The following is a 1,117,891-nucleotide window of genomic DNA, read 5'->3' as shown; positions in this document are numbered from 1 at the left end:
CTGATGTGCCATCAATTAACACAAGACGAGTAGTGAACGAAACTGGGGCTTTAATAAGCTAAACAGAAAGCCTCCTGGCCACTGATCCCGAACTGGGGCAGGGCCGGAGGTCAGCCACCTTTACACCGAGCCCGAGGGGAGGCGGACCCATCAGGCAGTGGTTTACCACAATACGTGTAATACAGTAACAGTTTACCACAATACATATAATACACTAACAGTGGTTTACCACACTCACCCCCTGTTAAAAAAAAGAGTCCAGCGGGGGTGAAGTGGACTTAAAGGTCGATTCTGTCGGGGGCTTTGACCTTCCGCCGTGATCGCCTCAGTCCCGTCTGTGGTGTGGGCACTGGTGTTGAGGCCTACGTGTCCGGGAGCGTGTCGTCTTCTCCTTCACCCAGGAGTTGAGTCGGTGGAGGGGGGGTGGGGGCCGCGTAGCGGCGGGGGTGATGGTGGTGGTCGCCGGTGGCCTGCAGGTGTCAAATCTTGAGGTAGCCGGGTAGTGGTGGAGGGAGACGGTGTAGGGTCGGGGGTGGTGGTGATGGTCGCTGGGGAACTTGCAGGTGCCAAATCCCGGAGGGACACTGTCCTGCTGCCCGTCATGATGTACCACATAGGCATATTGTGGGTTGGCATGGAGGAGCAAGACCTTCTCGACAAGAGGATCCGATTTATGACTCCTCGCATGCTTCCGGAGGAGGACAGGCCCTGGGACTGTCAGCCAGGAGGGGAGCGAGACCCCTTAGGTGGACTTCCTAGGGAAGACAAACATACGTTTGTGAGGGGTCTCATTGGTGGTAGTGCACAGGAGCGACCGGATGGAGTGGAGCCCATTGGGAAGGACCTCCTGCCAGCGGGCGACTGGGAGACTTCTAGACCGTAGGGCCAGAAGGATGGCCTTCCAGACCGTCACGTTCTCGCTCTCCACCTCTTTATGCATGTAGGTGGGGAAACCGAACAAGGTGAAGAGACTGTGCAGGGTCTTGATGACGGCAGCAGAGGTCATGTCAGGGCATGGGATGGCAAAGGGGAATCATGAGTACTCATCAACAACGTTGAATCAGTACACATTACGGTCAGTGGAGGGGAGGGGCCCTTTGAAGTCGATGCTGAGGCGCTCAAAGGGGCGGGAAGCCTTTACCAGTTGTGTAGTGTCGGGCCAAGAGAAGTGCGGTTTGCACTCCGCGCAGACCTGGCAGTCCCTGGTCATGGCCCTGACCTCCTTGATGGAGTAAGGCAGGTTGCGGGCCTTGATAAAATGAAAAAAAGCGGGGAAACCAAATAAGGTGAAGATGCTGTGCAGTGTTTTATCATGGTGGCCGAGGTCATGTCGGGACAGGAAACGGCGAATGGGAAGCAGGAGAACTCGTCGATGACGGTTAGGAGTAAGTATTGCAGTTGATGGACGAGAGGGGGCCTTTGAAGTCCATGCTTATGATGTGTTAGGCAGGTTGGTTTGACGTTGACTGCAACTGGATGCAGGGAAGCTAGAAACAAACATCTGACACCGGAGATGATCCAACACTGTTTTATTTAACTATGAACTGCTGTACATGTTCAGCTGTGGATTGACACTCTACTAATCCTACTGATGACCTCTTACTGGCTCGACCAGACTTACTAGCTACCACATGGAAATAGTGCCCACTAACTTGTGCACTCTGACTGTCTCAGTAGCTGCGTCCCGAGAGAACGGGAGTCTTAATGCCCTGTGGGATTTATAGTGGTGGTGTCCTGTCTGGTGATTGGTTGTTCTGTGTTGTGTGTTCATTCGTCATCCTGTGTGTCAATCACTGCTTGTCTGCATCTCATATACATGAATAGATATTATGACATCTCCCCTTTTTTAAAAATAAGTTTTGGAACGTGAAAGTATATACATGCCAGACTATGTACAAGTGTTGAGTTAACGAACATATGTACATGGGAAGGTGTCTATCGTGCAGATACAGAGCAAACTGAACAAAATTTACAAGACTAAAGTCTATAGATTCAGTTTTTGAGGCGGGCGACGAATTCTTCTCGATCGCCGCAGAGGTGGAGCAGGAGACCACGGCACTTGAACAGGCGGGATTGCTGGCATTGCGGCGATGTCGTGGACAGGTGGGGCCACTGGCAGATCAGTGGCCTCGTGGCAGGAGATGTCCGGAGGAGGCATGATAACCGGTGGAGCAATGCGGTTAGGCGGTGGGCGGGGAACTCTCCGCAGCGCCCTCCTGCTGCGCTGGAGAATGGAGCCGTCAGCCATTTGAACAATGAAAGACCTTGGGGCGGCCTTCCGGATAACAACAGCTGGGGCCTGTGGTGAATGTGTAACCACTATAATTCACACTGTACATTACTATGTCCCTGTGGGCTCCATCTGTGAGCCGTTGCGTGGCCCTGCCCACAGGGGGAGATGTGGAGCATGTACAGGGCTCTGCGCATGCCTCTGCCCCCTTCAGGAAGTATAAGTGCTGCGGTCCTGCGAGTCCGCCCTAAGTTCAGCATAGTCGCAGGCAGGCTCAGTTGTAAGCCGATTAAAGCCACAGTTTACTCCAACTCGTGTCTCAGAGTGAATTGATGGTCGCATCAATTTAATCGACTTAAATAACTACTATGGAATCAGCCCTCAAACCTGACCGACTGGAACTTGATCAACAGGCCGCAGAGGCAAAGGAAATTTTTTTGCTTTGGCTTCGGTGCTTCAAGGCCTACCTGGCTGCATCAACTACCTCCTCTGTTACAGAAGAACAGAAACTCAGTCTTCTCCATGCACGGGTGAGCCATCGTATTTCTACTCAACTTAATGAAGCTGACTCTTATACTGAGGCCCTCGCGATACTCGACCGCTTGTACGTGCGGCCCGTGAATGAAGTCTACGCGCAACACATCTTCACAACTCGTCGGCAGTGCCCTGGGGAGTCGCTAGATGACTATCTGCTCGACCTCAAAGCCCTAGCACGCGACTATAACTTCCAGGCCGTGACCGCCGCCCAGCACATGGAACTCGCCATCCAAGACGTGTACGTTGCAGGGGTCTGATCCAATTATTTGCGGCAGCGTCTTCTCGAGAAAGGGGCCCAGGACCTGGAGGACACATGGAGGTCCAAAGCCTAACTGCGGTCCCGGCCGATCACGTGACCCCATCGTGGACCCCCGACCAAAGGTTTCCCCAGGCCTGCGCTGCGTGGCCACCCGCCCACCACGGAGGACTATCGTGCCATTTTTGCGGCCAGTCCCAACACCCCCGACAGCAATGCCCGGCCCACAATGCGAGCTGCAGCAGCTGCGGGCGAATAGGGCACTTTGTTAAGGTCTGCCTGCCTAAATCCAAAATCTTGAACCCTAACTCGAACACTCGCTCCTCCAACTCCCAGGCCCGCAGACCCCGCATTGTGACAGTGTGTCTGCCGACTCCGCCTTCACACAACATGTGCGACTCACGGGGCCGCCCTCTTGGCAATCCTCCCCCACGCGGCCGGCCATGTGCGATCCATGGGGGCTGCCATCTTGGGCGCCATCTTCCTCGCCGCTCGCCACGTGTGATCAATGGGGGTGGCCATCTTGGACGCCATCTTCCTCGCTGCCCGCCACATGTGATCAACGGGGGCCGCCATCTTGGCCATCACCCGCTACGCCACTCGAAGATTACGACCTTCGCGGACAGTCATCATGCTCCAGCATCGCCGATCACGCCACCGACTACCCGCAGCTCAGCGCAGTCACCTTGGACCAGTCACGGCTCAAGCACTTCAAGAGCTCCATGATGGCCGTCCGGATCAACGGATGTGTGACACCGTACCTGTTCGACTCTGGGAGCACTGAGAGCTTCGTTCACCCGGATCTGGTAAGGCGCTGCTCGCTCCCGATATTCCTGACACAGCAAACAATCTCCCTCGCCTCGGGGTCGAACTCAGTTCATATACAGGGGCGCACTACTGCGACTCTGACAATACAGGGCGTCGATTACACTAATTTCCAATTGTATGTACTCCCAGACCTCTGCGCCCCTCTCCTGCTGGGACTGGATTTCCAGTGCCACCTCAGGAGCCTAACACTCAGCTTTGGCGGACCCATTCCCCCACTCACTATATGTAGTCTAGCAACTCTGAAAATCGACCCCTCTCCACTCTTCGCTAATCTCACTGCCAACTGCAAACCAGTGGCCACTCGCAGCAGGAGGTATAGTCTGCAGGACAGGGTGGTTTATCAGATCCAAAGTCCGGCGTCTTTTGCGTGAAGGAGTCATAGAGGCCAGTAATAGCCCCTGGAGAGCTCAGGTGGTGGTTGTCAAAACCGGGGAAAAGTTCCGGATGGTGGTTGATTACAGCCAGACCATTAACCGGTTCACGCACCTTGATGCGTACCCCCTTCCCAGATTGCAGACATGGTAAATCATTTCTCCCAGTACCGCATATTCTCCACGGTGGATCTGAAGTCTGCATACCACCAGCTCCCAATCCGCCCGGACGACCGCCACTACATGGCATTCGAGGTAGACGGCCGCCTTTTCCATTTCCTCCGGGTTCCCTTTGGTGTCACAAACGGGGTTCGGTGTTCCAACAAGCAATGGACCGAATGGTGGACCAATACGGGCTGCGGGTCACGTTTCCAACCTTGGATAACGTCACCATCTGCGGCCATGACCAGCAGGACCATGACGCCAACCTCCACCGATTTCTCCAAACCACCCAAAAACTCAATCTCACCTATAATAAGGAGAAATGTGTTTTCCGCACTACCAGGCTAGCCATCCTCGGCTACGTCGTGGAAAGCGGGGTCCTAGGACCCGACCCTGACCGCATGTGCCCCTCTTACAACTCCCTCTCCCTCACTGTCCCAAGGCCCTCAGAGGTGCCTCGGGTTTTTTCATACTAGTGGGTCTCCCAGTAGGCGGACAAAGCCTACCCACTATTTAAGGCCACACTCTTCCCACTGTCAGCCGAGGCTCGCCAGGCCTTCAACTGCATTAAGGCGGACATCGCCAAAGCCGCTATGCTGGCGGTAGATGAGTGTGTCCCATTCCAGGTGGAGAGCGACGCATCAGAGGTCACTCTCGCTGCCACCCTTAACCAGGCAGGCAGGCCGGTAGCGTTCTTTTCCCGAACCCTCTCTGCTTCGGAACTCCGACACTCCTCAGTCAAAAAGGAAGCCCAAGCCATTGTGGAAGCCGTACAGCACTGGAGGCACTACCTCGCTGGTAGGAGGTTTACCCTCATCACCGACCAAAGATCGGTTGCCTTTATGTTTGACAACACGCAGCGGGGCAAAATCAAGAATGACAAAATTTTGCGGTGGAGGATTGAACTCTCCACCTATAATTACGATATAGTATATCGTCCTGGGAAGCTCAATGAGCCCCCAGATGCCCTGTCCCGCGGCACATGCGCCAGCGCGCAAGATGACCGACTACAGGTTATCCACAATGACCTCTGCCATCCGGGGATCACCCGGCACGGCTATTACATCAAGGCCCGCAACTTGCCCTTCTCCACCGAGGAGGTTAAAGCCGTCACCAGGAATTGCCCGATCTGCGCGGAGTGTAAACCGCACTTCTATAGACCAGACAAGGCCCACCTGGTAAAGGCATCCCGGCCCTTTGAACGTCTGAGTATTGATTTTAAAGGGCCCCTCCCTTCGAACAACCGTAACATCTACTTTCTCAATATTATAGACGAGTTCTCCTGTTTCCCTTTTGCCATCCCATGCCCCAATATGACCACCCCCACGGTTATCAGCCCTGCACAGCGTCTTCACCCTGTTCGGTTTCCCCAGCTATGTCCACAGTGACAGGGGTTTGTCCTTCATGAGCGACGTACTGCGTCAGTACCTGCTCGGCAAGGGCATCGCCTCGAGCAGGACTACCAGCTATAACCCCAGGGGGAACGGGCAGGTGGAGAGGGAGAACGCGACGGTCTGGAAGACCGTCCTACTGACCCTACGGTCCATGAATCTCCTGACCTCCCACTGGCAGGAGGTCCTCCCCGACGCGCCCCATGCAATTAGGTTCCTTCTTTGTACGGCCACAAATCAGACTCCTCCTGATCGCTTATTTGTCTTCTCTAGGAGAACTATCATGGGAGCCTCGCTTCCATCCTGGTTGAGGACACCGGGCCCTGTCCTCCTTCGGAACCATGTCCGGACACGTAAGACCGACCCCCTGGTAGAGAGGGTCCAGCTCCTGCACTCGAACCCCCACTACGTGTATGTTGAATGGGGACTGGAGGTGATGTGTCTGAAGTTGTAGGATCGTGCAAAATCAGACCACTCCTGGATGTAGAAACATGGACCGTTATCACTCATTACTGTGAGTGGTATCCCGTGCCTGGCAAACGTCTCTTTTCAGGCTTTGATGACGGACCTAGACGTGAGGTCCGGCAATTTCATCACTTCCGGGTAACTGGAGAAGTAGTCGACCAAGAGCACGTAATCACGCCCATTGGCGTGAAAGAGGTCTATCCCCACTTTAGACCACGGAGAGGTCACAATCTCATGCTGTTGCAGTGTTTCCTTGGGCTGAGCCGGTTGAAACTTCTGGCAGGTTGGGCAGTTGAGGACCGTGTCGGCAATGTGCTGGTTGATGCCCGGCCAATAAACCGCCTCCCGAGGTGATCATCGTGGATCTGCCCGAGCACCATAGCTCGCATGCTTTGAGGAATGACGATCCTATCCAGTTTAAGAAGGATTCCCTCAATGACCATTAACTTGTCCTTAACGTTAAAGAACTTTTGCCAGCCATGGGTGAGGTGTTGCATCATGCGCTGCAGTAAAGGATCCTTGGCAGTGTCTTCACCTATTTGGACCACTCATTCATCAGTGGCTGGTAGGTTGCTGGCACACAAATAAACCTGTGCCTCTATGTGGCAGATGAAGTCGCCCTGTTCACACGGCGTGGTGATGGACCGGGATAGTGCATCCGCGATGATCAGCTCCTTGCCCGGTGTGTAGATGAGTTCTAAGTCATATCGGCGGAGATGAAGAAGAATTCGCTGTAGCCGAGGTGTCATATCATTTAGATCCTTCTGGATTATGTGGACTAAAGGCCTATGGTCTGTTTCCACCGTGAACTTCGGCAGGCCGAAACTTGACTATTCCTGTTAGGAGACTCAAGCACTCCTTCTCAATCTGGGCATACCGTTGCTCGGTCGGCGTCATGGCTCTGGAGGCGTATGCCACTGGAGCCCAGGACGAGGAGTCGTCTCGCTGGAGGAGCATCACCTCAATGCCATCCTGGCTAGCATCAGTAGATATCTTGGTGTCCTTGGTTGGGTCAAAGAACGCCAGTACTGGGGCTGTGGTGAGATTCGCCTTTAGCTTGAGCCACTCCTTTTAATGGGCGGGCAGCCACTGGAACACTGTTGACTTCTTTACGAGATGCTGGAGGGCTGTGATGTGGGCTGCCAAATTGGGAATAAATTTCCCGAGATAATTTACCATCTCGAGGAAGCGGAGGACCGCTTTCTTGTCTTCCGGGGTCGCCAGCACCTTGTCAGCATCAGGTTGCACACCCTGCTGTGAAATGTGGTCACCCAGAAACGTGATAGCAGATTGACCAAATGAGCATTTGGCCCTGTTGAGCTGGAGGCCATTTTCATGAATCCACTGGAAGACCTGTCTGAGGCTGGCAATGTGATCCTCGGGCGTTGTGGACCAGATGATCACGTCGTCCACATAGACTCGCACCCCCTCGCTGCCCTCCACCATTTGCTCCATGATGCGATGAAATACTTCGGAAGCTGATATGATACCGAAGGGCATGCAGTTGTAGCAATAGCAGCTGAATGGAGTGGTAAACTTACACAGCTTTCGACTGGACGCATCCAGCTGTATTTGCCAGAAGCCACAGGAGGCGTCCAGCTTGGTGATGAATTTGGCATGAGCCATCTCACTGGTTAACTCTTCACGCTTCTGGATCGGGTAGCGCTCTCGCATGATGTTGCGATTCAGGTCTTTGGGATCAATGCAAATGCGGGGTTCACCAGAGGGGTTTTTTACGCAGACCATGGAGCTGACCCAGTCTGTTGATTCCGTGCCCTTTGAGATGATGCCCTGGTCTTGGAGGTCTTATAGCTGCTTTTTCAGACAATCCTTGAGAGGAGCCGGCACCTGGCGTGGTGAATGGATCACTGGGGTGGCGTTCGGCTTGAGTAAAAGTTTGCAGCGATATGTGGTATTGTGTGAGAATGTTATCTATCGCGGCCTGGAGATTCACATCGGGCGAGGCAGTCGCCGGTGTCGAGGACATGGTGTGGACGCGCTGGACCAGATTCAGGAGCTTGCAGGCGCGAGCACCGAGCTGGGACGCCCCGTCAGGCCGGACGATCTCGAATCGTAATGTTGCCTTGATTGCCTAGTGAGATACCCCTAGCTGACATGATCCACTGGCAGCTATGGCATTGCCATTGTACTCAAGGAGTTGGCAGGCTGGTGGAAGAATGCTTGGTTGGTCACGGATGCTGTCGAGATCTGACTGTGATATGAGGTTCGTAGACGCGCCTGTGTCCAGTTTAAATCGGATGCGAGCCTGGTTGACTGTGAGGACAGCACACCACTCGTCGTCGGGATCCACGCTGAGGATCGAAAGGCGGGTTGCAGGTGCAGTGGAGACCAGCTCACATGTGGTTATGATGCCCACCCGATATGGAGACTCGAGGCAGTCAGCATCGGGATCCGTTAGGCTGTCGAGATCAGAATCCTGCATGCCTTGTTGTACCGAACGGACACTTCTGTGCTGTGTCTGGGATCGCTGGCTAATAATCGGTGGAGCAGACCTGCAGCAGGCCGCGTAATGCCCAGGCTTCCCACACTGTCGGCATCGCCTTCCTTTGGCTGGACATTGCCGCTTTAAATGGGCGGTGCCACAATTCAGACATGTCATAACGCTGACGTCAGCACGTTCCGTGCGCCAACACGCATGTGCAGTGCGGTCGGCCAAAGTACGCACCTGCGCATTAGGGTTTTCGGCCTCGTCGTCCAACCGTTCGTGGCGCCCATGCGTCGGGACCCAGGAAATTCACGCAAAATGGCCACTCTCCTCGATACTCAGGCCTTGCATTTTTGCAATGGCCTGCAACCGTTCTGCCTCATGGGAGACCGGCTTTGCAGTTTCTGCCGCCCTGATGTGGGAGTAGCGATTCTTGGCATGCTCATGGACTACGCACGTCTCGATAGCGACGGAGAGGGTGAGCTGTTTGAGTTTGAGGAGCAGCTGCTGCAGGGAATTGGAGTGGACCCTGAAAACAATCTGATCCCGGATCATGGAAGCAGCCGTCGAGCCATAATTACATGACTGCGCCAGGATGCGGAGATGGGTCAGGAAGGACTGAATAGGTTCATCCTTATCCTGAAGCCTCTGTTGGAAGATGTACCGTTCAAAGCTCTCATTCACTTCAATGTCGCAGTGGCTGAAAATTTTAGCAGAACTGTTTTGAACTTCGTCTTGTCTTCACCATCGGCAAACGTAAGCGAGTTGTAGATATGGATGGGGTGATCCCCCGCGGTCGAGAGAAATAGCGCAATCTTCCTTGCATCCGATGCTGCCTCGTGGTCGGAGGCCTCGATATACAGGAGGAACTTTTGCTTGAAGGTTTTCGAATTGGTGGTGAGGTTGCCGGAGATGCGGAGCTGCGGAGGAGGCTGGATGTTTTCCATTTCTCTGGATGGACGCTTGCTAGTCATTGCAGATTCACTCGAGGTAGGTTCGGCAGGATTAATAGCACTCTGGTACCATGATGTGTTAGGCAGGTTGGTTCGACGTTGACTGCATCTGGATGCAGGGAAGCTAGAAATAAACATCTGACACCGCCTGGCACATGTACCTCGGGATAGGACATCTGGGGGCTCGTTGAGTTTACCAGGGCGATACAAAATCTCGTAGTTGTAGGTGGAGAGCCCGATCCTCCACCTCAAGATTTTATCGTTCTTGATCTTGCCCTGTTGTGTGTTGTTAAACATAAAGGCTACCGACCGTTGGTCAGTGAGGAGAGTGAATCTCCTGCCGACCAGGTAATGCCTCCAATGTCGTACAGCTTCAACGATGGCTTGGACCTCTTTTTCGATGGAGGAGTGCCGAATTTCGGATGCATGAAGGGTCCAGGAAAAGAATGCCAGGGGCCTGCCTGCCTGATTGAGCGTGGCGGCTAGAGCGACGTCTGAATCGTCGCTCTCCACTTGAAAGGGCAATGTCTCGTCTATTGTGTGCATCGCGGCCTTGGCAATGTCGGCTCTAATACGGTTGAAGGCCTGTTGAGCCTCGCCCGTCAGGGGAAAAAGGGAGGACTGGATGAGTGGGCGGGTCTTGTCCGCATAGTGTGGGACCCACAGGACGCAGTAAGAAAAGAACCCCAGGGAGCGCTTGAGGGCCTTGGGGCAGTGAGGAAGTGGGATCTCCATTAGGGGGCGCTTACGGTTGGGATCGGGCCCCAGAACTCCGTTCTGGACCACATAGCCGAGGATGGCTAAGCGGTTCGTGCTAAATACGCACTTCTCCTTGTTATAGGTGAGGTTTAGGAGAGAGACGGTGTGGAGAAATTTGGCAAGATTGGCATCGTGGTCCTGCTGATCGTGACCGCAGATGGTGATATTATCTAGGTACAGGAAAGTGGCCCGCAGCCCGTACCGGTCGACCATTCGGTCCATCTCCCATTGGAAGACTGAGACCCCATTGGTGATGCTGAAGGCAACCCTGAGAAAATGGTAGACAGCGCCGGCCCTAGGGTTGCTGGTGCCCCGGGCAAGCTGAACTTCGGCGCCCTTGGGGGGGGGGGCGAGGGGGGGGGGGGGGGGGGCGCGGGGGGGGCGGACCCGAAGGGGGGCGGGGGGCGGACCCGAGGGCGGGGCAGGGGGGGCGGACCCGAAGGGGGGGCGGACCCGAGGGCGGGGCGGGGGGGCGGACCCGAGGGGGGGGGGCGGACCCGAGCGGGGGGCGGGGGGGGACCGAAGGGGGGGGGGCGGGGGGGGCGGACCGAGCGGGGGGGGGGGCGGACCGAGCGGGGGGGGGCGGACCAAACCGGGGGGGCCACCCTGGGGGAGGGCGGCCACCACGCATGCGCTGGTTGGCACCGGCCCAACTGCGCATGCGCGGGATCCGGGTCTCTGGCGCCCCCTAGCACATGGCGTCCCGGGCGACTGCCCGAGTTGCCGGTGCCTTGAGCCGACCCTGATGGTAGAGGCGGCCATCTGCCTCGAAGGCAGTGTATGGGCAGTCCGCTTTACGGATGGGGAGCTGGTGGTAGGCAGATTTGAGGTCCACAGTTGAGAAGACCCAGTACTGTGTAATCTGATTGACCATATCAGATATGCGAGGGAGGGGGTACGCGTCGAGCTGCGTGCACCGATTGATTGTCTGGCTGTAGTCCACGACCATCCTGTGTTTCTCCCCAAATTTCACCACTACCACTTGGGCTCTCCAGGGGCTGTTGCTGGACTCGATAATGCCTTCCCGAAGCAGTCTCTGGACTTCGGACCTGGTGAAGGTCCTGTTCTGGGCGCTGTACCGTCTGCTCCTGGTGGTGATGGGTTTGCAATCCGGAGTTAAGTTTTCAAATAGGGAAGGTGGGTCGACCTTTAGGGTCGCGAGGCCACACACAGTAAGGGGTGGTAGGGGCCCGCCGAATTTCAGTGTTAGGCTCTGGAGGTTACACTGGAAGTCCAGGCCAAGTAGCAGGGCAGCGCAGAGGTTGGGAAGGACATATAGGCGGGAGCCGCTGAATTCTACACCCTGGACCATTAGCGTGACTATACAGTACCCCCGGATCGCCACAGAATGGGACCCGGAGGCCTGGGAAAATTCTCTGATTGGCGGGGTGTTCCGCGAGGGAGCAGCACCTTACCGTATCTGGATGGATGAAGCTTTTGGTGCTCCCAGAGTCCAGCAGGCAGGAGATCTCGTGCCCATCGATCTTCACTCTTGTCGAAGGCGATGGCTAAATTGTGCGGACGAGACTGGTCAATCGTGACCGAGGCGAGTCGCGGCTGGTTGTCGTTGGTGTCGAACGATGGGGTGCCCAGGGGGCACGGGTCCTGTAACGATGGTGGCGCCCATGTGACGTGGGGGAGACAAGATGGCTTGGACCTGCATCATGGAATTCTGCAGGTGCTTTGGCCGCATTTGGTCTAGTGTAATCGCTCCCAGTTGCGGGTAGTACGAGTCCTCAGCCGAATCAGAATCACAAAATGGCCGCCGACGTCGGTCACACGTGTCGGATCGGGAAGATGGCCGCCGCCAAGCTGGCCGCCCCATGACTCGCACAAGGCCGATGACGCGTCAGAAGGGGTCATGTCCGGTCGGTGCGCAGCCGCGTTGCGAGGCCTGCAGGCCTGTGAGCTGGATTTTCGGGCCTGATGATCTTTTTCTTTCTGGGCTTTGGGCCTGGCCAGGCAGACCCTCGCGAAATGCCCCTTCTTCCCTCAGTCGCTGCAGATGGTGGAGCGGGTTGGGCAGCATGGACGTGGGTGCTGGCCCTGCACACAGAAATAGCACAGTGTGCCCCCCGGTCTGGGTGGGTCACCGTGCGGCGCAGGCCCGTAGCGTGGCCGAGTCTGGGGAAGTCTAATGGGGGCTCGCAGGGTCCGCGGTGTATGTGCCTACATTGTGGCGGGCCACTTCCAGCGAGGTGGCGAGCGTTACTGTGTCCTGAAGGTCATTTGCTCCATTTCCTTTTTTTTTAATAATTTTTATTGGAATTTTAAAAAAAATATATAGCAACAGAACAGTAATAATAATAATAAACACCCCCCAGCACCCATAACAACGCATGTAATGAACCCCCCCCCCCCCCAAACCCAATAAACAACAAAATAAATTAACAATAAGCAAATTAACTTAAAAATACCCCCCTGAGACCCCCCCCCCTCCCCCTCAGGTTGCTGCTGCTGCTGACCTAGTTCCTTATCGTTGAGCCAGAAAGTCGAGGAAAGGCTGCCACCTCCTAAAAAACCCTTGTACTGACTCCCTCAGGGCGAATTTGACCCTCTCCAGCTTAATGAATCCCGCCATGTCATTGATCCAGGTCTCCACGCTCGGAGGTCTCGCATCTTTCCATTGCAGCAAGATCCTCCGCCGGGCTACTAGGGACGCAAAGGACAAAACATTGGCCTCTTTCGCCTCCTGCACTCCCGGCTCCACCCCAACCCCAAATATCGCAAGTCCCCAGCCTGGCTTGACCCTGGACCCTACCACCCTGGACACCGTCCTCGCCACCCCCTGCCAGAATTCCCCCAGTGCCGGGCATGCCCAAAACATATGGTCATGGTTCGCTGGGCTCCCCGAACACCTAATGCACCTGTCCTCACCCCCAAAAAACCTGCTCATCCTCGTCCCGGACATATGAGCCCTGTGCAGTACCTTGAACTGGATGAGGCTAAGCCTCGCACATGAAGAGGAGGAGTTCACCCTCTCCAGGGCGTCCGCCCATGTCCCCTCCTCAATCTGCTCCCCCAGCTCCACTTCCCACTTAGCCTTCAGCTCCTCTACCGATGCCTCCTCCACCTCCTGCATCACCTGGTAGATGTCAGACACCTTCCCATCCCCGACCCACAGCCCCGAAAGCACCCTATCCCTTACCCCCCGCGGGGGCAGCGAAGGGAACCCCTCCACCTGCCGCCTAGCAAACGCCTTGACCTGAAGGTACCTGAAAATATTCCCCGGGGAAGCTCAAACTTCTCCTCCAGCTCACCCAGGCTCGCAAACCTCCCGTCAATGAACAGGTCTTCCAACTTCCTACTGCCCGCCCTGTGCCACCCCAGGAACCCGCCATCCATGTTCCCTGGGACAAACCGGTGGTTCCCCCACAGCGGGGCCTCCCCCGAGCCCCCCACTTCCCCCCTGTGTCGCCTCCACTGCCCCCAAATTTTGAGGGTAGCCGCCACCACCGGGCTCGTAGTGTACCTCGTTGGAGGGAGCGGCAACGGCACCGTTACCAGTGTCTTCAGGCACGTGCCTCCACAGGACGCCATCTCCATTCGTTTCCATGCTGCCCCCTCCCCATCCATTACCCACTTACGTACCATCAAGACGTTAGCCGCCCAATAGTACCCAGAGAGGTTGGGCAACGCCAGCCCCCCTCTATCCCTGCCCCGTTCCAAAAAGACCCTCCTCACCCTTGGAGTCCCGTGCGCCCAAACAAATCCCAGAATGCTGCTGTTCATCCTCCTAAAATAGGCACTCGGAATGAAAATGGGGAGGCACTGAAACAAAAACAAAAACCTCGGGAGCACCACCCGCCAACGACAGCGGCAGCATGTCCCACCTTTTAAACTCCTCCTCCATCTGCTCCACCAACCTAGTAAAATTAAGTTTATGCAAAGTCCCCCAACTCCTAGCCACCTGAACCCCCAGGTACCTAAAACTCCTCACTGCCCTCTTTAGCGGGAGCCTACCAATCCCCTCCTCCTGATCTCCCGGGTGTACCACAAACAGCTCACTCTTGCCCAGGTTCAATTTATAGCCCGAGAAACTCCCAAACTCACCAAGAATCTCCATCGCCTCCAGCATTCCCCCCACCGGGTCTGCTACATACAACAGCAAGTCGTCCGCATACAGCAACACTCGGTGCTCCTCCCCACCCCGCACCAGACCCCTCCACCTCCCCGACTCACTGAGAGCCATGGTAAGAGGCTCAATTGCCTACCCAAAAAGCAAGGGGGACAGGGGGCACCCCTGCCTCGTCCCACGGTGGAGCCTGAAGTACTCGGACCTCCTCCCATTTGTCGCTACACTCACCATCGGGGCCTCGTACAGCAACCTCACCCATTTAATAAACCCCTCCCCAAACCCGAACCTCTCTAACACCTCCCACAAGTACCCCCACTCAACCCTATCAAAGGCCTTCTCCGCATCCAATGCCACCACAATCTCCGCCTCTCCTTCTGCTGCCAGCATCATTATCACATTTAGCAGCCTTCGCACGTTAGTGTTCAGCTGCCTCCCCTTCACAAAACCCGTCTGATCTTCATGTATCACCCCCGGCACACAATCCTCTATTCTAGTGGCCAAGATCTTCGCCAGCAATTTGGCGTCCACATTCAACAGTGAAATTGGCCTATATGATCCACACTGCAAGGGGTTCTTATCTCGCTTCAGGATCAGGGAAATCAGCGCCTGTGACATCGTCGGGGGGCAACAACCCCCCCCCTCCCACACCTTGTTAAACGTCCGAACCAACAGGGGGCCCAACAGGTCCACGTATTTCTTATAAAATTCAACCGGGAACCCATCCGGTCCCGGCGCCTTCCCCGACTGCATGTGACCAATCCCACTGACCAGCTCCTCCAACTCGATCGGCGCCCCCAGTCCCTCCGCCTGCTCCTCCTGCACACTTGGAAATCGCCTGTCCAAAAAGCTCTCCATTCCCCCTCCCACCAGCGGCGGCTCCGACCAGTACAGTTCCCTATAGAAGTCCCTAAAGACCCCATTGACCTCTGCCCCCTGCTGCACCACATTCCCACCCCTATCCTTCACTCCACCAATCTCCCTAGCCGTGTCCCGCTTGCGAAGCTGATGTGCCAGCATCCTGCTCACATTCTCTCCATATTCATAGACCGCTCCCTGCGCCTTCCTCCACTGTGTCTCCGCCTTTCTGGTGGTCAATAAATCAAACTTGGCCTGCAGACTACGCCGCTCCCCCAGCAATCCCCCCTCCGGGGCCTCCGCGTACCTCCTATCCACACTCAACAGCTCCTCCACCAGTCTCTCCCTCTCCCTCCTCTCCCCCCTCTCCCCATGGGCTCGGATGGAGATCAGCTCCCCCCTAATCACTGCTTTCAGAGCCTCCCACACCATCCCCACCTGGACCTCCCCAGTATCATTGACCTCGAGGTACCTCTCGATACATCCCCGGACCCTCCTACACACCTCCTCATTAGCCAACAACCCCACGTCCAGACGCCAAAGCGGGTGCTGGTCCCGCACCTCCCCCATCTCCAGATCCACCCAATGTGGAGCATGGTCCAAAATCGCTATAGCCGAATATTCGGCCTCCTCCACCCTTGGGACCAGTCCCCTACTCAGGACAAAGAAATCAATACGGGAATAAACCCTGTGCACGTGGGAGAAAAAAGAGCACTCCCGAGCTCTCGGCCTCCCAAACCTCCAGGGATCCACCCCTCCCATCTGGTCCATAAACCCCCTCCACACCTTGGCCGTCGCCGTCCTCCTGCCTGTCCTTGAACTAGAACGATCCAGTAGGGGATCCAGCACCGTATTGAAGTCCCCTCTCCATGATCAGGCCCCCCACCTCCAGGCCAGGAATGTGGCCCAACATACGCCTCATGAAACCAGCATCATCCCAATTTGGGGCGTACACATTTACCAACACCACCGTCTCCCCCTGCAGCTTGCCGCTCACCATCACATATCTGCCGCCACTATCAGCCACCACCTCAGACGCCTCAAACGCCACCCCCTTCCCCACCAGGATCGCCACCCCCTGGTTCTTCGCGTCGAGCCCTGAATGGAAAACCTGCCCCACCCACCCCTTCCTCAGACGAACCTGGTCCGCCACCTTCAGGTGAGTCTCCTGGAGCATGGCCACGTCCGCCTTCAGCCCCTTCAGATGCGAAAACACCCGGGCCCGCTTAACCAGCCCATTCAACCCCCTCATGTTCCACATGATCAGCCGGATCAGGGGGCATCCCCCGTCGACTAGCCATAGCCCATCGACTGCTCGCCCCTGGCCAGCACCCTTTCGGCCCGTTTCCCACGGCGATAGAACCTCACCCCGACCCCCCCCGACCCACACCAGCTCCTCCCTGGCCAATCCAGCAGCAACCCGGTATACCCCCCCCCCCCCCCCCCCCCCCCCCGGGCTAGGACCCCTCCTTGCCGCGACGCTCCCTCCATCGTACTCCCGTGAGCCAGCTGACTTCTGCAGCTCCCGCCCTAACTCTGACCCCTCCCGATATGGGGTCACCCCTCCCTCCCGCATCAGCTCCTTGGCACCGCTTCAACGCGGGAAAACGGATCTGATAGCCACGCCCCTTGCCTCCAGCTCCACCCCTCTCGTCCCGCAGCGCGGGAAACCAGAGGAAAGCCCGCGCTTTCCCACTGCCCCACCTCACCCCCTCAACGCAACTCCCAAATAGCAGTCCCACCCCATTCACCAACCCCGTACAAACAAATACAAATCAACCACAGACTCCCAACACCCCCCTTAAGACACAAAACCATAACCAACATCATCCGAAAGCGAGAGAGAAAAAAAAACAAACAGAATAACCAGCAACAGGATAAACAATGATACAGAAAACTCCCACAGCCCCCAATCCCTAGTTCGAGTCCAACTTTTCAGCCTGCACAAAGGCCCACGCCTCCTCCGGGGACTCAAAATAGTAATGCCGGTCCTTGTAGGTGACCCACAGGCGCGCAGGCGGCAACATGCCGAACTTCACCTGCTTGCCGTGGAGCACCACCTTTGTCCGGTTGAACCCGGCCCTCCGCATAGCCACCTCCGCACACCAGTCCTGGTAGACGCGCACTACCGAATTCTCCCACTTGCTGCTCCTCACCTTCTTGGCCCATCGGAGAACACACTCCCGGTCACTGAACCGGTGGAACCGCACCAGCACCGCCCGCGGGGGTTCATTCGCCTTAGGCCGCCTGGCCAGTACTCTGTGGGCCCCCTCCAGCTCCAGGGGAAGATGGAAGGATCCTGCCCCCACCAATGAGTTGAGCATCACGGCCACATAGGCCGGCAGGTCCGACCCCTCCAGCCCCTCTGCAAGGCCCAGGATCCGCAAGTTCTTCCTCCTGGATCGAAACTCCATCTCCTTGAAACGATCTTGCCACTTTTTGTGGAGCGTCTCGTGCATCTCCACCTTCCCCACGAGGGCCGAGACCTCATCCTCGCGCTCAGAGGCCTGCTGCTGCAACTCAAGTATCGCTGCACCCTGAGTTGTCTGGGTCTCCAGCAGCTTACTTGTCGTTACCTTCAGGGATTCCAGCAACTCCCCTTTCAGCTCCGTAAAATAGCGCAGAAGGGCCGCCTGCTGCTCCTCCGCCCACTGCCTCCACTCCTCAGGAGCTCCACCGGCCGCCATTTTGTCCACCTTCCCCCGCTTTTCCAGGGGAGCTGCTGCCGTTTTTCTCCTCGCCCCACTCCGGGTCCGCACCATAAATCCCGGGGGGTTTTGCTCCATACCCCTTTATCCACCGGGAATCATCAAATCAGCGCTGTTTGGGGCCCTTAAAAGAGCCCACAAGTCCTATTAAAGCAGGAGCTGCCGAACGTGCAGCTTAGCTCCATTTTCGAGGAGACGATGCCGGATGTAGGTCGAACGGATGCCGGACACGAAAGCATCTCTGATGCGCAGGTTCATATGGACTTCCGCCGTCACATCCTGATGATTGCAGTTCCTGGCGAGCGCGGTGAGTTTTTCTGCGAATTTGTCTAGCGTTTCCCCTGAGCACCGCTGGCGGGTAGGCAGCAGATGCCGGGCATGTACCTCGTTTATGGGTTTGACGAACCGCTTGCGTAGGATCTCGACCGCTTCGTCATATGTAATCGCCTTCTCAATCGAGGCAGAGAGTCTGTGACTCACCCGGGCGTCAAGTAGGCGCAGCCTACGTGGTCCTGGGATGGGGGTCTCTGAGGAGTCCAGGTAGGCCTCGAAGCAGCGGAGCCAGTACTTAAAAATTTCAGCGGCCTCCGATGTCCGTGCTTCCAGGTTGAGTTTCTCTGGTTTGAGACCTGCGTCCATCCTAACGTAGTTTAGCTTATTAAATTGTAGTGCCCTCAATAACGACGCAAGAGAGTAGAACGGTAAAGAAGGCTTTAATAAGCTAAGAACTAGCCTGATGCCGAGACGGGTGCTTATTGGTGCCGCCTATAGGGCAGCCCCTTATATACAGCTCCCTGGTGGGCGGAGCCGGAAGCGGAATCCCCCAGGGGACCTGATAAAGGCCCTGTCTGGGGTACTGTCTCGTCTGCTCCACGTGGCGACAGGCTTACAGTCCGGGGTGAGGTTCGCGAAGAGCGAGGGTGGGGCGACCTTAAGTGTCGCGAGGCTACAGACGGCGAGGGGGGGCAGGGGTCCACCAAACTTTAAGGTAAGGCTTTGGAGGTAGCACTGAAAGTCGAGCCCCAGTAATGGGGCAGCGCAGAGATGGGGGAGAATGTAGAGCTTAAAGTTAGTGTACCCAACGCCCTGTACCGAAAGGGTCACGACACAGTACACCCGGATTTCTACGGAATGTGATCCGGAAGCCAGGGAGATTTTCTGGGTCACGGGTAAAATTGGGAGGGAACAGCGCCTTACCGTATCTGGGTGGATAAAGCTGTCTGTGCTGCCGGAGTCGAAGAGGCAGATCGTCTCGTGCCCGTTGATTCGGACGGTCATCGTGGATTTCGTGAGCTGATGAGGTCGAGACTGGTCGAGTGTGATGGAGGCGAGCTTTGGAAGGTGGTGGGTGGGCCGGTCGGAGGTAGCGGTGGCCAGCATACGACCGGGTGAGCAGGGGTCCCGGTAGGCGGCAGAGTGGTTCCAAGATGGCAGCCCCCATGGGTCGCGCGTGGCGGGTGAAATCAAAGATGGCGCCGAAGATGGTGGCCCCCATGGGTCGCACATGGCGGGTGGCAGCGAAGATGGTGGCGAAGATGGCTGCCCCCATGGGTCGCACATGGCGGGTGGCATCGAAGATGGCGGCACCCACGGGTCGCAAATGGCGGGTGGCGCGGCAGATGGGGGCAGGCCAGACAGACAACATGCAGCGCTGCTGGGCCTAGGATCTTTAGGGACAGGTCGGGCCTGGCAGACTTTGGCAAAATGACCCTTCCTACCACACCTGTTGTAAATCGCGTTCCTTGCAGGGCAGCGTTGTCTGGGGTGCTTACCCTGGCTGAAAAAGTAGCATTTCAGGCTTCCGGCGTTGATGGGCTGCTGCGCAGCACAGGCTTGCGCCGCACTTGAGTCGGGTGGTGGCGCGCCCACGACGTCCACGAGGGTGCCGCGTGGTCGGAGGTGTAGGCCTCCATGTTCTGGAAAGCCACTTCCAGCGAGTTTGAGAGCTGGACTGTCTCTGGGAGGCCAAGTTTACCCCCTTCCAGCAAGCGCTGGCAGATGTAGTTGGATTTAATGCCCACGACATAGGCATCCCTGATCAGCAGCTCTGTGTTGGACAGCCGATACCGCCTGGCAAGTACAGTTCCATCTGAGTACCTGCAAGGCACGCAGGAATTCGGCTTGTGATTCTTTGGGGCGTTGTCGCCTCGTGGCAAGGAGGTGCCTTCCTTAACCTCGTTTACTGCCTTTACGTACTGTCCCTTCAGCAGCATTATCGCCTCTGTATACGAGGGGGAGTCTCTGATAAGAAGGAAAACTTGCGGGCTCACCCCGTGTGTTGAGTATTTGAAGCTTTTGGAGGTCAGTGACATCGTCGGTGGAGGATCCGAGGTAAGCTTCGAAGCAGCTTAGCCAGTGCTCGAATATCGCAGTGGCGTCGGCTGCTTGTGGGTCCAGCTCCAGGCGATCAGGCTTGAGAGATGAATTCATCTTAAAAGTTTAGCTTATTTAATTGATGTTCCATCAATTAGCTCAAGACGAGTAGTGAACAAAACTGAAGCTTTAATAAGCTAAACAGAAAGCCTCCTGGCCACTGATCCCGAACTGGGGCAGAACCAGAGGTTAGCCACCTTTATACCGAGCCCGAGGGGAGGCGGAGCCATCAAGGAGTGGTTTACCACAATACATGTAATACAGTAAGTTTACCACAATACATATAATACCCTAATAGTGGTTTACCACACCAACCCAAGTATCTTGTTCAAATAGAAAGGGTGTTGAATTGTGGACAACTACTGCAAAACGGTCACTTGTACTATGAATGTTCCAGTGACATGAAGGAGACATGTACATACTGACCATTTGGCTTCAAAGCCGTCACACTCATGCCAGAAGACCTTATGAGCCAAAAATAAACTCCTGAAGTATAAACACAAAATGGACACTTTCCTGTAAAACAAAATAGAGTTGAGAGGTCAGGTGACCTTTTCTTTACTGCCAAAACACATGAGACTGCAAAGACCCTGAGTTAATCTCCACATCGAGACAAGTCTCGATGAAGTCATTAAAATGCAAAGTCCTTTTTTTTAAGAAGTCATCAATAAGTCATCAACCCTTCCCATGGTTAATGGCTGCACTTCTCTGACTAATTAAAAGACTGTTTTCACACTACTGTTTTCACTATCTGATCAAGATAATGAGGGTAATCTTCAACTTCATCACATGGGTGATAATCTAGCACAGTTAATCACCCATCCTTTGTAGAAGACCTGAATTCAACAGTAAAAATTAGTAGGGTTCAACATTGGCTGGGGAATCTGCTCGTACGTTTTCCATACAAGCAGCAAACTTGAAAATGTAACATCATTTTATTCGTACCTAGCAAAGTATTGAACATGTTATGGTTAAATTGCAATTCTGAACTCACCCTGAATCTCGTAACATCAGAACAGGAGTAGGCAATTTTTTGATTTGATTTTGATTTGATTTGATTTATTATTGTCACATGTATTAATATACAGTGAAAAGTATTGTTTCTTACATGTTGTACAAACAATGCATACCGTACATAGGGAAGGAAGGAGAGACTGCAGAATATAACGTTACCGTTATAGCAAGGTGTAGAGAAAAGATCAACTTAATACGAGGTAGGTCCATTCAAAAGTCTGATGGCAGCAGGGAAGAAGCTGTTCTTGAGTCGGTTGGTACGTGAGCTCAAACTTTGGTATCTTCTTCCTGACAGAAGAAGGTGAAAGAGAGAATGTCCGGGGTGCGTGGGGTCCTTAATTATGCCGGCTGCCTTTCGGAGGCAGTGGGAATTATAGATAGAGTCAATGGATGGGAGGCTGGTTTGCATGATGGACTGGTCTACATTCACGACCTTTTGTAGTTTCCTGCGGTCTTGGGCAGAACAAGCTCTATACCAAGCTGTGATACAACCAGAAAGAATGCTTTCTATGGTGCATCTGTAGAAGTTGGTGAGGGTCGTAGCTGACGTGCCAAATTTCCTTAGTCTTCTGAGAAAGTAGAGTCGTTGATGGGCTTTCGTAACTATAGACCCTTTCTACTTCGTTCTCACTGATATAGACAGGGGCATGTTCTCCACTACGCTTCCTGACGTCGATGACAATCTCCTTCGTTCTGTTGACATTGAGGGAGAGATTATTGTCTTCGCACCAGTTCACTAGATTCTCTATCTCATTCCTGTACTCTGTCTCGTCATTGTTTGAAATCTGACCCACTACGGTGGTGTCATCAGCAAATTTGAAAATCGAGTTGGATGGGGAATTTGGCCACACAGTCATAGGTGTATAAGGTGTTTAGTAGGGGGCTGAGTACACAGCCTTGTGGGGCACCGGTGTTGAGGATGATCATGGAGGAGGTGTTGTTGCCTATCTTTACTGATTGTGGCCTGTAGGTTAGAAAGTTCAGGATCCAGTCGCAAAGGGAGGAGCCGAGGCCAAGGCCACGGAGTTTGGAGATGTGTTTTGTAGGAATGATGGTGTTGAAGGCTGAGCCGTAGTCGATAAATAGGAGTCTGACATAGGTGTCTTTGTTATCTAGGTGTTCCTGGGTTGAGTGCAGGGCCAGGGAGATGGCGTCTGCTGTGGACCTGTTGCAGCGGTAGGCGAATTGTAGTGGATCAAGGCAATCTGGGAGGCTGGAGTTGATTTGTGCCATGACTAACCTTTCAAAGTACTTCATGATGATGGATGTCAGAGCCACTGGACGATAGTCATTAAGGCACGCTGCTTGACTTTGGTACAGGGATGATTGTCGTCTTCTTGAAGCAGATGGGGACCTCAGATTGTTGTAAAGAGAGGTTGAAGATTCTGCGAATACCCCCGCCAGCTGATCCGCACAAGACCTGAGTGCTCATCTGGGTACCCCATCTGGGCCATTGGCTTTCCGTGGGTTGACCTTCGAGAAGACTGCTCTGACGTCTGCAGTGGTGATCTCAGATACAAGTTCATCCACGGCTTCTGGGGTGGAGGGCTCGCTCTCGCTGACCACTTGCTCAAAGTGGGCATAGAATGCATTGAGCTCATTAGGGAGGGGTGCGTTGCAGCCGACGATTTTACATGCCTTCACCTTGTAGCCCGTTATGTCTTGCAGAGATTGCCATAGACGGCGGGAATCCGTGTGGCTAGCCTGGAACTCAAGCTTGGTCCGGTACTGTCTTTTGACATCTTTGATGGATTTCTTTAGATCATATCTGGCTTTCTTGTAGAGGTCAGGGTCGCCTGACTTGAACGCCTCAGACCTAGACTTCAGCAAGCAGTGGATATCCCTGTTCATCCAGGTTTTCCGTTAGAACCATTCAACCGTTAGAACCTGTTCCACCATTCAAAGGAATCATAACGGATCTGTATCTAAAATCCATCCAACTGCGTTGGTTCCATGTATTTTTAGACCCTTGGCTGGCAAAAATCATTTCATCTCAAATTAAAAATTATTAATTGAGCAAGCATCTACTGCTTTTTGGGGGAGAGATTTCCACACCTGCACCATCATTTGGGTGGCGAAGTGTTTCCTAACTTCTCCCCTGAATATCCTGGCTAAGATAAGCACTCCCTTATCTTTGAATCCAACAGTGGGTAAAGGCTTTTCTCTATCTACTCTCTCAATTCCTATTGATAACATGAATGTCCTTGCAATATTATCATTAATTATTTACCTGAATAACACAGTAAGGAATAAATTAATAATATGAATTTCAAAGGTTAAGCCCTGAGTTAATCTCCACATCTAGACAAGTCTCGATGAAGTCATTAAAATGCACAACCACATATTGGTACCAATGATATAGGCAGTGAAAGGGATGAGGTCCTGAAAGCAGAATTTCGGGAGAGTGGTGAATGTATAGTACTAGTAATTCACCAGAGTATTAGTATCATGTTCTGCCATTGTGTTACAGCTATGTTATGTTGTTGACCTTGTGGGCTCATCCTGTGGGCCATTGTGTGGCTTCACCCACAGTGGGATATGTTGGGGCATGTATGGGCTCCACCCATGGCTCCTCCCCTTGAAAGGAAGTATAAAGAGCAGTTGACCTGTAGGCGGGTCACAGTATTGTACCAGTCGCAGGCAGGCACTGTTCTAAGCTGATTAAAACCTCGGTTTGCTTCTACTCGTGTCTTTGAGTGAATTGATGGTCGCATCAGGAAGCTAGGAAGTAGATTGAAAAACAGGACTCAGAAAGTAGTAACCTTTGAATTACCTCTGGTGCCATGTGCCAGTGAGTATGGAAATAGGAGGTTAGTCCAGATGAATGTGTAGCTGGAGAAATGGTGCAGGAGGGAGTACTTTAGATTTTTGGGACATTGGGACCATTTTTGGGGGTGGTGGACAGCATGGACGGATTGCACCTGAACCAAAATGGGACCAGTGTCCTTGCAGGGAGGTTTGCTATTGCTGTTGGGGAGGATTTAAACTAAATTTGCAGGGGCCTGGGACCCTGAGAGAAGTTTCAGCAGGAATAGATGCACAGCCAAATTTAGAGGAGCCATCACGTGAGTCAGCAAGGCATAGAATATTAAGACCAGTTAAGTCACCATGGAGTTCGGCAATATTGGATGGTATTTCTTTTAATGCAAGGAGTCTGACAAGCAAGGCTGATGAATTAAGGGCACAAATTAAAACATGGGGATATGATGCTATTACTGTCACCGAGACATGATTGAGAGTGGGGCAGGATTGGCAGCTCAATATTCAGGATACAGAATCTGCTGAGATAGGGAAGGAGGTAAAATAGGAGGGGGTATCGCATCTTAATCAGTGAATCAATTACAGCAGTAAGGAGGGATGACATCTTACAAGGCCCTTCAACTGTGAAAATATGGTAGAACTTAAAAACCCAAAAAGGAATAATCACATTGGTGGGAATGTTCTAACCCCAAATAGTCCAGGAGAAATATAGAAGAGCAGATACGTAGGTCAATTTCAGAGAAGTGTAAAAGTAATAGAGCAGTGATGGTGGGGGATTTCAACTTCCCCAATATTAACTGGGGAAGCCAAAGTGTGAAAGGTTTAGAGGGAGAGGAATTAATCAAATGCATCCAGGAGAACTTTTTAAACGTGTAAGTAGAAGAGCCTACAAGAGAGCTGCGGTCCTGGACTTAATTTTTGGTAACGAAGCTGGGCGGTTTGAAGTGTCAGTGGGGGAACATTTTACTGATAGTGACCATAAGTCTGTTAGATTCAAGATTGTTATGGAAAAGGACAACGATGGGCCTGAGATCAAAGTTCTAAACTGGAGGAAGGCCAATTTTAATAATATCAGATATGATTTGGTCAGAGTGGACAAGGACGCTTTTAGGTAATGCTGTGACAGAACAGTGGCATGCATTCAAGAAGGAAATAGAGAGAGTGCAGGGCCAACATGTTCCAATCAAGAAAAAGGGTAGGACCAACAAATCCAGTGAACCCTGATGTAAAGGAATTATACAGTATTGGATAAGGAGAAAGAGGGAGACTTATGGCAGATATCGAGAGCTCATAACAGTAGAAGCTCCAGAGGTATATGGAATGTGCATGAAGGAACTTAAAATGGAAATTGGAAGAGCAAAAACGCGGACATGAAAGGATACTGGCATGTAAAATAAAGGAAAATCTTAAGTTGTTTTACAAGTACATTAATACCCTTAATGTACTTGTAAAACTAGGGAACTAAAGGATAACTAGGGAAAGAGTTGGGTCCATTAAGGACCACAGTGATAATTTGTTTGTGGAGTTAGAGGATGTGGGTACGGTTCTAAATTAATACTTTGTTTCAGTGTTCACGTGTGAGAGGGACAGTATGGGTGCAGAAATCAGGGAAAAGAACTGTAATAAAATTAAAGAGATTAACATAGACAGAGAGGAGGTTCTGAGTGGCCTGGCAGGTTTCACAGTCAATACATATCCAGGGCCAGATGCAATGTATTCCAGGTTACTGAGTGATGCAAGGGAGGAAATAGCAGGGATGCTGGCAAAAGGGCAGCACGGTGGCCTAGTGGTTAGCACAACCGCCTCACGGCGCTGAGGTCCCAGGTTCGATCCCGGCTCTGGGTCACTGTCCGTGTGGAGTTTGCACATTCTCCCCGTGTCTGCGTGGGTTTCGCCCCCACAACCCAAAAATGTGCAGAGTAGGTGGATTGGCCACGCTAAATTGCCCCTTAATTGGAAAAAATAATTGGCTAATCTAAATTTAAAAAAAAAAAAAGGAATGCTGGCAATAATTTTCGATTCCTCTCTGGCCACAGGAGAGGTGCCGGAGGACTGGAGGATAGCCAATGTGGTATTATTATTCAAGGAGGGAGGAAGGGATAAACCAGGAAACTACAGGCAAACTATTGGAAGCAATTCTGAAAGCCGGAATTAATCTGCATTTGGAGAGGCAGGGATTAATCAAGAACAGTCAGCATTGTTATGGTAAGGGGAGGTCATGTCTGATCAACTTGATTGAATTTTTCAGGTGACCAGGTGTGTAGATGAGGGAAATACTTTTGACGTAGTCTACTTGGACTCCAGCAAAGCTTTTGATAAGGTCCCAAATGAGAGACTGATAGCCAAAGTGAGAGCCCATGGAATCCAAGGAAATTTGGCAAATTGGATCCAAAATTGGCTGAGTGGCAGGAAGCAGAGGGTGATGGGAAAGGGTGTTTTCCTGACCGAAAGTCTGCGTCCAGTGGGGGCCCGCACACATCAGTGTCGGGCGCTTGCTATTTGCGCTTTATGTAAATGATTATATCTGAATGTAGGAGAGTTGATCAGTAAGTTTGCAAATGTTACAAAAATTGGTGGGGTGATAAAAAGTGAGGAGGATAGTCTTCAATTACAGGAGGATATAGATGGGCTGGTCAGATGGGCTGAACAATGGCAAATGGAATTCAATTGGATAAGTGTGAGGCCATGCACTTGGGCAGGACAAACAAGACAAAGGAATGCATGATAAACAGCAAGACCCTGGGAAGCACTGAGGATCAGAGGGTTCTACGTCTGCATGTACACCGGTCCCTTAAGGTAGCAGAGCAGGTGGATATAATGGTTAAGAAGACATATGGAGAAGGCGGCATGGTGGCACAGTGGTTAGCATGGTGCCGAGGACTCCGGGTTCGATCCCGGCGCCTCATTACTGTCCATGTGGAGGTTGCACATACTTCCCGTGTCTGCATAGGTCTCACCCTCACAATCCAAAGATGTGAAGGTAGGTGGATTGACCACGATAAATTGCCCCTTAATTGGAAAAAAAAGGAATTGGGCACTTTAAATTTTAAAAAAGAAGGCATATGGGATACTTACCTTTAATAGCCGAGGCATAGAGTTTAAGAGCAGGGACTTGTACCAGCTGGAACTGTGTAAAATGTTGGTTGGGGCACAGTTCGAGTATTGTGTGCAGTTCTGTAATTCACATTATAGGGAGGATGTGATAGCACTGGAAAGGGTGCAGAGGAGATTTACCAGGATGTTGCCTGGGCTGGAGAGTGTTAGTTATGAAGAGAGATTAGATAGATTAGATTGTTTTCCTTGGAACAGAAGAGACATGATTGAGATGTATAACATTATGAGGCACATAGAGTAGACAGGAACAAATATTTCTCCTTGGTGGAGGGGTCAATGACCAGGGTGCATAGATTTAAGGTAAGGTCCTTATTAGCGCTGTATGATTCTTTGACTCTATAACTCTAATACAGTACTCCTTCACTCACCCCCACTTAGCCTAACAATTGCACACAGATTAACACAGATGGCAAAATACATTTGAAGCTACAATGTTCTCATTGACACACAAAGTCCCTGTGATTCATACACAATGCCTATGGTCAAATCCACATTACACTCTGAAACCCTAAGTGAATGTTTGTGGGTGTCTCCTTTGAATCCACCCAGATGATTGTCACATAAAAATTTCAAAGCTAGGGCGGCAGGGTGGCACAGTAGCATTGCTGCTTCATGGTGCCGAGGACCTGGTTCGATCCTGGCACCGGGTCACTGTCCGTGTGGAGTTTGCACATTCTCCCCATGTCTGCGTCGGTCTCACCCTCACAACCCAAAGATATGCAGAGTAGGTGGATTGGCCATGCTAGATTGCCCTTTAATTGGAAAAATAAATTTTAAAAATTCCAAACCCGACTTCCAAAAACACACTTTACAATCTTTTCTCAGAACCAAGCTTTCCATTAACGGTTTGCATTCTGAAATCTAGTCTACCCTTTACAAAATTTGTTTGTGAACAGAGCTTCCATCTCACTTGTACCAGCGAATCCAATCCAGGATTTAAACCAACCCTTCAGGATTCCTTTGTCTCGACTAACTTCCCAACTGTTACACAAACTCTGATATCCAGCTAATACTGTCTTCCCAATTACTTTAAAATTTGATTAGCCAACTGGAGTAAGACATTCCAAACTTTAGGATTACTTTAGAAACCTTTAGGATTACTTTAGAAACCTTGAGGACTACTTTAGAAACCTATTTTCTTTCTTTCCCATTCCTTCTCAGCTTTGTCTGTGGTGCCCAAGAACAGTATCCTGTTTCCAGGTTTCCAGAACCATTCCTTCTGGAGCTAGGCCCCTTCAAAAATGAATCTCGGGAGATAGTTATGGCAAACAAGGAAACGGCAGAGGAGTTAAACAGATATTTTGCATCAGTTTTTACGATGAAAGATACTTTGTACAACCCATTAATACTAAAGAATACGGGGGAGGAATTAAATACCATCACCATCACTAGAGAAATAATATTAGACAAACTAATGGAGCTAAAGGCAGATTTGTTCCCGAGTCCTGGAGGTTTGCTTCCTAGGACCCTAAAAGAAATAGCTACACTGATAGTAGATGCATTTGTCGTCATTTTCCAAAATTCCTTGGATTCTGGAGAAGCAGGGTGGCACAGTAGTTTGCGCTGCTGCCTCCCAGCATCAGGGATGTCTGCAAGGCTTCAATTCCATCCTTGGGTGACTGTCTGTGTGAAGTTTGCACGTTCCCCCTATGCCTTCATGGGTTTCCTTTGAATGCTCTGGTTTCCCCCCACAGTCCAAAGATGTGCAGGTTAGGTAGGTTGGCCATGATAAAATTGAACCATGGCTTAGGTGGGGACAGGGATAGGGCAAGGGAGTGGGCCGAGGGAGGATGCCCTTTGAGAGGGTCGGTGCAGACTAGATGGGCCAATGGCCTGCTTCTGCACTGTAGGGATTTAATAATTCCATAGTTCTAAGTACCGGTGGATTGGAAAACTGCCAATATGACACCCCTATTCAAAAAAGGGAGGAAGTCTCAACCGGAGTGAATAGTGGGGAATCAGTAGATGGACCAGGAGATGAACCAGCATTTGGACTTCTCGAAGGTGTTTGACCACAGTGTTCAAAAAAGTACCTCACAAAAGGTTAAGTCAAAAGATAAGAACCCATGGTGTTGGAGGTAGTATATTGGCATGGATAAAGAATTGGTTAATGGGCAGGAACAAGAGTGGGAATAAGGGGTTCTTTTTCAGGTTGATGACCTATAACCACTGGGGTTCCACAGGGATCAGTGCTGGGACCATAATTGTTTACTATATCTATTCATGACTTGGAGAACTAGATGAATATACTGGAGGCAAATTTGCAGATGACACAAAAATAGGCGGCAAGGCAAGCATGGTAGCACAGTGGTGCGCCCTGTTGCTTCACAGTACCAGAGACCTGGGTTTGATCCCCATCTTGGGTCACTGTCTGTGTAGAGTCTGCATGTTCTCTTAGTGTCTACGTGGGTTTCCTCCGGGTGCTCTGGTTTCCTCGCACAAGTCCCGAAAGACATGCTTGTTAGGTGAATTAGACATTCTGAATTCTCCCTCAGTGTCCCCAAACAGGTGCCGTACTGTGACCACGAGGGGATTTTCATAGTAACTTCATTGCAGTGTTAATGCAAACCTACTTGTGACACTAATAAAGATTATTATTAAGTTTCAAGAGGAATACAAACAGTTTGCAAACAAATTTTGAAAGATCAAATAGTGGGCAAATAGTCAGCAAATGGAGTATAATGTGGGAAAATGTGAAGTTGTTCGTTTTGGAAGGGAGAACAAAAGAGCAGAGTTTTATTTAAATTGAGAAAAACTGCAAAAAGCTGCAACACAATCTGGTCCCGAATCATGGAAGATTCTACCACAGGAAAATTAAAGGTTTTAGCTTTTAACTTAAAATCGTAATGAAATGATCTATGGACCCTCCTGTCTTCTGTCAACATGATCTAAACACATGAATTTCATTCTTTCTGGGGTTGCAACGGGCATCAAATTTTCGAATTACTTAGTTAAATTTTTTACTATCGTCAACATTTGCAAATTTAAACATATTAAACACAGCATTTGCTTCGGGCCCTGCCGCTGTTAGGAGCATCGCTACCTTATGTGAATCTGATTTATCTTCTAAATTTACTGTAGTAAGAAACAGATTAAATTGTTGTTTAAATACTGGCCAGTTGCTGTCCACATTACCATGAAAGCTGAGACTCTTTGGTGGCTTCAATGACCCCATGCTGTTAATTCTGCAGACTGTAAAATCTTCAAATCTCTGTGGCACGTTCTCTCAGTGTTTAATACCATCCAACCCTGGCACCATGTAATGTTCTTGTCTGATGGCCTGATTTATTGCAAGAACACTTGTAGCTCACGCTCTAAATGATTTATTAACATTAACTATGGGTAAACTATATACAACTATATACATTTATTGCCCATTCCTAAGGGAATTTAAGAGTCAACCACATCACTGTGGGTCTGGAGTCACATGTGGGCCAGACCAGGTAAGGCCGACAGATTTCCTTCTCTAAAGGGCATTGGTGAAACAGATGCGTTTTTGCGACTATCGGCAATGATTTCATGGTCATCTTTAGATTTTTAATTCCAGATTTTTTATTGAATTCAAATTTCACCATCTGCCATGGCGTGATTTGAACCTGTGTCCCCAGAGCATGACTCTGGGTCTCTGGGTCCAGCAATAATGCCAGTACGCCACTGCCTCCCCATCAAATCAAATTCTCTTCTGCAATTTTCACAAGAAAGTTGAATCTTTGTATCATCTACAGGAAAAGACAAGTATTACTGGGGGAGATCAGCGTCACTATAGTAACACCGTTAAGAAGAAACAATTTACTAAGCAAACTTGCTGGACCTACGTAAGGGTGTTATTCCCCATCACTCAGGACCTAGGCTTGGCTCCGGGGATTTGCATTTGCTAAATTAATAATAATAGGTGTTACTATGCACCTTTTTAAAAGATTCAAATATTACAATCACCTGTCTTGCCTTCACCTGTAATAAAGTGTGATTTTGGGCTGCATGTTTAAATCATTTTGTTTCATCATTGACAGGACATCTTTCTGCAACTCCGACAATAAAGAAATTGAAATGATAAATAATTGCTTTGTTTGGTCGTTTTGGAGCCAAATGTCTTTTTCATTCCCTGATCTTGCAATGGTTTCTATTCCCATTCCTGCACCATTGCGTCTGGAGACCTCCACAAATCTATCCTTGGTCCCCTCTTAGTTCTCATCGACCTGCTGCCCCCCAGTGACATCATCCAAAAACAATGTCAGTTTACAGGATTATGCTGTCGACAGCCAACTCTACTTCACCACATTTTCTCTCAACTTCTTCTCTGACTATAGACTGTTACTACTTGTCCAACATCCAGTACTTGATGGGCAGAAATTTTCTCCAGATGAATCTCCAGTGGGCAGCACAGTAGTACAGTGGTTAGCACAGTGGCTTCACAGCTCCAGGGTCCCAGGTTCGATTCCCGGCTTGGGTCACTGTCTGCGCGGAGACTGTATGTTCTCCCCATGACTGCGTGGGTTTCTTCCAGGTGCTCTGGTTTCCTCCCACAGTCCAAAGATGTGCAGGTTAGGTGGATAAATTGCCCTTAGTGTCCAAAAAGGTTAGTTGGGGTTACTGGGTTATGGGGATAGGGTGGAGGCATAGGCTTAGGTAGGGTGCTCTTTCCAAGGGCTGGTGCAGACTCGATGGGCTGAATGGCCTCCTTCTGCACTGTATATTCTATGATTCTATGAAAACAATGGATTGATAACAGTAAAATCATGCACAAGCAACCTCTCTTTTCCAGCTCGCCAATCAGTCTGAGGTCAGCTGATTTTAACATACACTTATATATTAGTGAGACTCCTAGTGGTGAGTCGGTGAATTACAACACGACCATGATACTGTATCACTGCAATATTCAGTTAACTTTGGACATAGGTTCAAGTTCAGAAACATAAGAGGACTCTTCTGGGCCTTTGCTTTTTCTTTGCTTTCTGTAATAGTTGTTTGTCGCCAGTAGCTGTGTTGCAGCTGGATGGTCACAGACAGGGACCTCTTTGGAAATTCGGATGCCTCTCAAGCCAAAAGTTGTTACTATTAATGAATCTGTTTTATTTTACGTGATTTGCTTTCTCAGGAACATTGTAACTTTGATGAATAAATATTGGACTCTTCCTGAATATCATTGTTTGACAAACGTGCCAGGTATGGAGGGTTGAGAATCTTGAGATGAATTTTCCCACTGTTCAAGGTAACCTTGAAGTTTGGCCTGAATCCAGCAGCTTTACTACATACAGTGTTAATGTCTGTCAGAGCTGTAAAGAAAATGGTGTTATTTCCCCCATTTTTTTTAAATTGGGAAAAGGGCTTTAAGTTTTATGTCATGTACTGCTGAAGATCTCTAGGGAAATACATCTATAGTAAAGTCAATTCTAGTACTACGTGAGAAATGTCCACAACAAGATATGTATTGCTTCTGCATGCGTAAAGAAAGCAGAATGGCAGTAATGCGATGAACAATCATCTGTAGATCACACAGTGTACAAGTAAACCTATTCTGAGATCTCCTTGACTTTAATACCAAAGGACATGTGAAATAGATGAAGCTAAGTTTATCTGATCTCTTGAGTTTTATAAATAATAGCTTTTCTTACGTCTTGGTGTTTAATAGTTTTGAAATGGAGAGCCGCATCTTACAATGTATTTGAATTTCTAAAATTATATATGAAATGTAGAAAATACGAAGCACAGTAATTCTATCGCAAAGATACCATTATGTATATTTTTTTAACCAGAGGATGGAAGACTGAAAATTTATAGTTCTGAATGTCACATACTCTGATTAGTATAATGATGATTTATAAGGTCATTTTCTGAATATTGCAATGATTTCCAGAATGCCAACATTGCATCAGCCTTGTACCTTACTGTCAGACAGGCACTTTACGGTGTCAGAATTGGCTGAAAGCATTTATTATAATTTGTATTGTAAACTGAAATAATCATTCACATGAAATATGCAGAGGTGATTGCAGTTATGACTGATGAATGTATTACTTTTTTGGCACTGTTGACATGCATCACGTCTTTATGATAAAAAAAGTGATTGTAAAACAATGCTGTGGGCGCGATTCTCCGCTCCCACGCCGGGTGGGAGAATCGCGGAGGGCCGCTCTAGCACCCCACGTGATTCTCCCACCCCCCCCAAAATGCCATTTTTCACAGCGACCCGCGATTCTCCGGCCCGGATGGGCTGAGCGGCCTGCTGTTCCCGACCGGTTCACGCCAGCGGCAACCACACCTGGTCGCTGCCGGCGTGAACATGGCTCCAAAGGCTCTGTTTGGGGCCTGTGGGGAGCGGAGAGGGGAGTGAGCACCATGGCCGTGCTTGGGAGGGGACTGGCCCCCGATCGGTGCCCACCGATCGTCGGGCCGGCGTCTCAAAGGGACGCACTCTTTCCCCTCTGCCGCCCCACAAGATCAAGCCGCCACGTCTTGCGGGGCAGCGGAGGGGAAGACGGCAACCGCGCATGTGCGGGTTGCTGCCGGCCAACCTGCGCATGCGCGGCTGACGTCATTAGGCAACGCCGCCGTGTCATTCTCGGCGCGCCGGGCATTGACGCCAGCGACAAGGCCCGGCGGCCGAGATTTACGGCACGGCCCTCCTAGCCCCCTCGGGGGGGGGGGGGGGGGGGGGGAGGGGGGGAGAGAATAGGGGGCGAGGAGCGGCCTCCGAGGCCGTCGTGAACCACTCCGGGTTTCACAACGGCGTCGGGCCTTGCGGAGAATTCCGCCCTGTGCCTTTGGGTGCTTTAAGGTTGAAGATGAGGCTGGAGAACTTACAAACCATGGGATTTGTGCAATAATTGCTCTCTTTCCACTCCCTCAAACAATTCATTGTTCACTGTGTGTTTTATCTGAATCTAAATATATATTGAGGTTTGTTTCATAGCTGAGATATTATTCATGGCTGCAAAGAGCATGTTGCATATTGCTAGAACTGAAACTGATACTTTGGGGTTAATTTTCTCTTCAGATATGTTATAATCCAGGATAATGTTGGATGAGTTACCCATTGAACAACACGTGCATTTTTTTTTTCTAATCCAGAATCACCCATTTTAAGCAATCAACAGAATTACTCCCTTTGCTTACCTATTTCTTCAGCTGTGAATTTTGTGCAACAAAATGCTCCAGTAAATTATATCTAAAGTTTTGTGTGCTTGAGTCTGAATTGTTTGTATCCTTTAACTGTATCATTGCAATAGTATGTGTGATCGAAATAGCAGATGGCCTCATTGAGTGAATCAGAAAAGGATTGTGTGAAATTCAGGGCTGGTTTGTTCAATTGTTCAGTGAAGACACTGAAGCAATGAACTATACCTTGTCTGGTATGTCTAAATTGACATTATTCACTCGACAGATTCAATTTCAAGTTTAAATTACTATAGTAAGTAGGATGAGTGGAGGCATTAATTTAATTCAAAATCAATTAAGAAAATAATTAATTAATTACTTAATTAAGATACAATAAGGCTGGCAGGGCTGGTAATGTGCTGCAACTGCAGGACGTGAGAGCTCCTAAATGCCAGTGTGAACAAGAGCAAATATGACTGCAGTAAGTGTCTGTCACTTGAGGAGCTTTGGCTCAGTGTCATTAAGCTGGAGGCCTATCTGCGGACACTGCAACACATCAGGGTGGGGAAATGTTATCTGGACAGCTGTTCCATAAGGCATTCATGCCTCTCAGGATAGGACCTGCTGCTGTTGTCAGTGGTCAGGGACAGAAGTGTGCGACAGCAAGTGAGACAGGTAAGGGGATCAAGAAGGTACAAGTGGAGGAAGCTCAGCTCTTAGAATTGTCCAACAGGTTTGAAGTGCTTGCAACCTGTTGTGATGAAAAATAATACTTTTCAATATTGTCCCAGTATCACGGTGGTATTCTATGATTGTGTGTGTGTGTCCCCGTATGGGTGAGGCTACTATAATTAAACTGAAGAGAGTTAGACTCAAGGATAAAAACATCAGAAAGAGGTGAGGTGTTAAAGCAAGTATTTTGAAGTGGGGGTTGTCATAATAGCCACTCATGTAGATAATGAGATGCAGACAGGCAGTGATTGACACACAGGATGACAAATGAACACAGAACAAAGAACAACCAATCACCAGACAGGACACCACCACTATAAAGCCCACAGGGCATTAAGACTCCCGCTCTTTCGGGGCCCAGATACTGAGACAGTCAGAGTGCACAAGTTAATGGGCACTATTGCCATGTGGTAGCTGGTAAGTCTGGTTGAGCCAGTAAGAGGTCATCAGTAGGATTAGTAGAGTGTCAACCCACAGCTGAACATGTACAGCAGTTCATAGTTAAATAAAACAGTGTTGGATCATCTCCGGTGTCAGACGTTTGTTTCTAGCTTCCCTGCATCCAGTTGCAGTCGACGTTGAACCAACCTGCCTAACACATCAGAGGTGAGCAGGCCTAAGATTGGGATATGAGAGGAGGCATGAATGGAAATTTGCATTAGGAAGATAAGGAGGGTGACTTGAAGTATAAGTATTGTATTTCAAAAGGGAATTGTGCAATTGGCAAAGGTTGTAAATTTGATTTGATTTGATTTATTATTGTCACATGTATTAGTATACAGTGAAAAGTATTGTTTCTTGCATGCTGTACAAACAATGCATACCGTACGTAGGGAAGGAAGGAGAGACTGCAGAATATAATGTTACAGTTGTGGCAAGGTGTAGAGAAAAGATTAACTTAATACGAGGTAGGTCCATTCAAAAGGAAGAAAGTGGAAGAGAGTATGTCCGGGGTGCGTGGGGTCCTTAATTATGCTGGCTGCCTTTCTGAGGCAGCGGAAATTCTAGATAGAGTCAATGGATGGGAGGCTGGTTTGCGTGATGGACTATGAATGAATAAAACAATGTATTAAGTTTATTTGTTCCTTAAAGTAGTAGCCATAAAAAACTAAAGCTCTGTGTATTCTGGGAAAGACAACCTCCAATGGGGTATAAAAACAATGGGCAGGATTTTCCGTTGGCTGACGCCGGAATTGGGAAATGCAATTGGGCGGGGATCGGTTTCCGACACTGAAATTGTAGCGGCTGCTGATTTTATGCCAAATTGCAATTATCTGTCGCCTCGACAATGCGTTCCAGAATGCACCTACAGTGAACACCATTTGCATGTCATTAGCGGGCCCAACCCAGTATTCTCCACCTTCAATGAGCCGAATTCCCAATGGTGAGGTTCACTTGTGCTTTTAAACATCGTAAAACCGACATCTTGGTTGATGAGAGAGAAAGAGGAGTTAGGACACAGAGAGGCACAAATGTGGGCTGCCATTCCTGACAGTGACTGGGCTGCCTGGGATGGTTGTGGTGGTGGTGGTGACGGGTATCAAGCCATGTGGCTGGGGTAATTCCCCATTGCCTGGGGCGGTGTCCTGGCATGAACTGCCATTGCAACACAGCTATCTTGCTGCACACCCAATTACCACCCACCTTGTGCTGGTTCTGCAGAGTGACACCACCGTATGGGTGCCCCACCCCACCACCCCCGCACCCAACCCCCACCTTTCAACCCTTCCTTCGCCATACCACCCCTCCTGGACGGCACCTGCCGGTGGGGCATCATGTGGCCCATCGAAGGGCAACGCCCACAGTAGCCCCTATGTGGGTGCTGGCCAGTAGCTGCGGAGCGTAACGCTGGCAAGATCAGGGTCAACCAACGGTTCTCTTGGCAGCAGCAACAGGCATTAGGGGCAGAGTCCCCATGGTACCGGGCACCAATGGGGCCAGGAGTGCGGGAATTGGGGGGGGGGGGGGGGGGGAACATGCGGAGGCAGAGCTTGCAGTGCCAACCAGGGGCACTGCATAGCCCAGTGGACCTAGTTGGGAATGGCTGTATGCACCACGCCAACAGGTTCGCCTTTCACCCCCCTGCAGACAATGGATATTGGAATTCAACCAGCAATGGCGGCCTTCCTGCTATTTGCCGAAGCCCTGGGGATGCCCTGCGACTGTACAAGCTGGAGCTGAGGAGTGTGCTCCACAGGAACAGGTAGCAGCCACGCATGTTGGAGAGTGGGATGCTCAACAGGCCGAGGAACAGGAGGTGCAAAGGAGGCGCCGCATGAGGCCTCACGTTTACTGCCAGCGCCTGTCATTCGAGGACTTGCCAGACTGGGCATGCCGAAGATTCCGGCTGACCAGGGAGGAGGGCGATATATCTGCCAGATCATGGTGCACCTGGTACCGCGGGAGAGGACACCCGCTCCCAATGGCCGTCAAGGTGCCTGTCACCCTGAGCTTTTAAGCCACGGGCATCTTCCAGGCACCGAGTGGGGACCTGTCCGAGATCTCACAGAGCTTGGTGCACAGGAGCATCCATGCCATCACGGAGGCCCTATATCCCCAGTCGGCACAATGAATCAACTTCAATGTGGACCGAGCTCACCAGGATGCCCGGGCAGCAGGGTTCTCTGCCATCGGTGACTTAACCTGGGTCCATGGGGTGATCGACGGGATGCATGTCCTCCAAAGAGCACCTACAGATGACAGACCATTCTGCACAAGCCAAAAGGGGTCCCACCCGATGAACGTGCAGCTGATATGTGACCATCAGATGCGCATCATCCACGTCTGCGCCCAATATCCGGGCAGTGTGCATTATGTCTTCATTCTGGCACACTTGACAATTCCTGACATATTTGAGGTTCCACGCCGACTGGGGGGTTGGCTCCTGAGTGACAGGGGTTATCCAGTGCGGTCATGCTGATGAAGCCTCTTTGGAGGCCACAGACTGATGCCAAGACCCACCACAACGATGTCCATGCAGTGACCAGGGGTGTGATCGAGTGGTGCTTCGGCATCCCAAATATACGGTTAAGGTGCCTGGAATGCACTGGAGGGGCCCTCCAGTGAGAGGGTCGCACACATTGTAGTTGCGTTCTGCATCCTCCACAATTCTGCTCAGCAGAGGAACAATGTGCTGGAGGATGAGGATGAATGTCAGGCCTCCAACGAGGAGGATGCAGGGGAGAGTGAGGATGGGCAGGATGTAGGGCCCAAGTAAGCATGGGAGGCCGCACAACCTGTGCGCCAGGGCCAACACACATAGGACTCTCTGATCGCCTCCAGGTTCACTGACTGGGACTCTCTGATCGCCTCCAAGTTCACCGACTTGGGTGGGGGGGGGGGAGACTGGCTAGGGACACTGACACCACATCCCACCCCCACTCCACCCCTCCCCGGCCACCCCCTAGCCTGTAACCCCGTCTGTGATGCATACCTGCCGCACCACGAGAGTGGGCCCAGGGTTGACAATAACCACGGTTCTGGTCCATGGGATGGAGGATGATGACAACCCGCTCTGCAACGAGTTCTGGTGCTCCACATCATCTGACAACGTCTGACTCCTGCCCATGGTGGCATTTTCCACCATCCACCTGGGTGATCCCATTGAATCCCTGGGGTGACGGTGATGGGGATGGTCGAGGGGGGGGCGGGGGCAGCCCAGCCACAATGTCTGCCCATTACCCACCACCCCCACCCGTGCCTGATGTGCCAGGGACAGGAGGGGGGGGGGGTGGAGGGAGTCCGAGCTGCTGCTATGTTCTGGCACCTCCCCTGCGGGAGTCACTGGCACGGGCCCCTTCACCTCCTCCTCCCTCGGGGTGTCTGTTGGCCCCTGGGTTACTCCAATGGGATGGGGGTGTGAGTGGACCTATCCCCTGAGGATCCCCTGCCATGTGGTGCTGTAAGTCCTGGAGGCCTGCTCTGGTCTTGACCAGAGTCTGCATTCTCGCGGCCATGGAGCACAGGGAGCGGACCATCTCTGACAGGAACTGCGCTACATCACACTGCGGCTGAGAGATCACCTTCTGGGTCTGTGTCACATCAGCCAGTGACTGCACCATCTCCTTCTGGGACTGGGCCACCTCCCCCTGTACCTGCACCATGTCAGCCAGTGCCTGGGCAATGGCCCTGTCATTCCCAGCCATGGCCTGCTGTGACTGGGCCATGCTCAGCAGCGCCACTGTGATGTCCAGCTGGCTCTGGCACATGGCTGCCTCTGAGATGGGAGCCCTATCCTGGGCCTCGGCCAGCGTCTGCATAGAATGCCTCAGGCCTTGGTCATGCTGATCCATAATCAAAGCCCTCGCCCCCCCCCCCCCCCCCCCCCCCCCCCCCCCCCCCCCACAATGCCTCCATTGTAGATGTCATCCATGCAGTGTTGGCCTGGGTGGCATGCATAGCCGGCACCACCTCCTGCTCCTGCACAGGTTTGGGCTCCTCCAACTGCACCTGAAGGTGCTGGATGCTCGCCGACAATCCCTCATGTAGTCCCTCAACAGCAGGTCCTGCAAGAACACGACAAGGAGCATGATTAGACTGCGGGCCAGGGGGGAGTGTGCGTGGTGGGGGCGACAGTTGTGTGTGGGTGAGGGCCAAGGTGAGGGTGAGAGTGAGGGGGTGACGGTAAAAGTGGGGGTGGGGGTGAGGGTGAGAGTGAGGGTGGTGTGGGGCTGAGGGAGTGGTGTTGGGGGGAGAGTTGACACATGTGACATGGGAACCGCAGCTCAGTGGGGTCCTTCACCCGCAGACACCAGACATGTAAACTTTCCAGGAATTGACTGATTTAGTAAAAGTGTACTATGACCCGAAGCTATCTCTGATCCTGCGAAGGTACTGGTTTTTCTCAGCATTCCGAGACACGGGGGAGTCAGTCATTAATTTTTTAACATGATTAAGAAGATTATCAAAGGCTTGCGAATTTGGCCTGCCAACACTTCTTGCCCATACCTAGTTGCCCTTCAGAAGATGGTAGTGAACTCCCATAGTGTACTGTGGGTGGCCGGGGATTGATTCGGGGGCCTTGGAGAATGTGACACCATTTAAAAATGGCATCCCATTCTCTCACTGCACTGGGGAGTTCCGGTGTGTGGCACTCCCCAGTGGACAAAATGTGGCTATGTGTGGCCTTGGCTGTGCATTCCCCGCTGAAGCCCCTTATACAACGTGAGTTGCATTGTATAGCCATGTGTTTCTGCAAGCACCGGGGAACACACAGATAAACACACTTGCTATGGTACTTTGTTCCCATTTAGTTGAATTGAGCCCATAATATTTCCCAGTTTGCTGATGACACAAACCTTGGTGGGAATGTGAGTAGTGAGGAGGATGCAGAGATGCTTCAATAGGATTTAGATAGGCTGAGTAAGTGGGCAACAACTTTGCAGATGGAATATAATGTGGAAAATAGAAGTTTACGCACTTTGGTCGGAAAAACAGAAATGTAGAGTGTCATAATATATACCAGTATATCATGGTGCAGACACACACTGATGGATACACACAGGGACCAATCAACATGTACAAACACCGCAGCCAATCACCAGCTAGAATACACACACTATAAAGGCAGAGGGCACCATGGTTCCCGCTCATTCTGGGTGCTGCCTCTGAGTGTAACAAGAACTCATCCAGCCCAGCACAGACTTACAAGTGCTGAGAGAATCAACTGGTTCGGACAAGGCTTAGGTCTCTAGTTTAAGTTTGCATCATTTAGACCCATAGTCATTGTGTGTTAGTTAGTTAGAAGTAGTTAATAAAATTGAGTTGAACCTTCATCAGTGTTGGAAGTGCCTGTTCATCTCTCAAGTCTACACTAGCCAACACTTCATAGAGTATTTCTTAAATTGGAGAGATTGGATTGGGGAGTATTGATGTCCAAAGGAACCTAGGTGTTCACGTTCAAAAGTAAATGAAAGCTAACATACAGGCATAACAAGCAATTAGAATGGCAAATGGTAAGTTAGACAAGGGGATTTGAGTATGAGTGCAAGGATGTTGTGCTGCAATTGTATAGATCTTTGGTGAGACCACACGTGGAGTATTCATAGAATCACAGAATCTCGTCAGTGCAGAAAGAGACAATTTGGCCCTTCGATTCTGCACTGACCCTCAGAAAGAACACCCTATCTCAGCCACTCAACCACCCTATCCCTGCAACTCCACCCAACCTGCACATCTTTGGACACTAACGGGCAATTTATCATGGACAATCCTCCTAACCTGTATATCTTTGGATTACAGGAAGAAACTGGAGCACCCGGAGGAAAATCACACAGACATGGGGAGAAAATACAGACTCCATACAGACAGTCACCCAAGGCTGGAATTGAACCAGGATCCCTGGCACTGTGAGGCAGCAGTAACCACCATACTGCACCATGCAGCTAAATTCCATAGAGTCATAAACGGCAACTGAAAGAAGTGATCAATTAATCTGGTATCATGTGCCGTTTTGGTCTCCTTATCTATGGCCATAAATGGGAGTGCAAGAAAGGTTCACCAGACTAATCTGGGATGGCAGGATTCTCTATGAGGAGAGGTTGAAGAGACTGGACCTGTATTCTCAAGAGTTTAGTAGAATGACGGGTGATCTAATTGAAGCACACACAATTCTCACTGGGTAGTTGCAGGAAAGATGTTGCCCCTGGTTGGGGGTCTAGAACTGGAGACACAGTCTTAGATTAAGAGTTTGGACCAAGATTAGGAGAAATTCGTTCAGTCAGAGGGTGTTGAATCTTTGGAATTCTCTACCTTTGGGAACTGTGTATGTTCAAAGTAGTTGAAAGACTTTTGGATACCAATGACATCATGGGATATGGGGATAATGCTGGAAGATGGTGTTGAGGTTAAAGATCAGCCATGACCTAGTTAAATGGTAATGCATGTTCGAAGGACCGAATGGCCTCTGCCTGCTTCTATATTCCTAATTTATACATGGCAATTATTTAACTTATTGAGCAAATTACTTCAGCACTCACCTATGTTAGTTTCAAGATGCATAAAACACTGGCTTGTCTGATAATTCCAGAAATATTTGATGAAGAAATGCTTAAAAAGCTAGCATTGTCAGACATGAAGGAAATTATTTCAAAAACAGAATCGATGAAGAAGTTTTCATCAACAAACCCTTTCTGCAGAAAACTAAGCATCAAACTGATGGTGAGAAAGAGGGTGAAATTAAAGTAACCAAATTAGTGTTCTCAAGAGTTTAGTAGAATGACGGGTGACCTAATTGAAGCATACAAAATTCATACGAGAAGGATAATAAAAAGAATCACACATTCATACAGTATCTCTCACATGGTTGGGATATCTCAAAGTAATTCCAGCCAATTACTTACTTTTGAAATGCGTTCTCTGTTGATTTATACAGTAATTGGAGTAGCCAATTTACATAGAGCAAAGTCCATTAACAGGACCTGAAATAAGTGATCAACTAATTGTGTGGCATGTCTCACAGCGCCAGGGACCCAGGTTCAATTCTGGCCTTGGCTGAATGTCTGTGTTGAGTTTGCACGTTCTCCCCATGTCTGCGTGGGTTTCCTCCGAGTGCTCCGGTTTCTCCCAAAGTCCAAAGATCCAAAGGTGGATTGGCCATTCAAAATTGTCCCTTAGTGTCCAAAATTTAGGAGGGGTTATGGGGTTACAGGGAAAGGACGTGGAGTAGGCCTAGGTAGGGTGCTCTATCAGATGGTTGATGTAGACTCGATAGGCTGAATGGCCATATTCTGCACTGTAGGGATTCTATGATTCTAATCTGTTTTTTATGATGTTGGTTGAGAAATATACATTGGTCAGGATATTGGGAAAGCACCTGCTCTTCTTCAGCTCTTTAAAGATAACCTGGAACGGTGGACTGATCCCGATCTGAACGGTTAGAACTCCAACAATGTCTATCCCCCATCACCCCACAGTCTTGTACTGAACAGTCAGCATCAACTATCCCTCATGGGACTCAAACCCTGAATCATCTGAGTGCATCAGTACTGAAACAAACTGGCAATTATCTCATCACAGCTTTTGTGCTATACTTACATCATATAATTGGCATTTGCCAATTATTGTATTTCATTTTTACGATGTTTGAAAGTGAAGTTATTTGTGGCTTTAATTTCTCAACGTTCTCAATTTCTAACAGGATCAGGCAGCATCCTGCCAAATGCTGTTGAGTCTAGTTAGCAGATAACTGCTGTTGGGGAAACTGATCGGCTGTCGGAGACATTCCTGAGAGGGCAAAGTACATAAATTATATAGTTTCTATACCAATATGAGCAAAAGAGCACTATACCAATATGAGCACTTATGGAAGCTCCTACTGAAAAAAGAGAGTACGGAATCCTGAAAATATACATGTTAAATAACTTGTTTGCCGTTTGTAGTCAAATGCATTTGAGTTTCACTAATTAGGTATGGTAAATAGCTGAAGTCTCGTAGAGAAAGAGAATTATTTTAAATACATAACAAAAACAGAACATGTTGGACAATCTCAGCAAGTCTGATAGCATTTGATTGATTGATTGATTGATCTGATTTATTGTCACAAGTGCCGAAGTACAGTGAAAAGTTTTTTCTGTCCAAGGGAAAGTACACAGTACATACACAGTAGTCAAAAAGAATAATCAACAGAGAACATTGATAAATGGTACATCGACAAACAGTGATTGGTTACAGTGCAGAACAAGGGGCCAAACAAAGCAAATAGATGAGAAAGGGCAGCATAGGGCGTCGTGAATAGTGTTCTTACGGGAAACAGATCAGTCCGAGGGGGTATCGTTGAGGAGTCTTGGAGCTGTTTCAGGTCTAGACATCTCATTGTCAACGCTAAAATAATTTTCTTTACGCCTCTCGTTTTGAACTCCTCTGTGGCCTCTAAAATTGCCTTTTTTTTAAATGGGCCATGATCCCTGGCCTTACCACCAAGATGATCCATTGGTAGAGATTAGAAAAATAAATGCTAGATATCTAAAATTAAAACAGAAAATCATGCATATGCTAGTCAGTCAACATCTAGTTAGGGTGGCACGGTGGTGCAATGCTTAGCACTGCTACCTTACAGCACCAGAGGCCAGGTTCAATCCTGGCCTTGAGTGACTGTGTGGAGTTTGCACTTTGTCCCCACGTCTGCGTGGGTTTCCTCTGGATGCTCCGGTTTCCTCCCACAGTGCAAAGATGTGCAGGTTAGGTGGATTGATGATGCTGAATTGTCCCTTAGTGTTCAATAAAGGTAAGGTGGAGTAATGGGTTCTTCCTGATGATTTCCTTAGTTTTGCTGTTATCATTTTTGATCCACGGATGCTTAATGTGACATACAAGCAGCAGAGAGAATGAAGAGTTCAAGAAGTTGCAACATGGTATCTGATGCTAGTTTCGAATAGGAGAACCCAGACTTTATGGCACCTGAGAGATAGGACTTGGTTTGATGGGTTGGCTGGTGGTATTTGAATTGGCCAAAAGGCCATATTCTGCCCAGTAACAGGTGGTGATTGGGTCCTACTCGAGTGGAATAATTTTTAGAGACCCAAGGACCTCAGTTTGTATCCTGGACATTCTGGGGAAGAACCTGCTGTCTTCTTTCTCTCTCTTTTCAGAAAGGCTGTTAGTTGCTGTATTTCTGAAATTGCAGAGACCTGTGAATCTACAGAGAAAACTATTACAGATTGGAAAGGAGAAATCTCTATCTACAGTGTGCGAAAGACACCCATCTTAAAAAAAACCCTGTTATATTTTCCTTTTACTTATTATTCACTCCTCTCTTCCCATCTGTTTGTCGTGTGTGTATGTAGAGGGTGGGGCGTGCAAGTTAAAGTGGGGGATTAGGTATTAGTTCATAGTTAACCAATTTCTTATAGTTGTTATTAATAAAACGTAATTGCGTTTAAATTTACAAACCTGGTGATTGTAATTGTTGGGCAGCCAATGGCCAAAGACTTCAGGTATTTTTCAAAGAATTATTTGTTAATTCAATTGTGTTGTGACTCTGGGCCAAGCACGGTCACACAGTGGTTAGTACAGTTGCTTCACAGCTCCAGGGTCCCAGGTTCAATTCCCGAAGGCCTGAGTGGCCTCCTTCTGCACTGTAAATTCTATGAAGCGGGGCTGGAATTGACCGCTGCCTAGCCCGGGGTGTTGTAACAACAGGTTAAGGATTGGCCATGCTAAATTTCCCCACAGTATCTAAAAAGGGTTAGGTGGGTTTATGGGGATTGGATGGGGTGCTCCTTCGGAGGGTCAGTGTAGACTCCATAGGCCAAATGGTCACCTTCTAGGGATTCTATGATCTGAAAGGGAAAAATGAATTAATGTTTCAGATTAGACTCTTGTTCAGACCCAAAAATAACTTATTCACTCTGTCTTGCATTTTAACCATTCCTTTAAAGACCAGTGCTCAACAAACTATACTTATCATTATGTTGACATTTGAAATACATTTTCACAGTATTCCTCAAAAGGATACATAGCTGATCTGTGACCAGCCCCAATTCTGATTTCAGTCGCTGTCCTGGTCCTTGGCTTCCTGTCACAGTAGTCCTCAAATTGCGACACATATGCAGTCACTGATTACTTCTCACTTGCGGTGCAGGGAAAGATAATTACAGAGCTCGTGTGTGACATATGTCTGACAGAAGCAGCTATGAGAAGTGACTTTTGTGAGTAATAGAACTGCCATTGTAGTCTGCATTGTTTGATCTGTTTGTCTGGAGTAGATAGCACATCAGTGATTGGTCACCAAACTGTTTTCTGCATTTGCCTGTAAGTAAGTTTCTCGTCTTTACCTGTTGCGGGAAAAAGACGGGCAGGGCTATAATCAGAGGGGATTCAATCGTAAGGGGAGTAGACAGGCGTTTCTGTGGTCGAAAACGAGACTGCCGAATGGTATGTTGCCTCCCGGGTGCATGGGTCAGGCATGTCTCAGATCGGCTGCAGGACATACTGAAGGGGGAGGGTGAACAGCCAGTTGTCGTGGTGCATATAGGCACCAATGATATAGGTACAAAATGGGATGAGGCCCTACAAACAGAATTTAGGGAGTTAGGAGATAAGTTTAAAAAGTAGGACCTCAAAGGTAGTAATCTCAGGATTGCTACCAGTGCCACGAAACAGTAACAATAGTCAGAATGAATACGTGGCTTGAGAGATGGTGCAGGAGGGAAGGGTTCAGATTTTTGGGACATTGGAACAGGTTCTGGGGGCGGTGGGACCATTACAAATCGGATGGTCTACACCTGGGCAGGACTGGGACCAATGTCCTCGGGGGTGCTTTTGCTAACACTGTTGGGGAGGTTTTAAACTAATGTGGTGGGGGATGGGAAACAGATTAGGAAATTAGAGGTCAGTAAAGCAACTAAAGCCAGTAAGGTACTGGATAATAAACTCAATGTGACTAAGGGGAAGAGTAGACAGGGAAGAGATGATGATCGCAAAGGGACAGGTGATCTGAGGTGCATTTGTTTTAATGCGAGAAGTGTAACAGGTAAGGCAGATGAACTTAGGGCTTGGGTTAGTACCTGGGGATATGATGTTATTGGTATTACTGAGACTTGGTTGAGGGATGGGCAAGACTGGCAACTAAATATCCCAGGGTATAGATGCTTCAGGAGGGATAGAGAGGGAGGTAAAAGGGGTGGAGGAGTTGCATTACTGGTCAGAGATGATATCACAGCTGTGATTAAGGAGGGCACGATGGAGGATTCGAGCACTGAGGCAATATGGATAGAGCTAAGAAATAGGAAGGGTGCAGTAACATTGTTGGGACTTTACTATAGGCCTCCCAAAAGCGAGCGTGAAGTAGACAAATATGTAGACAGATTATAGAACAATGTAGGAGCAATAGGATGGTTGTGATGGGAGATTTTAACTTCTTCAATATTGAATGGGACTCATGTAGTGTTGGAGGCGTAGATGGAGCAGAATTTGCCAGGAGCATCCAGGAGAGTTTTTTAGAGCAGTATGTAAATAGTCCAACTCGGGAAGGGGCCATACTGGACCTGGTATTGGGGAATGATCCCGGTCAGGTGGTTGACGTTTCAGTCAGCGATTACTTTCGGAATAGCGATCACAATGCCATAAGTTTTAGAATACTCATGGACAAAGACGAGAGTGGTCCTAAAGGAAGAGTGCTAAATTGGGGAAAGGCCAAATATCACAAAATTCGGCAGGAGCTCGGGAATGTGGATTGGGAGCAGCTGTTTAAGGGTAAATCCACATTTGAAATGTGGGAGTCTTTTAAGGAAAGATTAGAGTGTAGGGCAGGTATGTTCCTGTGAAAATGAGAGATAGAAATGGCAAGATTAGGGAACCATGGATGATGGGTGCAATTGTGAGACTAGCTAAGATGAAAAAGGAAGCATATGTAAGATCGAGGCGACGCAAAACTGATGAAGCTTTGGAGGAATATCAGGAAAGTTGGACAAACCTCAAACGCGCAATAAAGAGGGCTAAAAGGGGTCATGAAATATCTTTGGCTAACAGGGTTAAGGAAAATCCCAAAGCTTTTTATTTGTATATAAGGAGCAAGAGGGTAACTAGAGAAAGGATTGGCCCACTCAAAGACAAAAGAGGGAATTTATGCGTGGAGTCAGAGGAAATGAGTGAGCTTCTTAATGAGTACTTTGCATCGGTATTCGGACATGATGGATGTTGAGGCTAGGAATGGATGTTTAAATACTCTAGGTCATGTCGGCATAAGGAAGGGGGAAGTTTTGGATATTCTAAAAGGCATGAAGATGGACAAGTCCCCAGGACCGGACGGAATCTATCCCAGGTTACTGAGGGGAGCGAGGGACGAAATAGCTGGGGCCTTAACAGATATCTTTGAAGCATCCTTGAGCACGGGTGAGGTCCCGGAGGACTGGAGAATTGCATATGTTGTCCCTTTGTTTAAGAAGGGTAGCAGGGATAATCCAGGGAATTATAGACGTGTGAGCTTGATGTCAGTGGTAGGCAAACTGTTGGAGAAGATACTGAGGGATAGGATCTATTCACATTTGGAAGAAAATAGACTTATCAGTGATAGGCAGCTTGGTTTTGTGCAGGGAAGGTCATGTCTTACAAACCTAATAGAATTCTTTGAGGAAGTGACAAAGTTAATTGATGAGGGAAGGGCTGTAGATGTCGTATACATGGACTTCAGTAAAGCATTTGGTAAAGTTTCCCATGGCAGGTTGATGGAAAAAGTGAAGTCGTATGGGGTTCAGGGTGTACTAGCTAGATGGATAAAGAACTGGCTGGGCAACAGGAGACAGAGAGTAGTGGTGGAAGGGAGTGTCTCAAAATGGAGAAAGGTGACGAGTGGTGTTCCACAGGGATCCGTGCTCGGACCACTGTTGTTTGTGATATACCTAAATGATCTGGACGAAGATATAAGTGGTCTGATGAGCAAGTTTGCAGATGATACTAAGATTGGTGGAGTTGCAGATAGCGAGACGGACTGTCAGAGAATACAGCAAAATATAGATAGATTGGAGAGTTGAGCTGAGAAATGGCAGATGGAGTTCAATCCAGGCAAATGCGAGGTGATGCATTTTGGAAGATCTAACTCAAGAGCAGACTATATGGTCAATGGAAGAGTCCTGGGTAAAATTGATGTACAGAGAGATCTGGGAGTTCAGGTCCATTGTACCCTGAAGGTGGCAACGCAGGTCGATAGAGTGGTCAAGAAGGCATACAGCATGCTTGCCTTCATCGGACGGGGTATTGAGTACAGGAGTCGGCAGGTCATGTTACAGTTGTATCGGACTTTGGTTAGGCCACATTTGGAATACTGCTTGCAGTTCTGGTCGCCACATTACCAGAAGGGTATGGATGCTTTAGAGAGGGTGCAGAGGAGGTTCACCAGGATGTTGCCTGGTATGGAGGGTGCTAGCTATGAAGAAAGGTTGAGTAGATTAGGATTATTTTCATTGGAAAGACGGAGGTTGAGGGGAGACCTGATTGAGGTCTACAAAATTATGAGAGGTATGAACAGGGTGGATAGCAACAAGCTTTTCCCAAGAGTGGGGGTGTCAGTTACAAGGGGTCACGATTTCAAGGTGAGAGGGGGAAAGTTTAAGGGAGATGTGCGTGGAAAGTTTTTACGCAGAGGGTGGTGGGTGCCTGGAATGCTTTGCCAGCGGGCACGATAGCATCATTTAAGATGCATCTGGACAGAAATATGAACGGGTGGGGAACAGAGGGAAGTAGATCCTTGGAAAATAGGCAACAGGTTTAGATAAAGGATCTGGATCGGCACAGGCTGGGAGGGCCGGAGGGCCTGTTCTTGTGCTGTAATTTTTTTTTGTTCTTGTTTCTAGGAGGTTGGGCTTGTGACGTTATTCTTGTGCTGCTCAAATGTTCAGTTTGGATTGCACAAATTTTCATTACTCCACATGTTATTTTAATTGATGATGTTGTTAGGAAACAGATAGTTTTAGGTTATTTTGCATTTGTGGGTATTAGGAATAAACTTTAAGTTTAAGTTTAGTTTATATTCTTTTGTTGTGGGTCAAAAGGGTGAAACCTGGGTCTAGTTTCATTTTGCAGTGGAGACAGCAGGTCTGGAGCTGTTAGTATACGTGCCTTTTTAATGAGGTTTTACAACTCTCTAAGGGTAGTTAAAGCAAACACCGGTCAGAAAAAGTGGGCTGTTGCCTAGCAACAGAAGGGAACAGAAAGCAGTTTGAGGTTCAGTTGGTGATTATGCTCGAAGGTCAAGGGAGCAGTTTAAATCTCTCTAATTGGACATCCTAGCAGGTTGCTAAGGAAAATATCTCTAACAATCTTGGATGGGTTGCTCTAAAATTAAAGTAGCCGTGAATGTTGAGTGAGTTCTGGATCTCAAGGGAGGTATCGTGTTGTCAGCAATCTACTGGGAGAGGGAACTGCAGGGAGCAAGTTCTAAAAGAAAAGAAGAAAGATCCCAAGAAGACTTTAAGTTTAAATCAAACGAAAAGAACAAGAAACTGAAAAGGTCCCGTTAAGTGAAGTTAAGAGTGAGCAGCAGAGGAGTGAACTCCAAGAATTAAAGAGAGAAAGCTGTAAGAGGAAAACTTCAACCAAGTCTGCATTGAGAAACCACAAGATCAGAGGAGACAGCCAAATGTTGATGGGGCAGCACGGTGGCACTGTGGTTAGCACTACTGCCTCACAGCTCCACGATCCGGCTTCAATTCCAGACTCGGGAGACTGTCTGTGTGGAGTTTGCACTTTCTCCCCATGTCAGTGTGGATTTCCTCCGGGTGCTCTGGATTCCTCCCAGAGTCCAAAGATGTGCAGGTTAGGTGGAATGGCCATGCTAAATTGCCCCTTAGTGTCCAAAAGGTTAAGTGGGGTTACTGGGTTACGGAGATAGGGTGGAGGCATGGGCTTAAGTAAGGAGATATTTCCAAGGCTGGTGCAGACTCGATGGGCCGAATGGCCTCCCTCTGCACTGTAAATCCTACGATTTTATGACTCCTTACTGTGGGCCTGTGAAACAATAGTGTTCTGTTGACACGGCACAGTATCTGAGAGATGGCAAGGAAGGAAAAGCTTGAATGCATGTGGCGATCCAGGGGAGAGGAACATCAAAAGGAGAAGTTGAAACCCTGGAGGTGGATCCTTGTTGAAGATGTTCAGGTTTTGGAGGACATTCCAAGGTGAGCTCTTTGAGGGTAGTGATCGGAAACCTGTTTGCTCACAGTGTGACAAGCATCAAGAGAGAGTTATTGATCCATACCATAGGTGTCTTACGGCAGCACAGTGATTAGTACTGCTGTCTCACAACGCCGGGGATCTGGGTTCAATTCCGGCCTTGGGTGACTGTGTGGGTGTCCTCCAGTTTCCTCCCACAGACCAAAGATTTGCAGGTTAGGTGAATTGGCCATTGTAATTGTCTAAGGATGTGTAGGTTAGAAATATTGAAGTATGATTTGGAATTTATCGATTATATTCAAATTCACTACCTATGAAACTGAACTGATTTGTTTTTGTTCATTGGAAAAGACTGAAACAATTGAGCAACTCTGAGCCAATATCAATTACAATGGATTTCACAGCAAAGAATTGAACAGATTTCAGAGTCTCCTTGAAAGGGCAAGTACACACATCTCCCAAATGATTTTCTTAAGTAGATTGCAAAACGTAAGCTGTAATTTGGATTTTGCTAAATGGCTAAAATAATCAGAGGTGAAACATTTCTTCTCATGAACATGAAAAATAATGTAATGAATAAATTAATGTAATAAATTAGGAAATTAATTAGCCTGGCCTACAATGTTCTGTTCATAGAATCCCTACAGTGCAGAAGGAAGTCATTCGGCCCATCAAGTCTGCACCAACATCCAAAAGAGCATCCTACCTAGGCCCACTCCCCTGCCCTATCCTCGTAACCCTAGTTAACCTGGACATCTTTGGACACTGTGGGGCAATTTAGCATGACCAATCCACCTAAGCTGCACATCATTGACTATGGGAGGAAACCGGGTCACCCAGAGGAAACCCACACAGACACTGGGAGAATGTGCAAGCTCCACATGGACATTCACCCAATGTTGGAATTGAACCCAAATCTCTGGCACTTGAGACAACTGTGTCACCTGGCCATTAAGTATAGGTCGTTATAACTGGCCAATTAGGTCAAACTCTCACTGTACCAATTTCAATCCTGACGTCAGTGAGCTTAAAACAAGTGCTCTTGAGCGCAGAATGGCCCACCGCAACTTTGGGATTCCTGCACTAAAGTGTATGAAATTGTTGGACTTCTCACCAGTGTAATAATGGGGAGTGTTGACTGAGTCACGGGGTCTAGTTCCTACAGAACATACTTCTGCTGCCATCGGTTTGACCACCTGTTGTCATGCCAATGTTGACTTTCTCCTTCCTCCTCTTGTTCCCTAGCCTCCAGAAAGACCTCACGGTCATTTTCGGAGAATTGAAATGTTGACCTGCTCTGACTGCCAGGTCTCTGCCTTTCCTTCTGATGCCCATCCATTTTTTCATTGAAACAACAGTCGGAGTAATGGTTATCTTGATGAATTTAAATAGGGCCCACTCTTGCAGATTCCAGCCTCCATCCCACAGACTGGGCACAAATTAGCTGTCCAACCTACCCTGCAGCCAATCAGCAGTCTGCCTCCAAAAAAATAGCAGCCTTTGACTAATTCTCTTTTGTGTCAGCATCTGGACATGGAAACAATCCTTATGTTAATTCCTCAAGTCCAGAGGGAAAATCCTGCCCCAAGTCCCATTGCTTATCTGAGGAATCACAAATGGTACAAAACAGCCATCGGTGAGTATACCCACTTCTGATCTTATGATGGAAGGAAAGTCACTGATGAAGGAACTGAAGATCCAGCCTATGGCACAGACCTGAGGAATTTCCATAATAATGTCCTGGTGATGAGATGATTGGATTCCAAAAACGACAACTGTCTTCCTTTAGTTATGCTCTGTGTGAATTTAATCAGTGCAGAGTTATTTCGCTGATGGTGTTTGGCTTCAATTTTATTAGGGCCACTTGATGCCACATTTGGTCAAAGGTTGTCTTAATTTCAAGGGCAATCACTTTCACCTCACCTCTGGAATTTAGCTCTTCCATCCATGAGTATTCATGGCTAAACCCAAACTAAACAGTGACTATGTACACCTTGGTAATACTGTCAACGGTACCTTCCATCACTTTACTGATGATGAAGAGCAGGCTGATGACTGGCCAGATAGGATTTATGCTGATTTCTGTGGACAGGGCATGATTGGGCAATTTTCAGGTAGATGCTGGATATTGTTGCTCCTCCTGAACGAGGGTCACAACTGAAACGTCATGCAAACTACTTAACCAGGTATTCTTGAATCAACTTTTCTTCATTTGGATCAAATGTGTCACACAGACTCTTATGCAGTTAATTATTGTCACAAAGACTAATATTTAACCCTCAGTAAAACCATCACACAGAATAATACTCAATAATTGTCACACAGAGTTTAACTCAATAAGTGATAATTGTTACTCAACTCATGAATCAAACTCAAACTCCACCCTATGCAGAACAACTGGCCAGGCTCTCCTCAAAGTCACTGAGTCCCTGGCTCGGGGTAATCTGTAATGGTTGTTCCCACCATCATTTTTGCTGATGAAGCTTCAAATCCCTACTTCTTTATATGACTTCTTCCATCTTCTTGAAGATTCAATTATGTCAGTTTTACCACCTTCTGGTTGTTGAGGTTGTGTTTCACTGATCCAGTAAACATGATCCATTTGATCAGGCGGAGCCCAGCAAATGCTGATCTTTGCTCAGACCATAGCAATTGCTCATGTCTTATGGCCTGCTATTCTTCACACTTGTTCATCTCTCATCCTACCTTCTCCTTGTGTCTGCATGGATCTCTCCCTCACAACCCTAGGCCCCAACTGGGGCTGTTTAGCACAGTGCTAAATCGCTGGCTTTGAAAGCAGACCAAGCAGGCCAGCAGCATGGTTCGATTCCTGTAACAGCCTCCCTGAACAGGTGCCAGAATTTGGCAACTAGGAGCTTTTCACAGTAACTTCATTTGAAGCCTACTTGTGACAATAAGTCATTTTCATTTCATTTCAAGATGTGCAGGGTAAGTGGATTGGCCACGCTAAATTGCCCCTTAATTGGAAAAAAAAGAATTGGGTACTCTAAATTTTTTTTTAACATCTCTCATCTTGCCTCCGCCTTTGTTCCCAGACCTTCTTCCTTGAGCTGATAACTAACTCCTCATGAGGCCAGGGGCCTCTTGCTGTCCTGCATCCTGTTGTAGAAATTGCATTCCCAGGACGTCCCCAGAAAGTATCTGTGATTTCTTTAGTATGTTTGTAACTTGGCTATATTTCCCGCTAGGGTGAGGTCTACAGTAGCTGTACTGGAACAGTTTGGCTAGATGCGTGGATGTTTTGGAGCACATGTCTTCAGAACTACAGATGGGATGTACTTTGTTATATCCAGTATGCCCAGCCATTATTCAATATCAACATTTCAATTAAAGATGCAGAAGACTGGCTTTGTGATGGTGGGGACCTCTGGGCGAGGCTCAGGTGGATCATCCACTCTTCACTTCAGGCTGAAGATAATTGAGAATGCTTCAGCCACTTGCTTTGCTCATCTGTGATAGACTCTGCCATTATTGATGATTCAAATACTCTTGGAACCTCCTTCTCCCATTAGTTATTTAATTGTCGACCACGACTAGATGTCTGGACAGCAGAGTTTGGATCTGATCCTTTAATTGTGTGATCGCTTGGTTCTGTCTATAGCATGCTGTTCTGCAGTCCAGCATTCATTTAATCCTGTGTTGCAGCTTAATCAAATCGGCACCTCACTTTCACGTGGACCTTTACATCCCTTGGCATTCCCTTGCACACTTCTCATTGAGCCAGGTTTGGTCGATAGCTTGATGGCAAATATTATGGCTGGGAAATTCTGCCTCCATTTGTGGCTAGCGGCATGGCGGGCATCAGCGGAAAATCTTGCGAGATCGCAAAAATCAGTTTTATGCCGTCATAAAACCAGTATGCGATCCCCCCCCCTCCCATCAATGGGGATTCGGGTTTGTGTTTCGCACTGCTGTGTTTTGGGAACATCACTTTCATAGATGTGATGAGACCATCAATTCACACGACATGTGGTTAGAAGTGAACAGTGGTTTTAATCGTCTTACAACAGAGCCTGCCTGTGACAAGATGAACTCCAGATGAACTGGTAGGCAGGCTCTCAGCATCAACCTTTATACTTCCGGTTAGGGGCAGGAGCCGTGGGTGGACCAAGGGTGGAGCCCAGTACAAACTCATGTACACTCCCAGTGCATCTCCCCCTAGTGGCAGAGCAGCACAACTGCTCGTGTGCCGAGCTTACAGAGACATAGTACAACATGTGTAATACAGTGTGAATTACGCTACTGTCATTCACCACATTCACCCCCTGTAAAAAATCAAGTCCGGCGGGGGTGGTGGCTTACAGATTGAGTCTGTCCGGTGGCCGAGTTGTCCGCTGTGATCGGCGGAGCACCGGGGTTGCAGCCCCTTCTGGTGGCTGGATGAGCACCATCGATTGGGGTACAATGGCGGACTCCGGGAGGCGATTCCGCCCGAGCTTTGTACCCGGCTGGTTCGACTGGGGACTGGGGGCGCTGGGAGCTAGCTGGCGTGGACGCGCAAAAAGAATGTAGCGAACTGGTAGGTGCGGGGGTATGGGGAGCGAGTTGTGTGGGATGTAGTGTGAGGGGTACCTCGGCAGTGGTAGTGGGGGGGGGTTGAATCCTGCAGGTGCTAGGTCCCGGAGGGATACAGTGTCCTGACGGCTGTCAGGGAACTCTACGAAGGTGTACTGGGGGTTCGAATGTAGTAGGAGCACTTTCTCTACGAGTGGGTCAGTTTTGTACGCCCTGACGTGCTTCCAGAGGAGTATTGGGCCCGGTGTCTTCAACCATGCTGGGAGCGAATCCCCCGTAGTAGTGCCCCTGGAAAAACTAAAGAGCCGCTCGTGAGGGGTCTGGTTGGTAGTGGTACATAAGAGGGACCTAATAGCGTGGAGCGCGTCGGGGAGGACTTCTTGCCAATGGGAGATCGGGAGATTCCTGGACCGGAGGGTCAGTAGGACGGTCTTCCAGACCGTCGCATTCTCCCTCTCCACCTGCCCGTTCCCCCTGGGGTTATAGCTGGTAGTCCTGCTTGAGGCGATGCCCTTGCCGAGCAGGTACTGACGCAGCTCGTCGCTCATAAAGGATGAGCCTCGGTCGCTGTGGACATAGCTGGGGAAACCAAACAGGGTGAAGATACTATGCAGGGCCCTAATGACTGTGTGGGAGGTCATATTGGGGCACGGGATAGCAAAGGGAAAATGGGAGAACTCGTCTATGATGTTCAGGAAATACACCTTCCTGTTAGTCAAGGGGAGTGGCCCTTTGAAATCGATAGCGAGGCGCTCAAAGGGCCTAGAAGCCTTGACCAGGTGGGCCCTGTCTGGTCTGTAGAAGTGCGGTTTGCACTCCGCGCAGATCGGGCAATCCTGGTGATGGCTTTTACCTTCTCGGTGGAGAAAGGCAGATTTCGGGCTTTAATGTAGTGGGCGAGCCGGGTGACCCCCGGGTGGCAAAGGTCATTGTGGATGGCTTTTAAGCGGTCGCTCTGTGCGCTGGCACACGTCCCGCGGGACAGGGCACCTGGGGGCTCGTTGAGCTTCCCCGGTCGATACATAATATCGTATTTGTAGGTGGAGAGTTCGATCCTCCACCTCAGAATTTTGTCATTTTTAATTTTGCCCCTTTGTGAGTTGTCAAACATGAAGGCAACCGATCTTTGGTCGGTGATGAGGGTGAACCCTCTACCTGCGAGGTAGTGCCTCCAGTAACGAATAGCCTCCACAATGGCTTGTGCTTCCTTTTCGACTGAGGAGTGTCGAAGTTCCGAAGCGGAGAGGGTTCGGGAGAAAAATGCGACTGGTCTCTCTGCCTGATTTAGTGTGGCTGCAAGAGCTACCTCTGAGGCATCGCTCTCAACCTGGAAAGGGACGGATTCATCCACCGCCCGCATGGCAGCCTTGGCGATTTCCTCCTTGATGCAGTTGAAGGCCTGGCGAGCCTCAGATGACAGGGGAAAAAGTGTGGCCTTAAAAAGTGGGCGGGCTTTGTCCGCATATTGAGGGACCCACTAAGCATAATACGAAAAGAATCCCAAGCACCGTTTGAGGGCCTTGGGACAATGAGGGAGGAAACCGCAGCACCCAGAGGAAACCCACACAGACACGGGGAGAACGTGCAGACTCCGCACAGGCAGTGATTCAAGCGGGAATCGAACTTGGGACCCTGGAGCTGTGAAGCAACTATGCTAACCACTGTGCTACTGTGCTCGCCTGGGCCTCATGGGGCCTGAATTCATTGCTGTCTGCATTATTGCATACAAACAGGTGAGAAGAAGAAGATAGTGACTGAAGAGCCTGGCTTGCCAAAGGGAAGAGCGAAACCCTCAAGACCGAGGTCCAGCAGGGCCCCTTCCAGATGCCATAAAATGTCATGTGTAGGCATCTTGCTAGAACCAGCGTGTACAGACTGCCTTATCTGCAGATGAGTGATAACCAGTGTCTCTGATGCTTCTCCATGTCCATGGATTTGGTAACTCACATTCGCCACATTCTGCAGGAATTGTCACCACATGGACTTGGAGGATATCCATTGCCAGTCGCTGTGAAAGTGACAGCTGCATTCAAATGTTCTGACAGTGGCACCTTCCAGGGCTCCCCTGTGGGATGTCTTAAGCACACACATGCATACATGAGGTCATAGACACCCTTTTTGATAATGACATCAACTTTGATAGAAATGAAGCATCGACTGCACTCACGTGGCTCTCAAAGCTCCCTGGCAACAGCTAGTGGAATACATCAACAGGAAAGGCTTCGACTCACTCAATGTACAGCTGTTGCGCAATGAGAAATAATAGGTCCTGCAGGTTTCAGTCAATGATTCGTACATGTTGATTTGATTGCAGATCCAGGATCTCTTTGAGTGAACACACAGGATCCAGGTTGCTCCTCGGGGACAAATGATATCCGCAAAGGATGTGATTAACGACGCCCATGCTGTGGTCTCAGATTCCTGCTGAGAAAAGGTACAATGAGACTCATGTCGCTCCCCAGACATTGGTGGGGCACACCATAGGAATGCTGAGTATGTGATTCTGATAGGTAACACTCCAGTACACTCCCAGAGAATGGCACAGATCATTGTGGCTTGCTGTGCGCTACACAGCCTAGCACAGCAAAGCGGGGAGGAATTGCCAGATGACAAGATGGCGGAGTTACAAGTCTTACCCAATGAGGAGGACCTCGAATAGGATGGGAGCGATCGGAAGAGCCCATAGCGCAGAAGAGATGAGGCGGGTATGGGAAGGCCTCGTTTTCCAGGAGGAGGATGGCAAGTTGGAGTGAGCATCCTCTTGGATAAGTGCCCTACATGAGGGGCTAACATGAACAGCAGCTTTGCTATTCTTATCTTTTCAGCTGGACACTTCAAAATGAGAGCGAGTCATTCCACAACAGGCTCACATTGCTGTGACCCTTTGAAGATTAATGAAGCCTGAGATGAGGTGCTGATGGGTGAGTCTTGAGTCAAGGATGTTCTGCAGGTCTCAATACATATGCAGATAAGTCAGTCCTCCCTGTCACCTTCTTCTCAATCCTATTGACATCTGACATTCTTTCTCCGGGACAGTGGCCTGCATTTTCCCTCACCTTTCTATGGAGATGGAGCATCTGAGAATGATAACAATCAAACAATTCCATGCTGGACATTGACAAGTCTCCTTTTCAATGCAGAACTTGTTCCCTTATGGCCAACCCTGGACCTGGCAATATGGAAAATCTAAGACAATGAAGACCTCAAGGTCATATGTCATTTCAAATATAGAGCAAACTTCAGCTTCGAAAGACCTCGGGCAGGATTTACCGGTTGTTCATGCCAGCGTGAATCCCGGCAAAGAGGGGTGCTGTCAATGGGAAATCCCGTTTACAATGGTGGGGCAGGTAGATCTTCCTAGCGGGCCACCTCCCCCACTGAAAAACACGCAGAGGGGTAGTCAATAAATTCCGCTTCTCATTTCTCTCATTAACATTATCTGAAGCTATGACGTGCAATTTGAGAGCAGGATCAAAGGATCCATGGTACCTCACTTGTGACCATTTGGCATTAGCATGAGTGACCAGGGCCAGTATTCAGGTGAGGGGATACACAGGGCTGCATTAATTCATTGAATCGTGAATCTTGTGGCCACAATACAGACAACTACATGGCGAGAGACATTCAGGCCTGTAGGTTCGAGAACCAAGACATTAGTTTGGTTGAGTGGGCCAAATTGTCATTGACTTAAGGTGGCAAGGTGCTTGCACTTATTAGTCAATGTAATGATCCCATGCCAACTCTATATCTAGGTCCCACCGAGGTGCCTATCTCTGCACTGGTGCAGGGTATGGGTGAGCACTGATGGATCTTCTGTGCTCTCCTCCGCACCCTCGGGGCCAAGCTGGGATTTGACCCATTCAGGAAATTGAGCGCTTGTCTAGGAGAGAAAGTGGAGATTAGTAGTGCAAGGTGGCTGAGTAACACACAGAATAGTGCACTCACTGTAGTGTTTTTTAAAAAATAAATTTAGAGTACCCAATTATTTTTTCCAATTAAGGGGCAATTTAGCATGGCCAATCCACCTAACCTGCACATCTTTGGGTTGTGGGGGCGAAACCCACGCAGACACGGGGAGAATGTGCAAACTCCACACAGACAGTGACCCAGGGCCGGAATTCGAACCCGGGTCCTCAGCGCAATAGGCAGCAATGCTAACCACTGTGCCACCGTGCTGTCCTCACTGTAGTGTTGAGAGAAATAATCTGTTGGAGGAACCTCACTTGGGTGCTTGCCGCCAACCTCATCATTGACGCAGGAAAGTACCGCGTCGTTATCAACAAGCCCATTGCCTCTATTCTCCTATTATGTTAGGATCTTTGATGTTAGGCGTTCACATGGTCTGTAACCTTTTCCTTTTATTGTGGGCCAGCTTGTCCTGCATAAAAGAGAACCACACATGCCAGGGCAGATGAGAAGGATTCCCTGGAATCAAGGACAGAATGAGGATGACATTAACAGAGGGGATGAGTCAAGATGGAGATGTGAGTATGTGGGAGAGAGTGTGAGGATGTCCATTGAGTTGGCCATGAGTGAGATCCCTGTGTATGTGAGTAGGGCTGGTGAGTGTGTGAGTTGAGAGTGAAGAGATAATTGACTTAGCTTGGTGGAATGGATGAGATCATTCATCCTCTTTCTGTACTGGATAGCTGACCTCCTCTGGGCTATATGAGCCCTTACCACTGCTGCCACCACTCCCACTAGAGTGGTGGTGTTAGTTGACATCCTGCAGCTAGAGCAGGGGGAAAAACATTGTGCAGGCCTCCAGGTGCTCGAGGGAGACATCACTGTCCTTTGGGGCAGCAATCCTCTTGGCTTTGGTGAAGCAGTCCTTGGCTACATTGACTAAGATAGGTGTATGCTGGTGCATTTTAAATGTGGGTTCAGAGTGGGGAAGAGGGTAAGGTCATGATGTTGTGGGCAAATTCCAGGCCGCCTGCCTATGATCCGGCATGTTTGCCATACGTGCATAATTAATGAGACAGGAAGGAGACAGAAGGGCACGAAAACCAACCATTGCAGCTGGCAGGGAAAACTCCGATTTTCACACGCGCAATTCAGGAACAGGTCCTTAGTTCACTGTCTATTGATGCTTCATCCTGAGCCATTCTCTTATCAGTTTTTGCCAATGCTTGTTTGTCATTGCCTTCTACTGTCAGGGATAGGGTGCAGAGGAGGGTCCCAAGTCTGCTTTGGACGGGAATTGAATCTGTACTATTGGAGTTTTTCCAAACTCTATGCTAGCCACCTAGCCAACTGGGTTAACCATCACTTAATGGTAAAGTTAGAGTGAGGGATATGCACACCAATTATAGATTGCGGTGAAGGACAATTTTGCAGCTGCTGATGGTCCACAGTGCCTTATGTATGCCAGTTTTGAGCTGTTTGGTCTGTTCTGAATCTATTCCATTTAGCATGCTGGTCATGCCGGATAGCATTGTGGGAGATATCCTTAGCATGAAAACAGGACTTTGTTTTCAGAAAAAATGAGGTGATCACTGCTACTGATGCTGTGGTGCACAGGTGTATCATGAACATGATTTGAATGCAGATGAATGTTTCTAACAACATATCACAAAACCTTTAGAAATGACAAGAAAATGTAATTAGAGGTTCTCAAATTAGTCATTGTAAATTTGGTCAAACGGAGGTCCTAATCAACTTAGGTAAAAAGCTGAGACATTGAGAGAAAGACATAAATTATTAGGAATTGTCAAAGACAGAAAGAAAGAGGTTAATATGGAGTTATGCAAATAAAGAATGCAAGAAACTTGTTTAACTTGTTTAGAGAGAAAGCAGAGATCTTCCAAAAAGGAAAAGAAAATTAAGGTAGCATAGGACTGTCTTTTAATAGTGCTTCAGCTGAGGCATTGGGGGTAAAAAAATAGGCTAGATATTTGAGAGTGCCAAATTTTTGAATGCTTAAAGGTAGTAGGAGGGGGAGGTGTCAGAGGGGAAGGAGGGTTTGAAGGTTAAGTGCGCTGTGCTAGAATGGTATGGTCTGAGGCTCTCATGCGCTGTGCTAGAATGGTATGGACTGAGGTTCTCATGATTGTGGGTTTCCAACCTCATTGTCATAGAGTCACTACCTGTTGGGAGGAGGTGAGGAGAAAAACTGGGTCAATATTAGGGCTGCGGTGGCCTCAAGTACATGTGATCAGGAAAGGATGGGGGTAGTGATGAGATACCGTGGATGGGGCAGGATTCTGTGATCAGGATTGGGAGACCCGCAATCCACTATTGGGGGGCAGAATTGGAGTCCTGTATTTTGCAGTTGGGAACAGGTACTCAATCATGGATTGGGGCCAGGTGGGTCTGCGATTGGGGGTCAACGTGGATGGAGGTTCAGAGTTTAGAGGCAGAAATCGGAAGAGGGATAGGATTGGAGCAGCAGTCGTTGGGTACTTTAATCATCAGACCTTACTATGTTGACCATCCTGATATCTTAAGGTAGGAATTTGTCTTGAGCAAAGCAGCTGGTACTCCATCTCTCATTATAGACAACACTTGACTGGGCAGCACAGTGGCACAGTGGTTAGCACTGCTGCATCATGGCGCTGAAGTCCCAGGTTCGATCCGGCTCTGGGTCACTGTCTGTGTGGAATTTGTACATTCTCACTGTGTTTGCATGGGTCTTGCCCTCACAACCCAAAGATGCACAGGCTAGGTGGATGGGCCATGCTAAATTGCCCCTTAATTGGAAAAAAATAATTGGGTATTCTAATTTGTTTTAAAAATAGACAACACTTGATATTCAGTTCCATTATCTGTTTACACCAAGCGACCAGTTTTATATCACTACCTGAGATAAATTTCTACCCCGATGATCTTTTCTGCTGGTCCCACAGTGATCGTTATAGTGCCATTCAACCGCTTCAAGCATTAAAATCATTGCACATTATATGATAAAAATCCACAAAAGAAAAACAAACTTATAGTTTGTTGACCACATTGACATTTGTTTGGATACAGATTATTTTCTTGGTTGAGGACATGATGATTCTCAAGAGGATGAAATTAATGAGAAATACTTTCATGCATTATTTCATTGCACATTATATGATAAAAATCCACAAAAGAAAAACAAACTTATAGTTTGTTGACCACATTGACATTTGTTTGGATACAGATTATTTTCTTGGTTGAGGACATGATGATTCTCAAGAGGATGAAATTAATGAGAAATACTTTCATGCATTATTTCAAATTACTTACAGCTGTGAATTTATTATAAATATCCAAGAAAGGAGCTCTCAAACACATTACAAATTTAATCTTGATTCAACACTGCAATCATTTGCACTGAAATAAATATCACACCAATTAGGAAAATATATTTTATCTTTTGCTAACTACATGCTAACATGTAGTTGAAAGTTTTCATGCTGCAGATCTGTATCCAAGCCCCTGCCAAAATGGTCAATAAACTAGAAGTTCCTTTTTCCTTTGTTTGAATGCTGACCAAGTGACGCTATATGTTGAAAACATTACACTAATTATTGGTTTTATTGCCTACTACTTCCCAGTTATAGAATTCACACTGGAGGCAATGGGAAAATGTATCACAAGAAGTGTAATTAAAAGGAAACACGCGCTTCATTCTGCATATCAGTAATTACAGAAGGAAAGTGAGTATGAAAGTTATCATCTGCAAAACATGCTTCTAATTGATTTGTTATAATGGTTAATGTGTTATGACATTCTGGTACAGTATCATTCCTATTTAATCACAACTAGGCACATTGAAAGTATTGCAATCATAGGGAGCCATTGGACATCCTTTTTGGTCTCGAGGGGGATATAAACTAGGCACTGTAGGAATAACCACATTTTGATATGCATGACCATCTATTACTTATCCATCGGTTTGAATTAAAAAGATGAAACATTGGTTTGTCCAGTTTTGACCTTGGGTACGGTAAAATAAATTAATTGTACTTAAAATGGTGAAATAATTTGCTGCAATAATTGTTATAGACATATATAAACATAAGAGGAAAGAATATGTTATATAAATGCACATTATTTGGGCAATACGAGAGAGAAACAATACAATTGGACCCTTGTTTCCTGTAACTTGATTTTGTTAATTAACACAGTGAGGTAGATTTAAAATATTTACTGTTTGGTGGAAATCTATCACCACACAGCAACTTTTTCTGATGAAATGATTAAAATTGTATGAACAACCTTGGGGGAATGAAATAAAAGGGTGAATGTCCCAATGTATCTTGTAGCACTGAATGTAAAAACTGGGTGGCTAACCCTAATGACCTGCCAATTCACAGCCCAAGAGTTAAAATTCAGTCACAAGAACAATATTGGGCCAGACTTGGTGTTCATCAGAGAAAGAATGACATTTGGCATCCATTACGCTTACACCTGGCCCCGGGCCTTTCACAGTTTTGTGTGGCCACTTATGGTAATGGGTTGAAGGGTTATAGAGAACGGGCAAGGCGGTGGAGTTGAGGCCATGATGAGATCAGCTATGATCGTATTGAACGGTGGAGCAGGCTCAAGAGGCTAAATTGCCTAATCCTGTTCCTAGTTCTGATGTTCTGAGAAAGAACTAGTCTGTCTGATTTCACCATCCAGCTCTTGGTCTGTAGCTCTGTCGGTAACAGCATCTCGAGCATAAATCTGGTGTCCTTGATTAATAAGGGGATTACTTTTTAATATAAATATTTTTATTCTCCTCCTTTTTCACATTTTCATCATATTTACTACAACAAATAATTAACAATAACAACAAATACAATGCAATTCTCTAGCCAATAATTCCCTCATCTCATCCACCCTCAAACAGCTCCCAACATTTCGAATACAAAACACCAATGAAAAAGAATCATCATTAATTGATACATTCCAACCCTCGCCAAACCCCCCATAATGTTTGATGTCACCCAATTCATGAAAATGCATGATGAACAAGACCCATGAGTTGTAGAATCCTTCCATCCACCCCACAACTCAAACTTTATTTTCTCGAACGTTAAGAATTCCAGCAGATCCCCACCCCCGCCACACTGAGGCACAGGGCAGAGAAACAGCCCTCCACCCCAACAGAACCCGCCTTTGGGTAATCAGCGAGGCGAAGGCTCCGTACCCGCTTCCAAGCCCAGCTGATCCGATACCCCGAATATGGCCTCTAGGGGACCTGATTCAAGTCTCACAATCACCACCTTTGAGATTACCCTAAAGGCCTCCCTCCAATAACCCTCCAGTTTTGGGCAGGACCAAAACAGATGAACGTGATTTGCAGGGCCCCCCCCCCCCCCAATAGCGTTCACAATCATCCTCCATCCCCTCAAAGGCAGCTCATCCTCGCTCTTGTGAGGTGCGCCCGATACACCACTTTCAACAGTATCAGCCCCAACCTTGTGAATGAAGTTGACGCATTCACCCTCCGTAGCACTTCACACCACAACCCCTCCTCCATGCCCTCTCCCACATCTTCCTCCCACTTTACCTTAATCCCATCCAGTTATACCTTATCTTCTCACAGAATGCAACTAAATTGCATTCCAACATCTCATCTAGTAACCTTTGCCATTTCACCCTCTCCTCCTTATCCACCTTTGCCTTAAACAACATCACCTCCCCCCTCACCACTGCCTCCAAAGCTTCCCACACCACCACCTGCGGGACCTCACCCGTACAATTAAACCGCACGTATTCCTCAATCATTTTTCCAATCTTATCACAAAACCCTCAGTCCCCCAACAGTCCCACATCCAATCTCTACCCCCGCCTCTACACTATTCCCTTCTCCATCACCATATCAACCCAGTGTGGCGCATGATCCGATATTGCAATTGCCGAATATTCCGACCCCTTGATTCCGGCCGACAGTGACTTCCCCGCCACAAAAAAATCTAGCCACGAATAGGCCTTATGAACTGAAGAGAAGAAAGAATACTCCCGCTCCTCCGGGTGCAAGAACCTCCAAGGGTCCACTCCTCCCATTTCCACCATTAGCTCAGCCAATGCCTTCGCTCCCCCTGACTGGGTAAGCGATTGTGGTCATGACATGTTCAACTTTGGCTCCTTTTATAATGGCGATGATTACAACTATCACTGATTGTCAAAAGCTTGTTTTATTTTTAAGACAGTCCCTAACTTAATGGGATTCAGGTTTCTTGGAATGAGTGTGTCTTCAGGTTTCCAGGAAATTTGCAGTGACCTTAGGTTGCTAGGGAATGAAAGTCAGAAAGCAGACAGCCATGAAATAATCTCAGCAGTTCAGGTGGACTGTGAGGAGAAGAAAGTTGTGACGCAGCTGGGAAAAAGGACCTAAAGGGCTGTGTCCATGAGTAGAGTTGAGAGAGATCTGAAAAAGTGTGCCCTTTTAGTGGAAATTATACATGTGGTATACAAGTGGAACAAAGCTGCTGTCACATGGGATTTAGTGACTGAATCCTTGAAGTAAAGGAACTGGAACCCTATCTGATGAAGACAGAGTTGTGAAGGACTTTGGAGCTGATATTGTTGCCATGAATGCTGAATGGATTATCAGAGAAACCCATCTTTGTTATATCCACTATTGACTCCAATTTGCCTGTTAGTTCATGTTTAATATATGTTGAATTTGGTTTAATCATTACAGTAAAAGTTCCAATGGATCATTTTGTAAATTCACTTCTTTTAAATTGTTAGTCTCCATGGAGATCTAACAGAGGGAAAGGTGACATTTAGAGAGAAAACAATAAAGCCAGAAAGAGAAAGTGAAACAAAAGGTTTTGGCTGGTATTTCCTGGCCATTCACACCGATGAGATCTTCCGGTCCCCCCCCCCCCCCCCCCCCCCCCCCCGCGCAATGGTGCACCCCCGCCACAGGTTTCCAAACGACAGGCGGAAAATCCTGCCCTTTATTTGAAAAAATATTTTAAGATCACTAACAATAATAATTGGGGAGATGGTGGATTGTGGTAATGTAACTGGACTAGTAATCCAGAGAGCCAGTCTAATGGTCTGAGGACATGGATTCAAATCCCACCATGGCAACTGGTGGAATTTAAATTCAATTAGTAAAAATTCTGGAATTGAAAGCTGATCTTAGTAATGGTGATGATTGCAACTATCATTGAGTGTCATAAAAATCCATCTGGTTCATTAAGGTGCTTTAGAGAAGGAAATCTGCTGTCCTTACCTGACCTGGCCCACACGTGACTCCAGTCCCACATCAATGGGGTTGACTCTTAACTGTCCCCTGAAATGGCCTAGCAAGCCAACAAGTTCAAGGGCACTTAAGGATGGGCAACAAATCTCCTAGCCAATGATCCCATCAAAGAGCAAATTAAATTAAAATCTGAAGGAATGAAATGTTATGGTTGTAAAAAGAAATTTCAGTGCCAGAGAGGATGTTTGGCAGCAATTAAGACTTATCACATTGTTAAAAATGTAGTTGCATTTAAGTGCACAAATGTTAACTTTTTCTATTTGGTTAGTATGTAGTGAGGATGTACCCGATTTCATGCCCTGTATCTACTTCAATGCCTGGTATCTCGACAAGATATCATGAGGCACAGATGTGGAGGAACAGGACAAATTGGACAGCAGCTTCCTCACTTCCACATTTCACTCAGCCTGTGTGGATAATGGAAGTATCTATCGGATTCACTGCTTAAAAAGGGTGAGTGCTGATACCCTCGATGTTAGTATTACTGCAAAATCTGGGCCATTAAGTAAGGTGTTATTCCACATTTTATTCTTTTTATTGCTTACTAAAGTACCTCAGACATGTTTATCTTTGTAGCTGCAACCTATTTGTACATTGAATTTGAAGAATTGTAACTTGGTATCATCAAAGAGAATGATTACAGTGACCCATTGGAGTATGTAATTAATAGCACTTGCCTTCACTGATTAGTGCTGGAGGGCAATGTTTAGTCACATATCATGTACCATGAGACAATAACTCAATGATCCATTATCCTGTGTGACCATCTAATTCTCATAATCCATCCAAGAACACAATTCTTCATCATTGCCCAGAGGGATGAATAGCAATGTAGGTGATATGCAGCCTGCTGTAAGGGTGACTTTTAGGCATGAATGAACTAAATTAGTAAAAAGCAGTATTAATCAATCCACTAGCAGCATAGCATTTTAACTTCTTTAATGACACAACCCATTCTTTATACACAGTATTTCGATAACATTCCAAGACGAAGTATTTGGTTTTCAGTGCTTAGTTGATTATCGTAAGAGGATGAATGACCATAACAATTGCACATTCAGCCAAATGAATCTAAGACAGACCATTCTGATCGAACATAATACCATTATCGTATTGACCTTTCTTTTAAATAAATGGAGTAATATCTGCACCATGGAGGAGAATTTCAACATAGTTGTGTGATTTTTGGTCAAGAAATCAATGCAGGGAGATCGATTTCGGACACAATCTCCTACGAAGAATCTGCTCTGGAAGTGTGCTGGCTGCCAAACTGGTATCTACAGCTCACCAACTTAATGTTTCAAGACAGGGCTTGGAAAAGGGTGAAACCCATTTCACACATGTTGAACGTCCAGCCCTAATTATTCAGAATGAAAAGTTTATGGCCACAGCTGGTACTTTATTTTGGCATTAAAGACTTGCAAGAAAACATATTTTTCCACCAGTTTTCTAAGAATTTTAATTGCTTTTGCAGCAAGGGATAATATCATAATATCCCGTACCAGCTGAGATTAGTCATGAAGGCACTGCCTTCTCAACCTTGCCTCTCACCTGAGGTGTGATGATCCTCAGATTAAATTGCCACCAGTCAGCTCTCTCCCTCACAGGGGAAAGCAGCCTATGGCCACCTGGGACTATGGCGATTTAACTATGATATAAATCTTTCTTCTTCAGTTCTCTACCCAAAAACAAATTTGACTCACCGAGCTGCCACCTCCACCAAAGGTAGGGCAACCCTTGTTGTTTTTATCCAAAAGTGGTATTCGAGAGATGTTGGTTGCTTAATTGGAATATATATGTCTATATAGAGGCAGAGTTAGAAAACAAGAAAATATTGCAATTGTTACATGTAAGCTATTTGTTTGTTGCTAATGTGCCTAATTCTGTGTTTTAAATTGAAGTTTGTTTTACCATAAAAACTGTCTGCTGCCCAGTATTATCACTCCTGTGGTGGAGTAACATTTCCTCACAGTTTTCCAAAGTAAAGAGTTAGGTTCTAGTCTGTATCCATAATACCAATAACACCAATATCCATCCGTAATTTTCCTTGAGAAGGTCGTGGTGAGTCATCTTCTGAAATTGCTGCAGTTTGTGTATTGAAGGCACTCTTACGATGTTAGTAGGCAGCAGGGAAATTAGTGATTTTTGACTGAGTTATGATAGAGGAAATTATGATATGTATCAGATTAAGGATGGTGTGTAATTTGGAGTAGAACATGATGGTCCAGTTGATTTTCTGATCAATGGTGACCCCCAGGATATTGTTGGTGGAAAAATAGGTAAAGTAATGCCACTGAAGTTTCATGGGGAGGTGATTGCTCTCTCTTGTTAGAGACGATCATTGCCTAACAGTTGTATGATATGAATGGCCCTTGAAACTTGAAACTTGGTCAGGTTTTACTGCGTGTGGACACGGATTGCTTGGTTTTCTGAGGAATTGTGAATAGAACTGAACACTGTACAATCAGCCCCACTTTTAACCTTGTGATTAGTTAATTGATGAAGCAGCTGTAGATAGTTGGATCATGGACTCCAACAAACACTTGGTGCTTGGTATGACTTCAACGCAGTTTTTACCCCTATTTAGTGCTGGAACTGAAATAAATGACCAATCATACTTTCTCAGTTATATAGACTAGAAAACTCTCGTGTTCAGTTTTGAGCTCAGTTAACTGATTTCAGCAACGTAAGTGGTATATAATGGAACCGTGAAGGGGTTTGGTGCTGTGGCACTGGAAGCTATGAATGCTTTTCCATCATTGGGGTGAACTCTCTGCCGGTAAAATTATCTGTTCCATCGTCAGTGCACCCCCATCTGCGGGCTTCCCAGCAGCGTGGGGGGTGTCTACAATGGGAAATCCCAGTGGCGGGAATGGAGAATCCCATTGCCAGCGATGGCGCGCCGCCAAGGAACACGCGGCTGGGTGGCAGAGAATTCACCCAACAGATGAAAAACTTAGACTAAGATTTTCTCTTGGTACTTTTATTCCTCAAGGTTACATTCAGGCATAACTTTTAAAAAATCCTATTTGAGTCAATCTCAAAGGGACAAAATCTCAGTAGTTGAGTATTACGATATTTAACATTGACATAGCATTGTAACACTGCATCCATGGCACAGAATGAGTCAGAATTCTGAACGAAGAGTTAAGAAGAAAGGGAATATATTATTTTGTAATTGAACATTATTTTTCCGGCGTTTGACTGTAATTTCAGCTGAAAATGTCTATAACTCATTCGTTCCCTGAATTGAATGATCAATGTTTAGCAACAGGGGCCGGATTCTGTGATCCTGAAGCTAAGTGTTGACGCCGTCGGAAATGCCGTCCCGTTTCTCGACAGCGTCAACACCACCTCTGGATCAGCAATTCTGGCCCCTACAGGGGGCCAGCACGGTACCGGAACGATACACGCTGCTCCAACTACTGATCCTGGTGTGAACTGGGCACCGCAGGGTCCGCGCATGCGCAGTGACACCAGCACCAACATGCGGAGTGGCTCCCTTCTCCGCGCCGGCCCCGATGCAACATGGCGCAGGGCTACAGGGGCCGGCGCGGAAGAAAGAAGGCTCCCAGCCAGAGATGCTGGCCCACCGATCGGTGGGATCCGATTGCGGGCCAGGCCACATCGGAGCCCCCCCCCCCCCCCCCCGGGTTCAGACCCCCCTCCCCCACACACACAGGCTGCCCTCGGACCCGTCCACACTGAGGTCCCGCCGGCTGAGAGCAGGTGTGAACAGCGCCGGCGGGACTCGTTTTTTTTACGACGGCCACTCGGCCCTTCCCGGGTCGAGAATCGAGCTTCAATCATTTTTTCAGCACCTCAGCATTTGAACGGTAATGACATAATAGAATATAAACTGTTGTTTTTCATGAACTTCCACATTTCCTGCTACTAGTGTTCTTTCTGCCTACAAGCAGCTGTTTTAATTTTTTTACATGGTATATCCCTTTATTTCCCTCATTGATGTGTTCTTCAGCCTTTGCTTCTTCATTTATCACCCTCTGACAGAAAGGTACAATTTCTGCATTAGGAAGGTCATCACCTTCCTTTTCATTGTAGTTGTTCTGCTCCAAATGAGCAAGGTGTGCTTGTTGCTACAGGCCCAATATTAATCGTTGTGATATGTTGCTCAGGGGGGATTTTTCATTAAAGCCCCAGAGGGTAACAATGTAGAGAAAAAGAGAGCGAGCCTTTGCAATTTAATGCAGGTGCCATAGAGTGAACATGATTTTAACAATGTCAGGGTCCTTCCTGATTATTCCCTTTTTTTCCCTTTCTTCATTTTTGCTGTTATCATTGTGATCCATGGATGATTAATGGACACATATCTTTAAGTCAAGCAGCAGAGAGAATGATGAATTCAAGAAGTTGCAACATAATATATGGTGCTGCTAGCTTTGTACAGCAAGACCCAGATTTTCGGTATCCGAGAGATGGGGTCGCATTTGGTTTGATTGATTGGCTGGTGGCCAATGAATTGACCAAAAGGTTGTATTCTTCCCGGTAACAGGTGGTGATTGGGTCATTCCTGAGTGGAATAATTTTCAGAGACCCAAGGCGGTCAGTTTGAATCCTGAACACTCTGGGGAAAGAACGTTCTCTCTCCTCTCTTCTCTCTCCAGAAAGGCTGTGATTTCTGAAACTACAGTGACCTGAATGAATCTACAGTGAAACCATTACAGGCTGCAACAGAGAGCTGGATCTGAAAGCTTGCATAAAGGACAGTTGGATTAAAGACAACCATCTGAAGCAAAGACTCCTTTTACTTTTACTTGTCATTTTTTACACCCCTCCCCTCTGTGTTTATCTGTCTTATGTGCGTGTGTGTAGAGGGTGGAGGTAGTTTAAAGTGGGTAATTAGGATTTAGATAACAGTTAATCAGCTATGTTTGCTGCATATTTCAATACAGTTCTGTTATAAATAAACAGTAATTGTGTTTGCATTTACAAACCTGGGGCAATATTCTCAGACCCCCCGCCTGGTCGGAGAATTGCCTGGGGGCGGCGTGAATCCCGCCCCCGCCAGCTGCTGAATTCTCTGGCACCGGAGATTTGGTGGGGGCATGAATCGCGCCGCGCCGGTCGGCAGCCTCCCCCCGGCGATTCTCTGGCCTGCGATGCGCCGAGTTCCTGCCTGTTTTTGCCGGGTCCCGCCGGCGTAAATTAAGGTAGGTCCCTACCGGCAGGACCCAGCTCTGTGGCCGGCCTCCGGGTTCCTCGGGGGGGCACGGGGCGATCTGGCCCCGGGGGGGTGCCCCCACGGTGGCCTGGCCCGTGGTCGGGGCCCACCAATCCGCGGGCGGGCCTGTGCCGTGGGGGCATTCTATTCCTATGCGCCGGCCGCGTAAGCCTTCGCAATGGCCAGTGCGAAGGTGAACCCCCCTGCGCATGCGCGGAGATGACGTCAGCGGACGCTGACACTCTCGCGCATTCGCGGACCCACGCCGGCCGGCGGAGTCCCTTCGGCCACGGCTGGCGTGGCGCCAAAGGCCTTCCACACCGGCCGGCAGGGCGCAACCACTCCGGCACCGTCCTAGTCCCTGAAGGTGCAGTGGATTCCGTACCTTTGGGGCGGCCCGACGCCAGTGTGGTTCCCGTCACTCCACTGCGTCGTTTCTGCCCGCCCCGACAATTCCCGGAGAATCCCGCCCCTGGTGATTGTAATTATTGGGTAGGCAAGGGTCAAAGACTTCAGGTATTTTTCTCAGAATTATTGATTAATTCACTTATGTTGTGACTCTGAATCAAGTGGGGCTAGAATTGACCGCACACTAACCCAGAGTGTCATAACAACACCTTTGCCTCTGAAACCAGGGACTGAAGTGAATTCACTTCCAGGAGACTGACTGGGAGGTGACAGGAGGATGGGTGTTGTATAATCGGGCAGGAAAGTGCAAGGTGGAGACCCCGACCATCCCTTCCTGATCATCCCTCACCTCTCCATGATTTAGTTTAGGGTAGGGAGAAATGAGGATGGCCCTCCCGCTTCTATGACAATTGAAACCCTTAAGTATTTATCTAGCTGTGGGTAGGTGCAATGTTAAGTGGGCAATCTGCCAAATGAAGTCTGGCAGATACGCCTGCAGCCTGATTTGGGGGTGTCTTATCCAATTGGATGTGCCCTATGGAGAGACTCATGGATGGCAATGGCTGCCCATGTGGGAAGATCCCCTCCTGCCCTTTAAATTGAATGTCCTCCCCAACTAAGCTGGGGCCTCTCTGACTGGTTCCTTCAACTCAGTCCACCTACCTTACCTACATGGGTCCAGCAATGAACTTCAAGCCTTGGCATCCTGTAGTATTGACAATGGCCAGTGCTCCAGGTTGGCGCTGTCGGTACTGGAGAGTGCCAACCTCTGATTGGCTGGTAGCTCTCACTGGAGATACATCCGCCCTGAAGCTGCCAAGAACCCCATTGCCAACCAGCTAAATGCTTTACTGGCGTTTGGGGGAGCCTGGAATCAATGTGGGTGTGTTACCATGGGCTCTGCAACTCCAAGAAGACCAGGTTTAACAGCACGTAATAAATTTTTAAACGAGGCTTGGGGTTTGCGCTAAATCCGAGAGGGACACGGCCTAATCTCGCTGATAGCTCCTGCTCTTCAGAGATCGGAGCACCATTTTTGAAGGGCTCTCCAATCTCAGAATACTGTTGCAGCCCCTCCTTTGATTGCTGGCACAGCCCCCTTCCTGCAGTCACTGGCAAGGCCCCCTCACATTAATTGCTGGCAAGGGCCTACCCACTCAGCCCACCGTCAGCCCTCCTCAGTCCCCTACTTCAGGACTCATCCCTCTGTCCACCCATCCTAATCCCCCCTCCCCTCCCCCTTCAGGCAATGCCAACCTGGCACCTTGCATTCCAAGTGGCAACAAGGAGGTTATTACCCTTCTGATACTTGCTTCCAGGATGCTGAGGGGTTCTTCCAGGGGAGATGGAGGTCCAAGGGGGGCTTAAGCAGAGCTGGGGTAATTCAGGTTGGAATAGGAGTCGTTTGGCTGGTCTTCCTATCAGCAGCCTTTAAAGTCTTTAAATTCTCTCCCAGTAGGTCAAAATGAAAGTTCTGTGAGAATAACGTGAAAGTCTTCCCATTTGTAACCTTAAAATCTTTAAACTGTCCCTTAGCATGTCAAAATGAAAGATCTGTGATATGAAGGTAAAAGGGCTTCCCTTTAATGTGGTGGAAACCTTTGAAGTGGATTTTTCAGTCAATTTCATTACCCTTTTACTTTTTCAAGCCTTTGTGCATACTTAGCAGCCTAAAAGCATTGAAGTGTATTACTTACATTCAATCTCACAGACCATTGTCTTTTAAAATGCAAGTGATTGAAAGGCCTCAGCAGAATGTCTGCTTGTTATTTGCTGGTGGACTGGATTCTCCGCTGACAATCGGACTATCCACCAGAGACTCCCATTGAAATGAACCGCTATGTTTATAAACATCTAGGAGCTTTCACATCTCTTTTTCTCAGAAAAAAGTACATGAGCTAGCAATCATAGCTAGATGTTTATAAACATTGTGGTTAGTTTCACAGCAGAGTACTTGAGATCCATTTAATCGTGAAGGGGAATAAATTAAACAATCCAGTCATCTGCCTGTCTGGAAGCTGTCAATTACAGGCTACGAAAAGCCTGTGGGGGGTACCGTGTTATGGGGAGGTACTGTGATATGGGAGGTTCCCTGTTTTTGGGGTTCTCTATAATCAGGGAGGGGGCTCCCTGTTAAGGGGGGTCTCTGGTGGGGGTCTGATGGGAGTCACTTGTGGAAGACTCTGGTGGGAAAGTCTGATGGGAGTCTCTGATGGGGTCTTTGGAAGCGGGGGACTGATGAGGTCTCCGATGGAGAGGAATCTGTTGGGGTCCCTGCTGGCGGTCTCTGGTGGGGGGGGTCTGATGGGGTCTCTGGTGGAGGGTGGTCTGTTGGGGTCTCTGGTGGGGGTCTGATGAGTGTCCTTGGTGCATGGCTCTGGTGGGTGGGTCTGATGGGAGTCTCTGGTGGAGAGATCTGATGGGGGTCTCTGCTGGGTTTCTGTGGTCTGTGGTGGGGGTCTCTGGTGGGGACCTTTGAAGGGGGTGTCTGATGGGCATTCTCTGGTGATGGTCTCTGGTGAGGGGTTTGATGAGTGTCTCGGGTGGGGCTCTCTGGTTCAGGGGTCCGGAGGAAGTCTGTGGTGGGGGGAATCTGATGGGGGTCTTCAATGGAAGTCTCTGGTGGGAGTCTCCTAATGGGGTCTCTGGTGGGTGGGGGAGGGGTCTGATGGGGGTCTCTGATGGGGTTGGTGAGGCAGGGTGACCCAGAAATCCCCTTGGTTGAGGGGGTGGAAGGATGCCTCTACTCATTGGGGGGAGGGCAGGATTTGCATTGTGGGGGAGGGGGGCTAGCAGCCTGACCTCGCTACAGGGTTGCGTGCTCAAAATGGCAGATGGATAGCGAGATTCATTATGGAATCCCTTGCAATCTCCACCATGCATAAATTTCCATTGCTGGGGACACTGAATCATTTCTGAGCGCTTCTTCCAGCGCCAGCGCATAACAGAAGCAAATCAGCTCCAGCGGGAGAACATAGGGCTGGATTCTCCGCATCCCGACGCCAAACTTGCATCCGGCGCCAGGGCAGAGAATCCCTTTCCCCACATGAAATCGGGACCGGCAGCGGTTCCCCGATTCTCCAGGTCCCGAAAAGCCGCTTCCCCTACCTGCGGCCATTGCTGGAGACCTGCCCGCAATTCTATGCCCCTGACCGACCGAAGTCCCTACGCTGTGGATCTAACATGGCCCTGCTAGTCGGGATACTAGCGTGTCCTCGGCCGTCCTGGTCGGGGGTGGGCCGATCGGAAGGAAGGGGCCGGGCAATTTTTGGGCGGGCGGTCCGGGTCAGGCGGGCGGCCATTTGGGATCGGGGGCACTATGTTTAAGGTCCTGCTCCGCAGTCTGAGTCAGCCATGGAGCACTGTACGGCTGCTGTAGGCTGAGGCCATGTGCATGCGCAGCCTCTGACCCGGAATTGATCCATCTCTGCAGCAAAAGCCGCTAGTTTCATGCTCGCCCCCTGCAGGGCTGGGAATATGTGGTCCTCTCACGCCAGTTTTTCTGGCATGAAAGTCCACAGTTTTTACAACGGCGTGGGGGACATAGTCCCAAAAACAGAGAATCCAGCCCATGGACCCCCGAACGGAGAATCCTATCCATTATGTAAAAAATGTAGGAACATGACAAACAACAGAGAACTACTGGTACAGATAATCGGAAACTATACACAATGGCAATATTCAAATAACACATCTGGACATGTATGAAATTTGTAGGAAGATGGAGGAAAGTCATAATTGACTGATCGTTGCTCAAGCCATGTTGCAATATTACAAGCTCAAAACTGGTCATTATTGCAGAACAGACAAATGCAAATAAATTAATGACTAAAACTGCTTGATTTATTCAGTCATGTCACATGCTTACTTTTCACAGATCCAAATTTTAGTCTCTTGCAATTACTGGTTATTCCCATATGTGAATTTAAAACATACACAGAGGCCTTGTTTCATGATCAGCATGGAGATAAGTGCAATGCAGTAACGTTGTGGTTTTTAACTGAAAAGTCTATTGAATCTAGATTTTTTTCCACCATGCTACCAACACCGCAGTCCTAAATAACTAACGGACAACAGAAATGTCAAGGCTATACAAATATAACTTATTACTCAAGGCTCTCAATGCTGATATGTGCAAGATTGAATCCCCTTGAAACAACCAAGCACAAAACATTTATAATTTTTGAAAGAAAACAAATGGCTAGTGTTCACCTCAAGTTGGGAGAGAAACAGAAGAAGAGGGACATGACAACGACAATGACGATTACTTGGAGTGTGAACTATTTACAGGGTGCAGTACGGGAACTCACCAAGACGTGGTTGGCAGCACCTCTCGGTTCCACAGCCTCCACCACCGAGAAGCAGCAGGAAACACCATTAACTGAATATTTCTCTCCAATCCACACACCATCCTGACTTCAATATATACCACTATTCCTTCAACGGCGTTGGATCAAATCCTGAAACTGCTGACCTAACAGCATCATGGAAGTACCTTCACCACATGGACTGCAACAGTTCAAGAAGGCAGCTCGCCACCACCTTATCAAGGGCAATTAGGGATAGGCAATACATGCTGGCCTGGCCAGTAACACACACCAAGAACAAATAGAAAAAAGATTTTAAGTTGAATATTAACGACATATATTTATCTCTACCCTTTTCCTCCTTTTATTTGGCTTCTTGGAAATCTGGAGCATGCGAAAAGTTCACACGTAACTGATATATAATGCTTCCCCTGTAGTAATCATGTATTTTATGCCAGCTACGTCTCAAGGACATGAATAACATAATTACTTTGCTGAAATATGCTGCTTGATAACAGTGTTATTGAAAACTATCAGAGAAACACTGAAATACACACAATGTATCACTATAAATGTAAACTAGAACTAACACATAAAAGTCCAAGGAGAGCCAGCAAGAATGAAGTATCAAATCCTCTTCGCCTTCACCTTTTGTCTTATATCACTATCCCCGAGTTATCGAAAATATCTAATGCATAAATAATATCATTGCTGTGTTAGCACACAAGGCTTCCCTATGATAACATTCATAATGCTCGGGTATACATTTCAATATCCATGTAAATTGTACCCAGCGCAAAATAACAACACAAGTCATGCCACGTAACAAATTACTAAAAGATTAAAAAACAAAACCTTTAAGACCACAAAATTATCTCAATATCAGATTTAGAACTTAGAACAGTACAGCACAGAACAGGCCCTTCGGCCCTCGATGTTGTGCCGAGCAATGATCACCCTGCTTAAACGTAACCCGTATAACCCGTATAACCCAACAATCCCCCCCATTAACCTTACACTACGGGCAATTTAGCATGGCCAATCCACCTAACCCGCACATCTTTGGACTGTGGGAGGAAACCGGAGCACCCGGAGGAAACCCACGCACACACAGGGAGGACGTGCAGACTCCACACAGACAGTGACCCAGCCGGGAATCGAACCTGGGACCCTGGAGCTGTGAAGCATTGATGCTAACCACCATGCTACCGTGAGGCCCCAAAATGTAATTCAAATTTCACCATCTGCAGTGGCAGGATTTGAACCTGGGTCCCTAGAGTATTACTCTGGGTCTCTGGTTTACTAGTCCAGTGACAATACCACTACACCACTGTCTCCCCTTATTCCAGGGTACAACCCACCAAAGCCAATTGAAATATTTTAAAACCAAAAAGCTTAAATTTTTCTGGCAAAGGCAGCATTGTATCCTCCCTATTGTTTTTCTAGTTCTTCCCTTTTGTATCAAGTAAGTTTTGCAGATGCACCAAAATATAAATGGTTGCCTTATCCTTTTGGGTTTAGATTCAACTGATATTTCTTGCTGAAACAGTAAAGAATGGAATCAAGTTTCTCTTCTCCCACCTGAACACATATTTTCAAGGATCTGGAATGCAACAATTTTCAGTCTTACCAGTCTTACATCCAGAAATATTACATAGACTAAAGTACCACACAGTCACCTATAGTCCAAAGATGTGCAGGTTAGGTGGATTGGCCATGATAAATTGCCCTTAGTGTCCAAAATTGCCCTTAGTGTTGGGTGGGGTTACTGGGTTATAGGGATTGGGTGGAGGTGTTAACCTTGGGTAGGGTGCTCTTTCCAGGAGCCAGTGCAGACTCGATGGGCCGAATGGCCTCCTTCTGCACTGTAAATTCTATGTAAATCTATGTAAACTTGACCGACTCAACCAATTGAATTCAGATCAAGATTAGATTCTGAAGTTATCGTTTTTGTACAAGTATTTCATGTGATGTGAGCATTGCCACTAAGGCCAGAATTTGTTGCCCATCCCTAATTGCCCTTCATTGCAGAGTTGAATACACCTCTTTCCAATATCAGTATTTAGTATTAGGAAGAAAATGGTTCTGGGGAAATTAATGGAGTTGACGGCTAACAAATCACCGGGGCCTGATAATCGACATCCCAGAGGATTAAAGGAAGTGTTCTGGAAGTACTGGATGCATTGGTGGTCAACTTTTCACATTCAATAGACTCTGGAGCAGTTCATACAGATTGAAGGGTGGCAAATTTAATCCACTATTTAGAAAGGGAGGGGGAGAAAAAAGGGATAATTACAGACCAGTTAGCCTAACATCATTAGTGGGGAAGACGCTTGAGTCTATTATAAATTAGGTGATAACAGTACATTTTAAAAGCATTAACAGGATTGGACAGAGCCAGCATGGCCTAATGAAAGGCAGATCATGCTTACCAAATCTACTGGAGTTTTTTGAGGATGTACCTAGTAGAATAGATAAGGGAGAACCAGTGGGTGTGGTGTATTTGAAGAAGGCTTTTGATAACGTTCCTCATAAGAGGTTAGTGGGCAAGATAGAATAGGGAATAATATAGTTTTTATTCCCCAGTATATTCAACAGATGCAAATTCCTCCAACTTACACTCAGAAATTAAGAATTTTGCAGAAAGGTTTTTGGCTCTGCCATTATAAAGCGACACAATTCAGAAGATTTACTGCTGACCTGACTACTCATTTTTCAAAAGTACTTAAACATTGCCATTGTTATGATCTCTATAGATACCAATAGCATTGAAATAGAGAAATTCTAATTTCCAGTTAACAGCTGAAAGAATGAAACATCAAGATGTCATATTTTAAACTTTTTACTGTAACAAATGACAAAAAGCACTAATGAATAAACACCTTTTTAAAAAGATAACTAATAATTTAAACAACAGAGAAGAACATTCATCTTTTATACATCATACATCACACCCTCCACAGAATTACAGTCCTTCTAACAAGCAGTCCACGGTTGCTCTCAGCATCCGTTAGTTCCCATTTCACTGTTTTGCAGAGTAGCAACTTTGTGTGACCATCTCCAGGCACTTTCCTTAGTTTTCTGAAGTTTCTGAAATCCACCAACAACACCAAAGCATGTTCTGATTATTCTTCAACCCCTTCATCATGCCAAGGTCAGCTTTCTGGAATCCTTAGGTGGCTGCAGGATAAGTCTCACCTGACTAGCGACCATATCTGGACGTGGAAGCATTTATTTCACTGACCACACAGAACATCTGATGGCTGTGATAGTGACTGATTTGTAGGGAAGCCTATAACCCGATCTCAAAATGGCTTCTTCTGCCTTTTTCCCCGTGGCAATGTGAAAAACATTCATCTTGTATCTAGGTAGAAATGCTACCTAACTATTCTTGATCTCAACTCACTTTCATCTTAGAAGTTAATGGACAGTTCACAGCACATGCTTAACCTGGAATCAGCACATTTATGTGACTTTGGGAGACTCAGGGCAGTATTTTATACTTCTTCTGTGATGACACTGCCACCTTCTTGCCTCAACCCTGATGGAGTCCATGGTGGGACGGCCCATGGATGGTATTTCTGCCCCACTACCGATTGAGGCCTGCCCACAAAGGCCTCATCCTGCTTCCACTGATATGATCCTGCATCATGAAAGAGCACAACAAGCAAAACCCTGCGAGTTGCTCATGTTATCTTGGAGGGGTCCTCCATTGAGGGTCCTGGCATCAGGAGTGGGAGTTGCTGACATAAACTTGGCACTTGCTGCTGACCCCCTACATACCCATCCCAAATGCTGCATACCCCCAAAAACTCTCCTCTTATCATTAACCCCTGGCCTGAGTGACTCTGATTGATCTGCAGTTCTCTGTGGGCGGGACTTCCCATCCTTTTCCCTACCCCAGGGTCCAGATCATCTAGAAGACAAGTAGATGGCCTGCCAATTACATAATTGGTTCATAAATTGGCGGGCTTTTCCAAAAGGAAGCAACAGCTGGTGGGCAAGACCCTCCATCGCCTTCATAAACTATACACTCAGAGTCGACTCATTGTAAACCCAGAAACTGCTGCATTAAGCCTAAATACTTGCATTTTTTTCTCTGTAAAACAATCTAAGCCTTCCTTTCATCTCTGACCAGCAAACCACCCAGGCTTACTGTCAGCCAAACTGCAGACCAGGTCACATAACACCCCATTTATCCTAAATTTAAAGCTACAGTCCCAAAATGTTAGAAACTTAATTGTAGCGCCATTTGTCATCTGTTTTATCAATAAAAACATCCTTCATAAGTTTTCTGTTATTCACATCTTACATTGTAATCTCGAGTGTGATGCTTAATTAGTTAAATATGCAGAAGCAGAGATAGGTTTGTCAATATTTTTGGCATCTAATTTTGTCTGTCAGAACATAAACACGTGCAGAGAACTGGCTGTCCTTTGCAACTGTGACCTTGTTAGGATTTTGTGAGCAGTATCACTTTAACAATGGCATCTGATGACAGGAGATGCAACACGTTTCAAGGACAAGCACCAAGGTCCTTTGGCAATCAACCCTATCTTGCTAAGTCTTTCTTTTATCCATTTTTCTAATTTAAAGTCAGTGCTGGGCATCTAACTGTAACACCAATACTAACACGCTCAGCATCTTCAAATTTAGCTGGCCGTGTAGAATTTGAGGATTAAAAGATTCGCAGGCAGATTTAATTATATAATTTCTAATTATTTCATGCTTAACTCTGTTTTCACCCCTATTGATCTTCCAGAAAATACCATTCCCAAGCCTCCACCATTCTGAAGCATTTCCAAGGGGACTCATGAGAATGCCTGAGGATTATTTTCCCAGTGATTCTCCTCTCTACCTTTAGAGTAACCCTGAACTTGGCTGTATAGGGTGGAGGGGAGGGGAGATGGACTGGTGGAATTGGGGGGGGGGGGGGGGGGTGAGCGGAGGTGCAGTTTTGTGTTGGGTTTATTTTGTGTTGTAATGTTTTTTAATTGTTAAAATGTTAAAAATTTGAATGAAAATTCTTTAATAAAAAAATGAACTTGGCTGAACATTTTCCCCACCACAGTAGACTTAGATCAGGAAAACTGAATAAAAGATGAAAACAGTGCTGCATAATTCCATGGCACAGCTTAGCTACCAATTGTCAGTCTATTAGATTTGATCTAAATAACATAAGAGGATATCCCATGCCTAGTCAGTAGCAGCATGCCCTTCACCCAAGAATATTGCCCCCTCGTGAGCTCATGGCTGGAATTCTCCGGCCATCATTTCCTGCCGGCAGTGCACCCTCACCCGTGGGCTTCCCGGTGGCGTGGAGTGGTTTCAATGGGAATCCAAGTGGCGGAAGTACAGAATCCTGCCTCCAGTCAATGGTGTGTCGCCGAGAAGGAAGTGGCTAGGGGACCAGAGAATCTAGCCCATGAAATATGTTGGTAAAATACTTAGATTTCTGTTCCATAATTTGTGAAATATTTGTGAGAGAAATAAGTCTGAATGACTGCAAATGTACAGTAGACATGAGTGCTTTAACATTCCCCCTGGTTCCATCACTGTAAGATGTTAATGTAATTCCCAGGATAATACTGAAGCACTCAGGAGCAAAGCTTGGGCCCAGAAGAATGCAATAATATAAGTAGACATTTTCTTATGAAGGCCATCACAGCTTAACCTTGCTGCTATTGAGCTAGGTCTTTTGAAAATATCAGACGGCGCTCCTGATCTTGATTGGTACAGTGTGTGCATATCTGACATCCAGGTGAGGCCAGGATCAGGTCCAGATATCCCATTGACAAAGGGTCACCTGGACTGGAAACATTAGCTCTTTTCTCTCCCTTCAGATGCTGCCAGACCGGCTGAGATTTTCCAGCATTTTCTCTTTGGTTTCAGATTCCAGTGTCTGCAGTAATTTGCTTTAATCCCGATATGGTGGCTGGCCTGTATGAACTGAGAGTGACTGATTGTTAAATCATTTCTGTAATCATTCTTTCATATATGAATAAAGGACGCTTTGGTGATGTGACGGTGTGTTAGTAACCATAGAACCTCACTCTAGGATAACTTAGCACCTACAGGGGAGAAAGGGAAGAAATTGAGGGGGAATAATTAATATTTGTAAATAGGATTGTTTGAATCAAAAGAGCCGAAATGGTGTGCGTGGGGTATAGTGTAGCCAGCTTTTTGACATCAAGTAAAAGATAAGGAACTCATATGCTCATGAATTCAATTTATATGAACTTTGTGTAATTTTGTACGTTGTTGGGCCTGCTGATTATGAATACCAGTGCTTCCGGGGAATCATTTTACAAGTCTCGCATCTGTCAGGTCATCGAGTAAGATAGGAAAAAGGTTAGATAGAGCATTGGAAAACCCTTGCGGCAGGCGGGGCAGAATAATCCAGCCCTATGTGTCTTACTATGGTGATGGCATTTTAGACAGGAACAGCTGAATCGTGACAATGATTTTCTCTTCTGCTAATAAAATTAATTAATTTAAATAAATACATATAATTAAATTAACATAAAGGAGTACAGTAAAGTCTGATGTAGATATTTCAGGTGCAATGAAGGTAAAGTCAGGCTGAAAATCACTGACACCGCATTTAGTCCAGAGTAGTACGAGTTAAATGTGCTGATACAACCTGTGTCTTGCGTCCTTCATAATTTTATTCATTAACTCACATAAAATTCTGAATCAGCATAATGTGATACAAGGCATGCCAGTAAGATGTTCAGCAACTGAGCAGAGATCAGAAGAAGATTACTAAAATCAAACTGGGAGGTCCTTGCACAGCCATTTCACCAAAAACAGCTGTCTTTGATAGGAAACCTGCATAAAGTATCCAAGGTCCGTACTACACTTCACTTTATAATCAATAAGGACGAAGGATTTACCTGGCAAATTGATCTTCGGGACATTTTAAATTTAGATGCATAATCTCTGTTCATGAACTAGAGATTATTACAGAGCTGTGCTTCATCTCACATAAGGAATTAATATTGCATGAAGGTCAATAGATGCTATCCATTTTCCAGAGATTACTACAGCCCTATCTTTAATTTAAACTGATCTGTTCAACTATTCGAAAGGGCGTTCTGTGTTTGATTTTGTTTCTGAAACCATCCACCAATGTAGTCTGTTATTTCTTTCAAAATATTTGAGATTTTGTGGCAGGAAATGTACGTGCCAAAAATCTATGGTCAGCACTGGTTCAATATTGTTCTGACACTGGGAGGACACTGGGGAACAACAAGTACAACAATAACTGCTTTGTCTTGTTAAGGTCTAGCCTTTTGAGTGATTTACTTGCTTTAATATTGCTACAAGTATATGGGGAAGAGGTCATCCTGTCATTAGTTTCCATTTTAATAATAAAACTTGCAAAGAAACATTGCCACTCTGCAAACAAATAACACAAAAGTTTTTTTAAAAGGTATCTATCAACACATAACATGACAATGTCATTAATATAATGAAACTAATGCTCTTTTACCTGTATATTATCTGCTCATTTGGCATCAGACTTTTCCCTGTTTTCATTCAATTATGATGTGATCAAATGAATTTATAGTTTGCTCGTAAAAGATCAGGTTAACGTACTTCGATTCTTGAAGCATTTCAGAATTAATCTTAAAAGAATGTGGTACTCTGTGAAACCTGAAGCAATTGCTGCATGAGTTAAAATGCAATTGCTCAAGAAAAATAATCAAGGTGCATAGCTCATGTAGCAAGCATCATTATATCTTTCTAACAAAGAACAATATGTTACCTTTGTACTACACTTCAGCCTATATTAATAACCAAAATAATGAGTGCCATTACTAAAGTAAACATTAATCTATTCTATTCAAAAGTCCGAGCCATCAAATGCCAAGAACACAAAAGCATTTTCTTTTTTTAAATTACACAGTATACTTCAGAAAGCAGATTGAAGTGGGGCAGGTGGCAGTTTGTGCTTGTGTAATTAACCTTTCATTGCTGGAAACTGGGTTAAATAGAATGAATACATATGGTATGAAGATTCTTTCTCGAATATGACACAACTTTGGGCGCTTCTAATCCAGTTGCTAATCAACAGAAACTGCAGTATTGTTACCACCCATTCTGGGGATGAGTAAATTTAAATCACATTCAACCTCCTGCCATAGACAACTCAAATAAACATGATTCTTGCATCCTTTCCAGCACCTTTGGCATTTACAGTAATTTTGTTTGAAGCTGACAAATGTCCCTGCAAAAATAAGGCCTGATAAATAAAGGACCAAAAATTAATCCCAAATGACAGCTATTGCAATTTCACTGTGCATCCTGAGTTTTGTCCTTGATAGTTTTTGATAATGATCACTCCTTACCAATTTGAAGCATCTTAAGGTGTCACGGTTAATTCTGTTAATTTGGTTGTCGTTTTATGTCTACTGCGCAGTTAAAGCATTTAAGAAGAATACAAATTGATTTTATAGTTTGCTTGAAAGACATCAAAATAATTGGCTGGGCATTTGACTGTATTGTGCTGGCGTAAGAAACAATGTAATAATGTTTTATGCTTGCTGTTTGTTTTCCGGTTATGCAAGGAGGCTACACGTCTCAAACTGATTTTTAAAAAGAATTATGTGTATTTTTGCATACTAGTAGCGAGCTTTGCATAATTTACTTCTCTAAAATATTGTATCTTATCAAACTATTTGATAGCTTAATAATTATCAACATTCTCAGATTATTCTATTGTCTATTATTCCATGTCATTTACCATCAATAAAGCTATCAAGATATCAAGTTGCTTCTCCATGTGTGCCTTTAATAATAAGCCATGTCAATCAGCAAATAGCATAAATAAAGTGCATATCATTTTTATTGTTTCCTTGCATTGTTCCAGCCAACATCTGGATAAAAATGGCTAAAATTCACTTCCTAGCTGGGAGCTAAGTAGTCAGCTGCTGGGCTACTATATTGAGCAGGGTTTTAACCATAGTGCACCATTCTTGACAGCAGAACAGGAAGTGGGAGTCTCTTCCCCTTCCTGCATTTTGATCGTTCCTGCACAATTCCAATTCAAATTTAAAGTGCCGGCAGAGTGCACGGAGCCACACGTGATCATGCAGCACATGCCTTTTCTCATTATTCATTACATTACGATATGAAGCCACTGAATTTATATTTTGCCAGTGAAAGACCGGGGGCGGGATTCTCCAATAATGGAGCTATGTCCCCACTCCAGCGTGAAAGCGCGGGTGAATCACTCTGCACTTTCCTGAAGAAAGGTCTTAGAACTAAATGTACTGGCATGCCTCATGGTCAGCACCCATTGATGGTTACAGGGATCTTAAGGACATTTCTTTATTGTGGATAAAATAGTTTGTTCACTCACTCTTTATTGAATGTTCACATTAGTATCCATTGTTGCTATTCTGTGGGACATGGCTGAACCTGCTGGCTTAGCTCGATCGCCCTTCTTTGCATGGTACAGAAGATTGCCTGAGACTACTCTCAGCAGGGATAATTGAAATGCTGCAGGGGAACTCAAAGCCCTGTAAGTACTCTGTCAGCCAACACCCTGAGGTGGACCCATGTAGACCCTTCATTTTCTTACCTTGACTGACCATCCCCACCACCATACCCAGAATGTCAGGCACTTCCCACTTCGCATCTCATTGACCCAAACGGTACCCCTTGTCCTCCCCTCGACGCTTCCATATCCGCAACCTCACTTCACCCCCTGACCACTGACTCGCGCTTGCCCCATCCAAGCTTCCATTCTCTTGCTCCACTCCCTTGTGCCACAGAGCTCAACATCGAAAATGACTGATGTGGAAATGCCGGCGTTGGACTAGGGTGGGCACAGTAAGAAGTCTTACAATACCAGGTCAAAGTTCAACAGGTTAGTTTCGAATCACTAGCTTTCGGAGCACTGCACCTTCCTCAGGTGAATGAAGAGGTAGGTTCCAGAAACACATTTATAGACAAAGTCAAAGATGCAAGACGATACTTTGAATACGCGTCTTTGAAGGTAATTAAGTCTTTACAGGTCCAGATGGAGCAACTGAGAAGATGACTGAGTTTAGGCACAATTGCACAAAGATGACTGTTGCATGCCATTTTTCAAAGATTGTGAACCGGGTGTCATGAGATTCTCATGCCTCGCTGACTTTATCATGAAGGTAGAATGTAATTACAAGAAGTTAGAATATAAAAAGTATTCATGGCATGCTGATGTATTACAAATAGGAAACCACATGGGATGATATGAGGCCCGACCAGCCACAAACACGTTGCTGAATTAATCTCTAAATTTAAATCTGCCATTGAGAAAGGAAAATTTTGGCTCCCATTTAAGTCACCCTGCCCGTCATGTTTCCCGCTCTTGCAGGCCTCATCAAATTGCCCCCAATTGTATGGGTTTTTGTATTTTTGAAGTAGTACAGGGCCATCTCCAATCCATTGAGTAAGTCATTATCCATTTTCCACTCCAGGCCTCTGCTTCTCTGTCTGAATCAATAGTAAAAGGCTCTGGGAACCTTTTATCCCTCTTCAGAAGAATGCTGCTTTTAATTTTGTTCAGTGTTTGATTTTGTTCATGAATTCATTGCACTGTATCCTGGTCGAAGCAGGATAATAGCAGTACAAGATACAAAATAAAAGTCGACAGTATTTCTCCCTCTTGTTAGGAAACAAGATTTCCTCTCTTGTGATGAAGTATTTCCTCTAGTTCACTGTTTGGTGCAGCCAAGGTCAGGCCCCCAAACTCGGCGATTCCATGTCACAGACTACAGGAGACTCAGCACGCTACAGTATAGCACATCACAAAAACTAATCTCAGGTTTTTGAAAGTAGCAGAAACAAATTGTACTTCCAGCACTGTTTCATGAATTATTTTACCAGGGCCTAAAATGTTTTCAAGAGTGAAGTGACAAGGAGTGATGCTGTACGGATCAGATACATAGAATGCAGCTGCAGAGGTCTCTCTGCTGGTGAGGCATGTCTATTTGCTTGGTACCGGGATGCAGCAACCTATGAGGGACATAATGATGTACAAGGGGTCACTTTGTAAAGGTGCATTCTTGCTAAGGGAGCCACAAGAGAATGCAGGCCAGTGACAGGATTATATGGAAGAAGCAATTTTCCAGCTCAGCCATTCTCCCTCACATTGGGATCTGTGCTTTTCCAAATTACAATCTAAACATTTTACTGAATCTGGAATTTCAAATCAGAGCAAGGCTACTTCAAAGCCACTTCCAAAACTAAGAATGATGACTGCTGCCACTTTTATTACTCATCATAGATTACTTCAAATTGTAGAAAAATTCCAGGCCATTTAATTGAATTTTCAGGGTCATAGGCTATATTTGTCACAGTCAAGAACCTTAGCTTGACATTTAGGTTTCTTCTCATTGACTGGTTTAGAAACTTCAAACATGAAAAATACCCATGCCAACGTCACACTTAAAAACATCGGACTCCTTTGTTTCTGAATTATTATTTCCCTTTGTAGGTTACCATATTACAGGAGATGAAAGAAATATAACCCGATGCAAAAGTCAGTCTCTTTTTGAAAGTGCTATTTGAGTATCTATATGAATAATGAGCAAGATTCCAAAATGACGTCAGCCAAAGCAAAGCAAATAAGAACGATCAATTCTTGTAGCAGTCCAGAAAATATTTGAAAATTGTTCTGTCGAGTAAGGGAAATAAACACATTAAAATGTATAGGTTATTTGTGGAACCTAATGTGATACCTCATTTGACACTTGCGTTGCTCTGCATAAACTGAACCAATTGCATGAACCCATTAACTTTTGGAAGATCTGTCAAATCCTGAACATAACAGCATTTTGCATAACTAATAATAAGTGTAATTTGCTGAAAAAAAGAGCCATATTGCCCAAACCTTTCATCTTGCACTGATCAGGACAAATGCAAGAATGCTAAATTTCAGACAATCACAACTATAAGGGTCCATCCTGTTTATTCCCTTATTTTCCCTTTCTTTTATATTGCTATTATTATTTTGATCCATGGATGATTATTTGACTCATCTTTTTAATGCAAGAAGCCTTTATCTTCAATTTAAGAAGGAAGAATCTGAAGGCTGTGCTGGTAAACAGAAGCTGCAGACTGGCCAGCATCAGTGACCGAGAGATGGGTTGGGACACAATTTGGTTGCTTGGCTGGTGGCCAATGAATTGACCCAAAAGCATGTGCTCTGCCAGGTAACAGGTGGTGATTGGATGTGATCCCGCTGGAATACCTTTCAGAGTCCAAGGTTTGGGTTTGGTTTCAGGTTTGATTCTGGAAGCACAGTGAATGTCCAGTCAGCTCTCTCCAGAAAGATCCAGCTAACTCACTCCAGAAGCCTACATTGAGGGCTGACTCTCTCTCCAGAAAGCCTCTGGGTGCTGTTTTCCTGGAACTACAGATGCCTGAAGACATACCATAAACTGAAAGCACAGTTTGAGAAATAAGGGGCGGGATTCTCCGACGCCCTTCTGGGTCAGAGATTCCCGCCCCCGCCGGCCTCCGAATTCTCCAACCCCCCAAAAGTCAGTGAGGTGTGAATTGCGCCGCCTGCCTCGGAGAATGGCAGGGACTGGTGCGACGCTATGGACCCCGGGGTTGCCCGAATTCTCCCGTCCGGATGGGCCGAAGTCCCACCGATGTGACCATGGGTCACGTCGGCGTAAATCGAATCACCTTATATAACGGCGTCAACCAGTGCTGATGGTTGATGCCGGACAGCGCGGAGGTAGGTCATGGTGTGGGGTGGCTGCTGGAGAAGTGACGGCGTGGCCACAGTTGGTGTGGAGGTGGGGGTGGTGGTGGGGGGTGGGGTGGGGTGTGAGGGGGGTGGAGGGGGTGTGAGGGGGTGTGAGGGGGGTGGAGGGGGGAGGGGTGGGTGGAGGGGGAGAGGTGGGTGAAGGGGGGGAGAGGGCGAGTGCCGGGGAGGGGGTAGAGTGCCAGGGTGAGGGGGTGAGTGCTGCGGAGTGGGGAGAGTGCCAGGGAGGGGGAGAGTGCAGGGGTGAGGGGGCCAGTGGTGGGGAGGGGGAGAGCGCCGGGTAGGGGAAGAGTGCCGTGGTGAGGGGGCGCGTGTCGGGGAGGGGGGAGAGTGCCAGGGTGAGGGGACGTGTGCCGGGGCGAGTGGGTGAGTGCCGGGGAGGGGGCAGCGTGCCGGGGAGGGAGGAGAGTGCCAGGGAGGGGGAGAGTGGCGGGGAGTGGGGAGAGCGCCGGGTAGGGGGGAGGGTGCCGGGGTGAGGGGGCGTGTGCCAGGGAGGGGGGAGAGTGCCAGGGTGAGGGGACGAGTACCGGGGTGAGTGGGTGAGTGCTGGGGAGGGGAGAGAGTGCCGGGGAGGGGGCAGAGTGCTGTGGTGAGGGGGCCCGTGCCGGGGAGGGAGGAGAGTGCCAGGGTGAGGGGCAAGGGGCAGGAAGGGGGGAGAGTGCTGGGGTGAGGGGAGAGTGCCGGGGTGAGGGGGCGAGTGGCGGGAAGGGGGGAAGAGTGCTGGGGTGAGGGGAGAGTGCCGGGGTGAGGGGGCGAGTGGCGGGGAAAGGAGAGAGTGCTGGGGTGAGGGAGAGGGCGAGGGAGGTCGTCCGCCTGGCCAGGTGCCAGCTTCCAAAAGACGTGACCTGGCTGCGGGGGTGGGTGTACGGGGAATGATGCCATGTCGTCGTTTCCCCCCCCCCCAACCCCCCCACCCCCTGCAGGCCGTTATGTTTGCTGATCAGCCAGCGATGTTGGCCGCCGTGGCGGCAGCCGCACTTCTACATGTTGCCCTGGGGGAGGAGGAGGAGGAACGTGGCAGGGAGGCGGCGGAGGCTGCAGCAGAGGAGCATGCTGCAGAGGGGCAGGTGGCAGCCGCCCATGCCGGAGGGCCGCCCGCCTGACAGGTCAAGGAGGAGGGGGAGGAGGAGGAGGGGGAGGAGGAGGAGGTGGTGGCGCCACGGCGATGGAGGCGCCCGAGGAGGCCCCGTATGTACCGGCCCCGCTCATCGTACCAGGACCTCACGGACCAGGAATGCAGGAGGAGACTCCGGATGAGCCGAGAAACCGTGGCACACATCTGCCACCTGATGGCACACCTGGCACTGCGTGGCACTGGGGGTGGACACCCTCTCTCCGTGTCTGTCAAGGTTACAGTGGCCTGAACTTTTATGCCACGGTGTCATTCCAGGCGCCGAGTGGGGACCTGTCCGGCATCTCGCAGACATCGGTGCACCGGTGCATCCTGGCAGTTTCAGACGCCCAATATGCCATTGCAGACCGCTACATCCAGTTCCCTGTGGACCGGGCCAGCCACGATGCCCAGGCAGCGGGCTTCGCTGCCGTGGCAGGGTTTCCCATGGTCCAGGGCGCGATCGATGGGATGCACGTCGCAGTGCGGCCACCTGCAGATAACAGGTCCATGTTCACCAATAGGAAGGGGACCCCCGGCTGAGGGGCTGGTTGCTGGGCGACAGGGGTTACCCGTTGCAGTGGTGGCTGATTACACCCATACGGAGGCCACAGAGTGACGCGGAGAACGGCTACAATGATGCCCATGCAGCGGCCAGGGGTGTGATAGAGAGGTACTTTGGGCTGCTATAAATGCGTTTCAGGTGCCTGGGCCACTCTGGAGGGGCCCTCCAGTACCCACCAGATAGGGTTGGCCACATCGTAGTGGTGTGCTGCGTCCTGCACAACATAGCCCAGCAGAGGGGCGATGTGCCACAGGCAGAGGAGGGAGAAGGGGAAGAACAGCAAGACAAGGCGCAGTCCTTCCCAGATGAGGAGGATGGGGGCAATGGTCAGGACAGATGAGCTGGATATGGATGGGCGGTTGCCCACCGTTACCAGCTGGGCCAGTGGGCACGGGATAGGTTGATAGCCACCCAGATCACTGACTAGGGGGGGCGTGGGAATCGCTGAGTATGGGCACTGACCGCACACTACACCAGCCGACCATCCTCACCCCCCCCCCACCTACCTACCACCAACACACTCACCCCCCCACCCACCCATCACCAACACCCTCACCCCCCCACCCACCAATACCCACACCTCCCACCCACCCACCACCAACCACCCCAACCCGCATGCACATTCACCCCTGCATTGCACACTACCCCTCCATTGCAGATCCATCTGCGGCACAACGGGCCGGGCTCACACGGTCGCCAGTGGAAGCGTGTCTATTGCAGACCATGGAGGATGATGACAACCTGCTCTGCAATGAGCTCTTGGCTCTACATCGATGGACAATGTCTGACCCATGGCCACAGTGCCACCCTCCACCCGGACCATCCCTGCATGCGGCCGTGACGTGACACTGCAGCGCACGGTCCCGTCCTCTGCCCGGGGGGATGGCGAGGGTGACCCGGGGGGAGGGGGGGGGGGCAAACTCACCTGGGGCCGACGTAATACCACCCCTCACACACACTGGCGCTCAATGCACACGACACCTCCGCACGCTTCGGACAGAGCACAAAGGCAGCTTCTGTAAGTGTGAAAGTGATTTTAATAACAAACAGTCCATACACGTACCCTGGCCCCTATAACTCGCCTGTGCCCTGCACCCGTGCCAACTTACTAAGTGTCTAATTGTTTGCCCTTACGGGCCCGTTGACTACGTCTAGGTGGTTCCCCAGACGGTACAGCAGAACTGAAGGTGCACTCCTGTGATTCCTGCCCTGTGACTTGGGATCCCTTTTGCGGCCGTTTGCTGGGGCGGCCCGACCTAGATGAGCCGGGCTGCAGCTCGGGCGACTGGGATGGCGAGCTGCCAGCCTGCCCTGCCCATTGCCCACCAGATGAACCTGGGATGGAAGGGAGGGAGTCCGAGGTGTCGTGGTGCTCCGGGGCTTTCCCGACAGGGTGACCCGGAACGGGCCCCAGCACCTCCTCCTCCCTCGGGGTGCCTGATGGCCCCGGGCTGCTACATGGGTTGGGGATGCAAACGGACCGACCATCCGACGCCCCCCCCCCCAACACCTGGCGCTGCCAGTCCTGGAGGCCCGTCCTCGTATCGACAAGGGTCTGCACGTTTGCAGCCATGGAGCTCAGGGAGTTGGCCATCCCTGTCTGTGTCTGGGCGACGCCAACCAGCACCTGGGCAATGGCGCCGATGCCCTCAGCGATGGCCTGCTGAGACTGGGCCACTGCCTGCAGTGACCGGGCCATGGCCTGCTGAGACTGGGCCACGGCATTGAGCGCCTCTGCGATCTGCCGCTGGCTCTGGCTCATGGCTTCCTGTGAGAGGGCAGCCATGTCCTGGGCCACAGACGCTGCCTGCACGGAAAGCCCCTGCTCCCCATGTCTACCCTTGTGGTTTCGGCCTGGGTGGCACGCATGACCGGCACCACTCCCAGCTCCTGGACGCGGGTGCACTCCTCCACCTCGGAGGATGTTGGAGATAGCAGTGCTGTTGTGTCGTGATCATCGTCCGACCCAGAGTTCATGGTCCCCTGGGGTGGTGGTTCTGCCCACCCGTCCACTGTGTGTCAGTGTCCTGTGTGTCGGTGTCATGTGTGTCGGTGTCCCAGGTAGAGCTGTCCTGGGTAGTGGTGTCCTGGGTAATGGTGTCCTGGGTAATGGTGTCCTGGGTAATGGTGTCCAGGGTAGTGGTGTCCTGGGTAGTGGTGTCCTGGGCAGTGGTGTCCTGGGTAGTGGTGCCCTGGGTAGTGGTGTCCTGGGCAGTGGTGTCCTGGGTAGTGGTGTCCTGGGTAGTAGTGTCCTGGGTAGTGGTGTCCTGGGTAATGGTGTCCTGGGTAATGGTGTCCAGGGTAGTGGTGTCCTGGGTAGTGGTGTCCTGGGCAGTGGTGTCCTGGGTAGTGGTGTCCTGGGCAGTGGTGTCCTGGGTAGGGGTGTCCTGGGTAGTGGTGTCCTGGGTAGGGGTGTCCTGGGTAGTGGTGTCCTGGGTAGGGGTGTCCTGGGCAGTGGTGTTCTGGGTAGGGGTGTCCTGGGCAGTGGTGTCCTGGGTAGGGCTGTCCTGGGCAGTGGTGTCCTGGGTAGGGGTGTCCTGGGTAGGGCTGTCCTGGGTAGGGCTGTCCTGGGTAGGGCTGTCCTGGGCAGTGGTGTCCTGGGTAGTGGTGTCCTGGGTAGGGCTGTCTTGGGCAGTGGTGTCCTGGGCAGTGGTGTCCTGGGCAGTGGTGTCCTGGGTAGGGCTGTCCTAGGTAGGGGTGTCCTGGGTAGGGCTGTCCTGGGTAGGGCTGTCCTGGGTAGGGGTGTCCTGGGTATGGCTGTCCTGGGCAGTGGTGTCCTGGGTAGGGCTGTCCTAGGTAGGGGTGTCCTGGGTAGGGCTGTCCTGGGTAGGGCTGTTCTGGGAAGGGCTGTCCTGGGTAGTGGTGTCCTGGGCAGTGGTGTCCTGGGTAGGGCTGTCCTGGGTAGGGGTGTCCTGGGTAGGGGTGTCCTGGGTAGGGGTCTCCTGGGTAGGGCTGTCCTGGGTAGGGGTCTCCTGGGAAGGGCTGTCCTGGGTAGGGGTGTCCTGGGTAGGGCTGTCCTGGGCAGTGGTGTCCTGGGTAGTGGTGTCCTGGGTAGGGCTGTCCTGGGTAATGGTGTCCTGGGTAATGGTGTCCAGGGTAGTGTTGTCCTGGGTAGTGGTGTCCTGGGCAGTGGTGTCCTGGGTAGTGGTGTCCTGGGCAGTGGTGTCCTGGGTAGGGGTGTCCTGGGTAGTGGTGTCCTGGGTAGGGGTGTCCTGGGTAGTGGTGTCCTGGGTAGGGGTGTCCTGGGCAGTGGTGTCCTGGGTAGGGGTGTCCTGGGCAGTGGTGTCCTGGGTAGGGCTGTCCTGGGCAGTGGTGTCCTGGGTAGGGGTGTCTTGGGTAGGGCTGTCCTGGGTAGGGCTGTCCTGGGTAGGGCTGTCCTGGGCAGTGGTGTCCTGGGTAGTGGTGTCCTGGGTAGGGCTGTCCTGGGCAGTGGTGTCCTGGGCAGTGGTGTCCTGGGCAGTGGTGTCCTGGGTAGGGCTGTCCTAGGTAGGGGTGTCCTGGGTAGGGCTGTCCTGGGTAGGGCTGTCCTGGGTAGGGGTGTCCTGGGTATGGCTGTCCTGGGCAGTGGTGTCCTGGGTAGGGCTGTCCTAGGTAGGGGTGTCCTGGGTAGGGCTGTCCTGGGTAGGGCTGTTCTGGGAAGGGCTGTCCTGGGTAGTGGTGTCCTGGGCAGTGGTGTCCTGGGTAGGGGTGTCCTGGGTAGGGCTGTCCTGGGTAGGGGTGTCCTGGGTAGGGGTCTCCTGGGTAGGGCTGTCCTGGGTAGGGGTCTCCTGGGAAGGGCTGTCCTGGGTAGGGGTGTCCTGGGTAGGGCTGTCCTGGGTAGGGCTGTCCTGGGTAGGGGTCTCCTGGGAAGGGCTGTCCTGGGTAGGGCTGTCCTGGGTAGGGCTGTCCTGGGTAGGGCTGTCCTGGGTAGGGGTGTCCTGGGTAGGGGTGTACTGGCTCGGCTGCAACGGGGACCTGTGGCTGCCCCCCTCGTTGCTGGGTGTCACACGTCTGCATTGCCGCACTCGCACGAGACGGGGGCGCCGTCTCCATGTTGCTCCGGGCCTGTACCTGTCTCGTGGCCGCCCTGGGGCATCCTGCGGGCGGTCGGCATCCACGGGGACGGGTGCCTCGACGTTTGGTCCTGCAATACACAATACAGCAGCATGGTTAGACACACAGGTGGGGGAGGGGGAAATGGGGGAGGGGGGGTATGGGGGAAGGGGGATATGGGGGAAGGGGGATACGGGGGATATGGGGGAAGGAGGATATGGGGGATATGGAGAAAGGGGGATACGGGGGATATGGGGGAAGGGGGATATAGAGGAATGGGGATACGGGGCAGGGGGATACGGGGGAGGGGGATATGGGTGATATGGCGAGGGGGATATGGGGGAGGGGTGATATGGGGAAGGGGGATATGGGGGCTATGGGGGAGGGGGTTATAGGGGAGGGGGATATGGGGGGAATGGGGACGGACCATGGGCGGTCTCACTTGGTGGTGTGCCCCTGACCTCTGCATCAGCAACCTCCCGGCCCTCGGGTTCACCTGCCAGTTCCAGGGCCCTCTCCTCATGAACGGTGAGTGGTCTCTCATCAGCTGGGCCCCCCCGGTCCTCTCACGCTCCCTGGTGCTGTGTGCACGCTTCTCCTGTGGGGGGCGGGGGGGGGGGGGGGGGGGGGGGGGTGGGTGGTGCGGGTGGGCGGCAGGGATAAAGGGCAACAATGTTAGGCAGGGATATACATGCAGGCCCGCGATTGTGCGTATATTGGCAGAGGTGCGCAGCACATTAGGGTTAGGGTTAGTTGCACCTGGGGGTGTGCTTCACATTGTGGGGGGGGGGGGGGGGGTTACTCAACCTGGCTGCCCTGACAAGGTCATTCCCCTTCTTGTGGCACTGTGCGCCTGTCCTTGGTGTCACAGCCACAGCGCTGACGGCCTCTGCCACCTCCCTCCAGAGGCGCCGGCTGAGGCGTGGGGCAACCCTGCAGCTGTGTCCGGGGTACAGGGCCTCCCTCCTCTGCTCTACTGCATCCAGGAGCGCCTCGATGTCGCGCTCCTGGAATCTTGGAGCTGCGCGGTGGGCGGCCACCTTGTTGGGACTCCGGGGGGGACGTCTTTTGTGCTGTGATGCTGCGCGTCTGCGGTGGGTGACGGGTGACACCATCACGAATGGTGTCACGCTGCTACTAGCTCATTCCGGGCCGGAGAATTTGCGCCGTTTGGTGGTCCCGATGCCGGAGTGATCTGCGCCGTTTTTGGCGCTGGGTTCCGGCGATTGTGCCGATTACTGGAGAATCCCGTCCAAGGTGTGTCTCCAGGGAAAGCGGTGAGTAATCCATTTCTAACCTACAGAGTACCTGACTGAAAGAATCTACAAAGAAGGTTATTACAGGCTGTAAACCAAAGACTTTAATCTGCCGGTTTGCTGTCAGGAAAGGTGAGTTAAAGGCCATCATCTGAAACAAAGACTCTTTCTTACCTCCACATATGGTTTTTTTTTATCCCTTTCCACCCTCTGTGTTTGTTTGCCTTGTGGGTGTGAGTGTGTGTGTATAAAGGGTGGGGACAAGTTAAAGTGGGTATTAGGTATTAGATTCTCATTAACCCGTTGTATTTACTGCATATTACATTGTAGTTCTTGTTATAAAGAAACTGTAATTGTGTTTACATTTACAAACCTCGTTAGTATAGTGGATAGTATCCCATCTGTCACATGGGAGACCGGGGTTCAATTTCCCGGCAGGGCGTTTTGTAGTTATCCAGAAGCTCCACTGACAGATTTTTATGGGCGGCACGGGTCGTCTCCCTGTCTGGGTCGAAAAATGCCAAGACGGGTACAGTGGTGAGCTTGGCTTTCAGCTCCAACCACTCTACCTGATGTGCTGCCTTCCACTCAAAGGCAGTGAACTTTTTCACCAGGTTTCGTAGGGAGGTGGTGTGTGAGGCCATATTTGGGATGAACTTGCCCAGAAAGTTGACCATGCCCAGGAAGCGCAACATCGCCTTCTTGACTTCAGGCACCTTCATGGCTTTGATGGCCTTGATCATGTCTGTGTTTGGGCGCTCGCCCTGCTGAGAGATCTGGTCACCTTGGAATTTGAGTATCGACATGCCAAAGCAACGTTTGTACCTATTCAGCTTCAGACCATTGTCATGGACACAGCGGAATACCTGCTGGAGACGGGAAACATGCTCTTCAGGGGTCGTGGAGCATATGATGATGTCGTCCACATACACACGAACCCCTTCAATGCCCTCCATCATCTGCTCCATGATGCGAAGGAAGATCTCCGATGCTGAGACAATGCCAAACGGCATGCGATTATAGCCGTACCTGCCAAACGGTGTGTTGGACTCATCCAGCTGGATTTGTCAAAATCTATGTGACGCATCTAACTTGGTGAAAAAACATGCGTGTGCCATCTCACTGGTGCGTTCCTCCTGCTTCTGGATGGGGTAGTGTTCACGCATTATATTCTAATTGAAATCCTTGGGATCAATGCAGAAATTGACAGATTGTACAACGCACAAGCAGGAGAGAATAGATCAATAGGATTACCTTAAAGATTAAAATACGAGTTCTGTTACTTAACCTCTTTTTCATGTGAAATGTACACCAGACTAGATGGAGATTTAAAAAAAGAGGATTTGAGAGGATTATCTTAATGTACTAAAAGGTTAATTAACTTGTACTGGAATGAAAGACATCCAGTCAAGGTGTAAAAGACGGAAAAGCTGGAAGACAATCTTATATGAATAGCTTCGCAGGTGAGGAACTTCATGATTTGAGACAGACAGTCTTCTCTTGCTGGCTGACTGTGTCGAAGTTATTTGCTTATGTCATAATATCCACTCATGTGGACTCAGGGGCTGGTTTAGCTCACTCGGTTAAATCGCTGGCTTTTAAAGCAGACCAAGCAGGCCAGCAGCACGGTTCGATTCCCGTACCAGCCTCCCCAGACAGGTGCCGGAATGTGGCGACTAGGGGCTTTTCACAGTAACTTTGTTGAAGCCTACTTGTGACAATAAGTGATTTTCATTTTCATGTATATAATGAGATGCAGGCAGGCAGTGATTGACACATAGGATGACCAGTAAGTATACAACACAATACAGCCAATCACCAGACAGGACACTACCACTATAAAGCCAAGGGCACTAGGTTTCCCGCTCTCTCGGGACCCAGCTACTGAGACATTCAGAGTCAGCTAGCAAGTGCAAGCACCATGCGGTAGCTAGTAAGTCTGGTCAGGGTACTACAAGGTCACCAGTCAGATCAGTATAGTGTTGACCCACAGCTGAATATGTATAGTAGTTCTATAGTTGATTAAAACAGTGTTGGATCTTCTCCTGTGTTAGACGTCTGTTTCTAACTTCCCTGCATCGAGTGCAGTCCACATTAAACCAACCTGCCTAACACATCAGCTTACATTCTTATTTTCTCATAATAACTGCTTCATCAAATGTTGGAGTTATTTTGTTATTACTTCTTTATGATTTTTTCCAATTAAGGACAATTTAGGATGGGCAATTTCCCTGCACATCTTTGGGCTGTGGGAGTGAGACCCATGCAGGTGCAGGGAGAATGTGCACACCTCACACGGGCAGTTACCCAGGGCTGGGATCGAACTGGGTACTCAGCGCCATGATGCAGCAGTGCTAACCACTGCGCCACCTTGCCGTCCCCTTTATTTTGTTATTACAACGTAGCCTGCACAAGTCCAACGTTTGCCTTGCTTCAAGTTGCAAGGAGCAATCCACTTCTTCATTTTGTAACTAGCCCTGTGCTTTGCAGCAATTAAAATGGATTCTCTGCCCCGTGATGCCGACAACACAATTGCGATTGGGTGGAGAATTGGGTATCCGGCTGAAATCCAGGTTCACAGGTGCTTAACTGACCGCCACGCTCCAGTTCCCTGCTGGCGGCAGGATCGGGATTTGGAAGGATGTTAATGGACACATTAACCTGAAGACACTGGCATGACCGGCTTCTCAGAGATTGGAATGCCCTATTTAAAGGGCACCCTGATCTCAGACTAATGCTCCACACCCCCTCCCCGCCTTCCCACTGGCAAAGATGTCCCCCTTTTTTTCAGAAAAGATTCCCCCCCCTCGAAATTGTAGGTGACAGGCGTCTCCCCTCCAATCACCAGTACCAGCTCCCTCATCACGGCGAGCAACACCTCACTGTGGAGTTACCAAATGCCCTCCCCTTAATGCCGTCCCTCGCCCCTTAATGCCCTCTTTAGGCCCCATCCATTTCAGGCCAAACGCCTTCAGGCCCTTCCCCCTTCAGGCCCTGGCCCTTGGCTCTGCAACCTGGCAGTGCAAACCTGGTGCCAGAGGGGCACTGCCCTGCAAGGACCTACCCGGTGGCTACAATGATCTCTGAACCCACCCAGCGTGGTCATCATGACTGGTTTACATTTGTGGAGATCAGGGCCGTGTTTCTCCGATCCCGCGCCAGATCGGAGAATCGGCAGGGTGGTGGGGTTCACGAATCCCGCCATGCCACTCCAACGCCGGGCTGCCAACTCTCAGGTCACCGTGGCGCCGGTCAGGGGCCGTTGAAAGCGCCTCCTACCCCCCGGTGATGGTCCGTGTTTGATGGGACGAGTGGTCGCCGAGTTCCTCCAGTCCCACCGGCATCGTTTGCACATGGTCCTACCTGGCAGGACTTCGGTGTTCTGGCTGTGGGGGCCATCCTGGTGGGTTGGCGGGAGGAGCCGATTCCAGCGGGGGGGCTTCCACAGTGGCCAGGCCCGCCATCGGGGCCAACCGATCAGCGGGAAAGCTCATTCTGGGGGGGGGGGGACCTATATGCCTCCGCGTCGGGTTCCTGTAGGGCTCCGACATATTGCCCAGGGACCGTCGCGGAGACAGCCATGGTGCGCATGCGCGGACCTGCGCTGGCCGTGGCGGGCCATCTTTCGGCGCCGGAGCAGCGGGCAGCACTCCGCCGCTGTTCTTTCCCCTGAGGAAGGGGTGAATGCCTGGACCTGGAGGCCCATTGACACCAGTGCAGCTCGCACCAGTTTTGAAGCCGGCGTCAACACTTGGCCGGCATTTTGGAGAATCCTGGCCCAGTCGTGATTCGCACCAGCTTCACTTAGTGTCGCCGGGTGGGGGAATTGCAAGAGCTGGGAGAATCTGGCTTTGAACAGATCCTGCACACTTAATGGGGATTTAAAAATGTTAATCTGGTTCATGCCCAGCGAGAGGGTGAAATAGATCATGCCAGCTGGAGAGGGCCGGAAGCATCGGAAACTGTTTGCTGCCCGGCGCAAATCCCTTTTCAGGCCTCTCCCAGAAATCTCCCAACTTATCTAGATTTGGCTGGGTTCAACGCAGCTGGAGAATTGCTCCCAATTGATCCGTAACTGACTAAAGATAGATAACATTCATAACAAAACAGATGAATTGACAGCACAAATCCTGGAATGGGGATGTGGTTATCTTTGTGGAAAGGTTGGACAGGCGAGATCTGTATGCATTGGAGTTTAGAAGGATGAGAGGTGATCTTATTGAAACATATAAGATCCTGAGGGGACTTGGCAGGGTGGATGTTGAAAGGATGTTTTCCCCTTGTGGGAGAGTCTTGAACCAGGGGACATAATTTAACAGTGTCATATTAATATCTTTAAATATGGACTGGGACAGCCATTCACAGTCTTTGATTTAAGATGGAGATGAGAAGAACTTTTTTCTCTGAGAGTCGTGAATCTTTAGAAGTCTTTTACCCAGAGAGTGGTGGATTCAGGGTCAATGAACATTTTAAAGGCAGAGGTAGATAGATTCTTGACGAACAAGGGAATCAAAGGTTATTGGGGTACATGAAATGTGGAGTTTTGGCGCAATCTGATCAGCAGTGATCTTATTCAATGACAGAGCAGGCTTGAGGGGCTAAATAACATAGTCCTGCTCCATACTCATACATTTTGTATGTATTTCAGTATGAAAACAAATATTTCTATTCGATAACTACTTGGAGCTGTCAATAAAACTGTTCACTTAACATGCGTTCCACTGTAATAATGTTAGGTTTTAAAATCAGTCATGCAGCACAAATCCTAGAATGATAACCCTCAGGTTTATGTTAACAGACTGAATGAAAGTACTGATTTTTTTCAGGTTTCGCGATCAAAGGCGCTCAGTATTTGATTGAGGGACTGGAGGTTTGGAAGGGAGTGGCCTCTGAGAGTCACCTCCGCCCTTGCTTCGGACTTCCCTGCTGCCTCTCAGTGCGAACCCCACCCCCTGGAAATCCCTAATCGCCCCTCCCTCGGTCTCTGGTTGGATGACAGCTTTCAGCAGCAAGATTCCACCCCAGGATTCCAAAAGAAGGCCCGCTGCTGGCCTTGCCCCTGCCTCATTGGCATATGTGGTTCAACCGGCTTTCTGGAAAAGAGGAAGCATGGGTATCTTGCTGGCAGGCGAGACCCTCCCCCGCCTCCAATGCTTCAACAAGATTCTGACCCAAAATTGCTCCCACACCCCATCACCTGTGCTGTGAATGTACAGAGGATAAAAAACTGGTGGAAGCTGAATTAGTTGAGATTGCTTACTGAGAAAAAGGCAAAGGGAGCCTATGGCCAGTTTCAATGCTAAGATGAACAAAATAAGCAAAAGATTGTCTGATTTATTATTTATTATTTTCTTATTCGAAAGATGTGTGAAAATAACCAAAGTAAATTATACTTTTTTAATCAAAATTTCCACCTAGTAAGTTGATTTGCTGTCTGTAAAATAAAGCAGTGCAGTAAGTCATACTTGGTGCTGGGATTCTCTGAAAACGCGGCTAAGTGTTGATGCCAGTGAAAACACCGTAGTGTTTCATGCCAGTGTCAATGGGCCTCTTGGCCCAGCGATTCTGTTGCCCACAGGGGGCCAGCATGGCGTTGGAGTGCTCTGCGCTACTCCAACTGCCGCACGCGGCCCTGCACTATTCGCCGCTGGTCTGAGCATGTGCGCGGCGGCCAGCCATGGGTCTGTGCATGCGCACGCCGGCTGCTTGCGCGCCAGTGCCGTGCAACATGCTGGAGCCACATAGCGGGCCGACACGGAAGGAGGTAGCTCCCCCCGGATCGCGTGCGCCCACCGATTGGTGGCACCCGATCACGGGCCTGGCCGTCATGGAGCCCCCCCCCCCCCCCTAGGATGGCCACAGCGGCGGCGGGTCCGAGCTCCCGCTGTGTGGAACCATGTTAGATCCACGCCGGTGGGAACTCAGCCGGTTGACCGCGGCAAATCGCAGTGGGGGCCTCTTTCATTGGCCCCGACCGGCGTTGCGTCAACCGCGTGTTTATGGCTGGCGGTGATTCTCCGATTGGTCGCGAATCGAATCCCGGCGTTGGACCAGCGTTGCGGCCCGTCTCGGCGTCATCTGCAATTCTCCGAGCCGGCACGGGTTCGGAGAATTCAGGCCTGGATCTTTTCTTACTGAAGTATTTCATAGAATTTACAGTTCAGAAGGAGGCCATTCAGCCCATCGAGTCTGCTCCGGCTCTTGGAAAGAGCACCCTACCCAAGTCCACACTTCCACCCTGTCCCCATAACCCAGCAACACCACCCAACACTAAGGGTAATTTTGGACACTAAGGGCAATTTAGTATGGCCAATCCACCTAACCTAATATGATTAGGTCTTGGCAGTATAGGCATAATCCTGAAGATGAGACATGATGACTTGAGAGAGCAGTACTGCTGAATCTAAGACCAATTCTGAGACAAAGGTGAAAATTGTATCAGGGCTTGAAATTCAGTAACTAGGTGGATCCTTTCATCATCACACAAAAATAAACCGCATTTGTGTTTTCTCAAAATTGTAGTAACAGAGTAGTAACGACAGTAATATCTTTTTTTTAAACCAGCAGCTGGGTGATTTATATATAATGCGTTGATCAGACAGAAATGCAAAGAAGCTGCACAGGTAATAGCAGCTTAAATTGTGAGAAAATGTGATTGAAAAGTCTTGTTGTTTTATATGTGAATTCAATTCAATATAGTTCAGTAAGTGTGTCTATTATAATGACAGACAATAACACCTCAGTGGACAACAACAAAGACAGCACCAAATGGAGGACGCTGTGAATCTTCCCACACTGCTAGGTTTCCACAAAAACAGTCATCTGCAAGGTTACACAGAGCAATAAAGACGCTTTCTGCCAGACTTAAAATCAAATAATTGACTGTTTTGAAAGTCAACTGAACCATCAGGATTCCTTGGGCCAATTTAGTTGTGATGAAGCACCTAATTTCAGAGTCCAGAGTACACCTTTATCTCTCACATGGCAAAAGGCATTTGCCATTACAGTGCTGATTTGTTTTACACTACTATGGCTCACGGTTTATTACACCCCGAGGAGCAAATAGCACCACCTTTTTGCAGAATTAGCAGATGCAGTACTTTAGATTTTGGAACGTGAAGTCCATATGTCCATGTTTTTGACAGACTTTTGAGCCTTTTTATAGCCAAATAAGAAATCATTTTCATTCAGTCTATCTCATCGCAGTGCTTGGAGAAACATTAAGTTTAAAGGCTACTGTCGTTCGGTCCCATTTGTTAACCGTTTTAGCCAGGATGTGTACAAATCGCACCTATTTTTCACGAGAAAGTTGGTCAATTTGCCAAACAGTGCGATTTCTGAATTCGGCAGCTGATTTGATTCTGTGCAGTTCAGCTGGATTTGGCAGAAGCAATAATGCTGAAACTAACAGCACGGACTGTGATCAAAGAGCAAATCAGTCAGAAACTACTGTCATCTGTGCAAAACTCAGGGCATTGGTGTCTGAGTTGATCTGCTTGTGGAGATGCTTCTTTAAACCAGTATCCTGCTGAGAGTTTTAGCATTGAAACGTTTGGAATATGTGAAGATACAAAGCTGATCCAATAAACAGAGCAGAGAAAGTTAGGGGTTATCCATTCTAGTGTAAGCAAATTTTTGCTCCCTGGCACTAAACATTAACTTTTAGAAGTACAAAATCTCATTCTTTCAGATTTTAATTATTATTGGAGGTTGTTAAAAATTAAGAAGTGAGTAACTTATTTTACATTTTCTTTCTAATCTCTTTATCTCTCTCAATCCCACCTTCTTTCTATCTCCTTTTGCTTTCTGTTATAATTTAACATCGAATTAAATATTCTGAGTTATAGTTACCGGTTAGGGCCTGTGAGAGCGAAGTTGACTTGTGTATATCCTTTCCTATTGGGGTATATGATAGTGCCCTGTGGTCGGGTCGCTACCTGGCCAGCCTGCATAGCTTTCTTCATTGGTATTATTGACTACGCAAACAAATTTCACCACATGCATGCCTCAGTAAGTGTTATTAAAGCCAATTAAGTTAAGGATATACTGTGTTGTTTGCCCTGTTCACAAGGAGCCAAGTACCCTATCGAAGCTGCTGTGCTATTTTTGATTTATAGTAATCACAAAGTCCAGTGCAAAAACCCACAAAAGGGCTGTGAGCAAATATAAGCGTAATCAATGGCTAGCACCGCTTTTGTTCGCCACTGATTACGAAATCCATGTCAGTATGTGCAGCAATATTCTCTTTTTGATCTCCACACGTGTAATATTTTTTGATGTCTGACTAATGTATCGTTTTTTTTCACTCCACAGATGATGTGACACTGTCAGTGGTGATATGGTGTCTCAGTGATGAGGAGCCTGAGACTTTTATATTGAAGTGTGACCCCTTTATTACTGTTCTTTAACTATTTACAGATCTCAGGTTACTCTCTTGTATGGTCCTGCTCACTATTCAGGCTGCCTGCTTCTGGAGTCTATTACCATGTGACCTCTACACATCATCCCATGGGTGGTGCTATTCTCCCATCCTACTTTAACCCTTGCTGTCTGAGCACCTTTACATGACAAGCACAGAGAAAATCATACAACACTATTTGAATTACAGAAACGACCATTCAATGCCGAAGAAGCCTCACAAACACGGCCATTAATTTGCCGGGTAATATCACAGGTGTATCACCAAATCATAGGCAATCCTATGCTCCATTACTTGTTTTGAAGTTCTTTTCCATCTAAACAGCAATAGAATTCATTACAGATGAGCTAAGGTTCAGGGTAGGCCATACTACAGAAGGCTTTACATGGAAAAGAGAAGCAGGAGGAGGCCATTTGGTCCTTTCAGCCTGATCCGCCATTCATTATGAACATGGCTGATCAGAAGAAGGACAGCACGGCGGCGCAGTGGGTAGCACTGCTGCCTCACGGTGCTGAGAACCTGGGTTCGATCCTGGCCCCGGTCGCTGTCTGTGTGGAGTTTGCACTTTCTCCCTATGTCTGTGTGGGTCTCACCCCCACAACCCAAAGACGGCAGGGTTGGTGCTGAAATTGCCCCTTAATTGAAATCAAAAAGTATATTTATAAAAATGGCTAATTGGAAGGACAAGGGGGATGATCCAGGACAGGAACTGCGGGACGAATGGAAAAGAATATCCCAACATGGGGAGAAAGGGACACAGTGGCAGGTCAAGTGAAAAGGATGCAATGACAGCAAGGAAATAGTGACAAAGGTGCTGTAGCATTTTTTTTGCACTACCTCTTTCTGGTTTCTTGTCTTTATTCAACTGCGTTTGCACATTTGCTGGACTCTGTGACATTCCAATAATAGCAAGACGTTTTTCTCTTTTCTTATAGCAGTAATAATTACAGACATTCATCTTTTCCAGTTCAATTTTCAATTCCCTCATGTGGACATCCTGGAGAGTTCACGGTTAACAGTCAAACCCCTTGGAGCAATAAGTTTTCCAATATAAATGAGAAACATTTTAACAAAATACAGGTATAACGAGTCAATTAACCCTTTATCTCCTTTTCCCAAACACTGAAGTTCTAATCTTTTTTGGTGACAGTGGTTATATTTATGCAAGGTGGATAAGACCTAACATATGTTAAATCGGAGATGGTAATATCAAAGAATGACAGGACTATTATTACACACTGGTTAGAGGTGTGGGGCTAGATTCTCTGCCCTGCCGCGCCACATTTGAGTTTCACCCCGCAGGTGGGATGCTCCATTATGCCCGCTGGTCAATGGTGTTTCCCATTGTGGGGCAGCCCCACGCCGTCGGGAAACCCTGGGTTGCCGGCGAAAGGGAGCATCCTGATGGCGGAGAATTCAGCCCATGATCTCCAGTTAGACACTTTCTGGTCTGCCCCAGGTACTGTAGCATCAGCCATTGCAATATGTAAAACCTCTACAAATCCCCATGTTCAGAGAATCCCTTCTTATACTTTCTTTACACAACAGTGGGCATGATTTAGCCACTGTGTTGTGCCCAGTGCCGATCCAGGCATCAGGGCGTGCTCGATAAATCCTGTGAATGCCCCAAATCGTGCTGGATACTGGGCCAATCGCAAGTCCCCTTACTCCGCAATTTGCCCTTGCTGGGCACGATCCAGATCGGCATATTTAAATAGGGCTTTGGGCTCATTTGATAACCTGGAAGCCACTTTCACCCGGCACCCGGGAGTCAACGGTCGCAACTGCGAGACCTCGACCGGAGCCATTTAGCACTGGTTTCCACAAATGTGGACCAGGCATGATGACACCTAGGGGAACTCCCATCATTAGAGACATCGGGGTGGTCAGGAATGGAATACTCTGGCAGTTCCGCTGGCAACCAGGCATCGTAGCACTGCCAGCCTGTGAGCCAGGGTGGCACTGCCAGGGTGCCAGAGGCATTGCTAGGCTGAAAAAGAGCAGAACTGACAAAGGGTAGGATGCAAATACCGCGGACATCATCGCACAAAGGAAAAGGAGGATTTCCCAGCATGGGGATAGCAGTGTTTTACCTGCAAAAAGCTGAAGCATTTTGCACTCAAATGTTTGGCTAGAAAGAAGCAAAACAAGCCTTTACAGATGGTCACTGGGGTGGTGTCAGCACTATAGATGTACACTATACAACATACAACAGGTTGGTCCTGTCAAAGCTAGAGGTGATGAACGGTTTGTGATTGTCCCAAAGACCGCGGAAGGAGAGTGTCAAATAATAACTGTCAGATAGACAGTGGTGCTTCATGCAACACCATGACCTTCACAGACCTACGTGGAGTGAGTCAACACGGTGAACGAGAGGCGAGGCCCTCAAAAGTCAGGAAGAGGCTATATAATGAAGCAATACTCATACTGAAAGGACAAATTAGTTGGAGAGCCTAGACTTCTAGATCATAGGTGGTGTACACTCATCTCAGCTGAATCCAGTGTAAAGCCCCAAATGTGCCAACGGGTATTCGTAACATGTCACAGGACACAAAACCATTGACTGCCAAACGGATCCTCGAGAAGTGCAAAGATATGTTTACAGGGTTGGATGTCCACCAGGGGAATATCATGTAGACGTAGGTGAGAGCGCAAAACCAATTCAGCATCTGCTGAGAAAAGTTCCAACTGCCCTCAAGTCCAGCCTGAAGGACAAGATAGAAGAGCTGGAAAGAGGGGATTAATCAAAATATGATAAATCTCACAATCTGGGCGGCATAGTGGCACAGTGGTTAGCAATGCTGCCTCACAGCTCCAGGAGCCTGGGTTCAATTCTGGCCTCGGGTAACTGTTTGTGTGGAGTTTGCACTTTCTCCCCGTGTGTGCGTGCGTTTCCTCCGGGTGCTCCGGTTTCCTCTCACACTCCAAAGATGTGCAGGTTAGGTGGATTGGCCATGCTAAATTGCTCCTTAGTGTCCAAAAGGTTAGGTGGGGGTTACTGGATTACGGGGATAGGGTGGAGGTGTGGGCTTAAGTAGGGTGCTCTTTCCAATGGCCAGTGCCGACTCGATGGGCCGAATGGCCTCCTTCTGCACTGTAAATTCTATGGATTAGCAGCATGGCAGCAGCGAAAAAACTTGGTAGGCTACGAGTATACTTAGACCCAAAGGATCTAAATAAAACACTGAAGATATCTCACTACTCATGCAACCATCGGCGGAATTTCACCACAACTTGCCACGGCAAAGATCTTTACTACCCCAAATGCGACGGATGCTTACTGGCAAGTGAAGCTGGATGAAAGCCGCAACTTTCCAACTACATTCTGCATGTCATTCGGGAGATCATAGATCATAGAATTTACAGTGTAGAAGGAGGCCATTCAGCCCATCGAGTCTGCACCGGCTCTTGGAAAGAGCACCCTACCCAAGTTCAACACCTCCACCCTATCCCAATAACCCAGTAACCCCACCCAACACTAAGGGCAATTTATCATGGCCAATCCACCTTACCTGCACATCTTTGGACTGTGGGAGGAAACCGGAGCACCCGGAGGAAACCCCCGCACACACGGGGAGGATGTGCAGACTCCGCACAGACAGTGACCTAAGCCGGAATCGAACCTGGGACCCTGGAGCTGTGAAGCCATTGTGCTATCCACAATGCTACCGTGCTGCCCAGATACAGAAGGTATGTGTGTGTTTGGCATTTCCACAGCTCCAGAAGAATATCAACACACACAACATGATGTCAGTGATCTTCCCAGTGTTAAAGGCACAGTGGATGATCTAGTCTACAGATATGGAGCTACAGTGGAAGAAACCATAGATGATCAGAAGTTAATATGACTGTGAGCGAGACATCACCAGGTGACCCTGAAACTGACAAGAAAAAAATGCAACTGAATATGCCTGAAGTCAAATCGGCAGGTTAAGAACTGACAGCAAAATGTCTTCATCTGGATTTTGACAGGGCGAGAGCTATTGTAGCGATGCAGCGACCAGTAGATGTGGAAGCAATGTTATAATATGTTGGATTTGTGAATTGCTTAGGAAAACCTTTGCCCAATATGTCGTCGAAGTGTGAGCCATTACGCAAACTCACTGCCCAGGATTAGCAGTGGTATTGGGAAAAAGATCTCCTTTGACATTCAATAGAATTACCATTGCTGAATCTCCTGTTATCAAAATCCTAGAGCGTATCATTCACCAGAAACTTAACCGGACTAGACGTACAGTGGTGACAAGAGCTGGTCAGAGACTAGTAATCCAAGGCAAGTAACTCACCTCCTAATTTCCAGAACCTATCCATCATCTATAAGGCACAAGTCAGAGGTGTGATGAAATACACTGGATGAGTGTAGCTGCAACAATGCTCAAGAAACACAACACCACCCAGGACAAAGCAACTCACTTGATTGACACCCCTTCTACCAACATTCACTCCCTCCACAACCGATGAGCAGGGGCATCTACAAGATGTACTGTAGGAATTCACCAAGGCTCCTTTGGCAGCATCTTCCAAACCCACCACCACTGCCAACTAGAAAGATAAGGGCAGCCACACATGGTGTGCTGAAATCTGACATTATTGTTAAGATTTCTGAAGTTTATTGTGTTATTCTGTGAAGCAGGCTTGTGTTCTGTGTGTGAACATAATTTAATTAAGCTGGGGAATCATTGACGACACGGTTTGCACATTTTCCCCATTTACTCACTCTTCCTCCACTCCCCCACTCCCCTCCCCCAAAGCAAATTGCTCATAGTAGCACATTGGTTATCACTGTTGCTTTACAGCACCAGGGTCCCAGGTTCTATTCCCGGTCACTGCCTGTGTGGAGTCTGCACGTTCTCCCCGTGTCTGCGTGTGTTTCCTCCGGGTGCTCCGGTTTCCTCCCACAAGTCCTGAAAGACGTGCTGTTAGGAGATTTGGACATTCTGAATTCTCCCTCCGTGTACCCGAACAGGCACCGGAATGTGGCGACCAGGGGGTTTTCACAGTAACTTCATTGCTGTGTTAATGTAAGCCTACTTGTGACAATAAAGATTATTATTATTTTACATTGATTAGAACATAGAACTGTACAGCACAGTACGATTCAATAAAAACATCCTGTGAGAAAACACTGCAATCATTGAACTCGAAAGATAACTTGCCTTCTGACAGAGAAAAGTGCTTGTCTATGAAAATATATTATAGTAATAACATTAGCCATGAGTGATTGATGTGTAACTTTAGAGGCTAGGTTAATAAACATAGCCATAGTGTGGAAAGATAATGGCTAAATTAAGCCTGCTCCTCAAATTGGCTAAGAACAGTTACATCAATGAGACTTCTTTGAGGGAATTAGTTTTAGAGTAAACGACTGCAACTATTTATGACTTGGCTTTCTTCAACAGACTTTGGAATGGATACATTATATGGCCTTACTGGTGCCGTGTATCTTTAGTGTAGGTTAAGTATGGGTCGCATTCACCATCCATTCATGCTGGTAGGTTTCTCTGGTCCCGCTCCAGTGAATGGAGTTCTGGCTGAGCGGCAAATGCTCCGTTCTTGCTTGCAGCGAGGCGGGATGAAGCAAGATCGGAGAACCCTGGCCATCATGTTGAAAGAAGCAAACTGCAGTGCTAGTATTAGTGCTAGTATAACTGAAGTATTAGTCCATGACTTCCATGTATCGGTGGGAAGCCATGGCTCCCTGAGGTAGAAAAGTGCTCACATGCCAGCGCTCAAAAATAACGATGAACTTTGTGACTCCAGAAATAGCCTCGGGCCTGCGTAGGGGCAGGGGGGAGAGGAGGGGGAAGTGGAGGAGGCCTCAATTTATCTCTCTTCAACCCTCACAAAATATTAGACAGGTTTTGTCATATTATTATAATATGATAGCTTGTGCTTATTTACTGTACAAGACACAAGGGATTGGGTAAACAGATTGTGGATTCATTTATTATGTCCAGACACAAGAGACCAGTTGTACATACGTATACAGCTCAAAGCCGTCAGAGCTGTTTGTGGGTGCGTGTGTGTTGCGTTCAAAGCAAAAGTGATAATAACAATGGATCACATGATGCATTTCCTTCTTGTGATGTCATATCCCTTAAAGGCATATTACAATTGGCAACTCCCCTCATGCATTCTCCAGGATGTCCATCCAGGCTGTTTTCTTCCAAAACACACTGACTTCATCTCTATTCCTAACCCCATGTACTACTTCTGTTCTGCCCGCTCCCATCCCTCCGAAGTGCTACACTTGGCCTTCTGCTTTTTCCACTTCTCAATACACTGCTTGAAGCTTCTTCCCTCTGCCCCCATAAAGATAGTCTTGTTTCTGCCCTCTAGCCTCCCCCTAGCATCTCACCCAACCCAAGTTGTGCTATGCATAAAAACAATTGAAACCATTGCACATTGCGAGCAGATTTGCTGAATGGCTCCGGTCATTGTATACTTTGGCATCAAATTTATTTCTCAGTGCTACAGGCGAGAATGACCCCACTATCAAACGGGACTCTTGTTTTTAAGGCCTCGGCGAGGACCGCCCTGTTGAGGTAGCAATGAACTCATTTCCTGCAGGAAGAGATTGGAGCCCCATTTTTAAATGCCACCCCGAAATCTCAACCTCCTACGGGCACCCCACCCTGGCCTCCAGAAACCCTGCCCCACTCAGCGCCCCAACTTAACTCTTAGCGGGTCCTCGAGCCCCCTTCACCCCACCTCTTAAGGACAGGGCACCCCCATGATCAATCCTTGGCATCAGGGCACCTTGGCACTGCCAGCTTGGCACCTTGGCAGTGTCCCTGTCAGCCTGGCAGTGCCACCCAGGCATGCAGGCAGTTCCAGGATGGCACTGCCAGGGTGCTCAGATGACTGTGCCAAGGAGATAATGCCAAGATGCTCATGTGCCAGTCGGAGTGCCAGGGTACCACCATGCCCAGAGCCAGCAACCCATGGGCCTCCAATGGCCTGGGAGACCCCCGCAGGTGCCATTACGCCTGGTCCACGTTTGTGTGGACCAGTGTTAAATAGTGCCAAGGCGAGATCCCCAAGGCACAGGCGTTCGTTCCCAGGCTCGGGAGAATTGGGCGTAGACATATATAAATGAGCCTAATGGATCAGTTATATATGTTAATCTGGGTCTGCCCAGCGATGGCGAGATCCAGATTGCGAGGTCCTGGAAGATCTCGTTAGATCACGTAAGGTGTTTCAAGCATCGCAAATCTCATGAGAATTAATGCTGCATCACTGAATCGGGTGTGACGAGTCTGTTTGATCGCTTCCACTGTCTGTTTGCCTGTCTGAATCCAGGTAGTAGCGATATATGAATCATCTCTAGTGCCCTAGAGTAATGCAGAAAATACACTTGATTAAATCCCAGAACCCAGTTTAGCAAAACTCCTTGAGAAATAATTTGTATGCAGTTGCTGCATCATTTTGTCTTGTTCCAGCTTGAACACTTCATTTAGCACTTGGACAATGAGGAATAATCCAAACATGGTCGGTTACAAGTTGGCCAAAGGACCTTATGAACATTGACTCACATTGCTCAGATTTTGTTAGCTACACAATAAGTAGGTTAATTTAAAGCAGTTTCCTGTGATCACTGAACATCGTTCAACAGCTGAGAAATGTGAAAGGACGACAACTGAGGGTTGTTTGGTTCAGAGCAATCTATCTGTTGTCTCTTTTGTGCTTAAAATTGTAGTTTCCCTCAGAGCAATGCTTGAAAGTGATTAAGGCATAAAATGAGGAAATATATTAAATTAACCATTCCAGGACAAAATATGTAACATATTTCGATAAACACATAACTTCATCTGGTACTCTAAATAAAGCTCAGTTTTGGAAAACTGTAATCTTTATTTAAAGACCCGAGCAGTCACAGACAGAGTTATTTGAGATGTTGGGAGCTTCATGACAATTTTCTCAAGAATCTGGGGCGGGATTCTCCCGTACCCGGTGGGGCGTGGGGTCCCGGCGTGACGGAGTGGCGTGAACCACTCCGGCGTCGGCCCGCCCCAAAGGTGCGGAATCCTCCGCACCTTCAGGGGTTAGGCTGGTGCCAGAGTGCTTTGCGTCCGTCCGGCTGGCGTGGAAGGCCTTTGGCGCCACACCAGCTGGGGCCGAAGGGACTCCGCCGGCCGACGAGTGCCCGCGCATGCGCGGGTGCGTCAGTGGCTGCATGCGCAGGGCGGGGGTCACCTACGCTTCAGCCATCATGGAGGCTGACACAGCTGACGCGTAGTAAAAGAATGCCCCCACGGCACAGGCCTGCCCGCCGATCAGTGGGCCCCGATCGCGGGCCTGGCCACCGTAGGGGCACCCCCCCCCAAGGGCCAGATCGCACCGCGCCCCCTCAGGAAACCGGAGCCCGCCCACGCCGCCAGGTCCCGCCAGTAAGGGACCTAGTCTGATCCACGCCGGCTGGACCGACAAACAACCAGCGGGACTTCAGCCCATCGCGGGCCAGAGACTTCGGGCAGCCCCGGGGCCCATTGAGTCGCGCCGGTCCCCGCTATTCTCTGGGGCGGGCGGTGCGACTCACGCCTCGCCAATTTTTGGAGGGCCGGAGAATTCGGCGGCCAGCGGGGGTGGGATTCACGCCGACCCCCGGCAATTCTCCGACTCGGCGGGGCGTCGGAGAATCCTGCCCCTGATTCTGAGCTGTTCACTGAGTTACTATTTTTGAACAACTCCAGTAATTTGCTAAACACACATTTCCACGGTTATCTCACAAATATAATTACCGTGTATTTATCAGATAATATAATGTGGCACAAAAATACCCAGTTCATTCTCCAGGAAATCACTGTTGGAAACAACCAATAATGCAGTAGTACCAGTCATTGATCCTTCTCCCTTCAATTCTACGCGCGCTCCGTGCATGCACATATTCACTTACTTACTCAAAGAAATAAGAAAAATCAAAATTGAACGCTCCTTTTAACGTAAAAATATTAACATAACTCATTAATTATTTAATAATTATTATTAAAATAACTAATAAGCTGAATATGAATTGATTTGGGGCAGGAGGATGTAGGAGTTGCTATTAATTGAGGCATCTCAGATTTAAAGGGTTCCTGCTCTCGAACGTTCCTTGGGAAATTGTGCTCTAAGGAGGCCAGTACTGCTTCTGCTTACTGCTGTGATACTGATCGTTAATTTTGGGAATGTATCTGAGGCCCTGCAAAACACCTCCAGGACTGATTCTTATATTCCCAGGAGGGTTTATATTGACTGAAAGTATGGCAGAAGTCCCAGTGCTGAAAATATCAGTCAAGGATGCATTATTTTAATGCTGTTGCTGCTCTGATATCCCACAGCGATGTATAGCATTTTCTGGATGATTTTTCTTCATTCTGATCTAAACCTTGGATGTCACCTCCTCCACTTAGAACTCCCTCCCTTACAATAATTTCTCCCTCTTCTCTAACACTCCCCGGGATCAGCAAAATGCTGCTCTCAATTCTATCTTCTAACTGGAATGGGTCCACTGGTGTATATGCCAAATGTTTAAACTGTGATCTGAAAAAGGAGAAGGTGCAGTGTCATGGGGAGAAGACAAGGAATGCCACTAGGTGGTGTGCCGCAAGGATCTATTTTGGGGCCACTGCTGTTTGTCATTTTTATAAATGACCTGGAAGAGGGTGTAGAAGGATGGGTTAGTAAATTTGCAGATGACACGAAGGTCGGTGGAGTTGTGGATAGTGCTGAAGGATGTTATAGGATACAGAGGGACATAGATAAGCTGCAGAGCTGGGCTGAGAGGTGGCAGATGGAGTTTAATGCGGAAAAGTGTGAGGTGGTTCACTTTGGAAGGAGTAAAAGGAATGCAGAGTACTGGGCTAATGGCAAGATTCTTGGTAGTGTAGGTGAACAGAGAGATCTCGGCATCCAGGTACATAAATCCCTGAAAGTTGCCACCCAGGTTAATATGGCTGTTAAGAAGGCATATGGTGTGCTAGTCTTTATCAGTAGGGGGATTTAGTTTCGGAGCCACAAGGTCATGCTGCAGCTGTACATAACTCTGGTGCGGCCGCTCCTGGAGTACTGCGTGCAGTTCTGGTCACCACATTATAGGAAGGATGTGGAAGCTTTGGAAAGGGTACAGAGGAGATTTACTAGGATGTTGCCTGGTATGGAGGGAAGGTCTTACGAGGAAAGGCTCAGGGACTTGAGGTTATTTTCGTTAAAGAGGAGAAGGCTGAGAGGTGACTTAATAGAGATAGTCAGAGGATTAGATAGGGTGGACAGTGAGAGTCTCTTTCCTCGGATGGTGATGACCAACACGAGGGGACATAGCTTTAAATTGAGGGGTAGTAGATATAGGACAGATATCAGAGGCAGTTTCTTTACTCAGAGAGTAGTAGGGGTGTGGAACGCCCTGCCTGCAACAGTAGTAGACTTGCCAACTTTAAGGGCATTTAAGTGGTCACTGGATAGACATATGGATGAAAATGGAATAGTGTAGGTCAGATAGGCTTCAGATGGTTTCACAGGTCGACGCAACATCGAGGGCCGAAGGGCCCGTACTGCGCTCTAATGTTCTATGTCCTATGTTCTATGTGAGTTGCTCATTCAAAGAGTCAATGCAGGCACGATGAGCGAATTAGCCTTTGCTGCACTGAAACAATCCTGTGATTTATTGAAACGACCCAGTCAAGGGGACTTGGGATGGCACCAGTGATGGGTATAACGAGCACCATGCCTTTACCAACAAGCCTATTAAGGAGGCTCAATAACAGGCTTATGACTCATTGTCAATCATTTATACATTGAGCGGAGTTTTTCAAAAAATGGGCAAGTGTCAGTTTCAGTCAGAAAACCGTGTGTTCTTCCCCAGAGAAACAGGCAGGTTTCCCAAAGAGATGATCCCACGGTTTGTTGTACACGGAGGCAAAGACTCCACGAGAGGCCAGGCTGACAGGATAGAACTCACTTTATTCCACACTAGTCACAATAATCACTTCTCTACTTACTCCACTCCACTCCCCACAGTAATAAATTTACTATTGGTCGAAATGCGAAGCTAAATTGGTGTCTTTTAGCAATACTACATTCAAGGTACAGCAGTAGGGTGAATATTCTATTGGTGAAAAACCTACTAAGAACTTACTATTTAACTGCAAGCAATAGCACTAGAATCTGAGTTACATATCAGACTGGGATGTCTGCATTTCACTCAGACTTTTGGATGCCCAATGTGGTAATCAAAGGTCCCTACAAAGATGGTGAGAAGTGCAAACTTGGCCTGGACACAGTATTATGTTACCACCACACACACATCACAGATATGGGACATGGAAGAGTGTAACATTTTAATTTGCATTGTATGAATACTGGTCTGAATTTTAACCCATAACAAGCAGTTTTCATGTTTAAAATAATTTGTATAATGATTTAGAACTCCAGGTTCAAGTGGCAATAGGGATGATATCAGGCGGATGATATTATTCACCACCAAAAATGCCCACCAGTCAAATTTAAAGGGAAATGGGTAAGGGTGACATTAAACATTTTTTTAAGCTTCTGGAAAGCATTAAAAGGTATTTCAACACATCAACAAACTTTTAAAAGTCTGAAGGGATCAGGGGTTAAGTAGCAGGTCAGGATGCAAGGAACCTGTCAATGCAGACATGTTCGTTTAACCAGTTAGTTTAACACCTGTTTTGGGGAAATTGTTAGAATTCATTATTAAGGACGCAATAACAGGACATTTGGAAAGTCAAAATACAATCCATCTGAGTCAGCGTGGTTTTGTGTTTGACTAATTTTCTAGAGTTCTTCGAAGATGTAACAAGCCAAGTGGATAATGGGGATCCTATAGGTGTAGCGTATCTGGACTTCGAGAAGGCATTTGATAAGGTGCCGCACAAAAGATTAATACACAAGTTAAGATCAGATGGAATTAGGGGTAATATATTAGCTTGGATAGAAGACTAGCTAACTGGCAGAAAGTAGAGAATCAGGATAAATGAGTCTTTTTCTGGCTGGCAAGATGTAACTAGTGGGATGCCACAGCGTTTGGCCCTTGGGTACCAACTATTTATTTTATACATATCAATGGCTTGGATGGAAGGATAGAAGGTACTATAGCCAAATTTGAAGACTACATTAAAATAGGTGGGATAGTAATTTGCAATGAGGAAATAAGAAATTAACAAAAGAATATAGATAGGTTAGGTGAGTGGGCCAAATGGAACTTTGGCCTTTATAGCTAAAAGAATAGAGTATAAAAGTTAGGAAATGTTGCTACAACTGCACAAGGCATTAATGAGACAGTACCTGCTCTATTGTGCACATTTCTGGTCCCCTTATTTGAGGAGGGATATAGTTGCATAAGAGGAAGTTCAGAGGAGGCTCACTAGATTGATTACTGAGATGAGGGGTTTGTCTTATGAGGAGAGATTGAACAGTCTAGGCCTCTGCTCCCTCGCGTTCAGGAGAATAAGAGGAGATCTAATTGAGGTATCTAACATGATTAAAAGGTTGACAAAGTGGATGTATAGCGGATGATTCCCCTTGTGGGGTGATTTAGAATGCAAGGTCATAGTTTTTGAATAAGGGATAGAGATGAGGAGAAATTACTTCTCCCAAATGATTGTGAATCTGTGGAATTCACTACCCCAGAGAGCGGTGGATGTCAGGACATTGAGTAAATTTAAGGAGCAGATAGACGGGTTTTTAATTAGTAATGGTTTTAAGGGTCATGGAGAACGGGCAGGACGGAAGAGTTGAGGCTGAGATGAGATCAGCCATGATCGTATTGAATGGTGGATCAGGCTTGAAGGGCTGAATTGCCTGTTCCTGCTCCTAGTTCTTCTGTTTACATGTTATTATGGTCTCGTGTTCCTATGTGTCTTTAGCCATGTGATGTCACAACCTTTTCTTTAATGGCTGCTTTGGTGGATCTGCACGAGATGCTTATGAGGAAGGTTTTCATCCGTGTCACTCTGCAGCATCATCCCAAAAGGTCAACATTGCATAATAGTTGCCCCACATTAAAGGAAGCTAATTCTTTGCCACACAAAATTTATTGCCCAATTCTATACTTCCTTCAATGAACTGCTTTGTCGCAGCTCACCAGATAACATCCCATTCATTTTCACCACTGGCCGTTTCTGCAATTTGGAGATTTCTGCTTGCACTGCTTTTCTGGAAGAAGTTCTAAAACATATTCTTAGATTATTACATTATCTGGTGATGTACACTTCACTGATTTTCAATTTCAATCATGACTTTTCCATGATTCTGGAAGACCTCATAAGCAGGGAGTATAATGTGATGACTGTGCATTATAAGCAGAACAAGCAATTTGGAGGGATAAGCATCTCTTGCAAAACATCTCACACAATGTAATTAACCTAAGGTGACAGGAAAATAAAATGCTATGTGTTCTTGACTCGTTTATATAAAAACCTGACACGAGATGGGACTGGGGATGTAAAGGTTAGACCATCAGAGAGAAAATTAATGGAGATGATGGAGTACTGTAACTTCAGAAGAATTGACAACAAGGAGCAAATGACAACAAGTTAACTCTGCTGTATTTTCCTTCTGTTATATAGTTATAAAGTGCTGGATTTTCATGTTAAGGTGGGTATGGAAGTGGGGACCTTTTTCATGTTAAGGTGGGTATGGAAGTGGGGACCTTCTATGGCTTTGCATGTCCACTTGGGAAAAATTGCCTCAAAGGGCTTCAGAAACAGTTCATGGGTGACCACAGGAGCTGCTGAGTGCCAAGGAAGGCTGGGCAAAAAGCCTGACTTGGTTCTCCAGGACTTCATACCGGTTGTTTTGTCAATAGGTGCTCTGGCCATCGATACTGCCCCCCCCCCCCCCCCCCCCCGCCTCACCCACTCCCCATGCGCCAACTCACATCCATGGCCTTTATTGCCTCTATGTCAACTGAGTGCCAACTTGTGCCAATCCATGTCGGCTCACCCACAAATCTTTGCCCTTACTTCCCACATGCCAACATATACAATATCCACTCGGGGCATACATTAGGAGCAATGCTGAAATGATACAAAATTCTCTAAGCATCTATTACAGACTCCACTATATTGAAAACATTTTCATTCATGAAAGCCAATTCAAGGGCAGCACGGTGGCGCAGTGGTTAGCACAGCTACTTCATGGCGCTGAGCTCTGGGTCACTGTCCATGTGGAGTTTACACATTCTCCCCGTGTTTGCATGGGTTTCGCCTCCACAACCCAAAGATGCGCAGGATAGGTAGATTGGCCACGTTAAATTGCCCCTTAATTGGAAAAAATTAATTGGCTACTTTAAAGTTATAAACAAAATGAAAGCCAATTCAATAAATTTAAATCCCCTCATGTACTTAATTCCTCATAAAACAAGGATTTGTATTCCTAACCTCACATTAAAAACCTCTAATAGTTTCTTAAAATCTTAGAGACGCTTATCACCCAAGAACAGACCTTCCCACTCCCCAACTGTGATAATGACAAGTTGTGGAAGCATTTTTTTTTCTTTCAAGGGATGTTGGCATCACTGGAAAAGCCAGCATTTATTGCCCATTCCCATTTACTATTGAACTGAATGACTTGCTAGGATATTTTAGAGGGCAGTTAAGAGTCAACCACATTGCTGTGCATCTGGAGTCTGTAAGGGTCCTTCCTGTTGATTCCCTTATGTCCCCTTTCTTTATTTTTTCCATTAACATTTTTGATCCATGGATGATTAATGGACATGTATCTTTAAGTCAAGCAGCAGAGAGAATGTGGAATTCAAGAAGTTGCAGCACAATATATGCTGCTGCTAGCTTTGGACAGCAAAACTCAGACTCTGTGGCACCCGGGATGTGGAGTGAGACTTGGTTCAATTGGTTGGATGGTGGCCAATGAAATGGCCAAAATGCAGTATTCTGCCCAGTAACAGGTGGTGATTGGATGTTGCCTGAGTGGGATGATTTCTAGAGACCTAAGGAAAGCAGAGTTGAAACCTGGACACACATAGAAAAGGACCTGCTCTCTTTCCCTTGTGTTATCTCCAGAAATGCTGTGAGCTGCTGCATTTCAGAAACTGCAGAGACGTGAATCCACAGTGAAAACCATTACAGACTGGAAAGCAGAAATCTCGACCTGATAGCCTGATTTGAAGTACAGTGTGCTAGACACAACCATCTGAAACAAAGAATTTATCCCTTTCATTATTATTTTTACACCCCTCTTCTCCCCTCTATGTTTGTCTGTCTTGTATGTGTGTAGAGGGTAGGCAAGTTAAAGTGGGGGAATAGGAATTATATAATTGTTAACCAGTTGTATTTGCTGCATACTTCTTGTTATAAATAAAAAGTAATTGTGTTCCAATTTTCAAACATGGTGACTGTAATTATTGGGCAGCCAAGGGCCAAAGACTGTGGGCATTTTTCTTAGAATTATTGGTTAATTCACTTGTGTTGTGACTCTGGATCAAGTGGGGCTGGAATTGACCATGCCCTAACCCAGGGTGTCGTAACAAGTCACATATAAGCCTGACTAGTTAAGAATGGCAAATATAATTCAATGGAGGAAAATAGTGAACTGGTCATGTTTTTACAACAATTGATGATCGATTCATGGTTATTATTTTTGAGATTAGATTTATAGTCCAGATTGTTATTAATTAAATAAATCCCATCAGCTGCCGTGGCAGAATTTGAACCCCTGTCCCCAGAGTTATAGCCCGAGCCTCTGAATTGCTAGTCCATTGACATACCGCTAAATCACCCAATCTACTGAATTATGCTGTAATAATGTTATAATTACAGAAGTTAGGATGTCAATAAACATCTATTGCAACTGTTAAGAACTGAATTCTTCATTCTTGGGGACACAGGCACGCAGATGATTTTTTAAAATTTAAAGGGCAGGGGATTTAAATAACTTGACAACTTGGCAGCTCGACATACCTTTAGGCATTTGGTAGTACAGAGGTTGAATTTTGCTTAAAAAAAGGCATTTTGTCAGAACTTTTCATTTTGCACTCACCAGGACAATCATAAGAATCTTGCGATTGTCCTGATGAGTGCAAGATGAAAGGTTTTGACGAAATGTATTTTTTCAGCAATACTTTATGTATTTTATCTGCCCTTCATGAGCATTTATGTCTCCACTATCAAGTCATGAAACATACATTGCAGGTTGAGTTCATTCCTGGAGTGGACATCAGGCCTACTTGTCATGTGCACTGAGTTTAAATGGCCCTGCTTATTTTGTGTGTTTCATACTTACCCTTCACCCTACCTGTAAAAATGGTGTGTGCCAAAAATGGGGGTAGGACTTCTGGATCCGGGTCCTGTCCGCCATTTTTAAAGGTCTCTGGTATCTCCCCAACTTGTCATAAATCTAGCCCCAAGAGCCTAACATACTGCAACCAGTTTCTCATTTCAAAATTTTCCTTGAGGCAATGGAATGGATTTCTAGACATAAGCAAATGCCAGATGTAAATGATTTAAGAAAATTCAGGCACAGTGTGTTACCCAAATTCCCTTGCACATTTAGGGACATTGAATGATCCCTGATCCGAACACATGATTATATAAATGACATTTATATCTGCTATATATGTCCACTCATTATATTGGGTGCACCACCAGTCTAAAGAGCTGGACACACAATATTCTATCGTTATACTGGTTCAAAGCAAGTATAAAATTCAATCCAGAATTTTAGGATGAATAGGAAGCAAAGTCATTTTTCTGAAATTTCATTGCACTTTTTGGTGTAATTTTTAAGATTTATCCTGTTGCACTTTACTTTGAGTGAATTTTTAGAGGATCAAATTAAAAATTGGAAATCTCCCACCATTACATATTTGCAAACATGCTGGGCTGAATCTGTATGGATGATAGTTAACAGGGTTGTAATTACTTTTCATGTTTAAAGATGGAATATTTGTTTTGAATCAAAGCTTTCCTTGAACCTTATTTGTTTGAAGTAAATTTTCACTTGTCTCTGCCTATTTTTACATTTTGACATATGTCACTGAGATGAGCAGCGAATTCAGGTGGAAATAGGCTTTGGCAATATTATCACACACATGGGAGGTATTTAGATATAACTTCTCCATTATGCCTTTGAGGATATTCCATCCCATTTTATTTCTACTTTGTGATTTAAAAACTAAATATTTTAATTCTTTCATGGGATGTGGGTGTCACTGGCTCAGCCAACATTTGTTCCCCATCCCTAATTGCCCTTGAGAAGCCACCTTCCTGAACTACTGTAGTCCATTTGGTGCAGATACACCCACAGTGCTTTAGGAAGGAAGTTCCAGGATCTAGGCCCAGTGAAGGGATGGCTATATAGTGCCAAGTCAGGATGATGTGTGGCTTGATTGAGAACTGGAAATTAGTGGTGTTCCTAAATGACTGCTGCCCTTGTCCTTCTATCTGGTAGAGGTTGCAGGTTTGGAAGGTACTGTTGAAGGATCATCAGTGAATTTCTACAGTACATCTTGTATATGGTGCACGCTGCTGCCTCTGAGCACCAATAGTAGAGGGAGTGAATATTAGGTTGGTGGATAGGGTGTCGATCAAGTGGATTACTTTGTCCTAGATGATGCTGCTTGTCTTGCATGTGGTTGGAGACACACTTATCAAAGCAAGTGGAGAACATTACATCAGCTCTTGACCTGCTGCTTGTAGGGATGGCACTGTGGCCCATTGGTTTGCACTACTGCCTCACAGTGTCAGATACCCAGGATCGACTCCCACCTTGGGTGACTGTCTGTGGAGTTTGCACGTTCTCCCCATGTCTGCGTGGGTTTTCTCCCACAGTCCAAAGATGTGCAGGTTAAGTGGATTGCCTTTTAGGGTGAGGTTACAGGGCAAGGGATTGGGCCTAGGTAGGGTGGTCTTTAAGAGGGTCAGTGTAGACTCAATGGGCCAAATGGCCTCTTTCAGTACTGTAGGGACTCTACTCTATGATTCTAGATGATGGATAGGATTTAGGGAGTCAGGAGGTGACTACACACCACAAAATTTTCAGTCTCTGACCTGCTCTTGCAGCCACTGTATTTATATGGCTGCTCCAGTTCAGGTCTGCTCAATGGTAACCTCCAAAGGGTTGATATTGGATTAGATTCTCTCTTATTGGAGATGGTCATTGTCTGGCACTTTTGTGGCATGAATGTTACTTGTCAATTATCAGCCCAAGCCCAAGTTGTCTAGGTCTTGCTGCATATAGATACAGACTGCTTCAGTATCTGAAGAGTTGCTAATGGTACTGATCACAGTGCAATTTTTAGCAAGCTTCTGCAGTTCTGACCTTATGATGGAGGAAATTGTTGAAGCAGCTGAAGGTGGTCGAGCCTATATTTGCGTATCCATTGTTGTGATTTTTCAATAAACCCACTTCATACCATGAATCTGACCAGCAAACTATACCTCATAATAAGAAAGTTATAACGTCACACTTGTAATTAAATTATCTATAAAGTTCATTTATGTTCTACAAGTACAATCTGCTTATCTCCAAATCCATCCACTTAATAAGGAGTATGCCTTGTCAGACTTATATACTGCCTACTTTTAGTATAATGCCCTTCAACTATAAGAGCTAATACATAATAAACCTCATCCTTAATTACATGGCATTTTGCATTTTGTGCAACAGTTTTTATTCTGACTCATCACGAGATGTAAAAAACATTGGAATTAGCAGGCTCTCCAAGTTAATCTGTCTTCATTTGCAAGTAATCATAGTTAATATGTACCTTGCTTTCACTAGGTCTAATTCTAGACAGGAGACCGTATTACACCATACCTAATAATTTTCCTTAACCAACTGAATTAATCTATTTGTCAGCTTAATTTTTTATTGTTTCCCTTTTTATTGGTCACAATTTTCATTTTCTCATTTATTATTTAGGAGTTCTTCAAAATAATTTATTGGGCACAACATTAAGGATTCCGTAGCTGTGTAATGACCATTTCCTTGGAATCGTCAAGGATTGATCTTCAGATCCCATATTGTTTATTTGTGAAATCAAATCTCTAAAAGCAGCATATTACGTTTGTGCCCAATGCTCATCTCATGGGATGGTTCACTCGAAGCTTGATCATGTGTAGCTTGTGTAATTTTCACTGGGAACTCAAAACTCTCCCAAGACTGCAGAGCAATAAATCAATAATAGAATTTTAAAATGCATTATCTGTACTATCACAATTTAGCCATCTATCCTAATTGGTGCGCTAACAGTGAGTATCAGCGATAAAGGATTCCACTCACTACATTTGATGGAAGAGAAAGTACATAATTATTTTCAAACCATCTGAGCATATATACACATTTAATGCAATTGCTCTGCAATTTTCATTTAAATCAAATAATGAACCAGCGTTTGAAAAGTAAGAAGTCTTTTCTAATTTAGGAAAGCTATTCTGATAAATGACACTGAAACTATAATGGAACTGGGAAATCACTATATTTATTTCATACGTTATTCTAAAATAGCTGAAGTTAAAAAGCAAAGCTATTTTTTATGTTGTTTACTCAGTTTCAAAATGGATGCTTGGGAGAAATTGCTTGTGAGAGGAGGTTAGATTTATTGATCTGAAAATTAGACTGGGTAAGGGAACGCTGTTCTGGTTATGAAGTTACAAAGGCAAAGACCTCAACAGGCCCTTAGAACGCAGACAAAGTGTGAACATTGGCTTCTCAGCATTCCACATAATTGTTAGCTTGATTTTGTCTTTAATCAAGGGGGACTGACAAGTCTATTCAAAGCATATATGAGCTATATATGGTTTTATTCACCTGCTCACCTGAGGTCAGAGCTTATTGGATCATCTGAGTACAAGATCATTTACATTTTTCTGATGCACTTCTGATGGTATTTGGGCTGCTGCAATGTGACCTACAATAAGGTGACAGAATGAAAGGTCACCTTGGTTGTGTCAGTCATCCCTCCTCCCCTGCTGCCTCAGCAGCGCGAGATACCAAGAATGCAATGACACTTGTGATAACTGATCTGCCCAAATGTCAATGATGTCTGATGATGTTTTCCCATTATTACCAGACGGAGGTGAAATACTCGGCTGATTTTTCACCACAACAGATTTGATCTTCCACTGACTTGGGGAATACTGACAAGATTTTTCATTTCAAACAAAGTAACAACAATGGGATCGACTAGGGAAGTGAGGAAAATAATTTGAACATTCTGTGAAAGTGAGTGGAAAGAAGGTCGGCTGCATTAAAATATTGGCTGCTGACTCAATCCAACTCTGCTTTGGACTGATGATGTAGACTAAGTTCACCTTATTGTATACTACATTGACCATCACTTCTGGTGGAAACTTGGAGAGAGAAACAGAGTTAAAATTTCAGGCCAATTATCTTTCATTAATCCGGAAAATTATGTAATTTCTCTGATGCTACTTGAACAGTTGCATATTTCAAGTTTTCTGTTTTTTTTCAGAATTCCAGCACATGCAGTATTTTACTGTGAGATATATATGACATTGACTATACACCTGACCAAAGGTGAGAAATTCACGTTGCTGATACACAGCTTGAAATGCTTCCATTCAAATAGGTGACAGACATGTCATACAAGCATATTTAGCATTCATCTGTTAATTTCAAGCAGAATGTGATTTTCTAAGTGACATGTTTTCTCATCCGATCAGAATTTAATTGGAAAATAAGAATAAAATACAATCACGTTTTTTTAATGCACAATGACAAAATTATGTATTGAGCAGAGCCAGCTTTAGGGAGATGGTATACTGGGCCAACTTGTACATTGCCACCCTTTCTTCCGGTTGATAGAACATAGAACATACAGTGCAGAAGGAGGCCATTCGGCCCATCGAGTCTGCACCGACCCACTTAAGCCCTCACTTCCAACCTATCCGCATAACACAATAACCCCTCCTAACCTTTTTTGGTCACTAAGGGCAATTTATCATGGCCAATCCACCTAACCTGCACGTCTTTGGACTGTGGGAGGAAACCGGAGCACCTGGAGGAAGCCCACGCAGACACGGGGAGAACGTGTCGACACTGCACAGACAGTGACCCAGCCGGGAATCGAACCTGGGACCCTAGCGCTGTGAAGCCACAGTGCTAATCACTTGTGCTACCGTGCTGCCCGCTTGTACCGTTGAAGCATGTATTTTCAAAAGTTCCTGAAATAAAGCTGTAATCTCAAAAACTTGTAATCATTTATTTTTAATAAACTATATGGGCGCTATTCTCTGGCCTCGTTGCTCTCTCACTCAAGCGGTGAATAACGGGAGAGGCCAAAAATAGATCCGCATCAGGTGCCAAACACTTTGCAATGCAACCAGCCCACTCCTGTAAGTGAAATCAGGATCTCGACGTAGCATGGTGAGAAACCAATTATCACCACTCAGGCCCAATTTCCATACAATTAGTGAGAGCCACCCCATATCCAATATCCTCCTGTCATTCACGGGCCTCCCCACGAAGTGGTCATGCTGGCGTCGATCAGTACTCCTTTTGAAAAATGTGAACCTGCCAGAAGAGCTGTTGGGACTCGGGAAGGTGAATAACCATCTTTGCACACAGGAAAAGAGCCCAGGAGCACTGGGATTGCCGCCCCTGTGCTTGACAGGAGTTAGGGGATACTTGTCTGGGGGTGGGAACCCTCCGCAAGGGTGGGTCGCCATAGGAGGCTGGGGGAAAGGCGCTTGGGGGAGGAAAACTGGGGGGCAACCGCTCGCGGCACCATCATGCCAACCCCTGGATCGTGGTTACCCATTCCGGGAGCAACCGTTGTCTCTGCCTATCTGCCCAATGACCCCCGCCGACTGCCGAGGCATCTGGCCACACGGCTGAAGGCTATTGCTGATAGGGAATTGGCAATCGGGGTTAAGTGGGCACTTCACACAACCCAAGTGGATTCCCGTTGGTAGGCAGGTCATGAAGCACATGGGAGTCATTGCCCAGCATCCCAATAAGACCATGATGCCTGGACACTGTGCCTGAACACTGCGGGGCCAACGCCACACACGCACCAGCCAACATCCGAACACCCAGGGGATGGAACTTAGCTCCGGGGACATGTCCACGGCTGGAAGGTGGGAGGGTGCCATAGAGAGGGGGAGATTCCTGGAGAGATGGGCCAAGGGTTCAGAGGTCGGCCAACATTGCGTACGAAAATGACAGAGGCATCATACTGGTTGTGCAATGTGTTTACTGTCTCCCAATGGTGCCACCCACCCCCCAACCATCACCCCCCCTCCTTCCCCCCCTCCCCCAGTGCCCTCAATGATCCTCAATATGCTTTTCGCTCCTAGTTCCACCGCTACATCTAGGTGTTTCCCAAGGATGCACAGGTTCCCCGAGTGGAGCCCGATGGTGCCTCACCTCTGTGGCGTCCGCCAGTCTCCACGTGGGAGACCGACCTGCCTCAGCCACCCCAATCACCTCCAGGGCACGCTCCTCAAAGGAGGTAAGGATTCTTAAGTCTGGCACCCCTCCACCAGTCTGGGCCCTCTCCCGAAGATTATGGGAGAGTTTTTCCTGAGGAGACACAGATGGGGCATCGTTAGCCAGGCGCATGGTTCACAGTGGTGGGAAGGGGTGTGTGAAGGGAGAATGGAGGGGGGGGGGGGCGGCTGAAGGGGGAGGGGATGGAGGGAGGGTTGGTATATACTCACCCGTGCTGTCTGGTGTAGGTCATTGACATTTTTTCGGCACTGGAGGACAGTCCTCCTTGTCACGCTCCCCGAGCTCACATCTGCCGCTACCTCATTCCAGTCAGCACTGGCTGGCCTATGGCTCATCCTCCGGGACCCTCGAGGGAGCAGGGCATCACTCCTCGCCTCCACGGCTCTGTATGCGAGGAGCGGGGATTTCATTGTTTTCCCTCCGATCTGAGAGAAGCAGGGGGAACACATACGTGGCTTTTTCAGAATAGTGTCTTTCCCAATGATGCAGGGTGCCGTAGACACACAACTGGCTTTGCTGGCTCTGCATCTCATCTCAATGTTCAGAATCAATGGGTATCATTTGTTTAATGTGCAGCTGGTGTGTGAGCACATTATGCTGGTGAATGTCCTGGCAGCAGTGATCATTGCTTCATTCTGTGCCAGCCTGCTGCTCCAGGGACCTCAGAAATGGCTGCTCATTGCCAAGGACTATCTGTTCTCCATCTACCACCAATTATAAAATCATTTCCCTTCGCAACTCCACATGGGGCCACACTGCCATGTGTAAGGAGGAAAGGAGAATCATTGAGTAGCCCATCGGATGCTGAAGCAACTGTTCCACTGCCATTACTCACTTGAGTGGGTGCTCCAATTCATGGTGGTCATCCTCCACAACCTGGTCATCAGAAGAGTCCAGCAAGCATTTCAGGAGGAGGCAGAAGATGCTGACAGCTGATACATCCAAGTTCCAAACAGGCAGTTAATGAAAGCTTCAGCAGACCCTGGATGGCTTGAATGGAACACGAGACTCTGATGTCCAGTGGTTCCCCACTTTAGCTTCCCTCTGTCACTGACCAGCATGGCATCCTCTTGGTCATAATCCTGAAATAACAGCCACTGCAAAGCAACCATTCTGTACCAACTTTATCCGACAAAACATCCAATATTCCAAACAATTTCAACTGAAGAAATTCCTCCTCATCTCAGTTTTAAAGGATCGTTCCTTCAATCTGAGGCTGTGCAGTCGAATTCTAGTTTATCCTACTAGTGGGAACATCCAATCCACATCCACTCTATCTAGGCCTCTCAGTATCCTGTAAGTCTCAATACGATCTCCTCCTTATCCATCTAAACTCCAACAAGTACAGACCCAGCATCCTCAACCGCTCCTCCTATGACAAACATTTTATTCCAAGGATTAATATTCCAAGGACCCTCTTCTGGACCATTTTCAAGGCCAGCACATCCTACCTTATATATGGTAGCATACTCCAATTGGTATCTGACCAGAGCCTTATACAGCCTCAGAAATACAACCCTGCTCTTGTACTCTAGCCATCGCGACATGAATGTGAACATTGCATTTGCCTTCCTAACTGCCGGCTGAACCTGCACGTTAACCTTAAGATAATCTTGATTTAGCACTCCTAAGTCCTCTGTACTTTTGATTTCCAAAGCCCTTTCCCATTTAGAAAATAGTCTATGCCTCCATTCTTCCTACCGAAGTGCATAACCGCACACTTTTCCACATTGTATTGCATCTGCCACTTCTTTGCCTACTCTCTGAGCCTGTCCAAGTCCTCCTGTAGCCTCCCCGCTTCCTTAACAATACCTATCCCTCTGGTGACAGAGACAAGGTGAGAGCCATAAGAGAACCTAAGCACCGAAGCACGTGGTAGAATTAAAGTCCTTCCAATGGATGGTAAACTATTATGGTTTTATTCCAAATCTCACAATGACATTGGTGCCATTGCATATGCCCTTCAGGAAATAAATAGCATTGGTATTGGAAGAAGACACAGGAGCAAGCCTTTCAACATGTTAAGCAGGTCTTGTAATCGTCAAGCTGACTGGATCATTGTGACCTGAGAAAATCTATCATGCTGACGTGCGATGCTTTGTCTTATGGGATTGGGGCAGTTCTATCACATTCAATGGAAGACTCCTCAGAGAGTCCAATTGCCTTCTCCTCAAGAACGTCATCTGATGCTGAGTATAAATCTGTGCAAACTGAGAAGGAAGGCCTTGCCTTGTTCTACAGCTTCAAGAAATTCCACCAGTGTGTTTACGACTGGTATATAGACTCATAACGTCTATGTTTCGTGCTGGCGTACAGAGATTGTAAGCCTCCAGTAAGCTAATGTGAACTATCTCTCTGACGTGTATTGCAGAATCCAGCGCAGATTCAAAATCTGGAGACAGTCAATATGTCTGACTGCTGAGAAAGTGAATCAAATACCCATTCTTGAAAGTCTACAGACAAAGGATATCGTATGAAATGATGTCAGAGGAGATGTGTGCCATGAAATATTGAAGAAAGATGGGTGGCATGGTGGTTATAGGCAGCACTGTGGCACAGTGGTTAGCACTGCTGCCTCACAGCACAAGGGACGAGGGTTCAATTCCAGCCTTGGGTGACTCTGTGTGAAGTTTAAACGTCCTCCCCGTGCCTTCTGCGTTTCCTCCAGGTTCTCCGGTTTCCTCCCACTGTTGAAAGATCTGTAGGGTAGGTGGCTTGGCCATGTTAAATTGTCCCTTAGTGTCCAAAAATGTGCAGGTTAGGTGGCGCTATGGGATAGGGGTGTGGGCCTAGGTGGGATGCTCTTTCAGCGGTTCAGTGCAGACTCAATGGGACAAATGGCCTTCTTCTGCACTGTAGGGATGCTATGATACAAGACCTGAAGCCAAACTCTATAACTGCCACACTGCCTTAACAGTGAAGATGAAACTCACACGGAAGATAATTTGCCCCTAGAAATGGAGGATCTGGAAGAGGGCAATATGGAGCCTGATGCAACATACCTCCTGGTGGAAGTGTGTAAGCCCAGGTTCCAGGTGATTCAAGGGCAGTTCGAGATCGCCTGGCAACTGTTGCTTTTGGACATTGAACTCTCGATTCCTCCACTCTCTCCCCTCCCCTCAACCTCCCCTTCCCCCTCCCTTCCCTCACCCTCCTTGACCCTCCTCCCCTCCCTTGCATTGCCTGCCTCATCTCCCTGCCCTATTTACAAAAATACAAAGAAACTTAGTGTTAAAATTAAAAAAAAATCTTATTGATTGTTTATTGCAAGAAATTTTAAAAGTTGAGGTAGTTATTAAACAAAGTGTCATACAGCAGCTGAAATGTTAACGATGTATCAAAGTTTTGTATTTATAACATATTTCTTAATAAATGTTTTCCATTAAACCGTACAAACTTCTGCAAACTTCTTATTCAAACATCAAAACACCTTTAAATATTGGATAATTATAACATAATAACATATTTGAAATAAACAAAACAGAAAAATACTCATGATAAACGCCAGTCAATCAGATGTTTCAAAACACGTTTTACATCAAGTTGGCGGTCAGCTGCACAGAACATGTAAAAAAGGAACATATGGAAGAAAAGGTGGAACGCCAGGCTGCTCTTGTCAGTGAATGCTTCTGGGAATTATGGGCCTGTTTTGACCGCAGAAAGAAATGGAATTGTCATGTACGGAGACAGCTGAAAGCTTGTGCCCTGGGAGATTTTTTTCCATTATAACACTTATGACCACGTCAGTATCATCACCAAGGTAACAGCATTTAATGGCACCTCAGAACATTAGCAAGGAGACTGTCTTATTTACACTGGATTGGCTACTACATGTTTGACACCCTCAGAAAGTTAGCAAACAGACATCATTGTGTGCTGTTAAGATTGCATTTGTCACATCAAAAACAGAGTAGGCAGAAATGTTACAGTCAGGAACTAGGATTTTACGTTTTCGCAATTGCATTAACAATTAAGATATAGACACGCCCTCCAAAAGTAAGGTAAAGTTGCCATAGTTCCAGATGACCATAGGCTGCTTTCCCCTTTGAGGGGGCGAGCTGACTGGTGATGGTTTAACCGGACGAACATCACACCTCAGGCGAGGGGCAAGGTTGAGAAGGCGCGGCCTTCATGCCCTGTATCCAACTCATCATCCATGAAGTTCTGAATTCTCTTCTTCACGACTAAATTTTGAGTTACCACATTCTAAACTAAAACGTATGAATACTTTTAAGTATGCCACAGGTAAAGTTAGATAATGATATATTGCTGATTTATATAGTAGTTTCATAGATTTAAAACAAATAATAAAACTTATACAATACTGCATGAGCAGAAATTTCTCCTAATTAAATGCTGACAGGACTGATACCATTGACATTTTCCGCTGCCACAACCTCATTTTCCTACTTACCAGCTCTACCCCTTTTCCTGGAAGTAATATGAGGCTGAACAAGATTGGTTACAACCTTGTGTCATATTTGATGCCAAGATAAGACCGCTTTTGTAAGGAGCAATGGAAGAAGTCCACACCGGGGGCTGTAGAGAAAACAAAACTTATTTTTTTAACACGTTAACTATTATGTACAGCTCCAATAGTTCCCTACTGGGTCTTCTCTATTAGGTGCCAGACTGGCTGACTCTATTTGTATTAAGGTCCATGAACTGACAGTACATCTCGCTATCTTAGTAACCTGCACCAGTCACACAACCTTTTGGGATATCTGTTCTCCTCTAATCCTGGCCTTTTGAACACTTCAGATTTTTATCATCCATTAGTGGCTAGGCTCCCAGCTGCCTCGGCCCCAAGTTCTGGAACAACCTCGCTTTACCACTTCTCCACTTCGCCTTAAGCTTGACACAAACTTAAAACCTGTCTTTTTGGCCAAGGTGTTCATCATCTACTCTAATATCCCCCTATAACGCCCCATTTCAAATGTTTTTTTAATGCTCGTGTGAAATGCCGTGGTACACTTTATCAGGTTAAAGGTGCTATACAAATGCATGTTGTTGTTATACTTTGCTGTCCACCTTCAGTTGGAACCGTCTCTCACATATCTTTCCTCTGTTTCTCACTTTCTCTTCAGAATTTTTAAAAAATGAGGTTTGCTTCTTCTGTCACTGACAATCTCCACGACTGCCTCTCTTGTTTTGTACCTTTTCACCGCTGAATCTGAGCTTCTCTGCCTCTCTTTGCTCCCTTGCTCTTTCACTAATGTTAACTTCACCTCTGAAATAGGTCATTATCCCTGCAGATCTGAGCCAGGTTCCCTCTGCCATCCAGCAAATAAGATTGAGTAATGCATGACAAGTCATTAAACAGGATCAGAGCACACAACACATTGCACAGGCATCAAGTGAAATATTAGTTGCCATGAGCATATTGATTCTGTGCTTCATACCTGCCTAAATATAGATATATCTTGCTGGAAAGAATAATTCTTCAGATAAGCCTTGTTTATCTATGCCATTGTAACACTGACCAGCATCGATTGTAATGATGCATTTCTTTAGCTTTTGATAAATTTCCTGCAGCTGAGATTTGTGTTGAGTGAAGATCGTCACTATCAACACTGGCACGTATTGATTGGCTAAAGTCAATCCACTGAGTATAGATCTAAACTGTGCCTGATTATATATGAGGGCTGGCTTCAAATGGATGAAAATCAGGCTATGCTTTAATTCTTCAAAGTTCTGAAAACAAAAACATTGGTGAATTCATTATATAAAAGTTCAGGAAGCCCAAGAAGGTAAATTCAAAAGAAGTTTGATTCGACCACAAAAGTAAAGGCCACACCACGTCTTGCAGTCCCAACGTCCCAATCGGGACCCCTGTTCATGCCAGTCCAAGTCTGGGCCAGCTTTTATGAAGCGATCTTTACGAGCCCCAGCTCATGGGTCTCTGGCCACCAACGGGAGAGCTCGTATTTCATGAGTCCCACGGGCAGATCCATCGGGGTGTCCCCGTGGGTCTCGTGGAGGTTATTCTATATTATGACATTTAAATTTATTTTTAGTGTGGGTGCACTGTCTCCGAGAGTGTGTAAGGACAGCCAGTCACGGAAAGGAAGCATGAATTAAAGTATTACTGTTGAGGGCTGATTTCAGAATTTGACTAGTTAGTTTTCATATCTCACTATTCCTTTTGAATGTTTCTATTTTTAGCACCAGGAATCTTTATCCTGTCATTTAATTATTCCTGGGCTTGCTACTGCAGTCATGAAGAAAAGTACATGGCTAAATTTGAAAGCTAACCAGACCGAGTGGCAGCAGCAAGTATAAAGCAAAACATAGTCAGCAATAAAAAGACTAATGAAGCTGTGAATGGCTGGTTAGACATTGAAGAAACATCAACCGTCAAGCTCCTGTCATATTATAGAATTGCAGAATGGTTACAGCACACCAATGAGGCCATTGGCCCATCGTATCTGCACTGGATCTCCAAAGAAGCCACTACCCCACTTTCTCCTTGTAGCCCTGCACATCCTTCCATTTCAGATAATAATCTAATTTCCTCTTGAATGCCTTGATTAAACCTGCCTATACAACATTCTCTAGCAGCGCATTCCAGAACCCAAATACTCACCTTTGTTATGATCCCAGTTGATGATTTAACTTGACGGGAAGATCTCCGAATGCAATCCTGGCTCAAAAGATGGTAATTTTTATTAATTTTTTTATAAAACATGGAAAAACAAAGTCACAGGGCGGAATTCTCCGCTCCCGGGAAAAATCGGGAGGGCCGTCGTGAAACTCGGCCGAGTTTCACGACGGCCTCGGAGGCCGCTCCTCGCCCCCTATTCTCCCCTCCCGGCAGGGCTAGGAGCAGCGCTCCGTAAATCACAGCCGTGGGGGCGTCGCGCCGAGAATGACGTGGCCAGCGCGCCTAATGACGTCAGCCGCGCATGCGCAGGTTGGCCGGCTCCAACCCGCGCATGCGTGGCTGGCGTCATGACGCTGACGGCACGAACCCGCGCATGCGCGGTGGCCGTCTTTCCCCTCAGCCGCCCCACAAGCCGTGGCGGTTTGATCTTGCGAAGCGGCGGAGGGGAAATAGTGCGTCTGATTTGGACGCCGGCCCGACGATCGGTGGGCACCGATCGCGGGCCTGTCCCCTCCCGAGCACAGTCGTGGTGCTCTTTCCTTTCTAGGCCACCTACAAGCCCCAAACGGGCTTCTGACTCCCGTTTCACGATGGCAGCGACCAGGTGTGTTTGTCGCCATCGTGAAACAGCCGCGAACGGCAGGCCGCTCGGCCCATCCGGGTCGGAGAATCGGCGTTCGCCGTGAAAAACGGTGAGCGTCGATCCTTCCGAGCCGGGGGGGGGGAGAGAATCGTGGGGGGCGTGAATTTTGTCGCGGGGCCCTCCCGCGATTCTCTCACGCTGCGTGGGGAGTGGAGAATCGCGCCCACAGAACTGCTAATTAGTTTTAACAAGAAAAAGCATTTATTAATAATGAAAAAAATTGGATTATAGTACAATACTCCTTTACTCCCCATTAACTTAACAATTATACACAAGTTTTAGGATTAACATGGACTAAAATTTAAATCTTAAACCTAAAATCTTAAATCTTAAAGTCTCTTTAAGCAAGTTTGTGGGCAAATACACTCTCCACTCTGAACCCCAAGTGAATGTTTGTGGAAGTCTCCTCTGAATTCTCCCAGATAATTGTCATTTGAGAGTAACCAAACTCCACTCACAAAACACACTTGAAAATCCTCTCTCATAAGTATGCTTTCCCTCAGCAGTTTGGATTCTGAAATCCAGACCAGGTTTTCCAAATTACACGCTTAAACAAAGCTTCCACTCCATTTTTAACAGTGAATCCAGTCCAGGATTTTATGCTAACACCTTTAGGATTTATTTGTCTTGACTGCTATGAAAACTACTCACAATTACTTTAATACTTGATTCCCAGACTTTATTAAAACAATATCAAAATGTTCCATTTACCATTGAAGTCTGTTGTCCCGCTTTTAATCTCGTTACTGTAATTGTTTCTTTAACTCAGAACATTTTCTTTACTCTTCCTTGAATTCTTCTAAACAATACCCTGGTCTCTGTACTCTTAATTTCAGTCATCTTAAGAAATTCTTTCTGTCCCAATTCCCTGGTTATGTGGACTGTGACCTGTACTTTAGGAAATCTGCCTCTTTGCAGCTCCTGTCCTGTCTAGTCCTCTTTCTGACAGAGTTAAGAGATGTTCACTCCCGGAGTTCCTGCATCCAACTGCCCACAAGTTAAGCTAAACTAAAATTTAAAAGCTTCTCTATCTTACAAAACCCCAGTTTTGCAACACCCACATGCTTATGTCTTTTACTTATTCTTTGTGCTGTAGCCCTCTCTGAGCACAATAGAAACACAATTGGAAATTAACGAAACACTACACATACAAACACCTTTGTCCATCATGAATCTAACTACAGGTTTTACCTTCCAGGCACAGAAACATTAAGGCATGGTGCCCAGAAATGGGCATAAAAGTCCAGCTGAAGCTGAACCGTTGCCCTATTTATGTTGTGGAGATGCTGGCATTGGACTGGGATGGGCACAGTAAGATGTCTTACAACACCAGGTTAAAGTCCAACAGGTGATCACCAAACTAGTGATTCAAAACAAACCAGTTGGACTTTAACCTGGGTGTTGTAAGACTTCTTACTGTGTCCACCCCAGTCCACGCCAGTATCTCCACTACATAGTAATAAAGCCTAGGATACTGTATGCTTTATTAATCACTCCCTCTAGCTTCCTCACAGTTTTCAAGACTTCTAAGATTTGTATCATCCACAAATTTTGAAATTAGATACCAAGGTCTAATATATATCAGGAAGAGCAGGGGTCCTGACACTGCCCCCTGGGGAATTTTACTCTCAACCTCCCTCCAGTCTGAAAAACACCCATTAACCATTATTCTGTTTCCTGCTACTTAGCCAATTCTGGAGGTTGCGATTTAACGGAAAAACGTCTAAGTGTCATTTTGTGCTCGATTGGCAGGGTGTTCCTCAACGAGATTGTGGCCAATATTTAACAGCACTTAATGCCAGAAATTATACCCAAGAGTTTCTTGCCATCACTGGCTATCTCGCATGTGAGACACCAGACTCACACCTCAGCGTCTCCCCGCTAACAAGGGAAGGCTGCCCCCACCACTCACTCCAGTGAACACACAAACATGGCAGCGCGCAGGCCTGTATCACACTTTGGGGATGCTGACCTCACAAGGATTCTCAACCCTGTGGATGCGGGATAGGACATCCTGTTCTCCCAAGGGGACCAGAGGGCCAACAGCAGGGACACCAATACCGCCTGGGAGTCAGTAACGGTGGCTGTCAGTGAGGGTAGAATGACCAGGAGGACTGCTGTCCAATGTAGGAAGCAGACCAATGACCTCCACCCAGCTGCAAGGGGAAGTTACCATCTCGCTCCGGGCATCAGTTCCATCTGCCCCCTCTTGAATTCTCACAACCCCCACACAGATCGCTGGCTGACACCTCACACCCTCTCCATATCTGACCACAGCACCCACTGGCACCCATCAGCACAACCCTTCCATGTCCATTTGCGATGCCCACACATATAAACTGATATAGACACACCTGATCGAACAAGCGTGCAGTTCATAAACCCCTTTATTTGCTGTCCCCGCTCAATGACCACGTGTCCATTCTCTTGCAGGACTCCATCTGATGGGGCCGGGCCATCGGTGTGGTTCCCCCAGTGCCACCCAAGAGACCACCTCGGAGGAGAGCTCCAAGGAGACTAACATTGAGGCATCACAGGTATCACTCCCACATTCCACCAGCACAGAGACACACACCTCAGTGGGCAACATTAGTGGACAGACATCTGGGCACAATCTGGTGGGTGTCTGATGCACATCAGGTGGAGGCAGGAATATCCAAGGGAGACAGCAGTCAGAGGTCTGCTGGATTCCAGGACTCTGCTGTGCCCGGGCAGATACCAAGCTGCAGGACAAGGTTAAGCCAGACCTCTGACTGCTGGCTCCCTTGGGTAATTTTTTCTGACACGAATAATTAACTTGAGACAGGTCATGTGGGTGAAGGGACAATGGATCCACACCTCTGCGACATAACCTTGCTGTCGGTGAGTGTTCTCTCCTCGGTTAACTCCGCAATCTCTGGGACCCATCCATCATAGGGAATGAAGACACAGATCTCTAGTTCTCCACCCATACCTCCCCCCCAGCCTTGGCACTTTCCAGCTTATTATGAGCTATCTTCTGCTGCGGGGACAGCAAAGAAAGGGGTTTATGAACAGCACGCTTGATCAATCAGGGGTGTCTATAGCAGTATATAGCTGATTCTAGGACACGACCATGGGATTCAGGAGGGGATGTCAGTGGCATTCCAGCGAGTGCACGCTGATTGGAGGAGTCCCAAAGACTAGTGGTGTGGGAGGTGATGCCGACAATGCGTGGCACCGAGTCCAACACTGCCAGGGCAGCGACCGCAGTGGAAAGCCTGGAGAACGAGATCAGCATCTTGAGTGGTAGTGTGCAGGGCATAACTCAGTCTGTGACAAGCTTGGCTGAGGGCCTCAACGTCATGTCCCAGTCACTGAGGGACGTGTCCCAGATGCAGGTGGACATTGCTGAGGCACTGCAGTGCATGGCCCAGTCACTGAGCACCATCGCTGATGGTGTTGATACCATGGTACAGACAATGGGGAGACACCAGGGCTGGCAGAGCCAAATGACGCAGAGGCTTCTGGAGCACAATCCAGCTGCCCCTCCATCCCATGGAGACCCCAAGGCCCAACTAACACCGTGAGGGAGTTGGAAATGCTGGAGGCCAACCCAGAACCTGCCAGCAAGGAGATGACGGTTGTCTCAAGCTCTTCCGAATGCCCCCCTCGTGTCACCAGCGCATCTCAAGGTCAACGAGCAGAGTGAGGCAATACTAGTGGCATTGGTAAGTTGGCTGGGGCCCTCCGGCTCCAGGTCCTCTAGAGAATGACTACCAAGGGCATCAAAGACTACAGGGAATGAAAAGCAGCAGACTGCCTCCAACTCTGATGCACATCCTGGGGACACGCCTAAATGTAACATTAGTCCATGTAAGATTTAAAAGATTGAAGATCACCGAGTGGATAATAGGGGAGGGGGGATTCACAATTTGTAGCTAGGGGGAATGGAAATGTCCAATGTTCACTATTAAAACATGTTGCACCTGATGCCTGTGAAGCTTCTGTAGCCATTAATCTTCACAGCGGGCCTGCCTCCAGCCCCACCACCCGTTGCCCTCCGCACACCCCAAATCCCCCCCCCCTCCCCGCCCCAGCACCCCCCCCCCCCCCCCCCCCCCAGCACAGTGGTCCAAGATCAAACACCCCCATTATAGACCTCGTTCAGCAGATGGGTGTGAGCACTGTCAGCAGCAAGATAGGAGTCAGATTTTGGCATAAACGGAGCAGCACCAGAGCTTGCCTCACAGCGAGTGATCATTACTCTCCTGCCTTGTATATTGACCTCCTGTCAGTGCTGACACAGGACTGGGGTGATGTTACACAGATCCTGGGAGGGGGGGAACAATGTAGTCGGGGGTGGGAAGTTTGGGGAATTAGGGGGGTGGGGAGAGGAATAAGGGGAAAACAGTTAAGAATGGAAATGGGGGAAGGAAGGGAATGGGGAAAAGGAGGGGAATGGGGAGAAGGCAGAAAATGGGAGAAGGAGAGAGGGAGCTGACGGACAATGTCCTATGAGAAGCAGGCGAGGATGAGGGCCTCCCTGGTTTATCAGGCATGCTGAGCTCTTGCTGTTGCCTGTTGTAGCCACCTAAAATGGACGCTGAGCTACAAAGTAAGCCAAGCGCTAAGACTGCAGGGAAACAGGCAGTTTAGCCAAAACAGCAGTCTGCAAAGACAGCATTTTGCATTCTGCAAGTAGCAGAAACCAGTTTGGGCTCAGGTGAGAAGACCTTAGTTAGGTGCAAATGGCAAAATGCTTTGCATGCTAACGAGGCAATCAGACCTGAACACCCACACAATAGAAACATTTGATTCTGAATGGACACATTTGAATCAAGGCCCAGACATCGAGGCACCAGAAACCTCCAAACAAAAGGGCATAAGAAACGCCCCCCCCATCACGGAGACCCCCTCGCATTGGGGAATTAAAACAGTATCGATGAGGAATTGACCCAATAGATAACCAAAGGTTAAAGCCCGCCCAAGAAGAGGGAAGGACATTGGGATCCCTATAAAAGACAGGGACCTCGTGTTGTCCGGTCTGTTGTTTGTGCTCCGGCTTAACTTCGATCAAGATCTGTTGTTTCGTGCTCCGGCCCTGACCAAGAACTTGAAGCTGTATCCTGACTCCAGCCGTTGAGCACCAGCCGCCGAACCGTAAGTGCCAGTACAACGCTCGCTACGCGAACTAAGCCCGCTAGAACCCCCAGTGACCAGAACGCTTGCTGAAGGTTGCAGCCCAAGACCAGGACGAAGGCCTCGCTCCCTGACCTTGCCTGTTCCTGTTAGATAAGTATTCTGATTACTTTAGTTTAGTCATAGCTTAGTCTCTTAGTGTGTGCATGAGTATTTATTATAACTGTATAATAAATATTATCGTTTGGACCTTACTAATCGGTGTATCGTCTTTATTACTTTGAACTTGACCTTGGAATACTCGTGACGGTGTCTATACGGCACCTGGCGACTCCTAAGCTGAATAAATACATAGAACAGAGCCTAGTGGTGTTAAGCACTTGGAAGTTAATACACCCCAATAAACGCGTTTTACACTCATAGCAAAACGTGCAACACTGTCCTCCATCCTCCTGCTGCTCCAGGGGCTCATCTACCATCCCCTCCTGGTCTGGCTCCTCCTCCTCAGACAAAGCCGCATGTCCCTCCTCCTCTAAAATGTCACTCCGCTGCTCTGCCATGTTGTGGAGAGCACAGCAGACCACCACAAAGTGGGAGACCCTCTGAGTGGTTGTTCTGAAGTGCAGCCCAGAGTGGTCCAGACATCAGAAATGCATTTTGGGCAGTCTAATGCATTGCTCAGTAACAGCACATGTGGGAACATGGGCCTCGTTATATCGGGTCTCCGCCTCAGTCTCTGGCTTCTGTGTCATCAGTAAGGACCTCAGGGTGTACCCCTTATCCCAAAGAGCCAATCGGTCATCCTGGAGTGGTCATCAAAGATGCCGGGAATCTCTGAATGCCCCAGGATGTAGCTGTCATGCGTTCAAAGTGTAAATATTTATTTTGTTTTTACCATTTGAAGTTGATAGTTCTATTGATATAAACGATTAAGCATTTTCTGCAACACTTCTATGAAGTATGTGGCGTATATTAAATGTATTTAATCTTATTTAAGGAGTCATAGTTAGTGAACAAGTCTGATTTCAGTCTTGCGGCACAGTCAGATGAAGGAGGGTTACTCATGTGGCCCACTCATGAACCTAAGTTGCCAATCACTGCTGTACAGTAACCCAGACATTTGCTTACTTCAAGATAAATTCTTAACAATGCTTAGAATTCCAATGTATCCTAACAGTACACTGCCACTACACTCAGGAAAAATCTTCCAGTCCCCCCCGGCAGTGGGAAGTTTGGCAAACAGGGGAACTTAATTTAGCGTGAGGCCAAAAATCCATTTCCTGATGGCGGAATGAACTGCTGGATTTCTGTTCTCTGGACTTTAAAGGCAGGTAAAGCCTCCCAATGAATAATGTTGGGAAACACTTTTGCATGCATTAGTATGTCATGCATGATCATTAAAAGGCCACCGTGCTGGAATTATGTTCCAAATTATGTTTTGCTCCAAACACCAAATATAGCCAACTCACTATTACTTTGCTCTACAAATGGCAGAATGGTTGAAACCAATCAATCTTATGTTATCTGCATATATTTAAAGCCTGCTAGTTTTTTGCTGAGTGGGTGGTTAAATATTTGCAACTGACAATTTTTATCATGCATTATCTAAGAATAACTTTGCCAGCCGTCTCTTGAAGATTTTATCAAGGTTTGGGTGTGTTGACACATTCCTATATTCGGCTCTAGAAAACTAACCTGCTCCCCCATCGCCCCCCCCCCCCCACCCCCACCCCCTCCCATCACCCTAAACAGTGTGAGTTAAAATCATATAGACTGCTACAAAAAAAGTACCAACTTCAACAAATGCAACTTTGAGAACATTTTATAAAATGAAAGACACTGAATAAATTCCAATGCAACTTATTCACCTTGAGGATTGCAGGTACTGCTGCCTTCAGTCTGAGAGACATCTCAAAGGAACTCCATGTAATTTAGATTATATTCATAATTTTCATTTGTGTGTCTTCCAAAGCAGTGTTTTTATCTATTTTAACCAAGCTCCTGAGATCTTCTGCTTTGTACTGTTCTTCCACAAAGTAATCTAACAAGGGACTTAATACTTAAAGCGAATAGTATCTGATCTGCACCACCATCTCAATCTTTTTAATTAGCTTCGCTAACAGAATTAATCAGAGCCTTAAATACAGGGCTCACTGGATTTAAAAGTCCTATCTATTCAGAAATACAATTATGCTAACAAACTCAATTACATGCCTCAGCTGTTTTTCAAATTACAGCCTCAAATTAAAGTCTGACCAGATTTTGTTTTTTTGTGAAGTGAAATCATGACAGATTTTTTGAAAGCTTGAAGTAAAGTTTGCCACATATTTGATAGTCTGGGCAGAAACAGTGCTTGTATTGCCGTAGTATTTCAATAAATACTGCAGCATAAAAGAAAATGTGTGATGATTCAAGAAACAGAATGGCTCTCAGCATTTCACTTTTCCAGCAACCAATGCAAAAGACCAAGGAGTGAAATTGTAATTGATGCTGTTGGTAAAAATATGACATCTCGGCACAAAGTTACACATATACGTTGGAATGAAAAGAAGACCCCAGTCATTTTTCTTCAATAAAAAATACAACGCAAAATATACTTTTCAAATTCTGACAATAATGTAATAATATTCCAGTCACTTCTGAAACCAATTTTATCTCATTCTTTTGACAGCACTGGTTTTTGTTTGGATAGAATTCCAGGGCTCTCTTCCAAACAGTCAATTTTCAGATGTCATCCTGGAAATGAAGGCCAGCAGTTTATTCAACCATAAAGAGCGCGACAGTTGGGCCAAATGCTGCCTTTGCACAATGCGCAGGCACATTGATCCTTTCATCTCCCTAGACAATGGTGCTAAGGCCGAGGGAAACGCCCAAAATAAGTGCCAAGGCTGAGATCTTCTCATTCAGCACATATTAAGCTCTAAATCTGGATGCATTTTGCATGGTTCCAGATCACTGTAGCTTCCAAACTAATTTTGGTCATAAGTTGGAATTTTCTTTCCAATTACAGTTTTGTGTTCCGCCCAGCTTTAGGAATTGTTGCAACCCCCACGGAGGCCATGGGTTGTTGACCGTCCAAGTCCCTGTGACAGCCACAGAATACAAACTTCCCCGGTAATGGGGCGGGGCTTTCCCCTTAACAAGGGAGCCCTCATAGTATCAAAACCCCGACCTGAGTGCAGGTCGAGGAGGGAGACCCTTCGGGGAGTGGAGAGTTATTGTGTATTTTAAATAAATCTATGTTGTTACGTCCAGCTAACCGTTCCGTGTGTATACACTGCGCGGATTCTACATGAATATTACGTTTCACGTTCATTTTTGATGTTGGTATCAAGCATTGTGAATGGCAATGAAAGGTCCAAAGAACTAACAATGTTGGAGTCTTCAAAAATGTATCCAAATTCTTTTTACTATAACAAAGACATGTGGCGTTATCATATTAAAGGTTTACTGAGGCCTGCACAGCATGTAGCGATAAATGGTGGGAGTTCCTTGTTGCGTCCAGGTAAAAGTAACTTCAGAGTGGACCTTGCAAACTAACTTTGTCACTGCAAAAAGTTTCAGAGAACTGTACTTGCATTTTAACAGTTACCATGACAAAAGAAATGATCGAACTATGTATATTGTAGGGGTGAAGCTCATTTCATGTTACTCAGATTAGGTTTAGATTTATTGTCACATGTATCGAGGTACAGTGAAAAGTATTGTTCTGTGTACGATCCAGGCAGATCGTTCCATACACAAATACACAGAACACACTATAAATAGACAATGATATACATAAACAGAGTTATCAGATGCAGCATTTGGAATATGGTGCTACAACTGTAAAGAAGATGCATAGAAATATCAGTTCAGTCCATAAGAGGGCCATTCAGGAATCTGGTAACAGCTTTTTAAAATCTATTGGTGCGTGTTCTCAAACTTTTGTATCTTCTGCCCGATGGAAGATGTTGGAAGAGAGAATAACTCAGGTGGGAGGGGTCTTTGATCATGCTGCCCACTTTCCCAAGGCAACAGGAGGTGTAGGCATAGGCGGAGTCAATGGGGGGAGGGGGTGTGGGCTTGCATGATGGACTGGGCTGTGTTCACAATTCTCTACAGTTTCTTAAGGTCTTGGACTGAGCAGTAGCCATACCAAGTTGTGATGCAGCCAGGTAGGATGCCGAATTTCCTTAATTTCTTGAGGAAGTAAATGTGCCGTTGTGCTTTTTTGGTTGCAGCGTTGACGAGGGTGTGGTGGTATGATTTACATAGCTGTCTGCCATTGGTGCAGAACACTGGCTTACCATTGGCCCTGGTCGGTCATGTGCCTCTCGACCGATTGGTTAAGACCTGTCATGTGACGGCTCCCCGATTGGTCGAGAGGCTGAGTTAACCCCGCCTCCAGAGCGAGGTATAAATACCCAGAATACCCGGCGGTCGTCCATTTACTGTAGTCGACCGCAGGGCTAACTTCTACCTGATTAAAGCCTTCCTTTTGTACAGCAACTCGCCTCGCGTTCGATTGATGGTTCATCAGTGGGTGCGCCAGGACTGATTGTTGGTGATGTTTATACCTAGGAATTTGAAGCTGTCAACCATCTCCACCTTGGCACCATTGATACAGCCAGGGGTACGTGCGACATTCACTTCCTGAAGTTATTAGGTTCTTTATCACCCTCCTGTAACCTGACTCGTCGTTGTTTGAGATTTGACCCGCTACGGTTGTGATATCAGTAAACCTGTAGTTGGAGGTGGAGTTGAATTTTGCCACACAGTCATGTGTGTATAAGGAGTATAGTAGGGGGTTAAGTATGCAGCCTTGCGACTTACGGTGGCGGCGATGTTCGAGTGAGCCGCACATTCGGCGGGCTCTCACTCCGGCGGGGCTTAGCAGCTGATTCCCCGCGATAGCGGGACCACGGGGGCGGCAAAAAGGCTGCCGTGAAGGAAGAGGAGAGCGGGCTGCAGCGGAGGGAAGCGTGGGAGGCCAGCAGGTAGGAGAAGAAAGAGAGAGAGAGAGACGGAGACAAGGAGGAAACTGACCTGAAGGGTAAGATGGCGGACCCACGGACATTCCTTCCTCCAGGACAAGGAAAAAAAGTTTGGAGTTGCTGAGGAAGGACAGCTTGGACCCACTTCAGATGCCCAGGAGGTAAAATGTAAGGAGCTGGGCGAAGGAAGGCGGCAGCGAAGGTGCTGAGGAGCGGGCTGCGGCACATGGAACAGCGGGATTCCAGAAGGCATAAGAAGAAGGAGAAAAAGGGACAGAGACAAGGACCTGAAGAAAATTACCTGGGACCTAAGATGGCGGACACACGGACCCCGGACTCAGCAATCCAGCAGGCGCTGGATAACATGCTCCAGGTAATGAAGTCCAGTTTTGAAGCGCTGAAGCAGGACAGCTTGGACCCAATCCAGAAAGTGGTGGATCAGCTGAACCAGAGGCTGGACGCCCAGGATGTTAAAGTTAAGGAGCTGGGAGAGGCGGTGGAGGAGCAGGCGGATGCGCAAACGGTTGCAGCGCTAGAAGTTGACGTCCTGAAAGAGCGCCAGAGAAGACTGCAGGACAGAGTGGAGGAGCTGGAGAATAGAGTCCGCAGGAACAATCTGAGGATGGTCGGCCTCCCAGAGGGGGCTGAGGGAGCTGATGCTGCAGCGTTTGTAGCAGACCTGCTGAAGCAGCTGATGGGGGCCGAAGCCTTTCCACGACCGCTGGAGCTGGAGGGGGCACACAGAGTGCAGGCAAGGCAGGGGCGGCCGGGCGGACCCCCCCCCCCCCCGCCCGCTGGTGATTAGGTTCCACATGTTCGTGGACAAGGAGCGGGTGCTGCAGTGGGCAAAGAGCGCCAGGAGCAGCACGTGGAACAACAGTGTTCTCCGCATTTATCAGGACCTAAGCCAGGAGGTGGCTCGGCGGCGAGCAGCCTTTAAGAATGTCAAGGAGGTGCTGTTCAATAAGCACGTGAAGTTTGGTCTGCTGTTCCCAGCTCGGCTATGGGTCACGCACCAGGGTCAACACCACTACTTCTCCGAGCCCGAAGAAGCGATGGATTTTGTGAGGGACCTGGGGCTGGTCCCGAAAGGAGGCCCCAAGGACGCGAGTTAGGGCCCGAGGATTTTTTTTTTTTTTTTTTTTTTTAAATACTTTTTATTGAAGAAATTTTTCAGAGTACAAACATTTTAACCCCCCCTACATTTGAATTATATCAAAACAAAGTCAAACCCCCCTACTTAACAAGAATCCCCCCACCCCCTACCCGCGCGCCCCCCCCGCCTCCCCCCCCCCGCCGACGAACCGGCCGCCCGACCATCTTGTCATTTCTGGCAGTGTCCTCGGGCAGGCCTTGCCCGTGACACCACCGATACCGTGTTTCCTTCGTTGCTATCCCCCCTCCCCCGCCCCCCCTCCCCTCCCCCACACCCTCCCCCCCCCTCCCTCCCGCCCTCCCCTCCCCTCCCGGGTTGCTGCTGTCACAACCTCAGTTTCTATCTCTGATCTAAGAGGTCCAGGAAGGGTTGCCATCGCCTGAAAAACCCCTGCACCGACCCTCTCAGGGCGAATTTGATTCTTTCCAATTGGATGAAGTTTGCCATGTCGTTTAACCAGGTGTTAACACTTGGAGGCCTTGCGTCCCTCCACTGAATCAAGATCCTCCTCCGAGCCACCAAGGACGCAAAGGCTAATATTCCAGCCTCCCTCGCCTCCTGTACCCCCGGCTCCACCCCAACCCCGAAGATCGCAAGTCCCCATCCTGGCTTGACCCTGGACCCCACCACTCTCGACACCGTCCCTGCCACCCCCTTCCAGAACTCCTCCAGTGCCGGACATGCCCAAAACATGTGTGCATGATTCGCAGGGCTTCCCGAACATCTGACACACCTGTCTTCACCCCCGAAAAACCGACTCATCCTTGTCCCCGTCATGTGGGCTCTATGCAGTACCTTAAATTGAATGAGACTCAGTCTCGCACATGACGACGACGAGTTGACCCTCTCTAGGGCGTCTGCCCATGTCCCATCCTCTATCTGCTCCCCCAGCTCTACCTCCCACTTGTCTTTCAACTCCACTACTGGTACCTCCTCCACCTCCTGCATAATCTTATAAATGTCCGAGATCTTCCCCTCCCCGACCCAGGCCCCTGATAGCACCCTATCACTCGCCCCCCTGTCGGGAAGCACGGGAAACCCCTCTACCTGTCGTCTGGCAAATGCCTTCACTTGGAATTACCTGAACGTGTTCCCCGGGGGGAGCCCGAATTTCTCCTCCAGCTCTCCCAAGCTCGCAAACCTCCCCTCTATAAACAAGTCCTTCAGTTGCCTAATGCCCACCCTCTGCCAGCTCAGAAATCCCCCTCCTGTATTTCCCGGTGCAAATCTGTGGTTCCTTCTTAGTGGTGCCCTTATCAAACCCCCCACTTCCCCCCTGTGTCGCCTCCACTGCCCCCAGATCTTGAGGGTGGCCGCCACCACCGGGCTCGTGGTATACCTCGTGGGAGGGAGCGGCCATGGTGCCGTTACCAGTGCCCCTAAGCTTATGTTGCCACAGGACGCCCTCTCCATGCGCTTCCAAGCTGCCCCCTCCCCTTCCATCATCCACTTTCGTACCATCGATGCATTTGCCGCCCAGTAATACCCTGAAAGATTGGGTAACGCCAGCCCTCCACTATCCCTACTCCGCTCCAAAAAGACCCTTCTAACTCTAGGGGTGCCATGTGCCCACACGTACCCAATGATACTACTCGTGGGCCCGAGGATTTCTGTGGGAAGGAACGCCGAATGTGCCTGGACTGCTGCTCAACGGTTTGCTGGGCCAAAGGGGCCAAGCGGAACATTTGAGACTCTTTCCTTTGTTTATGGACATTTATATGCTTTTTCTCTTTTTTCTGTGTTTTTATTTTCCTGTTTGGGCTGGTTTGTGCTTTTTGTGCAGCTCGCGGAAGACACTGGAGCCGGCTTGCCCCAGTGGGTGGGGAGGAGGACGGGGAAACAATGGGAATGAGACAGGAAGGCGCCGGAGTGTTGAGTCACCGGGCTAGCAGATTGGCTAGTCAAGGGAGTCAGATGGGGGGGGGAAGTTACAGCCAGTAGATGGCAGGGGTGGGGGTATCGGGGGATGGGGTTAGGGGAGGGGGGGATTGTTCTGCACTGGAAAGGAGGTCGAGGGTGGAGGCAGCCAAAGGGCGGGCCAGGAATGGCACGACGCACGGGCCAGGGGCCGGCCCGAGAAAGGCTATGGCTGACCGGCGGGGTGGAGGGGGTGGGATGTGCCCCCCGACCAGGCTGATCACCTGGAACGTCAAGGGTGTTCGCGCACTTGCGGGCCCTGAGGGCAGACGTAATTATGTTGCAGGAGACACATCTGAAAGTGTCGGACCAGACCAGGCTAAGGAAGGGCTGGATTAGCCAGGTCTTCCACTCGGACTTGGACTCGAAGTCCAGAGGGGTGGCAATCATGATCAATAAGCGCGTGCAATTTGAGGCAGAGGGCATATCCGCAGACAGGGGGGGGCAGATACCTGATGGTACGGGGCAGACTGGAGAGGAGAAGAGTGGTGCTGGTGAATATATATGCCCCGAACTGGGATGACGTGGACTTCATTAAAAGAGTGCTGGGGAAGATCCCGGACCTGGATTCTCGCAGGATAATAATGGGAGGGGACTTTAACATGGTCCTTAACCCGACTTTGGATCGGTCATGTCCCAGAAGGGGTAGACTCTCAGCAATGGCAAGGGAGCTGAAAGGGTTTATGGAGCAAATGGGGGCAGTGGACCCCTGGAGAGATAGACAGCCAACAGGAATGGGCTACTCGTTTTACTCGCACGTCCATAAAGTATATTCCAGGATAGATTTCTTTGTACTAAGCAGGGACTGTATGGGGGAGGTAAAGAACACGGAATACTCAGCAATTACCATTTCAGACCATGCCCCGCATTGGGTGGACCTGCAGTTCGGGGGAGCGAGCTATCAACGCCCGCAATGGAGGCTAGATGTGGGACTGCTGTCGGAGGAGGGGATCTGCGAGAGGCTTCGGAAATGTATAAAAAATTACCTGCAGGTGAATGACACGGGGGAGGTCTCAGCGGCGACCTTGTGGGAGGCGCTAAAGGCAGTAGTGCGGGGGGAGCTGATTTCAATTGGGGCCCACAGAGCCAAGGCAGACCGGGCAGAGATGGATAGATTGGTCAGGGAAATGGGTCAGATAGATGAAGAGCACACGGAGTCCCTGGGGGAGATTTTACTCAGGGAGAGGCAGAGACTACAGGCGGAACTGGGGGCACTATCCACGAGCAGGGCCGTGGAACAGCTTAGGAAGGCGAGGGGAGTGGTGTACGAGCATGGGGAAAAGGCTAGCAGACTGTTAGCGCAGCAACTCAGGAGGTGGGAGGCGGCCAGGGAAATAGGTAGAGTGAGGGACGAGGGGGGGGCGCAAAGTGGAGGACCCGGCAGAATTGAATAGGGTATTCCGGGACTTCTATCGTAAGCTGTATACTTCGGAGCCACCGGAAGAACCGGAGGGGATGAAAAGGTTTCTGGACGGGTTAACATTCCCAACAGTTGGTGGGGGGCGAGTGGAAGAGCTGGGAGCCCCGATTAGAGTAGAGGAGGTATTGGGGGGCCTTAACGCAATGCAGTCGGGGAAGTCCCCGGGGCCGGATGGATACCCAGTAGAGTTTTATAGGAAGTTCTCTGAGCTGGTGGGCCCGGTCTTGGCGAGGGTTTTCAATGAGGCAAGGGACAGAGGGACCCTGCCGCCGACAATGTCACAAGCCACCATATCTCTGATATTGAAGCGGGGTAAAGACCAGGAGGCGTGCGGGTCCTACAGGCCAATCTTCCTGATTAATGTAGACGCCAAGCTCCTGGCAAAGGTACTGGCGGGTAGAATGGAGGACTGTGTACCGGAGGTGATTGGGGAGGATCAAACGGGGTTCGTGAAAGGTAGGAAGCTGGCGGCCAATCTGAGGAGATTGCTCAATGTTATAATGATGCCCCCGGCGGGTAGAGAGGTGGAGGTAGTGGTGGCAATGGACGCCGAGAAGGCCTTTGACCGGGTGGAGTGGGACTATCTATGGGAGGTGCTCGGACGGTTTGGGTTCGGGGAGGGATTGGTGGATTGGATCAAATTATTATATCAGGCCCCGAGGGCCAGCGTCAGGACCAACAGAGAAGTGTCGGAGTACTTTAGGTTGTACCGAGGGACCAGACAGGGCTGCCCGCTCTCCCTGCTGCTGTTTGCGCTGGCCATAGAGCCGCTGGCGATTGCGCTGAGAGCCGCAGAGGGTTGGAAGGGGATGGTGAGGAGCGGGGTTGAACACAGGGTTTCTCTTTATGCAGACGACCTGCTCCTGTACGTGTCGGACCCAGTGGCCGGGATGGGAACTATACTGGGAATGCTGAGGAAGTTCGGCCAGTTCTCAGGATACAAATTAAATACGGTCAAGAGTGAAATGTTTGTGGTCCAGGCAGGGGGCTCCTCAGTGTGTGACAAAATCTGACTCTTGTCTTTTAGGTAACAGAACACTGTCTGCCTTGATGATCCCCGGTTGTCCATCTCACAGCGAGTCGTCATCTTCCTCCATCCGACAGACAAGTCCCGCTGATACTGCCAACCCAGGCCCAACACCCTGTTGTGATGATGAGATGACCCTCGGAGGGGGGAGATGGAGCTGTTGTCATGGGAAGGGGTGAAAGTCAAAGGGGAAGTTGGAGTGACAGGTTAAGGGGAAGGTGGGGTGAAAGACTAAGGGGAATGTGAGGGAGAGGGCCAGGGTGATGGAGGGGTGATCGTGATGAAGCTGCCGGTCTTTTGGCCTTCGAGGCGGCAAATCGGGAGCTAATCAGGTTCTATGGCCCTGAAGGACTTGATCCATGACCAGTCGGTCCAATTCCGGCTTCTCGCTTAGCTCATCCTGGACACCGTCCTCGTCCTCCTTGTCTGACGAGACCTGTCGTTATTCCCCCTCCTCTAGAATGTCGCCCCCTTACTGCATGATGTTGTGCAGGATGCAGCTGGCCACCATGATGCACGAGGCCCCCCTGCGAGCCATAATAGAGAGCCCCACCAGACCAGACAAGGCAGCGGATGTGCACCATTAGAAGCCCTATGCACCGCTCGATGACACTCCTGGTTGCTGAGTGAGCATTTAAATCACCTCACCACTGGGGCGTCAGCCATGACCTTATTGGGTAGGCCTTGTCACCCACTAGCCAACCCCTCACACGAGGGAGTGCTTCAAAGGTGCCAGGAAGCACCGAGTGCAGCAGGGCATAAGTGTCGTGCCCGCTGCCTGGGTATTGTGCATAGACGGGCACGATGTGCAGCTGGTGATTGCACCAGCTGCATGTTCAGAGAGTGAAACCACTTCCTGTCAATGGAGGGCACCTACTGTCAAGCCAGTGCTCTGAGGGTGGCATGCGTGTCATCAATAACTCCCTGGACCCAGGGCATGCCAATGAAGGCAGCAAATCCAGCAACCCAGGCATCCTGATCGACCTGGTTCAGGTTGAAATTGATGTAGATAGACTTCCGGTGATGACAATGTGCTGAGCAGTCACACGTTAGGTCGCTCTCCACCCATGGGCCACTTTACAACGATAATTCACCAAAAAGACGCAGCAATTCATTCTCCAACTTTAATAAGACAGAGGAAGGAAGAAAGTCAAGGAAATATAGAAATATAAGGAAAAATGCCTGGAAGATGCCAAACCAGAGCCAGAACAGAGACCAGGAGTAGAAGGGGCCAGGGACGACCACTCTCGGATGAACCAACCAGCGCACGAGGCGGCGGAGCGCATGTTTCGCGGAAACAAAAGGAGCAAGGCAGACATGAACAAACCCCACTGAGGAAGCACTAACAGGAGGTAAAGGCGGAGGTAAAAGTGGACATTGAGGCCGCAGTGAAGGCCGCGGTGGTGGAGACCCTGGCCCAAATACAGCTCGCCCTGAGCAGAGCGGAGAAGAGGCTGGAAGCCCAAGAGGCGACCATCAAAGACATGGAAAAGTGGGGGGGGGGGGGGGGGGGGGGGGGGGACACAATGAGGATGGGGGAGCAAACGGGGATAGGAGCTGGGGGAAGGGGGGCAAAAGAGGGGAACACGGGACAGAGGAGATAAGGAGGGAGGAAGGGAGAAGCCGGGGGGTGGGGAGAACAGAGGGAAGGGGGTAAAAATAGGACTAGAGCGAGAGCAGCAATAAGGCTACAAAGGGCTGCATCCAGGGGCAAAGAAGCATGGCAAGTAACCACCCAGTACTGTCTCTGGGCGATGGGAGACCCCGGAGTGCAGGGGCCTACCCACGTGGCGGATGCACAGTTGGTGGCCATGTTGGCTGCCCCCTGGACAAAGGGAAACCCCGGAGTGCAGGCACCTGACCGCAAGGGGAGAGCAGTGACAATGGCCATCTTGGACAGGCCCCTAACAAAGGGAAACCCCGGAGTGAGGCAATGACCAAGGTGGTGGTGATGAGGGTGGAGCCATGCCCGAAAGCGACGGTCTTCGGGATATCAGACCAGCCAGATCCCTTCATGGAGAGGAGTGCGGACGCCCTTGCCTTTGCCTCTCTGATCGCCCGTCATAGAATCCTGCATGGCTAGTGGTCTGCAGCACCACCTAAAGCTGCAGACTGGCTATCCAATCTATCGGAATTTCTCCACATGGAGAAAATAAAATTCGCCATCCGGGGGTTAGAAGATGGCTTCTTCAGAACATGGGAGCCATTCACCCAACTGGTCCGGGACCTGTTTGTGGCCAATGAACAAACAAATAAATAATCAAGTAACCAAGAGCCAGGGGAAAGTAGCCAAACGTGAGAACAAAGAAGGAAGGAGGGAAAGACCTGGGGGGGTAGGGGTGGGGGGGGCGAGCGGGGGGGAATAGTGCAAGAGGAGGTAGCCAAACACAACAGGAAAGAAAGGGGAGCTGCAGGAGAGAGAGAGTGGTGGGGGGGGGGGGGGGGGGGGGGGAAATCGATCAGGGAAGGGGAGGAGGGAAGAAATAAGGACAGGGGGCAAACACAAAGTGGAAGGAAGGACGGACGACCGAAGCGGAGGCAAACACAAAACAACAGCGAAAATTCACCAGGAGAAGCAAGCAACATGCCCCCCCCCCCCCCACCCACCCCCCTCAATCCAGATCTATTTTGTGTTGCTGGTGTTGCATGTACTCTCTTTGCTAAAAAAAAGCAGAAGAAAAAAAACCGGAGCATGTATAATGTAATGGTCTCTCCAGTGCTTCTATGTATATATACCTCCCCAGTGTTTACTTTCCCACCCCTTGGTTTTTTATTTATGTGTTTTTAAAATTTATACAGTGTTTTTGTTATCCTCTTTTTTTTCCCTCTTTGTATACACCTGTAAATATACCATGTGCAAAATAACCAATAAAAAACATTAAAAAAAAAGAAATTGATGTAGATAGCTGCCCGGGCACAGGTAGCACATGGTGTCCTTGATGAGGTGGAGTTGATGGCAGCACACGCAATCCGGCAGCTCCTTGAAGGATGAGCGCCGATGGTAGAAATGCGGCCTGATATGGCGCCGTCTTCGTACTTCCTTCATTGTGTGGTAGATTAGACAGCCAGAATCTGAGCTTCACCAGCTGGCCCCTGCTGTTCTGGCGCAGTCTCCTGCCGTGCAGGGTCTTTCCTGGGCTGACCCTGGTGCTGTCGCCACCGTGCATCCATGATGGCAACATGGCCACGGAGATGGTTAGAATGGCAGTCTGAGTTCCAAATTCCATGTCTGTGCAGGACAGGAGGGAGAGACAGACACTGCCACCAAGGCGATGCCTCCCTTAACCATCCAACCCCCCCAAATTACATGGCCTTCCTGAGTTTGATTGCTCAGCTGCCCTCACCATTGCCCACACTAGTTCCAGAACTCCAGGCAGACATAAAACAACAAGCTGGAAAACAATGAAAATGGTACTCACTTCCTTGTTCCCCTCAAAGGCCATTGTGCCAGGACATTGTAAATACTTGCACCAAATCATACGCCACCTTGCTGGGATGGGTGAAGCTAATGGTGGGGGGCTGGGGGGCGGGGGGGAGAGGTTTGGAGGTTCGGGTGACCAACCGAATGCATATGAGCAGTTTGCATGTTCCCTTCGGCGCAGGATGGGAAACGCACTTTGGCCAGCGTAGCGGGACCAGAGACTAGCGACATGTCTGCCACCGGGCGCTGATTCCGTTTTTGGGCTGATGTGGGTTTTTCTCGGGTTTCCCAATTTCAGCGGCGGGATGGAGAATCCTATTCTCTGTTAGGAGCACATTTTCAACTTGCTGGCTGTATATATTTGGAAAGGCAGAAGGGCATTGAACAAATGGCAGCAATTATCCCTTGATATACTCCCTCTGCTGGGTGTACATGGAGCTACGTTATCAGGTTTTAAACCTGACAAAACCGAAAGCCACAAAAGCATCACATTCACATCGTAAAATACTAACTAATGCTTACTTTAGCTTTCATAGAATCATAGAGTACGTACAGTGCAGAAGGAGGCCATTCAGCCCATCGAGTCTGCACCGGCCCTTTCTGTACCTCGGTGCACTCCCCTGCCCCATCCTCATAATCCCACCCATCCTTTCTGATACCAAGGGGCAATTTAGCATTGCACATCTAACCTGCACATCTTTGGACTGTGGGACAAAACAGGAACACCCTGGCATGGGGAGAAAGTGCAAGCTCTACTCAGACAGTCACCCAAGGTTGGAATTGAACCCGAGTCCCTGACGCTGTGAGGCAGCTGTGCTAATCACTATGTCACCCCATGTTCCAAGTGATCAATGTTTACAAATAGGTTGCTCACGATAGTTCGAAGTCAGAATGTAAGCCTAATTGTGACACTAATAAAGATTATTATCTTACTATCATTGCTCGAATTGGGATTTTTGGAAAGCTGATTGAAATAATGCAGGACATTTTATTTGTCTGTGAATAATGATTAGATAAACAAACTGTCCTTCAAATTAAATGTTCCAGTTGTTTTATATGACAAGAAAAACCATTGTTCTTTTCACGGTTTAGCAAAGTTATTTAATGTCTTCTATCCAATAAATGTTTTACAAGCTACCTTCCAATTTGTTTTATTACACTAACATCTCAAACCCGAAAGCGATTTCAGGGAAATGATTGCTTTTGATTAAATCAATTCATTGCATTGTACAGTCCAAATCTTCCAACAGCCAGTCACTCGCCATCCCAGAGTGAACTGAATGGCGCTGATGGCAGATCCTCAACATAATCAGTGTTTAAGTCATATGCGTTCTCCATTAGCTTTTCACACGAGATCTACACTGAGAAACACCACTGTTGGATCAGTTAACAATCATGTCTGCAATGACACTGACCCGACAGCATGAATCACCAAGGTTGCATTTTACTCCAAGAAAGCAAACCAAACATGTTCTGCTCTGATGTGACTTGCAGCAATTTTAAATTACAGCTGCAAAGACACCTGCTCCAAGCCACTTTAAATATGCAGATCAGCACCTGATGATGTAATTGGGATCTGATCTGCCATTTTAACTCTGAAGCATGAGTGGGGAATCAATGCTGGTTTCCCAGCCAGGAACAACAGCCAAAACCAGAACAGGGGCAGTAAAAGTATATTTTAAAGATTATGCTTCACCTTTGCAGACCATGAGGAGCAGAATACTCCTCCATGTTCCAGAAGGAAACTTTGGGCCCCCCCTTGGTAATTGGAGACCTACCAGGGAGTCTCTTCCCCTTGGTTTTTGGTAGTGTTTCCAGCTGCCTGATTTTAACAGCTGGGCTGCCATTTCCCATTAATTTTTTGGCTGTTTTAGTTGAAAAATTGGCAAGTGACATGTTAATGAGACCCGGCCATTAACAAAGCATCTCTTTTAACATTCCCAAAATGGAGCATCTGCTCCCTATTTTGCTTCCCTACCTGGAGTTAAATTCGAGCCCAGTCCAATGGCACTTGGTGCTGTTATTTGATGATACATTATGCATTGTGATGCTTCTAAGCACATACAATTCTTCTGAAAGTAGAATGTGTTGAAATCCATCCATAGTTGCAGGATATGTGTGTTTAACAGATTTACTTGTAATTTGACTGCCAGTGTGAAGCAAAATATCACACTAGCTGCTGCCAGTCTGAAGTCATACAAATATTCTTTTTGATGTGACAGAAAGTGCAGTGACTAAAATTTATTCAGCAGTTCTAATCTGTACTGAAATTGCACTGACCCAGATTCCTTTGCTTGTAATCTAAAACTGAATTGTACTTTGCCAGGCCGCAAAGGTGATACTGCTATCACTTCACAGCTAATATTGCTCCCACTAATACAAATGTTATAAAAGTGGCAATGCTCAACTTTAACCATTTAGGACTCCTGACATTATATTTACTTTTTATCTTTCCAACTGTCACTTTCATTGCCCTTTATCTTGATTGTTGTAAACATATGGCGAGCTGGGACTCACCTAATTCGGAGATTTGCATGTTTTAAAGCATCTGGTATCTTCCAAAGCCTGTATCCCAACAATAGGGCTTACAGTGGCCAAATATTTTGCATATGAAAATGCGCAACAACCTTCAGTGGCCTTTTATCTAGTGTCATTGAAACAATGAGGAGCCCAGTAAGCTACTAATAGAGGGGCAATGGAGATGTTTAGGAAGGAAATTTCAGAGTGTGGGCTGCTGAAAATGCACTAGTCAATATCATTGCCAGGCGAGGGAGAGACTAGAATAGTGTAATAGGGTCTTCAACATCTATCTGAGCGGGAAGACAGGCTCTCTGATTAACATCTATTTAAGAATCTGAAAGACAGCACTCCCTCAGTACACTGGAATGCTAGCCTGAATTATTATGTGCTTAATTTCCCAGATGCAATTTGAACCCCCAATCTCTGACTGAGAGTTAGTGCTACCACTGGGGTCCAGCCGAATCTCAATGAGCCCATTGAGACAGATGGAAAGATTTCATTGTCTGCCCCAGATCGGATGTCCATTCAAGATATTTAAATTAGTCACATAATGTCGCGTTCAGACCACAAGGGGTCTTCTTCCTCTGCTGTGTTGCCCTTAAAGGGACAATCAACTCATACACCCACCTTGGTGACAATATCATTTTGTTATGAATACAAGATTTTATAAAATTGTTGTGTTTTGAAACATTGCTCGTATGGGGGCCCAGTTGGTTGGGCAACTGGTTCATGGTGCAGAGTGAGGCCAACAACATGGGTTATCCCCCTTGTCCCTTGCAAGAGGTGTAGTGATTCTCAGATTAAATCACCATCTTTCAGCTCTCTTCCTCAAAGGGGAAAGCAGCCTATGGTCATCTGGGACTATGGTGACTTTTCAATTTTTTTTTTTTTTTAAATTTAGGGTACCCAATTATATTTTCCAATTAAGGGGCAATTTAGCATGGCCAATCCGCCTACCCTGCACATCTTTGGGTTGTGGGGGTGAAACCCACGCAAACACGGGGAGAATGTGCAAACTCCACACGGACAGTGACCCAGGGCCGGGATTCGAACCCGGGTCCTCAGCGCCGTAGGCAGCAATGCTAACCACTGTGCCACCGTGCTGCCCGTGACTTTTCAATTTAAGATAAAATGGAACAGTGTAGAGAATCATATAATCTGTTCAGAATTCTACCTGACAACCAGCCTTTGTTACCATCAAGTTAGGAGGGTCTAGATTTGAGACTTGCAGAGTAAAGTGCAATTATCCCACACCTGAAACCAGAGGCAGGAGAAGGTGGGCAGACTTTCTGTCTGAGGTTTCAGACTAAGCGGTGTCACAAAGAGTGGATTAGTGTGTTCAGCAGGGAGGAGTGTGCTGCCTTTCTGTGGACTATCAGTCAGAATGCAGAGGGAACATCATCTCTGGTCAAAGAGAGGCACCCCATGGTAATCTAAAGATCCCGAAAGATTCATTCCTGGCTTGGCCCAGGGAAGTAAGAAGTCTTACAACACCAGGTTAAAGTCCAAAATGTTTGTTTCAAACACTAGCTTACGGAGCACTGCTCCTTCCTCGGGTGAGGAAGGTGAGGAGGATTCCTTCACCTGAGGAAGAAGCAGTGCTCCGAAAGCTAGTGTTTGAAACAAACATGTTGGACTTTAACCTGGTGTTGTAAGATTTCTTACTGTGCTCACCCCAGTCCAACGCCGGCATCTCCACATCATGGCCCAGGGAAGGAATCATTGGGTGTAGGCCTTAATGTTAGTAATTGGTTTGGGACTTCTGTGGAATTTTGAAGAAGCGTCTTTTGATAGTTACTTAATGTTGCAACTCAACTCATAGAATCATAGAATTTACAGTGCAATTTCCAGTGAATTTACAGAACTGGGCGGGATTTACTGACCAACCCATCACGGCGGCAGAGACAGCCCGCCAGCGGGACTTACCAGCCCCGCCGGGATTTACCAGCCCCGCCGTGATCAATGAGATTGCCTGGAAACCCATGTGCCGGCATGGGACCAGAATATCCCGCTTGCATGAACAGCCGTTAGATCATGCCCAACAAAACAGGGTGAATCGAACCCTTGGAAGCTGGGAGTGTTGGACTGGTGCCTGCGATTCTTCAGCGAGCAGGCAGTGCAGTATAATGGTGGCATGGGATTTTGGTTGTTTTAAAGGAGGGAAAACATTTCTGCAATTTTATGTATTAGTTGCCTACTAGGTAATGTTTAGTCAATGTTGCTTTAGTTTAGCCAATGTTGCTTTAGTTTATGACAGTTAAAGTTTTAATACTTGAAAATCGTGTTATGTGATTCCTTTAGGTTGGTCACTGGGAATTGAAATACCTTTTTAAAAGTTACTAATCTCTCTGGAGATAGTGAAAAAATGATGAGCATTTTCAAAGCCTGGGTTACGACCCACGGGTGGGTTACAGGTTGCGTGCCCGCTCATCGGTGCGCAGTGCGGTCACATTTTTTTAATAGGTCGCGGCCTTTTTGAAGGCCGCTTGTATCCGGCACTGTTAAAATCCGTCTGCCGCGCACAAATTTGCGCAATTGCGAGAGCCGTGACAGGCGGAGAGGCTTAAAGGAAGTGAGAGAGAGAGAAAGAGTTAAAGAGGCAGAGTGGTTTAAGGAAGATTGGCAGCACAGACTGCTGGTGTAGAGTGCCGAGACATCCATTGTGACGAGGAATGTTCCTGGTTCAACTGGTCCATGGGTGCTGAGTTTCTGTAGGAAGTCCGTCATGTCGCGACAGAAGCTGGATGTACCTTGTGCGATGGGTTTCAAGATGCCCTCGATGTGGTCAGAGAGGTTCTCACACAGGGCTTGAGACAATTCACACCTCTTTAACCTGTGATTATCCCTCTCCCTGGATCTGTAATGATTTGATTACCTGCAAATGCTCGCATTCCAAGCATTGTCCAGCATCTCTGACTTTGTCTATATAAATGTTTCTGGAACATACCTCGCCATTCACCTGAGGAAGGAGCTGCGCTCCGAAAGCTCGTGTTTGAAACAAACCTGTTGGACTTTGACCTGGTGTTGTAAGACTTCTTACTGTACCTGAAGGGAGGCAGAAAGCAGGTCATGCCCCCCGAACTTTGACATCACATGCTTTGGGCTCGATTGCGATTCCTCCATTTTTGTCAGCAGTAAACAAGGTAAGAGAAAATGGTGGGCCCCGAAGGTCGGCCGGCGTGGGCCGCGAAGGTCGGCCGGCGTGGGTCCCGAAGGTTGGCCGGTTGGTAAAAATGGGTCCCCGGGAAAAAAGTTTGAAAAACATTGAGCTACTGGACCATGTGGTCACATTGCCGAAACAGGAAATGCTTACAGGAGTGTTCACCACCGCTGAGACCAGGAGAATATCGAAGATAGGCTTGAGATTTGTAACACACACAATTTCAAACAAAATAGTGCTTCCATCAGTTTGCAATGAAATTGAATCTCTACCTAATAATTTCCTTCCAAAACTATGACAGTAGCATCATTGCCGTGTTCTCATTCTCATTTATTCGACATGTGTTCCATAAGTCAGTAATGATGCATTAGATGACATTCAGAAAGGGTTACAGAAGCCAAACAGTATTAGATAAAAATTACAATGGAGAAGTTATTTGGATTCTATTTATTTTCATCAGCTAAAGATCAGTCTCTGAGATGTCATTCTGCGTTGGTCGATATTGTGCTTTTGTATTCTGGAAGATGCGTGCAATTCTGTGCAGCTGATGGGTATAAATCAATAGGTGCGTGTCGCCTGGTCAACATATCCAAAATTTAGTAGTTTTATTTCCTTTTCATCTCATGCGGCAATAAATTCAAATATTCACAAAAATATGAATAAATCCGTAGATAGTAAATCTGTTTTTTAAAAAATATACACAGCAGTAGTTTAATTCGCCTGAATTTTGTGCCTCTGTTTTTTTAAAGATGTATTGGATTGTTGCTAAAGTGATTTAGTGCTGAATATTGAGCATATATTGTTCAAACTAATATCGAAACATGACTAAGTTCCGAATTATACAATGCATTTAATATGGTAGTCAAATATAAGCCTTAATTCAGTGGGAGCACTATGATTTCTGGGTAGAAGATTATTTCAATTTCTAGTCTAGATATTTGAGAAAATAACCGAGGTTGATAGTTGTATACGGTACTGAGGGAGTCCTTCACTGTTGGAGGTTACAGACCATCAGTTGAGCTGTTAAACCAGGGGTGGGCAAACTTTTCCGTGCAAGGGCCACATTCAGAAATTCACAATTTTAAAGGGCCGCATAGTATATTAATTAATAGTCCCGGTTGTAACCAATTAGCGTGCGGCATATACCTCAGCGCTTCCCCCGGCGGCATCCTGCCTTTAGCCCTCTTTTTCTCTACTTTTCAAAAATGGCGCTTCACCCGGTTATGATTCTGGGCGCCTCATATAGAACATAGAACAGTACAGCACAGAACAGGCCCTTCGGCCCTCGATGTTGTGCCGAGCAATGATCACCCTACTCAAGTCAACGTATCCACCCTATACCAGTAACTCAACAGCCCCCCCCCCCCATTAACCTTATAAAAAAAAAAATTTTAATTAAAAATTAAAAAAAAATTTTTTTTAAATTTTTTAATGACTTGACCTTGGTGGGCCGCGGCCCGCGGGTCGTAGTTTGCCCACCCCTGTGTTAAACTATGCCTGCTCTCTCAGGTGTGCATAAAACATTACCTTAATATTTCAAAGAGGAGGGGAATTTCCTCCAGTGTCCAGACCTATATATATTCCTGTAAAAGAAACTAAAAAAACCATAATCTGTCCATTTACATCACTGATGTTTGTGGGAGCTTGCTGTGTACAAATCAGCTGCTACATTTCCTATATTACAACAGTGACTACACTTCAAAACTACTTCATTCCCTTGCAAGTGCTTTGGGACAACCTGAAGTCCTGCAAAATACATACAAGTCCTTTTATCCCCAAAACACCCCCATTGGAGCACAATAGGACACAAATGAACACTGAGCCCAAGATTGAAGTACCGGGACAGGTAAATAAAAGCATGGTCAAAAACTACGATTAAGGGATGGTTTCAAATGAGGGGGAATGAGTTGGAGAACACAGGTTAGCGAAGAAATTAAAGAGCTCAGGGCTTAGTAAACTGAAGGCAGAGTCTCCAATAGTGAAATAAAGGGAATGGGGGATGCATAGGAGTCCAGAGTTGGAGAGATGTTGATTACATGGAGAATTATAGGACTGGAGGAGGTTACAGAGACAGGGAAGAGTAATGTATTGAAGAGATTTGTACATGAGAATTTTATAATTGAGTCAATGTAGATTAGTGAGTGTAGGGGCAATAAGTGAGTGCGACAAAGATGTGTAAACTGACAGTCTTTGGATGAATGTTGCCATGTCCAGAAAGTGTTCCAGAAATTAGGTTTTCTCTATTTAAATTATCAAGCTTCTTGGCATCATCGAAATTTACAGCATGGGAGGAGGCTGTTTGGCCAATCACCTCCATGTCAGCAAACAAGTAGTCATCCAGCCAAATCCCACTTTTCCAGCTCTTGGTCCATAGCCTTGTAGGTTATCTCAAGTGCAATGAATTATCTTGGTGGTTTTGTGATCTAGAAGGGGGACTGATCCCATGCCAGGGCAGGGCAAGGTTTTCTTTGTGGGACATGGAGGAGTATGCCTAGCCCGAGAGGAAAGTCTAAAATGGATGCTTAGCACCTGGCCTTTTTTGGGCTTTCCCAACTTGGTGAGCCCAGTAGGAAACTCACCATGGCTTCATGCTCAGGCTACTGAAGTCAAAATTATAGTTGGGTGGGTCTCAGTGATATAATCAGCACCTCTTGTACACACGTAAGAAATATTCAGCCAGCTTTGGGTGAATTTCCTTGTCACTTTCAAATAATCATTGAAAACTATTAGGTTTTGAGAGACTGAACACCTCCAGTTCCTTCCTCCTGGTGCCAATCCTGTAAACGTGGATAAAGTGCCAATTTTTGTTTTTTTATAGGTATATGTGAAATTGTATTTACACACTTGCGACTAACTGTACTTGCTATATTAAGGAACGGACTGTGATTTTAAACTATTTTGAAACAATTTGTGGGCATTTGGTCTGAGTACTGCAATTCCAACTTGGATCATTAAATTTTAATAACACGTCCTGCTGTTTTGAGGTGATATCAGATCCATAGGTTACAGTTCTATGATATTTCTTCACGGTCTGTAAATCTGAATATTGGCACGTGCTAGGTAATATTGCATTTCTGCTGACCTCGGATGTGACTTTTATACCAGTGTGCCCACTATAACAAAGCTGTCAGCAACAGGGACCGATAATTCTTAATGCCTCTTTTACTCCAGTAGCTCGCAACCCGGTCATGAATAAGAAATGGACAGCGAACATAGATGAAAGCTCTGTGCAGTTCAGATATTGTGCAGAGCTAACAGATAAATCTTTTGACCAGTAAAACTGAATAATGTGCTCATGTATATGGCAATGCTTATTTGATGTACTGTAATTAAAATTGTATTCAGCCAATGTGCCGAATGAAAATTGATTATAATTACAGGCTTGATTGCAAAATGCAACAATGACAACATTATCTGTGCTGTTGGACAACAGCTTGCAAGAAAATTAAGTGCACTTGTCATGATAAACAAATGTAGTTTATTATAATCTTATTTCATGCTCTCACATGTTGTGCTGTGAAGAGCTATGGTTACCTATTAGTGAATGGGAGCAGGAACATTTTCCTGTTCAAATTATTTACTTGCTATTCATCTGTTTCATGTCACAGATGAAGACAATAGCTGCTTCATTTCATTTCTTTCACAAACGCTGGCAATGATTTTCACATAATTAATGGACACATTCAAGTTTTGAAACAACGATGGTTCATCCTCAATGACGTGAAACATTTCGGGCCACTATATTTGCTGTTTGAAGTTTTCAACATTTAAACACACTTTTACACTTAGGAGTAGAGCCATATTCAGTTTTAGCTGAAAGCTTGGACTCTTCTTTGATCATAAGTTCATGCTGCCCACTCAGTTCAGAGATAGATGATTGCATATTATAGAATGATTGATATCTTTGAAACCAGGAGTAGTCTGTACCAGCCATGAGCAGATCAGAGCCTGGGGTAGTATGATGATTGCCTCACCTCCTGACTTGCTAAGGTCTGTCCACTATCTGCAATGAACAAATCAGGTATGTGATGGAATACTCTGCACTTGCCTAGATGGGTGCATCTCCAACAAAATGCAAGAAGCTTGACACTGTTGAGGGTAACACAACTTATTTGATCAGCTCTTCCAGTAATTCAAACATTCAATTTCTTCAGTATTGGTGAAGAGTGGCAGCACAGACTGCTGCCATAAATGATGCACTGCAGCCGCTCGCCAAGGCTCCTTCGCCAGCACCTTCTAAAACCGTGGCCGCTACAAGAACAAGGTAGCAGCTGTATGGGAATGCTGCCACCTGTATTTCCTCTCCAAGTCACATATCTATGTCACTATTGGATCTATGTCACTTGTCCTTCGCTGTTGTTGGATCAGAACCTGAAACATCCTTGTAGCTACACCATGTGGACTACAGCAGTTCAAGAAGACAGCTCCCACTATTTTCTCAGGGCAATTATGGACGGGACCATAAATGCTCGCCATGCCAGCAACATTCACTCCCATCAATGAAGAAGAAACAGTCACATTAGTGTCATTCTGCAACTCGTCTTGGTCAATCATTTTTCATTAATACACATTCTGATACTGCACATTTCCTCGACCTGGGGAGCCATGTCTCATCTAAGGCTAATAGCAATATGGAGATGCAACATTGTCTCCAAACCATGAGTGCTGCCTCCGGACACATGAGGACAAGAGTCTTGGATGACTGCCAATATCAATAGCCTCATGTACAAGCATCTTCCTAACTCTTCTGTACGGCTCTGAAATTTGGACTATGTACAGACGGCAACTCTGGGCACTGGAGAGGTACCATCGATGCTGTCTGAACTAGATTCTCTTCATCAGCTGGGAGGACAGACATACTCACATCAGGATCCATGAAGGAATCAAGAGCACCAGCATTGAGGCCATGATCATCCAAAATTAACTCCACCGGACTGCCCATGTGCTCAGGATGCCATAGTGCTGACTACCAAAGCAAATCTTCCTTGCCCAACCTAAGGAAGGTTTCCAAACAGGAGGACAAAGGAAATGCTCCAAAGACAGCCTGAAGGCTTACCTCAAGAAATGCATTGTAGACATCAATGCCTGAACGATCCTTGCTCAGAAGAGACCTTCTTGGAGGAACCTCCTGTTTGAAGGAACATAATTCTTCAAGAACACGATAGTGCAAGTGGCTTCACAGCGCCAGGATCCCAGGTTCGATTCCCCGCTGGGTCACTGTCTGTGCGGAATCTGCACGTTCCCCCCGTGTCTGCGTGGGTTTCCTCTGGGTGCTCCGGTTTCCTCCCACAGTCTAAAGATGTGCAGGTTAGGTGGATTGGCCATGCTAAATTGCCCTTAGTGTCCAAAACAAAAAGGTTAGGATGGGTTATTGGGTTACTGTGATAGGGTGGAAGTGAGGGCTTAAGTGGGTCGGTGCGGACTCGATGGGCCGAATGGCCTCCTTCTGCACCGTATGTCCTATGTTCCACACCCGAGGGCAAGAGAAGGCCCAGAAAGAGGAGCTTGAGAAAGGAATACCAGCGATGTTGAGTCCAAGGCCCAATCCCACTTCCCAGAAACACCTGCCAAGTGTGCGTCCGAAAATGCAGCTCTAGGATAAGGCTCATCAGCCATGCAAGGACCCACAGAACCCATGATCAGTAACAATCATACTTTTTAAAAATAAATTTAGCGTATCCAAATATTTGTTTCCAATTAAGGGGCAATTCAGCGTGGCCGATCCACCTAACCTGCACATCTTTGGGTTGTGAGGGTGAAACCCACGCAGACACGGGGAGAACGTGCAAACTCCACACGGACAGTGACCCAGGGCCGGGATTCGAACCCGGGTCCTCAGCGCTGTAGGCAGCAATGCTAACCACTGTGTCACCGTGTAATAATCATACTCGCTAGCGACTGACCATATTTGCATTGGCTTGGTGCCATTTATGCCAGTTTGTGTGCGATTTAATAGAAAAGAAAAACAGGGTGCCGTTATGGCTGCGTTTAGCAGGGTGTTTCTTGCCGCCCACAGGCCTGACACCGTGGCAGTGCCAAGATGCAAGGCTGGCAGTGCCAAGGTGCCGGGGTGCCATCGGAGATGCCAGGGTACCAGCCTACCCAGAGCCATCCAGGGGCCTCCGATCGCCTGAGCCCCCCCCGCCCAAAGTGTTAAATAGCGCCATGGCGAGGTATCCCAGGTGTGGGCATTTAATCCCGAGCCTTGGGATACTCTGGCACAGACATATATTTAAGTGAAATATGGTGTTCTTTATGGTTGACACTGGGTCCTGCAGCATTATTGTGGTTTTTAACTGTTGAGAATTGTGCTGCAAGGGTTAATGTGGGACAGGAGAATAGTACTGAACACCGGATGATGCAGAGTACCTGACAGTAGAGTCATGGAGACAGCACCCCAAACAGTTAACGGTTAATCAATAAATGGTTAATGTTCGACCATACCGACCTCTTAGTGAGACACTAGACAACCGTACAACATGGCGGCAGTGAAGGGTGAACGCTGAAATCCCAGAAAAATTGGAGGTGGAACTCAGAATCTCGAGGCATGAAAAACTAAAGAGACTGCCACCTCACCTATCGGAAGCGCATCTAAATTGAAAACACAGTTACAGTGCACCTAAAAACAAGCTGGTTCGCAGACTGAAGGACTCCACCAGGGCATGTTGAGGTCCATTGCCAGACCTGACCTAATGCAGAGTCAAGGGACCTGGCTGGATAAAAAAAGACGAGCAACATTTATAAAAATGGAATAAGGCTGAAAGGCAGCAGAAGAATCCACTGTGCAGATTAAAAAGAAGAACCTGAGTGACTGCAGGATTGCGGGAACTGGCCAAATGACTAAAAAGAGTGAGCAAAATATGGAAAAAGGCATACATTACATTTTAGAATATGCAGCAATCGGGATTAACATTAGCATTTCAGAGCATAGCTCTTGGAAAGCTGCAGCAGTGAGTCCGCAGCTGGCACCGGAACACATGGGCCGGGATTCTCCGAAATCGCAGGCAAGTGTTGACGGCGGCATAAACAACGGAGTGGTGTACGCCGGCGTCAATGGGCCTCCTGGCCCACCAATTCACCGCTGTTCAGGAGGCTAGCACAGCGCCGGAGATGGTGTCGAAAGGACCACATATGAACCACTTGGCATGTCAAGCGCGGAGAATCGCCGAGGGGGCGCTTTCAATGACACCCGACCGACGCCTCGGCGACCGCGATTGGGGAAAACAGGCCGGGTAGCCGGGGTGACCCACACACAGGGCTGGGGCGGTGTCCAGGCACGGACCGCCATTACCAAGGCAGCCATCTTGCTGTGCACCCCACTAACCCCCCCCCCCCACCCTGGTTTACAGAGTGACACAGGCCATATGGATGCCCCCACACCCCCAGCCTGCTGCCACCCGCCAGCAGCCTACCCAGGGCAACACCCACAGTAGCCCATACGGGTGCCGAGGTGCTTACCCCTGGCGGGGGCAGTGCCAGCCAATGGTATCCCTGACATCAGGGATAAGCACCAGATTCAGAGGTCCCCAAGGTGCCTGGTGTGTGGATGGCGAGGTAGGAGGTGCACACAGCATGTAGCCCAGTGGTTGGGAACGAGAGTGTGGTGGTCCTTGCATTGTTCTCCAAGATAGCTAAATGTTGTAGTGTTTACAAAGAACATCAAGCTACGTATTTAAAACAAAGTAGTTTATTTTACACTACTTTAAAAGGTCTGCACACTCTCTACTAAGTCACAGCTAACAAAGTAACAGTATTGAATCTATGTTATAGTAATCTATTATGTCTCTAATACAACCAACACTCAAACTCAATCTCGCACTATCCTTCTGCATAAGCTTCTCCCAGAATGCTTAGAGACACAGCCTTTTAGAAAACTACTCAGTGATGCCATCTAGTGTTGAGATACATGAGCATCATCTTTATCATAGAATTTACAGTGCAGAAGGAGGCCATTCGGCCCATCGAGTTTGCACAGGCTCTTGGAAAGAGCACACTACCCAAGGTCAACACCTCCACCCTATCCCCATAACCCAGTAACCCGACCCAACACTAAGGGCAATTTTGGACACTAAGGGCAATTTATTATGGCCAATCCACCTAACCTGCATATCTTTGAACTGTGGGAGGAAACCGGAGCACCCAGAGGAAACCCACGCACACGCGGGGAGGATGTGCAGACTCCGCACAGACATTGACCCAAGCCGGAATCGAACCTGGGACCCTGGAGCTGTGAAGCAATTGTGCTATCCACAACGCTACCATGCTGCCGTCTTGTTAACCCTTTACTCTCCTTAGATTATACATATCATTACATCCACCGTTGTTTTTTTTTAGATGTTTGTACAGTACAAACAGGAAAATATAAGTAACGATATTACATGATACAATAATATGTATGCCAAAAGTTAACAAGTGAGTTAAAATTTGTTTAAAAATTCATTTGTTTTTCTTTGCAAATTAAGTCTTTCAGGTTTCTTTCTAATTCTGGATGATCTCCTCAATCCTGTCAATTGAGTTGCAGATTTTTCTGGAAGTCATCTTGTTGATTATCAGGTCCTGTTGTAGTATGTAATAAATTACCATCAAACGGAAGACATGGAAACAAAGTTTGAGAAGACTTGACTTTCAAAAGAGCACGTTGATAGCATGTTGGTTTCTTCTAAGAACAGAACCATCAGTCGCATTAACAATGTACGAGTGAGGTGCTGCTTGGCGTATGGTCTTAGCTAAATCAGACCATCCTCCAGTAGGAATCAGAATTTTCACTAGATCATCTGGATCAAGTGGTTCCATAGATTTGGCATGTGCATTGTAGTATTTCTCCTGAATGTGCTTTTGATGCTGCATTTTCTCTATGACTTGCTGAAGATCAGGATCAGCTAGTTGTAAACATGGAAGAGTTGGACGCAATTGAGCAGGAGATAAATCAGTTGAGAGAGGAGTAGTCCTATAATTCAGTAAAGCTAAGAACATATCTGAGCCAGAGTCAGGTGCTTTCTCAAAAAGTTGTTTGACAATGTGAACGCTTTTTCAACCTTGCCATTAGATTGCGGATAAAGAGGACCAGACGTGATATGAGTGAAATTATAGTTACGAGCAAATTCTGACCAATCAGTACTATCAAAGCAAGGTCCATTGTCTGTCATTACTCTGAAAGGTATCCCCTGACAAGCAAATATTTCTTCAGTCGCTTTGATCACGGAATTCAAAATAGAATCAGCCAATTTCAATACTTCCGGGTTGTTTGAAAAATGATCGATACATAATCACGACCATAAAAACGAAGAAGATCAATACCAACATTCGACCACGGAGTCTTCTCGAGATCGTGAGTCGTGAGTTTCTCTTTCCACTGTATCGACTGATTTTGCTGGCATGTCTCACGTTTCTAGCACAAAATTGGTTATGTCAGTATTTATTCCAGGCCAATATACTGCTTGTCTCGCTTGACATTGACAGTTTTTTCTACCGATATGGCCTTCATGAACCTTCTGGAGGATCATGTGTCTTCGTGTTGTGGGAATGGTCGCCTGTGACGTGGCAACCCTGCCTTGGGCCTCGGCCCAGAATGCCCCAGGCCGCGGACATGCTGATCCATAGCCAAAACCGTCACCCCCAATGTCTCCACCATGGCCGCCAACCGTGCAGTTTCGGCCTGGGTGGCACCCATTTTCAGCACCACCTTCTGCTGCTGCATGTGGTTGGATTCCTCCAACTGCGCCTGCAGGTGCTGGATGCTCACTGACAACCCCTCATGTAGTCCCTGGCTCTTGGACTGCATCTCCACTATGGATGGGACTGTTTGTTCCAGAAGTTCACTGTCGTGTTAATCACCGTGGGGTAACATGGACTGCAACTGGATGCAGTTGTACTTGAAAGTAGATTCCAAACTTTGATATTAGTTCAATACGCTTTATTGAACTTGTTAAGCAGTGCACACAGTTCGCTGTGGGTTTGACACTCTACTAATCTAAGCGTGCTTACTATAACTAACTGGACCAGACTAGCTCCGAGCCACGTGTCGAAGGTTATATACACCCTGACTGTCACTACAGTTGTCACCAGTGGAAAGAGACAGAGTATTGATGCCTTGTGTGTTTTCTAGTGTTTTGCCTGGTGATTGGTTGTGTTCTGTCCTATGTGTTGATTGGCTGTACTGGGTGTCTGTCACTGCCTGTCTGTATCTCATTATGTGCATGAGTGCATATCATGACACTCGCGACACGTCTGGATGGCAGCTAGACCCTGGTATCGTACTGCCCTTCGACCGTCCACCCCCTCAGGTGCTCCTACCTCCACCTACTGTACTGGGCCAACTGTGTGATACGCACCAGATAGTGTCCCAGGAGCCTCTTCACTAAGGTGCCCACCGAGGTGAGTGTCTCTGGGATAGAACAAAGAGCAACGCAGCACAGGATCATGCCCTTCGGCCCCCCAAACCTGTACTGGCCATGATACCACCCTTGGCCAAAGCCCTCAGCACTCCTAGTGCCGTATCTATCTGTACCCATCATCTCTATGTATTTGTCAAGATTCCTTTTGAACGTCTTTAATGCATCTGCTTCCACAACATCCCCTGGCAACGCGTTCCAGGCACGCATCATCCTCTGTGTAAAAAGAAACCTGCCAGCACATCTGCTCTAAACTTTGCCCAAGGACCTTAAACCTATGCCCGCTAGTGACTGAGCTCTCCACCCTGGGAAAGAGTGCCTGCCCATCCACTCTATCCATGCCCCTCATAATCTTGTATGCCTCTATCAGGTCACCCCCTCATCCTCTGTTGTTCTAATGAAAGCAGTCCGAGTCCGAAAGCACCCTCCAGACCAGACAACATCCTGGTAAACCTCCTCTGCACCCTTTCCAAAGCTTCCACATCCTTCTGGATGTATGGTGACCAGAATTGTGCCCAATATTCCAAGTGCGGCCTGACCAAGATTCTATACAACTGTAGCATGACTTGTCAGTTTTTATACTCTATGCCCGGTCCGAAGAAGGCAAGCATTCCATATGCTTTCTTGACAACTTGTCCATTTGTGTTGCCACTTTCAAAGAACTGTGGACCTGCATGCCCAGATCTCTCTGTCTTACTATATTCCTAAGTGTCTTACCATTTACAGTATATTTTCCCCTAAGTTACACCTACCAAAATGCATTACCTTACATTTGTCTGGATTAAACTCCATTTGCCATTTCTCTACCCAAGTCTCCAACCTATCTATGTCCTATTGTATCCTCTGACAATCCTCAACACTATCTGCCATGCCACCAAGCGTGGTGTCATCCGCGAACTTCCTAATCAGGTCAGCTACATTTTCCTCCAAATCGTTCATGTATACTAGAAATAACAGAGGCCCAAACACAGATACCTGTGGAACACCACTAGTCGCAACCTTCCATTCAGAAGGTTGCTACCCCTTTGCCTTCTGTGACACACCCCCAACACAAAAATCATCTTCCACAAAGTCCTTGGGCTGGATTCTCCGATTCTGGGGCTACGTCTCCACGCCGGCTCTACTTTACTGTACATGCAGACATTCCTTATGCAAGTTGATATAAACAAGTTAATTATCGAAACAAAATTGTCTGTCCAAGTCCCACTCCAGGACTTGAGCTCATAATCTCCACTGACACTCCAGTGCAATACTGAGAGTGAGTTGCCCTGTTGGAAGTGCTGATTTTTGAGTAAAGATTTAACTGAGGTTCTGTGGTAAACACCACTGGTAACACACTACGGCTATTACGGTACTGCCACTGTACTACAGGTAACATGGTAAATCCCAGCCTGCTGGCTCCTCCCAGAAGGCGACGTATAAAAATGTCTGCTCTCCTGCGCTGCTCCCATTCTGGTTCCAGCTGCAGGAGGCTCAACATCTTGTGCAATAAAGCCTCAATTTTCATCTTGTGGTTATTGATGGTACATCAATTTATTGCACAAGATTTTTAGAGATGAACGTCTTAATCAAGCCTGGAGCTGAACCCTCATGCAGCCGACGTCACGTCCACCTTCGAGCACTGGCTAGCCTGCTTTGAAGGATACCTCAGAACAGCCACTGAAGCACTTTCAGAACCGCAGAAGCTCCAGATCCTCTACTCACGGGTGAGCCCACAAGATTTTCCCCTCATCCGGGACCCGCCCACCTACACAGAAGCAATGACGCTACTAAAAAGACAGTACATCAAGGCTGTGAATCAGGAGTACGCCAGGCACCTCCTGGCCACGAGATGGCAACTCCTGGGGGAGTCTCAGGACGATTTCTTGCAGGCTCTATGGATACTCGGTAGGAACTGTAATTGCCAGGCAGTGTCTGCAGTCCAGCATACCGAACTACTAATCAGAGACGCTTATGTCACGGGCATTAAGTCTAATTACATTTGCCAGTGGTTATTGGAAGGGGGTAGGCTCGACATTACAGAGACTGTGTAGCTTGCCAACTCCCTAGAAGTGGCCTCCCGCAATCTGGTGGCCTACACCTCCGATCACGCGGCACCCTCGTGGGCATTGTGGGCCCCACCATCTGCCGACTCGAGTACATCGCAAGCCTGTGCCGCGAGGCAGCCAGCCAACTCCAGAGGGCCCAAATGTTATTTCTGTGGCCAGAGCAAACAATCCAGGCAGCGCTGCCCGGCGCGGAGCATGACCTGCAACAGGAAAGAAGGGCCACTTTGTCTCCGTTTGCCAGGCCCGATCGGTCGCTGCCGTTTCCAGGCCCAGCAGCGTCCGCCCCCTCACTAGATCCACTACTGGGTGACGAAGGAGAGTACAACACGCTCCCAGAGTCATAGAAGTCCACATCGGCGCCCAAATCACCCCCAGGACTGAGGCGATCACGGCGGAGGGTCAAGGCCCCCGACAGACTCAATCTGTAACATTGTTTTCACCCCCGCTGGACTTTTTTTAAAAACAGGGGGTGAATGTGGCAAACACCACTGGTTACACACTGCGCGTATTACGGTACTGCCACTGTACTACAGATAACACGGTAAATCCCAGCCTGCTGGCTCCTCCCAGCAGGCGCTGTATAAAAGTGTGTGCTCTCCTGCGCTGCTCCCATTCTGGTTCCAGCTGTAGGAGGCTCAATATCTTGTGCAATAAAGCCTCAATATTTTCACCATTTTCATCTCGTGGTTATTAATGGAACATCAGGTTCCTTTAGGCATCTCTGGTGGATATAAGGGTTCCTATGCCGCTATTCAGAAAAAGTGCAGGGGGGTCTTTCCCTTAACCAACACTGCTAACATTCATTAATTGGTCATTTATCTCGCTGCTGTTTGTGGGATCTTGCATGTAAATTGGCTGCTATTTTTCGCTCGGTGACAGCACTGGCCAATTTCATTTGCTCTGAAGTGCTTTGGGCCATTCTATGGTGATGATACATTCCTTCTCATCCTTTCTTCTTTCAAAGGTTCTGTAGACTGACATTTGCAAATCTGTCTCTCCTATTCTTGGGCTGATCCTTTGTTATGAACGTCAAGAAAAATAGGAAATGACCTACTTTCTTATTTTTTTATACCTTTTGACATTTTAAAGTTTGATATGTGAAGTGTGATGAATGTCTTCTAGACCCAAGACTTGTTTATATATTTTAGGTAATTGTAGAGACAGTATTTTCTTCTCTACCTGAAAGCATGACTGCACATAAAATATCATCTTGCTTGGAGCAAGATTTATTTCTCATTTTGTTTGCTTCCTTTTTGGTGTCTATGCAGGCTGTTAGAAAATTCATTTTTTTCCCATCAAGGTAGAGCTCCAGCTGAAAATAACAATGGTAATTGAAGCTACTGTAAGGGAAAGGGTTATTCAGGATGTCCTGAAGCCTGCTCATGTTGCAGTTCGATTGATTTGTCCTTATGTTGTAATAGTAGCGTCATGAGAATGTCACTTTAAGAAATGTCTGTCTGGCTCATGTTACTGCAGTGATGTCAGGTGGAGCTGAGCTCTGGCTTTGCTTTTTAGTTTCACTTTGAGAAAAGCTTGGGTGTGTCTGTGTTTTTTGGGTTTCGTTTTTTCAGTGTTGGAGCTGAAGCCAGACAAAGCAGGTGTACTGCTGTTCTCTCTGCCTTGAAAAACTATCTCTTGATCATTTGGTGAATTCAGAATTATAAATGTTCTCAGTAGTGAATGTAAACCTGATGTGCTTCTGTTAAAAGGTGTTTCTTTTGACTTCCGGATGTTGTTTGGGAAGTTATTAAGGATTACTTTAGTGTTGTGTTCTTTGGAGGTTGTATTTGAATTGATGGTTGCTAAGATGCTCATTGTATATTTTAAAAAGGTTAACTTGAGTTCATAGAATAAACATTCTTTTGCTTTAAAAAAATATTTTTCCATTTCTGCTGTACCACACCACAATCTATGAAATGTTGTGGGTCAGGTGAACTCCATGATACACTTTGAGGTTCTCTAAACCCTGACCCATAACAGTAGTAACCTTTAGCCTGTTAAACAAATTTAAGTTAATTTAAAGTGCCGCTAGGTCATCGAACCACAACTGACCTGAAAGCAATGGTCAGTTCAGTCACTCGAGTAAATGTAATTAAATGACACTCCAGTGCATACTGATTTACCAGAGAAAAAATTAAGAGCAAGAAAAATAGTACTGCAAACAAAAACATCTGATATGTACATCATCCTTTTTTAATTGAGGTTTAGGTAGAAGCAGGATTTTGACTGGTATTGAATCCAAAACAGATTTATAATTCAAATTTCACTTGGTGGAATTGTGATCATAATTAACAGGAGATATTGATGTACTGGTGTGTGGGGGGGGGGGGGGGGGGGGGGGTGAGCTTGTTAAGTAAGAATGATTGCAATTATTGATGAAGGATAAATCAGTTAACTTTATATGGAATTTAATTTTAAGTGGTCTCCAACTGTAATGCAGAATTGTGGGGATTGGTTTGGAAGAAGTAAAAGAAATATAAAAATTGGCATCTGCGATTATTTTCATTCATAAAGTCTCAGATACTCAGCTCAAAAATGTAACCCATTTAGAGTCCCTCAACAAAAATGGCTGGTTTTGGTGTTCTAGAATTCCCAAGATTCTCTGTTAATTGAAAGGTAGAAAACAACTGAAAGGAGGGGAAAGAAAAAATGGAACAATGGCCACTTAATTCACATTGATGACCGGAAAAATGCTAAAATCTATTCTAAAGTATGTTATAACGCGCGACAACTAGGAGGGTGGATAAGAGAGAACAGTGGGTGTAGTGTATTGTATTTTCAAAAAGCAATCAATAATATACAGTGCAAGAGATTATTATACAAAATTAGGGCTCACAGTATTGTGTATGATTTGAGATTATTGTCACGTGTAGCGAGGTACAGTGAAAAGTATTGTTCTGCATACAGTCCAGACAGATCATTCCATATATGAAAAAACATAGGACATATGATAAATACGCAATGTAAATACATAGACACAGATACCAGGTGAAGCATACGGACTGTAGTACTACTCAGTAGAGAAGATGTCTGGAGAGATCAGTTCAGTCCATAAGAGGGTCATTCAGGTCTGGTAACCGCAGGGAAGAAGCTGTTTTTGAACCTGTTAGTGCGTGTTCTTAGACTTTTGTATCTCCTGCCTGATGGAAGAGGTTGGAAGAGAGAATAACCCCGAGTGGGAGGGGTCTTTGATTATGCTGCCCGCTTTCTCAAGGCAGTGGGAGGTGTTGACAGAGTCGATGGGTGGGAGGCAGGTTTTCATGTGATGGACTTGGCTCTGTTCACAACTCTCTGTAGTTCCTTAGGGTCTTGTGCCGAGCAGTTGCCATACCAGGCTGAGATGCAGCCGGACAGGGGGCTGGATTCTCTGCCCCGCCGCGCCACTTTTCTGTCCCGATCCGCTGGTGGAATTCTCCGTTATGCCAGCCGATCAATGGGGTTTCCCATTATGGGGAAGCCCCATGCCATCAGGAAACCCCCGGGCACCAGCAAAAGGGTGCATCTATAAAAAATGGTAAGAGGTAAAAATTGGTAAGGATGGTGTGGTGTAACATATTAACAAGGATTAAGGATTGGTTATCGGTCAGGAAATCCTGTAGGAATACACAGGCCATCTTCAGTTTGGAAGACTGATACTGGTCAAGTGCTGCAAGGATCAGTGCCTGGCCCTCGGCTATTTTCAACCTATATTAATAACTTTGTCCAGAGATCTGAGAGGAATACATACAATTTTGCAGGGAAGTAAGCATTGATGAGGATGCAAAGAGGTTTTAGCAGATATTGTGAGTTAGCAAGAGTTATAAAATCAAGAACAGGGCAGGTGAAATATAATGTAGATGAGTCTGAAGTTATACACTTTAGTATCCTCCTCCTCCATCAGTTACTTTGCTTGAAGAGGTGATGGCGACCATAGGCTTCCATTAGGCTGGTCCACAATTCTGCTTTGCAAAGTATTGCAGTGGTTTGCTAGTGTCTTCTGCAATAAAGTTGACCAGGAAACTCTCCTGCTCTTTACCACCTGCCATCAGGCTTATTGGAAGGATTTATAGACCTAAATTGACCTGTACATTCATGTTACATGCGCACCTTCCATGGTGAGCAAGTCCTGAAGTGAGACTTGAGCCCAGAGATCCTGGCCCAGTAGTCACGATGCTACAAGACCGCCCTGTCGCACTTTGGAATGAAATATAGAAAAGACGAATAGTGTTTAAATAGTGAGAAACTACAAAGTGTTGGTATTCAGAGGGATCTAGGTATCCTTGTACACAGATCACAGAGTTAACATACAGGTGCAGCAAGTAATTGGGAAACAAGTGGTATCTTAATGTCGTGGACAATGTTTGTGTGTTTATCATTGTTCATGATCAAAGTACTTTTGATATGTTTGACATTCGTGTGTATTCTTGCCCTCCAGTGTGGTTTGTCCAAATTTAAATAATTCTCAGCAGCTAGCTTGGTGAGTTTAAAAACAAAGAGGATTATTTATTATCACACTCTTGCCCTGGAGATTTTGAAACACACTATCATACACATAAAGAATAGAGTTTGATGAGGCAAGAACAATATGAAAACAAGTTGAATGGTTCCAGGCTCTCTCGTAGGCCTTATAGTTTCTTTACTGAATTGGTGCTGGAGTGAAGGCTGGATAAAAACCAAGGATACCCAGTAAGCGGCAATGTGTCTTGTAGTTGAATTGCCAGGAGGTTCTCTCTGGTAAACGTGAAGGCAGAACAGGCTGGGGGAGGAGGGGGGGGGGGGGGGGGGGGGGGGGGCGGATTCCTTCTCTGTCTTTCAATGTACAGCTGTTTTACCTTGGTTGCATTGTCTTGCAGCTGGTTTAATGGCGTTTCACATCGTCTCTTAGGTGGAATCGCTCCTCTAATCAGAATAGCTTCTACAGGAACTTTTAAAAGTAGGAATGACCATGCTGCCTTAACCATGTGACATCCCACCGGCACCAGCTTCACACCCTCTCTCGGAGCCTGGCACCAGCACAGGCTCTAACATGTTGTCGGGCATTAGGTTGTTGGCTCCACGGTATGGCACAATGGTGAGGGCATTTCACATATGAGGAGATGGCAGAAAGATCCCAGGGTGCCCACCGTGGGAGCACTGCCGGAGACCTGGACCATACTGAGTCCAAGGCAGATGATGAGCCTCTGGAGTTGTCCATCAGTTGGCAAATGCTCCATGTCCAGCGGGGGAGGGGAGGGGGATTCATGGAGTTCTGGCGGAGATCCATGAGGATCTGTGTACCATGATGTCTGTCATGGCGGAGTCCATACAGAGCATGAGCACTGTGTTGACCCTTAACCCCGAGTGCACAGCCTTCTCAATGGAGAGAGTGACGAATCTCATGAAGAGGCAGCTCCAGGAACAGAATTAAGAGTTCCTGGGGTTGCATCTGATCTGCAAGCCCTCTCACAGGCTATGACCTCAAGGGGTCACTGCCAGTGTGAGAGATGGACAGCACACCTAGTCTGTCTGCAAAGTGCCATTCATCAATGGTGACCAGGAAAGCACCTTGAGCACAACAGCGGGGTGACCTTACTTTTGTTCATTATTTTAAAGTTTATGTTAGGGTTGGCAACTTTTTCTGTTCTTTTTCTGACCATATGAAGTATCATAAACATTTGTTTTACTTTAATGGACTGAATTGCAAAGGAGACAGTGCCATTAGCTCAAGGACGTATCAATGCTTTGAATGCATAGCTGAAGGTTCGTATGATCAAGGCATCCCTGTCCTGCTTCCAATGGATCTCCCCCTTGCCAGAGCCAGATTGTGCAGGGCTATGCCATGGCTATGAATGATACATGTTCTGGAGGATGCTTCAATACTCCCCCGGATCAGTCCAGGCATCTGAAGAGGATGTTCAGTAGCCTGATGGTCTTCTCCACCAATGCCCTTGTGATGACATGACTGCTGTTTTGTCTCTCATTGGCCCCAGCTCTTGGGTGCTGGGGCGGTGTTATGAGCCACCATTTCAAGGGAAAGCCCTCGTTAACCAGCAGCCATCTATCCAATCATGCAGGAACCATAAACAGCCTTTGTATGTCAGTGCTTCAAGATATAGGCATCATGTGAATTCCCAGGATAACATTGTTCTCAGAATGTGGTTCCACTGAAGCAAAATGGAAAAATATTGGGCAATATAGAACATAGAACATAGAACATAGAACAGTACAGCACAGAACAGGCCCTTCGGCCCTCGATGTTGTGCCGAGCAATGATCACCCTACTTAAACCCACGTAACCCATATACCCGTAAACCAACAATCCCCCCATTAACCTTACACTACGGGCAATTTAGCATGGCCAATCCACCTAACCCGCACATCTTTGGACTGTGGGAGGAAACCGGAGCACCCGGAGGAAACCCACGCACACACAGGGAGGACTTGCAGACTCCACACAGACAGTGACCCAGCCGGGAATCGAACCTGGGACCCTGGAGCTGTGAAGCATTGATGCTAACCACCATGCTACCGTGAGGCCCCTTTTTTTTAGACAATCAACTATATTTAGAACATAGAACAGTACAGAACAGAACAGGCCCTTCGGCCCTCAATGTTGTGCCGAGCCATGATCACCCTACTCAAACCCACATATCCACCCTATACCCGTAACCCAACAACCCCCCCCTCAACCTTACTTTTTTTATTAGGACACTACGGGCAATTTAGCATGGCCAATCCACCTAACCTTCACATCTTTGGACTGTGGGAGGAAACCGGAGCACCCGGAGGAAACCCACGCACACAGGGGGAGGACGTGCAGACTCCACACAGACAGTGACCCAGCCGGGAATCGAACCTGGGACCCTGGAGCTGTGAAGCATTTATGCTAACCACCATGCTACCCTGCTGCCCCAATATATTCCCATTATTTCTCAGTGTTTCACTTTCAATGCAGAACTCTCCAGCTAAACAGCCAAGATTCTATGGCACTTTCTGCCCAGAGAATTTGGGGATGTGGTTTCCACCATCATCAGGCAGAGGGTGAGTCCTGATCGAGCCAGAAACGCCAACTCCACTGAAATCAGGGCGCCATCTTTCAAGGGTTGTGTTAGAATGAAACTCTTCCCACCATGCCCCGGGGTATTACCTCCGCCCTCCAGCCACCCAACAAGTAGACAGGCAGTTCTCCAACTACCTCCAAGTGTCCACGGTCCTGTGTCTCTCTAGTGACACAGTGACAGCAATTAGTGAAGGCACAGGTCCGAAAATCACCTCCAACTCCATGGGCGATGGCTTTGAAAGTCACAGTGGCCTGCAACCTCTATGCATTAGGTTATTTTCAGGGCTTAGTGGGGGATATGTGCAGTGTGTCTCAATCAGCTGCATCATTGTTTTGGACTTTATTTGACTTTCCTCCAGGTCCCACAAGAAACATTTAGACTTCTCCAGCCGAGGGCTTCCCACCACCCCTGCTTCCTTGATTGCAAATCCTTCTCAAACACATGCCCAGAAAACCTCCTGCCTGCTGCAACCAATTCTTTGGCCACTTACTGGTCGTTCCCATCTGCTGCTTTAGGCAATTTCCGTAGACCTTGCTCGGCCTATGCTGATGAGGTCCAGGAATTAAAATCTCTTGCTGCCAGAAGACCTGGAAAATCTGGGTCTAGTGGTCACAAGTATAACTTCACATTGATTGATTGAGTAGAAGCCACTTAAAGAAAGTTCCCAGTTCACCTGTTGGATTCGTGAGGGAGTGCAATCTATTACAAATTGTGAAGCCTCTGTCTCTCTCTGTCTGGCCAGCCTCGTCTGCACAGTAGTGGATGAACATGTGAAAGTGTGGACTTTTAAAGATGGTATCAGTTACCAGCTTGAAGCAGCTGATTGAGACACACTGCACATATCCCCCACTAAGCTCTGAAAAGAACCAAATGCATAGAGGTTGCAGGCCACTGTGACTTTCAAAGCCATCGCCCATGCAGTTGGAGGTGATTTTAGGACCTGTGCTATCACTTATTGCTGTCACTGTGTCACTAGAGAGACACAGGACCGTGGACACTTGGAGGTAGTTGGAGAACTGCCTGTCTGCTTGTTGGGTGGCTGGAGGGCGAGAGGTAATACCCCGGGGCATGGTGGGAAGAGTTTCATTCTAACGCAGCCCTTGAAAGATGGCGCCCTGATTTCAGTGGAGTTGGCGTTTCTGACTCGATCAGTTACCCACTGCCCACTGCCTGATGATGGTGGAAACCACATCCCCAAATTCTCTGGGCAGAAAGTGCCATAGAATCTCGGCTGTTCAGCTGGAGAGTTTTGCACTGAAAGTGAAACACTGAGAAATAATGGGAATATATTGCCCAATATTTTTCCATTTTGCTTCAGTAGAACCACATTCTGAGAACAATTTCTTATAAATTGCACAGCCAGAAACTCTTGGAAAAACTATCATGTTACAGCTTCATATCATTATTCCTTAAATCTGTGCCCTTATCCAATCTCATACTACCATCTAGTGGCCTGTAATCTCCAACAGGAAAGGCACTGCTCTCAGGGCTTCCATTCAGCCTCTTTATTGCAAGAAATCTTTAGTGTAATTTTAACCACGCTGTTTGATGCAAAAGTGGGAAGATAAAACTTCCCAGGCGATTTAGCAGTTGAGCTCCCACTCAAAGGCTCCGATTGTAACTGGTCCTTTTGATGAGAAGAACAAGCTTTTTAAAATTTGGACAGTTCTGAATGAGCCAGACACAGGCTGTGGGATGTGGTATTTCTGCGACACACACCAGATACAAGCAAGATCTTTTTCTTAAATTAGCCAGTCAGACTGTGATAATGGTATTGCAGCCTTACTGCTATTTTAACCTGAGGCCTGTGTGAGGATGGTATTCTTTTTTTAAATCAATTTAGAATACCCAATTCATTTTTGTCCAATTAAGGGGCAATTTAGCGTGGCCAATCCACCTACCCTGCACATCTTTGGGTTGTGGGGGCAAAACCCACGCAAACACGGGGCGAATGTGAAAATGCTACACGGACAGTGACCCAGAGCTGGGATCGAACCTGGGACCTCAGCGCCGTGAGGCAGCAGGGCTAACCCTCTGCATCACCATGTTGCCCGTGAGGATGGTATTCTGAGAAGAGGAGTCAGAAGACGTTGAAATAGCGAAGTACTTTTGTTTTGGACTTTATTTGACTTTCCTCCAGGTCCCACAAGAAACGTTTAGACTTCTCCAGCCGAGGGCTTCCCACCACCCCTGCTTCCTTGATTGCAAATCCTTCTCAAACACATGCCCAGAAAACCTCCTGCCTGCTGCAACCAATTCTTTGGCCACTTACTGGTCGTTCCCATCTGCTGCTTCTGGCAATTTCCGTAGACCTTGCTCGGCCTATGCTGATGAGGTCCAGGAATTAAAATCTCTTGCTGCCAAAATCGTGATGCTTTATTACCTGGCTCATTCTCTCTCCCATCATCTCACTATTCCCAAACCCAAGTACCTGTTACACACAACGCTCCTGCTCGGGAGTTCAAATCAGGCTCTGAGTTTAGTTTCTGGGAAACCAGTGCCATTACTGTAGATGGTTATGAATGATGGAAATGCATTCTTCATAACTTATGAATTATAGATTTCTTCATTGCATTTTTATTTAATTGAAATTTATTGGAAAGGGCTGCCTACCACTAAAGGTTGTCATGTAATTTTCACCGCAGTATATGAAAGTGATGGTTCCCATTTAAATTGCTGTATGTTTTACATATATATACGTTTTTATAATCAGAGCACAAAAGTAATGTCATGTTCAATCACATTTGTCATGACTTACAAATAATGACTTGAGCTCGACATTTTATTTACAGGGAATTGTCCCACAGATGGTGATTATTTATGTGTACACTTCTCCAAAATATATATTTTTTATAATCATGCATTGGGACATAGGCGATGCAGGAAAGGTCAGCATTTCTTACCCATCCCAAATCGCCCTTGGGCAAGTGGTGCGGAGCTGCCTTCTTGAACCACTGCAGTTTAGGTAGGAACATCCACAGTTGTGTGAGGGAGGGAGTGCCAGGGTTTTGATCCAGTTACAGTGATAGAAGGATGATCTATTTCCAAGCCAGAATGGTGTGTGGTTTGGAGGGGAACTTGCAAGTGGTAATGTTCCCATGCACCTGCTGCCCTTGTCCTTCTAGGTGTTAGACGTCACAGTCAATCGGTCCCATTGACCGATCCTTGGTGAGTTTCCCCAACTACTCTTGTAGATGGTACACATAGGGCGCGATTCTCCGCTCCCACGCCGGGTGGGAGAATCGCTGGAGGGCTGCTCTGGCACCCCCCCGCGATTCTCCCCCCCCCCCCCCCACAAAATGGCGTGTCGCGTTCACGGCGGCCCCCGATTCTCCGACCCGGATGGGCCGAGCGGCCGGCCATTCCCGACCGGTTCATGCCGGCGGCAACCACACCTGGTCGCTGCCGGCGTGAACATGGCGGCAGCAGCTGTTTTGCGGCTTGTGGGGGGCGGAGAGGGGAGTGAGCACCACGACCGTGCTCGGGAGGGGACTGGCCCGCGACCGGTGCCCACCGATTGTCGGGCCGGCGTCTCAACGGGACGCACTCTTTCCCCTCCGCCGCCCCGTAAGATCAAGCCGCTACGTCTTGCGGGGCAGCGGAGGGGAAGACGGCAACCGCGCATGCGCGGGTTTGAGCCGTCATCCGTCGTGACGTCAGCCGCGCATGCGCGGGTTGGAGCCGGCCAACCTGCGCATGTGCGGCTGACGTCATTAGGCGCGCCGGCCGTGTCATTCTCGGCGCGCCGGGCCTTGCGCCAGCAACAAAGCCCCGCGGCCGAGATTCACGGCACGGTCCTCCTATAGAGAATAGGGGGCCAGGAGCGGCCTCCGACGCCGTCGTGAACCTCTCCGGGTTTCACGACGGCATCGGGCCTTGCGGAGAATTCCGCCCATAGTGTGTCAGAGGTGGAGGCAGTGAATGATTAAGATGGTGGGTGGGGTGCCGTACAAGGGGTTTTCTTTATCTTATTTAGTGTCGAGCTTCTTGAGTGTTGTTGAAGCTGCACTCATCCTGGCAAGTGGAGAGAGCAAAATAGGAGCAGAAGGCCATTCGACCCATCGAGCCTGCTCTGCCATTTAAATGATCATGGCTGCTCTGTTTGTGTTAAGAGTTCGACATTTCCATCTACCCCCAATAACCTTTGATTCCCTTGCCTAGCAAGAATCTGTCTCCCTCTGCCTTAATATTCAGTGATCCCATCCCCACCGCTTTCTGAGGCAGAGAGTTCCAAAGTTGCACAACCCTCTGAGAGAAATGATGTGTACTCACCTCTGTCTTATTAGAGCAACCATCATTTTGAATCAATTTCCTTCATCCTGGACTCACCCACAAGAGGAATCATTCTTTCCACATCCACCTTGTCAAGACCATTCAGGATCTTCCATACTTCTATACAAGTCACCTCTCCTGGAATACGTCCTGTATACAGTCGACAAGCTTTTGTGAGTCTGAAGGTGAGTTACATGCCTCAGAATTTTCAACCCTGACTTGCTCATGTAGCCACAGTATTTATATAATAATAGTAATCACTTATTGTCACAAGTAGGCTTCAATGAAGTTACTGTGTAAAGCCCCGACTCGCCATATTCCAGCGCCTGTTCGGGGAGGCCGGTACGAGAATTGAACCCACACTGCTGCCTTGCTCTGCATTACAAGCCAGCTATTTAGCCTACTATGCTAAACCAGCCCAGGTAGTTCAGTTCTGTTTCTGTTCAATGGTAATTCCCAGGATGTAGATGGTGGGGAATTCAGCAATGATAATATAGTTGAATGTCAAGGGCAGATAGTTATTTTCTCTTTTGATGGTCATGGCCCAGCACTTGTGTGGTGCAAATGTTACTTGCCACTTATCAGCCCAAGCCTGGATATCGTCCACGTCTTGCTGCATATGGACATGGGCTGCTTCAGTATCTGAGGAGTCGCGAATGGTGCTAAACATTGTGAAATCATCAGTGAACATTTCCACTTCTCACCTGATGATGGAAGGAAGGTCACTGATGAAGCAGTTGAAGATAGTTGGGCCAGGGACACTATCCTGAGGAACTCATGCAATGAATGTGCTGCATGCACATTACATGAAGTGTTACAAAGGAACACTGCAATCACCAGTGAATAACCCCACTCTGACCTTAAGATCGAACAAAAGTCATTGAAGTATTGCAAGGTGTTTAGGCATCAATATTACTCTCAAGAATACCAACACAGATGTTCTGCAGCTGTGATGGCTGTTTTTCAACAACCTAACTATCTTCCTTTGTGCAAGGAAACAAGTTTTCCCCTGACTCATTCACTTCAATATTATTGGAACTCGCGGTCAAATGCTGCCTAGATGTCAAGGATGGTTGCAGGTAGGGCAGTGAATGTTGTCTATATGGACTTCAGTAAGGCCTTTGACAAGGACCCTCATGGCAAACTGGTACAAAAGGTGAATTCACACGGGATCAGGGGTGAGCTGGCAAGATGGATACAGAACTGGCTAGGTCATAGAAGGCAGAGAGTAGCAATGGAAGGGTGCTTTTCTGATTGGAGGGCTGTGACTAGTGGTTTTCCGCAGGGATCAGTGCTGGGACCTTTGCTGTTCGTAGTATATATAAATGATTTGGAGGAAAATGTAACTGGTCTGATTAGTAAGTTTGTGGACGACACAAAGGTTGGCGGAATTGCAGATAGTGATGAGGACTGTCAGAGGATACAGCAGGATTTAGATTGTTTGGAGACTTGGGCGGAGAGATAGCAGATGGAGTTTAATCCAGACAAAGGTGAGGTAATGCGTTTTGGAAGATCTAATGCAGGTAGGGAATATACAGTGAATGGTAGAACCCTCAAGAGTATAGAAAGTCAGAGAGATCTTGGTGTACAGGTCCACAGGTCACTGAAAGGGGCAACACAGGTGGAGAAGATAGTCAAGAAGACATACGGCATGCTTGCCTTCATTGGCCAGGACATTGAGTATAAAAATTGGCAAGTTATGTTGCAGCTGTATAGAACCTTAGTTAGGCCACACTTGGAGTATAGTGTTCAATTCTGGTCGCCACACTACCAGAAGGATGTGGAGGCTTTAGAGAGGGTGCAGAAGAGATTTACCTGGATGTTGCCTGGTATGGAGGGCATTAGCTCTGAGGAGAGGTTTAATACACTCGGTTTGTTCTCACTGGAACGACAGAGGTTGAGGGGCGACCTGATAGAGGTCTACAAAATTATGAGGGGCATAGAAGGATGGATAGTCAGAGGCTTTTTCCCAGGGTAGAGTGGTCAATTACTAGGGGGCATAGGTTTAAGGTGCGAGGGGCAAGGTCTAGAGGAGATGTACGAGGTAAGTTTTTTACACAGAGGGTAGTGGGTGCCTGGAACTCGCTGCCGGAGGAGGTGGTGGAAGCAGGGACGATAGTGACATTTAAGGGGCATCTTGACAAATACATGAATAGGATGGGAATAGAGGCTACGGATCGCGGAAGTGTAGAAGATTTTAGTTTAGATGGGCAGCATGGTCGGCAAAGGATTGGAGGGCCGAAGGGCTTGTCCCTGTGCTGCACTTTTCTTTGTTCTTAGTTAACGTTTACCACATAGCATTGCACAAACAGGTCATTAGGGCCAACTAGTGTTCCAGTGTTCATGCCCCACTCGAGCCTCTATCCATATTTTCTCATCTAAATCCACCATCGTCACCATCTTCCTGATGTTTTTGTTTAGTTTCCCCTGAATGTATCAATATTATTCACTTCAACCACTTCCTATGAATTCCACATTTTCATCACTGTTTGGACAATGATGTTTTTTCTGTATTCAATTCTCTTCTTTTGTCCATGTTTAGATCAAGGTTGTAATGAGGTCTGGAGCAGAATGGTCTTAATGGAATCCAAACTGAACATTAGTAATGGGCGTGACCAAGCCTCAACGAGCCTAAGTCAGTTTTAAACCCACTTAGACATGTTCACCCGGGTCTACCAGGCTCCCGGCATCTAACAGCCTCCTCAGGGAGTCCCCAGCCAGGCACCGTTCAGTACTGGGCCACACAAACATGGACCAGGCAGAACAGCACCCGAAGGGAAGGGGGAGGTCTCCCAGGCCATCAGAGGCCCCTGGATGGTCAAGAACTGGGCAGGGTGGCCACCTGACCCACCCCCTGAAACGTGGGCGTGTGGAGGGTGACATTGCTCATGGGTGGGGTTGTAGAGGACCCGCCAGCCCTCTTAAGGATCTGAGCACCCTGTCAAAATGGTGGCCTGACTTCTGCAGAGTTGGTCTGACCAGCGGGCGCAGCTCCACAGTGATGAAAATAATTCTAAGTGTGGGCCGAAACTAAGTGCGGTTAGATAGCGGTGAGGAACTTGCCGACAGAGTCGGCAGGAAACTCACAGCAAACCCTGCTGCAAATGGCAATTAGAAACATTTCTGTTAGATAGTGCCCATAGTCTCATAGGAACATAATAAATTGAAGCAGGGGAAGACCATATGCTCATCGAGTCTCCTCCTCCATTCTATACCATCATGGCTGATCGTCGGCTTGAACTCCACTTTCCTCCACTTGTCACTTTATCCCTTGATTTCCTGTCAGAAGAAAGATCAGTCTATTTTGGCCTTAAACACCTTCAACAATGAAGCATCCACAACTCTTGGGGATAGAGGGTTCCAAAGATTCACAATGTTTTGATTGAAGAAATTTCTCCTCACCTCAGTCCTAAATGATTGCCACATTATTTGGAGTCTGCGTCCCATGTTCTAGATTTCCCAGTCAGGGAAACAATCTCTGGGTGCAATTTAACTAAATGAGAACAAAGTCCCACAGCAAACGCGTTTTGCCTTGTGTTTCCAGGCGCTCGCGGCACCATGAAACACAAGGTTATAAAACACGACTTGCATTTGATAAGGAGCCTCGACGGGGAATGCATGGCGAAGGCCACACATATGCTCTGTTTTGTTCACTGAGGAGCTCTACTCGCCGGAACTTCTCAGTGTTGGGAGAGATCGGGACGCCATTTTTAAATGATGTCCTGATCTCTGAGGCCCCCCCCAAGCCCCATCACACTATGGGAGGGTCCCTGGTCCCTCCCCAACACCCAGACAGGGCACCCCCAGCATGAACACCCATGGAAAAATGCTGGCTTGGCACCTTGGCAGTGGCAATCTGGCACCCTGGCAGTACAGCTGCCAGCTGGAAGTGCCACTTGGGCACCTTGGCAGTGCCAGGCTGGCACCCATGTGGCACTGTTGGGTTGTGCCAGTAATGCCAGGCCCTGCCCAAATAAGCATGCAGCTGGGGGTCTCCGATTCCCTTTGCGAACCAGGTAGATTCTAGGAGCGGAGTCTCCCCGCTTCTAACCTCCCTGCTGCGCCACGGCGAGCTGCTTTTCAGGCACGACGTGGCTATTAAATTGCGCCATCTATGTCTACAGAGATCATAGGAAATAGGAGTGGGAGTAGGCGGTTGTAGTAAAAATATGAAACCACTCCAATCTGTAGATTTCACTAACAGTAACTTTTATGTGCAAACATGCTTGGGAGACACAACCTGCTCCTACACAGTGTCTGCCTGACACAAAAGGTTTCTTTACTTATTTATATCTTTTGGTTATCACTCTTACACTATAAAATCCTAATAAGCAGAACTATACATGTTGCAGCTGTCCCGTTTATCTATGTGAAGGCTGAAGTCTGTGCAATGTCCAAGGTTCTGGGGGTGAGGGTGAAGCCATGCCCAATAATGGCAATCTTCGGGGTATTGGAGCATCCGGAACTACACACAAGGAAGGGGGCCAACACCCTTCCTTTCACTTCCCTAATCCTCCGCTGGAGAATCCTGCTCTGCTGGTGATCGGCAGCACCACCCACAGCTGCAGACTGGCTCGCTGACCTTTCGGAATTTCTCCACCTGGAGAAGATTAAGTACACCACCCGAGGGTCAGAGGAAGGCTTCCTGGATACTTGGGGGCAGTTTGTCGGCCTGTTCCCAAACCTGTTCGAGGCCAGCAACAAGGAGTAGGTTAAGAATAAAAAACCAAGATGGATGAGGAACCAAAGGACTGCGCAACCCAGGAAGGGTGGGGGGAGATGGAAGGAAGGTGGGGAATCCACAAGAGAAGAAGAAAAAAGGGGGCTATACACCCCTCTTTCCCAGAAAATAAAGCAAAACACAGCTGTCAGGAGTGGGGGGGGGGGGGGGGGGAAGAGAGATGAGGGGGGGGGGGGGGCAATGGGGAGGGGGGAGGAACTATAGACCGATCTAGAGGGCGGCAAAATGTATATAGGGTCAATTAAACAAAGGACAAAATAACCTCTCTATACAATAAAGTAAATTAGCGTGGGTAAGAAAAATGTGTGGTACATATACAACTGTTTATAAGTATGAGAAATGCCAATAAAAAGATTTTTTTTAAAAACATCAACTATGCACAACATTTTATTTGCGAAAACCACCCAAGACAAAATAAATTGTCAAGAAAAAGTAGCAGAATCGTCATGGGAGAACAAGATGAAACACTTTGCCAAGATCAAGAAATTCTGGCAAAAAATCATATCAGATACGAAAAGTGAATTCCTGCCACCATCTTCGCACAGACAGTACTGTCTCCCACACTGTCTCCTAAACTTGAGATAATGTGGAGGAGACATGTGGATTGACCTTTGCCGACAAGAAGCAATCCGCCAGAGGCAAAACCAACACAGATTCTAAATCCAGCTATGCCAAGTGACGTCCTGGACTTTCTCGAGAAACTGACACCAACTGAACCAATTGGGGAAACAGCACCTCGATTGTGAAGCAAATGTCATAATATACACCAGTATATCATGGTGCAGACACACACTGATTGACACACAGCAAGACCAATCAACACACACAACACCGCAGCCAATCACCAGTTAGAGCACACTCACTATAAAGATAGAGGGCATCAGTTTTCCCGCTCATTCGGGATGCAGCCTCTCAGAAGGACAGAGCTCACAGCTTGCAGCACAGATCTTCACCATGTGCTGAGTGCATAGTCTGGTTAGGATAGGCATAGGTCTTTAGTTTAATCTAACACAGTGTTGACCCACAGTGAAAGTATGTTCAACAGTTTCTAGCTTAATAAAATAGTGTTGTACTATTTCAAGTGTTGGTAGGCTGTATGTGTTACTGCTGAGGTAAACGCAGTCTCCACGGATCCAGAGTACCCAACACATCAGCAAACACCGAGTCAACCTCGGATCACTGCGTCGACTCCGGTTAAGATAACCACCGATGATGCTCCCACCATACCAAAGACACCAGAGGTTGCAGCAAGTACTGAAAAGTAGACACCTGTGTTTTGCCACCAACCACACAGAGAACGACGAACTTCGGAACATCTAACGTACTGACTCTTGTCAATTGACTGATGTCTTCGTTACAGGTATGTCTCCCGATGGGACACACCTGGAAGAAATCCTCAGGAGGTTTAAACAGGCTGGCATATGTTTAAAACACGAGAAATGTATGTTTCAAGCTGATGAGGTTACGTGCCTTGGGTTCAAAGTGGATTCAAAGGGATTGCACCCTCTCAAAGACAAGATGAAAACTATTCAGGGAGTGTCTGCACCTAAGAATGCTACAGAATTGAAGTCCTTCCTAGGAATGGCTAATTACTATGGAAGATTCCTGCCGAACGTATCAACAATTTACACCAGCACTTTAAAAAAACATCAGCGATGAAAGTGGAGAGACATAAAACATCAATGATGGAAGTGGGCAGACATGCAGAAAGAAGGGTTCGCAGAAGTCAAACAGGCTTTACAGTCGTCAAATTTGGTTGTGCACTTCAACTCAAGCAACCTATTAATAGTCACTTATGACACTTCGCCATATGGAGTTGGAGCAATTCTGTCCCATTGAATGACAGATGGAGTGGAGAGGCCAATTGCATTTGCTTCACGGATCTATTCAGGCACTGAGAAATAGTCCCCACAAATCGCGAAAGAAAGCAATCATTGATATGGTGAAGAAATTTCACCAGTATATCCACGGCCAGCACGCCACCATCGTGTCAGTCCATAAGCCATTTGTTGATGCTTTTCCGAGAGGATAAGCTAATGCCACCTATTGTCTTGGACAGGGTACAGTGATAGGGCCTCACTTTTGGCAGCATGCAGTTATATTTTTCAGCATAGGTTGGGAACACGGATCTCACATGCAGATGCATTTAGCCAATATTCTCTCCTTCTGCCACAGGCCATACCGTTACTGCCTGTTCCGCAGGAGAGAATATTGACTTGGCATTTTTTGGATACCCTGCCTGTCTCAGCAGCCCACATTAAGTTGTGGACAGATAGAGATCCATTGCTTTTGAAGGTCAAGAAAATAATCATGACGGGGTGGCACTTTGACAAGGCAGGGCAAATGAAGCCATCTTTGTAATGCGAAGATGGGTGTTATGGGTGTTATTGTGGAAGGCCGGTGTCATCGTACCACCCCACAGCGATGGCCACTGCTCCAAGAGTTGCACCATGTCCATTCTTTTTTTAATTAATAAATTTAGAGCACCCAATTGTTTTTTTTTTCAATTAAGGGCCAATTTAGCATGGCCAATCCACCTAACCAGCACATCTTTGGGTTTTGGGGGTGAAACCCACACAGACACAGGGAGAATGTGCAAACTCCACGCGGACAGTGACCCACGGCTGGGATTCTAACCCAGGTCCTCAGCGCTGTAGTCTCAGTGCTAACCACTGTGCCATGCAGAATGTCCATCATGGCCGGAGCAGGATGAACGTCTTGCCCAGAAGCCAAGACTAGTGGCCCCGCAATGCCAGGGAAATTGAACAATGGTTTGGAAGTGTGAGATTTGTCAGACACGGCAAGCATTACCACGACCAGCGAACTTGTATCTTTGGGAGTGGCTGGGTTGTCCATCGTCGTGGCTACACATAGATTTTGCTGCGCATTTTTGGGGGCACATGTTCCTGATCCTAGTAGATGATCATTCCAAGTGTTTGGACATTTAGCTCAAGAGATTCACCACAGCTACATTTACTATTCACTGGTTGAGACAGATCTTTGCAATTCTTGGCCTTCCCGATCCATGGTCTTCTTGAATGTTGGTATCAGACAATAGAATGGCATTCAAGGCTAACGAATTTCAAACTTTTATCAAGTCTCATGGCACTTGTCATATTAGGTCGGCCCCCTACCATCCTGCCTCGAATGGATGGCGGAGCCAGCTGTGCCGACATTCAAGGCTTCCAAGAAGAAGTAGGCTCATAGGTGATTGCCATTGCAATTGGCCAGTTTTTTGCTTGTCTGACAACACCACAGCACATGTCACCACTAATGGGTCGGCGCCTGCGCACCCGTTTACCCTTTGAGTTCCCAAATTTACCGGGGAGGGTGGAGGCTAGGTAAGCCTCTCAGAAAGAGTACCATGACTCTCAGAAAAAAGACAGTTCACTTAATGTTGCCAACTTCATTTTGGCAAGGAATTTTGGTGGTGGACCTGCCTGGGTGTCAGAGGGAGTTGTGGAGAAGAGGGCCAGTCTCATGTGGTGGAGGCACAGGGTTGTCCAGTAAAGAAGGATGTTGATGACTTGCACAATAGAGTAGAACAAACTCCAGGAGACAAACAAGTGTGTCCCGTATGAAGCTCTCATGTACCCACCCCTGAAGCAGAGATTTCTTCGTCCTCGGTGTGTCCACGGCAGCCCCTGGCATTGGTGGCTGAGGCAAAAGAAGAGCTGGCAAAGGCTTAGCTCCAGAGGTGGTCAGCACATCCACTACATGAGGAAACCCATGTCGTTGACTGCTCAAGAACCCCTGACCCAGTTTCCGTGTTCCACAAGGACCCGGAAGTCTCCGGACATACTGAGGTTATGAATTGTCTTTCCAAGTGTGCCTATCTGTTAACTATTTTTTTCTTTTTGTTTTATCATAGGTAGTGTCAGGAGTAATGAGGCAGGGAAGGAGTGAGGTGATGTTGCCCCTTTGATGAGCAATCCTTCGCAGATTGTGTGGCAGTAGGAGCCATTGGAACGCGAGCGCGGAACCCGGGGCTGGAGGGTGGCTGTCGGAACCAGGACGTTGTTAGGAGTAGAACGTATTTGGTGTGCTGCTGAAACCCTTGATCAATAAATCCTTTAATTCATTACTTGCCACACCGAGTCGCCTCGAGTTATTGCACACTTAATACCGTGTTACCGCACGTGTTTTCTCACTGCCCCGGAAACTAGGAAACGTTCAATATCATTTTACTGCACTCGCCACCTCACAACACCAGAAATCAGGAAACGGTTCAAACCATTTTACTGCACTGAGTTTCTTTACACCGGAAGCTAGGTATGGTCAATACGAATTTACTGCATCGGATTTAAACATCTGATATGCCTGTAAATAAAACTCAAGACAAGGTTAACTTAAAGAAACCTTAACGTATAAAAACCAAAACATTAATAATGCAGATCTATGAACATCCACATGAAACAAAAAGCAATACACAGATTCTCACAGCTCATGGCTGGGATTTCCGAGCCTGCGCCGGGTCGGAGAATCGCCGGGGTGGTGGGGGGGGGGGGGGGGGGGGGGGGGCGCGGGCGCGAGAATCCCACCACACTTTTCTGACGCCACGGCGCCAATTCTCCGGCAACCAGAGAATCAGCGGCAATTGTGCCTGTTGTGTTATGCTGCGTCAGATAACACAGGCTGCTACTTGATGCAGTCTTAAATAAAGGCTGCTCCAGACTCTGAAATGAGTTCAACGTGTTTATTGAACTATTAACACAGTTCTCAAATGAGTTCGACTCTCTGCTAATCTAACTGTAGTAACTCAGTATAACTGTATCAGCTTGCTCTAAGCCACGTGCTGGGGTGTGATGCTGCTGATCAACCCTGTCTAACTCTCTAGATGTCTGTCTGTGGAAAGAGGCAGGGTGTGAGTGCCTCATCCCTTTTATAGTGTTTATGCCATGTCCCCTTGTGGTGATGCCACCTCTGAGTGTCCTGACTGCCCATTGGTTGTGTCCTATTCTGAGTGTTCATTGGTTGCATGTTTGCATATCATGACATCTCCCCCCTTTTTTTCTTTGTTTTTTTTAGATGTATATACATGTGAATGTGTCTGTCTAATGTGACTGTCTGAGGAATACAGAACAGAACAAACAAAACAAATGCTCATAAATCCAGTCTCTGAGGCTAGCGTCTGATCCTCGTCGACCGCCGGAGAGGTGGTGGAGGGGATGACAGTGTCTTGACAGGCGAGTGGGAGGCACGACTAGTGGCCTCGTGGTTCAAGGTGTTTGGAGGTGGCAATTCAACATGTGGAAATGGAGGGGAAAGTGGTTGTGGGCGAGCAACTTTTCACAGTGCCCTTCAATTCCTTTGCACAATGGAGCCATCAGCCATACGTATGACATAGGATCTGGGTGCGGCCTGTCGAACGACAGCTGGAGCAGACCACCCACCATCCGGTATCTTGATCCTGACCGTGTCTGTCGGGGACAGCACGTCGAGATCGGTGGCATGTGCGTCATAGCCCTGCTTCTGGCTGTCGCGAAGCTGCTGCATCTTCTGCAGCACCGGGAGGTGTTCAAGGTTGGGCAGGTCTATGGCTGGAAGCGTCGTCCACAAGTCCCTGTAAATCAGCAGTTGAGCTGGCGACATGCCAGTGGACAAGGGAGTTGCCCGGTACGCAAGTAGCGCAAGGTGTATGTTGGAAGCAGAGTCCGAGGCCTTGCGGATGAGCTGCTTAACGATGTGCGTCCCTTTTTCGACTTTGCCATTGGACTGCGGATAGTGCGGACTGAAGGTGACATGCCTGAAATTGTAGCTCTTGGCAAACGTGGACCATTCTCGACTGTGGAAGCACGGGCCATTGTCGCTCATGACGATGTTAGGGATGCCATGCTGTGAGAATGTCTCTTTACACGCTTTGATGATGGTCCGTGAGGTGAGGTCAGGCAGCTTCAGCACCTCAGGATAAAGTAATCGATGATTAAGATATAGTCGCGACCATTCGCGTAGAATAGGTCAATGCCAACCTTGGACCACGGAGAGGTCTCTAGGTCATGTGGTTGGAGCGTCTCCTTGCTCTGTGCTGGTTGGAACCTCGGACAGGTTTCGCAGTTCAGCACCATGTCCGTGATGTCCTGGTTGATGCCGGGCTAGTGAACAGCTTGCCCGGCCCTGCGTCTACACTTTTCTACGTCCAGGTGTCCCTCATGAATCTGCCGCAGCACCATGCTCTGGAAACGTAGCGGGATGACTATCCTGTCCAGCTTGAGCAGGATGCTGTCGATCAGCGTCAGGTCGTCCTTGACTTTGTAGAATTGAGGGCATTGCCCTTTCTGCCAGCCATTGCTGAGATTGTGGATGACTCGCTGCAACAGGGGGTCTTTTGCCGTCTCTTCTCGGATGAGAATGATCTTCACATCTGTTGCCGGGAGAGTGCTTGCACACAGTTGTACCTGCAATTCAATGTGCTGGATGATCTCCAGTGGTTCACTGGGTGAGTTGACGGAGCCGGACAATACATCGGCGATGATGAGCTCCTTGCCAGGTGTGTACACCAAATTGAAATCATACCTCCGGAGTTTGAGCAGAATTCTCTGCAAACGAGGTGTCATGTCGTTCAGGTCCTTTTGGATGATGTGGCCCAGAGGCCTATGATCCGTCTCAACAGTAAATGTTGGCAAGCCGTAGGCATAATCATGAAATTTGAGGATGTCGGTGAGAAGACCAAAACAGTCCTTCTCAATCTGCGCATATCTGGTCTCAGTGGGTGTCATTGCCCGTGATGTGTATGCTGCTGGTACCCAGGATGACGTGTCATCTCTTTGAAGCAACACCGCCCCAATGCCATCCTGACTCGCATCTGTGGATGTCTTGGTCTCTCGGTCTGGGTCAAAGAATGCAAGGACGGGTGCAGTGGTGAGCTTAGCTTTCAGCTCCAGCCATTCTGTTGGTGCCCCGCCTTCCACTCAAAGCCGGTTGATTTTTTCACCAGGTTGCGTAGGGCCGTGGTGTGTGTGGCCAAATTCGGGATGAAGTTGCCAAGGAAATTGACCATTCCCAGGAAGCACAGTACTGCCTTCTTGTCCTCGGGGACTTTCATTGCCTCGATGGCTTTAATTTTGTCTGTGTCCGGGCGCACACCATGTTGCGGAATCTATTGCCCAGGAACTTCAGCGTGGATGTCCCAAAACAGCACTTGGACCTGTTTAGCTTGAGGCCATGTTCATGTATACGTCGGAATACTTTCTTGAGTCGCAACACATGTTCCTCTGGGGTTGTGGACCAGATTATGATATCGTCAACGTAGACACAAACCCCTTCTATTCCCTCCATCATCTGTTCCATGATGCGATGGAAAATCTCTGATGCCGAGATGATGCCAAATGACATTCGGTTGTAGCAGAATCTGCCAAAAGGCGTGTTGAAGGTGCAGAACCTTCTGCTGCATTCTTCAAGTTGGATTTGCCAAAATCCTTGGGATGCGTCCAATTTTGTGAAGAAGCGCGCATGTGCCATCTCACTCGTGATTTCTTCCCTCTTCGGGATGGGGTAATGTTCCCGCATAATGTTTTTGTTTGGATCCTTGGGGCCAATGCAGATGCGTAGGTCCCCCGAAGGCTTTTTTACGTACACCATCAAGCTGACCCAGTCGGTTGGTTCAGTGACCTTGGAGATTATGCCTTTTGTTGTAGACTCGTGAGCTCTGCCTTCAGGCGCTCTCTCAGTGGAGCAGGGACACGTCGTGGTGCGTGGACCACTGGCTTGGCATCAGGCTTCAGTAGAATCTTGTACTCGTACGACAGCGTGTCCATCTCGCTAAATACATCTGGGTACTGGGTTAGGATGTTGTCGATGCTGGCCTGAAGAACCGAATGGGACTGCGTCGTGGTGTAGACTTTGAATGAGGTTCAGTTGCTTGCAGGCGTGTGCACCTAGCAGGGACGCCCTGTCTGGTTTAACAATCTCGAAGCGTAAGCTTGCTTGTGTGTGTCGGCTGGACACCTGCAGATGGCAGGACCCCAGTGCCTTGATTGCGTTTCCATTGTAGTCCAGGAGTTTGCAGGCAGCTGGAAGGATTGTGGGGGGGGCTTCTTGATTCTTTTGAAGTCCACCTGAGAAATCAGGTTGGCGGAGGCACCTGTGTCCAGTTTGAACTGGATGGGGCAGTGGTTGACCTTCATCACTGCGTGCCATTCGTCCCCAGAATCCACGGCCAGGATTGATTGGACTCACAATGTGTCCGGTGTGGCGTATTGACACTTCGTAATAATGCCCACTTGGTAAGTGCTGTCCAGGTATTCATCATCTGGATCCATTGCACTGCCTGGATCAGAGTCATGCATTCGGTGTTGCACACTTCTGATGCGCCGCTGTCGGAATTGGGAGCGCTGGCTCCCTGGTCGTGCAGATCTGCACAGGGCTGCATAGTGTTTTGGTTTCCCCCAGTTTAAACAGTTTAAACAGTTTTTTTAAAAATGGGCGGTGCCGCAGTTTGCACATGTCATGCGTCATGGCACTCAGTGCGTCGTTGCACATGCGCGGTGCGGTTCTCAGACGTCTGTACCTGCGTAGTGCGGTTTTCAGCCTTTTCGTGTTCCCGATCGCATTGCGCATGCGTCGGGTCCTGGGAAGAGTGCGCAAATTGGCTGCTTTCGTCAACGTGGAGGCGCTGCTTCCGGGAGATGGCCTGAACACTCTCCACCTCTTGGGAGGCTTGTTTTTCACTTTCTGCCATTTTGTACTGTGAATTGCAATTTTTAGGGTGCTTATGCACAGTACACGTTTCAATCGCGACTGTCAAGGTCATGTGCTTGATTTTCAACAATTGCTCTCGCAGAGGATCAGAGTGGACTCCAAAAACGATTTGGTCTCTGATCATGGAATCAGTGATATCACCGAAGTTGCAGGATTGCGCTAGCAGTTAGCTAGATAGGAGTTGTAGGATTTGTCTTTACCTTGCATCCACTGCTTGAAGATGTAGCGCTCGAAGATTTTGTTGGTGTCTACCTCGCAGTGGTTGTCGAATTTGTCCAGGATGGTTTGGTACTTTGTTTTGTCCTGCCCTTCGGAAAAGTAAAAGGAGTTGAAGATCTCTATCCCATGGTCACCCACAGTGGTGAGTACAAGAGCATCTTCCGAGCATCGGTCACGCCATTGAGGTCGGAAGCTTCCACGTTTAGTTGAAATTTCTGCTTGAATGATCGCCAGTTGGCACTAAGATTGCCAATGATTTATACTTTACAAGTTAGTTATTTCTTTTTGTTTTTTCACACAGCATCTGAGCTATTCTTAGGGCCAATGAATTTAGTTTCTTACTTCCTTCTACCTATCTTAACCTTGGTTGTGATGAGGTGGGATTTAGAAAAATGGATTGTTTTACACTTTGGTCATTAGACAAAGCAACTGGTATAGAATGCCCCTGAACGGGGAACACACCTCATCTAACTGCTGCCACTAACCCTTGCCATTTTCCCAATTCCTCTTTTAACTCCAATATCTGAAACTTACACACGGAGTGGTCAGCTTCTCTGTGCGGCTGCTTAACTGCTTCCCTTAAAGCTCTTCTGGCATCACACAGCTCCTGTGTGAGCCTCTCATTTGTCCTGTTACTTTCTGTGAGCTCTTACCTGAGTTGCTGTATCTCCACCAAGGCAGTTCCTGTATGCAATCTGGATATACTCTGCTGTTGCAATATTGTAGTTAGCTGCTCAGCTCCTCACCCTAAAATATGAACCTGCCTCTAAAATAGCTGTCTCCTGATCTTTCTACTGCAATTGCTTTCACAAATTTTCCATCTCCTCCAAACCTCATTGACTTTCTGAACATGGTAATAGGCTCCATAAGCCAAAAGGCCCATTGACTTTTCAGCTCTTAACCTCTTTGCTCCATCTGTCTCTGTACTACGCTCAGACTTATATACTAGCTTGAATTGTCAAATCAACCCACTTGCTCCCCAATTCAAATGCTGACTGCCCAATCTAATGTCTGTCTTCAGCTGTCAGCATCGATCCAGTGCCAGTGGGTGATAGTGTGAGGATCCTGCCAACTACGCTAAATTGTTGTGGTAAAATATCGAAACCATGCAATCTTCTCTGTGACTTCTTCAAAAAGATCTGAGCTATTTCTCTGTAAATGTTAGTGTTAACTTATTTGGTATTGTACATAAAGCCCAGGATGCATCAGCCAGCTAAATACTCACTCCTTCCACCACGGAAGCACAGCAACAGCAATGCATACCACACAAACTGGTCAAGCCTTCTTCAATTGCACCCTCAAACCCATAATCTCTAAAACCTAGAATGGTAAGGCTCGTAACTTATCGGAGCACCACCGCTTGCATGTTCCCCTCTAAGTAACACACCATCTTGACTTGGAACTATATCATCCTTTATTCTACTCCACGTCAAAAATTTTGGAACTCATTTCCTAAGATTATTATTGGTGCCCAAAGTTTTGGATGTCTCAAGAAATGTCTTCAGAATGTGCAATTGCTTTATGATATAACAACTGTCTGAAATGGGAGATCTGAAACAGATACCTTCAAAATTCAGATGTGGGTCAAGCAAAGGCTATGTGAATGCCCCATAATGTTTCTAATCAACCTGACAGTGGATAATCACCTCATCAAAGATTCTGATGTCTGCATAAAATACCATCTGGATAGAAAATTCTTTAACGTTCAGTCACTTCAATGCCAAAGCTAAACTGACCACGATGAATATACATGATCTACAGTTTGCAGGTGACTACATTGTCATTACCCACTCTGCACCAGAGGTGAAAGCCACCCTCAATCTCTTCACCTCCATATACCAGAGACTCTGCCTCATCTTCAATGTTGCCAACACAAAACCTGTATATCATTCCACGCTTAGACAGTCAAATATTCTGCTCCTATATATTTTGAAGGAGAGACTGTTGAATGTGGTAAGCACCTCTCATACATTTGTAGCCACCTCTCTCAATCAGCCACCATTGATGAGGAGGTCCTACAATGGAACAGCTGTGCCAGTTCAGTCCTCTACAAACCAGAGTGAGTGTTGGACAACAAACACCCCACAACTCAACAAAAGTCCCACTGTACAGGGCAGTTGTCATCGCCACAGTAGTCCAGTACTGCAGTGGGACCTGCACTGTGTCATACGAACAGATTAGAGTTCGAGAGAAATTCCATCCACAGTGATCCTGCTGTATCCTCAATGGGAGGACCATCAAACAAATGCTAGTGTCCTTCTTGGAAGCCAACTCCCCAAGCATTTGGGCAAGGCAAAATCAACATCAATGGACCGGGCGTTATTCAGATGAATGAAAACAGTACCGGGTTTTCTCAACTGTCAATGACCACCTTTCCAATGAACAGAAAGGAAATGCTTCAAAGCCACTTTGGAACTCTATTTGAAGTGTGGCAGCAATGACGTTAATGACTAAGAGAAACTTGCTACTGATCGATGATCGGTAAAATAGTGACAACTCGTCAGTCAGTAGAGCTGTGTCAAGCTTTGAGTCCAAACACCTTAATGATGAGGCAGTATGAAGAGAAGGAAAGAAGGAGGAAGCAAGTTCTGCCCTCTGGATCTCACAACTCGATGGGACATCCTCCAAAGATCTGGGGGTCGGGAATTGTCTGTTCAGTCAGGCCATGGCGGAATCTCTGAGCAGATGTCACCCTCGACTGGAGTGACTACCAGATGGACTGCAGAGTTTAGAGAAGCTAACTCACCACCAATTCCTCAAAGACAATTAGCCACGGGCACCACATTCTGACCTTTCTAGCAATGCTCACATCCCAAATAGTAAATTAAAAAATGTTGCATAAAGTGGTTGATGCACGAACTTGACAGTAGATGGCAGTAATAATTCAGTTTCAGTTTGGCAATACAATTTTATCATTCAATGTAGTTAGTCCTACAAATAACAATAAATAACAATATATAATCTGTAATAATATGCATGCCATTTAAGTGAATCAGATTTGATTTGGGTAAAAAATTAAACTACAGTATAGATTAAGTTAAACATGAAATATCTTGTATTGTATCTATAGCATAACATTCTAACATCTCAATTGCCAACCTTATCTTTCGAACCAAGCCCTTGAACATTATTGTTGTGTTAATGTAGCTCTTGAATCTCTGCTATCTATTTTAATTGCATGTTTAGGTGTTGTAGCAATGCAGCTAAACTACAGCCCTTGGGGTAATGCCTGTCAACATTTCCATTTTGTTATTTCATGGCACTGTTTCTAACTTGTGTGATATTTTATTCTAATTTTTAACCCTTGATGCAATTCTGGCTGAAGAAAAAAGGATTGGGTGACTCTGGGACTGGTGTGTGTAAATTTTGGTGATGCACATGCAGTAGCCGCATAAAACCTTTGTTTTGCTGTAGAAAATCCCACAAAATGGGTCCCAGTGGGCATACGTATGGAAAAATGGTTCATATGAGATTGAGAATTGGAATGGGATGCTGAAATGCAGATTACAATCAGCTTAAATGAAAGGTTTTTCCATACAGAAACGGATGGAGGAAATTGCAGAGAGCAGCCCAGCCTGCTTTCCGGCTTCCCAGGCCGTGTATTAAAGGACAACCACAAGGAATGGACAGTGCAGTGGCACAGTGGTTAGCACTGCTGCCTCACAATGGAAGGGACCTGGGTTCGATTCCAGCCTTGGGTGACTGCCTGTGTGGAATTTTCACTTTCTCCCAGTGTCTGCGTGGGTTTCCTCCGGGTGCTGCGGTTTCCTCCCACAGTCCGAAGATATGCAGGTTTGGTGCGATTACGGTGATAGGGCAGGGGAGTGAGTCATGGCCGAATGCTCTTTCAGAGGATCGGTGCAGACTAGATGGACCGAATGTCCTCCTTCTCCACTGTAATCCACTGTAATCTACGATTAGTTCAGAGGGAGAGGTGCTTGTAGGAGGACCAGGTGCGAGAAGGAAAGGGCATGATCTGATTTGCTGACAAATGCCACATAACCCATGTGGTGGTTTGGCCAGAGTACACAGTGGAAGGTACAGTCAAGGGAGACTTCGATAACTGGCAAAGATTTGGTGCCACCCAACAGTTGCATTTAAGTCAAAGCTAAATGTTTATAGAAGGAATTAAAGCAAGGGATTTGTTCACTAGTGACCGGGAAATCACAGAGACAGTAACATTTGTTAATCTGCTGCCCAGAGCCTGGAGGGGTGATGAATTGGCTGAAAGAAGGTGAATGAGATTAGTGAATTGGTATGATGATAGGCCCACTGCTGAAAGGGTGGCCAAGAGTTTATTCAAATGGGATTCAACCCTGCTACAGGGGAGAAGGGAGTATGTATGTTAACCTCCATGAATCACCGCCTTCAGGAAAAGAGGAACTAAAGCAGAAGAGGGATGAGAGAGGGGAAAATAGTCAGGACATTTCACAGTTTAGAATATTCCTAGGTCACAAAGTGTTCATACTCAACTTGACTATTGGTGTCGGCAGAGCAGTCTGTATCAGCGCTGGTCCCCAGCCGGATACATGTGGCGGGTGAACAGAAGGAAGGGTAACTGGTTGTTTAAAAAAACCCTGCCACATTTGAAAAGGATGGTTATAAAGTTAACCAGCATTATGGTGACTCCATGTAACCTTAGGAAAGCCAAAAGAGGAATCAACCAATTGTGAGGTGTTATATTGATGCTGAAAATCACCCACTACAAAGCAACTCCTGTTGTTTTGAGCAGAGTCTCCTATTGTCTCCTAGGATATTTCACTGAAGTAATTTGGGTTAAAATTGCCCTTAAGGTCCAAATTGCCCTTAGTGTTAAGTGGGGTTACTGAGTTATGGGGGTAGGGTGGAGGTATGGGGTTGGGTAGGGTGCTCTTTCCAAAAGCCGGTGCAGACTCGATGGGCCGAAAGGCCTCCTTCTGCACTGTAAATTCTATGAAGAAAGCAAAAGATTCCACAGGCAATTGTAAAGGAACTGCCAAGGAAGTCTCTCATGTATTCTGGCCAGCAACATCACCAACAAGATAGAGTAACTGATTATTCACACGATATCTCTGTTTAAATCGGCTGCTGCATTTACGCACATTAACAGTCATGGCACTTCAATAAGCATTTTGGGATGTCACAAGAGTCATGACATTAACATATAATAGAAGCAAATTACTTTAGTGCCTGTTGATCTGTCACAGCAACAAGATGTCAGCATGCTTCAGATGTATCGTATAACTGCACCTTTATTAATAGTAAGATACCTGTGTCATTTGCAATGCTTTGAATGTAACACTGCAGCTAACAAAAATACTATTTAAGTTGATTATTCTGTGTATGAATACAACACGTATCACAATGAACTAGAACAACCATGCAACTGTGTTTATTGGATTTCTTTTTCAATACAGTACACTAATCAATTTGCCTTAAGTTTGTTCTTTGTTATAGACGTTTGTTTAAGTGCCCTGCTCACTGTTTCTGATATGCTTACAATTTCATCTAGTTGAAATTCACAGTAATCTTATTTCCTGCCTGTTTCATTATGGATGCAATTCATTTGTGCTACTGCGAAGCATGAAGAGTACCAACAGCCTCCAGTGTAGTTATCATCAAGTATATGCATCCCTCTATTTGGGGGAGGTGGTGGTGCAGTGTTATTGTCACTGGACTAGTAATTCAGAGATGCAGGGTAATGGTCTGGGGATTCAAATCAAACCATTCAATTCAATAACAATCTGGAATTAAGGGTAGGAATTTAGCCTTAACACTCACTCACCCGCTAACTCTCAAACTCCCACTGCCATTTAACACTCAATTGAGTGTTGATTGGCCACCCTTGGAAGGAGGCCCCAATGTGATTTGCCAACAGCTCTTCAAAGAAACCTGGTACAGGGGCTAGGAGCGGTATTACAGCCATAAGCAGTACTGCAGCGCTTTGCCTCTGAGGAGCCGGTCTTGCTGGTGAGTTCACCTCCCCACTGCTGAAAAGATTTCTAAGTGTGGGTTAGACCAGGAGAAACCCTCAAAGGCCTCAAAGACCAAAAAAGATGACTAAGTATGGGTGAATACCGGAGCGGATCTCACCCAAAAAGCCAAACCCGCCCAAAATGATACTTAGAAATGTTTTGGTTGGATTCCGCTCTTAGTCTCCTTTTTTTTCCAATTACTGGGCAATTTTAGCATGGCCAATCCACCAACCCTGCACAACTTTGGATTGTGGGGGTGAAACCCATGCAGGCACTGGGAGAATGTGCAAACCTCACATAGGGGTCAGGATTAAACCCAGGTCCTCAGCACCGTGAAGCGGCAGTGCGAACTGCGCCACCGTGCCGCCCTTGTCTCCTTATTTATGGAAGCATGTAAATGCATTAAGAGCAGTTCAGAGAAGTTTTACTAGACTAACACCCGGAATGGGCAGGTTGTCTTATTAGGAAAGGTTGGAGGGGCAGGTTGAGTTATTGAGAAAGATTGGAGAAGTTAGGTTTGTATCCACTAGAATTTAGAAGACTAAGAGGCGACTTGATTGAAACCTTTAAGATCCTGAGGGGTCCTGCCAGAGTGGAAGTGGAAAGGATATTTCCTCTTACGCGAGAATCTAGAACTAAGGGTCACTTTAAAAATAAGAATCGCCCATTTAAGCCGCAGATGAGGAAAAATATTTTCTCCCAGAGGGTCGTGAGTCTTTGGAACTCTCTCCCTCAAAAGGCAGTGCATATTTTTAAAGCAGAGATAGGTATATTCTTGGCTAACAAAGAGATGAAAGATTATCGGGGATAGGCAGGAATGTGGGTTTGAAATTGCAATCAAATCAGCCTTGATCTATTTGAATGGCAGAGAAGGCTTGAGGGGCCGAGTGGCCTACTCTCCCTAATTCATATGTTCTTTACAGAACAAGTCACATTTTGCACTGATACCTATAGGGAGAATGAGGTGACCAGACGCAGGAGTTGGAGAGTATTGAAATTTGATGTTGTCAACATGATGGTGAGCCCAATGGTAATTTCTGGGGGGTTTTCTCCCTCTGTTATCAAATGGCTCCCGATGTCTCCTGTCTCTGCTCGACCACCTTGGACCCAGAAATAAAAGTGCATTTAAAAAGCTGTAAAAACTTCGCTAACATCAAGGCTCCCGATGTCTCCAGCCTCTGCTCGAACATCCTGGACTCCGATGGCTCCTGCCCCTCTGTTACCCAATTAACCTCTCTTGTCCTCTTTTTATTTCTCTTTCCAGATTTGATTTGACATTGAATTGAGCCAGTTTTGTTTATCCCTACTTTGCTGTCTTTGCACTGTTTATTTCAGAATCCTTCAGGCTGATTGGTTAAGGGAGATACTTTTGTTTGCCCGGTTCACTCAAGTCTCAAATGCCCTATTTCTCTTGCTGTGACTGCCTCACATGTATGCATGACAGGCGTGTGCACGGCAGCCATGCACCCTAGAAGCGCACGGCGTTGAAACTCTTGCCCACTTTTTTTGACCGATTGAGTGAAGCACTGCACTGGACCTACTCAATGCAACTTAACGGGACAGCACAAACTTGGTCAACTTCGCCCAATGTTTGCTAAGTTTTTACACCTTTTATATGCACTTTTATTTCTGGGTCCAGGATGGTCGAGCAGAGGCAGGAGATATCGGGTGCCATTTGTTTGGTCGGTTAATGGTTTATATTTTTAGTGTTTAGCATTTATAAATATGTTTAAAATGCAAATAAAGCAAAAGGAAGATATATCCAAAGATGTGCAGGTTAGGTGGATTGGCCATGATAAATTGCCCTCAGTGACCAAAAAGGTTAGGAGGGGTTGTTGGGTTGCGGGGGTGTGGTGGAGGTGAGAGCTTAAGTGGGTCGGTGGAGGTTCGAAGGGCTGAATGGCCTCCTTCTGTGCTATATGTTCTATATATTTTTTAAACTTTGGTTTGTCATGAAGATGTTAATTCCATTAAAAAGGTACTTTTCTGTATAAAGTGAGTTTGGGGTCACAGAAAGTGAAAGAAAGAATTTTTTTAGCTTTGGTTTGTCATGGGGATGTTATTCCATTAAACAAATTATAATGGATAGAATGCGGTCATCACTCACTAAGTGTATGATTGGCCACTTACGATACTCTGTGTTACTGGTCACTGGTTCTGTGGGTCATTGCTTGGGTGCATCTTTAATCACTCACTTGACAGCAGTTTCCAAAAAGTGGGATCAGTCCTTGAACGCTAGGTTGCAGAAATTCCTTTCACAGGCTCCTTCTCCGGGCCTCCTCTTGCCATTGGGTGGTCTCTAAGAATTGTGTCCCGAGGTTCCTCCAGGTAGTTCTCTTCTGAGCAAAGTTCTCCTAGGATTTGACGTCAATGCACAATTTCTTGAGGTAAGGCTTCAAGGTGTCTTTGAAGAGCTTCCTTTGTCCTTCTCATTTTCAAGATCCTTCCTTGAGCTGGGTGTGGAAAATTTGCTTTGACAGGTGGGACTCTAACATCCTAAGCATATTGGCGGCCCAATGGAGTTGGTTTCGGATGGTCATGGCCTTGATACTGGTGCTATTAATTCCTTCAAGAATGCTAATTTCAGCACGCCAGCTAATTCAGAGCTAAAGTACATTTGGATTTTGCAATGTAATATAATAATCTTTATTGTCACAAGTAGGCTTACATTAACACTGCAATTAAGTTGCTGTGAAAAACCCCTAGTTGCCACACTCCAGTACCTGTTCGGGTACACAGAGGGAGAATTCAGAATGTCCAAATTACCTATTAGCACGTCTTTCAGGACTTGTGGGAGGAAACCGGAGCACCTGAAGGAAACCCGCACAGACACAGGGAGAACGTCCAGACTCCACACAGACAGTGACCCAAGCTGGGAATCGAACTTGGGACTCTGGCACTGTGAGCCATAGTGCTAACCACTATGCTATCATGCTGTCCACGTATTTTATGCTGTGTTGTTTTAAGAGTTTACCTGATGTACTGTTCATCCTTACAAGCCTCGATGATTACTCAAATGCTTTAACGGAATTGAATGCCTTAGTTGACGTATGGTAGGTTTTGCAGAATCCAGTGCAGATTCAAAATCAGTAGTCATGCTTCACCTCCATTGGGGCATCACACTTATAGCTTTGCTTCTTAAAGTCCTTGGACTTCTTTTGAGGCTTCAACATAGGCGCAGAGATCATGAGAGAAGAGTCAGGTATCATCTCCGCCTGCCGAAGGGGTGAATCAAATACCCACCTCTGAGAGCGTACAGGCAAAGAACATTATATGAAGTTATATCAGAGGAGGTGTGTACCAGGAGACTGCGCTGCAACAAGGAAGCAATGGGACACCTTTGTGAACTGTTGAAGGAAGACCTGAGGCTGAATTCCAACTGCTACACTGCCCTAACGGTGGAAATGAAACTCACAGCACTGAATTTATTTTGCATCCGGGTCCTTTCAACATGGCATTAGTAACAAATGTAACATTTCACAGAATGCTGCAGGACCTGCATTCACCAGGTAATTAATGCAATGTATCCAAAGGCTTTGGAGCTTATTATCTTTCGTATATTCCATGTGAAGATGAAGGAGAGGTTCATCGCATTCTACAGGATTGCTGGCTTCCCAAACGTAATCGAGGCTGTCGATGCAACACATATTGCTTTGAAGGCACCAAGAAATAGCATTGTTTCATTCATCAACAGGTAGGGGTTCCATTCTTTAAATGTGATGATAGTGTGTGATGCACAAATGAGGATCCTCACTGTAAATGCAAACAACCGGGGAAGTGCCCATGACTTATTTGTCCTTGAAAGCTCAATGTTACACTGGTCCATGACAACACCACCAGAAATTAAAGGATGGTTACTGGGCGATAACAGATACCCATTGAGAACATGGCTTAAGACACCATTTCGGGGGACCAACAATGAAGCACGGGAACGATACATACGTACGCATGTAGCAAATCAGATAATGGACGGGACAATTGGGCTTTGAAATCACATTTTCGATGTCTGGACAGGGTCAGGGACACGTTACAGTATACACCAGAAATAGTCTCAAAGATTGTTGTAGTGTGTTGTGCATTGCACAACTTTGCCAGTCAGCATGGACTGACCATTCATCCGGAAGTTGTCTTGCCACCATAAATGGACAAGGAAGGTAATATGGAGCCTGGTGCATGAAAATCTCCTTGTACAGATGTGCATGTCCTGGCTCCAGGTGACCCGATGGCCATTTGAGATCACCTGGCAGCTGCTGCTTTCAGACATTGAGCTTGTAAAGTTAACAATTGATATGCCAAAACCCGTAACTTCCGGCTAACGGTGGAAAGCCGGGTGGTGTTGTCATGGACCAGTGTAACATTGAGCTTTCAAGGACAAATAAGTCATGGGCACTTCCCCGGTTGTTTGCATTTACAGTGAGGATCCTCATTTGGGCATCACACACTATCATCACATTTAAAGAATGGAACCCCTACCTGTTGATGAATGAAACAATGCTATTTCTTGGTGCCTTCAAAGCAATATGTGTTGCATCGACAGCCTCGATTACGTTTGGGAAACCAGCAATCCTGTAGAATGCGATGAACCTCTCCTTCATCTTCACATGGAATATGCTAAAGATAATAAGCTCCGAAGCCTTTGGATACATTGCATTAATTACCTGGTGAATGCAGGTCCTAGCAGCATTCTGTGAAATGTTACATTTGTTACTAATGCCATGTTGAAAGGACCCGGATGCAAAAGAAATTCAGTGCTGTGAGTTTAACAACTTGCACTTGCAACAGCTTACCACACAAAATATGGAAAAAACCTAAACATGCCGGTACGATCTACTTAACAGCAAACACCATAGGATGCCCAGCTATAGCAAGGTATGGCTCATCACTGTTGTATTTAGTTTTAATGTACAGTGTTGTAGCAAATGTACTTTATTTACTGAATTAAAATATTATAATGTGGATAAAAATAAAGTTTGGTCTAATCTAATCAATGTTTGATTCCCATTGCTACTGGCAACAGTAGTTCATTTTCTAAACTGGTACTATAATCATTCAGCTTTCCCAACTCTCCAGTAAGATGACAATGACTCTTTAATATACTAATGGTCTCTCATTAAACCATAATTTAAAAGCAATTAATGCAGTTTCAAGGGAAATTAAAAATGATGCAGAGTAATAATCCATTAACATGTATAATAAGAATAAACAGTAAACTGTAGAAAATATATGTTTGGTTTATTTTGGAGCTATTTTGTAATGTGACAGTGAGATCTTCTGTCCTACGATGTGGCTTCAAGCCCTCCTCCCCTGAGCTGTCAGCAAGGGTATCAGCTACCAGCAAAAGCAGCCTGCCTCGCTGGTGCCTTAGGGAGATATTCGCTGCAAAGATTCTATGGCAATTCAGAATACACAATGTTTTGCCGCCTGATGTTGGACTTGGCTCAGTTGGTAACTTTCTTGTGTGTGAGTCAGATGGTTGTGGATTCAAGTCCTACTCCAGAATCTGAGCACAAAAAGCTCGTCTGATCTGTGGTACTGAAGGAGTGCTGCACTGTCAGAGGCGTTGTCATTTGGATGAGACATTAAACCTTGTATATTAAGAGCGCCTTTAAATCCTTCTTTGTCCCCAATTTATACTATGAATATAAATGCTAAAACTTTCCTATACTATGCATTTATTTTGGTTTTAAAAAACGTGCTTCACTGAAAAATAGTTTGCATATTCTGTCTGATTAATTTAATGCAACACTGCATGACTTTACAAGATGGCAAAACATTGACAATAGTCGTTTTAAAAAATAATGAAAAGATCTGTCTCACATCTACGAAGCACACAAAAGGCAAACATGTGAGAATAGAACCCATCATCTGTTCTCCCTGCAAACATCTTCATTTCACCAATCTTTGACTTATTTATCCCTCATTCAAATGTGTATAGTGTTCCTGTTCCTCACTGTTTTTTAAAAAATTTATTTTTAAAAAAATTTAGATTACCCAATTATTTTTTCCAATTAAGGGGGCAATTTAGCGTGGCCAATCCACCTACTCTGCACATTTTTGGGTTGTGGGGGCGAAACCCACGCAGACACGGGGAGAATGTGCAAACTCCACACGGACAGTGACCCAGAGCCGGGATCGAACCTGTGACCTCAGCGCCGTGAGGCGGTTGTGCTAACCACTAGGCCACCGTGCTGCCCTCTGTTCCTCACTGTTAAAGTCGGCTGAATGGAAATCAATCGAACAAGTTGCTCCGTGGATAGAGATCCGACTGAGACTGAAATGGTGCGGGTTTGAAGCAGAAAGTAAGCATATATTATCATTGGCTGTTGTCATTACTGGCTTTTGAAGGTGAAAAAACTGCTTTGACAAAGGCTCGGTTACACCAGTTACATTTGGTTAAGAATTGGTTATCCACCAGCTAAGATATAAAAAAACAGCTGCACTAAAGGAATCTCGAAAGCAGAACATTTCACTGCTGAGAGCACGCTACCAATCCGTCTTGCTTCACAAGTGAGGAAGACTCATAACTCACAAGTGCCTCCGGCAGAAGAGATTTATGATTTTTTTTCGCATGAGTGGACTTAAGTGCAGACATCACTGTCAAAGTTAAGATATTCTCTTTATTCTATATGAGAGGACTCTTGCTGGAAAGTTGGTTGGCCTTCGGCTTGATTCCAGAGTGCACTGCTGCGTAATAACTCACACCTGTATTACAGTTGTATCTTCACTACTGTCAATAATTCATCACCCTGATGATTCAGGAAAGGATTGATTTTTGCAAGCATCTTACATTTCTTTCTTCATCATCCAAAGTCTCCACCATTGAATAGAACGTCATGGTTGTAAAATTTTATCAGGCACATGGCCTTGGAACTGAGCTGGACAAGGGCAAAGCTTCTGGTCCACAGTCCTATCTTTCTATGATATATTTGCGTGGATAAACAAGCAGCTGTTGATAGAAACCGATTAGAAAGACCAAGCTGCTCTGGACCACTTGGCACCCAATGGGCATGACTCGTGTTGTCCAAACTTTTTTTATCTTAGAAACCTGAATGTGTATTGCAATTAAGTAGATTATTTGCTTTAAGTGCTTCAGTTTGAAATATTCACTATTCCACTTGTCATGTGAGAGCACCTTTAAGAAATGGGTGTTCATAAATGGGTGTGTATATAAATATATGCAGTGAGAGTACCTTTAAGAAATGGGTGTTTACTGCTGCAGTGATGTCAGAGAGTAGGTGGAGCTGGGCTGTCTGTCAGCTTTTTACTTTCGTTTTTGAGCAGGCTGCAGGGTGTGTTTTAGTTTAGTTTTCAGTGTTGGAGCTGAAGCCAGACCAAGCAGGTGTACTGCTGTTCTCTCTGCCATCAAAAGACTATCTCTTGTTCATTTGGTGAATTCAGAATTATAAATGTTTTCAGTCGTGACTTTAACCTGATGTGCTTCTGATAAAGTTGTTTTTAAGTCGTATAGATGTTAAAAAGGAAAGCTTAAAGTTTTACTTAGTGTTGTCGTCTTTGGGGATTGTATTTGAATTAATGGTTGCTAAGATGTTCACTGTATGTATTAAAAAGGTTAACTTGAGTTCATAGAATAAACATTGTTTTGCTTTAAAAAATACTTTTCCATTTCTGCTGTACCACACTATAGAGTGGGCCATGTGCTCCCCATTCCACAATCCATTAAAAGTTGTAGGTCAGGTGAACTCCATGATACGTTTTGGGGTTCTCTAAACCTTGGCCCATAATACACTGAGCATTTAAGGAGTCTTGTTTCTCGCTACTGTAATGTTCATGGAACTGTTGTTGAAGTTCCATTCCACACAAGCTTGATACCAATGCACGGTCTGTTTACAAATGGCTAAAAGTGACTCTCGCAGCATGACTTTCCTTTTAAACTGTAAATCCTGCTCAAACTAATTTAAACGGTTCCTGAACCTGCCTGTATGACACAGCCAGACTAATATGTCATTGAAATGACATCTGTTCTGAAGGTCCTTAGTTTAATAACTGTGCAGCACCTTCAATGTGTCCCTTTCACATTGGTGTTTCAATAACCTTTACAAGCCAATGGCGTTGATGACACCATAAACTACATTTTTTTAAAATAATAAAATATTTAGTAACTTATGACAAGTCTCCTTCTGTTAACAAGCTTATTGAGTTTGATCAGCACAGGCACTGCTGTTCTTGTACCTGTCAGATAATTTTTATACTTGGCAATATACACCACTGCCCTCTATGTGCAGATTCATACTGGTGTGCAGTCAACCTGCCACCTTAGCCAAAATTGTTCTTCATGTGTGACTTTTTTTTTTATAAATTTAGATTACCCAATTATTTTTTCCAATTAAGGGGCAATTTAGCGTGTCCAATCCACCTACTCTGCACATTTTTGGGTTGTGGGGGCGAAACCCACGCAGACACGGGGAGAATGTGCAAACTCCACACGGACAGTGACCCAGAGCCGGGATCGAACCTGGGACCTCAGCGCCGTGAGGCGGTTGTGCTAACCACTAGGCCACCGTGCTGCCCTTCATGTGTGACTTAAGATGGCAAGTGTATACAAGCTTCTCACCCATGGGAGAAGAGGATTAACTTCAAACTCACAAGGTGCTAAATTGACTTCTTACCTTCTACCTGTCATGACGATGTGACATATGTATGTGGGTTATTAATCTTTCATTTTATCAGCTGGTTAAATAAATACTCAACTTCTTCAAACTAACTTTTTAAAGCAAGCAAAGACACTGACTTAAGATGGCTGTCACGGGTCAACTGAGAGGTTTTGGACTGTAGGTTGGTCGGTTTTTGAAAGGTACCATAAGATCATAAGACATGGGAGCAGAATTAGATCACGTGGCCCATCGAGTCTGCTCAGCCATTCATACATGGCTGACATTTTTCTCATCCCCATTCTCCTGCCTTGTCCCCTGATCCCCTTATTATTCCAATGTGGATTACAGTTAGGACATGTAAAGGCAAACCTCCTATGGAATTTCACACCTGCTGACGTCAATAATTATTTCAAAGATGAACAGAAACTTCGCGCTCACCATTTTAATTTCTATAATGCTACTGTTCAGGCAGGGACAAAAAGCTGAGCACAACAATGGTGACATAGAAGGTGTTGATATGTTCTTCCTAGCTCATCACAGGGAAAATTGGGTTATTCAGAAGTTATGGTTGTGACATTGATGGAACTAATCCATCGGCTGTAACACAACAGCTAAGGTCTGTCCAGGCATGAACTAATCAATTACCTTCTGTGAAATATTCATCATTATGGGGAGAGGAAACATATAACCTGGGGAGAGTAACCATGTGACCATAATCATTGTCTTTTACAGCAACACCCTGGATGCTTATGGCAGAGAAGTAGTCATCTGCAAATAGAGCAGAAACACCATCATTCTCTTCCTGCTCTTCTCAAGAAGTTTGAAGAACACTTCAAAATCCCGAAGCAGCATTCCCAGAGGAAAGCCAGGACCACCATTAGAAAAACTGCCTCAGCCACGGCCAACAGCAAAGAAGTCATACACCGTGAACACTCTATTTTTCTCCTTTTATCAAATCAAAATTTGGCGTGTGGGTGTGTTGTGAAGGTTGGCACATGAGTTTATATTTTTTAACATCTTTATATCTTGGGTAGATTTTTGGCACAATCAAAGTTCACCCTGTGCATTTAGACACAAGAATGCCTGACAGATTAAATTATTTGCAATTATCATGTACATGGTTAAGTACAGATAAATGTTTTTAAAATGTGTTACAGTCCATCAAGGAGTGCAAAGGAAAGGTAGGGTCCTGACACCAGTCCTCACCTGGTCGTGAGACACCCTATAAACATTGGATAATCAGGATCACCCTGGCTGGTCATCGTTCCCTGTCCATGAATCCTGAGGCACTGAGGCCACTTGTTGCCTTCCTCTTGTGAACAGCTAATTTGACACAAACAAGGAGTGAACCTTGGGCCTCCAGTCCATGTGGCACAGCCATGTACTGCCTTTGACCTGCCAAACTATTGGAAGAAATAACAAAACTGACATGAGCTCATCTAGAAACATAGAAAATAGGAGCAGAAATAGGCCGTTCGGCCCTGTGTGCCTGCTCTGTATTCAATGTTTTTATTGGTTTTCACAATTTTTATGTTACATATTTTAGTTTCTATGGTTAATTTACAGGTTTCATAGCCACACATAATGTTTGGAAAGGCAACAAAAGGAAAGACAGATGTTACACGACAAATATAGACACAAGTATAATGTGAGAACATACAAACAGACACAGATCACTATATATATTTACAATTACTTATTTCTCCCCCTTCTGTAGCCATGGGCCCATATGGTTGTTCTGCCTTGGCTACCCTTCCTAATGCTGGCCCCAGTGTGAGTTCCCCATGTGTTGCTGATCCCACTGGGTCTCTGCTTGCCCTCTGGCCCCATCCCCTGCAGTTGTGCCTGCAGCTATTTTCCCCCGGGCCTTTGTTCCCTCTCCCCTCCCTTTCCCCCTACTCCCTCCCCCCTTCCTTCATGCTCAATGTCTCTACTGTGCCTTTCTCCCGCGTAACTTATCTTTCCCCACGACAGGCATATCTAGTCTGTCGAGGAACTGTTTCAACCCTGAGTCCCCATCAGGGGCTCAGATGTGTACAGCCACCGTACAAAGCCTCAAAAGCTCTGTTAATTTTTACCAGCTCAGCTACTAGTCAGCTGTTGTCCCTGACCTGCGCTAAAATTTCTCTGGTAGCTGGCCGCTTCCTCAGCTGGTGAGCCAACAGGCAGCTGTCTTTGTCTCCATGTTTGTATAAAGTTCCCGGTGTTTGGCGGAGTTGGTGTATTGCTTTCCTCGCGGAGAGCAGATCAATGTCCATTTTTAACTTTATTCGCCCTGCCAGTAGTTCAACAGTTTGGGACACAGAGTACCGTCGGTCCACCTCCAGTATAGAGTTGACCTGTTGCTTCCTAGCTGCCCTCTCTTCCCTGCCTCTGCGCACTTTGTGCACGATAATTTTGCCTCTAATCACTGCCTTCAGCGCATCCCAGAACATGGGGGGTGAGACCTCCCCATTCTGCTTGTTGGTAACGTATCTGTCCATGGATTGTGATATCTTTTTGAAAAATGCCTTATTGGCAACGAGAGTAATGTTCAACCTCCATGGAGGCTGCATCGAGTCCAGCCTGTCTCCATCCTCACGCCCACAGAGGTCAGAGATTACGATTGATCATAGAATTTACAGTGCAGAAGGAGGCCCATCAAGTCTGCACCAGCACTTGGAAAGAGCACCCTTCCCAAGTCCACACCTCCACCCTATCCCCATAACCTAGTAACTCAATACTAAGAGCAATTTTGGACACTAAGGGCAATTTAACATGGCCAATCCACATAGCCTGCACATCTTTGGACTGTGAGAGGAAACCGGAGCACCCAGAGGAAACCCACACACACACGGGGAGAACATGCAGACTCCACACAGACAGTGATCCAAGCCGGGAATTGAACTTGGGACACTGGAGCTGTGAAGCAATTATGATAACCACTATGCTACTGTGCTGCCTAAAGTAGTATAGCAAAGTATACCTCTCCTACCACCCCTGGAGGCACCACTTTCCCAGCTATAAATAAGTCAATCCTAGTGTAGACCCTGCATACCTGGGAGAAGAAGGAGAACATTGTCCCAGTCTGTTGGGGCATCTGGCTCAGCGATGGTTTTGTTGCTCTTCCCAGCCCGTGTTTGTGGATGTATTCGTCCATGTCCGCCGGTGCAGTGAAATAATATTCCCTGCCCTGGAAACTCACCCAGAGTATTCCAAATTTTACATTGTTCTTGTTGAACTCTGCACAGCGCTTGGTTAGGTCTGCCCCAATGTCTTGGTACACCTGGATTGTGAGTCCCTGCCAGTTGCAGGAGTTTGTCCGCCTGGCCCAGTTCAAGATTCTTTCCTGGTTCTGGTACCGGTGCTGCTTTGCAATGATGGCCCTCAGCTGTTTGCCAGCTTTGGGCTTTGGCCGTAGTGTCCTGTGGACACTGTCTATTTCTGGGAGTTTTGGGAAGCTGCCTCCTCCCACCAGGTTAGCCAGCATTTGGGCCATGTGCGCCGTGGGGTTCCTGCTCTCGGTTACCTCTGGTAGGTCCACTATGCGGAGGTTCTGGTGGCAACTGATTTTCCTTGTCCTCGGCTATGCCCTTTAGTGTCCCTTATGTTATGGGCCAGGGTTTAGAAAATTCCAAAGTATATCATGGAGTTCACCTGACCTACAACTGTTTATTATTTTAGTTCTGATATGCACAAGGATTTGCCTTTCAGGTGTTATAAGTGCCTTAAGCACTTTCAATCAAAAACAAGCTTTATTCTATGAATTGAGTTAACATTTTTATAAACACACACAGTAAGCATCGTTATCAACGGCAAGCATAGATACCCCACACAGCTGCAGTAATCTATGTATCACCATTAATAAATTTCCCCTTGTAACTGTTCCAATTTAATAACAAGATCCCATAAACCAGAAATCCCTTTTCAAAGGTGTGGCCCAACACACGGCACTCTTACTATCTTTAAGACTTGGTATGGATACACCTGTTTCCTTTCCAAAACAGCAGGTTTGATTTCCTTCCAGAAAACAGTTATCACTTTTAAGTTATCAAGTAATCTGGAAACGGCTTTTAAACTGAAAATAGAGAGACACTTCTTTCCAACCTGTGCAATAAAAAAACAGGCCAAACTCAAATCGAAAGTAAAACCCAGAGCCACAGCCCAGCTCTACCCACACAATGACATCACTGAAGCCTTGTGATAAGACAAAAACATTTCTTAAAGGGACACTCCCATGACATTTATACCTCCCCCAACCTTGCTACTTCTGTTTCTAATGTGATGGTCTGGTCGCTCTGATCGGTCAAAGCTTTGTCCAACTCCTTGATTGCAGTGTCCTACATCTCCAGCCCCATCTCTGCCTTTTCTAGGGCCACCTGTAGGTGGATCAGTGCCTCCGCCATAGCCACTTTCACCGTTGCCCTCATGTCAACCATTATGGCCTCCTTGAATTCCTGGAGCACCTGCGTGAGGAATTCCCTCCGTCTGCTGATTGGAGTGTGGGGGAGCTTTGCGTGCAGCCTGGCGGCGCACCTCCCCTGGCTGGGGCATTGCTGTCCCTCATGCTCGCCATGCCTGATTCAGGAAGAGAGCCATCTTTCGTGCGTCTGCTCAGCACATCCCCATCACCAGAAGTAACCTGTTCTGTTATTCATTATGATCATGGCTAATCATCCAACTCAGTAATCTGTTCCCGTTTACCCCCACATGAATCGATGGATTTGTTTATTGTCATATGTACCAAGGTACAGCGAAAAGTATTATTCTGCATACAGTTCAGACAGATCATTCCATACATGAAAAGAAAATACATAATAGGGTAAACATAAAATACACAATGAAATACATAGATACAGGCATTGGGTGAAGCATACAGGAGTGTAGTATTATTCAGTAGAGAAGATGTTGAAGAGATCAGATTAGTCCATGAGAGGGATGTTTAGGAGTCTGGTGACAGCGGGGAAGAAGCTGTTTTTGAATCTGTTAGTGCGTGTTCTTAGACTTTTGTCTCTCCTGCCCAATGGAAGAAATTGGAAGAGTCAATAAGCCGGGTGGGATGGGTCTTTGGAATCGGACCATGGAGTAGGCCTAGACAGGCCTCTTTGTGGATTCTTCTTCCTTCCATCCACCGATAAGTTGGGGCGCTGGGGGCAGCACAGTGGCGCAGTGGGTTAGCACTGCCGCCTCACGGCGCCGAGGTCCCAGGTTCAATCCCGGCTCTGGGTCACTGTCCATGTGGAGTTTGCACATTCTTCCTGTCTTTGCGTGGGTTTCGCCCCCACAACCCAAAAGATGTGCAAGCTAGGTAGATTGGCCACGCTAAATTGCCCCTTAATTGGGAAAAAAAATGAATTGGGTGCTCTAAATTTATTTATAAAAAAATGAAAAACAAAGTTGGGGCGCTGGACGGGCCTCTCTGGGTTGGGTCGCTGGGTGAGCATCTCCAGGTTGGTCGGGCCGGGTCTCGTAGTCCGGGGCTGGATCGGGCAGTCCGGGGGCTGACGTCGGTTCTCAGGCCGGGTTGGTCAGGTCGGGTCCTACGCAAGGTTGGGGTTGGACATCCGGGTTGGGCCTCTTCAACACCCATGTCGGGTTGTTCGTGGAGTACTGCCAGGTTGGGCGGGGTCATCTGATCCAGTCCACAGACGTCTGAGGACCTTCAAACCTGCAAGAGAAAATAAAAGAGAAAGGTTAGTGATGGTGTTCGTGTTAGAATTAAGACATTACTACATTTATAGGAGATGTAGGAAGATGATATGTGTGAGAGAGCTTGCAGAGAGTCACCACGCTCTGGCGTCAACTTGCATTTTCCATCCATTGATCCCTTTAGCACCAAGATTCTTGAAAACATACAGGGCGAAATTCTCCGCCCCCCACGACGGGTGGGAGAATAGCGGGAGGGCCTTCCCGACATCTTTGCCGCCCTCCCGCTATTCTCCCCCCCCCCCGCCGAAGTCCCGACCCGAATCGCTGCCGCCGTTTTTTTACGGCCGGCAGCGATTCTCAGCTGTTAGATGGGCCGAAGTCCCAGCCCTTTCCGCCATTTTTACGAACGGCAAACACACCTGATCTTGCCGTTCGTAAAACCGGCGTCACAAACTCGCTATTAATAACCATGGCACCGATTGGCACGGCCGTACCACGGCCGAGCCAAGGGTGCCATGGGCCCGCGATCGGTAGGCACCGATCGCGGGCAGCGGGCCCGCTGCCCGCGCACTACTTGTCCTTCCGCCGCCCCGCAGTATCCATTCGCGGGGCGGCTGAGGGGCAACCCGGCCCGCGCATGCGCGGGTTTCGCGCAAAAACGCGATGACGTCACCCACGCATGCGCTGGTTGGAGTCTTCCAAACTGCGCATGCGCGGCTGACGTCATATGACGCGTCAGCCGGCGCTAACTCCGGCAAGCGGGCTTAACGATTTTCGTTAAGCCCGTCTTGCCGGAGCCTACGGCGTCGGGCTGCTAGCCCCGACCGGGGACCAGAATCGGTCCCCCGTCGGGAAGGGGCGCGCTGCCGTAAAACCCGCCCGGGTTTTACGGCAGCTTTACGATTTCTCCCGTTTTGGGAGAATCTCGCCCACAATGCTTTGACCTCAACTGCTTTCTGTTATAATAATTTCAGAGGCTCATATTTCTGCTCATCTCAGCTCTAAATGGTTTATCCTGTATCCGCAGACTGTGACCCCTGGTTATGACGCCCCCCCCCCCCCCCCCCCCCCATCTTTCCTGATTCAACCTTGTTAATTCCTGTTAGAATTTTATAGGTTTCTATGAGCACGCCCCCCCCCCCCACCCCCCACCCCCCCACTTTCCGGGCCGCCCCCCGCATTCTTCAAAATTCGAGCGAACATAATCCTAACCGACTCAATCACTCCTCATACCTCAGTCTTGCCAGCTAAGGAATCAGTCTGGTAAACTTACTCTGCACCCGCTCTCGAGCGAGAACACCTTTCATCATATAAGGAGACCAAAACTGCACACAATATTCCAGGTGTGGCCTCGCCAAAGCCCTGTATAATTGCAGCAAGACATCCCTACTCCTGTACTCGAATCGTCTCGCTATGAAGGCCAACATACCATTTGCCTTCTTTACCGCCTGCTGAACCTGCATGCTTACTTTCAACAACTCATGTACAAGGACACCTAGGTCTCATTGCACATTTCCCTCTCAATCCGTAGCAATTCAGAAAATAGTATGCCTTCTTGTTTTTGCTACCTCACGTTGACCTGCATTATACAAAGTCTGATGTCCTTTTGCCCCCTCACTCAAATTGTTCAAATCACACTGAAGCATCTCTGCATCCTCCTCACAGCTCATCCTCCCACCCAGCTTTGTGTCACCTGCAAATCTGGATACTACATTTAGTTCCCTCATCTAAATCATTCATTTTTATTGTGAATATCTGGGGTCTTGCACATTAATCTCTTATGCAGGACTCTGTAAGAAGCCTTCTGAAAGTCCAAATCAACCATATCCATTTGTTCCCCATCGTCAACTCTACTCATTATATCCTTGAATAATTCCAGTAGATTTGTCAAGAATGATTCCCCTTTCCTAAATCCATGCTGCCTCTGCACAATCCTCACATCGGTTTCCAAGTGCTCTGCTATTAAATCTTTTAAATTGAGGACAGCATGGTGGTACAGTGGTTAGCACTGCTGCCTCAGGGAGCCAAGGTCCCAGGTTCGACCCCAGCTCTGGGTGACTGTCCATGTGGAGTTTGCACATTCTCCCCGTGTTTGCGTGTGTTTCACCCCCGCAACTCAAAGATGTGCATGGTAGTTGGATTGGCCATGCTAAATTGCTCCTTTATTGGAAAAATGAATTGGGTACTCTTAAATTTAAAACAAAAAATCTTTTAAATTGGACTCTTGTAATTTCCCCAGAGCAGAGCTTCTGATTGGCTGTTCCGGGGAGATTTGCATACGTGCAGTGCGGTCAGCGTAAGTTGAAGGTGTACCTGCGCAAGTGACCCGAGGAGTTCGAGTGAAGGAAAGCATCCAGCAGAGGGAAGCAGAGCAGAGCTTCTGATTGGCTGTTCCGGGGAGATTTGCATATGTGCAGTGCGATCAGCGTAAGTTGAAGGTGTACCTGCGCAAGTGACCCGAGGAGTTTGAGTGAAGGCAAGCATCCAGCAGAGGGCAGCAGAGCAGAGCTTCTGATTGGCTGTTCCAGGGAGATTTGCATATGTGCAGTATGGTCAGCGTAAGTTGAAGGTGGTTTGTGAAGGGGCTGTTCTCGAGTGACAGCTTTACCCGAAACACTACTTACGTAGTGTCTCCCACCCATCCTCCTCTAACCAAAAAAAAAGTTCTGTCCGTCGGATTGCTAAACTAACAAGTTTTCTTTTTTAGTTTTTAGTCTTCAGTAGTTGGGAAGTTAGTTCAGTGGGAATGGAGGCTAGGGCAGTTGAATGTTCCTCCTGCAGAATGTGGGAGGAAAGGGTCACCTCGAGTGTCCCTGCTGACTACATCTGCGGGAAGTTCACCCAACTCCAGCTCCTCGAGAACCGCGTTAGGGACCTGGAGCTGGAGCTGGATGAACTTCGGATCATTCGGGAGGCGGAGGGAGTTATTGAGAGGAGTTATAGGGAGGTAGTCACACCTCAGGTAAAAGAAGAAGGTAGATGGGTTACCGTCAGGGGAGGGAGAGGGAACTGGCAGGCAGTGCAGGGATCCCCTGTGGTCGTTCCCCTCCATAACAAGTATACCGTTTTGGATACTGTTGCGGGGGACGACTTACCAGGGGTAAGCAATGGGGCGCAGGTCTCTGGCACAGAGTCTGTCCCTGATGCTCAGAAGGGAAGGGAGAAGAGGAACAGAGCACTTGTCATTGGGGACTCCATAGTTAGAGGAACAGACAGGAGGTTCTGGGGTAACAAAAGAGACTCACGGTTGGTGTGTTGCGTCCCAGGTGCCAGGGTTCGTGATGTCTCTGATCGTGTTTTTGGGATCCTTAAGGGGGAGGGGGAGTAGCCCCAAGTCATGGTCCACATAGGTACCAACGACCTAGGTAGGAAGAGAGATGGGGATTTGAGAAAGAAATTCAGGGAGCTAGGGTGGAAGCTGAGAGCTAGAACAAACAGAGTTGTTATCTCTGGGTTGTTACCCGTGCCACGTGCTAGCGAAGTGAGAAATAAGGAGAGAGAGGAGTTGAACACGTGGCTACAGGGATGGTGCAGGAGGGAGGGTTTTGGTTTCCTGCATAATTGGGGCTCATTCTGGGGTAGGTGGGACCTCTACAAACAGGATGGTCTTCACCTGAACCAGAGGGGTACCAATATCCTGGGGGGGAGATTTGCTAGTGCTCTTCGGGGGGGTTTAAACTAATTCAGCAGGGGGATGGGAACCTAAATTGTAGTCCCAGTGTACAGGATGTTGAGAGTAGTGAGGTCAGGGATAGGGTTAAAAGTTCGAAAGAGGGAACCGGCAAGCAGGACACTGGTTTGAAGTGTGTCTACTTCAACGCCAGGAGCATCCAGAATAAGGTGGGTGAGCTTGCAGCATGGGTTGGTACCTGGGATCTCGATGTTGTGGTGATTTCGGAGACATGGGTAGAGCAGGGACAGGAATGGGTGTTGCAGGTTCCCGGATTTAGATGTTTCTGTAAGAACAGAGAAGATGGTAAAAGAGGGGGGGTGTGGCATTGTTAATCAAGGAAAGTATTACGGTGGTAGAAAGGACCTTTGAGGACTCGTCTACTGAGGCAGTATGGGCCGAGGTGAGGAACAGGAGAGGAGAGGTCACCCTGTTGGGAGTTGTCTATAGACCCCCGAATAGTTCCAGAGATGTAGAGGAAAGAATTGCAAAGATGATTCTCGACAGGAGCGAGAGTAACAGGGTAGTTGTTATGGGGGACTTTAACTTTCCAAATATTGACTGGAAATACTATAGTTCGAGTACTATAGATGGGTCAGTTTTTGTGCAGTGTGTGCAGGAGGGTTTTCTGACACAGTATGTAGACAGGCCAACAAGGGGCGAGGCCACATTGGATTTGGTACTGGGAAATGAACCCGGCCAGGTGTTAGATTTAGATGTAGGTGAGCACTTTGGTGATAGTGATCACAATTCGGTTATGTTTACTTTAGCAATGGGCAGGGATAGTATATACCGCAAGGCAAGAATTATAGCTGGGAGAAAGGCAATTATGATGCTATTCGGCAAGATTTAGGATGTATAGGATGGGGAAGGAAACTGCAGGGGATGGGTACAATCGAAATGTGGAGCTTTTTCAAGGAACAGCTACTGCGTGTCCTTGATAAGTATGTACCTGTCAGGCAGGGAGGAAGTTGTCGAGCAAGGGAACCGTGGTTTACTAATGAAGTTGAAGCACTTGTCAAGAGGAAGAAGAAGGCTTATGTTTGGATGACACATGAAGGCTCAGTTAGGGCACTTGATAGTTACAAGTTAGCCAGGAAGGACCTAAAGGGAGAGTTAAGAAGAGCGAGGAGAGGACACAAAAAGTCATTGGTGGATAGGATCAAGGAAAATCCTAAGGCTTTCTATAGGTATATCAGGAACAAAACAATGACTAGAGTAAGATTAGGGCCAATCAAGGATAGTAGTGGAAAGTTGTGTGTGGAATCAGAGGCGATAGGGGAAGCATTAAATGGGTATTTTTCTTCAGTGTTTACACTGAAGAAAGACAATGTTGTCGAGGAGAATACTCAGGTTCAGTCGACCAGGCTAGATGGAATTGAGGTTCACAAGGAGGAGGTGTTAGCAATTTTGGAAAGTGTAAAAATAGATAAGTCCCCTGGGCCAGATGGGATTTATCCTAGGATTCTCTGGGAAGCCAGGGAGGAGATTGCAGAGCCTTTGTCCTTGATCGTTATGTCGTCTTTGTCGACAGGAATAGTGCCGGAAGACTGGAGGATAGCAAATGTTGTCCCCTTCTTCAAGAAGGGGAGTAGAGACAACCCTGGTAATTATAGACCTGTGAGCCTTACTTCGGTTGTGGGTAAAATGTTGGAAAAGATTGTAAGAGATAGGGTTTATAATCATCTTGAAAAGAACAAGTTGATTAGCGATAGTCAACACGGTTTTGTGAAGGGTAGATCATGCCTCACAAACCTTATTGAGTTTTTTGAGAAGGTGACAAAACAGGTGGATGAGGGTAAAGCGGTTGATGTGGTGTATATGGATTTCAGTAAGGCATTTGATAAGGTTCCACACGGTAGGCTATTGCAGAAAATAAGGAAGTATGGGATTGAAGGTGATTTAGCAGTTTGGATCAGTAATTGGCTAGCTGAAAGAAGACAGAGGGTGGTGGTTGATGGCAAATGTTCATCCTGGAGTTCAGTTACTAGTGGTGTACCACAAGGATTAATGCGGAAAAGTGTGAGGTGGTTCACTTTGGAAGGAGTAACAGGAATGCAGAGTACTGGGCTAAAGGCAAGATTCTTGGTAGTGTAGATGAACAGAGAGATCTCGGCATCCAGGTACATAAATCCCTGAAAGTTGCCACCCAGGTTAATAGGGCTGTTAAGAAGGCATATGGTGTGCTAGCCTTTATCAGTAGGGGGATTGAGTTTCGGAGCCACAAGGTCATGCTGCAGCTGTACATAACTCTGGCGCGGCCGCTCCTGGAGTACTGCGTGCAGTTCTGGTCACCACATTATAGGAAGGATGTGGAAGCTTTGGAAAGAGTTCAGAGGAGATTTACTAGGATGTTGCCTGATATGGAGGGAAGGTCTTGCGAGGAAAGGCTCAGGGACTTGAGGTTCTTTTCGTTAGACAGGAGAAGGCTGCGAGGTGACTTAATAGAGACATATAAGATAGTCAGAGGGTTAGATAGGGTGGACAGTGAGAGTCTCTTTCCTCGGATGGTGATGACCAACACGAGGGGACTTAGCTTTAAATTGAGGGGTAGTAGATATAGGACAGATGTCAGAGGCAGTTTCTTTACTCAGAGAGTAGTAGGGGTGTGGAACTCCCTGCCTGCAACAGTAGTAGACTCGCCAACTTTAAGGGCATTTAAGTGGTCACTGGATAGACATATGGATGAAAATGGAATAGTGTAGATCAGATAGGCTTCAGATGGTTTCACAGGTCGGCGCAACATCGAGGGCCGAAGGGCCTGTACTGCGCTGTAATGTTCTATGTTCTAATGTTCTATGTACTGACGTCAGGCTGACTGGTCTATAATTTCCTGTTTTCTCTATACCTCCCTTTTTATGATAATAATCTTTATTAGTGTCACAAATAGGCTTACATTAACACTGCAATTAAGTTACTGTGAAAATCCCCTAGTCGCCACACGCCGGCGCCTGTTCGGGTACACGGAGGGGGAATTCAGAATGTGCAATTCACCTAACAAGCACGGATTTTGGGACTTTTAAAGAGTGGGGTTACTTTTAGCTGGCTACCTGCCAATCTTTAGGAACTGTTCCAGTATCTACAAATCTTGTAAGGTGACCACCAATGCATCCACTATTTCTAGGCCACTTCCTTAATTGCTCTGGGATGTAGATTATCAGGCCCTCGGGATTTATTGGCCTTCAATCCCATCAATTTCCCCAACACCATTTCCCTACTATTAGTGATTTTCTCCCTCTCTCTAAACCCTGTGATTTCCTGGTATGTTATTTGTGTCCTCCGTTGAGATGAGAGAACCAAAGTATGTATTTAGTTGGTCAGCCATTTCTTTGTTCCCCATTATAAATTCCCCTGCTTCTGACTGAAGAAATTTGCCTTCACCAGGATTTTTCCCTTCACTTACCAAGGGAAAGTAGAGATAGTATTAGATTAAAAGAGGATGCATATAAATTATCAAGAAAAATCAATAGACCTGAGGATTGGGAATTTAAAATTCAGCAAAGGCAGACCAAGAGATTTTTTAAGGAGGAGAAAATACAATATGAAAGCAAGCTAGTGGGGAACATATAAACTGGCTGTAAAAGTTTATATAGGTATGTAAAGAGAAAAAAGATTGATAAAAATGAATGGTGGCCCCTCAAAGTCAGAAACGGGGGAATTCATAACCGGGAAAAAAGAAATGGCTGAGGAACTAAATTTGTACTTTATTTGTGTCTTCCTTTAAGAAGACAGATGCAATATATCGGAAGTCCTAAGAAACACAATTTTAGTAAGGAGCTGAAGAAAATTCGAATTAGTAGCTTTTAGGGAAATTCATGGGATTGAAGGTGGATATATTTCCAGAACGTGATAATCTTTATCCCAGAGTATTTAAGGAAGTAGCCCTGGAAATAGTAAATCAATTGGCAGTCATTTTCCAAAATTCTTTGGACTCTGGAATGGTTCCTGCAAATTGGAGGGTAGCTAATGTAACCCAGTTATTCAAAAAGGGAGGTAGAGAGAAAACAGGGAACTATAAACTAGTGGGCCTAACATTGGTAGTAAGGAAGTTGTTGGAGTCCATTATCAAGGATTTCATAGCAGAGCAGTCAGTGACAAGTGGGCTGCCGCAGGGATCTGTGCTAGGACCCCAACCGTTCACATTGTATATTAATAATTTGGAAGAGGGAACTAAATGTGGTAAATCCAAATTTGCAGATGATAAAAAGTTGCAAAGGGGTTGAACTGTGAGGAGTTTGCAGTGATGCTTCAGCAGGATTTGGACAGGCTGAGTGAGTGGTCATATGCATGGTAGATGTAGTATAATTGCGTTGGATTTGGTTATTGTCCCGTGTAGCAAGATGCAGTGAAATGTATTTTTCAGCGTGCAGCTCAAACAGATCATTTGGTACGTGAAAAAAAATGTAATGGGGCAACACAAGGTACATGCGGATAAATGTGAGATTATCCACTTTGCCGGCACAAATAGGAAGGCAGATTATTATTTGAATGGGTGCAAATTGAGGGAGGTGGATACTCAGCGAGACCTTGGTGTCCACGTGCATCAGTCGCTGAAAGTAAGCGTGCAGGTACAACAGGCCGTAAAGAAGGCAAATGGTATATTGGCGTTCATAGGAAGAGGATTTGAGTATAGGAATAGGGGGATGCGATTCTCTGACCCCCCATGCCGGGTGGGAGAATCGCGGGAGTGCCGGGCGATTCTCGCCACATCGCCTTGGCACCCGCACGTGATTCTCCCACCCCCCCCAAAACGGCGTGCCACGTTTCACGACAGGCCGCTCGGAGAATCGCCGCTCGCCGTTTCTAACAGGCGAGCGGCGATTCTCTGGCCCGGATGGGCTGAGCGGCCTGCCTAATCCGACAGGTTCACGCCGGCGCCAACCACACCTGGTCGCTGCCGGCGTGAACAGCGCGTGAACGCTGCGTGTGCGGCCTGTGGGGGGGGGGGAGGAAGGATCAGCACCAGGGGGTGCTCAGTAGGGGTCTGGCCCGCGATCGGTGCCCAACGATCGGCGGGCCGGCGTCTCTAAAGGACGCACTCTATTTCCTCCCCGCCCCGCAAGATCAATCCTCCATGTTTTGCGGGGCACCCGCGGGGAGGACGGCAACCGCACATGCGCGGGTTGGCGCCTGCCAACCTGCGCCTGTGCGGGTGACGTCATTTAAGCGCCGCCGGCCGCGTCATTTATGCGCCGCTGCTTTGACGCGGTGCCAAGCCCCGGCGCGCAAAATTGACGCGGCGCCGCTCCTATCCCCCTGGGGGTGGGAGAATAGAGGTCGAGGAGCGGCCTCCGACGCCGGAGTGAAACACTCCGGTTTTCACTCCGGCGTCGGCACTTAGGGCGCGATTCTCCGCTGCCCACGACGGGTCGGAGAATAGCGGGAGGGCCGTCCCGACATTTTTCCCGCCCTCCCGCTATTCTCCCCCCCCCCCCCCCCCACGACCGCCCCACGACACGAATCGCTGCTCGCCGTTTTTTACGGCGAACAGCGATTCTCCCCTGGCCGATGGGCCGCGTTCCCAGGCCTTTACAGCCGTTTTCACGAACGCAAACACAACTGCTCTCACTGTTCGTGAAAACGGCCGCAAAGTGCCGGCCCGGACAACCATGGCACCGATTGGCACGGCTGCACCACGGCCGTGCCAAGGGTGGCATGGGCCCGCGATCGGTGGGCACCGATCGTGCGCAGCGGGTCCGATACCCGCGCACTTTTTGTTCCTCCGCCGCCCCGCAGGATCAGTCCGCGGGGCGGTTGAGGGGCATGACGGCCCGCGCATGCACGGGTTTGACGCATATGCGTGATGATGTCATCCGCGCATGCGCGGGTTGGAGCCGTCCAACCCGCGCATGCGCGGCTGACATCATCGTGCGCGTCAGCCGCCGTGACGCTTGGCACGCGGGCTTAGCGACGGTCGCTAAGCCTGCGATGCCGTGCTTCACGGGGCCCCGCTGCTAGTCCCACCCGGGGGGGAGAATCGGGTCCCAGGAGGGGTCGCGGAGGCTGCCGTGAAACACGGCCAGTTTCACGGCAGCCTTTACGACTCGCCGCATTTGCGGAGAATCGTTCCCTCTGTCTCCCGTTGGGAGAATTCTGCCCGGGATATTTTACTGCAATTGTATAGGGCATTGGTGAGGCCATATCTGGAGTAATGTGTGCTGCTTTGGTGTCCTTATGAATGAAATGAAATGAAAATCGTTTATTGTCACAAGTAGGCTTCAAATGAAGTTACTGTGAAAAGCCCCTAGTTGCCACATTCCGGCGCCTGTTCGGGGAGGCTGGTACAGGAATTGATCCGTGCTGCTGGCCTGCCTTGGTCTGCTTTAAAAGCCAGCTATTTAGCCCAGTGTGCTAAACCATCCCCAGAAAGGATCTGAGAAAGGATGATCTTGCTATGGAGGGAGTGCAACAAAGGTTTACCAGGCTGATTCCTGGGGATGGCAGGACTATCATATGAGGAGAGACTAAATCAGTTAGGATTATATTCATTGGAGTTGAGGAGAGTGAATGGGGGTCTCATAGAAACTTAGAACATTCTAACAGGATTAGACAGTGTAGACTCAGAATGAATGTTCCTGATGGTGGGGAGTCAGAACTAGAGGTCATAGTTTGAGGATAAGGGGTAAACCTTTTAGGACTGACGCGAGAAGAAAATTCTTCACCCAGAGAGTGATGAATCTGTGGAATCCAGTACCACAAAAAGTAGTTGAGGATAACATTGTGTAATTTCAAGAAGGAATTAGATAAAGTCCTTGGGGCTAAAGGGAGCAAGGGATATGGGGGGAAGGCGGGATCGGGTATTGATGAGCAGCCATGATCATAATGAATGACGATCAGGCTTGAAGGGCCAAATGGCCTCCTCCTGCTGCTATTGTCTATGTATGTTTCTATGGAAAAGCTTTTCAGTTTTTATGTTCAATAGAAGCTTATTCTCAAACTTTATTTTCCCCTTCTTGATCAATCCCTTTGTCCTCGTTTGCTGAATTCTAAACTGCTCCCAATCCTCAGGTCTGCTATTTGTTCTGTCCAATTTTTAGGCCACTGCCTTGGATCTAATACTGTCTCTAATTTCTCTTATAAGCCATAGTTTGGCCACCTTTCACCTTTTATATTTGCGCCAGTCAGGAATGAACAATTGTTACAGTTCACCCATTCTCTCTTTGAATGTTTGCCATTGCCTATCCATTACCATCTCTTTAAGTGTTCCCCAGTCCATCATAGCTGATTTGTGCCTCATACCATTGTAGGTTCCTTTATTTAGATTCAGGATTCTAGTCTCAGAATCAATTATGTCACACTCCAACGTGATGAAGAATTCTATCATATTATGGTTTATCAGCCCCAAGGGGTCTTGCACAATTTGATTGCCAATTATTCCTTTATCATTAGACAATACCCAGTCTAGGATGGTCTGTTTTGTAATTGGTTCCTCAATGTATTAGGCCAGAAATCCACCCTGTACAAACTCCAGGAATTCTTTCTCTATGATATTGTTACAAATATGCAGATTATGTGCAAATCTATAAGCAAATTAAAGTCATCACCACAGTGTGGGGGACTATATTCAACCCCACTTCATGTCTTTTGCCTCTTGGTTTTTCTCAGCTCCACCATACAGATTCCACATCGTTGGAGCTATTGTGTTAATTTCCTGTTTAACCCAGCAATACAACCCTGGATGATACGTCGTTTATACATGTTATCCCTGGGCATTGGAAATGTTCCTGGCCTCCCACATAGAGCAGGAGGAGCACACCATAACTTTGAGCCCTCCTGCCATGATTTGCCCATTTAAATTACACCTTTTGGAAGATACTTAAAATCAAATAATATCAATTAATTTAGGGCCCTTTGTCCCTGGTCCTTGTTACGACAGAATATAGCCCTTACAAATTACAGACCTCAAAATATAGACCATACAAACGATACGCGATGCAAGTAGTAAATACTTACCTGACCGTGATCATCCAGTCAGCTGTTTCCACTTGCACTGCACCACTTTTGAATCCTGATGTCACCTCAGGAGCTCAAAATTCCAAGCTAGCACACCACTCTCAGTCTTGCCCTTTCTCGCGCTCTTTTTTTTCACCAGCTCTGCTCTCAGTTTCTCTCTTTCTTGTGCTCTATATCCTGCCTCCGCTCCGGTCTCGCTCTTTCTCGTGTATGTTAGCTCCCAGGCTCTGCTCTCAGTCTCACTCTTTCTTGTGCTCTTTTACCTCCCCAGCTCTGTTTTTAGTCTCGCTCATTCTTGTGCTCTTTTATTTCCTGGCTCTGCTATCAGCCTCGATCTTCCTCGCGCTCTTTTACCTCCCCAGTACTTCCTCTTATTTGGCATCTTATTTAGGGTATTCAAACAACAACTTTCATCTTTATACACTTCAGGAATATTATCAAACTAAATTTGACACCCATCTACAGAAGAAAATATTAGATTTGTCAAAACATTTGGCATTAAAGGGTGCCTTAAATGAGGACAGAGGAGTGGAGAAAATGATAAGTTTCAGGAGGGAATTACAGAGTTTGCTGCCTAGATAGCTGACAGTTGAAGTTATAAAGATAGGGAGGGGACAAGCCATGGAGGTATTTAAACACAAGGGTGAGAATTTTATAATGAAGGCATTTCTGAACCATGAGCTGATGTCAGTCCGTGAGCACAGAAATGATTGGTGAATGAGACTGGGTGTACATTAGGAAATGAGCATCAGCACATGTTCGGTGAGCTCAAATGTATAGAAGGTGCAAAATGTGAGGTCAACTGGAAGAGCACTAGAAGAGCCAGATCTAAAGGACATGCATGAGAATTTCAGCAACAGAACAGCTGAGGTAGGGGTGGCAACGAATGATGTTATGGTGATGGAGGTAGGCGGCCTTGGTGATGGAGATGATATGGACTCAGAAGATCGGCCATACCTCTTTATCGCTCGCTCATCATTAAAGGCGCTCCTTAATACCTTCCTCTGGTGGGTGCACCAGAGAGAACAAGAGGCCCATATATTTTGGAACTGTTTTATTTGTCGCCCTTTGCATCAACAAGTCCACGGGTGGATTAATGCACAGATTATGAGCATCAATTCACACTGGGCTTATTTATAAAAAACTTTGTGTTTTGCAGTCACCACAAATCAATGGTCCTGAATACAGCCGACAAACAATTATCAATTCGGGTTATTTTTGTAGCCCCTTGGCTTTATATCGGCCATATTACCAGTTGTACCTTGGATGTAGGGTACCATGCTGCAATAAAGCCTGTAGAAGGAGCTCTTATACTGAAAACAAACCTTTCATTATCAAGAGAAATGGTCATCATTTAATCTGGGAAATACAGCTGAAGCATCTGGCACAAATTGTGTCCAAAAAACTAAATTGTTTTAATCTATGCTCACAATCATTTGAAAGAAGCTATTAAGATAAATAAGACTTCTTCCTTCTTTTCAGCTACTAACCTGCAGATAGATAGAATTGTGTCAATTTAAATCAGCATATGTGGTAGGGAGAGAGACTTTTTTTAACAATTTGTTTTTTATTAGCACTCCCTACAGTTGGTGGGTGAAGAAAGATTATTTGGTTATCCTGTTTTTCATGTTCTGGATCCATATTCCAGAGCCACGTAATTTTCTTTCCTTTGTCCTTCGGCATTAACGGCCTACTCACTTATACCATTGAATTAGGAATTTATCTTAAACTCTTGTATTCTTTAGAGATAATTCTCTAACTTCAAAATTCCCGTCAGGGCCTTTATCTGCCTGTTGCACTCTCCAGAAATTTAGGCGTGCAACTGTGGTAATTGTCCTTTTAGGGCAACACAGCAGAAAAGGATCATCTGGCCTTGGGACCAATTTGGACTCGGAGTCGGTAATCACCAAAGGGGGTGGTGTCCTCTTTTGAACAAGGTCCAGTTTAGCTCAGTGAGCTAGACAGCTGGTTTGTAATGCAGAACAAGGCCAGCAGCGCGGGTTCAATTCCCATACCGGCTTACCCAAACAGGCGCTGGAATGTGGCGACCAGGGGCTTTTCAGAGTAACTTCATACTTATGACGATAAAAGATTATTATTATGTAAGGAGCAAGCTGCAGCCATGAGATTGCTGAACAATTCTTATTAATAAATCCTTATTGTGTTCGTTAATGAAGTCAGTAAAAATGCAACTTTACATGTAGCGACAAGGATGAATTTTCCTAACACAGCCTCTGGGCCAGATACCTGTGTTAATGAGAGTCTGAAAGAAAAAGAGTGAATCGACCCATTTGAGATATTGTAAGATTACCAGTCCCTGAAGGTCAGATGCAGAAGAAACGTAAATTGTCCTGGTTAGCAAGAAACGTATGCAAAAAAAAGAGAAAATAACCCTGCAAGCAACAGCTGTGGCTTTAGGTTTGAAAAAAAGAACTTAATAAACAAAAAATTTGCTGCAATTGTTTTTGCTCTAAGTAATAAAACTCCAGTGAACTGCAGCCAGGTCTCCCAAAGCATGGGAAAATCAAGAAGTTGAACCTGACAAGCTCCCGATGTACAGGGTCGGCAGAGAGCCTGCAGGGATTTTGTGGCAGAAATCGATGCATTAATGGACTTCAAGCAAAAGAAGAGAAATTCTTGACCTTTTAAAAAAGAAGACAAGTTAACAGTTTTAAAAACAACAGCCCCATTGGACTTCGAGTGTGAATGAAGTGGACAACAGCCGTCACATCAAAAAAAACAAAGAACAAAAAGGACTTTCTAAATGGCCAGGTGCTGAATTGAAATACGAGAAGAAACGTTATCACGTGACCTAAGTATCAGAAACAGACTACTGAGATCATTCCTTCAGATATGACAGACCAAGATTGTGAAAAAACTGTCAAGACATAAGACTTTTAGGGCAGCAAGGTGGCGCAGTGGTTGGCACTGCTGCATCATTATGCCGAGGTCCCAGGTTCAATCCCAGCTCTGGGTCACTGTCCGTGTGGAGTTTGCATATTCTCCCCGTGTCTGCGTGGGTTTCACCCCAACAACACAAAGATGTGCAGGGTAGGTGGATAGGCTACACTAAATTGCCCCTTAATTGGAAAAAATAAATTGGATACTCTAAATTTATTAAAAGAAAAGACGTAAGACTTTCGGGCAGCACGGTCGTGCAATGCTTAGCACTGTTGCCTCACTCCAACGATGACCCGGGTTTAATCCCAGCTCTGGGTCACTATCCGGGTGGAGTTTGCACATTATCCCTATGTCTGCGTGGGTCTCACCCCCACAACCCAAAATGATGTCAGGGTAGATGGATTGGTCACCATAAATTGCCCCTTAATTGGGAAAACAAAATTGGATACTTTAAATTTATTCTAAAAAGGACATAAGACTTTGTTGTATTCATAGATTCAGGAGGAGGCCATACATCCCATCGAGTCTGCACAGACCCTCCGAAAGAGCACTCTACCTGGCAACATTCCCCCACCCTATCGCTGTAACCCCGTGCATTGTTCATGGCCAATCCACCTAACCTGCACGTCAGTGGACACTAAGGGACAATTTAGCATTGCCAATCCACTAACCTGAATATCTTTGGTCTGTGGAAGGAAACAGGAGGACCCGGAGAAAGCCCCCACAGACAGGGGGAGAACGTGCAAACGCCACACAGACAGTCACTCAAGTCCAGAGTCGAATCTGGGTGTCAGGCGGCAGTGCTAACCATTGTCTCACCACACATGCATTATAATGTAAGATGCCCAGCAGAGCAAAGGACAATATGGGACTGGACAGTAGCACTGTCCTCAGCATAATGCATATAGTCACATGGTTAGAGAACCATCTAGGACAGAACTCGGTAAACAGCAAGCCTGTATGGCACAGTTCAATGCCAGACCATATTGGGAACTGCACATAGTTAATGCCAACCAATAAAAGTGTTTATGTTTAAACACACAGGACTTGGGCTGGATTCTCTGCCACCTACCACCGGTATCAGAATTCCTAATGCAGCAGAGAATCCAGTGTCAGGGAACAAAACAGTTACGAAATGAACGATTTGCCGCCTATTAATGTGTAGGGCACTGGATTCTCCACACCGCCATGATGCTCCAGCCCTCTGGGCTGGGATTCATGTGGGCACAGATCGGTACAAGTATTCGCCAACATGGCCCTGATGCAGTGGACCTCACGGTGAGTGAAGGGGGTAAGTATTTAGGGTAAGTGCCCCCAATGTTCATCAGAGGGACCCTCCCCCCCCCCCCCCCACCACCCACAATGCAAATTCTGTCCACCCCACGGCCCAAGGCTCCCCCATCAGCCACTCCACCAGAAATCCCTTCCACAGACCTCCTCCAGAGACTCCCACCAGAGACCACCATCAGACCCATGGGGGGGGGGGGGGGGGGGGGGGGGGGGGGGGGTGTAGGATTTGTGTTGTGAGAGGAGGGGGAATCAGCCGCCAGACTATGCTATCGGAGCACCTGCTCAAAATGCCAGCCTGCTAGGAGGATTCACGGCGGAATCCCTTTCAATCCCTGCCATATATAAATATGCATGGTAAGGGACACTGAATCGCTTCTGGGCTCAGCGCTCCCGGCTTCCGAATCAGAAGCGATTCAGCTTCGGCAGGAGAACATCATCTCCCAAACAGAAAATCCAGCCTCTTATCAATGGACCATCACCACTGCGACATAAAACACCGTATAATATGAAACTTTAGCAGTGAATTTAGTTAGAACCCCGGAATTATTGTCTCTAAGATGGGACTCCTGTTGTACCAAGTGGATGTGGAGGGCATGGACCACTTGAGGGATAGAGAGACACTCCAACAGTCAGCATTGCCATCAAGAAATGTTTTTGAACCCGTAAGCATCAAAGTACTTGATTGACCTGCTATGGACATAGAATAGACAGTACAGAAGGAGGCCATTCGGCCCACCACTTAAGCCCTCACTCCCACTCTATCCCGGTAACCCAATAAACACTCCTAACCGTTTTTTTTCCTTTGTTTAAAAAAATCAGAGGCTCAAAAATCTAAAGTCAGTCATACGTGGAGGTGTATACTTGGTAATGGGGGGGGGGGGGCATGGTGGCACAATGGTTAGCACTGCTACCTCACAGTGCCAGACCACCCGCAGGAAGCCCACACAGACAGGGGGAGAATGACAGTCACCTGAGGGTTGGAATTGAATCCGGGTCCAAGGCACTGTGAGGCAGCAGTGCTAACCATTGCGCCACCGTACCCCTGCCACGTATGACTTACTTTATATTTTTGCGCCTCTGATTTTTTTAAACAAAGAATTTCTTTGTATAGGTTCTATTAACTCTTTTCATGAGAATAAAAAGTTTGATCCTGGAATCTTAAATATAATTGTACATTCAAACCAACAAGAATGACCCCATTCTGCACCTCCTCAACCAAACCGTCCAGTGTGGCATTGAAAAATATTAATGCCCATTCTTTGCCATGGTATGCCAGACTTGTTTCATTCTTAGCTCAGAATCAGTGGTACACTGACTTCTAGAACCTGCTTCAATCACAATGTACCGCCACTTAAAGAGATTCAGGCTGGCTTTAAGTGATATGGGTGGGCTTTCACTGATGCTAGTTGTGTTTGGGGTGTGGATGGGGTTCTTTGAGTCTTGTCTATTCTCCAAGACTAGGCCACTTAAGACTGTAGTTTGTTAAATCCATGACTATTTATTTGCAGCTCTTATATACAGATTGGGAACTCTGCATGAGATTTGAACTTCTCCTCCCTCCAGATCTTTGTTACTCAATTATGTGTTGTTACATAGTTATGACATCAGCATCAGGTGCTTCTGACGTTAATCCTTTCCTCAATATCTTCCCCCATGTCTTTACCCCAATTCTATACATTCTCTCCCCCCCCCCCCCCCCCCCCCAGTCTCAAACTTCAGAGCATCAGTCTCTGAGGTGCCTTGACCAATCTACTTGACCTTGTACTGATCTCTTGAGCACTTTCGTCACTCTCTCTTCTGTCAGTATGAGTGTCCTTCTCCTGGGTGGCTGTAGAGCTTTATCCTGATTCTTGTTCCTTGTCTCCATTTGGATCTGAGTAGTTAGCCCAAGTTCCTATTGGCTTTCTTTCCAAGGAATTTAAGGCATGGCAGTTTCTCCTTATAGTTCCCTGGTCTGACTTAATCCTGTTTGATCTTGGTTGTGGAGTTCTTTAATGAGTATACGCTCTTCTGTTGGTGTATGTTGTAACCTGCACCAATCCTATTGGGTTGGGACAATTGGTCACCCCATGGATCTTGGGGAAATTTGAGCTCCCCTGATAATGGGGCGAGGCAATCATTAATCTTTCCTGTTGAATAAATAGAGCCGGCTAGTTAGGTACCAGCTGGGGAGAAGACCAGGAGCAAACTACTTGTGCTGTGTAAATATTAGTGTCAATAAAGTTGTTTCGTTTAACTCACAAACTCATGTCGGACTCTTTGTGGCCTTCACAAAAGTCGCATACCCATAATCTCTCCCTGGGCTTCATCACTGATAAGTCTCATGCTCTGTGCTTGAAACTAAAGTTACGAGCTTGTTTGTTTTTCTGTTCTATGTGCTGCCAAAGTATTGGATTGGTAGGAATATGGTTTAGCCATCCTTCCAGACAATATTTTCTTATCTGGACAGTTTTGTTATCTTTCTGCAATGCGTGCTTTATCTCCTGCAACTTCTCTGCAGTAGCCAATGGGTGTTGAGTAATGACAGAGATGAATATGCTTCCTCCACCTGGATGAAATGCAAATCCTCTAAATTAGTTCCTTCACCTGGTGGAATCTTCAGTATTGCATCTGCTGTTGTCTGTTCTGTTACTTCCCTTCAACATGCTCTGTTATGGAGTCATATATTATAGGCCTTGATCTAAACCATTGGATTCTAGGTGGCCTCTTTACAATCTTTTTCACGCTCAAAAGCGTGACTAGCACTAGTGGTTTACTATGTTTCAATTTTGAACTGCAATCCCAGCACATAGTCTGGGAATTTCTTGAACAGCCACATCGCAGCCAATGTTTCCTTTTTTAAAATATTTTTATTCTCCTTTTTCACATTTTCTCCCAAATTTACACCCAACAATAAACAATAATCAGTAATGAATGTAATGTCAATCCCCATATCAATAACAACGATCTCATCCTCCCACCAAACCCCAAACAACAGCCCGCGTGTTAACATAAACAAATAACAAAGAGGAATCAGGAATCACCCATAGTCACCATTAACACATCCAGTCCCTCTCCCCCCAACCTCTCAGTGCCCCCCCCCCCCCCACCATGTTCGATGTGATCCAATTCTCGAAAGTGCATAATGAATAATGCCCATGAATTGTAGAACCCCTCCAACCTTCCCCTCAGTTCAAATTTGACCTTTTCAAGCGTCAAGAATTCCAACAGGTCCCCCCGCCATGCCAGGGCACAGGGTGGAGCGGTTGATCTCCACCCTAACAGGATCCGCCTTCAGGGGATCAACGAGGCGAAGACTACAACATTTGCCTCAGTGCCCATTTCCAACCCTGGCTGGTCTAACACCCTGAATATGGCTGCCCGAGGGCCCGGGTCCAACTTCACGTGCACACTTTAGAGATTACCCTAAAAAACTCCTTCCAGTAATCCTCCAGCTTTGGACAGGACCAAAACATATGAATGTGGTTTGCGGGTACCCCCCCCCCCCCCTCCCCCACAACGTTCACACACATCTTCTACCCCCTCAAAGAGCCGGCTCATCCTTGCCCTTGTGAGTTTTGCTCGATACACCACCTTCAGCTGTATCAGCCCCAACCTCGCACACGAGGTGGAGGCATTCAGCCTCCGCAGCACCTCACACCAGAACCCCTCCTCCATACCCTCTCCCAACTCTTCCTCCCACTTTGCCTTGATCTCTTCTAGCGGCACCGTCTCTGCCTCCAAAATAGCCCCGTAAACCGCCGATACTACCCCCTTCTCCAGTCCCCCTGTCGTCAGCACCTCCTCCAGAAATGTGGAAGTCAGCTCTACTTAGAAGCTCTGTATCTCCTTTCTGGCAAAAGTCTTGAACCTGCATGTATCTAAATATTTCGAAAGAGAAAATGCTGGAACATCTCAGCAGGTCTGGCAGCCATCTGTAGGGAAATATCTAAATATTTCCTCCTGCTCCAACCCATACTTTGATCCCAGCTCCTTCAAACCCGCAAAACGATCCCCAAGAAACAAATCTTTCAGTGTCCTAATTCCTTTCTCCTCCCATCTCTGAAAATTTCCTTCCCACTTCCCTGGCTCAAATCTGGGGTTCCTCCGATTCGGCATTTCCCTTGACTCTGCCCCTAACCTGAAGTGCTGTTGGAACTGCCTCCAAATTCTCAACGAAGCTATTACTACCGGGCTCCCTGAATATCTCTCCGGGGCCGTTGGGAGCGGTGCTGTCGCTAGTGCCTTCAATCCTGACCCCCTACCCAAACTCTCCTCCATTCTGACCCATTGGGAGTCAACCCCTCCTACCCAGCTCCATACCTTCCCACATTTGCTGCCCAGTAATAATACATCAGGTTCGGAAGTCCCAAACTCCCTTCCTGCCATCTTCTCTGTAGTAGAACCTTTTTAATTCTGGCCACCTTCCTTCCCCATATGAACGAGGTAATCATCCTTTCAATCTCTCTAAAAAACGCCTTTGGCAGGAAAATCGGCAGGCATTGAAATATAAACAGGAATTACGGCAGCACATTAATTTTAGCCAATGTTTCCTTCTCAATTGTAGTGTATCTTTTCTCTGTATCTGTGAGTGAGCTTGAGGCATAACCAACTGGTCTATGTTTACCATCTCCCTGCACTTGATATAATACTGCACCCAGACCTGTAGATGCATTTGCTGCTATGTGCCAAAATTTCAGAGGAAATTCAAAGATTTTGGACTTTCTCGAAAGAACTTTGCTGGTCCATATTGCCAGCACCACTGTTGACCCTGTCTCAACAGCTGTCTGAAACGCTCTGCCAAATTTGGTAGGAATTTGTCTACTTTGTAGGCCACGCTGGCGAATCTCTGAAGCTCAGTAATGTTCTTGATTTATGGAAACTCTCTGATCAACTTTGTTACTTGTAGGTCGACAGTTATCCCAGATGCTTGTACAATGTGACCTAGAAATTTAATCATGGATTTAGCAAGTTCACATTTTAAATTTAATGTTAAGCCTGCATCCCGTAAGACTTGCAGATTGCTCTTACTCTAAGGTTATGTTTTTCTCTCATGGAGCCATGTATGAGTATGTTGTCCATATGGCATATTATTCCTTCCATGTCTTCTAAAGTTTCAGACAATGTTCTCTGAAATATTTCAGGAGTGGATGCAATTCTGAATGTTAATCTATGAAAGTAATAATAACCAAATGGTGTTATAAAAGTGGTCAGCTATCTGGATTCTTTGTTCAGAGGCAAAATCTGCAGTTTACATCCAATTTGGTGAATACAGTATTCTTGGCTAGTTTGGCAAAACTCTCATCCACTGAGGCCATTGGGTGGATTTCACGCTCCACTGAGTTGTTTAGTTGAATTCAATTCACACACATTCTAATTGAGCCATTTGACCTTGAGATTGTGACTATTCCTGAGCATCATTTTGTTGGGATATAACATCTTGCTACTGCATTTTCCCATTTTTACCCTTGACTGGATGAGGGGCTTTCCTTGGTATAAAGAAGCAAATTGGTTCCGCTTCAGCTCTTATGGCATTATGATATTCGGTCTTCAGTTTTCCCATGCATGTCCATCAGGAACTTCATCAACTTTATTGATTAGCTTCAATCTTAGGCATGCTTAGTAAAGAAGGTTCTTGATTTTGGATGTCACACAGAGGTTTCTCAAACGTTGTACTTCAATTTTACCATGTGTTGGCCCATAACTTTGTGTAGTTGTGTAGCCCCACCTAGATCGCGTACCTTGACAGATGAAGGCTGCAGTACCATATGCTTTAGCCATTTTAATTCAGATAAGACAGAAACTGCTGCTCCTGTGTCTAATTTTAAACGCTGTGGGGTATCCATCTGCTTCAAAATAAATACTCCACTACTTATTTTCTGCTTCATTTATTTTGTCTAGAAATCTTATTTCCTTTCACTGTGGTTCTTTCATTTCTTGTATGTAATTTGACTTTAATATTTCCTTGGTTTTGCAGGTTGTCAGCATTTTAGATTGCAGATGGTTTTACAATATTGTATTTTGCCACAATTGTTGATCCCTGCTTCCCTGTTGGGCATTATTCCCACTTGTGGAAGATTTTCCCAGTGCACCTAGAGCATTTAAAGATGGCGGTTGATGACTGTTTTTTCCCTTTTCTTTGTAGGCTTCTGCTTTAGTGCACTTCCTACTTGTCGCCTACATACTGGACAGCCTCACTTTTTTTTCTAAGGGGCCTCACCTCCACAAACAAATGCTCTATTTTGTTTTCTGAGCTCAGTTTGCCTTGAAATTGTGTACTGCCTTGACTAGAGTTCAATCCTCTCTTGTCTGTAAGAGACCTGATGGAGCATCATGCAAGACCCCAAATACTATTTGATCACTAATCAGTTCATCCCTCAATATTCTGTTGCCTCAAATTTTGCCAACCTGTACAGATCATTGATGAACTAATCCATGCTCTTACTTGGCCTTTTCTCTTGCTTGTTAAATTTTCTCCTTTCTATGATTAAATTTTTGCAAACACTGAAATATGAATCAAATGGTTACAAGACTTTTTCATAAAACGTCGAGGTCTCGTGCATTCCTTGTCTTGCTGTTACACCATCAACAGCAGCTCCAACTGCATAAAGTAATGTACTGACCTGAACCTTTGTTCTTGTTTGTACAAAGCAGAATTACTTCTATATCTGGAAAACCTTTCTCCAGTTGTCCAAGTGCTGAGCCTGTTGTGAGCCTTTAGTGATCCAGAACAATTCTGGTAGTGGAAGTGTTGATTCAATAATTGTACCACGTTCTGCAATGGTTACTGCTTCACAGGTGTTGCTGATTGATTCTGATCTGCTGTCCAAACTCAGGATCTGTGTCTCAGCTTGCAACTGCTGTACATGTGATATTCTGACGTTTTGGTGAGTTTTGAATCTGTTTCTTTCGTCCTTTTAAGGATATCTTGACTTGCCAGGTCTGTAAATGCTCCTTGGAGTTTTTTCTGGGTCATATGTTTGCTATCCATTACCATTATGTTTTATCATGAGTTCAGGTCTATACAGGATTAGTTGAGGTTTTTCTATTCTTTCAAAGTAAGCTGCCTGAGACTGTAGTTTTCCAAAACCATAATTCTTTATTTAAAGCTACGAGGTACATCTTAGGACCTCTGCAGAATATTGAAATTTCTCCTTCTTTCAGATCTCTATTACTCAATCAAGTGTTGTTACATCATCATTACATCAGTAGCATGGGGGATGATTTCGCTCAGTGGGCTAGACAGCTGCTTTATGATGCAGAACAAGGCTAGGATTATGGTTCGATTCCCATGCTGGGTGAGGTTATTCATGAAGGCCTGCCTTCTCAATCTCGCCTGAAGTGTAGTGATCCTCTGGTTAATCCACCACCAGTCAGTTCTCCCCTTCAAAGGGGAAAGCAGCCTATGGTCATCTGGGACTATGGCGACTTTACCTTACCTTACATGTGTTTCTGATGTTATGTCTTTACTCTACGCAAGCCTCTCACCACTACGGGTCATGTGATTAGCACTGACAACCAAGATCATAGTAAAAACAGGTACCATGGAGTTAGCATGCTAGGTGCATCAGAAGCAATGGACATGGACTAATAGTGCATTATGATCCCTCTGCCCATTTTCAATGGGTTATTTTGATGCTGTGGACATAAAGTCGGGATTATAAATATTATGGGTGGGATTCTCCGACCATGCCTGCCCGGCAACTGGAAATTCCCACCTGAGGATCTTTGGTCCGCATCTCATCCATGGCGATCTTGCGGCGGGCATGGCTGAAGAATTGGATGTTGCATTCCTCTCAACATCCATGTACAACACCATCATTGGTACCTATGGAAAAAAAAAGAGACAAAAACTTGATGGTCCTTTTGCATACTTTTAAGAAACAGGTGTAGTTTTAAGTAAGTTGTATTTTTATTTGTGTGTTGGGCATAACCTACAGCTAACTTTAAGTCTCAGTATCATTTTTAATAGTTGCCTGTAAATCTATTGGTTTGTTCAGGTGCCTGCACTTAAATTAGATTTTTGCAACACTTTTTAAAATAAATTTAGATTACCCAATTATTATTTTTTTCCAATGAATGGGCCATTTAGTGTGGCCAATCTACCTAACCTGCATATCTTTGGATTGTGGGGTGGAAAACCCATGCAGACATGTGGAGAATGTGCAAATTGCACATGGACAGTGACCCAGGGCCAGGATTCGAACGGAGTCCTCAGCGCCTGTAGAGATCTACCATGCGGATTTAGTGGCACTTGCGAACACTAAAACTCAGTAGAAATTTGAGTTAAAACTTCTCAGGTGCAAATAAGAATCTGTTTTATTTGTCTCTATTGATTACAATTGAGAGTCATTTAAAGTCTGATTCTCTAATAAGTCCAACTAGCAGAGGATTCACAGAGAGGCAATCTGTAGACAATTCAACTTTCAAACAATCACAGAAATGATTTTCTTGTTTCGGCAAACAGCTTGCAGTAACTTCAAAAGTCAAAGTCAGAAAATGAAATATGAAAGACAGAGAGACAGCGAATAGTTAAGTCAAAGTATAGATTGATTCATGAAGTAAAAAATGGCCAAAGAGGCATCACGGTTATACCAAATCATATCAGGATTTAGCCATCTGTCTACACCCCAATATAATTCTAATTGGTATGGATTAACATCAAATAAGTTTGATTCGACGATCAGCTGTCTGTCATTAATCAGCAACATTAACTTAAAATGTATTCTTGTATGAGCTATGGAATGCGATTTGGCTTCCTTATCGCATACAGCTTGAACCAGTTTCTTGCTGACTTGCTTGTTAGGACAATGGTCTCTATGCTATTGCCATGGAGCTTGTCTTGTCTTTGGGTTACTTTATCTTGTTAGCTGCATAGGAATGTAATTTTTAATCTATAGTGCTGTGTTTTGTTGAAGCTATGTTTTGAAATGCTGAATGTGTGCTTCGAAATGACCTGAGATTATGAGTGAGTTTTAAAATGGTATTTAATAGACTAGGGGCTTAATGCTAAATAGCTATCTTTTACCTATCACTTTTACCCATAGAAAATAGCTGGCCTCTACAGCGCCACAATCCCAGTGCTATCCACTGCACCACATACCACCCTAGATTTTTTGCAACACTAACACAAACATAGAGTATTTTTTTTAAAACTGGGCTGTTGCCTAGCAACAGAGGACAATACAGAAAAGCCTGAGCAGTTAATTCAGTTGAGAGAATGTGAGTACAGTTGGAAGCAGTATTCCACAGACATTGCCAGCACAAGTAGTATAATGGGAAAGAAGTGGCTTAGCGATATTGTCACTGGACTAGTAATCCAAAGCCCTAGGCAATGCTCTGGGGACAAGTGTTCGAATCCCACCATGGCAGATGATGAACATTCGAGGTGGATCCTTGGCAAGGACAACTGATAGAAAGAGTAAATTGAGGAAAAATTCCAAGGCTTTGTTCTTGAGAGTGGAGATTGGAAGACAGAGTTTCAGTGAGGAACACCCATGGGTACTTGACGAGAAATCCAGTGAATTTATTTGGGTGACATCTGCCATTTGGTTTCAGAGTGTGGAGTGTCTGACTACAGTTTTCCTAGTGGTTTACTAGAACTGTGTACTTACTGAAAATATTAGAGTATAACGTAGATTTTGTAACCTGTTACCTTTACAGATCCGTATGTACCTGTAAAGGTATAGTTGGGGCAGTGTATTATTGGTGAATCAGAATAGTTCATATTTTCTTGCTTAAGAAATGTTTTATTCTTTTGTCAAAAGTACATCAGCTCACTCCTGTGACTCTGTTCAATAGCCACTTTCCATGTACCTAAACAAAAAATAAAATGTAGTATCCATCAAGCCAGGTTTTGAGATCTGACTTGTCCGGAGACCTACGCAATGCTCTGAGGACTCGGGTTTGAATCCCACTGTGGTGATATGCATCACTGTAAATACACAAGGGGTTAATGTAAATACATGTAGACTAGCTAGACACTAGAGGGCGCACCAGAGACACGACACACAAACACTCAACCAATAGGTCAGTTAGATAGGACACGACCAATGGGCATTCACGATACACACAGAGGTGACACTACCACAGGGGGGCATTACACCAACCCATATATAAAGGACACAGCACACATGATCTTTCTCTTTCCAGTGGAGACACTCAGTGAGTAGAGACACAGGATTGATTCAATATCACACCCACCACGTGGATTGTTGCAGACTGGTTTGTCAGTCTGAGTAGCTATAGAAGGATCAACAGTAGAGGCGAACCTAAGTAAGAGAATTGTAAATAGTTCAATAAACATGTTGAAGTTATCTCCACGTCTGAACCTTCCTTTGTCAGAGTGAACATCAAGGAAGCCGCTTATGCTACGCCAAGAGCATAACAAGACACCCACCAGGGAAGATCAGCTGGAATTGTAACATTTATGAATGTCAATGGTAGTAGCACTGCCAGAAAAGCAAAATTCTTCAAGCAGTATGACCAGAACAAATTCCTCAAATGACTCTGCAACATGCCAAATTAGAAGCAGAAAATGTTTCCATCATTGTATCGCAGAAAGTATTAAATCTCAAATTTCCAAATAAATATCATTGAAACAAGATTGCCCTGGAGTTGGAAGAATTCCTGGTCCCACCACTTATTCCCATCTGACAGTTTATAGACTGCATAAAAGAAAAGAGGATTTCTGTTAAATGGACTTTTAGTAATTTAGTCATGTAACTGGAGGGGGCCTCACTCACAACGGCAAATTCGTAATGCGGAGCAACGCCATCAGCGTGGGTTCCAATTCCCGCCCTTCTCAACCTTGCCCCTCGCCTGAGATGTCGTGACCCTCAGGTCAAATCACCAGCAGTCAGCTCTCAAAGGGGAGAGCCGCTTCTGACCCTCTAGGACTGTGGCGACATTTACATTTTACTAGTCACAGGATCTTTTCTTTGAATACCAAATAGTTTTAGTGATACTTTAGACTGTAGGGATGCATTTAATATGAATGTCACAACTTGAAGAAAAGAGGTGAAAAAGAAGAGCAGCAGGAGTTGTGCCTCATTCCAACAGCACAGCTCTTGAATGGCAATTTTTGTGAAGTTTGTGTAGCTGGATTCAGTGCGTTGCAGGATAACTCAAAAGTAAAGCTGCATTCAGCAAAACTCTCATTTACTGCTGACCCCTAATTGCCACTGATCAAGTTGAGACGAGCAGCCTTCTTGAACTGCTGCAGTTTGTGCGGTGGGTACACCCACAGTGTTGTGGAGAGGGAGTGCCAGGATTTTGACCTGGCAAAAGTGAAGGAACAGTGATATAATTCCACGTCAGGATGGTGAATGATCTGGAGGAGAACTTGCAGGTGGTGACATTGATATACTTGAGTATGAAAATAATCCATATACTGTAGACTGCTCTGATTTACTCCAAGAATAACAGTGAGGTCACTACAGTTTTAATTTATATTCCTTTAACAGGGTCACAGGTCACTTTTTTTCTGGTATGCGTGAACCTTTAATTTCGAGACGAAAGCCTGATGGTTTATTTATATTCTATTGATAGAGAGCTGTGAAGCTGCCGGGTAAAACAGAATAACTGATGCATTTTAATCTTCAACTCGGAACCAAGATTTACAGATCAACAAAACACATTGTTCGCATACATATATTGGTATGATAGATTAGCACGAGTTAAATCATGTATTTCGCCGCAAGGACTTTTTAAAATATAGTTAGCAGTTCTCCATCAATTTTTTTAAATTTGGAAATGCGGACATTGACCAAGATCTTGCTACATCTAGTTAATTATCACGCAGAGTGTGAGAGTCTTACATTTGTTTCATTATATTTGTTCCATCTATGTGGATTGAATTTCAATGAAATTGGTTCAACTTTAAAGTCAGATGTGCAAGCTTTAATTGAGATCAGCAGGGAATTTGGAATCAGTCTGGAAGAACTCCAATTGTGTAAACAGTGCTAATAGGAGATGCTGACATTAAGTACTAAATGCTGACAAATCATCAGGGAGTCCTTCCACATCCCACAAAGCATGTCAAATAATTTGAAGTGAGAATGATTAAGGCAAAGCAATGTCTGCAGGTTCCTCTCTCCATATCTCGTGAAGGAGGAGATCCTGTGTAGGGCAGAGGGGCAGATTAAGTGAAAATAGGGAATTGCAGAATTCAAAGGAAATGATTTTTGTCTCTTTACCAGCCAATTTTCCCTGTCTGCTGGCTTATTTGGTATCATCTGAAATTCAAAGTAGAAAGAGCCTTCTTCCTGAGCCTGACATGTGCAATCAGCTACTCAATGGCAGTATCTGAAAGTTGAGATACCCTGGTCAATGTCATGGGGCGACTTGCTCCAGACGCATGCTCTTCACACACCATCAATGAAATTCCAACTCCTCTCCAAGAACATTAAAGAAGCCACCCCCAACGGACAAGCCCTCCATATACACAGGATCTGCTCGGGCGAGGAGGAACGTGACAGAAACCACAGACGCTGAAAGATGCCCTTGTATGAATGGGATATGGCGCTCGACCATTCGATGTACCACTGCGAAAAACAGCACTGACCACCTCAGAAGACAAAATGGGACACAACCGACAGAGCACCCTTCGTCGTCTAGGGCTTCCCTGGAGCGGAGAAACTACAACATCTTCTTCGGAATCTTCAACATGTCACTGATGGCGACAATCATCTCACCAAGGCCATCCCCACATCTCCACTGCCTGCTGTCAAACAACTGCCTATCATCAAACAGACCATTTTCCGCAGCAAACTGCTGGCCTTGAGCAGAACAGCGACCATGAAATCACATGACACAGCCACGACAACCTTTGCAAAACATGCCGGATCATCTGGATGGGCACTACCACCATACGTAAAAACACCACCTGCCAGGTACATGGTACATACTCGTACAACTCGGCCAATGCTGTCTACCTCATACACTGCAAGAAAGGATGTCCCGAGGCGTGGCACATCGGCAAAATCATGCAGATAGAAAACAACAGATGAACGAATACAGCACAACAATCGCCAGGCAGGAGTGTTCTCTTCCAGTAAGGGGACACTTCAGCAATCAAGGATATTCAGCCTCCAACCTTCAGATAAACATTCTTCAAGGTGACTTTCAAGACACATGACGATGCAGAATCGCAGAGCAGAAACCGTTAGCCAAATTCCATTCACATGAGGATGGCCTCAACCGGGATCTCGGGTTCATGTCACATTACATGTAACCCCCACCATATTGCCCGGGTTTGCAGAATCTTACTAACTGTCCTGGCTTGAGACAATTCAGTCCTTGGTTACCTGTCATTATCCCTCACTCCACTCACGCTGTTTGTTCCTGTAAAGGCACACATTCCAACCATTCTTCACATTTCAATCTGTAACTATCTTGCAATTAGGGCAGCACGGTAGCATGGTGGTTAGCATAAATGCTTCACAGCTCCAGGGTCCAAGGTTCAGTTCCTGGCTAGGTCACTGTCTGTGCGGAGTCTGCACGTCCTCCACATGTGTGCGTGGGTTTCCTCCGGGTGCTCCGGTTTCCTCCCACAGTCCAAAAATGTGCGGGTTAGGTGGATTGGCCATGCTAAATTGCCCGTAGTGTCCTAAAAAGTAAGGTTGGGGGGGGGGTTGTTGGGTTACGGGTATAGGGTGGATACGTGGGTTTGAGTAGGGTGATCATTGTTCGGCACAACATCGAGGGCCGAAGGGCCTGTTCTGTGCTGTACTGTTCTATGTTCTATAATAATTGTGTCTCTGCCTATATGTGCCATGATGTGGAGATGCCGGCGTTGGACTGGGGTGAGCACAGTAAGAAGTCTTACAACACCATTTCACTTTGCAATGTTAGTCCCAACTCCCACTGTTCATTTTCTGATTTAAAGAAAATAAAACATCCAATATATATATTTTTAATGATCTTTATTGTCACAAGTAGGCTTACAATGAACACTGCAATGAAGTTACTGTGAAAAGCCCCGAGTCGCCACATTCCGGCCCCTGTTCGGGTACACAGAGGAAGAATTCAGAATGTCCAATTCACCTAACAAGCACGTCTTTCGGGACTTATGGGAGGAAACCAGAGCACCCGGAGGAAACCCACGCGGACACAGGGAGAACGCGCAGACTCCGCACAGACAGTGACCCAAGCCGTGAATCGAACCTGGGATCCTGGCGCTGTGAAGCCATAGTGCTAAGCACTATGCTACCGTGCTGCCTGTGCTATATATAACACTACCATGCTATATATTGGCTGATATATAAATATTCTCAAACACTGCTAAATAAATACATAAATTGACAAGTATAATGAGTGCTATTTTTATTTTAACCTCTCATTGCAACTCTGTAGATTACTGTCAGGAAATTGCCTTTTAATGATTATCTTTGCACTGAGGTAGTTGTCTATAATACAGGTATATCCTGTCCACAGGAAGTAGAATAAATCCAATGCAGATAATTACCGATCCATCAGTCTACTCGCAATCATCAACAGAACGCAGGAAGGTGTCATGAACAAGGCCATCAAGCAATACTTGTGAATAGTAATTTGCTCACCAATGTTCTGTTTGGATTCTGCCAGGGACTCTTGCTTCCTCATATCATTACAGCCTTGGTCCAAGCACGGACAAAGAAGCAAAGAAGCTACCTTTGACATTAAGGTAGCATTCAACCAAATGGCCCTTTTGATAAAGTGGTCCCAGTAAAACTGATGTCAAAAGGCATCAGGGAGAAAAGCCTGCACGGGATGGAACCAGGGGCAGCACAATAGCATGGTGGTTAGCATAAATGCTTCACAGCTCCAGGGTCCCAGGTTCGATTCCCGGCTGGGTCACTGTCTGTGCGGAGTCTGCACGTCCTCCCCGTGTGTGCGTGGGTTTCCTCCGGGTGCTCCGGTTTCCTCCCACAGTCCAAAGATGTGCGGGTTAGGTGGATTGGCCATGCTAAATTTCCCGTAGTGTCCTAAAAAGTAAGGTTAAGGGGGGGGTTGTTGGGTTACGGGTATAGGGTGGATACGTGGCTTTGAGTAGGGTGATCATTGCTCGGCACAACATTGAGGGCCGAAGGGCCTGTTCTGTGCTGTACAGTTCTATGTTCTATGTTCTATATTGAGCACAAAGGACGATAGCGAGTTATCTGCTGGAGTGGCTACAGAATGTGACATCTACAAGATGCACTGAAGCAACTCACCAAACATTCTTGTGCAGCAGCACTCAAAATGGATCAAAATCCTGGAAACTCGTCGTTAACATTGCTGTGGATGTACCTACAACAAGCAGACTGCAGTGGTTCACCACCAAGATCTCGAGATCAATTCATAAAGGAGGAGAAATGTTGGCATTGCCAATGATGTCACATCCCGTGAACAAATTTTTAAAAACACCTCCTCTGACACATATATGAAGGGATGCAAAAAGGTGGGAACGCCATCACCTTGAAGTTTCCCTCCCAGCACACATCATCTAACTATATAGCCGTTCCTTTATTGTTGCCAGTTCAAATAATGGAATTCCCGGAGTGTGGCGACACCACACAGACTGCAGCAGATCAAGAAGGTGGCTCATTACACCTTCTCAAGGGCATTTCTAGGAGGGCAAATAAATGTTGGCCCAGCCGGTGATGCCCACATCCTGGGAATGAGTAAATGAAAATGAAAAATACAGTTTCTGCAGAATGCACACATAAAATTTCTATTTGTGCATTTGAACAGACTCATTTGGAAGTGATTCATATTATTTACTGGAACCACGGTTCCGTTCTGTTCATCACCTGAGGAAGGAGCTGCGCTCTGAAAGCTAGTGACCCCCAACCAAGCCCACCCACCCTGGAAGAGTTGTCCGCTCCCTCCAGTGCCCTTGAGCTGTATGTCTGATAATGGAAATGGCTACTTATCTCCTTAGTTCCCCATCGCAGCAATTGCACCTGCTTCATATTTATAAAAAGGAGTACTAAACGACACCCATGTAATTTCTCACCGAGGAGCTGGTTAATTCAAATTAATGCAAATTAATGTTTTGATCACCATATTTGAGAGGGATCCGGTACTCACCATCGGTAGCAGGTCATGAGATGGCAAACTGAATCATTCCCGGCGCGAATCTCAATTTTGGCCTTTCCCACTATTTAACTGGCGCACGCAGATCCGCGCTGGGCGCAATGCAATTGTTAAATCACGCCCTAGATAAAGTTGGGCGGGGGGGGGGGGGGGGGGGGGGGGGGGGGGGAGGAGAGACTACATTCCTTTGTTCATCAAAATTGCCGTTCCCCTAACTTTGTCATTAAGGTTTGGAATGAAACACCTGGCTGACCCAAGCTTTATGTAATCTGAGATGATCATTAACACAAAGGAATGCAATATCGGCATTAAGGTTTTTGAGATGTGAAAACACTTTGGACTGCTTACCTGGTCCATTCACCCCCTTACATTCCACGGAACTAGTCTAACTGAGAGCCCCGTACCACCCTGGCCACCTGTGCTTGTCATGCGTGTAGGAAGGCTTTACAAACAGATCAGTGAAAAGAAAGGAAAAGAAAACCAGGCCGAGAGGATCCATTACACAGTGAGATTGGCGAAATACAAAAAGATCCTTGATTCCTGCCAGCATAAAAAATCCTTCCCACTCCCCTCCCTCCTCAGAACAATCCTTCCCTCCCAAATTGCTGAAACAAAGACCAAACGCTGTGATAATAAACCTTGAACTAAATAAAGCAGGATATCAAATCCTAAATTTGCCATTATAAACACAACAAATAGCAAGTCAAGCAGGTCATTGACTAAATAACCTCATTGGAAGGGTGTGCCCCTGACATATGAACTACACTGTGTAATATGCCATTGAAAAGTTGTTTAAGGTCAGTAATTAAAATAGGTTATACGTAACCTAGGTTATACGTGACTTAACTCAGGATAGCCAAAAATTTTGACCATATCTGAAAGAATCAGCCAAGGTATCCTCAGGAGGATGAGGGCATGAAGCAATAAACTGCCATGAAAATATAGGTTGTAAGAGACTGATGCTGTCTTTCCTCATAACCAGATAATGGTTCAATATGAGGAACTAATCTGCAGATCCACAGTCAACACATCCTTCTTAGGGACCCTGAGTGTAGATAACAATGACCAGGTATTGAAAGTGCATCGTTACCAGTCAATACCTCCATAAAATCTACCAAGGCAAAATAGTTACCCAGTCAGGTATTAAGTATGGGCCGCTGAAGGAAAGAATCTTATTCATCTGGCACGCTGAAGAAGTAATCTTCGCTATTAAGTGTGATGCGGGACAGGCAGGGTGAATCAACCCAAAGTTTACTCCTTTGTTCCACAGCCTGGACTTGACGTTGTTAAATGCTGCTCCCCCCCTTGCCAGATCTGCTCTCATGACTCGGTAAATCCTAGTTGGGTGCACTTGATAAGTGACATGGCGGTGCTCCCTTGCCCACCAAAGAACGAGCTCCTTTTCTTTGTATCGATGGAACCATACCTCAATAGCTCGCCGGGAGTAACCAGGGCGAGGCTTCGGTCTACAGGTTCAGTGGGATCTGTCTGGCTCTGGGGGTTTGGGGAACAATTCCCTACCCACTACCTTTTTGAATAATCCGACATGAACTGCAATAGGGCTGAGCTCTCTGTCCCCTCTGATAGGCCAACATGTTTTGATCGTCTTGACCTGTTTTCCAAGTCATCGACTTTGACCCATAGTGATACTTCTCTTTAGTCAGCTTGGATTAAATATTAACTCTTTATTGTGAGATCAGTGACCGGAGACTATGTTCGGACATATGTCAAATTATCCTTAGCTCTTTCCAAAAGCAGGAAGAAAAATGGACCAGACCAGGAACATATTCTGAAGCTGGATATTTTCCAACCTAGATTGTCCAGCCACCAGAACCTGAAGTGGGTGCCGCGCCTGTATGTCAGATGGTGGGACCTTAGGTGAGATATTACCTGTCGCAGTCTATTGAGAGGTCACTGCTGGGACCAGAGTCCAATTGAGGATTGCAGCCTATCTCTGAGATGTTGGCTCAATCAGAGAGTTGGCAGCTCAGCTGTGCCACCAATAAACAATACAAGAAGAGGGTGCCTGGATGCTGAGGTGCCCATCAAGGTAAGTTTGATCCTGGCAATCCGAGGATTCTAGTCGTTCCACCAGGGGTTATGTAAATGTAAATAATCTTTATTGACACAAGTAGGCTTACATTAACACCGCAATGAAGTTACTGTGAAAAGCCCCTAGTCGCCACATTCCGGCGTCTGTTCAGGTAGACAAAGGACGAATTCAGAATTCTCAGCTGGTACGGGAATTGAAACCGCGCTGCTGGCCTTGTTCTGCATCACAAACCAGCTGTCCAGCCCACTGGGAATTCAGTGGGAGGCTGCCGTGCAGGGACGGGAATTGACCATTAATTACCCAATTAATTGGTTGCCAGCCTCGGCCTCGCTACTGCAGCTCCGGGCCCTGAGAATATTCCACAGCAGCAGGAACACATCAGGCTCCAGTCCTGATGCCTTCCAACACCATTTACCCAAATTATTGCACCGTATAAACTTCAGAGAGAGCTTGACAGGGTCAGTGCAGAAAGGATGTTTCCCCTAGTGGGGGAACATAGAAGTGGGTCACACAGTTTGAAATAAAGGACTGGATTGTGCGTTTCAGAAACTAAGTGTTGACGCTGGGACTGAATCGCTGGTGTTCTACAACAGCAAAATTGACGCTGTTCCCAGACCAATTCATCAACCATTAATGAGCTAGCACTGACACCACGTGGAACACGACCAATTCCAATGAAAAATGGTGTCTGATGCGCCGGAGTCGGGATTGACACTCGAGAGACTGACAAGCTGCAGCCAGATATAAGCACTCCACTCCCCGCACAGACCATCCCAGCCAACAAGATGGCAGCAAGGAGAGCGGTACCGCGGTTCACAACGCGGAACTCGAGACCCTGTTGCACACCGTGGAGGAGAGGCTGGCCATCCTGGAGCCCAGGCTGGGGAGGAGGTTGTCACCCGTTGCTGTGCTCTGGGCCTGGGTGGGAGAGGTCATGAGTGCTGTGGGCAACACTGCCAAGACTGGCCAGCGGTGCTGTAAAATACTGCACATCCTCCTCAGGGCAGCCAGGGTGAGTAGGCAGCACTGTGCCCCGGCACTGACCCCCAACCCACACACTTGTAAACCCCCCCCCCCTTCCCCCTCCCACCCAGGTGGCTGCCGAATTCCCATCCTGCACCATCTGTCAGCAGCCATACCGGAGGCCATGGCCAGGTGCCCTGGCCACAAAGGCCAGAAGCTACCCACCCCCCATGCCGCATGCGTCCGACTGTCTAACACTTTGCATTTTCTGTTCCCCGCCTTCCACCCCCCCATCCCCCAGCACACAGGAGAAGTCGGCCCACAACCGCTGTGAGAGGGAGAAAACCGGAGGGGCAACCAATGGACCTGCGGCTCCTCACTGCAGCTGAGCAGCGGGCACCAGACCTGATTAACAAACCATGGGAGAGGGAGGGCAGTCACCGAGCCGGAGGTCGGCAGTAGAAAAGCAAATGAGACCCCACTGAGTTGCGGTTCCCCATGGCACGTGTATCACCACCCCCACCTCCACACCCACCCCACACTGCCCCGTCCACCACCTCCACACCCACCCCACACTGCCTCCTCCACCACCACCGCACCCACCCCCACATTGCCCCCTTCACCACCGCCACACCCACCCCCACATTGCCCCCTTTACCACCACCACACCCACCCCCACATTGCCCCCTTCACCACCACCGCACCCACCCCCACATTGCCCCCTTCACCACCACCACACCCACCCCACACTGCCCCCTCCACCACCTCCACACCCACCCCACACTGCCTCCTCCACCACCACCGCACCCACCCCCACATTGCCCCCTTCACCACCACCGCACCCACCCCCACATTGCCCCCTTTACCACCACCACACCCACCCCCACATTGCCCCCTTCACCACCATCGCACCCACCCCCACATTGCCCCCTTCACCACCACCACACCCACCCCACACTGCCCCCTCCACCACCTCCACACCCACCCCACACTGCCTCCTCCACCACCACCGCACCCACCCCCACATTGCCCCCTTCACCACCACCACACCCACCCCCACATTGCCCCCTTCACCACCACCACCACCCGCCACCACAGCCCGCAGTCCAATCATGCGTCATGTCTTCTGTCTTGCAAGACCTCCTGCCGATGAGATGGGCCTTTCTGGTTGCCCTTGCCCCCTCCCTCCAAGCCCTAACACAATCCCAGGAGGAGAGCAGCAAGGAGGAAGAAGACACAGACATCGATGGGAGTCTTTGACCCGCAGAGGAGACACCCCTGGAACACCAGTCCGGGGCCAACACTGATTTTCCGTCACAGTTGTCTCCAACACCTTCCACCATCCCAGAGACACTCACCTCAGTTGGGCAGAATAGGGCCTCACCACGCCAGGGAGGGTGTTCTTAGGAGGGGCGGTTGGCCGGGGGGGGGGGGGGGGGGGGGGGGGGGGGGGGGGGCGGTTGGTGGGATGTTCGTGCCATTGGCCAAACCCCTAGTCAGTGAACCTGGAGGTGATTAGAGTGTCCCGTGTTCGTTGGCTCAGGCACACACGTTGTGCTGTCTACCATGCCTGCCCAGGCCCCACGTCCTGCCTATCCACGCCCTCACCAATGTCGGACGAGGCCTGGCGTTCATTCCCCTCCTCCAGCACATCGCCCCTCTGCTACGCGATTTTGTGAAGGACGCAGCAGGCCATTCCGGACAGGTCCCTACTTGGCGCCTGGAAGGACCCTGTGGTGTAAAAGTTTAGGGTCACCGTTACCTTGATGGCCCCTGGGAGCGAGTATCCTCCCCCATACCCCCGTGGTGCCAGGTGTGCCATGATCTGGTAGATATGTTGCACTCTCCCCCTGCTCAGCCGGAGTCTTCAATGCCATGCCCGGTCCAGCAGATCCTCGAATGGTACACATAAGGCCTCAGACTGCCCGTTCTTTGCACCTCCTCCTCCTTGGCCTGTTGGGCGACCGGATCCCCATCCTCACCGACTGCCTCCGGTTCCACTGGGGCAGGGTCAACTGCTGTAGGGTCCCCGTTGAACAGCTCCTGCTCATACAGCCTCAATGCATCCCTCAGGGCTGCGGCAACGAGACTGAAGGCCACCATTCTTGGTTGAATTCTGCAGTCCATTGTCTGCAGGGGTGAAAGTCAGACATATTAGTATGGTGCATACCCCCGTGTCCAACCAGGTCCACCAGGCTACATTGAGGCTCTGGTTTGCCCTCTGCACCTGCCCCCTCATTTCCCCTCCCCTATCCCCACACCCACTACCAGCTGTTCCCCCTGGCACTGTGCCCAACGCATCCCTGGTCCCGTCAGTGGCCAGCATCGTGGGAGCCTCTTGCCCTGATGCCCATTCCTGCTGCCAGGGGTACGGTTGGCTGGCGGTACACATGCCAGCGGTTTTGCTCCCACCCCCTATCCGGTGCCCTCCTGCAGGGTCTACTGTGGCTGCTGCCCTTACAGCCCCACCGGTGGTTGAAGGTCATTTGAGGGGGGGGGAATAGGGTTGGTGGGGTGGGGTCTGTGGGTGATGGCTGGCGGCACTCTGCACAACCAGGGGCCATGTCTAGTAGTGAAATGGGCAGCACGGTGGTGCAGTGGATGCACTGCTGCCTCACGGCGCCGAGGTCCCAGGTTCAATCCCGGCTCTGGGTCACTGTCCGTGTGGAGTTTGCACATTCTCCCCGTGTTTGCGTGGATTTCACCCCCACAACCCAAAGATGTGCAGGGTAGGTGGATTGGCCACGCTAAATTGCCTCTTAATTGGAAAAATGAATTGGGTGACATGGTAGCACAAGTGGCTAGCACTGTGGCTTCACAGCACCAGGGTCCCAGGATCGTTCCCCGCTAGGTCACTGTCTGTGCGGAGTCTGTCCGTTTTCCCCGTGTCTGTGTGGGTTTCCTCTGGGTGCTCCGGTTTTCTCCTACAGTCCAAAGATGGGCAGGTTAGGTGGATTGGCCATGCTAATTTGCCCTTTGTGTCCAAAATGTTAGGAGGGGTTTTTAGGTTACGGGATAGGGTGGAAGTGAGGGCTTAAGTGGGTCAGTGCATAGGCCAAATGGCCTCATTCTGCACTGTATGTTCTATAGGTACTCTAAATTTATAGAGATGGCTGCCATGTAGGCCGCTGCAAAGGCAGTCCATGCCTGGACACCCCGGTCACTTGCGGGTCTCCCTGACCTCACAGCCCATACCTTGGTCACCCCATCACCTGTCAATTCTGCCAGTGGCAGGACTGACTGCCCACGTTCGCGCCTCTGGATGTCCTCTTTCCTCTTTCTCCCTCATCAGCCACAGCGCCTGTCCCCCGATTTGTGAATCTCGCCATCAGGAATTCCTCACGGTGGAGGCGGAGCATCAAGAAAAGCCCAGGAATACCGAGTCAAGCCCGCTAATGATATGCAAATTGTATTTACTGTATGTGTAGTGTAGAAAGCATTGACGCCGCTGTTGAGGCACCAGAACATGGCATTCTGGCGTGCATCCGCTGCCCGCCACGATTTTGGCATCACGACCAATTCCTCACCCAATTGCGGTTTGCGATTCCTGCGTCGGCCGACGGTGAATCCCGGCCACAGTGTCTCCCATTTAAGAATGAAATTAGGAGAGTCTTTTCTCTCTGAGTCATTAATCTTTGCAATTCATTTCCACAGAGAGCAGTGGAATATATTCAAGGCAGAGTTAGATAGATTTTTGATCAATAAGGGCACCAAGGGTTATGGTGGGAAGGTTCAGAGAGGCAAGTGGAGTTGTGACCACAATCAGATCACAATTATTCAATGGTGAACCAGGCTTGAAGGACCAAATGTTCTACTCCTGCTCCTATTGTCATGTGAGAGTACCTTTAAGAAATGGGTGTTTAAGAAATGTACCTCTAAGAAATGGTATTATCAGTGATGTCAGGGTGTGGGTGGAGCTGGGCTGTCTGTCAGCTTTTTAATTTTGTTTTAGACTGTTTGCAGCAGGGTATGTTTTAGTTTTGTTTTCGGTGTTGGAGCTGAAGCCAGACCAAGCAGGTGTACTGCTGTTCTCTCTGCCGTGAAAAATCTATCGCTTGATCATTTGGTGAATTCAGAATTATAAATGTTCTCAGTAGTAAATGTAAACCTAATGTGCTTCTGTTAAAAGGTGTTTCTTAAGTCTTCTGGATGTTAAAAGGACAGTTTACGGATTACTTAGTGTTGTATTCTTTGGGGGTTGCATTTGAATTAATGGTTGCCAAGATGTTCACTGAACATCGTTTTAAAAGAGCGTCATAGCCGAAGGCTTGGTGGGGATCTATTTAAATATGTCCCAGCATTGCCAAGGTTTAACGAGAAGGAAGTGGAAGCATTTTTCAATTCATTTGAGAAGGTAGCAAAACAAATGAAATGGCCACAGGACATGTGGGTATTACTGATTCAAACAAAGCTGATAGGTCGGGCGAGTGAAGTGTTTTCATCAGTACCGGAGGAGGTATCTGAGACGTATGAGGAGGTGAAAAAATCCATCTTAGGTGTATATGAACTAGTGCCTGAAGCCTACAGATAAAGGTTTAGAAATTTAAGGAAATAATTTGCTCAAGCATACATGGAGTTTGAAAGGATCAAAGAGTAATTTTGATAGGTGGATAAGGGCTTTGAAAATTGACCAAACGTATGAAGCTCTCAGAGAAATTATACTTTTGGAGGAGTTTTAAAATTCATTTCCTGATGTAGTGAGAACTCATGTGGAAGAGCAGAGGGTTAAAACTGTGAGATTAGCAGCAGAAATAGCAGATGATTATGAATTAGTTCATAAATCAAAGCTTGGTTTCCAACACCAGTTTCAGCCTGTGAGCGATAGAAACTGGGGACATGAGAAATACTCAGGTGGTAAAGGTAAAGGTGATCTAATGGGAGATAATAAGAAGAGTATACCTCAGATTAAAAAAGAAATCCAGGAGGGTGGAAGAGACATGAAAAGTTTCAAATGTTTTCACTGTAATAAACTAGGCCATGTAAAGTTACAGTGTTGGTGGTTGAAGAAAAGCCCTGGGAAGGCTGATATGGTAAAACAGGATAAGACAGTGGGGTTTGTTAAAGTGGTAAAGGAAAGCCCAAGTGAAGCGAAGGAGGTGCAAACGATTGTACAGCCTGATCAAGAGGTGATTGATAAGAAGGTGCCAGATCTCTTTAAAGAATTTACTTGTGTGGGTAAAGTTTATTCATGTGTATCAGGAGGAGGAGGTAAAGAAGTCACAATTTTAAGAGATATGGGAGCTAGTCAATCTTTAATGGTGAGAGATGAGGAGTTATGTAGTTTGGGAAGAATGTTGCCGGAAAAGGTGGTAATATGTGGAATTCAGGGTGAGAGGAGTAGAGTTCCATTATATAAGATAAGGTTGGAAAGTCCAGTGAAGAGTTGTGAAGTGGTAGTAGGAGTAATAGAGAAACGATCTTGTCCAGGAATACAGTTTATCTTGGGTAATGATATAGCTGGATCGCAGGTGGGAGTGATGCCTACTGTGGTTGATACTGTGGAGTACTGGACAGCCTTCTTCGAGGCTATGTCCAAAGTGGTGGGGGTGAGGGTGGAGCCATGCCCGATAGTGGCGGTCTTCGGGGTTTCAGACCAGCCAGATCTATTCCTGGGGAGGAGGGCGGACGCCCTTGCCTTTGCCTCCCTGATCGCCCGCCGTAGAATCCTGTTTGGCTGGCGGTCAGCAGCACCGCCCAGAGCTGCAGACTGGCTGTCCGACCTCTCGGAATCTCTCCAAATGGAGAAAATCAAATTCGCCATCAGAGGGTCAGACGACGGCTTCCACAGAACGTGGGAGCCATTCATGCAATTGTTCCGGGACCTGTTTGTGGCCAACGAACAAGAGGAAGAATAGTCGGGTGGCCAAGAATCAGGGGAAAATGGACGGGAATCGGGGGAAGGTAGCCGGGGGGGGGGGGGGGTTCGTTATGGGGGTTTGATGGCAAGCTAAGGCCCAAAACCAAACTATAAATAAATGCCTATAAACATGTGCCTCGGCCATATTGGGGAAAGTAAAATATGTATGCCGGCTAAAGGGGGCGGCCACAATTGTTATTATGAAGATGCTTGCCTGTAAATATACATGTTAATTTTTGCATGTGTTTTTTTTTCTCTAATAATTTGTAATATGTGGTATATAAAATATGAAAACTCAATAAAAAAACATTTAAAAAAAAAATGGCAAGAAGCTCTTTACACTTAATTTGCATTCATTTGAATCTCATTAGTGAGATTGAAGTTGAATGCAGCGGCCTCCCAGGAATCACCTGACTCCCCAGCGAGACGCCACATTGGCACATTTAGTACTCCTTCACAAGAATGGGAAGCTTGTGCAATGGCTACCGAAGTGAAGAGGTGAGTAGCCGTCTCCATTTACCAGCATGCAACTCAAGGGCATCGGAGTTGTTTCCCAGTGCTCGAAGGGTGACTATTCAGGGGGGTTTGGCTTGTTTGGGGGGTGCTGGAGGGGTTTAGGACTGGGGTTGTCCCAGGGCAGGAGGAGGAATGAGCGACTTTGCATCTGTGAGGCCTCCAAGCCATATTTAAATATTGTGGAGACCCATAACAACGGCAATCACAGCTGCAGCCTGTCTGTCCTACTAAACACTTCCAGGACTGAGCCCTGCTGCAGCTTCTCTCCTGAAATTCAATTTCACTCCCTTTTACTGTGAGCAGCCTCCAGCTTCACATCTGAGGGTGATTTCAGATGGCGGATTAGCCTTGTTAGTTAAGATAACACTTCAAGCCCCTGAACTCTCAAATGTCTCCTCGAAGGAACAGATGCCAAGTCTGAGAAGATGATTAGTGGACTGGGTGTCCTGTGACCTTTGATGCCTGAACTCTAGGAACATCAGCACTATAGACACAGCTTCCTACAATCAAACAGTGAAAAGCAGTGCTTCACACTGAGGACCCTCGTTGCTAATGAGCAAGTGTTTTGATGAGCAGAGGACAGGTGAGCACGGACTTCCTACTGTTGCTGGCTGAGGTTTGGTTCCAGGGGTTCCTGATCTGGCCGGGAGGGAGTGAGTTTGCAGAGCACAACTGGCTCGTTGGATGGCACTCTGAGAGAGAGGAGGCGGGACAGGTAAGGGTGAGGGAGGCTTGGGGGATTTAGGAATCCTGGGATGGAATCCCTAATGGACTGTCGGTCTCTCTCCTTTCGCGATTCCTTAAATACAAATATGTTTGCTGGTGTGGATCCCTGGAAGGCTGTCCTCGCTCTGCTTGAGACAACCAAGGCGGGCAGATGCTGAAGATGGCAGCAAGGCCTTTGCAGGCTGGAGGCGGCACCACATGTGCAGGGTGGCCACCATACTCCCTAAAGACGGGGCCATCCATTAGGCTAAGGAGGGGGCCAGAAAGGGAGGCCAGCGATGTGCCAAGGTGTATAGGAGTCGTTGATCCTTTCATAAGCTGATGGACAGCATATGACACAGAGGACTGCATTGCAATAGGGAGACAGTGCAGCACAGCATCCCAATAAGGAGGTGGACACCTGCTCCCGGTAGCTGTGAAGGTCACTACAGCACTAAATCTTTACGCAATCAGGTCATTCCAGGGGTTGTGTGGGGACCTGCGTGGCATTTCGCAATCTTCAGCCCACAGGTGTATCTGGGAGGTGGTGGATGCTCTGAATGCGCGGGTATCTGACTATATCACCTTCAGCCTGGACCAGACCCACCAAGACGTCCGGGCTGCAGGATTCGCCACCATCGCCAGGATGTCCCTAGTCCAGGCGGAGATCGATGGCAAGCATATTACCCTGTGTGCACTGGGGCATCGGGGGTCCGCTACATTAACACTCCCTGAATGTTCAGACCGTGTGCGACCACCGCTTCATAATCATGCACATGTGCTCGCTATCCTGGGAGCACGCAAGACAGCTACATCCCGGGGCACAAGTCCTGGATGACGGGTTAGCTTGTGGCTAACACAGGATACCCGCTGAGGTCATGGCTGATGGTGTTGGTTCAGAGGCCTGAGATTGAAGCGGAGACCCGTTATAATGAGGTCCACGCTGCTACCATTGCTGCCATTGAGTGGTGCACTGGGCTGCTCACAATGCAGTTCCGATGCCTGGACCGCTCTAATGGGGCTCTACAGTACACCGCCCAGAAGGCCTCCTGCTTTGTGGTGGTTTGCTGTTCCTTCCACAATCTGGCACAAGTGTCTGGAGGGGGGATTCCGAAGGACTGGAGACTGCCTTAGTCTACTTGGTGGAAGACGCTGGGTTGGCCTCCAGCACTTCCTCCTCCCTGAGGGTGGCCGTAGACCCCTGGGTGACTCGATGAGATGGAGGAGCAGCTGGAGTCAACTCTAAAAGCCTCTCAGTCATTCGGCACTGCCAACTCTGGAGGCTCCACATTGTTTACACCATGGTCTTGGTGCCCTCAGCGATGGTCTTCAGTGACTGGGCCATGCTCTGGATTTCCTTGGCAATGTCCACCTGCATTTGAGTCACATCCCTCAGTGACTGGGACATGATGTTGAGGCCCTCAGCCTTGGTAGTCACAGACTGATCAATGCCTTGGACACCACCACTCAAGGTGCGGACGTGTGCTCCAGATTTTCCACTGCGGTTGCCACCTTAGCAGTGTTGGCTGGGTACCATGCACTGCCAGCACCATCTCCTGTGCCTGAAGGCTTTGGGGCTCTTCCAATCAGCAATGGCGTCACTAGAATGTCACTAACACGTCCTCCTGAATGTTACAGCTTTGTCCTATCATCTGCAACAGCTCCAGTAGAATCTTGTCCAGAGGTTGACACCTGGTGGGCGTAGTCGAGTCCTGTGGTCTAGCAGAACACCAACTGTTGTCTCCCTTGGATATTCCTGCCTCCACTTGATGTGCATCAGCAACTGTGTAGTGCTCACCAGATAGTGCCCCTGAAGCCGGTCCACTAACGCTGCCCACCGAGGTGTGTGTCTCTGCACTGGTGGAAGGTAAAGTGATAACTGTGACCCATCGCCGGTGTCTCCTCGGAACTCTCCTGCAAGGTGATCTCTTGGGTGGCAGGGGGCATAAACTCCAGATAGCCCGGCCTCATCAGATGGTGATCCTGCAAGATAATGGCCATGTGATCAATGAAAGGGAAGGATACTTTTGTGGGACATCAACAAGTTACTTGAGAACGTCATCTGGATGAAAGGGCAATGGATCCTCACCTCTCTGGCACAAGCTGACCTCGCATTCGGTCCCTGCTCTCTCCTCGGAAAACCCTTCGATCGCCAGTGCATGCTCTTCATAGGGGATGAGGACTCGGATCTCTGGGACTTCTCCCCCGTCTTCACCCTTTCTCTCTTATTATGAGCTATCTTCCTCTGCGGGGACAAAGAGAGGACTCTGTGAGCCACAAGCTTGATGGGTAAGGGGGCCTATAGCAGGAGGCATGTGTCGGCACTGCACCAGGACATAAAGGGGTTGTGCCGGTGGGTGCCAGGATGATCTGAGGAACAAGCTTGAAGATTGGATATTGGGAGGGTGCGCTGTGTCGTCCAGTGGATTGCGGGGGAGTTTGGGATATTGAGTGGTGGCAGGCAGCATTGATGCCATGAGAGAGGTGGTAATTTACCCTTGCAGCTCGTTGGAGGTCGTTCGTCTTCTGCCGACATTGGACAGTGGTCCTCCTGGTCATGCTGCCCGCACTCACTGCAGCTGCCACTACCTCCCAGACAGTATTGGTGGCCCTGTTGCTGGCCCTGCTGCTGGACCTCTGACCCCCTCTGGGGAACATGCTGCCCTGCCTCCTATCCACAGCTTTGAGAAGCCTGGCCAGGCCGGCATCGCCAAAGCGAGGATTGGTCTCCGAGCTGGAATCCTCGTATCCTAACTGGGAATGAGCTGTGAGGGAACATTTAAAAGCAGCTTGTTAACAGCGAGCAGCTGAGGCGCGAATCAGACGAATCATGCGACGAGGGAGCCAGTCATGATGAGATTAAATGAAAATTTTAATGAAAATGATTCACATGGAGGCTCATTTTTTTGAGCTAGGTGGAGGTGAATACAGGCCACGATCTTCCCAATGCAGCCGACATAAAGCACCGTGCCAAACCTGCGCAAAATGACACTTCAAAATGTTTTGGTTGAATTGGACATAGAACATACAGTGCAGAAAGAGGCCATTTGGCCCATCGAGTCTGCAACGACCCACTTAAGCCCTGACTTCCACCCTATCCCCATAACCCAATAACCCCTCCTCACCTTTTTGGGCACTAAGGGAAATTTAGCATGGCCAATCCACCTAACCTGCACGTCTTTGGACTGTGGGACGAAACCGGAGCACCTGGAGGAAACCCACGCACACACGGGGAGAATGTGCAGACTCTGTCAAACAGTGACCCTGTGGGTAATCAAACCTGGGACCCTTGCGCTGTGAAGCCACAGTGCTGTCCACTGTGTTACCATGCTGCCCCAATCCCCATTGGACCTGTCAGCTTGGTTAGCACTGCTGCTTCACAGCGCCAGGGACCCAGGTTCGATTCCCGGCTTGGGTCACTGTCTGTGCGGGTCTGCACATTCTCCCTGTGTCTGTGTGGGTTTCCTCCGGGCGCTCTGGTTACCTCCCACAAAGTCCCGAAAGACGTGCTTGTTAGGTGAATTGGATATTCTGAATTCTCCCCCTGTGTACCCAGAGTGTGGCGACTAGGGGATTTTCACAGTAACTTCATTGCTGTGTTAATATAATCGTACTTGTGAGACTCATAAAGATTATTATTATTATTGTATTTGAAGTCCCAATGTCTCCCAGCAGGCTCTATCCTCCCTGTTCCCTCAAAGTGAATTGTCCAGTGTCTTTTAAACTCAATCTGCTGAGCATACTTGAATGGACTTCCAGCTGCAAGGCACCCATAATGGACTTTTTGCCACTCAGACAAGCCTGAAAAGCTAGTATGGCAAGATCAAATTTCTAAAATGGGTTATGATGATATTTCAGGAATGTAACCCCGCCTCAGAATGAATGGCACACACCTAAAATATTCATCCACGCACACTAGAGATGCTGTTGGTTGTGTTACGTAGTTCAATATTTTTATGTTTTTATTTCATGTATCCTTTGACTTTGCTTCTGACCAAGTATCTTGACACAAAGGGCCCAATAACAATTTGTATATCTATTGTGGGTTTTATGCAGAAAATGTTCCACAGTGCTTGACAGAGGATAAAGGCATATGATCCAAGACATAGAGCAAGCAATTGCAATGCTGACTAAAAACATGTTTGAAGCGAAATCTTTTGTAAGGTGTAGCGTGAAATGGAGAGGCAGAGGAGGGGGTTCCGCTCCCCTAACCACGATCTGATTCTGCAGCCAATTATGCAAATTTGTCAGCCTTGCCATGAAAATAATTAGCTTTACCAAAAATGCTGTCGAAAGCTCGTTTTTAAAAGCCTGTCTGCCTAAAAGTTAGATAAAAAATTATGCAAATCCTCTGCAGTTTGTCACACTTACCATTGAGACTGCTTCAACTTAATGACTTTATGTATAGAATGACACCGAACGTCAATACTGTCCTGAAGCGCGAAGTTCCGCTTGCTTCTCCTCCTGGCTGAATTAATTCTGTTTGTAGGAAAGGTCAAGACATGGGTTTCAATTGATCTACAATCCAAAGCAATGACATTATTGTTAAGAAAAGACATGGCAAAAACAGCTTGAAGAACAAATTAGCCGAGGGGTGCCATGTTGTGCAGATTGTAAACTGATGGCCTTGTAACCAGAGGATTATGAGTTTGATAGCTATATACAAATCCAGGTAGTAGTCAGAGGGCTTTGTCAGTTCTTCTCAGCCAAGCTGTTTCTTTGAACTCTGTAAGGAGAAAAGCTTAGAGAGGGAAAGATCTGCCTGTCACAGTTTGATTGAGCACTATCTCTGTTTGCTGATTGTGGTGTTGTCCTAATGACAGCTGTGAAGAAGTGTAGAGCCATGCCCTCGCAGTTTTGTGGAATGTTTTAATATTAAACAGCATGCAAAAGTACAATGTCAGGCTCTAAAACAAAAATGATCCTTAAAACCTTTATTGACTGCTGGACGAAATGACCAATTTCTGACTTTCAGATTGGAAGATCCAAAATGTTACAAACAATGATCTTATTCCTAACATCCATGATGCTTTGAATTTCGGAAGATAGCCAAACCAAACGTTGTTATGGCCAGTATTTGACAAGTAAATTTGAAAGGTTCCAGTCACATGGAAAGGTGCACAGATTTGAATAGAAAGGAAAGGAGCAGATTTTAGAGTGTTTACTTCGGGAGCGATCAAATGGCTCGTCACGCCCAATTCGGTGATGCACTGAGGGCGTTAAATTTCACAAGAGGCCTCTCGCGATTTTGCGACACTCAGAATGCCTCACGAGATCTCGTTGGACGCCGCGAATTGTATCTCGCCCTCACTGTTGGTAACTTATTCGCCCCAGGCCCAGGAATGAACGCCTGCATCTGGGACACCTTAGCAGAGGGATTGAATTTAAGAGCCGTGAGGTGATGATGCAGCTGTACAAAACCTTGGTCAGGCCACATTTGGAGTACTGTGTGCAGTTCTGGTCACCTCATTTTAGGAAGGATGTGGAAGCTTTGGAAAAGGTGCAAAGGAGATTTACCAGGATGTTGCCTGGAATGGAGAGTAGGTCATACGAGGAAAGATTGAGGGTGTTAGGCCTTTTCTCATTAGAACGGAGAAGGATGAGGGGCGACTTGATAGAGGTTTATAAGATGATCAGGGGAATAGATAGAGTAGACAGTCAGAGACTTTTTCCCCGGGTGGAACACACCATTACAAGGGGACATAAATTTAAGATAAATGGTGGAAGATATAGAGGGGATGTCAGAGGTAGGTTCTTTACCCAGAGAGTAGTGGGGGCATGGAATGCACTGCCTGTGGTAGTAGTTGAGTCGGAAAATTTATGGACCTTCAAGCAGCTATTGGATAGGTACTTGGATTAGGGTAGAATAAGGGAGTGTAGGTTAACTTCTTAAGGGCAGCACGGTAGCATTGTGGATAGCACAATTGCTTCACAGCTCCAGGGTCCCAAGTTCGATTTCGACTTGGGTCACTGTCTGTGTGGAGTCTGCACATCCTCCCCGTGACTGCGTGGGTTTCCTCCGGGTACTCCGGTTTCCTCCCACAGTCCAAAGATGTGCAGGTTGGGTGGATTGGCCATGACAAATTGTCCAAAATTCTATGATTAACCTAGGACAAAAGTTCGGCGCAACATCGTGGGCCGAAGGGCCTGTTCTGTGCTGTATTTCTCTATAACCTTGCAATGACGCCATTTAGCACTGGTCCACACAGACATAGGCCAGGCGTAATGGCACCTGGCGGGGGGCTCTCCCAGGCCATTGGAGGTCTGCGCATGGTCAGGCTCTGGGCCAGGAGGTATCCTAGCACTCCTGCCACCCAGGCACCTTGGCACTGCCAGTCCGGCATCTTAGCACTGCCATCCTGACACTCTGGCACCTTGGCAGTGCCACCTGGATTGCCCAGTCAAGGCCAAAAAGAAAACTGAGTCCCGTTCATTAGCGGCGTTGTTCTCAGCATTGGCGCCAAGAAACACCCTGCTATATGCACCCAAAAGGGGACTCTGTTTTTGCACGTTAAATCAGGCCCTATATCACAATGAAGCTTGTCGGGTAATATGAGGAGGACAGCACTGTTTTGGCCTCATCTCTCTCATTATATTACAGAATATTAATGAAGAAAAATATGATAAGGTATTTCTCTTATCCTCATCTTCAACCAAATTTGATTGACTACTGTCTCCAAATATTCACAATTATAAATATTTTCTCCTCATTTTCTTTATTCTCCTTGTCTTCTTCCGGTTTTTTGCACTTTACTTCGGATCACCACAGTGCTGATTGATGTCCTTTCTCCATCTCATCCTGCTGTCAGTCACTCATTCCACTTCCCATCCCATTGTGCTTGAAGCTCACATCATTGCATCTTTCCATCTGATCTTAGAAATTCCTCCTCTCCATCTTCCTGGCAGTCTTAACTCCATCTCTAGCCTCACCATATTTCCTCTCCCTTACACAGTAGATGACCACATCTAGCGGGATTTCTGGTCTGCCAGCTGTGTGTTTCTCGGCCGTGCTGTTCACTGGTGGCGGATTCTATTTTACCACCGATTTGTCAATGGGATTTCCCATTGTGACCACCCCATGCCATCGCGAGATGCATTGGCGGGGGGGGGGGGGGGGGGGGGGGGGGGGGGGGGGGGGGGGGGGGGTGGTGCTCTTCCGGCGGGAAAACTGAATCGCAATGACCAGAGGATTCCGGCCATCATTTCAATCGCATCTCAGCTACTTTCTTCGATGCTCTCATGATCTTCCCGAAACCCCCGCTGTGCTGGTTCTTGATATTGTCCTTGCTTGTTACTCCACGCATCCATCTTTGAATCTGTATCTCACTAGTATCAAGTCACTGTTCCTCTCTTCTTGGTGGTATCCATGTTTATGCGCTAAATAATAAAGCCAGTCTCACAACTCTCTTGTAGATTCTTCATATTAGTTTCAGTGACACCATCCTATCACATAACATTCCACTGCGACCAACCAGAACCAACCGTTGCTTAGTTTCCATTTCTGTACCTCTATCTTCTGCTATCACTGACCCTAGTACTTAAAATACTCCCTGCTTTCTCTTGATCTCATTTCTCCAAGTCTTCATGCACAATCAAAGATTAAGAAAAATTGTGGAAATACTCAATTATAAACTGAGGAGCTAAAAATGAAATATAAATGTAGAAACAATTAGTTTTAGTTTTCTGTCAATCTTTGGGATGAATGTAATCTGAATGTAAAGAATAAGAGCAACATTTAATTTAGATTTGTTTCATATGTGCAAAAACGAAATGAGTAATACTGAGCCTTTCCTACATCGTAGAGATATTTAAAAACTTTCCTGTGCTGGTATACTCATGGTTTCATTAATATTCTACCATGATATACACTCCTATCCAGCATGGAGCTCCAGATCTTTTCTCTGAATTTAACTTGTTATCATAGATTCTCTACAGTGCAGAAGGAGGCAATTCAGCCCATTGAGATCAGCCATGATTAGGGCGGCACAATGGTGCAGTGGTTAGCGCTGCTGCTGCTGGGCACCAAGGATCCGGGTTCAATCCCGACCCCAGGTCACTGTCCGTGAGGAGTTTGCACATTCTCCCCGTAACTGCCTTGGTCTCATCCCCACAACCCAAAGATGTGCAGGGTAGGTGGATTGGACATGCTAAATTGTCCCTTAATTTGAATAGTTTCAATTTTTAAAAGAGATCAGCCATGATCACAATGAATGGCGAAGCAGGCTCACAGGGCCGAATGGCCTCCTCCTGCTTCTATTTTCTATATACGTTTCTATATATATATGAGTTTGCACCGGCCCTCCGAAGGAGCACCTTACCTAGGCCCACTCCCCCACCTTAACCCCACAATGTCACCTAACTTTTGGACACTGAGAGGAAATTTAGCATGGCCAAGCCACCTAACCTGCACATCTGTGGACTATGGGAGGAAACGGGAACACCTGGAGGAAGCCCACACAGGCACGGGTTGAATGTAAAAACTCCACACTGTCGCCCAAGGTCGGAATTGAACCCGGGTCACTGGCGCTGTGAGGCAGCAGTCCTAACCACTGTCAACAACCGTGCCGTTGTTAATATTTTCTTTCACATGGTGCAGAATGTGCACTCTGAACATTAATGGAGCTTGGACCTCATGTTTACCTTCTGCTTCAGCAAGCACTCATCATTCTGTCGGCAAATATCTGCTTGCAGTGTGTTTCTGATATAATTTTACCCCATGCATTTCAGTTTATCCATTGCAGTAGATTCCTTCCCAAAGTCAGCTCCAGTAAGAATGTGAAAAGATAGGTCACAGAAATGTACCCGCGATGAAATCTGGCGAAATCCAGCGCCTTTGTACTGGACTGCAGACTGTGCAACCTGCACAAAGACCCTGTGGTCTCTGCTAAAAGCAACAATTGCATTTATATAGTCCCTTAAATGTAGTAAACCATCTGTTGTACCTTTAAAGCCTCTGATACGTTCGACCAGTTGAACAAAGCACAAAACTGATTCACAGTTTAACGCAGTTTTATTCACAATTCTATTTCTCAAGAAAATATGACTCAGACTCACAGCTGAGCTTTGGGTTTGACCTGCACTTAGTAAAAGAGGCTGGCAGGCTACGATCATTCGATGTGGATGTCTTCTCTGGGTTTCAAACCAGCGTCCTTTCTTCTTGCGATGGTTGTGCCTGGGGAGCTCCCAGGTTATCTCTCACGATCTGTTCAATGCTGCTTTCTTTATCCTGGTAAATTTGGATTGAGTCATATGTATATGCCCACCACTGGCCATTGTCCAAGCCAGACCCCAACTGGTTAATGGGAAAGACAGGATAGTTCAGTTTATTGATGGTGGTTCAATCAAGACCCATTGTCCACTGAAGCTCCCCTTATCTGACCAGCCATCAGCTCATTAAGGAGTCTGATGGCTTCTTTAGTCTGTTCTTCATCCTGCTGCAAAGTTGATCCCCTGTGTCTGAAAGTTTGTTACATATTCATAGTCTTTGGAGTGGATAATCACAAAGTCCATATAACAATAACAGATTTATGCCTTGACTTGGGTTCTTTTGCAGCTGGCCAATATCGATTACAGCCAGCATCTCATGGGACAGTTTCTGTTCCTGGCCTATGTGTATCTTCTCGGCCTGTTTTCAGTACCATGCATCCCAAGGTGCTGGCACTTCCCACAGGTTTTGTGCTCACATAATAATGCATTAGTCAAGTTTCAGTTGCCTAGATACTGCATTAAATTATCTATCTAGAGGGCTTTGTTGTCTAGAAATTGGAACATTGTTGCTGAAAGCACTTAGACAGAAGTCTTTTGTCTGCCATTTTAGTTGAAATGTTAATCTATTAAAAATAAATGGATTAATACCTGCATTTTCTTTAACATTAAATATGAATGCTCTATGGTCCTGGGATTACTAATGCAAGAGATGTACAAAATGATATAAAGGACCCTTGCAGCAGCTTTAATGATGCTTGGCTAATTGCTCGGTTATACTTGTCACAGCATTTGTTTTGTTAATTGTGTAACAATTTGTGTAAAATCTGATTATATTTTTATTAATTGTCCAGTGCAACACCTTTCGGTTTAAGCATTTGTGCCCCATGTTAAAAAGGCATCAATATGACGCATAAATGTCAGGCCATGTTTGTAACCCTTGTAACATGTTTCCACCCACATTATCTGCCAACCCAATACTTATCCTAGGTTAGCTGGTTTTTCAAACTGTCAGGCAATAAAGATAAATTATAAATGGGATCCATATAGCAATCTGTTACTTTGTTAATACAATTAAAAAAACATTATGCAACAGAGCTCAATTTCAACAGCAGATTGCTTAGGCCTACCCACAGATATGACCTTAGCTTCCAGATACAATATCTGGCATTCTACAGCCCAGCAATGAAATGAGAAAATGGAAATGAAATTCACTTATTGTCACAAGTAGGCTTCAAATGAAGTTACTGTGAAAAGCCCCTAGTCGCCACATTCCGGCACCTGTTCGGGGAGGCTGGTACGGGAATTGAACCCGCACTGCTGGCCTTGGTCTGCTTTACAAGCCAGCTCTTTAACCCACTGTGCTAAACCAGCTAAATCAGTATCTTATTGCAAATGTGTTTGGGAACGAGGAAGACTGCAGCTGTGAGACTGATGGCACAGAATTGTAATTGCCATGGAGAAGCAGGCTGTGGTGGGGTGTGGAGACCAGGGACTGAGTGGGACTGGGATGGAGAAAAAGCCCCAAAGTGTGGTGTCAGGTGACAAACACTATGTGATCCTGCCCACCCTTGGGTTTAACTCAGGTGAATTTACAGGCAAGTGGGAAAACCCTGCGGAGCTTTCGGGTAAGTAATTAGAATATTTAAAGAGGGAATTAACTAAGAATTTAACCCAAATTCCTAACATCCAGTGGTCATGTTTTATTTGTTGTGTGAAGCTTGAGTAGAACAGGGAGATTTTCTCCGTTGAAACCGAAATACTGGGAAGGCTTCAGACAGTGAAGTTGAATATCGTAGGGTATTGTAGGTTGACCTTTATTGAAAGAGACATGCAGCATAAAAGTAGGGAAGTCTTGCTCCATCCACACATAATTCATCTTTATTGTCACAAGTAGGCTTACATTAACATTGTAATGAAGTTACTGTGAAGCCCCTAGTCGCCACATTCCGGCACCTGTTCGGGTACACAGAGGGAAAATTCAGAATTCTCAGCTGGTACGGGAATTGAACCCGCGCTGCTGGCCTTGTTCTACATCACAAACCAGCTGTCTAGCCCACTGAGCTAAACCAGCCCACATGGTGTTACTGATTCTGCCCTTACTAAACAAGAGATCTACTTTTATGGCAGGCAGTTGGAGAAGGTTCATTGGATTGATTCCTGGGATGAAGGGGTTATCTTGTGAGGAAAGGTGATCATATTGAAATGTATAAGATTCTTAGGGGGCTTGACAGCATTGATGATGCAAGGATGTTTCCTTCATGGGAATCAAGAACTAAGGGGCACAGCTTCAAAATAAGGGCGACGATTTAGCTCTGCACTAACCATGACCGTAAATCCCATAATGGCCACTAAATCTTGCGAGAGGCCAAAAACAGGATTTGTGCTGGTGAGATTTCCAAATGCGATCTACCCAGCGCCACTCTGATAACACGATCAGATTCACCCCCAGAAAGGGAGTGAGCCTGAGTAGCACATATTATAATATATTTTAATATCATTAGCGGGCTTAACGCAACTGCTTTCACCCTCAAAGGACAGTCCCATCCTGTCAGCTGGCATGAATCACTATTGGTTTTCAAAAATCAGTTTTTCTAAAACAAGTCATGATGATCACGCCAATGACACACAGGTCAGTATAGCCTCTGGGTGGTGAGGAACATGCACAGGCAGTGTATTGCCAGGTTGGCAGTACCAGGGCCGGGCCCTCTGGGGAGCCCCATTGGGGGTTTCCCCTTATGTATGGTGGAGGCCACCCCAATGCCTGTGAGGGGGTGCATCCCGATACCTGTGAGGTGGTGGTTGGCCAATACTTGTGAGGGGCGATGCCCTGATTACCTAGGGGAGAGAGGCGATAGCTGTGAGGGTGGGAGTGTCCTGATGCCTGGGGGGAAGTCGTCCAGATGCTTTTGAAGTGAAGGGGGTTGCCCTACTGGTTGTATGGTGTTGGGGGGATACCCCAGTCCTTGCTTGTTGGCGGGTAGGTGTGCCCTAGTGCCAGCGTGGTGGGGATAGGGTACTTGCATGATGGTGAGGGGGAGGGGTGCTGTGCTGCTTGCATGGTGGGGGGGTGCCAGGTGCCACTCCTATCCTTGTGGGTTGTGGTGGGTGAGGTGCCCTGGTGCTTGTGTGGTGGGGTCAGTGTGCCCTGACATATGCGTGATGGAAGGTGTGCCTCATTCCTTGTGGGGTGGGTGGGGTCGATCCAAAGCTTGTGGAGGGGTCCTCACTGTCTGTGGAGGGGTGGGAACAGTATATTTTCAGCGCCGTTAAAGATGGTGCCCCGATCTCTGTGGAGGCGGCCTTGCCAGAGTGATGATGCAAACCAGGCCCCCAGAGTATATGTGTGCTGAATGCCAGAAAATCAGGAGTGAATCCTCGACTGTGCATCTAGAAACATAAGAACATAAGAACTAGGAGCAGGAGTAGGCCATCTGGCCCCTCGAGCCTGCTCCGCCATTCAATTAGATCATGGCTGATCTTTTGTGGACTCAGCTCCACTTTCCGGCCGAACACCATAACCCTTAATTCCTTTATTCTTCAGAAAACCATCTTTCTTTATCTTAAAAACATTTAATGAAGGAGCCTCAACTGCTTCACCGGACAAGGAATTCCATACATTCACAACTATGTGGATGAAGAGGCTATGCCCCCTAGTTCTGCTTTTGCCCGCCAGTGGAAACAACCTGCCCGCATCTATCCTATCTATTCCCTTCATAATTTGATATGTTTCTATAAGATCCCCCCTCATCCTTCTAAATTCCAATGAGTACAGTCCCAGTCTGCTCAGCCTTTCCTCGTAATCCAACCCCTTCAGCTCTGGGATTAACCGAGTGAATCTCCTCTGCACACCCTCCAGTGCCAATACGTCCTTTCTCAGGTAAGGAGACCAAAACTGAACACAATACTCCAGGTGTGGCCTCACTAATACCTTATACAATTGCAGCATCAGGACACTCTTGAATCAGGCATCAGGACACTCCCACCCTTACAGCATACAATTACCTCCGTAGTCTTAAACTCCATCCCTCTAGCAATGAAGGACAAAATTCCATTTGCCTTCGTAATCACCTGTTGCACCTGTAAACCAACTTTTTGCGACTCATGCACTAGCAGACCCAGGTTTCTCTGCACGGCAGCATGTTTTAATATTTTATCATTTAAATAATAATCCCTTTTGCTGTTATTCCTACCAAAATGGATAACCTCACATTTGTCAACATTGTATTCCATCTGCCAGACCCTAGCCCATTCACTTAACCTATCCAAATCCCTCTGCAGACTTCCAGTATCCTCTGCACTTTTCGCTTTACCACTCATCTTAGTGTTGTCTGCAAACTTGGACACATTGCCCTTGGTCCCCAACTCCAAATCATCAATGTAAATTGTGAACAATTGTGGGCCCAACACGGATCCCTGAGGGACACCACTAGCTACTGATTGCCAACCAGAGAAACACCCATTTATCCCAACTCTTTGCTTTCTATTAATTAACCAATCCTCTATCTATGCTACTACTTTACCCTTAATGCCATGCATCTTTATCTTATGCAGCAGCCTTTTGTGTGGCAGCTTGTCATAGGCTTCTGGAAATCCAGATATACCACATCCATTGGCTCCCCATTATCTACCGCACTGGTAATGTCCTCAAAGAATTCCACTAAATTAGTTAGCCACGATCTGCCCTTTATGAACCCAAGCTGCGTCTGCCCAATGGGGCAATTTCCATCCAGATGCCTCGCTATTTCTTCCTTGATGATAGATTTCAGCATCTTCCCTAGTACCGAAATTAAGCTAACTGGCCTATAATTACCCGCTTTCTGCCTACCTCCTTTTTTAAACAGTGGTGCCACATTTGCTAATTTCCAATCCAACGGAACCACCCCAGAGTCTAGTGAATTTTGGTAAATTATCACTAGTGCATTTGCAATTTCCCTAGCCATCTCTTTTAGCACTCTGGGATGCATTCCATCAGGGCCAGGAGACTTGTCTACCTTTAGCCCCATTAGCTTGCCCATCACTACCTCCTTAGTGATAACAATCATCTCAAGGTCCTGTCATAGCCTCATTTCTATCAGTCACTGGCATGTTATTTGTGTCTTCCATTGTGAAGACCAACCCAAAAAACCTGTTCAGTTCCTCAGCCATTTCCTCATCTCCCATTATTAAATCTTCCTTCTCATCCTGGTAGCATGGTGGTTAGCATCAATGCTTCACAGCTCCAGGGTCCCAGGTTCGATTCCCGGCTGGGTCACTGTCTGTGTGGAGTCTGCACGTCCTCCCCGTGTGTGCGTGGGTTTCCTCCGGGTGCTCCGGTTTCCTCCCACAGTCCAAAGATGTGCGGGTTAGGTGGATTGGCCATGCTAAATTGCCCGTAGTGTAAGGTTAATGGGGGGATTGTTGGGTTACAGGTATACGGGTTACGTGGGTTAAGTGGGGTGAGCATTGCTCGGCACAACATCGAGGGCCGAAGGGCCTGTTCTGTGCTGTACTGTTCTATGTTCTATGTTCTATCCTCCAAAGGACCAATATTTACCTTAGCCACTCTTTTTTGTTTTATATATTTGTAGAAACTTTTACTATCTGTTTTTATATTCTGAGCAAGTTCACTCTCATAATCTATCTTACTCTTCTTCATGGCTTTTTTAGTAGCTTTCTGTTGCCCCCTAAAGATTTTCCAGTCCTCTAGTCTCCCACTAATCTTTACCAATTTGTATGCTCTCCCTTATTTCCTTCGATATCCACGGTCGATTTTTCCTCTTTCTACCGTCCTTCCTTTTTGTTGGTAAAGAGACACATCGCTTTTCAGTGTGAATCCAACACTCTGACAAATTTTGAAAATTCCGCCCAAGGTGTCTCCTGTTTAAGAAGGAAATGAGGAGGAATTTACTCAGTGAGTTATGGAGTTGTGAAGGCTGGGTCATTAGAGATATTCAAGGCTGGGATGAAATTTGTTTGAAATATAGGCAAGTTGAAGGTCATGCGCAACAAAGGGGGCAGTGAAGTTGAGGCAAAGATCAGCCATGATCTTGTTGAATGCCAGAGCAGGTTCAAGGGGCAGTTGAGGTCAACCCTCCTCCTATTTCTTAGTTTCTTGCATTATCTTAAAATTCTATCCATGTTTCGAAGGGTTAAGGATGTGAATGATATACCATCAATTACCACGAGACGAGAATGGTGAAACAATCAAGGCTTTATTGCACAAGATGTTGGGCCTCCCGCAGCTGGAAACAGAATGGAAGCAGCGCAGGAGAGCATACACTTTTATACGCCGCCTGCTGGGCGGAGCCAGCAGGCAGGGATTTACTGTCGTACGTGTAATATACGGGCAGTGCCGTAATACATACAATATATCACGAGTGGTGTTTACCACATTCACCCCTGTTAAAAAAGAGCCCGGAGTCACTGTCCGTGTGGAGTTTGCACATTCTCCCCATGTCTACGTGGGTTTCACCCCCACAACCCAAAAATGTGCAGAGTAGGTAGATTGGCCACACTAAATTGCCCCCTAATTGGAAAAAATAATTGGGTAATCTAAATTTTTTTTAAAAAGAGCCCGGCGGGAGTGACGAAGACATTACAAATTAAGTCTGTTGGGGGCTTTGACCCTCTGCCGCGATTGCCTCAGTCCTGGTGGTGATGTGGGCGCCGACGTGATCACCTGCAACTCCGGGAGTGTTTTGTCCTCGTCTTCGTCTCCCCTGAGTGGATCCAGCGGAAGGACGGATCCTGCTGGGGTGGGGGCTGCGGTGAGGTTCGCTGGAGGGAGGGTGAGTGGCACAGGGGTGAATGAGGCAACCGAGGGGGGGGTGTGGGAGGTGCGGTGTGAGGTCGGGGGTCGTGGGTGAGGACCCAGCGGGTGCCAGGTCCCGGAAGCAGACTGTGTCTTGGCGCTGGTCGGGGTGTGCCACGTAGGCATACTGCGGGTTTGCATGTAGGAGGTGGACTTTCTCGACCAAGGGGTCCGATTTATGGCTCCGCACATGCTTCCGAAGGAGGACGGGTCCAGGAACTGTCAGCCATGTTCAGAGCGAGACCCCGGAGGTGGACTTCCTGGGGAAGGCAAACACACGTTCATGAGGGGTCTCATTAGTGGCGGTGCAGAGGAGCGACCGGATGGAGTGCAGCGCGTCGGGGTAGACCTCCTGCCAGCGGGAGACCAGGAGATTTTTAGACCATAGGGCCAGCAGAACGGCCTTCCAGACTATCCCGTTCTCCCTCCCCACCTGCCCGTTTCCCCGGGGGTTGTAGCTGGTCGTCCTGCTCGAGGCGATGCCCTTGCTGAGCAGGAACTGACGCAGCTCATCGCTCATGAAAGAGGATCCTCGATCGCTGTGGATGTAGGTGGAGAAACCGAACAGAGTGAAGATGCTGTGCAGGGATTTGATTACGTGGCAGAAGTCATGTCGGGGCACGGGATGGCGAAAGGGAACCGGGAGTACTCATCAATCACGTTGAGGAAGTGCACGTTGCGGTCGGTGGAGAGGAGGGGCCCTTTGAAGTCCATGCTGAGGCGTTCAAAGGGGCGGAAGGCCTTCACCAGGTGCGCTCTATCTGGCTAAAAGAAGTGCGGCTTGCACTCTGCGTGACGGTCCTGACCTCCTCAATGGAGTAGGGCAGGTTGCGGGCCTTGACAAAATGGAAGAACCGGGTGACCCCTAGGTGGCAGAGGTCATAGTGGAGAGCCCGGAGTCGGTCCACTTGTGCGCTGGCACATGTACCACGGGATAGGGCATTAGGTGGCTCGTTGAGTTTCCCCGGATGATGCAAGGTCTCATAGTCATAGGTGGAGAGCTCAATCCTCCACCTCAAGCTCTTGTCATTTTTGATCTTGCCCCGCTGTGTATTATTAAACATGAAGGCAACCGACCATTGGTCAGTGAGGAGAGTGAATATCCTGCCGGCCAGGTAATGCCTCCAATGCCACACAGCTTCCACAATGGTTGGGCCTCCTTTTCGACAGAGGAGTGCCGAATCTCAGAAACATGGAGGGTGCGGGAAAAGAAGGTCACGGGTCTGCCCGCCTGGTTGAGCGTGGCGGCCAGAGCCACATCCGATGCTTCGCTCTCCACCTGAAAGGGGAGGGACTCGTCGACCGCATGCATCATGGCCTTGGCGATGTCCGCCTTGATGTGGTTGAAGGCATGGCGGGCCTCAGCCGTCAGGGGAAAAACTGTGGACTTGATGAGTGGGACCATGTCAGATATGCGTGGGAGGGGGTACGCGTTGAGCTGCGTGTACCAGTTGATGGTCTGACTGTAGTTAATGATCATCCTGTGCTTCTCCTCCTTCTTCACTACCACTACTTGAGCTCTCCAGGGGCTGTTGCTGGCCTCAATAATCCCCTCCCGCAGAAGCCGTTGGACCTGATGAAGGTCCTGTCCTGGGCACTGTACCGTCTGCACCTAGTCGCGATGGGGTTGCAGTCTGGTGTGAGGTTCGCAAACAGTGAAGGTGGATTGACCTTAAGGGTGAGGGAGGGCAGGGGTCCGCCGAATTTCAAAGTAAGGCTTTGGAGATGGCACTGGAAATCAAGGCCTAGTAGCAGGGCAGCGCAGAGGTGGGGGAGGACATAGAGCCTGAAGTTGCTGAACTCTACGCTCTGAACAGTGAGGGTCGCGACACAGTACCCCCGGATTTCAACGGAATGGGATCCGGAGGTCAGGGAGATTTTCTGGGTGATGGGGTGTATCAGGAGGGAGCAGCGTCTTACCGTAGTGGGGTGGATGAAACTCTCTGTGCTCCCGGAGTCAAAAAGGCAGGTCATCTCGTGCCCGTTGATCTTCACCGTCATCGTAGCGGTCACGAGGTTGTTGGGCCGAGACTCATCTAGGGTGATGGAGGCGAGCTGCAGAAGATGTTGGGAGGTCCAGGGCTGATCACCAGTGGTGGAGGTAGCAGTAGGCGGCAAACGGCCAGATGTGCAGGGATCTTGAGGCGTGGTCCAAAAGGGCAGCTGGTGGGGCCCACAATGCCCACGAGGGTGCCGCGCGGTCGAGGGTGTAGGACTCCAGATTACGGGAGGCCACTTCTAGTGAATTGGCAAGCTGCCTAGTCTCCGCAAGATCGCGCGTACCCCTTCCAATAGTCGCTGGCAGACGTACGTAGACTTCATGCCCGTGACATAAGCGTCTCTGATTAATAGTTCGGAGTGTTGGACTGCCGAAACTGCCTGGCAGTCACAGTTCCTACCGAGGATCTGTAGGGCCCGCAAGAAATCGTCCAGAGTCTCCCCGGGGAGTTGCCGTCTCATGGCCAGGAGGTGCCTGGTGTACACTTGATTCACCGGTTTAACATAATGTCCCTTTAGCGTCATTGCTTCAGAGTAGGTGGGCACATCCCTGATGAGGGAAAAATTTCAGGGTTCACCCGCGAGTGGAGGACTTGGAGCTTCTGTGGGTACGAGAGTTCTTCAGTGGCTGCTCTGAGATAGCCTTTGAAGCAGGCTGGCCAGTGTGTCAAAAGTGGACGTGGCATTGGCTGCCTGAGGGCTCAGCTGCAGGTGATCAGGCTTGATTAGGAAGTCCATCGTTTTAAAATGTTGTGCAATAAATCAATGTACCGTCAATTACCAAGAGACGAGAATGGTGAAACAATCGAGGCTTTATTGCCCAAGATGTTGTGCCTCCTGCAGCTGGAACCAGACTGGAAGCAGCCCAGGAGAGTATACACTTCTATACAGTGCCTGATGGGCGGAGCCAGCAGGCAGGGATTTACCGTTGTACCGGTAATATATGGGCAGTGCCGTAATACGTACAATATATCACTAGTGGTGTTTAACACAGTGAAATCCGATGTTGATATTTTCCCCATAAAAGGCTCGACATGTACTGTTCTGATGTGATGATGTTCACTTTTTAAGAAATAAATTTAGAGTACCCAATTCCGTTTTATTCCAATTAAGGATCAATTTAACATTGTCAATCCAGCTACCCTGCACACCTTTGGGTTGTGGGGGTGAGATCCAAGCAGACACGGGAAGAATGTGAAAACTCCACATGGACAGTGACCCAGGGCCAGGATTGAATCCGGGTCCTCAGCACCGTGAGGGAGCTGTGCTAACCACTGCGCTGCCGTGCCACCCCTCGATTATTCTCACTTAAAAACAATTCTGTAAAACAATCAGCCGAAAGGTGACGGGTGAAAACAAGGCAGTGAAATTCTGCTTCTCTCTTTACACGGATGCTGCCTAACATGCTGAGATTTGCTGAGAAATGCAGTTGAATAATAAACCGACAAACAAGGGTTAACAATTCATAGACAGCTTTTTTAAAAAAAAAGTCACATTTTCTTCTTGAGCCTTTTTTTCTTCAATGTGTGCTATAAAATCATGCAACTCCTGTAACCTTTTAAAGACAGAGGTGGCCATGTGACATCTAAATCAATTCCAATTTGTCCACATTCATTCATACCTACTCCACACAGTTTTCATGTGTCAGCAGTTACCAGGCAGAAATAATGAGAAGTTACAGAAATTTTTTTCAGAATTGACCAGGTTTTAAGAAAATTAAATTACATTCTTTGTTTGAAATCTGGAACAGAAGAACAATATATAAGACTGCTGGGGTAGAAACTGAACGAGCAAGGGCAGTTTGACATTTAAAGATTTAAAGCTTTCTGCTTCAGAGTATTTAACTATGGAAAATAATTGCCCAATTTTCCTTTGGGGTTTCAGCAAACGCTCCCCCTATCAGTTAGATCTACCCTTGCAATTTGATGTTGACAATATTTTGCGTAGAAACAATTTATTAACAATTAAAAATCGAGGAGTGGCACAGTAGCGCAGTGGTTAGCACAGCTCCCTCACGGTGCTGAGGACCCGGATTCAATCCTGGCCCTGGGTCACTGTCCGTGTGGAGTTTTCACATTCTCCCCGTGTCTGCTTGGATCTCACCCCCACAACCCAAAGATGTGCAGGGTAGGTGGATTGACGAAGTTAAATGAAATGAAAATGAGAATCGCTTATTGTCACGAGTAACAATTTAAAAAACAATTATTTCTATCTTTCTTATCTCTCAATCTAATCCATCTTTCCCTCTGTAGAATCATAGAATCCCGAATATGGAGAAAACGGCCACTTGGGCCATCGAATATGCTCCAACCCTCTGAAAGAGCAACCTACTTAGGCCCACTTTGCCACCCTATCCCTGTAACCCCACCTAACCTGCACGTCTTTGGACACTAAGGGGCAATGTGGCATAGCCAATCCACCTAACCTGCTCATCTTTGGATGGTGGGAGAAAATCGGAGCACCCGGAGGAAACACACCCAGACACGAGCCGAATGTGCAAACTCCACACAGGCAGTGACCCAAGGTCAAAATTGAACCCGGGTCCCTGGCACTGTGAGGCAGTAGTGCTAATCACCGTGCCGCCTCTCTTTATTTCTCTTTCAGTTTCTGATTTGAATTTGAATTTACCCACTCTGCATACCTTTGTCAGCCCTGCGCTGTTAATTTCACAGTGCTTTGATCTGATTAGTAAAGGAGATAAACAGTTTCTTGCCTTGTTCACTCAGATGCCAATTGCCTCTGGTGGGTACTGTACCACTTCCATCATGTGCATCTAGCCATGGAAAGTTCACCTAAGAGTGGGCATCATATGATGGCCTGCAATGGCAATGTTTGGGTCATTACATCCAGTTCTTTTTGAATGACCAGTCATGAACATGAACTTGTTGAATGATTTTATACATTCTCGTCATGGATGTCTGCAATAATGGTGGTCTTTTATTGAATTGTTCTCTTGTAACCACTCAGCAGCAGCAGGGTTTACTCCCGGTAGTCTGTGGTATGAAAAACTAATCAAAGTCAAATTTAATTTTTCGCGATAATGTTGCTTAGCTCAACTTATATTTTATCTAAATGTATTAGCACCACAGAACAACTGGAAATTCACCTACAAATGTTCCCCAGCCGCCTAATCTCATTTCAAATAGACTGTCTGTTTTCTGTTGGGTTGAAACACAGATTAACTTATTCATTCTAAGAGGCATGATAAAAATATTTAATACCACTACATGCGGATAAACAATAATACTGCACGGATTAGAACAACATCACTTTTCCCTCGTGGGTTGCCACCTGTGTGCTTCAGATTGCATGCGGAACATTGGGAATATTCCAATCAAGGGGAAATTACATCACTGAAAAAGAGCAGGTGCGTTATTACAGTACAAGATAGCCACAGCTCCTGGGCAATCATGGCACAATGCTAACGGTGGTGTGGGAATATTTTTCCTGCTTTCTCTTGCTCTCATTGTTAACATTTTCTTGTCCGGCTTCTGACGACCTGCATTTGCTTTCTTCTTTCCCTCCTTGTCCCTCTCTGCAGTGTTGGAGTTTGGGGGGAATACCTATCACCAGCTCCTCTCAGGGGTCCAGAGAGGCCCGGGTCGCTTCCAGCTTTTTTCGGTGAAAAAGAAAAATAGGGCACCAAGAAAAAGTGAGAAATAATTTGGATATTTGTTTTATTGAACAAATGCTTTTCTAGCTTTTCTCTATGCAAATGCACTAATTATTGAGGAAAAATCTAGCTTCTGTGCAATGTCACAGTTGATATTCAAACCCTCTTAACCCATAGTTAAACGGTGATAGTTCTTTACCTCCTTCAACACGTTCAAAGTGCATTCACCTGAAGCCAATGATGCAGACAAACTGACAAAAATACACAAAGCAATTGTGATATTAAGAAATGCCCCAGAGAGTCAAAGTTTGAAAATTTCTTGAAATCTTGCAATTTCTTGCAATCCAGAGTGTCTAAATTCGAGATCCCCTTTGAGCTTGCGGTCCAGACCAAGTGGCCCTCCGGCCACCTCCCCCTCCCCCCCCCTTCTGGCCTTGACTGTCACTACAAAATGGCAAGCATGAGACGCGACAAACTGCAGATTTTAACGCACACTTTTGGCCGAGTAATTGCATTGAGTAATTTCAGTGGCAGTCCGATTTTCTAATTACTCAGGTCAGCATCGCAATAAGAAAACAGAAAACGCAATTTTTTGGTGACCATTTCAACAATACTATTTAAATGAGTAAGATTTTTAAAAATATTACAGTGCCCAATATTTTTTTCCAATAAAGGGGCAATTTAGTGTGGCCAATCCATCTACTCTGCACATCTTTGGGTTGTGGGGGTGAGACCCACACAGACACGGGGAGAATGTGCAAACTCCACATGGGCAGTGACCAGGGCTGGGATCGAACCTGGATCCTCAGCGGCATGAGGCAGCAGTGCTAACCACTGCGCCACTGTGCTGCCCCCAAGTAAGAACAATAAGGACGTAAAAGATCACCAAGGGTTGTTGTATTCATTCTCCTAAGAATGAAGACCAAACTTACTGCTTTGATAAGGTAGCTTGGTGTTCCCAACTAGCTGAGGATTTAGTGCAGCAGTTTGGACCATAATTTGCTCAGGACATCTTATGGTACCTGCCATTAGGGACAGCTCAGTCTTAACATCTTTTGTTTGACAACTTACTGAAAGTGTGAGCTGGCAATAGTACAGCAAGGAAAGCAAAGCATTTGCACATGAGTGAACAGGCCTTGTAACTGCATACCTCCTTAACCAATGAGACTGATGGATTGTGAAACTAACAGTGCAAGTTCAACTGAATGTAATGACAAATCAGATCCAGAAAGAAAAAGAAAAAGGTGTAACAAAAGATTGAATTAAGAGAGAACAAAAGACAGAAAGGAGAATTGTTTTCAAAAGAAAATTTGAATTATATTTTTCAAGATATCCAACACCAAGTAACACCCGAGGCCAGGAGACTTTACACTCCCAATGGTTAATTTTGAGTGACTGGGAGCTTGAATGACAATAGTTAATATTTATTACATTGTCAAAGTACACTGAAATGACTAACTTTCCAAATGACTAATTTAACATGTATCCACCAAATAAAGGCAATAGTGTCACACTGTTAAATGCATTTCAATGCTGCGGAAGCCACCATGCTGCTATTTTTTATTTTTGGTACTTGGGATGTCCCAGTGGACATGCAAGTGCACTCACAGTGTTAGGGAGGGCCAGTCTTTTGACCCAATGACAGTGAAAGAACCATGATACTTTTCCAAGTTAGGATGATGTGTGGCTTGGAGGGGAACTTGGAAGTGCTGAGGTTTCTGTGCATCTGCTGTCCTTGCCCTTTTTGGTGGTGAAGGTCATTGGTTTGGAAGCTGCATAGGAGGATTGGGAAGTTGCTGCAGTACATCTTGCAGATAGTACACACTTCTAGCACTGTGTGCCAATGGGGGAAGGAACAAATGTTTAAGGTGGTGGATGGGGTGCCAATTAAGCGGACTTCTTTGTCCTGAATGGTGTCAGGTTTCTTGAATGTTGTTGGAGCAGCACTTATCCAATAAGTGCAGTGTGTTCCACCACACTCCTGACTTGTGCCTTGTTGATTTGGACAGAGTTTGGGGAGTCAGGAGGTGGGCTACTCACCACAGACTACCCAACTTCTGACCTGCTCTTGTAGCCACAGTATCTATATGGCTGGAACAGTTCAGTTCCTGGTCAATGGTAACCCTCAGGATGTTGATAGGGGATTCAGTGATGGTAATGCCATTAAATGTCACGAGAGATGGTTAGAGTCTCCCTTGTTGAAGATGGTCATTGCCTGGCACTTGTGTGGCAGGAATGTTATTTGCTACTTGAGATGGCATGGATGGACCGTGAAGGGTATGGATGGGAGAGCTGTGGGATGTGAGGAATGAACACGAGAAGGCCTATCAGCTTCTGAAAGAATTGGATGAAGTCCTAGTGGAGCAAGCTTGCCTTGGCACTCAGCCACACCCATGGCTGCCTAAGATCTGCTTCTGGGGTCGATAGACCTGACTCCATCCTGCCCCCACCTCTCCAGAGTGGAAATTGGATCTAAAGGGGGCATTTAAACTGAGGCAGGGTCTGCCTTTGTCGAGAGATTTTGCGACTTGAGCTATTTGCCTCAGTAACAAACATCTGCGTGTCAGAGCACCAGACAAAGTATTAATAAAAATGCTCAAATGGTGCAATTCTTGATCAGTGAATGGACAATACTTACCCAGCAGCTATCTGAACAACTAGTCATCTACTTTCATATAGTCTAGTGTAGAAGTCAATATTTTTCCCGCTTCTGGGCTGTGGTAGAAAGATTCAACAATGCTCGTTCAGAAAACATAACAAGATTTTATTTTCAAACAGACTGCAGTTTATGGCTGAAAGTTGAGGTCAGAGAGCAGAGAGTGTCTCTGCTGATTCCTACTCAAGTCCGCGCCTTCACAGAGAATCAGCTTAGCATTTATACATTATCAGAATCAGGATTACATGACTACAATTATGTCAGGAATTCAATCAGAAGTACAAACATAAGCAATATCATAAAATAGGCATCACCTTGCTGACCTTTCAGGACTCTATGTCTCATACCATTATCTTGTCCCTTGATCGCATGTTTAAGAATCGGAGGAGACTTGTTCCGACCCCACCTTGTCGTATTTAGACTGCTTTGGGTTATGACGAGTTAGTCTTATCAGAATTTACGGAGCTCAGGCACTTCGGAACAGCTTGACCTTGTCTGATCTTATTCGTGCTCTAGGTCATGCGAAGTCAGTTTTTCTTACATTGTACCCAGCAGTTGACCAGTTTTCCCATCATGCCATTATTTACTTCATACAACATCACATTCCCTCCTTTTGTCATATCATGACAACTAGCTAAATAGGTATATCCATGACTCGATTGAAAATGTATTTACACAAGCAGCCAAGCAATCCTATCCCTAGTAGCATTAGTAGTAGTAGAATGAAGGCCTTAAAGATCCAGTCAAATAATCCATGACCCAACCACCCTAGCCAACCCGGCGGGTTATAGTCATGAAATTCACTGCCAATCTCTTGAATTTGAGCAGCCTGTCTCTTAATATGGTCGGCCAGGTTAGTGATATTTTCAGTGCCATCTGGAATATAAGTACAGCACTCCTGACCTACGATAGCGCACGTTCCTCTCTGCGAGGCGAACAGATAATCCAAAGCCAGTCGATTTTGTAATGCCACGGTCCGGACAGCCACTAGCTCAACTGAGACCTCGGCCAGTGCCTGTCCAGTTTCCCTGGCTTCTGTTGCCGTTACGTTTGCCAGATGTTCCAATGCTGAGGCCATGTTGATCAGTTCGTTGGATGCCTTGCCCGTTCCGTACAAGGGAAAGGCCATCATAAAGAACGTTTTAGAAATAGTCCTTTTTGCTCGCGAGGGGGAGTGCTTAAGGGTGGGTAGGTGACGCATTTGAGGTACAACATATCCCAAAAAGCAGGATCCTGTCCAATCAATGGGGAGCCACGGATATGCTTTAGTGCCGCATATGAAATAGGTTCCATTATAGGCCATAAAATCATCAGCTAATGTCATCCAGGGGATTGGGGATGTCTGTCCCCATGAGCTGTTAGAGGTTGTATTCCATACCCTGGACCAATCACAGTTAAACATGCCCTTGTTGGATATGCCTGGTTCCGGTCCTTGCCAGTCAACTGTAAGGTTGCACCTACTTTTCCCCATTAAATTTCCTTTCCCTGATTTATTAAAACATATGGAACCTTGAACATTATACGAGTGGGCAGTGAGGGAGGGTAGAGTCAAGGCATGATTATAGGTAGGTTGATACGAAGCTGAAATTTTAGTCATGTCATAGCCAGCAGATCTCCATATTTCCATATCCCCCCTATCTCCCCTGCTCCCTGTTTGATTTTGTCGTAAAATCCATTCAACTGTCTCTGCGGTATGAAAGGGGAGGGATTGGAGAGGTATTCCTTCCCTCGAATGGACGGGGATGTGGGTACAAACCCAACACTTGCTTACATTCAATTTTTCGGCATAAAGATATAACATATGTAAATAGGTATTGGAAGGCAGGTCTCATTTAGTTCGTTTTTTTACTACCGAGTGGCCATTAAGGCTAAATAGTCCAGAGAGTCCAAAAATTATACTGAAGGTCTTCATCCTGTGTTCTTGTCTGGGTTGGAGACTATCTTCTTGCAATCGGATAGATGTATCCAACTTGAACGTCCTTCAAGCTTGACCGAAGTTGGTGTCATCAGTAGTACGAGGAAGGGTCCGCTCCAGCGTTGTCCTAGTTTCTTTCTGTCCCAGTTTTTCACCAACACGTGGTCTCTGGGTTTGATCACTGGATATCGAGGGACGGCTGTCCCTGCCGTTACTGGGAGATGTGCCTGTTTTACCTGTGAGTGGAGAAACGTCAGAGAAAGTGTTAATTGCTTCAAATAGTTCTGCATTTGTTTCCCCATCACATGGAGGTCTACTCCCTCTAGGGGTTTTTCATAGGCATCCCAGGGAGTCCTCATTGGCCGACCATAGACTATCTCTGCAGCTGACTGTCCGGCCCACGAATGGGGAGTCACTCGCATGTGAAACAGTGCCAAGGGTAATACCTTTAGCCAATTTAACCCAGTTTCTTCAGTTAATTTAGATAATTTTTCTTTTAAAGTCCCGTTGGCTCTTTCCACAATTCCTGCTGCCTGCGGGTGATACGCGCAGTGCAGTTGCTGTTTAATTACGAGTGCTTCGCACAATTCAGTATTGATCCGAGCTACAAAATGTGGTCCATTGTCTGAGCTCACCATTTTGGGTACCCCAAAACGAGGAATGACTTCCGTTAACAACAACTTCACCACCGTATGTGCCGTACAATTAGTGGTGGGGAAGGCTTCAATCCATTTACTAAACACATCAATTATTACTAAACAATATTTATAGCACTGTGCTTTTGGCAATTCGATAAAATCAAGCTGAAAACAAGCAAAAGGGCCATTTGGCAAGGGAGTGGTTCCTGGAGGACATTTAATACCTTTACCCTTATTATGTTTCATGCAAATGATGCACTGATCCAGCCGCGTTTGCGCTGCTGTATTCAAATCTGGGTGCCACCAAGTTTTTAGGAGTAGCTGTACCATTCCCTCCTTGCCAAGATGGGTACAAGAATGCAAATAATCAATAAGTACCGGCAATAAAGAATTCAGAATACAAACTTGACCAACGGGAGTAAGCCAGAGGTCTCGTGTCAAGGAGTGCGAACACCTCATTGACTTCCATAGTGCTTGCTCAGAATCAGAGGCGTCCCTCTGTAAATTTTGAACCTCAGTTATCTCTGGCATGCCCTTCGTCTTTAATGCAGGTACCTGATTTAAAGCCTGATTAGCCCCATTGGGAACAATTAAAGAGGTTGATGAAGCTACAGCTTTAGCAGCCGAATCAGCACGGGCATTCCCTAATTGAACAGGAGTGTCCCCCTTTGTGTGCACAGCACATTTAATAATTGCCAATTGATGGGGAAGCTGAATAGCATCGAGGCGATTTTAAACCCAAATTGCGTTTTGAATGGGAGCCCCCGCAGAGGTGAGGAAGCCTCGTTGTTGCCAGAGGCGACCAAAATCGTGGGTCACGCCAAAGGCATACCTAGAATCAGTGTAAATGTTTACACTTTTGTCAGTGGCCAAAATACATGCTCGAGTAAGGGCGAATAGCTCGGCTTTTTGTGCAGAGACAGGGGTCTGGAAGGCTGCTGCTTCCTGCACGTCAGTGTCGGTTACCATGGCATACCCCGACTGTGGGATGCCAGTGAGCGAAATGGAGGAACTGCCATCAACATAAAAAATTAGATCTGGATTATCAATAGGCCGGTCCGTTAAATCCAGGCAAGGCGCGGTAAGGAAGTGATTCCGAAGCAAACAATCGTGTGGTGGGTCCTCAAGGTTATCGGGGGGCTGTTCGAGGAACACAGCAGGATTTAAGGTAGAACAGTAATGAAAAGAGAGGTAGGGGTTTTGCAATAATGAAACCTCATAGCGGCTCAAGCGCGCTTGAGTCAGATGCTGGGTTTGCTGAGACGTTAGGAGAGCCACAATCGAGTGCGAGGTATGCACTTGTACTGGCTGGTGAAGGATCAGATTAGAGGCTGCCTGTGCTAACAAATGGACAGCCATAAGAATTTGGGTGCAGGGAGGTAGACCGCAAGCTACAGGATCCAATTTCGTAGAATAATAGGCGACCGGGCCTGGTGTTCTTGTGTAAGAACACCAGTGACACATTCATCAAGAACATTAACGTACAACTAAAAGGGTCTGTCATACATAGGTTGTCCTAGCGCTGGGGCGGTAGCCAGGGCGTTTTTCAGAGTAACGAAAGATTGCTTTGCTGAATCAGGTAGTTCAAACTTGAGAGGAGCATTTTGAGAGGAGTACGGAGTTAAATCTTTAGTATGTACAGTAACATTCAGAATCCATTGTCTGCAAAAGTTCACTAATCCTAAAAAGGCTCGCACCTGCTTGGGCGATGTAGGAAATGGGGTCTGCAATATAGGAGTAATGCGTTCCTGAGTAAGGGAGCGATCCGTAGCACTTATTAGGACACCCAAAAATTTGACCTGCCATTGGCCTTTATGAACTTTAGCAGGCGGGGTCACATATCCACGAATGGAGACGGATGAGCAGGTAAACGGTGTCACGCTGGTTAGCGATGAAATCAGGGCTGACAAGGAGTAAGTCGTCAACATATTGGATGATGGTGGAGCCACCAGGAGGTGACAATGTCGTTAACTGGGAGTGCAATGCCTGTGAGAAAAGGGATGGAGAATGAATGAAGCCTTGTGGGAGCCTGGTCCAAATGTACTGGTTGCCCTTAAATGTAAAGGCAAACAAGTATTGCGATTCAGGGGCGAGGGGTATGGATCGGGGTGTTACAGGGTGATTGGCATGGTATCAAAATTCCCCATTGAAGGAACGATTGAATCATGACCGAGACTCCTTCTTCAGCCTTGAGGCGCAAGGAATACTGTGAAATCGAGGGCAAGGGCATGTGAGGTTTAACTTTAATAACAACGGGAGGGACATTAGTGAGACCAACTTCGTGTTTGGAGGCCGCCCATAAAGCTGCGGGTAGTTCAGAAGTCATAGATTGGACTGAACGATGGTGGTGCAGTGTGCCAATGAGGACAAATGGGTGTTGAAAATATTCTAAAGTGCCTGCGGGTAGGGTTTGACTTCCATTAAAGAAAGGATCAGCTTGTCCTCGTAGTGCAGCTGCCAGAAATCCCAAGGACTTGGCACTGTAGCCTTCATTGACAGAAAGGGTCACGTGGGGTGATACAAGTCTCAACTGATGCCAGAGACCGTGGGGTAAATCGACAAGAAAGGCAGACCCTTCTTTTACCTTAGCGAGGCCAACAAAGGAAACAGATTGTAGAGAACCAAGGGCGTCTTGGTAAATGCTCTCCAAATCAGGCGAGCATCCTGTATGATTGTAGCAAAGAGTGACCTGTGGATCGGGAATATCTAAGGGAGGTGAAAAGTGTGAGGGATCAAAATCAATCGAACACCACTGTGGAGTAGTGAAAAGGGGAATATTTCGAAGCTGGGCCTGCGGGATAGCTGATATAGTAATGCTGTTATCAAGGCAAACAATTTCCACCTGTAAGGGACACAGCAAATCACATCTGGCCAGATTGACACTGAGGACGCGCGTAACCGCCTTCTATGTAAATCATAGCTGTGGGCTCGTCAGAGTGGCCTGTTGAGAGGACCGGAAAGTTTGATTGGGCTAGTCAGTAGGGGTTGGAGGCAGTGAAGGGTGTCTGCCGATGGGGTTGTCATCGGGGTGATGGGCAATCCCTAGCGTAGTGGCCTGGCCGTTGGCAGTTGAAGCAAGTGACATTGTATTTATAAATTGTATGCATGCTCATACCAAGCCGTGCAATGGGTCACTATATTCTCTCATCTGGACTCTATCAGGTGTTTTAATAGCTGTGCCCAAGGGTCATTAATCTTTTGTAAGACTTCCTGCAGTTTTTAGACTTTTTTTGTACTCTAAGGGTTAACGTTCAGCTGCAAGTATAGAACACAGACACAGAGCGATCAGGCGCAGGCTCAGAAGTTATTACATTTTGCAGCTGGTGAGCTCGTATTTGAGACAGTTCTATAAACATTCCATTATCAATGCGATGTATTACCGCTCCTAATTTGCAGAGTGTCTGTCTGCCTAATAGGGTCAGGTGTCGCTAGTTGCGGTACATACTTCCTGGGAGGGGGCTATGAATAGCACACATTTTAAGTCAATTTCCAATGATTGATTTTGTAGGCATTGGCTATTCTTAGAGACATATATTTTTTCTTTGTCAATTCAGAAGAGGTCAAATGTCTGCTGAAATGGTTAATGTTTCCTGCAGAATCTAAGGAGCGGAGAACTTGGCGTGATGCCATTTACGTCGTTTCACGTAATCTAAAAACTTATTCATGTTCAATTACTTTTATTCGTAAAGGCACTGTAGAAGGCACTTTCTTTCTTTTAAACTGATATAGTGTGAACTAAACAGCTTTGAAGAAATAAAGCTTGGGAACATTTGCAAGAGGAAATATGAATGTTTTACCCTTGGATTAAAAACATAAGAACATAAGCACTAGGAGCAGGAGTAGGCCATCTGGCCCCTCGAGCCTGCTCCGCCATTCAATTAGATCATGGCTGATCTTTTGTGGACTCAGCTCCACTTTCCGGCCCGAACACCATAACCCTTAATCCCTTTATTCTTCAAAAAACTATCTATCTTTACCTTAAAAACATGTAATGAAGGAGCCTCAACTGCTTCACTGGGCAAGGAATTCCATAGATTCACAACCCTTTGGGTGAAGAAGTTCTTCCTAAACTCAGTCCTAAATCTACTTCCCCTTATTTTGAGGCTATGTCCCCTAGTTCTGCTGTCACCCGCCAGTGGAAACAACCTGCCCGCATCTATCCTGTCTATTCCCTTCATAATTTTAAATGTTTCTATAAGATCCCCCCTAATCCTTCTAAATTCCAATGAGTACAGTCCCAGTCTACTCAACCTCTCCTCATAATCCAACCCCTTCAGCTCTGGGATTAACCTAGTGAATCTCCTCTGCACACCCTCCAGCGCCAGTACGTCCTTTCTCAAGTAAGGAGACCAAAACTGAACACAATACTTCAGGTGTGGCCTCACTAACACCTTATACAATTGCAACATAACCTCCCTAGTCTTAAACTCCATCCCTCTAGCAATGAAGGACAAAATTCCATTTGCCTTCTTAATCACCTGTTGCACCTGTAAACCAACCTTCTGTGACTCATGCACTAGCACACCCAAGTCTCTCTGAACAGCGGCATGCTTTAATATTTTATCATTTAAATAATAATCCCGTTTGCTGTTATTCCTACCAAAATGGATAACCTCACATTTGTCAACATTGTATTCCATCTGCCAGACCCTAGCCCATTCACTTAACCTATCCAAATCCCTCTGCAGACTTCCAGTATCCTCTGTACTTTTCGCTTTACCACTCATCTTAGTGTCATCTGCAAACTTGGACACATTGCCCTTGGTCCCCAACTCCAAATCATCTATGTAAATTGTGAACAATTGTGGGCCCAACACGGATCCCTGAGGGACACCACTAGCTACTGATTGCCAACCAGAGAAACACCCATTAATCCCAACTCTTTGCTTTCTATTAATTAACCAATCCTCTATCCATGCTACTACTTTACCCTTAATGCCATGCATCTTTATCTTATGCAGCAACCTTTTGTGTGGCACCTTGTCAAAGGCTTTCTGGAAATCCAGATATACCACATCCATCGGCTCCCCGTTATCTACTGCACTGGTAATGTTCTCAAAAAATTCCACTAAATTAGTTAGGCATGACCTGCCCTTTATGAACCCATGCTGCGTCTGCCCAATGGGACAATTTCTATCCAGATGCCTCGCAATTAATTCCTTGATGATAGATTCCAGCATCTTCCCTACTACCGAAGTTAAGCTCACTGGCCTATAATTTCCTGCTTTCTGCCTACCTCCTTTTTTAAACAGTGGCATCACGTTTGCTAATTTCCAATCCACCGGGACCACTCCAGAGTCTAGTGAATTTAAGTAAATTATCACTAGTGCATCTGCAATTTCCCTAGCCATCTCTTTTAGCACTCTGGGATGCATTCCATCAGGGCCAGGAGACTTGTCTACCTTTAGCCCCATTAGCTTGCCCATCACTACCTCCTTAGTGATAACAATCCTCTCAAGGTCCTCACCTGTCATAGCCTAATTTCTATCAGTCGCTGGCATGTTATTTGTGTCTTCCACTGTGAAGACCGACCCAAAAAACCTGTTCAGTTCCTCAGCCATTTCTTCATTTCCCATTATTAAAACTCCCTTCTCATCCTTTAAAGGACCAATATTTACCTTAGCCACTCTTTATTGTTTTATATATTTGTAAAACTTTTACTGTCTTTTTTTATATTCTGAGCAAGTTTACTCTCATACTCTACCTTACTCTTCTTTATAGCTTTTTTAGTAGCTTTCTGTTGCCCCCTAAAGATTTCCCAGTCCTCTAATCTCCCAGCAATCTTTGCCACTTTATATGCTTTTTCCTTCAATCTGATACTCTCCCTTATTTCCTTAGATATCCACGGTCGATTTTCCCTCTTTCTACCGTCCTTCCTTTTTGTTGGTATAAACCTTTGCTGAGCACTGTGAAAAATCGCTTGGAAGGTTCTCCACTGTTCCTCAACTGTTCCACCATAAAGTCTTAGCTCCCAGTCTACCTTAGCTAGTTCTTCTCTCATCCCCTTGTGCTCTCCTTTGATTAAACACAAAACACTAGTATTTGATTTTACTTTCTCACCCTCCATCTGTATTTTAAATTCCACCATATTGTGATCGCTCCTTCTGAGAGGATCCCTAACTATGAGATCACGAATCAATCCTGTCTCATTACACAAGACAAGATCTAGGACCGCTTGTTCCCTCGTAGGTTCCATTACATACTGTTCTAGGAAACTATCGCGGATGCATTCTATAAACTCCTCCTCAAGGTTGCCTTGACCGACCTGGTTAAACCAATCGACATGTAGATTAAAATCCCCCATGATAACTGCTGTACCATTTCTACATGCATCAGTTATTTCTTTGTTTATTGCCTGCCCCACCATAACATTACTATTTGGTGGCCGATAGACTACTCCTATCAGTGACTTTTTCGCCTTACTATTCCTAATTTCCACCCAAATGGATTCAACCTTATCCTCCATAGCACCGATGTCATCCCTTACTATTGCCCGGATGTCATCCTTAAATAACAGAGCAACACCACCTCCCTTACCATCCACTCTGTCCTTCCGAATAGTTTGATACCCTCGGATATTTAACTCCCAGTCGTGACCATCCTTTAACCATGTTTCAGTAATGGCCACTAAAACAATTCAAGTACGCATTTTGTTGTCCTTCAGAAGAATCAATTATTATCATAATAAGGCCAGGACAACATAGAATCATAGAATTTACAGTGCAGAAGGAGGCCATTCGGCCCATCGAGTCTGCACCAGCTCCTGGAAAGAGCACCCCACCCAAGGTCAACACCTCCACCCTATCCCCATAACCCAGAAAACCCCATCCAACACTAAGGGCAATTTTGGACACTAAGGGCAATTTATCATGGCCAATCCACCTAACCTGCACATCTTTGGACTGTGGGAGGAAACCGAAGCACCCAGAGGAAACCCACGCACACACGGGGAGGATGTGCAGACTCCGCACAGACAGTGACCCAAGCCAGAATCGAACCTAGAACCCTGGAGCTGTGAAGCCATTGTGCTGACCTACTTAATTTTGCTCAAAAGCAGTGTTAAAATATAGTTAATATTCCCAGCATGCTTCTAAATTGGTAACTCATTAACTTCCCTTCCACAATTCCCTTCTTGTGGATCTTTTGATCAACACCTTTTAGTAAATGATCATGTCCTCCGTAGAGAAGGGTGGTTTAAAATGTATGGAGAACGGACGTATGACAGTTCCCTGTGTGTTATGAGCCTGGCAGCAAGAAGGCAAGGTGGCTAGGGCTGTTCTCCCGTGTCAATACAAAAAATATCTTGCACAACATCACAAGGGAGAGGCTGGACTTGGGGCAGTTGCACTGATAGAGCGGGGAGTCCGGGACACAGGGGAGGTCTAGGGGTCAACTCTTCCTCCTCTTCCGTATCGCCTGAATAGGGAAACATCGGCATGCCAGAGCAACTGGGAGGATCCTCCTTTCGTTTAATCTTATGGATATCGTTTAACCTTCCTGCCTGGTGATAGGAGGTTTCTTATTGCCAAATTGCTGTTTATTGTTTTGATGGACTGTTTTTAACATTCTGAAATTAAAGCTTTCCATTTGAAGCCGACGTTTCTCTGCCAAATAATTTTCTCAGCAACAATGCAATTATCGTAGTTCCAAGTTCCCCCTAGTGGCCAAATATCATTACCCAATTTATGGTTCAGTGCTGCAGATAATCTCAAGAAATTACGTTCTTGAGAAGGGTTTTGGGAACACTTAAAAAATAGAGGGGAATTGCCCCCGGTTTTGTCTAAACTCTGTCCCATAATGCCAGTAAAATGTGCCCCTGGCAACAAAAATGATCAAAAAAAAATCCTTGGTACCAAATCAAATTGCAGGGTCCCTGACCCAAACTTATTCACAGGGTCCCTAACCCAAACTTAATCACAGGGTTCCTGACCCAAACTTAATCACAGGGCCCCTGACCCAAACTTATTCACAGGGTCCCTGACCCAAACTTATTCACAGGGTCCCTGACCCAAACTTATTCACAGGGTTCCTGACCCAAACCTATTCACAGGGTCCCTGACCCAAACATATTCACAGGGTTCCTGACCCAAACTTATTCACAGGGTCCCTGACCCAAACTTATTCACAGGGTCCCTGACCCAAACTTATTCACAGGGTCCCTAACCCAAACTTATTGACAGGGTCCCTAACCCAAACTGAATCACAGGGTCCCTAACCCAAACTTATTCACAGGGTCAATGACCCAAACTTATTCACAGGGTCCCTAACCCAAACTTAATCACAGGGTCCCTGACCCAAACTTATTCACAGGGTCCCTGACCCAAACTTATTCACAGGGTCCCTGACCCAAACTTATTCACAGGGTCCCTAACCCAAACTTATTCACAGGGTCCCTGACCCAAACTTATTGACAGGGTCCCTAACCCAAACTGAATCACAGGGTCCCTGACCCAAACTTATTCACAGGGTCCCTAACCCAAACTTATTCACAGGGTCCCTGACCCAAAATTAATCACAGGGTCGCTAACCCAAACTTATTCACAGGGTCCCTGACCCAAACTTATTCACAGGGTCCCTGACCCAAACTTAATCACAGGGTTCCTGACCCAAACTTAATCACAGGGCCCCTGACCCAAACTTATTCACAGGGTCCCTGACCCAAACTTATTCACAGGGTCCCTGACCCAAACTTATTCACAGGGTCCCTAACCCAAACTTAATCACAGGGTTCCTGACCCAAACTTAATCACAGGGCCCCTGACCCAAACTTATTCACAGGGTCCCTGACCCAAACTTATTCACAGGGTCCCTGACCCAAACTTATTCACAGGGTTCCTGACCCAAACCTATTCACAGGGTCCCTGACCCAAACATATTCACAGGGTTCCTGACCCAAACTTATTCACAGGGTCCCTGACCCAAACTTATTCACAGGGTCCCTGACCCAAACTTATTCACAGGGTCCCTAACCCAAACTTATTGACAGGGTCCCTAACCCAAACTGAATCACAGGGTCCCTAACCCAAACTTATTCACAGGGTCAATGACCCAAACTTATTCACAGGGTCCCTAACCCAAACTTAATCACAGGGTCCCTGACCCAAACTTATTCACAGGGTCCCTGACCCAAACTTATTCACAGGGTCCCTGACCCAAACTTATTCACAGGGTCCCTAACCCAAACTTATTCACAGGGTCCCTGACCCAAACTTATTGACAGGGTCCCTAACCCAAACTGAATCACAGGGTCCCTGACCCAAACTTATTCACAGGGTCCCTAACCCAAACTTATTCACAGGGTCCCTGACCCAAAATTAATCACAGGGTCGCTAACCCAAACTTATTCACAGGGTCCCTGACCCAAACTTATTCACAGGGTCCCTGACCCAAACTTATTCACAGGGTCCCTGACCCAAACTTATTGATAGGGTCCCTGACCCAAACTTAATCACAGGGTCCCTAACCCAAACTTATTGATAGGGTCCCTGACCCAAACTTAATCACAGGGTCCCTAACCCAAACTTATTGATAGGGTCCCTGACCCAAACTTAATCACAGGGTCCCTAACCCAAACTTAATCACAGGGTCCCTGACCCAAACTTAATCACAGGGTCCCTAACCCAAACTTATTGATAGGGTCCCTGACCCAAACTTAATCACAGGGTCCCTAACCCAAACTTAATCACAGGGTCCCTGACCCAAACTTATTCACAGGGTCCCTAACCCAAACCTATTCACAGGGTCCCTGACCCAAACTTAATCACAGGGTCCCTGACCCAAACTTATTCACAGGGTCCCTGACCCAAACTTAATCACAGGGTCCCTAACCCAAACTTATTCACAGGGTTCCTGACCCAAACTTATTCACAGGGTCCCTGACCCAAACTTATTCACAGGGTCCCTGACCCAAACTTATTCACAGGGTCCCTGACCCAAACTTATTCACAGGGTCCCTGACCCAAACATAATCACAGGGTCCCTAACCCAAACTTATTCACAGGGTCCCTGACCCAAACATAATCACAGGGTCCCTAACCCAAACATAATCACAGGGTCCCTGACCCAAATTTATTCACAGGGTCCCTGACCCAAACATATTCACAGGGTCCCTGACCCAAACCTATTCACAGGGTCCCTAACCCAAACCTATTCACAGGGTCCCTAACCCAAACCTATTCACAGGGTCCCTAACCCAAACCTATTCACAGGGTCCCTAACCCAAACCTATTCACAGGGTCCCTAACCCAAACTTATTCACGGGGTCCCTAACCCAAACTTATTCACGGGGTCCCTAACCCAAACTTATTCACAGGGTTCCTAACCCAAACTTATTCACAGGGTTCCTGACCCAAACTTATTCACAGGGTCCCTAACCCAAACTTATTCACAGGGTCCCTAACCCAAACTTATTCACAGGGTCCCTGACCCAAACTTATTCACAGGGTCCCTAACCCAAACTTATTCACAGGGTCCCTGACCCAAACATATTCACAGGGTCCCTGACCCAAACCTATTCACAGGGTCCCTAACCCAAACCTATTCACAGGGTTCCTAACCCAAACTTATTCACAGGGTTCCTGACCCAAACTTATTCACAGGGTCCCTAACCCAAACTTATTCACAGGGTTCCTGACCCAAACTTATTTAAAGGGTTCCTGACCCAAACTTATTCACAGGGTCCCTAACCCAAACTTATTCACAGGGTTCCTGACCCAAACTTATTCACAGGGTTCCTGACCCAAACTTATTCACAGGGTCCCTAACCCAAACTTATTCACAGGGTCCCTAACCCAAACTTATTCACAGGGTCCCTGACCCAAACATAATCACAGGGTCCCTGACCCAAACTTATTCACAGGGTCCCTGACCCAAACTTATTCACAGGGACCCTGACCCAAACTTATTCACAGGGTCCCTAACCCAAACTTATTCCCAGGGTCCCTAACCCAAACTTATTCACAGGGTCCCTGACCCAAACTTAAGCCTGTATAAACCTGATCCAGATTGAAAATGCGATCAAGAGGTCCCTGACCTGAGGCTAATCACAATCGGGTCCCTGACCCTAAACACTCTACTCACAGTCAAATTTAGATTCGAGAACCGTCACCTGTTAGTTTCCTCCTTCAGGGACGAGGGGCCGCACCACAGATCAGAGAGAGAGAGGGAGACCAAGGTGAATCATACCTTGTGCCGGCGTCCGTCTCTTCCCTCCGGGTCGTGGCTCAATCACTTCTTCAGTCCCCCATGGAATTCACTCAGGGTATTGGCTTTTGCTTCGCAGCGCCAAATGTAGAAGTCAATATTTTTCCCGCTTCTGGACTGTGGTAGAAAGATTCAACAACGCTCGTTAAGAAAATATAACAAGATTTTATTTTCAAAAAGACTGCAGTTTATGGCTGAAAGTTGAGGTCGGAGAGCAGAGAGTGTCTCTGCTGATTCCTACTCAAGTCCGCGCCTTCACAGAGAATCAGCTCAGCATTTATATCTTATCAGAATCAGGATTACGTGACTACAGTTAGGTCAGGAATTCAATCAGAAGTACAAACATAAGCAATATCATAAAATAGGCGTCACCTTGCTGACCTTTCAGGACTCTATGTCTTTTACCATTATCTTGTCCCTTGATCGCATGTTTAAGAATCGGAGGAGACTTGTTCCGACCCTATCTTGTCGTATTTAGACTGCTTTGGGTTATGACGAGTTAGTCTTATCAGAATTTACGGAGCTCAGGCATTTCGGAACAGCTTGACCTTCTCTGATCTTATTCAGGCTCTAGGTCATGCGAAGTCAGTTTTTCTTACATTGTACCCAGCAGTTGACCAGTTTTCCCATCATGCCATTATTTACTTTGTACAACATCACACTAGCCCTGCCTAGATTGTCTGGGAAATCATATGTACAATAATATTAGGCGCACAATGAAGAATTTCATTGGTCATGCATGACTTTAATCTTCACTGAGGAGAAGGTCTTTCACGCAGATGTTCATATGCAGCACAGAACATAAAACAGAGAAATATATATTTTCCAGGAGGCAACAATGGTTTAGATCTGAAAGCTGCCAGTGGTAATAATTGAAACGGTAACCTTCTATAGCACTGACAACCATAATTTGTTGAAAAGACATGCAGCAATGTGTTTTCCATCAGATCAGTATGTGACAAAATAGGCTTTCACTACAATTCTTTTCACTACGAATATTTGAAAATATTATAGACAACTTTGGTTGGAAGTAACTTCTGTTGTTGTTGGGTCTTGCTTTCTGCTTCGGTGAATAGAAATTGCACCATTATTAAGAGATTAGGTTCGGGTTTTTAGCAAATTTCAATTGTCTAAAAACATTCCGATGTGCTGCAGTTCATTTAAGTGCTAAGAGAGTTGGAGACTTCAGGTGAACAAAGTATAGCGACCTCAAAATATGGGCAAAATAATCTTTGTGCGGGATGTTAGTATGGGGATGAAGTGAGGCCTCGCACAGTTAGCAAACTGACTTCTTTTTTCAACATTTTTTCAGGATTTCTTATTTTTCTGTTGCTCCCTCAGTGTACGGGGGATATTTGTAGACTTCTAAAAGTACTATTTTCAGTGCATTTACATATATTGTTCTAAAAGTGCACTTTGCTCAACAGACCTCAACCAATGTTAGGGGCAGCACGGTAGCATGGTGGTTAGCATAAATGCTTCACAGCTCCAGGGTCCCAGTTTCGATTCCCGGCTGGGTCACTGTCTGTGCGGAGTCTGCACGTCCTCCCCGTGTGTGCGTGGGTTTCCTCCGGGTGCTCCGGTTTCCTCCCACAGTCCAAAGATGTGCGGGTTAGGTGGATTGGCCATGCTAAATTGCCCGTAGTGTCCCAAAAAGTAAGGTTAAGGGGGGGTTGTTGGGTTACAGGTATAGGGTGGATACGTGGGTTTGAGTAGGGTGATCATTGCTCGGCACAACATCGAGGGCCGAAGGGCCTGTTCTGTGCTGTACTGTTCTATGTTCTATGTTCTAATGTACCGATACTGAATATTGGCCTGGATTTTACAAAAGGAAGAACAATTAAGCCATTTACACCCAATGTTATTGAAGGATAATCAGACCTCAAAGTAACCACACAGATACAGTTAAACCTGGAAATCAGGAAGCTGCTGATCGGATTGCCCTGCTCCTTCAGAAGCTTTGTTGTTATAGTATCTTCCAAAATACACCATATTGAAATATAGCGAATGCTTGACGTTGCCGTATTTACTCACCAGGGTTTGTCTATTCATGTGCAAGTAAATTTCCAATCATGTCATGAATTTCAATTACTGCTGTGCAACCTCTCTGGCATTAAAAATGAACTTAACCAAGTGTTGAGTCTTATTCCTTCAGACTGATTTTTATTGTTGCCAATTTAAAAAAATTAAAAATATTAAATAAAAATGTTACTTTTTTGCTTGTCTCGTCTGCCTCTTTTCTCTCTCTCTCTCTCTCTCTCTCTCTCAATCGCATCTTCTTGTCACTCACTTTATTCTGCTTTTTATACATGATTTGGCATTGAATTAAGTATTCTAATTTATCCAATATGCTGTGAAGTATAATTTTCACACAGTCAGAATCTTAATGACTATGGAGACATGTCTGTTACCCAAGCAGCAGCAAAGCAGGAGGGACATGGCAGAAATGCGGGAGTGATGCCAACGTGACGCTGAAGATACCACTATCCAGCGGCTGGAGTATACAGGCCGCATACCAACCAGCTGCAAATGTCTGAGGTCCAGTGCCACAGGCCTTCCATGCGCACAGTGACATTTGCAGCAACGGCTGAGTTCCCCCACATACAGGGTGCTATGGATTGCACGCGTCTGGCCATCAGGGTGCCAGTAGGAGAGATGGGTGTTTTTCATCAACGGGAAATGAGTACCACTCGATGAATGTGCAGAGTGTCTGTGATCACAGGACGTAGATTCTCCAAGTCTGTTATACTGGGAGATCACATGATTCATATATATTGGGCGCGAATTAGCGAAGGTGCATGCCTGAAGAGTGTGCCTGTACTCTAGAAGCATCAGCACCACAGAGGCAGCTGCCAACAGTCAAACACTAAAGAGCAGGGCTTCACTACTGAGTATCTTATCGTGACCAAAGGGTAAGTGTGTGGGTGAGCGGAGGGCAGAAGAGCATGGTCTCCCTTACAGCCTGGCACTCTGAGAGAAGGCAGGACAGGTAAGGGCGCAGGAGGCTTGGATTTGAGGGTTCTGTGATGGAAGACCTAACTAATTAGTGGTCTCTCTCCTTCTCAAATTCCATCCAGATATAACAATGTTTGCTGGAGTTGATCCCGTGGGGCTGCTCTTGCATTGCTTGTGGCAGCCGAGGTGAGCAGACGCCACAGAAGGCAGCGGCGACAATTCAGGCTGGAGGTGGAATCCCATGCGTGGACATGGCACCTCGTGGAGGAGGAGGACACCCGCTCCCGGTGGCCGTGAAGTTCACTGCACCTCTAAACCTTTACGCCACCAGGTCATTTCAGGGCTTGAACGGGGACCTGTGTGGCATCTCACAATCTTCTGCCTACATGTGCATTTGGAAGGTGACGGATACTCTGTATGCCCGGGCATCAGACTATATCACCTATAATTCGAGCTGGACCAGGCCCACCAAGATGCCCGGGCTGCAGGATTTGCTGCCAACTCCGTGATGCCCCAGGTCCATGGCACACATGTCGCCCTGAGAGCACCAGGGCATCAGAGAGTGTCCTATATTAACAGGAAAGGGTTCCACTCCCTGAATGTTCAGATCGCCTGCCACCTCAGAATCATGCACATGTTTTCCTGTTACCCTGGGAGCGTACCTGACTTTACAGCCTGGACACAGATATAGGCAGTGCCTTCGAGGACTACCCGAGGATGACGGGTTGGCTCGTTGGGGATACGGTTAATGACGCCAATGCGGAAGCTTTGGACTGAGGCAGAGACCCATCATAATGAGGCCTAAGTTGCCTCTTGTGCTGCCATTGAGTGGTGTATCAAGCTGCTCAAGCTGCAGTTCTGATGCCTAGAGTGCTCTGGTAGTGCCTTGAGTCCTACACAATCTGGCACAGCAGCGAGGCAACATGCTGAAGGTCGAGGAGGAGCAGGAGGCAGAGGTAAATGCAGCCTCATCTGAGGAGGAGGATGAGGGGAATGAGGTGGTCCCAGAGGGTCTGGAGACAAGCCTGAGGAGGAGCCAGAGGATGGAGGACAGGCAGTGGCATGGGTCTGACATGCTAGGAGCACCATGTCGGCCCTCATCGTCTCCAGAGTCTCCTTGGACGAGGCTGTCAATCAACGGTTGAGGACTCTGGGTCTGTACTCGTTGGAGTTTAGAAGGATGAGGGGGGATCTTATTGAAACTTACCGGATACTGCAAGGCCTGGATAGAGTGGACGTGGAGAGGATGTTTCCACTTGTCGGAGAAACTAGAACCAGAGGACACCATCTCAGACTAAAGGGACGATCCTTTAAAACAGAGATGAGGAGGAATTTCTTCAGCCAGAGGGTGATGAATCTGTGGAACTCTTTGCTGCAGAAGGCTGTGGAGGCCAAATCACTGAGTATCTTTAAGACAGAGATAGATAGGTTCTTGATTAATAAGGGGATCAGGGGTTATGGGGAGAAAGCAGGAGAATGGTGATGAAGGGAAATTTGAAGGGTGGCAAGCAGAACTGATGCCAGGAGAGAGGTGATAAACTACCCATGCAGCTCGCTGGAGGTCATTGGTCCGATGACATTGGTCTTATGACATTGGACTGCAGTCTTCCTGCCGGCACTGACAGCTGTTGCCACTGCCTCCCGGGCGACATTGCTGATCCTGCTGCTGGTCCACCAACACCCTCCGGGGAACAGGGTGCCCCTCCTCTTACCCATGCTTCGAGAAGCCTTGTGAGGCCTGCATCCCTAAAGTGACGGGCAGGTCTGCATGCTGCCATGCCTGACTGGGAGTGTGTGGTGAGGAAGCACGAAGAAGCAGCTCTCCATTGTTAATGGCAATCAGCTGAGGTGCGAGACAGGCACATTTTACGGTGAGGGAGCCAGTAATGTCGAGAATCTTGCGGGGAGTCATTTTTGGCACTAAGTGCCATTGAAGATGGGCATGATGTCGTCAAGGTGGCTGTCACGAAACAACCCGCCAAAAGTACACAAAACCGCATGTTTCCAGTCAGTCGCGTCCCACGTGGCACTCGCAGGTACCAAGCCTGTCAGTAGCTCCTGCAAGATTGAATGAATGGCTCCTGCATGACAAGGGCCTTGAAGAGATATCTGATGACCCCACTTCATAATGCAAGAATTGAAACAGAGGAGAGATGCAACAGGAGTCACGCCTCCACAAGAGTGATGGTGGAAAGGGCTTTGGTTGGGCACTTTAGTAAAAGAGGCTCCTGGGGCACTATCTGGTGTGTACCACACACATTCTTGGGTACAGCAGGTGGAGGTAGGAACTCCCGAGGGGGTGACAATCGGAGGGCGGGCAGACCTCTGGTACAAACTGCCATCCAGATGGATTTTGGGCATCTGGAACGGACAGTGCTATCAATCGTGGAGATGCAGTTGCACAGCCAGGGACTAGATGAGGGATTGTCGGCGAGCATCCAGCACCTGCAGGTGCAGTTGGAGGAGTCCAGCTGTGTGTAGGAGCAGGAGGTGGTGTCGGCCATGCATTCCACCCAGGTCACCACTGCACGGGTAGCATCCATGGTGGAAGCCTTGGGGGCAAGGTTTTTGACCATGGGTCAAGATGTTCAATGCCTGGGGCATCTTTTGCAGGCGGTGGCTGAGGCTCAATACAGAGCAATCACAGGCAGCTATATCCTAGAGCCACCTGGACATTGCAGCGGAGCTCCCGAGTGTGGCCCAGACACAGCGGGCCATGGCTGAAAGCGTCAGTGGAATTGCCCTGGCACTGGCCGACAAGGCACAGACACAGAAAGTGGTGGCCCAGCCCCGGCTGATGTGGCCCAGTCCCAGAGGGAGACAGCGCAGTCACTGGATGATGTGGCACAGACCCAGAAGGTGGTGGCCCAGTCGCAGTGTGATGTGGCGCAATCCAGACGAAGGTGGTTCACTCCCTGTGCTTCATAGCTGCGAGTATTCAGACCCTGGTCGAGACGAGAGCGGGCCTCCAGCACTGGCAGCACCAGGTGGCGGGTGGGCCTCTGGGGTTAGCGCTGCTCGCACTCCCATCCCATGGAGTAGCCCAGGGGCCATCAGGCATCCCAAGGGTGGCAGATGCGATAGGGCCCATGCCAATGACTCCCGCACGGGAGGTGCTGGACACCACAACATCTCAGACTCCACCTCTCCTGTCCCTGGGCATCACATGGGCAGCGGGCAGAATACGGCAGCACCACATCACCGGGGACACCCCAGAGCAGCCGGACCCATTCAGGCTCGGTCGCCCCAGAAGACGGGCGGAGCAGGGGACTCAAGTCACAGGGCGGGAATCACAGCAGGCCGCCTCCACTTCTAATGTACTATCTGGGATTCCACCTAGTTGTAGCATTAAGGCCGATAAGGCCAGCAAAGTAGACACCAGTTAAGTTGGCATGGGTGTAGGGCACAGTATAGAATAAGGGACTAGGGCACAAACTTGTATGTATTTGTTCACATTAAACACCTGTGCACAACGTCAGAAGGGTGTGAGGGGTGGGCTAGTCTGGTCCAGGCTGGCCGCAAAAGAGGCGCTGGGGGCTTGAGAGGCGGTAAGGACGGATTTTATGGGTGGGATTGGCTCGAGGATTGGTACTCACCGCTCAGCGCTTCGGTGTCCTACCCCCATTGCCACCCCGTTCCCCCCCCCGCCCCACCACTGCCACTCCAGGGGTTCAGTGGGACCAAGTGATGGTATGGCCAGCTCGCCTGCAGGGATCACCCAGGGGGACGGTGAAAAGTGCTACCATGGGCAGGAATCAGAAGTTGTCAAACAATGTGGAGATCATCACAGAGCGGGTTGTCATCATCCTCCATCCCATGGATCAGACCCCTGTTATTACCAACCCAGGGCCCCACCCCATGGTGAGGCAGGTAGGTATCACAGAGGAGGTTGCAAGTGGGTGGAGTGGTGAGAGGGGTGGAGAGTGTGGTGGTGCATGTGGGATGTGATGTCCTGCCCCGATTGGTGAACTTGGAGGCGATTGGAGCATTGGTCCAGGCACACATGCTGTGCCACCTCCCATGCTTGTCCAGGCCCCATGTGTGGGCTGAGATGCAGGGGTGGTGGGTGGGGACACACCTATGGCGGGTGGCACTTTGCAGAACCACGGGCCATGGTGGGTGGTCAGTGGGGTGTGCAGCAAGATGGCTGCCTTGCAAGCTGCGGCAATGTAGTCCATGCCTGGACTTCATCCCAGTCCCATGGGGGTCACCCCAGCCCCGCTGGCCATCCCCTGGTCAACCTCCACCGCACTCCCCGTGCCCTGGCAGGGCTCGACCCGCAGCCAGCCGAGTTAGTGTCAGGACGGGCTGCCCACGAGCACGCCTCTGCATGTCCTACCTCCTCTGTCTCCCTCATCAGCCCCAGCAGGAATTCCCCCCCGTGGAGGTGGAGGTTCGCGAAGGCCACAGAGAATACCAGGATAGGCCTGCTAAAGATATGCAAATGGTGTTTACTGTATGTGCGGAGTGGCGTACATTACGCTGCATTTGAGGCACAGGAAAATTGCGATTTAGCATGAACCTGGTGCCGGCCATGATTTCGGTGTCAAGATCAATTCTCCGCCCAATTGCCTTTCCCGAATTCGGCATCCACCCAAGATTTACGTGATTTCACATTAACATAAAAAGAGCATAGAAATATTCCAAACCTAACAGAAACCTCAAAACAAAAAATGCAAATAATGTCACCTGTGACATGTCCTTGCTTAAGGTGCCTTAAGTTTATGCCTCTGAGTGGTGAGTCTTTGTGCCCCCGCCCCACCTGGGACAGCTTACTTTCTGATAAGAGGATCCTGTGAAGCCTCCCGTTCTTGCAGCACACATAGCTGGAATCTGCACTCTTCCCGTCATCCCAGATCCACATCTCAGCAAGCCCCCCATGAGCAAGCTGGCCAGTGGCACCAGCTCCAGAGCATCGCTCTTGCTCCTGGTGAGGACCAGCAGATTGTGGACTCCCCCACCAGTTCAGCAGAGCTCTGTAGTGTTGTGCCTTGTCCTCTCCTGACAGGGGCCAATAGCAAATTTCATTCATGTTCCATCTTCCTTGAGGTCCGTTCCAGATGATGGGTCATTTCACTGTGGCACACCTCCCCCCTCTAATGCACTGTGGTCTCTTGTGCTAACAGACCAGCTTTGGCAGGGAAGGCTTTAGTGCTATCCTTCAGCTACAAGACCTCTCACAAAGATGATACAATTATAATAGTTGAATTGAATAAAGTGGATTCGAACAACATAACACTCAGCTTAACACATCAAATCATTGTGCCTACAATGATTTCTTCATTCGAGCTGCGTTGTGATGCTGTCCCTTCACTGCCTCTATACTGGTGGCAACTGCTAACTTTGTGCACCACTGGTGTGGATGACCTTGGTGGCCATCCTCTGGTCGCCTAAGTCCGTGATGGCCCCAGCATTTTGAGAGAATGCTGCCTAATTGTCATTGCTTCACCAGTTCCCTTAGTCTTGCAAAGACAATGAGACAATTATTTTTTAAATAAATTTAGAGTACCCAATTATTTTTTTCCAATTAAAGAGCAATTTGGCGTGGCCAATCTATCTAGCCTGCATATCTTTGGGTTGTGGGGGCGAAACCCACGCAAACACAGGGAGAATGTGCACACTCCACACGGACAGTGACCCAGAGCCGGGATTGAACCTGGGGCCTCGGCGCCATGAGGCAGCTAACCATCTGCTCCATCGTGCTGCCCCCAATGAGATAATGATAAGTTCCCCATCTGGAGGGATAGCCCCCTTCGGGTGGTTTCCAGACGCTCTGTTGCTTCTCTCCTCTGCCTCATGCAGTTCCTCCCATGGCATTCAACATTTCCGATCCTCATGTCCGAGCTCCTGAAAGCCAGGCAGGGTGTTGAGGCTCCTTGAGTTGTTATTGTGAATGCACATGAACTATTCATCCATTCCTTTGGTTAACATGTCTGGCACATGTCTGGCACACAGCACATGAAGGTGCACCATCAAGAGTTTGAATCCTCATTCATCATGCTTGTAGCTCGGAGAAGGTTGTTGTGTCTTTTGAGGCACAGTAGCCTCGCACAATGGATATCTGCACAGCTCCTGACCTCCTCTGCCACATACCTCCATCCAGGCTTGTTTGGTCAGGCGTGTATATCTCCTCTTCCCATCCTATGGGAGGAGTACCTTTTGTCATAGTCAGGAGGGAGACATGTAGGCAGTCGTCACCAAATGTTGAGGTCATCGGTGTTCATACCTCTGCCATTACTCCAGGTCGGCAGACATATTGCCTTCTCACGATCTGTCCTGTTGTGTGAAGAAGCTGAGACAGTCGACCGTCATGGTGAGCACCTCAGCTCCCATGGCGAGTGTACAGACCAACAATACCAACTCCCAATACTTCCAGCTGCACAGGGGCACCAGACAAGGATGCCCACTGTCCCCGCTGCTGTTCGCACTAGCAATTGAACCGCTAGCAATCGCGCTCAGGGCAGCAAAAAATTGGAGGGGGATCCGAAGGGGAGGTAGAGAGCACAGAGTCTCACTCTATGCGGATGATCTGCTCCTCTATATCTCGGACCCACAAAGCAGCATGGACAGAATCATCGCGCTCCTGAAAGAGTTTGAAGCCTTCTCGGGCTACAAACTCAACATGAGCAAAAGTGAGATCTTCCCAGTACACCCGCAAGGGGGGGGGGGGGGGGGGGGGCAGCACTAAAGGGGCTGCCGTTCAATCAAGCCCGACATAAATTCCGCTACCTGGGGATCCAAATAGCCCATGACTGGAAAGGGAGCCACAAATGGAACCTCACCAGCCTGACGGAGGAAGTTAAAAAGGACCTGCAAAGATGGAACACACTCCCGCTCTCCCTCGCGGGGAGAGTTCAGACGATCAAAATGAACGTACTGCCCAGGTTCCTCTTCCTGTTTAGATCCATTCCGATCTACATCCCCAAGGCCTTTTTCAAAGCGCTGGACAAACTCATCATGGCGTTCGTATGGGGGGGTAAAAATGCTAGGATCCCAAAGAAGGTCTTACAAAAAACAAAAACCAGGGGAGGGCTAGCCCTCCCGAATCTACAATTCTACCACTGGGCAGCAACAGCCGAGCGAGTAAGGGGATGGATCCAGGAGCCAGAAGCTGAGTGGGTGCGTGCGGAGGAGGCCTCCTGCATGGGAACCTCCCTCCGGGCCCTCGCCACGGCAGCACTCCCATCCCCACCCAAAAAACACTCCAGCAGCCCAGTGGTGACAGCCACCCTCCAATCCTGGAACCAACTGCGGCAGCAACTTGGCCTGACCAAAATGTCGAACAGGGCTCCCATCTGCAACAACCATAGGTTCACACCAGCACTGACTGACGCCACCTTCAAAAGGTGGAGGCAGGACGGGGGGACACTGACAGTCAGGGACCTATACACGGACGACAGGATCGCAACACTGGACGAACTGACAGAGAAATTTCAGCTAGCTGGGGGGAACGAGCTACGGTACCTGCAGCTCAAAAACTTCCTACGAAAGGAGACAAGGACGTACCCACAACCGCCACGACAGACACTACTGGAAGACCTACTGGACGCAAGTATCCTAGAGAAAGGGAACTGTAGTGACATGTATGACCGACTGGTAGATAGGGACGACACCGTACTGGACGCAACAAGAAGGAAATGGGAGGACGACCTGGGGATTGAGATAGGGTGGGGACTCTGGAGCGAAGCACTGCATAGGGTCAACTCCACCTCCACGTGTGCAAGGCTCAGCCTGACGCAACTAAAAGTGGTACATAGAGCCCACTTAACAAGAACCCGTATGAGTAGGTTCTTCCCGGAGGTGGAAGACAGATGTGAACGGTGCCAAAGAGGCCCGGCCAACCACGCCCACATGTTCTGGTCTTGCCCCAGACTCGTGGAGTACTGGACAGCCTTCTTCGAGGTTATGTCCAAAGTGGTGGGAGTGAGGGTGGAGCCATGCCCGATAGTGGCGGTCTTCGGGGTTTCCAGAACAGCCAGATCTATTCCTGGGGAGGAGGGCGGACGCCCTTGCCTTTGCCTCCCTGATCGCCCGCCGTAGAATCCTGTTTGGCTGGCGGTCAGCAGCACCGCCCAGAGCTGCGGACTGGCTGTCCGACCTCTCGGAATCTCTCCAAATGGAGAAAATCAAATTTGCCATCCGAGGGTCGGACGACGGCTTCCACAGAACGTGGGAGCCATTCATGCAACTGTTCCGGGACCTATTTGTGGCCAATGTACAAGAGGAAGAATAGTCGGGGGAAGGTAGCGGGAGGGGGGGGGGGGGCTACAGGTTCGGTATGGGGGTTCGATGGCTAGCTAAGGCCCAAAACCAAACTAAATAAACATGTTGAGGGGGGGGGGGGGGGGGGGGGGGCGGGCGCAGTTACTACTACGAAGATGCTTACCTGTAAATATGTATGTTAATTTTTGCGTGTTTGTTTGTTTTTTTTTTTGTTTTTTTTCTCTCCTAACAATTTGTAATTTGTTCAATATAAAATATGAAAACTGAATAAAAACATTTATAAAAAAAATGGTGAGCACCTCAGGAAGACTGGGGCTGGTAAGGATGGCATTGGCCCCTCTGTCAGGCTCTTCACTGCGTGCTGACCTCTTAATGCATCCTCTCCGTTGCCCCGGTGTATAACACTGACAGCCCTACAATCACCTGAGAGTGGCTGCTTCTGGCTGTGCACCCACTCCTGTTGCCACCTGACAACCCACCCCACGTTTATTTGCCGCAAGTCCTGCTGATCGACCACTAATTGCCTCACCAACATTTAATCAGAGTGGAACCACAGGACTGGACAGGAGCAGCACGCCACATACTTCCACGTCTGCTGCCATCACCCCTCCGCCTCACATGGAATTCTAACGTGTGTGGTTCAGTAAGGATTCTTCAGTCTGATTGGCTGAGGAGGCACACCATTCCTTGCCTTGTTCACACAGGTCCTGGATCCCCATGCTGTTTACCTCACTAATACCCACACATTCCATTGTAAAAGCTCACAGGAAGTCCGTGGACAATTCGTGTAAGTTTAATGAACAGCAAGAGATATGAGTTTACCACTGACCACAAAATGCAGGTCATTATCATTGATTGATTGATTGATTGATTGATTGATTGAGCAATGTTTCTGAGTAAGTTATCATAAGTAACCTGTATTTTCAATTCTCTATCCTGATTCAGCTGATGCCCTTCAAGGTTAGAACCATATAATATCTACAGTGCAGAAGGAGGCCATTTGGCCCATTGAGCCTGAATTCACCTTCTGAAAGAGCACTCTATCTAGTTCCATTCCCCCACCCTATCCCTGTCGCCCCAGCTAACCTGCACATCTTTGGGCCGTGGGAGGAAGCCCACGCAGACACAGGGAGAATGTACAAACTCCACACAGACAGTCACCAAAGGCTGGAAATGAACCCGGGTCCCTGGCGCTGTGAGGTAACAGTGCTAACTATACCAGTGTGCCGCCCCTTGAAGCAAGGACCCCAAAATTGATTTTAGATCTAAGAAAGGGAACAAAACAAATTACCCACCTTTCCATCTCCTGACTGCTTGTCCATTGATACTTGCTGGAAAACCTGTTGATGATGCCTGTGTGGTAAAACAGCTGTGCCATCAATATTCACTGCCTATGGTCAGACATCATGACGGGGCAAAGGGGTAAAGGCACTGGGAGGTTGTTTGGATTTAGCCTTTCCATGTTCAGGATAGAAGGGAACCAAACTGCAGGGGGAAAATTAATGTTGTTCTGTATTAATCACCCCCCCCCCCCTTCCCCAGCACCCCTGCCCCACCCCTGGCCCTTCCCCCACACTGACATCACGACCACCAGGACATCTATTCCTGCCCACACCCCGCCACTCCCAACATTCGGAATTATGCCCCAGTATACTTTATTATTCTAAATGTTGGTGTGAAGGCTTCACCATTTCTGTGAATTGATAAATTATTCCTTAATTAACAAGCCCTAGCTGGGCCTGTCTGCGACCACAGAATGAGATATTTTTGTTTCTTGTCAGAAAAGTGGAAATGGATGGACATATTCTGGTGCTCTGTCTCAGCAGTACGACTGCTGCTGTTTAATTTTTGACGATTATTACTCACAGAAGACCAGTTTTAGTGCAAACCGACATGATTAAATATTGAAAAGGTCCGGGTCACACACTGGAACCTATTTATTATACACTGCAGACATTTCTGCAGGTTGGTAATACAGTTCCAAATGCTTTTAGCTTCAACGTAGGAATCTAACAGACAATCCATATTCCTGACCAAAATATTCAGACTTCAATACAAACAATTCACATTTATTAAAGAAAGTAATAAAATCAGGCACCGAAAATGTTGTGGCCTCTCTGCCATAAAGAAATGTGCATCACTATGAGCAGAGTAATGTGCTAACAATGCTTCTCTGGTTCTGTGCTTTGTCTGTGCTCTGGATGTTTCATTTATTAACTGAACAATTGATCCATTCATCTTTAAGGAGGGTTCAGTGACCAGGAATAGAAACCCGAGCTGCTTTATTTTCTCATCCATTCACTTCAGTGTGAATACCACCCTTCTGGAGAATGGCGTCCATGGACCCTGCATTGGGAGAAACAATTGTTCCACCAATATTGAAGTGCTTAATAATGTTCTCCCAATATTGGAGCAGTGGGCACAAAGTCGGAAGAGTCTACTAAATGAAATAACTTTCTGAACAAGGTGGCAATGAGAATTTAATGAGCGTGGGCTGTCACTGCGAGGGGTGAGGACGGTGCTAAGTGCTTTAGGTCAAGGGGCAACAATAAGTAGATAAATAATTGGAGTAGTTAATTGGATCTAAAGGGATTTTGATTAAGAAAAATGATTGGGTTACGTGGGACAAGGTGGATGATTGCTTTTCAACAGAGCTGGGACCAATACCCTTGCAGGGAGGTTAAGTAGTACCGAGGCAAAGTTATTAAACTAATTTGGCAGGGAAATGCATTCCAGAATGAAAATTAAATAATTGAATAAAGCAATAGAGAGGTCATTCACACTGTAGTAAAGACTCATTCAGAAGTAGGAGAGATCAGATAGAAGGTAAATGCAAAGCAGCCTAAAATGAGTACATATAGGCTAGTACATGGTAAATGAGGTTGGTTAGAGACAGCCACAAGTTATTCATTGGATTGCTATCTGAAAAGAAAGAATGTACATGGTTACGGGATAAGGCAGGGGGATGGGATTAGTTAGCATGTTCTTTCAGTGAGCCAATGCAGACTTGATGGGCTGAGTGGCCTCCTTCTGCACTGCAAAGATTCTGTGAAGTCACCAAGGGTCTATGACATAGCGGTAAAACAGACACCTGGCTCAAAGAAAGAGAAGACTACAAGGTATTCCAGCAAGATCAGGTATCACAAAAATGGGATTAAAGGGACAGTGTGGATACAAAGTCGGCTTAGGGACTGAAAGCAGAGAGTTGCGGTGAACGGAGTGTATTGTTTAACTGCCCTGATTAATGCAAGATGAAAACTTTTGGTAGTACTTATCTTTTTCCAGCAAAACTCAAGTATAGAGTGGTTGTCCCCAGGCATCACTATTGGAACCACTTTTCTTTTTAATATGCTTAATGAGCTGGTGAACAGAGCATTATTACAAACCGTGGAGGTAATATAGAACTCAGAAATGAGTAAATAGGGAAGACAGTGATAGGTTTCAGGAGGGGGCGGACAGGCTGGTAAAATGGGCAGACATTGGCAGATTGAATTAAATACAAGAGAAGTATACCTATGCTATTGGTAAGATGAATGAGGAGAAGCATTTTTCCCTCAATGGTAAACAAATAACTTTCACCACTCACCTTGTGTGCATCCATTACTATGCATGTCAATGGAGCACCCTCTGTAAGGCATCTGTCGCATTTGTGAGCAGGTCAAGCACTTCAATCAGAGGAAAGAAAAATCTTCACTGAACACACTGTGGGCAAAAGTCTCCATTTGGAAGACGGTGGATGGAATCCTCCATCCTGGGAGGCCCAGAATGCGATCTCCAATGGGATGGAGAATCGGGCGTTGGGGGTAAATCAGGATTGGCACTGGGCACCGAGCTGAATGCGATGCTCTGACCCCCCTGCTGGCGCCGTGAATAAGGTTCATGATGCACGCTGGTGGGGGATGTAAATAAGTGCAAATGTGTCTTAATGACCCACTTGCATCTATTAAGCAAGCCCGGCGCCCTATGCTCTGGCCTCTCCCACTTTTCTCCAGAACCCCTGTCGTAGGACCACCTGCAGGGATCCCTGTAATTGGAGGACACCTTACAGGGACCCCTGTAAAAGAGGGACCACCCGCAGGGACCCATGTAATAGGGGGAACCCCACCGAGACCCCTGTAATAGGGGAACTCCCTACAGGGACCCCTGTAATAGGAGAACCCCCCCCCCCCCCCCAGACCACTCTCAAACAGACCCTCACCCAGCAAAGAGACCACTGCCTGGAAGCCAGAGAGCAGTCCACACAGAGTCAGTGAGAGGTATCACAGCTGTACCACTTACCTCATAGCTCCCTGTTACAGTGATATCATAGTTCTGTTGTAATTCACCGACTAACCAGTAGGAGTCCCATTAGTATATAAGTGAATGTTAGAGTCAGGTGACCTCAGACTAACCAGGGAGCTGGGAGAGAGGTTGCTTGTGCATGTTCATACTGTTATTCACCTGTTATTTTATATACATTTGACCCACAGTTAATGTTAATAAATTGTTTATAGCTTTAGCTACAAGTGTTCTTGTAATATAAACCAGGTCATCCGACAAGATCATTACATTGTATCAGGGGTGGGGTTGGATGGTATTAAACACTGAGAATGCCTGCCATGAGGTCCGCAGAGATCTGAAGACTTTTCAGACTGCAAAAGCTTTTTTTTAAATTTAGAGTACCCAATTCATTTTTTTCAATTGAGGGGCAATTTAGCGTGGCCAATTCAACTAGCCTGCACATCTTTTGGGTTGTGGGGGCGAAACCCACGCAAATACGGGGAGAATGTGCAAACTCCACACAGTGACCCAGAGCTGGGATTGAACCTGGGACCTCGGCACCGTGAGGCAGCAGGGCAAACCCACTGGACTGCAAGAATTAACATGGAGTCATTAAAGTCACCAATAAGTCTCAACTTTCATGGTAATATGGACAGCAACTAGTGTGTGTTTAAGCAACAATTTAATCTTACTGTAGTAAATTTAGGAGATCAATCAGATTCTTGCAAGGTAGCAATACTCTGAACAGCAGCAGGGCCCAAAGCAATTGTTGCGTTTAATACGTTTAAATTTGCAAACGATGAAGACAATAATAATTTTAACAAAATAAAATAAAGTTTTGACAAACATTGAATGCTCAGAAAGAATTACATTCATGAATGCTATGTGTGTAGATCACATTTACAGAAGACACAAGAGTCCATAGATCATTTCCTCATTGATTAAATTTAAAAACTAAAACCTGCAATTATTCTGCGGTGGAATCTTTCATGATTCAGGACCATAGAGTCATAGATGTTTACAGCATGGAAACAGGCCCTTCGGCCCAGCTTGTCCATGCCACACAGTTTCTGTAACTAAGCTAGTCCCACTTGCCCACATTTGGCCCATATCCCTCTATACCCACCTTGCCCATGTAACTGTTTAACTGATTTTTAAAGGAAAAAATTGTACCCACCTCTACCACTGCCTCTGGCAGCTCATTACAGATGCTGACCACCCTCTGTGTGAAAAAGATTCCCCTCTAGTCTCTTTTGTATCTCTCACCTCTCACCTTAAATCTATGCCCTCTAGTTCTAGACTCCTCTATCTTTGGGAAAAGATGTTGACTATCTACCTTATCTATGCTCCTTATTATTTTGTAGACCTCTATAAGATCACCCCTAAGCCTCCTACGCTCCAGGGAAAAAAGTCCCGGCCTATCCAGCCTCTCCTTATAACTCAGGCCATCAAGTCCTGGTAACATCCTTGTAAATCTCTTCTGCATTCTTTCTAGTCTAACAATATCCTTCCTATATAGGGTGACCAGAACTGAACACAGTCTTCCATGTGCGGTCTTACCAATGTCTTGTACAACTTAAGCAAGACGTCCCAACTCCTGTATTCAATATTCTGACCAATGAAACTAAGCATGCCGAATGCCTTCTTCACCACCCTGTCCACCTGTGACTCCACCTTCAAGGAGCTATGAACCTGTACCCCTAGGTCTCTTTGTTCTGTAACTCTCCCCAACTCTCTACCATTAACCGAGTAGGTCCTGCCCTGATTTGATCGACCATATTGCATCACCTCACATTTATCCAAATTAATCTCCATCTGCCATTCACTGGCCCACTGGCCCAATTTGTGTTTAGTGTGAATGAAAATAAGCTGAGGGAATGGTTGCTGAGGGAATAGGAGCTGTCTTTGGAACAAATAGTTAAGATTTGTCAGACTCGGGCAGCACGGTGGCACAGTGGTAGCACTGCAGCCTCACGGCGCCGAGGTCCCAGGTTTGATCCTGGCTCTGGGTCACTGTCCATGTGGACTTTGCACATTCTCCCCGTGTTTGCGTGGATTTCACCCCCACAACGCAAAAAAAAGTGTGCGCTCTAGGTGGATTGAACATGCTAAATTGCCCCTTAATTGGAAAAATGAATTGGGTACTCTAAATTTTTTTAAAAAGAAGAAAAAAAAAGATTTGTCAGACTCAGGGTCAGCCACAGTGGCGCTGTGGTTAGCACTACTGCCTCACGGCGCCGAGGTCCCAGGTTCGATCCCCACTCTGGGTCACTGTCCAGGTGGAGTTTGCACATTCGCCCCGTGTTTGTGTGGGTTTCACCCCCACAACCCAGAGATGTGCAGGGTAGGTGGATTGGCCATGCTAAATTGCCCCTTATTTGGAATAAAAATGAATTGGGTACTCTAAATTAAAAAAAAAAAGATTAGTTAGACTCATGAACTAGCAACAGAGCATTCTAAAATGTTTCTCAGGAATGGCGATGTCTTCTCAGAGGAAAGCACTCCGGTTGCCACACTTTTGCCAAAAAGGCAGAAAGCTTCTAAAAAAAGGTGGGAAAGTTCCTGCAGCTCCTCGCAAACCAACAAAACAGGTTAAAGATCAGGACAACGTATTTCTGTGTAAAAGATGTGGTCAAAGGCACAAATTAAGGCAGTGTCCAGCAATTGGCAAGTTTTCTTCCAGGTGCAAAGTATTGTTATTCTTTTTTTAAAATTTAGAGTACTCAATTATTTTTTTTTCCAATTAAGGGGCAATTTAATGTGGCCAATCCACCTGCCGTGCACATCTTTGGGTTGTGGGGGTGAAACCTATGTAAACACGGGGAGAATGTGCAAACTCCACACAGACAGTGACCCAGGGCCGGAATTTGAACCCGGATCCTCAGCGCCATAGGCAGCAATGCTAACCACTGTGCCACGTGCCGCCCTCAAAATTGTTATTCTAAGCTCACCCCATATCAGTCAGCACAGTGGAAGACACAGTCTCCAGTGATGAAACAGCATTGTTTGCTGGAGTAATAATAGATAAGAATAATATTTTGGGAGATATCAAAAAAATTCTCCAGCACTTAAAAAAAATGCAAACTGTTGCACCATTTAATAAAATGCGGATGATGAGGACAAATGGCTGTTACTTCTTGGAGTGAATGATACAGTAGTTCGATTGAAGTTAGGCACTGGTGCCAAAGCCAATGAATCAGCATGTCTGATTTAAAAAATCTAAAATTCAGCCGATTAGAAGAAATCACAAAATATCTCTGAGAGTTTATAATGGCTCAAGCATTAAATGTCATAGTGCTTGTGACCTGAGTGTGGTGATGAAGAACACAGTTTATTCCGTCCCATTCTATATTGTATCCGAGGGCTTGGATTCATTATTAGGTGTTCAGTCCTGTGAAGAATTAGGTGCAGTGCAGTTGGTATATGGCATCCACAAAGGATTGGATCAACTCCAACGATTCTGAGAACATTATCAGCAAATTCAGCGATGTGTTACTGATTTTAGTGCACTACCATTCGCCAACAAGGTACAATTTAAAGAAAATGCAATACCTAAAACACCGATACAAACTATTAGTAGTTTGTATCGATTCGAAATTGCCGAAGGTGGAGATCTGCATGTCAATATCATTTCTACCCTACCACCTGTATCAGATACGAAACAATAACTTATCAAGAAGATAGAAGAACCTACCAATGGGGTAAATTCCATGGTATGTGTGAACTAAAAAATGGTGATGCTCGAATAGGCATGGATCCCAAAGATCTTAACGAAAAAGGCGTACATATTATAAAACAATCATTACAGAAAGCAATGGACAGCCATTCTGATCTATATCTTGGAAAATCACATTACAAAGCATTGCCATTTTCACATGGTAAATCTCCAGCAGAGTTATTCATGAATAGAAGATTGCATTCCACACTTCCATACTTGGAAAATAAGGAGAAGAATGTAGTGGTACTGCAGGAACGTAAAACATTAAAGCAAAGTAAAACCAGTTCTATGATAGAGTGTCTAGAACTTTACCACCTCTGAGTATTGATGACATTGTGAAAATAGAAGACTCAGGCAATTTATTGAAAAGCCATTGTACTTGATTAAGTAGCACCTAGTTCCTGCAATGTACAGACTGAGGAAGGGTTGGTTCTAAGAAGAAATCATAGTGTGCTCTTGAAAACCAGAGAAGGCTCGAACAAAAACGTGATGGATGATGAATCTATGTCAGAATCAACATCAGCTGCAGAGTCAGATAGTTCAGCAGTTCCTGAGCATGAGAATGTCATGGAGAACATTGAATCTACAAGTTCTGAGCAGCAAGGTCAAACTTTGTGAAGATCAACCGGAGTCAAAAGAAAACCAGACCAACTCAATTTGTAGATTTAGACTATTTGTACATACTATGCTTGCTGTTCATTTGTTAATCCTGTTTTAAAAATGTTAAAGAAAAAAACTAATACTGTTAGACTCACAGGCTAATGATATCACATGTAATATAGAACATAGAACATAGAACAGTACAGCACAGAACAGGCCCTTCAGCCCTCTATGTTGTGCCGAGCAATGATCACCCTACTCAAGTCCACGTATCCACCCTATACTCTTAACCCAACAACCCCCAACCCCCCCCCAACCTTACTTTTTAGGACGCTACGGGCAATTTAGCATGGCCAATCCACGTAACCCGCACATCTTTGGACTGTGGGAGGAAACCGGAGCACCCGGAGGAAACCCACGCACACACGGGGAGGACGTGCAGACTCCACACAGACAGTGACCCAGCCGGGAATCGAACCTGGGACCCTGGAGCTGTGAAGCATTTATGCTAACCACCATGCTACCGTGCTGATATATACTGCGTATATACTGATGATAATGTATTAATTTATGCCTTCAAAGGAAAAGGGGTGTAGTGATATCATGGTGGTGTTGTAATTCACCGACTGACCACTAGAAGTCTTGCTAGTATATAAGTGAATGTTAGATTCAGGTGACCTCAGACTGACAAGGAGCTGGGAAGGAAGTTGCTTGTGCATGTTTATACTGTTATTCATTTGTTGTTTTGTATATATTTGACCCACAGATAATATTAATAAATTGTTTACAGCATTAGCTACAAATGTTCTTGTAATATAAATCAGGCCATCCGACAAGAACATTACACGTGTCCGTTCATCAAATGAGAGCAGCTGTGATCTGCGTCTGGTTCCCACAGATCATAGAATGATAGAATTCTTGCAGTGCAGAAAGAGGCCATTCAGCCCATCGAGTCTGCACCAATCCTTTGAAAGAGCATCCTACCTGGCCTCCCTCCCTTATCCCCTTAACCCCACCTAACTGGCAGTTTTTTGGGCTGTGGGAGGAAATCGGAGCACCTGGAGGAAACTGACGTAGGCACTGTGAGAATGTGCAAACTCCCCACAGATAGCCACCCAAGGTAGGAATTGAACCCAGTTCAATGGCACTGTGAGGCAGCAATATTAACCATTGTGCCACTGTGCAGACCCGTTATTCCCTTCAAGCCATTATCTGTGAGCCATTCATAGCTTTCCAGTAGTGTTCTATGTTCGACACATCTACAAGCCAACTGCAGCCTTGATTCATTCACCTCCTTTTATGGTTCAGTAGTCAAAGTGGTGAAACCCCAATGTGTGTAAACACTAACCACATCAAAGGGAGATAAGTCCATTCAAAGCACAAAGTGCATTCCAATCATTCAAGTATATGATTTCATGGCATTTAACTCGGGGTCCCCGATGTGGCAGAGAACTCACCCCAGGTCTCTTTCCTGGGCATCTGTGGGGGGTTTCCTTTAATTAGCGGGTATCTGGGGGGGGGTCCCTTTAGTTAGGGGGTCTCTGGCAGAGTTTCCATAATTAGGGGGTCCCTGTTGGGGGGGGGGGTCTCCCTAATTAGGGGTCCCTGTGGAGGGTCTCCCTATTTAGGTGTTCATGTGTGGGTTTTCCCTATTTAGGGTTCCGTGGAGCGGTCTCCCATTTTAGGGGATTTCTGGAGGGTTTCCTTATTGAGGGGGGTCCCTGGACAGATCTCCCGTTTTACGGGGTCTCTGGGGGTGTCTTGTAGAGGAGGGGCAGCAGGTTGTGGATTATGGAGGGAGAGGGTCCCCGGATGGATTTGGGGTTAACCCCCTTGAGCCACTGCAAGGACCACCACGTCAGGTTCACATTTGGTGATATCTGTAGTAATTCCCGCCCATGTGATTCACAGCCCAGAGGACAGAAGAATCACGAGGGCACAGAGCTTCTGGTACTGGGCCCACTGAGTGCATGCGAATAGGCCATTAGGATCTATTTGAATTCATTTTGTTAAATTATTTTTATTGGCATTTTTCCAATTTTTACAGTATAACAGTTTAACATATAGAGCACCCCTGATATTTACACAGAAGAATATGTCTTATTTACAAATTTTATATTAATTCCTCCTTTCTGCCCCCCCCCCCCCTTACGGCTCCATCGCCACTGCCCCCCCCCCCCCCCCCCCCCGCCCCTATCCTAGTCTGGCTCCTTCCTGCTACCACCTTTCGCCCTGGGTGTCGTATTGCTGTACTCTGCACCTCTCTTATGCCGTTCCTATTGTTGTCCCTGCCCCCCCCCCCACCCAGCTCTCTCTGCTACAACCCTGGGTTCTCTCCATGTCTTCCCTTCCCTCCCCCCTCTTCTCCGCTCCATTATATGTACGCCTGTCTGCTCTCCTCAGTCCTCTCAGTCCTCCCCTCACCCCTTTCTTCCTCGTCACTATTGTCTTCAAACAGACCCTGGAACAGGCGGCTGAACTGCCCGCGCGCTTTGAAGAAGCCCTCATCCAGGCCTCGGATGGTGTACTTGATCTTCTCCAGCTGGAGAGATTCCGACAGGTCTTCCAGCCATTCTTCAGCTGTGGGTGCTATTGCTGATCACCAGTCAGACTTCCCTGGTGTGCGATTAAGGAACCAATCGCTAGGGTGTCGGACCCCTTCCCCATATGTAGTTCTGACTGGTCCGATACCCTAAAGACTGCCACTCTCACTCCCAGAACCTTGGACATTGTCTCGAAGAAGACTATCCAGAAACCAACAAGTCTGGACAGGCCCACAGCATGTGGACGTGGTTGGCCGGGCCATGCTGCCACGGTTCACATTTATTCTCGACCTTCGGGAATAACCTGTTCATTTGGACCTACTTAGTTCATCACTCCAGAGTCCCCAACCCACTCTTGTCCCAGGTTCATCCTCCCACTTCTGTCTAGCCACCTCCAGTGGTGCCCTTGCCCTTTCCAGAAGTCATCCCCAGAGGTCCTCACAGTTCCCCCTCTCCTTACTGTCCTTATTTATTAGCTCTTCCAGTAAGCTGGCTCGGAGCCCGAGGGTGCCTGGACATCTCCTTGCAGAGAAAGTGTTTGATTTGATGGTGCCAGACTTCCTGTCCTGTCTGTAGCTCCAGTTCTTCTGTTAGTTTGTCTAGAATCATAGAATTTACAGTGCAGAAGGAGGCCATTCGGCCCATCGAGCCTGTACTGGCCCTTGGAAAGAACACCCTACTTAAGCCCACACCTACACCCTATCCCTATCTCCCAGTGACTCAACCCAAGGGGTCGCAAGTCTGCCCCCTATGTAAAAGGCCATGACCGCTAGCACCCTCCCGTCCTGTCTCCATTTTTGAAGGTGACGTCGAGCATGGCTGGCGGGGTGGGGGGGGGGGGGGGGGGGGGGGGGAGCGACACGGTGGCGCAGTGGTTAGCACTGCTGCCTATGGCGCTGAGGACCCGGGTTTGATCCCGGCCCCGGGTCACTGTCTGTGTGGAGTTTGTGCATCCTCCCCGTGTCTGTGTGGGTTTCACCCCCACAACCCAAAGATATGCAGGTTGGGTAGATTGGCCACGCTAAATTGCCCCTTAATTGGAAAAAAATAATTGGGTTCTCTAAATTTTTTTTTTAAAGAGCGTGACTGGCGGGAACGTGTGGTTACCGTACATTGGGGGCCATGAAAGACATCCCGGTTAAACCGAAGTGCTGCCTTATTGGTTCCTTGTCCTTACTGTGGCTCTCACCACTGGGCAGGAAGTGTATTTTGCCAGAGGCTGCCTTGGGGAGGGTCCAGAGGTTTGTTCCTTTGTAGGAAGACTCCTCCTCCATGTGGAGCCAAGTCCACGAGAGCATGGCACAGGTGCCGCACTGTCTCCTTGTTGTGGTGTCCGTCATCTGTTCAAACGATCAGCGACATCTGAACACCTTGGGCCATTGCAGGACTCCCCCTCTGGGTCCTTCCTTGGCCTGATGGGCTGTGGGGTCCTCAGGGTATGGGGCAGACCCCTCCCTCCCCATCCCTTGCCCCCGATGAGTAATACTGGAAATATCAATTAAATCTATATCCCTGTCTGTGCATTAAAATTAAAACTGGAAAATGCAGATGAGCTTAAGGGAGGGAGATGAAAGAGACAACCAAGTCAATTAGAAAAAGTATGTTGATTTTAAAATATTTTTCAAATCTGCAATATTAGTTTTTATCTGAGGAAATGAGACACTAATGTTATAAAATTAATTTTTCAGGGACCGAGAGTTTGTACATCAATAATTATCAGTTAATACAGCATTAAAAATTGAATGTCCAACCCATAACCTTTCAGCCATCTTCAATGCAAAACTAACAGGGAACGATATTAGCTTCACAGTGATTTCAATGTCAAGTCTATCAGTGAGGAATGCAACAGTGCATAATGTGGAGGAGCAGTATATCACTGACAGCAACCTGCATTCCCATATTTAATTGTGCACATGCCAATGCCAGAACTTGCTGTCAGATTTACCCTGTAATAATGGTGAGCACTGATAGCCTCATTGTTATTCGTGCAGACGAATTCAGACCATTATGAAGTAACGAGGGAGTGTCTAAATAGAGAGCCCTGGGGATGTATGCACATACATTTTTGAAGGTACATTACTGTGTTTTAAAAAAACATACACGTTTTGTTCAGTGTAACAACAAGTAAGCTTTGCTAAACTTTTGCCAAAAACTGGATAGTCCTCAACTGGAATATTATGTTCAATTCTGACTTCTGCGCTGTAGGAGGATGGCAGGGTCTTGATGAAGTACGCAAAAGCTTTCCTGTGAAAGTAGTAAAGACTACTGTCAAGAGACTTGAGAAGTTGGAATGTTCTCCTCAGAGCAGAAAGATGGCAAAATGAAGATGTGATAGAGGTGTTCAGAATTTTGAGTAGGTCTGGAGAGTAACTAAGAAGAAACTATTTATCTGTTGGGTCGCGGATGGCTGGTCAGGTCCACGCATGTTGTACGACGCGACCCCTGCAGGTAGTCGCCATGGGCATGAGGGGCCAGGGACAAGGCCGTTATCCGGCTGATTCTGGCACGGGAGCCGGGACTTCCACCCGGTCCCGGAATCGGTCAGGATTCGCTGCAGATTTCTAGGTCGTAAAACGCGTGGGAATTCTCCATTTGAGCCGGCACTTGGCCGCTGAAACGGAGAATCCAGCCCACAATGTTTTGGCCTTAACTGCTTTCTAAGGTAGCGAATTCCACAGGCTGACCACTCTCTGGATGAAGACATTTCTGCTCATCTCTATCCTAAATTGTCTTCCCCGTATCCTTAGATTGAATATTTACCACCAGTCTGTGATCATTTCTTTGCCATGCTGGGGACTGGTTGTCTGCTTTTCCAATTAATTAAATCAGAAATTCACATTTTGAGTCTTATGGGGAAATGCAGCGATTGATGAGAAGCTACATGCAGCATGGAAAAGTTGGCTGCTCTTATTTGCGTAAAGCATGGAGTCCCATGAATATATAGACAATTGTAAGATTTTTCCCCCCTTATTTTAATTAAACTGAAAATAAGTAGGCAGAGAAATTTGAATTGCACTGAAACAGGCAGCACATCAGCAAAGCAACTGTTCTTTAGGGCCCTAATTCAGCACCAGGCTCGTTGAATGAAAGCATGAGCTGACAGTGCATGCCAGTCAGAGTCGATGATTCTGTCCAGCCCTGAAGCTGAGCCAGGTGGATCCGAGGTGGAAGGTGAAGCAGAGCAGAGTGAGCAGATGCCCACAGTATATTTGTAAAGCCAGGAGAAAGGCTCTCGCTAGGAAAATGATTTGTATCGTAAAGCATCCTTATGCCTGTTTCAAGTCTATGACAGCTTGCCTATTTATAGGTTTTCTGCTGAACCTTGTTCAATTTCAGATAGCCAGACAACGAACCTATTTTTTTGTCCAGCTTTTGTTCACAGAAACACACATTACAAAATGCACCTCCACATTCTACAACCATGTTTTCAGTCTGCTCCTTTATACTCTTTATAAAAGAATATTAAAATAAATGGGCTAATTGGATGTCCAATCTCTCTACACACTGCATCCCCCACCAGGATGGTCTGAGGGCTCTCTGCTTCTTTCTTGAATAGAGACCCAAACAATATCTGTGCAATACTGTTCCCATCCGCCTGCCTGAACTTGTCCCCTCACTAAACAATTTCTCCTTTAACTTGTCTCACTTCCTCCAAATAAAACGTTTCGCTATGGGTACCCCATGGGCCCCAGTAATGCCTGTCTTTTTGTGGGGTATGTGGAATACTATTTGTTCCCGTACTGTTCAGGGTCCCTCCCAGATCTCTTTCCCCATTACAGCAATGGCTGTATTGGTGCTGCTTCATGCTCTTGTCTGGACCTGGACAGATTAATCAATTTTCCTTCAAATTTCACCCCTCTCCCAGCCTCACATGGTCAATCGTCAACATTTCCCTCCCTTCCTTGACTGTCCCCATTTCTGGTGATTGACTGACCACAAATACAAGCTCAGCAACTTACCACAGCATCTTTGACAGCACCTCCCAAACCTGTGACCATCAAGAAGGACAAAGGCGACAGATGCATGTGAACACCATCACCTGCAAATTCCCCTCCCAAGTCAGAGTGTCATAATTTGGAAATATATTGGCATTCGTTCAATGTTGCAGGGACAAAATCCTGAAACTCCCTCCCTAACAGCTCTGTGGGTATACCTGCATCAATCAAGTGGGCTGCTTTGTCCTTGATGTTGTCGAGCTTCTTGAGTGTTGTTGGAGCTACACTCATCCCGGCAAGTGGAGAAGAGAATATTCCACCACACTCCTGACTTGTAACTTATAGATGATGGACAGGCTTTGGGTACTCAGCATGTGAGTTATGTGCCACAGGATTGCAAACCTTTGACCTGCTCTTGTAGCCACAGTATTTATATACATACAGCATAGAACGTAGAACATACAGGGGAGAAGGAGGCCATTCGGCCCATCAAGTCTGCACCGACCCACTTAAGTCCTCACTTCCACCCTATCCCCGTAACCCAATAATCCCTCCTAACCTTTTTGGACACTACGGGCAATTTAGCATGGCCAATCCACCTAACCTGCACGTCTTTGGACTGTAGGAGGAAACCGGAGCACCCGGAGGAAACCCACGCAGACACAGGGAGAACGTGCAAACTCTGCACAGACAGCGACCCAGCGGGGAATCGAACCTGGGACCCTGGCACTGTGAAGCCACAGTGCTAACCACTTGTGCTACCATGCTGCCCAATATGGCTGGTCCAGTTCAGTTTCTGGTCAATGGTAATCCCCAGGGTGTTGATAGTGGGGGATTCAGTGAGGTTACTGCCATTGAAGGGCTGAGGGAGATGGTTAGATTCTCTCTCATTGGACATGACCATTGCCTGACAACTGTACGACACGAATGTTACTTGCCACTTGTCAGCCCAACCTTGGGTATTGAATATTCAAACTACAACACTATAAGTTCCATGTTAGAATTCTGGAATCATAGAATTAACATTGTGGAAGGAGGCCATTCAGCCCACTGAGTTTACTGACCCTAGTAAAGAGCAACCCACTTCAGCCTACAACTCCACCCTAACCCCGTAACCCAGGACCACCAACAAACTTTTTGGACACCAAGGGCAATTTAGCATGGCCAATCCATCTAACCTTCACATCTTTGGACTATGCGAGGAAACCGGAGCACCCGGCGGAAACCCACGCAGACACGGGGAGAAAGGCCAAACTTCACACAGTCACCCAAGGCCGGAATTGAACCTGGGTCCCGGGACCTGTGAGGCAAAAATGCTGACCACTCTGCCACCATGCCACCCAAGTTGAGTAGCAGCCTTGTTGAACACAACAGACTATCGTTGGTGACATCCTTTACTGACAGTCAGTTTTACTAACCATGAGGATAAGATTGTCAAACAACATCCTAACTATGTAAGCCTAAACTTGGTGCCAAAGTTGCTAAAACTAACTGGCATTAAAGCGACAACAAAACAAGATGAGACACTGCAACCATTATGACAGCTCTGGAATCACAGAACTGGAAGGACATGATTGAGAGAGAATTCGCAAACAAAATCGTTCACACACAAGGGGCGAAATTCTCCAACCCCCAGCAGGGTCGGAGAATTGCCCGGGGCCGCCGAAAATCCCTCCCCCGCCATGTCCAGAATTTTCCCACCAGCAAAACGTCGGCGTGCCGCCAATCCCGCCACCCGCCTCGGAGAATGGCGGGGGCCGGCGGGAAGCTACGGGTTCTGTGCTGCCGTTATTCTCCGGCCCACGATGGGCTGAAGTCCCGCCGCTGGGAGGCCTCTCCCGCTGCCGAGGTTTGAACCACCCCCGGTGGCGGCGGGATCGGTGGCGCGAGCGGGCCCCCGGGGTCCTGGGGGGGGGCGCGGGCCGATCGGACCCCAGGGGGTGCCCCACGGTGGCCAGGCCCGCGATCTGGACCCACCGATCGGGGGGGGCGGGCCAGTGCCATGGGGGAACTCTTTCTCTTCCACCGCCACCACGGCCTACACCATGGCGGAAGCGGAAGGGAATCCCCCAGTGCGCATGCACCGGTGGTGACGTCAGCGGCATCCACCGCTGACGTCACCACCGGCGCATGCGCGAACCGGCGAAGGCCTTTCGGCCAGCCCTGGCGCCGGGCGTCAAAGGCCGTTGGTGCCGGTTTTGGCGCCAGTCGGGGTGGTGCCAACCGCTCCGGCGCGGGTCTAGCCCCCAAAGGTGCGGAGAATTCCACACCTTTGGGGAGGCCCAACGCCGGAGTGGTTGGCGCCACTCCGCTACGCCGGGACCCCCCGCCCCGCCGGGTAGGGGAGAATCCCGCCCAAGATCTGCACAATGTTCAAAATGAGCTTATTATTGCAACCACATCTGAGCTTGTGTAACGCATAAGCTGGATCATTTTGCCCTCATTGAGAGAATGTGTTGTCGATGTAGCACGGGAAGGCCACCAGAATTGTGAAACGAAACAACTCCTTCAGGAAAAGGTACGGTCACAGGAACTGACCGCAAGGTAAATGGAGCACCAAATCATCAGCGTTTGCCATGCCAAGCAACCACAATGTCAAATCTTCATCATCCCTTCAAAATGTCTGAACCACTTCCAGGATTTAAGGTTAGCATTGATTTCACCCATTGGCCCATTGGTGAACAGCTGATGTTGTCACTGACAATCGTAGTAAATTCCCAGCTGCTGGAATAGCTACATCTGCCTCAATGAATGCAGTCATCCCAAACTTGAGCAGATTTCCACTTGTTTGGAATCTGTCAAACGTTGAGAATGGGCCCCCATTCAATGGCAATGAGTTCAGTAAATTGTAAGCAACAAGGGCTTCACTCATCAACAAATACCACACTGTTAGCCAAGAGCTCATTGAAAAGTCAAGAAATATGGACACATCTTGAAAAAATGTACTCTGTGCAGCTGCGGCTAAGATAGGTTGTGGAAGCAAGAGCTGTATCTCTTTCTTCGCCATCACAGAGTGGCTCCTCATTTGACTATTGGAAAGTCTCCAGATACATTCTTCTTTGCAAATCTTATGCATACATTTCTTCCTGAGCTATCCACGCACGTGAATGCAATCGAGAACAGAAGGATCAAATAAATGTAAAAACAGAGCAAAACAGGAAATTTAGGGCTACACCATTAATGCCATGGGATAAGGCCGGGATTCTCCATTGCAGAGTCTAAGTGCTCCCGTCAGCGGAGAATCAGGACTGTGTCCTGCTGACACTAGGAGTGTCATGGGTGAGATTCTCATGGTTTTATTATGCAAAAATATCGGCAAACACGTTGGCTTCCTTGCATTTTCTGGGGTTGGGCCGCCATTTTGAATGGCTGCTCCGATCCCAGCATCCATGGACAGGCCTCCTTCTCCCCACAGTGCAAATGTTGATACCTCCCCCCGCCCCCCCCAAATAACAAGGGGAGTACCCCCAACCCCTCATCAGGGAGGGGCATCTTCCCCATTATGTGAATAACGGGTCACCACGCCCACACCATGCACACATGAGGGTGAGCCAGCCACTTCACCCAACCTCCTCAGCTGCCCCCTCAACCCCCCCAGTCTCACTCCCCAGCCCTCCTCAGCTCCCCAGCCCTGTCTTCAGCCACAACCCTCTTCAGCTATCCCATCTTGCAGCACCACCTTCAGCCAACTCCCAGGCCCCTCCCCCTTCAGTTCTGTGGTTAGGAAAGAGAAAGTGAAACCACTTAGTTGCTTGGAAGTGGTCAGCAGCTGTCAATCATGACAAGAATGTTTACAAACATTGCAGTTCGGATCAACGGAGGATACCTATGATGCATTCAAGTGTGAAGGGAAAGATAAATAAACAAACCTGACAGCTATGTTTAAATCATTAAGCTGTCAATCAAAGGCAAGTTAAAGGAACTGCACTGTCAAAGGATCTCTGGTGATTTCAAGCCTTTTCAAGTGTTGTGGACTTTCCAGGAAGGCTCTGACACTTCAAAAGGCAGCAGTTTTAAAAGCATAAGGCTGAGGGAGCAGATGTGAGGAAAGAGAAAGTGTTCCTAGCTTGATTCTTCACCAAACTATCTGGTCTGTCATCAGCTGCCAGGCAGGGCAGTTCAGAGTGAGAAGGCCACTTCAGAGTCTAAACAGGTCAGACCAGGATGAAGACCTTGAGCAGAATGCTACCTGAGGTCACCATGTTACGAGTGACCTTCTGGTTTCCAAGGGCTGGAAGGAGCAGTCCAGACATAGGACACCCATCCGGGAATTGTCCCGGAGTCAACCCCTTACCCATAGCCTGAGGCCACCCAACCCCTAAGACCCTTGGGGGATCCTCCCGCTGCAGCCTGGCAGTGGCAGGGGAGCTCATGAGGAATAGGCTGATGCCCTTGACCCTTCTAGGGGTCCATCATGCCACGACTTCCCTTGGCAGATTTTGCACCAAAGTCCACCCAGTGGAGTTCCCGCTGTGGGAATTGGAACATAACGAGGGGAGGGAGGGTGTAGATTCTGGCTTTTCGCCTGTCAATTGCATCAATGCAAATCAGCCTTTTACATGTTCCCGCCTGCGTAGGGCAGGAAGTCCGCTGTAGCCAGCAGGGAGGGTGCGAAGACTGGCGATAGGCCTGCTGCCCGGCGCCAATCCCGTTTTTGGCCCGAAGCGGGATTCTCTGCCCGATTGGGATTCCTAGTCATAGCAGCGGGGAACAGGTAATCCCACCCAGCATGTTTGTAGAAAAAAAGGTTATGTTGGAAAGCAAACAACTCCCTATGACATCCAGCCAATTGTCACTGCTAGTGCATCCAAATCATCACTCAAAATGCAGCATTCTTCAAATCACTGCAATCCTTATTCTGGGCATTGGATCCACACTAGGTTTCAACATTTCAGATGAAGAATTAATTAACTGAGACTTACAAATGACGTCAGACAAGATCCTACCCATGAGAGAAAATGTCCACCGTACTGAAGTGATTATATTACAAAGGAAACTTATTTTCAGTCGGTGAACAAATCTTTGACCTCTTTGTACACCTGACTGAGTGCATTGTTAAAAGAAAAGTTAGCCTATGTAATGGTGTTATATGTTAACTTGAATGTGCATGCTTTTTTATAGTTTATTGTTTATACTTTGGGAAACTAATCTTTGAAACACACTATGCCTCTCATTTGCCAAGGAGGGGAAGGACCTTGTGCATTGAAAATAGCATTGTGCACTTTCCCTTATCAATGCTATCATACATACAGATATGCTGGCAGAGGGAGTCAAGCGGCAGGATTCTCCGTTCCTGAGACTAAGTGCTGAGTGTTGATGCCGGCGCAGGATTCGTGGGGTTCCACAACAGCAAAACTGGTGCTGCACCTGCACCGATTCAGCTACTTTAAAAAAATATAAATTTAGAGTATCCAATTATGGGGCAATTTTAGCGTGGCCAATCCACCTATCCTGCACATCTTTGGATTGTGGGGGCAAAACCCATGCAAATGCGGGAAGAATGTGCAAACTTCACACGGACAGTGACCCAGAGCTGGGATCGAACCTGGGACTTCGGCGGCGTGAGGCAGAAGTGCTAACCACTGCACCATTGTGCTGCCCGATTCAGCTACATTTAAGGGGCTAGCATTGGTGCCATGTGGAACACAATTAATTCCAATGAGAAATGGTGCCGAATTCACCAGGCCCAGGTTTGACACTCAGTAGGCTGACACGCTGCAGCCGCAGATACACACTTCAATCCCCATACACACCATCAAGATGGTGGCCAGGACACTGGCCCCAAGATCCGCCGCCGCTGAGGGCCTCCTGGACACTCTCTCCTCCCCCCCCCCCCCCCCCCCCCCCACCACCCCACCCAGAAGGCTGCTCATAACCGCTGGGAGCAGGAGAAAACTGGAGAGGGACTGCCAGACTGCAGCCCATCACTGTGGCAGACCAGAGGGCACTGGACGTGGTTGGCGGCCTGGAGGAAAGGGAGGTTGCCTGGCTGGAGGTCGGCTGGGGGCAAGGTTGTGAGGCCCTGCTTAGTTGTGGTTCCCCATGACACGTGGGTCAATCCCACCCACAACCCCAACCCCAACACCACCCCCATACCAGCCTCACGTCCAACACCACCCCCACACCACCTTCACCCCCCACCACTCCCTGGCCCACAGCCCAATCATGCATGTTGTCTTGTGCGTTGCAGGACCTGCTGGTGATGGTTCCATCAAGTGTCCCCTGCCACCAGCCAGTGCCGCAGCCAGAGCCTCCCCCCCCCCCCCCCCCCCCCCCCATGATCCAAGCAGTGATGAGAGAGCATCCCTCATCCTGAGACTCAGGACGCCCCGGAGCTCGAGTTCAATGTTGACACAGATTTGCCATCACAGCTGTCTCCAACACCCTCCACCAGCCCAGAGACACCCACTTCGAGTGGGCACTTTAGTGAAGAGGCTCCAGGGACACATCTGGTGCGCACCACACACACATGCTCTGGTACATCAGGTAGAGGTCAGAACTCCCGAGGAGGCGGATGGTCAGAGGGCAGGCTGACCCCAGGAACTAGCTGCCAGCCAGACGAGTTTCGGGCTTCTGGAACGGACAGTGCGATCGATTGGGGAGATGCAGTTGTAAAGCCAGGGATTAAATGAGGTGTTCATACAATTATAGAATTTACAGTGCAGAAGGAGGCCATCCGGCCCATCGAGTTTGCACCGGCCCTTGGGAAAAGCATCCCACTTAAGCCCACACCTCCAACCCATCCCCGCAACCCAGTAACCCCACTTAACCTAACGTTTTTTGGACACTAAGGGCAATTTTAGCATGGCCAAGCCACCTAACCTGCACATTTTTGGATTGTGGGTGGAAACCGGATCACCCAGAGGAAACCCACGCAGACAAGGGAGGAACGTGCCGATTCCGCACAGACAGTGACCCAAGCCAGGAATCGAACCTCGGACCCTGGAGCTGTGAAGCAATAATGCTAACCACTGTGCCACCATGCTGCCCAGTTGTTGCCGAGCATCCAGCATCTGCAGGTGCAGTTGGAGGAGTCCAACTGTCTGCAGCAGCAGGAGGTGGTACCGACCATGCATGTCACTCAGGCCAACACCGTTTGGGTGGTGTCTTCAGTGGAGGCATTGGGGGCAAGGGTTGCGGCTATGGATTACATGTCCAAGGCCTGGGGCATTCTGTGCAGATGCTGGCCGAGGCCCAGGACAGGGTTGCCAATGATAGGCGACCATGTCCCAGAGCCACCTAGACATTGCAGCAGCACTCCTGAACATGGCTCAGTCACGACGGGCCACTGAGAGTGTTGGCAGCATTGCCCAGGCACTGGCCGACGTGGTGCACACAAAGGGAGGTGGCCCAGTCCCAGAGGGAGATGGCACAGTCACTGGCTGGTGTGGCACAGACCCAGAAGGTGGTGGCATAGTCAATGGGTGATGTGGCGCAGTCCCAGATGGAGATAGTCCACTCCCTGTGCTCCATGGCCACGAGCATGCAGACCCTGGTCGAGACCAGAGCGGGCCTCCAGGACTGGCAGCGTCACCTGGCAGGAGAGCCTCAAGGGACAGCTCGGCTCATACCTCCGTCCTATGGAGTAGCCCGGGAGCCATTGGACACCCCGCAGGAGCAGGAGGTGATGGGGCCCATGTCGGTGACTCTCGCAGGGGAGGTGCTGAAACACCACAGCACCTCGGATTCCCTCCCCTTCCTGTCCCTGGCGAATCTGATGGGCAGCGGGCAGAACAAGGCTGCACCATGGCACCTCTGACACCCGTGCAGCAGCTGGGCCCATCCAGGCCCGGTCGCAGAGAGGGTTATCATCATCCATCCCATGGGCGAGACCCGCTATTACTGCCAACACAGGGCCCACACCGTGTAGTACAGCCCACAGCAGGTATGCAGGTATGTATCATGAAGCAGGTTGCAGGCGGGTGGGAGGGTTATGGCCGTGGAGGGGGGAGGAGGGTCGTTGAGGCTGGATGCGGTGTCCATGCCCCTGGCCAGTTTCCCCCCCTCCAGATGGTGAACCTGGAGGTTATCAGACCATGCCGTGCCTGTTGGCCCTGGCACACACGTAATGCCTGCCTGGGCACCATGTCCTGCACACCCTCGGCCTCCCCCACATCCACCTCGTCAGACAAGGTCTGGCATTCTGCCTTGTGGGGAAATATTAAAACCAAGTTTTGAAAATATTGTAACTGTGGGAAAGTCAAATAATGAATTAGTTGGGTTGTACATGAAATAGAAACTTGTATTGTTCTGTGTCAAGGTCAGATTATACATTTGCAGTTTGGCAGTGATAAAAGTGAAATATTACACCAACCTTTCAGGATCCAGACTGCAAATGTGCACACCAGCGTGAGTGATGGTATGGTGCACCATTCAGGAGTCACAATTCAACAGTTGCAAGTCAATTAGACGCAGAGAGGAGAGGTACCAGAACGTGCAGGTAAAAAGCTGTTGATGCACGTGGTGCTCTATCTCTCTCTCTATTCTTTTTTTCTCTTTCCATTGTTCTCTTTCTCTTGCCCTGCTGGGCTTTTGTTTGTATTTGAAAATCTACTAGCCAATAAACTCAATCTCAAACTGTCACTGGACCTCGTCTCTTTTTTAAAAAGTATTTTTATTCTCCTTTTTCCCATTTTCTCCCACTATAGTGTCAATCCCCATATCAACAACAACGATCCCATACTCCCACCAAACCCCAAACAACAGCCCGCATGTTAACATAAACAAATAACAAAGAGGAATCAGGAATCACCCGTCGTCACCATTAGCACATACCGTCCCCCTCCCCCCAACCCCTCCCCAACTAATGTTCAATGTTATCCAGTTCTTGAAAGTGAATAATGAATAACACCCATGAATTGTAGAACCCCTCCATCCTTCCCCTCAGTTCAAACTTAACCTTCTCAAGAGTTAAGAATTGCAACAGGTCCTCCCTCCACACCAGGGCACAGGGTGGAGAGGTTGCTCTCCATCCCAACAGGATCCGCCGTTGGGTGATCAATGAGGCGAAGGCTGCAACATTTGCCTCCGCGCCCATTTCTAACCCCAGCTGATCGGACACCCCGAATATGGCTTCCTGAGGGCCCGGGTCCAGTTTCACGTGCACCACTTTAGAAATTCCCTAAAAACCTCTTTCCAGTAATCCTCCAGCTTTGGACAGGACCAAAACATATGAACATGATTAGTGCCCCCCCCCCCCCCCCCCACCCCTCCCACAACGTTCACACACATCTTCTACCCCCTCAAAGAGCCGGCTCATCCTCGCCCTTGTGAGGTGTGCTCTATATACCACCTCGCGCACGAGGTGGAGCCGTTCACTCTCCGGAGCACCTCACACTAGAACACCTCCTCCATACCCTCTCCCAACTCTTCCTCCCACTTTGCTTTGATCCCTTCCAGTGGTGCCTTCTCCTCTTCCAAAATAGCCCCGTAAACCATCGATACTACCCCCTTCTCCAGTCCCCCTGTCGTCAGCACCTCCTCCAGCAATGTGGAGGCCAGCTCCACCGGGAAGCTCTGTATCACCTTCCTGGCAGAATCTCGGACCTGCATGTATCTAAACATTTCCCCCTGCTCCAGCCCATACTTCACTCCCAGTTCCTTCAATCCTGCAAACCAACCCCCGAGAAACAAATCTTTTAGTGTCTTAATCCCCTTCTCCTCCTACTTCCGAAAATTTCCGTCCCACTTCCCTGGCTCAGAGCTGTGGTTCCCCCGTATCAGCATTTCCCTTGACCCTGCCCCCAACCAGAAGTGTTGGCAAAACTGCCTCCAAATTCTCAATGAAGCTATTATTACCGGACTTCCTGTGTATTTCCCCAGGGCCATCGGGAGCGGCGCTGTTGCTAGTGCTTTCAATCCCGACCCCCAGCACAAACTCTCCTCCATTCTGACCCACTGGGAATCAACCCCCCGATCCAGCTCTGCACCTTCTCCACTTTTGCCGCCCGGTAATAATGCATCAGGTTCGGAAGACCCAAACCCCCTGCCTGCCTTCCCCTCTGTAGCACCACCTTTCTCACTCTGGCTACCTTCCCTCCACATATCAATGAGATAATCATTCCTTCAATCTCTCTGAAAATGCCTTTGGCAGGAAAATCGGTAGGCATTGGAAAATAAACAGAAATCGCTGCGACACGATCATTTTAACCCCCTGTAACCGACCCGCCAGTGACAGAGGGAGACCATCTCACCTTGCTAGATCAGTTTTCACTCTCCCCACCAAATTAGAAATGTTGTACCTATGGAGCCCCCCCCCCCCCCCCCCCCCCCCACACACCTGAGAAACCTGCACTCCCAGGTATCTAAAGTGAGTCCCTGCCCGACGGAATGGCATCCCCCGGCTGCGACATCACAAACTACTCACTCTTGTCTAGTTTTAATTAGTATGGCCCTTGTCACTTCTTAGAAAATAAGAGTTCCTTCAATTTGGCGCTGCGAGAAGGATCACTCGAGGGAAAAGAAACCAGAGATCTGGAGATCGGACCTATATCGGGCCTGTAAAGTGGTATGTGCACCTCTTAATTTTAAAACGTCTTTGGCCGTGGTTTAGACTCGGTAACCCTCTTTCGCGACCTCGAACTTCTCTGGTTTAGTAGTCGGCTCAAGTCTCGAACAGATATCTGGATTTCGGAGGTATACAGGATAGATATACCGGCTGTGCTGAAAAGCCTCACAACTTGAGTCCAAACAAAAATAATTGGTATTATGGCAGAGGAAAAAGGGACAAACAGTTGCCTACCACACTCAAAGGTGACAAACCCTGGTGGACGTTTCCATAGATAAGATCCTTCAGCAATTAAAAGAGTATATAGAGTAGCAGTTTGACTTATCCAAAACCTGTACTGAGATTGAGGAAAAGTCTGGTACCTCCAAAGAATAATGGTCCTTGGAAGATACCAAAAGGATCTGGGGGAAAAATGACTCATATGAAAGAAAAGGAATTAACCTGACGGTCCCTCACGTTATGGGCCAGGTTCAACAGTGAAACATAATTGCAAGTTAATCCCAACATGACCGAGCACTGACCACTGCGAAAGAACAGCTGAAGGCAGTAGGCGAACAGCTAAAAAAGGAGAAATCTAAATCGAAAAAGTTAGAAGCCGAAGTAGCAGAATGGTAACAGAACAACACAGTAGCACAAGTGGATAGCACTGTGCTTCACAGCGCCAGGGTCCCAGGTTCGATTCCCTGTTGGGTCACTGTCTGTGTGGAGTCTGCACGTTCTCCCCGTGTCTGCGTGGGATTTCTCCGGGTGCTCTGGTTTCCTCCCACAGCCCAAAGACATGCAAGATTAGGTGGATTGGCCATGATAAATTGCCCATAGTGACCAAAAAGGTTCGGAGGGGTTATTGGATTATGGGGATGGGGTGGAACTGAGGGCTTAAGTGGGTCGGTGCAGACTCGATGGGCCGAATGGCCTCCTTCTGCACTGTATGTTCTATGTTGTATGTTCTAACCAGGGCTGGATTCCCCGCACCCTGATACCAAAATCGCATTTGGCGACGGGGCGGCGAATCCAGATTCCTGCATGAAATCGGGACCGGCGCCGGTTCAGCAATTTCCCTGGCCCCAAAAAGCGGCGTACTAAGGGAGTATGCCATGCAGAGTATCCACCATCTGAGGCCATTGCTAGAGGCCCACCCCGCTATTCTCCGCCCCCGAATGGCTGAATTCCCGACGGCGTGGATCTAATCTAGTCCTTCGGTTCAGGATACTGACGAGATACAGTCGGGGGCGGGACGATCGGAGGGCAGGGGGGACTTAATTTGCGCCCCCCCCCCCCCCCACACAATGTTTACACACATCTTCTTCCCCCTCAAAGAGCCGGCTCATCCTCACCCTCGTGAGGTGTGCTCTGTATACCACCTTCAGCTGTATCAGCCCCAACCTCGTGCACGAGGTGGAGGCATTCACTCTCCGGAGCACCTCATACCATATCCTTTCCCAACTCTTCCTCCCACTTTGCTTTGAGCCCTTTCAGTGGTGCCTTCTCCTTTTCCAAAATAGCCCCGTAAACCGCCGACACTACCCACTTCTCCAGTTCCCCTGAGGTCAGCACCTCCTCCAGCAATGTGGAGGCCGGCTCCACCGGGTAGCTCTGTATCTCCTTCCTGGCATGCATTGGAAAATAAACAGAAATCGCGGCAACACGTTCATTTTAACCGCCTGTACCCGACCCACCCATGACAGAGGGAGACCATCCCACCTTGCCAGATCAGCTTTCACTCTCTCCACCAAACTAGAAATGTTGTACCTACGGAAACCACCCCCCCAACGCCTGAGCAACCTGCACCCCTTTTCACATTTTCTCCCAAATTTGTACCCACCAACAATAAACAATAAGCAGTAATCAATATAATGTCAATCCCCATATCAACAACAACAATCCCATCCTTCCACCAACCCCCAAACACCTGCCTGATGTTAACATAAACAAATAACAAAGAGGAATCAGGAATCACCCAGTCACCATTAATACATACAGTCCCCCTCCCCCCAAGGAACTTAAGTCCGAAATCAAAGAACTTAAGAAGCAATTGCACGAAGAATCAGTAACACCATCAAAAAGGTCAGGGACACCCCTCAGACTCCACATGAGTAAATTGTCCCATTTGTATCCTTGCCTCGAACAAGTAGAAGTGGAACAGAGAAAACGCAATTACGCAAAGCCAGTCTAGAAACCGCTTCTGAGTTCTCTAGCACTCTAGCGGAGAAAGTAGTTCTTCAGAGCAGGAAACCCCCTCGGCGTGGCTCAATCCTCGGAAGGAAAATACAGATTAAATTTAAGTCAGAACAAACTACTGATGCGGGGTAATGAAAACATGGGATCAGTTAGAACATTTAAAGGGCATTTATAATCTCCACCCGGGACCGGGATACAGATCCTGACGGTAATGGTACCTAGGCGAGGCAGGAATAAATTAAATAAAGAGGTTAGAGTCGCCCCTGGGGACGAGGAGCACCAATTGGGATAGGATGGGCTTCGATCAAGTGCTGGCTCTTTCTAGTGCAAGTCCAGCAAAAACGGACTGGGGAAAGATCGCGGCTTGCCAGCAAAAAGGGGCGGAGGAAGTATTAGAGTACGACGAGCAATTCCAACCTGTCTGGTTGGAACACTCGGGAATGAACGATAAGGGATCCGAAGATATGGACGACAGCACTTTCGGGCCTATGAAAGCTGCCTTCACCACTGGATTAAAGCTAGAATTGGAAAAGATGCTGAAGGTCACTCTGCCCAGGTGGGAGGCCCAGGAAACCACCTTTGCAGTATCAGTGGATCGGTGTGAACCAATTAGACCGGGATAGGGGAGCTAAACTCCAAACTATGCAGGCAGATGGAAAGCCAAGGATCCTAGCAATAACAACACCCAAGAAACACGACCTGGAAAATGTGATCGCTGCAGAAAATAAGGCCACTGGGAAAGGAGTGCAAAGAAAAATGACAACAAAAAAGACGTCAGGGAAACAGCCCGTCACACAAATCAAGCATACCCTCTGGTGGAGATGACCTGGTGCAGAGATTCAAGCAACTTACACCACGGCAACAGAAGAAGTTGCTGGAGGTTGCAAAAATACCAGGGGAGCCCACCCTCGATCTCCCAGCACCTCTCCTAACACTGATCGAACAGCGAGGAGATGGATTGTATATCACTATGAGGGTGGCGATCAAGATTTCGACTGTGTCTTGGATACAGAGACCGAATTAACATGTCTGCCCCGTGACACAAAAACTCTTTACCTCTAGATGACAAGGTCCGAATTGCCCACGGGGCTGGGGGCCAGGTTTTGGTAATCAGAAGAACTCAACCTATACACATTGGACTTGGCCCACACAAATTGACCACACTAATCTGGTTAGGCCCTGTGGGACAAGCCCTTCTGGGCAAGAATGTCCTGATTCAATTGAATTCCTTGTTGCATTTTGAAGACGGCAGGGTAACATGGTCTATCAGAAGCCTGAAGAAGAAGAAGGTGGAAGAACACCAAATATGGGCCAAAGATTAGAATGACTGCGGCCTACTCCAGTTGGAACCGTCATCATTTGCTGGGATTGCCCTACCATGCACCAAACAATACCCTATCAACTCAACCTACATTGCTGGCACCTTGCCACTTAACAACGAGAGGAGCTAGGTGTGCTGGGAAAATAAATAGTTCATCTAACAGCCCCCTATGGCCAGTATGGAAACCCAATGGAACTTGGCGTCTGACCATCAATTATAGGAAGGCCAATCTGTGTATTGATCAAACAGCACTTTTGGTAGCCGATGCTTCCACCATTTTTAATGCTGCAATGCCGGAACATAAATGTTTCTTGGTAATAGATATGGCAAATGGATTTTGGTTGGTGCCATTGGCACCTGTGGTTCCCCTTTACCATCCAACAGCACACGACTGACACAGGGTTTTCACAACAGCCCTATGCTATTTCACATTGCCTCACAAAACCATTTGAGAGAGTTACCTACCATGCATTCCACGGTTATCGAGTACGTGAACGATATTCTGTCGGCATCCAACATGAAAGAACAACACAAGCAAGGCTTAAATACCAAGCTGGAGCAGCACCAACTGAGAGGACACAAAGCCAGCATTGCCAAAGCACAAATTGCCCAACAAGAGATTGTGCACATGGGACAAAAGATTTTGGAAGGAAAGAGAGAACTTACCCAGGATAGGACAACAGCCATAAGAGCTGTCAAACAGCCCACTACTATACAAGAACTCAGGCCTTTTTTCGGTTTGGGTAACTTTAACTGGAATTGGATAGAATCCTATACACAGCTGGCTCAGCCATAAAGGGGAAGCGAAAATCCATAGAAGCCATTGCCCTCGCGGGAGAAGAACTGGAGGGCTTTGCAAATCGAAAGAAGGCCTTGTGTCCGGCATCAGCCCTAGGAATCCCTGAGAATGGGAAGCCATTTACCTTGTTTATGCATGAGAAAGAAGGATACATAACAACAATACTGCCGCAAGGACATGGGAACCAGCAAAGACCCATTGGGTACCATTCGGGTGAACTGGATGAGGTGGCCCTCAGATGGGGAAGTTACCTGAGAGCCATGGAAGCCATGTGTCAGGCTGTAATGGCCACTTTGAAAGTCCGTTTGAAATCATAACAGGGAGACCTGTGCCTCTGCCCAGGAACCACTGATTTGTGAAAAGCCGATTGTCCCTGATGAGTAATATCTTATTCGAATATTGTCAGAATCTAACAAATGCTATTAGTTCTGCTTCTCAACAGTATCGGTAGCCTGGGGAGACCCACCAGGAGGAGGACACGACATTGTCCCTGGAGTTTGGGTTTACGTAAAGAAAGTACATAAAGAACATCTGGATGCTAAGTGGGAAGGACCCTATCAAGTGCCACTGACCACCCAAGCAGCTCTTAAAGTTCAGGGGAACAAAGCTTCGGTTCACGCAACTCACATTAAACTAGCACACTGTGATCAAAACTCCTATCTTTTAAAAGGACAATTCATATTTGGCAACATGTTTAACCATACTGTTGTATCCTCCACCTCCAGCACGTCACCTGGTCGGCGCAACGTCGAAGGCCGAAGGGCCCGCACTGCGCTGTAGTGTTCTATCTATATATCACCACTCTGCTGCGCGAAGTTGTAGCAGGTTGCACGATGCGGGCAACCCTATCAGCGTCGTACTGGAGGGCCGCTCCAGAGCACTCCAGGAACCTGAATCCCATCCTCAGGAGGCCAAAGCACCGCTTGATCACACGCCTGGTTGCTGCATGGGCGACATTACAGCGGGTCTCCTTGTCTGTCTGTGCCCTCCAGTTAGGCGTCATGAACCACGACCACAGTGGATAGCCCCTGTCGCCCAGGAGCCAATTCCCCCAGCCGGGCGGGTGGGGGGGGGGAGACTTGGCGCCTGGATGGACCCTGTGGCATGAACGTTTAGGGCGGCGGTCACCTTGATGGCCACCAGGAGTGGGTGCCCTACCCCATACCCCCGCAGTGCCAGGTGCACTATGATCTGGCAGATATGTCGCACTGTTCCCCTGCTCAACCGGAGACTTAGACGGCATGCCTGGTCCAGCAGCTCCTTGAATGACATGCGCTGCTCCAATGACAGGAGACCTTATGCAGCACCTCCATCGCACCTTCTCCTCCTCGGTCTGTTGAACGGCGGTTCTCTATCATGGATGGCTGCCCTCTGTTCCTCTAGGGGCATTCTCCGCTGCTGCACGCTTCTCTGCTGCAGCTTCCTCCTCCTCAAACAGCGCCAGCTCATACAGCCGCAGAGCAACTCCCATGGCTGTGGCAACAAGCAGGAAGGCCACCATCGCTGCTTGATTTCCAATATCCATTGTCTTCAGGGGGTGAAAGGCCGACATGTTAGCATGGTACATACCCCTGTGCCCAACCAGGACTATTGGATTACATGGTGGCCCCGGTTGGCTCTATGGGCTCTGCCCCCACATGTTCCCCTCCCATCTCTGCACCCTAGACCTGTTGTTGCCCGGCATTGTGGGGACCAATGGCCCTGGCGCCCATCCCTGATGCCAGAGGTACATTCGGGTGGCACTGCCGTTACTGGTGATACGCTCCACGGCCCCCGTCCGGCATCCCCAAAAGGGTTACAGTGGGTGTTGCCCTTGAGTGGGCTGTGTGATGCCCTGCCTGCGTTTGGCGGCTGGATGAGTGATGGTGGAGGGTGGGGTCCGGGGATGGGGGCAAATAAACGGTCGGTGTCACTCTGCAGAACCAGGGGCCAAGATGGTTGGTCAGTGGGTGCACAGCAAGATGGCTGCCTTGCAGGCAGCAGCAATGGCAGTCCGTGCCTGGACACGGCACTGCTCCAGTCCCTTTGGGGGACACCCCAGTCACATGTCCCATTCCCTGGTCATCCCCTCCTCCCCCATATCCCCACCCCCCCGGCCCTGGCAGGGCCCCCGCCACCCCAGCCAGCCCGGCACGTCTCCAACTCGGCAGCCCATGGTCGCTCTTTTCCGTATCCTATCTCCTCCATCTCCCTCATGAGCCACATTTAAAAGCACAAGTGAACCGCACCGCTGGGAAGTCGGCCATCGGAGGCAGAGAATCGTGTAGGCCACAGATGATATTCGGTTAGGCCCGTTAATAATATGCAAATGATATTTACTGTACATGCGTTCCGGACCGCATTGACGCTGCTGTCGAGGTGATGGGGAATTTTGATTTGGCATCAAATCAGCGCCTGCCGCAATTTCGGCATCAGGACTGATTCTCTGTCCAATTGCATTTCCTGATTTTAGTGTCAGCCCAGGGAGAATCCCGCCCTTGAGGAAGGATAAAATAACCTAGGTTTTAACAGCACATGCAGTTGTGATTGTGAATGCTTCTTACCGAAACATACTCCTTCTTCCCAAGAACCTCACACCTGGATTCTCCCCAGCACTGCCAAGTTTCCGACATCTACCATAAACAAAGTAAAGGCAATAGGGGCAGGTTGCTCTCCAGAACTTTGCTACCTTGATTTTCAACATGAAATCAAATGGCTTGTCTAGCACTCCCACTTACATTCCACACTGAAGAGCTCATCTGAGAAAATTAGGTTACTCAACGCACTCCTACAGACACAGCTGAAGGCGTGGAGAAAAGGCTGCTTCATGACAATGCAATCCACATATTTGCACAGATACTAATAGATACGTTTACAACTAGCATAGGCAGAACTGGTTCATGCCAACAAAATAATATGATCCAATGTCGATCTGTTGGCAAGTATTGGAGAAACATTTCCAATATGTGACACTAATCTGTTTTACAATGATTTAAGTTCCAAAGTGATGAATTTGAAGACCTTTCAAAGAACCTGCACAGAGAGATTTTGCCTGCTGATGACATTTGCAAAACAGCTTGCACTCGAGTATTGGCCGACTCTGGATGGGTGGACTGAGTTGGCTGTAGCCACAGCCAAATATGAACAAATTTCCCTGAACATGACAGAAATAAATGACTCATTTCTAAGAATTAGTCCTAAATCTATCCCAAACTCGTCAATGCAAAATGATAGGAATTCACAATGGGTTCTGCTGGGTCAGTGCAAAAAAAAATGAAAAACTGTTTACAAATAATCTATTTAGTTTTATATTTAATTATGATTTGTTTAATCACTTAACTTCAGTTACTTTTATTACATATATGTTGCACAATGTTTTATATCTGTTGTCTATTTGCATTTCTGCAAACTCTTCCTGTTGGCACCCTGCCTTTTATAGAAGGTAGCTGTTTTGTTAAAAAAAAATATTGACCAACTTCTGTAGAATTCATGTAACTTGAGGCCAGTAAATTATTAACCACTAACATTTTACTGAGCGCAGTGTTTCTGACCGCGGATGCTTCAAATTCATTTTGCTCAGTGTAAGTATGGACATAGCTTTGAACTAATTTAATTTGAGGATTATATCCAGCAAAGCTGAAGAATAAAATTGTTCTGGCAATACAGCAAGCAATTTTGAAAATAGATTCTACATATTAAGCAAAGATCTGCCACTCTCTTAAAGAAGAATTGTTCTTGGCTGGCTTACCATATGTTGTAAAGAAAAGCATCTTGTTTTCTTTCAATCAATTCTTGTTCCGATTTAATTGACTTCAGGACATATTTTATTCCACATAAAACATGGGATATGGGCTGCCCTCACCACTACCACCTGCTTTCCACGCACCTGTTTTAATCAAAGATTATCCCATTCTGGGGTTATGTCCACACGCTGGCGTGGGAATGGTGGCATTCTACGCCAGAGAAAATGGCGTAAAATGGCCACCAATTTCCCGTTTTGCTGGGGGCTGGCATGCCGGTAGTGTAGAGCACCTGGCTTCAGCTGCCGATACGGCCCGGAGAATTGCCTGAACCGTGGCCGCGCATGTGCACGGCAGCGGCCTGCAGCAGCCTCGCCGTGCTACGTGGCGGAGGCCGCCATGGACCCGGCCCGCGAAATAGTGCCCCCCAATTTGGCAGGCTCACATACCCCAGATCACCCCCACTCCCCACAGTGCCCCCAGCCCTTAACAAAGTCCCCTCATGCCCGCGGATCAGCCCTCCCCCGAGTTGCCAACGGATGAGACCATACACGACCGACGCCGTCGGGAACTCGGCGGGTCGGGGGCGTAGCATTAGGGGACGGAGCATGGAGGGGGCGGGCCTCAGGCAATGTTCTGAGGCTGTCGATACGTGGGCCACTTTGGTGGGGGTGGAGCATCGCAAAACCGGCACCACCCCTGATTTGGTCAGAAACTGTGATTCTCGGCCAATCACCGAATGCGATTTCAGTGTCTGGTGACCTGAGAATCCAGACCTTGATTTTTAGGTGGCGAAGACGGCCGACAGCCAGTTGGCCCATAATCATCGCAAAGGAATCATTGCCAATCTGTGCCCATTTCACATTCAGCTGTCATTTATTTAGCCCCCAACTGTGGAACCCTTCAAAGAATATTGAAGTGTGACTTCTTTGTTACAAGGACTATGCATTCCACACGTATTTAAGAACACTATCTCTATGAGCCCACGATGCCTGAACGGCACTGGCAAAATGAGGACTATGGAATCATCTGGAACATCACTAAGCATGCCTTTAGGCCTTTTCGAGTCACAGTTCAAGTAACTGGATGGGTCTGGGGTAACCTACGATATGCATCATTGTAGTGTTCTGCTTGTGCAATGTAGTAACGCAGAGACTATTACATTTGAAGGCAGAAGAACAGCAACAGTTGGTGAGGAACCCATGGATGAAGGTGGGCTCAAGTAGATGGAGAGCTGGCACGACGCATTGCAGCCAGAGATACCAGGGATCAGTTGGGAGCCTGTCGAGTGCTTCCAGTGACTTACTCATTTCTCTCCCCGAGAATGTATATAAAGCTACTCCTTTAATTCAGCAGTAAAGAACATTCACACTTTTTATATGAATGACATGCTGCCAATATAGACTAACATGTTGAAATGCATAGACTCGTAACACTCAAGGGCCAATAAAAGGTGATTAATTTAATGCTAAACACAATAATTGCCTTCAATTCAATCCTCACCCAAGTGTCAGCCCTTCCCTAAAAGAGTCAATTATTCCTGCCAAATGCTTCCCAGTGGTTTCAGCAAAGTTGGTGAACGGCTGCCATTCCCCTGACTGAATCACAGAATCAGTGCAGAAGGAGGCCATTGCACCGACCCTCTGAAAGAGAGCCCGAACCAGGCTCCTGCATTATTCCTGTAATCCCACCTAACCCACACATCCCTGGACACTAAAGGGTAATTTAGCATGGCCAATTCACCTAACCAACACATCTTTGGACCGTGGGAGGAAACCGGAGCACCCGAAGGAAACCCACGCAGACACGGAGAAACTCCACACTGTCACCCGAGAAACTCTTTAGCTACTTATGGCTAGTGACTCCTGGGAGATCAAGTCTTGGCTTCTGACTGCTGGGGACAGAGAGTGGAGGCCCAGGGGAACACGATAATGGAGCTGGGGAAAGCTTCGACGTACCAGAGTAACCGAATTATCACCCTGGAGGCCGAAATAAAGAGGTTGGTGGCGACTCAGGGGAACCTGAAGGGGAAGGTGGAGGATCAGGAAAACTGGTTGAGAAACCAGAATATCAGGATAGTGGGCCTGCCAGAAGAGATCGAGGACAGGGACCCAACCGATAACGTGGTCCAGATGTTGGGGAATCTAGTGGGAAGAGACAGTTCCCCCAAGCAGCCGGAGATCTACAGGGCCCACAGATTGCTCCAGATAAAACCCAAGGTGGGGGAACAACCGAGACCGATCATTTCCAAGTTGCAAAGATACCAGCACCGGGAAAAGATCCTTCACTGGGCCAGACAAATGAAGGCCTGCAGCTGGAAGGGGCACACGGTCAGAGTGGGGCAGACCTGGCAAAGCCAGGGCAGAATTTAACACGGCAGAGTCGGGTCTCTACAAAAACAATATCACATTCGGGATGCTGTACCCAGCCAAGCTCTGTGTAACGTACCAGTACAGAGAACATTATTTTACTGCCCCTACAGATGCGGATGGGTTCGTTCAAAAAAATTAAACTGGATAAGCAACAAGGAAGGCAGCGATGAGACGGACTCAGAGGAGGCAGAGAAAACCAAGTACCGACTAGTTCTGAACAGGGGAACGAGTTCACAGAAAGTAGGGGGCAAATGCAGCAGAGCGCAGGAGAGGTTGAGGAGAAGACAGAGGGGAAACAGACATAGTGGATGCAGGAGGGGGTCAGACTAACTCAGGAGGGGGGGCCATTACACAACGGAAGGTATGAGTGAGGGGAGGGCCGCGGCATATCTCCCACTGGAAATTCTGCCCTGGCGAAGGTGGAGGGCACACACCAGGGAGGGGAAACCAGGGGGGCAGGCAGGAGTAGACTAGAGGGGGGGGGCAAAAAAGGGGTCAGGGGGTAGCAAAAGGAGGGGGAAACAAAACCGCAGAGGGAACAAAATGGCGGGGAGGAGGGCTCTACACTGGCTTCAACAGGCCACTCATGGAAATGTGGAACAAGGTGGCACTGCAAGAAGCCACTTTGGAGGGCCTCTGAACAAAGGGAAATCACGGAGTGCAGGGGCTCGCTCACATGCCAGAGACATAGTTGGTGGTCATGTTGGGTTGCCTCTGGACAAAGGGCACCCTGGAGCACAGGAGCCCAACTTCATGGTGAGAGCGACGACCGTAGCTACTTTGGATGGTCCCCGAACAAAGGGAAACTCCAGAGTGCAGGGGCACATCCACAATGTGTATGGTTGATCCTGCAGGAGGGGGTGTCGGTGGGGGTGGGACCGTCCATCAGAATAGTCACCTCGAACGTCAGGGTACTTAATGGCCCAGTAAAAAGATCCAGGATCTTCGCCCACCTGAAAAGTATGAAAGCCGACATAGTCTTCCTCCTGTGTACAGGACTGACTGATGGACAGGCAAGTCTCAAAATGGGGAAAACGGCAAACATGGCTGGAGAACTAGGGACATTTATGGAGCAGATGGGGGCAGTGGACCCATGGAAGTTCATGCACCCGCTTGAGAAGGAGTTCTCAATTTTTTCATAAGTGCACAAAATCTATACCAATATTGACTTTTTTGTACTGGGGAAATCAGTGCTTCCAGGGATAGTAAGAGCGGAATACTTCACAATCATAAACTCCGACTATGCTCCACACTACATGGATATGAGGTTGGAGATGGGCCGAGACCAACGCTCCCCCTGGCTGACAAGGTCTTCGGCCAGAAAACATCACAGGCCATAGACGAGTATATAATTAACAACCGGAATGGGAGGATCTCAAGTGGATAGGTTTCCTGTTTCCCACCAGATTGCATAATCAGTTTAGCAATCAAATGTAAATGCGGCCTTGAAGTTTCAATAGCTAGGAACTCAAGTTGGTGACACTGGTACATTTAGTAGGTACCCCATCAACTCAAAACTAAAAACTCACATTCATCCATCTATCTAAGACTCAATGGGTGGGATTCCCCTTTTCTGAGACTAAGGACTGGATTCTCCGATTTTGAGACTATGACTGGTGCATGTGTCTAGTCTTACAACCAAAAGGTTGGCGGCACTCCCAGTGGGGGACTAACAGCTGCGCCACGTAAAGTCCGGGCTTTACCTGCTACAGGGAATGGCCGGGTCCATGGCCGGACATGCGCACGGCGGCGACCTGCGACGCCCACACCGTACAACATGGCGCCGGCCACACGCGGACCCGGCCTGCCAGATAATGCTCCCCTGTAAACCCACTCTCTGTCCCGACGGCATGCGGCATACTCAGCAATTATGCCATATTTGAGCGGGCAGAGCATCCGAAAAACGGTGTGGCCCCCAATTTTGGCCTAAGAACGGATTCTCCAGCCAATCGGTGAACGCGATTTCGGCGTCTACAATCGGAGAATCCTGCCCTAAGTGTTGACGCCAACGGAGAATCCGTGGACTTTTACAACAGAAAAACCGACGCCATACTTGGGCCAATTCTGCTTCTGTTGAGGGTCCAGCATCAGTGCGGCGTGAAAGACACTCGATTCCACTGAGCAATAGTACTGGGTATGCCGGGTCCATGATCAACACTTGGGAGACGGACAAGCTGCAGCCGCACATACACATTATAGCCCGGGCCAGCGGCACAACAGTCAGCAAACTCTGGCGATGTTGGACACTTTCTGTACCCCCTCTCTCTCCCTCAGCAGCCGCCACACCGGTTTCACGATTTTTAAAAGCACAGGTGAATTACGCCGGCAGGTACTCGGCCCATCGGAGGCAGAGAATCGCGGAGGCCCCGGAGAGTATTGGGTCGGGCCTGCTAATGATATGCAAATGGTGCCTACTGTACGTGCGGAGTAAACGCATTGACCCCGTTTTGAGGTGACAGAGAATCGCAATTTGATGCCAATTCAGCGCCTGCCACGATTTTGGCATCGGAAGCTATTCTCCGCCAAATCGCATTTCCCGATTTCAGCATCGGCTAACGGAACATCCTGCCGTTATCTTTGTGCAGAAGGAGGCCATTCGGCTCATCAAGTCTGCACCAACCCTCTTAAAATGCAGTCAATCTAGGCCCACTCCCCATCCCTGTAACCACCTAACCTACACATCCTTGGACACTTTCTGAGGGATCGACCCCTCCGAAACAGCACCCTACCTAGGCTCAATCCACTCTCGCCCTGTATCCCCACCCAACCTGCACATGTGTGGATTCTGAGGGGCAATTGAGCTTGGCCAATCCACGTAACCTGCACATCTTTGGACTTGGAGGAAACCGGAGCACCCAGAGAATACCACAGACACAGGAGAACATACAAAGTCCACATAGTCACCTAAGGCCAGAATTGAACCCAGGTCACTGTTGCTGAGGCAGCAGCGCTAACCACTGTGCCACTGTGCCACCCCTAATGTTTATTCCTCCGATTTGATATCCAGGAACTATGAACCATTCCCTAACTGTGAAGAGGTCAAAGCTGCATTTGAACTTGTCACTGGGGACAGTGAAACGGCAACAGGAGTAACACACTTCACTTAGTTAGCTACTTTAATTTCCTCTTATCACTCAATGGTAAAAATGAGAATTTATCATTTGAGAGATTGAATAACCTTTCCCTCAATGTGATGGTGCAGTGTGCTAGAAAAATCACACAGTACCCTATTGGATGTTTCTTTTATAACCCGTTAGCTTTAAAAGGCGATTTAGATGGCTTGAGATAACATAACAAATGAACAATAAAGGCTTGTGTAACCTACATTAAAAGGATGGCCATTTGATAAAAGTGATATTTCACTGTCTATAATGTGCAGTATTCTGTACATGTAGTGCCAATTTTGCACTTTTGTTCTGCTGCAAAGATTCACACAGGTTGGGCCAGCGGGCACATAGTCTAAAGCATTTTTTAGCAAAGACATTTCTGGCTAGGCTACTCTTCAGTAGAAGCTTGAAAATTATGTAAATTAAACTCTCTTTGGATTTCAGGTATTTTAATATGCGCTCCACGCTCGCACTGAGCTCATTCATGTTAAATGGGCACATGATAAATCATTTGTCCTGGCCTGCTCCAGCTGAATTATTATGGGTACCATGGGTTGAAAATGCCAATAAAAAGATTTATTTAAAAAAACATGGGTACAATGAGAAAACCTTTGCCACAACCTTCTTTACTCCTTCTGTCTCGATATTTGTTGTATATTGTACCCTGCTGCTGAGGACTACAAGATTTTTGCTTTATTACTTTCTGTAGGCAATAAAATCTCCATAGTTCCAGATGACCATAAGCTGCTTTCCCCTTTGCAGGGGAGCGATGACTGGTGGTGATTTAACCTGAGGGTCACCACACCTCAGGGGAGGGGCAAGATTGAGAAGGCAGGGTCTTCATGAATCATCTCAGCCAGTACGGGAATTGAACCTGTGCTGTTCACCTCGTGTACCAGCTATCCAGCCAACTGAGCTGAACCAGCTCCCTCTGTCAGCAACACGCTTGTAACATCTCATGTTACACCAGTGGTTTCAAACATGCCTCATTGGCTGTGAAGCATTTTGAGATGCCTTGAGACCGCGAACGATGCAATGCAATTCTCCCTCAGTGTACCCGAACAGGCGCCGGAGTGTGAAGACTCGGCGATTTTCACAGTAACTTCATTGCAGTGTTAATGTAAGCCAACTGGTGACACTAATAAAGATTATTATTATTGTTGTTATGCCAGTCTTTCTGATTTCCTTTATCCTTCAGTCATGTTGCTTGCTGCCATTAGTTGACTGCGGCAAGTGAATTGGTGAGGATAGAATGTTTCAGTGCACGCAAACGTAAACCGCGATCGGGATGATTTCATAAGGGGACAACAAGTGTAGATGCAACAACATCTGAGACATTTTGTCTGCTACATCATGACCCCAGAAACAGAATCTACCGTTCCCATTGCGCTGACCTGGGTATTGCAAAGTTCCTTGTCTTTGTTGCTTGTGCTTCAACAAACAGGCCATCACAGGGTTATGCCATCTGCTCCTCCTCAAACAACGAAGGTTACCACGGTACTAAGCTTCCCAGCCACCACAGGAGACATCTGCCAGACAAGGCAATTAACAGTTCACATGCATATCGAGGAAGGGACAGATGTAATGCTTGCAGGAAGCAATACCTTTTAACATTTATCCTATGGAAAGAAAGCATCAACTTGACATGCATACATCATTTTCATGAGTTGGCATTACAAATGGCACTTTGTGGGCATCAAGGATCCTCAAACCAACTCCATGATTTATTTACTCAATTAATGTATGTTCAGATTGTATCTCTAGAAACATATTTTGTGCAGGTGAACGTCCATCCAGGAGAAAGCTGATACCTTTATTATGCAGCAGGCCACAGTGCCTGTGTTATTCGAAGCTCACAAAGACTGAGCGGATGGTTTCAGGGTAACCAAGGGCTACTCTGCCATCACAGTTCTTGAACCAACTTTGATATCCCAGAACAATGGCAAGCTGGAGATATAATCAGGTCAGTGCTTCAACTAGAAATATAGCAGAGCACAGAATAGGCTGACTGAAACAAAGACTTTTAAAAAAGATTGGCCCTTCTGGACAGAGCCCTTCTCTGTCCACTAATCAAGGTCAGCTGACTTTGCAGCATGAAGAGGATTGAGAATGCCGACAATGAGAGCTGGGATGCTGTAGAAAACAAAGATGATGTGCAAGTGGAAGAAATAGAAGAAAAGGATGTGTAGTTGGGAAGATTTTTAAAAATAAATTTAGAGTACCCAATAAATTTTTCACAATTAAGGGACAATTTAGTGTGGCCAATCCACCTACTCTGCACATCTTTGGGTTGAAGGGGTGAAACCCACACAAACACAGGGAGAATGTGCAAACCCCACACAGACAGTGACCCAGAGCCAGGATCGAACCTGGGATCTCAGCGCCGTGCAATGTGCTGCCGTGTAGTTGGGAAGATTGATTGTGACAGTGAGTGATTGATAAATGCTAGATTTGGCTCTGCATGGGTATTCCAGAATAATAAAACATATTGTAATACAGTGAGAAAGTTTGAGATGCACATTTCCATCTACTGGAAGAACAAAGAAAGCAGGTACACGAGAGCGCCATCGCCTCTAAGTTCCCCTCCAAGTCACTCATCAACTTCACATGGGCATATATTGCCATCCCTTTCAGCACTGCTTAGTCAAGATCCTGGAACTCTGTACCTAATTGTGGGAGTATCTTTCCGGAGCTAAGGAACAAAAAAGTTGCTATCACATTGCTTGATGCTGTCTATTGGTCATCAACTTGTGGGAAGAATGTAGAGGAACAAATTTGCATTAAATTACAGAGAGGTGCAAAAATTACTGGGTAATCATAATGAAGAGCCAAATATAGGTGGTAATTTTCAGCCCACAATTGCCGTCAGAGAGAACAGAGACACAGGTGGAAAATCTGGAGAGATCGCGTTTCCCAATTCTCCCCGCCCCTTGGCAACGCCATGAGGTTCACGCCTACAAATGGCAGGAACCTTATTTAAATGAATTTCAATGTTATTAGCGGGCCTCCCCGCTACAAGATCCCCCTTCAATAAATATTCATAGACGGTGAGGTTTACAACAGCTTTTTAAAAACTTGAATCAGTCGAGGAGATCCCTTTGGAAGGGCAAACGTAAATACAGCCCCCGGGGGGAAAGGGACATGCCTGGGCATTGCCCACTGGGTTGGCACATAGACAAATGCAGGTTAATTAAGGAAAGCCAGCATGGATTTCTTGAGGGAACATGTCTAAAAGGGGTGCTGGATCAGAGGGACCTGGGAGTATGGCACCGGCATTGGTGCAGCTCCGAAGGAGGCTATTTGACCCATCGTATCTGCACTACCCCTCCAAATGAGCATTTCACATGTAGTGCCATTCTCCTGCCTGCTCCCCGTAACATTGCACATTGTTTCTTTGAAATTAATCATCTCACTTCCTCTTGAATGCCTGTATTGAATCTACATCCGCCACACTCTCAAATAGTGCATTCAACACTCGAATCACTCGCTGTGTGAAAAAGTTATTTCTCGTATTGCTTTTGCTTAATATTCCGACTTCTTGAAATCTACATCCTCCCATTCTCATTCCTTTCACAAGTGGAAACAGTTTCTCCCTACGTATTCCGTCAAGACCCTTCATGATTTTGAATACCTCGGTCAAATCTTCTCCCAGCCTTCTTTCTCCTAGCAAAATGGTCACAACTTCACCAATCTTACTTCATGGCATCAGTTTCTCATCGTTGGAACCATTCTGCTAAACCTCTTCTGCACCCTCTTTAATGCCTTCACATCTTTCCTTGAACTGCACCTTGAACTGTATACGATATAGCTGAGGCCTCAGTATTGTATTATACAAGTTCAACATAACCTTGTTTCTCTTATACTCCATGGCCCTAATAATAAAGATGAGGATACTCTATAGTTTATTAAATGTTCTCTCAACCTGTCCTTCCATCTGTAATGACTTATGCACATATACACTCAGGTCCCTCTGCTCCTGTACCCACTTTAGAGCTGTACCCTTCAATTTATATTTTCTCTCCATGTTCCTCCTTCCAAACTGTATCACCTCACATTTCTCCACACTGAATTTCATCTGCCACCCATCTGCCCATTCCACCAAGTTGTCGATGACCTTTTGAAGTTCTATACTATCTTCCTCATAGTTTACAATGCTTCCAAGCTTAGTATCGGCCCCAAATTTTAAAATTGTTCCCTAGACACCAAGATGCATATCATTAAAATATACCAGGAAAAGCAAGGGCCCAATACCAACCCCTAAGGAACTCCATTACAAAGCTTTCTCCAGCCTGAAAAACATTCATTAACCATTACTTTATGTTCCCTGTTACTCAGCCAATTTTGCATCCATGTTGTTCCTGTCCCTTTTATTCTATGAGCTATAACCTTTCTCATAAGTCTGTTGTGTGGCATTTTGTCTAAAGACTTTTGGAAGTAAATATATGCATAAGTTATTAAAGGTGGCAGGTCAGGTGAAAGGGCAGTTGATAAAGAGTACAATATCCTAAACTTTATTCATGAGAGCATATAAGCAAGGAAGGCATGTTGAACCTGTATAAGACACGAGTATAAGAGACAGTCGTTGACACATTGAGCAATGAAGCTGTGGTGATTCAAGATCTCAGTGCCGTTGACTTCAACAGATGGATAGTCAGTTTTGAGATTCTGGTGTTCTGCAGTCTGACAGAGACGCTTCCCTGATTCTGTTTCAGCTGAGGTCTTTGCTGACTTGACTCTTACTTCAATAATCAGAGAGAAAGAATGAGAAATACGTGCAGAAGCTTTTCACAGGGATACTGATGCTGGCTGGCTTCTTCTAGGCTATCACATGTGCTCTCACATCCCAGCATTGTACACCCATGCACATCCACATACCCTTGCACAACCCCACACACCCAGACACACCACACACAGCACAACACACATAAGAACATATGAACATAATGATGCACTATCAATTGTACGAAAGACTCGGATTGGTACAACAGAGGCTTTATTACAGTCAGATGCATGGCATCCTACTGCAGCTGGCAGAATGGCTGATCAGGAGGAGTCATGCATATTTATATGGCTCCTTGTGGGCGGAGCTAGCCAGCAGGGGCTACCGGCGAACCTGTAGTATAGGTACTACCGTACATCCCCTAATACAGGTGCACCGAGTTAACACAGTGGATCACCACATTCACCCCCTGTTAAAAATGAGTCCGGCGGGGGTGGCGTGGAACTATATACAGAATTGTGAATTATTTACAGAGGGGAGGGGAAAAAAGTACATGTCCATCTTGTAGTCTGGTGCCCGTCAGAGGTTAAGCCTGTCCGGTAGTTTGAAGGTTCGCTGGGAGCGACGTAGCGGTGGTGGCGATGTTGGTACTGGCGGTGTTGGCGTCGACGACGTCGGTGCTGGCGGTGTTGGTACTGGCCAGTAGTTGGATGACTCCGGGAGCATGCCGAAATCTTCCTCGTCCTCTAGTGTGGGCAGGGGAAGGAGGGATGGACCTGGTGGGGCTGATGTTGGGAGCGCTGGGGGACGGGAGGGTGGCGCGTGGGTGGGGAAGTGTGTGGGAGTGGAACCCGAGGGAGCCAGGTCCCTGAGTGAGACCGTATCCTGGCAGCCATCGGGGAACTCCACATAGGCATACTGGGGGTTGGCGTGGAGCAGGCGTACCCTGTCCACCAAGGGGTCCGCCTTGTGGAGTCGGACATGCCTACGTAGTAGAACCGGTCCTGGAGCTGCGAGCCAAGTCAGGAGCAACACCCCGGATGTGGACTTCCTAGGGAAGGTAAAAACACGTTCATGGGGTGTGTTATTCGTGGCGGTGCACAGTAGAGACTGGATGGAGTACAGTGCATCCGAGGGGACCTGCTGCCAGCGAGCGGCTGGGAGGTTTCTGGATCGTAGGGCCAGCTGGACGGCCCTCCAAACCGTCCCGTTCTCCCTCTCTACCTGCCTGTTTCCCCGGGGATTGTAGCTGGTCATCCTGCTGGAGGCGATACCCCTGCTGAGCAGGAACTGACACAGCTCAGCGCTCATGAATGAGGATCCCCTGTCGCTGTGGATGTAGTCGGGGAAACCGAACAGAGCGAATATGGAGTTGAGGGCCTTGATGACGGTGGCAGACGTCATATCCGGGCATGGGATGGCGAAGGGGAACCTGGAGAATTCATCGACCACACTGAGGATATATGTGTTGTGGTCAGTGGAGGGGAGGGGCCCTTTGGAATCCACGTTGAGGCGTTCAAAGAGGCGGGACGCTTTCACCAGGCACGCGTGGTCTGGCCGGTAGAAGGCTTGCACTCCGCACAGATCTGGCAGGCTCTGGTGACTGTCCGTACTTCCTCGACGGAGTAGGGCAGATTGCGGGCTTTGACGAGGTGATACAACCGAGTGACCCCGGGTGACAAAGGCTGTCGTGCAGGGCACGGAGCTGGTCTATTTGTGCGCTGGCACATGTACCTCGAGAGAGGGCGTCCGGGGGCTCGTTCAGCTTGCCGGGGCGATACAAAATCTCGTAATTGTAGGTGGAGGGCTTGATCCTTTACCTCAAGATTTTATCATTTTTGATCTTGCCCCGCTGCGTGTTGTTGAACATGAAGGCTACCGACCGTTGGTCAGTGAGGAGAGTGAATCTCCTGCCGGCCAGGTAATGCCTCCAATGCCGCACCGCTTCAACGATAGCCTGGGCCTCCTTTTCAACAGATGAATGTCGAATTTCAGAGGCATGGAGGATGCGGGAAAAGAATGCCACAGGTCTGCCTGCCTGGTTTAGAGAGGCGGCAAGGGCGACATCTGAAGCGTCGCTCTCTACTTGAAAGGGCAGTGTCTCATCTACTGCATGCATCCCGGCCTTGGCTATGTCTGCTCTAATACGGGCGAAGGCATGTTGTGCCTCGGCCGTGAGGGGAAATTGAGTGGACTGTATAAGTGGGCGGGCCTTGTCCACGTAGTTTGGGACCCACCGGGCATAGTAGGAGAAGAACCCAAGGCAGCGTTTGAGGGCCTTGGGGCAGTGGGGGAGGGGAAGCTCCATGAGGGGGCGCATGCGGTCGGGGTCAGGCCCCAGGAGTCCGGTTTGGACTACGTAGCCAAGGATGGTTAGGCGGTTGGGGCTGAACACACACTTCTCCTTGTTGTAGGTGAGGTTGAGGAGAGAGGCGGTGTGGAGAAATTTGGCAAGGTTGGCGTTGTGGTCCTGCTGGTCATGGCCGCAGATGGTAATGTTGTCCAGGTACGGAAACGTGGCCCACAGTCCGAACTGGTCAACCATTCGGTCCATTTCTCTTTGGAATACCGAGACCCCGTTAGTGACGCCGAAGGGAACCCTAAGAAATTGATAGAGACGACCGTCCGCCTCGAAGGCAGTGTATGGACGGTCCGATTTACGAATGGGGAGCTGGTTGTAGGCGGATTTAAGGTCAATCGTTGAGAAGACCCGGTACTGTGCAACCTGATTGACCACATCAGATATGCAAGGGAGGGGGTACGCGTCGAGCTGCGTGTACCGATTGATGGTCTGGTTGTAGTCCACAACCATCCTGTGTTTCTCCCCAGTTTTAACCACTACCACTTGGGCTCTCCAGGGACTGTTGCTGCCCTCGATAATACCCTCCCAAAGCAGCCGCTGGACTTCGGACCTGATGAAGGCCTTGTCCTGGGCGCTGTACCGTCTGCTCCTGGCGGCGACAGGCTTGCAATCCACAGTTAGATTGGCAAAGAGGGAGGGAGGGTCAACCTTAAGGGTCGTGAGGCCGCAAACGGTGAGTGGGGATAGGGGCCCGCCGAATTTGAGGGTGAGACTCTGGAAGTTACATTGAAAATCCAGACCCAGCAATAGTGCAGCACAGAGGTTGGATAGAACGTACAGGCGGAAACCGCTGAATTCTACGCCTTGAACAGTTAGATTGACAACACAGAAACCTCGGATCGGGACAGAGTGGGACCCGGAGGCCAGGGAGATCCGTTGGTTGGCGGGGTGGACCGCGAGGGAGCAGCGCCTTACCGTGTCCGATGGATGAAGCTTTTGGTGCTCCCGGAGTCCAGTAGGCAGGAGGTCGCGTGGCCGTTGATTAGCACTGTCATCGAAGCGGTGGCCAGGTTGTGAGGACGGGACTGGTCCAGCGTCATAGAGGCAAGCAGCGGGTGGTCGTCCGAGGAGTCAGATGGGGAGCGACAGCGACCCGGGTCCAGCGTTCCAGTCCCAAGGAGGAGACAAAATGGCGGCGATGGCGACGTCCAGAGGACCTGTGGGGGAGAAGATGGCGGCGCCCATGCAGCGCATGTTGTAGGGGCGGGGCAAGATGGCAGCATCCATGGAGGAAACTTTGCAGGCGCGGGGCAAGATGGCGGCACCCATGGTGCACACGGTGTGGGGGTGGGACAAGATGGCGGCGCTCACGGGCCACACGTGGACCTGGGGGGAGAAGGTGGCGTCGCACATGGTCGCACGTGGCGCCGGGAGCATAAGATGGTGGCGCCCATTGTGCGATCGGCTGGGGGAAGGGAGCGAATTTGGGCGCGATAGCAGCGACTGCGCGGGCCTGGCACACCGCCGCAAAGTGGCCCTTCTTACCGCTGGATTTGCAGGTGGCGGCGCGGGCTGGGCAGCGCTGGCGAGGGTGCTTCTGTTGGCCGCAGAAGTAGCAGCGGGGACCCCCAGAGTGCGACTTGTGGCGGGCAGCGCAGGCATATTGAGCAGGAGTGACCACAGTCGGGGGGGTCGTTTGCGGGGTCCAAGAGGAGTAGGAGGGGTGGGTCGCGCGGCGAGCAGGGTAGGACTGGACGTTGCGAGATGCGACCGTCATGGAGAGCGCTAAAGCTTTCGGCTCCGCTAGGTTGAGCGTGGCCTCTTCCAGCTGTCGTTGTCAGATGGGGTCCGACCCAATCCCCGCCATGAATGCGTCACGCATGAGGAGATTGGAATGTTCCGTGGCCGTGACGGCCTGACAGTCACAGCCCCGTACGAGTGGGATAAGAGCCTGCCAGAAGTCTTCGATAGACTCACCAGGTAGTTGTACGCGAGTGGCGAGTACGTGCCTTGCGAAGAGTGTGTTCGTCTTCTGAACGTAGTTCTCTTTAAGGAGTGCCATGGCGTCTGCGTAATTCGGGGCATCCTGGATCAGCGGGAACACGCTGGAGCTCAACCTGGAGTATAGAACTTGGATCTTCTGAGCTTCCGTCAGCGCGGGGTTGCAGCATTGATGTAGGCCTCAAAGCAAGCCAGTCAGTGATTAAAGTCCTTTCTGGCGTCTGGCGAGTGTGGATCCAGCTGCAGGTGATCTGGTTTGATCCTGATGTCCATAATGCAGAAAATCTGACTGTAATAAATTGATGCACTATAAATTGTATGAAAGACTCGGATTGGTACAACAGAGGCTTTATTACAGTCAGATGCATGGCCTCCTACTGCAGCTGGCAGAATGGCTGATCAGGAGGAGTCATGCATATTTATACGGCTCCTTGTGGGCGGAGCTAGCCGGCAGGGGCTACCGGCAAACCTGTAGTATAGGGACTACCATACATCCCCTAATACAGGTACACAGTTAACACAGTGGATCACCACACATAAGAACTAGGAGTAGGAGTAGGCCATCTGGCTCCTTGAGCCTGCTCCACCATTCAATGAGATCATGGCTGATCTTTTGTGGACTCAGCTCCACTTTGCGGCCCGAACACCATAACCCTTAATCCCTTTATTCTTCAAAAAACTATCTATCTCTATCTTAAAAACATTTAATGAAGGATCCTCAACTGCTTCACTGGGCAAGGAATCCCATAGATTCACAACCCTTTGGTGAGGAAGTTCCTCCTAAACTCAGTCCTAAATCTACTTCCCCTTATTTTGAGGCTATGCCCCCTAGTTCTGCTTTCACCCGCCAGTGGAAACAACCTGCCTGCATCTATCCTATCTATTCCCTTCATAATTTTATACTGAACACAATACTCCAGGTTTGGCTTCACTAACACCGTATACAATTGCAGCATAACCTCCCTAGTCTTAAACTCCATCCCTCTAGCAATGAAGGACAAAATTCCATTTGCCTTCTTAATCACATGTTGCACCTGTAAACCAACTTTTTGCGACTCATGCACCAGCACACCCAGGTTTCTCTGCACAGTGCATGTTTTAATATTTTATCACTTAAATAATAATCCTTTTTGCTATTATTCCTACCAAAATGGATAACCTCACATTTGTCAACATTGTATTCCATCTGCCAGACCCTAGCCCATTCACGTAGCCTATCCAAATCCCTCTGCAGACTTCTGGTATCCTCTGCACTTTTTGCTTTACCACTCATCTTAGTATCGTCTGCAAACTTGGACACATTGCACTTGGTCCCCAACTCCAAATCATCTATGTAAATTGTAAACAATTGTGGGCCCAACACTGATCCCTGAGGGACTCCACCAGCTACTGATTGCCAACAAGAGAAACACCTATTAATCCCCACTCTTTGCTTTCTATTAATTAAGCAATCCTCTATCCATGCTACTACTTTACCCTTAACGCCATGCATCTTTATCTTATGCAGCAACCTTTTGTGTGGCACCTTGTCAAAGGCTTTCTGGAAATCTAGATATACCACATCCATTGGCTCCCCGTTATCTACCATACTGGTAATGCCCTCAAAAAATTCCACTAAATTAGTTAGGCATGACCTGCCCTTTATGAACCCATGCTGCGTCTGCCCAATGGGACAATTTCCATCCAGATGCCTCTTTATTTCTTCCTTGATGATAGATTCCAGCATTTTCCCTACTGCCGAAGTTAAGCTCACTGGCCTATAATTACCCGCTTTCTGCCTACCTCCTTTTTTAAACAGTGGTGTCACGTTTGCCAATTTCCAATCCGCCGGGACCACCCCAGAGTCTAGTGAATTTTAGTAAATTATCACTAGTGCATTTGCAATTTCCCTAGTCATCTCTTTTAGCACTCTGGCACTCTAGCACGTACTCGTCTTGTACATTCCTGTAAAGCAAAATCCACACGTCAATTTGGACATTACTCACAGTATATTTCTTGATGAGATGATACTTATCTCCCATTATGTCACATTGTCTCCACTGGAGATGACAATTAGTTTCTGTGCGCTTTAGAAGCATATTTTTCTGGAATAGGGTGGGGTTCCATTGTCTCTCATGAATATCACCCAACATCAATTCAGCCAGTGACTGACTTTACACCCTCAGCCATCTTTTGCTTCTATGCCCATTTAAAAAAATCTCACAGCTTTTATTTAAAGTTCCAGACATAATTCAATGTTTTTCCTTCATTATGATGGCACCACTCATGAAAGGACTGAGAACGGGAGGACACAGATTCAAAGTAATTGACAACAGAAGCAAAAGCAAGATGAGGAAAATATTTTTCAAGCAGCAAGGGGTTAAAGTCTGGAATGCATTGCCGAAGAGCCGAAATGGAAGAAGATATAACGTTACACACAGGGAGAAAGCGCGAAATTAGCGTCAAGTGAATTGATCATTGAGGGTGACACGGTGGTGCAATAGTTAGCACTGCTGCCTCACGGCGCCGAGGACCTTGGATCGATCCTGGTTCTCGGTGACTTTCCGTGTGGAGTTTCCACATTCTCCTTGTGTTCTATAAATGCAAATATAATTTTTGCTTTCCCACGTAAGTGGAGTTGAGAGCTGTATGTTCATTTTATGTGCTGTTTAATGATAAATCATGTGTTAGGGTTAAGAGATACATGCAAGCTGTTCTTATTAGGTTTGGAGTTTAAGAGGGCGGCACAGTGGCCCAGTGGCTAGCACATGGTGACGAGGTCCCAGGTTCAATATCGGCCCCGGCTCACTGTCCGTGTAGAGTTTGAACATTTTCCCTATGACTGCGTGGGTCTCATCCACACAATCCAAACATGTGCAGGGTAGGTGGATTGGCCTTGATAAAAAATCTCTCCTTAATTGGAGTGAATTGCTCATTCAGAGAGCCAGTGCAAACACGATGGGCTGAATGGCCTCTTTCTGTGCTGTAATGATTTTGTGATATTGTCACCAACTGGATTCAGCATTTCAAGAAGAGCACTTCTGGGGGCAGCTAGAGATGGGCAGTAATTGCTGGACTTGTTAATGAAGGCTGTCTTCCAAGAATTAATTTTATAAAGTATGGTTATTGTCATCTTATGACCATCAGCTCTTACTTTAGCATAGTCATTCTCAAAAAAATTCCACTCACACCAACATAAAAAATTATTCCAAATTTACTGGACATGATGGGCTTAATCCAACCATTGTGCTTCCTCTTGTTAACTCTATGAGGTCTGCTTCTCCTACTTGATAACCTCGGGCTGAGCGGAAGGAACACATCTTGTTACTGTTAAGTGAAGGCCTTGTGGGATAGAGTTGTTGTGCCTCTGGATACACATCGCTGCAGCTGAAGCCATGTTTGATGAAGCACTGGCTATCAGTTCCTGCCTGTCGGCTAACTTGCAGTTGCTCAATCCTTTGAAAGCCTGAAAGAGAGACATCTCATTTCCAGATACCATGTACTGCTGCAAGATAACTAGACTGAAATCCAGGTTGGATGTACAGCAGGAGGATGATTGACGAACAGCTCATCTTGCGTTCTCAGCCAAGTTAAATTTCATCTTCATAGACATTATGATTTCTTGTGTCGCGATTTCTGTTCCTTGTATTCGGACTTTTGATAACATACCTTTTAATGTTTTTATGCTATGCCTCAGGCCTCATTATTCAGGCAAAGGCTTTGATCCGTGCACCATCTCTACCCCATTTTGAAAAATTGGTTGACTGGAATTTCTAAGCCATAATGCTTTCAAAATCATAGTTAAGAATAGAGCTTATCAGCAGAGCTTTCTACTGCAGCGCACAGTAACAAATGATGGCTATCATTGACAAGGTTACAACTAAATCATAATGGAAAGATGTTGCTAACTAAATATTTTACAAGCATTTTATCAATCTGCAAATGTGCATCGAAATGATTTTACTGTAAGGCACCTCACAGTATCATAGAATTAATCAAATAAAGGTGCTTTTTATACCCAATGAATTACAATATTCGTGTGAAGTCAATTCTTCAATATCAGCTTTGCTGTGGTATATCACCCAACTGATTAGTTTAAGCCTACATTGTGAGTGTTAGAGGGCTGTTCAGTGGAGGTATCATAGTCATGCCAATTAGGCCTTCATTGTCCTTGTACTTTATCCAAATGTTAACATTTACCAATCAGCATCACTACCTGGTAGTTAGGAGTGGGAACTCTGGCTATTTTTTCATTCATCGAGCCTACATGTGTTCAGCTCCTATCAAGTGGCCTTAATGGATTCCCAGATAAATTAACGAATTCAGCTCAGACCAGGGATTGAAACTAGATTTTTTTACAACTGTGTGACTTATTTCCATATTGGGCATAGTGGGTGGGATTCTCTCAGCCCGGGGCCAGGCCGGAGAATCCCCGCGACCGGTGCGAATCGTGCCACGCCGCCCCGATGCCGGCACGCAATTCTCCGCGGAGTGGAAAATCAGCACCATTGCGCCGGTGTGGTTGGCGTGGCGCCGGTCGGGGGCTGCTCTACGCTGCCGGCCCGCCGATTCTCGGCTCGGGATGGGCCGCACGGCCGTCGTAACAACACGTGTCCCGCCGGTGCCGTCCACACCTCCGCTCAGCCGGTGGGAACTTGGGATGCAAGGGTTGGGGGTGGCATGTAGGGGGGGAGGGGGGTTCCGACCCCTTGGGGGGCCTCGGATGTGGCCTGGCCCGCGATCGGGGCCCACCAATCGGCGGGCCAGCCTCTCTGGTTGACGGCCTCCTTTCTACCATGTTGGCCCCTGTAGTCCTGCGCCATGTTGTGTCGGGGCCGGCGCGTTGAAGGAAGCCACTGCGCATGTGCAAGTTGACGCCGGTGCCACTGCGCATGTGAGTGTTGGCGCCGGTGCCACTGCGCAAGCGCGGATCCCGTGGTGCCCAGTTCACACCGGGATCAGCAGCTGGAGCAGCGTGAACCGCTCCAGCGCCGTGCTGGTCCTGTAATGGCGTTTCCGACGGTGTCAACACTTAGCCTCAGGATCACAGAATCCCGCCCAGTGTTTATCAAATAAAAAAGACCATTAAAACTGTACCCCTCAAACATTGTTTTAGTTGATGTGCGTTTGTGTGAGAACTGAAATTGAGAATGATTAAGAATCAGCCTCTTCAGATTTCTTTTTGAATGCCTATATAACAGTTGAATAGAACCCCTACAGTGCAGAAGAAGGCCATTCGGCCCATCGAGTATGCACCAACCCTCCAAAATAGCAATGTACACAGATTCACTGACCCAACCCCACCCTATCCCCGTTACCTAACCTGTACACCCGCTGGACACTCAGGCAATTCAGTACAGCCAATCCACCTAACCTGCACATCTTTGGACTGTGGGAGGAAACCAGAGCACCCGGAGGAAACCCATGCAGACATGGGGAGAAAGTGCAAACTCCACACAGTCACCAAAGGCTGGAATTGAACTCGAGTCCATGGCGCTGTGATGCAGCAGTGCTAACCACTGTTCCACAGGTTGGGGCCAAAACATTGTGTAATTTCAAGAAGTAATTAGATATCGCTCTTGGGGTTAAAGGGATCAAGGGATATGGGGGAAAGGCGGGATCAGTGTATTCAACTGGATGATCAGCCATGATCATAATGAAAATGAAAATCACTTATTGTCACAAGTAGGCTTCAATGAAGTTACTGTGAAAAGCCCCTAGTCACCACATTCCGGCGCCTGGTACGGGAATCGAACCATGCTGCTGGCCTGCTTGGTCTGCTTTAAAAGCCAGCGATTTAGCTCAGTGAGCTAAACCAGCCCCTATGGGCCAAATGGCCTTCTTCAGCTACTATTTTCTATGTAAGAAGCCTTACAACATCAGGCTAAAGTCCAACATGTTTGTTTCAAACACTAGCTTTCGGAGCACTGCTCCTTCCTCAGGTGAATGAAGAGGTATGTTCCAGAAACATATATATAGGCAAATTCAAAAATGCCAGTCAATGCTTAGAATGCGAGCATTTGCAGGTAATTAAATTTTTACAGATCCAGAGATAGGGGTAACCCCAGGTTAAAGAGGTGTGAATTGTCTCAAACCAGGACAGTTGGTAGGATTTCGCAAGCCCAGGCCAGATGGTGAGGGATGAATGTAACCCACGGTTCTTCTTGTAGACTTTGGTAGGAAACAACCCTAGCAGTGGTTTTGGGGGAGCATCTACACATAGATATTCCAGATTAAGTGTAATTGAGAGGCCCATCTTCCAGCTTCCGAGTGTGTCTGAAGATCCATCTTCTTTCTCAGGAGCTCCATCTTTTGGATCAGAGTACTCACATGGATCCATCTACATTTTGAGGAGGTCCATCTTCTTCAATAGTGGATCAGTGATGTTGGGCATCTTTTCAAGATGACACTTGGATATGACAGCGGACTACTTGCCACCATGTTTTTCCCTGCCACAGAACACGATGCACAACACCGGTTTGCATAATTAATGAGGGCGGAGCGAGAAGCTATGGCGTGGTTTCCTGCCAGCATCCGCAGCGGAAAACATTCCATGTTCCTGCTGCCGCCACTGGACTTCATCCCAGATGGGAGAATTCCACCCACGATTCCCTACATATTTTCACCCTGCAGTTGTTGCATCATAGTGTTGCATTCAGCCCACAATCACCTTGCACACAACCTATTTCCAATGTCACATTGTTAACTGTGTTAAATACCAAAGACATATCTCATGATGAATTGCCTTCTCCTCTAATCTTTGCCCCTTCTCAGGAAGGTGCTGAATTTGCTTAGAAGGTGCCCATTCTTCACAATCATATTGTTGAATGTTCAGTAGGCATGCGTAGCAGGTCAAAGAATAAGCCCAATCAGTAATATGCTTTGGTGAATCTAGAACTAGCACAGACCTTCAACTATCACTTCAAACGTATTCATCGTTGCAGCATAGAAAATGAAGTATACCACAGCCACTAGATGACACCTATTTTTTTTTATGCATTCCAAACATTTGAAACGACTTTAAATTTCTAAGTGCCTTGGTAGCTCATTATATTGGAGTTTGATTCCCCACATGACAGCTTCTGTTTTATTTCATCTTTGAGACATTTTGAGTAAAGCCCATTCAAATCCCCGAAGGCATGAGGTGAAAAATTGAAGGTCTGGTCAACAATAGACATTCTACTGACAGCTTCAAGTGTAACATCGATTAAACGCTGGGCATAAATCAAAAATGGGGAATACACATGTCATGGAATCTCACACCGACAATAGATTACAACCTAAAAATAGCTGTGGTGTATTTGCTTCTTTAATCTAATTGCTCATCAAGACTTTGCTTGCTAATGAGATGATAACTTAATGTGCAGCATTCGCAATCATTACATATGCTAGTTTAATGCGACATGGGCACCGATATTGATTCAGCACTTTTGCACTATAATTTAATGAGGGAAATGTTGGAGGCAAGCATTACTCACTCTTAATTTCATTGCTACTTGTAGATCTCAAAATGTAGTTTGTGACATTCATCAATTTTACAAGACAATTGCAAGAAGCAAAATCATGCAGATTGCTAGAAATCCAATATAAATTTCTGGAAACGCACAGCAAGCCGTTTCTGGACAGAAGCCGATTCAAGCCCAGGCCCCTCAGATCTGTTAACACTTCCTGTATTTTCTGTTTCTGTTTAAAAATACTTTGGATTTTAATCATGAAAGTTTGATAAGAAACTGTGCAGCAACTGAATATGCATGAACACTGTGACTGTTGAGACTAACCAGATACATGGCGCTAGTTGACAACTGTAGATCTTGTGTTACCACAGACATTCCATCCTAGCCTTGCCTTATGGCTTCAAAGACGGTAAAAAAACGATGACCCTAAGAGACATATTTCTATGTCAGACACACCGACACCAAGCATAATGTGTCTCAGTCCAAGGCTTTCTAGTCAGGCCATTATTCCATGCTCTCATAACTCTTTAACTCATAAACCTACTGACCATTGACAGGGTCGATGTTTGATATAACACTGCACCATATGGTTCTGATTGTTTGTTATTAAAGCCTCTGATTTTACTGGTGAGGTTCCATGTTGAAATCTATTGAATTTATGCCACACATTTCTGCATGACTGATATTTACAAAAGGTGAGACCACCCCGGTTGGGCCAGCACCATCTGATGACAATCCTGTGGGAGAATTGACATGTAGTCAGTGGGAGAGATGGGTCAGTCTGTATGGCATTAACAGCTCTTGCATGAGGGGCGGCACGGTGGCCTCAAACACTCCCGTGACCTTCAGGGCGTGTTCTTCATAGGGGATGAGGACTTTGATGTCCGACACCCTGCCACCCGTCTGGGCCCTCTCCCATCTGTTGTGGGAAACTTCCCCTGCGGGGACACAGAGGGGGCATCGTGAGCTGCACACGCCATTCATTGCAGGGGTGGGGGTGATTTCGGTGGCGGGTGTGGAGGGAGATGAGGTATGGGGGGGTAGGGAGTATGGGCGACAAGGATAGGAAGTATGGGGGGATGGGGAATATGGGCGGAGGGGGACGGGGAGTTTTGGGTATTGTGGGTGGACAGGCCTGGGAGGCACTGCGGGTCATGGGTGGGCCGGGGTATGGAATGGTGCAGGGTGGGGGCGATGCCAGCGCATGCCGTAGGGAGGTGGGGGTGGGTTCAGGGGTGGCACCAGGGGGCCAGTGCCAACCTACCCATGATGCCCGATGCAGGTCGTTGATCTTCTTAAGGCACTGGGTTCTAGTCCTCCTGGTGACGCTCCCCAAGCTGACAGCTGCTGACACTTCCTAACAGGGGGGCAGTGGCTGCCCTGTGGATGACCCTCTGAGACTCTCAGGTGACAGCATCACCGAATCCTGGAGCTGGTCTCCTTGATGGCATGGCTGCGGGCTGTGTGGGGTTGGCTGTGCAGCATTGGTTTAAGTGCTGCCCTTCCTTGTTAGCGGGGGGCTGGTGAGTGCAGTCCCAGCATCTCAGGCAGCGAGACAGTCATTTACGATGTGACACCATTGGGGCTTCATTAAGTGGTTCAATTAATATTTTAATCATATTGACGGCCTCGCCGGGCCAAGAGTCGCTAAGCTCGTACCAGCTCTCGCTCGCTAACACAATTGGAAACTTTTCCATTAAATTTTGCGGCCAATACCTACTGTGCAGAAGGAAGACATTTAGCCCATCGCATCTGAACCAACCCTCCAAAATAGCACCCCACCCAGGCCCCCTCCCCGTCCTATCCCTACAACCCCACCCAAACTTTGGACACTAAGGGCAGTTTAGCATGGCCAATCCACCTAACCTGCACATCTTTGACCTGTGGGAGAAAACCGATGCTTGGAAGAAACCCAGGCAGACGCGGGGAGAAAATGCAAACTCCATACCGTCTGTCACCCAGGACTGGAATTGAACCCGGGTCCCTGACACTGTGAGACATCAGTGCTAACCACTGTGCTACTGTGCCACCCTGCAAACATCGGCAAAGTTCCACATAGAGCAGCGGTTAGTTCCTCAAATCTAGGCGGAATAATTTTTTAAAAACTTCTGGGATGTCATCTAAATGAAGGATTCGGCCCTTGAATGTGTTAAATAAAGGAATGACAGCATTTAGAAGTGTGGAGCTAATATTGAACTTCTGGCAGGGGCACAAAATGGCGGTAACAAATCAACCACTCACAGTACACATCGCCCATATTTCCTTTCCATTGATTTGAACATTATAAAATTAAAATCACTATGAGCGTTTCCAAAATGTAATTCTAGCCATGACAAGGCCAGTGATTCAATGACAGCACACGAAGAACCAGAAATTGAAGCTTTTGGAATGCTCTGCAAAGGAATTTGCCTGCAAATTACTATGAAATTAGAGAAAGAATAACTGTATAGCATGGTTTTATAGTAACAATTTGCTGCAGTATTATAAATCTGAGCAAAACCTCTGAGCATCCAAGAAGAGATTTCACGTTGGAGGTGCAGAAAGTTAATAAATCTCCATAAAAGGAACATATTGCACTTAATAGATATTAAATCCTACTTTATCAAAGAATGTTAAAAGGTAGGAGTGAATCAGCTGCCTGTGAATTAGCCATATCGTCTGCCGAGGTGCTTGAGTTGGGGATCCTCCATTCATACACGCCTTGTGAGGTGGTCTGTAACCCTGGTGTTAACTTGCCCCTTTCTTCCACTAGATTCCTCAACCACTTGGGTCTGGGTTTCTTGCATGTTCCTCAAATTTAGCTAACCTGCTTTTAACTATTTACAGAATCTCTAAGCCTTTTGTTCCATTTACATGCATTTCATTCCTCACGTTTCTCATTATCTCTCCTTTTGTCTTGCACTATTATTACTTTCGGCAGTTAACCAACTCCTGTTCTTCACCCACCCACTTTACACTTAATTCTTTCTCTGTTCATCATAGAGAATCATTGAATTGCTAAGCCATTTTGCCCATCGAGTCTGCACCGGCCCTTGGAAAGAGCACCCTACTTAAGCCCATGCCTCCACCTTATCCCCGTAATCCAATAATGCCACCTAACCTTTTGGACAGTAAGGGACAATTTAGCATGATCAATCCACCGAACCTGCACATCTTTGGACTGCGGGAGGAAACCGGAGCACCCGGAGGAAACACATGCAGACACGGGGAGGAAGTGCAAACTCCACTCAGTCAGTCACCCAAGACCGGAATTGTTTTTATTCCTCACACTGCTCTTTCTGATAACCTGCATATCCATCATATCTTCAGATTTGAAAGAACTGTTGGATCTGAAACTGTAATATATTTCTTTATTTACAGACTTCACGGGCTAGATTCTCTGGTTTTGGGACTATGTCCCCACGCCGTCGTAAAAACTGTGGACTTTCACGCCAAGAAAACTGGCGTGAAAGAGCCACATGTTCATAGCCCTGCAGGGGGCTAGCAGTGAAACTAGCAGCTTTTGCTGCAGATACGGGCACCTGCACTTCCGGGTCAGAGGCCGCTCATGCGCACAGCGGTAGCCTCCAGCAGATGTGCCATGCTCCATGGCAGACTCAGACCACGCAGCTGGACCTTAAACATAGTGCCCCCGATCAGCCGCGCTCCCGTCCTGGACCGCCCACCCAAAAATTGCCCGGTCTCGTATAAGGCCTCCCTGTCCTCCCATCGGCCTGCCCCCAACCATGGCGGCCGCAGACTGAGTCCGCAGCCACCACGCTGGTATCCACCTATCGCTCAACCTCTATCCGGCCCCACTGTACCAAGCCACCTCCAAACAGTATGAATCTCATCCTATTTCCAGTTGTCTCTAGCGTTGATGAAGAGTCATCCAGATTCGAAACATTAGCTCTGTTCTGTCTCCACAGATGCTGTTAGACCTGCTGAGATTGTCCAGCATTTTATGTTTAGGCACAGTTTTTCTCTTAGTTTTCGGTTCCAGTTAACAACTCTCAACTCTCTTGGGGTTGCTCAGGTTCTCTTCAGATTGTTGTTTGGCTTTTGCTCATTTTTAAGTTTCCATGTGCATTGAGGTTGCGAATATGTTTATTGTGAGTCACCACATATTATTAGTATATGTATTTATATTTAAAGCTGTTCCTTCTGTCCACTAAACACAAAGTTAGAAACCCAGGCACTGTGAAACTAAAACTAAGATCTGAATGGTTCAGGTATGGATCAACTTGTTCGTCATTGGCTGTAGGAATATCAGGTTATATTTTAACTAGGCTTTTGAGGTCCTAATTGTTTCTAGATGTATTTTTATATAAAAATTTGCCAAAACCCTTCACAAAACTTTTCACATCACTCTGAATGAATGATCAGTTAGGCATTAATCCCAAATTAATTCCCAGCAGGATGGTGTTCTGGTTTCAATGACGCTGAGTTTTCTGGGGTAGGAAGCCCCATTCTCGCAAAATTGGTTCATTATAAGGTGGCATGTGGCGCAGTGGTTAGCACTGGGACTACGGCACTGAGGACCCAGGTTCGAATCTCCGAGGCCCTGGGTCACTGTCTGTGTGCAGTTTGCACATTCTCCCCATGTCAGCGTGGGTTTCATCCCCACAACCCAAAGATGTGCAGGTTCGGTGGATTGGCCACACTTCATTGCCCCTTAATTGGAAAAAAATAATTGGGTACTATTGAAAAAAAAATTGGTACATAAATATGATGTCCACGGAAAGCAATCACAGTAGCTGCGATCGCCTCAGAGTATACCGAGCAGAAATGCTAAAGTGTTGATTTTAATACTGTAGTTGTGAAAACAAGATATCAAATTCTGCACTTCTGCCTCTGGTTTTCACTTGCTTTTCTTAGGGTTGAATAAATGAGAAAATAAGTTCAGTTTGCACCATCCAATGGAACATCTCAAAGCTTTTTCTCATTCCAGGAACGCTTTAACTCTAAGGAACAAGTGAGGACAGAGAAGAATTTTCATTGCCAAGGAATGTGTGGCTGGGATTTAACACAGAGACAAGGCCCATATCATCAGGTGGAAAATCATGGTTGAGCCTGCCTTTACAAACCTTGGAATTTATGACACTATTTAATGTGGCCCAGACATTTAGTTGCTTGAGGTCATGGCTTCTGCCCTTCTGAGACAGGGAACGGGATTCTCCAGCCTCCGACACCGAAATCATGTTTGCCGATTGGCCGGATAATCCACGTTGGCGCTGAAATCAGGGGCGGCGCCGCTTCTACGATGATCCAACCCCTCCAAAATGGCAAACTCTAGGAGTACGCCGCATGCCGTATGGACGGCCTCTGGACGTTACCTGAGGCCCTCCCCCGATGCTCCACCCCCGACGGGCCGAGTTCCCGACGGCGTGGGTCTCTCATGCTATTTTTTGTCAGGAACTCGGCTTGGCGCGCGAACTGAGTCCTGCGCCGCCACAGTCAGGGAACAGCCCATCCGCAGGCAGGGGGGACTTTGGCAGGGGCTGGGGGCACTGGTGGGGGTTGGTCCGGGGGTGGCAATCCTGGCCAAATGAAGGCACCATTTGGCAGGCCGGTTCCGCGCACGGCCAGCGCCATGTTGCACAGCGCCGCTGCTGCAGGCCACCACCATGCACATGCACGGCCATGGACCCGGCAGTTCTCCAGCTATATCGGCAGCTAGAGCCAGTGCTCTATGCTGCGTGCCTGCTAGCTCCAGATGGGGGATGCGTGGCCGTTTTGTGCCATTTCTTCGGTCGTAGAAAGCCACTGTTCCTACGCCGGCGTCAGCACTTAGTCTCAGAATAGGAGAATCAAGCCCAGCATGTCCCACCTCAATGAGATGTCTGCCAATCAGAAGGGGGAATTTCTTTAGTCCCAGCATTGTCCTCAGAAGTGGTGGCCACTGCTGGGACTGCAACAGTAGCCGGCGATGGAAGCTGGAGATGGAGCTAATCGGGCAGACCCCAACAAGATGGTCATCGGGGGGGGTTCAAGATCGAGAGGCCTGAGGAGATAACACATGAGGTGGCTCTTACTGCTTTGGGACTGATTAGGGTGACTCCACATCACTCGCTGACGTTGCAGACAAGTGCCAAAGTATATCTGAGACAGAGTCTGTCCTCAAAATTCCAAGCTGAATTTACTAGATAGCAAACAGGTGTAGAAACTCCGTTTGACTTTTCCCCTTCAAAAACTCAGAGCTGCTAAAGTCAATAGAAACATCTGTCCTGTCACTCCTGAGCTCAGCTAACTGCACAAAGGCCAAATCTAAATTTTCTGGAATCTTTTTACTTGACCTACCTGTTCAAATTGTGAACAATCCAAAGTTTCTACAAAGTAATTATAATCACTGAAGCCATCCTCTTTTGTTCTCTAAATGCTCCACCTTCCATTCTCTTTGTCTGTCTCATCCCAATGGCTCATTAGTGCAAGTTACTGTTTTAGATTCAGTTCAGACTAACAACTGCTTCACTTAGATCAGGCATTGTCAAAGTCAGGGGCATGTCCCGCAGGTGGGTCGCGGGCGGGTGTCAGGAGGGTCGAGGAGCCATCCATCGCGGTGTTCCCGATCGCGCAAATCCATGCGCAACAGCCGCAGGAGCTGGCTTTTAATAATGCCGGCTGCAAGCGGTCTTCAAAATGGCCACGAACATATAACAAAAATGCGGCTGCACTGCGCATGCGTGTGCATGCGCTGAGTTTTGCGCATGATGTTTCTGTCTTTTTTTGAGTTCTACAAGTCGCTATAAATGGGCTGATCAATATTGTCAGGACCTTCTCAGAATCTAATGCTAAGGCTAGGTCAGTGAAAATTGTGGTGTGGTCTCTTTGGAGGATACACAAACTCTTACTCACCCCCTCCGCCAAACAGAATCACACAGTGCAGAAGAGGCCCTTTGACCCATCGAGTCTGCACCAACATGCGAAAAACACCTGACCTACCTAATACCTAATACCATTTATCAGCACTTGATCCATAGCCTTGAATGTTATGATGTGCCAAGTGCCTGTCCAGGTACTTTTTAAATGATGTGAGGCAACCTGCAACTACCACCCTCCCAGGTCGTGCATTCCAGACTGTCACAGTCCTCTGGCAAAAAGGTTTTTCCTCAAATTCCCCCAAAGCCTCCTGTCCCTCAACTTGAACTTGTGTCCCCTTGTGACTGACCTTCAACTAAGGGGAACAGCTGCTTCCTATCCACCCTGTCCATGTCCCTCAATCTTGCAAACCTTGATCAGGTCACCCCTGTTCTTCTCTGAACCAATGAAAACAACCCAAGCCTATCCGACCTCTCTTCATAAATGTTGCATCCCAGGCAACATCCTGGTGAGTTGCCTCTGCACCCCCTCCAGTGCAATCACATCCTTCCTATAATGTGGCGACCAGAACTGCACACAGTACTTCAGCTGTGGCCTCACCAAAGTTCTATGCTTTTGTAGCCCTGCTTTTGTAATCTATACCTCGACTGATAGAGGCAATTATCCCTTACGTCTTTCTCACCACCGTATTAACCTGCCCTTCTGCCTTCAGAGATCTCTGAACAAACTGTCTTTATCCAGTAATCTCATGAAACTGCTTAGGCAATTGTCTCGTCACCTTAATTCACAGCCTAACAGGTGACAGACGAGGGTAAAAAGGGAGACAAAAAGTTCTGATAGGTGCCCTTTGTCAAAAAATTAGTGAATAGCCCTGTGCTCATTCACTGTTTTTATTTGTATCATTTACAACTCACACAGCAGAGTGCTCATTACATTTTCTTTCATATGCAGTGCAGTTATTTATAATACTATATGAAATATTTATAAATCTGATTTCTGATGTTACAGATGCATTATGCGGCTAGACAGGGACATGAAACATTGTTTTCCTTGCAACAGCTCACAGCATTACATTTTGTTCCAGTATCGGGGAGTTTATGGGAATTTCAGGTTGGCCAATAATAGCTGATTAACTTGAAAATATATTCAGCAAGTCACTGATAAAGTCTGAAGTCTAATCATTTAAAGTGACAGGGATTGATGAATGCGTCACTACTCAGATCATTACTCAGGGATCTTACATTTTACTCCACAGACCACCTCCTCAGACACAATTCTAGGCACAGCATAGGGCCAGAGCAAGGATTTCATAAACTGAATATGAAGCAAGTGGCAAAATAGCAAAATATCAAAATATCAAATTGCATTCTCCCAGCCCCTGAGAGCGCAGTGCAATTTCCAAAGTTGCCCGTTAAAAATTCAACAACTCAACTGTCATATTAAAATGACTGAAATATTGCTGATGAAATGCTGCCTGTGGAATAAAAAGATAAAATTCTCTTCATTAAGAGATTTGAAATGCTAATTGAAAATAGTCTTTTTCTTCACTGTTTTTGGCAGGACAAGTGAGCTGCCCAAGTCTGACAGAGAAGGAATACACAAATAGCCTCCGGCAGACTAAATTATATTTTCTTTCTGAGGTAATCAAATGTGCTGAAGCTTTTTGCAATGAGAAGGAAGGGTGGTTAGATAGATAGCTTCTAGCATATATAACCTATGTACTGCAAGGTTGAGTGCTGACACTTCTGGATAACTCTATGCTACAGCAGAGACATGGGTTACATTGTCAAACCAGGCACTCATTAAATATTTGTGTTATTAAAGCAACATGTTACATATTTGGATCAACCAGTAAATACCGTACTATATTCCTCAGAGACAGCCATCAAAATTAGAACAGAATTCTATATTGTCCTGTTGGACAAAGAAGCTCCATTATGGATTTGGATGATAAGCATTGCAAGCCCTGGAAAAGAGTGCATCACAGCTACCCAGCATACCTGGGACTCATTGTTCAGGTGATTTCACTTGCGCACAGTAACTTTCTATCTGCGCATTTATTTTTTGTAGATGATCGCATTGGATTGAATTTCTATACCAAAGTCAGTATAAAAATATCCTACTCATTTAAGCTATTCTCTACCAGTTTGTTTCACCCATTAGAATTTAAGCGTTATAACAACATGCAAATAAACATAGAACAGTACAGCACAGAACAGGCCCTTCGGCCCTCGATGTTGTGCCGAGCATTGTCCGAAACCAAGATCAAGCTATTCCACACCCTGTCATTCTGGTGTGCTCCATGTGCCTATCCAATAACCACTTGAAAGTTCCTAAAGTGTCCGACTCCACTATCACAGCAGGCATCTTATATCATGAAACGCAACAAAAAAAGGAAATAACTTCCATTTATATCAATCTTCCATGATTTCAAGATGTTCCAAATCTCTTTGCAGCCAAATAAATACTCCTGAATTGTTCACACTGTTATAATGTCGGAACAAATTGCAGCTAATTTGTACACTTCCTATTCAATTTTAAGAAGATATTCTTTCTGGCTGTGTATTTCAAAGCTAATATCTAAATTAATTGTGAAAGAAGTGTTATGGATGTCTGGTCAGATCCCAACAGTGGCTAAGATACTGGATCAGTACCACAACGCTTTGTAAACTTTTTAAGACGGTGCAGAAAGATTGATTCGCTCAAGGAGTGGTTGCAAATGATATAGGGCTTGCTTATTTTTGCAAACAAAATTTTTTGAAAACAAAAGAAAAATAATATTTAAACCTCAAACCTTTTTTTAAAATTTAGAGTATCCAATTCTTTTTTCTAATTAAGGGGCAATTTAGCGTGGCTAGTACACCCACCTTGCACATCTTTGGTTTTGTGGGCGTAAGACCCACGCAAACACGGGGAGAATGTGCAAACTCCACACGGACAATGACCCGGGCCTGGGATCGAACCCGGGTCTTTGGCACCATGAGGCAGCAGTGCTAACCACTGGGCCACTGTGCCACCCTCTCAAACTTCAAACCTAACAAGAACAACTTACATGTATCTCTTAACCTTAACACTTGGGGCGCGATTCTCCGCCCCCCACGCCGGTTGGGAGAATAGCGGGAGGGCCTCCCGACATTTTTCACGCCCTCCCGCTATTCTCCCACCTCGCCCGACCCACGTCACGAATCGCCACTCGCCGTTTGTTACGGTGAGCGGCGATTCTCCGCGGCCGATGGGCCGAGCGGCCGGGCATTTACACCCGTTTTTTTCACGGCAGCAAACACACCTGCTTGCTGCCGTCATAAAAACAGGTTCTGGATGCCCGTTTGGGGCATCCAGAGGCCCGTTTGGGGCGGGATGCACCACTGTTGTGCTCGGGAGGGGACAGGCCCGCGGATTGGTGCCCACCGATCGTCGGGCCTGCGTTCAAAAGGGATGCACTATTTCCCCTCCGCCGCCTGACAAGATCAAGCTGCCACATCTTGTCGGGCGGCGGTGGAGAAATGCGGAACCGCGCATGCTCGGATTCCATCAATGGCGTGATGACATCATCCGCGCATGCGCGGTTTGGAGTCGGCTTGGCGCGTGGCCTTAACAACGGTAGTTAAGGCCGCGACGCCGTAATTCCCGGGGTCCCGCTCCTAGCCCCGATGGGGGGGGGGAGGGAGAATCGGTCCCGGGAACGGGCGTGAAGGCTGCCATGAAACACGGCCGGTTTCACGGCAGCCTTTACGACTCTCCGCATTTGCGGAGAATCTCGCCCTTGATTTCCCAATAAAAAGCACATAAATGAACATATAGCTCTCAACTCCAGTTATGCAGGCAGGCAAAAATTATATTTGCATTTACAGAACATATTCCTGCTGTTAGTGCAGCACCTTTTGATCTCTTTTGTGGCATGTCTTTGTGGCAGAAAGGCACCAAACAACCCAAGAGGCTTTGATGGGAACACGCAGAGGTGAAGTGGAGGCATCAGAGCGAGCGCACAAATCACCTAACACATCTACCTGACCCTCAATGCACCACCTAACCTGCAGGTGACAGAGTCTACAGTGTACAGTGGATTTATCAGCCCTCCCAGAACCCAACAAATGAGACTGAATAAAGCAAGTCATTCTCGATCCTGAGGGACTGCCTAAGAAAAAGGACACAAATATAATTATTCACAAGTAATGTGTTTGAACATATTAATACAACATAACTGTGTAAATAATAGATTATATGATTAGTCTGCTGCATGCTACTTGCTATGCATAGTTTGTCCCATAAGAAATTTATGCTGGTTTATTTATTGGAAAGAGGACCACCAGCATTCATAAGGCTGACTTTTGGAACCAAATACCAGAACCAACACTACATTCCAGATTAACATAATTAGTTTATTCCTTTGAAAGATAACACATTTTCCTGCCTGTGTAAAATTTTGCATTCTCTATTTTAACTGTTTGCTTCCATGCTTTCTCACATAGCTAGCATCTATTATATCTCTTTTTTTCTTCTTGCAAACTGTTCACAGGTATCTTCCTGAACATGAGGGATGGAATTTGGTGTTCAATGTAAGAGCAGTAGAAATGGTGTCATGGTGATTTGACCAAAGGAAATTGCTTCCTGCAGTGCATTATTTTTATTCAAGGCCTGTATAATGTGTATTCCATGATCCTGTTATTTTCACTTGTGCTACCTTACTTTTCTATTGTGCACATTTTAAATGTTTATTTCTGTAATTCAACCTTGCTTAAAGTGTTGATTATTTCCAGGGTAATAATAAGAGAACAACCCTCGGTGATCAGAGGTATAATCAAGTCATTTAACTCAGCAAAGTATCTCTGCAACCAGTTTTCACCAGATTCAATATTATTTCTGTCCATCAATGGCATACTGTGGCTGCAGGATGCATTGCCGCAACCCACCAAGGATATTTTAACAATGTATCTTTTACCTGGAACTTCTCCTTCTGAGGAAAGAGCGGGCACACTATTACCTCTAAATGCTCCTCCAGGTCACACATGGTACTGATTTGGACATATACCTCTGTTTCTTCATTTCAACTAAGTCAATACACTGGAATCCCATATCTAACACCATTGTGAAAGCACCATCACTGCAAGGGACAACATTGACATAAGGAAATGCCACATCCACAGTATAGCAGCTAGGGATGGGCAATAAATGTAGTCTCCTGCCATATATTAAGAACAAATAAAAATAAGCAAGCATTAATAACTGTGCTTATAATTATCTGGGAGATAATGTGGGACTTAAAATATATGCACTACGCAAAGCTCCTTAATTGAGAGCAATTTCTGTGTTTTGTGAAAACATTTATTTGCATAGATACAAAGACATAGAAATTCGGGGATAGGTGCCAATCGTTGCCATCAATCCAAATAGTGATTTTTCAAATATGAAAATTAACAACTGAGTTCAAGTTTGAATTGGTCTTGATTTTAAACTTTGAAGAAATATCTATTGCTCCTGTTATGTTTGTTTGTGTGACAGATGATTGTGAAAAATAGATGCTTTTGGCAATGCTGCATTGAATAACTGGGCTAAAAAGGATCTTAAGCCGGTATGCCACTTATTGACAATGACAAGCTACACAGCCCAACTTATTTCCTGCAGTGTTGCAACTTTGGTTTTAGACATGGCGGAGAATTGTACGATCAGGTTTCAACAGTGTCATCACTTCAATTGAGATGAGAGTATATTTAAAATTTTGAGTGTGGTCAAAAGCTACATGCCGATTCATTTACAACAGTCTACAGGTTGAGCATCCCTTATCCAAAATTCTGAAAACCAAACAATTCCGCAATCCGCACTTTTCTCGAGTGCCAACATGACGTCACAAGTGAGAATGCCACAAGGCTCCTGGGCGATGTGCAGTTCCCAAAACGTGCCATACACGAGCAGTTCCCAACATTCCACACATACGCAGTTCCCCATCGCATGCTGCACCTGCGCAGTATATTCCAAAATCCTAAAAATTCCGAAATCCAATGCACACTCGTCCCCAAGCATTTCGGATAAGGGATTTTCAACCTGTATATACATTTTCTCCTGGTATGTCATCTGTCTTCTAAAATTATACTTTTCAACAGCATGTATGCTGTCAAGGGCAGCTTTGAAAGCTAACCAAAGATATTTATTGTTCAATGCCTGTCATCAGTAACCTCGTGATCGTTCAATCAGTTGCGCTGGTCTGCAATAGTCACTCCACTGCCACGTACAAACATTTTCATCTGATTTAGCTGTTGGGGTAACGGATGTGAATGTCACCGGGATCACTTCAATGGTTGAAGTGTGGAGACATTTGGAAAGGAAATATGACCTTGTTTACTGGCTGAATGTTGCAGCAAACGGGAACCCTGAGTTGATGAAGCCATTAGTTACATGTTTCATGGCAAAGCTGTAAATAATAAAACATTTCACTTCCAGAGTGCAGGAATAAGAATGATTTAAAAATATTGTGAGTTGGCTTGCTACTATAATATTGCACTTACCAATGTAACAATATAATAGAAAATTAATTTTGGGGCTTGCATTATATTTGAAGTTCATTTTAACACAATCCTAAGGTAGCAATAATATTTCCTTCCTTCTTATTCTGTATGATTTTTACCATATCTGAATAAAACAGAATAAGAAGACCTGCTGATATGGATTGTCCTACATACATCTAATGCAGATTTGGGGACATTACTACTGGTGACAAATATCATGGTCACTCCCCCACCTAATATTAAATATCCCTTGAACTTAACGTTGTCAGAATAAACCATGAGTTCAAATCAAAACTATTTGAATTGGTATGACTGCAGTTGGAATACCTTTGCTGATGGTAATCATGTTGTTACGATCCCAGTTGGTGTTATAACTGGACGGGAAGATCCTAGAATGGAACCCTGGCTTAAAAGACCATGGGCGGAATTCTCCATCCCGCCAGCCATATTTCTGGTGCGGCGCACCCCTGGGATTCTCCAACTCGCCAGCCAGCCAATGGGGTTTCCAATTGTGGGCAGCCCCAGGCCATCGGAAAATCCCAGGGCTGCCAACGCTAGAGAGAATCCCGACAGCGGAGAATCCAGCCCCGTAGTTTTTACTTTTTTAAATAAAAAACTTGGATATACATTAATGATATGGAAGAAGGAACTGAAGACACTGTTGCTAAGTTTGCAGATCATACAAAGATTTATAGAGGGACAGGTAGTTTTGAGGAAACAAGGGGGTTGCAAAAGAATTTGGACAAGCTAGGAGAGTGGGCAATGAAGTGGCAAATGAAATACAAAGTGGAAAAGTGTGAGGTTATGCACTTTGGAAGCAGAATTTAGGCATAGACTATTTTCAAAATGGGGAAATGCTTAGGAAATCAGAAGCACAAAGGGACTTGGGAGTCTTTGTTCACCATTCTCTTAAGGTTAATGAGCAGCTTCAGTCAGCAGTTAAGAAGGCAAATGCAATGTCAGTATCCATGTCAAGAGGGCTAGAATACAAGATGTACTTCTGAGGCTGTATAAGGCCCTGATCAGACCCCGTTCGGAGTATTGTGAGCAGTTTTGAGGCCCGTATCTCAGGAAGGATGTGTTGGCCTTGGAAAGGGTCCAGAGGAGGTTCACAAGAATGATCCCTGGAATGAAGAACTTGTCGTATGAGAAAAGGTTGAGGTTTCCACTTGTGGGAAAAACTAGAACCAGAGGACACAATCGCAGACTAAAGGGACGATTCTTTAAAACAGAGATGAGGAGGAATTTCTTCAGTCAGAGGGTGGTGAATCTAAGGAACTCTTTGCTGCAGAAGGCTGTGGAGGCCAAATCACTGAGAGTCTTTAAGACAGAGATAGATAGGTTCTTGATTAATAAGGAAATCAGGGGTCATGGGGAGAAGGCAGGAGAATGGGGATGAGAAAATATCAGCCATGGTGGAGAAACAGAGTCACCGGACAGCTAATTAGTTTTAACAACAAGCAAAAAACATTATTAAACATGAAAACATTGGTTCATAATCCAATGCTCCTTTCCTAACCCTTTAACTTAACAATTACAGATAGGGTTTAAGATTGAAATGGATTACGAAGTACATCTTAAGCTACAATGGTCTCATTAACACACAAAGTCCCTTTTAAGCACACAAGATGACTGTGGCCAAATACACTGATCTGAGCCCAGGTTAGTGGCAGGGATTCTCCGGAATCCCAGCCAAGTGTTGACGCCGGCATGAAAACTGGCATGAGTGACGCCGGCGTCAACAGGCCTCGAGGCCCAGGGATTCACTCCTTCTTCGGGGGCTAGTACGGAACTGGAGTGCTGTGCGCTTGAAAGCTGGCGCAACATGGCCGCCACGGGTCCGGCTTGCGCGCCACGGCCAGCATGGGTCCACACATGCGCGTGGATTGCCATCTCCGCGGCAGCCCCCGGGCAATATTGGGGAGCCCTACATGGGCCCTGCGCGGAGGAACATAGCCCCCCCCCCCTCGGAATTAGCCTGTCCGTCAATTGTCCTGGCTGCGGAGCCATGCTGGTGGGGGCGCGGGGGGATGTGGCCCCGGGAAGTGCCCCCACGATGGCCTGGCCCGCGATCGAAGCCCACTGATCCGTCGGCGGGACTGTGCCATGGGGCACACTATTCCTCTGCGTTGGCCGCTGTAACAGTCCACGATGGCCGACGCGGAGATGAACCCCCCGCGCATGCACTGGGATGACGCCAGCACATGCAGGCGCTCCCGCGCATGCGCCAACTCACGCCGGCCGGCGGAGGTCCTTCGGCGCCGATTGGAATGGTACCAAGCCCCATCTGCGCCGGCCGGCAAGGCACAAACCACTCCTGCGCTGGCCTAGCCCCTGAAGGTGCGGAGGATTCCGTACCTTCTGGGAGTCCCAACGCCGGAGTGGTTCACGCCACTCCTCCGCGCCGGAGTTGCCTGACCTGCCGAATCCCGGAGAATCCCGCCCAGTGTCTTTGGATTTCTCCTCAGAATCACCCCCAGATAATTGTCTCATGATTGTTGTCAAACTCCACTCTCAATAACGCAGTTTAAAATATTCTCTCCTAAGTATGCCTTCCCTTAGCAGTTTGCATTTCAAAATCCAGACTAGGTTTTCCAAATGACATTTTTAAACAAAATTTCTGCTCCACTTTTAACAGCAGATCGAGTCCTGGATTTTACACCACCCACCTTTAGATGTTCTTTGTCTTAACTGCTTTCACACAAACCCTGAGATCCAGCCATCAATTTCCATTGTTATTGCAACTCACATTCGCCAGGCTATATAGTAAAATCTCACAAATGTGAAAATAACTCCAGATATCTTTCTGGCATCTCAGTCTTCTTCTCAGCTGTCTGTCTTTCCTGAACAGTTCACTATTCTAGTACCTTTAACCTCAGACTTCTTAGAAACCTCTCTTCATTTCTCTAACTTCCTTTATTAGCTTCTCTCCAGATCTCTGAACTATTACTCTATGGTATGGCTTTTCATCCAGCAAAGCTTAGAGGTATGTTCTCCCTCTGGCATTCTAAACCAACTGCTTATAGCAGAGCTGTGAGACCTGCCTTCTCTCTCACTATCTATATCTACCTACTTTTAAATTAGCTAAATTAAAACTTAAAAGCATCTCAACTTTACAAGGTCCCAGTTGCTAAGCAACACCCATATGCTTATGGCCTTTCTTTATTCTTAATGCATAGCCCTCTCTAAGCATAATAGAAACACAGCTGGAACTTAATCAACCCCCACACATACAAACACCTTTGTCCAACATGAAACTGATGATAGGTTTTACCCTTCCAGGCACAGAAACATTAAATTAAACCCACCTGAAACTGTACATTGTTTCTAATGAATGGCATAGTAGCACAGTGGATAGCACTACTGCCTAAACGCACCAGGGACCTGGTTTTGATTCCAACCTTGGGTGGCTGTCTGTGTGGGGTTTGCTCGTTCTCTCTGTGCCTGTAAGGGTTTCCTCAGGGTGTTCCGGTTTTCTCCCACAGTCCGAAGATATACAGGTAAGGTGGATTGACCATGCTAAATTGCCTCCTAGTGTCCATAGATGTGCAGGTTAGGTGGGGTTATGGGGATATGGCAGTGAAGGGAGCCTAGATAGCATGCTCTTTTGGAGGGTTGTTGCAGACCCAATGGGCTGAATGGACTCCATATGCACTGTGGGGATTCTATAATACCTTCTATAATGATCATGCTTACCAATACATCCCTAAAAACTACCTTTATTTTCCTAAAAATGTATTTAAACCAGATTTGAAATAGGGCCTCACAACCTGCCACATTAACTGTCATTTTATATTTTTTATCTAAACTAGCACTAGAAATGAATTCTGTCATCCAGATATTCTCAGGCTCAACCATCTGACAGTACACCAGCTTCTCCTTCATTGAAGGTGTGCTGGCTTGCATGGGCAGAGTTGAAGCTATATCAACTGGAGGAAAACCCACACAGGGTTTCTTCATAGCTTCTGACGTCTATCTTACCTCAGGATAACAAACTGCAAATGCTTTCACCAACACTTCAATCTCTCTGCTCCACCCTTACACCAGGTGCTGCAATTGTGAGAGCCCAAGTGCCAAGCAGGAAGAGGAAGTGACCTTTCTGAAGATACAACCATCATCAATCCAACTCTCCGAAGCAACAGGTCAGAAACTCCTGCAATGTGGACAGGCCAGCTTAGAGGAAATATCTACACATGTTGACTCACTGGGCACAAGTGCACAAGAGCTAGGGTAGTGAGATAGGATATCACATGTGCCAGCTCACCACAGGGAGTGCTGTTGAAGAGGACTTGTGCTAACCTCAAGGGCCAGGTGGGAAACCAGGGAACGCTAGAAGCAAGAAGTGGCCTGCCAGTGTGTTTGTGCATTGTGTCACAGAGCATGGGAAAGTCTCAAGGCTTTACACAAAGCATGGAGATTCGCCTGTCCCAAATGGAGTGTGCAGTCAGCTCCCTGAACAATACTTTAAAAAAATACATTTAGAGTACCCAATCATTTTATTTTCAATTAAGGGGCAATTTAGAATGGTCAATTCACCTGCACTGCACATCTTTGGGTTGTGGAGGTGAAACTCATGCAGACACGTGGAGAATGTGCAAACTCGGGGGGCGCAGTGGTTAGCACTGCTGCCTTACGGTGCTGAGGTTCCAGGTTCGATCCCAGCTCTGGGTCACTGCCCGTGTGGAGTTTGCACATTCTCCCCGTTTTTGCGAGGGTTTTGCCCAGAACCCAGAGGTATGCAGGTTAGGTGGAAAGGCCACGCTAAATTGCCCCTTAATTGAAAAAAATGAATTGGGCACGCTAAATTTAAAAAAAAAGAGAATGTGCAAATACCACACAGACAGTGACCTGGGGCCAGGATCGACCCCAGGTCTTCAGGGCTGTGAGGCAGAAGTGCTAACCACTGTGCCCTACCCTGAACAACACAATGATTACCAAGACAGCGTCTCTGCTGAGTTTCCATGGAAGCACCAATTTCTACCTTTCCACATTTCTACATCTGAACACTTTCCTCCTCACCTAATTTCTCTCTTTTCCACTTTCTTGTCCCTGCTCCTGTGTCAACCCAATTTCTCTTCCTTTCTCCTATTCTCTCTCCCCTCTACTTACCCTCTTCTCACTCTTGTGTGCTCTACTGTTCCCCTTCACCTCTCTGCAATCCCCTCCATCCTTCCCTCCCCATCTCCCTTCTCTTTCTCCTCTTCCCTTTGGCCCCATTCCTACACTTCTTCCCATTCCGCTTCACTTGTCAATACATAATATCCTCTTGAACAAAATAATCCAGAAGAGTATTAAGTTTCAGCTTGAAAAGTTTTCATTTTTGTGATGAAGTCTGTTGCTAATGTTGCAAGTACTGTTCACCTCAATTAATAGAACTGAGGCTAGATTCCTGGCACTATGTATCTAGGAACTATCAAGGATAGTTTTGTTTTGTGGTATTTCATCGAAGATGTGGAGATGCCGGCGTTGGACTGGGGTGGGCACAGTAAGAAGTCTTACAACACCAGGTTAAAGTCCAACAGGTTTGTTTCAAATCACTAGCTTTCGGAGCAAGGATTCACCTGAGGAAGGAGCAGTGCTCCGAAAGCCAGTGATTCAAAACAAACATGTTGGACTTTAACCTGGTGTTGTAAGACTTCTTACTGTTCCTTAGAAGAGGTCATACAGTTTGTATAATTGCTGCACACGCTGTTCCTTTGGATGAAGATTAGTCTTGAAAAGCAGATGAAAACATCTTTCACACTACTGAGAAACAAATTCAATTACTTATAATGGGAGTCAATCCAGTTTGTTTCCCATCTGTTAGCATGACTTGAGGAAAGACTGTATTTAACACCAACAGTCACTGTTAACTAGATGCATGCTCCAGCATATGGACAACTACATATTTATTTTTCTTTCATGAGTGGCATGGTGGCACAGTGGTTAGCACTGCTACCTCACAGCGTCATGGACCCAGGTTCGATTCCGAACTTGGGTGACTGACTGTGTGGAGTTTCCCAGGGGCTGGTTTATCACAGTGGGCTAAACAGCTGGCTTGTAAAGCAGAACAAGGCCAGCAGCGTGGGTTCAATTCCCGTACCAGCCTCCCCTAACAGGCGCCGGAATGCGGCGACTAGGGGCTTTTCACAGCAAATTCATTTGAAGCCTACTTGTGACAATAAGCGATTTTCATTCATTTCATTCATTTCACATTCTCCCCCGTCTATATGGGTTTCCTCCGGGTGCTGCGGTGTCCTGTCCAAAGATTGGCCATGCTAAAAACTTGCTTCAAAATGTCCAAGAATGTGCAGGTTACAGGAATGGGGTAATGAGGCGTGTGCCTAGGTTGGGTGCTCTTTCAGAGGATCAGTGCAAACCCAATGGGCCGAATAGCCTCCTTCGGCACTGTAGAGATTCTATGGATACTTATTTGTAAAGCTTTCTTGTTTGACTTTCACATAAAGCTTGACTGGGAAATATTCCAAATCCACTCTCGTGTCTCCGCGTCTTATTTACTATCGCTCAGCAACTTTTGATAAGCCAGTCCTATTTTTCATTCAACAAAAAATGTACATAGATTAAAAGAGGCCTTTGGCTTTTCCACTGATCCAAAACAATGATTAAGCAAAATTCAATACTGATAAGATCACAGGCAGGGGTAATGGGTAGATATCAACGGATGCAGTTCAAGGTGCAGAAATGTTCAATAGCACATCTTAGGAAAAAGAAGGGTGAAAGAAAACCTAAATGGTAAGACCCGACTTTGGAGTGGCAATATTTTGAAGTTTTCAATTTTTGTAAATGTATTCAATAGATGCAGACATTTTTTGCACCCTACCCCCTGTAAAGACTCCATCCCTTTCTCTCAGCTCCTTCGCTTCCATCGCATTTGTTCCGATGATGCCACTTTCCAAAATGGTGCTTCGGAAATGTATTCCTTCTTCCTCAACCGTGATTTCCCACCTACAGTTGTTGACAGGGCCCTCAACAGTGTACGGTCCATCTCTTGTGCCACTACCCTCGCCCCTCCCCTCCCTCCCAGACCAAGGATAGAGTCTCCCTCGTTCTCAAATTTCACACCACTAGCCTCCGTATGCAAAGCATAATCCTCCTCCATTTTCAGCAACTCCAGCATGATGCCACCACCAAACACATCTTCCCTTCGCTCCCTCTGTCAGCATTTCGCAGAGATCATGCCCTCCGAGATAACCTAGTCCACTCCTCCACCATACCCAACACCTCTCCAATCACACATGGGACCTTCCCATGCAATTGTAGAAGGTGTAACACCTGCCCCTTTTCCTCTTCCATGCTTAATATCCCAGGCCCAAAACACTCATTCCAGGTTAAGCAGCGTTTCGTGTGCATCTCTTCCAATTTAGTCTACTGCATTCGCTGCTCCCGATGTGGCCTCCTCTATATCGGAGAGACCAAACGCAGACTGTGTGATCGCTTTGCTGAGAACATTCGATTTGTGCGCATTCAGGACCCTGACCTTCCCATTGCTTGCCATTTTAACACAAGAACCGGCTCCCATGCCCACATGTCTGTCCTTGGCCTGCTGCAATGTTCCAGTGAAGGTCAACGCAAACTGGAGGAACAACATCTCATCTGCGGTTAGGCACACTACAGCCTTCCGGTCTCAACATCGAATTCAACAACTTCAGCTGATTAGCTCTCCCCAAACCTGACCCATTTGTTTTCATCCCATTTCATTTTAACTGTTTTTACCACTTCTTTCTCTCTTGTCTTTCTTTATATATATTCAACCCTCCCCCCCCCCCATCTTATCCACCTTTCGTTACTCTTTCTCCCCTTTGCTTCCCCCTTCCCCTCCCCCCACATCTACACCTGTCACAGTTTACCCTCTGATGCTAGTTTCTCTGCAGTTTGGCCTTTCACATCTTTTGTTCTCTCTGGGGACTGCCATTAGCACACTTTCCCCTTGCTGTCTCTGGCTATGACTCATCTTTTATTCTCACTCCACAGTATAAATATTTCTCACTTTCTCTGTCTTTAGCTTTGGCAAAGGGTCACCTGGACTCGAAACATTAGCTTTTTTCTCTCCCTACAGATGCTACCAGACCTGCTGAGATTTTCCAGTGTTTTGTTTTTGGTCTTTGAACATTCTTCTGTTCACCTGCCTTAATATTTCCTTATGTGGCTCGGTGTCATAATTTACTTTATAATGCATTGGTGAAGTACCTTGGGATGTTTCATTACGTTAAAAGCAGTATATAAATATAAGTGTTCTTTTTATTGATTGGTGTAAATGTAACAGGTTCCACTCTAAGTAAGGCTACAAATGTTTTTTAGAGGGAGTTTGGCATTTTAGGAATCTGATGATTAACTGTATTGTGGCTGAGCAGGCATCCTAGCTCACCCTTTCTCATAACTCTTTCTTTGGCATGATTCCATTTTCTCACATTACGTCTCAGTGGCATATCTTGGGAATTTAAAAAATGTTTTATTCATATAATGTGGGGGATCCTAGCAAGGCCAGCTTTATTGCCCAATTCTAATTGCTCTTGACATGACAACACTTTTGTATTGAAGGTGATACATAAATAAAAAGTGAAGTCGTATGGGGTTCAGGGTGTACTAGCTAGATGGATAAAGAACTGGCTGGGCAACAGGAGACAGAGAGTAGTGGTGGAAGGGAGTGTCTCAAAATGGAGAAGGGCGACTAGTGGTGTTCCACAGGGATCCGTGCTCGGACCACTGTTGTTTGTGATCTACATAAATGACCTGGAGGAAGGTATAGGTGGTCTGATTAGCAAGTTTGCAGATGATACTAAGATTGGTGGAGTTGCAGATAGTGAGGAGGACTGTAAGAGAATACAACAAAATATAGATAGATTGGAGAGTTGGGCAGAGAAATGGCAGATGGAGTTCAATCCAGGCAAATGCGAGGTGATGCATTTTGGAAGATCAAATTCAAGAGCGGACTATATGGTCAATGGAAGGGTCTAGGGGAAAATTGATGTGCAGAGAGATCTGGGAGTTCAGGTCAATTGTACCCTGAAGGTGGCAACGCAGGTTGATAGAGTGGTTAAGAAGGCATACAGCATGCTTGCCTTCATCGGACGGGGTATTGAGTACAAGAGTTGGCAGGTCATGTTACAGTTGTATAGGACTTTGGTTCGGCCACATTTGGAATACTGCCTGCAGTTCTTTTTTTTAAAATTTAGATTAGCCAATTATTTTTTCCAATTAAGGGGCAATTTAGCGTGGCCAATCCACCTACTCTGCACATTTTTGGGTTGTGGGGGCGAAACCCACGCAGACACGGGGAGAATGTTTAAACTCCACACGGACAGTGACCCAGAGCCGGGATCGAACCTGGGACCTCAGCGCCGTGAGGCAGTTGTGCTAACCACTAGGCCACCGTGCTGCCCCCTGCGTGCAGTTCTGGTCGCCACATTACCAGAAGGATGTGGATGCTTTGGAGAGGGTGCAGAGGAGGTTCACCAGGATGTTGCCTGGTATGGAGGGTTCTAGCTATGAAGAAAGGTTGAGTAGATTAGGATTGTTTTCGTTGGAAAGACAGAGGTTGAGGAGGGACCTGATTGAGGTCTACAAAATTATGAGAGGTATGGACAGGGTGGACAGCAACAAGCTTTTCCCAAGAGTGGGGGTGTCAGTTACAAGGGGTCACGATTTCAAGGTGAGAGGGGGAAAGTTTAAGGGAGATGTGCGTGGAAAGTTTTTTACGCAGAGGGTGGTGGGTGCCTGGAACGCTTTACCAGCAGAGGTGGTAGAGGCGGGCACGATAGCATCATTTAAGAAGCATCTAGACAGGTATATGAACGGGCGGGAACAGAGGGAAGTAGACCTTGGAAAATAGGAGACAGGTTTAGATAAAGGATCTGGATCGGCGCAGGCTGGGAGGGCCGAAGGGCCTGTTCCTGTGCTGTAATTTTCTTTGTTCTTTGTTCTTTAGTGTGAGGTTGTCCATTTTGGAAGGACAAATATGAATGCGGAATACAGGGTTAACGGTAGGGTTCTTGGCAATGTGGAGGAGCAGAGAGATCTTGGGGTCTATGTTCAGAGATCTTTGAAAGTTGCCACTCAAGTGGATAGAGCTGTGAAGAAGGCCTATGGTGTGCTAGCGTTCATTAGCAGAGGGATTGAATTTAAGAGCCGTGAGGTGATGATGCAGCTGTACAAAACCTTGGTCAGGCCGCATTTGGAGTACTGTGTGCAGTTCTGTTCACCTCATTTTAGGAAGGATGTGGAAGCTTTGGAAAAGGTGCAAAGGAGATTTACCAGGATGTTGCCTGGAATGGAGAGTAGGTCATACGAGGAAAAGTTGAGGGTGCTAGGCCTTTTCTCATTAGAACGGAGAAGGATGAGGGGTGACTTGATAGAGGTTTATAAGATGATCAGGGGAATAGATAGACAGTCAGAGACAGTCAGAGGATTGGCCATGATAAATTGCCCTTAATGTCCAAAATTCTATGATTAACCTAGGACAAAAGTTCGTCACAACATCGTGGGCCGAAGGGCCTGTTCTGTGCTGTATTTCACTATCCTTGGGGGCTAGGCCTGCGCCGGAGTGGTTGGCGCCATGCCGACTGGCGCCAAAACCGGTGCCAGCGGCCTTTGACGCCCGCCACCCAGTGCCGGGGCTGGCCGAAAGGCCTTCGCTGGTTCACCCATGCGCTGGTGCGTCAGCTGCCCCTGACATCACCACCGGCGCATGAGCGCTGGGGATTCTCTACAGCCTCCGCCATGGTGGAGGCCATGGCGGCAGCGGAATAAAAAGAGTGCCCCCATGGCACTGGCCTGTCCGCCGATCGGTGGGTCCCGATCATGGGCCTGGACATCGTTGGCGCACCCCCCATGGTCCGATCGCCCCGCGCTCCCCCCAGGACCCCGGGGGCCCGCTCCCGCTGCCAATCCCGCCGCCACCAGAGGTGGTTGAAACCACGGCGGCGGGAGAGGCCTCTCAGCGGCGGGACTTCGGCCCATCGCGTGCCAGAGAATCGCCAATCGGCGGGGAGGGCACGCCGATCAGCGGGGCGTGATTCCCGCCCCCGCCAATTCCTGGGTGCCGGAGAATTTCTGCCACTGCAGGGGCGGGATTTACTCCGGCCCCGGGCGATTCTCCAACCCTGCGGGGAGTCGGAGAATTGGGCCCCTGGTCTCTAGTCACAATACACACAAAAAGAGAGGCGGGAAAACAGATTGAGTCTATTTTTATACCCCCTGTTAGTGTTGCTCTCCAGTGATCATTTAACTGTAATGACTATACATTTACCCCTTATACAGATACAGAGATCACTACAAGAGTCAACCACGTTGCTGTGGGTCTGGAGTCAAATGTAGGCCAGAAAAGGACAGCAAATTTCCTCCTTCCCTAAATGACATCAGTGAACCAGTTTTTACAACAATCAACAATGGTTTGGTGTTCATCGCTGGATTTTTTTCATTCTAGATCTTCATTGAATTCAAATTTCACCATCAGCCGTGGTGGGATTCAAGCCCAGGTCTCCATAGCATTACCCTGGGTCTCTGGACTACTATTCCACTGACAATACCACCACGCCACCACCTCATAGCATGAGCAAAGTGCTAGAGGGTGCCTGCTGTTTGTGGAACTCTATCACAACAGAGACCAGCAACCTCAGGAATTGAGGAAAAAGACAATCAGCAAAAGAGGCTGGATAAATGGGTAAAACTAGAAATGAAAATGTCAAGAATGACAGAAATTGATATTTCAATATTTCAAATGCTCAGGCCACATCTGCAAAGAGAGAACCAGAGTTCCTGTTTCATGTTGATGACCTCTCACCTATACCCACAGATGTTGTCAGACCTGCTGAATACTTGCAACATTTCCTCATATTGCAGAATCATCAGTGTTTGTTTTGGTTAAACCTTTGTCTCCATAACAACAGCAACTACACTTCAATAAGAGTCCAGAAACCGTAAAGTGCTTTGCAATGTCCTGAAAACACGCAGCAGGCTGCAGCCATATAAAACATTGATACATCGCAATTAAACAACCTTTAAAAGAAAATATTCAAAAAAGGAAATTTAATCATTTCCATGCCACCATTTTCTGACCCAGATGGCGGCCTCTTCCTGAGGATAGAGTCTAAGCCGGTACCAATTTAAGAAACTTCTAACAAAAACAATAATTAACCTTATATTGATCTCAAGACCTATTTAGGCCATTTCTCTACAGGTAGGAATGTAAAAGGAGCAATATAAATGTTTGGGCACCATTTACATGCCCCACCAGACTAATGATTAATAACATTGTTGGAGATCAACTATCTTGTGAAATGTGATTGTTTCTGGGGCCATTTAGGGGGGGGAAGCACTTTTGTAGAATTAAACTATTTCAGTGATGTAAACTGCATGCAGGCAAGATCAGCAATGGTTGGGGAGAAAAGGTCAAGTATGGCAGGTTAGGATTACTGAAGGAAACAGTTTGTACTTACTTCTGATGGTGCCTTTGGGAGCACAGGTCAAATGGGACAGGAGGAAAGCCCTTCAGGTATTCCACAGCCAAAGATGCTTGCAACAGCTGATTTATATTAAGGAACTGCGTTCAAAATCAGGGCTGCTCCCAGCAAGAACTTAATATGAACACAGCTTCTTGTCTCTGCTTTGCTTCACCTTCCATAATACTACCCAAAGATTGATTTACAGTTGAAACCATGTCTTAATTATGCCAGATATTAACATGCTTCCTTTGATGATCCTATTTGACTGACTGACTGTGCTACCTGTAATAACAGGGGGATGTGGTGTTGCTGCCATGGAGGTGCCCATTGAAAAAGGTTTGCCCCGTGCCAGATCTTGTCTTAACCACACGGGGAATTTCAAGAAGGAAACTGTTTTTTCACTTCATTGCAGAACTTTGTTACAACGTATCGAAAAATCTTTGCAGGCGATGGCCTATTTGAAGCTTGCCTATTGCTTCAGTTTTATGTGGCCTTGCCTAAGAGTTGGAACTGATGTGTTGGGTAAGCTGGATCTGCGAGGACTGCATTTACTGCAGTGGTGAGAGAGACAGGCTTCCAACACTTGAAGACTCGTCGTCCGGATCAATGCTCATTATTGGGAGTTGTTTGACCATCGTTGCTGAAGGCAGCGTATGCTTGGTGATGATGCCCATCCAGAATGGGGATGTGAGGCCCTCGGTGTGGGGATCTGGAAGAATGTCGGAGTTGGAGTCTGCAACGGGTTGCTGTACTGACCGGACGCTCCCGCGCTGTGGCTGGGATCGCTGTGTGTTGGGCAGTTGAGCAGATCTGCAAAGGGCTGCGTAGTGGCTGATGAACCATCAATCGAACGCGAGACGGGTTGCTGTACAAAAGTTAGGCTTTAATAAGCTAGAAGTTAGCCCTGCGGTCGACTACAGTAAATGGACGACCGCCGGGCGTTTTGGTTATTTATACCTTGATCTGGAGGCGTGGTTAACTCAGCCTCTCGACCAATCGGAGAGCCGTCACATGACCTATCTCAACCAATCGGTCGAGAGGCACATGACCGACCAGGGCCAATGGTAAGCTGGTGTTCTGCACCAATGGCAGACAGCTATGCAAATCATACCACCACAGTGGCCAAGCTTGCCACACTGGAGACTGCGTCGAGATTTCGCGGGACATTGCCGCTTTAAATGGGCGGAGCCACAGTTGGAGCACGTCATTGCGCCAACGTCAGGATGTTCTGGGCACCACGCAGTGCGGTCGAACAACGTGCGCAAGTTCAGTCGTCGGCCTCGCCGTCCCCTTGGTCGTGGCGTGCATGCACAGGAACCCGGGAAAAGCACGCAAAATGGCCGCCCTCATCCAGACTCAGGCCCTGCAATTGTTTGATGGCCTGCACACATTCCGCATTGTGGGGGTTTTGCCGTGCCGTTTCTGCCGCCTTGATATGGGAGTACCGGATGTTAGCGTGCTCGTGGAAGACGCAGATCTCGATGGCGATGGTAAGGGTGAGCTCCTTAACTTTTAAGAGCTGCTGGCAAAGTGGACCCCGAAAATGATCTGGTCGCAGATCATGCAGTCGGAAGTGGAGCTATAGTTGCAGGACTGCGTGAGGATGCGGAGATGGGTTAAAAAGGACTGAAAAGGTTCATCCTTACCCTGAAGCCTCTGCCAGAACACATAGCGTTCTAAGCTCTCATTGACTTCGATGTCACAGTGGCTGTCGAACTTCAGTAGGACTGTTTTAAACTTTGTCTTGACCTCGCCTTCAGCAAAGGTGAGGGAGTTGAAGATGTGGATATTGTGGTCCCCGGCTGTAGAAAGGAAGAGAGTGATCATCCTGGCATCTGATGCGGCTTCGAGGTCGGTGGCTTCAAGATAGAGCTGGAACTTCTGCTTGAAAATCTTCCAGTTTGCACCGAGGTTGCAGGCGATGCGGATGCCGGGGGAGGGCGGACGCTGTCCATGTTACCGGATGGCTGATCGCTGGTCAAAGGCAGATTATCTCAAGGTAGGTCCGTCAAACTCGAGCATGACTCACTGGTACCATGATGTGTTGGGTAAGCTGGGTCTGCGAGGACTGCGGTTACTGTAGCAGTGAGCGAGACAGGCTTCCAACACTCGAAGAAATGCAACTCGATTTTATTGAACTCTTAACTATAATACATGCTTTAACATGGGTCGACACTATGCTGACTTGACTGGAGACCTGAGGCTAACCTGACCAGACTATCTTACTAACACATGATGTATGTTCGAGTTGCTGCTCACGAGCTCTGGCTGTCTCTGAGGTTGGATCCCGAGAGAGCAGGAAAACTACTGCCCTCTGGCGTTATAGTGGTTGTGTCCTGTCTGGTGATTGGCTGCTGTGTTCTGTGTGTTCACTGGTCATTCTGTGTGTCAATCACTGCCTGTCTGTGCACCATCATATACCTGGATGTATATTATGACAGGAACCAGCCACAGTTGTAGCCATGTCTCGTTTTCAGGACTGGGTCAAGCTCTTCCCCCTGATTTTACTTCATCTGCATCCAATCGAATTAATCCATAAGGAGACCAGTATTATCAACAAAAATGCCCCTCGTTTTAAAGGATTAAGCAACTAAATCATAAAACAAAGGCAGTTTATAAACTCAAATAATAATCTTGGCGCCTGTAATGCAGAACAAGGCCAGCAGCGCGGGTTCAATTCCCGTACTGGCCTTCCCGAACAGGTGGCGGAATGTGGCGACTAGGGGCTTTTCACAGTAACTTCATTGACGCCTACTTGTGATAATAAACGATTATTATTATATTAATATCCAGTATGCACTTCTTTCCCAGCGGTACCCAGCAATCAAGGAAGGCCTCCTTCCCGAGGGCCACCCAGGCCTGGGCAAGGCTACAGAAGAGAGACAGGCAGCCAAAGCGACCAATCTCACAGGCTGCGCATCAAAAGGATGCATGACTGTTCCTCGGGTCTGATTTGCGGCAGAAATTTTTATGAACAGACAGGAGTTTCATCAACTTTGACTGCAAAATGAATTATGCAGCATTTTCTGTTAAGCTGTAAAGCATTTTGCTATGGGATGGCTGACCTTTTCCTGCACTGAATGAAGATCCGGATTTTGATTGATGCGGCGTAGAATCGAATATTTTCCCTATCAATTCCCACGCTTGTGTCATTTTTATTTGCCTCATAATGAAGGAGAGAAGTTTTAGAAAAATCAGAATGCGACTGCGGAGGCAATGAAGTAAAAATGTTCTTGGCTGCAGTTATTTTATTTGATAGATCTGGAGTTAATTTAGCAATCCTCTGAGCTAATGAAATAAATCAGCCTAAATTGGCTCCAGAACTCTTGATTTATCAATCTGATCACTTTACGGGGTAATATTCAAAGATTACCTCTATACTTGGGGATATTTCATGTTTCATAAGTGTATTGCTCTAAGTTCAAAATATTGGTTGTTGTACAACAACAAAGCACTTATCTCACACCATTGAGCCCAACAGTGCTGCAAATATTTCAGTTACAGAATGGCAGAGATTAGAGAATTATTGCTTGACATATTTTGGTTGTTATTGATTTTCCTTCAGCTATCCCTGCTCCTGCAATGGTTCAGCAAGTTTATCCAGTGAAAAGCTGAGCTATATATTCTCGATAAATACCAAGTTCAGTCCCTTGTCTTTACTGAATTAGTAGGACTGTTGCAATTAACCTCAGTGTCTCTGAGCCAGGGAGGGGAAAATCATCAGCCCAGGGATCCTGTTGCCGATCGCTGTTGCAGTTGGAAATGTGATGTGTGCTGAATGTGTGGTCGACAAGCACGGATGTGATTAGGCTTTGTCCTTGGGCTCCTACATGTTTGCAATGCCTGAATGGCTAATTGGGCTTGATATCTAGGGATACTATATAACGCACATATCCAGCCAAAAAAATACGTAATGTGGACTTATATCATAAAAGGAGAACAGTAAGAAGTCTTACAACACCAGGTTAAAGTCCAACAGATTTGTTTCAAACTCTAGCTTTCGGAGCGCAGCTCGTTCCTCAGGTCACAGAATCATAGAACGGTTTCAGCGGAGAAGGAGGCCATTTGGCTTGACTTGTTTGTGCCAGCCATCTGAAGAACTGTAGCCATCTGGGATGGCCATTTTCAGTATACAAAATGGACATTCGCAGAGCCTATAGGGAAATATGGACAATACTAAGCAACAAGCAGGCACAGAGCCTGAATGTATATTTGGAAGGCAGTTTGCAGATGGAATTGAAACTCTGGGTCGATTTACATATTGATGGCCCATCTCCGGGAAAAGAAGGACGAGTGCTCAGGTAGCCGATACTGTTCCAGACAGAGGGCGCCACTACCCCAACCAAAAGACACAAACAAAACAAGGCCAATGGCCACCTACGACATACCTAGCCATCAAGGCACCCATCCCTTTATTGGTTTAGATCGATGACAATGATCAAGAAGCTGCCCAATTAATTGGGACCAAGTTTAAGGCCCGCCTAAAAGCGCGCGAAGCCCCTCCAAGTATAAGAAGGAACTCCCGCGAAAGGTTCAGCCTCTTGGATTCGGCTCTCAAGTGGAGAGACCCTTCCACCAGCACCACCAGCTAGTAAGTTCATGTTCAACGCTCGCTACCAAACGGACGACTTTAGCTGTATTCCTGTTACCTCTTCGAACCCAACAGCCTCAGATCCGATCAACAGCCATTGTTCCTCTGACCTAAGTGGGCACCCGAAGTTAGGTACAGGTGTTAATGATAGAGATAGTTTAGCTTGTAGTATTACTGTGTGTGAGTAGATCATACTGTGTATAAATAAAGTAGCATTGACTTTAAACTAACTAACTGGTGTATTGGCTCTTTGATCGGTATTCAGGTTGAACCTTGTGGCGGTATCGATAGACACCTGGCGACTCTGAAAGTATATTCATAATTAGGATTAAGAATGGCGACCTTATTAACCACCATATTTATAGCAAGTAAACAGAGCAACATTACTGGCGACATCTGACGGGACTCGACCTAGAAGTGGCTTTGTCACTCCGAGAGAACCCAAATTTGAATTAGAAATCCAATTGGAAAAAGTAAAAACTACAAGCGTAAGACCAATATCAATCAAACCACCAAGATTCGGAAGTGTGTTATTTGCATGTGTACTAACAAGGGCTATAAGGTAACCTCGATAGACTTTGTTCCGTAAAACTGTTGGGCGTTTTGTAGACCGGAAAATAGCGAAAGCCATACCCGTGTTTGCATCACCACTTTATTCCCCCCGTTCCAAATTCGGTAGAAACCCATAGATAACAGTAGAGATGGAAATGAAGGCAATGGAACACCATATGTACCCCCAGGAATTCGAGGTCGCAGCGACCAGTAGAGCAAGGCAGTGTCCCGTATGGGAAGAGGAAATTCGGAAATATCTAAAAAGGAAAGGATGGCCCCTTTGGAGTGAATTTTGTGCAAACGGCGAAACAGGTCCCGGAAGTATAGGGCATACTTGGCGGGAGAACCTGACCGAGATTCATAAGAAAAGCTTAGGAAAAGCTCGTAAGCCGATGGCAATCGTGTCCTGCTTGGCATAATTGCGAGGCACAGAGGAGGTCGTGAGGACGCACGTTTTACTGCATCCAGTTGCAGTTGATGTTTGACCAACACAGATAACACATCATTGTACCAGAGGGCTATTAACTCTAACGAACCGACCTCGGGTGAATCTGCAATGAGCAGCACGCAGCCATCCAGCGGCATGGAAAAGATCCAACCTCCTCCGCAACTCCGAATCTCCGGTAACCTCGGCGCCAACTGGAAAGTCTTCAAACAGAAGTTCCTCCTGTATATTGAAGCCTCCGACCTCGAGGCAGCATCGGATGCCCAAAAGATCGCGCTGTTCCTGTCGACTGCAGGGGATCACGCCATCCACATCTATAACTCGCTCATGTTTGCCGATGGCGAAGACAAGATGAAGTTCAAGATGGTTCTGCTGAAATTCGACAACCACTGCGACATTGAGGTGAATGAGAGCTTTAAACGGTACATCTTCCAACAGAGGCTTCAGGGTAAGGATGAATCTTTTCAGTCCTTCTTGACCCATCTCCGTATCCTAGCGCAGTCATGTAATTATGACTCGACGGCTGATTCCATGATCCGGGATCAGATCGTTTTCGGCATCCAGTCCGACTCCCTGCGGGAGCAGCTCCTCAAAATCAAACAGTTGACCCTCTCTGTCGCCATCGAAACTTGCGTTGTCCATGAGCATGCCAGGAATCGTTACTCCCACATCAGGGCGGCAGAAAATGCAAAACTAGTCTCCCACGAGGCAGAAAGGGTGCAGGCCACAGCAAAAATGCAGGCCATAGCAAAAATGCAAGGCCTCAGCATCGAGGAGAGTGGCCGTTTCACGCGCTTTTCCCGGTCCCTACGCATGCGCGCCACAACCGAGCGGATGACGAGGTCGAAGACCCCGATGCGCATGTGCGAAAGTCGGCTGACCGCGATGGCGCACGGAAGGCGCTGACGTCAGCATCATGAAATGTCCAAATTGTGGCTCTGCCCATTTAAAGCGGCAATGTCCAGCCAAAGGAAGGCGATGTCTACAATGTGGAAAGCCTGGGAATTACGCGGCCTTATGCCGGTCCGCTCCACCGACCAACAGCCAGCAATCCCAGCTGCAGCACAGACGTGTCCGCTGCGTACAACAAGGCATGCAGGATTCAGATTCTGACAGCCCAACGGACCCCAATGCTCACTGCCTCGAGTCTCCATATCGGGTGAACATAATCACCAAGCGCGAGCTGGCCTCCACTGTGCCTGCAGCCGCCTTTCAATCCTCACTGTGGATCCTGACGACGAGTGGTGTGCTGTCGTCACGGTTAACCAGTCTCGTATCCGATTTAAATTGGACACTGGCGCAGCTGCAAACCTCATATCACAGTCGGACCTCGACAGCATCCGAGACCAACCTAGCATTCTTCTATCAGCCTGCCAGCTCCTTGACTATAATGGCAATGCCATAGCTGCCAGTGGATCTCACAAGGCAGTCAAAGCGACTGACTCGCCCAATGTAAATCTCCAGGCCCGAGATGGACGACATTCTCACGCAATACCACAATGTGTTTGACGGAATGGGCACGCTCCCATATTGTTACAAGATATTGCTCAACCCGAATGCCATCCCAGTCATCCATGCACCGCGCCGGGCGCCAGCTCCTCTCAAGGATCGTCTGAAAACGCAGCTACAAGAGCTCCACAACCAGGGTATCATCTCAAAGGTCACGGAACCAACAGACTGGGTCAGCTCCATGGTCTGCGTCAAGAAGCCCTCTGGTGAACTCCGCATTTGCATTGATCCCAAAGACCTGAATCGCAACATCATGCGCGAGCGCTACCCGATCCCAAAGCGTGAAGAGTTAACCTGTGAGATGGCTCATGCCAAATTCTTTACCAAGCTGGACACCTCCTGTGGGTTCTGGCAGATACAGCTGGATGAGTCCAGTCGGAAGCTGTGCACGTTTAACACTCCATTCGGCAGGTATTGCTACAACTGCATGGCTTTTGGTATCATATCGGCTTCCGAAGTATTTCATCGCATAATGGAGCAAATGATGGAGAGCATCGAGGGGGTGAGAGTCTATGTGGATGACATGATCATCTGGTACACAACACCCGAGGATCACATCGCTCGCCTCAAAAAAGAATTCCAGAGGATACATGAAAACGGCCTCCAGCTCAACAGGGCCAAATGCTCACTTGGTCGGTCCGCTATCAAGTTTCTGGGTGACCACATTTCACAGCAGGGTGTTCAACATGACACTGACAAAGTGCTGGCAATCAATGCCATGAAAACCACAGAGGGCAAAAAGGCGGTCCTCCGTATCCTCGGGATTGTGAATTTTCTCGGGAAATTCATTCCCAACATGGCATCCCACACCACAGCCCTCCAACATTTCGTAGATAAGTCAACGGTGTTCCAGTGGCTTCCCGCACATCAAGCGGAGTGGCTTGAGCTGAAGGTGAAGGTCACCATAGCCCCAGTACTGGCATTCTTTGACCCAACAAAGGATACCAAGATATCCACAGATGCAAGCCTGGACGACATTGGGGCAGTGCTCCTCCAGCGAGACGACTCCTCGTCCTGGGCTCCAGTGGCATACGCCTCCAGGGCCATGACTCCGACCAAACAACGGTATGCCCAGATCGAAAAGGAGTGCTTGGGTCTCATGACAGGAATAGTCAAGTTTCATGACTACGTATACGGCCTGCCAAAGTTCACAGTGGAAACAGACCACAGGCCTTTAGTCCACATAATCCAAAAGGATTTAAATGACATGACATCTTGGCTTCAGTGAATTCTTCTTTGTCTCCACCATTTGACTTTGAACTTGTCTACACACTGGGTAAGGAGCTGATCGTTGTGGATGTCCTATCCCGATCCGTCACCACGCCGTGTGAACAGGGCGACTTCATTCGCCACATTGAAGCACAGGTGCAGCTGTGTGCCAACAACCTCCCAGCCACTGATGAACGAGTTATACAAATACGCGAAGAAACTGACAAAGATCCCCTACTGCAGTGTGTGATGAAGCACCTCGTCCATGGCTGGCAAAAGGGACAGTGCCCCCAGTTCTTCAATGTTAAGGACGAGTGACGGTTGTTGAGGGGATACTTCTTAAACTAGATAGAATCGTCATTCCCCAAAGCATGCAAAACATGGTGCTCAGACATGAGGGTTACCTGGGGGTCGAGAAATGCCGACGCAAAGCTCAGCAGGCAGTTTACTGGCCTGGCATCAGCCAGGACATTGCCAACAGAGTCCTCAACTGCACAACATGCCAGAAGTTTCAACCAACTCAGCCCAAGGAAACGCTGCAACAGCACCAGATCGTGACCACTCCGTGGTCCAAGGTGGGGATAGACCTCTTTAGCGCCAATGGGCGTGATTACATGCTCCTGGTCGACTACTTCTCCTGCTACCCGGAAGTGGTGAAACTGTCGGACCTCACGTCAAAGTCCGTCATCAAACCCTGCAAAGAGACGTTTGCCAGGCATGGGATACCACTCACGGTAATGAGTGACAATGGTCCATGTTTCTACAGCCAAGAGTGGTCCGACTTTGCTCGATCCTACCACTTTAGTCATATCACATCCAGTCCCCATTACCCGCAATCAAACGGGAAGGCCGAGAAAGGGGTCCATATTGTCAAGCGGTTGCTGTGCAAGGCTGCAGACTCAGCCTCAGATTTCAACCTGGCACTATTGGCATACAGGGCAACCCCTCTGTCGACTGGTTTGTCTCCGGCGCAGTTGCTCATGAACCGCAACCTGAGGATGACTGTTCCAGCCATCCATGTTCCAGACCTTGACCACCTCACGGGCCTGCAGAAGGTGCAGCGATCCAGGGACCAGCAAAAGATCACGTATGATGCTCATGCCACGGATCTGCCTGCACTGGGTCCAGACGATGTTGTTCGCGTTCAGCTGCCTGAGGGAGGTTGGTCAGCCCCAGCTGTTGTCGTCAGACAGGCTGCTCCCAGGTCTTTCGTTGTCCAAATGGCTGATGGCTCCATTTTACGGCGCAACAGGAGGGCACTGCATAAAGTTCCCTGCCCATCACCCGACCGCACTTCCCCGCATGTCATCATGCCTCCTCCGGATGTCTTGCACCACGAGGCCACCGATCTGGCAGCGATCCCACCTGTCCACAAGGCCAGCGAGATGGCAGCCATCCCGCCTGTCCAGGTGCCGGCGTCCCCCCCTCCACTTCTGCGACGATCGACGAGAATTCGTCGCCCACCACAAACACTGAATCCAAAGACTTAAATCTTGACAATTTTGTTCAGTTTGCTGTATCTGCACGATAGACACCTTCCCATGTGCATATGTTCATTCATTCCCCACTTGTACATAGTTATGCATACATATACAGCCACGTTCCAAAATTTATTTTAAAAGGGAGCGATGTCATAATATCCACTCATGTATATCATGAGATGCAGACAGGCAGTGATTGACACACAGGATAACCAATGAACACACACGACACAGAACAACCAATCACCAGACAGGACACCACCACTATAAAGCCCACAGGGCATTAAGGCTCTCCCTCTCTCACAGGACACAGCTACTGAGATAGTCACAGTGCACAGGCCAATGAACATCATCACAATGAGATGAGAGAGCTAGTCTAGTCAAGCCAGGAGGAGGTTATCCGTTAGGTTAATAGAGTGTTAACCCACAGCAGATTATGTACAGCAATCAATAGGTTCAGTAAAACAGTGTTGGACCACCTCCTGTGTCGGAAGCCTGTTTCTCGTTTTACTGCATCCAGTTGCAGTCGATGTTAGACCAACACAGATCACACATCAAGAACTGAACACAATAATCCAAATGTGGTCTGACATTCGACAAATTTAGACTTTATAGCTTTTCCCCTTATTCTGAACCCACCTAATAACTCATTAGTTCCTCTGGAGATATCTGTCTCTCCTGGTATTCTGTGCAGCTTGGTATTCCCCTTGAATATTACCTCCTGGTTCCCACCCCCTGCTAAGGTAGTGTAAACCCTCCCCACTAGTACTAACAATTAGTGCTGGCTCTGTCTGGCCTGTAAAAGTCCCATCTCTCTGAGAATTGGTGTTCATGTCCCAGGAATCTATAGCCCTCTGTTCTACATCATTTTTCAAGCCACATCTGCATCTGCTTAATCCTCCTATTTCTATACTCACTTGTGCGTGGTTAGGGGGGTAGTTGGCGATTACTACATTTGAGATCCTGCTTGCTAATTTCCTATCTAGTTCCCTAAATTCTGGATCCAGGACCATACCCCTCTTTCTCCTTATGTTATTGGTACCAATGTGGATCACAACTACTGGCTGTTCACCCTCGCCACTAAGGATGCTCTGCAGCTGCACAGTGACACCCGTAACTCAGCACCAGGGAGGCATATACCATCCCAGATTCCTACCTGAGGTCACAGAAATGCTGTCTGTTCCCCTAACTATTGAATCTCTGATCACTATTGCTCTTCTATTCTTCACAAATCTGGAACATTTTGGCCTGCAGAAGTAAGGACTTAGCTGAAAAATGCTTGGAGCTGCCCCCAGAGTTCATGATGGAGGCATCCATGTGGAGTTTGCACATTCTCCCCGTGTTTGTGTGGGTTTCACCCCCACAACCCAAAGATGTGCAGTCTAGGTGGATTGGCCACGCTAAATTGCCCCTTAATTGGAAAAAATAAATTGGGTACTCTAAATTTTTTTTAAATGATGGATGGAGGCCGCCAATGACCCTGGACACTGGGACACTGGAGGGGGAGCATCTAATATGTGGATCTTCCAGCTTCTATGCCTTGGGGTAGTCGAATCTCCTGCCTCAGAGTTTTCCTGCAGATCCATCCACTGTCTTCCGGAGCTCCATCTTCTTTCTCCAATGGTGGGTCAGTGATGTTGGGCGCCTTTTAAATATGACACCCAAAGATGCACACACAAGGCAGCACCGTGGCACAGTGGTTAGCATTGCTGCCCACAGCACTGAGGACCCGGGTTTGAATCCCGGCCCAGGGTCACTGTCCGTGTGGAGTTTGCACATTCGCCCTGTGTCTGCGTGGGTTTCAACCCCCACAACCCAAAAGATGTGCCGGTTAGGTGGATTGGCCGCGCTAAATTGCCCCTGAATAGGAAAAATAATAATTGGGTACTCTAAATTATAAAAAAAAAGATGCTCACACACACAGTCAAGTCTGCCCCATCATGGAATATGGCACTGATCCCCCAGAGGCATAATTAATGAGGTCAGGTTGGAATATATGACGTGGCTTCCCGTTGGCCTCCACAGCGGCAAACATTTGTCGTCCCCATCCTTCCCATGGGACTTAGTCCCAGATGGGAGAATTTTGCCCAGAAAACATGAAGGGTGTGACTACCCAAACTTTTGAAAAAGTTACATTTTTAACTTCCCAGCTGACTTTCCAACTTAAAAAAATATATTTCTATTGAACCTTTATCATTTTATACAAATCACAACCCCAATAACACATATAATAACAATAGCAACATAAAAAGAAAAAAGAAGAAAAATATCACCCCCACCCGGACTATCCAACCCTCTTCCGATAAAAGTCCCACATTCAGCCTCCAACCCATATGCTACATCCGTCCCGCCTCTAACTTTAAGGTCCACTAATTGCTGGGCATGGTCAAAGATGGCCATTGCCGAATACTTTGCGCTCTTTACCCTGGGAAGCAGAGTCCGACATGTAACAAACAAGTTGATCCTTGAACAAACCTAATGTACCGGTGAAAAAATGAAAACTCCTTGCCTCCTGGGTGCATAATCCGACACGGTTCTGCAACCACAGCCCCCCCTCTCCTCCATGAATTCTGCAAGCACCTTTGCCATCCCCAAAGGGACCAGCGATGTAGGCCTAGAGCAGTCCAATTTTGAATCCAAAACACTATTAAAATCTCCTCCGATTGCCACGTATTTAATCCAAGGACAGCAGCCAACAACAGTCTCATAAACGTGGCGTCGTTCCAGTTTGGGGCACACATGTTCACCAGTACAATGGCCCTCCCTTCCAGAGTACTTGTAACAATCACAGAACGACACAGAACGTGATCAGCCTCCACCATCCCCGCCTGAAAACGATCCCTTCTGCTAACCAGAATCGTCACTCTCTCCACACCCCCCCCCCCCCCCCCCCCCCCCCCACCCCCCCTCCCGTCCCCCGCCCCATGCCCTGCTGTCAAACCCGGAGAGAAAGACCTAGCTCACCCAGGCCTTCCCCAACCTGATCTGGTCCTGCACCCGCAGGTGAGCTTTCAGTAGGAACACGACATCTATCCCCAAACGCTTCAAATGAGAAAAAACCCGTGCCTTCAAACCCCCTTGCCAAGCCCTGGACATTCCAGGTGATCAACCTTGTTAGAGGTCTCTCACCGCCCCCCCCCCCCCCCCCCCCCCAACCCCCCTCGAGTCAGCCATCTGCATTGTAGTGCTATATTCATATTACAGTTCCTGGGTTCCAGGCCCACCTGAGATGACCATCAGCCCCATCCTGAGGGTGATACAGAGAAAGTGCCTGGTCACTGTTAGTATACCACTCCCCCAGTTATTTTCCCTTTCCCCACCCCCAGGCCCACAGACTGCCTGATGCCGCATCCTCCCCATCCCCCTATCACATAAATAAACAGCTAGGCCTATTACGCCACACCTAACCTGGCCGAATAGGCCCCAGCATCTCCCCCCACTCCACTCCCGTTTGCTAGCCACCCATCTTTCTCTCGCTAGCAAAATGGACAGTGACCTGGGGCCTGGATCGAACTCGGGTCCTCAGTGTCGTGAGGTAACAGTGCTTACCATTGCACCACAGTGCCGCCCCAACAGAGCAAAAATAACGCAACAGAACACATAGCAGCATTGGTACAAATTACACCCCCCCCTTCATACACAGAGTCCCAGATATTCCTCTTCACAGTGGCCCCAACTTCTCCCTGATGAAAGCCTCTGCCTGCTCCGGCGAGTCCATTGTGACCCGCAGTGGCGCTGGGTACAGCACCAAATCGCACGCCATTATTATAAAACACTGCCTTCACCTTTTTTTTTCTTTTTAAATTTTTTAAAAATTCTCCTCTTTTTTCACATTTTCTCCCAAATTTACACCCACCAACAATAAACAATAATCAGTAACAAATATGTTAATTCCCATATCAATAACAACGATCCCATCCTCCCACTAAACCCCAAACATTAGCCCGCATGTTCACACAAACAAATGACAAAAAGGAATTTGGGATCACCCCTAGTCACCATTAACATACACAGTCCTCTTCCCCCCAACCCTCCCACCCACACGCCCCAACTAAGGTTCAATGTTATCCAGTTCTTGAAAGTGCATAATGAATAATGCCCATGAATTGTAGAACCCCTCCATCCTTCCCCTCAGTTCAAACTTAACCTTCTCAAGAGTCAAGTATTCCAACAGGTCCCCCCGCCACGCCAGGGCACAGGTTGGAGATGTTGCTCTCCAACCTATCAGGATCCGCCTTCGAGGCGAAGGCTACAACATCTGCCTCCGCACCCGTTTCCAACCCTGGCTGGTCCGACACCTCGAATATGGCCTCCCGGGAGCCCGGGTCCAGTTTCACGTGCACCACTTTAGAAATTGCCCAAAGGGGGGGCAGCACGGTGGCACAGTGGTTGGCATTGCTCCCTACGGCGCTGAGGACCCGGGTTCGAATCCCGGCCCTGGGTCACTGTCCGTGTGGAGTTTGCAAGTAATTGTGCAGTAATCCTCTAGCTTTGGACAGGACCAAAACATATGAACGTGATTAACGGGACCCAGTGCCGCAACGTTCACACACATCTTCTACTCCTTCAAATAATCGACTTATCCTCGCCCTCGTGAGGTGTGCTCTGTATACCACCTTCAGCTGTATCAGCCCTAACCTCGCGCACGAGGTGGAGGCATTCACTCTCTGGAGCACCTAACACCAGAACCCCTCCTCCATATCCTTTCCCAACTCTTCCTCCCACTTTGCTTTGATCCCTTCCAGTGGTGCCTTCTCCACTTCCAAAATAGCTCTGTAAACCACTGACACTACCCCCTTCTCCAGTCCCCCTGTCGTCAGCACCTCCTCCAGCAATGTGGAGGCCAGCTCCACCGGGAAGCTCTGTATCTCCTTTCTGGCAAAATCTCGAACCTGCATGGATCTAAACATTTCCCCCTGCTCCAGCCTGTACTTCGCTTCCAACTCCTTCAAACCTGCAAACCGACCCCTAAGAAACAAATCTTTTAGTGTCTTAATCCCCTTCTCCTCCAATTTCCAAAAATTTCCATCCCACCTCCCTGGGCCTTCACCCTGTTGAAGGCCGCACTCCTCTTCGCCAGCTCAGTCCCAATGTCTTGGTATATCTGCACCATGTTCCCATCCCAGTCAATATTCCGAATCTTCTTTGCCCATTGCAAGACCCTCTTCTTCCTTTGATAACTGTGGAAGTGGATTATCACCACCTGCGTTGGCTCATTCGGCCTTGGCTTTTGCCTGAGGACCCAACACACTCTATCCACCTCTGGAGGGGTAAACACTTCATCCCCTCCCACCAGTTGAAAAAACATTTTGGCAAAATACTGGGTCGGCTTCAAGCCCTCCATTCCCTTCAGCAGCTCCACCAACCTGAGGTTTAGTCACCGTGGCCTGTTCCCCAGGTCCTCTATCTTGAACCTCAGGGTTTTATTGCCATCTGCCACCCACAGCAACTCCACTTCTAGCGAGGCAATCTGGTCCTCATGCCACGACAGCCCTTTCAACATCTCACCTTGTGCTCGAACCATATTTGCGGTTCTCACCAGCTGTTCGCAGATTGGACCCAAAACCTCCTCGACAGTGGCTTTGAAAGATTCCTTCATCTCCAGACCATGCCACTTGAACTGCTTTTCCTTCTGTTTGTTGAATTTCTCCAGCTCCTGCACCGTTACCATGGCCAATGTGTCTCGTGTAATGGGCGTGGTGGCCATCTTTCCTCCTCCACCTTCCTTCAATGGAGTACCCTCTGAGCCTTCTTAGTATTGGGCTTTTTAGTCGACGATTTTGACATACCACCATTGGGAAAGAGTGCACCCACTCAACAGCCCTGGCTTGCACACCAACACCGCCCCCCCTCCCCTCCCCCCGAAGGAAAAGGGTACAAGGGACCAAAAACAATGACCCTGCCGGGAGCGACTTTTTGTGAGTCTTGCTCTTACATGACGTCATTAGAAGTCCCTTGACCCTCTAATTTAGGACTAAGGAAAGCAAAGCTACAAAACTCACCAGACAATAACTCAGAATCTTCCTGCGCTATCACAGATTGATTTTTTTTTCACTCTTTCAAATTGCGGTGATCTTAGGGTGATTAAGAAGGCGAATGGAATTTTGTCCTTCATTGCTAGAGGGATGGAGTTTAAGATTAGGGAGGTTATGCTGCAATTGTATAAGGTGTTAGTGAGGCCACACCTGGAGTATTGTGTTCAGTTTTGGTCTCCTTACTTGAGAAAGGACGTACTGGCACTGGAGGATGTGCAGAGGAGATTCGCTAGGTTAATCCCAGAGCTGAAGGGGTTGGATTACGAGAGAGGTTGAGTAGACTGGGACTGTACTCGTTGGAATTTAGAAGGATGAGGGGGGATCTTATAGAAACATATAAAATTATGAAGGGAATAGATAGGATAGATGCGGGCAGGTTGTTTCCAATGGCGGATGAAAGCAGAACTAGGGGGCATAGCCTCAAAATAAGGGGAAGTAGATTTAGGACTGAGATTTAGGAGGAACTTCTTCACCCAAAGGGTTGTGAATCTATGGAATTTCATGCCCAGTGAAGCAGTTGATAAAGATAGATAGTTTTTTGAAGAATAAAGGGATTAAGGGTTATGGTGTTCGGGCTGGAAAGTGGAGCTGAGTCCACAAAAGATCAGCCATGATCTCACTGAATGGGGGAGCAGGCTCGAGGGGCCAGATGGCCTACTCCTGCTCCTAGTTCTTATGTAAGTGATAGGTCCCAAGCCTGGGCCTCAATTTACCCTCTCCAGTAGCACTGCAGTCTCACGGTGCGGAGGTCCCAGGTTCGATCCCGGCTCTGGGTCACTGTCTGTGTGGAGTTTGCACATTCTCCCCGTGTTTGCGTTGGTTTGTACCCCACAACCCAAAGATGTGCAAGGTAGGTGGATTGAACACGCTAAAATGCCCCTCAATTGGAAAAAATGAATTGGATACTCTAAATTTATTATTTTTTTTAATTTATCCTCTCCCCAGTGCCCCAGATTTCATCCAAATCTGCTCCAACTCCTGAGTCTCTGTCCAGCTAAGTGATAGGTACCAAATCTCTGCCTCAATAGATGCTCCCCAATTTCTTGCAGGCCTGCCCCAGCTCCAGAGTCCGACTCCAGGATATGTCCAGGTACAGTGAGAATATCTGGTAAATTCGCTTTGCAGTAAAAGAGTCCTGTGATTCAGTCAACTGAACTGGTGGCAGAGATTCTTACAGGATTAGATTCTTGGAGATTCACTGCAGTTAATACGTTAATAGAATTATTCTGTTTTATTCCAGATAAAAAGGCAATAATCTCATTGGATAGGGTGATATGAGCTTAAATTCATTGATGTATTTTACAGCAGTGCCTTCCATGTTAATTCGTTTATTGACAGTAGGAGCTCATACTGAATTGCTAATTCGTCTCCAGAGCTTCACTGATCCTGTTTCTGATAAAAGTAGATCAGAAGACACCGATTCAGCTGGTGGTTTCATCTGGTGCCTTCACAAGTACTTTGACCGCATTTATCACATTGATTGAATTTACAACATTTTTTTTTCAAATGAGAAATTAATATGTTCGACATCAATCACCACATGTGGCAAGTAACCATTCAGACTGGTCAGCAAAACCTGCCTTTATTCACCAGCAGTAATACTACACCCAAAGGAAATTCTGCCTTTTAAATATAGGAGTTCTTTCCTCGGTGATTAATTGTGTGACCAAAGTGATTGAGTCCAGAAAGCTGTCTAGTGATCTGATGTAGAAGATTGTGAAGAAATATGTCACGGATGCTGGAAGTCTGAAAGAAAGACAGAAAATGCTGGAAAATACTCAGCAGGTCAGACAGCAATTGAGCTGCAACAGGCTTAAGCGAGGACAAAGGCAGGGAAGGGTGGGGCGTGCGGAGAGAGAGAAGGCCTAGAACAGAGTCAAATGCATGAGAGGTTTAAATGACAAAAGGGATGATGGGTGCAAGGCAAAAAGAAGTGGTATTAGTACAAGTAAACAAAGAAAAGGTGGGTTTAGACAAGTTGTTGCCATTCTCTCTTGACAGTTGCTACCTGCTGAATATTTCCAATATTTTGGTTGTATGTTTGGAAATTGCCCAGTGCTGCTCTATAATTTATCCCACCACCTCTTGGACAAATCCAAAAACTTCTCACTTCTTTATGTGGTCACTTTTGCCACAGACTGCAAGGAGCAAATTAGATGATGCCTTTGAGATAGAAGGTGATGGCCGTCAAGCAACACATCGTGATGCTGGCCACATCACCAGCTCCGTCCAACATTTCAATACTACAGACATATTTATTGGTGAAGACAGCCACGTTACTTTGGCTGAATGTACAGTATGGTTGCAGCATTTCAGCCTGAAAAGGTCTGCAGGGCTGATCACATCTGTGGAGAGAGAAGGCAGCTAACGTTTCGAGCCTGGATGATGGTGGAAGCTGGAGGGAACTGGAAATCGGGTCAGATTTATACTGTTGTGTGGACACATGAAACGGTGGGGCTGGATAGGAGGCCAGCGATAGGTGAAGGTTAACAGAGAGAGACAAAAGGAATGTGAATGAGGGTGATTAAGGGCAAGAAGGGAGCTGCAAGTGGCACACAAAGAGATAAGAATGTGCGAATGGCAGAACAAGGGTGAGCAGTGTGTCAAAGGGCCACTAGGAACAGGGAACAGATGGCCCAAGTGGGGTGGGGGAGGGGGGGGGGGTGGGGCAATGGTGAAAGAAAAACAGATCAATGGAAGAAACAAAATTAAATTGATGGAAATAAAAATGGTGTGAAGGGGGAGGAGAGATTTCACAGTCTGAAGTTGTTGAACTTAATGTTAAGTCCGGAAGGCTGCGACGTGCCTAATCGGAAGACGAGGTGCAGTTTGCGCTGGACTTTGCTGGAACATTGCAGCAGGCCAAGGACCGACGTGTGGATGTGAGAGCATGGCGGTGAGTTGAAATGACAAGCGACAGGAAGGTCTGGGCCCTGTTTGCGGACGGACCAAAGGTGTTCTGCAAAGCAGTCACCCAGTCTGTGTTTAGTCCCTCCAATGTAGGGTAGACTGCATTGGGAGCAGCGGATGCAATAGACCAGATTGAAGGAGATGCACGTGAAGCACTGCCTCACTTGAAAAGAGTGTTTAGCCTCTGGGATGATGAGCAGGGAGGAGATAATTGGTTAGGTGTTATACCTTCCTCGATTGCATGGGAAGGTGCAGTGGGAAGAGAGTGAGGTGTTGGGGGTGACGGAGGAATGGACCAGGGTATCCCAGAGGGAATGGTCCCTGTAGAATGCTGACAGGGGGAGTGAGGGAACGATGTGTTTGGTGGTGGCATCATGCTGGTGTTGGTGGAACTGGAGGAAGGAGGATGAATGTGGAGGACATTCATGTGAGGGAAACGTGAGGACAAGGGAGACCCTATCCTGGTTCTGGGAGGGAGGGGAAGGGGCGAGAGCAGAGGTGCAGGAGGTGGTCAGACACGGTTGAGAGCCTTGTCGACCACAGTGAGTGGGAAACCATGGTTAAAAAAGAATGAAAGGGCGGCATAAGGTGCAGTGGTTAGCACTGGGGCTGCTGCGCTGAGGACCCAGGTTTGAATCCCAGCCCTGGGTCACTATCTGTGTGGAGTTTGCTCATTCTCCGCATGTCTGCATGGGTTTCACCCCCACAACCCAAAGATGTGCAGGTTAGATGGATTGGCCACGCTACATTGCCCCTTAATTGGAGAAAAAAATAATTGTGTACTCTTAATTTAGAAAAAAAAATGAAGGCATGTCAGCAGCACTGTTTTAGAAAGTGGCATCAACGGAACAGGTGCGGCGGAGGCAAAGGAACTGGGAGAATAGGATGGAGTCCTTACAGAATGTGGAGTGTGAAGAGCTGTAGTTGAGATAGCTGTGGGAGTCAGTGGGCTTTTAATAGATACTAGTGGACAGTCTATCCCCAGAAATTGAAATAGAAAGGTCAAGGAAGGGAAGAGAAGTGTCGGAAATGGACCATGTGAAGGTGATAGAGGGGTGGAAATTAGAATCAAAATTACTACATTTTTCCAGGTCCAGACAGGAACTTGAAGTGGCACCAAAACAGTCATCGATGAACCGATAAAAGAGTTGTGAGATGGGGCTGGAGTCGGACTGGAACAAGGAATGTTTCACATACCCCATGAAGAGAAAGGGAGAACTGGGACCCGTACGGGTACCTATGGCCACACAGCTGGTTTGGAGGAAATAAGACACTTTAAAGGAGAAATTGTTGAGTGAGAGGACAAGTTCAGCCAGACGGAGGAGAGTGTTGGTGGATGGGGATTGTTCAGACCTCTGTATGAGGTAGAAGTGGAGAGCTCTCAGACCAGCCTGGCGGGGATGGATATATAGAGGGGTTGGACATTCATGGTAAACAGGGGGCGGTTAGGGTCGGGGAACTGGAAGTTGTTGATATGATGGAAGGCATCGGAGGAATCACAAATGTAGGTGGGAAGGGACTGGACAAGAGCAGAGTGCGGAGTCAAGATAGGAAGAAATGAGTTCAGTGGGGCAGGAATAGGCTGACCGGGACAGAAGATTTTGGGCAGGAGACTGTAGAAGCAGGCTATCTGGGATTGGAAGATTATGAGTTGGGAAGCTGTGGAGGGAAGATCGACAGAGGAGATGAAGTCAGTGACAGTGATGTAAACAATGGCTTGATGCTCGATAGTGGGGTCATGTTCCAGGGGGAAGTAGGAGGAAGTTGGCGTTCAGCCTCTGTGAGGTAGAGGTCAGTACTCCAGACAACAGCCCCACCCTTGCCGGCTGGTTTGATGACAAAGTTAGAATTGGACCTGCGAGAGCGGAGTGCAGCGGAAGGCAACAGATTAGAGTGGGTGAGACGAACAGAGAAATATAGATGGCCGATGTCATGTCGACAATTCTGTCTGAAAAGATCAAGAGCAGTTAGCGGCTGGAGGGAGGGGTCCAGGTGGAAGGAGAATGCTGTAGGAGGATAAAAAGGACCTGTTGAACAGGCCGAGGACTCTTGCCAAAGAAGTGAGGACGGAGACAAAGGCAACAGAAGAAGAGTTCAGCGTTGTGCCACGCCCAATATTCATTGAGGTTTGTGGCGTAAAGTTTTGAAGCTGAGTCCTTTGCTGAGTGCAGCACATTCAGTCTCAGACAGGGGAAGGTCAGAGGATATGGTGAATACACGGCAAGGGCTGGGGTTGGAAATGAAGGAATCTGAGGGAGAGGAAAGGGTGGAGGCTCCTGGATGGTAGTAGTTTAGTAAACCTTCTCTGAACTGCTTCCAATCTCCATCTGCCAACTTTATGATATATTGGAGCTTGCGTTCTTTAACACCTGAAAGGAAGAGAAAATGTTTCTTGTTAAGGCATCGGATGAGACGAAGAATAAAATTAAACTGGGGACCAGGACAGCTTTGAGATAGAGTGAGTCGGCAGTGCTGGAGAGGGATATCGAGCGTGTGCATATGGCGGTGCATGGCACTGATTGTGCATCCCAGAATGAGTGAAAGTAACAGGCCCCTTAAAAAAAAGCCACTTAAAACAACGATTGCATGCAGGCAACTATGTGTGATTCCATGCAGCAGAAATCTCCTTGGAAATATTTGTGAAGCAATCCATGCAGAATCACTAGCCAGCCCTACTGAACCATTCAGAAATGATTTACATTATAAATCCAATGTATGATGAAAAATAAACATATATGATCCACATATGGGTATATTATTGTCCCACCTGCTATTCATGTCAACTGTATCTTCTTGGGTAAACACTCCCATTTCTAAGTTAGGTGATTATGGGTTCAAGCCCCGCTCGAGAGTATGAACACAAAAATAAAGACCGGCATTGCAGTGATGTACGCGGAATGCTGCACTGTCAAAGGCATCTTTCAGATGTAACGGTAAACGGAGGCCCTATCTACCTACTCAAGTGGATGCAAAAATATCCCACTCTGCTATCTCGAAGAAGAGCTGAGGAATTATCCTCAGTGTCCTGGCCAAAATTTATCCCTCAATCAGTATTGATCTCCTTATCTAAGGAACACTGTAAATGTATTGGAAGCAGTTCAAAGAAGGTTTACTAAACTAATACCTGCAATATTTGAGTTGGTCATTGTCCCTCCTGCCAGCTTTGCATACAGGTCTTCAATAACTCAGGATTGGATATTTGCCCAGCTTGATGGCCTGGTTTTCTGTTAGCTTATTTTTGTCGGCCACAAGCGAGTCCAAATTGAGTTGGTCACAAGAAAACATATTGCAAGGCAATTGTATTCACAATATACATCAGATCCCAGCCGGGTTTCTTCTGTCGGTTCCATGCACGGCCAAATTTATTTTAAAATAAATTTAAAGTGCCCAATTTTTTTCCCCCCCAATTACGGGCCAATTCCAGCGTGGCCAATTCACCTACCCTGCACATCTTTGGATTGGTGGGGGTGAGACCCATGCAAACATGGGGAGAATGGGCAACCCCCACATGGACAGTGACCCAGAGCCGGGATCAAAACCGGTTTCCCGTTGCCATGAGGCAGCAGTGCTAACTACTGCGTCACCGTGCCGCTCTTTCATGGCCAACTATATATAGAACTCAATCATGAATGTCCTTGGGCTCCCTGCCCCTTAGAGGGGGAGCTCTTATTCGGTGATCTCGTGGGGAGATTGATTGCCCCACCCCATAGGCCTTGTGAGGTTTATAGTGTCCTCCTCCCCCACCCCCCCCCCCCCCACCCCCCCTCACAAAGTATGAAGACTCATCTGATGACATGCGGATGAGGAGGGTGCTGACTCTCTTCGCCAGTGGCTGTGCTATTTGCCCTTGCGGAACTGGTTCAGGTGCCATATATCTGGGCAGCAAAAGGTGCTTCTGTTTGGAACGCCGTGGTGGAGCTACTGTCTGAGGCTGCTGCATTGCTTGCTCCCCATCGGAGACTTCCGACGCCTGGGTGTCCATGTCAGAATCCGTATCTACGGTCGCTCTCATTTCAGCATCTTGAACCTCTTGGGGAAATACTCTACCCGCTACTGGCATCGGATTCAGCTTGACTATAATCTCATCATCCCAAGGAATTTTTCATTAGACTGATCTCCTGGGCCTTATGGGATCGACATGTTTTTTCATGACATGACCCTGTGCCTAAATTTGAAATGATACCGACCTTGTCTGGTGGACAATTGTCCATGAGATCCCCTGGGCATCGTTTACAAAGTTACAAACATAGACTGCATTGCCTGGTACCCTCTTGAAAAATACACAGGCCGATGACACTCTAAAAGGCAGTCAAGTGTAGTCATTTAGGCCTAGTGTAGTCATTGGGTGCTTTGGTGACATATTTAAGTGAGGCAGGGTCCAACTCTAAATGCAAGTATGCATATCGATCTTCTTAAATGAGTGTCCACCGGCCAGTTCTGCATATAGATCCTCGATGCGGGCATCGGGTAACGTTCCAGCCGGGAGACCCAGTTAATCATCAACTTGTACTCCCCACACAGTCTGACCGTCTTATCTAGTTTGAGCACCGTGACCACCGGCTCCGCCCAATCAGTGAAATGTACTGGTTTAATGATCCCAAGGCCTTCGCGCAGGCTTAGTTTGGTCTCAACTTTTACTAACAAGACGTAAGGGACCGGGCGATTCCTAAAGTACTTCAGTTGCGCGCCCAAATCTACTTGAGTTTTCACCATGGCCCCTTTTATTTTTCCCATCCTGGTTCGAAAACCTCAGGGTTTTTCCCTCGCACTTACCATACGCCCCTGACCCCATTTGGAAAATTTGCTGCCAATCCAGGTGCAGGCATTTTCGGCAATCGCAGCCTAGTATGCTGGCTCCTTGTCCCTTGACTATGATCAACGGGAGTCACACTGACTGTTGCCTGTAAATTACCAGGATCTTTGTGGTTCCGCAATGGCTAACTTTACTAACCTAGCCTCGGTGTCCCACAGATCTAACTGTTGCACCTCTATCTTTATCCTATCGGAGGTTTGTTTTCCAATACCTGAAACCATGGCTCCCATGTCTAGTTCCATGTCTAATGGAAGACCAATAACTTGCATGGTTATCTTTTTTAATAACTTAAAGGACCCAATTCTTTTTTTTCCCAATTAAGAGACAATTTAGCATGGCCAAACCACCTACCCTGCACATCTTTGGGTTTTGGGGATGAGACCCACACAAGCATAGGGAGAATGTGCAAACTCTACACAGACAGTGACCCTGCGTGGGCCAGGATCGAACCTGGGTCCACAGTGCCACTCCCTGCACCACCGTGCCGCCCAACTTCCATGGTTATCTTGATGGGGGTATTCGGGGCGCTGCAACGCAATTCAGATGAATACGTTTCTTCGCTGGCTGGTCCAAGTGGAAGAAGTGAGCCCTTAGTTGGCGCCTTTCTCTGAAGGGACACCGGGGTCGCTGGCTGACTTGTGCCTTGCGCTGAGGCTCCGAGGTCCACATGCCCTACAACAACTCTGGGCCCTCCCTCTACAGACTCTGAGGAGGTATCCCATTGGGATGTTTCAGATCTTGGCCAAAGGACCTGGGGCAGGACTCTCCGACCCCCCCCACCGGGTTGGAGAATCACCGGGGACCGGCGTCAATCCTGCCCCGGCCGTGTCCCGAAGTCTCCGGCACCGGAGATTCGGCAGGGGCGGGAATTGTGCCACGCCGGTCAGCGCCCCCCCCCCCCCCCGGCCAATTCTCCGGCCCGCGATGGGCCGAAGTCCCGCCGCTGTTATGCTGGTCCCGCCGGCGTGGATCAAACCACCTACCTTACCGGCGGGACCAGACGGCGTGAGCGGGCTCCGGGGTCCTGGAGGGGGGGCATGGGGCAATCTGGCCCCGGGGGGTGCCCCCACAGTGGCCTGGCCTGCGATTGGGGCCCACTGATCGGCGGGCGGGCGAGCCTGTGACATGGGGGCACTCTTTTCCTTCCGCCTTCGCCATGGTCTTCACGATGGCGGAGGCGGAAGTGACCCCCCTCCCCTGCCGCTGACGCTCCGGCGCATGCGTGGACTTCCGCCGGCCGACGAAGTCCCTTCGGCCCCAGCTGGCGTGGCGCCAAAGGCCGTTCCCGCCAGCCGGTGGAGCGCCAACCAATCCAGCGCAGGCCTACCCCCTCAATGTTAGGGCTTGGCCCCTCAAGGTGCGGAGACTTCCGCACCTTTGGGGCAGCCCGACGCCAGAGTGGTTCACGCCACCCCATCACGCCGGGACCCCCCGCACCGCCGGGTAGGGGAGAATCCCGGCCCTGGTCTCTTTGGTACTCGTTCCAGGGTGGAGTTTCAGTCTTCGGCGGGGCTGTTAACCGGGAGCGAGTGCGTCCTTGTGTGTTTACCATCAGCCCCTGGATCTCTTGCACTCCACTCTCAGCGCTTTCGCGGAAAAGTGAAATTTGAACAGCCTGCGGCATGCCTAAGAATGGTTCTGCTAGCAATTTCCTTTGAGTAGCCATGTTGTTTACTCCACAGACCAAATGGCCACACAACATTTTAGAAAGAGTACTTCCATATTCAGAAAATTCGGCCAGCCTTTGTCGCCTCGTCAGAAACTCAGTTACAACTCTCCTGGGGTCCTCTCTGCCGTGTTGAAATGCACTATAACGGACGGTTTAGGGTTGAAGTGTTGTGCCACTAGGGTAACCAAGACTTCAAAAGTCTGAGTGTCCAGAGCTGCGAGATATGTCAGGCTCTTTATCACTCCATAAGTATAAGCACCACAGGCAGTCAGCAATATTACTGTCTGCCGATCATCATCTGTGATAGAGTTTGCCCGTAAAAAGTAATGCATGTGTTCTGCGTGCTGTGTCCAATTCTCTATGCTCATGTTGAACATGTCCAATCTTCCGAACAAAAGCATTTTTGAGATAGTGAAAAAAATGAGTCCAGCAGTGGAAAGGAGGTAGCTGTTTGTCCGACGGAGTAGCAGCTTCGACAGTAATCCAGTTTTATCCTTTTCGTCAGTTTTGTAGGCCACAAACAAATCCAAATTGAGTTGATAAAAATAAAACTATGTTTATTGTAAAGCAATTATCTGTACAATATACATCAGATTTCAGCCAGGTCTGCTGTCAGTTCCAAACCTGGCTGACTCTACAACGCCGCAATCATGAATGTCCTCAGTCTCCCCGCCACCTTAGCGGGGGTGATCCTATTTGTCAGACACATGGGGAGATTGATAGCTCCAACTCAGTAGGTCTTGGGCAAGTTCTAATACTTATAATCACTGCAAATGTGGATGGTTTTGTTTGGTTCATGAGGACAATGTGGGTTGTCTCAGGGGGAAAGGTTGGACAGGCTAGGTTTGTATCCACTGGACTTTAGAAGAGCAAAAAGTCACTTGATTGAATCATCTAAAATCCTGAGGGGTCTTGAGAAGAGTGGATGTGGAAAGTATCTAGAGCTAAGGGTCACTGTTTAACAATAAAGGGGCGCCTATTTAAGATAAGATTAGGAGGATTTCTTTCTCTGAGGGTTGCGAGTCTTTGGAACTCTCCTCTTCAAAAGGCAGTGGAAGCAGAGATTTTGAATATTTTCAAGTTAAAGCTAGATAGATTCTAGATTAACAATGGGGTGAAGCGTTATCAGGAATAGGTAGGATTATTGGATTGGGATTTGTTATGTGTTGTAAACCAATGCATTTCTGTCTGGTATGTCACATAGTTAGGTGATGACACGATCAAGGGTACTTGAGAGATTTTCCATCTCTTCTACCTGAGACTGTAAGCAAGCAACCTCTCTGTAATAAAGTTCGACTAACTGGTTAAGCAACCTATGTGGCAACCTTTCATCCTTTGTTTATTCTGTAAAGAAGAACAGAACAACTAAAACAGAACAGTAAAGACAAGGCTGGCAATGAGGATGGGTTTCCAGTAAAAATAGTCAGAACAAACAATTCAGACATGTACTTTAAGTCAAGGATCGATTTTCAAGAGACCATTTCACCATTGATTGAAGTGTGGCAAATCTAGCCGTTGGAACCGGTCTTTAGCCTTTGCTAAGAGTGTACTGTTTTTGAAAACTCACCATTATTCTTAGAATCCCCCTATACCAGAAAGGGCCGACATTCTAAATGGTGAACAGGGATTCTCACTGATGCAGGCTTCGGTGGGTGCTATTCAGGTCAAACTATTTTCAAGTTATCCCCCAGTATAACCCATACCTTCACTGAAGATTTTTATCTACTTACCACTTAATAACATCGATCCTGGGTCCCGCATTGCTGAGTAAGTAAAGTAGACTTTGGAATAACCACTGTTTCAGGTTAAATTAAGTTATTTTATTATTATATTTTTTGTTTTAAAAGCTGAAATCACTTTCTTTACAGAAAGGTAAAAAGATCTTGCTTCTGGATCCTGCTGGTTGGTTGAAGGGACCTTCAAGCCCACCTTGACAATCAATCTTCTTTAAAGTCTGGTCTTCTTGAGATGCATTCGCTGGTTTGCTCCGTTGCTGTATCTTGTCGACCCCATGTACTGAGCTATAAGAGCTGTCTCTGCTAGCTATCTCTCAGCTGACTCTGACTCCTGTTTAAATTCTAGTCTTCCTTAGATGTATAGCTGTTTAAGCTCGGCTGCTTGTCTTGTCTTTCTCATGACCGAGCTGTGAGAGCTGAATATGCTTCTCTCCACTCTCCCTCTCTGAGTTCTCTGAGTTCTCCTCCCCTTCTGCTTCTGCTCCCTGGGTTTATATTCTCTTTCTAGTAATTGTTCAGTTTTTATGACCTTATTGTAAATTAACTTATTTCACTTTGATTGTTAAAAAGTATCTTTGATGTAAACATTCTAATACAACTAATTATTCATTTTGGGCATGGCCTCACCTCTCAGATCTGATTACATTGTCCTTTGTGATGTTCAAAGTTCCTTTGTAATATTCAAAATATGCTTTGGTTTCAATAGAGGTGTTACTTTAATACCTGTGATTTCTATAGTTTAATTTTCCAATTGTCCCCAGCTCATAACTTTGCCTTTGATTTTGACTTTAAATTATGTTTCTCCTAGACAGGTTACATAGAACAGTACAGCACAGAACAGGCCCTTCGGCCCTCAATGTTGTGCCGAGCCATGATCACCCTACTCAAACCCACGTATCCACCCTATACCCGTAACCCAACAACCCCCCCTTAACCTTACTTTTATTAGGACACTACGGGCAATTTAGCATGGCCAATCCACCTAACCCGCACATCTTTGGACTGTGGGAGGAAACCGGAGCACCCGGAGGAAACCCACGCACACAGAGGGAGGACGTGCAGACTCCACACAGACAGTGACCCAAGCCGGGAATCGAACCTGGGACCCTGGAGCTGTGAAGCATTTATGCTAACCACCATGCTACCCTGCTGCCCCCTATTGGTTGTCTCCAATTTTCTTTAATTTACTTGATGTTAGTAGAATTTCACACTTAGAATTGACACCAAATTCAACTGAACCTCATCCTTTCCTTTCCAGCTGTTTACTAAGAGAGTTAATTTCAATGAAGGTGTGAAACCTTTGCTTTTAGCTGTATGCTAAAATTTCACTTGGTTATGACTTGAAAGACCTGCCTGTTTTAAACATTCGTCACTTAATTCAATTGAAACTCTCATCCATGCTTTACCAGATGCTTCCTAAGATAGTTACTTTCAATGAAGGTGTGAGCCATTGTTTTAGCTTAATACAAGAATCCTGTGTGTTTGCTAAGCCTGCTTGAAAGAAAGAATCTGCATTTTATAATCCTGCCCTTTGCAGCTGCTAGTAACCCTTTATGGGATCTTTCCCTGCATCCTCTCATGTTTCTCTTAGACCAGCTTTTGCCAGACTTCCATGTTTCAAATGACACATTTTTCCGTATTTTGAACAACAGTACATACATTTAAAAATTAATAGAAAGCACTCTGAACTGTTCCTTAATTTTGTTTTATTTGACCGTGACCCCAGGAGCGCTCGGAGAGTTGAAGGTGGGAAAAAGAGAGATTTCTTCAGCCAGCGCATCAATGGCAATACTGGACAATCCAAACAATCCGTGGACTCAAAACCTCCTAGAAAACGAGCATTGAAAGAAAATAAGGGGGTAGACTGTGTAAAAAAACAAGTTTACTTAGTAAAGCTGGGGAGTCTTTTCCAGATGGTGGGCTGCAGCATTGGATCCTCAATCTCAGTGAGAGTGAGAGACAAAAAACAACTGCTCTATTGGAAAAAAATGATGTGAGAATAACTAAGATTAAGCAGAATTAAAGCTTCTGGACTTCTGGTTTTAAAACAGATTGGTGTTTGCAAGTCCAACCTTGAAAATAAATTAGAGGGAGGAAATGTTAAAGGAAGTACTACAGCGTAACTGCGATGGTGGAAAATGTAGCGCAATGCAACCATTTGATGAGAATACGGAAGAGAGTTTTCATATTTCGACATTGTTGTAAACAGGATACCGGATGAAATTAAAGTAGCAACTTTCTTGAGTGTAATAGGATGGAAAACCTTCACAAAGTATTGCCCACCTGCAAAGCCTGGTACAAAAACTTACGAGGAATTGACTACGGTGAACACTTCTCATATAAACCATTGACCATTACAGAGAATAAGATTTCATCAATGTAGCCAAGGAGAAGGTGAGAATATTCTACAATTTGTAGCCTTATTATGGAAACTAGCAAAGAATGAGAGTTTCAACCAACCCTGAGGACATGCTGTGAGACAGACTTGTGTGTGGATTGAGAAATGAAACAATTCAGCGACTATTGCAAACAGAATGTTCTCTAATACTCAAACTTGCAGTTGAAATAGCAATGTCTATGCTATTGGCAGCTAAAGAAGCTTCCCAGATTGGAGCTGTGTCAAAATAAACAAAGTGAATATTTAGAAAAGAAGATCTCGCAACACGCCAGCATGCTTGGTGTTGCCAGGTGGGGCATTCTCCACAGGAATGTTGGTGGCGAGAAAACAAATATGTTAATTGTGGCAAGAAACGTTGCATAACAGAGGCGTGATGTGTCAGACAGAATTCTCAAACTTCAAAGATGAGTAAAGGCAATGCACTCAAATCCACAAAAGTCTACAGATATTGAGCGTATTATTGGTGCAAGGCAATGCAGAGAGAACTTCGGTCTATCTGAAACTGAATGGGAATGAAATTTAAATGGAAATAGATACAGGAGCTGCTGTATCTCTCATCTCTGAAAATTTAGATTAAAAAAAGCTCAATATTGTACCATTAAAATCATCTGATATAATCTTGACAATTTACATGGAAGAGGTGGTTCCAATTAAGGGATATGTCGTGGTGCAAATTGAAGCGAATGTTCAATCTGCAAAATTGCCAGTGCATGTGGTAAAAGGAAATTTTCCTTCACTTTTTGGAAGAGCATGGTAGTACAAGATCAAACTAAATTGGCCAGCTGTGAACCAATTGGTTGATGGAAATAACACATTACAGAAACTCTTAGAAAAGTACAAGAAGATATCCAAAAATACTTTCCGGAAAATGTCCCGAGTCGAGGTACGACTTAAGATGAAACCCAATAGCAGCACAAAATGCTTAAAGGCGAGAACTGCGCAATATGCTATCAAACCAAAAATTGAAATGGAACTTGAAAAATTGATCAAAGATGGACTGATCAAGTTAGTAACGACGGGGGCAGCACGGTGGCGCAGTGTGTTAGCCCTGTTGCCTCACGGCACTGAGGTCCCAGGTTCGATCCCAGCTCTGGGTCACTCTCCGTGTGGAGATTGCACATTCTCCCTGTGTCTGCATGGGTTTCACCCCCACAACCAAAAGATCTGCAGGGTAGGTGGATTGGCCACACTAAATTGCCTCTTAATTGGAAAAAATGAATTGGGTACTCTAAACAAATTTTTAAAAATTAATAAATTTTAAAAGTTTGTAACGACGAGCGATTGGATAACCCTATTGTCCCAGTTATCAAGCCAGATAGCTCAATAAGAATCTGTGGCATCTTTAAAATGATGATCAACTTAGTGCTGTGTGCTGACCAGCATCCCTTACCATTAAAAGAGGACCATTTTTGATGGATTGTCGGCTGGGCAAAAGTTCAGTGAGATAGATTTGTCCCAAGCATAGCTTCTGATGAAGGTAACAGCTGAGTTGCAACCTCTTCCAACAATTGTAACACACAACAAACTGTTCAGCTACAAGCAGCGACCATTCGGAATAAGGTCAGCATTGGTCCTATCCAAAAGTCCATGGACCAAATCCTTAGTGGCCTTAATGGTGTTCAATGTTATTTGGACAAAATTTCTATTACTGGCAGGACTGAACAGGATTTAGAAGACATATTGGAGAGAGGAAAGTGAATTTTTCCAGTCATCAATAAGCTATCTTGACTATGTAATTGATAAGAATGGGCTCCAAAATCAACCTCATAAAACGGCTGTAATTTTAGCTGCATCAAGACCGCAGAATGTATCACAATTGAGATCTCTTTTAGGACCCATCAATTACTAAGAAAAATCTACTCCAAATCTCGATCCCATATTAAAACTACTTCATACATTATTATACATGAACCATGGACAAAAAACTGTGAAGAAGCATAAGGAAGTCAAAGGCAGTCAAAAATGTGCTAAAGAAATTGGTAGTTCATTTCGGCCGGTTTAGATCAGTTGACTGGACATTTGGTTTGTGATGTAGCTTGAGGCCAACAGCGTGGGTTCAATCCCCGTACTGGCTGAGGTTGTTCATAAAGGCCCGCCTTCTCAACATTGCCCTTCGCCTGAGGTGCGGTGATCCTCAGGTTAAATCACCACCTCGAAGGGGAAAGCAGCCTATGTCACCTAGACTGCGGAGACTTTACTTTGAATTAACTATACAACTGTCACGCATCATCCAATGGGGTGGGTGAGTGCAGTTATAATGCCAAATGGAGACAAAAGACCAATAGCTGTCCCTTTGAGAACATTGAAAAGCGCTGAACAGAATTCTGCTCAATTGGAAAAGGAAGCCTTGAGTATAATTTTTGGAGTCAAACAATTTCATTACTACTTGACTGGAAGACGTTTTATCTTGTTAAAAGACCACAGGCCTTTAACAGCAATCTTTGGTCTGTAAAAAGGAATATTGTCTCCAGCTGCAAGTGTTTTGAGGAAATGGTCCCTCATCTTATCAATGCATAATTACAAGATTAAATACAGAAGGTCTGAGCAACATCCGAACACTGATGCTGTTTCACATTTACCAATGCAGGTTGAAACCGAATCACAGGGGAACTATGTAAACTATGTGTACTTTTCCCAGGTGGATAGTGTACCTATTAGGACCCCACAAGTGCAGACACACAAGGTCAGATCCAGTGATGGGGAAGATCATTGCCATGGTTTTGAAAGGTAATCCATTGGATAAATAGAGTAGGAATCTAGACTTCAGCCGTGCTGAACAAGGAAACTTTAATTAATGGTAGAAAATGGAGTGCTTGTACCATTATCATCCCTCCATATTCTTGTTCTTTGTTCTTTCATGATATATGGGCGTCACAGGAAAGGCAAGCATTTGTTGCACATCCCTAATGCTCTTGAACCGAGTGCCATTTAGAACATAGAACATAGAACAGTACAGCACAGAACAGGCCCTTCGGCCCTCAATGTTGTGCCGAGCAATGATCACCCCACTCAAACCCACGTATCCACCCTATATCCGTAACCCAACAACCCCCCCTTAACCTTACTTTTTAGGACACTACGGGCAATTTTAGCATGGCCAATCCACCTAACCCGCACATCTTTGGACTGTGGGAGGAAACCGGAGCACCCGGAGGAAACCCATGCACACACGGGGAGGACGTGCAGACTCCGCACAGACAGTGACCCAGCCGGGAATCGAACCTGGGACCCTGGAGCTGTGAAGCATTTATGCTAACCACCATGCTACCGTGCTGCCCCAAATTTATTATGAGTCAGCCACAATTCTGTGGATCTGGAGTCACATGTACGCCAGATCAGGTAAGGACGGCAGATTTCCCAAAAGGACATCAGCGAAACAGGTGAGTTTTCACAACAATGGTTTCATGGTCATCATTAGATTTTTAATTCCAGATTTTGTTTTTATTGAATTCCACCATCTGCCTTCGTGAAATTTGAACCCGCGCCCCCAGAGCATTACCCTGGGTATCTGGATTTAAAATTTTAAAAAATCTAATTATTTGTTTTAAATGTTTTCAATTAAGTGGCAATTTAGCATGGCCAATCCATCAAACAAGCACATCTTTGGCTTGTGGGGGTGTGATCCACGCAGACACAGGGAGAATGTACAAACTCCAAACAGTGAGCTGGGATGGGATCCAACCTGGGTTCTTGGCGCAGGGGTGTCTAGTTTACTAGTCCAGTGACAATACCACTATGCCACCATCTCCCCTTGCGGAGTTGTACACTGGATTAGCTCAACAAAGGACATCCAGGGAATTCTACAGATGAAAGAATTTGCATGGAGTTATTTCTGGTGACTCACAGATTGATGAAAGAGTAGATCAGTGACAGTCTTGTGCTCGGATATGAAATATTTTAGTTCTTCAACCACTTCACCCTTGGGATTGGCTAAACCAGCTGTGGCAGCGAGTGCATTGATTTTGTGGGACCAATTGCAGGATGTATGTTTCTCGTTCTGGCGGATGCACATTCCAAGTGCCCAAAGTAATGATAATGAATTTGACGACTATTGAAAAGACAATTGAACGACTAGATGAAGTATTTGCATAGTTTGGCATAATTATACAACATACTACTATAATAGTTATAAAAGATGTAGGAAGAGGATCTGTAGGGGAGAGCTTACAGAGAATCACTGGAGCCATGTGGAAAATTTTATTTAAACATTTTTTTAAATCCAGCTGCAGCCTACCATTTTCTTTTGTGTCCAATATCAGTCAGGATCAGTCTCCGATCCTCACAGCTTCCACCGGCCTCTCCCTGTAAGAGATGGAAGAGATTGGAAAAGAGAATAACCTGGGCTGGAGGGGTCTTTGATTATGCTGCCCACTTTCCTGAGGCAGCGGCAGGTGTAAATAGAGTCAGTGGATGGGAGGCGGATTCGGGAGATAAACTGGGCTGTGTTCACGACCCTCTGTAGTTTTTTTATAGCCTTGGGCGAAGCAGTTGCCATACCAGGCTGTGACGCAGCCATATAGGATGCTTTCTATGGTGCATCTGTAAAAATTGTTAAGAGTCAGTGTGGATCTGCTGAATTTCCTTAGTTTCTTGAGGAAGTATAGGCGCTGTTGTGCTTTCTTTGTCATAGCGTCGACATAGGTGAATCATGACTGATTGTTGGTGATGCGCACGCCTAGGAATTTGAAGCTGTCAACCATCTCCACCAAGGCCCCGTTGATGTAGACAGGGGCGTGTACGGTGCTTCACCTCCTGAAGTCAATGACCAGCTCCTTAGTTTTACTGACATTGAGGGAGAGATTGTCGTTACACCATGCCACTAGGTTCTCTATCGCCCTCCTGTACTCTGACTCATCGTTGTTCGAGATCCGACTCCACAGTTGAGAAGTTTAAATTGGATTTTTATCCCAGGGGAGTGACACAACTTCCCAGATTTCTGACGAATTCATTGTATAGCAATTGCTCATAATTACAATCTTTTGCTTTCAGACATCGGAGCGAACTTGCTGTTGTCCTTAATTCCACTATTGGAATTGTACTTCAGATGGGGCCTCACGGTAGCATGGTGGTTAGCATCAATGCTTCACAGCTCCAGGGTCCCAGGTTCGATTCCCGGCTGGGTCACTGTCTGTGTGGAGTCTGCACGTCCTCCCCGTGTGTGCGTGGGTTTCCTCCGGGTGCTCCGGTTTCCTCCCACAGTCCAAAGATGTGCGGGTTAGGTGTATTGGCCATGCTAAATTGCCCGTAGTGTAAGGTTAATGGGGGGATTGTTGGGTTATGGGTATACGGGTTACGTGGGTTTAAGTAGGGTGATCATTGTTCGGCACAACATCGAGGGCCGAAGGGCCTGTTCTGTGCTGTACTGTTCTATGTCTATATCTTGTGATGCCCTATCGTGTATAAGATATCCAAATGTAAACATGGCTATAGTGCTGGGTAAAACCTTTAATTCACACATTTCACAGCAACCTTTTACACATCAACAGATATTTTTGCAAGTTAAACAAAATACGTATTAATCCCGCAGCACAAAACATTTCAATTCTAATGTTTCGGGGTAACAAAATATAAAGTCTCAATTGGGATTTCCTCACATTTCTCAATTCCCCTATCCTTGGACAATGTTTCATTCGAGGGAAATTGAGGGACTGGGCAAAATAAGGATTCACTTCACAAAAATGGGGATTAGGACATTTAAATTTTTTTTTAGCGTATCCAGTTCATTTTTTCCAATAAAGGGGCAATTTAGCGTGGCCAATCCACCTACACTGCCCATCTTTGGGTTGTGGGGTGAAACCCACGCAAACATGGGGAGAATGTGCAAACTGCACACGGACAGTGACCCAGAGCTGGGATCGAACCTGGGACCTCGGCGCTGTGAGGCACTGTGCTAACCACTTGCGCCACCGTGCTGCCCAGGACATTTAATTTTGTTCCACTAATCCTGAAACCAACCTAAGGAGCAAAATCATCAACGCACTATCTCTTTTTTAAAAATTGAGTACCCAATTATTTTTTTCCAATTATGGGGCAATTTAGCATGGCCAATGCAACTAATCTGCTCATCTTTTGGGTTGTGGGTGTGAGACCCATGCAGACATGGGGAGAATGTGCAAACTCCACACAGACCTGGGGCCGGAATAGAACCCGGGTCATCGGTGCCATGAGGCAGCAATGCTAACCACTGCGCCACAGTGACGCCCATAGCCGTACCAGCTGAGAATTCTGAATTCTCCCTCTGTCTACCCGAACAGGCACCAGAATGTGGCGACTAGGGGCTTTTCACAGTAACTTCATTGCAGTGTTAATGTAAGCCTACTTGTGACAATAAAGAAAAAGAAAGAAGAAACACACTATTTCAACACAGAATTGTATCCAGTTGACATCAGAGGGTCAGTTTTAGGGAACATATATAATATATGTCCATATATACACTTACTAATGTTGATTCACATCATCTATCCAATAGTATTAAAGTACCAGAAAATATATGCTTTGCATTTCTGTGTGGTAGATAACCAGATTACATCAGATACCTGCCTACTGTAAATCCCATGATGGCAGTGAACTGATCTGCATCTGAAGTACGGTCAATGTAAACAAATGCATTTACACAAGAAGTAAAAGTCAATGACAAATTTGCAATATTCCCAACTTTTCGGTTGAAGTACAAATGAAGCTAGATTTAACCTGCCTAAATGGACAGTCAATTAATTTATCTACAAGGCATTTTAATGAGATTGTATAATGAAGATAACTTGATGCATTTTATAGTAAATGAAACTTTCAAAAGCCCAAGCCGTTTCCTCCGGAGATTAAATAGCGAATTTATATTGTATCACGTTCTGCTATTTCCAGGGGTAATTTAAATTCAATAATAGGCCCACAAAGCTTTGACAATCATTTACAAGTCACAATAGTGCAGCATAAGTGATTTTTGCTGTAGTCACTGCTTTCTTTGGCATGAAGCCATATTGACTGTCGCTGGTATTTCTTTTGGAACCAGACCTCAAATAGCCTTCAAAGAAAACCCCCAAGATGCCAGGTAACCGTGGCAACAGGGAGAGAATCAAACACAGTTATGATTTGTGATTTTTAGTCAGTTTGGTATGACGCATAATGTTCAACATCATTAAAAATATATTGGCCTTGAATTTCTTTGGGTTTTCTGGCATTATTGCGGATGAGAGGCAGCAGGGGCTATAAGCACAGCACAAATTGGAGCAAAACATATTTCCGCCAGATTTTCACCCCATTGTCAGAATGAAAACAAAGAATAGACATGAATTTAGTTAGCACTTTTCATGACCTCAGGATGTTCCACAGTGCTTAACGGTCAATCAAGTAATTTGGCGCTTAGTCAATGTTTATTTTAAGGAAGCATTGGCACACATTAACCCACAAACAGTGATACAAAGGACCAATTAGACTGCTTTGCATGTGTTGCTTGAAGGAAAAATGTTGGCCAGACAACTCTCCCATTCTTTTTCAAATAGTACAATTGGATCTTTTATGTATACCTGAGATAGCTGACAGGAAATCAATTTCAACACCTCGACTGAATGATGGCATCTCCGACACTGCTGCATTTCCTTTAAAAAGCACAAAAACATCAGCCGACATAATGTGCCTGGCATGTGTGGTTTGAAACCACAACCTTCTGACTCAGAGGCTACTGATCCACAGCTGACAAACTTATGGAAATGGTGGGGTGCTGGAAATTCCCATAATTTCTGCCCTCCAGAGACACTTACAACTAAATCAATGGGATGTAGTGAACTCCCCTTGAACAGTTGATCCTGGCTAGCTTGTTAGATTTAAAGGTGCCTGGGAAACATCTGTCCATAAATCAGATACAATTGCAAATACTGGGGATTTGGTTGCTTTGGTGGGCCTTAAAGTATTTTCTCTTCACCCAAAAAAGTACAACTCCATACGCTCTGGAGTTTTCTCGACTGTGACTTCTCTGTATGTAATCTGAAGAGAGGAACAATAAAGGGTAAATGAGAGAGTGGCATCATTAAGCCTGGATGACATTATTGCACATGAATAAGAACTGGAAAGGAAATCAGAAAAAACAGGGGGCGAGATTCTCCGCACCCGCGGAAAATCGCGAAGTTGGCCGTGAAAACGGCCGAGCTTTGCGACGGCCCAACACGACCCATTTCCCGAGGTATTCACGTCCGGGAAATGGGCTAGGAACGGGGCCGCGTCAATCACGTGCGCAATGACGCCGGAATGCGGCGACGCTACGAGCACGCCCACGTGACGCCGCCCGACGCCGTAAAAAGGCGCGGGCGAGCACAGAAACTGTAGGCCAAGATGTCGGAGCTGAGGAGAGCAGCCCCGCGATTTGTGGATGCTGATGTGAAGATGCTGCTCGATTCCATCGAACAGAGGAGGGGCATCATCTGCCCGCGTAGAGGGCATCGCCACCCTGCCAGCGCGATGCGCCAGGCCAGGCGTGAGGTTGCTGCTGCCGTCAGTGCTGTGGGGCAGACCCCTCGTTCAGCTGACCAGTGTCGGAAGAAGATGCACAACCTCACCAGGGCTGCCAGGGTAAGTGCCAAGAGGGTGCCCCGGGTCACAACCATCCCTCCCCCCCTTTACTTAATCACCCACCTCCCCCCCTGGCACGGGGGGTGGAGGGGGATTGGGGCAGAGTGAGTTGAGGGTGGTTCACAAAGTTGTCACAGACCCAGCGCTCTGGCCCCCGTGGAGAGATGCAATCGTCTTATTACAACATGACCCCTAAACTTTGCCAGTATCTGAACGGAGTGCTGATACCTGCCGTATTGTAATAATCTACCTTTGCCCCCTCCCCCAACAGGACAAGACCGCTCACAACACCCGTGAGCGGAACAAGACGGGAGGGGGTTCGCCCATCCTGCGGCCCCTCACCACTTTTGAGCAGAGGGCCCTGGACCTTGTTGGCGGATCTGCTACTCGGGAGATCGCGCAATGCGAGGTTGGCGGAGCTGCAACAAGTGAGACAACCCTGCATGACAAACACCCCCCTCCCCCATCCTCTGTCCCTTCACACACCCTGCCCACTGGGACACCTCCCCCATCCTCTGTCCCTTCACACTTTGCCCACTGGGACCGTCCAGCGCCCGGCCGAGCGTCTCTAAATAACCCGTTTCATTCTCTTCCCTAGGACGTGATGCCGAACGACCAGGGCCGTCTGGCTCCAGGCGGACGCAGGCATCTGCCCCCACCTCACCCGGGGCCACACGACAGAGGGTGCCTGATCAGCGGGGAGTCCCATCCTCCCCAACAGAATCTGTGGAGCAGGACGCCCAGAGGGCAGCGACACCGCTAGATAAAGAAATGGCCTGCGAACGCCCTGCGGCCTCTCAGCGGGCCGATGACATCGAGGAGGCATCCACCCAAGACGACCTCGAGATTGCGGCACAGCTTTCTCCCACACCATCCACCATCCCAGAGACACTCACCCCGGCTGGCCTATTTAGTGATGAGGCTCCTGGGTCACAGTCTATGTCGCACATCACAGCTGAGCAGGTACAGCAGGTGGAGGTCGGAGCAGCCGAGGGCCCGGACTGGCAGAGGCCAGGCCAGGCCCAGCATGCAGCTGGCTCCCAGACGTTTTCAGAGTTCCTGGGCTTTCTCAACCCACCCGCACAGCCGATGCATCAAGAAACCAGGGGACACAATGACGGGATGAGGGCTGTCTTCCAGACTCTGCAGACGCTGTTAGAGGAGTCGAACCTCGTCCATGAGCAGGGAGTGGTGCCGCTCATGGCAGAAACCCAGGCCGACACCGCACGGGTGGCATCCGCGGTGGAGGCAATGCGTGAAACGGTTTCGGCCATGGGTCAGGTTATGCAAGACGTTGGGCTTCACGTGCAGGCGTCATCCTCGGCCCTGGACAGGGTTGCCCTCTCACAGGCAGCAATGCACCAGAGCCAAAACGACATTGCCGGCGTGCTGCGGGCCTTGGCCGAGTCTCTGCAGGTCATGGCCCAATCGCAGCAGTCAGTCGCGGAGAGCATCAACCGCCTGACACACGTGCTGGATGGCGTCGTGCACTCACAGGTTGAGGTCGCACAGTCCCTGGCGGGAATGTCTAACTCCCTGGACTCCGTCTCTGCAAACCTTCGGATCCTGGTGGATACCATTGCAGGCCTCCAGGACTGGCAGCGCCAGGTGTCGGTGGCGCGACGGGGCACCTCCCCGCTCGCACCTCTGTCCCAAAGTGAGGCCCGGGAGCCACCGGGCTCCCCAAGGGAGGAGGAGGTTTTGGGACCCGTCCCATTAACTCCATCACGGGACGTCCCGGAATTCTCGGCCTCCCCCCGTCCCATCCCTGGTGCATCGGGTGGGCAGCAGGCAGAGCAGGGTGGCACAACATCACCCGAGACGCCCGCAGAGCAGCCTGGCCCATCAAGGCCGGGTCGCCCCAGGAAACGCTTGCCGAAGGAGAAACAAGTCGAAGGGGGCGATTCGCAGCAATCCTCCTCCACTCCTGCTGTATCATCTGGGGAGTCACTTAGATGTAGTGGTAGGGCCCGTAAGGCAACAAAGTGAGACACTGAGTAAGTTGGCACGGGTGAAGGGCACAGTTTAGTTGTAGGGGCTAGGGCACCTGTAAATGTTTGTTCACATTAAACGCACTGTTCCACCTTACTTGTAATACCGTGTGATTGTTCCACAGCCACAGGATTCGTGATGGTGACCGAGTGTCGCTGGGGTTGACGAGCGGTGAAACTTCGGTGCCGGGTGTGCAGTCCCTTCCCCCTACCCCCTCCCACAGCTAGCCCACGCGGGCACGTGATAGAGTGTCCGTGACAATCTCAGCGGCCACCAAGGTGGATGGTTCAGCTATTGCCATGGGTCAGACTCTCTCTAACGATTCTGAGCTCACAGCTCTTCGCAGAGCGGGCTGTCATCATTCCACATGGCACTGATCACACCCGCTGACACAGGCATCGGTGTTGTACCATACCATCTGGACCCAGTGGTAAGGGTGATGTCTAAGTGGAGCAGTGTACACTGAGAGGGGGGTGGGGGGGGGGGGGGGGGGGGGGGGGGAGGGGGGGGGGGGGGCTGTGGTGGTGGCAGTTGTGTGTTGCCCCTCTGCACGACTAGCGATGCAGGTGGTGGTTTGGTGTTCAGCGGGGACGTCACATGCGACGCATGAACCGTGCTGCCACCAAGGTGTCGCGTGCCCGCCGTCCTCGCCGGGTCCGTCGTGCCGCCACCTGGACATCACCAGCACCTGGCTCGTGTCTGCGTGCTGCGCCCGCCACTCCGCCAGCCTCCTCCTCCTCCTCCTCCTCCTCTGCGCTGGCACCACTGCCACTGGCTTCTCCCTCCGCCTCCTGCAGCAGGTCATCTCCCCTTTGCATCGCGATGTTGTGCAGCGCACAGCAGACCACAACAATGCGAGCGACCCTGTCGGGCTGGTACTGCAGGCCCCTCCGGAGCGGTCCAGGCACCTGAATCTCATCTTCAGGAGGCCAAGGCAGCGCTCCACCACACCCTGGTTGCTGCATGGGCCTCGTTGTATCGTGTTTCCGCATTGGTCTGAGGCCTCCGTATAGGCGTCATCAGCCAAGACCTCAGCGGATAACCCCTGTCGCCTAGCAACCAGCCCCTCAGCCGGGGGGGGACGCCCCTCAAACATCGCAGGGATGAACGACTGCGCCAGTATGTAGGAGTCATGCACACTCCCTGGGAACCTTACACAGACGTTCATGATCCTCATGTGGGGGTCGCATACCACCTGGATATTCATGGAGTATGTCCCCCTTCTGTTTGTGAACACCTCCCTGTCCCCTGCAGGTGGGCGCATGGGGACGTGAACACAATCGATTGCCCCCTGCACCATCGGTATCCCGGCCACGCTGGCAAATCCATGAGCTCGTGAGTCTCGACTTGCTCGGTCCTCGGGAAAGGTGATGTAGCGGTCCGCGAAGGCATAGAGGGCGTCGGTCACATCCCGGATACACCTGTGGACCGATGACTGGGAGATCCCGGGGAGGTCCCCGCTCGGAGACTGGAAGGAGCCGGTCGCATAGAAGTTAAGAGCGACCGTCACCTTGATGGCAACCGGGATCGCGTGTCCTCCCCCCGTTCCACGTGGGGCGAGGTGCGCCGTGAGGTGACAGATATGTATCACCGTCCGCCTACGCAGCCGGAGTCTCCTCCTGCAGGTGATGTCCATCATTGTTAGGAAAGAGACCCGGACACGGTACACCCTCGGCCTTGGTCGACGTCTCTGGTGCCGTGGCTGCACCCTCACTCTCTCCTCCTCCCCCTCCTCCTCCTCCCCCCCATGCTGCTCGACGACTGGCAACTCCTCGGCCCTTCCCTCTGCTGCTGCAGCTGTTCCTGCAGCCACTGCGGGTTGTGCCTGTGGATGCTGCTCCATCTCCAAATGTAGTGCAGCGGCCACAACCACTGCACAGAACATAGCCGTTCTGTTCACAGACATTGTGCTAACCTACAGAAGGGTGGTGGGGGGCAGAGAAACGAGACATGTCAGACGGAGGTTAGTCGACACCTCGGCAGCCGCCTGCCACGGGATACCTGTGTGTCCCGGTGGCCTGGTCGCGCTGCTGACACGTGGGCAGCCTAACCCCTGGTCACTTTCTGCATCCAATGGGCAGTTAACTACGTCCTCTTCACCGGTGCGTCAGTGGCCTGTGGCCGTAAGACACAGGGCAACCAGCGGCCGTGTAGTCGTGACCGGCACGCCATGGCATGGTGGCAGACATTTTGTAACCGGGGTTGGACGGGTCACTCGCTCACTCTCTCCCTACCCCCCCACTCCCACTCCCCCCCTCCGTCTCCCCACTCCCTCCTCCGTCTCCCCCAACCCCCCTCCGTCTTCCCCACTCCCCCTCCGTATCCCCACTCCCCCCCTCCATCTCCCCCACTCCCCCCTCCGTCTCCCACACTCCCCCCTCCATCTCCCCCAGTCCCCCCTCCGTCTGCCCCACTCCCCCCTCCGTCTCCCCCACTCTCCCCTCCGTCTCCCCCACTCCCCCCTCCGTCTCCCCCACTCCCCCCTCCGTCTCCCCCACTCCCCCCTCCGTCTCCCCCACTCCTCCCTCAGTCTCCCCACTCCCCCCTCCGTATCCCCCACTCCCCCCTCCGTCTCCCCCACTCCCCCCTCCGTCTCCCCCACTCCCCCCTCCGTCTCCCCCACTCCCCCCTCCGTCTCCCACACTCCCCCCTCCGTCTCCCCCACTCCCCCCTCTGTATCCCCCACTCCCCGCTCCATCTCCCACACTCCCCCCCCCCCCCCCCCCCCCCCCACTCTGGACCCCCCTCCCGTTCTCGGGGATGCCTTCCCCGTTGTGGCCAGACTTCAGCAGTGCGCTGAGCGGTGCGCTCACCTAATCGAAGCTCTCGTCAGCCAGCATGACTGGTTGACGAACTTGAAAAGCAGGTGCTGCTCTGCCAGTTTGTGGAGGGCGCAGTAGCCCACCACAAAACGGGAGACCCTCTGGGGTGTATTGCAGGACACCACCAGAGCGGTCAAGGCATTACAATTGCATCTTGAGCGGCCCGATGTACCACTCAATGATAGCATGGGTGGCAACATGGGCCTTATTATAAAGGTGTCCACCTTGGTCTCAGGCCTAAGCACTGGCGTCATCAGCCATGTCCTCAGCAGGTATCCCTTGTCCACCACGAGCCAACCTGTCATCCTGGGATGGTCCTCAAAGATCTCCGAGTGCCCCAGGATGTTGCTGTCATTCACACTCCCAGGGTAGCGTGCACACACATGCATGAGTCTGAGGCAGTGGCCGCACACAATTTGAACATTCAGGGAGTTGAATCCCTTCATGTTAATAAAGGAAACGCCCTGACGCCCTGGTACTCACAGGGTGCTATGCGTGCCATCAGTCACCCCCTGGTACTAGGGCATCCCACCGGTGGCCTCACATCCTGCAGAACGGTCATTTTGATGGGCCTGGTTCAGGCGAAAATGATATAGTCTGTTCCCAGGGCATATAGAGCATCCACCACCTCCCGGATGTACCTGTGGGTGGGTGGATGGCTGTGATATGTCACACAGGTCCCCGCCTGAGCCCTGAAATGACCTGGTGGCATAGAGTGTAGGCTGCAGTAGCCTTCACAGCCACCTGGACGGCTGTCCTCCTCCTCCAGATAGACGTGTTGCCGCATTGTCTCTCTCTTGAGATGAAATGAAAAAATGAAATGAAAATCGCTTATTGTCACGAGTAGGCTTCAATGAAGTTACTGTGAAAAGCCCCTAGTCGCCACATTCCGGCGCCTGTTCGGGGAGGCTGGTACGGGCTGTTATGGAGTATTCTGCGGCATATGCTGTCCATCAACTTACGGAAGGACCGACGATTCCTGTACACTGACACCTTCCTGGCCTCCCTTTCTGGCCCACTCCTCAGCCTGATGGGCGATCAGATTTTCAGGGTGTGTGGCAGCACATGTGATGCTGCCTCCAGCCTGTTTTGGCCTTGCTGCTATCTTCAGGGAATGCCCGCCTCTGCTGCCTCAAGCACAGCGAGGGCTGCTCACTCGGGATTCATACCAGCAAACATTTTTTTAAATGGAAGGAATTAGAGAAGGGCAGAGACAAACAGTCAGTTAGGGCTTCCATCCCGTGACCCTCAAATCCCCAAGCCTCCCCACCCCTACCATGGCAGTCCCACCTTCCCACAGAGTGTCATCCAGCGAGCCAATTGTGCTGGCAAACCTTGCGCTGCACACTTGCCCTCAGCCACATCAGGAGCCCCTAGATCCCAAACCTCTATTGGGAACATTAGAAAGGCCATGCTCAGGTGCCCTCGGCTCATCCAGACACTTAGCCTGTGGCCACGAGAGGACCATCTATGGTGAAGTCTTGCTCTTTTTGATTGTTGGTAGTTGCCTCTACAGTGCTGACATTCCTAGAGTTCAAGCACACTGTTCATGCATCAATGTTTGATGGCATGTTAAGTAATGAGTTAAGAGACATTGCAATTAGTTGTCTCATTTATGTTGAGTGTTCAATGATTGTCTCATTTATGTTAAGTGTTCAATGATTGACACTGATATGTAAAGGGGCTTCAAGTGGACTCTGAAGCTTGTGATGATCTGTAGAGTTCTGTGCAGAGTGAGTTTGAACCATTAAAGGTGTGTTGGTGAAAAAGGAGATGAACTCTTGCCTCTTCATACCACAGCATCTGGGGGCAGCATGGTAGCATGGTGGTTAGCATAAATGCTTCACAGCTCCAGGGTCCCAGGTTCGATTCCCGGCTGGGTCACTGTCTGTGTGGAGTCTGCACGTCCTCCCCGTGTGTGCGTGGGTTTCCTCCGGGTGCTCCGGTTTCCTCCCACAGTCCAAAGATGTGCGGGTTAGGTGGATTGGCCATGCTAAATTGCCCGTAGTGTCCTAAAATGTAAGGTTTAGGGGGGGGGGGGGTTGTTGGGTTACGGGTACAGGGTGGATACGTGGGTTTGAGTAGGGTGATCATTGCTCGGCACAACATTGAGGGCCGAAGGGCCTGTTCTGTGCTGTACTGTTCTAATTCTAAAAAAAAATCCAGTGCATGTTAATAATGGTAGCAGAGGATGGTTGCTGTGTAAATGTGAAGGCTTGAAAGATACAGGGCGAAATTCTCCCAAAACGGGAGAAATCGTCAAACTGCCGTAAAACCCGGGTGGGTTTTACGGCATCGCGCCCCTTCCCGACGGGGGACCGTCGGGCTGCTAGCCCCGACGGGGACCAGAATCGGTCCCCCGTCGGGGCTAGCAGCCCGACGTCGGAGGCTCCGACAAGTCGGGCTTAACGAAAATCGTTAAGCCCGCTTGTCGGACTTAGCGCCGGCTGACGCGTCATATGACGTCAGCCGCGCATGCGCAGGTGGGAAGACTCCACCCGCGCATGCGCGGGTGACGTCATCGCGTTTTTGCGCGAAACCCGCGCATGCGCGGTCCGGGTTGCCCCTCAGCCGCCCCGCGTATTGATACTGCGGAGCGGCGGAAGGACAAATAGTGCGCGGGCATCGGGCCCGCTGCCCGCGATCGGTGGGCACCGATCGTGGGCCCATGGCACCCTTGGCACGGCCGTGGTACTGCCGTGCCAATCGGTGCCATGGTTATTTTTTTCCAGGTGGTCACGACGTTTTTACGAACGGCAGGACCAGGTGTGTTTGCCGTTCGTAAAAAGGTCGTAAAGGGCTGGGACTTCGGCCCTTCTAACAGCTGTGAATCGCTGCCGGCCGTAAAAAAAACGGCGGCAGCGATTCGTGTCGGGATTTCGGCGGGGGGGGGGGGGGGAGAATAGCGGGAGGGCGTCAAAAAAGTCGGGAAGGCCCTCCCGCTATTCTCCCACCCGTCGTGGGGGGGGGGAGAATTTCGCCCCCAATTTTTCCAGATCAAACCAAGGAGTGAAAAAAAACGAAAAAAGGAAACATGGCTGAACCCAGGACAAAGATGGCTGGTTATGATTATCCTCCCCTATTTTCTGAAAGGGAATCATACGACCAATGGAAAAGTGCCGTAGTTATGTGGACTAAGGTGACTGCTTTAGGAAAGAGAAAACAAGGTATGGCATTGGCTCTTTCTTTACCATATGGCAGTAAAATCTGAAACAAAGTGCTTTCTGAGCTGGACTTGGAAGAGTTAGACTCAGAAGAAGGTCTGGCGACTTTATTACTTTATATGGACAAGATTTATAAGAAAGATGACTTGTTAAGTGCGTATGAAGCATGGTCGGGTTTTGATAAGTTCCGGAAAATGGAGGATTTATCTATGGAAGACTATATAATGGAATTTGGCAGACTATATAAAAGGCTGCAGAAACACAGGCTGGAATTTCCACAGTCTGTCTTGGCCTTTAAATTACTTGACTGTGCTAGAGTGAGCAACATGGATAGGCTCCTGGTTTTGACAGGAGTTCAGTTTACGGATAACGATACCTTATTTGAACAGATGACAACAGCTTTAAAAATATTTTTGGGGAAACATTCGATTCCAATGGCTCTGATGACCCAAATAGGTCAGCCTGCTATAAGGCAGAATATGGAAGATACACTACTAACAGGATGGCGAAATCGTATGGCTACGAACAGGCCTCAAGACTATAAAAGACCGAGACAAGGAAATTATGAAGACAGAAACCCAGTTAGAACCTACAATAGGACGATGAACCCCAGAAATGCACGGGGCATGATAAGTCGATGTTTTCGATGTGACTCTCAATACCATTATGCTTTCAACTGTCCAACTCGTTATGATAGAGTATTTGAAGCGACACATGACACGGAAGAGTCAGAAGAGGAAAAGGATAGTGACTAGAAAGAAGGCATTGTCCTATTAACATGCTGTTTTACGCCGGTAATGAGGGTGTTGGTTGCAGAATCTTTTAACTGTGCTGTATTGGACAGTGGCTGCCTATCTACTGTGTGTGGGATTGACTGGTTAAAATGTTATCTGGACTCATTGGATGCTGAAAATCGTAACAAGGTTAAGGAATTTAAAAGTTCCACAAGTTTTCGGTTTGGGGATGATAATACTCTGAAGTCGATGAAAAGAGTGGTGATCCCTTGCAATATTGCCAGAGTGAATCATTTCATTAGCACGGATGTTGTATCAAGTGCGATACCTTTGCTTCTGAGCAGACCGTTGATGAAGAAAGCACACATGAAGCTGGATATGGAACAGGATAAGGCAACAGTTTTTGGAAAGACGGTGGACTTACAATTTACACAGTCGGGACATTATTGTATTCCATTATTGACAAATAATGTTTCAAGTAGAGTGGTTAAGGATGTATTAATGACAGTTGATAATGCGACTTTAGCTGATTAAAAAGCTTGTTGTAGTAAAACTGCATAGGCAATTTGCACATCCGTCTCCTCGGAGGCTGAAAAATTTATTAAAGGATGCAGGGGTAAGGGATGACGACTATACTAAACTGATAGAACAGGTTAGTGATCGCTGTGAAGTTTGCAGGAAGTACAGAAGGACACCAGCACGACCGATAGTAACCCTACCTTTGGCCAGGGATTTTAATGACATTGTGGCCATGGACCTTAAGATCTGGGATAAAGCAAATAATATATTTATTTAGCATTTTGTAGATTTAGCTACCAGATTTAGTCAATCAACGATTGTACGAAGTAAAGAAAAGAGAGTAATTTTGGACAAAATTGTGGAAAAATGGATCGGGACAGGAATGGGTCCACCAGCAAAATTCTTTACGGGCAATGGGGGAGAATTTGCTAATGATGAATTTAGGGATATGTGTGAATACATGAATATCAGAGTTATGAACACGGCTGCCGAAAACCCGTTTAGTAATGGTGTCTGCGAAAGAAATCATGCTGTTATCGATGACATGCTTCGGAAAATTTTGGGAGATCGACCAAACTGCACGCTAAATTCAGCTTAAGCATGGGTGGTACATGCAAAGAATTCATTGCAGATGGTTGGGGGCTATAATGCTTATCAATTAGTGTTTGGTAGAAATCCTAAAATTCCCTCCATTTTGGATGACCAGCCTCCAGCTTGGGAAGGGACTACAATTAGCTCAGGTTTTGCTGAGCATTTAAATGCATTACATAGCAGTAGAAAAGCTTTTTGGAAGCAGAAGTCTCTGAAAGAATTCACAGAGCTTTAAGACATAATGTACGGCCATCAGATGCCGTTTTTCAACAAGGAGAAATGGTATACTATAAGAGAGACAATTCTAATGAATGGAAAGGCCTAGGGAAGATCATAGGCATAGATGGCAAAACATTTATTTTGCAACATGGTAATCAAACTGTTGGGGTACATTCATCAAGGATAATGGGTACCGATTACAAATTTTCAAATTTAGACAGAGCAGACAGACAAGACGAGGAACCAGAGTCATCTGGTATGCATGTGTTACAGAACTATGAGGACCAGTTAACTGATATAGACAGGGTTTCTGTAGAGGAACGCGACACTTCTGATAAATTAGATCAGGCCATTTTTCCGAAAGGGCAACTGCCAAAGGTTGGTACAAAAGTGACATACTTGCCTGAAGGGTCTAGTCAATGGAAGGATGCAACTGTTATTAGTAGAGCAGGGAAGGCCACTGGAAAGTATAAACATTGGTTGAATGTACAGCATTCAGGGGAAGAAGTTAAGACAATGGATTGGGAAAACGAAGTTCAAAAATGGAGGGCACAGAAACGCAGTGCCAGTTCAGATAGTACATCAGATAGTGAACAGGTTCACAGGAAAAGGTCGAGAACTATTGAAAGGACATCCCGCTACAGAAGAGAAAGATCAAGCAGTAGCAGTACAGAACGAGATACCAGGCAGGAAAGGGGGCGTAGTTTATCAAGATCTCGGAACAGGAGTAAGACGATGAATACTAATAGAAGTAGAAGCTCACATGCACGTGAGATTTTGGTGGCTTCAAATAAATTAGATGAAAAAGTTATCAAAGATGCTAAACAGCAAGAATTGCATAGTTGGAGTGAATTTGGGGTATACGCGGAAGTACCGGATAGGGGACAAAAAGCTCTATCTCACAGATGGATTTGTACAGAAAAGGTTCTTCCAGATGGAACTTATAAGGCAAAGGCCAGGCTTGTGGCAAGGGGATTTGAAGAAAACTTAGACGATCAGGACTTAAGGGTAGATTCATCTACAACAGGAAAGGTTATTTTAAAGATCTTCTTGGCTCTATTAGCCACAAAGGCATGGGAATGCAAATCTACAGATATAAAAGCTGCCTTTTTGCAGGGGCATCAGTTCCAGAGAGACATTTTTCTCCGTCCTCCTAAAGAAGCAGCTAACACAGAAGGGGTACTCTGGAAGTTGAACAAATGTGTATATGGATTAAATGATGCATCTAGAGTGTGGTACTTTTCGGTGAGGTCAGTCTTGTTAAAGTTAGGCTGTTGCCAGTTGAAAGCAGATCCTGCAATGTTTTACTGGCACTATAAAGGAAATCTTGCTGGCATCTTCATGATGCACGTCGATGATTTTTTGTTGGGTGGGACTAGTGATTTTGAAGCTATTGTAATCTCTGGTTTGAGGAAAGAATTCAGGGTTGGAAGTCAGGCTTCCGGCGCATTTAAATATATTGGTTTGGAAATCGGACAGACTCAGTTAGGGGCAACTTTACGTCAGCAATCTTACTTGGAAAGCATCAGTCCAATAGCAATTAGTCGTGGCCGGGTTTCACAAAAAGACGCAATGGTTTCGAAGATAGAAAAAGAGCAACTGCGAAGTTTAATTGGGCAACTGAACTGGTTAGGAAGACAGACTAGACCGGACGTGGGTTTTGATGTTTTAGAGTTGAGCACAAAGATGAATGATCCCAAAGTGGAAGACATAATAAGAGCAACTAAAGTGTTGGCCAAACTAAAAATGCAGGAGTGTGTTTTGAAATTCCCTGTTTTAGGTGATCCTAGGCATTTGAAACTCATAGTTTATAGTGATACGTCCTATGCAAATTTATGTGATGGAGTTTCAAGTGCAGGAGGTTTTATAATTTTTCTTTTGGGGAACAATGGTAAATGTTGCCCTCTTGTGTGGGAAACAAAGAAAATAAGGAGAGTGGTCAAAAGCACTTTGGCTGCTGAGACATTAAGCTTAGTGGAAGCGGTGGATATGGCCTTTTATATAAGTCAGATATTGACAGAAATTTGGGGATTAGAGGATTTAAGTAATATACCTATTGACTGTCACATTGACAATAAATCTCTGTGGGAAAATGTGCACTCTACAAAAAGTGTCAATGAAAAGAGGTTACGGATAGACATCGCAAGTTTAAAGCAGATGTTGGACAGAGGGGAAATACAAAAATTAAATGGGTTGACAGTAGCTATCAACTGTCAGACTGTTTCATGAAAAGAGGGGCTAGTTCACAGAAACTTTTATATATCGTGAATGAAGGGCGCCTGTTTCTGTGAATGTTTTTTTTTCTTCTACTTAAAAAAAAGGGGGAATCAGGTGTGTGTTTTAGTTTCTTGAAATTTTAGTTTCTTGAAATTTTGTTTTTACCTAATTGTCTTTTTTCTCCAAGGAATGGGAGACTGTTAAGTAATGGGTTAAGAGACATTGCAATTAGTTGTCTCATTTCATAGAATTTACAGTGCAGAAGGAGGCCATTCGGCCTATCGAGTCTGCACCGGCTCTTGGAAAGAGCATTTATGTTAAGTGTTCAATGATTGTCTCATTTATGTTAAGTGTTCAATGTGTTGCTCGTTCTGGGTGAGTGTGCTTAACACTCGATTTGGCTCTGTTTCATTACTTAGCTCTGGAGTCGCCAGATATCGTTAAGATACCGCCACAAGTTTCAAGGTCAAGTTCAAAGCAATAAACCATACACCAATTAGTAAGTTCAAACAAATTAGTTTATTAATACAATTATAATCTACTCATGCACACGCTAAGGTGACTAAACTATTCCTACCACTAAATAAACCAATACTTACCTTAAAAGGAACTGCCGGATCAGGGGACAAGGCCTATTGCTCTGCACTGGTCCGCAGACTTCAGGTTGGTACTGGTTAAAAAGGGGTCAGGAATGTCTATCTCTGGTAGCGATCGTTGTGAGACACTTACTTGCTGGCGGCTGGTGTCCCAAACCTCTCCTCTCTCTCGGTCAAGGTCTTCTTTGGTAAAAGCTGGTCGAGAGGGATGGTCCAGAGAGGAGGGCTGGTCAAGAAGAACAAACTAAGTTTGGGACCTGTCTTTTATAGGTCCTAGGGCTTCGCGCCCTTTTGGGCGGACCCTTTACCTGCTGGGAATCGATTGAGTCTCTTCCCAATCGATTTGTTTGAATCCCCCCAATACTGAGGCTGTTCCTTGGCTACTGGGCGGGCCTTCAGGTGCTTTGTTTTCGAACCCCGCTGGTGCCAGGGTGTCTGGTTTCCCATACACTGTTGCAATCACTTCCCCATTTGTGTCCATTGTCCCTGGGATCGTTCCATTACTATGTTAACTATCCCGGAGATTGCCTCATTAGTATGTGGAATGTTTGTTTCGGTGCTGTCTGCTCTCTTAGCAGACAGAATACACATTGGCTTGGTGTAGCCTGCTTGTGCTGCAAACGTTGTCCATTTTAACCTGCAAGCTTTGCGTTCCTCCATTTTGTATTGAGGGAATGGCCAACTTCGGTGGCTACAAATGATTGACACTGATATGTAAAGGGGCTTTAGGTGGACTCTGAAGCTTGTGATGATCTGTAGAGTTCTGTGCAGAGTGAGTTTGAACCATTAAAGGTGTGTTGGTGAAAAAGGAGCTGAACTCTTGCCTCTTCATACCACAGCATCTAGTACATGTTAACAAGGACCTGCAATGCACTAATCAACCTCTGAGACATGGCACGTGTGCCCTCGAGGAGGCACTTAAGAGTTCAGGAGTGGGAAGTGCTCTCACAACTAAAAAGGCTAATCCAGCTGCTCACAGTCAGCAGGAGTGAAATTGATTTTCGGGAAATAAGCTGCAACATGGCTCTGTCCTGGGAGAGTTTAGTAGGACAGACAGGCTGCAGCTGTGTTTGCCCCTGTTATTGGCCTCCACAATATTTAAAGATGTCTTGAAGGCCTCACAGAGGCAAAGCCCCTCACCGCACCCCCCCCCCCTCCCCCCAAGATTAGGGCCGACCCCCGACCTGGAATGTTCCAGCCCCTGACCAAGCTCAATCTTCCTGAAGGCCCCCCTCCCCCCACCCACCCTGAGCACTCGGGCAGCACTCCGGTGCCCTTAAGGTGCATGGCATAAAATGGAAATTGCTGCTCACCTTCTCACTTCTCCTCAGTAGCCACTGCACCAGCTTAACGGTTTTGAAAAGGAGTTCTGAATATCACATGCCGGGGAGTCGGGTAATTCCCAGGAGCAATCAAATGAATGCAAATTACGGTTAATTATATTCTCGTCATTTCTGGTCATCGGGAGTGGGCCAAGTGAATCGCAAAATGGTTCATGCCTGGCGCGAATTTCAATTTTGCACTCTCCCGGTATTCACCAGCGTGCCCGGATCCACGCTGGGCGCAATGCAGTCGCTGAATTGCACCCAGGTTTTATTAAGTGAATTTAAACTATACCAGTCTTTGTGGTAGGATTTGAACCCATGTCTACAGAACCTAAGCCTCTGGATTATGAGTTCTGTACCATTATGGCAACACTATCATCAGCAGGTCTGCATGTGTAACATCTGCGAAACCTGTTCAAACTGAGCAGGTTGTGCACTGGAGGTGGATCCCTGCTGCAACAATGTCTTAGATGATCTGGAGTTGGGGATCAAGTGTAATGTGTCAAAGTTCACAGAGGACACGAAGATGAGTGATAGAGAAAATTGTGCAGATGATGCTCAAGGTCTGCAGAGGGATATAGATAGTTTAAGTGAGTGGGCAAGAGTCTGGCAGATGGAGTACAATGTTGGTAATGTGAGGTGATCCATTTTGGTAGGAATAACAGTAAAATGGACCAATATTTAAATGGTAAAAAATTGCAGTATGCTGCTGTGCAGAGGGACTGGGGTCTCCTTGTGTATGAATCACATAAAGTTGGTTTGCAGGTGCAGCAAGTAATTAAGAAGGGAAATGGAATTATTTCCTTCATTGCTAGAGGAAAGGAGTTTAGAAGCAGGGAGGCTATCTTTGCAGCTGTATAGGGTGCTGGTGAGGTCACACCTGGAGTACTATGTACAGTTTTGGTATCCTTACTTGAGAAAGAATGTACTGGAACTGGAGAGGATGTACCGGAACTGGAGGGATGCAGAGGAGATTTACTAGGTTGATTCCGGAGTTGAGAGGATTAGTTTATGAGGTGAGACTGAGTAGACTGGGACTATATTTATTAGAATTTAGAAGAATGAGGGGGGATCTAAGAGAAACATATACAATTATGAAGGGAATAGTTAAGGTAGAAGCAGGGAAGTTATAGAACAGTACAGCGCAGAACAGGCCCTTCGGCCCTCAATGTTGTGCCGAGCAAATGATCACCCTACTCAAACTCACGTATCCACCCTATACCCATAACCCAACAACCCCCCCCCAACCTTGGAGGGTGAAACTAGAACTAGGGGGCATTGCCTCAAAATAAGGGGTAGCAGGTTTAGCACTGAGTTGAGGAGGAACTTCTTCACACAAATTCCCTGCACAGTGAAGCAGTTGAGGCTACCTCATTAAATGTTTTTAAGGCAAAGGTAGATTTTTGAACAGTAAAGGAACAAAAGGTTATGGTGAGCGGGTGGGTAAATGGAGCTGAGTCCATAAAAAGATCAGCCATGGCCTAATTGAATAGTGGAACAGGCTCGGACGGACAGATGGCCTACTCCAGCTCATAGTCCTTGGGTGCGATTCTCTGCAACCACGATGAGCTCCCGTACCTCCCGCTATTCTCCCCCCGCAAAATGGCGTGTCCGGTTTTCCGTCACGGCGCTCGGAGAAACACGGCGGCCCGCGATTCTCTGACTGGGATGGGCCGAACGGCCTGCCATTCCCGACCTGTTCACGACGGCGGCAACCACGCCTGGTCGCTGCCGTCGTGAACATGGTGCGCCAGGTAAGTGTGGGGCCTGGGGGGGGGGGGGGGGGGGGGTGCAGATCGGGGATTGAGCACCACGACCGTGCTCGGGAGGGGACTGGCCTGCGATCGGTGCCCACCGATCGTCGGGCCGGCGTCTCAAGGGGACGCACTCTTTCCCCTCGGCCGCCCCGCAAGATCAAGCTGCCACGTCTTGTGGGGCGGCTGAGGGGAAAGGTGGCAACCGCGCATGCGCGGGTTTGAGCTGTCCAACCCGTGCATGCGCGGCTGACGTCATTAGGCGCATCCGCGGCGTCATTCTTGGCGCGCCGGGCCTTGAAGCCAGGGGCAAGGCCTGGCCGCCGAGTTTCCCGGTACGGCCCGCCTATCCCCCCCAGGTAGGGGAGAATAGGGGGCCGGGAGAGGCTTCCGACACCAGCGTGAACCTCTCCAGGTTTCACGACGGCGTCGGGCCTTGCGGAGAATTTTGCCCCTTATGTTCTTCCGTTGGGGACAATATGACTCACCCCTGTGTAACCGTGGTGAAGAACAAAACATGGTGTATATAATCGACAAGTGGCCTGAGCTGTGTTTCAGCGTCAGTCTCAAATTTGACATCTGTTCATAAGTGCAAACGATAGTAATAGTAGCAGGTCTAGTAGCATCTGTGAGGAGAAAAAAGGAGCAAACTGGCAGGATTTTTCAGGTGCTGGTGTTTCTGCCTCTCCACTGACAGAGTTGGCGGGAAAGACATTCACAGTGTTGACAGCAGCCCCGCAGCCTCTGAGGAGCAGTAATTGGCTGGAGATGGTGTAAGGATCCTTCTGTTTAATCTCTGTAGGTTCCCCTTTCCTCCTTTTAATTTCCGTTAACCTCTTCACTATTGCCATTTCTGTCCCTGGATGGTTAATGCCTTTAAGACCAAGCAGCTTACCTTTAATTTCAAAACAGGCCAGCAGAATGTGCTGTTTGATCTGACATCAGTGATGACACCTCTTAATGGACTTGTCTGGAGGCCAATTAGAGATTTTAAATTGCCGGTCCTTAGCTGATACTCGATGCTGATTGGTGCTCATCATTCTGGAATGTTCTGCGGATCTAGGAATGGTTGATCTTATTTTCAGTTTTGAAAAATCCAGCAGTAGATCAATACCTCGGCTGGCACTCTCTCCAGGTACATGGATCCAGCCAGTCTTTCCTCTCTATCCAGCCTATGAATGTTTAATTCCTGAAGGCAGAGCTGGAGGAAACTCTTTGGGTTTCTCTCCCTGAAACGTTAACAAACCTCTGTAAAATCTTGTGAAAGCTGTTTCCCTGATAATCTGTTTTCCTCAGTAAAGCTGGGGAACATCCTGGTGAGTCTAGTAACCAGTGAAGTTTAAATCACAGGCTGAAGCTGGGAGAAAGTGAAATCGAGTCTGATGAATTGAACTGGCCTGAGGCTGTTCTTTTGAGTAAAGGCCCAGGGTAATAAAAGTTAAAGTGACTCTCCCGGAGGAAACCCTACAGCCGGGGAATTCTGACTGAATGCTACTGTCAGAAGATACTTAGGAGCAATTCAACCGGCGGACTCTGTTATCATTATTGCATGTTTCAATAAACCATTGTTGTGTTTAACTTACAAATCTGGTCCCTATAAATCATTGGAGCGGTCAAGGGGCAAAGATCTCAGAAATTATACACAAATTATTGGTTAATTTACTTGTGTTGGGACTCTGGAGCCTGTGGGGCTGGAATTGATCACACACTCGTCCAGATGTTATAACAATGGGACTTCTGCCCCTCACTGAAGAGGAAATCCTGCCTCAGAGTAGCTGGCCAATCTGTCTAGTCAGCAGCTCTGTAGTCACAGCAGCACTACCAGGAATGGTGACTGTTGCTGGGACCACAGGCAGTCCTCTAAATGCCAGGAGCAAAAATGAGTCCTATTATATTGCAGTGAGGGGTTGTCCTGGAGGGTGGGGTTATGTTGGAAAGGCAGGACGGGAGCCTAGGGGCTGGGAAGGCTGGCAGACCTTTGGGGGAGGGAATCAGGCAAGGTGGACAGTGATTAAGGCTTCCCCACATTTCCCACCTGTGGCCACATAAGGGCCTCATTAAGGTGAGGGCCTCACTCACCCCCCTGTAAAACTTCTGACTGCTCGGGTTGGGCCGGTCGGTGGTGCAATGGGCACGCAGAAAATGTTACAAGCACACCTGCCTGAAAACCTGTCAGGAAAAGCCCTCAATATTCTGCCCAATGTTTCATGTTGTGAATTTTCATCAAAAGTACACGAAACATAGAGTAGCACAGTGGCACAGTGGATAGCACTTCTGCTCACAACGCCAAGGTCCCAGGTTCGATCCCAACCCTGGGTCATTGTCCGTGTGGAGTTTGCACATTCTCCCCGTGTCTGTGTGGGTTTCACCCCCACAACCCAAAGATGTGCAGGTTAGGTGGATTGGCCGCGCTAAATTGCCCCTTAATTGGAAAAAATTAATTGGGCACTCTAAATTTTTTTTAAAAGTACATGAAACATTGAACTCTGTTTTTCTCTCTCTACCGATGCTGCCAAACCTGCTGAGCATTTTCAGCATTTTCTGTTTTTATATCAGATTTTCAGCATGCACAGTCATTTGCTTTTGGAAACAAAATCCTTGGGGAACAATGGATCCACTGTTGTGGAGACTGAAGAAGTTGAACTCAACATCATGGAGATCCTGAATTGGAGAAATTTCTCCTCCATTTGGAGGGGACATTTTTAGACAGATTATTAATAATATATTATTTTCAGATTAGTGGAATCACTGACTAATCTGCCATCACCACATCTCCTTAACTTACATGGCCACTTCTGTGCCTTTTTGACTTCTGAAACAAATATAGCATTGCAATGCAACCAGATCTCCTGAGACTTAATGTGCTCACTGAACAACAGAGCAGATTCAAATAACAACTTTTGATTTATTGTCCCTATATACAATAGTACTTCTATCCAACGCGCAACCTTTCTTTGTGATTTCCCCTAGGTGCCGAGATGTGTGATCTTATGACCCAGCCAGCTGCCACCTGAGGACCAATGTTGTGAGAAGTAGTAGATTGCTCAACCGGAATAAAGGATTCTTGAGGTTGAGATAGCCATTGTTTCATGAGGCTGGGGTAATCAGGCCTGGATTCCTATTCCCTCTTTGAGTAGGCATCTCAGGGGCTATACGAGGCGCCTGGTATTTATTTATATGTTGAGAGACAGTCATAGTAAGAAGAACAAAGGACAGAATTCTATATTTCCATCCCCCCCCCCCCCCCACCCCAATCTCCCCACACTAACCACCCCTCTCCCCTTCCTGCCTCAATATAGGATAAAAGTTAGGTGCTACCTCCATGCATGCGGCTCCATCCAACACCACTGACCCTTAATTGTGGGTCATGTGTTCTCTTACATCACTGTGCAGACGGTACTATACTCAGTTCCACATTAGCCCTATATGTGCCAGACACTATATAGTTTGCGGATGATACGACTGTGATGGGCCGTATCTCAAACAATGACAAATCAGACGACAGAAGGGAGCTAAATCACTTGGTTGCATGGTGCACCGAAAACAATCTCTCTCTAAATGTCGGAAAGACCAAGGAACTGATCAACGACTTCTGGAAATGTAGCACGACACACATTCCCGTTTGCATCAATGGCTCGGAAATGGAGATGGTCACTGGCTTTAAGTTTCTGAGGATCACCATCACCAACAATCTGTCCTGGTCCACTCACGTTGATGCAACAGTCAAGAAAGCCCAACAACATTTCTACATCCTACGGAAGCTAAAGAAATTCGGCATGTCTGCATCGACTCTCTCAAACGTCCACAGATTTGCGATAGAGAGCATCCTATCCAGCTGCATCACAGCCTGGTATGGCAACTGCTTGGTCCAAGATCGCAAGAAACTGCAGGGTTGGTGAACTCAGCCCAACGCATCACACAAGCTTGCCACCCTCACATTGATTCTGTATACACCTCCCGCTGCCTCAGGAAGGCAGACAGCATTATCAGAGACCCCTCCCATCCAGGCATTGCCTTCTTCCAGACCCTTCCATCAGGCAGAGGGTACAGAAGTCGAAGACCTGCACATCCAGACATAGGAACAGCTTCTACCCCACACCTACAAGACTCTTCAACGACTCCCTCCTCGGATTGATCTGTTCCCTGTAAGAATACTATTCACGACGTCCTATGCTGCTCTTGCTCATGTATTTGCTTTGTTTGGCCCCTTGTTCCGCACTGTAACCAATCACTATTTGTCGATGTACCATTTGTCAATGTACTCTTTTGATTATTCTTTTTGTCTACTATGTATGTACTGGGTACTTTCCCTCGGCTGCAGAAAAATACTTTTCACTGTACTTTGGTACATGTGACAATAAATCAAATCAATCAATCACTTATACTGCAGCAACAAAGCAAGTAATAAAATAGTTATTTTAAAATATGCTATTATAACATTACCAGTTAAATGCCATTCCTAAGTGACAGCTGTGGCTCAATTGGTAACACACTTGCCTCTTAAGTTCCAAATTCAAGCCCCATTCTAAGGCTTGAGCACAAAAATCCAGGCTGGTACTACGGTGAATAGTGCTGGAAAGTGCAGCACTTTCAGGGTGCCACTTTTTGAATGAGACCTTAAACAAACTCTGCCTGCCTGGTTGGGAGAAACTATTTCGAAAAAGAACAGTGGTATTATCTCTGTTGGCTGGCCAAAATTTGTCCCTCAATCAATATCACAAAAGATAGATTATCTGATCATTATCATATTGCTGTTTGTGGGAGATTGCTGTGCACATATCGGCTGCTACATTCCCTACTTTAAAAAGGGAGTACACTTCAAAAGGTACTTGACTTTACTTGAAGTAAAAAAACTTCACTTTGAAAAGTAAAGCGCTTTAGAACATCTCAAGGTTGTGTAAATTGTTACATAAATGCAACTCTTTCTTTTCCTTTTTCAATATAAATCAATACTTAACATAGCAACATAGCCAATGAGTGACAGGAGATGGCACCAAAGGGTGCATTTAAAAAACATACTGCAATAATGGTGTCTGATCCAGGTCACCTGAACCCGAGGGGGGCACCCCAAGCCCACAGACTTGGCACCAAGTCACCACCTACTAGTGCCCCCACCCCAGGCAGCCATCCCCCAGCACGCCCAACAGTTTTCAATGGTTTTTCAATGTTTTCATAGTCTCACGCTCCCTCTCTGCAGCCATGGTGCCTAATCCATGTTTGTAAATACTTGTAGTCATTCACGTCCCGAGACTTAAGCCTGAGAGGAGTGGAGCATCGCGGAAGTGGGGAGCCTACAGTGTCCAACCCACTAATTGTATTTAAGTGAATCCAAATTCCAGTTCTGCATGCTGCTACCGACGCAGGGCACAAACCTCACTATCGCCACCAATGACGGACCGGAACATGACGCCCGATTTTGGCTAGTCGCACAATTCTCTTCCAGATGGCAGTTAGCATTTGCAGCATCGCAAGGCAGAGAATTTATCCCAAATTGTCTGAATTTAGCCTGAAACTATATCCTTGCAGTTTTGGGTTGAAGTAGAACATAGAACATAGAACAGTACAGCACAGAACAGGCCCTTCGGCCCTCGATGTTGTGCCGAGCCATGATCACCCTACTTAAACCCACGTAACCCGTATACCCGTAACCCAACAATCCCCCCATTAACCTTACACTACGGGCAATTTAGCATGGCCAATCCACCTAACCCGCACATCTTTGGACTGTGGGAGGAAACCGGAGCACCCGGAGGAAACCCACGCACACACGGGGAGGACGTGCAGACTCCACACAGACAGTGACCCAGCCGGGAATCGAACCTGGGACCCTGGAGCTGTGAAGCATTGATGCTAACCACCATGCTACCGTGAGGCCCCTAAGTAGTTTCAATAAATTCTCAAAGACTGCTGACTGTTGAGGACCCAGGTTCGAATCCCGGCCCTGGGTCACTGTCCGTGTGGAGTTTGCACATTCTCCCCATGTCTGTGTGGGTTTCACCCCCAGAACCCAAAGCTGGTTAGGTAGATTGGTCATGCTAAATTGCCCCTTAATTGGAAAAGAAAATAACTGGATAATCTAAATTATAAAAAAACAGACTGCTGGCTGCAAAACTCTAACTTAATTTTAACATATTTACAATTTTATGAACACCCCTTTACACTAGCTTCTTGTGAAGGAATCTAGCTGTAACAAAGAGTTATAAGATTAAAAGAGCGAGTCTATGAAGTAGGGATTAAAAATTAAAAGCCGGGTTAATCTGTTATATCAACGGTCATTTGACCGAAACATATCTGCGCACCAATATCCTGTGGTGTAGGGTAGGGGATGTCCTCTAAAACAAGACAGTTCCTGACAAACACAAATGGCACCTGCAAATCATGGATATATCATCACAATCAGTCATTGATAAATTAAAAGCTAACAATGGATCATTTCCATTTTTCTTAAATTTAGAATATCCAATTCATTTTTCCAATTAAGGGGCAATTTAGTGTGGCCAATCCACCTACCCTGCACATCTTTGGGTTGTGGGGGCGAAACCCACACAAACATGGGGAGAATGTGCAAACTCCACATGGACAGTGAGCCAGAGCCGGGATCGAACCTGGGACCTCGGCAACATGAGGCAAAAGGGCTAACCCACTGCGTCATCGTGCCATCCTGATCATTTTACATTTTAAGGATGTTCCTAAATCAACTGTCAACTAAGTCAAGGAAAATGAATTATAGTCTTAAAAGACAAATGTGTAGCAAGGAAGTTGTCACCACCTGCATCTCTCAGTAGCATGTCTGCTTGAAAGATGTTGCCCAGCATGTGCGCTCAATATGCTTCCTTTTGGTTCAGCTCTTTCATTACATAAATATTGGAACCTCACAGTAGAATTTTTAGATTCACTGGATTCACTCCAACACCTCACAAGGTACAGGCATTCACTTGTAGTATAATGACGATAATTCTCCCCTTAATTGGGTAAGATGTGTCTCACTAGACTTCTCTAACTTTCTACTTGGGAATTTAAGGTAAATACTACTTGAAATATTGATAGATATCCTAAATATCCCTAGGTTTTATTAGTTAAAACCTGGATTCTCTTCCGTGGGTAGGTATATTATGGAGGAGAGATACCCAGACCCTTACAATATCCGGGTTGCTACAATCTGACTAAAACTTGCTTGAAAGACTATCTGGAGGACGGTAATATTTTCTGCTGGTTCCATTCCTTCAGGGAGAGTTGTATTAGTCTTTCAGGTCCATTGAAATGTCTATGAAATGAAATGAAAATGAAATGAAAATCGCTTATTGTCACGAGTAGGCTTCAATGAAGTTACTGTGAGAAGACCCATTCCGTCGCCTATTCGAGAGAGATCATCTGAGGGGTACAGAATCTTCCCAAAAGGGGCTAGGAGATTATCATCCACTTCATTCTGACCATACTCTTCGCAAATCTCAGATCAGGGGCGAAATTCTCCGATCCCCAGCAGGGTCGGAGAATCGCCTGGGGCCGCCGAAAATGCGGCCCCCGCCGTGGCAGAGATTCTCCGCCACCCGGGAAGTGGCGGTGGTGAGAATCTCGCCACTCCGACTGGCAAGGCCCCTGCGGTGATTCTCCGGCACGGATGGGCCGAAGTCCCGCCGCTGGGAGGCCTCTCCCGCCGCCGAGGTTTGAACCACCTCTGCAACGGCAGGATCAGCGGAGCGAGCTGGCCCCGGGGTCCTGGGGGGGGGCAGGGGGCGATCAGACCCCGGGGGGTGCCCCCACGGTGGCCAGGCCCGTGATCGGGGCCCCCCGCTCAGAGTCCGGGCCAGAGCCCTGGGGCACTATTTCTCTCCCACGGCCGCCACGGCCTCCGCCATGGCGGAAGCGGAAGAGAAACCCACATCACGCATGCGCCGACCGGCGAAAGCCTTTCGGCCAGCCCCACTGCCGGGGGCGCCGGTTTTTTGCGCCAGTCTTCTGGTGCCGACCGCTCCGGCGTGGGGCTTTCGCACGCATGAGAATTCGCCACCTTTGGGGAGGCCCGACCCCTGAGTGGTTTGCGCCACTCCCCTACGCCGGGACCCTCCATCACGCCGGGTAGGGGAGAATCCCCCCCCCCCAGGTGAGTGCATGTCACTTCCTTTCATGATATCACAGACTGTTGCAGTTAACCCTTAATGGGACTGAGTCTAATATACACCATTAAACTATAGAAACAAGAAAATTGAGATTTGTAGAGATAAGCAGTAAATATATATATATAATTTTATGCAGCACGTATCTACTAATAAATACAATTTGGCTGTTTCTCCAAGACGCGTGTTGCACCAAATATCTTTTGTGCTCTGCAATGGAAGCATGAACTGGTAAACTACTTTCTGGTTGACATGAGTTATTTTAATGAACCTTTTTATTCAAATATTCATGTTCATATCTTTGGTATGGACAGTGGATGATTATTGCACGTTTCACCTCATCCACAAAATGAAGCTAGCCAATGTCAAACAAGCTCGGCCTGTCTTCTGGTTTCCTCCAGCATGTGCTCCCTCCTGTTATAATTTTCCAAACAGTTACAATTTTGTTTGACTCCACCAGAGATTATATCATCCCATCCTCTTGGTGAGTGCACAGAGTTGAATCTGAAATTACCTACAGCTGGCTGGCTGCTCTGGCGGATAGCCATAGTCACCAACAGAGCAAAATCATTATTGTAGCTCTTCTGACACTATTTCTAGGTGCTCGGTACACCTTGAACTTTTTGACTTCTTCCAGCACAATTGCTATGTCCACATTATGCTCTTGCAGTCATTCAGAGCTAAGTTTTGATCATAAACTGGCAATCTTCCAGATCTGATTTTAAATCGTGCAACAACACTTAAGTTCCTACTCATCAGGTAAACTCTTAATCGCAGCATCTTGCAAGCCTGGAACTGCACCATTGCATTGAAAGAGTCTAGCTTCAGCGCACCATGTTGGATCTGATTTCCATTCTGGCACAGTTCCGGCTGTCCTTCCCTGATTAGATTCCTACCGTTTGCATCCCTGCAGAACTCTAAAAATAGCATGATTACTGAAGTTATACCAAGGCTCAATGACTGATTATATGTAAACTCTATAGGATCAGAAAGTGGCAGATGTGACAACCTCTGGTCAGTTTAACATGAGCGGCGAGTAAGGTCTCGAAAACAACAGTCGAGGAAAAAAGCCAACGGGCACTTGGAGAGGTTTGAGTTAATTCAGGAAAGTCAGCACGGATTTGGAAAAGACAGATCATGCTTAACTAATTAAATTGAATTTTTGATGAAGCGGCAGAGAAGGTTATGAAGGGACTGCAATGATTTTGTGCATACAAATTTTACGAAAGCATTTGACAAAGTGATAAATAAAAGGCTGGCTAATAAAATTGAAGCTCCAGTCTCTCGGCTCAGTGCCAGCTTGGATTTAAAAAAAGCTTAAGGACAGAAAACAGGGCATCACATGGTAAATGGTTGTTTTTCAGACAATAGGGCGGTTGACAGTGGTGATCCACAAGATCAGTACTTGGACCATTGGTTTTTCAGTTATCTATAAATTACTTGGATATTTAAATCTGGATGTGTCATTCAAGATTTGCCAATGATATCAAACGAGAATGATGGAAGTAGAGTGCAACTGGACACATATGTAGAATGGAAAGATAAGCAGCAGATAGAACTTAACACAGAGAAGTGTGAGGTGATGCATTTTGACAGGATGGATGGGGAGAGGGAATAATAGAGGCTTGATGGCACAGATGTAAAGGCTGTTCAGGGTAAGAGGGACCTTGGGTTGCTGCGCACAGATCTTTGGAAGTAGCAGGATATATTGCGAAAGTATTTAGGAATGCGTATGGGATCTTGGGTGACATAAATAGAAGTATTGAGCACAAAATCTCAATGTACCATGCAAGATGGCGACGGAGCGAGGCAACTCTCTGCAAGCTCTCCCCAACAGATCCACTTTTAACTTAACTTATACTCGTTCTTACCTTTTAAAAATTAATTCTAAAGCTAACATTATTACTAACCTCTCTCTTGTCTATTATGTATTCTCATGTATTTTCTTGAATTTTGTTTAATTCCCTTTTCTTCCATATACTGAATGATCTGTTGAGCTGCTTGCAAAAAAATACTTTTCACTGTACCTCGATACACGTGACAATAAACAAATCCAATCCAATCCAAGCAGGGAGTTATGTTTAACTTTAATATAGCTCTGGTTAGTTAGGCTCCATCTCGAGTATTGTATCATTTCTGGACATCACACTTTCTAAAGGATGTGAAGATCTTGCAGCATGGTACCTTGGCACTGCCAGGCTCGTCAGTGCAGGAAGTGATTGAGGCGTCAGTTTAGCTGCATCGTTTCGTCTTCTATGAACTGATAAACTCACAAGGCCCGGGCCTGAGGTGACTTTCGCCTCCAGCCTGAGTGGCATGCGTACTGCGGATTCTGGCAGCCTTTCCTGCGTCATGCCCTTTGGGCACATTTACAGCAACCTTGCAGCTGATACTTGTAGTCCTCCGGGGTGGCTTCCTGGTACTTCTAGGGTTACTTGGCTGTCTTTTGAGATGCCAGAATGTCCCTGCTGAATGTTGAGTTGGTGGTGGGTGAGGCACATGGAAACCTTTGCTGGGAATGCTGGCTTTTATGTATAAGGGGCCTCCCCATCCACCCAGCCTGAGAATGCTACTGTCCATCATCCCTTGGAGTTCTTGGGCCCCTTTCTCAGCATTCTCCAAGGTTAGTGCTAATTCTATAGCCCCTTTATCACAACATTATTGACCCCACACAGTAGTCAGTCTCATCGCATCTTGGTCAGGGATGGCCAAACTTGCAGAATTCGGCCAGCTTCCTTAATCTAGCCAGGGATTCTGTCAAAGGTTCCACAGGGGCCCTCCCAACCATTTTGAATCAGTAACGCCGGAGGATTACGGATGACTTTGGCTCATAATGGTTCTTTACTAGATCCACATTGAATGTTTTAGTGCCAGGTTCTGCAGGATGGGTTAAACTCATAATAATGCTGAACATCGATGCCCTGCATGCTGTCTAAAGTATTATTTTATGTCTGTCATCCCCTCCTATGCTGTTTGTGTGGAAGAAGGAGCTGGGGCCAATCCTCCACATCTGCACCAAAAGGCTTGAGCTTCCCAAGCAAGGGCATTTATTTTAAAAAAATAAAAATTTAGAGTATCCAATTCTTTTTTTCCAATTAAGGGGCAATTTAGCGTGGCCAATTCACCTACCCTGCACATCTTTTTGGGTTGTGGGGGTGAGACCCACGCAGACACGGGGAGAATGAACAAGGACATTTCTGGGGTTTCTTTTTGCTTTGTTTCTTATCAGAGTTGTCATCGGGGAGTTTCAAAAATGCTGCTCAGAATCCCATGCTTGATCTTTGTTGCCAATGTAATAATTCCAGGAGGTGCAGAGTTAAAGGCCAAACTGGTTCATTTTAATACAGAAAATAAAGCTGCTGCTATGGAACACAACAATAATAATATAATAATAGCTTATTGTCACAAGTAGGCTTCAATGAAGTTACTGTGAAAAACCCCTAGTCGCCAAATTCCGGCGCCTGTTTGGGGAATTGAACCTGCGCTGCTGGCCTTATTCTGCATTGCAAGCCAGCTATTTAGGCTACTGTGCTAAACCAGCCCACAAAACAAACATCCCAGCACAGGACTATCGGGAACTATCGGTCCTGTTCTGGGAGCTACATTTAAAGATCCTGCTAATGAACCCCGACAGCCTCCACCTGGTCACCATGTGAACTCGCATTTAATCAACAATCCCCTGTGGTCCTAGTGAGCGTTATGGGGAGAATGCAGGAATATGGCATTGAGATAGAGGATCAGCCGCAATCATATTGAATGGCAGAGCAGGCTCGAAGGGCCAAATGGCCTACTCCTGCTCCTAGTTTCTATGATTCTATGAAATCAGGTTCATGCCATTTCTGGGCATGTACTTGATTGTGTCATCGACTGGGGGCGGGATGATCTCAAATTGAGATCACGCGGGGGCAAATCCCGATTTTGACCGCTCGCGAGATTTAACGGCCATCACGGGATTTGCAACCATGTCAAAAGGGGCCACTAGATTGCGCCGTAAGACCCTAAGTGAAAAGAAGAATACTGCAAATGTTGGAAATACACAACAGGTCCAACTGCATCTATAAGTACAAAAGATAGATTCACCTAGTGAGTATCTATGAGCTGCCTGTGAATATTTTATATCTCCAAATTCTCTGTGATTTATGCATTTAGAAAGGTACCTTTTTTTGACTAAATAAATCAGTTCCAATTCTTGTAAATAGAACATAGAACATAGAACAGTACAGCACAGAACAGGCCCTTCGGCCCTCAATGTTGTGCCGAGCCATGATCACCCTACTCAAACCCACGTATCCACCCTATACCCGTAACCCAACAACCCCCCCTTAACCTTACTTTTTGTAGGACACTACGGGCAATTTAGCATGGCCAATCCACCTAACCCGCACATCTTTGGACTGTGGGAGGAAACCGGAGCACCCGGAGGAAACCCACGCACACAGGGGGAGGACATGCAGACTCCACACAGACAGTGACCCAGCCGGGAATCGAACCTGGGACCCTGGAGCTGTGAAGCATTTATGCTAACCACCATGCTACCCTGTGCATTCTTGTTTTGAGAATTGATATGTAAAATCTGTAGATTCAAGTCTGGACGAAGTGAAGAAAACCTTTATCGGTCGACACTTAAAATGATAATCTTGGGGACCAGGAGGTGCAGAGTTAAAGGCCAATCTTACACTAGATTCAATTAGTATTAGCCTGAAAGTAATGAATATTTCAACAAGGTTTCATGGCACAGGGAGCTGAGAAATGTTTAAAGCTTGAGATTTCATGAGAGAGAACGAAATGTGAGGATATGCTGATAAGGTTAGATAAAGGAGATCATAGAATTTACAGTGCAGAAGGAGACCATTCGGCCCATTGGGTCCGCACTGGCCCTTGGAAAGAGCACCTTGCCCAAGCCCACACATCCACACTATCCCCGTAACCCAGTAACCCCACCGAACCTTTTTGGACACTAAGGGCAATTTAGCTTGGCCAATCTACCTAACCTGCGCATTTTTGGATTATGGGAGGAAACCGGAGCACCCAGAGGAAACCCACGCAGACACAGGGAGAACGTGCAGACTCCACACAGACAGTGACCAAGCTGGGAATCGAACCTGGGACCCTGGAGCTGTGAAGTAACTGTGCTAACCACTGTGTTACTGTGCTGCCCTAAGTTGGATGTGTGCAGTGTAATCACCAGCATAAGCCAGTTGAGCACAATGACCTGTTTTTGTGCTATAGATTCAATATGATAGTGTCTCATTTTTGCTGGGGTGCTCTTGATCACCTAACGTTGGTGCAAGAGCCTCAGAAACATCCCCAAAAAAGCACAATCACAATTGATGCCATTTTCCTGATGTTCTTCCATGAAAGTTAGAATGGGTGAGTGAAAGAACCCGGTGGAAATTTACACACAACCACCAACACAAGGCCAGTGACAACTATTTTATTTAGGTACATGATTTTGCACCACATTTTCTTTTCGAAAAACAGTGTAATTTGGAGTTTGCTCCTTTCTTTTCCTATGCTTATTTCAGGTGACTGTGAGGAATTTGCAATTTATTCCTAGGATGTAACGCTTTTGTTCTGCTCTCCATTCAAAATTTAAGAATTTGTTCTGCAATCCACATGTCTTCATGAGAAATAAATGCCTGCTCACCAGCAAATCAGAATCTTACACTAGGTTCAATTTGTATCGGCATGAAAATCATGCACATTTCAACAGGAAGCTGCAAAATGTTAAAGCTTAAGATATAATTGAAGCTACTCAGAAAGACTTCTTCTGTAAATGACTGCCTTTGGATATTCCTGTATTCTCTGCAGATTACAATAACTGCACAAATACAACATTATTACAACACTATAGTTGTGTGCAATGGAGGCTGTGTCACACAGCAGCTGAAGGCTGTTTAAAAATATATAGAGTTTTAAAGCACATTAATGCTTGAATCAGGCATACCAATTGGGTTGCTTGATTTAATTAATTTGTCTACTAATAATTATAATTGAAACCTGGAATAAGAACTTTCAAAATGATTAAACCAATACTGAGAAGAGAATTAGAGGGTTATGGTCAATAGAAACCCATGAAAATTGATTATTTCAGTGCTCTCAGTGGAATTTCATTGATCTTAAGTAATAAACACATTTCAAGCACATGATAGCTCAGTAACACAGTGCATCAGCTCACCAACATGATTGGCCCAACTGGAATGATACTGATGTTGCCCTCTCCAGACCTTTTTTAGTCCAGATCATTTTCTTGAGTTCAGCATCTCAGACCATTCCCATCGATGAACTCTCACATAAACTGTCTTGATTGGAACAACAAGGTTCATCACATATTTCAACTTCCTGTTTAAATCACGTGCCCTCAGGCTCTCCCTTGACTTCAAAAGACAACAAAATAAACAATTCACTATACTGTAATTTAAAGCTAGAAACTGTCAAAACAGATTAATCAAACAGTAACTGGAGTATTGTGTGCAGTTCTGGTCACCACATTACAGGAAGGATGTAATTGCTCCAAAGAGAGTTCAGAGAAGATTTACTGGATTGTTGCCAGGGCTGGAGAAGTGTAGCCACAAGAAGAGATTGGAGAGGTTTGGGTTGTTTTCCTTGGAACAGAGAAGGCTGAGGGGTGGCATGATTGAGGTATGCAAAATTGTGAGGGGTAGAGATAGATTTGACAGGAGGAACCTATTTCCCTCGCCAGAGAGTTCAAAAACCAAGGGTCATAGATCCAAGCTAAGTGGCAGAAGAATTAGAGGGGACATGAGGAAAACCTTTTTTACATAGAGGGTGGTGGGTATGTGGAAATTCGCTGCCTGAGTTGGCAGTGGATGTGCAGACCCTAAATTCTTTTAAAAAGTACCTGAATCTACGGGCGCGTTTCTCCGCTCCCACGCCAGGTGGGACACGCCGTTTTGCGACACGCCGCTCAGAGAATCGCGGGCCGCCGTTTTTCACAGCGACCCGCGATTCTCCAACCCGGATGGGCTGAGCGGCCTGCCGTTCCCGACCGGTTGACGCTGGCGGCAACCACACCTGGTCGCTGCCGGTGTAAACATGGTGGCAGCAGCTGTTCTGTGGCTTGTGGGGGGCGGAGAGGGGAGTGAGCACCACGACCGTGCTCGGGAGGGGACTGGACCGCGATCGGTGCCCACCGATAGTCGGGCCGGCATCTCAATGGGACGCACTCTTTCCCCTCCGCCGCCCCGGAAGATCAAGCAGCCACGTCTTGCGGGGAAGCGGAGGGGAAGACGGCAACCGCGCATGCGCAGTTTTGAGCCGTCAGCCGTCATGACGTCAGCTGTGCATGCGCGGGTTAGAGCCGGCCACCCCGTGCATGCGCGGCTGACGTCATTAGGCACGTCGGCCGCGTCATTCTCGGCGCGCCGGGCCTTGACGCCAGCGACAAGGCACGGCGGCCGAGGTTCACGGCACGGCCCTCCTAGCCCCCCGGCGGGGGGAGAATAGGAGGCAAGGAGCGGCCTCCGATGCCGTCATGAACCTCTCCATGTTTCACAACGGCATCGGGCCTGGCGGAGAATTCCGCCCTACATCTTCGGTGCTGTCAGCAGCAGGGCTATGGGCAGTGCACAGGGAGATGGGGTTAGAAAGGGTGCCTATGTGTCTTTGCGTGAACATGAACAAGACGGGCCAAATGGTCCGCTTCTGTGCTACTATGGTTCTATAGTTTTATGGATATGTGATTGGTAGCAAAGCTGCACTGTACTAGTTACAGACTTGATTTCCCTTGCTCAGTAAATCTGCTGCCCTAAAGTGCAATGTAAACTTGGACATTAAGTTTTCATGTTAGTTTGTCCATGGAGTCTGTCTATCTGCCTGTTGGCCCTTCATCTGTTCATTCATCCATCCCTCCATCCATCCCTCCATCTATCCCTCCATCAATCCATCCCTGATGGCTTCAGAATGACTGCCCGAGTAAAACAAAACAGAGTGAGAAATGATTTTATAACTTGACTCAAATGTGGATATTCCAATGTGGGTGGTTGGAGTCTGAAGCAAATTTCCTCAGAGGGTGGTGGAGGCAGGGTCGATCAAAGCATTCAAAAGGGAATTCAAAAGGCTATTTGAAAAGAAAGAATGTGCAAGGTTATGGGAATAAGGCAGGGGAGTGACTAGGTAGAATGCTCTTTCAGACAGCCAGTGCAGACTCAATGGGCCAAACAGCTTCCTTCTGCACTGTAAATAAGAACATAAGAACATAAGAACTAGGAGCAGGAGTAGGCCATCTGGCCCCTCGAGCCTACTCCGCCATTCAATTAGATCATGGCTGATCTTTTGTGGACTCAGCTCCACTTTCCGGCCCGAACACCATAACCCTTAATCCCTTTATTCTTCAAAAAACTATCTATCTTTACCTTAAAAACATGTAATGAAGGAGCTTCAACTGCTTCACTGGGCAAGGAATTCCATAGATTCACAACCCTTTGGGTGAAGAAGTTCCTCCTAAACTCAGTCCTAAATCTACTTCCCCTTATTTTGAGGCTATGTCCCCTAGTTCTGCTGCCACCCGCCAGTGGAAACAACCTGCCCGCATCTATCCTATCTATTCCCTTCATAATTTTAAATGTTTCTATAAGATCCCCCCTCATCCTTCTAAATTCCAACGAGTACAGTCCCAGTCTACTCAACCTCTCCTCATAATCCAATCCCTTCAGCTCTGGGATTAACCTCGTGAATCTCCTCTGCACACCCTCCAGCGCCAGTACGTCCTTTCTCAAGTAAGGAGACCAAAACTGAACACAATACTCCAGGTGTGGCTGCACTAACACCTTATACAATTGCAACATAACCTCCCTAGTCTTAAACTCCATCCCTCTAGCAATGAAGGACAAAATTCCATTTGCCTTCTTAATCACCTGTTGCACTTGTAAACCAACCTTCTGTGACTCATGCATTAGCACACTCAAGTCTCTCTGAACAGCGGCATGCTTTAATATTTTATCGTTTAAATAATAATCCCGTTTGCTGTTATTCCTACCAAAATGGATAACCTCACATTTGTCAACATTGTATTCCATCTGCCAGACCCGAGCCCATTCACTTAACCTATCCAAATCCCTCTGCAGACTTCCAGTATCCTCTGCACTTTTCGCTTTACCACTCATCTTAGTGTCATCTGCAAACTTGGACACATTGCCCTTGGTCCCCAACTCCAAATCATCTATGTAAATTGTGAACAATTGTGGGCCCAACACGGATCCCTGAGGGACACCACTAGCTACTGATTGCCAACCAGAGAAACACCCATTTATCCCCACTCTTTGCTTTCTATTGATTAACCAATCCTCTATCCATGCTACTACTTTACCCTTAATGCCATGTATCTTTATCTTATGCAGCAACCTTTTGCTGCAGCAACCTTATCTTATGCAGCAACCCTCACAGAAACTAAGTAAACTGTCAGTTAAACACAGAGTCAGAAAGAAAACTCACAAAACTTTGTATTTGAATTGACTGTCTTGAGATGTCTCTGAGATAATTGGAATATCCATAATGGCTGGTTTGGCCTCCCAATTGCAATCTCATGGCAAGGTAAGCAAGGATTCCCACCCATCCTTCTGTCACTGTCACAACTTGGAGCGACTGCACAGGTAAATCAGTGACAGCAGTATGGTGGGAGAAGAAGTTGCTCCACGTCTCACCCATACCATTGAAGGACCCAAAGTTATTGCTGTCACTAGGATATACCAACCCCTTCTTATCGAATGGGTGGACCAGGCCTGAGGGGCCGAATAGCCTTCTCCTGCTCCTATTTCTCATTTTCTTATGTTCCCCATGACCCGTGCCTTCGAAAAGTGGCTGTTCTTGCTGCAGACAGAAGGGAAGTTCACTGAACCCCAGATATCATATTGACACTACACTTTACATGCGCCACATGGAAAAGGAACATCCGCAATTGGTCCCAGGATAAATAGATATAAATTCCAGTTAGGGTAATGAAGGCATTTCCATTTGCATCTTCCATCATTCTCCAGTGCAGTGCTTCCCAATTTTGGCTCTGATCATAAAGCAAAATGCTGGCAAAAGATCGATTATGGAACTATTATGTACCAACCAGGTCATATTCTGCAAGCGAACCTGGTTTTACTCCATGGGCGGAGTTTTATGGCCCCAACAAAGTCAATGGACATTTGGACAGCTTGCTACATTTTCCAGCTTCGTCCCTGCCACAACTCGGCCATGAAATTCTGCCTCAAACGTACATGATAGAATAAAAGATGCCAATACCTGGCTTCATCATACTTAAGTCTGAGAATTAGTCAGTTGTGATGCTACCACGACAGTCGCTGGCATGTGGCCGGACAAAAGGCCATGTGCCTCCTTTCAGTCAGGGAATGGAATGTGGTGCAGTGGTGAGACTACGACAGGAGAAAAAAACCTCCTAAAAATGGGACACAAGTTAATAAAGTTAAAATTATGACCGTATAACTTCAACATAATTGGAAAGTGAAACAAAATCACTGTTACGTCAGGTATCTTGATCATGTTAATTGCCTGCATGAGAATTCAACTGTTGCCTGCAAATTCCAATATGTCCCACAGAGTTGTCTGGAACTTTGTAGTCTGTCCTCCCTGTCAGGGTGGAGTTCCAGCGAGAATCAAAAGTATCCTATTGTCCAACTGCTTCGAGCTAATGAAGACTGTATTAATTATACAGTATTAATTATGGATGCTGGAATCTGAAATAAAAACAGAAAATACTGGACAATCTCAGCAGGTCTGACAGCATCTGTGGAGAGAGAAGGGAGCTAACATTTCAAGTCTGGATGACTGTTTGCCAAAGCTGGAGAGAACTGGACATTGAGTCAGATTTATACTGTTGTGGGGGGCTGCATAGAGCAGTGAGGCTGGATAGAGGGGCAGGGATAGGTGGAGATTGGCTGTCCCCCCTTATCTAGCTAGATCGTACGAAGGTGAAGGCCTAGGGACTCTGAGTTGGCAGATCCCTTGGTCTCCTGTAGCATTATAACATTCCCCCCACCCCATCCCAAGTCCGATACGTCTTCCATCTCAACAGCAGGAGGGGGGTAGATTCTTTGCCTGATTTGCTCCTGATTATCTCTCAAATGCCCGTTGTTCTGGATCTGGAGGGATATAATGAATTGGGGAGCGCCGCTTTCAGACCGAATGCCTGGATGGCTCCACTGTGCTTGACCCTCTGGTTGTTACTGGACCCGTTTCGACTGCTGTAAGCAAGGTCTCCATGTCAGACTCTGGGTGGGATGAGTCGACCTCCCACACCTCTGACTCGAGGGGCTCACATGGGTGTCACTCGTGGCTGCTCCGGAGGAGGGGGCACCACTGGTCAGTGGGCTTTGGTCTATCCTTGAGGACATGTCAGGCTCGGCTGTGGAGGTGGTCCATGTGCCTGTTTGATTCTTTACTCTGTATCTGTGCCGAGTATGAGACAGGCCCTGGCTGCTTTACTATAAACGCCCCGTTGGTGAAGGTCCAGACGTAAACGACATCGCCCACTACAAATTCTCTGACGGGGTATGGCTTGTCTCAACTCAACTTGTTCCTGATGGTCGCGGATCTTTTCCCCGATGTCCGGTAGATGAGGCTCAACTGGCATAGCTGATATCCCATTAACAGGTCCGAAGGCGCCACTCCGGTGGTGGCATGTGGAATGGTCCTGGAGTAGAAAAGGAAACAGACGAGGCGGGTCTCTGGGGAACCTAAGGTCTGTTTCCGCATGCCGAGCTTAAACATTTGCACTGCCTGTTCAACCAAACTGTTGGATGATGTGTGTAAGGTGCAGTCCGTACATGACGGACTCCATTTTGCTTTTGAAAGTTGGCAAATTCCGAACTCGTAAAAGCGGTGCCTTTGTCCGATACTAATACCTTGGGAAGCCCGTGTACACTAAAAGTTTCCCTGAGTCGACCAGCTGCTCCTGATGTTGTCGTGGTTATTCGGTGAACATCCATCATTTTGGAATGTGTGTCCACGATAATTGGATACATGGTTCCTTGAAAAGGCCTTGCAAAACCTACATGGAGGCAGGACCATGGTCACCATGGATGGAGTGGACTGCGGGGGGAGCCTCTGGTGCCCCTGGCATCGTGTATATTGTTTTGATAAAGTCTCGCTAGCTGTGTCAATTCCGGGTGAACATTTTCGTTTTAGAGACTCCCGGGTGTCTTCTGTGGGTGTCTTGCAGGATTTCTCCCTGGCCATGTTCGGTGTTGGCCACCCAGGAGCCTTACAGCAGGATACCATCTCCTACACAGAGTTCGGCCACCTTCGTGGTGAAGGCGCACACGTCCTCCGGGAGAGTGTGATGCTGGGCCCAATACAGCACTATGTGGCAGACCCTGGCCAATAATGGGTCCGTCTGTGCCCATGCCTTCACCTGGGCTGCCGTCACTGGCATGAGTCCATAAAATGTAGGGCCGTGATTACATAGAACATAAACATAACATACATTGCAGAAGGAGACCATTCGGCCAATCGAGTCTGCACTGACCCACTTAAGCCCTCACTTTGACCCTATCCCCGTAACCCAATAAACCCTCCTAACCTTTTTGGTCACTAAGGCACGTTATCGTGGCCAATCCACCTAACCTGCACCTCTTTGGTCTGTGGGAGGAAACAGGAGCACCTGGAGGAAACGTGCGCAGACACGGGGAGAACGTGCAGACTCCACACAGACAGTGACCCAGTGGGGAATCGAACCTGGGACCCTGGCACTGTGAAGCCACAGTGCTAGCCATTTGAGCTTCCATGCTACCTCATCTGATGCAGCGGATGTCGGTCTGATGCACAACGGGAGGCAGCTGAGAACGTCTGCGTGCGGAATCTTTGTTCCTGGGCGATGTTCCAACGCGTATCCATACACCGCCAGGAGTAGACCCCAACGCTGAATGTGGGCGGACGCCACGGGGAGATTCCCCTATCCTCTTTGAACAACCCGACAGGGACTTATGGGCCGTATAAACCATGAATGTGCATCTGTAGACGTACTGGTGGAATCGCTTCACCCTGAAAACCAACATCAAACCTTCTTTTCCGATCTGTCCATAGTTCCACTCTGCCGCCGCCAGAACGCATGAAGCAGACGCAATGAGCAACTCTGTACCGTCATCCATAAGGTGTGCCAGAACAGCCCCGATGCCACAGGGTGAGGCATTGCTTATTAACAACAAAGGCCTGGACAGGTCAAAATGTGCCAGCAGATGCGAAGATGATAGCTGCTGTTTCACTTCTGTTGCAGCGGGTTCTAAAAGCAGTTAGGCCCTTCAGGAGCAGCGGGGCCAACACTGTTGCCAAATGTGGGATGAATTTTCCATAATAGTTTATGAGGACCAAGAAGGAACAGAGTTCCATAGGATCCTTGGGCACAGAAGCACAAGCAATACCTTTTAAAAAATAGAATTTAGAGTACCCAATCATTTATTCCAATTAAGGGACAATTTAGCATGGCCAATCCACCTACCCTGCACATCTTTTGGGTTGTGGGGACGAAACCCACGCAAACACGGGGAGAACGTGCAAACTCCACACAGACAGTGAACCAGAGCGGGGATCGAACCTGGGACCTCTGCGCCGTGAGACAGCAGTGCTAACCACTGTGCCACCATGCTGCTCACACAAGCCACACTTGTCCACCCTGTAACCTAAATAGACCACGTCATTCACATGAAATATATACTTTTCGCGCCTTAGGTGGAACCCGACTCCTTGAAATGACATAGAAATCCTTTTGGTTCAGCATGTGTTTCCGGTCGGACAAACCAGTGATTAACACGTTGTCTAGGCAAACTGCTACCTGCGGCAACTCTCAGAGAATATTCCCCATTAATCACTGAAGTATGGCACTTGCTGAGGAAACTCTAAAAGACAACCTGGTGTACTCGTACAAACCCCTGTGTGTGTTGATGGTCACATACTTTATTGAAACCGAGTCCAAAACTAATCTAGATAAGCGTGGATCATGTTGAACTTGGTGAAGGTACACCCTCTACTGAATCGAGTGTAAAAGTCTTTGATCTTAGGCACCAGGTAATGGTCTAAACAGGACGCTCAATTGATGGTCATTTGATAATCTCCGCAGAGACGGACAGAACTGTCAGGCTTCATGACTGGCACAACCGGCGCAGCCCAATCTGGGAATTGCATCGGACAGATGATCCCCAACTGCTCCAGGCGGTCCAGTTCTGAATCCACCTTTGGCTTCAGCGTGTAGGGGGTGGGACAAGCCCTAAAACACCGTGGCTCGGCTTCGGGGTCCACTAAAATCTTGCTGCGGCTCCTCTGATGTAACTGAGTCCTTCTTGAAAATCCCCCGGAAAACGCGGCAATACCACTTCTGGCTCATCAGGGGACATGCAACACACTTGATACCAGTCCAGCTGAAAAAGTTGCGGCTAATCCTACCCGAGCAAGCTGGGGCCTGTACCTTTCACGACCACCAATGGTAGATTTGTTGACTGCGCCCCCCATTCCACGGGCATTTCAAGGTGCCCACGAACTCCAAAGCCTCCTCTGTGTATGTTGCCAGTTGTGCATTAGTGCCCCACAGTACCAAAGGGCGGATGCCTGAGCGGATTCAGTCATAAAAGCAGCAGCTGATTACTGAGACCATGGCCCCGGTATCGAGCTCTAATGGAAACCATTGACCAGCACCGTCACCTGAAGGAGCGCCACACGTAGTGCCGAGATACAGTAAAGGTGGTGGGCCCCCTCCACCTGGTCGTCCACAAAATGGGTCCTTCCCCATGGGTGGTCATAAGGGGTATAACGGCGGGTGGAAAGAATTCCCTGTTGGCACCTGTTTTGCCGGTTTCTCTTGCGCGCCATCTCGCAGGTCGGGAATCTCTAGTGTGGGGAAGTAGCGACATCTCTTGCCGGGAAAGTGTTGTTGTTAGTGCTAGTCACTAGGAGTGCATCCCCAACGGCAGTAGTCCTGAATCACAGCACTGGAAGGGGGAGCTCCGCATTCAGCTGGGTTCCTTCAATTGAGGACAGCCATTCCTCAATGCTCCTGGACTCCATGCTCTGCATTTTCCCGGGACAAAGCTATTTTGGTTGTTTGCTTCAGGTCAAGATGTGCTTCCACCAATAAGCATTGTTGGGTCATCGTATTGTGGATGCCTCAGACCAACTGGTCTCAGAGCGCCTCAGAGAATGTCGGGCTGAACTCACAGATCTCAGCGGGCTTCTGTAAACAGGCCAGGAATTTAGTCACAGACTCTCCCTAGTTTGGACGGCCTTGTGGAAACAAAAATGGTGGACAGTCAGTAGCATTTTTGGATCAAAATGGTTGCTCACCAGAGAGACTAATTCCGCAAACTGGCAGGTATCGGGCAAATATAGAAATGTTAGACTCTTGCTGATGCTGTAAGCGTCAGCCCCGCAGTCCACAAGGAGGGTAACCGTTTGTCATCCCCGAAAATGTTGTTTAGTTGAAAAAGTAGCGCATTCACTCAACAAATTGGGTCTAATCACCCATCTCAGTGTCAAACGCCTCCAACTTTCCGATTAGTGGCATACCTGCAGTCTAGAAGTAGGCCTCCTGAGGCCTAGTCAAGGTGGACCTAGTCTGCAGGAAATAGCACCTCCTGTAGCTTCACTTTACCCTCATCGCCAGTGTAAAGTCCCAGGCAATTGACCACTCGGAATGATGACTTAAGAAACTCAAACATTTATTATACCTATTATATTACACCTCCTACTCCCAGAGTCTTCCGCGCCCAGGATTCAAGTCCCAGAGGCCCCTGGTTTAAGGGGGTAGCCCCACCCCCTCATCTAGGTGGATTGTACTCAGGTGAGGGTTATAACAGAGATTGTGGGGCATTTTTTAGCATGGCCAATCCAGCTAACCTGCACATCTTTGGTCTGTGGAAAGAAACTGAAGCACCTGGAGGAAACTCATGCAGACGTGGTGGGAATGTGCAAACTCCACACAGACAATCAACCAAGACAAGTATCAGACTCAGGTCCCTGGAGCTGTGAGGCAGCAATGTTAACCAATGTACCACCATGCCGCCTATTGAGGTATCCATTTTTAATATTTTGATGTTAGGTTAATTTTCCCTTCTCTCTTGGAGTTATTAACTCCCAGGGTAATGGCAACACCTTATACCTTGCCCTTGTGGCTATTTTATTTTGTGTGCCTGAAGGCCCTGGCCACTCAATTTTAGAAGGCAATTTTTGATTGGCAAATTTTATGTTTGAATCCTTAAGTTACCATTAATTTACAAATTAAATTAATTCACCCACACAGTTCAAGCTGTTCAAGTTGTGTGGGTGGTACGGCGGCACAGTGTTAACACTGCTGCCTCACAGCTCCAGGCACCTGGATTCAATTACGGCCTCGAGTGACTGTCTGTGCGGAGTCTGCACTTTCTCCCCACGTCTGCTCCAGTTTCCTCCCACAGTCCAAAGATGTGCAGGTTAGGTGGATTGGCCATGCTAAATTGCCCCTTAATGTCCAAACGTTTGGGTAGGATTACAGGGATAGGGTGGAGGCATGGGCTTAAGTAGGGTGCTCTTTCCAAGGGCCAGTGCAGACCCGATGGGCCAAATGGCCTCCTTCTGTACTGTAGGAATTCTATGATACTGAGGCGAAAAGAGAGTGGGTGGGATTCTCCGTCACCCCGCCGGGTCGGAGAATTGCCGGGGGGCGGTGTGAATCCCGCCCCCGTCGGCTGCCGAATTCTACGGCGTCGGGGTTTTGGCGGCGGCGAGAATCACGCCACGTCATTCGGCGGCTGCTAGCAGCGGCCCCCCTCCCCCTGGCAAAACTCCGACCCGAGATGGGCCGAGTGGCCCCCCGTTTTCGTTGGGTTCCGTCGGCGTATGTTACGATAGGTATTTACCGGCAGGAGCTGGTCTGTGGGCGGCCTCTGGGGTCCTTGGGGGGGGGGGGAACGGCGGGATCTGGCCCCGGGGGGTGCCCCACAGTGGCCTGGCTCGCGATCCGGGCCCATCGATCCGCGGGCGGGCCTGTGCCGTGGGGGCACTCTATTCCTTCGCGCCGGCTGGTGTAACGGTCCTCGATTTGCCTGGGCAGAGATGAACCCCCCCCTGCACATGCATTGGATGACGCCAGCACACGCTGGCGCTCCTGCGCATGCGCCAACTTGCGCCAGCCGGCGGAGGCCCTTCGGCACTGGTTGACGCGGCGCAAACCACTCTGGCGCCGGCCTAGCCCCTGAAGGTGCGGAGGATTCCGCACCTTCGGGGCAGCCTGACGTCGGAGTGGTTCACGCCACTCCTTTGCGCCCGAGTTGCCCGCCCCACCGGTTTCCGAAGAATTCTGCCCCGTGTTCTCATACAAGATTACATTCAACTAAAAATAGTGGTTTCTGGGTTGAATTCAGATGAGAGCAAACCTATTTAAATAGATTTGCTTGCACAGTGGCACAGGGTCTTGTGATTGAAGTTGAACAGATGGTCCCAATATTTGATTCACTTTCCGATGCAACTGCACCTTCTCTTTGTCCATTCATTTTCAGTCTGGACCACTGGCTTACAGCACTTGAACCTGGTTCTCATCACTCTATTCTTATATGATAACAAAGACTGTAAATGGCTGTAAAATTCCTTTTAGATATCCGGTAGCCATGAGCAGCACAATATAAATGTAAGTCTTTTTTTATTTCTTGTCCTGTTGTAAACCTCTTCGGCAAACTGTGCTATAATATCCATTTCAGTAAACTGGACTATAATATCCATTTCAGCAAACTGGACTATAATATCCATTTCAGCAAACTGGACTATAATATCCATTTCAGTTTGGAATGTCATTACTTTATTGATTCTGTGTGATTTGTCTTCATTTAATAAAGATAAAAACTGATTTACTGTTAAAGACTAGAAATCACAAGTGCTGTTAGACTTTTTTCTTTTTTGCTAATCTATTTGGATCAATTATTCTGGTTGTGCAAAAGTACCAAAAAGTATAACTTCTTCAGACTGATACATTTTTCGAAAAAACCTATGGGCATGAATGTAAATTTTTTTTCAAAATAAACGCTTCGGATCCCCAGGACACTCAGCTAAGAGCATCAAGGCAGCACCGAGAGGCAATGGTTGGGTCAGGCGGTAGCTCGCCTCGCGGCGGACCGCCAGCTCGATCCCAAGATCCAACTACGAGCTTTTTAACTGCAGCAGCTTTGGCTCACGTTAGGTGATACAGTATTTTGAAATGCTGGAAACACATGTAGAATGGGTTTCATTTTCCCGAAAGATACAACCAATATCAGTTTAACTGTTTTAACACTTAGCCAGCCACAGGAACAATGAGTTCAAAGATATTGCAATTATGACATATTCCATTGTCTCACATGGTGCTATAAATAGAAACGTTTTAATGTACCTATCCTTCACCTTCATTCAATTCTGCATTAGTCAAACTAATTTATTTATGAGCTGTATCACTTTAACAAAGTGCCAGGGTGACATCTGAAGCTCCCTCATGAGAAGGCATTTGGAGAGGGATGGAAGGAAGTAGGCTCAATGCTGTACCTCTGCCAGAGTTACAGAGATTCCCACTCCTTGCAGCCCATTACTGCAGGGCACGAGCTCTGAGTTGCTACTGGTTAGTGTCAACACAGGTCCCCGTCAGCCCTTGCAAGCCTTTTAAAATGATCCTGGAGAAAATGTCTATAGAAGCAGTTGTACCTGTCACTTCTGAAACACCCAAAGTACTTGGCAGACCTGCTGCATCTTGATGTCACAATGGTGGAACTCCCATTGTTTTTATATAGGCACTCTGTGTTGCAGATGATGTAGTAGACTCTTCCCTCTAGCAGGTCATTTTTACCACAAGTTTGGGAATTGTCTCCACCAGTCTCCACATGAGGGCTCACTAATCATTAACCTTTTGAAGATCTGGGGTTCCCCTGATACCTTAGCCAATACCAGTAGCCAATACCAGGTTAAAGTCCAACAGGTTTCTTTGAAAGCACAAGATTTCGAAGCGCTGCTCCTTCATCAGGTGAACTGGAGGCAGGTTCATAAACACAGTATATGTACAGTAAGAAGTCTTACAACACCAGGTTAAAGTCCAATAGGTTTGTTTCGAATCACTAGCTTTTGGAGCGCAGCTCCTTCATCATGTGAGTCACCTAATGATAGAGCTGGTGATTCAAATTAAACCTGTTGGACTTTAAGCTGGTGTTGTAAGACTTCTTATTGTCCCCACTCCAGTCCAACACCAGCATCTCCACATCACAGCATATGTAGACAAAGACACAATTACAAGACAATTACAGATTGGAATATGAAGAATGGTTGGAATGAGAGTCTTTACTCGCATTCTTTACTCACAGTAAAGACTCGCATTCCAACTATTCTTCACATTCCAATCTAATTACCTTCCAATTGTGTCTTTATCTATATGTGCTGTGTTTAGGAAACTGCATCCACTTTACCTGATGAAGGAGCAGTGCTCCAAAAGTTTGTGATTTCAAAGAAACTTGTTGGACTTTAACCTGGTGTTGTGCATGTGGTAGTATGACTAGGGGTATTACATAGAATTTACAGTGCGGAAGGAGGCCATTCGGCCTATCGAGTCTGCACCGGCTCTTGGAAAGAGCGCCCTACCCAAGGTCAACACCTCCACCCTATCCCCATAACCCAGTAACCCCACCCAACACTAAGGGCAATTTTGGACACTAAGGGTAATTTATCATGGCCAATCCACCTAACCTGCACATCTTTGGACTGTGGTAGGAAACCGGAGCACCCGGAGGAAACCCACGTACACACGTGGAGGATGTGCAGACTCCGCACAGACAGAGACCCAAGCCGGAATCGAACTTGGGACCCTGGAGCTGTGAAACATTTGTGCTAGCCACAATGCTACCAATGAGCTGCCATTGGTGCAGAGGGCTCGCTGCCCATTGGCCCAGGTATTGTGTTCTCCGTATTCCTATTGGCTAAGAGGAAGGTAGCTCCTCCTTCGAGGTGGGGTATAAGAACCCGTGTTCCCCAGCAGCCAGGCCATTTCTGTACGTCTGCTGCCGGGCTCACTTCTTGCTGATTAAAGCTTGCTGATTAAAGCCTTTCGTTTCAGATTTCACCCACGTTGCATGTCCATTGATTGTGCATCAATTTAATCAGCAAGATTTTAAAGGATGGAACGCTGTAGTGTTCTATGTTTTATGTTCCGCATCAAGCTGGAGTGTCTTCGACTCAGCCCTCACGCAGCGAATGCAACAGCCGCATTTAAGCACTGGCTGGCTTGCTTCAACAGTTAGCTTAGCACGGCGGAAAACGTCCCAACGAGGGAGCAGAAATTGCACATCCTCCACTCGTGCGTCGGCACTGCCATATACACGCTCATAGAGGACACGACAGACTACGACGCGGCTATGGACTTGCTCAAAGGACATTTCATATGGCCGGTGAACCAAGTCTATGCTCGGCACTTACTAGCCACAAGGCAGAAGATACCTGGTGAGTCACTGGACGATGTTTACCGTGCCCTCCTTGTGCTGGGGAGGAACTGCGGCTGCCCACAGGTGTCTGCTGCTGAGCATACTGAACTCCTGATTCGGGATGCCTTTGTTGCAGGCATGGAGTCCTCGCAGATCCGCCAAAGACTGTTGGAGAGAGAAACTTTAAGCCTCATGGAGGCACGGGCCCTCGCCTCCTCCCTAGATGTCGCAAACCGAAACGCTCGCTCGTACGTCCCCAACCGACGACCCTGTCCTATACAAGAAGTTCAGGTCTGACCTCCGCAAAGCCATCCGAGATGCCAAGAGAGAATATCAAACTAAGCTAGAGTCACAGACAGACTCTCGGCGGTTGTGGCAAGGACTAAACAACATAACGAGCTACAAAGCGAAGCCGAGCAGTATTTCTGGCAGCAGCGCACCCCTCCCCGATGAATTTAATGCATTCTATGCTCAGTTTGGGCAGGTAACCAACAATCCGCTGTCGAGTGCCCCAGCAGCCCATAACTCACCCATACCCACCATCACAGTTTCCGAAGTCAGATCGGCCTTCCTGAAAGTGAACCCACGGAAGGCGATGGGCCCGGACGGGATCCCTGGTCGTGCACTCAGAGCCTGCGCATACCAGCTGGCAGAGGTATTCACAGACATCTTTAACCTATCCCTACTCCACTCCGAGGTCCCCACCTGCTTCAAGAAGACTACCATCATACCGGTACCAAAGAAGAACCAGGCAACATGCCTCAATGACTACCGCCCGGTGGCCCTGACGTCAGTTGTAATGAAGTGCTTCAAGAGGCTGATCATGAAGCGCATCACCTCCATACTCCCGGAACGCCTTGACCCACTTCAATTCGCATACAGTCGCAACCAGTCCACATCAGACACCATTTCCCTGGCCCTACACTCATCCCTAGAGCATCTCGAAAACAAGGACTCCTACATCAGACTCCTATTTATTGACTACAGCTCCGCCTTCAACACCATAATCCCAGCCAAACTCATATCAAAGCTCCAAAACCTAGGACTTGGCTCTCCACTCTGCAACTGGATCCTGACCAACAGACCACAATCAGTAAGAATGAACACCAACACCTCCTCCACAATAGTCCTCAATACCGGTGCCCCACAAGGCTGCGTACTTAGCCCCCTATTCTACTCCCTGTACACACACGACTGCATGGCAAAACTTGGTTCCAACTCCATCTACAAGTTTGCTGACGATGCGACCATAGTGGGCCGGATCTCGAATAACGACGAGTCCGTATACAGGAGGGAGATAGAGAACCTAGTGGAGTGGTGTAACGACAACAATCTCTCCCTCAATGCCAGCAAAACTAAAGAATTGGTCATCGACTTCAGGACGCAAAGCACTGTACACCCCCTGTCAGCATCAACGGGGCCGAGGTGGAGATGGTTAGCAGTTTCAAATTCCTAGGGGTGCACATGACCAAAAATCTGTCCTGGTCCACGCACGTCGACGCTATCACCAAGAAAGCACAACAGCGCCTATACTGCCTCAGGAAACTAAAGAAATTCGGCATGTCCACATTAACCCTTACCAACTTTTACAGATGCACTATAGAAAGCATCCTATCGGGCTGCATCACAGCCTGGTATGGCAACTGCTCGGCCCAGGACCGCAAGGAACTTCAGAGAGCCGTGAATACCGCCCAGTCTATCACACGAACCTCCCTCCCATCCATGGACTCCATCCACACCTCCCGCTGCCGGGGGAAAGCGGGCAGCATAATCAAGGATCCCTCCCACCCGGCTTACTTACTTTTCCAACTTCTTCCATCGGGCAGGAGATACAGAAGTCTGAGAACACGCACGAACAGACTCAAAACAGCTTCTTCCCCACCGTCACCAGACTCCTAAATGACCCTCTTATTGACTGACCTCATTAACACTACACCCAGGGCAGCACGGTGGCCTAGTGGTTAGCACAACCGCCTCACGGCGCTGAGGTCCCAGGTTCGATCCCGGCTCTGGGTCACTGTCCGTGTGGAGTTTGCACATTCTCCCCGTGTCTGCGTGGGTTTCGCCCCCACAACCCAAAAAATGTGCAGAGTAGGTGGATTGGCCACGCTAAATTGCCCCTTAATTGGAAAAAATAATTGGGTAATCTAAATTTATAAAAAAAAATAAAAAAAAAATAATAAAAAATTAACACTACACCCTGTATGCTTCAACCAATGCCAATGCTTATGTAGTTACATTGTATATCTTGTGTTGCCCTATTATGTATTCTCATGTATTTTCTAGTATTTTCGTGAATTTTGTTTAATTCCCTTTTCTTCCATGTACTGAATGATCTGTTGAGCGGCTTGAGAAAAATACTTTTCACTGTACCTCGGTACATGTGACAATAAACAAATCCAATCCAACCGTGCGGCGGACCCCTGGGCAGCGTGGAACTCGGCCTCTCTCTCCCCCACGGACTCGGACCCCCCCCCCCCCCCACCCCCCCCCCCCCCCCCCACCCCCCCCCCCCCCCCCGCCCCCAGGCCTGCGGGGCCCCGTTGCTATTTTTGCGGCCAGGCGAAGCACCCCCGTTAGCACTGCCTGGCCCGTTCCGCAACCTGCAATGGCTGCGGGAAGAAGGGCCAATTTGTGGCCGTTTGCCAAGCAAAGGCGGTCGCTGCGGTCCCAAGCAGCGACCGCGGGACTCTCCCCCCACTCCCTTCAAGGGCCCCGTGCGGCCCACAGGACCTCGCTGCCCCCATCCCCCAACGCCACGTGTGATCCCGGCGCCGCCATTTTACACCCCCGACACCATGTGCGACCCCCGGGCGCCGCCATTTTGGACCCCCGACTCCACGTGCGAGGAACGGGCGCCGCCATTTTGTCCAATCCCCACCATGTGCGGCCGACGTGCGCCGCCATCTTGGATCAGCTCCGAGGACCCCGCAGGTGACTACTCCCTGCCTGATGAAGACTCCGACTATCTGCCACGACTCGCTTCAGTCACGCTGGATCAGTCTCGGCCCCGTACCATCTCCACAGCGACTATGAAGATTTTGCTCAACGGCCACAAGACGAACTGCCTGCTGGACTCCGGGAGCACAGAGAGTTTCGTCCACCCCGCCAAGGTAAGATGCTGCGCTCTCCCTGTCTACCCGATTAAACAAAAAATCGCCCTGGCCTCCAGCTCTCACTCAGTACAGATCACGGGGTGCTGCATAGCGGACCTCACGGTCCAGGGAAGGGAGTTCAAAAACTACAAGCAATTCGTCCTCCCTTATCTCTGCGCGGCAGCACTCTCCTGTGGTTAGACTTCCAGTGTAGCCTCCCGAGCCTAACATTCAAATACGGCGGCCCTATGCCCCCCTCACTGTCTGCAGCCTCGCTTCCCTTAAGGTCGATCCCCCGTCCTTGTTTGCAAACCTCACCCCGGATTGCAAACCCGTCGCCACCAGGAGTAACGGTACAGTGCCCAGGACCGGACCTTCATCAGGTCCGAGGTCCAGCGGCTTCTGAAGGAAGGGGTCATCGAGGCTCGTAACAGACCCTGGCGAGCACAAGTGCTGGTGGTAAAGACCGGGGAGAAGAATAGGATGGTCATAGACTACAGTCAGACCATCAACAGGTTTACGCAGCTGGACGCGTACCCTCCCCCCGTATATCCGACCTGGTCAACAGGATCGCGCAGTACAAGGTCTTCTCCATGGTGGACCTAAAGTCCACATACCACCAGCTTCCCATCCACGCGAGTAATCGCAAGTACACTGCGTTCGAAGCGGACGAACGGCTCTACCACTTTTTAAGGGTTCCCTTCGGTGTCACAAACGGGGTCTCGGTCTTCCAAAAGGAGATGGACCGAGTGGTCGACCAATACGGTTTACGGGCAACCTTCCCGTATCTCGATAATGTCACCACCTGCGCCACGATCAGCAGGACCACGACACCAACCTCCGTAAATTCCTCCGAACCGCAAAACTCCTGAACCTGACCTACAACAAGGACAAATGCGAGTTTAGCACCGACCGTCTAGCCATCCTCAGCTACGTAGTGCGTAAAGGAGTGATAGGCCACGACCCGGAATGCATGCGCCCCCTGATGGAGTTCCCCCTTTCCCACTTCCCCAAAGCCCTCAAGCGCTGTCTTGGTTTCTTTTCATATTACGCCCAGTGGGTCCCCAATTACGCTGACAAAGCCTGTCCCCTCATCCAATCAGCCACGTTCCCCCTGTCGATGGAGGCCCGCCAGGCCTTCAGCCGCATCAAAGCAGATATTGAAAAGGCCACGATGCATGCTATCGATGAGTCCCTCCCCTTCAGGTCGAGAGCGATGCATCCAATGTAGCTCTGGCGGCCACCCTCAACCAAGCGGGCAGACCCATGGCCTTCTTCTCCCGTAGCCTCCATGCTTCCGAAATCCGTCACTCCTCGGTCGAGAAGGAAGCACAGGCCATAGTAGAAGCAGTGCGACATTGAAGGCACTATCTGGCCGGCAGGAGGTACACCCTCCTCACAGACCAACAGTCAGTGGCCTTCATGTTCGACAACACAGAGGGGCAAGTTAAAGAACGACAAGATCTGCGGTGGAGGATCGAATTGTCCACGTACAACTACGACAGCTTGTATCGTCCTGGGAAGCTGAACGAGCCTCCCGATGCCCTGTCCCGCGGCACCTGTGCCAACGCACAAGTGGACCGCCTTCGAACCTTCCACGCGGACCTCTGCCGCCCAGGGGTCACCCGTTTTTTTCACTTTATCAAGACCCGCAACCTGCCCTACTCCATCGAGGAGGCCAGGACAGTCACCAGAAACTGCCACATCTGCGCAGAGTGCAAGCCGCTCTTCTACCGCCCTGAAAAAGCGCATCTGATAAAGGCTTCCCGCCCCTTTGAACGCCTCAGCATGGACTTCAAAGGTCCCCTCCCCTCTACCAGCCGGAACACGTACTTCCTCAACGTGATTGACGAGTACTCCCGCTTCCCGTTCCCCATCCCTTGCCCCGACATGTCCACATCCACCACCATTAAAGCCCTACACACCATTTTCTCCCTGTTCGGATTCTCCGCTTACATTCATAGCGACAGGGGGTCCTCCTTTATGAGTGACAAGCTGCGTCAATTCCTGCTCAGCAGGGGTATCGCCTCCAGCAGGACGACCAGTTACAACCCCCAGGGTAATGGACAGGTCGAGAGGGAGAATGGTACAGTCTGGAAGACCGTCCTGCTGGCCCTACGGTCCAGAAATCTCCCAGTCTACCGCTGGCAAGAGGTCCTCCCAGATGCCCTCCACTCAATCCGGTCACGTCTTTGCACATGCACTAATCAAACGCCTCACAAATGCCTTCTTGTTTTTCCCTGGAAGTCTTCCTCAGGGACTCCGCTCCCGACCTGGCTGGCTACCCCCAGGGCCCATCCTGCTCCGGAAACACGTGCGGGTGCACAAGTCGGACCCGTTGGTCAAGAGGGTCCAGCTGCTCCACGCGAACCCGCAGTACGTGTATGTGGAGTATCCCGACGGCCGACAGGACACGGTCTCCCTACGTGACCTGGCACCTGTCGGATCCCCCGGCGCCAGCGCCCCCAACCACCCCCCAACCGCAACTGCTCTTGGCAGGCGCTCCCCTCCCTGGACCGCCGACACCCTTACACGCGCTGCCTAGAGGACCGGACGATCCTCCCCCGGCCCGGCCCTCGCCAGCTCCGACTAGGGGTACGGATGCAGCCACAAGGACCGGATCATCGCTCCCGGAGTCACGGACGCCCACAACACCAACGTCTCCAGCGAAGCTCCGCAGGTCACACAGGACGTCCAAGGGTCCCGATCGGCTGATCAAGTCTATGTGAACTGTTGATGGACCCTTGTTCTTGCTTCTTCTCTCGTTTTTTTTCTCTCAAACCTGTATATAGTTACTGTGTTCTGACTCGACCCTGTAAATAGTTGCGGGCCAGTGGGCAGCCACCGTTGAAGAGGTACGACCCGACATCACTAGTCATACTACCAGTCTCTTACCCACTCACACGGGACACCCCTCCCCTCTCTCTCCATGTCGGCACTCCCCCCCCCCCCCCCCCCCCGGTTCCTTTCTCAACAAGGGGTGAATGTGGCAGTATGACTAAGGGTATTACGGTACCTGGGAGTGTGAGCTGCCATTGGTGCAGAGGGCTCGCTGCCCATTGGCCCAGGTATCGTGTTCTCCGTATTCCTATTGGCTAAGAGGAAGGTAGCTCCGCCTACAAGGTGGGGTATAAGAACCCATGTTCCCCAGCAGCCAGGCCATTTCTGTACGTCTGCTGCCGGGCTCACTTCTTGCTGATTAAAGCCTTTTGTTTCGGACTTCACCCACGTTTCGTGTCCATTGATTGTGCATCAGTGTGACTTCTTACTGTGCCCACCCTAGCCCAGGCACCTCCACACCTTAGCCAATGACAGTCATCGCTTCTCCATTCTGTGCAAGAAGATCACTCTTCGTTTCTTCCACTCCCTGATCTTCTTTCTCACTTGTGCTCACTGCTTGACCCAGTGACTATCCGTCTGACTCACTAAGTCTTCGTGAGTGTGGCCAATGCTGGAGCAACAAAAATCCGGGCTCCTTTGGGACACGCATTGGATGCTGTCACCCTGTATGTGGGCAACGATGGGTCATTTCCTTATCAGACCAGATGAAAGCTTACCAGCTATGTGCCTGATCCTGGATAGGAATAAATTTTCATTTGAATATATTCACTTCATTCCAGTTCATTATCAGTCAGCAACTTAACTATTTCAGATCACTTCAATGCAAAAAAAAAACATCCAAGAAAGACCAACATGTCACTAAGTCTGAGTTACTGTTTTCATTACACACGCGATAAAGCTCATGGAATTATATCTTGGTGTTTTCAATGGTGAATAAAAGGAAATATTTGAGCACCAATAGCAATTCTGATAGCTTTGATTTTGCTGATTCTAATCTTAATGGTTAGAAGAGACCAGGAGCACGCTTTAATGGAAAAGGGGGAGCTGCTTTTAAGCGCTCCTTCATCATTCACCCCAGTCAACACACAAACATGGCAGCGAGCAGACCTGCTCCTCATTTTGGGGATGCTGACCTGGCCAAACTTCTCAATGCTGTGGATGCGAGACCGAACATCCTGTTCCCCCGAGGGGGTCACAGGACCAGCAGCAGGGCCATCAATACTGCCCAGGAGGCAGTGGTAGCGGCTGTCAGTTCAGGCAGCATGACACGGAGATACGCTGTCCAATGCAGGAAGACCAATGAGCTCCACCAAGCTGCAAGGGTAAGTTACCGCCTCTCTCCTGGCATCAGTTCTATCTGTCACCCCTCAAGTTCCCGCCCACTTCCCAAATCACTGGCTGCCACCTCGCACTCGCCCCACATCCGATTTTCCTGCTTGCTCCTCAGAACCCAATGGCACCCAGCAGCACAACCCCTTCATTTCCAGGTGCAGTGCCCACACATGCCACCTTTTATAACCTCCCCTGACCTATCAAACATACAGCTCACGATGTCCTTTCAGTGTCCCCGCAGGACAAAATATGAGGCATGAAGTACCAGAGGTTCGGGTCCTCACCCACGATGATGAAAGGGCCCTGGAACTCGCGTGGTTGTCTGAGGAGAGAACAGTCACCAACAGCAAGGTTGGCAAACACTGCAGAGGTGAGGATCCACTGTCTCTTCATCCAGATGACCTGTCTCAAGTGAATAGTTCAGGTCAGAGAAAATGAATGTTCCATCTCACTGACCACATGTCCATTGTCTCACAGGATCTTCATCTAATAGGACAGGGTCATCCGGAGTCGTCCGGTGTCCAGCAGCCCCTGAAGATTTGGTGCCCCCTCCAACTTGTGATGGCCTTGCTCCTCTCTTCGAAATCTGGCCACCTTGGCTGCAAAAAGCACAGTGAGAGCAGCCTCTCAGGAATTGAAGGAGAGAGTCTGACAATCAGTTAGGGCTTCCATTCCAGGACCCTCAAATCCCCCAGTCCACCCATAACCTTACCATGACTGTCCCGTCTTCTCTCAGAGTGCCATCCAAAGAGTCAGTTATGCTGACAATCTCGCTCTGAACACTTGCTTCCAGCCAGATGAGGAAGCCTTAAACTCCAGACCACTGCCAGCAACATTAGGGAGGTCATGTTCAGCTGCCCTCTGCTCATCCAGACACTTACCCTTTGGCTGCGAGACGTTCCTGAGCGGTCAAGCCCTATCCTCAGTGTTTGATTTTTGACAGCTGCCTTTATGATGCCGATGCTCCTGTAGCTCAGGCACACTGTTCAGGCGTCAAACATTGCTAGACATCCAATTCACTAATTATCCTCTCAGACACCAGTTCTGGCACCTGTTCCTTCGAGGAGGCACTTGAGAATTCAGGAGCATGAAGTACGATCACAACTAATAAGGCAAATTCTTCCTTTGAAAGAACTTTCAGCTGTGAAGCTAGTGGCTACTCACAGTCAAAGGGGATGAAATTGACTTTCATGAGAGAAGCTACCACAGCAGGGATCTGTCCTGGAGAGTTTGGTAGGTAGGACAGATAGGCAGCAGCTGTGGTAGCCACTGTTTTGGGTCTCCACAATATTTAAAGATGGCTTGAAGGCTTCACATAGGCAAAACCCCTCAAAAGTCCAGTCTAGAGGCAACCCCTGATCTGCCCCTCCAGCCCAGCGAACAATCCCAACCCTCCTGAAGTGCCCCCAACCTGTGGTTAGGCCACAGCGAGAGTATTGTGTGCAGTTCTGGAATCCACATTATTGGAGGGATGTGATAGCACTGAATTTACCAAGGTGTTGCCTGTGCTGGAGAGTTATAGCTATGAGTAGAGATTGGATAGACTGCAGTTATTTTCCTTGAAGCAGAGGAGAGTGAGGGGGGACGATTGAGATGTATAAAATTATGAGGGGCATAGATAGAGTAGACAGGAAGAAACCTTTCCCCTTGGTGGAGGCATCAATGACCAAGGGGCATAGATTTAAAGTAAGGGGCAGGAGGTTTAGAGGGATATGAGGAAAAATCTGGTGGGATTCTGGAACTAACTTCCTAAAAGGGTGGTGGATGCAGAGACCCTCATAACATTTAAGAAGTATTTAGATATGTACTTGCGATGCCAAGGCATAAAGGCTAGAGGTAAGGTGGCACAGTGGCGCAGTGGTTAGCACCTCTGCCTCACGGTGCCAAGGACCCGGGTTCAATCCCAGTTCACTGTCCGTGTGGAGTTTGCACATTCTCCCCGTGTCTGCCTGGGTCTCACCCCCACAACCCAAAGATATTTTTTGTTTTAAATACATTTTGAGTTCCCAATTCATTTTTTTTCCAATTAAGGGGCAATTTAGTGTGGCCAATCCACCTACACTGCACATGTTTGGGCTGTGGGAGGAAACCCATGCAAACTCGGGGAGAATGTGCAAACGCCACACAGACAGTGAACCAGAGTCGGGATCGAACTGGGGACCTTGGCGCAGTGAGGCAGCAGTGCTATCCACTATGCCACGGTGCTGCCCTCCCACAACCCAAAGCTGTGCAGGGTAGGTGGATTGGCCATGTTAAATTGCCCCTTAATTGGAAAAAAAAAAAAAAAATTAAAGCTATAGGTCAAGTCCTGGAAAGTGGGATTGAAATAATAATAATAGTTTAACACTCCCACTTCAGCTCCCAACAGAGTATAGATTGGGGAGGTAATGGTGTAGTGGTAATGTCATTGGATGAGTAATGGAGAGACTGAGGGCTAAATCGCTGGCTTTGAAAGCAGACCAAGGCAGGCCAGCAGCACGGTTCAATTCCCATACCAGCCTCCCCGAACAGGCGCCGGAATGTGGCGACTAGGGGCTTTTCACAGTAACTTCATTTGAAAGTCTACTTGTGACAATAAGCGATTTTCATTTCATTTTCATTTCATTTCCTGTGCAGACACAGGTTCAAATTCCACCATGGTATGGGTCAAATAAACCAAGAGTTAAAAAGCTAATCATAGTAATGGTGAGAGCTCAGTAACAAGTCTGACCGCACCATGTTAAAGTCCAACAGGTTTGTTTCAAATCGGACTTCCGGTTGCGGTGATGCGGAGCTAAGCCGCACGTTCGGTAGCTCCCGCTATTTTCGGTCTTTTGGGCTCTTTTAAGGGCCCGTAGCGGTACTGGTAGCACTTTTCCCCGTGTGGAAACACTTCCTCTAAGATTCTCCGTCGGTGGATGGCCTGGACCAGGAGCGGAGCGGTCAAAAAATCGGCTTTGGAGCAGAGAAAGGTGCGAGGCAGGAAAGGCAAGATGGCGGCAGGCGGGGAATCAGCAGCGTGGCAGCAGTGGGCGCGGGAGCAGCAGGAGCTGCTTCAGCGGTCCTTCAGGGAGCGGAAGGCAGAGATCCTGGAACCGCTTAAGGCCTCCCTAGACAAGCTCATGGCGACCCAGGCGGCTCAGGGTGCGGAGATCCGAGAGCTTCAGCAAAAGGCCTCGGAGAGCGAGGACAAACTCCTGGGCCTGGCAGTGAAGGTGGAGTCGCACGAGGCGCTCCACAAGAAGTGGTCAGCGAGGATGGAGGAGATGGAAAACCGCGCCCGTCGGAAGAACCTGCGGATTCTAGGCCTCCCAGAGGGGCTGGAAGGTTCGGATTTGGGGGCCTATGTGACTATGATGCTGAATGGGCGCGGGGTCGTTCCAGGGACCCTTGGAGCTGGAGGGTGCCCATCGGGTGCTGCTGAGGAAACCCAGGCCAAACGAGACACCTCGAGAGGTGCTGGTCCGTTTTCACCGCTTCGTCGACCGTGAGTGTGTGCTGAGATGGGTGAAGAAGGAGAGGAGTAGTAAGTGGGAGAATGCGGAGAGCAGGATCTACCAGGACTGGAGTGCGGAGGTGGCAAAGAGAAGGGCTGGTTTTAATCGGACGAAGGCAGTGCTTCACAAGAAGGGGGGTCAAGTTTGGCCTGTTACAGCCGGCACACCTCTGGGTCATTTATAAAGACTTCGTTCAGGCAGAGAAGCTGGACTTGAACTGAGGACTGGGGGCTGGGGAACGGTGTACACAGCCCGGAGGCTTTGTCCTCCTTGGTATCCTTTTGCTTTTATCCGTTCTATTTGATGATGTCTTTTTGCTGTTCTGCTTTTTAGGGACTGTTATCTGTTTACTTGGGTGTTTTGTCACATCTGTTTTTTCTTTCACTGGTTGAGAATTTGGGAGTGGTTCGCGATCCTGATGGGTCATGTGCCCGTCTTTTCCCGTGTGTTGGGTCGGGGCTGGCACTGTGGGGGGGGGGGGGGGGGACGCGGTGGTTGTGTTGAACTGGGGAGGGTCATTGGGGTGGCGGGAGCAACCGGGGTCAGCAGGAGTCGGCTGACTTACGGAAGTACAATGGAAGGGGTTACACAGCTCGGGGGGGCCCTAGCTTGGGGGGGTAGGGGGGGGGGGGGGGGTGGGGAGGCTTGGGGGGGCGGGGGGGGGGGGGTTGGGGGGGGGTACCGGGTTGCTGCTGGAATGGCCGAGAAGGAGCTGGAGCATGTAGAGGGGGTCTGGATGTGGGTCTGTCGCCGTGGGGAACGGGCTCAGCGGAGCGGGCGTGGGCACGCGGCGGACTGAGGAAGGGTAATGGCTAGTCGATGGGGGAGGGGGGCAGGTAGCCCCCTGATCCGGCTGATAACCTGGAATGTGAGGGGACTGAATGGGCCGGTCAAACAGGCCCGAGTGTTTGCGCACCTGAAGGGGCTGAAGGCAGATGTGGCCATGCTTCAGGAGACGCACCTGAAGGTGGCGGATCAGGTTAGATTGAGGAAGGGATGGGTAGGCCAAATGTTTCATTCAGGGCTGGATGCAAAAAAATCGGTGGGTGGCGATCCTGGTGGGGAAGAGGGTGTCGTTTGAGGCGTTGAATGTGGTGGCAGAAAGCGGCGGGAGGTATGTGATGGTAAGTGGCAGGCTGCAGGGGGAGCGGGTGGTGCTGGTTAATGTATACGCCCCGAATTGGGACGATGCGGGTTTCATGCAGCGCATGTTGGGCCGCATTCCAGATTTGGAGGCGGGTGGCCTGATAATGGGGGGGGGGGATTTCAACATGGTGCTGGATCCGCCACTGGATCGATCCAGATCCAGGATGGGTAGGAGGCCAGCGGCGGCTAAGGTGTTGAGGGGGTTTATGGACCAGATGGGAGGGGTGGATCCATGGAGGTTTGCGAGGCCGAGGGCCAGGGAATTTTCATACTTCTCCCATGTGCATAAGGCCTATTCCCAGATTGATTTTTTCATTATGAGCAGGGCGCTGATTGTGAGGGTGGAGGATGCTGAGTATTCGGCAATAGCCATTTCGGACCATGCCCCGCACTGGGTGGACCTCGAGCTGGGGGAGGAGAGAGAACAGCGCCCGCTTTGGCGTTTGGAGGTGGGGCTGCTAGCGGACGAGGTGGTGGGCGGGCGGGTTGGAGGATGTATCGAGAGGTACCTGGAGGCCAATGACAATGGGGAGGTCCGAGTGGGGACGGTCTGGGAGGCGCTGAAAGCGGTGGTTCGGGGGCTGTTATATGAGGCCCCGATGGCGAGCGTGGCCACGAATAGGAGGAGGTCAGAGTATTTTCGGTTATACCGAGGGACGAGGCAGGGGTGTCCCTTGTCCCCCCTGCTTTTTGCGCTGACAATTGAACTCCTGGCCATGGCGCTGAGGGAGTCGAGGAACTGGAGGGGGCTGGTGAGGGTTGGGGAGGAGCACTGAGTGCCGCTCTATGCGGATGACCTATTGTAGTATGTGGCGGACCCGGTGGGGGGAATGCTGGAGGTGATGAGGATTCTCCAGGCATTTGGGGATTTCTCGGGGTACAAGCTCAACTTGGGGAAGAGCGAGCTGTTCGTTGTACACCCGGGGGCCCAGGAGGGGAGGATTGGTAGGTTCCCACTAAAAAGGGCAGAGAGGAGCTTTAGGTACTTGGGGGTCCAGGTGGCCAGGAGCTGGGGGGCCTTGCATAAGCTTAACCTCACAAGGCTGGTGGAGCAAATGGAGGAGGAGTTTAAGAGATGGGACATGTTGCCGCTGTCTCTGGTGGGTAGGGTGCAATCAGTCAAGATGACGGTGCTCCCGAGATTTCTGTTCCTGTTCCAGTGCCTTCCCATCCTTATCCCGAAGGCCTTTTTCAGGCGGGTTAACAGGAGCATTACGGGGTTTGTGTGGGCGCACGGGACCCCGAGGGTGAGAAGGGTGTTCTTGGAGCAGGGCAGGGTTATGGGGGTGGGGCTGGCACTGCCCAACCTCTGTGGGTATTATTGGGCTGCCAATGCAGCGATGGTGCGTAAGTGGGTAATGGACGGGGAAGGGGCAGCATGGAAGAGGATGGAGATGGCGTCCTGTGTGGGCACGAGCCTGGAGGCGCTGGTAACGGCGCCGCTGCCGCTCCCTCCAACGAGGTATACCACGAGCCCGGTGGTGGCAGCTACCCTCAAAATTTGGGGGCAATGGAGACGGCACAGGGAGGAGGTGGGGGCCTCGATGGGGTCCCCGATACGGGGGAACCACCGGTTTGTCCCGGGGAGAATTGATGGCGGGTTCCTGAGTTGGCACAGGGCAGGTGTTAGGAGGTTGAGGGACATGTTTGTAGACGGGAAGTTTGCGAGCCTGGGTGAGCTGGAAGGGAGGTTCGGGCTCCCCCCCGGGGAACACCTTTATGTACATGCAGGTAAGGGCGTTTGTCAGGCGGCAGGTGGTGGAGTTCCCTCTGTTGCCGCCGTGGGGGTCCAGGACAGGGTGCTCTCGGGGGTGTGGGCTGGAGAGGGGAGGATCTCGGCAATGTACCAAGTGATGCAGGAGGTAGACGAGGCCTCGGTGAAGGAGCTGAAGGGTAAATGGGAGGAGGAGCTAGGTGAGGAGATTGAGGAGGAGACGTGGGCGGATGCCCTAGGAAGGGTGAACTCCTCTTCTTGTGCGAGGCTTAGCCTCATACAGTTTAAGGTGCTGCATAGGGCTCACATGACCAGGACAAGGATGAGCCAGTTCTTTGGGAGCGAGGACAGGTGTAGTAGGTGCTCAGGGAGCCCAGCAAACCATGCCCATATGCTCTGGGCATGCCCAGCGCTGGGGGAATTTTGGAAGGGCGTAGCAAAGACGGTATCGAGGGTGGTAGGATCCAGGGTCAAACCGGGCTGTGGGCTCGCAATATTTGGGGTTGCAGAGGAGCCAGGCGTGCAGGAAGCGAAAGAGGCCGGCATTCTGGCCTTTGCATCCCTGGTAGCCCGGTGGAGGATGATTCTTCTTCAGTGGAAGGATGCGAGGCCCCCGAGCATGGAGGCCTGGGTCAACGATATGGCGGGGTTTATTAAATTGGAGAGGGTGAAATTTGCGCTCAGGGGATCAGTGCAGGGGTTCTTCAGGAGGTGGCAACCATTCCTAGGTTTCGTGGCAGAATGGTAGAAAAAGGCCAGCAGCAGCAGCAACCCAGGGGGGAGGTGGGGGTTCTTTTTTGTATACATGGCGGGGGGGTTTGTTATTCCTGTTCTTAGTATTTTCTGTTATTGATATTTTGTGAAAATTTGAATAAAAATTATTTTAAAAAAAATTTCAAATCACTACCTTACAGAGCACTGCTCCTGCATTAGGTGACTCACCTGAGGAAGGAGCAGTGCTCCGAAAGTTTTGTGAGGGCCACGAAGAATCCAGCACGAGTTATCAGGATACAAAGAAATAACATTTATTTACAATAACATATATATACACACGCAGCAGCAGCAGCAGCAGCAGCAGCAGCAGCAGCAGCAGCAGCAGCAGCAGCAGCAGCAGCAGCAGCAGCAGCAGCAGCAGCAGCAGCAGCAGCAGCAGCAGCAGCAGCAACTTCCCTTGCCTCTCACTCCTCTCTTGCTGCTGGTTCCAAACTGGCCAGCTCTATTTATGCAGGGAGTCTGCTAATGATTTCTCCGCCCCCCTCATTGGGGAAGCTCATACTCCCATAGGATTGTGGGATTGTCATTAGTCCCCAGCCAATGGTAAGCAGGCAGGTTATAACATCCCTCCCCCCGCAAAGTCCAAGGAATCCACCGAAGACCCTGGCGAAGGAGGACGTCGGACTCGTTTTGCCGCAGGCCAGACACCATTTGCACGAGGCACTGGATCGGGCGGCGTGTAACAAGATGGAAACTGTGTTATTTCTGGGCACGCCCGGTGCCTTACGCCTTGTTCGAGAAGGTAGAAGGGGAGCTCACTCATTTGGAGACCTTGGGTATTATCAGGCCTGTCCGTTTTGCTGACTGGGCAGCACCAATTGTACGTGTAATGAAGCCAGATGCCACAGTTTACTTGTGCGGTGACTATAAATTTGCAGTGAATACGGCTTCCAGGCTCGACCAATATCCAATGCCTCACATAGAGGATCTCTACGCAAAGCTTGCAGGCGGACTCTCGTTCACAAAATTAGATATGAGTCACACCTACCTACAGCTGGAGCTGAACCCTGCCTCCCAGCCATATGTAACTGTCAATACACACCGGGGCCTGTATGAATATACACGGTTGCCCTTTGGAGTATCCTCTGCCTGTGCTATTTTTCAACGTGTTATGGAGTGCATTTTGAGAGGTTTACCGTGTGCTGCTGTCTACTTAGATGACGTTTTGTTCACAGTGACGTCTGAGCAGGAACATTTGGAAAATTTGGAGGCTGTCCTTAGACGCTTTTCGGAGGCTGGAGTCCGTTTACGTCGCACAAAGTGTGTCTTTCAGGCAAAGGAAGTAGTCTACCTGGGTTATCGGGTGGACCGCGAAGGTTTGCACCCCATCGCAGAGACGGTGCGCGCGATTCAACAGGTCCCCGCCCCGACTGACACTTCGCACCTTTGTTCGTTTCTCAGCCTCGTAAACTATTACGGAAAGTTCCTCCCGAATCTGGAAACTACGCTGGCCCCATTGCACCTTCTGCTAAAGAATAATCACACCTGGGTTTGCAGTCAGCCGCAAGAAACCACTTTCCGGCGGGTAAAACAACAATTGTCGTGATATTGACAGGTTAAATTAGTGACCAAGAAGGTGGCTATATAATGTGGGGGAAAGTGGGATTTTCACTTTGCGAGCAAGAATAGGAAAGTAGATTGTTTTTTTAATAGTGAGAAACTATTAAATGTTGTTTCGAGGGGTTTGGGCATCCTTGCACATGGAAAACAAAATGTTGACATGAGTACAGCAAGTCATTAGGAAGATAAATGATATATTGTCCTTTACAGTAAGGGGTTTTGAGTACAAATTGTATGGGGCTTTGATGAGACCAAAATGGTGGACAATTTTGGTCTCCTTAGCTTAGGACGGATATAATTGACATAGAGACGGAGCAATAAAGGTTCATTAGATTGATTCCAGGGAAGAAACGGTTGTCCTATTGGGAAAAGATTGAGTACAATAGGTCTGTACTTCCTAGAATTTAGTAGATAGAAAGATGATTTCACTGAAAAGATTCTGGGATGTAACTTCGCAGATGCTACTTCCTTTAGAATCATAGAATCCCGACAGTACAGAATGAGACCATTCGACCCATTGAGCCTGCACCAACCCTTGGAAAGAGCACCCTACTTAAGCCCACACCTCCACCCTATTCCCACAACCCAGTAACCCTACCTAGCTTTTTGGACACTAAGGGGTAATTTAGCATGGTCAATCCACCTAAACTGCCCATCTTTGGAATGTGGGAGGAAACCGGAGCACCCGGAGGAAACCCATGCAGACAAGGGAAGAAAGTGCAAACTCCACACAGACAGTTACCCGAGGCCGGAATTGAACCTGGGTCCCTGGACCTGTGAGTCAGCAGTGCTAACCACTCTGCCACCGTGCTTCCCCCTTAGATGAAGAGTTTAGACCATTGGGCATTTTCTCAGGATAAGGAGTTGGCTATTTAAGGCTGAGATAAGGATACACTTCTTCACTCAAGAGGGTTATGTATCCTTGAAATTCCACCAGCTACCATGATGGCAGTTGAATCCTTGTCTCCAGAACGCTATGCTGGGTCTCTGGATTATTAGTCCAGAGACATCAGCACTGCACATCATCTCCCTCAATTTAATTGGTTTATTGACAGCCCTTGGGAATTTTTCGTTCAGGCAATCCCTCAGCAGCTTTCTGGAGGGTGTGGGGGAAGGGGGAGGAAGCGGGTGTGGGAGTCTACATCTTAGGAGGCTCCATGGCATTGTGTTCCCTCAGCACTCTCACCCCTAGTGATAATGGTTGCCCCTGAGGTCAGAACTGGCATTTGAGATTTCAATCCATCTATTCGCTGGATCTCGGCACATTAGTGCATCTCTTACTTGCTTTTCAAGAACTCTCCAATATGAAGGAACTCCCTACTTTGCCTTTCAGCCTCTGTGGCACTAACAATTGCACACAAAGACTTGAGACATGTACAATCGAGGCTTTATTGCTGTGTGATGCTATTCCTCAGGCTGCAGCTGTAGAATAGGATTTCAGTGACTCACACGCATATTTATAAACAAGCTCCCTGTGGGCGGAGCTAGCCGGCAGGGGCTTACCGGAGGAACCTGTATTACAGGTACAGCCATACATCCCCCTACTGCAAGTACGCATATCTACAGTGGTTATATCACCGCATTCACCCCCTGTAAAAAATTAGTCCGGCGGGGGTCACGTGTAACTGTAATACAAAGGATGATATATTTACAAAACGGTTCAAACAAAGAAAACCAAGAGTCCATCCGGTTAGCAGGTTACAGGTTGAGCTGAATCGGCGGTCGAACGTTCCGCTGTGATCGGCGTAGCTGTGGTGGCGACGTCGGCCCAGGCGGTGATGGCAACGATGGTGCAGGTGCTGGCGGTGTTGGTGCTGGCTGCTGGCGGGATGACTCCGAGAGTGAGCCAAAATCTTTTGTGTCCTCCAGTGTGGGCAGGGGGACGAGGGATGGACCTGGTGGGGACGAATACGGGGGCGCCAGGGAAAAGGAGGGTGGTCCGGGGGGGGAAAGGGGCGTGGGCATGGGATCGGCACCTGAGGGAGCCAGGTCCCGGAGCGAGACTGTGTCCTGGCGGCCGTCGGGTAACTCCACGTAGGCATACTGAGGGTCGGCGTGGAGAAGGCATACTTTGTCCACCAGGGGTTCCGCCTCGTGGTGCCGGACATGCCTACGGAGAAGGACTGGGCCCGGAGTCGTGAGCCAAGTCGGGAGTGACACCCCGGATGTAGACTTCCTAGGGAAGGCAAAAACACGTTCATGGGGTGTACTGTTAGTTGCAGTGCACAGTAGTGACCGAATGGAATGGAGCGTGTCAGGGAGGACCTGCTGCCAGCGAGCGGCTGGGAGCTTCCTGGACCGTAGGGCCAGCTGGACGGCCCTCTATACCGTCCCGTTCTCCCTTTCTACCTGCCCCTTTCCCCGGGGGTTGTAGCTGGTCATCCTGCTGGAGGCGATACCCCTGCTGAGCAGGAAATGACGCAGCTCATCACTCATGAACGAGGATCCCCTGTCACTGTGGATGTAGTCGGGTAAACCGAACAGAGCGAAAATGGAATCCAGGGCCTTGATGACGGTGGCAGACGTCATATCCGGGCATGGGATGACGAAGGGGAACCTAGAAAATTCATCGACCACATTAAGGATGTAGGTGTTGCAGTTGTTGGAGGGGAGGGGCCCTTTGAAATCCACGCTGAGGCGTTCAAAGGGGCGGGACGCTTTCACCAGGCGCGTGCGATCTGGCCAGTAGAAGTGCGGCTTGCACTCGGCACAGACTTGGCAGTCTCTGGTGACTGTCCGTACTTCGATGGAGTAGGGCAGATTGCGGGCTTTGATTAGATGGTACAAGCGAGTGACCCCCGGATGGCAAAGGCTCTCGTGCAAGAACCACAAGTGGTTCACTTGTGCGCTAGCACATGTTCCTCAGGAGAGGGCGTCTGGGGGCTCGTTGAGCTTGCCGGGGCGATACAAGATCTCGTAGTTAAAGGTGGAGAGCTCAATTCTCCACCGCAAGATTTTGTCATTCTTGATCTTGCCCCGCTGCGTGTTGTTGAACATGAAGGCTACCGACCGTTGGTCAGTGAGGAGAGTGAATCTCCTGCCAGTCAGGTAATGCCTCCAGTGCCGCACCGCTTCAACGATTGTCTGGGCCTCCTTTTCAACAGAGGAATGTTGAATTTCGGAGGCGTGGAGGGTGCGTGAAAAGAATGCCACGGGTCTGCCTGCCTGATTCAGCGTGGCGGCAAGTGCGGCATCTGTAGTGTCGCTCTCTACTTGAAAAGGCAGTGTCTCATCTACTGCGTGCATCCCAGCCTTGGCTATGTCAGATTGAATGCGGGCGAAGGCCTGTTGTGCCTCGGCCATGAGGGGAAAATGTGTGGACTGGATAAGTGGGCAGGCCTTGTCCGCGTATTGTGGGATCCACTGGGCGTAATAAGAAAAGAACCCCAGGCAGCGTTTGAGGGCCTTGGGGCAGTGGGGGAGTGGAAGCTCCATGAGGGGGCGCATGCGGTCGGGGTTGGGCCCCAGTGGTCCGTTTTGGACTACGTAGCCGAGGATGGCTAAGCGGCCTGTGCGGAACACGCACTTCTCCTTGCTGTACATGAGATTAAGGAGAGATGCGGTGTGGAGGAATTTAGAAAGGTTGGCGTCATGGTCCTGCTGGTCATGGCCGCAGATGGTGACATTGTCGAGGTATGGGAAGGTGGCCTGCAGTCCATACCGGTCAACCATTCGGTCCATTTCTCGTTGAAATACCAAGACTCCATTTGTGACGCCGAAGGGAACCCTAAGAAATTGGTACAGATGACCGTCTGCCTCGAAGGCAGTGTAGGGACGATCCGATTTACGGATGGGGAGCTGGTGGTAGGCGGATTTCAGGTCAACAGTAGAGAAGACCCGGTACTGTGCAATCTGATTGACCACATCAGAAATGCGGGGGAGTGGGTACGCGTCAAGCTGCGTGTACCAGTTGATGGTCTGGCTGTAGTCCACGACCATCCTGTGTTTCTCCCCAGTTTTAACCACCACCACCTGGGCTCTCCAGGGACTGTTGCTGGCGTCGATAATACCCTCCCGAAGCAGCCGCTGGACTTCGGACCTGATGAAGGCCTTGTCCTGGGTGCTGTACCGTCTGCTCCTGGTGGCGACGGGCTTGCAATCTGCGGTCAGATTGGCAAAGAGGGAAGGGCAGCACGGTGGCCTAGTGGTTAGCACAACCGCCTCACGGCGCTGAGGTCCCAGGTTCGATCCCGGCTCTGGGTCACTGTCCGTGTGGAGTTTGCACATTCTCCCCGTGTCTGCGTGGGTTTCGCCCCCACAACCCAAAAATGTGCAGAGTAGGTGGATTGGCCACGCTAAATTGCCCCTTAATTGGAAAAAATAATTGGGTAATCTAAATTTATATAAAAAAAAAGAAAAAAAGATTGGCAAAGAGGGAGGGAGGCGGCAAACGGTGAGGGGAGGTAGGGGTCCGCCGAATTTGAGGGTGAGGCTCAAATAATTGACCAGCACCGTTGTGGAAGAGGGTACCAGGTTGCGAGGACGCGACTGGTCGAGCGTAACGGAGGCGAGTAGCGGGCGATCGGCAGTCGAGTCTGATGAGTCCGACGAGGAGCGGTAACGACCCGTGTCCCTTGGACCGTCCCGGGGGAGGAAAGAATGGTGGCGTCTGAAGTACCTGTGTGGGAGAAGATGGCGGCGGACAAGATGGCGGCGCCCATGGAGCGCATGTTGTGGGGCCGAGACAAAATGGCGGCGCCCATGGAACGCATATTGCGGTGGGGGATGAAGATGGCAGCGCCCATGGAGTGCACGTGGCGGGGGCGGCGAAAGATGGCGGCGCCCACTGATCGCACGTGGGGTCGGGGGAAGCGGACGGCAGGGCCCATTGTGCGACCGGCTGAGGCGAGGGGGGGAACGGGGGCGTGATAGCGGCAACCGTCCGGGACTGACACACCGCTGCAAAGTGGCCTTTCTTGCCACAAGCTTTGCAGGTCGCGGTACAGGCCGGGCAGCGTTGGCGGGGGTGCTTCTGCTGACCGCAGAGGTAACGGGGGGACCTCCAGGGAGCATGGTGCGGCGAGCAGCGTAGGCGTAGTGCGCGGGGGTGGCTGCTGGGGGGGCCGGTTGCGGGGTCCACGAGGGGTAGGACGGGTGGGCCAAGTGGCTAGCGGAGTAAGATCGCGCACTACGGGAGGCGGCCGTCATTGAAAGCGCCAGAGTCTTTGTGGCCGCGAGGTCGGGGGCGGCCCCTTCCAGCAGTCGTTGCCAGATGGGGTCCGATGCAATGCCTGTAACAAAGGCATCGCGCATGAGTAAATCAGAGTGTTCTGTGGCTGTGAGGGCCCGGCAGTCGCAGTCTCGTACCAGAGGTATAAGGGCCCTCCAGAAGTCCTCAATCGACTCACCCGGACGCGAGTAGAGAGTAGATGTCTCGCAAACAGGGTGTTCGTCAACTGTGCATAGTTCTCCTTGAGCAGTTCCATAGCTCTGGTAAGATCTTGGCCATTACCTCTGTTTCTCTCTCTACAGATGCTGCCTGGCCTGCTGAATATTTCTTTTTTTTAAAATTGTTTTTATTAAAGCTTTTTTCAACCAACATTTTTACATAACAAAGAAAATAAATGAAAAATATTTAACAAAACAAGGTGGCTGCTATCATTATACAAAACTAAAATACACATTATATCAACAGTTCCCCCCACCTGAGCCCCCCCTCCCCTTAAACCCCCCCCCCCCCCCCCCCCCCCCCCCCCCATTGCTGGTGACATTTTACTGCTCCCCTAGAAAGTCAAGGAAAGGTTGCCACCGCCGGGACAACCCCAGCAAGGACCCTCTCAAGGCAAACTTTATTCTCTCCAGGCTGAGGAACCCAGCCATATCACTAACCCAGGTCTCCACGCTCAGGGATTTTGAGTCCCTCCACATTAACAAGATCCGTCTCCGGGCTACTAGGGAGGCAAAGGCCAACACTTCGACCTCTTTCTCTTCCTGCACTCCCGGATCCTCCGGCACCCCAAAGATCGCTATTGTTGGACTCAGCTCCACCCGCGTGTCCAAAATCCTGGACATAGTCCTAGCAAACCCCTGCCAGAATTCTTCAAGCGCCGGGCATGCCCAAAACATATGGACATGGTTCGTTGGGCTCCCTGCACATCTCGCGCACCTGTCCTCCACCCCAAAAAACGTGCTCATTCTTGCCGTCGTCATGTGAGCGGTGCACCACCTTAAACTGAGTTAAATTGAGCCTGGCACATGATGCGGACGAGCTCACCCTGCCCAAGGCATCAGCCTCCTCTAGCACCTCGCCTAGCTCCTCCTCCCACTTGCCCTTCAGCTCCTCCACTGGTGCTTCCTCTGCCTCCTGCAGTTCCTGATATATGTCCGACACCTTCCACTCTCCTACCCAGATGTCAGACACAGCCCTGTCCTGGATCATTCGAGGGGGTAGCAACGGAAATGTCCCCACCTGTTTTTTGAGAAAGTCCCGGACCTGGAGGTATCTGAAAGCATTTCCCGGGGGCAGGCCGAACTTCTCCTCCAGTGCCTGCACGCTGGGGAAAGTCCCATCTCTCAACAGGTCCCCCATCCTTCTAATGCCTGCCCTATACCAGCCTTGAAAACCCCATCTATCCTGCCCGGAGCAAGTCTATGGTTGTTCCGTATTGGGGACCAAACTGAGACCCCCTCCTCCTTCCTGTGTCTCCTCCACTGACCCCAGACCCTCAGTGCCGCCACCACCACCGGGCTTGTGGTGTATCGTGCCGGCGAGAACGGCAGCGGTGCCGTAACTAGTGCCCCGAGACTGGTGGCTTTGCATGACGCCGCCTCTAGCCTCCCCCACGCCAACCTCTCCTCCATTACCCATTTCCTTATCATGGCTACATTAGCCACCCAGTAGTAACTACAGAAGTTCGGCAGTACCAAACCCCCCCCCCCCACACTCCAAAAATAGACTTGCGGGGTTTTATTTACTGCTGAATATTTCTAACACTCTCATTTAGAGCTGTCAAGCCTCCAGGGTTGGCCTGATACCTCCAAGAATTGACAATCTTTTTCTAGGACACTGCTACCTTCGTGCAACGCTGAAGAAAATGATCACTGGGACACTAAAAAAATATTGGGCTGAATTCTCCGCTGTCGGGATGCTCCATTTTGCTGGGATCTGGGGAATTTCCTGATGGCGTGGGACTGCCCCAAAATGGGAAACCCCATTGACCAGCCGGTGAAACGGACAATCCCGATGGCGTGCTGAAGCAGAAATCTGGCATGACGGGACAGAGAATCCAACCCTTTGTTTTTTAGTCATTTTCTTTGAACATGTCTTTTTACTTGATATAAAATTATTGAAAATGGGAACAAGCGAACAATGGCAGTTAAACATCATTCAATTGGCGAGAGCGGTTTGTTTTTGCTTTCCAGTTGATGAAGTTGCATCACAAGGATGGATGTGTTGGCCGACAAAATGCTGGAGCCTGGGGAAAAGTCATGTTATAAAACCTCCATCCAGGAAGACATTGCGTCACAGTCAGCACTGCTACTTTCTGTGTTTATTTCAGATATCAATCATCTGCATTATTTTGCTTTTTATATTGTGCTACCTGGTTTGAAAGGTGCCTTTCAAATTAACAGGATTACCCGTTCCAGCCTGGAAACTAGAAACCAGTCTATGTGCATTCTGCAAACTAACTCTCCATTTTCCCTTTAGTAAAGTTGCATCTGTGGGCCATTATGGAGCTGAAAAGCAATTTGGATAGGTTATGGTCTATTACGGTGTATCACATTGCAGTGAATCAGCACACCATCCTTTTGTTTAATACAGGATTTAAATGATGAACTGAAAACCTCCTGCCCCCAATGGCCCGATATAAAATAGGTTCAGGTAAATTACACATGATGGCCAATGCCATCAGTCATTTTCCAATGACTGTTCCTTAATCTTGGCATAACAATCCTGTGGGTGAATTGCTATGCCGATACACGGTGAATTATAGTTAACAGGTTAACAAGTAGCAATATGAAATTAGTAATGATAAAAGATTGAAGAATTTTGCACAGACAACAGCCTGGTGATACATTTTTAATGACTGAAGTAGGAAGTGCATCCAATATAAACATGATGCTGCATCGCAATCTATGTGAGTATCCTATGCAAGTAAGTGGTCAATAATAAAAAATGATTTTGGGCGTCTTTGCTGGGTTAATCAGTTAATGATTAAAAAGACATTGTACCATATGTTATTAAGTGCTCCTTTGTTAGCCAGACTCCAACTGGATGTTCTTATTGGATCATGATGAAATTTACGGAATTCACTTTAAAAAAATTTTTAAGTACCCAATTCATTTCTTTTTCCAATTAAAGGGCAATTTAGCGTGGCCAATCTACTGACCCTGCATATCTTTGGGTTGTGGGGGTGAGACCCACGCAGACATGGGGAGAATATGCAAACTCCACACGGACGGCAACCTGGGGCCATGTCGAACCCGGGTCCTAGGTGCCGTGAGGCAGCAGTGCTAACCACTGCACCACCATGCTGCCACTAAAATTGCTGCAATTCAGCTGAAACATTTCTATGTCCGGTTTACTGCATGTTTACTGGTGCATTTCTTGGCACCTGCTGAGGAAGACCATGCTTTATATGGCATTCTTTTTGGCCTAGGCAAGGAATGCCCTGTCACTGCATTTACGTCAATTCCTCCACTGGTGATCGGGGTGGATCTTTCAACCCTCTCCAACCCCCTGAGTGACTCCATCAATGCCCTCAGTTCTTTAATGTGAAGGACGACCTGACAGTCGTCGAGGGGATCCTCCTCAAGCTAGATTGTATCGTTATTCCTCACAGTCTGCAGAGTTTAGTGCTCAAACAAATCCACGAGGGACACCTCGGTGTCGGGAAATGTAGGCGCAGGGCCCGGCAGGCTGTCTATTGGCCTGGAATCAGCCAGGACATATCCAACCTGGTCCTCAATTGTGCGACCTGCCAGCGATTCCAGCCTGCTCAAACAAAAGAAACACTCCCCACTGCAACTAACTCTTCCGGGGTCCTCAAGCCCCCCCTCCCATCCTATCACTTATGTGCAAGGAATCTTGACATTGAATGGCATGACCATCACTGAATCCCCCAAAAGCAACACCTGAGAGGTTACCATTGATCAGAAACTGAACTGGACTAGCCATATTAATACTGTGGCTACCAGGGCAGATCAAAGGCTAGGAATCCTACGGCAAGTAACTCACCTCCTGACCCCCCCCCCCCCCCCCCCTGCCCCCCCCCCCCACCCTCCCTCCCCCCTGCCAATGCCTGTCCACCATCTACAAGGTACAAGTCAGGAGTGTAATGGAATAGGCCCCACTTGCCTGGATGAGTGCAGCTCCAACAACACTGGCAGGTCGCACAATTGAGGACCAGGTTGGATATGTCCTGGCTGATTCCAGGCCAATAGACAGCCTGCCGGGCCCTGCGCCTACACTTTTCGACACCTAGATGTCCCTCGCGGATTTGTTTGAGCACTAAACTCTGAAGACTGTGAGGAATAACGATATGATCTAGCTTGAGGAGGATCCCCTCTATGTCTGTCAGGTCGTACTTCACATTAAAGAACTGAGGGCATTGCCCTTTTTGCCAGCCATTTGCAAGGTTGTGCATTACATGCTGCAGAAGAGGGTCCTTGGCAGTCTCTTCACGAATGCTGATCACTCTTTCATCTGAAGCCGGGAGGTTGCTGGCGCACAGCTGCACCTGTGCCTCAATCTGGCGAATGAAGTCAACCTGTTCACAGGGCGTGGTGATGGAGCGGGACAGGGCCACCGCAATTATCAGCTCCTTGCCTGGTGTCTATACTAACTCAAAATCGTACCTTCTGGGTATCATGTCATTCAAAATCGTACCTGGGTATCATGTCATTCAAGTCCTTATGAATGATATGGACCAAGGGTCTGTGGTCAGTCTCCACTGTGAATGTTGGTAGACCATAGACGTAGTCATGGAACTTTACAATGCCGATTAGGAGGCCTAGGTACTCTTTTACTATTTGGGCGTACCTCTGTTCAGTAGGAGTTATGGCCCTTGACAGATAAGCAACTGGAGCCCAGGACGAGGAGTCGTCCCTCTGGAGGAGCACCGCACCAATGCCGTCCTGGCTTGTGTCCGTGGAGATTTTTGTTTCCCTGTCCGGGTCAAAAAACGCGAGTACCGGAGCAGTGGTGAACTTTGCTTTGAGCTCGAACCACTCTGCTTGATGTGTGGGTAGCCACTGGAATGCTGTGGACTTCTTCACCAGATGTCTGAGAGCCGTGGTGTGCGAGGAGCCGTGGTGTGCGAGGCCATGTTGGGATTGAATCTTCCCAAGAAGTTCACCATTCCGAGGAAGCGTAGTACCGCCTTTTTGTCTTCCGTGGTCTTCATAGCGTTAATGGCCTTGACCTTGTCCGGATCTGGTCGCAGACTCTGCTGGGATATCTGGTCGCCCAAGAACTAAATCGCTGGCTTTTAAAGCAGACCAAGCAGGCCAGCAGCACGGTTCGATTCACGTACCAGCCTCCCCGGACAAGCGCTGGAATGTGGCGACTAGGGGCTTTTCACAGTAACTTCATTGAAGCCTACTCGTGACAATAAGCGATTTTCCTTTACTTTACTTCACTTGATGGTTGGCATGCCAAATGAGCACTTGGCCTTGTTCAGCTTGAGGCCGTTCGCACGTCGAAAGACTTGTTTGAGACTAGATATGTGTTCCTCTACGTAGACACGCACACCCTCAATGCCCTCCATCATCTGCTCCATGATCCTGTGGAAGATTTCATAGGCTGAGACAATGCCGAACAGCATACCGTTATAACAGTACCTGCCAAATGGTGTGTTGAACGTGCAGAGCTTCCTGCTGGACTCGTCCAGTTGTATCTGCCAGAAACCACGGGATGCATCTCGCTTCATGAAGAATTTGGCATGTGTCATCTCACTGGTCAGTTCCTCCCGCTTCGGGATCGGGTAGTGTTCCCGCATTATGTTCTGATTAAGATCTTTGGGATCTATGCATATCCGCAACTCTCCTGAGGGCTTCTTCACACAGACCATCGAGCTGACCCAGTCAGTCGGTTATGTTACTTTGGAGATGATGCCCTGGTCTTGGAGCTCCTGTAGCTATGCCTTTAAACGTTCCTTCAGAGGAGCCGGCACCCGGCGTGGTGCATGGATTACAGGCGTGGCATCAGGCCTGAGTAGGATCTTGTAGCAGTATGGCCGAGTGCCCATTCCAGCAAACACATCCGGATATTGAGTAAGGATGTCGTCAATGTCAGCCTGAAGATCCACATTGGAAGAAGGCATGGCATGGACTTGCTGTCCGAGGTTGAGTAGCTTGTATACATGGGCACCGAGCAGGGATGCCTTATCAGGCTGGACGACTTCAAATCGCAGTTTGATATTGATGGTCTTGTTGGAGACGAGTAGATGACAAGATCCTAGTGTAGTTAGGGCATTGCAATTATAATCGAGGAGCTGGCAGGTTGGCGGAAGAATGTTGGGTTACTTTTTAATGCGGTCAAAATCAGCTTGAAAGATGAGATTGGCAGAAGCACCAGTGTCCAGCTTGAACTGGATGCTGCATTGATTTACTTGTATGACAGCACGCCATTCGTCCGCGGAATCCACATTGAGGATAGATAGGCGTCTTGCTGAATTTGAGGAGGCATCTCACATGTAGTTATGATGCCCACACGATAGGGGGACTCCAGGCAATCATCCTCTGGATCCGCTGTGCTTGAAGACCCGCCAGTTGGCGCAAGATTGCCAGAGATCCGCAGCTGTGGAGTGGCCTGGATCTTCTCCATGCCGCTGGAAGGCACTTGCTGGTCGTCATCATGGAATCACTCGAGGTACACCACTTAGAGATAGTAGACTCCTGGTACAATGTTGTGTTTTTTAAATAAATTTAGAGTACCCAATTCATTTTTCCAATTAAGGGGCAATGTAGTGTGGCCAATTCACCTACCCTGCACATCTTTCGGGTTGTGGGGGTGAAACCCACGCAAACACAGGGGGAATGTGCAAACTCCACACGGACACTGACCCAGAGCCGGGATCGAACCTGGGACCTCGGCGCCGTGAGGCAGCAGGGCTAACCCACTGTGCCACCCTGGTACAATGTCATGTTAATCACCCTGAGGTAACACGGACTGCAACTGGATGCAGTTATACTGGAAAGTAGACTCCAAACTTTGATGTCAGTTCAATACGCTTTATTGAACTTGTTAAGCAGTGTACACAGTGCTGTGGGTTTGATACTGTACTAATCTAAGTGTGCTTACTATAACTAACTAGACCAGACTAACTCTGAGCCACGTGTAGAAGGTGCTAACTGATATATACACCCTGACTGTCACTACAGTTGTCACCAGTGGAAAGATGCAGAGTGTTGATGCCTCGTGTGTTTTATATTGGGAGACCACCTTCTAGTGTTCTGCCTGGTGATTGGTTGTGTTGTGTCCTGCGTGTTGATTGGCTGTACTGGGTGTCTGTCACTGCCTGTCTGTATCTCATTATGTGCGTGAGTGCATATCATGACACCCCAAATACTTTTTTTTTAATTTGTAAAATGGTGAGGAAAGGACACTTCACTCCAGGAGTGATTCCATTGACCAATTGGTATTTTTAATATTAAAACAAACTTTATTCTTAACACAATTAAATACATGAATATCACAGAAAATAGCTTATAATTAACAGTTAAACAATTCTTAAAAATGCAAGAAAACACTTCAACTTCTTTTTTTTAATATAAATTTAGAGTACCCAATTCATTTTTTCAATTAAGGGGCAATTTAGCGTGACCTATTCACCAACCCTGCACTCTTTTGGGTAGTGGGGACGAAACCCACGCAAACACGGGGAGAATGTGCAAACTCCACACGGACAGTGACCCAGAGCCGGGATCGAACCTGGGACTTCAGCGCCGTGAGGCTGCAGTGTTAACCCACTGCGCCACCGTGCTGCCCTAACTTATTTAAAAAAAATATATTTTTATTATGGTATTTGTGGTTTTAATAATAAGAATAACAATAATAACAGCAATATAAACAGGGTACAATAAACATTTCCATCCCCATCAAATTCCTCACACACCCACCAATAAAGCAATAGCCTATTAAACCCCCCCTTGGATTTCTGCTTCTGCTGACATTTTAATTATCTCCGAGAAAGTCGACGAATGGCTGCCATCTCCAGGCGAACCCTAACATTGACCCTCTTAGGGCGAACTTTATTTTCTCAAGACTGAGAAACCCAGCCATGTCACTAACCCAGATTTCTAATTTTGGTGGTTTTGAGTCCATCCACATTAGTAGGATCCATCTCCGGGCTACCAGGGAGGCAAAGGCCAAGACCTCACCTCTTGCACTCCCTGAACTCCCGGCTCTTCTGACACTCCAAAGATCGCCACCTCTGGACTCAGCACCACCCGTGTTTTGAGTGGACATAGCCTTAGCAAACCCCTGCCAAAACATCTAAGCTTCGGGCATGCCCAAAATATGTGGACATGATTTGCCGGACTTCCCATGCACCGAGCACACCTGTCCTCTACCCTGAAAAACGTACTCTCCAGGCCACCGTCATGTGTGCCCAGTGGACTACCTTGAACTGTATCAGGGTAAGCCTGGCACATGATGAGGATGTGCTAACCATGCTTAAGGCATCCGCCCACAGACCCGCCTCTATCTCTCCTCCCAGCTCAACTTCCCACTTGCCCTTTGGGCCCTTTATCGGGGTTTCCTCCGACTCCATAAGTTCTTGGTATATATCTGATATCTTCCCCTCTCCCACCCCTGTTCTGGATACTACCCTGTCCTGTATCCCCTGGGGTGGCAGGAGCGGTAAGGTCGGAACCTGCCTTCTCAAAGAATCTCGTACATGCAGATATCTAAACCCATTCCCTGCTGGCAATTCAAATTTATCCTCCAAAGCTTTCAAGCTGGGGAAGTTCCCGTCCATAAATAGATCTCCCATCCTGCCAATTCCTGCTCTCTGCCATCTCTGGAACCCACCATCCAGTCTGCCCGGTACAAACCGATGGTTATTATAGATCGGGGTCCAAACCGATGCTCCCTCCACTCTCTTATATTTCCTCCACTGCCCCCAGATTCTCAGAGACACCACTACGACCGGACCTGTGGAGTATCAGGCCGGCGAGAGCGGAAGAGATGCCGTTATCAGTGCCCCCAAACTTGTGTTTTTACACAATGCCACCTCCACTTGCTCCCACACCGAAACCCCCCCACCACCACCACCCACATCCTATTCATGGCTGTATCGGCTACTCAGTTGTAGTTACAAATGTTTGGCAGCGCCAACCCCCAGCCCCCCTCCCCCACCCCGCCCCCCCCACCCCCCGACTACGCTCCAACAATCCTTTCTTCACTCGCAGGGTTTTGCCCGCTCACACAAAGCCCAAAATCACCATAATCACTCATTTAAAAAAGGCCCTCGAGATTAAAATGGGGAGGCACCAAAAGACAAACAGGAATCTGGGCAGGACCGTCATTTTCACAGTCTGTATCCTCCCCGCCAGTCATAGCGGGAGCATGTTCCATCTCTTAAAGTCCTCTTTCATTTGTTCTACGAGCCGGGACAGGTTTAACTTGTGCAGTGCCTCCCATCCGGGCCACCTGGATTCCCAGATATCGAAAGCTCCTTCCTACCACTCTAAACGGCAGCTCTTCCAATCTCTTCTCCTGCCCTCTCGCCTGGATCACGAACATCTCGCTTTTCCCCATGTTCAATTTATACCTCGAAAACGTACCAAATTCCCCTAAGATCTGCATAATTTCCCCCATCCCCCCTAACCGGTCTGAGATGTACAGGAGCAAGTCATCCGCGTAAAGCGAGACCAGGTGTTCCACCCCTCCCCCGAACCAGCCCTTCCAGTTCCTAGAAGCTCTTAATGCCATGGCCAGTGGCTCAATGGCCAGTGCAAACAGCAGCGGGGAGAGGAGGTACACTTGTCTTGTCCCTCGGTGGAGGTTAAAATAACCCGACCTCAACCGGTTTGTGAGCACACTTGCTACTGGTGCCTGATAGAGCAACCGTACCCAGTCAATGAAGCCCTCACCATACCCAGACAATGAAGCCGCCCCCCCCCCCCCCCCGGCCGACTAGCCATCACCCTTTTTAGGCCAGCCTTCAGCTCACGTCTCCTACCTCCTCGAGCCTGCCGTCGGGCATCTGCCGTCCTTGATTTCCCATTTGTCCCCCAGTAACAGTTCCTCCCCTGTCAGCAAAGCACCGTAACCTCTTGTTAAACTTTGTCTTCTTACATGGCTTATCACCTGCTCATCCCCCACTGTACTTCAGTGAGTCACCTGACCCAGCTCACCTGGTAGCTCCCACTCATGGCGCCAAGCATACTATCTCCCCATTGTTCTCCCTCCTCTCCCCCGCTTGGACATACATATTCAAAACATCACATTTCCCAGTAAACAAACAGTGGAAAAAAATCCCCTCCACCCAGCTCCCAATAAAACAAAGTTAACTTTAGAAACAGAAACAGCCCCTTATGAGACATAGCACTACTTATTCAAAACAGCGTAAAAGTGATTTTCACCAAACCGCCACTGCAATGCTCCCCCCCCAAGTTTCAGTGTCTTTAGTTTACATCTAATCTTTTGTCCTCGATGAAAGCCAATGCATCGGCTGGTATTTCAAAGTAAAAATTCCCGGTTCTCAAACGTGACCCAAAGATGGCCTGGCACAGCATCCCGAACTTCGCCCCCTCCTTAAAGAGGGATGATTTTGCCCGATTAAATCCGGCTCGTCTCTTGGCCAAATCCGCGCCCATGTCTTGATATATGCATAACTCACAATTCTCCCACCTGCTGCTCCGTTCTTTCTTGGCCCATCGCAGAATCTGTTCCCATTCGTAGCACCATCGCCCTCGGCGACTAATTCGCTCAGGGCTTCTTCGCAAGGGCTCTACGTGCTCTATCCACTTCCGGGGCCATGGAAACACCCCAGCCCCCATCAACTTTTCCAATATGCTTGCTACATAAGCCCTCACATCTGATCCCCCACTGCCCTCAGGGAGACCGACGATTCTCAAGTTCTGTTTCCTGGGGCAGCACGGTGGCGCACTGGTTAGCATTGCTGCCTCATGGTGCCGAGGTCACAGGTTCGATCCTGGCTCTGGGTCACTGTCCGTGTGGAGTTTGCACATTCTCCCCGTGTTTGTGTGGGTTAACGCAAAGATGTGCAGGCTAGGCAGATTGGTCACGCTAAATTGTCCGTTAATTGGAAAAAATGAATTGGGTACTCTAAATTTATTAAAAAGAAAACGTTCTGTCTCCTGGACCTGTTCTCCAAGTCCTCCAGCTTCTCCTGTATTCTTCTCTGGCGTTCATTCATCATCTCCATCTTGGCCTCCAGCACGGTTATATATTATTCGTGCTCGGACACCTTTTTCTCCACCTCCTGAATCGCATGCCCGTGGGTTTCTTGACCCTGCACCACCTGTTCAATCGATGCCTTAATCGGGTCCAACATGTCTTTCTTAAGCTTGGTGAAACATTCTTCAAAAAACTTCACCAGCTGTTCCATCGATCACTGTGCCGTCTCCCTGCTGGCCTGCTTCTCTGCCATGTTTTCCCGCTTTGCCCACTCTCCCCACTTCTTTCTTGTTAAACTTTGTCTTCTTACATGGCCACTTCTAGTCCAATTCCCGATACACTAGTGGGTGATTTCTCCTCAACTTCTCACTTTCCACCAATTTATCCAATAAAATTTGGGTAAAAACGGGAGAAAAGGTCCAAAATTTCCGTCACAAGCGGGAGCTATCAAATGTGCGACCTACTCCTCCAGGCCGCCACCGGAAGCTGAAACACTTCAACTTGATACCTTTTTTATCTCCAATTAAGTAAAGCCCATCACAAATCAAAAGCTACTTATAAATAACCAAACATACAATACATACTGCCGTCCGGATAGAGATTTATTGGAAGACTGCTTTAAGAGAGAGAGAAATCCTTCCAGACATCAGCTGTAAGTCTTGCTGTCTTTGGGAGACTACTGCTTAACAGGTCATCTTTGGAAGAAGCTCCTGCTCGGCTTAAAGCTCTTAGCAGCCGAAAAGTTAAAATTGCCTGCTACAGACCTGGCTCCTCCCATTAATCGCACCATCTTTATCCCACTCAGATCCCCTGACCTGCTTATCCAAGTCTAAACATGGTGGGCGCGATTTAACAGAAAAACGTCTTAATGTCATTTTGGGCGTGATTGGCATGCTGACGAGATTGTGGTTCATATTTAACGGAACTTAGTGCCGAAAATGAGCCCCCACAAGCTTCAAGCCAGTATTGGCTGTCTTGCTGTCTGAAAAATCAGACTAGTGCCTCAGCAGCTCTCCGTTAACAAGGTGGAGCTGTTTTTAAATGCTCCCTCAAAATTCACTCACAGTCACCACACAGGCATGGCACCATGCAGACTTGCTCCTTACTTTGGCAATGCCAAGCTGGACAGGCCTCTGGACACTGTGGATCTGGGATGGGAAATCCTGTTCCCCCGAGGGAGGAGGAAGGCCAGCAGCAAGGTGATCAATGCTGCCTGGGAGGCAGTGTCAGTGGCCAGCAGTTTGGGCAGCATGAGCAGGAGGACTACCAGACAGTGCAGGTAAAAGATAAACAACCTCTCCCACGCAGCAAGGGTAGATAAACACTGGCCCCCTGGCATCAGTTCTGCATGCCACCCCTCAGAACTCCAATTGCTCTTCCCCAGAACCCGCCACAACTGATCAGTGGCTGACACCTCGCACCTTCCCCATATCATGCCTCAGCACACCCTGGCACCCACCAGCACAACCCCTCCATGCCCAGGGGTGATTGCCATACATGCCACCTTCCATAGAACCCCCCCCCCCCCCCCCGCAGTGCATCAAGTGTGTGGCTCACAATGCTGCCCTCTCTGTCCACACAGGAGAAGTTGGCCAATATCAGGCGTGAAAGGGCCCAGGCAGGCGTCGAATTCCAGACCTCAGAGTCCTCACTCCATAAGAGGAATGGGCCCTGGAAATCGCGGAGCTGACCGAGGAGAGAGCACTCACCGACAGCGAGGTTGGTCTGCGCCACACAGATGAGGATCCACTGCCCCTTCACTCAGATGACCTGCCTCAAGTGAGTTGTTCATGTCAGTCAAATTCATCCTACTCTCTCACTGACCACATGTCCCTTCTCTCACAGGATCTCCACCCATCTGGAGTCATTGCACCCCCCCCCACCCCACCTGCCAGCTCGGAAGAGAGCTCCGAGGGAGCCACCATCAAGGCACCACAACTATCATTCCCACATTCCACCAGCACAGAGGAACACACCTCAGTGGGCAATGTGTAGACAGGCTTCTGGGGCACAATCTGGTGAGCACCACAAAGTTGATGATGCATACCAGCCCGGTAGTAGTGTTCGCAAGGCAGTGTTGGACATGACCCAGAAATGACCTCGTCCAGGCTGGCAGCTCCAAGTTGGCCACTGATCCAATGGTAAAGTGAGGTAAAGCAGCCAGAGATCCCCTCACTGTGAATTATTGTTTGGGGACCCCTGCCGGAATCTGCACTTTGGGAGGGGGACTGGAGGTGGGGTGGAATGAGTGGGAGTGAGGGGGAAAATCAAACCACATTTATTCTTAGATAAAACCATGTGTAAATTTAGACTTGGTTAAACAAACAGCCTCAGAGTGACAAAATAAAGAAATCCAGCCTTGGATTTAGACTGTGGGCCTCAATGAGCACAAGGAACTTAGTCAGATATACTTCCAACTATTCGGGCTCGATTTATTGTTCTAGATAAAGAATCTCACTTAACAAAAGCATTATTTCCCTACAGGGAAGGCATGGCAAATATGCCCATGAGAATGCACTTGTGAAGTGCTCACATAACTATCAATGCTAATTCCTTATAAGCAATCGCCTTCATCTGTGAAGCTGAGGCTGCTCACAGTCAGAGGGCGTTAAAGTGACTCGTAGCATGTAACTAAGAGCAGGGCTCCGTCCTGGAAGTGTTTGGTAGAACAGACAAGCAGCACCTGTGATGGGTATACACAATATTGGGGGATGGTTTGTAGGCCCAGCAGATGCTAGGCCCCTCACCCACCAGCTCAGAGGCAACCCACGCCCTATGATGCCCAGCCCCCCCCCCCCCCCCGACCCAGAAACTTCCCCCCCAGGGGGATCCCCACCCCCAACCCCTCCCCCACCCCCACCCCTCTCCCTCACACCACCCATGAGCACTGGGGCAGCGGCACCAATAATATAATAATCACTTATTGTCACAAGTAGGCTTCAATGAAGTTACTGTGAAAAGCCCCTAGTCGCCACATTCCGGCACCTGTTCGGGGAGGCCAGTACGGGAATTGAACCCGCGCTGCTGGCCTTGTTTTGTATTATAAGCCAGCTGTTTAGCCCACTGTGCTAAACCAGTACTCCTGGGCTACATGCTAGAGAATGGAAGTGGCTGTTCACCCCCTCAGACCCCCTGAGGAGCCATCGCGCCAGCTTCACATTTTCAAAAAGGAATGCTAAACGATGCCCACGTGATGTCTCGCCAGGGAGCCAGTTAGTTCCCGGGAGGCCATTACATTGGACTTGCATCTCGCTAATGAGATGGAGATTGGTGTTAATTGGGACCAGTGATCCTCTTGCCACATTTGGGCAGGATCCGGAACCCGCCACCTGGAGCTGGCCAGTTAGATAGTGAACAGATTTGTGCCCAGTGCGAATCTCAATTTTGGCCTCTCCCACTATTTAACGGGTGCGCCCATATCCACGTGGGCGCAATGCACTGGTTAAATCACACCCAGTGTCTCAGTTATCTACGCTCCAGCGAATCTACTTTCTATTTAAAAAATCCATTAGGCTTTTTTTTGTAAACACAAACATGGTTGGAATGAATGATGATCTCACCTTTACAACATCTTTATTGGGGCAGCACGGTAGCACAAGTGATTAGCACTGTGGCTTCACAGTGCCACAGTCCCAGGTTCGATTCCCTGCTGGGTCACTGTATGTGCAGTCTGCACATTCTCCCCATGTTTGCGTGGGTTTCCTCCGGGTGCTCCAGTTTCCTCCCACAGTCCAAAGGTGTGCAGGTTAGGTGAATTTGACATGATAAATTGCCCTTAGTGACCAAAAAAGGGTAGGAGGGGTTATTGGGTTACGGGGATAGGGTGGAAGTGAGGGCTTAAGTGGGTCAGTGCAGACTCGATGGACCGAATAGTCTTCTTCTGCACTGTATGTTCTATGTTTATTGCACCGTTTGCAGACACAGAGTCTGCCTGTATGTTAATTACTGCGACAGATATTATTACCTTAACCAAGGCTTTTAATAACATTACTGCATTGTATATAATAAAATCTATATTCAAAAATTCCTACATTCATCACACCAGCACTAATTGACTATCACCCACAGAAATGCCATAAATGTGACTGGTATTAGAATTGTGGGAAGTTAATGAGATTGACAGGGAACTGGAGATGAAAATAGAATAACAAACAAAATAACAAGACTAGCAAGCATCTAGAGGAATAATGAGATGTGATTTGCCCGGTATTGAGATTGGCATGAGTTGAGAGACATTGAGATGTGAATGGCTATATCAGAAACATTGTCTACCAGAGATCAGTAGGGCTGTAAAAATGATTTCTTCTAAAGGCATGGGGTTGGATTTTCTCAAAATGGGACTATGTCCCTATGCCGTTGTAAAAATGCAGGCATTTTACTCCAGAGAGTCCTGTAAAAAAGATGAACTAATTCACAGCCCTGCAGGGGGCTAGCAGGGACCTGGAGTGATTCTCACAGCTTTAGCTGCGGATACGGGCCCCCGCACTTCCAGTTCGGAATCCGCGCATGCGCACGGCGGCAGCCTCCAGTGGCCACGCCGAGCTCCATGGCGGACCCGGACTGTAGAACGAGACACAAAAATTAGACCCCCCTGATTGGCCGCATGCCCTATCATTTAACTGCGCGGATCTAACCCCAGCCACCAATAAGGCCCCCCCCCCGCCCCGGCAGTGTCCGACCCCCTCCCCCCGCAGTGTCCGACCCCCCCCGCCTCCCACCGTCCACAGCTGCCACGCCAGCATCCCGACCAGCAATAGATGGTTAGGTAGGGGCTGGTTTAGCACAGGGCTAAAGAGCTGGCTTTTAAAGCAGACCAAGTCGGGCTTGCAGCACGGTTCAATTCCCATACCAGCCTCTCCGAACAGGTGCCGGAATGTGGTGACTCGGGGCTTTTCATAGTAACTTCATTTGAAGCCTACTTGTGATAATAAGCGATTTTCATTTCATTTCAGCTCCACGCCATCGGGAACTCGGCTGGTTGGGAGCGGAGGATGGCTGGGCGGCCTCTGTCAATGGGCCCCCAGCCACGCAGCACACTCGCCGAGCACGATTTTGCCGTGAGAGTGGATTTTCCGCCCCCGCGCCGAACGCGATTTCGGCGTGGGTCTGCGGAGAATCCAGCCTAAGGAATTTGAGAGAGGTAGGCAGCAGAATCTATAGAAGGGAATATCAAAGAGACTGAGCAATTTAACTGCTAGTTCCCTCATTGGGGAAGCAGGCTAGTTCTCCATCGAACAGCCAGACAGGTGAGTTCCATTTATGATCTGAGTCATGGAGGTTTGTTCCATCTAACATTTAGAGCAAAGGCAGATTGCAGTGATTCTTCTCTAAAATGTGCGTTTTTGTGCCTTTGCTGAATGAGGAAGAGATGGTTTCCCAGGCTTGGTCACCTAAGTGGTATTGTGTGGTAACTATTAACTGAGTTACTAAAGTTGGATGTTGCTTGGGAAAAGGGGTGACTCAGTGAGTTCAGGGAATGTATTCTGGGAACAAGAAATAACTTCAGATAACACAGTGTGTTTAGTTATTAATATATTAAGTGTCAGAGTGCATTAGTCATTTCTTCTTTTGCTTTACTTTAATAAATATTCTTTATTGTTTACACAACAACTGGACTGGTTCCCTACTGGATTGTACATTGTTCCTCACATTATTCCAAACAAATATACACCACTATGAACCAGTGCTTCAAGTTATCCTTCGGGGTTTTAGACACTCTTGCAGGTAACATGAGTGGGGTTCATAACACAGGTAAGAGAAGTGGAAAGATTCGGATTGGTGCCATGAGTGTTTTTCCCAGGTTCAAGCTAATGGGAATTGTAGAAACAGAGCTACTGACCGCGATTCTCCCAAAGAGAGACAAACAGCCGACGCCGGAATGAAACCCGGAGTGTTTCACTCCGGCATCGGAGGCCGCTCCTCGCCTCCTATCCTTCCACCCACCCCGGGGGGCTAGGAGCGGCGGCGTGTCAATCTCGGGCGCCGGGCCTTGACGCTTGCGCCGAGAATGACGCGGCCGGCGGCGCCTAAGTGAAGTCAGACGCGCATGCGCGGTTGCCGTCTTCCCCTCCGCTGCCCCGCAAGACATGGCGGCTTGATCTTGCGGGGCGGCGGAGGGAAAAGAGTGCGTCTTTTAGAGACGCCGGCCTGACGATCGGTGGGCACCAATCGCGGGCCAGACATCTCATGAGCACGCCCGTGGTGCTTGATCCTCCCTCCGCCCCTCACAGGCCCCACACGCACCGGTCGCGCGCTGTTCACGCCGGAAGTGACCAGGTGTGGTTGGCGCCGGTGTGAACCGGTCGGGTTCGGCAAGCCGCTCGGCCCATCCGGGCCGGAGAATCGTTGGTTGCCGTGACACGCCATTTTTTGGGGGGGGGGGGGGAGGGGAGTGGGTGAATCGCGGGGGGTGCCAGGGCGGCGTGTCGTGATTCGCTCGGCCCTGCCGCGATTCTCCCCCCCCGGCGTGGGGTGCGGAGAATCGTGCCCACTGTGTCTGACTGCTGCTATGCTGCATTGAGGAGTGCTTGAAGCTGGCAATGGCTCTGAAGTGGTATTCATTGCCATCCTTTACCATTAATATGTAATCAATAAAAATATATTTAGGAGGTAAGTGCACTTGCATGTCTTTGTAAAGGTAGCTAATGACTTTTTCTACATAGGATGTAATCTGAAATCAAAGAGAATGCTTTCAGTGGGAGTTTGGGTTTAAACACAATGCCATGCTAAGATAGAGGGAGCATCTAATTACATTTGGTTCAATGTCTTCGATCCACTGACTGATTAATTCCATCACGGAGAGTAGAGGAGAAGCAGAAAAAACCAAAGTCACATCTTATTAACCCGAATAAAAGTTGTATGGTGGAGAAAATCATTATTTTATGCTTTCTTTTTCAAAAACAAATAGTTTTAGTTCATAAACTATTGGTGAAGAAATAAAAAAAACAAGGGTTTTCAAGTTCCCTCCGGTTTTTCCAGAAGGAATACATTTCTGTGTGCAGAGGATGGTAGCAATTTGGAACTCTCTTGGTCATTGTGAATGGCTGAATTGGGCTTGAATCTGATATTTCCCATTTTTCAAACATCCCATTTGTTACATCTTTCTCATTCATAATGGGAGATCACTTGGTGAGATTCCAAACTGCTTGTTGAACCAAGCTCCAGCATAAAATGAAACCTGCAGAATTGAAAGATGGAAGAAACTTAATCAAAAATGAGAGCGATGCTCACTGGGCTAAATTGCTGGCTTATAAAGCAGACCAAGCAGGCCAGCAGCACGGTTCGATTCCCGTACCAGCCTCCCCGAACAGGCGTCGGAATGTGGCGACTAGGGGCTTTTCACAGTAACTTCATTGAAGCCTACTCGTGACAATAAGCGATTTTCTATTTCTATTTTCTATTCCCTATTATTTTTTCATGGAAGATCTGGGGCAGGATTCTCCGTTGGCCGACGGCAAAATCGGGAAAGACGATTGATCAAAGAATCGGTTTTGATGCTGAAATTGTTGCGTCGCTGGGTTCACGCCAAATTGTATTTCTCCCGTGCCTCGACAGCAGCGTCAATGTGTTCCGCTTTGCAAGTACAGGAAAGACGTTTGCGTATCATTAGCAGACCTTTGCAATTCTCCAGCTGCACTGGGGAGGTGGAATTCCCGGCAGTGTGCTTTTAAAAATTGAGAAACAGTCACTGTGGCTGATGAGGGAGAGAGGGGAGGTAGGTCACGGTGAGGCACAACCGTGGGCTGCCAGTGCTGACACTTGCCAGCTGGCGAGGGGGATGAGGGGGGGGGGGGGGGGGGGGGCAGGGCTGGGTCTGGGGTTGGCAGTACTTTAAAAAAAAATTTAGAGTACCCAATTCATTTTTTCCTATTAAGGGGCAATTTAGCGTGGCCAATCCACCTACCCTGCACATTTTTGGGTTGTGGGGGGGTGAAACCCATGCAAGCACGGGGAGAATGTGCAAACTCCACACGGACAGTGACCCAGAGCCGGGATCGAACCTGGGACCTTAGCGCCGTGAGGCCGCAGTGCTAACCCACTGTGCCACCGTGCTGCCCCTGGGGTTGGCAATAATAGCAGGTTGGTAGTAATAGTGGGTCTGATCCATGGGGTGGAGGATAATAACAACCCGCTCTGCGATGAGTTCTTGTGCTCCACATCATTTCACAATGTCTGACCCCTGCCCATGGTAGAACTTTCCACCATCCACCTGGGTGATCACCACCAGGTTCACTGACTAGGGGGACTGGCCAGGGACGGTGATGCACCAGGGACAGAAGTGGGGGGGTTAGTGGGGAGGTGGGGTGAGTCCAAGGTGTTCCAGCACCTCCCCTGCGGGAGTCACTGGCAGGGGCTCCCGCCACATCTTCTTCCCTCGCGGTGCCCAATGGTCCCCAAGCTACTCCGTGGGATGAGGGTTTGAGTGGTGCTAACCCCGGAGGCTCATCCGCCACCTGGTGCCGCCAGTCCTGGAGGCCTGCTGCCAACTAGACCAGGGTCTGCATGCTGACGACCATGGAGCACAGGGCATGGGCCACCTCCATCTGGGACTAAGCCATATCACACTGCGACTGTGCCACCACCTTCTGGGTCTGTGCCACATCAGCCAGTGACAGTGCCATCGCCCTCTGTATCTGGGCCGCATTGTCCATCGCCTGAGCATAACTGCCGATGCTCTCAGCCATGACCCACTATGGGCCACGTCCAGGAGTGCCGCTGCAATGTCCAGGTGGCCCTGGCATATGGCTGCCTGTGAGAGGGTAGCCCTGTCCTAGGCCTCGACCACTGCCTGCATAGAGTGCCCTAGGCCTTGTAGATGCTAACCATGGCCGAAACCCTTTGCCCCCATGCCTCCACTGCAGGTGCTGGATGCTCGCCAACAATCCCTCGTGCAGTCTCTGGCTCGGCGACTGCATCTCCATAATCAATGAGGCTGCCGGTCCAGAAGCCCGAAACTCATCTGGATATCAGCTGGGTTTACCAGACTGAATCCAGGGATTGCTGCAATTGTACAGGGCCTTGGTGAGGCCACACTTGGAATATTGTGCGCAGTTTTGGTCTCCTTCTCGGAAGAAGGATGTTCTTACTCTAAGGGAGTGCAGCAAAGGTTTACCAGACTGATTCCAGGGATGGCGGGACTGTCATATGAGGAGAGATTGACTAGGTTGGGATTGTTCTCGCTGGAGTTCAGAAGAGAGCGGGGGATCTCATAGGGAGTTATAAAATTCTAACAGTATTAGACAGGGTAGATTCAGGGAATATGTTACCAATGCTAGGTGTGTCCAGAACCAGGGGACAGATTCAGGGTAAACCATTTCGGACAGCGATAAAGAGACATTTCTTCACACAAAGAGTGGTGAGCCTGTGGAATTCATTGCCACAGGAAGTAGTCGATGTTAAAACTTTGAACATATTCAAGAAGTGGCTGGATATAGCACTTGGGGAGAATGGGATCAAAGGCTATGGGGAGAAAGCAGGATTAGGCTATTGAGTTGGATGATCAGCTATGATCGTGATGAATAGCGGAGCAGGCTCGAAGGGCCAAAAGGCTTCCTCCTGCTCCTACCTTTTATGTATCTATGTATGTAGTCCCTGGGGTCAGGCCGCCCTCCAACAATTCACCCCCTCGGAAGTTCTGACCAAGCACGTGTGTGGTGTACCCAGATGGTGCCCCAGAAGCCTCTTCACTAACATGCCCAATTGAGGTGAGTACCTCTGGAATGATGGATGGTGTTGGAGACAGCTGTGACAGGAACTCTGTGTCATTCCTGGACTCAAGCTCCGGGGTTGGGGCCACGGGCTCCCGTTCGTGTCGGTATCATCCTCGTCGTTGTTCGACACCTGGAGTTCAGGCTCTGTCTGTGGCTGGGGGCAGGGGACACCAGAAGGGCCCGCCTCATCACCAGCAGCTCCTGCAAGACACAAGTCATGGGTTATGGGTGTGTGGGGCGGGGGTTGGTGCCAGGGACACAGTGCTGCCCACTCACCCTGGCCGCCTTGAGGAGGTTGTGCAGATTTTTTCCTGCACTGCTGGCCGGCGTTGTCCACGGTGCTGACCATCTCTGCTACTGTGTCCAGGCCCAGCAAACGGCGCAGCCGGTAGCCACCTTCCCAGCCCACCTTCTCCTCCACGGCATCCAGCAGCCTCTCAAGTTCGGTTCCGTGAAATGGGGTGCCACCTTTTTTGCTGCTATCTCGTTGGCAGGGATGGTGTGTGTGGGCAGCGAAATGCATACATGCAGTTGTAGCTTGTCAGCCTCCTGAGTGTCAATCGCGAACCAGACAAATCCCACACCATTTCTCATTGAAATTGATTGTGTTCCACGAGGCGCCGGTGCTAGCCCCTTAATGGTCGGTGAATTGGTCCAGGTGTGGCATCAATTTTGCTGTCATAGAAGTCCACGAATCCTGCCCTGGCATCAACTCTTAGTCTCAGGAATGAGAATTCTGCCGTAATGTTTTTTTTTTTTATTTTTTTTATTTTTTTTTAAATTTAGATTAGCCAATTATTTTTTCTAATTAAGGGGCAATTTAGCGTGGCCAATCCACCTACTCTGCACATTTTTGGGTTGTGGGGGCGAAACCCACGCAGACACGGGGAGAATGTGCAAACTCCACACAGACAGTGACCCAGAGCCGGGTTCGGACCTGGGACCTCAGCGCCGTGTGGCGGTTGTGCTAACCACTAGGCCACCGTGCTGCCCCATTCTGCCGTAATGTTAATCAGTGCAGTTGACACTGGAAATACGCATTGTTGGGTTGGGACAATTAAAAGAGAATTTTTTTTTCCCCAAATTCTTTTTCTAATTTTCTTTCTACACATCCAGGTTAATTAGCTGCCCTTGCGTTTTGAACAATTTGATGTTGTGTTTTTTTTAACTAAACGTTGAGGAAAAAAAAATCTGAATTAATCTGTGCCAGAACCATCAGATCCAAATGTCATCCCTGTCAGATACTCTTCAGAAACCACTGCCAATTTTGGCTTCACCTGTTTGTTAGTTGCGATTATGTAGGAGCCAGAACAACCTTGTATGGAGAATTCTGGTTCCAGGCACAATCTTTCGCAGCACCTTTCTGTTCTGCCGTTATATTTATTTCCAAATTTTCATCAAACCACACCTTGAACGAATATGCCAGGTGAAAAAAATACTCCGGGATCAACGTTCAGCAATTAAAAGGTAATTGAATTTTCTGCATCAAACCACGAGAATTTGTTAGCTTTCAAAAAACGTTCACCATGGAAACAAGATTGCTAGAGTGCTGCCATCTATTGACCATTACCTGACAACTAAAAGAAATCGACAATAACTATACATTTCTTGTGAGCCAGAAGTTCCAACTTCGAGTTCCACTCCAAGCCATGGAAAGTGCGTTCAGAACGTAGCCAAGCGGGTTGATTGGCAACCTGCTAATCCTTCCATCATGTCTATGGCTGGTGGGCCATGATCAGTCATGCTTGAAGAAGGGTGACCCCCTCCAGTTATAGCCACTGACTTCAGGTAAGCGACCTGCTCCAGGCTCTATGGAAAACATTTATAAGCCGATGCTTTGTCTGCCTTATGTATCCCTGCATGGCTGTGGAAGTCTTCTAAGTTCTCAGTCTCACTCAAATCATCAAATTCAGCCTTAAATTCCATCAAAGGTTCACAAATATTTGAAAACCATTGCCCATACCCTTGAGATGGTGGTATTATGCTGCCCTCTTCAACCATTCCAGTCCATGTGGTGTCAGAACACTTTAACAATTGGTATGGATGTGGCTCGTGTGTTGGGCAATTTATTTTTTCTAAATTTAGAGTACCTAAGTACATTTTTCCAATTAAGGGACAATGTTGCGTGGCCAACCCACCTGACCTGCACATCTTTTTGGGTTGTGGGAGTGAAACCACGTAGACACGGGGAGAATGTGAAAACTGCACATGGACAGGGACCCGGATCGAACACAGGCCCTGGCACCATGTGACAGCAGTGCTAACCACTGCGCCACCATGCTGCCCACTTTGGGCAATTCTGATCTGTGTTATTCACATCAACTGCTGTCCATAGTAGTGAGTTCCACATTCTGTCCAATTAGATAAGTTTCTTCTGAATTTCCTTTCCCAATTCCAGGTTTGAATTTTCCTCAGATAAATCGATAGAACTCTGAGAGACTTTGGATACATTCATTTGAGGCACCAGTCACTATTTTCTCACAAAAAGCAACCCCCACTGTTCTGCACCTCTTGCCGCTGCCCCAGTCCCAAGCTGACCTTCCCAAACGATGTGCCTGCTTGGTCTAACCTCAGATATGTCGTATTAGTCCCTCTTGCCCTGCTACCCATATTGCCATATTGCTCCCACGATGTGGAGATGCCGGCATTGGACTGGGGTGAGCACAGTAAGAAGTCTTACAACACCAGGTTAAAGTCCAACAGGTTTTTTTCGAATCACTAGCTTTCGGAGCGCAGAGCCTTCATCAAGTGAGCCAGAGTGCTCTCAATCAGCAGACCATCAATTACTCCCCTCTCGACATGTATCTCCAAAGTGACCTCGCATTCTGTTTGGATGCACTTCATTCTCTACCATTCTCATTAATCCCCTGGAATTGCTCCCATTTTCCCTCCCACAAGTTCAAGGGTTGCAGATTTGAACCTATATGGTGCAGAACTAGTTCAGCCATCCAGGTCTCCCACATTAAGATTACTGGGCTTCAAGCTGCCTCTGCTAAGATCACGCACGCCTCCTAATTCATCCCCCCCCCCCCCCCCCCCCCCCCCCCCCGGCTGCTTTCGACCCACCAAATATCTCCTTACTTGCCTCTCTCCTAGCCTGTCCAACAACAGTATCAATAAATCCAAGTAGTTCACAGGCTTCTTTGTCACTAAGATTGAGAATATCCATTCAGCTGCTTCCCCCACTTTCCCCTTGGTCATTACCCTCTGCCCTGCCCATCTCCCCATCCTCTCACACCCCTGAGCCGATATCTTTCTTCAGCTTCTGTCCTCTGTTCTCCAATCCCCCTTCTGAGCAGCAGGAGTACTCGGCATTTGCTGAAAAGCAGTAGATGACAAAGCTCAATCCAATGATTTTAGTTCTGGTCAGGCCAGATCCCCAGGCCATTTGACTGAAGAGTTGCTTTCCTGTCTGAGGAAATGTCTACCAAAGATTTAAAATATCAAATAGAAAATCCTGAACGAGAGTTGGCATTTTAGTCTGAATGGTTTATATTTATGGTACTTTTATGCTACTTTGTCCAGCAAATGTTGAGATGGATTAAAGGTAATTAAAATGCTACCAACCGATCTTTCCTCGTTATTTTAGAGGTTTCGTTCGTGACCTGCTCCAACTTTGCCAGCTTGGGATTGATGGCTGTGAAAAATTGGAATGAATTAATTGGCCCGTGTTCTGCTCATTCATTATTATCACTTGGAACAAGCGGTTTTAGATTAATTTATATTCAGTCAATTGGCTAGTTGATTGGTGATTTAACAGATAAGTTCACATTGTTGAATCATTATTTTTGCCCTACAGATGCGTACCAATTTCAGCAGTCTTTCCCTGAAGGACGCCACCTCCGGATATGCTGCTTTTAACTGGAAGAGGCACAAGAAGCACAATTATAGTTATACCAACTGCAAGATTAGGCTGATTACTTATCTTGGGAGAACATCATAGCCAAATCCAACTCTGTCTTCGTTCAGTATTTCTAAGTACTTGTAGAACAAGCCACTGGATAATTATCCAGAGACAAGACTCTGGTGAATATTTTCTACTCTCGAGACCCAAGAGCACTGAACATAGAACAGTACAGCACAGAACAGGCCGTTCGGCCCTCGATGTTGTGCCGAGCAATGATCACCCTACTTAAACCCACGTAACCCGTATACCCGTAACCCAACAATCCCCCCATTAACCTTACACTATGGGCAATTTAGCATGGCCAATCCACCTAACCCGCACATCTTTGGACTGTGGGAGGAAACCGGAGCACCCGGAGGAAACCCACGCACACACAGGGAGGACGTGCAGACTCCACACAGACAGTGACCCAGCCGGGAATCGAACCTGGGACCCTGGAGCTGTGAAGCATTGATGCTAACCACCATGCTACCGTGAGGCACTGAGGCTGACTATAGGATCCCAAAAGCAACCCCAGCTGAGGTCACCTAACTCAAAACAGAATTGGACTCGGGAAGTGACGCACGGTACAGTTGAGTGTTATCCTAAGCAGTGCCATTGCCAGCTTCAGGGATCAGGCGAACCTGAGCTCATTTTTTACTCTTCCTGTCCAAACTTTGCCAATTGAAATTCAATGTCCTGTCCATATACCATTGTCTTTCTTTCTGAAGAACAGAAAGATTTGCACACCCCTGTTTCTTACCTTGAAATTTTAACAGGTTTGTACCCCAGTCTTCGGATCCAGTCTGTGTTTACTGTTCTTTTGTGGTATGGAGAATGACTTTTCCCCTTCCATGGGCCTGTTGTAATACTGCAACTAAAATAATCTAACCTGATACAAGCTGAAGATTGAACCTGAGACTTTCTTGGTCAATATGGCTGAGCTTAGGGCAGCATGGCGGTGCGGTGGTTAGCCTCTGGGTCACTGTCCGTGTGGAGTTTGCACATTCTCCCCATGTTTGCGTGGATTTCGCCCTCACAACCCAAAGATGTGCAGGGTAGGTGGATTGGCCACGCTAAATTGCCACTTAATTGGAAAAAAATGAATTGGGTACTCTAAATTTTTTTATTTTTTTTTAAATGGCTCAGCTCCAGAGTGCACGTACCACAATTACCTTCTAGTTTTTCTCCTTCTCGTTATCCAACCATTGATTTCGAAGTGCCCTCTTTTGAATATAGGTAATTAGGGACATTGCATTGCAGCTCTATTTTACACGCACGGTGACTCAGTGTCATAGAATCATAGAATCTACAGTGCAAAAGGAGGCCATTTGGCCCACCGCATCTACACCGTCTCTGAAAGAGCACCCTACCCAAGCCCACACCTCCACCGTATCCCCGTAACCCAGCAACCCCACCTAACCTTTGGACACTATGGGGCAATTTAGTGTGACCAATTCACCTAACACGCACATCTTTCATTTGGATGGAATTTGCAGTTATTCCCAAGATCAGTTGAGAAGTGGAAATATGGGGCGGTACTGAATGGTCTCATCATGCCGGACTTGGTGAGGCGACGAGGCCGCTAAATCGCAGAAGAGGGACTTCCAGTGGCGGCATGTAGGAGAAGGACGCACATAAGGTACATCCCGCCAGAGTCCATGGGCTGGATTCTCCGTTTGGGAGACGAAGTGCTGACACCAGCAGAGCATGTGTGGGCTTTCACCACCGAAAAATCGGCGTGATACCCTCACCGATTCCGGTACCGGTGAGGGGCTAGCACCAGCGCCGACTGAAACTCCCGTGGACCACGCCGAAAGCGGCCGGAAAATGGCAGGGTCCTGGGTCGATATGCGCACAGCTGACGACCTGCACCAGTTGTGCCATACAAGATGGCACCCGGCCGTGTGAGACCCCAACCCACCAACTGCAATCACACAGCCCACTTCCTGCCCCCCCCCCCCCCCACCAGTGCCCCCAGCCCTAGCAGAAGCCCCTCCAGCCAGTCCGGCAGTGTAGCGGCGCTGTACACAGTCCACTGCCAGCATGTCAGGTTCCTACACAGTTTGGACCACTTGCAGCCCACGCCTTCAGCAACACTGCCCATCGGGTGGGCCGACCGATGATGCATTAACGGCGGTGACACAATGCGCGCCGCATGTCACGACGAGGCCAGCTTGGAGGGGGAGAGCATGGCGGACTAGCGTCAAACTGGTGCCTGGTCTCGATTTTGGCATGGGATCCCATTCTCCGCCCTATCGCCAAACACAATTTTGTCATCGGGTTGCAGATAATACAGCCTATCACAGTACATACACTGATGGATGTAATTGCAATAAAGTTTGAGTCACAATTCAGCAAGCGCTTTGAGAGATAAGGAAGGGAGATGTTTGAGACCCTCAAAAAGTCTGTGGAGCATGCGCTGGGCCGGATAAGAGAGAGTTTGGGAAGGACTTTGGAGACAGTGCGGGAGCATGGAGAGGTGCTGAAGGGGGTGGAGGAGACCTTGTTGCAATATGGCGACCAAAAAGCCTTGATGGAAGCTTAGCTGCTGTTGGTGGAGGAGAGGAATAAGGGCCTGAAGGCGAAGGTCGGGGACCTGGAGAACAGGTTGAGGAGGCAGAACCTCAGGATTGTTGGCTTAAGCGGAGGGGGTGAAGGGCCCGAGGTTGACCGGGTACTTTGCCACGATGTTTGCAAAGTTGATGGGGGGGAAGGAACAGATGACCCTCCCTGAGCTGGATAGGGCCACCGAAAGCTCCGGATGAGGCCACAGCTGAATGAGCCGCCACGGACGATGATAATTGTTGAATCCAATGGGTGAGAAACACTCACAGGATATGGATACAAAGAAAGAGATTTATTAAGATGCACTGTAAACTCCCACGCCTGAAGGGTCACCTCCCAGACCTGCATCCAGGCTGGGGATTTTATACTGTGGAGCCTTCCTTATTAAGGGGGTAGCTGTGCCCCCAGTTATCGGGAGAGTTTATACTCTTTGTGAGTTAATGGAAACCGGATGGTGCACACTTCCCTAATTTAAAGGGGGGGGGGGGTCAAACCCAGCCTCCTCCCCCACCCAAGTCCGGAGAAATATCCATACCTTCTGGCCGATTCGCAGGACCATTTGTCCATTTTGCCTTGTGTTGGCGTTCTGGCATTGACGTATACCTGATCGGTGAGCAGTGCGTTCATGCCAAGTGTTAAGGTTGGACCAGCGGGGCTGGTCTCAGAGGAGGAGCGAGTGTAGTTATCGGCATTGGTGTCGATAGCTGCGGATCTGTGTCTTCCTGCGGCTGGACTTCCATGCCGGAGTCTGGATCCGAGAAAATGGCATCGGGCATCTCAACCTCCAGCTGTTGATGGTCGGAGGGGACGTCAGTTGCAGCGGAGGTTGTGACTGGGGGATCCGTGGAATCTGGGTGTTGGTGGCGGGCGTTGGCAATCCTTGAAGGTGGCCATGGATGTGATCCACAAGGCAGTTATATTCCTGGCCAAATGCCCATACAGAGTAAAAGCAGGCCCTGTTTGACGTAGCACAATCTCCGGGATCCATGTGGCCCCATCACTGAAATGCCGGATGTAGATAGCGTCCCCAGGAGTAAAACAGCGGAACAACCTCCGACATCCCGCGTCGGCTTTGGACCGCTCTTGGCCCTGCTAGCCCTTCTTCCCCATGTCCAGAATGACCAAACTTAGTTGTGTCCAGAGTCATCGACCCAAGAGTAGCTCAGCCGGTGCCATCCCCATGGTTACATGCGGTGTGGTCCTGTAACTAAACAGAAAAAGGGCCAATCGGGTTTCCCAGGTTCCATTGGTCAGTTTCTTCATTCCACTCTTAAATGTTCGGACTGCCCATTTGGGCGATATTGGGTGGCCCGCACGTGGCAATCCCGTTTACGGCCACAAATGCCTCGAATTCTGCACTAGTGAAAGCGGCTCATTGTCGGAGAACTGTACCTCCAGGATGTGTGTGATGAAGGTGTAGCACAGGTGGTCCACAGTCACCCTTGTGATCGTTGCGTGTATTCTGTGGAGCCACTTTGAGTGTGCGTGTACAATGATCAGGAACATCGATCCCTGAAAAGGACTAATGAAGGCTATGTGAAGGCATGACCATGGTGGGCCCGGCCATTCCCAAGGATGCAACTGCTGGAGCTTTTTAAAAAAATAAATTTAGAATACCCAGTTATTATTTTTTCCAATTAAGGGCAATTTAGAGTGGCCAATCCACCTCGTCTTCACATTTTTGGGTTGTGGGGTGAAGCCCATGCAGACACGGGGAGAATGTGCAAACTCCACACAGACAAGTGACCTGTGGCCGGGATCAAACCTGGGTCCTCAGCTCCGTAGGCAGAAGTGCTAACCACTGCGCCACTGTGCCGCCTCTGGTGGAGCTTTCAGGTGTTTCTGACATGGTCCGCATCATAGGGCCAGATTCCCTATATCCGTGTCCATGCGCGTCCACCAGATGCAATTGCGGGCGAGCATCTTCATATTTGATATCCCGGGTGTCGTTATGGAGGTCCTGTAGCAAGGTGACTCACCCACATTCGGGATAACCATTCTGGTCCTCCAAAGGAAGACGCCATCCACCACACTGGGCGCCAGGAGTTCGGAGGTGTAGGCCTTCAAATCGTTAGCTAACGCACTGTGTTAGGCTCCGTACAGCATCATGTGGCTGACCTGGTACAACTGTGGGTCCCTCTGGGCCCAACACTTTATTCAGGCTTACGTCACCAGCAATGAGTCGATAAAGTGGAGTGCAACCACCACGTCCTCCGCGGAGAGGGGCGGAGGGGCCTTATGGGGAAGGGAAAGCAGCTTAAGAAGTCCGCGTGCGGGATCTTCACGTCGGGGTGGTGTTACAAGCTGTACCCATATGACCTCAGCAATAGGGCCCAGCGCTGGATCCTGGCGGATGCGATCGGGGGAATTCCTTGGTCTTTTTTGAATAGGCCCAATATCGGCTTGTGAGGGCAGCACGGTGGCCTAGTGGTTAGCACAACCGCCTCACGGAGCTGAGGTCCCAGGTTCGATCCCGGCTCTGGGTCACTGTCCGTGTGGAGTTTGCACATTCTCCCCGTGTCTGCATGGGTTTCGCCCCCACAACCCAAAAATGTGCAGAGTAGGTGGATTGGCCATGCTAAATTGCCCCTTAATTGGAAAAAATAATTGGGTAATCTAAAATTTATAAAAATTAAAAAAAAAAAAATATCGGCTTGTGATCAGTGTAGAATGCAGTGTAGAATGCGAAAGTGTGTACGTAAACCTACTGATGAAACTTATGGACTCCAAAGCTGACCGCCATCCCTTCCTTTTCAATCTACGCATAATTGTGCTCAGTGTCAGCGAGCACGCAGGATGAAAATGCAATCAATCGTTCTGATACAACAGCCATGCGGTCAGCCAGGATCTCGCCCGCCCAATAAAGGGGCACATCACATGTCAACAGCAGCGGCTTGGTGGGGTCAAAGTGCGTCAGTAATTTAAAAACTTTTTTTTAAATTCTCCATTTTCACATTTTCCTTCAAAATTTACATCCCCCAACAAGCAGTAAACGGTACCAAATACAAAGTCAATACCCTTAACATCAACAACAATCCCATCCTCCCACCACCCCAATCAACGGTCCACCTGTCAATATATGCATCAAATAAAACAAACCCTCCCATGATGGGAAACAAAAGGAGAAAAAGAGTCCGGAATTGCCCATGGTCACCATTAACCTATAGAGTCCCCCTCCCACCCCGACGACACTCAATGCCATCCAGCCTCCAAAAGAGTACCGGAAACAACACCCAAGAGTTGTAAACTCTCCTTTCCCAACTCCTCCCCTCCACTTCCTCTTGTAAAACTCCTCCCCCCAACCTCGGTTCCTTCTCCCCAACTTTCCACCCCGGCTAGACTCATCGGACCCTGTTCTGCCAAGCTCCGAAGGCCACAGAACCTCCCCCACCTCACCCCCGTTCACTGGCCGGCTTAAACCGGCCAGCGTGGAGGCCCCCGCCCGGGTGCATTAGTAATTTTGAGGGCAACAGCTGTCGTTTTACCGCATCAAATGCCTGCTAGTGAGACGGTGTCCAGTCCCATGGTTGATCCTTCTTTAGCAAGAGGTGGAGGGGGACTGAGGAGAGTTGCCAGATTTGGGACGAATTTCACGTAATAATTCACCAATCCAAGGAAAGAGCATAGTTCTGTCTGGCTGCCGGGAATCGCCCGCACCTTTTCCTCTATGGGGTGCAAGCTGTTCTGGTCTACTCAGTATCCCAAATAAGTGAACTTGTGGGCATGAAAAACACACTTTTCCCTCCGGAGGTGGACACCCGCCTGCCCAAAATGCCAAAGGACCCCAGTCAGGTTCGGCAGATGCTTCCGGTCGGACACTCCAATGATGGGGACATTGTCCAAGTAGATGGCCACACTGGGTAACCCTCATAGAATGTTCTCCATCACACACTGGAAAATAGCGCAAACGAGACCCCTAACGGCAACCGAGTATATTCGTATAACCCCTATGGGTGTTCACATTGATGAACCAGCCTGTACATACACATGACTCATGTCCAGTTTTGTGAACATTCGTCCTCCGCTCAGCTTTGCATAGAGTTCCCCGATGCGTGGGACTGGGTATCAGTCCAAACGGAAAACATGGTTCACCTTCACTTTATAGTCCCCGCAGAGACGCACAGAACCGTCTGGTTTGAGGACTGGCACAGCTGGGGCTGTGCAATCGTCGAATTGTATGAGGCAGATGATCCCTAAATGTTCAAGCCGGTCCAACTTGGCACTGACTTTTGGCAGTTAATGAGTTTTTGTGTTAATGGGAACAGGATGGTACACGGTCCCCTACATCCCAGGGGCTCATTACAATAGTGTGTTTCCACAGTTACCAGACAAAGGAGCAGGTCCTGAAATGGACCAAAGAAAACTAGGATGTGGGGTGGGAAGGCAGCAGCATTTGGATTTAGCAGGATGTCAGGGCAGAGCTTGCAAGGAGGCATGCAGGCTTTAATAAGGCAAAGTCGGCGTTGTACAAGAGCGGTGTCTGTTTCAGTGCGGTGTACCTGCCGAGATTGAACGTCACACACAAATCGAAGGATCAATCTTTCGAGACGGCAGAGGAGGCAGAGGCTCTCATCAAACAAGGACTCGGACTGATTAAATGGGTGAATGGATGTTGATGGGGCGGGATTGTTGGAGGATATTATAATATTTTTGCATATATGTTTGGTTAACTGAGATTTATTGTTCACAATTGGAGTGTATATGTTGTTGGGGGAGTGATGGGGGGCAAAGAAGTTGCAGGTAAGGACTAAGGCAGTAATGTGGATAATATAATGTGTAAAGGCTTTGGTTTTGATTCTTCTATTTTAGCAGGGTGGGCAGGTGGGGGGGGGGGGTTAGTTTCTATCTCTTTTCTCTGTTATTTAGGTGTTGGGCCCTGGCAGGGGGCCACCTCACTGGAAGTTAGAGCTCAGCTAATGAATGGGAGTGCGGTGAAGGGTGTTCTATTACTCTTTGGTAATATATCGTTACTCTTTGCTTCATAATCCAGAATGGTCTGATAGTGAGATTCTGAAGGAACCACCAATCTGTAACTTAAAGACTTATTGAATAACGATTGACTAATATTGAGTTTGCACACTCCACGGAACTATAACTTGTAATCAAGTCATCTATATTAAAGTAATAACTAACTTAAACTACATGCGCTGCTTTAATCTAATATTAACTATGCTGTGATCTATCTCTCTTACACTCTGCTGTCTAGAAACTCCTGGTTAGAAGAAGTACCCAAGATCCTCTGATTTCTCATGTTTATAGTGGGAACTAGTGGTGCCCTCTAGTGGTTGTGTTACACTGAGATGTAATAATTAAGCCTTTACTTGTCTCCCTATATACAAATCATTACAGAAGGAGGGGCTGCAGCCTGTTGGACCTGTTCAGATTTTGAAGAGCCTAGAATGGTGTTCAGTGACGTGAGGGGATGGTAAGGAGAGAATGTTGTTTGATGGTAGGTAGCTGGTAGGTTTCTGGTGTTGGGGGGGGGGGGGGGAATGTACACTGCTGAAGGTGACCTGGGGTTTTTCTTTGCCTCACACCCCCCTATGGGTGGGGCTGGCAGCCATTCTGGGTGGTCCTTGTTGTTAGGAACTTGAAACAGGGGAGGGGATAATCCCTCGCGGTGGAAATGGCTGACTTGAGAGGGAGAGGATGTGAGAGACCCCTGATCAGACTATTCACGTGAAAAGCTAGGCGCTTGTGAGGCCCAGTGAAATGATCAAGAGGTTTCTCTCAAGTGAATAATATAATGTAGTGCTTCTACAGGAGATTCACCTGGGAGTGAGGGATCAGACTAGGCTTCAAAAAGGCTGGGTGAGCCAGATGTTTCATTCGGGCTTTCACAGCGAGGCCCAGGGGGTGGCAATCTTAATTAATAAAAGGGTCAGCTTCCTTGTGGGAAGGGTCGCAGCAGATCAGGGAGGTGGGTATGATTTTTGATTTAATTTGATTTGATTTATTGTCGCATGTACCAGAGTACAGTGAAAAGTATTTTTCTGCGGCCAGGGGAACGTACATAGTATGTACATAGTAGACAAAGAACAACAGAGAACATTGACAAATGGTACATCGACAAACAGTGATTGATTACAGTGCGGAACAAGGGGCCAAACAAAGCAAATACATGAGCAAGAGCAGCATAGGGCGTCGTGAATAGTGTTCTTACAGGGAACAGATCAGTCCAAGGGAGAGTCGTTGAGGAGTCTAGTGGCTGTAGGGAAGAAGCTGTTCCTATGTCTGGATGTGCGGGTCTTCAGATCTCTGTACCTTCTGTCTGATGGAAGGGTCTGGAAGAAGGCAAAGCCTGAGTGGGAGAGGTCTGATAATGCTGTCTGCCTTTCTGAGGCAGCGGGAAGTCTATACAGAATCAATGTGAGGGTGGCAAGCTTGTGTGATGCACCGGGCTGAGTTCACCACACTCTGCAGCTTCTTGCGATCTTGGACCGAGCAGTTGCCGTACCAGGCTGTGATGCAGCCAGATAGGATGGTCTCTATGGTACATCTGTAGAAGTTTGTGAGAGTCGACACAGATATGTACACAAACAGGTGCCGACATGTACACAAACAGGTGCCAGAATGTGGCGACTAGGAGCTTTTCACAGTAACTTCACTGCAGTGTGAATGTATGACTACATGTGACAATAAAGATTGTTATTATTATTATGTTTTCTATTGGCATACCCTTGTATTGTCATGGGGGAGGAGAAGGAATGCAATGAAAGTAATCATAGTCCCTGGGGACTGCTGGCCCTTGGAGAGAAATATCTGACTGGCGGTGATTTAACCTGAGGGTCACCAACACCTCAGGCAAGGAGCAAGGGGCAAGGTTGTGAAGGCAGTGCCTTCATGAATAACCTCAGCCGGTACAAGAATTGAACCTGCGCTGTTGGCATTGCTCCACATCACGAACAAGCCATCGAGCCAATTGAGCTAACTGATGCCTTAGAGAAGGAATAACACCAGATGGAATTAAGGAAGTCAAGCAACATTCAAAGAGGTTGCATCCTATTATTTATTCTTTGTTGTCTTTTCTCTTTTTTAATCCAGTTTTCTTTCCCTCTCTTTATTTTGCTTATTGCATCTGATTTGATATTGAATTCACCCAGTTTATTTTTCATTTCTTTCTCAGTCGTTGCACTGTTAACTTCTCAATTTAACTATCTAAATGGTTAAAGAGAGACATAATTTCTTGTGCTGTTCACCTCAATAAGATATTACACTTTCAACAACTTGCCATGCAAAAAAAAAATTAAAACAAACAAACAGACAAGGGCAAGTGTAGCTAAGGTCCGACCGCAATAAATGCCTTCCTTCAGCAAAATGTGGCCCAATGTTTTTGCAAGATTAAAGACATATATTTGACCATGAATCATGTTGTCTTTTTTTGTTTGTTCATTCATGGGACATGGGCAACATTTGCTTGCCAGCATTTATTGAGGGGTTATTTAAGAGTCAGCCATATTGCTGTGGGTCTCGAGTTACATGGAGGCCAGACCAGGTGAGAACGGCAGATTTTCTTCTCTAAAGGACACTAGTAAACCAGATGGAGTTTTACGACAATCGACAATGGTTTCATGGTCATCATTAGACTTTTAATTCCAGATTTTTAATGATTTCAAATTTCATCATCTGCAGTGACAGGTTTCGAACCCGGGTCCTCAGAGCATTACCCTGAGTTTCTGGTTTACTAGTCCAGTGACAATACCACTATGCCACCACCTTCCCATCATGTCACAGGATGTGCTGGACACTTTGTGTTCTCGACATTGCCTCCATTAAACTCATGCCAGACCAACTGGTGATACTAAACAAATGGTGCCAAAAATGCAGAAGACATCTTCTAACCTAGAGCAGTGGTGGTAAAGAAATACAACTGCATTATAGAACATAGAACAGTACAGCACAGAACAGGCCCTTCGGCCCTCGATGTTGTGCCGAGCAATGATCACCCTACTTAAACCCACGTAACCCGTATACCCTTAACCCAACAATCCCCCCATTAACCTTACACTACGGGCAATTTAGCATGGCCAATCCACCTAACCCGCACATCTTTGGACTGTGGGAGGAAACCGGAGCACCCGGAGGAAACCCACGCACACACGGGGAGGACGTGCAGACTCCACACAGACAGTGACCCAGCCGGGAATCGAACCTGGGACCCTGGAGCTGTGAAGCATTGATGCTAACCACCATGCTACCGTGAGGCCCCTTCTAGAATTAAATTTTCAACAACAGGTGCAACAATTATGTCATGGTCAGAAAAAAATACATACATTGGGAAGCAAAGAACGGCGAGGAACCGATCACCCAACATAAGAGTGCTGAACACAAAACAGATTTTAAAGAAAACAAAACAGCAGCAGGAAGAGGTAGACAGAAAATCAGGCGATGGAAGCTCAAAGATCTGCAATTGAAGGAGGAATTTAGAGAGAAAGTAGAGTGATAGCTCAAAGAAATAGAAGTAGTTATGATGGAGAACATGGAAGCCTGGTAGAACCCAATGCAAACTTGATGAGGAAAAGTGAAACCAGTCAGGCCTCAAAGAAGCTGAATAACAGAACAAAAAGGAATGTAAAGCAAATGATTGCAAAAAAAAACTCTGCCCATGGAAGAAATAAATGAAAGTCTGAATATAAAAGGATCAACCTGATATCTTCAGAATATTAGCTGCTAGAGATAGATTAATTAAAGCTTTGGAAAATGAAGGTACAATCAAGAAGGCAGGTGGACTATGAAGAACGCTAATCCAAATACCCAATAAATGGACTGTGAGTTTGAGTAAAAAAAAGACTTGGAGAAAGGGAAATGTTTCAAGTACTCACGATAAGTAGTAACAAGTGGATGGGAGTGTAGAAAAGTCAATTAACCAGTGGTCTAGCTCTGGTTGGAGCAGTTGGAAGAAGTGCAGTGGAGTGTTATGTGATAGAAAAGTGTCACTGAAACTGAAGTGGAATAGAAATTACAAATTCCAGTTTATGAATGGGTAAATTTGACCAGAGTTTCTGCTCCCAAAGACTTTACTGCCCCTTGTGTGAAGATGTGAAATGAAAAAAGGATTGGGCCCAGCGAAATTCTTCCATGGAGGAATAGCTGGCGAACATTCTGTCAAAACTTACAGATGAATACAAGATATTTGGTTGAAGCATTGGAGGATACCCATGTAAACACTGCAGAATACGTGTCGCACCTTCAGACGAGGAGAGAAGTGAGAAAACTAAAAGTTGAGGGAGAAGAATGACAAAGAAAACTGAAGAAAAATGCATACATAAATTATTTTGCAACTACCCTAAGATCCCAAAGAATAAGCAAGTTTGCATTGACCCTATGATCCCAAAGAAATGGTTTTCTCCTAAGAACCCACAAATATGCTTAATCATCCTAATCAAACAACAGTCTGCCAAGCCATTCATGATTCAATTCTCCCCTAAATGGAATAGGCGCTGTCTGCATGAATTCTTCAACAATGATCAATTATTTTGGGATTTGACGAGCCAAGTGTTGTCCATTTCTGCGAAGGATAAGTGACTCCGTTAAAAGTGCTGATTACCCCAGTGCATCTTAGAAAAAAAAAATGTTTAGTGATAGTGAATACATTGTTTTGAATTAGTACTGCGCCTAGTTTTAAAAGAAAAAACAAAATTGCCAGCAAGATACATTCCTCCTTTATTGTATTCTTGAATTCTGAGACATGGACTGAGCGATGTAGTCAAGTGGTATAAAAAAAGAGGGCAGCACGGTGGTGCAGCGGTTAGCATTACTGCCTCATGGCGCCGAGGTTCCAGGTTCGATCCCGGCTCTGGGTCACTGTCCGTGTGGAGTTTGCACATTCTCCCCATGTTTGCGTGGGTTTTGCCCCCACAATCCAAAGATGTGCACGATAGGTGGATTGGCCACGCTAAATTGTCTCTTAATTGGAAAAAAAGATGAATTGGGTACTCTAAAATTTTTTCTAAAGTGGTATAAAAATAGCAGAAAGTTTATATCTGGAGGTGAGGGATATTTTTTCAAAAACTCAGCAGGTCAGGCAGCATCTGTGGAGTGAGTTCACATTTGGAGTCTAATGGGGCTTCTTCCTAATTGCCGAAGAAGAACTCTGAACAGAGTGGAGTCAATGGTGACTTCACCAGCGGGTTCGGGCGGGCTTTAGGGCCCGGCTGAGGGTCAGCGCTTCTTCCCAGCTGTGGCTTGGGCGCATGCGCCTGTGAACAGTGCTCACTGGAACAGAGTTGTAGGAATTGAACTGGAGGCTGGAAAGAAAGTCGGAAACAGAAACAGAGAGAGAGAGAGAGAGAGAAGTGTCGGATTAAAATAACTGCGGCCGTCCCTGTACCCAAGGTCGCACTGGGAGAAAGTGCAAAGTGTCCTGAAGTTGGAGCACCGAGGGGGGGAAAAAGCCTCAGACACTGGCAGCTGGGGGGAAGGGAGGAGGTTCTGAAGCTTTTTCCTTTTGTTGGGAGATCCTGGATGGGGGACGTTCCCAGTCGGAGCCAGGAGCAAATGTTTACAGTGCCTTTGAAAAGGTGAAGCTATGGTTCCTGCAGCAAGGACTGGGCACCGTGCCTCACAGAAGCTGCTCCGGAGGATGTTCAGGGGCTGAGTGCTGTTAGCTGGGTGGGGGTTTGGGGAGGTCCAACTTACTGAGGAGAGAGAGCCTATGAATTGTTTCTCACCTGTTTGAGCTGCACTCTGCTGAGGCTGACCACCATGTCTAAAGTGATTCAGAAGAAAAATCACTGGACCACCAAAGTGCACGAGAGTGTGGTCTGCAAGAACCGGCACGGGGAGCTGAGCTTTCTCGTCTCGGGCGGAGCGGAGAACGGCGAGTTCTCCTACTTGAGGGAAGCCAAGCAGGAGCAGATCGTTTATAGCACCGGGGAACTCAGGGAAGGGGAGCTGCTGCTGGAGGTTGACGGAGTCCATGTGTCCGGCCTGCCCCTCTACGATGTCCACGGCGTGGTCAAGAGCTGCAAGGGTCCGATCCGCCTGAAAACTGTCAGACAAGGTATGGAAAGTGGATGAAGTGCGGCTCCAGTGGGCGGGACATGGTGCCCGTGCTTTACACACACTTGACCCGGCTTTTCAGTCATGCCGGTGTATGTTTGATTGGTGATGTTGTTGTCTGTGCCAGCCTAAGGCATCGTCCACCAGTTTGGGCGGTTGGTTGACGACGCAAGATGATCGACCCGGCTCCTATTTTTAGAGCGCAGTGTTAATGGTGTTTGTGTGGAGAGGTGGAAATCATTGCTCTCCTGGGAGTATGTGCAGTGTAACAAGTTTATACAGGGTTTGGAAGATGCCCAGGTTTATTCAAGTGGACTGAGCGTAGGTAAATAGTGAAGAGATTTCCCCAGCTGTGCTCATGACATTGCTGCGAGACCGAGCTGCAACCTCGCACCTGCTTTTATACATGTGTGTCAGGAGTTGGCCCTAACTTACTGAGATTAACTACTGGCTTTATAACAGGGTCCTTCCCTCTGCGTACTTATTCCAAAGGTTGCCGCTCTAACTGGTGGTTTTGGCCATCTTTGTTAGCTTCTTTTCATCCCCTTTTAATAATCAGGGTGGACCAGAACAATTTTAGCAGCCTGAGAAATGTTACTCTTTGAAAGAAAGATTTGCATTCATATAGTGCCTTTCATGACCTCTGGGGTACCTTTTGAAGCGCGGTCACTTGTAATGTAAGGGAATACAGCAACTAATTTGTGTGCAGCAAGGTCCCACAAACAGCGATGTGATACTGACCAAATACGTTGTTGTTGGAGAGTCATAGGGTTTTTACAGCATGGAAACAGGCCCATCAGTCCATCACCTCTGTGTCAATCATTAAGCACCTATCTATTCTAATCGCATTTTCCAGCACTTGGTTTGTAGCCTTATATGCTACGGTATTTCAAGTGTTCATGTAAATAATTCATTAATGTTGGGAGGGTTCCTGTCTCTACCGCCCTTTCAGGCAGTGAGTTCCAGAATCCCACCACATTCTGGGTCAAAAGGTTTCTCATCACGTCCCCTCTGAGCCACCTGCACCTTATCTTAAATCTATGCCCCCTGGTTATTGACCCCTTCGCTAAGAGATTGGACGAAGGATAAGTAATGGCCAGGACAGAGGGATAACCCCTGCTGTTCTTCAAAGTAGTGCCATGGGATCTATCGCATCCACTTAAAACAGACTTGGTTTAATATTTCTTCCAAAAGGCAGTCACTCTGACGGTTAAAACTCCTTCAGTCCTGCATTGGAGAGTCAGCTAAATTTTTGTACTTAAGTGTCTGGAGTCGGACTTGAATTTACACTCTTCTCACTTAGATGCAAGTAGACTATCAACTGAAGCATGACTAACAACTTTCTGCCCTTATACGCTCGCACAAGCCTTGGCCTCCTATCTCCCACCAAGATGAATATTTTTTTCATTGCTCTAATTGGAAGGCTTTAAAAAATTTACTGTAAGATTTTTGTTTGTGTAATTACTTTCTTCGAAGAAAATGGGTTCGAAGAAATGAATGCCTTTTAGCAAGTATTGTGGACGGTTAAGTAGTATTCAGGTTGAAATGTAATATGTACTGGGTCCTGCAGGAGAAGGTAAAGCTGCAAGAGTTTGGTGACCTGCCTTTAATTTGTTGCAAGTGATATTTTAATAATTCTGACTGCAGGGTCTCAGTAGAAATGCATTATCAATCAACACTACAAATTCAGTGTTATGTATAGCATGTGCTTAGGAAGGAATATATTCACCAACCTGAATAGAAATGTGTTTCCCCTCATTTTTAAATCTAAAATAAATCTTTTGCATTTAGTGCAAGGCATAAATCATGAGCTTTGCAATGGTTTAGAATTGGAAGCCAATCCCTGCTGATCCTCTGGCTACATGAATAATTTGGCCTGGTGAGCCAGAGAGGCAAGGAGTGGGTGGGGAAGAGGGAGGATATTGTACTTTTAATATTGAAGGAAAGCACAGGCAGAGTTGGGTTTCAAGGCCATAACACACCCCAGAGTTTCTGATGGTGATAAACAGTAAAATCATGGCTTTTGTGCTCTGTGGGCCCTACTGTGTATTGTTTAAATGTGCCTCAGCGCACTAAATGTGTTCTTTAAAATGTGTGCAAAAGAAGTAATTTATCTTGTTTGGTAAATTGGAAGGAAAACTTCCCATTCAGCCCAGTTAGAGTTTGTAGTTGTCCTTTTTAACCCCTCTTTGTTACCAGTTTTGTTTAGCATTTCCTATATTATTACAAAGTTCAAGACTTGATGTATCTGGCCTGTTACTATTTTCCAATAAAATCTTACTTTTAAAACAGGTGATTTAGAGTTAACCGCCTCCCCTTTCTTAATCTGATTAACCATTGTGATTATGTTTACATTGACAGGGATGGTGAATTTGTTTTGACATATTTGGCTTGGATAAATGGTAATCTATTGAAGCATGTTGTTTAAGGACATATTTGAATTATAGATTACATGGGTATATTTGGATTTTTAAGTGAAGATAAGGTTACTGTTATGGAATATTCTCAGGTTATGTCATCTGAATAAACATACCTCAGTTGTCAAAGGTTCAAAGGACAATCCCAAAAAGGAGATTTTGTATCCCCACTTGGAATTTTCCATGTCAAGAGTTCAGAGGAATACCATTTTAGTAAAATAGGGCCAGTTTGTAAACCTGCTGGCAGTTAAATAACAATAATATTTATGTTGTGAAGTCTCATTCAAGTTGTGTAGAAGCTTATAATTTGTCTTTCAGGATGGTAGGATTTTAGGACATTTCATCACCTTCAAAAAGAAAGCATCTATGTATTCATTCTATAGCAGTCAAAGGACAAAGTCCAAAGTCCAATTTGGCCAAGCATGTTTCTCGCTACTGTTTTTCTGGTAGTGTCTGCTGAATTCAGCACAGCGTTATGTGGAAGCTTAAATCCAAATGACTGTTTCTAAAACACAGATTATACCACGATGATCTAATGCGCAGTGTTGACAATGGAGCTAGTGAACATCAGACAAAATCCTTCTACGATCTCTTGTGGTTCATTTGTGATCACTACGGGTCCTGCCATATTGACCTGTCAAAAAGCCTGATCCTTTTCCTGAGTCTGGAGATTTCCTGGGTTACCATATGATTCAAGGTCATTCCTTTCCAAATAGAAAAATAAATCTTAGCTTTTTTTTACTCTTTTGATGCATCAGTGACCACGTTTAATGTACATGTTTAGTGTCTGTCACTCAGCTATTCAGGTAAAGGAAGATAGAAAAAGCTGTAGGCCATTTAGCCCCCAGTTCTGCCATTCAGACTGTTCGGTACCCCAATTCCATTTTACTCACTTTTGTTCCATATCCTTTTATACTTTCATCTAAGAAAAGTTTGCCGATGCTCAGTCTCATCATCCACATCCTTTTGGGGAGTTAGTATCAGATTCCTACTATCCTTTTTGCTTTAAAAAATGTACTTCCTGATTTCATTAGGGCACAACTCTTATTTTAAGATTTAAAAATATCTAAATTTAGACTACCCAATGATTTTGTTTTCTAATTAAGGGGCAATGTAGCGTGCCCTATTCACCTACCCTACACGTCTTTGGGTTGTGGGGGTGAGACCCACACAAACACAGGAGAATGTGCAAACTCCACGTGGACAGTGACCCGGGGCTGGGATCGAACCTGGGTCCTCAGTGCCATGAGGCAGCAGTGCTAACCACTGCACAACCATGCCACCCTTCTTATTTTAAGATTATATCTTGTTCTGAGTTTTCCATTTGTTTCTCCGCTTCCACCCTTTGAATCTCTTTGATGATTTTAAGTACTTCAATTCAATCACATGATTAAGTTGAAGGAAATGCAAACCTAATTCCTGCAGCTTACTGTTATAATATAATCTTTGAAGCCCCAGTATCATTCTGGTGAAGAAAACTATAAATTCAAATTTGGCCTAGTTTATCTGGTTTGGGTCCGTAATTGGTGCATTCTTGTTTGCTCAAGTGCTCCAGTTCAGGTTTCTTATTCCTTATAGCTGTCCAGTGACCTCTTTTTCAGACTAAATGGATGCAAACTTTATAAACTGATGTTGTCCTCATCTATTTGGGTGGTCTTCAAGAAGTGACTATAGATTTAAAGATATTTTTAGCACAGAAAGAGGCCATTTGACTCATCGTGTCCATGCCGGGACACACAGATCTGACTGCACTAATCCCATTTTCGAGCGCGTGGCCGATATCCCTGGAGGTTATGGCAGGGCAAGTAAGTATCTAAATACTTCAGAGGTATGAGAGTTTCTGACTCAACCACAATTACAGGAAGTGAGTTCCAGACTCCCACCACCCTCTGAGTGAACAGGTTTCTCTTTAACTGCCCTCTTAGTCTTCTACCTCTTACCTTAAATCTATGCCCCTGGTTATTGGTCCCTCTACTAATGAGAAAAGGCCTTCCTACCCACCCTATCTATGCCCTTCATAATGCTACACACCTATTTTCTAGCTTCATCTACCATAAAAATAACACTTGATTTATAACAAGGGGAGCGGGAGGGATGGAGAAGACCTTAAAGGAAGAGCTGGCATTGAAATTGTGGAGCTGTTTCAGAGTTCGGAGTGGAGGGTCTGGCAATCACATGAACAGAACCTGCGTACTTTACATAACAGTCTAAAACTGGGGAAACCCAGAGTCCCAGGGGGATTGGAGATGGAGGACAAAGAAACAATGAAGGGGTTTGAAGGATGAGAAACTTAAATTCATTTTTTAAATGTATTATTTTTCTGTGGAAATACCTGGAATGTCCAATGTGCTGTAGTTTGGAATGTTTCACTTTCTGTCAGTTCCATCAAAAACTGCAGCTATAAGGTTATCCAGAGGTCACTTGAAATGGTGACATAATCATGTTCACTTATCTCATCTGGGATTAGACTGGCTGAGGAGAACTCTTTACAATTCCATGGTTGAGTCTGATTTCAAAACTGAAGTTTAAGCAGTTGTGCTCTAGGTCTCCAAGGGGTTTTTGTTCCTGATTTTATTCTTGAAAAGTCTTGGGGTGCAGTTGTCCTTGGCAATGCTTCAGATGCAGCGAGTTGTGACCTTCATGTTTTTACAGTTGTGGCAGATTATATTCTTGTACTGGAGTTATGGGAAAGAAAGTTGGGGGAAAGGCTTTGGTAGCTTTTAAAATACATGGATTACAAAGTACATCTTAAACTACAATGGTCTTATTGACACCTATTTAAGCACATAAGCTGTCTCTGGTCAAATAGAATCATGGAATCACTACAACGCAGAAGGAGGCCATTCGGCCCACTGAGTCTGCACCGACCGTCTGAAAGGGTACCCTGCCTAGCGTCAGGCTTACTTCTATTTATTTTTCAAACCGTAGCCCCCCACAAGCTCAATAGAAACAGCGGAAACTTAACCAACCCCCCACACATGCATGAAACCAGATTGTCCAGCATGCATCTAACTATAAGATTTACCCTTACAGGCACAGAACGATTCAATGGAACACGCCTACAATTTAGGGAAGCACAGCGGTGCAGTGGTTAGCACTGCTGCCTCACGGCGCCGAGGTCCCAGGTTCAATCCCAGCTCAGGGTCACTGTCTGTGTGGACACATTCTCCCCATGTCTGCGTGGGTTTCGTCCCCACAACCCAAAGATGTGCAGGGTAGGTTGCCCCTTAATTGGGAAAAATGAATTGGGTAATCTAAATTAATTTTTTAAAAACACGCCTAAAACTTTACCTTATTCCTAATGCTTACCAATACAATTATAAATCCCTTCAAATTGTATATGGTTTCCTGACATTATAGGGATTCCTATTTTTGTTTTGCCGATTTGTACTTTCTCTTCCTTTTAAGTCTTGCTGAATTTCCCTCAAAATGCATTTGTGAGGGCAAGTGGAAAAGATAGGCTCTCCATAAATAGCCTGGAACTCGCTCTTCCTACTGTTGTGCATAGATTCCCTACAGTATAGGAGGCCATTTGGCCCGTCGAGTCTGCACCATCCCTACCTAGGTTCACTTCCCCCACCTAACCTCCACATCTTTGGACTGTGGTTGGAAACTGGAGCACCCGGAGGAAACCTAGATAGACATGGGCAGAACGCACAACCCCCACACAGTCATCCAAAGAAAGAATTAAACCTGGGTCCCAGTTGCTGTGAGGCAGCAGTGCTTGCCACTGTGCCACCCCTTTCTTTGTTTGAGAAAATTCCTGGCTGGCTCTACTTCCCTGAGTAGCAAGATGAGACTGAGCTCATGGTCAGAAATTGGAGCAGTGTTTCTCTTCTCTGTGGTGGAACTCAGTTCAACAACACCTCTTTGATACATGCTTAACCGCTCATATATTCACAGCTGATTTGCCTTTGTACCTGATTCTGAGGAAGTATCATGAATGTAGTACAAATCAAGCTTTTCAAAGGAAAGGTTTGATAGTTTGAAGGGCAGTAACATAAACTTTAACTTTATTAATGGAGCATACTGGTTGCTTGTCTGTAAACAGAAAGATGCAAACTGTGTACATCACCATTTGTTGCTTTATCGTTCCCTTGAGAGATGATGCTTCACAAAAGATAAAAACATTTTCTTTACGTTTTGATGTTTATTTTTCTGACTGCTTCACTTACACCTGGTTCTTAGCTCTGTTGATTCTCAGCATTCCAAAATCTCGAACATGCATTCCGGATTTTCTCTCAAGTCTTTCCTATCAGGCTTTTAAAAACCAGTCACCCTGTTTAGAGTCATCACTTCAATCATAGCCCTGACCACTGGATTTGAGGCCCTAATTCCAGGTTAGGACTGGATTGAGCCTACCTCCAAACGTTCCATCAGTAACCATCACCCTGCGGTATGTAGTGGCGTTAAAATAGGCAATATTGGATTCCTTATTTCTGATCAAGGCTGAAATACTGCACGTTCAGCAGCTCAAGGTATCACGGTTATCATCCTTCTCAACGCACTATCATTATTGCTCACCTAACAAAGTGCATAATATAAAGAATCCTGTAAAATACTAGGGCAGGTGACACTGACCTCTCAAAGAGGTTGAGATCAGGCAATGCTGTTCTGCATTGTAAGTCAATAGTACCACTTGGAGGAAAACCGTAAGATATAATTACGGCAACTTAATTGAGTAATAGAAGACGAAGCTTGGGATCAGAAGCGATTCAAGCTGTTTGACCACAGCACCATGACACTGTGCCTGCCCCCACTACAAAATCTGGTTTCTCCAACAGGTCAGAATTCAAAGGGAAAAATCAAACTTAATGAAGTAATGATGCAAACAGATGGATAGAAAATGTTAAATGTGATTCACGTGCAGGAAAAAAAAAATCATTGTAACGAAGAAGAATGATAATTATGACTTAATTAAAATAAATAACCAGGAAATAAGGCCAAATCTGGATGACAGGATTTCTTCTCCCTGGAGAATGAGCTAAGTTAGACAGATATTCTGGATGGAATGGAGAGAGTTTCAATTTCTGAAAGATTCTTTAAAAACATAATGCATTATAGCAAGTAGATAAATGATTTGTGAAATAAATAGTAACAAAAACAGTCAGACAGTTTAGAAAAATTTGAAGAGACTTGGCTTGAGAAATAGTCAGGAAGATGTTTCGAATTAGATTTATATTCTTAATATGGATTTCCTTTTTAAATGTCCTGGCAACATGTCCGTAAATGTGTCTGAAGAATTCTACCCCTGCGATCATTTAGGGGCTGGTTTAGCACAGGGCTAAATAGCTGGCTTTTAAAGCAGACCAAGGCAGGCCAGCAGCGCGGGTTCAATTCCCATACCAACCTCCTTGAACAGGCGCCGGAATGTGGTGACTAGGGGATTTCCACAGTAACTTCATTTGAAGCCTACTTGCGACAATAAGCGATTTTCATTTCATTTCATTTTCATTTATTTTGGCTGTAGCACCTGGGGACGGTGGAGGCCAATGATAGTCTGTAATACAGACTTTAGAAGGTGCACTTCAATTGCTTTCTTGAGATGGAGTGCACCACCAGCCCTAAATATTACCTGTGTTGACCATTGAAAGAAATTGGATTCAAATGTAGCCTCAAACATGCTCTCTCATTCATTGCTGGAGATTCTCTGATTGTCTCCAGCATTATTGAGTTAATATTGAAGTGTCACCTGCTGGGGGTTCATTGGTGCTCCAATATTGGTCATCACTGTTGAGTGAATAAATGTGGGGCTTTGGTTGCAATTTCACATGTGATGAGCTGCAAATCTTGGCTTATTTTTGTTTTGAAATGGAAGTCACACTTTCTTATTGGGCTGCAAGGGGGATTGGAATCTGCCAGTGAGTCGAGTGCCACTATTGCATGTCTTCCACAAACAGCACAAAAGCCTGTGAATTAACTACCTGTCCTTGAGTCAGCTATCCACGTACACTTTTCAAAAAATACAAATATTTTTATTCAGGAAATACTCACAATTTATAACATACAAAAAGGTCAAAGAGATGTATACACTTTATATAAAACTACCTAAACAACCCACCGTTGCTGTATTTATCCAGAATCCTCCCCCCACCTAACCACCCCCCCCCACCCCCAATTTGCTGACAACAAACAGCTCCTTTAAAAAAGATAATGAACGGCATTCACCTTGTGTAGAACCCTCCGCCGATCCCTTAATGGCGTAATTAATTTTTTCCAAATGGAGGAATTCCGACATCCCCCAGCCATGCCGATGCCTTAGGCGGTGCCGATGTCCTCCATCCGAGCAAGACCCGCCTCCGGATCAGAGAGGTGAAGGCCAAGACATTTCATCCCTCCTGCAGCCCCGGCAAGCCCAACACTCAATGGACACGGCTCTACTCTAACTTCCCAAACCTCTGATATTGTTTTGAAGAAGGAAGCCCAGAACTTAACCAATTTAGGGCAGGGCCTAAACATGTACGAGTGGTTCGTGGCCCCCTCAAGCAACATTCATATTTGTCCTCTACACCTGGAAAGACCTCATTCATTGGTGCCTTGGTCATGTGCACCCAATGTACCACTTTAAACAGAATCAAACTTGGTGCTCTCAAACCCGAACCTATACATGAAGCCTCCTCCATTCACCCCCAAACCGACCACGAATCCTTGACCCTTCCCCACAATTTCTCAATGTTTGCAGCCCAGTAATAATACGTCAAATTAGGTAAATGTAACCCCCCTCGACTGCCTATCCCTCTGCAGAAACACCCAAACAAAAGTCAAAATGAACTTATTAACTCTACTAAAAAGGAAGATAGACTGGAAGAAACTCAAACACAAATAAGAACCTTGGGAGAATGTTTACCTTAACCGTCTGAGCCCTTCCCACCAATGACAACGGGAGGACATCCCATATCTTCAAGTCCGTCTTCACCCCCTCTACCAGACCGACGAGGTTCAACTTGTGTAATGAGGCCCAATCATGAGCCACTCACATTCCCAGGTACCTAAAACTAGTCGTGGCCAGTCGATACGGTAGTCTCTTCAGATCAGCTCCATACCCCGAAGGCTTCGAAACCTCACTCTTGCCCACGTTTCAATCTATATCCCGAGATGGAACCAGATTTTCTTAGCGCCATTATCTTCCCACACCAGAGAGATGGTCCATGATGTACAACAATAAGTTGTCTATGTACAGGGACACCCTGTGGTCCCTACTCCTCTCTCTATTCCCTTCCACCCAGTCAACAACCTAAGTGTGATAGCCAATGACTCGAGCTATACAGGTACATGAGTATTGTGTGTGTTAGGTGGGCCTCGTATGAAAAATAAAGTCAAAAGGTCCCCAAAAATTACATGTTACTAACAACAGTGAAAAAAGGAACTCAGAAACATTCAGTGGGGAATTACAGGAAGCACTTTGTGATGAACCTTATTGTTAACAAAGAGATCCTGTGTCCTTGCTGGTGCTCCTGGTACTTCCCTACATTATTAAAAGTGTTTCCTGTTGTTCTGTCTTAGCAGAATGTACAATTTTATTAGCTTTATTACTGTCTTACTGAAAGGATTATAGAACTTAATTATTGTGAGAATGCTGATTTACTACTTTTTAATATCAAGAGTACGGTTAACGAATAAATCCTATGCCCTTCATGGTTATAACATTGTCACAAACTGTACTATAAATCTGACGTAGGGTCATGAAGGTTTGATAAGAAAAGACCATATGATTATGCAGTATTCTCTGAATTTACAGCGTATTACCTTGTTATGGCTGTATCTTGCATTAGCTTATTTTTAATTTCAGCATTTCCATGGAACTAACCAGCCATGTTCACATTGCATAGGACAAAGTGATTTGCGCAAGAAACAAGCGGATGGTTCAAGCGGAAATGGCAGGAGGAACTGCGGGGAGTGGGGGGAAATTGAGGCTGGGTTGTGGGAGGAGGCTCTGAGGAGGGTTACTGCAATTTTGCATGCGCAAGGCTTACCCAGTTTAAGGTAGTACATAGGGCGCATATGACGGTGGCAAAGATGAGTAGGTTCTTTGAGGTATGGGCTGTGTGCGGGCAGGCCTGTAAACCATGTTCATAAGTTTTGAGCATGTCCACAACTGAAGGGGTTCTGGCGGGTGTTCGTAGACGTAATGTCCGAGGTGCTGACGGTGAAGGTGGCCCCGAGGCCAGAAGTGGTGATATTCAGTGTTTCAAAAGATCCAGGAGTCCAGGGGTGAGAAAGGCCTTTGCTTCCCTGGTAGCCCGGAGACAGATTTTGCTGGAGTGGAGGGAGTCCGAGCCACCGAAGCCAGGGAGTGTGGGTGAGTGACCTGGTGGAGTTCCTAAGGTTGGAGAAAATTTCACCTTCACAGGGTCAGATGATGGGTTAGCCCGGAGATGGAACCCATTGGTTAGTTTTTAATGTATATACAAATGTGTTAATTAAAGTATTTTTTAAAAAAAAATAAGCGGAAGGTGTGTAATACACGAGTAATGGGTAGTGAAATTCATTGGACTCCAGACTGATACAGTAAGATTCACAAGGTGCAATACCTGAATAATATATAGGTATCTGCTGCAAAACTGGAGCCAATGATACAATGACATGACATTATTTTGTCAAGGGAAAAAGCATAGGTATTTTGCAATTGATGTGTCAAGTCTCGATTTTTCTGCGCGTTGTTCTTTGAAACAAAATACAGCAATCTTTGGACATCTTTCAAACACAACCTGCACACATAGCAAAAGAAGAAACAAAATCCAGATATCATATCCTGAGGTGCTATTCTGCTTATTCAATGTCAATTGTTATTTATAAAGTGCCCAGTTTGCACACAATGTCATTGCCCAGTACCTCTATAAAGCCTTTTAAAAAACTTTCGCAACTGCCACTTTAATGGTTGTGCACATAGAGTTCAGTTCTGTGTGTTACTATATCCACTTTAGAAATGTGCCCTTGGTTTTATATCACTTCTCATTCTTCCTGTCAAAATGCATCTCAATTTTCCTGTGCCTAACCACCACGTCTTCAAGAGCAATTACCAATGGGTAAGAAGAGGGCGGCACTGTGGCGCACTGGTCAGTACTGCTGCCTCATGAGGATCCAGGTTCAATCCCGACCCGGGGCCACTCTCCGTATGGAGTTGACACATTCTCCCCATGTCTGCATTGGTCTCACCCCCCACAACCCAAAAAATGTGCGGGGTAGGTTTAGCCATACTAAATTACCCTTTAATTGGAAAAAAATAATTAGGTACTCTAAATTTATTTTAAAAAAAGTAATGTGTAAGAAATGCTTCCCTTCCCGCTGATGCTCAGAGGGGCAAATTTAAAAAAAAAAACTTATTTGCATTAAATTTCATGTCATGTGTTTGCCCATTCATAGAATCAGAATAATAGAATTTACAGTGCAGAAGGAGGCTGTTCGGCCCATTGAGTCTGCACCGGCCCTTGGAAAGAGCATCCTACCCAAGCCCACGCCTCCAACCTCTAGCCACACTTCCACCCTATCCCTGTAACCCCACCTGACCTTTGTTGGACACCAAGGGCAATTTAGCATAGCCAATCCACCTAACCTGCACATCTTTGGACCGTGGGAGAAAACCGGAGGAAACCCGCATAGACATGGGAGAACGTGCAGACTCCACACAGACAGTGACCCAAGCCAGGAATCGAACCTGGGACCCTGGAGCTGTGAAGCAACTGTGCTACCTGTTCCTCTAGTCTGTCTATGCCCTCTTGAACTCTATCACTATCCTCCTCACTGTTCACAATACTTCCAAGTTTTATGTCATCCGCATCCACAAATTTTGAAATTGCACAGTGCAGATTGGAAATTTTGATGAGAAGTGAAGAATAAAGTGCATTTAACTTCCTGATTTGTCCTGTGTGAATACTTCAGTCTGATTGGTTTATTACCTGCTGACATCACTCCTCATGCATGCCAGGATATCACATTGACTCGGCACCAGATTGAAACTATCAGAAAAGAGGAAAACTAAAGCACAGGGGTCACTAGATCTTAAGTGGGCAGCTTTCTTTGCAGTCAGCAGCAAGCACCATCACTTCACCACTGACCATAAAATCTGGACCAGTGAAATACATGATCAGATCATTTGTTTTAGGCATTGGTTGAGAGAGGACTGGTGACTGCTACACTTCACTGGTACATACAGTTGATTGAGTGATTTAATGTAGAGACTGTCATAACCGTGGCATATTTACTAGCCAGTGCCAACGTGTTCAGAGGATATGTGTAGACTAATTGTTAACTGAGCCTTTCGGCACCGCTCTGATCTGATTTATTTATTCCAGCATGATTTTCTTTTTTTTCTGTTCCTTCTAATATCGCCTGATAGCCATACATGAATTGTGTTGCTACAGACGCACTGAAGTTACTTTTAACTTTCCACAGATGTTCTGGCTACGACCAGCTGACTTGTCATCAAACAAGAAATCAATCTGGGGAATTGCAGCTCATGATTTATGTAACTATTCACACTTTTTAGCAAGTAAACTATCAGAAAGAAGAGTGAGTTCAACTACCCTTGAATGAAAAACCAAAGGGCATCCAGCAACCAGTGAAGTGAGCAATGGACTGTATGAGCGAGGACTGAATGAGGTGTCACTGTAGGAGTCCTTGAGGCCTATAAGTACATGCTTTGAGAGTAATGTTTATGACTACACCATCACCCATTTTTATAATTTTATTTAGCTCCAAGACGCCCCTAATCATGACTTTGATGGGGTGAGTGGATGATAGAAATCACCATTATGCCTTGCAGAGGGATAACACATCTGGGTCATCTTGTATAACAAATTTAAAAAATAAATACATTTCTGGTGAAGGGACAATGTAGCATGGCCAATCCACCTACCCTGCACATCTTTGGGTTGTGGGGATGAGACCCATGCAGACGCGGAGACAATGTGCAAACTCCACAAGGACATTGACCTGGGGCCAGAATTGAACTCAGGTCTTCGGCGCCGGGAGGCAGCAGTCTGCCACCGTGCCGCCCGCATCATCTGTGTATTGTTAACACTTGTATGAGCATTGGAGTTCAATTCTTGGGGCCAATGCTTCAAAAGGGTTAAAAACTGGGCTGTAATCAGTGGCTCTGCAGATTTGATTGGCACAATTGACGCGTCAGGAAAATGTGTTGGGTACTGCTCCCATTGCAGTCATCTTCCCCCGCAGTGAGGGGGTTTTTGTGTTTCATGAGACATGGATGCAGTCCATTCCTGAACCCCCCCACTCTGCTTTTGCAGTGAGGCCTCTTGTTGAGCCCCAACCAGGTACTTCACAGTCACTCCCAGTGCTGACCCTCAGTTCACCATATTCCAATCTCTTCGCACTCCCACTATGGAAGGGCACTCCCTGAACAGCGATTTGGACACAAGCCCAGGAACGAGGACATGGGAAGTGCTTCCCGCATGGAAGGCTCTCAAAATAAAGGGGTGGTAAAGCCCACAAGCGACCCCTTCCCAAGATCTGTGATACTGGAACCCACCCTCGGTCCTAAGTTACTATCATAGAACCATAGAATTCCTACAGTGCAGGAAGAGGCCATAAGGCCCATCCTAGCACCCTACCTATCCCTCTAACCCCATCTAACCTGCACATCTTTAGACACTTGAGGGGCACTGCCACCATCCCGGACCTTTTTCCGGGAGTAATTTTCAGGGCCTTCCAGTGACCCGGCGACGGGGGCGGAGCAGGCATCTGCACCACCATCTCCCGCTGGTCTGGGACCCCGGGAGGAGCCTGAGGCGATCCCGCCTGTCGATGATCCCGGTGGAGGGATCAAGGCAGCCCCTGTGTTGGTTGGTGGGCCTGTGTCGCCCGCCGCACTCAAGTGTGGTGGAGGATTCGGGCCGGGTGGGCGACTGTCCGAACGTTGTCAGCCGCCCAGTGTCGGGAGCGCAGGGTGCACGAGACGCTCTGTAGCGGAGTGTGGGTCTCACTCATGCCTGACACTGTGTCGCCCTTACCCCCTCTGGGGGACTCCCGGAATCTGGCGCATCATAATTGAAGGTTCTTTTGTTTTCCTGCCTCTGCAGATAGTTCAGGCAGTGCCCTATTTGGTCCACCCCTTCACCAACACTCCGACTCCCTCCCTCCCCACCATCGTCCCTTTCCCCTCTCTCCCCACCACCCTTCCTTTCCCTTCTGTTGATACAGAGGTGAGGGTTTCTGGTCTCTCCAGTGCAAAGTTTAGTGCTTGTACCATTTGTTTTTTGTCAAAACGTGTTGTGAACTGTTTTAATAATCAAAGTATCGACCCCCCCCCACTCCCTGTAGATTGGTACTGAGGGGAGGGTATCCTGTTTCTCCAACACAAAATTAGTGTTTGTACCGATTGGCCTTGTATATATTTTTTTACTGTTTTAATAAAAAGATATGGACAATTCACCTAACCTGCACATCCTTTATACTGTGGAAGGAAACCAGAGCATCCAGAGGAAACCCACGCAGACACGGGGAGAAAGTGCAAACTCCACACAGTCACCCAAGGCAGGAAATGAACCCTGGTCTCTGGCACTATGAGGCAGCAGTGCTAATCACTTTGGGACCGTGCCACCCTCAACTGTGTCCCCCGCACCTTTTACGGTGCCCCTGCACTTTCAACACCCTGGAGGGCGATGGCTGCCTGAACCCTCACCTCCAAAATCCCCCCTTGGAGGTGACGTCACCAGGTTTATGTTTTTGTACATGCCATGTCGGCGCCTGCTGAAGATTCTGTGTGGGGGGGGGGAAAGGGGGGTGGCGGGGGGAAGGGGGGTGGCAGCGACGAATGGGGGGGGGGGGGGGAAGGGGGGGTGGCAGCGATGAGTGGGATTTGCACCGGCGAGAGGGGTTGAAAATTGGTATTCGCAATTTTGCCGGAGAGATTCGCGTTTTCTGTTTCTCTCCAGGTTTTGAGCCTGTGTCGCCAAACCCGGGCAGGGCAAGTCCGTTCCCAAAATCACTCCCATAGCTTTAGAAGGGGACAGGACCATGCAGTAGCCATCCCATTTTATTCAATTACTGTCGAGCTTTTTCTTGAGAATTCAAAATCACAGCCATAGTTAGCAAAACCGCCAAGGCCTGGGAAAAAAAATGATTAAATTACACAGTTCTACAACTGTGCATATGAAATGAGAGCACAAGGGAAGTTTTTTTTTGAATTGCCTTTGAGGATTTTAGACAAATACTTCTTGTCAGATGGAGAATTTGCTTGTTGGAAATGCATTTGTACCAGATAAGTGTTTCCTTTATACTGAAGGTTTCAATTTTACGTCTGCAACCTGCATACTACCTTAATTAAGGATTATCGGTGGAGTCAAAATAGTAAAATATTTAAAAACAGAATAGATGTGTTTTGGTGCCACAACATTTCTTCTGGGTCCAGAAATCTTTTGAAGGTGTGGTATTTGTCTTTTTTTCTGGTCTGGTTCTGCTTCTTATTGTGTACTGAAAAGTAAAATTTGCTGAAGTAAATAAATAAAACAAGCTTTGGAGGAAAGTGTTCATCCCTGTAATCTGCTTCAATTACTCTCTCTCAATTTTCTCCCTCTCCTGAAGGTTTTTGGTTGTCTGTTACATTGTGCAAGTTATCATTTGTTGGGCTTGAGACTAGATAGTCAGCCTCAGTGGACTGTGTAGTTATGAACAACATCACTGTCTATTAGTTTGATCCTCGCTCACCATTTGCACTTGCACATAAAGAGCACGAGGCAGACAGAGTTAGAGTTCTACAGTAAAAGCAAAATGTTGCGAATGCTGGGAATCTGAAATAAAAGCAGAAAATTCCAGAAGGACTCGGCAGGTCATAGACCTTTTTTTACAGCACAGAAAGAGGCCCTTCGGCCCATCATGTCTGCACCGGCCATCAACCACCTATCAATTCTTTTTTTTTTTTGTTTTTATAAATTTAGATTACCCAATTATTTTTTTCCAATTAAGGGGCAATTTAGCGTGGCCAATCCACCTACTCTGCACATTTTTGGGTTGTGGGGGCGAAACCCACGCAGACACGGGGAGAATGTGCAAGCTCCACACGGACAGTGAACCAGAGCCGGGATCGAACCTGGGACCTCAGCGCCGTGAGGCGGTTGTGCTAACCACTAGGCCACCGTGCTGCCCGCACCTATCAATTCTAATCCCAGTTTTCAGCACTTGGTCCTTAGCCACGTCTGGCAGCATCTGTGGAGAGAGAAATCGAGTAGACGCTTTGAGTCCATCTGATTCTTCACAGCTCTTGAGGTTTTCAAGCATTTTCCATTTGTGTTAGAATGCTAGTCAGGGTATTTTATTTCCCCTCTCAAATTGTGGATTTGTTGTGATAATGCCAATATGGTCAACGCAGGAACATCATTCCCTGCATTTTTGTAGACAGCACTGTGTTTGGAATGCAGATAGCCAGCAGCCACCGCAACAAAGATCTGAAGTTCTACTGGGGGTGGAGTGTGAGGTGAGAACGAAGTGCGGAATGGTGGCCTGGCAAAGGCAAGGAGGTGGGTGGTGATGTGAATGGAAGGCTGTGTAAGGAGGGGGGTAGGTAGGGCAAGGGCTCAAGGTGGCAGGCAGAGGTGCAAGGAGGTGGGTGAAGAAGACGAGCAATGGAGGGCAGAGGGAAGACCAAAGGGAGAGAAACAGGACCCCGACAAGGCTGCAGGGAAAGCTCACAAACAAGGAGGGCAAAGGATACCACACCACTTACTAGAGGGGGTGGATGAAGATTCCAGGTGCAGTGGGTGGAGGTCAAAGTGAGGCGTGGGCACCTCGCAGATGATGGGCTCAGGGGAGGGTGTTTGAACTGAGGAACAGCATTCCTCTTGAGGCTGCTCGAGTTTTCCCTCTGGGCTGCTGACACCTTGCATAGCCTGGGGAAGACAGCTGGGCTGGAGAGAGTGATATGAATGTGCTGAACTGATATTTAAATATTGCGGCAGGACCTTTAAACCCGCCAGCTGAGGATGGGTGGATGAATCAGTTGCTGGCCCGTTGGGAGAGTCAGAGGGGAACTCGCCTGTGCATAATTAATGAGGTTCCAAGCACAAAATTTGGCATGGCATTCCCCCATTCTGGTCATTAGGACAGGCGCCACTGGAGCCGCCCATCACCACACTTGGTCCCAAAATGGGAGAATTACATCCAATGTTTCTCATGGTTGAGATGGTCTCGAATGAGGAGACATGAATATAAATATAAATGTGAAAAGAGAACAGGAAACTCTTCTCACAGAGAGCATTGAGAGATTGGAATACAGTATCAGGCGAGAGACCATGTCAACATTTAAGAACAGATTGTGAAGAAAAGGGTGTGGAAACTCATGAGGGGAGCAATTCACGGAAATAATGCAAAGTCCAGTTTCGGGTGTGTTGGCGGGGTGTTTCTCGGAGACCGCAGCGCCGAGATTCACCTTACTATTCACCAGTACTTTGCCGGCTTGTGGGGCCTCTGGGACTTTCTCCCCGCTGAGGCCACACTTCGCCAGCAGGAATGGCTCATGGACCGCCAATTGACGGGCAGCCCCGATCTCTGACCCCTCGCCCCCCCCCCCCTCCTCCCCCCACCGCTTTCTGCCCACCTTCACCCTCCCAACCTTCTCATGGCCCCACTGGGCCTGATCCCTGGCAGTGCCACCTGGGCATCATGATAGCGCCTGGATCGCACTGCCAGGGTGCCAGGCTGGCCACACCAAAGTGCCATGGTGCTACCCTGCCCTGTCCCCAGTGAGGACGTGATCCAGATTGTGCCAGGCGGAGCAAGTCAAGTGATTCCCGAGGTCTCGCGCCTAACTTAGATTTTGCGTTCTCGCACAATTCAGTACAGTGGCTGAATCGTGCTTGAGATTTAGACGACAGACTACATTTCATTGGGAAAGATAAACACCACCGATAATTTGTCGGGTCAAGTAGCCTATTTCCAAGCTGCCATTTCTATGCAAGTCCATGTAATTTAATTCTGACTTCTCCTTTTATTCTTCTAGTGATGAACCTGTACCCCTCCGCCCAATTCCTCTTTGTTAACCAGATAAAACAATCTTTCATAATTCACCCTCTCAAAACAGTTTTGTATTTTCAACTGGATCTTTGTGATTAATAGTAGACACAATGTCCTACTTTCTTCAAGTTTGGATTCATAAATATCAACTCGTACCTATTATTATTTTTTGTGAACTTCCATGTATCGATTGAATAGTTCTAATATTTCCCTTGTCGCATGGACTGATTCCAAATCTTCAACAGTTTAGTTTTGAATTGACTTCTGTATCAACCAAAAAAAATCATGTACCACATTTGCAAACAGAATAGCCTCAGGCTTGAAAACAAACTCGGTTCCTTAACCACCCCCCTCAAGAGAATTCCACTGATCTGCAGTCCTGCCTGCCAGAATTCCACATTTCAGATTCAGAGAGTTGGAGAAATGTATGAATCAAATGTCAGAACCTTTACCCTCCCCAAATCAGGAGTCTGGTTGCAAATGATGCTTTTGATAGAGCCAAAGACTAGGTGATGCTGCACTAACTGCCTGCCAGTTTCCACACAAATTACTATGTAGGAAAAGGCAATAAAGTTCAAGAAAAAATATTGTATGCTTATCTCAAAAGTGTGTAACGAATGCTACAGACAAAATGCCATCAGTTTTGGGGAAAGAGCCCAGTTGGCACAGTGGTTAGCACTGCTGCCTCACGGCGCCGAGGACCTGGATTCGATCCTGGCCACAGGTTACTGTCTGTGTGGAGTTTGCACATTCCCCCTGTGTCTGTGTTGGTGTCACTTCCACAACCCAAAGATGTGCAGGGTAGTTGGATTGGCCACGCTAAAAGTGGCCCTTAATTGGAAAAAAATAATTGGGTACTCTAAATAAAAAAAATTTTAAAAAGATTTTAGGGAAAGAGTCACCTGGAAGGATTAATTGGACAGTCAGCCCATGAGCATGTGCTTGATGCCTCTTGACTCCTCTGTTTATATATATATATATTTTATATATTTGCTTTAACAAAATATCTGCTGCACATACCATTTTAAGAGAGATGGCAGTAGAACAGTGAAATCTTTTCTGCTCGTATTTATTGAAGAATGCCAACAACAGCGAAAAATGAGTTGCTTGGCCAGTTTTACGTAATGTTCCCTGTTCATAACCAATACAAGGGACTGCTTCCATTGCTGCTCCCTTTTGGTTTCGGAGTGTTTCTTGGCTGCAGAAATCCACTTGCTCTTCCTGTTCCACCTGTTCCACCTTTGTGACGCAGTGCATTCCAGAGCCAGTCACCTGTTTATGCTTCAGGCAGGCAGTCGCTTCCTCACAATAGTCAGTTTGATTTAATGCAGGAAGTATTTGCAGAGTACCAGACACTGAAACCCACACACGGAGTTGATACCAAGCTGAATGTTACCATGCGTATCATTACTTGTACACTACACTCAACACCACTCACTTGGCTCCTTGTCCGTACTACTAGTAACTTCATTGCAGTGATAATGTAAGCCTACTTGTGACAATAAAGATTATTAATTAATTACTAACATCACTCCTGCACTTATCAGCCAACTTGCAATAACTCACAAAATGATAGGAAAATTTTGCAATGTCCCCCGATCTGCCACTCCATGCCAATCTATTCAGCCCCCCAAGGTGCGACCCCCATCAAAAAGGCTGATCTGGAAAGAACCTCTCACGCAGGATTTTAACACAAATTCCACCTGAACAAATGAATAGGAATCATTGGACATGACAAACAAGTACCTGTTCTCAAACCCAACCCAACAACTGCCTGGTTTCAACTTTCCATAGAAAGAGTGGTCCATCCTCAACAGGTTCAGGATTGGCCATGGTCCCTGCTTGAACAACCTCTACAGATGGGCATTAGTACCAGCCCCCTATATACCAGTGGGAGAGAACAAACTCTGCACCACATCATAAAATAATGTCTAACCCACAGACTCAGCGGAGGCCTATCAGCACTCACCATTGGACTGGATGAAACTGCTTGGCTTAGGGACTTTGGATTCACTGCATAAATACTGAAATCCAATGGTTTTGATTGTGATTGCTCTGCTGATACAATTGTTATCCTTCGCCAAGCCCTGTTACGGACTTTGGCACAGTCCCTGGCGGAATCTTTTTTAATTCCTATCTGCAGGGAGAGCTGCTGAGAGACTTTAATGTTGCCAATAGGTGTTTAAACTCTATTGTAGAGAGTCATGACTTTCATCATGACAGTGTCTCATAGGTGATGACAGGGTGCCAGGTACCCAGACATTACAATGTTACAGAAATAAGAGGAAAGGAACAGAATTCTATCTTTAAACAGGAATTGTAGTTTCCCGTTGAGGAGTACATATCATCCACTCTTCATAAAGTTGTTTATTTCATTAAAAAGATATACAATAACTTGAATTAAGCAATGGTAATGTTGCAGCAATATGGGAATTTATGTAAAATGTTGAATTTGCATAATTTGAATTGAGCAAATTTGAATTGAAATATTGACTGCATTCAGGACTAGTTGTTTAAAAACTTACATGAGCCAATTGAAAATGGAAAGAGTGTTGCCCTACTAATTTTACAATGTGGAAAATATGTCCTGTCCACAAAAAGCCAGACAAATCCAACTCATCAAATTGCTGCCCCATCATGGGAAGTGTTGTTGACATGCTATCATGTTGTACTCAGCAATAACCTCACTGATGCTCAGTTTGGGTCTGCCAGGGTCATTCAGCTTCTGATCTCATTACAGCCTTGGTCTGAACATGGACAAAAGAGCTGAACTTGAAGTGAGGTGAAAGTGATGCCTTTGACATCAAGGTACCATTTGAGCAAGTGTGGCATCAAGTTGCCCGATCAAAACTGGAGTCAATGGGAATCAATGGAGGGAAATTTCACTGGATGGAGTCACACCTAGCACAAAGAAAGATGATTGCACTTGGTGAAGCTCAATCACCTAAGTCCCAGGACATCTCTGTAGGAGTTCCTCAGGTGAGTGTCCTAGGCCAACCACCTTTAGCTGATTCACCAATGATCCTTCTTCCAACATACGTTCAGAAGTGGGGATGTTTCACTGATGATTGTACAATGTACACCACCTGCGACTCTTCACATACTGAAGCAGTAGGAGTCTGTGTGCAATAAGACCTGGATGACACTCGAGCTTGGGCTGATAAGTGGCAAGTAACATTTGTACCACACAGGTCCCAGACAATGACCATGCCCAACAAAAGAGAATCTAACTATTGTCCCCATTAACATTCAGTGGCATTACCATCGCTGAATCCCCCCACTGTCAACATCCCAGGTGTTACCATTGACCACAAATTAAACTGGACCAGCCGTATATGTATTGTAGCTGCAAGAGCAGCTCAGAGCCTGGAAATTTATGAAAAATAACTTGACTCCCTATATCCTGTCCACCATCTTCAAAGTACAAGTCTGGAGTCTGACAGAATACTGTCATTTGCCTGGATGAGTGCAGCTCCAACAACAGCACTTGAGAAGTTTGACCCCATCCAGGACAAAGCAGAGAAGACTAAGAAGACATTTTATTAAGATGTTTAAAATCATGAAGGATTTAGACAAAGTAAATAAAGAGACACTGTTTCAAGCGGTTGAGCTGTTAATAACCAAAGGGCACAGATTTAAGGTGGTTGACAAATGAGCCAGAAAGTAACAGGAGGATAAATTATTTATGCAGCAGGTGGTTAGGATTTTGAATGCATTGTCCGATAAAAGGGTGATAGAGGCAGATTGGAGAGATACTTAAAAATTTTTTTTAGAGTACCCAATTCATTTTTTCCAATTAAGGGGCAGTTTAGCATGGGCAATCCACCTACTCTGCACATCTTTGGGTTGTGGGGGCGAAACCCATGCAAACACTGGGAGAACGTGCAAACTCCACACGGACCAGAGCCGGGATCGAACCTGGGACCACGGCGCTGTGAGGCAGCAGGGCTAACCCACTGCGCCACCGTGCTGCCACAAAATTGGAGAGAGAATTGAAGGGAAAGAAAATCCCAGAGTTGTGGGGAGGGAATGGGACTTTCTAGATCATCAAAAGAACCAGTACAAACTCAATGGGTTGAATGGCCGCCTCCTCCGCTGTCTTATTTTATGATTATATCAATGACTTATTGTTTACTAATGTTTTTTAAAAAATTGTGACTTCATAATGAGTTCTTTCTCGAATGGCTGACCTGATAAAGATTTTTAAGGTTGATTGCATGGATGGAGAGAAAACGTTTATGCTGTGTATTACGATCCCAAACCAGACCCAACAGCGGCTAGGATACTGATTTTGATACAGAAAGCAGGAAAGGATATTTCACTCCAGAGCGATTGCCCGAAAAAATAGGGATATGTTATATTAGAACAAAACTTTACTAACACAGTATTAAAATCTTTAACATCACACCAGAAAGTGGATTACAATTAATTCCGCCTTAAACACTATGACTCAACACAGTGAGTGCAATACCTGTACGTGCTATCTTTACTCCCACTTAAAAATAGACCATCTCCGCTCTCAGTCCACCCAAAATACCAATGGCGCAGAAGAATACTTGCTTTACAGAGTTATTCTTTGAGAAAGAGATCTCTTGACCTTGCTTTACACAACAGATTTGACTCCGGTCTGAGTCCCTGCAGAAACTCTGGCTGGATGTCTTCAAAAGTTGGTTTCAACTGGCTTATTGCAGCTCCCCCTTGTCCTCAGACAAATCTGCACTGCTTTAAATACAGTTAAGCTCTGTTAGCTAGTTTACAGTGAGAGTGAACTGTTTCACTGGGCATACCATCAGCCAGACTAGAATTCAAACTGAAAAATGCTTTCTCAAAAAGCCTAATGCCTTTGCGCCACCCAGCAATGACATAATTTCACCAAGCTGAAAATGAATTAACTCCCCAGGGAATCCCCTGCAGCAACAAAACTGTATATTAGCCTAAGCTTTTTATGATGGTTAATTGCATCACAGGCTCCTAAACATTTTGTTGTCTTTAACCTAGATTCTTTTAAAAGCATGCCTGCAGCAGTCTAACGCAGTCTAACACTTTAACCTAGGCTTTTAACCCTCACTTCACTATATTGGATACTTTAAATCCAATATATCTAAAATCCTACATTCATCATGTTGTGAGCAAGTCATAAATTTGGGGCTGTGAATAGGATAGTTGTTGTCCAGTGAGTGGTTAGAATGTGTCACCACATGATGGTGCTGAGATGAATAACATGGAAGTATTTATGGAAAAGCTAAATAAACACGTAAGGGAGAAAGGAAGCTTTGCTAAAAGGGTTGGGAGCAGCCCCCCCGTAGAGCATACATACAAGCATGGGCCAGCTAGGCTGAAAGGTCTATTTCTGTGCCTTCATTCTAATGTGATCTGCTGAATATTTAGGAATGTCCACTATATTGGGCAAACCATTCCTTTTCCTGAACTCTCCCAGTGGGTAGTGAGAATGGTCGCTAAATGAGCTGTGAACTGTTTGGGTATCAACCCATTAGCCTCATGGTCGCTTTTTAGTTCCAGATTTTAAAAATTGAATTGAATTTCTGAGCCTCCCATGCGGGATTTAAATTTCTGTTCTTTGGATTATTAGTGCAAGCTTCTGGGTAACTAGTGTGATAACATAGCCAGTACACCATGTGTTTCTGTGTCAGTCATGGAGCCACCACCACTTCAAAGCTGACTTGCTGACTTCAAAGCTGTGTCGACTTGAAAGGTTATAGAAGAAGATACCTTTTTATTTTAAAAGATATATTGAGGCAATTTTACTTTTATAATACTGTGTGGCCTCAATATTCAGAACGGCATTGATAACCTATTTATTTTATTTTAATAAGTTCCTCTTTCTTTCCCTCAAATATGGAGGTGATGTTTTCCATATTGCCTCATTGCCAGACATTCTGGAGGATAGTTGGAGCATGGACACTTGAGAATTCTTTCTTAAAAAAAAAACCCACATCCAGTGATGTATCGAGTATACACTAGTGTGCAGATGTTTTTTTAAAAACTTTAGACACCTGATGATGAATTCAGTTCACAGGACCTGAAGCTGAGGCTATAACAACACCAATGTGCTGGAACCACAGCCTCCGGTGTGAGCCAACATGAATCTTCAAAAGCTTTTAAGTTGGAGCTAGCTATTTTGTATTGTGCCCAAGTGTGGTTAATGCTAACCATAGTTGCGAAAAGCTGAAACAATTTCTATTTCTCAATGCTGATATCCTAGTTAATGTGAGAGATTTTGAAGCCTTGTTCCAGATCCTGCAGTTATCTTCCGTGTCAGTGTTGTCAGAGGTGATGAAATTCTTGGGCCTACAGGACTTGTTTCTTGAAACATCAGCAGTGCTCAATGGCCCATTGCTACGTTAACGACCTTCATTGTACTTTTTACCATGGGAAGCCGTGCAGCATTTGGCAAAGTGCATGTTCTAAAGGTGTCTGAAAGGATTCTGCACTTCTGTCAATTGCTGTGCCGCCCATAATTAGGAAAACTTTGATCATGAAGTACAAATGGTTTTGTGACACTTTGAATTAGATATTCTGTAGTTAAATGATTCTCGATCCAGCCCAGCTGACATGTTGAAAGGTGAGCAGGCATTAATAGGAACATAAGATTTAGGAGCAGGTGTAGACCATTCAGCCCTTTAAACCTACTCCGCCATTCAATAAGATCATGACTGATCTGCTTGTGATCTCAATTCCTCTGTCTGTCTCTGTGTCTGTCTCTGTGTCTGTCTCTGTGTCTGTCTCTGTGTCTGTCTCTGTGTCTGTCTCTGTGTCTGTCTCTGTGTCTGTCTCTGTGTCTGACTCTGTCTGTTTGACAGTCTGTCTGTCTCTATTTCCCCCCTCCCTGCCCCTTAACCCTTGACTCAGAAACTTGTCTAACTCTACCTTGAATAAGTTATAAACACCTGATGGCCGATTGACCTGCTGCCCCAGTTCTGTCTCCGTTAAAACTAACACTGATAGGTTGAAGCTGTGTTGGTGTCATGTTTAAAATGTTAACCATTTTCTACTCCCCACCCAACCCAAGTCCACTCTGATTTTTTGGTGGGGGGAGGACCCCTTTTAGTTCCATCTCTGAAAATTGAAGTCAACAATTATACCATAAGATTTGTGTCAATACCTAGAAGATTAAAAAAAAAACTTGGCTTAAGACTTGGCTTTGGTGGCAATACGACTGACGTTCCTTTAACCTGAAAATCACTTCAATTCAAAGCTGTGTTTCAGAGACATAGATGATAGCTTGGTAGGCACGGACACAGAAAATACCAGACCTTATAAGACATTGGTCACAATTCATTGTTTATGAAACAGTTACAAGATTTGTGTAGATTTCATTTATCTTCAGGGAAATCTTTGAGGTTTCCATTCAGGGTTCATGACAGAGAGTGTTTACTTTTCAAAAAGCTGCAATTTACAGTTTCTATAAATATAGGGTTTCTACTTACTGGCTTGAAAGATCATAAGACACAAGAGCAGAATTAGGCCACTCGGCCCATCAAGTCTGCTCCCCAATTCAATATTTTGATATTTCTGATATTTTCTCATCCCCGTTCTCCTGCCTTCTCTCCACAACCCCTGATCCCCTTATTAATCAAAAACCTATCTATCTCTGTCTTAAAGACACCCAGTGAATTGACCTCCACAGCCTTCTGCGGCAAAGAGTTCCACAGATTCATCACCCTCTGGCTGAAGAAATTCCTCCTCAGCTCTGTTTTAAAGGATTGTCCCTTTAGTTTGAGATGGTGTCTTCTGCTTCTAGTATTTCCCACAAGTGGAAATATCCTCTCCACGCCCATTCTATCCAAGCCTCGCAGTATCCATAAAGTTTCAATAAGATCCCCCCTCATCCTTCTAAACTCCGAGTACAGACCCAGTGTCCTCAACCGTTCCTCATATGACAAGTTCTTCATTCCAGGCATCATTTAATGGGCAGCACGGTTGCACAGTGGTTAGCACTCTGGCTTCACAGCGCCAGGGTCCCAGGTTCGATACCCTGCTGGGTCACTGTCTGTGTGGAATCTGCATGTTCTCCCCGTGTCTACGTGGGTTTCCGGTTGCTTCGGTTTCCTCCCGCAGTCCAAAGATGTGCAGGTTCGGTGGATTGCCCATGCTAAATTGCCCTTCGTGTCCAAAAAAGGTTAGGAGGGGTTATCGAGTTAGGGGAAAAGGGTTGAAGTGAGGGCTTAAGTGGGTTGGTGAAGACTCGATGGGTTGAATGGCCTCCTTCTGCATTGTATGTTCTATGTTCTGTCATTCTTGTGAACCTTCTCTGGACCCTTTCCAAGGCCCTTCCTTAGATACAGGGCCCAAAACTGCTCACAATACTCCAAATGGGGTCTGACTAGGGCCTTGTACAGCCTCAGAAGTACCTCCCTGGTCTTGTATTCTAGCCCTCTTTACATGATTCCTAACATTAAAAAAAAATATTTCTTTATTCTCCTTTTTCGCATTTTCTCCCAAATTTACACCCACCAACAATAAACAATAATCAGTAACAAATATGTCAATCCCCATATCAATAACAAGGATCACATCCTCCCACCAAACCCACAATATTCGCCCACATGTTCACATAAACAACTGACAAAAAGGAATCGGGAATCTCCCATAGCCCCCATTAACACCCATCAACCCCCCCCCAACTAATATTCCATGATATCCAGTTCTTGAAAGTGCATAATGAATAATGCCCATGAATTGTAGAACCCCTCTGACCTTCCCCTCAGTTCAAACTTAACCTTCTCAAGAGATAAGAATTCCAACAGATTCCCCCCCGCCACGCCAGGGCACAGGGTGGAGAGGCTGCTCTCCAACCCATCAAGATCCATCTTCGGGCGATCAACGAGGCGAAGGCTACAACATCTGCCTCCGCATCCGTTTCCAACCCTGGCTGGTCCGACACCCCGAATATGGCCTCCCGGGGGCCCGGGTCCAGTTTCATGTGCATCACTTTAGAAATTACCCTAAAAACCTCCTTCCAGTAATCCTCAAGCTTTGGACAGGACCAAAACACATGAAAGTGATTAGCGCCCCCCACCCCCCTCCCCCACAGCGTTCACGCACATCTTCAACTCCTTCAAAGAATCGACTCATCCTCGCCCTCGTGAGGTGTGCTCTGTATACCCCTTCAGCTGTATCAGCCCCAACCTCGCGCACGAGGTCGAGGCATTCACTCTGCGGAGCAGCTCACACCAGAACCCCTCCTCCATATCCTCTCCCAACTCTTCCTCCCACTTTGCTTTGATCCCCTCCAGTGGTGCCGCCTTCTCTTCCAAAATCGCTCCGTAGACTGCTGACACTACCCCCTTCTCCAGTCCCCCTGTCGTCAGCACCTCCTCCAGCAATGTGGAGGCCGGCTCCACCGGGAAGCTCTGTATCTCCTTTCTGGTAAAATCTCGAATCTGCACGTATCTAAACATTTCCCTCTGCTCCAGCCTATACTTTGCTTCCAGCTCCTTCAATCCTGCAAATCAACCCCTAAGTAACAAATCGTTTAGTGTCTTAATCCCCTTCTCCTCCCATTTCTGAAAATTCCCATCCCACCTCCGTGGCTCAAATCTGTGGTTCCCCTGAATCGGCATTTCCCTTGACCCTGCCCCCAACCCGAAGTGTTGGCGAAACTGCCTCCAAATTCTCAATGAAGCTATTCTTACCGGACTCCCTGGGCACTTCCCCGAGGCTATCGGGAGTGGCGCTGTTGCTAGTGCTTTTAATCCTGACTCCCTGCACAAACTCTCTTCCATTCTGACCCACTGGGAATCAACCCCTCTTACCCAGCTCCGCACCTTCTCCACATTCGTTGCCCAGTAGTAATATTTCAGGTTCGGAAGACCCAAACCCCCTGCCTGCCTTCCCCTCTGTAGTAGCACCTTTCTAACTCTGGCCACCTTCCCACAAATGCTAACATTACATTGCATTTCTGAATCTGCATATTAACCTTAAGAGAATCTTAAACAAGGACTCCCAAGTCCCTTTGTGCTTCTGATTTCCTGAGCATTTCCCCATTTAGAAAATAGTCTATGACTCCATTCCTCCTATCAAAGTGCATAACCTCACACTTTTCCACATTGTATTTCATTTGCCACTTCATTTTCCACTCCTAGCTTGTCCAAATCCTTTGGCAGCCCCCTTGCTTCCTCAATACTACCGGTCCCTCTACCGATCTTTGTATCATCTGCAAACTTAACAACAGTGCCTTCGGTTCCTTCTTCCAGATCATTAATGTATATTATAAAAAGTTGTGGTCCCAGCACAGACCCCTGAGGCACACCCCTAGTCACCGGCGGCCATCCTGAAAAAAACCCCTTTATCCCCATTCTCTGCCTTCTGCCAGTCAGCCAATCCTCTATCCATGCCAGAATCTTACCCTTAACACCATGGGCTTTTAACTTATTTCACAGTCTCCTATGTGGCACCTTGTCAAAGACTTTCTGGAAATCTAAATAAATCACATCCACTGATTCTCCTTTTGTCTAACTTCCTTGTTACCTCCTCAAAGAACTCTAACAGATTTGTCAGACACGACCTCCCTTTGACAACACCTTTGATTCTCATTAATGTTGTGAACTTATTAATCATTCCATGTGGGCTCAAAAAGGTCGGTGTCATTGTGTGTCTGTGAGAAATGTGTTCATCTCAAATTTGAAAAAAAATGTAGGCAGCCAGGTAAGCCTAATCCCTACAAGTATTTTATTATTTAAAATTCAATAGTACATGCGTAACTTCATTGCGGTGTTAATGTAAGCCTACTTGTGGCAATAAAAAGATTATTACTATTATTGCTGCATTTTGTTAAATTGTCTATTATAAATGCACTTCCGCTAGCCTTCAAGCTTTAACTGTTGATCTAGAATTACAAACAGCATATTTCTTTTTTTCATGCTTCGTCTTACAAGATTGCCAGTAAATCAACAGAGTGGACCACCGATCTGAATACATGTACATCACACTGACAAGCAACACAGCAATGCCTGACATCAGTTTTATGTTAACTCAATTAATTGTTCAACTCTGCTTTTGAATTTGTTGGGTGGGTGTTCTGTCTCTCCCAGTATAGTAAAAGTTGCAGTGAAAATGTACCAAAACGGCACTGTGCCCTTCTTGCCTAACTGCTGTATCATATCTAGTGATTCAAGCACCAGAATAATAAGAATTTGCTATTATGGTAATAATACACTATCCTGTTTTCTTTCTGGTGTCTTGAGGTTTAGCTAAGTTTGCTGAAAGGGCATTGTCCCACTGGGCAGAGCATCGTAACTGTATTCATAAACATGTCACAAACATCACGAGTGGTACAAAAACATGATTTATATGTGACGTTCAATCTTAACAATGGGACTTGGAATGCTGGAATTAAAGGATACAATGCCCCTCCACATAGTGGTGACAGATCCTTTTAAATAGAGACTTCAAACTATATGATATTTAATGTGCAAAGGATCCTTGGAGTCCTTTTAAAATCTGCAAAGTGCTATATGTCAAATGCTATTCATCACAGGCTAAAGATTTCAACTTTAGATTACCGACATGAGGGAGTACAAAAACATGTTTAGAAAGCCTTTTGTCCAACGGTACTTGATAATTAGGTGGAATATCTGGAGCTGATTATGTGTCAGTAATTTGATGAAGTCATTGATACTTGACACCAAGTTGCCCAGTTCCAAAACATCAGTTAAACTTCCCCGGCATTGTTTGACAGAAAGTTCAGATGTGCTTTGATTTAGCTAGCCCTCTATCATACATGTGTAGTGTGGAGGATGATTGAGGTGCTTGATCTTGTTCAGGGTAGTTTGAAGGCCTGTCATTTCACTTTCTTTCCAATTCATGCTGTTCAATATTTTATCAGAAATGTATGGGGTCTAAAAGAGAATGACCTGAATGGCGAGAACCTAACAAAGGTGTGGTAAGGAGTTCATAATTTGCATGATGAAACTACCATTACTGGCTCTAAATACAATGTGATACTGGAAGTAATGAGCTTATACATAATGCACACAAGAAATCCACATGTTTTCAAACTCAATTTTATGCTTTGATTCATGCAATGTGACAGGTTGCATATAGTTCTAGAGCAGGTGCGAGGGGAGTAAAGGAACATAACGCATTCAAATTAGTGGACACTTAAGCTGTGTGTACTAATGAACAATCTATGCTCTTTATAAATATACAAAGCAGTTGGGAAAGTATTTGTTTCAACATTTACTTCTGTAATTCAGTACCAAGCTTTGTGGTGGATATTGACATTGATATGTGATGATGGTGATGTAATTTTTGGGCAAGTCATCAAGAGCAAATTCTGTGGTTATTACCGGAAAATAAATGTCCGCACATTTTCTTTGCTTAAAAACAAGCTCCATTATTTTGGTTACCAAATCATACACCCATGGAAATGTGGATGTACAATTCTGCAGTTGGTTTAAGGGAAGTAGATTTAGCAACATCAACATGGGCAACTGATGCATGGACATAGCTGTCCCGGTGGCCTGAGCTAAACGGACAGCAGAGTTAGACCCTTTTAACCATTGATTTTTGAGATACCATGCTTTCATTCCTGCAATCAGAGTTCAAATGCAATGCACAAAAAACAGAAAATGTTGGAAAATCTCATCTCTGGCAAGAAACAGAGTTAGTATTTCAGCATGACCCTCACAGAACTGGAAAAAGTTGGAGAAGTAAAAGATTAAACAAGTATAGAGATAAGGGAAGGTGAGGAAAGAACATGGGAAGGTCTGTGATTGGGTGAAAGGCAGAAGAGATTAAATGACAAAAGGGATGATAACCCAAGACCAGAGGAGTTGGAAGTGTAAGACAAAAACTTTGGTCACAAAACGAGAAATGTTAAACTTTTTTTCAGAGCTAATGCTGACACCTAACTGACCCAAGACAATATGGTGTATGTGGAACTTTCCAGAATTATTGAATTTACAGCTCAGAAGGAGTCCTTCAGGTTGGTTATGGCTGTGTTCTTTGCAGCATTAAGCTTCACTCTAGGCTCATGGTCCCGAGACATATGAGGTTAAACAGCGGACACCATTGGAGTAAATCAATAAAAGGATATCAATAGCAATCTCAACTACAACTAAATATGCCCGAATACAAATAGTTACTTGGAGCATGTTTTGCCAGAGCAGCTTCAACCTACTGACTCACGTTGTTGCAATTGGAACCTGTCATTTCAAATCTGATACATGTAAATAGCAACGTAGATTTTGTCTTGGATGTTGTATCTGTCCAAATCAGATACTTTTGACCAGTTCACTTACTCAAAGATTTTACTTCGGTGTCTTTAATAGCAAGGAGAACAAAGGACAACCACAAACACCAGTTCAACAATCTTTATTAAACAAATGTTAACTTGTAAATTAATACTTTAGCTCAGTATCCATAATACTGGATACACCCAAGATTCGGTTATACTACCCGCAGAAATGGTCTGGTCCTTCTGGTCATTGTCACAAAGGTGGGTCTTGCTGGCAGCTTCTTCCTTCTTTCTCTGGTCAGTCTTCGGATAGTCAGGGTCACCTCCCACGGCGAGTCTTCTATCTCGATGTGCCCCAGGTGTCTATTTTTATCCCAATTTCTTTTGTGCCCTTTATCCGCTTCCCTTCGCCTCCTGCCAATGAGGCCTCGGGAGGGGGTGCCAGCAACCAATGGTCTGGTTGATGACCCGTTGACAGGAATCTTGGGCCCACCCAAGATGTGTCCATCTTCGATAGTGTGCCTGCACGTTCTCCTTGCCAAATAAGGTAACGACAGGAACTCAGGGCACCAGGAGTCTGGCTCAATATAGGCTGCGGACAATAGACCGGTGCTGATTGATAGGGTGTGATGATCTCTTGATGGGCGATTGACAGGGCAGATCCAGACATGCTCAGGCTGCCTGTCTGAGTTCTGTATATTCGAACTTGGCCAAGTCCGAATTACCAACAGGCCATTTCCTGGACCTGACTGTAATTTCATTTAAAGTGTCCAATTCTTTAATTTAGGATATCCAATTTTATTTGGGCTCAAAACTTAGGCCCGCTAGCTTACCACATTGCTGACTGGTATAATACACTTCTTGGGTAAAATGTCCCTGCTGCAGCTTGCACTGCATTCTCTTGGGCTGACCTGGGGTCACTGGCATTAAGAGGTAGAATACTTTGAAGATCAATGTTCAGTGATAAACAGGAAATATACTTCAATGCACACCAGAAGAAGAAGCAGTGATTACATTACATGAACCTTTGGAGAAATATTGGAACCAAAAGAAAATCAACCTTGTATCATGGTTTGAATAATTTTTCTTCATTTTATAAAGACTCATTATTTGTCTCAACTTTCAAGTCATGCTCGCTGGGGCATACATAGCGGGTATGTTTGAGAAGCTGCTGGGGGGAGGGGACATTCTCCCGACCCTTGGAGGTGGACAGAGCCCACAGAGCGCTCGCGAGGAAACTGCGAATGGGAGACCTCCCGAGGGCAATGGTGGTGAGATTCCACAGGTACTTGGATAAGGAGCGCATTCTACAGTGGGTCAAGCAGACAGGAGCTGTAAGTGGGACAACAGTATCCTGCGGGTTTACCAAGGCCTGAGTGTGGGTGGCCAGGAGAAGAACATGCTTTAACCAGATTAGGTCGATCCTTTTTCCGAGAAAGGTGAAGTTCGGACAGTTGTATCCGGCCCGTATCTGAGTCACGCACAAGGAACAGCACTTTTATTTCGAGTCGCCTGAGGACGCGCTGGACTTCGCAAAAAGGAAAAGACTGGTGGTGGACTGAGAACTTTTGAACTTTGCTGCAATGTATTTTAATTAAAAACGTTATCGTTTTTCATTTTATGGAAGCTATTTGTAATGCCATTTGCATTGATTTCGGACTGGCGGTGGAGCTGAGTGAGTTAAGGTTTTCATTTGCACTGTTGGGGGTTGGAGGTGTGCTTGTTTAGATCTTGGTGTTTTTCTGTCTGGCAATTGTATGGGGATTGTTTGATGTTGGAGTATGTTTGTATGAGGGGGGGGGGGGAGTGGGGAGGGGGGGGGGGGGGAGGGGGTGGGAGACTAACCGGCGCCAAGGATGGGGGCCACCAAGCTAGCTGGGCGGGCTAGCTCATGGAAGCGCAGTGGGGGGGGGTGCATATGTTCGGTTTATTAAAGGGGTTAGGTTACAGGATGTTGTTACTGGGGGGGGGAGGGCGGGGTAAATGTTCTGCTGACGAGGGAGGGACTTGGGCTAAGGGACAGAGTGGAGGTTGGGGCAGAGGCTGCCTGGGTGAGGACTGGTGAAGGCACGGAGCATGGGCCGGAGGTGGGCCCAAAAAAGGGGATGGCTCATTGGTGAAGGGGGGGGGGGGGGGGGGCGCAATGAGGTCCCTAACTAGGCTGCTCACTTGGAATTTTCGAGGGTCAAATGGGCCGGTCAAGAGGGCACATGTGTTCGCGCATCTTCGGGGACTGAAGGCAGATGTGGTAATGTTGCAGGAGACGCAGCTTCGAGCAGTGTTCTTCAAACTTTTTTTCCGGGGATCTATTTTTACCCACGCCGCCCGACCTTCGCGACCCACGCCGGCCGACCTTCGCGACCCACGCCGGCCGACCTTCGCGACCCACGCCGGCCGACCTTCGCGACCCACGCCGGCCGACCTTCGCGACCCACGCCGACCGACCTTCGTGACCCACGCCGGCCGACCTGAGCGATCCACCATTTTCTCTTACCTTGTTTCCTGCTGACAAAAATGGAGGAAATGGCTTTGGGTCCCTTTGGCCCTCATACACGCTCCTTCAATGGAACCTGTTGGAAAGGTGAAGCCTTGCGGTGTCAGAAAGTATGGAGTCTCCATTTGTCCAAAGTTCTGCATTTTTTCCTGTAAAATTTAACAAATAAACACCCTCAAACTTGTTTAAAAAAAAAATGATAAAATAAATGACAGAAATAAAAATTAACTGAATAAAATAAATGAATAAACCCCCCCCCCCCCCCCCCCCCGAACTTGTAAAACAAAAAGCTGTGACCGTTTAAAAAAAAAAGCGGCTGCACTGCACATGCGGACCGATGATCGGGGCGCAATGCGCCCAAATTGTTTTCATTGGTCGTGGCCATTTTAAAGGCTGCTTGCAGCAGGCGTTGTTAAAGGCCGGCTGCTGCACGGGGATTTGCGCGATCGGAAGCGCCGTGAAGGACGGCTCCGCGACCCTCCTGACAGTGACACCCTGTGGGTCACGCCCCCGAGTTTGAAGAACACTGCCTGAGAGTAACTGACCAGATTATGTTGAGGAAAGGCTGGGTCAGTCAGGTCTTTTACTCGGGACTCGACTCGAAAACTAGAAGGGTCGCGATCCTGATCAATAAGTGGGTGGTGTTTGAGGCGGGCAGAATAGTTTCGGATGTGGGAGGTCGGTATATTATGGTCAGTGGGAAACTGGAGGGGGTGCAGGTGGTATCAGTAAATGTGTATGCGCCAAATTTGGATAATGTGGAGTTTATAAAGAGGATGCTGGGGAAGATATCGGACCTGGACTCGCACAGGTTGGTCATGGGAGGGGACTTCAACACAGTTGTTGACCCTGGCTTGGACCGGTCAAGCTCAAAAATGGGCAGGGTGCCAGCAACGGCAAAGGAACTAAAAGGGTTTATGGAGCGGATGGGGTGGGTTGGGGAGGGGGGCGGGGGGGGTTGGATACATGGAGATTGGGGCAGCCGAGGGTGAAATAGTTTTCCTTCTACTCACACGTGCATAAAGTGTACTCCCGGATTGATTTCTTTATTTTGAGCAGGGCCTTACTGGCAGGGGTGGTGGACACTGGGTACTCGGCGATCACAATCTCAGACCATGCTCCGCACTGGGTTGACCTGCAGGTTAGTAAAGACAGTAACCAGCGCCCGCAATGGAGGTTAGATGTGGGACGTTTGGCTGATGAAGGGGTGTGCGAACAGCTGAGGAAATATATTCAGAACTACCTGCAGGTCAGCGACACGGGAAATTTCAGCAGCGGTGGTCTGGGAAGCACTGAAGGCCAGGGGCGGATCTACTATGAAACTAATGAAGCTTAAGCTTCAGGGCTCCTAATCCCGGAGGGGCCCCAGAAGCGATTTTAGTCCACATTGCTTAAAAATTTTGGGTCTACTGTATGAGAAGGGGTTTTTAAAAAATAATAATATTAATAATATAGTGTAATTCAATACAAAATAATAGTTAAAATAAAAATTTAAAGTTTATTAAAGTATCATGTAGGCTAGCCGCAAACGAAAAAATGTTCAAATTAAGGATGTTTCATTCTAAATATATTTAATATAAAATAATTTAAAACACTACTAACATTTATGACAGGAATACAAACAGTAGATGACGTGTCGTAACAAAAAAGGGGAGCCATTGAAAAGGCAATCACAATGCTAACGTGAATTTTCAACGTGATAGCACTCGTGATAGCGATCTAGACAAGAATTTTTTTCAATAAAGTGTTCATAAGGATACAATATTTTATTTACCCCCACTCAAAAATAAATGTTATATTTCGAAAAGTAAGGTACGTAATAAAGGTGAAATAGTGTTAGATTAGCCTAAGCCTATTGTTTTTATGAAGAGGTGAACGGAAGGTAGGCTATGACCGCATAGCCTACGCTAATACTATATTAGAAGTATTTATGAAAAAGTAATAAAAGGGTGAATTTTTGTTAAATTACAGGTGTTTATTATGAAAAGTGTTCAAATAATGGTAAAATTGTGTTACATTACCTTTTTCTCTAAAGAGCTTAAGTGTAACTAGATGTCTACACAATATGAAGCAGCCCGGGCAATTAAAAATGGATATATGTGTATTTTACAAAGTTTCAAAAATGTTTCTGAAGACTCAGAAGAGAAGCCTGAATGTAAACGAGATGCAAAGAATTTATACCAAAAGTTGGTGAAGCTGGAATATGCTATTTTAACAGTCGTTTGGGAAGAAGTGCTGGAGCGTTTCAACAAAACAAGTAAGAAACTCCAAAACCCTGGTTTTGATTTATTTGAAGGTCATCTTCTGCTATCATCTTTACTTTTGTTTGTTAAAGAACTCAGAGAAAATTCAACTGCTATGAATCAGAAGCAAAAGGTTTGTGTGAAGATATCACCTCAAGTTGTTCTGATGCTTCCAAACGTATTGTTACAAGGACATTTTCAAATGGAACAAGTGGTATTGCTTCTTTGAGAGGAGCTGACAAATTTTGGATAGAAGTTCTATATCAACTCTGACTACTTGATAATCCAGTTACGCAAGAGGATTGACCCATATGAGCAGACGTGTCGCGTCTTTTCGTCCGACGTCACTTCGTCCAACGACACTTCGTCCACGTCTTTTGTCCAACATCTTTTTGTCCGCACGTCTTTTGGTCCAACGTCTTTTTGTCCAATTATCCAATTACAAATTAACTCCGTATAAAACCATTTAATTGATAAAATGCAAGTACAATACAGCAAGTGAATTTAATTGCTAAAATGCAAGTAATTGATAAAATGCAAGTAAAATGCAAGTTGAAAAATCCAGTTAAAATATCTAAAAATGCAGTTAAAAAATCTAAAAGTTTACTAATTACTTAAAATTCCCGAAGTTACTTAAAATTGATGTAAATTGTAAGCAACATTCCTCAAGAAATCATTTTTTGTTGTAGAATCATATTCAACGACCAATCTTTTGAGGCATTCAGTTATTTTCTTATATCGCGTACATGAAGTCGACTGATCTCCCCGAAGAATTTGAGCCTTTTTGCCTATTATGAACCCTTCCTCTTCCTTCAGAGTTTTGATTAACCTCCAGATATTCAAATGAGCTCCACCCGCCGAACGCTTTATCGCAGAATGAAACCCCTCAGCAGCATTATTTGTTCTCGGTAGATCTTGTAGAACACGCTGATTAACATTCCATACAGCTGTCGGGAATGTAGGTGTTTCTCTCCTTCGTCTGGCACCACGTCCTCTCACAATGCCTATGTCAGTCAAGTCGAATTAAACGACGAATTCAGCAGGTATTTCTTCATCGTCTATCAAATCTTCATAAGCCTCTTCGACATCTTCAACGGGGAGGAAAGCTAATGCTGAAAAACATAGAATTTTAAGACAGAATTCAGAGTCTGTATTGTATTTTTCTTTGAGGCCTAAATCGGTAATTTTTCGAAACACAGATTGGCTCAAATGAAACAAACATGCCACGACAGATGAATTAAGGAATGATGAATTAATTGCCTTGTGAACTGCAACTTCGAAATCTGCCATGATATCAATCGGATCTGCATTAGGTTGCATAATTTTCAATTGGTCAAAAAATAATTCGTATATCTGCTTTCTTTTATTCGGCAGTAATGCAAAGACCCGTGGAAAACTGCTTCCTTTAACTTGTACATGAATGCAGAACAGTTGAAACCACTGTTGTGGCACAATCTTGAATGTCCCATCGCATGCCCAATGACGATATGATGCTAAATCCTGAAGAGCACTTTCTGATGCGAATACTAGTAAGCGCTGTTGATCCTCGGCGCCCGAATCGTATCTCAGAAACTGTTCGCCATTGTCAAGTTTACAATATTTGTCAGGTATTTCAAAACCGTGTCTAGCCGCTGGATTAGCGGGAAATCCAGAATTTTTTTGTCGGCACCTTTGAATAGTCCTTGAGACGACGGGCAACCTAGGGAGTTGAGAGCAGGTATTTTGTGATAGCTGCGTAAACTTGGCCGCTAGTATGCTACGCGAACTTGCTGCTATGTTTTCCACTGCTTCATGCTTTATTTCTGCAACTGCTTTTCTAGCATTTAACGAATCAACATCAGCTGGATGAAGGTGCTCATTAGAGAAATAAATAATTTTCGGCTCATTGTTTTCCGTTACCGTGTGAATCCGCACTGAACACAGCCTTCTTTTCTCACATCTCCAGTATTCTTTTCCTAGGTTTGGACTGCTCGAATGAAAATCGTAGATGTAGTTATTTCCATCAGCTACCTTCCTTTTGCTCTTCATTGACACAATGAACTTTGCCATTTCGGGATGGGCGAATTAAGAAAGAGAACGATAATATCTATCCTTTAACAAGGCTCGTTAAAGGAAAGAGAACGATAATAACTATCCTTTAACGAGGCTCGTTAAAGGAAAGAGACCGGTAATAAAAATCCTTTTTTGCATATTATACCTTGCTATGTGCATTAGAGAAGATTTCTATTTACAAAAAGTTAATGTGGGGAGTGGAGTGGAGTGCTAATAGCAAGTTACAAAAAGTCAAGTTACAAAAAGTCTTTGACAAAAAAAATCATCCGACAAAAAAACATAAGTCACAAAAAGTCTTTGATGAAAAAAATCATCGGACAAAAAGTCGTTGGACCAAAAGACGTGCGGACAAAAAGACGTTGGACCAAAAGACGTGGACGAAGTGTCGTTGGACGAAATGACGTCGGACGAAAAGACATAGCACCATGAGCAGATTGCGAAAAGGTTCAAGTTCCTCTCGGAATTGGTGAACAATTCTGAAATTGATGAGGACTGTATTAAACTTATAATATCATATTATAAAGACGATATTGACCACAAATTATTTAACGAGTATTATCAGTTCAAAGAATATTTGCATCGTAGGAAATCCCAGAACACAGAGTAAAACACGCCATCTAAAATGCAATGCGCAGAAGTTCTTCAGCTTATTTGTTAGCAACACCTAATTGAAGTGTTCCCCAATATTACTACTGCGCTTAAACTGTACTTGTCAATGCCTATCACGAGCTGTGAAGCAGAAAGGAATTTTCAAAGCTATCCTTTATAAAGAACAAATTTCGGTCCACCATGACTGAGGAGCGCTTAAATTCTTTCTGCATATTGCCTCTAGAAAATGACATTGCAAGGAAGCTCTCATATGACAAAACTGTACGTGAATATGTTGCTAGAAAAAACAGAAAAAAGTGTATTTTGTAAAATGTGCTTCATGTAGTATGATTTCTCATAGGTGTCTAAAATAATAGATTATATTGACTGTGGTCTTTTCTATGTTTTATTTCATCACTCTATGATGCATCATGCATGTATACCACACTTCCCTAATTTTCATCTCCCCATAACTTGAAAACTATAAGGCATAGGAATTTTTTTTCCACACCAGTGACTTTGACATGTGAGGTGATCCAGTACAGCAATATTAATCAAAATCTGAGATGTAGTGGTTAAATTTTTAAAAAATTTGTGCTGATCTGTCGTGGGACAACCCCATTGAAGAAGATAACAGTGGTTGCCCAGACCTCGTTGCTGGTTGAGAAAGGGCCCCCATAACAGTTCAAGCTTCATGGCCCCAAAAATGTAGGTCCGCCACTGCTGAAGGTGGTGGTCAGAGGGGAGCTGATCTCGATACAGGCCCATAGGGAGAAGGTGACAGGGCAGAGATGGACCGACTGGTAAAGGAGATACCACAGCTCGATAAGAGGAATGAAAATGAAATGAAAATTGCATATTGTCACAAGTCGGCTTCAAATGAAGTTACTGTGAAAAGCCCCTAGTCGCCACATTCCGGTGCCTGTTTGGGGAGGCTGGTACGGGAATTGAACCGCGCTGCTGGCCTGCCTTGGTCTGCTTTAAAAGCCAGCTCTTTAGCTCTGTGCTAATGCAGAGACCCCAGAGGCAGGGCTTTTAAGGGAACGGCGGAGGCTACAGGCGGAGTTCCTGCTAGCTATAGAGCCGTCGGCAATTGCTCTGAGAGCTTCAAGGGGCTGGAAGGGGCTGGTCTGGGGGGTGGTGGAGCACAGAGTCTCGCTCTATGCAGACGGGGTATGAGCTAAATATGGGGAAAAGTGAGATGTTTGCGGTCCAGGCAAGGGGACAGGAGAGGTGATTCGGGGAGCTGCCGTTTAGATTAGTGGGGGAAGCTTTAGGTACCTAGGCATTCAGGTGGCGCGGGAATGGGACCGGTTGCATAAATTAAACCTGGCCCGACTAGTAGACCAAATGATGGACTATTTTCGGGGATGGGTCACGCTTCCGTTGTCACTGGATGGGAGGGTGCAGACGGGTGAAGGGTCATGGAATGGGACCGGCTGCATAAATTAAATCTGGCCCGACTACTAGACCAAATGAAGGACGCAGCTGAGAAAGGCGAGGGGGGTAATCTGAGCATGGGGAGAAGGCCAGCAGAATGCTTGCACAGCAGCTTAGAAAGAGGGAGGGAGCCAGAGAGATAGGGAAAGTAAATGACGGAGATGGGAACCTGGTTGGAGATTCAGCAGGGTTGAATAAGGCGTTTAGGGATTTCTACAGTAGGCCGTACAGGTCGGAACCCCCTACGGGGCTGGAGGGGATGAGGCACTTCTTGGAGGGGCTGAATTTCCCAAAGGTGGACGGGCAGCTGGGAGAAGGGATGGGGGCCCCGATTGGGTTGGAAGAGATAGTGGAGGGTCTGAAGACCATGCAGTCGGGTAAAGCCCCGGGGCCGGACGGGTACCCAGTGGAGTTTTATAAAAGATTCTCTGGGATGTAGGGGCCGGTGTTGATGAGGATGTTCAATGAGGCAAGGGAAAGAGGGGTGCTGCCCCCGACGATGTCACAGGCCAAGATTTCGCTGATTCTGAAGCGGGGCAAGAGCCCGGAGCTGTGTGGGTCCTACAGGCTGATATCCCTGTTGAATGTGGACGCCAAATTTCTGGCCAAAATTTTGTCCTCCAGGATTGAGGATTGCGTTCCGGAAGTTATTGGGGAGGACCAGTTGGGGATTAAGGGTAGGCAGTTGGTGGCCAATGTAAGAAGATTGTTGAACGTGATCATGTTGCCCCCGGAAGGTAGGAGGTAGTGATTGCAATGGATGCAGAAAAGGCTTTTGACCGGGTAGAATGGGATTATCTGTGGAAGGCACTGGGATGGTTCGGATTTGGGCGGGGCTTTATTGACTGGGTCAGGTTGCTGTATCAGGCTCCTGTGGCAAGCGTACGGATGAATAGGACGACATTGGGCTATTTTGGACTGCACCGGGCCACGAGACCGGGATGACCCCTCTCCCCATTGTTGTTCGCGCTAGATATAGAGCCATTGGCAATTGCTCTGAGAGCCTGAAGGGGCTGGTCTGGGGGGTGGGACAGTATCGCTCTATGCAGACGACCTGCTTCTGTATGTGTCGGACCCAATGGAGAAGATGGAAGAAATCATGAGGACTCTTGGGGAATTTGGCCGGTTTTCGGGGTATAAGCTAAATATGGGGAAAAGTGAAATGTTTGCGGTCCAGGCGAGCGGACAGGAGAAGCAATTGGGGGAGCTGCCCTTTAGATTAGTAGGGGGAAGCTTTAGGTACTTAGGCATTCAAGTGGCGCGGGAATGGGACCGGCTGCATAAATTAAATCTGGCCCGACTACTAGACCAAATGAAGGACGATTTTCGGAGATGGGACGCGCTTCCGTTGTCACTAGCTGGGAGGGTACAGACAGTGAAGATGACAGTCCTCCTGAGATTCCTGTTTGTATTTTAGTGTCTCCCCATCTTTATTCTGCGGTCCTTTTTTAAACGGGTCAACAAAGTGATCACTGGCTTTGTTCGGGCGGGCAAGATCCCGCGAGTAAGGAAGGTAATGCTTGAGCGGAGTCGGGGAGAGGGCAGGCTGCTGCTGCCAAATTTTAATAACTATTGCTGGGCAGCGAATATAGCCATGATCAGGAAATGGGTGGTGGGAGAGGGGTCGGCATGGGAGCGTATGGAGGCGGCTTCATGCAAGGGCACCAGTCTGGGGGTGTTGGTAACTGTGTCTCTGCCATTCCCGCCGGCACGGTACTCCACCAGCCCCATGGTGGTGGCGGCCCCGAGAGTCTGGGGGCAATGGAGGAGACATGTGGGAGCAGAGGGAGCATTGGTCTGGTAATAATCACCGGCTTGCCCCGGGAAGTAAGGATGGGGGGTTCCGGATATGGCAGAGAGCAGGAATTGAGAGGATGGGGGACATGTTTATAGTCTACGTAAATAGGTGTCAACCTTCCCGCTCCTACTGCTAAGGGGGATTCAGGACATGGTAGTTTCCAGAGGGTGGGTAGGAGAAGGGAGCATCTCTGACATTTACAAGGAACTTATGGGGTCAGATGAGACGCAAACCGAGGAGTTGAAGCGCAAGTGGGGGGAGGAGCTGGGAGGTGAGATAGAGGATGGTCTATGGGCAGAAGCGTTGAGTAGAGTCAATGCGTCCGCAGCATGTGCCAGGCTCAGCCTGATACAATTCAAGGTGGTTCACCGGGCTCACATGACAGTGGCTCGGATGAGCAGATTCTTTGTGGTGGAAGACAGGTGTGCAAAATGTGCGGGAGGACTAGTGAACCATGTCCACTTGTTCTGGACATGTCCGAAGCTTAGGGGATTTTGGTAGGGGTTTGCAGATGTCATGTCCATGGTGTTAAAAACAAAGGTGACACTGAGTCCAGTGGTGGCGATTTTCAGGGTGTCAGAAGACCCGGGAATCCAGGAGGAGAAAGAGGCAGACGTTCTGACCGTTGCTTCCCTGGTAGCCCAGAGACGGATACTATTAGCTTGGAGAGACTCAAAGCCCCCAAAGTCGGAGACCTGGCTATCGGACACGGCTAGCTTTCTCTGTTTGGAGAAAATCAAGTTTGCCTTGTTTGGGTTTGCCCGGAGGTGGCAACAGTTCATCGATGACTTCGCGGAAAATCGTCAGCAGAAGGGGGGGGGGGGAAGATTAGTTTAGTTTAGAGTAGGGGGTTAATACAGGTGGGACCTGTAAGGAAGGGAGATGGCTTTTGCACTATGTTTATAGTTTCATGTACATTGTTTATTTTGTTGTTGTTACAAAACCAAAAATACCTCAATAAAATGTTTATTAAAAAAAAGCTTTCAAGTGATGCTATTGGTTGGAGAAGGAAGCATCTGTTTTTGGAATTGAAATTTCCATGCTCTGTGCACTGACACACATTGAATATGAATGACTCACTTTGAGTATAAAGTTGGTAATAATGCTGCATCTATGATGAAAGTTAACTCTCGCAAATGTTAATTTTGAACTGATACTGTTCCGTAAGCCTGGATAGAATCATTTACTGCTAAAATCTTTATTTTCTCTTGTATAATGTGGCCTGTGAATTATACACGTTATAATATTGTCACAAAATGGATAAAAGTAATTTGATTCTGTGTTTGAAAGACATCAGATGACTAGTATGTTTCATTTTGTTGATGTTTTGGGGCCTGTTTTTCCTGTTTCACGAATTTTACTAAAGTAAAAGCTGTAACGCCATGAGGGAACTTTGAATGCACCTGCTCTGTATTAAAATAGATGAAGGGACATTACTATAGCAAGAGCTAAGTGCACAAAAGCTGCTTTTTCTATTTCGTAAAAGGCTGACGAAAGTCAAGTTAAACATTAATTGTGAATGAATAATGAACTCTCAGTGCATTTTGCATTGACATTCAACTCGAAGAGTTTTACTTCAAACCTGATGAAAGGGAGGATTTTGACGTATCTCCACAGCTGTCAGAGAGTGAATGGTGCAAGGCACTTTTCTATCCATAAGGAAGGAATTTATGTCATTTAGTGGATTTAATGCACTGCAGTCAGAAAAAAGGAAGGTCAATCTGTAAGTACAAAGGCCATAGGATGTCCATGACACTAAGCAAGACTTATCCCAGTGATTGTTGTGTAACAGAACTACATGGCAGGAGAATGGTGTATTACTGCCTTATCTTTTTGACCATAGGATCTTCTTGTACAACCAATGAGAGCATTTTCGCAGCCACACTTTGCTGGCTATTAAGACAGATGACAATTACTTTTCAGTATGGTGCAGTAACAAAGAACTATTTTAAATTGATCAGATTTAAGTCAATGTTCATTAACAGAAAAGGGTGATGCTGAGTGAGACGATCGAAAGAAGTGAAGCTGGGAGTTGAGTGAAGCGTAAGAAATGTTCAAATCCACAAGTGGGTACGGTTGAGAACAGAAAGGCTAAGGACAGAGTGGCTGGAAAAGGTGGGCTGAGAGCCATTGGACTTCTCAGGAGAAAAAAAACTTGCTAAGTGTGTTGCAGCACAAAGAGGGTCAGTAAGGATGAGTTACAGGTAAACAATTAATTTGATCTACTTGTCTCTTGGAGCTGAGATCTTAAAAATTCTGAAGCAGCAGTAGGAGATATCGTCAGAGTATCACTGGCCTGTGGAACTGTGTTATTAATCACAGATGCCACTGGTGTTAAAATTCACTCACTGAAGCAATTGTTGATCGAATCTAACCAATCCACCAGAAACATGTTACATAGCAACTTCTGACTGTTGCAATTGCTGTGCGTTTTACTTTGGGAAGATGATTAACTCAACATTACAATGCCACTCCTGTGACAGATTTCCACCTGACAAAACTCTTTCTCTTATGAACTCTCAAAATTGTATCCCTTCATGACATTTGCCAGGTTCTTCCCAATTATGATCTTGGCACATGGGAAGGTTAGAGAAATAGTTATGTCCTGTCCTAAGGACGTACATATCCATTTGGTGATGAATTCTCATGATATGTAATCAGTGTGCACAGGAATGTTACTGTATGATATTATTCAAATCATAATACATATGGTACGTATTTCGTAGCATGAAGCTAGGAACTTTGGATGGACAGAAAGATTAAGCAATCAAAGTACATAAATCTTTCATTAATATCCAAGTGTGAAAGCTAATTAAAAAGGCCTAAGAGGTGGTTATTGATATTGGGATTGACATTGCATTTGTTACTGATTGTTGTTGTTTATTGTTGGGTTTAAATTTGGGAGAAAATGTGAAAAAGGAGGAGAATAAAAATATATTTTTTAAAAAGGCCGAGAGATGGGCAGCACAGTGGTTAGCACACCTGCCTCACGGCACCAAGGTCCCAGGTTCGATCCCGGCTCTGGGTCACTGTCCGTGTGGAGTTTACACATTCTCCCTGTGTTTGCGTGGGTTTCGCCCCCACAACCCAAAGATGTGCATGGTAGGTGGATTGGCCAAGCTAAATTGCCCCTGAATTGGAAAAAAATAATAATAATAAAAAAAAGGCATGGAGACTTTGATTTCCAGCCCTTGCTATGAATGCCAAAAAAGTGGAAGTTACGTTATGGTGGGAACAAGTTTTGAGCAGACCCAACCTGGATTCTTACCAAGTTCTGGCACTAAACCTCAGGAAAGATGTATTGGTCTTGATGTAGGTGTAGTACAGTTTCATTAGAATTGCAAACAAAGTTAAGAGAATAAATTGCATGAACTGGGCTTGTATTCCCTAGAATATAAAATAAATTAAGGGGTTATCGAATAGACATATTTAATTAACTTATTTCTTCTGATACAAAAGTCAAGAACAAGGGAACATCTCAAAATGAGAGGTAGGAGCTAGGCCGTTCAGATGTGATGTCAGAGAGCACTTCTTCACACACACAGTAGTGGAAACCTGACACACTTTACTCCCAAACTAGATTAAAAATCATACTGGTTTGTCACATGTGACATGTAATCTGAGGAAATCACTAAATTAATGATACTGTGAAAATTCATGTAAGGTGCAAAGAATTCATTGTAAAATCCAAGGATCAAAAATCAGAGAACAAAGCATTTTTTATCGCATGAAGAAGAGCAGGGTATAATAATAATCTTTATTGTCACAAGTAGGCTTACATTAACTTGGTCGTACCTTTCTGTGTGACCTTTCTGACTATTACCCCAAACAAACTATTGAGGTTAGGGATTAACTGAAAATGTCAAAAGTGCGATTCATAGATTTTTGTATGGCAAGTGTATGAAAGGTTACAGAACCAAGGTGAGTAGCTGGAGTAAGGACACAGATGAACCATGATCTGATTGAATGACAGGACAGGCTGCAGAGGCTGAATGATATATTCATGTTCCTATTATTACTAGGTTTTGACATTCTGTCTCCCTTTCAAATAAATCTATTGTGGTCTTCTCATTTATACAGAGTTCTTCAATGTCAACCAGTTCAGCACCAATTGCACATTGTGCCTTTTGTTAGATGTCACTACATGATGATAAAACTATAATTAAGGTTTGCAACAAAGCTTTGGTAGCCTTGGTACAAATGAACTGTGCGGTTCATTTATTAAGTAATCAGGCTGGTCTGCAGTGCTGCAGGGAACTACTGCTGATTGATCAGCTATTCTGGTTTAACAGGAACTTGCTGTAGCTGGATCCCTCCAAGTAATCTTGCAAACAATTGCCCTGTCTCTACTAACCTGCACTTGAACTCTTTGGGTTTCAATAAATTGGCTGTGGGAAAATATGTGCACTTCATATTGGGCAAAAAAAAAGATGTGTATGAAGTTGTCAAGAGGCTTGATACAGTGACTGGTAAACATGATGATGGGTTTCTGTGTTTAGGAGATCCAGTTGACACCCCATCAAAAATAAAAGCTGGAGTCACTGTCCAAGCTAAAGAGTCATGTCTGACTCTCTGTAGGAAGAAACTGCTTCACACTGACACTACAGTTGTGATGTAAACATAACCTAATACTCTCCGATGTCATCTAACCTTTGAGATAGAATCATAGAATCCCTACAGTGCAGAAAGAAGTCAATCGGCTCATTGAGTCTGCACCAGCTCTCCAAAAGAAGATCCTACCCAGGCCCACCCCCCAACCATATCCCCGTAATCCCACCTAACATTTAGACACTAAGGGGGCAATTTAGCCTGGCCAATCCACCTAACCTGCACACCGTTGAACTGTGGGAGGAAACCGGTGCCCCGGAGGAAACCCACGCAGGCACGGGGAGAACATGCAAACTCCACACAGGTCACCCAAGGCTGGAATGACCCAGATCCCTGACGCTGTGTGGCAGCAGTGCTAGCCACTATGCCGCCCAAGAGATAACTCACATTGCATACCCATCTTTAATTGCGAAGCTGAATACCAATCTCATAACTTGTCTCTGGCTTCAATGCAACGTTAATTGGTGTGTAAGGATGTTAATTGACTAAATAATGAGTAAAATTCTTCTGAAATATTTCAAAGTGTTTTCCCTGGCAGAGATTCCCACCAGGTCGGTTGGCACAATCCAGATCACAGTCCACCCCCATGTAGTCATTTCTTTTGGAATTTGGGGCCATTTCAGCTGGGAACGAGATATGCTGGCTCCTCGGAGATTGGGATGCATTTTAAAGGGTGCACTGATCTGACCTTTCCCCCACAGGCATCAGGGACCCCCACTTAACATCAATGGTACTAGCACTCCCCACCCCATTCCCAACTGACATGACAGGCCGCAATGGCGTAGCCGAAGCACCCCCCCCCCCCCTTCTCCTGTTCAGCCATCCCTCTTCATGTCCCTCTTCCCCCATGCCCATCTTTCAGGCCTCCCAATCCCCCTTCATTAATGGCCACGTTGCTTTCAGGCCCAGCCTCTTGGCAGTGCCCATGGGATCCTGACAGTCCCAGGTATGCACTGCCAGGGTGTGCCCTGTCCAACCCTCCCATCCTCTTCCCCCATATGAACCTGATTGTGTCTGGTGCCGCGGGCTGCACCATTTTTGCTCTGTTCAGAGCACAGCGTGGGACAGTTTAGGGCTCTCTCGTTATTCTTCAGGAGTGTAGCCATCTGGGATGGCCACTGACAACCAGGAACAGAGAAACTCGCAAAGCCTAGCAGGTAAAATGGACAAAGTAAGATTCAGGCAGGCTCAGAGCCTGAAATGTATATTTGCAAGCAATTAGTCCAGACGGTATCGAAACTCCGACCAATTAGAATTGTAATGGGGCTGATTAATAGATGGCCCATTTTCACCAAGACAAAGGACTGGTACTCGAGCGACCGGTACAGTCCCAGACATTTTGGCGCCACTCCCTGTTCAGAGGAAGCATAAACAATGGGGTCAGAGACTGCTTGGTACACGCCCAGCCATCCAGGCCCCCGCCCATTTATTGGTTAGAAAGCGAACAGAATGATTAAAGATCACCCAATTAGTGGGGTCCAAACTGAAGGACCGCGTGAAAGATCGAAAACCCCCAAGTATAAGAAGAGAGTCCGCCATATGTTTGTCCTCTCTTGGACCTGGCGCCCCGGCAATGACCATCTCCCAAGTGCAGCACCACCAGAAGCAAGTCCAAATTCAACACCCGCTACCAGATGGATGAGCCTAGCTGAGCAGCAGTCACTTCTCCAGACTCGATAGATCCAGAATCGAACAGCGGCCACTGTTCCTCTGACCTAAGCTGGGTGCCTGAAGTTAAGTACAGGTTGTCTTAGTCGATAGTAGTTAACTAGAAGTGTTTATGTTGCATGACTAATTGAGTGTAAATAAAGTACCCTTGACCTTGAACTAACTAACTGGTGTTTGGCTCTTTGATCGATAGCCGGTTGAACCTTGTGGTGGTATCATTTGATACCTGCCGATTCTGAGCATTAGAATATAGATATCAAAGAAAGAAGGGCAAACCCACTGATTGCCATAGTTAGAGCAGAGCCACACAGGAAAAGAAAGGTAACAGTGGCTCTCTCGTTATTCTTCAGGAATAGCGGAATGTGTGCCGGGCATAACACGGGTGGAGAATAGCCCATAATATATATTGTATTGGAACAGAGCTAATAAAACAGTTGATTTTTGCCATAAACGTACCTTTGTACTTTGCCATGGTTCTATCCCTTATCCTGGTCACCGACTAGGACAGTATGCAATTTTGAATGTGCCTTTTGACCTCCAGTCCTTTTGGTCATAAAAGTCACTTGCTCCCATACTTCTAATAAGCCTGCTTCTGCCCCTCTCCCATTCTACATTCTCTGTAAATTTCTGCTCATTCAAAACTCAGTTCTTTATATCTTGTGCTACATCAATTGATCACTCCTGTTCTTGCTGAGCAATGTTAGCTCCCCATTCCCCAAAGCTCCAAATTTAAAATCCTAATTCTTAAATTTATATTTCTTTGTAACTTTGACCCTTTGTATTTTGTAACCTCCTCCAGCCTTTTAATAGCCCCAGAACACATTTTCTTCTGGCGCCTTGAGCATAACCCCCTTTTGCCTCACAATTCATGCTTGTGCCTTTCGCTATTAGAACTTTCCAGTCTGGAATGTAGCTCAGTGGGATAGACAGCTGGTTTGTGATACAGAACAAGGCCAGCAGCGCGGGTTCAATTCCCGTACCAGCTTACCCGAACAGGTGCTGGAATGCGGAGACTAGGGGCTTTTAACAGTAACTTCATACTTGTGACAATAAAAGGTTATTTTTATTATTATTAGATTCTCTGCTTCTCCTCAACCTTATCCAGCTCACTGTCCTCCTCCCTGACCACCTTGAAAATTACCTCTTTGAAAAAGCTTCCTTTCATCTTTCCTGTTCACTACTCCTTTGGTTTGGTGTCTTTTTGTCCAACTATACTTCTGCAAAATGCCTTGGGACATTGTTTCATGCTTAAAAGCAGTGTTTTTAAGAAAGCATGCGCTGAACATTGAGCTGTGTCAGTGTTGGTGGTGCCCACAAGGACAATTCTGCAATCCATATCCTGTGCTATACAGCTAGTTTTATTGAGGTGTCCCCATCTTTTGATGCCTCTCAGCCAAGGCCTTGTTGGCCAGATTCAGGAAAAAAGCTGTTGACTGAACAAGTTCCTGTTGATGCTGCTGATGCTGAAAGGTATTTCCTCATGTCAGGCCATTGCTGTTACCACCCTGATAAGCAGAAGACATGCTTGCTGAACAAAGTAGAATCCTTGTTAATCATTGTTATATGCCGGAAATAGCTAAAGGCAACATCTAACACTTGGATTTAGTGTTCTTTCCACCAACAACAGCATACAAGTCAACCACCTCATCAGCTCAAGTGACCTGCACTATAAATCATGAGCATCATAGTTGCAGTTTATTATTCTCAGCTTTATTTTTCTTGTTTTAAATTGCCCATTCTTTTAGAATGTTCTTGAATTCCATTTTTTTTGGAAAGAGGCTGTCTGTGAAGCATGTAAGCAAAGATTATCCTGACTTTTTATTTGAGTTCGGTTCTGAAACCCATTTGTTCATTCTGTGTCTCTTGAGTGTGATATAATCCAAAACTTTTTACTTCCAACAGAACAGAACATTATTGGTCCCTGATCAGACCTCCCCCAAACCAATACTGACCAAGTGCAATCACAGTTAACTTCCAATAAAATACTCATAAAATCATAGAATCCCTACAGTGTAGAAGAAGGCCACTCAGCCCATCGAGTCTACACCAACCCTCTGAAACAGCACCCCAACTAGGCCCACTCCCCTACCCAATCCCGGTAACACCATAAATCCACCCAATCCCTGGACAACACGGACAATTCCTGGACAACACTTCACCAATCCACCCAACCTGCACATTGGATGTGGGTAGAAAACGGAGGTCCCAGAGGAAATCCAGGCAGACACTGGGAGAACATACAAACTCCAGACAGATTGTCATCCTAGGCTGGAATTGAACCCGGGTCCCTAGCACCGTGAGGCAGCAGCGGTGACCACTTTGCTACCCTGTCGCCCTAATACTATGAATAGAATAGGTTTTTTAAAGCGACAAAAGAGTTTGAAAATATCATAAATATACTTTGGTAAAACTCGCTCTACACTGCTATGCTTTGGAACATTTAAATTTAAAACAATTTTTGTAATGTGGATATTGTTGGTAAAGCCAGCCTTTATCATACATTTCCCGTTGCAATGGGAAAATGGCCCTACCACAACAATCCTTCCCGTAATGCTGCCTCACTCTGTGCCATCAAGATGGAGAGAATGCCACGATTTTGACAAGTACATAGAACATAGAACATAGAACAGTACAGCACAGAACAGGCCCTTCGGCCCTCGATGTTGTGCCGAGCAATGATCACCCTACTTAAACCCACGTAACCCGTATACCCGTAACCCAACAATCCCCCCATTAACCTTACACTACGGGCAATTTAGCATGGCCAATCCACCTAACCCGCACATCTTTGGACTGTGGGAGGAAACCGGAGCACCCGGAGGAAACCCACGCACACACGGGGAGGACGTGCAGACTCCACACAGACAGTGACCCAGCCGGGAATCGAACCTGGGACCCTGGAGCTGTGAAGCATTGATGCTAACCACCATGAAAGAATGTATGTCCAAGTTAGCATGATGTTTTCAAAATCCCTATCCTGTTGTTTGGACCCTTTATTTAAAGAATTGCAACTGGAGGGACGAGGGGTGGATTCTAGTATGCTTTAAGTAACAGTCCGGATTTGGGACCATGTCTAAATCCTGATGTGCTGCGTTGGCTGTTGGCACACCTGCCTGGAAGATCTTGAAGTTAGCTAATTGATGGCGGATGGGTGGTTTCAGGTTTAATCACAGGCCTCCAGTGTTGCATGGATGGAAACCACACTCTCAGAAGTGAGTGCTGCCTTTGTGGGGGCTGCGAGGGCATCTCCATCTTGAGGCCATCCGTGTGGAGGGGAAACCTCTCCACAAGATGGCTGGCAGTTGCAGCTGTGGCCTGCTGATGCCCATGGTTCTGGTGGGGAGGAGGGCGTGCAGGAAATCTGACTGCCAGTCCAGCTGTCAACAAGCTCTCTCTAGCACCTGCTAGGCTTGGCCTTCAAAGGAGGCCTGTCTACTGCCAGGTGGATGGCATCCCACATATGGACAATTGTGCAGATTCGCAACTCACTGTTGCTGGGCAGATATCCTCTGCCAGTGATGACCTGTCTCTGGAAAGGTCGCCTGGAGGTGAAAATACATAGGTCCCGCAGACTCGACGCTAAGTTTTATGACATTCCCCTTAGTCCCACCTTCAAGCCCTCCCCCACGGGACCAGAAAGATTCCACAATGTCAGAATCTGTTCTCGGATTATTCACAAAATGCCATGGAATGTAAATTTTCGGGGAGCTCTGATTTATCTATTATTTTCTGTAACTTTAAACCAAGAAATTATTTTCCTGCCCAATATCTTTACTTTAATTAGAACGATACAGCGCAGTACAGGCCCTTCGGCCCTCGATGTTGCACCGACATGAAAAAAAAACTAAAGGCCATCTAACCTACACTATGCCCTTATCATCCATATGCTTAATTGTATCAATAATGCACATTCAAATGACTTATTTCCATTGATATCAAAAAGAATCAAAGTGAGAAATCATTTGCAACACTCCATTTTGAAAAATAGTGACCCATCAAACCTTTCCCCTGTTTGTGAGTATTCCTTCTCTACCATACTTTGTATGTAATTCCCAGCTGGAGGTTTTCCGAGTCCACGTTTGAACTAGTGTAACCCAAAAAATATGATCAGATTCAATACCTCTTAATTTCAGTGATTCAAAATCATTTGTCCATATCTTTTTATTAAAACAGTAAAAAATATATACAAGGCCAAACGGTACAAACACTAATTTTGTGTTGGAGGAACAGATATCCTCCCCTTAGTACCAATGTACAGGGAGAGGGGGGGGGGGGGGGGGGGGGGGGGGGTGGATACTCTGCTTATTAAAACAGTTCACAACACGTTTCTATAAAAAACAAATGGTACAAGCACTATACTTTGTGCTGGAGAGACCAGATACCCTCACCTCTGTACCAACAGAAGGGAAAGGGAGGGTGGTGGTGAGGAGAGAGGGGACAGGGAGGGTGGTGGAGTGGGAGGGAGTCAGAGTGTTGGTGAAGGGGGGGGGGGGGGCAAGTAGGGCACTGGCTGAACTATCTGCAGTGGCAAAAAACAAAAGAACCTTCAATTATGATGTGCCAGATTCTCATTTGTCCATCGAGCCCACAATAAGGTCTGTTCCATTTTTAATGTATATATGATGAAGACTGTCCTTCACACTGAGAGCTATATTTTCTATCTTTTACTTGAAGTTGAACTTGTATCCTCCTCTGCAGAAGATTTCTGTCTATACTGAAGGCAACCAGTGTACTTAAAGCTAATTATTATCCTTTGTTGACAAAATCCATTTTGGGACAAGGCCAGTTTGTGCATACATATATGAGTAAAAGTCCAATTGGAGTAAAGCATCCCAACTGTTCTTCATATTGGAGTGTTCACTGATTTTCTAATACGAGATATGAAGGTGGTCCGATAGTCTGGGTCGAGCACAATATCTGTGCTTGCTATTTAGGAAAGCAAATTTGTAAACTAGACCTGGAAGTTGATTAAAAGCATAATAATGTTAGATTGTTTCAAAATCTCATCAATAAAAATTGTACCTATTGGTTGTGGTGTGAAATTGTTACTGAGTTCTATTGATCCGGCATTAAAGGGAAACAAATGATTTTACAACCATTTTACATTTAGCAGCTCACTTTTGCAATAGAAACACGAATTTGAGATAGCACTCTCTAATTTGAAATCATTGAAAGATATTGGGCGGTATTCTCTGCTCCCGGGACTATGTACTCGCGCCATCGTGACGGCGCAAACAGGTCCTGGGCACAACCTATTCTGGCCCCCACAGCAGGCCAGCATGGCGCTGGAGTGGTTCATGCCACTCCAGCGTCCCTACACAGCGCCAAATGGGTGCCGCGCCAACCCGCACATGCGCAGTTGGGCCACGTCATCCTGCGCATGCGCGGGAAACTTTACGTGCGGCGGCCCCTCACCAACATGGCACCGGTGTTTGGGGTCGGCCGCGGAAGGTGGTAGGCCCGGAGGGAGGGGGGGAGAGGCCGGCCCTCTGATCGGTGGGCCCGCTGATCGGTGGGCACCGATCGCGGGCCAGACCACATCGGAGCCCCCCCACCCCACAGGTCCCCCGTCCCCCCCCAGTGTTCCCACACAGTTCCCGCCGGCAACGACCAGGGGTGGATGGCACCGGCAGGAATCTGTCGTGTCGGAGCGGCTGCTTGGCCCATCCGGGCCGGAGAATTGCCGCTCGTTGCGGCGATTCTCCGAGCGGCCCGGCGCAATTTGCACGCCGGTGGTTTCGAGGGGGTGGGAGAATTGCGTGCGGGGGTCGGGGCGGTGTGGCGCGATTTGCGTGATTCTCCCACCGGTAGGGGGGGGGGGGGGGAGAGAATACCGCCCATTGTTTTTAAAAATAAATTTACAGTACCCAATTCTTTTTTTTCCAATTGAGGCGCAATTTAGCGTGGCCAATCCACCTATCCTGCACATCTTTGGGTTGTGGGGGTGAAACCCACGCAGACATGGGGAGAATGTGCAAACTCTACACGGACAGTGACCCAGCGCTGGGATTCGAACCCGGGTCCTCAGCGCCATAAGCAGCAATGTTAACCACTGTACCGCCGTGCTGTCCCATTGAAAGATATTGTTAATAATTCAAGGAATATTTTAAATTCATGGTTAGATTGGGTTCATAAAGATGCTAACAACCTAGAATCTTTCTGGATGCAGATTAGATCTGTTGGGTAAAGCATTAAGTTATAAACAGAAATTTTCCACTCCTTTCTGACTGATAGAGCTAAGATGCAATTAAAATTTTCATTTTATAATTTACGTGTATTCATAATGAGTAGTAAGGTTTGTGAATGTTTAACAGAGGAAGAGGGTCTAACCTTTCACTGTGAACGTCTCTTCATCTTTATACATTCCTATTCATTATGGTGTTCATACAATGCACTTCTTTCTGCAGAGTACACATAGTCAGCAGTCATTGAAATGCCCCTCTCAATATAAAGTTATTACTCTTCAAAAAATTAATATGCTTTCTCTTTCCTTTAATTGGGGGTTCTCTTCCTACAGTTACCTCTCCATATTCCTGGTTGAAAGAATTGATGACCTGGTGCCAGGCCTAATCCAAGGCTGTTGTGAAATCATTCACTTTTCTTTCCATACAAGACACTATCTATAGCAGCACAACTGAGATTAGGAACCCATTGTGTGAATACTGAGCTAGTAGATGCATAGATTTGTTTTGTGAATCTAAAGCTTCCAGTGATTAAGTATGTTTGCGCAAACTCCCAAAAGGTTATCCCAGTTCCTATGCATGACCGTAATAATGTAGATATTGGCCAGAATTCTCCAGCTACTGGGATTCTTTTTTCCCGCTGGCAGCGCACCCCCACATGCAAGTTGCCCAGCGTCATGGGGTGGCTTCAATGAGAAATCCCAATGACAAGTGGTGGGAAGAGAGAATCCTGCCCCCAGCAAACACCCCGCCACTGAGAAACACGGGGCTGGGGGACCGGAGAATCCAGCCCGTTCTGTTTTGGTATAACTCTTGACTTCTAATGTATGGTGGGAAGAACCAATTCAGCATGTAGACATGTACACAGTATTATATTTACTGGATCTAGTAATATGTATTGTTACTCGTTGCTGTTGATGCAGACGGTGTGATGGTGTGATCCTGAAAAAAGCCACAAGTCTTCAACTTAAGCAAACTAATTTATTAAATAACGATTGATTATATTTGAGTTTGTCACTCTACAGAACTATCTGTAGAAATCAAGTAATTAAATATGATTGTATTAACTGATTCACAACTACAAATACTATCTATATTGAAAGCTATCTAGCATACACTACTGCTTACTAAACACTCCTGGGTTGAAAGAGACCAAGATCCTCTGGGAGCTGGTATTTATAGATGGATCTAGTGGTACCCTCTCATGGAAAACATAGATAGGATTGTTGCATTGGTGGAATGGTAGCACAGTGGGTAGCACTGTTGCTTCACAGCGCCATGGACCTGGCTTCGATTTCAGGCTTGGGTGACTGTCTGTGCGGGGTCTGCACGTTCTCCCCGTGTCTGCTTGGGTTTCCTCTGGGTGCTCCGGTTTCCTCTCACAAGTTCTGTAAGACGTGCTTGTTAGGTGAATTGGACATTCTGAATTCTCCCTCAGTGTACGCGAACAGGTGCCGGAATGTGGCGACAAGAGGCTTTTTACAGTAACCTCATTGCAGTGTTTTTAAAACAAAATTTAGAGTACCCAATTAATTTTTCCAATTAAGGGGCAATTTAGCGTGGCCAATCCACCTACCCTGCATATCTTTTGCATGTGGGGGCGAAACCCACACAAGCACGGGGAGAATGTGCAAATTCCACATGGACCCAGAGCCGGGATCGAACCTGGTACCTCGGCGCCGTGAGTCGTCAGGGCTAACCCACTGCACCACCATGCTGCCCTCTCATTGCAGTATTAATGTAAGCCTACTTGTGACGCTAATAAAGATTATTATTATGTCCATTTCTTTGGTTGAAATCTGTACTAAGCTCATTATGGATACTTGATTCAGCTGTTTATGATTCAAAAGTTGTTTTTTGCCGCTGCTATTAAAAGCTCAATCTCTTGATTGTGGGTTTGATACCCCTAAATGCCATGCAAGCTGCAAATGGTTGGAAATGCTTGGGAAATTATACAATTGGATTTTGAGGTGTTTAAAGTTCGTGATACATGAAACAAAAGTATCATAAGTTTTTATGATTTACTTGGGAAAGAGAACTTTGAAACTTGTTTGATGATTTAAGAGTGCAAGTCATTAATATACTTTTGCAATGTCCCGTGAAAGTGAGCTCAGTCTGAATTCTGTATGACTCTGTGCAACTGGCAGGGTAGAAGCAGCCCAAGATATGTAGCTCAGTTAAGCCACACAATTAGGTCTAGATATCACAGAATAACAAAATAATACAGTGCAGAATCCCATTTACTAGAACTTGGCCCACAGCCTTGAATGTTATGATGTTCCAAGTGCTCATTCAAGTACTTTTTAAAGGATGTGGGGCAGCCCGTCTCTACCTCCCTTCCAGGCTGTGCATTCCAGACCGTCACCACCCTCTGGGTAAAAACGGTTTTCCTCAAACCCCCCTTAATCCTGCTGACCCTCATCTTGAGCTTGTGACTTCTCGTAACTGACCCTTCAACTGAGGATTGGAAGACTATTTGACTCATCCATTCAGAAAGAAACTGCAGGTCACCCATTTCCAAGCATCCATGTATTTCTTAAACAATTCTGTCTTTTTTTTGCCTCCTATAAGCAGGTTCATCTATTTTAACTTGAAACAAATTCCATACATACTTCACTTCTGCATGAAGAAAAACTCCTGACCGTTCTAATTTTACTTTCCACTATTTGAACAAATGTTCCTTTGTCTTGATGGCTTGGTTGGACTTGAAGGAATGGGCTAATTTCTCTGTTTCTCAGCCACACATTATTTAAATGCGCCCTATCTCAGCCAAGTACTTTCAACACTGAAAATCTTTAGTCTTAGTGAAGCCTGTTGATGCTAGAAATTAGCCGTATACCTCTTCTTTGCACTGCTGCAGGGCTTGAATGTTTTGCTTGTTGTATATTTACCAGAGATCAATGCAATACACAATGTGGTCTGAGAAAGAGATGTCTTTGGAATCCGTATGGTTGCTCCAACCATCAACTCAATGAAATTAAAAAACAAAGTTTTATATCTTTTTTTGCAACATTTTTACAAATATTTCTTTTGTTTCTTTCCAATTAAGGGGCAATTTAGCGTTGCCAATCCACCTAACCCGCACATCTTTGGGTTGTGGGGTGAGACCCAAGCAGACACGGGGAGAATGTACAAACTTTGACAGTAACCCAAGGCCGGGATTGAATCTGGGACCTTGGTGCCGTGAGGCAGCAGTGCTAACCACTGCGCCACCATGCCGTCCCTGTGTAACAAGCTTTTCATTCTGAGTTTTTGTAGAGGGGGAATGATTTTTAATGTTATCCGGAAGCGTCTCAGCGAAATATGAGGAGAATTCAAATCATTCAGTAATTTTAAGATTAAGCTAAAGTACACATTTAACTGTGAGGAAGGTAACGTTTAGGCAAAGTATTAAGCTTTATTGTATTTGTTCATGGCATTTGGGCATTAATAGCATTTATTGTCCACCCTGATTGCTCTTGAGCAGGTGAAGGTGAGCCATTTTCTTGAACCACTGCAGTTTGTGTGGTACAGGTACATCCACGGTTTTGTTCGATAGGATGTTCCAGGTTTTTGTCCCAGTGATGATGATGGAACAGCGATATGTTTCCAAGTCCGGATGATGCCTGACTGGAGGGGACTGGAGGTGCTGCTGTTCCCACACACATGCTGCAGTCAATTTTGCCTCAGATCTGGAATATAGCTCTTTGGCCTATGTTACAAGGCTGTAATGGTGCCTGCGGCAGAAAATGTTGGTACATTGTGTGTATGCCATTGAAATGTCAAAGTGCTCAGCAGAGCAAGGGTTAACATGGGACTGGAGAATAGCACCACCCACAGTATGATGTATAGAGTTACATGGTATAGACTCTGGGAGAACAATCTAGAAAGAACTCTAAAGCCGCCTACCTGCATGGCAGCAGGAGACATATATAGCTTCCAGACAGTAACCCGGGATCTGTAAACAGTTAAAGACTACCATTAAATGGTCCATGTTTAAAAATACAAGTCTTAAGATCTCAGCATTGAGAAAACGAAAGAAGCAATATCACAACAGAGTGGTCCTGGTGGAACCAAAACTGAGCACTGCTGAGAAGGTTAGTGATGAGTAAGTGCCATTGTATAGGACTGTTGATGCCACCTTCCATCATTTTGCTGATGATTAATAGTAAAATGATGGGGTGGAGATATGCCCTCAGTTTAGTGGATGGGGTGTACTTGGGCAATTTTCAAGTTTATCAGGTATCTACCAGTGTTCTATGCAGTAGAACAACCTGGCTGGAGGCACGGCTAGTTCTGGAGCAGAAGTATTCAGCACCACTGGGGATGTTGTCGGGGCCTAAAGCCTTTGCTTTGTGCAATGGTCTCAGTTATTCATTTTGTTGTTGTCATGTGAAATGAAAACTGTCATGTGTGGTGCTGGGGATCTTTGGAGGAGGCCAAGCTGGACATTCCATTCAGTACTTCTGGCTGAAGGTGGTTGCAGATGTTTCAGCTTTGTCGCATTAATTGATGCACTTTATCATCGTTGAGGATGGGGACATGCATGGAACCTCGACCTCACATTAGTTTCCTGGGCCTTCACGCAAATTTGGCTTCAAATTCTTGGACTTCTGTCAATATCAAGCCTAATCTTCTGCCCTGAGCTACACCATAAGACTCAGCTATCGAGAGTCTGTTCTGCACCTCTGTTGCTTATACATTATTATGAAATAATTAATATCCGCTTATGGCCTTTCCCTCACCACTGCTGTTCCATGTTGACCAGTGCCTAACTTACTGAAGCTACAGGTTTATCAGCTTCAGCTGCAGTTTGCTCCCTTTCCAGAGTTCCACTCTCTTGGGCTGAAGAACATGTCTCCACCTCTTCTTGGTCTGATTACAATCTCCAGTAGTGCCACTTTCTGAAATCGATTCCTCATACCCCTGGATTGTCGTTCCCACGGGAGTACCACCGTGCATCGTGTGATAGGCTAGCCATACATGTCTCCAAATTTGGATAACTGTTGATGCTCCATGCTGGCCCTGCTTCTACCTGCAACAGGACTGTCCCACCAAGGGACTTCTGACTAACTCTGGACTCTTTCCCCCCTCTTTTCTGTTTACTATCAGGATATATGTCTCCTAATAAATGCTTTATAAAGAAGCCTATGTAATTCGAGACTTCCCCATGTCCAGCTGTGTGCATTTTGACTGCAGTTCCAGGGCCCATCACTGTTGCAATATCCAGAGGCTTCATTGCAATAAGTGGCTAGCCCTCCAGTGTCCACCATGATACTGGATACTAGTAGACAAAATCTTAGTGAAAACATTACATCACTTCACTGTCCAATGGGCAGCACGGTAGCAGAGTGGTTAGCACTGTTGCTTCACAGCTGCAGGGTCCCAGGTTCGATTCCTGGCTTGAGTCACAGTCTGTGCGGAGCTGCACCATCTCCCCGTAATTGCGTGGGTTTCCTCCGGGTGCTCCGGTTTCCTCCCACAAGTCCCAAAAGACGTGCTGTTAGATAATTTGGACATTCTGAATTCTCCCTCTGTGTACCCGAACAGGCGCCGGAATGTGGCGACTAGGGGGTTTTCACAGGAACGACATTGCAGTGTTAATGTAAGCCTACTTGTGACAGTAATGATTATTATTATTAATTTTCCAGCAAAAGCTCATGTTAGGTTTCATGTGATATCAATAAATCACAATGACATATAATGCCAAGGTTAAAAAGTAAGAAGTCTTACAACACCAGGTTAAAGTCCAACAGGTTTGTTTCAAACACGAGCTTTCGGAGCACGGCTCCTTCTTCAGGTGAATCTTCACCTGAAGAAGGAGCCGTGCTCCGAAAGCTCGTGTTTGAAACAAACCTGTTGGACTTTAACCTGGTGTTGTAAGACTTCTTACTGTGCTCACCCCAGTCCAACGCCGGCATCTCCACATCAAGGTTAAAAAGGATTGGAGAGAAGTTGATGCTAGCTTGAGTTTTAAGAGGGTGTAATTGTGGATAGTGAGGTTAAGAGTGAACAAAGAAGTGCATTCTACAGTTTGAAGATCTTGGAAAAGAATGAGTTTAATTTATGAAAGGAAAATGATTTTGTCAAGTGCAGATGAAGTGAGAGTGAATTATGTGTAGGATGTGGAATTTAGAGCTCAAAGAATGATAGGAAGGCTGGAAGGCTCAAGAGGACCAAATACCATTTTAATATCAATGATACAACAAAAAGATTAGATAATAAACAAAAGAGTTGGTGTGTATAGGGAGAAGTTGGAGGTTAGCATCCGCTATTGGATAACTAGCTTGTTCTTGTATTCTGTACAGGTATTAGACATTTCCAAGATACCAAAACAACAACCATACAGAAAGCTGTAAGAGCCAAATGAAAAGTGCACATTACACAGGATAGAAGAAACAGATATGAAGATGGAAAGAAACAAAAGCATAATTGAAGAACTATTAGAATAGAGAACAGTGGATGGGGTGGGTTTAGGGAGGGAGTTAGGGCACAAGGAGGCCAGGAGTTTTTCCCAAGGAATAGCTTTTAGTAAAGCTTCTCCTGAGTGGTGTTTCAGTGATAAACTTCTAGATGTTAGTTAAGCCTGTGCCTTTAGATGCAATTATCATTTTTCTAATCAGTTCTATTACTCTTTGGAGGGCAATACACTTTTCTGAATTTTGGAAAAATAGGAGTGATAGGTGTCCAATGACATATTTCACATATTCTGTCTCCATGGCCTCTTTTGCATTTCTCTCACCTGTGCCGCAACATTTTGGTTATTCGTTGTGTGCACATTAAGGACCACTAAACATTAAACTTCACAAACATGATTTTTCTTATCGAAAGAGCAGGCATTGAGCCAGAAATTCAGTTACCAACATCTACCAACTTTCATAAATTGCCACAACTTCATTTGTGTGGTTTGTGGTGCCATCAGAGCCATTTGATTGACTTATTGCTGTGTAACTCACCGCCAGCTATGTATTATTACGGTTTAAATAGTTTGCTGACAAATCTCTGATCACTGATAGCACAGCTCCTTTTTCAAATGGCAAACAATGAGTCCTCTCCTGCTGTGAAAATCCTGTTGGCTTCAGCACAAAATACTGATCTGTGAGTGTATGTGACAATTAGCTGTTGATGTGTTGTTAGCAAGAGTGTTTACTCTTGATACATATAATAGTTTAATTGATGATTTATAAAACTCTACTATCCCAAACTGAAGTCCGTAATATGGCAGCAGCTGTCAGTACAGCAAGGATAATCTACAAGATGCAGGTTTTGCAGAATTAATTTCTGATGGTGTTTATATATATTAAGCTGCTCTTAGCAATAAGGAGCAGGATTTTATCAGTGGCACACCGTTCCTGACAGTAGAACCGAAAGAGCGCGTCACTTGCACTCTTGCTGTTTCCCGCTTCCCACGCAATTTCAATTAAAATTTGAAGTGCAGGTGGGAGATGCGGCGATTCCGTGGCAGGCGATATTTTTCAGTGATTACAATGCTGCAGCTATGGGAGGGCTACAAACAAGCCTTCTGGTCTAACAGGTAGGCTGTGCATCATTTCCAGAACTTTCCAAACCAACTCTATTGCCATTAACATGGAGCTTGAGAACACAGTGATGGCATGGGTATTTTTCCAATTGAAATTACTTTTGTAAATATTTCACTTACCATTAGTTATACTTTATTCAAGTTTACGTCATCTTTATTTGTTGAGAGACCAGCTCAGTCAAAGAGCTAATTGCAATGCTGTACCTCATGTTTGGCGCACATTGATGGCTATAAGGGAGTGAAGGACATTTATTTTATCGTGGAATTTGTGGACTGTAATAACACTGCCCCTCATTAAGACTTCTCATTTTCTATGTTTGACTGACTGTCCCCATCTATCCACCCTACCCACCCCACCCTACATGGTGGCCATTCCCACCCTACTTTCCGCATGCCTGACCCAAGTCTACATCCTTGCCTCTCACCACTGATTAACCCTTGCTAATCTTGAGATTCAGTGCAAGTTACCAACCTTATTTGCCTTGTGCCGTAGAGTTCAACAAGGAAAACTGCTGACCTTGCATGCAACTGTAAAAAGCTGACTTGTGCACAGCACCTTTTTTAAAAAAAAAAAATCTTTATTGGCATTTTCAGTTCTATATACAGTTACATTTTCTGTCCATCGTTGTGTGGTACATGAAATATGTTCCTGTCTATTTACATTTTCTCACCATCTGTCTCGATGCTCTGTCTTCGCCCCCCCCCCCCCCCCGCCCCTTCCGCGGTGGTCTGCCTTCCCCCACCCACTTCCACTCCCCCCCCCCCCCCCTCTTTTCCCACGTGTTTTCCGCAACACCATTGTTGTGTCCCCTTCATTCCCTTAGGTTCCCGCTTCTCTTCCTCTCCCTCCCCCACTGCCCTAGGCTGTGCTTTCCTGTTAGTTTCTTTCTAGTTTTCTTTCTTTCTCGTCATTGTTGGCTTCGACCAGGTCTTGGAACAGGCCTACAACTTGCCCCCATGCTTAAAGGAAGCCTTCCTCCACCCCTCGGATGGTGCACTTGATCTTCTCCAAGTGGAGAAATTCCGATAGGTCTATCAACCAGTCTGCAGCTGTGGGTGGTGCTGCTGATCGCCAGTTGAGCAGAATTCTCCGGTGTGCAATTAGGGAAGCGAAAGCTAGGGCATCGGCCCTCTTCCCCATGTGTAGCTCCGGCTGCTCTGATACACCAAAGATTGCCATTGTCGGGTGCAGCTTCACCCTCACCCCCATAACCTTGGACATTGCCTCCGAGAAGGCTGTCCAGAACCCAACAAGCTTGGGGCAGGCCCAAACCATGTGGGTGTGGTTGGCTGGGCCTCTCTGGCACTGTTCACATGTATCTTCCACCTCCAGGAAGAATCTGTTCATTCAGATTCTAGTTAGGTGCGCTCTGTGCACCACTTTAAACTGCATGAGGCTGAGCCTTGCGCAGGAGGAGGTGGAGTTGGCCTTGCTCAATACTTCGCCTCAGAGTCCCCACCCCACTTCTGTCCCCAGTTTGTCACCCCCATTTCTGTCTGGTCTCCTCTAGCGGCGTTCGAGCCCTGTCCAGTAAATGACCATACATTTTCCCACAGTTCCCCCTTCATTGTTATCCGTATTCATCAAGTGCTCTAATAGTGTGGTCTTCGGGGCCCTGGATTATCCTACTGTCTCTTTGCGGAGAAAGTGTTTTATTTGCAGATGTCTCATTTCTTGGCCTGTCGGTAGTTCCAACTCCTCTATCAGTTCGTTCAGTGTCGCTAGTCTGTTTCCTATGTTGAAGTCCCTGACTGCCAGCGTTTTCCCCCGTTCTGTCTTTATTCCTTAATAGTGGTGTCTAGCATGGCTGGTGGGAACATGTGGTTTCCGCAGATGGGGCCCATGGTTGACATCTCGGTCAGACCGAAAAGTTGCCTCATTTGGTTCCACGTTTTCAGTGTGGCAACTACCACTGGGCTGGATGTGTATTTTGTTGGGAGTGTTGCCGTGGCGACTGCCCGGAGGGTTGTCCCCCTGCAGGATGCCTTCTCCATCTATACCCACTCCGAGTCGGACTCGTGTTCCCATCCCCTCACTCTCTCCGTTGTGTCTGCCCAGTGGTAGTATTACGGGTTTGGTAATGCCAAGCCACCCTCAACTTTCCTCCTTTGCAGTATTGGTTTGGGAACTCTCAGATTCTTCTCTCTCTTCCCCCCCCCCCCCCAAACACACACGAGCGCCACGATTAAACTGTCCACATTTTGGAAGAAGGCTCCACCAGGCTTGTCAGATTACACTGTGGATCTGCGTCCAGTCGCTGGCTATTTGGATCCCCAGGTAGCAGAATCTGTTTTGGTCTAGTTTGAATAGGGGAACCTCCAGCTCTGTCCCTCCCCCGCTCGGGTTGTGCACAGCACCTTTAACCAAATGTGACGTGGGTGCGCCGAGGTTCTCGTGAGCCGCTGACTTTATCTTGAAGATAGGACTTTATTTAAAAAACAATTAGACATGCTAATGAATATTCGTGCATGCAGATCTATTGCACGTACAAACCCACCACAAGCCAGTGTGAGTCCTCACATATACGATGCTGACTATATCTCTGCATCTCAATCCACCATAGCGAAATTTAAATTTCCCATCCTGCCTAATTCTGTCACCCTGCGTGCCATGTTTCCTGCTCTTAGTGGGCTCCATAGAATCCCCCAACCATGTTTTTTCTTTACCTCCACATGCCTTGAAATATCTGAGCAGCAGCAGATGGAAATGTTGCAAGTTGTATTTTACAGACTTTTTTCTGCTTAAATTTCATACAATTCATACAAGTCACACTTGATTTTAAGTATGCAAAATTGTAGCAGGCATTATATTCTAATGGGGGAAAATATGGCGTGATGGTAATGTCACTGGACTATTAATCCAGAGGCCCAGGCTCTGCTGTGGGGACATGACTTCAAATCCCACCATGGCAGATGGTGCAATTCTATGAATAAATCTGGGATATAAAGCGGGTCTCAGTAATGGTGACCATGACAACCATCATGAAATGAAATGAAATGAAAATCGCTTATTGTCGCGAGTAGGCTTCAATGAAGTTACTGTGAAAAGCCCCTAGTCGCCACATTCCGGCGCCTGTCCGGGGAGGCTGGTACGGGAATCGAACCGTGCTGCTGGCCTGCTTGGTCTGCTTTAAAAGCCAGCGATTTAGCTCAGTGAGCTAAACCAGCCCCTGAGATTGTAGATTGCTTGCTAATGTAATTTGGGGAAAGAAAACTGCCACCCTTACCCAATTTGGCTTACATGGCACTCCAGACCGACAGTAATGTGGTTCACTTTTAAATGCCCTCTGCAATGAACCAGCAAACTACTCAGTCCATGGGAAATTATGGATGGACCACAAATGTTGGTCTTGCCTTTGACGCCCACATCACATGAAAGAATGAATTTAAAAATCGTATCTACCACTATTACACAAAGGCTTTTTAACAGAGTCTTTTTTGTGCAAGTCTATTTACAATGGATCTGCTTTCATGATCAACCATTATCTTGCAGTTGTAATCCAATGTTCCAAGGGAGGCCTTGTCTGTAAATTCTTTCTGGGAGAAGGCCTTTATGTAAAAGCAAGGTTGCAAAATATGTAATCTTCAATGCATTTTGGTTTGTCTCTAATAACTTTACGCTGCATAGGATTATCAGTTCCTTCACAAGTGGATGTGAGAGAGAAATGTGGTAAATTTACTTCAAAGTGCTGCCAGTTGTGGAAATCTCATTGCTCAGCAGGCCAGAACAGAACTGTAAGATACTGTCCAATGCTTGCGTTAATCAGTTGACTTCCAACGGTTAGGTAGTTTTCCGGGATCTACCTATTTTTCTTCAACTGTGTCCCAGATGCCCTTCCAGCATTCCCATGTCCACCCATCAATCTGGTTTCAAGCTGTTATCAGAGCTCAGGATTTTATTTTCCCCTTCACATTTCTGGAACTGGAACATATACAATGAATAAGAAGTCAAGAATTATTCTAATCGGAGCGAACAAAACTGCTTTTTAAACAGCCGAGTCTGGTCAAACTGACCAGTCTGAGTACTTCATTAGTTCCTGGACTGATGGCAGGCAGCCAGAGCATCTGCTCGAGTTTCTGGAACTTATCTCAAGGGGTGAATGAGGAGTAAATATCTCTCTTGTTTTAGTTCATTATTCACACAATAACTGCATTTAAACCGTCCAAGTATGTTTGATTGTCTACCATGTTGAGAGATGCACTTAAATCATGCTTTCTTTAAGTATTGCTTCACATGTGGTCAAACAGATGTAATGCTGTTGGGACTTAGCATGTTTCAGTGATTGTAAATGAAATTAACTCTTATAAGTGAATCGTGAGCCCAGTGGATGCAATGGGATCTCTATTTTGGCAATGCAGAAGTTATGCGCACTACACTTGGAAATATGAACTGAATAAAGATTCATGTAGAAGCAGAGAATTTCAGCAGCTGAAGAATTAAACCAATTGAACCAACTACTCCAATTCAACCTCACTGTTACTGAAGCAGCAAAATAGTATCAAGAGGTCGTCAGATGCAGTTGCTTGTGCCTCTGCTGTGCTTGCTGAGGAATTAGAGGAAAGGAGCATTGGAATGAAGCTACACCATCCTTTCAAGTTTGATGCAAGACTGAGAGTCTGATTTTGACGGGGACAAATTAAGTTGAAGACATGCCGTAATGTTTTTCTCTTGGTAAATGTCAGCAAGTGTGTATTTTTTAGAACTTTCCACAGGAAGAAAATGGGGAACTTTGAGCACCAGGAGAGCAGAAATTACAGTTGCCAATGTTGTGTGAATGCATCAGTCTCCTCCCTGATATTTTAAAATAAACAGATTAGCACCTCCTTTTTAATGGTGAAGAGTGGAATATGATACCAGTGTATTAAATGTTCATGTGACAACATCATCAGTAATTCCTGCTTTTAATCTTTTAACCATGACTGCTCAGGCACAATGATAAATCTAGAACTCTGTTTGAATCAATGGTGTTTTATTGAGCACATTGCTTGCCTTTGATGGGCGTATGAAACAATTTTCAGGGGAAGCTATGATAAATTAGCTCCAGCTGCATTTAAATTAGACACTTTGTTGACCAGGATGGGGATCAAGCCTCTTAAAATTCCCCATTGGTGGGTGCGTTAGTATTGGCAGGTAGAATGTACAATTTTGAGTGCTTGAATTTTTGGTCCCCCTCAATAGGACAGGTTTATTGCTGTGGAATGCAGTGTATTACTAAGACGTGCCTCTTTATCATTGCCATGGAATAATTTATCAGCGCTGATGTGCTGCTGGTGCAGCATTGTGAGCCTTTCTCAGCAATGAAGAAAGTGCTAAGACCCTACATGGTGAAGCAGTACCATGCTGTATCACAGTATGTAGTTAAAACTGTTCAATAGACGCAAGTACCTTTGTATGGCCTCATTCAGTCAAGTGCTGTGTTTGTATAATACCTCAATCTGTGTGTATCTTAATGGGATAGGATAGTTGTAGAATAATGAAAGTAAAAATTAAAATCATTTTTTTTCTCACTTGAGTTCTAAATTTTGATTGCTCCTGGACCCAATGAACATTCACCAAGAACATCTGCCGTGGCATAAATGCAATTCTCAAAGTAAGTGAAAGTAATGATAGCTGCTTTAGTAGTATTTCTGGAGGATGAAAGGTAACAGATAGTGTTTAGTAATCTAGCAATGCTGCAGCTGGTGAATAACTACCAACTTTGCAAACAGCTAAATGCAGCAAATGAACTGATTACAGGCTTTCAAGTGAGAAACAGAAGTGACCTTGTTCTTAATGTTTGTACACTGTACAAAGGACTTTATAGTACATTGCACAGCCATTACTGAAAAGAGTTCAATTGCATAGAGGTTGGGTGTGACTTGATACCATAGTTATCTGGGCAGTATACAACATCCAAGGATCAAACAAAAAAAATCACACAATATTGGACTAATACAACATGTGTTGTATGGAAAGAAGAGTTCTGATATTGGGCGCGATTCAGTGGACTTCAACTTGAGTCCACTGAACGGCGCATTTAGTGGGTTGTTTCTCAGTGCCTAAAGCGACGAGAAAGACCACTATTCAATGGCACTTTAGAGTTTCGGTTTGGTCACAGTGATAAACTCCCAGTTGCGGCCACTAAGTCCCAGACCCTAATGAATCATTTAAATATGTGTGCATGAATCTCGCCCAGCGAGATCGAGATCGCGACACATCAGGAGGTTCTGTTGAATCTTGCGAGATGTATCGAGCATCGCAAATCTCTTTGCCCTATAACTCTTTATTTCTTCACAGGTGCTGCCAAATCTGCTGAGTTTTTCCTGAATGTTTTATTTTTATTTCAGATTTTCAGCATCCACAGTACCTTGCTTTTGTATCCATGTTAGCTGTTGCCTAATCAGATTCAGTTATTGGCAATAGGAAGAACGTTCTCAGTAAGACTTGCATCTAGCAGTTAGATAATTTATGAATATAATTTATATCTTACAGTATACAGCTACTATGTCAAAGCCTTGGAGAGGGTGCAGGGGGGACTTGCTCGAATAATACCAGGGATGAGGGGCTTCAGTTATATGGCGATGCATCCGATGGATTAAATTTAAATTTTTCATTCTTGTTCTCAAATCTTTTCATGGCCTCACCCATCCTATCTCTGTCACCTCCTCTAGCCCTGCAGCCACTGGAGATATCTGAATCCTTTAATTCTGACCTTAAAAGCACCTTTGATTTGCTCCACCATTGGGGGCGTTGCCTAGATGCTAAGCTTTGGAGTTCCATCCGTACACCTCTCTGCCTCACTTTCCTCCTTTAAGACACTCATCAAAACCTTACTCTTTGACCAAATGTTTGGTCATCTGACCTAATATCTCCTTATAGGACTTGGTGTCATATTTTGTTTTATAATGCCTCCTGTGAAGTGCCCTGGGTTATTTTATTCTGTTAAAGGTACGGGGCTGGATTCTCCGCACACTCGCCCTGAAATCGCGAGGGGGGGAGGAATGCATGTTCCTGCAAGAAATCGGGACCGGTGCCCGTTCACCGATTCTGCGGGCCCTGAAAAGTGGCGAATTCGTGGAGGCTTGCTCAGCCATTCTCCACTACCGACCGGCCGAAGTCCCGATGGCATAGAACTAATGTGCTCCTGCCAGTTGGGATACTCGCATGGTGGCTGTGGACTCAGTCCGTGGCCTCCCTGGTCGGGGGAGGGTGGATCGGAGGCCGGGGGGGCCTTTTGGCGGCCGAGGAATGCTTTTGCTGGGGTTGAGGGTCGGTGAGCGGCCGATCGGGGTGTCTCATTTGTGTATGTCTAGCTCTGTGGTCTGAGTCCACCGTGGAGCATAGCGCAGCCGCTGTAGTCCGCCGCCGTACGCATGCACGGCCTCCGACCTAGAGGTATGGGGGCCCGTACCTGCAGCAAAAGCTGCAACATCTACTCCGGGTCCCTACAAGCTCCTGCAAGTCTGGGAATTTGTGTCCCTTTGTTCCAAGTTTTTCTGGCGTAAAACTGTACATTTTGACGCCGGTGTGGGGGCATAGTCCCAATAATGGGAAATCCAGCCCACTATATGAGAGGTTGGATGTGAACTGTTTTGAGATGTGGTAAAAGGTCACAGAAAGATAACTCCTTTCTTTCTTGCATATTCTGACCATGTTGGTATTGTGTTGCTAAGGAGCCAGCGGTCACTAGTTCGGGAACCTGACTACTTTGTGCACTTTCAGTTTTATATATTGTTATGGTTCTGAACCAGAGCCAAAGATTTTTGTGGTAAGATCAAGTTCGGGACCAATAACATTTTGCTTAAAGTGGACAAAGTTTGAGAACTTTACATTTGCAAAGAAAATAATGCCACAAGATTCCACCACACAAACAAAAATAAACTTTACTTACAAAGTCAGAAAGATAAAATAATTTATAATATCTATCTTCTATTCTTATATGAGTTAATATGAGGTACATGTTAATTAATAGGCGAACTGTGGTCCAACACACCACACAGCACAATAAATGGAAGATGCAACGAACACAGACCCCATGGATTTCTCAAAAACCCACCCATGGATCAGTAAACAGAGTGTCAACCAAGCTCAGTGAAAATCTGTTTCTCTCACAAGGGGTTCCAGCCATCATCATTGAACATCTCATCTTGGGATTCTCTCTAAATGTTGCTCCAGCACAGATGACCTCAACGATGGCTTACTGTGGAGAGTTTCAATCTCATCTCCCAAAACTCCATTCCCCTGGATTCATAAATGTGTGCTGAAGCGCCAATTCACAAGCACAACCTCGGCTTTCAGCCATACTGAGCAAAACACGACTGTTCAAAAGCAGAGAGTGCTGCGTCTTTTGATTTCCAAGGATTCGCCTTAATCCTATTCAATTTCCGGAACCCTTTTCCATTGCCAGGGCTTCTACTGTGCCCTTTCCACTTACAATCTGCTGACCAAAGCTCCTTTTCTGCTCAGTGCCTCTTTTTCTGTTCCTCTCTGTTCATAACTGGGACCACACCCTGTTCTTTGACTGGGACTCCCTTTGGGACTCTCCCTGTCACCTGTCTGGACTTTGCTCAACTTGACCTGGGTTCTTTTTCGCCGTTTTCTTTTTTTACTCTTCATGCAGTCACACTGAGAACTCAAGTGCTCTGCTGCTTCATGTCTGTGTGGGCGTATAAACCCCCAAGTCATTATGGGAGTTGTAGCTCCCAGCCTCCTGGTGATGAGGTAAGCCTGGATCTCATAACAAGTGTCCAGTGCTCTTTAATATGCGTTATTGGATACAATACATTCAGGAGGTCTGGGTGCACATGCCATAACAACTTGCAGTCATAGATAAGTCTTTCTTAGACAAAAAGAAGATCAAGAAGAGAAGGAGCAAAGCAAGCTCACAGAAGAATTCACAATAAGATGTTTCTATATGTTTTGTATGTTTCTATATCTTTCTATATTTTTTTATATAATCTATCAAACAGCTTTGATAGATTAAACCTGCTACAGATACTAACATGGTCTCATGATGCAATGATTATAACCTAGCCTTTTTCATTTTTCTTTTATCCACATTGTGTTAGAGGAGGACAGGTTGAATAGTGGATCAGTGCTTCTTGAGTCAAGGTAAAGTTTTTCTTTATTATGATTTGGATTATGGAGGATTAATTGTTGAAGAGTGAACCAGGGTAAAAAGGGCATTGCACAGTATTATCTATTTTAACTACAAGGCAAGCAGCTATGCTGTTTTAAAAGAAAACTTCAAAAAAAGAACTGCAGATCTTTTTCTTTGAAAAGAGCTCAATCAGAGGATGAAAGGGGTCATTTCTGGCTTGGCTGGATGTTTCCTGTACCACTGATCTGGTGGCAGGCTGTTGTGGTTAAAAACAAGTTATTGCATTTTGTTGAATACATTTCTGAGTTTGGTACAGGAGACTATACTGACGAAATTGAATCTCGGGCAGAAAGTGCAGCACATTGGAAAAAAGAGGGAATGCTGGAAAAAGATCCTGCAGATCTGCCTTCATCTGTGGCGCGACTAACTGAGTTAGCATTTCAAGTCCAGATGATTCTCTTGTCCAATAAAGAGGCACATGCCCTATTTTTATTTCAGACTTCCAGTATTTGAAGCATTTTGCTTTCATTGTATTAAAAATAGCTTGCACGCGAGGAAAGACAATAATTTAGTATGTTGAAAAAAATGGCTAAAATCTTTTCATTTGAAGAAAAATCTGTTTCGCTTTTATCCCAGTGCCACACCCCCTCACCAGTCCAGACGGAATCATGAAAATCTACTCGGCAGCACATCCAGACTGCCAACTGAAGGATAGCAAGAGGGCCCGGCACTCAGAATGGATATGCTATCTGACCCTTGAAACAAAGGCAGTTTACTAAAAGCGTTGCCCCATAATTCTTTCTACATTTTAACCTGTTGCTGCGGCCAAAGGCGAACATGGCCTCTTGTTGCCAGGGAGACTCTAGTCTTCAGTCTGCGGCTCCATTGGTAACATTTTGCACAGGCTTGTACAGCAATATACAGTTCAGATCAAAACGCAGGCTTTTTTCAAAGTTATTCTGGTAAAAGACATTTATGGCAAAGTCCATATATTGTTGACAAATGTCTGCAAACAAAATATCTGACCTGACTTCAATTATTCACATCTGTACGTCACTGAAAGACAATTACAGTGCAACATCTCTGGTTTGCACTGAACCATGCATGTTTAACTCTACTGCCTTCTGTTCAGAACAGTTTTTTGATTGGCTTGAATAAAATGTGGTGCAATTAAATGCTTTTTTCCTTTCTGCCATAATCTCAGTTCCCAAATGAAAACATTTCCATGATAGCAATTCCGTTATTTGAAATGTGGATGATTGGTGGAGGGGGGGAAAGGGAGGGGAGGGGGTGTGCGACCCAGAGTCACATTATATCAGCTGAATGTTCTCCTCTCTTTTCTCTGCCTCCCAAAGAGGAAAATTGACTGGTTAAAAAACAAATGCATTAGATGCGTACAGTTCAGTATCTTTGCCTGAAAATCGGACAAATGTTTTCTCTTGTCTTTGGCTGCCAGGGAAGTTGATATCTTGGATTTTGAGACTCTCGATCAGTTTAATAGGTTCAATACTTTTTTCCCAACTGCGGACAAAATAAATGCACACAAATCCCAGGAGCCCTCTTTAAACACTTGGTGAGACAATTTGGAACTGAGTACCATGGACATGGCCCACAATCAAAGTGAATGGATAAACAGACATCAATCAAATGCTTTGTCATTACAGAAGTTACCAGAAGCTAAAGATGTGTAAGATTTTAGTATTATATCACTGCAATGACATAATGTATGTTCAGACCAGAAAGCTGGCTAATGTTTCCAGTGCACGTGTCTTAGACTGTTGCAGTACAATGGACAGAGAATTATGTGATGACACCCTGGGCAAGTGCGTGGTCAGTTCCAGCTCCACTCATCCCAGAGTCGCAACACAAGTGAATTAACCAATAATTCTTATAAAAATACCCAAAGTCTTTGGTCCTTGGCTGCCCAATAATTGCAGTCACCAGGTTTGTAAGTTTAAACACATCTAGTGTTTATTTATACCAAGAACTATCATCAAATATGCAGTAATTACAAATGGATAACAAAAAGTTAATACCTACTACCTACTTTAACTGTCTCACCCTTTACCCACACAGGCAAGTCAGACAAACACAGAGGTGGGAAAGGGGTAAAAAATAATCAGGATGTAAGTCAAATGAAAGAGTCTTTGCTTCAGACGGTGGTTCTTTAACACACTTTCCTCACAGTAAACCTGAAGACTGGTGTCTCTGGTTTGCAGCCGGTAACGGTCTTCTTTGTAGAGTCACTCATTCAGAGTCTCTTGTAGTTTAGAAAATGCAGTAATCACAGGCTTTATGGAGAGGCATTTTATTTCTCATCAAACTGGGCCTTGAGCTCGAGGTTCGATTTCAGGCCTCCATCTTTCTAGAGAGCCACTTTATTTCACATCAAACCTTGCTTTCAGCTCACGGTTTGAATTTAGCAATCTGTATTTTCAGGAATCTAACATCTACAGGCTTATTGGAGAGATTTTAGCTGGATCTATTTGGAAAGGATTTAGTTGAACTCTTCCCCGGGCTGCCAGAATCAAAACTGAAATCAAACTGGAACCTCGGGACTCTGAAAAACGTATCAGTGGGATCAGATCCATTCATCACCTGTTACTGGGCAGAGCACATCTTCTGGGCCCATTCATTGGCTACCAGCCAAATCAATCAATCTCACTGATACCAGTTAGTCTGCAATCACCATTTTAAATCAGCACAGCCTTCTGGATTCTTCTGTTTGAATTAAAGGTACAGGCCACTTACAGGCTGATTGGAACTCTGATCGTGACCAATGCACTTTCAAAAGCAATGGTGAAATTGATGGGCCCTGGTGCTCATTTAAGGGGCAGCTATCATTTTTGGCCCAAATTTTGTGTTAGCCGTGTGGTGAATGTAACTCCGTAATTCACACTGTATTGTATATACATGAGACCATGCATTTGTAAGCGCAGTTGCGTTGCCCGACCACTAGGGGGAGTAGCGCTGGGAATGCTTAGGAGTTTGTACAGGGCTCCACCCTTGGCTCCGCCCACGACTCCTCCCCCGGACGGCTGTATAAATACCAATGCTCAGAGCCAGTCGTTCAGTTCATCGAGAGTTCAACGTGGAACAGGCTGGCTCTGTTGTAAGTAGATTAAAACCACTGTTCATATCTTAAAGCACGTGTCTAGAGAATTGATGGTTCCATCAAGCTGAAGAATCGTGTTTGCCATATATTATGTCTACAGCTGCTCACAGACCGTTTGTGGGCTTTTCAATGGCAACTTATGGTCCGTGGGGATTCTTTCAAATGGAGAGGGATCCAGGCTGCTTGCCTTAAAGTCACAGGGCGTGTGAACAGGGCAAGCAATAATATGTCTCAACCAGTTGGATTGAAGAAACCTCACTGTGACATGCTGTATAAATTAGCATATTTAAGTATTTATAAAATCTTGTACGGGAAGTGAAAGATCGATACAAAGGAAATTGAAAAGTAAATAATTTTGAACTTGTAAAAAAAGAAAATTCATAACAGGAATTAAATTCTGAGGTACTGAGACTCCACAATTATAAAATGGAAGTTTTAGTGCCAGAGACGTTGATTGGTAGCAATGAAGCTTATTATGCTACTGAAAATTCACTTACACCTGAATGCACCAGTTTACCCTTTTCTGTCATGTCTGGTATGTTGTCTTGTGGGTAAGTATTAGAACTTCATGCCTGTCGTGTGCTTTACTGCTGAGTATATTGGCGATGAACTGGCACAGCGAAGCTTGTGGAAGGGGAACACAAATCAGATAGGAATTTCTGGATTTTCACGGTGAAACTCATATGTAGGCTATTGGAATTTTCTGTCTAATTTACTCTAAAGGTGATCACTGGTATTCTGGCACCAAATCCAGACGATATTGTCAGTGCAAACTTCGGAAGATTGATAAAGCAGTGCTTCCTTTAGAAATATTTGGAAGCATGTTTTAATTTTAAATTTAAGAGTACCCAATTTTTTTCCCAATTAAGGGACAATTTAGCGTGGCCCAATTCACCTACCCTGCACATCTTTGGTTGTAGGGTGGGACCCACGGACACACTGGGAGAATGTGCAAAGTCCACGTGGACAGTGACCCGGGGCCGGGATCAAACCTGGGTCCTTAGCGTCACGAGGCAGCAGTGCTAACCACTGCACCACCGAGCCGTCCCATCTGAAAGTATGATTAGCAACAAAACCCAACGAGGGTGGAAATAAAGTTGTAACAGAAATTGGGGGAATTCCCATTGTAAAACATTATAATTGATTAAGCAAAATTGGACATATTGAAGCTGTACGTTCTCATAATTCTATAAGTGGACCACTAATCACAGGAGCAAAATATAATCTTCTGATTTCAGCAAGAGTAAAATTTTGTTCCTAAACATCTGCTATTTCTTCCTATAATGAATGGGGCATAATAGATCTCTTCATTTCAGGGTGATGTATCTGGCGATATCTCTCTATGTTTCTATTTGGTCTCTTAACGAAGGATGTGTGAACTGAAAGCTATGGTTTGGCTTTTGTTGCTCTGTAAAAGGAAATGAAATGGGAATACTCCATCTGCCGTCAGTTCTTTAGCTATCAGGAGACTGATTGATTAATGTGTGTCATTCAGTAATGAACAGTCTATGAATGCAGGGGTATAGTATCTTGCCAAGTTAATGCAAGAATGATTCATTCAAGGACATTGTCACGTGTCACATTCTTCAGTCGCTTTTATCACCAATTGAGTTAATTCACACATCATCCTTTATTTCATCACCTGTGTGCAGTTCTTCCTCTTGGTAAATCTCTGAATTACTGATTGGAAGAGTTAGTTAGTTTCATCATGTGGAGATTTATTATAAATAACCAACCTGAATGTCTTTAACCATCTTGGTATCTGTGTAGAAGCTGAACCAAGGTTCAAAAATGGTTGGTTTTGGTTAATCAACCCCTGGTCACCACCCACTCACTGTTTATTGATTGAAATAGCCTTTGCTATGCTGAACCCAACCTTGGTGGTACCTTGGCCTTTGACCTTCATGCACATTTCACCATATAAAGTGGATACAAATAGAATTACACAATCAAACACTAATGCCCAAAAAGGCAGTGATTTTCTGGGTTGTTCATGAAGAATTACTCCAAAGTAATTCACACATTTAAAAAGAAGTGAACTGCCTGTTATTCTGCTTGAGATGATCACAGTGACACCTGGGGAATACAAACACATCAGCACAAACCTCTCATTATAACCAGTCTTATTCCTGCTTAATTATAAGAGCTCTAGCCACAGTGAGGTGAATCCCTGATGAGCACGGATGTTTTGCCGAAAGTTTGGAACTTCACACAATGCCACTAATTTGCTAATTATTTTAAGATATTCATTAATTGGCATTGTTGCTGTTGAAATCATTGAGACTGCCATTCTTAAAAAAAGGTATAACTTTGTATATTTCTGCCAAATATTGCACAGCAGTCTAGTTCTCAGGTGATTGGGGGAGCAAGGGTGGTGGGAGAGAAATGGATGTGCATCCGTGTGTTTGCTTGCCTGCCATGGTACATTTTCAGTTTCGTACAAAGAAATAAATGACTGAGAAGCTCTTTTTTGACGGTATTGACTGAGGGAGTAATTTTAGTCAAGATAGCACACTGCCTGCTTTTTGCACAGCGCCATGACAAGTTTAACAACATCTACTAATTGGCAGTTGCAAGAATTTAACTTGCTGTGCTGGCAACGCAGCATTCTCTGTGCATTTGTGTGCCAACTGAATTTTGTTTTCAAATTCTGATATGGAAGTTAAGAGCACAATTTCCTGTCCTGGAGTGAACATGCTACCATGTTGATGAGTTGTACACCAGGACCCTTTCAACATTCAACTTTGGTCAGGGACTGGATGACTGCTGGCATTGTACCTGAGCCTGTGTTTTCAGGATAGCAAGAACATTGATGGCAAAAATGCATAAATGCAAAACAAAAGCTTCTCCTCTCAGTGCCTCGGTATGGCTGGGGCACCTGTCGGAGCTTTTGTCCTTAGAAAAGGTGAAAGTTGTTCTGACCCCCAGAGATGGGGGTTGTTCATTTTACATTTTAGAGACCTAGTTGCTGCCGAAGGATATGGGGGGCGGGGTGGGGGTGTTGGGTACTATTGGTGTTAAAATGTTAAATAAAAATATATTTAAAAAAATGCAAAACAAACCGAGATTCAGGCAGAGGACTTTTGCACCTCACAGAAAAATTATATGGATATTAAGGATATTGACATTTGTAATATTTCAGGAATCATGCACATCGCAAAATGGATTTTCTGTCAATAAAATGAGATTTAAGCTCGTCCAAAAGTTAAGAACTTTATTTTCCTGGTGCCAAATACTAATTTGCTTGAACCTAGTTTAAAGCTTTTGTTTCTTGAATTGCATTGTTTTTACCTATCCATTGTGCTTTTCGTGCATTCCATCTGAACAAAAGACCAAATCAAGAAGCAGGGTCACCTGTCTAATTAATCTTTCCTTCATGCGGAAGCTGGACTGCTGTCATGACATTGATCAAAGCAATTGAAATTTCTTTCCTCACATTCCGGAAAGGGTTCATATAATACTTTTTAATACAAAATATCATTTATTGGAGTAGTTATGTTTGGGATCTTATCCACATGATGTGCTTTTTTATTCTCTCTTGGCACTGCAATGTATCTGAAGATGCTGAATACATTTTGGAATGGTACAGCAGGAGCTGCAGTTCAACTGGCTTTAACACCAGCCTTCCAATCTAAAAATGATACAAAATCTGTTCTTTTCACATCAGTGCGTGGACTTCTGTGACCTTGAAACCACATCCAATCAACGTGCATTCCTGTTGAACTCTGCCTCGAAAAGAATGATTAGAATTCAAAACCATGAATGCTGGGAATCCAGAATAAGCAGAGAATTCTGGGTCGACATAATAGGCCCATCAGATTTTGAAAAGAGTAAAGACCATCCTGTAAGGTAGCTTTCAGCATTTTGGATTCACTTCAAGATTGTGAATCCAAAATTGTGATGTCGCTGTTTTCCATTCGCATTGGAATGAGTTATCTTTCCTGTTTTGTGCTTTGTTTGGCAAACAGTTGCAATGAGGGCAATCTTTTGGCAATTGAAGCATTTGGTGTTTCCACACACATATGCCCGAGTCGTGTGGCTGCCATTACAATGATGACAAGTCACTACAGTACTATCTGTTGACAGAAGCTATACCAGTCACGAAAACAGAAAATAATGGACAATCTTAGCAGGTCTGACAGCATCTTTAGAGAGGGAAGGGAACTAACGTTTCAAGTCTGGAGGACGCTTTGTCAAAGGGAGAAAGAACTGGAAATAGGATCAGATTTATACTGTTGTTCTACAGTCGTTTGCTTTTAACTTTGTGTTTAATTCACTGTCACTTCTCATCTAGGAATGCGTACACTGAAGAAGTACTGCTCTTCTCTCTGACAGGATTTCCTTTCACCTGCTTCACCCTGTCCACCTTCTTTGCTTTCCATTTCACTCTTGTTTTTTTTAAATTTCAAGTACCTAATTTATTTTTTCCCCATTAAGGGGCAGTTTAGCGTGACCAATCCACCTACCCTTCATATCTTTGGGTTGTGGCGGTGAGACCCACTCAGACACTGGGAGAATGTGCAAACTCCACACGGACAGTGACCCGGGGCTAGGATCGAACCTGGGTCCTTGGCGCCATGAGGCAATAGTGCAAACCACTGCAGCACCATGTCGCCCCTCATTTCCCTCCTGGTGTTGGACGAGATGTTTTCTAAACTCACTTTCACAGCCATATTTCACCACCATTTACATTCCCTTGGTCCTTCTGTCCACACGATCTTTGTCAATCTCCACCTATCGCTGGACCTCTATCCAGCCCCACTCATCCATGCCCCTTCCCCCACAACAGGATAAATCTGATCCCATTTCCAGTTCTCTCTAGCTTTGACAAAGAGTCATCCACACTTTCCTATCTTGAGACTGGAGCTCTTCACTTTTACCTTTAGGTTCTGATTCATGAATAGCTCTGATGAATATGTCCACCCTTTCAATGTATGAACTGAGTGGTGCACAAGCCCTCTCATTTGTTTCTAGCCTTTTGATGTAATCTGTGGGTGCAGCCATATTGTCTCAATTCAAATGCGACAACTGACAAAATACCCTCAGCTTTGATAAAACAAACTCGGCCAAAACTAGTGTGGTCGGTTATTGAATCAGATGGACGCTAGGACTTTGGAGTACCCTGCGGCAGCTATTCAATTGAGTGTTGCCAGAAACAGCTGTCAGAGACAGTGGAGGGTTGGCACAAACCAATTAAAATCTCTGCCAGCCATCCCAGTGAATCTTGTTCATCACCAGCTCTGCTGCCATTTACTGCTAATACATCTACTTTATAGTCTTAAAATGTTAAATCTTGTTGCACAATTATTTTTGTCGACCATTCATAATTTATCAGAAGTGTTATAGATTTCCCAATCTCCACAGGGTTCATAACACTTTCCCTGCAAGTGCCAGTCCACGTGCAACTTAAATTGGTGACAAGATGGAATCACAGACAAAATATAATCAACAAAACATTATTTAGGAGGCAAATAATACAGTAAACTACAGAAAATCTACTTTCACCATTGACTAACTAACTAACAACCAAAAACCCAAGCTATGTTGACACATCATACCACGGCGTCATTGTAGATAATATCCCAAACTCCTCACAGCCTTCCAATTGGATCCTTTCACCGTGCTACACCAGGGTGAATGATTCTTTGCCCGTTTAAAAGTCTGTTCACTCAATCTTATAAGTACCGTTGAACAGATGAACAGTGGCAAGGCTCCCTCTGGTGACTCCTTGGACCTTTGATCTCTCCCAAGTCTTGAATCTTCAGAGAATCCATTCTCACCAACATTCTGCTTGGTGGTTAATACAAACATTTATTTCTGTATGCTTGGTTACAACAGCGGCTATTTTAGGTCTTTTTCTCTGTCTTTCATTGAGAGTTTAGGATAACAGACAAACCCCAAAGAACCCTGTCTGCACCCGACCACACAACAGAAGAGGAGCAGTCTGGAACATATATGGTGCAATATGATGGACAGTACCCTGATTATATATAGTTAATAAATACAAAGGGAACCATTGCTAAACCATTGCTGCCCCCCAAGGTGTGAAACTGGCACTTCAGATTCTGAGTTTTGACTTGGGCTCGGTCTCCATGACAGCCATGTCACATGGGCGTGTCTCAGGGAACAGATGAAAATAATATTCAAAATAATAACCTTCACCCATTCTGAGACATTCTGTTTTAACTTAAATTAACTTAAATAAAAGTAGTGAGTTTAAAACATCAACAACCTTATGAAGTCTCACATTTGTAACAAAAGACAGACACCAAGGTGGCCAGTTCATGTGTTTAGTGACTTAATTGCACACTCTGCATTCTCATAGCATCTGATTACTACCCACGTAATGAATTCTTTTTTTTTGAAATAATTTTTATTGAAAAATTTTGAATTTATACAACAATAACGCACCTTAGTAAAATACCAAAAATAACAATAATATTAACAATCATAAACATTCGCCCCACCTCCATGAACAACACAGCATTTTAACAACAACGCAAATTAACACAATATAAAGTTACAAAATAGACACTACAATAAGGAACACCCCCCTGCCGGGTTGCTGCTGCTATTGACCAAGATACCTATCTTTGAGCCAGGAAGTCCAGAAAAGACTGCCATCGTTTATAGAACCCTTGTATTGATCCTCTCAGGGCAAATTTGACCCTTTCCAGTTTTATAAATCCCGCCTTGTCACTGATCCAGGTCTCCACACTTGGGGGCCTTGCATCCTTCCACTGTAGCAGAATCCTTCGACGGGCTACTAGGGACGCAAAGCCCAGGACACCGGCTTCTTTCGCCTCCTGCACTCCCGGCTCTACCGCAACTCCAAAAATCGCGAGTCCCCACCCTGGTTTGACGTAATGAATTCATATGTATTTCTCACCACAGTTTCTCCAGCTCAGGGGCACTAAGACCAATTAGGTTGCCCATTTGAAATAACCTAGCTTGGCTAATCCTGGGATTTTTCTGGTCTGTCCAGCTTTGCTAATAAGCAACCAAGGCAGCTTTGGACAGTAACCTTGAGACAAAGGGAAGATTGGAGCTAATTCAAATGTACTGGTCATGTTATAATATCTAAGTGTTGCTTTCACTGGTTAAGAATAAATTGTGGAATTCTAAGGGAGATATAATAAAATATATTAGGATGTATGAGCAGCCTGTGTCATACCCCATGTGTAGGATTGAAGTAATGTTCACTTGGCACAGTTAGAAATTTAAAGACTATTTCACTCATATACCTTTTTATTGTTCCTTTTTGATAGATGGGGGATGTGGGGGGGAAGGGAGCACCCAAGGTTGCTACACCCTATTGAAATGTTCACTTTGTTGAGATGTTGGCCTGAATATTCCCTGTTAGCTTTTGATATAAGTACAACATCCGCATTTCTGAGCTAATTTGTGTATAACTGAATTTTTCCCATTTTACATCCAAAAATGTCAGTCTGCAAGTTTCCTCAATCATTTGCGCTGCTTCAGAGATATTTCCCCTGAAATCCAATGTCACTCATGTACATAACACCACCCTCATGGGAAACACCAGCTCACACCAGTTTCTCGGATTTATGGAATATTCATACAGCCAAAGCTCAATGTACAAAAGCATAGATGTGGAGATGCCGGCGTTGGACTGGTGTTGTATGACTTCTTATAAAAGCATAGACACAGCGTAGCCTGAAGTCACCTGATAGCAGTGTCACTGAGATTTTTGGAGTTTAGCAATAGTTCCCTTTTATATTTATTAACTATATTTAATCCGGGTACTGTCCATCACATTGCACCATATATGTTCCAGACTTCTCTTTTGTTGTGTGGTCGGGTGCAGATAGGGTTCTTTGGGGTTTGTCTGTTGACCTAAAGTAAGCTGCCTGAGACTGAAGTTTGTTAAAACCATTACTCTTTATTTACAGCTATTCTTGTCATAGTGGGACTTCTGCACCAGATTAGAACTTCTCCTCCCTTCAGATCCCTGTTACTCAATCATATAATGTTACACTATCAATACAGCAGCATCATGTGTTAACCCTTCACTCTATCTCCAACTTGTAAGCATCTGGGATGGTCTTTCCAGTGGCCTAATCAATAGGCATACCAGTTCTGAATTAATAATATAAGAGACGAATGGCACTAAAAGCAAGTGGCTTGAAGAGTGAGTGACAATGACAGAAGACAGCAGGTCAATATATTCTTCCCATTGGTAGCACTATGCATGCACTTACTTTGTATTGGCAGTTTGTATTCCATTGGGTATAAATTACCTTTAGAATGAATGGTGCAGCAACAGGCATCCATGTTGGTGTAATTACCACATTAAGTGCAATGTAGGAAATTCTGGCTTGTTATGTTTGTTATACAAGTATGATTGCCAAGTGTGGAAAGAAGAGATGGTGGCATTTTCTCATAAGGCCAGAAATGGATTTAACATTTCTAGGGTTTGCTACATTTTATGACATAGTGGAGGGAGGAATATTGTAAAACTCTGGTATTGGATTCAGAAAACCCATATGTCTTTTTAGAACGGATGTCTGTGGAACTAGTCTTTTCTGTGGCTTACAATCGGTCACAGTCCCAGAATATCTCCTAGTATTAAAAAAATCATTTTGAAATACAGTAGAGATAAGATCAGGAGACTTTACAAGTTTCTTGTTGTTTAGAGTGGCAAACCCTGACTTTGTTTCTTCATTCAGTGTCATCTTCGGAGTATCTTGACTGTGGTGTTTCCTTGTAGTCATCCTCCCCTACTCCTCCACCTTCCCTACAACCCTCCAGTAACTGGCTCTTCCTGTATTCTCTTGACCACGTTTACAACTTCCCTCTGGTACCTAGTGCCTCTTATGGAGAACAGCTCACTATAGGATCGATATCAAAGATTCAAGGGATAGAATGTCAGTGCCCCCCCTACACCCCCCTCCCCAACTGGTGGGATCTTCTGGTACCATTAATTCAAATCACTTTTCAATTGCTCGCCGCATTTTGTATTGTCCTGCCACTGCTGAGATGCAGCCATAAAATTCCACCCAAGGTTATGCGCCTGTTAAGTAGATTGCTGTGCACATTGGAATGCAAGCTTGCTTGGTCCTACTTTTCAAAATCTTCCATGTTCATTGTTATCTGGATTTTCAGTGTTCAAGGAATAGGAGTTCAGCAAAGCTGCCTGCATATTTTCAAATGAGTCACATTTAAACTTGTACCCTTTGGTATTGTTTTGGCTGACTTCAGAAAATATTGTGGTTGTTGTTCTTAGCTCTGGGAGGTCCCTGTATTCTGAGGATCATCAAAGAGAGACTGAAGCTGAACAGTTGTAAGATGAAACATTTATGGAAAAGAATGTCCCAGTGTGTGCCGTGATGTGTAAAAAAAATAACATCTGGAGTCCTGTTGTGATAGGAGAAACTTCAGTAACCCTGTTAAATCTAAGTGAAACAACCGCAGAACACATGCGATGGTGGATTATCTATTTGGATAAATGAAAACTTGACTTCCAAGCACAATTACCGTGTTAATTGTTTTTGGCAGTGTTAGAATCAGGTAAGGAAGGGAAGGATGGCTCCCCTCTATTCCCACTCCTTGTTTAACTGCAGTAGTTTTTTTTCAAAAAAGGTCATCTCTGCCAATCAGCGCTTGTTTAACTGTTTACATGCTGTGACTGTAAAATACAGAGACAGGATTGGTTTTTTTAGAAGGAAAAGTGGCTAATTTTTATTGTAGTTATCTTGGTCTAAGTAAAATAAGAAAAATGCTCCAACTTTCTTTTTCTCTCTCGTGCATAAATGGTTCTCACATAAAAAATTAGATTATAAAGTAGGGTGATAGATTAAGCGATGTTGGCTTAATGCCCAATAAACATTATATGATCCTCGCAGGTTGATAGTTTGGATCCTTCTGGTTTTGGAGTCAAGGCAGTTTGAAGATGATGTTGGATGATTTATCCGATCTTCTGTAGGCAGCTGTGATTCGGTTAATTAACGTCTTCAAAAATCTCTGCCCGTGGTATTTGAATAGTCAGGAGCTTGAAAAATAGGTGGAGAGAGAGCGAGGCCCACGCAGGTTTTTTTCTGTTTTATTCATTTCCAAGTTGGCTACCTGAAGTAAGTTTCAATCAGGTGTCCATATGATAAATGCTTTGACTGTGCACATAAATGATTGAAATTAAAAGCCATCAGAGTGTGAGTGGCAGCTGGTCACACCTACTTATTATGAACTTGTTCCTTTGCAGCTCTATTTTTGTTAAGTATTGAACACTAAGACAGTGAGACATGGAGACCAAAGATGTGCAGGCTAGGTAGATTGGTCATGCTACATTGCCCCTTAATTGGAAAAAATGAATTGGGTACTCTAAATTTAAAAAAAAGTTAGCTCCACAGCAGGCAGAGGTTACTGTAATCATCCATGTCTGTACTGTAGTCATGACAGGGAGAGGCTTTTGGGTTTTGATCAGTGCACCGACATTAGAGGATATGAATTTGCAAATGATTTTGTGTCTGGCTGCCCATTTAAAGAAAGGCATCACACTCATGACCATTTAATTAAGAACTTTCTGGAGGCTTGATTGGATTGGATTGGATTTGTTTATTGTCACGTGTACCGAGGTACAGCAAAAAGTATTTTTCTGCAAGCAGCTCAACAGATCATACAGTACATGGGAAGAAAAGGGAATTAAACAAAATTCAAGAAAATACATAATAGGGCAACATAAGATATACAATGAGGTAAGCCTGGGTCTGTTACAAAAGTTAGTTAACTCTTGGCAGCCATTCTAGCAGCTCAGTGTTTCCGTTTCTGTTTCAGTGAATTTACCTTGGTCGGTGATTTTCAGCCAGTGAATATATAGTCAGTTTTATATACAGTATGACATTGCCAAATGCAGTGTTGCCATTATTAAAGCTCATCTTTGAGCAGGTCCTTTCTCAGTTGGAGATTCCATCTTATAAGCAAGTCGATGGAGTACTTTGCTTTTAGTAATTGATAACTTACATGTAGCAGAACATGAATGAAAACATGAAAATGTAGCAGAACTTCTCAGATCCAGTTTGAAGAAAGCTGCCCACTAAGAGCGAGTGATCTCCCTATTATACCACTTATAGGTAAATAAGTAGGTTGCACATGTGGGGAGAAAGGACAGCTTGGTGACCTAAGGGAGAGGAACAGTGAATAAGAATAAACATTTAGTTCTGATGTGTTTTAGCATTTACATTTCTTATGTCAGAAATGTTATTTTTATTAGTTTAGCGTATGTAATGTGGAGACACACTCTTCGCAGTCGTCATGATCGTTATCTTTAAGAAGAAATTGCATGAGTGGTGCTGTGGGTTAGGCCACTTGGTGCTTCATCCCTAGGATCTAGTTGGAATGAAAGGCTGCTCTGCTGTCAACAGGAGTCTTGTGCCAGATCGGATTTGACAGTCCCAACTCAGCTTCTGGTGGTCAAAGTCCTTCAGACAGCATTGCCATTGCATGGCACTGAAGTTGCCCTATTCAGTAAATTTACAAAGGGTGGTGAAAATGGAACTGTAGCAACGGTGCAGCAGGATCATAACCTCAGATGTGGTGTGACAAGTTGCATTACTCAGACAGTGAGCACTGATTTTTCCTCCAACTTCACATTCACGTTGTACTCACCTGGGAGCATTTGAAACTGTAAACAGGAAAACATCGAGCAATGACGTTCCAGCACAGTGACCCACAAATTACTTTTCTGCAGTTAAAGTTAGCTCCACAGGGGCAGCACAGTGGTGCAGTGGGTTAGCCCTGTTGCCTCACGGCGCCGAGGCCCCAGGTTCGATCCCAGCTCTGGGTCATTGTCCGTGTGGAGTTTGCACATTCTCCCCATGTTTGCGTGGGTTTTGCCCCCACAACCAAAAGATGTGCAGGCTAGGTAGATTGGCCACGCTAAATTGCCCCTTATTTGGAAAAAATGAATTGGGTACTCTAAATTTAAAAAAAAGTTAGCTCCATAGCAGCCAGAGGTTACTGTCGGTATAAGAGCTTTTGACTAATCAGTTTCCCATTACACAGTGATGTTACCCTTTCAGCATCATTTAGAGTGGCAGCTGGCACTTCCTACCTCCGTAGATTTCAGCAATTGATGTGCTAGTTGCCACTGAAAGGCAAGTTGAAAAGGAGCTTATGGAGCTGGGCACTTCACCGTAGATGACTATGACAGTACTAGAAAGTCTGTATCTGTTAAATTAAATTGTCAGTATGTGTGTCTTTACTGAAGATGGTGGATGTATATTAATTGCAAAGAAATGTCCAATATATTGTAAACAACTAGAAGTGCTCCATGAACCTCCCAGATCATCATTAGACTATTCTTTCAATACATGATGGTATTTTCACTGCTAGTTTTTTGGAACTAAGATGAACTATAATAAAATAAATTCTATTTTTAAAAAGGATGGAATGGTTGTTTCAAACGTGACAACACTGTTTAAAAAAGGAGGTAGGCAGAGAGCAGGAAATTATAGGCCAGTGAGCTTAACTTCGGTAGTAGGGAAGATGCTGGAATCTATCATCAAGGAAGAAATAGCGAGGCATCTGGATAGAAATTGTCCCATTGGGCAGACACAGCATGGGTTCATAAATAGCAGGTCGTGCCTAACTAATTTAGTGGAATTTTTTGAGGACATTACCAGTGCAGTAGATAACGGGGAGCCAATGGATGTGGTATATCTGGATTTCCAGAAAGCCTTTGACAAGGTGCCACACAAAAGGTTGCTGCATCAGATAAAAATGCACGGCATTAAGGGTAAAGTAGTAGCATGGATAGAGGATTGGTTAATTAATAGAAAGCAAAGAGTTGGGATTAATGGGTGTTTCTCTGGTTGGCAATTGTTCACAATTTACATAGATGATTTGGTGTTGGGGACCAAGTGCAATATGTCCAAGTTTGCAGATGACACTAAGATGAGTGGTCAAGCGAAAAGTGCAGAGGATACTGGAAGTCTGCAGAGGGATTTGGATAGGTTAAGTGAATGGGCTAGGGTCTGGCAGATGGAATACAATGTTAACAAATGTGAGGTTATCCATTTTGGTAGGAATAACAGCAAACGGGATTATTATTTAAACGATAAAATATTAAAGCATGCCGCTGTGCAGAGAAACCTGGGTGTGCTAGTGCATGAGTCACAGAAAGTTGGTTTACAGGTGCAACTGGTGATTAAGAAGGCAAATGGAATTTTGTCCTTCATTGCTAGAGGGATGGAGTTTAAGACTAGGGAGGTTATGTTGCAGTTGTATTTTTTTTTAATAAATTTAGATTATCCAATTATTTTTTCCAATTAAGGGGCAATTTAGCATGGCCAATACACCTACTCTGCACATTTTTGGGTTGTGGGGGCAAAACCCACGCAGACACGGGGAGAATGTGCAAACTCCACACGGACAGTGACCCAGAGCCGGGATCGAACCTGGGACCTCAGCGCCGTGAGGCGGTTGTGCTAACCACTAGGCCACCGTGCTGCCCTATGTTGCAGTTGTATAAGGTGTTAGTGAGGCCACACCTGGAGTATTGTGTTCAGTTTTGGTCTCCTTACTTCAGAAAGGACGTACTGGCACTGGAGGGTGTGCAGAGGAGATTCACTAGGTTAATCCCAGAGCTGAAGGGGTTGGATTATGAGGAGAGGTTGAGTAGACTGGGACTGTACTCGTTGGAATTTAGAAGGATGAGGGGGGGATCTTATAGAAACATTTAAAATTATGAAGGGAATAGATAGGATAGATGTGGGCAGGTTGTTTCCACTGGCGGGTGAAAGCAGAACTAGGGGACATAGCCTCAAAATAAGGGGAAGTAGATTTAGGACTGAGTTTAGGAGGAACTTCTTCACCCAAAGGGTTATGAATCTATGGAATTCCTTGCCCAGTGAAGCAGTTGAGGCTCCTTCATTAAATATTTTTAAGGTAAAGATAGATAGTGTTTTGAAGAATAAAGGGATTAAGGGTTATGGTGTTCCGGCCGGAAAGTGGAGCTGAGTCCACACAAGATCAGCCATGATCTCATTGAATGGCGGAGCAGGCTCGAGGGGCCAGATGGCCTACTCCTGCTCCAAGTTCTTATGTTCTTATGTTCATAATGTTACGGTGTGATGGTGGTTTTTTTTTTTGTTGACCACTGGTTGATTACTGTTATATGTACTTCCCTGAAATATTTGTAACCTCACAATCCTATTGTAGGTTTGCATTTTTTAGAACAATATCCTGACATTCTGAATGTCCAGACAGATGGCTGCTGATTCAGATCATCTCAAGAAACTGCCAACCAAAAATTGATTTAATTGAAATCTCAGCGATCGGGTAACATTGACCTAAGCATTACGTTCCTTTGAAGGCTCACTTGAATTTTTTTTATATCTTGTTGCTGCATTTGTGAAATGTTTACGCTTCAGTTGAAAGTCTTTCATGTTTGAACAGTACTGATACATCCAATGATAAATTCAACTGAACAAGTTCCTTTTTCACTTGATGGAATTTTTTTGTTCAGCAGCTTGTTTGAAAGATTTTCCTTCTCGATTCAAGCTTTTCTTTTGCAAAATGTACATCTTCAGAACAAGAGGTGCTACTTCTGGCACAGATGTCATATTGATGGGCGAGCAGAATAATGACACATAGATGGCAGAAGTGAGTGATAGGGAAGAAAAACCGGTTTAAAAATTACCATGAGGCACTCCGCTGATATCTTGATGGATAAATGCACACCGAGATGTGGTTCTGAGTCACAAAAACCTGGAAGGTCCTGTATTGATCCTCATTTGGTGTTGAATTAGCCGATTTGTGCAAGCAGTACGCCCAATGCAGGGAAGGGAAACATTAGCCAGAGTTGCATCGTCTGCTCAAATCCAGTGATTTCGGCTGGTATGTTGGTTGGTTTTTACTGATAATGCCAGCCATTGCAATACGATCTATTACAATATACACATCAGTATATAATGGTGCAGACACACACTGATTGACACACTGCAAGACCAATCAACACAGCAGCCAATCACCAGTTAGAGTACACTCACTATAAAGCCAGAGGGCACTAATTTTCCCGCTCATTCGGGATGCAGCCTCTGAGAAGGACAGAGCTCACTGCTTGTAGCACAGATCTTTACCATGTGCTGATAGTATAGACTGGTCAGGATATGCATAGGTCTTCAGTTTAATCTAACATGGTGTCGACCCACAGTGAAAGTATGTTCAACAGTTCCTAGCTTAATAAAATAGTGTTGTACTATTTCAAGTGTTGGTAGCCTGTATGTGTTACTGCTAAGGTAAACGCAGTCTCCACAGATTCAGAGTACCCAACACATCACTATCTGAGGAAAAGTCCTGCTGACACTCAGTGTTTTCACAAATAAAGGGAATATTTGGCCAAATTATTTCAGAGTGACTGGCATGTGTTCCACATGAGTGGCTGACTGGTTTCTTGGGAAGAGAGCAGAAATTGTAAAAACAAAAAAGTCTCGATGTTACATCCCTCCAACATGCAGTTAAAGATAGAAACATTAATTTTAGCAGATATTCTTTATTCATCACTGTTTTCGAGGACTAAGTGTTCACTAATGAAACTGTTTACTTAAATGACCGTTGAAAAATTCTGTTTGTACATTCTTGTTGTTAGACCTGCTGTCACATGTTTCTTACTGAATTGGAGGAGATTATAATAATAGTGGTGTTATATAATGTCATGTAAGGTGTGTTTGTAATATGATCAATAGGTTGAGTATCTACCTGCGAAACCCTTCCAACACATGTCAATGGCAGATGTAAGAGCGGGAGAGACTTCTGGTCAGCCATCCTTGGTGTGGAGTGGCACCCCTCCAGCTTTAAGCCCCTGGCTTCAGATTAGGGGCCTGTTCCAGCAAAAACTATGGAAGCCAATGAAAGTGTGCCTTGTGCACCACAAGGTGTGGGAATAAAAACAATTGGCATGTGCAATGCACTGAAGCCAATGTAAGAGTAAACCGGGTCTTGCTTCAGAGTGAATTGAGAGCAGGTGATGCTCATTGATGCTTGTGCTTAAGAGTTGGCTTTTCCCCAGCATGGGGGGCTTCTGGACAGGGAGGGGATCCAGAGGGGAAGATGGAAACCAGTGTGTGTATTGAACTATAGTATTACAATAAAACAGCAGTAGTGAATAATCAGAATGTCTTCTGCTACCTAATTCGGTAAATGGACATTCATCTGTTTAACACAGAGAGGACCAACTTTTCTTTATTACGTTACGCTAGTAATTCTAATGGTGCTTTGGCAATGAAATTTCACAATGCTTTATTTTGTGAAAATTGTAAAGGAATGGTTTGAATACAGTTGTATAACAATATTGATATTATGAACTAATTGTATGCAAATAATGTGATGGAAAAAGTTTAAAAGGAATAAATGTGATACAGTTGTTACATGCTTCATTTTAATTTATTTATAAATGTGTGCGCGTAGTTCCATTATCGACAGGAAACATTTTCATCCTGCATCTTCTTTAAAATAGAGGATCTGAATGATGTAACTGGTTAAAAATCAAGACTTGACACTTGTTGTGGGGCTGGAGAAGGGAGGTAGATGGTTAGGGAGTTTAGGGTTTTGCCTTGGTGGTGGTGGGGGGGGGGGGGGGGGGGGGGGAGCAGTGCTTAGTTTGATCAGTACAATTCCAGTTGTGTAACTGTAGTCTGACAGCAGGTGGAACCTTGGGAGAAGGGTGGAATGTGTGGTTTTCTCCACATACTGGTCTGTGGAGCATGTCAGCAATGGGAGAAGAGGGAAGGGCAAGGATCGGATAACTTGATTGGGGGCGCGAGGGGATGGTGTGTGACAGATTCACCTCTGGCAGCACTTGTTTTAAACTGACAAGACATGTTTTGCAATTGGTTTCTGGAAAATGGATAACTACAGATTTCCATATCACGGCTGTATCACTAATTAGAAAGATTCTCGTGCATCTCTACCTCTATGGAACAGTGAACATGTGATGACTTTAATATTTATTTTTTACATTAAAAGCAGCAAAATTTAGCCAGCAATTTTTGAGTTGTTTGGATGATGTAGACAGCACATCCTGGCTAGTCTTGCTTTCATGCATAAACACGTTTAGAAATTGGCTGAGATAGGAATTCCAAAGTCATTTTTATTTGGATTAAAAACCTGGATAGCAGGATTGTTTATATTATCAGATTGATATGTATTTAAAAAATTGCCTCACACGACTTCTGGGATTGTCCACTGAACAGCCAGTAGTTAATTCCAGTCAGGGAAATCTTGTCGAAATAATGGATCTAATTTCAGTTCAGTGTGGAAATCAGGTCATCTTGTGTTGGGACTAGTGGTAACTCTTCCCTGTACCTTATCTTGACCTTTTGCATGAGGCCTGGATGCTTTCAGCTCCTACGCTTTGCTTCTGTTTACACCCCCCACCCACCCACCCACCCCCAACGATCCGATGCTAATATATCAGGCCAGGGCGGGATAAAACACAGTTGTGGGGGTGACTTGACTTTTTCCCCTCCCCTCATCCTTCCCATCACCAAATCTCTGGTCTCTACTTAATATTTGACTAAGGCATAACTGCTAGGGGAATTGAAGACTTGCATAAGATTGAATGCTTCTGTCATATTTTGCTTTTAACTGAGGAACTAAGTATATTTGGCTATTAGTGCTTGAGATGGGTCTGCAAAAATAATGCAGGACTAGGAAACAACATTGGAGAGTATTGGGCCCTTTTACTCTTGTGCCTGAGTACAATTTGCAGTGTTAAAATTGCTGCTTAAATTATTTAACCAACCTTCATTAGCAGTACTTAATGGAGGTGCAAGCTCTGTGAGCATTCCTGAAGCATTTTGTTATGTTATTGAGCTGACCACTGTTGTCCTTGTGAGCATTGCATAATATCCATCCACCGCCTTAGAAATTAAACATTTAAGACTGGCTTGAGTTCCTAGACACTGCATCATTTGAATCTGCCATGGTTAATTCATTATCTCAGGCAAATGCTGTTCCTTTTGTGGGAAGACTAATACTTGGGAATATCTTGGTATGAGTGGGGTAATTCTCGAGAATAATCAGCTGAAATTTCAGTCTACTGTCGCAACACAATTGTCAGCGTCTCACTGATAAACCAACTTCCATTGAATAATAAAATCCCAACAGCACAAGAGGAGGCCATTTGGCCTATTGAGTCTGTACCGACCCTCCAGAAAAGCACTCCACCGAGGTCCCATCCCACCCTATTCCTGTAATCTAACCTATACATCCCTGAACACCATGCAGCAGTTTAGCATGTCCAATAACCTGCACATCATTGGATTGTAGGAGGAAACCGGAGCAGCCGGATGAAATTCTTGCAGACATGGGGAGGAAGTGCAAACTCCACATAGTCACCCAAGCCCGGAATTGAACCTGGGTCCCTGGCGCTGAGAGGCAGCAGTGCTAATCATAAGGAGTGACCACCACCTAGGTTGTCACCTCTTTTGGTGACAAAATGCCATCTTCATGATGAGATGCACTCAATTGTTTTATGTGGCACTATCACCGTGCTAAATAGGGTAGACTTTGAACAGATCTAGCACTCTAGACTGGGCATCCAGGAGGTGCTGTGCGTCATCAGCAGCAGCACAGTTGTACTTGACCACAATCTGTAAATTCATGGTCCAGAATATTGCTCACTCTAACCTTGTCACCAAGCCAGGGATCAAGCCTGTCAGAAGGAACACCAGACATATCTAAAAATGAGGCAATATGCATGCCAAACAACATAAGCAGCAAATAGTAGACAGAGCTAAGCAATCCAACAACCAACAGAGCAGATCTAAGCTCTGCATCCCTGCTACATCCAGCTGTGAATGGTGGTGAACGATTAAAGTGCTTACTGGAGGAGGACAGACCACAAATGTCACCATTCTTTGTGATGGAGGAGTCCAGCACATCTGTGCATAGAAAAGGTGGAAGCCCTTACAACAATCTTCAGCCAGAAGTGCCAAGGGGATGATCTATCTCTGTCTCCTCCGGAGGTCCCCAGCATCACAAACGTCAATCTTCTGCCAAGTCCATTCACACCACTTAAGATCAAGAAACTGCTGAAGACACTGGATACTGCAAAGGCTATGGGCCCTGACTATATTCCAGCAATAGCCTGAAGTTTTGTGCTCCAGAACTTACTGTGCCCCTCACCAATCTGTTCCAGTACAGCTACAAACTGGCATCTACCGGGCAATATGGTAAATAGTCCAGGTATGTCCAGTATACAAGAAACAGGACGTATCCAACCTAGCCAATTACCACCCCATTAGTCTACCCTCCAGCATCAGCAAAGTAATGAAAGGGGCCATCAACAGTACTATCAAGCGCCACTTACCTGCCAACGACCTGCTCACAGACACTCAGTTTAGGTTCCGCCAGGGTCATTCAGCTCCTGACCTCATTACAGCCTTGTTTCAAATGTGGATAAAAGAGCCAAGTTTCAGAGATAAGGTGAGAGTGACTGCCCTTGACATGAAGGCAGCATTTGACCAAATATGGCATCAAGGAGCCAGGGCAAAACTTGGGTCAGTGGGACTGAGGGTAAAGTCTCCACTAGTTGGAGTCATACCTGACACAAAGGAAGATGGTTGCGTTGGTTGGAGGTCAATCACCTCGGGTCCAGGACATCACTGCAGGAGATCCTCATAGTGCCCTAGGTGCAACCATCTTCAGCTGATTCTTCGATAACCTTCCTTTCATTATAAGCTTAGAAATGGGGATGTTCACAGATGACTACCCAGTGTTTAGCACCATTCGCAACTCCTCAGGTACTGAAGCAATTAATGTCCAAATGCAGCAAGACATGGACAATATCCAGGCTGACAAGTGGCAAATAACATTCACACCACACAAGAGACAGGCAATGACCATCTCCAACAAGAGAGGGTCCAACCATCCCCTTGACATTCAGTGGCATTACCATCACTGAATCTCCCATAATCAACATCCTGGGGGTCACCGTTGACCAGAAATTTAACTGGACTAAACATATGAATACTGTGGTTACCAGAGCAGGTGAAAGGCTAGGAATCCTATGGCAAGTAATTCACCTCCTGACCCCAACAGCCTGTCCACCATCAACAAGGCACAATTCAGGAGTATGATTGAATGCTCTGCACTTGCATGGATGAGTGAACTGAAGAAGCTCAATACCATCCAGGAAAAAGCAGCCTGCTTGCTTTCTACCCCTGACACAACCATTTAATTTCCACCACCGACTAACAGTGGCAGCCATGCGTACCATCTACAAGCTGCACTGCAGGAGCTCACCAACGTTCCTCAGGCACCTACCACACCCACAACCACTGGCATCTAGTAGGGCAGCACGGTAGCACAGTGGGTTAGCACAGTTGCTTCACAGCTCCAGGGTCCCAGGTTCGATTCCCAGCTTGGGTCACTGTCTGCCCGGAATCTGCACGCTCTCCCCGCGTCTGCTTTGGTTTCTTCCGGGTGCTCCGGTTCCCTCCCACAGTCCAAAGATGTGCAGGTTAGGTGGATTAGCTGTGCTAAATTCCCACTTAGTGTCCAAAAAAGGTTAGGTAGGGTGGAGGTGTGGGGATGGGGTGGAGGTGTAGGCTCAGGTGGGGTGCTCTTTCAAAAGGCCGGTGCAGACATCATGGGCCGAATGGCCTCCTTCTGCACTGTATATTCTATGATTCTATGACAAGTGAAGCATTCCTTCATTCTGTCACAAACAGAATTGTGGGTGCACCTACTCCACATAGACTGCAGTGGTTCAAGAAGGCAGCTCACCACCACCTTCTTGAGGGCAATAGGGATAGGCAATAAATGCTGACCTCGCCAGCAATGCCCATGTCCTGTAAAAAAAAAGAAAAAAGATTTTTAAATATCTGCCATGCCTGCTGAAGATGTCTTGTGTAAATGAGCAGCTTGATAGATCAATGAAGGCATTATAAATTGAGGAATGGATAAAAATAGTAGGTAGAGAAATGGGGTTTACAGGGATGGGGTGGGAGCAAAGAATGCTTTTAAATTTGTGTCATAAAGTACTTTATCTTCACCTACACGATTATCTACAAATTAATTCATGAATCAAATTTCAAGTGGCTAGTTCATTTAATTATAATTTTACAGATGTATTATCAAATGTTAGCAAGCTGCTGTCTGCCTTTTTTTTAAAGTCTTGGGACATAAATGACAATTTAGCAGATTTTGCAATGAACTGTTAACGATTCAAATTACTTCATTCCTGCTTCAGCTGTTACCCAGCACAATTGGCCCATAAAGCAGCAATAAATTTAGATGAATTCATTTCAATCAACAGTCACATCTCTATTTTTGTGGTGGTGTCTCCTTTTCTGCTTCTGTTCTTACTGAAAGGAATTTTAGTACCGTTGCACCATTTTAGGCCAAAATGAAGAGTCAAAGTGGCGAAGACAGCGGTGGCAATTTCAGGTTTAGGCCTTGCTATAAACGTGGCGGTGTTGAATTAGTTGCCCATTTTGTGCGACACCCACCTGATTTTCCCATTCCATTCCAATCAATGAAAGGAAAATTGAGTGGGTTGGAAACCACTGACCAATCCCCTACCCCTATTTTATGTCATTGGCCAAAATTGGAAGAAACCCAATGAATGATTGGCCAAAATTTCTCACCAAATTCATTTAAGCCAAATAGAGACGGAAAAAGTTCAGAGCCGGTTTGTCAGGTATTTGTTGCAAATGACAAAACTCTTTCTTGCCATGTTTCCCCTTTATAACCATCCCATTTGAAGGGCAATTCCATGCAGTCAGGAGAAAACCACACTGGTTTCTTGGTGTCTATCGCTGTGATTAAATGTGGGAGCCAGTGGTACAACTCACTGATTATTAAATGGTAAATGCCACTTGGTTTACACTTGAAGCTTCAACCATTCCTAATAATTGTCATATTAGTTGGCTGCAGAATTCTGAGCGAGGGGGGTGAAAAATGCACTTTGGGTTTGTGTGCAAGTATACCCACTTTGGTCTTTTATCATCATCTACTGAATCCTTTGCCCAATCAAATTTCTGCCGATAACAGGGTTGGGGTCTATAATGGACTGTCACAAGTTACAAAGACGTTTTAAACATGCATAAGCATGAAATTATTCTTGATCAGATTCTCTCTTCAAATTATGAACAGATTTTCAAGTGCATCAGGGAACAGTAAGTTTTCTATTTCTTGTAATTCAAGCTAACTCTTGTAATTTTTTTAACATTTTGTCAAGAATTATGATCATTGTTTCTTTGAATGGATTTTTTATGGCAGCAGTACAAGTCACATTAAAAATAGAAACACTTTCGCTATTATATTTGAAAGGTGGAACGTTAGATGCTAAATTGCGGCTGTGTCCAACGGTTAAGTGGGGATACGGAGATAGGTCTGGGGATTGGACCTAAATAGGTTGCTCTTTCTATGGGCCAAATGGCCTCCTTCTGCATTGTAGTGATTCTATTTCACAAAAAAGCTGTCTCTGATGTCAATGAGACCAGTTGAAAGTTCTGAAAAAATAGTAGTGGTGGTTGCCCTGTGCTTTCCATGGGCCCTGAGTTTCCTATGCTGATTTCCACCCATTTTTCATGCGTGTAATTTGCTGGAAATTTTGAGCTTAAATTGACATTAGTAGAATGGGTGCAATTTCTTGTCTAATATTTGGGTTAAGCCCACATACAAAATAATATAGTGTAGACTACTACCAAGTATATTTACTATATATTATTTCACAAAGGTCACAACTGAACTGACCTCAGTGTTTTAACATTACTCTTAATGTTCAAAAAGCTGAGTGAATTGAGTGTATTAGTTAATTGAGGTCAAACAAAATATTCTTCCTCAGTTTGTATGAGAAAGTCTTTAAGAGCAATTGTTTTTGCAATAGTCCAGAGTAATGCTTTTAAATTTATATTATTAGGGTACAGCCATGCATGCTTTTTAATGTTTACATTTTGATAAATGTCTTCATGGTTTTACTGCAGAGGTGGCTATTTGAGATGGAGTTATTTATCTACATCAAGGTGCACAATTATATTTGTGGCTCGGAAAGAGTTCTGAAGCCGATAATGAGTTAAACTGCTTGTACAAAATGGGCAATAGTGAATCGGTAGCCTGGTTTATTTGCTGCTTGACATTTTTTTCCATTGATTTCAAATTGAGCATAGTATAAAATGGAGCTTTTCTGACTTTCTCTTGCTCATTTTGTGCTACTGTCCAAGACCTCTCCACAAAGTCTGCCCAAAGCTTCCATATTCCCGTGAATGTTCAAATCTCGGGAGGATTGGATTTGGATCCAGGTTTTAAGTATACCCGACAGCTCTGAATTCTGATGGTTGGCCCTAAACTAAATAGATGAGAGAATTCCAGATTTAATTTCCAGGCTGTGAGAGTTTGCTGATCTTAGTCAGTGGTAGAGCAATTGGCTTTTGGGCTAAGAAAGCAAACCAGGGTTTTCGCTTTAGACGGAATCCCAAGACACTTAGACTGAAAGTCAGATGCGTTCATGTTGGTTTGTTTGAAATTTTAAGACCAGTGTGGTCAATTTGTCTGGCGATATTAACCAACAGGGACTATTTGTGAGTATCTACTTGTGAAAGCTCAACTATTGAGCATGTTCAAGCCAGAAATCAATAGATTTCTGGATACTAATGACATCATGGGTTATGGGGATAGTAAAGAAAAATGGAAGGGGTAGCCATGATCTTATTGAATGGTGGAACTGGCTCGATGGGCCGAATGGTCTCCCCTGCCCCTATTTCCTATGCAGTATGGGGGGGTGGGTGGCACACATTTGATGTTGGAATCACTGAGCCATAAGGGCATACGAACTCTGAGCAGGAATAGGCAATTCAACCTCTCGAACCTGCTCCGCCATTCAATACGATCATGGCTGATCAAATCTTGGCCTCATCTCCACCTTCTTGCCTGCTCCCTTAAACCTTTTCCCGCTATTAATTAAAAACCTATCTATCTCCTCAAATTTGAGTGTTCCGGCGTCCACTGCGTTCTGAGGTAGACAATTCCACAGATTCACGTCCCTTTTGAGTGAAGTAATTCCTCCTCATTTCTTTTTCAATTCTGCCACGCCTTAGTCAAAAACTATGGCCTCTTGTTCTAAAATGTCCAACAAGTGGAAACATCCACTCCATGTCTACCCTGTCAACACCCTTTAGCATCTTGTATACCTCAACTAGATCTATGGGCAGCATGGTATCACAGTGGATAACACTGTTGCATCACGAGGCGACACAGGGGGGACGTGGGAGGTCTGATAGGGGCACCACTAAGAGGGAACCACAGATTTGCGCCGGGAAATACAGGAGGGGGATTCCAGAGCTGGCAGAGGGCGGGTATTAGACAACTGAGGGACTTGTTTATAGAGGGGAGGTTTGCGAGCTTGGGAGAGCTGGAGGAGAAATTTGGGCTCCCCCCGGGGAACACGTTCAGGTACCTCCAAGTGAAGGCATTTGCCAGACGACAGGTAGAGGGGTTCCCCGCGCTTCCCGACAGGGGGGTGAGTGATAGGGTGCTATCAGGGGTCTGGGTCGGGGAGGGGAAGATCTCGGACATCTATAAGATTATGCAGGAGGTGGAGGAGGTACCAGTAGAGGAGCTGAAAGATAAGTGGGAGTTAGAGCTGGGGGAACAGATAGAGGACGGGACATGGGCAGACGCCCTGGAGAGGGTCAACTCGTCGTCGTCATGTGCGAGACTAAGTCTCATTCAATTTAAGGTACTGCATAGAGCCCACATGACGGGGACAAGGATGAGTCGGTTTTTCGGGGGTGAAGACAGGTGTATTAGATGTTCGGGAAGCCCTGCGAATCATGCACATATGTTTTGGGCATGTCCGGCACTGGAGGAGTTCTGGAAGGGGGTGGCAGGGACGGTGTCGAGAGTGGTGGGGTCCAGGGTCAAGCCAGGATGGGGACTTGCGATCTTCGGGGTTGGGGTGGAACCGGGGGTACAGGAGGCGAGGGAGGCTGGAATATTAGCCTTTGCGTCCTTGGTGGCTCGGAGGAGGATCTTGATTCAGTGGAGGGACGAAAGGCCTCCAAGTGTTAACACCTGGTTAAACGACATGGCAAACTTCATCCAATTGGAAAGGATCAAATTCGCCCTGAGAGGGTCGGTGCAGGGGTTTTTCAGGCGATGGCAACCCTTCCTGGACCTCTTAGATCAGAGATAGAAACTGAGGCCGTGACAGCAGCAACCCGGGAGGGGAGGGGAGGGCGGGAGGGAGGGGGGGGGGGGGGGGGGGGGAGGGGGGGGGGGGAGGGGGGACAACAACGAAGGAAGTACGGTAGCGGTGGTGGCACGGGCAATGCCTGCCCGGGGACACTGCCAGAAATGATAAGTTGGTCTGACTGTCGGTCCGCCGGCGGTGGCGGCGGGGGGGGGGGGGGGGGGGGGATGCGCGAGTAGGGGGTGGGGGGGACTTTTTTGTTAAGTAGGGTGGTTTGACTTTGTTTTGCTATAATTTAAATGTAAATGTAGGGGGGGTTAAAATGTTTGTATTTTGAAAAATTTCTTCAATAAAAATTATTTAAAAAAAAAACACTGTTGCATCACAATGCCAATGTCCCAGGTTCGATTTCCAGCTTGAATCACTGCCTGTGCGGAGTCTGCATGTTCTCCCTGTGTCTGCATGGGTTTTCTCCGGGTGCTCCGGTTTCCTCCCACAAGTCCCGAAAGACGTGCTGTTAGGTAATTTGGACATTCTGAATTCTCCTTCTGTGTACCCGAACAGGCGCCGGAATGTGGCGACTTGGGGGTTTTCACAGTAACTTCATTGCAGTGTTAATGTAAGCCTACTTATGACAATAAAGATTCTTATTACTATATATGCCTCAAATGCATTTATATCCTTCCTCAAGTAAGGGGCCAAAACTGTGCACAGTACTCCGGATACGGTCTCACCAATGCCTTATACCACTTCCCTATTTTTATAATCTATTCCATTAGCAATGAAGGCCAAAATTCCATTTGCCTACCTTACTACCTGCTGTATCTGCATACTAACTTACTGTGATTCATGCACAAGGACATGCTGATCCCTCTGCACCAAAGCACTTTGAAGTCTGCCACTGTTTGTCAACAGTCCTATCTTTTAATCTTTCTGCCAATCCACTAGGGCCAGATCTGTCCTCATGCCCATGTAATTACCTAGGTTTAACATCAGAACACAAGTGTGGGACTCATGTTTATTGCCCTCAAACTGAATCTGAAATTTATGCATGCAATGATCACTGTTCCCTAGAGGATTCTTTGCTACAAGACCGTTAATTAATCCCATCTCAGTACACAATATTCCATCCAAAATAGCCTGCTCCCTGGTTGGTTCGACAATACACTGTTTTAAGACACTGTCTCTAATACGCTCTATGAACTCTCCCTTGGGTATACCCATGCCATTTTCATTTCTTAAGGTTGAGAGGAAGGAGCAAGGAATGAAAATTAATCTTGTGTTGTGAAGTTGTAAAGACTTGTGAAGATTGGCATAATTGAGAGATTTGAACGCATTCACCAATACCCTCCTACTATTGGTACTGTCTGATTCTGGTGTCAATTTTGGATTCATACAAATAGGTCAAATAGGTATACTAGAATCAATACTGACTTTGTTACATAAAACTGATTAGTATTACTGCTGCCTCTGTGTTGGTGAGCTCTGAAGTGATGCTGCTTATGATGCAGTGAGATGCATCATGAAAACCACATACTCAGGCATGGTTGTCAAGTGTAATTATCTGTTGATCAAAATGATCCAATGTGTATCAAATTACTGGAAACATATTTGTGCAAATTCATGTAGGTAACTAGATGATAGTATATTTATTTAAAAAAATTATTGATCTCATTTGCAAGCATCTCCTATGAAACATTAATATAGTACCGATATGTGGTACTGTTATATTTTACTAACATTGTCCCTTGGTTCTTTTGTAGTATTGGCAGATAGAGATTAATAATTTTCACAGAACAGGACTGTAGCTGAAGTTTGTTTTAAATCACCATATTGTATCTCTAATTATCAACCTGTCAGTTTTGTTCTGGTTTACTCATGCTGAACATAGAAATTGCCACAAAACCTGGACTGTATGATCAAATACATTGGTGTTCAATAACACTTTCTCAAAAGTTACTCAGTTCTGGTTCTTTGAACATTTTATTTTTATTGGTCGATGTCAGTCAGTATTTTGCAGTTCCTTTTGTGCTCCTGTATCTCACCTCATCTATCTATCAATCTACCTTTCTTCCCACATACGTTTGCTCTTGGCCTCTCACTTTTCTGGCATATTTAAGTTAATAAGGAATTTTTAAAAATGCCCTATAACTGGTTACTTCTCTCCAATCTATTTTTAATTTCACGTCACTTACTCCTCCCATGTGCCATTCTCCTGTTGCAAAAATATGCAGTTGATGCACCTCTGGCTGCTAAGAATTGCATAGAACATAACCCTGTAGAAACAAACACAAAAGATCCATGCTGGTATTTATTCCTTAGTCGAGTCACCTCCCATCCTTCTTTATCTAACTCTATCATCTAATCCTCTATTACTCTCTCTATTATATCTTTATCCGGTTTCCCCTTAAATGCATTTCCATTGTTTGCCTCAAACATACCTTGTGGTAATGAGTCCCACATTCTTACACTCTCGTGATAAAGAAGTTCCTTTTGAATTCCATTCTTGATTTTCTTGTTGACTATTTGATGTTAAATGCCTCAAACTTTGCTCTTTCCCACTCTCCGGGTTACCTTATCACAAACTTCAATAATTTTGGAGACCTCTTCACTTCTCAACCTTTTCTTTGCAAGAGAAACAAGAGCCAGGTAAAATCACTGTGTGATGTTGAGGTCAGAAATTGTCTATTTGGCAGCACAGTAGTTAGCACTGCTGCCTCTCGTGCCAGGGGCCCGGGTTTGTGTGTGGAGTTTGCTCGTTCTCCCCATGTATGCGTGGGTTTCCTTCGGGTGCTCCGGTTTTCCCCCTCAGTCCAAAGATGTGCAGGTTAGGTGGGGTTACGGGTTGCAAGAGATACAGCGGGAGGGGAGTGGGCCTACGTAGGATGCTCTTTCAGAAGGGTGGTGCAGACTCTATGGGCCGAAAGGCCACTTCCTGCACTGTAGGGATTCTAATGTATCTCTGAGCTAACATTCGGCTGCACAGTGAAATAAAGCTGTATCATACCCACATCTATAAAGCCCAGCTTAAATATAATAAACTTGTTATCTAAACTATTCAGGTATCACACCTTAATTTTAAAACTGAATATCGTTCTGCAAAAGTTCAAAAGCCGAGAGTAATATTTCTCAAAACATAAGTGGTTCTATGTATGCTCACTCTTGATTTTGTTTGAAAAAGTTGTTCAACCTGACTCTTAATCTCTGAAATATAAATACTACGTTTCTACTTGATGTAACTATCATATACAAAATAAATAGTAACATCTTGTAAGACCTGACAATACCCGTCAATTTCTATAGCAACGATTGCTAAACTGCAGATCGCAACCTCAGTTGGTATTAACAGTGAATCAGGTCACAGTTTCATACTCTTCTGTGACTGCACTCAATACCGAGGCCTAGCCGGTTATCTGGCCGTGCCCTTGTCCCAGTCGTCACCCGGTCTGGAGATTTAAAGCATTCTCCATGAGCTGGAGCAGCCCAGTTGAAGTAATGGACTGGTGAATACATAAAATAATATTTTTGGTGGTAATTTAAAAACACAGATTTTCATATTATATAATATATTAATCCAGAATATGGAAACTTCAGGAATTGTTACTGAATCTCCCTCTGCTACTTTATTGTTGCTTTGCTATTTGGCATCTGGGTCCCATTCATTTTCAAGTGTTAAAGTCACATTGGACAATGGTTTGGAAAACACTGAACTATTGACTCCGTGAAGCACAAATATATTTGTAGTTGAATGTTCAGTTCTGAAAGTATAATCTGTGGACTGTATGCCATCAGTTTAACAAGCTTTGGTATGGAGCTGTGAGAATACAAACATTTCTTGTACTTTTAAATATACTTTAGCTTTGTGTCTTAAAAGTACTTTCTGGTTGTGTGTAGCCATACAGCTGAAGGGCATGTTGCAAACGACATTTGACTCAATTGTGAAATAGCTTTGTGACATGTCAACAATATTTACGGTGACACAGTTGTGATGTTGCACACTGTTATACACAGTAACATGTTACTGTGATGTTACGTTCTTGATGGTGACATTGTGTCCATACACAACAATATTACACACCGTGAAACAGCAGCAACTTTCATTTGTATAGTGCCTTCAATGTCGTAAAATCTCTGAAGGCGCTTCATAGAAATGGGGGGAGGGGCCTTAGGCAGCTGAAGACTGTGTGAGGGAATCTATACTTTTAGATTTTGTCTGTGTTTTGTGGGGTGGATATTGCCCTAGGTTTCTATACAACAGACTATGCTTCAGGACAGAGCCTGAACCCAGTTGGGATATATCATGGGACACGGTCTGGGCAGAAGCGGATGAAGGGCTCAGCCAGTGGCAACATGCATAGTATGAAGTTACTCACGTGACCAGGATTTTCATGTTCAAACCTTGATCACAGAACCTGGGGTGTGGGCACAAAAACTGGCCCATGAACAAAGATTTGGGGGAGCTGCAGCAGTTGGTTGCCCTGCGCAACTGGGGAGCTGGGCACAAGGAAAGCCCCGGACTTTAACTTTGTGGCTCTCGAAAGTACTTTCCGGTTGTGTGTAGCTATACAGCTGAAGGGCATGTTGCATAAGAGATTTTACTCTGCGACATGACAATAATATCTATGGCATCAGCTTGGCAAAGTGAATTGTCAGCTCGGTGCAGCTGGAGGTTGGAAGGCAAGGGGGAGCTCATGAGGAGCAATCCAGCTCAGCGAAGCTGCATTGGTCGCTTTGTGAAGCTGGGAGTTGGGACAATGAAAAATCTACACTGCTCAGTGTAGCCAGAGAGCTAGGATCATGCTGGTCCGAGATTAGAGGCTGGGCTGCAGTCTTAAAAACCCAGTGGGATGGAATCTCCGGTGAAGAGATTGAGCAGCTGGTATGTCCACAGTCATTCCGAGTTGGAGACCTGTTGCCTGACAACTCTTTGCAGCCAGAAACTACAAGACCTCCAGGCTGAGTCAGAGCTGTGTTGAGGGAAATCAAAAGCTAAACCCCGGCAGGGGTGGAGCTGAAATTCCTCGTGAGGAAGACCGATTGAAGGATTGTAACTTTTTTAAAAACTTGTTTTGTAACTTTTGGTGATTACTGACATTTGGGCTGGCTGTTGAGAACATTTGTGGAATCTCTTGGTTGTGTCTGCCATTTTGTGTAGAGTTTGTGTTTGACAACAGTTTGTCTGTTATTTCATGTTTGTTTCATGTTCATTCTGGCTGTTAGAAAATAGAATATACAGTATTAACTGTTTGCTTCATTGACTTCTGTAAAATTCCTTTTATTTTTTGAAAAGCATGGAACCTTGTGGCTTTATTCTCTTCGTAAGTAACTGGATTTTCAAATTTAGTCTACTTACAACAATTACTGGTCCCTAACTGGATCATAACAGTGGCCAATGGTGCAGTGATTAAATTGTGATGTAAAATAAGCTAACATTAGAGGAATGCAGAGATCTTTGGGAAGGCACTTGGTTCTAGGGCTGAAGGAGATCGGGAGAAGGTCGGATGTTAGCTATAATGCAAAGATACACTATCCGAGTAACACATAGAATTTACAGCTCAAGAAACAGGGCATTGGGCTGAACTGGTCAATGCCAACTTTTATGCTCCACGTAATCCTCCTTTCCCTCTTCTAATTTGAATTGAGTGTGTTATGTTTTTGATGAGTGCTTTGGGATGTTCACTAGTATTTTGCTGTACAATTGCTATCTTTATAATTTCTACTTAGTTTGTGTTGGGCAACGAAATATGCGATGAAATATTATTTGTATTTTCTGGAAAGCATCATGACTATCGATGCCATTCATTTGCACAGAAAAGAAGACATGGATAGATGTAGATAGCATACCGAAGATAATGGGACAATTCTTTGCAGGGGATAAAATTTGTCTAAATTTAAATAAATACTTTTAAAATGTTGATTCTTTGAAAAGGAGACGCTTTGCACGATCGATGAACTGAGTGAGTTGAGTACAGTACAGTCCTCCTCTGCGACTCCTCTGATCATTTGTATTAAATTCACTGATTGACTTCAGATTTGAGATTAGTTTTGTATTCCTTGGGTCGCACAGGAGGCCTCTGCAATTCCTTGATGGAACTGGACCACACAAGATGTAAAACCGTACATGTGATGCTGAACAATAGCAAACTGTGTCCATACATTATTCAAGAATACTACTCCCAGATGAGTCAGGTACATGAAAATATGTATTGTACATACCCAAATTATTTGGGGTAAAAAATTGTTATCTATGTATATTGACAAGATGCATCTATATTTATTATCTTCTGTGTTTCCATGTAGAGATTATCTTTTGCTGCAGTGTGTACCAGGTACAAGATGCATTGCAGCAACCTGCCAAGCCTGCTTCGAGAACACCTTCCAAACCTTTGACCTTTATCACCTGGAAGGGCAAGGGCAGCAGATTTATGGGGACTCCATGACCCGCAAGTTCCTTTTCTAGCAACACGCCACCCTGACTGGAAACTGTATTGCCATTCCTTCAGTGTTGCTCGGCCAAAATTCTGAGACTCCCTCCCTAACAGCACTGTGGTTGTGCCACATGGGAAGCAGTGATTTGAAAAGATGACTCATCACTACCACCTCAAGGGCAGTTAGTGATGGGCCTAGCCCACATCTCATGAAAGAATAAAACAAATTACTCCTTGACCTGTTCATATTGAGTACGGCTTTTAGCCCATGCTTCTTCCTGGAGATGTGCACTGTGTGTGGAATTGGTGTTGCTGGACCTGTGTCCAGTAATTACTTGCATTAACTCAAAATAAAAATGCTTTCTTGAATTGAATGAACTGTTTGGAGGGTCACTGTTAAAATAGAGCTGACAGAAGGGACACAATAACAATGCAACAAATCCATTGCAAAATATTGGTGCTTGATTCATTCTATATGAATCCTGGCTTATCTGTGGAGCGTGATGTGATGACACTTGCAGATTATCACAAAGTGCAGCTCCTTAACTCCAGTTCTTTTCTCTTGTTCTCTTTCCCCGGTGAATTGATTTCTAGATTTTCCTGCTCAATTTCAAACCCTCCATGGTGTCGATTCACTCTCATAACACTTTCAGATGTGGCATTTTCACATCTTGCACTACCGTGCTCCTTTTCCTCCAGTCCCACTGTTCCATCTTAGAGCCACTCTTTCAACAACCATTTGAATGATCCTCCCAAAATTCTGCCCTGCTTTTGTAAACGTTTCTAAAACCTTCCTTTCATTCAAACACATTCCTGGTTTCTCATTTTGCCTCCTGTTCACTGTTTTGTCTTCATCTTTTAAAGTGGTTTTAGGTGCCTTTCTCCCACAAGCACTACAGTTGCTACTGATATCCAATGTGCAGTTTGCCTACAGATCAATAGGCTTTTGAAATGTTGGCCTCCCTGTCAACTAGCATGCTCGCAATTGTAAGGTAATGGAGCATAGCATTTAGCCACATTTTTGTGCACTATGTAAGTGGATCCATATGGTTGCAGTCATTTGTGTGCAATATAAATTAAACTTGAATTTAAAGGGTTGACCGAGAGGAAATACGATCAAAGTTATTTTGTTAAAATGCTGAGTCGAATAATAATGGAGATGCCGTTCACATTGTACATCTAGCCTCCCTTTAAGTATGTCATGCACGGTGAAGGAAAAGATAATATGAAAATATGGGGCAGGAGGGAAGAGGTAATTAGAGGGAAAGGAGGCTCATGAGGAAAAGAACTACTGGCAAAGAGCCCATTTTGGCTAAATGGCCTGTTCATGCTGTAGCGTCCATGCAATGTAGGTACAATAAATGAGCCGATTTGATGGAAGTGAGGGTAAAATTAGCCACTCTCAGGCAAAGCTTAAGATGAGAAGGACAGATGCAGTACTATTTTGGAGTCTAATAATGAATCCTAATAAAACAGGGCAATTAAGTGAAATGAATACAGAGAAGACTTTCAAAATTGTTTCGCATTAAAAATAGATATAGGAAAAAATGATTCAAAGATAAATGTGTTGGATTGGAAATTTAGTTAGTTTCATGAGAAAGAAAGGCACCAATCCAAAAGAAATGGTCGGAAAGTTTGCCAGTTGAAAAAAGAATGGACTGTAATGAGACACATGAGGTAGATATTATGTAAATTAAATAAATTCTGACTAAGTAAACGATGCACCAACAGCTTAGTCTTCTGAATAAATACAGTCAGAAGAAGAATGATGTTTTAGACAGAAAGATGATAAATATAGAAGAAAACTGAGAAATGTATAAACTTGAAAAGGAAGTTAAAAGGAAGCTGAGGTAGGCCAAGAGCGAGTGTCAAAAATACATGAGAGGAAATAGCCAAAGGCTTTTATGACGAGCTAAATAAAAGCATGGTGAAAGAAGGGATGGGATATATTAAGTTGAAGAGTGTTGGAATGGAAGTGACCCATCAATAAGTGTATTGCCTCTATTAATATGTGAAAGATAATTAGAAGACAAATATTTACAGGAAAACTTTATTCAAGCTGTTAGTGTGAAAGTAGGAAAATTGCCAGGTCCAACAGGCAGGCATCCCATAATTTGAAAGGAGATAATGGAGACACTAATTAGAATGTTACAAACAATCTTTGGATAGAGGAAATTGTGTCCAAAGATTGGCAGATGTTAAATGTCATAGATTTTCAATAAAACCCTTGATGATAAGCAATGGAAAGGAATAATGGGTCAGGTTGTTTTGCCTTGGGTATGGCATATGATGCATAATATGGATGGAAGGCATTTGATAAAGCACCGTTCAAGAAACTTGTGCAAAAATCAAGGTGCATTGGAGGCAACGGAATTTGGCTATGTAGGTAGACAACACCTGCAAACCAGAGTTAAGGTAAGGGATGGTTCCTCACGGTACCAAGGACATGGGTTCGATCCCGGCCCTGGGTCACGATCTCTGTGGAGTTTGCACATTTTCCCCAAGTCTACGTGGGTCTCACCCCCACAGCCCAAAGATATGCAGAAGTAGGTATATTGGTCATGCTACGTTGCCCCTTAATTGGAATTTTTTGTAAAAAGGATGTTTTTCTAATTGTGATTTATGTTCTAAGAACCTGTGCTGGGACTTGTTTAGTTTTCTATTTATGTAAATTATAGAATCATAGAATTTACAGTGCAGAAGGAAGCCATTGGGCCCATCGAGTCTGCACCGGCTCTTTGAAAGAGCACCCTACCCAACACCACACCTCCACCCTGTCCTCATAACCCAGTAACCCGACCAACACTTGGGGCAATTTTGGACACTCAGGGCAATTTAGCATGACCAATCCACCTAACCTGCACATCTTTGGACTGTGTGGAGTTTGCACATTTTCCCCAAGTCTGCATGGGTCTCACCCCCACTATCCATATCTTGACATGGGAAATATAATCAAATATCAAACTACAAATCTGTAGGAGAACATAGTTAATAACAACAATAACTTGCATTTTATTTTGCCTTGAACATAGAATGACATCCCAATGTCTATGACTGAGACATGACAAAAATCTAACGTTAAATCATATGAGGACAATGGAGCTTATTCAAATTGACATATTTTAAGGGAATTAGAGGGATGTAATAGAGCATAGAAGATTACAGCGCAATACAGGCCCTTCGACCCTCGATGTTGCGCCGACCTGTGAAACCACTAACCCCATCTACACTATCCCCTTATCATCCAGGAACTGGACATGTGATGGCCTGGCCAATAGTACTATACCAGACCAGACCCCAACAGTGGCTAGGATACTGAACAGAAACCCAAATATTTTATTTTTATTTTTTATTTCGGGATATGGTATATTAAAACAAACTTTATTACTATCATTGAATTAAAATATCTTTAACATCACGCAAGAAAATAGCTTGCAATTGCCCCTTACATAATGTTCATCAATACTGTGACACAATAACCCTTAACTGCTATCTTTATTTCCACTCAAACAACAAAACCATCTCAGATCTCAATCCACTTTTAAATGCAGTTAACATTCAGAAATACTTGCTGCACATACATGTCTTCAATACTCCACTTTGAGAAAGAGAGACCTTTTGAGATTGCTTTAAAGTAAAAGACCTGACACCCTGTCAGCATAATGCAGAATCTCTGTCTGTCTTCAGAAGCTGCTTCTCAGCTCCCGTTCCACCCTCTGACTAACTTTGAACCTCAGCACCTGACTGTTTCAGCCCTTGGCACTTCCCATCAACCACAGCATCCCACAAACTGAACACACCATTTCCAACTAACTACTCCACAGGGAATCCTCTCCATGTAAACAAATATCCATTAGCCCACACCCTGACGGTGGCCCAATTGCACCTCTGGCCCCCAAAAGACATAGCTGTCCTGCAAACCAGGATTTTTAAAAACACTACTGCAGCAGTCATACACGCACTAACCCAGGCTTTCAACCTCCCCTGCACCAACTACATAGAACACAACATATCTGAAACTCCTACATTCATCACACCAACATGGGAAAAGAGGGAGGGAGTCAGCAAGATAGAAATCACTGATTTAGTTGTCTCTATTAATTTTCTGAGTACATATTGCCTACCTTGACAACAACATCTACAGACATGGTTAGTAGTGTGTGGATAGGTGCCAGATCCGTTCAATGCTCACAAGTGGAAACCTAAATGGTAAGATTCTTGGCAAAGTGAAAGAACAGACAGGTTTAGAGGTGCATACATATAGACCTTGTTGATTATATCTTTGTTCACCTCTGTAATTCCTTTTCTTATTCAGCATCCATTGTGCCGTTGTGAGTTTCATTGGGATGTTTATTTTGTTTAGCACCATTCAGTATAAAAATGCACATTGTTGCTAAGTCCAGGTGGGAAAACTAGAAATTATGGTCATCCCTGAACTGCTGCAAACTCAAAGATTCATGCAACAAAGGTAACTGGTATAATGTAGAATGCAAATTTACCTCCGGGAGAGGAAGAAACATTTCTTCCATGAATTAAATTCACCTCAGGGTGGCACAGTGGTTAGCACTAGGTCCAGGTTCGATTCCGGCCTGAGGCGATTTCTGCCCGTGCCTGTGTGGGTTTTCACTGGGTACTCCGGTTTCCTTCCACTATCCAAAGATGTTCGTGTATTCGAGATGCCGGAGTTGGATTGGGGTGGGGACAGTAAGAAGTCTTACAACAGGTTAAAGTCCAAAATGTTTATTTGGAATCACTAGCTTTCGGAGCGTAGCTCCTTCATCAGGTGAGTGAGGTTTGGTGTATTGGCCATACTAAATTGTCCCTTAGTATCTAAAAGGTTAAGTGGCATTACGGGGCTAGGGCAGGTGATTGGGCTTAGGTAGTGTGTTCTTTTGGAAGGTCGGTGCAGGTTTGATGGGCTGAATGGCCTCCTTCTGCACCATAGTGATTCTATGAAATTTGTTGATTGGGGTTCATGATCGACAATCTGCAGAATTAATGGGTTTAGTACAATGAATTTCAATGTGTCTTCGGTTCTTGCACAGCAGGTGACTCTATGCTGAGCATCATGCTGGACCACACCGGGAATAAAAAGGAATAGAATACCCATGAGGGAATTGAATGGCACCTCATCCATAATGGTTGCCAAAAGATCCAGGAGGCTGTATTGGCTCCAAAGTTAAAATAGTTGCTTATGAATTAAATAAGTAATTGTTATAAGATGTTTGAGAGAAGCATGATATGAACAGCACAGAAATAGTAGAATAGGGGAGGGGTAAATGTGTTATGTTTTGTAGTTAAATCTAGCCTTAGGTCTAAACTTAAACCCTGCAAGTCCAGGGTCCAAATGGGAGAGGTTGAGTGAACACGAGGTGGCCAATTGCCCAGTTGATGTTAAAATTAAACATTGCCCCATACCAGTCAAATGATAATTGCAGTTATACCACACTCAAATGGAAAGTCTGACCCTCACTTCTTAAGTTTACTAAAGCTGGCATCTTGGATATTTGACACCATCCCGAATTCAAAACTAGTTCTTCACTTTGTATGCCATCCATTAAATCTCTTGCAAGCAGTTAAAGGAATAAGATTTCTTGTTGCCAAAGGATGGCACTCAGGGTTTTGGGTTTGTTAAATAGTTGTTGTTGGTTGTCCCTCAATTCAAGGATAATGTCAACTCCGGCTCATGTGTTTCTGCTATAGGTCTTCATGTGACTGCAAAAGCTGATACATTTTTTTTCTTTTTTGCAAATAAATTTAGAGTACCCAATTCATTTTTTCCAATTAAGGGAAAATTTAGCATAGCCAATTCACCTACCCGTACATGTTTGGGTTATGGGGGTGAAACTCGCGCAAACACGTGGAGAATGTGCAAACACCACATGGACAGTGACCCAGGGCCGGGATCGAACCTGGGACCTCGGTGCCCTGAGGCAGCAGTGCTAACCACTGCGCCGCCGTGCTGCCCATCGAAGGCTGATATTTGACCCATGGATCTTTGGTCACCTGGGACAGAATGCCCCATGAGATAGTGGCATCTGGAGTACAGGATTTGCTTCATCCTCTTCCTTTCTCTGCCTCATCATTAAGGCTTGGGAATTGACGTCCAATGCATCTTGATGGACAAGTTATCACCATTCTGCATAAAGGGTAGCAAGCTCTTCACAGTCATTAGTGTCAGTCCCTCCTCACTTCAAGGAGATAGGTGTCCTTGCAGCATTTTCTTTGTCCTTCCTTGAAACTTTTGCCATTAGAGAGTTAAGAGAACAGGACCAGGCAGGGGAGAGAGTTTTTAGCCACATCATTGTAATAGCCGATCCGGTGCATTATCTGGCACTGGCCTCTGTTAATCACAATTCCTGTTGGATGGTTATTACCATTGCAGACTTCTGTTGAAGGAGCAGGGATAACGGCATCTCCTTAAAATGGCAGGTTGCAGAGCCTCCGTGAAGTTGGAAGTGGGAATCTGTTGTGATGACAATAACTGTCCGATAGTTCCTGTTTTGCCTAACTAAGACCACCTACAGATAATACTAATGGACACTGGATCTGCCATCACCGATATACACAGCACACATGAGTGCCACCCATTGGCAACAGGGAAGCTAGTTGCTTTAAATGTTTTTGGAGGATTCATGTAAAAGACATATGTAATAGAGCTGCTTCCGAACTGAGGATGGTGCGGGAGAGTCCAATTGTAACGAACTTGAAAATTGGAGAAGGTATTCCAGAATCCAATTTGCTGGATGAATACAGTATAAATGTGCATTATGTAAATCACTTGCTGTGGTTTGGGGAGTATTAGTGGCAGGGTTTCCGGGCCGTTGGGGAGGGGGGGCGCTAGGTGGTGGCCTCCATAATATCAGTTATTCATGCTGTCTTTGTAGTTTAAAAAAAAACATGAGCCCAGTTATACACAAAGATCAAAGCTTGCAAATTACGTTAACCCAGTCTCTGGCAATTCCACTACATATAAATACTTTTGAGAGTACATGAGAGAGGATGTAGTTCATGGCCCGCCCAACCTATGTTAAAATTAAGCCATCCCCTCACATCTGAAAGTCATTTTGCATTATAATCTCGCAAAGTTAAACAAAAAACTTTATTTTCCACTTTCCTTGTTTCAGGTACCAGTGGAGCTTTTTTGCAGAAATTGTCTTTAATAACAGTCCTGAATAGTCTAAACTACGAGTGAGTCATGCATAATACACTGTGTGGTGTTGTTTAATGGTCCATATTCCAGTTAGTCATTCGTAAAATTTGGTGTCTACCAAAGCTGTTCATCATGTCAGTAAAAGCTGTTGCAGCTCATGATTTGAACGATAGCCTTCCAAATACTCCTTCCCACACCTCTGCCATATAATTTGTAGCTAGCATATTTCAATGTAACACTCGCCTGCCCCATTGCGCTTACTTTATATTCTGTCTCGGAATACCTCGGGTCAATAATATTATAACAAGGCTATTATTATGGTTATTATTACATGAATGTTATAATTTTTCTTCAAGTGAGGGGCGGTTTCCTCAAGGTATCACAATCGTGCAGATATTTGTTCATTTTCCAGAACTGGAAACTATTCAAAAGCTTTATTTATTGTAATGTGTTTTATTTTATCCATTTGCCTAAGCCTGCAGTGTTGATCTGTCTCTGGAGACGCTGGTTAGAATTTGATTACATTTGTGTAATAAAAAGAGGCTTCGCTGGTGCAAACAGAAGCACGATTTGCGAAGTATTTGATTATCCTTTGCAGTAATGTCCTGCCATGGAGGAGGGAGATGATTTTAATTTTTGTGCATTGTTGCTGACATTTTCCTCCATTACCAGAGCCTGGTAGCACTACTTGAACAATCTTTGAATAGTGCATTCTTCAAATAGTACCATCCGCTTCCTTAGGTTCAGCCAAGCCTTCATTTAAACTTTTTTTAGAGTTGCCAATTATTAATTTTTTCCAATTAAGGGGCAATTTAGAGTGGCCAATCCACCTAACTTGCACATCTTTGGGTTGTGGGGGTGAAACCCATGCAGACATAGGGATATGCAAACTCCACATGGACAGTGACCCAAGGCCGGGATTCAAACCCAGGTCCTCAGCGCTGCAGTCCCAGTACCTTCCACGCGCTACATGCCTCCGAGCCTTCATTTTTAATGGCTCATCTCAAAGACTGCATGTCCCTGGGTACTGCACTGAAATGCCAACTTAGATTGTATATCTAAATCTCTGGAGTGTGGCTTAAATCCACAGCTGCCTTATGCAGAGGTAAGAGTGTCAGACTAATTTGTGGCTGATGAGTGTGGCAGCCATTTTGTGCACACCAAAGTTCCACACAGCATTGTCGATCTGTAAAATTTGTTGGTTTCTTGAGGAAGATATGTTGGACAAGGCACCAGGAAAACCCTAGACGTTTTCTTCTTTTACTATACCTTTAACATAACATCAACCCAACAATTCTTTCAAAGAATAGCATCTCTGATATATCACCCCGTCAGAACTGATGTTTCTGTCTAGAATAGCCAACAGGGCTATTTGCATGTTATTTATTTTTAGAGGATTGTCAATATGAGAAATAAATGTGTGACTCCATTGATTATAGAGTTTTAGTTGTATAATTGTTGCAGGCATTTTAATATGCGATGAGACATGGACCAGGTGGATCGAACTTTACCTATTCGATTTCAGAGTTTTGCTTTCTATGTTAGTATTTCTGTGAATTGAACAAATTATGCAAACGGCTTTGAAGAAAGAGGCCTTTTTAAAATGATGTAAATAAATAGCCCGTTCAGGTGTTGGGAGTTTAACGGTTCAGATATGATTTTGAAAATCTTTTGAATCTGATGGAGGTCGAAGTGGGTGGGTGGGTTGAGGAGAGAGTGTAAGGATATACTCTCCCACCACAGTGTAGATGAAAAGATCAGGGGGGGGACAAGCTTTGCATTTGTTTTTCAAAATGTCACGTTCTCTCTTTTTACATTGCAAAACCAACTTGCTGTGAACTTGACTGGGGAAATCTCTGAAATGTTGTGGACAAAAATAATAATTTGTACCATTGGTCCACCTTTCATATCCTCAAGGTGCCTCTATGCATTCCACAACAAATGAATTATTGTAGATGTGCAGTCACTAGTTGTTTTGTAGATAAACATGATAGCCAATTTGCACACAGTGTAGTCCCAGTTCATATGTTTCTGATGGTGTTCTCGAGGGACACAAATTGGTCAGGAAACCAGGCAGATCTCCTTTTCCTCTTTCTGAGTAGCGCCGTGGCATCTTCTGTGATTTTGTCATTTAAATTCATTGATTCAGCACTGGAGTAACTTAAATTCACGTTGAAACTAAATTAATAAACCAACCACAAATCAAGAGAAGTAGACTCTTTGATTACTTTTCTTCTGAAAAGGTGCAATTAATGCTTAACCAGAATTCATGCTATCATACAAAAACACCAAATGCTCAATCCTGGTGAAGCAACAATTTACTTGCACTTCTTTCAATTTAATCTACTGTGTTCGCTGCTCACAATGTGGCCTCCTCTACATTGGGGAGACAGAACGCAAACTAGGTGACTGCTTTGTGGAACACTTTCACTCGATCTTGTCGTGTTAGGTACACTGGTATAAAACTGGCTGCAACTGGATGCAGCTTAGATCAGAAAGATACTCCAGACCTTGAAGTTAGTTCAATCAGGTTTATGGAACTAATAGCACAGTTAGCACAGTTCTCTGTGAGTTCGACTCTCTGCTAACTTAAGTGTGGTTACTCTGTCTGACTGAATCAGACTAGCTCTTAGCCACTTGGTGGAGGTGTGAGATTGTAACAACACCCTTGACTGTCTCTCCAGATGTTCATCAGTGGAAAGAGGCAGAGTGTGAGTGCCTCGTGTCTTTTATAGTCATATCCCACCCCTGAGCGTCCAGCCTACTTATTGGTCATGTCCTGTTCTCTGTGTCCATTAACTGCTTGTCTGTATCATTACAGGTGTGTCTGCATATCATGACAGGTCTGAAAGCATGACCCCGACCTTCTAGTTGTTTGACATTTCAATCCACCATCTGGCTTACATTTTGTCCTTGGCCTACAAGACACAAGCTGGAGGAATAGTACCTCATTTTCGGATTAGGCACTTTACAATCTTCTGAACTCAACAACTAGGGACCATGAACTCTGCCCTCCATTTTGAACTTTTCTCCACAACCTCCCAGTGCCAGTCTGATCCTGTTCTCAGATTTTTACTTTCAGACAGCACCGACCCTTTTTCTACGCCATGCCGGGAGGGTGGGATGGCGTGCTTCACAGTGGCGCCAGATACCCGGGTTCAATTCTGGACTTGGGTGACTGTGTGGCTTTTGCATGTTCTCCCTGTGTCTGCGTGGGTTTCCTCTGGCTGCTCCCATTTCCTCCCACACTCTAAAGATGTGCAGGCCATGCTTAAAAAAAACTATTCCATAATGTCCAGAGATGTGCAGGTTACAGGGATAGGGCAGGGGAGTGGGCCTAGCTAGGTAGTGTGCTCTTTCAGAGGGTCGGTGAGGACTCGATGGGCCAAATGGCTTCCTACACTGTAGGGATTCTATGATTCTATTAACACATCCGGCTATTTTGCTTTTAGACAGTGCTGATCTGTTTGTATTCTGCTTTCACTACCTACTTCGGACCAGAGATTTAGACTTTAACGCTATTATTAATATTTCCTTTGCCTTGTGTTCCTTGATGACTTTGCCATTTAACCACTCCTGCCCTCTTACTGATCTTATAGTATGCTCAAACACCCCCCCCCCCCCCCCCCCCCCCCCCGCAACTTTTGAACAGTATAAAGCCAATCACATTTTTACCTCTTTCCAGTTTTGACGAAGAGTCATATTGGACTCAAAATGTTAACTCTGCTTCTCTCTACACAGATGCTTCACACTTCTGCTTTTATTTCAGATTTCCAGCATCCTTTGTTTTTATTTCATGCTTTCAAAGCTTGCAAACTCCATAAAGGGAGAGGAAAAAAGTGACAGGAGATACATTTACACAGAAACAAACCGGCAAACCACCAAAGGGTGGGGTGGGTAAAATGTCTTAATTTTGTAATTTTTGGGGGCTTTATCAGTGCATGATGTGCACACTCTGATTTGTATCTGAAACATAAATTAATAGATTCCAGTGACTAAGCTGTGCAATTTCGGTGGAAAACGAGAGTCTCCTGAGCAGTTGGAGCTACTTGCTTTTTCTCAAATTCGCGTAATTCAATCTCTGACATGGGAACATGCTTGGAGGTGAATTCAGACAGGTTTTAAATTACCATCTGGAATAAATCAGCTGAAATTTTCTTTCCGAATCTTTGACTGTTTTGATAACAGAGAGCAAAATTGTTGATGGCTGACATTTCTAACCTTTTGCTGGGAGGGTTTCTTTATCTGTCAACATCAGCTTTATAACAAGGGAGCGGTACTGTTCTTTGTTTTTCATTATTTGGAAGGAAATGCTCCAATTTAGGCAGTAATGTTCTGTAAGGTCACCCTGTAGCCTCCGGAGGGGCTAATAAAGAATCTTCTCCAACTCTTTCTCGGCTCAATATTTGCTGCATGTCCTGGCCCATTTACTTTACCAATTGCCTCAAATGATGTCAAAGACACTAAGATTGCTTCTGTATCATAGAAATCCAGCTCCCAGCCTGAGAGATATCTTAGGAATATTAATCATACTTTGAATTATTTGAGTTGAATCTGTAAAGAGTTTTGTTGGAAAGTCAAATTCCTGTGAAATATATGCTATTAGTATTGAGATATGCTAGTACTTTTTGATTTCAGTTCATGAACTTTTAATTACAACGGCACTGAACATTGTTGGTTTTATTCTACACTGGCTGCAGATTCCAGGTTTAATGGGTGTGAACACGCCCTTTGAGTCATCAAGTTAAGCTAGCCCATAGTAAATAGCCAGACTGCATAAGTCCAGAGTGCATATCCTGCCTGGTTGCACTGTTGCCTGGCAGCATAGATGTTGACATAGGAAAGAGGTAAAGGTATACAGAGCATGTACAACTCCTGATCAGTATGCAGAACTGTTATAGGAATAGTTTCAGTAAGAAAGCCCATATCTTGAATTTATATTAATTGGGCAACGGTCATTTCCATGGCAATAAATATGTATCAACTGCAATTTTCAACATGTTTATTAAAAATCTCCATTTCTCCCTCATCTTTGTTTCCTACAGGCTCCTACTGATTATACCCTACTCTTTTATTCAAAATCATAATAATGAATCCATTCATTTTACATTGCCTTGGAAGATAATCTGTTGGTATGAACTCTATTAAGTAATTAACCAATGCTTAATGCCTTTGAGGTCGGCAAGGACACTTCAGAGAGAATTTTGCAGAATGCCTTTTATCACTGGATGCCACCATTAATGAATATGCCTAAAATCAACAATTAATTCCACTGCCCATTTACTGATAAGGGCTTGCATTCTAAGCAGCAACTCATAACCTTCTCCATTCCTGGTTAGGTACACCTAACCATAGTGTAAGCACCAGATATCAGACAAAATGGGAGCGGGAGAAGCGATTAAGGGTTACAGTCAGTGTGCTCAGTAGAAAGGTGAGATACTGTTCCACAAGCCTGGGTTGAGCTTCACTTTAAAGAGTAGATGGTTCAATACAGAATGGTCAGGCTGGGAGTGAGGTGAAAAATATAAGTGGCAAGCGACTGAGAGTTCCAAGCGAGTCTTTGAGATAGAATTAAGTTCTTCTGCAAAGTGATCACATGCAGCTCATGGTCCCTTCAGTATGTTGACAGAAGAGGGGAGAAGAAGATACATTTGTTGGTGTGATCGTGCTGGATGAGGATCTGTCAAATATAAGAACTAGGAGCAGGAGTAGGCCATCTGGCCCTTCGAGCCTGCTCCGCCATTCAATGAGATCATGGCTGATCTTTTGTGGACTCAGCTCTATAAAGGGAAATATAGGTGGAAAGGTAGACCAAAGTTTCTCACTACCATAATTCTGGGAGGGAAGGACAGAAGGGTGGAAATTTAGGACCGACTGGTTTGAGAGCCACAGTGAAGGTGAATCCTTGGTGGAGGAAAACACCCCTCTGGAGGCTCTGGCATGGAAGGTGGCATTTCCACAGCTTTTGAGAATGCAGAAAGTATGCCGCAGACGACAAGAAAATTGGTGGAATTGAGGTTATTGAAGAGGATTGTCAGAGGATACAGCAGGATATAAATTGGTTGGAGTCTTGGGCAGAGAAACGGCAAATGGAGTTTAATCTGGACAGGTGTGAGGTAATGCACTTTGGAAGGTCCAATGCATGTAGGAATTACACAGTAAATGTTAGAACTCTTGCGAGTACTGACAGGCAGAGAGATCTGGGTGTGCATGTCCATGGATCACTGAAAGTGCCAACGCATGTGGATATGGTCATTAAGACAGCATACGGCATGCTGGCCGTCATCGGTTGGGGTATTGAATATAAAAATTGGCAAGTCATGTTGCAGTTGTACAGATCTTAGTTAGGCCTCATTTGGAATATTGTGTACAATTCTGGTCGCCACATTACCAGAAGGATGTGGATTATTTGGAGAGGGTACAGAAGCGGTTTACTAGGAGGTTGCCTCGTATGGAGAGAATTAGCGATGAGGAGAGGTTAGATAAACTCAATTCTCACTGGAATGACGGAGATTCAGAGACTACCTGATAGAGGTCTACACGATTATGAGTGACATGGACAGAGTGGATTGTCAGATGCTCTCTCATGGGGTAGGAGAGTCAAGTACTAGGGGACATAGGTTTAAAGTGCGTGGGGAAAAGTTTAGAACTGATGTGCGAAGCAAGTTTTTACACAAATTTCTGGACAATTGGGATCTCTTCCGGGGCAGGTGGGACCTGTGCAAGAAGGACAGGTTGCATCTAAACTGGAGGGGCACCAATATCCTGGTTGGGAGGTTTGCTGGAGTCACTCGGGAGGATTTAAACTAGTACGGCTGGAGGGTGGGAACTACAGCATTAGCTGAGAAGGTGTAATAACTGAAGGGGAAATAGCGAACAAAAATAAGAGAACAACATCATCACATCTGCTCAAACGCAGTGGTCTGAAGTGTATTTGTTTCAACGCCAGAAGTATAGCAGGTAAGGCAGATGAACTTAGAACTTAGAACACTGATTAGTACTTGGAACTATGATATTGTGGCTATAACAAAAATTTGGTTAAAGGAGGGGCAGGATCGGCAGCTGAACGCTGAAGGATATAGATGCTTCAGGAAAGATAGAGGGGGATGTAAAAGGGGTGCGGAAGTAGCATTACTGGTTAAGGAAAATATTATAACCGTACTGTGGGAGGACACCTCAGAGGGCTCATACAATAAGGCAATCTGTGTAGAGTTCAGGAACAGGAAGGGGGCAATCACAATGTTGGGGGTTGATAACATGCCCCCCCAACTGCCAGCGAGAGATAGAGGAGGAGATAGGTAGAGAGATTTTGGACATGTGCAAAAGTAACAGGGTTGTTGTGGTAGGGGATTTTAACTTCCCTATATTGACTGGGACTCACTCACTGCTAGGGGCTTGGATGGGACAGAGTTTGTAACATGTATCCAGGAAGGCCTCTTGATGCAATATGTAGAGGTATTGGGAAATTAGGTGGTTGAGGTTTCAGTAGGGGAACATTTTGGGAGTAGTGACCACAATTCTGTAACTTTTAGGGTACTTTTGGATAGGGATGAGGGTAACCCTTGGTTTAAGGTGCTAAACTGGGGAAAGGCAAATTACGATAACATTGGACAGGAATTGAAAAATTTGGATTGGGTGCGGCTGTTGGAGGCTAAATCAACATCAGACATGTGAGTCTTTCCAGCGACAGATGGTTAGGATTCAGGGCAGTTACGTTCCTGGGAGAACGAAGGATAAATAGGGGAAGTTTAGGGAGCCTTGGACAACGAGGGATATTGTGAACCTTGTTAAAAAGATAAAGGAGGCTTTTGTACGGTTTATAAGGATGGGGACAATCCAAACCTTTGAGTATAAAGAAAGTAGGAAGGTACTTAAGCAACAAAGTAGGAGGGTTAGGAGTGGTCTTGTAACGTCCCTGGCAAGTACGATTAAGGTGAATCCCAAAGCTTTTCATTCATTTGTAAAAAGCAAGAGGGTGGCCAGGGAAAGGATTGAACCACTTGAGGACAGTGGGAGGAATCTGTTGGGTCAGAGGAAATGGGCGAGGTACTAAACGAGTACTTTACATCAGTGTTAACCAAAGGAAAGGATTTTGTGGATTCTTGGATAGGGTGTGTGGATAGTCTGGGTCACGTTGAAATCAAAAAGGAGGAGGTATTGAGTGTTTTAAAAGACATTAAGGTGGATAAATCTCCTGGGCCTGATGGGATTTACCCAGAATATTGAGGGAAGCAAGGAAAGAAATTGCTGAGGCCTTGACTGACATCTTTGCATCCTCATTGGTTACAGGTGAGATCCCATAGGACTGGCGAATAGCTAATGTGGTACCGCTGTTTAAGAAATGTAGCAGGGATAATCCAGGAAACTAGAGGCCGGTGAGCCTCACATCGGTAGTAGGTAAATTATTGGAGAGAATTCTCAGGGACAGGATTTATACCCATTTGGAAACAAATGGACTTATTAGCAATAGACAGCATGGTTTTGTGAAGGAGAGGTTGTGCCTCACTAACTTGATCAAATTTTTTGAGGAGGTGACAAAGATGATTGATGACGGGAGGGCGGTGGATGTTGTTACATGGACTTCAGTAAAGCCTTTGACAAGGTGCCTCATTAGCAGACTGTAACAAAAGGAGAAGTCACACGGGATCAGAGCTGAGGTGGCAAATTGGATACAGAACTGGCTTAGTCACAGAAGGCAGGGTAGCAGTAGAAGGTTGTTTTTCTGAATGGAAGGTTGTGACGAGTGCTGTTTCACAGGGATTGGTGCTGGGGCCTCTGTTCTTTGTGTACATAAAAGACTTGGAGAAAAATGTAGCTGGTTTGATGACTAAGTTCGCAGATGACACCAAGGTTGGTGGAGTGGCAGGTAGTGTAGAGGATTATCAGAGGATACAGCAGGACATAGATATTGGAGACTTGGGCAGAGAAATGGCAAATCAAGTTTAATCCAGACAAATGTGAAGTAATGCATTTTGTTAGGTCTAATATAGAGGGGAAATATACAGTAAATGGCAAAACTCTTAAGAATATAGAGATGCAGAGAGATATGGACATACAGGTCCACAGATCTTTGAAAGTGGCAACAAAAATGGACAATGTAGTCAGGAAAGCATGTGGAATGCTTGCCTTCATTGGACGGGGCATCAAGTATAAAAATTGGCAAGTCATGCTGCAGTTATATAGAACCTTGGTACGGCTGCACTTGGAATATTGGGCACCATTCTGGTCACCACACTACCAGAAGGATGTGGAGGCTATGGAGAGGGTGCAGAGAAGGTTTACCAGAATGTTGCCTGGTCTGGAAGGTGTTAGCTATGCGAAGAGGCTGAACAGACTCGGACTGTTTTCATTAGAACAACGGGGGTTAAGGGCAGCACGGTGGCCTAGTGGTTAGCACAGCTGCCTCACGGCGCTGAGGTCCCAGGTTTGATCCCGGCTCTGGGTCACTGTCCGTGTGGAGTTTGCACATTCTCCCCGTGTCTGCGTGGGTTTCGCCCCCACAACCCAAAAATGTGCAGAGTAGGTGCATTGGCCACGCTAAATTGCCCCTTAATTGGAAAAAATAATTGGGTAATCTAAATTTATAAAAAAAAACAACAGAGGTTGAAGGGTGACCTGATGAGGTCTACAGGTTATGAGGGGCATGGATAGAGTGGATGGGCAGGCACTCTTCCCCAGAATGGAGGTGGCAGTCACCAGGGGGCATAGGTTTAAGGTCTTTGGGACAAAGTTTAGAGGAGATGTGCAAGGCAGGTCTTTTACACAGAGGGTGGTGAGTGCCTGGAACGTGCTCCCCAGGGGAGGTTGTAGAAGCAGATACATTAATAACATTCAAACGGCATCTCGACAAATACGTGGATAGGATGGGTATAGAGGGACACAGCACTAGGAACTGCTGAGGGTTTTGGCCAAGGGTGGTATCATGACAAGGTGCCTCATTAGCAAACTGGTACAAAAGGAGAAGTCACACGGGATCAGAGCTGAGGTGGCAAGTTGGATACAGAACTGGTTCAGTCACAGAAGGCAACCTTGGTGTCATCTGCGAACTTAGTCATCAAACCAGCTACATTTTCCTCCAAGTCTTTTATGTACACTACAAATAACAGAGGCTCCAGCACCGATCCCTGTGAAATACCACTCGTCACAACCTTCCATTCAGAAAACACCCTTCTACTGCTACCCTGCCTTCTGTGACTGAACCAGTTCTGTATCCAACTTGCCACCTCAGCTCTGATCCCGTGTGACTTCTCCTTTTGTACCAGTCTGCTAATGAGGCACCTTGTCAAAGCTTGGAAAGCCGAAGGGCCTGTTCCTGTGCAGTATTGTTCTTTGTTCATAGGAAACATTGGAATTTAATTTGTCCCTAAGTTGACAGAGGATTGCTGGAATTGCAAAGCGTGTGAAATTCATACTTAAAAAAAAATAACAAAAATCCTCGTGATCGTAAAACCTTTTTAATGAAGATATGTTCAATTATTAAGAGTTAATTTTATTGACACCGTCTGATTTTTGTTGCAATATCTCTGTGTCTGAGTTTAAAATGGTTTCATACGGGTAAAGGCAGCAGCAACCGGAATTCTTTTTGTTTACTTAATATTCCGTATATTAAAACAAGAGCCTGCTCGTAGAAGTGCTTTATCAGCTGTTGCAAAACCGCATTTCAAAAGCGTCCATTTTATTTTTTTTTTTAAATCGGGTCAAACGTTTGTGGGCTCAAGTACCGGTCCAGAGACATGAGTACCTCCTTTTGGCTGATGCATCAGTGCAGTAATGGGGGAATGCTGCACTCTTGGAGGTACCATCTTTTGGATGAGTCATGACACAAAAAAAGGCTTTGCTTGGACATAAAAAGAGTTCATGGTGCTGTTCAGAGAACAGTGAGCAAGCTTCCCTAGTATCCCGCAACCCATGACATCCAAGCAGATGACCTGATCATGATGGCTTTTGGTGGGCCTTGTGTAAATTTACTGTCACATAGAAATATAGGAATTAGGAGCAGAAGTAGGCCATTGAGCCCTTCGAGCCTGCTTCACCATTCAATCAGATCATGGATTATCTCTTCCTGGTCTCAAATCCACCTTCCCACCTGTTACCTGTATCCCTTGAACCCTTTTTTAAAAATCAGAAATATATCTATCTCCTTCTTGAAACCATTTAATAACTCAGATTCCACTGCACTATGGGCCGTGAGTTCCACAAATACACCACCCTCTGCGAGAAGTAGTTCCTCCTCATAAGACCATAAGACATAGGAGTAGAATTAGGCCACTTGGCTCATCGAGTCTGCTCCACCATTCAATCATGGCTGATGGTTTTCTCATCCCCATTCTCCTGCCTTCTCCTCATAACCCCGGATCCCCTTATTAATCAACAACCTATCTATCTCTGTCTTAAAGACACCGTGATTTGGTTTCCACAGCCTTCTGCGGCAAAGAGTTCCACAGATTTACCACCATGTGGCTCAAGAAATTCCTCCTCATCTCTGTTTTAAAGGAGCGTTCCTTTAGTATGAGATTGTGTCCTCTGGTTCTCGTTTTTCCTACAAGTGGAAACATCCTCTCACCTCAGTTCTAAATCTAGCGCCTCTCAACCTATATCTGTGACCTCTCGTTCTAGGTTACCCCACAAGGGGAAGCATTTGGTCTACGTTTATTTTATGAATCCCATTTAGTAACCTATGCACCTTGATTAGACCCTCTCTCCTCTTTCTAAGCTCTAGCGAGTTTAATCTCTCCTATATGTCAACCCTTTCACCTCAGAATCAATCTGGTGAACCTCTTCTGGACTACCTCCAATGCCACCACATCCTTCCTCAAAACTGGACACACTTCTCCAGGTGTGGTCTCACCAACACCCTAAACAATTGCAACAACACTTCTTTACTTTTATACTGCAAGATGATAACAGTGTCTATATTTCAAAAAGTATACCATTGGCTGTGAATTGATTTGAAAAGTCTGGAAATCATGAAAGGTGATGTATAAATTTTGTTTTTTTTTCTGACCAGCCTAAGGGTAAAGCTGTGTGTGGGTAACCCATCATGCAAATCCAAGTTGCTGGTGGCAATATAACTCCAGTTTGCTAACTTGAGTCTTAGTCTCTACAGGTATCCACCTCACAACCCATGTTGAAGCAGACATTCAAAAATACATAACTCGCAATGGTGTAAGCACCGTTCTGATTCATTAATTTTCATCTTTATCTGATCAACTTCATCATTATTACTGTGGTAAATATCCTATCAAATAGTTCAAAAGTTGGACATTCCGTCGTGATGCAATGAGTTTCTTTTCTTAGTCTTGCAAGTAAATATTGATTTCTATCAGATGACCACATGCAGTTGTTTTCTTCCAAGTTTGGCATTCTGGGTTAAACTGGATTAGGTTCAATAATACGCCATGCTCTACGTGATAAGAGTGACTCTAAAATTGTGTATTTATTTGTGGTTGGAGGACTGGAGGGAGCTGCTGTCTTACAAATTGATGTTTCGTAAGTCTTCCAGAAAATTGAAGTTATGACCCTTTCAAAGCTCTAGCATTCTAGCTGAATCACATTGCAGTGCACTGTTGCTAATTTATACTTCGCTGTTTCTTTGTCTCCAAAATAAAAGGTGGGCCTTCATCCAATTTTAAGTGTATTGGATCATCAACACTAATAGTTTTAGTTGAAGTGAACCATGGCAACATTTTAAATATTTCTGTTCCACTCATAGTCACCATGTAAGAGGAAGCCCAACATGCTATAAGCCTTTTGTATGAAGGAAACCTTTCCTGTACAAATCTTGCAGGCGCAGCTACAGCCAAGTGTTGTTTTGAATTACTAAGTTTATCTCTGGGTGTTGACCATAAAATAAAATTATTCAATGCCATCAGTGGATTGATTTTGAAGCTAGATGATGATCTGTCTCCATGAATAACACGTGAGACTCCCTTCAGTAATTAATGATTTCGGAATACTACCAATTGTGACAGCTCTTTTGTCAGCCTAAAACCTGCATATTTACACTCCGGTCAGTGGGACAGGAAGTGATGGTGTAAGGTGGCCTGCTTGGCGCCTTTTATGAAGGTCGGAGGTGAATGAAGCAGTCTCTTTTAATGATCGTTGATATCCAAGGCAGTGGCCTGTCTCAAATGCATGAGGCAGTAAATTGTGAAAGAAAATGTCTTAGTGTCCCCATCAGCATCTGCACTTAGCTCTGCTCTTGATGCTGTTAATCCAAGTTGTGTTTAACTTCAGCATCAAGACTGTCATCCATCTGACTCTACTTCCTGCAATGCAGTGCTTTGCTTCCAAACAGCCAGCCTACCTTGTAGTATAAATGATCAGCTTATTTGTTTCTTAGCTTTCTAGTTGAAGCATTGGGCATTATCAGCATCAGCCTCGAGCAATACTTCTGGGTTGGATTTAATTCCCCATCAGTTTGTCGAGTAATATCATGCTGGTGATTGCTAATGATGATTGATTACCACCCTCACTTGTTAAAGGAAGCTTCAGCCAGTACCTTCTCTCTCTCTATCTCGGGATTAGCATTATGTTTTGGAAAGATGGCTCTCTTGTTTGAAACTGAAAACCTTTTCTCTGAGGTTTAGACTGATTACTGGGTAGGGTTGTTTTGAAATTGTGCTTCTGATTGTTAGCTTCAGTGACCCACCCCCCCTTCTCCCAGGAGGGCATCACATGATTCTATTGTCTTGGGCTTTAAAACTTTGGTTTTGATGTACTCTCTTCCAATGTGTTATTGACTGCCTCAGAAATGTGGAGCAGCCTATTGTATCATAAATTAGCTCATGAAATAACAAATTGTACTGTTTCAAATGTAATCATAGACCACATTTCTGATACATATCTGTGCTTCCCCAGGCCTGTCTTCGCAGGATTCACAAATGATCTAAATACTGTAACCTACAGAGTTCAAATGTTGTTTGCTGTGCAACAGAGGCTGGAATTACTGTTAATATTTTTGCATTTTCTTTTAAGGAAGCTCGGCATTCTAATTTGTGTATGACTCAAACTAAAATGGTGGATTTTAACAGCTGCAGTGGAATTCCCACAGCATAATGCTAGCTATGTAGTTAGCCTGTAGCATGGTTAAGGCATCATCTCTTTCCTCTTTGAATAATAGTGCTCAGAAATTCCTTCTCCCTTCCCCCTTACACTTGTAGGTTCAGCATCTATTTTGTGATAGAAATTAATAAGCTGTACAAGAAGTTCTCAGAGGGTTATAGTGTCCTTTTTAAGTGAATAGCGGAGGGGCTAAATCAGCCAGCTGAAAAAGCGCTGCTGTTGTTTGTTAATTTGCAGAACAAGCATTTCTTCACAAAATGTTATTGTAGAGAGTGTGAGCCTTTTAAATCTCCCTGCCTGTGCTTCATTTTCTGTCTTATCTCGCCTGAGCCCAGTGCTCTGATTCATAACCCTTTATCCTTTCTCTAAATAAATCTTTCTGTTAACTGTCAGTGAGGCATGATTGGATCAGCATTCTCTGCAGTGGCAGTGTTGTGGGCTCTGACCATCTGAAAGAAAACCCTGTTTGCATTGCAATTTGCATTGGCAGTGCAACACCCAGGTTACTCTTTTCTGCTTAATCATTTATGTAAGTTGCACGGGTCCTTCCTGTTGGTTCCCTTTCTTCCCCTTCCTTTATTTTTGCCGTTATCATTTTGATCCATGGATGCTTAATAGACATATATCTTTAAATCAAGCCACAGAGAATGAAACATTCAAAAGTTACAACAGGGAATATGCTAGCTTTGGACAGAAAGATTTTTTGGCACCCAAGTGATGGGGTGGGTCTCGGTTTGATTGGTTGGCTGGTGGCCAATGAATTGCCTAAAAGGCTGTATTCATTCTTGTAACAGGTGGTGATTGAAACCTGCCTGAGTGGGATGATTTCCAGAGATTTCAGGAAAACAGAGTTGAGACCTGGACACCCAGAGAACTGGGTGCTCTCTTTCCCTTGTGCTTTCTTCAGAAATGTTGTGAGCTGCTGTAATTCTGAAACTGCAGAGACCGAAATGAATCTACAGTGAAAACCATTACTCTCTGGAAAGCCGAAATCACGAACTGAAAGCCTGGTTTGGAGGGCAGTGTGCTAAAGACGACCATCTGCTACATATTTTTTTTTTCAAATAATTTTTATTGAAAAATTTTGAATTTACACAACATCAAACCATACTAAAATACCAACAATAACAGTAATAACAACAATCATAACCCTTTGCCCCTCCTCAATGAACAACCCAACATATTAACAACAACTTAAGTTAACCCAGTGTTAAGTTACATAACCGTAGCGAGAAAAAATATAGGAACAACCCCCCCTTGCCCCCCCTCACCTTCCCCCTCACCCCCTCCCCCCCCCTCACTCCCCCCCCCCTCACCCCCTCCCCCCCTCACTTCCCCCCCCCCCCTCACCCCCTCACTCCCCCCTACACCCCCCGGGTTGCTGCTGCTGCTATTGACCAAGATACCTATCTTTGAGCCAGGAAGTCCAGAAAAGGCTGCCACCGTTTATAGAACCCTTGTACTGATCCTCTCAGGGCAAATTTAACCCTTTCCAACTTTATAAATCCCAGCATGTCATTGACCCAGGTCTCCACACTTGGGGGCCTCGCGTCCTTCCACTGTAGCAAGATCCTCTGCCGGGCTACTAGGGACGCAAAGGCCAGAACACCGGCCTCTTTCGCCTCTTGCACTCCCGGCTCCACCGCAACTCCAATCTGCTACATATTTAATTATAGTTCTTGTTAGTAATAAAAAATGATTGTGTTTAAATTTAAAAACTTGGTGATTGGGATTATTGGGCAGCCAATGGCTTTGACTTCGGATATTTTTGTAAGAATTGTTTGTTCAATTGTGTTGCGGCTCTGGATCAAGTGGGGCTGAAATTGACCATACGCTTGCCCCGGGGTGTTGTAACAAAGTGACTATTGGACACAATGTGGAAGTGCAAGATTATGGAACGCAGACTGATCACCTGTTCCATCAGGTTTATCAGCCTGTGCTGTCTGTGAGGGCTGGTTGGTGGATCACATCACGAGGCTCACAACACCACAAACCGCACCAAATGGAAAACATCATAGTCCCATAATGAATTATAAATACAATATGTGGTATAAAGTAATAAATTTGTTTCAATTAATATGTTATCCACTTTGATGTAGATTTATATAGTTCAAAAACCACAATACTTTATACATCTGGAAGAGCAGATAACTATTAATTGTAATATCTTTTCACATTGCTGAGTCATTAATGGCCAACAGTAGCATTTTCCAATGTTACATTTGAGCTTATTCACTCATAGAACATAGAACAGCACAGCACAGAACAGGCCCTTCGGCCCTCGATGTTGTGCCGAGCAATGATCACCCCACTTAAACCCACGTAACCCGTAACCCAACAATCCCCCCATTAACCTTACACTACGGGCAATTTAGCATGGCCAATCCACCTAACCCACACATCTTTGGACTGTGGGAGGAAACTGGAGCACCCGGAGGAAACCCACGCACACACGGGGAGGACATCATGAGGATCAGAAGAGAACTTGTTCAAAGATGGAAGTGAAATTGACTGAAGTTGTGAATATGTTCATTGTTAATTTGCAATGGTCTGTGGTGCAATCTGTGGGCTGTTACCTTTGACATTGGTAGGGCACCTTAACCCATGCATTTATCATTTAATGCGAAACCTCACTTGGAAGATGGCTGATGTGTGAAATTGGCAAAATACCAACTCATTCAATAGTAGCTGTCTTTCAGAATGTGGGCTGGGCACATCGATGGGAAGAATGAAGGAAGGAACTGTGCATTTGGCTGTAGCATATTGATCTGAAGTCCTGAATGCCGAAATACCTTTTGAAGCACATTATAAAGCAATGTTGTTGCTTTGACCAAATCAGCATAAATCACAGTTATTTCTAGCAAATTGAAGGACTTATCCATCATCAGTATTTTGAAACATGTGCGTGAAATAAAGTCTCAGGCCAAAATGGGTGTTGCTGATGGAGGTGGTGTATTAAATATCGCTGAATTTGCCACATTTCCTGCATTGAAAGTAGGCTTCAAATTAAGTTACTGTGACAAGCCCCTAGTTCCGGCGCCTGTTCGGGGAGGCTGGTACGGGAATTGAACCGTGCTGCTGGCCTGCCTGAGTCTGCTTTCAAAGCCAGCGATTTAGCCATGTGCTAAACCAACCCATTGCATCAAGTATCACATTTGGTAGAGGTTATGTAACATTTTATGCCGTAGTACGAGCCTGTTTGAACATTTAAGCTTACGTGCTGAGTCTTATGGAAGACAAAAACCTTGTTATTAATTTGAGGATCACAATAAAGTAATGCTCTAAATCAAGGTCCTTTGCCTCATTGGGATTGACTTGGTTAATGACAACATGTGCTGAATGTGTCTATAAGTGTACCATGACGACATTGTTTGCTCAGACATTTCGTATGTCAGGTACCAGGAAGCACTGTATGGCCATGTTTTCCTGAACTCTGGTTTTCAAGATCAGGTATCGCAGTCTTAATTAATGGGGCAATAGAGAAAATTCCTCCATACTTGAGATCTTTTTGAAGCTTCTTTATCTTCTATTCTTTCACTCTGTTGCATTTGAAAGAAGTTGAATTTGCATTTATGGTTAATTTTCAGCCCACAAATGCTTATCCCCACCACATGAAATATTTCAGGTCTGTTTGCCTGAGATTTGCTTCAATTGATAGCCAAATTTCAACTAAATGTACAAACTTTTAAAATGTAAATGATCTAATTGGCCCGGAAGCAAGCTCGGTTGGATATGTGCAGCCAAGTCCCACCAGGATGCCGGAGCTGCCTGCCTGGCATCAGCAGCAAAGCATGTTGAGGGCTGCTGCTGCCTTACAATTGGAGCAGGCAGCTCATCAGAGAACCACGAGATCAAACATGGCTGAAAATGGCTAAGAAAACATTGAAAGTTGCCGTGCAAAATGGATAGGCCCCATAACAAGCACCATAAGGGGTCATCGATTGGTGGTGACTGCATTTCCCACTCCCACCCCCACTGTCTCTTTGAAAATTCAAAACTCCGAAAGGCAGCTGGAACTGAAATTTTGAATTCCTGCCGCACCAGGTCCTGATCCCTTGGCTGTTTGAAAATCCAGTGCATTACGTCTATAAAGTATAAAATGAAGATTTTAAAGTATTCCTTAGTACTTTTTAATTTTTTGCTGTAATCTGAATGAGCTGTAACAACTGCTAGTGTGCTTTTTAAAGCGTAGCTTTCCTCATTGTATTTATTAGAGGTACATTTGCTCTATTCTCTCTACATAGGGGAAACAAGAACATATTCCGAAGAGCAGATTTATAGTTTCATTATATTGAATGTGCAGAGAGCATTGTGCGATACCGAAGGACAATTTATACCATGTAAAGTACTGCTTCGCAAGTCCAAATAACGATACTGTATTAAGATTTAGTGTGATCTTTTGATTTAAAATGTTGAAGAATCTTTCATATGCTCTGTTAATCATCAATACCTCTGACTAGGCCTTGAAGTAGGGTCTCTGGAGAGATGAAACCAGGGAGGTAGGCATTAACAGGAGCATTTTTTATGTTCTCCATAGTTTTCTGCAGGCTTTATCTGTCACCAGCTTCTAATTGCAAAATGCATCTCAGTGAAAGCAAAGCCCCATGACTGAAATGGTAAAATGAAAGCTGCTGACTGGAATGAAGAAACTCGGATGGAACACTTTCCAGAAAGTGTTTGGCTTGTGGCTAAACTGTTAGTGTTCAAAAACTGGCGACAGTACACCAGGAGTTTGAGTTTTCCTAAATTTGGGTAGTTAGCTCAAATATTTTCAGAAAAATTAACTATCCCAGTAGAAGTTAACTAATGAGAATCAATTGAGTCATATTGAAATAACATAGGCTTGAATTCTTGTTCGATTGACAGTTCAGCAGAGTAAGAGTTCTTTGCCGCCTTAGTGCCAGACTGTTGTGAACTAATGTTCGATGATTATTATTGAGCACCCATTAGAATTCCAATTTATCTCATGGATGAGAGTGGAATTTACCAAGTTTTCAGAGTTACCTTTAATACACAAAAGTGAACAGTGTGAGTACTACTTCATACTACAGGAATGCTGTCACTCTGAGCCCTGTTTCAATACTTAACACTGGAGTTAGCTGATTTAGTACAGCTTGAGAGAAGTCTACGAAAAGAGATTTTTAAAAATGTGTAAAGAGAATCATAAACCTGACAATGCTTTTTTAGCTTGGTGTTGACTTGTTACTGTACAAGAAAAGGCAATTAGCAGCACTGTTAATAATCTTGAACTGCCAAAGCGAGCATCTCGCAGAGATTATTGAATTGCTAAGAGTTATTTGTGATAATCCATTGTGGGCATTTTGCAAATATTTTTGGAAAACTTTGGACTGAAGAATTTATTTCACAGTGCAAAGACCCAAAACGTTGCCAGAACGTTGGACAACTCGCCTTTCTGAAGAACACTATTCTTGAGCTGTCAGTTGTGCATTCTGTTTTTAAGATATATTAGCTATGTTAATAAACATTAGTGATGAATAAATTAGATCAAAAATAAAATGTGTGATGATGTTGCTGTTGGTGTGATAATTAGTATTTTTCCAACATGTCTGTGCAGCCATGTCTGTTGCATAAATTCCTATTTGTGTTAATTGTAACTCTGGGGAGGAGAGACCCTTTTTAAAAGCCATGTTCCTTGTGGGCAAGCTGGTTCCAACAAAGAACAAAGAAAAGTACAGCACAGGAACAGGCCCTTCAGCCCTCCAAGCCTGTGCCAACCATGCTGCCCGTCTAAACTAAAATCTTCGACACTTCCGGGATCCGTATCCCTCTATTCCCATCCTATTCGTGTATTTGTCAAGATGCCCCTTAAATGTCACTATCGTCCCTGCTTCCACCACCTCCTCCAGCAGCGAGTTCTAGCTGTCTGTGTTTAAAAACTTGCCTCGTACATCTCAAAGAACAAAGAAAATTACAACACAGGAACAGGCCCTTCGGCCCTCCCAGCCTGCGCCGATCCAGATCCTTTATCTAAACCTGTCGCCAATTTTCCAAGGAACTACTTCCCTCTGTTCCCCGCCCATTTATATATCTGTCTAGATGCATCTTAAATGATGCTATCGTGCCTGCCTCTACCACCTCCGCTGGCAAAGCGTTCCAGGCACCCACCACCCTCTGCGTAAAAAACTTTCCACGCACCTCTCCCTTAAACTTTCCCCCTCTCACCTTGAAATCGTGACCCCTTGTAATTGACACCCCCACTCTTGGAAAAAGCTTGTTGCTATCCACCCTGACCATACCTCTCATAAATTTGTAGACCGCAATCAGGTACCCCCTCAACTTCCGTCTTTCCAACCAAAACAATCCTAATCTACTCAACCTTTCTTCATATCTAGCACCCTCCATACCAGGCAACATCCTGGTGAACCTCCTCTGCACCCTCTCTAAAGCATCCATATCCTTCTGGTAATGTGGCGACCAGAACTGCACGCAGTATTCCAAATGTGGCCTAACCAAAGTCCTTTACAACTGTAACATGACCTGCCGACTCTTATACTCAATACCCCATCCGATGAAGGCAAGCATGCTGTATGTCTTCTTGACCACTCTATTGACCTGCGTTGCCTCTTTCAGGGTACAATGGACCTGAACTCCCAGATCTCTCTATACATCAATTTTCCCCACGACTCTTCCATTGACCGTATAGTCCGCTCTTGAATTGGATCTTCCAAAATGCATCACCTCGCATTTGCCTGGATTGAACTCCATCTGCCAATTCTCTGCCCAACTCTCCAATCTATCTATATTTTGCTGTATTCTCTGACAGTCCTCCTCGCTATCTGCAACTCCACCAATCTTAGTGTCAGCTGCAAACTTGCGAATCAGACCACCTACACCTTCATACAGATAATTTCCGTATATCACAAACAACAGTGGTCCGAGCACGGATCCCTGTGGAACACCACTAGTCACCTTTCTCCATTTTGAGACACTCCATTCCACCACTACTATCTGTCTCCTGTTGCCCAGCCAGTTCTTTATCCAGCTAGCTAGTACACCCTGAACCCGATGCGACTTCACTTTTTCCATCAACCTGCCATGTGAAACTTTATCAAACGCCTTCCTGAAGTCCATGTATATGACATCTACAGCCCTTCCTCATCAATTAACTTTGTCACTTCCTCAAAGAATTCTATTAGGTTTGTAAGACTTGACCTTCCCTGCACAAAACCATGTTGCCTATCACTGATAAGTCTATTTTCTTCCAAATGTGAATAGATCCTATCCCTCAGTATCTTCTCCAACAGTTTGCCTACCACTGACGTCAAGCTCACAGGTCTATAATTCCCTGGATTATCCATGCTACCCTTCTTAAACAAAGGGACAACATTAGCAATTCTCCAGTCCTCCGGGACTTCACCCGTGCTCAAGGATGCTGCAAAGATATCTGTTAAGGCCCCAGCTATTTCGTTCCTCGCTTCCCTCAGTAACCTGGGTTAGATCCCATCCGGATCTGGGGACTTGTCAACCTTAATGCCTTTTAGAATACCCAAAACTTCCCCCTTCCTTATGCCGACTTGACCAAGAGTATTTAAACATCCATCCCTAACCCCAACATCTGTCATGTCCCTCTCCTTGGTGAATACCGATGCAAAGTACTCATTAAGAATCTCACCCATTTCTTCTGACTCCACGCATAAATTCCCTCTTTTGTCTTTGAGTGGGCCAAACCTTTCTCTAGTTACCCCCTTGTTCCTTATATACGAATCAAAGGCATCTCTAAACCTTGCCCCTGGCACCTTAAACCTATTCCCCCTAGTAATTGACCCCTCTACCCTGGGAAAAAGCCTCTGACTATCCACTCTGTCTATGCCCCTCATAATTTTGTAGACCTCTATCAGGTCGCCCCTCAACCTCCGTCGTTCCAGTGAGAACAAACCAAATTTATTCAACCACTCCTTTTCCTTTTTCTTGATCTGCAGCTTATCGTTTGCGAACGTAGGAGACATTATTGATAAAAGCAAATTACTGCAGATGCTGACATCTGAAACAAAAACAGAAAATACTGGACTAATATCTTTATCTCTTTATGTGCCACTATCATCACCCCAATTTACATTCCCTTTGTCTTTCTGTCCACGACATCTTTGTCAATCTCCACCTATCACTGTCCCTCTGTCCAGCCCCACTGCTACCCCCCCCACCCACCCTCCTCCCAACAACAAATCTGACCTATTTCCGGTTCTCTTCAGCTTTGGCAAAGAGTCATTCAGACTTGAAACGTTAGCTCGAAACGTTAGCTCCCTTCTCTCTCCACATATGCTGTCAGACCTGTTGTGATTGAGGAGGCATTGTTGCCTGTATTGAATGCGAATTAGTTAATGTTGTTATGTTGGAATTTACCGTGGCAACTGCAAACTTGAGTTCAACTGCTTAACACCCAGTTCGACCTTTATTCTAAGATATAGCTTGTTTGCAAATGTACACCAGGGCAGTGTGGCATTTTTGTACATCAATTCACTGCACCACAAGATGGGGCATATTCTGGCTTGTACACGTGATTCCAGTTGTCAACAAATTTTTCATTTTGCTTTGTGAGTATTGTGAGGGGAAATGCACACAACCCAAGTCTGGATATTCGGGGAACAATCGTTAGCTGATTTAATGTGCACCTCCTGATTCTAAGGCATGTATGAGCATGCAGTGGTCAGATCACCTGAGGAGGCGAACCAGAAATTCAAAACCTACTTCAAACATTTGAGAACTGTTTCCAATAAACATGCAAGATATCATGCATTTCATTTGAATTCACATTGTGAGGCTAAGGATGTGCACTAGATTTTATCAGCACTGAAATGTCTAAGCATGTGCCGATTATTAATGTTGCTTCCTGTGACATGTCTGTTGAAGCCAGTGTTAGCTGATGACCTTTTACACTGTACTCTTGAGTCTTGATCCACATGTTCTTCCTTGCCTGGAGCATTTTGCTTGTACTTCACATTTTGTAATTTGTCAACAGGATCTGTTGTTTTCAATAATGTTGATATAGTAAACATTACAGTAAGATGTTAAAGGATCATATGTAGGCAGGTTGTATTGCCGGAAACTGTTTTTTAAAAAGTGTTAAAAAAAAAAAAAATGAAGCTTGATCATCAGGAAAAGCAATTTCCACATTGGTTGCACCCGAATTACTGCTGAGAAAGGAGTTGTTGGTGTTATATTTTGACCAGCTCTTTTCCAGGTGATTGTTTCCCACCCTGCTGGTCATTCTGTATGAGTTTGCTAAGCAGCCTGTAAGCGCTTGTTCCTCCATATTTAAAACCTAACCCTATTCTCCTCTCCACAGTAAAATATGTGTCATAGTTAAGGGGCAGCACGGTAGCATGGTGGTTAGCATAAATGCTTCACAGCTCCAGGGTCCCAGGTTCGATTCCCGGCTGGGTCACTGTCTGTGCGGAGTCTGCACGTCCTCCCCGTGTGTGTGTGGGTTTCCTCCGGGTGCTCCGATTTCCTCCCACAGTCCAAAGATGTGCGGGTTAGGTGGATTGGCCATGCTAAATTGCCCGTAGTGTCCTAAAAAAGTAAGGTTAAGGGGGGGGTTGTTGGGTTACGGGTATAGGGTGGATACGTGGGTTTGAGTAGGGTGATCATTGCTCGGCACAACATCGAGGGCCGAAGGGCCTGTTCTGTGCTGTACTGTTCTATGTTCTATAGTTCATTATGTCTGTCAATCAAGATCGTCACAATAATGCTAAGACTGATTGGGTGATGGGCTTGATGGATAAACCAGTTTGGATTTTCCAGAATGGTGTGGATGCATTCTGGACTTTAACTAGTAAAATATCTAAGCTTTTAGTGAATAATGTGAAATTGGAAAACAAAAAAAAGACATGGGGCGCGATTCTCTGGCTTTGTTGCACTCTCACTCAAGCGTAACAAAGCTGGTGAATAGCGGGAGAGATCAAAAACGAGATCTGCGCCGGCTCCAAACAGTTTACGATGCAATTGGCCCTCTCCCCTAGCAAAATTGGGATCTCGCAGTAGGGTGGTGAGAAACCAATTATCACCACTTAAGCCCCATTTCAGTACAATCAACCAGAGCAACCCCCAAATCCCACGGCCTCCCGCCATTCAGCGGCGTCCCAGCAGGTGCTCACATTGGCGTAGATTAATACTCCTTTTGAAAAACATGAACCTGGCGGAAAGGCTTCTGTGGGGAACCGAGGAGGTGAGTAGCCATCTTTGCTCACAGGCAAAGAGCCCGGGGGTGCTGGGATGTTGAGGGGTGAAGCTCAGTTGGGAGACCTTGGCAGGGATGGGTCGCCATGTGGGGTGGGGGGGGGGGGGGGACATGCCGGGGGGCAATCGCTCATGACACCACCGTGCCAACTCCTGGATCGTGTGTACCCATTCCGGGGCAACACTAGCCCCTTCCTGTCTGCCCCACCGACCACCCATTACCCCCACCGACTGCTGAGACCTCTGGCTCCGCGGGCTGAAGGCTATTGCTAATAGGGAATTGGCAATCGTGGTTAAGTGAGTACTTGACACATGCCAAATGGATGCCCGTGGGTGGGCGGGCCATGTGTCACGTGGGAGTCATTGTCTAGCATCATTCAGATCGTGATGCCTGGACACTGTGCCTGAACACTACGGGGGACAACGCCACACATGCAACATCCGAACACCCCGGCGATGGGACACAGCTCCGGGGTCGTGTCCACTGCCGGAGGGTCGGTGAATGCTATGGGGGGGGGGGGGGGGGGTTGGTGGATGCCTAGAGAGATGGGCAAAGAGTCGGGGGGTCAGCCTGCAATGCGAAGAAAGTGACAGAGACATCATAATGGTTGTGCGAAAAGGTGTTTAATGTGCTGTACAATACTCCACTACTGATGGTGCTGCGCCCTCCCCACCCTCTACCCCAGTACCCTCAGTGATCCTCAATGTGCTTGGCCCTTCCTAGATCTACCACTATATCTTGGTGTTTCTGGAGGATGCAGATCCGTGGAGGCAGCCAGCTGCTTACCTCGTCCCATGGCCTTCGATGCTCCTGGCCACGAACAGGTCCAGGAGCCTCCTCAGGTCAGCGTTCCTGATTCTTGGGGCTGGTCTTCTTGGCGCTGTTGTTGTGAGCTGACTGGGACTCGCTGAGCAAGTGCAGCTTAAGTGCTGCTCGACCTTGTTTGTGGGAGGCCTGGCGAGAGCCATCCTGACGAATCGGCTCGTGAGCTGTTATTTGAGGCAAGAAGCCCGTGAGGCCTCGTTAGGTGGACCAAATAACATTGAATTGCGTTGCTGGCCTCGGTGGAACGAGCGCCGGGAAGCTTGCTGGCAATTCCAGCTCACGGCCACACTTTGACAATTTTCCATTGAATCATGTCCATTAAACTCTTGGTAAGGAATGAAATAAAGATTCATATTTGTGAATTAGGGTTCTGAACTGAGAACAACACCACCTCTGATTGGAATGATGAAGATTTTGTCAAGATTGGAAAATCCATTCCAATTACCCATGGTTCAAAGAACTAAGTAAGATGAGCTGGCTTGGTCATTCAATTAATAATTGAACCACACAGGCAGGTTACAAGTTAATATCTTATGCAGCAGTAGTGGTGTCACAGTTGACTTCAGCATCCCTGAGTTGGGGAGAGGAAATTGGGTGAATGCTCTCAATCTCATTTACTATCCAGTAGCTACAACTGGAATTGCATACACATTATGCCATAACAACAAGCTGCTTTTAAAATAAATTTAGAGTACCCAATTACTTTTTTCCAATTAAGGGACAATTTAGCGTGGCCAATCCACCTACCCTGCACATCCTTTTGATGGTGTGGGGTGACACATTCGCAGGCACAGGGAGGATGTGCAAACTCCACACGAATAGTGGCCGCGATCCCAGGTCCTCGGCGCAGTGAGGCAGCAGTGCTAACACTGCGCCACTATGCCGCCAATAGCAAACTTTTTTTGTCCAACCAGTTTGTGTTGATATTTATGCTCCACACTAGTAATGGTCCTTTGTGCTTTGCTCAACTTCCATATCCTTTATCCCCTTTCCCTTCGTCACCCCCATAAACGTATTCTTAAAATTTTACAGGGACTCTATTCTTAAAATTTTACAGGGCCTCTGCTTTAACTGTTAACTCTGGTAGTGCATTCCATAACTTTACAACCCTCTGTGTAAAATAAATTTTCACACTGTCAATCCTTAATCTCTTGTACTTAATCTTGTATCGATCCCATTGCAGACCCTTCAGCCACTACACACTCTATTTGAACAACCTTATTGAAAGGACAATTTATTTTCTTGATCTCTTTCTCCTTCACATCATTCTCCAGGCCAGTGAAGAGACTGTTCGGCAACCTCGCTGTCCTCCTTGGCCAGCGGATTATCTTGAGCCAAAAACTAGGGGCTTTCTTGACCTCTTTCTTATTTTCGTGTTTCTCTTGCATCTCTTTTTTTGAAATGTTTTTTTATTGAGTTTTCATATTTTATATCCAACAAATTACAAATTATTAGAAAAAAAAACACGCAAAAATTACCATGTATATTTACAGGTAAGCATCTTCATAATAACAACTGTGGCCGCCCCCTTTAGCCGGCATACATATTTTACATTCCCCAATATGGCCGAGGCACATGTTTATAGGCATTTATTTACAGTTTGGTTTTGGGCCTTAGCGAGCCATCAAACCCCCATAATGAACACCCCCCCCCCCCCCCCCCGCCCCGGGCTACCTTCCCCCGATTCCCGTCCATTTTCCCCTGATTCTTGGCCACCCGACTATTCTTCCTCTTGTTCGCTGGCCACAAACAGGTCCCGGAACAATTGCATGAATGGCTCCCACGTTCTGTGGAAGCCGTCGTCTGACCCTCGGATGGCGAATTTGATTTTCTCCATTTGGAGAGATTCCGAGAGGTCGGACAGCCAGTCTGCAGCTGCTGACCGCCAGCCAAACAGGATTCTACGGCGGGCGATCAGGGAGGCAAAGGCAAGGGCGTCCGCCCTCCTCCCCAGGAATAGATCTGGCTGGTCTGAAACCCCGAAGACCGCCACTATCGGGCATGGCTCCACCCTCACCCCCACCACTTTGGACATAGCCTCGAAGAAGGCTGTCCAGTACTCCACAAGTCTGTGGCAAGACCAGAACATGTGGGCGTGGTTGGCCGGGCCTCTTTGGCACTGTTCACTTCTGTCCTCCACCTCCGGGAAGAACCTACTCATACGGTTTCTTGTTAAGTGGGCTCTATGTACCACTTTTAGTTGCGTCAGGCTGAGCCTTGTGCACGTGGAGGTGGAGTTGACCCTATGCAGTGCTTCACTCCAGAGTCCCCACCCTATCTCAATTCCCAGGTCGTCCTCCCATTTCATTCTTGTTGCGTCCAGTACGGTGTCGTCCCTTTCTACCAGTCGGTCATACATGTCGCTACAGTTCCCTTTCTCTAGGATACTTGCGTCCAGTAGGTATTCCACTAGTGTCTGTCGTGGCGGTTGTGGGTACGTCCTTGTCTCCTTTCGTAAGAGGTTTTTGAGCTGCAGGTACCGTAGCTCGTTCCCCCCGGCTAGCCGAAATTTCTCTGTCAGTTCGTCCAATGTTGCAATCCTGTCGTCCGTGTATAGGTCCCTGACTGTCAGTGTCCCCCCGTCCTGCCTCCACCCTTTGAAGGTGGCATCAGTCAGTGCTGGTGTGAACCTATGGTTGTTGCAGATGGGAGCCTTGTCCGACATTTTGGTCAGGCCAAATTGTTGCCGCAGTTGGTTCCAGGATTGGAGGGTGGCTGTCACCACTGGGCTGGTGGAGTGTTTTTTGGGTGGGGATGGGAGTGCTGCCGTGGCGAGGGCCCGGAGGGAGGTCCCCATGCAGGAGGCCTCCTCCGCACGCACCCACTCGGCTTCTGGCTCCTGGATCCATCCCCTTACTCGCTCGGCTGTTGCCGCCCAGTGGTAGAATTGTAGATTCGGGAGGGCTAGCCCCCCCCTGGATTTTGTTTTTTGTAGGACCTTCTTTGGGATCCTAGCATTTTTACCCCCCCCATACGAATGCCATGATAAGTTTGTCCAGCACTTTGAAAAAGGCCTTGGGGATGTAGATCGGAATGGATCTAAACAGGAAGAGGAACCTGGGCAGTACGTTCATTTTGATCGTCTGGACTCTCCCCGCGATGGAGAGTGGGAGTGTGTTCCATCTTTGCAGGTCCTTTTTTACTTCCTCCGTCAGGCTGGTGAGGTTCCATTTGTGGATCCCTTTCCAGTCATGGGCTATTTGGATCCCCAGCGGAATTTGTGTCGGGCTTGTTTGAACGGCAACACCTTTAGTGCTGCCCCCCTCTCCCCCCCCCCCCCCCCCCCCCCCCTGCGGGTGTACTGGGAAGATCTCGCTTTTGCTCATGCTGTGTTTGTAGCCCGAGAAGGCTCCAAACTCTTTCAGGAGCACGATGATTCCGTCCATGCTGCTTTGTGGGTCCGAGATGTAGAGGAGCAGATCATCTGCATAGAGTGAGACTGTGCTCTCTGCCTCCCCTTCGGATCCCCCTCCAATTTTTTGCTGCCCTGAGCGCGATTGCTAGCGGTTCGATTGATAGTGCGAACAGCAGCGGGGACAGTGGGCATCCTTGTCTGGTGCCCCTGTGCAGCTGGAAGTATTGGGAGTTGGTATTGTTGGTCCGTACACTCGCCATGGGAGCGTTGTGTAGGAGCTTTACCCAAGCGGTGAACCCTGTTCCAAGCCCGAACCGCTTCAGTACCTCTGAGGTATTTCCATTCGACTCTGTCGAAGGCCTTTTCTGCGTCCAGGGAGACGATCACCTCTTGTGTTCTCTCCTCGGTGAGGTCATTATCACGTTCAGCAGGCGCCTGATGTTCAAGGTAAGCTGTCTACCTTTGATGAAGCCCGTCTGGTCCTCTGTGACCACCTCAGATACACAGTCTTCTAGCCTTTTGGCTAGGATTTTGGCCAGTATTTTGGCGTCTGCGTTTAGCAGAGATATGGGTCTGTATGACCCACATTCCGTTGGGTCTTTGTCGCTTGCATCTCTGAACCTTGATCCTTCACCTCTTTAATCACAATGTGAAATTCAGTGGGATATTTTGCACACCAACCTATTCCTCCATCAATATTCTGTACTTTATCCCTGCCTGAAGCAGGGGACAAAATGCTTTTATTTGAGGTCTCTTATTGAGAATTACTCAATGGCTACCTTTTGGTTTCCAAGGGATCCTTTTTAATTCTCGCTAGCCTCTTTATTAAGTGATGCAGTCACATAGTAATGTTATCTGCCATATCGGTGTTGAAAATTGGATACTTGGGACTCGTACAGCTGCAGAATTAGAAAAAATCATCAATAACCTCATTAATCATCATCCATGTATTAAACTAAAGCCACAACACACAAAGAAAACATTAATATCCTAGCCATCACAGTATTTAAAATGACACAAGAACAACAGGCATGAGTTGGCCATAAAACCCTTTTTTTGAAGTAACTGACACACACATAACCCCCGCTCACTCCCCCCCCCCCCCCCCCCCAAACTTACTACCTCATACACAAATATACACACACACACTTTGCAATCTCCTGGTTTCTTTGCAGAAACATAGAACTTAAAGGATTTTAACCCAGTAGATACTACTCTTTCAGTGCAAATCCGGTCTTGATCTCAATTTAAATTTAACAATTGATTGAGCATTGACATTGATCTAGCATCAATTACTGTTTGTTGGAAAGTAATTTCAAACTTCTACCACCCTTTGTGTGTAGAAGTGTTTTCTAATTTCACTCCTGAAAGCTCTCTTCTAATTTTTTGATTATGCTCCCTCATTCTGGACTCCCCTGATCTAATTGATCATTTGCCTCATTTCCTTACCTTCATTGTAACAGTGACTACACTTCTAAAGTGTTTCAGTGACTGTAAAGCACTTTGAGATATCCTAAAGCCATAAGAAGCACAATAAAAATGCCAAGGCATTCATTACAGTGTGTGATCTTAGTATGTGCAAAATGGTTGCGTATTTGCCTCTAATACAGTTACTACACCTCAAGTAATTCACAGTATGCGTGAAGCACTTGGAGACTTAACACACAAATGTAAACCTTTCTTATGAAATAAAACAGTATTACTTTATACAATTAACACCGTATTCATTACAGTAACATTTTCTCTTCATTGAAAATTCCCATCTGCTGCGATAAGCTTGGCCACCATCGAACGTACTCGTTGCACCCGACTCGGTGATGCGACGAGGCCATTACATCCCAAGAGATAGGCGATGCTCGGAACACTTTGTGAGATCTAACAAGATCTCACAAGACGTTGTTCATTTAAATATGTTGGCACCAGTTTCCCCTGAGGCCTGGGAACGAATGCCCGCACCTGACAGACATCGCCATGGCGCTGTTTATTACTGGCCCACGCAAATGTGGGACATACATAACAGCACTGGCTAAGGTAGGGTTGGTTCCCAGGCCATCACCGAGGCCAAACAAAAAAATGCTTGATAGCGGGGTTGTTCTCTGCAATGCTGGTACTGAGAAACACGCTGCTGTACACATCCAAAATGGGATTCTGTAATTTGGGCATTAAATTATGCCCGTTATCTATATAATTGTACCTGACACACAAGATAATTCTATGGGACACGCAAAATATTGCGGAGGGAAATATGTGCTATTGACCATTTGTGCTACTTTGCTGTGTTCCTTAATATGTTTGTTCTTTGTTCTATGGAAAGGTATAGCAGGGGTGACACAATGGCACAGTGGTTAGCACTGCTGCCTACGGCGCTGAGGACCTGGGTCACTGTCTTTGTGGAGTTTGCACATTCTCCCCGTGTCTACGTGGGTCTCACCCCCACAACCCAAAGATATGCAGGGTAGGTGGATTGGTCATGCTAAATTGTCCCTTAATTGGAAAGAAATAATTGGTTACTCTAAATTTAAAAAAAAAGAAAATATATACTAAACAATTTTAGCAATCAAATGCAGTGGGAGATTTTGGAAATGCAATTCTCAAGTACTTCTGATTGCTATTTTGAGGCTCTTTGACGCAAGATAATGTGATTTAATTTGAACAAAGCTAACAAGGATTAAAATGAGTCCCTGATGCAGATGGTTAAATATATTGGTTGGTTACATTCAGACCTGTGGTTTAACGCCTTGAAACTGGTGCATGAAATGGCTCCAGAGTTGATAGGTTTGTGCTGTTGCTGTTCCACTGTAACAACTTGTTCCCATTGAACAATGACCTACAAAGCTCCTTTAATGTAGAAAAACATCCAAAGGAGCTATAGAGAGGGAAATACAAAAAGACCATGCCAATTTAAGATGCAACAAGAAATCACACCCAAGAATGATCCGTTAAGTGCTCTCAGTATTTATTGGCCATCGTGCCTTCAACCGTTTCGGCCTTTAGCTCTGGAATTTCCTATCTAAGCATTTCATAGAATTTCCAGTGCAGAAGGAGGCCATTCGGCCCATCGAGTCTCACCGGCTCTTGGAAAAAGCACCCTACCCAAGGTCAACACCTCCACCCTATCCCCATAACCCAGTAACCCCACCCAACACTAAGGGCAATTTTGGACACTAAGGGCAATTTATCATGGCCAATCCACCTAACCTGCACTGGAGCTGTGAAGCATTTGTGCTACCCACAATGCTACCGTGCTGCCTCTCCACCTCTCTTTCCTCCTTTACGATGCTCTTTAAAACTTTCCTCTTTGACTCAGCTTTGATCACCTGTTCATGTATCTCCTTTAATGGCTTAGTGTCAAATTCTGTTTGATAATTGCTCTTACAACAGTTTTTGGGACAGTAAAGGCACTAGATAAATATGACATGTATATGGTACCAGTGTGAACTAAAGACACATTTAATGCTATTGCCGAACAAAGGATTTGGGTAGAAACAATGAATGATGTTGTGTCATCACTTTTTTTGACTATGGTGCTTTTTGGATAGGATACGGTCATTGTGCTCTGTGGCTCTGATACACTGCTATATATATCATTTTGGTGCACAAGAATTTAATTTTTTAAGTATAAATTTAAAGTACCCGATTCTTTTTTTCCAATTAAGGGTTAATTTTAGTGTGGCCAATTTACCTACCCTGCACATCTTTGTGTTGTGGGGGTGAGACCCATGCATACACAGGGAGAACGTGCAAATGCCACACGGACAGAGACCTGGGGCCGGGATCGAGCCTGGGTCCTTGGTGCTATGAGGCAGTAGTGCTAAGTGCACAAGAATATCTGACATACCAGTTTCGTAAGAATCCAGATGCTGAAATTTAAAGCTATCCCTTTCAGCAAAACCAATTTGAGTCTCTTGCTTTTATTAAATCCATAATTCCCTCTTCAAACACCCGAGACCTATTCTGTTCAAGTATTAAATCGAGTGTAACTGACAATTTAGTTTTTCACTTAATGCCTGTTGTACACTCCCATAGAACCATAGAATCCCTACAGAGAGGCCATTTGGCTCATTGAGCCTGCACCGACCCTCTGAAAGAGCGCCCTATAACCTATAACCCAATAACCTAACCTGTGCATCCCTGGACACTTCAGGGGCAATTTAGAATCCCCAATCCACATAACCTGCACATTGTTGGTCTGTGGGAGGAAACCGGAGCATTCGGAGAAAACCCGTGCAGACCAGAATTAAACTTGGGTCCCTGCTGCTGTGAGGAAATAGCGCTAACCATTATGCCATCATGCTACCCCTCTGGAGCAGTTTATTCAATATCTTGAATATGGGGCGGCACATGGCACAGTGGTTAGCAGTACTGCCTACGGCAGTGAGGACCTGGGTTCGAATCCCGGTCCTGGGTCACTGTCCATGTGGAGTTTGCACATTCTCCCCGTGTCTGCGTGTCTCACCCCCACAACCCAAAGATGTGCAGGATAGGTGGATTGGCCACGCTAAATTGTGCCTTAATTGGGAAAAAAAATAATTGGGTACTCTAAAATAAAAAATAAAAATCTTGAATATTGGGGGAAACATTATGAAAATTAAAATCTTCTGACCGCCGTAGTTGAGAATAATACTTGCTGTATTAAGCCAAACTCAAGCTTCCATGGTTGCTCAGTGAATGGTACAGCAATGCCCTTGTCATATCCATTTCTGACTTGTGCTGCAGGATAGTCTTGCTTTGGTTAAAGGTTATTTTTATTCTTGGGCTAGGTAATGCAGCCAAGAACACATTTATTGCCCAACTGGTGGCTTACTAGTTCACTTCGGGGGCATTAAGACTCACCTTTGTTGCATGAACTGGAGTCACATGGCGGGCCTACTGAGTCGAGGTGCTTTTATAGTGATATTTCCTGCATTTGCTCTCAATTATCAGATTTACTCAGCTCAATTTCCTTTTGTGTTTTGAACTCTTCAGGTGGACTTCACCCAAGGTGAGTGCGGGGGTGGATTTTAATTGGGCAGGAAGTGGTAGGTGATGACCCTGCTGCCTTCCTGCCTTTGCTCTAGTTAAATCTAGGGTGGGAAAGCTCGTGAACAGCCTTCTAGCTGTGCTGCCAATTGAATCCCTTTAAATGGGAAATTAATGCTAGCTTCAAGGTCCTTATCACACTGCTGCTGGTATTCAACAGTAGCAGGGTGGAGTTGCCATGTGTGAAGCCCAAAAAACAAACCCTGTCGGGGTTGCTTGTGGACTCCTGAGGGAGGGAGTAATACCTTATTAAAAGGCACTCAGAATGCCTGATCAAGGAACCCAGCATTTGAGGGTTGATTGAGGGGGGGGGGGGGGAGAAGAAACCCCTTGTCCTTGCCCTTGCCCTTACTACTTAGCCCCCTCACCATGACCCGCATCCTGCCCTTCCTTGGCTTGGGCCCCTCAGTGAACCTGGGCCTCTGGTAGGTGCATTGCGTTGCCTGCAATGTAGAGCAGCCAGCATAGAATTGACACGCAGCTTTGGGGGGTAGAATTTTTAATCCTGGGAAGGCCTGCTGCTGGCCATTTAGTGCCTGATTCTCAGCAGATCTGACAGCCTCTGTGGAGAAAAGGGCACAGTAAGAAGTCTGTCAACACCAGGTTAATGTCCAACAGGTTTGTTTCAAACACTAGCTTTTGAACTCAGCCATTCCTCAGGTGACTTTAACCTGGTGTTGTAAGACTTCTTACTGTGCCCACCCCAGTCCCAACGCTGGCATCTCCACATTATGACTACCATTGAGAAAGAAGGGAGCTAATGTTTCGAGTCTGGATGACTCTTTGTCAAAGCTGGAGAGAACTGGAAGTAGAATCAGATTTATACTGTTATTGGGGGAGTGTGGAGCAGTGGGGCTGGGTAGAGGGCCAGTAATCGGTATAAATTGACAAAGATGTCATGGATAGAACGATAAAGAGAATGTAAATGGTGGAGATAATGACTAAGAAGATTGTGCCACATTAAGAGATCAGAATATGTTAATGGCAGAACCAAGGTAAACGGTGTTAAAAGACCACCTGGAACAGGGAACATATGGCTCTCATGGGGGGGGGGGGGGGGGGGGGGGGGGTCGCAATGGTGAGGGAAAATTGTATCAATGGAAGAAATGAAAGTTAGTTGATAGAAATAAAAATGAGTGACGGTGGGGGAAAAAGTTCACAGTATGAATGTTGAACTCAATGTTATCTGGAAGGTTGTAATGTGCCTAATCGAAAGTGTTGGGCTTCACTGGAACATTGCAGCAGGCCAAGGATGGATATATAGATATGGGAGTAGGACGGTGAAATTAAATAACAAGTGACAGGAAGGTCTGTGCCCTGCTCGCGGACGGACCAATGGTGTTCTGCAAAGCAAGAAGTCTTACAACGTCTTACTGTGCCTACCTCAGTCCAACACCGGCATCTCCACATCATGTTCTGCAAAGCGATGATCCAGTCTGACCATAAGACATGGGAGTAGAATTAGACCACTCGGCCCATCGAGTCTGCTTCACCATTTAATCATGGCTGATATTTTTCTCATCTCCATTCTCCTGCCTTCTCCCCATAACCCCTGATCCCCTTATTAATCAAGAATCTATCTATCTATCTCTGTCTTAAAGACACTCAGTGATTTGGCCTCCACAGCCTTCTGCGGCAAAGAGTTCCACAGATTCACCACCCTCTGGCTGAATATATTCCTCCTCACCTCTGTTTTAAAGGATCACTACTTTACTTTGAGATTGTGACTTCTGGTTCCAATTTTTCCTACAAATGGAAACATCCTCTCCGCATCCACTCTACCCAGGCCTCGCAGTATCCTGTAAGTTTCAATAAAATCCCCCCATATCCTTCTAAACTCCAACAAGTACAGACCCAGAGTCCTCAACCGTTCCTCATACGACAAGTTCTTCATTCCAGGGATCGTTCTTGTGAACCTCCTCTGGACCCTTTCCAAGGCCAGCACATCCTTCCTTGGGGCCCAAAACTGCCCTCAACACTCCAAATGGGGTCTGATGAGAGCCTTATACAGTTTAAGAAGTACATGCCTGGTCTTATATTCTAGCCCTCTTGACATGAATGCTAACATTGCATTTACCTTCCGAACTGCCAATTGAACCTGCATGTTAACCTTAAGAGAACCGTGAACAAGGACTCCCACGTTCCTTTGTGCTTCTGATTTCCGAAGCATCTTCCCATTTAGAAAATAGTCTATTCCTCCATTCCTCCTGCCAAGTGTATAACCTCACATTTTTCCACATTGTATTTCATCTGCCGCTTCTTTGCCCACTCTCCTAGCCTGTTCAAGTCCTTCTGCAGCCCTCTGTTCCTCAATACTACTTGTCCCTCGAAAGATCTTTATATCAGCTGCTAACTTAGCAACAGTGCCTTCAGTTCCTTCTTCCAGATCATTAATATACATTGTGAACAGTTGTGGTCCCAGCACAGACCCCTGAGGTACACCACTAGTCACCGGCTGCCATCCTGAAAAAGACCCCTTTATCCCCACTCTCTGCCTTCTGCCAGTCAGCCAATCCTCTATCTATGTCAGGATCTTACCCTTAACACCATGAGCCTTTAAAGTATTTAACAGTCTCCTGTGCGGCACCTTGTCAAAGGCCTTCTGGAAATCTAAATAAATCACGCCCACTGGTTCTCCTTTGTCTAACTTCCTTGTTACCTCCTCAAAGAATTCAGAGGTCTGCACTTAGTCTCTCCAATGTATAGAAGACTGCATTGGGAGCAGCGAAAGCAATAGAACCAATTTAAGGAGGTGCACGTGAAGCGCTGCCTCACTTGAAAAGAATGTTTAATGGATGGTGAGAGGGGAGGAGTTAAAGGACAGGAGTTGCACCTTCTGCAATTGCATGGAAAGGTGCTTAGGAAGAGAGTGAGTTGTTGGGGGTGATGGAGGAGTGGACCAGGATATCCCGGAGGGAATGGTCCCTGTAGAATGCTGACATCGGACTTGAGCGGAAGATGTGTTTGGTGGTGGCATCATGCTGGAGTTGGCAGAACTGCTGGGGATGATTCTTTGAATGTGGAGGCTGCTGGGGTGAAAACTGAGGACAAGGCTGACCCTGTCTGGGAGTTAGGGGAAGGGGTGAGAGCAGAGATGCAGGGGATGGGCCAGACACGGTTGAGAGCCCTGGTGACCACAGTAAATGGGAAACCATAATTATGGAAGAATGAAAATGTGTCAAAAGCACCATTTTGAAAGTGGCATCATCGGAACAGATGTGCCGGAGGCTACGGAACTGGGAGAATGAGATTGAGTCCTTACAGATCTGAGGTGTGAAGAGCTGTAATCTAGGTAGCTGTGGGAGTCGGTGGGCTTGTAATTGGTACTAGTGGACCGTCTATCCCCAGAAATGGAGGTAGAGAGATACGGGAAGGGAACTGTCATGGACCATGTGAAGGTGATGGAGGGGTGGAAATCAAAAGCAAAATTAATACATTTTTTCAGGTCCAGACGGGCACATGACGTGGCACCAAAACAGTCGCTAATGCACCAATAAAAAGAGTTGTGGCATGGGACCGTGTGGAGCTGGAACAGGGAATGTTCCACATACCCCATAAAGAGACAGGCAAAACTGGGACCCATTCAGGTACCCATAGGCACACTTTTGAAGGAAGTGAGACCAGTTGAAGGAGACATTTTTGAGTGAGAGGACAACTTCAGCCAGACAGAGGAGAGTGGTGGTGGATGGGGATTGTTCACGCACCTTCACTCCATTTTAATTTCTTCCATTGATCCATATTTCCCTCACCTTCCCCTTCCAAACCCACATGGGTCATCTGTTCCACGTTTTCCTTTGACACGCTGCCCACCTTTGTTCTTCCATTAACCCATTCTAATCTCCTTATGTGCAACCATCACCACCATCCTTAGTCATTATCTCCACCATTTACATTCCCTTTGTCTTTGTGTCCATGACATCTTTATCAATCTCCAACTATTGCTGGCCCGCTATTCAGCTCCACTGCTCCATGCTGCACTCCCCCCCCCCCCCCCCCCCCCCAAAAATTGTATAAATCTAATCCTATTCCCAGTTCTCTCTAGCTTTGACAAAGAGTCATCCAGACTGCAAATATTAGCTCCCTTCTTTCTCCACAGATGCTGTCAGACCTGCTGAGATTTTCCATTAATTTCCATATTTGTTTCAGAATCTAGCATCTGCTGTAATTTACTTTTATTCTTCCAATATAGCTTGCCTGTATTTTGTCAGGTGCAAGTTAAATTTTTCGCCTTCTCTTTTCCAAATCCCTTTTAAATCAAAAATGTTGCATATTTTTCCTAAGATTATACCCTCATCCTCCCAATGCTATGACATAAGTGGTGTGGAAGACCACCATGAAACAAGTATTTTGTAAGAAATGAAACTCTGAGAGAGAGCATTTAACTGAGTGCCTCCGATGAACAGTGTCACCAGTAACCAGGTTAAATGGCTGTATGTGACATTTTCATTGGCCGGGATAGAACCCGGGTCCTCTGTGCCGTTAGACAGCAGTGCTAACCTCTGAGCCACCGTTCCACCCCAGAACTAACTTTTAACATTTTATTTGAAATGTTTGGACAATTATAATTTAGTATGAATCAGAGGTGGCATATTTGCAAACTATTTGTCGTATAAAAGGCTATAAGCAATTTGATTTAATTTATTGTCATGTGTACCGAGGTACAGCGAAAAGTATTGTTCTGCATACAGCCCAGATCGTTCCATACATGAGAAAACATAGAACATACAAAATGTAAATAGGTAATAGTGTGCAGTGTAATTATCTAATTCTGAAAAGCAGTTAGCATTTGCATCAAAGTACAGTAAACTAATCTCAAAGGAAACCACACACACAGTTCAATGGAAAACAGTTGCCGTTTTTTTATTTTGCGACCATTTCAGGTCCGTCTATTTGCCATCCTTCTCTTCTACCTACTGTGGACATGGGAATATTTCAGAATTGCTGACATCCACCTGCAACCTTGTGACTTGCAACTGTCTGACGTGAAACCCATTTGCCCCAAGTATATATTTAATGAATCTGGATTTATTCCCTCTTCTATAGCTCCTGGGAGAGAGAGGGAAAGGCAGTTACTATGATATTCCTACAGATTTCTTTCTGATGGCAATTCTCCCAGCTCACTGGTCTCCTTGAATGTCTTCATTTCATCTAGGATGTCAGATGGAAATATTGTTTACCGCGAATCTTAACTGATGGAAACTTTAAAATTGATCACTAAAGTTTTGCCAGGTTGGGCACCATGAAAAATTGGATCCCCTGGAAAACAGATCCCACAGGAAAAACTATCAAAGGATGGAAGCATGGGAAGATTTTGGCACTGAATACATTATGAGCCACCTGGAGAAAATACTTACTGCCTCAATTACCGGTGTCAGTCGGAATGAGAATAGTGCTCCAGTCAACAGAAATTTGAAAAGCAAAGAAATAAATGATTTGATCAGTCGTCTCTACACTGAGGTATTTCCTCCTGAAGACCATGAGACCGCTTCATTATTTGCTCTCTCAAGTTCTACTCTGATGAACCGAATCTCTCTTTTTCCTTTAAATGATTATTTTTCAGCAAGTTTGTGGTAGATTTTCATATTCTAATTAGCGTCTGGCTAAGGATTTTTTTTCCCGATCTCAATTTCTTTTGAAGATTTTCTTAAATGTAGTCCCTTCTCAAAGATCGGTGAAAACAGTCAATCCAAATAGACTATAGTATAACTTATGATTAACCTTTAAGAGCTTTATTGGATCAGCCTTAAACTAGTGAAAAACTAACACCACAAGTCTTATTTTATAATCTGATGGAGTGTGACATAGCCCGTTTCCCATTGCTTTTATGTACTTCCTATAATCTGTAAACGGCAATGGTAGCTTAACTTGCAATTTTCTACAAGTTCAACATTCAAGCCGCAGAAGTGCCAGGGAATGATCATCTCCAATAAGAAAGAAAGAATCTAACCATCTCCCCTCGATATTCAATGACAATGCCATTGCTGACGCCCCCCCCCATTATCAATATCCTGGGAGTTACTGTTAGCCAGAAACTGAACTAGACAGGCCATATAAATACATTGGCTGAACCTGAGGCTGGGAATTCCTGCAGCAGGAAACTTACTTTCGGACTTCTTAAAGCTTGTCCACCATGTACAAAACAGGTCAGGAGTGTGATGCAATACTCTGCACTTGGTTGAAGGTAGCTTCAGCAACACTGTAGAAGCAGCCAGGACAAAGCAGCCTGCTTGATTGGTGCCCCATTCATGCAAACCCACAACTTTAACCGCCTGGATGAACAGGGGCAAGCAGATACATGGGCAAGCTAGCACTTTAACAATCCCCTCCAAATCGCACCTCATCCTGACTTGAAACTATATTACATTCAGTGTTACTGGGTCAAAATCCTGCAGCTACCTACATCGTGTGGATTGAAGCAGTTCAAGAAGGTGTTCAACAACAACTTCCAGGCAATGGTGGACAAAAATCACTGATCGTGCCAGCATTGCTCACATCCCATGAATGAATATTTTTAAAAATCCTACACCCTTTTGTATTCTATGGAGATAATTTTGACATGGGTGATGGCATAAAGCGGGTGATCCACCTGTTGTGCATCTGTGTTGGCTTTCATTCTACTTCACTTATACCCAAAGTCAAAATTAACCTAATCTTGTGTGTTTTGCAAATTTGCATTGCATTCTGTTTGTCTATTAAGGCCCTATCTATTTGTATACTTGTGCTCCTCTGCTTCACCTTTCATTTAAAATCTTCACTTCATCTCTGGTCTTGCCAGAATATAATGCATCATACTTTACCACATTAGATTCATCTGTGACTTATTTGCTCCGTCTGCTGGTACATTTCCTCTGGCAATCTTTTTCAATCTTTGTCACAATTTATCGTACCTTCCAATTTGCTGTAATCAGAACTTGCAGTTCCAGACCATTTATGTACATGTGAATCCAGTGACTCTAACGTAACTCTCTGTGGAATACCCTTCACCATACCTCTGCTTTCTGGAAACATTTATTCTTCCGGTTCCATTGCTTTCTCCCTTCTACCCAGAGTGTGGCCAAGCAAGACTTGCTTTTTATAAATCTAAGCTGACTGACCCTGGTTGTTTTGGGTTTCTCCAAAAGCTTTGTAATTTTGTCCTCTTGTACTGTTGTAGTTTACTAACAACTGAGCTAAGAGTAACTTCAGTAGCTTACCCATATCTCCTTTGAGTCAAATCTGTTAACTTCCACTCACCTGGCACAATTTTCCTCCCGACAAAATTCTGAAACATTTTTCTGAGAACCTTTGTTATTCACCTGAGAAATGTTGAACACTTGTTTCAGATTTCATCTAATTTCCCTATTAACCCATGGAGTACCAAGCCTTAATTATACCGCTTTTCCCCTGATTTGAAAACATTTAATTTAGACACTTTTCACCTCCTCATGACATGTTGCAAATCCATGTTTCTATTTTCCCATTTTTCCATTTGTCTAATGTGACCCAGGTCCTACTCTTAACTTGTGAATATGTTCATACTTCCCATCACTTATCCTTGTCCTAGACTTTCACTTATTTACGGTCCTGCTTCCCAGAAATCTCCTCACTTTTAGATTCCAAACTCACTCTGCTTCATTGAGCAATACCACATTCATTTTGTTGTTGTTGCCTATTGTCATCAAAATATTGTTAACCGAAAAAATAGTCCTGAAAGATGAAAATCTAAACTCCCTTAGTCTCACCACATTTTCCTCTTCTCGGCTGTTTTGGGATTATAAAAAATTCTTGCAATTAAAATGCTATGGTTGATCATGCCTCTCTCTATTTTGTCAGCAAATTGCAGCCTTTATTTTCTTCCCACTATTCATTGGTGTCTTATATAGACCCAGAATATCACCGATCATTCGCTGTTGTTCGATTCAGAGATCAGTAGTTCTCCATTTAAATGATCATATTCTAGTGTTGTAACAATGTTTTTAACAATGCCGCTCATCCTCACCTCTTCCCCCCCCCCCCCCCAACCTTACTGAAAAGTTTTGTGTGTATAAGTATATAGAATAGTCAGCAATCTTGACGCAGCTTGAGTTCGATTTCTCTTACTGCTATTCTAATCAACAGCTTCAATTCCCCAGTTTTGTTTGTAGTACTCTGCATTGATAAACATGTACTTCTGGGATTTCTTTTTCCTTTTTCAAGCTTTGCTTTCAGTTGCCTCCCACATTCTGATTTTTAATATGCCTAAGATTGGCTTAAGCTTCCAAAACTCCTATCGTGGCTCAGCATTTTCACTTCTCCCTCACAAAAAGTATTAAAGTTTCCAGTTGTTGAATATCCAATTTCTCACTTCAGTTCTAATGATTCTCAGCCCTTCTCTACTGGTGCCCTTTCATTGAAGCAGCCCTTAGTGTCTGAATGCTTGTCTGATGTGACCAGGAATTGTATTGCTGCTCCAGCTTCTACCAATTTTCTTTATATTTTGCTACGCAGTTGATAATCTGTTGTTTTTATCTGATCTTTTTAGCTTGTTGATTTGATTTATTGTCACATCTACTGAAGTACAGTGAAAAGTATTTTTCTGCGGCAAATGAAGATTGCCAGTGGATAACATATGTCGGGGAGCAAGACAAATATTTTTCAGTTCAACGTATGTCACATGATTTTAAAAAAATTATTTCTGTTCTTGAGATATGGGGTGGCAGTGAAAAAGCTGCATCTACCCCAGTTGTTCTGCGAAGGTGATGATGGGTCTACTCCTTGAACATCCGCAGTACTTGTGCTGGATGTGCTTCCAAGTTGATGTCACAGCGAGTTGTGCAATTGAATTTGATAAACTGGTAATTTGTGGGTTGGCACACAAAGCAATGATCCTCAAAGCTGTTGGATTGCACTAAAAGCCCAGTTGGCTCTCAGATATCCTTCAGAGAAAGGGAGCCTGCTGCCTCTATCCAATCTGGTCTCGAGTCTCACAATATGTAGTTGATTTCTTAATGCCTGTGAACTGGTTTAGCAAACCAGCCAATTATAAAACAACTGCAATTTAATTTTACTGTCATGTTGGCAGCACCAACTGTGGAGTTGGTGAGTTCGGCTCAGACTGCTACTCACAAATGGCGACATCATTTATGAAGAAACTGATTGCTGTCTCAAAGTATATTCTAACAAGAATAGTGAAAAAGCAAAGCAAAATGGAAGTATTTGCTACTGTGAAATTTCACATGGTCAATCTATATTTCTGATTATCTGAATATCTATGAAACTATTCCAACTGTTCTTTTCATAGTCTGACTGCTGCTGACCCAGTGTACATTTGCTATTCAGAAAGAAGGGGGTGTGTTTTAACCAAATGGGCAAAGTCCCATAGCTATTACGTTTAGCCATGTACTTCCCGCCCCTTGCAGCTCCGAGAAACACCCTGCTATTTAACGTGCCCCCGGTTAGATAGGGGCCTTAGTGAGGAAGCCGCAGCCAAAGATGCACATAGCCCTGTTTACTGCAGGAGGAGGAGTTCCTCAGTGTAGTGAGCGATCGGTGCACCATTTTTAAATGGCATCCCGATTCCTGGAGCCTCCCCCCCCCCCCCCCCCCCCCCCCCCCCAATCCCCAACTCATTATTTGGGGGGTCCTCAGACCCCTCCCCCCAAACTCCCAAGCAGGGCACCCGTGTCCCGATTGCCGCCACGTGTAAAATGCCAGCATGGTACCTTGTCAGTGCCAACTTGATACCCTGGCAGTGTCCCCACCAGCTGGTAGTGCCAGGCTGGCACCCAGGTGACACTACCAGGGTGACAGACTGGCATCGCCAGGGTGCCACCCTGCCCAGAGAGCTAGTTCTGAGGGACCTCCAATCCCCGGGGAGACTCCCACAAGTGCCGTTCCATCTGGTCCCCATTTGTGGAGACCAGTACTGAATGGCACTCCCGAAGGAGATCACTCCCAACCCCTCGGGAAACTGCATATTAGAGTAAGGCTAACTGTCTTGCTCTAATATGCAGATTTGCCAAAAGGTGATCCTGTCCAAAATGGGTGGGATTTACATCGCAACGTCTCGTGCCAGGTCAATCCTGGGTTGGGGTATCTCGGCTTCTCTTGGCTTGCTGCCTTTCAGGTGCAACGTGGCCGTTCGATCAACCAAAGGTATTCTGTTGACAACAACATGTTGTATTTAACATTTATTTTAAAGACGATACATTCCAGTATGTTCTGTGAAGGGGCAGGAAGTGAAATTAGCAGCTTCAATGAAGAGGTTCTATTCAACTTCTATCGCACTGCTACAACTTTCTGTGACCCTAACATTAGACTGAAAATGTTGAGATCTGTTGGATTACATGTTTTACAGGAAGTAACAACTAGAAAACATTATCGTTGTTTTTGGGAGGGTAGAATATTATATGAAAGGCCTAAGATGCAGTGTCCGGCCATTAGACATCGACTTTTTATTCTGTGTCGCAGACAACTTTCAGGTGGTACCTTTTATTACCTCGATCAAATATTTGAATCTTGGTGCATGTATTTCCTTGCCCTCAGAATGATTTGTTCAATTTAAATAACTCAGCAGTAACTTTTTGTGTTTTAAAAATGAAGACAGTTAGTTTATTTTTCTCCACACACAAGCCTGAAGGGGTACACAAATGCTTGATTTTTCACTCGTACAACTCACCCAAACTATCCCACACACAAAAACTAGATGCAGTTGGAGATAAAACAGTATTTATGAAAATGGAATTTAACTTCGTCTCTATTTTGTTGCGGGCCTAGTGTTTCTTGGTTGAGTTGATGTTTTGGCTGGAAGGGAAGATTTTGAAAATCAGGCTTTTGTTGTGGGCAGGCCAGAGGTTGAGAACTTAGCTGAACTTGGCGGAGGAATAGGTTAGAGTTGAGGATCCTTTATCCTTTTACAAGTTATAGCAAGTATACACTGAGGCTGACTCTTTCCAGGATTCTCTCGTACTGATAGAAGTCAGTCCTGAAGTCTCTGAAGATTAATTTTTTCTCTCAAAAGCTAGTTGTTACTTCTGTTAGCAGAGAGCAAAAATGGCCATTCTAGCATGTGGCCTTACACCAGTGTCGAGTCATGGTCCAAAGAAAGGATTATGGTAATTCTATTAAGAAGGTGAATTCTAATATGTTATAATTGAAGTATTGAAAGTACATGGATGTTTGCACATTTTTGCCTTTTTTTGCTTTCTTTCTGATGATGTCTGTAACTGTTTATAAAGCCAAAAAGTACCTCAATAAAATTGTTTATTAAAAAAAAAAGAAGGTGAATTCTTCTCTCAACTGTGGTTTCAGCAGCATTCTTTTGTTTGAAAAGGTAAATTTGTATTTTTTATAATGAATGTGTCGCTGGGATTTTCTTTAGTCTCCTGGTCTGCCAAACATTAACTCAATGAAGGTAAGGTAAAGTTGCCACAGTCCCAGATGACCATAGGCTGCTTTCCACTTCGAGGGAAGGGGGGGGGAGGAGCTGACTGGTGGTGATTTAACCTGAGGATCACTACACATCAGATGAGGAGAAAGGTTGAGAAGGCGGCCTTTCATGAATAGCCTCAGCCAGTACGGGAATTGAACCCACACTGCTGGCTTTGCTCTTCATCACGAACCAGCTGTCCAGCCAAGTGAGCTAAACCGGCCCAATATGAAGCAGCATGTCCCTGTCTTTCTGGAGACGAGCTAATGTTTTGTAATCCCCAAAAAGGTTTGGTGGTCTTCAGAATTTACCATTTCATCATTTTAAATTGTACCTTTTTAAAAGTATAGTTTTTTTTTAAGAGTGTCAATATCGTCATGCAAATATGTGACAACTGAATAATAAGTTTTGTTATGCTCTTGACGTAGCATAAGCTGCTTCCTTGATGTGCACTCTGACAAAGGAAGGTTCAGACTTGGAGATACCTTTAACACGTTTATTTAAACTGTTAACAATTCTCCTACGTGGATTCGACTCTCCCGTTAATCCTGTGATAGCTACTCAGACTGATGAACCAGTCTGCTACAATCCACGTGGTGGGTGTGATGTTCAATCAACCCTGTGTCTGTACTCACTGAGTGTCTCCACTGAAAAGAGGAAGACATGTGTGCTGTGTCCTTTTTATATGGGTTGGTGTAATGCACTCCTGTGGTAGTGTCACCTCTGTGTGTATCGTGAATGCCCATTGGTCGTGTCCTATCTTACTTACCTATTGGTTGAATGTCTGTGTGTCATGTCTCTGGTGCCCCCTCTAGTGTCTATCTAGTCTACGTGTATTTACATTAACCCCTTGTGTATTTACAGTGATGCATATCACCACAATAAGTAAAAGCCAAGCAAACTGTGCAAGTATCAAATAGAGGTATCTTTAAACGTGTCTGATTATGGTATTTGAGAACTTTGGGCGTGTAAAGTTTGAAGACTCAAGATTTTAAGAAATGACCCAGTTGGAATCTGGGGATTACTGAAAATGTGGAAAATGTTTTTGTTTTGTTTTAACAGCAAGGAGGCTTAAGAAAAGCATGATACATTCATTAAAAATTATTTCAATTCCCAAACAGTTTTGGTGACAATATATCTTTAAGCTTTGTTGAAATCGAGCCTTGGAAGCAACACTTAAACAAGGCGCTGTTTAGCACACCGCTAAATCGCTGGCTTTGAAAGCAGACCAAGGCAGGCCAGCAGCACAGTTCAATTCTCGTAACAGCCTCCCCGAACAGGCGTCGGAATGTGGTGACTAGGGGCTTTTCACAGTAATTTCATTGAAGCCTACTCGTGACAATAAGCGATTTTCATTTTTCATTGAAATTGGCAGAGACACTGCAAAGTATTTTTTGAGCAGTTATTTTACTTCTCCCTGTGGATATTCTCTTGACATCTCTAAATCGCTAACGCCTTTTTTGATGACGGAATATTTTGATTTGCTTTTCTGTCTCTCTGTTATACTCTGACCTTACTTGGCTTGATTACATGCAGCCTTTGTGATCAGGAAGTTAGGAAAAAAACATTGGCTGTTTCACTTATCACTGTGGCAATCTGCACCATATCTTTAAATGTTCTAATATACAACATGTTTCAGGTAAATTAATAAACAAGGATTTCCTTTTCATAGTCTGGTTATGCTAAATGTTGTCCTGCCAGTAATTGGACCGCAGCATCTTGTTTTAAATACACAAATTAAAATTATTTAAAAGTCAAATAATGATATTTTATACATTTCTTTGCTTAACATAGAACATAGAACAGTACAGCACAGAACAGGCCCTTCGGCCCTCAATGTTGTGCCGAGCCATGATCACCCTACTCAAACCCACGTATCCACCCTATACCCGTAACCCAACAACCCCCCCCTTAACCTTACTTTTATTAGGACACTACGGGCAATTTAGCATGGCCAATCCACCTAACCCGCACATCTTTGGACTGTGGGAGGAAACCGGAGCAAGATTTTGACTTATTTGCCCTCATATTATGATACCAGGAGAGGAATGATGACTTCAACATACCAGCCTCTTGTTTCTAACTGGGGACTCTCTACCTAATTTCTCTCCTTTAAAACACTCCTTAAAACCAAGGTCTTTGATCAAGCCTTTGGTTATCTGATCAATGTCTCCTTATGTAGCCCTTTGTCATACTTTGTTTTATAATGCTTCCATGGAGTACCTGGGGACTGTTTATTACATTAGCATGCTAAATAAATAAAAGTTGTTGTTCGTTGGGTAAATCTGTTGCATGTCAAAACAAGCCCTTCACCTCTGGGTCTCTTCTGCCACTCAATCATGGCTGACCTACACTTCAATTATTTTTGCCCACCATTGTTTCACATGTCTTTGTAGTGTTATTTCCATCTCAGTCTTAAAGATTTTAAATGACCTAGCACCCACTGCTCTTTTATTAGCGGCACCATGAACAATATGGCTGCTGTGGGTTTGTTGCAGTAAAGAGAACTGCGCTTTATTGCAAGGCTCTGGGTTAAGCCTCATTGTGCTTGTCCTTATTTTGCATTGGGTATCTGGTTGAAAGGTGATTTACTCAGAAACTGAATGTTTAAAATGAGAGCCACTGTCTGATGCAGGGAACTATTCTGTTAGTTGTTGAAGACAATTTGGTGCACTACAGACTAAATATTTAGCTTTCTGAGATCGTGGCCAGGAAAGAGATCTTTAGACAAAGCATTGTGATATAATCTGCAATGAGCGTGGTTTAATCTGCAACTAAAAAAGGTAATGCTAGTACAGTCACAGAAAGCTAACGGTTGATGATGAGAGGGGCATAAAGTTTCTGCTGTGAGCATCATTTTAAATGCACCAAGCAGAATCAGTCAGCAGCATGCATCCATGTTGTCACATTTAAATGAAGGCTTTTTCTGTGTGTATTAAAGTTAATCATTACACAAGTTGCATGTGGTGACTTTGATCACCATGCATAAATGTCTCACACAGCTGCCTTGGTTTCATAATTTAAGTTGCAGTGTTATGAAGATATTGTTTGTGGGATATGGTTTCTACTTGGACGCAACTTCTGCCCTTTAGTTTCCCCTTATGTGGTTTCTTTGAGTAGTTGGTTTCAATAAAACCAACAGTCCTGAAATGTTTTTAACATGTTGGTTTATATTTTGAATGTTTTCCTTCTTAAATACAGCTGGTGAAATGTCGAGTATATAATAATGTAAGAAAGAGAAAGTAGCACATATGGCACTTTGAGCCTGTTTGTGGTATTTAATACATTTATGGCTCGTCACTCCACTTTCTCACCCATTCACCATATCCCTTAATTCCCAGAAGGAATCTGCCTACCTCAACCTTTAATATATTTGGTGATGGAGCGCAATCAAATAGAGTATTCCAAAGATTCACAAACTTTTGAGTGAAGAAATTTCATCTCAGTCCGAAATCATCAGCCTCCTGTACCAAGACTGTGTTCCTACGTTCTGGTTTCCCCAGTCGGGGCAACAACTCCTGTGTCAACCCTGTCAAGTACCTTCAGAATCTTGGATGTTTAAATTAGGTCACCCCTTGTTGTTTTGAATTCCAAGAGTGTCGGCCCAATTTACTCAATCTCTCCTCGGAGGTCCCTTACCTGTTTTAATTAGCTATCTGTCACTTGTGGGTGGGCAACCATGGCTCCTCTGAAGGCCTCCTTGAAAATGCACCAGAGACGGAAAGACACCAGTAAAACATCATGTTACTCTACCATTGGGCCCCGCTGCCTCCAGTCCCATCTCTGCCGTTTGAAAATCTGGCCAAACATTTCGGGGCGATGACATTTCATCAGATTGTGATGAAATGCAATCGCCTTGAAATGCTAATGATTTTTTCATGTCTCGATAGATGCTACCTGGCAAGCTGTTCCAGCACTGCTACAGCACTTGCATCTACCCGGCAATGTTGAAAATTGCCCAGGTATATCCTGTACACAAAAAGCAGGACAAATGCAACCCTGCCAAATAATGCCCAATCAATCTACTCTCAATTATCAGTAAAGTGATGGAAGGGGTCATCCCCAGTTCTATAAAGCAGCACTTCCTTAGCAATAACCTGCTCACTGATGCTTGGTTTGGATTCCGTGAGGGTCACTCACTTCCTGACCTCTTTGCAGCCATGGTTCAAACATGGACAAAAGCGCTGAACTCCAGAGATGAAAGTAACTGCCCTTGACATCAAAGCACCATTTGATTGAGTACGGCATCAAGAAGTCCTAGCAAAACTGGAGTCAATGGGAATCAAGGGGAAAACTTCCCACTGGTTCGAGTCATACAGAGCACAAAGGAATATGGTTGTGGTTGTTGGAGGTCAGTCATCTCAGTCCTGGGCGCCACCGCAGGAGTTCCTCAGGGTAGTGTCCTAGGCCCAACCATTTTCAGCTGCTTCATCATTGACCTTTTTCCAACATAAGGTCAGATGTGGGGATGTCCGCTAATGATTGCACAGTGTTCAGCATCATTTGTGACTCCTCAGTCACTGGAGCAGACCACATGCCAACGCAGCAAAACCTCGACAATATCCAGGCCTGGGCTGGCATTCTTGCCAGACGATGACAATGTCCAATGAGATTGAATCGAACGATCACCCCATGACATTCAATTGCGTTCCCATCACTAAATCCCCCACTATCAACATCCTGTGGGTCACCATTGACCCAAACTGAACAGGACTAGCAGATAAATACTTGGCTGCAAGAGCTGGTCAGAGACTAGGCATCCTGTGATAATTAACTTAACCCCTGACTCCCCAGAGCCTGTCCGCCACCCACAAAGTGCAAGCCTGGAGTATAATGGAATACTCCCCACTTGCCTGGATGAGTGCAGCTCCAACAACATTCAGGAAGTTCGACACCATCCAGGACAAAGCAGCCCACTTGATTTGCACCCATTCCACAAATGCTCACTCTCTCCACGACTAAAAGATAGTCGCAGAAGTATGTACCATCTGCAAACAATGCAGGAACTCACCAAGACTCCTTGGCAGCACGTAAACTCCTCAACCACTAGCATCTAGAAGGTCAGGGGCAGCAGATACATGGGAATACCAACACTTGAAAGTTCCCCTCCAAGTCACTCACCCTCCTGACTTGGAAATACATTGCCGTCCCTTCATTGTCACTGGGTCAAAATCCTGGAACTCCCTCCGTAACAGCACAGTGGGTGTACCTACACCACATGGACTGCAGCAGTTCAAGAAGGCAGCTCACCACCACCTTCTCGAGGGCAATTAGTGATGGGCAACAAATGCTGGCCTAGCCAGTGAAGCCCCTTCTCATAAAAATGAATTTGAATATCTGATGAGTTTCTTTTTGTGTGTGTGTAACTTTCCAACCTTTGCTGCAGTAGCAAGCTCAGGGCATAACTCCCATTGTCTTTATCAAGGTTAGGGAGCAGAACGATTTCCATTTCCTGCTTCTCTGATCACCATCAAGCATTCTCATTGTTAAATGCTCCAAATTAGTATTTTTTTATTTCACAACAGGCATCATCGTGTTTCTGAGCGATTAATGGTTCATGTAATTGGAAGTTTGGTTGATGGCATCCACACTAATTTTACTGGTGGGACAAATGTCCTCCCTCTGACTTTGTTTGAAATTAAGACTCTGCACTGCCCAGCATTCTGCTTGCCATTTTTGGTTCTGTCCTTCCTACCCCAGCAACTGTCCTGGACAAACCATGTCGGCTGCCTATGGTCAACATGCTTGCCTTAATTGAGGCTCTCGTCATGGTTGCAATATTTTAGGAACTTGGACCGTATCGCCCCTTAAATCTCTGATGGCAATCAATGCCTGAGGATTGGGGCTAGCAGGGATGCCTGTCCATATGTGGTGGGTAGGCGATTAGGCTCATTAAGTGCCTTATTAAGAAAATTAAAGGAGGTTGGTGGGAATTTTCCAATTGGCCTCCAGATCCCTGCACAGGCCAGGTGCAATTTCTGCAGGTTAGCAGGGGGCCATCATCCCAGGCAGGCCGATGGGCCTCCCCCCTACCCCACCTCATTCCTAAATTAAAGATCTAAAAAAGTTGGAAAGAGGACTCCTCGGTGCTGAATCTCGCTGTTAAACTCTGTTGCTTACCTTCCATTACAACATACTGCTCCTCTCAAACCAATACCTGGGCATCTGATTGGTCTTCCAGCTCAGACGGTCTACCCATTATGCTCAGTTGGATGGCAAACCTGTCTCCATGCCAATTAAGGGGGCAGCTCTATGAAAATCCAAATCAACAATTATTTCCCTTTGGGGGTGGGTTCGGGTCCAGGAAACAGTCCCCACTTCTGTTTTGTCCCCACTCTAGAGAGTGAAAATCCAACTCCATAAACCTCTCTTTGTTCAAAGCACTTAGATTTTTATTAGCCAACGGTAATATGAATCTCAGATTTATAACTTACAATTAATCTAGCATTAATTGCTAATTGTGTCAGAGAATTCCAAGCGTCTACTTTGCTTGTTGAAGTGTTTTCTGACTTCAATTCTGAAAGACTTTGTTCTAATTTGGTGACAATGCCTTCAGACAGAGATTCCCATACAACTGAAATAATTTCTTTATTTTCTCATAAATTTAGAGTATCCAATTATTTTTTTTTCCAATTAAGGGGCAATTTAGCATGGCCAATCCACCTACCCTCCACATCTTTGGGTTGTGGGGGTGAGACCCACGCAGACACGGGGAGAATGTGCAAACTCTACCCGGACAGTGACCCAGGGCCGGGATCGATCCTGGGACCTTGGCGCCGTGAGGCAGAAGTGCTAACCACTGTGCCACCGTGCTGCCCAACTGAAATAATTTCTCTTTACCTATCCCATCTGTTCCCTTAATATCCTGAAAATTTTGATTAAATTACCACCATAATTTTCTAAATTTCGGGAAGTACAATCCAATTTTTTTGTCGCCCATCCTTATAATTTAATCCTTGGATTTCAGATCTCATGCCAGGAGATGTTTGCTGCACTTCCTCCATGTCCAGTATATTTTGCCCAAAATACTGCACCCAGAACTGCACGCAGTCCTCCAGGTTGGTCTAAATAGGATTTTGTCTACAGCCAACAATAGCCTTTTTAATAATTTCTGCAGCTGGTCATGACATTTTAATGATCCGTGATCCTCTTCACTATTTAAAAGTTGTATCCTTTTCAAGTCCAAAATGGATGATTTCAAATTTGTAACATTGAAATGCATTTGCCACAGTTTTGCCCAATTCACTTAATCTATCAGTACTTCTTTGAAATATTGCACTTTCAATTTCACTGCTTGCAGCGTCTGCTATTTTTGTATCAACAAACTTGGACACGTGGTTTTCTATCCCATCAATTAATTTGTTATTAAGTATGGTGCATATCTGAGGCCCCAACACAGTTTCTTGTGGGATGTTAAGATTCACATTTGGTAAATTTGAATACCTATCCATTATCCCTTCCAAGTTTGTTTCTGTACTCCTTTTCTCTCTTTCATTTTCATTCCTCTTCTAAAAGCTCTGCTTTGTGCTTTGGTACAGTTGCACGGACATAATCATCCTCTGCTTCAGCCTGATTGCCACTTTTGAAGTGTGAGCCAAGATAGCGATCCATAATCAGTGTTCAAATATGCGGGAGATCATCGTCAATCCTGATCAGTCCAAAACCTACTTTCACAAACAGATACTTTCTAATGGAATAGGAAAAACAACCCTGACTGAATGTCTCCGTCTTAACTTCCCACTGCCATTTTCTCCTTCTATTCCATCCTGACCCAAGCATAACTACCTATCAAGTCAGCACCGACCCACGTCTCAAGCCTTTAATTATTATGATGTCTTATTTCTTGTCTCAGGAATTGAACCTCCACAGAAAATTATTATGGTGACATTATCACTTTTAACATTGATGCTGATACAGGTTATTTGAACATAAAATCTATACTGAGAGTTAGCTGCTTATTTATTTTATATTACTTCCTCCACATTTATGAATTTAATTAAAATCTTGTTAGCTGCAAGACGATGAATGAAGTCTTCAGGTATTGTCTTTTCAGAAGTGAAAGGACCATTCTTCAAAATCTTACTCCTTGCTGAGGTTTATTTCTTATACTTGTTGATGAAGTGAAACAGATGACATTTGACAAGCATGTAGAGCAGTACTTTATAAATTAATTCCCAATGCAAACCCATTTTAACTTTGAAGAGTAACGCGACCCCAGGTGCCAACAAAGGCAAAGCAGCATAGTAACATGTAGTATATCACTATTAAAGTATGTATATGATAGATCAGCATAGAAATCATCATATAAATATGAAAATATGCGATAAAAATCCATTGTCCTCAATGACTGGGCTGTTGCCGATTACTGAATCACGTCTGCCCCCATTGTTCCTGCTTTGGGAAATCTCTAACTTATTTAAGGGGGTGTATAGTTAGGCCCTAACTCTAACTTCTGAGCAAGCAGCCACAGCCACAGCCAAAGTGTCCCAATGCTGGGAATTTGTCTTGTGATTGTCAGAACTGTCAGGACAATATAAGGGACCACAAAACACAGATGGGAACTGCTCGCTGATGTCGAGAGTGGACTTCGCCCTCATTTGCTATGAACAAGTTTCTAAAATGCCTGGAAACTAATGTAACTCTCCTTCGAATGATTATAGTGCTATGTTGCTGGCTGTGTCTTGATAACTGAATATATTGCCAGATCGTGGCTGAACTTGCGTTGGCCCAAATTCTATAACTGTCTGAATTGCCTGCATGCCAACTTCCAAATCCTAAAAAAAACTGACTGTTTCAAAAAGATGATGATTCCAAAAGCAGTGTACAACTTAAAATATGCCCAAATAAAGGTCTATGACCAAGACAATTGTGATGGAATTAAATTCGTTTTTGAATATACTGAGCTTCTGATTTTGAGGCCACATTCTGGAATTCATTTCTTTATTGTGGAAACAGAAACCCAATGGCCTCTAATATGACATATGAAAGAGGCAATCCTAATGGAAGTACAGTCATGTCAGTGGCTTTGAAAACACATGAAGCCTATGACCAGGGCTGGACTGGTGCATCAGCACTCAGACTGGGGAGGAATAGAATGTGTGCTGGTAGGGTTTGTGTTATCCATTGAATACAGACCACAGGTTCAAGCAACACAAACAGAACTTTCAAATGAACATGACCTGTGTGTTAACCTCGTTGCAACATATTCCAAAATGTGACTTTTTTGTACATTCTGCAACCTGCACATTACTTGCCTGTATGTTACTGACTGCAACCTATTGCAGCTTGTGTATTAATTTATCTCTCTGACATGCCCCAGCTTAATGTGTCATCCTTACTGTAATATAGTCCTGCCTGTATATTATTGTTATTGTATCATTATGCCTGAACCTTATTTCCCTCCTTTCAACTGTTTCCCACATGCTTTTTAGCCAAATGTTGGCAGGTCCGAGTTCATCATCTTCTCTGAGGCCACATGGTTAATCTAATCCTGATCAGTTTGCCATCTTAACTAATGCTCTAAAAGCAAATTGAGCATTTAATATAGGCACTGTTACTGACTCTCCACAAAAGATTCACTGTGATTGGTTACTCCAGTAATAAATGCAAATGGATTTAAGGAAGTGATGATGGGAAGGACTGTGTGAGTCCTGTGACTGGAAAGCTCAAACGTTGCTCTCTCAGAAAGCAAGAAGATAATGATTAATTGCACAGATCTACATTGTGCTCTATCCTTATCAGGAAAATGATTCAACCCTGTCTTTTTTATATTCGAATGAGCATTATTAGTGTTGGAAATTGACACTTTCCTACTTTCTCTTTGGATCAACTGCTTCTGGTTAATGGCAAGATAAAGCTGAATGTTCTCCTGATTGGCCTCCCATCTTCTTGCTGTGCAATCGAAAACCTTGCTGCCTGTATCCTGTCATTCGCCAAATCCAACCCACTCATCGCTCTTGTACTTGTTAACCTACATTGACCCTAACTCTCCAGTATCTTCAATTTAAAATAGCCTTCCTGTGTTTAAATCCTTTCCAGGTTTTATCCCTTCCTATCCCTGTAACCTCTGTCAGCAGCACAGCCCCCTCCACAGCTTTGTTCCTTCAACTTTTGGTCTCTTGTTTACCCATTCCTCCCTTTGCCCCATCCTTGATGGCTGTGCTTTCAAACACCTATGGTTTAGAAATATCCCCCTGGATTCCTCTGCCACCCCATTTCTCCTGAGACCGTCTTTAAAACATGCATTAAACTCAGCTTTTGGTCAGTTTTCCTCATGACTCCTGATTTGATTTGGTCTATTTTTGTCCAATTATGCCTCTTTGAAACATCTTCAAACAGGTTACTGTATTAAAGCGCTATAGAAATGCAAGTCAATATTTGAAAAACAAGAAAATGGCCGAATATCCTGGTGCCTTTCAAATTTATTTTCAACATTTGCAACATTTGAGAGTTGGCCATAGAACCTATTTTAATGCTGAAAAAATGTATAGCGAAGAACATCATTTTCACCTCACAGGTACGATGAGTGGCTTATTAAGGCCAACTTTAGATGGAACTGGATAAGGACAACCTTCATTCCTCACATGTAGATCATAGAATCATAGAATTCCTAAAGTGCAGAAGGAGGCTGTTCAGCTGATCGGGTCTGTACCAACCATCTAAAAGAGTAGCCTATAGGCCCACTCCCCCACCATATACCTGCAACCCCACCTAACCTTTGGAGACTAAGGGGCAATTTAGCATGGCCAATCGATCTATACTAGTAATACTATATGAGCACTGTATTGAACACATTATGTGCGGAATGGAGAACAATGGGAAGTTAGTTGAATGCAGTGTTTAAAATATAAAAGAAAGATTTTGGATTAAAATGAGAAAAAACTTCCATTGCCAGGAAGGTGTTTTACTTTAATTTTCCAATTCCTGTTGAAAAGGTCTAAAATAGTTGTTTGCGTGTGTTAATTACCGTGATGATTGGAATGTCATATTTTTCAGAAAGCAGCGTTATGTAGATATCAATGTGAAAAATGTATTCTGTATCTCATCAGTTGAGACTCTGGATTTGAATCCAACACACTCATCCATCACAACATGAGGTGTCAAAGATGGGAAGTAATTTAGCTCATTGATCTATTCCCTTTAGTTTCTCATCTGGTCTAGCATCCAAAAGCATCTTAAAATGTCTAACTCTTTGGTTCTCATATCTCCACTGGTAGCTTGTTTCAGGTATTTACCATCCTTTGCATGTGTCATGTTTTCTTAAGAAAGGGATGGTATGGTGGCGCAGTGGCACTGAGGACCCAGGTTCGATCCTGGCCCTGTCACTGTCCATGTTGAGTTTGCACATTCTCCCCGTGTCTGCGTGGGTCTCATCCCACAACCCAAAAGATGTGCAGGGTTGGTGAATTGGCTATACTAAATTGTCCCTTAATTGGGAAAAAAAATAATTGGGTTCTCGAAATTTAAAAAATGTTTTCTTAAGAAATGTTTCAAAATTTAAGTTTTTTTTCATATATTATAATATATATTTGTAATGAACTCCAATTGGCTTTATTGGTTGGCCAATTGGAGTATGAGCTCCCTCAATGATAGCTCATTGAAGGAGCCCATATAATCACCTGTGTAGGCTTTGTGAGCCAGTCTTAAGTTGACTGGACTGCTAGCAGCACTGTTTGTAGCTGCTCCTGTAATATCGTTATTGTAAATAAATATTGGTGTGGTGACGGAACTCCTGCCTCCCGTGGATTACTACAATATTTATATTATTTCATTAAGCTTTTAGAATTTCAAACTAATTTCTTGCCTTGTGACCTCACTTACTCAGTAAAGCTTTTGATTAATCATCATTATTTACCTTGGCAAAGCCCACCCTTTACCACCATCTTCCTGGATTTAATAGCCATTCTTTCTAGAAACCTCCTCAATGTAGTCAGAATTATTCTTGTTGCTTTTTGCAGCATCCTTGCCACTGCATGTCGTTTTTATTGAAATGGAGTGAAGTTATTGTAATTTTATTTCCAATCACATTGACAGTGAATGGACATCTACTTTGGAAAGGTGTTAACCATTCTGTCAGGAACAAAAATGTCCCTTAGAAATTTGACAAAGTATTAGAGAAGGTATTACAAACGTTGTTCTAATCTGAGATCTGTGTAGCCTTCGTAATGTAATGAAGATTTACGCTCACTGTTCTATGTAGCCCAACATTTGTTTATTTTTAATAACTTATTTGCGATGTCTTGTCATTGAAAGCGACCTGTCTGCTGTTACTAAAACAAAAGCCAGATATTTGGACGTTGCAGTAACCACTCTGTAGGTCAGATCTGTGGTGAGATAAACAGAATTAGTATTTCAGTTCAATGATCTTTCATCAATGTTAACTCTGTTTCTCTCATCACAAAGCCTGCCTGATCTGCCAAATGTTCTTAAATTTGCTTTTTAAAAAAAATATCTCCTTTTAGTCTCAAGTCTCTTTCTCTGTATGTCTTCCATTCCATGGCCAGGATTTTATGGGACAGTAGGGAGCATCCTGGAAAAGGGGGGTTGAAAAATTGTGTGATATGACAGTGGGGCGATGTGCTCCTCCTCTTCCCACCACAACCGGCATTATACCAGGGTGGGGAACAGGCAAATGGCACTCATTCTGAGGCCGATTGAAGCTCATAACGGTATATCCTGGTGGCTTCCCTACTGACTTGATAGTTGCTCTCTGTGGCCCATGGATGGCCATCTCCATCACCCTGGCAGCAAGGACCACTCTTTTGGAAGCACCCCACCTGCGGGGTTTCCTAAATAGCTGTGGCGAACCTGACCCCACTTTCCTATGTTCTGAGAGCTGCTCCATTTTGCTGGTTCTGCCTGGTTACAGTCCCACCAGAGGCAAATGCTCCTGCCTGCTTTGATGGAATTGAAGAGCTGCCGGCCATCCGATTAGCTAGCAGCTTTTGGGGGTGCAGCCCCGACCCTTAAAGAGTAGGGAACAGGCAGTTAATTTATTAAATTGGATTGAGGCTTTTATGACTGAGACAGGGATGTCTCTGACTTTGTTTCCAGAGCGTGGGCCTGCTGCTGCTCTGTAAAATCCATGCCCATATTTTGCATATTCTTTTTCTGTCACCCTGCTGGTTCCATATTGTGGTAATGCTGCTGTAGATCCCCAGTTTTGAGAGAAATTCTTCGAAAAGACCCAGTAACATTGGCCAAACGATCGGTGTTCTGAAATGAACGAACAATAATTATCTACAAATATGGGAAAATTAATAGTTTTTGGGGCAGGAAAGGAATATAGAACCTGGAGTAAATACTTTAGCCCTTCCAGTCTGTTCTGCTTTTGTGTTAGATCAGTGTTTTTCAAACTTTTTTGCCTGGGACCCACTTTGCACCCACACAGGCCGACCTTAGCGACCCTCGCCGGCCGACCTTAGCGACCCTCGCCGGCCGACCTGAGCGACCCTCGCCGGCCGACCTTAGCGACCCTCGCCGGCCGACCTTAGCGACCCGCGCCGGCCGACCTTAGCGACCCGCGCCGGCCGACCTTAGCGACCCACCATTTTACTTGCCTTTACAGTGACAGGTGAGCATGCTTGGTCTTCAAAACCTCACTTATTTGTTATTCAATGTTACACTTCTGATGATGACTTCAGCTGATGATTTAAAATCTTACTGCATCCCTTGAAACAAATCAAGAGGTTTGTCAACAAACTCTCAATTGTCTTCGAAGCTTTTACGGTTTTAAACCTTCATTTGCCAGTGTTGCCCTGCATACAACACACATGAACTTTGCATCCTGTATTGCAGTGTCACAATGTAAGAACCCATAACCTCAAATAATCATCTTTATGCTGCTTTGTTCTGCTTTTCAGTTTCTTGTCCATGGGTGGTTCACCAGAGCCCTGGAGTTTAAACCAGCATTGCTGGCAGCTACAGAATAGAGGAATCTCTCCTGCACAGAACACGTGACATCAGTGTACGCGTGACCTGCTCTCGCGACCCTGGGTTTGAAAATCACTGTGTTAGATCAAGCTGACCTGTATCTAAACTCCATCTATCTGATGTGAAATAAATACTGCTTGCAGTGTCTTTGGCTAATAGCTTTGTAATGAGGGTCTCCACATTTTAAAGGTGACTGGAAATACATTGCAACAATACCAGCATTTATCTCATACTTTAGTGCAGAGAAACCTGAATGTTATCAGTAATATTACTCGGGTTTACATTTCAAAACCACTTTCATCCAGTGAATATGCCCACACTTAAATCATTGCCCATGAAGTGCTTTAGGATGTTTCTGAGAAACATGACTGTTTGAAAGAGCTGGTCCAGTTCACCCCATTCTGGTGCGCTTTCCCATAGTCCTGGAAGCTTCTATCCCCTCAAATATTTATCCAATTTTCTTTTGCAAGTCGTGATTGAAACCTCTTTCACCACCCTTTCAGCTACTGTATTCCAAATCATAGCAAATTGCAGTGTTTAAAATAAAATATGTGGTTTGCACAGAAATAGTAATTGAACCATTATCTCAATGCAGAAAATTGACTGTTACATATTAAAGGTTTGCTACTTTAACAACAGAATTTTCCAACATGGTGATGAGGCTTTGAAAATTGGTATTTGTAGTTTTGTATATTTTATAAAGTGCATTCATGCGTACATAAAGATGTACATATTTTTGGAGCCTCCTCACACTTTGTGCAGCCTCTGTGCAAGTGCTTTGCTATATTAAATTTGTTGTCATGGTTGAGCCTATGCTGTGAGCAATGGGTATTTTGGGATCAGAGGAATTTACTGGGCTTAGTCCCTTGGGGTTGATTTGTGAAGTAGAAGAGCGAGGATCTTGCCTACATTAACTAATGTCATTTTTAGTTGGGGTTCAGGTTAGGTGAATTGGCCACGCTAAATTGTCCCTTAATTGGAAACAATTATTGGGTACTCTTAAATTTATTTATTTAAAAAAAATTTTTAGTTGGGGTTGCGGGATCATTTTAAATAAAAGAGAAAGAAAATTACAAACAAAGCTTTTTCTGTCCTTGTGATTTTAATTTAATTGCACCTGGTTATGTAGCATCCAGAGAATTCAGTCAAAAGCATCTTTGACATGTTGCCAGTGTTGAATTGAACCATTAAGTCTTTCCCATTGAGAATATAGTTAATGTTACTTAAGATGATGCATAATCTTGATTAATATAAACTAAAATGAATGTGTTCTGAATTTCCATGAGACAGTGTACAAACCGTTCTGGAAACATTGACGTAAGGTCTCTGAAATGTCTGTAATAAAATTGTATTTTAAGGCAAAATGCCAAGAGGATGAAGAGTTGAAAACATTATAAATTTGAAGCAAAAAAAAAATCAATTTATATTGAATATATATTTTTATAGCTCTTTGTGTTCTTCAAAGATTTGGAAAGATCAGCTCTTTTCAGGCCAGGTTTCCAGGTTGCTAGTTACATATTGCTTACAACTTCTATTACCTGATGGGGTTAATTTTGTATCTAATACATTACTGGCATGAATTGTACCTTATTGCAAAAGACAGAGATATAAAGATAATTTGCAGCTTTCTTCAAAACATTTGAGGGTTTATATGCTGTAACATTTTAAAAACTGCCTAACCACAATATTAAAAACAAGGATCAACAAAAGGTTGTTGCACCAAATAGAAAGCTGTCTTTGTTGCTTTGTGCACTAATTGAAGAATCCTTTATCATTAACAGTAGAAGGTGTGCAGAGAAGTCTTTGCTGTAAAATGAACTGATAGGAAAACTCAGTTTAGTGCTCTTACTGTCATTTATGGGAGTTTGCTATTACACCCCCCATCTTTTAGATGAATTCACCTTTGTTTCCAGGAATGTCAATCCTCCTCGAGAATGCTTATTAAATCTGTTTCAATTTTATGGAGTTTCTTATTTTATGTCAAAGTAAAATTTAATTCAGAAATTGGCTCTTGGAGCACAGAGGTCTTGTGGGTGTGTGGAATAAACTAGAGTTCACTGGCTTTTAAAACCTGGCTGTAACAGGTTGCAGTAACTCTCAATGGGCCTCAGGGTGAGATAGCTGGCATTTTTCTCTCTCTCACTTTCACATGCCATTCATTGTTATTGCTATTGTTGAAAATAGAGTGAAACCCAGTGTATCATATTTTCATAATTATGTCAGCCATTCATGCGTGGTACATAAAGAATTCCGAACACTCCCTTCCTCACCAGGTTATATTTACCTTTTAGCTGTCCTTGGAAATCCTCTAGGCCTTGAAGCATCAATTTAGTAGTTCTATTACATTTGTTCAACTCATTTTGGGAACCTTGTCGCCCTTTGGATCTGCCATGAACTTTCATGACCCTTTGCAGTGCTAGACTTGAGATTTATGAGGGGAGGGAGAACTTGGAAAAAAAACTTCACCTTTACTGATCAATTCCTAACCCTACACAAATTGCTTCTAATTTATTCTCAGTGCTGAAAGGATCTCATTTATTGAAAAGTAAGAGAACAGCTACCCTGAGGATTGGCTGAAAGCTTTGTAATTTCCCAGTTGGACCAAAAGTGACTGTTTCTATTGAAAATAATAAAAATTGCCCTGATTGCTTGGAGTAAAAAAGATTCCCAGTCGGAACTATTAATGGTACTAGAAAATCCTCTGACTTGACATCAAACTTTCAAGTTAGAGTTCTACCTCCCTCATGTCTTTAAAAACATGTTTTTCAATGGTTAAAAGAAAACCTCAGGGACTTACGGTTGTAATTTCTCGAAGTCTTGCTGTTTAATTGGTGAAATGTTATTGTCTTATTCTTCTACATATCTTATTCTTTCAGAGTATAGATAGCTTTCTAAATTGGCCATTTAAATGGGGTTGCAAACTGTTCCAGAAAAGCTGCTAAGAAATCACCTTGCTTGGGAGCCAAATGGAACCTGTTAAGGTGATAATCTCTTGCATGTAATATTTCAATGCATTTTTACTTGTCCAAAAGAATTCTGAAGTGCTGAATTAGTTTGATTTTCAAAAAAGTATTTTTATGCTGGACTATGATTTCAAAAATCCAGAGATGACTGCATCCTTCCCAGCACAATCCAATCAAAACCAAAGAAAGTGAGGAGGCTTGGGACCAGAATAATAATCTTTATTATTGTCACAAGTAGGCTTACATTAACATTGCAATGAGGTCACTGTGAAAATCCCCCACACTCCGGCGCCTGTTTGGGTACACTGAGGGAGAATGCAGAATGCCCAATTACCTAACAAGCACGACTTGTAGGATGAAACCGGAGGAAACCCACACAGACACGGGGAAAACGTGCAGGCTCCACAAAGACAGTGACCTAAGCGGGAATCGAACCTGGGACCCTGGTGCTGTGAATCAACAGTGCTAAGCACTGTACTACCATGCAACCCATAGGCATAGGAGCAATGTTGACTGAACAAGATTAAGTGACATGCAGGGTGAAAATTCCAAGCCCTTTCCTGTTTATTTTGCCAGATATTCATTCAGTTCTATTAACTGGATCATGAAAAGTAATTATTTTGCAATATTAATAATTTAGAATAATGTCCTTGATACTTTGAGGTTTTCCTGCTGATGGTTCCATATCAAGATAGCCATGAACCAATGCCTGGCTATAAGCTATTGTCATTAAAGTGGGAAAGAAGTGATTATCCATTATATCTGGTCACTGTATCTTGTTTTCAAGTTGTATATGGCCTTTCTTAGAGATATGCTTCAGTTCACCACAACAGGATGCCCCAGTGTGTTATTCTGCATTCATCTCAATGTCACATGTTATTTAATGCTTAGGGTTTTAAACGTTTTAAAATTTTTAATTGAAACAAAACTATTCAGTCAACAACTCCTGACTGAGCATATGACAGCAGGAGAGCTGGTATGCTATGACATGCCGGATAAACAGAAGTCACTGTCAGGGTCAGTGTTCTTTTCCAGCACATTTTCGGGTGTAATTTTCTTGATTTGGGTGAGAAATTTGATGCTGTCAACCAAGGTGAACATACCCTTTTTTTGTGGCCAAAGTTGAAACTTTTTAAATCAGAAAACGTTATGTTCCAGGAACAACTTAATTTTGAAAAGGTTCAATATTACAGAGAATCACGCAGAATCTGCAGCATGGAAATGGGCAACTAGTGTATGCTGCTGTTATAATATCCACCACTTCACGCTCTAATTACCTCTGTCCACCCTGACCCCACATCCCTTTTTTCCCTTCTCCACATTACGAAGTGCATTAATGCATCTAAACCAACTGTGGATTAGTTTCGCTGTCAGCGAGTTGCACATTCTCATCACTCAAGCTCTTTAAAAAAACAATTCCTCCTAAATTCTTTGTAATCGGTTCATGACTATTTTATATTTACACCCCTTTTTTCTTCTAGACTCAGCTAAAAGTGAAAACAGTTTCTCCACGTTTACCCAAACGAACCCCGTCATAATTTAAAAGACCTCGGGGCGATTTTGAACTCCTCTTTCCGTCCGTGAAAAACATGGCAAGGGCTCAAAATCTGGAGAGAACCGATAAACGTGATTCTCTCTGGCATGATTGGGTTTTGGAATCTCCCTCCCCCTCCCCCAACACTTCTCTGCGGGAGCCCAGGAAGTTCATCTTAATACATGACCATGTCATTAGTGAGCGTACTCTCCAAACCCCCACCCCTATCAGAAGTCTTGTGCTGGCATGATGCTGGCGAGAGGTAGAGTGGACATTGAGGGGAGGAGTGGATCTGCCTGAGGTGACCATCAGTGAGGAGAGTTGCAAGATGTGACCTGGGTGCCGTTCGACTGCACTGCTAGTTGGGTCAGCCTTCAAAGATGGTGCCTCAATCTGTTTGAAGTCTGTTCCCAGCTCTAAGAGTCCCCGTCTTGCCAGAGTGACTGCATTAACTATATCCACTCACTTTTTTCTCAGAGGCTCAAGGTTCCATGAGAAATATCAGCAGGATTCACTCTATTTTTCTCGCTTACACATCTTTTTTTTTGTAAGATTCCGCCCCTTATCTTGATGATCTCCATTTCAGAGAAGAGAATCCCTAACCTGCTTAAAATCTCTTGACAGTTTCATTCTTTGCTTTCATCCTTTCAATTCTGGTAACATTCTTGTAAACATTTTATGCACCTCAGCTTGTACTTAAATGTCCTTTTGAGTAATTTGGAGTCCAGAACTACACATGGTACTTCAAATGTGGTCTATTTCATTTTCATTATCAACATGCATTGCTATATTCAATTATTTTATATTTTTGCAACCCCAGATCTCTTACTCGTCTCTTAATTGGCTTCTTACTTTTCAAGCCATAAATTACTTCCTTATTCCTACTACCAAAATAAACCACCTCGCACTAATATATTAAATTTAATTTTTGATTTATCCACCCACTGTGCAAGTCTTCCTGCATTTAGTGCCATCTTCCACTTTATTGGCCAAACCCGCACATTTCCTTTGAATTTGAAAATTTGAGCATCCTGCTGCAAGACAAAAGCTGCGTTGTAATACCATGACAAGAAAATGCTAAATAAACTGACAAATCCTTCATCTTTTAACAAGAATCATGTTGCATGTGATCTCTTGTCATTTGTTTTATCATGTTTTTTTATTTTCTACTATTATAATACCTTTTTAGGCTGATAGAACTTAGTCCAGGGAACAGACTGTCTTCCTTTGTGAAGTGTTATGCGAGAGAGATATTAGAAACTTGGGACCAGAAATGGGATCGAAGATGTAGCAGGAAACTTAGGGATTAAACAGACACCCACACCAGACCTGAGTTCCACTGTCCCATTCAGACTTAAACTCGTTGGTGGGAATACACAGGATTCTCCTGTTCAGCAAGGGTGAGTCACTAGAGATCCATTGTTCTTCGGGGAATTCCTATCTGACCAGCTATTAGCCCATTACAGAGTCTGAAAGACTCTTTGTCCGTCAATAGGAGGTTAGTTGCACATCAATAGCATGACCCTGTTCTTTTGTATAAAATGGAATGGGCAGTCAAACAGCCAAGATAACGATGATGGGTACCAGTCTGGAAACCCAGAAGAGAACCTTTGTTTGAGGGGCTGGGTGGAGTTTAAAGAGAGAGAAAGAATCCTGTTTTGAACAGGTACAGGGAGAAGGGTTTGGAAAGTGACCCAGAGAGGTCATGAAAGTTGCCATCGAGGTAGACATTGGAAAAGGGTTCTGGAAGAATTTTTCTCACAGAAGAAAATTTGCTTCGTAAATGCAAGTATTGCCTTTGACTGCTTGTGTAAATTGAATGAAAACTGCATGTTCATTTAAACTGTTGTTTAATGTGAACTGGTGTGTTAAGATTCAAAAACTAGATGTAATTTGTTATTTTTAGGGTTGAAGTTTTAAAAAGTTTAAATATTGTTCTTTTTCTTTTTTTTCAGTAAAGTCTGTTCATAAAGTAACCAAGCCCTATTTCTTATATTATCACTTCTGGAATGAATCCATCTTTTCTGCACCATCTTAAACTTAACTCTTAGTCAGAGCTGACCAGGCATCTGCAACAGAAGATAGGAATTACAATTCTTGAGTGTTAGTCTGGCAATATTGCTTGCACTGTGGTGAGGAAGAGAGATCAATACTGTGGCCAAACTAGACTTGTGCTTCAAGCAGTCACTCTCTAGTTGTTTTGTAGAATCACTTTTAAGATTTCATGGCTTGAATTTTTCGCTCGTCGGATGTGCGCACTTGGCAGGTCTGGAAGCGGATGTGTGATGCAATGTCATGCTGGACAATTATTATTTTTTAAAAAATAAATTTAGTGTACCCAATTCATTTTTCCAATTAAGGGACAATTTAGCGTGGCCAATCCACCTAGCCTGCACATATTTTGGGTTGTGGGGGCGAAACCCACGCAAACACGGGGAGAATGTGCAAACTTCACACGGACAGTGACCCAGAGCCGGAATCAAACCTGGGGTCCCAGCACCGTGAGGCAACAGGGCTAACCCACTGCGCCACCGTGCTGCCCTACTACCCATGCTGGACAATTGACTGACAGCGTGAAACATGTGCTGAGAAGGGCTCAGCGCTGTGGCCGGGAACAAGAAAAGAGCGGGTATGGGCTCATGCATTGAATAGGCTCCCTCCAGGCGGACCGCCATAACATCTTTATTTTACAGTGCTTACTTTAGAGAGTGACTACTTGAAGCACAAGACTGGTTTGGCCACCATGTTTCTTTCTTTGCCAGAAGACGAACAATGAGGAATTGTAATTCCTACTTTCACAAAGGAAGACGGTCTTTTCCCTGGATTAAGTTCTATCAGGGAGCTGCAGACCTCTACACCAATTGAATGTTATGTAAAAATGCAGCAAACTGTGTCAATGCAGCACATTCAATCACCTGACAGCAGAACTCTGAGAACCTCAGTGCCCAGATCACAACTTCAATCCAGGGCAGAATGAATAGAAAATGTGAAGGCCTCTTGGCTAATTGGCAGCTTGTCAACCATAAAAGTGGGTGGGTATGTAAAATCTGTTCTAATAGACTCCTTAATGGGTTTAATTACCTGCGTAATTGTCACGGGGGTGCTCCCGACTCCTCCGCACTCCCGCTGACAAGTATCACGTGGGTGCACGATGATGTCAGGACCAACACCCGACGTTTCCTCGCACAATTTCACTTGTTTCTGGGTTGGCATGTGCCCAACGCAATGGAAAATTCTGGCTTGTATTTAAAAGTGAATTTTCAGAAAAACCTGCATATAATTAGAAGAAATTGTATCCTTCAATTAGGCTGATGAGGTGAAAGTGCCATATATATGACTTTTGTAGCATTCTCGATGATTTCAGTGGACTAGAGATTTGACAGTTTTACCAACTTAATGTGTTGTGAATATTTTAACAGTGTTGGCTGCGCACCAACACTTTATTGAAGATTGTTGAGCGTAAAATCCTGAACTTGATAAACTGAACTCCCGTTTTTGTATGACTATCTTTGATATTGGGGCTAAGGTAGGCGATAATATGTACTGAACAGCCTTATTTGCACTGATAATCTGCACGTTAGTTCATCATATGTTTGATTTGGTTGGTTCCTATTGTCAAAGACTGACCCAGACAGCCATTCCTTTCAAAATTAATCTATTTTCACACTTAAAAGTCACAAGTATTCATTTTCAATTGAGACAGTTATCAGTTCTGATGTGCACAAACAACTCTTTCTCTCTCTTCCCCCTCTCCCCCCCCCCCCCCCCCCCCCCCCCCCCCCCCCGCCCCTCCCAAGGGTCAAAATAGGGCAGATTCCAAGAGCTTTAAGGCTGGAAGTTAGTCACAGGGCTATAGGCCTGACAGTGGTTTCTGAAATTATTTAAGATAGTTACAAACAAAAAAGTAGTTGTGCCACTATTTTTGTAATTGTCTACCCAATTTCTTTCTTCTTAGTCCATACTTTATATTGCAGTTTGGTGAGACAAACTCCCTCTGGTCCTTGGCTACTTACATAGCGACTGCTTTTGGTGGTTGCTTCAGGAAAACCAATGGTCTAAGATGAGAGACAGTTGGTAAACTTATGAACATGAACAAGTCTTAATTAACAGTCTCAGGCATTGGGCAGAATTCTCCTATCTGTGGCTAAGCGCTGTGGTGGGGCAGGAGGGGAATTGATTTCCGCTGCAGAACATGATGGGAAACCATGCTATATCCTCCACCCCCTGCCTGTCTTCTGTGGCGTGGTGAGCTTGAAGGTGTGCCCCCTGCCATCATATCTGGGTGCCATATTTAAAAGCTTTCCAAGATTGCGACCTCCATCCCAAACTCTGGAGGCAACCCAGACATTGTTCAGCTAAATTCCAACATCTGCATGCCACATTGTTCCAGATCTGTTCTGGGCCAGAGTGTTTTCCCCACTGGCGTCGCAGAGTCTCAGATAGATGCAAGATACCTGTCGGGCATTCATTTGTATCCCGTTAGTGGGATGAAAATCAGTTTCACATCGGCCTTCAGTGGAATGTGCCATGGTGAGCACAAGCAGAAGATACTGTCCGTGTGGGATTTGTACATTCTATCTGTGTCTGCGTGGGTCTCACCCCCATAACCCAAAAATATACAGAGTAGTTGGATTGGCCACGCTAAATTGCCCTTAAATTGGAAAAAAATAATTGGGTACTCTACATTTTTTTTAAAAGGCGATACTGCAGGAGGCTCACACCATTGTGGAACCGATTTTTGGGTCTCCTGTTGAATTCAGATCCTCCTAATTCCTCGCCTGTAGTTAATCATGCCAGTGAGGGCATGGGAGTATTGTGACCAATGTTTCTGTTAGATATCATATGGCCAGGCCAGTCAGTGGCCAGTAAATATGAAACTTATTCTCCAAGTAAATAAAAAAATAACTAAACTGACACTGTATGGGCAGAAAAAATGCTTGTCATTGCATAAGCTTGTATATTGACTTGCCTTAGAGCATTTGATTTATCCACATGTATTGTGTGAAGTAGGTTTTTATTTTAACATAAATAGTCTTTTTTTGACATTCGGGGCTAGACTGTGCAATTACATTCAACATTGGAAAATTGGACAGAAAGACAAGCATTCAAGATTTATAGCATTGATGAGTGCGGACAAAATGGGGAGATTTTTCGTAGAAGAGGACTGTTATTCTGTGCACTTGTTTAATGCACCGATTATTATTTATTTGCCATTTATGTCAGATGTAGCTTGAATAGTACATTTGCTGTCACCTCTTTGTTGCCTCTAAGTAGTGTTGGAAGCAGTGGATGCTTACATCAGGACTGCTGGCGAGTGCGTTTGTTACTAAAAGTTCCATTTATTTGAACTGACAGGTAAAAGCGCATCGACTGGAGAATAATCTTTTCTTTTCCCTACTGATCCTGTCATGATACAATGTTTAACAGCAACACTTGAAATGATGCTTTAATTATTAATAAGCAGCATTGTAAATACGAATGATAATGAAATGGAGTCTCCCCCCCCCCCCCCCCTTCATGGCTTGGAAACATATTCTTAATATACCACTAAAGTGGAGAACTGTGGGGGAAGTGTTGTCTTTATGAGGAAAGGTTGGAGATGTTAGGTTTGGTTTGTGTCTGTCCACCACAGTTCAGAAGAGGGGCCACTTGATAAAAACCTTTAAGATCCTGAGGGGTACTGGCAGGGTGGATGTGGAAATGTTTTCTCTTGTGGGAAAATCTAGAACTAGGGGCTCCTATTTAAAAATAAGGGATCGCTCATGGGGATGAAATGAACTAAGATGGGGAGAAATATTTCCACTCAGAGGATCGGAATCTTTGGAAGTCACTTCCTCAAAAGGCAGTGGAGGCAGAATCTTTGAACATTTTAAGGTGGAACTAATAATAATAAATTAGTGTCACAAGTAGGCTTACATTAACACTGCAATTAAGCTACTGTATGATTCTATGATAATGCTACACCAAAATCAATGGCATAATGTTTTACAAGTATTTGGTTGATAATTAGGTTTACCTGCTAGTCAATATATTTTCTTTCTTTAAATTTGATTCAGCAATTAATTAATTCTATGTCAAAAATACATTGAACCAGATATACTTGAGTACAGTTTCTAAAAAATAAATTTAGCGTACCCAAGTAATTTATTCCAATTAAGGGCAATTTAGCATGGCCAATCCACCTAGCCTGCACATCTTTGGTTGTGGGGGTGAAACCCACGCAAACACAGGGAGAATGTGCAAACTCCACACGGACAGTGACCCAGAGACGGGCTTGGACGTGGGACCTCGGTGCCATGAGGCAGCAGGGCTAACCCACTGCGCCTCTATGCTGCCTTATACTTGAGTACAGTTACCCTCTCTATGTTACTTTGACATTGTGCATAAATTTAGACTTTCTTTTGTCGACACTTATGTCGGCTATGTTGAGTGTTGCCTTTAATTCAAGACCATATCCTTAATCCTCGTCATGAATTCTATTGGGCTGAATTTTACATGCTGCCACTGGGCATGTTATCAGTAGGGGTGGCATGTAAAGTAGGGCAGGTGGATGGGTGGCTCACCCCATCAGCTTGCTGTCAAGCCCTGAGCTCACTCCCATAATATGAGGAGGCGGTGACGCAGTGGTATTGTCACCGGACTAGTAAACCAGACCCAGAATAATGGTCTGGGGACAAAGGTTCAAATCCCACCACTGTAGATGGTGAAATTTGAATTCAATAAAAATCTGGAACTAATGACCATAAATCCATTGTCGATTGTCACAAAAACCCATCTGGTTCACTGATGTCCTTTAGTGAAGGAAATCTGAAGTCATTACCTGGTCTGGCCTACAGACCGACAGCAATGTGGTTGACTCTAACTGCCCTCTCAAGGGCAATTAAGGATCAGTAATAAATGCTGGCCCAGCCTGCGAAGTCCATGTCCAATGAACAAAGAAAAACCGTAAGTTTGCGCATTTTAATGACTAGTTCTTTGCCACTGTACTGTTACTCGACCAAAATGATGCCACTTCACCTTGACCTTGAAGAAAGCTGTCTACAAAGGTCGAGTGATTTATGTGGTGTCGATTTTACCTTTTCCAATAATAATATCATTCCATTGCTAGCTGTAAGAGCTCTGCAGTGTTTGGCAACATTAATGCCTTCAAATAACAAAGGTGTTGTAAACATTAGTTGGTGGAGATTATCAGGTGGGAAAGTCAGGAAACTTGAATCTGCAAGTGAGTCAGAAGGAGAATAGGGCCACATGAAAGGATTCTCACAGCTCGTAAACCAAGAAATAATCAGGTCTTATCATTATGATTTTATAGACAGAAAACATAGTTTATGACATGCGTTTGAAATTAAGGACGAAGCTGAAATATCATAAACATTCAAAATATATGGAATTTGCATTGTGGCATGAAGGAGTTTGTATACTGTTTAAAACCGCAGTCACATGTCTTTCAACGAGATGTGAAGTTCTCAAGGATGGGAAATGACGCTTAAAAAGAGGTGGAAGTTTGCATCAATTCAGTGATTTCAAAATGATTGCAATCTGTGGGAACGTCAATGATGCACCCTATGGAGAAGCATGGAATCATTGACTGCAACTCCTGAATTTCCAAATTTAACTGCGAATATGCTGATTCCAGGAATCGCCGTCAGTTTCAGATTGATGACAGTGAGCGTTGGCAGTTTGACCGTCATTGCAGCTGCAAAATCTAGGCTTTAATGTAACAATACAGTGAGACTTATTTGTGAGGGGAAATCTGTCAATATCTTGTAAACTGGTCAATAACCTCGTTTTTCTCATTTTGACAACAGGAAGTTTCAATTTATGGTGTTAATATTTGATGGAATTATAAATTAATTGGCAACTTCACTGCAGTGTTAATGTAAGCCTACTTGTGACAATAATAACTTTTATTATTATTATTATTATTATCTTTCTTGACCAGTCGGATTGCATGATTTTACCAGATGTGCCCATCTCCCAAGGTCCATATACAATAACACAACGTGCTGACAAAATACAAGCAATTCATCAATTATTTTTTCCTGTGTGTCTATCACTTTCAAACTAATATACAAAAGAGTCAGGCATTATTAACTTTCTGTAAACAGGGATGTTCCAGGTGAACTGCCAAGCAGACCAGAGTTGCTTTGCAGTTGGAGTGTTGAGGTTGTGTGACTGAGCCGTGTGGAGTTTGCACATTCTCCCCGTGTTTGCGTGGGTTTCGCCTCCACAACCCAAAGATGTGCAGGGTAGGTGGATTGGCCACGTCAAATTGCCCTTTATTGGAAAAAATTAATTGGGTACTCTAAATTTATATTAAAAAAAGATGGACCCATACAATTTTGTTGAAACAGCCGTGGGTTTTCTTTGACTGCATTATGGGATCTGTTTTGGTGTATCGTATGTTTTCTTCCTTTCACTATTTCTCCTCAAAGAATACTTCAAAAGTCGATGTTCATTTAACATTTGCATACGTGGGCTGTTTTAAGACCTCTGGATCCCAAGTCTATTTCTGGTGCTAATAACGTGAATTTAGTCTCTGAATGTTGTCATTCATGCACAGTAATGACCGAAACAAAGTAGGATTTATCGGTTGAATAGACATGGATATTTTACATAATTTCTGGGAGAAATGTAGAGGCTTTATAGTTCGCGTTCAAAGTTCAGTGAAACTAATAAATCTGCACTGATATAAATACATGCAGCCATCTTTTGAACCTGGATCAGATGATGAAAGCAGACTCTAACCTGAATTTTGTAATCCTGACTTCTGGTTTTAGAGTTGAGTTCCCTTTCTAGTTATGACACAGATCTCTTCTGTTTTTGGAAATGTGCTCTGGAACAAGAATTTTTATAATTTAATTTATCACTGTATCTGATGAAGGATGTTCAAGGTTAACATACAATATTGTTGACAAAAGGAAATGCAGATATGTGAAGTTTCATATGACTAATCCTCAAGTCCCTTAAATTTTACATGTGCCTACCCCCCCCCCCCCCCCCCCCCCCTCTCTCTCTCTCTCTCTCTACAAGAGATTTTTGGGCACTGTCATTTTTGTTACAGGCCTGTAAACCAGCAAGTCCAAATTCCTTGCAGCTCAGCTCTGGGCACGGGACTGAGTCGATGGTGTTTGTCACTTAACCATAGGCAACTTGCGAAGTGGGTCAGGTAGCAGTTGTTTGTTCAAGTGTACAGCTGCAGTTTGTTCATTCCTGTGAAGACTGTAACCAGCACCACTGTCAGGGAAACTGAAGAACTAGGCCTGGATTTCAGCTAGGTTGGGGTTTAATTTTCAGCACAATTCTCCCGAAGTTGGTGGACCCGCTGCAAAAGATTGAGTAATTTATAAGTACAACCATTTTTTTAATCATCATCTATGATCGCCTTCAAAGTGATCTTGTTGACTCGGTGGATCCCAGATACGGAGGATTTTCTTATAAGTAAAGGTTGGGCCTGTACTCATTGGGGTTTAGAAGAAAGAGAGGCGACCTTATTGATCATATACGGTTGACAGCTGGTTTGTGATGCAGAGCGAGGTCAACAGCACTGGTTTGTTTCCCGTTCCGGCTGAGGTTATTCATGAAGACCCACCTTCTCAACCTTACCCCTCGCCTGAGGTGTGGTCATTCGCAGCTTAAACTACCATCAGTCTGTTCTCCTCCTCAAAGTGGAAAGCAGCATGTGGTCATCTGGGGTGGCACGGTAGCACAGTGGTTAGCATTGTGCTAGCCAGGGACCTGGATTCGGTTCCCGGCTTGGGTCACTGTCTTTGCGGAGTCTGCACGTTCTCCCCATGTCTGCATGGGTTTCCTCCGGACGCTCCGGTTTCCTCCCACAGTCCAAAGATGTGCAGGGGAGGTAGACTGGCCATGCTAAATTGCCCTTAGTGTCCAAAAAGGCTGGGTGGGGTTATTGGGTTACGGGGATAGGGTGGAAGTGTGGGCTAAATAGGATGCTCTTTCCAAGGACCAGTGCAGAATTGATGGGCCGAATGGCCTCCTTCTGCACTGTAAATTCTGTGATTGTATGGGACTGTGGCAACTTTACCTTTATAGGATTCTCAGGGGGCTAGAAGGGTAGCTGCTGAGTGGTTAATTCCCCTTGTGGGAGAATCTAGGATCAGAGGGCATAATCTCAAAGGCTCACCCATTTAAGACAGAGATGAGGAGGAATTTCTTCTCTGAGGGTAGTGAATATGTGGAATTCTTTACTGCAGAGAGCTGTACAGGCTGGGTTGTTAAGTATGTTCAAGTCTGAGATAGACTGAATTTTAATTAGTAAGCAAATCGAGGGTTATGGGAATAAGGTTGGAAAGTGGAGTTGAGGATTGTATCAGATCAACCACTGTCTCATTGGATGGTGGAGCAGACTCGATTGGCCGAATGGCCTACTTCTACTTCTATGTCTTATGGTCTTGTTGAAGCATGCCGTCCCCACAAAATTGGCCTCAATGCCCCTGAGAATTAATTAATCACCATTGAGAATTTCAGTTCATTACGCTTGTTTGTAGGCCTTTGACAAATGTTGTTCTAAATTCCCTATTGTAGTTGGCACTGTTTCTTTATTATTTGTTATTTTAATTTCTAAAATTAATCTTAATCTTTAATCTTTTTTTATTGTCACAAGTATGAAGTTACTGTGAAAAGCCCCTGGTCACCACATTCCGGCGCCTGTTCGGGTAAGCTGGTGCGGAAATTGAACCTGGACTGTTGACCTTGTTCTGCACTACAAACCAGCTGTCTAGCCCACTGAGCTAAACCAGCTTTCAGCAAAATCAACTGAATAGACATGGAGCTGAATTTTTAGCTAAATCAACTGAATAGACATAGAACACATGGAGCTGCATTTTAGCTGATTTTGTTTTAGCTAAACCAGCTAAATAGACATGGAGCTGAATTTTGTTGGTGAAGTTGAGCAAACCCAAATGGCTCTTTGAAAAAGGGAAGAACAGGACAGTGCTGTGGGCCGCCATCAGCTTCACAATTGTAATCAACCATAGTCTGTAACCTCATGGGTTAGTATATCCCACACTCTGCCATTACCATCAAGCTAGGGGATCAACCTGGTTCAACAAAAAGTGCAAGAGCATAACTAGGCATAACTAAAAATGAAAGTGTCAACCTAGTGAGGATAGAGTACAGGACTACTTGTATGTCAAACTACATAAACAGCAAGGAATAGACAGAGCCAAGCAATTCCACAATCAACGGGTCAGTTCTAAAATCTTGCAGTCCAGCCATATCTAGTCATAACTGGTGGACAACAATTAAACAACTCACTGGAGGAGAAGGCTCTATAAATATCCCCATCCTCAATGATGGGGGAGACCAGCACATGGTATTTGGAACAATCTTCAGCCAGAAGTGCTGAACGGATGTCCATCTCGGGCTCCTCTGGAGGTCCCCAGAATCACGAGATGTCAGTTTTCAGCCAATTCAATTCAGTCCATGTGATATCAAGAAATAGCTGAAGGCACTGGATACTGCAAAGGTATGAACCCTGACAATATTCCAGCAATAGTACTGAAGATGTGTGCTTCAGAACTTTCCGCACGCCTAGCCACACTGTTCCTGTTCAACTGCAACACTGGCATTTATCTGGTAATGTGGAAAATTGCCCAGGTATGTCCTGCACATGAGAAACAGGACAAATCCAACCCAGCCAATTACCACCCCACCAGTCTACTCATGAGTATTGGCAAAGTGATGGAAGGAGTCAAGCACTTCAAGTGACACTTATTCAGCAGTAAGCTGCTCATGGGTGCTCAGTTTGGGTTCTGCCAGGGTCACTCAATTCCTGACCTCATTACAGCCTTGGGCAAATGAGCTGAATTCCAGTGGTGAGGTGAGAGTGACTTCCCTTGACATCAAGACAGCATTTGACCAAGAGTGGCATCAAGGAGACCGAGCAAAACTGAAGTAAATCGGAATCGGGGGGGGAAACCTCTCCATTGGTTGGAGTCATACCCGGCACCAAGGAAGATTGTTACGGTTGTCTCAGCTCCAGGACATCAATTGGAGGAGTTCCTCAGGGTAACATCCTAGGTCGAACCATCTTCAGCTGCTGCATCAAAGACCTTCCATCATAAGGTCAGAAGTGGGGACGTTCGCTGGTGACTGCAATGACCGTCTCCAACAAAAGAGGACCTACCCATTGCCCTTGACATTCGGTGGCAAAACCATCACTGACTCCCCCACTGTCAACACTCTGGGGGTTGCCATTAACCAGAAATTGATCTGTACCAGGCACATAAATACTGTAGCTACAAGAGCAGGTCAAGGGCTAGGAATCCTGCAACGAGAAACTCCCCAAAGCCTGTCCACCACCTACAAGGCACAACTCAGGAGTGTACTGGTAAACTCTCTACTTGCCTGGATGAGTACAGCTCCAACAACGCTAAGTTCAACAACATCCAGGACGAAGCAATCCAGGCATGACTCCAAGCAATGGAGAGTTTTCCCCTGATTCCCATTTACTTCAGTTATATTAGGGCTCCTTGATGCCACTCTTGGTCAAATGCTACCTTGGCGTCCCTTCCACATGGATTCAATCCCTGCATCATGGATGAACAATGGCAGCAGTATTTACCATCCGCAAGATGCACTGCGGAATCTCGCCAAGGCTCATTAGACAGAACCTTATAAACCCACGATTGCGACCACCTAGAAAGGCAAGGGCAGCTGAAACATAGCAACACCACCACCTGAAATTCCTCTCTTGTCACTCAGCATCCTGACGTGGAAATATATTGCTGTTCCATCACTGTCACATAGGCCAAAATCCTGGAATTTCCTCCCTAACAGCACTGTGGGGCTACATCACAGTGACTGGAGCAGTTCAAGAAGGCAGCTCACCATCACCATCTCAAGGGTAATTAGGGATGGGCAGTAAATGCTGCCCTAGCGAATGACGTCCACATCCATGTGAAAATGAAAATACAAAAAAGGACATTTTTGCCTTAACTACAGTTAACCAACTGAATACTGCATGTGACACAGTTACACTTTTAACCCCAATGGGAAAGAATCACTATCTATGGAGTCCATGCCAAGTTTCTGATTGGTACAGTTGAATTTAAATGATTCCTTAGCCTAGATTAGGCCAGATTTGTTCCTTTTCTCGGGCAAACCAGCTTCAGCTTGGAGTCTCGCATTCTATCATAAAATTCAGTTAAACAAGTGAACAGCTTGATGTTTCAAATACAAAGAAATTCACAGAATGGCTGTCATAGAGTAAAAGCATCATTGGGTTGAAATGTGATTGATTACCACAAATCCCGCCCATGTCAATGGGAGCTATTTACTGTTGATGACCTTGCACAGAAGTCTTCTGGGTATTGTGTCTTGACTTCACCTCGCTTACATCAACACAAGCCTTCAGATCAGCCATAATTCTTTTTCCCAGCAAATAAGTGCTCTGTTCAAGCATAGACTGAAACACCAGCTAATCTTTTGACATCGGTACCGTGCAAAGACGATTCCTTCAGACTCGAGAGATATATAGGAATTTTGTCAGGCCACTATTTTTCACAGGCTACTTCTGCTTTTCAGGCACTTCTATGTCAATGAGAATCCAAACCTTTTTCCACCCGTTTCATTCTTGAGGTAGTGCACCTAGTGCACCAGGAGGCTAAGTCCAATTTCTTTTTATTTTAAAAACTAACACCACACTGTTGCATATTTCATATTCTTTTGTAATTTGCAAAGTATATAAAATAATGAGGCCCTTGTTACTTCCATGACTGGCCTAAAGGGTGGTGTTAAGTGGAAATACTTTAAAATACACAGCACCTGTTGACTGCACTTCACGAAATAATTAATTAAAATGGGGCTTTTCATAGTAACTTCACTGAAGCCTGCTTGTGACAATAAGCAATTATTATTATTATTATATTATTAAAATGAATAAAATTGTTACTCCAGTCAGCTGCATACACTCTCAACACCTAATGGATGTCCAAGTTGTTATAATTGTTTTCTTAATGCTCTTAGTACATATTGCCTATCTTGACAACAGCATCTACAGACATGGCTAGTAGTGTGTGGATAGGTGCCAGGTCCGTTCAATGCAGACAACTGGAAAGGAGAATGTGAAATCAGGGAAACCTAAATGGTAAGATTCTTGACAAAGTGGAAAAACAGAGAGGTTTAGAGGTGCATACATATGGATCTTGTTGATTACATCTTTGTTCACCTCTATAATTCTTTTTTTTAAATTCAGCATCTATTTTGTTTGTGAATTTCATTGGGATGTTTATTTTGTTTAGCACCATTCAGAATAACAATGCACATTGTTGCTTAGGAAGGAGATTCCGAGTAAAAGCTAAGTCCAGGTGGGAAAACTAGAAATTATGGTCATTCCTGAACTGCTGCAAACTCAAAGGTTCATGCCAAGAAAGGTAACTGGTATAATGTAGAATGCAAATTTACTCCAGGAGAGGAAGAAACATTTCCTCCATAAATTAAATTTAGGAATTCTAAACTTCAGTTTGTTGTTGATCCACACTTGATCTATATATGCATTGAGGCTTTTGAGTAAGTGCACTGTTCAGTTCTCTGGCATGTACAAATGTTCTGTTCTTCAATCTTAAAAGTGACATTAATAGGACAAATTTAACCCTGGCAAATACTGAAGAGCTGCTTGTAGTGAAAGCAGTTTCACAACTATAAGTAGTAGTTCTATTTAATTAGTGCCCTTAACTTGGGAAAACATCCATGAAACAAAATATGTCACAATATTGTGCTGAGGAGGAATCAGTCAATAAACACTTGAATAGAAAACTATTTGAAAATTGATCTGCACATTTTGGCAGATATATTAACATTAAATATATGCTCAAGCAAATAAAAAAATGGTGATCAGTTTGAAAGATTCACATGAAGAGTTTTAAGAGCTTCCCTCTATCTATTTGCTTGTTTTTGTGTACGCGTGTGTATTAAAATCTTAGGTCTGCATTTACTTACTGTTGATTTTTCTCAACCCTAATTTCTAAATCCATTCTTACAAAATTTAAGTGCTCAACTGTAATTACACCACCCCTTCAACGGAGGCACTAAGAAAGCAACTGCATTTATATAGCATCTTTCATGATGTCCGGACCTGCATTTATAAGGCACCTTTCATGACATCTGGACTCCTAAAGCACTTTACAGCCAATGAAGTATGTCTTGAAATCAAGTCACTGTTGTAATGTGCAGGAAACCACGGTGGTTAGCACTGCTGCCTCACAGCGCCAGGACCCGGCTTAATTTCCGGGGTGACCGTCTGTGTGGAGTTTATATGTTCGACCTGTGTCTGTATGGGTTTCCTCTGGGTGCGCCAGTTTCCTCCCGAGTCCAAAGATGTAAAGGTTAGGTGGATTGGACTTGACCAATGTGTGGAGGACGGTGGGGGGGGGGGGGGGGTGATCTTGGGTACAGTGCTCGTTTGGAGGGTTGGTGCAGACTCAATGGGCCAAATGGCCACCTTCTGAACTATAGGGATTCTATGAAATGTGCACTGCAAATTCTCATGAACAACGATGTGAGTAAATATTCTGTTTCAATGAGATTAGTTGTGTCATAAATGTTAGTCACGACACCAGGGAGTACTCCACTATCCTTCTTTGAATAGTGATCTAAGGTCTTTTACATTCACCTGGGAGAACAGACAAGACCTAGATTTAGTGATTCACTCAAAATCCATATGGATTAACAATGAGAATGTGTGTACAAAGTATGGATGGAATTCTCAGGAAATGAAGATCATGGGAGTTAAAATTCCCACATTTAATTGATGATGTAAGCACAGGATTTTTAACTGAAGGATTCAAATAAATGAGAGTGTTGCTTTAAGGCTTTTTGCACTTATCTTGATGTTTCAATGTTGCCTCTAGCAGAAAGGTCTAATATTGGGTAAGCAATAGTTGATCAACCAAAGTCTGTCAGCATCTTACTGCCAGATGCATGTTGGTTTAGAATCCCACCGAGCAAGACTGTTTTATCGCAATTGATCCCAAAGAATGCAAGTAATTTTTCCTTAGTTCCTGCCATTAACCAAGAAAACGAGATAAAATGGTTTTGTGATGAGTGCGAGACAAGAACAGCCTTCCCGTCGACTAGTCAAACACAGCATAGGATTTTTATAGCTTTGAAAAAAACCTGCCCTCAGTCTCTGAGCTGGAACTGAATACAATGCTACTGAATATAACAAAAAAAAGAGACAGAGTATAATCTTACACACGGTATGATTAATACCTCATTTGATTGATATTTTGCCATTTGAACTGCATTCACTAATTTGACGTGAAAATTGTTCTCTGTTCCAGTATTGTAAAAAAAATCAAATTAACTTACTTCCAACAGACAGCAGCATAGAGAGTGTGTCCATTCCTAACTTCTTAAACCTTCTGTTATCAAATTAGATAGATGCCCAAGAAAAGGGGGAATTCCAAACAATCATTGGCACTTTTTAATTGCCAGATGCTTTTCATTACACAGTCTACTAGTATATTTTGTATCCAGCAGATTAAATTAAGAGTTTATGGCAACTAAAGCCTATGAATCATAAGGAGATTTGGTTACATCTCGTGATTTTTTTTGCCTGTGGTTGGGTTTTCAACTCATTACCTTTTACTTGGCTTGAAAGGCCTGTGGAGCATATGAACTCTCCTAGTCCAATGCACTAATTTAAAACATAAAATAGACTGATCACACGCAAACAATAATCTAGTGGCGAGTTTGTTGAGACTCCATGCAGTGCATTTACACCTTTCAAATAAGGGATTGCAAGAGCCCAGTGACCAAGACACACTTTTGGAATAAGTACTTATTTCTAGGTGCCTTTACATCTGTGTGTCCACTGCTTCCAGATTTAGGAGAACTTCATTAATGTATTAGTTCCCGCATTTTTACCTTTACATGGAAAAATATAATCCCCCCCCAACAGAAATTTAAAAGATAAATTTGTGGGTATAAGGTATTGCTGATCCCTGGAACCTGATTTTGTTTACAGGATAAAAGTTAACCATTTGAGGAAAATTTGGGTTTGGGCCTTAGCATGAAGTTTATTTTATACTGATTCCAGAATATTAATATTAAATAACTGGTTTCAAATATTTACATTGCTAAATCTCGCTCTTTCATATTAAAACCTATTGACTATGGGGTGAGATTCTAGATTTAAAAAAAGCTGGATTTGGCAATGCAAATATCAGAAGCTGGGTCATGACAGTTGGAATCTGAATTTGAGCTGTTTTTGTTACATACAAGCTCCATGCTGAGAGTGCTATTCCATAATTCACAAGTCCTGTTAAGCTTGCGGCAATTCAAAGGTAAATTTGCCAGGATTTCCCTGCTGGGAGGACCTTGCTGCAGAGTGGGTTTTCCTGCAACACCACTGGACGTGGAGAACTTTACCTAAAAATTGAAGCCTGCCGTGCAAGGCCGACATGTTGGGCTTCCAGCATTTCTTTTTTTTTTAAATTAGAGTACCCAATTTATTTTTTCCCAATTAAGAGGCAATTTAGCATGGCCAATCCACCTACCCTGCATACCTTTGGGTTGTGGGGGTGAAACCCATGCAAACATGAGGAGAATGTGCAAACTCTTCACGGACAGTGACCCAGAGCCAGGATTGAACCTGGGATCTCGGCGCAATGAGGCAGCAGTGCTAACCACTGTGCCACCGTGCCGCCCTCTTCTAGCATTTTTAACATGGTTATTACATGTTATTAAAACAACTTCAAAGAATGCCATAAAATTGCTTTAAAAATGCTCTTTTCCATGTTTGCTCATAGAATTTACAGGCAGGAGGCCACATTCTGCCCATCGAGTCTGCACGGCCCTTGGAAAGAGCACCCGACCTAAGCCCACACCTCCACCTTATCCCAGTAACCCTAGCTAAGCTTTTGGACACTAAGGGCAATTTAACATGGCCAATCCAACTAACCTGCACATCTTTGGACTGAGGAAGGAAACCAGCGCACCCTGAGGAAACCCACGCAGACATGGGGAGAAAGTGCAAACTCCACACTTGCAGTCACCCGAAGCCAGAATTGAAACGGGTCCCTGGAGCTGTGAGGCAGCAGGGGAAACCACTGTGCCACCATGCGCTTGTGTCCAAATAATGGCTGCAATTCTGATCTTGTGTTATGCTTCACTTCAAGAAATGGCCCTTATTGCCTCAGGGTCCAGATGCTCCAGAAGTCATTATATGAGACACCTGCCAGCAGTGCTAAAGCAACTTTTAAAGAGAATATTATGTTGTGTGTTACGATACTGTAGAGAACAACATCAGATGCCAGACTCTTTCTGATTGTGGTTTGCTCTACCTCTGGTGGCATCCCCTAAAAACCCTTTAAAGTTTGTTCTTTGACACAGGTGCAAAATTCACTTTACATTGGTGATGTGCCAGCAGTGGTAGGGTAACAGTGGAGCCCCTGGTGCCCTGTCAGTACCAGTGCAATGAATCCCCTTTTACTTGAGGTTTCCAACCTTATTCTGGCAGCTGTACTTCTCTGTTTGGTATTGAAGGTGGACAGAACCAGCGTACACAAAGTGTTTAATTGGTCCCAGCAGGCGAAACGAATGGCCTCAGTCATGCATGACCAGGACGACAGGTGTGTACATCTCCAATAGCAATGTTTCTATTAACAACAGTGTGCTATTGCCTCCAGAGTCACTCCTCTGAAATCAGTTCTTCAGGTAGATTTCTCTGTGCCTCCTTGCAACACCCCCACCCCCCACACCACCCCCACGCACCCTTGATATGAAGTTCAACAATATGTGCTAATATGTGCTGTTTTATTTAAATTGGCTTAATGTGCCATGAATGTGACTTCACAGTGTAACAATTGAACTGTGAGGAAAGACTATGAAAGGATTTGTAGTCGAGGACAAAGTTGGGGGATGGTGCAAGGGTGGAAGAGAGTCACTAATAAATCCAGAAAGGATTTTGGGAGAAATGCCTTTACCCGGAGCGTGGAACATGATATCTCAAGGAGTAATTAAGATGAATAGGGCCGATACATTTCAAGAGAAGCTAGGTAAATACATGAGGAGGAAAGAATAGAAGGTTCTGTTGATAGGGTTAGATAAAAAGGACTTGAGGAGCCCCGTGTGGAGTATAAACACTGGCCAGAACAATTTGAGCTGAATGGCCTATTACTATGCTGGAAACTCTGTGTAATTCTTTATAAAGCAAGCCTCTGTGCAAAAATACAGTTGGAAAGATTTGGATTTTATAGCCCATAAAAATGTTATTGCTTTGCGCTGCAGGTTCTTTTGTTACGTGGGTGCCATTTTGTTTGTTGACTGGAGAGATCCCACAATGAGATGGCTAACCTGTTAATCAGTGGTGTTGGTCCAGTTTGACAGTGAATGCAAGAATGTCCAAATGTTGTTACTCCACCTGTAAAGACCTGAAAATCAATAAACATTTTGACTTACTTGAAATATATGTTAATACATCCTTAAAGATCTCATTATAAATTGTAGCACAAAATAGTTGTCTTGTGTTGTAACTCAGATAGCCAGCTGGGCAGTGAAACTTGTTTTTTATAGCTTATAGGCTTTAATTTGTGGAGACATGCGTTGCTCACTTCCAACCAAGAATCGCACAATCACCCTGCTTCCATATATATGAGCAAAGGTGAGTCCCTGATTAATGACACCACCTGATTGGAATTGATCGACAATGTACATCCTGTTGGGACTCATTTTCACACTGCATATTTAATAAAAAATGTGTAAGGTGAATTATCCCTTCTGATCCTTGCCTTTCAAAATGAAAAGTTTGAATCTGTTAAAGTCTTCTGCACCTCCAGTAATAAAATGTATGTTTCGCACATGTGCTACACACTGTGCACATATCATGCACAGTACACTAGGATAGAGCACCCTCTTGTGGCCAGAGTTTTGACATGTAATTTTTACTCGTAAAATGAACATACTTTGGGAGCTCATTCATTTGGAAAGTTTGCCATGTTCCGATGTAAATCTTTAAAAAAAAAAAATTTAAAGTACCCAATTAATTTTTTTTCCAAGTAAGGGTCAATTTGGCATGGCCAATTTACCTACCCTGCACAGCTTTGGGTTGTGGGCATGAGACCCACGCAGAAATGGAGAGAATGTGTAAACTCCACCTGGACAGTGACCCAGGGCCGGGATCCTCGGCGCCGTGATGCAGCAATGCTAACCACTGCGCTATCGTGCCACCCTCCGAGTAAAATCTTAACAGTCTTCAATGAGACATTTGAAAAAACATTAATTTTGTAGTTGCATAAAAGTTGTATTTGAACATTAAAATTTCATTTTTCAGCACAACTACTGGTATGGATTGGTTAGACTGCAATTTGAAAGTCAGGCAATATTTCAGATATGTTCCATTCTCAATGATTTTAACAAGAAAGAAGGGGGAAGAAAAGGACCTTCACAATGTTTCTATGAAGTGCAAATCATGTTTGACTAATTTGCTAGCGTTCTTGGAAGATGGAATAAGCAAAGTGGATAATGGGGATGCTGTAGATGTTGTATATCTGGACTTCTGGAAGGCGTTTGATAAGGTGCGCACAGAAGGTTAATTCACAAGGTGAGATCACGGAGGATTAACTGTAATGTATTAACTTGGATAGAAGACTAGCTGGCGGTAGGAGACAGAGTCGGGATAAATGGGCCTTTTTCTGGATGGCAAGATGCAACTAGTGGGGTGCCATAGGATTCAGTCCTTGGGCCCCAGCTATTTACAGTCCATATTAACGACTTGGATACAGGGATAGAAGGTTCTGTAACCAAATTGGCAGCTGACACAAAAAATAGGTGGGACAGTAAGTTGCAATGAGGAAATAAGAACTTTACAAATGGGTAAGCTAGGAGAGTGCGCCAAAATGTGGCAGATGGTGTTTAACGTGGATAACGTCCTGCATTTTGGTCGAAAAAAGGGAAAGGTAACTTATTTTCTAAACGAGGAGAGACTTTGGGGTGCTCTGATGCAGAGGGATCACATGTCCTTGTGCATGGGTCACAGAAACCAAGAATGCAGGTGCAGCAGATAATGAGGAAAGCAAATGGAATGTTGGTATTTTTAGCAATAGGAATTGAGTATAAAGCTAAGGAAGTGTTGCAACTTTACAAGGCGTTGGCAAGACCGCACATGGAGTATTGTGCACAGTTTTAGTCCCCTTATTTGAGGAAAGATGTAGTGGCATTGGAGGCAGTTCAGAGGAGGTTCAATAGATTGATTCCAGAGATGAGGGGTTTGTCGTATGAGGAGATATTGAACAGTTTAGGCCTATACTCTCTCGAGTTTAGAAGAATGAGGGGAGATCAAATCGAGGTATATAAGATACTAAAAGGTATGGATAAAGTAGACATGGAGCTGATGCTTCCTCTTGTGGGGCATCCTGCAATGAGAGAATCTTCGAATAAGAGATAGCAAATTTAAAACCGAGTTGAGGAGAAACTACTCCTCCCAAAGGGTTGTGACGCTGTGGATTTCGCTACCCCAGAGCGTGATGGATGCAGGGGCAGTGAGTAAATTTAAGGATGAGTTGGACAGATTTTGAATTGGTGATGGTTGAAGAGTTATGGAGAATGGGCAGGATGGTGGAGTTGAGGCCAGGATGAGATCAGCCATGATCACATTGCGGGTGTTAGGCTCAGGAGGTTGAATTGCCTAGTTTTGCTTCTAGGTCATGTGATCAAGGGAGAAGATGCTCTGGCTGATTTTGCAATCTAGCTCTTGGTCTGTAACAGTGTAGGTAAGAGATGAGGAACATGTCAACCATGATAGAATGGTGACCCAGACTCGATGGGCCGAATGGCCTAATTTTGCTCCAATATCTTATGAATGTATGAACAATGATACAAAGTCATATCATTTCAACTTGACGTTCAGTAGCAAAAATAACCAGAAACCCAGCACCTGTAAGATGGTATTATGTCCTGACTCTCAACTGATTGTCTTTGCACATTTGGTGTACCAGTGGACCTTGCCCTTTTAGTGGGCAGCACAGCAGCACAGTGGTTAGCACAGTTGCTTCACAGCTCCAGGGTCCCAGGTTCGATTCCCTGTTGGGTCACTGTATGTGCGGAGTCTGCACGTTCTCCCCATGTCTGCGTGGGTTTCCTCCGGTTTCCTCCCACAGTCCAAAGATGTGCAGGTTAGGTGTCCACAAAAGGTTAGTTGGGGTTACAGGGATAGGGTGGAGGTGTGGGCTTGGGTAGGGTGCTCTTTCCAAGGACCGGTGCAGATCCGATAGGCCGAATAGAGTCATGCAGTATAAATTCTGTGATTCTATGGCAGCAGTTATGGGTTTGGATGGTGCTGCCCAAAGAACCTTGGTGAGTTCCTGCATTGCATCTTGGAGATGATACACACTGCTGCCAATGTTTGTTGGTGGTGGAGGTGATTATGTAAATGTTCCGGAGGAGCAGAGGCTGCTCTCCCTTTTGAGAGCTGACTGGTGTTGATTTAACAAGAGAGCCACCGCTCCTCATGAGGGGCATGGTTGAGAAGGCGGGCCATCATGAATAACTACAGCTGGTACAGGAATTGTACCCATGTCGGCATTGCTCCGCATCATGAACAGCCGTCCAGTCAATTGAACTAACTAACCCCGCTCTCATTGAATGTTTTTGGTAGGGATAACAATCAAGCGGGTTACTTTGCTCTGGATGGCATTGAGCTTCTTGAGTGTTGTTGGAGCTGCGCTCATTCAGGCAAGTGGAGAGTATTCCATCACAATCCTGACTTAATCATAGATTTCCCTAGTGCAGAAGGAGGCAATTCGGCCCATTGAGTCTGGACTGACCCTCCGAGAACACACCCTATCCAAGCCCAATATCTTGCCCTATCCCCATAATGCCACCTCGGGGCAATTTTAGCATGGCAATCCATATAACCTGCACATCTTTGAATTGTGGGAGGATATAGATGCACCCGAAGGAAACCCACGCAGACTCTGGACGAATGTTGTTGCACGTTTTACTTGAGTGTAATTCGCGTTTATTGGAGTGTATTAACACGCCTCCGTTTAAAGGCCGTGTGCTTAACACTGCTAGGCTCTATATGTGTATTTTCAGCTCGGGAGTCGCCAGGTGTCGTATAAACACCTCACAAATATTCCAAGGTCAGGTTCAAAGTAATAAAACTATACACCGATTAGTAAGTTCCAAACAATTAGTATTTATTATTACAAATATAATAAATACGCATGCACACGCTAAGGGACTAAGCTACAACTAAACTAAGCGATCAGAATACTTAACTAAACAGGAACAGGCAAGGTCAGGGAGCGAGGCCTTCGTTTCGATCTTGGTCTGTAACCTTCAGAGAGTGTGCTGGTCGCTGGGGGTCTAGTGGGGCTGGTCCGCGTAGCGAGCGTCGTATTGTCACTTACAGTTCGGCGGCTGGAGTCAGGATACAAGTCGAAGTTCTGGGTCGAAGTCAAAGCCGGAGCACAAAAACAGACCGGACCATGTGTGGGGGTCTATCTTTTATAGGGCCCCCAATGTCCGTGCCTTTTTGGGGCGGGCTTTTACCTTCAGGTATCGATTGGATCAGCTCCCAATCGATATCTTTCGAATCCCCCAATGTGAGGGTCTCTCCTCGATGGAGGGGGCGGTCTCTATGGTCTCTTGTGGTGGATACCTTTGGTGCCGCTCTGTCTGGACATCCACTTAAAGTATCTATTCAAACCCAAATGTTGCCATTGTGTGTGCCCAGATCTGGATTGCCTCATTAATATGCAAAGCGTTTTGCTATTAACACCTTTGGTTGAGATCTTCCACCTGGCCAGAAACTAGTTTTGCTGCGTGCAAAATGCTAATCAGTCTTTGCAGACTGCTTGTCTTGGCTAAACTGCTTTTTCCCTGCAGTCTTAGCAGTTCTCCATCTTGTTAGCCCAGTGTCCATCTTAGGTGGCTACAATGTGCAAACTCTACACAGTCATGTGAAATTGGAATAGAACCAAGGTGTCTGATGCTCTGAGGCAGCAGTGGTAACCACTGTGCCACCACGCCATCCTTGGACATTGCAGAAGAACCTATGTATAGCTTCACCCTCTGGGGAGCAGGTGCCTGCCCAATCTTGTCTTCTGCTCTGGCTGATGGGTACTTGTGTCTAATATCTCACTCAGTACGGATCCTGCTTCTAAAGTATGCACCCTGTCAGTTTCCGAGCAGGTTCCTGTAAATTTGAGAGGGAATTATGGAGTTTCTTCATCAGCAGTCTCAGTCTTTCCTCATCTAACACTGCTTTTGAGGCTGAAGGGAACACAGGATGTGTATGTTTAGACATCTGCAGCATGTAAATCAAAATAACCTGTGGATGAGATGGAGGTGGGATATAAATGAGGATTAGGCATAAGAATGCCGCCACCTTCACTGGTTTTGGCTAGTGCACCGCTGGCTGTGGCCTCTGTAATAATGCCATTGAGGTGACAACATTCAGTTGCTCCTGCCCTTTGGCTCTCTCCCACTGCCTGCGATTATGCACCAACAGCCTGCCAGAAGGAGTGATGGGTATCAATGAGTGAGATGCAAGCTGGTTGGGTGAAAAATCTGCCATGTTTGAAAAGCTGGCAATGCGTGCAAGCTGGGCAATGTGGGTGTGAGATTAACAGCAGTGCCAACTGTTTGAGAGTGAGGTGAAGCTATGAATGTGAGGTAGATGTCTTGATTAATAAAGATTGTTGAAGGCTGAGTGTTGAGGATGATGAATTGAGTGATGTATGTGTGAGGCAAGTCATTCAGTTTTAAGGACATGACATTAAAAAATATATTGACTGATCTTGATCACTTGAGGTCCTTGGGGATAGTTTGCTCCCACGGCCATCACCAAGTTTGTCCCTTTTAAGGCTCTCTCTCATGTCTGCCTCCTGAAACAAAACTTCCAGTGCTGCATCAGAGAATGTTGGAGCACACTCTCTCCCTCATAGTCACCCTTTACGTAGGGTAGACTGTCTTCTCCAGCTCCTTTAAATACTTGCTGAAACCAGAATGCAGCTCGCCTTTAAAAGGTGCAGGGTAGCTCTAAGTGGTACCCCCCCCCCCCCCCCCCCCCTTGAATGATCTTGGACCAGCTAATCAGGAGTGCAGCCACTGAGCAATGAGTTTCAAACTGGGCTGCATGCTGCTAGAATTTACATGAACAGGCAGCATCAGAAGAAATGGTTATAGGTTAATCCTGCATTGCAATGCCCTCACTCATTTTCTGGGATGGTAATATTTTGTTGCTCATATTTCTGAGCTGTTGGGGCTGCAGATAAAGCTTACATCATCTTGAAGTACACAGGTGAAGATTGCGCAGAATTCTGAAGCTGTCTTTATATTCGAAAGAAGTTGACGACGATGGATCGGTGAAGGAAATGGCTGGGCAGAACCAACGAGCCAGCAGGGATAAACTGCAGATATGTCTGAAGCTAGTGCAGATTTGTTAAATGTCGCATCAAGTGTTTTGTCTTATTTTAGTTATGACGAGCAGAAAACACAAACCATGAGTCACCAGATTAAAGAAATTTACCCCGTCAATCTCATTCTTTGTGGAGGTCTCTTGTTGCATTTATAGCTTGCTTTAATATTGACCTTAGTTTTTTTTTAAATATTTCTTTATTCTCCTTTTTCACATTTTCTCCCCAATTTACACCCACCAACAATAAACAATAATCAGTAACAAATATGCCAATCCCCATATCAATAACAACTATCCCATCTTCCCACCAAGCCCAAAACATTCACCCACATGTTCACATAAACAACTGACAAAAAGGAATCAGGAATCGCCCATAGCTCCCCTCACCCCCAGCCCTCCCACCGACCCCCCAACTAAGAAACAAATCCTTTAGTGTCTTAAGCCCCTTCTCCTCCCATTAATATCGACTTCAGTTAATGCAGACTCCAAGAGGCTGGTGTGGAAAAATGGCTCCTGGCATTTATATTGCAAAATCAGGGTCTCTTGTCTTAGCAGCAAACTGGTCGACCCAGTTGTTGAGGGCCGGAAGCTGCTGCCAGATTTAGTCATGTATATGCTGGGAGATGGCTCAAGGACATCAATTTCCTTGAATCCAAAATCAAGCCAGGATGATCAAGTGTGGGCCCATAACAATGATGCTGTTGAGGTACAGTGGGGATGGGCTGCACAATATGATGTTAAACAACTGAAGTAAAGATATGATTAAAAGAATTATATTGACATGGGGGGAATCCATTCCTCTAATCCCATGCCCATGTTATCTTTCCATCTGTTATTCCCAGGTTAGAATTGACACTGACTGACCTTTTTAAAAAAAAAATGACAAAACAAAGCTAATCCTAGGTGCCACGGCATGTAATAAAGTTTCAGATGCTGAAACCAGGCAAATATAAATGCACCATACAGTGTGGTTGTGCATTGCCAGAGCGGCTGTTTATCATCCAGGCAGAGCTGTACAATTAATTTAGCCGACAGCAACACCACTCGGGGCCAACCTGTATCCAATCATTTCACTGGGGATAAATCCTGATAGAAATTCAGACAGCTAGAGAAAGGCACCCACTTCAATTGTTTGTGAAAGGGAAGAGCATGAAATTCCTTCCCTCCCATCTGCCATTGGCCCATTGTAGGATTTGCAGAGCTAATTAGAGACATTTGTTTTAGCTTTGTGAGGCCCAACCACCTCCAATGTAATTAGGCCTCGGTAACCAAATGTTTAATGTGGAGGTGGCAGATGGCAGCCTGTCGTTTTCACAGTAAAATACAGTCAGTCAGATATTTCAGTTAAAAACTGTGGGTTAGATTTTCGTTCTTGGCTTCTGAACCCTGCCATCAGGCTAAAATCTGGGTCAGAAGTCTGTACTGTGTGGGAAATGCTCACTCAAAAGTGATTTTCCTGGGGTAATTAATTAATTGCCAGAGGGCATGCCCACCATTGAATTAGGTATGGTGGGCCAATCAGAGACCTTTCATCTTGAAAGGAGCTGCTGGCTTTAATGCAAGGTGAATGGGAGAGAGGGTGGAGGCCTTTTTAAAACTTTAATTAAAAATTGACTTTGGCAGCCAGGCCATCATTATAGGGGTGGGGGATGATTGTGGTTGGGGGGCGGCTTCTACAGGGTTGGCTGCTGCAGCATCCAGGTGAGCAGGGAGTGACTCCAGGCCTGGACCACTGGCCTCTACCGCGGTCTGTTTCAGTTAAACTGACTCCTGTAGTCTGAGAGTATTTGGAGGCTGACTGGAAAATCTCTGTTGGCCTCCTTTAATTGACATTAATGAACCAATAACGTCCAGGCAGATAGCCATGCCATTCCAGCATGTCCCCACTCTCTTCATTAATGGCCCTGCGGTGGGATGAAGCTGGGAATCCACAAATGGATCAGCGCCGCTGTTTTTTAAAAAATAAACATTTTATTGAGGTATTTTTTGTTATCATAACAACACAATAAACAATGTCATAAAACTATAAACATAGTGCAAAAGCCGTCTCCCTCCCTTACAGGTCCCACCTCTACTAACCCCCTACTCTAAGCTAAACTAACCCCCCCCCCCCCCCCCCCCCCCCTTTCTGCTGACGATTAATTTTCCGCGAAGAAGTCGACGAATGGTTGCCACCTGCGGGGGAACCCTAACAGTGAATCTCTCAAGGCAAACTTGATTTTCTCCAAACAGAGAAAGCTAGCCATATCTGATAGCCAGGTCTCCGACTTTGGGGGCTTTGAGCCTCTCCAAGCTAATAGTATCCGTCTCCGGGCTACCAGGGAAGCAAAGGCCAGAACGTCTGCCTCTTCCTCCTCCTGGATTCCCGGGTCCTCCGACACCCCGAAAATCGCCACCGCTGGACTCAGCGCCACCCTTATTTTTAACACCGTGGACATGACATCTGCAAACCCCTGCCAAAATCCCCGAAGCTGCGGACATGTCCAGAACATGCGGACATGGTTCGCTGGTCCTCCCGCACATTTTGCACACCTGTCTTCCACCCCAAAGAATCTGCTTATCCGGGCCACTGTCATGTGAGCCCGGTGAACAACCTTGAATTGTATCAGGCTGAGCCTGGCACATGTTGTGGATTCGTTGACTCTACTCGACGCGGCCGCCCATTGACCATCCTCTATCTCTCCTTCCAGTTCCTCCTCCCACTTGCGCTTCAGCTCCTCGGTCTGCATTTCCTCCGACTCCATAAGTTCCTTGTAAATGTCCGAGACACTCCCTTCTCCTACCCACCCTCTGGAAATGACCCTGTCCTGAATCCCCCTTAGCGGTAGGAGCGGGAAGGTTGACACTTGTTTACGTCGGAAGCCCCGCACCTGCAGATACCTGAATTCGTTTCCCCTCGCCAACCCAAACATCTCCTCCAGCACCCTCATACTCGGAAAGCTCCCCTCTATAAACATATTCCCCATCCTCTCAATCCCTGCTCGTCGCCATATCCGGAACCCCCCATCCATACTTTCTGGGGAAACCAGTGAGTATTACAGACTCGTGACCGATGCTTCCTCTGCTCCCACATGCCTCCTCCATTGCCCCCAGACTCTCAGAGCCGCCACCACCACGGGGCTGGTGGAGTACCGTGCCGGCAGGAATGGCAGAGGCGCAGTTACCAATCCCCCCAAACTGGTGCCCTTGCATGAAGCCGCCTCCATACGCTCCCATGCCGACCCCTCCCCCACCACCCACTTCCTGATCAAGGCTATATTCGCCACCCATAGGGTGGCACAGTGGTTAGCATTGCTGTCTACGGTGCTCAGGACTTGGGCTTGAATCCAGGCCCTGGGTCACTGTCCATGTGGAGTTTGCACATTCTCCCCGTGTCTGCGTGGGTTTCACCCCCACAACACAAAGATGTGCAGGATAGGCGGGTTGGCCACGCTAAATTGCCCCTTAATTGGAAAAAATAATTGTGTACTCTAAATTTATTTTCACCACCCAGTAATAGCCACTAAAATTTGAGAGCGCCAGCCCGCCCTCTCCCCGACTCCGCTCAAGCATTACCTTCCTTACTCGCGGGGTCTTGCCCGCCCAAACAATGCCAGAGATCACTTTGTTGACCCGTTTAAAAAAGGACCGTGGAATAAAGATGGGGAGACATTGAAACACGAACAGGAATCTCGGGAGGACCGCCATCTTCACCGTCTGCACCCACCCAGCTAATGACACGGGAGCGCGTCCCATCTCCGAAAATCGTCCTTCATTTGGTCTACTAGCCAGGCCAGATTTAATTTATGCAGCCAATCCCATTCCCGCGCCACTTGAATGCTGAGGTACCTAAAGCTTCCCCCTTGTAATCTAAACGGCAGCGCCCCCAATCGCCTCTCCTGTCCCCTCGCCTAGATTGCAAACATCTCACTTTTCCCCATATTTAGCTTATAGCCCGAAAACTGGCCACATTCCACTAGAATCCTCATGATTTCTTCCATCCCCTCGAATGGGTCCAATACATACAGAAGCAGGTCGTCTGCATAGAGCAAGACTCTGTGCTTCAGACCCCCCCCCCCGGACCAGCCCCTTCCAGCCCCTTGAGGCTCTCCGAGCAATTGCCAACGGCTCTATAGCTAGAGTGAATAACAGTGGGGAGAGGCGGCATCCTTGTCTCATCCCCCAGTGCAGTCTAAAATAGTCCAATGCTGTCCTATTTGCCTGTACACTTGCTATAGGAGCCTGATACAGCAACCTGACCCAGTCAATAAAGCCCCACCCAAATCCAAATCATCCCAGTACCTCCCACAGATAATCCCATTCTACCTGATCATAAGCCTTTTCTGCATCCATTGCGATCACTACCTCCACCTCCCTACTTTCCGGGGGCATCATGATGACATTTAATAGTCTTCTGACATTGGCCACCAACTGCCTACCCTTAACAAACACCGTCTGGTCCTCCCCAATAACGTCCGGAACACAATCCTCAATCCTGGAGGACAAAATTTTGGCCAGCGGTTTGGCGTCCACATTCAACAGGAATATCGGCCTGTCGGACCCACACAGCTCCAGGTTCTTGTCTCGCTTCAGAATCAGTGAAATCGTGACCTGTGACATCATCGGGGGCAGCACCCCTCTTTCCCTTGCCTCATTGAACATCCTCATCAACCCCGGCCCCAATATCCCAGAGAACCTTTTATAAAACTCCACTGGTACCCGTCCGGGGCTTTACCCGACTGTATGGCCTTCAGACCCTCCACTATCCCTTCCAACCTGATTGGGACCTCCAGCCCTTCTACTAGCACCCCATCCACCTTTGGGAACTTCAGCCCCCCCAAGAAGTGCCTCATCCCCTCCAGCCCCATAGGGGGTTCCGACAGATATAACCTACTATAGAAATCCCTAAACGCCTTATTCACCTCTGCTGACTCTCCAACCAGGGTATAAGCTAAATATGGGGAAAAGTGAGATGTTTGCGATCCAGGCGAGGCGATTGGGGGAGCTGCCATTTAGATTCTCGCTCATTTACTTTCCCTATCTCCCTGGCTGCCTCCCTCTTTCTAAGCTGCTGTGCAAGCATTCTGCTGGCCTTCTTTCCATACTCATAGATCGCCCCCCCTTGCCTTTCTCAGCTGCTCCACCGCCCTCCCTGCGCTTAACAAGCTGAACTCCGCCTGTAGCCTCCGCTGTTCCCTTAAAAGCCCTGCGTCTGAGGTCTCCGCATACTTCCTGTCGATCTGTAGTATCTCCTTAACCAGTCGGTCTGTCTCTGCCCTGGCCACCTTCTTCCTATGGGCCCGTATTGAGATCAGCTCCCCTCTGACCACCGCCATCAGAGCTTCCCAGACCACCGCTGCTGAAATTTCCCACGTGTCGTTGACCTGCAGGTAATTCTGAAAACATTTCCTCAGCCACTCGCACACCCCTTCGTCAGCCAAAAGTCCCACATCTAACCTCCATTGCGGGCACTGGTTACTGTCTTTACTAACCTGCAGGTCAACCCAGTGCGGAGCATGGTCCGAGATTGTGATCGCTGAGTACCCCGTGTCCACCACCCATGCGAGTAAGGCCCTGCCTAAAATGAAGAAATCGATCCGGGAGTACACTTTTTATGCACGTGTGAGTAGGAGAACTCCTTCACCCTCGACCACCCAAATCTCCATGGATCCAAACCCCCCCCCTCCAATCTGCTTCATGAACCCCCCTAGTTCCCTTGCCATTGCTGGCACCCTGCCCGTTTTCGAGCTTGACTGGTCCAAGCCAGGGGCAATAACTGTGTTGATGTCCCCTCCCATGACCAACCTGTGCGAGTCCAGGTCCGGTATCTTCCCCAGCATCCTCTTTATAAACTCCACATCATCCTAATTTGGCGCATACACATTTATTAATATCACCTGCACTCCCTCCAGTTTCCCACTGACCATAATGTACCGACCTCCTACATCCGAAACTATTCTACCCACCTCAAACACCCCCGCTTATTGATCAGGATTGCTCTAGTCTTTGAATCCAGTCCCTAGTGAAAGACCTGACTGACCCAGCCTTTCCTCAATCTAATCTTGTCAGTTACTCTAAGGCGCGTCTCCTGCAACATTACCACGTCTACCTTCAGTCCCCTAAGATGCGCGAAAACACGTGCCATCTTGACTGGCCCATGTAACCCTTGAACATTCCAGGTGATCAGCCTAGTTGGGGGGGTTCATTGCCCCCCCCCCCCATTTGACGATCAGCCATTCCCCTTTTTGGGCCCTCCTCCAGCCCATACTCCACGCCTCTAACGGCCCGCCCCCAGGTAGCCTCCGCCCCCAACCTCCTCTCTGTCCCTTGGCCCAAGTCCCTCCCTCATCAAGCGCTGCTGTTTTTAATGCCGGCCCACCACCTATCCTGCAGCTTCTCAGAATCAAGCCTGTGTTTTGGGTCAGCCTTTGTGTTCTATACAGCAAACATCATGCAAATGCCAATAGCCATTGATTATTGCCCTAAAAGGTTTGTAATCCTACACTCCTGAATGGCCCCTTTTTTTTTGTATGAATTGGTTTCTCGAATTAAAAATCTTTACTTTTACCCCAGGGTAGATTAAATCAAGAGGTGAACATCTGAACTGGATGAATTGTGACCGTTTACGTGAACAGTTACTCTGTGTGCCAATTTTACTCTTCTGGCTACAGGATTTCCCCAAAGTTGGGCAAAGTACATGCACATCAATGATGCCAAAATCACATGGCTGGGTCAGAGTGCAGGCCTAGAATGCCAGCATCTGTTTTAATGTTTCTGGATGTTGACACGTTTTGCCTCCGGGTCAGCTGCACAGGTTCTGTACTATTAAAACCCAGAGGCATTGTGATATAAATGTGGTGCAAGAATCAATCATCTCGGGTCAGTTGTTGCTATGCTGGTAATTATTCTCCAATGCCAAACAACTACATATGGCCTAATTAAACAAGCAGGCATTTTACAATTCTCTCCTTGCTTTGGGGAGTACTGAAGTATTTGAAATGCTGTGCTGGTAGCACTAGAGTGAATAATTCTTATTTTCTATCACCTAATGTCTCTTGCCTGGAGAAAGTATGGAGTAAGAATCCACACGATGCACACCATAGTACCTGCAAAGCAAGCTGCTGCTAAAACCTCTAAACCTGGACAAATAATACAGAGGTCATTATGTAGAAATTGTGCAGAGTGACTTGATATCTTAAATAAATTGATAAAGACATTTACTTTCTCCAGCATCAACATTGTGGAATTAGATTCAGTTATTCTCAGTCAGCTTTTTCAAATTGCAGCTTTGTTTCCTCACTGAAGTTGTACATCAAGATTCCCCAAACCGTAATCTGAATGTTAATTGGAAAAAGTATATACTTAGTAAGCAGTTGTTGGTTTATGGAATTGCAATGACAAATAAGTAGGGATGGGGTCATTCATGGTATCTGCGGGTATGAATCACGTGCATTGGTCCTGGTCACAGTCACGATATGGAACACATTTGTTCGGAAAAGTTATAAATGACTATTCTACGTAGTTCACTGGTAAGGCTCCAGAACATAATTTTATACTAAGTATGGTTTGGCTCTGATTACATGCCAACATCCTCCCCATCCCCCACAACCATAAGCACCCTCTCTCTCTCTCTCTCTCCCCCCGCCGCCACCCCCCCCAACACACACGATTGTCTTTTCCCTGATGATGGGATGTAAGTTATCCTCTGTTGTGATATGCCTTTAAGGGATTGCAGCATGACATACTTCTTTCTTGCAATGTCATGTTACAATCCCTTAAGGCATGTTACAACATCCTCTTTATCTTGTCCAAACAGCTTTACTTAATTTCTAAAAATAACACAAGGAGTGTCACCTACTCTTCAGCACCTTTTATGAATGTAGCTCCTTTAAGCTCCTAATTTGCCTTCCAGTCCTGTTGGTGCCTGACCCCCAAATTGGACATTTTGATGCATTTAAAGATACTGTATGCAGAGATGTTTTAATGAAGATTTTGAATGTGGGGAAAAAAAGGGATTTTGAAAGAAAGACGGACTGCCTTTTATGTAGTGCTTTTGATATTCTATGGCACTTTATAGTCAGTAATGTTACTTGTGAAATATACGTTATTGTAAAATTGGAAATGTGGAATGATTATGTGCACAGCAAGGCCCCACAAATTACAGTTTGACAATAATCATTAACCTGTTAATCCTACTCCCTTTCAAAATCATGCCACTTGTCTTTCACTTTCATCTGAGAGTGTAGATCGATCCTCTGTTTAATGTTTCATCTGAAAGTTGGCGCCTTTGACAGTGCAGGACTCCCTCAGTAATGCACTGGAATGTAAACTTTGATTATGTGCTCATGTTTCTGCAGTGAGACTTAAATCCACAAGCTTCAAACTCCTGGGTGAAGCTGCCACAAAACTCCTTCACCACAGCTGCCACAAATTTCTTGAATGTAGGACAAGGTGGTTGAAACTTTTGTTGCTAATGCTGAAGAGTAGCACACCTACACAGTGGACCAGAGTTGGAGGACATAGGGCTACAGGAGATGGAAAGGTATCTCTTAACTCGCATTAAACTACACATTGGAAATGAATTGTATCAAATTGTCCCAGTTACCTTTAGGACCCAAGTAGGATCCCAGCATTAGGGGCAGCACGGTAGCACTGTGATTAGCACACTTGCTTCACAGCTCCAGGGTCCCAGGTTCGATTCCCAGCTTGGGTCACTGACTGTGTGGAGTCTGCACATTCCCACCGTATGTGCGTGGGTTTCCTCCAGGTGCTCCGGTTTCCTCCCACAGTCCAAAGATGTGCAGGTTAGGTGGATTGGCCATGATAAATTTCCCTTAATATCCAAAATTGCCCTTAGTGTTGGGTGGGGTTACTGGTTATGGGGATAGGGTGGAAGTGTGGACCTTGGGTAGGGTGCTCTTTCCAAGGGCCGGTGCAGACTCGATGGGCCGAATGGCCTCCTTCTGCACTGTGAATTCTATGATTAGCTGCTGCAACCCTCTACATTCACGCTCTGATGGTTACATTATAAATTAGATGTGATGAGGTGTTGTCAAAGGCATGAAGATTCTATTGGAGATCGAACATAGTGGGTGGTACTAGCAACCAATTTAAATTTCACCAGCGGCAGTAGTCAAGTGTGGTTGGCTTCACAAGCGGACATTGTTCTGCCGATGCCCACGATTATACCTCAACTCCAAGCATCAAAATGGAATGATGCTTTTAGCTTCACTGATATGAAATTTTTCCTGCTCCACATCAGCTAACCTTTCTGAGTGGGATGGCCAAGTTTGTTCCAATTTGTGGTTGGATGCTTGGTCTGAGTTTTGGTTGCTTCTCGACTGTCGGTTACGCCCAATAGAAACTGTTTAGAGACTGCCCAAGCTGGTTTTCATTTAACTCATATAGCCAGGAGGAGGAGAGAATTGGCTAGACTCCAACTCCAAAGTGAAAATGATTGATCTAAATCACAGCGCCACATCTCTCTACGCTCCCAGTTGGAGACCTCTTGCATATGCCGTTCTTTGCCAACTTGCTGAATGGGATAGTTTGACAGAGAGTGCAACTTTCATAGGTAAGGGAAGAAAATATAATTAACTCTGACAAAAGTAAATCTGTATTTTGTGTTTTGTTGTTGGCTGCGGAGACTGAATATGATTGCCTGTGTAAGAATCCTCCGTTCCTATTATGAAATTCAACAGCTGAGTAAGTGTGAAAGAAAGACCGAACATGAAACAAAATAATAGCACAGCCTATCTGTCAGAAATGAGCTGAGGAAATTACAAATTACTTTGCATCTAATTGAATCTTTTTGGTAAGATTTGGCAAGAGAGTGTTGGTCAAGATACAGGGAGAATACTCTGCTCCTCTTTCTGCATGGGATGTACAATAGCCACCTGAACTATCAGGAAAGCTGATTAAACATCTCACCTGACAAATTATACTTTGACCGCGCCTCCCTCACTTCTTCAGTACTGCATGAACTAGGGTATTAGCCTAGATTGTGTGCTCAAGTCATAGAGCAAAGTTTAAACCCACAATCTTCTCAGCCCGAGGTGAGTATGTTACCATTGCTTCATGCTGACAAACTCATTTACTTATACTATGGGAGAAACAATGGCATTGTGGTAATGCCATTGAACTCGTACTGCAGGGACCCAGGTTACTGCTTTGGAGTCATGGGTTCAAATCCCACCACAGCAGCTGGTGGAATCCAGATTCAGTGAATGAATCTGGAATATAAAGCTAGTCTCGGTAATTGTGAAAAATTCACTTGGAACAAAATCTGTATTCTCACTGTGCTATTTTTAAAGGATAGGCTTGCAGACGACAAAGTGACAAAGACACAAGAGTTTTACTGTAAAGGTGTGTATTCTATTGGTTACTAGGCTGCCTGTTTGCCTGTGCAAAACGGCTGATCTCATCAGTACGTCATGTGATTGGACTCTTAAAGTGACCTTGTTCCTACTAGGATCAAATATGAATACACGACACTTTCCTCCCACTTAACATTCAAGGTTTCTGCAGTGAAACACAACATAATGTTCACAATCAAAATTTACAATATGAATAATTAATCAGCACAACAGATATTTCAAAGGATGTAGATTTCTGTGTAGTTGTCGACGAACCTCAGGTGTCTCCTCTTTTGTGTTGACTGCAATCTCTGGTGTTTTTGGTTCAGTTTCAGCGTCATCCGTAGTTGTTTCAACCGGAGTCTACGTAGTGTTCGGAGGTTAACTCGGTGTTGAAGTGTCCTCAACTGGGGTCTTGTCTTACGCAGTTGTTTCTGGTATTGTCAGGTTCCCAGGAATGTCCAGGTCTTCACTTGGCACAGTTTATTGTGGACTCTTGGTTGATCATCTCTGGCAAACTAGTTCTAGTTGCTAGAAGTTGGTCAGTGTTTCTTCTCCTCACTCCATCATCCCAAGTTTAAATGGTGTCAGAGACCGGCTCACTCTGTTCTAAAGCGACGGCAGATATCCACTTCTCACTGGTAGTGTAAATCCTTGCCAGTACTTCCTGACATTTCTGAAAAACACGGCATTTAGCCCAGTTCTCATGTCGTAAAACCTAACTTTGCTGTTTCCTCTCAACAATTTATCTTGGCTTGGGCGGCTTGAGCAAATCAAACACTGTGCTTAACTGATGTTTATCGTGAGTAATGCCAGAGAACTTTGGGTCGTCGAATGTGTTGTATGTCAGCAGGAATTGGCGTAGTCATTCAGACAATCATCTTTGCTCATGAGTTACCTTCAATGATTGCATCATTGTCTCAACAAATCTTTCAGCCAGCCATTTGTGGCAGGATGATAAGGAGCAGATGAAATGTGTTGGGATTCCATTCTCCTTTAGATAATTTGTAACTTCTTGCGAAGTGAACAGTGGTTCATTGTCGCTAACAGTGTAACCAAATCTTGCAAAAATCACACTCGGTCTTCCTATTCTCTCTTTGTACAAAATCTTCATAATGGCAACTTAAGGCCATTTTGAATGCACATCTGCCACAATGAAAATCATTTGTCTCTTGAATTGTCTGGCATAATCTACATGAACTCTTTACCATGGTCCTTCTGGTCATTCCCATAAGTGTAATGGTACTAGTGGTGACAGCTTTTGAACCTTTGCAAAAGTCAAACACATATCTTCTCAATTTTGCTGTTGAGCCCTGGCCCCTGAAAATAGCTTCTGATTATCCCACAATGACCCTTATGAAGTTGGTTTAGGACACGGTTCCTTAACAATGGGGAAATGATGACCCTCATTCCCCAGAAGAGACGACCTGCCTATGTGGATAGATCAAGTCTTCTGATAACATATGGCTTCAACCCCCAGTTTGCTCCCGCGGTCTTGCCTCAAAGTACCATGTCCATAACTTCTGACAGTAGTAGATTATTTTTAGCATACTCTTAACACATCCTGCGGATATAGAAGTGTTATTGACTTCTTTGAAATAGAAAATATTATCACTTGAACTGCTTTGTTCACGGATCTTGATGTGAACGCTATTGGCCTCTCTTAACTGTTACGTTACCCGGATAAGACCTCAGTTTATATTAGGAAAGTGGATGAGTCCCCAACAATTTTTCAATTTGTAAACTGTGAGGAATTTGTAAACTTTGCTCCAGGAGTGATTCCACTGACAACTAGTGATTGTTCATATGAAAACAAACTTTATTGTTAACACAGGATCAACCCCATTAACATCCAAGAAAAAAAAAACAGCTTTTCAATTAACAGTTAAACAGTTCTAAAAAGAATAAAGGTCCATGAGCTTACTTCACCATCTACTTCTAAAATTTCCATTAAGTAAAATGCGCACACAGGTCAAATGCCACTAATTAATATAATTAACATTCAGTGGTGTACAGATTTATTCGCAAAGTCCTTGGGAGAGAAGCAGTCTGAAAAACACCTTTTTTATAACCAGAGCAGAACTCTGAAAATTAAACAAAAAGAACAGACACAGGGCAGGGCTGAAAAACGCAACTGAAAACAGACCCAGCGCCACTGTGAGTGACTTCACAACTTGCCAGCTGTTAACCCCTTAATCATAGTTTTAGCAGACATAATATTTGTATACCTTAGTTCTTTTCAATAACATTACTGCAAGACACAGGTATAAAAATTCCCGACATTCATTTAAAAAAATATATTTTTATTCAGGTTTTGCAGAATTTTTCATAAAAGAACAGTAATAACAATAATAACAAAACTAACAAGTGAATATTAACATAGTGTAAAAAGAGAATATAGAATAACAATTAAATAGACATTACCCCACGTGACCCAGTCTTCCCACACCATCCCAATGAAGCACTCACACCCACCACCACGGTGCCTAGCTCTATCTTTTAAAAAAAAAATATTTTTTTGAAATCATTTTTATTCACTCTTTCAACAACAAATTTTATCACAAAGAGAAAAACAGTAACCCCTCCCCTCCAATATAGAAACAATAAATTAACAAGAAAAATAAATAAGCATAAAACCATGAGAACAAACCCCCATAACGAACCCGTAGCCCTCCTCCCCCCGATTCCCATTCATTTCCCCCTGATTCTTGGACACCCGGCTATTCTTCCTCTTGTTCGTTGGCCACAAACAGGTCCCGGAACAGTTGCATGAATGTTGCATCTGTCCTCCACCTCCGGCAAGAACCTACTCATACGGTTTCTTGTTAAATGGGCTCTATGTACCACTTTTAGTTGTGTCAGGCTGAGCCTTACGCACGTGGCGGTGGAGTTGACCCTATGCAGTGCTTTGCTCCAGAGTCCCCACACTATCTCAATCCCCAGGTCATCCTCCCATTTCTTTCTTGTTGCGTCCTGTACGGTATCGGCCCTTTCTACCAGTCTGTCATACATGTCCCTACTGTTCCCTTTCTCTAGGATACTTGCGTCCAGTAGGTCTTCCAGTAGTGTCTGTCGTGGCGGTTGTGGGTACGTCCTTGTCTCCTTTTGTAAGAAGTTTTTGAGCTGCAGATACCGTAGCTTGTTCCCCCTGGCTAGCCAAAATTTCTCTGTCAGTTTGTCCAGTGTTGTGATCCTGCCGTCCGTGTATAGGGCCCTGACTGTCAGTGTCCCTCCGTCCTGCCTCCACCTTTTGAATGTGGCATCAGTCAGTGCTGGTGTGAACCTATGGTTGTTGCAGATGGGAGCCTTGTCTGACATTTTGGTCAGGCCAAATTGCTATTCCCGACATTCACCACATCACCATTGGGCATTATGTGAGAAACAACTGCTCCCATCCCATCAGATGGTGTGCCGCAAACCAATTGCAAGTGGTAACTCGGATCAATGTGTGTCAGGACTTCTGACTTCAGTAATGCCTCTTTGGCTTGTACTAAGGCCTTCTCGCCCTGATCCATCCATTTCCACTTCCTGTTTTGACACAATAAGTTGCGTAAAGGCGTGAGTATAATTGCTAGATTAGAAACAAAGCTTCCATAATAGTTTAAGTCACCAAATGATTGAAGTTAATTTGCACTTTGAGTTGCAGGTGCCTCAGTTGTGGCTTTTACTCTTGAAGGAGATTTGTGCAGTTCCTTTTCATCTGTGACCAGCCCCAGGTATTCAGCAGACGATTTGAAGAACTCACATTTATCCAACTGTACTCGTAGTCCATAATCTTTTAGTCTCCAAAGTGTAGCATCTAAATTTTGAAGATTTTCTTCATTCTTTCCAGGAACTATGATATTGGGCTGGATTCTCCGCCGGCGGGATGCTCCATTTTGCCGGCAGTCTGGGGGTTTTCCAACGGCGTGGGGCTGCCCCACAATGGGAAACCCCATTGAACAGCCGGCGTAACGGAGCATCCCACCAGCAGGGTGAAACGGCTATGTGGTGCGGCGGGGCAGAGAATCTAGCCCATTGTCCAAGTAGCACGTGATTTCATCTACTCCACTTAGAATTTGATCCACAGCATGTTGGAACAGTGCAGGTGCAGACGTGATGACAAATGGAAGTCTTATATCTGAATAGCCCTTTGTGCTTCACGATTGTCAAATATTATTGTGAATCTGGATCCACATTTATCTGGAGATAAGCTTCACAGAAATGCTGACCTCCAGTTAACCCAGCAAATAAATCATCAATTAAAGGCAGAGAGTACTGCTCCGCATACAATATCAGATTGATAGTGACTATAAAAATTGGCAAATATGCTTACTGAACCATTTTTCTTCATCACGGGTACTAACAGCATGTCCCAATCACTTATATTAATGGGTTCAAGGATCCCTGTGTTGACCAGCCTCTTTAATTCTGCCTCGACCTTAAGCCTGATGGCGAACAGCACTGACCTAAATCTTTAGCTTAACTGAGATTTCTTTCATGCTTTCCAACTCTACGTTAAAGATAATGGTATATTTCTTTAAAATCTTCGGTAGACCTGCTTTGGACACTGACATGAGATTCCCCTTGGCCCAGTATATTTTGATTCTCTCCAATGAAGTTCTTCCCATTCGAGCTGCATATTAAATTTTAATGATGTGGAGGGGCAAGTCTTCTGTCTGTTCGTTTACATTGATACTGTAATCACTTCTTCAGTATAGATTTTTAGGATTATCTTTAAGGTTTTATAGCAATATGTTGTAGTTGCTCTTGGCAAACAGTTTCTGGGACCAAAGAAACTGCTGCTCCAGTTTCCACCTCCATTTTTACGGTTGTCCTTCCAGCAAAGGAGTGACCCAGTAACAGTTTGTTGTGTTCGCAATGGTCAGTATGTTCAATGACAGTTCATCATCTGACTGTGACTCTGCTCCATTTTTGCGCCCTTTTTGTATCTCGTGAATTATTTTCCCTCTATTCTGTTTTCCATTTGATACAATTGGTTCATGCTTCTTATAGTTCTTGTTTGGAACTTTTAGTTTCTTTCCCAACCCACACATTTGATGTATCCCTTTGACCACAATTCCCGCATTTTATGTTTTTGCACCAGCAGTCTGCTGCTGAGTGCCCAGTATTTGCACATCAGTGGCAATTTCCAACCTGTATCTGTTGTCAGGTCTGAGCCGACATTTTATGGATTCTAGTTCTCAAACTTAATTGTTGGGCTTCCTTAGCTACTAATTCCATAGAGATTGTTGACTTCTAAAGCCTTCTTTAGGTTTAGGTTGCTTTTTGTTAACCTATTTTTTTTTTAAAAAGAGCTTTGCTTCATAAGCCACACATTAGTCAATCTTGAATGGTGTTGTTCAAGACAACTCCAGTTTCAGTAATTAGCTAATTTCTTCAAAGTAGCTACTGACTGTTTGTTTGATTCACATTCTTGTTGATTAGTTTATGGAACCTGGACTTCTCAGTGATAACAAAAGGTTCAGGTGAGAAGTGAGCACAGTATGTGGCGAGCTTCTTTTTGATGTGGTTTCCTCTGAAATCAATGTTTAACATTTGGTTCCTTCTATGACTGCTATCAATATAGGCAGCATGGTAGCACAGTGGTTAGCACCGTTGATTCACACAGCCAGGGTGCCAGGTTCGATTCCCAGCTTGGGTCACTGTCTGTGCAGAGTCTGCATGTTCTCCCTGTGTCTGTGTGGGTTTCCTCCAGGTGCTTCGATTTCCTCCCACAAGTCCCAAAAGACGTGCTGTTTGGTAATTTGGACATTCTGAATTCTCCCTCAGTGTACCCGAACAGGCACCGGAATGTGGCAACTAGGGGCTTTTAACAATAACTTCATTGCAGTGTTAATGTAAGCCTAATTGTGACACTAATAAAGATTATTCTTATTATTTTGCACCTCTCCATTGCCAGTTTTGGTACAGTGCAATTTTTGGCTTCTTAATCTTCTTCAGCTGTCTAAGCACAGGTCGACGATTTTTTGATTTTCTTTTACTTTGGGAGTCTGACAGTTTTGTACTGGCCTCCTCGACGCCAATTTTATTTGCGTATATTTAAAGAACGAAGAACAAAAGGATAGGCTTGTAGATCACAAAGGTACAAATAAACAAGCTTTATTGGAAAGCTTTTTACTTAACAAGCTGTTAGGATAGACTACCTGTTTGCCCATGCTAAACAGCCCATGATGTCATCAATATGGCACGTGATCAGACTCTTAAAGTGACCTTGTTCTAACTAGGAACAACATAAATACACAACACTTCCCTACGTGTTACTCCATTCCAAATATAGTTGACGCTTAACTATCCTCAATTCATTGCAGATGGTTGGGGGCTATAGTCCCTATCAATTAGTGTTTGGTAGAAATCCGAAAATTACGTCCATCTTAGATGACCAGCCTCCAGCTTGGGAAGGGACTACAATTAGCTCTGCTTTTGCTAAGCATTTAAATGCATTACATAGCAGTAGAAAAGCTTTTTTGGAAGCAGAAGTTTTTGAAAGAATTCACAAAGCTGTAAGACATAATGTACGGTCATCAGATGCCGGTTTTCAGCAAGGAGACATGGTATACTATAAGAGAGACAATTCTAATGAATGGAAAGGCCCAGGGAAGATCATAGACATAGATGGCAAAACAATTATTTTGCAATATGGCAATCAAACTGTTAGGGTACATCAAGGATACTGGGTACAGATTACAAATTTTCAAATTTAGACAAAGCAGACAGACATGACAAGGAACCAGAGTTATCTGGTACGCACGTGTTACAGAACTATGAGGACCAGTTAACTGATATAGACAGGGTTTCTGTAGAGGAACAAAATACTTCTAATGAATTAGAACAGGCCATTTTTTCAAAAGGACAACTCCCAAACGTTGGTACAAAAGTGACATACCTGCCTGAAGGGTCTAGTCAATGGAAGGATGCAACTGTTGTTAGTAGAGCAGGGAAGGCCATTGAAAAGTAGAAACATTGGTTGAATGCACAGCATTCAGGGGAGGGAGTCACGACAATGGATTGGGAACACAAAAGTTCAAAAATGGAGGGCACAGAAACGCAGTGCCAGTTCAGATAGTACATTGGATAGTGAACAGGTCCGCAGGAAAAGGTCGAGAACTATTGAAAGAACATCCCACAGCAGAAGGGAAAGATCAAGCAGTAGCAGTACAGAACGAGATACCAGGCGGGAGAGGGGGCATAGTTTATCAAGATTTTGGAACATGAGTAAGACTGCAAATACTAATAGGAGTAGAAGCCCGCATGCATGTGAGGTTTTGGTGGCTTCCAATAAATTAGATGAAAAGTTATCAAAGATGCCAAACAGCAAGAACTGCATAGTTGGAGTGAATTTGGGGTATACACAGAAGTACCGGATATGGGACAAAGAGCTCTATCCCACAAATGGATTTGCATGGAAAAGGTACTTCCAGATGGAACTTATAAGGCAAAGGCCAGGCTTGTGGCAAGGGGATTTGAAGAAAACTTAGAAGATCAGGATTTAAGGGTAGATTCACCTATGGCAGGAAAGGTTATTTTAAAAATCTTCTTGGCTCTATTCGCCACAAAGGCATGGGAATACAAATCTATAGATATAAAAGCTGCCTTTTTGCAAGTGCATCAGCTTCAGAGAGACATTTTTCTCCGTCCTCCGAAAGAGGCAGCTAACATAGAAGGAGTACTCTGGAAGTTGAACAAATGTGTATATGGATTGAATGATGCGTCGAGAGTCTGGCACTTTTCGGTAATGTCAGTTTTGTTAAAGTTAGGCTCTTGTCAGTTGAAAGCAGATCCGGCAATGTTTTACTGGCACTATAAAGGAAATCTTTCTGGCATCTTTTATGATGCATGTCGACGATTTTTTGTTGGGTGGGACTAGTGATTTCGAAGCTATTGTACTCTCTGGTTTGAAGAAAGAATCCAGGGTTGGAAGTCAGGCTTCCAGTGCATTTAAATATATTGGACTGGAAATCGGGCAGACTAAGTTAGGGGCAACTTTACATCAGCAATCTTATTTGGAAAGCATCAGCCCAATAGCAATTAGTCGTGGCCGGGTTTCACAAAAAGACGCAATGGTTTCAAAGATGGAAAAAGAGCAACTGCAAAGCTTAATTGGGTAACTGGATTGGTTAGGTGGACAGACTAGACCGGACATGAGTTTTGATGTCTTAGAGTTGAGTACAAAAATGAATGATTCCAAATTGGAAGACATAATAAGAGCAAATAAAGCGTTGGTCAAACTAAAAATGGAGGAGTGTGTTTTGAGGTTCCCGGTTTTAGGTGACCGGAGGCACTTGAAACTCATAGTTTGCAGTGATGCGTCCTGTGCAAATTTATGTGATGGGGTTTCAAGAGCAGGAGGTTTTATAATTTTCCTTTTGGGGAACAATGGTAAATGTTGCCCTCTTGTGTGGGAAACAAAGAAAATAAGGAGTGTGGTCAAAAGCACTTTGGCTGCTGAGACATTAAGCCTTGTAGAGGAAGTGGATATGGCCTTTTATCTATTTCAGATATTGACAGAAATGTTGGGATTAGGAGATTTGGGTAATATACCTATTGAATGTCACATTGACAATAAATCCCCGTGGGAAAATGTGCACTCTACAAGAAGGGTCAGTGAAAAAAGGTTAAGGATAGACATCGATAGTTTGAAGCAGATGTTGGACAGAGAGGAGATAGCAAAAATTAAACGGGTTGACAGTAGCTATCAACTGTCAGACTGTTTTACAAAAAGAGGGGCTAGCTCACAGAAACTTTTGGATATTGTTAATGAAGGGCGCCTGTTTCCGTGACTTTTTTTCTTCCAAAAATGAAAAAAAAGGGGAAATTGCGTCTGTTTTTGAGTTTCTTGTAATTTTGTTTTCCCCTAATAATTTTTTTCTCCAAGGAAGGGGAGACTGTTAAGTAATGGGTTAAGAAACATTCCAATTAGTTGTCTCATTTATGTTAAGTATCCAATAATTTACACATATGTAAAAGGGCTTCAGGTGGCCTTTGTGTCAGGTGATGTGATGGAAGAGTTTTATGCAAAGTCTGTTGAAATAAATTATAGGTATTTGTGGAATAGCAGCAGAACCTTTGACTCTTTATACAACAGCAGAGTTGTGGCCGGAGTGGCTCGCACTGCTTTTGATGCTGGCATCAGAACTTGGCCGCGGGATTGGAGAATCCTGGCTATTTGTCCCATCAGCAGGAATGTGTGTGAAGCTGCCATTCTAAATTGACTACTCACTATAGAAACCACCCAATTTTAATTTCCATCATGTTAAAAGTCTATTCCATAGAATAGACTTTATTTTCTGTCATTCTTCTATTCTACCAGTGAGATAAGGAAACCAAATGTTTGTGGTGTACACATGGCACATCAGTTACATAAAGTTTTTCAAAAAACATTTTAATTTATAAAATTTGTAAAAGCACATTACAAAACAGTTCAAATTTGGCATTGCTTGTAAAGCTTTCTTTCAGAACAGTACATGGCACTCTCCCCTCTACATTTACAACAATATACATTTCATATCAAACATTATTTGGTACATATAGTCCAAGAGGTTTAACATAGGTTCCAGGCCATAGTGTTTCATAGCGGAAGACCTTACGTTATTACGTGGTTACCAGAATTTGATCTGAAATGGCGTGAGTGGAAAAGTGACTTTGAATGCAGAAGCTCAATGGCAACTGGCCATATTGTCAGACAATACCAATTTGATGGTTACATTTGTAGGCCAATGACTGGAGAAGACTTAAGGTCAAATATTGAAGTGAGCAAAGACCAACAGTACCGCAAAAGTTTAGAATGAAATGTATTTGGTGTAAATACTCATGTGCAAATCTTTTGTCGATCCACTTTGCTAGCCATTTAAGTAGTCAATTGAAACCAGATATTCAATCTGCTTCAATATTTTTACAGTCCTTTTGCTGATATTGGCTTCAGTCTGTGGTTGAATGCAGGCTGTTTTCATTCTCAAATGTAACAATTAAATAAAGATTAATTATTTGACTATATATGCACACAATATTACATAAATATGCATCATATATAAAATCTATTGTATTACAATATGTGTATAATATATATTGTGTGCATTTAATGTAGATATTGGGTGTGTGTATATTATATATATATATATATATATGATTATAGTGGATGTTCAATGACAATGTGTTGGAACAAAAACAGAAAATGCTGGACCATCTAAGCAGGTCTGACAGCGTCTGTGGAGAGAGAATGAAGTTAACATTTTGAGTCTGGGGTTTCAGATTCCAGCATCTGCAGTAATTTGCTTTTCTCTTAATGTGTTGGGTGTTTTGTGATGTTAATGATGTCATTAGCTCTTACCTGTAGTATGTCAGTGATAAATATCAGTGGGAAGATTGTAATTAAGTAATTTCCAGGACACTGACATGAATTAAGTAAGTAAATAGGAAGGAAAGAATGGAAAACAAAGTAAGAAATGAAGAGCAATGTTTAGAGATAAAATCAATAAATGAGCTGAAACGTCCTCCCCGTGTGTGCGTGGGTTTCCTCCGGGTGCTCCGGTTTCCTCCCACAGTCCAAAGACGTGCGGGTTAGGTGGATTGGCCATGCTAAATTGCCCATAGTGTCCTAATAAAAGTAAGGTTAGGGAGGGGGGGGGGGGGGTTGCTGGGTTACGGGTATAGGGTGGATACGTGGGTTTGAGTAGGGTGATCATGGCTCGGCACAACATTGAGGGCTGAAGGGCCTGTTCTGTGCTGTACTGTTCTATGTTCTATATCTATCCAGAAAGAAAAAAAATAGGAACAGTGGAAGGAATCAAACAATTAAATGAAAGAATGAGAATGAAGCTGGGTGTGAAAATAAATCAGTGACTAAAAAGGGACATGTTCAAACTAGTTAAAGACAAATTTAAGGCTGTCATCACTTAATATACAAAGCAAAAGAATAGCCCGTTGGAAAAATAGTAATTGGACAAATAAAGTAAGGAAATCCCCACTTAGATTGGAAATATAAATTGAGCCACAACAGCCCGAATTGCAGATAAATGGAGTGGCATGGGGAAAATATGGGCATTTGGTGTCAAGTGGATAGAGAATTGAAGGGAGAGAAGAATAGTGCAGGCTAATGGAGGAACCAATGTGATGAAACTTGGGAGGAGATTTTTCATATCTGTTCAAAGACCATGAAATAAATTCGGAATTATCTTTTAATTGATTGCTGGAAATTCTGAAATAATGAGAACGCTTGATGCGCTGTAGTTGTCAAACATTTCCCATAGTTTAAGAATTTTCTTAGGATCTTTTAAAAAAAATAAATTTAGAGTACCCAGTTATTTTTTTTTCCCAATTAAGGGACAATTTACTGTGCCCAATCCACCTACCCTGCACATCTTTTGGGTTGTGGGGGCGAAACCCATGCAAATACGGGGAGAATGTGCAAACTCCACACGGGCAGTGACCCAGAGCTGGGATCGAACCTGGGACCTCGGCGTCGTGATACTGCAATGCTGACCAATGTGCCACCGTGCTGCCCTGGAATTTTCTTAGGATCTGAGGGCATGAAATATGTATAATAATTTTGTTGAATCAAGCAGTTCTTTAGTGCCACATTTCCTTCATTTAGCAAGAATGAATTTTGATTGAAGACAACTTGTGTTCAATTAGGTTCAGATGTACAATAATTGATATTGTAATTTTATTAATTAACTTTTAATAAAAACGTTAAGTGATAGTGCAAAAAGAAAATCTATTTCTTCAGGTACTATGAGATAAAGCAGTGTTTAAAGGTACAACTATTCATTTACTCTGGGTTCTCAGTACACGATCCCCACTGTTTGAGATGAGAAGGCTTTTGATTAATCCTTCATACTAATTGAGTGGCCTGTTATTGTACTTGTTATTCATTCAGAAAATGTTGTTCCATCAATATTATTTGTTGGGCTATGAAAGCATAGTATACTAGAAGATGTGAAGATGTACAGAATGTTTGGCATTGAAAAGTAAAACTTTTATGCAAGATTCTGAAACAAATCTTTGGAGAAAGGCACTGTGAACTGAGAGTGGTATAAATTGACTAATACTGGAATGAGAACTGCCAGAAAGAAACAACACTTGTATCAGTAGTTGAAAGAGAAGTGTAGATTAATATAAAGTGTGTGACGTGTCATCAGATTAGTGTTCAAGGTCTCCGCATGAGGCTATTTTTGCTGTATGCTGTTTCAAATATGAAGTTTGTAAGATCGTTGGGTACGATTGTTTTGGATGGCGAAGGTTTTCACCTCGCCACCTGAGAGCTGGAGGGTAACAAAGGTGGAATTACCCTTGAGGCCCCATGCGCAGCTTAATTTCTGAGACCCCAATAATGTTATGCCCCCCCCCCCTCCTTAATTTCCTTACTTCCTCTCTCAGAAGCTGTGGCTGCATATTCACGTGAGTGGAGTGATAGAGAGTCCAAGTTGATGACCGGCCCCTCGCACCTCACCTCGCTCAGCGACCTCGTTGTGCTGCATATCACCTGGCCAGCCTGTCCAGTCCTCTGCTACCCTGACCTGGAGGTCGAGTCAACCCTGCTCTCATTGGTGACCTCGCCTCGCTGCTGGATCAGGCTGCATGGCTTTCGCCTTGCCTGCCCAGTCCTCCTTAGCCATGGCCTGGTTTTTTAAAGATACTCCTGAACCTCATAGACAGGTCAGTCTTCAAGAATATGCAGGGGTTCCTTAGGCAGCACCTTCCAAATCAATGACCACTACCACCTAGAAGAACAAGAGCAGCAGATACTTGGGAGCCCCACCACCTGGAGGTTCCGCTCCAAGTCACTCACCACCGTGACTTGGAAATGCATTGAAATATATTGTTGTTCCTTCACTGTCGCTGGGTCAAAAATCCTGGAACTCCTGGTGTACCTACACCTCAGGGATTGCAGCACTTCAAGAAGGCACCTCACCTTCACCTTCTGAAGGGCACCTAGGGATGGGCAATAAATACTGGCCTAACCAGCGCTGCTCACATCCCATAAATTAATTTTAAAAAGCAGGGAGAGATAGAGGCAGCCAGCATCTGCTGTGAGCTACACAATGCAGGTATGCTCGCGCTTTGATTGAAGAGGCCAATTTGTCAGGATTTATATCAATCTGGAAAATTTGCCGAGCTCTGGTTGAAGGGAAGGATTCCCAGGATATCCTTCATGATAGGCAGCTTGCAGATTAGATGTTATCTGGCTGAAAAAAGGAAGCAAGTCATCAGGAGCTGAGGATAACATTGTACTGCTTCCTGGAGAATGAAGATTCCACTTAAGGGACAGAGTGAAGTATGCACGTGGTGGTGAATTTTCAATTAAAAAAAATAAATAAATTTAGATTACCCAATTATTTTTTCCAATTAAGGGGGCAATTTAGCGTGGCCAATCCACCTAGCCTGCACATTTTTGGATTGTGAGGGCGAAACCCACGCAGACACGGGGAGAATGTGCAAACTTCACACGGACAGTGGCCCAGAGCCGGGATCGAACCTGGGACATCAGCGCCGTGAGGCAGCTGTGCTAACCGCTAGGCCACCGTGCTGCCCAATTTTCAGATATTTTAAAAGTTAAATGGGAGACCTTTTCTGTAGTTAAAGTATAAGTTAGCTACTGAATAATATTTAGATAAAAGCAAATCACTGCGGATGCTGGAATCTGAAACGAAAGGGAAAATGCTGGAAAATCTCAGCAAGTCTGGCAGCATCTGTAGGGAGAAAAAGATCTAACGTTTCGAGTCCGATGACTCTTTGTGAAATAATATTTAGACAGTGTTACTTTTGATTTGTTTATGACAGTAAAATTCTTAAAATTTGAAATCTTGTCATGTGATCCTTCCAGTCAGTCACTGGAAATTCAAATATGTTTCTAAAATTTATGAGTGTCCACAGGGGTTGTAAAAAATTATATATTTGGGTATGTGTGATTTAAAATGTTATGGGACATTAATTCAGCATACCCAGTTTAACAACGTCTAATTTACAAGGATTTTTGACCACTGCTAGAGTTGTCATTGTTTAGGCTCAACTCAGATTTGTTTACGTTATTATTTATGGATCTTGTGCAGTTTAATCAGTGACCCCTGGAGACCACAAGAATAGGCTCAAAAACTTTCAGAAATTATTATTTTTGGGTAGTTGGAAGGAACATGAGCATGAACCAACGTCATCTGTAATACCAAACGTCCTTTTCCATTCTGGCTTAGCGCAGACTTGATGCTTAAACAATCTCCTTGGTATTAGACTGCCACTTTTGTAATTAAAAGTCTGATACTGGTAATTTTTATGGATGGCAGATCCGGAGACCAAGAAAACTTGAAGAAGGTAAATTGGCCACATAATTATCTTTATAGTTTGATGGAATTTCAGCTTTGCAAGTCATTACAGGCTTATGAGCCACGCAGGGCAGGAACTCCCACAGACCAGCAGTGGTCACAGTGCTGTGATTAAACTTATTAATCTTAGGCAAACGAGGAAATAATTAGCCTGAAATTCTTAATTATTATCCAACAATTCTTGGTGGAAGGTGCATGCACGTAGAGTGTTGTTGAGGATGTTTTGTTTAACTGAGAATTCCCTTGTTTCAATAACTCTCTGTTCCCCTTCCTCAAGAGCTTTCCAGTCTTTTTTGGGGGTGAGGCAAGCGTGTTGACACCTGCACTGACATATCTGTAGTTTTGAAAATCAACTAATCTGTGAATAGGAAAATAAAAATAAAGGCTGGCGATTTGAAAGACCAACAGATATATGTGAAAAATACAATCGGTAACTAACTGAACATCAACAAAGAAAGTATGGATTATTTTCAATTTTGTTCATGGGATGTGGGTATTGGCAGGCTCGGCCAACATTTACAGATCATCCATAATTGCCTTTGAGAAGGTAGTGGTGAGCTGGTTCTTGAACCGCTGCAGTCAACGTGGTGCAGGTATGTCCACACTGATGTTCGGAAGTGGGGATCCAGGATTTTGATCCAGCAACAGTGAAGGAATGTCGATATAGTTCCAAGTGGAATGGTGTGTGACTTTACAAGGAGGTTTACATGCAGCTTGATGGTATTCCCATGTGTCTTGCTGTCCTTGTCATTCTACGATGCAGAGATCAGAGCTTCGATCTGATCCACTGGCTTGGGGATCATGTAGGTCTGTCTATCCCATGCTGTTTTGCTGTGTGGAACACAAATAGCTCTGTGATGTAGCTTCATCAGGTTGACACCTTTTGTTTAGGTTTGCTTGGTGCTGGTCCTGGCATGCCCTCCTGTATTTTATATTCAGCCAGGCTTGGCCTCCTGGCTTTCTGATTAGGTTTCATGATACAGACCCCAAAGGATCATCTTTCTTTTCTTCTTTGAAGATGCTGCTTCACCACCCTGTTTACTTACAGAATTTTCTGTTCTTTTAAACCTATGGCTAGATTTCGGGAAATAACCTATAGATTTTGTTTTCGTCTCGTTCTGTCTTTATCATCTACTGTAGTCTCCAGTCTTGATTTATAAATGACCCAGCTAAGTGGAATCTTCTTCACTCCTGGGAATCTCTGTGTGACTAAGGGTGATTTAATTGCGATGGTTAAGATAATTAAAAGATTTGGTAAGGTCAAAAAGTGAAACAGTTTCCTCTGCTTAGCAGAGTCCAGAGCAACGGACAGAAAGCTTTAACTTTAGAGCGAGACTGTTCAAGGGCCATTTCAGAAAGCAGGTGTTGAGAATTTTACTATCGGAAGTAAATATCATTGTGTTTCTGTAATCTTTAATGGTAACAGTCATTCATAATATCTGAAAGAATTGACCAGGCCTGATTTAAACAACCAGCCAAGACTATTTCCATATGCTTTAATTACAGTGTAGCTTGCTGCATGACAAAGCATATGAGTAGTTTCTTTGGAGGATGATTATCCAATCATGGGTGTGTGTCTTCTGGAGGTTTTTTGAAAAGGAAAGATTAATTCGTCAATCATTAAAAAATATCCTAAAATTACATTGCCAAAAGTTCACAAAGGACCTTTCAGGGAGTTTTCAAGCAATGAAAGTTGAATATTATTTGTTAAGATTAATAATAGTATATGATGGAAGAATAATACAGCAGCTTGTATTTTACCTTCAGCAAGTTTATTCTTCATATAGCTCAGTAGAATTACAAACACCTCATGGTTGTCCACACACAACTGATGTGGCTGTGTCTATTTATATTCTTTTTTTGGAGTTTGAGGCAATGATCATCACCTGTCTTTAACAATACAATTAGCTTAACAATGTAATTGCCAAAAGAGGCAATTGTTGATACATTGACAAAATTGTTACCATTTCTGTGCCATAAATTGTAATAATTTAGTTTAATATTGTGTCCAGCATTTTCAGAAAAGATTGTAAAGGAAAATAATATCAATTCTTGAATTGTTTTTGTCCATTTTTTCATCCTTAAGGGGAAACTCACATTGTTGTTCGATTTCCTGGCTTTTAAAAACTTGCTCAAGTTGGGATTGTTCATGTTTGAGTCTCAAATTGTTTTGTATTATTCTCAAATTCTCCACATATGCATTTTAGCAGTGGAGAGGATGATAAGATTGGAAACGATCTGCACTTGTATAGAATCTTTCATGGTCTCTGGGCATCAAAGTTGTTTGCAGCAAATAATCTTTGTGATGCAGCAGCCAATTAATTGCACACAGTAAACTCCCACAAACAGCAATGTGATAATGATCAGATGATCTATTTCTGATGTTGGTTGAAGGATGGTTGTTGGCTAGGGCAACAGGAGTACACCCCTGCTCTTCTTCTTTGAAATAGCTCTGCGAGATCTCTAATGTCCATTTGAAATGGCAGATGATTCCTTGGTTTGACATCTCAGATGAAAGGTATTTTGCTTCCAAGCTATTGTCTGCGGTATTCCAGAAATGTTTGAAATTTTCTAGAGAACTTCTGGGGGATTTCCATATGAAGTCATTCCTCTGGTAACTTGACTAAAATTAGGAATTCATTGTGGGTGGAACTTTGACTGCAAAGTCACCTCTTCCACACTTGTGACATAGTGTGTTGATGTTGCGATAGACGCACCTCGTCTGCTGTGTACCACTGATTTAGGATTGACAATTACATTATTTTCCTCAAAGTTATTTATTTGTAATTTTCTGCTGAAGGTGCTGAACCCATTTTGGTGTACAATTTCATGGGTGCGAGTACCTCGCCCAAGTAGGCATTCTTCATAAGCAAGCCAAGATGTTGCCTCGTTGTAAGCTATTTAACCCCAGGTCCGAGCTTGGCCATCGCCTCACTGGATGTCCACACACAAGTTTTCCAATTGGGCCACCAGGTAAGAACCATGTCTGGTTTTCCTCCTACAAACACAGGGGCACTAAAGCTATATGCAATGACCTTATAATTGTAATAGCTGAGATTAAATTCAATACAGGTGGTGGGATGGATGATGTTAAATATTTTATCTTATTAGAATGAGATATAGATTGAAATATTCAGCATCCTTTGTCTGTTGGTCAATCTTTATAAATGCTTGTACTATGACAAGGGCACTGGAACTTAACCTATTTGATACTTGGGTGCAGTTGAGAAAAACTTGTGTACTTTTAGAAGAGAAACTGCTTCAGATTCAACCACATAAATAGTTGTACACTAGGGACTGAATCCGGGTAATTTCTCTCGTGTTTAATTAACTTGGTTATGAAATAAACAGTGTTGACTTACACGAAAAGTGACATGTTCTGACTAACATTGACAACTTCAGAGTGGCTGATTATCTACATCCCAATACATCACCTGATTTGAAGTATCTGCAGTGTTTACTGCTCTGATTTAATGCAGTATATGCCATCATTTTCTCATGAATTATGGATGCAAAGGCTTTCCACGTGCATAAATATTGATGTCAGTCGAAACCAAAGTCTAAACGGTAATTACTTAATTCCTGTATCAGTAGAGTCTCCTTTCCATGTACATGACCCTGATGTTTTTCAGTTTAATTTTTCTATCCAAACATACTTAATGAGTCTTGGGAGCTGTAACCTGTACTTCCCTGTGTTAACAGTCTGCGAGCAGAACTGCAAAATGCAAGTGAAACAGTGTTGAATTGTAAAATGCCAGCCAAAGGACAGGGCATTGTGTTTGTTAATTAAACATAAAATAAAGCTTTTTTTGCACTAAGCAAAGACTATTTAAAAATGTATAAAATCATTTTGATTAGTGTTGTAATCATGTTAGACCTGTCCTTCAGGTCTTCACTCAACAGAATACGAGCACAGACCAAAGCTGCTCACACATTGTCCTAAACCCTATTGCTAACAGTTTCCTCTTCCTCAAACCTACACCTAGATCTTAATCGGTGCTCTTGGCGCACTTTGGAGAAGTTCATTGATGGAACTTGTTGGCCATTGGCTTTCTTATCCTTTGCTGGAGGTAGAATCAGCAGGTTCAAATGTTCAGTGCTTTCAGTGCCTATTGAGACCGTTGTGATCCAACATCATGGTTCCCTGGAGCATAAGAAATTCAGGCCAACTTGCTTAACTAGCAAAAGACAAATGGACTCTCACTGGCAATACCTGACAATATGCTTGTTTTGTTTCGTGAGACCAATGCTGTTCCCCAGTTCTTTTCCTGCCACCTTTTAGTACTTTTCTTCAGAAAATATTAATCTAGATACTTATTGAAGCCTTAATTTACTTAGCCATGGTACTTATTACATATAAAGCTTGGGTCATTGTCTGTGAGGAGTCTGCATCTTCTCCCCATGTCTGCTTGAGTTTCCTCTGGATGCTCCGGTTTCCTCCCACAAGTCCTGAAAGACGTGCTTGTTAGGTGAATTGGACATTCTGAATTCTCCCTTGGTGTACCTGAACAGGCGCAAGGGTGTGGCAACTAGATTTTCACAGTAACTTCATTTTGCATTGTTAATGTAAGCCTACTTGTGACACTAATAAAGATTAATTATTATACTAATTATTATAACATATAGCCCGGAGACAGTCCATTCAGCCCAACTGTTTTTTGCTGGTATTTAAACCACACATGAAACCACTCTAATTGATCTCCCCTCATTTCAGCATATCTTTCTATTCTCTTTTCTCTCATGTACTCATCTCTTTCCCTTATGAAACCATCTCTAAGCTGTTGGCCTCACATGTAGCAAGTTGCACTTTCTAACCATTCTGAATTAAAACATTTCTCCTTTATTTCTCTATTGTATTTATGGCCTCTACCTCTGGATTCTTCCACAGGTTTTCACAACATTTTCTTCACATCTATCCAAATTTCATAACTTACCTTCCCTCAGCCTTCGTTTTTCTCAAAGAAAAATCTCCAATCTGTTTAATCTTTCCCTATAGCTGTAACCTCTCAGTTCTGAACCTTTTTCTTTTTGTCATTCTCTACTGGACTTCCATGTCCTCTTCAAAGTTTGGAGACCAGAATTGTGTACAGTGCTACCTTACAAGGATCCTATACGTAATTATCATAACTTCACTATTTTGAATTCTTTGTCACAGAAATAACCCCCAGAAGCTTTTCAACATTTTAAATGCCTTTGTAACCTTCTAGGCTGCTTTTAATGATTTCTCCACCAATGGTGGGACATGTCTAGTTCTCTTGCATTTAACTATGCCGTGGGAAGCACAGTAGCACAGTGATTAGCATTGTTCCTTCACATTGCCAGGGTCCCAGGTTCGATTCCCACTTGGTCACTGTCTGAGCGGAGTCTGCACATTCTCCCTGTGACTCCCTGGGTTTCCTCCGGGTGCTTCGATTTCCTCCCACAAGTCCCGAAAGACGTGCTGTTAGGTAATTTGGACTTTATAAATTCTCCCTCCGTGAACCCGAACAGGTGCCAGAATGTGGCGACAAGGGGTTTTTCACATGAATTTTGTTGCAGTGTTAATGTAAGCCGACTTGTGGCAACAAAGATTATTATTACTGTTGTAAAGTTAAATTGCCACATAACTGACCAATCTGCAAGGTCTCCGACACCTTTCTGCATCATGCTGTCTTCTTCTCAGTATTAACTATCAGACCCCACTCTCTCCTTCACTCCTATCCCTGGGTTGGTATTGAAAATGTTGATATTGCGTTTGCTTGTTCCTGTTAAAGTACCAAATTCAACAGCTTATATTTATAACATCTCTAACATGATGAAACATCTCAAGGTGCCTCGCAGGAGCCTGAAAATAAAAATAATGACAGTGAGTCATGGTTAGCTGAACAAAAGCTTGGTCACAGAAATAGGTTTTAAGAAGTGTCTTAGAGAAGGAAAATTAGGGGGCGAGGTGGAGGGGTACAAGGAGAAGTACATGGCAACCAATGATGGAGCAATTAAAATTGGGGTTACTCGAGTCCAGAATTAAATGAATGCAGATATCTCTGAGGGTTGTGGGCCTGGAGGAGAACACAGATTTAGCAAAGGGTATGGTCATGGGGGGGATTTGAAAGCAGGGGGGGTTTGAAAACAATGATGAGAATTTCAAAATCAAGACATTTTTTGACCGCAAACCAGTATGGGTGAAGGAGAGCTGATGGGGAAGCTGGACTTGCCACAAGGTAAGACACGGGCTGCAAAGTTTTTGATGACCTCAGGTTTACAGAGTAGAATGTGGCCAGTCAGTAGTACATTAGAATAATTTGAGTCAAGAAGTAACCAAGGCATGAATGGAAGTTTCAGAAGCAGCTGAGCAGAGAGGCGGGCGAAGTTGGGCAATGTGACACAAGTAGAAATACAGACAGAATGTGGCGACAAGGGGCTTTTCACATGCAGACTGGTTTAATCTCTGACTGTTGCCAGGGAAGAGGGAGTTGGTAAATTATGCAAAATATGAATAAATGTCCCAGAATATGTTCTACATTCTGATTACTTGTGTAACTTCCCATTTATACTTTTCATAAATTTCCTAACTTGATAACCATTTGTTAGCAATTCACTATTCAAAGGAAATATTTTTTTCTAATAGTTCCTCAAATCCTTTCAAATGTCAGTCCTGTACTGATTGAAAATTTGCCTTCCCTTAACTTTTGCTTCCCCGGATAGTTTTCCAGTCACTCATCATAACTGCATTCTGTTATCTCTGATATTAGCTCAGTGATTCTATTTTCCGTGTTTCCGATATCTTGTGCATTATGAATTATTTGCTTTGTCCTTTTGAGTGTTGCTGACAAGGTCCGAATTTGTTGCCCCTATTGCCTTGAACAGTGCACATTTCTCCAATTGTCAAGTAACTATTATCTTTTGTGATTGAATACCAGCGCCATGTAGTTTTATAAATGAAATCTCTTTTTTGTACCTTTTGCCTTTTATATGTGTGATACTGCTTCTGAAGTTGTGTTTCTCTCTGTTGCTTCACTATACGAAGAATTTTACTATCTATAACCTCTTCAGTCTTTTTCGAAAATCTCTGATTACACAAATAGTCAGACAGGCAGTACTTTCCCAGTATTTCACGTCCATACGATGACCTTCCTGAAATAATAATAATCTTTATTAATGTCTTTATTGTCACAAGTAGGCTTACAATAACATGCAACAAAGTTACTGTGAAAATCCCCTAGTCGCCACACTCCGGCACCTGTTCGGGTACACTGAGGAAGAATTCAGAATGTCCAAATTACCTAATAGCGCGTCTTTCAGGACTTGTGGGAGGAAACCGGAGCACCTGGGTATGCCCCTGCTCCTCACTGCTCCCGGTCACTGTTGAAACTTGCTTACTTGGGAAGATAGGCAGTTGGGCAAGATCCTGACTGGTGCCTGTGGCAATGTGGCCCAGCGAGAAAACCACTCCTTTGGGATTTACTAAGGAGAAACTGTTCCAGAAAGCAGGTTCTAGATCACTCTTTTCTTTGTTTTCACCCTCAGAATAAAAGCTTAAGGAGCTATTTTTCACAACACTCAGTTGCAGAATATGAGAAACAGACTTTTGGTTTTATGGTTCTCCTGAGAGAACAAGCTACTGAGTCTGGTAGCTGCACATTTGAGACACATTTGTATCTGTAAAACATTGTTCCGAATTAATGAATGATCTACTGTAACTTGTTAAATCACCCAGATGTTTGTCACCTGTTTGCTCTGCACGTGTTGGTAGAATATTTGCAGCATGTGTTTATAATGCAGTTACATAGAAAATATTTAAGTTGATATTGAATACTGAGTTAAAGGCATTACATAAAGTTTGAAGCAAAGTGATAAGTTCATAATACTGTTTTGATTATTTTATAAATACCCTGTAACTGCTCAAAAGTGCGGTGGGAAATTCTTGATTGTTCGGGACTGGATATGACTTTTAAACAGGTTTGTATTGTAATATAGACCATGAGCTTGGAGCAGTGATCTTTAATCTACAGATCAAATTAAGCTTTTGGAATACTTTTGTTTTCATCATTCATTAAAGCAGAAACACACATCATCATGACAGGACTTTGTTATTGCTGAAGGACAATAAACAGTATTTCACTGGGGTAGGGAACTTGGCAAGGATTCAGTGGCTAACATTAAGTGGCTAAGTTTATTTAGCTGATAAACTGCCTTTGCAGTTGTTTGTTTTCAACATCCTCCACCATCTTAAGAGTTTCACCATGGTGGAATCTTGTGCTATCCCCCTGTGATGAATTTGGTGCTAGGGGAATTTTATCAAAAGGGAGGGTGGCAAATAAAGTCCTCATCACCTTCCTGCCCCACTGCCAGTTGAGGCCAGTAAGTGGGAAGGCCTCATCCAGCTGCTGCTGGTTCAAAGGCACTGTGCCTGATCGAGAGACAAGGTACCAGGAAGGAAAGAGCCCCGTTTGCTAACAATATCGTGCCCTTGTTACCAAACCCATCACCTCCACTGCAGCCCCCGGCCCCCAAACCTCTGTCTAGCCATCACTGACCTGTGCCTGGGTCCTTCCTCAGTTTGAGACTTTGGGTAGGTGTGGGACTTGCAGCAGCTACTGGCTCCCCAGTGGCACTGCTGTGTACAGTGGAGCTACCAGCCTCCGAATAACTGGCAGCTCTCAGCGGGCAGGACTTCCACCCCAGAGCCCCGACACTGCCATGTGAAGAGCTCGAGTAGCATAAGAGGTGATGGGCCTACCCGAAAATATTATTCTAGATTGTGCCTTTGACGAGACAATTATCCTCTGGTACTTTATGGAGATATAATCAAACAAAAATGGAAAGGAACAATGGCATCCACAAAACAGCCATTAAAAGGAGCAGGGAATGTCTGCTCACTGGGTAATGGGTTAAGTTGGCTCAATACAGCTACATGAAATATCTTAAATCAACATTCAAATGTTTGAATTCATTGCTTGTGACTGCGAAAGGAAATCCTGAAGTAGTTAATGAAAGACAAGAGAATGATACAGGCAACATGAAGAGACTAAGCTGGATAATAAATATATGCAATAGTGTGAAAGGGAATCCATGGGTGAGATTTTCCAGCCCCGACATTCGCAGGCACTAGCGGACGGGACGGGAAATGTTGGAGGAGTGTTCTGTTTCTGTCCCGCCTATGAAAATGCTCACTAATTGCAGGACTGGAAAGTCCAGGCCCACACTTTTGAATAATGAGTAGTTGTAACAACAAGAACATCAAGCTAGATGGAACTTAGTATGTACAGTATTCAAGAGGGGATGAACCCAGGGCTGAAGATGCTACTGTCAATAATGGAGCAAAGGAGGAGTAGGTGGGATTGTGCAAGAGGCCAGAGTGAGGTGGATAGAGTGTTGAGTATATGGGGCATGGGGCTGAAAGGGATTATGGCGACGGTGGGACAAGACCACAAAATAATTTACAAATGGGGGGTCAATAATTTTAAATTTACCTAATTGTGGGAGTGGAAGCCCACCTGCGAGGAGAGGATGGTGGGTAGGTAAGATTTAGTGTGAGACAAAACTGTTGGAGTTTAAGACAATCTGGAGTTTACAGAGGTTGGAGGGTTGAGGCATTTAGGAAAGCACTGGAGACATCCAAGTCTGGTGATAGCAAAGGCATACATAATGGACTCAGACTGGGGCAGAGACTGGCAGGGATATAAGGTATAAAATAATTGGGCTTGGGGTTAAACAAAATGTCAAATTAAAATGCACATGAGGCAATGGGAAATGCAGCCAATTCTTCTGGGGCCTAATAACCTGAACAAGTCTTCGTTAAGCTTTTCTCCACTATTTGCAATCGCCATTCATGCTGAAAAATCGCATTTTAATTGTTTATTGACTATGTCTTTTGTGTGGGTTCCTTCTGTAAAACAGTGACAATTTACCTCAAATTTAGCTTCTTTTTTAACAGGCTTCTGTTGGCAGATTTGTATTTGCATAACACAATACAGCATACCTTTTTGTTGTGACATGTCTACTTGGTATATAAAAAATCTAATCAGTAAAATAATTGAGTACAGGAATCCCAACCAAAATCTCCCAAATTCTACAATTATCAGAGAGGAATTTAACAGAACCGTTAACAGGATTTTTCATATCTGCTGCCATTTAAGGAGATAAATCATGTTATGAAAAGTGTTTCTGAAAATGAATTTTGTCACTTAGAAACCATGTTTCCAGCATTCTCCATTCTTCTGTAAAACATCCCATTTTAACACATTTATGTAGTTTGGGATTTCTTTAGAACAATTTCGCAGACAGCATGGTTTTTTATTAGTGATGTGGTACTTCTAAAATCTAATATGCAAGTATAGCTGCCACATGGGTTGTACTGATGCACTTTAACAGACTTCATCAGAAATAAAGGATGGAGCATTGGTAATGGCTCCTCTGCCGTTCCTACCGGCACTACCACAAGCTCAGTGGTAGTGAGAGTTTGGTGGCAGAGGCATATGGGAGTGGAGGGAGCGTCGGTGTGGGCTCCAATTTTGTGGTATACACCAGCTTGTCCCGGGGAGGATGAATGGAGGGGTTTTGGAGTTGGCAGAGAGCAGGGATTGAGAGGCTGGGAGATCTGTTTATTGATGGGAGCTTTCCCTGTTTGGAGGGTCAGGAAGAGCAGTTTGAATTGCCGGGAGTGAATTAATTTTGTTATCTGCAGGTTAGGGATTTTGTGCAAAGGCAGATTTTGACCTTTCCACTTCTACTGCCAAGGGGATAAAGGACAAGAGGTGGGGAAGGTATCGGAAATCTATGAAGAATTTATGGAGTGGGAGGAACCACAGAGAGGTGTGCTAAAGCGTAAATGGGAAGATGAGTTGGGAAAGGAGTTAGAGGCGGGTCTGTAGGAGATTGCTCTGAGCAGAGTCAACGCGTCCTCATCATGTGCTAAACTCAGCCTGATACAATTCATGGTGGTTCACCGGGCACACATGACGGTTGCCCGGATGAGCAGGCTTTTTGGGGTGGAGGACAGCTGTGTGAGCTGTGCAGGAGGGCCCCCTAAATAATATCCACATGTTTTAAGCATGTCCGAAGCTCAGGGGATTCTGGCAGGGATTTGCAGATATCACGTCCACAGTACTAAAAACAAGGGTGGCACTGAGTCCAGAGGTGGTGATCTTTGGAGTGTCTGAAAACCCGGGAGTCCAGGGGGTGAGAGAGGCTGACGTTTTGGCCTTTGCCTCCTTGGTAGCCCGGAGATGGATCTTAGCGTGGAGGGACGCGAAGCCCCCGAAATCAGGGGCATGGGTTAGCAACATGGCTGGGTTTCTCAGGCTTGAGAAAATTAATTCACCCTGAGAGGATCAGTATTAGGATTCGTTTGGAGGTAGCAGCCACTTATCGACTTCTTCGGGGAAAACTAAACTGTTTGCAGATTCAATGGGGGTGGGGGTGGGGTTAGGGAGTAAGGGGGAGGCAGGGGAAGTTAGGTTATTTTTTGTTTGGCTTAGGCGGGAACAGTGAGAGATGGCGGGGCGGGGGGGGGTGTTCCGCATTGAATTCTGTTTACATTTATATTTGTATCTTTTGTTGTTGTAAACCGTAAATGCCTTAATAAAATGTTTGTTTAAAAAAAAAAGAAACAGTAAAGGATTTATTAATAAGACCAACTGAACGACAGTGCAGTAGCCAGCACGGTAACACTTAGCTCATATGTCTCCCTGCCTAAGAGAGTACTCCAGTCCTTGGGGTGATTATCCACTCGGTGACCCAATTGGGTCCCCCAAGCTCGATGACCCTTACTCTGCCGTGTTGCCCTAAAGAGACGATTACTGTACATCACCACATCCTTCCTCGTTTAACATCTTTATACAACCTTCAATAACTAAATTAATCAGTCCGAAATTCCAACATTCAATCCATGAGTTAGACAATTATAAATTGAGTCTTTGAGAGGTTTTTCTGTTACTTGTCGAGTGGCGCAATTCTGTAGTCCGAGATGCTTCCACAGGGTCGAGGTTAACAGGAACTGCAATAACGGGTATCTGTTCTGGCACAGGCAGTTTATTACTACTTGCTTGCACGGAGACATCAGTTATGTCTATAATCAATCAGGTACTTTTGGCACTTATGGGTTAAATATTTTATGATGGAAACACTGAATGCTGGAGCATCCCTCTACTCCTCAAGTGGTCCACATGTTTACAAACGATCTGTCCCACCATGTCTACTTGATACAACAGAGGTCCAGTCTCAGAGGCAATACTTCTGGTGTCTAACTTGATCCACTGCCAAAATTTCATATTATATTTTTAATATGGGTTCTTTATGTTGCAGTGGTGATGGCTCATTGCTGAGAACTTGAGGTTTAAACATAAGCACTTTTATTGGTGGGCTTTAACTATGTACAGTTCAAGGGCAGCACGGTGGCATAGCGGTTAGCACAACCGCCTCACGGCGCTGAGGTCCCAGGTTCGATCCCGGCTCTGGGTCACTGTCTGTGTGGAGTTTGCACATTCTCCCCATGTCTGCATGGGTTTCGCCCCCACAACCCAAAAATGTGCAGAGTAGGTGGATTGGCCATGCTAAATTGCCCCCTTAATTGGAAAAAATAATTGGGTAATCTAAATTTATAAAAAAAAACTATGTACAGTTCCAAATGATAATTGCCAGTTTTTTCACAATCTCGGTCTATCACTTGCGAAGGAATGGTCGTTGTACTGTGTTTCTGGTACTTGGGTCACGTGAAAAAGTTTACTCCCTTTTCAGTGTTTCAATTCACCATCTTTTTCATTGACCACTTTAGCCTGTTGGTTCTTGTGCTTTCCATTCACGTGACTGTCAGCAATCTTATTCTCAGTTTCTTTCTCTGTCTGAATTGTTGATTCTGCTGCTAGCTTCCATGTTTTACCTCTTCAGTTTTAATTCCTTTTGCTGACTCCTTTTCATGTTCAATAGTTCCTAGTTTCTTTTGAGGCCTTTAGTTTCTGTGTTTCTTCCAAGAGGAATCCATCATGTTCTTAATGGATATCTACATTTCACAAATGGAACCTTCATTTCTACTTGCCTTAACTTCAGTCAAACTCTTTTGGCTTCACTGTTGGTCAGGTCTGTGTCTCACAAAGTGTTGACATGTTTCCGTTCTTTAATTCTCTTGTTGTCATTGATTGGATCATTTAGTGTCTCTAGGGTCTATCGTTGCCCTCCTGGGGTCGATCATTGCCCTCTTTCTGGGGTCTATCATTGCCCTCCTGGGGTCTATCATTGCCCTCTTTCTGGGGTCTATCATTGCCCTCCTGGGGTCTATCATTGCCCTCTTTCTGGGGTCTATCATTGCCCTCCTGGGGTCTATCATTGCCCTCTTTCTGGGGTCGATCATTGCCCTCTTTCTGGGGTCTATCATTGCCCTCCTGGGGTCTATCATTGCCCTCTTTCTGGGGTCTATCATTGCCCTCCTGGGGTCTATCATTGCCCTCTTTCTGGGGTCTATCATTGTCCTCTTTCTGGGGTTTATCATTGCCCTCTTTCTCTGGTCTTTCAGTGCCCTCTTTCTGGGGCCCTGTTGACGTCCTTTCCTTCTGGGGTCTTTATTGCCCTCCTGGGATCTTTGCTGCCATAGAACCCCCAGAAGCTCTGCTGCGATTGTGAGTGCTTCAGTTTTTACTCCGCTTCTGGACATCTTGCAGCTCCTTGGGGCATTTTTTCTTTCTCACTGCACTGCTTTCTATGTGTTCTTTTCTTCATAGAACTTTTGACTCCGCCAATTCAGGTTTATCTGCGTCTGTTCCTCAGGGTTTGGCAAAGTCTTAATATCTCAAATGGGGTCTATTCGCCTCAAGAGAGGCATTTGGGTGAGTGCTTGTTTTCAGACTTCAATTGAAACAGGATACACACTGGTGTGGGGTCAGAGCAGTGTTCTGACAATTTTATCCTTGTCATCAGATGTAAGGATGCACTTTCACAGACTCATTAGAAATGTTAAAGGATTTATTAATAAGAAAAGCTGAACCCCCACAACCAGCATGGCTGAACTTAGCTCCCTTCATGTTTCCTGTTGAACAAAGCACTCCACCCCCGGGATCTCCCAATAGGTCCCCCAAGCCAGGCGACCCGTACTCTGCTGTGTTGCTATTAAAGGGACAATCAACACATAAAGAAAATTAAGGCTTCCGCTGCTCAATATTGTCTGAGCACTCCAATTAAAGTGGATGTGGTCATTTCACGGAAAAAAGTCCATTTGAGAGTTTGTGAGATGGACTTGGTCTAAGCTAAAAGAGAAAAAAAACACCAAAGCAATAGAAAATGTAAATGCATGACAGCTCCATCATTATATACAGAGAAAGGACAAATTATGATTTTTGGAGGTTGATCCATATTAGAACTGAAGACGTCACTGGTTTTATATCCCTTTCAGGTTTATTTCCAGCATTTTCTTTATCTGTTTTTTAATAAAGATTTTCAGTGTGTGCAGTTTTTTGTTTTTGCATGTACTTTGGAAAGACTTATTTTTATTGTTGCCTGATTTGGAAGAAACATTGAAAAAAACATTTCATGGAGTGAGTGGTTAGGATCTGGAGTGCACTGTCTGAGGGTGTGGTGGAGGCAGATCTCAATGTGGAAATTGCTTAAAAACATTCATGTATTCACAGAGTTGGAATTCACCTGCGCAATGCAAAGATAATTGTTTTTTTCTCATCTTAACTGATCCAAAATGTGACCAAATTAACCTGACCAATTTTCCCATTGCCACCGGTTTTCCCCCTGAAATGATTAGAATAGTCACTCATGCTGCTGTACTATTTTTGAGACACCAGCCTCACACTAGTGCCTGACTCATCCTCTGTGAAGTGAGACAGTGAGTGACAGTAGATTGCCTGGGACCGGCGTCGACCATTTGAGAACAGATTGGTGCTGGATGGTTGATGCAGATATGAAGGGCCGAAGGGCCACATGATGCGCTGCAAAACTCTATGACTCTATGATGACGTACTGCAGTTACCATCCTGCCCCCTCTACAGAGAGTGTTGCTCTGAATGGCGAGTGAGAATTATTGGATGGTGAACAAGTATTTTATTTTTTTGTTTAAGAATTTTAGTGTACCAATCCTTTTTTTCAATTAAGGGGCAATTTAGCGTGGCCAATCCACCTTCCCTGCATATCTTTGGGTTGTGGGGATGAGACCCACGCTGACATGGGGAGAATGTGCAAATTCCACATGGAAAGTGACCCGGGGTCGGGATCGAACACAGGTCCTCCGTGCCGTGAGGCAGATGTGCTAACCACTGCGCCATGTGCCGCCCGGATGGCGAACAAGTTCGGGTAGATTTTTTTTCTTTGTTAGTCTAGGGTGTAGCTGAAGATTTTTGAGGGCTTTCAACTTAAATTCCTTTTATTTAAAAAAAAGCCTCCCTCAATCGCTATGTAATTTGCTTCATTTGTACTCAGCTTTGTCATATTGTAGTTTTATCTTGCTTACTGTGTAATTAAGTTTGGTGCTGCTGTGTTTTAAAAGGTCTGTTTCAGCTGATTTCCCTCTGACCATGGTTACCTTGATGTGAACTAAAGTGAAAAGGAGATTCGTTTATCAAAATACCCAGTGGGTGGCAGTATGCTTGGCTTTTGAGCAGGTCGAGCAGTGTATTCATCCAGTTTCCATGGTTGTGATAAATTTGTAGTGATCAGTGTGTTGGCTGCTCCAAAGGAAAGATCCTAAAAGCGGTTACATCCTGCCCTGACACCGTCTAATGAAAATGTGGTTCTGTCTTCCCTTATTTTATGCATCGTGCCAATGACACGAAGAAAGAAACAATTCTTTAGGACCAATTAATGCTGATGCTGTTGATTGCAACACTTGTGCTGTAAAGTGGAAGTTTCTTCAAACACAAAGGCAATTTCTCTTGATGTGTAATTACATTTGTTATCTCTCCAGTTCCATACCAAAAGGGTTTGCACAGCGTGCTTATAAATATCTAAAAACAGAGGCAAGCATCTCTACAAATGTTATATCCCACACTGGCTTGGGTTGTGCATGCGTGCATGAAGGTCAGTGCATATTTTATAATTTTTAGTTAGATTAGTAGGAGTATAATAAAGCTAATCCCCTTTCTTTGCTAAATTCAAAATCTGTCATTTGAGTTATTTTATGATCATGTTCTGTAAACGGTTAAATGTTCACTGAACTGGTAAGTTTATCCCTTTCAATACAAAATAACCTGTTCAGTCAAATGAGGAAGTGGCAAAGAGGAGAGCCATTTAACTCTCCTCACCTGGTAATACCACTGTGATCTGATTCATAACTTTACCCCTGTCCAGTTTTGGAATTTACAAAAGGTGACTATACAGAAAGGCAAGATCATGTTGTTCTCCCATCCTGGGACTCAACTCGAGGAAGCTAACAGTTAAGGATAGAAATAACTGGAGTGGCTAAAATCAGGGAGTACATGCATATATTGCAGCCAGCTTCACATTTTTCCCAAACCCTCAAATACATTGGCACGGAACCTTTTTGCTCCACTTTCCAAAATATTGTACACCTACAATATATTAAATATTTTGGTTCTGTCAGTTCTTCCTAGCAAATTTCCATTATAAATTCCTATGTTGACATTTATTCTTTTTCGGATCTTCAGAGTAACTATTGACTTTTAAAAAAGAATTTGTACTCCAGTTATTAGCTGAAGGAACTATGCCACAGGATTTGCATTTTAAGTAGTAGTTGACAGTGCTCTCAAGTGGCACGTTGGCAGTAATAACCTGCTCACTGCTGCTTAGTTTAGGTTCTGCCAGGGTCACTCAACTCCTTCCCTCATTACAGCCTTGATTCAAACATGGACAAAAGAGCTGAACTCCAGAGGTGAGGTGAGAGTGACTGCCCTTGACATTAAGGCAGCATTTGACCTAGTGTGGCATCAAGGACCCCTTGCAAAATTGGTGTTCAATGGGAGTCAAGAAGAAAGTCCTCTCCACTGGTTAGAGTCATACATAGCACAATGCAGATGGTTGTGGTTGTTGGAGGTCAATCATCTCAGTCCCAGAACATCATTGCAGGAGTTCCTCAGAGTAGGTCCTCGACCCAGTCATCTTCAGTTGCTTCATCTCTATGGCTTTTCCTTTGTCACAAGGTCGGAAATGGGGATATTGACTCTTGTGTTCAGCATTCAGGCTTGAGCTGATAAGTGGCAAGTAATATTCACACCACACAAGTGGGAGACAATGACCATCTCCAACAAGAGAGAATCTAAACACCTCTACTTGACATTCAATTGCATTACCAATGTTGAATCCATCATTGTCGACATTCTGGGGGTTACCAGGACCAGAAACTGAACTAGATCAACCACATAAATATTGTGGCTGCAACAGGAGGCCAGAGGCTGGGAGTTCTGAGGAGAGTAACTCACCTCCTGACTCCTTGCCCATCATCTACAAGGTACAAATCAGGAAAGTGATCAAATACTCTACACTTGCCTGAGTGAGTGCAGCTCTTTTCTTTTTAATTTAGAGTACCCAATTCATTTTTTCCAATTAAGGGGGCAATTTAGCATGGCCAATCCACCTACCCTGCACATCTTTGGGTTGTGGGGGCGAAACCCATGCAAACACTGGGAGAATGTGCAAACTCTACACGGACAGTGACCCAGAGCCGAGATCGAACCTGGGACCTTGGCGCCGTGAGGCAGCAGGGCTTATCCACTGCACCACCATGCTGCCCATGAGTGCGGCTCTAACAACACTCCAGAAGCTCAGCACCTCCATGTCAAAATGGCCCACTTGATTGGCACACCATTCACCACCTTCAACATCCAATCCTTCCACCAGCGGCATATAGTGGCATCATTGTGTACCATTTACAAGATGAACTGTGGCAACTCACCAAGGCTCCTTCAACAGCACCTTCCAAACACATGACTTTTGCCACCTCGAAGGGCAAAGGCAGCAGGTGCATGGGGACACCAAGTTCCCCTCCAAGCCACACACCATCCTGGCTAAGGACTATGCCATTGTTCCTTCACTGTTGCTGGTCAAAATCCTGGAATGTCCTCTGTAACCAGCATTGTGGGTGTACCTGCACCACATGGACTGCAGCAGTTCATCCCCACCTTCCCGAGGGCAATTAGGGATGGGTAATAAAAATGCTGGCCTAGCAAACAATGTCCATGTCATGTGAAGTGATTTTTTTAAAGTCCAAACTTTTACTGTACAAGCAATAAATAAAGCAAGTACTTATATAACTCGCTATTCCATAATTTCCGACCCCTATGATTTAAATCTGGAAATTTCAACAGACCATCTCCCGTTCTGTTTTCAATTCCACTCCAAAATTCCCCTACACATTATTGGATTTAAGGGTTCCTTCACCCCCCCTCCCCCCCCCCCCCCCCCCCCCACCCCCACCCCCAACCAAACTAAAGTGTGTCACAGCTCTTAAGAATTCACATTGAAACTCCTCAGTTTCCAGCCTGGCATTTAACCCTCCAGAGATAGCTCTCTTTCTCACTGCAAAGCTTCCACTGCTGATCTCTTCCACTAACTTTGCCAGGCAGATCTGACAATTTTAATTCCTCATGCACTTGGACTTTTTACTCTCAGAATGGGCCCCATTGGCAATCCTTACTTAGTTGCTCCAGATCAGGAACAGCCCTCATTCCTAATGGCCTCTATGCTCCTTGTTCTGTTTGCTGGCAGGTACAATATTGCCTTCTCATAGCCTTCCAAACTGACTGCTTTTTTCCCCTGAGAAAAGTACAAAGACAGACCCACAATAACAGACTGCCTTTCTGCAATCTATTTCCATGGTAATGTGGTCCACTTGGCATATCCCAGACAGAAATTTCAATTCTCAAACTTACCCTTTTGATCTGAAAATTAAATGGATACTTTAAGTGTTTCCTCTGTTTGCCCTTTGTTATCCTCTTGTAGAATAATTAGATAATATTCATGGTGAAGAGATAGCGATATGCATCATGGGTTGAAGTACAAGGGTAGGGAAGTCTTGTTGTAACTGTACAAGGTACTGGTGAGACAACATAATAATCTTTATTGTCACAAGTGGGCTCACATTAACACTGCAATGAAGTTACTGTGAAAAGCCCCTTGTCGTCACATTCCGGCGCCTGTTCGGGTACACAGAGGGAGAATTCAGAGTGTCCAATTCGCTTAACGTCTGGAGTACTGTGAGCAATTTTGGTCCCCTATTTAAGGAAAGATATTATTTAATTGGAGGCAGCTCGGAGAGGTTCACTTGGATGATCCCTGGTATGGAAGGATTTTCTAATGAGCAACGGTTAAATAGGTTGGAACTCTACTCATTGGACTTTAGAAGAATGAAAGATGATGTCATTGAAACATATCGGGTTCTTTAGGAACTTGACCGGGTAAATGCTGAGAGGATGTTTCTCCTCATGGGAGAGTCGGGGACCAGAGGCTATAGTGTCAGAATAGAGGGTGCCAAATTTTAAAAATAATCTTTATTGTCACAAGTAGGCTTACATTAACACTGCAATGAAGATACTGTGAAAAGGCCCTAGTTGCCACATTACCGCATTTGTTCGGGTATACGTAGGAGAATTCAGAATGTCCAAATTACCTAACAATTCATCTTTCAAGACTTGTGGAAGGAAATTATGTTTAAGACTGAGATGAAGAGGAATTTCTTCTCTCAGAAGGTTGGGAGTCTTTGGAACTCCTTGCCACAGAGAGCTGTGGGGGCAGAGTCCTTGGACTGGATCCTCCATCGGCAGGACCCTCCGTTTCACCGGCAGCGCACTCATGGATTTCCCAATGGCAATGGGAAACTCCATTTGCCAGCTGCCGGGAAGGAGAGTCCCACTGCTGGCAAGGGAGCACTGCACCAGAAAATGGGGGTTATGTAGATTTAAGGCTGAGATAGATAAATACTTGATAAATAAGGGAATCAAGGGTTCAGGAGAAAGGGTAGGAAAGTGGACGAGAGGAATGTCAGATCAGCCATGATCCTATTGAATAGCGGAGCAGGCTTGAGGGGCCGAACGGCCTACCCCTGTTGCTGCTATGGTCTTATGAAAAAACAGTGACATCAGTAATCATGTGCAAGTGATCGACAGAAGATGGATCTATACAGGAAAATATATCTATACATATATTAATCTATACAGGAAAATAATGTGCTTGCCTAGAAGCTGAGAATATACTAGGGTGCAAATTGGGGAGTGTTTGAAGGAACATACCCGAGTTAGACCAATGCCACTCATAAATAGTGGGAAACCTTTCCAATCCAGTACAGGCCTGAAAGAGATCCAAATAGTATTCAAAGTAGAAACCAAACCACAACCTTTCTTTGAACTGGGATCCATATGAACAATTTGTACCTCTTGTGAAGACAACTGCAGACATCTTGTTTCCACCAAGACTCAATTGCTCAGCGTTTTCACACTTCTCGCTCTGACCTTATCAAATGAACACAGGCTACTCATTGAATTGTTGATACTTTAGAAACTGATGACCGCCCTTTCACCCAGGATTTTCCCCACTTACCTTGCGTTTAAAAATTCAATTCTCAACTAAAATGCTCTCTCCTTGAAATGTGTGAATCATGAGATTTCATAATCCTAACATAAAATAAACTTTGCATATTAACTGGTCACACTGTAAACCAACCCTGTCACCAATGTCTGCTGGCTCTTTTCGCTCTAACCAATTATGTCTGCTTTCAAAATTGCTGATCTGTTTGCTACTTGGCTATGGATTATAATATAAAATCTAAAGTAATACATACACCTTTTTAAAAAATGAATGAATGCATTTAAAACAGCAACTGTGAGGACCCTTGGCAGGTTTGGAGTAAGGGCCTGGCTATGGTAAGTAGGCCTCAGAATTTACAGCAGGCAGATGGCAGAGATTTGATGGAAGTGCTGCTTGAAGATGAGGTGCCCTCCGTTTGACGCTGCTGATGCTAAAAAAAAAAAGGCTGGTACCTTTCACAACCCTAAGGACATTCTGAAATGCTTTGCAGCCAATTAAATGCTTTCAGAGTGTAGACGTGGATATAGTAGAAGAGATGCAGCAACCAATCTCCACACAGCAAGGTCTCACAAATAGGTATGTGATAACAGCCAGGTATTCTATTTTTCAGTGATAATGATTGAAGAATAAAAATTAGCACAGGCAATAGGTAGAACTCTCCTGCTCCTTTACAAAAGGGTATTTTTGTGCCCATCTGAGAGAGCAGATGGTACTTTGGTTTAATGTCTCATTTAAAGAGGGCACCTCCAGCAGTTTAACACTCTCTCAGGACTGCAATGTAATGTCAACCTCTGCTGGTGATGGAGGATGAAGGCCCTAGCTTAACCATGAGAATTGCAACCTGGAGAAACTAAATTTATAAATATTGTTCCATGTTGTGGATAAGTTTTGTGATAATTTCATTTCTGAACCACTCGACTTTGAGCAAGGATTAACAGTAAGAAAACAAAAAAGCTCTAAGTACTTTGTTTAATAAATGCACATCAGTTCTCTCAGCCGAGACACTGAAAAGAAGGCACTGGTGTTTGTACCTTATAATTCCGCAGCATTATGTAACACATTGGAAGACAGATTGTTTATTAATAGGAGACCCCTTTACAGTGGAGGTTGATATTTTCAAATTGTGCCTGTAAGTGTGCCAAACCCAAAGGTTTGAAACATCAAGTATCCTGTTTGGTTCCTGATGTGTTTTTCACTGTGTCGACTTTGTCACTGGTATCTGACTATGATTAAAGCTTTAATGAATTGATCATTTGACTTTTGTTACGAAGACGAAAATAATCATTTACAAAAATATCTAGGACCTGGAGAATTTGATTCTTCTGAGAATTGTGCAGTCTTTGTGACAGGAGTGGATTTGAATCCAGCTGTTAGCTCCTGTCAAAAGATTGTTTATAGTAAAGCCACGGTGTGCTCAATCTGCCTGCTGCCATCTTTAGTATTACTGAACACAGCTATTTTGGCAGCTAGGACCAAAGGCACTGCTGTGCTGAATGTCTTCTGCTTAATTATTTCCAAGCAAGAAAAATGGAGGCACTTTGGCTTCAAGCTAATCACAGTTGCCAAATTTGTAATGACTGCTTTACAGCATTTATCAATGTACAATGTATTGTACCTCCAGTGTGCAAACAGGTAATTGTCTGTTGCAATTTTAAAGTGATGAAATCCCTCCATTTCGTCCTCCTCTTCTTTTTTTGGAAGTTCCAACTGGTTGTGAAGGCCGTGTCCTCATCCCAGGACTTCACCAATTTGCATTTGCACTAGTTGCTCAGAGGCAGAGGACAGTAGGCCCATGACGCATTCTGTTATGGAGTAGTATTTGATCCAAAAAATACGGGAATGCAGGAATGTGGTCCCAGTGTATGTGACAATATGGATATTTTATGGTAAGTGAAGGGTTAACAATTTTATGGAACTTCATCTAACCACCAGATGGTGATCAAGAGCAGTCACTTAGGTCACGGGCCGCCCTTGATTCTGGGATTAGGGGATTAGACAGGATAGAGAGTAGTTGTGTCCTCAGGGGATCTGTAGATGGAATTGTAGCATCATTTATTTTGCAACGTTTGTATCTTAGTAAGAAGTTTGAATCTAGTTATAAGTGGTGTTAATAAATTAGCTTTGTTGATCAACATGGCTTGATGTTCTTTGTTGAACACTACACATCAAAGCCATCCTTATCCAGAAAGCAAAAACATGGGCAGCAGGGTGGCGCAGTGGTTAGCACTGATGTCTCACGGCGCCAAGGTTCCAGGTCTGATCCCGACTCTGAATCACTGTCCGTGTGGAGTTTGTACATTCTACCCGTGTTTGCGTGGGTTTCGCCTCACAACCCAAAGATGTGCATGCTGGGAGAATTTGCCATGCTAAATTGCCCCTTAATTGGAAAAAAAATAAATTGGGTACTCAAAATTAAAAAAAAAAAGAAAGCAAAAACCTCACCGTGTACTGCAGAAGTAACTTTCATTCATCTCTGTTCTTTTTTTAAAATTTAGAGTACCCAATTCATTTTTTTCAATTAAGGGACAATTTAGCATGGTTAATCCACCTAGCTTGCACATTTTTGGGTTGTGGGGCGAAACTCACGCAAACACGGGGAGAATGTGCAAACTCCACACGGACAGTGACCCTGAGCCGGGATCGAACCTGGGACCTCGGGCTAACCCACTGCGCTACCGTGCTGCCCTCATTCATCCCTGTTCTTGGCTCTCCTTTAATGATTTAATGGACAAACATGCTACATCATGTGATGCTGAGCAATTACAAATCGGGTTGTCCTCCCTTTGTGACGAACCAGCTGACAAGGTGTAGTTGTCTTAATACAAAACAGCAATAGGACAGTTGCAATTGGCTCACGTGCTTCTGGGTTGGTGTGTGGAAGATATGTAACCAGAATTCTTGCTCCTGGTCATTATCATGAATTCTTGCTGGAAACAGCAGTGCTCACATGCATATGTATCAGGGTGCTATTGGGCTTGGATCTTAAAGTTAACTAACTTTAGTAATCCTTGCTGTCAGGGTTTGACATGAAGTGTCATTTGGAAGAGATAACAGAAGAACTATCAGTACTTGTGAATTTATATGCAAGGAGATGCTTCCTGAAGAAAAATGAAGGCATGCACAGTGCCTGTCATGACTCAAGATGTCCAAAGCATTTTACAACCAATGAACAAGTTTTCAATGATAGTTACCATTATAACAGTGAAATGCAGCAACTAATCTGCAAAAAGCAAGCTCCCATAAACAGGCATGGGATGATGACCAGAACATCTGTTTTAATATTGATTGTGAGATAACTATTGGCCAGGACACAGAAGAAAACTCCTATGCTGAGAAGGCAGACAGACTTCTGTATTCAAGTTGGTTCATGCGAAAAGAGAAACTCCTCTGCTTAATTGATTTGAGCTGTTAGTCCACCTGTGGACAGAAAAACTCCAGTTTAATTATTTTGTTGTAATGTTCAGGAACCAGATTCTGGCTCAACATTAGTTAGTATACATATCACATCACAATAGATTTAAAGGTAATATAAGGATCATGAAGATTTTTTGAGGGTGCAAACTATAACCCCCTGAGTTTTTGAGAATTCAGACGTGCACATTTAGTGGGAATTTGAGGGGCATGGGAATCTACAGATGGTGGGCAATTTGTAAAACCAGTTCATTATCCCATTGTGCAACATTGATCAAATATACTCAACACCTCAAAAGTGACACCCAGTAAGCAAATGAATACAAGTTCATAGTCTGTCCTCAGTACAAAGTCATAGTGGTATCAAGGCCTTAAAGTTGAGTGACTTCTCCAAGCCAGTAATGACTTTTTGCAATTGGCTATTGTTAATCAACATTGCATCTATTGTAAAAGCAATCAAAGGAAAATAAATTCAACCTATCAGTAGTGTTTAACATTTTTATGGGGCACTTGAAGTCAGAATTGAAGATTTAGCTTTTGTAAGGAACCGTCACGAAAAAAGACAAGTTACTTGACACTCATTTGGTTATACTAAATAAATGTTCCACAAATGTTGTGAATGAATATTGTTGGACTTTATAGCATTCACAATGTCGTGTTTTTTGTTAAATTGCTCAATTTTTATTTCAATATAATGTTCTGCTGAAATATTTACTATTCATGAACGTATGTGTGGAGGCTGGAACAAAAACAGAACATACTCGACAATCTCAGCAGGTCTGACAGCATCTGTGGCGAGAGAAGGCAGCTAACGTCTTGAGTGTGTGTGACTCTTTGTACTCATGGGGAGGGGTGCACCCTGGTGCCTGGGGGGTGGGTGGGTGTGCCCCTTTGCATGGGGGGGGGGGGGGGGGGGGGGGGTTGCAGGGTCCAAGATGCATTTTTTAAAAGGATGCCTCTTTTTCTGTGGAGCCGGCTCCATCAGGCCCTGCCCCGCCACCGTGATGGTGTGAACCACACCTTCAGATTTTTTGTGCCGGATTGTCTGCCGAGAAAACTTGTATGCAGCTGCAGAGCTATCCAGTGATTTTCCCGCCTCAGCCAGCACTCTGTGCTCAGAGTGGACAATCCTGCCCAGTATCTTAAAGATGATTGCGTTGATATTGATCAAAACTCACTGGTTTACACCAAGTTGCAAGGAATGAAGTGAAAAGCAGTATAATTGTTGAAAAGCAGTATAATTGTTGTACTGTGAACATTGAAAAGTTATGATGTGGAGATGCCGGCGTTGGGCCGGGGTGGGCACAGTAAGAAGCCTTACAACGCCAGTTTAAAGTCCAACAGGTTTGTTTCGAATCACTAGCTTTCCGAGTGCAGCTCCTTTTGATTCACCTGATGAAGCTCAAAGCTTCATCACACACACACTCAAAGCTGGTGATTCAAAACAAACATGTTGGACTTTACCTGGTGTTGTAAGACTTCTTACTGTATTGAAAAGTTAAACTACATTGTATTCAGCAGTCTTGTGTAATATATTTTAAGTGTTGTTAAATGACATATGTGGATCAACAAAATGAATATCGTGGCTTAAATGAGGTATGATGCAAAAGTGATAAAATTGTGTATTTTATTTCAAAGTTGAGGAGCTATCCATAATTATCATAGTTTTCACAGGACCACAAAGACTGTTCTACAGAGAGGGTGTTGAGCTCTATTGTAATATCTAAATATAAAGAAAAATCTATTTTTTAAAAGTACTTTCTGAAGAGAGTGGTTACATAAGCAAGAACTGTCCTTTGTATTATTGTGAAAAAGTACAAGTAAAAGTGTCCTCTTAGCAACAACAGAGTGCATTTTTTGTACAAAAGGACTTGCAGATATGAAGCCATGGTTATCCCAGATTTTCTTCTTTAGTAACTACTCCATATGTCAAATTCATTTGTGTTTTTAATTTCATGGTCTAATTGCTGTCCTTGTTACTGCAAATTATATATTTTGCAGTTGAAATGACAACTTTACATTACATCAAACTACACCCTGGAGGCAAATTTATGGCAAATAGCTAACAAGATTTTGGAAGTATTTGGTTAATGTTAAAATTAGTAATGATGACTCTGCAATTGTTGGGCAGGTTTATTTGCTTGCCAACCCATATAAAAGCAGGAAGATCCCAAATTCAATATTTAGTCCATATCAAGTTAGCAGATCTCAACGGTGTTATATTCCTTGCCTTTTCCTCCAAGATAGCCAGATATGTAGTGTTGACAAAAAAATATAAACTTAAGATTGAATCAAAACAAATGTATTTTACACTACCAAACTTGATTAGGTTTGCACACTTTACTGAGTAACAGATACTAAACTAGTAATACTGAATCCATAGTACAGTCAACAGTATTCTATCTAACTAATAAACTACACTGACTTGACCTTGTGCTATATCTCTACAGTCAATTCTCATTCTGCTCTCACCAGCTTCTCATCATGTTCTCCCAGAATTCTTAGAGATGCTGTCTTATATACAATAAATTCGTAACACCATATAGTGTTTGATTTACACAGTTTCAGATGTTAACCCTTTACTACACTGGCACTGTACATATGATTACAAATGGTGGTGCAATTTGGGGATTCATATGTGGCCTTAGCACTTCAATGTTACAGAGATGAAGCAGGAGAGGATTCAATATTTTACCCTGTGCCGTTACACAGGCTGCTGTCATCGAGATTCTGCCATGGATTATTGGTCACCTGATGACATACTGAAAAGACAAACATATCACATGTAATATTCGACATTTCAGTTGAATGGGCTTTTGGTTCTACAGCACTTGAATATTGCTGTAAAAAGCTATTTTGTCAAAGCTTTTCATCCATCAGGACAATAGAAAATATACAAATGTCAGGAAAAGCAACAGCTTTATCCTGAATGAGAAGAGATTGCTGATTGGTTGGCAAGTGGACTCTGATTTGTAGAGGCATTGCCAGAGAGAATGCAACAGTTGATGCTGACTGTCAATTAACTGCCAAGCATTGTTTGAAAATTTGAAGCTAGAAGCTCGACACTTGATTGCCCTGATGAGTGCAAAACAAAAAACTACGCCAAATATATATTTCTTTTCAGCAATTTCAGCTCAGATTGTGTCATTTACTTAGTGACATTACTTCTAACTTTCCACTGGACTTTTATCCTTGAGTTTGGTCGCAGGTGCCGGGAAAATCCCTGGCTTGGCCCTCCTGCAAGGATGGGATTGGTAGGGGCGGGTGTGGGCTGCAGTTGGCCAGCTGACACGGGAGAAAGTTAGGAGACAGGCACAGGGGCTGCCGGGTGCAGAGGAGGGCTGTTTAAAAGGTCCACCTTGGTGGCATCACATCAAATAATAGAACCCCTCCAACCGTCTGCATACCCCACCTGCCCCAGGGCCCTCACGTCAAAATATGCTAACCCACAAATCCCTCATGACCCCATCCCAAGATATTCCCCCTAGCAACCCTTATGGCGCTGCATGCCGAGCAATGGCATTTCCATACCCACTCACCCACTATGCACTGTATAGAGCTAATAACCCGATAGTCACAATAGAATGTCTCCTGCTCAGAAACCTCACCAAACCCCACCCCTCCTCACTTGTCGAAGATAATTTCTATTGATCCTGGGCAGCAGTCTGACCCTGAACCACCAACGTAGCTGTTAACAATCATGTTATTTTGTTCAGCTACAGCCAGGAGTCAACATCCTGACATGCAAATGAGGGCTGGGGGTCAAAGTGAGCCAACTGCCACACTGAACTCTTTGTGAGGGTTTGCCTTCCCCTCTGCCGACTTTATTCTCACCACAAGTTAAAACCTGAACTCTTGTACCTAATTCACTGACACAAGCTTCATGCCAGATGCTCTAATCTCACGTCAACTGAAAAACCAGTACTAGTTGACCGAAAGCTTCCACACAAAAGACCAGGGAAGAAATCTGGGAGCTCATAGTCTGCGGATTAGTTGTGTGGGTATGGATTATTGGAGTTAAGGCAGATGCCACATACTGTCCTATCTGTTTGTCAATTGTACTGCCCAATTTGAATTGTATTTGTTTCAGTAGCGTTCCTGCGCCAAGCATCCTTGGCTTTACCCAGCAATCCATATCATTGGCCAATGTCTCGAATTCTGTTAGAGGGAAGCAATAGTTTTAGGGGCATGTTTTGACTGTAAATTTAGTTGACAAGAACTATTAATTGTGTTCAGCACTTTTGATATAAACCAAGTAATTTGTCTCCTACCCAAAACAATGAAAAATGGAACCTAATATAGTGGGTTAAATTCACTCTTATTTTATGGTGCCTTGAATTATGAAAATTATGAATTGCAACATGTTGATTAAAATGCGGTGTAAATTTTAACATGAAAAGAGTGGCTGTGTAAAGATCCAGTGATTAACAAGTGGTTAAAATCTATAGAATGGACTGATTTCAGTGGCTGTTGAGAAATAAAATCATTCAGATGTTGATAGATATTTCTGTGTGTTTAGAAATTTCTAACTGCATGTTTGACAAAGATTGAGGTGGCTAATAAGTACCTAAGCATTGCCACTAAATGAACTGCTGTTATTCAAGTTCAAAGCAAATGGATTAGCAGATGGTGTTATCATTTGAATTCGGATGAAATTTTCCTATCAGACTATAAAGCTACATATTGTAGAGTTCTATAGAAGTACAGCTAAAAAAACTACATTCCTATATACCTTAAACTGTTGAACATGAGGTAATATTTTTTCTTCATTCATTTTTTTATGTAATGCGGCCAAAATTTATTGCCCATCCCTAATTACCCTTGAGAAGGTGGTGGTGAGCTGCCTCCTTGAACTGCTGCAGTCCTTGGTGCGTAGATACACCTACTGTGCTGTTAGGAAGGGAGTTCCAGGATGTTGCCACAGCAACAGTGAAGTAATGGCAATATAATTCCAAGTCAGGATGGTGAGCGACTTGGAGGGGAACCTCGAGGTGGTGGTGTTCCCATGTGTCTGCTGCTCCTGTCCTTCTCGATGGTAGTGGTTGTGGATTTGGAAGGTGCTGCCTAAGGAACTGTGGTGAGTTCCCACAGTGCATCGTGTAGATGGTACACTCTGCTGCTACTGTGCATTGGTGGTGGAGGGAGTGAATGCTTGGCGAAGGGGTGTCAATCAAGCAGACTGCTTTGCCCTGGATAGTATTGAGCTTCTTGAGTGTTGTTGGAGCTGCACTCAGCCAGGCAAGTCGGGAGTGTTGCATCACACACCTGACTTGAACCAGATAGGTTTTTACGACAATTGACAATGGTTTCATGATCATCATTCGATTTTTATTTAATTTAAATTTTACCATCTGCCATGGTGGGATTCGAACCTGTGTCCCCAGAGCAATACCTTGGGTTTCTGGATTACTATTTCAGTGACAATACAATTACACCACTGCCACATCTGATCCTATGATGGAACAAAGGTCATTGATGAAGCAACTTAAGGTGATTGGCCCTAGGACACTACCCTGAGGAACTTCTGTACTTATGTCCCAGGACTGAGATGACTGATCGTCCAACCATCACAACCATCTTTCTTTGTGGCAGGTATGACTCCAACCAGTGGAGAGTTTTGCCCCTGATTCCCATTGATTCCCAGTCTTGCATGGGGTCCTTAATGCCATACACAATGAAGGGTAGTCACTCTCATCTTACCTCTGGCATTCAGCTCTTTTGTCCATGTTTGAACCAAAGCTGTAATGAGGTCAGGAGCTGAGTGACCTTGGCAGAACCCAAACTGAGAGTCAATGAATACGTTATTGCTAAGTAAGTGCTGCTTGACAGCACAACTGATGACCCCTTCCATCACTTTACTGATGACTGAGAATAAGCTGATAGGGTGGTAACTGGTTGGGTTTGATTTGTCCTGCTTTTTGTGTGCAGGACACACCTGGGCAATTTTCCACATTGCTGGCAGATGCAAGTGTTGTAACTGTACTGGAACAGGGGCGGGGCAAATTCTGGAGTCTTCAGTAGCATTAAAAAAAATATATTATTGGTTTTTGCATTTATTTGTAACACCATTACAAAGGACAAAAAGGGAAAAAATAAACAGGTATGGATACATAGCAAACATATGTACAGATACATTCTTCAGTACTACTGCTGGAATATTGCTAGGGCACATAGCCGTTGCAGTATGCAGTGCTTTGAGCTATTTCTTGATATCACATTGGGTGAATCGGATTGGCTGAAGTCTGACATCTGTGATGCTGGAGACCGCTGGAGGAGACTGAGATGGATCATCCACTTGGCACTTCTGGCTGAAGATCATTGAGAATGCTTCAACCTTCTCTTTTGCACAGATGTGCTGGGCTCCTCGATCATTGAGGCTGGGAATATTTGTGGAGCCTCCTCCACTGAGTTGTTTAATTGTCCACCACCATTCATGACTGGACGTGGCAGATTTCTCATGTTGACACTTTTTTGGTATGCCTAGTGCTGCTCCTTGCAAGCCCTCCTGCACAATTCATAGAACCAGGGTATACTGGAGGTGTAAGCCTACCAGACCATCCACCCTTCCTTTTATAATGTTGTTTCCTTTCTTTTTCTTTCCTTTTTAAAAACATTTAAAACATTTTTATTTTGTTCTATAAATTTAGAGTGCCCAATTCATTTTTTCCAATTAAGGGGTAATTTAGCATGACCAATCCACCTACCCTGCAGATCTTTGGGTTGTGGGGGCGAAACCCACTCAAACACTGGGAGAATGTGCAAACTCCACACGGGCAGTGACCCAGAGCTGGGATCGAACCTGAGATCTTGGCGCAGTGATGCAGCAGTGCTAACTACTGTGCCACCGTGCTGCCCTCCTTTTATAATATTAACTGTTTCCTGAATCAATTTTCATCATTGGCAACTGGACCTTCAGCTTTCTAGTTAGGACCTAAGCTCTGGAATGAGATCCCAAAACCTCTCCACCTGTCTCCCCTCTTTTAAGTCAGTCCTTAAAGCCTAATTCAAGAGCCAAGTACTGCAGACGCTTAAAATTTCAAATTATGCAGAAAATTCTGGATTCATTCAAGTGGTCTGGTAGTATCTGCGCAGAGATGAATGGAATTAATGAGTGGATTTTCATGTTACAGGCGGGTAGTGGGAAATTGTCTGGCACAGCATGTCCACCTTAGGGGAAAGGCAGGATTTCTGTCCTGGGGGAGGCAGGGGGCATGCTGGTGATAGGCCCACTAAACCCAGAACCAGTTTGGAGGCAGCCACAGAAACTGCTGTGTGCCAAGGTGGGCTGACGGAAAGGCTTGTCTGAGATCCCAGGGACTTTTCCCCAGTTCTGTTCAATATTAGGCCCTCTCGCCCTCAGACCTCACATCCTCCTGTGTCTGGGTTCTCAGCGAAAAATACATAATGCCGCTTGGTGGAAAGCCCAGACATCCATTAATTTGTTGCAACAGCTGCACACCAAAAAAAAAATTGAGTCACATTGTTTGTCTCTTCAATCTATTTTGTCAATTGCTAGTTTACTTACACAATGTAAAGAGGTGCCAAGTATTTTTAGTATCTGCTATTGCTATTTTAAAGGCTTGGTGAATTGACACTTGCGTAGGGCTGTAATAATAGTAATTTTTTAAAAAAGGCTGTTCTTTAAACAAGTTTTTCCCCATGTGCTATTTTTACTGTGAGATTTATTGGTTCCGTACAGAGGATATACTGGCTGAATGGCCATGGAGCTGCTATTGATTTGCGTGGAGGGAATGAGGGACCATTGGGTTTGGGGGAAGGGCCATGCATTGGCATAGGAAGCACGGATAAGGCCTGGTTCCCTTTTCCATACTAACTTTCATGACTCCTCCAAGGGGCTGTGAACCATGACTCATGAACAAACTGGCCTGCTGCAATGAAATTTGAGGGGCTAGAAGATGCCTACTTAGGCATTCAAACAGACCAGGTTGGGAGCGCGTAATGTGGACTCGTCTGCACCCATCTCCTATGTTGGCAAACACTGGGGATGCTGGGAATAGGAGTAGGAATCCTGGAATCGGATCTGGTCTGCCATTTTTAAAAGACTACTGAGTTTCCGTCTATGTGAAAAATCCATTTCAGGTCAGTGACCTTTTATCAGAATCAGTTCTGAGGAAATCTTGCAGAGTGAGATGCTCTAAGTGCAAGATCTCAAAAATAGTGTTTCATTCATGTAGAAAAGGATCGCATACATGGTTAGGTAATATAGAAGGAAGGAAGATTTTGCATTCCTTAGTCACTGGGACAAGTAACCTACTCAGTTGAAATCAATAAATATTAACCGTTTCTTCAGGGAATCAGTGAATGTGGGGTGGAATTGGCGCTGATCCACCACATTGAAATTAGCAAAAAAATGTAACACTTTTCAAAAAGATGATGTGAATATGGCCATATTGGGCTCAATTATCAAAATAGCGGAATTCATCAGCAGAATTAAATTAAGGTGTGGAGAAGGCAGGAGAATGCGGATGAGAAAAATATCAACCATGATTGAATGGCGGAGCAAACCTCGATGGGCCGTGTGGCCTGATTCTGCTCCTATGTCTTGTGTACCAATCCAGTAAATGGCAGTTTTAGATGGAATAAATGCACATCATCTTTAATCCTTTTGAGGAAGTAACATCCAAATGGATGTTTTGAAGCATCCTGTTATACAATGGACAGACTTCCAGAAAGTCTTAAAGAAGTGAATGATGTAGGTGGACAAAGGGTTGGCTGCAAGTGAGGAAGCAGTGAATACTAGTTAGAGGAGTGATGTTGACACAGAATAATGTGTTGAAAGGAATACTCCTGGAACCCCCCCCCCCCCCCCCCCCCCCCCCCCACGCACACACACCACTGTTCTTGACCTGCAGAAAAGATTTGGGGTGGAATTCTCTGATAATGGGACTATATCCCCAGGAGAAAATGGGCATCCACCACCTTAAGCATTTACTCCCTCCACCGCTGATGCACAGTGACAGCAGTGTGCACCATCTACAAGATGCACTGCTGCGACTCACCAAGGCTCCTTCAAAGCATCTTCCAAACACTCGACCATTAGCACCTAGAATAACATGGGCAGCAGGTGCATGGGAACAGCACCACCAGCAAGTTTCCCTCCAAACTACACACTGTCCTGACTTGGAACACATCTGTATTCCTTCGCTATTGTTGCATCCAAATGGTGGAACTCCCGACCTATTGACCGTGGTTCATGGAGGCTGTTGATGACCGTGGCATTCTCATACCATGAACAAATAAGAAAGGATGTAGCGAATGATATCATTCTACACAGTATATTTTCAGGCTGTTTTTTAAGAATCGTGTGGAGTTGTAGTTAACAAGCTAAACATCTAAAACTCTGAAGTCTACACTACTAATCTGCAATGTTAGAGTTATGAGAAAAGGTCAGAAAACCTGGACTGTTTAGCCTTGAAAAGAGATGAATGGGAGGGGACCCTTTTTCAGACTGAAACATGTTTACAAGGGATAACCAAAATATCAATTCCATTTAGACCACAGCTACAGAGCAAGTGAGCATAAGTACAATCTAATGAAATGCAAATTCTGGATTGATATCCAGAAGCACTTATTTATATAAAAAATGATTAATATCCAGACTGGTTTACTGCGTACGGTAATGGAGGGGAAATCTCATTTACATATCAGTTAGCCGTTGTAATGAGGTAATAGAAAGATGTGCTCAATGGGTCAAATAGCAGTTCTCATCTGTAATTATCAATATGATTTTAAATGATAGCCATTGTCTACAATTTATTGTTAAGTTTAATATCATCTACGTGTTGCTGATCTTCCAGATGGGATATTTTCCAGGTATGGGTACTGTTAATCGTAGAAGATAATTTATTAATCAAAATATCAGTTGGCTTGAGGAGACTGAATCTGAGCTTGGGGTTAAATTTTGAAAAAGTTTTTTTATTGAATTCTTCAGCACAAATTTATTGTTCGTTCATTCGAAGAAACTTCTCATTTTGTATTAATTTTCTTTTAATGAAATATTGTAAAATTGCTGGAATGTATTGCAGTGGATGTCTTTTTCTCCCGAGAACTTCATAAATCATGGTATTGTGTATCTTTTCTAATACAATTATGTTATTGTGGTGTTCCATCAAAATGTCTTGCTTCTTGGAATCATCATTCCAATTGTTGTATGGGGGGGGGGGGGGGGAGTAAAAAATTGTTAGATCCAAGTGTCAGTTTATATTTTTCAAGTTCTCAGTGTAAGTGTACAACTCCAGTTCCAAGTTTTTCCTTTTGCTCTTCCAAGGAAAATACTTTCTGACTAACTATAAACTATTGCAATCATTTAGCTCAAATCTCTGCTGACTGTGGCGATCTTTGTTAGGGATTTCCAGGATGGAAGGCGCAGTGATCGCAAAGATGCACAAAGCTCTCATGAAGAACTAAACTATTTTTTATTAACATTACTAAATTTCAACACTTATTCTGAATAGCAAACATACATGTAAGAATTAAACTACACTCACTAACACTATCTCTATTTACTAATAATAACTATTATATCTTAACTAACTCTGCAATACACTATGAATCTTATCTTCGTCAGCTCCAGTCTAATCTCCCCTTAGCTGAAGAGCCAGTGCAATTTATAGTACTGCCCCTCAGCTCCCTCTGGTGGCTAGGCTTAACAAAACATTAACTCTTCGCATGCTGTACATTTGTATAATGTCACATTGACGCCTGGCTCAGAGAACATCAGATATCTGCCATTTTTGTTTTTTCTTTGTGCATTCGTCCACAAATTCTGATTTTGTCTCACGCAATAAGCAAGTTTATTTTGCAGTAAATTATTTGCAAACTGAAAAATTGTTTAAAAGAAAAGGTCCAAGTGAGGGAAGGAAAAATCTTCCCAAAGTCAGTGGCCATTTTGTTATTGTTTGACGAAACACCATGATTTCAGTCCAACACTATTATGATGAAGGATCATTGGCCTGGAATGTTAACTCCTTTTTTCTCCACAGATGCTGCCTTGACCTTATGTTTTCAGCATTTACTGCTTTTTAAATTTCAGATTTCCAACATTTGCAATATTTTGCTTTTACAACATTATTACTGTTCTGTTAATTAACTGCTACCCTTTAGGCATCAAATATAATTATTTTGTTTTATTCCTTCTTGTGATGTGTGTTTTGCTGGCAAGTCAACGTATTTTGCCCATCTCTAATTGGCCTTGAGAAGGTAGTGGGGGAGCCATGCAATATCTTTTTTACCCTCCCATTTTTAATTGTGCATGTTTTGCATATTATAATAAATTAAGCATTGGTATGCCCTAAAAACATTATATTAAATTTTAAAAGCGTCCTTTATCACACATCTAGTCAATATTCCAATAATTATATAAATGTAGCTGAGTTCAAATGATTGATTAAAATATAAAATATTTGTTCCCTGTTCCTTGAGGGCCATTATATACACTGTGTATCTCACTTTTACCATTGCACTTTTACCATTGCACTATTTATAATGCATGATCAACTGTGGAAAATGACCGGTTATTAGATTTCTTTTTCTTTAAATACCTAGCATTCTTGCTGAAGGCCTTGTGTATTAAGACTGATCGAAGCAAATGTGCTTATTATGCTGCTTTGATAAATGACGTCTCAGTAACACAGTCAATACGTGGTCTCTGCAGATATTCGCAATACATTGTGAATGTGCTGGCTATGTGCCTCACCAGTGTAGGTGTAAATCTGTTTAATGAAATAGGTAGTCAGAATGAAGTAACCTGAACGATTGGTAAGATATTACAAGTTTCAAGCTGTGGCTAGAGTGACTATTCAAAAAATGTAGTGCTATCTGTCTGAAGCTGTCTTGCTGAACCAGATTATTGTCTGTTTTCATCTTTATCTTTGCACTTTTATGTTTAGTCTGGACTATTTTGAAGTATGCATTTCAACTTCAGGTATATTTTTTAAAGTTAACTTTTGATCAAAAGTTCAAACCTGGAGGACTGATCAGCACGAAGGGTTAATGTCCAATATTACCTTAGTGCTTCTGAGCTATGTGCTAACCCTGACCATGGGATGAAGTCTTCACTTTGTCACCTATATGTACAATGCTTTCCCAGTGTTCCTCCAGTTCCTATGATATATAGGTCCACAATACACAATTTGCCCATAGATTGAAACTAAATTGCAAGTCTCAATTTAGACAGGCTTTCAGGTAGCCTGCCTGTAGATTAAAGTAGTCTGATAAATGGTTCAGTAATTATGTACCCAGGAAAAGGCATACAGACCAGACATGTCCCAAGATCAATCGCAAGTCAATGATGAGACACTGCGATGTATCAGTACCACTGGACTAAGGGAAATAAAATTCCATAATCTCTGTTCCTATTATTATTTACTGACTTGTGCTGAAGAATAAGCAGATGGGTTTCGGTTGGCTATAATTAAAGCCAATGGCTTGTGCCAGGGTAGGTTTCCACAAGTATTAAATCTTGCCTTCACTGCTCTTTATAGCCAAATAGCCATCTGGCAGTCATTGTTTAGGCTTATGACTGAAGAATAACTACTTAAATGAGGTTCAGAGGGGCTGTCACCACCTGTTGAACTTTATTCTAGCACAGACCACGAAGCAGGAGGGTGGAGAAAACAATGTGATGATAACATTTTTATGAGCTAAGAACGGAAAATGTGGGCGTTCAAAAATTCTTTTCAACTGCAGTGTGCAATTCTCTGCTGAAGCTGGTCTCAGTGCTGAAATAGAGTTGAGCAAATGCTGTATCTCGCTGCATCATCCCTGATTTGGGAATATTGGGTTCAGACACCATGAGCCCAAAATGGGGAAACCAACAAATTCCTTACTGTGATGTCCATAAATGTTCAACCGAAACAAAGGCAAACGCTGCTGGACATTGACAGAGTTAATTGTAATTCAAATGGTAGTTTGTTTGATCAATGGTTCTCTTTGAGGAAGGGAAGAGTGTTGTGGCGGATTTTTCATCACACGCTTTCTTCTTTGAAGGGCTTGGGAGCAGGTTATCTGTCATCGTCAGGTTTGGCAAGCTGATACATGACCTCGAGAGCATTATTTCAAGATTCTAGATCTGGAAGAAAGATGTTTAAAGGGCATTGTGATTCTTTAAAAGGTGTACAAAATCAGAAAGAATAATTGAAATTTGAAGATCTGAATTTCTTTCATGATTTATTTTTTATTGTGTGCCAAATAACAATTTGCTACAAGCCACTTTGCAAGTATCTGCAGCTTGTCGTCCAATAAGATGCAGTGTAGATGTGGAGAAACTCGGAGAACGTATTCTGCATTCTCAGTAATCAAGCTTTCAAGGTGAGTTTTCCCGCATCAAAATTAACAACACACATGCAGTTTGTGGAAATCACTATCTCATCCATAATTCTGTAATTAAATTGTATTGAGAGTAACTGTTCTGTCCAGTTGCTGCTGCAATCTGGAACAGGGTGATATTACTTTCAATCATTGCAAAACTTAATTTTTAAGATTATGAAGTTGATGACGAAGGATTCGAATTGCTATATTTTGTTTTCAACTTTACCAGTTTTGCTTGAGTTGCCTGGACAAGTGAGTGAGGGGATTACAGTGATATAATGGTTCCATCAAAGAAAAAGGCCATTTGGTCCTTCAAGTTCACAGCGGTTCGCCACAAGCAATTTAGCTGGTCCCACTCACCACATTTTCCTTGTAACCCTGCGCATTGTATCTTCAGGTGCTTGTTCAATTCCCTTTAGAAAGCCACAATTGAATCTTCCTCCACCAAATTCTCAGGCAGTGCATTCCAGGTCGTAACCACTTGTGTAAAACCATATTTTCTGATGTTATCTTTGATTCCAGAGTTTGTAACTGTACTTCAGCTGGATCTAAACTTAATGTAATGTACAGGCACTGATCTATTACAAATTTTAAGTTATATTTTAAAAAATGAACACAAGTGGTTTGGAATGATTACTGAGACATTCAAAGCACAACTAATTTAGAACCATAGAATCCTACAGTGCAGAAGGAGGCCATTTGGTACATTGGGTCTGCACCAATCCTCATTTAACCTACAGGCAGGCAGTGTGTTTGCAAAAGATGTAATTAAGATATCATAAAAGTGAGCTCATTATTCATTCCAACCATGTATGTGTTTACAAAGAGAGACCCAATGGAATTGTGTTTTAATTGTTGGAGTTTCCCTGGAAAGTAAATAATCTGAGACATTGTGTTTAAATTTAGGTCAGCAGGCCAGGGGATCTGAGTGGGATAATGATGATGTAATTAATGGGAGGAGCCAGGTCTGTTTGTGTTTTTTCAGTTTGATATAGGTGTGAGTCTGCTTGGAGCTTTAAGATGAACACCAGCTTTTGCCAAAGATTGTCAGATTAAGCAGTAGTCTGAGATAGACAGAAGGATCTGCAGGCTGTTTCCTGAAAGGAAATCTCTCTTCCCTTCAAGCAGCTTTTCCAAAAAATCTCAATAGAAGTGCACAGCAAATAACCCTGTGTTTACTGACTTGATTTATAAATTGCACTCTGATGGGCTTTACTTAATTGGAGATAGAGATGGTATTAGTTAGTAGTAAAAAAAGTTTCCTTTTACTTTAAGAATTGTTTAACTGTTAACTAAAAAGCTATTTTCTGTGATAATGTGGTTACTCCTGTGTTAAGAATAAAGTTTTTTTCAATATAAAAGATACCTGTTGGTCAGTGGAATCACCCGTGGAGCAAAATATCTTTTCATAGAAACAAACATAGAAAATAGAAGCAGGAGGAGGCCATTTGGCCCTTTGAGCCCTGCTGCACCATTCATTATGATCATGGCTAATGATCAAATTCAATTTCCTGATCCAGCCTCCCACTTCCCCCCCACCCCCCATATCCCTTTCGCCCCAAGAGCTATATCTAATTCCTTCTTGAAATTACACAACAGTATGGCCTCAACTACTTTCTGTGGTAGTGAATTCCACAGATTCACCACACTCTTGGGTGAAGACATTTTTCCTCACATCACAACTATGACCCTTAAACTATGGCCCCTATCCTCCCCCACCATCAGGAACATTCTTTCTGAATCTACCCTGTCTAATCCTCTTAGAATTAAATGAGTTTTTATGAGAACCCCTCACAGTTTACCATTTTTAAGAAGTGTTTGGGGTTCTTGTCCTGTCAAATGTTGGGGTCTGGTCTGGGATCTTAACAAGGCTGCAACACCAACCTGACTTCCTCCTCTCTGTATTGAATGGTGGGGCAGGCTCAGGAGGCTAAATTGCCTACCCCTGCTCCTAGTTCTTATGTTCTAAGAAAGAACTATTCTGTCTAATTCCACCTTCCAGCTTTTGATCTGTAGCCGTGTAGGTAACAGCACCTCAAGCACAAATCGGGGTTTTTGATTAACAAGGGGATTTCTTGATTAATCTGGGATCAGGGGTTATGGGGAGAAGGCAGGAAAATGGAGACGAGGATCATATCGGCTATGATCGAATGGCGGAAAAGACTTGATGGGCTGAATGGCCTAATCCTGTTCCTGTATCTTATGGTCTGTCTTCTCATCCCTCATAGCTTTCCATGAGATCAAAGGATGGTGCCGGTAATTCTTCTTATAAAGCGCTGGATGAGAACAGACTCCAGTAACACTGACCGGCCGCACCCAGGAGATAGGGGGCCACAGGGTACCACAAGGGCCGGACACAGCACAATCCCAACAGGGGCTCGAAGGTGAAGAAGGGGGCCCAGGGTTTACAGGACCCAAGAGTCCTTCATGAAGCTGTCGGATAGCATATGCTGCCGCAGACTCAGCCTCACCGGGCAAGTAGTGTGGCTCCTATGCAATATTCTTGTCAACTTGGTACCACATGGAGGAGGAGGGCACATGCTCTCTGTGGCCACGAGGCCAGGAGGATCATAGATGCATTCTATGCCAGGGCATCGGACGACATTAGTTTTGAACTGGACCACGCCCATGAGTCCAAGAGGGCTGCTTGATTTGGCACCATAATTCGCCTGCCACACATGCAGGGGGCAATCAATAGCACTGATGTGGCTCCTCATGCCCCATGGCATCAGGTGGTTCCGTATATTAACAGGAAGGTGTTGCCTTTCCTTAATGTTCAGATGGTCTGTGACCACCAGATGAGGATCATGCATATGTGTGCACATTTGCTGGCAGGCGTGCATGATAGCCTCATCCTTGGGCTATCATAGGATATTTGCGGGTCACTCCAGGCTGCAGGGATGGTTCATTGAGAACAAGGGTTACCCACTGAAGTCTTGGTTGATGGCGCCAGTGCGGTGGCTTGAGTCCAATGCCGAGGCCCACTACAATGAGGCTCACAATGCCACCGATCTGTGATTGAACAGTGCATTACGCAGCTAAAGATATGCTTCCTCTGCCTCAACTGGTCCGGTGGGGCCCCGCAGTACAGTACCCAGAGAGTCTCTTGCATGGTTGTGGTCTGCTGCACTCAACATAACTTAGCGCAGCAGTGGGGAGATGCCCTTGATGGTGATGACCAAGAGGAGCAGAACAAATCCTCTGATGAAGAGGAAGTCCAGGAGGGAATTGAGAGAGAGACGGATAAGGAGCCGGAGGATGGAGACAAGGCGGGGAAAAGATGTGCCCAGTGGGAGGAGATTCAAAGAGAGTGAGGCCTTAAGGTTGTGAACAGCAAGAGGTTTTAATATGGTGATTGTGAGATTTCATTATGACCCCCAGTTTTCTGTGCCAAACTTTACCTGTGCCCACTCTGTGCCCCTACAACTTACTCTTGTAAACCCTCACACTACATCTCTGGGTGCCCTCAGATGCACCTCTGATATGGAGGCAGGCTGTTGCCTTCCACACGTTATTTCCTGAGGTGCCCTTGGCAGGTGTCCTCCGGAGGGCCAGGACTTGAATGGCCCTGGCCTACTTTCTGGTAGCACTGATGTTGCCATGTTACCGTGTCCTGCCTGCTGCCCCTGAGATGTGCCGGTATCAGGAATGGGAGGATTCAGGACTAGTCACTCCCAGACTCTCCTGGGTGGAAGACCCCAAGATTGCCTCCAGTGCTTCCTCCTCCCTCCAGGTGCTTTTGGGCCTCTGGGCTACTCCATTAGATAGAGGGTCAGCTGGAGTGAGCTCCAGAAGCCTCAACATCATTTTGCACTGCCAGTCCTGGCGACCCAACACTGTATGCACCATGGTGTCAGAACCAATTATCACCTGCCCGGAAACTATTGGCTGAGGCAAATTGGTTACCCAATATTTATTCAGGAATTTGAGCTCCCCCAATGAGGGGGGGAGACAATCAATAACAGTGCAGCTGTATAAATAGAGCTAACCAATGTGGTACTGGCTAGAGAGGGAATCCGCAGTGAACTGTTGGTTCTGTGTACATATTGTTGTAAATAAAGTTAATTTCTGTTTGACTCTACAAAGGCGTGCTGGATTCTCCGTGGCCCTCACAAAAGAGCACTTCAGCCATGGTCCACAAGGACTAAGCCATTCTTCAGAGTTCTCCAGTCATGGCTCTGATATCTTGCTTCCGGCTTTCCAATTCGGATGCCACCCTTACAGTGTTGATCTGGGTGCCACACATTGCAGGCAACATCCCCTGCGATTGAAGATTTTGGGACTCCTCCATTCAGCCTTACAGTCGCAGGAATGCCAACGACAACCGTTTCTGGTATTCCAGTCTCTGCCTTTGCATCTCCAGCAACTGAGGGATAAACATGTTCAGAGGCATGGCACCTGGCTGAGGCATAGCTGAGCCCTGGAATCCAGTAAACCTGCAACTGTGAGATCCCTGAGACGTTCTTGCCTCCACCTGATGTGCATCGGAAGCGGTGTGGTCTTCACCAGATAGTGAGCCAGAAGCCTATCTGCTAGGTTCTCCCACCAAGGTGCTTTGTCTCTGACGTGTGATCCTTGTCCTCCTCTGAGATTTCCTCCGAGGTACTGTCCCATGTGGCTGGGGGGGGATTTGCTGATTGATGGCCAAGGCTCTTCTGTCGAAGTTCCTCCTTTTCAATTTTTAACCATTCTAGGGAAAGAATTTCCTTGTCTGTCACCATGGGCTGAGTTTGTAAATTCACTTTTAGGTCCCTAATTGGCCATTCTCCTTTTACCATGCTTTTCCCACTTTCACAAAATGAAGGATGATTGTATAAAAGCTGAGTGCAAGGGATTTGGAGTTTTATCTTTAGTTGGAAAGGCATTCTGATTTTGTTAATTGAAGCAAACTAAATTTTAGTCAGTACTCATGTTTGAATTTCATTGTGTTAGTTTAATTCCTTGAGCATTTATTCATTTATCGCACAATTGTATAAAAAATTAAAAAAGCTACTTCAGATATTTTGGGAAAATATATGTTAAATAATCAGTTTTAGTTATAAATAAATGTATTTTTAACTGGTTTCCAGGCAAACAGATATGCATTTGTAATGAAGAAGGCACTTAGAAATAAATGAGTGATTGGCTCAATTTGAACTAGGTTAATTAAGTTGATCTTATATGATAATTGTGACACTACGGTGTCCAGGATTTAAAAAGTCATGGAATCCCGGGGCGGCACGGTTGTGCAGTGGTTAGCACTGCTGCCTCAAGGCGCCGAGGACCTGGGTTCGATCCCGCCTGGGTCACTGTCAGTGTGGAGTTTGCACATTCTCCCCGTGTCTGCGTGGGTCTCACCCCCACAACCCAAAGGTGTGCTGGGTAGGTGAATTGGCCATGCTAAATTTGTCTTGATTGCAAAAAAGGTACTCTAAATTTATAGAAGTAAAAAAAAAATCATAGAACCCCAACAGTGCAGAGGAGGCCATTCGGCCCATCAAGTCTTCACTGGCCCTTGCTCCGATAGAGCACCCTATCGAGCCCAATCCCCCATCCCTATCATGTCTGTAACCCCACCTAACCTTTTGGGCAATATTAACATGGCCAGTTCACCCAACCTGCACATCTTTGGACTGTGGGAGGAGGAAACAGGAGCACCTGGAGGAAACCCACGCAGACATGGGGAGAACGTGTAAACTCCACACAATCACCTGCCGTCAGAATTGAACCCGGGTCCCTGGTGCTGTGAAGCAGCAGTGTTGACCAATGTGCCACCAGGCTGCCCACAACCACCATGTCGCACGCACATGCGCCATCATGCATATTAAGTATTATGGGAGCTTCACGTACTTGCTTTAATTATGATTGGAAATTATACTCCTATGTAATGCATCATGTAATTCTAGTTGTTTGTTGTGAATGGATATAGATAATTTCTAGACAAATGTATTTTTTTGATTAGTGTCTGTTAAGTACTTGAGATAACAGAGAAAAGTAAAATTGACCTGTATTTTCTGTGCTCAGGGAGCAGGCAAGCCACCTAGTGGATGCTTTGATCCCTTCCTATAGATTGAATAAAGCAGGTCAGGAACTGAATTGCAACTCTTGAATGTCATCGGGTCAGTTCAGGAGTGAGGAATGCTATAGTTGAATAACTACCGATGAAGCTCCCGCATAAATAAGCTCAGGAAAAAGTTGTACTCTCTCCCCCCCCCCCCCCCCCCCTCCGTCATATCACCTCTTCTCTTCTATATTAAGGGCTCATTGCTGCTAGACAGGATTATGGTGGTGATGTTGGTTCAAGAGTAAATGGTGTCAGGAGAACTTGAAAGATTCTTTGCTTTTCTTCAAAGAGTGCCTTGGCATCTCGCTCATCCACCTGAGAGAGCAGAAGGGGCCTCTAGTTAATGTCTCATCCAAATGACTGTCTCTTAACAGTACTTAATCTCCTCAGCATTGTGTCTCTGACAGTACAGCACCTCCTCAGTATTGCATTGAAACGCCAACCGAGATTGTGTATTCGACTTTCTGGAATGGAGTTCAAACCCAAGAGGCAGCAATGTTACCAAGAGCTAAGGCTTGGTTTACACCACTGAAGTTGAAGATTTTAATTTATAATTTGACATAAATATTAGATAATACCCTTTGGTTAAAGTTTTAAAAAATTTATAAATAAACATTATTCACAGTAAAGAAAACAATATTTAAACCTCTAAACTACTACCCTCACAATAAGCCTCACGGTGGCATGGTGGTTTGCATCAATGCTTCACAGCTCCAGGGTCCCAGGTTCGATTCCCGGCTGGGTCACTGTCTGTGTGGAGTCTGCACGTCCTCCCTGTGTGTGCGTGGGTTTCCTCCGGGTGCTCCGGTTTCCTCCCACAGTCCAAAGATGTGCGGGTTAGGTGGATTGGCCATGCTAAATTGCCCGTAGTGTAAGGTTAATGGGGGGATTGTTGGGTTACGGGTATACGGGTTACGTGGGTTTAAGTAGGGTGATCATTGCTCGGCACAACATCGAGGGCCGAAGGGCCTGTTCTGTGCTGTACTGTTCTATGTTCTAATAGATTAAATGTAGGGTGCGATTCTCCCAAAATGTTTCTAAGTTCATTTGTGGTGGGGTTTTCGGGGAGTTTCCCATTAGCTCTGTCGGCGAGTTCCCTACCTCTATTCTGTGACACTTAGTCATGTTGTTGGGCCCTGGGAGTTTCTCACCTGTTTAGCCCATACTTAGAATTTTTTTTAGCACAGAAGAGGTGAACTCCAAGATCGGGCTGGCATTTTGAAAGGGTGCCCCTGATCTCTACGTGCATTTGTGGATACCACACACACACATGGGCCCCACCCCCCAGTGAGGACACCCTCCCCCCTCTTCAGGCCCTCCTAAACCCCTTTACAGCATCCCCTTCCTTTCCCGGACCTCCACCCATCACCCCTCCAACCCCCCAGAGGGACACTACATACCCGCCCTACACATCCCCACCCTTCAAACCCCCTTCCACCCTCGCCTCCTGGCCCTTGGCAGTGCTACCCTGGCACCTGAGCACCCTTGCACTGCCACCAAGTCACCCGGGCAGTGTTTCTGCCAGCTTGGCAGTGCCATCTGGGCACCTTGGCATTGCCAGGGTGTTGGTGTGAGCAGGGCAATGCCAAGGTGCCCATATTCTAGGGGAGGGCCAAGGGGCCACCCTGCATTGGCCCAGACCACCCAGGTGTGGACCAGTGCTGAACGGCGGCCAGCTGCGGCCTCGCTGGGGAGAAGGGTGACATCCCATGATGACGGTCAGCGTTGGGTATGTTCCCTGAAGTTGGTTTAAAACTGGCTTCACCGCGCACCGTTTGGTCCAGCCTTTTATGAGCGGGATTCTGATTCCGATTTCTCGCGATTTCATCCCCTGAGGCATGAAGGCAATCAGGAAGCCCGCAAGAGGACATTCACCAGCTGCACCATGCTCAAGCGAGAGCGCAACCCGGCCGGTGGATCGTGTCCGCAGTTTCTTAACCTTAACACACTAGTTCCCATTAAACAACACTGTAACAGAATATGCAGCTCTCTTGCCACTTTCACAGGTAGACCAAGGCAATGCTTGCATTTACAAAGCACTTTTTCATCTGGGAAGGACATTCATTCTGAGCACATTTCCAAAGTCTGCCTCGATGGCAGTTGGTTAAAGTTAAATGTTGAAATTTATGCATCAATACTTCATCACACATCAAATGTAGAACTCTTCCCGCCCTTCCTCTTTCCTGTTGTGATATCCATGGTATCATTTTTTTTCTCCATCTATTATGCAAGTTGAGAGGGTTAGTGAACATCCAGTTGCCAAGCTGCATTAACAGCATGTTGTAACTAGAGTTTGGAATGTTGCTAGTTAATTCACTTTAACAATTTCCTTCTGGGTATGTTGCTGCATTAAGCAGACCGCACCTGATCACTTCGGTAAAGCCCAGATCCTGTTGCCTGGGCAAATATTTGGAGGAAGTCATCCAATGATGCAGTGCATTAATAATAATTAATAAGCCATGCTCCGTGTGTCCTTCAGGATACTTAACCAGAGAACATGTTGCTTCAGGCCTGAAGGTGAAAGAGCTTTGTTTTCTTCATTAATTTTCAATTTTTCATCAACTCATTTATAACTCAATAAATCCAGCGATTATTTAGTTTAAGGTGTTCATATCGAATGTTTTGTGTTCATGGATTACAGACCCAAAATGTGCAAATTGCCTCTTTATGTTTGATTTTCATCCACCAGCGAATTGAAATTGTACCCAGGAACTAGAAACCAACATGTGGCCATATTTTACAGTCTCTACAGCATTTCATGCTCTCATGCTGATTTAATTGCATCCTCTTTTCTCTGTTACAACAGAGCATATATTTCAAAAAACAAAGAAGGCACTTTGAAAATGCAAGTTTGTACTTGCATCCAGAAACTGAATGAAACTTTGTCTCCAGTCCAAACTGCCAGACTGATCAATTCTGTATGAGGATGATTATGTTGCACCTGTTTGTTTATTCCACATTTTGGATCTCTAGAAGGGCAACATTAACATTAAAGAGGGTAATTGGAGTTCATCTAAATTTAGGTATTGGCTTTTAGAAGCAGTAGGAAATTATAAATGCTATTCATCGAATATATATTCATAAGAAACATAATCTTAACAGTTTTCATTATGTAGAAAAGATTCTTCAAACTATTGCAAGTGAACAGCAATTGGATGTCGTAGTACAATAAACAAGCATCTCTTTCGACACAAATATTTTTACAAATTAAGCTTGATTTTGCAGCCTTCGGAAGTCTCATACTCTTGAAGCTATTTCATGTTGCAATTTGCAGAGGGTTGCCTCTGCAATACTGAATCTATTGTGCTCCCTCCTGGCCTGAGTACAAGCAGCTGAACAGCGAAAATAAAATAAAATCAGATCTGCAAGTGATTACGTGAGATTTTCTATATCAAAAATGATTGGGACTAAAGAGAGTGCACTCATAATTTGACTTCACATTAGCAGCAATAATGAGAACACCAGCTTATTCAAAGAATCCAATGCTGTGTAGTGAATTTTATTTTGGGGGATCTCATGTTAATGTATTTGTGTAAAGCAGCAAAAATATATCTGAACAGAGCAGACCGGCTGTCGATGTATTTCAAACTCTGAATAATGGGAATTATAAAACCTATTGGAATCATTGGGTAATTATTTGAATTCATTTCATTTGATGATTCTTTTTGCAATATTTTCGACTGTGCTCACTTGGACACGTGTGTCTCAAAAACAGAGCAAAATCCCGCGACCCAGAAAGAAGCTGCATGTTGTAAATGTTTAATGGTTGGATGCATGGAGCTGCTCTGAATCTGTATGGGGTAAATGACTCTGGATCACAGCAGCAAGGAGGCTGCATGAACGTGCTGTTGCATCCTTGATAGCTATTTCTGCAGAGGTGGATTATGCTGCTAACTGTCTGGTCTAAGCTATTATTTATTTGGAGAAGAAGCATTTTTTTAGAATTAATTGCGACCAGATCTTTTATTTTAATTGAAGACAGCAGTAAAATTGATTCATCATAGAAGATCATGCTTGTCTTAGACACTGAAAGAAAAACAGTTTTTAGTTTTATGTCAAGGTTATAATGACTTTTTTGAGAAAATAAAGCCAAATCCATTCATATTTGCCAAGGTGTTTTTTCTTGAGTATAATTTTATATTTGTTTAAATATGTAGAAGAAAACATTGTTAACAAGAAGCTAAATGGAGCCATTAAATAACCAGTTGTTTGTTGATTAGTGCACTACTTGCAAGCTGGCCTAAGGAACAGATTTACCTCTTTTTTTTCTTCTGGTGCTTGTGAACTGGAAATTCTTCAATAACAAAATAACCACAAATTGTTAATGCTCTTTACATTCAAAATAACTTTGTTTTTCAGAAACTCTGCTTGTCCCAGAAAATGTATTGTTAAACTGCAGCTATATGTATGTTTTTCTTTAAATGTTTCATGAAAAACACCAGTGCAAACACTTGGGTGAATAGAGCATCCAACATAGTGGAAAGCAATGGCAATACCACAACTGGCAAAAAAACTTGTCAAGGACATGCCACTGAGCAGAGCGCACATGAATGAATGAATACCTCCAACATAAAGATTTAGATCTTGTAAACTGCGATTCCATTGTGGATTTCCATTTTTCGGAAATTAATTCATGGTTCAGGTTTAATATTTGAAAATTTTCATGAAATAAATGAATCCCGGAATCGCGCAGTGCAGAAGATGTGCTTTGGCCCATTGAGTCTGCACCGACACCCACCTAATCCCATTTCCAGCACTTGTTGCAGAGCTTTGATGGGTATGATGTGCAAAGCGCACATCCAGGCAACCCGCCTCTACCACCCTCCCAGGCAGAACGCTCCAGGCCGTCACCACCCTCTGGGGTAAAAAATGTTTACCTCACATCTCTCCCTAAACCTCCTTCCTCTCACCTTGAACTTGTGTCCACTTGTGACTGGCCCTTCAACTGAAGGGAACAGCTGCTCCCTATCCACCCTGTCTATGGCCCTCATAATCTTGTACACCTCAATCAGGTCACCCCTCAGCCCTCTCTGCTCCAATGAAAACAATCTAAGCCTATCAAACCTCTCTTCGTAACTTAAATGTTCCATCCCAGGCAACATCCTGGTGAATCGCCTCTACACCCCCTCTAATGCAATCACATCCTTCCTGTAATGCTGCCAGAACTGCAAACAGTACTCCAGAAGATGCTTATTTTTGGATAATATTCAGAAAATCCAAAATTCTCCTTCATTCTTACGTAAAATTACTGTGTATCTCTGTTGTGGAAAGACACCTGGGAGGCAGGAGTAGATTAGAATTACCTTTTTGGCTCTGGTACCTTAGTCCATTCCACCTCAGACTGCAATCTCTAAGAATTACCATAACCCATTAAAATAAGGGACAAAGATCAGTGTGGAATCAGAAGAGGGTGATCCTACTTCATTAATCCCCATGACTTCTGAGAAAAAGATGACATCCAAAGTCTACTTCAGCTCTGTATCCCAGTCATCAGTGTTTAGACTCTCATGTCTTCTAATTTGTATTAATGGCTTATAGTTAGACGCTTCGTGCAAAATGATAAAAAAAAGTTTATTGTTTTTAGTTTGGATTCCAGGGAACCACCATTAATCAATCTGTTTACAATTTTAACACCACCATATATCATTGGATTTTATATATCGCTGCATCTTATCACAGCAACAGAAGAACAGACATTTTTTTCTTGGGACTAAGACTTGTTCAGCTTTAAAGATGAAAAAAACCATATCTACTGCTATAAATTGGTGGCAGCACTGAGTCCAAATTAAAACATTGCTGTTAATCAACTGGCTTTCAAGAAGAAGTTGAATCTGAGAAGGCAAAAGCCATCAAAAGTACAAAATGAATTAAATAGGGTATATATTGAGCCAGAGCAGGGGAAGCTGTAATTCATTGCATTGAAGTGTAAAGTATAGGAAAGAAGTGAACTAGCAAATCCACACAAAATTGCTGGTGATTGTGATTAAAAAGAGAGAAGCTAGAAGCGTGAAATTAAAAACAAAATGCTTGAAATGCCATATCATGCTCTGAGCATCAGAAAAGAGAAAAGGCAGGTTAATATTCTGGGTGTTGGCTGTTAATGCTTTGCCCAAACACTTGAACTGACAAATGCTTAAAATGTTAACTCGTCTTCATCTTTACAGATGCTGATGGATATGCTGTGTATTTGCAACGCTTGTTTTTGTTCCATCTAGTTGAGCATTCACATAACATAGCTTGGAGTATTACATTCATTTGAATTGCTAGAGCCAATGTGAAATGGAGCTGTCACAGCACTGGATCAAGGTGCCTTTGTTGAAGTGACTTACGATTTTGTTGTAAGAATTTGCATAGTGAAATTCATCCCTTGGAAGATTTGTGCAGACTGAGATAGTGCTCCATACTTACTGTGGCTATAATTTTGTCAGATCCTAACACATGCTAGCCACAACCTATGAGGAAAAATAGTTACTATCGATGCATTTTGCATTTATTATAATGCAAATCAGATTTTAATTCTGTGCTCATTCATACATCCAGATAGCTTGACTGTATAAATCATCTTAAATTACAAGCTTACTGTGGCAAAGTGAGCTTCATTTATAAAGTGTTTACCATATTCAAATTTGTAATGATAAGGCAGACCTTCCAGGAACTGTACAATTTGCATGTTAGTTCTTGGGAGATACTGAATCACTGTTCACATATATGCTATTGATTTTAGTACGGGAAGATATTTATTAGGATTTAAATTTGCTCAGAGATTAGTGCTTTCACTGCCTTCAGGAATTGTGCCTGGACAACAGATCATTCTCCTTGGGTGAAGTGTGAAAATTTGTAGGATATCCTTTCTGATCTATCATCATCCTATAATTTGTCCCCGGATTTTCTATACATATCCATCAGCAATGTGACTGCGATGTGAGAGAAGCATTTTCCAACTTGAGTTCACATCAAAAAGGTAGTTTCTAGAAGAAACCACATCTTTCCTGAACAAAAAACCGTATCATGATGGGTTAACATGCTCAAATTAAACAATTATTCAACATAATTGTGGGTTAATCATGATGGGTTAACATACTCAACATAATCTTGGTATGTTGTGCCAGAAACCGACTGGTTTCTCTTAATTTGAGAGGTGGTAAAAAATCACACCTTTTGAACCTTGAAGTTCAAGTTTAAATTAATGGTCTTATTTACTAGGTAGGTAATTCAAAACAAAATGAAACATTGATAATACCGTAAAGGTGATAAGAGGCAATAATGCATAGTAAGTTACAGTTGGTACAAATACAAAAGAGAACAGTAATGATACAACCATAACAACAGGATTAATGTATCCTCCTGAGAATATTCTTGTTACATTGTTGAAAATATAAAATTTTGGGATGCTGTAGTCTTTTACGGAGCTCCAAATGCAATGTTTATACCAGTTATGATAGAGTAAGGCTGTTTCCTCTGGTTGAGAGTCTGTGATAGGCTGATGGTCATTGATTTCAAATGATCATTAAGAAGAGAGTAGACATTCCTTTGCCAACAGCTCTACCTGACCACCGCCTTTCTTGACCTCTCCACTGTGGCTAAATGATTAGGCTGCTTATCTGACAGCAGTACTGAAAGAGCAGAAATTTCCTCCAATCAAAAATTGGGAGGACTGAAGCCATTGTTTTTGGTCCCCAATCCAAAAACCTTTCATTAGCTACCAAGCCCACCCCTTTCCCCAGATTAAACCATACTGTTTACAATCTGAGTATCACATTTGGTCCTCAACGGAGCTTCTAACCACATATTTGTGTGCCATCACTAAGACTTTCTATTTCCGCCCCTGTCGTATCGCTCAACTTTACTTTTCTTACCATCTGCTGTTTAAACCCACATTTGTACCTTTAGACTTGACTATTCCAATGTACTTCTGGCTGGTCTCTCACATTCTGCCCTCCACAAACTTGAGGTGATCCAAAACTATGCTGTTGATGTCTTAACTCACAATAAGTTCCGTTTCCTGATCATCCCTCTTCTCGATGATCTACATTGGCTCCCAGTCAAGCAACATCTTCATTTTCAAATTCTCATTCTAGTTTTCAAATCCTTCCATTTCCTTACCCCTCCCTCTCTGTCTAATCTCTTTAAACTCTAAACCCTCTTGTGATTTGAGCTGTCTGGGACCATGAAGTACCAATTTGTATAAGTGTGTATGACCTTCATTTTTTTGTGCAGTCGTGCTCACGCAGTAAACTTGATATTTTTGTACAGCCTGCACAGAAGCCCTCGCACAGCTTCGAGGGACCATTGGTTGATACTGAGGCATTGCACCTTTAAAGGGAGAATAATATTTGAAGCATACATGGCTATGAGGAGAGAGCAGGGAAGTGTAACTAGTTTGGATTAATCTAATGAATAAGTGGGATAAATGCTGTCGACTGAATAGCTTCCTTCTGTGCAGTAAACGTACTGAGTTCACAAATTGATTGAAATGAAAGTTGAGCAGCTAAGGCAGTGACTTTATGTCAAAATGTCAGAAGGCTGAGAGGTGACTTAATAGAGACATATAAGATAGTCAGAGGGTTAGATAGGGTGGACAGTGAGAGTCTCTTTCCTTGGATGGTGATGACCAACACGAGGGGACATAACTTTAAATTGAGGGGTGGTAGATATAGGACAGATGTCAGAGGCAGTTTCTTTACTCAGAGAGTAGTAGGGGTGTGAAACGCCCTGCCTGCAACAGTAGTAGACTCGCCAACTTTAAGGGCATTCAAGTGGTCACTGGATAGATATATGGATGAAAATGGAATAGTGTAGGTCAGATAGGCTTCAGATGGTTTCACAGGTCGGCGCAACATCGAGGGCCGAAGGGCCCGTACTGCGCTGTAATGTTCTATGTTCTAGGTGTGCTTTCTTGTCACAAGTGTTAATGTTGAGATTTTAACTGCCCTTATTTTCAGTGTATCCTCTGCTGGTCAGCCATTACAAATACAGCATTGAATTTGCCTATTTTACTTCAGTCTGCAGACTTGCCTAAATTGGTATTTTGAAATATGGCTGAAAAGTTATCAAGTTAATTTTGATCTGGTTCCTTTCCAAATAAAGGTTTGCTCATGCGAATGGATCTGGCCAAGTTCATGTCTTGTCTACCGCCTCCGCACAAAGGCAAATTGCCATGGATTCAGGTTATAGCTAGTTGTCACCAACATGAAAATTGCATTTATCCTGTTGCATCCATAATTGAAATAAAATTGGCAAGTATTTGAATCCTATCTGCTCTCTGTATAAACAAATGATTTGGTTTTGGGTGTAGGGATTGCAATCTCAAAATTTACTGGCAATACAAAAGCCCATCCCAGGTTGGGATGGCTTTCAGGGGTGGGGGAGCTGGGTATAAAATTGGGTGCCATGGCTGTGGCACATGCCTGCCACCTGCTAACCCTGCTGCAGTTTTTGTCTCCTGTGAGTCATGGTGCCATTCTCCTCCCCAACCCCTTCACCTATGGTAAATTGAGGCCCTTGCGTGACCAATTAATGGCCACTTAAGGAACATCTCCTGTTAACACGACAAATTAACCCATGGCGGGGACACCAGTCCTATGTCCAGCCCGATTCTTATTAAAAAAAGGACAATTAAATTGTGACTTTTAAATAGGGCCATACAAAGCAAGAATTCATGCAAAACATTCATTAGGCCACAATTAGAGCACTATGTTCATTTTTGAGCACATTTCGGAATGGACATTAAACTGTAAAGAATATGCATTATAGACTCACCATGATAATGCCAGAGGGGAAAGTATAAGAGACTTGGATATTTGGTCCCAGACTTTCACCATGATGGAGATGCTCTTTATTGTTTTAAGCATGGCAGCATTCCTGTCCCTGCATATATCAACAGGTGAGAGCAGGTCTGAACTTTCTGGAATTGTTTGGATAATTAGGAGAGGTAAAGTTCCCCTTTCAGTCTGGTCCTGGGACTCATTTGGGGGAGGTGAGGTGCCAATTGGTTAAAACGAGGTATAAAGTGCGTAAACAGTGCTTTAACCCATTAGTATCAAGCTCATTGGAACTGCCAGCAGAGTTGTCGAAAGATCTGCCAAAACTCTCCAGAAGTACTTGTCAACCTGTTTAGACATTTAAAAGTTCTGCCCTTTACATCTTTGAAAACATGTCTGGAGTGTTAGCAAAACATGCTTGCTTGCTATTTCATTCTGTCTGTTGACATAAGCCTGAGGGCTCCATTACTGGGTAAGTGCTGCATGACTGATTTCACAACATTACCACAGTAGGGTACTTGCCATTTCACAGTATTTGACTGCTGAGTTGCCAAGGTAGTTGTAAGTACAAAGGGTGGTGAGTGGCAGGGTATTGGTTGGCATGAGTTGACATGGGGCTCTAAAGTGCCATTGGCAGAGTGGAGGGGAATAAGTTGGTATTAGGGTTATAAAGGGCCGCAGGGGTGGGTAGAGAGGCATAGTTTGGCACTGGGGCTGCATAGTTTGGAATTGGGGCTATGAAGGGGTATGAAGCTGGGTGTAGGAGCATACGTTGGCAAAGGAGTTGTCAAGGGCTGTACATAATGGGTGGGGGTGCATAGTTTGGAATGCAGGGTGTGAAGGGCTATGTGGGTGGGGTGGGGGGCATGAGGTGGCATGGATTGGCATGTATGGGACATGGAATGTGTGTGGGGGTTGAGGAGCTGGGTGAGAGCTGGAGGGACGTTTCACATTTTAATCTTTATTTTTAAACTTCAGACACCGTGCCGGAACCATGTTTAAAGTTCAGGGGTGGAATTCTCTGAAAATGGGACTATTTCCCCATGCCCATGGGAAAATGGGCGCGAATTACTCTGCTGGACTTTCTCCAGGAAATCTCCGTTTTGCTGGGGGCTAGCAGGGCCCTGGAGTATTCCTCGCAGCTCTGGCTGCCGATGCGGGGCCCTGCACCTCCGGCTGTGTGCAACATGGCGGGCTGGCCCGACAAATAGACCCAGATCCTCCCCACCCAGATCGCGCGTGCCCACCGATCGGTGGCCCCCCGATCGGAACCCTGGCCGTCCTGGAGGCGCCCCCGCCCCCGGTGATGAATCTACCCACCTCCCACCAGGGCGGCCGCGGATTGTGTTTGCAGCCGCCACTCCGAGTGACCGCCGGGTGGAAACATGGGGGAACCATGGCGGTGGAACTCAGCCAGCTGGGAATGGCTGAGCGGGTCTCTTTCAATGGCCCCCAACTGGAATGGTGCCGACCGATGGCGATTCTCCAGTCCGCGGAGAATCACGGGAAGGCGTCAGACCCGATCACGGGTCGGACGCTCCGTCCCCGCGCCGAGCGTGATTTTGGCTCGGAGAATCCCACCCTCAGTTCACTGCGCTGGTAATTCTCTTGTTTCTGCCCACCCGACCCTGGAGCAAAAACCTGGGCCTTGGACTTGATAAAATAAATGAAGGAAATGACTAGGGGCACTATATGGGAAGAACAATATCCTCGTTTCATTTTTATTTTTAAATTTCTCAGCCATACAGAAAATGAGATTAATTTATAAACATCTGTTCATGTGCAATTGTTTAGAGTGAAAATTTATTTGATTTCATGTATTGATAACATAGGTTTTGGAGGACTATTGTGTACTTTTTCAAATCCTTTTTTTTTTAAGTGTGATCAATTTTTTGAACAATACCAGACTAGCTGCCAATTGTTTAAATTTAATATTGATTAGCTTTCTCATTTACTAGCCCCACCTTTTAAAACAGCTGTGTCATCCTCAAGGCAAGTGATTCCTGTTCCAGATAAGGTAGATTTAAGAGTTGCTTCCTCGCCCTGTCCCTGGGAATGGAAGGCAATGGCAAACCACCACTGACAGAAACTGTCAAGAGAATAGCTCAGAATGTAGCATCAGTGGACAGTGAGCCATGGACCTGCCTCTGGACAGAGCATACATGGTATGACATTGCTAAGCATCTGGGTGGAGTCCAGATAGTGCCATTATTCCTGTCAGAACTGCTGTCCCGAACTGTCTTCATTTTTAATTTAAAAAAATAAATTTAGAGTCCCCAATTTTTTTTCCAATTAAGGGGCAATTAGTGTGGTCAATCCACCTAAAACTCGATGTGCCATTGAACCACCCTATTGTTTAACAGCTTAATTCTGCTCCAGTTGCCATTCTGACCTCTCTGCCTTTGGCTCCCTTCACCATGCTAACAAAACTCAAAGCAAGTTTCAGGGCACTATCTTATCTTTCTGTTGGGCATTCTGCCACCCTATGCCTGAACATTGATGTTAGCAACTTCAGAATGTAATTAAATGTACCACTTTCATTACAGCTCGTTTAATGTGGTATGGAACTTTTAGTACTGGAGGAAAGATTGCAGATTGATTAATCGTTAAAGTGGAAACCCTTTGTCAACACAGAGCACTGGAGGAATCCCGAGTGTTTGGTAGTGATCTGCATTTCCCTCTTCTTTGTATTTTGTTAGCATTTTCCTTTTAATTTTATATCTGTTGCCTACTTACATTTTCTTTCTCTCCCTGCCCTCACCACTCCCCCCACTCCCTTATTTTCTTGTATTTTTGTTTGTATGGCCTTCTGTCCTTTTCAACTCACGTTGTCCTTTTAATGCCTCTCCGTTATCACATTAATCTTTTAACAGTCTTATGCTGAGTTGCTCATTCAGACCATTTGCTTTCCTTCTGTGATTGTAAAATATGTTGATTTTTTTTTCTAACCGTAGTTGTCTATTCTCTTACCAACAGTTCTGCCGAGGGATACATATACCCAAAGTCCCTTGTCATTCCTTTTTATGGAAATTGAGCTGCTATATATTATCAATATTTTCTGTTTTTATTTCAGATTTCCCATTTAATAAAATGTTGGTATTATATTGAAGTAGCTTACAGCTGGTACACTAATTGCTACATCTTTTTGTTTGTCCACTTGCATAGATCTTATGCACTGTTTCCCATCTGAAGAGTCCACATGTTCTTAGACCTTTTTTAATGGAGTCCTTGAATCAGTAACCATAGATGTACAGGAACATTCTTCATTATCTCCTCAAAGGGATAAAAATAGAACGGAATATTTTACAACAGCATGTGTTTTTTTTTAGATGTGATTTAACACAGATGAAGTCTAGTGTTCTGGTACAATAGTGCACGTGTTACATAACAGAAGAATATTACATGCACATTGGCAACAGCAGCACTGAGGCTCATAATGCAGCGTTGAGTAACAATCTAAATGTTAGGCTAATTAAGTGCAGCTCACATTATTTTTCAGACTTGTGATAAATGCAAACATCTAATTATTCTTCACACCCACCCACATGCCATTTAGCTGTGTCACATTAACAAAAGTGTGTCTGGGCCCATTATAAGAATTTCAGCAGCTATTTATTACAATTGATATGCCAGCCGCTTCCTGAAAAGGTTGACAAGTGTTTCATTGCATTGCTTTGTACCTTTGAAAAGAAGAAATACATAGTTAATTTTATCAGTTGACAAAACACAGGGGGATTCATTCACTAACTATGAACATTGTATTTGAGTGTGGCTGAAATTGAGATTTTCTTCCATACTACAGCAACAGTGGGGAAATGGAGATTACACAATATATTTAAAGGATCAATATACATTTAAAGTAGAGATTAAGGTGAGATAAATGTTCTTTTGTCTCTTGTATAATATAGAAAATATCACACGGATGGATAAGCATGTACTGGTTAAAAGATTAATTTACAGGTAAATCGTGGAGAAGCAAATGTTACAACAAAATTCTAAATTGTCAGAATGCTAAAGCAAAATTGAGATTAGTCTGGAGGTTAGCATGTCTTTGTTCAAACACATTCTTGGAATCTGACCAATGACATGATTTTGGGGTGAAATAGTTAGGTTTCTCTTGTGGTAGATTTTCAAATTCCTAAGATCGAATTGAAGCAAATTAGAATTCATCCATGTAGAGTTCAGAAACTCTGGCTGAACTAAAGTTGAGCAGTGTGAACTATGATTTATATAGTTGGATTCTTTTCATGCTATTTACATTTCCTTGCCTTAAACCAGGACGCTCAGTGTCTGACAGATCTCAAAATTTGTAAGATGAACTGCTGACGTCTGAATGTTTTCTACTTGCTCTGTATATTTTCCATAATGGTATGGGAAGAGGAGAGGTTAGTGTTGGATACTATTCACCAATCCGCTAATTTAGTCTGGATTTGTAAACTAGTCTAGCCATCGAGCAACACTTTGATTTAAGCAGTGTTTGAATAAGAGGTTTGTTGTCCTTACTTTAAAGTACTGATACACCTGTACTGGAGAAATAGTGTCAAAGACACAAGCAGCCTATCTCGATCGGTCCTCCATGAGTGCAATCATTTATATATGGGCCAGGAAGGTATAGGATCTTTGGACTAAAATTATGAATCAGTTTATGCAGCATTTGTATGAATGCAGGCAGAATGGTGTGACATTATGCTTTCTTTATATTGACTAACTACTACTGACTGAACATGTATATAATATGGTTACGAACAACCTCAACCTGTGGAGTATCAAAACGGATATACATAACTTTGAACATAATTCAGGCATTAAAATATTTATCCAATTGCAACATTGAAACCCAGTTATCATGGTTTCTATTTTCTGTATATATGACTCATGCTAAAATAGCAGATATTCAAAATGGCCTACATTTCCAGTGAGAAACACAATAATCGTTTCAGCGGGAGAAGATATTTTGATCCCTCTAGCCACCTATGTCATTACTCCCTTGATGCATTTCTAATAATCTTGAATCTCATTTGTTGATGAGGACCTGTCCAATTCCTTCATGAAGCTTATGAAGGTTTCTTTCATGTTATTGCGGCCAGTAATGTGTTTCACATACTTATTGCCCTTTTAGTTAAAGGGAAGTTCCACCAGCAATTTCTATTTTCCTTTATCCTCCTGAGTTTATAAATATAGTCCATACAGAATCATATGGTCCTTCTCTGTAGGTCCCTGCACTAATTCCACATGAAGGTAGCTAACCAAGCAACATTCAATTTGGTATTACTTTATGCTGAGTTCAAACAAGTTTGTGATACAAATGCAAAATACTCTGGTTGCTGAAAATGTGGGGAAATAAAATACTGGAAATACTCAGCAGGCAACATCTGTGGAGAAATGAACAGGGTTAGCATTTCAGGCCATCATTTCTGATGACAGGTCATCGACCTGAAAATTTGGGCAGAATTCTCCCATCTGGGGACTAAGTCCTGTGGCGAGGGTGAGAATGTGGAGTGTTTCTAGCTGCAGAGGCTGGCAGGAAAACATGCCAAGTCTTCCGACCCCGATCTTGTTAGATCTGCAACCAGATGTTTAGCACTGTATTCCGTGGCGGGGCAGGCATGATGGCGCATAGTCTGCCATCTAATCTGTGCGCCATCTTGAGAACGTTCCCAACATTACTGACCCACAGTTGAAGAAAGAAGATGGACCTCCTGAAAATTAAGATGTGTCTCCTGGAGCACTCTGAGGCCGGAAGATGGATCTGTTGAGAATGAAGGAAAGTTCTGAGACTGGAAGTTGGACTCCCTCCAAGACACCAAATCTGCAAGGTCCGCCTGCAGGTGCTCCCTTCACACACTGCTGTAATGTTCCAGGGCTCAGGGTTGCTGGCGGCTTCCATCCTGAACTCCAGAGGCAGCTCCAGACATTGTTCAGGTGAGGCCTGACTTCTGCATGCCACTTTGTTCCAAATATGTTTCGGGCCTGTGTGTTTTCCTGCTGGTGCCACAGAGAATGAGGAGTGAATGGTCAGACCTTCATCAACATCCCATTAGCGGTATGCCACACTGGCTCCCCAAACTGCCATGACAGGCAGACAGGCACCAGCGGACAGTCACGCTGTAAATTCATGTTTAGGGCTTCCCACTGAATCCCATTCCCCTCCTTCTCTCCTGACCCACCATTGAAGCCACCTTGGTAGAATTCCACTCATTTACTCTGTTTCTCTGCGCAGATACTGCCCCTGAGCTGCTGAGCATTTCCTCCTTTTTAAAAAATTTCAAGAAGAGGGATGACTGCTGCAAAAATGCATTCAGATACAACAAACAGTTTGGAAGGAAAATGCTATGTTGGTCTTCATTGCAAGAGGACCTGAGTACAAGAGCAAGGCTGTCTTAATGCAGCTGTACAGGGCCTTGGTGAGACCACATTGGGAGTATTGTGTGCAGTTCTGCTCTCCGTATCCAAGAAGGAATATACTTACCATAGAGGGAGTGCACCAACGGTTCACCAGATTGATTGCCATGAAGTGATATTGTCCTATGAGGAGATATTGGGTCGACTGGGTCTTTATTCACTGGAATTTAGAAATATGAGAGAGAATCCAATTGAAACGTATACAGTTCTGGCTAGACTGGCCGAATGCAGGGATGTAATTTCCTCTGGCTGTAGGACAAGAGGTAACAATCTCAGGATATGGGAGCAAGCCATTTAGGGCTGAGATGAGAGATTTCTTCACTGAGGGTGGTGAACTTATGGAATTCTCACAGAAGACTGCGGTGGCCAACTTACTGAATATACTTAAGAAGGAAATACGTTTCTGGACCAGCATCAAGAGGTATGGCGTTGAGATAAAGGATCAGCCATGATGATGTTGAATAGTGGAGCCGGCTCAAGGGCTGAATGGCCTAATCCTGTTCCTGTTTATTATGTTTCTATTTAAATTGTTAGGGTTGCTTTACTCTCAATGATTTCAGGATAAGCTCTTCATGTTATATTGGAATGTTTTTGTAAAGATTCAGGATACATTCTAGTAACCTGACTTTAGGGGCTGTAGGCTTTGCTCCCTGCTCTATTATTTATGATTTTTAAATCACGAATAGGTGCCGGCCACCTACAATCAACTTACAAATGTACAGGCACCTATTCATTGCAAACAAAAATGTGAAAATGTTGCTGTTTGTTTATATTCAGAACCATTCAACCAATACTTATAGTTACCTCTGTTAAAATTTTATTTTATATGCCCTGTTGTGGCATTTTCTTGAACTGTCCTTGTGTTTGTAGACTATGGGATGTTTATTATCAAAAAAACTCTCTTACAAAAATCTTGCATTTCAGCTTTTAGGTTCTGCTCTAAGCTGGACAATTCTAATACTAACTGTTAGGACCACTGCAGGTGTTATTGCTGAGCAAGCCAGACCCCAGAGTGATCGCTGATCATAAACTTTATTTTGTGAAAAGGAGGAGGATAAGCTACTGAGCCCAAAAGCATAGTAACACCTTTAGAAATTTAAAAATTAAAAGATGTATTCAAAAAAAACTTTGAAAGATCAAAATTGCACGGTTGAAACGATCGTACAGAGCAACTTCCCCAAAAAACCCTGCATGGTCAAAAGTACACAAGTAAACTGCCTTCTTGGCAACAACTTTATTATGGATTATAGCCATAAAAATCCAGTAATATTACCCAAGCTAAGGAATTGCTGTCACTTTAATAATGGTATAACGTACGACTTCTCAAACACTCCCACTCTGATGTGTGGTTCCGAAACAAACTGTTTCTTGAAAAGACGTACTCTTCTGGGTTAACATTGCGTGGCTGCCTCCAATTCAAAACTTTTACAGCGTGTCAGCACAAAGTTGCTGGCATTCAGGGCTTTTCTCCACAGCCACCCAACTCCATGAAAAAAATACCCGTATATATATTTTTCCCTTTCATCTCAGGTTCCATTGTCCTCAAACACCTCTTTGAACTCAACTTATCCAAATATAAAAATCATTCACATTTTTCTATTATGCTTCTACTTTCGGGTCAATAGAATTTAATATACCTTCCCCTGTTTTCCCATGAATCCTTTGTAAGATGTAAAGGCTCCTTATTATTTTTAATGGTCCTTTTTGAAATTCAAGAGCTGAAAATGGGGCAGCAGGGTAGCATGGTGGTTAGCATAAATGCTTCACAGCTCCAGGGTCCCAGGTTCGATTCCCGGCTGGGTCACTGTCTGTGTGGAGTCTGCACGTCCTCCCCCTGTGTGCGTGGGTTTCCTCCGGGTGCTCCGGTTTCCTCCCACAGTCCAAAGATGTGCGGGTTAGGTGGATTGGCCATGCTAAATTGCCCGTAGTGTCCTAATAAAAGTAAGGTTAAGGGGGATGTTGTTGGGTTACGGGTATAGGGTGGATACATGGGTTTGAGTAGGGTGATCATGGCTCGGCACAACATTGAGGGCCGAAGGGCCTGTTCTGTGCTGTACTGTTCTATGTTCTATGTTCTAAATCCAAGTTTCCCACTTTGCAACTTTCCAATCCAACCTATTTACTTGTCGTTCAAACTCACTTTCATTGCAAATGCATCATCTTAACTCCTTTAACGTTCCATCGCTTAGCCCTCACAGACAACCTGTTTCAAGTAGCCTTTGCCCTGTTTATTTAACCCTGGGCACACACAAACATACACACAACTTTCTTAACCTACAAAAAAATGCCAACATAGTCCCAAAAATCTTTTTTAAAAATCCATCATCGCCACTGGCCTTGAGCAATTCAAAAAAGCTGAATTCATGGAAATCTGAATGGAATCGTTTTTTTTTCAATATTGCATCTCATCAGCTACCTGCATTGTAAGTCTCACAGTTTTATGTGCCTCCTGTTCGTTGTAAGAGTTTTAAGTTTTGACTTGTTCTTAAGCAATTGCCCAGAATCAAGAAGTGAACTTGCGACTGAACCTTTCGTACACATTGCCTCAGAACTGTGATAGTGAGTGGCCTGTAACTGTAACTCTTTCAAATGGTGAACATTGAATATGATAGTTCTGATGGTGATTACTCAGTCAGTTCATGCTTTTGCTGTGGCTGTACAGAGGCTTCTTTTGTTGGTGCAGTAAACTGTCCGTCAGTAATTTATGCTTGGTCCCTGCATCATTTAATAGCCAACCGGCTTCTGTGCCAGAGCATTAGAACATTACCTGGGCAGCATGTAAAATCTTTTATGACAGCTGCTTCACACCAGGGTTCATTGGCTTTTCAGCAAGCTATAGAGCATCTCTTTGTTTTTCTTTACCATGACTGTGCTTCAATAATGAGGTGTGTGTCGTGATATATTGCATGTAAAGTCCATTGGCGACTAGATGCAATTCCTTTTTGAGTAGATTGTGTCTGAAATTAAAATACAATCAGATGGGCAAGTTTGTGACATGACGATATCCAGGATGCTGCAGTGTGAATTTACCCAATCACATGATTTGCAGTTCTCTTTCAACTTTGGTATTATTTTGTACTGAGTTGTAGGACATTGGTGATAATTTCTCATGATTTGAAAGAAAATGATCAAGAATAATTAAAGATGTTGTTTTAAAGGAAGTAATATTCAATGTGTCGCCCATGTTTTAATTACAGTGAGCTCTGGGACAGATGAAAAGCAGAGCTGACCTAATACATGGCTACCTTTTAACAATAGGCGAGTGACATTTCCCACGCCTTGTGCCTTTTTAGGAAATTTGTGAGAACTGATTACCATTAGTGGGAGGCGATAACAGACAACCCCATAAAACATCAGAGCCTGGTAGCAATAATTTTTCCTGTCACTTCAACTGCAGCTCTCATTATAAAATCCAACCTCTTACAGTTCACCTAGTTCCATCTAATGACGGATTAGCTTGAGAATAGTTGATGTTTTGAGTAGTTCATAAAATTCCACTCATCCAATTTTTTAACTTTCAGAATATACAGATAGTTGTACCAGCAACAATTATTTTGACCAACAGAATTAGAATATGTAAGTCAATCTTCTCTGTGTGGAATGTCAAGAATCTGCAGGTGAAGTGGGATGGGAAGGAGTCGTAATTGGACCAAGGCAAAGGGAGATAATTCAATTCCTGTTTTAAATTCATAGTCTGCCTTTATTTTGCATAATTATGTTTAGAAATGGAGTTTGTTAGAGCATAGACTCTGATACAGACTAAGGCCATGGGAGATGTAAAACTGAGACACAACAGTGCCACTACTGATGGGAGTTTGCAATCAGAGCATAAAGTGCAATTTCCGTTATGAATATAAATATGGAAATTTCTAGTGGGTAAAGTTATCAACAGGAAATTGGATTTTTAAGACCGGACATCCACACACATACAAGATTTTAATAGAGATGTATGATCGCAGCATTTAGAAATGCAATGTGTACATTGTAGCAGACTACATATTCAAAATAGATTGACCACAAGTGTGAAATGACAGAAAACTAACCATCAGCTTCTTTGAGCAGACAAATGAGAGGACTAGCAGTGGAAAGTTTTCAAACTGATAATTTTCTTCTGTAAGCTGTAAAGAACCAAAAGGACGAAATATTGAGATTGAGCAATCGCCAACGTTGACTGTCCCTCAATTCGAGGGTGACATCTATCAGGATAACAAGGATGGGATTCTCTCAGCCCGGGCTGGGCCGGAGAATCCCTGCAACCGGGCCACGCCGTCCAGACGCTGGCATGTCATTCTCTGTGGAGCAGAGAATCGGCGCCATTGGCGCCGGCACGTTTGGCGCGGCACCGGTTGCGGGCCACTGTATGTGGCTGGGCCGCCAATTCTAGGCCCGGGATGGGTCAAGCAGCCGCTCTAAAAAGTCAGAGTCCCGCCGGCGCCGTCCACACCTGGTCGCAACCGGCGGGAACTCTGCACGAAGGATCAGCCTGTGGGGGAGGGAGGGGCTCCTTCCCTGGGGGGGGGGGGGGGGGGGGGGGGCCTCCGATGGGGACTGGCCCGCGATCGGGGCCAACCGATTGGCAGGCCGGCCTATCGCTCCCCGGGCCTATTTTCTACCACGCTGGCCCCTGAACTCCCGCGCCATGTTGCGTCGGGGCCGGCGCGTTGAGGGAGGCCACCGCGCATGCGCGGGTTGGTGTTCGCGCCACTGAGCATGCGCGGATCCTGCGGCACACGGTTCGTGCGGGATGGGAGGCTGGAGCAGCGTGAACCACTCCAGTGCCGTGCATAATCGGTACTCCCAGCGGCCCGTTCACGCCGTCGTGAAACACGACAGCGTTTCCAACGGCGTGGACACTCTGCCACCGAATGGGAGAATCCTGCCCCAAGTTTTTGGCATGAGTTTCCATGTGACTGACCAAGCCTTTGAGCAGATGGAGCCACATGTCCCGCAGATAGTGGGATTTGGAGTCAAAGAGAAAATGCTGGAAAATCTCAGCAAGTCTGGCAGCATTTGTGGGGAGAGAAAAGAGCTAACATTTCGAGTCCAGATGATCTTTTGTCAAAGAGTTCTGACAAAGAGTCATCTGGATTTGAAACGTTAGCTCTTTTCTCTCCCTACAGATGCTGCCAGACCTGCTGAGATTTTCCAGCATTTCTCCTTAGTTTCAGATTCCAGCATCCGCAGTAATTTTCTTTTATCCAGTGGGATTTGGAGTCCTTCTTTCCTTCTCTGCTGCACTCTACCTCATCATCAAGACGTTGCGTCTAAAGGCTGATGTACAGGTTGTCGCCAATTTGAACGATTGATAGCGAACTCCCCTAAGTATTGAATGGCTTTGTCCTCTCCTGGAATATTGGCCATCTGAGAGTGGAGCACCGGATCTGGTGGGAAAGATAATGCTTTTCAGCCATCCAGATACAGAGACCCGTCCATAAAAGCTGATTTGTAGGAGTTTTGCCTGCGTGCTGTTTAGCTGGCTCCAAGAAGGACATCGGCATTTGTTTGATGGCCCTCCCATTGAATCCAGAGAATGTGATGGAGACATTGCTGATGGAGTTTCTATAATGCTCTTATGGGCGTCATGGTAGTACCGTGGTTAGCACTGTTGCCTCATAGAGGCAGGGTCCCAGGTTCAGTTCCCAGCTTGGGTCACTGTCTATGCAGATTCTGTGGGTTCTCCCTGTGTCTGAGTGGGTTTCCTCTGGGTGCTCCGGTTTCCTCCCACAAGTCCCGAAAGACATACTGTTAGGTAATTTGGACATTCTGAATTTTCTCTCTGTGTACCCGACCTGGTGCTGGAATGTGGCGACTAGGGCCTTTTCAAAGTAACTTCATTTCAGTTAATGTAAGCCTACTTGTGACAATAAAGATTCTTATTATTATGCATTGCCGTACTGCACAGTACAGATCTCTCTGCAATATGGAAGGGAAATCGCTAAAGGCAACTGCTCCGTACCCTAGGACTTTTGTGGATTTGTGAAGGCCTTAAATGTAAACATTCGTTGGCGTAGTTTCTTTTAAATTTGATTATAGGATGTGGGCATTGAAGGCTAGGCTAGCATTTATTGCCCATCCCTGATTGCCCTTGAGAAAGTGGGGGTGAGCCACGTTCTTGAAGCACTGCAGCTTATGTGGTTTAGGTACACCCACAGAACTCTTAGGGAGTCTGTTCCATGATTTTGACCCAGTGCATGATTTTGACCCAGTGACAAGTGAAGGAACGACGATACATTCCCAAGCCAGGCTGGTCTGTGACTTGGACTGGAACTTCCAGGTGGTGGTGATCCCATGCATCTGCTGCCCCTGTCCTTCTAGATGGTCGGGATGGCAGGTTTGAAGGGTCCCCTCATCAATGGTAATCTTTTGGGAGAGGTAGCTGCCTGGCTATGGAAAGTGCTCAACACGTTCTGCAAATATCAAGAGCAGAAATTGGAACTGAAATGAAGAATGCAACTCGGCATCTCCTGTTTTAGAGAATTGAGTTGGCCAGTCGTTTAGATGTACTTACCCAATTTCCTGCTACGAATGAACTTAGTGGTATTGTTCAACCAGACTAAAGTTTAATATTTGAAGTGGATCTCTGGTTCTTAAGAATAATTGTATTTTTTACTTTGTCAAGAATAATATTTCAAGACAGAAACCAAAGTAATCCATTAGAAGTGCCAAGATATGATTGCACCTAGAAGTTCTAATTTTATCACACAAATGGAACAATGCTTTTTGAGGAGAATTCTTAAAGTGGTGGTGTTCCCGTGCATCTGCTGACGAACCATAAGATCAGGACCACAGGATTTGTGAATTCACAATCACAAATATTTTACAGTGCACTGTTAACACAATCCATGATAAGAAAGCAATGATTAAGCTTTTTCTAAATGATAATTTTGACTGATGTTTCTCCAGTTCCGAACAGTGAGCACTTACAGCCATGAGATCAGGATTTTTCTTCGAGCCTTTTTATTGATTAGTTAAATAAATACGTTGATGTAAATGCATCAACATCCCTTTGATTCAGAATTCTAGCCACTCTTCAAACTGGGCCTAACTCTCTCGCCTTCAAAATAATTTAATACGCTCTCTTTACTGTGTGCATACTTAACATTTTCTCAAGGTACGATTTTATGTAAATTTGAGCCTGGGTTTGCTTTGTGAAATATGGCACTTTCGATATGATGTTGGAAAATTTATCAAATTTAAAATCCTAGTCAAGTTTTCTTTTCCATATATTGTGCTAACTGAGCATTGAAAGCTTTTTGATACTTTGATCCAAACTAACCATTCATGTTGAAATCTTCTGTTATATACTATCAGGGTCCCGTATAAATGGAAACTAAATGAGAACAGTCTTTCATAATTATAAGATATGCTTCCACCTAACTATGTTTTACTTTATTGCAGGAAGCAAACTAAACAAAGATCTACGGCACTATCTCAGTCAGCGATTTCAGAAAGGATCTCCAGATCACGAATTGCAACAGACGATACGAGACAACCTTTATCGACATGCCGTGCCTTGTATGTACAAAAAACTGCTTGCCTTTTGGCTTTAATATGTATCTATTCTATGGGGCTTTTCACAGTAACTTCATTTGAAGCCTACTTGTGACAATAAGTGATTTTCAGTCATATTCCTTTTGTGATCCTGTAGCGATTTTGGTTCTCTTCAATATCCACGATATTCAGCTGATATATTTTGCTTTACTTTTGCTGTTTCCTTCAAATATTAAAACTCCCTTTTAAACTAGTATGGAACTAATAGGACAAGTACCAGCAATAGATGTGCTGGTGTGTGGAGGAACTGGGCCTTTTACGATGCCTCGTCTAATATAAAAAGAAATGCTAACGAAAGTGATGGACAAGTTGCTCTTGGGCATTTAAAAATGGAATTAGCAGAGACCTGTGAGCAGGTTTATCCACTCACCTCAGAGATTTTCTTGTGTACGACAGTCCTGACCATTTATGTAAACTTGCCAAATGTCTTCGGTTCACAAGTATGTATATTGCTGAATATGCAATTATATTCTAATATAACCTAAGGATAACAATAGGACCACCTTGTCATCTGGATATTGTGTCTTTCTCAGCTGAGTTTCCTCAGTCGTTCAGAAGACAGAATGAGAAACAGCTAGTCGGATGTGGTCAGATAAATATGCTAAGGGATGCTCTATTTTACTGTCAGGCAGTAAGATTAACTGTACACCATAGCAGTGACAGCAATCCCTCTTCTTTGGTAACAAAATGAGAATGAAGAATAAATAATGCAGTCTTTTGTTGGTTGGCTGACTTGTTTTTGCCATTACTTTTTTTTTCTAAACAACTTCTAACTGCAAAAACAGGCCTCTTGCAATGTAGCTTCCAGTTCTGGACATCAGCCAGGAACTCAGCATTTTGTATAAAAAGCTGACTGACTGCCTTTGTGTTTTTTAGTCCATGTTGAACTCATGCGCAGCCAGTGAAGGGTGTTCCTCTGATTTTATTCCTGTTCAGTGATTTGTCAGTACGCCTGCAAATCAACTCCGCTCCTCCCACCCAACCCACTTGCTGGGTTGTAGATTTAAACAGTTCCTGTGCATCTCAAAATTAATTGTATGAGGTTGATGCCTATTTAGCTGGCTATTTAGGATATTAAATAAAATAAATTTAGAGTACCCAATTATTTTTTTTCCCCAATTAAGGGGCAATTTAGTGTGGCCAATCCACCTAACCTGCACATCTTTGAGTTGTGGGGGTGAAACCCATGCAAACACGGGGAGAATGTGCAAAGTCCACACGGACAGTGACCCAGGGCCGGGATTCGAACCCGGGTCTTTAGTGCCGCAGTTCCAATGCTATCCAGTGCGCCACATGCTGCCCATTTAGGATATTTAAACGTAACTCAATATTTGCACAAAGAAAAAATTGGTAAATTGTTTAGAATGTGACCATATTTATGTAGCACATTTCGGCCGCATGGCCTCCTCCAGCCCTGTAAGGATTATATGGAATTTTTATTGTCTATATTCTTTCCTTTACTCCGGATCAAAAATAAAGAAACCCTTAAATTTTTACCTCTTTGAAATTTACCTCTTGATTGAACCTCCTGGCAAAGATCTGCCCTCTGTATTGCTTCAAAGATTGGTCATTGGAAGGGACAAAATAAATATTCCAGATCCACTGTGGTAAATCAGAACACTATTATTATCTTAACCCTTGGAAAAGCCTTCCCAGCAGATAATAGTCCAAAGTTGAATTTCATCAGTGTAGATGTCGGTATTCTGTGAACTTTTAAAAGAACATAGAAGCTAGCTCTCCTTATTAAATGATAGTTTTAGCACAACTTATATATGTGATCATTGATTCATTCTTTTGAAATCTGTGGCTCCATTTTCTTAGAAGTTCTAGCATTTTTGATGGGAAGCTTTTGAGGACTGTATACCTGAGTCACTGTGCACCTTTATCATCCAAAATCGAAGATTGAACAGGAGATTTTCTTGATTTTCCACTGTGCTAATGAATCTGGATCAAAGAACTTGCGCCACCCTCGCTCCCCCAAATCACTTACAACTGCACTTTCAAAATCCCAACGTCTTGCCTTCGGCCCTCCATTCACCACAATATTTCTGCAGCTACTGATTTGTTCAACTCTTAACTCCATCTTAATTTCATAGTCCCCAAGAAAGTCTTAATTCTCTGTCATTCTACAGTGGCCCTCATCTCCATTCTCTTAAGTCCAAGGGATGAAGACTTGAAAGAACAAAGCAGACTCTGGCTTAGCCATTCACCACCAGGTCTGGTTGGAACACATAAAGCATGATCAGGTCCTGTTCTCGCCTGTCAAAATTTCTCACTATTCCAGGATCATCCTGAAATTCAAAGATAATGCCGCTCCCCCATCCCCACCTTCTTTTCTTGACTGTAGACTGACTTCTGAAACCCCTCTCCCTGTCCCCTCCATCCTCGCCTCCAACTGCAAAGTGCTCATGGAATTCTTTGTCACTAAAATCTGAACCATCCAATCAGCTTCCTCTGTTAGATCTCTCACTATCACAACCCCATCAGACTAGACCTGCTTTGAAGCTCCCCTCCCTGTAATACCCCTGAACTTGCATATTTTTCTCCTCTCTCTCCTGCCTTCTCTGATGCCATCTCTGAGGTTATCTTGTCCATAAGATCTCTTTCTTGCTCTCTCGAACCTATTCTCACTAAACTGTTGACCATCCAAATCTATCCTCCTTGTCCTCTTCTCAGCAAATATTGTAAACCGTTCTCACACTTCATGTGTTGTACCTCTTGCCTCTAAATCTGCCATCACTACCCTTCTCAATAAACCCAGGCTTGATCTCACCATCCTTGCTAATTGCTGCATCGTCTCCTTTCTCCCTTTCTTCTCAAAAGTTCTTGAATGTATTATCGCTGCGCAAATCATTCCTATTTTCACCAGAATTCCAAGGATGGCTCTCTCAAATCAAGTTTCCTCCCCTGCCACAGTACTGAAATAGCTTTTAACATGTCCTATCTGAAGTAAGGTAAACCATCCCTTCTCAACCTCTTAACCTCTCTGCAGTCTTTGACATGATTTACCGCCTCATCCTCTTCCAACACCTCTCCACTCTCATTCTTGTCTACTCTGAACTGGTTCCATTCATATCTTCAATCGTAGCCAGTATATTTTTCAACAATAGTTCTCTTCCTGCTTTTGCACCATTACCTCTGGAGACCCCGATGGATGTATCTTTGGTCCCTTCCTATTTCTCATTTGCACGCTGTTGCTCAGTGACATCATCTGAACACTTAATTTTCACATATATATCAATGAGATCCAGTTCATCTAGCTGGCCTCTCAAATTCTATCCTCTGCATTTTTGATCTACATTGGCTTTGGGTTGAACAATTTCTTGATCTTAAAATTCTCATTCTTGTCTTCAAATCCTTCCATGGCCTCCCCCCTTCCTATCTCAGTAACCTCCTCCAACCCTCTGAGATACCTGCACCCAGTGAATTCTGGTCTACTGAGTATCCCTGATGTTATTTTCTCCACCGTAGGTGCTTTTAGGTGCCCAGCCCCAGGCTCTGGGAAACCCCCACCCCCCTCCACCCTCCCTACATCTGTCTGCTTCTCTACCTTTCCTTCCATCTTTTAAACTCTCTTTAAGACCTACCACTTCACTCGAGCTTTGGGTCAACTGCCCCAATATCTCCTTACTTGGTTCAGTATCATATTTTATTTTATAATGCTCGTATGAAGCACCTTGGAACATTTTATTCTGTTAAAGGCAATATATAGGTCTTCAAGATTATGAGTGGCATGGACAGAGTTGATAGTCAGATGCTCTCTCCTTGGGTAGGAGAGTCAAGTACTAGGGGACATATGTTTAAAGTGCGTGGGGAAAAGTTTAGAACAGATGTGCGAGGCAAGGTTTTTACACAGAGGGTGGTAAATATATGGAACGCGCTGCCGGTGGAGTTGGTACAATAGTGGTATTTAAGGGACATCTAGACAAATATATGAATAGGGTGGGAATGGAAGGATACAGACTCCGTAAGTGCAGATGGTTTTAGTTTAGGCAGGTACAATGGTTGGCGCAGGCTTGGAGGGTTGAAGGGCCTGTTCCTGTGTACAGAATTCAGAATGTCCAATTCACCTAACAGACATGTACTTGTTATGGTTCAGAAGGAGACCATTTGGTCCATCATGAATGTATCAGCTCTCGAAACGAGCATCATGACTTAATGTCTTTCCCCAGACTGCTATATGTTGTTTCTATTCAAATAATCATCTAGTCCCCTCTTGTGCCTCCACCATATTTCCCAGAAGTACATACCAGACTCAAACCACTTGCTGTGTGAAAAGGTTTTTTTCTCACATCTCATTTGCTGTTTGGCAAATTATTTTAAATCCGTGTCTTTTACAAGTAGGAGAAACAGTTTCTCTCCATGTACTCTGTCCATCTCCCTCATGATTTTGAACACCTCTATCAAATCTCCTCTTCGCCGCCTTCTCTCCAAATAGAGCAATCCCAATCTCTCCAATCTATCCTCAACGAGAGGGCTAGAATACAAGAGCAGGGATGTACTTCTGAGGCTGTAAAAGGCTCTGTTCAGACCACATTTGGAGTATTGTGAGCAGTTTTGGGCCCCATATCTCAGGAAGGATATTCTTTTTAAAAAATAAATTTAAAGTACCCAATTCAGTTTTTTCCAATTAGGGGCAATTTAGCATGGCCAATCCACCTACCCTGCACATCTTTGGTGCGAAACCCACGCAAACACGGGGAAAATGTACAAACTCCACACTGACAGTGACCCAGAGCCAGGATCGAACCTGGGACCTCGGCACTGAGACAGCAGTGCTAACCACTGTGCCGCCGTGCTGCCCCAAGGAAGTATGTTCTGGCCTTAGAAAGGGTACAGAGGAGGTTCAGAAGAATGATCCCTGGAATGAAGAGCTTGTCACATGAGGAGCAGTTGAGGACTCTGGGTCTGCATTCGTTGGAGTTTAGAAGGATGAGGGGGAATCTTATTGAAACTTAAGAGTATTGAGAGGCCTAGGTAGAGTGGACGGAGAGAGGAAGTTTCCACTAGTAGGAAAAACTAGAACCCAAGGCCACAGCCTCAGATTGAAGGAACGGTCATTTAAAACTGAGATGAGGAGGAATTTCTTCATCCAGAGGGTGGTGAATCTGTGGAACGCATTGCTGTGGAGGCCAAATCATTGAGTGTCTTTAATAAAGAGATAGGTAGGTTCTTGATTAATAAGGGAATCAGAGGTTATTGGGAGAAGCAGGAGAATGGGGATGAGAAACATATCAACCATGATTGAATGGCAGAGCGGACTCAACGGGCCAAATGGCTTAATTCTGCTCCTAAACCTTATGGCCTTATGGTCACCTGAATGTTCTCATCTTTGGAACCATTCTGTAAATCTCTGCCCTCTCTCCAATGCTTTGACATCCTTCCTATAGTGTGACATCCAGAACTGTGCACAATATTCCAGCTTTGGTTAACTAGTGCCTTGTATAAGCTCAACATAATTGCCTTGCTTTTGTACTTTATGCCCCTATTAGTAAAGCCCAGAATACAATATGCTTTGTGAACTGCTCTCTGCACCTGTCCTTTCGCCTTCAATGATCTATGCATGTATGCACCCAGGTCCATCCTGCTCTTCACCCCCTTGAGAATTTTGCACCTTATTTTATGTTGTCTCACCATGTTCTTCCTACCAAGGTGCATCAGCTCACATTTGTCCATATTGAACACGTGATCTGTCGCCTATCCTCCCACTCCAGCAACTTGGGCATGTCCTTCTGAAGTTCTGGACTATCCCCTTCACACTTTACAATACTTTGAAGCTTGGGTTCATCTGCAGTGCATCAAGATCTAGATTATTGATATATATCAGGAAAAGAACAGATCCCAATACCGACCCCTGAGGAACACCATCATAAACTTTCCTCCGACCCAAAGAAAATCCATATTATTCAGCCAATTTTGACTTCACGCTGCTACTGTGCCTTTTATTCCATGAGCTATGGCTCTTTCACATTTCGGTTGTGCGGTACTGTATTGAATATCTTTTGAAAGTCCATATACATAATTTCAACAGATTAGCCTCATCAACCCTTTCTATTACCTCCTCAAAAAACTCCAGCAAATTAGTTAAATATGATTTCTCCATTATAAATCCATGCTGGCTCTTCCTAATCAACCCACATTTTTCCATGTGACTACTAATTCTATCCCCAATAACTGTTCCTAGAAGCTAGCCCAGTACTGATGTTAAACAGATTTGTCTGTAATTGCTGGGATTATCTAGCCATGCTTTTTGAGCAAAGGCGTAACATTTGCAATTTTCCAGTCTTCTGGCAGCTCCCATCAGTCCAGAACGGCCTGGAAGATTCTGGCTACTATATAAATAATGTTGTTCACATTACAACAGTACAATAGTTTATTGGCTGTGAAATGTTTTGTACTGCCCTGAGGTTATAAAAGTGCTATATAAATTAAATGCTTTATTCGGATTAATTGTTATCTTCCTCTGTGCCCATTGAGAATGAGAATGAGTATAGGGTGGAGGTGAAGGTGCATGGAATTTCTTTATCCCCAACATATTTACATCCTCCTACATCTCTTCCAAAGTCTCAAATTTCATAAGGTTATTCTGTGAGATGCCTTGTTCACTCTCCCTGATCTCATTCTGACCCCCCTTTTGGTATTGAGGATACTCTATATTGTCTCCTTTTCTAGTGTGAGTGATTCTCTCCTGTGTGACTGGAACTTGTACTATGTCCTCTTCTTCATCAGAATCATAGATGCAAACCCAAGTTTCTCTTGACTTGCCCTCCAAGGTTATTAACATGCTGCAGTTTCTGCTTATGATACCTTGGTCTGACTCAATCATGTACAGTCTTTGTTGTGGAGTTTCTTCAGTGATTGTGTCTTTTTTGCTGTTGGTCTCAATCCTATATTCTGTCCCGGACTGCAGCACTGGTAACTCGCATACTCTATGTCTGTAATTAAAGTTCAAAGTCTGTTAGATTCTCTATATTTCCTTATGTTGTTTTCTACTCTCGTTCGTTCATGGTGATATTGGGTTTCGTTCATAGTGATACTGGCTTTGAGTTTTTGTTCTCGTGAGCACCTACCCATTTCCCGTACCAGCCTCCCCGGACAGGCGCCGGAATGTGGCGACTAGGGGCTTTTCACAGTAACTGCATTGAAGCCTACTCGTGACAATAAGCCATTTTCATTTCATTTCATTTTTATTTGTAACTCTGGTGAGAGACCATTTTGTAATGATGAGGTTTGATAACTCGGAAGAGTTAGATTAAGGTCTTTTTTCTTTCTTCAATAAATCTTTCATGGTTCCTGCCCTGATTTCAGCTTCTCCACTTGCTTGAAGATTGCGAGGTCAACTCGTTATATGAATGAAGTTATATTCATTTGTGAAATTACAGCTCGTTTGCAAATTGCGGTTCATGATCAGATATTGCGACGTCCGCTATGATAGTGTGCAATCTGTTTACTTCAATGCACCATGAGTGGCAATCAATGACAATAAAGAAGAAATTCCCCCTAAATTCAAATAAGTCCATTCCCAAGCACTCCCACTGTCTTGATGAAAAAGACAAAGGTTTGGAAATGGGTATTGGAGGCATAGAATCACTACTGTTCAGACAGAGGCCATTCGGCCTATTGAGCCTGCATCGGCCCTTGGAATGAGCACCCTACTTAAGCCCATGCCTCCACCCTATCCCCATAACCCGATAACCCCACCTAACCTTTTGGACACTAAGGGGTATTTAGCATGGTCAATCCACCTAACCTGCACATCTTTGCGACTGTGGGAGGAAACCGGAGCACCTGGAGGAAACCCACACAGACACGGGGAGAAAGTGCAAACACCACACACAGTCACCCAAGGCCGGAATTGAATCTGGGTCTCTGGAGTTGTGAGGCAGCAGTGCTAACCACTGTGCCACCCTTGGTTTAAAGAGGCAGATTAGTTAAGAATCAGCTCATAGGGTGATATGATACTCAGTTTTTAACTTCCCTTGTCCTGTAAACAATTTTGGAAATTAATTTCAGTAACTGTTTCAGACGTGCTTTTCTGTTGAATAGAGAGTATTCTTCATTTTGAATAGCAGTTTTTTTTTTGCATCAGCCTCCCCTTTAGAGGATATAGGTCACATCCCAGAATATAAACAATTAAAGGAAGGGAGGAACTTTGGAAATTTGTAATCACCAGAGAAGTGGTACTGAGTAAATTGTCGGAGCTGCAGTCTGACAAGGACTCAGGTTCTGATGGACTTCAACCAAAGGTCTTAAAAGTATCACGGCGATAGTTGATGAATTGGATATAATTTTCCAGAACTCCCAGATTCGGGGTAGGCCCCATTAGATTGGAAGATAACAAATGTAACTCCATTATTGAAAAAAGGGGAAATAGAAAGAAAGTGGGAATCTTCAGGCAATTAGCCTAACCTGTTATAAGGAAAATGTTAGAAATTATTATTAAAGAAGCTATAGCAGAGCACTTGGATAAGTTCAAGGTAATCACACAGAGTCAATATAGTTTTGTTGAAGGGAAATAGTGTTTAATCAAGTTATTGGAGTTTTTGGTGTGGATAAAGGGGAACTGGTGGATGTTCTGTACTTTGATTTCCAGAAGGCATTTGATAAAGTCTCACATCAAAGGTTATTGTAGCAAATTAAAATTCTATATTGGCATGGATGGAATACCAACTGGCTAACAGGAATCAAAGAATAGGGAATAGGCATAAATTGGTTTTTTCAGGTTGGTAAGATGTAACGATTGGTATGCTATGGGTATGGGATCTTAACTGTTAACAGTTTATATCAATTACTTGGATGAAGGGTTTGAATGGATGGTTGCCAAATATGCTGATGACACAAAGATAGGAAAGTAAGGTGGGAAGAGGACATAAGGAGGCTACAAAAAGAGATGGACATATTTTGTGAGTGTGCAAATGTTTGGCAAATGGAATATAATGCAGGAAAGTGGGAAATTGTCCATTTGGCAGAAGGAATAAAAATGAAGGATATTATCGAAATGGTGAGAGATTGCAAAGCCCTGAGGTGCTGACCAACAATGAAGCCAAAAGGGTTTGGTTGAAATTAAGAAATGAAGCTCCCATTTGTGAAATTTATATGTCCAGTCTGAACATTAATAATTCCCCTCGAAAGAAACACATAAATTAAAGAAATTTCAAAATAAATTAGGATCTATTAGAACATACAGTGCAGAAGGCGGCCATTTGGCCCATCAAGTCTGCACCGACCCACTTAAGACCTCAATTCCACCCTATCCTCATAACCCAATAACCCCTCCTAATCTTTGGACACTAAGGGCAGTTTATCATGGCCAATCCACCTAATCTGCACATCTTTAGACTGTGGGAGGAAACCGGAGCACCCGGAGGAAACCCACGCAGACACGGGGAGAACATGCAGACTCCGCACAGACAGTGACCCAGCGGGGAATCAAACCTGGGACCCGGGTGCTGTGAACCTAATTTTGAATCAGCAAAAAAATTAAAAAGAGAAGACAATAAAGCAACATGATGCAATGGCTGACAGCAAACCTGGAGAAAAATGAAGTTTCAAAAATTTACAAAATCAAATTAAGAAGGACAAATTAATGATATAAAAATAACTACAAAATTAGAACAAGTCCAGTGAAGTCCAGGAGAATAAGAGCTTAACAAAGGGAAGCTTGACGATGTGAAATTAACTGAAGAGGTAAAAATATTGAAATTGGCTACACGGTGCAATTCATACACAGAAAGAAACTGAGATTACGTGGCAGAACAAGATTGCTGAAATGGTCACGGAAATGGAGAAGCACAACCTCAAGAACATAGCAATGAGCCATCACCACTGCAACATCTTTCTATAATATAACAAAATATAACATTTATTTTTTAAGTATATAACGTGAAACTTCAGTAGTGCATCAAGTTAGACCCCCGGAATTATTGTCTCTGAGACTGGACCTCTGTCGTACCAAGTGGATATGGAGGGGCAGATCGTTCATAAACATGTGGACCACTTGAGGAGTAGAGGGACGCACCAGCAGAAATGTTGCAATCAAGAAATGTTTTCAAATCTGTAAGCACTAAAGTACCTGTTATAGGCATAACTGATACCTTCGTGGAAGCAAACTATGATGAACTGCCTGTAACAGAAGAGGTAAATAAATTATTTTTATTATTGTCACAAGTAGGCTTACATTTTCACCATAATGAAGTCACTGTGAAAATTCCCCAGTCGCCACACTCCGCCGTCTGTTCGGGTACGTGGAGGGAGAATTCGGTATGTCCAATTCATCTGACAGCACGTCTTTCAGGACTTGTGGAAGGAAATCGGAGCACCCAGAGGAAACCCAAACAGACTCCACACAGGCAGTGACCCAAGCGGGAATTGAACCCGGGACCCTGGCGCTGTTAAGCAACAGTGATAACCACTGTGATACCATGCCGTCCCTATATGTTATTGCGGTTCCTGTTACTGTCAATCCTGTGGAAGCATCTCAAGACAACAGAATTATGCCACCCTACAAGGAACAGAAAAACTCCATAAAGACTCTATTTATTATTGTTCAACTTATGTATGTAATGTTTTGTTAGAATTTATTACTGAGTAGCTTGAAGATGTTAAAGCGGAAAGGATGTGGTTATTTGTGGTGACTGCCCCCCTAAGGGCAACACAGGAGAGTAAGGGTCACCTGGCTTGGGTGAGCAATTGGGACTCAGAGTGGGTGATCATCCCAGGGTTTAGAGTCCTCTCTTCGGCAAAAAAGACATGTAGTGAACTAGGGCAGCCGTGTAGCTGCTGTGCAGTTTTTCATATTCCAAAATAACATTTGAATTTTTAACAAAGTTTGTGAAAGTGCATCATTACAACATGGGAGGAGGAGATCCTGAAGCAGTAGTCTAGAAACAAATAAGAGTGCAAGTGGAGGCCATAACTTGACTTCATAGAACAAGGACTACAGAACAACTTCGGAACACCAGTACAAGTAGAAGTCCTTATGATTTGGAAGTTGTGGTGGCTGTAAAAAAAATGAAAAGATAATTTAATAAAACAAGCCAAATAAAAATATTGAATAATTGGAAAGAATTTTGTGTCTATTCTGAAGAGCCAGGTAGGAGACAGCCAACTTTATCACGGAGTGGGATATGCACTGAGAAGTCCCCCGAGATGGGACAAAAAACTCGGGGTTTTGAAGCGGGACTTGAAAATCAATATGTTAGTATCGACGACCAAACAGCAGGCAAAGTAATCTTAAATTCTCTTAGTTCTGTTGGCCTCATGTTCATGGGAATTAGGTCGATTATCTATTTTTGCAGGGTGAAAATTTTCACAGAGAAGCCAACTAAAGAAGCGAGCAATGTGAAGGGAAGCTGTAGAAATTAATAAATGTATTGAATGATGCATGAAGGGTATTGTATTTCTTGATTAAGTCTGCCTTGCTGAAGGTAGACTGTACTGAACTGAAAGCAAATCCAGCAGTTTTCTGATGGTGTCACAAAGAGAAACTCTCAAGCATCTTTATGATACACATCATTGATTTTCTTTAGTAAGGTTCTGCAGAATTTAAACAATTTATTACAAATAAAATCATAGGGAATTTAAGATTGGAAGTCCGGCTTCAGGGGGTTATAAATATTTAGATTTTATGATTAAGTACAGTAGGTTGGGGATACCAAAAATGTATTACTCGCATCCCGATAAATTGGGCTAAGTCATCACAAACAAATGATCCTCCATCCAAAGAAGGAACGGCAGTTAAGAAGGTTGATTGGACTGTTCACTTGGCTATGTACTTAGATGAGACCCCTTGCCAGTTATGATGCTTTGGAATTTAGTGCTATGATGAAACATGCCACAATTGGGAAGTTTTAAGGGCAAATAAAATGTTAAGGAAATCAGATTCAGAGTTCCGGATTCCACGGGCGCGATTCTCCCGAGTCACAAAGACTCAGGAAGCTGGCGTCAAAAACGGGCGGGTTTGACGCCAGCCTCCGTCCCCCCGACTGGGAACCGATTCTGCTCCCCGGTCGGGGCTAGCATCGCGCGGCCGTGACCTCCGGCATAGCGGGCTTAATGAAGCCCGCTAGCCAGAGTTAGCGACGACTGACGCGTCAGATGACGTCAGCCGCGCATGCGCGGATTGGACGGCTCCAACCCGCGTATGCGCGGATGACGTCATCACGCATATGCGTGAAACCCGCGCATGCGCGGGCCGGTATGCCCCTCAGCCGCCCCGCAAATGGATACAGCGGGGCGGCGGAAGGAGAAAGAGTGCGCGGGGTAAGTACCCGTGCCAATCGGTGCCATGGTTCCCCAGATCGGGACTTTACGGCCGTTTTTACGAACGGTCAGACCAGGTGTGATTTACGTTCATAAAAACGGTTGTAAAGGCCTTGGAAATCGACCCATCGGCCAGGGGTGAATCGCTGCTCGCCGTAAAAAAACGGCGGGCAGCGATTCGTGTCGGGAGGTGGGCGTGGGGGGGGGGGAGAATAGCGGGAGGGCGTTGGACCAGCATGGCCGTAAAAATTTACGCCGCCCGCTATTCTCCGCCCCGTCGTGAGTGCGGAGAATTGCGCCCCACGTTTCCAGCCTCGGTTGACCCAAAGGACATGACATTCATTAGTCTTTTTTATTGATACTTCCCATCCCAATTTTGCTGATATGCTTCCTATTCAGTTACAGCAGGGCTTATAATATTTTGGTAGGTAAGACTGGAAAATAATGTCCCTTAGTCTCAGAAGCCAAGAATACAAAAAGAGTTTTTAAAAAGTATGTTAGTGGGGGAAACATTGACTCCAGTAGAAGCAATAGATACGGGGCTTTACTTCTGAAAAGTTTTCGGGGAAAATCCTATCCAAAGCGCATTCTGAGAAGACTTTGTTGATTGAATGCTATGTAGATAACCATTTCCTATGGGATAATATACATTCAGCAAAGAGTGTGACTGAGAATAATGAATACTATGTAGATAACCATTTCCTGTGGGATAATATACATTCAGCAAAGAGTGCGACTGTGAATAGGTTAAGTATTGACACTTCCAGCTTAAAAGAAATGTTACAAAGGAAAAAGATCTCTAAGATAAAACGGGTTAAGACAAGTTGCTAAAAAGTTGCTTTACAAAAAGAAATGCTTGTATAAAAGAAATGGTTTGGGGTCCGAGAAGAGGGATGTCTTATATTTATGATGCGTTATATGAAATATGGAAAATTGTCTTTTTCTTCAATTTGTTTTGTCATTGTATATGTTATCAAGTTTTCATTTAAAGGGGGAAAAAGAGGAATCTGGCAATGGTATTTTAATTATATTGTTAAGTGTACTGTTTAATTGGGCAGCATGGTGGCCTAGTGGTTAGCACAACCGCCTCACGGCGCTGAGGTCCCAGGTTCGATCCCGGCTCTGGGTCACTGTCCGTGTGGAGTTTGCACATTCTCCCCGTGTTTGCGTGGGTTTCGCCCCCACAACCCAAAAATGTGCAGAGTAGGTGGATTGGCCACGCTAAATTGCCCTTTAATTGGAAAAAATAATTGAGTAATCAAAATTTTAAAAAAAAAAATTGTACTGTTTAATTAAATACCTCGAGTATTTATGAGACACTGATGATAGCAATTTATTTGCAGTGCAGATGTGTATATATAGAAACTGCTGGGATACTAGGGATAGGAGGTTGAAGACAGCCAAATGTAATGCTATATTCTATAAATATTCTGAAAATAAAGCTTTTTTTTATTCATTTATGTGATGTGAGCCAGCAACCAGCATCCCTAGTTGCCCTTGAGAAAGCGCTGAGCCACCTTCTTGAACTTCTGCAGTCCATGTGGTGGAAGTGCACCCACAGTGGTGTTAGGGAGTGAGTTCTAGGATTTTGATCCAGCAACAGTAAAGAAACGGTGATATATTTCCAAATCATCAGGATGCTGCGTGGTTTGAAGGGGAACTTCTAGGTGGCGGTGTTGCCATGTGCCTGCTGATCCATCCTTCCAGATGATAGTGATCGTGGGTATGGGTAGTGCTGCCGAAGGAGCCTTTGTGAGTTCCTGTGGTCCATCTTGTAGATACTACCACCGTGAGTCAGTGGTGGAGGAATTGAATGACTGTAGGGGTAGCAATCAAGCAGGCTGCTTTACCCTGGATGGTGTCAAGATTCATCATTGTTATTGGAACTTCACTCATCCAAGCAAGTGGAAAGTATTCCATCACACTCCTGACTTGTGCCTTGTAGATGTGGCTTTGAAGAGTAATGAAGGAATAGGTATCTAGTTGCAATCTTCACCATCTGGTTTGGAACTTGATTAACGGCTAATTGTTGGGCTCAATGCCGCCTTCTTGACTATAATGACTCTATAATACACATTCCTGGTTATTTGTCTAAAGATCCCAAACATATGAACGTAGAAATTAGGAGCAGGAGAAGGCCACTTGGCCCCTTGAGCCAGTTACGCCATTCACTAACATCATGGCTAAATTGACTGTAACTTCAACCTAACTTTCATATCTGCCCCTGATAACTTTTCACCACCTTGTTAATCAAAAAAACCTAGCTCCGCCTTAAAAATGTTCAAAGACTCTGCTTCCACTGCCTTTTGAGGAAAAGAATTCCAGAGACGCCTGACCCTCTAAGAGAAAAAAAAAATCACCTCATCCTCTGTCTGAAATGAGTGACCCATTATTTTTAAACAGAGGCCCCTAGTTCTAGATCCTCCAATAAGAGAAAACATCCTCTCCACATGCACCCTGTCAAGACCCTTCAGATCTTAAAGGTTTTGAACAAGTCGCCTCTTAACTCTTCTAAACTCTAATACACACCTAACTTCTCCAAGCCTTCCTCATAATTTCATCAAATTATTTTAAAGTTTTCGGAGTTCAATTATTGATTTGTTTACGGAGGCTAGAGACACTCTGGATTGTAGGGTGTGAGATGAATTTCTCAATGGATTAAATTGCAGTTCATATTTTAAGGCCAGCAGTTGTGGGTGTTGAATTTCTTTACTCTGAGGAGTGTAGATAATTGAATTTGATTTTGCGGTAAGGATGGAAACTGGCCAAACTTTGCAGAATTTATCCTGCATTAAGAATTGGAGAAAATTAAGATGAAAAAGATAAAACTGGGATAAAATATAATTTAAAAATGAAGTTGATAAAGGCACCTTTCGGAAGGGACTTTAATATGCGAATTAGCATGTCAGTGAGAAAGCAAGTATTTACCTATGTGACTGGGGCAAAAACAATGGCGCATAGAAGAAGTAATTTCAAAGTGGAGAGATAAGGAAATTGATGCGTATATGTTAAAAGCCAGATCCACAGGGTGGGCAACATCAATGAGTGATATATCCATTGCACAATAAGTGGAGAAAGGGACACAGTAACAGCTACCATTGCAGCCACACTCAGCTGCAGAAACAGGTTATTGCTAAACGGGCAGTCGGTTAAAATGCAAAACTCAAATGGAGAAGATTTTGCCTTCGCTGAAACTGAAGCCAGTTTTCCCCAACGTGGTCAAATAATACGTGCGTGATTTAGCTTGTAGAGTTATTTAATATTGAATGATATTCGGGAACAAAGCTCAGGAAACGTAGGTAGTTGGGAACCAAGGCATAACTTCATGTAATACTGTATGTGTGTATAGCCATCAGTGTAATCAAGTGTTGAAATGGATAATAGTCCTTTTGTTGTGTGTTTTTTTTTTGTTTCAATTTAATAAATCTTCTTTAATTGAACACACAATGGCTGGACTGTTCCTCCTTGGTTCACAATATCTTCACCAGTATATCTTTTCTCACAGTATATCAGATTGAAAATATACACCACTAATAACCAATGTTCCAAGTTACCCGACTGAGTTTTGGAATACCCTCATGTTTAACACATCACCGGGGTTCTTAACATCCGCTCGGGTTGTCCATGTGAATTTCCTGAAAGTTAATATGTGTGTATATATGTATGAAATATACACTTTGAGCACTAAATGTCCATTGGTTAATTTTTTTGGAGATAGTTGTATCTAGTTTTGATTTATATCTATGTCAACTTGAGTTATTTTTGTTATCAACCAAGACCTAGCAATTGCTTTTAGAGAGCATTTTCCACCAGCACAGCCTTTTTTTCTTTTTTGCTTCCAATTCATTTGTTTTTGGAAAATTGAGAAACAATAAGTGAGGATCCATGGTCCTTAATAAAGGGCACCATTAAGATCGACGAGTGAAGACTTGGTGAATCAGAAATATAAGACCTTATTTGGAACACTTCAGACTTGTAACTGGATTCTCTATCTCTGTCAGGCCATCTGGTAGAGGTATTGATTGAGAGTAAGACGTTTCTGCACAAGAAAAATAAATCCTTGAAGAGTCTATCCAAATTGCTGTACATGCCACCTACTGCTCTACATGCTTCCCACTGCTGTACATATTATCACTTGCTGGATGCAAATTGTCTTTGGCAGAAAACTGAAAACAAAATAATTTTCTTTTACTCCCTGTTGGGGATTAGAGCATTGCATATCGACCCAAAGAATGAAAAGCAAATACTGAAGTTTATTTCTGTGAAATATTCATGTGTTCCTTTTTGATTTTCTGTGGAGATTGATAACCTTTTTAATTATAAATTTAAAGTACCCAATTATTTTTTTCAATTAAGGCGCAATTTAGCAGGGCCAATCCACCTACACTGCACATCTTTGGGTTATGGGGGTGAGACCCACAAAAACACGAGGAGAATGTGCAAACTCCACACGGACAGTGACCTGGGGCCGGGATCATGAGGCAGCGGTGCCAATGGGCCTGCATGGTAGCGCAGTGGTTAGCACTTTTGCTACACAGCAGCAGGGAGACATGTTCGATTCCCGGCTGGGTCATTCATCGTGCGGAGTCTGCACACTCTCCCCGTGTCTGCCTGGGTTTCCCCCGGCGCTCCATTTCCTCCCACAAGTCCTGAAAGACGTGCTGCTCGGTGAATTGGACATTCTGAATTCTCCCTCAGTATATCCGAACAGGCACCAGAGTGTGGCCATTCGGGGATTTTCACAATAACTTGCATTGTTAATATAAGCATACTTGTGACACTAATGAAGATTATTGTTATTAACCACTGCAAAACTGTGCCGCCCAAGATTGATAACATTTAACTAAAAACCTTTAACTTCCATTAAATAGCTGAAAGGATGACACACCAAGGTTTCACATTTTAAGTCCTTTAGTGTAACAAATGTTAAAAGCAGTAATGACTAAACACACCCTTTGTCGGCAACGTATACTTTAAATCACAAAATGGAAAATTCCCATTTTTCTTCTCGCACAATGGAAAACACACTTCACAGATACTCTTTACAATGTCCTTTAAGTAGACATTCAATTCTCCCGGAACCAGTCCAAGGTGATTCTTAGCTCCTGAGGGTTTACTTTTCCTTTCTGAGCCAGGAGACTTTTAATCTCGGGTCTGTCTTTGACAGCAAGGTTTCCCCCCAGAGATTCTTGCTCTGGTGTAAGCTAAATGAATCTTTCAGCCTTATTTTAACTCCTCATGAATTCAGTCTTTCCAATCGTAGTATGAGCTCCCACCTGCATTCCTGCATGATGAAGCACAGTGTCTGCTGCCTGTTGCTGCTCTCGCTCTCTCCGATCCTGACAGACTAACTGGGCGGGAATGCATGTTTCTTGGCGGCGATTTGCTGGTGGCAGGATTCTCTGCTTCCGCCACTGTCAATGAGAATTCTAATTGATGCCACCCCACGCCACTGGGAAACCCAAGGGCAGGGGTGCACTGCTGGCAGCACCTAAGAATCCCACTGCCAACGAATGGCCGGAGATGCCGGCCACAGTGTTTAAATGTTCAGGGATATCTTAGACCCTTCCCCTCTCAAAGCCCATGTCCTTAGCAACAAGCATCATTTGGATCTTGTATCCAGTAGAAATGCTGATTAGCTATCTTTGAGATTCAATCTCTGTTTTATCTTGGAAGTAAATAAAGTTTAGAGCACGCCGTTTATAACCTGGCATTCTCAACACTTCTGGGACTATTGCAGACTCACATTTAGCACACAGCCTGCTGCCATTGTCTCCCACTGTAAATACCTTGCGTCTTCATCCCAATAAACCAATCTGGGCCTCCTTTATTCTCTAGTAATCACATCGCCCATGCTTATTGTCAGGCAGACTTCTTGGCCCTCTTCATTTTGCCTTAAGTTAAATACACAGTCCCAAAGCATAATAATCTTATAAACTTCATAATTGCAACACTTAATAAATTTGCCGGTTTAGTGTTCAAGACTTCATGACCTATGGACTAATGATATGAGATAAATAGGAACTACTCTTGAAATAATGGGCTGAATTCTCCCTCCCTGCCTGCCGCAAGAACGCCAGGGGCGAGTTACGTTGAATGAGAAAATCCATTGAGCTTGGGCGGAACTCTCTTGTCACTGGGCAAATGTGGCTGGGGAATCCTGCCCAGTTCCTGTCTCCTGGTCAGTCAAATTGGGAGCCCAGTTTCTGGCACAGGAGGCAACCAGCTCGTAGCTCCAAGTCCAACTTTAGACCATTGTAAAAAAAAATCCAATTAAGGGGCAATTTAGCATGGTCAATCCACCTATTGTGGGGGTGAGGCCCGTGCAGACACTGGAGAACGTATAAACTTCACCCGGACAGTGACCCGGGACCGGGATCGACACTGGCTCCTCGGCGGCGTGAGGCAGCAGTGCCAAATTTAGACCATTGACAGTTCGTTGTCTCTCTTTAGAATGTCACAGTGTTAAAGACTATCCTTTATTGAAATCGATCAGTGGTACAAGAATAATTCCAGTCATTTTAGATCACTAATAGATTGGATTGGATTTGTTTATTGTCACGTGTACCGAGGTACAGTGAAAAGTATTTTTCTGCGAGCAGCTCAACAGATCATTAAGTACATGAAAATAAAAGGGAATAAAAGAATATACATAATAGGGCAACACAAGGTACACAATGTGACTACATAAGCACCGGCATTGGATGAAGCATACAAGGGTGTAGTGTTAATGAGGTCAGTCCATAAGAGGGTCGGTTAGGAGTCTGGTAACAGCGGGGAAGAAGCTGTTTTTGAGTCTGTTTGTGCGTGTTCTCTGACTTCTGTATCTCCTGCCCGATGAAAGAAGTTGGAAGAGTGAGTAAGCCGAGTGGGAGGGGGTGTTTGATTGTGCTGCACGCTTTCCCCAGGCAGCGGGAGGTGTAGATGGAGTCAATGGATGGGAGGCAGGTTTGTGTGATGGACTGGGCTGTGTTCATGACTCTGAAGTTTCTTGCGGTCCTGGGCTGAGTAGTTGCCATACCAGGTAGTGATGCAGCCAGATAGGATGCTTTCTATGGTGCATTTGCAAAAGTTGGTAAGAGTTAATGTGGACATGCCAAATTTCCTTAGTTTCCTGGGGAAGTATAGGCGCTGTTGTGCTTTCTTGGTAGTAGCGTCGACATGGGTGGACCAGGACAGATTTTTGGCGATGTGTCCCCAAGGAATTTGAAACTGCTAACCATCTCCACCTCGGCCCCATTGATGCTGACAGGGGTGTATACAGTACTTTGCTTCCTGAAGTCAATGACCGGCTCTTCAGTTTTGCTGGCATTGAGGGAGGGATTGTTGTCGTTACACCACTCTGTTAGGTTCTCTATCTCCCTCCTGTATTCTGACTCACCGTTATTCGAGATCAGGCCCACTAAGGTCGTATATGGACCTTATATGGACCTTACTTGTAGATGGAGTTGGAACCAAATTTTGCCACACAGTCGTCTGTGTACAGGGAGTCGAGTAGGGGGCTAAGTACGCAGCCTTGCAGGGCGCCGGCATTGAGGACTATTGTGGAGGAGGTGTTGTTGTTGACTAGGGTTTTCTGTATTATTATACGCAACAAATTACTGAAAGGCAGACCTTTGGAAAAGTTCAATAAGTGTGTTACAGGAACTGAGTAATCGAGAATAAAGAAAATTAAAGATCGAAACATCTAATAGTGAGTTTGAGCCCAACATGAAACCTGGACTGATTTTCTATGAAGTACTGAGGGAGTACTGCATTGCCTTCACATGAGATGCTAAAACCAATTTAAAAATTAATTCATGGGACGTGGGTACCAGCATTTCTTGCCCACCGCTAATTGCCCATGAGGGGAAAGTTAAGAGTTTGCTATGGATCTGGAGTCACAAGTCCCGGCCCAAGACCGCAAGAAACTGCAGGGTGTGGTGAACTCAGCCCAACACATCACACAAGCTTGCCACTCTCACATTGATTATGTTTACAGCTCCTGCTGCCTCAGGAAGGCAGACGGCATTATCAGAGACCCTCCCACCCAGGCATTGCCTTCTTCCAGACCCTTCCATCAGGCAGAAGGTACAGAATTCTGAAGGCCCACACATCCAGAAATGGGAACAGATTTTTCCCCACTTACTAGATTCCTCAATGACTCTTCCTCGGACTGATCTGTTCCCTGTAAGAACACTATTCATGACGCCCTAAGCTGCTCTTGCTCATGTATTTGCTTTGTTTGGTCCCTTGTTCCGCACTGTAACCAATCACTGTTTTGTTGATGTACCATTTGTCAATGTATTCTTTCGATTATTTTGTCTACTGTATACGTTCCCTTGGCTGCAGAAAAATACTTTTCACTGTACTTTGGTACATGTGACAATAAATCAAATCAAATCACATGCAGGCCAGACCAGGTAAGGACAGCAGATTTCCATCCCTAAAGGACATTAGTGAACCAGATGGGTTTTTATGGCAATCGACAATGGTTTCATAGTCATCATTAGACTTTTAGTTCCAGATTACACCACCTGGAGTGACGGGATTTGAACCTGGGTCCCCAAAGCTTACTCAAAGTCTCTGGTTTACGAGTTCAATGACAATACCACGATGCCACCGCCTTCCCTGGTAGATACCCATCTGCCTCCTTCAGTGAACGTGAAGAAGCTTCGGTCACTGTTCCGAAAAGGGCAGAGGTGTCTCCCTGTGTGTTGATGAGCTTTCCTCCTTCAAACAATGGTTCTAAAAATGAACGAATGAACCATTCTTCTCATTAGTTGTTTGTGAGAGCCTGCTGAATACATATTTTGCTGCTGTGTTGGTTGACATATCAATAGTGACTTAACTGCTAAAGTTATCCTTTGGTTATGAATCCTTTGGGAATTCTTGAGGTGCTATTTAAATGCAAATGATTTTTTTTCTCAAACACGGGAAGAAGTTTGGCCCCCAGAAGCCAGCAGCTCATTTTTCTGCCACAACTGATGATGAGATAAGATGCACACTGGTTAGGACATCTTCCCGCCCTATCATGCTACTGATTTGTGGATTTCTAAAGGAGCATTATCCTCCCTCCAAATAATTTGTTTGGAGATGTTCAAGTGCTGCCCACTATTTGATCGAAATAGTGTGAACAATCATCACTCCAACTGTCCAAATGATCTGGTTGTTCCGATAGCCTGGGGCCATGTTCTCCAACCCATCTGATAGGTTTCATCCTGCTTCCAAAGGATGTGACAATTGATACTGACAGCCTCAAATTCCAGTGAATAAAAAATGATTCTTATGTAAAGCTTACAGACTCTAGGATGAAACTGAAACACAGCCTGTCAACTTTATAGAAGGTTGGCATGGATAATTTCAAAAACCCAACACACCTTATCTTACTGGAAGGAAAGGAAGGATAATAACCTTTGAACTGGACTGTTTTTTTCTCTCTCGCTTATTTGTCTGGTTTCCTCTCTTGCCTTTATTTCTCCTGATGGTAGTGATTTCATTGAGAAAACTTCCATATATATAGAGTAATGCCTGACTATGGAAACTTGCACATCTTGTCCTGGTGCGTTAACACATTGGTGCACAAGGTAAAGGGGCACTGGGCACAGTTATCAACAGAGAATCCTGGCAATTGTGCCTACACATGTCCCTCCCCCTTGCATCATCATAACATCCAATCACTGTCATGACTAGAAGGTCTAACTCAGGACTGTCCAGCTGGTGACCCGTCGAAGGGTTTTGTGAGGTTTCATGGTTGTTGCTTAATGATTAATACTTATTTTTTTTTATTTGGAGTACCCAATTATGTTTTTCCAATTAAGGAGCAATTTAGCATGGCCAATCCACCTAGCCTACACAGCTTTAGGTTGTGGGGGCGAAACCCATGCAGACACAGGGAGAATATGCAAACTCCACGTGGACAGTGACCCATAGCCAGGATCAAACCTGGGACCTCGGCTCCATGAGGAAATAGGGCTAACCCACTGCGCCACCATGCTGTCCTATTAATACTGATTTTTAGACTCTAACTGCATTTGATGGCTTAAAGTTCCATTGCCTTTTCCCTCACGGACGGAACAGTCATGTGTCATTTACTCTACCTGCCCGTTTTCCACAAAGTCAGTTGAGAATATAGAACCTCCACGCATTCACCTCAAAGCTGTCCTGACAACAGTACTGCAGGTTTTAGGGCTTTTGTCTCGTACAAAGATGGTAAATTCCAAGATGAAAACGTAACATTTCAACAACGGTGGAAGAGACTTTCTATCCACAAATATTTTATGGAAGACTTCAATATTTGGTTTGTATGTAGGTTGTATCTATTCCATAAATGTGTGAAACATCTTTATGAAAGACTACATAAAGAGTAATTTGAAAAATACGAAGTGGTGTCCAGAGTGGCTATCGATGAAGAGTACAAAAATAAATTGAAAATACAAGCAGGATTTTTTTTCAATGAAGAAGCTGTACACATCAAGAACGGGATTCTCAGGGCAGCACGGTGGCCTAGTGGTTAGCACAACCGCCTCACGGCGCTGAGGTCCCAGGTTCGATCCCGGCTCTGGGTCACTGTCCGTGTGGAGTTTGCACATTCTCCCCGTGTTTGCGTGGGTTTCGCCCCCACAACCCAAAAATGTGCAGAGTAGGTGGATTGGCCACGCTAAATTGCCCCTTAATTGGAAAAAATAATTGGGTAATCTAAATTTATATAAAAAAAAAGAACGGGATTCTCCGACCCTGCGCCGGGTCGGAGAATCCCCGGGGTGGGGGGGGGGGAGAGCATAAATTCCGCCCTGAAGCCTGGTCAGGGGCCGTTGATAGCGGCCCACCTGGTGATTCTCCGCGCCCCGATGAGTCAAGTGGCCGTCAGGTTTTGCCCAGTCCCGTCAGTGTGAATTACTCACCTCACACACGGCGGGGCCTGGCAGGTAAGTGTGGGGGAGTCCCCACGGTGGCCTGGCCCGCAATTGTGGCCTACCGATCTGTGGGTGGGCTGGTTCTGTGGGGGCCTCCTTTCCTCTTTGTCGGGCCCCTGTAGGGCTCCGCCATATTGCCCGGGGGCTGGCGCGGAAATACGCCGGCCGTTCGGCGCATATGGCGGAAATACGCCGGCTGGTCTGTGCATTCGCGAGGTCACACATGTTCCGCACCTGCGCAAACTCGTGCTGGCCCTTTGGCGCCAGCTGGAGCTGCGGGAACCACTCCGGCGTCAACCTAGCCCCCGGGAAATTAGAGAATTCCTCACTTTCGGGAGGGCTCTTGATGCCGGAGTGGTTGGCGCCAGTGGTGACATAGCCCCATTATTGCAGAATCCCGCCCAATGTCTTGCAGTATCTTTGCAATAGCAGCTGAGTGAGCAAATTCAAAGAAGCTATTCAGTGATGGCCTCATAGTTTTAAAAATGTGCAACTGAAATGGTAAGTGCTGTTGTGGCCTGCAGGTATGTACCTAAAATTTGGTTACATGTTGGACAGCTCTGGCCCAACTCAATAATGAGAGCTAAGAGCCAGGCTACCTTTAGGGTTCATCTGGCCCACTACATCATAGGATACATTTACTTATGGAATCTTCTGTGTAGTTTTAGAACTTTGTTTTATATTTATAATTACAGCTAATGACCTTAAACGGGAGCCCACATTACTTTTCATTTCCTTGCTCTATAAATTTTAAAAAATTGATGTTGTTGAACAGGAGGTGGCGAGGGAATATTTTTTCATATCTCAACTAGTGGTCGTGAAATATTAGTTTTAGGCTTCTGTTTGTGTCTTCACACTTTGGTAAGACCCAGAGGTGAACCACATGGGGGCACCATATCAAGGCATTGGAACGAGCAGCCTTATTTTTTTCAATTGGACTGCCTGAATGCCACATAGCATAGGAAGGTCAAAATTGTTGCATGAATTTGAAAAAACCCATTGTTTTGCATTGCTTGTTATAAATTATGTCAGATTATGTCCAAACATAATGTAGTTCTGGAATCAAAGAATGGAGTGTAGTATAATTTAGGCTTTCTTAACCACACTTCAATATAGTTCTTTCTGAGCCCAGAGCCTTTCTTTTTTAAATTTAGAGTACCCAATTATTTTTTTCTAATTAAGGGGCAATTTAGCGTGGCCAATCCACCTAACCAGCACATCTTTGGGTTGTGGGGGTGAAACCCGCGCAGACAGGGGGAGAACATGCAAACTCTACACGGGCAGTGACCCAGATTTGAACGCAGGTCCTCAGCGCCGTGGGCAGCAATGCTAATCACTGTGCCACCGTGCTGCCCCTGAGCCCAGAGCCTTTTGATATTCAGCATGGTGAAGGGTGTAGATGACAATATGGGTTTTATTGAATTTCTACTTTTGACCTGTTAGTTCAGCACTATATATTTTCAGTTGTTTATTGAAATTATTCATTAAGTAATAGTTGTATTAAGCCATTGTGTGATGCACATCCGGAGAACCTTCAATAAATTAGTAATGAAACAAAAAAAATAAATAACCAAAATGATAAAAAGAGGTTAAAGTTATGCTAGGGGCATTTTGTTTAAACCAATGTAAGGGTTTATGTTAGAGACATTCTTTGTAAACTGATGGTATGCTGTTTTAAGACGAGATGCTGATGCATCTGTTTTTATTTAATAAATTTAGATTACCCAATTCTTTTTTTTATTCCAATTAAGGGGCAGTTTAGCGTGGCCAATATCTGTAATGCTTATTTAAAGATAAGATCAGGGGTAAATGATCAAATACATCTTTTTAATGAACTGCATACCTAGTCACCGAAATAAAAGATAATGCTGCTTGGCCTAATAACATGAGTACTGCTGCTGCAGGCCTGGGGAATTAACATGGAGCCATGGACAGTATATTACATGTAATATTTGCTATTTTCAGAGTGCACGTGATTTGCAAATCCAGCTGGCTTAGCCAATAGCAAATTAAATCTTGTCTTTTTGAAAAGTGCAATTTTGAAGTGATTTAAAGGCCAGCCAATCGCAGTGTTACCTTTTCTGTCTCCAGTAATGTTGGTGCAGCTGGCAGTTAGAAGAAATAATTTAGGAAGTTGTGCGATCTCCGCAGTAGGTGACAAATGGTACTTGAGAACCAAAAGGTGTTGCTTTTGTTTCCCTTGGCATGTGTTTTGCAACCCCCAAAAAGTGGTGATCTGAGCTCTCAGCAGGAAGTAGCTGTGATTAAAAACAGCAGCAATCGACAGTGAAGTGCCGAATCTTTACACACTTGCTTCATTAACCTTCACTTCAGAAAAGTCTTTGTATTTTGCTCAATTATTTGTACATTTTGAAATGTTTCAGTTACTCCTCGAGGCATCAGTTTGCTGGTGCACAACTGAATGGGTGTTGAGACAAAACTGATTTGAGTAGATTTGTAAAGCTGTTGTGCAATATTGAAGGGGAAACTTTAAAAAGTTACAAAAAAGCAAAAAAACACACAGATGGTGAAAATTGAAATGAAATCAGAAAATACCGGCAGATCTGGCAGCATCTGAGAAGAAACATTGAGGAGACTAAACGCAGATTGAGTAACTGCTTTGCGGAACACCTCTGTTCTGTCTGCAAGCATGAACCTGAATTCATAGTTGCCTGTCATTTTTATTCTCTGTTTTGTTCCCACTCTGACTTTACTGCCTTCGGCTTGCTGTGTTCCAGTGAAGCTCAATCTTTCCAAAGGGCACTTTACAGCCTCCTGGACTCAACATTGAGTTTTTATTTAATAAATTTAGATTACCCAATTCTTTTTTAAATTCCAATTAAGGGGCAGTTTAGCGTGGCCAATTCACCTACCTTGCACATCTCTTGGAATGTGTGGTTGAGACCCAAGCAGACGGGGAGAATATGCAAACTCCACACGGACAGTGACCCGGGGCCAGGAGTAAGCCCAGGTCCTGGGCACCTTGAGACAGCACCGCTAACCACTATGCCACCTCCACTACAATGAGCTGAACAATTTTAGATCACAACCTCTGCCTCCATTTTGTTTTTTTTGTTTCAATTTCTTCTTTTATTTCAGTCTTAATTCCTTTTATTTGAATTTAGATGGTTTCTATCATGCCATTCACAGCTTCTGTAGTTGCTCTAATAACCACTCCATTTGGCTTTTCATCCTCAAATCTTTTGTCTTTTAATCTCTCCTGCTTCCAACATATCACAGACCTTCGCTTTGTTCTTCCACCCCTTTCACTTGCTCAAAACCTAATATATTTCTAATTTTTCCTGTCTGATAGGAGCTCACAGACCTGGAACATGCGTTTTGCTTTTCGCAGATGCTATCTGACCTACTGAGTATTTCCACCATTTTCTGTTTGAAAAGTTACAGGTTCTAATTATCAAAAGCGATTCATGTATAAAATTACAAAGCAATGTTTTTCTGTAATTATTCAAACTGTATTGTGTTATGAGTTATATTGTGAACATAATATTACAGGTCTATAAATTATTGTGCTTTAAATTGACAATACTGTAACTTGTTGGATCAGTGAGTAATTAGAGGACTTGAATTATCTCATAATTGGGATATGCTATCATTTTCTTTACATGCAGCTACAATGCTTCATATATAGCAATAAATTGTAGGAAAGGTTGTACTTGGAATAATAAATTTGACATTCGCGTTTTATCATGAATTAATTCTGAGATTCACACACCCAAAATAATGCAAGACCCTGGAAGAGAGAATCATAGAAGGAGGCCATTCAGCCCATCATATCTGTGTTGGCTCTTCAAACAAGCCCAGATTTTTAAAATAATTGTCATGGGATGTGGGTGTCGCTGGCTGGGCCAACATTTATTGCCCATCCCTGAGGGCATTTAAGAGTCAACCACATTGCTGTGGTCTGGAGTCACATGTAGGCCAGACCAGGTAAGGAAAGACAGATGTTTTTTTTTACGACAATTGGTAATGATTTCATGGTCATCATTAGACTTTTAATTGCAGATTTTTATTGGATTCAAATTTCACTATCTGCCCTGGGGGGGGATTCAAACCCGGGTCCCCAGAGCATGACTCAGAATGTCTGGATTACTAGTCTGGCGACAATACCACCAAACCAATGCCTCCCCATGAAACCTAGGTACTTTGAACTCTGGAATGCTTCCTACAGATTGGAGGACAGTTAATATAAGCCTGCTATTAAAAAAAGGGAGGTGAGGAGAATACAGGGAACTATAGACCAGTGAGCCTAGCGTCGGTAAGAGGGAAGTTGCTGGAGTCCATTGTCAAGGATTTCATAGCACAGCACTTGGAAAACAGTGGTATAATGAGACAAAGTCAGCATGGATTAATAAAAGGGAAATCATGCTTGCCAAATCTGCTGGAATTCTTTGAAGATGTAACTAGTAGAGTTGATCAGGGAGAACCTGTGGATGTGGTTTATTTAACTTTCAGAAGGCTTTTAACAAGGTTTCACATAGCAGATTACTATATAAAATGAAAGGATATGGGATTATGGGTAGTGTCCTTTGAAGTTGATATGCTGAAAAGTCAATAGCCTGTGATAATTGGCAAGGGTGGAGTAATTGAAATGTGCAATCTGGGTGCACTCACTATGGCTGCCAACCACTTAACAAAAACAGTGTCAAGCGTGATCTAAAATTACCTGCGGATGTACACAAGTGACACCCTCCCCTCCCACTTTTTGTTTCATATTCTTGACGATAACCAAGTTAGAGCATGTGGTTAGAAGTCAACAGGGTAAGTATGCTAATTGCAATAAAAATATATAAACTCTGCTGCAAATATAGAGAGAATGAGAGAGATTCAGGTTATGTGTTTCTAACTCTTATCTGTACTTGATAGAATCTTAATTACAGGTTAACATTGCAGCTTCAAGGAAGAATGGATGGCTAATAATGAACCAGCTCAATATGTTCAATTAAAACATCTCTTTCCTCCCACTCAGCCCAATTGTTTCCTTTTTTGCCTGAAGCATTGACTCCAGCTGGGTTATTCTGATAGCTTGCTGATATCCCAATCAAGCACCTACACGTGTGAGGAAAGATATTGAATATTGGCAGTTCATTTCACATGATCTAGACTGATTCGTTCTCTTCTCGCAACAATCCTGTCCAGAGTCCCAGGTGCAGGACCCTTTACTGATTTTCTCCTCCTGTACAGTCAATGGACAGCAAAGCCAAATATAACACCTCTTTATTGTTGTCATAGTGGCACAGAGGCAATTCAGCAGAGGATGAGGAACCTATTAGAGGCCTGTTCCTTTCGGCTCGAACAGTAGATACTGTTGGAGCCCATGTTCACACTTTTAAAATGAATACTTTCATACTTATTTTGTTGTAATGAATAATAAGTGTTCCGTTGTCCAGGTTTTTCAAATTTTGGTTGTATTGTTTATGTTGATTACGTTCTGCTTAAAGGGAAGATAGTAAAATCATACAGCCAGATTGTTCTGCGTAAGTCATTTTTACATTTGTATTGTATTATCTGGCTCCTGCGGCAGCCCTGTGAACCAATGAGTGCAGGCGACATTGTGCACCTTTCAGGAAGAGTCATGTCGTTTCTGCAAATACAGACAGATCAACGTTCAATTGTAGTACCAGGCTTGTGGAGAGCAGCAACAACAACTTTCATAATATCAACATTTCAAGGATCTCGCAAGATAAAATTTCACATTCAGTTGCGTAAAGAGATAGTAGGGCAGATGATGAAAACCCTGGTCAATTGAATCCTGCCCCTGATCTCTCTACAGCAGCTGAGAATGATAATGGCCTACCCAAATAGTGATTTTCCACGGTATTATTCAAATTTTAGTGCTGTATCTGAATCATCTTCTGCACAGATCCAAATTTCATCCACTATAATGCAGAAATACTGTTGCTGTCCTCATATATGTAAGTAGGTGTACTGTAAGTATATTGTATTATAAGCTAAGAGACCCACTGAAAAAGCTGTTGACATTTCCGATGCTGCTGGATCTTCAAGCAAATGAAGAAATGTAACTCTGGATTCAAAAGTCAGACAGAGAAAGTTTTCAGAGTACTAGACAGTGATGATTCAAATGCGAAGTCCAACTGTGAGACCTAGCTGGAGACATCTCTTCGCCAGGTCTCACCCTCTTGTCCTCTCGGGAGCAGCTCCAGTTGATGAGTGAAAGACGCTCTGTGGTGTACAGAGTTAGGATAAGTCTCCATTCTTCAGGTTGTTGATCTGACATGCCATCCTGTTTAAAAATTGCCAAAGCAAAGCTCTTGTAAATGGGTAACTGGGGGGTTTCAAAGCATGGATGCACTTGCCAATGGTGTCATGTTTTTCTACATTGCAACACTCCATATTACTTCATTGGTTGTGAAGCACTTTGGAGCATCCTGAGATCATAAAAGGTTCCATAAAAATGCCAGTTTAGTTTTACTTTCCTTAGTGGATGGAGAGAGATTGGGTCTTCAACTGGACATTTGACAAGTCAAAGTATACCTTTGTTTAAAATAAATATTTGTGCCATACATGATTTTCTTTTGTATTATTCAGAAGCCGACTAAATATTTTGAAGTTGTTATTATCAGCAATGCAGGTAAATTGCAAAGTTGCATAAGGTGCGAGAGGGGCCCCTTTCTCAAGAACCCAACTTTCAGTCTGTTGGACACGGAACATTATTGAATCTGACTTTGACAATCAACTGACGACTCCTAGCCAATGGGGAAATCAAGATGGTTTGGCAAAGGGGCAGGCAAATGTCCAGTTTGAGGACTTTGGCTGGCTCCTGCTTGATCGCAGCTCATTGCAGTGGGTTGAACCTCAAGATTACATATTTGTCCTGTAACTCATTCCTACCTACCTACAACACATTGGTGTATATACAATCTTACAGAAGGATATAATTACATAATTGTATGCAGGCATTTGCATTTTTTAAATGAACAGCTGCTTCTTAAACACTTGCCCGAATTTCAGGACTGCTTTGGCATGTCTTTTTTTACCCTGCAAGCCTGTAAATTCTGTGCAGATGGGCATTGTTGTCATGTACTAGAAATGTCATGAATGATCTAAAAGCGAGGCTGCTGCACTTCTCCCTTTTGCACTGTCAGCTGCCGGAAGATTATTCTTCCCTGAAATCTTTTGTTGTGTGGCAGCAGCCTGATGTAAGTAAACCCCTGCTTCTGTCATCTCTCGGCACCCGGTACTGCCAGGCTGCAAAGCGTTCTTCTGAAAGGTTTGGGACGCGATCGCACTTAAAGAGGATTAATTCCTCATGCAGGTTTTGAATTTCGTAGGATTCTGGCAACTGTCGGTATATAGGTACATTTTATGCCATTTTAATTTGTTTTAAATTGTGGGCTTTGGCAATATAAGACGTTTTGTACGATCGGTGCAATGGTGAAGAATGTAGCGCGTTTAGTGAGGTTTAGCAGCTTGGGGTTGTGCATGAGTAGAGAACTTGTTCAGCAGTCGCCTGTCTTAGGGAACAGATGGCTTGTGGTGCTTTTAATTCATCTCGCAGGCTTTACATGAGGCCCAGCAGCACACTGGGACCTTCTTTTCACTTCAGTGGTGATGTGCAGCATTGAAAGAAGGTCAACAGACAGGAATAGGCTAAGATCAGGTCCAGATGCTTTCAGAACAAAAGAGCTTTGAAATAAATTCAGGAGGAAGCGTGGCGCTTGCATTGTGTTCTCTCCGCAATGCAGGTTGGGTTGCCCAGCTAAATTTTAATGAACTGGATGCCATGATTTTTTCCCCCCTCTTTCTTTTCTTTTCAGTCTGCATTTTGAAAAGCCTTGTCAAAATAGTAGATGAGAGATTGTAAAATAAGAAAGGATGCACCATTGGAGTCTGGAGAAATCAATATATTAATTCTATCAATAAACTGTAAAGTATGCTGTTGTGATATGCCAGCTGATGTTAGCTGGCCGTGGTCATTATTGTATTGAGTAGTCTATGTATATTCATTATAGCTTAGCAAACGTTCTTTATGTTACATGATCAAGAATTTTAAATTGATGCCATTTTTGGTAAACTTTTTTGTATATGTGATATCGTAATGGGGAAATCTTGTTTTAAAACCTGCAAGGATTTCAGTCCACTAGTTGAGGAGTGAAAGTCGCTCTGTGGTGTCCAAGTGCTGGAACTCAGACATTAAGGGAGCTGGTAAATACCATACAAATTGTTAGTCATTCGGGTCTGGGCAGCCAAATTAATAATGTATAATTTTAGGATTCCAGGGAGTGCACCAGTTGGTTGCAGTATATTAATATGCAGTAAGTAGTGCAATAAAAATTGGAACTGCTTTGTCATGGTAACAGAGAATCTGTAATTTATAGTAGCATGTCTGTGATTTCAAATTAATCATTAAGGTCACGACAGCAGTATGATTAGCAGATTGACGTTTCCCCAGGCCTAGTTCACATGCAAACTCCTTCACTAAAACTATGCAAATCTTCTAATACTGTCTGAATTTTTTTCTTTACTTCGGAATATTCTGGTATCCTTTGGATTTGAAATCTCATTCTGTATGGTAATCCTTTATGGTTTGACATCTAGGTCTCACACTTAATCCTGTATTGTATAGTTGCGCTTCATGCGTCAATTTCAAAAATATATCGGCTGGCTGAAGGTGTTCCCATCCAAGCAAAGTGCACTTGAATTGGACGGGCTATCTTCACAAGCATATTGCGCTTGTCCGTACAATCTCTCAATGTAGCAACCTTGGTCTTTGTGTGGTTGATTTTCCTTCCACTTCCCACTTAAATCACTTTGTAATTTAAATCAATCTGCAACTGGTAAAAATCTGTTGTCATTCATTCCAGAAATCTGCTGCACAAAATGCACTGACTTGAGAATTGGAGCTCTCTGCTTGAGTCATTGTTTAATCGATGAGTGCTTGTCAGCATCTGCATCTTTTTAAAATAGACCGTTTAGGTCAGGGGTGGGCAAACTTTTCCGTGCAAGGGCCACATTCAAAAATTCACAATTCACAAAGGGCCGCAGAGTATATTAAGTAAAATAATTACTTCACCCGGTTATGATTCTGGGCGCCTCATATAGAACATAGAACAGTACAGCACAGAACAGGTCCTTCGGCCCTCGACGTTGTGCCGAGCAATGATCATCCTACTCAAGTCAACGTATCCACCCTATACCAGTAAGTAACCCAACAGCCCCCCCCATTAACCTTAAAAAAAAATTTTTTTTTTAATTAAAAAAAAATTAAAAATTTTTTTTTTTTTTAAATGACTTGGAGGGCCGCAGAAATACCTTTGGCGGGCCGCATGCGGCCCGCGGGCCGTAGTTTGCCCACCCCTGGTTTAGGTTCTCCACTAACTAAATAAATGCATTCCCCAACACTCAAAAGAACAAGATGACACCACAGAAATTAATGATGAAAACCACTTTGTGGGTATTGGAAGTTTCATTGGAAAGCATCTATACTGAGCCAAATGAGCATTGAACACACCCTTTTATATCTCCTCGTTGGTAGTTTTGCAAGGTTTTCTAGCTTGAAACCAACAGGTTATTGGGAAAAAATTTCCCAAGTGCATCAGTTTTCATTGTTTCTCTTTGTCCGATTAGTAATTATGATTTGACACGCCGTGAATGTAGTTATGACCCTGTTGTGTCTGCGAACTACAGAATTACTCAGCTTTCAGTGTTGTTATCTTTTGTTAAGATAACATTTCACCTGTTTCATCGATCAGCCTGTGTCTCTGGGGAATCTGGTGTTTACGGTAAAGCAGGAGGAATTGCAACTGATTCTCTCACCTTGTGGTAAGGTGATCCTCTTCCAGATCTTCCTTCACTTGCCATAACTAAATGGAACACTTCTTTCTGTGGAGAGAGAAGATAACGTTTCGAGTCTGGATGATTCTATGTCAAAGCATAAAGATGCTGTTAGACCTGCCATGATTGAGGGCATCATGGTGGTGCAGTGGTTAGCACTGCTGCCTCACGGTGCTGAGGCCCCAGGTTCCATCCCGGACCCGGGTCACTCCTTGTGGAGTTTGCACATTCTCCCCATGTCTGCATGGGTTTCACGCCTATGACCCAAAAATGTGCAGGTTAGGTGGATTGGCCACACTAAAGTGCCCCTTAATTGGAAAAAAATAATTGGGTACTCTAAATTTATTGAAAGACAAGATCTGCTAAGATTGTCCAGTTATTTTTCTGTTTTTGTTTCAGATTCCAGGATCTGCAGTAATTTGCTTTTTTACTCTTATTTCTGTACTGGGACATGTCTCAGGTAAAAGTTGTTCTTTTTTAAAAAACATTTAGAATACCCAATTCATTTTTTCCAATTAAGGGGCAATTTAGCGTTACCAATCCACCTATCCTGCACATCTTTGGGTTGTGGGGGCAAAACCCATGCAGACATGGGGAAAATGTGTAAATTCTGCATGGACTGTGACCCAGAGCCAGGATCGAACCTGGAACCTCGGCGCCGTGAGGCAACAATGCTAACCACTGGGCCACCTTGCTGCCCTAGGTAAAAGTTGTTCTGTACAGTTTCAGCCTGAAGGGGTTCTATTAATGTATTTTTCAATTTGGGCACCTGTCTCATTAGGATGGTTTGGTCCCTGTAGATCACAGCAATAGGGAAGTGATGGAATCAAACAACAGGAAAATATAGGAAAGGCATTGCTAAATCCCCATACTGACTCAGCTTAAAATGACTGTCTTGAGAGGGGGGTGGTTACACACACATTCAGGTAATCCACTGAGGAAGCATTAATCAATTTGTAATTTTAAAGTCTTTCCTAGTCTATCTCTTGTGACATTTCACATGTTAAATTAGAGTATGTGGTTATTCTCTCATAAGTTTTTGCCTCCTTCACTTTCTCTGTTAATGATTTTTGTTTTTTTTTATATATAAGTTTAGAATTAGAACAGTACAGCACAGAACAGGCCCTTCGGCCCTCGATGTTGTGCCGAGCAATGATCACCCTACTCAAGCCCACGTATACCTATACCAGTAACCCAACAACCCCCATTAACCTTATTTTTTAGGACACTATGGGCAATTTAGCATGGCCAATCCACCTAACCCGCACATCTTTGGACTGTGGGAGGAAACCGGAGCACCCGGAGGAAATCCACGCACACACAGGGAGGACGTGCAGACTCCGCACAGACAGTGACCCAGCCGGGAATCGAACCTGGGACCCTGGAGCTGTGAAGCATTTATGCTAACCACCATGCTACCGTGCTGCCACGTTTAGAGTACCCAATTCATTTTTTCCAATTAAGGGGTAATTTAGCGTGACCAATCCACCTACCCTGCACATCTTTTGAGTTGTGGGGGCGAAACCCACGCAAACACAGGGAGAATGTGCAAACTCCACACGGACTGTGACCCAGAGCCAGGATCGAACCTGGGACCTTGGCGCCATGAGGCAGCAGGGCTAACCCACTGCGCCACCGTGCTGCCTATTATTTTTGTTTTTGTCTTAATCTGTGTTTTCTACTTTTATCTATTTCCTTTAAAATTACCTCTGGCGCTAAATGTGGGCGTAGGTAATGTTTTTGAGCCTGTTTGTTAGTCTTTGTCCATTTACCTGAAAGCGATATATTTCCAAAACTAATGGATGGATTTGAGCAAAATGTGGTACACTGGGTGTGGCCCAAGGAAAAACTATTTAGTTTTTGGCGAAGATGCTGATCTGGATCCTGGACTTTTAAGGACTTGTTCACATTAGCAGATAGGGAGAATTTACTTTTTTTTTAAAGAATATTATGGGTTGTTTTATTTGGGATGCTATTGACTGCTTTAGACTGTTGTGGATTGTCCGAACAGTTGTGGTATAATTTGTCGCAGCTGTCAACTTGAACAAAGCTTTCAGAGCAGGTTGTTGGATGGATTGGCATGAAGCTTGGTCAGCGAGATAGAAGCTCTTAATAAAACGCTTTCTTTTCTCAGTTTTGTAGTTAGGGTATCAACCAGGTTGGGGAAAACCTCATGGAAGAACTGCATCTTTATAATGTTGAAGTAACACAGCACGGCGAAGGTATGCACTCTACTGAATCCTGTCTGCACTTGATGCTTTTGTGGCAGAATGAAGATTCCAATGGTTTCAGTTGGGATGGGGCCTTCCAGGAGCGTGGTTTTCATGTTTCCCCATCAATAACACCCCCCCCCCCACACCAGTTCCCCTCAGCCTTATTGCATTCTCCACTCCTTTCACCTTCCTATCATCGCCTGCCCCATCTCTACCCCTTACTACTTCATCTTTGACTTACACACATAAATCTTCTATCCTCCCATGTTGCTACACTGTTAGTCACAAATTCTTAAATATTTCCTTCACACTGCCTCCACTCTCTCTCATTCTCCCTGAGAGTAGGTGCTGGGATGCCACAGCCCCATACAGTTTTAAACAGTTTCTTGCCCCTCCTTCCCCAGCCCTGCTCGCTTCTTCGCGCATCCTCCTTATCCATTCTCCTCTCCCACTTTTTCCAACACCCATTCCCGCCTCGTCCACTTTGTTTTCCTTCTTGTTTTTCCTTCTTCCTTGTCGCCTGACCCTGCCTTGCCTCATACTGCCCCTCCTATTCCATTTGCCTCCCTCAGAGGCTTTGTTTGCATTCTAGATGCACCATTTAAAAAGTAGATCAAATTTGAGGGAAAAAGTGCTTCTCTATTTGTGTCTTATAGATGTACGTTATTAACTTTGACCTTTTCTAAATGTCAGTGGGATAATCAGTTGGCTTCAAAATTCTAATGTTTTGATACAACATGAAATGAAGAAAACGTGCCTCTGTCCTTCTTTGTGACCCTCATCTTTCTGCTCATGCCTCCTTCAGTTTTATGCGATTTTTGGGAGTTTATGGAACATCAAAACCAAAGATACAACACGTCTTATAAAAATACCATCATGTATTCTTTCTTTCCAATCTCTTGGCCTTTATTGCAAGAGGATTGGAGTACAATCATACAGAAGTCTTGCAGAAGAACCTTGTCTAGGCCTTTGGTGAGTCCAGTTCTGGAATATGGTGTACAGTTTTGTCTTCCCTTTTTAAGGAAGGATATACTTGCATTGAAGATTGTACAATGAAGGTTCATTAAATTGGTTCCTAGGTTGAGAGGGTTGTCCTAAGATGAGAGGCTGAGGAAATAGGGTCTATGTTTTCTGGAGATTAGAAGAACAAGAGGTCATCTCAATGAAGCATACTCGTTTCTGAAAAGGCTCAATATGGTAGGCACTACTAGGTTGTTTCCTCTGGCTCGAGAATCTAAAACAATTGGGCACATTCTCAGGATGGGGTAGGGGGTGATCACTTAGGACTGAGATGACGTATTTCTTCACACAAATCATTGAAGAATCTGCTCCAGAGAAATATATTTAAGAGTGAAATAGATTTTTGGTGTCTCAGCAAATTGAGGGTTAAAGGGAGTTGAGGACGATGATTAGTATTAGTTGTATTGAATGGCAGAGCAGGCTCAGTGGGTCGTATGGTCTACTCTTGTTTCTATTTGTTATGCATATTTTGGTGCACGTGACACACACATGAGGTGCCTCTATTTTAGTTCTATAATTTTTAAACCAAATTTAAAAAATTTGTCTCATGGTATTTTTAAATTATTTGAAGAAAAGTTCATGAGCAGATAGAGCAAGAAGCTGAAGAAAAATATTCCTTTGCTGGACCTAACTGAACATTACTGATACAAGCGGTTAGCACTGCTGCTTCACAGTGCCAGGGACCCAGATTTGATTCCGACTTTGGGTAACTGTCTGTGTGGAGTTTGGTTTCCTCCAAGTGCTCCCGCTTCCTCCCACAGTCCAAAGATGTGCAGGTTAGGTGGATTGGCCATGATCAATGCACGGGGTTATGGGGATAGAACCCCGGTGGAGTTCTCTTTCAAAGGGTCATTACAGACTCAATGGGCCAAATGGCCTCCTTCGGCACTGTAGGAATTCTATGCTGCATTGCACATGTTCAGATTGTACTATTCGAATTCTTCTCATAATATTGTAGCGCTGGCAAAAGTACCAAGTCCAAGCCCAGGGATTTGGAAGAGGATGGTCTTCAGGTAAGTAGCCTTTTAAATGAAAGTATTAAATTACACAAAAGACAATTCATTTGATAAATTATGTTCTTGTGAAATATGTAATTTTTCAATATTTTGTTTACTCTAATACCTTATTCAGTCATTAGACATTTCTATTTACAAGAGGCAAATAAAAACACTAGAAAAGATTTGAATATTTTATGCTGCTACAATCTCCACAGAGAAATTCAAACTTCTAGTTAATAGCTGGAAGGATGGCATAGCAAGATTTCAAGTTCTAAGCTATTTACTGTAACAAAACATTAAAGCAATATTGACTAAACATTATCTTTACAGGCAATTTATACTTGAAACCACAAAACAGAACTTTCCCACACAACCAAAAACACTTCACAGATGTACTTTATGTTGACATTCATTTTTTTCTGGAACAAGTCCAGGTTCTTCATAGCTCCCAATGGTTTACTTTGCTTCTTTTCTTTTCTCATCCTGGGAACTTCAGCTAAGGACATCTTCCAGCCTTGTTTAAACTCCTCGTTAATTCATTCTTCTCAATCATGAGCTTCCTGCACAATAAACCACATGGTGAACCACCTCATCTTGCTGCCTATAGCTGCTCTCCCTATCCTGGCAAACTAGCCTTGTGGTTGAGGTTTCAGGGATATCTTCGAAACCCTTCCCTTCTCAAAAGCCATCTTCATGGCAACATGAATCACATGGACAATGTATCCAATTTGAGATGCTGATTAGCTATCCATGAGATGGCAATTCTCTTTTATCCTGGAAATAAATGAACCGTTTAAAGCACAATTGTTTTTAACCTGGCATTCTCCTCATTTTTCTGGGATCTTAGAGACCACAGTCCATCCGCTATTAGCACATTGGCTCAGAGAGCTGGCAGCCAATCTGACTGGCCTGCAATTCTGGAGTCCCAGAAACATCACCCGGTTTGCTCTCAGGAGGACTCCACAACTGGTCACATAACCTGTCTCATTTTACTTTAATTGAAAGACAGTCCCAAAACATAACAATCTTAAAACCTCATAATTGCAGCAATGGGAATATAGTGGCTGCAGCAGCTGTTGAGTGACAACTAATATTGAAAAATTTTATCACAGTGTCACCTACAAGAGTAATAGGTACAGCAGATACTTATAATGACGAGTGAGTTCCGCAAACCAAAGTTCATATATTATCAGCAATTTCATTGGCAACTGTTGAACCTGACAGGTCCATCCTGCAAACTAAAATAAATTATAATGTCTAACATTGTTTGATTTGTATGTATTAATGTAAATGATGATTTCTGATTCATGGATAGTGTTTCAAATGCTTTAGAAATTCAGTCAGAACCCGTAGCAAGAATCCATACTATGCTAATTTATAACAGAATGGCTAAACTGAACACTGTGCGAGCAGAGGTGCTAGATTTCATGCTGTTCTACTGATCCAGCGAAAGTTTCTTCACTACTATATAATTACATTTGCCTCAGGAACTATTTGACTAAGAACCTCCAATCTTTTCTATGAGACTCTGCAAGTCAGTCTCAAGCTTCACTGACTCTTGTGTCCCCAATGCATGAACATGATGGCGGGTTTGGAAATTGGGAATTGCTGTAGCAGCAACAATGACGAGAATTTTAGGGGCTGGTTTAGCACAGTGGGCTAAACAGCTGGCTTGTAACGTAGAACAAGACCAGCAGCGCGGGTTCAATTCCCGTACCAGCCTCCCAAATAGGCGCCGGAATGTGGTGACTAGAGGCTTTTCACAGTAACTTCATTGAAGCCTACTTGTGACAATAAGCGATTATTATTTTCAGTGCGCCTTTTCATAGAGGAGCTTCATTCAGTGCCTTACAATGGGAAAAGGAGGATTCTGAGGGGGGTTAATGTGGTCGTAAGAGTGAAAGAATCACCAAAGCAATAAGGTATCAAGAAGACCAACTGAATTTGGGAATGATCTGCACAAAGAGAGCCAGAGGGGAGTGAGCTGCATCTAGTGTTGAAATGAAAATCGCTTATTGTCACGAGTAGGCTTCAATGAAGTTACTGTGAAAAGCCCCTAGTCGCCACATTCCGGCGCCTGTCCGGGGAGGCTGGTACGGGAATCGCACCGTGCTGCTGGCCTGCTTGATCTGCTTTAAAAGCCAGCAATTTAGCCCAGTGAGCTAAACCAGCCCCTAAGTAAACTATAGGTGAATAAGTGGAGGTAAATGTTAAAGATGTTAAAGTCCATGCTGTTGGAAAAGGGAGCGTAGCAAAGATGGGAGTGATTGATATGTATTAGTGATAAGGTCGCCATGTATTGCCAATCTCGAATTACCATTGTGAAGGTGGTAGTGACCCTTCTTCTTGAGCTGCTGCATCTCTGTCTTGACCTGGAACTATATCGCCTTTCCTTCAAGGTTGCTGGGTCAAAATCCTGGAACTTCCCTCCTAACAGCACTGTGAGTGTACCTACACAACATGGACTGCAGCGGTTCAATAAGATAGATTACCACCAACTTCTCGAGGGTAATTAGAGAAGGGCAATAAATGCTGATCTTGCCAATGGTCCCATGAAACAACAAAAAAGACCATGTGGTGAAGGTACAACCGGATTGGGTTGGTTGATCGGGAGTTCCAGGACTTTGATTTGGAGACTATGAAGGAGTGACTGGTAATACGTATCTAAGTTGGAATAGTGAGAATTCTGATTGGGAGATTGTAGAGAGAATAAGAAAAGGGAATTAGTGGTTTAGCAGAAGAAGGAATGATGTTGGGGAAAAAACAGGAAATATTTTAAAGGTGGAAAAACATGATCTTGGTGACTGATGGAATAGGTAGGTTATCACAAAGCTCAGAGCAGTCAGGTCCCACACTATTCAGTAGAAGCCAGCAAGGTGAATGGCGCCAGAGATGTAGTTGGGACTGTTGAAAACCAAAAAGGTTAGTTTTGTTTTGGCAACATTGAGCTGAAGGAATTTTAGACTCATTGCTGGTTACTGTCCCTCAAACAGTCAGAGAATATTGCAGCAGTCTTTGAAACAGTGGTGGTGCTAGTGATTTCCTTCAATATCCTCAACCTACAGGTGAAAGTTGGCTTCTTGTTGTCAGATGATTTCTTAAAGGTGTAGTATGTCGGTGATAAAGTATAGAAGACAAAATCATAAGGCACACCATGGGTGTCTGGACAGAAAAAGAAAATAATGTGAGCAGATAAAATTCATAATAATCTTTATTAGTGTCACGAGTAGGTCTACAATAACACAGCAATGCAATCACTGGAAAATCCACTAAAGTGAATAGATCCTAGGGAGCATAACACAGAGAAAACGGGCCAGATACGAGACAGTGGAATGTTCAGAAATGTGGAATATAACAGAAAGGTTTTGGATGGACAGAAAGCAAAGGATATCATTGATGACCATCAATGATTTAGACTCCAGGAAAAAAGTCACAGTGTATTCCATTTTGTGAATCAATTTCTCTTTTGTGGTCCTTCACTGCAACTGGAAAGTAGGAACATAATTAATTTAATTTGGAGGCTTCATTTTTGAAGTGCCTGCTATGAGCCAGTATGAAATGCTTACCAAAGCTATATTGCTTCAACTATTGGTTTAATGTAATACTTGTTATAAATAAATATTTAAGCTGTTACACCAGTACAATTAAGAATATTTAAGCTGTTACACCAGTACAATTAATAATATATCAGTGGACCTGTAGATACAAAAATGTGTATTCCCCCGCAAAATATATATATATAGCGAGAGAGAGAGCTAAGATAAAGAATAAATAATAAAATTGGCATATGGTTGTCCATGCAGACCATTCTGAATTACTAAATTATCTCTCAACAGCCTTTGAGTCAAATGCTCCAAACATTACATCATTCCTGTGAGAAGATGGAGAAAATAAAGAAATAATTGCCAACATGAAGTGTTTAAGCTTCACATATAACCCAATTATAAATAGGCAGTTCAATAATATAATGTGCTTTATTAATCTACAGTAATCACTGAGTTTGAAACACTTTGTTTAGTGCCATCATAGATAATTTTTGGCTGAAGCTATGTAGTTCTCATTGAGATTATTCAGAAAATGGGAAGTTCTGTCATTATTGAGCACAAGTTATATTATCTCATTTGTGCCTTGAAAGCATTGCAGAATGAGAGTTCCTGAGACATGCTATAAATTGCTTTACTTCATCACTTTCTTTAAGAACTCCTAATTTCTTAAGTAAACTCTAAAGTCAGTTCGTATAGGTGTTGTCAATTGGCAATGGTTTGAAACAGTGTTTTTCAATTTTTTTTTCCGGGGACCCATTTTTACCAACCAGCCAACCTTTGTGACTCAACCCAGCCAACCTTTTCGACCCACGCCGGCCGACCTTTTCGACCCACGCTGGCCGACCTTCGTGACCCACGCTGGCCGACCTTCGCGGCCCACGCTGGCCGACCTTCGCGACCCACGCTGGCCGACCTTCGCGACCCACCATTTCCTCTAACCTTGTTTGCTGCTGACAAAATGGAGGAATCGCAATCGCGCACAAAGCATGTGATGTCAATGTTCGGGCCGGCGTGACCTGCTCTCTGCTTCCCTTTAGGCAGGAAGATTACATGGAATTTAAAAAAAAATCTTCTGCATCTCCAATTGCCATAATTCGTGGGCAACAACCGCAGCAGCCGGCTTTTTTTTTTTGCAAGGTGGGGTGGGGGGTTATTTGATAAAGTTTTAACGGAAAAAAATGCAGAAACTGAAAATGTTTTCATCCTCTAGAAATTGGAGGTTCACCACATTTCACCTAAACACAACAATTAAAAATGTAAAAAAGTAAAAGACACTTAAAAATCAATTAATTGATAAAACTTCCAAATACGACCTGCAGGCACTTTGTTTTGGAATGTTTAAAATTCAAGATTTTAAAAGTTGACATCTCTTGGTTGAAGTTACAGCTGCGGTGAAACCATCATTGGATCACTCACCAGTCTTGGAGTAAGGGACTTCCACTTCATCAGCATCAAAGTTCAGAGAGCAACCAATCACATCATTCTCCCCGAACTTTGTGCAGCCGGCTTTTAACAATGCCAGCTGCAAACGGCCTTCAAAAAGGCTGCGACCAGATTTTTAAAAATGTGGCCGCACTACGCATGCGTGCCCACTCATCGGTGCGAATGCGCAAAACTCTAAACATGCGCACCGATGAGCGGGCATGCATGCACAGTGTGGCCGCATTTTTATTGTATGTTCATGGCCATTTTGAAGGCCGCCTGCAGCCGGCATTATTAAAAGCCGTCTGCTGCTCCTGAACTCCCGTATCTAGCCCCCTTGTCTGACACGATTTTCCCTGCCTCGAATACCACTCGTTTGCTGATCAAGATCGCTACCCACTGGTCTTTGAGTCCAGTCCTGAGTGGAACACTTGGCTAACCCACCCCTTCCTCAATCGCGTCTGATCTGTAACCTTTAGCTGTGTCTCTTGTAGCATTGCCATGTCCGCCTTCAGTTCCCTCAATCGCGCAAACACGTGAGCCCTCTTGACCGGCCCATTCAGTCCTCTCACTTTCCATGTGATCAGCCTGGATTGGGGGCTTCCAACCCCCCCCCCCCCCCCCCCCCCCCCCACTAGCCATCACATTTCTTATGCCAGCCACGAGCTCACGCCCTCCGCTTCCTCGAGTCCCCAGTCGGGCTGTCGCCGTTCCCAACCTCCCATTTGTCCCCTGGTAACAGTTCCACCCCCCAGCAGCAACACTAAAAACCCAATCCCCCAAGTCAAGCTCCAGCTTAACACCTGTCCACCCTGCACTGCGCTTCCGAGAGTCAGCTGGCCCATGCTGGCTCGATAGCTCCCGCCCCTGGCACCAAGCAGTCTGTCTCCCTATTGTACTCCCCTCTCTCACCCCCACATGAATAAACATTTTAAAAGCATCACATTCCCCAGTAAACAAACAACAGAAAAAATCAGTGAAGAAACAATCACTTTAGAAAAATAGTCACCCAAAAAGCAGAACTAAATTCAAAGCCCATTCCCCCTTCTAACAAGGTCCCTGCAAGATAGATCAACCTTTAACCAGCCACACAGCCCATTATTTCACCTAGAACTACTTAAATTTTTACAATCCAGCACCACAAATTGCTGCCACAGTACTTCTCCAAGGCTTAAGTGTCATTTAATTCACCTCTAGCTTCATTTCTTTAATAAAGATCCATACTTCGTCTGGCTTTTCAAAGTAGAAGTCCCATTCCTCATGTGTGACCCACAGGCAGGCTGGGTACAGCATCCCAAACTTCACCCCTTCTTAAAGAGGGTTGTTTTTGCCTGATTGAACACAGCTCGCCTCTTGGCCAAATCCGCTTCCAGGTCCTGATAGATGCGCAACTCATAGTTCTCCCACTTGCTGCTCCATTCTTTCTTGGCCCCCCTCAACACGTGTTCCTTGTCCATGAAATGGTGAAAATGTACCATCATGGCCCTCGGCGGCTCGTTCGCTACGGGCTTCCTCGCGAGGGCTCTGTGCGCTCCGTCCAATTCCAGGGGCCGAGGGAACGCCCCAGCCCCCATCAAGTTCTCCAACATGTCCGTCACATAGGCCCTCGGATCCAATCCCTCACTGCCTTCAGGGAGGCCAACAATTCTGAGATTCTGCCTCCTGGACCTATTCTCCAGGTTCTCCGGCATTCTTTTCTGGCGGTTGTTCAACATCGCCACCTTGCTTTCCAGCACGGTTATATACTCCTCGTGCTTGGACAACTTTTGTTCGACCTCCTGGATCGCTCTCCCGTGGGTTTCCTGATTCTGAACCACTTGATCAATCGAAGCCTTAATTGGGTCCAGTGTGTTCTTCTTCAGCTTGGCGAAGCAATCCTCGCAAAACTTCACCAGCTGCTCCGTCGACCACTGTGCCATCTCCCCGTGGCCCTGCTGCTCCGCCATGCTGTCCCGCGTTACCAGCTCTGCTTGTGTCTCCCTTATGGGACTTTGTCGTCTCACACGGCCACTTCTGGTCCAATTCTCCATACACTGGAGGGGGATTTCTCCTCACTGTCTCACTCTTCACTGCTTTATCCTATAAAATCTGAAAAAAACGGGGGAAAAAGGTCCAATAGTCCATTACAGGCGGGAGCTATCAAATGTGTGACCTACACCACCACAGCCACCACCGGAAGTCCTGATTTCAGCTTTTTAATGGGTTGTTCACCAGAGGCCGTGAAGCTCACACCAGCACTGCTGGTAGTCACAAAATGGAGGAATCTCATTCGTGCCCAGAGCATGTAACGTCAAGTGTGTGGGGCACGTGACCTGCTCTCTGCTGCAACTTCCGGATTTTAAAAAAGAATCTGCACCTGGGTTAAGTGGCTGACATTAGGAGGAGGTGGTCTGCCTCACTGGGCTCCGGCCTGCGCGCTGTTGAGGGGGCACGCATGCGCCAGACAGCCAGCATTGTGAAAGCCGGCTGCAGCCGGCATTTTTAAAAGCAGGTCATGGCCGTTGGGGGCCCAGAGTTTGAAAATGACTGCTTTAGATTATTAAAAGGCATCTCAACACATTTGCAACTTTTGCCAAAGCTAAAGAGGCAAGTAATTAAGAGGTTATAGGTCAGAATGATGAAATGGGGATTCATAGGAGTGGGCACCAGTCTATAAGCAAGTGACTGACAGCACAGCCCAACACTTGACTGAAGTTAAGATTGTGCTGCATGTGATGTTTGAGGGGAAGATTTTCGTCTGTGCTGCATCATTCCATATGTCAATACTACATCATGCCTGCAATGAGATGCAGGTTAGGCCACAGTTGGCCATTACTGTTCCTTTACTATTCTTACAGGGCTGGATCTGTAGAGCCTGTGAATACAAAGGTCAGGCAGGCCTTTACATCTCAATATGGTGTCATCATAAGTCTGTGACACCACTCAAAGCACTGTGTGGTTTACGTCTTCTCTCTGTAGTTGTTATATTGTGGGCAGGAGGGGCATGGAGTACCCTGTCTTGCATCCTGACCTAGTTATTTTTCCACTTGATGCATCTTTCTGGCAAACCCTCTGGTACCAATGAAATTAAGCTTGGGGTAAATTAGGCAAATAACACTACCTAACGCAGAGGTCCACTAAAGTTGAAATGCTAGCTGGGGTGGGGAGCAGAGAAGGCAGTGGTGTCAGGGGAACAAAAAGTAAGCCGATTGCATTTGCCCTCAAAGTGTGTGGGTCTCCCACCTGCAGGCCAGGCCTCATTCCAGTCAGTTTTCATTGGGCAGGCAGGTGACAGGGTACTGCAAGCTAGCCTGGAACATTCCTGGTCCCCACCAATTGATTGAGTTTCTTGTTGGAGTTGCACTTATCAAGGAAAGTAGAAAGTTTTCCATTGCACTTCTGATTTGTGCCTCATACATGGTGGGCATGCTTTGAGAGTCAGGAACGGAGTTTGTCACCTCAGAGTTCCCAATCTTTGATCTGCCCTTGTCGCCATAGCATTTATATATTTTTTTAATTATTTTTTATGGGATGTGGGCTTCGCTGGCGAGGCCAGCATTTGTTGTCCATCCATAAATGCCCTTGGGTTGGTGGTGAGCTGCCGCCTTGAATTGCTGAAGTCCATGTGGTGTAGGTAGACCCACTGTGCTGTTAGGGAGAGAATTCCAGGATTTTGACCCAGCAACAGTCAAGCATTGGCGATATATTTCAAAGTCAGGATGGTGACTGTTTTGGAGGGGGAACTTCCAGTTGGTGATGTTCCCATGTATCTGCTGCCCTTGTCCTTTTAGATGGTAGTGGTTGTAGGTTTGGAAGGTGCTGCCTTCAGCTGGATCTATAGCTGGTCCAATTCAGTTTCTGGTCAATGTAACGCCCAGGATGTTAATAGTGTGGGATTCCGCGATGGTAATGCCATTGAATGTCAAGGAGATATGGTTAGTTTTTCTCTTGTTGGAGATGGTCATTGTGTGGCAGTTTTGTGGCACAAATATTACTTTCCACTTAGCAGCCCAAATCTCCTGACCTTGCTGCATACGGACAGGTTCAATATCTGAGGAGTTTCAAATGCTACTGAACATTGTACAATCATCGGCCAACATCCCCACTTCTGACGAATGGTGCAGGGAAGGTAGTTGAAGCAGCTGAAGATGGTTGACCCATGAATCTACCCTGAAGAATGCCTGCAGTGATATTCTTCGGGCTGAGATGATTGGCATTCAGTAACCACAACCATCTTCCTTTGTGCTAGGTAAAACTCCAACCAGTGGGAATTTTCCCCATTGATTCCCCATCAATTCCCATTGATTCCAATTTTGCCAAGGCCACACTCAACCAAATGCTACTTGGTCATGAGATTCACACCTCTCCTCTTGAGTTCAGCTCTTTGTCCATGTTTGGACCATGGCTATAAAAAGGCCAGGAGCTGAGTGGTCCTGGTGGAACCCAAACTGAACATCATTGAGCAGTTTATTTTTGAGTGAGTGCCGCTTGATAATACTGTGAACGATACCTTCCATCACTTTGCTGAGGATCGAGAGTAGACTGATGCGGTGATAATTGGCCTGATTGGATTTGTCCTGCCTTTTGTAGACAGGAAATACCTGGGTAAATTTGCACATTGTTGAGTAGATGCCAGTGTTGTAGCTGTGCAGGAACATCTTGGTTAGGGGCACAGCTAGTTCTGGAGCACAAATCTTCTGTCTTGTTCCTGGGATGTAGTCAAATTGCCTGGCAGGAGCTCACACTGGGGTGCATTTTGTCTGGCATTGACTTTCTGAGATGTGATGCCAGCTGCCTCCAAGTGGCCATTCTTAATTGTGATTAAATGCCACGTGATTAAATGTCACATGAACGCCCATCCAGAATAATTCCAATCAGAGTTGGAAAGCCTAATCTCAGCTGAGCCTAATGCTGTCTTCATCCACTGTCCAGGCACGTACACTTGCATCTTAAAGGCAATAGTGACTAACTAAATCTTCAGCTGTCTGCATATTTTCCATCTCTAGCCAATGCCTTTGACCTCAGTTTTACCACTACTGTCACAGCCTTAGCGAAAATCATTTCACTTTGTGCCGATGAAGATTGAATCTGGAAAATTCCATATTTTAATAGCCCAGTATTGCATTGATTGTATTTATTCTCTTGGCTACTGAAGGTGCCAAATAATTTTTTTAAAGTTAAAGGGGTATTCAACAAGAATAGCAAAAGAACAAGTGTCGGGATAAGAATTTTTTAAAAAAAATCACCTTTGAGAAAAGTAATAAGTCAGAAGAATTCAAAAGAAAAGTCATTCTGAAAGATGATATGAGAAATAGGATTGCAATGGGGTGTGCTTGAATGGGGTAAGGTAAACACTACATCATGTTAAAATAGTGTAGCATCAAGCTTTTAAAAAATATATTTTTATTCAAGACATGTTCCATTTTACAATATACACAACAATCACTCAACTTTATACAATTTTTAGAATAAACAAACCACCCACCAATCCTCCCATATGCCCCCCTTTATGTGCAACTCCCCTCCCCCCCCCTCCCCATTTGCTGACGACTACCAATTCTTAAATAAGGAGATGAACAGCCTCCACTTAGAACAAAATCTCTCCTCCAACCCCCTAAATGCGTACTTAATTTTCTCCAGATGAAAAAACTCCGATAGATTCCCCCACCCAAATCGTCGTCCGGGGCGACTCCGATGTCCTCCATCTCTGCGCTATCAGGGAGGCAAAAGCCAATACATCAGCCCTTTTCCCCTCCTGCAACTTGGGTCCATCCGAAACCCCCAAAATCGCCACCCTGGGTGCCATCTTTACCCCCAAACTCTCTGAGATAGTCTCGAAAAAAGACTCCCAGAACTTCCCAAATATCGGGCAGGATCTAAACCTGTGCAAGTGGTTCACCAGCCCCCTTGAACAATGCTCACATCGATCCTCCACCATCGGAAATAACTCACTCATGCAAAAAAGCACAACCCAACTCTTCATCCAATTTATCTCCTTTATCTCCTCTGGCGAAGCCCTCTCCCTCTCCATCAACTGACCATAAATATCAGATCTTCTCCTATCTCATCCAAAGACAGTATCTTATCCATCAGAGAGGGGGCCAGCAACTGAGGAAACATAAAGATTTACTTCTGAACAATGTTCCTCACTTGTAGATACCTGAACACCCCCCCCCCCCCCCCCCCCCCTTCACGAGATTCTTGGATCCGGCTGCATTTGATTAGAATGGTTTGTTCTTTGGCAAGTAGTGCTGAAGGAGTGCAACTAATATCACATCTGCATGGAAGCTGGGGAACTGGAGTTGGGAATACTCATCATTAATGGGCAGAAGTCCAGCTTCTTTATTATTGTCACTGGTCCAGTTAAACTCTTAAACTACATGTGTGTTCCTCCCTGATTTTAACTTTTCAACTGAATGCTGACTGCCAATCAAATTATCACTGATGTCCATGACCAACTTGGTGTCCATAACTGATCAAGCAAACCCCTGAATCCTCAGTTTGGGTTGAGTTAGCTACTCTCCGCCAGACGCATATTGGGATACTACAATTGACCGTATCCGTCTCTGATGAGGGAAAAAGAAAATTAGGGCCTCATGATTACTATCCACCAATCATTGCTGTTAGTACAGTTGGGGATAAGGAGGACAGAACCAGGCACAGGTATGGTATTATCCCATGACTAAATGACTGACTCACATTCACTGTCTGCTCTGGCCTCCAACTGAAAAATGGTTACTCTGGTGAGGTACTTAAAGATGTGTTGAGGAACTTCACCTTGGCAGGTCAGGTCAGGCGGGAGAGGAAGTTGGCAGAAAAGGTGCCAGATGTGAGTGAGCTATTTTCACTGTCGGGCAAATAGCCTATGATCTATCCAATGTGTTTTGTGCAACCAGTGGAATTCATTTCATCATTTTATAACCTTTGATTGACAACTGTCCGCTTTATCTGCAGTATGTTGCAAACAGAATCCTCAGTTGTGCAGCTTGTTAAATCAGATTAAACATAAAAGTTTATAGTGTTGTACATCGCTGTTAGTTGCCAAGATTACTCTGCAGAATATTAAAAAAGAGATGCTGAAGAGCAACATTACCAGGTCACTTCGTTCATTGGTTTAATCTTGCCTACGTACAACGGAGCAACTGAAATACAGTGAAGTTTCGGGTTCAGTGGAGAATCAGTTTGAGAATGCTGGATTTGTTACTTTTATACATCACCACAGTGAGTGCACTTGTCAAGTAGGAGGAGCCACTAAAAGGGAAGATTCCACTCAGCAAAGCTGAATTCAGCAATGGTAATGCTACAGTCAGTTCTCTGTGCTGTCCAGTTTTTTCCAATCTGATTTTGAGCTAATCCTGAGTGTCTCATCATTTGCTCTTCATTGTTGATTGTCAGGGTCACATGGCCCTATTCTGGGTGATGCAAGTGCCTTGTTTGTCTAAAGACCATGTGGAGATGGGCGGGTAGACAACAGGGGAGCGAGCGAGAGAGAGAGAGGAGGGTGCAGTCGATTCAGAGGAGTAAATGAGTGTGAATAGCATTCATTGAGTTGGGTCTGGGTGGAAGAAATCGTTTGCTGTGCCTGTGGGCATTATAAAGGAGCAGCTGTTGGTAAGTACTTGTTTAGATGCATGTAGATCAGCTCGAAATGAGCTGCTGAAAAGCCCGACCAGGAATTACAGTATGTGCTAGCCCTTTGTCTTGGCGGAACAAACTACAGATTTTAATGAGGATGTTGTTTATTGAAATGATTCTTCTTTGGTGACAAATGTCTGTTGCTGTGGTTCATGTGTGGAATACAGTTTATGAGGATCAATGGCTGCTACTGTGTAAAGTCCTCCTACTGGCATAAAGCTTGGGAAAGAAAAGGATTAATGTGTGTTGTATTGTGGTTAAACTGTTTTTTTTTAAATAGTGGCAGCCTTTATTGTGAATCTGGCTCTATTAGTGAATTAATTAAAGCTTGATCCTGGTCTTGCTGCTGTTTGACATCTGTCTGCAGACCAGCTGCATTTTCCAGATGATTATCCCAGGACTGATGATTCCTGCTGAGAAGGGTAGGATGTATGTTGTCCCTCTTTGCTGCTGGGCCTCAACAGGCAGAGAGTGCCTTTAAATTAAAAAAAGGGGGGAGATTATGTTTCGTCCAGTTGCAGAATTTGATTTCAATCTTAAATTCCCCTTTGGAGTAGATGTTTTTACAATTAATTTGGCTTCAGATTTCAGTCTCTGGGTTGTTTTTTTAAAAGCAGCATTTCAATAAAGCCAGGGCTCAGCTGGAAATATGGAGAATGAGAGAGTGTGAATGGATGTCCTTTTGTGTTTCAGCTCTATTGTGTTGGAGCCCTGGTCGAAAGCGCCGGCAGCCGTTAGTACACTGCACCTTAGAAATCAGGTTCACAGGCAGCGATTGCTGACATTGCTAGCACACCCATTAAACTGAATTGATGATTTTCAGACAGGATAATGTTTCGGAACTGGAGTACGTAGGGTACTATCGAGTTAGCTCCGTAGACTGGGGACCCAGAATAAGGTATGGTCCAAAAGGAAGCAAGTATATATTTATGTATGTAACGTGAGGATGAATTGTAGAAGCAGTAATGTCATTAGGTGTTTAACCTTTCAGCAAGTATGGCTTGACATGTATGCCATTCATGAGCAAACTAGTCAGCTTGAAATAGAATGAAAATGAATTTATGGGTGTGAATTATTTTCTTTTATGTTTATGCTTATATTATCTCTAAACCATTCTGTAAGGAGAGAGCAGCACACATTGTTTTTTGGGGGGATAGTGCTGCCAATATTCATAGTCGATAAAGGGATTGAGAGGAAGATTTGACTTAATGCTGTTGTATAGGGTTTTTCAAAATTGCAGCTAGCATTCAGCATTCAGAATCCGTTCAGCAGTTCAACCACTCAGCAACGAGCTTGATGCCCTGCAGAGCTCCCTCATAAAATATTAAACCTGGCTTTGCAGAAAATAGGCTCCTAATACAAATTTGGGTACATCTTCTTTGCAGATATCAGAATTTCATGGAACATAGAAGCAGTTACCTATTGGCTTGATCTGTGAAACTTTGCTGATTTTGCATTTGTGCTGCCAACAAATCTTTTGTCTGGCATGCTGATAGTACAAGCTATTGTTCTGCGAGATTGAAATCTGTTAACTCTTGAAGAGCCTAAATGTGAATCTTTTTCTTCTTTGCAACATCCCAGAAAAGACAAGTCTTTTCAGCAGGCTTTTAAAGGCTTGAGATTCTTTTGGTTTTCTTCATTTTGCAGTGAGTAGAGGTTGCATTTGAAAATATTATGGTTGACCTCGCCTTCCTGATCACGGAGTTGGTTGAGAATGATCATGTGCTTGCTTATAATCAGGATGGCTTGAGGACTCTTGACACAAATTGTATTGTTTCTTTACTTTGCAGTGTGTAGCGAACACCCTTTAAAATAAGTTTTCTGATTACTTCAAGAGAACACTGCCCCTTTAAGAAGTCATCCCACATTTGGCCATGCCCTGTCCTTGGTCCAGAAGACAGCATATTAGACTGTTAGCAAAGAAGACTTGTCTTCAGGCATGCAGTGGTGGACCTAGTCCAAATAATTCAACAGCCCATTGGATTATAAATATAGTTTTACTGTAGGATTGAAAAGTACATTCAGGCTGATCAAATGCTAAAATGTGATTTATTTTTCCCTTGTAATTGATATTCCGTTCTAGAAAGTGTTGAAAGCTCATGTCTGGGCCAGAGTGCCATTTGAAATGACAGTATGCAAGGGATGATATGTTTCAATTTATGTATATTGTCTGGATGCACAATGGGAAGGGGCTTAAGAGGTGGAATCCGGGTCAAAACACTATGAACTGGTTTTAGGCAACTTAAAAGCACCATTAGGTGATTGTTTGAATTGCAGCGGATTGCAGAGGTGCTGTTTCTAGGCAGGGGCGCTCCCATTTGTCTGCAGTGCCTGGGAGTTAAGTCGACAGCAGCTGACGATTGATGTTGAGGCTGGGAGCAAACAGCTGTTGATTTGATGATTAGTGTTTCATCTCTAACCTTTGGAGTGTTACAAGAATATTTATACACCTAGCCCTGCTTAATAGCAGTTGTCACTGCATTAATGCTGTACTAAGGGTAAGATATCTGTCTGTGAATCATGGAGTGCTTTTTCTATTGCAGGAGCCCATTGCATTATTTTTATTTTAGGGCAAAAATCTTGTTAATTTCTGGAGTACAAGTAACAAAATTATAATTAGAATAATATTAACTGTATTAACTCTTGGTGCATGCCTTTTAACCCCTTAGCCCTCAGAATGTAAGCATTTTCTATGCCTTTGTTTCCTGGACTTAATGTGGCATCAAAATTGGTTTTGTCCTTGTATTTATGTATCCATTTAAATTCAGTATCAACTGCTGGTGTTATCAGAGTGTATTAAACTATAGGAAGATTGATCTTTGGTTAAGAGTCCAGTGAATCTGTGATTCTTCTGCTTCTCCACTCCTCCCTTGATATTGCAGCAACAGCGACATTTTTCAAACAAAATCTAGAAAGTTTCAAACTCAATCAATAAATATTCAGAACTTGATTCCACAGGAACTTCCATGTTAAATTGCAGAGCTGCTTGTATTTATACTGCGACCCTGAGAGCCCTGGAACACTCGCCATTTCCAGTGCACCAGAGCAAGGGAGGCATAAGGGTCTACAGAAGGCCACAGGCATTTCTCCAGGGACCGGGGGGGGGGGGGGGGGGGGGGGGGGCTGTCGCCAGAGGCTTTGGATGCTCAGCCCACTTGTGCCCTCCGGTTGTCTGCCCGAGTTAACCACCAGTGACTACGGATCACATTTACTGCCAATGATAATGTTAACAAAAATTAAAATCGCCTCTTGAAGCAGTTACAAAATCTTGTTTACAATATAGCATCGCACCTGAATTAAAAGCGCATTTTGGTGTTCATGTATAAAGGTAAAGCGTGTAAAACTAAATTTCTAATCCATGGCAAACTACTTCCATTTTATATTCAGGGGAAAGGAATTTGTATAACAGGCATTGATGGAAAACAAGTTTGGGGTTTTTAATAGCCAGGCTATGGGCTGTTTTTGGTTCAAACCTCCTTGTTTCTAGCAGGTGGTAACATACCTCCAGGGATTAATGAAAGAGAGGAGCTGAGAGAGCTGGGCCCAATGTGTTTGGTTAATTGCCAGTAACTGATAGGTTAAATTAAAATAAACCAAATATTGATTATAATCATCAAGCCAAGAAATTGAGACTACTTTGAAAGAATTAACATTACCACACGTTTGGTGTTTGCTAGTTTTCTAAATTTTCATTTCAAAAGGGGGAATACAGAGAAACCTGTTTATCAGCATGATGAAAAATATTGAGAATTGAAAAAAACCATTTCACGAGGACCGTATATTCAAAAACTGAATATGTTAATGATTTTGCAAGCTGATTACCAACAATCTTATTTCACACAACTAGAATATTTAAGGTGGTGTGTTGAATAAGCTAATGAGGGAGATGGCTTCTTTGCAGTTAGTAGGAAATTCCTTTCAAATCATGAGTGGGGAACTTTAAGCCATCATCTATTAATAGTGATGGCTTAATGTAACCTAATAGCAGCTGATAGGCTGGCTAGGGATCTATGTCATTGTAGAAGATATTTGTCAATGAGAAACAGGAGGGAAGGAATAGTGCTCGAAGGTTTATGTACAATATACTTAAACTATCTAATGATCAAATGGAGTTCTAATTTACAGGCACAAATTGAGATATTAAATGTGGGTTTCCCAATGAAACCCAAAATCTATTTCTTCAGTGAAAAGCAGATTTAAATTTTACATATAAAAATATATGCTTGCAATTTTAAATTCCTAACATCTGGAACATAATAGCATTTTGTTCAGTGATGCAGGAAGAAGTAAAGAACCCACATCATGTTGAACAGTTACTTTCATGACCTCATTACAGTTTAGGCAGATGAGGAATTATAGTTTGTTCTCTTAAAAGTTTGATGATCTAATCAAACCTTGTACTGTGTTAGAGTTTCATTCCTGTTCTGGAGTACAGAAATTGAGCTGCTATTTAACACTCTCCTTTATATCGTCTGAGTTACTGTCCTTCAAACAGAATGGTCCACCAAGATCTCCAGTCTGCCTGGTAATTCGATGAACATCAAATATTCTACGATGTTTTCAGAAGAAGAGCAAGTATTATAGTTTGCGTTTCTCCATTAGTCACTTCAGAAGCAGCTTCATAGATTTTTGATCTCATTGCTGTTTTATGGGATTCTGCTGTCCCCAAAATTGCTGCTGTGGTTGTTCACTACGTGTGAAAACCTTTAGGATTTTTTGAGAATGAAAAGGAAATATGTAAATCAATCTTGGCATTTGTTGCTAGCATAATGACTTACAGGACAGTCTATGCATTAATCTCTCAGCAATGTTACCTGTACTTGCATCCAGTCTGAAGGGCGACAATAAGGCAGAGTTCCAGATCCAGTTGCATTTACATGGCTTTTATCCCTGTCAGTACAGGAGATTTCCTGCCATTGAAAGATGTGATATTCCATGATGATTGTCATAACTGGACTGGTTCCCTTCCTGTTTGTAGAGATGAGTTATGGAGGCAGCCTTGTGGTCTTCGGGCACAGTGTCCTGGTTCCAAATTAGACAGAAGGGACTGGTGAATTTCCTAACCATTTGAGACTCTTCTTAATTTGATACTGTCAATCTTCAGTTCCTGCGGTTTATTTGCAACTTCAGGTGGCAAGAGAAAATCCCCAACATCAAGGCTTTTTCAAAGTGCTCCATATCTGGTATTGAGAACATGCTCATCTGTGCTCTACTTCACTGGATCGATCATGTGGTTTGCATGGAGGACCCCTGCATACCAAAGGTTGTAGTCTACAGCCAGCTGAGCACAGGAATCCACACCACAGGATGTTCCAAACAGAAATAAAGACCATCAAAGCCAACCACAGAATTTGCAGGCTGGATCCCAATACATGGGAATAAAACAACCTTGGACAGACCCTAATGAAGAAGTCTCAGTCATTAAGCAGTTTTGACATTGGAGGCAAACGGAGTCAAATGCCATCAGGGCAAGCAAGCAAGACGCAAGGCAAATGTCTCCATCCATCCATCCAACACTGGATTCATATGCAGTATTTAAAAAATATATATTAATTCAAGGATGTGGGCTTTTCTGGCTCCCAGCATTTATTGCCCATCCCCAATTGCCCTTGAAAATATAGTGGTGCGTTGCCTCTTGAACAGTGCTTGTTAGGAAGGGAGGTCCAGGATTTTGACCCAACTACAATAAAGAAATGGCAACACAGTTCCAAGTCAGCATGATGAGTGACTTTGAGGTAAATATCCAGGTATTGGGGATCCCATGTATCTGCTGCTCTTGTCTGTCTAGATAGTAGTGGTCGTGTGTTTGGCAGGTGCTGTTTAAGAAGCCTTGCTGAGTTCCTGCAGTGTGTCTTGTAGATGGTACACCCTGTTACCACTGTGTGTTGGTGATGGAGGGAGTGAATGTTTATGGGTGAGGTGCCAATGATGCATTATTGCTAAGCAAGTGCTGCTTGATTTCACTGTTGATAACCCCTTCCATCAATTTGCTAATGATTCAGAGTAGATTGATGGGGCAGTAATTAACTGGGTTGGATTTGTCCTGCTTTTTGTGTACAGGACATGACGTGTACAATTTTCCACATTCCTGGAACACATGTCCTCAGTACTATTGTTGGAATATTGTCAAGGCCCATAGCATTCAAGGTATCTTGAGCCTTCAGCCGTTTCTTGAAATCAAGTGGAGTGAATCAAATTGGCTGAAGACGGGCATCTATGATGGGAATTTCCAGAGAAGGCAGAGATGGATCATACAGTTGGCACTTCTGGATGAAGATTGTAGCAAGTATTTCAGTCTCATCTTTTGCACTGATGTGCTGGGCTCCCCCATTGTTGAAGATTTGTGAAGTCTCCCCCAGTGAATTGTTTAATTGTCCACCATCACTCAGGCTGGATGTGGCAGGGCTGCAGAGTTTATATCTGATCCATTGGCTGTGGAATCGCTCAGCTCTATCGCTCGCTTCTTATGCTGTTTGACACACAAGTTGTCCTGTGTTGTAACTTCACCAGATTGACTCATTTTTGCATATGCCTGGTGTTGCTCCTGGCATTCCCTCCTACATGCTACATTTAACAAATGTTGATCCCCTTGCTTGGTGGTAATGGTAAAGTGGGGATTATGCTGTGCCACGAAGTTACAGTTTATGGTTGGGTACAATTCTGTTGCTGCTGATGGCCCACAGCGCCTCATGGATGTCCAATCTTGAGTTGCTATATCTGTTCAAAATCTAGTGCCACCACCCAACAATGAGGTATCTCAGCAAGGACTGTGTGTTGGTCGCTCCACCTGATACTGTCATGGGCTGATGATTCTGCAGCATGTAGGGTGGTGAAGATGAGGTAAAGTATATTTTTCTCTCTTAGTCGTTCCTTCACTACCTACTGCAGACCCAGACAAGCAGCTCAACTAGCTTGGTCAGCAGTAGTGCTATTGAGCCACTTGAGGTGATGAATGTTAAAGCCCTCCATTCAGAGGACATTACGTGCCCTTTCCACCCTTAATGCTTCCTCCAAGTGGTGGTCAATGTGGAAAAGTACTGATTCATAAGCCAAGGGGGCTCAGTGCCTAGTAATCAGCAAGAGGTGATGCCAGGAGACTTTATGGGGTCCAGAGTCAAAGTTGAGGGTTCCCAGGGCAACTCCCTCCCTACAGTATACCATGGTGCAACCACCTCTGCTGGGTTTATCCCGCTGGTGGAATAGGACATACTCAAAAATGGTTATGTCTTGGACATCTGAATCGGTTGTGCAAATCAAACTTGGTCTAATGCAGTGTTTTTCAAACCTTTTTCCCCGGGACCCATTTTTACTCACCGGCCATCCTTCGCGACTCACGCTGGCCGACCATCACGGTCCACACCTCCCGAACTTCCATTTTCACTTATCTTTAATGTGGCACCTGAGCCTGCTTGGTCCTCACAATCTCACTTGCTTCTACAAAATGGAGGAATCTCTCTTGCTCCCAGAGACCTTCTTCCTGCCAACACTTCTGGAGAGAAGACTCCATCGATTTTCAAAAATAGTCTGCTCCTGGGTCAGGTCGCTGATGTCAGGAGGAGCCGGTCTACATTTCTGGTCTCCCAGGCCTGCACACTGCTGAGGGGGCACATGTATTTGGGACGACTGAAAGCCGTTTGCGGCCAACATTTCTAAAAGTTGGTCGTGACCATTGGGCACTTTTCCTGCGATTGGAACACCGCCACTGATGGCACCCCACGCTCCCGACACGCATTGCGACTCACTCACGGGCTGTGACCCTGAGTTTGAAAGTGACTGGTTGAACGCCACACCTGAGACAACATCAGACTAGAGTGTAAACCATTTTTTCTTCAGCTGAACACTCATCCATTGAATGTGATGGGAGAATCCAACACAGATGATTAAGTGGGCATTTGACTGAGTTGATTAAAGGATTTAATAGGGTAGACATGGAGAAGAGATCTCCTCTGTTGAGGGAGTCCAGACAACAAAGGAATTGCTTTAAAATGAAAGCTAGGTTTGCGTGATTTCACCACATTTACATTCTTCTTCACTCCCCTCCTCCAATGAGAGTTTTGCTGTATATTTACAACAGACTGGGATAGAACATAGTGCAGAAGAGGCCATTTGGCCCATCGAGTCTGCACCGACCCACTTAAGCCCTCGCTTCCACCCTATGCCCGTAACCCAATAACCCCTCCTAACCTTTTTGGTCACTCAGGGCAATTTATCATGGCCAATCCACCTAACCTGAATATCTGGACTGTGAGAGAAAACCGGAGCACCCAGAGGAAATCCACGCAGACACTGAGAGAACGTGCAGACTCCACACAGACAGTGACCCAGCGGGGAATCGAACCTGAGACCCTGACGCTGTGACGGTACAGTGCTATCCACTTGTGCTACCGTGCTGCTACAGCAGTTCTGACCTCAAATATTGTTCAATATTTATTCCACAGAAAATTTCACTTCATCTTTAATTTCCCTTCCCACCTCTAAAAAGAATCCAATTAATGAAAAAAACAAATTTATAAATTTTTTAAAAATAAATTTCGAATACCCTGTTCACTTTTGTTCCAACTAAGGGGCAATTTAGGTGGCCAATTCACCTACCCTGCACATCATTTTGGGTTTGTGGGGGTGAGACCAACACAGGCACGGGGAGAATATGCAAAATCAAGACGAACAGTAACCCAGGGCCGAGATCGAACTTGGGTCATCAGTGCCTTGAGGCAGCAGTGCAAAGGGAAAAAAAGTTGATATCTCAACATTTCACTGTTTTGTCACTCTACATCCAATGTTCCACCTCATTAGGATCTGAACATGAATTGCATCGATTCGGAGCGTAAAACCGCACAGTGTGTTATTTGAATCACGTCTTGCAGGGTGAATTGTCTAAATCACTTGGAGGTTACAATGCTGAAGTGGTGAAATTTTCCTTTTCATATCTATAACATTGAAGAGCTATGTTTTTCTGACTACTTTATTTGCTTCTCGCTATATGATCATGTCTACTATTCCTCTCCCTATGACATGCCTCCCTTGATTCCACTAACCACCCAAACATGCTGGCTATTCCCACAAGACATAGGTTGGTCACGTAGTCTTAAACCATGGCTCATGGGGTGGTGTGGGGCGCAGTGGTTAGCACTGCAACTGCGGCGCTAAGAGCCCGGGTTTGAATCCTGGCCCTGGGTCATTGAGTTTGCACATTCTCCCCATGTCTGCGTGGGTTTCACCCCCACAACCCAAAGATGTGCTGGTTAGGTGGATTGGCCATGCTAAACAGCCCCTTAATTGGAAAAAGAAAAATAATTGGCTACTCTAAATTTTAAAAAAATATATGGCTCATGCCCTGAAGAAATTGCTGCCTGCCCCCTGCTTCTCTCAGAATGCCACATTGCATTCCTCATTCCCTGTGCAGCATGCTGAATTCTTGAATCCATCCACTCTGCAGTTGGTAGCAGCAAGCCACACTACTGCCAGTTTAGCTGCAGCGCAGCCAACCAAAATAAAAGTGGAACGAGCCACAATTGGGCAGTGGGCATTGCCGTTTGCTGTTAGCCAGTGGTCTGTTCACTATCCCTGAATGGGTAGATGATTTTCCAGGTTTGCGAGGAATGTAATGGAGAACATTTACCACAGTGGTTGAAAGTGAGCTTGCAAGGGTAGCAGAGATATTGGGGACTAGTTCCAACTGCATCGGTTTTGGCCGTATTATGCGTGGGGTGAGCATTTTACATGAAATTATCTGCTCTGAATGGAAGTTTTAGTTTTGCCACTTTGTTCATTGTGAAATTCAAATTTGCATTTGACTTCCGTTGTATTTAAATCTGCATTATCTTCGCCGGCAATCCAAACATGACCTCCACTTGTACTGTGCAGTTGGTTATTGCCGTAGCGATCTTGTTTTAGCAGATGTTGAATTTGACCCCAGTTGATCTCTACTGCGTTATGTCAGAAAATGGTGGAGGTGGCTGAAAAATACAGGAAGGGCTGAGATTCTGGGGCAGACTGTAGTGAGGTTGAAAATATATTCGAGGCAGGGAAATGTGCTGTTCGCTGCTCAAAATAGAAGTGCCAAACCTTCATTTTGAATACACCATCCATAACTACAAAATAAATGATCAATAGCATTTCATGACTTTCTATATTGAGGCCAATGTAGCAAAAGACACTTTAGGGCAGGGGTGGGCAAACTTTTCCGTGCAAGGGCCACATTCAGAAATTCACAATTCACAAAGGGCCGCATAGTATATTAAGTAAAATAATTACTTCACCCGGTTATGATTCTGGGCGCCTCATATAGAACATAGAACAGTGCAGCACAGAACAGGCCCTTTGGCCCTCGACGTTGTGCCAATGATCACCCTACTCAAGTCAACGTATCCACCCTATACCAGTAAGTAACCAACAGCCCCCCCCCCCCCCCATTAACCTTAAAAAAAAAAAAAAAAATTTTTTTTTAAAAAAATGTTTTTTTTAAACCAAAATTTTTTTATTTTTTTTTAATGACTTGGTGGGCCGCAGAAATACCTTTGGCGGGCCGCATGCGGCCCGCGGGCCGTAGTTTGCCCACCCCTGCTTTAGGGGCTTTTCACAGTAACTTCATTGAAGCCAACTTGTGACAATAAATGATTATTATTATTATTTGTTGTTTTTGAAGGAACCCTATTAAGTGCACACACCCTCAGCTGATGTGAAGAATAACCAGCCTCTGTGAGAGGAAACTCCTTTTTAAAATCACACAAATTAAAATTCCAAACGTAAAATGGGACTTTTTAGTAGAATTTGTAAACAAGTATCACTGATCCTGAAAGAATCCAAGCCTTATTCACAATCAAGGTTTAGGCTTCAAGATCATCAAAAGTCATTATTCCCAAAATGTAATGGGATTTAATTTTTTTCTGAATCACCAAATCCCCAGTCTGCGACCGCCACATCTGATTTTCCTCAATTTCTAGGACACACAGTTTCTGTCTTTGTCAGCATGGCTTTTCCTGAGGTATTATCAGAGATCTTCGATGGAAAATGAGGCTTAAGGAACTTCAGCTGTGCAGTCTTGAAAGGAGGCAATGGGGAGAGGAAATCCGAGAGAGAGATATATGGCAAACTATGTGTAAAAGCTAAATCTGGAATATTACTTCATATCAAAACATGATATTAAGACGGGGGAGATTGCACCCCTTATAAGTAACAAAATGCATGCTTGACATTTAGCAGGATCAGTGTGGAATGGACTTTCCAGTCGTGGAAGACAGCAGCACAGGGATCTTTTCTAGATTTTTTTCTGCACAGGCGAATTACGTTTCTCACCTGTATCTTTTTTGTAATCTTCTGATAAAGCCACATTTTTTAGGTTTGCTATAATTTAGTTACATTTCTCACTTGACTTCAAAAAAAATAGATAAATCTGACCAAAGCAGCCAAGAACTCGGGTTGGCTGAAATTGGTTGACTCCCTTTCCACACATTCATACGAGTACAGAGTTCAACTTTCTACTTATTCCTTCGTATGTGTGTGTGTAAGCTTTAAGTCGAATTATTTGAATTCTGATTAGATAGCGAACAATTATGATAAACTCATTTGAAAATGGCCAAAAGTGCCTTCAGTACTACTTCTGCTGCTTCTTTGTTACTGCACTGGAAGGACTAATTCAGTGTAGCGGACTGAAGATGCTGCTAAGTACAAACATTTAGACGTGGCTGCATTCACATAGCTAGTTATTTTCCTCTTTCTTTATAGTCTGTGCCTTGGAAAATTGTGGAATAAAATGCCAGCAAGTCACACTTTACCATTATTAAACTGTTTGCAGGTATACAATAGGCAGAATATTAATCACCATATGGACATGTAAAACGATGGCATGTCCCTATTTAAAACCACAAGGGTCTTTTGTTTGCTGAAGTCAGCCCTGCTGTGGCGTGCTGATCTTCCTGTGAGAAGTGTGATGTCTTAATTCCTGAGGTTGCCAGCCACCAGGACCAGTCACTTTGGTTTCCCTTGTCATGCCCTCCTAGGTCGAGCGCTGTTAGATTGTGACAGGAAATCTGCCAAAAAAAAAATCCCAGTGCTGTAATCTCTTGACATTTCTTGTAATCAGTACTTTCATGCTGAGATAAACTTAATTATGAATTGGTTATGAATTGATCATAAGATGTTGGGTGTGATGAGATTGAGCTTGTCCTTCATCACATCGGCTGCCATTTTGTCAAAGTACAAACTAACCCTCAGCTGTCAGCTCGCTATCAATCCACATCATTCATCTCCGGTCAAGTTCCAAACTTGGAAATTGAAGGCCAATTTGACTATATGCCCTTTATTTTTCAAATGGCAACTAATAATTTTGCTTACCTCTGCTTGCCATCTGCCCATATAGTTACATAAATAGATATATGATTCAAATGAGCTGAAAATACAAATTGTTCGTGTCACCACCAGTGCAAGTCCATAACAGTAAGACTATAAAGGGGAAGTGTCCACCTGTTTAAGTGGTGACGCTGTTTTTCCCTTGTCTATAGTGTCAGTGTGATTAGTGAAACCACGATCAGCAAGTGTACGACTCTTGTAAAATACCAATAAAGTGGTGAAACTGATATTGCAGCGTGTTTGTTTTAAGTCACTACACACTGTTCCTTATGGTTTATCTGGCGGGGTTGTTTAACGGGTGGTTAGGATTGTATTATAAGGCTGCAACCTGACTAAAAGATTTGATTGAAATACCTGCAAAATCTTTGACCAATTAACTCTGAATCACAGCCTGCAAAGAATTCCCCATCAACATTTGCGAAATAAAATGGACTATTCCATACCTACAAGGATCTGTTTTTATACAGCACCTTTTATAACATCATACAACATCCCAAGGTGCTTTACAGAGACATTGTAAAACTAAATATGACACTGAGCCACATAAGGAAATATTAGAGCAAATTATCAAAAACTTAGTTCCTTAAAAGAAGAAAATTAGATTGTGATGTGGAGAGGTGTAGGGAGGGGCTTCCAGACCTAAGGGGTTGGGCAGATGAAGATACTGATACCATGGTAAAATCAAGGATGTTCAAGATCAAAATTAGAGAAACAGAGATATCTCTGAGCATTGTAGGGCTGGAGGAGATTACCAAGAAAGGGAGAGGCTAGGTCATGGAGGGTTTAAGAAGGCAAGAGGGAGAACTTTAAAATTGAGGTTTGCTTAACTTTCTCCCGAGCCAGTGCAAATCAACCAGCATGGGTTATGTGTGAATTAGGATAGGACAGTGATAGTTTTGGGTGACTTAAAATTTACATCAGGTATTGGAGGCAATCAGGGGTGCATTTAAAATAGGAAAGTATGAAGTTAATAAAGGCATGTTTGAAGGTTTCAAGAGCAAAGAGCTGAGAAGGGCAGCACGGTAGCACAGTGGTTATCACTGTTGCTTCACAGCTCCAGGGTCGCAGGTTCGATTCCTGGCTTGAGTCACTGGCTGTGTGGAGTCTGCACGTTCTCCCCGTGTCTGCATGGGTTTCCTCCGAGTGCTCTGGTTTCCTCCCTCAGTCCAAAGATGTGCAGGTTAGGTGGATTGTACATGCTAAATAGCCGTTACTGTACAAAAAAAAGAGAAGTGGGGTTACGGGGATAGGGTGGAGGTGTGGGCTTAAGTAGGTACTCTTTCCAAGGGCTGGTGCAGACTCAATGGGCCGAATGGCCTCCTTCTGCACAGTAAATTCTGTGAAAGAGTCAGGGTCAGGTAATGTTACTGAGGTTAAAAACAGGAAGTTTTAATGATTGTGTGGATATAATAATAATCGCTTGTTGTCACAAGTAGGCTTCAATGAAGTTACTGTGAAAAGCCCCGAGTTGCCACATTCCGGCGCCTGTTCGGGGACGCTGCATTGTTCTGTATTACAAGCCAGCGATTTAACTCACTGTGCTAAACCAGCCGTAAGTTTTTCCAGCTTTTTATGTCCTTTATATAGGAAGTGGTAACTTTGGTAGATCTTTCCGTATTTGCTAGATCTTTCCATAATAATTAGAGTAAGCCACCAATACAGAAGCATTGACATAGTTCAGTGATCTGGCCCAGTCAGTGCAAGTTGTGCCTGTAATACCTAGCAACCAGAAACACTTTTTAAAAATCCTTTTCAAGGACAGTTTAATGCATCCTCTGGTGATGGCTTCATTTATTTATTTTGTGGGCTTATTTCCAAAGGACTCTTGAAAAGTAGGTAAGATAAAAATGCATACTTTTTGAGAAGTAGTAATTTAAATTGTACAAACGTTAGGTATCTGTATGATCTACACTATCCTGTGCTTATATAGGCTGGTTGCATCTTGGTTTGTCAATGAATGTGTATGATTTAAAAATATATATAATTAATTTCATTCGTGGTTCAGCATAAAAGCAATTACACCCTTTTATGAGCTATTTTATTTTACAAGTAACCACTATCTTAGACAGTAAGTGTTCTGTGGAAAAGGATCAGAAAGAAAATTAATTACATGGCATTAGTTATTGACTTATTTGCAGAAGGGCAAAATGGAGCAAAGAGCATGTGTAAAATTTCTAAGATGGTGGTCAAATGTTTCAGCTGCGCTTTGGCATACAAACTCCAAATTATAGTCAGCAATATATGGCACTTCTTGTAAAAACGTACAGCCTCCCCCAACACACAAAAACATAGACTGTGAAACATCTGACAAAGAAAGGCAGCAAGGTGTCCAGAAATCCGGAGCTGGCTACCATTGAGGGGACATTGGGGAATGAAGACAAAGCATTTTCAAAAAAGAAAATGGGAGAAAGCTAAAAGCAAGCAAAGGCAAGGTTCTCTCAGGAATTTATTAATATCTGGCTTGACAGCAACAGAGGCCAGGGGCATGTTCCTTGTCTGTCGTCTCAGCCAGATGAGAATGGATGAAATACATTTACAGAAATGGCATAATTGTGAGCTGGCCAGCTGCCATGATTGGCTGTCAAATTAGATTTAGAAACAACAGCATCAAACACATATATATTTAATTCAACAAACCTCTCCAAATTTGCCATGTCACAGGAGGTATTGAATTAATTACCTCCACCACTGATGGTGGGAAGAGGTGATGTTTTTGGCCTGTTTGTTGATCTGTTTGTTTCTAGACTACAGATCTCAAATGCAAATAGACGGATTTTGATTAAACCTATGGCCCAAGGAAGAGCTGATTAGTGTATGGCAAGGATCCAAATTCTTGAATTTATTTTAAAGGATCCATTAACGTTGGGAATTGGGGAGAATTAACCTCCTTTGAAATGTTGAGTGTTGTTTTATTTAGAATATTGTTTGTTTTAGCATGTTGTAGATAGCATCAGCTACTGTGGTACGATTTGTCACTGCTGTCAAAATGTGAGCAGAGTTTTCAGAGCAGGTTGTTAGAAGTAAATTGGCCTGAAGTCTCCTCTATACGATGGAAACTCTTATTTTTTTTAGCTTTGTTACAGACCATCAGCTGGGCTAGGAAAAGCTGCAAGGAAGAGCTGCATAATTGAGATCAAGTTGAGTTGACACGGTGTGGCAGAGATTTACACTCTACTGAGTGCCCTTGACACTTGTTTCTGATATTTCTCAACTTTGAAAGTGAGATCTAAAATGCTGCTGAGCAGAAATGCTAGCATTTGTGCACATGTGACTGTTTGTTTAATTTTTCCAATTACTACTTCAATTGGAACCAGCTATTCAAATCTCATTTCCTTTTTCTTTTACTGCAGTCATGTACAGCTATTGTTGTAGCGCATAATACAGGGCCAAGAACAATTTTGTAGATATCTTGTAAATTTTTTACATGATGCAGATATCTGTATGATGGACCTGAATGCATTTATGTTGTGGGTCAGTGTCATTGTTGCATTTGCAGATGGTTTATGAAAACCACGTGAAATGCCATCTGTCAGGCGTGTGTCCAGTTGTAAGCTTATCATCCTTCTACATGAGGGTAGATGTGCCTTTCTTTTCAGCTCTATTGAATGTCACAATGCAACAATTGGTCAAATGCGAGGCTGCATTTCTGAAGAGTGACCTGCACATTCCAGGGCATCAAGCTTGACTACAGTAGGCACGCGCAGAGAGAAGCCACGCTCAGCTTTAGCCATCCTGCTGTTATGTTCGGCAAGGGTGCTTGGGATTATTTCTTTGTTTGCCGCCAGACACAAAGCAGTCGTGGTTTAAAAACTGGATGCACCGTAATGTGGTGGTTGCTTTGGGAGCTAATCTGCATATGCACTACCTATCCGAGATGTACATCACATACAGGAAAATGTTTAATCCGGTGTGTTTTTGGCCTGTACCTTTTGAAATATTTGTGCCAATTCTCCCCTCCATTATGTTTCAATTGCATCTGTCAAATCTCAGCACACGCTTTTCTCAATGATTTTGAAGCTAACGTCAAGATTAACTCAATCAATGTTATCATTATTCTTATGTTTTCTTTTTCTGTTGCTGCTCAGAAATGTGATAAATACTGAAACAGAAACAAAGCCTGATCTGTCATTATAGCTCCATGCCTATTCAGGGATGCTGCATCTGCATGACTGTGCACCTTTCCCAACAGCCTAATCCTATTTCCATGGCAACAAGTAATTAGTGTCTTAGTTGATTGTCTAACTGCGTTACTTAACACTGTACCTGACCTCCAAACATCTGACATTATGGACAAAAGTCAGATTTAATGGTACAAAACCCCAAATCAAGATTATTTGCTTCTGAAAGGTCTAAATTTTTGTGCACAAAAGGTATCCTTGGTTAAAATGAAGCCATTTAACAAAAACTGCATTAGAGTTGGAATGTAGAGAACTTTATCTCTAAATGGTGGCTTAAACTTTCAACAACATCAGTGCAGAATTGTAGCTTTGTAATTTAAAGAAAAGTGTTCTTTTTTTCCCAGTTAAATTGAATAAAGCCACAGTTTAGTATTGCTGCATTATAGTCTTGGCAATTGATTTGATACAGTAGAAAATGCTGAAGATTATCATTGGGAAGAGTAAATTGTAAGCTTTTTATTTTCAATGTCATTTTAATTCAACTCCAATGCAAGTGAGTTCCTGGGGAATAAAATAGTGAATCTCCAGTCCACCTTCTCAAAGCAAGATTGGAAGATTGAAATTAAGTGGGGTTATCTTTTCTTGCAAACCTTTTATAGCTCAGAGGTGTTTGAGCAAGACTTGACTGCTGACATCAACAACATGTGAGGATTTAAAAGGGCCGGTTCGGGCGGCATGGTGGCGCAATTGTTAGCACTGCTGCCTCATGGTGCCGAGGACCCAGGTCGATCCTGGCTCCGGGTCACTGTCTGTGTGGAGTTGGGCATTCTCCCAGTGTCTGCATGGGTCTCACCCCCACAACCAAAAGATGTGCACAGTAGGTGAATTGGCCACACAAAATTGTCCTTTAATTGGAAAAATAAAGAATTGGGTACTTTAAATAAATGATAAAAGGGAAGGTTCACAGTCATTAGGAGCAGAACTTCAGAGAAGTCCGCAAGGATAGTTACAACGTCATAGAGTCATTTGTAGTAGAGTGTGAAACTGGCAATTTATGTAACCCTTGCATAGAAAACACATTGTCATTGATCAATCCTGTCATAAGCTGGCATGTCATGACATACTTACAGTTCATGTACTTTGCCAGCAGCGGTCCTGCTTTCACAAAGTGAATAAGATGGCTGCCTTGCACTCCAGTAAACCAGATGGTTTCAGTAACTCTGGTTGCAGCATCAACACTGAGGACCTGGCTGAGTCAGACAGGCCATATTGTCTGCCTATAACTCAGACTGGCACAGTAGATGAGCAAAATTATTTTTGTACTCATTGGCTTAGGCCCTCCAGCATTGAAATAGGGGAAACTTTAAAAGGGTTGCCCATGCAGTATGTTTTTTGTTGTTCTGGTTGCTGTCGACACGACTGTCCAATATAAGTCATATGGTCTCTCTAAAACCAGGGCTCCACTATGCAGAAAAATCTATTGCATTAGTTCTGAGGTATATAGTGCTCAATTCAATTTTGAGAACTGTGTTGCTTACTTAACTTTGAACCTTGGAAGTAAATGCTGTTATAGTTTTGAATTTTGTTTGGAAATAAAGGTAGTTTTAAGGGATTTATATTTGTATGGGTAAACATTAGAAATAAGGTATAGCTTTAAGTGGGTTTAATTTAATATTTCTGTGTCTGGAGAGGTAAACGTACAGTTAGATTCCTACTGAACCAACGTGTTTGTATGGGTGGGGGATGGTTAAGTTCCAACTGTGTTTCTATTGTGCTGAGAGAGGGCTACGGCTTGAAGAATAAATAAAAGGCATGTGGATATTGCTTAGTAACTGGGGAATTGTAAGGTAGAGAAACTTAAGTTTTAGTTTAACTAGTTTTTTTTTATTTTGTTAAATAAATGTAGAGTTCCCAATTCATTTTTCCAATTAAGGGGCAATTTAGCGTGGCCAATCCACCTACCCTGCACATCTTTGGATTGTGGGGGCAAAACCCACGCAAACACGGAGAGAATTTGCAAACTCCACACGGACAGTGACCCAGAGCCAGGATCGAACCTCGGACTTCAGCGCCATGAGGCTGCAGTGCTACCCACTGCGCAACCATGCTGCCCCCCATTTAACTAGCTTGTTGGCAGTTGGAGACGGGACATCTCTCAACCCTTCCAGAAAAGAGGCTGGACAGCATGGGAGCTGGAAAAAGGCAGTGCAAAGTTATAGTCCAGATAACCAGGGAATTGGGACAGAAAGAATGTTTAAGACAACTGGAGTTGAACAGAGACCAAGGTATTTTTCAGACGAATTCAAGGAAAATTAAACAAAGTGTTTTCAGTTAAAGTGCGAATTATAGTAACCAGGTTTAAAGTGAGACAACAGCCTTCAAAGGTAAATCAAACATGATGCTGTTTAATTACAGTCTGGGAATCAACAGTGAAAGCAATTGTGAGTAGTTTGCATAGCAGTCAAAATAAATAAATCTTAAACGGTTTGGTGTAAAATTGGACTGGATTCACTATTTAAAGCGGAGCAGAAGCTTTGTTTAAAAACGTAATTTGGAAAACCTGGACTGGAGTTCGAAATGCAAATCCAGTGAAAACATTTTAAAGCGTGTTATTGGAGTGGAGTTTGAAAACTCTCAAATGACAAGCATCTGGGGAGATTCTGAGGAGAAATCCACAGACACTTGGGTTCAGAGTGGATTGTGCATTTGACCACAGTCATCTTGTGTGCTTAAAGGGGACTGTGTGTTAATAAGACCATTGCAGCTTAAGACATACTTTATAATCTGTGTCAATCCTAAAACATGTTTGTAATTGTTAAACTGAAGTGGGAGTAAAGGAGTTTTGTATTAAAACCCAATTTTTTCATGTTTAATGAATTTTGTTTTGTTTTGTTAAAACTAATTAGCAGTGCTTTGACTCTCTTCCTCCATGGTGTATGCAATAAATAAAAGTTACGGTCCTTTGAGCCAGGATTCCATTTTGGGATCTTTCCGTAGTCATGGATATGCCTAATACCAGCTGTAAAAGAAAATTTAGCAAGGCATAATAGGAATGTGATCTGTTCAGCAACAAGCGGTTATCTGCCTAGTGATAGCAGTAGCCAGCATTCAAAAGGTGTGATGAGATGCACTTTCTCACTACAAGATTAGCAGGCATCTCAACAGAATCAGGTGTAAATAGCTTTATTCGTAGAAACAACTTAACCTGGCGATTGAGAGATCAATGGAGGTGTGTACACCCTAATTTCCAGAGTTAAGGGACGGGATTCTCCCGCAACTGGTTGGCTGGCCCGATGCCGGCACCAAGAGTGGCGCGAACCACTCCGGCGTCGGGCCTACCGGAAGGTGTGGAATCCTCCACACTCCTGGGGGCTAGACCGGCGCCAGAGGGGTTAGCGCCGTGCCAACCAGCGGCGAATGGCTGGCGCGAGTTGGCGCATGCGCAGAACCGCTGCCGCCGTTCCGCGCATGCGCAGACTGGCCAACGTGATTCCTGCGCATGCGGGGGGGGTTACTTCTCCGCGCCAGCCATAGCGGAGCCCGACAGAGCCCAGCTTGGAAGGAAATAGTGCCCCCACGGTACAGGCCCGCCCGCAGATTGGTGGGCTCCGATTGCGGGCCACCCCCACCCCCCGAGGACTCAGCGAGCCGGCCTACAAGCCATGTCCCACCGTGATGGACCATGTCCATTTCAAGCTGGTGGGACTGGCCATGAAACAACGGCCGTTTGGCCTATTGGGGCCCGGAGAATTGCCCGGGGGGGCGCTGCCAATCGCCCCCGACCAGCGCGGTGCAAACCCCACCCGAAAACCGGCGCAGGAGAATACGGCAGCTGGCGGCAGGGCGGGATTCGTGCTGTCCCCTGGGGATTCTGTGACCCGGCGGATGGTTGGAGAATCTCGCCCAAGGACTTTTGAGAGGCAGACAACCAAATACACAGATTGAAGAAGCACAGGGAAAATTGCCAGCACATTCAGAAGCAGGCAGGCGAATTTACATTCCAACGGCCTGAGAGGCAAGTTTTACATCTAAGCCTTAGAGTCAAGGTCGAGCAGAAACCTTTGCAAAGACAGTTTAAATATCTTTGCTAGACCAGGGAAAGATGTTTCCCAGACTTGTTTAGCAACCTTTATTGAATGGTAACTATAAACTGGATTTGACGTAGATTTATTTAATTTGGATTGTCTTTGGGGAAAGTCTAACGGTGCTCAAGGATCATTGATATCTTTTGGAACAAGGGATTTGGTCGACATAAACTGTGGGTGTGTTTAGTGATTCATATACTTGATTGTCCTAGAATATTGTAGTCCTGTTTGTAGGTATCTTTCAAAAAATTAATAAATAGTCTTCAATAATTATTAAAACGATAACTAGGCTGGTTATTCTCGCTGGGTTTTCACATGACTCCTCACACCATTCCAAAAACAAAACTGTGCACCCCACGACCCGGTGGTTCAAGTTGGTATACCCTCATAGTGTGTTCGTGACACAGTCCAATTAGAACATCAACTGGGATTGTAACAATTTTGGTGTTGTTACCCTTATCCCCTAATAAATCTCTGCAAATTACACTGTTCAGTCATGAGACAATCCAGCTTTCCCGCCCTGCCTCCTTTTATTTTGATTCGCAGCACTCCCATGGAAAATTAATTTTACTTGATTTTAAAAATTCAAACAGTTTTTCAAGCATAGATATTTATTAGCAGACATCTAGCATGTTTTGGAGTAAATTGTGTACGCAAAAAAGCACAGATCCATGACTTTTGGAAATAATATTGTTTGCACAGCTTTGTACAATTTCACAACTTTATGTATAAAATATTTGTTTAATTGCTAAGTGTGGATTTTCCAAAAATCAGAATATCAGACTTAATTTTATATTTGTTCTGTTTATATTGACCGTACCTTCATATAATGCAATCAGCTAGGGCCAAGCATTTTAGCTTGTATCTATTAAAGTCTATATTAGATTGAATATTTTTATACAAAGTCTATATTAAATTGAATATCTCAAATCCAGCACAGTGCCTGGCACACGCAAGCCTTCTATTGGAGATTGCTTTATAATTGAAGAGTCTTCTTGTGCAGGCTTCCAGTAGAAATAAGCAGTTTGATCCTATTGCCCTCTGATTGGAAATCTGCAGTTTCTTAAGTGTAGTTTGTGTAGACAGCAATACGTATTATTGTGCAATTTCAGAAGACTTGTCATCTCGGGGCTGGTTTTGCTCACTGGGCTAAATCGCTGGCTTTTAAAGCAGACCAAGCAGGCCAGCAGCACGGTTCGATTCCCGTACCAGCCTCCCCGGACAGGCACCGGAATGTGGCGACTAGGGGCTTTTCACAGTAACTTCATTGAAGCCTATTTGTGACAATAAGCGATTTTCATTTTGTGCTTTACTTTTTCAAGACTAAAGTCTGGACATCCTAGTATGTTTCGGATTATGGTTGAGATATTATTTATATGGGCCAAATTAAGGAACAGAGATTATGTTAAGAAATAGAAATATCCTGAGTATATAGTTTATTCTTTCATGCGATGTGGGTGTCGCTAGCAAGGCCACAATTTGTTGGCCATCCCTAATTGTATTTGAGAAAGTGGTGCTGAGCCCCTGCCTGGAATCACTGAAGCCCATGTGGTGTAGGTGCACCCACAGTGATGTTAGGAAGGGAGACAGTGATATCATTCCACATCAGGTTGGTGAGTGGCTTGCAGGGGACATTCCCATGCATCTACTACCTTTGTCTTCTTGGAGTTAGAGGTCATGGATTTGGAATGAGCTGTCATAAAAGCTTGGAAAGATACTGTAGTACATCAGTAGATGACAATCATGGCTACCACTTTGTGGTAAGTGAATGTTTAAGGTGGTGGATAGGATGCTGATCAAGCAGACTGCTTTGTCAGTGATGATGAAATGAAAATCGTTTATTGTCACAAGTAGGCTTCAAATGAAGTTACTGTGAAAAGCCCCTAGTCGCCACATTCCAGCGCCTGTTCGGTGAGTTTACATTTGTGGGTATTGGACCACATTCATCTATGGAACAGATATAAATGATCTGGAGGAAAATGTGGATGGTCTGATTAGTAAGTTTGCAGATGACACAAAGATTAGCAGAGTTGCTGATAGTGCCGAAGATTGTCAGAGGATACAACAGGATATAGATAGGACTGGAGACTTAGGCACAGAAATGGCAGATAGAGTTTGATCCGGACAATGTGGGTTGATGTATTTTGGAGGATCAAATCTAGGTACGAATTATACTGTAAATGGCAGAACCTTTAGGAACATTAACATACAGAGGGATCCGGGTGTGCAGGTCCACAGTTCCCTAAAACTGGTAACACCGGTGGCCAAGGTGATTAAGAAAGCATATGGCATGCTTGCCTTCATCAGCCAGAGCATTGAGTACTGGAGTTGGGAAATCATGTTGCAGCTATATAAAACCTTGGTTAGGTCGCATTTGGAAGCTTTGGAGAGAGTGCAAAGAAGGTTCACAGGATGTTGCGTGGTCTCAAAAGTGTTGGCTATGACGAGAGGTTGAATAAACTAGGATTGTTTTCATTGGAAGGGTGACCTGATAGAGGTCTACAAAATTATGAGAGGCAGAGACAGGGTGGATAGTCAGAGACTCTTTGCAAGGGTGGAAGTGTCAATTATAAGGGGGCACAGGTTCAAGGTGAGAGGAGGAATGTTTAAGAGGGATGTGCTTTTCTTTGTTCTTTGGAAGTGGAGAGTATTCCATCACATTCGTGACTTGTGCCTTGTAGATGCTGGACAGGCTTTGAGGAGGGAAGGGATGAGTTACTCGCTGCAGAATTCCCAGACTCTGAACCTGCTGTTCCAGTTAAATTCCTGGCCAATGGTATCATGCGGGATGGTGATAGTGGAGCATTCAGCGATGGTAATGTCAAGCGCAGATGTTTAGATTCTCTCTTCTTGGAGATGTTCACTGTCTGGCTCTTATGTGATGCGAATATTACTTTCCACTCTCGGCCCAAGCCGAAATATTGTCCTGGTCTTGCTGCGTATGAACTCAGACCACTTCAGTATGACAGACTAGCAAGCAGTAGCTTTAAGATAGAGTGTGGGGATTGGTAAGGCATATCAAAATGATATCCAAGAATGACTGGGAAATATTGGATGATTTTTTTTATCTATCCAATGATTTAAAAAAATATTCTTTGTCAGACCATAAGAAATAGGCCTTTCAGCCCATCAAGCCTGCTCCACCATTTGAACATAGAAAACACAGCACCAAAGAGGCCCTTCGGCCTACGATGTTGTGCCGAACTTTTGTCCTAGATTAAGAACAAATCAATCTGCACCCCAGCATTCTACTGTAATCCATGCACCTATCCAATAGCCGCTTGAAGGTCCCTAATGTTTCCGACTCAACTACTTCCACAGGCAGTGCATTCCATGCCCTCACTACGCTCTGGGTAAAGAACCTACCTCTGATATTCCCCCTATATCTTCCACCATTCACTTAAATTTATGTCCCCTTGTAATGGTTTGTTCCACCTGAGGAAAAAGTCTGACTGTCTATTCTATCTATTCCCCTGATCATCTTATAAACCTCTATCAAGTCACCCCGCAGCCTTCTCTGGTCTAATGAGAAAAGGCCTAGCACCCTCAACCTTTCCTCGTAAGACCTACTCTCCATTCCAGGTAACATCCTGGTAAATCTCCTTTGCTCCTTTTCAAAAGCTTCCACATCCTTCCTAAAATGAGGTGAACAGAACTGCACACAATACTCCAAATGTGGCCTTACCAAGGTTTTGTACAGCTGCATCATCACCTCACGGCTCTTAAATTCAATCCCTCTGCTAATGAATGCTAGCACACCATAGGCCTTCTGCACATCTCTATCCACTTGAGTGGCAACTTTCAAAGATCTATGAACATAGACCCCAAGATCTCTCTGCTCCTCCACATTGTCAAGAACCCTACCGTTAACCCTGTATTCCACATTCATATTTGTCCTTCCAAAATGGACAACCTCACACTTTTCAGGGTTACAGTCTATCTGCCACTTCTCAGCCCAGCTCTGCATCCTATTGATGTCTCTTTGCAGCCGGCAGCAGCCCTCCTCACTATCCACAACTCCACCAATCTTCGTATCGTCTGCAAATTTACTGACCCACCCTTCAACTTCTTCATCCAAGTCATTAATGAAAATCGCAAACAGCAGAGGAACCAGAACTGATCCCTGTGGTACGCCACTGGTAACTGGGCTCCAAGCTGGGCTCTCTGACTTCTATCCTATTCCTCTATTCCTAGCCTCGCTATCACGTGGCACCGGCAACAAACCAGATATGACAACTTTGTCTGTCCTGGCTTTTAACTTCCAGCCTAACTCCCTAAACTCGTTTATTACATCCACATCCCTTTTCCTACCTACGTCGTTGGTACCAATGTGCATCATGACGGCTGGCTGCTCACCCTCCCCCTGCTCACCCTCCCCCTTAAGGGTTCTGAAGGCACGATCCGAAATATCATGGACCCTGGCACCCGGGAGGCAACAAACCATCCGAGAGTCTCGCCCATGCCCACAGAACTGCCTGTCTGTACCTCTAACTATTGAGTCCCCTATAACTAGAGCTCTCCTAATTACCCCCCTTCCCTTCTGAGCCCCAGAGCCGGACCTCGTGCCAGAGACCCGGTCACTGCAGCCTACCCCTGCTAGGTAATCCCCTGCAACAGTATCCAAAGCGACACACTTATTGTTGAGAGGAACAACCACAGGGGATCCCTGCACTGACTGCTTCCTCCTCTTCCCACCTCTAACTGTTACCCAGCTACTTTTGTTCTCGGGTGTAACAATCTTCCCTGTACTTCTATCTATCACCCCCTCAGCTTCCCGAAAGATCCTCAGTTCATCCAGCTCCAGTTTCAGTTCCCTTACACGGTGTGTGAGGAGCTGGAGATGGCTGCACTTCCCGCAGGTGAAGTCAGCAAGGACATCGGTGGTCTCCCTTACCTCGAACATTCTGCAGGAGGAAAATTCCACTGCCCTTGCTGCCATCACCTCTACTTAGTTTCCCAGCGAAAAAAAAAGTAGATAGCTTACCTGCTCACAGCATTGAGTCTTTTTTTTAGGTTAGAGGAGGAGGGAGAGTGGGAGACACTACACGTGTAGTGTCTCGGGTTGCCTCACCGTTCAAATGTATTGGGTAATACAACCTTCCCAATTCTCCCCACGGCCGACTTCCGGTTTCCTGCTCCGAAAAAGTAAATTTAAAAACCAAAAACGCAGCTTACCTTCCAGCTCTCCCCTCCAAAAATCGCTCCCCGCTCCGCTGGAAGAATGAGGCCCTTGGTCGTATAAGCTCAAGATAATCAGGCAAAGTAAACATGAGTTTGTGAAGGGGAAATCATGATTAATCAACTTATTGGGAGCTCTTTGAGGAAGTAACCTGTGCTATGGATAAAAACAAACCAGTGGATGTATTGCACTTAGACTTCCAGTAGGATAATGGCTGATCGGGCATTCAAGTCCATTTTTATGACTTTTCCCCATAAGCCTTGATTCCCTTACTGATCAAGAATCTATCTCAGCTCTAAATATGCACAAGGACTCTGTCCTACAGCTCTCTGTAACAAGGAGATCCCAAGACTCTCAATTCTCTCAGTGAAATGGTGGGCGGCATGGTGGCACAGTGGTTAGCACTGCTGCCTCACAACGTCAGGGACCCGGTTTGATTCCTGTCTGTGTGGAGTTTGCATGTTCTTCCCATGTCTGTGTGGGTTTCCTCCGGGTGCTCCTGTTTCCTCCCATAGTCCAAAGATGTGCAAGTTAAGTGGATTAGCCATGCTAAATTGCCCCTAAGTGCGGTTACGGGGATAGGGTGGGGGTCTGGGCCTAGGTAGGGTGCTCTCTTTGCGGGTTGGTGCAGACTCGATCGGCCAAATAGCCTCTTTCTGCATTGTAGAGATTCTAATCCAAGAAATTCCTCCTAATTTCAGTCTTAAATTGACACCCCTTTATTCTGAGACTTTCTCCTCTGGTGCTGGACTATCCCATGAGGAGAAACATCCTGTCAGTATTTACTCTGTATGTTTCAATGAGATCACCTCCCACTCTTCTAAATTCCAATGACTAGAGTCCAAATCTGTTTAACATTTGCACATAAGACAATACCTCCATACCAGAGATCATCCTAATGAACCTTCTCTGAATCACCTCCAATGAATTAATGTCTTTCTATAAGTAAGGGGACCAAAACTGCTCACAGTATTCCGGATGTGGTCTCACCAGTCTCTTGTACAGTTGCAGCAAGACTTCCCTACTCTTGTACTCCAAGCGCCTTGTAGTTAAAATGGAGAATCCAGAAGTTCCTGGATTAGTTTGGGTCTGGTTTATTCGGGAAAGAAGCATTTTTTGATTTAGTTCAGGGAATTGAAGTAAGACAGATGACCTGAGAATCAGAAAACAATTAGGAAACAATTACCACATTTTAAATACACTTTGCATGCAAAAAGCAAAACATACAAAATAATTCCACGGGTGCTGGACTAGAAAGATAGGAAGCATGGTAAGATAAGAAAGAATCCACTTTAACTGGTCATAAAAGGTAAAAAAATCAGAAGGACCAGGAGTACTGAATCTTCAAATAAAAGACGGATCGAGTAATTTTCCTCATCCAGATGGGATATCAGTTCCTCAAATATATCAAGGAAGTTGGTCAGACACTTGCATGGCTAATCTACTAATCAGTTGCTGGGCAAAGGCGAGGCGTATATAAATCTAGCAAAAGAACAAAGCATGCCGGAAAATACTCTCCTTGAGGTAAATGTAAAAATTCCTTGTCGAAGATCAGCATCTTGTATTTTCTTCCCTTCAAGGCACAACTCGACCACCTCGAGAAGGAGAAGTTCCTGGTGTTGACTACAACTTTCTCACAGTGAAGGAGTTCCTTAACCTTGAAGAGAGTGGCACTCTTCTAGAAGTTGGAACATATGAAGGTAAGCCTTTTATACTTCTACACACCACAGACAACTATTATCTAACTGAATGAGCTTTTTTTTATCTTATACCATTTCTCGCGTAACCTTTATTAATGTGGCTGATTGCCATATTCTCTCATCTTCAACTTCCCTTAAACCTTACTCTGGCATTTTATGTAAATGTGAAGTTTAAAAAATTATTATTCTTAAGGACTGTGTCTGTAATGTTCGGCAAAATGAAGGGGTCATGTGACTGTTCTGAAGACTGCCTGACAACACGCCTGGGGCTGTGCTTGTTAAAGATTAAAGGGAGGCCAGGGTTGTTTTTATGGAAAGAAGGCATAAAGTGTTCACATTTGGAGATGACACCAGCAGGATTTGTGTTTCCAGAGGTTAGACTGCTAACCACCGAAGTCCCAGGAAGGCATTGAGAATGCCCAGTTTTAAAAGTTATGCTTCAAACTGTTTATTTACTTCCAAGAAAAAGGCAGTTCGGGTCTCAGATTGTGGTTTCTACATTGATATAAGGTCCACATGATTCACATTGCCATGGAGGTTTTGAGACGGGAAGGATTTCTGAGATTTCCCTGAAACACTGACAAAACAATCTGTCAGGATCCAAGGATGGGTGGGGGCAGAATAGGAAGAGAGAGAGAGAGAACAGCTGGAGGCCACAGGTTTGGTGGGAGTTCATGAACAGATCAAAGACACCAAAGTTGTGAGGATTTGAAACAAGGCTGTAAGATTCGCCTAACATGTGCTGGAGGGTGAATCACCAGGAAAAAACATCAACACAGAAGGCAGCGGTCTGGAGTTAAAAGTTACCAGGCTAGGAAAGGAAGAGAATGGAAATGAACCCTTGGGAGCTTAGAATCTTTGGACTGTTTACAAGAGAATTGAATGATTATTTAAGGTACAATGGAGAGTACAGTATACCAATAAAGTGAGTTTTTTTGGGGGATTTTGGTCGAAGTAAGAGGGAAAAATTCTGTTCTGTAGTTGAAAATAAAATTGTGTTTTTGGTAAATAATGCTTTTAGTCTGTTACAGTAAAAGTCTTCAAACATCTTGTCATCCTTTAAGTCATCCAGTAAAAGTTCAAAATTCATTTTAAAAAAAAGTTAGTTTTCATCAATATTTGGAATATTCTGAGCAATTGCTCCTATTTCTATTGATTTTCCAATGTTATTTCTGACGGTTTTGAATCAGTAATTGTGACAGGCTAATACTTCAGCATATGAGCAACGTTTTCATAATATTACTGCTGTATCAAAAGCAGATGTTTATATTTTGGTGTCAGATATTTAGCAAAACATCAAATATGAAAATATGCAAATAATTAATTTCCAATCGAGTGGTAATTTTATAAAATGAATTTATACGTAGAGTGAAATGTTAATTTGAATGCCGCATTGTACACTTGTACTGTGTAAAGCACAATGATTCTGATCCTGTGCCAGCACAGTAAATAACGTGCAGCAGCCCTTTGCTAATTAGATGTTTACTCCATGCTGCAAATGTTCATGGGCTGGTCCATTCCATTCTCACTGCACTGTACATCACCAGGGATGCAATTAGTATTGTTCAGAGGTTTACATGGACATTAAATAAAGAATTACCTCCATGGTCAGTTTTCCATCTATTTCCCCATTATACCCAACTAATAGGGAAACCTAAGCACAAATGCGTATCAGATACTATATTTGATTCAGGCTTGGCAGGTTCAGATTGGGGTTTCTAACAAATCATGAATAACTGAATTGAAAATGAAGCTGAAACATCCACCCCCATCTGCCTGGCTCCCCATAGCCCTGCTTCACTGAGAGTTAAATTAGTGGGACATGTTAATTAATGGTGGTATTCAATCTCTAAACATACATTTTTTAATGCAACTCTATAATCTGTTGGTTAAAAGTTTTTTCTAAAAAAAAACACATTGTGAGGAATGCCAAGATATCTTGCCAGTGAAACTTGTTAATAACTTGTTAAAGCCCCTCGAGTCTGCACCACCATACCATGAGATCACAGTTGATCTTTTGCTTCAACTTCACTTTCCCGTCTGCTCCGCTTGTCTCTTGATATCTTGAGAGAGCATGAATCTATCTATCTGAGCCTTGAATATTGTTACAATAACCTGGGCTAGTGCACACTCAATTGTAGCCCCACTTGACCCAGAGTTGCAACACAGTTGAAATTAAATTTTATATTGATACCTGTTTCTTTGGTTGAGTTAAATTAGATTGGATTTGTTTACTGTCAAGTGTACTGAGGTACAGTGAAAAATATTGTTCTGTGTACAGTTCAGACAGATAATTCCGTGCATGAAAAGAAAATACATAGGTGAAACATAAAATACACAATGTAAGTCCATAGACACAGGCATAGGTTGAAGCATACAGGAATGTAGTACTACTCGGAAGAGAAAATGTGTGAAGAGATCAATCCATAAGAGGGTAATTTCGGAGTCTGGAAGAAGCTGTTTTTGAATCAGTTAGTGCGTGTTCTCAGACTTTTGTATCTCCTGCCCGATGAACGAAGTTGGAAGAGTGAATAAGCTGAGTGGGAGGGGTCTTTGATTAGGCTGCCCGCTTTCACAAGGCAGCAGGAGGTGTAGAAAGAGTCAGTGGATGGGAGGCGTATTTGTGTGATGGATTGGGTGTTGTTCACGACTCTCTGCAATTTCTTACGGTCAAGGCCGAGCAGTTGCCATACCAGGCTGTGATGCAGCCAGATAGAAAGCTCTCTATGGTGTATCTATAAAAGTTGGTAAGAGTCAATGTGGACACACCAAATTTCCTTAGTTTCCTGAGAAAGTATAGGTGCTGTTGTGCTTTCTTGGTCGTAGCATCAAAGTGGGTGGTCCAGGACAGATTGTTGGTGATGTGCACACCTAGGAATTTTAAGCTGTCAACCATCTCCACCTCGGCACCATTGATACAGACAGGGGTGTGCACAATACTTTGCTTCCTGAAGTCAGTGACCAGCTCTTTAGTTTTGCTGGCAGTGAGGGAGACATTATTGTCGTTCTACCACTCCATTAGATTCTCTATCTCCCTCCTGTGTTCTGACTCATGGTTGTTCGAGATCCTAGCCACTACGGTCATGTCGTCAGCAAACTTGTAGATGGTGTTGGAGTCAAATTTTGCTATGCAGTCGCGTATGTACAGGGCGAATCACCAAATTTTAAAAATGTATACACGGGTAACCTTTTATTATTAACTGCAATTAAAATTAAACTGGCAAAAAACAATAACTGCCTATACACTACCTGATTTCCAACCCCCTCCCCCCCCTTCCAACTTCCCCACCTGCTACACACTCACATACAAACAAACACAGAAGGAGACGGGTGACGAAAAGGGAAGATAAATAATAGTAAAATAAAAGGATAAGGATCTTTGATTCAGATGGATGTCTTCCAGTTAGCTTCTTTCTTAAGGTTAGGCCTTCAGTTGGGTACTTCCTTTTGCTGCAGCTTGTAATGATCTTCGCTGCAGACTCATGGGAGCATCAGGCAACCGGCAGCAGAGAGTGGAGGAAGCACAACGCCTCTCCCTTCGAAGGTCAAGAGGCTTCTGACTGGTTCTCTCCAACAAAAAACAATGTGGCAGGAACCAATCACTGACAGTTGTCAGGCAAAACACTGTCCTTGGCCAACCCACCAGTTGCCAGTTAGCCAATCGAACAAACTTCCTCCAAAACAGGTTCTTACGATTCATTCGGTTACGACTAGTCTGGTTTCTCCTCTCCAAAATACAAAACCTAGGAACACACTCTTCTGCTTAGGTACATCTCAGTTATGGGTCCACTGACCAAAGTAATAGAATAAATGAAATGAGGACAAAGGAAATAAACAGGAAGGACTCTTACAACATATTCTACAACCGAGCACCCTCAAGCCTGGAGAGTAGAGAATTCCAAAGATTCACAACCTTCTGAGTAAAGAAAGTTACAACATAGGGCTTAAGAGCAGGAGTAGGCCATTTAGCCCTTCAAGCTTACTCCACCATTCAATAAGATCATGGCTGATCAGGTTGTGCCTCAACTCCACTTTGCTGTCCACTCCCTGTAAAACTCTTGGCTCCCTTGTCTAACTGTCTAACTCTGCCATGAATAAAACCAGCTCCCTTGTCTATCTGTCTTAACTCAGTCTTGAAAAAAATGAATGACCCAATCTCCACTGCTTTCTGGGGAAGAGAATTCCACGTACAAACAAGTAGTGTGTTCTCATAAATCGTAAACCTCTTCTTAAACTGTGTACCCTGGTTTAGTTTCTCCTCTAACAAATCCTTTCAGGATCTTGTATCTTTCAATAAAATCACCTCTCATTCTTCTTCACTCAAAAGGGTATAGGCTCAACTTGATCAACCTCTCCTCATACGATAAGCCCCTCATCTCAGCAATGAGGTGAGTGAACCTTGTCTAAAGCAGTTATATCTTTTAGAAATACAGACCAAAGCTATACCATATTCCAGATGTGGTCTCACCAATGTCCTTTACAGCTGCAGGAAAACATCCCTATTTTTATATTTCATTCCCCTGGTAATAAATGCCAACATTCCATTTGCTTTCCTGATCACTTGCAGTACCTGCGTTCTAACCTTGCAATTCATGTACCAGAACACCTAGATCCCTCTGTACCATTGAGCAGGATTTTTCAAAGTACGGGTCACGGGCGGGTGTGAGGAGGGTTGCTGAGCAATCAGTCACGCCATTCCCGCGGTGATCCTAATCACGGGAGAAGCGCCCAACGGCCAATACTAGCTTTTACATTGAGAATGATGGCCACTGCCACCTTTTAAATGAAAAGAAATGAGGTTGCGTGAAGTCTTCCAGCCATAAGTGGCAGCAGAGAGCAGGCCACGTGCCCTGCACAAGCGCCCTCCATGTATGTGCTTTTGGTACCAAATCACGGAGGAGAGCTGCTTCCATTTTCCAGCTGCTGGCAAGAGGACTATGAAGATGATTAATTTTCTTAAAAGAAAAAAATGGCCATAGACTCAAATGGACAGATCTCAAAACAGAATCTGCTGGAGAGAGCTGTGCAGGAGAGTCCAGGGCAGGACAGAGCAGTGCTAGTGTTCGCTCCATACAGAGCACCAGGAGCTCGGTTAACAACCTACAAAGAAGAAGCAAGTCTTGGGAACAAAGCAATATAAAGATGATTACTTTGGGTATGGTTTTGTCAATTGTGTGCTATATGTAGGGAAGTACTGGCAAATGAGAGGAAAAGTTTCATATTTTGAAAGAGAAGTAGTGGGTGAAAAATTCCTTTTGAGGTTGAGATCCCAGAGTCAGTTATTAACTTACAGCGGACTCCAAATTCAAAGACTACTCTGCTGGAGCTGACCTGTTATACCTCATTAAAATACTCCAAAAGACGTTGAGGCTGTCAGCATTCTAGGTAGCTACTCCCAGGAGTACCCAGTGCTGAGTAAAACAAGCATTTTGTTGCTGTTGCACTTCACAACAACCTACATGTGCGAAGTTGGATTTTCCATTTGCATAGGGATGAAGACCGCACAAATGAACTGGCTGACGTCTGCACCTGATGTGCAAGTGAAATCATGACGACCAAGCAGCCTCCCCTTTCGTATTAAAGGTAAGCGAGCGTGACGTGTGTCGCAAAGGTTGACCAGCATGGCAAAAGTGGGTTCTAGGAAAAAAAGTATGAAAAACATTGCTATAAAAGTTCCACACCCTCTCTCCATTTAAATAGTATACTACTTTCTATTCTCCCAAAAGTGAACAAGTTAAAATTTTGCACATTATACTCCATCTGCAAACTTTTGCCCACTCAATTCATATGTCTGTATCCCATTGTATAAATGATTTTTCCTCTTGACAACTTATTTTCGTACCCATTTTGGTGTGATGGACAAATTTAGCTACCATTGACACGGTCCCTTCATCCAAATAATTGGTGTCGATTGTAAATATTTAAGGTCCCACCACTGATCACTATGACACTCCACTTGTCACAGCTTGCCAACTGAAAAAAAAAACAATTCCTACTTGGTATTTCCTGTTAACAAACTAATCCTTTGTCCCTGTGAATATGTTACCAACTATTCCATGTACCTTTTTTTGTGTTTTAACCTTTTGATGTGGTACCTTTTCAAATTTTGCAAATCCACATCTACAGGTTCCCCTTTATCCACCTTGCTTCGTTACTTCTTTAAAAACTCTTCATAAATTAGTTTAGCATGATATCCATTTCACAAACCTATGTTGACTCTGCCTGATGAAATTATTATTTTTCTAAGTATCTTGCTATGTCGTCCTTAATAATGGATTCTAGCAATTTACTGATGTCAAATGTTAGACAAACTGGTTTGTAGTTTCCTGCTTTTTGCCTCTCTTCTTTCTTAAACAAAGGTGTTATATTAGCTTTTTTCCAATCCACAGGACCTTTCCAATCCACAGGACCTAGGAATTTTGAAGACTATAACCAATGCATCTACTGTCTCTGCAGCTACCTTTTTTAAGACCTAGGCCATCGGATCCTGGGGACTTATCAGCCATTGGATCTAATATGTTTTCTAGCACCTTTTCCCTAAAGATCATGATTGGTTTAAGTACCTCCTTCCTGTTTAGGTTTTTATTTTCAAGTATTTTAGGAAATTTTCCAAGTCTTCTACAAAGCGGAAAGACACACAATACCTGTTCAATGTCTCTACCATTTTCTTGTTTTCCTTTATCAGTTCACCACATGTACTCTTTCAAGGACCAAAATTAGTGCTCGTTACTCTATTCCTTGTGGGAACTCTTACTACCTGCTTTCATATTACGAGCTAGCTTTCTCCTGCACTCTTCTTTCTCCATCTTTATTTTTAGTTATTCTTTGCTAGTTTTTAAAATTTGACCAATCTTCTAATGTACCATTAATCTTTGCAGATCTGTACAATGTTTCTTTCACTTTCATACTGTACTTTATTCAGTGGTTATGGATGCATCCTGAATCTTGCTTCGCACTGGGGATAATTTTTTGCTGAGGGTTTTGAAATATTTCCTTCGTCTGCCACTACATTTCTTCTGCCCTACCTTTTAACCTAGTTTCTCAATTCACTTTCACTAGATCTGTCGTCTTAGTCTTAGACTCACACTTCTCCCCTTCAAACTGAACATGAAATTCTTTCATGTTGTGGTCGCTGTAGCCTCGAGGTTCTTTTACCATGGGATTACTGATTAAACCTCTCATTGCTCATTACCAGGTCTAGAATATCCTGCTCCCTGGTTGGCTCTAGAATGTACTGCTGTTAAAAAAAATTGCCCTGAATACAGTCAGAGACATAGAGTTTTACAGCATGGAAAGAGGCCCTTCGGTTTATCGAGTCCATGCCGACCTTCAAGCACCTAACTATTCTAAGCCCATTTTGCAATGTTTGGTCTGAAGCCTTGTATGCAATGGCATTTAAAGTGATATAAATACTTTAAAATTTGTCAAGGTTCCTGCCTTTTACTACCCTTTCCGGCAGTGAGTTCCAGATTCTAACCAGCCTCTGGGTGAAAACGATTTTCCTCATATTTCCTTTAAACCTCCTACCCATTACCTTAAAGCTATGCCCCCTGGTTTTTGACCCCCCCCGCTAAGGGGAAAAGTACCTTCTTGTCCACCCTATCCATGTGCTTCATAATTTTATGCACCTCAATCAGGACCCCCCTCAGCCTTCTCTTATCCAAGGAAAACAGCCCCAGCCTATCCAGTCTCTTAATAGCTGAAACGATGCAGCCAAGGCAACATCCTGGTGAATCACCTCTGCACCCTCTCCAGTGCAATCACTTTCTATAATATGATGACCAGAACTGCACACAGTACTCCAACTGGGGTCTAACCAGTGTTTTATACATCTTCAGGATCCCTGCTCTTATATTCAAAGCTTTGGTTAATAAAGGCAGGGATCCTATTGGCCTTCTTAAGCACCTTATCAACCTGCCCTACTGCCTTCAGAGATCTGTGAACTTGCACACCCTTTGATATTCTGTACTTCCTCAGATCCAACCATTCATTATGCATTCCCTTGCCGTGTTAGTCCTCCCAAAATATATTACCTCACACTTTTCATGGTTCAATTCTATTTTCAACTCTTCTGCCCATCTAACCAGCCCATCTATATCGTCCTGTAATCTAAGGCCTTGCTCCTCACTATTTACCACACCACCAATTTCTGTGTCACCTGTGAACTTGCTGATCATACTTCCTGCATTCACATCCAGATGGTTGATATACACAGAAAACAAGGGACCCAACTGATCCCTGTGGAATACAACTGGCTTCCAGTCACAAAAACAACTATCAACCATCCCCCTCTGCCTCCTACCACTCAGCCAGTTTTGGATCCAGTTTGCCAAATTGCCCTGGATCCTGTGAACTCTTACCACCTTCATCACCCTACCATGTGGTACCTTGTCAAAGCCTTACTAAAGTCCATGTAGACGACATCAACCGCATCACCCTTATCTAAAAATGTAATCAAATTTGAAAGACATAACCTCCCTTTGACAAAACCATGCTGACTATCCATGACTAATCCTTGCCTCCAAGTGGAGATTAATTTTGTCCTTCAGAATCTTTTCCAGTAGTTTCCCTACAACTGAAGTTAGACTCAGTGATCTGTAATTTCCTTGTTTTTCCCTACTTCCCTTCTTGAATAATGGCACCACATTAGCTGTCCTCTAGTTCTCTGGCATGTCTCCTGTGGCCAGAGAAGATTACAATTTTTTGTCAGAGCCACTGCAATCTCCTCCCATGCCTCCCACAGCAACCTGAGATTCATCTCATCTAGCCCCGAGGATTTATCCACTTTAAGTCCCATTAAAACTGTTAATGTCTTCTTGCTCTCATAGTTAATTTGTTCAAGTAAATCACAATGCGCCTCCCTGATTTCTATACCTACATCATCCTTTTCCTTTTTGAAGACAGATGCAAAGTACTCATTTAAAACCACACCAATATCATCCCGTTCCACACATAAATTGCCACCTCGGTCCCCAATGGGCCCTACTCTTACCCTGGTCAACCTCCTGCCCTTAGTATACTTATTAAACATCTTTGGATTTTCCTTTATTTTACCCGCCAGCGCTTTTTCGTGCTCCCTCTTCGCTCTCCTAATTTCTTTCATACGTAACCCCCTGCACTTTCTATATTCTACAAGGGATTCCATGTTTTGATCCCTCGGTATCAACCAAAAGCCTTGCCTTTGTTTCCTTATCCAACCTCTAGACCTATTGCTGCCATCCTTTGCTATCATGGGAATATATAATAATAATCTTTATTAGTGTCACAAGTAGGCTTACATTAACACTGCAATGAAGTTACTGTGCAAATCTCCTAGTTGTCTGTTTAATTTTTGAATGAATCCCACTGCTCCTACTTAAATTTGGAAAGATCCCAACTTATTTTATTACAACTGACCCTCCGCCAATTAAAAACCTTAATTTCCGGCTGGCATAAAAAGCTCTCCTAAATGCATTTTAAGAATTCCACCCCCTCTTAAGACTTTCACATTTTGACAACAGACCAGACAACACTCTGTGAACTCATGTTCCACGCTACCTTTGCCAATCTGATTCCCCCAATTTGCCGTGTAGATTAAAGTCACTCCTGAATATTGCCCTATCTTTCTTACACACTCTTGTATATGTTGTTTTACCATGTCACTACTGTTAGTATGTCTATAGACTACTCCCACAAGAGTCCTTTTACCATTTCTATTTCTTATTGCTGCACAAATTGATTCTACATTTTGCCCTTTCAAGCCAAGGTTAAGTCCCGCTTCTGTATTATTGACATGAGAGCTACCCCACCACTTTTCCTAACTTCCTATCTTTTTGAAATGTCAAATATTCAGGTCCCAGACTTGGTCACCCTGCAACCATGTGTCTATAATGGCTATTGGATCATACTTCCTTATTTTTATTTGTGATAACAAGTAATTCAGTTTGTTATTCATTCTGCACACATTTGGATACAAAACCTAAATTTGTCTCTTTGCCATTATTTTTTTTAAATAAATTTAGATTACCCAATTATTTTTTCCAATTAAGGGGCAATTTAGCGTGTCCAATCCACCTACTCTGCACATTTTTGGGTTGTGGGGGCGAAACCCACGCAGACACGGGGAGAATGTGCAAACTCCACACGGACAGTGACCCAGAGCCGGGATCGAACCTGGGACCTCGGCGCCGTGAGGCGGTTGTGCTAACCACTAGACCACCGTGCTGCCCTCTCTTTGCCATTTTTGAGCTCTGTAGAATTAACTGCTGATTCTGTCCCTTCCTGCCACACTCAATGTTCTCATTACCTAAGTCACTACTGTGCTCTCTTACTTGTTACTTCCCTTTGATTTACACCATCTCCTTTTGCATGATTCCTTCCACCTGACTATTTAGTTTAAAGCCCTTTCTTGCGACCCTATTTAAATGACTGACTAGAACACAGGTCCTAGCAGAGTTCAAATGAACACCATCCTAAGTGGGTATGACACCCACTTTCCTCAGTACTGGTTCAAGTATCCCATAAATCAAAACCTATTTCTCCCATGCCAAACTTTGAGCCATGCATACATCTCTCTAATCTTATTTACCCTATGCCAATTTAGGTTATTGAAGTTATTCATTGTTGCTCGTTTTACTGGAGTGTGATTAACACGCCTCCGTTTAAAGGCCGTGTGCTTAACACTACTATGGCTCTGTATGTGTAATTATGCTCGGAGTCGCCAGGTGCCGTATTGAGACACCGTCACAAGTATATCAAGGTCAGGTGCAAAGTAATAATCCGTACACCGATTAGTAAGCCCAAACGGTTGGTGTTTATTATACCAAATATAATAAATACGCATGCATACGCTAAAGAGACTAACTTACTTCTAATACTAAACAACTAAATACTTATCTAGACAGGAACAGGCAAGGTCAGGGAGCAAGGCCTTCGTCCCGTTCTTGGTCTGTAACTTTCTGATTCGGCAAAGTTGTCAAGGGCTAGCAAGGTCTGGATCACGTAGCGATCGTTGTGGTGGCACTTACAGTTCGATGGCTGATGCTCAACGGCCAGTGATGAGACTGGAGTCAGGATGCGATGTAACAGATCTGGGCCAGAGCAAAACAACAGACCGAACCATGTGCAGGACCTACTCTTATAGGTCCTAGAAGTCCGTGCCCCTTGGGGCGGGTTCTTTCACCTGCTAGGTATTGATTGGGTCTTTCCCAATCGATATCTTTCAAACTCCCCAATCTTAGGGTCGATCCTCGATGGGTGGGGCGGTCCCTACGGCTCTTTGTGTTGGTTGCTTTGGCGCCATTCTGTCTGGGCGTCTATGGAAAAGTATCCATCGATACTTAAATGTTTCTATTGTCCGGGGTCTGGATCTGGATCACCTCATTACTATGCAGATCTGTTTCCCATTTGCACCTTTGGCTGAAACTCTGCACCTGGCTAGAAACTGGTTTCTGTACGTGCAGAATGTAAAACAGTCTTCTGCAAGCTGTTTGTCCTCACTATGACTGTTTTTCCCTGCAGTCTTAGCAGTTCTCCATTTTGTAGCCCAGTGTCCATCTTAGATGGCTACATTCCCTCCTTGTGATCCTCACGAGAAATTGTGAAGGATCACCTACGCATGTTTCTTCGAGTGCCTTTGGGTGCCCTCTTTGGGTTCCCTGACATTAGCAAGTTCCTGGGCGCCTACTTTGTCCTTAAATATGGCAAGAAAATTTTAACTCACATTTTCTACTTGGCGCTATGTCAAAGGGGACATGCATTACCATTAACCGGGAACCTCTACCTATCACAACTACTATCCTTATCTCATTTTAAACATTTTATTACAGTCTAAAAATCTTATCCATTCACACCACATTACATGTCACTTTCTGACTCGGCAGTCGAGTTCAGAACCATATAATACATTAGTATCTTCTTTATTCACATACTGCTTTATTCATTTCCTAGGCATCAAGGGGTTGGGGGGATTGGTGAAAACCGAAAATAGGGGATTGAACTCCGTAAATGGTTGAGGGGCAGGAACGGGAGGCTCTCCTTTTCCATTTCCTCAACCTGAGGGTCTGTACTATGATGCAGAGAATTGCAATCACCAACAGTGATTCAATCACATACGACATTGAGTACCATGTCATGAATTTTGTGCAGTAAGAAGTCTTACAACACCAGGTTAAAGTCCAACAGGTTTGTTTCAAACACGAGCTTTCGGAGCACGGCTCCTTCTTCAGGTGAATTCACCTGAAGAAGGAGCCGTGCTCCGAAAGCTCGTGTTTGAAACAAACCTGTTGGACTTTAACCTGGTGTTGTAAGACTTCTTACTGTGCTCACCCCAGTCCAACGCCGGCATCTCCACATCATGAATTTTGTGCACCAGGTCTGAACTTCGCTGATCAGTGCTGAGCACGGGAAAGTTGGTGTGAGGGAAACATTAACGGCGGTGGTTGTGGGGGAAACGTGACTTGCTTCCACATGTACAAATACAACAACGTTTAAAACTAATAGGTAGGCTTCCATCATGGTCTTCTCTTCGTTCTCTTTGTCCTCTTCCTTCTGTATGGCCGATCCTTGCCGTGAACCCTCCTTCGACTTTCGAAAGCTATGGGATCAAGCACAATATCTGTCAGTACACAGTTTAATATCCGTACTGTTAGTGTATCTGTCCTCTCATTCCAATTGACCCTTAAATGACTGGCCAAGTCACACCCTGTGACTCCCCTCATTTTTTTTTTTCAAATGCGAATTTAGGAGCAGATATACACCTAACAACTTTCCTCCTGCGAGCCGTCTCGCAGGCTTTGCAAATCTACCATCCGAATGTTCCTGGATGTAAATAGCATGTGGGATGGCTGCCGAAGGGCTACCTGAAGAAAAATGGAACAAAAAGGTCAAATGGGTTGCGTATGGGCCGCTACGGGTAAGATTTGAATGGAATCCCCGGGTAGGGCGTGCTGTGCCATACCCGAGCTTGGCTGACCAAAGTGGGTTCTCAGACAGGGCGGGCCCTCAGTGCCGTTTCTCCACTGCCTGAGTAACCTGGAATGAACCGGCAAGAATGTGTTAACCGTGGGATTGCAGCCTCTATTCACCGAATAGAGGGGCACCTAAAAACAAGGGAGGAGCCAAGATGCTCCAACATCTGAAAACAGGGAATAAGTCGTGAACCGTGTCGGTTCACCAGAGGATACCTAACAGAAGTTCTCAGAAGTTTCTGCGGACAAACTAATGTGTGTGTAAGGCGGTCACAGGCCTTACAGCTGAAAAGATCTCCAATCAAACTATTGGATTGGGAACTGAAGTTCTCAAAGGTATCGGCGGACAAGCTAAAGTGCGTGCGAGGCGGTCACAAGCTTTTCAGCTGAAAAGAAGATGGCCAACCTCCAACTGAACCATTAACATTAAAAAGCAAACAAACGCAAACTTACAAACAAAACATACGTGAAGGTTCCATCAGAAAGGATATCGCTTCCCTCAAGCGGTTCCTATTTTACATTATCTGGACACCTCACTTTTCCTCTGCCTCTATGAACAGGGTCACAAAGGGGTTGCCGTATCGGGAGTCAGACACCGTGTCGTCCTGCTCTCCCAGATCCCACACCCTTGTGTGGATCAGGCATGCAATCTTAGAGTTATGTGACCGGGGGTCACTTTCATCATTACGGACAAGTCTCCATGAATTGTCTCTGTGCCAAAGTGTGGGGTCTAAACGTGAAGGGGCATTGTCGGGGTCGGGTGGTGGGTCTGGGTATTTAACGTAGGTGACCTCCATGGGGTCACTGGAGTCGGGGTCGTAGTCGCTACAGTGGGGGCTGTAGGGTTGTGTGCTGTGGCTGTCCTCATTGTCAGAGTCAGTGTCGCTGTCTCTGCTGTGGCAGCTTGTGGGCGTGGTCTGAAGTCAGTGGGCGGAGTCGTGGGCGAGTCCGATGAGGAACTGGTCGAGGGGGATGGTGGAAACGTGTCTCTAGTGGGCGGGGCGAGATGTTCTGCTGCGTCCAGTAAGACATGGTGTGCGTGGTTAGACTGTGTTCCATATGCCTTGAGCTGGTTGATATGAAACCACGCAGTCTTTCCATTGGGGTATTTTATCCTGTAAACTGAGGGACTAATTTTGTCCGAAATTGAGCACGGGCCGGAATATTTTGGTGCCAAAAAACTGCTGGGGTTATACACAGATAGCATTACCTGTTGCCCAACCTGAAATTCTGTGGGGTGAACATTTTTGTTAAAACAAGCTGTGCTCTGTTTTCGTCGTTTTCCCAGTTGAACTGCGGTTGCGATCTGTGCAGACCTCACAGTCTCAACTAGGTCTTTAACAGCTTTCTCATGCGTGAGGGCCGTCACTTCGGGGCTAGTCATGTCCAGTCCTAAAAGGAATTCTGTACCTTTCATAGGGCGTCCGGTCATGAGTATGTGTGGGGTGAAACCTGTGGATGTTGAAACCGTGTTGCGGATAAACATGAGTGCGAATGGGAGTACTGAATCCCATGTTGAATTGTTTTCCTGAACCATTTTTCTGAGGGTCGATTTTAGGGTCCGATTCATGCGCTCTACAATCCCGCTTAACTGTGATACGCAATGTGAAAATTTTGTTTAATGCCGAATATGGTCAGGACGTTCTTCATGACACGTCCTGTGAAGTGAGATCCCTGGTCTGAATCTATACTTCTGGGTAGGCCCCATCTCGTGAAGATGTGGTGGGTCAGGATCTTCGCAGCTGTCTTAGCTGTATTGGTTCTTGAGGGGAATGCCTCTACCCATTTGGTAAAGGTATCAATCACAACCAGCACGTATTTATAGCCATTCCTACAAGGGGGCAATGGTCCTATAAAGTCGATCTGGAGGTTTGTCCAGGGGCCATTAACTGGTCGAATATGCCGAAGCTGTGCCTTTTTGGAATACCTCTCCGGGTTATTCTGGGCGCAAATAAGGCAATTCTCGATGTAATGGGTAACATCGGTCCTTAAATTAGGCCACCAACAGAGTTGCCTGAGGTGCCTCATGGTCGGGTCGATCCCTTGGTGTCCATGACCATCATGGAACAAGGCAATCATTTGATTTCTATCCTGTTGCGGGACCACATAAAGCTGGTCCTTGATGATCACACCCTCATGTGTGGTCAGAGCGTGTCGGAACTTATCGTACTGTGGCACAAAAGTCCCTTTAAAAATCTCCCTGAGATCTCCATCCTGCTTCTGTGCCTCGGCTAAATCTTTAATGTCCGTCTGTGAGACTTGAACTGCACTCACAGGGGCGCTAGCTGGTGCGCTAGCTGGGGGTGTCCAACAGTGTCCTCGCCTGGAACCTGCTTTTGCCAGTGCGTCGGCTTTTACATTTCCAGGGGGGGATGACCTATGGTAACTTCTAACTTTGATAATTCCAAAGGTCCTATCCTTCGCTTTGTCTAGGATGTGGTGGAGTAAAGGGGCTGATGGAAGGGGTTTCCCGTCTGCGGAGACAAAACCTCGTGTCCTCCAGAGGGGTAGAAAATCCGTTAAACTGTTGCAGACATATAGACTGTCCGAATATATGTCTGCCGGGCTGGGGAAAGAATCGGGGTGGTCCACTATGTAAGCTATGGCCGCGAGCTCTGCTGCCTGCGCGCCTAAGTGACCTGGCAATTTTAATGCAATCTCCTCTAAAGCGCGACCCTGCGCGTCCTCGACATAGATGCCGCATCCAGTGATACGCTCACCATCTAAAACTGTGGATGAACCGTCCACGTATATTTTCAGTGGGCCACACGTGTCTGTGTGTTGGGGGCTTTGTCTTGGGTTCCCTATCTTCCTGGGGGGTGTCTTCGCTATGAAGGGTCCTGTGTTGTGTAGGGGTACTACAATTTCGCATTCATGGGGCTGTCCTGGATATTGGAGGTTGTCGGCTAAAAATGGGTGTGTCCGGGTCCGTTTAACCGTAATGTCCCGTCCTTGTAAAAGTAATGTCCAGCTAGCTGCCCTAATCTGGCTAACTGAACCGTCCTTCAGTCGACCGTCTAGGAGTAACTGTGTGGGGGTGTGCTCGGTCAAAATGGTGATGGGGTTGAGTCCGGTAATGTAGGAAAAGTATTGAACTGCCCAGAAAACTGCTAGGAGGTGCCTCTCGAAGGCTGAGAATCCTTGTTCTACTGGGTCTAAAAGTCTTGAGGCATAAGCCACGGGTCGTAGCTGCTCGTGCCGTTCCTGGAGTAATACGGCTGAGAGGGTTAGATCAGTGCTCGCTACCTCTATTGCATAGGGGGAGAGTTGTTCTGGGACTTGTAGTGCGGGTGCTGCGCTAAGGGCTTTCTTTAACTCTTCCACAGCCTCTGTATGCTGCGGAAGCCATTCCCATGGGGCTCCTTTCTTAAGGAGGTCGGAGAGTGGGGCTGCCTTTGTCGCGGATCCATCGATATGGTTCCGGCAGTACCCAACCAGTCCTAAAAACGACCGGAGGGCTGAAATATTCTGGGGAAGGGGCAATTTGACAATCGAATCAATCCTTTTGAATTCGATCTCGCGTTTGCCGTGCGTGATGACTGTATCCAAATACATCACTTTATTTTCCAATATCTGGGCCTTTCTGGGGTTAACTTTACATCCGATCGAGGTTAAAAGTTCCAGGATCTCGGCCAGAAGTGTAATGTGCTCTGCCTTTGTGTCTGTCTGCAGTAATAGGTCATCCACATACTGTACCAGACATTCGAGGCGGGAAAATCTTTCTAAACCATTTGCCAGCTGGCGGTGGAAAATGGAGGGAGAATTGTGGAATCCTTGTGGGAGGCATGTCCACGTATACTGCTGTCCTTTGAATGTGAAGGCAAATTTGTACTGGCACGCCTTTGCCAATGGGATTGACCAGAAGCCATTGCTAATGTCTAATACCGTGAAATATTTGGAGTGGAGTCCCTGTTTGAGCATGGTCTTGGGACTTGTTGCTACTGTGGGGGCTACTGCTGGGGTTACTTTGTTGAGCTCCCGATAATCAATGGTCAGACGCCATGATCCGTCGGGCTTTCTCACTGGCCAAATAGGGGCATTATTGGTCGAGGCTACTGTCCTAAGTACACTTTGCTCCAATAAGCTATCTATTACTTTCCCTATTTCTCCCTCTGCTTCTAGGGGAAATCTGTACTGATTCTGTGGTCGGGGGTCAGGTCCGGTAACTTGAACTTGTCCAGTCATTCTGCCGCAGTCGTGCCGGTGACTGGAAAATGCTGTCCTGTGTTTATTTAAATCTGCTCTCACTTGTTTGTCCGTGCTTAGTGTAGTCAGGTCGAAAGAATAGTCGCCTACTGCGCTAATCCGATTAGCGTACTCTCCTAATGTGAGAGTAGCGGGTGCTCTGTCTGACCTTGCCATTAGCCAGACACACTGGTTTACTGGGTCGAACGACAGGCTATGGGCATTCATGAAGTCTATTCCCAATATGTGTTCTGCTGTACGGGGAAGATTTACTAAAACGACGGGGTGTTTGGTAGAGACGTTCCCTAGCTGGATTGCTACGGGGGCTGTAATGTGTCCCTGCTGTGAGTGTCCTGTAAAACCGCTAAGTGTGATGGTGGAGGTGGTCGGCCACGTGTCTGCCTGTGCCGTGGTGGTGGAAATAATTGTGGTGCGGGACCCTCCTGTGTCCCAAAGTAACTCTATGGGCTTCCCTCTAATCTTTGCTGTGACTACCGGTCTCCCGGATTGGTCCCAGAGGGTGTCACAGACCCAAGTGGGGGAGCCCAAACACCGTCAGTTCGTTCCGTCCACATTGGTCTGTCCTGACTGTATCCCTATACTATGGATAGGCTTCGCTCTATTTCTGTTCAGAGTGCCTGTCTGCTGGCCTCTCTGTGATCTTTGGGGTGCATTGCATTCCTTTGCAAAATGTCCTAATTGGCCACAGTTGTAGCATTCGAGCGACTTCTGTGGAGGGCTGTTCTTCCCTTCATTTACCCATGCGGGGCTTTGGTGCGCTTTTACTGCTTGAATGTCCGCTGCAGCCTGAGCTTCCTCTGAGGTCTTTATTTTACTTTTGCCCTGAACCGATTGTTCCCAAGCGCGGGACAATCTTTTCAGAACCCATTTCTCGTTATGGGCCTCTTCTGAGGGGTCATCGTTATTGCAAGCACTCTGTCCTGCATCTGTGGCATGGGAGATTATGGTGCGCGTCCATTTGACCATATTGTCACGGTTCAAATGCGCTCTATCTAACTCGCCGAAAACTGCGGTGAAATGGATCCGCAGCCTTCCTGCAAATGCTGTGGGATGCTCTGTCCTCTTTTGTCGGCACTTATTTAGTCCTTCGACTGGGTCTCCTCTATTGTATCCTATTGCATCTAAAATGGCAGTGTTCATTTCTTCTAGGGTGCCTCCGCCAACGTTCTGCGGGTCAGGGAGGGCTGCTCCTACAGACGGGTCTAAGCTCAGAACCGTGAGCTTAACCTGCTCTCTCTCGTCCAGGCTGTACATGGTAGCCTGTTGTTTCACTTTCGCGAAAAATTGGTGGGGTTCTGCGGTGGGGAGAAACGGAGTTATTTTCTCACACGCGTCCCTGAGTTGGGTTACAGTTAAGGGGGTGGTGTAGGTGATATCGGGTGCGGCTTCTGTGGTCTCTTTCCTTTGGGTGGTGACTGGATTCATAGGTGCGGTAGCTATTTGATCTGTGGGGGGTTGGGGTGCTTTCCTTTTCTGCTGCGCTGCTGGCGCACATGTTCCTTGAAAATAGCACTGCGCTGTCTCACTTAATTCTTGCCAGTCTGGGGCATTCTCCTCATCTAGCTGTGTTCCAAAAGTACTTTGGAACCCATTCTGTACGGAAAGCCGAGCTCCGCAATCTGCTTCCTACACTTGGCATGATCCACTGTGCTTTGTCTTTGTTCTGTGGTGGCAGCATGGAGTGCTCTTAACGCTGCCTTAAGGTCAGAGCATTGCCTCTGCAATGCCTCTACCTGCTTTTCCGATTCCTCTCTTATCAGGACGGCACGGTGCACGTCTTGATAGGCTTTTTTATACTGGGTCTGGAAACTGCTCAGATGGGCTAGACATGACTGATGTGCCCTCTTGGCATCATCCACCTCTCTACCCTTCTCTGCCAGCTTCCCTCTTAGTTCCATGTTTTCTTTTTCTATGTCCCTGACATCAACTTTGCTCATCCTATTTCTCTCTTCTAATTCTGCTCGGAGCGTCAGAACGGCCTCCTCAGTGCCTCGCAACTGTGCCAAACAGGACACGATTGCCATCGGCTTGCGCGATTTACTTAAATTCTTTTTATGAATTTGAGAGAGGTTTTCCCGCCAAGTATGTCCTATATTCCCGGGACCTGTCTCGTCATTCATACTAAACTCGTTCCAAAGGGGCCATCCCTTTCCTTTCAGATACTTGCGGAGTTCCAGCTCCCACACGGGACACTGACCTACTCAGCTACTGCTGGTCGCTGCGACCACAAACCGTTCTGGGTTCATGAGGCGTTCCATTGCCTGCATGGCCATTTTCTCTTTCTCTCTTAATTTAGGACAGGGGGTGTTGAGGTAATGTTTTACAAGACGGGTAAGGCTTTCGCTATGTTCCGTTTACAAAACTCCCGACAGTTCGTCGCAACAAAAAAATCTCTCCGGTTAACCTTACAACCCTGTTAGTACGCTTGCACAAAACACACTTCCGAATTATCTTTATTGGTTTGAACACCTTGATTACTTGTGATTTTTCCTTTTTCTCAATTGGATTTCTAAATCAAATTTCTGGGTCTTCGACGGAGTGGGGGTGTCACTTGTAACCGCATCCCACCAGAGTCGCCACTAAATGTTGCTCGTTTTACTGGAGTGTGATTAACACGCCTCCGTTTAAAGGCCGTGTGCTTAACACTGCTATGGCTCTGTATGTGTAATTATGCTCGGAGTCGCCAGGTGCCGTATTGAGACACCGTCACAAGTATATCAAGGTCAGGCAAATCCGTACACCGATTAGTAAGTCCAAACGATTGGTGTTTATTATAACAAATATAATAAATACGCATGCATACGCTAAAGAGACTAACTTATTTCTAATACTAAACAACTAAATACTTATCTAGACAGGAACAGGCAAGGTCAGGGAGCAAGGCCTTCGTCCCGTTCTTGGTCAGTAACTTTCTGATTCGGCAAAGTTGTCAAGGGCTAGCAAGGTCTGGATCACGTAGCGATCGTTGTGTTGGCACTTACAGTTCGATGGCTGATGCTCAACGGCCAGTGATGAGACTGGAGTCAGGATGCGATGTAACAGATCTGGGCCGGTGCAAAACAACAGACCGAACCATGTGCGGGACCTACTCTTATAGGTCCTAGAAGTCTGTGCCCCTTGGGGCGGGTTCTTTCACCTGCTAGGTATCGATTGGGTCTTTCCCAATCGATATCTTTCAAACTAGGTGGTCCCTACGGCTCTTTGTGTTGGTTGCTTTGGCGCCATTCTGTCTGGGCGTCTATGGAAAAGTATCCATCGATACTTAAATGTTTCTATTGTCCGGGGTCTGGATCTGGATCACCTCATTACTATGCAGATCTGTTTCCCATTTGCACCTTTGGCTGAAAATCTGCACCTGGCTAGAAACTGGTTTCTGTACGTGCAGAATGCAAAACAGTCTTCTGCAAGCTGTTTGTCCTACACTATGACTGTTTTTCCCTGCAGTCTTAGCAGTTCTCCATTTTGTAGCCCAGTGTCCATCTTAGATGGCTACATTATGAAAGCCCACCTTCTCAACCTTGCTCCTCGCCTCCCCTCGCCCGACGCGTGGTGATCCTCAAGTTAAATCGCCAGCAGTCAGCTCTCCCCCTCAAAAGGGGAAAGCAGCTTATGGACATCTGGTACTACAGTAACTTTACATTACATTTACATTACATTTGATCATGGATCAGGTAATAGTCCAGATCAGGGGTGGGCAAACTACGGCCCGCGGGCCGCATGCGGCCCGCCAAAGGTATTTCTGCGGCCCACCAAGTCATTAAAAAAAAAAATTTTTTTTTTTTTAAGGTTAATGGGGGGGGGGGGGGCTGTTGGGTTACTTACTGGTATAGGGTGGATACGTTGACTTGAGTAGGGTGATCATTGCTCGGCACAACATCGAGGGCCGAAGGGCCTGTTCTGTGCTGTACTGTTCTATGTTCTATATTAGGTGCCCAGAATCATAACCGGGTGAAGTAATTATTTTACTTAATATACTATGCGGCCCTTTGTGAATTGTGAATTTCTGAATGTGGCCCTTGCACGGAAAAGTTTGCCCACCCCTGGTCCAGATATTATTACCTTTGAGGTTTTGCCTTTTAATTTGGTCCTTAGGTATTCATAATCTCTGAGCAGAACCACTTTTCTTGTCCTGTAAGTCTTTGGTACAAACATGGACCATGCCAACTTCCCACTGCAAGTTCCTCTCCAGCCCGTGGTACAGGGTAGCATAGCCATCTGAATTCTCACACTCAGCTGCAAATTTCTCCATATGAATAAATTTCCCCGTATTCTAAGACTATGTCCCTATGCTCTAGATTCCTTGGCCAGGGGGAACAACCTTCCAGTTACGACCCCCGTTAAGTCCCTTCGCAATATTGCATGTCTCAATGAAATGCTTTGAATTTCCAGAATTTTCTTTTCATTCCTTTACGGGATGTGTGGACCAGCATTTGTTGCCCGTCCCGAGTTGCCCTTGAGAAGGTGGTGCTGAGCTGCCTTCTTGAATAGCTGCAGTCCCTGAGGTGGAGGTACACCCACAGTGCTGTTAGGAAGGGAGTTCCAGGATTTTGACCCAGCGACAGTAAAGGAACGGCGATATATTTCCAAGTCAGGATGGCAAGTGACTTAGAGGGGTACTTCCAGGTGGTGCTGTTCCGATGTGTCTGCTACCCTTGTCCCTCTAGAATCCAGATGGTAGTGGTCATGGGTTTGGAAGGTGCTGACTAAGGAACCTTGGGGAGTTCCTGCAGTGCATCTTGTAGATGGTACACACAGCTGCTACTGTTCGTTGGTGACGGATGGAGTGAATGTTTATGGAAGAGGTTCAGTCAAGCTGGCTGTTTTGTTCTGGGATGGTGTTGAACTGCTTGTGCGTTGTTGGAGCGGCACTCATCCAGGAAAGTGGGGCGTATTCCATCATATTCCTGACTTGTGCCTTGTAGGTGGTGGGCAAGCTTTGGGGAATCATGAGGTGCATTACTCACAGCAGGATCCTTAGCTTTGACCTGCTCTGGTAGCCACAGTATTTATGTGGCTAGTCCAGTTCAGTTTGTGATCAATGGTAATCCCCAGGATATTGATTGTGGGGCATTCAGTGATGGTAATGCCATTGAATGTCAAGGCGCGATGGTAAGATCCGCTCTTGTTAGAGATGGTCATCGTCTGGCATGCGTGCGGCGTGAATGTTACTTGTTAGCCCAAGCCTGGATATTGTCCAAGTCCTGCTGCATTTGGACATGGACAGCATCATTATCGGAAGAGTCAGAAATGATACTGAGCATTGTGCAGTCATCTACGAACACCCCCACTTCTGACCATATGATGGTAGGTAGGTCATTAATGAAGCAGGTGAAGATGGTTGGGCCGAGGACACTACCTCGAGGAGCTCTGGCAGTGATGTCCAGGAGCTGAGATGATTGACTTCAAACCACCACAACCATCTTCCTTTGAGCCAGGCATGACTCCAACCAGCAGACTGTTTTCCCCGATTCTCATTGATTTCTATTTTGAAAGGAGCATGCTCCTTGATGCCATACTGGGTCAAAGATGTGCGGGTTAAGTGGATTGGACATGCTAAATTGCCCGTAGTTTCCTAAAAAGTAAGGTTAAGGGGGGGGTTGTTGGGTTACGGGTATAGGGTGGATATGTGGGTTTGAGTAGAGTGATCATTGCTCGGCACAACATCGAGGGCCGAAGGGCCTGTTCTGTGCTGTACTGTTCTATGTTCTATGTCTAAATGCTGCCTTGATGTCAAGGACAGTCACTTTCACCTTACCTCTGGCATTCAGCTCTTTTATCTATTTTAAATCAAAGCTGTAATAAGGTCAGGAGTTGAGTGGCCCAGGCAGAATCCAAATTGATCGACTGTGAGCTGATTATTGCTGTGTCAGTGCTGCTTGATAGCTCTGTTGATGACATCATCTTCACTTTACTGAAGATCGAGAATATGGTTGTGGGTCCAATTTATTCAGCCTCTCAACATTGGGATGAGAGGGTTGTCCAATCAAGAGAGCCTTTGCTGTACTGCCTTCAAGACATATACACCCATCCTTTGATAGGGAGATATAAACTGTACACATACACCAGGTGTGCTCTCACCAAAGCCTTATAAAATTGCAGTAAGCCATCTTCATTCTTGGACTCTAATTCCCTTGTAATAAAAATAACAGCCAAAATGTCTCTCTCAGCAACTGAAAGTGAGCCTTCACCCTGTTTTCACCTTTCCAATTGGAAAACAATACATTTCAAAACCTAATGGGCAGATTTCAACAAAATCTGGCGCACAGGATATGGCATCAAGGAAGAACTGATTAGTCTTTGGTGAATATGCGGATCAGGACCCTGGATTATCTATTACCGTTGGGAAATGGGGAGAATTGATTTTTTTAGAATGTTGTGGGGTGTTTGATTTGGAATACTGTTGAGTGCTTTAAAACGTTGTGGATTGTCTCCGCTGCTGAGATGGAATTTGTCATAGCTGTCAATAAGTGTGTGAGCATAATTTTCAGAGCTGGTTTTGGAAGTGGATTGACCTTAGCCCTACAGAGTGTGATGAAAGCTCTTAATAAACATAATTCTTTTTTTTGGCTTTGTTGTTAGAGAACATCAACCAAACAGGAAAACACCTCAAGGAAGAGCTGCATGATTGTAATAATGTTGAGTTGACGCAGAGGTATGCCCTGTACTGTGTGCCACCTTTACTTGTTGCTTGCTTGCTATGCCTGCATGCTAACTTTGTGATTCTTGTACAAATACACTCAAGTCTCTCTGAATATCAACATTTAAAGTTTCATGCCTTTTAAACACATGATTGCTTGTTTATTCTCACGACCAAAGTGAATAGCATTTGGAAATCCAAGTATACTGCAATATTGGCTCCTCTTTATTTATCTGACCAGTTACATCCTTAAAAACTCTAAGAAATTTGTCAAACAATTTTCCTTGGTAAGAGCATGTTGACTCTGCCTGATCATGCTATGATTTCCGAAGTGCACTGTTAAGTCTTCCTTAATAATAGATTCTAGCATTTCCTAATGAAGAATTTCTGTCTTAACTGCCCTGTAATTCCTTGTTTTCTTGCTCCTGCCTTTGTTGAATAGTAGTTTTACATTTTCTAACTTCCAATCCACTGTGTCCACTCTAGAATTTATCAAATTTTGAAAAGTCAGTCCATCCACTACTATATCTGCAGCTACCACTCTTAGAAGATGGAGATATGTGCCATCAGTCCCTGGGGACTAGTTGTCTTTCAGTCCTTAAATGTCTCTATTACATTTCCTCTGTTAACATTAATCACTTTAGGTTTTTTAGCTTCCACTTCTGGTCTGCAATTTGTGTCTTCTACTGTGAAGACAGATACAAAGGGCAAGATCTTCCAGCTGTTCTCGCCAGCGACAGTGCTACCCACTGTACTACCGTGCTGCCCTCTGTCCTCCCCAGCGAGGATTCTTAATGAAAGCCAAATCATCCCAGTTGGGGGCATAGACATTTACCAATAGCACCATTGTACCGGCAGAGGCCCACTGACCACCACGTACCTACAATTAGGATCTGTCACAATCCTGGTGACCAATAAGGGAACTGCTTATTAACCAAAATTACCGCAACCCGGACCCTTCCATCAAAGCCCAAATGAAAAACGTGTCCCACCCACCTCCTCCACAGTCTGGTCTGATCTCATACCTGCAAGTAAGTCTCCTGCAAAAATACCACATTGGCATTTAGATTCCTTAGCTGAGCAAAAACTCTCAACCTCTTCATTGAGCCACCCGATCCCCTTACGTTCCACGAGACCAAACGTTCTAAGAGACCAACCGAATTAGGGGTCTCCACCCCCATTATCCCGCAATCAGCTATTTCCACCACCAAGGGCGACTAGGTACATTTTAAAAAGATACAGGCCAAAGGCTCTCCCAAGATAGCTGCTAAACCCCCCCCCCCCCCCCATCCCCCAGTGTAAAACAAAAAAAAAGTCCTACCATCACCACCAGCAAACTAACCCACCCAAACACACAAACTGAAACCAAACCAAGATCCAAACCCTCTCCCTACAAACCCCAACCCAGGCGCTAAACTCACTAAACCTGACCAAATCGGTTCAACGGCTGCAGCTCCTCCCCCATGCCACTCCTGCTCGATCAACTTATATACTGCTAGGGGGGCAGTTCCACCCCAGGCAAAGAAAAAGGACAATGACATCTATATAGTTGTGACGAGGGGACTCTGACAGTTAAGGACACGTACAAGGACGATAAGAGTAGCGACCCTGGAGGAACTCGCAGAGAGGTGCCAGCTGCTAAGAGGAAATGACCTGATGTACATTCAGGTGAAAAGCTTTCTCCGTAGGAAACAATGACATACTCCCAAATACCTGGATACTCCTTAGGAGGAGAAGAATTGCTGGAAGCGGGTGACCTAGGGAAAGGAAACTGCGCACTTGTGTGACGACTGTTGGAGGAGGTACATTTCCCCCTGGCCGAGACGAGGAAAAAAAGTGAGCAGGAACTAGGGAAAGAGATAGGGGGAGAACTCTGGATCAAAGCACTACACAGGGTGAACTTTACCTCCACATGAGCAGGGCTGAGCCTAACGCAGCTAAAGGTGGCGCACAGAGAACACCTTACCAGAATTCGAATAAGTGGGTTCTTTCTGAAGGTGGAAGACAAATGTGAATGGTGCCGGGGGTCCCAGCCAACTACAACTACATCCACAAGTTCTTTGAGGCAATGTCCAGAGTTGTGAGAGTGAGGTTGGAGCCATGCTCAAATTTGGCAGCCTTTGGGTTTCAGATCAGCCAGAACTCTTCATGGGGAGGTGGGACATTGACCTTGCCTTTGCCTCCCTGATCACCTGCCAGAGAATCCTGCTCAGTTGGCAATTGGCAGCACTACGAAGCTGCTGACTGGCTGTCCTACCTGGTGGAATTTCTCAGGCTGGAGAAATTACAATTTGCCATCTGCAAGTGGGAAGAGGGCTTCTACAGGACATGGAAGCTATTCACCAACTTATTCCAAGACATGGAGACACAAAGGTGCCACAGAATAAAGAAGAAAAGGAAAGAAGAGGAAGTGGGGGGGATGGAGGAATTGGGTGGGGGGGGGGGGGGGGGGGGGGGGAGGAAGGCATGCAATGTTAACTAGAGGGACAAAGCCACAGGAGACTGGTCCAAGGGCATACTGAAGCCCAAACCAAGTTGTAAATAGGCACTTGTAAATACGTGCTCTGGCCATACTGGGAATTGTAACACATGTACGCCGGCTAATGGGGGCTCACAGCCACATCGGGAGGGAAGACAATTGCTTGTAAACAGATGTGTTGGTTTCTGTTTTCTTTTCTTTTTTGACGTGGTTGTATAATGGGTACCTTGTGAACCGTTAACTATAAGATGTGAAAACCCAATAAAAACATTTTTTTAAATACAGAACCTGCCATACCTGTCAGGTAATAGGTAAACCGCAACATGTGATTAAACCCGCAGCTTTCATATGCACACCATTGTTTGAAGAACCATTTAGTCGGATATTGGTAGATTGTGTAGGACCGTTGCCTGAAACAAAAGCAGGAGATCAGCACATTCTTATGGTCATGAATATGACCACCTGATCTCCAGATGCCAAGGGCGGGATTCTCCGAGCCCGCGCTGGGTCGAAGAATCGCCGGTGGGGGGCGCAAATCCCGCCATGCCGCTCCGTGCTGGGCTGCAGTTCCTCCGGTGACTGGAGAATTGGCGCCAATCGCGTTGCCGCGGCACCAATTGGGGGCCGTTGAAAGTTGCCCCCGCGGTGATTCTCCGTGCTCGATGTGTCTGCCGAGTACTGCCAGCGTCATTCACGTATGGTCCTACCCGGCGGGACCTCAGCATTCTGGCTGCGGGGGCTGTCCTGGTAGGGGTGCGGAGGGGAGCCGACTCTGCGGGGGGGGGGGGGGGCTCCACATGGCCAGGCCCATGATCGGGGGCAACCGATCGGTGGGCGCGCTCATTCCACGGGGGCCTATGTTCCTCCGCGCTGGGCCCCTGTAGGGCTCCGCCATGTTGCCCGAAAGCCGGCGCCGAGACGGCCATGTTGCGCATGTGCAGACCTGCGCCGGCTGTGTAGGGCCGGCTTTTGGCGCCGGAGCAGCGCACAGCATTCCGGCGCCATGCTAGCCACTGAGAAAGGGGAGAGTGACTGGGCCTCGAGGCCCGTTGACGCCAGCGTTGCTCGTGGTGGTTTTGACGCCGGCGACAACACTTGGCCGGGATTTCGGAGAATCCCGGCCCATATCTTTCGGAATAGTTACAGCTGAGGTAGTAGTGGAAAGGTTGACACAGTTTTTCATATGCTAAGGGCTGCCCTTTAGAAGTACAATCTGTCCAGGGTTCTAACTTTATGTCCAAATTTTTGCGGGAGATAATTTGTAGTTTAGGTATAAATCAATTAACATCAACCGCCTATCACCCACAAACTCGGGGAACTTTGGACAGAAATAATCAGACTCTCAAAATCATGATTAGGGCCTATTGCCGTGAATATCCAAGAGATTGGAATAAGGGATTGGATTTTTTACGTTTTATCACCAGAGATTCTCCAAACGTATCTACTGGGTTTAGCCCATTTGAATTAGTTTATGGCCATGAAATACGGGGTCCATCAAAATTGATGAAAGAGATGTTTCTAAAACAATAGGACGAATCCTCAATGTTGGATTAATTATCCACATTTCCAGAAAGACTGACAGGAGCATGTCAGGTAGCCTGAGAGCATTTAAAGGTTTCAGAAGCAAGAATGAAAATGTGCGCAGACAAACATGCCAGGTCCAGGAAATTCCAGGCTGGAAATGGGGTGCTCACATTGTTGCCGCTGCAGGGTGAACATCTGAAAGCGAGATTCAGCGGCCCCTATAAGGTATTTAGGAGGGTGATTGAAGTATGTGTCCGGCATGGTAATAACCAAGGCTTAGTTTAAATGGATCTTAATCCTCTTGTGGTTATAGAAAAATTAAAAACCCTGTTACAACATCATTAGGGCACGGTCAATTCCAGCCCCCTTGACCCCAAGTCGCAACACAATTTATTCCATTGGAATTTATTATTACAATAGTTCAATGTTAAGATTGTACACATCCCTGAACCAGGGCAAATGATAGATTTGTTAGTGGGGGAGCATTTTGGAGATAGTGGCCACAATTCTGTGACTTTCACTTTGGTAATAGAAAGGGATAGGTGCGTGCAACAGGGCAAGGTTTACAATTGGGGGAAGGGTAAATACGATGCTGTCAGACAAGAACTGAAGTGCATAAGTTGGGAACATAGGCTGTCAGGGAAAGACACAATTGAAATGTGGAACTTGTTCATAGAACAGATACTAGGTGTCCTTGATATGGATGTCCCTGTCAGGCAGGGAAGAAATGATCGAGTGAGGGAACCATGGTTGACAAGAGAGTTTCAATGTCTTATTAAGAGGAAGAAGGATACTTATCTAAGGGGCTGGTTTAGCACAGGGCTAAAGAGCTGGCTTTGAAAGCAGACCAAGGCAGGCCAGCAGCACGGTTCAATCACGTACCAGCTTCCCCGAACAGGTGCCAGAATGTGGCGACTAGGGGCTTTTCACAGTAACTTCATTTGAAGTCTACTTGTGACAATAAGCGATTTTCATTTCATTTCATTTAAGGCTGAGGAAACAAAGTTCAAACAGGGCACTGGAGGGATACAGATAGCGAGGAGGGAACTGAAGAAAGGGATTAGGAGAGCTAAGAGAGGGCATGAAAAATCTTTGGCAGGTAGAATCAAGGAAAATCCCAAGGCCTTTTACATAGAACATAGAACAGTACAGCACAGAACAGGCCCTTCGGCCCTCAATGTTGTGCCGAGCCATGATCACCCTACTCAAACCCACGTATCCACCCTATACCCGTAACCCAACAACCCCCCCCCCCCCTTAACCTTACTTTTATTAGAACACTACGGGCAATTTAGCATGGCCAATCCACCTAACCCGCACATCTTTGGACTGTGGGAGGAAACCGGAGCACCCGGAGGAAACCCACGCACACAGGGGGAGGACGTGCAGACTCCACACAGACAGTGATCCAGCCGGGAATCGAACCTGGGACCCTGGAGCTGTGAAGCATTTATGCTAACCACCATGCTACCCTGCTGCCCCACCATTTTACATTTTACACATGTGAGAAATATGAGAATGACTAGAGCGAGGGTGGGTCCAATGAAGGACAGTAGTGGGAGATTGTGTATTCAGTCTGAAGAGACAGGAAAGGACTTGAACGAGTAATTTTCTTCAGTATTTACAAATGAGAGGGGCCATACTGCTGGAGAGGACAGTGTGAAACAGTCTGGTAAGCTCAAAGATATTTGTTAGGAAGGAAGATGTGTTGGGCATTTTGAAAAACTTGAGGATAGACAAGTCCCCCGGGCCTGACAGGATATATCCAAGGATTCTATGGGAAGCAAGAGATGAAATTGCAGAGCCGTTGCCAATGATCTTTTCGTCCTCACTGTCAACAGGAGTGGTACCAGGGGATTGGAGAGTGGCGAATGTCGTGCCCCTGTTCAAAAAAGGGATTAGGGTTAACCCTGGGAATTACAGGCCAGTTAGTCTTACTTCGGTGGTAGGCAAAGTAATGGAAAGGGTACTGAGGGATAGGATTTCTGAGCATCTGGAAAAACACTGCTTAATTAGGGATAGTCAGCATGGATTTGTGAGGGCTAGGTCTTGCCTCACAAGATTTATTGAATTCTTTGAGGAGGTGACCAAGCACGTGGATGAAGGTAAAGCAGTGGATGTGGTGTACATGAATTTTAGTAAGGCATTCGATAAGGTTCCCCATGGTAGGCTTATGCAGAAAGTAAGGAGGCATGGGATAGTGGGAAATTTGGCAAGTTGGATAACGAACTGACTAACCGATAGAAGTCAGAGTGGTGGTGGATGGCAAATATTCAGCCTGGAGCCCAGTTACCAGTGGCGTACCATAGGGATCAGTTCTGGGTCCTCTGCTGTTTGTGATTTTCATTAATGACTTGGATGAGGGAGTTGAAGGGTGGGTCAGTAAATTTGCAGACGATACGACGATTGGTGGAATTGTGGATAGTGAGGAGGGCTGCTGTCGGCTGCAAAGAGACATCAATAGGATGCAGGGCTAGGCCGAGAAGTGGCAGATGGAGTTTAACCCTGAAAAGTGTGAGGTTGTCCATTTTGGAAGGACAAATATGAATGCGGAATACAGGGTTAACGGTAGGGTTCTTGGCAATGTGGAGGAGCAGAGAGATCTTGGGGTCTATGTTCATAGATCTTTGAAAGTTGCCACTCACGTGGATAGAGCTGTGAAGAAGGCCGATGGTGTGCCAGCGTTCATTAGCAGAGGGATTGAATTTAAGAGCCGTGAGGTGATGATGCAGCTGTACAAAACCTTAGTAAGACCACATTTGGAGTACTGTGTGCAGTTCTGGTCGCCTCATATTTAGGAAGGATATGGAAGCTTTGGAAAAGGTGCAAAGGAGATTTACCAGGATGTTGCCTGGACTGGAGAGTAGGTCTTACGAGGAAAGGTTGAGGGTGCTAGGCCTTTTCTCATTAGAACGGAGAAGAATGAGGGGCACCTTGACAGAGGTTTATAAGATGATCAGGGGAATAGATAGAGTAGACAGCCAGAGACTATTCCTCGGGTAGAACAAACCATTACAAGGGGACATAAATTTAAGGTGAATGGTGGAAGATATAGGGGGGATGTCAGAGGTAGGTTCTTTATCCAGAGAGTAGTGGGGGCATGGAATGCACTGCCAGTGGAATTAGTTGAGTCAGAAACATTAGGGACCTTCAAGCGGCTATTGGATAGGTACATGGATTACGGTAGGATGCTGGGGTGTAGATTGATTTGTTCTTAATCTGGGACAAAAGTTCGGCACAACATCGTGGGCTGAAGGGCCTGTTCTGTGCTGTATTTTTCTATGTTCTATCCCTGGAAGGGAAATGTGATTGCAAATGCTTTGTTGTGGGTTTAAGGGCTGATTAATTACTAATTTATGAACTGGGGTGGGGTTGAGGGAGGGGGGGTTATATAACGAGGAAGGATGAATAGATGCATGCATGTTTGTGATTTATGTCTTGCATACCTCCCATTGAAACCCTTGATGTTTCATTCTTTTTAGGGAGGGAGGTAAGTAAGCATCATTCCTGTTGATTCCTTTATTTCCCATTTCTTTTACTTTGCGGATATTATTTTTGATCACTGGACCTTCAAGTCAAGTAGAGGAAGTGAGGAACTCAAAAGTTGCAAAATAGTACACTGTACTCAGACTGAACTCAGACTTTCTGGCATCCGGGGGATTCTGTTCAATTTGTTAGCTGGTGACCAATGGATTGGCTAAAGATGGTATTCTGCCCGGCGACAGACAGTGATTAGGTTCTGCCAGGTGGAAGACCCAGGAAGAAGAGAGAAGATCCTGAATGCTGAGAGAAGAAGCTGAGAGTTTTTCTTTCGCTCTCGCTCTCACTCTCTTTCTCGCTCTCTTTACAAAAATCCACCCTGCCTGCTGTTTCTGAATCTGCCGAGCAGTCTCGAACTTTTGATGTATCTGCAGTGAAAACCATGACAGACTGAAAGCAATAACACTCAACTGAAGGCCTAGACTAAAAATTATTTGCCTGGAAGATGTGTATCTGAAGCAGTGACTTTACCCTTTTACTTTTCATATTTTTGCACCCCTCTTTCCCCTCTGTGTTTGTCTTGTGCATGTGTGTGTGTGTGTATAGGGGGTGGGGTTGGAATTAGATGGTAGTTAACCAGTTGTATTTGCTGCCCATTTAATTATAGTTATTAATATGCATAAAAATAATTGTTTTCGGGCAGCCATAGATGATAGAATCATAGAATTTACAGTGCAGAAGGAGGCCATTCGGCTCATCGAGTCTGCACCGGTCCTTGGAAAGAGAATCCTCCTTAAGCCCACACCCTCTACTCTAGCCCCATAAACCAGTAACCCTACCAAACCTTTTTGGACACTAAGGGCAATTTATCATGGCCATTCCACCTAACCTGCACATCTTTGGACTGTGGAAGTAAACCAGAGCACCCGGAGGAAACCCACGCAGACACAAGGAGAGCGCGCAGACTCCGCACAGATAGTGATCCCAGCCGGGAATCGAACCTGGGACCCTGAAACAGCGAAGCAACAGTGCTAACCTCTGTGTTACCACATTATTTGTTCATTTCAATTGTGTTGCGACTCCGGGTCAAGTGAGGCTGCAGTGGACTGCACACTAGCCCAGGACGTGGTAACAGCTATTATGATTAAATACTCTGTCTCCTCTTGTCCCACCAAATCACTGTACAGCTCTATTTCTTTGGATTTTCGCTTTAGATTTCTGTCCAGTTCTAGTTTGAAGCTCGATTCAGTGCAATACACCAGCCCGGTTCACACGGAGCCCAACCCAATGGAACAAACTCCCTTTTTTCCCAGTACTATTTCTAGTTTTTCCTGAACATAAGAACTAGACGCAGGTGTAGGCCATCAGGCTCCTTGAGCCTGCTCCACCATTCAGTAAGATCATGGCTGATCTTTTTGTGGACTCAGCTCCACTCTCTGAGCCACTTGTTTAATTCTGTGATCTGCTTGGCCCTATGCCAACATGCATGTGACATAAGTCGGAAGCTAGAAATTATTACACCTGAGATTCTGCTTATTAATTTGGAATCCAGTTTCTCAAACAATCTCCACAGAACCTCATTCTTGGTCTTATTTATATCACTGGTTGCTACTTGAATCATGACAGTTGCATCCTCACCCTCGCACTCCCAAGTCCTTGTCCAGGTGAAAGGAGACGTCCTGAAACTTGGAACTGAGGACAACACAAAATTCAGAAGTTCCTGTCTCAATGCAGTGAGCAGAATCTATACCTGATTATGCTATACTCTACCAGTAGCACATTCCTTGCTCCCACCCCCCACGTTTGATTGACCTCTTATCCATGGTGCCATTGTCAGTTTTTCCATTCTCTCAGCAGTCCTTGTTCCCATCCACACAGGCAGCAAGTAACTTGTGCAGGTTGGTTGGATACAGTCGATGGCTTAGAACATAGAACAAAAATTCTCCATTATAGCATCCTGGACCCTCGTACCTTCCTGACCCACAGTCGCTACATCCTTTCACTGACCACTGGCCGACTGTAAAGCACTGCTTAACGTAGGGATGTTGCTGCCTCTCAGATCACACTGTCCAGGTACCTCTCCCCTTTTTGGTAACCCACAATGCAGCTTGGACTTCAAGCCAACAACTCTGAGCCAAAGATTCTCAAGCTGCAGCCACTTATCGTAGTTGTGGTTGTCTGGAATCATTGTTGTTTTTTATTCTTTCATGGAATGTAGCATCACTGGCGAGGCCAGAATCTGTTGCCCATCCCTAATTGCCCTTGAGATGGTGGCGGTGAGCCACTTTCTTGAACCCCTGCTGTCTATCTGATGTATGCATTCCCATGGCGCTGTTAGGAATAGAGTTCCAGGATTTTGATCCAGCAACATTGAAGGGACGGTGATATAGTTTCAAGTCCGGATGGCATGTGGCTTGAAAAAGAACTTGCAGGTGGTTATCCAAAAACTCCCTGTGCTGCACCAACAGCATACCATCTGTTCTGCCATGTTTATCTAAACGGTTTGCTTATTTAATTAGTTAAAATTATTGTTCCATTGATTACTTTAGTTCTTTAGATTATTAAATTAACAATCTAGATAAATGAATTAAAGTAGTAAAATGTTACAGATTCTTTGCTGTAGCTTAAAGAGCAAAAATGAACCTTCAGTATTCACCAAATAATAATGTACCTGTCGCCCAATGACTCAAATCCTTAATTTGTGTTGATTGATGAGTCTCCCTCCCAGGATGTTCTGGACGCTACTTCCAATGCCCTGTTTATATATTTTTAGCACTTTTCTGCAATGTTCTGGGCTCTACTGCATTGTGACTGGGTTAACCATACCTTCCTATCTACCTGTATTCCCACTTCTCAGATAAAGTAGAAGACAGTGAACAATGCAACAGGCTTATTTTTGCACACATCCCACCAACTGATCTGATGAGAGGCAGACTTGATGGGTCAGAGACCACCGCCATTTTAATTGAGGAGGCAGTCGATTTTCAAATACATGGCTATACTTGGCTATCGGCCAAGTGCTAGTAAATGGATTAGGTAGGTAGGTAGGTGTTGCTCGTTCTGGGTGAGTGTGCTTAACACTCAATTTGGCTCTGTTTCGTTACTTAGCTCTGGAGTCGCCAGGTATCATTAAGATACCGCCACAAGTTTCAAGGTCAAGTTCAAAGCAATAAAACCATACACCAATTAGTAAGTTCAAACAACTGAGTTTATTATAATACAATTATAATACTACCCATGCACACGCTAAGATGATTAAACTATTCCTACCATTAAATAAAACCAATACTTATCTCAAATGGAACTGCCAGATCAGGGGACAAGGCCTCTTGCTCTGCCCTGGTCTGCAGACTTCAGGTTGGTATGGGTTAAAAAGGGGTCAGGAGTGTCTATCTCTGGTAGCGATCATTGTGAGACACTTACTTGCTGGCAGCTGCTGTCCCAAACCTCTCCTCTCTCTCGGTCAAGGTCTTCTTTGGCAAAAACTGGTTGAGATGCTGGTCCAGAGAGGAGGGCTGGTTAAGAAGAACGAACTATGTGTGGGACCTGTCTTTTATAGGTCCCAGGGCTTCGCGCCCTTTTGGGCGGACCCTTTTCCTGCTGGGAATCGATTGGGTCTCTTCCCAATCGATATGTTTGAATCCCCCCAATACTGAGGCTGTTCCTTGGCTACTGGGCGGGCCTTCAGGTGCTTTTATTTTCGAACCCCGCTGGTGCCGGGGGTGTCTGGTTTCCCATACACTGTTGCAATCACTTCCCCATTTGTGTCCATTGTCCCTGGGATCGTTCCATTACAATGTTAACTATCCCGGAGATTGCCTCATTAGTATGCGGAATGTTCGTTTCGGTGCGGTCTGCTGTCTTAGCAGACAGAATACACATTGGCTTGGTGCAGCCTGCTTGTGCTGTTAACATTGTCCATTTTAACCTGCAAGTTTTGCGTTCCTCCATTTTGTATTTAGGGAATGGCCAACTTCGGTGGCTACATAGGTCAGGTGTTTTTCATGTGTCAGTGCAGACTCGATGGACCAATGCGCCTCTTCTGCACAGTATTTTCTGTGATCACATTTGATTTCCTCCTTTTATTCCTCCCTTTCTCTTCTTCTGAAGAGGCAGTTTCAAGTTTACCTAATTTATGTGGGAATTGGTCTGAGAAAGAAACTTGTCATTGGGAAAGAGTGAATATCTCATATTGAAAGCTGATAACATCTGCTGTATTCAATTGATCGCTTCATTAGTTCCCACACTCCCATTTTACCTTTTGTGAGGCCTGATTTGCGCCAAATAATAAATATGCACATTCTGCATGCAATTATTCAACAAAAAGGAAATGGGGCCAACAGCATAACGGAAGCCGGGCTGTTGTGATCTTCTAATGTGCTATTTGCAGCCCTAAATTTCACATTACTCAATTCTGCTGCACTGGAACGCTTCCAGTACTATTGGTCTAATGGCTTTGTCACTTGAATTTAGTTCTTTCCAGAATCTGCTGATGTCCGCTACCTGCTGCAACAGCAAGGTCTGCAGTGAAATCAATTCACTGGGAGTCTCTGTTGGACATTACTGGCGTGCCACATTTCTGTCTTTTCACGGCAGCCCTTCCCAGTTTGTTCTGGCTGTACATTCTTAATTATGTGCCAAATCCAAGTCCCAACAGCACCAAGAAGGAGGGAGGGAATAATCAACACAACGTGTGAGCTTTACTGGGACCTCAGGAGAAGAACAGAAAATTAATTGAAAGGAGCCCATAGGCAATATACAGTGGGTAGTTTCCACCTTTACTGTTTGCGTAATAAATGAGCAGAGGAAATTGCCCAAATTTTGTAGAAGCCACCCAATTTTTTATTTCCATTGGCCCACTCAAGTTTACGGACCAGCAGTGAAATTTGAAAATTGCCTGCAGTAGTGGGTCTATTATTTTTAAATTATACACAAGTTACATTTCTCATTAATTTATATGTGAGTATTTGAATTGGTATTTGGTTCAGGGTATGACAGATAGAAAACACTAAATGTGACACAGCATCTGGAGTTGGTCATTGAACACCTTTGTTGCTGATATGGAAGAACTATTATAATTGGTGTCCAAACTGGGGGTCGTTAACTCATTCTCCTGGCGTGATCCATGTTTTGTTGAACTCCTGTTTCTATCCAAAATCATCAGCTTGCACTCGATATAATAATTTACAAATTATTAAATTACAGATCTGGGTACTTCCCTTGATAGTTATGCTTGGAGAGTAAGTTGTGTTGATCAATGTGACACTGTCCACACTCTGCCATACAAGGTGTGAGGTTTGTCTTGGAAGGAAAGCAAAATCTTCCAATTTTTGTTTGGAGAAGTTAGGATTGAAAACAATCCGTGATTCTGTCACAAACATACTCTCCAATGCTTACTGACCCACAAGTCAAAGTATCACTTGGTATTCAACAAGGAACGGTTGAATAATCTGCGGCAATCTATTCATGTTCCAAATTTGTATCTTGTGTAATTTTGTAACCTGGGCGTTGCAAGGTCCGAAACTAAAATAAGATATAAAAACGCAAATGATATTTATATTCTGTAGTTGCAGGATTCAGACATGGTATATCCCTGTACCTTTTCCAAAAATTTGATAAGTTCCATTTTTAGCAAAACTAAAAGCAGGCATGGCAAGAAGCAATTTTAAACTCCAGTTACTGAGGATTTGGACTCTGCTCAGAATTCCGGTGTTTATTGGTGTTTAATCAACAAGGGATTGAAAATTGGTAAGATTCACCTAAAGCAAGTGTGATTAAGTGTTAGTTCCTTCCTCCCATGAAGGCTCATATTAGGATCTCTGCCCATTAGTAGGCCTTCTTTACGTTATCCTTTCAGCAGAACATCCTCAACAGAGCGTGTCAGCAGGTAATTTGGCCTTGGAAGCAACTGAGTAAAATTGGACAATGGCTTCACTGGATTGTGACATGAACATTTCCATTGGGGATATTTATTAGTAATGGAATCCCAATTCCAGTGTCCTGCCAGTTCCTTAAATTCAATGTGTTGTTTTCCGATTTTTAGTCTCTTCACTGTGATGCAATTGGCTCACCTGACAGCGAGCACGTCTGGTACATGTTACATATCTCATTTTTTGTATCATGCCACATACTGTGCTTTCTGCCCCTATCTCTATTTTTAAAAATTTACAGTACCCAATTATTTTTTCCAATTAAGGGGCAATTTAGCGTGGCCAATCCACCTATCCTACACATCTTTGGGTTGTGGGGGTGAAACCCACGCAGACACGGGGAGAATGTGCAAACTCCTCACGGACAGTGACTCAGAGTCGGGATTCGAACCCGGGTCCTCAGCGCCGTAGGCAGCAATGCTAACCACTGCGCCACCGTGCTGCCCTCTGCCCCTATCTCAAAGTCGTCTCAGGCATTGTACCATTCTTCTTCCAAGAAACTTTAAGGTTGTTTGTGGGATATACAGGAGAGAAGTTACTACATTATAAGACAGCACACATCCTTTTAAGCTTCAGCCACATCTTATTTGCTTCAAAGATTTGTCTGAGTGTGTCAACTCTTGACATAAAATTAAAAGCAGCGGAGTCTGGCCTTTTAATATATTAGAATCTGGAAAGGGACTAGTTGTCTAACAAAAGGGCATTCATGAATCCTTTTTAATGCAAAATAATTATGCTGTTCAATGCAAATATAGTTAACGGTGATTGAACTGTTCGGTGGTGATTTAGTAACATTTTGGAGTTTTCTTTTGAATGTTGTCTTTTGACAACATTTTGACCTGGTTGTATCGCCATCTTTAACTATTTAGGTAACATACTGATAAATGAATTAATTGAGAACATCCACAGTTATTTAATGCTGCCAAATCTCATGATTATTATAAATGGGAGCAGCCTGGTGGCGCAGTGGGTTAGCACTGCTGCCTCACGACACCAAGGTCTCAGGTTCGATCCCGACTCTGGATCACTGTCCGTGTGGAGTTTGCACATTCTTCCCGCGTTTGCGTGGGTTTCGCCCCCACAACCCAAAGATGGGCAGGCTAGGTGAATTGGCCACGCTAAATTGCCCCTTAATTGGAAAAATGAATTAGGTATTCTAAATTTTTTTTTAAATGATTATTATAAATGATCTCCACTTGGCTGCTGTCAGGTTTCATCATCTTTGAGCTCACAGGAATGCATCCATGGACATGACAGTTTTCTACAAGATCACCCTCTCAACCAATGACAACATCACCAGGGTAACTATCGCCATCTCCCAAAGACATGTACAAGGACAATGCCATATTCCACAAACCACTTGATGTTGGTGAAATGATTCCTGAAGGCATTAGTCAATGAAAACTGTCACCTTTATTAAAGCTCCTGCCAGTTTTCTTAGAATACAACCATCGCTATGCTCCCTGAAGACACTGACACTATGCGTAAATAGACTGATTTTGTACGCCTCCCTGCACTGCAACCCCCCCCCCCCCCCCCACACTCCCACCCTTCATTGAATCTGATTGATATGAGCTTACAGTTCTTTATAATCCCCCCTAAAATTCCTTACGTACTATCTTGTTAAAATGGATTTCTGTATGGTGCGTTACCTTCAAAATCTCTCTTTATTCTAATACTCCAATAAAGCTGATTCTACAGTTTCCAAAACTGTAGAAAAAGCTCCAGTCAAGAACTGGAATTATCCTCAAACCTAGTTTATTTTTCAATGGCAATGATGAAGGACTAGATGCGAAGAAGAATACCTGGAGCACAAGATAGATCAGAAGCTCAAAGTCTTTGAGATTAAAATCTGTGCACGCAGAACATACCTGACAGCGGTCTTTATTTTGCCTGCCTTCATTGTTTAAAAAATATGAAAAACTAGCAATTGTGAGTGCTCAACTCATATGACTATTATTCTTAAAGCCAGTGCAAAATTGCAGAGCAAGATGTTGACCCAGATTTTTACAGTGGTAATGACAGCAAAACTGTCAGCATTTCAGGCCATTACTCCTCTGAAATTGATAGCAATTGTGGGAGTCAACACATGTAGAGAATAACATGGAAATTCAGAAGTTAATGATCCTACATTCCTCCTGAGGATGTGCTGTTGAAATTCCACCAGATTGCGATCGCTAAGCAGTCAGTGAATTATCAAAATAAATTTCCACTTTTACACTGTTAACTGGACTGCATCAGTTCAAGAAGGTGACGTTCTCAAGGGCAATTAGGAATGGGCAACACTTGCCAGTGACATCACATCTCATGAAACAAAAAATGTTCATCTCACTGCAGCCCTTGAAATACATCTTGTTGAATTAGGTTTTTAATTTATGTACTAAGCTCACAATTACTACTAACTACCTTTACTGACCCTGGAAAACTAATTTTAAATTAAGTGGAATGATGAAAGAAAATTCTTATTTTTAAAAAGTTTTCAATGTATACTGATAAGATTGTAGCTTCTACTTTAATCCAATCATCGCAATTTATCCCATCACCTCTTGATTTAAATTAAAAGTTTAGGAATTGTTGTGCAGGGTCCCTTGGGAAAGGGCAACCATAATACGATAGAATTCTCCATTAAAATGAGGAGTGAAGTTGTCGAATCTGAAACATGGGCCCTGAGAACTATGAAGTAATGAGGCGCGAATTAACAAGGATAGATTCGGGTAACCTACTAAAGAGGTTGACGGTAGATAGGCAATGGTTCATATTTAACGGATGTGTGCATGAATTACAACAATTATTCATTCCTGTCTGATGCAAAAATAAAAGAGGAACGGTAGTTCAACCATCGCTTTCAAATGAAATTAGGGAACATCTTAAATCCAATGCCAGAAAAGAGCAGCAGGTCTCGGCATTGGGAACATTTTGGAATTCAGTAAAAGAGGACAAAACATTTTATAAAGAGGGGGAAAATAGAATATGAGAGTAACAATTCAGAGAACATAGGAACTGACTGTAAACGCTTCTATAAATATTTTAACAAAGAAAGATTAGCAAAGACAAATGTAGATCCTTTACAGTCAGAAATCAGGGAAATTATGATGGGGAACAAAGAAATGGCAGAAGAATTGAACACATACATTGGTTCTATCTTCACAAATGAGAGCACAAATAACCTCCCAAATATATTAGGAAACCAAGAATCTGATGAGAGGGAAGAATTGAAAGAAATCAGTATTAGTAAGGAAATGGTGCTGGGGAAATTAATGGGGTTAAAGGCTGGCACATGACCAAGGCCTGATAATCTCCATCCCAGTGTATACAAGGAAGTGGCTCTGGAAATATTGGATGCATTGATCATCTCCCAAATTGCTATAGACTCTAGAGCAGTTCCCACAGATTGGAGGTGGTAAATATAACCCCAGTATTTAAAAAGGGAGGGAGACAAAAGGGGTTACAGACCAGTAGACCTGACATCAGTAGTGGGTAAGATGCTAGAGTCTATTATAAAAGACGTTATAAAGAACATTTGAAAAGCATCAACAAGATTGGACAAAGCCAGCATGGGTTTATGAAAGACAAACCATGCTTAACAAATCTATTGGAATTTTTCGAGGATGTAACTCATAGAATAGATAAGAGATAGCCAGTGGATGTGCTGTATTTGGACTTTTAGAAGGCGTTTGATAGCGTCCCTCATAAGAAATTAGTGCACAAGATTAAAGCACATGGGATAAGGGTAATGTATTGACATTGAACGAGAATTGGTTGACAGACAGAAAGCAGAGAGTGGGAATAAATGGTTCTTTTTTTCAAGTGACAGGCTGTAACTAGTGGGGTCCTGCAGGGATCAGCGCTTGGGCCTCAACTGTTCATGATATATATCTGACCTGGATGAGGGAACCAAATGTAACATTTTCAAATTTGCTGACGACACAAACCTGGGTGGAATTGTGAGTTGCGAAGAAATTGCAAGGAGGCTTCAAAGTGATTCCGGCAATTTGAGTGAGAGGGCAAACAAATGGCAGCTGCAGTACAACGTGACTAAATGTGAAGTTATACGCTTTGATGTGAAAACCAGAAAGTATTATTTAAATGGTGATATATTGAAAAGTGTGGATGGACAAAAGGATCGGCGTGCCCTTGCACACCAGTCAATGAAAGTGGAGAGGTAGGTGCAGCAAGCGATTAGGAAAGATTTGAGTTCAGAAGTAGAGATGTCTTACTGCAGTAATACAGGGCCTTGTTGAGACCAACCTGGAGTCACATGCAGTTTTGGTCTCCCTCCCTAAGAAAGGATATATTTGCCACAGAGGGAGTGCAGCAAAGGTTCACCCGGCTAATACGGGGATTGGCAGGACAGTCCTGTGAAGAGAAATTGTTTCAGCTGGACCTGTATTCACTGGAATTTAGAAGGATGAGATTTGATTGAAATGTACAAAACACAGGGATCGACAAATTAGGTGCAGGGAGGATGTTTTTCCTGGTTGGGGAATCTTGAACCAGGCGGCAAAGTCTAGGGATAAGTGGTAGACCATTTAGGACTGAGCTATGAACTCAAAAGTGTAGTGAAGCTGTGGAAAAGTCTGCCACAGAAGGTTGTGGAGGACAGGTCACTGAATGTATTCGAGAAAGAGATTAATACATTTTTAGATTTTAATTGCATCAAGGGGTACGAGGAGAAGGTGGGAAGATGGCATTGAGATCGAGCCACGATCATATTGAATAGCAAGCGGAACAGGCTTGTAGGTTCAAATGGCCCACTCTTGCTCCTGGTTGCTGAGTTTCTATGTTTCGGTGCTTTTCATTTCCTGGTTTGTTGTCTATGAGTATACTTCAATGTGATTGGCTTCTTCCTCGGCTTGATTTCGTCATGGCTTCTGCATGCCAAGATATCCCCTTGACTTGGTGCCAGATTTAAGCTGCAGTCAGTAAAGAAGAAGTCTACTCCACACAGATCACAAGATCTTTGGAGGCAGCTTTCTTCAAGGTTGGCAGTGAGTGCATGGCTTCACTGCTAATCACAAAATTCAACGCATAGCACAATGTGAAGAAATAAAGTGCAGGTATTTTGTGGAAACTAGAAATTTCCACAGGTGTTAAATGAGTTAATAGTAAATGTTGTAAAATAAATAAATGGGTACCTCCTTTTGATCCATTTGGTACTGATGGCCAGACAAAGCTGTTGCCCTTTGATTAAAGGAAGCAAGGAAGGAAATAATAGTTGTTTAAAATCTATTTCAAGGGGAAAGAAAATAATGGCAGCTCAGCTTTTAACAAGTTTTCTCAATTTCTGAATTTAACATGTAAATTTGTTCCCGTTGCCTAGGTAACTATTATGGAACACCCAAACCTCCAAGCCAGCCACTCAGTGGGGAAGTAATTACCAGTGATGCTTTGCGAGGCCCTCTGTCTGGCACAAAGCCAACTCCAAAACGAAGCAAGTCATACAATGATATGCAAAATGCTGGAATAGTGCAGCCAGAAAATGAAGATGATGAAGAAAACCCTGAAATGAATAGTAGTTTTACAGGTAAACTATCAGCTACCTGCAAATCTAATTGTCTTGCCTAAACCAAAGTGCGAGATTATTGAATGCATTAAAATTTGCTTAAAATATTAGAACAAGATGGAATGAACAAATAAATGATGGTATACACTGGCAAAGACATATTTCAGAGATAAATACGTATCAATATTTTAGAAAGATGTATACAAGAGGCATACTCAGCACAAAGGAAGATGGTTGGAGTAAATTCAATCCCAGGACATCACTGCAGGAGGTCCACATGGGGTGTCCTAGCCCAGACACCTTCATTTGCTTCGTCAATGATCTTCCCTCCAGCCTAAGGTCGGAAGTAGTTTTGTTTGCTGATGATTTGATTTCACAATGTTCAGCACCATTCCTGACTCCTCAGATAATGTAACAGTCCATTCCCATAAGCAGCAAGACCGAGGCATTATTCAGACTTGAGCTGCTAAGTGGCAAGTGGCATTTGTGCCATGTAAGTGCCAGGCAATGACATTCTCCAGCAAGTAAGAGAATCTAACCACCCACTTGACATTCAATGGCATTACCATTGTTGAATACCCCTCCATCAACTCTTGGGGGTTACCATTAGCTGAATCTGAACTAGACTAGCCATATGTGGTGTCAAGGTGGTTCAGTGGTTCGCACTGCTTCCTCAGAGTCCCGGATTCAATTCCATCCTTGGGTGACTGAGTGGAGTTTGCACTTTATGCCCGTGTTTGCATGGGTTTCCTCTGGTGCTTCTCCCACAGTCCAAAAGATGTGTGGGTTTGGTGGATTGGCCATGCTAAATTGCCCTTCAGTTTCCAGGGTTGTGCAGGTTAGGTCATGGGGTGCAGGGATAGGGTGGGGTGGATATGGATAGAGTGCTCCTTCAAAGGGTCGGTGCAGACTCAATGGGCTGAATGACCTTCTGCACTGGTGGGATTCTATGATACAATAATTCACTACAAGAGCAGGTCAAAGACTGGGAATTCTGCGAAGAATAACTCGACACCTGAACCCCAAACCCTGTCCATCATCTATAAGGTACAAGACAGAGGTGTGATCTCCACTAGCCTGAATGCAGCTCCAACAGCATACAAAGTGCGGCACCATCCAGGAGAATGTAGCTCCCTTCATTGACACCCCACCCACAACTTCCAACATCTACTTCCTGCACTGTTGACTGCAACAGCTCAGCAAGGTACCTTCGAGAGCACCTTCCAAGCCCATGACCTCTATCATCTAGTAGGGAAAGAACAGCATGTACATGGGAGCACCACCACTGGGAAAGGTTTCCTCTAAGTCACACCCCATTCTGACATGGAAACCTATTGCAGTTCCTGAAAAAAATCCTTAAATGTCTGGACCCTTATGCACCTCCTCCTCTTCTACTACATAATTGGTGGTTTTGTCTTCAGCAGCCTCAACCCCATTGTCTGAAATTTACAGCCTAAACCTTGCTGCTTGACCATCTCTCACTCCCCACCTTTCGACCCTCCTTAAAATCCTTCCCTCTGGCCAGACACTTGGAACAAATAGTTCCTTAATTCAGTAGTTTGGTGCATTTGTCTTTTGTTAACCCTTTCATTTTCTGCCGTAAGGAAAACTACACACATCTACAAAAACTTACATTTATATATATATATATATATATAATCCAGGGTAATATTCCAATGTAGTATTGAGTGACTGCTCCATTTTTACAATGCCGTTCTTCAGATGAGATTCCAAGCTAAAGACTTTCCTGCCTGTTCTGGCCATTTGACTTGATTATGACAAATGTATTATTTTGGATGTATTGGATTATAAACATTTGAAACTGAAGGGTTAAAAGCCTGGGCAGTGTTTGACTGCAGTACTCAGGTTTTTAAAATAATCTTGTTTTGCAATACCAGATAGCTTTTAGGAGCCAGAGGTGAAATTACGATCATAAAAGACAAGGCTAATGCACTGTTTTCTGACTAGGGGGATACCCAAGGGCGTTAATGTGTTTTCGGCCTGGGGAGTTAATTTGTTTTTAGCTTGGGGAAAGCATTCAGACTTTTTGAGAAAACTTTTAAGTTAAGGTCTTATCGGCCCATTCTTTAGACTGCAAGTAAATTGTTTTTCTCCCATAGTGGAATAGATTTTTAAAATGATAATATATAAAGCACTGCAGACTTGTCTAAACAAACCAGCTGCAACAGTTTTTTGAAGTCATCCAACCAGAGTCTACAGAGGTTCTAACAAGAGCCAAATATGTTCTGGAAAGCAATCATTGCTCTGTGCCAATGGGATGTAGGATGGATTGACAGCTGTATGTTATTTTTTTTCTTTCTTGTTGTTTAATTGGGAAAGAGATGGTAATTCAGAGTTTTGTTACTGTGTTGAGTAGGATTGTTTAAGGGGTAATTGCAAGCCATTTTCAGGTATGATGTTAAAGAGTTTAATATTGTGTTAACAATAAAGTTTTGTTTTTTTTTAAAAACAATTCCCTATTTTTTTTGTGCAATTACTCCTGGACCGAAGTGTTCTTACCGCACAGTCTTACAACATAAATGAAAATATTAGGGCTTTGGACTAGTGTCCTAGCCACTGTTTGGATTTGGTCAGGGATCGTATTAAAATTGTGGGTTCGTCCGGGATCTTAACTATAATTCCTTGTTTTGAAGGAATTTAAAGATTCGCTTCTCGCAGTTAGTGAAAATGCATGTGGAAGTGCAAATAATTTAAACTGCTAGACTGGCAGTAGAAATGGCAGATGTTTTTGAATTGTTTCACAAAGCAAAATATGTTTTTTGACACCAATTTAAATCTGTGAAGGATAGAAACTGGGAAAACTAGAAATTTACAGGTGGTTAATGCAAAGGAAGTTTAGTTGGTGAGTGTGCCTCAGAGTAAAACGGAAAACTACAATAGTGGAAGTGAGATCAAATATTTCATTGTAATAAAGTTTGACATGCAAAGTCATAGTGTTGGTGGCTTAAGAAAAGTACTGGGACGACTGACTCGGTAAAACAGGATAAGCCAGTGATGTTTATTAAAGTGGGAAGAAAAACATTGTCCCCGTGGAAGAGGTGCACCAGAGTGTACAACCAGACCAAAGGCTGGTGGATAAGCAGATACCAGAACCTTTCAAGGAAACATTGTCCCCGTGGAAGAGGTGCACCAGAGCAAAGGCTGGTGGATAAGCAGATACCAGAACCTTTCAAGGATTTTATTTGCGAGGGTAAGGTTTACTTGTGTACAATATGGAGTAGTAAGGAGATTAAGATCCTGTAAATGGACCTTGACATAGTCCACGCCCCGCTTGTGGCAATCTTGCAGCGGGCTGGGCAGAGGAATCCAGCCCGATGTGTTTGCAGCCTGGGGAGTTGATTTGGTTTCAGCTTGAGGCATTCAGACATTTAGAGAAAGCTTTTGAGCTGAGGTCTGATCTGTCTATCCTTTAGGCCACAAGTAAAGCCTTTTTCCTCTCACAGTAGGATAGTTAAAAGGATTAGTGGTATTTAATGCAGTACAGGCTTACCTTAGCACAAGGGGGAAGCTGAAACAAACCAGTTGAAACAGCTTTTTGAAGACATCCAGGGGTCCCAACAGGAGCCAAATTTGTTCTGGAAGGCAAGTATTACTTTCTGCCAGTGGGATGTATGATGGAGTGAGGGCTGTATGTTTATTTTCCTATCCTGTTGTTTAATTGGGAAGAAAGATAGTAAGGGCATTGTACTTACTGTATTTAGTAGGATTGTTTAAGGGGTATTTGTATGCTATTTCCGTGTGTAATGTTGAAGAGTTTATTATTGTGTTGATAATAAAGTTTTGTTTTAAAATAGCAAATCCCTATTTTTCCGTACAATCACTCCTGGAGCGGATCATTCTTTCTACACCGTCTCTCAAAATAAACTAAAATATTGGAGTTTCGGTCCAGTATCCTAGCCACTGTTGGGGTATGGTCTGGGATTGTAATGTGATAAAAATTCTATTTGTAAGAAGCAAAGTAAGGCCATATTCCTTGAGCAACCCAGTGAATAAGAGATTTATCATTCATTTATTCTATTCTTGTTTTGGAGCCTGTGTGTAAAATAGCTACTGTGTTTGTGTACATATCAGTAAGACACTGCATTTTAAAGTTATTCACTGTAACATGAAGCACTCTGAGCTATTTCTGAAAGGTGATAAGCTGTTACACCAATACAGTTTTTTTTCCCAATGATATGTAAAGGTCCGCATTCCTGATTGTTTCATTTTTCATAAACATTTTTAATTGTAAAGACCGTCAGTACATCACAGAGTTATTTGGCAGTAAAACTGCATTGCAGCACACAATGTGCTGTTTCTATTAAATGAAGTAATCAATTGTGTATATATGTAAATCAGGAAATCTGCTGCCAATGCTGTTGGCCAGGCTAAAGAGTACATAGGCAATTAAACTGATCTCTTTGTAAATAAGATGAGAATCGTGACATTGGATTTTTTAAAATAGAAAGCGTTGCAATATAACCTTTCGTTTGAGTCCCAGGTTGTGCATTTTCCTTGGGAATTGCTTTCTACAATGATAGTCTAGGTATTTTCAATTATGTTAAACTGGAGGGAGGGTATTTATCCACAGTTATCTGTGTTGCTTTGAATATTTTCTATGATATCTTTTTTAACATCAGTACCTTCTATGAAATTTAATTAGGGGATACAGATGAGTTATTGAATACCATCTAATTGTCGCTCACTGGGCAAAATGGCCGTCTCTGGTGAATGTGATGGATAATTTGGCTCAGTGAAAATTCTTTACCTACGATTAGATAATGGATCAACTTTACATTCAGAACTTCCTTTGTGAATTGGCTATCAGGCTCTTGATTTGTTTAATGGACTGAATTTAGTTGTCAGCAGCGAGGCAGTGCCCGGTGCCTTGACCTTGATGAGAGCTGTCCACAAAGGCTTAGCCGTCCATGTGGCTTGGATTTTCTTTTACCCCATGTCAGTTTGTTTCTGGTACCAAGTCAAGAAGGTCTCCAGGTGCCCAGCAACAGTGATGTCATCAGGAAGGATAAGGGGCCACTCACATTGATATATACTCAAGAACATCAAAGCAGGGAGCAAAAGACACTGAATCAATCTCTTTGTTTTTAACTTAGAAATATTATTTACAGATCGCAAAATAAATGAATAGGGCATCAGACTAAGATAGAAGCTAAAACATCAGAAACAAACTTGAAAAAAATTATTTTAAGAATGTGAAATATTTTGTCATAATGGAGAAATTTGATATTCAAATAATACAAAATTACTCCTTCAGATTTAGTGAGGCTTGTTCAGCGGTAAAGCCATGAAAACCCTTCATTTAACAAGATTTAACATTTAACATTTTCAAGGAATTTTACAGCAAGATTAATCGTGTAAAGTGGAAGTTGTTGCCAGCCCAGTGATTTCCATATTGTCTGGGGGAAGTCAACAATGTGCTCTCTGGCGAAGGATATAATCACTGATAGCAACTTCTGCATCTCCCCATTCATCTGTGGAAATTTCAGAAGTTACCGTCAGTTCACAGGAGAGGTGATGACAGGGTTAACAGTTTTGACATTATTTCTGATTATGTGGTGGTCAGTCTGCAAACCCATTTGAATGGAAATGGAAAAATGTTGTTGGCATGTTCAATGATATCAACTTTGTTCATCGATACAATTTTGAATATGTATTCTTTTCACTCCTTTGCACTTGAAAATTGACCATTTATTCTATTTTAGTCTGCAGTGTTAGTATATAATTCTTGAATTCTTTAATATTCTAGGACAAAACAGTAAAAAATGTTTTTTTATGGCTTTGATGTTCTGCTGGTTGTTTTTAGATTCTAGTGAACAAGACGAACAAAACACGCACGTTCCCAAAGAAGTGGCACCTCAGTACAACAACCTCAATAGCTCCAATATCCATTGCACAGAGCTGCCTCAGCAACAGAACTCCGATCTCACAGCAGACAACCTTGGTCCATTGCCTGACAACTTGGAAATGGCATTTACTGAAAATGGGGAAGTCTACTTTATTGAGTGAGTTTTGTTTTTATTTAGCACATTGGCATTGTGTGAGCCATAACTCTATGAAGGATTATTGATTTCATTCATTGTAGATTCATTTTTTTATTGACTTGGGAAAATTAAGCACATTTGCATTGGTAACAAAATGATTTATCAGTTATATTTTCAATGTGCTGGGATAGGAAAATACTCACTGGCAAAAAGAAGCTCTATTTCAAAGATATATTGTTGCTGATTATGCTATTAACACTGACACTGATGTGTGGCATACCACAGGTTTTTAATCCAGCATTCCCCGTGGAATGGGTTCTTGGCTTTGATCGAACAGGGAGAGAGGTCATGGTCAAGACTTCCCAGTTTGGGAAAATAGCAATTGATGTAGTGCCAACGTTTTTTTTTCCATACAAGTTCTGATACCATAATGGAGAGATGCATCAGCAGATGCCAGGAAATAGAACATCTCAACAGCAACAACAAACATTTAGAAGTCACTTTTAACATAGTAAAATTGTCCAAAGTGCTTCACAGGAGTGTTGACATACAGCAAAATTCAATGATTCGGTGAAAATTTGACACTGGAGATATTAGGAAAGGTGACAAAGAGTTTGGCCAAAGAGTTGGGTATTAAAGTGCAACCAAAGGGAGGAGAGGCAGAAAGGTTTAGCTTGGGAAATCCAAAGCTTTAGCTGGTGGTAAGCCTATTAATGATGGGGCAATAGAAAGTGGGAATGCAAGAATCAGAATTGGAAGAATGCAGTGTTCTCGGAGGGCTGCAGGAGATGACAGAGGTGCTGGACCCAGTAGGCCATTGTAGGACAGCGAGCATGAAAGTGATCTATGAAAAGAACACGATGCAGGATTATCAAAACAGAAAAAAAACATTATGTTGGATTTAATTTGACTGGATTAATTTTATCCAACTGTCTTATCAATTTTATATAAGTGGTTAACAGCAGACTTTCTCTCCACAAACTGTTCTACTACTTGTTTGAGCAAAGAACACTCATTCATTTTTTTCTCACCACTATTTCCTTGCTCAATCTGGATTGATTCCTAGCTTTCCCACTGTTTCAGTCATTATTATTCCAATTACTTCACACTCAGTTTAAATGAAAAAGTTTGGCTCAGAGGCAGCAGCCTTGCCTCTGAATCAGAAGGCTGCGGGTTCATAAGAATGTAAGAAAAAGAAGTAGGAGAAGACCATACAATCTGTTCAGCTTTCTATTCACTACAATCATGGCTGATTTGGGTTTCAACTTCACTGTCCCACCAACTCCCCATATCCCTTGATTCCCTAAGAGACCAAAAATCTGCCTATCTCAGCCTTAAATATATACTATGACCGTGTATATAATGTGGCTAAATATGTGGATATCCACTTCAATAGCAAAAATATGAAGGCAGATTTTTATTTGAATGAGTGTAAATTGAGAGATGTGGAAACTCAGCGAGACTTTGGTGACCCTGTGCATCCTTTGATGAATCCGTCAATGAAAGTAAGTGAGCAGGTACTGCAGGCAGTGAAGAAGGCAAATGATGGCCTTCATAGCGAGAGTTTTGAGCATAGGCATAAAACAATTGTTTTACTGCAATTGTATAGGGTGTTTGTGACGCCACATCTGGAGTATTGTGTGCAGTTTTGTGTCCATATCTGAGGTAAAATGTTCTTACAATGGAAGGAGTGCAACAAAAGTTTACCAGGCTGATTCCTGGGATGTCATATGAGGAGAGACTAAGTCGGTTATGGTTATATTCATTTGAGAAAGGATCTCGTTGAATCTTATGAACTTCTAACAGGCTTAGACAAGGTAGATTCAGAAAGTGTTCCCAATGATGGGGGTGTCCAGAACTAGGAACCATTGTTTGAGGATAAGGGGTAAACCTTTCAGGACTGAGGTGAGGAGAAATTTCTTCACCCAGAGAGTGGTAAATCTGTGGAATTCACTACCACAAAAAATAGTTGAGGCCATAATGTGGATTTGAAGAAGGAGGCCCTTGGGGCTGAAGGAATCAAGGGAAAGAGGGGGATGGCGGAATCAGGGTATTGAATTTGATGATCAGCCATGATCATAACGAATGGCAGAGCAGACTTGAAGGGCAAAATGGCCTACGCCTGCTTCTATTTTCTATGTATGTTTCTATATATGGACCCACAACTCTCTGGGGTAGAGCATTCCAAAGATTCACAATACTTTGAGTAAAGAACTTTCTTCTCATCTGAACAAAGTGATTAGCCTCTTATCCTGAGATTGTGCACCGGTTCTAGATTCCCCTGTCAGAGGAAACAATGTCTCCATATGTGGCCTGTCAACTCCCTTCATAATCTTGTATGCCTCAATGAGATTACCTCTCATTCTTTTATTTCCAGAGAATATAAACCTAATTTAATCGGTCTCTCATCATAGAGCAATCCTCTCATTTCAGGGACCAGTCTAGTGAAGCTTTGCTGTTTGCTTCCAATGTAAATATAACTTTCCTTTCAATGTGAAGACCAAAATTGTAGATAGAAACAAAGCAAACAGATTCAGGAGTAGGCCATTCAGCCCTTTGATCTTGTTCCACCATTCAATATGATCATAGTTGATCATCTAACTCAGAAACCTGTTTCTATTTTAAATCTGCCACAATTCATCTCGGAGGGCTGCTTCTTCCATCAGTGATTCAAAACAACACCCTTCTTCTCTGAGAAGATCAGTGATTAGGATGCATTACAATCCTCATAGTGGGAACCATAAAGCAAAAATAACCAACGATACCAAACAAGCTCAAATTAAGAAATTTATCAACTAGCTTCCACATTTTGTAGCTTTTGGTTTAACACAAATCCAAACTAATGTAAATTAAATATGAATTAACAGACAAAAGATATTTAAAATAGAAAAAGGTAATTTCACTTTAAATGCTCCAGCTGGTTTAGCACACTGGGCTAAGTCGCTGGCTTTGAAAGCAGACCCAGGCAGGCCAGCAGCACGGTTCCCGTACCAGCCTCCCCGAACAGGCGCCGGAATGTGGCGACTAGGGGCTTTTCACAGTAACTTCATTGAAGCCTACTCGTGACAATAAGCGATTTTCATTTTTTTCATTTTTATTTCATTTTCATTTTTCTACAATGTAACTATGTTTTGCACAACTACAGGCATTCCCCTTCAGCATATTTGACATTGTTCCACACAATTCCACAGCATGCTCTTTCTATTCACACAGGATAGGTCAGGAGTCCACTCTGACAACAGCCTTCATGCCTGAGTTTCATGGATATGATTATCATCATCATAACACACTTCTACTGACCCTCTTTCCCCCAAGTCATGACAGTCCTGATGGTGCAGCTTTCTAGTGTTCCATTTCAACCAAACCAATCCCTATAAATCTGTTCACAGTTTGGTCACATCAAGGAAAACACCCAGATCTTTAGCATCTTCAAACTATTTACACACTTTTCCTGGTTTAAGAAGTTAAATGTGGGGTGGAGGCTTTGTTCGAAAGGATAGCTCTAACTTTGCCTTGCAGGAGTTCCTGTCTCCATTTCTGCCAAACAGAAAAATTAACTCTTCCTGAGAGTAATTTACTGTTTCATGCCAAAGGAATTCTTTGTGTTCCTCTTTCAACCTTTGTCTGCTTTCTTTTGTGTCAGTATATGGGACTTCACCCCCTAGTTCCACTACTAGTAGCTCTCCTTTGTGTAAGTCAGCTACATTGCTTCTTTTCTAATTTACTTCCTATTTGTACTGCTTCAAGGTCGAGGATTGCCGACCAGGTTACTTGGACCAGTATTTATTATTGACCAAGAAAATCTCAATTTATCCCTGTACAATTTTTAAAAAATGTTTTTATTGAATTTTAATTTTTACATCCAACATTTCATAAATTACAAAACCACACCAAAAAAACCCCAATACATTTATTCACAATCAAGTCTTCACTATACCTGTGGCCGCGGCACCCCCCCCCCCCCCCCCCCCCCCCCAATTTAGTCGGGATGCATATTTTACAATCCCCAATATGGCCAATTATATCTTTACAAGTGTCTATTTACAGTATGGTTTGGGCCTTAGCTTGCCCTCAGACCATTCCCCTGCAGCTTTGTCCCGTGTCCCTCATGTTCATTTTGTGTGCCATCGCCCCCTCCCACCTTTTTCCACACGCCCCACCTTCCTTCCCCCCCCTTTCCTTTTCCTCTCTGTCTCCCACTCTACTTGTTCCTTTACAATTGATGCCAACTTTAAATTTCTTTTCAAAAGCAATTGCAGATTCCACAGACATTTGAAAGAAACTACATATTTTCCTTATTGTACTGCTTTTGAACCAAAGGCTACTGCAGCTGTCAGTGCCTTGAAATAGCTGTATTAAAAGTTTCCATTGTTTGTTTGCTTCTGCAAGATTGATATAACTGTACAATCAGAGGCATTTCAGTTAACTGGCCTTGGATTTAACATTGCTTCTTAAGTAATAATAGAAACAGAAAATGCAGGAAAAGCCCAACAGGCCTGGCCACAACTGTGGAGAGAGAAAAACAGAGTTAAGATTTCAAGTCAGTATGGCTCTTCGTCAGAGCTGAAGAAGAGTTATCAGGAAAACAGAAGTTGTTTTAAGTGATCTATACTTGTGTTGTTAGGTATTCAAAATGAAGTATAGTTTTGCATGGGTTTAATTTAGTGTTTCTGTGTAAGGAAGGGTAAAACTCTGATTAGAGTTATGCTGGACAAATGTGTGGGAATTTTGGCCAATTCAAACTGTGCTACTGTGCTTCAGAAGGGTTACCGTGTGAAAAGAAAACAATCTGGAAGAAGTAGAAAGTCGTTGCTTGGCAACCAGGAGCACCTTTAGGGTAGAAATGATTTTTGAGTTCAGTTTTAGCTGGATTTATAGCAGTTGGGGCTAGGACGCGAGAGGGTGAAAAGCTTTCATCTCTGCTCGAAGCAGACATGCCGTACAATAGAGTAAGGTACACAAAAGCAAGCTCCAGGGGAACTAAAGGACAGTTAGTTCTAGAAAACACAGAATGGAAAGGAGGCTCCAGGAATATTGAGGTAAAAAGGAACAGGGAGGTATTCAGGTAGGCTAGAGACAAGCCACATATCTGAAGCACTCGTAAGGTTTGGTGTTGTTATTTCTATTGTTTAAAGCAATAATGTTCTGACGGGGACTGAGTACCTGGGTGTGTGTATAATTGTGGATGCATTTTGCAATGCAAGATAAAGGAAGCCTGAAAGGAGAGGTTTAAAACCTGGTGCTGGATTCCTTATTAAAGGTGGAGCAGAGACTTTGTTTGAAAGGATAGCCTAAATGTGGAGTGGACTCTTAATGCAAACAGCTTATGGAAAGCATAATTTGAAAGAAGATTTTAAAGTGTAAGGCGACCGTCAATTCACTCGAGACGGGAGTAGAAGTAAACTGAGGCTTTAATCAACTTGGAACAGTGCCTGCCTGCGACTGATCCAATACTGAGAACCGCCTACAGGTCGACTGCTCTTTATACCTCCCTTCAAGGGGAGGAGCCATGGGCGGAGCCCATACAGGCCCCTGCATGTTCCCCTCTGGATAATGCCATACAATGGCCCATAGGCGGAGCCCACAAGGTCAACAGCATAGCACAGATACAAATACAAGAGCAACAGCACAGATACAAATAGAATGGTGGATTATTGGCATAATACATTCACCACAAAGCGCAACTTTTTTGAGAGTGGAATTTGGAAACACTGATGCAACAATCATCTGGGGGGGGGAATTTGAGTAGAAATCCACAGAAGATTGGTTGAGTGGCATCAGCCATTTTGTTTCAGAGTGGGGTGTTGTCTTTGAAAACTGTATACATTTGTGAAGCTAAAGGGAGCATAAATTACATTTTTCACATTTAATAAAACAATTCATGTTCAAAAAATAATTAGCAGTCCTGTGACTAACTCCACGTTTTCTTAAAAGAAAATAAATGTTATGATCTTTTGAGATAGGGTTCCATTCTGGGATCTTGCTGTCCAGTTATAACACCAACTGATCTTGTAACATCATAGGACTGAAAACGTTTACTCTCTTTTTTTTTTCTCGCCAAAGTTGCTGCCAGACCTGCTGAAATTTTCCAGCATTCTCTGATTTATTTCAGATTTCCAGCATCACAGTATTTTGCTTTGACTTTATTGCTGCTTAAGAGCAGTTTCAAGTCGAGCTCTGTTTTTCAGAGAATGTTGTTTGAATTATGTTGTCTGTCTGTAATGTAGCATTTGCAGTATAACACACCATTTACTATTGTACTCTGCGTTCTTTAGATTCACCTAGTTCAAGGGATCAATAAAATCAATTTTGAAAAATAATATTCTACAATAGATTTTGACAGATAATTTGATATTGTAACCTGAGCCATGAAACAATTATGGATAATGTGTGTGAATACTTAGGTATGTTACCTTACTTCACAGCCACAATACTAAGACCACATCATGGCTTGATCCAAGGTGCCTGAGCAAGCAGCCAAAACCACTGGAGGAATGTGAAGATGATGGTAAGTGTGTGAAATGTGCAAACTCTTGCGGTTTAAAAGTATTCACTTGGTTCCTCAGAAATGTTCATATGTTGCAACAAAGCACAAGTTATTTTCTCATGGAAATATATGCTCTGAACTGCCTTTTTTCCACTCATAATTAGCTGCTCTAAAGCATCAGTGACTTCACTTAGCTACTTAATGGAATGTCTACACATTTTTGGGTTGTGTACCTTCAATTTTAAAGACTGTTTTACAGTCCGAGAGTTTCATTGCAGTGCTTATTTATGCTGCTATTTGTAAAGATAGTTGGTACTATTAAATCAAGTCAAAGTTCTTAGAAAATAAATATACATTTTTCAGTGTGAAAGTTTTGCAAGTTTCCGTGCCTAAAATCATTTAAACTTTATAGATGATACCGTACTAGTCAAATTGACTTATTTTTAAATTGTTAATTCTGCTGAAACTATTGCTCCTGTTTGCTCCAGCCTTGTCTCAGTTGGGAAGCAGTCTTATCTCTGAGTGAAAAGGTTGTGGATTTAAGTCTCACTCTAGGGAGTTGAGCGCAAAAATCTGAGCTGACGCTCTGCTGCAGTAGTGAGAGCTACACTCCCAGATCTGCAGTCCTTAGGATGAGTAGTTAAACCAAGGACCTGCCTACCCTCGATGGTGAATGGAAAGTATCACACAGCATTATTTTGAAGAAGAGCAAGGGAGTTCCCTCAATGCCTTGGCCAATATAAATTCCTTAGTCAGCATCACAGGCACATTGTCTGGTCATTATCGCTGGCTGTTTATGGGAGCTTGCTGTGCACAAAGTGGCTGCCATGTTTCCTGCATTGCAACAGTGATCACTCGTTAAAAATACTTTGTTATCTGTAAACTACTTTGAGATGTCCTGAATTCATGAGAGGAGAATAGAAATGCAACTCTTATTTTGTCTTTAGAAAGTTAGCTTTAATTTGATCTTTAAATTAGTATTGGTCTTTGATTAACTTAATGACTTTGGAAATGAAGCAGCATGAATTTATGTAAAGCATGTTCGTTGTGTTGTCTGTTGGACTTTTTCTCTTGGAATTAATTCCTTACTTGGACTATATCTGTTGTTCATTTATTTTAATGTTACTTATCCTTATTGCTCTTTCCATTTGGTAACCTGCCCCCAGTTGCAAAGCTCATCTTGATTCTGGTTTGCTTTACATACATAAAAAAAAAGAAAATAGTGACAATTTTAAAAAATGATGCCAGCTACATATTGTTGAAAGATTAGTAGGATAATAAATGGCATTTTGTTATGCCATTTGAACAGGGCAATCAAAAATGGACACAGCAACTTGTGATGTGGAATGCTGGACATTCTTTCGAAAATCTGGGATTTTGGGGATTGCTTTTGTGTTTCTGTTTGTTTTTTTTAATTGTGTGGGTGACGCTACTGCTATTGGGAATGGGGTCTCTGCTTATTGGTATAACTTTGATTTTAGCTAAAAAACATTTTTTGTTGCTTTCTTCTGTCCTTGCTTGGTGCTCTTGCCTTGGAGAAGAAGGGGTACACACAGAGGAACTGGACAGTGAAATAGGTAACTCACCGTGTAACATGCCTTGCAGTAACTCATATTTCAACAAATATTCACAAAACTCTTTTAATTTTTTTCTGTGTTCTAAAGATTATTGTGATGAAAAGGATTCAGTGCTGTTGTCGGTTGGCTCAGTAATTGTATCTAACTGGAAGCTCTGTGCTTTAATGGAAAGCAATTTCGATATGTAATTTTAAACCAGTCTGGCATCTTGTAATCAATAGATATTGATTGGAAAAGATACAGTGTGTTTACTGTGGTTGATGAGATAAGTCTAAGGGTATGACATAAAATTTCTCAAAAGTAAAAGGCCAGCATCAACAATGAATTATCCTGCCTGTGCGCGCGCATGTGTGAACATGCTGGAAATGATCACCAGGCCAGGCAGCATCTGACGAGAGAGATTGAGGTAACGTTTCAGCTCAGTGAATTGAACTGGAAAACCTTAGCAATTGAACAGATTTTAAGTGTGCCAAATTTCTTTTTTTACAGAAGTTTGAATCTTCAAACATGTTTTTCCACAATTAAATGATACTATATTACATGAGTGCAAACTTGGAGTGCCTCTCGTTCTTTTGACTATTGGTCATTTTGTGCAGTTTCAACCACCCGCTGATTGCTGTTGCTGGCTTAGTGAGCTCTACAGAGTGTTGTTGCATTCAGCGAAGATTGTACCAAGCTGAGCTGCGAAATTCATTATGATCTAAATTATAAAAACCTTCAAGATGCTGTTCAGACAAATGTGTCACTCCAGGCTATATAGTATGGTAATTAATGAGATGACAAACATAGATTGGTGTAGCTAAAAAGCAAAACCTTATGAATATTTAGAGCAAAGGATCCTTTTTTTGTTTCTGCATTAAATTGTATACTGTATTGAAATTGATACACTCTCAAATTGTTTCTATTTCTGTTTTATTTAATACCGATGGGTACAGGACCTTTACATCCGTTGCATTTTTTCTCGTGTGTACAGGTGACGAGACATCTTGAGTAAGCTTTGAAACCTCCTATCTTTTAAAATCACCTTGGCGAAGTCATCACACGATTAAAATCTTTTTCCCGTGTCTCATATAAAAGGCAGAATTTTATATTCTCTCCCCCCCCCCCTCCCCCCACCACCACACCCTGCCATGATTTTGATGGTAAAACACTCTGAGTGGCCAACGTGCTCCCCTCCCCACCCCTAATCTTTTTGTAATTTCATGGGGATTGGGCAAGGCCTAGTGCAGGTCCTTAAGTGGCCAATTATTATTGCCGCTTTCTGCCAGACAGCACATTTTTGGCTAATGAGGAGGAGTTCAGTAACGAGATGGGGGGGGGGGTAAAACCCAGAGATTACCCTGCTGGGCCATCACTACCCCCTTTCTCGATTAGGTGCCCCCACCCTCTACATCTGCTTTCCAGATTCGCACCTCACCAGCCCCACCCTCTACCAACCGTGGATTTGCCTTCGATGCCTGGCCTAGCTATCATGACTCCCATCCCCTCTCCTTTCGCACCCCCTCCCATTCATGCTACGGGACCCTGCACTTACCTGGTCTTAAGGCCACTGGCATTTAGACTGGTGGGACTGCCTGCGGTTCCAGCATTAGACACAACCCCTGGTGGTGCTGCTGGGACCACAGAGCTACCAGCCAATAAGATGACCAGTTCCGAGTGAGGGATAGAAGTCTTGCTTCCAGCCAATTAATGCACCTCAGTACACTAAATTGCTGTGGGGCACCCAGTATCGGAAAGAATGCATTTCCTACTGACTCTTCAAGTGGCAGGGCGAGAAACTCTGCCATCCAAAATATCCATCCCCAAAATGCGTTGTTCTATAACACAATGCGAAGAGAGGTAGTGACTCACGAAAGAAAAGGAAATTGGTAATTTTTCAAAAATGAACCTCCTAACAGAGAGAAGAATGAATTCCCGGTTCTATGCTTGTGTAATAACTTGATTCCAACTGGTATCCACCCACTTCCTTAAGCTACATATCTCTGGTTGAAAATGTAGAGGGGAAATAGATATTAGTGCAATCCCTGCACTGTGCTTGTTCCAAGTACAGATGTGCACCAACTAAGAAATTTAATTTGTGTCCAAAGACCAAGTAATTTGGGACTGCTTTACTTTCATAAATTACTTTAAAATCTGATTTATGCACCAATATATGCATTTTTTAAAAACACAGGTATTTCTTTGAAACTCATAATTATAAGAAGACACATATTGAAAGTTTCTGGTAATTATTTGTACAGAAACAAACTTTTATGATGGTGTCATCAATTTCCTCTTTTTACCTAACTTTTTAAGAGCACAGGGTACAATCTAAATGAAATGCAAATGCACTAAGGAGAGGTTTTATTGCTTTGGTTTAATTGGCCATAGTCCATGAGGGACCATAGGCACCTCTCTCTGTTAGATAGAGGCAAGTGCTTATGCAGTTTGGCAGGTACCATTCTGCTCCATGCATGGGGCAAACAAGGAGGCAGCCCTCCAAGAATTACCTCATCTGGTACAGGGATCGAATACACCGTTGACAGCATTGTGCACTATTCCGTAGCCACCTCGCCAAATGAACTAAATGACGCCCTTATTTTGTTAATATGGGTGATTTTATGTTGTGACTCAATTGCTTTTACTTTTACCAGTACTGGGACAAATGTAAAGGAACTGAAGAAAAACTAGCTAGTGTAAATATAGGCATATAGTGCTAGCAGGTGTTTTCATGTCCTCCATTGGAACTGAAGCAGATATCATCATATAGTTTTCATTACCGGGACGGCCGTAGCAGAAGTGGTACTCAAATCATAACATTGCTGCCAGATGTATTTTAGTTACTATTTTTAAAAAACTGGTATGATATTTTATTTCATGCATTAAAGTATTTTAGGCATCGAGGGAAGTATACAAAATGTCTTGAAAATGTGGTCTTCGAATACATTTCCTCACTAGTAGAGTTGAAGAGGTATTCAATACACCATGGTTAGCAGACATGCCAAATGATATGTTAGCTCTGAAATGTTTTCTATATCAATATATGTATATTTATACACCGTTACCTACATTTTATATATACTTAAGATGTAAATACTTTAAATATTTATTCCATGCCCTATTATTTAAAATATTTAAAAGTGCCTGATGATATTTAAATATGGGAAATAAATTTGGGGGCTTGCCAGGCACAGAATTGTCCAATGAATATGCCTATTTCACGAACAAAAAAGGGGCTGGTTTAGCTCACCAAGCTAAATCGTTGGCTTTTAAAGCAGACCAAGCAGGCCAGCAGCACGGTTCGATTCCCGTACCAGCCTCCCCGGACAGGCGCCGGAATGTGGCGACTAGGGACTTTTCACAGTAACTTCATTGAAGCCTACTCGTGACAATAAGCGATTTTCATTTCATTTCATGTGTTCCTTTGCTTATTTTCTGTTCAAATCATGGGTATGAATATAAGTCAATGTCAAAGATGAATGTGAGGCAGAATATTGAAGATTAAGGTTATATAGCAGATAATTATTAAAGATGTAATGTTCTTTGAAAGCAGCTGCAAATTATTGTTTCTGTTTTTATGGCTTCAGGGACCGTTTCTAACAATTGGCCTTGATCCCATGTTCTCTGGTGGAGGGCTGATTGCCAGAGGAATATAGCGTTTAACCGCATGATTATTTTTCTGACGGATGAAGCAGGGAAGGCAGCTTAAACAATGTTCAATGTTCTGAAAAGTGGTTACATGGAAATTATATTTTGTAATCTGAATGACACAACTCATTTTCTTCAGAACTCATAAACCACAATTTAACCACTTAATAATGGAAGATGCTATAAGGAGACTTCATTTGATAGGGCTCGGTAGTGCAGGTAGAGAATATGCCTTATAGTTATCGGCCTGATGACTTCTGAACCTTAGATTCACACCAAATCCAAACAGAGGGAATGAAAACCACCTCTCTCTGTTTCTCTCCATCTCTCTCTTGACCCACTGGTTTCAAATAAGCCAAGTTGCGTACAGAGCAATGCCATTGCGAATTTGGCACTTTATTGGCAATTTTACTCAGAAGTCACAATGGTGGCTGGCGGGAAAGCAGGAAGTTGAGCTACAATGCAGTCAAGAGGGCATTGTTAAGGTACATTTTTGGATTGGAAGTAATTTTGACTGGAGATTACCCAAAGTGCATGATACTAATATATAGAAAATGTTCAGTACCCCGACGATAACTTCCTTCACCATCACCAACAAAAAAGGTTGCCCAAAAAAAGCTTTGTGAAATCGTGCTTCGTTACTATGGGAATGTTACTGCTATAAGATGTCTTCTGACTTGCACAAATTAGCAAGAAAATGTCAAATGCTGCAGGGTGATCTTTTGGAGTGTGGAGGTCAGGATTACCACAGCAAATACCAGTTTTAATACACACACAGCAAGTGAATTGCCTGTCGTGTTAAAGTAAAAAATAGATAATGCCGATCACATCAAATGCTTTTGACACAGTTTTCAAGTTTGACCCATTTTTGTTTAAATATAGGCCGCTGCAGCTTCCCTGGATAGAAACCTAGAGTATTCTTTAGAGAAAAAAAAATTGCTCCTCTTTCAGCTTGCGTCTGGGCTAGGTTCCGTCTGCAAAGATTTGGACATGTTTCCTTTATTCAGTCTTATTATTTATTTCAAATGTGGAAATTTGATATTTTGGATTAATGCTATCATGGCAAATACTATCATAACTATTGATTCATCCAATTTCTTTCAGTACATGCCGCATGGTGGCACAGTGATTAGCACTGCTTCCTTTTCAGCACCAGGGACCCGGGTTCAATTCCGGCCTTGGTGACTGTGTGGAGTTTGCACTTTCTCCCCTTGTCTATGTGGATTTCCTCCAGATGCCCCAGTTTCCTCCCACAGTCCAAAGATGTACAGGTTAGGTGGATTGGCCATTCTAAATTCCCCATCAGTGTCCAAAGGTCAGGTTGGGTTAAAGGGACAGAGCGGGGGTGTGGGCCTGGGTGGGGTGCTCTTTCAAAGGGTCAGTGCAGACTCAATGGGCCAAATGGCCTTCTCTGCACATTAGGGATTCTATGATTCTATGTGCAGGTTAGGTGGATTAGCCATGCAAAATTGACCGTGTCCAGGAATGTGAGGCTTAGGTGGGGTTACGAGGTTGCAGGATAGCCTGGTTGGGGTTCTCTTTCAGAGGGTCAGTTCAGACTTGATGGACTGCATGGCATCCTTCTGCATGCTCGAGATACTATGATTCTGCTTCCTTGAGAACCAGTATAGAGGAATTCCAGTCATGTTGTCTGTTTCAGTGCAAGTGTCGCATAATGAGAAATGGACAATCCTGTGTATTTTTTAGTCATCCTCCGAACACATATATATAAATTAATAGTTTTATTTACATAAAATTCAGAAGTGCATTTTAGAATGTGCATCAATTCACTGATTCAATGGTCTGTGACCCTTGTTTGAGTGAACTTTTGGCTTCGCGGAAAGCATCATCTTCTGAGTCAGAATGTGTAGGATTCAAACTCCTCATAGCACGTGGGAATTGCTGCTCTGGCTCTGAATTCTAGCAAGATGCTCATGTCTGATGGGTCTGGTTGTCCCCCATCCCTGTCCCTGTCACCAAATGGGTTGTGGAACCCATAAACTGTCCTGTCTCAACTCTCTTATTAGCAATAGCATGAAACATTCATGTTCACAGCTTGTCAGACTGTCAATCAGCTCATGAATGAATCCTTCCACTACTTGATGTTGTTCTCTGATGGTATGAAAACATCTGTCCTTCAGAAAGAAAACTCACTTTGGTACAGAAAAAAAAATGTGCTTTTCAATCTACATTTATACAGGAGCTGACTCATTGATTTTAACTGTAGCATATTGTTGTACACAATAAATGATGCCTTTGCTTTACTGTCCACAGTATCCGTTTTTGAAAAACATTTAGGACTTTATGGGCATTTATCTTTTCTTCAGCTCTGTGCCTACTTTTGAAGTTGTTTGTACTTTCTGAATTAGTTTTGTATGCTGAGACAGAAAAGATTACTGTAAATTATAATTTATTTACTATATATTATCATTTATTTTTGTCAGGGGCTGGTTTAGCTCACTGGGCTAAATCGCTGGCTTTTAAAGCAGACCAAGCAGGCCAGCAGCACGGTTCGATCCCCTTACCAGCCTCCCCGGACAGGCGTCGGAATGTGGCGACTAGGGGCTTTTCACAGTAACTTCATTGAAGCCTACTCGTGACAATAAGCGATTTTCATTTTCATTTCTTCTGTAAAGAAATAGATGAAGCTGCACAAAGTCGTTTTTTTAAATATATATTTTTATTCAATAAATTTTCAATTTTACAGCATACAAAGATGTCCGATTTGTACAATTTTTTTTATAAAACTACCCCAACAACCAGCCTCATAATTCCCATATTTATTCAGAACCCACCTCCCCCAAACCCCCTTTCCACCCCCTCCCCCCATTTGCTGATGTCAACCAGCATGTTGAAGATGTTAATGAACAGCATCCGCCTTGGATAGAACCACACCTCCGATCCCCTGATGGTGTACTTAATTTTTTTTCAAATGCAGGAATTCAGACAAATCCCCTAGCCATGCTGACGCCTTGGGTGTGTCAATGCCCTTAATCCAAGCAGAACCCACTTCCAGGCTATGAGATGTGAAGGCCAATGCACAAACCTTCTTCCCCCTCCTGAAGCCGATGCAAGACCGACATTCCAAAGATTGCCCCTATTGGACACGGCTCCACTCTAACTCCCATAATCACCAACATTATTTTGAAGAAAGAAGCCCAGAACTTGACCAACTTGGGGCAGGACCACAATGTGCGTGTGATTCGTCAGCCACCTTAAATAATGCTCGCATCTATCCTCTATCTGGAAAGAACCTACTCCTATGTGCCCTGGTCATGTGCACCCCATGTACCACTTCAAACTGGATCAAACTCTTCCTCATGTCATCTTTGCTTCTTTTACCAGTTATCTTAAATCTGTGCCCTCTAGTTCTCAATCCTTCTACCAACAATTTCTCCCTGTCTACTCTGTTCAGACTCCTCATAATAATAATCGCTTATTGTCACAAGTCGGCTTCAATGAAGTTACTGTGAAAAGCCCCTAGTCACCACATTCTGGTAGGCTGTTCGGGGAGGCCAGTACAGGAATTGAACCCACGCTGTTGGCCTTGTTCTGCATTACAATCCAGCTGTTTAGCCCAATGTGCTAAACCAGCCCCTGGTAATTTTAAATACCTCTATCAAGTCTGCTCTCAACCTTCTCTTCTCCAGGAAAACAGTCTCAATTTGTCTTAACTGTCTATGCAATTTAAGAATTTATGTTCTTCATCTCTGGAACCATTGTCCTGAATTTTTTCTGTGCCCTCTGTAATGCCTTCACATCTCTTCTAAAAGACTGGACAAAATACTCTCGTTGAGGATGAACTTGTGTTATCTATAAGTTTAACATAACTTACCTGCCTTTATGCTCAGTGACTGTATAAAAGAAACATAAGATGTCTTAAATGTTATAATCCGTGCTCTCAATCTGTACTGCCACGTTCAGTGATTTGTGCACATACTGACCAGGTCTCGCTGCTTCTGCACCCTCTTCAGAATTGTACCCTTTATTTTTCATTGTCTTTCTGCATTCTTCCTACCAAAATGAATCACTTCACACTTCTTTGCATTAAACTTAATCTGCCACTTGGCCAATCATTCCATCAACCTTTGTCCCCTTGAAGTTCTATACTATTGCCCCCACAGTTCACCATTCTCCTCAGCTCTCAGTGCTTCCAAATTTTGTATAATGCACTTTGAAATTGTGCCCTGGTCAGGGTCTGGGTCATTAATATATGTTTGCTTCAGTTTGACTCATACAAAGGTTTTATGCACATGGGAAGTGCAATGAATATCCCAGTTAATACCAGGTAGATCATAGAATTTACAGGGCAGAAGGAGGCCATTCGGCCCATCGAGTCTGCACCGGCTCCTGGAAAAAGCACCCTACCCAAGGTTAACACCTCCACCCTATCCCCATAACCCAATAACCCCACACAACACTAAGGGCAATTTTGGACACTAAGGGCAATTTATCATGTCCAATCCACCTAACTTACACATCTTTGGACTGTGGGAGGAAACCGGAGTACCCGGAGGAAACCCACGCACACACGGGGAGGATGTGCAGACTCCGCACAGACAGTGACCCAAGCCGGAATCGAACCTGGGACCCTGGAGCTGTGAAGCGATTGTGCTATCCACAATGCTACCGTGCTGCCGGGGTAGCCAGATCTGGGGTAGCCAGGGAACAGAGCCAATCTGGGGTAGCCAGGGAACAGGGAGATACTGACCAGAGTCATAAAGACAAAGAGTCCTATTGAGGAAAGTAAAGCAATAGAGTATGAGGGGAAACTGGATACAAACATAATTTCGGTGTATGCAGCTTCAAATATTCTAAGGTGAGAAACCGTATATGGGTGGTCAAAGTAGTATGAAGACCTGGAACCCTGCTTTAGATGAGTTAAGAATTGATGGAATTATCTGATCCCCCCCCCTAATAAACCTAACATACAAGCAAATCTAATCCTTATGTTGTGCAACTTTGCACAAAAATACTATTTTTACTGAAAGAGAACAGACTAAAACATGGGTAACTCCTCGGGGACTGAGGAATTAAAATAGCTAGCAGTTGCAGAGAAAGGCAGGATTGGGTTTAGTATGATGGTTGGGATTCGTGCTCGTTCTTCCTCCTGGTGTTGTCCTCATGGAGCTGGGCAATAGGTCGAGCCACATTCCCCAGGAGGTTGTCCACACGCATGTGGTTTGTGGTGTGCGGCATAGTCACCTGTGTGTCCACAACCAAGAGCAACTGCAAGGTGCAAACCTCCTTCCATTCAGTGTTCTACTCTTTATAGAGGTCATGTGCTCCCCATTGCCTAAGTGAGCAGTTGTTGAGCTCAATTGCACTTGACCCAGGGATTGTGGGCGCTGATAACTGTCACTCGCAAGTGAGTTGGGAACCAGTTCTCCTCGATGGAAGACGTTTAGAGTGATGGGGAGGGAAGGGAACGGTAAGGGTAATGAAAGTAATTAGGAGGGAGAGGGAGACTGGCAGAGCGGCACAAACTGATCCTTTCCTAGGATCACCGGCCGTCGAAGTGTATCTCTTATTTGCTCAGGCACATTGGTTGCGGCTCCATTGACACTTATCCTGAAGCAATACAGCACCCCTCCCTCAGTCACTGTCCATAAATGTTACCTGGCCATCCTTTTAAATCATTCCATTGGTCTCTTATGCTCTTTACAAAAAGGAGTTCAGAACACCAGAGAGTCAAGAGAACCAGAGGTGACCCTTCTGTCATTGTCACCTTGACAACTGCAGAGGAAGAGGTGATGGACATAAGTCGGTTCTTAACATGCCTGCCCATTGGAGATGGGTCTACCAGATATCTGGTGTTAGAACTAAATATAAGACAACCACAAGGTGTGTAACACTACTCATATTGACTTGATGTTAGCAACCACTGAAATATGATGATTTGCAAAATTATAACTTTAGAATCCCTTCACCTTGTCAGTTCCAATTCACATCTTTCATCTCCTACAGGTCCTTCATGCATCGCTCAGGAGCTGATGCTGGAGAAGGATGAAGACTCCTTCTGTGATGATGCACTGTCACATGACTCATGTACACTATCCACCAGCTCAGGTACATGCATCTCAGTGCATTCGCTAGGATAGGTTGTCCCAGAGTGAAGCACACATTACAAATGGGCACAGGCAGATGATGGAGACAAGGATAGCATTGACGTGTCTCTGGGAGGACACAGGACACTCCAAGCTCTGATCAGCTGGACAGAGATGCTGAACCAGCGATGAAAAGGGCAATCTGGAGCAGCGACATACGATGTATGAAGTTCCGTGTCATTAGCTGAGAGAAGAGCCTACTTGATTTTGCGACCCACAGCCAGATGTGGGAGTGAGATGGTCTCTAGTCAACGAAGCATATCTTTCAGGTATCTAAGGATTTTGGGAGACACATCCTTGCATGGCCAGGGGTTTGAAGGACCATCGAACTGGTCTGCTGGTGAATTTAAGGAACCCTTCAAAAATTGAAGAAAGTGTCTGGAGAAGTGTCAAAGTTACTACTCAGTGAATCGAATATATAGGATCCTATTGGAAGCTGGGAGCTAGTGAGGATTGCTTATTATTAGGACTGTAAGTCAGTGGGGAGGGCAATGTATAATTGGTATAAAAGGGCAACGTTTATTTCTGTAGTCCTCCAAAGTATGATAATCACCTCCAAAACAGTGAAAGCACACTCTCCGAGGCCTTTTGAGCCTTTCTTTTAGGCAGGGAAACAGCTGTTAGTGCTCAGTATTTTATAGCCTTTGCTGCCTGCCAATTGCCTTGGCCTGTCAATTCCTGCAGTTGTATCACCTTAATTTACCTGGACTTGCTCCAAGAATACCAAGAAACCCATGCACTCAGAATTTTTGCAAAAAACGGTTGTTGATGACCACTTCATATATTTAAATAGCAAAACTGCCTTTACAATGGAAGCTTCCCATGTGCGTTCTGGTTGACTTCCTGAAATGCTAGCAGTTTCAGCTGTTTTAACCTCCTGCCTCACAGAAACCCACCCACCATGACGGGTTCAAATTCCTCCCTCAGTATTGCAAGGCCAAAGTGAAAGTTCCAGATGAAGACAGAAACTTTGAATTCAATATAAGGTGCCTTTTATTATCGAAGATGACAAGCAGAATCCTGGTTGTTAACTTTAGCTGAAGATAGATGTGAATAAAGGTAGTATTTTAGCACCCTGGGTTTACGTTTTACTGCAGTAGAGTTTTCACTTGCATGCAATCATCAATTTGGGCACAAATTACTATAACGATCAGTGAGTGCTTGGGCCTCGGCAATTCCCAATTTATATCAATGACTTGGATGTGGGAACCAATTGTAATATTTCCAAGTTTTCTGATGACATAAAACTAGGTGGAAATGTGAGTTGTGAAGAGGATGTAAAGAGGCTTCAAGGGTATTTAGGCAGGCTAAGTGAGTGGGCAATGACATGGCAAATGGAATATAATGTGGGAAAATGTGAAGTTATCCACTTAGGTAGAAAAAGCAAATGTAGAGTATTTCTTAAATGAGAGATTGTGATGTGTTGATGTCTAAAGGGACTTGGGTGTCCTTGTTCACAAGTCACTGAAAGCTAACTTACAAATGGTATGTTGGCCTTTATTGTAAGGATTAAAGGAGTCTTGCTTCAAAGAGCCTTGGTAAGACTGTCTCTGGAGTGTTGTGTACTGTTTTGGGCTCCTTACCTTACTTGCTACAGAAGGAGTGCAATAAAGGCTCATCAGACTGATTCCTGGGATGGCAGGATTGTCCTATGAGGAGAGTTAGAGGAGTATGGGCCTAAACTCTCTTGTGTTTAGAAGAATGAGAGACAGCCTAATTGAAGCATATAAAATTCTGACAGGTCTAGACAGGTAAATGCAAAAAGTATGTTTCCCCTCGCTTGAGGGTCTAGAACCAGGGGACGCAGTCTGAGAATAAAAGGTAGCCATTTAGGACTGAGATGAGGAGGAATTCTTTCACTCATCGAATCATTGAAATTCTCGACCCCAGAGGACTGTGGAGGCTCAGTCATTGAGTATATTCAAGTCTGAGATTGATAGATTTCTACATATTAATGATATCAAGGGATATGGGGATAGTTTAATAAATCCACATTAAGTGAGAAGATCAGCCATGATCTAGAAATGAGGAGCTCTTATTTCCTATTTTTCTAAATTGTGCCTGAAAATAAACTTGTTTCCAAAGTGAAGTTGTGGTTCAAGTATTCGCTCAAATAATTTTGCAATAAAATAAGTTAATCGATTTACCCAACAAACTATGTGGAACCATTAACAGTTTCCTTGGATATACTCTCGTAAATACTCTCATATGGGATACCCTATGTCAGTTGCTTAGTAAATTAAAGATTTTTTTCATATTTGAAACCTTTAAATGTTTACCAAAGTAAACCGGCTTAATTTGAAGAGCCTTTCCAAACAGCCTCAATCAAGAGATTTGCTGGGGGGAGGGGGGGAACGCGTGTCCAGTTTTTGGGCAGGGCCAGCTTTCAGCGCTATTTTTATTTCAGGGTTAAAGATCACAGATAGTTTATTTATACTGGACATAACACACATTTAAATTTCATTGATTTATTCCATGGCGGTTTGACCAGTTTGTTGTGCTTTGCATCCTGAATGGAAACTCTTGGCTACTATATTGGTAAAATTGATAAAGGAAAGAATATCATGCTACTATTTTAAACTTGAATGCCTGCATTTAATCTATAACTTGAAGCAAGTCAGCAAATTCCTTCACAGATATGTTTTCCTGTCCTTTCAGAGCTGCCCTCTGGGTGGGAGAAGATAGATGATCCTGTATATGGTGTCTACTATGTTGAGTAAGTTTATGAATTTATGCTGTATTATCTGGAAGACAACTAAGCCAATTCCCAATAATTAAGTAGAAATGATTGTAATCGAGAAAAAGATATTAAGACCATAAGACCATAAGACATAGGAGCGGAAGTAAGGCCATTCGGCCCATCGAGTCCACTCCACCATTCAATCATGGTTGATTTCAACTCCATTTACCCGCTCTCTCCCCATAGCCCTTAATTCCTCGAGAAATCAAGAATTTATCAATTTCTGTCTTAAAGACACTCAATGTCCCGGCCTCCACCGCCCTCTGTGGCAATGAATTCCACAGACCTACCACTCTCTGGCTGAAGAAATTTCTCCTCATCTCTGTTCTAAAGTGACTCCCTTTTATTCTAAGGCTGTGCCCCCGTGTCCTAGTCTCCCCTGCTAATGGAAACAACTTCCCTACGTCCATCCTATCCAAGCCATTCATTATCTTGTACGTTTCTATTAGATCTCCCCTCAACCTCCTAAACTCCAATGAATATAATCCCACGATCCTCAGACGTTCATCGTATGTTAGGCCTACCATTCCTGGGATCATCCGTGTGAATCTCCGCTGGACCCGCTCCAGTGCCAGTATGTCCTTCCTGAGGTATGGGGCCCAAAATTGCTCACAGTATTCTAAATGGGGCCTAACTAGTGCTTTATAAAGCCTCAGAAGTACATCCCTGCTTTTATATTCCAAGCCTCTTGAGATAAATGACAACATTACATTTGCTTTCTTAATTACGGACTCAACCTGCAAGTTTACCTTTAGAGAATCCTGGACTAGGACTCCCAAGTCCCTTTGCACTTTAGCATTATGAATTTTGTCACCGTTTAGAAAATAGTCCATGCCTCTATTCTTTTTTCCAAAGTGCAAGACCTCGCACTTGCCCACGTTGAATTTCATCAGCCACTTTTTGGACCATTCTCCTAAACTGTCTAAATCTTTCTGCAGCCTCCCCACCTCCTCAATACTACCTGCCCCTCCACCTATCTTTGTATCATCGGCAAACTTGGCCAGAATGCCCCCAGTCCCGTCATCTAGATCGTTAATATATAAAGAGAACAGCTGTGGCCCCAACACTGAACCCTGCGGGACACCACTTGTCACCGGTTGCCATTCCGAAAAAGAACCTTTTATCCCAACTCTCTGCCTTCTGTCTGACAGCCAATCGTCAATCCATGTTAGTACCTTGCCTCGAATACCATGGGCCCTTATTTTACTCAGGAGTCTCCCGTGAGGCACCTTGTCAAAGGCCTTTTGGAAGTCAAGATAGATAACATCCATTGGCTCTCCTTGGTCTAACCTATTTGTTATCTCTTCAAAGAACTCTAACAGGTTTGTCAGGCACGACCTCCCCTTACTAAATCCATGCTGACTTGTCCTAATCCGACCCTGCACTTCCAAGAATTTAGAAATCTCATCCTTAACGATGGATTCTAGAATTTTGCCAACAACCGAGGTTAGGCTAATTGGCCTATAATTTTCCATCTTTTTTCTTGTTCCCTTCTTGAACAGGGGGGTTACAACAGCGATTTTCCAATCCTCTGGGACTTTCCCTGATTCCAGTGACTTTTGAAAGATCATAACTAACGCCTCCACTATTTCTTCAGCTATCTCCTTTAGAACTCTAGGATGTAGCCCATCTGGGCCCGGAGATTTATCAATTTTCAGACCTTTTAGTTTCTCTAGCACCTTCTCCTTTGTGATGGCAACCATATTCAACTCTTCCCCCTGACTTTCCTGAATTGTTGGGATATTACTCATGTCTTCTACTGTGAAGACTGACGCAAAGTACTTATTAAGTTCCTCAGCTATTTCCTTGTCTCCCATCACTAGATTACCAGCGTCATTTTGGAGCGGCCCAATGTCTACTTTTCCCTCCCGTTTGTTTTTAATGTATTTAAAGAAACTTTTACTATCATTCCTAATGTTACTGGCTAGCCTACCTTCATATTTGATCCTCTCCTTCCTTATTTCTCTCTTTGTTATCCTCTGTTTGTTTTTGTAGCCTTCCCAATCTTCTGACTTCCCACTACTCTTTGCCACATTATAGGCTCTCTCTTTTGCCTTGATGCATTCCCTGACTTCCTTTGTCAGCCATGGCTGCCTAATCCTCCCTCTGATAACCTTTCTTTTCTTTGGGATGAACCTCTGCACTGTGTCCTCAATTACTCCCAGAAACTCCTGCCATTGCTGTTCTACTGTCTTTCCCACTAGGCTCTGCTTCCAGTCGATTTTCGTCAGTTCCTCCCTCATGCGCCTGTAATTACCTTTATTTAACTGTAAAACCTTTACATCTGATTCTACCTTCCTTCTTTCAAATTGCAGACTGAATTCTACCATATTATGATCACTGCTTCCTAAGTGTTCCCTTACTTTAAGATCTTTTATCAATTCTGGCTCATTACATAACACTAAGTCCAGAATAGCCTGTTCCCTTGTGGGCTCCATCACAAGCTGTTCCAAAAAGCCATCCTGTAAACATTCAATGAATTCCCTTTCTTTGGGTCCACTGGCAACATTATTTACCCAGTCCACCTGCATATTGAAGTCCCCCATGATCACTGTGACCTTGCCTTTCTGACATGCCCTTTCTATTTCGTGGTGCATTTTGTGCCCCTGGTCCTGACCACTGTCAGGAGGCCTGTACATAACTCCCATTATGGTTTTTTTGCCTTTGTGGTTCCTCAACTCTACCCACACAGACTCCACATCGTCTGACCCTATGTTGTTTAGTGCTATTGATTTAATTTCATTTCTAATTAACAAGGCAACCCCGCCCCCTCTACCCACCTCTCTGTCTTTTCGATAGGTTGTAAATCCCTGGATGTTTAACTGCCAGTCCTGAACCCCCTGCAACCATGTTTCTGTGATGCCTACCACATCATACCTGCCAGTCATAATCTGGGCCACAAGCTCATCTACCTTGTTCCGTACACTGCGGGCATTTAAATATAGCACCTTTAATTCCCTATTGACTGTCCCTTTTTGTTTTCTTAGTGTGGTGGACCTTGGTTTACTGAGCCTTTCCATACACTGTGTCATATTTTGTGAGATGGGGACTATCGTAACCTCTCCTGAGCTCTGTCCAGTTTTACCCTTTTTATTTTCTGGCTTCCATAAAATTATTCCCTCTGCCTCATTTTTCTTGCCCTCGCACTCCTCCCATCCAGCCCTGTCATAGATCCTGGGTCCATCCGATGCCTTACTGTGTGAAGCAGCTGCACTCAGTATTTTCTAACTCTTTGTGTGAAGAAATATTTGATCATTGGTTCTTCAGATTCTGCAATGCTTTCAACATTTTTCTATGTTTAAAAAGTATATATATTATTCCTCCCTTTGAACTCGCAAGTCTGCTTTCTTAGAAGAGGAAGCCTAACTGAGGCATATTCGCCACTGAAAAACGTTCGTGGTGCTCCCTGCTTGACTGATGGGAGCCACTCAGTGTCCTGATAAATTAGATTTTCCCTTCATCATTTGTCATGTTTGTTAATCTCTTAAACATCACCAGCAACTCTTGGCTGATTTGGTTAGTCACGGATCAATGCCCAAGATTAGCCAATTGGCTGGTAATCATGTCACAACATGTCTCTGAAGACATCGCAGATTTTTCTGGCTCGGATTGATTGGTCTTGATACCGTCCAACGAAAATGAAGTTGTCTATGTCAAAATTCCAGGGGAGGTTTTGGTTGTGAGATATTTGTTTGGATTCTTCATAGTATTCTGTGTTGCATCGTATTTTACTGGCAACATGAGCATGCTAATATGAACAGTATATATTTGGCACAAAAGCAACATAAATGTTCATTTCTTTGAGGGTGTGTGTTTTTGCGGAAGCAGGATTTATTAGAGAATGAATGCATAATATTTTTGCTGTCAGCTTCTGAATTTGCTATTACTAAATTAGACACTCCTTTCTGGAACTGGTTTCTATGTTAATATAACACCGTCTCTTTCATTAGTCACATCAACAGGAAAACACAGTACGAGAATCCTGTTGCTGAGGCCAAACGCAAAAAGCAACTTGAGCAGCAGCAAGCAGAAGGTGAGTTTTGAATTTTAACCAGTATGTCACTCAGAAATTTTCATGACGAAAATCAGACGACTCTCCTGACAACATCTGAATAGGCTATTGGCACTGAACCCATCCATTCAATCATCAGTGTGGCATTATACGGCTTACCTACTGCGCCTATCCTTCACAAAAAAATAACTGCCCAGGGGAAGTGATGAGTAATTTTAATCTGCCACCATTATGAGAAAAACAAGAGTTATTTCAAAATGTTTTCTTATTGTTAAGTAAACGATTCCTTAAATAGTAATTGTTGAAAGTGAACCTGCCTTGAGGTCTCGTTGTTTGAGGCGGATCAGTGGCACAGTGGTTAGCACTGTTATATCACAGCACCAGGGTCCCATGTTCGATTTTGACCTCGGGTCACTGTCTGTGTAGAGTTTGCATGTTCTCCCCGTGTCTGCTTAGGTTTCCTCCAGGTAGGTAGGGTGCTCTATTGGTGCAAGGGCCGATGCAGACTCGATAGACCGAATGGCCTCCTGCACAGTAAGGATTCTATGAAATTTATACTCAAATAATATTTTGAAATCATACTTTCCTCACCTCTCAGAGTGGACAGAGCAACAAGCATCTCCTGGCCCCAAAGCTCCAAGCTATGTGCAGAATAATCAGGAATCTTTCAGAGAAACCCCAGCACAAGGTATGTTTGATTTGGCACTAGCGCTGATCACTTGCAAACGAAAGAGAACTGTCATGAAGGGGGTACAATAGATAAACTTCCTGATTGAGGATGAGGTTGGTTGGAGAAGGGTTGTGTTCATTTGCTGTAAAATTAAAAAAATACAGTGCCCTGCAACTACTGTAGAGTAATAGCAAAATATTCAAACTGGCAACTGCAAAAAGAAAAGGCTTAAAACCTGTTTTAACACTATCTTTCCTACAAGCTGAATAATCCTTAACAAAGAGTAGATGTCATTTGGATGGTGTGCACAATAATAGCATCCATGCCTATGGGGCTCAAAGGTACCCTCTAAAACCAAATTTTTTTTTATAAATGTTTTTATTCAGTTTTCATATTTTATATTGAACAAATTACAAATTGTTAGGAGAGAAAAAAAAAACAAACAAACACGCAAAAATTAACATACATATTTACAGGTAAGCATCTTCGTAGTAGTAACTGCGCCCGCCCCCCCCCCCCCCCCCCCCCCCCCCCCCCTCAACATGTTTATTTAGTTTGGTTTTGGGCCTTAGCTAGCCATCGAACCCCCGTACCGAACCTGTAGCCCCCCCCCCCTCCCGCTACCTTCCCCCGACTATTCTTCCTCTTGTACATTGGCCACAAATAGGTCCCGGAACAGTTGCATGAATGGCTCCCACGTTCTGTGGAAGCCGTCGTCCGACCCTCGGATGGCAAATTTGATTTTCTCCATTTGGAGAGATTCCGAGAGGTCGGACAGCCAGTCCGCAGCTCTGGGCGGTGCTGCTGACCGCCAGCCAAACAGGATTCTACGGCGGGCGATCAGGGAGGCAAAGGCAAGGGCGTCCGCCCTCCTCCCCAGGAATAGATCTGGCTGTTCTGAAACCCCGAAGACCGCCACTATCGGGCATGGCTCCACCCTCACTCCCACCACTTTGGACATAACCTCGAAGAAGGCTGTCCAGTACTCCACGAGTCTGGGGCAAGACCAGAACATGTGGGCGTGGTTGGCCAGGCCTCTTTGGCACCGTTCACATCTGTCTTCCACCTCCGGGAAGAACCTACTCATACGGGTTCTTGTTAAGTGGGCTCTATGTACCACTTTTAGTTGCGTCAGGCTGAGCCTTGCGCACGTGGAGGTGGAGTTGACCCTATGCAGTGCTTCGCTCCAGAGTCCCCACCCTATCTCCATCCCCAGGTCGTCCTCCCATTTCCTTCTTGTTGCGTCCAGTACGGTGTCGTCCCTATCTACCAGTCGGTCATACATGTCACTACAGTTCCCTTTCTCTAGGATACTTGCGTCCAGTAGGTCTTCCAGTAGTGTCTGTCGTGGCGGTTGTGGGTACGTCCTTGTCTCCTTTCGTAGGAAGTTTTTGAGCTGCAGGTACCGTAGCTCATTCCCCCTAGCTAGCTGAAATTTCTCTGTCAGTTCGTCCAGTGTTGCGATCCTGTCGTCCGTGTATAGGTCCCTGACTGTCAGTGTCCCCCCGTCCTGCCTCCACCTTTTGAAGGTGGCGTCAGTCAGTGCTGGTGTGAACCTATGGTTGTTGCAGATGGGAGCCCTGTTCGACATTTTGGTCAGGCCAAGTTGCTGCCGCAGTTGGTTCCAGGATTGGAGGGTGGCTGTCACCACTGGGCTGCTGGAGTGTTTTTTGGGTGGGGATGGGAGTGCTGCCGTGGCGAGGGCCCGGAGGGAGGTTCCCATGCAGGAGGCCTCCTCCGCACGCACCCACTCAGCTTCTGGCTCCTGGATCCATCCCCTTACTCGCTCGGCTGTTGCTGCCCAGTGGTAGAATTGTAGATTCGGGAGGGCTAGCCCTCCCCTGGTTTTTGTTTTTTGTAAGACCTTCTTTGGGATCCTAGCATTTTTACCCCCCCATACGAACGCCATGATGAGTTTGTCCAGCGCTTTGAAAAAGGCCTTGGGGATGTAGATCGGAATGGATCTAAACAGGAAGAGGAACCTGGGCAGTACGTTCATTTTGATCGTCTGAACTCTCCCCGCGAGGGAGAGCGGGAGTGTGTTCCATCTTTGCAGGTCCTTTTTAACTTCCTCCGTCAGGCTGGTGAGGTTCCATTTGTGGATCCCTTTCCAGTCATGGGCTATTTGGATCCGCAGGTAGCGGAATTTATGTCGGGCTTGATTGAACGGCAGCCCCTTTAGTGCTGCCCCCCCCCCCCCCCCTTGCGGGTGTACTGGGAAGATCTCACTTTTGCTCATGTTGAGTTTGTAGCCCGAGAAGGCTCCAAACTCTTTCAGGAGCGCGATGATTCCGTCCATGCTGCTTTGTGGGTCCGAGATATAGAGGAGCAGATCATCCGCATAGAGTGAGACTCTGTGCTCTCTACCTCCCCTTCGGATCCCCCTCCAATTTTTTGCTGCCCTGAGCGCGATTGCTAGCGGTTCAATTGCTAGTGCGAACAGCAGCGGGGACAGTGGGCATCCTTGTCTGGTGCCCCTGTGCAGCTGGAAGTATTGGGAGTTGGTATTGTTGGTCTGTACACTCGCCATGGGAGCGTTGTACAGGAGCTTTACCCAAGCGGTGAACCCTGTTCCAAGCCCGAACCGCTCCAGTACCTCTATGAGGTATTTCCACTCGACTCTGTCGAAGGCCTTTTCTGCGTCCAGGGAGACGATCACCTCTTGTGTTCTCTCCCCGGAGGGGGTCATTATCACGTTCAGCAGGCGCCTGATGTTCGCGGTAAGCTGTCTACCTTTGACAAAGCCCGTCTGGTCCTCTGTGACCACCTCAGGTACACAGTCTTCTAGCCTCTTGGCTAGGATTTTGGCCAGTATTTTGGCGTCTGCATTCAGCAGAGATATGGGTCTGTATGACCCACATTCCGTTGGGTCTTTGTCTTTCTTAGGTATCAGCGAGATTGAGGCCTGTGCTAACGTGGGTGGCAACGTGCCCCTAGCTAGCGAGTCTGTGAACATCTCCCGCAGGTGCGGGGCCAGCGCTGTCGCAAATTTTTTGTAGAAGTCCACCGGGAATCCGTCCGGTCCCGGCGCCTTCCCCGCCTGCATGGAGCTAATGCTGTCCATGATCTCTCCCAGTGCTAGTGGTGCTTCCAGATCCCGTTTTCTGCCCTCTCCCACAACTGGTATGTCCAGTCCGTCAAGAAACCGGTTCATCCCAGCCTTCCCCGTTGGGGGCTCTGAGGTGTACAGCTCTTGGTAGAAGGCCTTGAAGGTTTTGTTAATCCTCTCTGGTTCTGTTTCCAACGTGCCTCTGGTATCTCTGATTTGCGCAATTTCTCTGCTGGCTGCTTGCTTTCTCAGCTGGTGGGCCAACAGGCGGCTGGCTTTGTCTCCGTGTTCGTATAGGGCCCCGCGTGCCTGGCGGAGTTGGTGTACTGCTTTCCTGGTGGAGAGCAGGTCAAAGTTCCTTTGTAATTCTTTCCTCTCCGCCAGGAGTTCTACGGTCGGGGCCTCGGAGTATTTATGGTCTACCTCCAGTATGGAGTCGACCAGCTTCTGCCTAGCCACCCTTTCCTCCCTACTTCTTTGCGCTTTGTAGGCTATGATTTCCCCTCTTAGTACGGCCTTAAGCGCTTCCCAGAACGTGGAGGGTGAGACCTCCTCGTTTTGGTTGATCTCAGTGTACTCCGCTATGGCCTGCGCTATCCTTTCGCTGAAGGCCTTGTCAGCTAGTAAGGCACCGTCCAACCTCCATTTGGGGCGCTGGGCCCTTCCCGTCTCTAGCCGCACATCCATGTAGTGTGGAGCGTGGTCTGATATCACAATTGCGGAGTATTCCACCTTGTCTATCTCTGGAAGCACCGTTTTCCCCACCACAAAGAAGTCAATTCTGGTGTACACGTTGTGTACTGGGGAGAAGAAAGAGAATTCTTTCTCCCCCGGGTGGGCGAATCACCAGGGGTCTACTGCTCCCATCTGCTCCATATAGTGACTGAGTTCCCTTGCCATGTTTGAGGTTTTCCCCGTTCTGGGGTTTGATCTGTCCGTCGTTGGGTCCTGTACACAGTTGAAGTCCCCCCCCATGATTAGTCGGTGCGTCGCTATGTCCGGGATTTCTGCCATGGTCTTTTGGATGAAGCTCGTGTCGTCCCAGTTGGGCGCGTACACGTTAACTAGAACTACCGGCGCCCCATCCAGGGCCCCGCTGACCATGACATACCGTCCCCCTGGGTCCGTAACCGTCTTTGTCACCCTAAACATTGTCTCTAAAACCAAATTGAAGTTTCTGAAGACATTGATTTCAACTTGTTTAAAATATTTAACCCTGTTGCAATTTCTCTCACTCACTCCCAAACTGAACAGAAACTCTTCAATTTGCAAATTATTTCTCTGAACAGGAAAGCCCTTCTTTACACGAAACCCTTCAGAGCTGAAGGGGCAGTTCATCAACACCAAGCTGAAGAAGAGTACCCGAGGGTTTGGATTTACAGTTGTCGGTGGTGATGAACCTGATGAGTTTCTACAGATTAAAAGTTTGGTTCTTGATGGGCCTGCTGCACTGGATGGCAAAATGGAGACAGGTACCAAATTAAAAGAATTTGATTACATATGTATCGGACAGGATCTTTCAGCCACACCCACCCGGCAATCGGAAATTCCTGCCCGAGGTCAATGGACCTCTACATGGTCCCCATCCCATCTGTGGCGATCTTACAGCGGGCATGGCTGAATAATCCAGCCCTTAATGTTTTATTTTGCAAGTGCCCATTTTTTGACTTTCTACAATGGGTTGGGCAGATTCATGGAATAAATTTCTTGCGAAAGTAAGGTCCACCTCCGTACGATGAGCACCCAGATGGGATCTGCCATTCATTCTAGAATATAGTGTTCCACTGGCGCTGTACTCTATTTAGGGTCTAAGGTGAGAATGAATAAGGAAATTTGGGTGTAAGTTATTGCTGAGAATTGAGTATGCGACACAAAACACCACCCAGCCTACTGCAACCTCTGTGAATGCCAGGCAGGGTCACTGCTTTGCAGTGTGACTAACAAAATCAAATTGTGCTGTTTTGGGGATCATACTTTATGATAGTGCTTGCTTATAATTCAGTTTGTGATGATTGAAAAGTCATGTTCCATTTTTATTCCATTGGGCTTTGGAGTCTTCCTATAAAAAACACCAACTGTTGGCTTCGAACATTGCCTGAATTCATATTTAACTTGATCTTAGATTATTGGCTACGTTCAGTATATCTACCTTTGGTACTTAGCACTCTTTGATTACTGTCATTGTCAAAATATTATGCAAATTGCTACTTTTTGTTGCATTGCACTATACCTATTGTGAATTAATATGTAATTGTGAAGTTAAAGTGCATAAATTGAACAATTTACGATGCATTAATGAAACTAATCTCTTCTAATTCTCCCTCTTAGGTGATGTTATAGTAAGTGTAAACAGCAGTTGTGTATTGGGATACACCCATGCACAAGTTGTGAAAATATTCCAGTCTATTCCAATTGGTGCAACCGTGGATCTTGAACTTTGCCGGGGTTACCCTCTGCCATTTGATCCAGACGATCCAAATACTAGTTTGGTGACATCAGTAGCTATTTCAGATAAAGAGCCAATTATTGTCAATGGCCAAGAAAATTATGACTCCCTTTCAAGCCACAGTAGCCAAACAGCTCCTGCAAATGGGAATGGAGTGAAAGACCAGAGACCATATAGTCCATCATCTGGCGATGTTTCATCAAATGGATCCCATACAGGCTATACCAATGACAATGTCTCCTTGGCTTCCTCTATAGCAACTCAGCCTGAACTTATAACTGTTCATATAGTTAAAGGCCCCATGGGTTTTGGTTTTACCATAGCAGACAGCCCTGGAGGCGGTGGCCAAAGAGTTAAACAAATTGTGGATGGTCCACGCTGCCGTGGCCTGAAGGAAGGGGATCTCCTATTAGAAGTGAACAAGAAGAATGTCCAGAACCTAACCCATAATCAAGTAGTTGATACACTGTTAGAATGTCCCAAGGGAAGTGAAGTGACACTCCTGGTTCAACGAGGAGGTAAGTGTTGAATCTACTTTCTGACTATTTTTGATATGCATGGCTGAAACGTTTCAATAAAGTTCCATACTGTGCAGTTCATTCCCTGCTGCTCATCATTCCCTGCAGTCTACAAACATATCTGTATATTCTGTGTAATAATAAAATTAACCTGACTTTGTTGCTTTGAAGAAATGTTCTATTGCCTTTTATCCACTTGTACTTCGTACTTTGTGTTTATAATTTATTTTGGAAATCGCACAGGGCTCATTCAGTTTAAGATCGCTGTTGGTAAAATCTCTTTATAATTTTATAGCCTTAATTGCTTTTGCTACATTCGGTTCTTGGTAGGCAATGAGAGAGCTTACTGTGGTGCAGTAAGTTTAATCTTCTGATTAACTTTTGACGAAGAGTATAAAACCCAATGATATAATAGGATAATTTAATTTGTCCATTCGGTGGAAAAAAATTGTTGGGGAGGGGAATAAATGAAAACTTTGTACAGAAGAGGTGAGCCAAACCTTTAATGCTTGCACATAATGAGTTTGATTCATGTCTAAGGTTTAATTGATGCAACAATACTAAGTGGCTGTAACGACCAGAGTTCAATTAGTAATTTGATTCTAACAGCTGTCGTAGCAATGTATTATTTTGTCTTTGTTATTGGAACAAATTGAACTATTTAAAGCAAATTAAATATATGAGCTTGAAGTAAAGTCTGATAATGGATAAACATTAACATATTTTATATGGCATTCCTCTGTCTACTATTGAAAAGAAATAGCGAATGTCCTCGTAAAAAGCAGGTAATTATTATATGAATGTATTTATTGCCAGGAGTAAGCTCTAGTCTTAACTATATATATTAAATATACCCATCTGTAAAATAACAGTCCTTGCATCATGACCATATCAGCCTTTTCTCTCCAGTTAAGTGATTTCTAACAAACTATTTCCATTTATTCCGCAATCATACCGTGAGCACTATTCTCTAAAGATTCAATTTTCTCCTCAATCAGATGGTGCCAAAAGGGCATTTGTCCGATACACAGCCACCTGCCCAACTATATACACTGCGCAGAAATTTAGAGCAAAATAAAAATGCAGTGATTTAGGGTGGAAGAATTACAGACTTACCCATAACCTTTCTCATCTGATCTTTTAATTTTCCATCAATTCCCCCTTCTTTCCTTGTCTGTGCTGGAAACCTCCAATATCCTTTCCGTGGGGAAGAGAGATCAGCCCACAGTGTTTGCAGTCCACAGCTCAGCTTACCCAAGATATTAAAACGAGTTTCCTAGAAATTAAGCATCACTTAATTTTTTCTCTTGATTTGGAAAAATCTAAATCTTTGTACTGTTGCATGGCTGTTGCCCCCTTGCAATTCTAGCGATGGCTGTTGCCCCTTCTCACTTTCTTATCTGGGCCTAATTAACCCCCACCCTCTAACCCTGTTTACACCGGTTTTGACTCACTTGAGTGCAACTTGGCTGCTACTGATCAAATTTGTTTATTCATAATTTTTATGGTATTTGAAATTGAACAAAAATCTCTCAGGTTAATTTTTCAGCACATTATACGTCATCCTGTGGGGTGACACGTAAAAATATTTTGTATGGAAAGAAAAGGAAATAGGCACATAACATTTTCAAGTATTGTAATGGGCTGGCCAAGGAGACAACAGCTAGCATTATATATTTTTTCTATTAATTGCGCTATCTGCCAAAGCAACTTGACTTGCAATGATCAAACGTCAACAACAGCAGCATTATTTAATGTTGACAGCTAACACTATCATAACTTTTACCAGGATCCCTGGAACTATCAATATTTCCAGGTCTCTGTGGGTATAATACTTTTCAGGATGTTCCTTATATCAACTAATTTAAAAACCATTCATCTGGACTATTATTTATGCTGCTTTGGCATCCAATGCAGCCAATAAACTATTAGAACTAAGATAGAAAAATGATAACTATTATATTGTATGAGCGAGGCTTGTGTTCAGTCTCAAATACTATAGAAGTTGACAATTACTTAATGCTATTTCATATCAGCTAATGAGCTGGAATACTGTGTACAGTTTTCGTCTCACGTAAAGAATGATATGCCAATTTGGGAGTGCAAGAAAGGTTCACTAGACTGATTCCCAAGATGAGGAGATTTTCATACGAGGAGAGATTAGATAAACTTGGCCTATATCTCCCAGTATTTGGAGGAATGAGAGGTGATTTCAATGGAACCTGTAAAATTAATGAGGGGCTGGACAGGGAAGATGCTGGTAGAATGTTTGCCATGGAAATAAAGGTCGCAGATTAGGACACTGACCATTTAGGACTGAGATTGCTGTTGATGTTCAGTTGTTTAAAATGGTATGTGCAATGAGGTCAATAGATTTTTGAATACTCAGTAATGCATGGGATATGTAAATAGGAGGAGAAAGTGGGGTTGAGGTAAGGTAAAGATAAAGTCATCATAGTTTCAGATGACCATAGACCCTTTGAGGGGAAGAGCTGACTGGTGGTGATTTAACTAGAGGTGAGGGGCAACGTTGAGAAGCCTGGGCCTTCATGAATAACCTCAGCCCTCGCTGCTGCTCTCACTCTGCATCACGAACCAGCTATAGCATGGTGGTTAGCATAAATGCTTCACAGCTCCAGGGTCCTAGGTTCGGTTCCCGGCTGGGTCACTGTCTGTGCGGAGTCTGCACGTCCTCCCCGTGTGTGCGTGGATTTCCTCCGGGTGCTCCGGTTTCCTCCCACAGTCCAAAGATGTGCGGGTTAGGTGGATTGGCCATGCTAAATTGCCCGTAGTGTCCTAAAAAGTAAGGTTAAGGGAGGTTGTTGGGTTACGGGTATAGGGTGGATACGTGGGTTTGAGTGGGGTGATCATTGCTCGGCACAACATCGAGGGCCGAAGGGCCTGTTCTGTGCTGTACTGTTCTATGTTCAATATAGCCAATAGCTTGAGGTAGAAGGTACTGAATAATGGAGCAGGCTCAAAAGGCTGCATAGCCTACTATGCCACTCGTACGTCTTAGGTAGCTCACCTGGGCCATTCTTTAAAATGACAGACTCTATCCCTCATGCCCTTTGTGAATTAAATCCGAATCTATTTGTCAAAATAATGTCAATTTGCGGATGAAAATTAGTCTTTAGATCTGATTAAATTGTTCGGAGATTTTAATGTATATTGCATGAGAGAACTCTTAGTTGGCTATACATTTGTCCATTCATCAGTCTTGGAGGGGTGAAGCTACCACAAAAATGTTGCAACCGAGATGAGTGGTTTAGTTAATTGTGCAAGTTAAGTTTTAATAAAACAAGCATTTCTCTGTGACATGCAAATACACATTGGTGGAATTCCTCCTGTTGAAAGGGGCAAACTCTTGATTTTGGAAGTTCAATTAATCTCTATGCTAAATGAGAAAACGCATTTCTCCTCCATACTTCACTAGCTCATATTTTGAATGTATCTTTTAAATGAAGATCTCAGTGCATTCTATATAAAGAACAAAGAAAAGTACAGCACAGGAACAGGCCCTTCGGCCCTCCAAGCCTGTGCTGACCATGCTGCCCATCTAAACTAAAATCTTCTACACTTCCTGGTCTGTATCCCTCTATTCCCATCCTATTCATGTATTTGTCAAGATGCCCCTTAAATGTCACTATCGTCCCTGCTTCCACCACCACCTCCGGCAGCGAGTTGTAGGCACCCACTACCCTCTGTGTAAAAAAACGTACCTCGTACATCTACTCTATACCTTGTCCCTTGCACCTTAAACCGATGCTCCCCTCTACCCTGGGAAAAAGCCTCTGACTATCCAGTCTGTCTATGCCCCTCAATTTTGTAGACCTATATCAGGTCGCCCCTCAACCTCCTTCGTTCCAGTGAGAACAAACCGAGTTTATTCAACTGCTTCTCATGGCTAATGCCCTCCATACCAGGCAACATCCTGGTAAATCTCTTCTGCACACTCTCTAAAGCCTCCACATCCTTCTGGTAACGTGGCGACCAGAATTGAACATTATACTCCAAGTGTGGCATAACTAAAGTTCCATACAGCTGCAACATGACTTGCCAATGCTTATACTCAATGCCCCGGCCAATGAAGGCAAGCATGCCATATGCTTTCTTGACTACCTTCTCCACCTGTGTTGTCCCTTTCAGCGACCTGTGGACCTGTACACCTAGATCTCACTGACTGTCAATACTCTTGAGGGTTCTACCATTCACTGTATATTCCCTACCTGCATTAGATTTCCAAAATGCATTACCTCACATTTGTCCGGATTAAACTCCATCTGCCATCTCTCTGCCCAAGTCTCCAAACGATCTAAATCCTGCTGTATCCTCTGACAGTCCTCATCGCTATCCGCAATTCCACCAACCTTTGTGTCATCTGCAAACTTACTAATCAGACCAGTTACATTTTCCTCCAAATCATTTATATATTCTACGAACAGCAAAGGCCCCAGCACTGACCACTAGTCACAGCCCTCCAATCAGAAAAGTACCCTTCCATTGCTACTCTCTGCCTTCTATGACCTAGCCAGTTCTGTATCCATCTTGCCAACTCACCCCTGATTCCGTGTGACTTCACCTTTTGTACCAGTCTGCCATGAGGGATCTTGTCAAAGGCCTTACTGAAGTCCATATAGACAACATCCACTGCCCTACCTGCATCAATCATCTTGGTGACCTCTTCGAAAAACTCTTATCAAGTTAGTGAGACGCGACCTCTCCTTCACAAAACCATGCTGCCTCTCACTAATACGTCCATTTGCTTCCAAATGGGAGTAGATCCTGTCTCGAAGAATTCTCTCCAGTAATTTCCCTACCATTGACGTAAGGCATACCGGCCTGTAGTTCCCTGGATTATCCTTGCTACCCTTCCTAAACAAAGGAACAGCATTGGCTATTCTCCAGTCCTCCGGGACATCACCTGAAGACAGTGAGGATCCAAAGATTTCTGTCAAATATCCTCAACTAGTTAACACAGGAAAAGTGATGCATGAGGAAATTATACTATTCTTCCTTTCAGAACTTATGGGCTGGATTCTCCGATTCTGGGGCTATGTCCCCACGCCGGCATGGAAACGGGTTGCGTATTAAGCCAGTAAAACTGGCAAAAACCAGCCATGGATTCCCCGTTTTGCTGGGGGCTAGCATGACGGCATCGTAGTGCACCCGGCTCCAGCTGCCGATATACCCCGGAGAATTTCCGTGGCCGTGCGTATCCAGACCGATGGCTGCAGCAGCTGCGCCGTGCAACATGGCATAGGCCGCTCGCGGACCCGGCCTGCGAAATAGTCCCCTCCTTCGGCCGGCTTTCACGCCCCGGACCACCCCCCCACTGTGCCCCGAGCCCCAGAAAATGTCCACCCCTGGCTGCGGATTGGCCCTCCCCAGACTGTGGTGGCACTGGACTGAGTCTGCAGCCACCATGCCGAGTTCCCGACGGGTGAAACCATGGGAGACCCACGCCATCTCAAGCTCGGCCGGTTGGAGGCAGAGCATTGGGGGGCGGGCCTCAGACAATGTCCTGAGTCTGTCGATATAGGGGGCAGAGCATCACGAAAGTGGCGCTGTCCCCAATTTGTTCGGAAACTAAGATTCTCCAGCCGTTCGCCAAACGCGATGTCGGCGTTAGATTTCGGAGAATCCAGCCCCATATCTCCAGAACATCATGACATCTTCTATGAATAATCCAAAGTGATTTTGTCTCTTTTATTTAGGTGGATTTTGCCACATGTCTCCCAATCAAAATTTGCAGTGTTTTTTTTGCTTTTTTAACAATCGTTTCTTATTTCTCTCCCCAGCTGAAAGCAAATGAGTGTTAGGGAGAATATTTGCAAGGCAGGAAAGTTGTACATCTGAGAGGAAAGGAGTATACTTGTATACTGAAAGTACTGTTCTGCATGCGTATGCAATACTCTTTCCTTTCCCTCTTTTTAATTGTAAGTAATGGACAGATTTTAACTAAACCTTTTCTGGAAGAGTTTCTAGATATGTGTACCCAATACTGAAAGTCACCGCTCATGACTGAGATGATGATACAAACTGCAGCAATTGATATCAGAAAAATATTAATAGATTTTTGGGGGATTGTAGTTTTCTGTGGTTCGCTGTAATCCTGACTGCAATAAGGACATCATAACCATGTCACCATGTGGCGACCTGATCTACAGGCTTTCTTTTTCTTTGCTGTCACCATTACTCTCTTCATTATATTAGTGCAATCCAACTGTGTGCCTGTCGCTCATGCATTCTTACTTTCCTGTTCACCTCTATCAGATGTATGTAGTTAGGTCAAGGATTACATTGGGTTCCTCTGTACGTCAATTTAGAATACATTCCTAATGGGTCTGTCTACACAATGCAGAAACTAAATAAGGAACCCTTGTTGAATGACAAAACCTTTTCACCCTAGCTTTCAAATGTTACATTGTACAATTTAGATTTCCAACTTAGGGTGGAATTTAATACCTTCCGTCTGGCAGATTTGATATTGGGGAGGTCACTTCATGAAGTAAGATAATGGCAAGTGGAGACCCTGCCATATTCCTGTCTGTCAGATTAAGTCCATGACAGGAAGATCCATGGATGGCTTTCCAGCAGAGGCAATAAATGCCCATTTAAGGGTCTCCTCCTGCTGTTGCTGGCATTATCTTGGCATGGGCTTGCCATACAGGGACTATGACAAGCAAATGCGCAAAGTGGCTTGCAAGATACCAAACACGGTTCCTCATTATCTAATCGAGGGCCCCAGCTCACCTGCCTTCACCGCGAACCTCTCCTCAGACTCCACCCCCACGACCCCTCTCTCTCTATCACTCATCTATGCCCTGGCATCCAGCAACAATCCTTGGCCTCGGGTGGGGTGGATTGTTGGCAGAAGCCACAGCCTCCCCAGTGGTGCTGCCGCTCAGTCGCTTGCCACTGATTGACCAACAGCTCTTGGCATCATTCCCCAGAGTTGATCCGTGGAAGGTCTGCCACTGCCCAGTTAAATGCCAGAGTGGCACTTAATTCAGCAGGCCTTCCCTACGAGAGGTGATGTGGGGTTCTTGGCAGCTCATCAGCTGGTGTGCAAGACATATCGCTTCCATTAAACATCACCCAATATGTACAATAGCGAACTGTGGCTTCTGTTGCTCAGAAACTGGCTATCGAATGCATGATACAACACCCAGTGTTGCTACCACTCACCCAAAAAAACTGTTATTGTAAGTCCAAAACAATAGCTATTATATCATGTTTGGAGAATGCAAAATAGGAGCAGATGACAAAATTAGTTATGAGCGAAGAGATAAAAAGCAACTTCCTCACAATCCCAATTTACTGCTAGTCATGGGCATGAATCCACTGAAATGAAACTGTTGGAATTTTTGCAGCATTGTGTTTTGTTTTTGGGATCCTAATACACATGTTCCACTACTTTGGGAGAAACCTTTCACTGACTTCATGCAGATTATACCAACTGTACCATGGTAGCTATTAGATAAGTTCTGTTGAGCACTAATATAAATTGGAAAGAATTTATTAAAATTTCTTGCATTGGGCGGCTCATCAGCCAGTTATGATTGTATCAATCGAAGGTTAAGCAATTAAACTTCCAATTTGAATTATTTTCACCAGCGGGAGGATGGATAATCAGAGGGCACGTGTTTAAGATAATTGGCCAAGGTGGAGTTGAGGAAAAAATTGTTATGATCTGGAAAAGGAAGTAAGCGATTCAACGGTAGCATACATGAGGCGTGTGTACTTGATGGGGGGGGGGGACTTCAGGACGGTGGGGAAAGAACAGGGCGGCCCAGTGGTTAATACTGCCGCCTCATGGTACTAGGGACCCGGATTCGATTCCGACCTTAGGTAACTGTGTGGAGTTTGTATGTTCTCCCCATGTCTGCGTGGATTTCCTCTGAATGCTCTGGTTTCTTCCCACAGTCCAAAGATGTGTTGGTTAGGTGCATTGGCTGTGATAAATTCCCCCTTCGTGTCGAAGGACATGCAGGTTAGGTTACGGGAATAGGGTGGGATGGAACGGGTGTCGGCACAGGTAGAGTATAATTTTGAAAGGTTGGTGCAGACTCAAAGGGCCGAATGGCCTCCTTCTGTACTATAGGGATTCTGAGCTTTTGAGAGACTAATTAGATAGCCTATGTAAAGAACTGACACACACATGGTGGGTGGGATGGCTTTTCTCTCTGAAGTAAGATTCTATGATCATAATTAAATTTCATATATTCATAATAAAATGGTAATTCATCTTATTGCACATAGAGTTACTGTTCTCCCCGCACCACAGAAATAGTTCATTATTTATGAGGGACTTTGTGATGTCTCTGATCAGGGGCGGGATTCTCCGAACCCCTGCCGGGTCAGAGAATCACTGGGGCCCGGCGTCAGTCCCGCCCCTGCCGTGTCCTGAATTCTCCGCCACCAGAGAATCACTGGGGGGGGGGGGGGTCCTCCGACCGCCGCGATTCCCGCCCCCGGCCGAAGTCCCGCCGCTGTCAACCCTCTCCCGCCAGCGTGGATCAAACCACCTACCTTACCGGCGGGAGCAGGTGGCGCGGGCGGGCTCTGAGGTCCTGGGGGGGGCGCGGGGCGATCTGGCCCCGGGGGGTGCCCCCACGGTGGCCTGGCCCGCGATTGGGGCCCACCAATCAGCAGGCGGGCCTGTGCCATGGGGGCACTCTTTTCCTTCCACCTTCGCCATGTCTTCACCATGGCGGAGACGGAAGTGACCCCCTCCCCTGCGCATGCGCGGGGATGACATCAGTAGCCACTGACGGTCCGGTGCATGCGTGGACTTACGCCGGCTGGCGAAGTCCCTTCGGCCCCAACTGGCGTGGTGCCAAAGGCCGTCCACGCCAGCCGACGTAGCGCCAACCACTCCGGCGCGGGCCTAGCCCCTCGAGGTGAGGGCCTGGCCCCTAAAGGTGCGAAGACTTCCGCACCTTTGGGGCGGCCCGACGCCGGAGTGGTTCACGCCACTCCACCACGCCGAAACCCCCCTGCCCCGCCGGGTAGGGGAGAATCCCGGCCCAGGTGTTTATCAAAGTAAGGATGGGGGAGGGGTCGGCCTGGGTGCGAGTGGAGGCGGCATTCTGCAAGGGTATGAGTTTGGAGGCTTTGTTAATGGCGCCCTTACAGTTGTCGCCGGCTGGGTGCTCTACAAACCCTCTGGTGGTGGCAGCCCAAAGGGTGTGAGGGCAATGGAGGCAGCACATGGGATTGGAGGGGGCGTCAGTGTGGTCTCCAATTTGTAACAATCACCGGTTTGTCCTGCGGAGGCTGGATGGGGCTTCAGGTGGTGGTAGGAGGCAGGGATTGCGAGATTTGGGGATTTATCCAGGGGGGCTTTCCGACCATGAAGGCACTCGAGGAGGAGTTTGAGCTACCGGCGGGGAATGGTTTTCAATACCTTCAAGTCTGGGACTTTATACGAAGGGAGGTTCCAAGCTTTCCTCGCCTCCCCCTGAGGGGACTACAGGATGAGGTGATGTCAAAAACTGGGGTTGAAGATGGGAGGTTTTCGGAGATATACAAGTTGATGGAGTGGGAGGGGGCCCTGATCAGGGAGGTGAAGCAGAAGTGGGAAGAGGAGTTGGGAAGAGAGCTGGAAATGGAAAAGTGGGAAAAAGCCTTGAAGAGAGTCAGTACATCCTCGTCCTGTGATAGACTTCGCCTGATCCAGTTTAAAATGGTTAACAGGGCCCACATGACTATAGCCTGGATGAGCAGGTTCTTTGATGAGGCTGAGGACAGATGTGGGCAGTGTGGGGGTAGCCCAGCTAACCATGTACATATATACTGGGCATGTTCAAAGTCAAGGGGATTCTGGCAGGGATTTGTGGATGGTATGTCAGAAGTTCTGGAAGGGAGGGTAACTCCGAGTCCACAACTGGCAATATTTGGGGTATCGGATGATCCGGGAACCAAGAGGGGGGAGGAAGGCCAATGTCCTGGCCTTCTCCTCCCTGGTGGCCCAGAGACGGATTTTGCTGGGATGGAGGGACTCTGAGCCCCCGAGGTCAGGTGTGTGAGTCAGTGATATGGCAGGGTTTCTCAGTCTGGAAAAAAATCATGTTCGCCTTGAGAGGATTAACTCGGGGGTTCACCCAGAGATGGCAACCGTTCATCGACTTCTTCAAAGAAAATTGAACGTTAGCAGTAAGGGGGGGGGGCAGAAAATCGGAGGCATGGCAGTGTTAGATAAGGACAGGGAACTCCGTATACAGGTAATTAGGAAATAGGGCATGAGTAGTAGGGGACATTGTTTTTTAGGTTTTTTGCGTGTGTCAGCCCACGAGGTTGTTAAAGAAATGTTAATGTGTTAACCTGTGAAAATGCTTCAATAAAATATTTTCCAAAAAAAAAACAAAGTAAGGCTTTTCCCCTCTCATTTACAGTATGACCAGTAGTAATTAGACTACAATTTACTTTCTACCAATGGATTCCAATTTCATGTTTTATTGGGGTGTCACAAGCAACAAGGACTGTTGAGCTATTTCACCTGTGGTTAAATGTATTACGTGATGTGGCAATGAACAGTGCAATGCCAGAATGTCTTTAATTGGTTGAGTGCTTCAATTAGCCTTGGTACCTCAAGCTTGAGGAGAAGAACTGTGAGCGAAACTTTCTGCCCTTGTTTGTTGTCAAGTTGACTGGATGTGAGCGTGCAAAAATAGGACTGGGATCAAATACAATGTCATCTCATTTTTCCAAATTTAAGTCTCAAACAATGAACGCTGAAATGAGCTACCAGGCACTTTGATGGAATTATATTTCAGCAGGGTTTGCTGTCTTCAGAGAGGACGGGTGAGGAGAGGGACATGAAGCTGGTTTTAATGGCTAAATCGCAAGTGCCGTTGTGAAATGTTGAGAGTAAAGCCATTTGGCCAAGTGCACTGTAAGTGGTTGGTATCAGTGTTTTTGATGCCAACACTAACAGATGGAGAACTCTGCTGGAGACCACAATTCTCATGCTGCCATCACGTTGAGTCTTTATCTGTCTTGACATTTGTCTAGTGGATGCCATAAATGTGTTAATTTTACCTTAAATGGTTTAATATTTTGTCTGCTGAGTTTGATGCTTCTTGGTTTAACCTGAGGTGTGCTGCACTCCAGTAGATGACTAATCAGCTTGCCACTGGTGTGGGAAACATCAAGTACACAAAAGTCTTTAGAAAATGATGCCAGTGTAGTTGAAAAATAATCAGTGAACATTTGAGTAAATGGTGTTAGTTCATACCAATTATTTCAATGACATTCTATATGATGTGTGCCTACAGTAAACTGGTTGGATTCAGATAAATATGGAAGTGTGTCTTGTAAATTTTGGTTTTATTTCATTTTTGAGGGGAAAACCTCAAGTTATGCCTGGAGTCAATGTTCAGGGTACTACAATTGGCTTTAGTGCCCTTAGACAAAGAGGGGAAAGTCAATTGTGATTCACATTCACGATTGGAATGTGGTGGCCCTTCTTGAAAACTTGTCGGAATGGATGTATTGTAAATAGGACTGGGCTGGCTGTCCACGCTGCCAAGAAGGCAGCTAATAAAGCAACGTTGCTGCCAGCGTACCAGTATCAGGAGAGACGAGGTGACAATTTATAGGGATCATGTCTTAGAACAACAAATAAGAAATATTCTTCACAGCATTTCATCTTTTCTCTCAACTGGAACATTGTGGAAGATGGAGAGAAAATGAATATGGGTAAGGAACAGGGAGAGGAAATCAGAAGGCAAGTGAGCAGGGCTTGCTCACACACTAGCTGCCACCTAACCCAAACATTGACAGAGTCCTAGAATCATGATCTGTAATGTTGGCAGTAGTATGAAGTAGATAGAATTGGGGGTGGGGGTAGGGAAATAAAAATTATACATCCTACCCACACTACACTCTCGTCAATCTCTTAATTTGCCCCAAAATACATTCATAGACAACAGTAGGATAGGAATGATTTATGGACTTTACATGGATTGTCAAATACCTATAACTAAGTAACATTTTAAATCAGGCTTCCAGCTGTTCCAATCATCTTTTAATAGCGCAGATAAATTATATTTAGTACATGTGTCTGAGTAATGCTGTGAACTACATATTGGTACAATTAAACATGGTAATGACTCGATCTCTGGAAGTTCCGAGACCTGGCATCAAGTGGAAACTAGTCAAGCTCTGTATCTGGAACCTTCTCTCTGTTTCTGGCAATGTTTAAAGTGAGTTAGAGAAAGCTTTTAACAGTTTGTCTGCTGATGTAAGAGCATAGGCTTGCTTTTTACTATCTCTTGCATTTCTGCGAATTTTGGATTTTCTAAAATAAAAAGGAGGAAGCAGGTCCATAATAATCCTGACCATTTAAAAAAAAACAAAGTGTTTGACTGCTAAATTCTAGTTTTAGTATAGTTTATTTTGAGGATCTATATTTTGAGAGACGTCCATAATTCTCGGCTTGTTGCAGGATAGTGATTCCATGTCAGAGTCACAGGGGACCAGAGAGAGCTGCACCTCTCGCAGGCTGATCTTGATATACTGCTGGCAGCAATCATGGATAAGCATGGTGCTGGGAAGGTTGCACGATTCCTCCTTGGAGGCTGCTTGTTTTGGAGGCAACTTAAAGAAATGGGTACAAGTGCATATTGATCAATATGAATGCTTTTCGATGTGAACGTTATTATGCCACCTGAAATTCATATTTTTGTGTTTGATGTGGCTGTAGGAGGCAATTGGTTAGATAAATGCGCAAATTTAACCTATTTTATATTGTGCTATTGTACAATATAAATTCACAAGTTCTGGTGATGATATGTGTATCCATAAGTCCATGAATGATGGTCTGTTGTACAAGTATGTGAATGAAAAATAGTTTGAAGTTGTGAAAGTCAAGGAGCAAATGAAAAGTAAGAGGAATTTGAATTCCTACTGTTGGAATTGGAAATTTAAGATTCATTTTACTTTATTTTACATTTACTTCTTTCCCATTACCGAAGCTGCAAGAAAGTATTTTGCTTCTGCTGCAGAATTGGGTTTCCTAGACCATGCAAGCTGGTTTAGACTGTTAGCCTCGGGGCTGCTGATTCACAAGTCAGCATAACCGATGCACCTAGGATTCATTGTGCTATAATCTGATGTGATCAGACTCTGAACACGACGGCTGACACAGAACGTACTATGGTTCAAGAGCTATATGCTCGCAACACAGGTTTAGAGGATTTGCTGTATTTATTCTTTAAATATTGTGTTTTTGCAGTGGGCCTGAATGTATATTTTTGTTTTTGCTATTTCACAGGACTGCCTCCTAAGAAAAGCCCAAAGTCGGTAAGTTTAGTATAAAGCATGTTGTCTCTCTTTGTGGATCTGTGTACTTAAGGACATGGTTGCAGTCTGTATAATGTGCTGCTCTCCCTGATTCATTTTTCTGATGATGACGTTTTGCTGCACATTTCTGAGCTGTGTGCTGTTGTTTATGAACATGCCACCCTTGTTTGGCTGAAATGGCTGATCAGACTTCACTGGAGGGTAGGATATGGAAGCTGAGATTGACACACAATGAATCTCATATTTTTTCATCCCGAGTTTGTGTGTTTTTCCCCTCTTGACCATGAATAAATTCCTAAAATAGATAATTAATGCACTTCTAATGGTTGCAAGGCAACGCTGATTAAAGTCACATTTAAGTAACTTCAGGCCCACTCCATTGTCAGATTGTATTAGACCTGTGAAGAGGAAACTTGGTTGCATTCACTATCAAATCATGGAAATGTCAGCCTTCATGTGCGTCTTTGTCAGTTTCAAATAAATTTCCCCTTTGGCAGAATATATCTGTGTGCATGGAATATGTTCACCCGCAGTGTGTTTTGTAATTTTTATTTATCGAGATACCTAAGCTTTCCGTTTGAAGAAAGCAAACTCCTATTGTGTGTTTTTGAACCTGATATGAAATCCAATATTTGCTGTGCAATAGTTGGAAATATGTGAAGGTGTTCTAATAAACAGAATTCTCATTGCTCCCTATTCGGTTATGGAGTACATTTTTCATGATGGGCTGCTGTATAGTACCCCAGCTGCAGTAAACAACTGAACTTTGAGGGGTGACTTTTTTTCCAAATGGGAGCATTGTATTGATTGCAAGCACTCACTGAAAAGCTGGAGTGACCTTCTGTTCTCTTGAATAATTGCAGCAGGCACTGGAAAGGAAGGACAGTCAGAACAGCTCCCAGCTCAGTGTCTCGAGCCAGCGGAGCGCACACACTGCTTCGCCAGTCCTGGGCGCCCCTGGGCTTCTAGACTACTCTTCGAACGAGGCACCAGCACTGGATCAAACAGATAATTCTGTGCAAAGGAAGCCGGATCCTTTCAAAATTTGGGCTCAGTCGAGAAGCATGTATGAAAGTAGACGTAAGTACAATGAGAAATTTAAAGCCTATTATTTCACCAAAAAATGCAGTTTTAGTAAGTATGCAAAATAAAGATTGACTTTGTGTCCTCCTAAAAATGTACTTTGCAATTCAGTATTAGTTTTCACTAGAGTCACTGAAAACCACAACGTCAATATTTTTGCAGGCTATCACTAAACATCAAGAAAATGTCTCCGGACCTCATCAATAAACTATTTAGTATTTTCATGATGACATTTTGCTCAAAATATAATCTTTGTACTCTGTGAGATAAACAGGAGTGGGCTCCACTGATAACATTGCCACTGTTACTTACAGTCCAGTGTATGACTTCCCTGTGACACTGTCTTTAACACAAAAGCTTTAGTTCCAACCAAATCAGTAGTCATAGTTATTCTGTCAAAATGTAGTTCAAAACATTGAGAGCTGTAAGTTACAGCTGTTTAAAAGTAGCTGGTTGCGAGAGATCAGTGTCAGCAAAAGTAGCTCTCATTTTTAGTCTTGTTTCAATTTAAAAACACACAGCATTTCTCTTCAGTTTCAACTACTTGCAAAGAGTTAGAAATAGATCACTGATAGAAGTAGGTATACACACTATATTGGCAGATTGTAAACAGGATATTATGACAAGATATTTCAATACAGTATTGTGTATGATTTGCATTCTGGGGTACAAGCCATACTGTGAACAACTGCCCTATCTAAGGACTAGTTTGGATAAACGGTTTCCACTTTTCACCGAATTTAGTCAGTGAAGCCACCTTGTGCTATTATCTAGCCAAATAATACAGCAAATCATGACATAAACAAAGAATTGCACAGAATTTACAGCACAAAATCAGGCCATTCAACCCAACTAATCTGTGCCGGTGTTTTATGCTTCACTCGAGCCCTTCAACCTACATCATCAAACCCGATCAGCATATTCTTCTAAAATGCAGCAGTGTTTTGTCAAATACAATATTCATGTGAAACCAGTGTCACAACATTCATGATGTTATCATTCTTATACTGTTCAACCAGTCCTGTTTTACTGCACAAATGACCTCTCCCTGCACAGTCTCCATTTATAGATTTTTTAAAAAATCATATTTTTAGCCTGATTGCAATGCTCTGTGCTAAATGTGGCCAAATGAGCAGGAAAACCACTGGTGGGATGTTAGCAACCTTCCACCTCTGAAATAGCTGTGCAGGAGCAGCTGCAGGAGGATTTTCCTGTGGTGAGGGACATTTCATGGTGCAGTGCACTAGTGTCCTGACACAGCCATAACATCCAATGACATTTATTGATAATGTGATCAGCATTTTAATATTTACACTAATCTACTAATGTCATAAAAGACTAAATCCAGCACATTAGGTACACATTTCAAGAATTGAAAAGAAAGAAAGGTTTAATGTGCTGAGTGGGTCAGACTTTTACTTGGCAATAGTAGATAAGATCCTCGGGTTGATTTAACTCCAGTGGGAATCTCGATATCAAGATGCGATCCATGGAGATCCAGCCAATATCCGCAATGCTGTGATTCACAGTATACCTCTTTGGTTGTTAATTCTTTCTCATCTCCTGTTGCAAAGGAGGGATTTTGTATGTTTGTAATTGTTTGGAGTACAGATGTAGCAAATGGGAATCTACTGAGAGAACAGCAGCATATTGGAGCTCCCAGCCGAATCATTTGCTGCATATAGACAAAAAGCAGTGGTCTATCCAGCAATATGTGAGTGGAAACAGAATCCGAAATGGTGACTGTGCACTTGTCTACAACAAAAATGATTATATCTTTAAACTGACCGGGATTTAATCATTATGGCATTGCTAATGGAGAATTGGTAATTATAAATCCTAGACATTGAGCTCCTGTTGTTGCAGTTAAGATATAAGCACCCAAAACAAAATTCTCTTGATGGTTTTCATTTAGCAAATGATTTGTAATCCTGCTGCACTGATCATTTTCTGCAGGAAAACTATGAGCAAATTACGGCTGTGAACGAACTTCGCAATGACCAGTGACACCACACAGAATCATCATTTACAGTCATAGTCATTGTAAGGTTGAGGAGAGGCACAGTCAAATAAATAAACCAAAGGCTCACAAAGGTTGCAAAATACCACATTCAGTCATTCTGTTTCTTCATGGGCAAGTTGTGGAGTTCATCATTCATATTGGAAATTTTAAGTATGACATGTGATTCTTTCCCTTCCTGTTTGTATTTTAAAGGAAAATCTTGTTTTGTATCTCACCTCCTTTTTTCTCTGATTCCCCTACTATTCTTATGTTCCTGCTTCCATTGAGCATCTTTTTTTCTTCTTGAGCTGTCTTCAATTTTCTTACTGTTGATTTGTATACTTTCTTGCTTTTCCTTGGTCCTACTTTATATATCATAGAATTCCTATAGTACAGAAGGAGGTTAATGTGTCCCATCGAGTCTGCATCCACCCTTCAAATGAGCACTCTACCTATGCCCACTCACCCGTCCACCCTGCCCTATCCCCATAGCCCCAGAACCTAACCTGGAGATCCTTAGACACGAAGGGGCAATTTAGCATGACTAATCCACCTAGCCTGCACATCTTTTGATTGTGGGAGGAAATCGGAGCACCCGGAGAAAACCAACGCAAACGTGGGGAGAATATGCAAACTCCACAGAGATAATGACCCAAGGCTGGAATTGAACTCGGGTTCCCTGGCGCTGTAAGGCAGCAGTGCTAACAACTGTGCCACCATGCTGCCCTCATGTATTTGCTTTTATGTTCTTTTGCCCCAATATTTAGTCTGTTTCATTGGAAATTGTGTATTTGTAGACCACAATTATTATCTCAGGATCTTCCTTCCATGAAAGTTGTCATATATTTTCTCTTCAGTTTACCTGTAGTGATGGGAGAAGCTGATGGGAATGAAGGGAAAAAAGACATGAGAGAGATTGAGGGAGCTGAGAGGAAAAGAATAGGATATGAGAGAGGCAATGACTCATCCAGCGGTTTACTACCACAGGGGTTGGAAACCTTCCAACATTTACTCGCACTGGAAGTCCATAGGCTGTTTAATATTAGGAGACATCGCAGCCATGCCTGATTTTGCCCTTGTCCAACATGCAAACCTTCTACCAGAAGTCTGTGGATTAAGCTTGACAGGGCCCTTAATTTGAATTTTGTTTGCCTTCTCTCACCCGCAAGGCATTGAGGTCTAATACAATGCTCCCAACCTGAAGTTAACACAGGCTAGAGATAAACCTGAGACCATTTTGATAAAGGGCTCAGCAACACAGTAATGCATTAACTTAACTAACTGATGCTATCAAATTTCAATAGCCTAATGCATTGTCTTGTAAGGCCAGTTTAACTTGACCACTAGTGTCGCTTTGTTGCTTTTTGCATTCACCCTGTTGATAAATTAATTGTGAGCAGTAGTACCAGATTTTGATGAGTAATGTAGATGATTAAATGCATCATATAATGATTGCTGATGTAGTAATTGTTCATAGGATATTTACTGGAGCAAGATGACAGATAAATGATTAAAGTACAGCTGATGTTCAGCATTAAACATGAGGGCACTATTATTAACACCATTAAAAAACTAATTGTCCCAATAATGCAGACATGAATACCTGTGTTTTTGACCAATTAGGTTACTGATTCCACTCAACTTTTAACCAGCTGAAAATCTAATTGAATACACAGTAGAAATACATGAGAGCTGAGATTTGATCTTTGATGTATCTTTGTCAAATGCTTAAAAAGCTACTGTTAAAGCAGATTAAAGTCCTGCGCACTTCGATTAGTATAATTGTAACAGTGGACAACTTCCATTCACCAGTAAGAAAGAAGGTGAGGTCCAACCAAGATGTATGGGATTTATTACCATCAAAGCTCTTATTGAGTTTCTACGTGCAGCCAACTTGGAGACATTGCCATGATTCACAATCTGACAATTGCAGTAAATTGCAACACTAAAACCACAGTCTGTGATTTAGACCTAAAATCAATTGGGGATGGTGACACCGATTCTAACAGTGGAAGCCTTTAATTTGATAGTGCCATTTGCTGAACCATTCTAAAGCTCATAAAACTGTCAGGGCAGCAGATAAAATACTGTCTCTGTCCAGTAGTTAATGGAAACCAATTGACCTTCATTATGTTTTCACACATGTATGATATGATATCTATATGCTTTTCCTACAGTTCCCGATTATCAAGAACAAGATATTTTCCTCTGGAGAAAAGAAACTGGATTTGGATTTAGGATACTTGGTGGAAATGAGCCAGGGGAGCCAGTGAGTAATTAAAGATGGTTTACTATTGCTGAATATTTTATTTGCAATGCTGCATTTGGGGATTAAGATTTACCCTTTTCCTGCATTGAGTCTGAAGTGGACCTGAGGCAGTACTATCGCATTTTAAAATGACACAAGTATTATGTTAATTGATGGTTCAGACTAGATTTTAAAACTGGTTTGGTAGATTCACTGTTGCCTGAGATATGGGCTGAACATATGGAACTAATCAGTTCATGTGTTGCCCAGAATAATGCACACCCATTTTGCAGTTTTAATAGAGAACCTCACTGCACAGAAGTGCATTAAATATAATGGACGTGGAGTGTGGGCGGTGTTTAGTGGGGGGGGGGGGGGGGGGGGGGGGGCAGTGAAGCATATTCACATGTTTTGGTCATGCCCGAAGTTGGTGGAGTTTTAGGCATCTTTCTCGGGGAATCATGTCAGAGATTTTGGGGGGTGAAGGTGGCTTTGTGTCCATGGGTGGTGTTATTTGGGGTTTTGGAGGATCCCGGAGAGCAGGTGGGGAGAGGCTGCCGTGTTGGCCTTTGCCTCCCTGATAGCTCAGAGGCGGATCTTGCTAGGGTGATTTCCTCTTGAGGTAGAGGTTGGTCATGTCCTACTTTAAGGATCTGTGAACGTCGACAGTGTGGGAGGGGTGGTTGGTTATGGTTTCCTTTCTGGTTTGTGTTAGAATTATTTCTGTTTTATGGTTCGTTTCAATAACAAGCATGTGGGGTGTTTAGGGGAGTGGGTGCGGTTAAATGACAGTTGTATAAAGATGATTGTGTTTTTGTGTTTTGTATAAAAATGAAAACGCATTGAATAAAAATATTTAAAAAAAAAAAAAATAATTGGTGTGATTCAGCGACCCCATTGTACCCGGTGCTGATCCAGGCACAATGGAAGAATCACACATGAGCCCCAAATCAGGCTCTGTGCCGGGCGCAAAAGTTTACGGCTCATTTAAATACCCAGAGGCGGAAACATCCGGCACCCGGTACTCACAGATGTGTCTGGGAGACCTCGCTAGGATGCCGCTTGGAACTGGTCAACACGAGCGTGGACCAGGCGTACCAACACCTTTGGGGAGGGTGAGTCTCCCAGGCCATTGGGCATCCCCAGGTGGTCAGGGACAGGGCAGGCTGGCACCTTGGCACTGCCCACCTGACAGTACCAGGGCAGCAGCGGCAATGCCAGAGTGCTTGGGTGCCAGGTTGGCATTGCCAGGGGTTGGAACTGGGGGGGGGGGTCTTTCCAGGTAGAGGGAGGGTGAGAGGGTGTTCCCAGGGGTCACCCCAAGGTTCGGCTTTGAACTGGGGGTAAAACGAGAGGGGAGGGAGGGGTCGGCTGAAAGGGCGGCAGGGGGAGGTGGGGCAGAGATCAGGGAAGCCTTCCAAATTGACATTCCGATCTGCAAGGAGCTCGCCAGCAGGAAATCACTTGAATTGCGGCCTCGGTGGGGTGACACACCCCAAGGCCAAAAAGAACCGCAAAGTGCTGTTGGATCGCAGGATGTTTCTCAGCGTTGCAGCTGCCGAGAAACACCCGCTATGTGCACCGTTCAACTGGCTTTAACTTGAGTCGCTGATTCGCGCCCAATATGTTCTTTCCTTACTTTCACATAACAAAAGAGGTGCAATAGTTTTCTTCTTAATGGGAATTAAAACTCTCCTGAATGCCAAGTCCACTTCTGTGATGGATTGAAGTCATTGGTGCTGCTCCAATAGCATCAGGAATATATCCACTATCTAAGCAAAAGTTGTACTTTATGTTGAAATAATTCTTTCTTGCTTAGAAACACATATGTGAGCCCAATTTTACAGCTTATGAATTAGTTTAACTGCTCTATAACCCTACGCATTCAAACAATACCACTTACTGCTTTAAGTGCAGCAGGTTTTTTTCATAATGCATCACTATTTTTTTATAAAGTCTGATGGTTATTACAAATTGAGCTGAACCGAGGAGAGCATAAAACATCTACCCATGTTAAAAATTCTGCCACAAACTTCAGAACAAAATTAAATTGAATGATAAACAGTATTACAATTGTGAACATTTCAGAACTTTTATCATAAATTCAAATCTTAAAATCCCACCTTTTCACAACTTTTGAATTCCATTGCTTTGCCCATGTAACTGTAGCCAGCCAGGTTTCCATTAGCTTGGCACCCCTTCTGGACAAGTGAAGCAGGAGTGCCTCCTCCTGGTTCTCTCAGCTCCTCCTCCATCAGAACCCACTTTCAAGACAAACCGTCACAGCCATTGCCGCCACCCCACCCCCACCACCCAACCACAGGAGCCAGGGGTCACACTCCACTTGGATTGGACACCCCAGACTTCACTAGTGGGGAACTGTACCAGTGACATCAGTTGCACAATTTGGTGTTAAAACCCCACACCGGGTGACGTCTGTGATGTGTTGGGTGCTCTGGATCCGTGGAACACATACAGGCTACCAACACTTAAAATAGTACAACACTATTTTATTAAGCTAGAAACTGTTGAACATACTTTCACTATGGGTTAACACGATGTTAGATTAAACTAAAAACCTATGCCTATCCTAACCAGTCTATGCACTCAACACATGGTGAAGATCTGTGCTGTAAGCTCTGTCCTTCTGAGAGGCTGCATTCCGAATGAGCGGGAAAACTGATGCCCTCTGTCTTGCAAATGAAATGAAATGAAAGTCACTTATTGTCACAAGTAGGCTTCAGTGAAGTTACTGCGAAAAGCCCCTGGTCACCACATTCCGGCGCCTGTTCGGGGAGGCTGGTACGGGAATCGAACCGTGCTGCTGGCCTGCTTGGTCTGCTTTAAAAGCCAGCGATTTAGCCCAGTGTGCTAAACCAGCCCCAGTTTTTATAGTCTTTATAGTGAGTGTGCTCTAACTGGTGATTGGCTGCGGTGTTGTGCGTGTTGATTGATCCTACTGTGTGTCCATCAGTGTGTGTGTCTGCACCATGATATACTGGTATATATTATGACATCCCCGCTTTTATTTAAAAAAATGTATGTTTGTGGCAATAAATAATGTGTGGTAATAATGTTCCTAACTGCGTGTGGGGTGCGAAGACATATTTACAGGACTATGTACATAAGAACTAAGCTATATACATGGGAAGGTGCCTGGTGCAGAGAAGCAGTATGCAACAAGAGTAACGAGATCAACATTATATACAAACCAGGAAAACGATCAAACAGAGCAACGAAACAATTCAGAGAGTCCATAAATTTGAAAAGTTCATAAATTTAGTCTCTGAGGTGGGCGACGAATTCTAGTTGACCGTGAGGGTGGCACACCACTCATCGTCCAGATCGATGCTGTATACCGGTAGAGGCTGGATTCTTTGCTTCGGGGACACCCTGTTTTTTGTAATGATACCGACTCGAAAAGGCGCCTTCGGGTTCTCGGTGTCAATATCGGGTAGTAGGTCCGAATCGGGTTCGTGACTGTGGGTTGAATGGCCCAGACATCCCTGCAAGGCATCCCTTGGCAGGCTGAGCTGATCTGCATAAAGCAGCATAGTGGCCAGGTTTCCCACATTGCAGGCATCATCGGGATTTGGCAGGACATTGCCGCTTTAAATCGGCGGAGCCACAGTTGCCGCACGTTGTAGCGTCAGTACGCTCGCTGCGCCACTGCGCATGCGTGGTGCGATTCAGCATGGTGCGTGCCTGCGCAGTACATTCATCGATGTCGCCGTCCCCTTGTTCGGTGCGCACAAGCACGGGAGTCCGCGAAAAGCACGCAAAATGGCCGCCTTCATCCAGGCTGAGGCCCTGGAGTTGCTTGATTGCTTGGACCCGTTCTGCCTCGTGGGGAATTTGCCACGCCGTTTCAGCCGCTTGGATGTGGGAATACCGATTAGTGGCGTGTTCATGCAGCACGCAGGTCTCGATGGCAATCGCTAGGGTAAGCTGCTTTTTTTTTTTTAATTTAGATTATCCAATTATTTTTTCTAATTAAGGGGCAATTTAGCGTGGCCAATCTACCTACTCTGCACATTTTTGGGTTGTGGGGGCGAAACCCACGCAGACACGGGGAGAATGTGCAAACGCCACACGGTCAGTGACCCAGAGCTGGGATCGAACCTGGGCCCTCAGCGCTGTGAGGCGGTTGTGCTAACCACTAGGCCACCGTGCTGCCCAAGGGTCAGCTGCTTTACCTTGAGGAGCTGCTGGCGTAGGGGGTCCGACTGAACACCGAAAATGATCTGGTCGCGTATCATGGAGTCGGAGGTGGACCCGTAATTACAGGACTGCGCAAGGATGCGGAGGTGGGTGAGAAAGGACTGGAAAGGTTCGTCCTTACCCTGCAAACGCTGTTGGAAGACAAAGCTCGAAACTTTCATTCACCTCGATGTCGCAGTGACTGTCAAACTTGAGGACGACCGTCTTGAATTTTGATTTATCTTCACCATCAGCAAAGGTGAGACATTTGAAGATGTGGATGGTGTGGTCCCTGGCTGTGGAGAGGAAGAGAGCGATCTTCCTGGTGTCTGGGGCAGCCTCCAGGTCTGTGGCTTCAAGGTAGAGCTGGAAGTGTTGTTTGAAGATCTTCCAGTTGGCCCTGAGGTTACCGGTGATGCGGAGCGGCGGTGGCGGGCAGACGCTGTCCATTTCGCAAGATGGCTGTACGCTGGTGGAAGGCAGATCACTTACAGGTAGGTCTAAGAAGTTCTAACATCCCTCAACTACTGGTACCATGATAAGTTGGGTGCTCTGGATCCGTGGAACACACACAGGCTACCAACACTTAAAATGGTACAACACTATTTTATTAAGCTAGAAACTGTTGAACATACTTTCGCTGTGGGTTAACACAATGTTAGATTAAACTAAAGACCTATGCCTATCCTAACCAGTCTATGCACTCAGCACATAGTGAAGATCTGTGCTGTAAGCTCTGTCCTTCTGAGAGGCTGCATCCCGAATGAGCGGGAAAACTGATGCCCTCTGTCTTTATAGTGAGTGTGCTCTAACTGGTGATTGGCTGCGGTGTTGTGCGTGTTGATTGGTCCTACTGTGTGTCCACCAGTGTGTGTGTCTGCACCATGATCTACTGGTGTATATTATGACAGTCTGAGTTTCCTACCTGTTTGCTCTCCCCACCCTCTGCTTTCGGCACAACTGCAATTAAAAATGACCCCTTCGGTATGCAAAGAATTTTCAACATCAATTAAATCAGGATTTAGAATTTTAAATCCTTAAAGTTCTCCAAGTTTAAAATTGTGTTAAATTTGTAGCTTTGGCAGTTTGAAGGTTATCGGTATTTTAAGTGGCTGAACAAAGATTCCCTGCTGTATTCGCTTTTAAGTATGAAATTGCAAATTGTGCATCAGTGCATCTGTTGTTTCATTAAAAATTCCTTGTTGGGGGTTTACGGGATTCATTTTCACTTTTCAATGCATAAACATGCAGGCTGTGATTACACGCTGTCTTCTCACTGAAGTTTGTATAATGTTGCAGCTAATACAAAAAAATGCTGCACTTTTTAAATTATAATTTCAATGAATTGCGATTAGTGTGCTTTTAAAGTAACTAGTTGAATTCCTGAAAGATTCTGAATAATTTCCTATTTTAGTTTCCCACAAAAAGCCCAGTTCTTGTGCTTTAATGTTCTTATTGAACCTTTGGATTTAGCAAGAAAAATCATTGCACTTCTTCAAGATCTGAATCATGGAATCCTGGTCCGCACCCCCATCCACCCGGCCCTGTACCCGTAACCCCACCTGCATGTCCCTTGACAATAAGAGGCAATTTATCATGGGCAATCCACCTAACCTTCACATCTTTGAACTGTGGTGGGAAACCGAAGCTCCTGGAGGAAATCCACACAGACATGGGGAGAAAGTGCAAACGCCACACAGTCACCCAAGGCCGAAATCGAACCCCAGTCCATGGCGCTGTGAGGCAGTAGTGTTAACCACCGTGTCGCCCAAGGTCAAACATTGCCTGTATTTTGTCAAACACTCCAATAAAAGCACGGTGTCAATGGCATTGTTTTATTTTGTTGAATAGTAAAGAAACACAATATTTGCCCTGGTTAACTGACATACTTGATTAAGCCCAAAGTGATACGTCTTTAGTGGGCATCATTGTTTGTTTGATGATGCTTGGCAGATATATGTTTCCTATCTGTTCTTTTTAATACAACTTATAATATTTCCATTTTAACATTTCTGCAGTCTGTTACTGGGCCATTAGTAGAAGTACACTGAGCTTTTGTTTTCTGCATTTTTTCCTCTTAGTATATTTAGTAGCAACAAATAAGAATTAATTGTGCTGCACTTGCTCAATTGAACATTGTGGGAGCAAAACAGAGTGACTGACCTTGAACCATGCTTAGTGCAAAGGTAATGTTAGCGTGTATTTCATCAACCTTTCTGATTCTTTTTGGTATAGATCTACATAGGCCACATCGTGCCCCTGGGTGCTGCCGATGCGGACGGGCGGCTGCGCTCGGGTGATGAGCTGATATGTGTGGATGGCACAGCTGTAGTTGGAAAGTCCCACCAACTTGTGGTTCAGTTAATGCAACAAGCAGCCAAACAGGGCCATGTTAATCTTACTGTGAGACGTAAAGTCGTTTATTCAGGTTAGTACCTGTCAGCGTGTGATTGGAAACAAAATGTATTGCCTTGTTCTTGCAAGAAAGGTGTTGCTCCCTGGAATATAAAGATTTTCAGTAGACCGGTTGACAATAGGTTATGGGATTTTGTACAAACCATAACATTGCAAAACAATTTACATTTAAATTGTTTATAAAATAAGTTGCTTATTAAATTATAAATGTACTCTTCTTATTTTCGGTAAATACCTTGAAAAGGAATCTAGTTCATTCCCTTCATTTCACTATAACCAAATTGTTTCTTTGAAGTTCTGTAAAATTTCAGGATCTTTTGATGCTGTACATTCTGATACAATCTGCTAATGGTAGTGAAATTGCTGACTTATATACATTGAGAGGCTTCCTCTCCAACTGTAGTTTTTCTATAATCTGTTCACTTGTCGAGTGCATATCTACTAGACGAGACAGAATGCTTTTATTATCTGTGCTATGCGACTGAGTGACAATCACAAGTGACCTGCTTCATCTTGAAGTGAATGCAGGACCTGAATTGAGATTTCTGGATGATTCACTCAGCAGTGACTCACTCTGTAGCATTCATTCAACAAATGGCCAAAAGTCTCAGTTTATGTTAGTGTGAATGATAAAACCTGTGGATCAGCTCCTGCCAAGTGATATTCTGTAGGCTTGCTTGGATATTCCTGGGATTTAGGGTGGTACAGTGTCGGCAACTTTCTCTTGAATCCCGACACTTTGCTGAACTATGGAAATAGTTTGGGAACCCCACTGTCTGGAATGTTCCAAAAAGCCTCTATGAGGCTGCCATTGTCATGGAAACTACATTGTGAAAATATATAATTGATTATTTCCCAGCATGGGTTAAGTTTTTTAATTCTGTGGGTTTACCAGCACGTGTGTTTCAACACAGTGGGCCTTTTGATAATGTGGGTGTCTTTGATATGCTCAAGATGATCACTTTTTAAATGATACACTGTGCTGTCTTGTGACTTAGACAAATGTGCTCCAGGCAGTGGGAATGTGTTTGAGGTTCTTTGGGACTGGAGGCACACTTGTAGGGAAGTTGGCTTCTGGAATGTGAAGGATGAGCTAAATTTGTCTGGAGCAGAATGGTTTATTTTTGCTCTGGATTTGATAGTCCTTCTATTCTACTCTCAGCATGCAGAGGAGTATAGGATATAGTTCACCAGAGATTGCCTATTTTTGGAAATAGTAATTTACAATGAATATGCATTAATACATTGGGGAAAAAGGCCAAACTCTGCAATGGTCAGCACTATTGAAGTAGAACGTTCATCTTGCTCACATGTTAGATGTGTTATCTCCATCTATGTACTAAATCTCATCATATCAGTATGCGCACACATACCAATTTCTGTCTAGAAGTTTACAACAAGTTGGAAACCCTCTCTATTTTTGTACGGGTTGTACATGTTGGCCTCGTGTGACTCACATAAGTGGTTATTATTCATAGATGGGTTTAATTGTAGTTGTTGCGGTGATGATATTTGACCATAAGTAACATCACAACTACAACTGATGTTCTCCTCAGCAACTTCTCCAGGTTTGCATCCTATTTGACCCTGAGCTGAGATTCTGATCCCATATCCTCTGCATCACCTAGATGGTGTCCTTCAATTTCTCTAACATTGCCCATCTTCACCGCAGCCTCAGCCTAACTATTACTGAAGCTGACATCCATGCTTTTGGGTTCTCTAGATTCCACCGTTCTAGTTGCTCTTCTGGCAGGTGTCCCATCTTTCATCCCCTGTAAACTTCAACCCAATACCCTGCTGCCTGTATCTGATTTTGCATCAAGACAAGTTCACCCATCATCCCTGTGCTTGCCGTGCCAGATTGGCTCCCTGTCCAGCACTGCCGCAAAGTTAAAATTCTCATCCTTATGTCCAAATCTGTTCATGGCCTCTTGCTATCCTTGTAATGTCTTTCAACTGTACAATCTTCTGTGTTCCTCCAGTTCTGGTCATTTGTAGTATTCTTCATTTCCTTTGCTTCTTTATTAGGGGCTGTATTTTCAATCTTCATGGGGTGGCCCAGGCACATACGATTTGAGAATAACACTCCAGAAAGAGACACCAGTCTTAAGCTAGTTGAAGAGTATGTAATTATCTGGAGACGGACAGAATGTAATTTTCAATGTTAAGAATAGGAAGAGTGGAAGGTTTGGGGCAGGTTAGTGCACAGCCGTCAGGAGCAAGGCTGGAAGCCATTGTTTATTGGGGCTGCTGATTTAAAATCTTGTAAAAACAGAAAGATAGGCAGACTGCAGTGCTGTTGATATGGCACAAAGTTACCATCTCTTGAACAGAATGGATTAAATATCTAAGGCATGTGTGTTTGGACACTGTGTGAATCATGAGGCTGCAGGCCCTCTGGTCTCTTGCTTCCTCCATTCCTCTAGGTAACGGCAAACCCAGTCACATCTGCCTTTGCAACTCGCCCACCAGAAATAATTCCTGTCTCCAGGGCACAGACAATTGGGTACCAATTGTGCTTTCTCCCCAGTTAGGGCCTTTCGACTGACGTTGATGTATCCCAGGGTCAGGACCCAGAGATGATCCGGGCTTCAAATTCCCAAAGATTAACAATACAACCGCTGCTGTCTTGCCCAACTTCTAGAACACACCTCCCTAAACATCTCCACCTCACTATCTCTCCCCTCTTTTAAGGAACCCCTTAAAACCTAATTCTTTGACAAAACTTTGAGCCACCTTTCCTAGTATCCAGTTAGGTAATTCAGTGCCAGATTTTGTGTGATGATCCTTCTGGCACCTTGGGACGTTTTACTATGTTAAAAGCACTCTTGAGTTACTGTTGATTGCTTCCAAGGGCGGGAGTCCATGTTGATTTTTATTTGGCTAATCCAAGAGACAAAGGCTAATTGTAATAGCTCCTTTTATTTTCAGTTTGAGGATAACTTGCACAACCCCGGATGGAACTCCTTTGCTGATTGAATGCATTAAACTCTCAGGAAACTGCAAGCTGATTGCTGGCAGTGGAGGGTTAAATTGTATTGTGTTTTATCCCTCCACTTACAAAATGAAGAGTAATTATGTTATTGCCAGTAACTTTGTTTTTTTTAAATATGTGAACTATTTGGTCATTCTTGTGACAATTTCAGGGATTATAGTTCAGCAGGTAATGCAACCCTTCCAAGGCGTCATAATTCAGATTGAATTTAGGCAGTGAGTGGCAGCAGGCTGAGCGACTGTACGGTGCATCACACTAATCAAGTTTTGAACCGGGGCGGAAATCTCCGCCACCCGGGAATCGGTGGGGGCGGGAATAGCGCCGGTCGGCGGGTCCCCCGCGGTGATTCTCCGGCCCGCGATGGGCCAAAGTCCCGCCGCTGTCAGGCCATTCCCGCCGGCGGGAATCAGAGTACCTCTGTGCCGGCGGGAGCAGACGGCGCGAGCGGGTCCTTGGGGGGGGGGGGGGGGGGCACAGGGCGATCTGACCCCGGGGGGTGCCACGACGGTGGCCTGGCCCGCGATCGGGGTCCACCGATCGGCGGGCGGGCCTGTGCCGTGGGGGCACTCTTTTTCTTCCACGGCCTCCACCATGGCGAAGGCAGAAGAGACCCCTCCACCGCGCATGCGCCGGGGTGACATCAGCGGCTGTTGATGCTCCGGCGCATGCGCGGACTCACGTCGGCCGGCGAAGGCCTTTCAGCCAGCCGTTCCCTCTGGCTGGCGGGCGCCAAAGGCCGTTCGCGCCGGCTGGCGGGGCGCCAAAGGTCGTTCCCGCCGGTCGGCGGGGCGCCAACCACTCCGGCATGGGCCTAGCCCATTCTCCGCACCTTTTGGGGAGGCCCGACGCCGGAGTGGTTCTCACCACTCCGGTATGCCAGGACCCCCCCGCCCCGCCGGGTAGGGGAGAATCCCGGCTCAGGTGCTTCAGATAAGATTTTCCCAGCATGGTCAATTGGATGCAAGTCAGAATTAGGAAGCTTCAGATGATTTTCAGCAACCCCCTTTCTCTGTTACAACTGATTCCCACAGTGCTGCCCCAGTGGATGTTAACTAAGGAATGGATCAGTCTATGTTTTCTTTGTCCACCTCTTTCAACTTTATTGAGTTTTCAAATGTCATCTGAGATGCAATTCTCCAGTTTAAAAACTGATCTTGTTCCTCCCTTCTCAATCCAGCAGCTGTTCCAAAGCCTGAGACGGAAGTCCCTGCCTCTCCAGTCTCATCGCATCACAGCAGCAACCAAGCTGTTTCTCTGACTGAAGAAAAGCGCACCCCACAGGGCAGTCAGAACTCTTTGAACACAGTGAGCTCTGGTAGTGGCAGTGCTGGTGGTGGTGGCACTGGCGGTGTTGGTGGTGGAGGGGGTGTGCAGCCGTACGACGTGGAGATACGACGTGGAGAAAATGAAGGCTTTGGTTTTGTTATTGTCTCGTCAGTCAGTCGACCAGAAGCAGGCACCACATTCGGTAAGTTATATTTCGAAAGATGTTTTTGGATACAAAAGATTTTTAAGGAGCCAAACCCATGACACAGTGTACATAATTGCCAGTGAGCAAAAACTATCAGAGTTTGCGTATTTCTCTGAACTAGGACTTGTATATACTTACATGGTGAACTAACTCCTGTATGATTTTTCATCCAATTATTTAGCCGAGCTGTGTATGTATAGAAATAGGTTGATGGCAATCTATTTTTCTAATAATTTGTCTTCTGTATTAAGATCACAAGGTAATTGGAAAATAATGTCCTGTTCTGAGGAAATACTAAACCAAACTTGTTTCCAAACAATAGTTTAATTGTATTTTTAGAGCAACGTAGTAATAATCTAGGATAACCTGATTGTGTGTGGATTTATTATGGTCGTTTGGACTTTCCTAAAACCCTGCATGAAATGTCTGCTTTCTGCTTTCCTTGCTACTTGTGTGGTTCATCTTTACTGGGCAATTCTTTGGGTTACAATAAGTGTGCTTTCTTTGCTAATGATTATGTGTAGCTGATTCTAGCCTGGCTTTTAATTTTTTTTTAAAGTTTGAGGTTACGTAAGTATCTACACTGTTTACTTGCTGTTACATTCTGCAGCTCACGGTTTTTAATAGTGACCCCTCCCCCGCCGAGAATCAAAGCTGTAGCATAGAAACTAACGTCTTGGTTCCAAATGGATCTCACTGGGTTTGAGGTTTGCTTGCCTTTCTGCAATGAGAAAGAACAGAACATTGGCAAATTGCTAAATTTAAACACAACTCCACACAATAAAACTCTTAAACTTGGCCCAATCAATGCAGGAAGCAAACACCAGAAACTGGGATGCGAACTGCAACTGGTGTTGATTTTCATTTGGATGTTACATTAGAATTTTGACATCCTGAAGGAATGAGGCCATACCACTGTTTCTCCTTTGACCTTTGGAGGTTTTACAATACCTCACCCCAAGCTGGTTGTGTTTTCATGTGCACTGCATGCTGATACACAGTTAGTTCTCTGTTGTGTTAATTAACCTGAATGAAAGCACAGATGTCTGAATATACAGTTAAAAATGTACATTCCATCATTCACAGGGCCTTCATTTAAGGCTTCACATTTAAGGGTGTGAATCAAATTTCCACTTTCCCTGTTAAAGAACAAGTATTTTTGCATTTGTAACAACATTTCCCTGTATATAAATAGTTTGCTCACTAATTTGAAAGTCCCGGAAGCATTCGCAAAATATATTATTCCAATTTTCCTTTTACTGCCCGCACCACTAAAAGCTTGGAATGCTACGCATTGACTTGCATGAACATGTTTGATTTGCATTCTAACTTTTTGAAATCTGGAAGGACTAAATGTCACTGAGATAATAGATCTCAGTAGAGTGCTTCTTGCAGCAAGTTTTGCCACTTTGGGTTGGCATTTGTTCGCTAGACGCCTGTCCCAAGTGTTCATTGCGTATTGCAGTTGAATTATTTTGTTAAAAAAGGAAATAGTCCATGGACTTAACTAATAGGAACTGCACGCAATCTCTGAAGACCCTGTGATATTTGCTAGACATTTCACTTGACTATTTGACTATTGACAGCTAAAAATATTTTGAAAGTGCTGAAGAGAGAACAGCACATTACCACTTCACAGCTGCATTAAGTAGAACTGATTGCCAATGTTTTGATCATCAACCATGGGATGTAATGCATTCCATCATTAATTTTGCTTGGTGGCACAGTGAATTAATCCCTGACCTTCTGTCTCCCTGTCCTCCTTTCCTAATGGTTCACCTTTACCACCTTCCCAATTAAAACTTGTACAAAACCAGGCAATGCATGTGTAGCCATGCCTCACAAAATAGGTCGGATAATCGAAGGGAGCCCTGCAGACCGCTGTGGACAGCTTAAAGTTGGAGACCGCATTTTGGCCGTTAATGGATGTTCGATTACCAACAAGTCCCACTCGGATATTGTCAACCTGATCAAGGAGGCTGGAAACACTGTAACCTTACGCATCATTCCTGGTGATGGTGAGTTCACAGCCCTCCCACTTTTAGAATGGCGAAACAAGTAACAACACCTCCGTTGCATGTTTAATTGCTATTATGACTTAAATAATTCTCTTGCTTTAATTTGTGTTGTGTTTATATTTTGTGATTGACTTAGCTTTGCTGCATTGAAATTGTTGATTTTTCTGAATATAAACGAGAAGTGCCACAAGTTCTCATCACACAATTTAGCACCACACATTTGTGAACAATTTGGCACTCCCCGCATGGGTTTTTGTATGAGAGGAGAACACATCGTGAACTTGGGCCTCGGAGTCCATGAACCTGATTTGTACCAAAGATTTTGGGGTCACATTTGCATTCCAGAATTTTTACTGGTGCTTCTTAAGAGTGGTTACCGTCAATTGCTCTAGGAGAGTTGGGATAGGTGTGGTTCCATGGTGGTGGTGGTGGGGTTGTTTTGTCTCATTTATAAAATGTTAAAATCCAAAGAAAAATATTTTCAAAAATAAGGAATATGGATGAGTTGTTTGAGGGGTGTAGGATAGCTGTGAGCGGTGTGAGAGAGTTCCAGCCAACCGTATACATATGTTCTGGTCCTGGAGAAATTTTGGAGGTTTTCTTTCAACACCATGTTGGTGATCTTGTCGGGCCTGCCAGTGCTGCAGATGGGGACAGAGGCAGATGTTTTAGCCTTTGCCTCGCTGATTGTTTGCAGGTGGGTCCTTCTGGGGTGGAGATCAGCCTTTCTGCCCTGTGTCCATCCTCCATGTGGGGGGGCGTTGGGCACGTCCCATCTCCAACCTCATATCCATGCAGGTATGGAGCGTGGTTGGAGATCACGATCGCGGAGTATTCGGCTCTTTGTATCCCTGGAAGCACTGCTACGAAGAAGTTGATGCGCGAGTTTACCCTGTGTACCTGGGAGAAGAAGGCAAACTCCCTCAGTGTGTGAACCTCCATGGGTCCACTGCCCCCATCTGTTCCATAAACGCGTTTAGTTAATTCGCCATATTTCAGGTCTTCCCCGATTTGGGGTTTGATCTGTCCGTCAATGGGTCCTATATCCAGTTATAGTCCCCATCCACCCCATGTCGACGCCGGGAATTTTGCAATGGTCTTCTTTCTTTCTAAACTCCATGTCGTCCCAGTTGGGAGTGTACACGTTGACCAGGACTACTGGTACCCCATCCAGGAAATCGCTGACCATGACGTACCGTCACATCGGTCCGCAACCATGCTTGTTGCTGTGAATGTTGTCCTCTTATTAAGCAGTAAGGCTACCCCCTAGCTCTCGTCCTGTAGCATGAATAGTACGTCTGTCCCACCCAGCTTTTTCTTATCCACAATCACCCTTCAACCTCAGGTGCATCTCTTGGAAGAAGATTATGCTGGCTTTCATACTTTTCAGGTGGGCGAAAACTCTGGATCTTTTCACTGGGCCGTTAAGTCTCCTGACGTTCCAGGCGACCATTCTGATGGGAGATTTTGTCCCGTTTCTTCCCCCCCCCCCCTTGAGGGATCAACCATATTTACCTTGTGAATGCGTCCCTGCACTCCGGGGTTTCCCTTTGTTCGAAGGCTGTCCAAAAAGGGCGCAGTCACTGTACTAACCATGAGGGCAGGCCCCTGCACTCTGGGGTTTCCCTTTGCCTAAGGCCTACCCAAGATAGCTGCCAACTACGTGTATGTCATGTGGGTGACACCCTGCAGGTTCAAAACGTCCCAAGTTAGAACAGAGGGGCAAACACATGCCAAACTAACCCTCTACGTTAAGGGGCATGACCATCTAGAGCTCTCCCTCTGCCCGCACCCCCACCCCTGTCCCTTTATGCCCCCTAGGGTTTGCTCTCCCCCCCTCACTTCCCCCCCCTCCTTTTGTTACCCCCAACCCCCCAATCATCCTCTCCCATTTACCTCCCCTAGCTATCCCCAGTTGGTGGTGTATACCCACCCCCCCATCATCACCGGGCACCCTCTCCCCGGCGGGAGATGCGCCACAGCCCCCCCCCCCCCCCCCCCCCACCCCCGTCACTCATTCTTCTTGGCGCTAGCTTTCCCACTAGTGCAGTAGCCCTCCCCCATCCCCCTCCTGGGGTCGGTTTTAGGCCTACCCCTCGCCTGCTACATATCTTCCTCTTCTTCTTCCTCCTACCCCTCTTCTTCCTCCTCCCTCTCTTCTTCTTCCTCCCCCTTCCTGCGCTCCGCTGCCCTCGTCCCTTCATGCCTAGATTTGACTCCCAGGTTCAGAGCGAGGTGGTACAATCCCGCGCAGTGTCTCTTGGTTCATTTTAGTCCTCCGGATGGTCATTTCAGTGCTGCCTTTGATGCTCTCTTCCCAGCCCGCTCTCCTGGATGAATTTGTCCGTGAAGTAATGCTCCCTGCGCTGGAATGTGACCCATAGTTTGACCGGGTACAGCATCCCAAATTTCACACTGTTTTTGTACCAGGCTGCTCTGTTGAACACTGCCTGGCGCTTAGTCAGGTTTGCCCCATTGTCTTATTATATCTTGATCTGGTGACCTTCCCAGTTACAGGTCTTTGTTAGCCTGGCCCAGCGCAGGGTTCTTTTCCTGTCCTGGTACCGGTGCATTTTTGCAATTATCGCCATCGGCTGCTCTCCGGCTTTGGGTTTTGGCCATAGCAGCCTGTGGGCTCTGTTTACCTCTGGCAGGTTGGGGAAGTTGTCCCTTCCCACCAGGTTTCCCAGATTCTGGGTCACGTAGTCCGTGGGGTCCCTGCTTTTTGTTCCCTCCAGCCGGCTCACTATCCTTAGGTTTTGGCGCTACGACCGGTTCTCCAGGTACTCTATTTTCCACTTTAGACTTCACTTCATCTCCATCTCTAGGGCAATGATCCGGTTGCTCTGGTCTGCTGAGGCTCTTTCCAATTCCTGGATGGTGTTACCCTGAGCCTCCAGTTGTTTCTCTGCATTGTCCAAGGCCATCTGCATGGTGGCCAGAGCCTCCGCAACCGCCACCCTGATTGCAGATTTTATGTTGGACTTTATATCTTCATTTGCTCCATGGTGAGGAACTTCCTCCATCCACCCCCGGTGAGGGGGAGTCTTGTCTGCAGTTTGTTGGTCCTTCTTGTTCTGGTGTGGCTGCCGTTTCTTCGCCTCATGAATCTGCCTCTTGTTCACTCTCATCTCTTGATGTCTACCTATTTTTGCCTCTTTGCTGTTGCTCAGCATTATTCCTTGTGCTCCTGGTGGAGAAGGTGAGGGGATTTTTTTTTCCCCATTCTTGTGGGTAAATTTGGATAAAAGAGCCTAATTTCAGGTTCTTAGGAGGAGAGCCACCTTTCGTGTGTCCATTCAGCACATCCCATCATCGATTATTAGTGTATCATTATTAGTCTTAGGACTTCTCCTTGCCAGAGAGCAGTGGAGGCTGAGCCATTGTATGTATTCAAGGCTGAGTTAGACATATTTTTGATCTACATGGGAATTGAGGGATATGGTGGAGGCAGAAAAGTGGAGTTAAGGCCACAATAAGATCAACTTTTATCTTATCGAATGGTGGAATAGGTTTGAGTGACTAAATGACCTTCTGCTGTTCCCATTGTGTAATGGACAGCACAGTGGTTAGCACAGTTGCTTCACAGCTCAAGGGTCCCAGGTTTGATTCACAGCTTCGGTCACTGTCTGTGCAGAGTCTGCTCTACCTCCCTTTATCTGCGTGGGTTTCCTCTGGGTGCTCAGGTTTCCTCCCACAGTTCCAAGATATGCAAGTTTGGTGATTGGCCATGCTAAATTGTCCTTACTGTCCAAAAAAGGTTAGATGGGGTTATGGGGATAGGGTGGAGGTGTGGGCTTAGGTAGGGTGATCTCTCCATGGGCCGTTGCAGACTCGATGGGGCGAATGGCCTCCTTCTGCACTGTAAATTCTATAATCTATGATCTATTTCTTATCTCCTGTTTTGTCCTAGGGTATAAAATATTAAAACAATCAGTGGGGCATCTTATCTAAAGTTTTTTTTTCTTTTAGAATCCTCCAATCCATCCTTGCTAACAAATGCAGAAAAGATTGCAACAATTACAACCACTCATAACCCTCAGCAGCCACCACAGGACGGACGGTAAGTTAGCTCCTTATAGGTCTGTGGTTTCTGTGATGTAGCTCTCCTTAGAAGCACTTCATCTGTTTTGGGGTGAAGATGGAGAAAAATCAGTCGAATTCCAACATGCTGATAACTATCAAAAGACTTCTCTTTGTGCATAAACATGAAGGTGAATCTCCACCTGTCACTAAATGCCACCCCTCTATCTCCCAAAAGAATTGACAGTATAAAAGTGAACGTCTGTTTTAATGAAGTTATCAGTGGGAGGCATTACAATAGCCTTGGGAGGCATCAGTGGGAGGCATTACAATCTACAATAGGGAGTTTTCTATAGGCCACCTAATAGTTCTAGGGATGTAGAGGAAAGGATGGCGAAGATGATTCTGGAAAAGAGCGAAAGTAACAGGGTAGTTGTTATGGGAGACTTTAACTTTCCAAATATTGACTGGAAAAGATATAGTTCGAGTACATTAGATGGGTCATTCTTTGTACAATGTGTGCAGGAGGGTTTCCTGACACAATATGTTGACAGGCCAACAAGAGGCGAGGCCACATTGGATTTGGTTTTGGGTAATGAACCGGGCCAGGTGTTAGATCTGGAGGTAGGTGAGCACTTTGGAAACAGTGACCACAATTCGGTGACCTTTACGTTAGTGATGGAAAGGGATAAGTATACCCCACAGGGCAAGAGTTATAGCTGGGGGAAGGGCAATTATGATGCCATTAGACATGACTTAGGATGTGTTGGTTGGAGAAGTAGGCTGCAAGGGTTGGGCACACTGGATATATGGAGCTTGTTCAAGGAACAGCTATTGCATGTTCTTGATAAGTACGTACCAGTCAGGCAGGGAGGAAGGGGTCGAGCAAGGGAACCGTGGTTTACCAAAGAAGTGGAATCTCTTGTTAAGAGGAAGAAGGAGGCCTATGTGAAGATGAGGCATGAAGTTTCAGTTGGGGCGCTTGATAGTTACAAGGAAGCGAGGAAGGATCTAAAGAGAGAGCTGAGACGAGCAAGGAGGGGACATCAGAAGTCTTTGACAGGTAGGATCAAGGAAAACCCAAAAGCTTTCTATAGGTATGTCAGGAATAAAAGAATGACTAGGGTAAGAGTAGGGCCAGTCAAGGACAGTGGTGGGAAGTTGTGTGTGGAGGCTGAGGAGATAAGCGAGATACTAAATGAATACTTTTCGTCAGTATTCACTCAAGAAAAAGATAATATTGTGGAGGAGAATGCTGAGACCCAGGCTATTAGAATAGATGGCATTGAGGTGCGTAGGGAAGAAGTGTTGGCAATTCTGGACAAGGTGAATATAGATAAGTCCCCGGGGCCGGATGGGATTTATCCTAGGATTCTCTGGGAAGCCAGGGAAGAGATTGCTGAGCCTTTGGCTTTGATAATTAGGTCATCATTGGCTACAGGAATAGTGCCAGAGGACTGGAGGATAGCAAATGTGGTCCCTTTGTTCAAGAAGGGGAGTAGAGATAACCCCGGTAACTATAGGCCGGTGAGCCTAACGTCTGTGGTGGGTAAGGTCTTGGAGAGGATTATAAAAGATACGATTTATAATCATCTAGATAGGAATAATATGATTAGGGATAGTCAGCATGGTTTTGTGAAGGGTAGGTCATGCCTCACAAACCTTATCGAGTTATTTGAGAAGGTGACTGAACAGGTAGACGAGGGTAGAGCAGTTGATGTGGTGTATATGGATTTCAGTAAAGCGTTTGATAAGGTTCCCCACGGTCGGCTATTGCAGAAAATACGAAGGCTGGGGATTGAGGGTGATTTAGAGATGTGGATCAGAAATTGGCTAGTTGAAAGAAGACAGAGAGTGGTAGTTGATGGGAAATGTTCAGAATGGAGTTCAGTTACGTGTGGCGTACCACAAGGATCTGTTCTGGGGCCGTTGCTGTTTGTCATTTTTATAAATGACCTAGAGGAAGGCGCAGAAGGATGGGTGAGTAAATTTGCAGACGACACTAAAGTCGATGGAGTTGTAGACAGTGCGGAAGGATGTTGCAGGTTACAGAGGGACATAGATAAGCTGCAGAGCTGGGCTGAGAGGTGGCAAATGGAGTTTAATGTGGAGAAGTGTGAGGTGATTCACTTTGGAAAGAATAACAGGAATGCGGAATATTTGGCTAATGGTAAAATTTTTGGTAGTGTGGATGAGCAGAGGGATCTCGGTGTCCATGTACATAGATCCCTGAAAGTTGCCACCCAGGTTGATAGGGTTGTGAAGAAGGCCTATGGTGTGTTGGCCTTTATTGGTAGAGGGATTGAGTTCCGGAGCCATGAGGTCATGTTGCAGTTGTACAAAACTCTAGTACGGCCGCATTTGGAGTATTGCATACAGTTCTGGTCGCCTCATTATAGGAAGGACGTGGAAGCTTTGGAACGGGTGCAGAGGAGATTTACCAGGATATTGCCTGGTATGGAGGGAAAATCTTATGAGGAAAGGCTGATGGACTTGAGGTTGTTTTCGTTAGAGAGAAGAAGGTTAAGAGGTGACTTAATAGAGGCATACAAAATGATCAGAGGGTTAGATAGGGTGGACAGCGAGAGCCTTCTCCTGCGGATGGGGGTGGCTAGCACGAGGGGACATAGCCTTAAATTGAGGGGTAATAGATATAGGACAGAGGTCAGAGGTGGGTTTTTTACGCAAAGAGTGGTGAGGCCGTGGAATGCCCTACCTGCAACAGTAGTGAACTCGCCAACATTGAGGACATTTAAAAGTTTATTGGATAAGCATATGGATGATAAGGGCATAGTGTAGGTTAGATGGCCTTTAGTTTTTTTTCCATGTCGGTGCAACATCGAGGGCCGAAGGGCCTGTACTGCGCTGTATCGTTCTATGTTCTATGTTCTAGCAAATAGGATAGGCAACAGGCAACATACATGTTTGTTTATGAAGATTGGGTGTTTTAGTGAGTTACCACAGGGCTCCCACTAACCAGAGAATTGAGCCCCAACATCAGTCATTACATTCAGGAGTGATGGGTGGAGAGTAGTCAGGGAAGGCTGATGCAACAGGATGAACTGGAGCAAAGTCATTGGCCAAAAGTTTGCAGTCGGAAGAAAATCGATGACCTGGAAGAAAACAACTCACAAAGATCTCACAGTTTCTGCGACCTGGGCTTCTCCTTTCCTGACATTAATTTGAATCTGGCACTAAATCAAGGGGATTTCTTGCCATTCAATAACAGGTTGTTATCAAGCAGGGTAAGCAGCAAATCACGTTGAAGAATTCTTAACAGACAGCAAACCAAGAAATTAAGTGCACAGGTTGTCTTTCACCTTTTATACATTTTGCAGGGAATGAAATAACGTTTGGTGCATACACATTTAAAGCCGAAAAACCAGAGTATTCATTTAAAAGTTATATTTTAAGAGAAATATTACAGCATAAACAAGACATTTTCATCGGTATGGTGATATCTAAATGATTGCCTTCTGTGGGAATTTCAGCATTCTCTCTGGAGGAGGAGGGAATCACTGGCAACAACTTTAGGCTTTCCCCATTTAACTATGCCTGACGTCATTCTGCCGTCAAAATTTTGCCGTCAATACAACCATAAAATCCATGCCATAGTATTGCCTAAGAATTGGCAGTTGAGTCTTCATGATTCTGTAAAACTATTATTCAATTACTGATTTCTCTCGTAGCATCTAAGCTGTGTTCACAAAAGACACGGAAATCTCAGAATTCATTTGTGCTTTTTTCTATTTGTTTGAAGGAATAACACAAAACCAAAGCCAGATGTATCGTATGATTATAAGTCAGCTCAGGTAAGTGACAGTTGTGCGTTTAATTACTGGAAATAAATGCAGTGCTTGGTGTAACACCATTAGATCAAGACCATTTACAAACTTGGAATACCTCTTAACAATATGTTCAGTGCTATCATCCTAAATCTAGTACATGTGGAGATCGGGGAAGGTGAGGGAAAATGCTCATTTTAAATGCTTTCATGTAATTTTATTGTCTTCCACACACTATTTCCTCAGCAGAGGAGCTACTTGGCCAATGCCACTTTGAACCAACAACTAGAAAGTACTAAAGCATGCTAAGTTAATTTGTTTTGTGCTCTGTCTTCCTGTTATTCCTTCCAAAATGAATCACCTCACACTTTTCTGCATTAAACTCCATTTGCCACCTGTCAGCCCAGCTCTGCAGCTTATCTATGTCCATCTGTAACTTGTAACATCCTTCTGCAGTGTCCACCACTCCCCCGGTGTTAGTGTCACCTGCAAATTTACTCACCCATCGTTCTACGCCATCCTCCAGGTCATTTATAAAAATGAAAAACAGCAGCGGCCCCAAAACAGATCCTTGTGGTACACCACTAGTAATTGGACACCAGTCTGAACATTTCCCATCAACCACCAGCCTTTGTCTTCTCCCAGCTAGCCAATTTCTGATCCAAACAGCTAAATCACCCTGAATCCCTGCCTCTGTATTTTCTGCAATAGCCTATCGTGGGGAACCTTATCTAACGCTTTACTGAAATCCATATACACCACATCAACTGCTTTACCCTCATCCACCTGTTTGGTCACCTTCTCGAAGAACTCAATGAGGTTTGTGAGGCACGACCTACCCTTCACAAAACCATGTTGACTATCTCTCATCAAATTATTCCTTTCCAGATGATTATACATCCTATCTCTTATAAACCTTTCCAAGATTTTGCTCACAACAGAAGTAAGGGTCACTGGTCTATAGTTACCGGGGTTGCCTCTACTCCCCTTCTTGAACAATGGGACAACATTTGCTATCCTCCAATCTTCTGGCACTATTCCTGAAGACAAAGATGACTTAAAGATCAAAGCCAAAGACTCAGCAATCTCCACCCTAGCTTCCCAGAGAATCCTAGGATAAATCCCATCTGGCCCAGGGGACTTATCTATTTTAACACTTTCCAGAATCGCTAGCACCTCCTCCTTATGTACCTCAAGCCCTTCGAGTCTAGAAGCATGTATCTCAGTATTCTCCTCGACAACATTGTCTTTTTCCTGTGTGAATACGGACGGAAAATACTCATTTAGCACCTCTCCTATCTCCTCGGACTCCACGCACAACTTCCCACTACTGTCCTTGACTGGCCCTACTCTTACCCGAGTCATTCTTTTATTCCTGACATATCTATAGAAAGCTTTAGGGTTATCCTTGATCCTACCTGCCAAATACTTCTCATGTCCCCTCCTGGCTCTTCTTAGCTCTCTCTTTAGAGCCTTCCCAGCTAACTTGTAACTCTCAAGCGCCCTAACTGAACCATCACGTCTCATCATTACATAAGCCTCCTTCTTCCTCTTGACAATTGTTTCAACTGCTTTAGTAAACCATGGTTCCCTCGCTCGACCACTTCCTCCCTGCCTAACAGGTACATACTTATCAAGGACACGCAGTAGCTGTTCCTTGAACATGCTCCACATTTCCATTGTGCCCATCCCCTGCAGTTTTCCTTTCCAGCCGATGTATCCTCAGTCTTGCCTCATCGCATCATAATTGCCTTTCCCCCAAATATGACTCTTGCCTTGCGGTATATACCTATCCCTTTCCATCACTAAAGTAAACGTAATCGAATTGTGGTCACTGTCACCAAAGTGCTCACCTACCTCCAAATCTGACACCTGTTCTGGTTCATTATCCAGTACTAAATCCAATACGGCCTCGCCTCTCGTTGGCCTATCTACATACTGCGTCAGGAAACCCTCCTGCACACACTGGACAAAAATGGACCCATCTAAAGTACTCGAACTATAGTGTTTCCAGTCAATATTTGGAAAGTTAAAGTCCCCCATAACAACTACCCTGTTACTTTCGCTCCTATCCAGAATCATCTTTCTAATCCTTTCCTCAACATCTCTGGAACTTTTCGGAGGCCTATAGAAAACCCCTAACAGGGTGACCTCCTTCCCTGTTTCTAAACTCAGCCCATACTACCTCAATATTCGAGTCCTCATCAAACGTCCTCTCAGCCACCGTAATACTGTCCTTGACTAACAATGCCACCCCTCCCCCTCTCTTACCACCTTCCCTGAGCTTACTGAAATATCTAAACCCCGGCACCTGCAACAACCATTCCTCTCCCTGCTCTATCCATGTCTCCGAAATAGCCACAACATCGAAGTCCCAGGTACCAACCCATGCCGCAAGTTCACCCACCTTATTCCGGATGCCCCCGGCATTGAAGTAGATGCACTTTAAACAACCATCCTTCCTGCCGGTACACTCCTGCAACCTTACTCACGACCTCACTACTCTCAATCTCTTGTGTACTGGAGCTACAATTCAGGTTCCCAATCCCCTGCTGAACTAGTTTAAACCCACCCGAAGAGCATTAGCAAACCTCCCCCCCAGGATATTAGTACCCCTCTGGTCCAGGTGTAGACCGTCCCGTTTGTAGAGGTCCCACCTATCCCAGAATGAGCCCCAATTGTCCAGGAATCTGAAACCCTCCCTCCTGCACCATCCCTGCAGCCACGTGTTCAACTGCTCTTTCTCCCTATTCCTCGACTCGCTAGCACGTGGCACAGGTAACAATCCAGAGATAATAACTCTGTTTGTCCTGGATCTAAGTTTCCACCCTAGCTCCTTAAATTCCCTACCTATGTCGTTGGTACCTATGTGTACCACAACTTGGGGCTGCTCCCCCTCCCCCTCAAGGATCCCGAAAACACGATCCGAGACATCGCAGACCCTGGCACCTGGGAGGCAACACACCAACCGCGTGTCTCTTTCGTTCCCACAGAATCTCCTATATATCTCCCTAACTATGGAGTCTCCAATGACTAATGTTCTTCTCCTCTCCCCCCCTTCCCTTCTGAGCAACAGGGACAGAATCTGTACCAGAGACCTGTACCCCATGGCTGACCCCTGGTAAGTCCCCCCCCTCCCCACCCCCAACAGTAGCCAAAGCGGTATACCTGTTACTAAAGGGAACGACCACAGGGGATCCCTGTACTGACTGCTTCCCCCCAGTCCCTCTCACCATCACCCATCTATATTTATTCTTTGGCGTAACTACCTCCCTGAAGCTTCTATCTCTGACCACCTCTGCCTCCCGAATGATCTGAAGTTCATCCAGCTCTAGCAACCGGCCAACTTATATACTCACCTTCCCGCAGGCCCCTGCTCCCGCCGAAAATCCGGAGGCCGCACCCGCTGAAAAGTAAGTGAATTTAAAGGCACACACTCACCATCCCGACAGGCCCTTGTTCCTGCCGAAAATCCGGAGGTCACACCCGCTGAAAAGTGAGCGAATTTAAAGGCATACACTCACCTTCACGAGAGGCCCCCACTCCTGACGAAAATCCGTAGGCCGCTCCCGCTGAAAAATGAGTGAATTTAAAGGCACACACTCACCTTCCCGACAGGCCCTTGCTCCCGCCCTCGTGTGGCTCTCTGTCTGGTAGGGAGGTCTGATCTATTCACGGAGGCTTCTTTAATTTTGTTTTCCCGTGCTCTGAAGACAAATGCCTTGCAGGTAAAATCAGAAGCATAGCTGCAACAGGATTCAATTATTTGTTCGTCACCACTGTACACACAGCACTGCATTAACTATGCAAACCGTTTAGTGTCTCTGGTACAAAAGATCACATCAACAATAAATATTGACAGGACACCAAGGGCACTGTTTAGCGGACTCAAGTTCAAGTCTGCAGCGCCGGGAAACACCGCGATATTCAATGGCACTTTGCCGTTTGCTTTGGCCTCAGAGATTCTCTCCACTGAGTATGCACTTAGAAGCAGTTCTTGCTGGCGAGCTTGTTACTTGTAGGCGTTTTGGAAGGCTTTCCCGCTTTTACTCTTTCCCCCATCCCCTTTCAGGCCACCCCCCACCCATTTTGACCTTCCCCATACCCCCCAATATTGGTAAGGTGCGCCCTATCCCCAGCAGTGCGAACCTGGCACCTGGGCACCCTGACACCCTGGCAGTGCCCAGGTACTCGGATGCCAAGGGGAGTGCCAACCTGCCCTGTCCACACCAGCACCCCAATAAACTGGGAGACCCCAGTTAAGTCAGGACTAAATGGCATCCTGGCGAGGTCTCCCAGGTGGAGCCGGTGAGTCCCAATGCGCCGGGTGAATCCAACGAACGCACATTTAAATGAGCCTGATTTAAATATTCCAATGTGGATCATGCCCAGTGAGGGTAAGATCCAGATTGCAACATCTCGCGAGATTCGTTGAATCTAGTGAGATATTTTGAGCGTCGGGAACGACAAGGCCACTGAATCGTGCCCCAAGTGTCCAAATTAATCATGAATGGGTTTCGAAAAATGCAGACGTTATGCAAAAATACAAACCACTGCTGTGAAGTAGCTGAAATATAGTGGGGCGAGATGAACAAATTTTTATTCTAATCAAAACAATTGCTTTTTTTTCTATAATTCAAGACCAACTAATGAATGCAGACATAGATGTAGTTTAGTTAAATCCAATTTCTGGATTGGAAGTCACGAAAACATTCCCCTTTTAAATTAAGAGAAAATGTTCACTTCAGGTTAATAACTCCAAATCGATAAATATACATGAGAGAAGGACACAGCCTTGGAAAAGGATGAAAGACAAACACAGCCTCTGATAAATACTGCCCAATAAGTGCAATAGTAATCTATGGCAGTAAATTAATTGACTCGCTGGGTTAGTAGCAGTGACCTTGAGTGTTATGTCATGTAGTCTGACAGTCAACCCCTTCCGGAAGCAATTTTTGTATCTTGGAAGTCCAAAAGAATAGTTATTCATTTAGTGATGTGCAAATAAGGAGCAGATAACAAGTTATGGGAGAAGAAACCAAAAGCAACTTCCTCCAGACAGGCTGAGATTTTCCAGCGTTTTCCCTTTCGTTCCTCACATCCCAATTTCCTGCCAGCAATTGGTGTGAATCCATTGAAATGAAACTGTTGGTATTTTTGCAGCACTGTGGTTTGTTCTTGGGATCCTGGTACCCATGTTCCAATACTTTGGGAGGATCTTTTCAAAGCCACAAGACAAATGAGCACTAATATAAATTGGAAATAATTGAGTATGGTTTCTTGCATTTGGTGCTTCAACAAAAGTATCAATCTCCAATTAAACAATGCAGCTTTGAATTTAAACTGTTTTCACCAACAGGAGGGTTGATAACCAGAATAATTATCATCTTCAAGATAATTAGCCTAGAACCAGGGTGGAGATGAGATTATTTAGTACTGGTACCCACAAACGTGGGCCAGATGTAATAGCACCTGGAGGGTCTCCAAAGCCATTGAAGAGCCCCCAGGTGGTCAGGGTCAGGGCAGGGTGTCGTCCTGGCACTACCAGCCTGGAACCTTGACAGTGCTGCCTGGGAACCGTGGCAGTGTCACCCTGGCACTGCCAGGGCTCCAGGGCACTGCCCGAATGTCAGGTTGGCACTGTCAGGGGTCGGGCCCAGGGGGAGAGGGCCTTGCCAGGTAGAGGGAGCATGATGGAGGGTTCCCCAGGACCTCCCCAGGTTTGGGAGGGGTGAGGGCAGTTCAAAGGAGCAGGGTGGGCGTGAAATGGTCAGGGTGAGGTTGAGGCTCCCATTACAAAATGTTGCCCCGATCTGTTTCCTGCTGCCAAGCGACTTTAACCTGAGTCCGCTGAATCGCGCACCTGGACTACCCCAGAGGACGTTTGAGTGAGACGGGGCCTTTGGAATCACAGCAAAGGTAACACTGTCAAGAGTCGCAATCCGATGGAGATTGCCACTCTCAGGAAGTTACGAGCCCTTGTAGATCATGCATTTAGGCAAAGGAAAGGAAATGAGAATGGTGTTTAAATAAAGAAGATGTAACTATTGAAGTGAGTAATTCTAATCTCCAAGATACCAAAGGGTATGTTGAAGAAAGCTATGGATAAAAGATGTTCTGAGGCAATATTTCCTGCTCTTGTTTTCAATTGGTTGTCTGGGCAGGACGGCCACTTCACTGAAAAAAAACAGTAGCGAACAAAGAGCAAAAGAAAAAAAATAACTTCCGGCCAGAAAATGTCGTGGAGATTCCGCTCGGGCAGGGAATCAGCAAACCCCACCTAAGCTGCTGAGTGCAAACTTACCGTTTCTGGGAATTCTCGGTTACTTTGGACACAGAACAGTAATAACTGTCCCAACAACTTGATGTGGTGTCAATTAGCAATCTTCTCCCAGGTCAGAAAGATCTGCTCTTTCAATCAATCGAGTATGTTATCACAGGGATTTGAGGGATAGATAACGGTGCTCATTTACCCAGCCTTTGTAAGGTTGGTCTGACATTGTGATTTCGAAATCCAAGAACATGGCTCTCTTTAATTTTTCTGCAAACCTTGTTCAATGTGACTTTTGTCTTCAAGGAACCTGAACTGTACACTGTGGAATTGGATAAGGGACCAAAGGGATTTGGGTTCAGTCTTCGTGGTGGGCGTGAATACAACATGGATCTGTACGTGCTCCGATTAGCTGAGGATGGTGCTGCCATCAGAAATGGTAAAATGAAGGTGAGTAGGTGTAATGCAGAGCCAAATAACAGTGTGTGCATTTATTAATTATGAGATTCTAAAAGAGATGATAATCCTTTATGCTTAAAAATGCTATCAAGCTTATAAGGACTTAAGAAATAGAGCATGAGTAGACTATATAGCCATCATGTCTGCTTGGCCATTCAATATGATCATGGCTGATTTTCTCCATCAACTCCACCTTCCTGTCTGCTCCTCATAGCCCCAAAAATCTGTTCCTCAGTCTGAAGTATATATATTTTTTTATTCGCTCATCCGATCGGGATGTCACTGGCTGGGCCAGCATTCATTGCCCATTCCCAAGGGCATTTAAGAGTCAACCACACTGCTGTGCATCCGGAGTCACATGTAGGCAGACCGGGACAGCAGATTTTGTTCCCTAAAGGACATTAGTGAACCAGATGAGTTTTTATGACAATCGACAATTGAACTTTTATTAGAGTTGTAATTGCAGATTTTATTTTTTATCAAATTCCACCATCTGCTATGGTGTGGGATTTGGACCCGATCCCCAGGGCATTATCCTGGCTGTCTGGATTACTAGTCCAACAACAATATCACTACGCCACTGCCACCCAGCAACAACAGGGCATTCACAAACCTTTGGGGTAGGCAATTCCAAAGATTTGCAAACCTTTAAGTGGAGAGATTTTGCCTCATCTCAGTCCTAAATGATCAACTCCCTATCCTGTAATTGTGTTCCTATGCTCTATTTCTGTCAAACAGGGAAATCACCTCTCATTCTTCTCAACTCCAGGCAATATAGACCCTTGTTACTCAGCGTCTTCTCATAAAAGCGCTATATCATCATCCCACAAGCTAATGAGTTTTTACTGTACCACTCCCAAATTTAGTATGTAATCCTTGGGTATGGAGACCAAAGCTGCACAATCGCATGAAATGGCGAGGTCTCAGCAAAACTTGATACAATTGTAGCAAGATTTTCTTTTATTGTACTTCAATTCCCTTACATTAAAGACCAACATGCCATTTGCCTCCTCCTCCTAACATATGAGTACACTCAAGTCTCTCTGAACATCAACATTTAAAAGTTCCACATCTTTTAAAAACATTCTGCTATTATATTCTCACTATTAATGCTAATAACTTCTTAACCTGATGAATGAGATTTGATTTCTCTTGCACAAAAAATCAGGATCAAATGAGAAATAGAGCATTGCTTTAGTTTATTGAGAGTATTCTCATTTACATTTTATCATGAAATGGAAGGTCCTAGTTTGTAGAGTAAGAGTAATTTACTGCAGCTGAATGATGATATCATTACTTCTGTCATAGTCATAGAATCATAGAATTTACAGTGCAGAAGGAGGCCATTCGGCCCATCGTGTCTGCACTGGCCATTACAAAGAGCACCCCACTGAAGCCCACGTATGTATCCTATCCCCGTAACCCAGTAACCCCCACTTAACATTTTTTGGACACTAAGGTCAATTTAGCATGACCAATCCACCTTACCCGCACATCTTTGGACTTTGTAAGGAAACCGAAACACCCGGAGGAAACTCACGCAGACATGGGTAGAATGTACAAACCCCGCACAGACAGTGACCCAGCCAGGAATTGCACCTGGGACCCTGTAGTTGTGAAGCAACTGTGCTAAAAACTATGCTACCGTGCTGCCCTGTCAACTTTGATATTTCAGGTGGTGAGGGAGATGATACTGGAACTGACACTTTATTCACTTAGGAGCATTTATTTACAGAGAATACATTAAATAATATATACGTTTCAACGGAAAAGCTCTTTCAGCCTGCTGCTATATAACATGTGAACACAGCTCAGTCTCCAGTTACTATCCACTACCTGAATACAATTAGGTGAAGATAAAGTCGCCACAGTCCCAGATGATCATAGGCTGCTTTCCCCTTTGAGGATCACCACACTTCAGGCAAGGGGCAGGGTGGAGAAGGCGGACCTGCATGAATAATCTCATGAATGCAATTGACACTCAATTGATATACAATGAACAACTTTTCAAAGAGTTTATAAACTTAAGTATTAGAGAAATTGAATTGCCAGAAGAGGTGAGGTATTCATATGGCTATTCATAGATGCAATTCATGCAAAACCTAGATCCTTATCTAAGTTCTGATTTTTCTGTTTCAAAGAGGAAATATTAGTTACCTGTGTTGAATAGTTACAGTAATCCTAGCCTGTAATGGAGCGACTGGAATTGAATTTCCAAAAAGCATTTGATAAGGTGCCACATTAAAGATCATTACAGAAAATAAAAGCTCACAGTGTAGGAGAAATGTATTAGCCTGGATAGAAGGTTGGCCAGCTGACCGAGAACAGTGAGCATGCATAAATGGGTCTTTGTCTGATTGGCTGGATGTTATGACTGGACGCCACAGGGGTCTGTTCTGGGGCCTCAGCTTTTTACAATTTACAGTAGTGGCTTAGATGAGGGGAGTGAAAACATGATCACTAACCTTTCAGACAACACAAAGATAAATGGGAAAGTTTATTGTGAAGAAGACATATGAAGTTTGCAGATGGATATAGATAGGTTGAGTAAGTGGCAGCTGGAGTATAATGTGGAAAGCATAAGTTGTTTACTTTGGCAGGAAGAATAAAAAAGCAGAGTATTACTTAAACAGCGAACGACTGCAGAATTCCGAGGTGCAAAGGGCTCCAATTATTCTAATGCATGAGTCACAAATAGCTAGTATGCCCATGCAGCAAGTAATCAAGAATACTAATGGGTGCTATCCTTTATTACAAGTGAAATTTAACATAAGAGTAAGGATTTATGGTTCAGTTATGCTGGGTATTCGTGAGACCACATAATAATCTTTATTAGTGTCACAAGTAGGCTTACGTTAACACTGCAAGAAGTTCTGTAAAAATCCCCTAGTCGCCACACCACGGCACACTGAGGGAGAATTCAGAATTTCTAAATCACCCAACAAGCATATCATATTGGACTTGTGGGAGGAAACCGGAGTGCCTGGAGGGAACCCACGCAGACACGGGAAGAACGTGCAGACTCCACACAGACAATGACCCAAGCTGGGAGTCGAACCTGGGTCCCTGGCATTGTTAAGCAACAGTGCTAACCACTGTGCTACCAAGATCTTATAGAAACATGCAAGATTCCGAGGAGGCTTGACTGGGTAGATGCGGAGAGGAATTTTCCCCTTGTGGGGAAATCTATAACAGTGATCAGAGTTTCAAAACGAGGGGGTTTCCCATTTAAGACAGAGACGAGGAGGAAATTCTCTTTGAGGGTTAGTAGTGTTTGGAATTCTCTTCCCAGCAAGCAGTGGAGGCAAGGTTATTGGATAGATACAAGACTGAGTTAAGACATATATTTGATGGGAAAGGGAGTCACAGGTTATGGGGCACAGCAGAAATGTGGAGTTACGACCACATCAGATTAGCTATGATCTTCTTGATTGACAGAGCAGGCCCGAGGGGCCAAATGGTCTCGACGTACTCCTATTTCTAATGTTCTTATCAAATAGAAATTTGACATCAAGCCACATGAGATTTAGCAGCGGAATTACGGTGCATAAGGTCTTGACAGGAACGGCAGAGCTGCCAGTGATCAAACAAAAATCAGTATTGCTTAAAGAACCATAATTGGCACAACACATATATTGGAGGAATGATGACAGTAAAGAATCTGCATGTCTTCTGGTCTGCAATAGCTGCACACTCTCATCTACATGAATAAATCTGAAAGCCTCAATTTTAGAACTCAGTTTTCAAAATAAAATATTCAGATGGAGTGATAACTGAGTCAAATTGCCATTCCACTCGTAGTTACTACCTTGAAATCCAGCCATTCCTATCTTGCCCGACTTTCCAACTCAGGCTGGGTATGACCTGTGTAGTGTACCACTGTTTCAGGGCCCACAGTCGAAGGCAACTCAGTCACAGGTAATTAAATCATGCCCCTTTTTAAAGGCACCAGCTGTCATAAGCCAGGTACGTTTAATGGTCTTTGACACCAATGAGAAGGTAAGGGGGTAGGATTTGTTGGGTGTTACAGGTGGGAAGAGTTGGATTGGGCCTGTAAGTGTGTGGAGTTTGGTTGTGGCTGGGGTGGGGAGGTAGTCTGGTGATGGGGAGGGAATATCAGTGCTATATTTAGAAGTGGTTTTCATGGGCCGTAAGGTGGCACAGTGGTCAGCACTGCTGCCGAGGACCCAGGTTTCATCCCGACCCCAGGTCACTGTCCGTGTGGAGTTCCCCCCATGTCTGCGTGGATCTCACCCCCACAACCTAAAGATGTGCACGGTAGGTGGATGGCGACGCTAAAAATTGCCCCTTAATTGGAAAAAATTTAAAATAAATACTGTGCCGTTTTGGACTCCTTATTTAAGAAAGAATGTAAATACATTGGAGATGGTGTAGCTGAGGTTTACTAGATTGATACTTGAATGAGTGAGTTGTCTTTTGAGGATAGGTTGGAAATTTTCGGCTAGTTTCCAGTGGAGTTTTGAAGAGTGAGGGGTGACTTGATTGAATTATGTAAGATCCTGAAAGGTCTTCAGAAGGTGGACATGGGAAAGATGGTTCCTCTTGTGGGCGAGTCCAAAACTAGGGAGCACTGTTTTAAAATTAGAGGAGAATTATTTTTCTCCCAGAGGGTTGTGCAACTTTCCGCTTCAGAAGACAGTGTAGGCGGGGATGACTGAATAATGTTAAAATAGATTCTTGTTTGGCAAGGAAATCAAAGGTTAATGGGATTAGGTGGGAATGATGAACTCAACACAAACAGTTCAGTCTCGTATTGAATAGCAGAGCATGTTCGAGGGGCTGAAAGTCTACTTCTGCTCTCATTTTATATGTTTGCAAACTGATTAGCAATATAAACATTTAGCTGAAAGCAATGAAGCTCTCGTTGTAGGACAAAAAGCTTTGGAATAACCTTTGCCTTCCCTGCAGTGGTTTGGTACTGACCTGCCCTACTCCACCAGGACTGTTCCCCATCACAATAATTTCCCTTTTATGATGCTTATTAGTGCAGGCATGATGCGCTAACGATGAATTGGAAGACATGCATACTGAGTGATTTTTGATCTTTCCCCATGGCATAAGCTGAAGATGTATATTAACGATCAGTGCTGTGGTTTGCAAACCAAACATATCTTTATGACTGTTTACAGCATTAGGTTCCTTTTAAATAATTCATATGCCTTTGCAATAAAATGGTTCCTCGCTTTAACTTACCTTGATTGCAATGGCGGTTCATAAATATTAATAAGAAAACATTAAATTAAGCATGCAGATTAGGAGTTTAAAACTACAGTAATAAAGAATATAGAAAGGACAATGGAATGTTCCATTCCAATGCCTTGAAATGACTACATGAGCGGAATTGCAACTGATTACAGTGCTGAGGCTGATCACCCTGTCTTAGTTGAGGAATCTTTTTCAGAACAGGTGGGTTATTTTGGGGTGTCTTGGCCACTATGTATCCCACAATGAACATCACATATATAGAATGATTGCCCATTTTCACATTGCAGTTGGTAGCTTGTGTTTGGCTGCCATATTTCCTACATTACAACAGTGATTGAATGATGCCACAGTCCTAGTGGACCATGGGCTGCTGTCCTGTTTGAGAGCTGACTAGTGGTGATTTAACCTGAAGGTCACCGCAAGGCAAAGTTAAGAAGGTGGGCCTTCATGAATAACCTCATGAATAGTCGGTACGGGAATTGAGCCTGTGCTATTGGTGTCACTCATATAACATACAGTACAGAAGGAGGCTATTCAGCCCATCGAGTCTGCACCAACGCACTTAAGCCCTCACTTCCACCCTATCCCCGTAAACCAATAATTCCTCCTAACGCTTTTTGTCACTGAGGGCAATTTCTCATTGCCAAACCACCTAACCTGCACGTCTTTGGACTTGCATCTCAAACCAGCTGCCCAGCAACTGAGGTAACTGATCTCCAGTGACTAAACTTCAAAAGAACGTCACTGACTGTAAAGTGCTTAGGGATGGCCTGTGCTCATGAAAGGTGCTAAATAAATGCAAGTCTTTAGATGAGTTTTTGTTGTTCCTTGAGGTCCTCTTACTTTTATATGTGGGAGAAGATTTCTCCTGTGTGCTATGTGTAAGAAAATTATGAAGTTTGCTTATTAATATTGCGCATGTGGCACACAGAGATTACTTTGAGGCAGCACTATTTCAGTTTATTTTGCCGATATTGATTTCTGCATCATCAAACTGAAAGCTTAGGTTCATTATGTCCTTTATGGATTCTTCATGGTGACAATTGACTATCGCCCTATTAAAACATTAGGATTCCAGTAATGTCTCAATTGTGCACTCCAAATTGGAACACGGTTACAGTGTTTTTTTAAGTCGGTTCCAAAAGCTCGACTCATGCTACTCTTTCCTTCTGGATGGTTAGTTCTGTAATTCTAGTCATTCATGATTAGAGGACATTCAGGAAACTGTTTTCACAAATGCTACACGCAAGCAACGCTGTGCATGTCTGGACATATGAAAAAGTTTATAACTTTTGATTTGATTTGATATACCTCCTAGAAACTCAACTTTTTTTTAGTTTTCACATATGTTGGTTCTTGTCTCTAAATATTGTTCTCCATTAATACTGGAATTAAGAAATATGCAGTTTCAAGCAATATTTTAACGCTTGGCTGCCCCATTCCAAAATTTTGGTTTAGAAATTTTCCTGCAATCCTCAGATCATTCAGCCACCTCTTCTATATTTTTGGTGAGCATAAATTTGGACAAAAATTGGAGGACTAGTGAGACATAAATGTCTGATGTATTCCAGTTCAGCATTATCTATTTGACCTGGAGTTAGTGGCCTGAACACAGCTGAAGAATTGAAGGCAAGTTTGCCTCCCCTTGGCCAGCTCATCATCGCAGTCATTTAATAGCCATTAGTTGGCTACGGACAGCATCTCTGTTCGCATGTGGGAGCATGCCCCACCTCCAAAAGCTGCTGGCTGATCAAAGGGCCTGCAGATCTCTTATTCCCATCATGCCACCAGAAGCAGTGCACTGCTGGGACTACAGGCAGCCCACAATAAAGAGGAAGCGTGAAGCCAGAGACCCAGGTAAGCTCAGGTTTCAGCGGGGCATCCTGACAGGTTTCAGTGTCCCACTTAGTGGCTTCAATCGGCCCAAGGGTGGGTAGGCCATCGATGCCTTCCCAGTCACTGGTAAAATCCCAGTGGAGGGGGTCGGTGATTGGCATTCCTAGCACACCAATGATTTTACACCCCACCCCAGCCTGCCAGCCAACTCTCAGGATGGTGGGGGGCTTTACAACTCCACCCATGCTGTCTTGAAATGATCAACTTTGTTTCATTGGTGTCTAATGTTTAGCATCTAATAAAATTACAAGCTTCATCAAGTTGTGATTGTACTTTCCAGAGGATCATGGAACAGTCAGACTGAGCCAGGCAGATTATTTCAATTCTACCCGCTGTTGGCTTTTCACCTGGTGACAATAATCAGATGCAGATTTTAATACACTTCCACATCAATTCATTCCAAGACAGCCCATGTTATTTTTCAAAAATACTGTTATACCGTCAATTCACTGTGAGACAGTGAGAATGAGTGAACATTAGGCTTTATTATCCATGAACTCTCCTGCCAGAGTCGGCTGTACAAATGAGTGCCACCCACAGGTGGCCGGACTATATATGGCCCCAGTGAGGGCGGAGCCAGAGGCGGAGCCCACCGGGGTTCCAGTACAGTACCTGGAAGTAGCCCATATCATCACTTCCAGGTCATGGGTCACATCATTATACAGACAGTACAGACAGCTCATGCATTAGGTGAAATACATGCACCACAAATACCTCAGTGCAAAACATCCTGTGTTACTGAGCCCTAAGAACTAAGAATGTCTCAGACTCACTCCCTTCTCTGCGTGCACTGAACTTGAACATTGATACGGTTCTTAAATTTGGCCCCAGTATAGTGGATATGGAGAAGTATCAGCCAGCGTTCCAAATGTAAATCATGATCCTGTAGTCCATGCTGAAAAATGTTGCTGTGCGCATATACAGCAAGGATTGGTCAGAAATCGGTATGGCTGTGACAATTATCCTTTACCCTCCCCCTGATGAGACTTGCTGTTGTTTAAAATCAATGGCCACTTGAGAAAGCTATCATACAACTACCTGGCACCTTAGAATTTTACTTGGTGCAAACCAGCAGCTTTAGAAGGCAAGGGTAGAAATTTGGAAGAAAATGAGTTTGTATGGAAACATCTGACATTTTCAAAGATCCCCCTATGCTGCTCGTGTAATCTTATTTCTATTTACGATTTTCTCATTTTTAGGTTGGAGATGAAATTCTGGAGATCAATGGGGAAACGACCAAGAACATGAAGCATTCTCGCGCTATAGAATTGATTAAGAATGGTGGTCGGAGAGTCTGCTTATTTCTGAAACGTGGAAATGGTTATGTGCCAGAATATGGTGGGTTGCCCTACGAAAATGTTACTTTCTCCCATACTATCACTCCATGAGTGATTTTGTTTTCCTCTTTTTTGTTCTGTTAAGATCTGGGAATTTTTTCTTCTTTTCACAAATGTCTTATGATTTTGTACAGTCTTTGGTTCTAATCTGCTGATGATACTAATTCTGTACTTTCACTATTTTGTTTTAGAATGGGCTGGAGTAACTACAAGTGTTATCAGAGAAACATCTTTCTGAAACTAAAATATTTGACTGTAGTAAATTCTCCATTTTTCAAATGCCTCCCAAATATACAACTGTAAAACGTAAATGGGAATGAAATCACAGTCTTGAGTTTACATCTTGTGGCCAAAAAATGAATAGACGTTAATTTAAATTGAAAAAATGGAAGTCGCCATAGTCCCGAGGTCCACAAGATGCTCTCTCCTTTTGGGAGAGAGCTGAATTGTGTTGATTTAAACTGAGGGTCACCATACCTCAGGCGAAAGGCGAGTTTGAGAAGGCCATGGACAACCTCAGCCGATACAGGGATTGGACTGCATCACGAACCAGCCAACTGAGCTAACCAACAGTTTAAATAATGTATCATGGATACATCAGATTTTGCAGCCATTCATTTAGTTATCAACATTTAACTTTTCATTAATAGCATGGAGCAATCTCAGTTACCTATGGCAATTTTGCATAAGTACAAATTCGTTTTACACTCGCAATCTGCAGTACTTGTACTCCAGGCCTTTCTTATCACTATTTTCTCTTTGACAAGTTGATTTACCCAAACAAAATAATTTCAGACCCTCATGATTTATTTAATGCCTTGCTGCTTCCCTGAAAGGTTTATGAAGTTTCACAGGAGAATATGAAGCTGAATTTGAACAGTTAAATCTACTAACATCTCTCTCAAATTCAAATAATTTGGAATTACATATTATTTTAAAACAATTATAGTTACCAAAAGTAGAATTCTCACCATCCTGAGATTTCGATTTTTTTTTTTTTAAATCTCCATCGAAGTGATGGGTCTCATCTATCTGTAAGGGTATATATTTTTGTAACAAGTTCTGTAATTACTTTTAATATGATCCATAACGTTCCATGAATTTAAATGTAGTTTGTAAATATTTAAATGAGTCATTGTTTACATGCCATTTTGACTTATTGTATTGTGATATATAAAAAAAATGGAGTGCATTTCCCAGTAGAACTTCCTGGTGCTCTTTTTTTTTCTGTATCCTTTGATCCTGCAACTGCTGTCTTGCAGTCTAATTGTTTTTTGCCTGGACAATCTGACTGGAACAATAATAAACATCTTTCCATGATCAACAGAGTGATCAATCCTGTTGCTGCTTACTAATAGGGAATCTAAATCTATCTTCTGCTCTTTTTCTTTCTCATCTTTCCTGGGTGCTGGGTTCTTCGTTCTACCCTCAGCGATGATACCTCCTAATCTCTCCTCATGCATGAGAAGTGACAAGCACGGGGAGTCTTGCTTCTACTTAATGGGCCCTAATCAAAATACGGTTGGTAGACAAATCAATATTTGCTGCTTCCATCTTGATGCCTTAAAGGCTCATGCTGTGTTCCATTTACATCCATTCAGCAATATATCCATGAATATGCTTAACTTCATCAGTGCAGGCTTCCAACTGATCACGCTAGCAAGACTCATTTGCCTACATTTGTGGGACGCAAGCTCTTTTACAAGGATCACCTTGATGTTTTGTACTTGGTAAAGTTTTCTTTTCCCAAATGTGCAGCTTTCAATTACAATTGGATATGTCCACAATTTCATCAACAGCATTGATTCCATAAACTAAAATTAATTGTTCCTTAAAAAATGTATTGTTGGCACAAGCAATTGCCCCAAAAGGCAAAACATTCTAAATTCAATTCTGCAGGAGAAGGAAAGATGATTATTTCATTTTCTAATTTTGCTTTCTTCTGGAAACCTAAAAAAGCACATCCATAATACATGACACATGATTATGCGTCAGAATGTTCAACAACCATAGGCGTGCATAACAGGCAATATCGGATTGAAGTTCAGCAGTGGGTATATTGGGCTATCAATCTGATAATGAATGTTATATACTTCTCCCAAGTTGTACATTCCATTGGTTCTCAATTTGAGGTGGGGAAAGAGTCTCATTGGTACATCATACTATTCCTATCATTTGGAGAGAACAGTGAGGTGTTTTGTCACAAATATTTCATGCTTTTTGTGATTTGTTTTATACAACCCTGTTCTTTGATTTAAGATTTACAAACATCAGTTCTGCTGATTTTGCTACGAGAAACTTGCATTGTTTTATTTCAGGACAGAAGAGTCTTGTTACATGTGGTTGCGTCGGATTCTCATTTTGGCAGATTGAATTGCAAGTCTTCAGACTAATCTTTAAGTAGGTTAATTGATTTGTGGCGCAGCACACCAGACTTAAGCTCTGTTATGGTATTAAGTACATTTAAATATTTCTTGCAAAACACGATGCACACTAGACCCCTGTATGTTGACGGTATGCCTCAGTATTCAACATTATCAAATTTGCATTTTTTTTTTACATGCTGCTCCTGTCCTGCAACATAATCAGAGCTCAGGTCAATCTCATAAGATGAAAGAATTTTTCCTCCAGAAAGCGGAAAAAAGACTCCGCTATTACCTGACATCCAGTTTGCCGTTATGCACTGGGCTTGTTGTTAGTATGTGTGATTGATGCACATCAACTAAATTAAAATTGGATTCTTCACAAGTGCATGGAAGAAGAGGCTGGATCACAGAAATTATATCACATCGGATGATTCTATCAATTTACGAATGAGAAAGATGCATACTTCACAAGGCATTTATGTGAGTTATAAAATCCCAGTTAATGGAGAATAGCACACCATTGGTACCTAGTCACCTAATTCCATGTTTGGCTTATCCTGTGGCTCTCGGGTTGAGGTTTCAAATGGTTTCCAAATGGTTAGAAGAGACACAAATTGGCCTGACGTTCGGTTTGAAGCCAGGACTGCAGGTTAACTAATTTAGCCCAAAAATGTAAAGTAATGATCACAAAAGTGCATCTATAATGTTAGAATGACTGCAAGAGATAAAAAGTGCATCTGGCTGATAGGTTGAGAAGCATTTATTTAGTTGTAATGGGCAACAGGTGCAACAATGAATTGGGAGTATTAGAGATTCTGCAGTGATTTACTTAGATCATCTTTAAGGGTCAGCATAATGCAAGAAGCAAGATGATTAAGTGGCTTAACCATGCTAAATTGCCCCTTAATGTCCAAAGAATAAGTGGGGTTACAGGGATAGGGAATGGGACTGGGTAGGGTGTTCTTTCGGAGGGTTGGTGCAGACTTGATGAGCTGGATGGTCTCCTGTACTGTACGGATTCTATGATTCAAACACTGGGAAATTAAAATGATAATTTGTGTCTTTAATTGCTAGTTTTCAGATTGCAACCGTAAAAATATCTGTTCGAGTTTGTATTTAATGGCACGAGTGTCCTTTTTGTGGATGTCCTTGCAATATTCCTTTGCTGAATGCTTTGTGTTTGTAGAATCCATTAAATGGGATTGGTTGCAGAATCTGATGATGGTTTTTCAGAAAATATTATGCAAATTGGGTAGAAGCAGGATCTTCAGTTTCTTCACTTTAACCATTTTTCCTCTGCCTTGCCAACCACCCCCCCCCCCCCCCCCCCCCGAACATACAGACACACCCCTGCCACCACAATCTGAACCAAGGTTGTCTGTTGACGTGGTAAGATTTGGAATCCAAGAGATATTCACTATAACTAAATGAATCTGAAAATGACAAATTGGTTATGTTTCACCATAAACATGGCAGAAAACTAACACAGCTTCAAAATCCAAGCTGCTAATCCTGAGTCCATTCTACACATAATGTGAATAATACTTAAACACAGAATATAGACTTGTGAATATTCTTTGAAAAGAGGAGCTTTTATATAAACTGTTCCAATGTAACCTGAACCCTGCCATCTCTGGTGACTGAGTTCGCAGATTCCTGACCTCTCCCTCAGATAATCTCTCCTATCTATATTCATTATCATCCCCACGATCTTTCCATTCCAAGTGTGGCTCCAACTCCCATCATCTCAATCGCCAAAAAGGCTATCTCTAACCACTTTTACCACATCCCCCCCTACCACTCTCAAACCCTTCCAATCCCATTTCCTTTTCCATTCCCATCTGGAAATCTCTTCCCAAAGTCGCTTACAACACCACTGCACAATTCCAAACTGTCTAAACTTTGGTCCTCCATTTGCCATGATACCTCTGCAAATACCAATTTGCTCAATCACACCCTCACCTACAGCTTTGATGCCTTAGTCCTAGTGAAACACTTACTCTCTCCAATCGTGGTCATTTTCTTTCATACTGACTTCATTTTCACTCTTAAATCTAAGTGATATAGACTATAATATCATATAATATAATATGTAATATGCACAATTGGTTTAGCCATTGAGTGCCAGGTCAACCAGCACTTGAGTTTCTTTGTGCCTAAAGTTAAAATAATCTGTCAGCTACGTTCTTACCTCTTGTATGCTCCTCCATTGCCCTAGCCTTGAAACATTGGCCAGAATGTTCTAGCTGTTCTCACCAGCGGGATCTTCCAGTTCCACCAACGGCGAACCGCCACTGCGGGTTTACCAGCGGTGGGGGCGGCATAGAACGGGAAACCTGGTTCACAGCGGCGGGATCAGAATGCCAGCCAGTGGTGCACCACCTCCAGCACTGCGCAACACACTCCAGGGGGTTCAGAAAATATCCCATCACACCCTCTCTTGAATTCAATTTGTTCAGAAGGAACACTGCCGACTCTCTGTGCCGGATTTCCTCTCAACTACTGACCACTCTGCTTCCTTTCCTGACCCCTGGATGAGTTGATTTTGTAAATGGTTCCCGACCTCCAACAGTGTCTGCCTCTTTCCCTTTTGAATTTTCTGTATTCACCCAACACCTCCTAAAACCCAGCTTTGTCCCCAATACCTTGGCAATATGCTGCCGTAGCTCCTCGTCACTCTTTTCCTCTCCAACTTCTTGGAACAAGTTTGCCATCCCTCAAATCCATGTTTGAATCCCTCTAGCCAGACTTTTAACCCAGTCACAACACTGAAAAGTATCTAATCAAAGTCACAAATTGTATCGTTTACAACGGTGAGCTTGCTGCATTATCCGTCCTCGTCCTTCTTCATCTAACTGCAACCTTGCCATAGTTGACCTCGCCGCTGCTTCCAAAACATCACTTCTGCTGTTCAGTTGTGGTTCCTTACCTGCGCTGTCCGATAATCTCCTGTGATAATCTCCTACTTCGGGAGTCCACCAAATTTCTATCCTTAGCCCCCTTTTATTTCTCATCAACAACAAAATTGGGAAAAGGTGTCAGACTTCACATGTACACTGATGACATTCGTCCTTCCCTCACCACCACCTCATGACCCTTCCATTGCATCTATTGTATCAGGCTGCTGGTCCTGGATGAGCCAAAAATCAATCCAGATAAAGATTGGAAGGACAGAAGCTATGGTCTCAGTCTCTTCCCCAAATGCCTATTGCTAGCTATAGATCCCATCCCCTCTCTTAACCACTGTCTCAGGTTGAATCAGTTTGTGCATAACCTTAACCTTGAGCTGACCTTCCAACCAATACCTTTCCATCAGGAACACAAACTTTAACTTCAGTAATATTGCACACCTACATTCCTTTCTCAGCTCATCTCTGCTGAAACCTCTTATCTTCAGACTTGATAATTTCAATGCTCTCCTGGTCAGCCTCACACCTTCCATACTCTATAAATTTAAATACTGCTGCCCAGATCCTAACACTCACCAAGAGACATTGCTCCAACTTAAATTGGCTACTGAACCCTAAATGGCGGCATTTGAAATTTTCATTCTCATATTCAAACCGTTGCCTCACCCACCTCTGTAACTGCCCATTCCATGCCACCCTCTAAAAAGACTGTCAACTCCGAGTTATGGAGTCTTGGATGATTACAGCATGGAAACAGGCCCATCGGCCCAGTTGGTCTATGCCGCTCACTTTCATCACTAAGCTAGTCCCACTTGACCACATTTGGTCCATATCCCTCTATACCCACCCTGCCCATGTAACTATTTAACTGTTTTTTGAAGGACAAAATTGTACCCGCCTCTACCACTGCCTCTGGCAGCCCGGTCCTGGTGCACACCACCCTCTGTGAAAAAATTCACCTCTTGTCTCTTTTGTATTTCTCTCCTCTCGCCTTAAACCTATTCCCTCCAGTTCTACACTCCTCTATCTTTGGGAAAAAAATGTCGACTATCTACCTTATCGATGCTCTTCATTATTTTATTGACCTCTATAAGATCACCCCTAAGCCTCCTATGCTCCAGCGGAAAAAGTCCCAGCCTATCCAGTCTCGAGTCCTGGTAGCATCCTCGTAAATCTCTTCTGCACTCTTTCTAGTTTAACAATATCCTTCCTATAATAGAGTGACCAGCCAGAACTGAATACCGTATTCCATGTGTGGTCTTACCAATGTCTTGTACAACTTCAACAAGACGTCCCAACTCCTGTATTCAATATTCTGACCAAACAATCCAAGCATGCTGAATGCCCTCTTCACCACCCTGTCCACCTGTGATTCCACCTTCAAGGAGCTATGAACCTGTATTCCTAGATCTTTGTTCTGTAACTGTCTCCAATTCCCTACCATTAACTGAATAGGTCCTGCCCTGATTTGATCTACAAAATGCATCACCTCACATTTATCCAAATTAAACTCCAGCTGCAATTCATTGGCCCAATTGGTCAAGATCCTGTTGCAATCTTATATAACCACCTTCACTATCCACTATGACACCAATCTTGGTGTCACCTGCATACTTACTAACCATGCCTCCTACATTCTCATCATATATATATCACAAATAACAGTGGACCCAGCACCGTGCCTGAGGCACACCGTTGGTCACAGGCCTCCAGTTTGAAAAACAACCCTCCACAACCACCCTTTGATTTCAGTCGCCAAGCCAAATTTGTATCCAATTGGCTACCTCATCCTGGATTCTGTGAGGTTTAACTTTTTGCAACAACCTACCATGAGATATCTTGTCAAAGGCCTTGCTAAAGTCCAGGTAGACAACTCTCACTTTGTTTCTACCCTCCTTCACACCATCACTGGTGGCTGTGCAAATTACTTTCTAGGCACTAAGCCCTGGTGTGTCAAAACTATTTTGCTCTCCCTCCTCCATTAAGATACTCATTAAAACCTACCTCTTCAATTTCCTATCCTTTGGCTTGGTGTTAAATTGTGTTCAATTATGTGAAACAACTTGGGACATTGTACTATGTAAAAGCTAGTTATTGAATGCCCTAGAATCAGTTATGATGTACATTACAAGAGGAATGCAGTATAAAAATAGAAAGCATTTACTGAGGATTTTAAACTTTAAATCTATTTAGGGAAATGAATTTTCAGCTGTTTGTCTTACTGTTGGACTGACAGTTGGTAATTCATTGACTCCTACATCTAATAACATTCTGTTCTTTTCAATGGAAAAGAACTTTGGAACCCAGGTAGACAACAGAGGTGGTTATCTGGCCCATCATGCCTTTGCCAGCTTTCAGAAAGAGCTTTCAACTCATTCCGTTCTTTACCTATAGCCTTGAATTTCTTTCCTTTTTAAGTACTTAATATCCAATTCCCTTTCAAAAGCATCTGCTTCCACCATTCCACCCACCTCCCTTCTTGTAATACATTCCAAATCAGGCAAACTAAAAAATAAAATCTTATCTCTCCTATGACTTATTTGTCAATTGTCTAAAATCTGTGTCCACATGTTACTGATTCCTGCCAATGGAGACGGTTTCTCCCCACTTACTCCTTCAAAACCCGCATAATTCTGAACTCCTCCATTAAATCGGACCTTTAATCTCCGAAGGAGATCAATCCCAAACTTTTCCAGTCTCGCTTTGCATAACTGAAATCTCATTCCTGGTACCATTCTGGTAAATTCCTTCTGCATTCCATCCAAATTTTGACATCCTTCCTGCCGTCTGGTGCCCAGAATTGGACACAACACTCTAAGATTCAACCAGTGATTTATAACATTTTAGCACGGCTTCTTTCCTTTTGTATTCAATACCTCTATAAAGCTGGAAAACTATGTAGCACTTTAAATATGCCATTGCTTTTTCATTTCACTATTTCCCCTCTGTTTACTCCCTTCCTTTCCAAGTATTGATTCCGTGCTATGTAATTTCCACGAGCTCTAATGCACAGTCCCAAGTGGCCATTTTTAGCATCTAAGCTTAAACAGTAAGCATCAGAAAACCATTTAAATATGCAATAGAGAGAAGAGCCTGATCTTATTCCAATGTAGCAGCTCCATGAGTGAACCCGTAGTAATGGAAAGCATGCCTTCTATTGCCCCTTCCCTAATCTACAATTGCTGAATCTAGTTGTTAACACCCCAACTGTTGTCCCAGCTGAAATGAACAAAACAGAAAGCCAATCCTTGATTGAAAGATACAGTTTCTCACTGCCTTAAACCAGCTGAGCAATTAGGAAGCTTATGATATGCTGATGTGAAAAGTCCATCGCTTCTTTCCTAGGTCCATTTCTTCTCATTGCCACTTAACGCCTGCATAGCATAGCCTCCTGACCTCATGTTTTCATGATTTAAGTCAGGTCACTAGACAAGACACCGAGGATAGAACGGGTACCTAATTGACAAAAAGGGGTAGAAATCCTTGCATCTATCCCTTCTATGAGGCTAAGGAGTGGTATTGATAGCTTTGAAGAAGCTCCACGTGGTGATTTGTCTACCCTCTTGGTGCTGACTGTTTCGGGGAGAAACCGTGGAGAAAAGAACATATTGACCAAAGCACATTTTATTCAAATCAAAATGTTAAATGGGAAGAATACCAATACTTTTTATATAGATATATAATATACGATATATATTTATATGTGATGGTTCATTATAATCATTGAATATTTGGCACTATACTCATCAGATGATAATCACTGTTGATGCAAGTGAGCATCTTGCCATGATATATATTGATGTGACCCTAAAAACAAAAGGGAATCATTATAGAACAGAAACTGGCTCGTCAGCCAATGTCTGCGCTCCACACGAGCCTCCTCCCAATCTATTTATTTTATCTCACCCTATTAACATCACCTATTCCTCTCTTCCTCTTGCTCTTATCTCGCTTCCCCTAAATTTATGCAATTTATCTCAGTTACTCCATGTGGTGGCCGGTTCCATATTCTCAACACTCCCTGAATATAGAGGTTTCTTCTGAATTCCATATTAGATTTATTCGTGACTATCTTGTATTTCTAGCTGCTAGTTTTGGACTTGCCTCACAAGTGGAAACATCTACACTGAACAAAGTAACATCAACATTTTAAAGACTTCTATTAGTCCCTTTCAGTCACCTACTTTCTAGTCTACTCAGTCATTCTTGATCGTTGAACAATTTTGGTTCAGGTATAATTACTTTTCAGAGCTCAAGTAGAAAAGGCAGGAATATTGAGCTGAAGTGGGATGTCAGCCATTATCTTATTGAATAATGGAGCAGGCTGAAAGGGCAGCATAGCTTATTCCTGCTTAAGTTCATATGTAAAGCTATTTTTTACACTTTCTCCAGTGCTTCAATATCCTTTTTTGTAATAGGGAGCCTGTTGTCTAATCAAGGATCTCTACAATATTACCGTAACTTCCTTGCTTTATGAATTGTATTCTCCTAGAAATGAACCCAAATACTTTGTCCTTTTTTATTGCTTTGTTAACCTGCACTACTGCTTCAATGATTTATGAATGTGTACCTCTGGTTTCATTTGCACCTCTATACCATCTAGACTTTTATTTTCCAAAGATAAGTAATCATCTTCTTCCTTCTACAAAAGTGCTCCGCCACCTTTATTGAAATTAATTTGCATTTGCCACGCAGGCGGTACGGTGGTTAACACTACTGTCTCACAGTGGCAGGGACAAGGGTTTGCTTCCGGCCTTGGGTGACTATCTGTGTGGGTTTTCTCCGGGTGCTTCGGTTTCTTCCCACAGTTCAAAGAAGTTCAGGTTCGGTAGATTGACCAAGTTAAATTGCCCCTTAGTGTCCAAAAGGTTAGGTTGGGTTATGGGGCTAGGGTGGGGCGAGGGCCTAGGTAGGGTGCTCTTTCCGAGGGTCGGTGCAGACTCGATGGGTGATTCTTGTCCATTCCACAGGTTTCTCGATGTTCTGTTTACTTTGTTATAGTCCACTTCAGCATTACCTCTTCCCTTACATTTGCTACCATCCCCAAATTTTTATTTTGTTTTTCCTGAGCCCAAATCATTTGTATAAATAGTGAATAACAGTTGGACTCAGTGTCAATCCTGTGGAACTATTTCCCAGTCTGCATTAATCATCTCAGTAACTACCTTAAATCCTCAGTTTGCATTCTATTCTTCCGCTAGTTTGCTGGTCACACTGCTACTTGTCCACTGACTCTGCATGCTCTGATTTTACAACTTTACTGACAGCTATGAACAGTATCCTATTGAAGGCCATTTAACGTAGTTAAAATTCCTCAAAATTTTGAACCAAAATTTCCTGTCATCCATTTCTATTTTATTCCTTATGAAAGGGCGGCATGTGGCGCAGTGGTTAGCACTGGAACTGCGGCGCTGAGGACCCGGGTTCGAATCCCGGCCATGGGCCACTGTCCATGGGGAGTTTGTGCATTCTACACCATGTCTGCATGGGTTTGACCCTCACAACCCAAAGATGTGCAGGTTAGGTGGATTGGCCACGCTAAATTGCCCCTTAATTGGAAAAAAATAATTGGGTACTCTAAATTTTAAGAAAAATGAAAGGGCGGACGGTGGCACAGTGGTTAATACTGCTGCCTCACAGCTCCAGGGTCCCAGGTTCGAATTGGGCCTCGGGTGACTGCCTGTGTGGAGTTTGCACTTTCTCCACGTGTCTGCATGGGTTTCCTCTGGGTGCTCCGGTTTCCTCCCTCAGTCCAAAGATGCGCAGGTTAGGTGAATTGCCAAATTGCCCCTTAGTGTCCAAAAGATTAGGTGGGGTTACAAGGATAGGGTGGAGGCGTGGGCTTAAGTAGGGTGCTCTTCCCAAGGGCCCGTGCAAACTTGATGGGGTGATTGGCCTCCTTCTGCATTGTAGACTCTATGGAAGCTCCTGCTGTTAAAACATCTGAGACATGAGTTAGAAAACAGCTTTTTCATATTTTTCAGGCATTGTCTCCAGTGACCCTCTAATCTACTCAATGAGGTGTGTTGCGTGTATGAGTATTGGTCTTTAAAACCTTGAAACTAATCTGCTATCTAATAACAACATCACCTAGGTAACTGCAATGGTTTTCATTTGACTTGAAAGAAACTCTTCATAGGCAGTTTAGTTGTTTCACCTGTCGATGCTGCTTCCCTTTATTGCTGGGATTTGTAATCTGATCCTAAAATCTCTCAAATTCAGTATTTTTATCAAAGGCCAGTGCATTTATGTAGGCTTATTTCTGAAATATTTTAGCACACCTGCTTAAAAGTTCCAGTCTGAATTGCAACACAGATTGATTTTCTGTTTGCTTCACAGCACCTGTGAAAGGAGGACAACTGGTTATTTGGAACTGTTTGAGTTGCAATAAAACGAGGTATATTCAGATAAATACCAGCGACATAATAATGACTGCTGGGGAATAAGCCTGCTTTGTGTCCTAACAGCTAATTTTAGAGAAGGTTCGTACCTGAACCAGTCTACTCAGTTTGTTCACGCACACTGCCATTAAAGCTGTAAACAGTACACAGCTCAGTGATAATTAACTGAGTTTCTAACTTTAAGCTCACATAATAATAATAATTTTTATTAGTGTCACAAGTAGGCTTACATTAACATTGCAATGAAGTTACTGTGAAAATCCCCGAGTCGCCACACTACAGCGTCTGTTCGGGTACACCGAGGGAGAATCCAGTGTCCACTTCACCAAACATGCACGTCTTTTGGGACTTGTGGGAGGAAACCGGAGCATCCGGAGGAAACCCACAGACACAAGGAGAACGTGCAGACTCTGCACAGACAGTGACCCAAGCTGGCACTGTGAAGCAACAGTGCGTTGCACTGTGCTACTGTGTCATCCTACATGTTACATACTCTTCAATATTCTGGTCCCAATCTATCTTCTTGTAGCCATGTCTCTGTTATAAGATCTCCATCTGTTTTGTTTCAAGTGCTATGTGCATTCAGCAACAAAGCCTTAAGTTTTGTCCTTCTACCATTTTTGAAGCATCTAGTCTTATCTTCTGATTTAGGAATTGTCCAGGCTGGAAGCTGTTATGGTAAGAATGAATGAATTGTATTGGTTTAAATGCCACCTGTCTGCTGGTTAAACATACCCATCTGATACATTTGTACTTCCTTGAAAATACTTGCCTAGTGAAGTTCAGTCCTCAAAGCTTCTCCCTACTTGCATCCTCTGCTAACAGAATGGAACCATTTAATTTAGAAATAATGGGCTGGATTCTCCGATTTCCAGAGACTAAGTGCTGACGCCGGCGTGGGAACAGTGGCGTTTTAATCCAGAAAAAATGGCGCAACAGCTGCACTGATTCCGGGGCCGTTAGGGGGTTTGCATCTGCACTGGGTAACCGGCTCCCACGGCAAAAAGGGCTGTGTCCGTGGCCGCGCATGCGCACGGTGGCAGCTGCGCAGTGCAACATGGCGCTGGCTGTGCGCAGACCTGGCCTGCCAAATTCTGACCCCTGGTAGTTCCCCTCACCATGCCTCACCAGTCTCTCCAGCCCTCGCCGAAACCTTCCCCCTCCCGGCCTGTGGCACGACTCCCCACCCCAGCTATGGGGGCACTGGACACAGTTTGGAGCCGCCACGTGGCGTCCACTAAAAAAATATGTAAGTGTTCCGCACCGTCAGGAACTCGGCACATCGCGGTTGGAGCATCGGGGAGGGCCTTGGGTGATGTCCTGAGGCTGTCCCGACGGCGTGTGGCATACTCCTTCGAGTACGCCGTATCTATGGGGTTGGAGCATCGCAAAAGCCGCGCCGGCCCCGATTTCGGCGCAAACGGGGATTCTCCGGCCGATCGCCAGTTTAAAATTAAGGAATTTGTTAGGCAAAAGCCAAACTCTGTTATGAATTAATAAAATCTTAGGTCTATTTTTCTCAGTCACTAATATGAGGAAAGATTGTGCGATACTCAAGCTGACTTTTTTTACACACCATCGATGTGCTCACAACATATATTAACCCACTTAAGATTAGGAAATTAGTTTCAATTAATTTACAACTTTTATGTGTTCACATGAACAGAAATGTGTCTTAAAAGACAAATCCCGCTGCATACTAAGCTGATCTTTGACTGCCCTTGTCCATACGTTTAATCCAAACTAATATTTCAGAATTAAAACACAGTTGAATTTGCATACACAAAACTGAGCTGATTACCTGTGCAAAAATGTAGACAGTGAGTATAGCCTTAAGGAGTGGCAATTAAATATAAAATTGTGATATTGTCTTGCACTACACTGAATCTCTGTTCATGGGTGGTGTGAAAACTGCTTCATAGATGCTAGTTATTTCTCCTGGGTTCACCGTAACTACAGTGAAAGGTCAGCAGAAGCCCCTGAGAAGTGTCAGAAATAGCTCTTCTGTTACATCGGATTGGGATAGTCAGGTGGACTCTTGCCGAATGACACTGTTTTGTGCTTTCAGCAAAGTGAGCTAACTATTAACTGGATGGAAATTCAACATAATGACAGTCCAACTTGCCAAGCTCTATGTAGCATCTTCTATATGTTTCCCATAGAGCCCTCTTTGACGTTTGTTCTCCTGCCCCTTACACCTGCTCTCTAATTTTGTGCTGTGTGTTGCTGTTATCAGTTGCCAGTATGACGATTAAGTGCTGCTTTTCTTTCTCAGTATTCAGTTTGCCAAAACCCTAATGAGTTCAATAGAGCTGTAACTTGTATGAAGCTCTGGTCCTAGCATTGTTTATGATGGGGAGCCCTACCTGCCAACAGTACTTTTCTGCTTTCTCCTACTGGAGAGGGCGAAGAAGCAGAACAACAGCAGTTGCACTGTCAGCCCTACAGCACAAGTACTGGGGTGGGTGCACAGAGCCTGAATTTGGGTTTGAATGCAAGGAAAAGACCTGATTTATCCTAGGATTCTCTGGGAAGCTAGGGAAGAGATTGCTGAGCCTTTGGCTTTGATCTTTAAATCATCTTTGTCTACAGGAATAGTGCCAGAAGACTGGAGGATAGCAAATGTCCCCTTGTTCAAGAAGGGGAGTAGAGATAACCCCGGTAATTATAGACCAGTGAACCTTACTTCTGTTGTGGGAAAAGTCTTGGAAAGGTTTATAAGAGATAGGATGTATAATCATCTGGAAAGGAATAATTTGATTAGAGATAGTCAACATGGTTTTGTGAAGGGTAGGTCGTGCCTCACAAACCTCATTGAGTTCTTCGAGAAGGTGACCAAACAGGTGGATGAGGGTAAAGCAGTTGATGTGGTGTATATGGATTTCAGTAAAGCGTTTGATAAGGTTCCCCATGGTAGGCTATTGCAGAAAATACAGAGGCATGGGATTCAGGGTGATTTAGCAGTTTGGATCAGAAATTGGCTAGCTGATAGAAGACAAAGGGTGGTGGTTGATGGGAAATGTTCTGACTGGTGTCCAGTTACTAGTGGTGTACCACAAGGATCTGTTTTGGGCCCGCTGCTGTTTGTCATTTTTATAAATGACCTGGAGAAAGGCATAGAAGGATGGGTGAGTAAATTTGCAGATGACACTAAAGTCGGTGGAGTTGTGGACACTGCAGAAGGATGTTACAAGTTACAGAGGGGCATAGATAAGCTGCAGAGCTGGGCTGACAGGTGGCAAATGGAGTTTAATGCAGAAAAGTGTGAGGTGATTCATTTTGGAAGGAATAATAGGAAGACAGAGTACTGGGCTAATGGTAAGATTCTTGGTCGTGTGGACGAGCAGAGAGATCTTGGTGTCCATGTCCATAGATCCCCGAAAGTTGCCACCCAGGTTGAGAGGGTTGTTAAGAAGGCGTACGGTGTGTTAGCTTTTATTGGTAGAGCAATTGAGTTTTGGAGCCATGAGGTCATGTTGCAGTTGTACAAAACTCTGGTGCGGCTGCATTTGGAGTATTGCGTGCAGTTCTGGTCGCCACATTATAGGAAGGATGTGGAAGTATTGGAACGGGTACAGAGGAGATTTACAAGGATGTTGCCTGGTGTGGAGGGAAGATCTTATGAGGAAAGGCTGAAGGACTTGAGGCTGTTTTCGTTAGAAAGAAGAAGGTTAAGAGGTGACTTAATTGAGGCATACAAGATGATCAGAGGATTAGATAGGGTGGATATTGAGAGCCTTTTTCCTCGCTGGTGATGTCCAGTACGAGGGGACATAGCTTTAAATTGAGGGGAGATAGATATAGGACAGATGTCAGAGGTAGGTTCTTTACTCAGAGAGTAGTAAGGGCGTGGAATGCCCTGCCTACAAAAGTAGTGGACTCGCCAACACTAAACACATTCAAATGGTAATTGGATAGGCATATGGACGATAAGGGAATAGTGTAGAGGGACTTTAGAGGGGTTTCACAGGACGGCGCAACATCGAGGGCCGAAGGGCTTGTACTGCGCTGTAATGTTCTATGTTCTACGCTTAACAAATAAATAGAGTTATACTGCTGATGGCATTCTGCGTTTTGTGGGAATTTAGAAAACCTGCATACAACAGGGATTTGTTAGCGAGTTGATGTCTTTGCCTTGATTACTTCGTTGGGACGGTACCTAACTGGAATATAACACTTTTAAATACGGAAAGATTTATATTGCTGCCATTATTGTTGAATGCTTCAACTTCCACTACTTTGTTATTTAACTTCATTCATAATAAATATGTAAAAACAAAGGTTGGCAAAAGATATTGACCCTTTGGAAGAGGGATTTGCTATCCACAATTCCAAAACACTCACGGGGAATGCACAAACACAAGTTCTTTGAATCAGAATAAGATTTGAAACCTCAATTAGTAACAAGTAGTTTGAATATTTGAGGGCTTAAAATAGTTTTATTTTTAATTAGTGAATGCTAGGTACTAATTTTCCAAGAGTGATGTAGACTCCATTTATTTCTATTTTTATTTTGTTTCTCTGAACTGAAGATGCACTGAAATATTTTAACTGAACTGAAATATGATATTTTGTTTTCTTTCTAAAGCCTTTCCCAAATCCTTGCATTGCCAGAGAGATTTTTGCAGTTTCAAATATTGACTTTTTTGTTCGGAAACAACCTAACACTAATATACACATGCCATGAGCAATCTCTTCATGCTCACAATACTCTCAATGGTCTATTTGCACACACGGAATTAGCTGCATTACAATGGAAAAGGTTTAGGTCAGGCTGGGGGTTTTTCAAAACAAAAAGGCTGAGGGTGTTTTGTCTGATGGGAAACAAATGAAGCTTGATTTCCTAGTTTTGAATTCCTAATTTTCATTTTATTCATAATTTTGAATCTGAGCTGCCTGTTTCTTCAACTTGACAATTACGATCATCTGATTGTCATCAGATCCATAAGGTTTGTACAGGCAGGAATAACTCCAAAATTACAGGCAAATGATTGGAGTTGAAAATGGTGAGGCTCATTTTCTTTCATGAGTTGATGCTTTAAATTTTTACTAAGGTTTTCTTCCAGTTTCCTCACATTGTTGCTGGAAGAATAGGGGACCTGCTTCCAGCCCAATGCCTATCCAAGGTCTGTAACCAGTCACTTAGAGATGGGTAAGAGTGAGAATGCAGGATGAGTAATATTTTCCTGTAGGATTTGCCCAGTCTCCAAGTTAAGCAGTATCTGGTTTGCACTCAATGATGTGGGATATGATCTCGGACAGTAATGCAAAGGGGGCAGCATTGTGTTGCTGCCCATTATGTACCTGATCCTTTGTTCATTGCTGTTGATTTCATTGGTTACGGAACGTCAGGTGGACAATATAATGAATTTCTATTCCAGTATTTGTCTGGAGACCATTTAATAAATTAAATGATAAATACCAGAATTTAGCCACCATCAGCTTATGTCAGGGTTGATTAAGTAATCTGAGATTCACTGTGCCAACTGCCAACAAGAAATCCCCTGCGTGGCTATCTCCGAAATTGCCATACAAAATCAGTTACGTTTCCCTCAAAGGAGTGAGTGTTGGATACATTTGCTGTTGTTTACTCTCAGTCCCATTCATCCTCTGCAAGACAATTATCCTCTTACAAGCCCCTAGCCTCTCAAGTGGCATCTCCTACTTTCCAGTGTTCACAGCAGGGCTGATAAGGAGATTAAAAATAATGACTAAAGTAATGTGGAATATTACATCAGTTAATTTATTAATATTCTTATTTTACTGTACTGCCATGCATTAGCCTTTTATTTTCCAGCCACTGAGATGATATAGAATCATAGAATCCCTACAGTGCAGAAAGAGGGCATTCGGCCCATCGAGTCTGCACCAATCCATGTTCTCCCCCCCCCCCCCCCCCTACCCTGCAACCCCATAACCTAACCTTCACATCCATGGACACTTAAGGGGCAAATTAGCACGGCCAATCTACCTAACCTGCACATCTTTGGACCGTGGGAAGAAACCGGAGCACCCGGAGGAAATCCACGCAGTTACGGGGAGAGTGTACAAAGTCCGCAATGAGAGTGACCCAAGGCCACAATTGAATCTGGTGCTGTGATGCAGCAGTGCTAACCACGGTACTACCATGCAGCCCGTATTGTGGAAGGTTTTAACATTTAGTGGAGGGCAGTCGGGTGTCTGAAGTGTTCGAGAAACCTGTTTTTCCATGCACATGGTTAAGCACAGATCTGACATCATCAAAAGTCCCCCCGCCATCTGATTTTCAGTCAGACGTGGGGCGAGGAGGGAAGGGCATGTTTGATTTTCAGTCAGGCCGAGGGGGTAGATCTGATTTTCAGTCAGGCGGGGGGGGGGGGGGGGGGGTTAATTTTCAGTCAGGTGGGGGGAGAGGTAATCTGATAATCTTGATTATTATCACAAGTAGGCTTACATTAACACTGCAATGAAGTTACTGTGAAACTAGTTACCCTAGTCGCCACATTCTGCAACCTGTTTGGTTGAATTCAGAACGTCCAATTCACTGAGCAGCTCGTCTTTCGGGAATTGTGGGAGGAAACCGGAGCACCCGGAGGGAACCCACGCAGACACGGAGAACGTGTAGACTCCACACCGACAGTGACTGGGATCCTGGTGCTGTGAAGCAACAGTGCTAACCACTGTGATACCGTGCCGCACAAGGACTGTCCAATCCCTGACATTGGGAATGGGGGGGGGGGGGGGGGGCTGGGGCTGCAGTAAGAAGTTATCATCCTGGGGTTTGGAGGGTCCAATTCCAGGAGGAAGATTGTATGGGGTAATATTGAGGGAGAGGATCCAATACTTTGTGTTGTTGGCAGGCTAGGAAGTAGCACTCCTTGTGAGCAGGAGGCGGAGAGCTCTCCGAGCAATCCTCACCTTGCTGCACTTGCCAGTTGACCACAGTTAAACCTGCAAAGCAGTCTACGCCCAAGTCTCTCCAGTTTCATTAAGTTATTTAAAACACCAACCTCCACTCTCACCATGGAACGGACTGGCTTCGCCTCCCCTTGCACTTAGTAAAAAACAGAAGTTGGTAGGGGCTGGAGATGGTTTATTAAGATTCTCCCAATTTTTTGTTCAATTAAGCCTCCCCCCCCACCCACCCACCCCTTCCCACACACACACACACACACACAAAACACCCTGTACACACTCCATGTGCAGCCAATCCCACTTTGTTAAAATTAACCCATTGCAGAATATTACAGTGCTGGATTGCATAATGCGTTAGTTCAAATTCATTTTGGAAATTCATTTATTTCCATGGATCTTTGAGAGATAAAAGCTCCATGTTGTATTATTTTTGTTCAGTGCCTGACAGTGCCCCTCTCTGTACTATTACTGTGCCCCTCTCTGTACTATTACTGTGCCCCTCTCTGTACTATTACTGTGCTCTCTGTACTATAACTGTCCTCCTCTCTGTACTATTACTGTGCTCTCTGTACTATTACTGTGCCCCTCTCTGTACTATTACTGTGCTCTTCTGTGAACTATTAGTGTGTCATTCTCTGTACTATTACTGTACTCCTCTCTGTACTATTACTGTGCTCCTCTCTGTACTATTACTGTCCTCCCTGTACTATTACTGTGCCCCTCTCTTTACTATTACTGTGCCCCTGTCTGTACTATTACTGTGGCCCTCTCTGTACTATTACTGTGCCCCTGTCTGTACTATTACTGTGCCCCTCTCTGTACTATTACTGTGCCCCTCTCTGTACTATTACTGTGCCCCTCTCTGCACTATTACTGTGCTCCTCTCTGTACTATTACTGTGCCCCTCTCTGTACTATTACAGGCTTATTCTCTTCTGATTGGTCTGGTATGGAATAAGTTGATACTCATTGGTCTACAGTAGCTGTGATGCTGTTGCTACATTCTGTAACTAATCTCAGTCACACTACCAGAGCATGAAAATGAGGAATGCTAATCTGCAAAGTGAAGGAACATATATGTTAAAATATACACATAATATATTGATTTGAATTCCTTGCTTATTCTACCACTCACATTGTGTCTCCTTCCAGTTTAAGTACAAAATGGCACTGGTAGTCATCCAATAGATTATCAGAGAGATATACAGATCATTTAAGGCTCACTAATTCAATAAGACTCTAATTTTCCTCCCAAATACATTTGTCTTTTCATAAACTAAATTATTGTGGTAATGTTCAGTTTCCAGCCTCCTTACCCTCAAATGTCTCATACTGCTGACAATGGTCTTTTACCTCACACCCAGGACGTTTATCATTTACTGTATTCCACCTTCTCAGCTGCGGGAGGATATATGAGAGAAGGTGGCCTGCGAGAGAATAAAATTAGATGAAAATAAATCTAAAGAAAAAATTCTAATCATTGAAGGATTCTTAAGCTGCTGTGGTGGAGTTTGCTGGATGCTGTATTTGCAGTTCAATGCAGGCCTTTATGACCACCCCCCCCCCCCCCCCCCCCCCCACCATGTGCAATAAATGTGGGAGTATGTTACAATTCAGGATGTTTTGTCAGCCAATGTTATGAAATCAACAGAGTAAAACTGATACTGAGAAACGGTTTCAGTTTTGCTCTCGGGTCATCAGAACACCCCATCCCATGAAGTTTATTACATTGTAGTCTACTCCCATGTATATCACAGATGCAGGGTCCAATATGGTTCAGTGGCACAGTGGTTTGCACTCCGTCCTCACAGCACCAGGTACCGGGTTCCATTGTGGCCTTGGGTCACTGTCTGTATGGAAGTTATGGTGTGGAGATGCCGGCGTTGGAATGGGGTGGGCACAATAAGAAGTCTTACAACACCAGATTAAAGTCCAACAGATTTGTTTCGAATCACTAGCTTTCGGAGCGCAGCTCCTTCATCAGATGAATGAAGAGGTGGGTTCCACAAACACATAGAAGGACAAATTCAATAATGCAAGATGATACTTTGAATGAGAGTCTTTGCAGGTGATTAAGTCTTTACAGCCCAGCTTGTGATATAAAACAAACCTGTTGGACTTTAATCTGGTGTTGTAAGACATCTTACTGTGTGCAGGTTGCACATTCTTCCTCTGCGTGGGTTTTCTCCGGGTACTCCGGTTTCCTCCCACAGTCCAAAGATGTGCATATTAGGTGGATTGGCCATGCTGAATTGCCCTTTAGTGTCCAAAAAAAGACGTATAGGTTAGATTAAGAGTTTATTGGGATAGGGCGGGGGAGTGAGCTTTGGTGGAGTCCTCTTTCAAAGGGTCGATGCAGACCCGATGGCTGAATGGCCTCCTGCACTGTAGGATTTCTGTGGTTCTATGGCCATTGCTAAATTATAAATAGCTGAAACATTCTGTAAACTCCAAAACAAACTGCCCAATCTGTTGCTGAATATTGCATTCCAAAAACATATTATGAAAGATCTGTAAGCTAGTGTGTCATTTAACTCCGACTGTAGTAATACTGCAGTGATGGAGTTTCATTTCACTGAATTTTTGGGTAATTCTCTTTGTCTATATACTATAGAAGAAAAATAATAATTGGATTAAATGTTCTCTCATTAACACTGTCTATTAGTACATATAAAACTTTTCTTCATTTAAACCTTGAACAAGGTATTTACAAACACTATTACTCCTGTTTGAACAATCTAACATTTGGTCAATTGAAACTAAATGTAATCTGGAATTTCCATATTATTGATTTATATAATCAAGATATAAAGCTATGGTGTACCATCACTTTCATAGATTATCATAGAATTTACAGTGCAGAAGGAGGTCATTCGGCCCATCGAGTCTGCACCGGCTCTTGGAAAGAGCACCCAACCCAAGGTCAACACCTCCATCCTATCCCCATAACCCAGTAACCCCACCCAACACTAAGGGCAATTTTGGACACTAAGGGCAATTTATCATGGCCAATCCACCTAACCTGCACATCTTTTGGACTGTGGGAGAAAACCGGAGCACCCGGAGGAAACCCATGCACACACGGGGAGGATGTGCAGACTCCGCACAGACAGTGACCCAAGCCGGAATCGAACCTGGGACCCTGGAGCTATGAAGCGATTGTGCTATCCACAATGCTACCGTGCTTTACATTATACTGCAACTAACTTATGGAACAAAAATCTTTACTGGAATTGCTGGCAACCGTTTACTTGCACTTCAGACATAAATTGCTAAATAATGTAGCAGTAAAAATCCTGATTGAATTGTATTCCATGCTTATTTCCCAATTCAGATATTTGCAATATTAAATCTTCAAATACTAGTGAACTGTGGAAGATTGAATGACCCATGCTGCGGGGTGGTCTGGATGACCCATGCTGCAGGGTCGTTTGGATAAGTCTGGAGCATGTATCTACTTACTGATATGAATAGTTCACCATGTTCTTTCAGATTATGTTGAAAGTCTGAAGAATGGTTGGAACTGGTTTTCATTCAACTCATGATGAAACTAGCAATGAATTGCCCCATTATAAGCATCACTGAATATCTGTCCACCATCCCTTTGATGCAATCTGAGTATAAAAACCCTTCCACTTCACCACAACTAAATTGCCCTTTAACCAGCTGACTGTCCCGTTAAAACTATAGTTGGTGAGGACAAAATTGTAAGATTCTTTGGGCGGCACGGTAGCACAGTGGTTAGCACAGTTACTTCAAAGCTCCAGGGTCCCAGGTTCAATTCCCGGCTTGGGCCACTGTCATGGTCATTGCCTGCGCAAGTCTGCACATTCTCCCAGTGTCTGCGTGAGTTTCCTCTGGGTGCTCCGGTTTCCTCCCACAGCCCAACGATGTACAGGTTAGGTGGATTGGCCATGCTAAATTGCCCTTAATGGCCAAAATGATTACGCGGGGTTAGTGAGTTGCGGCGATGGGGTAGAGGTGTGGGCTTGGGTAGGGTGCTCTTTCCAAGGGCCGGTGCAGACTCGATGGGCCGAATGGCCTCCTGCATTGTAAATTCTATGATTCTATGAAAGAGTTATCATGTTTAAATCTCAACTTTGACTTGCTGATGAAAATTGCACACATATTATACCATAGTAAGACTTAACTACAGGCTAAATTAATATGTGTGATGTTTAGCAGTCAGTTTTGTGTAAAATAATGGTGTGCCACAACCTTATGCCTTGTTGAAATTACTTCAGTGAATAAACATATTGGGCTGGATTTAATGTAGCCTATAACCACCTGGGCACACTTGAACTTGGGAAATATCCATGGTATCCTAATGGCAATAGATCCCCCCCCCCCCCACACACACACACACACACATACTAAGTCAGGGCAGAAGGGGCTGAAGTGGAATTCCTGGTCATCGGCGGAAGGATGCCAATTAGACTCATTAATTAATGAGCCCTCTGACACACATTATTTCCTCTCCCGTTACCCTCATCCCATGACTCCCCTCTTGCACCCAATCTCTGGGGGTCCCACACCATTCCTGGTCCTCTGATGGGTGCCTTGGCCTAGCAGCCTCCACTCCCACTGCTGCTGGTGACATGCAGCTGCTGACCTCTGATTGGCTGCCAGCTCCAAGCAGGAAGAGTTTCCACTGCTGGAGACCTCCATCATGGGGAGGCTAGGTAGTAGCCACTCAATTCCATCGCGCTTCACCCTCTTGGAAAAATGGTTGGAAATCCCCATCAGTTCCCCCCATCCCCATCAGTTCCGGGGGGGGGGGGGGGGGGGGATCCCCATTGGCCCCATAAAATCCAGCTCATTATTCTTCAGCAATATTCACACTATGTGTGTGTGTACATATATAATATATATATGTATATATATCCCAGTGTCTATATACTGTAAAAAGTTAGTTTATGATAGTATAGTATTTTGAAGGAATTGGCATTACAATAGTTAATTAACCCGATGAATTTTGCTAGAATGGCTGTTCTGCACTATCCATGGCTTTCAGACTGTCATGAGAATGTACACTCACAAGTGGCCTTCTGATCATTAAAAAAAACAAATTATTATTGTTCGAGAGAAAAACTGCAGTGTGAAATTCAGGACTGTCTGCAGACACTTGTGACTACTCACATTTTTGTGATGTGGTCATGTATCCAAGCATGAATTCTCTTTCACTCCTTTTTACCACATCTCAGCATTAAGCTTTGCTTGATTGTAGTTGAATGTTAAGGTTGCTAGATGTTCAAATAAGGGGGAAATATACAGGTTTTATTTACTGTTAGCACTCTTGCTGACCTCAAGGTCTTGGGTTTAGTCGTCAATTATTAGAATAGACAACAGAAAGTTTAAAAACATATGAGCGAGGCTTAAAGCCTGTCCTTGGCCAGAGAGCTCGCTGTACTCATGATTGGATGGATTCTCTGCAGTTCCGGTCTTAATGAAATAACGAATGAGGATTGGGTCATTTTTAGTGTAGAAGGGCCAAGAAGAACACCCAAGAGGCACGGACACATTTGTGAGTTGAAGGAATGGACCATGGACCGCACCTTCTATCCAGAGGACAATTATTAATAATATAGACCTCAACTGTTCTTTGGAAACTGCTGCTCAAATAATGTTTTTTTTTATATATTTAGAGTACCAATTCTTTTTTTCCAAGTAAGGGGCAGTTTAGCGTAGCCAATTCACCTACCCTCCACACAAACAGTGACCTGAAGCCGAGATCGAATCTGGGCCCTCAGTGCCGTGAGGCAGCAGTGCTGACCACTGCGCCACCGTGCTGACCCGGCTCAAATAATGAAATGTTATGATTCTCATTCAGGTTTAACTAAAGTCATAACTGACACCAATACAAAGTCAACTTTGAACCATTGAGCAGAGGTTCCCCAGGGATGTCAAATATATTACAATCCCTTTGTACTTGGAGCACAATAACACAGAAAGGGAAGAGTTCCACGTCACCTTTTCTGCTCTGTGGAGTTACAGACATGACCTTCTATCTGATAGTTATGTTGTGGGACTTGTTTAAATATTGCACTTTGATATGTTGAATCGACATGTGTATTGCATTTGGCCTTGATGGAAACTAAGAAATTGATCATCAATATTTTTTGTAAATCAATGTCTTGCATGGAATAGATACAGCTGCATTGCCTGCAGATAGTATTCTAGTCTTTTTAATCCACAAATCTAAAGGAGGCTTTTAAACTGTTGCCATTCAAACAGAAAACCCAGAAAGGTGTGAGTACCAGGCTGTATACTGGACCAGGGGTTCAAGCATCCTAATTATGAGAGTGAAGTTCAAGTAGGTTTCCAACATCTATTGAAGCCACGTTTCAGATAGCAGACAGAAAGGCCTAATTTCAGAATGGGGTTTAGAATGTATTCTAGTGTATATATTATGGAGATCATTTCACCATGCCTCTAATTTTCGCTGATGTCAACTTGTTTGTATTATGATGTTTTTCTGATTTGTGCTAGAAGGTGAAGGTCATGGTATATAATGTTAATGAAACCATTTACTATTCATGGCATTTTACTACATGGCTTACAGAAAAATAAACCTGTAATTGGTTATATTGCAATATCCTGTCAACGATATACTCTAGAAGAGAGAGGAAATCTGTAAGTGAATTATAAAATGGTTATCCAGTCAAAGACTCCTGCTATCACCAGTCACACAAGTTAAGTTTGAGCAGTTTCAAATTACTGTCTGGATCCTAAGGTTGAGATGCATTTTTAATTCATTCATATATTTGCTATAATTTATACTATATTCCATATAGTGGGTTTTCATTTAAAATAGTTTCTTCTTACAATTTCTAATGATGTTTGAAGATCAATATAATACAGGATGACATAAGTTTAAAAAGTAATATTGATTTCCTAATATAGGTCACAAAGGTGTAATAGATGGCATGATGAGACCTTATTGATATTGTCATTTGCTCCATCATTCGATTACCAGAAAATACATTACTTTATTATAAAGTATATAGAACAGAATTATAGTTCGGAACATATTACAAGGAAGCAACATATTGCAGGATCCCAGTTGCATTATCAACTGCAATGTTGTGGTTTATTGTGAACCCAAGGAATGTTACTGCCTTGAAACATGAGCGCTTGACGTAATTTAGAATTGGAATTAATCAGTAAGTTCCTGAGCAGTAAACTACTGTTTGTACTTCTGTTCTATCTAAACTGGCTGCGAATTGGTCATCTTCTTGGGGCAAATGAGCATCAAAGACAAACAGCCAGATGACGCAAACCCAAATTTCTTCTTCGGAGCCAAATGCTTGATTGACATAAGTTCTGACTTTAAACGATTGATTTCATGGAAATTAATTCATTTTGTTGCTGTATTAGCTATATGCCATTTGAGGATATGCTCGTGCCCAAGCGAAATGCTGCTGCCCATTGCACTATAGGTGTAGATCGAGTAGTTTAGAAAATGTAACATTTTGTAACAATGTAACATGGCTGTTACATTGGAAACCAGCTCATCAATGTGTTTTGTGTGTAACCTTCCACTTAGTGTACTTTGAAGTTCTTCATCTTAGAGGATTCAGGAGTCACTAAATCCTCACAAGGACTTGAGAGTAATTCAAAAAACAGGATAGGGTCAGTCTTTTATAAATGGCTATTTAAATAAGGTTCTTGTGTAAATCTGTTGCAATCTGAGAATGATGAAGGAATTCCAAACGTTTTTACACAAATGTCACACATTCCTTAGGTCACGTTAAATTTTTAATTGAAAATGACTATCTGCCAAAAGTAATTTTAATTGAGATGGCCACTAAATGCTGTTCAAAATACTCTTGTGTTCTTGAAATAGCTTGCTTGAGCAATGGATCATGCTCTTTTGTGGTTTGTGTTAAGATGCATTGCTTTTGAATTGACACTTTGGGATATACGTTCATCTGAAATTCTTCTTTCCACTACTTTAAAATTTAAACTTTATTAAAATTGTGTAGAGGGGAATTTAAGATGAATGCACCTAATCTCGTATCCTAATGTGTGATTTCAGGACAAAATAGTACGCTTTATTCATCATCCATTTTCTGCTCTGCTTGATAGGGAATTATCTGCTCGTACTGTTGTGCAAAACAAATGTTATTTTAAGAATGTTCTGACACAACCTATACAGCAATGTTCTTCACCTTACTAACATATGATTCACTAAAAACATTGAAATGTTTCAAGCATTTAATATATTAAATGACAAATTGCAGTGAATTGGAATTATTTTGGGCGAATAGGTCCAAGGATAAAATTGTATTAATAGTAACAGGACAATTGAGCATGGTACAGATCATTAAAAGGTTGTATACCCTTACTGATATTTGAACCCTATTATCTTTATTTTATCTTTCAGACCCAAACAATGACAGGGGCAGTTCCACAACAGGTTCACAAAATGTACCGGAAGTGAAATATTTATCAGAAAGACGACCTCATCCATCACTGGAACCCAATTATCCACCAGAAATTCACAAATCATCACAGCACAGGGAAAGGAGGATCAGTGAACAAGAAGAGCCGATAGGCAGAAAAGAACACAGCAGACCAACCAAGGAATACCACACTACAACCTGGAATGATACTTCCAAAAGAAAAGAAAATGTACCTGGAAGGACGAAAGACAGATCCCCTGACAGGAGACAACGTCAAGAAAGAAAGGCAGAGAATGGATACCATCAAAGGTCTCCTGAAAGAGGTAGGGAAATATCGAGGGTGGCAGGTCAAAATATGGAACGGAATGAAAGATCTCTTGGCAGACACAAGGAGGGTCCATTTGAAAGAAGAAAAAGGTCACCCGAAGGGAGATGGCAAGAATTACCTGAAAGGAGGAGAGAAAGGTCACCAAGCAAGAGAAATGAGAAGTCACCTGACAGAACAAGGGAAAGGTCACCTTACAGGAAGAAAGAAACAGCAGTTGAGAGAAGGAGAGAGCGGTCACCTGACAGAAGGAGGCACAGGTCACTAGATGCAAAGAGAGACAGATCACCTGAAAAAAGAAGCAAAGCTGATGAAAGATCCAGACACAAGGATGACCATAACATGGAGAAAAATGACATTAGCAGAGGTTCTCGGCAATCCCCGCAGCCTAGAAGGAAGGCTGTTCGAGAATGCAGCACTGATCTCAGCATCTGAATGAAGGATTATGCATTGGACAAGTCAAGTTCTATCTAAAAGGACAACATAGGTACTCTGAACAGATCCAAAGTTGATTGGTGTTTGTCAGCTTGAAAAGACTTGAGGCCTATTGATGTAAAAAAAATTACAGAATACAAACAAAAATGACAATGTACATACGTCAGGAAAATGATAACAGTAAAATGTGCCTGACCCAACACAAGATAAGGATTGCTCAAAAGGAAAATAGTATTGAAATTACATGTCAATCGTAAGCCTTAATTGTATTATTGATTTTAGATAACTTGCCAGATATTTTGTTAGTCCTTGGGGTGTCTCCAACATTGTAATGAAACCAGATGACATTAGCACAAAATAATTGCACTTTGTCAAAACACTATGCCGTTTTAATACTGAATATTTTTCTATATCACACAAAAAGTTTGGAGGCTTTCTGAAACATCTAAAAATTGATGGGTATGGTATTGTTTAAACTGGTGAGTTACTGACATGGAAGAAGAGCAAGCTTCTAAACTGGAGGAATGTGACTCGTGATGTTGATATACTTATGAAGGAGAGAGTGTGTTTAGACCAATAGAAAAATGGCTAAATAGATGTGCAGACTTTAGCATCAATTGTAAACAGGTGGTATATTCAAGATTTGAAGCAAAGTAGTGATGTAGATTCATTTGATAATTTCTAAGCCAATTTCAAAAGGGGACTGTGTGGTGAAGGTCTGCTGTGGCACTGCTTGAAAATTGAGAGGATAAACTGCCTAGCTGAGCCATGAAGAAGCTCTTCATTACTGTTGAACCACTAAGTGAACTGCTTTCAGTGCTTCAGTGTGTATATGTATACTGTTCACATCTCCATTACAACACTAAAGTAAGCATTGCAAGTTTTATCACTGTTGTTGCCATGGTACTGTACAAATGTATGACTAATCATCTTGTGTACAAAGTTTAAATTGTAATTAATTGAGCCTGTTGGAAAATGTTGCCTTTCTTGTAAAAAAAAAGTAAAACTATGGCAAAACTAGTTGTGAGGAATGTGATAGTGTTTATATTTCAGAAATGGAACAAACTGATCTATGGGACATATTTTAAAGTAAAATGATTCAGGTATATAAAACTGTTTTCAAAAGGAATACTATATCAGTGATTATTAAGTTTATGTTGGTTTTGAAATTCTATTTCTTGATGGTGAACCTGCCTGTATATTATGAAATACTTGTATGCAGTCTGTGTTCTTTACGCATTAATTCTTGCAATGTGCTATAGACCCAACGTTCCGCTGTGTAGATTGAAAGCAATATATGGGCAAATCTTTTTATAAAACACTATGCATATATAAATACTACATTGTTCGTAGCTTGACCCATGTGGCTATATACATAACTTTAGTGTAGTACAGTATAGTATGTAGATGTTAATATTATCCTATAGCTTCCTCCTCCAACCCTGAAACAGATCACAATGTATATGTAGCTACAAAAAGAAGTCTGTGAATGCTATTTTTATTATCAAATAAAATTTTCCATACAAATTCATCAATTTAGTGTTAATGAGTGCCATGAAGAACCAATCCTGTTTCCTACTATTTGACTACCTTCCGAACTTTATTTTTAAAGAATACTCAGAAAATGTTTTATGTTGCACCGTAACCTCAGGCTACATTGTTTCATTATGCGCACCTTGAATCAGATAGATAAGAAATATACGTCTGAAGTTGACAGTTGAAGCCTGACAGTTTCTCTTTGTTTCAGTGTCAAAATATGTTAACTTAAGTTAAAATGTTGGAAAGTGTGCCACTTTCAAGGTTCCCAAGAATGGATATTGGTTTCACCGAAGGAAGTAACCATTTGCATAATGATCCTGCATGATACAGATTTGATTGCAACTCCTATAGATATAAATGTGAATGCTTACAGTGATTGTAATTATAGATCTCAAATGGTCCGCAGTTGTTCATTGATGCATGGTTTCCTGGTCTAAGATAGGCTGTTCCCCCTTACAGTAAGAGAACGACATTGATCTTTTAGTCATGGTTTGAAAGCTCTTTCACAAATTTAGAAATTTTCACTAACAATATGGGAATGTTGCTTTAACAAATGATAAGAACAAAAGAACAAATCCATGATCCCAGAGTATAATAAAAAAAACTTTGAGAACAATAAACCAGTTAAGCAGTTTGGAATTATTTTCTTGGTTTGTGAATAAATGTACCGAAGTTCCAAAATGGAATTCGCCATAAACAAATATTGTTTCTTTAAAATAATATACCAATATTTCCCCTGTTGAAAGACTGCTCATTGACAGAGAGATCTATGCTACAAGAAGTAAAATAGTGTGGAAACGCATGCAGATACTTACATATAGAAAATACGGAAAAGCCTTGAAATTTCAGTGCCGTTTTCAGGGTGTGAAAATTAGTACCGAGTATTGGAGCTGAGCAATTTTTGTTTAAATTCCATGTACTGTTTTATATATCAGCAACTGTTAAACCAGAGTCAATTTTAAGAAATGTCACCTCTGAATATCAAAACATGGTAACTAAAATGCAAGAGTTAGGAAATCAAGTTTAGTAGATTTTTGTGCATCAGCAGTAGTAAGAAATTGAATGTCGAAGGTACTTGTTTAATTTCCCACATGCATTCATGCTGTCATAATTATTTTGCCACTGTATTTGTAAAAATGGCCACATATCGTACCTGTAGTTAAATTGGCCTTTCACCTTTCAGAGAATCATTTAAGAAAAATAGGAAACCAATCTACAAAGGATAGTGGTGTAATGTGAAATTCAGAGAGAATCTTCACAGGGATTTGTTTTAATTTCAACTCTTTGTTGTAATTTCTTTTGTGAGCACTTCAAAAGACAGTGAAGTGCATCCGTTTTTTAATTCATTCATAGTGTCAATATGACCATGAAAGGTATTTATTGCACATCCCTAATTGCCCTCGAGACGATGATGATGAGTCAACTTCTTGAGTGCAACTGGTTTATTAGGCTATTTCAGAAGATAGTTAAGAGTCAACGGCATTGCTGTGGGCCTGGAGTCACATATCGGCCAGTCTGGGGAAGGATAGCAGATTTCCTTTCCTGAAGTTTATTACTGAACCAGATGGGTTTCACACCAATCCGGTAGTTTTATGTTCATCGATGCTGCAAGTAGCATTTTATTCCAGATTTATTGAATTTTGAAGTCCCACCCCCTCCCGCCCTGGTGGGATTTGAACTCTAGACCAGAATTTTACCATCCTTTTGGTAATGGGCTGTGGGAAAAAGGTTGGCAAAATGTTGTAGGAAACCGTCGGCAGAGGGCATCCAATGTTTTCCCACCACCATGCCATTTTTGCCAATGGCAGGAAAGTTGGCAGCTTGCCTATTCTCCCACTGGGAGGCCAATTGCACAACATGAATGGCCAACACTCCCCTCATTTGGTATTTTGCCTGCACCAGGGTGGGGAGACCGCCTGATAAATTGTAAAGAATTATTTCATGAGATGTGGGTGTTGTTGGTCAGAATTTATTTCCCATCCCTAATAGCTATTGAGGAGGTGGTGGTGAGTCGCTGCCTTGAACTGCTGCATTTCATGTGATGTAGGTATGCCCAATGTTGTGGGCAATGGCCACCCTCATGGCAATGGTGTCTCAGAGACTATATCCCCTTATCTCTATATCGTTCATCCAGCCCTCTGGATTACTACTCCCACAACATTACCACAATGCTATTATTCCCATTCCTATACTGTGACAAATAATATAAGGATAACTGATTTGATACATAATATTCAAATTGATTTGCTTTGTCAATGTGGAAATTTCATCACATAACAATGCTGGAAAGGGCAATTAAAATATACTGCTATCTTATACTGCTATGTTATCACCACAATCTGTAATGTCAGCACCACCTAGCAACTGCACAATCAAATAAAGTCAATCCCTAGTGCTTAGTAATTCTAAAATTTAAGATTCTACAGGAACTACATCTTGACATGTGAAAGTGAAAAGTACCTGAAGTTCTTTCACTCTGATCAGCCGATGATTTATCTAATAATGCAACTATCAAACTGATATGGGCACATTCTGTGATTAATTGCACCTCATTGTTCATTTGACTGATGTATTCTTATCTCCCATAATTAAACTAATTATATAGACAGCTGCATGCAATGAAATAAGGTTACAGAGCTGTAGAATCAGAATAAACGTACAGCACACAAACTGCCCGCTTGGCCCGACACATCAATGCTGGCAGTTATAGCCTACGAGCTTCATCCCACCATACTTTATCTCACCCTATCAATATATCCTTCTATTCCATAGCCCTGCTGCCTCACAGTACCAGAGACCCGGGCTCCATTACGGCCTTGGGTGACAGTCTGTGTAGAGTTTGCATGTTCTCCCCGTGCCTGTGCGGTTTCTTCTGGGTGTTCCAGTTTCCTCCCACAGTCCAAAGATGTGCAGGTTAGGTGGATAGGCCATAATCAATGCACAGGTTTATGGGGATGGGATAGGAGAGTGGATCAAGGTAGGATGTTCTTTCGGTGCAAATTCAATGGGCCGAATGGCCTCAATCCGCACTGTAGGGATTCCATGCTTTCCTTTCTTCATACACTTATCCAGCTTCCCTTTAAAAGTCTGCATGAAAATTTGTGTTCTCAATGAAATGAAAAATTAAATGAAAATCGCTTATTGTCACAAGTAGGCTTCAAATTAAGTTACTGTGAAAAGCCCCTAGTCGCCACATTCCGGCACCTGTTCAGGGAGGCTGGTACGGGAAGTGCTGCTGGCCTGCCTTGGTCTGCTTTAAAAGCCAGCTATTTAGCCCTGTGTGCTAAACCAGCCCCTCAACCTTCCTGATTTGGGCAGAGTCTGCCAGATTGGGTATTTGGCCTCCCAAACACTGCTGCCAGTGACCTGTGAAAAAATACACAGTGCAGTTTGTGTATGTGCAGTAGTCTGGCAGTTGCAGCTTTCAACCAAACCGTGTTGCCTGGGCTGGTTTCCCTGCTATTTCGAAATACCACTTCATTGGCAGTTATGAGGATGACAGTACTGAAACAAAAAGGCAATCACCTGGAAATTATTAAGTCCTGAGAAAGCAAATATGTGAAAGAGAGCAACACAAATTAGAGAGAGGAGAACAAGAGAAAAACAAAACTATGGGGGGCAATAGTGTCAAAACTCTGGAGGGAGAAAAAGAGAAAGCAAAACTAGGGGAGGGAGAGAAAAAAAAGGACCTGGAGTGAGGGAGAGGTCATGTCAGCATGTATGGTGAATTGCCGTGTTTCACCACAAGATTCAGGAAACATTGATGCTGCTTCATGAAGACTGAGCCTCTCCTTCCTGAAGCTGGGCTTTAGATGTGGGCTGTGGGAGCCAGTGAATTGCATTTGCTGTGTGTTGTAAAATACATATTGTACAAAAACTTGAGCAGGATGTTATGTGTATCAATGTTTTGATGAATCAGGTATTGTTAATGTTTCCCCTTGTTAATATTGGAGGCGATTCTCCCAGAAAATGACTGCAAACCTCTCTAAAGCCCAACTCACCTGTTTGGGAGGGGGGCTCCTCGAGCTCTGTACCCCAGCTTATACGGGCAGGGCACCACTGGGCACGATCACTGGCATGGGCAAAATGTCACCTTGGCACTGCCATTCTGGCAGTGTCCCTGCCAGCCTGGCAGTGCCACCTGAGCATGCTGACAGTGCTAGGCTGTCACCTCAGTTGCAATACCAGGATGTCAAGGTGGCACTGGCAAGAGTGTCCAGGTGGCATCAGTAGTGCCAGGGTGCCACCCTGCACAGATACCAACCACCCGGTGGGGCTGCGATGCCCCCTGGTGCCATTTCGCCTGGTCACCATTTGTAGGGACCATGCTAAACGGCGATGGCAAGGGTCTTCTCGGCAAGGCTAGTAGATCCCGGAGAACAGTTCTATCTGGCATATGGGCAGGATCCAGATCGTGACAATGAGATCTCGTGTGGCGTAATATCTGTCGGGAAAAGGCCTCTTGCAGGATCTACCTGCTGCATCTCGATTCCGGCAGGACATAGCCAGTAAATCGAGCTCTAGTGTGACTGTGGGCGGGAAAACCAGTGAGAATCCTGCCTACTGTTCTGGCATGATTCCTATCGCAATTTACCCACACTTAGTCATTTTCTTTGCGCATGGGAAGATTCTCACTGACCTGCAGTGTGGAGGGTGACCCAGACATTTAGTAATGGGGATGAAGGGAGGGAAGGATGCTCCTCTGGGGACTTGGGGAGGAAACCCACACAGGCTTGGGGAGAACGTACAGACTTCGGACAGACAGTGAGCCAAGCTGGGAATCGAACCCAGGTCCCTGCCACTCTGAATCAACAATGCTGACCACTGTGTTACTTCTCCCGCTATTCTCCGGGAATAGCAGGAGGGTAGAATTGCATCCATGGTCAAACTATCACAGAAGCAGTTTTTATTTGAATATATAGTAGACTACGGATTGAATTCTTACACCCCAATACAGGCGGGCAAATGGACAGTGGAGGTGCAACGTGTTGGCAAGAGGACATCTTGGGGAGGGGGGGGGGTGATGTGCAAAGGGAACCCAATTAAATGATGCACCCTATCCTTGCTGTCTTTTCAACAACATTTTTTAAAAAATATTTTGTTCCAAACATATTCAACATAGTAACACAACCTTAGCATCCAACAGAGTTAGCACATTGTCCCCATTTACTCTCTCTCTCCACTCCCCACCCCTTCTCTCCCAAAGCAAATAGCTCACGGTAGCACAGTGGTTAGCACTATTGCTTCACAGCACCGGTATCCCAGGTTCGATTCTCGCTCGCTGTCTGTGTGGAGAATGCACGTTCTCTCCGTGTCTGTGGGTTTCCTCCGGGTGCTCCGGTTTCCTCCCACAATTCCTGAAAGACGTGCTGTTAGATAATTTGGACATTCTGAATTCTCCCTCTGTGTACCCGAACAGGTGCCGAATGTGGCGACTAGGGAATTTTCACATTGCGGTGTTAATTTTTTTTTTTAACTAACAATTTTATTGAGGTATTTTAGGCATATAGAAAAAGTGACATTGTACAGTAAAAAAAAAAGTCGAGACACAAATTAAACATAATGCAAACCACGGCTCTGTTCACGCACGGACCTGCCTCAATAAACCCCTACTCTACTCTACCCTAGACCTCCCCCCCCTGCTGACGCTTACTCCTCTGTGAAGAAGTCAATAAATGGCTGCCACCTGGAGGTAGTGGTGGCAATGGACGCCGAGAAGGCCTTTGACAGGGTGGAGTGGGACTATCTATGGGAGGTGCTTGGACGGTTTGGGTTCGGGGAGGGATTGGTGGATTGGATCAAATTATTATATCAGGCCCCGAGGGCCAGCGTCAGGACCAACAGAGAAGTGTCGGAGTACTTTAGGTTGTACCGAGGGACCAGGCAGGGCTGTCCACTCTCCCCGCATCTGTTTGCGCTGGCCATAGAGCCGCTGGCGATTGCGCTGAGAGCCGCAGAGGGTTGGAAGGGGATGGTGAGGGGCGGGGTTGAACACAGGGTTTCTCTTTATGCAGACGACCTGCTCCTGTACGTGTCGGACCCAGTGGCCGGGATGGGAACTATACTGGGAATGCTGAGGGAGTTCGGCCAGTTCTCAGGATACAAATTAAATACGGTCAAGAGTGAAATGTTTGTGGTCCAGGCAAGGGGCCAGGAGAACAGATTGAGAGGGCTACCGTTTAGGCTAGTTGAGGAAAATTTCCGGTATTTGGGAATCCAGGTGGCACGAGACTGGGGCAGGCTGCATAAGTTAAATTTGGCCAGGGTGGTGGAGCAAATTAAGGGAGAGTTTCGGAGATGGGATGCACTCCCGCTGTCGCTGGCAGGGAGTGTGCAGACTGTAAAGATGACAATCCTCCCTTGATTTTTGTTTATTTTTCAGTGCCTCCCGATCTTTATCCCACAGTCCTTCTTCAAAAGAGTTAACGGGCTGATCATGAGCTTTGTCTGGGCGGGAAAGTCTCCGCGGGTGAAGAAGGCGATGTTGGAGAGGAACCGCCGCGAGGGAGGGCTGGCTTTGCCGAGTCTGGTCAATTATTACTGGGCGGCCAACATCGCTATGATAAGGAAGTGGATGGTGGGTACGGGGTCTATTTGGGAGCGGGTGGAGGCGGCTTCGTGCAGGGGCTCCAGTTTGGAAGCCCTGGTCACGGCACCTCTACCGCTGCCGCCGGCCAAGTACACCACCAGCCCGGTAGTGGTGGCGACCCTGTGGATATGGGGCCAGTGGAGGAGGCATGTGGGGGAGATGGGGGTGTCTGTCTGGGCGCCAATCTGCGACAACCATCGGTTTGCCCCCGGCAGTATGGATGGGGGGTTCCGAGTATGGCGGCGAGCAGGAGCGGGAAGGGTGGGTGATATGTTCCTGGAAGGGAGCTTCGCGAGTTTGAGGAGCTTGGAGGAGAAATTTGGGTTGGTAAGGGGAAATGATTTTAGATACTTACAGTTGCAGGACTTTGTTCGTAGACAGGTCCCATCTTTCCCGCGCCTCCCGCCAATGGGGATCCTCGACAGAATAGTCTCTAGGAGGGAAGAAAGGGAGGGCAGAGTCTCGGGTATATATAAGGTGCTCATGAGGGAGGAAGGGTCCCAGACAGAGGAACTGAAACTTAAATGGGAGGAGGAGATAGGCGGGGAAATGGAGGATGGGCTGTGGGCAGAGGCCCTGAGTAGGGTAAACTCGACCGCGACATGTGCTAGGCTCGGGCTGATCCAATTTAAGGTCGTTCACCGGGCCCATATGACGGTGGCTCGGATGAGCAAATTTTTCGGGATAGAGGACAAATGCGCTAGGTGCGCGGGAGGACCAGCGAACCATGTTCACATGTTTTGGGCATGCCCTGAGCTGAGGGGGTACTGGGAGGGATTTGCGGGGGTCATGTCCCAGGTGATAAAAACAAGGGTGGTGATGAGTCCAGGGGTGGCAAGTTTTGGGGTTTCGGAAGACCCGGGCGTCCAGGGGGAGAAAGAGGCCGATGTGCTGGCCTTTGCTTCCCTGATAGCCCGGCGACGAATATTATTGGCGTGGAGGGACTCAAAGCCCCCGAAGACTGAGTGGTGGCTTGCGGACATGTCGAGTTTCCTGGGGATGGAAAAAATTAAGTTCGCCTTGAGGGGATCTGTGCAGGGGTTCACCCGGAGGTGGCAACCATTTATTGACTTCTTTGCGGGAGAGTAAGCGTCAGCAGGGGGGTGGGGGGGAGGGGAGGGGAGGGGAGGGGAGGGGGGGGGGTGCGGTAGAGTAGAGTAGGAGGGAAAATATGGCGGGTAGTACGGGTGGGAGGGGAGCGGGCTTGTGCAATATGTTACGATGGAAGTATTGAAAGTACGTGGATGTTTGCACATTTTTGCCTTTTTTGCTTCCTTTCTGATGATATCTGTAACTGTTTATAAAGCCAAAAACTACCTCAATAAAATTGTTTATTAAAAAAAAAAAATGGCTGCCACCTTCGGGTGAACGCTAATAGCGAACTTCTCGAGGCGAACTTGACTTTCTCCAGGTCAAGATAGCTCACCATGTCCAATACCCATACCTCAGCCCTCGGGGGCTTTTAGTCCCTCCATGCCAGCAGTATTCGTCGCCGGGCTACCAGGGAAGCAAAGGCCAGAACGTCGGCCTCTCTCTCTTCCTGGGCTCCCGGGTCCTCCGAAACCCCAAAGATTGCCACCTCCGGGCTCATTACCACCCCAGTTTTCAATACCCGGGACATGACATCTGCGAATCGCTGCCAATACCCCCTGAGATTAGGGCACGACCAGAACATGTGTCCATGGTTAGCCGGCCCTCCGGCGCATCTAGCACACTTGTCCTCCAGCCCGAAGAATATGCTCATCCGGGCCCCCATCATGTGGGCCCGGTGCATGACCTTAAACTGGATCAGGCTGAGCCTGGCGCATGTTTCGGTCATGTTTACTCTGCTCAGGGCTTCTGCCCAGATACCGTCCTCTATCTCCCCCCTGAGCTCCTCTTCCGACTTAAGCTTCAGGTCCTCAGCCTGTGTATCCTCAGCTCCCATTAGTTCCTTGTAGACATCTGAGACTCTACCCTTTCCCACCTCTCCCCTAGAAACTATCCTGTCCTGCCTCCCCTTCGGTGGGAGACGTGGGAAGGACGGCACCAGTATGCATACAAAATGTCGCACCTGTAAGTATCTAAAGTCGTTCCCTCTCGCCAGCCCAAACTTCTTCTCCAGCGCCCTCATGCTCGGAAAGCTCCCTTCCAGGAACAAATCCCCCATCCTCACAATCCCCGCCCTCTTCCACAGTCGATACCCCCCCTCGTCCATGTTCCCCGGGGCAAATCAGTGGTTGCCGCAAATTGGGGTCCACACCGATGCTTTTACCCCCCCCCCCCCCCCCCCCCCCCACATGCCTCCTCCACTGGCCCCAGATCCGAAGAGCCGCCACCACAATCGGGCTGGTGGAGTACCGTGCCGGCGGAAGTGGCAGAGGCGCCGTGACCAGGGCTGCTAAGCTAGTGCCCCTGCACAAACTAGCCTCCATCCGCTCCCAAACCGACCCCGCACCCACCATCCATTTCCTTATCATCGCTATGTTGGCCGCCCAGTAATAGTTGCTGAAGTTCGGCAACACCAGCCCCCCTTCTCCTCTGTTCCTTTCAAGCATCACCCTCTTCACCCGCGGGAAATTCCCTGCCCATACAAATCCCAGAATAATTTTATTCAGCCTCTTAAAGAAGGTCCGCAGGATAAAGATGGGGAGACACTGAAAAGTAAACCAGAACTGCGGGAGAATCGTCATCTTAACAGTCTGCACCCTCCCCGCCAATGACAGCGGGAGCGCATCCCACCTCCGGACCTCCTCCCTCACTTGTTCCACCAGTCGGGACAGGTTGAGCTTATGAAACTTGCCCCAGTCCCGTGTCACCCAAATCCCCAAATATCGGAAACTCTCCCCCACTAGCCTGAACGGCAACCCCTTCAGCCTACTCTCCTGCCCCCTCGCCTGAATTACAAACATTTCGCTCTTAGCCATGTTCAATTTATATCCTGAGAACTGGCCAAATTCCCTCAGGATTTCCATAATACCGTCCATCCCCACCATTGGGACCGATATATATAACAGCAGATCGTCTGCGTATAACGAGACTCTATATTCCATTCCCCCCGGACCAGCCCTTTCCAGCCGCTAGTAGCTCTCAGTGCAATTGCCAGCGGCTCTATGGCCAGCGCAAACAGCAATGGGGAGAGAGGGCAGCCCTGTCTTGTCCCACGGTGCAGTCTAAAGTAGTTCGATGTTGTCCTGTTCGTCCTTACACTCGCCTCCGGGGCCTGATATAATAACCTAACCCAGTCGATGAACCCCGCCCCGAATCCGAACCGTCCTAGTACCTCCCACAGATAATCAAAAGCCTTTTCAGTTCCATGGCTACCACTCTCTCTACCTCCCTACTCTCCGGGGCATCATAATCACATTGAGCAGCCTTCTTGTATTGGCCACCAGCTGCCTCCCCTTTACAAACCCGGTTTGGTCCTCCACAATTACATCCGGTACACAGTCCTCAATTCTGGTCGCTAAGATCTTGGCCAGTAACTTGGCATCTATGTTGATCAAAGAGATCGGCCTGTATGACCCACAGGCCTCCGGGTCCTTATCCAGTTTCATAATGAGCGAGATGGTGGCCTGCGACATCGTTGGGGGTAAACTCCCTCTGTCTCTTGCCTCGTTAAAGACCCTGACCAGCACCAGCCCCACTATCCCGGCAAATGTTTTGTAAAACTCCACCGGATATCCGTCGGCCCCAGGGCTTTACCCGACTACATGACCTTCAGGCCCCCCAATACCTCTTCGATCCTGACCAGGGCCCCCAGTCCGTCCACCAACCCCCTCCCCACTCTTGGGAAGGTCAGTCCATCCAGGAATCGTCTCATCCCCCCTGGTCCCCCGGCGGGTTCTGAAGTGTACAGCTTCCTATAAAAGTCCCTAAAGACCTTGTTCAGCCCTGCTGGGTCACCCACTAGATTACCCTCCCCATCCACTACCCTCCGTATTTCCCTAGCTGCTTCCCTCTTCCATAGTTGTTTCGCAAGCATTCTACTGGCCTTCTCGCCATGCTCATAAATCGCTCCTTTTACCTTTCTAAACTGCTCGGCAGCCTTGCCTGTAGTCAGCACCCCAAATTCAGCCTGCAGCCTCTGTTATTTCCTGAGTAACTGTGACCTCGGGGATTCCACGTAACTCCTGTCCGTCCATAGAATTTCCTTAATCAGTCGGTCCGTCTCTGCCCTATCTGTCCGGCCCTGTATGCCCGGATTGAAATCAGCTCCCCTCTCACCACTGCCTTCAGTGCCTCCCAGAGAACTGCTGTCGAGACTTCTTCAATATCGTTCACCTGCAGGTAATTCTGCATGCATTTCCTCAGCCTCTCACACACCGCCTCGTCTGCGAGTAATCCAACTTCCAGCCTCCATGGTGGACGCTGAAAGCTGCCCTTGCAAAACTGCAGGTCTACCCAGTGCAGAGCATGGTCCGATATGGCAATTGCCGAGTATTCTGCCCCCACCATTCCAGCCGGCAGGTCCCTACTCACCACAAAGTAGTCAATTCAGGAATACACCTTGTGGACGTGGGAGTAATACGAGAACTCCCTCGCCGTCGGCCGACTAAATCTCCACGGATCTGCTGCCCCCATTTGCTCCATGAACCCTCTCAGTTCCTTTGTCATCGTTGGCAACCTACCCGTTCTTGAACATAACCAGTCCAGGCTAGGGTCCAGGACTGTATTAAAGTCCCCGCCCATGATCAACTTAGGCAAGTCCAAGTCGGGGATCTTCCCTAGCATCCTCCTAATAAAGTTCACATCGTTCCAATTAGGGGAATACACACTGACCAGGACTACTCTCACCACTTCGAGCTTACCCCTCACCATAACGAACCTGCCACCCCCATCCACGACTGTGCCTCCGCCTCAAATTGTACCCTTTTATTAATCAGGATCGCAACCCCCCTCGTCTCAGAATCAAGCCCCGAATGAAAGACCTGACTGACCCAGCCCTTCCTTAACCTAACCTGGTCTGCCACTTTCAGGTGCGTCTCCTGCAGCATGACTACGTCCGCCTTCAGAACCCGCAGGTTCCGCAAACACAAGCACCCTCTTCACTGGCCCGTTTAACCCTCTAACATTCCAGGTGATCAGCCTGGTTGAGGGGCACTTTGCCCCCCCCCCCCCCCCTTGCCGATCAGCCATCCCCTTTCCTTGGCCAGCCCCCCAGCCATGTGTCGTGCTTCATCTCTCCCGCCTCCTAACCGGCTCCACCCATGGCCTCCTCACTGTTGCCATGCCCAGTTTCCATCCCCGTCAGCAGAACGACTCCCCTCCCCCCCCCCCCCACCCCCCTAGCAACACCATCATATCACCTAACCCCTGCTCTAATCTAATTATATGCACACCCCTACCTCTGCTTCCGTTGACTAGCCCCACTCAGCTAGCTTGAGGCTGCCAGCCTCGGTGCCAGCGCGTCTCCCCCCCATTGTTCCCAGTCACCCCGGCCCATCCATACCACTTCCCCAGATCAGCCCTACTTAAACAAACACTCTGTACAAGTCATAAACAACCCCTGCAATAGCACAATTCAAGTTAAACAGAACACACAAAAAAAAGATAAGAAATAACAGGCACTCTCAGTCCTTCCCATACAGACACAAAAAAAATTGCACAAAGTTCCCCTGAAGCATCCATCTTAACCCAACCCTTTTAACTGTTTTCTTTATTATTTTCTCCCCAGCCAAGCTCCAATTAATCAAAGAGCCCAAAAAGGAAACATTCAGGTATACCACGCAACAAATAAAAAACAGATCCCTACCCCCTTCCAACCGCCTAAAAAAGAAACGACAAAAACGGACCCAAACATACAGGCAATTTTCAAAATGGGAAAGACACCACGTATACTTAAAAGTTCTAACATGAGTCCAAACACCCTCAGCTCAGGGCCAGCCCTTGCTTCTTAATGAAGTCCATCGCCTCTTCGGGTTCCTCGAAATAGTGGTGCTGACCCTCATACGTAACCTACAGTCGCGCCGGAAAAAGCAGCCCGAATTTCACCTTGTTTTTATACAGTAACTCCCTCACCTGCCTGTAGCCTCCCCTCCTCCTGGCCACCTCAGCGCTCAAATCTTGGTAAACAAGCAGGGTGGTATTGTCCCAAGTACAGCTTCATGTGCCCTTTGCCCATTGCAGCACCAATTCCTTGTCCAGGTACCTGTGAAAGTGTACCACCATTGCTCGTGGGGGACCCCCTCATCGCGGCTGCCTCATCTGTACTCTGTGTGCCCTGTCCACCACCGGCGGGCATGGGAACACCTTGTTCCCCAGCAACTTCTGAAACATACCCTCCACAGACACGGCAGCGTCCAGCCCCTCTGCCCCCTCCGGGAGGCCCACGATTCTCACATTCTGTTGGCAAGATCTGTTGTCCAGGTCCTCCAGCCTTTGCAGAAGCTGGTCCCTCAGCCTCCGAATCTCCACGTCCACCACCGTATGAAAGTCAGCCTGTTCCTCCACTGACGTCTCCAACTGCTGGAGCTTCTCAGCCTGATCATCTAGCCTTTTTTCCATCCGGTCAATCAACTTCTATAGTGGCTCCAAGTTGTCATGCTTCAGAGCCAAAAGGCCCTCCTGCATAGTCTGCAGCAACTGCTCCATTGTGGGCTGGTCTGTCGGCTCCTTGCTCTGAACACCAGCCATGCTGGTCCCTCTTACAGCCTCCGCTGTGCCCTTACTCGACCACTTCTTCTGCTGTTTACGATCCCTCCGGCTTCTTAGGTCCATACAATTCTGTATGGGTCCTGTGCCTGAGTACTATTGCTTTCCAGTTCCACGCTCAAAAGCGCAAAAAAGTCAGGAGGGAAAAGGTCCAAAAGTCCGACTGAGACGGGAGCCACAAAATGTGTGACCTACTCCCTCATAGCCGCCACCGGAAGTCATTGCAATGTTAATTTAAGTCTACTTGTGACAATAAAGATTATTCTTAAATATAGTCATAAACAGTGTCCACTGTACTCAAAGCCCTCCTCTGACCCCCTCAAGGCAAATTTGATTTCCTCCAACCTGAAAAACCTGTACAAGACTCACTACCAAGCTGCGACCCTGGTAAAGTAGCCGACTTCCAATTCAAACAATCCGTCGCCGGGCAATCAGGAAGGCGAAGGCCATGGCATTGGCCCCCTTCCCCTCCAACAGCTCTGACACCTCCGACACCCCAAAGATCGCCACCATAGGGTCCATCTTCATCTCGAACCCTGCAATCCTTGATAGGTTCCTAAACACACCTTTCGAAAGTTCTCCGACTCCACAAATATGGGTATGGTTCGCTGGCCCCTCCCACATCTCTCGCATCCACTGACTACCTCCGGGGAAAACCCACTCATCCGGGCCTGAGTCATAAGGACCCTATGGGAATGAAGGCAGCTCCTTGCAGGCAAAATCCTGCACCTGTCAGTATCTGAACTCGCTCTCCTGTGGTAGCTTGAACCTCTCCCTCAGTTCCTCTAGCCCACCACAGCTACCCTCCAAAAACATGTCCCTGATCCGCACCAGGCCTTCCTCCTGCAATCTACTGTACATCCAATCCATCGCCCTCGGCGAAAATCTATGAATACCACAGTGGAGTCATCACTGACATGTGCCCCAGTTCAAAGTACCTCCTCAACTGGTTCCAAATTTGTATGGACAACTGCACCACAGGGCTACTCATGTATTTCCTCGGGGCGAATGGGAGCAGGGCCATCAGAATGGCCCTCAGGCTTGTCCCCTCATAAGACTCCTCCTCTAACCTGACCCAATCTGCACCACCCCCCCCCCCCCCCCCACCCCCCCATCATCTCACCTTTTTCACATTTGCTGCCCTGTAGTAATGCAACAAATTCGGGAGCGCAAACCACTTCCGGCCTCTGCCTTTGCAACAGATTCCTACCAACCGCCGGCCCCCTCCATTTCCACACAAAATCTGAGATTAACGATCTACCTTTCGAAAAAAGGAGGAAAATCGGGAGGGAATGGAAAAACAAACAGATATTGATGTTCATCTTTACCACCTGTACCCTCCCCGCCAATGGCAAATGCAGAGTATCTTACCGCTTGTGGTCCCCTTTAGCCTCCTCGACCAATTCTGTCAGGTTCCACTTAAGCATCGTGGCCCACTCATTCGTTATTTAGATCCCCAAATACCGGAACCTCTCCCTTGCCACCTTAAATGGCAGAGCCCCCAGATCCGCCCCTCGCCCTTAAGTGTTTTCCGGGAAGACCTCGCTTTTCCCATCATTCAGTTTATAGCTCGAGAAGATCCCAGATTTCTCCAGCAAGCTCATGATTCTGCCCATGCTTCCTAACGGGTCCATCATAAACAGCAACAGGTCATCGCATACATTGACTCCCGGTGTCCCCCCCCCCCCCCCCCCCCCCCCCCCTCAATCTCCCGCCACTCAACCGAGGCCCAAATTACCATCGCCAAGGGCTCAAATGCCAGTGTGAACAGCAATGGGGACACTGGATATCCCTGCCTCATTCTCCTATGCAGCCCAAAATACCCGAGTTTGTCTCTTTCGTTCGCACACTTGCCATGGGGATCGCATACAACTGAATCTATGCCACAAACCTCCCCAGGATTTCCAACAATTACCTCCACTCTACCCGGTCAAAGGCTTTCTCTGCATCCATTGACACAATCTCCTCTGGCACTACCCCCACACCCCACCCCACCCCGACAGGGTCATAATTATGTTTAACAACAACCTATTACTAATAGAAAGCTGCCCCCCCTTCACAAACCCCATTTGGTCCCCCGGGACTCCTCCAGTACACACCCCGCCAACCATTTGGCCAATACCTTTGCCAGGACTATCACCTCAGTGTTCAGCAGCCGGGATAGGCCTATAGGACCTGCACTCCAGCGGATCCTTCCCATTTTTGGGGGTTCATCAAATATACCCAAAATGCATGCGAGAAGAAGGAGTACTCCCTTTCTCCCGGGTGCCATGGATCCATGTTCCCCATTCTCGCCATAAACCCTCGCAGCTCTCCTGCCATTCTCGATCTCCCCATCGACTTGGGGTTTGACCTTACCATCATCCTCGGCTCCAGTACACAATTAAAATCCTCCCCCGCCAACAGCTGGTGAGAGTCCAAGTTCGAAATCGTTGCTTGTCATGAATCCGGCGTCATCCCGATTAGGCGCATATACACTCACTAATGTCACATGAATCCCCAATAGGGCCCTATTCACTATCACAAACCTCCACCACCCCCTCCCAGGTCCCACACCTCCCGAGCCCCTGTAAGCCCTGTTTTATTATTCAGCAGTATGGCGACTCCCCACGACTTCGAGTTGAACCCCAAGTGGAACACTTGCCCCACCCACCCATTCCTATGCCTCATCTGATCTTACACCCGCGAGCACCCGGGACCATTCAACTGGCCCATTTAGCCCGAAGACATTCCACGTCACGACTCCGACCGGAGGCCTCAGCCTCCCCAGCCCACCACCCCCACCTCCCACCCTCCCAAGAGTCTGCATCATCACCCTTGGGCTCCGCCCCCAATCCCCTCTCTGAATCGGGCCCATTCAAAATGACCTCCCATCCCAAAGACCCAGTTTCTCAATCCACTCTGCCCATCCCCCCCTCCCTCATGCACCCTTCTGTCGTTTCTCTCTAACTCTCCTCCCCAGCCCTTTCCCCAGTACCCCGCACACAATTCAATGCAAGTAACATCACCCCACAATGGCCCCCATATAGAACATTCTCAAACTGCCCCACCCCAAGTTACTACAACCCCTCATGCACTGTACAGTGAATAACTAACAGAGTGCAATACAATTAAACATTATACCCCCAGCACCTCTGAAAAAAGCAGCAATTTAACATCAATTCAAAAAAGGAGGATGCAACCATCCCCATAACGACCTTTCCCAATTATCAAGCAAAAACTAGCAGAATTTAACGGAGACAGAACTCCCACCCACATTCCTCTTTCAACCCTTCCCCAGCTTATATTCCTTGATAAAGTGCTGTTAGGGAGGGACCCAGCACCACAAAGGAACAGTGATATGTTTCTGCAGGATTGTGTGCCTGGTGGTGGTGTTCCCATGGGTCTGCTGCTTTTGTACTTCTAGATGATAGAGTTTATGGACTTGGAAAGTGCTGTCGAAAGAGCCTTGGGGAACTGCTGCAGTTCATCTTGTAGATGGTCTGTACTTCAGCCATGACGTCTTGTTAGTGAAGGTAATGAACATGGGAAAAACAGGCAACTTTGTGCTGGATAGTGTTGTTGGAGTTGCACTCATCCATAAGAGTGGACAGTATTCCATTACATTCCTGATCTTCACCTTCTAGATGGTGGACCGGCTTTGAGGATCAGGAAGTGAGTTACTCACATCTGACCAGCTCATGTAGCCACATTGTGTTTAGTTGGTCCAGTTCAGTTTCTGGTCAATGGTCATACCCAGGATGTTGATACTGGAGACAGAGGTGGAAATGCCATTGAATATCATAGGTAGATGGTTAGATTCTCAATTGGTTGGAGATGGTAATTGCCTGACATGTGTTTTTTTAAATGTATTTACAGGATGTAGGCATCTCTGGCTAGGCAGCATTTATTGCCTATCCCTAGGTGGCCTTCAGAAGGTGGTGGTGAGTTACCTTTTTAAACCCCTGCAACTCTTCAGGATGTTTCCCCAGCAACAGTGAAGAAGCAGGGATATATTTCCAAGTCAGGGTGGTGAGTGACTTGGAGGGGAACGTCCAGGTGGTGAGGTTCCCAGGTATCAGCTGCTCTAGTCCTTCGAGATGGTCTCCGGAACCTTGGTGAGTTACTGTGTGACACAGTTACTTGCCACACCAGCCAAAGCTTGAATGTTGTCCAGGTCTTGCTGCTGTGGTCACTGCTTCAGTATTTGTGGAGTTCTGAATATAACTGAACACTGTGCAATCACTACCAAACCTCTCCACTCTGTCTGATGATGAAGAGAAGATCATTAATGAAGCAACTGAATATGGCTGGGCAAGGATACTATCCTGAGGAACTCCTGCAGTGATGTCCTAGTATGGAGATAATTGGCATCCAACAGCCACACTATTTTCTTTGTGTTAGGTATAACCAACCAGTGAAGAGTTTCCACTGGATTCTCATTGATTTCAAGAATGCCTTGATGCCACACAGTCAAATGCTGTCTTGATGTCAAGGGCAGTCGCTCTTTGCCTCACCTCTAGAATAAGTTATTTTGTCTGTGTTTCCATAAGTTTGTAATGAAGACAGGAGCCAAATGGCCTTGATGGAACCCAAAATGAGCAATGGTGAGCACATTACTGCTGAGAAAGAGCTGCTTGATAGCACTGTCAACAACACCTTTCATAACTCTGATAATTGAGAATAAACCTATAGGGTGGTCATTGGTAAGATCAGTTTTGTCCTGCTTTTTACGGACAGGACGCACCTGGGCAATTTTCCACATTGTCGGGCAGATGCCAGTGTTGAAGCTGTACTGGAACAGCTTGGCTAAAAGTGCAGCTCGTTCTAAAACACAGGTCTTCAGAATTACTGCCAGGATGTTGTCACATTCAACAATTTCTTAATATCACTTGGAATTAACTGAATTGGCTAAACAGCTGTGATAGTGGGGAGATGATTCACTTGGCACTGCTGTCTGATTGATGATGGTTGAAAATGTTTCAGACTTACCGTTTTCATTCATGTGCTGGCCTCCACCTTCATTTAGGCTGGGTAGGTTCATGGAGCCTCCTCCGCTGATTATTTGTTGAAGTGTTTACTGGCACTCATGACTGGATATGGCATGGCTACAGGTCTATGATCTGTTCCATTGGTGGTGGTATCAATTAGCTGTCTACAATATGCTGCTTCTACTGTTTAACATGTATGTAGTCCTGTGTTCTAGCTTCTTCAGGTTACCACATCATTAGTAAATACATTTTCTGCAGCTTTTGGCTTGCTCTCCTGCAATCCTCATTCAGCCAGCATTGATTTATTGGTTTGACGGTAATGGTAGAGTGAAGGGTAAATGGTTATGAGATCACAGATTATGGTGGAATAAAATTTTGCTACTGTTGATGGCCCACAGTGGCTCATTGTTGCCCAGTTTTGAACTTCGAGGTCCGTTCTGAATCTATTCTAATTTGTAAAATGGGAGTGCCACAGAACACAATGGAAATGTCCATAGTTTGAAGACAGGGTGTTGAATCCTCAGGGACTGTGCAGTGGTCACTCCTACCCATAGAGTCATGGACAGATGCATCTTTGACAAGTAGGTTGCAGAGCATGATGCCAAGTAGGAATTTCCCTTATGCCTGTTTACCCTCTACCTGCCATGGACCCAATCAAACTCTAACCAGTCCAGGTAGAAGATCACCTATGACTTTAATGAATGGTGGAGCATGCTAAAAAGCTAACTGACCAACTCCACTCTGAGTTCTTGTGTTATTTTCTTATTGTTTGTCCTGGTAATGACTGAGGAACTGACGACCAACAAGATCGATAAACAACCAGAAATTTATTTTGAGAAAACAGCTCTATATTGGACATCAATAAGAAAGTTTCAGGACTCAACTAGTCCTGGACTCCAACTGTTTATTTATTTATTATTTTTTATAAATTTAGAGTGCCCAATTAATTTTTTCCAATTCAGGAGCAATTTAGCGTGGCCAATCCATCTACCCTACACATCTTTGTGTTGTGGGGGTGAAACCCATGCAAACACGGGGAGAGTGTGCAAACTCCACACAGACAGTGACCCAGAGCCGGGTTTGAGCCTGGGAGCTCGGCGCCATGAGGCAGCAGTGCTAACCACTGCGCCGCCATGCTGCCCTTCAACTGTTGACAGTTATGACTCCCCAAGCTCGATTTCCGCACCTCCCCGCGACTGGCCCGATGGGTCAAGTGATCCTGGCAACTCTTTCCCCCCACCCTCCTTCAATGGGGCATGCCACTACATTGCTCCTTCAAATTCTTCATTCATATTTACAATAACAATAAAACTACTTACAATATTGCACAGAAATGGGGGGGGGGGGGGGGGTGAACTTAACACAGTCTCAATAGGTGAGTCTACCTGGAGATTTTCTAATTCGTCGAAAGTAACGCAGCTCTTTATCAGATGCTTCATGAGTTGATACAGTTCCATTTGTAGTGACAGCAAGAAGGCTTCCAGATTGCACAGGTGCTGTAGTGCCAGTAACCTCTCGGCAACTCCTCAGGGTTGTTGGATCCACTCCCTGCCAGTCTCCCAGCCCCCGCTGAGGCCTCGCCCGTCCAGCGGAGCGCCCCCCCCCCCCCCCCCCCCCCCCCCCCCCCCGACTGTGGCGGCCGCTGGACACACTCTGCAGCCACCACGTGAGGCCCCTGAACGGTGTGAGCACACGCAAGCGACGCCATCAGGGACTCGGCCCATCAGGGGCGGATCAGCGAGGGAGGACCTCAGGTGACCAGGAGACGTCCTGAGGCTGTCCCGATGCCGAGTACGCCATTTTTGAGGGGGCGGAGCATCGCAAAAACAGCATTGTCCCCCATTCCAGCATAAAAGTGGATTCTCCGGCCGATTGCCGAACGCAATTTCAGCATCGATGATCAGAGACTCCAGCCCATCTTGCAGCAGATGTCAGAAAAAGTTTCACATTACCTCGTTGCCAAATGTAAGCCAACCAAATGTAAATGCCCAACAAGGCAGGTAAATAAACATGGATTTGATTTAGGAAAACAATTATACATAGGACAGCGATAAGAAGGCTTCACTCAATGGCTCCTGCTTCCTGCGCTTGATTTGCGCGCATTCCTTGCGATTAGCCCGGTGGGTGATGTGACCCCTGATAATATGCCAGCACATGTTTATGCCTATTTATGTTTAATTTATAAATTACTTACCTCACTGTAAAACAAAAGGTGAAAAATTATTTTGATGATGATGCAAAGACATTCAACTAAGGTTAAAACAATAGCATTTGTAAAGATTAGGCAAATATTATGTGATCCATATATGATCAAATATTCCTGAATATGTCAAACCAGATGACTATCAGCCATAATGACAATATGAATCATCATTCAATCCTGCAGCTAGATTTTAACTTTGTTTACACTGTGGCAGCTGGTCACCTCTTTTGATGTCACCTATGTTTTCTGAGGCCCACGCCTTGTGAATCATACTAGCGAGCTGTGGCATTCCATGGCCACAGAAATGTTGGCAGGCTTGGTCGCTGGCAGCAGCTGCAGATAGGAGAGGTGAAGAAGCAAGACTGACAGGGCGTGTGTAGGCCATGGTCCTGCTGCTACCCTAGCAGTACTCTTGCTCTTGCCCTCACACGTCTTCTTGCAAACATGCCTTTTCAGTGCTCCCAGGAGTGAAACTTGTCAGACCATACCATGCTTCCATCCAGTTCTACTCTGAAAGAGTATTCCGATTCTCTGTCCATCATAGGTTCCTTGTTTGTATGGGGCCAATACCCAATACAGTTCGGCCCATGGGAAAATAGTAGTGACATTAGCATTAGGGTTAACTGGAAATAAATCCAATTATTTCATCTTGAGGTCAGTACCAACTAGTTCGCAGATTTAATAAATGTTTTTTCCTGAGACACTTTTGCCAACTGACTGACCTTTGTGACACATGCCATGTTCACTAACCTTTCATGCTACTTGGTCCTCACAATCTCACTCCAGTCAGGATCACAGGAGGAGAGGGAAATGAGCATATCAGGTGAAGAGTTCAGACAATTCCTTTGTGTGGCCTTCACCTTTGAGAGAATGGAAAATCCAACCTTGCACATGTAGGTCAATATGAAGGACAATAGCAACAAAATTCTTGTTTTGCTCAGCAATGGATAGTCCTGGAAGATTCTACTCCAGAATTCTGACAGACTCATGGGGCGGGATTCTCCGTGAATCGGCGTGATGGCCCGAACCTGGCGCCAAAAACGGTGCGAATCACTCCAGCGCGGGCCCCCGAAATGTCGCGAATTCTCTGGCCCGGAATGGACTAGCAGCGGTGTGACACCATTCGCGATGGCGTCACCTGTCATGGATGCGCGTGTCACAGCACAAAAGACAGCCCCCCCCCCCCCACCCCGGAGACCCGCCAAAATGGCCGCCTGCCGCGCAGGGCCGAGGGGACATCGAGGCGCTCCTGGACGCAGTGGAGCAGAGGAGGAATGCCCTGTACCCTGGACATGGCAGCAGGGTCGCACCACACCTCAGCCGGCGTTTGTGGAGGGAGATGGCAGAGGCCGTCAGTGCCATGGCCGCGACAGCAAGGACAGGCTTCCAGTGTCATAAGAAGATCAATGACCTTGTCGGGACAGCTAGGGTGAGTAAACCCCCCCACCTCCGATGTACAGCACAGCCCTAAGTGCAACCAACATGACTGCACCCATCCATGCAGGCTGCAATGTCAGGAGGGTTGTGAACCTCTGCCAACATACACACAACCACTGGTCTGCATGTATATGTCTGCCTAATACTGTTCCACCCCCCCCCCCCCCCCCCCCCCCCACAGGGGAAGTGTGCACACAACAACCGGGAGCGTGAGAGGACTGGAGGGGGTCCACCTGAACTGTGACCACTCACCATCCATGATGAGAGGGGCCTGGAACTTGCAGGCGGACTCGAGGACCGGGAGGTTGCAGATGCAGAGGTCAGGGGCGCACCACCGAGTGAGACCCCCCACGCCCTGCCCCCCTTTCCCCTTATCTTCCATCCCTCATACCCCCCATATCCACCTTCCCCATATCCCCTTCCTACATATCCCCCATATCTCCCTGTCCCCATATCCTCCATATCCCCTATCCACCATATCCCCTTTTCCCCACATTCCTGTTCCCCCTTATCCCCCTTCCCCCATATCCTCCATATCCATGGTCTCCCTCTTCCCCATATCCCCCTTCCCACATATCCCCCTTCCCCATATCCCCTTCCCCTATATCCCCCCTCCCCTATATCCCCTTCCCCCTTATCCCCCTCCCCTATATCTCCCTCCCCCCATATCCTCCTCCCCGTATCCCCCTCCCCCCATACCCCCCTCCCCCCATATCCCCCTCCCCCCATATCCCCCTCCCCCATATCCCCTTTCCCCATAGAACATAGAACGATACAGCGCAGTACAGGCCCTTCGGCCCACGATGTTGCACCGACATGGGAAGTCAAAAACTAAAGGCCATCTAACCTACACTATGCCATTATCATCCATATGCTTATCCAATAAACTTTTAAATGCCCTCAATGTTGGCGAGTTCACTACTGTGCAGGTAGGGCATTCCACGGCCTCACCACTCTTTGTGTAAAAAACCTACCTCTGACCTCTGTCCTATATCTATTACCCCTCAATTTAAAGCTATGTCCCCTCGTGCTAGCCACCTCCATCACGGGAGAAGGCTCTCACTGTCCACCCTATCTAACCCTCTGATCATTTTGTATGCCTCTATTAAGTCACCTCTTAACCTTCTTCTCTCTAACGAAAACAATATCCCCCATATCCCCTTACCCCATATCCCTTCCCCATATCCCCCATGTCCCCTTCACCCACATCCCCCATATCCCCCTCCCCCCATATCCCCCTCCCCCATCCCCCTCCCCCATATCCCCCTCCCCCATATTCCCCTCCCCATATCCCCTTTCCCCATATCCCCTTTCCCCATATCTCCTTACCCCATATCCCCTTACCCCATATCCCCTTCCCCATGTCCCCTTCACCCACATCCCCATATCCCCCTTCCCCCATGTCCCCTTCCCCCACGTCCCCATATCACCCTTCCCCATAACCCCTTCCCCATATTCCCCATGTCCCCCTTCACCCATATCCCCTTCCCCAATATCCCCCTTCCCCCATATCCCCTTCACCTATAAACCCCTTCCCCATATCCTCCTGCCCCCATACTCCATCCCCCATATCCCACTCCCCCATATATCCCCATATCGTCCTTCTCCCATATCCCCCACATCCCCTTCTCCCATATCCCCTTCCCCAAATCCCCCTTCCCCATATCCCCCTTCACCCATATCCCCTTCCCCATATCCCCCTTGCCCCATATATCCCCCATATCCCCCTTCCCCATATCCCCCTTCCCCCCCATATCCCCCTTGCCCCCATATCCCCCTTGCCCCCATATCCCCCTTGCCCCCATATCCCCCTTGCCCCATATCCCCCTTGCCCCATATATCCCCCATATCCCCCTTCTCCCATATCTGTGAGTCTAACCATGCATGCTGTATTGTGTATTGTAGGACCGACCCACCCATCCCCGAGAATGCCGACCACCCCCAGGACGATCCAGGGTGGCCACAAGCCAGGGACAGACCCGGTCCATCAGGCATACGACAAGGGGGACAGCCACAGGAACAGACCCCCGTCGCATCCGACCCAGGACACACCTACCCAGGACACACCAACCCAGGTCACTGACGCACAGGACACTGATGCACATGACACCCACGCACGGGACGGATGGACAAGAACCATCACTCCAGGGGACTATGGACTTTGGGTCGGATGAGGAGCACGACACTACGCCACTGCTATCACCTACACCCTCCACCATCTCAGAGACACTCACCTCGGTTGGGCACTTTGGCGATGAGGCATCTGGGATACTAACTGGTGCGCACAACACAGCCATCCCGGTACAGCAGGTGGAGGCAGGAGCAGCCAAGGGGCAGGGCGGCCTGGCACAAGCAACCATGTGCTGCCACATATGGATGGGTCCAAGGTTCCTGGAGTTACCACACCCACCCATAGACCTGATGCAGTCACGGACCAAGGGACGATCGAAGGAGGTGACGGCCAGCTTGCGGCAGCTGCAGACGCAGGTGGAGGAGTCCACCCGCGTGCAGGTACAGGGAGTGGTGCCGGTCATGCATGCCGCCCAGGCCGAAACTGCATGGGTGGCGTCTGCGGTGGAGGCAATGGGTGCGACGGTGTCAGACATGGGGAGCAGTATGCAAGGCCTGGGGCATTCTGTGCGGGCAGCGTACGTGGCCCAGGACATGCTGCCCTCTCACAGGAAGCCATGAGCCAGAGCTAGCAGCAGACCGCAGAGGCGCTCAACGCCGTGGCCCAGTCCTAACAGGCCATGGGCCCAGTCTCAGCAGGACATAGCTGAGGGCATCAGCGCCATTGCCCAGGTGCTGGCCGAGATCGCCCTGACGCAGACAGGGATGGCCAACTCCCTGAGCTCCATGGCTGTAAACTTGTTGATACCAGGGCAGGCCTCCAGGACTAGCAGCGCCAGGTGTCCGGAGGGCGGGGGGGGGGGGGGGGGGGGGGGCGTTGGATGGCTGGTCCGTTCGCATCTCCGACCCATGTAGAGGCCCGGGGGCCATCGGGCACCCTGAAGGGGAGAAGATGCTGGGGCCCATTCTGGGTTACCCTGTAGGGCAGGCCCTCACCCCACCAGCATGCACACCACCCCTCCATTGCACCCCTCGAACATGGTGGGAATGAAAGATTGTGCCAATACGAATGAGTCATGTACACTGCCCGGGTACCGGGAGCAGATGCCTCCTCCTCCTCGTCCTGTCGGGCGGTTGACCCTCGAGCCTGGGGGCCTGCCACCTGCCTCCCTGCAGCACGCTCCTCTGCGGCAGCCTCCGCCGCCACCCTGGCATGTTCCTGCTCCTGCAGATGTCGCAGACCACCTGAATGTCCATGGAATAGGTCCCCTTCCTAATGGCCCTGTTATCCGCAGGTAGTCGCACGGCGATGTGGATCCCATTGATCGCCCCCTGGACCATGGGCATCCTGGCCACCGCAGCACAAGGAACGGGATGTAGCGGTCCGCAATGGCATAAAGGGCATCTGTCACTGCACGGATGCACCGATGTCTGCGAGATGCTGGACAGATCCCCACTCGGCGCCTGGAATTAACCCATGGCATAAAAGTTCATGGCTACCGTAACCTTGACGGCCATGGGGAGAGGGTGTCCTCCCCCAGTGCCACACGGTGCCAGGTGTGCCACCAGGTGGCAGATATGGGCGACGTTTTCCTGGCTTATCCGGAGTCTCCTCGTGCATGCCCAGTCCGTGCGGTCCTGGCACGACGAGCGGCGTCATTACACATGGGGCCTCATCGGGCGCCTCTGTCGCCGTGGCACCACCACCACCCCCTCCTCCTCCTCTTCCTCTTCCTCCTCGTCCTGTCGGGCGGGCGGCCCTCGAGCCTGGGCGCCTGCCACCCTGCAGCACGCTCCTCTGCGGCAGCCTCCGCCACCTCCCTGGCATGCTCCTGCTCCCCCAGGGCAACATGTAGAATTGCAGTTCCCGCCACAGCAGCCAACATCGCTGGGTGATGACCAAACATAATGGCCTGCAGGGTGTGGGGGGTGGGGATGGGGGGGACAGACGACAGGTCATCATTGCCCATAACCCCCTCTCCCCCCTGCAGCCAGGTGCCATGAGCTGCATGGTCGCAACTGTTGGAAGCTGGCACCTGGCCAGGCAGACAACCTCCCCATCCCTCCCAGGCACGCACCCTCACCTCCCTGCCCCCTCCCCTCCCCGGCACGCATCCTCACCTCCCCATTACCCCCACTCCCTGGCACGCGCCCTACCCTCCACGGCACTCGACCTCCCTCCCCAGCACTCGCCCTCACCCCCCCCCGCCCCCGCCCCCCCTCTGCCTGGCATGCACCCTCCCCTTCCCGGCACTCAACCTCCCTCCCCAGCACTCGTCCTCACCTCCCCAGCCTCCCCTCCCCGGCACTCAACCTCACCTGCCCGGACCCCCCCCTCCAACTCCCTCCACACACCCCCCTCCACACACATCCCTCCACACAATTTTTTTTTAAAAAGAACGTTAATATGATTAATGTAGAAATAAATGATTGCATAAATAAATAAAATCATTGATATAAATATCAATGTTAATGAAGGCATTACTAGCAGTTTTTTTTGATGCTAATCTAGGGTTTCAATTTTACCTCACAACTGAAGCTATTTTGTTATTACATTAAATGCTTTTAAAAAATAGAGATGACTGTGGTGACTAATTGAAATGTATTTACCCATCATCAATCACTCTCTCAATGAATATATATTAAACATTGAATTCAAAGGGTGGCATAGTGGCGCAGTGATTAGTACTGCTGCCTCACGGCGCTGAGGACCCAGGTTTGATCCCGGCCCTGGGTCACTGTCTGTGTGGAATTTGCACATTTTCCCAGTGTCTGCCCCCACAACCCAGGGTGAAGGGTAGGTGGATTGGCACGCTAAATTGCCCCTTAATTGGAAAAAAAGAATTGGGCACTTCAAATTTTGAAAAACTTTTATTTCAAATGAAAGGCCTTTCCTGAAAAAAAAACCTACTGATTCTATTGTCGTTGGGGAGTGGATAGGCCATCTGAAAAATGCTAAATCCTATCCCATGAGCACATAAATTAGGCTGCATTGGCATTCTACTGAGGGATTGCTGCACTGTCAGAGATGCCATCTTTTACTTGAGACATTAAACAGAGGCCCCTCCTAAAGTAGATGTCAAAGATCTCAAGACACTAATCAATGATGAGCCCCAGGATTCTTTCAGTTTCCTGACTAATATACTGAAATTGAAAAGAATCCCGAAGCTCGTCTTTGACAAATATCACCAACTGTTTACATGGTCATTATCACCTTACCCTTTGTAGGATCATGCTGTGCATAAATCAAACACTACATTCCTACATTATAACTGTGGTTACACTTTAGGATGCCCTGAGATCAAGAAAGGTGCCGTACAAGTACTAGTGTTTAAAAAACCTGTGTAGTCTGCACACTATATGCCAACAGCCTGTGGATAGTGAGCAGACACTCATTAGTACTCCTATGCTATTTTGCATGCTTATGCATACGTTATATTTTTGTTCTTTGTGAAACTGATCGATTGCAGTATTTGAAACTAATTCTTGTTTTAAATGCAATGCAGCAAAAGGAGATTGTACCCATTCACCACCTTAATTACCGTACTGAACTGCGAGTTTTTATCTTCATGTCTGCTGTAATACATTCCTGATATGCCATACATTTTCTCTGTTAATGAGAGTAAGTGGATGATTCCACGAATGAACAACTTAATACAAGTATTTCAATGAAGGATGTCAAATTTGCCAGAAATTGTGGCTGTCCTAAAAGGGCTGGTGATTGCATTGGAATTATTGCTGACAATATTATTATTACTTATCAGCCGAAGCCTGAATGCTGTTCAGGTCATGGTGAATAAACATTTTCATTATTTGTTGAATGGTAAAATGGTACCGAACACCGTGCAATCATCAGGGAACATCACCACGCCTGACTTCATACACGAGGGAAAGTCATTGCTGAAGCAGCTAAAAATAGTTGGGCCTAGGACACTGTCTTAAGGAAATCCTGCAGTGATGTATTGTGCTGAGATGTTTGGCCACCAACATCCACAGCCATCTTCCATTATGCTTGGTTTGACTCCAGTCAATGGAGAGTCTCCCCTTGATTCACCTTAATTTCAATTTTGCTCGAGTTCCTGAATGTCACATTCAGTAAAATGCTGCCTTGATCTAAAGGGCAGTCACTCTCACCTCATCTCTGCACATTCAGCTCTTTTGTCCATGTTTGGACTGAGGTTGCAATGTGTTCTAGAACTGAGTGGACCTGCAGAAACCCAATCTGAGCATCAGTGAGCAAGTTATTGCTGACTAAATGTTGCTTGATAGCACTGTCAATGATAACTTGCATTGCTTTGCTGCTATTGAGAGTAGACTGATAGGATGGTAATTGGTCAGGTTGAATTTGTCCTACATTTTGTGGATCAGTGGGGGGGTGATTATTTCTGGGAAATGTTCCACTCTGTTGAGTAGATCCATGCATAGTAAATGTACTGGAAGAGCTGGGCTAAAGAGGTGGATCTATAGTCAGATGTTGTTGGGGCACAAAGCCTTTGTCGTATCCAGTTCATTCATCCATTTCTTGTTGTCAGGTGGAGTGAACAGAATTTGATCGTGGGGACCTCAGGAGGGGGCTGAGATGGATTATCAACTCATCACATCTGGCTGAAAATGTTTCTTTTTAATTCATTCATGGGATTAGGTCATTGACTAGGCCAGCATTTATTATCCATTTGAATTACCCTTGAGCAGGTGGTGGTGAGCTGCCTTTTTGAAATACTACAGTCCATGTGGTGTAGGTGCACCCACAGTGCTGTTAGGAAAGGGGTTCCAGGATTTTGACCAAAGACTGTCATGGAATGCTGATTTTTGTTTTTGTTTATGGGACGTGGGCGTTGCAGGCTATGCCAGCATTTATTGCCCGTCCCTAATTGCCCTTGAGGAGGCAGTTAAGTGTTAACCACATTGCTGTGGGTCTGGAGTCACACACAGGCCAGATTAGGTACAAACCGCAGATTTCCTCCCCTAAAGGACATTAGTGAACCCAATGGGTTTTTCTGACAATTGACAATGGTTTCATGGTCATCATTAGATTTAATTCCAGATTCTTATTGAATTCACATGCCACCATCTGCAGTGGTGGGTTTCAAACCCTGGATCCCCAGAGCATTACTCTGGATCTCTGCTTTACTAGTTTAGTGACAATACCACTATGCCTCAACATAGTTCTAAGTCAGGATGCTGTATGACTTGGAGGGTAACTTTCAGGTGGCAGTGTTCCCATGCATCTGCTGCCCTTGTCCTTCTAGATGGTAGAGATTGTGGGGTTGGAAGGTGCTGCTGAAGGAGCCTTGGTGAGTTGCTGAAGTGAATCTTGTAGATGGTGCACACGGCTGTCACTGCATGTTGAACGTGGTGGATGGGGTGCCAATCAACTGGGTGTCTTGTCCTGTATGGTGCAGAGTTACATGAGTGTTGTTGCAGGTGCACTTATCCAGGAAAGTGGAGAATATTCCATCATGCTCCTGACTTGTGTCTTGTAGTCGGGCTTTGGGGAGTCAGGAGTTCTCAGCCTCTGACCTGCTCTTGTCGCCACAGTATTAATATGCTAGTCCAGTTCAGTTTCTAGTCAATGCTAACTCTCAGGATGTTGATAGTGGCCAATTAAGTGATGGTAATGCCATTGAAGGTCATGGGGCAATGGTTAGATTCTCTCTTGTTGGAAATGGTCATCACCTGACACTTGTGTGGCACGAATGTTACTTGCCATTTATCAGTCAAAGCCTGAAAGTTGTCCAGGTCTTGCTGCACATGGATATGGACTGCTTCTATATTGGAGAAGTTGCAAAGGTGCTGACAATTGTGCGATCATCAGCTAACACCCACTCCTGACCTTATTTGGAGGGAAGGTCATTAATGAAGCAGCTGAAGATAGTTGGGCCTAGGACACTAACCTGCGGAACTCCTGCAGCAATGCCCTGGGAATAAGATGATTGAACTCCAACAACCACAACTATCTTCCTTTGTGCTAGGTATGGTATCAACCAATGTAGAATTCCCCCCCTGATACCCATTGACTTCAGTTTTGCCAAGTCTCTTTGATGCCACACTCTGTGAAATGCTGCCTTGATGTAAATAGGTAGTCACTCTCACCTCACTCTTGAGTTCAGCTCCTTCATCCACATTTGACCCAAGGCTATAATAAGGTCAGGAGCTGAATGACCCTGGCAGAACCCAAACTGACTGTCAGTGAGCTGGTTATTGCTGAGTAAGTAGAGCTTGAGAGCATTGTCAATTACACTTTGTATTATTTTACTGATGATCGAGAGTAGACTGATGGGACATTAATTAACCGGGATGGATGTCTTTTTTTAAAACGTGACTTATGAAATTTTCCACATTGCCGGGGGGGGGGGGGGGGGGGGGGGGGGGTGCCAGGGTTGCAGCTATACTGGAACAGCTTGGCTAGAGGCACAGCCAGTTCTGGAGCATGAGACTCCAGTACTATTGCTGGAATGTTGCCAATCTTTGCAGTATTCAGTGACTTCAGCTGTTTCTTGATATCATGTGGCGTAAATTGAAATGACTGAAGATTGCCATCTGTGATGCTGGGGACCTCAGGAGGAGGCCAAGATTGATTGTTGACTCAGTACTTCTCGCTGAAGATGGCTATTGTTATGTTTTCAAGTAACACTATTTGCTGGTGAAATGCCATGTGACATGCAGTGACATCCGCAGAGCATTTGCATGGGCTTTGGGGAGTTCATTATCTTACACTGTAGAAGCAGCATCCCCTAATGTTTTTTATGAGTTTAGAGCGTGGCACCTCTACTTACTTTCTCTTTGCGACACAAAGCAAAAATATAACAGAAGAGAAAACTGGCGACGAGGATTTGGCTGGGAATACTGGCAATGAGGATATGACCCACAACCAACGATCAACAAAGATTTTGGGCCAGAAGAAAACCATCATTGAGACTCAGGCTGAAAATTATCGAGTTTGTGGCAAGTAAAAACAAATTCAGATACTGGGGAGCTGATAACGAATAAAATCAATCAATCATGACCACAGTTCATGTGAAGCGAGGATTTCAAAAATAAATCAGGACACACCAGTGAGATATTGGAGCATATCTTTAAACAATAAATTGGAGTTTCAGGCGAAGAGGCTAGAAGTTGCGGAGACCACACATGTGGCACTATAAACAGGCAACAGGAAAGGGAACTTCGAAGGCTGCAACCTACTGCTTGGGAACTCATAGTCCAGGCAAGGGACAAACTAATTTGATTGTGGGATTAGAGATTGCTCCGGGCAACAAAACCGAATGGAGAAAGGCTGAAGAAATACAGACCAGGGAATCGGGATTCAAAACAAAGCCAGAAAATGTGGTGCCACAGATGTGTTTGACAAGGATTATGAGGCATAGAATTCTTATGAAGAAAGGTTCCAATTGTATCTAGTAGCAAACCAGACACCGAAAAACCTGCATGCTGTGACTTTTATCATTTGAGTGAAAAACATTCTTGTTACAAAATCTAGTTCCCCCAGCTAAACCAGGAGGAATGACTTAAATTGAGTTAATGATAATCCTGGAAGTACATTTCTCTCCCCGTCCGCTGCTGATAGCTGAAAGATTCGAGCTTCCATTGCCGCATGCAAAAGGAAGGGGAAAGCATTTTGCAATTCATAACAGCACTATGTAAATTTGCAACGTTCTGTGAATTTGATCAAACACGTGATGATACACTCCATGACAGATTGGTCTGTGTACTCAGAAATGAAGCCATCCAAAGGAAACTGTTGACTGAAGGTAAATTAACCCCGAAACCTGCTGTCAAAATCGCTACTTCTATGGACCTTGCAGTGAAAGAGGCTTCATTGATTGGAGTCTGAGCAAAAGTCCATAAGATGGAGATGGCTAAAACGGGTCTGCGGAAAATCTGCTTTGTCATTGTTGTACTCAAGTGGGCCATTCAGCAGGAGAATATTGTATTAAGGAGAATAAAAGCAAAAATTGTGGTAAAGTACGTTGCCAAAGCACGTTGGTCATATCAACCTTCATCGGCACGAAGGAAGTGTACCAAGGAAAATACAGCCAAATCTGCTATTCGTGTTTATCAGTTAAGTGGCCAAACTAAAGACTTACTGAGGGACAATGTGTCAAATCAGCTGAAAGAATTCAAACTTGGTGTAGTGTCGGTACAAGAAGATCAGCAAAACTTTAACGTTTACACAAAATGTGATGGAAATCCCATCAAGATGGAGGAGGATATGGGTGCGGCAATATCACTAATACCTGAGACAATACGCAGTCAGAAGCTAAAATATCGACCTTAACAACCATCAGATCTTGTCCTAAGGACATACACCAAAGAGGTTGTACCACTAAATGGATGCATCAGGATGAATGTGGAAGTTAACGGTCAAAAGTGGTAAATATCTCAAGGTGCATACAATACTCTATGCCAAATAGCCAAAAATAGAAGATCTTGAAAGGTTAATTAAGACAGCCAGTGATAGTTCTAGAATCAGCCTCTAGAACACTAACTAGCGCAGAATTGAACTATGTTCAGCTGCAAAAAGAACCTTTGAGCATAACTCCAGCCATCATTCTAGCCAAGACAGATCTGATATCTTACACAGTTCAGACAGAAGATGAAAGAGTTTGGCATCGGCATGCTGACCAGTTATTAGCTTCAGGAAGTGAATGTGCCAAGTTTTCACCCTTTGGAATGTATGGATGGTGATATTCCAGAACTGAGATCTACTACAGAAGAAATTATTGAGTCTGTGACTGTAAATCTTCAGGACCAACAGAGACAGATACAGAGTTAGTTTCTGAAAATGTACCACCAACAAGTGAACAGGAAGACGCGCCCATGATCTGAAAGAGTCAAGTTTGTGAATGTTGGATATTACCTAAATGAAGCATGTCCTCCAAAGAGGCTGTCTTACTGATGTGTGCATGTATAAATAACATAATGGCGTAATGTAATGAATATTGGGTTGGATCTGTTGTTTAAGTGTTTAAAAGAAAAGTCGTTGGCACCGGGTTAAGGGGGAGAGGTTTTTATGTATTCAAGTAACACTAGTTGCGAGTGAAATGTCACTTGACATGTCATGACATCAGCAGAGCGTTTTCTCAGGCTTTGGGGAATTCACCATCCTACCTCTGCAGAAGCAACGTCTCTGAATAAACCCTGCACTATGTTTTGATAAACTTGAAGCCTGGCACCTCTACTTCTTTTCTCTCTGCGGCAACCAACAAAAATAGAATGGCTGCAAACACTTCAGCCATTTGCACTGATGTGCTAAGCTCCCCATACATGGAGGATGGGGATGTTCATAGAACCTTATCCTTCAGTTAGTTATTTAATTGTCCACCATTATTCATGACTAAATGTGACAGGACTGAATATGCCAAGTTAGCTGAAGACCTACAGCACCTGATGGCTGACCAGATTTGAGCAGGTGGAAATATTATTGGAGAGGTGTAATTATTACTGTGGAGTTAGAAATATTAATGTGGAGTTGAAATAGTTATGTCGTGGAGTTGGAATAATTCCTTTGGAAAAGCACCAAATGTTGTGTTGAGAGAGTGCCATAAGAATGTTTAGGATGATATGATTATGAAGCCAGTCATCCAAATATATACACTGAACTTTCCAGTCTTTTTAAAATGGGTAAGCTGTCTGTGGAGGCAGACAGACACCAACAGCTCATTGAAATAAAAGAAATAAGTCCTGAGGTTAAAACTAAATCATATCTCTCCTTGTTTACCTTTGTGATTAGTTAATTTGGTTTGTAATGTGGAAACTGGTGCAGTGGTGAGGTCCCATAAGGATGTTTTTCCCTCAGTCACCAGCAGAATGATTGCACACAGATTGTGAAATGGAGGAATGGACAGGCTTGTTTATAATTTGCACGATGCAGCTAATAGTGGAGTAAGTGGCTGACTAGCCAGAAAACACTAATTTGGCAATGATTTAGCACATCTGACATCTGCTTGATATTGCCAATTTTCTTACACATACATTCACCTTAGCTTCTGGAAAGTGCAGCAGCTGAAGTAATGCACCAAGGCTTTATTGCTATGGCAGTTGCAGTAAGATAAATTTCTAACATCTGTTTCACTCTGATAAAGGACGTACTGTTGTTCTGTTGGCATAACGATATGGTAATGAAAGTCCTGAGACTCCAAAGCAGAAAAATATCGGAGCCAGTGTTTTTGTTCATCTGCAGTTCATGTAATAAGGGCAGCAACTGCACTGCTTTAGGCAATAACTGCTGACTGACTGACCTTGATACACATTCTCTGGTTGCCGTGGCAACAACAAAAAAAAGTCTGCATCAGCTGCTGAATGCAAATAGTGCTTTTACTTTGGGTTGCAAGGTCCCATCCCCTGGCTCTAGTTACATCACAATGGAAACCATTCTCTCTTCTTGATGGACATCTAGTTGGAAAGTTTGGGTTTAAGAACCCAACCTGTGTGCATCAGCTAAAAGTGGCATGGATTAACAAATAAATTCAATTTATGTGGCCCTGAGACTTTAGGGTAAAAATAAGCTCTAGCCCATTTTCCAGTGTCTAAACAATGACATATATACAATAAGTTGGTAGGCCATATTTACTTTAGTGAGCTGTTGGTGCCTGTTCTGTGTTTTTACAGGCGTCTTGCTTAATCTTCATAGAGGAGCAGCCCTCGGGTGTGTAATGGCGCCAGTGGTTCCCTGTTATGGCCAGGGGAAAAGGGGTTGAGAGGTAACCATGGCAGTGGATGATTCTGAGTACTGTGGAATCAGCAAACACTCCTGGCTCCACGGCAACATTTTCTGATTGTCATGAAAGAAACATGACTTTGTTTCCAACTGCGGCTTAGGCCACTGAAGCATCCTGAATGGAGCAGGTCACCTGCTTATTCCACTCAGCAAACATTTACTTTTGGATGGGATCTACGTCGGTTTTGGGTGGCTGCTGTTTTCTCCTTATTTTCAATTTCCATGGCGTCAACACCGATGCTCCAAGCTTCAAAAAAAAATACAAAGGAAAGAGAAGTAGACCTGGAAGTAGATATGGTTACAAGTGGATAATGGAGACATTTTCCGAACATACAAAAGGCTACAAAGTCCTTTTAAACAGACTTGATCTGTAACTAATACCATCCCAACACCATTGTCCAGAAACATAACTGGAGCAGCCAATGAAACAAATGCTGTGGATGTTTAAAATCTGAAATTAAAAACAGGAAAAGCTGAACATACTCAGCAGGTCTGTCAGCATCAGTGGAGACAGAACAAAGAAAACTGGCTGAATTTTTATCTTCAATCTGGGTAGGACTTGGACATTACCTGGCTCAGCACACTGGCCTCAAGAAAAAGTGCCAGTAAAGGTGGACATTTTGTTTCTGAGTGGGGTGGGAGGTTTGGGAGGGAGAGAAGTATGGTCAGGTCAGCCACCTGCAGTAAGAGTTTTGGAGTGAAAGCTGATGGTTATTGGTCATAATGTGAATACTTTGTGCGAGGAGAGATGGTGAGATTATTGAACAAAAAAAGAGGATGCTGGAGTTAGAGTAGCAGTTAAAACATCAAAAAATGGAATTGGTTAATCGAATCTGGGAGCTACAATTAAACATTGAGCATTCTCCTTCAGTCATGGTTAATCAAAGGCAATGTGTGGAAGATGCAAAACAGGTTCTGATGGAAGCAAGTGAGTATCAAAGACAGTTTAGGATTCTAAAGAAAGAGAGAGATTTGTATTAATCCGAGTTGCCGGATTTGAGAGGAGCTTTGAAGTTGAGAGTAAGTGAAAAGTTTGTAAAGGCAGATCATAGAATTGCATTCAGAAATGGGGTATTGGAATGTTGGATCAATGTGGTGCAATTATTGATTGTCACAATTGGTGCAGGAAGTGAAAAAGCTGTCTGAATAAAGTTTGTAGTCTTACAGTTAAAGTAGATACTTTATTATGTGAGTCCGTTCTCTCTCCAGCGCTTATACTATGTTACATCTGAGCTGCCTGGCTGTGTCCTGCTCTCCAGCTGACGTTCCCGTGAAGAGTGCCTCTGACTTTCTGTCTGTATTTATACATTTCCTGTGCTCCATCTAATGATTGCTTAGTTGTATTGCATATACATTGACCCCTTGTATATATGCACAGATATGTGATCACTACATCCCCCCTTTTTCTTTTACATATTTTCTGTACAGTGTTAAAGAAAATTGTGGAAAACAGTTAAATTAATTATGATGTGTATATCTGTACCAGTGGTGATAATATTGGTTATTGTACAAAGTCACTTAATATTTATGAGTCTAATCTTAATAAAAACATTTATGAGTCCAAACTTTATGAATTTGTTCGGTTGAGTTTTTTTTCTGTTTTTGATGTAGAACATAGAACATAGAACAGTACAGCACAGAACAGGCCCTTCGGCCCTCGATGTTGTGCCGAGCAATGATCACCCTACTTAAACCCACGTAACCCGTATACCCGTAACCCAACAATCCCCCCATTAACCTTACACTACGGGCAATTTAGCATGGCCAATCCACCTAACCCGCACATCTTTGGACTGTGGGAGGAAACCGGAGCACCCGGAGGAAACCCACGCACACACGGGGAGGACGTGCAGACTCCACACAGACAGTGACAGATGTGGTGATATTGATATTGTAACTTCTTTGTGAATGTTGTCAGTGTTTGAGTAACCAACAGGTCATCACGAGGTGTACGAACCACTGGTCTAACCACTGATGTTGACTGATGTGGACTTTTTTTCTGAGCTTGTGGTATCGATTTAGTCTTGTGTCATCTGCCTTGAAAGCTGGTGTGCTTGTTTTTTCTGGAGCAAATGTGAATGTGTGAGATTCGTTGTCATGTCATAGTATGTTTGTATTCTTGTCATTGTTTTGAAGTGTGCTGTAGCATTGTCCTTCGTGTGCAGATTTGTGCCATGTTGTACAGATCGTTGTTTCATTATTGTTGTTTCTGTAGTTTCTGTATTTATTGTTTTCATTGTTGTTCTTGTTGTTTTGTCATGCTTGTTGTTTCTGTTTTTGTTGTTTTCATTGTTGTTCTTGTTTTTTTGTCGTGCTTGTTGTTGCTGTTGTGCTTCTTGTTGTTTTTGTTGTTGTGCTTGTAGTTTTTGTTGTTGTTCTTGTTGTGCTTCTTGGTGTTTTTGTTGTTGCTGTTGTTCTTGTTTTTGCTGTGCTTCTTGTGGTTTTTGTTGTTCGTGTTGCACTCAATGACTGTTCCGTGTGGATAATTTGAGTCATTCTCCAAGTTATTGGTGTCAGTATCCTTTGTGGTATCTGCTGTTTCATTGAGCATTTCTTCTTGAGGATTGTGAGAATGAACTGATGTTGCATTGATCTTGGTGACATCACTCCTTTGTGGTTGATGTGATTCCTCTTTGATTCCTTGGTGCTCCTCTTCTGGAGTCATTTCTGGTTTACTTGAATCATCATTGATTTCTTGGTGCTCCTCTTCTGGAGTCATTTCTGGTTCACTTGAATCATCATTGATTTCTTGGTGCTCCTCTTCTGGAGTCAAAATCTTCAAGATTTAATTTTCTTGTGGGTAGTTTAGAGTGGATGAGATTTCAATTGATGTGGTCTCACTGGACTCGTGAGTAGCTCTACTCTGACTGTTGAGTGCTTCTGTACAGATGAGCTGAGATCTGTCAGTCTCGCTGTGATCATGCACATCCTGTATGTTGATTGTGATCACATTGTCACTTGTCTCACATACAGTGGGTAGACTTACATACGAACATAAGAACTAGGAGCAGGAGTAGGCCATCTGGCCCCTCGAGCCTGCTCCGCCATTCAATGAGATCATGGCTGATCTTTTGTGGACTCAGCTCCACTTTCCGGCGCGAACACCATAACCCTTAATCCCTTTATTCTTCAAAAAACTATCTATATTTACCTTAAAAACATGTAATGAAGGAGCCTCAACTGCTTCACTGGGCAAGGAATTCCATAGATTCACAACCCTTTGGGTGAAGAAGTTCCTCCTAAACTCAGTCCTTACATTGTCTTGTTGACTATCTGTGCTGGATAGACTTTCATAGTCTGCTTCTGGTTGCTCAGGTACGGTGGGTACACCTTCATGGTCTTGATCATGCATTGCATTCACTATGGAATGTTTAATTACTTCCGTTTTGGAGTCTGTCAATGAGCTCTCTGTGGAAGCTTGCGTCGCTCTCTGTGTGGAGTCTTTCATCACTCTCTCTGTGGAGTTGTGCAGTGTTTTCTCTGTGCAGTCGATCTGTGCTCTCTCAATGGAGTCGGTCAGTACTCTCTGTGTGGCATTGTGTTCTTCTTGGGTATTTGACAGGTTGCTGTCATGCAATGTATCGACGATCTGCCGTTGCATCAAGGTATTGAATTCATCTACCATGAGTAGAGTTGTGTTGAGCTTTGCAACCATGTTGCTGATGCTATTATTAGCATATCCGAATAACTCAACCTTGTCTGAGTAGTATTTTTCGACAACAAATCATCTTTTTTTGTTTCCGATGTGTTATTATGCTCTTCATGTTCACTGAACAAATCATCATCTTTGGTTTTGGATTTGTCATTGGCTCTTCACTTTGGGTGGTGCAAACTCCTTGTTCCAGGGTGCTGCAAAAGTAATTTTCAGCTGCTGGTAGAAGTTCAGGCAATGTTGTGCCTTTTGAGGTTAAATTTGTTGGTTTTGTGCCTTTGAGAGTCTTGTTTGTGATTTTCGGGCATTTCCCCTTTAAGTGGGCGTGCTCTGAATCTACTGGCGCCATGCCGCTCGTGACGTAAAGCGTAGGAATCAATTGCACATACGCAAATTGGTTTTCCTTTACTGTGAACTTTTTCGGACGCGCATGCACAGATCCATCTTCGAACTGTGCTCGATCTTCTTCTGACTGTGCATGTGCGGCTTGCGTATGCGCAGAATGATCTGAATCCAAAGCGGCTGTTTGCAACTGCACATACGCGGCTGCGGTTTCCTGCACATGCGCAAATCCAGATTTGCATCTTTTGTTCCCCGGGCAGTTTAAAATGTGCTCAGACGCCATTTTAATGTGGATTTCAGCGTTTATTCTTGGTAAAATGTTAATGTTACTTTTTTCTTTTGATCTGCACTTTTCAATCGCAATTCCCAGCGTTAAACCTTTCTGTTCTGGTAATGATTGTTTGCGCTTCACATCACTCATTCCCTGTGCAATTCAGTTTCCGAGCATTGAATGTCTTAATGCTGGATTGTTGCTGGTGTTACAGTGATCTTCAAATTTTTTGAGTATTACTTCTAATTTTGTGTTGTCTTCACCTTTCAAGTATTTAAAGCCGTTATATGTTTCTCTAGCTTCATGTCCTGCGAGGAACAGTGCTATTTTCATTTCTTCAGAGGCTGTCCTCAAATCATTAGCTGTGATATATATTTCGAACTTTTGTTTAAAACTTTTCCATCCAAGACTTAAATTACCGGTTGCTTTCAGCTGCGGTGGAGTTCCAACGAGTTTCACTGAATCAGTGAAGTCCCCCCACATCGAATGTCTGGTACGAGGTTTCTTGTTATTTCAATCTTTCTTTGTCTACATCTTGTGTTATCTTCTAGTAAGCGTTCTGAAGTCTCCTGTGACCATGTTTTATTCCTTGTGTCTGAATAAAGCTCATAGTCTTATAGTTGAAGTTGATGCTTTATTATGTGAGTTTGTTCTCTTTCCAGTGTTTATACTATGCTACATCTGAGCTGCCTGTCTGTGTCCTGCTCACCAGCTGCCATTCCTGTGAAGAGTTTCTCTGACTTCCTGTCAGTCTGTATTTATACATCTCCCATGCTCCCTCTAGTGACTGCTTGGTAGTGTTGAATTTACATTGACCCCCTGTATATATACTCAGATATGCAGATCACTACAGATACAACTATAGTGGACCGGATCTGGAATAACGACAAGTCAGAATACAGGAGGGAGATTGAGAACCTAGTGGAGCGGTACAGCGACAATAGCCTATCCCTCAATGCCAGCAAAACTGAAGAGCTGGTCATTGACTTCAGAAAGCAAAGTACTGTACACACCCCTGTCAGCATCAACGGGGCCGAGGTGGAGATGGTCAGCAGTTTCAAATTCCTAGGGGTACACATCTCCAAAACTCTGTCCTGGTCCACCCATGTCGACACTACCACCATGAAAGCACAACAGCGCCTATATATCCTCAGGAAACTAAGGAAATTTGACATGTCCACATTAATTCTTACCAACTTTTACAGATGCACCATAGAAAGCATCCTATCTGGCTGCATCACAGCTTGGTATGGCAACTGCTCAGCCCAAGACCGCAAGGAACTTCAGAGAGTCGTGAACACAGCTCAGTCCATCACACAAACCTGCCTCCCATCAATTGACTCCATCTACATCTCCCGCTGCCTGGGGAAAGCGGGCAGCATAATCCAAGACCCCTCCCACCTGGCTTACTCATTCTTCCAACTTCATCCATCAGGCCAGAGATACAAAAGTCTGAGAACACGCACGAACAGACTCAAAAATAGCCTCTTCTCCGCTGTTACCAGACTCCTAAAAGACACTCTTATGGACTGACCTCATTAACATGTTGCTTCATCCGATGCTTCGTCCGATGCTGGTGTTATGTAGTTACATTGTGTACCTTTTGTTGCCTTTTCTTTTCATGTACTTAATGATCTGTTGAGCTGCTCACTAAAAAATACTTTTCACTGTACCTCGGTACACGTGACAATAAACAAAATCCAATCCAATCCAAGACAAGACAACACCTATTCAACAGATGTCCATTCCCAAAGAAAGCATGCTTTTCAGTGCTTCCTTGGTTTGATTAAGTGATTGTACAAGTTAATTCCTCGCTACAGTGAGGTCCCTGCACCTTTTTGTCATCTTCACCAGGATGCCGAATGATGTTGGCAGGAGAACCACACCACTGTCTTCAATAGACTCAAGCACACGCAGCCCCTCCAGTGTTACAATACTTCAATATTCAAGCACCTGTACTCCTTTCAGCAGATGCCCCCCAGTGCAGACTGCATCCAGAATGGCAGACCAGTAGTCTTCGCATCAAAGACCCTCACTGACACTGAGACTCATTATGCTCAAATTGAGAAGAAACCCCTTGCCCTCATCTTTATTCATCAGAAATTTCACGGCTTCATATATAGAACTACCATAAGTGTTAAAACCGGCCATCAGGCGCTCATCACAATTCTTAAAAAGTCTCTTCACACTGCATCTGCACAATTGCAGGACATGATCCTCAAGCTGCAGTGCTGCGACCTCAATGTCATGTCCAAACGCAGTATGGAGCTGTATCTGGCTGATGTCCTTTACAGACCTTCCTACCCAGCACTGAACAGGCATTGACATCATGATCATACAGGTCCCCTCATCTCATTGAATTGAGAAACTTAAGGATGTCTTACATGCAGCTCACATGTAGGCAGCTTGACAATGTTATTACGAAAGGCTGGCCTAAGTCCTCAAAGGAGTTTCCTATGAGCTCTGTATATAACAAAGAACAAAGAAAATTACAGCACAGGAACAGGCCCTTTGGCCCTCCCAGCCTGCACTGATCCAGATCCTTTATCTAAACCTGTCTCCTATTTTCCAAGGTCTACTTCCCTCTGTTGCCGCCCGTTCATATACCTGTCTAGATGCCTCTTAAATGATGCTATCGTGCCCGCCTCTACCACCTCCGCTGGTAAAGCGTTCCAGGCACCCACCACCCTCTGTGTAAAATACTTTCCACGCACATCTCCCTTAAACTTTCCCCCTCTCACCTTGAAATCGTGACCCCTTGTAACTGACACCCCAGCTCTTGGAAAAAGCTTGTTGCTATTCACCCTGTCCATACCTCTCATAATTTTGTATACCTCAATTAGGTCCCCCCTCAACCTCCGTCTTTCCAACGAAAACAATCCTAATCTACTCAACCTTTCTTCATAGCTAGCACCCTCCATACCAGGCAACATCCTGGTGAACCTCCTCTGCACCCTCTCCAAAGCATCCACATCCTTCTGGTAATGTGGCGACCAGAACTGCACGCAGTATTCCAAGTGTGGCCAAACCAAAGTCCTATACAACTGTAACATGACCTGCCGACTCTTGTACTCAATACCCCGTCCGATGAAGGCAAGCATGCTGTATGCCTTCTTGACCACTCTATCAACCTGCGTTGCCACCTTCAGGGTACAATGGACGTGAACTCCCAGATCTCTCTGTACATCAATTTTCCCCAGGACCCTTCCATTGACCATATAGTCCGCTCTTGAATTTGATCTTCCAAAATGCATCACCTCACATTTGCCTGGATTGAACTCCATCTGCCATTTCTCTGCCCAACTCTCCAATCTATCTATATTTTGTTGTATTCTCTGACAGTCCTCCTCGCTATCTGCAACTCCACCAATCTTAGTATCATCTGCAAACTTGCTAATCAGACCACCTATACCTTCCTCCAGGTCATTTATGTAGATCACAAACAACAGTGGTCCGAGCACGGATCCCTGTGGAACACCACTAGTCACCCTTCTCCATTTTGAGACACTCCCTTCCACCACTACTCTCTGTGTCCTGTTACCCAGCCAGTTCTTTATCCATCTAGCTAGTACATCCTGAACCCCATACGACTTCACTTTTGCCATCAACCTGCCATGGGAAACCTTATCAAACGCCTTACTAAAGTCCATGTATATGACATCTACAGCCCTTCCCATATCAATTAACTTTGTCACTTCCTCAAAGAATTCTATTAGGTTTGTAAGACATGACCTTCCTTGCTCAAAACCATGCTGCCTATCACTGATAATCCTATTTTCTTCCAGATGTGAATAGATCCTATCCCTCAGTATCTTCTCCAACAGTTTGCCTACCACTGACGTCAAGCTCACAGGTCTATAATTCCCTGGATTTTCCCTGCTACCCTTCTTAAACAAAGGGACAACATTAGCAATTCTCCAGTCCTCCGGGACCTCACCCGTGCTCAAGGACGCTGCAAAGATATTTGTTAAGGCCCCAGCTATTTCGACCCTCGCTCCCTCAGTAACCTGGGATAGATCCCATCCGGTCCTGGGGACTTGTCCACCTTAATGTCTTTTAGAATACCCAAAACTTCCCCTTTCCGTATGACAACTTCACCTAGAGTATTTAAACATCGATCCCTAGCCTCAACATCCGTCTTGTCCCTCTCCTTTGTGAATACCAAGGCAAATCTCACCCATTTCCTCTGAGTCCACGTATAAATTCCCTCTCTTGTCTTTGAGTGGGCCAATCCTTTCCCTAGTTACCCTCTTGCTCCTTACATACGAGTAAAAGGCTTTGGGATTTTCCTTAACCCTGTTAGCCAAAGATATTTCATGACCCCTTTTAGCCCTTTTTATTGCGCGTTTGAGATTCGTCCTACTTTCCCGATATTTCTCCAAAGCTTCATCAGTTTTGAGTCGCCTCGATCTTACATATGCTTCCTTTTTCATCTTAGCTAGTCTCACAATTTCACCCATCATCCATGGTTCCCTAATCTTGCCATTTCTATCTCTCATTTTCACAGGAACATGTCTGTCCTGCACTCTAATCAACCTTTCCTTAAAAGACTCCCACATTTCAAATGTGGATTTACCCTTAAACAGCTGCTCCCAATCCACATTCCCTAGCTCCTGCCGAATTTTGTTATACTTTGCCTTTCCCCAATTTAGCACTCTTCCTTTCGGACCACTCTTGTCCTTGTCCATGAGTATTCTAAAACTTACGGAATTGTGATCGCTATTCCCAAAGTAATCACCGACTGAAACATCAACCACCTGGCCGGGATCATTCCCCAATACCAGGTTCAGTATGGCCCCTTCCCGAGTTGGACTATTTACATACTGCTCTAAAAAACTTTCCTGGATGCTCCTTACAAACTCTGCTCCATCTACGCCTCCAACACTACACGAATCCCATTCAATGTTGGGGAAGTTAAAATCTCCCATCACAACCACCCTATTGCTCCTACATTTTTCTATAATCTGTCTGCATATTTGTACCTCTACTTCATGCTCACTTTTGGGAGGCCTGTTGTAAAGTCCCAACAATGTTACTGCACCCTTCCTATTTCTTAGCTCCACCCATATTGCCTCAGTGCTCGAATCCTCTATCGTGCCCTCCTTAATCATCTCTTACGAGTAATGCAACTCCTCCACCCCTTCTACCTCTCTCTCTATCCTTCCTGAAGCATCTATACCCTGGGATATTCAGTTGCCAGTCCTGCCCTTCCCTCAACCAAGTCTCAGTAATACCAATAACATCATATTCCCAGGTACTGATCCAAGCCCTAAGTTAATCTGCCTTACCTGCTACACTTCTCCCATTAAAACAAATGCACGACAGACCACCTGTCCCTTTGCGTTCATCATCCCTTCCCTGTCGACTCTGCCCCTTAGTCACATGGAGTTTATTATCTCGTACCTTACCGGCTTTAGTTGCTGCTTCTTTACTGACCTCTAACTTCCTAATCTGGTTCCCATCCCCCTGCCACATTAGTTTAAAACCTCCCCAACAGTGTTAGCAAAAGCACCCCCTAGGACATTGGTTCCAGTCCTGCCCAGGTGTAGACCATCCGGTTTGTAATGGTCCCACCGCCCCCAGAATCGGTTCCAATGTCCCAAAAATCTGAACCCCTCCCTCCTGCACCATATTCTTCGCTATGAGAGAGGATCTCACCTTACAAGACGGACTGATATTGCATGGCCAGCGATTTGTCATTCTGACCTCTCTGCAGAGGTACTATACCCAGCAACTCAACCAAAGATACCCAGGGTTTTTAGCAACAAGGTACAGGGCAAAATAATCCCTATACTGGCCCTCAATGTATGCAGACAGAGAGAGTATCCAGGTGCTCACCATGCAAATGCGCTCAAACCAAAGAGCCTACCTGAGGTTGCAGACTTTCCATAGCCACTCACGGTGGCTGATATCTTCAAATGGAACAGAAAACAGCATTTGGTCCTAATTGACTCATACTTTGGTTGGTTCAAAATCCAGTGACCAATACAGAAAGCTCTGCAAGGACGCCTAATGCCATCTACACTGAGGGCACCGACCTGAGGGAGGGCACCAACCTGAGGTCATCTCAAACACAGCCAATTGGGAGGAAGCACAATGGGTGATGCACCAGCTGCAGCAGCCCAATCAATGTTTCGCACAATGTAAATAGTTATGCGGGTTGTGAGCCCTGTTCAACTTTGTAGGTTCATAGAATCCCTTCTGTGCAGAAGGAGGCCATTTGGCCCATCGAGTCTGCACTGTCCCTTGGAAAGAGCACTCTACTTAAGCTCACAACTCCATCCTTTCCCCGTAACCCAGTAATCCCACCTAACCTTTTTGGATACCAAGGGGGAATTTATCATGTGCACTCCACCTAACCTATACATCTTGGGACTATGGGAGGAAACCGGACCACCCGGAGGAAACCCACGCTGACACGGGAAGAAAGTTCAAACTCCACACAGGCAGTGACCTGAGACCGGAATTGAACCCAGGACCTTGGAGCTGTGAGGCAGCAGTGATAACTACTGTGCTACCATGTCGCCTTTAAATAGTTGTAAATAGTTTACACCTTGTGACTGTTCTCTTACACTTGCATTGCTGGTTGTCCCAGGTTAAACAATGAAAGTGTAGATTGAGTGGCACGTGGATGCTGGGATGAATATAAAAGGGGTCACATGTCTAGAGTGGGGGAGTTCTCTCCTCGGTGCGGAGGCACACAGCATGTAAGAGCTGCTGAGTAGTATCAATGAACTTTTATTGTTTTTAGTCCCTGGTTGGCAGTTATTGCAACCCAGTACTTCCACAGAAAGTTTATTCCAAATCTTGCTGAGGTGGCAAAACCTTGATAAAATTTTAAAAGGCCAGAGAGATAATATCCAGTCAGTTTGGAAATCATGTCTTGTTGAAGCTGTAACCATGTCATGTGAGCTGCGAGTCTTACTATATCTGACCCTACTTTAGCTTTTTACCTCAGAATGGCCTGTACAGAACAAAGATTGACTACAGTGTATTGTCAGGAACACAAAAAAAACTGCAATCAATATACATCATGCCTCCTGTGATGGGGCAGAGAATACCTTCTGTGATGAATATAAGAAATTGTTATATTTTATAATATTTTGCAGTAATGTTATTAAAACCTGAGTTGAGATGCATACAGAGAGTATAACTGCTGGAGCTGTGATTAAAGTGTTGTAAAAGTGAGATAATCATTGATCTGTAGGTGAAGTGTTCTGCTAAAAGGTCTTGAAAAGCATTTACTTGTTTACAGATATCAAGTTCATGGAATATTGTTTAGGTTTGAACGACCCATAAGGTGTAGATAATTTATGAGGGATATTGCATGTGGCTAAATAAGACAAGGGACATCTTGTAAGAAGAAACATAAGAATGCTTTCCGCTTTGGTAGAGATGATGTAGTTAATGGGAGGAGTCAGGTCTGTCTGAGGGGTCAGTCATTCCTAGAACTCTAATCCGAACAGAAGTTTCAGTTTGATCCTGAAAGGTTTTCTCTCCAAAGATTTTGCTTGGAGAAAAGCAAGTAGAAACCTGGTTGTTCACTTTATTCATGAGTGATAATTAGTATTAATCAGTTTGCTTAATTGGAATATAGTGGCAGGGTTAGGAAGTAAGTCAAGGTTTCTTCTTTTACTTAAGAACTGTTAACTGTAAAGTTATTTCTTTGTTGCTCATGTAGTTAATTTTGTGATTAAATGAAAGTTTGTTTAACATAAAAGATACCGATGGGTAAGTGTTATCACTCCTGTGGTGCAGTAACATTTTCTCACATCTTACAAATTAAAAATAATTATGGTCTAGTTCAGGTTTCCAACACTACTGTGTACAAATGTCATCTACTGTACAACCCCACCTAAATCACAGAGTTGCAAATTATTATTCTGCACTCTTCGCTCTAACCACTGAATTTGCTCAAGAAGCCTGGAGACTCTTTAGTCTCATCACAAGCTTAAGCAGATGGACAATGGAGTTAATGCACAGAGACATCAGCTTTACTGCAAAAGGAACAACATTATTGCTCTATCTACTGTCATTTAAGGGAGGCTCTCATAAGTGCCCATTACCTTGAATTGATTCTGAATAACACCTAATCATAAAAGAACCAATAGAGGGCACCAAGGATGTGTATGTGGATGGCTCCTGTTACTACATTGATGGATCACCACACACGGGGTTTGCAGTCATTGTGTCAGGAAGAGTTATTATGAGACAATGTATCAGGCACTTTTGCCAAAATGCAGAGATACTTGCCCTTGTAATGACTATCAGAGAAACATCCAATCGACATTCTTGCTGAAATGTCTGAAGCTGTTCCTTGGAGAAGCACACAACCTTCTCTGTGAGAAGTGGTCTTTTTCATGGCAGCCTGAACGCTCCTGTGAATGGGTTTCATTCATTGAGAAGTGTATTGTTTTAATTCACTCGTGTTCAATAAACTTTGGTATTATACACCAGTTCAGAGTATCAGTCTTGGCCTGATGGTCATATCTCTGTCAAACTCAAAAAATTTGAAGGGTTAATTTGAGGTCGTATAATTAAGGTGCATGCAACTAAATTGAATCAAGTCTCAATTTAGTACAACACCCCCTTTTTAAATGTGCACCTTGCAATGCAGCCAGCTCAGGAGTGCAGGCCTCATGATCCACAACAGCCTGCATACTTAGCCTGGTCTGGTGAAAACTGGGGGCACTGGGAGTGAGCCAGGGAATCTCGGAATTGAGTCTGAATCATATGACAAAAATGTTTGTAGTGAAAGACCAAAGGAAGTGGTAATGGGGTAAGTAAAAGAAACAGAGGATGTATCTAGAGGAGGTGTCATGACAGTGACGAACAGCTGCCATCTAAAAACAATAATGAGAAAAAAAACGAGAAAGGAAGTGAAATAGGGTCAGAAGCTACATCTGAAATTGTTGAGTTCCATGTTGATCCTGGAAGGTTGGAAGGTGCTTCATCAAATGGTGAGGTGCTATTCTTGGAACTTATATTGAGCATTATTGGAACACTACAGGAAGCTGTGGACAGAGTGGTCAACGTGACAATTAATATGACAGGCAACCAGAATGTTGGGGTCATTAAGAGGAGGCGCAGAAAAGTAGTCTGACAAAGTTGAGAATCCTGACAACCAGCTCTTGGAAAAAGGAATGAGCAGCCCCCATAAAAACTGTGGCAGGTCAGCGGGTGGGAATTCTGAGGCGGGCGACTCACATCCTGCTCCCCCCCTCCCACCCCCACCCCCAAAAAAAAAACCTGCCCGCCATCTACAAGGCACAAGTCAAGAGTGTGATGGAATACTCTCCACTTTCCTGGGTATGTGCAGCCCCCGCAAACTCTACAGGATCGAGAACAAAACCACTTAACTGGTAACTTGCCCGCTATTTATTTCCCCCCCCACATTTTTCAGAATATTGTCCGAGCATATTGCTTCTGTAGTGCATGTAAATAAGCTACTTTGATCCAACTCGCTCAAATGTTTTATTGAATTTGGTTATAACATTCTACTCCTGCTTGGAATAAAGTATCCACGATATCACAATATCAGGCACAACAAAGATGAAATAACCAAAAAGAAAGCAACTGTTAAAAGTGTCATTGTGTGTGACATCACATTAAGATGCCTGAGAGAAGAAACTATTTTTAAATGAATTCAGGGCAAGACTGATTGACAATACGGCATGCCATGCCTTTCAATGAAATGGCCTAGACCGAGAAAGCAACTTTGGTGCAGCTTTTCCAAGATTAACTTCACCAAGTTAAGAGTGCAAAACAAATGCTATCAAGATAGGCAACACAAGATTATAACAGGCCTGTCAAAGGCAAGAACGTTTAGTTCTGAAAACAAGACCCTGAATCAAGATGAGGTGAAGTGAGTCATAGAGGTTTACAGCACAGAAAATGTCCTTCGGCCCAGTGTGTCTGTGCCAGTAGAAAAACAACCCCCTAACAATTCTAATCCTTTGTTCCAGCACTTGGCCGATAGCCTTGTATGCATTGACATCCCAAGTACACATCCAAATATTTCTTAACTCTGATGAGGGTATCTGCCTCCACCACCCTTTCACACAGTGAGTTTCATACTCCCACCACGCTCTGGGTGAAAAAGCCTTTCCTCGCACCCCCTCTAACCTCCTTCACCTTACCTTAAATGTATGCCCCCTGGTCATTGATCTCTCCACCAAGGGGAAAAGTTTCTTCCTGTCTACGCCATCTAGGCCCCATATAATTTTCAATCATGTCCTCCCTCAGTCTCTTCTGCCTAAAGGAAAACAATCTTAGTCTATCCAATCACTTTTCATTTACTAAAACTCTCCAGCCCAGGCAACATCTTGGTAAATCTCCTCTGCACCCTTTCCAATACGAAGATTTCACCTATAATGTGGATTCCAGAACTACACATGTAATCTAGTTGTAGCGAGAGATGAAAGTAAGAATTTCTGAGATATTATATTATATGTAGTTAATGGATTAAGGGTTAAAAGCTTGGGTGGTATGTAGACTGCTGCAGTCATGTTTTTTAAAATTCTGGTTTGAAAGACAGCTAGACGTTTTGGAGACAGGGGTGCAATTAAAGCATCATAAAAGTAAGATCATAATCTATTCCAGCCATGGATATTGATTACTAAAGTTTGGGTTAATGGACTTTTATTTATATAAAGAAGGTTCCCTGGGGGCTAGATATTTGGCGAAATTGAGCTGTATTCTCTGTTTGCCAATGCTAAAATCGTGAAACACAATTGGGCGGAGATTAGGTTCCAATGCCGAAATCGCAGTAGACACCGATTTGATGCCAAATCGGGATGCTCCGGCACCTCCAAAATGGCGTAAATGTGGTGCGCGTGCTTAAAGTACAGTAGGCATATCATTAGCGGGCCTGACACCCGATGCTCCGGGACCTCCGCCATTCACAGCCTCTGATGGGCCGATTTCCCAACAGCGTCTTTCACTTGTGGTTATGAAAATCATGAACCTGGTGTCCTGGCTGCTAAGCGAGAGAGAGAGGAGGTAGGAAATGGTTTGGAGTGATTGCGGGATGCCGGCCCGGACATCGGCCATATTGCCGGGGGGGGGGGAACAGGCGGAGCTGCCAGGGTGCCCCCCCCCCCCCCCACAGGACTGGGGAGGTGCCCAGCCATTGACCGCCATTACAACGGCAGTCTTGCCAAACACAGGCCCTGGTTCGACACCGGCTGTATGGGTGTGCCCACCCCCGCACCACACCCCTCATGACAGGGACCCCCCCATCCCCAAACCCCCCACCCAACCAGCAGCCACCCACCAGGGGACCACCCAGGGCCACACCCACGGCAGCCCCAGTATGGGCAGTGCCAGCCAACAGTACTCATGACAGCAGGGACGAGCGTCAGGATCGGGGACACCGACGTGGCCGGATACCGGCGGGGACATGGGGAGGAGGTTGGTTGGGGGGCATGCGTGGGTGGGGCCCGCCGTACCAACCGGGGCCACCATGTAGCCCATGGTAACTGGATGGCCACGGGAGTATACACCATGCTAACATGTTGGCCTCTTACCCCCTGCAGAAGGGGGTGTGGGATGATGGGTGTGTGTGTGTGGAGCGGGTGTCCACACATGTGTCATCGGGATCCACAACTAAACGGGATTTCACTTGCTCGCCCGCCACCCCATCCAACGCCGTCTGCTCGGGCATGTGAGGGGCCGCAGGTCTGGTGGTCCTCGTCCGGTTTCCTCCTGCTCCCGGTGGTTGTGCGCGGCCTTCTTCTTGGGGGGGGGGGGGAGGAGAGAGGGGTCAGGTTACGGGTGTGTGGGGGGGGAGGGGCCATTTGTGCTGTCGCAAAGCACCGCTGTTTCCACGCCGGCAGCAGCACTTAGCCTCAAAACCGGAGAATCCAGCCCATTGTGTTTAGCTTGGGAAGATGATACAATTAATGAGAGGAGCCATGGGCTGAAGCAATCAGGTGTTGACGTTGCAGTTTAAGAAATTCAGTTTTTAGATTGGGATGTGAACAAACTGGAAGTTGTGCTCTCAAAACAGTTCAGATAAAGATCTGTCTGTGAGCAGATTAGTAGTTTCTGGAGAAACAGTTGACGGTGGACAACCAGCAGCTATTCTCACAGCAGTTTCGGTGAAAATATTTTGCTTGTGAATAGAAGAACAGTTTCTGAAAAGGTTGGCAGTTTAAACAGTATTTCTGAGTCTGCTGACTGTATTTAAAAGTGGATTGTGCCCTGAGATGGATTTTGTTTGAGTGGAGATAAAGATAGCAGTTAGGATTGTTTCATTGTATCGTTAAGAATTGTTTAACTGGTAATTGAAAACTAGTATCTCGATGATGTTAAAGTTGGTAAAAGTCTGTTAGTAATAAAGTTTGTTTTAATATACCATATCCTTACTTGTGCGTGAAATCACTCCTGGAGCAAAGTATCCTTTCTTCACTGCTTACTAAATTAAAATAAAATAATGAGGTTTCTGTCCGGTATCCTAGCAACTGTTTTAAACAGTTCCAGCATAACTTCCCTGCGCTTTATCTCTATGCCTTGGCTAACAAAGGCAAGTATACCAAATGCCTTGTTAACCACTTTATCCACATGCCCTGCCACCTTAAGGGACCGGTGTATATGCACACCAAGGTCCCTCTGATTGTCTGTGCTCCCCAGGGTTCTGTCATTCATCATATATTCCCTTGCATTGGTTGTCCTGCCCAAATGCATCACCTCACACTTATCCGGATTGAATTCCATTTGCCAATGATCAACCCATCTGGCTAACCCATCTATATCCTTCTGTAATTTAAGGCCAAACTCCTTACCACCCCACCAATATTTGTATCACCTGCAAACTTACTAATCAACCATCTTAAATTCAATTCTAAATCATTGATGTAAACCACAAACAGCAAGGGCCCCAACACTGTTCCCTGTGGGAACACACTGGACCCAGGCTTCGGGTCAGGCAAACAAACCTTGATCATCATCCTCTGCTTCCTACCACTCAGCCAATTCTAAATCCAATTTGGCAAATTTCTTTGGATCCTATGAACCCTTACCTTTGTTATTGGTGTTGCCTTTGCTATCAGGAGGCAGTGGTGTAATGATATTGTCACTAGACCAGTAATCTGGAGACCAGGGTAATGCTCTGGGGACCTGGGTTTGAATCCCAGCAGGGCAGATGGTGGAATTGGAATCCAATAAAAATATGGAATTAAGTCTAATGATCTCTATGAAAGATCTAATGATCTCTGTCATTACCGATTGTTAAAAACCCATCTGGTTTACTAATGCCCTTTAGGAAAGGAAATCTGTCATCCTTACCTGGTCTGGCCTACATGTGACACCAGATCCACAGCAATGTGTTTGACTCTTCAATGCCCTCGGCGATGAGCAATAAATTCTGGCCCAGCCAGTGATGTCCATATTCCATGATCGAATAAAGAAACAAAATGTGGGATCTTATCAAAAGCCTTGTTGAAGTCCAAGTAGACTTTGTCAAATGCATTGTCCTCATCTCCACACCAGGTTACCTTATGAAAAATTCAATCAAGTTGGTCAGACATGATATGCCCTCAACAAAACTGTACTGACCACTTTGGAAGAACCCTCCAGTATAGTAATAGGAGAGTCTCCCACATCGTGGTGGCCTGCTGCGTCCTCCACATCGTGAAGCAGAGGGGCGATGTGCTGGAGTAGACGGATGAACATAACTCCTCGTCTGACAAGGAGGATGCAGGGAAGGGTGGGGGTGGGCAGGACATTGGGCCCGTGCACATGGGACGGCACACATTGGACGCTTTAATCTAAACCTCAAGACTAAGGGGTTTCTGAGAGAGCACCGAGGCAGGTTGTAATGTAGTGAACATGTGTTTACTGTGAACATAT

The 1,117,891-nt window shown here is 45.3% G+C and overlaps 1 protein-coding gene across 17 annotated transcripts; it reads left to right on the top strand.

Annotated features, from left to right (window-relative positions):
- Positions 1-529,881: 529,881 nt before the first annotated feature.
- Positions 529,882-1,065,145, top strand: magi1b (membrane associated guanylate kinase, WW and PDZ domain containing 1b). Of its 17 annotated transcripts, none has more exons than XM_038810591.1 (24): positions 529,885-530,624; positions 823,836-823,952; positions 901,080-901,199; positions 943,723-943,926; positions 949,730-949,928; positions 956,333-956,415; positions 957,936-957,971; positions 970,364-970,421; positions 974,396-974,478; positions 975,056-975,145; positions 979,466-979,648; positions 980,505-981,140; positions 994,423-994,451; positions 995,315-995,531; positions 999,714-999,805; positions 1,006,220-1,006,412; positions 1,010,575-1,010,862; positions 1,012,683-1,012,883; positions 1,016,856-1,016,946; positions 1,020,667-1,020,718; positions 1,027,269-1,027,412; positions 1,035,743-1,035,881; positions 1,037,313-1,037,401; positions 1,062,836-1,063,076. In XM_038810591.1, the coding sequence occupies exons 1-24, from the start codon at positions 530,327-530,329 to the stop codon at positions 1,062,890-1,062,892; spliced, it is 3,699 nt and encodes a 1,232-aa protein (XP_038666519.1). In that variant the 5' UTR covers positions 529,885-530,326; the 3' UTR covers positions 1,062,893-1,063,076. The 17 variants fall into 17 exon arrangements, with proteins under 17 accessions (XP_038666505.1, XP_038666504.1, XP_038666509.1 ...); XM_038810583.1 differs by having other exon boundaries at positions 1,010,572-1,010,862; XM_038810577.1 differs by lacking the exon at positions 1,037,313-1,037,401 and having other exon boundaries at positions 529,882-530,624; positions 1,012,716-1,012,883; positions 1,062,836-1,065,145.
- Positions 1,065,146-1,117,891: the final 52,746 nt, after the last annotated feature.

The sequence above is a fragment of the Scyliorhinus canicula genome, chromosome 11, assembly GCF_902713615.1.
Source record: "Scyliorhinus canicula chromosome 11, sScyCan1.1, whole genome shotgun sequence".
NCBI classification, from domain to species: Eukaryota; Metazoa; Chordata; class Chondrichthyes; order Carcharhiniformes; family Scyliorhinidae; genus Scyliorhinus; species Scyliorhinus canicula.
Note: the sequence above shows the minus strand (reverse complement) of the source record. Positions and strands in the feature narration are given on the sequence as shown.

Coding starts and splice junctions, on each gene's coding strand:
- magi1b (XM_038810574.1), top strand. CDS start 530,327: ATGTCTAAAGTGATTCAGAAGAAAAATCACTGGACCACCAAAGTGCAC. Junction 949,929..956,332: donor GGGGAAGTCTACTTTATTGA/GTGAGTTTTGTT, acceptor CTTACTTCACAG/CCACAATACTAAGACCACAT. Junction 1,020,719..1,027,268: donor ATGATTATAAGTCAGCTCAG/GTAAGTGACAGT, acceptor TTTGTCTTCAAG/GAACCTGAACTGTACACTGT.